The sequence below is a fragment of the Tetrao urogallus genome (genome assembly GCF_951394365.1).
Source record: "Tetrao urogallus genome assembly, chromosome: 4".
Taxonomy (NCBI): Eukaryota; Metazoa; Chordata; class Aves; order Galliformes; family Phasianidae; genus Tetrao; species Tetrao urogallus.
In genome coordinates, this window is record NC_136817.1 from 15,992,398 (window position 1) to 17,145,830 (window position 1,153,433).

General features: G+C 36.2%; 2 protein-coding genes across 3 annotated transcripts in view; both read left to right on the forward strand.

The window, feature by feature from the left end:
- Positions 1–83,304: 83,304 nt before the first annotated feature.
- Positions 83,305–638,119, forward strand: CCSER1 (coiled-coil serine rich protein 1; the record flags this gene model as incomplete). Its single annotated transcript, XM_079534492.1, has 9 exons — positions 83,305–84,619; positions 88,095–88,282; positions 139,565–139,658; positions 194,227–194,338; positions 287,312–287,522; positions 339,829–339,906; positions 380,682–380,765; positions 418,987–419,064; positions 637,637–638,119. 9 exons carry the CDS (start codon positions 83,305–83,307, stop codon positions 638,117–638,119), a joined length of 2,643 nt encoding a protein of 880 aa, XP_079390618.1.
- A 157,064-nt stretch (positions 638,120–795,183) lies between these two features.
- GRID2 (glutamate ionotropic receptor delta type subunit 2) overlaps positions 795,184–1,153,433 on the forward strand; it is a gene marked incomplete at both ends in the record, with an annotated part of 691,297 nt that continues 333,047 nt past the window's right edge. For both annotated transcript variants that reach the window (XM_079534493.1, XM_079534494.1), the window contains 2 exons: positions 795,184–795,271; positions 942,452–942,607. In XM_079534493.1, the coding sequence (XP_079390619.1) occupies positions 795,184–795,271; positions 942,452–942,607 (244 nt within the window). The remainder of the gene's footprint in view (positions 795,272–942,451; positions 942,608–1,153,433) is intronic.

The following is a 1,153,433-nucleotide window of genomic DNA, read 5'->3' on the forward strand; positions in this document are numbered from 1 at the left end:
AGTGGAACAGCTATTTGTCAAGCCCTGAGTTCCCAGCCTTTTCTTGTGCTCAAAACCACAGATTACACCACAGCAATCTATACCTATTGGTTCAATTTCTTAAATATAAAATGGAGCATAAGCAGATTAAGTGAAATGCAGATTTATCTCCTCACAGGCTTGAAATAACAATAGAAGAGATTGACCACATTTTCCAAGACTACTCTTACTATCATTTATGTACATTCTGGTATTGACTTGGCAATCTTTGCCACTTGATGTTTTGTTTCAATAAAATATGAAATAGGAAAATGCCCTGTCAAGGGTCATCTGATTTATGCTGGGGTAGTTCAGGAATGAAGGCAAGCTGTGGGCCTTATGAAAAGATGAATATTGAGCTGGGTGAATTCCAGTGATAAGCATCTGTTTGCTCTGTGATATCTATAACTAAAACATAAATAAGGTGTAAAAATTTGACTCCCTTCTGAATTAATGTGATATGGCCCTGAAACGGTACTGATCATTATGACATTTTTCCCTAGTTATGTGGACTCCAGCTGTATTGCCATTTGTGCTGTACAATTATCTAGTAATATTTATTGCTGCACTCTTAAATTAGTGTACTATGAATTCATACATAATGTGAACTGCTTAAATGGTAAACTCATATGCAGTAAGAAATAAGTGATGCTCTTTGTGAATGCTTAAAAGTGCACAACTGGAAGTGCATTTCAGTACACATATTACTACTGATGCTTTTTCTAGTTCACTGTAATTCAATTCCACAATTAGTTTTAATTATTACCTTGCATTATCTTTCTGCGTATCGGACACATTCACAATAAATGCGTATGGAAGTGTACTTCTCTGAAAAAAAAAATTAATACTTGAGCTTTCAGCAAAATAAGTGACTTAAAAGCAATAATGGTAAGGCTTTTTTGTTAGTCATCTACAGAGATGTATGCAAAGCTTGACTGTTTAACATATGCACAGCTTAAAAGGAAACACCTGGCACATGGCCCAGCGCTGTTCATACGATGCTAAAAGCAGTTCTATTGTGAGCCAGAATCTTTGAGAGTCATTTTAACATAACATGGAGAAAGCAATACACAGAGCAGCCTGTGCTATCTAAGATGTTTTAAGGTAGTTGAGCGATAAACTCTGCTGGAAAAGGTGGGACTTCGAGCACTACAGGAGATACGGCTGGTACTCAGACTTTGCTGAGTTAATTGTTTAAGGGCAGGGACCAGCACTGAAGAAGAAGCAAATTGCAAAAGAAGGTGGGAGACAAGGCAAGGCTAAGTGCATGGCTTCAGAATTTGTATGTCAGAGCATATTAGCAACTCCTGCTTTGCCCGGGAATAGAATGGGATACCAGGGCTATGCTTTTGTATTTTCCTGCATTTGGAAACCATGCCAGGAAGGCAGAAGGGATGCGGTTCCCACAGGCACAGCACGACCCAGAAGGACATCCCAATGTACCAGCTGTATGCTGCTGAATGGAAGACTGCCTCGGTGTATTCTGTCTCTGTGGGATTAGGTCACGATTTAATAACCTCATTGAACTTAGAGAACTTGTCTGGCTGTGAATGTAGTGAAATTGGAAATGAGCAAGTTCTTTATGTCAGGGAGTGTTAGTATGGGAACTGTATGTCATTTTGAGGCTTCAGCAAGGTGTCCAAAGAGTGACCAACATCAGCATCCCAACAACCAGCCTTAATGTCCAGTAGCTCCCCATGATGCCCACAGAGCAAAGCACAGAAGGCTTTGGACTGGTGGCCTTCATTCCCATGGTATTGTATGTTCTCAGATCCCTTCTCATCCTTCAGTTCTCCTCCTGTCCATTTCCCCTCTGGAGCTGGAATCTGATATTGCACGGAGACAACAGGCAAGGCCTCCTCAGCATGATAAACTTTTCAACATCTGCTGGGTGCTTACGGTTGACCTCCACTAGTAGTTCCAGCTCCTTCGAGGTAAGCATGAGGGAAGCTGCAGTGGATTGGGCTCCAGGGATGTTGTTACTGGTAGAAGATATGCAAACTTGAAAACTCTCTTGACTCCGACAACTCCAAACCGCAGGGAAAACTGAGGAGTATCATTTTGCTTGCTTCTTCTAAGCACTGGCTGACTCAGCCTGGCTGAAGCGGTATTGGAGGCACTGAGATAAAACAGTTGTTTTTGTGTAGACTGAGGAACAGCATGTACAATTTAATCACTCTGGTAGTTTAGAAAAAAGGAAAAGATGAAATGTCATTCCAACATTCTTTTTGCATCTGCCTGAGTACCCTTCAAAAAAAATTATAGTATCTTTCTTCTTAATTTCTTCATACTTCTTAATTTGCATGTCAAATAAAGCCTCAGCAAGTAATTTTGATGACACTGCAAATGTTTTGCTCTGTAGACAATCTCTATAAAATGCCATACATTATAAGATAACCATTGACAAAGTACTGTTTGCTTCCTAGTCTACTGTGTAACATTCTTCTCATGAAATTTAGAAATCTTAATGTTCTTTAAAAGCTGTCTTATGTGGAAATGCATTATGAGCAATGCCAGAAAATGAGAATCAGATCAAGGAATATGACAGGATCCTTATCCCTCTGCACCTAAAACATCCCATAAAGCACATTATCATTGAGATATGGGCTATATTCCAGAGTCTTCCAAGCAACAGTTCTCCTTATTTTTATGAATATGCAGCTGTCATGAGGGATTCAAGACTGTCATTCTGGACTAGTGTAGAAGTGATGCCAGTGTTGCAGACATGTTCATCTTGATCTTAGCACTAATTTTCATTTTTGTTTTCCCTGTTATTTTTATTTAAGAATACACCTTCTTGTGTTTCTGTTGAATCTGATTAGATGTTAAGTATCTATGAAAAGCTGTTTGTTAGATTGCAGCACAAATGTGTGGCAGAGAAAGCAGAGTTGCATACATGTGTATTTTGCCTAGCAGGGAGTACGTCTTCCTCTAAGCTAAGAAGAATATGGATATTGCATTTTCATATCAGACACAATGGCAGTTCTTGGATTTTACAGCTTAGTTTCCAGTCAGTTCTCCTAGTCAGTGAGGTGAAGTGATCCATACTAAATAGATTTTTCAGCAATATCCTAGCAAATGTCAAAGAAATCACCTCTTTATTGTTGACAATTATTTTCGCTAGAGGAATGACATCCTGCTTTTGTATGACAAAACAACAGGAAGGTGCAAAGTTGGCCTTGTCAAGGATGAGAGAAGATTTGATTGAATGCATAATGGTGAAGGGTAATTAAATACATAGGATTTCTTCTCCTAGGAAATGCTGGTTTAAGTGATATTTTTGGTTCATATTGCAGAACAGAATTTTGCTTGTCCCTGTATTATGGTTAGCAGGCAGAAAAAAACATCTTAGATGTACTGTATGGGAACTGTTGAGTCACAGTCTGAATTGATCACCTGGGGAAAGGACTGAGTCAGCACAGGTGAAGGCAAGACCTAGACCCCATTTAAGGGCTGACTGGAATGGGGGAAGGCTTTCCTTTTGGAGGTCTCTCCTCTGTGGAGTCTTTTTTGTGAACCTAGTTTTTTGGATATAGGTAAGCATTTCTTCCCTGTTTGTTTCTTTTCTCATTTTCACCACAATAATCTTTCCAATTGTAACACTGACTGTAATATGTGCAATGTTATTATTAGATGTTATTACAAACATCGTTTTGCATTAATTTGATGGGCTGATGTAGTGTTTACCAGAAATGTTTACTTTTTCCTAAACAACAAACAAACAAAAAACAAAACACGGTGTTCAGCAAAGGGTATTACTTTCAAAAAAGGAATTCATGTGTATGTGTTGTGTATCATTTAAGAAGGAACAGAGAGACATTCTGGAAGGGTCATGTGCAAGTTTTACCTCATTGGAAAGGTAAACTTGACCTGTATCTTGAAGCCCCCTCCTCAGGGCTTGATAATAATAAAAACAAAACAAAAATAACGGGAATGAGAGTTTTTCCTTGGGCTCATTCCCAGGGCTTCCTGAAGGGCATCCTTGTCTTGTGCCTTGCTCTCTTGATCACGGGGTCACTTCCCTTTTGCTCTGCTTTATTCAGGTGCAAATAGACTAAAAACATTGCAAATGGCCCATGTGAAATTTTGGAGGTGGCTTTTTTCATGGGTACACATCAGGTGCCGGATTCATCCTGTGCAAAGGGAGAGCAGCAGCAGGCCAGGGAAAGGGGATAAGCAGGATGGTGAGAAGCTGTGCTCAGGCCCTTATCTATCAAGATGCAAGAGCATAGCCAGGGCTAAGCATCCCTTTGGGGCTGGCCAGGACAACATCTTCCCCCCACCTGAGTACCCACTGTACCTGGCCCAGCCCCTCCTGCAGGGACAAGAGGAGAGAGGTTCAGAATGACGGTGTTGGGTTTCCCAGGAGGTGGATGGACTAGAATATCTGGTTCTGTTGTGGTTCACACGGTCTGCTCACTGAAGAGATCAAAGTATGTTTATTTCTGGCACAGGACCGACACAGATTCCTTCGACTGTGTGTCAGCAGAGCACGGAGAAGCTTATTGACTGCTGCATTCACAACTGCCACACCGAAACCTCACTGCCCCTCATTGTACATTTTGGGGAAAGCTGTCTTTTAGGTGCCAGATCAGCTTTCGTTATTAATTAGTTTGTAACAACACTCTGGCACACCAAGTTACGCATATTTTTTCAGTTGTTGCACAATGTGGCAAATCATCTCAAATTTTCAGGCATTCAAGTGAAATAATTGTGTAACAAGACGATCAACTGACTCATGTGTGGTCATGCCATAAAATACAGTTCAATTCATCTTAGAGCTTAGGCTGTGCCGAACACTACAGTTGAGTCACTGTCCCGTTATCACTGACCATTTCAATGTTGCTTCGTCTCCATAAATTAAAGTATACTTATGTGAAAGTTAGAAATGTTCTGTCCCTTGTTCCTAACCCATTGTAGTTCATTAACTGTGTAGTTAATGTAGTATTTTAATGTTCAAAGGGTTGGGGTTTTTTTGCTCATTTTCCCATAACTTCCTTAGAATTCATCACTTTGCAAAGAGGTTGGTTAATCTAGAGCCTTTTTCCCCACAGCTCTACCACATCACAGACTCTACCCTGTGTTAGGGGACTGGTATTGAAACTTTATTTCTTCTACTGAAATTACAGGATTTCTACAGCAATCATCTTCTTCCTTATTCGGCCTTTTATTTTCTTTATTCAAATTACAGTTCACGTACTGATGGGATTTAGAATCCATTTCCAAAACAAAAATTAGCTGAGGTTTTAGTCTATTCTTAAAAGCCTAAACATATCATTGTTACATACAGATACTTAAGTAGCTGAAATCAGGGTATCTCTACTGTTCGCAGAGGTGAATCAGAGGTAAAAGCAGTTACAGAGTTCTGATGAGAGACCCTCTGACTTTGATCTCTCCTTTGCCTGGTGACTCTTACAGGGCTGATTTGGCATCTGATAGGGTCAGTAGACAGATGGCTGTTGTGGTAGAGTGCTGTGGTGCTTACAAAGGAGCAAGGGTGCTCAGTACACCAGGGCCACCTTCTTAAGTCTTCTCCATACTCTGTGTGTATTTAGCATTCAGGACTAAATTAAGCCTCTAGATTCCCTGTGTATAGAAGTGAAGAAAAATGCGAGGAAATGATTCTCTGAAATGAGAGAAGCTCCTATTTAATGGACTATCTGAGAAGTACAGGTTAGAAGAAAGAGCTGGAGTTTACCTGCCCTTTAATGACTCCTCACTTGGGATCTAAAATAAAACAAACCCCTTTGCCGGGGGCTTACTTTGATCTCCAATGGCAGTTGGATACACTTCTTAAGCTGCCTCTGCTTTGGGCAGGGGCTGGAGTAGATGACCTCTTGAAGTCCCTCCTAACCTACATAATTTCAGTCCTGTGGGGACTGGGTTGAGGGAATAACATGATGTTGCCAGATTTTCAACAGCTTATGATTAAAAACCTTCATGCAAGTGTCCTGGGTTCATGTTCCTGCTCAGCCTGTTTCTCAAAAGTGCTCGTCTATGTGATTTACTCCTCAAAGGGACCTTCCAACCAGACTGGTACGTTCTCTGGTGACCTGGAGTCTCCCTTGGTTTCTTCTGGAGGTGTTTATCGCTTCCAGAAAAAGACAGCTGTGTGTTGGCCCCGTTGATTGATGCTAGAGCTTGTGGACATACTCAGGAGCCATGTAATACTGTTGCTTATGCAGTATAGACTGGGAAGGATAGAATACAGTTTTCACCTTCCTGGGCTTCTCATCTCCTGGCACAGTGCAGTCACAAAGCCATGAGCTGTTGGTGCACTTGCCATGGCTTATAACAACTTCTGTGTTTTTTCAGCATCGCTATTTATGCAGTTAAATGCATACCATTGCTAAAACAGTATTTACAGAACTCAATAGCAGCCACTCTAACTCTGAGGGGGTACCAACAGCCCTGAATGAAGCTGTAAGGTTCCCTCCTATCTCTGCAAGTCTGGCCTTTGGTGCCACAGCAAGGAGACTCTGGAGATGTTCTCTGTTATTTCCTGAAGCAAATCTCACTCTGATTGGGAAGCTTTCCTCCATAAATACTGCAATAATGGGCACAAATGAGCTTCCCATTCAATTCTGAACATTGCATTTCTTTTAAGAGCTGAGTAAATACTAGCGCCTGAGCACCTAGAAATTTACTGTGGTTCAGAGCATATTCCAACAATATTGCAAGATACACATAATTAATGCAAAACTCTTAATTTCTAGAGGCACACTCACATAAAATTCTATTGATGTGATGGGCTTTCTCTTGCAGAGGAAAATAATATTTCTCACCTTTGTCTTGTGGAAGTGAAATAGTTCAGAGTGCCTTCAAATTAAAGACTTTAAATCATAAATCAATTGGCTAGTTTATATACTATATCTAGAAATAGCATTTTTAAGCAGTTTATTGGAATAAAAAGGATTCTGAAAAACTAGCTTCAGCCCTCAGCCAAACTTCTGCACGTAGTTTACTATTAGTGGAATAATTCCTTGAGCCTGGATCAAGTCCAAGGAATAAAACAGACTGCAGTGAACCTAACATTGAAGTTAAAGGTAATTCTGTCATTGATTTTTGGTAGATGGAGGCTCTTAGATCCAAGCAGGCTGCTGTAAAAACTGACATTATTTCTATTATTAGTGCTGTGCTGATGATATGTCCCACCTGTTAGCTAGTCCTGCAGTCCTCTCTCTTTCACAGGATTTTACCCAAAGTCTTACTTAGGATTTCTGGTGCTGTCTTGGCATCTCGAGGTTGTCAGTCACTCTCCAGGGGTCTGTTTAATAAATAAATAAATAAAATTGAGAAGACGTTTGAATAAAAACATTAAGGATTTGAATTCTAATATAGCAACCCACTAGCAGACCAGTCATGAAACTCAGGGCTTTATAGCCAAACAGTATTCTGGTGGAGCAGCCCAGGTATTCCTGCACTGGAGGATGTCTGTGGCATTTTTTCCCTCACTGTGTAGAGAACCCGAGGGGTTCTTTCAGATAATTGGGTTGCTATTTGTTTTTCACGCTAATTAAAGGGAAAACATTTTGAAGTGGTCACTCTCCATTGGCAAAGTGCCAATGCAGAATTGTGCAGGCTGGGCTCATTCACAGCTCTTCTTTCTGCCTTTTGTGAGGGATGTAAAAAAACCAAACAACAACAAAAAACACAAAGGCAACATTAGACCAGTAAAATAAACATTAAGATTTTAATATACAGCCCTAATAATTTTCCACTGAAAAGGACACATGCCAGTGGGAAGCATAAAGCACAATGGTTTTCTGTCAACAGCCTGAGTAGCAGAATGTCTGCCTCCTCCTCTTTGCCTCACTTGTACGCACATCAAACAATTGCATTAGCACTTCTGCTGCCTTTCTTCTCCCACTTTCTTTTTTCACACTATTTAAAAGCTAAAGAAGAGTGGTGTTGATAGTTGGGCCTCACAGTGATTTTTTTTTTGAACACAACATATACTATCAACAGTAATTCAGAAATTTCTGCAAGCATTTTAAAGGCAAGCCAAAATAGCTTTTAAAGACACATTTTGCCATTTACAAATAACAAATTATTTGTCCAGTTTAGTGCTTCAAAGGTGGAAAAGCTAGGTAGTAGAAACTGGAACAGCATAAATCCTAGTAGGGATGCACTCCATCTATTTGTAGATTACACTAATTTGTTTTTGTTTTTTTTTTTTAAAAAAAACTTCCTACCTTTTTAAAAATTAAAACACATTATTGTAGAAGAACAAACTTTAATATTTCATCTTTATTGCTACCTCCAGTACTGCAGGAGTTAAGTTATGGCAGCTCAGTAACTGCGCACTTGCTGCAGACAATTGTTTTTTTTCTTGACATGTTTCTAATGGTATTTAAGTCAACCTCAAATATTAGTACGTAACTTTCTCCGTTTAAAGCTCTTGCAGTGAAACTGTCCCCCCATCTGCATTTTATTTAGTTCTGGCTATAAATAGTATAGATACTTCAATATTCAAAAGTATAAGCTCTGTTCTGTTCCTATTAGTTAGTGCCGAAACTCTTGTTTCAGCAAAGAGGCAGGGAAAAACTCTTGGATCTCTAAATTTAAGTACCTTCTTACATAGGGGATGTGTTTAGTACTGCACTTACAGATTTTTCACCCACTGATATGACTCTACTGCTGCTCCCATTAAAATTACTGGCACCTTTGCCATCAAGTTCAGCAGATGGGAGTTTGTGTTCTTCTCTTAACTGTTATGAAAATATACATGTATTTTCTCATGAGCTTCTATAGCAGGGTTGATAGACTGAGTCAGTATATCTTCTATAGGACTAAAATTTCACGTAGTTATTGGTCTTGTATAATGCATGATGTCATAAGCCAGAATTTCAAAATAAAATCTATGGACATCACTTCAGAATTCTCATTTTTTATTTAACAAATTTTTCTTAAAGACACAAAAGAAAAGATAGTCTTAAGCAGCGTATCCATTTAGCATGGAATATCACAAGAAGTCTGTGGGAGCCAGCATCCAATTTCCTGTAATTAGTAGGATTTAAATCCCTAACTCCTATGTACCCTCTAGAATATCTCAGGATAATGTGCTTTCTAAAATCTCCACTGAAGACCAGAATCATGCTGGGCTAAAGACAGTAAAAACAAAAAACCAAAAAAGTAAGTGACAATTTCTGCCTGAAAGAATCATAAATGTAATTATTTTTGGTATAGGATCAATTCAAAGAAGAAAAATCATAGGTTTGTGTTAAAATGTCTTATTCTAACACTGCAGAAAAAAAGTACTAACACATGTTGGGGTTATTTTGGCTTGCCCTAATGTTTTTTTGAATTATCATTTAATGAATATAATTATCTAATACTTTTTTTTTCCTCAAAAATTAATTAATTAACTATCTTGGAATTAATTGAAGCACATACGATTCCTCAAGTTTCATGGCAAGTGCATGGATGTTTATTGAAGAGAGGATCATTTAGGGACATAAATCCGTGCTGCTTGTTGAGGCATAACTTACTGTTGCCCTTGGGAGGGAAAGACACACTGTATTTTTGTGTGTGTTAATGAAAACATATAATATACTGGCACATTTTATTTGCAGTGAAACTCAGGTTTTCATTTTGTATTTTTATCTCACATTCATTCCAACAGCATTTAATTGTCTGGGCTCTAGGAACAGATGAGTTAAATAAATCTCAAAAACTCTGAAAATTAAATAGAGTTGGCAGCAGATATTGATGTGCATTTCATAACTACTCTATACATGTATCTCAGAGTCTATTTATTATCTGTGTATTATTCACAGATTGTTGTGGTAACAATAATGCTATACTCAGGGGGAGAGTAAATAGCAATGCAGAAGTCAGGAAATGTTGTGAGACATGAATTATTATCACTGTATATTAGTGAAATAATTTCTGCATTCTGAAGGGATTTTGTTATTGATTTAGTTTTGAAGAGTATGCATTTCGCAGTGTTTGGACCCACTGAACTAAAATTTCTGGTTTCTTTCTGCCTGCATCCATCAGGCTGCTGTGTTTGTTAAGTGTTTTGGAATCTACATGACTGAAAATTTGTATGTTTAATGCTGGATATCACGTTTACATAACTGCGTTTTTGAGGATGTAGTTAATAGACTTTTCTGCTGCCATTCTTCAGGATATTTAAGGAGAATACCACCTGGGAGAAAAATGTGCCCAGCAGAAGTGCAGCTGCCAGTCGTGGGGCAGCAGTGTCTTTGGCAAAGTTGTCCTGGACTTGTCCCCTTATCACAAATCCTCTTTTCCAAACACATGTTCCTTAGCAAGGGATGTGTGCTCTGGGGACCTGAGCCAAAATATGAGCCTGTTCAAATATTCAGTGCATGAAGTAACACTGAGCATTTCTATATTTGGGGAAGTGTGCTGATTTTTTTCTCAGACTGACTATGACAGGGAGATACATCATGAGCGTTTGCAATGTTCATAACAATACTGTGTAATAATAAAGCATGAAATCGAGTCAAGAGTATCTGTTAGGATGTAAGCCAAAGGCCAGTAAATTCATTAAGCAGACTGGATTTCCAGCCATCAGCAGATGACCTTGGACAAACATCAGAATCACGACACAGGTTTCAGCCCCTGTCCATTTCCATGTCCAGAAAATTTCAGAATCTGACTTTAAAATGAGATTTTTGAATAAAGAAAATGTTCTCTCTTCCACAAATACTAAATGTGAGGGGGAAGCACAATAGACAAGGATTTGAAAATGGATCCATCTGAGCATATCTTTGCATCTCAGTTTGATTGCACATTGTGAGAACTTGTGGCTTGCTGCCTTCTTTCCTGGAACTTCACAATTCCACACACCAGTGCCATATCTGATGGAGCAAAGCTGCTCCTGCTGCAGTAAAAATCTGAAGGCACTAGTCTCTTGCACGCTCTTGTGCAAAAATTGCAATTTTTTATGCAAGTAATATACAACAAAACTGCCATCACATACATATCTGCCTGAGACTGTACTGCCTATGGTGGCAAACACAAAGTAAGGGTGGAGCTGTGAAAAGACAGAGAAGTAAGATTCAGAAAGCTTCCTTCTAATTTTGGCTCAGCAAGGGCTTTCAAGCACAAGATTCATTTAGTTCTATTCACTCTCCAACTGCAGGTAGGGCACTTCCTTGAGGAAATGGAGAGCTAATAATTTTATTTATTTATTTATTTTTTAAGGAAGACCACAAGCCTTGCCTTCCTGAAAAAGTTCTAGTGAGCTCTGGTGATCATGCTTGTGCAGCTTTCCAAATTATTGTTGACTATATGACTGCACATAGCAGAGATGTAGGGCTGTAGAGTGATGACACGAAAGACTCAGAAGCTTTAGGGTATTTAATCCCAGGAAGTTTTTCCAGGTAGATGCCTCCTACTGGACACCTAACTGAAAGGCTGTTGGGAGAACATCAATAACTGAATAACCTTGTATGTTTTTCTAGGTATTACCAAGATGCTGGTATAAATAATACAAGCTTAGTAACTCTATAATAAAATAAATTTTATGATTTTTTTCCCAACTTTTTTGTATTAATCCTGTAAAGATATCTAGGAAGGCAAAGAGGGGTTCCTCTTACAGTTTTGAGCAGAAGTGACTGCACCTTATATGTTTCTATGTATTAATAAATATTCCTGGACATCCTGCATTCCTCTGCACTGTCTCAGATGATGTCTTTCTTTCATATGCCTTGTGTGTGGTCTTCTGTATGCATAGTGTAGAAGTTGCTGCTCACTAAACAGATGAGGAAAACTTTCATAGTTCCATGCTAACTGAACAACTTTAGGCGCTGCCTAGTCCTAAGGCAAAACTAACTAATGAGTCTTAACTGCAGAATTTGCTCAGACCCCCAGGTTCAGTCATACTGTGGAAAGCTCCTGCTGTGATGATGCATTAGAGTTGCAGACATGATAAAATGAGGCATGCAATACTTTATTATAATCCTTTATTTCCTGGTACAGAATACTACCCTCAGACTATGTTTTCAGTGTTAACAATCAATCTGTTTCAAATAGAAATGCAGTTTTCCCTTCCAGCAGGTTTCCTTCCCATTCCCATTTTGTACAATGGGTAAATAACAACACTGAAAAGAATGCTTGTCAACTTCAATTTTGCCTAGCATGTAAATGTTATAAAAATGAACTTTAAAAATCGCTAGACAAACCAAAATATTTCCACAATCTAAATACAAATAACACAACAGACAAATCACAAAGAAACACTGGTAGCCTGGAGAACCAACACATTCTAACATAAGAATCCTGAAAGAGATCAGAACAAAAAGTCAAACAGACTATACGCAGGCTTTTGTTGACTAAATAAAAAGAAATGCAAACACACAGCATGGATTGGATGCTTCCATTAAGCTGCTGTTCATAAAAATATAGTGCCCACGTCCTTGTGAGTCTTTCAGATTTCAGTATCCATGTGGAGATTCAGGGATAACAATGAAAGCCACGAGTTGGTTCATCTACTGCAGGGTCAGACCTTCAGCCAGTACAAACGGACTGTACTGTGAAAATACCCCTCTGAGTTAGGAGTGAAGGTATTTTCATCAAGATTTTTTGGCCTCATGCCTGTCTGTATTTAAGAGATATGTGGATGTTGTCTTTAATAATGTGTTTTGATTAGTACTCTAGCTAGTCAGTCAGTTGGACTTGATGATCTTTGTAATTCCCTTCCGAACAGTCCTATTCTATTCTGTTCTCTTCTATCCTACTCTGTTCTGTTCTTTGTCAAATATCTTGCTGGTGAAGTAATAAAAAAAAGCTCTTCATTCAATTTAATAAGCTAAATTTTGAGAGTGTAGTGAGAATTTCTCTTGTTGAGTGAATTTAAATTATATGCTTCCATTGTCATTGTTCTTTCTGACCCTAGTAGTGGTGGTAGTTATCTTGCAAAAAGAAGCGGTGTCGTTTGTGCCACTGACACTGAGGGAGCCCAGTGACAGCGACTATAAATCAATTTACAACCAATTTAAAAGCAGGGGACAAACCCCATGAACATTAATTAAAAACTGCTTCAGATTAGTATTCTTTTGTGATTAACTAAAGCAGACTTTGACCTCTTTCGAGATTTTAATGTCAGCATGATGAAATTCATCACTTCTAACAAACTGACCAGTGTTAGTGACTATTTTTGCAGTATGTCACATGTGTGGCACTATACAGCAAGTGGAAGGTCACTCAATTAAACCTTGCTCCAAGGGTGCAAGTGGATATGATCACACGCAATGCGAAACCAATACATACTGATCAGTGTGGCACTGCTTCAATGAACAGATGATTCTTGAAGATGGAGTGGAAGCAGTTTGGTACAAAAGGCCTCCTTTGCTTTCTCCTGTGGTGGTAAACTGCGACTGGACTATAGTGCTTCGTGGTTAGTGTGGAGCAGCAGCACCTCCATCCAGCGCCAACCAGGCTCAAATAGCAAAACCTTCAGTGAAGTCCAGACAACGATGGATCCCCTCTTGATGTGCCCAGAGTATCCCGGTGCTGAGGTTAAGTCAGAGCCCCTGGCTCTGAATCGCAGCTCGGCATGGCCAGTTGTTCTCACAGAACCAGTTATTTTAGGATTTATTATAAGCTTCTACAAAACAGAGATGAATCTGTTTTACCCCCCAAGTATTTCTATAGCTGTGGCCAGCCCCAGACTCAGTGCAGTTAGGATCACTCAAGCAGAACCACTCTAACTCAAGCAGAGAATCTCTGACAGGAGATCATGTGAAACCATTAGGCAGGAAACATGGAATGAACTCAAACAGAGAGGGAATAGAAACAGATGACAGACAATGCAAGGAAATCAGACGTGTCACTGTAGTGACTTTAAGGACATTTATTTCTCAGCAAGAATGTATTGTTCCTGTTGACTCTGTTAATCTCCAAATCTGGAATCACCTCATGAGGCTTTGTTGTGTTACAAAACCAGATGATCTGTTTGGTGGAATACCTGTCGTACAGAGAGGCTTTCTCCAAAAGTCACCGTAGCCAGACCAGCAGAACATGGGTGGGAGAAGATAATCATGTTATGGGTGCTTGGGAAGGCCTAGGGTGTGGTGGCCACAAATCTTCCTCCTCTCGTAGCTCCCATACCTATCTGCTGAGTTTTCCATTAGCAAACCCACTTCAAAACAGGTACTGCTTAATGCTTAGATTTATTACCTTTTTTTTTTTTTTTTTTTTTTTTTTTTCTTTCCTTTAAAAACTGCCATTATGCTGTGCAATCTCTAGCTGCTGGCAATCCTGCCTCCGTCACTGGGCTGACCAAAGCCTTCCTAGCGGCACTGGAAGCATCAGTTGCAAATGTGTCTGGAAGTGCCACTTAATCACATGGTTCATCTTTTGGGGCAGCAGCAGGCAGTATAGCTTATACAAATGTGCTGGAAAGTTGGGGTTAACCATTAGGAGGCTCATACTGAATGTAGGGAAAAAGGAGAAGGATAAGAGATGGAGTTGAGAAACCGTGCAAGGCTCTTGGGAGAACCCTGATTCAGCAAAACCTGGATTCCTCTGCCTCTGGCTTCAAGGCTGTCTGAGCTTCATAAAGTGGCTAAGTAGATATTTCATTTTAATTATGGCAAAAGTCTTAGACTTCATTAAGACGACTCGTGCGTATAGAGTTGCCTGTGTGCTTGGCTGGGTTGTGAACACTCAGTAACACTTTTTGGTTACCATGTACTCCTGTTTGAAATTCCCAAATTGTGACTATCAGCATTGTGAATGACGGTCACCTATTCTTGAGGCTGTGTCTCATGAGATTTTTGACATTTTTAGATGTGGATGATGGGTTATGAAAAACCTGTTTCTGTTCATGTAGCATCACTGTGTGCAGCATACCCCTGTTGGTCCCCTGTGAGCATAGAACACTTGATCTGCTTTAGGTTTATTATCTGGCCCAGGAAGAAATGGAAACACCTCTAGGTTTTTGTTGTTACATATCACAGATTGGAGCAGTAAATGCGTTTGACTGATTGTCACATATAAAAATGAGTGGTTGATTCTGATGATGCTATATAAATTGACAAGACAAACGTATTATGAAAACTCAATTATATTTCTTAAAGTTTAAAATTATAGAATTATTAAGGTTGGCAAAGGCCACTGAGGTGGCCATCTAGTCCAGCCATCAACTCAACATCACCATGCCCACTCAACTGTGTCCCTCAGTGCCACGTCCTCACATTTGCTGAACACCTCCAAGGACAGTGATTCCACCACCTCCCTGGGGAGCCCATTCCAGTGCCCAATCACTCTTTCTGAGAAGAAATTTTTCTTAATACCCAATCTGAATCTCCCCTGCACAACTTGAGGCCATTACCTCATGTCCTATCAATAACAGTCCCTCTGTTTTACCACTTCTTTCTGAATGGAACAGGGGCACTAAATGCCACGTAACTGCTACCTTGACCCCAATATTCCAGGTGCACCATTGCTGTGTTAATACAAACGAGACCTTGCTTGTCATATGGCCACCACTTTCTCAGTACTCTCTCCTCATTCCATTAATCAAGCACCGTGATGCTCCTGGATTGCGATAGGCAAGCTCCATTGAGAAATAATCACAACACACACATCGGAGGAGAGGATGAGGAAGTGAAATCAGACTGCCGTGCGGCAGAAAAAAAATAAACCCTCGAGCAGATGGTGAGCATCAGTACACCGGGGCAGGGCCGAACTGAGCCTGGGGGGGGGTCGGGCTTTCCCCGCTTGGCGCTGCAAGCTGCGGGAGGCACGCAGGGACGCGGTGCCCACACGCCCACGCCACGCGCGGGGACAGCCGCCACCCAGCGCCCGCGCACCGCCCCGCGCCGGCACACACGCGGAAGCACCGCCCCGGCCCGCCCCCGCCCGCTCGCTCTCTGCCCACACGCCGCCGCTCCGCACACGCAGCTCGCAGCCGCAGCGTGACTGCCTGACCCCGGCCGGATTATTCACCCCCGAGTCGGGAGGGGACGCAGGAAGCCGCCCGGAGATCCGCGGCGCGCGGGCGGAGAGGTGGTGGCGGCCGCGGCACAGCAGCATCGCAGCACCGCAGCGGGGGTCCCCAACCACAGCCGGTTGCCGGAGGAGCCCGGCCAGGTATAACGCGTCCCTGGCCCTTCCCCGGGCGGTACCGCAGGCCGCGGGGTGCCTCGGGGTGCGGCGCGAGGCTGGGGAGGCGGGCGGGTGCGCGGGGCGCTCCGCGGTGCCAGGTGCGGAGGTGATGCGGAGGGTATCGCCCCGGGGCGGCCCACCCGCGCCTCCGTGCCGAGTCCGCCGTCCTTACCCGCTGCCGGGGCGGCTCCCAGCCGGAGGGAGGATCGGCGCTGCCGCAGCCCCGCGCCGAGCCCCGGGAGCGCTGGGGATTAACGAGGGCGGCGGAGCGGGGGGAGGCAACGGTGCGAACCGCTTTGTGGTGGGGCGGACGGGGCTCAGCGCCCGCAGGTGTCCACGGGAGGGGCCGGCGATATGGCTGCGGGTCAGCGGGGACAGCGGGTCCTTTTCTCGTTCCTTTCGGGCGTTGCGTCTTGCTGTTTATTTATTGTTATTTACGAAGGGACGTGAGATGAACCCGTGGGGATGGTAGGAAGAGAACTGCTTTCAGAAACGTGGGCGGCTTTGGCGCGGGGCTGGGCTGGGGGTAAGAGCCGAGGGCTCTGCCTGTGTTTTCCAAAAGCACATGGCACGTTCAGAAGGTGGAGCAGATGGTGGTGGTGGTGCTGCTTATTATGGACCGGGTTTGTGGAAATCCCGAGCTTCCTCTGGCTGAATGCTGCGTGGTTTCTCCTGGGTGAAGGAGGTGACCTTTCACGTTTCTGCAAGGCAGAGAAAGTTGCGGCAAGTCTTCTTTCTGAGGAACAGGGTGGGTCTGTTTTTCCGCAGAGAAAAGAACCCTCTGAGCTGCGCGTCTCCCTCTTGTCTTTGAGGCTGATGACAGTAAACGTCTCAGCATAAAGATTGTAGTCTGCTTTATTTTCTGATTGCCCACCTTTATAGTTGAATGCAACTTGAAGGGAGACTCAACATCTCTTCTTATCCTTTTCTGTGCCAGATGTGTTTTTTCTCTCTGGTATGTATTGCACTTGAAGTGTTAAACTCTCAGGGGGCACGGAGGTGGGGATGTGAGGCAAGGTCTATGAGCTACTTCAAACAACTCTCCGTGCTCACTCTTAAGAGGCAGAGAAGGGAACATGTTGTAAAAGCAGCTGAGGAATATATAAAAGTGAAATATTAATGAACTAGAAAAGCTGAGATAGTAAGACATTGCACCTAATCATTTAGGAGGACTTGTGTATAGCTGCTCGATGTATGTGTGTAGTACAAATGCAATTAGTATAAAAAGACAACAGGATTTGTATTTCTCTAGCTAGAAGTAATAATAATGTAAGAACCTTTTTTGCATTGGTGATTGTCTCTTGGAGCTTGTTTTACGCTCGATTTCTGAGGCTACCATAGAACTGTATTATTGCAGAAACAGTAAAAAAAAAAAAAAAAAAAAAAAAAGTATATTTCAAGAATGCTGTCTTAGAGATGGAATGCAAAAGGCTGACTCAGTCCTGAAATTGCCCAGAGGTTTAGCCTTAGAAAGCCCTCTAGGGGATGTGAAGTTGACTTTTCGCTCTGAGATTGTTGATCTTCTGTGGTATCCCAAGCAGAGAACAACTCTGGAGAAGGTAATGTGGCTGTCCAGACTACGTTGAAGTGTGTTGTGCCAACAACAAGGGAAGCTTTCTGCTTGGAGTTTATTTATCCGCTGAAGTTAGGGGTACGATGGTATCTGTAGTGTTTTGGCTTGTCATCTTAACATGCGTTTCCAGCTTCTGGATTGCTTTGTACTTACATGAGTGTATAGAACTGCTGAAGAACATAGCAGGCAAGCAGATCCTCTGCTCTTGTGAAGACTGTCTGGACCTCAGTAGCTCAGTATTTGGAAACAGAAAGAAGTAGAACAAGCGTCAATTTATGCTGTTTGTGTTTGCCTTGTAGTTCAGTTTTTATTTGTTTTCCGAAAAGAATGCTGCAGTGTTGGTGGTGGTGTGGTTGTGTCATTTATATATTTATTTGTTTTTCATTCTTAGAAAGAAGCAGATACAAATAGAAACTTTACCCAGCCCCGCTGGGAAAGGTTGCTGACAAGAGCTGAGCTTAGTTTTCTTACTAATGGGGGCAGATCCATTTTCTTTTAGATGCTGAATTTTTGCAGCAGTTTCTCAGGCTGCTCATTGGGATGATTTAGTTGAGTAGGAAAGTGTTTTGTCAGTCTATAGAATGCAGTCCTTGGCTGCGTGTCTTGTGGGACTTTTTGGAATAGTTTGTGTACATCAGCTCATGCTCTCTTTGGGAGAGCTAGGTGTGGGCCTGAGCTGAGAGATGGACGTGGAGTCATACAAGATGACCTGAGACAATAGGTGGGTGTGTACTTTGTCTGGGTCATGTGGAGAGAAAGCATTCAGTACTTAAGTCTGTGAGTCATTTAAAATGCTGAGAAGTGAAATTTCGTATCTGTGTCTCAGTGTGTGGTTGCACAAAAGCACAGTTGTGCTGCTTAAGCTGCATGCATACACTTAACGTTTCTCCTGATTCAAACCTAATGCCTCAAATATTTCTAGTAAATGGCTGGACAATAAACCAACTTTAAAATACATTTGGGAGTGGTTTTGGTTGCTAGATGAATTGTTTTCTAAATTACAAGAGAGATGTCTTCTCCATCTGGCCTAATTCCTGCTCTTCCATGAAGATTCATGGAAAGTTGTCTATCAGGTTCCATGAAGGTTCATGGAAGACACCGTGGCTTTGTTGGATTAGCCTGTCTGGAGTAGATGGAAGGTCGAAACTGCATGCAGTCTATATGTGGTTTTCATGTGGGGTTATGAGAAAAACATGTTGTGAAAATAATCTTAATGGTAGATTTTGGAAATCATAAAAAATAGCATCTTCTCAGAACATGGCATTTCCATGTGGTTTTAATTAGTGGTAGATTAAAACAGGTGAAGCACTGGATGAAATGGTGTTTTTCTATTGGTGCAAATGTTCACGGAAGAGGAACTTCATGGACTTCAAGTCAAATTAATAGGCAGTGCATACTTTATTTTTAGAATAAGCACCAGCTCGTTAGGGGCAGGAGCTGAGCTGCATTCTCTATCATGCAGAAGTTAATGCTTGTTAGAGGATTCAGTGCCCTAGGTCTTCCACAGTGTAAGTAGTTGTGCTGAAACTGGAGGGGGGGAAAAAAAATAAAGAAACAAACCAGGGTCTACTTGCTGCTACATATGCATGCTTCCTGAAAAAATGTTTTTGCAGCTTCATTGGGTTGCTCTCTCATTATCTTTTTTTTTTTTTTTTTTTTTTTTTTTTTTTTTTTGTGGCCACTTTCTGTACTGACAGTAGGCAGTGTTACCTTGTTAAATGAAGTACATACACTTGAGTGTTAGGCTTTAGCTATTGCATTTGTTGGCTGTGTGGGATGCTGTGTAGAATACAGCTCCTGTAAGCACTTAAAATGCATGGCATGGCTTGTACCTGTAACATTTTGTGCGTATCCTTATGCTTCAGCAGGAGCCTGTAACTTTGAGGAGGAGCAGCCATCTATTTTACATGCAGTTGTACTGAAAGCCCATGCAGCTGTTCGCTACTTAACTGTCTGGTTATTGTTATTTACTGCTTTTTGTCTTCTGCATGGCGGAGTGTTACCACTTAGATGGTGTGAACTGCAGCTCTGTGACGGAGATAAGTAGTATGGTTTTTCATTGTGTAGCAACAAAATGTTAATGTTTCCTGCAGAGGTGACTGTTTCTGTCTGAAATACGATCTGTCCTATGAGGGATTGTTATTTTATGCTAAGGATAATTTATAGAAGGGTAGTATAAGCAAAAGGAAACCATGGGCGGACAGTAATTGTCAAGGGGGGAAAAAAGCACACATAACCAACAAACAAAACAACAAAAAAAAGCAGGAATGTACTTTGTGGTCACTTGTACACATTCTGTATATCTTCATAAAAACAACTGTTTAAAAAAAGAAGACCTTGATTGCACTATTGGCAGGTAATAAAAGATTGGAATGATGATATTTCTGTATTGGTAATGTTTTACTTTTGTCTTACTGACTTAATGTATTAGTATGGTTGTTTTTTGATAATCTGTATGTGTGGAAACTGCCTGCAGGTGTGGTAGCAGGACTTCAGTATAAATCGTGCAGCATTTTTTCCTTGAAGTTTCTTTACTAGCAGTTAACTACTTCTCTCTAGGAGTAAAAGCTTTTCCAGCATTTTGTTTTGTTGCTGAGCGTGAGAGAAAGTAGTTCAATCACTCCTAGAATGTAATGACATTTTACATTATTTAAGGATATGCCACTTAATTTTTTATAATGTTCTAGCATATCAGGAATTTGAGATTCGGCACTCAGGAATGCTTCGGAGGGTCACTGCTGTCTTCCAGTGAGGTTAACCGGCTGTGACAGACTGGAAGGAAAAAAAAAAAAGCAAGCTCTTGGCCTCTAAGTTTTTGTAGTACAAATAATTGCGTCAGAGAATATATTGGCTCTCATGCGTTTTTAGCTTTGGTGTTCTTTTCTGGTGTGGCTTCTTTTACTCTTGTTCTTTTGGCTGCTTTTCTGCTCCTCCTTCATGATATGCCTTCTTGATGTGATCTTTTCAAATGTTATAGTGAAAAAACACTGATACACCAGTGTTAGGGGGACAGAAAAGGGATAATCTTAAGGTCCCTTCCAACCCAAGCCGTTCTAAGATATGCTGCTGTGGGATTTGTTCTGATGTGAATAGTAGAATAACTGCCCTGCAAAAACTAAGATTGTTTATCATTTTTTTATTAATTGCCAGCATACTTGTTACCTTAGTCTGTACAAGAAAAAAATTAATTTTTTAAATTAGTGCAGGAATTAAGTGTGTGTACTGTAACAATGTAAGTGATAACAAGTTAATTTAATTTGCAGTCTACAGAAGCATTAATATACTGCTTCAGTAAGCAAGTTCTTCCACTAATATATTAATAATTTTCTCTTCATATTGCTGAAGGGAATTGACTGGTAGAAAATGCCAGTTCAGAAAATGGTGTGGCTTTCTACATACTTACTTAGAGCAATGTGATGCTTTCTGTTGTTGCAGGTTCTTCCAGTTTTACAGACCTCCCAAAATACCTTGAGAGCAGATAATACTCTCAGCCAAATTCATGGTGTCTGTTGTGTTTAAAATGATAAACTAGCCACAGATATTATTGGATATATATTGATGCATGTTAATTTTGTAGTAATTCTTGATATTAAAATCTTACATTTATTGAGGCACTCAGCATGTGTGGGAAATGGCATTTATGGACTGACTTCACATAACACACATGGTAGTTTTCCTATATACGTAGAAATGTGAATATTGTGGTATAATCTCTTGTTACATGACTACATTAAACAAACAAACAAACCCAAAACATACCACACAACATTAATATGTGAAAGCACACTTACCCTGCTGGGAAGGACTTGGAGATCCTGACGGATGAGAAGCTGGACATGAGCCAGCTGTTTCTTGCAGTCCAGAAGGCCAACAATATCCTGGTCTGCATCAAAAGAGGGGTGGCCAGCAGGGAGATGGAGATGATCGTCCTCCTCTACTCTGCCCTTGTGAGGCCCCATCTAGAGTACTGCGTCCAGGCCTGGAGCTCCCAGTACAGAAAGGATGCGAAGCTTTTGGAGCAGGCTCAGAGGAGGTCAATGGGCTGGAGCACTTATCCTGTGAAGAAAGATAGAGGGAGTTGGTGTTCTTTAGCTTGGGGAAGAGAAGACTCTGGAGAGACCACACTGAAATCTTTCACTACATGAACCAATTTCTTTATGCAGGTAGATAGATAGTGATAGGACAAGGGGAAATGGGTTTAAACTGAAAGAAGGGAGGTTTAGATTAGATCCTGTGAAGGAATTCTTCACCTAGTGTGTGGTGATGGCACTGGCCATCCAGAGAGGCTGTGGATATCCCATCCCTGGAGGCATTCGAGGCCAGGCTTGATGGGTTCCTGGGCAATCTGATCTAGTGGTTGGCAACTCTGCCCATGGCAAGGGATCAGAACTAGGTGATCTCTGGGTCCCATCCAACCCACGTCATTCTGTGATTCTATGACTATCTTTCAGAGACACTGTAATAAGGCATACTAATTGCTCTGTGTACATTCCTTCTCTTAGAGATTAAGGAACTGCTAAGGAACCTTATGTGGATAGATACTTTCTATTTTCTTTTAGTTTTGTCGCTTTCCAATGTGAAAGTAGATGTGACATAAGGAATGCTGTTTGCAAAGTTTTGCAGGCTCCACAAAATAATGTGGTTTTGTCTTGTGTGAATTATCCAGTGTCTTACAGGTGTAGGTGCAGTCACCATACTGTGGATAAAAGACTGAAGAATCCTGATTTGTTACTGTTTCCAATCCAATTTTTATGTATCAGCCATAAGCTCCTTTGGAGAAGTTGATCTCTGTAAGGCAATGGTTAAACTGCTACTGATTTTAATGAGATCCTGATTATAACCTTAAATAATATTTTGTAATCGCTGTAGTTTACTTTGTATGCAATTTTTTTTTTTTTTAATTTTTCCAGAAGTTACTAAGCATGTGACTTTCTGTCTCGGTTTTCTCTTTTGTCTCATTATTGAATTCTTAGTGTCACTAAAAATAAAGCTATCTCAATATTTCTTATGATGTTTTGAAAGTCTTGAATAATAGAAAAAGGAATTTCAGAATATCTGAAGCACTGCAAATGCAAGTGACATGAATTAAGTTCAGTGTGTCTGAAAATAAACTGATCGGTACCTAGAGGCACCTAGCCTGTACTAATGGCAATTATACTAAGGTGCAATGCCAAGTGGGAAACAAGATATTTATAGTTTTGACAAAACTCAACTAGAGCAGAGTTTAAAAATACCAAAGATGTTAAAATGCTCGCCTCGATTTTAAATATTCAGAGGCAAAATATAGGAAAGCAGTAGGAAGCATATGAGGTTTGGAAAAGCCGTATCTCAAAATCAAGTTCAGAGTTGTGGAAAGCATGCATATGGAGTACATGGGGAGGAAATAAAAGGAACACAGATGAGTAAGTTTGTCAACTGTTAGGAGCTGACACTACAAATGACTTCTTTTTATCTGCTAATCTGTTTCATAGCTGGTAGACTCTTGGGCATCTGCTGAGATGGGAGAAATAAAAAAAGGCAGAGGAGAGTTGGTGGGGAATGAAAGTAAAATCAGCTGTTCTGTTCTCCTGACTCTATGTCTTTGTTCTACCCTTCCACAAAGAGGTTGCCAGAAGAAATTCAGGGATTAGTCACATTAGCTGCAAAGTAATCTCTATCCTTTCTTAAGCCCTCATATTAACATCCTGATCTTGGTCAAATGGGTTTCTGGTGGCTGACTGTCTTTGCCACAGCCTCTGTGAATTTTATACCACTACTGACTCATGTCTCTCATTAAGATGGTAATATGCAAATTGGGAGTTCTGTCTGTTAAAGGTAGGTTTTGTTTTAGATTAAACTTCTAACAGGCAGAAATAGGAACCAGAAGCAACAGGGCTGTTCTAGACTGTTAGATCTGCAGCTCTGCTACACATATGTGTATTAATACACGGAGAAGTTACTCTGAACCTCGTTTGTTTAGAGTTTGTTGAGCTAAGGCTATGAAAGAAGTTGCCCTATGAGATAAAGCCTGATATCTTGATAATGAATCTGAAGCTTTTTTGTCAAGAGACAAAGATCATTTATGCCTACAGCAGTTTCAAATTAGTAGTGTTAACAGATGATGTAGACTATGGCATTAATAGAACTTGAATGAAGTTTATAGCTAACACATCTATTACTTGGCTTGGAGGGATCATTGTTATACTATAGACACCTTAGGGATCAATTTTCTGGGTAAACAGCACATTCAAATGTATATTTGCATATAATATAAGTATTTGTGGAAAGTAGAAAGTAAGCATTGCTTTCAGTTGTAAGGTAGGCTCCGTTCTAGTTGTCATTTACTTGCTTCGCTGCAGTAAAATCCAAAAATACGTTCAGCTTTTAAAATCCACTCCCGGTTCTCTAATAACTGAGGAGTGGAAAAGATAATAAAACGAAAAAAATACTACTTACTCTGTTTTGAGGTAGTTTAATGTGTTATGTGCAGCACGCTTCTGAAAGCTGTGTATTAGCACTGCTCACATTACAGCCATGGTTAAAAATGGCCTCAGGGTGATACTATTTATTGAAGAAGGTAAGCAAGTACTTACTACTGGAAAATGTTGTGAGAAACTTTAGTGTATCCACTTTTATACGTTTTCATTTGGTTAAGAACCTACAGCGTAGTTGTTCTACTATGATTCTACATCCTTTGAAAATAGATGAAGGGGGAAAAAAAGGAAGCATTTCTGTATTCAGGTTTATGATTTATTTTCTTCCCCTATAGTTTGCCTTTGGCTGGGTCAATACATGTAGCTTACAAAACGCTGAAGCTGAAAACACGAGAAATGGTAACACACTTATGCAGCACTATATCTTGATGCAACGTTTTCTAAATATAAAGTCCTTGTCCTAAAGAGTTTGTATAGTTCAAATAAAACAAGATGTGACATGACACAGAACAGCTTGAGAGAGGCATGAGAACTAAAGAACTGCTTTGAGAATTTAAGTGGGCTTGAAATGACAATGAAAATGATGCTTCACCAAATAATATCATCATCAAAAACAAAACAACAACAACTGAAAAAAAAACAGTAACAGAAAAACCAGAGTTTGAACTCTTCTGTTGCTTGTGTGGGGTTCTTACTATTGGTTTGCATTTTTTAAAATTTATTAAATATATGAAATGTATGTAGATGTTTTAAAGGTAATAAACAATGAAGAAATTAAGAGCTGTTTGCAAGTGCTTGTGGGACCAGATCCTCAGTTAGTGTCACAGTACTGCTTCCTTTGGTGGAGCCAAATGCACTATTGCCCATACCTCCTGTTTGGCCTTGTATTGTGCTAAGCAGTAACTGCCAATGCTGAGTGAGAGACGGAACGGGCTGACAACGTGTCAGCTTATGAACTGCAGTGTTTTTAGCAGTGGTGTATTGTTGGTTCTCCTCCATTCCTCTTGAAACTTGTTCTCTGTCCCAGAAGTAGAGCATGAAGCTTGCAAGGATTTGGTGAAGGAAGCATGAAAGAAGTCTCAAACCTTAGTTAAAGCTTTAGTAAGCATTATGAAATTTGAGGGAAGGAAGAAGCTGTTGTGAGATCTCTGGTTGAGAGAGGAGCTGCCTGGTAAGTTCATTCTTTGTTTAGTATCAAAGAGTTGACCTAGAAGAGGATTCTCGTACGTGTCCTGGCTGCTGGGAGCTTCTTACATTGAAATTAACTAACCACAGTATGCGAACCTATTGGAAACTAAACCTTGTTAGATCTGATATTCATAATGATATGTGAGGAAAAAAGCCTGAGAAGCTTTCTTAATCTTTTTTAATTTACTTTTTGATGATCTTCCTCCTTCCCCCTAGGTTATTTTTCTATTACCTTTTCCGAAAGTTGGGGATGGAGCACTCATTCAGGGTGTTGGACTGATGCTTGGCTCCTGAGAATTTATTTGTTCGGCCCATATACTAGTTTTGTTTGCACCACCTGAAGCCTTGATTTTGTTTTTAATACTTAACTAACTGAAGTCGTCTAGGAAGGATGTTGCAGGTATGGAGCTTTTGTTCAACTCAGCTTTTGACTGGAGGGTAATGGGTGCTGTATTAAGTTTGTTTTCATTGACATGCAGTGAATCTGCCATCAGAGGCAAGGAAGGCCAGGCTTGACTTCTGTGCATTGTGTGTTGGAAAAGGATGAGGAAAGCTCAGACAAATGCTGCTGCTGTGGTTTGTAATCTGGATGAAAGTTGCCTGTTACAAGTACCAGTTGAAGATGGGAAACCGTAGTGAACCACATTAATGGTGAGCATGTCTTTGATTCTTCTAGGTTAAAAAGGTGTAGGAAGTAGAGAAGCTTCAGATAGAGGCATGTGTTTTCCTGTGTGATAGCACAACACTTAGCAATTAATAACTAAGACAAGATCCAAATAAACCAAAGTGTGCAATCCTACCAATGTTTTTCAGTGATTTGTTGCTCTAGTAGAGAATAAGCTTAAAAATAAAGGAGAAGAGTTGTTGTGACAAGGGAAACTTACTATGTATGGAAGCATAAGTTTCAGTACTTGACTTTAGTACTAACATTCAGAAAGCACATTGTTTCTTATCTGTAACTGATCACAATTGATGTTGAAGAACAATGTAGAGAATAAGCATACAAAAGATGTTTGTCCTGAACTGTGAAAAATAATAAGATATGAGTGCTTGGCACAAGTAGCAAAAGCAAAAATTTACTCATGTTGTTATTTACTTCAAAAAACAGGTTGGACAGACTGCTGTGTAGTGTTTATTCAAGAGCTTAAAATGAGCTTGGTTTGCTCTGCTAGACAGGTTTGTATTACTGCATTCCAGTGAAACCATGTGCTCAGCTTGCATGCAGGAAATGCACCTGTTTGTTGGGAAAAAAATTTCAGCTGAGATATAGTGGTATGCTGGGGACAACAGGGTTGACTCCAAGGTGAAGCATCCTTTCTAAGCTGGAATTCTTGCCTTGAAACTGTGATAGTTTTGCATCTGTTCATGTTAGTTGTGCTTCAGTTAGTGCTAGTTGTACTCGGGTTGCTGTATGTATGTATTAGCCCTTTTGTAATTTATCAATTATGAATAATAATAATGCAGGAAAGCTGTGTTTCAAGGGCTTTTTATTATCTTGAATGCCACTAATCTATAATACTTAGAGATTTACCAGAGGGATTTAATAAATCTATGACAATAGAAACAATTACAGAGGTGGTGAAAAGAATCCTTGAATGCCTTATTTTTATTTCCCTAGAGTTAATCTTCACATATCAAAGTAAATTAAGCAGAATATGCTGCTTAGATGTTTTTTTTTTTTTTTTTTTTTTTTTTTTTTTTTTTTTTTGGATTCCCAAGTGAAAAGCTATTGTGCAAAAAATGTAATTCTCTTTATTCACTGTCCTACAATCTTTACTTGAAGTTAGTGTAAATGCAGAATCATATTCTACATCCATTCATGGTACTGAGGAAAAGACACCTGTCACTAGCGGTATGTATAGGTTCAATATAAGTAGGTTGTTCTGAAGGTCATGCATCCTGTTCATTTCAAATTACAACAGCTATAACGAAAACAATAACACTACTTGATCAAACAAATTCTCATCTACAGAACACTGTTTTTCAACATAGTCACCACAACTTAGTAGTTGCTATCAAAAATGCACGAGAGTCTGCAAGCTGCGCTCATAAAAGACTACATGGCCATACAGAATGTAGCTTGTCTTTCATGTTTTTGTTGCCACTACTGAACCCAACTATCCACCAGCTCATTGTGCTCCCATCCGCTGTTTGATCTCCATAAATGTTCATCAAGTGTTGTGAATTGTAATGGGTGCCACGCTTTCCGCACTTAGGAATGAAATGGCACAGCTTTGCTTCATTCTGCAGTTCAGCATCAGATTGTCATTTTGTCAGACTGCCCCTTTGCTGCCATATGTCACACAGCAACAAAATGTAGCCAAATATTGGTGGGAAGATTCAGCTTCTACTGCCATACCATCAACATCCACCGCTGACATCATGGATGACCATAATAAAGTAGGAAGCATTTCTTTTGGAGCAGCCCTCCTATATTGCATTATTTTTCATTATTTCAAAAGCTACTTTGCCATGACTTTTTTTTTTTTTTTTTTTTTGGTTAAATAGATTGTTGCCATTAATTTATTAATGTATTAAATGTCCCCTTCAGATGAACACATGATTTCTCTACAACGAGTACCAGGTCATAGTCTGTTGCATCAATCTGTGAAGATTTTTGTAAGGAATGTTTCGCTGTGTATCTAGTTTTCATAATCAATTGAGTACCTATGGAGGTGTGTTCTCCAAACATCTATTGAACACTCTTGGGATTTTCCTGCTGTGTGCTGTTTACTGGAGAAAACAGATTTGGTGGAAACTGGAATCATTCTGGCTAGATGTGAAACAGAGTATATTTCATATTTGCTTATTTGTCAAGGAATAAATACATACAGAGATGAATTTCACTGTTTATTATGTTATGCTAATCTCTATATCTACATCTGATTACGAAAGGAAAAATAAAAAGCCACCAGTAGGCTTTAAAATTTTCTACCATCTGTCCTGGTGCTTACCCTTCAATTGCTGTAAGGATGAATATTGTGAGCAGCTTGAAAGGCTCCCTAGTGTGTTGTAACCTTCAATGCTATTTTTACCTTGTCTGTCTTTTGGGTTCTTAATGTTCATATGGAATATACATATAAGTGTATGTGTGTATACATATACATATATAGCTTTGGATTTGGGACCTTCTTTCTATACTGCATATGAAATTACACCTTGCACAGTGAAGTTTTCACAAACAACAAGTCACTCAGGTCCACTGTAAAAACAGTAGTAAGTGGAAGGATGTGCTTTCTGCTCTGTCCATCCTTGAGGTTTTTACCCTGTTTGCTTTCTGTTTCTCCAAGTCAGTATCACACAAATGATTATACCCTTCAGCTAACTTTCTGGATTGTGTTCATCCTTCATCCTTGTCTGACATTTTACTGTTCCTGTGTGCTGCGGAGATCTTGTTGGATGTGAAGCTGCAGGAAGAGGGCTGGCATATGCTTTCATCAAGACAAGGGCTTTCTGGCAACTCCTGGCCTACTTTATGGTGTGTATGAGCTACTGTAGTTGAAAGGAATATGATTGCTGTGGAGAAACAGGCTGTTGTATTTTGAAGGGCTGAGTGAGATATGAAATTCACAACACTGTTTTTGCTGTGCTGAAGTACCTTGTTTATCTAACTTGCATTTTGTCACTGTCCTGAATGTAATAAACAGTATGTCATTAAAGCTAGTCATGACCTCTGTGAGCTTTTGAGAAAATACTTCTGTTACTGGAAAGCTGGGTTAATCTCTCCCTAAATCTCTAAGTAATTCAGGCTGTTACTGTGGTTTCAGCGCTTTTCCCTGGGAAGCACAGACTGGTCAAATGATGGAGATCAAGATCGTAACCTACAGATGCAATATCTGAGAATCAATCCCTGCATTTTTTAATATAAATGAAAAATTTATTTAAATACTGAAAATATTTTCAATATGTTAAGTACTTTTTTGAAACACCATTTCAGTTACTCTTGGTTCCTTGTTCTTTTCTTAGTAAATTTTGGTTCATGATACAAGGTTTGGGTATGCTGGTTTTTTTTTTTGTTTTTTTTTTTTTTCTCCTGCCCTTAGGTTTTTAAACGAAGTAGTAGCATGAAATTGGTGATGTCACTACTTGGTTACACAGAAGAAGACAGAGATACATAAAGGAATTTAAATTTCATGCTAGAAATCTATTAAAGTAATTGTATGAGTTTAAAAGAGAAAACATAATTTAATCTGAATTGTTCTCACAACTCAGTGAACGGAGTGGGTGCTCTCAGGAAGTGCGATTATCAACTTTCAAGCTCCTTGGTTTAGAAGATTTTTACCTTGTTAATGTATGTGTTCTCTAGGTCTAAAAGATAGTAAAATAGGATAATGGAAAGGAGGTTTGTATGTTTAAATAAATTATATAAGTTGATCAACTTCAATTGATTTAGCTGGTTTTGATACAAAATATTTCAAAATATGAGTACAGTGGGTAGGCAAACTTGGAGCTTTGTGCTCAAGTGTATGGAGAAGCTTACAAGTCTGTATGTTTTCAAGGGAATAGGTTTGTTGAAGAGAATACCCGAGGGTGTTACCAAATGTGTAGAATTTCTGGCATGAAAATGTTAGGAGACTGAAAGGGTGTTTTTTGGGGAGAGGTAAATGTCCGATGTTCTTTCTAGATGTAATGTTGCCTGTTTGCAAATCGTAAGCTGGCTGCATTTTCAGAATGATGAGATCAAAGTTCTTAATTGGCAAAGTTTCCTGGTTTTTCAAGTGCATAGAATTGTGGAAATTAAGAACTTGGAAGTCTCTGTGAGAGCTAGTAATGTATGCAGCACCCAAGATATAGTGCAAATTACACTAGCTGACAATCTTATTCTGTGAGCTAAGGCAATCCTGCTGATCTTCTTTTTGTTTTTTGAACCTTGATAATCCACTGTCCCACGTGGCAAACAAGGGAGATCTTGTTTTCTGTATATCAAATGATGGCAATGATTTCTTGGCAGCTGAGTTAATTTCAAATTTACAATGTGACTTCAGATTAACATTTGATTTCTCATAGGTAATGATATTTTAGCCTCTGAACTCTTTGTAGGAAGGAAAAAAAAAAATCCTCTCTGTGAAGCATTTGTTTTAAATCTGATCATGCTTTTTTCTCTTACCTAGTGTGTGTGTGTGTGTGTGTGTGTGTGTGTGTGTGTGTGTGTGTGTGTCAGTCAGAGTTAATCCCTTAGTGGATAGCTGCATTTTAAGTGCTGTGGCCATGATGCTAGCTAGTATCGCTTCCCTAAATCAAGTCTTAAAATCTCACATTCTAGATGAACCACAAGTTTATACATAAAAAGAGGAAATCAATTTCAAAGAATGATCTGAACTGCATAGTAAGATTAGTTAATTTGTACAGGGTTCATTTTAATAAGCTGTATGTTGTATGAATGGGAAGCATAAATTTAGGTCATCTTTCATCTGCGTTTGAAAAACAGTGACTTACTAAAGTGGTGGGTAGGCAATCCCCATTGTATTCAGGGAGTGAGACTACTATATGTCTCTTCACAGTGCATTACTGAGCTGAAATATAGATGTTTTTCCTTATGTATTTATTACTTTTGAAACTGCTTGTGGAATGAATCAGTTGAGTGTCTTGCATGGTAAAATGTGACATCGTGTTGTAGATAGAAATAGGACAAAAGTGGATTAGAGAACTTTTTGAAATAGATAATAGATTGAATTGAAATAGATAACAGATTGAATAGATAAAATTACAGTTTAGTACCTGTAAATAGAAAAAAAAAAAATTTAGAACATTTGAAATCTGAATACAAAGGACCTAAGTTGTATACGCTGTTATATGGGAGGTCTGAAGTGTTCTGTCAATGAAATCTGAGAAGAGTTACTCTAAGGATACACACTGTCACAGAGTAGGTTTTACTTCAAAACTCTGGCTTGAATGGATTTAAAAAAAGAGTTGCTTTCAAGGAGCATTCAGCCCAGATGTCTTCTGTATAAAAACACAGTATTTTTAATGCCAAAGAACTTATCACTGTTCTTATTGGCTACTGGTTACTCTCTCCATATTTATTTTTATTTTTTGGTTTATTTCTTACTGTCTGGAGTAGGAAAATGATTTAGTCTCTTCCATCTTCATCTTCTTGCACATTAAGGCAGACTTAATAAGAAGGCTTTTGAAGAGAGGTTAATGCTTAATTAGTTTCCATGGGACTTAAAAAATAATAATAATAATAATATGGATACAGTTCTTTTTTTTTTTATAGAAGACTATTTTCTCTAAGCCCGTGTATTGAATTAAATTTGAATTAGAATCTGTTAGGAGGCACTCTTTTTGATGTGGCATAAGGACGAGAATGGCTCCAGTATTTTGGAGTAAGAAGAAGGATCCAGGAAAGTAGTTCTTTAGTTTCCTGGCAGCATATGTCATCCCCCAGGCCACTGCAGAAGTGATGCCTTTGTTGCCTGCCATCCTCTGTTCAAGAGGATGTATTCAGCAGCTAAGTCTGCGTTTCTTGCTGAAGCAGCAGTTCTGTGTCTGCTCCAGGTGATGGATCAGATGGAAGTCTCCCATTTGCCTTGTACCATCCACAGGTAGTCCTCAGGTGTCTGAAATGGTTAGCCTGTCTTCAGAGCTTTCATGGTAGCTTAGTATTGCTGGCATAACTTGGTTGCAGTTCTGCTGAGTATGAATATGCTTAGTCTTGTTTTCTTGAAAGAAATGACTAATGAAAAAGATCAAGTGTACTTTTGTCTCAGAAATTGTGTGATTATGGATTTTGCTAGCCAGAAACATGTTTCTTACTCCCTTCCTAGTTATGACTGAAGCGTCTTTCTTTACTGTCTGCTGGCCTTTTGCCTTTTACATCTGTGTCTACATGCAGTTCCAGTCACTCCTTATTTTACATTAGCACTCTGTGCCAGGAGGAGCCCTCAGAGACCGCAGCTTAACTCTGCTTAAGCTTTGCTGTACAAGCCTGTTGTCAGACAAAGCTTCACATTGAATTCACATTTTCATTATGGAACCGTGCATCTAATTTGTTCTTTCAGCTAACTTAAATGGGAAATGGGTGGCATCTGTTTAATAAAATCCATCATCATCTGGAGATTAAAGAGGAAAACAGTTATAGTTTCCTGTGTATTAGTGTATGGGCTTAATACTTTTATAGGGGATTCATTGCTGACTTGGAATTTTGTAGGAAACTACGTTGTCAACACATTTCTTGAAAGTTAACATCAATGTGGGAACGTGTTCTTTTCTTGGACTCAGAGATTGCTGAATGCCTCATTCAAATGTGAACCCAACAGAAAGTGCAAGCGAGCGTTACCAGTCCCATGTCTAGGCAGCCCAGTATAAAAGCTCTGATTTAAACAGATTTCTTTCATTTGCATCCACTGTGATTCTATGTTAAAATATTCTGTAGTTTTTGGACTTGTGTATATTTCTTTTCTTTCTTACTTGGCAACAATACCTCTCCCTTTAACGTGGGAAGGAATCTTTATGCCAGGAGTTATATTCAAACACATCAGCATTTCAAGAGGAAAACAAACTGAATAAGTTTGTAGTCAATTGAGGCGTATTGGGTGTTGTTACCCACTTTGCTACAGCTGGATTCTTCAGATTGTCAAGGTAGCATTTCACTGGCTGTATGGAGGACATACAGCATGGTTCTTGGCTGGTATGGTCTTCTAGCTTACATTCATTATATACAGCACAGACATAATGCTTTTTTAATGTAGGTTTTGTGTGTGTATATGAGATTTGTTTTTTATGCTACAAAGTCGTGGTATCATAAGGTATAATTAGGCAAGCTGTAATTAAACTACTACTGAGTTATATAGTATTGGATGATACATTATTTCCTTTTGGATTGTAGCCATTTCTTTCATGTGGTTTCCGTGTCTGCAATTTCTTGTAATTTAAAATATGATTGAATACTCAGGAGACATGCACAGCTAATGATACAGTGGGAAATTCAATATTTTAATGACTTTGAGGCATAAAGCCATCTCCCCCCACCCTTTATTTCTTTATTAATAACGTTATGTGTACTAAGCTATGTGTAAATCGATGTGAATGAAATATGATGTAAGTGAAAGCAGTTTAGTAAACACAAGCACACAGAGTCCATGAAGAAGCTGAACCATGGTTATATTGCCTATTGCAAGTAAAGGATGTGCTCCAAGGCTGCTTTTTATGCATCAGCTAAAACTATTGGCATGCCAGGTGACGGCAGCAGACTGTAGTGGAAGCACTGGTTGCTGACTGAGAGGCTAGGTAAGCATTTTGGTGACTAAAGGGTTTTTGAGGTTTTTGAGCTAAGAACTGCCCTTATTTCTGCCTAGTCAGCTGTGGCAAATGTATTACTAGAATGGTTTGTATCAACAACTGCAATGCCGTGTCTTTAAGAGACTTAGCTGAATTAATGTCTCACTCAGCAGGACAAGGAAATGTTAGCTACCTGCAGGAGCACCTGTGAGTGTCTGAGGTTTTGCATTTGCCTGGCTTAGGTGGGTTAACACCTGGATATAAATTATAGTGAGGGAGGTGTTGTCTGAAAAGTGAATTTGATGCCTGGTGTGCATCAAATGGTCATGTGATCATAAGCTCAGGAGAGCTAATTTGTTTCAGGTTTGAGCAAGCCTGGGTGCTCAGTGGTTTCCCGCAAATCAAGCACCCCAGACAGAACTGTCCATGCTATATTTATTTGCAGAAGTTACAGAGTTAGTGACTTTTCCAGTCTGTCTTTCTCATGGTGATTGGTTAGTAATTTGCATATAATTGTAATATTGCTGACTCTGTACTACCATTACTGCACATGCTCAGGGAAGGGTTCTTCACCTGGACAGGAATCTTTTTGGCATATGGATGTGTGTAAGAGATTATGATTTTTACTATTATAACAAAGGTGGCTCAGCTACGGATACATGGACCTTGAATTTTCTTCCTAAGTTGACAACATCCTCAAAGCATCCTGTCTAATGTCTTCTTCAAGGCCTACTGGCTTTGGGATGTCCCTGGCTAAACAATGTCAATTGTTTATTTTTCTGATACCTAATACAATGTTAGTTCAGCTTTTAGAGTTAGTCTTCATTAGAAGGGGGAGAGCACAGAAGTAACTCCCTTGCTGCCCACATTCCCTTCTACAAGGCTCTAGAAAAAGGACTGAGCATATGTGAAACAAACTATAGAAGACACAAACCTAAGGAGCCCCATGTGTGCGCACCACTGGAGGAACACACCTGCGAGCAGAGACCATTGCTGGATCTAAGTATGGTGATATCTTCTTTTCACATCTTTCTCTGTTTGTCACCAGTGGATGGGGAATTGTGGTGTTGGGAAAAGGGTGATGATCTGTGTGTTCAAGTAGTGTGGTCGGAAGTTGATAGCATGTTAAAGATGATAGCAAGACTGCTGATTTTAAATGATGCTCCTTTGGCCAAATGATAGCTCTGCAGCTGTAGCTCTTTCAGGCGGACTGCTTTGTTTGGGATTCAGGATAGGCTTCAGAGGAAAGATGACAGCACCGGTGTCAGATGGACAGCCTGACAGTAAATGTCCATTTGCTTTGATTCAGGAGGAAGAAAAAAAAAATCAATCAAATATGCTTACACTGTGTTTGTGCATGTATGGAGTGTGAAATATAAATATTTATACAAGCTGTTGTCCTTTTGCATGTGTGATTTCTGTGATGCAGGACAGTAAAGGTATTTGCTAAGAACTGGTTAAAATTGTTGTGTGCTGTATTTGAGTATGTTTCTATTGAGATTTCTGTGATGGTGGTGATCTTAAACATTGGTCTTCATTTCTTAGCTTTTTGCATTTTTTTTTTCCTCTGGTGCTTGTAGTAAGATGGATTAAAATTGGAGAACAAATTTCTGTTCTGCTACAAGAGTACAAACATTATATTTAATCTAATAGCATATAACTTTTAACTAATTTAAAACCTTTTCCATTTCTTTAACATAGCAATAACATTAAGTGCTTACACAATGCTTGACCTTTCCAAAAGCGCTTTACAAATATTAATTAATTGCTTTCTGAGATTGAAAAAGCCACGCAGTGAAAACAGGGGAAAGGAATAGTGGAAACAGCCAGGTCAGGAAGGGAGAGAGCATTTTGCTTCACCTAATTATTTCCTGTATTGTCAGAGATGCCAGCCTTTTTTCATGGTTGGTCCCTTTTGACAGCTCTTATCTTCAGAATTCCACTCTGCGTATTTCTTAGCAAATTTGTCCTCTGACAAATGCAGTGGAGTTATGTCTCCTGTGTAGTTACAGGCCCACTGAGGTTTCTGTTGGAAAAGGGTAAATGTAGTCATATTCTCTTAGTATTTCTCAAACTATAAATGATTAAATTTTGTAAGGTACCTTCCTATAAGTGGTTTTAATGATTTTAATACAGTTAGCATTTCCACATTTTGCAAAGGTATAAAAATCAAAGCTCAGAGATGACGGAATTTGAAATAGCAAAATGGTTGCATGGCAAATTGCTCTTTTTTAAGCGAGTGAATGACAGCATCTAAATATGGAAAGCAGAAATGCTTTGAATTCTGAATTAGAAAAAGATGGCACCTTTTAAGTCCTTGTTATGGTTTTATGGTTGTTCATCTGTATTCCACAACACAACATCATGTAGTGCACTGGGAGTTAAAGAATTAATGTTGCAGTCTCATAGATTTGTCAATATTTCCAGTCTCTTGGTCTCAGAAGTGAAGAATGAACCATAACTTCCAGAAGATTTCATTTTCTCATTTCCAGTTTGGAGGGAAAGATACAACTGACTGGGAGTCACGAGACTGTTCTCTTTGCTCCCTGGATGTTTTGCCTACAGCATTAGGGTAAGAACTTCGGTTTCAGAAACTCTTGTTTTGTTTGATTTATTAGCTTCAATTCCAATCGCATTAAATTGTGTTATTTCACATTCTGCTGTTATATTTAGTAAACTAAGTTTTTTGCCTTAGCTCACTGCCACTGTTTTTCTTTTGTCCAGGCCCATCTCCCTACCTTTTCCCTTCCCTCCCAGCCTTTTTCACAGGATGTGTGATGTGTATCTGAGGTTCCTTTTCTCCCTTGTCACATCACCAGACCAAGCAGTGACAGTCTTGCAGTATACTTTTCATCCCACGCTTAAGCCAGAGGAAAGAGAAAGCTTTTACTCGTGTCAAGCTGTGCTCACAGGAAGATACTGTGTATACTTAGGAGTTTCTGTAGAGAAATAACTTCTAGTCTAGTTAATTGATTTCATTAGTAGATTGATTAGTTATGGCCAAACAAGCCAACAATAGTAGCAGCAAAAACTACAGTCTGCCACCACGCCTATCACCGTTGCTCAATACGCTTTGATTATAGAGCAGTGTTGATATTAGTCAGCAGGAGAATTGGCACAGATCTTTAATTAAATCCCAGTCTTGCTACCAAGCACATTAAGATATGTTCCTCCTGAGTGTTTCAGGAGCACTGGCAACACTTCTTTAACTCATACGTCAAAATGAGGGTCGTGGCTTTAAACATTTTCCTTAGGTCCAGATCCCAATTATGGGCATGGCTTCAATGTTGTGTTCCTCCGTATTTGGTGAGGTATGGTTATAATGTGTGCCCTGGGCTTTGGCAGCCCTCTGAGATTGTCTAAATAGTTGCTTGCACTATAGCTTGCCAAGTTGGAGCACACCTTTCTTTATGTGTCTTGCCCCATCCTGTTGGAGGATAACAGGAGGACACTTCCAGTGGTCCCATAGGGCCTCAGTTGAAAGTTGAAGAGGAAAGGAATGAGGGTGTCAGGAAAAAGGCAGATGAAATCAGGAGAGAAGTTTTGTGTTTGAAGGTGTTGAACCTTGTTCTACCTTGAATCAACAGAACTGGACAAATGCTTCCTGATTAACTTCAGATTGTGGCCTTTGAATCTGATAGAGGGCAAGGTATCTGACAGTACTTTGTGGTACCCTGTCAAGAAATGAGAGCTGGGAACACAGGTTGGGTGTTGTTTTGTAGCACGTATGAATGTGCTAAAATCTCACAGAATTACAGCTGTTGATCATATATATATATTGTATTGATTCATCATAACTGGCAGAAAAATGGTTTTTGAAAAATAGCTGGAGTGTGTTATCATAGGGTGACATAGTTTCAGTGTTGATGGTCTATTTATACTTCTGCTTCAAGAGGCGGCTACAAATGGTTAAGTAGCTCATGTTAGCGGCGCCTCGTTGGAATTTAAATTGTAACTGCACAGAGATGTAATATGTATGCACAGGTCATTTGTCAATAAAAAATCACTTTTTGGTTTTGAGTACACGTCTTTGTTTAATTATGTTTTCCACTTTAGAGTCCTTGCCATTTTTGTTTGTGCAGTGCTCTGCATGATAATGTGGACTAATATTGCAGAATTGTTCAGGGAGATAGGACTGAAGCAGCTAATAAAATGTTTTTATTTTTTTTTAAAGACCAGTCTCAGGAGGTGTAGTTGGATTCCCAGTTCATTACCTTCACAGGCAGCAAGTCAGTTCTTGTTCTAGTGTCTCAAGGCATGGTGTTTGGAGATGCTTAAGATGTTATCTCAATGTTTATCTGAATTGATCATTGATGAAATTCTGAACTTTATATTTAGATCACTACATTATTAATTGTTGATATGAATAATAGCATGATGTGTGACACTGAATTGCTATGTTTTAAGTTGTTTCTTGATGTGGAGAAAGAGCTTTGTTTTTATTTCTATCTACTTGCACTGAGAAATGTAGCTTGGAAACATGGGATTTCCTTCTGTGTGGTTTTTTTTTTTTTTTTTTTTTTTTTTTTTGTCGGTGTAGATTTTGCAGGAATGTAAATCCTGTAATCAGAGTAGGAAATGAATATTTGAAAAGAATATTTTTTGCATATATAAATTATTTTTTATATTATTGTCATTATTACTAGCATTCTGGTTATTATTATCACTGTAACACTGTGATGGGTGTTTTTCATCAGTGAGAGAACGTATTTCACTGAAGCACTGAATGCGAGTGCTGTTTATACAGGCAGTTTTTGATTTAAATTGTGGCATATATTCTATTAGGGCATGTCACTGCAGACTCACTGTTGGAGGTCAGGGAATTAAATATTAGAACTGAATTCTAACAGGGTCAGATAAAGTAATAACCCTTAGAAGCATTAGTAGTTGTGCGTGTTAAGATAAAAGTTACTGTGCTTTGCTCTTTAAGCTGATGGCTGCTAGGTCCTGTGGTGCTGCTTTTATCTCTCCTCACTTTAGAACAGCACAAGAGCTACTGGCATTGAAGGGATAGGTTTTCCTGCAGTTGAATCATCTTTGCAGAAAAGGAAGAAAGGTGGTGGGTTTAAAGGTTCAATTATTTCAACTTGTAATCTTGGATGGCTGCGTCTGCACAGGTGATGTGCCTACAAGGCAGAGATGTTATGTGGAGGTTGGTTAATGTTGGCACACTACCATGGGAGTTAAAATGCTGTGTCTGACTCTATTGCCAAAAATGTTGCCAGGCTAAAGCAATAGGAGCAGCTTGCCATGCATGAGTGAATTTAGAACTGGATTAAGAACTATTAATCTCTAAGACAGCACAGATGGATACCTTGATAGAATCTGGTAAGCTTTAAAGGAAAAGATGTGCATAACTGCCAAATGACGATTATTGTAAGAGCTGATCAGAACTGAACGGCTTTAATCTGCTTGCTTATTACAAGCACACACAAGGAATCATGGAATTTAACATTTAAAAGGTAATAAATTGTTCTTATAGATTTAGCATACTTTTCAGAAGAAAATTTTTAGCCAATTAATGTCATGAGAGAGGAATGCAGAGTGTAAGCCAGACATGAGCAACTAGGAACTAATATCTGTTTCTTAGAGTCTATTCTGGATTAGCAACAACTTGAAGTGTGTCCTCTGTTGTTCTAGATGTGGTGAATGAGTACTGAACACAAGGAACCATCTTTTTTAGTAGGATTATTAGCTGGTGGTCAAGTAGGCTGAGTCAGCAGCTAAGTATGTATCATGTAATACATACAAGTAAGTATTATCACCTTGCAAGTATGTTTGTAAGCGTATTATGCTCTGATAACTCATCTGCATGTGTAGATGATTTCATTACAGTTAGATTTCTAATGCTGAAAGAGGAGCTGCTACAAGTATAATTACTTGGTCACTCAAAATATTTGTTCAAGTATTGTTTCTCATTTCTGCTTCTCTTTCCACCTTTTCATGGAAATCTCTTCTTGATGTTTCCTCCTTTCTTCTGTGTTTCCCTAATTAATGGGAAGATGAAAGAATACTGGAAGCATTGAATTAATATTTACTGTGCATTGCCCTTGCAATACGTACTGACATGGGAATCTTAAAACAAACAAGGGAGAAAAAACAATCCCTAGAAGCTGGCAGCATTCTGTTTCGTACCTCACTGTATATTTAAGTAGATAACTGGAATCAGCTCAAGCTGAAGTGTTTCAGAGGATTCGATACCTACCTTCTCTACAGCTCTGAGCTGTACATCTGTTTAACCATTGCTGCAGTGGAGCTACAGGCGCTTACTTACCACCACTTACTGTTCTGATGTACAGATATTTCAAGGAGACTTGTTGTGTAAACAAGTTAAGCTATGTGTTAAATACGTTTAATGGATTAGTGCAGAAAAATATGTGCAGTTGTGTACTTCCATTTTGCAGTTGTGTGCCTCCACAAAGGTGGAGGACTTGAGGGACTTTTTGTCTGTGTTTTCTTTTTTTTTTTTTTTTTTTTTTCCCCTCACTCTGTTGTTTTTCCTTTTTCAGGCCGGTCATCTATATAGCCACACAAGCTGGGGATATATAGACGCCTTAAGCTTGCTAGTAGCAGGGATTCCCTCCCCATTCTCAACGTCAAGCTATAGAGGAAAAATCTATCCCCTCATCTAATTGAATATCTAACTACTTTTTTTTTCTGCTGGAGGTTACTGAAATTCTTATATACTGAAGTTGGTGTAGCAGTCTATATAGGAAACAGTAAATAATTCTCTGTGTTGCTGGACTGATCTTTCAGAGTATTTGTGGTTTATCTGGTGTCATTTTAATATCAGGAACAACGCACAGAAATCAAGGTTTCAGCAAAGATTTTTTTACTTGAGACTGTGAAATGGTGGAGACCTTTTAGATCTGTTTGCTGAGATCAGCGGTAGAGGGTGCAGAAGGAATGCTTAGTTTTGAGCCTATGTCAGCACCAGTCCTCTCGTGACACAAGCATTTGCTCTTGTATTTTGTTTGGTTAGTGAAAGCTTAGTAGAAATGAGGAATTGTTTGTAAGCAGATATGAAGATAACGGAGTAATTGAATAACCTGAAGTGATGATTTGGAGATTTTTCTGTTTAGCAATTATGTAGTATTGTATGGCATAGTATGCTTAATTTTTTTTTTCAAGTTTTTGTTAAAAGCTATTTTTAATAGTAATTTTTAAAAGCAACTTTAAAAACTTGAATGTCTTTTCAGCTTATGCCTTGAAAGGAAGAGAGAAATAGAGTTATTCAGGAAGAGTAGTGAAATTCTCTAAGTAAATAACTTTGGGAAGAACAAAACATAGATGTATTGATACACAGCATTAGATGCAACTTCCAAGTACGCTTATTTCATTGAAAAAGTTGATTTACTGCTGTGGTATTACTGTCATGAAAATATGTCATATGAAAAATACTAAGTAGAACTTCTGTTAGTTACTTCAGTTGGCTGTTGGTGTGTTTGTTGCTGGAGCCAAATGTTTTTTAGTGCAGTATCTTAGCTGAGGGCCTGTGCCACAGGAGCCCATTAGAAGGTTATTTGGAAATTTGTGATGATGGTTACTAAGTCCTCTATGCACAAGTGCTCATTACTTGGAAACTGCCTTAGCAGTACATGGATTAGAGGGGCTTCCTGCTCTACTAACGTGATTAGAGGTTAGCACTATTGCATGCTTACTCACCTCTGAAACAGCTCATTCCTTATAAGGTGGAACCTGTTGTTGTTATGCAAAGCTAATTGGCAGTAATGAAGCCTGCCTGCCCATCTACCTTGCATCAGTCCATTCATAATGAAGGAATTGTCACCTGTGAAAACCAAACTGACAGTAAGGAGAAACTGTGATTGGATGAGAGTAACGTTATGACATGCAGGATGCCATAAGGGAAATGTAGGGGTTAGAAGGTCTTGGTTAGCTTGTGCTTCAAGTAAAATAAAAATAAGATGATTACATTTTGTCTCCTAAACTATCTCCTGTTATCCTTCCTATAAAACAGGAAACAAGAAAGAAATTTAAGTGAAATTGTTGCTTGAAAACTGGCATCAAGCTCTTTGTGTCATTTATGCAGAAACAGCCTTTGTAAGGAAGTCTTCCAGTTTTCTCGAAGGGAATTCTGTTTCCTTGTATTTGTTCATTGCAATGTTGTTCCTTGAGGTGTTTTGGCAGGATAAATGTTTTGGTTTAATAATCTTATTTAAAGCACTTTGTGCGTGCAACAGTTCTGAACATGTATGCCATGAAATAAATTAAATTTTGTTGCATTTTGGTAAAATGATGACTACAGATGTATTTTTTTTTCCCTCATTTCAGTGTGCATTGATACCTTTTAATATTTCCTTTTTGTGAAGGACTGGAATTTGGCTTAACACAGGCTGAGATGAACTTGGCCAAAGGGGTTACATTTTGGAGTCCAATCCCCTCAGATGCTTCAGGAGTTTCTGGTGTATTTCTGATAGCCTCAAGACATGGTTGGCCTCGTTTTTAAGACTTGTAAAAATCTGTAGTGTTGCAGATGGAGAATTGTTTAGAAACACCTGAACAGCCTGTTGGCAATGTTTTCCCCATAACCCGCCATACAGTCCTGTGTTACAAATGCAGGATCCAAGCTTCCATCTCTGTGGGGCTATGATGGTTCGGGACCTACAGGGCTGCCCAACCTAAGATATTTTTACCTTATATGGAAGAAAACTACCTGAACCTCAGTATCGTAATAGTAAACCTTTGTTTAATTTTAGAAGTTTCCCATAAAATGATAGTGTTGCAATTATCATAAAATGCTACTTTCATTAGCAAAATAAATACCCTAAGAAATGTTGAAAATACTAGCTCCAAATGCTTTCGAAGATCTTGTTTAAGATGGAAAGTGCTGCAGTGTGCTACATGGTTAAGAGCGTTTATTATGGCAGTGGGGCTGAAAAGACCTCTGTCTTAGACATTTGTAAGTAGCATATGATTTTGTTTCCATACAAATAGTCTTAATACTGTCTATGACCCAATCATATCATTTTTTTGATGCTCTAAAACTGAGAGGACATATTGATCAGAGAGAATTACACAGATGTTTTTGGTTGTATATAAGGTAATTAGCTGACTGATGTGATTCAAACTAGTCTAGTGTACGGACTTGAAGGGTGTATGTACACGATTTGGGCTTGGTCTGATTCACTTCTGAATTGATGTGGTGCTGCTATAAGGTGTGGGAGAAATAATGCTTTGTTCTCCATTGCTGACCAGCAGAGTTCATGGACAATTGCATGAATAACTACAAGCCAGACAAACAGTTCAGTGGACTTTTTAAGTTGGGAGTTTCCTAGGAGTGCTTGAAGTTAATCATTAGCTAAGTGCTTTGCTGGAGTAGGGCCAAGGTTCTCACTTCCTCAAAGGATCATGCATCTATTTATTGTGATCTGTTTTTCAGTCTATCGTTTCCAGTTTAAGGGGCACCTTCTATTTATTTTTTTTTCTTGTTTAATTCAAGTATGTTGTCTCAGTGTCAGGCACTTGCTCAATTTTTTTTTTTCTCCTAAGTGTTCTATCTTTCTTAAAGTACATGCAAGTTCAAAGTCCACATCCATGGCATGAGGAACTAGCAGCCCAACAGCAGGCAAAGGAGAAGGTGAGACCAGGGCAGGATAGTGAGCCCGAGTCAGATCAAACTGTTATTTAAGCTTGTATATATCTTGATTCAATTATTGTGGATAAACAGAACAGCTGTTCACAAAGCTGAAACTACACCGGAATCTAAAAATACATTTTTGGAAACTCCTACTATTTACAGTATTTTTCTTTCTCTTCCAGTAACTTATTCTCAGAGCTCTTAATTGAACAGCAGGGGTTTTCATGCGAAAGAAACATGCCACAGAGTGCAGCATAATGGCCAGAAATGCTTCAGCTGAGATCAGGCAACAGTATTAAATGAGAAAATGTTTGGAAAGATTTGTTGTCTATTTGAAAGAGCTACATCTCTTTATAGTCTTATAATGCAAGTAAAATCGCATATATAAATCAGAGTAGCCCATCCAGTTGACAAGTGTTGCTTGTCAGAAAGGACATAAAATAAAAAAGTATTTTAATGAACTATAACTCTTTCCTGTGAATATTTGGTTTTAGAATAGAGACAAACATAAATTTTTTTTGTAGAATAATCTCCTTGAAGCGAAGTTAGTGAATTCAGTGAACTTTGAAGCTTCCTTCCACCAGAGAATAATATGTACATATATCTGTAGATAGAAATAATTACAGTGTCTGGATGACTGATTTTAGGAGCTGTTCTAATGTCAGAAACACAAATCTGAAAGATGAGTGAAATGCGAGTAAGGAAGCCACTCTCTTGCTGAGAATATTGAGCTAACTAGAGATGCACAGGCTCAAGCTTTATTCTTTGCTACCTTCCACTCTATGAAATAGCTTATAACAGTGAAACAAGGTGCACAGTGCTGAGAGTGGAATTGAGGACAGGAGGTTAGTGATGAGCTGGAGCATTCTCTGGGCCGGCTGTAGACCCATGCAGAGGGTCTATGTGGATTTGTGGGGCTGCAATGCTTGGAGATGTGTCAGCACATCTTCAGCTTGATACAGCCTTCGCTTGGCTTCGATTCAGGATCAAGCTTGAGTTGGCACGCTTGCAGTGCGGTGCATCCCACAATACATTCCTAAATACATCTTTTAAAGCTGCCTGAATTTGGGCTATTTAGGCTTTTAATGACTAGCTTAAGATTTACCTGTTGATAATATACTATGTCCCATTTATGCGTTATTCTGTACCATTTATGGAGATAAAAATTTGTTTCTGTGTTGGTTTTTTTTTTTTTTTTACATGCATTTTCATGGATGATTTCATCTGCTACTTGAAAACCAATTAGTTTAGATTGAAATGGAAAACAGATTTTTCATGTAAGTGAAGGCAGAGATTAACAGACCACTTCTGCCTTCAGATTTAAAACTCAGTTGTTTTTTTTTTCTGGGGAGGTAACAGGTATTTTTTTGCAAATAATCAAATTTTGGCTTTGAGGGGCATTGCTTCATTAAGTTGAAATGGAAATTTCCATCCCATGTCTGAGGAATATCCTTTACGTTACTTGCAAAATTAGTTGGTTCACATAAAATTTAATTCTATAGCCTGCTGCTGATTTTAAGAAGTCAGAATGAGGAGTGGCAAGGCTCTTGTACTTAATCATCCATAGACAGCATTTGAATGCATAAAATTCAAGGTATTCTTAGAGCATTTCATTGCACACAGTAAATATATATTTGCTCAGAAAAATTAAATATATGATAGAGTTGCTTGGGAAATTTTGAAAAAAGAACATTGCAAAATCATTCAAGCCTCTTGTTCTGTCAAGTAACTATGAGAATAAAAAGTATGAGTTGGCAGGGAGGTTAAAAGGTGTGCAAGCTTCTGCTTTTTATCTGGAGATAACAGTTTGAAAAGCTGGCACCTTTTTGGTGATGAGGTGTGTGTATTTTTTTTTTTTTTTTTTTTTTTTTTTTAATGGGAGTCCCAGAAGTTTATAAAAGCTTTCTTGGATCTCATAATTGATGCATCTGCTCATAGGTATTGGAAGGACTGTAGGGCTGTTCTCAAAGTGGTGTGTAGTATTTTGATTAGGTTATAGATTGGCTGCCAGTTAAAAACAGAATGCCCAGCTTACTCCTACTGTGCATTCGCACAGCTATTGCTTGAATAGAAAGATAATGAATGGCAGATTTCATTAAAACACAGGTGACCGTGTCTTAGTATTGTGATTTGGGTTTCACCTATTTTTGCAAGTTGTTTAAGAAATGTTTGTTTTGTCCTGGAAGGTTTTGATTTTTTTTTCTTTTCTTTAAATCACTGTGTAAATCTCCTATATAAGGCCTCTCCTATATAAGGCCCGTGCAACCAACTGTAATTTCCTTCTATTTCTACATTTTGAGCACCGTGAGCTACCAGATCCTTACAGAGCAGTAGCTAGACTGTTAACACCTCCATTCCACTCAGTGCAAACGTTTGTACCCTGAGGGCAATTGCCCCCCCCTTCCCCCCCCTTCCCCCCCCCCACAAGTGGTGTGTCAGATCACATCTGCAAGCATGTGTAGCCAGTATTGAGATTGAGGGAACTCTTAAAATGCAATTGAGATGATTTGTAATCCCCTTACTGGGACCTATTGCTGGGTTATTTTTCTAGTATTCATTTAGTTTAAAGCTGTGTCTGTTAATTTAAATTGCCTTTTTTTTGAATGCATTTTCTCTGTTTCGTGGTTTCTTCAGATAAGAAGGACTGAAAACTGAATGTCATGTTGTGACCTTCTAGCCTTTTGCATTCTGGTCTAAATCAATCACAAAGATATGTATGTTATATCAAATAAATATTTAAAATACAGTCTGAGTAGAGAGATGCAGTGGTAGAATGGTGCAGAATCAATAAAAAACAGCCACAGGTCTTGCTCTGTGTCCTCATTGTTTCAGTCCAAAGAAAAGAATGCTAGACTTCTGGTTTACAAAGGAGTGAAATACTAGCAAGGTAATTGCTAAACAGTTCTCCCGCAGAGTCCAGCTTGCATTGAGTATTGTCAGTTCATTGCCCTGCAACTCTGAATCTATTTCTTTCCAGGGTTTTTCCCCTCTCAAGAAGCATTAGCATCAAATGGTGTCAGTTCTGTAAGGTACAATGCATCCAGCTGTGGGGAGCGATCAAGTGTAGCTAATGATACAAATTTGCTAACTGCTTGGTGGAAGCACCACACTCCTTAAGCATCCCTATGATGGTTTTTTTTCCACTGAAACGCCTTAATACAATTGGGAGCCGTGTGTTTTAAAGCCAGCTCTTTGAATTCCCTTTAATGCTTTGGTGGGTTTATACCAGTTCTCAGCTGTACAAATAAAGCCCTCCTGACAGCCATAACATGGAGTTACTAACCCTCTTTCAGAAAGAGTGCAAGGCAGCAAATGTTAAAATTAAAGGGCGCTTTTAAAGTAGATAAAGCTTTGGAAGTATTGTCCATCTGTGGTAATAGGCTGTTTTGCTTCTGGTACTAGATTTGGTGTGTTGAATAGGCATCTGTTGGCATAGATGATAACTGATACTGGGTTTGGGTAAATTTTATAATTATTTTTTGAAGTCTTAATGAGCCTTGGTTTGTAGTTGGCACCATCTGTCAGCTATTCAGTGACCAGTATAAAATGAGCTGGTGCTCCTGGCTTGTTTCTTTGCACTCAGGTAAGCTTGTACTGTTAGCATCTGCCACAGCCAGCCTATTCAACTGGAGCATCTTCTCTTAGGGACTGTATACCCTTGTGTTGTTAATTCACAGTCACACTAGTTGTCAGCAGAATATCTTTTAACTTAAAAAAAAAAAAAAAAAAAAAAAAAAATTGAAGAAAGAATAAAATGCTATAGAATTATTTATTTTCTTTAAGCAATTTCAGTAGAAACCCTAAAAACATACTTGTAGAATAATGATTTAATAAAAAAGATAGTGAAAACATTCATTAAAAAAATTAAATTATATAATAAAATAAAAATTAAATTATATAATAAAATAAAAAAATTAAACACAAAATTAAAAAAACAAAAAAACAAACAAAAAAACCCACACAAAAATAAAAGACCAATCAGTTAAGAGGTAGTCATAAGACTTGGGATGAATCTTGTTTTGGTTCTGTTGTTTTGACCTATTGGAAATACACTGGAGTGAGAAGTGTTCAATAGACTAAGTAGAAGCATGCACATACTTACTAGCCTTTCAGATTCTGTACAGATACAGGGAGGTTTTCTTAAGAGCTGTACAGATAGACTAGAAAGAGAAGGATTATCCTCAGAATATAATTCTGTAATTTTGGAGCATTTCTACTGTTTTTCCAATGGTGATGTGATAAAATCTTCTGGACGTCAGTGTATGAAACAGATTTTGTACCATCTTTCTGCTATCCTCAGAATGAATGCAGGGAAGATGATGCTTTGGACACAGCAAAGTGTGGTGGTGTTTTTTTGCTTATTTTTTTTTTATTTTATTTATTTATTTATTTATTTTTGCCTGTGATTTTCTTTGGTAAATGGCCTGCAAGAAAATAGCCTTCATTTGTGCTTTACGTGTAGGGTCAGCAAATAATTTATCAAATGCATCTGCCATCATAGTGCAGAAGAAAGTGGGGATGGAAAAAGGGATGAAAATGAATTTAAAAAAAAAAAAAAAAAAGAAAAGAGGAGGTGGATGCTGAGGATACAACATGCTGCTTTTCTTTGTGGCATTCCTTTTTTTTCCTCTGGAGATCTTATTTCTCTGGAGCACTGTTGTAGGCGGGAGGCAGTGCAACAGAGCACAATGGTTATTGTTTTTGAAACCAACTAGGTATCATGTAATCCAACTCTATCCATTTTGATTAACACAAATTACTGCTTTAAGGCTTAGAAACGCATGTTATAACCAATTGAAATGTGATAGAGAATTAATTTTTCAGTGGTTTCTCTGGTGTGTGTGTGTGCATGTATTTTTTTTCTTTATGAAATGAAATCCAAACATTAAACTCTGTACACATTTTGCCTTCAAGCCCTTATCTGAGAAGCTTTTCCATCACTCTGTGGAGGAAGCACAAGAAGTGAGATGTCCTCAGACCTGAAAAATACAAACTTCTGTGTTCATCCTTAAAGTCTGGGAGACTTCTGAAATTGCCACAAATCCTCATGTGTTGCTTCTTAAAGCTGTGTTTATGGGGAATAAGTAGTGTTTTCTTGAGGTAGTGCCAGCATAGACTAGTCTGACTGGGACATTATGTGAGCGTTTATGAAGTCTTCCCCTTTGCATGCCTTGAAACAACTTACAGCCCTATCTGGGGCATAAGTTGAATGAAGGGGAATATTAGGCCATATTATTCCAATTCCAATTAGGAATATTAGAATCTCTTGCAGAGTACATGTGAGGGAGAGCAAAGCCCCTGTGTAGTGTTGTGGTTACAGGAAAGAGATTGTGGGACTAGTATGAAAGCTCCCTGCAAAAATTTGAAAATCTGTAAAGGCTGAAATGCAGCTCTTAACTCATAAGAGGACAAAATTTTAGCCATTCACTCTAAAAGGAAGGAAGAAATTATTTGTTTGCAACTCTGCGGAAATGGTAGAGTTCCCTTACACACACACACAGGTGTTTCCTGCGTAGAATGCGACATACCCATATATTAACATATAGTTTTGGGCATTATTGGGAGCCAAATAGGTGAGTGGGATTTTTTTCTTTCAGCTTGACAGTTGGAGAGGTCATGAGCAGATTTTCAGTCACAGTGTACATGGATTATTTCTAACATTAGGGTAACTCATTTCATTAAAGCAATTTTTCAACATGATGCTCAAGGAAGGACAGGGATGCTTTTTATCATAGAATCCTTAAAGTTGCGAAGGACCTTTAAAGGTCATCCACTCCAACTCCCCTGCAATGATTAAGGACACCACAGCTAGATCTGGTTGCCCAGGGCCTGATCCAGCCTCACCTGGAAAGTATCCAGGAACGTCATCTCTAAGCAACCTGTTGCAGTGCCTCGCCACCCTCACTGTCAAAGACATCTTCTTTATATCCAGCCTAAGATTTAGATACTCCCCTTTAGATACTGAAAGGCTGCTATAAGAGATCACCTTGGAACCCTTCTCTTCTCCAGGTTGAATGGCCCCAACTATTCTAGCCTGTTCCTGTAGCAGAGGTATTCCATCCCTTGGATCATTTCTGTGGCCCTCCTCCGGATGCACTCCAACAGGTCTGTGTCTCTCCTGTACTGAGGACTCTACATCTGGATGCAGTACTCCAGCTGAGGCCTCACCAGCGCAGAACAGACGGGCAAGATCACCTCTCTTGGACTGCTGGTCACTCTTATTTTGATGCAGACCAGGATTTGGTTGACTTTCTGGGCTGTAATGGCACATTGCTTGCTCATGTCCTCATGTCCAGCTTGCCGTCTGCCTGAATTTCCAGGTGTTTTTTTTTTTTTTTTTTTGTCTTTTGTTGGGACTGCATTCAATCCTTTCATCCCCAAGTTTATATTGGTAGTAAGAGTTGCCTTGACTCAGGTGCAAGATCTTGCATTTCGATTTGTTAAACTCCTGAGGTTCACCTGGGCCCACTGCTCAAGCCTACGTCCTTCTGGATGGCATCTCATCCCATTGGTGTGTCAGCTACAACCTACAGCCTGGTGTCATCAGCAAACGTGCTAAAAGTGCACTTGACTCCACTGTCAATGTCATTCATCTAGATACAAGAGAGCATGGGTCCTAGCACTGACCACTGACACCACTTGTCACTGATCTTCATCCAGACATGGAGCTGTTGTCCATCATTCTCTGAACTCAATCCTCCAATCTTTTTCCATTGAACAGTCCGCCCAGCAAATCTGTATCTTTCCAATTTGGAGAGAAGGATTTTCTGGGAGACTATGTCAAAGGCCTTACTGAAGTCAAAATAAATGACAGAAAATCAGTGGCTCCTCAATTGTCCACTGATGCAGTGGTGCCATCATAAAGGGCCCCCAGGTTGATGAAACAGGATTTTCCTTTGGTGAAGCCATGCTGGTTCTTCTGTATCACCTCCCGATCTTCCATGTGCCTTAGCATATCTTCTAGGAGGATCTGCTCCATGGTGTTCCCTAGTGCAGAGTTGAGACTGACAGCTCAGTAGCTCCTAGGGTCATTGGGTACTCATTTCTGGACTTTCCTTTTGTGATTCAGGTACCTATAGAAGCCTTTCTTTTTCTCCTTTGGCATTCATTGCCAAGTTCAGTTCAAGCTCAGCCTTGGCTTTTCTGATGCCCTTCCTACACAGCTTTGCAGATTTCTTATTGTCTTCCCGTGGTACTTGTCCCTGTTTCCACTACCTGTGTGTGTTCTTCTTGCTCTTCATTTTGACCAGCAGATTCTGGTTCAGCCATGCTGGGCTCTTGCCTTCCTTTCCTGACTTGCTACACCTGGGAATGGAGAGTTCTTGTATGCGAAGGAAAGTTTCCTTAAAGATCTGCTGGCAATCTTATAGGAGTAACAAATTATCAACAAACAATATTGGTCCTTAGTGAATTTGCCTCTAACAAATGCTTATTCAGGTCATCTTCTGTAGAGTAAAGATGAATAAACCATTTGAGACCTGTTTAAAAATGAAACAGAACAAATTATCAGAAGCCAGTATACTGACACTTTATTTTCAAGTGTTGGGTGTTCTTAAATGTTGTAGCCATGATTAGTTATGCTTACCCTTATTTCTGTTAGTACTGGAAAGAAGGAACAGATTTGTAGTGCTAGATTTGATTTGCAATCTCACTTTTTTTTTTTTTGTTTTTTTTACTCTTTTGGATGGTACTGAAATACACACATATATGACTAAAAAAACCCTTTCTTACTGGAAGGCAGCATGTCTAGGCAGCAGTGTGACTGGCGTTTCTAAGGAATTTCCAGCTGGCACAGAATGTGCTGGTGCACTAGCTAAGCAGAATAAATTGATGAGGATGCAGGCTGTGCCCCCTGCTGCAGGTGTTGTTCTGACTCCCTCTGCAATTCCAGGTTCAGCTAGACTCCTAAGTGCTGATTTTGAAAAGGTTTCCCTTGGCTGGACTTCTGTGAAGGATAAGCAGAGGAATGCAGTGCTGCATGGAAATTTCCCTTTTTGAGAACTAGGGGATTGCCTGTCCTGTGTTTTGGTGTTCTGAGGCATTGCTGAGTGCTTAACTGTTCTGCTGTGTTGTTGATGCTCTGCTGCCAGGTAGAATTCCAGCTTGGAGGGCTCAGTTGTAACAACTGAGTTGTATGAGATGTATCTCATGCTCAGTAAACAGGCCACTGAGCTAGCTCACCTATTTTTCCAGTTAATTTAGTATTTTACTACTCATGCATTGACTGTCCATTTCTAAATCTGGTATGCATTCTGTGTCTTTTTTCTGTCCATGCAGCACACTTCAAAAGGGTTTTGCTAATTACAGTTCAGTAGTTCAGACCTATTGTACGTTAAGATTGTTCTAATTGCATTTTCAGCAATGCAGTTGCTGAGTGTGATGGTGACATGTATGATTTTTTTTTTTCATTGTATTTGCCACCTCTCATCTTGTTGGAGAAGCTTTCTTTGAATTCCAGCTTTATTATGATATACGAGGGCTGCTCCAAAAGTAAAATTCCTCCTATTTTACTGTGCTGGCCCACAGTTTTATGGCGTTGGCCCCCTACTTCACTGGTGTAGCTGTTGATATGGCAGTAGACCTTGAACCTTTCTGCCAATACTCTGTTACGTTTTGTTGCCATGTGACAGATGGCAGCAGAGGGCAGTCTGAGAAATGGCATCTGACATAGAAATGCAGATGAAGCAAAGGTGTGAATTCTGTCATGCAGAAAAAATGGCACCCACAGGCATTCATTAACACTTGCTGAACGTTTATGGAGACCATACGTTGGATGTGAGCACAGTGAGGTGGTGCATTTTGGTGGTGGTGGCAGTGGGTCACCTCTGCTGGTGCAGATTTTTATGGGAGCAGCATGCAGGCTCTTGTTCATTGCTGGAGAAAATGGGTAGCTAGTGGTGATGACTGTGTTGAAAACTGTTGTTTTGTAGCTGAGAATTTACTTCATCAAATACTGTTATTGTGCTCTTTGTTTCTCTTCCAGTTTCCAAGTAAATAAAAGGAGGCACTACTTTCAGAGTGACCTATGTATTATGATAGAAGTTAATTGATAAATTGCTGCTCAGAATCTCTTGTTTATACGTTATAGATTCCAAGTGAAGACTCATGACACTTTTTTTAATGAGTGATGGAAAGAGATAAGAGATGGAAAAATACATCCTGGAAAATGCCAGAGATCCTACAAACGTGCAGGCTAACGTCATGTTGTTAGCGTGAGAATGGTTCTTATGTCTGTCTCTGAAGAAAACACTGAAGGTGGCTCCTTACAGATTGAAGTGATGCACTTAACAATACGTGTTTCTTGCTCAGTTATATTTTAAACATTTGTGTCAAGCTTTTGTGGATGTGTCTATGGAAGAGATGTTTTATGCTTTTGCTACAACCACTGTTATTGCATCTCAAAGGTGTAGTTGCCACCCAAGTTCAGAAAAATGAAATCTTTTAGTAAGCATCAAATGCAGTTGTCCAGTTGTAGAAATGTGGTGCAGGCGGAGGTGCTCAGTGTCTTACAGTCACGTCTTGGCTCACTTATTTACACTAGGAAACCCTGTGAGGAATACAAAAATGTAAATCGAATTTGTGATTTCAGTGCTTTTCAGTGCAAAGTGTGTTGGATTTATATGAAGATGTATTTCCACACCAGGCTTAGATTACATTTAGGCAGGGTAGGAAAATGAGTTTGTTTGTGTTCCTTCCCAATGCCAGGCTCTTCTGTTATTTTAACTTGAATTAATCACAGAATCACAGAATTGTAGGGGTTGGAAGGGACCTCCGGAGATCATAGAGTCCAACCCCCCTGCCAAAGCAGGTTCTCTGCACCAGGTCACACACGTAGGCATCCAGGCAGGTCTTGAACATCTCCAGGGAAGGAGACTCCACAATGTCCCTGGGCAGCCTGTTCCAGTGAAATGCTAATGCTGTAGTTCATTACAACTAACTTAATGGATAAAGCCACAGCAAGTAGTTCTTGATATAGAAAAAATGAAGGGAAAAAAAAAAAAAGCATTCTGTGTCATTAATGTGTTCATCTTGCACAGTTTTGCTAATCTCAGTATCGTTCTATGTACTCATGAATCTAACGTTTTCATTTTCTGTTAACATTGCATATTGAAGCCTGGTAACTTCCAAAAGTATATTTGCTTATGTAAGTGTTGCATGGTTCTTTTCACTTAGTTGCATTTAAGATTTTTGCTGCCCTTTAGAAAACGTGTTGCAAAAAAGACGACTATTTATTCTAGCCTATGTGATAGAGATGTATGTATGTGCTTAGACTTAAAATGTAATGTGTTTTATTATAAATGCTGACGATGCTTACCTATTCAGTAACAAGCATTGTGTACTGTATAACAAACCATGTAACTTGAAGAACTAAGTGGAACTGATTTTGTTGCTATTTCATGCAGAAATGATGCTTATAGTTCTTTATGATTTTGCAACATACGTGTCTGTTCTAACTGTATTTATTCATTGTAAAATGTGCTTCTGGATGAAAAAGAAGTCCAGTTGTTACATACATGTGGCTTTTGAGAAAATTGATCTTTGGCTTCTAGTTATCTTAATCCTTGACAACTTTAGAAGTTGTTTTAGAGGACTAAGACATAAATTTTAGAACTCAAATCTAAACTTAATTAATTTGAATTAAAGCGTTTTGTTGAGACATCAGATGGGTTTGTTTTGCTCTGATTTATTTATTTATTTATTTATTTTTTGACTGTCAGAGAGGCACTACCTGGCAGGTTGGTTCTTGTTCAGATCTCTGCTGGGAGCTGTGAATAGGGAAGTGGTGGCCCAGATCTGCACTGTCCTGAATCAGCCATTTTCAATGAAGGTGATGGTAACTTAGCCAAATGGGGCTGTGCTTCATTCTGTCCTGGAACCTTTCAGATCAACTGCCACCTTCTGTTGCCTCCTTATTTGTGTCTGCAGGGTTAAAAACATGAGCTAGCTGGGGAAAATGCTGCATGAGAAATGAGAGGGGTAGGTAGTGCTGCAGGGTGAACAAGTGAGCTCTCATGGGTTCTGAAAACAAGAAATACTGTTCCTTGTTATTGCTTACTAAGCAATTGGCGAACTTTAAAAAAGGATTTTACTGAATCAATTTTCAACTGAAAGAACTGTGCTCTATGTAGTGAAGCAGTTGGTATAACTGTAATCAGAAAACCACTCAGAATATAGAATTTAAGGATGTGGGAATGACAGACAAATAACAGTTACTAGGCTGAGAGGATGTGGACTTGGGATGGAAAGAGAAGGAATGGGAGCACATGGCAGGTGAGAAGGAAGAAGTGGAAACGTGGTGCTGTGGAGTGAAATTAAGGTGTTTTCATTGTGTTCTAATGCAGGCTTAATGAGTTCTGTGCTTTAAAAATGGATCAAAATGCTGTGGATTTTAGGAAGTGAAGCTTGTTGGATATCTGGTGACAGACTTTCCTGCTACCTCTCATAGTATTTCTCACTAGCATGTGATTGATGGCAGCTTCTAAAGCTTACCCTTTAATTCCTATAGTCCTCCTACCTGGCATCACCCCGAAACATATTTGGAATGGCTGGAACTGTAAGCTGGATGAACAGTTGGTAACGTGTTTGCTTTGTGGTGGACTTAAATGGATCGTAGTTAGTCGGATTAAAACCTGTTAGAAAAAAAGTGAAGTGTGCACACCAATTTAGATGGATCAGTAATTTAGCAGTGAAATTCTCCATTCCTAGCCTTTTCCTTTTTATTTACTTATTGTTAAGTAATTGCTCTTAAATTCAATTCACTTTCCACTTTTCACTTTTTTTCCATGATATTTTGTTTTAGATTCCAACTGCATTCTTTATTTCTTCATAAACTATCTTCTGATAAATCTTATGTCTGTAAAAACTTGTTTAAGAGGAAAAAAAGGAAAGATAATGAAGTCTGAAATTTGATTTTTTTTTTTCCTTTGGTAGAAGCTGTTTTTAACATGAATGAGTACTGTATAACAGTTTTTATAGTAGAACTTGGGAATGGCTTGTTTCTTTTTTTATTCTAGAACAGTGTTTTACTCAGGACATGGCTTCTATGGACAAATTGAGTAGTTAGTATTTTAGGAATTGTTCAGAATACATATCCACTTAATAGTATTAATAAGAGAGCACTATAAGTATTTGATGAATAATGACAATTATTGATGACTGAAAAAAATTGGTTTATTTTCTTTCAAGTGAAAAATTGAGTTTTTTTTTTTTTTTTTTTTTTTTTTTAACTTGGTAAGATCTGTAGAATACACAGGTTTTTTTTCTGGGTTGGTGTTTTTTATTTATTTATACTTTTTTCCCCCCCTAATTATGTTCTTCCTTGATTAAGATTGCATTCAGGGAGGTAGACTTCTTGTATTTTATTGGCTTATGGAAAAAAGGCCAGGTAACATGGACAGTGATCTTTTCCTTCATTGCAGCTACAGTTATAATTTGCTAGTGATGATAGCAATGTATTAATTGAGCTGTCTGAACCTCGAACTCCTCAAATAAGATTGTACAAGCTTTTTCCTAATTTTGAAGAATAGAAGTTAATGGAAAATTGATTGTGCTTTGTTGTACAAGAAGTAAATTTAACGTAGGATGCCCACATATAGAAACATGCACTTGTTAAAATTTGATGTCTTCTTTGATGAGGTGAATGAGTTTGATTTTTAGAACTCTGGAGTTGATGAATTCTTCCCTCAATTATAAGAGGGGAAAATGATTTGAGCTGTTTGACAGTTAAGCAGCAACTTACACCCCAGAATTCAGTTTATCCTTCTGTAAAGTCGTCTGTAAAGTGTTAACAGCTGTGTAGGTTTCCAGGATAATTGGATGAAAATTTTTGAGAAATGTGTTGATGATTTTATAGAGCAGTATTTTAATAGCACATTGAGTTGAAACATTTACAGTAGAACTAATGTTTACTTTTGTCTTTGACCAAATTTATTTTTTTCCCTTTACTGACAGCATTTAGTGGACATTCTTTATCTCTTGCAAAGATCTTTCTGTATGTCAGCTGAATCTGAATTCTGCTTGGAAACAAGAGAATATGAGACCATGGCTTATACCTCTAAATTGCTTGGTCACTACTGATACTTTTATTCTATGATCATGTGTAATCTAGTGTTTAGTAAACTCTGTAAGCCAGTTTTACTTTAAAGCAAATATGGGTAGAGAATGGACCAGACTTCTGGAAGTCGCGTCTCAGGTTTTCTTCAATGGTTGGGTAGAAGTAGTAAAGGGACTCAATACTCTCCCTGATTGTATGGTTTAGTTCCTATGAGTTGTTGAGTGGAAGATTTTTCACAGTTTAGTGATTGACTAGAATATTAATATCAAGAAGACTTCATTAAAATACTTGGGATTTGAGTTGAAATGGAACAAGGTGAGAGACCTTCAGCTTTTTTAGGAAAAATAGATGTGATCATATTATTATCAAGCCAAAATGAATACAATTTGTCATTTGCTTTTTAAAGCCAAACTCTCTATAGTGGATTTAGTTTCAAGCTGATCTCTACTGAGTAAAACACTTGAGCCTAGGGTGGATTTTCTTGCCAACAATGGCCTAGTTGAGATTCCTTCTAATTGACTTAATTAGGAGTTTTTCTCTTTTATGAGAAAAAGGTGAGAAGAAATACAGTATTATTATTATTATTTTTTTTAAAGTATCCATAACTGTTGTATCAGCTAGTAGATCCTCTGTCTGCCTCCTATGGTTTCAGGATTCTCAGGAGTAACAGGAATTTTGAGATTCAAATCCTCTTTTGTGGTAGAAAGGAATACTTGAATATGATTATCTTTACACTTATCAAGGAAAAACAAGAAGTTCTGCTTTGTTTGGAGTTGGTTTGCTTTTTTTTTTTTTTGTGAAAGGCTAATGTGATTCTAGCAGGAATTCAAAAGCAATTGTTCTATGTGGTTCATGAAGCCATACTTAAAGCTAGATATGTTCTCACTTCAGATAAAAAAGAACAATGTGTGCGTTGTTAAGTGGTACTGGCACAATGCGGATTGAGTTTTAACTATTTCACCTGTTCCAGTTGGAAGTGGCATTCAACCTGTTTTCAGTACTTTAAGTGCTGCCTCTTTCTTAACATGTAGGAAATCCACTGCTCATTTAATCAGAATTCTTGTTTTTCAGAAGAATCCTATTTGACTCTTAGAAAAGAAGCATTGCAAGTATTAAATGATTGTGAATGTAGTATCAGAGGACTAAAGCCTAAAGCTCGTTTTCCCTTTGCAGATATAGTAGTTCTTTGTTCTGGTCCAGGTTGTGCCACAGTCCTCACTGACTGTGAATCGAGTTAAACATAGAAACCACAATATGTAGGAGACCAATAACTGCCTGTGCTCACAGGCTGCCCTGAGACCTGTTAATGGCATAACTGCAGCATCAGGATTCTGGGCTCTTGGTGAATTGTACCACTTAAAAACCCTCAGGGCAGAAATAGATCTATAAATACTATTTGGAATTGATTATTCAGTTATGAATGTAAGACAGTTTTTCTAATTGTGCTGCTTTAAAATACTGTTCTGTTGTCTTTTTTTTTTTCTCTCCATTCCATGTTCATTTTCATATTTGTGGGATTCTGTTTTGAGAGGCAAAAAATTTTCCAGAATCTGGAAAAACAAAACAAAAAACAAAACAACAACAAAAAAAACCATGACAGTGCTCATACCTCCAGATTTCTGATTAGGTAGCCATATGGACGAGGCAAAATGTAATACCAAAAGCTGTGACTCTGAAAATCTTCAAGTAAACAAAAGCCTCATTCACATTTCATATTTTGCTTAAACAGCTTAGAAATATTTCCTGGCAGAGCTACCTGGATAGAAACAAATAGTCAGGCTATTGTTATGTGCATATCAAACTTCAGAGACTTGAAAGATTAAGCTTCCGATACTGAGATGTAAACTTTCAAGATCCTGATTACTATTAGCCTTCTCAGTGATTATGTGGAATGGGTGTGCTTATCAAGCTGATGTTCAGTGCATGTACGTAGGCTGGCTTGTCATGCACGGAAACCACATGTGCATGAGGCACAGCAGAAGCTGACTCGACATCTTATAAATCTATTTTATCTATGTTAAATCCTTATCTTATCTTACCTATGTTAAGTCCACTGAACCACTGAAAGACATTCACGTTGACTGAGTTCCTTAAACTGCACATTGTGCTCTGTTATAGGTGCTGCCTATTTAGGGTGTTTTCAGACATCTTTAAGCAATGTAATGTTCTCTATTCTGAGAAAAGTGGAAAAACTCAGGCCCATTTTCACTTGTGCTAAAATCAGCATTTGCATTCAGTTAGCAAGTCCCATCCTTAAGCAAATTTTACAGCTCAGTTAATAATCCATGCAAAGGAATTCATAATGGAAACACTGGTGTTGCGTTAATTACCATGATTGTAGTAAAACCTGTAATAATAAGGTAGCACCCAGGTTTGTTGAGCTGTTTTGTCAGCTACCAGTTCCAGACTCACAAAAATCCCTTTCTGAGTAGAAGGGCAGTGTAATGCCTCTCAAGGGCCTCTTGTGTCCAGTAGTGAACTTGTGAGAAAGTGATATTTTATTTATAAGCTGTTCATTTTGGCTGCATGTCCTCCAGCTAAAGCTGTGTCTTAACACAGCTGTTGTTGTCTCCGTTTCTTTGCGAGAAGAAAACATTCCATTTTCTTACTGTGTAAAAGCTGGTGTTGTTCTAGGCAACAGGAGAAGACTTAGTCACAGCAGAAATAAAAATGGTAGTTGTCCATTTTTTGTTAAAAAATTAGATAAATAAGTTTTTTGTTTGTTTGTTTGTTTTTTTTTTTTTTTTTTTTTTTGAAGCACTGATACTTCAGTCATTCTGAAGATATGGTGGAGAAGTCTTTGCAGCAATGTTTGCTGCACACAGTGGAAGGCTAATATTCCAGCAACCTTGTTTTTAAGTATGTTAATTTTCTGTTCTCCTGCTTCATAGATATTTCCGACTTAGTTAAGCATGTAGAAAACAGTTACTGAAGTTGGTCTTGATGAGAGCAATGGCCTCAAACTGGTGTCGTGTCTGGAGCTGAAAGCTCACCTGGGGAACAAATTCTTTCCCAGGTATCCTGCCATCCAATAGTGAATGCTGGGTTGTACTCATTGCCATAGCTAGACTGTAGTTACTTTCATGCTCTAACAGCCAGCTGATATTTGGCCTTTCTTTGTCAGATTGTGAGCACTCCACCAAGACAGTCATTTTAATGTTAATATTTTAGATAGCGCTTAAAAACACATATGATTAACTAGCAATCAGATATGTGTTATTACCTACTGTATTTCTCTGGTTCTAATAGTAATTTGTTTTGGGCTAGTGATGAAGCCTCTCATCACTGTCCATCTAAAAATATAAACAACTCAGTTTTAAATATAAATCTAATCAGCAACGAGGCTTTTGGAGTCAGAAAAATTAAAGATAGAAAAGATTGCTGATGTAAGCAAACGCCTTAGGGAATTGCCTAGGATTTTTAGAGCATACTTTCAATAAGAGGTGGAACAAAACTGATTTTTTGGAATCATTTTGTGTAGTAAACGGAGCATTTGAGATAACAATCAGAATACCGTATTTGTCTTTCAGGAGCTAATCTTTTTATAATGGCTTTTCTGATGAGTGTTCAGCCAATGATATTGATCACTTCAGTGCTACTGAGACATATATGGTGCTTTGAGTATGGATTTGTGACATTATGAGACCTCTCTGGTTAAATAGACAAGTATAAAATTGATTTAAGTTTATTTTTCAAAGGGTGTAGTTCTACATGGGGGTTGGGGGAAAGCTTCACAAATATTCCCCAAATCACTTTCATTCGGTATTCATTAGTTACAAGTATTTAGTTAGCTTAGTTTATTTGTTAAAAAAAAAAAAAGAGCAAAATTTTAAGCTTTTCTTCTGAAAACCCAAAGCAGTAAACAACATAGTCTCATTTCTTTTGCTCTATTAGAGATGAAAGGCGTAAGTGTATGGCAGGAGTTTTGGTTTTTTTTTTTTTGCAAGTGGATTCATAAACATGGCTGTAACATCTAGTAAAGTGACCTTTCTCTTTTACTTTGTTGTAAAATAAGTGTGTTTTAGAAGCTATTGGACATCCTCTCCTGTTAACCTTCCTTTGGCCTGAGGTGGGGAGTAGGAAATGACTAAGAAATGCTTAGCAGAGATTTAAACCTGAAGCCATAGGCTTGCATTCTCCTAGACAGCTGCTCCTCCAGGTGGTGTCACTGACAAACCCTCTTAAGAGCCACCTTTGAAGCATCAGTAAGCTACCTTTGACTTGCAAGCATTTTTATACTGTTGTAAAAACCAGTAGGAAAGCTACGTTTACCCCATGAGTGCTGCATGCAGTTCGTTGCTACTAGGCTAAATAACAGTATTGATTTTTAGGTGCCAGGGAGTGTGTGTGCCTGAACAGTTCAATTTGATAGCAGTCAGTCATCTCTAGTGCTTTGATACTGATATATCCAAAATTACAGTTCAGATAGAGATGTGTAGCTAACAGCACTGCCAGCAGTGCCGTAAAACTGCTTACTGTCAACTGCTACACAGTTTTCATATTCGTTCTATGATTGTCATATGTCAATAGCTGTGGTGGTGTCATGTGTGCTGTCTAAATCTTACTAATAAGAACAGCATCAAACAAAGATGTTACAGAAGCCTGCAGCTTTTGCTACTAAATTGTGACAGTGTGGTGTTAAAGTGTTCATCGTGAGATGTCAGTGGTGATCCATGACTCTGTGAAGCCTCTTAATTTATGAAACCACATGGGCTGTCACATTTTCCTTTTCAGACATAAGAGATTCAGATTTCAGACTATTTTTCATTGCATTGTGTTCTCAGTTGCTCATTTTAATTTTTTGTTCTGATAAGAAGACTGAAATAAAACTGGAAGAAAAATATCAAATAATCATTCTTATTGCCTGAAGATGGATTACATGTTCTTTTTCTCTTCTCCTCAATTCTTCCTTCAGCACCTTTATTCTCACCTTTTTCTCCTTTCCGTGTTTCCTGTTTGGAATTGGGCTTTCTGTCTGCATTATCTTCCTGTTGCTTTACTGCAGTGCTCAGTTCCTGGGTTTAGAGAATAGATCAGTCTTGCTTTCAGCACTCAAGTGATAGGCAACGTAAATTTCTTTAAGATAGATTGGTAATATAGAGCCTCATCTTTGGTTTTCGTACAGTTCGTACAGTATGGGCTTTCCAGAGTGCTTGCTGCTAAATGTGTTGCTAATCTCTGGTTTAAACAAAAACTTGGACTCTTTGATTTATTTTCTGTATGTTTTGTTCTGGATTCTTTTTCCTGTTTGAGGATCATGATGGCCTTCTTCTTGCTACTGAATATATCCCATCATCAATATTGTCAAAGTCGTGTTGAGAATAAGTGCTATAAGCAAGTTAGAGAGCATTTTGGTTATTGTATTGTTTTTAGAATCTGAGTGAGAGGGGAAAAAAAACAAAGCATCTCACAACTGGTGCCAGCTTCTCTTCAAGATTTTTTTGCCTTGGAAATACTTCCTGTTTGGTATTGTGTTCCTGTACAGCTCATCCCTAAATGGGGAAATGACTCAAATGAGTATTTCTGGCTAATTCTGCAAGCATTCCCCTCTCTAATTCAGTATTCCTCTTTTGCTGAAGTCTGTCAAGAGCAATGTCTTGAAGACTGTTAAACAGCATTAGATGTGTCAAGAAAAAAAAACCAAGAAAACAAAAACAAAAACAAAGTACAAAAAGACCCAAGAAAAACCCTGGATTTTTAGATGATGTCTTGTCTGAATTTGGTTTACCTTACTTTAGTTCTCATGTGCACCATTGCAGTAATTGCCGTTGTAGTCTCTGTGGTAGTAGTATCAGCTGCTGATATTATGTTATACTGGTATTCATCACCTGGACATAATCCTCATTGTCTTGAAATTTCAGTGACTGAGGAGTCTCCTCCCTGCCCAATGTCCAAATCTCAGCTTTAGAAGTTGCAGAGGGAAACTTAGGTCAGACCAGGAACAGCTGTGCAAATGTGTGCCTTGTAGTTCTGTCCCTAGCTTGACAACTTCTTGCAGTGGCTGAGTTGTGGAAAGTCAGAGTACGGAAGCTTGGAAGCAAAGGAATAAAAGCGCATTTAGCTCTTCTTTTGAACAACACTTTATGCTTCCCCAACAACTTGAATAATTGCAGACGACTTAAGAATTGCTGATCCTGACTAATACCTCAGGATTTGATATTGCCAGGTATCTTCTTATCTGATTTACATGTGTAGCAAGTACAAATAGGTAATAGCTTAAAATTGGCAACCAAAAGGCTGTTTGGTGTCAACTTGGGCATTTTTTACCAGTATCTACAGCATGGAAATGGCCAGCAGTGCTGTATTGTTGAGGGCTGAAAGCTTTCTGGTCCACAATATGTTATTTACAGTGTTGTATTCTACTAATCAGTTTCTGGTTAAAATTTCAATGTAATCTCAATTGCTTGTCTATTCATCTCCGCTACATAACTTTAGGAATACTTCAGTAGTTTGATTTCACTTCAATTTTCAGTAGTCTTCTTACCAAACCTCACTTTCCTTGTTATTTTCCACTTGATATTTCTATGCATTTTGTTCCTTGCTTTGTAATAGCCATCTCTGGGCAGAGTTTGGAGTATTAACAGTTGGTTGCCTTCTCTGTTTCATGGGTATCTGCTTATCTTTTTCTTTCTTCAGTACTCAGTATAAATGGAGATCCTTAAAGCTGGAGTCACAGTGTACCAAGATGAAACAGTGACAGTTCGTGTAGCCTATTAACCTGAATATTGCATATATTTTCTAGCGTAATTTGCTCGAATACAACATGTGGGTGTGTGCAAGTGCCACATGCATGCCTATGTATTATTTGTGTAAAGATGAAAATAATTTCAAGCAGGCACTCCGCCATCTTAGCTTTGACATGCTAGTGACTTCCTCATTCAAAAAATGTGAAGCACTGAGCTGCTGTGTTTGTTTATCAGTCAAACTTAAATATATATGTTTTGTAATCCTCTAAGAATGTAACAAACCTGGAAGTCTTAGTAAAAGGAGTGGGAAAATGTTGAATATTCTTTTTGTGTATTGAAAGCAGATGAAGGGCAATAGAACTAACCCACCAGTGTCCAAATGCCCACTTGCTTTTGTGTCAAATTAGGTTATTTTCATCTGCTTGTATAACATGTTGTCTGACACTGAAGAATAGGTAGTGGTGGAGGGCTGGAGTTAGTAGTAATAGTAAAAGGTTCAAAGATACATGAAATCAATTACATTCAGTCACAAATTTCTAATTAGCACATTAACATATGCAAAGTTTTATGGGCATATGAGTTTAGTACAGGCAGATTGTAAGCCTGGTGCTGTAACTCAGAATCTTTTTTAATGTTAAAACAAGGATAATTCTGAAAGCATTTATTCTTTCTGGGGGCTAGGCCCTTAATGCCATCAAATCGAGAGAAAGAGGTGGAAACTGTAATTCTTCACTATTTAGTCTGTTGAATGAGTTAGGGCCCCAGCTACGTAGTTGGAAGGGGAAACAAATAAAGATACTGAGTCAGTGGTTTAAAAAATGTCCATGCGTACATCCTAACTGTGATAGTCAGTGCTAGAGCAGCTTGTGTATAGTAAATGCAAGATAACAAACATTGGAAGTGCTTCTTAAGTTATGCTTTATTATCCAGATAGAGTAGTAATCTTTTAGTCAGCAGTTCCTGTTAAAATTGAACCATATGTTCACACAAGGCAGCAGATGTATTGTATAACAATTAGCGACAGAACTTTGCCACTTGAGGATTTGGGATAATACCAACATAATTCATAATAAATTTGTGATACGTATGTAGGGCAGATTTCCTGTTGGGTACTCTTTGTCCTCACTATTTACGGTGCGTTCTTGATGTTTCCAAAGGTTTTGCTGCTTGATAAATTTAGAGCCTTTACATAGACTTAGCATAAAATCTTTTCAATAACCATAAAAGGATTAGCCATTTTAGTGCTAGAATGATTAGATGACTTCATCAAGATTGCAAGACATAGTACAGAAGCTGGGGAAGGCCAGAAGTGTCCTAAAGAGGAATGCTTCTGCTGAGAACTGTTGGGGAGCTGCCCAGGGGCAGAGCATCTGCTATTTCACAAGGTACCACCTTGGAGGCAGTGCTGAGTGCCAATGTCTCTTTAGTCTCTTTATTCCTTTTCAGTAATACATATTCATTAATAAAAGAAGTATTGGGTACTAGCTCTTAATTCCAGTTCTCTTTGCTGATGGGAGTTGCTTGCTTTCTACCAGTATTGAGTATCGAGGAAGTGGAAGACAGGTATAAATTGTCAAAATAAGACAAATCATGGAACCAGGGGAAAAGACTCGATTTCCACTGCAAATTTTGGTAGATCAACTTGGTGTAATCTGTAAGATATGATATGAATTGCATTCCACTAGAAGCAACCTTGCTGTGAGAGATGGAAATAAGTGTAATAGCTTAATAGGATATATTATTTTTTTTAAAATCTATCAGTTGAAATAGTTCCTGGCTAGTTATTTTTAGAAGAGGAATCTAGTATTTTCATTGTGAATTGTATGTTGACATTTATGTTCTCCTGAGAAATGCATTAATTAACTTCCTTTTCCCCGTTTAGCTTTTTTCCTCTGGAAAATTGTGTGCAATGTATGTATAGAATCATAGAATCACCACGGTTGGAAAAGACCTAAAAGATCATCCAGTCCAACCGTTCACCTATTACCAATAGCTCCCACTAAACCATGTCCCTCAACAGAGTATCCAGTCTTTCCTTGAACACCCCCAGGGTTGGTGACTCCACCACCTCCCTCGGCAGTTCATTCCTGTGCCTGACCACCCTTGATGTATGTTACGTATAAAACTCTCTTTAGTGGAAAACCGATTATCTTATTACTTTACTGTATAACCTTTGTGAGAGAGGCATGTGGTTTTATGAGACTTGGATTCTTAAGTTCTTGGAAAAAAAGGCGAAATCAGTATGAAAAGGCAAAAGTAATCTCTTAATTTGACTGCTAAACTTCTTTAGTAGTTTTGTCAAACGTTCAATTTTGGTATCCTCCCTTCAATGGTTATGGTCTCTTCCTATAGGTTTTTTTAATTTAAGGTGTATCATATGTTCATGGCTTGTTTCTTTTATTATTTTTTTGTCTTCATTCTGTAGAAGTGAATCAATAATTGTCCAGATTTTCTTTAGAAATTCTGTAGTTTGTAGATGCTTGATCTGTCTATCCTTAATCTAACTGAGAAGCAGTCAAAGCTGAATACTCCTTTCTTCGTTCTTCACGAAGTTATCAGAAGTGCTGTAAGTGGAAAGGCATGGTTGTGTTTTTTTATTTACTTATCAGGCTTTCTGATAAGCTTAATACTGTAGTATTCAAAGTTCATTCTGAGAATAAAAAAAAATCCTTCCACTGTTCATTTATATTTCTTGGATAAGTAATATGTTTGGATGAGTAATTAAACTGTGTAAGATTAAATTAGTTGCACTAATATTTTATACTTCCCTTCAGTATGCATTGTGGCTCTTCTGATGAGGCATAAGTATTGTTTTCACGAGAAAGACTGTCATCAAATTGACATTCTGCACAACTGTCACCAACTTTTCTGTCTGCTAAAGATATTAGTTGATCTGTTTTTCATTGACTAATCAATTTTCCAGGATAGTGAGGTAGCTAGCTTTCTCTGACTTAGAAACATATCTGTTCTTCTAAGATGAAATCACTGTATTTGTGTTATAAGGTGAAGCTCATAGGCTTCAGATTTCAGGACAAGCCTAAAATTATGAGACCATTAATCTTAATTACTTGTTTAAGAAATGGTTCCCTGTCTGTTCAATTAGAGCATTCTATTTCAGTAGTTTTAGGATGAAATAGCTTCCTAAATATTTTTCAACACAGCCTCACACCACATTCTTATCCCTAATTGGAGAAGTATGAATTCGAAGGCTGGACTAGTCAGTGGATAAAGTATTATTTGAATGGTTGCAGCCAGAGGGTTGTGGTCAATGATACTGTTCAGATGGAGTCTGGTCATGAGTGGTGTCTTCCATAGGCCTATCTTGAAACCAGTGCTCTTCAACATCTTTTAAGATAAATGTAGCATGAACAGTGGAACTGAGTGCACTCTGAGCAAGCTTATGGATGGCATGATAGTCTACCACATGGTTGACATGCCTGGAGGATGCCATCCAGCGAGAGATAGATTGAGCAGTGGGTGCAGGTGAATCTCACAATGCTTAACAAATCCAAGTGCAAGGTCTTGCACTCAGGTCATGGCAACAGCCACTATAAATACAATCCGGAGGATCAAAGGATAGAGCACAGGCCTGCTGAAAAAGACTTAGGGATACTAGTGAATGCTAAGATTGGTGTGAGCCAGCAGTTTGTCCTCACAGCCCAGAAAGCCAACCGTGTCTGGGGCTGCATTGAAAGAGGACTGACTAGCAGACTGACTAGCAGACTGAGGTGATCCTGCCACACTAGTCTACACTGGTGAGACCTCACCTGGAGTAATGCATCCAAACGTGGAAGCCTCAGTATAGGACGGACTTTGGCGTGTTGGAATGCATCCAGAAGAGGGCCACAAAAATGATTCAAGAGATGAAACACCTCCCCTGTGAGGACAGGCTGGAAGCTGGGGTTGTTCAGCCCGGAGAAGAGAAGGCTCCATGGAGTCTTGATAGTGACCTTTCAGTATGTTTAAGGGGGGTTCTGAGAAAGAAGCAGGATCAGTTGTGATTATACAACAGGAAATAGTTTCAAACCAGTCTAAAGCTCCCCTCTTTTAAATGTAGGGAAAAAGCTTTTTTTCCAGTAAGGGTAGTGAAGTACTAGAACAGGTTCACAGAGAAATGGTGGGTGCCTTGTCTCTGAAAACACGTAAGGTCAGTCTGGATGAGCCTCTGAGCAATGTGATCTGGTTATAAGTGTCCCTGTTCGTTGCAGGGTAGTTGTACTAGATGACTGTAGAAGTCCCTCTGAAATCAGAATCAGTTACAAGAAAATAAGATGAAAAGAAGTTGTTGGTTTATAATCATCCTCTCTTACACAAGAGAATGAGAAAAAGCAAATGCATGCTTTCATTCTAATACATCAAAATCTTCTAAAAGTATACAATAATATTGAGCAGGTGGTCAAATGAAGGACCAAGATAGGATGCTGGGTAGGGCAGATAGTAGCTTTAGCTTCCTGTGCTTATGTCCAGTTTACTCATGTCCTGGGGATCCATATCCCATACAACTGTGACGTAGGAAGGCTACCCTGAATGGACAAAGGTGCCCTGGAGAACAGGGAGGGCAAGCAGAGCATGTGAGTTTGGGAATGTCTCAGGCTAAGCATTGCGCTCTCCTTCAATCTGATCTGTCTGTCACCCTGACCTCAGTCAAGTCACCAGCATTACTGGTATCTGAGCAGTGACTGAGTAGTGGCACCAGCACCAGTTGGTGAGTGATCTGGGAACTAGGAGAGGTTATAGAAGGGGAGGCAAGGCCTGGAGAGCCAGATTTCATGGCCTGCTGCTCCTGTGGCTGTACCTTCATGGAGGGTCTACTAACCCACTGGGGCCCATACTAAAGCCCTTGGAGCTGTGCTCTAAAATGAGGAGCCAGTGGAGAGACATTGTCCCAACATCTTCTGACCCATTCTTGCCCTCAGAACCATGCCCATGGGCAGTGAGGCAGAGTGGTATTGCTAGCAGCACCAGCACCATGGTGTTCTTGGGCTGTACTGGCACAGATAAAAATAAACTAGGGTTTCCTAAAGCAGTCCTGAACTTGGCTGGTGGAGGGTTGGTTGAGCTGCAAAACAGTAGCTGTCCCTCCACCTCAGGACAGGAAAATCAAAGACAAAAGTCATCAGAGGGAGCATGGCATCTCCTAGTTATTTTCCTTGTGCCGGTAGTAGGCTTGTAGTTCGTCCAAGCAGAGGGATGTCAAGTTGTACTGCATGTGCATAGCAGAGCCCCAGCTGCCCTTTGGAGAACTCGTCCATGCACATCACTGCATTTCAGTGTACAAATGTGGATACTGATTGCATTGTGGGGGCCTCTGTCTCTGTGGGATCCCAGGGTGATCCTTCCACTCCTTCATGTGCATCAGATTGCAGTGTGGGCTTTTTGACGGGACCACCACTCTGCTTCTGGCACACTTGAGCATGGTATATACAGCAATGTAACAAATTTGGCTTTTTAAGGGACTTCATTTCCAATCTGTTCCTTTACTGAGTTGCAGCCTGTCCCTGTCGGATGCTGGATGATTCTTACTTCATTTCTCAGTTGCCTTTTGCGTGTGGCATATGTTAGACTTGCCTCTGTGAAATATAGTCTTGACAAAAGAAAATGAATGAGAACTGCATTTTCTGTCCTATGTCATCAGTGCCTATGTCATCACGGGCATTGAGTGTATGTTTATGGAGTTACATCTGGGGAAGTTTTAGTTTCTTGCTGCTGCCTACATTAGCAGCAATGAGATATACTGGATTTTTAAAAGTACTCATTGCCTCCCTGCATAGAATGGTGTTTTTTTTTTTTTTTTTTTTTTTTCAGGAGATGTCAGTAGGACTGTTTGATTGAGCCTGCTGTGTGTCTGTTTCTGAATATCTTATCCAAGCTGGCAGAAAGCATGGTGCTGTCACTATTTCAATGTCTTGGTAACACTTTTTAAATTACAGAAATTTCATAGGAAATGTATTTTATTGTGCTAAAGCAGCGAGTTTGCTTGCTCTGATACTGGCAACTGCTGTCCAGCAACAGAGCTCTCTTTCGTTACCTCCAAACATTTCTCTCCTGTGAACTGGAACTCCTCTGTGTTGTTTTGTTGGCACAGTTTTTCCAGAATCCAGAGACAGTCTGCAGGTGAAGTACTTGCTTAAATGGATGGTTTGCAATTGCAAAGCAATTTCTTATTGTGTGACATGCAGTTAACAGCTAGGAATTGTGAGAGCTACTAAACTAATTATTAATATATTTAACTCTCATCTTGAAACTTCCACAGTGTTTGCTTGCTCCAGATTAATAGAATCATTCAGGTTGGAAGAAATCCATAAGATCATCAAGTCCAACCATCACCTAATGTTTTACAAGTTCACCACTATACTACGTCCCTAAGTGCCATGTCTGCCCAAGTTCTAAGAACCTACAGGGGTGCAGGCTCCAACACTCCCCTGGGCAGTCCATTCCAACACCTAACCACCATTTTGGTGAAGAAATTCTTCCTGAAATCCAATCTAAACCTCCTCTTGTGCAACTTGAGGCCATTTCCTTGTGTCCTGTCACTTGTCACCTAAGAATAGAGACCAATGCTCTCCTCACTGTAATCTCTTTCCACACAGTGGTAAAGAGTGATGAAGCCTCCCCTCAGCCTCCTTTTCTCAAGAGTAAACAGGTTCAGTTCCCTCACTCAATCCTCATAACTCTTGATTTCTAGTCCCTTTACCAGCTTTGTTGCTCTTCTCTAAATGTGTTTCAACAATTCAATATCTGTCTTGTAGTGATGGGCCCAGAACTGAACACAGAACTGAAGGTGTGGGCTGAGTACAGTGGGACAATTTCTTCCCTAATTCTGATGACCACACTACTTACTATACTAGCTGGGATGCCCAGGCTCATCTCGGTCACTTGGGCACTCTACCGGTTTGTGTTCATGATTGTTGTTGTTTTTCGGTTTTGCTGTCTTTGCATACCCCCATGAGAATAACAAGTGTACTTCTCCAGCGTTTAAGTGGCTGCTTCACACTTAAAAAATAAGACCGTTTAGATTAACTACTGCTGTTGGAATTCAGTTGAGGTAATTTTATTCTCTGGAATGGTGGGTTCAGTTTACATCTTCTGATGAAAAAATGTCATTGTGTGTTGTAAGTAGTGGAACATCTTGGTCAGATGATATGGTCTTTTCTTCTGAAGAATAGTTATCACCGAGCGTAATCCACTTCTCAATACTGAACTTAAGAAAATGTAGCGGAAGCTGCAACAATTGCAAAGAAATTGACAGTTGAACAAGTATGCTTGTTCCAAATACTAACTTCTTATTCACAAAGCTGGTAATAAGTAGCTTAACCATCTGTTCTTTTTGCTTTTAATTCGTTCGTATGAGTTAGGAAAACTTCGTTATATGGCAAACAAAAAGATCCTTAATAGCTCCTTAATAACTAGGGGATGAAAACTAGTGTACGTGGAGATTTGTAGTTGTTTGTGTATCCTTCATTTCTGTAGGGCTTCATTTTCAGATGTAACAAAACGTTCTGACCTTTTTTCGACTGAAAGCAGGTGCATCCAAACAGAATAGGGTAAAATTACTGAAAATACGAAGTTGTGACCTTATAATGGGAAAAACAAAGGTTTTCAATACGAGCTACAAAAAAAGAATATTTACTGCTAGGAATGGGAAGGTCATGGAAAAAAGACTGGCTCTAAAAAAAGGACAGTCAACTGTTTTTACAACAGCGAAGACTGCAAAACAGTATTCATGGCACTCTTTCTAATATCTGCAGGCTGCTTTGAAAGTATGGAAGCATTATGGCTGTTTAAATTTTAGAGATCGCATGAAATGGAGTAGGACATGAAGAAATGCTTTAATGAGCTAATACTTAAAGCTGTTCTGAACATCTGGCTGTGAGCTTGTAGTTATTCAATTGCGAGAAGCTACATAGTAAATGAGATCACAGAGCTTCATTTTTCTGAATTTTCTCTCCTGTTTATTAATAAGTTCTGTCCCTATGCATTCCTGCAAGCTTTCTTCAGGCTCACCAGTGCTAGTAAATCGAGCAAAATGTTCTTGTGTAAAAGGATCTACAAAAATACTTATTTCACTCATTCTAAAAGAAAACTACTAGATCAACAAAACCTTCTCTTGTATGGAGCTGGAGGGCAGTGATGCATATGTTGATATCTTGTGAGTATTTATGTGTAAGAAGAGTAACATGCTTTCGAATCTGTTTTTCATCTGAAACTGATGAGCATTAAAAATTAGATGTACAAACTGTTCACTTAGTAAGAGCTGTTGAGGTGACTGGGAAGCAACTGAACTTGATTTTTTTGATACCTTTTATGCATTGCAGACAGTGTTTCAGAACATCACAAAAACACAGAGCCCTACTGTGTTTAGCTGTCTTTTAATCGCATTTTTGTGTTCTCACATGAATGTGTTAAATCTGCTTCTATAGCTCCAATTTTTTTTTTTTTTTTTTTTGAGCTCAAAATCACAAGGTATCTTGGTTTTACATTTCTTAGATCTTCATAATTGTTCTGCATATAAATTAGATTTGCGCATAAATTTAAGAAAATAATGTATTCATTTGTTCCAACTATGTAAAATACACTGAGAACTCATTACAACTCTTAGCCTAACTACATTCAGAGTAGGGCATTTTGGTTTGCAGTAACTGTATAATTAATTTAACCTTTAAAATTTGCTTTTACTATTCTGTCTTTCAGTATGAAATGTAAGAAGCAGGATGTCCAAGTCATCCAGTGTAAGGGGACTAAATTATATCCTTGTTCCCTTAACTGAACAAAGCAATTAGCATTGTACTTATCTTGAAGTCAATGAAATCATTTATGTTTTGAGAGTTGTCTTACCTTTAAGTGTCTTACTGACTAGGGATGACATCATTCTCATTTTCCAAGTTAAGAATGTGCTTACATCCTTCCCTTGTTTCCTGAGTTGAATTTCTTAGTATCTGTGAGGTAGTGTAAGAAAAACAAAACAAAAAAACTACATATCACATGTGTTCAGAGCGTCCTATCTGTAAGTTTCATGAGATTTAACTGGTTCTGAGATACTGCTGTTAAGCAATTAGTATAAGTAAACTTCTCTGTGCGATACCTTTTGATAGAACAACAACAACAAAAAAAGAAATAAAAAATGTGCAACAACGCAAGAAGTCTGAATGGACTAGAAACTCTTCTTTGTTCTGACTTAGTTTTATTACCCAACTTGTTTTTCTCCCAACTTTCTATCTTCTATGTCATTCTATGTTCTTCTACCTTGAGGTAGGACACCAATGTAATAGCCCACTTGGAATTACATGGGAGACCACTTCTGTCAATATTTTTCTGTTGCTATTTGCAACAGAGTCTCCAACCACTTTCATTGCATAAGAGAGGAAATCCATGTTCCAGATTGGTATTTTTTATGTTTTGAAGGGTTGCATTGTAAAGTAACAGCTGTTGGTTTTCCTGTGTAACTTGTAGGTCTGATGTAGTCTGCTCTGCTCGTAGTCTTTCCAGCCAAGGGGCAGAGTACAAAGGGACACAGTTCCCTAGTGAGAAGTTAATTTTCTGGTTAAGCTTCCAGGAGTCGTGCTTTTATGAAAATGCTTTCAGTGTATCTGATTGCTCAGAAGACAACCCTAGCTTTGAGAGTTGCATTTAATGCTAAAGGAAAGTAATAATTACTACCTTAGAAGACATTAGGATGGAGGTTGATTGTAGGCACTTTCAAACTATAGAACTTTGTTTTGATTGAAGCCAACATAGGCTTACCACTGACATCCAGGAACATGAAGTAGAAACCTTGAAAACCTTACCTTGTAAGGTTAACTGTTGCCCGATCTGATCAGTTGTGGAGATTACTCTTTAAAACTGTTCAGAAGTTGTGATGGAGGCGGATTCAGGTAGCAGATATCAGCTGAGAGAAGCGATAAGCTTTAGAACAAGAGGCAATTGTAAAAGACATTTAATTGAACATATAAACCCTTGTGTTGCCTATTTATTCACTTTTTTTGCTTCTTAAGCAATTTGGATAAAACGAGACTTAGTTATTTGTTCATAGCAGCCACTTTCCTTTACTGGAAATCAAGGGATATCTGCCTTGATATAATCATTATTTCCCCATACATATTATTCTTCCCTAAGGGTGGTTTTCCTCCATGTCTCATCTGCTTTACCTTCTCTTGATGCAGTACTGACCTGAGTGCTAACTCTTTGACAATAGCAGCAAGTAAGTTGCTTCTTCTTCATATCATACAGATGACTACTGGAATTGTGATGTTTGTCAGGCATTATGTTAGCGTGAATAATTTTAACGAAGATGTATGTATACAAAATTGTAGAAAATAATTTGAGAAACTGTTTTACTTGTTAATTAATAAAACTTTCCTAAGTATACTGTCATCCAAAGACCTTTGTTTGGCTGTTTTAAAATATGAGATCTAAACACGAAGTTAGAAGTGTTGATTTCTACAAACTGTTTATGGTATAGTACTTCATAGTTCTCTGGTAATGCAAGAAGATTTTTACTAAGGCCTTCTTTTCATCTAAATGTCTGAAGTTGCATTTACAGCACAGAAGTATAATACCTGTGTGACAGTTCAATATGTTCTCCATGTAATTGATAAGGAGAGTTGTCACAAGTATCTCGGTCACAAAGCAGTTTTTTGCTTAGAGCTTCTTAACCTCCAGTACTTAATATGTGTGCATAAGCTGGGGGTGTGTATTTCTGGGGATTACCTGCTATGGCACTTGTATCTCATGAAGTGTGCCACACTTTCTGTTCTTAAATAGACTCACTGCCATAGAAATAAGTCTCACAGTGTTCGCATGTTTGATTAACAGCTCACAGTCACAATTAGAGTGTATGAATATATTTAATTGTCCTGATGATTTTCATCTGGGGTTTCCTTCTCTTGTATTGTTAGTGAAAAGATGGATATATTAGACTTATTTGAATCTAACTTGGAAATAGTTGTATTTCAGCAAATTGAAAGGGGAATAGCCTTGAGTCATTGCTGAGATTTACTGAAGTTTTCAGCAAAACATAAGTATTGTGATTTATTTCTAAATTTAGTGGATTTATTAGTAAAAAGGTATTCTTCCTACAAAAGTTATGTCTAGTAAAATACTTAAACAAAATGAAACTAAAGCAATTAGTTAGCAATTAAAATTACATAATACCAGGGTTGGAAATTATGAATGTATTTAATATTCAGCCCCATGAGGAGCACAACTTAAGTATGGTGATGCCCACGGGGAGCAGGAATCACGTTAGCAAGCTGTGACTAGTCCGAGAATTTTCAGTTCATCTTTCAAAGCATGATTTGGGAATTGTTGCTTTCATCTGCTGAACTTCAGGGAATTTCGAAGAGAGCATTTTCACTCCTGTTGCTCTTAATGAGATATTATTTCATGATAACATAGTCAACAGCTGCTGTTCTACAACTGCCTTGCTTTGCTATTCATCGAAGACCAATCTGTAAATCTGCTTGAAGTTAGGCAGGGTCTCCATGATTTACTTTGATGAACTCTAGTAACTACCTTTGTGTATTTTATTTCTTAAATTCTTCAATTTATTTGGCTCTTCTGGCAGAGTTTTTGTTGCCCAGTCCTTTCCCAGGTAAGGATGGAAGGTGGCTATGCATCCCTCTGTCTTGGTGTTGTTTTTAACAGCAGCTTAAGCAGATGCTTAAGTAAAAGTAGGAATGAAGCTCATGGATCTTCAGAATTGCATGGTGAATTCCTTAGGGATTTGTCAATTTTAATTACAGATGATTAAAATGATAGAAATAGGTTTCTTCCTGTACTGGTCAGCATGAAAAAGACAGAGACAAACAAAACCCAGCTTCCATCCACTAAAACAAGGGAGTCTGTGTACTAGGCTAATTAGCTAGTACATGTGCAAGGATTGTTTTTTCAAGAGTGAAAGAAAAACTGCCAGTGGGGTGACTGAGAGTTATGGAGGGGAGAGGCCAAGTGTTTTAAATCGGCATGAGTCACTTCAGTGGAGCCACATGGTCCATTTTTAATGCAGATAAAACTGAGTCACACACTCAGCCAGCCACAGAGAAGAATAAATGACACTTGCTGTTGTTGTCATGGGCTGCCATGTGCATAGTAGAAGCAAGCAGCTCTTTAGACTGAAAAGCAGCTAAACTAGGAAAACTGCGTGAAACTGAAGAATAAAAAATAAATTGCTGAATGACAGTGAAGTTGTGGTTCTGGAAAATAAGAGGAACGGACAAGGGAGGGTGTGGAATAAAGGCATTCAATCCTACTGGGGCCACAAAGGGCTAAGGGAATTGTGAGATGGTTGCTTGAAGGCAACAAGCGATATGAATTTGCAATATATTGAATGACAGATTTTGGAACAAACGCATTAGAGCAGAACTTGAAATCAGTAGTGTCAACACAAATGAGCTGGATTGTGCTTTAAAGATGCTTATGATGTCTTGTGAGCCAGCAGAATATTTTAAGTTGTTGTTTAATGAGAAAGCTGATAGAGGTGCTCTGAATGCCTGTGGAAACTTTAGCGTTGGCATTTTATTTTGCAGATCTAATGTGACAGTGTAGTGCTGGTATAGAGCTAGGGTTGTGTTACTTCCTGTATTTTATATAAGAATAGCGACTTATGTGATGTTCCACTTCATTTGCAGAGTAAGAAGCTGGCAAAGAGTCTGTCCTGCTTTAGTGTCCTGATCTGGGTGAAATGATGGCTCTATTATTTGCCAGTGTATGAACGGGTCAGTGCCCTTTGGGCACGTTGCAGCTGGTCTTACTGCATGAAGAAGCAGGAAGGTTCTTGATGACTTTTCTTTTTAGGATTGTCTTAAGTATTTATTGATGCATAAAAGTAAGGAAAGAGGCATGTAGTAAGGAACAGAATGTGTACACACAAGTTAAAAGTGGGGCTTAATCTATTCAGCTGTAAATTAAATCACCACCTGTAAATGACCTGTAAAAAACCACTTGTAAACTGACTAAATCCTAAGTTTAGTGTGAGATACGAACTTACCATTCTTATTAAACTTTTCATTGAGCAAGATTCTCTGTTATCTCATTACATGAATGCTACCGTTTGTATTGTGGATAGGAAGGATGATGCCATTCAGCATGGTTACCAGATTGACGTTTCTCTGTCTGCCAAAGGTATCTCTCAGTGTTAATCAGTGTGTTTGTGTATGCTGTAATTGCCATTTGCACTCAGTGACCTAAGTCCACTTGTTAGTAGTGAATAACTCACTTGTATTCTAACACTTCAGGAAATAGTAAAGGACTGGATGGCATGGCATTTGAATCACGAAGCAAGCATAAGCTGTCTTTGAGACATAGTCTTTCAGGTTATTTACAAGTCTTCTCTGATTAAGCTAGATAAATACTGTGAATAACAGGTACTGTAAGAAATGTCTTGTACACGTTTCCAGAATGCAGATAACAAATAGGGGTCAGAGATGCAGTTAACTCTGTTCCAGAGAAATCCACCAAAAAGCAGGCACACAAGTATGACTGTGACCTCGCTATGGTAAGGTGCTTTCCTTTTTTCTGACCTATTTGTGTCTAACTGTGGGACAGGTGAAAATCAGTTGCTTATCCTCTTGACATAATTCAAGTTTTGCTTGATCCCAGTAGATGATCCCAGGTCTTCCTGAAGAGTAACTGGTTGCAGGGTGAATATGAAGACTACCCAAAAGAATGTTTCACCTATGTCTTAATATTTTGTATATTATAGTGAAGTTGTTTGAGATACCTACTATTACAGAATCATTTAGGTTGGAAAACACCTTCAGTGTCATGTAGACCAACTATTCACCTACTGCCAATATTTCCCCACTAAACCATGTCCCTTAGTACCACATCTAAACATTTCTTGAACATCTCCAGGGATGATGATTCAACTACATCTCTGGGCAGCCTGTTCCTGCACGTGACCACCCTTTCAGAGGAGAAGTTTCTCATAATATCCAACTTGATCAACCCCTGGCACAACTCGAGGCCATTCCCTCTTGTCCCATGACTAGTTAAATGGACAAGGCTGACCCCCACGTCACCACAACTTCCTTTCAGATAGTTGTAGAGAGCTATAAGGTCTTCACTGAGCCTTCTCTTATCCAGACAAGCAATCCCAGTTCCATCAGCTGTTCCTCATCATACTTGTGCTCCAGACCTCTCACCAGCTTTGTTGCCCTTCTCTGGACATGTTCCAGGGCCTTGACGTCTGTCTAGTAGTAAGGGGCTCAAAACTCAACATACTCCAGGTGCAGGGGTGGTTGGGGCCAATGTGCAGGATCCGACTTGGTCTTATTGAACTTCATCCTGTTGGCCTCAACCCAGCCTGACTAGATCCCTCAGTAGGGCCTTCCTACCCTTATGCAGTTCTGATACTTCCTGCCAGCTTGGTGTCATCTGTAGACTTACTGAGGATGCACTGAATGCCGTCATCCAGGTAATCAATAACGATGTTGAACAGGTCAAGACCCAGTACCTTCCCTTGAGGAACATCACTCGTGACCAATTACCACGTGGATTTAACTCCATTCACCACCACTATCTGGGCTTGGCCATCTCGTGAGTTCTTTACCTAGCAAAGAGTGTATCTGTCCAAGACATGGGCTGCCAGCTTTTCCAGGAGAATGCTGTGGGAGATAGTGTTGAAGACTTTGTTGAAGTCAGGGTAGACCACATCAGCAGCCTTTCCCTCATCCATCAGGTGGGTCACTGGATCATAGAATGAGATAAGGTTGGTTAAGCAGGATTTTTCATGAGCCTTTCATGAAACCGTGCTGCTTGGGCCTGATTCCCTGGCTGTTCTGCGCATGCTGTGTGATCCCACTCAAGCTGACCTGTTCTATAAGTTTCCCTGGCACTGTAATCTGGCTGACAGGCCTGTAGTTCACTGGGTCCTCCTTACGATCCTTTTTATAGATGGGAGTTGTGCTGGCAAGCTTACAATCCTTTGGGACCTTTCCAGTTGACCAGGAATGCAGGTAGATGCTAGAAAGTGGCAGAGGCGTTTAAGGTACTGGATATTTGAAATTCACATAGGGAAGAGCAATGCCCTACAAGTTTTTAAGAGTTCAATTTCCCTATTTGTTTACTTAGTGATTATGAGTAAATAAGCCATATGACTTATTTCATGTTAATGCTTACTTCATAATTTAAAGTCAAAAGAGGATATAGGTAAAATCTCACGCTCAGGGGGTAGGAGTTCAAGACTTACAAATACTGTCATTCTTTTTTGTACTTGAGCAGTCAGAACTGGAGACAGCTGTGTTGATGTATGTGTGACTTAAAATTAACTTCCTCCAAATAAATTTGCTTTCTTCCTTTGTTGCTTCTGAAAGCACTAATATTCCGGAAAAAAAATAAGCATGGACTCCTGAACTTGTGAACCTGAGGAAAATCTTTTTTTTTTTTTTTTTTTTTTTTTTTTTTTTTTTTTTTTAACCTAAAGTATCTTTTTTTTTTTTTTTCTTCCCCTTCTTCCTGATAAACACACACAGTGCAATACAGAGAGGAAAAGATGTGTTGCATTGTATGCATGTGTAGACATGAGGAACTTTGTGGAAGTTCAACTCTCTATATTGGTTAGTCTTTCTCAGCTTATAAATACCTATTGAGGAAAAATCAAACTCATAAGTGATTGCCAAGATCAATCTAGCTTATAAAATCAAACACAGAAAATACAGCTGTGGCAGCTGTTCCACAATGGGTTTATAGACAGGTTTATACACAGAAGTTTGTTTTGAATGGAAAATGAGTATTTTAATGGATTTGATGGGCTATGCAAAGGAAAAAAGCAAAATGAAATAAATATGATGGAGACACAAATGAGATTGAAACAAAATTTGATAAAATTGGAGTAATATTCAAGGCAGTAGTGCTTAGCTGCTTAGTACGTAAGTGTGGCATATGCAGACTTTGAAGCTGCCTGCTGTGTTAATGGGCAATTCATCATGAGTTCGTGAGCTGCACCGGACTTCTGTTGATTGACTGAAAATGAAATGTATTTATTTCATATGTGTTTATTTGGGAGTTAGGTCAGGTTCCTGTAGTACCCTGGGGTCAATGTCATGTCTCTGCAAGTCTGGAGCCAAGTGGTCCCTGCAGACATCTCAGTGGTGCAGGAGACATTACAGGATGATCACACATGTTCTCTGTACAAATATTCACAGTAGTCCTGTGTGTTACATCTAGAAGATGATTCCTGATTCACTGTTTCTGTTCTTATTTTGAGTAAAGGTCAGGGCCTTTCAGGTGTTTGTCATTTAGCTTCCCATTTAGACTTTTAGACAGCTAATCCTGTTTTCAACTTCGTGTGGCAGATACTGTTTAATATTTCTAGAAGATATGTCTTTAAGGAGGAAATCTTTAGGAAAGATTTGTTTAGAAAATGTTTAGAGGTAGTACTTTATAATGGAAAAAAAATTGTAGGCCTACACATGACAATTATTTGTTGAATTAGCATCTATTAGATTTTAGTGTGGGCTTATACTTATGGTAATGGTAAAATTCACAAATAATTTCAGGTCCTACATTTGTCTCAAAGACTGTGAGAAGTGCAGAAGGTGTTAATGCTTTGTTGCATTTGTGATCAGTTAAAAAGCAGAAGGACTGCTCCATCTACTGGTGTCTAAACACCCCAGCCAGAGCTGCTCTCTTAAATACCTAGTGTGCACTGGCACAGCTCTGTGAGTAACTCTCTGCAGAAGGGGAAATTAAAAGTACTGGGGTTAATTGTTCAGCTGATGGTCAGCCAATAGATTTCTCTGAAGACACTGGGTAGTGTTTAGCTAACTTTTACCCATTTCAAACACTTGTACTTTACTTTTTCTACCTTTACTAGCTAGAAGTTGAAAGTCATTTTTTTCTTTTGTTAAGGTACAACTTAGAAAGTACAGAGCATGTTGTAAAATTCTTACCCTGTTCATTTACATATTTTGTATAATACTGTGTGTTTGGATTGTTTCTCCTAAGATCTTTCATATGGGAAGAAGTAAAACAAACTTGCCCGCTGGGTTTTCTCTTGTAATGAAGTACATGACTTCAGTATATTTTTTGAGATTAATCAGAATTTTATTTTTTTCTTTTGTGAAAAGAAACTATTTACATCTGATTAACTATTAAAATTGCTAAGAATGGGGAAAAAGTCTCTTTCACATTCTGCTTCACACTTTGCATGTTTCTTAATTTTCATTGGTGTTGAGGAACAGCAGATCGTGGGATAATCAATCATTATTCTGACTGCAACTAAATGTTTTAAAGACATTATTTTTTTTTTCTCATAATATCATACTTAGTATTATATTATACCACATGAAATAATGTGCATCAAAAATCCGTCCCAAGTTGTATCATGTAGCTGCGTTCTGACCTCTATATTAAACATAATTCAGATTATATTTTGACTCATACGATGTGATGGTTGTGCAAAATATTTATTTTTTAAGCAAGGATGCTGATACAATGGAAAGCCATCCTACACCTGCCTGCTTTGTTTTTGTAGATCCTTCTTGTTTGCTTGACTAGTATTATAGCTACTGTTCTAACAAGGCTGTTGTTTCTTGAAGGTAAAAGAAGCTTTGCGGTAGGTCCTAGAATTAACGTGCCGGATCAGAATAGCTGTGATTTTTGTAGGAAAAGTCCAAGTTAATTGACAGATTGGTCTGCAAGGGCAAAAGCTATCTGTCATTCAAAGATATTTCTCTATTCTTTTCTTTTTCCTTTATTTTTGCTTTTTATGAACTTTGTCAGTAGGGCTAAGAATATTGGATATAGATATTTAGTGGCTTGGTATAGAATAAACATTTTTCTATGTAGAGAGTAACAGTGTAGCTGAACTGAATTTCACTCTTTAAGATTTACCACTATAAAACAGTAAACACAATTAAGGTGTATGTGAAGACTGAAAGGGAGCACCACCTCTTTAATATAATTAATAGTAGAACACAGATGGCAGTTTATAACCCTCCTGTATTAAGGAAAAAAGCCTTTTAAATGTTTGTGTATATCAATGTATATCTTTTCTATATTGCAAGTAGAACAATCATTTCGACTCAGGGCTGAACATTGACATTGTCCCACATATGCAATTAAGCATTCCTGTATGTATGGCTGTTTGTTTTCAGAAATGTTTTATGATAGCCACTGTTTCCCTAGAAAGAATGGTAAATGTTTTAATGAGCTTATAGTTGATTATAATGAGCTTATACCTTATTGTAATGAGCTTATTTAATGCGTGAGGATTTTTGCTGCCTGGATGATAGAAGTGTTGACAGCCTGTGTGTGCTCTGCCTTCAAGAGGTAAGGCAGAATGAATGAGCAAATACCATTTATGTTATCTGCTGCTAGAGAAAGGAATTCCATTAAGAACTGCTACCTGGGCAGTAACATCAGGATTGGTTGATAGGAATAACGTCTATTATTATTTAGACACAGATTTCTTATTGCAAATGGAATAACATGTGCTTTTTTTTCTCCTTTTTATACTTCCTTTGACTCTCTATTGAGTTCATTTTCTAATTACACAATAGGAGGACTTGATCTCTAGTGAACTGATACTTAAGATGTTGGGCCAGAGAGCAGACAATGGGAGTGAATAATGATTTGAGCATAACAAAGTCCATAGCAATTTAATATTTTTAAAAATATTTGGCCTATCTACTGCAGCTGTAACACTACATTCTAAAAGCTCTTTTCAGTGATTATGATGTCTTATGAAAATACTAGGAAGGGCCTTCATAGTCTTGTTGAATAATCTTGTGTTGTCTGTACACATCTGTATGCCTGCAAGCACGTGTTTATGAAAGCAAAAAAAAAATAAAACCAACCCAAGCCCACCAACAGCATCACAATATATCTGAATTAACACGATATATCTGAAGGTAGCTAAAAGCAGAGATCTGTGTGGAGAGGGCAGATGGGGCTGCATGCAGCTTTCTGACGTGTTTTCAGTAGGTTGGGTTGTGGGCAGGTGAAGAATGTAGAGCAACCAAAGTCCTCATGTGAGCTGATGGCCTGGATCCTCTCTGTTGCTGCCTGTACTTTTGCTCCTAGCATTGTAAACGTGAGGGGCCTTATGTATCAGAGCCCTTGTGTCATTTGGTTTAATTGATGAAAAGCTATTTTGATAACCTGCTTGTTTGCCTGTATCATCAATTCTGTACCTGTAGGACAGGACAGTTTAAATTTGAGTCAATTCAGTTGCTGGACTTCTGTATTATCCAGCTCAGGTTTTAGCTTGTAATGGTCAGTGTATTCTGGAAATCAGTGGCTGTTTGCAAGCGATGTCTCCCTCCATAAGCTAGAAAATGTAATTCATTCTTGATGCTACTTAAATTGTGGCTGCCTGATAGTGCACATTCAAACTGGAGCCATGCTGACAGAAGCTGTCTACTCACAATCTCTAAACTTAATCATTACTCTTACTTTTACAGTAACATAGTATAGATGTAATTATAGGTACCCATATGTATGTATGTGTATGTTTGTATGTGTATACATACACACTATATAAATATACATGCCATTCATATGTATTGTATTAGATGAATGAATTTGTTTTTTGTGCTTGACATACAAATACTGCTTAGATAAATTACCTGGTATTTTTTCCTAAGTGCTGAACACTTGCAATTCAATAAGATGCACTTAAGCATTAGACCTCTCTTGTTCTTGTGATGGTATCATCTGGTTTTATTGTTCTCTCAGCGGTCCTGTCACTCATCACAGTAGTTTAATATGGCAAAAACCAAAAGGAGGAACAACTGTTGTGTATTTCTTAAAGATTAATTTTGTTGTAGTTATATCTGCAGTGCTGTTAATACAATATTTTATTGCTTAAATATTAAAAGACACCAAACACGTGTACAAAACATGTTTTGCTGATTATTAAAAACCTGCAAAAACATCTGATTTTTAAGCAAGAAAAACCACTTCAAAAGGATCTTACACAACTGTTAAAATAGAATTTTAAAGTTGGAATATATCAAAATGATCTCACATTTTGACAGTGAATTTCTAGAACTTAACATTCTCTAGGAAGAATGGGTGTTGGTGAGCGTGATTGCAACACTAGCATTTTGTTTGCTCAAAGATGGTGCCTATTACCTTTAGTAGCTATATTTTATTGGGAGGCTTGTTCTAAGAACTTACATAACAAAGGATATTTGGGTGAACTATCTGTGTATCATGTAGATTTATACTGTTACTCAGTATGATATGCATTGCATAATGTATACAATTGTATATCTTGTGTAGAATGTTTTGAGCCACATCTTTGCTCAGTTACTAGGATTTTGGTGCTGCAGATCAAAATAACTGAAATTGTAATAATATATAATGAGATGGAGTTGTACGTAAGATAGACTTTGATGTCTCAAGTGTTTTGGCTGACTTAACTTGTTCACTTGGCCTTTAGGCTGAATTATTATTCTCTGTCTTTCTTTCTCACCCCAGATTAATTTCTTGGTTGTGAAGAAGTGTGAGCGCCTCGTGCCCTAATGGGGGACTCAGGATCCAGGCGATCGACTCTAGTGTCTCGGTTGCCAATATTCAGAAGAAGTATTAGCCGGAGACATGACTCCCTCCCTTCTTCGCCTTCCTCTGCCAGCACTGTGGGTGTGCACACCTCCTCCCCATCCAGCACTAACTCCAGCTCAGGGAGCACAGGCAAGCGCCGGAGCATATTCCGAACTCCTTCCATTAGCTTCCATAACAAGAAGGGGGGGGAGCAAAAACCTGATGCCGCCAGCCAGAATGTTAACATCTCAAATGGTGCCCAGCCCTCTCTCAGTACTTTTCAAAAACTGTGCCTGGAGGAACACATTAAAAGCAGAGGAAGGCATTCGGTTAGTTTTGGCAGTTCGCGTAGCAAGAAGATAACAAGGTCTTTGACAGATGATTTCGAAAAAGGAAAGGAATCTTCAGCTAATAAGAATGTCTTCATAAATTGTATAAGCTCTGGCAAAAACGAGGGTGACGATTCTGGCTTTGTGGAGGAACAGAGCCGCTACTCTGTCAAACAGTCCACACGAAAACTTCTCCCTAAATCTTTCTCATCACACTACAAGTTTTCCAAACCGGTTCCACAGAGTCAATCAGTTTCTTCTGTGCAGCAGACTGGGTGCATGCTGGAGATAAAATCCTATGTTGAAAGTGAGCCAGTGATTGCCACGTCCTCTTCTCCGTGCTCAGCTGAGGTGATGGAGTGCATGGGGAGTGCTTTGCAGTCTCCACTGCTCTCGGCTGACCTCACGGCTGTCCAGACCCCCTCTGACTTCATAACCTTGACGGAGGATTCTGTTTCAGAGGTTGATGCTCTGCCCAGCAGTGGGAATGGTGTGCTGCTAGCAGAGGATTTTGGCCATAGTGTCTCTACCTCTCAGATAATCTTTAATCCTGCTGCTGTTCCGGTGAAGGAAATGGATTATGTGGGAAGTCCTTGCCAGTCTGCTGCTCTATCTCCTGCAAGTCATGCAAGCTTGTGTAGTGTTGAATCTAATACTTTGTTCAAAACTTCAGCTGCTAATCAAACGAAAGTATCATTGCAAGCCAATGAACTACATGTTACAGATGCCAGGCACAAAGCAGAAATGAACTCAGCAAAGGTGAATTTAGAAACCTTTGCATTACAGCATAAAGAAGAACTGGGGATGCACTCTCCAGCAGCTAAGGAGTTGAGTGGGGACCAAGAGGAAATCACGTTCTCCAAGCACAAGAGAGAAACAATTCCTGTAACAGAGCCTAAGATTATTCAGTGTTCTGAATCTCAATCCTTTATAACGCGACAGGGATATGAAACAAACCATCCTAGCGGTATGTACTCTTATTTAATTGTGAGGTTTGATGGTTTTGAAGTTGACTTGCTTTCTTTTTCCCCTTAGTTATGATTTAGAGATTGTTCGGTCGTTAAGTATTTGTTTAGCATTGTCAGTGCTATCTAGAAAGGTTAGAAGTTATGAATTGTGTTTTCCTCCAAAATCAAGCTTAAATCAGAATAACGAAAGGTATAAAACAAAAACCGTTGTTTTTTTGGGATTCAGGTTTTAGCATTTAGTAATAATAACATCTCTCAGTGATGTTGGTGTCTTTGTTTTCTTTACATACGAAATGCATTAAGAAAGAAAATTTGTTCTTGCCTCTTGTTGAATGGAAATTCTGGGATTTTTGAGGCATGCATATTTTGGACTTGAGTTGAAGGCTTGTTGTTTGGCAAAGAAAAATTGCCAAAAAATAAGCCTCCTTTAGCTGATTATGAACAATAATTTACTTCGTATCTTGCAATACTCTAGGTTTCAAAAGTTCCTGATATTCACACGCTTCTATGCTGTGATGAAACGATGCTGTTAAGTAGCTTGAAGGGAATGTTACAGTGACAGAATAAAATAGTATATTGCTGTTTCTATCTGAAATAGCGCTGTGCAGGTGGTCATTTCACAGATTATAGAATGGAGAATGTTAACGATCAGCTGGGTCTTTAACTTTCAAAAAATACTAACAAGATGGAGTGAATAAGCTATTCCTCAATCTCAGTTTATTAGAAAATTGTAAATAAAATCTCAAAGAAAATCATTCTCTGCTCTGATTGAAAGAACCATGTTTAATATCAACCTGAGACATAGTATCTGATAACTTGTGGAGCTTCTGTCATTTTGGCTTTGTTTTCCATGCGTTTCAGCCTCAATCATGCCACTTAAATACAGGCATTTGTTGACTTTGACTTGTGCCAGATTTATACAGCTGTTTGCAAGTCTGGTCAGGAAAGGCTGAGTATCATAGAAGCTGGAAACTAAGTTTTAAGCACGAAGTTCCACTCACAGGACAACTCTTCTGAATAATACTTCCTGTAATTCAGGAGGAAACAGTGATTTGCTCTTCCCCTAGACTATTACACGTCTATGGGACTGGATGGGATCTAGCTGAGGGTACTGAAGAAATTGGCAGAAGTGCTCACCAAGCTACTCTGCATCATTTATCAGAAGTCCTGGTCAGCTGGAAAGTCCCAGATGACTGAAGACTTGCCAGTGCGAGACCCATCTACAAGAAGGGTCGGAAGGAAGATTCAGGGGAAGCGTGACCTCAGTGTTGGAGAAGGTTATAGAATACGCCATCTGAAGTGTCATCACACAGCTTCTGTGGGACAACCAGGGGGATCAGGCCTAGCCAGCTTGACATGTCATGCTTGACCAACTTGACTTCCCTTCTACAGTGTTGCAATGATGAGGTGACCTGCACTGTGGATGGGAGAAAGGTTGTTGATGTAGTCTACCTAGACTTCAGCACAGCATTTTACGTTATCTCCCACAGCATTCTCCTGGAGAAGCCTGGACATTTACTTAGTCATGTAGATTTTAAGCAATCGGAAGCAATCTTACTCTTCAGTTATTTTTCACTGTACTGGATTGTTGGATATCTTGTTCATAAATGGATACGTAACATCAAATTAATCCCCTAAATTAGCTTTCACGAGAAGAGACCTGTTTATCTTGAACCTTATTCAGGTGGGACAAAAAAAAAGGTGTTTCAATTAAAGTATGTTATCTGTTCTGAGCGTTTTGGCTTTTCTTCTTTGGCTCACTTGTGAAATGGGCTCACACTTATTGATCTGATTTAGTAGGGTGGAGTAGTTACAATGAAAAACAAGGAGTGTCTCAAAGTGATCAGTTGCAAATTGTGTGTATTTCTAATCATGCATCAGCAATTGTATACTTAATGTGTATGCCTGTAAGACAGCTAACTAGTGTTGGAAGTGTAATAGACTTTTGTAAATGAACTTAATATTCAGTTAAACACTCCAGCTAATACTGCACTACTTTAAAGTCGACGATTAATTATTATGGTTTTTTAATTCTATTCTAAATGCATTCTTTTTCCAATTTGTATAGTGAAGAATTTATTTAAAATTAGAAAGTGATCAAACACATTTAAGGATCCCTGAAAAAGTGCAGAAAATCCTGTTCTGTGAAATAGAATGAGCATAGCAAAAGTTTGTAGTGTTGGGAAAGATGTAATTGAAAGTGTTGTTATTGTTGCCAACAGACGTTTTTGAACACTGAATAGTATTTAAAACTGGGTGCCAATGTAAAGTATTTCTGTACACTTTATGTAACAGTAAGTACTTTCTCTTCCATGGTTGGTCTGAGGGCAGATTTCAGTGGTTGACAGCATCATAAAATATGACTCAAATGTCTGACCAGATTGGACATTTGCATTGCAATGCATTTCTTAATATATGCCTATATAGTTTTATGCGATACTTTTTTTTTTTTTTTTTTGTAAAGCTGTTAAGGAAATGTCTGCTTTCTTGCAAAAGGCATTAGAAATTAAGATTTTCATGTGTGTTACATGTATTATGTGTCATGATTTCAAGTACGACCAGGTAAGGGGACCCCTTACTCCCTTTCTGGGGAGAAGGGAAGAAAAATGATCCAATTAAGATAAGAAGGGATAACAAATTTACTACGAATGGTAAAAGAATGTAAGGTGATAATAAAAAGAGTTACAATTAATAACTCAAACGAGTGAGGAGAAAAAGAAGGCTATTACCATGCTGTTGCTTGCTGGGCTGCTGGAAAAAACCACCCCTGTCACCAGGAATCATAGGTCATGTGGAAACCCTTGGGAAACATATTACATCTCAGTGTATCTTCGTCATGGAGAATTAGAACTCATGTGAAACTGCTATAGAGAACATGAGACTAGGAAGTACAGCTCCACAGTGCACTATGTCTCTATACCCAACAGCCTGTTGCATGATGTCATGCTGTGGAATACTGATATCATTAGGACATTATGCTATTTTGTTTTCCATTTTTCCCTATCTCTGAAGTTGACCTAGCACTTGAAAACGTAATTTTCTCCTCTTTTTCCGATGTTATTTTACTTAATGGGAGTTGAGGTCTGGGATGCATCCTGCAATATGAGTTTGGAGAGCATGGATGAAGAACTGTGCTATACGCTTCTAACAAAGCTGTGACCTGGCCCTACAGAAGTTAGGAACAAGATAAGACAGGTTATGTTTTTTGCACCAGGGTATCAGTGATAGTTTTTCTGGTAGATTTTACTGGACAATAGTTTGGAAGCCTCCAAGAACAAAGAGCGAAAAGAAGGAAAGGCTATGTTTAATTTAGTTCAATAGGATCTGTTTTCTACAGGATACCTTATGGAAATTATCACTGTTACAATCTTATGTGATTCCTTGCTAAGCATTTGAAGTGAAGTGTTTTCTGTAAGAAAATATTTGTGGAGAATAATTCTCTGTAACTCTTGCTGATTGCATGTCTATTTGTAGTTGATCTTGCCAATAGCTTCAGTCCATACCGAGAAGGCAGATTTATTGAGAAGAGACTCAGATCCTCCTCGGAAGGCACTGCTGGAAGCAGTCGACTGATCATAAAACCAAAGGATGGCAATGCAGAAGAACTTAACAGCCTACGGAAGCAAAGAGCAAGCTCATCCTCTTCAAAAATGAACAGCATGGTGAGTTGATTGCTCTGTGTGTGTGTTTTTATTTCATTTACTAGTGCAGCTATATTAAGCAGCAAATTTGCAAGATGGTAAAATGTAACTTAAATGCGGAGTTGAGCTTTCAAAATGTGGTTCAGGCTGAGCAACAGAGATGGATTTTTTTTTTTTTTTTTTTTTTTTCAGGCTTTTACATTGTGGGAAGTATTGTACATTTGCAGTGAAGAGCTTGTTATATAGTTGTGCTTCATAGATTTGCCTGGGATAAAAATACTGAGAGAGTCGACTACAACAAAATTCAGTATGAATATTGCTGAAATGCAATACAGTGGGCAACATTTTGAGTTTTACTGTTGTAGTTATTCCACTGAATCATGCACAATGAAAATGAGATGAAATTGAGAAGTTTTGTAGTGAGGAATTTGTTGGTAAGGAAGCTGATCATGGAAAGGTCTGGATAGTCCCTTCCAAAACAGGTGAGAAAGTTCAGTGCTTTCACCCTAAGAGCAAAGTAAGGAGGGAGAGGAAATCTTCCCTTCTGAGAACTCTTGAAAATCCCTCTGATTTTCAATTGGGAAATCTCTGACACGTTGGATTGACGTGGGTTAGTGCTTCAGACCCTTTTTAGGATGAAATAGTAATAAAAGGAAGGACTGACATTATGTGCTGTCCTATAGGGAGTGAGAATGAACATTTTAGGATGAATGTAATTTATACTTGTGCATATACTTTCAGGTGAGAGGAAAAAAAAGATGCTAAGATCAAACATATATGGCGATGGCATCCACTCTTCAGCTTATATAAATCACTAAAATAAGTTCTACAGCTGTTCTGAGTTTGGGGTACTTTATTTGATATTCTAATTGAAAAAAGAAAGATTCGTTGATGCTGATATGTAAAAACAATTTTGTATAGAAAGAAAAAAATCTCAAAGTCTATTATTCTTGCCCAGTGTTGCTAAATAGATCTATCAGGAGCTTTTTTTTTCCTTAAAAGCTTAACAGTCTTTGTGTTGTTCTGGTCTAGGACCAAGCACCATTCCAAGAGACTCTGACGCAAACACAACTGACTTTTCTAAGAGAGGTTTTATTTGCAGTTTTTCAAAAATGTGAAACTAATTTGTGCAAGCTCATGCTAGATTTCCAAAGCACGTTATTCCAAAACAGCATGTTTTTTTTCTTTTGCAGACAGACATAAAAGCTGAACAACTGATACTGTTATTTAGGTAATGTTTATGACTGTATTACCTTGCCTGCCATGGAGGGTAGCATGTTTTTTCTCTCTCATGGAAGCCTAAATTTTATTGGATTCACCCATAGTGGTTCCTGGTCAGTGATTTAAAAGTAGGTCCCGAAACAATTGAGTAATGTAGTATGAATTCCCCTACGGAAGCTGCTGAATTGGGGTTTTTCTTAAAAGATTGTCAAGTTTGTCTTTTGGTTGTGGTAAATCTCACCCACATCTAAATGTGCTATCTAAACCTTAATTGATAGACTTAGTAGTTCTGCTCTCCTATAGCAAGAGAAAATGACATCATTACAGATGACATTGTTACTACGTACAGCCAGTGTGCAACAATTTTCTATGTTATGCAGGTTTTTATGGCCTACGTACCACTATCTTGAATACTCAATTGAAACAGAATTACTTGATGTCTTTTACACGAGCACTTCACTCACTTTGTATGACCTGTGGAGTGTGGAGTACCTCCTTGAATGACAGGATTATTCCTTCCTCAGCACTATCATATTGTGCAGATAAACCAGTATTGAATAACTAATTTAATTTTATTTATCTGCTATTCTCCCACCTTTCTAGTTTGTTGCTAGCTTGTCATATGGTTAAAAGTAAAGTGAAATTTATGTCAACAACAAAAATACCACCACTTGTATTAATAAATTGACTCAGCTATTATACTCAAAGAAGCAAGATGGAAATGTTTACTAAATTGTAGATGAATCCTTTGTGCTTTTAAAGTTTTCAATCACAGCATAGTTATTCAGCAAGTTCACATCCAAATATCAGTGAATCATATGTTTCAAAACCAGAATACTGTGACGTTAAAAGCTCCTGTTTTCATATAAGCATAGAGAACTTTATGCGGATGTAACTTCTGCCCTAAAGAGCTCACTCACTCTGTCATAAGACTGTAAACCCTACTTAACTCATTAGAGCTGAGTTAATAGTCTGGTCTTTGCATTTATTTAAACAGTAGACATACTTCTTTGTGTTTGGTCTGGTGTTAATGATGCAATAGGGAAGGTAACAATACTTGAACAACAGGAAAAGAACTAAATGTGCATGGGAGTGTGATTAGGGTCTTTTTTTTTTTTTTTTTTAATATATTGTGCATGAAAATCCACTTTTGTGTTTGTTGTTTCTTTTAACTAACGTTAGTGAGGTTATCTTCAGATTCACTAGTATTTGCTTGTGACATAGTCACAGTCCCAGGAGTTTTGTGTTACAACTGCTGTTCACCTCCATGAGTACAAGTTCTTTAAGATTTTCCATCAGTACATACAGGTACCATCTTCGTATGTTCAGAGAAATGCTAGATTAAATCTTCAATATATTTTTTTCAAGTTTTAACAGAAAAACAGGCAAAAGAAGAAGCTGATTTTCCGAAAAGGAATTAGAAATTGAAGGAACTATGTTCATAATAATACGTAACTGAAGGCCTCTTCACTGTACTTGTCACAAGCAATTCATGTTTAACAACTCAGTAGCAAATTGTTGCCAGTGAGTCATCACAGGCACCCTTTCCTCACAAACTGAAGAAAGTCTTCCAGAAGTTCATTTGTTTTTGTTCTTGTTGGCATACAGCATGGGATTCTTCTGCTGCCTGCCCAGAGGGGAACGGGAAACAGATAAACTGGGGGAATTCTAGGTTTGTACAGGGGAGGAGAAAAAACCCAAACTTGGAGATTCAAGAGTTTGAATAACTGTTCTTCCTCCTAAACAATTCTCTCAATGTAATATGCTTGCATGATAGTAGTGTTCTTTTCTAAGACAACCAGTAAAGGCTTAGATAGATCAATCTCCTACAGTGTGTATCAAATGTACCAAGAGGGTTGGCAGGTCCTCTAGCAGTGGCATTGATTCATTTGTGAGGCTCTGAAAGTTAGTTAATAATCTGGATGTGTAATGGAAAAAAAAAACACCCACTTTCTGCAAATGTGCTGACTTCCTAGCTGTGTAAATAATGAACTGAAACAGATGTGTGAAATTAACTGCTCAGATTACTAATTATGTATGTTTTCATCAGAATAGGCATTGTATTGAGAGTCATTCTTGCAGTGACTGATTTATGCCACAAGATGTCAATATTTAACCAAAAACTATTTGAGAATCAAGCATTACTAAGCTGCACAAAGGATGAAAACTGAAATTCAGGGCATATTTTTTTGGAACAGTTTGTTGACTAGCCCATGTTGTGTAATAAAATCCTGTCAAATGCATATGGTTGATACAGATGCAATTTAAAGAGATACATGTTTTGATAGTAACTCTGGGCGTTAATATGTTCAGACCATTACACTATCAGTTACCACTTAAAATATATAGATGTAACATGGAGACAAATAAACTACGTCTTGGATTGATAGAGGATGTGGCTGTCTTCCATATTCCCATAGCTCCTCTTTCCAATGCATACAGATTTTGTTGCTGTTGTTCGTGGGGAAAAAACAAAAACAAAAGCAACTACTAGTCAGCATGGTAAAATACCTGAATGACCTAAAACATGCAGCCCTGCAAGATCAATAAAAAGAACAGAAATTTGAGTAGTTGAGATATAAGAGAGTACCATAATAATCACACTTAAAATAATCTGATCAAGTTCCCACATCACTTAAAGTAATTTCGTTTAAGATCATCACGGGAAAAAGAGTTCATGTGCTGGAATACTTAAAATTAACAGTGGAAGTTGAGGTCAACCAGAGCAACAAAATGATCCATCACTTTTCATGGAAGTGTGATGAAAAGATCAGTATCGCATGTCTAACTTTCATCAGTAATAAACAATAGATTTCTTAAAAGAATATAGTTTGCTCTTAAAACAAACAAACAAGAACAACCAAAAAGCAAAGAATTTGAAAAGCCAGTTGTAAATATGGTCAGTCATTAGAAACAGAAGTGTTTTATGGGAAGATGTCAATGAAAATTGCTAGAGTATGTTACTCTAGGCTTAAAAAAACAAGAACAACAAAACAACAAAGTTAAGAGTTCTGTTGAAATTCATAGACCATTGTGCTCAACACTTGAGTTCCTCTATGCTTTAAGCACATGACATGCATGGTTTTGTTCCATAAAATATATGCAATAGTCTACTTACATTTGGCTCTGACATATGTGCCTTTGTCTTTGTGTCTCTGTACTACAGAAAACATATTTGACTGTGGACTGGTTCTTGCACACACCTGACTCTTAGCATATGCACTACATAACTTAAAAAGACCCAATTTTTCTGCTTTTTACTTTCTTGGTGAGTGAATGTTACTACTGACCTTTGTGTTCTGTAGGCTCTCACTTCTCTATGGGGGCATTCACTTGAGCCCAAGTTTTTCTTCAGTTTCTCATACTATAATTTTGTCTAAATGTTGTGAGTTTGCCGCTTCTTAAATTGAGATACAAGTTCTCATCCTTGCAGGTAAAGTTTTGTATGCTTGCACTCTGCTTTGCCTTTTCTTCTTTTCCCTGCAGCAAAGCAATCTTACCTATTTATGCCATTTCGATTAGATCTGCACTTTTTTCCAGAATGTGGCTTTGACTGTATCCTTTCTTGCTTTGCTTCTTCCCCATGATTCTAATTTATTTAGATAAAACTTCTTGTTTCCAGTTAAAGGACTCCTATGGCCTAAGGTCATTTCAGCTTTTTTCCCTTACCTTCAACAATGATGCAGGTCTTCATTGCCCACTTGTTAAACAGTAAAGCAGTTGTATTCACACTTTCTCCCACACTGTCTGGAGTAACTGTGGTTGTCACAAAACTTTCTTCATTTCCTTTCACAGTTTTTATCTTTTGCCTTGCCTACAAATGCCAACACAATACTGAAGTGAGATCATTTCTGAAGATGCACGCTGGTCACCAGGTCACTACAGATTTTATTCTCATCCATCCTATGCTAACACATATTTGCACTACACTTATTATGTAGCAATACTTCGAATATCTAGCATCTTTGTAAATATATTTACAATATGCATTTGAAACAGTATGTGGAATAAAAAGGTAATGGAATCCAGTAAAGTATTTCATAGGCTATTGCAGGCTTCCATTTTATAATAGGAGGGCTTGAATTCAACACAGCTCAGCCAGTTGATTGAAAGAGGTGATCATCACGCTGTACTTGCCCTTGGTCAAGGTTCACTTTGAATACTGTATGCAGTTCTTTGTCCAGTAGTTTACAGTGGATGTTAAGGCACTTGAATGTGCCCAGTGGAGGGCAACAAAGCTGGTAGCAGGGCTGGGAAGTATGTCCTGTGATGAGAGTCTGGAAATACTGTATTTATCAAGCTTGCAGAAAGGGAGGATGAAAGGTGACCTTGTTCTTCTCAGCAGCTTCCTAAGGAGGTGGCACAGGTTGTACATCTGAGGCTGCTTGAAGAGTGAGGGAGTAAAAGTTGAAATGGTTTTCTTATTTTTCTCTGTTCTGAGAAGCGTGCACTGTCAGTTGAAACATGGAGCATGGATAAAACTAGCTTGTCTTCTAGTCTGGTGAAGATAGAAATGGTTTTCCTATTTGCTCCAAGTTGCTTATACTACTTCTTCCATTCTTTTCTTCCTGCGAGTGTACCTGACTTTCTGCTTCATACATTGTGACAGTTGGTACTGAGGTCATTTCAAAGATTTTCAAGAAATTTGTGGCTAATTTGTATGGTGGAAGATGCTGTCAAATGAAGTGAGTTGAAGTGAGTTGTCATCAAGTGAGTTGAACGGCTTATAAGTTACAGTAGGTAGCAAGCAGACATATTTGGAATTGAAGATGGTTGTTTTTGTGACCTGTGAAGGCTTGAGACAGTCTGATGGGAAACACTATCTCTTTATCCACAGACTGGAAACATGTAGATGTTTAATTTCTCTAATAGCAGGTAAGCTTCTGTCCTGACAGCCAAAGCAGTGAGTGAAAGGTTATGGAGAGAATGTGAGTTTTTGGGCTTTCATTTCAGATTCGAAACCAAACTAAAACAATCTTTTTTCAGATATATCAAAACTTTTGTTTAAAAAAAAAAAAGAAAAAAAAAAAAAAGAACCGGGTAAGCAAAATGTCTACACTCCTTTAATATTCTCTACATAACCTTCTTTACAGCTATCAAGGTTATGTTTCCTCTGAGTAACTGCAACCTGTTGTTAGTGTGCTGTACATATTTTAAATCTCTTATCTGTGATGTTCACACAAGATTTTTTCGTAGTTAAAATAAGCATTACATTTTCTACTGCCATTCAATTATGAGATTTCTGCTTAATTCAAATTCATCTATGCTATATTGGTCTTCTCAGGGGAGAATACTTAGCAACATGAATTCTTACTGAACTGTTTGAGCAAGCCCTGTAAGGCAACAGTTCGCTCCTTGTGTAAAGTGTATTTGACAGCATTTGTTTCTAACTAACTTTGTAGTAACATAACAAATTTTCCCCCACTTGGAATGAGTTTGACATTGTGCTTCCTTTGTGGAAGGAAACTGTGGAAGCCACTTAAAGGAAAAAATGTTATGATTTCTTTGACGGTATAAGGATGTACTGTCTAAATGGGAGTAAACTACTGACTGTAGATAAGCAGTAGTATAGACCTGGTGTTCATAATTTAGCACAGATAAAGAGCCTTTCTCATACTGTTAGCAAAAAACCAAACACAAAAATTGAAACAGCAAATTGGGATTTAAGAATTTTGCTTAGGATTTTTAGGTCAACTAGAAGGTTTTCAGTTAAATACTGTGTGGAAAACTTCTGTCTTAAGTGTAAAACTCAATTTTTAAGGTAGTGTTTTTTTTTTTTTTGTTTTTGTTTTTTTAAATCATATTGCTGTTGCTATATATTTGGAATTCTTGAGATCAATTAACTCAATATTAAAAAATTAATAATAAAATAATTTAGATTTTACTTACTACTTATTCTGTAATGTTATCTCTTTAAGGACACAATCTTTATAATCCATGAAAGGGTAAACTATTGTTTTTATATGGGTAGAAGTTCTCCAGTTGAATACAATTGCATTAATGCTGGTAGAAAGGAGAATAAGGTTATTAGCATTACATACTGAATATAGAACCAAATTAATTCATCTCATATTTTCTATTATAGTTTTAATTTTTACTTGTAAGTATTTCCTGAATTAATTCACAGAGAATTAGACTTACAAAACTGTAGAAGGGTGCCCTCCGTAATGTGTTACATATGTTTTTCTGTTTTCCTGTTTTTGTGGAATACTTAAGTTTTAAAATCTTAACAAACAGCTAAGTGTAAATCACATGATGCATGGGTTTTACTAACGCTTCTGTTAGTTTTAGTACTTACCACAAGCATTTTTGCCTGTTAATGTGAAGAGGCACTGTTTTCTCAATCTACTCTTCTTTTTTAATTGATAATTTTTTTTAGGATTTCTTTTTCTACATAACATCAAAGATTGATTTCTCAACAGAAATATCTTGTGATGTGTTAAAATATGAAATAGTGATTGATAATATTTGAACAGTTATATTTGTCAGGCCGAAAAATAATTGTTCTAGTTTATTTGGACTTCTGTATTTTAATTTGCTATTCATCATCACACTTTCTGTAAGCACGTATTCAGAGTACAGGCCAATATGGTAGCAGTATTGTTATGTAGTGGCATTGAAAAACACTATTTTGTGGCCTTCAGTCTATACAATGTGGTCTGTTTAAAATCTATATATCACTACCTTTGTGTCCAAAGAGACTAGTCAGTTTGGTAGAGATTTTTACTTTCTACTCAGTGCCTGCCGTGCTGTGGAGGTGTGGAAGATGTCACAGTTTCACCATGGATCAAACAATCCTCCAACAAGTGTAATTTGGTCTCTGCTGTCTTTTGCAATACTTTTCTCAGTAGAACAGTGTCAGCAAGACTGGAAGATGACTTTAGAGATTGTCTGATCCTACATCCATGCTCAAAACAGTGTCAGCTAGGATTTAAAGTGAAAAAGGACAGATCAGTGGGTAGGAAAGCATATTCTTGTTCTTTTCTTCCTGATTTCCTTGTGTTTTTTGTTTGCTTCTGTTGAGCACCAGTAAGCAGATCCTGGCTCTGTCTTTACTAGTCCCTGTGACCCACCCTTGTATGTGCTCCAAGCTCATTAATAGTGGGGAGAGATAAGAATCCAAGTGTAAAATGTCGCATCAGGCAGCTGTAGGGAGACTTAACAGATCTCCTTGACATATCTCTTATTGCTCTTCCAACTTACTTGTACCACTGGTCACTGCCCTGGCATGCTCTGCCTGTAGATATGATGCAGTGGTAAGAAATAGTGAACCCCTAGAGATTAGGATTGTCCCTCTGTGTGTGCTCCCTTACTCTCTTTTATTTCTTTATCCTACACTATGGAGCCAGGCATGCCAGAGGAAAAAAATGATTGACAGGGAACTCCCATAAGTTGCAAGTGGGCATGTGGAGGTGCGAAGGAGGAAGGAAGCCACCAGGAACCAATGAGGTATTTATGGAAGAATTCTAAGAGGTAGTACAATCTGAAGTACTCCATGTGTTTGTGTACTAGCTCTTTTCTACATGTAGATGGGACACAGGTATGAAGAACCTGAGAATCGTTGCTGATGGAGACAGGCTCTCTGATTTTGTGACCTAGCATAGCTGATTTATTTCAATACTGTGCTTGCATTTCAAAATGAAAGAGGGTTTGTTATGCAATGAGTAAAATACTTTCATGGAAAATGTTTTTATCTGTTATTCGTGTTGAGAAATAATCCTTTGTAAGAAAAAGTAGATATTTTAATAGCTTTTATGCACTAGAAGTCTACCATCACATCCATGAGAGATGCTCTTAGCAAAGACAGCATTTCTGCAGCTGTAATTCTTTTTCCTCATTAGCTCAGGTCTCCAAAGAAGCTTAGCCAAGTACAGTATGAAAACAGAAATTAGCAGGTGACTTCTCTAAAGGAGACAGCTAATGAAGATTTTAATCAGTTAAGTTGAAGTTTATAACTAGTGAGTATAAAATGTCTTGGAAAACAACCACCTTAATTAGGACTCACTTGGTTTTCATGGCTGTAAAAGCTGAAAATTGGCCTCGGCCTTTTTGCAGTTACAAAATGAGCTCCTATTCTTCTTCCTGTTGTATTTATTATCTTACTGTTTTGTTAAGGTCTCTCAAAAAGTGACCAAGACCAGTCTTGTTGAGAGGATTCTTATAAAGTATGGTGCTTTTGCATAACCTACCTATTTTTTTTTTAATCCATTTTCGTATGTGACACTGTGCTCAGAATAAATATCCTGTTTTCCCTCAGGCTGTAGCAATTCAGGGTAGGGTGCTCCCATGCTTTTGGTACCTTTGATTGGTGAAAAGAATGTTATCAGGTAAGAAAATGAAATTATTGGATAATTTGTTTGCAGTTTCTCTTGTCTTCCCAGTGTGTTGCTGGAAGCTATCTTAGATGAGGGTTAAGGACATAACAGTGGCTGAAAAACTGTCTGCAGACTACAGAAGTTTGTCTTCTAGAGCAGTGTTTTCTCACCGAGAGTCAAGCGAGCGATTAACCAATAAAGACTGGATCACATTTTGCATGACAAGTAATCGATAGACATACAGAAATTAGGTTTGGGAATGCTTATCTAGGTTAATCTGCCTTGTAAAGGATGAACAAGCAGAAATATAGTTATATCCTTCAGAAAGGAATGCGGCATTGAAAAACTTCTTTTTGCATTGGAGATCCTTTTTTATATTCATGCCATTCATTCAATAAAGCTAATAAAGTTCATTAAAATAACAGGCCTTGTGAATACTTAAACATACCTACTTTTAAATTTTCATAGTACATTAGAAATTTTCATTTAAAAAAAAAAAAAAACAACAAATAAAAACTCACGAACCATCATATACTTAACTGAAATTATTGTAGTTTAAATTCAGGACAGAAGTGCTTATTTTTGTAATTGTTTTTTTATATATAGAAATAGATACATTTTGAATTTTTGTGGTTTGAAAAGCTTTCTTGCTCTTGAAGAGTTTTTGTTTCAGATAATTGGCTGAGATGAGGTAAGCAGACTGGATAGCTGTTACGATTCAGAGCTGATAGAGAAGCATACCGCTGGAGAAGTAGTAACAGCTATTACAATTCATTTTACAGCATTTATTTTAAATCCAGTTTTTGGTACCAAAGAGAAGCTAGGAAGGGGAGTTAAAATGCTTAGAAATAGCCTGCTTTGGGATCTTGAACTCTGTAGTGTGATGGGGAGTTTGAATTATTCCAGGAGCACTGGAAGATTGTCCAACAAAATATATTTCTGTTTACTCAGATTGGGCAAAAAGGAGGGCTTCCATTTCTCTTACTGAACTGCCTGTTATTCATATGCATGTTTTAAATTACTCCTATATAGCCACACTGTTATATATGATCCAGTAAAATAGACAGCACTGTAACAGAGCTCATGTCGTCTGCTAAAAAAGACTCCTACGAGATTCTTCACTGGATAACTTTTTGGAATATGTTAAAAGAAATTAGGCTAGTTTTGACTGTTCTATAAATCAAAAGTTTGCATTTTCATGAGAAGTCTCCTGTCATCTTTTTTGGCATGTTGTAGCTGATAAAAGCAAAACCCGCCAGTTTTGACTACATTATTCCCACCCAAAATGATCAAATTTTAAATATTTGGGAGGTATTTTTGAAAAAAATGATCTTAAAATAAGCAATGTGAACTTTATGTTGTGTGAAGTAAACCGAGTAAATAGTTAAATCAGAGTAATCAGTTAAATGAAATTGTCTTTATAAATTTGTCAACTTGGCAGACTTCTGTCTCAGCAGACATACTTTTATGAGTCTGCAGACTGGAGTGAAGAAAGTGGAAGTGTGGGAAAGCAAGAGAATGGATCCAAAAAAGAATGGTGAGGATAAAGAAAGGTTAGGACTTGTTGGAGGATGGGTTGAGTTGCCTCTGAGACATGGGCGAGATTATCAAGTGCTGGTAAGTGTGAAAGCACTGAAAATAAGAAAACTGGGACTAAATACAGGGTGTTGCTCACTGCAGGTTATGTGGAAAAGGAAATGATTAAGCATCAGAAAGGAAGGAAGCTTATTAGGAGGTCTGGGTGGTAGTGGGGCTCTGAAAGTAAGGAGATGGGAAGCTGGTCAATGCAAAGAGCTAGAGAAAGGGAAGCAGCTTTTTTTCTCTTCTAAATTATTTGTAATTTAGGCAGGAATTGGGAGTAGCAGGGAACTAAAAAGGTCAAGAGCTGTCAGAAATGCTTTCCAAGAAAAAAAAGTAGTGACTTTCTTCTTACCTGGAATACTGAAATGCAGAGGCTAGTCTTATTTTCTGTGAATGTTCCCTCTAAAGGACATTATTTATGGGAAAAAAGGCAGCCTGTTAAAAACGCTTTGAGGGCAACAATCTGTCAGACACTTGACCTGAAAGAGGACTGCAATGCAAATTTCCTGCTGTAAATATGTCAGTATGCACGGTGGTCTCTTTCCTTACTTTCCCTATTCGTGTTATCAGAGTGTTTTTCTCCAGACTAGACTAAGAAGTTATCGTTTTCTTCAGTACGCTTTAAGAACAGAGGTGACATGGAAAGCATTTTGATCTTGCTATCAAAGCTATGTATTTTCTTTTGAAACACTTTCCCTTTTAAAGGCTTATATGAGGTCAAGAAAAAAGGAAAAAGATTTTTTTTTGCATTTTGATTCATAGAAATGCTTCTGTACACTTTTCATTCACGTTAACTCCGATCAAAGTTAAACCACATAGATGTCAGTGCTGTGAGTATTTTCTTTGTTTGTTGATGGAAGCCTTCATGCAAGGTAAACTCTTTCTGGTGTGACAATTTTGCTCTTTTTCTGTGATACACAACAGTATTCCTGTTTCTGTATGGTTTTGTCCTTTCACCTGTTAATCATGAGATACAAGGCTGCAACTCTTCACAGTTATTCAGTAGATTCCGCTTTTCTGTCCCTTGGGTTACAGGCATGAAACACAAAATATTTTTCTTAAATCTGTGGTTAAGGATTATGTGATGAGTTGATTCCTTAAATACATTTGTGTTCTTTAGGGCAATATCTATAAATGCTAATGCAACGCATTAAAATTTATGAAATTTTAATTTTAAAAAAAATTATTTTTATAAAAGTTCCAGAGTAAGACTGAGGTTAAATTGAGTGGACTTAGACAGAGGAGGGGGAAGAACAGGACTGCAAACTAATTAAGGTCGGAACTGCATACAGGACAGCATATAACTGCTAATAGCAAAGTGAACTTTTGAAGAGAATTAGGTATCAGTATTTCAGAGGGAATTATGAAATGATCTTGTCATCTTTTTTCTTTTGATGGTATTTTTACTATTTAAACCCTATGCTTCAGAGCTTCTGCTAGTCGGGAAGTTGTGGCCAAAAATAATCAAATAGCAGCTGGATGAATTAATCCTAATCTATTTAACTATAGTTGTTGTGCTACACTGTAGGGAGTGATGTGGCTGTATGGGAATTACTAGCCAGGGGTGTTAAGCAGAAAAAAACTGTGCAAGTTGTTTTTTTTTGTTTGTTTGTTTTGTTGTATCAATATTAGCTAAAAATGCACTGTCAAACAGCCTTCTGTTAAAGATCAGTATAAGATGGATCTTGTAGTGACAGATTTTCATAGGTGCCTGACTAGTAACTAGTATATCCAGTGCATGCCTATGCTGTTAAACTGATCACCAGAGATATGGAGTCAGGATTTTTCTCTTTTCCCCATGTCAGACTAAAGTTATTTTTGGGGAAAATTCTGTTTTCCTCCTAAGCTTGACTTCTTTGTAATACCCATTCCTTTGGCACATAATTTAAAAATAGTGTGGGAAGGGAAAAAGTAATAAAGGAAAGAATGAAAAAAATCACAACTGGTCTTCAGATACTGTTGACTCTCAGCATATTAAGGATGTGTTTTTTATTTAACGTAAAGTGTACTGAATGTAAATTAGTTATGAAGCTAGTGTATTATGTTAGCTTGTGGTTATCCTGATTCACTTCTTAAGTTTATGACTGGAATAAGAAATTAAAAGGAGAATATTTTCAATCATTGTATTGTAGCATGAAAAATTTGTATGTCTTCTAATCAAATGAGTTGTCACTAAGTAAGAAATCTCTATTTCAAATACCAGCTGTAAAACTATTCAACTATTGGCTTTCTAAGAGTAGAACTAAAGCAGAAGGAAAATTAATTCCACAAGAAACTATAGTTTAGAAACAAGATAACAGGGCGAATTTACATTAAATAGATTTTTGTAAATCTATGTATATTTATGTAAATCTATTTTGTGAATGCGTATACTATTTATATCTAAAAATTTGAGTAGCTTGACTTCAAAGCCAAACCCTCTTAATATATATATTTATTTTTTTTAAACAAAAACACTCCTTCATGCATGCAATTTACACTGTATTTAAAATATAATGATAAATGTTTTCAGAACACTTTTTATTTTTTGGTATGCTAAGCATTTTACAGAAGTATCATGAAAATATTTGATTTTAAAGCTTAAGTTTTCCAAATTTACTTGTGTTAGTTGGATAGCATGAATTTGTTTAGTAGTTTGGTGTGAAAAATGAGGAAAAAGTGTTTGCTTCCTATTGTGTTCCATACAAAAATTATTTTTTATGACTTAAGAATACAAAATGGCTAGAAATTGCTCTTCAATGTTTCATTTTTATGTAAGTTTAATTTCGTAATTACTTCTCAGTGTATCTAAAATAAGAACATAGTGGAAAACAAATATGTCCTTACTATTTTTCTGTACCCAAATGCAAAGCTGGGAGTAAAATAACCCATTGAAAAGTGAGTAGTAGCCCACAAAACTTGTGTAAATGAAACCTTGAGAATAGACAGATTTAGGATGGGGGTTTCTGGATGTCGGATTCTTCATTGGTTTTATATTCCACTAAGATGAAGCAATGAATCTCAGCATGTTGGTGTCTTTGTGAGGTTTTTATTTCAAAAAGATACAGATAGATGAATACAAATCCTGAACTTGAGTTGAAAGGAATAGTTGGCCATTCAGCCATGGTTCATGAATCACAGCAATTCTTGTTTTAATAACTTGAGTTGGGAAGCTGGATGCCAAACTACTCTGAGCTTGCTGCTTTAAGAGGACTCAGCTGTCTACTGGAAGGGCCTACAGGTGGAAGAGAATAGAGCCAAGCAGGGATGCTTTGCTTTCTAACACAAGAAAGGAAAACCATTAATGCATGGTTTTGGTCTTGGAGTGCATTCACCCTTCTATGCAGTCTGCATGACAAAGGCAATTGTAGCATTATAAAATGGTATGAAGTGATACACAGATTTCTTCAAGCATATTTATAGCCACTCTGTAGGAGGCCTGTAAGGTCTATTAACTAGAGGAGTTCAAAGATACTCATTGTTGTTCAGTATTTATTTAAAGAATTCCATGCAGTAGGGTGTCTGATAACCAGGTTTAAGGATCTTCTGTTGTCTCTGTAATGCACGTTTTTGTCTGTTTAATGGGGCTCTCTTTTGTGAGCTAACACATGAAGCTGCCAATGCTAAGTTGTTCAGGAGCCTGGCTGATGCGAGGAGAAAATACCCAATAGCCCTATGTGTTTAAAAACTTTTTCATGATTGCATCATTTAATCATTAGCATGTGTTTTAAAAGATGGTGAACTAACTCACTGATCATTATTCTGTCTCTCTGTTATGATGGCAATCCATGTTTGTTTACCAAAAATTGAATAAACAATATACAGATTCAATCCTGCTTTGTTCATATTTAGAATAGCTTGGCAAGCAGAAAAGGAAAATTCTGCTTTTATTAATTCTCCATATTCAAAGGCTCAAAAATGTAGCTTCAGGCAACATTTTCCTATTGATGTACTGCAAGTTACTTTCATATTCAAGGTGAGCAGAAAGGATTAGCACATCCTTATCTGAATTAGGATTTCATTTCAAACCTGTTTTCTGTTTTAATATGCTGTTGCTATATGCAGGATTTGCACACGAACGCTACAAAATTTACATTATAATAGATTTTTGAAGGACTAGTTCTTTTAAGTACAAACAATACATAATGTAGGGCAGACCAAAATTATAATTTATTTTACTCTTGTGAGTGGCTTCACAATAACAACAGTTTTGAATGGAACTCAATATGTATGTAACAACATTTCTAAGTATGAACTGAAAGGTTATATGTGTATGACTAGAAGAAAAAGTCTGTTACTGCCCATGAGTCCTTCAATTGTAGCTTTTTTTTTTTCTTACACAGTTGAAAATTATTTTTACTAATGGTATTTCTAGACCAAGACCAGTCAGTCTACTTTTGCTCTTTGGTGTGTTTACTGAGATAGGAGGTAGTATGAGGTCTAAGCCGAAGGTACCTATTAGGGCACGTTGTATGACAGAACTTCACAGTAGGTGAGGTCAAAAAAAAAAAAAAAAGAACAGAGCTTACAATTACTTGTGTGTATACAAGAGGTGATGTAAAAGAAATTCCTGGTACGTACTTAGCCACAGGTTTCAACAGAAGAAAGATCACTGGATCCTCTGGTTAGACTTGTTAAATTGGACATGCAATAAAATCCTACCAAATACCTCTCTATCTCTCTGCAATAGAAAATAGGTTATAGTGGAATAATGATAGCAAAAATATGAAGAAAGAAAATGCCTACCCTTTGGTTATCCCTTTTTTTTTTTTTTTTTTTTTTTTTCTTCTTTCCCTTAAAAAAAAAAAAAGAAGCCTAATTTCTAAATTAATCATCAAAGCATTAAGGTTGGGAAAGACCACTTAGATAATGAACTTTCACTGTTCATTTTAAATATGTTTACTTCCAGCTATTAGGCCTCACTTTGTCTTCTGTAGCTGCAGCTAAGTGCATCTTTTAGTATCTGTTTTTTTTGGTTTTTTTTTTTCCTTAAAGCTGCTTGTATGTTGTAAACAGAGGTATCTTCTTCTTTATTTTATTTATTTATTCATTAATTGCTTTTCAGTTGAACAGAGTGAGGTTTTTGCATATACAATCATGGAACTCTCTGGTTTGGAAGGGACCTTTAAAGGTCTTTCATTCCAACTCCTTTTCAATGAACAGGGATGTCTACAGCTAGATAAGGTTGCTTAGGTTGTCCAGTCTGGTCTTGAATGTCTCTACGATCAGAGCATCCACCACTTCTCTAGGCAGCCTGTTCCAGTTCCTTGCTGCCCTCATTGTATGAAAAAAAGACAAAAAGAAACAAACAAACAACAAAAACAAAAAACTCCACGCTTGTTTTCTTTTATCCAGTCTCAATCAAGTCTCAATTTTCTCTCTTTTAGTTTGATACCATTTCCCCTTGTCCTGTCACAATAGATCCTGGTAGAGTCATTCTACTTTCTCATGCCCCCCTTTGGATGCTGAAAGGCTGCTATCAGATCTTTTTGGAGCCTTCTGTTCTCCAGGCTGAACATGCTGGTGTTGCAGTCATGAAGCAGATTCATAGAGGGCAGTCCGCACTGCAAAACGTATGTAGGCACCTTTCATTGTCTTTTCCCTGATGGATCTTGATGCTTCTGAACATCTGTGGCAAATCACTCATTTGAATCAGCGGAGGGTACAAGGTGAAGGCTCGTATCATACCAACTCTTTATACTTTTGTTCTTCAGTGCGTGTTGTTTTTTGGTAGTGCATCCCATTTGTGCTGCTGAGTTTCTTGATGGGTTTCCTTTCAATGTTCTTGATCTTGCTGCTTGTTTTGGTTGTTGTAATATTGTGCATAATTTTTTTTTCTGCTGAGAACAGAAGAATAATTGGAATGCGTTGGTATGTTTGTGGAGAGGATAAAGGTGTCGGAATGTTTTTACTGAGGGAAGTAAGCTTTCAGTTTCCTTAAGCCAGTGTATCACTGGGTTTGTGTTGGGGCTCTGATGCTGGGGAGTGCTAAGGATAAAGGTGGTGGTGAAAACTGCCTGTCACCGAATCACAGAACAGCCAGGGTTGGAAGGTACCTTAAGGATCATGAATCTCAAATGCCCCTGCCACATGCAGGGCCACCAACCTCCCCATTTAATACCAGACCATTAAATACCATTTAATCTAACCTGGCCTTGAACACCTCCAGGGACGGGGCATCCACAACCTCTCTGGGCAGCCTGTTCCAGCACCTCACCACTCTCATAGAAAAGAACTTAACTTTAGAACTTACTGAAGAACCTTTATGTTGCACTGTCTGCCAAAGTGAGTTGTAGTCCAAAAGAACGAAAGATTGAGTAGCACTTAGAAATGGTATGAGTTCATTCAGGCCATATTTTTGCCACGAAGAAATCTACATGCTGAAGAATGCTGGTGAATGCTATGGGCACAGCACAGAGGGTGAGTATGGGCCAGTGTGTGCTGGAGTCATGTCCCTGCACTAGCACAGCTCTTCCTTAGTAAGCATTTTGGAACATAGCCCCCAGGGCTCTGGTCTAGGCCCCAGTGGACAGGCAGACCCCTGTGGGGTAACACTATTGGAGAAGCAATCCATGAAATCTTTTTAGGTCCTGCCACCCTTTTAGTTACTAGGTGACCAGGAAGGCCTTGGGATGTCCTGCCCAGGCCAGGAGGGTAGAATTAGGTTATCTATAAAGTATTTTCCAACCTGAACTATTGTAAGATTCTATGAAAAGGTTTGATTTCAACGAAATAATATTCTGTGAAGCTTTTCAGAAAATAATTGGTATAGAAAGGCAAGCATACTCAGGTCAGATTTGATTCACTTCTTTGTGTATAGCTGATTGCTACAGTAGCATTGAATATCTTAGTTCTGCAGGGTAAAATACACCCTGTTTCCCAGGAAGATGAATTCTTGCATGCAAAGTATATTGGCTTCATCTAAATGTTACTCATGCTAATGATATGAACATTTAGTTCTTCATAAAGCATTTCTATAAGAGAAGAGAGTAGTTCTTTCTAAATTTGTGCTTATCTGGCAGTTTTCCAATGTGCTGTTTTCTGTAAAGCTGGTATAACTATTTATGCATTAAAGAAAACAGAGTGCAGACAGCAACACGCATTTCATGTTATCAATTAAATTCACTGAAGTCCTGTTGTAGCTCACTAAGATGACATTAAATTATTTCAGTGTGCTGTCGCAAATAATGTGTATTCAGATCTACTTTGTTCCAGCTGTTCTGCTATTCTTAATGTTTTCTGTTTTTCCAAGGGCTACACATATATATACACATATATATGATTCTGCTGATCATAACAGCTAATCTGTCAGCCATTAATTGTATATTCTATTTTATTTAATTCATTTATCACCCACTTGCACAGAGTTCCGCAGATGTTGTGAAAAGGTAGTTATTCCGATCAAAGATGTGCTGCACCACAGTGCAGACAGATGTGAGCAATATAGGGAATGTGTTTTATTAGTCTAATTGAAAAAGAAGAAAAAAATCAACAGGCTTCTGTCACATAAATCCTTCTTCAAGGTCAGTTCTTTAGGTAATATGTAATTATCCTCAAAGATGTTTCTGTGTCCAGGGAACTTGTCTGGTTTTTTTTTTTTCTAGCATTAATATGAGGTTGATAAGAGATACCATTTCTCTTAATAAACCTTTCCTCTCTTATACTTACAGTCAATCCTGGTATCAGCAGTTCTGCTAAAATTTTTCAGTAGCTCTAGGTTTTACTTTTCCTTACTTCAATGTCCCTGCAGCAGACTCGAGCAGAAGCTACGATATCTGTCGTCTTACTTTTGTTTTGACATGTGGAAAAGTATTAAATTCTTAAAAAACAGTTTTATACACCAGTTTTTAGAAGGGAAGTACTATTGCACATCTCTCCCTCAAATGATTCAGTATAAATTCAAATTTCTTCATTTTTTTGTTGATTTAAGAAGATGATGGTGCCTTTTTCAATGTGACTGTTGCATCATTTACCTTTTTAGGGAAAAGCTGCCAAGCTTTATTAGGGGGCTTAGCTCCTGAGGGGGATTTTTGTGTTGTTTCCTCATGCTTGTCTAGTTCTTTTCTGTACAGTTGCTAACTCGAACTGTCAACCTATAAAGTGCTCTTGTAACATTTGCACATGAAGTACTGCAAGAGGTGACATAAGCTAATAGAAGGTGTTCATGGTAACACAAAATCTCATTTGTACGTAGTGGACGTGTGAGCTCAGGGAGTTGTGCTTTGATTGTGTTATAATTAACAGTGGTTTGTGTATATTACTGGGATAGCTGCAGAGACTGCTGACACATTGTAGGCCCTGTCTGACACATTCCTTCAGTTAAGAGATGTGGACAGCAGGGAAGAATTGAGTGGATACAGGGTTCTTTCTGGGCTGATTGCAAGCTTCTCTGCTAATCACAGGCATGTCACTCATGGTTAAGAGGCAAAACCCAGTCTTCAGCCTTGGTGTCTGTAGGCCTGTATTTTAAAAGCATGTCTTTTATCTTCTAACAGTAGAAAAAAATAGCTATCTGTAGGAATAAAAGCTAAGAAGAAACTGTGAAGACAGAAAGTTTATAACATATTGCCGTATAAGAGGATGGATAAACTTTTTATGGCTTCTAGAAGTTAAGCTTTCTGCACCAGATGTTGAGAAGCTGTGAGCTATTTTGTTTTATTATGCTGTTTCTGATTACTTTAGAGAACGAAGATACTATCTGCTGAAATTCTTATTATGTTTGGCTGTCATTCTTTGCCTTTCCTTACAAAAGGCAACTTGTGTATGGAGTGCTTATAGCCATTCCTATTTGACAGCTCTGGCTATCTGGTATTTGCTGTAGTTTGCTCTAATGGTAAACTGTTTTGACTATCTTTCTGTGAACCCAGAGATGCCCTTCTCCGCCACTTCTAAGACAAGAAAAGTCCATGCCAATGCACAAGGCCCATTTAAGAGAGAGCTTATTTTATGTCTCTTCAGCATCTGTTTGCCTTTTCATGTATCTTATGTCACTAAACCACGTGGGTCTTCAGTGTAAAGTATAGTGTTTTCTGGAATGCTTTTCATGGATGGGTTACTCAAAAGACCTGGTTAGGTTGGCCTTAACCAAATGTTTCTGTTTAGCAAGGACAGCTTCGTTCTTTCAGGGTCGTTTTGTGAACAGTAAGTAGAATTGATGATATTTTTGAATTGCTTCTCCACATTTCTCATTCTTACACTGATTTTTTTTTTTTTTTTTTTTTTTTTTTTTTTGTGAGCAAATCTTTCTGCATAGAGCTAAAGGAAGAGAAACTTGGACTAACTTCTGAAAATATCTTGTATTAACTCTAGACTAATAAACTAATTTCAGAATCATAGAATAGAATCACAGAATCAAGTTTGGCTTTCCTTGTACTGCTTATGGATACAAGTAATCTGATCTGACAATACATCTCCTAACTCTGGATTGTCCTCTGTGATCTTGCATAGCCTGGACCTGTTTGGTTACTTAAGAGTACTCAAGAGTATACCACATTATGTATTTTAGTTGATAGCATTTGTCCGATTGATTCTTTGGTGACTTTGATTAATGTTTCTGTAGTATCTACTGTGAGCTTCTGTATGCAACATACAAATCAGATGTCTTTTTTGTGTGATCTGAGCCAATTTATGCTCTTTGAGATCCAATTTCAAATTCTGTACTCAATAACTCTCATTAAGTGGGAAATGATTTAACAGATACTTTATTTGCACATTTTTTAGAGTTCTTTCTCCTGTACATGCTGGCTGGTGCTGCCACGTATGATTGATGTCAGACAGCAATTTCTTATGCTACCCTGTTTTGAATCTGTCTTTTTTTTTTTTTCTGGACGGGTTTCTTTTATTAGCCATGAGTTTTTGCATTCTACAATTGCCTTAGCCTTGTTGTTAAATGTTTTTAAAAATATTTTCAGAATCTTGGCTGGAAGGGTATTAGAGGGCATAGCAAAAAGAGTCTTTTGGGAAAATGACAGAATCAGGGAGGGGAAATAAAAGACATCTGCTTTAAAAGTAGATGCTAACCAGAAATTTAGGTCTCTTGCGGAAATTCTTCAAGATCTGAAAAACAGACTTAATCTTTTTTATTCCAGTAGTAATTAAAATGGATAATATATTATGAGTTAAAAAGTAAAAAAGTTACTGTTAAAAGTAAGTATTCAAAAAGAGATTATTGGAAGGTAAACTACTTCAACAAATCAATTTTTATGTTCAGCTCTCAATCAGATACAGATTATTATATATACATTTCTAGTTTCAGGGCCTATTCAGTGCAGTTTCAGTGTAATAGGTGATGCCATAAGATGAACTAATACTGTGTAAATGGCTGTTACTTCATTTTTTTTTCGTTGTGTTCTTGAACAGTTTGTGAAAGTCAGTCTTTGAGAAGATAAATTTACCAGTATGCACTGATGAAATTTATCTCTTGAGAAAATTATTTTTTATTCAAGTGTCAGTTTGTTCTGTATCTTCTGCTTTTTGCAGTTCTTTTAGAAATATAGAGACATTCCCTTTCTTTGATATAAACTCAGTAGCAATTTAGATAATTTGCTCTCTATGGTAGGATTTAAGTCACAGGTTATCAAGCTAACCAAAGGTTTTTCATAACTCTACGATGCTGTTACACTGTAAATACAACATGACAATTCACATTTCTTGGAGAAGCATTGCTAAAAATTTAAGTGTTTATTTCAAATAATTCCATTCTTATACATGTCCAAGTAGCTGTCTTTCCCTCCCCTCTTCTATCCCCCCCCAAGCAGAAGAAAAGTTTCTTACTTTCTGAAGATAAGGTTTTTTTGGACAGAGACTTTACCCCTGAGACTTTTCTATGCACTAATAAAGTATTTTAAGATCAGCCAAATTGATCATTATAAAATTGTATGTCATCAGGTTGTTACTCACTGTAAACTGGCATGGTAGAAAGAATATTACGGTTAAGTTTCTGCTCAGAGGAGCTGTTAAAAAACCTACCAAATCACAGCATTTTTTTTTTTTTTCTAGAAACCATCAACTGCAGTCTTTGATACCTGAAGTTGGCAATATGTGTTAATAACCCCAAATGCATTTCAATTTAGCAATTAAAAAAGTTTGTGTTTTTATGTTTATACCATCCACACCTGTCTCAGTTGATCTGCAGTAACTGGTGTGAATTGATCTCAAGTGTATTACCTATGAAACATAAATATTTCATTGCATACTTGCAAGAAGAAAAGGTGTTAATTCTACAAGGGTTGCTTTGAAATTTTGGACATCTTTTTTTTAGTACATACTTGATTATGTAGGAGAGGTTTAGTTGAGAATATTATCTGAAATTATAAGCGTTTTATAACCTTGGGGAAAAAAAAAATCTTTCCCTTTTTATCTTCTAGATTGTCACAGTGTATATGGCATATGATGTTTTGCCTTAGGACTGTATTTTTTATTATAACAAGTAAAATGCAGGGAAACCTCCCACTAAACTTGATAGAACTTATGCTTGAGGGTGTAAAAGTTGGATATAGCCAGGAATCATACCACTACTCTTCATAACCTTCAGGTATAAGTAGATTGCTCTGAAAGTAATGCCATTTATTTACTTCCTTGGAAATGCCAACAGAGCACAATAACACTATTTGATAGAGTACATTCTCAGCTACAAAACACACTTTTCAACACACCACCATCTTCTCCAGCAATGAACAAGAGCCTGCATGCTTCACTTGTGTTAAAAGAAAAGTAACAGCAAAAAAAACTCCTCCAAAACAAAAAAAACAGAAAAAAAACCAACAAATGAAAGCATACCTGCTGTTGCCACTGCTGAAATACACCACACTCACTGCCTTGCTATACTGGCCTGCATTGTTTGGTCTCCAGAACTGTTGAGTAAGCATCAAAGCATGAATAAAAATCAGAGGAGTTACATTTTTTCCACGTGGATAAATTCAATGACAAACTTGTACTTCTTACATACTTTCATGTCTGATGCTGTTTTGTCAGACTGCCCCTCTGCTGCCATCTGTCACAGCAACAAAATGTAACAGAATATTGATGGGAAGGTTCAGTCTCAACTGCCTTACCGTGATTTGTCCCTCTGATATTCTGGGCCACTGTAATGAAACAGGAGGCATTACTTTTGGAGCAGCCTTCATAAGTTATATTACTGATGACTGTAAAACTCCTGTGTTCTAGATTGGTTACTTACTGTTGCACTTAATCTTCTTTTTCTTTATTGCAGAACAGGAGTAGAATAGTTTAATCAAAATACTTTTTAAAATGAGGTTATATTCTTACACAAATGGAAGTGATGATGTACTGTCATGTTATATGATCCTGGAACTGAATAGAGTGACAACACTTGGCTTTTGTGAGCACTGAGCAAGGAGAACCGTTTTTGTGTGAGAGAAGGAAACGTGTTCAAAACCAGGTACTACAAGCCCCTTTTCTCTTAGCATGGTCTCTTATTAAAAAGGGGTCAGGAAAAGAAAAATGTGGCATGCTTTTGAGAAGGCTTGTGGTGTTACTAGAGTTTTCTTTTCTCATTTTTGTAAAAAGACTGTAAAGGATTTGTTATGGTAAGTAATCCCGCTGCTGGAGGAAATATTTGATATGAGTAATGCTTGTTGCCTCATTGGCCCCTCACAGAGGGTTGAATAGGTAAGCAACAGGACTGAGAAGGAGATTACTGGGATTACATGCAGAAATTAAAAAGGTCTTTTAATTGTAGAACCAAGTTTATCACAGTTCAGCCAATTAGCTGAAAATAGAGATGGGGCTAATAGGAAAGAATATGGAATGAGCAGATAAAGAGCAACTTAATGTTTAGAGAACAGATATTACTCTTACATTACTTGCTTCCCTTTACCGATTGATGTATTATAGTAATTTGGTTTGCTGCTGCCCTTGGGATTTATTTCTAAATACATGAGTATTATATAGCACTACATTATGTACTTCAGTGTTCCTGCTTACTGATTCCAGGATGAAATCTGTTTTAGTCTTGCTACACTACATTTCACCCATTACATTCTCAAGGAAGACAAATGATTGTAGGTCTTTGAAAGTCAATGACTCATAAATAGGAGCTTTAGGAACTAGAAATTCCTCCTTTCTGTACTTCTAGTGACAGTGTAATCTGTGTAAGCAGGGAAGAGTAATCAGATGAATAATATATTTATAAATGTTTTTTTAAAGTTTTTTTTAAACAGTAGAAATGTACAGTGGTCACTTCGCTCAGTTGGTTACATGCCAAATGCTACTCAAATCTCTACATATGGTTACAGTTAACTGAGAACATAATTCAGTTGCTTGGTTCCTTAACATGAATACAGACATTATCAAGTGGAAGCTTAGCTGGTTTAAAAAAAAAAAAAAAAAAAAAAAAGTTACAAAGTGGTTATTAAATGATACCATTCCTGTTTGGAAAACTCTATAGTCACTCTTTCATTAAATAAAACTAGAAGAAGCTGTGTATATTATACATGTATGATGAAGGGAAAATGAACAAAGATATATGCTTGTAATTATAAGGTAGTTACTTCATGTTTTATTTTTCCTTTTATTATTGACACATTACTGCAGATTTCTGATGCTTCTGAGTCTGGAAATAAACTTCAAAACATTGATTGAACAAGTAAAGCTATTACTATATTATTCAAAATTCATTTTCCATCAATTTAAAAATGTCACAGCTAATTATAAGTATCAGTTTGTCTTATGAAGCTATTGACATTTCAGCCCAGGCAAATTTATCAAGAGGGAGGTCAGTTTTTTTCCTGTAAGCCTTATAGGCAATAAACAGAAATCTCTTTTATTTCAAGAAAGCTTTTCTTTAAAAAATTAATATTTTTCTGGGTAGTGGAGATATTAATGTGATTTGTTTAAGGAAAAAAGCAAATAGTAAGAAAAACATCTGTGCATGTCCTTCCTGTTGCATTTAGCAAACAGCCAACCCTACGCTCCCAGTTACATGTTCATATTGAGTTCTAACCTCCATTACTGTGACCGACTTTATTGCCTTGATATATCTAGAGGGGAAGAAAAAAAAGTAGGTCTGTGGTGCAATGCCTGGCCAAGCACATCCAATCTCAGGTTGAAAATGAAAACTCTAACTCCAGTTAGCCTGTAGGCATGGTTGCACTGTTATGATGAACCTATGGTATTTATCTGAAACAAAAAATAACAAGGATACTGACTTCATTCACCAGAGCAGATCTACAAGAGAAATTTAGCAAAGTCCTAGGAAGATTAACTAATAAGCTTTTTATTTTTTTCAGTTAGAATATTTTGTAGTGTTGTCAGAGGCACAGGTTGAGTGTGCCAAATTTTTTCTATAATTATTTTCTATTCACTTTCACATTTCTTGTTCTCTCTATAAATATAATATTAAAATTTATGGTTAAACCAACAGATGCTACATATGATGGTAACCTTGAAGTGTATAGCAGTTGGGATGTAAAAAAAAAAAATTAAAAAAAAAAAAAATCCCTCACTGTGATTGTGAACATTCTATTATAGTAAGAAACATGAGGCCTCACCTGGCCAGTGCCTTCACTGAAACTATTTCAGGGAGGCATTGAATAATCTGCTAACTCTGTATGTCCACTGAGAAGTGCAGGACCAGCTATAACTAGTGGTTTTATATGGTTTTGCTTGTTGTTGTGTGTTCATATATTGTGCTTTATCAATATGGTTGCCCATACTAATATACTTTGTGTATGACTGTGCAAAAGTTGCAAGAAAGTGGTGATTTAACGTTTTACTTAATGCTTTAATACAACCCTTGATCAAGTTAACAAAACTGTCACCAAGGGAGTGAACTACTCTGGCTGGTCTGTAATCTTAGAAATCAGCACAGACTGCACAACTGCAGATGAGAAACTCACATTTTACTTTGTAGTGCTGAGAGTATATTATCGTGACAGGTAGCTAGTTTTTCACTCGCCAATATAAAAATAAAATATAATTTTTAGATGAAGAGATACCAACTCAGAGGTGTCTATAGTCTGTTGCAGGTAAATAAAGTGCTACAAAAATATTGTTGCTTCAGGCACAGATCATGAAACAATGTTTTTTAGGACATGTTCTTTTCAGTTATATTAAACTTGGGCTAGCAGACAAAAAGACATTGCTGGTAGGCAGTGTGAGCCCTCAGAGGTTGTGTATCCTGTACTTATATTAAAGAGAATGAAAGGCCTTATAGCAGTAGTGGAAGAGAGAAGTGACAGTAAGCTCCTCTGCTGGTACATCTTCCCTCAACTTATCTATAATATTCTTTCAAATTGAAATATCTAGGCTTACTTTTTAGCTGCCAATTCACTTCCATTAGTGTCAATGTTCTTCCATATCCCTTTTTTATTGTTAGTTCAGTATGGTCTTACACTAGAATATAGACGAAGTTTGGAACAACTGTTTCTGAATGTGAGATGTTTAGACAAGTTGAGTTGTACAAGGAAATAAATTTAAACTAGAAATGGTTAAGACTTTGCTTTCTCTAGTCTGACTGGTGTAAAATCATGACACAGATTCGTAGATGGCAGTCCAAGACCACACAGCAAAAAATAATGTAGGTGTCTGTTATTGTCTTTTCCCTGATGGATCTTGATGTCTCTGAACATCTGCCAGCATTTTAGATGGCATATCACTCATTTGAATCAGCTGAGGGTATGAGGTGAAGGCTGTCTTTATCATCCCGACTCTCTGTATTTTTGTTCTTTTGTGTGTGGTTTTTTTGTTTTTTTTGTTTTTTTGTTTTTTGTAGTGCATCCCATTTGTGCTGTTGAGTTTCATGATGGGTTTCCTTTTAATGTTCTTGATCTTGCTGCTTGTTTTGGTTATTTTAATGCTTATATTTTTTGTTCTGCTGAGAACATAGGAATAACTTGAAAGCATTGGTATGTCTGTAGAGAGTATAGAGGTGTCCGGGATGTTTTTACTTAGGGAAGTAAGCTTTCAGTTTCCTTAAGCCAGTGTATCACTGGGTTTGTGTTGGGGCTCTGATGCTGGGGAGCATTAAGGATAAAGGCAGTGCTGAAAACTGTCTGTTTACTCTATGTTTTAAGGAGTTAATACCTCAGTTTGTGCTGCTGCATGACCCAAGTTTGGCATAGAACTTCAGAACTGTAAGTCCACAATCTTCTGAACTGAAAATGTTACTTTAAATTGTCTCGATTTTTGTATCCATAGCCTGATGTATAGAGAATAGTGTACGGAGAGGTACTTCAAACATGGTCTTGAAATTTGCGTAACTTCGGTTAGCTGTAACTGGTAAACCATTTGTGTTTGGAAGAGATTATGAACTCAGCTTTCAGTTCACACACCCATGTTCAGTTTCACACCCATATCTAAACAAGTTGTGAACCACAAGATAAGGCGAAGTGTATGGGAATTGCTGAATCACAGCCTGAACCTCTGATTGATCACCTGAGGCGAGCAATGAGTCAGCCAGAGGAGCACAGGTGAAGGCAATTCACCTGTGCTGCCGGAATTGGCCAGGCTGCACCCCTCCTACACCTATTTAAGAGCTGGCTACCAGTGGGGAAGGATCTCTTCTGGAGATGGCTTCTGCTGGTGTTTTGTGAGTGAGCCCAGGATAGGGGTAAGCCTTCTATTTATTCTCTTTTGTTATCATAGTCTGCTTTGCCTAACTCTCTTGTTAATTTTGTGTTTATAACATCTTAATGTTCTTTGATTATACATGAAGAAAAAATCTCTGAGCAGTATCTCAGTGATTTGAGATTAAGTAGCATGAGAAGAACAGTTTGAGGAGGAGGTAGGAACTGATTTCAAATGCATTACGCTCTGCTGGAGAAAATGTTATATTTATCCAAAATATCTAAAATGTGTAGGACAAGGTGTAATTTACTTTTGTTTTATGGGCAGTCCAGGATTTGTATCGGGAAACACTTTCTAAGAGTAAGGAAATTAAATACCTGAAGTAGCTTTACTAACAGTATGGTGGAATGCCCATCACCAGAAATGTCTATGAAAGCAGTGGATAACCAGTAGCTAGTAATGTTATATACGTATTTTCATATTGCCATGGGGTCACAGGCTTGACTGCCTTCAGTGTGCTTTAGCGCTTCTAATTCCACAAACAACTCTGAGTTATATAGCATGCTCTCTGTCGGTAGTTGTGAAACTTCAGCATAACTTGCCAGCAGCTAAGATTGATGTATGTAGAAGGCACAAAGTCAAAAGAGGCAGGATTTTCAACAGGCATTTCATTTATTCCTTGTATGTCTCAGGAGCAGGGGAGGAAAATAACCTGTTATTAGAGTAGCCAACATCAGAGAATAAGAAAGAGCCTTAAATACTCATTGAGAGCACTATGAAATCACCATTAACTGGAAATATCTTTCCCATTTGGTAGCATCGTTTTTATTAAGCAATTGGGTCTGCGTTGCCTTCCTGAAAGAAATTTCATATGTATGTATGTGTGAAATTGAGTTTTTTGTTAGTTACTGTGGGCATACCTGCGTATTTTAACTACATAAATTTGTCAAGGTTCAATTGATAAGAAATACTGACAGCTACTGACAATGTATGTCATCGCCTTACCCATGCTCAGGAAAGCTGCATTAGAAATGTTGTAGAGGCTATTATTTTTTCTACAGTAACTTCTACAAATTTCTTCCAGTTACACACATAAAATATCCAATGCAATGTCCCTTCTTCTAGTTCAAAGTCATTCCCCCTTGTCCTGACAATATTAGACTGTGTGAAGAATCAATCCCCCTCTTCCTTACAGACTCTATTTAAGTACTGGAAGGCTGCAGTGAGGCCCAAATCTGTACAAGACCAACTCCATCAATCTTTCTTCATAGTAAAGATGCTCTAGCCCTATGATCATTTTTGTGGCCCTTGTCTGGATCTGCTTCAACAGCTCTACATCCTTCTTGTGCTGGGGGCCCAACATTGGGATGAAGTACTCCAGATGGAGCCACATTTTTTTTTTTTTTTTTTTTTTTTTTTTTCCCCCCAGGAGCAAAATCTTCTCATTTAAGGCTTTAAATATTTCAAGTGCTACTGGTAGGTTCAGTCTTCTTGAATTCCACTAATGCCATCTGCCTTTAGCACATTCCATTGGCTACTGCGGACCATTGAGCCAACAAGAAAGAGCTATATGGATAGCAGAAGAAATCTGAAAGTGGGCCTGCATGTGAAATTTTTTTTTCTTAATGAGGGAGAGAGAGATGGTGACTGGCCATGTGTTAGGAAATACGGATTTATTATTTCTCTTTCCCCAGAACAGTGGCAAAATAGTGTGGGGAACAAAGTTATATTTAACACTCCTTTATCCCCTACTAGCATGTAAGGTTACTCCCTCTTTTTCTATTCTGTGTCTGAAAGTCCTGCAGCAATATATTTATCAAACAGCTTTTAATTCAGGTAACTGGAAAAAATGCATTGGTATTCACTGAATAAGTTATCTGCAGGTTTGATGGAAAATAACCAGTATTTTAAGATGGAGATGGCTTTGGTATAAGTGTTTCCCCCTGCCATGTACCACTTCATTTTCTATTCCCTTTATCTTTCTACCCTTGATTAAATACTGTGTTCTGGTGCTAATTTGGATGAGCAGAAGCATTACTAATAGGAAAAAATTGCTGCCTCCAGCAAATACTTTTTCTTATTAGTCAGTGTGCCACCTTATGAGAATGAGATTAATTTCAAATCAGAACTTCACCTCAATGATGAACTAATGTAGTACTGTATATGGGTCACTAGTTCCTTCAGCCTCAAAACATTCACTGAGATGGTCCTTGTCTTTTTTTTTTTAGCGTACCTATGATGACCACTGATGATGAAAGCATAGTTTTTTGTACATGGGTTATGTTTTTCACTGGAGAGCATATCTCAGTCTAAAACATAACAAAATAATACAATATTTGCAGCTCGTTTTGACAGAACTGTGTTTAGGGGGAAACAGTCTGATCCACAGACTGTACCATAGAAATGGAGAACTTAGACTTGTTTCTTCTTTTTTTTTTTTCTGTGCTAGATCAGTAAAAAGCTCGCAGAAGTCTGAGAAGAACAGGGGTTTTTTTGCCTGCTTTTTATCGTATTAGAAATCCTGAGTTGGATCTGAGATGAAAAATTAATGAAGAGTAAAACATTTCTTGTTAAGGTATGCATTTGTTGAGAGTGTTTCTAGTGGTACTTGCATTGGATGGTAATCAAGTTTGAGTCAAAACTGGAACTTTTTCAGATGATTCCATATGGTCGAATGGTATTTGGTGTAGGATTTGTAAGCATCCATGTTATTATTATTATTATTTTTAAGACCTTGGACACTTAATCTGCCTTTTTTGTTTTATATGATTCCTGGTGATATGGAGTTGTTTGTGTTCACATTGGATTTGCCTAGTATGTCTGTGATGCCACTTGTGCAAGTCACTAACTTACGTATGTGCCGCTATTTATAATGGAAAAAAATACACAGCAGGGATGAGAAGTATTTGCTTGTGGCTGCATTCAACTTAAAAGAATTTGAGGAAGCAAGGACTGAATCTCAGCTGAACTGAAATGGAGTTAGGAAGACTGCATTTTGTTGATTTGAAAGAAAGTATATTTTACTGAATTTATGTGGTAATTTCAGCTTTTGGGAATTTAAAGAAGATGTTCATTGTTGTTTTTTCCCCACCAAAAATATCCTTTTTGCTGTGCTTTTCTCTCAATGCTAGAGAATTCACTGAAAGAGAAAGTGAAGGGCCAATGTAAAACAACTAGGGGGAAGAGCAGTGATGTTGAGATAATTAATTACAGATGTGTTTCAGAACAAGTGCTTGGAAATAATCACACTTGTGCTGCACTGACAATTTCACACTTCAACTGCTTGCTTACATCTACTCATCTAGTCTAGAAGTTTTTTTTCTTCTGAGACTGCACTGTTGGTATAGTTTTTTAGTTAATAAGTGAATACATTCAAAAGTGCTGTTTTCTTATATTATGTCTCCTGTTACTTAACACACAGTTCCATTGCAAAAGCTCTTTTTGAAGTTTGATTCACTTAGTATTTTAAGATGCATTTAGAGGTAAATATCTATGGTTTGAAAGCTAAACTTTGTAGTGGAATTTGTTTAACTCTGTGGATTAAAGAATTGTTGAAAATTGTGTTTTTGAGACAGTGTTTAATTAGCAAGTCTGTGGAATGGCAAGATAATCTGAGGGATCCTGTGTTTGAACTCATGATCATTTTGTGGTTGGTCAAACAGACACAGTGAGTTGTATGGGTTTTTTTTAACAAATGAACAAGTCACCTCGTGCCTCTGTGTTCTCTTTGGATATTTGCAGAGTACATAGTACATTGCAGAGCTGCTGTAATATCAGCTTCCAATATACCTGTGGGCGTAGTGACAGTTACTTGGATTTCACGTAGAGAGTTGTGCATTTGATTTGTATTTACTATTTGACGACCTCAAAATGAATTATCAAAACTTAAATTCCTTATTTCTTTGCTGACATCTATTCTTCCAAGTTATCAGGAGCAGTGACTTCCTTACCTGTCAGCATAAAACATAATTCTGTGATTTTGTGTCAACAGATAAAAATGGGTTTGAATTATTTTTTTCAGGAATAATTGTATAATAAGAAATTGCTGTATCTCCGTCATTTCATAGCTCATAAATTTACAAGTGTGATTGTAGAAGAGACACTGCTTTTCACAATCGTAGAACACCTTGTGCACCAAAATGAGCACAAAACAGAAGACACTATCATTGTTTAAAAGTTGTGCGAAATAACTTCTCCTTTTGTGTGGTGTCATCAAGTAGTTATTTTTCATCTGTGTTTGTAATTACTATGTGTTAAACTCTAGCTGTAAGCTGGGAACTGAGAAGGTTGAACAGCTCATTGACTAGAAGTCAAGCTTTCAGCAGCCTTGTGCACAAGTAGATGAAGAATGAATTCTCTTAATTTTAAACGCACAATGCAGTTGATAAAATAATAATTGAAAAAAAAAAAGCAACATGTAGAGTCTAGGTGTTAGTAAGAAATAATGAGATGAATATTAAATATCCATAAAACTATGAATTATATTAGAGATGTTTGAGAGGATAATCTTTGGTAAGAAATCTCATTTGACTTAACTAAATGTTAAAGAATAAATTCTGATGAAGTCCTTGGGCTTCTACAAATAGGAGTGTGTGCATGAATGTGAATTCAGGAATTGAGTTTTCTGTGAGATGATCTCTACTTTTATTACCATATCACTGAAAGAATAAAAGCACGTGCTATAGAGATGGTACTGTGTTACTTTCAGTTTCTTTCAGTCGAGCTTATTTTGGAAAAACGCTGCTTTAGGAAATGCTGGATCGTCTCCTGCTTGTAATGTTCTGTGCAGCTTAAGTTTTCTTTGGTGTTTTTTTTTTTTTTTTTTTTTTTTTTTAAACTGCCTTTATTCAGAACATCAAATATGCGGATAGGTTTCATATCTTTAGAAAACTTATTGGCATGTTTCTCCTCACTGACCTCCTTGTTACTCCTGGCAGGCTCCTCTCAGAGCCTTTTCCTTCTACTTCCATTTCTATCATGTTGTGTTAAGGACTGCATTATTAGCTACAAGGAGCAAAGATTGTTTAATTAGACTGTATAGATTAAATTAGGAGCTTTTCTTCTGAGTGCACAGTGTATGAATAGAGTTAACTTGACAGAAAATTTAACTACTGTCTTGTATTCAAAAAATAATAGCTATATTTAATGTCTTTTTGCCCACTGCCTGCTTAGAGTACAGTGAGACTGCTTATGTGATAGGCTGTTATTTTTCTTCGGAGCTGAATAGGAAGAGTATGATATGTAAAAATGAAGCTGAAGCAATTATTTTTCCTTTGCTTTGCGCTTGAGTTGAAACCATCAACTAGTGCTAGAAACTGTCTAGAAATATGAAAAATGTGAAATAGGTGTTCACAATCCTGAACAACTATTTTTGTTGATAATTGAACAAAGCTTTAGAACAGTGATGCAATGCAATGAATATGGTGCAAAAGTTAGACTATTATCATACTTTTTTTAAATAAAGTTGAGGAAGAATGAGAGAAAAGGTGAGTATCTTCCTCACAAGATGTAAGAACTCCCATGCAAGTGTAAGAGATGATTCTGTTAACGTCTGTGTCTCAAAGCTTGCTGGGGACATAGATGGACTTGTTCAAGTCCCGAGCAAGGATTGTGAAATCCTTTGTCTGAAGGACACAGATGAACAAGTCCAGGCAAGTCCTGGGCAAAGGTTGGGACGCAGATGGACAAGGCCAGGGGCAACAAGAGCGAGATGAGCTGCAGCTGAATAGCTGTGAAGTGCTCCTTTGTGTGGACCTATCTCAGGATGATGGCCATCTCAGGGGGTACTCAATGACTCTTGCTCAAGTCCCATCCTTGTCACTTAGCAGGAGAACGAGGAGGATAAAAGAGGAACCGAAAACCATGAGGGCAGGTTTCTAGCAACAGATTCCTCACGCCGGGTATACAGATATTAAAAGAACCTCATCTCCTTCCTATAATTTGAAGCGAGACAGCAAGAAATAAGTGAGACTTGTTCTGAGGATTTTTTAAAAATGTATATACATAATTCTTTCTAAATCACCTCCATAATGCTTTTTTTGATTCATGTTTGATATAAAAACTATGAAAGGCAGTACCATATAATTATGCATTTTTTAGTTTCTGGAGAGAAAAGAAAAGAGAGGGCATATGTTCTGTTGAAATCTAAGTATGATAGAGAATGCATTTGGAAGTCCTATACTGAATCAGTGTGAAAGTATGTGAGTAGATTCGGGTCTACCACTAATAACAGCAGTAATGATCTAGTTCTTAAACTGTGGATGGCACGAATTTGTATACTTTGCCAGTACAGCCTAGAGTTATGATGCTGAACCCTGAGAGTTAAATTGAAGGCAGTTATGTATTGAGGTATCAATACACAGTATGTGTCTCTCAGAGATGCAGGAGGGGTATCTGTTTGTTGTTTTGCTTATAAATTAATTTGGATTAATGCGAACAGATGATCAACAGCAATTCAAGATTTTTTTTGGGGGGGGGGGGGGGAAGACGCATCATAGTTAAGGTCTCCAAGCTTTCTACAGAATCTGCACGTTTCAGAGACACTGAAATCAGTGTTTTTTCTTAGTCGCTTGGTGGCAGTAGGCTTCTTTGTAACAATAAACACAGCCATAAAGTCATTCTCTGCCTCTCAGACTTGAAGGCTGCCTGATTTCTTCTAGTATGTAGTAGTATGAAAGATAAGTGTTTCTATTTAAACAGTTATTTGAACAAAATAAAGAAAACATAATTTATATTTGATTATGCTTTGGGAGCATTTAGTATAAGCACACTACACTGCAGCATAGGAATATGTATTATGGCATGGGGATAAAGCAAACAAAATAGTATTGTTTCTCAGCAGTCAAGGCCCAAGACAGGGAAGGCTCCTTTGGCTTTTATTACTGATGATATTATTGTCAGAGCCAGGAAGTGGTAAACCTGCCACGTTATGAAATTTGTTGTGTGTTGTCCTTGGGGTTGGAAATGAGCAAGCCTGACAGCTGAATGATTGTGGCGAGCAAAATCCTGCCTTATGTTACAGCCCTGTGTAATTGTGTCAAGCTGGAACCTTGTAGCCATGATGTCTGGCACAGACTTGGAGGGACCAAGGGGCACAGAGCCTGAGCAGTTGTCCTGCTGAATATGAGACAAACAACATTCAATTTATTTTTACAACAGGGAGATTTGTCCTGATCTATTTTAAAGCACATTATCCCATAACATTTGCATTAAAATATGGTATCAAAGTCTTTCATGAATGTAAGGTTGATCATACATGTAACTGGATTTGTATTTAGAAGTTGTTGCTCAGTAGCAATCCGAAGTAGTACCTTAAAGGGGAAATAAAATCCTAGTGAATTGCTGCATAACAGAGAAGAGGTTTGTTTCCACACCCCCTGCCTTCCCTTCTTTCCCCCCCACTCCTCCCCCCACCCCCAGGTTGTCTTAAGGCATTTCAGGAAAAAATGATAGGATAGCACACAGGCATATGGGAACGAAAGAGCTGCGAGGGCTGCTCTGAAAGTATTGCTTCCTGTTTAATTATGTTGGCCCATGATGTCAGAGGCACAAACTGTGGTACAGCAGCAGAGATGGAATCTTCCTGCCAATACTTCATTACAATTTGTTGCTGTGTGACAGATGGCAGCAGAGGGGCAGCCTGACAAAATGGTTTCGGACAAGGAAGTGTGTATGAAGCAAACGTGTCATCGGATTCCTCCGTGTAGAAAAAATGGCATCCGTTGACATTCACTGATGCTTGCTAAACACGTATGGAGGCTAAACTGTAGATATTAGCACAGTGAAAGCTGAACTGCATGGGCAACGTATTCCTAGCAGCTGGGAAGCAGTGCATCACCTCTAGTGCTGCAGATTTTTGTGTGCACCATGCAGTCTTTTCTAAATTGCTGACAAAAATGCATAGCTAGTGACAGTGACTGTGTTGAGAAGTCATGTTTTGTAGCTGAGAGTTTGATCTATTATTGTTATTGTGCTCTTTGCATGGGTTGTAGTTTTCATGGAAATAAATAGGAGGCATTACTTTCAGAACATCCAATCTAAATGTCATGTGGTATGAAACCTTGCAAAAAAGAAAATTCTGATACCTTGTGAATTTTCTTTGTTCAGTATTAAACTAACTTGCCCTCATTTGTGGCATATGAACTGTATTTTGACTTTCCTGCTGGTAACTTGGGGAAGATCAAAGCTTATACTAGTATAGTATATAGAATACTATATATATACTATATATATAGTATATAGAATACTATACTATAGAATACTAGTAAGCCCCACACATAATCAAAAGACCATAATAATCTAGAGGATGGATGGAGCAAAGAGATGGGGTTGCTGATCTTTGCAAATTGTCCCTGTTAAATCTCATACTTAATATGAGCAGGAAAAGTCATTGTAGAGTCATTTGTTTTGAGAGTTTTTATTTGAATAAGCTAGACAGACAAAGAATAGAAGAGAAAACTTCACTTTCATGTTGAAGGGATCACTTGATGTAATGAGGCGGAAAGTGCATAAAGTGTATCAAAACTAACAATTTCTTAGTTGACTGATGTTCTCTTAGATTATGCTGCTTCTTGGGTTTAATATCTGAATCCTAGCTTATAGTCTTACTGAACTAAAAAAAAATATATATATATATATATATCCAGTTGTTTTTTTTCTATTGTTTCATATCCAACCCAGATAAAAGCACAAGTTTAATATTCACTGTATTAATTCAGAAGTTTCGTCAAGATATGTAGTAAAGTAAATAGTACAGCAGCTCCAGCTCCCCTGCAAATGTCCTCCCAAGCTGCTTCAGACCTTTTTAGGCCTGTGTGTCACAGTGTATAAAAGATTATTGCGTGGTTGTGTTTTGTTCCTCCAAAAAGATGTATCTACTTTGCCTTGGAAAAATATTCCAACTCATACAGTAGAGCACATGAAGTATTATTCAAAGCCTTTTGTAATGCTGGGTCTTGATTTATTATGGCCCATGAGCCATAGGTCAATTAATGTAACCATGTAAAATAGTAGGAATAGTTAATTTTCAAGAATTATTTTGTACTTCACAAATACATATTCATTGGCAGCTTTTCCATGCTTATTATGTGAAAAATGGCAAAGAATCTTTAGTGTTATATTTTACTTCTTAAGGTAACACATGGAAGATCATACAGATAAATAATTTTCACTCAGTTCATGACTGGTATGGAAATAACACTGCATGACATCTTTCTGTACACCATGATTTTTTTAAAAAACCATTTAATTTTTACACTCAGACAGATTAAAATGAGCTTTTCTCAAGGGATCAGAATGTCAAATTTTCCTTGGTACCCTGTGTTTTTAATTTCTGATGTATCTTGAGGAGAAGGAAAAGAACAAAATCATGACGTCTTTCATAATTTTGTGAGTAGTCTGAATAGCAGCAACATAGCCACCAGTAGAACAGAAATAGTTGTAATGTTTGTCTCCTTTCTTATCCCCTAAAAGAAGAGATGGAAGCAGAAATTAGTTCATGATGCTTGTACTTAGGAGTTAGTGGTCAGTGGTTTGTTTTTTTTTTTTTTTGTATCTTGGCCCCATACTTTCAGAAATCTGCTTCTTGCACTCCTGAACCTGTCAATAGGGCTGCTGTGCCCATGTGGCACAGCTACTTTATGTTGTTTAAGTTCTAACTAATTGGCTATCTATTAGGCCTCTCTGTTTCTTATGCCTTTTATGATCTGGTTGTCACCTACTTCATGTGAGGATCTGTTGGGATGCAATACTAAAAGAAACAGTTGTTTCTGTTACTAGAGGCTATATGTGATTATGCAAGTACATGTTTGTTTCAAAAAGAAAATGGGTCTTGGAGACGAATATTGCAACACAGACAAACCTGTCTAAGAGTCTCTAGCAATGTGAAGGAATCTTTATTTTTTGTTTAAATTATTTTTAGTCAATTGTGCAGGTTGAAAGTTTTCTTAAATGACATAATGATGAAATCATATCACCTGGTGTGGCTACATGAGGCTTGAGCAGAAGCCGAAGATTACCTTCTGATTCCAGCAGTGCAGTGGTTTCAGTCTCTGAAGTAATTTTAGTTCTCTCTGAATTACCTTCTAAAAACAGCAATTATTGTATTGTATTACTGTATTAATTAGTATATGGGAAGTAATTCAATAATATTCACTGTTGAATCGTATAGCAAAGACATATTCAAATTCCCCCTAGCTCATAAAACTACAAGTGCATTGGGAAGGGTTGATCAATGTCATTGAAAAAAGTAGAGTTGAACTGAGAGTTTTCCAATAATCAAGGTAAAAAGGATGTTTCGTAACTAGCATTGTAAGATGTGAATCTGTACATCACTATTGCTCATAGCAGGTGCACTGTGATAATCTCATTCTTCCATCCAAGTATTTGTTGTCATTCAGTTTCAGCATTTTGCTTTTAAGACTACCACCTTCTTATCCAGTTTTGATTGTTGTCATAGTGGTTCAAAGATTCATGGGAAAAGTGGGGAAAAAACACCAATATCAAGGAAGATCTTATACAGTTCGATGATATGAACCTTATTCTTGAGGAAAGTAAGCTAATAAATTGTCGTCTATGAAAGTATGAAACTTTGATTGCAGACCTGGGAATAATACTGAATAGTTCTGAACACTAGTACAGCATTTACACACACTGGCTTAATTATAGTTGTCATATATGCTTTATTACTCCAATAAACAGAAAACCAATTTTTTTTTTTTTTTTTTTTTTTCATAAACCAAGTTCTACGTACAGAATTGAAGCTTTAGAAGCCCGTAGGCTTTGATATCTGGTCTGATGTCTTTTGCTCAATGCATCCACTGGTATATAATATTTATGTAGGTCTTAATGTGTGTCCCTGAAACGTCTTCGTACTTTCTCCTTATTTTATGCTCAGAGCAACAGCAGCTGCAAAAGAGTTAGATGCAGAAAAACACATTAAAAATAAGAATATTGACCAAGAAAGAACATGTCACCCTGTTTTGGATATATGAAAATGTTTGCTAATCCTTACATGAAAACTTTATTAAAACCTTACTGAAGAAATATTTGAATCTGAGTGAAAATGAAGGCACAGGAGAAAATTAAGTAGTTTTATGATACTGATATTGGTGAAATAGGTATGCTCTATAAGTTCTACACTAAACAGTACTACATAGTACTAGTCCTTTCTGTTGTGTTAAGGATACAAATCTGACGTGTGGCCATTTAGCGGAGCCCTCCTCTTGAGCTGTGAGACTCAGAAAGTGCACTCTTGCTTTCTAAAAGCCCTTCTCGGAGAGGAGTTTGTGTAGCCAGGCCAGTCTTAGTTCCAGACATGATCTATTGTTTATGTCTATAGAGTGATGTGCGTAGCCACTTACCAGAGTCAACATTTGCCTGTCAGAGTCCTCTCAATGGCTTTCAGTTAAACAGATTCACTAACACCTTACTGCCTGAGAACTTTCCCCCAGAACTTTCACTGAAAAAGGTTTGTTCAGCTAAAAATAGATAGTTTAGTGAGGTGACAAATAACAGATTTGGAATTGATGGTGATAAATTCACTAGTTGTGTTGGTGCTAATTCTCAAGGCTAGCTAGTATTTGCCTAACAATTCTGCTGGGTATCATTGACACGGTAACAGAGGTGCAATATCTTAATGTAAGTGGTATCCCTGCTAGTGGGGAAAGGATGATGAGTCTGACCCACCAACCCACTCAAGTCAGTGGAGTGGTTCCTCTCTGCAGAATGTTGGCAGAGAACCAGATTTTATACTCTTAATGAGAAGAGATTGGGATATGTGCTGATAGGCATCTTAACAAGGCTTGTGTTGTTTAATAAAGATAGGTGAGGGAGAGGACAAGGCCAAGACCAATGTCAGTGTTTGGTACAGGGACACAATTACTCTTCAGGCTTAGATTAAATGAAATATTCACCAAAACAACATTGGGCAGTGAGGCCTCTGTCCCACTCCGGGCGTCACTTAGTCACTACAGTCACAGTTGTCAGACCTGAGGGTAGATGTTAAACCACACATCTTTACATGTGTACAGACATGTTTTGGTCAAATAAGTTGCTCAATTCCTACCTTTTTTCAAGACCAGTGCAAGATAGGCACGTTAATTAAATTGCATTGCTGTGTAAGCTGTTGACTTACGGTCACTCTGTATTTCAACACAGCAGACCTGGGACTTCATACATTTCCTCATTTTTGCAGATATTTGAAAATAAAGGCAGACTGCCTTAGTAAGACAGTATCTATATTTTCTGTGTAATAATTCAGTTTCTTCTATAATGTTCAGACTACGGAGGTGTTGAGATGTGTGTCATTTAAGAGCCCCGTATTTTTCTAGCAGAAATTTGAAGATCAGTTTTGTGTTCATACATGCTGAATATCTTGGTAAGTTTTAAATCCAGATGAGTTTGTGTGTGCTGCTGAAACTCAATCCAAGAGGATCCCATTTCTTCTGTTTGTAATGCTGAACGAGTCTGGAATTTTTTAAGCAATTAGCTTCTTAGGATGGGAATGAAGAAGCAGTGTTAATTAAATTGAAGCTATATATACTGCTATTCTGTTCAAAACAGAAGACTGATTTTCACTTCTTCCTAGAAGAAAATAAGAGCTGTTCTAAAGAAACATACCCTATGATGGATGCATTGCTGATTCTTTTTAAACTTTTAACCAAGAAACTATCTTACTTTAGGCCTCACAACAGTATGCCCTGAGCACCTAGCTGTTAACAAATAATGAGAGCATTGATTCCCTGAAAGGAGAAAAAAAATGGAGTGCATTAGCCTATCAAATTAAAAATTTATTCCAATTAGTACTGGGGGGACTGCTTCCTACCCTACTAAATTAGGCAACTGGGAATTAATGGCAAGTGAAAATCATTATAATGACAGTCCTTTTTCATAATGATTTGAGAAATTTTCTAACAGTGTCACCGTGACCTCAGAGAGTTTCGATTGCTCTCTGTACTGAAGATGCATAAATGCTGATTAGTGACAAAGGGCTTCGGAGTACTTTTTAGTAAAGCTGAGTCTTTCGTAAATATTTGAGGTCTGGCATCTAAGTTGTCAGTTAGTGTAATAAGCTGTCCATCTCCATTTGCGTAAATAACATACCTGTGTGCTCAGGATGAAGAATTCTGTGACTTGATTTATGATATTTAATGCCCGTCTAGAGAGCCTTCAGCACATAAGTAATGTGTTTATTGAGTTCATATTCTCATTCGTTCCTTTAAACCAAAAATACGCAATTTCTTTGCTGTTCTTTATTATAAGAACAGTATTTCAGTTATATTTATGGGATGAATGGGAACAGTCAAAGAAATCTTGGAGATGTTATTTAAACAGCAAAGTTCCACAGTGAACCAAAATAAATGGAAATAGAATTGCATGTGAAAGATCTATAAGCAGAGCCAAGCTGCTTTGTTTTGTTTTGTGGCAAAACAGCACGTACTTGTTTGAAAGCTGTCTGTATGCTGACTTGATCAACAGGTTTCTTGGGACAAATACTTTGACTCAACCGGAGTCTGTTAGTTGTTAGTGGTGTTGGATGACAAGGTGACTGACAGCTGAATCCATGAATTTGATTGTTCTAAGTTCAGCTTTACAAGGCAGGTGGCTAATACTAGTGTACTCGTCTCCTAATTTTCTTCCATTCTGATGTGTGGAAGGCTAAATATTTGTTAGAAGAAAATGTATGTGTAGATATAAGAGAATAATTTTAAGCATCGAGGTTTTAAACGAATAGAAGGGTAGCCCATGAAATGTATGCATTGCAAAATGTCCAACAAAGGATTGTTTTTCCTTAGCTTCTGTGAGATTTACGTACCACTTCAAGATGGAATATCATACTGCTGATGTTAAGTGAAATCTGTTAGAAGATGTCTTGCCTCTTCAAGTTCCCACTTCACAGCTCATTCAGCTGCAATAGCTAAACTAATCAGTAATTGTCGTTACAGCTTTTCTTTATGAAAAAGAACAGAACAAAGAAACCGGGAAAAATATTCAGTAGTGGAAAAATGACATTTCAGCAGAAGCCTTTCTCAAAGAATGATTTAAACCTCTGTTTACCAGAGCAGCCGTAGGTCAAAGTTACCATGGAAACAGAAAGAATTCAAATAATATTAGCAATAGCATATCTATTATGATATTGCATTAACAAAGCCATAGTAAAGGGTCACTTGTGGTTTCATTTACAGGGCTCAATTTTTGGTGATTTATCACCAATATTATAGGCTACAAATGAGAATTAGAAACAGATGGTTCAGCCTTGAATTGTCTTACTGTAATGTTGAGAGGAAAGAAATATTGCATTTTCCCATTACTTTATAAACATTTTTAAATAAATAAAATATTTTTACAAAGCTTTTGACTTTTTGAATGTAGTGAGTACATAGACTTTTAGAAATAAAGCAGTGGTAAAGCCATAAAATAGGTTATTTTCATTTAGCATCTAAAAGTTCTAACCCTGCTAGACTGGTGACATCTGGGAAGAAGATTACTTGTAAGAATAATAGATAAAATCTTGAGCTTGATACCACGTGCATACCTTCTCCTGTGTTGGTTTTCGGAAGTGCTAAAAGCTCATTGTGATCAACATAGGTTTTCTTTGAAAAAATGAGGCTTGAAGTCCACTGTGTCAGTACACTGTCTCTGTCAGAGAAGGTGAGTTGTTCTTTGGTGGTTTGTAAGAAAAAAACAAAACAAAAAACAAAACACACACACACAAAAAAAAAAAAAGAAAAAAAACCCATTCTTTAAAGAGATAGCTGGGGTGAATTATCAAGATTGCGGATTCTAAGGTTCTGCCTTTTGTATTCCCTGAATTTAATTATTATTATTTTTTTAGTAAGGACGGTTCCTAACTACTTAAATGGCTAAATCTCTGTTGTTTTTTTTGTTTGTTTGTTTGTTTTTTTCTCTGTGTTCTCCTGGTCAAGAAAAGAGGGAAATATAATCCAACACTGATTAGAGGTTTGGTTTTTGGTGCTTAAAATGTTGGCTGCAGCATGGACTTGGGTGCTACCAGGATAGGGCCAGAAGTTTCTAGCACTCAGTATCAATTGCCCAAAGGCAGACATAAGTCCTGTGTTTAATTTCAGTAGTTTTGGAAAACTGATCAATCCATATGTTGAATGACCTGTCATACACGCATCCCTAAAGTATGTACAAACACAGAAGAAACTGAACTTTATTCAATATGAATGCAGGATACAAATACCAAAGGAGTTTTGTGAGTCTGGCAGAAAAATCAGGCAAAGGAGATGTGGAAAACTTTCCCAGAGCTACATGATCCTAATGACTGTGCTTGAATGCTTAGATAGTGCTTTGCCTATTACAAAAGCTGTAAAACGGTAACTAATCCACAAAGCAAATTATGTTTTGCAGATGTGTACCTCTGCTGGGAGGAAAGCATATGTATGTTTGTCTGAAGAAAAAAAAATGATTCAATGCGGCTTTATTTGGTCATTTGAAGTTTTATTTCATTTATTGGAATACATTTTTGTACTTTCTCAACAGAAGATTTTTTTTTTTGTTAGGACTGTGAAAATTATAGCTTGATGCATGAAAAATGTATGTATCTTTTTTCTTTTTGAATGCAGAAGATCCAATTGTCGTGATTCTATTACAGACAAAATGAATCTGAGCACTCTAGAATTATTTGAAAAAATGGCAAACAAGCAGTGAAATACCTCTGACTATAATGTTTTCTTTTTCCTTTTGTTCACACGCTCAAATCTCAGTTTTCTGGTGCAGAGAAGTACGTACACATTTTATATGTGGTTTTTACTTTCTTATGCTATTGCTTGATAGCTAATTCAGTGTTAAGTGAGTGCTGCTTTGTCAGGAACTGGTTCTAATTTAGGAGTTAACTTGAATTGAACCTGCATTCATTTAAATGCTTTAATAGAAGCAGAAAGGACAGCAAATTTTAAATGCTGAGGGCATCGGTTGCCTCCAGTTCTTTAAGAGCTATCTGGCTTTGCAGCTGGTGTGTGTGTTGCAAATGGGTGTGCAAGCCTATGCATACATATCTGTGAGTTTGGTAATTAGAGATTGCAGCGATGGGGCTGTTCGGAGACTGGCAAATGAGGCAGTTTCTCCAGCGTACAGGTGCTGGGGATGGCTATGGTCTTTGGCACCTCCCTCAATGAGGCTGTGGCAGCAAGCTCTTGCTCTCTCTGGAAGCTGAAAACAATGTGGTTAGTCTCTTCTTCTGCCTCGTTCCTTGCCCATCTTTTGGTGGTTTTGTGCCTCTCAACCTCCTCCCCAAGATTAAGGGGTGGGGATCATGTATGTTTCTCATTTATGATGAAGATCATAGGCGATCTTAATTTTTGGAGCCAGGGCTTGCTCTGGTTTCATGTCCTATCTTTGGCTCTTATCTGCATATTATCCTCCACAGAGTTGTAGCGTGTGGATGAACAAAGAGCAGAAAATGTATTTGCGTGGGTTGCTAGTCTCTCCAAGTATGTTATGCAGGAGCGAAGCTGCCAGCCTGTGGTAGGAGGGTGAGGAAGGTACTGGTCGTCCCTGGGTGTCGAAGTTCTCTATGAAGTATCATCCCTATATGTGCTGTTCTAGTGACAGGAAAATTGATTAACACAGGAGAAAGAATGTTGGTGTTGTGTATATATACATATTTCTTGCTCTAATGCTTTTTCCCATGGACTTTGGAAGACAAGTGCCAGTTCCCTCAGTGGGCTGATCCTGATTGACACCGCACTGTACAGCCTAACAGCAGCGCTGTCAACTCCAGCCGTCAGCGGTGGCTCTGTGTTGTGTTACTCCTCTGTGGTTTCAGTAAGCAGATCGTATTGCAGCAAAATGAACCCTGTTTGGTGAGTGTAAACTGAGACATTAAAAGAGTCCATTATTTGTAATTGTTCAGGCAAAAGGAGCATCGTTGCAGGCATCAATTTAGTGCAGAGAGAATCAAAAGGACAGAAACAAGGATCGGATGGAAAATAGCGTGCTTTCCTTGCATAGCTAAAAATACATGTGCAAAAATATTTTAAAGAGTAGTATGATGGATCTGAGCTCTGCAGTTGAACAGTTGCCTCCTCTGATAATCTTTGGTCTTCAGGTCTTCGGGGCACGTTAATTTATAATATAAATCAATTTCCACACTAGCTGCAGAAAATGTTCTTAGCAAATGGTACAAGATGTTTTTTCTACCTTTCTGATGTTTCCTGTGTATGTGACTAGAGAATAACATGCTTTTTGGGTGGTGCTATTCAGACAGATACAGCTCTTTTAAGCTGCTGCTGGTATATGAAAAGCATGCAGAGGCTTTACACTTGATACAGAGATTTTTATATTGTTGGCAAAGATTGTGTTTGCTGGATTTCACGTACTTTCATTTTCTCTTTGAAGTATGTGGGAGAGTGCAGAAGGGGAAATACTTCATTATGTCCATGAATTATTCAGGTACAGTTCTAGGAGTTAACATTACTTTAAATAGCTCAAGGTCTTTCTTTTTCCTTGAGTATATCTCAGAGTTTTCATTTTTATGCTGATTGTATGCCAGGCTTCTTTGCAGAGTACAATTTTGATGAAATACTATCTTTTGGCAGTCTCTAGAAATCATTTGAGGCTTGAATTAAGTATTTAATTCTGATGTTTTCTAGCATCAGATATGCAGTGACTCTGATAGATACAGGTGAATTGTCGTGTTCTTAGAACAGAATCAAATTATTCTCCCTAGTGTGTTTTCTTTGTGCTCTTTTTTGAAAAACATTGATCTCAAATAGCCCTGCACATATATTTCTAGAGGGAAGAAAAGGAATCTATAATGTTAAATACTAGAATGCTACTATGCATATAATACCAGGCTATTTTTCTTTCAAAGAGGAATTTGATTAACTCTTTTGCTGCGCCTCATTTCAGTTGGGAGATTTGAGTAGTAAGCCCTTATACTTTGAAATAAAACAAAACGGAATAAGATGTGAAAAACTTTGTACAGAAAATGGGTAAGAGTAACAGCACAGAGGAAGATGATTCAGAAAAATTATTATTTTTAATTTATTGTAGTTATAAGCTATTTTTGAAATGTCAGTAATTCCCTACATAATCACTTAAGCAATGAGTCACAGGGTATTATATCAGGAAAAAAAAAAAAAAAAGGCTTTTAAAAATGATTCCTCTGGATTTTAGGGCTTTCCTTATGGTCTAAAGTTGGCAGCAAAATGGATTTAGAGATTCTTGAGGAAAGAATGCATCTGTGTAAAATGAAGCCGCTGTTGATAAGTATTTCAGAATGGGACTCCTGTGAACAAAGCTCATGCACTTGGTTGGAATTCTGACAGCAGTGAGGATTTTGCTCAGTCACACATTAGAGGAAGGGCCATGGCAAAATGTGCTCTGGGAAAAATACCAGTTCTTTAGCATGTTTGCTGAGCACAGGTCTCAGTTTGATAGTTTTTCTTCAGGATTACATCTGCAAAAGCAACATTGATGATTAAAATGTACTCTGTGTATTCGAGCTTGTGATAGTAAGGTGACATCAATGAGCGTATAACCCCAGTTAGCTTTCATTGACTTTTGTGAATGCCATCTTCAGTCATTATGGCTGACAAGTAACAATGAACAGTGTAATTTAAAACATGTGGATGCTTCAGTCTTGTTTCTTCATTGAATTGCTTACTGGGCCTCGACGTCACAGATCTTAAGCTATTTCTAAGCAGTGGTCAAGATTTTGTTGCAATGTCATTATACTGTAATAGAATGGAAATCTCTCACTTGTGTAACAGAAACCTGAAAACATGGGAAAAGGCCTGGTCCCAGTAGCAACTTGTGGGTGGAGATATGAAAGTACTGGTCAGGAAGCAGCCTGCATTCCTTTGCTCAATCACAAAAATATGTCAGTGCCGAGCTCCCTCAAGATGCCAGCATAAAAAATGAAAAGAAATACAAGCCATTGAACATGATATTGAATAGGGACTGCATGTTAATTACCATAAAATTATAGAATAGTGCATAAAACTCTCCAAAGATGCTGCTAATGACAGAGAACCTTTGTCTACTGTGTTTAGAAGCAGGGAAGACAAAAACAAAAATGTGTGCGAACATAAAGAAATGCATCTTTTATTTACCTCTGTTGGTTTCGGGATGTTTAAAATGGGCCAATTTGTCACCTAAAACCAGTTGTTCATCTTGGTTTCCAACACTAGTTGCTAAAGTTCAGTTTTACATGGATTTTCTGTCTTGCTTATGCATATTGTAAAATTTATATGATCTTGATAGGTCCATTTTAGGACTGAATATTATTGCTTGATAAAATAATATACGTTTCTGTATTTTCATATTCATTTGTATGTTTTATTGTCATTTTTGAATACGTGGGTAGTAACTTTTTAAATTATCATAGTATAATTCCATAAGCAATAATTTTACTAGGTGTATAAATTGGTTACTTGGAATAATAATGCTAGACCATCGTAAAAGGGGCTTCATAAATAAAATGTTATCTTTTTTTTTGTTGTTCTTGTTTTACTAACAGTAGATGTGAGTTTAGTTACCTTGGGTACTTCGTATGTACTTATTACCATGGCTGTTCTTATTTATTGTAGCTTTCAATCTTCCTGGAAGTTGTAGACTCTGAGCTGCAACAGGGCAAAAAGTATTGAAGTACTTGACTATTCTGGAAAAGGATAGAGAATTCATATACTGCATGTTAAATTTCCTTGTAGTGATTACAAGAAGGGAAGCTAGGAAGAGAAAAAGAGGTAGGGAGGGAACTCAAGATTGAAAGAAAGGTCCCTTTCAGTGATGCTGACTAAACATACAATCCTGGCAAAACCTGTGTTTCTATCCCTTTGTTATGTTTCAGCTTTTTCTGTGATATATCAGCATGAATCACTGCATCTCTTTTATAGTAAAAGTATTCTGAGGTTATATTCCTAAACTGAATATCACCGATGCCAGTGATTTGAATAAGGTACTTAGCATTTGGATGAAAAAAAAAAAAAGATAGTTTATAGGTTTTATTGTTGCTAAAATCTTTAATAGAAAAATTGTTACTAAAAATTATGAAATAGACCACTGAATATTCCCCTGAGTTGTAGTTAACTGTGCTGCTGCAGAGGAATAGGTGTTGCAGTATGAGAAATAGTTTAGTAAATTGGAAGGAAAAAGCGCCATCACGTTAAATTTCTGATGCACTTTAAAGGCAAAATGGTGCTAAAAGTGGGAAAGAGACACAAAAGTAGGAAATGGGTTTCAAGGCTTATAAAGGGGCTATTAGAAAGTCAAGAGATTTTTGCTGCAGAGCTGCTTTCACTAAACAATTTACTTCCAGGAATAAATAAATGATATATCACCATAAATACACAACAGACATTGCCTTGGGACCCTGATGGAAGTGTTTCTTTTTTTTTTTTTGATAATGCCTTTAAGCTATTCGCTGTGAACGTTAAAGACTTAACCTCTCTTTTTTCTATCCCTCTTTTTTGTTTTGTTATTTAATTATGTTAATCTTCAAAGACTGTAGTAGCAGTAGTGGGAGAATGAAAAGAGGGTCAAGAGGTATTAAGTTCTGAAAGAAATTACAGTTGTTACTAATTGTCATAGCAACAAAGGAGATGTGGGGAATAATGGTACCTAGCAAGGAAGCAAAGGAGTGGAAGACATATCTCAGCCGTTCTGTGGCATTGGGCAGACCAGTCTTGAAGTATTTTTGTTTTATTACGAACGTACATGGTTTTCAGAAAAATATTAGTGTTAGGAGAGATCTGGGAAGCAAATTAATGCGCCTCTTCTTGGATGCGCTTTTATGCATTCCTGAGTCTGTATCTGTGGAGCAACTGTTTGCAAGTCAGTATTCTTCCTTTGGTGGCGGATAAGGAGAAGAAAGAGGCTGCTGATCTGTCAGGATAGACACATCTCATTTCAGCTAGAGAAACTCCCTCTGTCAAGTGTTCATTTGTACATATAAAGGAGTACAAACTTTTTGATCTTAGTTCATCTCACCTGGTGGAGTTGCTTCAGATTATAAGATGAGGCAAAGGTGTAGCATATATATACTCAATTAGCATGAAACCATGCTCATTACTATTGTTACGGAGAAGATCAAAGTATGTTTAGTGTTGCTAACAATATGGATTAATTTGGTTGACTATAATATATAAAATAATGCTAAGGAACAAGCCTGTATATTTCATCTTTTTTGCTGTTTATCAGTACGGACATGAAAAGCTTTTAGATGTTTAAAATTGCAGGGATTGTTCTTCTGGACTTTTTCAGTGGAATGCTTTTATGTATAAAACAGCATAGAAATGAATTAAGTTGTACATTCTCGGGGTATAAATTATTTTGACTGACTAGTAGTGTCTAAAGTAAGTGAACAATAAGTTCTTCCATTGTTTAGATGCTGTTTCTTTACATTTATCTGTTCTTAACTTGAGATAATCGCAGAATTGCAAGATTTGGGAGGGACCTCCAGAGATGGAGTCCAAGCCCCCTCCTAAAGCATGTTCCCTCCCATAGGTCACAGGTAGGTGTCTAGACGAGTCTTGAATATCTCCATAAGGAGACTCCATAGTCTTTCTGGGAAAACGGTTCCAGTGCTCCATCACCCTTACTGTAAAGAAGTTCTTCTGCATGTTTGTATGGATAACCATTGATTCTCCTTCTGGAAAAATTAGTTGGACTAGAGGTACCTCAGTCATGTCTCTGAGAACAGAAAACAAAATCTAGTAGTGTCTTGCTACTTCTGTTTTGTAAAGTATTTGGGTACTATCATATTAACCCTAAATGATATTTTCAGTCTTCAGTACTACACAAGCCTCAACAGTGATTTAGAAGATACTTAGGTTTTAGGCTATCTATAACATTGAGCAGTGTGTGTTGCACTGCTTTGGTTTAATACAGAGAAACTTTTTTTTAAATTTTAATTAAGCTATTTTTACTTTGGCTTTGTTATAAGTTAACATAAATCCAGACTAGAAAGGTGTGTGTCAGTGTAGGTATTGGATACCATAACCTGACACAATGCATCTGTATCCTGTATTCTATGTAATTACTATGCTTGTGTACTGGACTGTAATAAGTAATTTGGTTATTGAAAGTCTGCATTTTGTTGGCTTGAAGATAATAGTTTCTATGAAGAAGGCTTGCCAGCAGCTCTCAGATAAAAAGAATAAGATGTTTTGTGTTAGATGCAACTGTAACGGTCAGGGGATGCATGGAGCACTGCTTGTTCGTTGTTGGGAGATTTCTACACTTGACAGTTGTTACTTTCTGTGCTTGTTATCTGTAACTATAAGAAGAGCGTTTACAATGGGTTCTGCATTTCAGAAGAGGAATTTTCATGCTAGTGGAAAGCAAGGGAAATGACGCAAGAGGTCCTTGTGTTGCCTATATGTTGTTTTTGAAAGAGTGGAAAACAGAATTTAAAGAAATTATTACTCAAAATAGTTGAATAAATGTAATAAGCTTTGAGTGTGAATAGGAACTGACATTTGTTGGGGGCGGGGGAAATACTTGAAATAATTAGAAGGAACATGAAGAAGTATGGTTGGAACTGAAGTCATAAAGGGCTTTTGCTAGTTTGTGGTGTAATGCTGTTACATTTCTTTCCTTTCCCTACAGCAGATATCTGTAGGGATCTCTAGCCCCCAAAAGCAGCTTGGTGCATTGAAACAATCACCTGATCTTTTACGTGCTGAAAATCAGTGTTTGTTTTAGGTTAGAATGGGGAACATAAAGGATGTGTGTGGTGCCGATGTATTGTGGACAAGTCCAATGTGTATTTTCCTCTTTGAATGGCTGAAGAATCATGCTGGTTCTGGTATCACTTCTAGATTTTCAAACAAAATTCTAGCTGCAGAATGCAGGTCTTATCTTGGTTTAGACGTTTGTGACTGTGGAGAAAATCATGAATGTCATGTCAGAAGAAATGCCGTAGATGTACCTGACGTTATGTGATTGTACTAATTTCCCTTACTTCAAAACCTTTTCCTTTTAATCATATCATACTAATTATAGATTCTTGACCATAGAACGAAAACATTAATGGAAGGAAAATGTAAGATGATAACTTGTTTTCCTCCCTTTCCTAAACATCAGATTATCTGATAGAGACTGGAGAAAATGATAGCCTCTTCTCCTTTTCGATAGTCAGGAGAGGGACTAGAGAAAATTATTGCCTCAGATGATTGCAAACACAGTAAATCACAAAAAGAGCCTGGGGATACAAGGAGCCACACCGCATAGTCAGGCTTTCTTCTCTGTCACTGTAAGACTTTATTGTTCACACAGATATTTCAAAATTACTGAATTGATTGATCATACCTGGATTTTCAGGTAATCCTATACTTGTGTCTCTTTATGCCTTCGAGAAACAGAACTTTAGATCTCTGTTCAGATAATACTGGTAAGAGCAGATACTGATTAGAATTCCAAAATTTAATGAGAAACAGCTACTGATAATTTTGTGTTCTGCTTTCTTCTGTGTTTTTTTCTGTGTTCTGTTAGTTTTTCCCTCTTTAGATATTCAAGATCCTGAAAAACAGAGAATAGTGCCAAATACATTTCTGTTTGGCCAGGTGTTTTATACTGTCTTCTCTCTAGTCAAATATAAATAGAAAAATTTAATATAGCAAATTCTTAAACTTATTTTCTAGGTTTGATTGTATGGAAGAGATTTAGACTCAACTGTTTAAATGCTTTTGCTTATTTGTTTTGTTTTTATTAGGATGTTTTGAATAACTTGGGTTCCTGTGAGTTAGATGAAGATGACCTAATGCTTGATTTGGAGTTCCTAGAAGAACAACATCGCCATCGTACTGGTAAGACAGAGAAATATTGGATATCTTCAAAGAGATATTATTATTCTAGGAATACGGAATATGGAAATGTGTTCAGTACAATTACTTGGAAATAATAAAGAATCATTTCCTTAGAAAGGTAGGAGCGGGTATGCATTTATTAGTTTGATTTGTAAATACCTGTGCCATTTGACGGAAAAGTACTCTTCAGCTTTGCTTTTTGCCTTCATGTGGTCAATTATTAAATGGAATTCTTCTGTACCTTCAAAAAATTTCTTGTAACTGCACAGCACCAAAGGCAGACTCATGTAGTTTTCCAGATATTTACAGTGACTTCTGCCACCAGACAGTTGCAAAACAAACAAACAAAAAGACTGTTGCTGATGCAATTGTAACTTGATTTCGTGCCTGCTGGAATAACATGCTTCAGACAAGCAGGCCTTGACTTGAGGCGTGAGTGTAACATGATTGCTTTCGTGCACTGCATTGATTAATAGCGATAGCGGTGGTGAACTCTCCATGTGCTCAGAAGAATTGTAGAACAGGTTTACCCAAACTCTTGGTAAATCAGGGCACTTGCAGTAGGGAATATTGCCTTCCTTTTTCCATAAGCAGGTAAGTCCAGGTAACACCAAAAGACTGAATGAGCATAAAACTTGTGAGATTTATGCTTGACCGCAATGTAGAGCTCTGAGTTTGTACTCTATTGTGATGCTTCCTACAACGGTGATGTGACAATGACTCTATCACAGTGACTCTTGCTTTCACTTGCTATTTTCTAAACCCTTTTTTCTCCATCCACAAATGTATATACCCATACTGTACTTTTATGCAGACTCAGGTGGAAGAGAAGTTTCTGACAGTTATTCCTGCAGGTGTGCAATGTCTTCAGTTCTGCTCCCTCCTTTGCTGCAAATTTATGCAGGAAATTATTATAGACATATCATTACTGATTGAATTATGCACTTGTTTCCATTTTTCTCTGTGTGATAATTCTATGATGTTTGTATTTAGCCACTGTGTTGTGCCATTGCAAGCCTGTTTGCATATCTATTTAAAGGGAAAGACAACTGTCTCATTGTATTTGGTAAAAAGAAGAGTAGTATAGAGGGCTGTAACAGCAGTATTTGTGATCCTGAATAATTTGTTTCCTAAATAAGTGAGAGCTAAAATTTTGAGGATAAAACTAACTCAAACAAAGGTCATTTTAACCAGGAGTGAGTAATGCTACTATGGAGTTATAGAAACGAACACATGGGTAAAGAAACATGGATTGAAAACAGAAAAAAAACCCCAACCTTTTTACAAGAAATCATAATGCCTAAACGTGATTATTTCCTGGGCCCACTGTGGACAAATTAACTGGAGGAACCATTTTCCATAAATAATATTCTCTATCATGTGCTTTGCCTTGTTTGTATTTTGTTACTTCGCATACATTCGTTGCTTCAAAAGTAATGCCTCCTATTTATTTCCATGGAGTCTACAGCAGATAGAAAGAACAGCATAAATATTTGATAGAGCAAATTCTCATTTACAAAATGCTATTTTTGAACATAGTCATTACTGTTAGCTATGTGTTTTTTTTTTGTTTTTTTTTTGTTTTTTTTTGTTTTTTTTTTTTTTTTTTAACCAACGATAAACAAGAACTCACACTCCATGCTCATAAAAATCTACATGACCATCTGGAGCATAGCATGTTATTCACTGTCACCACTGCTGAAGCACACCATCCACTGTGCTTGCATCCACTGTTTCTTTTCCATAAACATTCAGCAAGCATTGATAAATATTAATGGTTGCCATTTTTTCTACATGGATTACTTAAATTCCATACCTTTGCTACCTCTGCACTTCCATGTCAGACACCATTATATCAGTCTGCCCCTCTACTGCAGTTTGTCACATGGCAAAAAAACGTAAGGGAATGTTGTTTGAAAGATTCATTCTCTATTGCCGTACTACTAACTGACCTCAGATGCTGTAGCCAATATAATAGCATAGGTGGCATTGCATTCAGGGCAGCCCTCGTATTTATAAAGCTCTGAATTAATGGTGACAGAATAGTTACGTCCATTGCATTATTATAAAAGATTTGTAGCAGCTTCTGGAAAAGCTAAGATCATAATGCTTGACATTCTTGATGAAGAAGTAATTCCAGTGGAGATGTGATATGATACGTAGTCTTTCTACTCTCGGCTAGTTATCCAGAGCTATTTTAATTCTTTGAGTATATACGCCATCTGAAAATAGGAGTCAATGATTTACATGGTATTTGATATTAGTTGATTTGTTGGACTTGTAAAAGCATCCTTAAGGCAATGGGTTTGATTATTAGTCTATGGGTTGCTTCAGCAAAAACTATTGAAGACAATCCCAGACGTACATACAAACCTGTGAACCTCTTTTTCTCTGCTGGCAGATAATGCCCAAGATATATAGGTTTCAGCCCTGCATTATATAAGCCTAATGTATTTAAACCATTTTTTTTAGCAATACATGTTTATGTTGATAACAAGTTCATTAAGTTCCTCCCCTATGTAAAAGGGTGTGTATGTTTGACATTCCCATGAGTGTTGCGCTGTAGTTGTGGTCAGGTGGAAGTTACTGCATATACTTTTTTTCTCTTATCAAAATAGGAGCTTTGATTAGTATAAAAATGTGTCATGAACGTTAAAAAAAAATGCTGTTTTTTGCATGGTAATATTAACTTCATTGTCTTTCTGAAACCTAACTTAACAATGCTACTGTGAATGTAATGCAGTAAAAATCCTATTATGCTCTACATAATGATTCTGATCATAGCATTTATTAGGTTAGGGCCATAGGTCTTAGTTTTATTACGATTTACTTGTGCCCCATTGCTACACTTTGGCTCCTTATGAGAAAATCTGCGGGGAATTACTTTAATGGGAAATGTTCCAAGAGAAGTTCAGCTTGGTAATTTAACAAATATGTTGAAATATGATGAGATGTAATTGGAAAAAGAGTTCAGTTCCTTCTCTTACTGAGAGATAGCTTATGAATCAGGTAATTTTCTATTCTTCAAGAGCCTAAAATAATCTGTAAGATGGCAAACTGTATGGGTAGAAGCATCACATCTTGAATAAAATATCAAAAATGTTCCTTGGTTAGGAGGCTGTATGGAGCTAGCTGTAACATTGAAACATTGAACAATTCTCAAGTGTAGTGCTACACTTGGTAAATGTGATCTTTTGTTTAATGGCAAATTGACTCTTAACTGTCATTAGAAGGTCCAAGTTTTTAAAGATGTGTTAGTTAAACAGTGATTCACAATTGCTTCTGGTTTTTTTACCTGCTGTTATTGAAAGGAAGAGTAGTTGTTAGGGTGATATATGTCTTTGATTTTTCTTGCTGAAGTTGACAGTGAGTTGATAGTTTAATGAAACAGCTATGATTTATTGATCTTAATTTTGGTGACTGTTTTTGAGTAGAAAATGAAATGCTGTTGGAAGAATTTCTGGGAGAAATTTGTACTAAGGAATGCATTTTAAAAGAGGAGATACTAATTGGCAGGATAGGGAACATTGCTCTGTAAAGCAAAGCTATGTATGAATTAAAAAGTAGAAAAAGTGAGATTTTTTTGTGCTTCCCCCCCATTTTTTTTATTTTTCCTTTTAGAAATAATAGAAAATATTCTTTTCCCCAGATAAATTTTTGTGTTCTTGTTTGTTCTCTGGTTGCCCTTCCAGACTATCTTCATTAAATACAATTCCTGCAGGAAGGCACTATGAACTGTGATTAGTACTAGAAATTGAAATAAATAAATAAAAGATTCCTTAACTTTTTAATCTAACATCCTTGGAGATGTTCAAGGTCAGGTTGGATGGGGCCCTAGACAGCCTGATTTAGTGGCTGGCAACTCTGCCCACAGCAGGAGTTTGGAACTGGATGACCTTTAAGGTCTCTTGCAGCCCCAGCCATTCTGTCTGAGGATTTGCAAACCTGATACAAATGCTTCTACCTTGAATGTGAAGTTCTGTGTTCTGCAGGACTTACCATGGCCTTGCAGCTCTGCAATCCCTCATTTGTGACCTTCTCTCCTTTAGTGTGTATTAATTTACTGCTTTCACTTCTGTTTTTAAGCCTACATTGCTGCGAAAGAGATTATAAAATGGAGACAATTATAAAATGGCTCCATTTTATTATCCCACCTAACAATTGCTTTGAAATCTAGTAAAATAACATTTATGTATACTTGGTGAATTGAGAGCACTACTCCTTACAAATGCAGAATATTAATCAGCTTGATTCACTGAGGTTTTCTCATACTGTTCTTGAGCTGGAATGCTTAAAAGTAAACATAGTATGACATACGTGATGAGCCTTGAAGGGGCTTTTTTATTACACTGAGTAAACTAGGCTTTTAAAATATGCTGCAGTGTGGATTTCCTGTTGTAAAATAATTAAGTTAGTGGTTTCTATAGCGGGAAACTGTGACCTGCTTATAGAAAATGACAGCAGTAATTTAACCTTACTCATTTTTGTTTTCCCTGTTGAAACATGATTTATTTGATTCCAAGGTATTGATTAATCAAATATATAATGAAGACCTTTATCTTCAGTATAAGCAGTGGAGAATCCATTAATGTGGTAGGTACACATATAAGTGGATGAGGTGTGCTTATGTTGTGCATAGCTTATTGAAAAAACAAATATTTTGTTGTCTTGCTCTGTTGTTTTAATAGCTACTAGTATATAGCAATAAATAGCTACCTTTTACAATAATGTAAAAATGCATAGCCAACTAGGGTCATGTGTGATTATTTTCACTATCTGCCATACATGTCATCAAACTGGTCCTGCTTCATTTTTTTTTTTTTTTCCTCCCACAAAGACATCTGTGCATACCTGGGATGTACAGTGAGCAGCCCAGCTGATGTTAGTAAGAGCTGGTGGTACTGGATGTACATGCATGCTCACCTCTGCTTTGGGCTCTGAAGCACACAGTGTCTGTTGCAGAGTGCAGTATTGATTAGCTGTGCATCTAGGCTGGCCTGCTGCATCCATCACATTGCTACCTGAGTGCTTGCTGAATAGTTTTGAAAAATGCAGTTCAGTGTAGTTTTGGGAAGAGATTTGTCTTCAGTCAGAGCTTTAGCCATTTTAAATTTAGTTCTTTGGCCTCATCCGTAAAGCAGTGATCCAGTGTACATTAAAAGCATAGCTACGTCATCTCTAACATACTTCTGAAATGATATTATTTGTCTTACTGGAAGAATTAAATTAACAAGGGAATATGAAAGTATGCTTCAGCGTTGATTTGAATATTTTTCAGCTCTTCGAAAACAAAACAACTTGTACTAGTGGATATGCAGAAAGGAGGATTCTTGGTATAGTTTTCTGTTAATGTAACTGTAACGAATGAGTTTGTAAATCTAATGTAGAAATTTCTCTCATACAGCACATGTTCCTATAGACCCGATAAAACTTGAACAAAATTAAGTAGACATTCTTCATGTATAAAGTGTGATGATGTGACATGGTGCTTTAGAATTGGAAGTTATGTATGGGACAAGGGACGTATCAGTGAGATAATTAGGACCAAATGATTCTACCTTTGCCATATGCTCCTGTTAGATAGCTCTTCTCTGGATACACTAGTAAGATCCAAACCATAGAGTGTTGGGCTGGAATACTCTATCATAACTTAAGCATTCTTTCTCATAAGAAAAAATAATCGTATATATGTATTTGTTATGAATTTGGCAGATTACTGTATCAGTTTTGCAGACTTCTAAAAATAAGGTAAAAACAACATTTTGATTTTTTTTTAGATGAATTTGAGTGAAACATTAAGGTTAGATGTCAAATTACAGCATATCAGATTGTCATCTATTAATAACATAATTATATTATTTATTTGCAACTTCCTTAACAAACATGCAGTGTGCTTGTTTCGTGGAAAATGAATTTTTATGGTATTTCCTTTCATTCTAGGTAGCCTGCAGGCCAGTTTCTGTCAGTACCCAGCCAAATCTTAGTGCTGGTGTAATGACCCAGTGATATTAATTAGGTAGTTGTTGAGTTATTCTGAATGTGATGAACAAGCTGTGTGGAAATTCTGTGGTTGCTTGGAGCTCCTTCTGTGTCTATTAAATGTACTAATTATTTTTATTAATTTTCATGGAGAGTAGGGTTGCTTAAGCCAAACTGCAATCTCTGCGCTTTTTTCTTTTTTTTTTTTCTTTTTTTTTTTTTTATTAACAAACAGTGGGAGAAATAAAGATGCTATTAAAAAGTACAGAAAAACTCCATGCTGGTAGTGGGTCATTAGCAGACGTAGTTAAAAACTGTGAACTCTAAAAAACAAAACAAAAAGTGCTTGTTTTTGAAACGTGAAATATATTCTAAATGTAGTAAGAGAATAGAAAACATGCGGTGTTTAAAAATCCTACTGTTTGGGCTGTTAAACCCTGACTGCTAGCTCAGCTGCAGTGGACCAGTTCAGGTTCACTGAAACGGACAGGAAAAGCTGTGAATTCTGCCCTGAGTATAGCAGCTGCAGCATGACTTTGGGGCTAACCCTCAACCAGGTGGTGGCTGGCTGTAAGCTGTTGCCTGAATTCATTGTTCTTCTCTATGGAAGTGAGCATGGGCAGCCAGCTCTGGCTCTGTCACATCTGCTGTCATGTTAGCTGGTTCCTGGTGCCACTGCAGCACCTCAAAAGGGGCGACTACCACTTGTTGGATGTTTTTCCTAAGATTTCTAGGGAAGCAAATATACTGCTCTCGAAGAGAAGTTACTAGCTCCAAGAATCTGATGGAGTGTTTATGTAATTCATTCTTTGACTATTCAAGGAAAGAAGATTTTGTAGTGTTTAAAATAAAAATGAGGAAAAAAGGTCTCAACTCTATTTGTCGTATGTTGTGGTAATATGATGTGTAGTATACATGTTGTGGTAATTTGAATGTATGTGTTTTTTCATGGGTATATCACAGGCACCAAGATACCTCTCAGTGTGTAAAATGAGCCAAGTATTTTTATTTTTTTTTTTAATTAGATTTTTGGTCATTAATCTGTCTTAACAAGACTATTACTATTATCAGTACTGCTGTTCATCGCCTTCTTGTGCAAAAGGTCTTGTGTGCAAGGCCAAGCTGAAGAAGGGAGTTGAGTGAAGAGGGAGGAGGTGGTGGGGGAAGAGGGCAGGAGGAACAAACCTCCTACTATAACACTTAGTAACAAAGTAACAAAGACTTCTGTGTCTCTGATAGAATGTGTTTCTCAGACTGTTTAGCTTAGTGGCTTCAGTGTCTGAAAGAACAGTGCACATGTAGGTGCTCTGCTCACATTTTTGTGAGTTTTACGGTCGGGAGAGTAGGTAGTATAATGACAAGGGCATACTTTTGTAAATCAAAAGTAACGACTGCGTGGCTGTGGCTAATAGTGTTATTAGGAGTCTTAAAGCCGAAGTTACTGATAGTAAGGAGAGGTAGAAAAAAGCACTAGAGAATAAATTAATATTAAATTGGAGTGAAACTAGACAGAAATTGTAGACTGAGATAAGGTCTGTGTTTACCGTCATTCCAGAATGCCCTGATCTGTGTTTCGAAAAATAATGCTGAGTTGAGATTCTTGTTTAGGTTCTGTTATTTATGTAAATGAATGGAGTAATATCATTCAATTTTAATTTAAAAAAAAAAAAAAAAAAAGCCTTCAGCATTAAGCAACTATCAGTTTAAAATGTTTTATCGGAAATGTGGATTTGCAAATCCACTTTTGCACCTTGTTTACAAATAACACGAGGCATATAAGTGTAGGCATCTAGCTGTCCCTCCCTCAGAATGTATTTAAATTGTGCCTGAGGTATTATGGATAATTGGCCTGTGCTGAGCACTGTTAGTGGGTCCTGGGAAATATTCAGCATCCTGAGTAAATAGTACTTTTAGTTCTTTTTTTCTTTTTTTTTGTGTGTGTGAAGAGGGGCAAATGAAGGATATTTTCAAATGGTGAGTGTAAGTTAAGTTGCTTTCTAACTGATGGAAATTTTATTAATAATATGTACTTGTAAATCCTGTTCACTTAAATGAAGCAGTTAGAAGACCAGCATCACAGAAATCAAACCAATAATATAAATGCCATGAACTTTTTGCACCGCAAATATACAGTAAAGGCTAAAGATCACAGTCCTGACCTCCAGAGTTGTGAAGGAGTATTTTGAGTGAGATGCATTTGCATGGTTATCATGAAGCAATTAGAATTAGAATCTGTATCTCAATTTCCTGCTCTTTTGTAATTATAGTGTGACATTTAGTTACGAATCCTTGTTTATATTGGTATGCTCAGCCATCATTGATTGAAAGAACCAGGATGGTAATTAAATTAGGCATACTACCTTCTTTCATTTCTTTGATTTTATACTTATATTGAGATGAAACATCTTCTTAAACAGTATCTGCAGGCAGAAAATAAATGCAATATTAAGCGTTATGACAAATCAAAGCATCTTGTGTTATTTATAGCAATTCTACATTTTTACTTGGCACTGTGTATGCAGTATGCTAAGTGCTGTTTCTCTGTCCTGCTTTGCAAGTTTGCAAAGATCTAGAATGGCTCTTTTGCCAAAATGAAAATGTGATGAGAACTTGAGAGGCGCATGTTGTTTCCTTGCATATTTTTTTGGGGGGGGATGTGAATATAACCAAAATTTAGCGGCTGAGCATAACAATTATGAACTCAAAATTATTCTGCAGAATGGCCATAATTCAACTGTGAAAAAGCTGTGAACTCCGATCCTATTCAGCAGCTTTCCTACTTAAAGATCAGACTGAGACTGTTCCTAGAAATTGTGAGGAATGATTTTTATGTTTTAACTATTTGTTTCTTGGATCCTTAATGCTTCACTTATAGGTATGAAAAGGAAGGGTACTGTAATACTTCAAACTTGGGTCTGGCATTCTTGAGCCAGCTTAAGGTTTTTGATAAATGTTTTCCACTTGCAATGCAACAGTTACCTTGGGCTGGTCACTTAATTTACGTATAGTGTATCTCAAGTAGTACTCCCAGTATTCACAGTAAAATCATAGAATCACTCAGGTTGGAAAAGACCTTAAAGATCATTGAGTCCAACCATGACCTAACCATACTACCTTAACTCTAATAACCCTCTGCTAAATGATGCCCCTGAGCATGATCTGAGATGAGAGCTACTCAGATACTATTGGGATGAAGTTACATTAATAACTATTTCATGCTATCTTTAGAGACCAGTTAAATTTTGTGCTTTTTCATGCTTCGTTCCAGGAAGTGAAGCAGACATTAGCACAGTGTTAGCATGTTTGCTAGTTCACAGTATCACAGAATGGCCAGGGTTCGAAGGGACCTCAAGGATCATGAATCTCCAGCCCCCCTGTTAATTGTGTTATTTTTGTCTTTCCTTCTGCTAAAGAAATGCTATAGCAAAACACAAGCTTTTTATAACAGGAGCAAAAGATACTGAAAAAGCACACTTATCAACTGGAGTCTAGGCTAAAAAACAAATGAAAGCATTTATTTATAAATCTTTCAGAAGTTGTACTTACCATCCGCCATTACTGAAAGATTGAGTCATATCTGCAGTAATTTTAAAAAATTTTGGTTGATTCTGTCTGTCTTTTACCCGTGTCTCTTCATCATGAGACAGCATGTCACGTCATCTTTGCCCTTGTGAAAGCAGACGTTTGATAGTGTTTGGATTTTTATCAATTTTTATTTCTGTTTTTACCTACAACTTCTTTTGAGAAGGGAAGAATTCACAAGCGAGTGCCATGCAGGTAGCTAACCTTTAAGATTTGTTGCAGCCTAGTTTCAGCTTTAGGAGGCTCAGTAGGTATAAAAGGCTTTGGAGTTTGGTCCGTGGTACAGAGACTTTGTGAGAATGTTTTGATCTTCAAGACTTTCTGAAGAAGCTTGTGCTTTCTAACTGTATAGCTCAGCTAATTTTGCATAATATTGTTCAAAGGAGTAAATCATGTGTCTCTTTTAGACAAGAGAACAATTTGAGGTGAGTTTGGGAAGATAACCTTGGAGGCATTTTTTGATTTTTGTGTTCTGTACCTTAAGCTTAAAAAAAATAAAATAAAATAAATAAATAAATAAATAAATTATTTCTAAGTGAATAAATCCCAGCTCTCTTTGCTTCACTTATTCACACTCAATTTCAAAATTTTTCCTTGAGAATCTTACTGCAATCTACAACCTTAAAAAGAGTTTCTCAAAGCAACTCCTTGCCATCATTCCAATTGCTTCCATGAAAGACAGTGCATTCATGAAGTCTACTAAGGATAATATTATTGTTATTCCTGGTGAATTGTTGGTTTTTCTGTTTCTATAATGTAATATTTTTAAGATAGATTTTTGATTTCCAGTTAAGATTTGAAGGAAAGAGTGGTTGCAGTTGAGACAATTCACTCAGAACACTGTTTTGAGAAGGAGCAACAAGTTCTCTATTGCAGGACAGTTACCATGCATTATGTTGGATCTATGAGTGGCAAACATGATTCAATGAATCTCTGGGTGTTTGCATCACTTAGTTTTTTTTCCACTGAACAATGAATATACCAGTTAAGTATTTAAAGAATTGTTGAACCAAGTGCTGGACTGTGAAAAGATGTTTGCCAGTGAAGATTTGCCTCCTTCAAAGAACATAGTCTGGTAGATGTGTAATTGAAATCTTCATTCTTGCAATGTGAGAAGTGTGTTTTTTCACCGTTAACAACGGCAAAACTGAAGTGCTTTTAGGTCTGTCCAAAAATGAGCATATTCCTGCATGCAATGTATTGCATAGTGAGGAAAAGAGGATGGTAATTAATTTTGGTGACAAGTATTGTTTTAAGATCACTTAAACTGCTGTTCAGATAGACCCCCAAAATCGGCTGAAAATTATTGTAGTGCTTAGCACAAGGGTGTGCGGGATTTGAGATTGCCTGCCTCAGTGAAAAAGGAGATTTTAATTAATGACAGAAACCATGAACAGGCATACACAGAGTTGCAAACTGGTGGCCAAAGGATAACGGAGGTGATGTCAAAGACCAAAAGTCTCCAGTTACTAAATGATGGGCCATGAAAATGCTCTGGGTGAAGCTTTGGCACAGTGCCTAGACTGGAAGAAACGTGGATGTATGTGGCAGACAGGACATAACAAAGGCATTTGACTGGGATGCGTCAGTGTTTTACATGTTCAATTTTTCTTCTATGAAGTCCTCAAAAAACAAACTGAAAAACACCTGAAAAATAACCAAAACCTCCTAGGAATTGTGACTTTTCTTTCGCATAACTGCTGAATCTGTAAGGGTGAGAAATAGAACAGAAAACAGACAGGAAATGAATGTAATCCTTTCCTGTTCAGAAGGTTAATGTGCTCATTCTTTCTTTTCTGTCTGAATATTTGCAGCCCTGCAAACATAGTTCATCTATTTATTTTTTTTAGAAATGAAGATTGAAGTGGTTATCTTTGCAAATGTCATGACATCCACAGAGGCACCAAGGCCTGAGACATCTTGATAAATGGTGGTGGTGAAATTCTCTTTTTTATAAAGATTGTGATTTTCCTGATTGTCAAAACCCTGGGCAGTATAATTAACCTGTTGAAGATCTTCCTGACTTAAGCAATTTTTTTCTCACCTATGTCTTTATTGAGGAAAAAAAAAAAAGCCATTTACCATAAAAATACACTTGCTTGGATGCTGAAAATCAGTCAGTAGATAAAATGAAAATACAGCTGTGTTGTAATATTATTTCTGTACTTATTTCCCCAAACTGCTAATTTCATAGAAAGTAGTTTTGACAACCCTTACATTTTGTTCATGAATAAAACATGGCATAACTGTATTTCTAAAGCTTGATTTTTATTTTCTTTTTCTATACTTAATCTTTGTTTGATTTTTATTTGGAGTTTTTTTGCAGGCTTGGGAATTCAGGAAACTATATTCTTTAAACTTCGAACTGTAACATTACTGACACCATGTATTTGTTGTAGCTTTTCTTTTTCAGGCTAGGAAGACATAGATATGTTATTTAACCAGTCAGTGTGTACTAAATTAAATGCAAATAGCTCCTGATTCTGAGAATTTTCAGTCTAAACCCCTCAGCTTGCAAATACAGCATGCATGTGTTCCCATCCTGATATGTTCTGAGCTGTTTAGAGAAAATCATGTGAAGAAACCATGTCTGTTACTGTGCATTAGAAGAGACAGTTTTGTTTGTGGAAGGAGATCTGCGAAGCACAATGGACAGGACTGTACTGAGCTCTTTTGTACAGTCTCACACAGTGATCTTTAGAAACGTAATTATCGCAGGTGGTAAATACTAGGGCTTAATAGATGGATGAAAATAGAGAAATAGTGTTTGGGGGGAAAAAAATGGTGTTGGAAAATCTAAGAGTTTCTCAGAAAAAATAGCATGGTTTGGAATTAAGTTGCTTTATATTGCTTTATATTTGAGTTAGAATTTGACTTCAAAAATTTTTTCAAACTCTCTCTGCCTTGTAATATCAACAGAAGTACTATTCCTTCAGTCTAGTCTTAAAAGAAGTCAACAGGCTGTATGAAATCCAAGAGAACATTTTACAGATTGCAGACATCATAAGTAGGAGCTAGCTGTAATATAAGCATGCTTGCTTTCTTTTCATACTGCTCTCCTTCTTCTGCAAAGCAAGGTGGGGTATGGATAACAGTTGATGGAGAACTGTGTTGCATGAGATGTCTGTTCTCATGATATTTTTCACTCTTTCACAGCCTACAGGAAAACTGATGTTTGCTGCTTCTGTCATACTGGGTTAATGAGCTCTTGAATCAGCTCAGTGGCAGTGGCTAGAAAGATGGTAGAGGGAATGCTGTGAGGCCAGTGGAGCTGACAAAAAAAAATCTGATCATTCTTTCAGTATGAGAATTTGTATTTCCAGTATCTTGAAACTGTAAATAAAAGATGTTTTCAGTCATATAATACTCTTCTTAAATAGAAGTTGCTTCTTTTCTAACTCATATGTAGTATATTTAGTATTTTATCTGTTATTTATTAGCCAGCTTGCTTGTGCATTCTGGAATATGAAAGAACCTATCTTACCTTGCATATTAGTCAATTTCTATGCTAGCCTATGAATTTCTTCTTTTGTAGATTCAGTTCATCAGAGATATGTCATGCAAAACTCCTATTTGTTCATCTTTAGTTTTCCTCCTGGTCTAGTTCTGTTTGCTTCCCATTAAAAACAAATATGTTTTGATGGACATCTTTCTGCTTATCAAGTGAAATATTCAGGTATGATGCAGACAACCTGCATCTTTCAACATGCAGTTAGTTCTTGATTTCAAGTAATGCTATGTTAATTAAATAGTTTTAAAACTGTGGGTCAAAGATGGTAGCTCTTGTTCTTGTGCTAGCTTAAAAATCTACGTAGATAAGACGTTAATTCAATTTGCAAAATTTTTACTGATACAATAATGGCAAATCCTCTCTCTCAGTAGGCATCTGTTGTGTATGTTATGGAATAGATTCATCACGATTATTTATAAAGCTAATTATATTTATAAACTCTAAGCTAGGCATGCTGGAGTTTACAGAACTCCATAGAGATCAGCTTTCTTTATGCGTGGGGATGAACTTCTCCTGTATTTACTGCTGCTAAAACATATTTGAAATTTTGATATCTCATCAGTATTTAGGTCAATGCACTTGCTATGCTGATTGTATTCCTGTTGGTATCCAGGATGATTCAGCGAGTTTTACATCTATTGCTTGTTCCTTTACATTTTTATTCTAATTTTAAAGTTTGTTAAAGATTCAGATCTCTTTTGTGTCATTTCTTGTTTAGTGTGTGTGCACATTCACTAGTTTGTGGGGAAAGATGTTAGCTATATATCACAGAGCACATAGAAAAACACATCTCTCCTTCGGGAAGCAGTCATTGTTCTGTGCTTCAAGAATTTGCAGTGAAAGCTTCTCAGTGGGGCATTAAGCATTTATTTAGCCTAAGGCACATAACTATCCATCTGAAGTCAGTGGGAACACACAGTTTAGATGTTAGCTTATTCATAGGCATCCTTGGGCCTGGGAGCTTGGATTCAGATCACATAGTAGCTCCTGTAACACTGAATCTTACATCTATTCAGTTGCCATAATTTGCCTTAAGTATAATGTACTATGTTTGAGTATAGTATTGCAAACAGGTATTGTACAGGCCTAAAATGTGTCTTCTGCCTGAGGAAAGTATGATTACAGGCGGCTAATTAATGGAATAATTTTTTTTTTAGGTTTTGTACTAGTAGCAGCTCAGTTAAGAAGAACAAAATGTGATATTAAGTGATTAATTATTATTTATATTAGTGATTATTTTTCTTAAAGTAGATACAGGAATGCAGTCCAGCTGCTTAATTTCATGTAGTTACTGGGCAGGAGATGTAAGAAAAAGATGAGAAGACAAAGCAACTTTTTTTTTGAAGTTATATTTCAAGGAAACTAAAGTTGGCAACAAAGCACAGTATGGTTGATTAATTTAAAATGTTAATACCATTTCAAGAAAAAAAAGATGTACAAGACACTCTTTTTTTTTTTTTTTTTTTTTTTGAGACTTACTCCTGCAAACTCTGCTATTTTCCCAGAACTGTGAGAGTATCAGTCCTTGACTCATTCTTAATCATCGAAGTGGTGGAGATGATTTTTTTTTTTACCACTGCTAGTTTCCTACATTTAGTAGTCTAAAGAGACATTGAAAACTTTTATGTAGGAAGAAGAAGTAGTCACAATAAACCAACAACTTATTCAAGGTTCATGTAGATGGGGGTTTACTTACAATCTCAGCATGTCTTTTAAACTGGTAGGCTGCATTTTAAGAAATGACGCGATACTGGTTCTTCAATAAAGCAGAAATTCTTGCAGGCAGACTAGATCTCTTCCTATCTCTCTTAAATACATTAATTTTGTTTTTCTTTCATGAGTATAGCATGTAAATATTCTCTATCTAACAGGAAGAAAATTGTAAGGCTTTTTTAATCCATTATTTTCACAGTCAGTTTGACTAAAATTGCTTCAAATCATCCTAGGAGGTGCTGCTGCCTGTGTCTCATATGAATTGAAACTCTGTCCTTGTTTGCAGCCTTGATTACATATGCAGGTTCCTACAAATATGAATTAATCTGCATGGGGGATTTTTAAGGGACGGTATTTGATTTCTCTCTTCTAATCCAAAGAACATGGTGCCATGGCTTCATTCTATTTTTTTAACCTGAGTATTTTTTCAGTGTGTTCTCCACAGAGGTGACTAGAACTATTTTGCTGCTTTATTCTCTTTTCAAAAGATTTTTGAGAGCAGGATTTTTGTAAAATGTGATCTTTATGAAACTCTAGAACATCTCCACTAGGAAAAATGTGTCAGAACCCAGGGAAAGACTTGAACTAGTCTGTTTTGAAAGAGCTTGTGAGTCAAATCACAATGTCTGGAAAAGCAGTTCTGTTTCAACAGGGAGAAGAGTGACTTCTTGTGGGACCTTACCCCTTCTGCTTTAACCTCTGTTCCTCACCCTTTGGTTAGGGAATCAGTACTCGTGAATTTGTGGAGATGTCACATGCCAGTTGAAGTAGCTTTATGAACTTATGGAGCACTCACTGTTCCAGTGTTACATGTTATGATTTGGCAAAAATCAGAATACTGTCATTATTTTCTTTATCTGCTAAGTATGCTGCAGTGCATTCCTACTTGCAGTAAATGTGATGTGTGTGGGTGCAGAAATCAAGTAGGTTAGATAAAGCCTGTTTACAGGAGATCGGTGAAACCGTTGTTCTTCGTATTGTCAGCAGTGTGGTGAGCTATAGTTTCTTTGCTGATGCAATTTTCTGTATTCCACACAGTATGCAGTGAGGTTTGGCCTTCTGCTCTGTAACAAACTCAATTTTTTTTTTTTTTTTTTTTTTTTTTTTTTAGTTGCTATCATAAGCATCATTCTTGCAATATGGCTGCTGGATTGTAGGAATAAACTTGATGACTGTTTACACCTTTTTATCCTACCTAAGAATTTTATAAATAATTGCCAGTATGGTACTTGTGCAGAGGATAATATGTAGGAGTCATTGTCTGATTTTTGCAGTCTTCCACCTTAGAATTTGGCATAGTAGCATAAAAGGTCAGATAGGTTTTTCCCTAGAAAGGCTCAGGGAGAATTACACTGTATTTATTGTACAGCTTTGGCTTGTTTGCTGTAATTTTTTCTTGAGAGCCTTTTTTTTTTTTTTTTTTTGTAGCTCAGATTAATTCAGAAAATTGTAATGTATTATCCTGAGAAGATGTAAATGTATTTGTGTGAGACAGCATTACAGAATCAAGACTTTTTGCAAGCTGAAAACACTGGGAGTCTTTATTTTCTTAATTCTTCAGGTGGCAGCAAAGCAGCGCTGCTGAGTCACTGCTGATTATTGCTTGCACACTTTATTATTTGAAAATGGGAACAAAAGCAGTTCACATATTCTGCGGATGACAAAACACACCTTGCATAATGTTGGAGTTTTTTAGTATTTCTAATTAAGAAGTACCCTTAAATTTTACTCAGATTACAAGGAGTTAATTTTCTTGTTGATGAAGAAAATGGGATTTATTTTTTAATTGTGATCTATGGATCTCTTCTTGTCCCTTGTCAGTTTCCATGTATTTGGGATGTGGTTTAGAAGAGATTATTGAAGATATTATTTACAATAAATTTTTTGGTAAAAAGAAATCTCAGATGGGTAAGCTAGTGAAAACTTTCTTATGCAAACCTTTAAGAACAGCAAAAAATGTCTTGTGTTATGGACATAATTGTATAAGCCAATCTACTTTAAAGAAATGTTAGTGTTAGGAATTTGGTTTAACTTTTTCAAATAAAAGCAGAATTACATTTTACTTTACAAAATAAACTTAGCAAATAAATCGGTTAAGACCTAATTTTCCTTTTACAAAACTGAAAACTGCTTGCTTGTACTATGGTCTCACACTATCCTCTGTGGTTTAGGGCCTGGTGATTTATGATATTAAGAGTTAATTTGGCTCTAATGAAACTGGGCAGGTTCAAGGTTAACCTGAAATTCACTGGTTCATATTTTTAAGGTAGACTAGCTTGTTTGCTGAGGGAGGTGTTCTGTTACATACACTAAAAAAAGTGGATGCAAGATGCCATTTGGAAGTTTAATTTAGTCATGCAATGTAATTTTAAATAGGTGACTCGAGTCAGAGACTTTGCAGAAGGTGACTTTGATTTGTGTTCCTGTCTGCATTTGTACCCAGTAGGAAACTGTCTGATAATGTGTGATCTCATATTTCTTTCACATAATTCAGAGAGATTCTAACAGTGCATCTAGCGCTCAAGGGCATCAGGCAGATATGTGAATTCTCTGGAGTACCTTCAGTCCAGAAATTAATACTTAGACTGACGCAAAAATGTTGTAGGATTGTTGGATTTGTGCTTGTTGACAAGGAAATAGGATAACGGTAGATAAGGGGGGTAGAACTCAATAAAAAATACATATTTAAATAAAATTATAATATGATATGTATTATATTATAATATATTATATTGTGTATATAATGGGTTTTTTGTTTGCTTTTACTAGGGTGCAAGTAGATGCCATATAAATACTAAGAGCAAATATTGTTTTTCAGTTGTTTGTTGTTGATAAATATCTGGAATTAAAACAGCATTAACTTTCCACTTAAATGTTAATCTTTTATATTCTTAATAGCTTCTCTTCTGATGTGCTTTATGATCTTCCCAGAAACTGCAGTGGAATTACAGCCTTACTTTGGACAGGAAAAAATATGTAGCCCTCGTTCAAGAAATTTGAAGTCTGCTTATATATGTGCAACAAATTATTTAATTCTTTGTGTGGTACTTAATTTTATTTGCTCATTAATATTTATCTCTGATGTAAGGATTCTGTTGGAATGCACTTTTTCATAGGTGTTCATTTACAATAAGTATTTTGCAAATAAGATTCTGATACTTCTGATACTTCTGACTACTCGACTGTTTGAAAAATATTTAGAAATTTATTTTTAGCTGTAGTTCCGCAATTGATGTTTACTTCTAACAAAAGAAGAAGTAAATAGTTTTAAAACTGACAGTGAAGAGTCAAGCTCTGTAGGGAACATAACTCTTGATTGACAGAGAGTAAAAGGAAATAGGAGATTATAATCTGTAGCTTCAGCAGTGTGGATCCATGAGAGGTGCATCCTCAGGCTGTGTGATTTAATTGATCTGGAAGAAGGTTCTAGTCCAAGGGTTCCAATGCTCTGTGCTGTCATTCTGCTTTGGTTAATCTATAGGTGTGTTCTCATAATGCATATTGAATCAGTGTGTAAAATGTATTTAGTTAACAAGTATTTATTCTGTCCATGCATCCGTGTTTTAACAAAAGCCATTCATGTTAAAGAATTTCAAAGCATTTTATGTAATCACATGAAATATTAATGGAATTACATCACTAATCGTATTCTTAGTTTAAAACCCAGTTCTGAAAACAAACAAAACCAAGTCACTGAGGTGACAAAACTGAGCCATTTTCATCATCTACACTTAACGGTATGTCCTATACCCAATTGTAGGTTAGATTGTTTTGTGAATTTTTGGATCCTCTGATTTTAGATCGTTCCCTCTGTACTGTTTCCTGACATACTAGTACTGTGAATTTAGATGCTTCCCCTACAGAAATTGTTAATTATTGTAATGGTAATGTCAGTTAATTTACTGAAGTGGAAATGTGTTTGCTTCTGGGTTCAAAAGGAACTGCAGAGATTTTGAAAGGACATTCCCGGGTTTCGGCACCAAATGACGGAGACCAGCTCAAGACGCCTGGAACAGATGGGCTTAGGCTCTGGTGGCGCAAGAAGCAAAGTTTATTGTTGTTACAGGGTTTTTATATCTTTTAGCTACAGGAGTATACAATACTTAAATCAGATAACATTCATGCAGCTGACAGCAATACATCATTACTTAATTAACTCTTTTGTGGATTATGATCAAAAGGCGTTCTATTCACAGAACATGTTCTGCTCTTGGTCATGGAACGAAGAAGCTGTAACTTATGCTTGCCAGTTTCACATGACAGTCCTTCCCTTTCAGGAGGGGCCGCATGTTCCCTGTTTGACCCTTTCAGGCCAGCCAGGTCTGTTTTGCTTAACAGTCTTCCTCAGTAGGGGACTGCCTCTACTTGTGCAAATAATATTTTGACATCTTTCATCCAGCCACTATAAATCACTGAAGTTCTGGAATAAATTCATAATATGAGGCTTGTGTTCATGACCAAATCATCTTTCTATGCCCTTACTATGAAAAAGCAGAGTACCCTATTGCACAATATTGAGACAGAGAACCATTACTCTTGTCAAAGGCGATAGAACCAATTCCTAAGCCACAGGATTGCTCTTCATGTGAGTTCTCATCAGAATATAGGCATGGTGTAATGTGGACTGTGTTGTGATAGGGAGATGACAATCTGAATTACGATGTCTGAAGATTGGTCTGTTGAATGTAGCATATCCATTTGCAGTCAAATGGCATGATATTTTCTGTGATAAGTTTCACATGTTATCACTGCAGAGAAGTCGAGGGCAGAACAGTGTGTTTTTATATTAAACTGAGCATTGCATATAGATTATCTTAACGCATCATTCACTTTGAGGAGGTCATAGTTTCCTAAGTACATATTGGGCATTAAGCAAGAAAATTGAAGTTCAAGCTGTTAATAAATCTTATCTGAGCCTCAGGTTCAAGAATTGAATGTGTTTGTTTAAAATATAAACTAGTTATTCCTGAATTACCCCAATCACCATAGTAACCTACGTTCTGTGTGTTTCCTATGAAGTCATTTAAAGCCATTTAGCTGGAAGTAATAAGTGTTGTCAATTATTGATATGTAGATGTAACCTAATTATATTGTGAAACATTTTTGTAGGTTGAACATGTCTTCATGCGCTGCAGTTTCACGCCATTGTAAATAATTAGTATCACTCAGGTGAACTGTAATTCCCATTTTTGAGTTTTATTTTCTTTTTATTTCTTTTTTTCTAGATAAAGATAAAAAGATGAAAGATAAAGGTAACATCTAGATAGACCCTAGATTGTGTGCCTCACCACGTTTATAACAAAGAATTTTATCCGAATGTCTTTCAGTTTAGTCATTATTGCTTTTCCTATCACTACTCTCCCTGAGAAAAAGTTCCCATCTGTCCTGTAGGCCTCCTTTTGTTACTTGAAGGCTGCTGTAAGATTTTCCTGGAGTCGTCTTTTCTTTATGCTGAACAACTCCAGCTCTCTCAGCCTTTATTCTTAAGAGAGATTCTCCAGCCCTCTAATCATCCTTGCGGCCATCGTCTGGAGTCTTTCCAATGGATTCATATGCTTCTTGTGTTGCGGGTGCCAGAGATAATCTATGGCAAGTAGAAACATTTTTTTGCATAGGAGGACTGGTGGCAGTGACCACTCAAGCCATCCCCAGTAAGCTGTTTCGTGCTAATTGCTAACAGCGATTATACATCCTAACAGAAGCTGAGTTCCTAGCATGAGAGACCTGTCTTAACTACAGTCCTTGGTTAGTATTAACTGCAGGTGCTTCAGTTTTCAGCATTTCAAGTGTCTCGGTTGACATCAAGAGATGTATACTTTCTCATATTGTGTCTCTCACTGTGCTGACAATTTGAGTGAATATAACCTCAAACTGCTGCTTCTATGCCTGGTCAACTTATCTTCCATTTTCTTTATGTTGCTGCCTTGGGTTGAAAGTTGAATTGCATAATTTTAGCATCCTGCTGTAGAAATAGTGATTGAGGACTCTTCCATGTGGTGCCTCATTTGTCTTAGGTACATGGATTTGCCTCCAGTTGGCCAAGCAGCTAGCAGGATTTGCAGGAGCAACTCATCTGTCATCGTGTCCCTGGGGCAGCTGAGGGTATCTGGTTCCTCTTGTAGAAATGACAGGGCAGGAGGTGTGATGTAAAGAGCAGGGGGCCTTTGGGACCTGACACCTCTGGAGCTGGGCTGGTCCTCTTACCGAGAAGCTGTTCCTGTAGAGCACTTCTGTGAATCCCCGTGCTACTTGCAGGTGGTCAAATGAAAATCCAAGCTGGTATAGTGGGTAAAGGGAGGTGGTAGCTCTGGCTTCCCACGGTGATTGGCCCGTGTCCTGGGGATCCATATCCCATGCAGCTGTGGCCTAGGAGGGGTGTCCAGAATGGCCAAGGCTGCCTGGGATGAGGGAGGACAAGTGGAACATGAGGAATAGGGAAGACCTCAGGCTGAGCATTGTGCCCTGAGACTTGATCTCTGGCTGTCTCTCTGACCTGAACTCCATCGAGTCACCAGCAGCACTGGTGTATGCATAGCGACTGAGTGGTGGCACCAGCACAAGTTGGTGATTGACCAAATGTGATGTCACGTGGCCTTCATGGTCATCTGGTGCCTGGGACAGGTCATAGAAGGGAGGCAAGGCCTGGAGAGCCAGATTTAATGGCCTGCTGCTCCCATGGTCGCGCCTCCACGGGGGTCTGCCTACCTCCGGGGACTGTGTGCCAAAAGGCTTAGTAAGGAGGAGCTGTGCCAGAGATGTTGTCCCAGAGCCTACGAAATGTTTGTGAGTGAAAACATGAAAACAGCATTACAATGGTATATGCCGTTGAGATGCTTATTAATGTTTATTAATATCTTAAGTATGGGAGACAAAGGGACATGGTCAACCACTTTTTCAGTGGCTTGTGGGGACAGGACTAAGGGAAATGGCTGTAAACTGGAGCATAGGAAGTTCCGTATGAATATGCAAAAGAACTTCACAGTGAGAGCAATAGAGCACTGGAACAGGCTGCCCAGGGCGAATTGTGCGGTCTCCTTCTTTGGAGATATTCAAGACCTGTCTGGATGCCTACCTGTGCAGCCTGCTATAGGGAGCCTGCTTTGGCAGGGAGAATTGGACTTGATTTCTAGAGGTCTCTTCCAACCCCTACAGTTTAGTGATTCTGTAATGCAACCCAGTTTTCAGCGCTCAGGGGTGCATCAGAAACCAGCTGGCATGGCTATCAGCATGTTGCTTGTTGTCAGCATCATTTGAAAATATACCTTGAGGATTTATCAGTTTCCTTATTTTAGATTTAATTAATTTTCTGGTAGACTATTATTTACATAGTCTTATAGAGCCTCATCATAAAGCCTCTTGAAGGTGCTCGGAAAGTTTCCTTGGTTCTAATTGTTCAATGGCTTTTGCACGTGCAGTTGATTAATCATGCTGTTGCCTATTTGTTTAATTAATTAAACCCAGTGGTGTTTGAAGAATCAAAAAGCAATGGAGTAAACACTCTATAATTGACTGAAATGGGAATTACATTTGAAGAACTGTTGTGGAATTAATATCACTATGTAATCTTGAAATGCAGACCACTTTAGTTGTTTACATATGCAGCTTTTGTTCATTTTGCTGAAATTGAGCTGAAAATTGTTCTTTAGATACCATTAATTTTAATTTTTAAATTCAAAATAAATTAAGCTGCTAACTTCAACAGTTATAGAGATGAATTCCTAAATGAGAGAGAAGCTCAGTCTTCAACTATGTCTAAGAAGCCTCATTTTTACCTGGCTGTTTCCAAATACCTGCAGTAAGGCCAGCGTTGCCATCATAGGTGATTAACCCTAAAGCTTATTGTTGCAAATTTACAAGTCAGCTTTACCTCTTTCTTTGCTAATCACTTCACCAGAAGTACTCAGTTTACCTGGTAGGTTTGGAAAATGCAGAAGTTACAGATGAAGAGAGCTAATTACTTCGTCCGACCTATTTTTGTTTTCTTCCTTTTTCCTGATAATACCAGTTGTTTCCTGTGGTGTATTTCCTAACAGCTTTGCATTACTTCATTTAAAACCTTTTGCCTTCAGAATTTTCCGAATTTCAGTGTTTCCCTTGTTCTGAATTGTATCTAGCGATAATGCCTGAAGTGATGCAGAAGATAGGTAAACAGTGAGATGAGGGAACAGATGTCTCTAGATGTCTGCTGCTGTTTTGTTACCTCTGTGAGCCTTGTTCTTAATTGAAATTAAGTTTTTTAGTGATTTTTCTGTAACATATTTAAAACTGATGCTGATCTAAGGTGGAATGTAGGCAATTGTTATTTTAACTGTTATTTTATGTAATGTAAAATCAGTAAATTAGATGACCTTGAAAATGCTATATTAGTTATCATCTGGCAGTTTAAACCTCCTTGTCGCAGAGTTGTAGTTCAGTTTCTGAAAAGCAAGCAATTTGCCACATCATACTCCTTTTTCTTCATGATTTCTGTGAAGCAATATGACTTCTTGATTGTAGTAAGGAATATGTCTAGGTAAGTAGGTTGATTTTGAAATGGGGGGTGCTTAACTGTTGTTGCAAAGGAACTCTTCTACCTTAGTTTTACAGTACCTCATTTATTTATTTATTTATTTTCCTGAACTAATCAGCACTACTATTTTTGGAGCTGTTTTTGGTGCATAGCTGATTTCCACTTTTACCAGGTGCTCTTTAGTTTTAAAAAAAAAAAAAAAAAAAAAAAAAAAAAAAAGCAGTAATATATTTTTTTAATACCTTGTCTGAACAGCAGTGTGCAGTGAGGTTCTGGAAGTGCCCAGGTCTTCAAAGTTTATGAGTTTCAATTGTATCAGCATGTAAGGTATGCGCCATGTAAGGTTCCCCAGACGTTTCAAGAGAGCTGGAAAATGTGTTTCTTGTATGTGCAGCACAAACAGTGCCACAGTGGTATGTACTGTTTTGAGTGAGTGCTCAGAGGTTTTAAGAGAAGAGCCCTGGAGTGAGTGGTCAGCTACAGGTAGCTTGCTCTGTCCTATATGGCTCAGTGTGGTGGTTTTTAATATGCTCTATTAAAGTGCCTCAAACTAGTAGGATGGATGTAGAGGATGTAAGCCTAATTGGGAGGAGACGAATGAAGTCTCTGAACACTTTCATCTATGACAGTGGCTGTCAGAAAACATGAGAGACTATTCCTGTGGTACTTAATTAAGGCTTGAGTCTTTGTAACGAAAACAGCAAACAATTAATTAATGATTAAAAATTAACTGTGTGACCTTTGAGTAGTGATTTATATGTGTAATTAATATGGTATATTTAAAAGCGTTAGTTGTCCTTTGCAGAGCTGGGTAATAAATGGTGGATTCAGAAGGTGTTAGCTTTTACTTCAAAATAGTCATAGGATTAAAAGGATCTCACAAAGCAAGAATGGCCTACCCTATTCTGATTCTGTGTGAAGAAATGCTGATCTTGCACAGCTATTCTGTACGTTGCAATGTGTTATTTTACATATCTGCTCTATCTAGATAGGGTATCGCTTCCTCCAGTACCTCGATGTTTTGTATCACTTTTGTTTTCAAGCTATCAAGATGGTCAATTAAACAGCCATATTCAGTTACACATACACGTAAGATGTTAGTGCTGAATTTGGGTTATCCTACTTTTCCTCAGCTGAGGCCCTGTGTCCATGTTCTTAAAGATGTCGTGCTTAGCATTGCAAGACCTAACTGACCTCACAAATCCTATGGTTATTCAGAGGGTCAGTAAGATGGGACATCTCAGGAAACTAGCTCTATTCAGACTCTGGATTTTACTCTGATTTCAGCAGTGATGGATTTAGGAGCGATAGCCATTTTCTGTTACGTTTCTCACTTTTGCAAAAAAGTGGTTATGTTCACTCAAAATGTACTTTCATTATATCTATGATTTGCTTATGTACCTTTAAAAATCCTTAGAGTTTAAAATAGAGTTTGAAAAAAGTTCTTAAGGAATATGCTTTTTTGATACTGTAAATATGGATTTTAAACTACCAGGAAAGCTTGGAAATACTGATATAAAAGAAACGAGTGAGTCATTGGCTATAAAGTGCTTGAAAGGAATTTGTGAATTAAGGCTGCAAGGAAAAAACAACCAACTGTGGCATAATGCTTTAGTAGAAGTTGGGAATTCATAATTATTTTATTTCTTCCTATACCTATGACCATAGTCTATTTCATTTTGGATGATAAGGACAAGAGACGTTGATACAGTAGTTCAGTTAATAAGTCATTTCTTAAGAATTGTTTTGGAAGCACAGGGAATTATTGTATATGGGTATTATAATGAAAAGGATAGAGTAACGTGGTACCTTGAGGTTTCTGTTGTGGAGTAGGACAACAAATTTTATATGACACTGTTAATTTCAGTGCTAGTTAATAAACTTGTAATAAGGTAATTATGTCTGTGGAGGCAGTGCTTTTTGTATAAATGCTTATTGGTATCCTTAAAAAGCCGTGAAAACAAATGAAAAGGCATATTCCATTTAGAAATGTACAGTAGAGATACAGAGATGATACAGATTTGGATGTATTGTTTAAAGTCAACTGAAGTAGTTACTGGGCAGTTGAGTGGTAATTCTGCTCTATACAGTAGCTAGTTAATAAAGTTTGGTTCGATTCTTAACTTGCAAACTCTTCTGCAAAGTGTAGCCCTGCTGTCCTTGCCATTGTATTTCAAAGTCATGGCTTTGCTGATGCCTTTGACTGTGGGATTTTGGTTATCATCTGAGGTCTCTATAGTAAGTGCACTCTATATCATAGAGGCAGAGGTATGTATCTGGAGTTTGACATTTAGAAGATTAGAAAAAGAATTACACTTTGGTTTATGGCTTTCTTCTTAGTGAAAGAAAATAGTTTTTGATACTAGCAGTAACTTTACTGATTAGCTATGGGCCCTGAGAGCTGGTTTATGAATTAAGTAAATATTGAATTAATTTTGAAGGCACAAGGAAAATAAAATAGCTAGCTTTTTTTTGTTATTACAAACTTTTCTTCATGTTCAAATAGAAAAGTAGCCCCCAGCACTTGACTGAAATGTATATTTTCCTGCCTATTTTTATTCAGTGCATAAAATGCATTTGTATACACATTCTGTATGCTTTTTTCCACATTAGTATTGCTAAACTTTTGAATTTCAGTTAAATGTGCTCTAGAGCATCCTGAAATAACTGCCATGTCAATGTACGCCTTATTACACAGTATAAACCATTCAACTTTTTCATCACTGATTTCTAGGTTCTTTAAACTACAAAGTTAGTGCTGTGCTAATGTAAATTTTACTGTGTAAAATTTTTGAAGTTGAGTACTTTTGTTAAAGGCTCTTAACAATGTAACTAATTTACACACACATCAAAGCATTCCTGCAAATTATATTAAAGGATAATTTCTGCAATATGGGACTTCAGCTTTCTTACACTGTAATAATAGGTAACTAAGCTGTGAAAATACAACAGAATGGAGCTCCATAATCAAAATTGTGAAATCTCTGTTTAACAGCACGATAGTAGTTTACCTCCTGTCACGGAGTTGACCAGATCAATCTATGTCCATGACAGAGGCAACAGGCCTCTGCCCTCCCCCCCACCCCAGTCCCACAAAAATGGGAAGGAAGGAAGGGAGGAAAAGAACAGCGGCAACAATCTATGGAGGAAAACTTATTTTATTATAATATCGGAATACAAGATAACACAATGTATACAATTTAATTGAAATTGAGATTAATTAATCAGACAAGATGAGAGAGAGAGAGTTCCCGGGACCGAGTCAAACCTGAAAAGCTTGGAATGGCTAGGAAAGCATCCTCCAGCACTCACTGCAAGGCAGCAAGAGAGTGCCCCCTCCCCACCCGGAAGGGCCAGATCCGTGACTTCTGTAATGTACAGGGATAGGTACTTGGAATTGGGGCATTAATACTTCAATGCCCCGTACACTACATGATGTTTTGATGTGGAATACTGAAACCCAAAATAAACAAACAAACAAAACACATTGAACCATGACACCTCCAAATTGAGGGGACAATGTAGGAAGTACTTTTATTTTCTGTATAGAAATGTTTCTAAGATATTCCATCTGAATTTATATTTATTGTTCATATATATATATACATTCAGCCCTTCACTTTCCTTGTTCAGTAAGAAGCTGGAAAATCTGCTTGAGGAAGGCAGTCATGTTTTTTAAAATATTAAGAGTAGAAGCAGTCCATATCTGGGAGGGTTTTTGGTTTTTTTTTTTTTTTTTTGGTTTTTTTTTTTTTTTTGAGAGTGAGAGAGCATTAAGTGGCAGTTTGGGGAAATCTGTTTTAAAAGGGAATTGAATGTTGCCTGCTTGAGTGCACAGAATATATGCTTGGGTGGACAGTCTAAAAGGAGATCATTGCCCAAAGCATTCCATTGCATCAGGACAAGTGATGTGAAGCTTCCCATTTCATTTAAATGATTTACTCGCTAAATTACACTGTTTTTGTGAAGTATTCTAAGTCATGTACGAGACGTGGAATTCTTAACAGCTGTGAGATTTCTCATGTGCTTGTTTCCCTGTATCCCTTTAACATTAAGGAGATGTTAAATAGGCTATGACATTTCAGTCCTGCGTATTTATTGCTCTTAGGTATGTGGCAGCCTCTGTGATATGCTGTGAACAGGAGTGCCCAATATTAGCCTTCAAATCACGGTATACATACATGAATGCATACTGTACGTACAATCTCCAGAATTTTTCACTTGTAAAATGATTTTAGATTGTTTTCTTACATAAAACTTCTGTAAGCATACTGGTAGTCAGGCCATTGCTTAAAACACTAGCATTATTGAGTGTTAGTAAATAGACACATATCTTTAATCTCTGTCAGTTTCTGCTTTGCAGTATTAGCATCAAAGAAGTAGTATTGATAAGGATAAAATTATGTTTACTGTTATCATTTGTGTTTGGTCAACACACAGACCTTAGGGGAGAGCAATTGGCTATCAGGGATCTCAACCAAATAGGGACTAAATATTAAAAACTAATTTCACTTTCACAAAAGTACTGAGACTTTTAAAAAGGTTTTTTTTTTTTTTTTTTTTTTTTTTTTTTTTTTTTTTTTACCTTCCAGTTTCAATGATACACTGAAATAATGTGTTGTTTTTTTTTCCCCTCACAGTCACAGGTAAGCCTGTGGGGAAAAAAAGCTTATCTCAAAACTACGTGTGACAAAGTAGCTCAGATTTTTTTTTTTTTTTTTTTTTTTTTTGGCTCTGTCTTGATCTTTATTTTCCTTTTTTTGTTTGTTTGTTTGAGAGACATTGTGCAGTATGTTACCCAAAAAACAGTACAAAACAGTAATGTGTTTTTCTGTCTTTGAGGGAGGTGCATGTCACTGCATGCCTGTGCAAACACATGCAACAAGATGGTTAGTAGCAGTGTCTGGGTCCACAGAAATTTCCTGTGACATTTTATTGTCCAGCGAGCAAATACAAAAATCCCAGACTTGTTTGAGCCCGATATCAGCAATTTAGAACATGGCAATTGCCTAATCCGTTGCATTGTGTTGAACTTAAAACAGGTTTTTACTAGTTTAATGAAGTTCTTTCAATCTCTTGAAACTAAACTAATGCATGCGGTGACTGATTTTACTGCCCTCTGTAAATCAGCACAAAGATCTCATTGGTGCTACCCTCTGCAGCAAGCTCCATGTCTTCCTGTTCCTCTTCAAGGTGCAAAAATTCCTTCCACTAAGAACAGTAACTGAGCACAACCACTGCTGGACTTAATATGGTGGAGATGCACACTGGATACACTTTGTATATGTGTTTCTGATGTTTCCTTGTTATTCGAAGACATAGCTGGATGGTGTAAATGCTAAACCATTTCTTCACAGAGTGCTGAAGTGGAGAAGTCTATCTTACAGTTTAGTTCTGATTTACTGGCTTTCCTCTTGCTCACAGTAGCTTCTTACAGCTAGAAAATAAGGTGCTTCCTCTGTCTCTGTCAGGACTATACCAACACAGAAAAATGAAAAGAGCAATATGACCCACAGAGCTGCTCAAAACTCCTAACCTCTTAGGTTTTAGCTGGTAGGACTGACACCAAGCTGAGGGCTGTTACTTTTTACTTGTATAGGCAGAATTTATAAAAAGACACCTCTTGTTGGCTAGGTTTTTTTGTTTGTTTGTTTTTTGTTTTTTTGTTTTTTGTTTTTGTGTGGTTTTGTTTATTTATTTATTTATTTTTATAAAATATCTGAAGTGGTTATTTCAGGAAGTAAAGGTTTCACGTACCTTGCAGTTATTATGTCTTGAACGTTTTCCTGGTCAGCCTTGATCCCACAATTGTCCTGTCAGTCTTCAGCTAGTTGATACATCTTTCAATCTCAGGGGACTGCAGAGGAGTTCTGGTCCCTCTGTCTTTTTTGACCTTGCTTGAGAGGCAGGGGGTGTTATGTGCATCCCATCTGAAGCTGCAGTGAACTGTAACTTACTGTGCAATTTATGCTTCTTTCTCCATCACAGGGAATCATGTTTCTGTAGAGTAAGTAATCATTCCTTTCTTTCATGTTTGTGGCCTGACATCATTAATACTGGCAGTACAGCTCTGGGAATCCTTTGATAGTTAAATTGAACAGTCTCTCTGCTGGCTCCACATTGACAGGTTGTAAAATGCTGAATATGTTACTTCATATTAAAACCACATTTGAGCAACAGACTCATTACTGGATCTCAAAATCAAAATAGATGCTCAAAATTCAGAAGTAGTATCAATAACAAATTTTAATATACTGTTCTTTTGTGGCATTTTTCATTGTAAATCTCGTTGTCCACATTTCTTGTATAGTTATGAGGACTGCTTTGAAAGTAATGCCTCCTACTTTATTATGCTGGCTTATGGTATGAGAGGTGGATGTTAGTGATATGGCAATAGAGGCTGAACATTCTCACAAACATGACATTACATTTTGTTGCTATGCAACAGAAGGCAGCAGTGGAGCAGTCTGACACAATTGCATCTGACATGGAAGTGTATATGAAGCGAAGGTGTGTTATTGAATTCCTCCATATGGTAAAAATGGCACCCATTGACATCGGTCAATATTTGCTGAACGTTGATGGAAACCAAATGGTGGATGTGAGCTCAGTGAGAGTTGAACTTTGGGTAACCTTTTCCTAGCAATAGTGCTGTCATAACAAATGTGAATCAATGGGTTACTTCCTCTAAGGGCAACATCTAGGCTCTTGATCACTGCTGGTGAAAACGGTGGTGATTTTGTTGAGAAATGGTGTTTTGTAGCTGAGAATTTTCTCTATGAAATGGTGGTGTTATGCTTTTGGTATCTATTGTAGTTCCCATGAAAATAAATAGTAGGCATTATTTTTGGAACAGCCTATAGCAGAGATAATGACACTGAAGTGAACTCTTGGTCAAGTGTTTAATCCAAGGGGATTGAAAAATAGTATCCTTTCTTTGACTTGTTATATTCATCAGTATCTCTGAAACCATGGCTGTGGTACATAAGTAAAAAGAAATTGAGAGTGTTAAAGAAAACTAAGATAAAAACTAAGAGCATGTTGTGGAAAAGCTTTTTTAAGTGGAAGATGCACTGCCTGCTTTTTAACTCTAAAAAGATAAGTATGGCCTGAGCACAGCAACATTAACAACTGATTTTCCCGCTTCTTTTTGTACTATTGATTCTATGGTTGAGAGTTTGTCATGTTTGATAGTTTGTCTATTGTATCTTCTTGTTTGCTCTCCATTCGGTTCAGCTTTTCAGCTACCTTTACCTTTACAATGGCTGAAACACAAGCTTGCAGAGGGCTTAAATGTAACTCAAAGTCTAGAAGTTGATTAATCAGCTAATTTATAAGGGGTCTTTCCCCTCTGTCATACATTGCTGCAAATGTACTGGCATACCTTTCTGGTGCAGTCTTTGTGAATGTACACCACATGTTTGGTGTACACCTGGCTCTCTCAGGATCATGCTCTTGGTCTGGCTCATCAGGAGGCAAATCAGGTCTATGTAGCATTTCCACCACAGCATATTCTCTCAAATAACAGATGCCTTTTTCTATATCAGTCTATTTCTTTTTCTTAGGCATCAGATCATTTTTGAAGGGGTATGTTTCTTTTTCAGCTAACGACATCCATTTCCAGAAGGTGAAGGCCTGGTTCTGGCATGTGCCAATGCCTCTGTCAGTGTCTGAGTTCCTTGTAATGCCATCCAATTGGCGAGCTTCTCTACTATCTAGCCGCAGACTGTTGGCCCCATTGTCCCAACAGTAAAGTAACCAGGTGACAATAGGCTCATTTGGGTGATGTGAGAAGTCTGAGAAAAGACTTTGAATTTCATTCATTTTCAGAGATTGATCAACAATGGTAATGATATCTTGCTCACCTCTTACTCTTTCAGGACTTTTTGTTGCCCTCGTAGGTGTTGGTGACTGGTTTTATTGGAGGCCCCTCCTCTGGACTCAAGGGTATTTCTCCTGGATCTCAGAGCCAGTCCTCAGGACCTCTTTCTTCCTCTTTCTTCTGTTCTAACTGAGTCGAGATTCGTTTCATTTTCCGTCCTCTTACAGGGGCAACTGACATCAATTGTGCTTCTTGTGGTTGATCAGGTTGGTCAATTTCGATGCTCTCACCCTCTAGCTCAGCTTGGAGTCTGTCCCATTCGATTATGAGAGTATTTAGTTCAGTTTGGAAGGTGTCCTGTTCAGTTTGGAGGGTGTCGAGTTTGGATTGAAGGGAGTCTCGCTCGTATTCGAAGACATCTCGTTGAGATTGGAGATTCCTTCTCTCAGCTCGGAGATTCTCCCCTTTGGCTTGGAGTCTTTCTTTCTCAGCTCAGAGATGCTCTTGCTAGGTTGTGAGATTCTCTCTCCTGGCTAGGAGACTCTTTCTCAACCCGGAGATTCTCTGTCTTGCCTTGGAGACTCTCTCTTTGGGGTTGCAGGGAGTCTCTCTCAATTTGGAGGGCATCTTTCTCTGATTGGAGGTCTTTTCTCTCAACTAGGAGACTCTCTCGCTCAGCCCAGAGATTCTCCCTCTTGGCTCGGAGTCTCTCCTGGAAACTCCCTTTCAGTTGGGAGACTCTCTTGCTCAGCCTGGAGATTCTCCCTCTCTGCTCGGAGTCTCTCCCTTTCAGCTCTCAGACACTCTCTCAATTTCATAAACTCTCTCCCTTTATGGGATAGTATTGAATAAGGCCCAATAAGCATTAGCCAGGCCCCAAATCATTTGTGCCTCCTCAGATCTGCCTGAGCCGCAACGTTCCTGTCTCAAATATGTGTTTAAATTCTCAGGGTCTTTCAGGTGTTCAGGAGTAAAGTTCCGTGACACCGAAGATGTTCCATCTCTCTAAAGTCTCTCCCAAGCCTCTCCACATTCCCTGCCACTCAGTATTCTTTGGTTTTGGGGAAGGCTTCCTCAAAATACAATAAATACAAATAGTGAGATGATGAACAGTAAATTCAGGGAGGTTAATAACGTGATCAGGTGAGCATTCAAAAACTGCGGAAAGGATTCAAATGAGAGACTGGGAGCATGCTTAAAAATCCCAAGTTCTGTAAAATTAGCAGCTCCCTCTGCAAACAGGTTTAAAAGAGAAAGCGGAATCCTCTTTTTTCCTCTTTACAGAAGCAAGATAGCAGTGCTAAAGTTTACAAATATCCCAGAATATTGGCAGTCCACCTGGCCTTTCAAGGTCAAGTTTTCAGTGAGCACCTGTGAAAAAGATGAACTTTCCCAATGAAGTTCTCCAAGAGCAGAGAGGGATCTGTTCTGAAAAGCTAAAAAGCAGCTTCTGCCCACATTCTCCTCCAAGAATGTCAATGGTTTATGGGCTGGTTCAGCCCAGTTCTGTAACTAGCGGGGCAGAGGGATTTCACAGAATCCATGCCTCCGGAAAAAAGGGAACAGGGGATCCCAAAATAATTAAAAACAGCGGCAATGATCTGAGGAGAAACAAACTAATTTACTAAATATAGTATTGGAATGCAAGATAGCACTCTATAATACAATATAATCAGAATTGAAGCTAATAAATCAAATATAATGAGAGAGAGAATGTTCCCAAAGGTGGATAAGCCTCAGCATAACACTGAGTTGAGATGTGCGGTCCAGTTGAACAGTAGGGAGATGGGAGGGAGAGTGGACGAAAAAGAGTGGATGAAAAAGAGCCCATCAGGTAACCTTACCAGGAGTTATATCTGCTCTCTCTGACCGCAAAGTCCCTTGGGGAATGTAGTTCTTTTCTTCCGGGCAGGTACCCAGAACTTGAGGATTAACAGTTAAATCCCAGTGCCCCCACATGATGTTATGATGTGGAATACTGAGAACCAAAAATCAGAAAACCATGACTAAAGCATTTAAGAGGTTTTACTGCCACTTAGGAGATTTCTGAGAGGAGCTTTTAAGGTAGATGTTATATTAAGTGTATTTCCTTGGAGTATTTGATCTTTGTATTGTGATTATTATATGAACTGGGGATTAGGTGCAGTATATTATGTTTATATCTAAGATATTTTCTTGAAAGTGATATTTGATATTAATACATGTGCTATTTAAAATACTGGGTAACTTCCAAATAATTCTTGTTCTCAAATTGGAGGGCTTTCAACAAATGTCAAGTGTTAATCTTAGGTCTGCTCTTAAATTCCAATCAGCTAAGAGTATAATCGTTCACTAGAGAGTGAAGTAAATTACTTTCTGCACAGCAGCTCAAAGAACTAGTCAGAAGGAAGTTTCGGAATTGGTGGTCATACTCTGCAAAGTGCAAGTAAAATGCTCTGCATATCATAGTTCCCATTAACCTCCCCCCCTTAAATACAAGGATAACCTTTGCACCCTGCTGTTGAGAGTGCTCTTGAAGTTGGTGGGATTCCTTCCAGTGGATGCTAGGGTTTTAAATTAAGTTATAGAGGCGATGGCTATTGACGTTTGGATGAGAATGGAGCAGTGCTATTATGCATGCTACATTTTAGTGAATTGGGAGCTACAATATCCAGCTTTGCAATGTAGGTTAATTTTTTTTTTATTAGTGTATGCATGGTGTTTTTGTATGCCGTCCTTTAGTGACAACCTACATAGATAGAATCACAGAATCACAAGGTTGGAAACGACCTGCAAGATCATCCAGTCCAACCACCCTCCCATTCCTATCAGTGCCACAAGCTACTAAACCATCTCTCGTAGCTCCTCATCCAGGCGCCTCTTGAACACTACCAGGGACGGCGACTCCACCACCTCCCTGGGTAGCCATTCCAGTGCCTGACCACCCTTTGAGAGAAAAAGTTTCTCCTAATGTCCAACCTAAACCTCCTCTGGCATAACTTCTGGCTGTTTCCTCGGGTCCTACTATTTGCCTGGGAGAAGAGGCCAGACCCTTTCGCACCACAACCTCCCTTCAGGAAGTTGTAGAGTGCAATGAGGTCTCCCCTGAGCCTCCTCTTCTCCAGACTGAACAATCCCAGCTCCCTCAGCCGCTCCTCGTAAGACTTGTGCTCCAGACCCCTCACCAGTTTCGTTGCCCTTCTCTGGACACGCTCCAGGGCCTCAATGTCTTTCTTGTAGTGAGGGGTCAAAAACTGAACACAATACTTGAGGTGCGGCCTCAGCAGTGCTGAGTGCAGGGGGATGATCACCTCCCTGCTCCTGCTGGCCACACTATTTCTAATGCAGGCCAGGATGCTGTTGGCCCTCTTGGCCACCTGGGCACACTGTTGGCTCATGTTCAGCCGAGCATCAACCAACACCCCCAGGTCCCTTTCCTCTTCACAATCATCCAACCACTCATCCCCAAGCCTGTAACCTGCCTGGGGTTGTTGTGGCCAAAGTGCAGAACCCGACACTTGGCCTTGTTAAACCTCATCCCATTAATCTCAGCCCAGCGATCCAGCTTATCTAGATCCCTCTGCAGGGCCTCCCTGCCCTCAGGCAGATAGATACAACCTCCCAACTTGGTGTCATCTGCAAACTTACTCAGGGTACACTCAATCCCTTCATCTAAGTCGTCAATGAAGGCATTAAACAGGATGGGCCCCAGTACCGACCCCTGGGGGACACCACTTGTAACAGGTCTCCAGCTGGACTTCACTCCATTGACCACCACCCGTTGAGCACGGTCCTCCAGCCAGTTCCTTATCCAACGGAGGGTAAAACTGTCCAAGCCATGGGCAGCCAGTTTCTGCAGAAGGATACTGTGTGAGACCATGTCAAAGGCTTTGCTGAAGTCTAGGTAGACTACATCAACTGCCTTTCCCTCATCTACCAGTTTGGTCACCCAGTCATAGAAGGAGATGAGGTTGGTCAAACACGACCTGCCTTTCATGAACCCGTGCTGGCTGGGCCTGATCCTGTGGACAAGCTGTGTGATCTCTCCCAGGAGGATTTGTTCCATGACTTTCCCTGGCACTGATGTCAGGCTGACAGGCCTGTAGTTCCCCGGATCCTCCTTACGGCCCTTCTTGTAGATGGGAGTCACATCAGCTAGCCTCCAATCCTCTGGAACCTCTCCAGTCAACCAGGAGCGCTGGTAGATAGCCGAGAGCGGCTTAGCGATCACCCCCGCCAACTCCCTCAGCACCCTAGGATGAAGCCCATCCGGTCCCATGGACTTGTGACTGTCCAGATGGAGGAGGAGCTCTCTAACTGTCTCCACCTCGATCTCCGGGGAGATACGCTGCATGTCAGCCCAGATATCCAGGTCAGGGCACAAAGTGCCCTGAAGATAGCTGGTCTGACTATTAAAGGCAGATGTAAAGAAGGCGTTGAGGACCTCAGCCTTCTCCTTGTCATCTGTGGTCACGTTCCCCGCCACATCAATTAAAGGACAGAGATTATCCTTGGGTTTTCTCTTGTCATTGATATATTTGTAAAAGGATTTCTTATTCTGCTTTACTGCAGTGGCCAATCTAAGTTCAAGATGGGCTTTCGCCTTCCGGACTTCCTCCCTGCATACCTTTGCAACTTCCTTATAATCTCCCCTAGTAGCCTGTCCCTTCTTCCACAGGACATAGACTCTCTTTTTCTTCCTGAGTCTTGACAGTAATTCCCGGCTCATCCACACCGGTCTTCTCCCCCTACAGCTTGCCTTACGGTATTCAGGGACAGCCTGTTTTTGCGCCTTTAAGATTTCCACCTTGAGGAGCGTCCAGGCTTCCTGGACCCCTTTACCCTTGAGGAGCAACTCCCAAGGGACCCGCGCTACAAGCGTCCTGAGCAGGTCAAAGTCCACCCTCTTGAAGTTCAAGATAGTAGTTTTGGTAGTCACCCTTCTGACATCTCCAAGAATAGAGAACTCTACAATTTCATGGTCGCTCTGCCCTAGACAGTCTCCAATCTTCACATCACCTACCAGACCTTCTTTGTTAGCAAAGAGCAGGTTGAGCAGGGCACCACCCCTGGTAGGCTCTTGTACCAGCTGTGTAAGGAAGCTATCTTCCACACACTCTAGAAACCTCTTGGACTGTTTTCTTTGCGCCATGTTATATTTCCAACATATATCAGGGAAGTTGAAGTCCCCCACAAGAACAAGTGCTGGCGATTGCACGACTTCCGCAAGCTGCTTGTAAAACGCTTCGTCCATCTCCTCATCCTGATTTGGTGGTCTATAACAGACTCCAATTACGACGTCTCCCCCACAGGCCTTCCTCCGATCCTCACCCATAGACACTCCACTTTATCATTTGCAATCTCAAGCTCTTCAACATCAAAACAGTTCTTAATATAAAGGGCCACACCACCGCCCTTCCTTCCTTGTCTATCCCTTCTGAAGAGCTTATAGCCATCTATCTCAACACTCCAGTCATGGGAGCAGTCCCACCATGTTTTAGTAACAGCAGCTAGATCATATTTAGCCTGGCGCACAATCGTTTCCAGTTCCTCCTGCTTATTGCTCATGCTGCGTGCATTGGTATAGATGCACTTGAGCCGAGTCATTTGCCTCACTCCCAGCTATACAATTGTTCCCCTAGGCTCTTCTCCTGTGAGGCCTGTACTGTCCCCTTCCCCCGTCATAATTAGTTTAAAGCTCTATCGATGAGCCCCGCTAGCTCCTGAGCTAAGATTCGTTGCCCCCTTTGAGACAGGTGAGCTCCATGGTTGGAGAGCAAGCCAGGGGCCGAGTAAACTACCCCATGATCGAAGAATCCAAAGTTTCTGGTTCGGCACCAGCCTCTGAGCCAATTATTCATTGCTTGGACCTTCCATGCAAGCTCTGAATCCCAGACCGCCCCTGATAGTACAGAACAAAAGACTACTTGTGCTCCTGCACCTTGAACTAAGCGCCCTAAACCCTTGAAATCTCTTTTCATTGCCCGTAGGCTTGTCTGAGCAATTTCTTCACTGCCCGCCTGAACTATGAGCAATGGAAAGTAATCAGTGGGCCTCACCAGCTTTGATATTTTCCTGCTTATGTCCCTGACCCGGGCCCCAGGAAGGCAGCACACTTCTCAGTGGCTTGGGTCTGGTCTGCATATGGGGCCCTCCGTTCCCCTGAGAAGGGAGTCACCCACCACGACCACCCTTCTTTCTTTCCTGACAGAGGCAGTCTGGAGGCATGGGGGTGTCCGTCTCGCCCTAGACTCCCTCCTTGCCTTAGGCTCTCTCCTCGGCAGATCTTCCACCACCTCATTGCTCACCTCACCTTCCATTTCCAGCATGTGAAACCTGTTTCTAAGAGGGATCTGGGGAAGCGGGGTAGGCAGGCAGGGGGGGTTCCCATGATGTCTGGCAGGGACTCTCGTCCAACCCTCTTCATCAATCAGGTCTGTCCTACTCTGATGGGGCTGGGGGTCCACCACTTTTGTGAGGGTGTCTCCCTGGCACCCATTCCTCTGACATGCCAGCCAGTCACCCCACCTATCCTAGAGAGAGTCTATCTCTCGCTCACATTCTCTGATGGTTCTAAGTTTCTGTACCTCTTCCTTAAGTTTAGTCACTAGCTGGAGTAACTCATCCATTTGCTCACACCTCACGCAGGTGTAATCCCTGCCATCCTCCCCAGGTAGCAGCAGGCTTGAGCAGTCCCTGCAGCCAGTGACTTGAACAGCCACATTTCTGAGCAGCCCCTCCGTCTGGGTTGCCACAGTTTTCTTGGAATAAACTCGTTGCCTGGTGGAAACCATGTTAGCACCCAGTTCTCAATAGGCTGAAACAGTGGTTCACGCTCGCTCTGCTGTGTGATATCTATGGAAGATATCTTCCGCCCTCCCTGATGCAATTTATGGATTATTAGAAGGTGTGAACTGCTTATTAGCAGGTGCCAACGTTAAGGGCGGAGGTTTAAACTGAGCGGCAGATGAGCCGGCATATAAATTGAAAAGGGGTTCGTTTCTATTGTCCCTTGGACACAAGTGGTAGACACTGATGGATACAGACAATTTTCTTTAAGGTTCAATTCTCTGGTATTTGGATTCCAAAATCACTGTAGATTACAAAGAGCAAGTGGTTCCTCTTCATTTTCAGATATCTCTGGAAATCGAGTCCTTTTGCTTTATGTGCTAATTGTCAAAAGAATCTGTTGTACTTGACTAGTTCCTTGGATGCCTCTAGCATGACATCTGAAGTAAAGATGGGAGATTTCCCAGGGGAAGGTGGAGTGTAGGGCTGTGAATGTGTTCACACTATTTAAATAGTCATTAGGCCAGATTCTGCTCTGTTCACAGATGCACAACCAGCCTTCCATATTCATGAACACTCTTCATCTGCTTTGACAAATGGTGCAACTTTAGAATTGAGCTTTCATCTTTTTGCTTCTGTTTAATCAGTTCAACTTGAGTTCAGAAATCATGAGCTTGTTGAATCCAAAGAAAGTGGATTGTGATTCTTGTGATTCTAAAGCTCCAGGTGAATTTGGCCATTTACATTTTATACACTGCTGGAGAGTTTTCCTGTGAGAATCTGTAATATGTATTTTACTTCTATTTCCTGTGCATCTTATGCTCTTTTATAACATAATGACCTACTCTCTGGAACAGATTTTCAAGTTATCCTCCTGCTAGCACATACAGAAATTCTCCACATTCTCTTTTGTATTCATAAAATTTATAGCCTAGATTATCATTTGGTGTAGAGCGTAGGAGAAAGCACTTGGAACTCTTCCTTATTAGCGCAGCTGAGGTACGCAAAGTTTAAGAGCATGTTCCAAGTTATGCTTTAAGCATTATCCTTCTCCTCCCAAAACATTCACAGTGTTCTATCAAGTAATAACAATATTAATAATAGTGCTACCGCATAGCATTTGTGATTCTCTTATTAGTGTTACCCATATTACATTATTTAAAGCTGCAATAAAGCTACCTAAGTCACTAAGTGGCACTCCTTTCAGAGTCAAAACCAGAGGAAAGGTTCTTATTCAAGGGAGAGGGATAATATGCAACCGTGTATTGTCTCATTATCTGCTTTCCAAGTAGTTGTTTGCCAATAAAAGTGATTTATTTATTCCTTTTTTAAAATTTATTTGCAGTAGTTAAGTCTAGTAGAACTGAACAGACTAATGAATTTGTAAAGGCTTGGTCTTAGGTGCTGCATTTTTTTTTCAGTTTGTAACAGTGAATACTTAGATGAACTTCATGTATAACAAATGCCTTTGTATACTAGCAATTTGTTTGATTTACATTAAGAATTTTGAAGTAATCATAAGAATCATAGAATCATCGAATGGCCTGGATTGGAAGGGACTTCAAGGATCATTAAGTACCAGCCCCACCCTGCCGCAGACAGGTTTGTCACCTGCTGGATCAAGTACTAGATCAGGTTTCCCAGTGCCCCATCCAACATGGCCTTAAACACCTGCAGGGACAGGCATCCACATCCTCTCTGGGCAGCCTGTTCCAGCACCTCACCACTCTCTCAGTAAAAACAAACAAACAAAACAACACCTTCCACTTTACATCTAATCTTAAATCTCCCTTCTTTCCGTGATCTCCATTGATGAATTTTATGATGCTTACCAAGAGAGTAGAGCATAGCTAATGCAAGCCTGGATGAAGAATAATGAGCTCTGGCTATTCTGCTTCCAGTACCAGGCTATCTGCATGGTGCTTCAATGATGCTATGGTTGCCCTGCTCTGAAGAACGTACTTCAGCCTCTTTACCTGTGGATCTCAAGCTAATGGTCAGATAACAGATATCTATGTACATGTTAAGGAGGAAAATTTATTTGGAACAAATGAAAACCATGTAGCCTTATTTGTGGCTTTCATCACTCTATGGAGTGATTCAATGAGAATGAATCAGATCTGAAAATGACAGGAGGAGGAAAATGATTTGAGTATTACGGAACATAGCTTTCAAAATACCTTTGCACTTTCTAATGTTATTTCAACGCTCAAATAATATGAACTGCAAACCAGTGCTTTTAATTATCTGGTGCAGCTACATCATGCCCTTGCAGTGTGACCTTGAGCAACCAACTTGTGAATTTGCAGTTAGGTAAGGGCTCAGTGCACCCCATCTGCTCTCATAAGTAGTGAAGTGCTTTTTCATAGTTGGGCTTGTAATGAAACTTACAGTGTGATTAAAGCACATCATTCAGAAAAGGATTTGTTTTAATTTTAAACACATCTAAAGACAGACATTCACCAATTTTAATGCTATCATTTGACTTGGCAGATTATAGAGAGAGGTACTTATTTTCCTGGGAATATTCTCCTGCGTATGTTTGTATACAACATATTAAAGTAGCCCTTGAGTGATCTTTTTGAGAAGGTGAGGTGATAACCAAGTTGAACCTGATTTCAGCGATGTCATTGTCACCTGTGATACAAAAGCACAACATTTGTAGGATGAGGTTTGTGTTGGACGTTTTTGAGAAGGCAGCACACTTAGTCATTGGCTTGTGAGCCAAAGGTCTGCTTCAATGATGTGGTGGTCTGTATTCTTTGTCTGTTAGTATAATTATGCATTTGGCTCTCTTAAAACACTGTTAGAATCCTCCAATTTATAGGCTTCAAGATCTGCCCATACTGCCTGTCATTTTGACTCTGCTCCTTTTTTCTGAGTATAATCTACTCAGATATTCAACCTAACTTGAACACAAAAAAGAAATATTGCCTTCTGAGCTTCTTTGGATTTCAAGGGTTTTTTGTGCAGATTTTTTTCTTTTTAGTATTTCAGAATTTTTAGAAGTGTGAGAAGAGTGGGTGTAATAAAATCAATTGCTTTATTACTTTTCAGACAGATGTATGTATTTTGGCATAAACTTTATCTCCTGCATGTATACTGTTATTTTAGATGTTAATTGGAAGAACTCAGCAAGTCTCTTGCAAACCTGGCACAGCAGCTCTGAGCTCTGCTGTTCAAACTTTTGCATCAGGACTATAACACTGTACTTCTGGGAGAACCAAAGCATGTGCTTGTGCCACATGCCAAATCAGACAACCTTGGCCTTGGAATGTAGTCAATTTATGTGAAAGTATAGTTAAGTATAGAAAGTATGTATTAAGTGTAGCAAAATCTGGCTGTGTAAATGGTCAAAGTTTTGCTAGTGCAGCCACAGAAAATCAATGGACATTAATATTCTGCTTCCTTTTGTGGTGCAGCAGACTGTCATGTTTTATTTCCATAGCTGCCACTGACCTTTCTTGCCATGTGGCTAACTATTCCCTTGTTGCTTGAAAGGCTGTGTGAGCTGGCTAGGAAATTCTTTCTGTGGTTGTCTTCTAGAGTCACTTCTATGCTTGTCGTAGCAGCTGAAGAGCCTTCATTCTCCTGTCCAGAGATCATATCAGCTCTCATCCTTCACACACATGCTTCAAACACACGTTTAGATACCCACAGTGGGGAGAGTGTGGTATTCTGTTCAATCCCATGTTCTTTTTGTTCTTTATAACCTCTTCATTTTCCTTCTTGGCTCAGACTTGTATGCATAGATGATCATAAGGCTGTCCTTGCTGCTGAAGTACTGAGTGAAGCTCTCCCCACAATCCTTCTTTCTCCACTGTTTTGTGCTTACAAATGAGTTGTTGCCAGCTGCTTCCATGCGCATGCTCATATTTGATAAACTGCTTGTAGAGATTTCAGAATTGACTTTGATATCCTGCACAACTGCAGAGATGAGGCTGATGCTTTGCCCAGGAGAGGTCTGCAACCACTTCAGATGCATATTGTTTAAGATTTACTGAAAAATAATAATAATAAAGAAGACCTTACACAATTTTGCAATTTTGTCCATAAGAAAAAATACCAGTTAGGAACACAGTAAATTTGAAGTTTACTCAAGAATGGAGTCATTAAGTAAAATTCTGGCCTTACAGAACTCTATACCCTCAGAAGTAAATTAAAAATAGGAAGGAAAATCACCTACCTTTGGGATGGCGAAAAAGTATCTTCTTTGCATTTTATTACAAATAAGAAAGACAAGTAATTTGAGAAAATAGTAGACATTTTCATTGTGATTTCTTTAGTTTCAAAGTTCAGTGTAAATTTCTCATATGTAGTGTAGGAGTGACTCCTGTGAAAGAATGAATGAGTTTGGTGTGGCTATGACAAATGTGCTGCTATGGGGACTGCTCACTGAGTTGCTTGTAAGTGGTTAACGAAGGCTGTAATTCTGTGGCTTAGAAGATGTACAGCTCTACTAGCCTTGTGCTCCTGCTAGCTGACACCTATATGGTTGTAACAAAAAGCCAGATAATCTCACTCTCTTTACAAATCATAAATATCTCACATCATTTTCCTGGTAAGCTTTGGTTTTTAGAAAATATAAAGAGAGCTGATGTAGTGGTTTAATTTATTTAATTTGTTTTGGGAATCTGTGCTTTTACAGTTTTTTTTCTTGTATTAATTTCTTGTGGCTACAGCCCTTCAATACAAACAATAAATTAATCTTACTTGCCTTGTCATTCTTCATTTCAACTAGTCCAAGGTGAAGTCAAGAGATTATGCTTCTAAAAATGCTCTCTGTTGAGTTTTGACATTTGTATATGTGTTAAGTAGCAGTCTAAGATATTGTTGCTAGAGTACTTGTTCCTTCAGTGCCTTGTATTGTGCCTACAGAAATGCCCTGCAGGTCTTTTTATATTCCTTCTTTCAAAATGCCAGTGTAACAGTCTTTCTCTCCTTTTCTTGAAGACGTGATACTGCTTAAAATCGAAACTCAGACTCAAATGTGATGACAAAGCTGAACTAAAACTATCATTGCGCTTAGTTTGTCTGAAAAGGTAACTTGGAAGCAGCTGGTTCTTGTGGTTGGTAAAATCACTCTAAGCATTTTCTCCGTGTTCTTAAAGAGACAAGAGTTTCCCAGTTTCTTGTACCTTACAACAGTTGCCAGAGTATGGCTGTATTCTTTAATCTAACGTGGTCCCTTTCAGTAAAACCTTTTGCAAGCCTTACGGGGCCTTTGGCTGTGTTTTTCTTCCATCTTCAGAGACTGTGGTGTTTGTCGACCTTACTTCCCACTGAGGTCCAGCATTTGGCTCCTGCAGGCAGTATTCTGCTTTGTAGTTACACTGTTCAGGGTAAAGTCAGGATCAGGGAGACTGAGAGTAATTGGCTTTATAGAATGCCTGCAGCTTCAGCTTACTCATGGGGCTCTTGTAGCTTCAGCTGTTGTCCCAACTGATGAGCCAACTGAACTTAATGAGCATTCATATCTGCAAGGTAGAGCCTGTTAATTTAAGCTGTTTGATTGAGGTGTCAGATATGGAGCTTTTTTCCATCTTTGCCACAGCCTATGTGTACATTTGCATGCTTGGCTGGTATGAGGAAACCTAGTGATGAGTGTGATCCCAGGCCACATCCATTGCATCCTGTTCATCCACAGGGCCCAAGCCATGATGTTTTCTTGTGAGATGATTTTATTAGACTATCTATTGCAGATACCAGTCCTACTCACCAATCTCCCACAGCTAGCAGTGCTAATCAGACCTACTGATAGGGAATGGAATTCACAGTGGAATCCAGATTGTGATGTTTGACTGCGTAAGGTTAGTATTTTGATACAGATGGGCATTTTATATTTTCGAGGTTATCAAGCAGTGTGTGTGAGTTCTGTCTTCCTGGCAGAGCAGGAGACTTGAAATTTTTTCATCCTCTTTTAATCTTTGCTTAGCTCTGAAAGCAGACCTCGGAGCTAATACTTTGCTCATTCCACTGAGACTGAAATGTGTATTTCTGTTCAGACTTGATTATAGCCAAGCACTGTTCTACCAGCAGAGGAGGTTGGAGTGAATCTTTTTGGGTGCGTATTAATGTAGTATTTTTTCTAATTGGTTTTGAATGACTCAATAACATAGCTTTCTGGAATTTACGATTTTTAGTTATTGTTGTGTTCTCATTTATACAAGTTGCTACTAAGCTGGGTTCTTTTTTTTCTAAGTTCATGTGGAATCACAAAATTGCAGGTTTGAAAGGGACCTCAAGAGATCGTAGAGTCCATTTCCTCTGCTAAAGCAGGCTCCCTGCAATAGGTTACAGAGGTGTCCAGACAGGTCTTGAATATCTCCTTAGAAGGAGACTGCGCATCCTCTCTAGCCAATCTGTTTCAGTGCTCCGTCACCGTTGCTGTAAAGTTCTTCTGCTTGTTTGTACAGAACTTCCTATGTTCTTGACCTCTTGCTATATCCCAACGAGAAGAGCCTGGCCTCATCCGTTTGTCTCTCACTTCCCTTTAGATATTTATAAATGTTAATCAGATTTCTCCTCAAATCGTCTTTTCCCCAGGCTGAAGAGACCCAAGTTGCTAGATCTTTCCTTGTGTGGGAGATCCTCCAGACTTTGTCATCTTTATCATCTTTACAGCCCTCTGCTGATCTCCTTGTAGGAGATTGATGTCTTTTTTTGAGCTGGGAAGCTCAGAACTGGACACAGTAGTCTAAATGTGGTCTCACCAGGGCAGAATAGACAGGGAAAGTCACCTCCCTCAACCTGCTGTCTGTGCTCTTTTTTAATGCACCCTGGGATACCATTGACCCTTTTGGCCACAAGGGCACACTGCTAGTTCATGGCTAACCTGTCATCTACCAGAACTCCCAGTACCTTCTCCACAGAGCTTTTATCATGTAGGTCATAAGCTAACCTGTACTGATGCATGTGGTTACTCCTGTCCAGGTGCAAGCCTTTACATTGCTCTTGTTGAATCTCATGAGTTTCCTCTCTGCCCAACCAGTGATGACATCATAAAAGGTTATGAGGTTGGTCAAGCATGATTTCCCTGTGGTGAATCCATTCTGATTACTTCTGATAACCTTCTTCTCTTCCAATTGCTTGAAGAGGGTATCTAGAATAAGTTGTTGCATCACCTTCCTAGGGACAGAGATGAGGCTGAGTGGCCTGTAGTTTCCTGGATCCTCCTCCTTGTCCTTTATGAAGATTGCAGTGATGTTGGCTATCCATATGAATATGTATACATTTTTTAAAGGTTTCACTGTTCCGTGCTGCAAGTGAATTTATTCCATTACCTTCAAAGCCTGTCTGTAAGTAAATCAGTGCACCTACTGTTTACGTGGGTGGATAGTGATAGGGCAAGGAGGAATGGCTTTAAACTGAGACGGGGAGGTTTGGATTAGATATTAGAAGGAAGTGTTTCACACAGAGGGTGGTGTCATACTAGAACAGGTTGCCCGAGGAGGTTGTGGATACCGCATCCCTGGAGGCATTAAGGCCAGGCTGGATGTGGCTCTGAGCACGCTGGTCTGGTGGTTGGTGACCCTGCACATAGTAGGAGGTTGAAATTAGATGATCTTTGAGATCCTTTTCAACCCAGGCCACTCTATGCTTCTTGATTACCATACATCCTAGTCTAAATGACTAAGCTTCTACTTTCTGTTTTAATGGGCATTCTTACCTTTCATTTATGAGTCTTCTTGCAATTTGGTTATATATGATTGTTGGGAATCAGATTATTAGTGTTTCATTGTGACTTCATTAATTTATTCATAAATTTAGACATGCTTTTTATTCATGTCTATGTAACACTCATATACTGAAAGCTAACAAATTAAAGCCTGTGACGTTGTTCTAACTGATGATGTGTTACCAAAAGCAAACAAAGATTGGTTGCGGTTTTAAACCTTCTAATGTTACTCTAAAGCAGTACTTCTTGATACTGAGAAAAAATAACAGCATATTATTGGAAATAGAATATGCTTTTATTTCATGCTTGGAGGATGATTTGAAGGATTCTTGAACCAAAGTTAGCTTTAAGTAGTTCAGTGTGAATAAGGAAGTATTTTAGAAAGTAGCCTTAAGCATAAATAGATATACTTTAAATGTTTTATGTGCAGAGGAGTTACTATTGAAAAACGAACCTACTTGGATTCCTATAAATACAGTTATGGTTGCTCCTGGTGCTGCTACAGGGTTTCATCTCTGCTGAATTTGCCGCAGGCGCTGGTTGCAGAGAGGGTAACAGGATGATCAGATACTGAAGATTTCACATGAGAGAAAACTCAGATTATACAAGATGAAGGAGATGACTGGCAAAACACAGTCTATCTGGTTAAGCTTGTCTTAAATTGTAAGCTGGAGAAGAATGAAAAGGAATAAATGTGCTACCCTTTCCTTCTCAAGGGTCCAAATGACTGTCATTCTGTCAATACAGTGTGCTTAGCAGAAAGGAATGCAGGGAGTTCTATAAAGGTGGCAGAGCCTGGAACAAGCTGTCCAGGGAAGTTGTACAATCTTTGGAGATATTCGAGACCCACCTTGACGCTGACACGCGTGACCTGCTGTAGTGAACCTGCTGTAGCCAGGGGAGTTGGACATGATGATATCCTGTTCCTTAGGAGGAAGTTTTTCACAGAGAAGCACTGGAACAGGTTGCCCAGGAAGGTTGTGGATGCCCCATCCCTGGAGGCATTCAAGGCCAGGCTGGATGTGGCTCTGGGCCGCTTGGTCTAGTGCTTGACAACCCTGCCTATCAAACTAGATGATTATTATGGTCCTTTCCAAACTAGGCCATTCTATGATTCATAGAGGTTCCTTCCAATCCCTGCCAGTCTGTGATTCTGTGCAGTGTATGGGAGGTAGGCCATCAGCATCATCATTATTTGATTAATCAATGTTTCATCACAGGCATGACTTTCCATGATGTATTGCCAGTAAGGGAATCATTCTAGGCATTAACATTTTAAAAAAGCAGCTGCTGCTTATAGTTTGATTTCTTATGCATAGAGTGTGAACCAACTGAGCCAAATATCATATATGATTGTTGCCCTATTATTGCAGTGGCAATAAACGAACTTAGGGTACAAATGCAAGGGTGCAGATAATCGCATGCTCTAGTGTGTTAGAATTTCCTGGCTTCTGATTAATGTTGTGCAATGTACCCTTCACAAGTGGGTGCCAGCATTGATAGCACAAAGCAGATCTGTGTGTGTACAGCCTTTGTGAATACCATAAAAGAAAGAGGAAATTTGAGAACCTGCTAGAATGTATTTCATTTGTCCATAATGGCCCTGTAATTGTTGCTATTACAGAATTTCGGATAGTGGCTGTGGTGTGTTTAAGAATTGGGCCTGTGGTTTTATTGCAGAATTATTACATTAAAATCATTTGAGGACTGTAGGCATATAGTCACACTCACTCTCTTAAGTATTATTCTGGCCAATATTGTGAAATGCAGCTGTTTCTAAGGGACAAGAGGCGCTAGAGTAACTGTTGAATTAATAACAAAATTGAGATCCATTTAGTTTCCTTTTTTCCCAAAGACTGTCAGCTAATTTGCGATCAAGGCACAGGAAAATTAGGCTTTTTTATTATTGAAATAATTTTTTTATTAGTGGTGCAAAAATGGCTTTGACTCAAAGCACCTTGACCTTTTATGTGGCCTTTAAGAGACTGAAAGACTCCTTGGGCTTAAGGGTTTTAAATTAAAGAATTAAAATGTTGTGTTTTGCTTCTGGGGCCAAGAAAGAGAATATTGAAATGAAATCATACACTTGGTTTTGCTGAAGTGTTTAATGAAGCTGATGTTTGGAGCTAGGTAAGAGAAGGGCACTCTGAATTAATTAAGAAGAGATCACATTCACATGGTGAGGACAGTGCTAAAATACAGTTATTACTGGGCTTATCACAACTAATGCACTTTGTTTAAAGACCCTCCCATTTGCAGTGCCAACAGCTTTCCTAGGAAATAACCTTGAGTTACCCATTTTAAATGCTCCTTTTTGTTCCCTCAGTCCTTCAGTCATACTTAAAACTGGATTAAGTTAGTGAGGTAATTTATGGTAGACCCTCTTGTTTCCTTTTTGTGTATTTGTATGTGTACTTTTTAATGTTATTGGCCAGACTGGAAGAAGTGTTTCACAGTTCTTGGTTCTCCTATCTTTGCCTTGTATGAGGAATATACACAGGGCCAGGCTCTCAGCTCTTCCCTGTCCGTTGTTCAGAGCACTTCAGCTCATCGCCTCAGCCTCATCGCAGCAGAGACATCCTTAACAAACAGCGTGCTAAAATGCAAATGTCTGCACTGGGAATTGGCATTCTAGAGTAATTAGAACATGTTTTCTAGCTCTCGGTAGTTAAAAAGAATGTGCAGCTGGATAATTTGGCTCCAGATATTGCTCCCCTGTGTTTCAGTCTCCTGTTTCTTACACTGGTAGTTGATAGGAAATGTATTTAACACCTCCCATGCCCCTGGCTGGTTGCCTTTTTTTTTTTTTTTTTAACTAAAGCAGAATGTTTTTAGATATGAAACACGAGTTGTTTTCCAGCCTTGATCTGTTTCTCGAATGATGAAATATGATAATTTTAAATTTTATATTTACAAGTGGAAATTCTTGGAATTGTCAGTGTCCAACTCTTAAATCCAAAAGTACTTCAGTGTTTTCATTTCCCTACATCATGAATCTCTTATGCTTCACTGCAGGCTGAATATGAACATTTCCCTTCTGTCTTGTTTAAACAGGTAGTACCTGCAGTTAATTTCATCACTTATAAGTTGTGTCGAGGGAGGCTATTTTCACACTGTGCAGTAATAGCCAATTTTTCTCTCTCCTCTTAAAAGAAAAAAAAAAAAAAAAAAAAAAGGAAAAACTACAATCAACAGTATTTGAATAGCTGCTGGAACTGTCACCCCTGGATCTTAAAATCTTTCTCTTCTTCACAGATATATGTTATATTCATTAGCTGTTGAAGGCTTCATACTGTCCTACTATTTGGGGAATTTTTTTTGGTTGGTCCAGAGTAGAAGAAAACCACTTGAAAATAGTCATTCTTACTATTTTTAGGAGAAACAGCTAAGAAAAAAAAAAAAAAAAAAAGAGGTTGTTTTTCTTCTTCAGATGCAGAAATCTATTCTGATAGTGAATGATGTTCTGGAGCTTCTTAAACACTCCTAGTGGTAAATATATGGTTTTAAAACAGTTGGCAATGGAAGAAAAAACCTGCATGAATCATTGAAGGATAAATTGAATTTGGGGAGGAATTACTTCTAAAAGCAGTAGTGATCCCTTGTGATGGTATTACATGAAGTTAAAACATATTTTTTTCTTTTTCTGTGGAGTTGTCCTGTATATGACTCGTAGTTGGTATGTATCTTTTCTTTCATTAGGATATATATTAGTAGTTAATGATAGTGCGTAGTAAAGATGCCCTTTCAGTTGTATTATTTTGCTATAATTATTGGCTAGTCTATGCAATCACTGAATTGTGAATCAAGGAGGTACAGGTTTACTGGAAAATACCATCACATGCGAAAATACCATCTCGCTTGCATGTGAGTTACCCACTTTTTCAGAAGACATTAACTGCATAGCACACTGCAGAGGGCACAGAACTGAGAGAGAGTGGTTGGTAATCTAGAGGGTCGTGCTGCCATGCAGACCTGGAGAAATGGGCTGACAGGAACCTCTTGGGGTTCAACAATGGAAATTGCTAAGTCCTGCATCTGGGGAGGAACAACCCAAGGAAAGTAAAACAAAGGCACTAGTGTGCATGCTGGCTGCTCGTCAGCTGAAGGCAGCTCTTTGGAGAAGTCCTTTGTAGTCTTGGTGGATACAAGTCAACCAAGAGCCTGCATTGTGCCCTTGTGGCAAAGAAGGCCCATGGTATACTGGGCTGCATTAGTTACAGTGTTACCAGCAGGTCGAGGTGAGCAGTCCTTCCTCTCAGCTTTGGTGAGTCCTCACCTGGAATGCTGAGATCAGTGCAGGGTTCTCTTGTACAAAAGAGGCATGGAGCTCCTGAACAGTGCCTAACACGTGTCTACTGCGATGATGAATTTGGAGCATTTCTTCTATGAACAAGGTAAGACTGTTTAGCCTACGGAAGAGAAAGGAGAGAACTTATTCATGTGTATGCTTGGTGGGAGAATGCTAAGAGAACAGAACTAGGTTGGTCTAAGTGTGCCCAGTGCCAGGCTAGAGGCAGTGGGTGCAAATTAGAACACAGGATCTGAACACCAATAAGTGCTTCTGTGAGGCTGTGGACTCTCCTTGCAGATCTTCAGAAGCTGCCTAGGTGTGGTCCTGGGTGCCCTACTTTGGGTGCCCTGCTTGAGCAGAGTTTGGGCTTGACGGACTTGGATTTAAACATGTACACTGTTTTGCTGTTTACCTTTCCTACGAATAGCTGGCTGCTGTGACTGTGAAGAAACACGAGAAGTTCTCATGCTCCCACTCCATATCCAGATAGAAAGCTTCTGCCCGATTTGTTTTGCAGCATAGTTTAATTTGACTTGCACAACTGTTTAGCTATTGTGTAATTGTACGAAATCATTCTTATTTTGACAGTGGCCTCTAGAGGCTCCTTCAACCTTAACCATTATTCTGTAAATCTGAGGTTGCTACTTTCTTGTAGTGCTTGTTTGGAAATGAAACAGCAATTGTTTTTCCAACGCTACAAACTGAATAAAGTGATGAGGCCATTGCTAATTAAAAATAAATAATAACTTCAATTTTCCAGTTTCCTCCTGGCAGAGGTGTGCACATCTTATTTTTTTCTCCATCATCTGTGGAGCAAGCTATAACACATTGTGGAGAGGAGAGCTGAGCTTTGTTTTTAGGATGATATACACAAACCTAGCAGTAGTTCAGTCTCAAAAAGCAATTTTTGTTACCACTTTGGGATCTTGTTGCAACTGAAAAGAGAAAGTTAAGAGAACGCTAGAGGTTGACAGAGGTCTTATAGTGTATATACACACAAAGTAAGGATTTTGGGGATGATTTACAAATGTAGAGCCTTTTACTTGTATTATTACCCTGAGTATTTTATATACACATAATACAATGTCTCACCTCACTTGTTATATACTGCAAGCAAAGGGCATGGATTTTATTCACACTGAAAAAAAAAAAAGACAACTTGGTTTTATAAAGCATGGAGCTAGGACAAAATGGAAGGGTGAGATGAATGACTGTAATGAGGAATTTTGCGAACTTTCCATGTAATATCTCAGGATACAATTATAATTATGTGGCAAAATGCTCAGCAGAAATCAGTCAAAGCATCTCCAACAATACTAAAAGTTGCAAAAAAGTGAAGATTAGAAAATATGAAGTAAAAGAGCTAAAGTAACTAGCTACATGAATTTACCATTCCCACGTGAGTGATGTCTTGTTTGTTTTTGTTCATAAGGAGTAATGATAAGAGGCAGAGAATGAGCTTGCGTGGTCATTTCAGGAATAGTATTGTAGACTGGACCAGCTGTTTACATTGGTGATTGGTAGGTTTTCAAATACCAGCTCAAGTAATTAAAATATTTGCTTTCTCTATTTTCTTCACAAATTCATGTGGTAAGGATAAATTTGTAAAGTTCTTACTGTCTTTTAAAATGCCAGCTGGACACTTGAGAGGATTATGGTTAAAAGGGGTAATCTTTTAGTGTACTGGTTTGACATTATGATGTTTGTAGTACTTTGGGAATCTTAAGAGACTCAGATTAAAGAGTCCAAAATGTAGTAGTCAGTAATTGGCTTTTTGGGTGGTAACATTGCCCACTGATACATAAAAAAAAAAAAAAAAAAAAAAAAAAAAAAAGCGTATGAAAGAATTGAGACTTAAGAGAAGTTTGAAGCATGAAAATAGTCTCCTTAATAGAGTAGAGCCCATCCCTATCATTGTTAAAGATGAGTCTTCATTCAAGCACGTTCTCATTATTTTAATGAACGTTATGAACAGATAATAAAGGAATGCACTCCAGTAGATAAAAATTAAATGCTGTCACTATTCATGACATTTTAGTTAATTATACTATCCCACAATGACTTGTGACTGTTAGCACTGAAGCTTGAGATAAAAGGGAGGGATCACAGCAGCTTGCAAAAGCTGTACCAAAGCTTATCTCTGTCTTGAATGGAAGGATAATAAATTCCACGAACACAGATCACCAGATGACCCAGGTTTTTCTTTAGTTGTAAATTAGGGGATTATACAATCCCTGTATAATATTAATTATTAAACAAAGGCAATTTTAGATTTTAATTCATTCATGAAATTTTATAAAGGCTGGCAGACGAGCAGTGTCATCTTTGTTACCTGCAATTTTCTGTTTTAACTGCTTTTGTAAAGCTGCTTTGATGGACTGTGGGTGATCGTACTCTGTTGTGCTATGTGATGTCAGCAGACCTTTTACAAGTAAATTAATGACATGATAGTCAAGTGTCACAACTTTTCTGAAAAAGAAAAAGAAAAAAAAGGAAATAATTATTTGCTGTGTCCTTTTTTTTTTTTTAAATCAGGTTAAAATTCAGGTGTTGAATTTCAGTATCGCTCTCTGACAAACCTAACTTTTTGCAATTCTTTGTCTATAAACAAAGACTCTAATCTATATAAATGTTTTTATTTGTACATATTCATTCATTGGTTGTAGTGAGAAGATACTACTTTGTGCTTTTCTTTGTACCTAACAAATAGCACATGATAATACATCATCTGCTGGTTGAATGCAAGATAGGAAGACAAAAATGACAAAATAATTTTATTTTTATGTAATATCTCTAGTTCAATGCATTTTGCACTAGTTCTCTCCACATTTTTTCTGTGTAGGAACCTGTAACATATATTCCTCTTACATACCTGTAAGCAGTATGGCAAGTTTTCTTTTGGTATCGGCATGTTTTGGGGGATGGATGTTTGTGATAATGATCAAGTACTGAGTAACACTGGTTTCAAAATAGGGGAAGTCATGTTTCACTACTAGTCATCTTATGTGTCTACCATGCACAGTGTGTGCATCAGTAATTAAACAAATTAAACAAATGGCCATAAACACTGTAGAACGTAAAATGCATTAGACATAATTACATGTACTCTGCAAAAAAGATTTTCTTCCTTTTAGAAGAAGCCCAATTTTAGGATGTTCGTGCTTCTTGCCAAATGGCTCAGAATTACTTTAAAAAACAGAAGTACACATTTCAGACCTTTATTTTAAATACTCAATCCTTTTCTGTCCTATTACTTACAGTCTATTCTCAAGCGGCCTTAAAGCACTAGGCATTGCTCCAGGGTGTGTGTTGGGCATGCCATGTGTCTTGATGTATGCTGAATTCATGCTGAATGTAATTTTAATAAAACTCAGGGTAAAATGCCACTATTAGCTGTTCTCCACTGGCATCCAATCAAGGCAATATGAATGACATTTTTACTTGGATTTTAGACCTTGTGTAGCTGAAGTGTGTGCAAATGACAAATTGCCTGTGGTCAGCAAGGAGAATGCACATGATTGTGAAGGTTGGATGATAAACTCTCAGAAACAAGTTTTATACTGATGAATGTTACTGTTCAATATTCTCAGCTCTCACAACCTTGTACAAATGTGAAATAGGTTTTTCTTGGCTTTTAATCCTTGAGAACTTGTGACAGTCATCCTTGTTACAGTTGATGTTATTGGCTGTGTATATACGCACATGTAAACCCTACATAGTGGTGTATGTTATGCATGTAAATTATGATGTGATCTGTTTAAAAGATGAATCACCACATTTCTTCTTGTTCACATACGACATAAAATAGTATCATAAATGTATAATATAGGAAACTGGTGTGGCTTATTTGCTGCAATGAGCATTTGCTTCCAAATTCTGCTTGGTACATAAAGGTACATCTTGGCTGTACAGGAAATTTCTATCTTTGAAACACCTAGCAGGAAGGGGGGGGGGGGGGGGGTGGTTGCTGTGCTGATATATTACTAGTGACATTTACACCTGAGATTTTGGAGTATGTATAACTTCTAACAAGAATAGCTGCTTGTATGGAGGTCAGGTACTTCTGGGTGTTCTTTTGTTAGTGCTAATTGAGCCAGATGCTCAATTGAAATATGTGGTTGTTCTTCTAGTTGTAAATATCATCTGAGTCATATCAACTAGCACTATAATATGTAAATAATTTGTATTAAGAGAAAATATGAATAAAAGTATCAGATATCACTCCTAAACCACTTATATTTGGCCTTTTTGGCTCAAAGTATGAGATGTAAGACAAAAAACTACTTGTCAGAATTTCTTTTAAATAGATTATAATTCTCCTTAATTTCTATTCTCATTTTTAATCTGTGATGAAGAGAGAAGTGCATCGTATGTTAATTTTGAATTGGAAATACGTGTCCTTTTAAGGACTCACGTGGATCGAAGAGATATTGCAAATTGACATCATATGTTGTGCCAGGTGAAACTTAGAAAATGAGAGTGGATATACTAGTCTATGGGAAATAGAAGTGCCACTTTATGAAATATAGAAACAGTAATGTTTCCTTCACAGATGACTACAGCAAAGTCTGGAAAATCATTTCTGTTTTGGGCTATCACAGCATGACCTATTACATGTATATATTTATGTATACGCATATATGTATACTTTTTTTCTTTCAGCATTTAAAATACACCCTGAGATCACTTCAACACTGGGATTTTTATCTTTGCAGTTTGTCGGGAAGACTCGTACCAGTCGATAGTCTCATGTGCTGCTGTAGTACTTACCCCAACAGTGGATACAAGGAAGAAAGAACAGATGCCAAAACCTGAAGCGTCTAAACAGTGAGTTATTCAAATAACATGATCATTTATGAATGCAATGTGAACAAAGGGTATTTTCATTCTTATGGATGCATTTATACACCTCATTTCTGTTTCACTAGGGGTTACGCTTAAGTGTTTCCGTAAACAGAAATTGACCTGTGACTAGGCTGCTTCTTTTTCTCACTAGTCTACCTTTTTATCCAAGGCTTTGATAATGAAGTATACAAAAAGAGTGCTCATTTATCTTGTGAAAAATTTACTTTTTAATAGGCTTAGCAGAGTGATTGCCTTTGTTTAAATAATCCTCTCATTCTTCTCCATTTTCAGTTGCTTTTTAGAAAGATCTTAGTTCCTAAATGGTCTTCTCATTTGAGATACTTCAATATTTTTCAGTGCCTTTTTTTACTACTGTGTTACAAGGTATGATGACATCCTCAAAAATATGGTAGTGATCTTCCACGGAAATTCTAAGAAATTGAGTATAATGTGATATCTTACGTTAGACAAAAATCATGCCCAAAACATATCAGACAGGTTGGTTGTTCCCTAGCAATTTTTTACATGGTCCCATACAACATTCTTGTTTCTAAAGTGGAGAGATTTGGCATGGTTAGAAACAGAGGGTTGTGGTCAATGGTTCTATGTCCAAGTGGAGGCCGGTCATGAGTGATGTCTACCGAGGGTCTGTCTAGGGTCTGGTCCTTTTCAATTTATTTATCAATGACCTGGATAGTAGGATTAAGCTCACCTTGTGTGGCGCAGTTGATACAACAGAAGGAAGGGATGCCGTCCGGAGGGACCTGGACAGGCTTGAGAAGCAGGCACACAAGAACCTGGTGAGGTTTAACAAGGCCAAGTGCAAGGTGTTGAGCTTGGTTCAGGGCAATCTCAGGTATGCATACAAAATGGGAGGAGAACTTCTTGAGAGCTGCCCTGTGGAGAAAGTCCTGGAGATCCTGATGAATGTAAATCTGGACACGGAAAAACAAAACAAAACAAACCCACACCGTCAAAAATTCAGTGAATTAGATATTAGACCTGAAACCTTTGGGTCAGATTGAAATGTTTGCACTGCCACATCTGTTACTAGTTATACAGTGTCTTTAACAGGAGGTATAAAGTCTCTTTTCCTCATGTACGTCTAGTCTTAGTACAGGTCTATGGCCTAAGTCAGTAACTTATTGTGGCCTCTCAGTCTGATGATAGAACCATTTCTTCCTAGTCTACATGTATTTGAAAATTTAACGTAGTACATTGTCTGTCACCTGTATGTGAAGTAATGTCTGAAATACTCTTTGATTGAATGTTTTTGTTATGCGGCTTTCTAATTATGAAAAGATTGGGAAGGCAATAGGCTGCAGAGTAGCTATGCTGAAATACAAACTTCTGTGGTTAATTCAAACAATATAGTACGTTTTTGCCTCATTTGCATTAAAAGGTAAGCCTGCACTGTTATTTTATTGCCTTTTTTCTCCACTATCAGCAGTTTCAGCATTTCATAATCCCTTATGAATTTAAAGGAAGGTCCTTTATGTGTTTAACAAGTACTTGAGACTTTTACGATAACATCTCCTTTTCCCCTTTGGCTTGTGATATTAGCAAGTATATTAATATACTTTGTTTTTTACTTATTATTTTATTCTTTACAACCTGACTAGTGATATCCTTTAAGTTATTTAAGTTATTAGATGTATATAATATGCTCAGATATCTAAGTAACGTGCTGTAGCCTCTGCTCCGATTTGCACTTCTAAAAATTTAACTTGTAGCTCTGGAGTTCTTTCATTTAAAATAAATAAATAAATAAATAAAAAGTTGTGCTTAGTTAACAGTATTGTCATGTTTAAAGCAACATTTCTTACAAATATATTAGAAATGAAACAAACATCTTTCTGGAAGAGTTTTACATGTTCTAATAGGAGTTCGGTAAACTGTCTCTAAACATTCAGTGTAACTGTAGGACTGTAGGGTGGACGAAGTATATTGCTTTAAGGAGATATGAAGTGCTGTGAAGCAGCAGTGTCCCATTTATTTTTATCTTGTCACTTTATGCATGTAGATCTTTGTCCCCATACCTGTTTACAGCTGAAGATTTAGAGATTGTCTAAATATCCAAGTGCCGTCTGTTTTTCTCCACTGTAGACATTAAGCAAGAAGAAGTTCCTGACACACATCGAATTTCCTTTACAGTAGTGCAGTGTTCATGTTATGTGCACAGATGAATTGTAATTACTTGTGTTTGTAATGATCTTACTGAAAATGACCTAATAACCTTCATGCTTAGATTTTTATGCTTACTTTTGCATATGTACCTCAGTGGTTATGACTTGCCTGTCCCAAAATTGAATATCACAGGATTGAGCAGTGGTCAGCTCTCTGGCAATGAGCAAATATTGCTGAGTTTTAGGACTGTGGACAGAGTATGTCAGAGTATGTCAAAATGCTTTCTGAAACTATGTAAGGAAGCAACGTATAATCCAAGACACAAAAAGTACATATTAATGAAAATCAGATAATAAAAAGTTGAAAATAATTAAAAACAACTGTGTAAACCTCAGTGGAACTATATGCAAAATTTTCAGGACACAAGAAACTGTGATGCCTGAGTGAGAAAAAATACCATTAGTGTGAATTGTATAGTATTTGACTAATGATGTTTGGACTTAAACAGAAGCTGTTCAGTGACTTTAAATAATGCACTGTATTTGATTAATGTAATTTTACTCTAACCAGCAAAATATTATGCCAGAAATGGTAGCAGCAACGCAGAATTCTTTGAAGTGTCAGTGATTAGATAATGTCAGGATTGGAGAAATAAAAGACTGGGTTTTTTTTTTTTTCCTTTTATTTTTCTTGAACTTGCAAAACATTTCTCCAGGAGGCAATTTCTTAATGATACCTAGGGAATTGTGCAGGGAATCACAGTGACTGGTTAGGTGCTTACTCATGGGAATCAGGATAAGGGAGAGAACTATACCTTTAAGCAACGTGCTGCACTGTTTAGTACAGGTGATCAGTTTGGCATCTCGGAAGGTTTTTGTGTATGTACAATGGCTGCTCCAAAACTAATGCCTTCTGTCTTATTATTTTAGCCCATAACATCAGAGACCATCAGTTGGTGTTATGGCAGTAGAGGTTGAACCTTCGTTCCAATGTTTTGTTGCCATGCAACAGATGGCAGCAGAGGGGGCGGCCTGACAAATGGCATCTGACGTGGGAGTGTGTATGGAGCAAAGATGTGCAACTGAATTCCTCCGTGCAGAAAACACTGCACCCAATTAACATTGATTGATATTTGCTGAATGTTTGTGGCGTGGAGCCCTAAGAGTGGATGCGAGCACAGTGAGGTGGGGACTGGTGCGTTTTAGCAGTAACCACAGCAGCAGTGTGTCCCCTCCACTGATGAGATTTTTACAAGCAAATCATGTAGGCTCTTGTTAATCGCCAACTAAAATGCATAGTTAATGGTGATGACTACGTTTCATCAAGAGAAGTGTGACCAGGAGGTTGATGGAGCTGATTCTGCTTCTCTACTGTGCTTTCGTGAGACCATATCTGGAGAGTTGTGTCCAGCTGTGGGGCCACCAGCACAAGAAGAACTCCAGAGGAGGGCCACAAAAATGATGAGAAGGCTGGAGCGGCTCCCCTATGAAGACAAGCGGAGAGAGCTGGGGCTCTTGAGCCTGGAGAAGACTCTGGGGAGACCTTATAGCGGCCTTCTACTACCTGAAGGGGGCCTACAGGAAAGCTGAGGAGGAACTTTTTATAAGGGCATGTAGCAACAGGACAAGGGGAAATGGTTTTAAACTGGGTTTAAATTTAAAAACTAGATTTAGACTAATTATTAGGAAGAAATTCTTTACTGTGAGGTAGTGAGGTGAGACACTGGAACAAGTTGCCCAATGAAGTTATGAATTCCCCCTCCCTGAAAGCATTCAAGGCCAGACTCGATGGGGCTTTGAGCAACTTGATCTAGAGGGAGGTGTGTCCCTACCTATAGCAGGGTGATTAGAAGTAGATGATCTTAAAGGTCCCTTCCAGCTCAAACCAAACTCCCTAATTGTCTGATCTTCAATTTGTGAAAATGTAATTGTTACATTTGAAGACACTGATTGATGCCTTTTGATTTTTGCAGCCTTGCCTAATTTTTTTCAAGGGGAAAAAAAAAAAAAAAAAAAAAAGTATTCTACTATTTCTTTCACTCGCAGGTTTTCTTTTCCTTTTTCTCTCCTTCCATCTTTTACTTCTACATATATATATATAGTATTTAGATAAATTTCTGGAAATAATTTTTTCCCCTTGAAGTGACTGTTCTTTTCTCTGCCCCTAAGAATGACATGAAGAGTGATCCTCTACTGTCAGGTTGTGGTACCCCACTGCAAGGTTTGTATCTAGTTTGACAGTCTTTTCAAGCAGGCTTGTTTTGGTAATGTGTGAAATGAATGCTTTTCAGACTCGTTTGGACAATCTGATAAAAGATGATTGAACCGTTTCAGTTTCCAAGACAATTGTGATGATCTGTTCTGAAAACGTGCGTCACTCCTTGCGTAATACTAATGGTATATGGGTGCCTGTTGTTGCTCTGGAAATACACTGATTTGAAAGCTGTGGTTCCAACTCAGATGAGAAGCAGTAAAAGACACATCAGCTGAATTGCAGTATCCTTAGCATAGCATTTTAGTGATATGTAAGGGATAGAATTTATATCAATTTCTTCAAAGCAAGTACTTCAAAATTGGGTAAAGAGTTTGTAGTGCAATATACTTATATTGTCAGTTGTCATGTGTCATCAAAATCACTTACTGAACTGATAAGAATCAAATATATTTATGTAAGGGCCAGATGCTTTCCAAAAATTGCCTCGTGTGTAGGTACTGGAGCTCCTTCTTGGGGAACCAGGTGGACCTGTCTCTTGTGGGCTCGGGCCTTGAAGGGTGTGCTGTGCACATGACAATCTCTTTGTTGTTCCGTGCTCTCACCCGTTCTCTTCACGAGCCACTTCCTCTGCTTTTTCTCACTATGCATAGCAATGCGGTGGAGTCACAGTCACTTCCCCTCCCTGGCACTTGTGCTCCTCACAGTACCCTGTAGCACCCCTCTTTTGCTGGTGATTGTGCAGCTGTTTCTCTTCATAAATTTAAATCGCACTATAATTGAAATTTCCTTGTTGTTTCGTTCTTTTGTCTGTGGAACATAGTCTAAGTGCTGCCTGTCTCTCGCTCACATGACAGACGATCTGCAGATATGGAAATTGCAGTAGGTATGTCTGGGAAGGTACTTTCTGAAGTAAGGTAGGGTGACTTCTGTGACTTTAATGGGGGCCTTAGTGAACAGATGGGTTTTGCATGTTAATGTATTTCTTACCTCAGAATATTTATATATATCCTAGTTAAGAAATAGGGGATGAACTGTGTTTTTCATAGTAATAGATGTTGGTTTCCTTTGCTAAAGTTAGTGAACTACTAACTTAGTGAAATACTAGTTTCTTTTTGAAGACGTAAATATCTCTTGGAAAAATATTTTCTGCTAGATTTTTGAACCTTTAATTTTTATACTAGAAAGAAAAGCATATTATAAATATATAACTGAGTATATTCACTATGTAACAAATTGATAATAAAAACGTAATCAATGTAATAAAGAACAAATCAACTTTATTTAAAAGGCACCATTAAGCTGTTATATTTGATTCAGAACTCATTTTTTGATTATTCCAATTTCTCTTCTCTCTGCAGTAGAGCAGAGGGAAAAACAAACTATAACTCATGGATATAACAGTTCTGTAGATTCAGTGTATATCAATGTATATTATGTGCTTTTTGCACATAATGGGAAAATGAGTTATTTCACTCTACTCATGTACTCATTTCTAGAATGGAAAACATTTCAGAAAATAGGAAATACAGGATATTTACTCTTTTTTTTTTTTTTTTTTAAATTATTTGCTATTCCATAAACCAATCACATGAATGTCTTCAGTAGGCGGCTTAGGTTGGTAACCTTCTTTTGTTTGCTTTAAAAAACAACCAATAACACACTGTATTCTATTATTTCTGCTGTTTTCTGTGTCCTGCGACTGACAGTAGGAAAATGAATTTTGTACATTTGCGAAACTGCTAATGGTTGTGCGAAGAAAATAAGATGGTACAGCAAAGCAAATAAGGCAGAAAGTATGTATCTGATGTATTCTCATGTTTCTTGTCAGTCTCAGTAACCAGCTATTCATAAGAAAGACTGGCAGAAAAGCAAACTAGATAAGGATTTACATCAGAACACATTAACCAGGACCACATCTTGACAGTTTTTTGAAGATGCCCAAGGAGGGAGACTCCACAGTCTCTATGGTTATCCTGTGCAAGTGCTCAGAAGGTATTTGAATTATTGCTGATATGACTGCATTCAGTGGTATTTCTTTAAGAGTTGAAGGTGTGGAATATTAATTAAGGTGCTTAATTGAGTCAAAGTATGGAGGGTCGAGAATGCTACAGTATTTCCGTGTTGGAGTAATTGTGCTCGCTTCAAAATAAGGCTATTGCATTGTATCATTGTGTTGCTGTCTCGCTCCAATTTATAGGAGGGAGAGGAGGTTCTTTTATTATCTATATAACCGGCGTGAGATAAACAAACAACGGTTCAAATGTTGGTCCGACCAGTTTATTACAGATCTTAATTAGGGAAATGGGGAAGGGGAGGACGGACACTATTATGAATTAGGGTAATGGGGGAGGGAAGGAGGGCAATAGAAAAGAAGAAGCAAGGAGTCTTTATAGGAAGCAAGAGGGAGATAGTCACGACCATGGATCCAGCAAGGTTCGTAGTTCAGTCTTTGATCTTCAGTAGTGGTGGGTCGTCAGGCAGAGTTGTTCTATTGATGACGACAATGATAAAAACGACGGTGAACATGGTGATGATGGCCCCTTTTCAGTGGTTTCAAAGTGGTCGAGTCAGCTGTCTTTGGAGTGACAGCTCAAACCCAAGGTGGTTGAGTCAGCTCTCCTTGGAGTGGTAGCTTCTGGCTCTGGGATCTCAGCAGAAACTCCTTTGTTCCCATCTTCTGGGCCTTGCCAGCAGAGAAGAGGGAGAAGGGATGCCCATCTGCATCCTGTTTTTCACAGAACACGATGGTATCATTCCCCAATTTTCCCATACCTAGCTGGAGCTGTTTAGTCACAGGCCAGATCTTCCGCCAATAAACACTCCTGAACACTCTCTTCCAGAGTCAAGCAGCTCTGGAGGAAGGGATTTCAAATGCTCCCAAAGTGATATCAATTGTCACATGGTTAGCATGTGACATCGCTTGCCTCCTCAACAGATCACTCAGAGTCTCATCACAAGAGATACCTCAGGAAGCAAACTTTCAGTTAAAAAAACAAAGAAGGATTCTCACAATTGCTAATCATAATTAATGAAAGAAAATTAAGGAAATGAAGATGTGTAGAGAATGTAACTGCTGAAGGATGGTGTGTCTGAGTTACAAATATATAGAACTTTTGAAGACTAAATAGTTAAAATAGCTTAAATTGGCAGAGGGTGCAACTGAAGTTGACTTTAAATAGTGAACTATGCAAACTGGGCATAATGTAATTATGGCCACGTGGAATTCCCCAGCTTCATCAGCTAGAAATGGGCAACATAATTGCGTCAATGGCTACAATTTCTTAATGAGATCTGAAGTGAGTGCAATAAATATTTTCTCAGTAAACTAGAGTTAAATTTAGAAAATGACTCTGATTTAGCCTCAAGCTACAGTAAAAGATGGTTTTGTTCCACCCGTATACCTAAAATTATATAAATTTGTAATTTTGTACTGTTATTTTTGTTTTAGTCATGTACAGCTAATAAGAATGTCTTTCAGAGTAGGCTCATCCACAGCGGCCCAAACCTAAATTAATTTTTTTTTACTCCTAGTTTAAATCAAAATCAATGCATTCTCATGGTTGTTTTCTTCATTTTCTGTGAATCATCATGTTCTCCACTGAACATTTCTGCCATATTTTTAATCGTGTGATTTTACTTGTACTCTGACTCCAGAAACTTACCAAAATAAAATACATCAAAATCAATAATTCTGAAGTATTTAATTAGAGATCTGAATTGAAACAATGCCAACTGTCACCCCAGATACATAGGTAAAGGCAAGTGCTCAATATACATTTGGTTCAAGAATGGAATAAGTGTTGTACCGTAATGCTTACAATATTCTGCTTTCTTGAAATTGCTGAAAATTATGAGTCAGACAGAATCAACTCAAACGCAGCAACCAACACCTGGTCTCTTTGGCTAAGTGATGCACAGGCTTAACTTGGAAAACACTGGTGGTGTGCTGTACTAAATATCAGTAACTTGCAGAAAGGAGGCTTTTTGCTAAATTATCTTTTAATGTGCGAAATCAAAAATATGTACAACTGGCTTGAGCTGGGTTGTGTTGAAACATGTAGTAGGAATAAGAACAACTTGTCTAAGTTAATGTCCTTGAGTATTCATTGCAAAACACTCTCAGAATATACATTTTAATTGGAATGTAACAGTACATAGTTATGTCTAGACATGACGTTTGTTTGAATTTAAGTTTTGAGCTTTTTATTGTGTGCTGATATTTGAATGATTATGTATATGTATTAGGAGTCTTTAATACTACCTGACTCCTTGAAAAAGAAACGTTGCTGTAGGCAGTGCAATCAGGAATGGTTGAGAGGTTCCAGGAGACTGAGCAGCTGGAACGGGACTGTGCAAGTGGATGTCTGCTATTTTATCTGGAGATCTACATCTAACAAGTTGATTTTCTAAATTGTAGCATGTGTTGCTTAAAAAGTATTATTTCAATAAATTATGGTTCTCTCCATTATTCTATGTGGCAGCTACTGAAGTCCTGGAGAGGACACATGTTTCGGTAGTCTATTCATATGCCATACTACAGCAATTATGAAGGCAGCATTACACCCCATGCATGGTTAAACTTGATGCCTAGTTTTGCCTAAAGAGAATTTACAATCGTTGTGAGATTTCACGAGAGAAATGTTTTTTATAAATACAGAACTGAGAATGCCAGACAAATGCCCATTTAACTCAGGTGGGAGAATGAGTAAAGTGCCAGCTGTGACTATTAACTCCCTTTGCTTGTATGCCAAAACTTTAAGAACTTACAGAAGTTATGGCTGTAAAATTGAGACAGAAATATTTGTTTAACTTATTTGATTCAAGCTTGCACAGAATTAATTGCAAGTGTGTGACATTAGATAAGTGCTCCAGAAACAGAATTGTACTTTCTGGCATGTAAAGGCATCTGCTGTTGTTAAGCTGTAATTAAAGTCATGTTTGAGCCACAACCTGTGATTGTGTGAGCTTTATCGTCTCACTGAGAGTTTAAGCCAGGTTTGGTCCTATGCTTTATTGCAGCAAAAATATCAATTTGAGGTGTTCTGAGGTGGTAATGTGGGGGGAGAAGGGACCAAGAGGATAATTTGCTTTGTAATTTAGAAGTGTGTAGTGTTTGTATTAAAGTTAATCCCTTGTCCTTACAAATTAGATTTCAAAGCATAATTGCAGCTCAAATATAAAAATTAATCAGCTATGTTATTATTTGTGAACAATTAGAGCATTGTAAAATGGGAAACAAATATGAAGGCAATATGTATATATATATGCATGTATATATATATATGTATATATATATATATATATGCAATGCTAAGCCTGAAGTACTTTATTTGTTTAGACAAATGCATTGTAGATTAAAACTAGGGGGGGCGGAAACAGATTACAGATCAGTGATGTATTTGTTTCACTTTCATAGTAATTTGATAATATCTCTGAAGCATAACAAAGAACAGAATTTCTTGGTAATTTCTTATTCACACTGAAAGATGGGGGAAAGAGGAGGGATGTTAGGGACGTGTAGGTAGATTTGCAATTGTGATTGTATGTTATAGCTGTTGGAGCATGTTCTTAACTCAATGTCTCCTTTCAGTGAAAACATACTCAGATATTCTTTTAAATATGATCAGTGAAAAACTGCCTTGTGATGGTGTTACCAATTTTATCGAGGGGGTTTTCTAAGTCCTGTACTTTGTAGAACATTCCTAAAAACCGTCATCCGGCACAGTGGCTTTCTTTATCAACTTTGTTAGCAAATATTATGCTAATGAAAATCTTAATATCTTGATTTAAGTAGGAGTACTGCTGCAGTAAACCAAATTGAATCAGCATGCTTCTTGGAATATAGAAATAATGAAGAAGGAATGAATTACATGTAAACTGCATGAAAACTGTGCATACCTGCTGTCGCATCATGCTTGTATGGGGAGGGAGGAGGTGATCATGCTATTTTTAGCATACCATCAATGGGATTTCACATTTTAATTTGCAAAACGAGATGAGGAGAGATGCAACTGAAGTGTGCATAACCTAAACAGCAAGATTTGTTCTGTCTTGCAGAGTGAAAAGAGGTATTAGAGAAAGCATAGAAACAATTTTAAGAACAGCTTTCTTAGCATCACCTCCAGCTCCTTTGTTTAATTGTTTCTTTCATTCTTCTTTCTTTCTTGGGGATAATGAAGCTATGGAGACAATATCACCCTTGTTCCTGTAGTTACATTTTCAATGTTCTTACGAGTAGCTCTGGGAGTATGGATTTTAGTAACTCTATATGTGTTTACATTGAGAATTGAGTACATTGTGATTTACTTGCGTGGATTTGCTGAATGCGGAGGTGAATGGCTGTAAGTAGAAAGGTGAAGTGATAGTGTTGCTGTTTTCTTTTCTCTTCTTCCTCTCCTGGCTTTTTCCAGTTGATCTAGTGGCCAAGCATTTGTGCGATATAAGACACCTACAGCAAAAAGAAGGAAAGCTAGGAGATGGGCAGGAAGGAAGCAGAGGAGGTAAAACTGAAGGAATGCTGTGTTAACACATTAGGACACAGGCAGTGTTGGTGCACTTGGTTTGTTTGAGAGAGAAATTTGCAAGTATATTGAAATAACGTTATAAAACCAAATTATTGTACTAAGTAACAGTTAATATGAGATAGCTCAATGCTGCAAAATTTACCTGTATGTCTGTGAAACAGATATGAGTTCTTCCTTGTGTGGTATAGGATGAGGATGCAGCTGGGTTGTTTCAGGAGCGTGCCTGGCCAGGCATGTGGCTACTATGGAACATTTCACTGAAATTTGTGAGGGAAGCTTTTTTTCTTTTCCCATGCCATACCTGTAAGTATTACGTGTGTTACCCACAAGAGGTTCATTTTACGAGTCCTTTGGCTCAAAGAAGGATTGTAACTTGTTTTGCTTTTACTTTAATCTTTCCTTTATGGTTATACAATGGAGTAATATATAGCTTTATATAGTTTTTGTTGCAAATCAAAACTATTTGCTGCTGCTAAAACATTGATTAAATATGTAGCAGAATGTTTTACAAATATTTCCACCTATTTATAATCTAGATTTAGAGCTTCCGTATCAGCAGTATACAACGTGAACTTTGTTCAATGTTTCAAAAAAAGAGAAGCTGGGAAAGAGAACAGTGCTTGTATCATAACTACTTCTTTCTGTGCTGAACTGTTTAGTTAATTATGTTTAGAAGTATTAGTAAGATGTAAATATTTATCTGCATTTGTTCTAGCAGTCATGTGGGGTATTGCAGTAATGCACTGGGGTTAAATCATTTACAGACTTCTGAAGTTCTCACAGAGCTCCATGTTTTGACCTGTGCAAATTAAGATGTCTGACTAAAAAGAAGCATGAATATATTAGACAGAAGAGATGTTTTTTCAAAAGCAGATCCAAGTATAGCATGGGCTGCCAATTAACCTGCAGTTCTCTCTTTTTTTTGTTGTTTCTTCAGTTTTTTTTTCCTCCTTCCAATATCAGCTGTTTCTTATGTTCAGCAAATCCCTCAGATCGCAGGAAGATTCCTGGCATGAGCAAAACAAGGAGAAGGAAGAGAAACGAAGATTAAAAGGAATTACTAGGTTTGAGCTATGAGGTAAAAACAAAGGAAAGCCCAGGCAGAGGAAAAGTAAGAGAGGTAGCTTTGAGGTAAATTTTCCTGTGTGTTTATCATACATGCTTATTACCTGCAGTCTTGGCTAAGCTACCTATCTGCCTCGCTATCTGTTTGTTTATACAGCAATTTATAGAGTGTTTAACAGAAAATATGGCAGTGTTCATTTAACTCTGTCATACCAACCTGCTCCTCCAGATTTTACTATATCCTTTATTATAATATAAATCTTGATATGTCATTTTAGCCAAGTTTACTAATTCAGAAGATACTGAGTTAAGAAGGACTCACCTCTCCTGACAGTAGTAGGAGCAGATGTGGCAGAGACCTCAGTTCAAGGCCTCAAAACAAATATAATGAGAACAAAGAAGAGAAGGCATTCCTTTATTTTCAGAATCATTTCATGTAATTTTGACTGTATCTATCTAAGCATTTAATACACACAGTATAAAGCCAAAACAGGAGAAATAGAAGTCTTTTTTGCCAGATGTACAAATTGTATGGTGATGACAAGTTATTTTGTCCTATAGTAAGGTTCCGTAGTGGACCCTACTGATGAGACTGTACTTTAAGCCTTAATTTTGTGATCCTATTTAAATCTATTTTTATCATTTTCTCAGAGTTTACAATTAATAATTAGTACAGAAAATTGTATTATAAAACGTAAAAACATGCCATGTACTTTCATAGCCGAATAGAAGTCACTTATTTCTTGTCAAAACAACAGTACAACCTACTAGGGAGAACTAATGGTGAAGCTAGAAGGTAGTATATATGAATTGATGAGAATGCACTGTTTTTCAGAAGCAGGATTTTTATTTTTTAAATCCTGTTTTGATATTAAATAATTATTTAAATGTATAAAATATAGTTAGTATATACCTAATATATTTTTCTTTAATATCTGATTGAATTGAAATGTTATCATATACAACTATGCTGTGTGGTAATAAATACTATTTACTATTTCTAGGGATTATCAAGTTCTCTACCCTTCAGCTCTGTTGCATTTTAAAATTATATAATGCTATTATAATCTGGAGTAAATACAGTACAGAAACAACACCAAAAAAGTTTTATTTAATAAATCTTAAAAAGGCAAATCATAAATCTTAATCGATCCTCACGAATTTCTTATGTTTCTTAAAGACATCATTTTTTCTTTGTCATCAGGAGACAGAAATACATTTAGAGAACTTGGAATTTGGTAGAAGCCAAGTACAAAAACGAATTACTAAGCTGAACCAGAGTTCAGAAAGTCTCAGAAAGGAGTCATATCCCCATTCTAATGGAGAATTTTAATATTGATTTTATCAAGGCTTGTTTATCCTAATATTTGAAGATGCAATCCATAAAATTCACCTGCTTAAAGCAGTGTTTATTGTTTCCAGTTTTGTACTATCTGTATATTTATGACTTTTTTTTCATGTGATAGTACATAACAAAATGTACTAAATACTTTTAAATTTCAAATTTATGGAAGTTAACTTGAATTTATAATGAATGGCTGATAAACTTCAGGGAATCCATAATTTGAATGGAACTGGACAGTCTTGATTCCAGCTATTATAATAGATTATTCTTGAAAAAGCAACCACTGAATACATATAATAGAGTGGTTTCAGTCACTGTGGAGACAGCTAAATGTCTTTCAGCATGGCAAACCACTGTGTGTATACAAGAGAAATTGGGTTAATAGTTAAAGAGGATTCTTTAGTAGTTAAAGTAGTAAAAGTACTAAAGTAGTTAAAGAGGAAGAAGAAAGATTAAATAACATGAAATGTTTGAACCAGAAGCTTTTAAATGTCTTTGTACAATATGACAACGTTGTTTTTTTGTTCAGTCTTCCTGCTTCCCTCACTCTTTTGCTACTCATTATTGACATTAGAGATTTTGACTTGTGTAGCACAAAGCACTTTGCAAAGAGGATTAATGAATGAAAAAGCAGCGTGGATAAATTATTTTATTTCTGGGGCCATTTACAAAAAATCTAATCCATTCTCATAAATCTTAGTTCAAGGCATCTGTACTGTAGTTTCACACTTGCTTTGCCATACTTTTCTCTTTATGTGCTTAACTTGGAAATAACGTATGCACGAGCTGGGGGAGGAAGAAGTATGGGAAAACTATTGGTTTGTGTTTCAGTGAAGCTTGAGTGTTATTAATGTAGGATTGCACAGTCGTTATGAATCCATGCTTTCGCTAAATCACAGAATCATAGAATCGCTAAGATTGGAAAAGACTTCCACGGTCATCCAGTCCAACTGTCTACCAATCACCAATATTTTCCACTAAGCCGTGTCCCTCAGTATAACATCTAAATGTTTCTTGTGCACAAATCTGGTGTTTGAGTTAGCCGTATTATTTCTATTATGTTTCTGGTCCTTCACATTATTGTTGTATCTTAATTCTGGTATTTGTTTAAAGAAAGAGTATCAGAGTGAGTACTTAAAGCATCAAGTTTGCAGTACTGCAGATATTAAATCAAAGTATTTAAGGTATTTCTTATTAATCTAAAAAGGAGATTTTTTTAATGCATTCTATGGAAAAATTTCTTGAGAAGCTTGATGATCAGTAATGCTGAGTCTTGTATTGAAACTAGTACAATCTGCAAGAATTAGGAACTGAAATTTAGTCACTTGGAATCAGAGAAACTAGCTGGAGCTAATTAGCACACTTACATTGATCACAGAACATGAAATTTTTAAAAGAGAATGTTCCTCGATTTCTTCTAAAAGAAACTGTCTGGAAGATGCATTATCCACTATTATTTTAAATATATGTTGAACAATTGTGTTGTTTCTGTATGCCTCTTTCTAACTAGATACTAGAATATCTGAATGTTGAGCTACAAACCAGCACTTTAATTAGCTTTTCTAATGATGTCATCTAATATTCTGTACGTGCTTCTGGAATGGGAGTACATACCTGTCAATGTGAAGTGCCATACAGTGTGTTTATTTTTCTTGCTGAAAGAAGAGTATGATAAGTTAGAAATCTGTGTTCAGGGATATTTAGGATCTATGTAAAATCTTAACTCTTTGACATTAGATGTTATATTTCACTCTTGTATATAAGAAACAGGGAAGATTACTTGTTGTGAAAAGTGCTATTTTACTATTTTAATTATTTCCCACTCTCTCTGTATGTGTGCAGTCATGAGTGAATTTGAGTTCCAGATTGATTTCTACTTGCTTGGGATCTTTCTTATGCTTGTGTGTATTACATGATGCCATAAAAGCAAGGAAGTGTTTCGTATTTTCCAGGCACAGTGTTGTAAGCTGAAACCTTCTGGATTCTGCATTTTGGGAAAGAAAATGCTTTTCTTTAGCATAACCTTACATTTCTCAGACAAACTGGAAACTGTTGTCAAGAATGAACAAATAGGGGAACCATTAGGGAGCTCATTGACCTATTCACAGCTTTCCAAATATTCCCTGACCTTGACATCGTTCTCTGTGAAGATTTGGAAGCTCTGAAGGTAGTAAGTTGTATTACTGATGTTTTTGTGTTGTTTTCCTTAGAAGTCCTTTGTGAATCTTTTTCAAATTTCCACCAATCACCAGCATTATCTGTTTGAAATATTTCCTTGTTTTAACTTTATTTCCTTTCATCTAGGCTGGTAGTGTAACTGGTAGCAAGAGAGCAAAGCAAGTGCAGGCACTGCTCAGTTAGTCCACGTAGATTTAGGAGGAATGGACAGCTTTTCCTGGTGTATGTCCTTTTCTAGCTTTGACAGTAAACAAAAATTATTCTTCTTCACTTATCTTCAACTGCTTCGCAGATGACCTCAGTACATTGCTAAAAAATAAAAGACAAGAAGTCTGACATTCAACAAAATAACATAATGTGTACAATTATACAGCTTGCTTTTCTTGTCTGAATTGGAAAAAGTAATTTGAACTTAGCCATCATGAAGGATTGATACATGGGGTTATGGGTACTCCAGTGATTTTGGACTGTCAGTATATTACAAAATGACTAGTTTCTTTTAGATGAAATAAGAGAAGCTTGCATCTATTAGGCTAGTAGGTGCCATTGTCCTGATTTGCCACCTTTACCTGTTTTCTTAAATGATTTTTGCAGAGTAAGCACAGGACTAAACAGGTTTTTCAGAAGACTTATTTTTGTGCATTGTTTTTGCTTGCACTAGCTAGGCATGAAGCGTGCTTCTATGGAAAGTATGGAAGAGTTGTCCTTAAGGGACCAGCAAATTAAAGTATTTATTTTACCTTGTCTTAAAATATATTTATCCATGATTTTCACACAAGTGTCTGTGTGGTGGTCAGATTTAACTTCCTATGCTCCAGTCTGTATCAAGTTAGCCTAATTTGGGTGAAGGAACTAATTTTCCCAAGATGTGAAATGCTTTCTGAAACTATTTTCAAAATGTATCTTCCTTATTACTTATGAAGTTATAAGTAAATAAGTAAAACAATCAGCAGTGTCTTATAAGTTAGTATATTTACTATAATACTTTGCTTTTCTCTTTTACCTTGTGCAAATTATTAAACTCTTATTAGCTCTTCCCCCAAACAATTAACTACTGTAGTAGGCAGAAAGGATTTCCAATGTACTGGAAAATACATATAGGCAAAGTATCTCCAGAGGTTTTTAACTGACCCTTCATAAGGGTCAGTAGTGTTGCCTACATTTTCCTTACATCAGAACAAAACCAGACTAATGACATAGGCTTAAAGAACTCTTCATAATGCAGAAAAAAATTCATACCTAGAGTGGAGAGAAGTGCATCAGATAAAATGGGATACCTGTGCAATCCGCACTGGATTCCTATGCACTTTGCAAACAAATCAGGTTGTCCAAAGCAATCCCATGGTTTATCCTCAAAGATGTCCTGCTTCATAACAGTGAATCTATAGAGATATATCGCAAAGAATTAATATATGCAGCTATGCCTGTAGGTGTCATGGCACTGTATTGAACCACGGACAAGAAACCTAAAATAGCTACTAGGCAGCCTTCATTAAAGCCTAGAAACAACAGAAACCTTAGCATTTTTGCGTTTACTCATTAGTGTTACCAAAAAGCATTTTATCTTGAATGAAATGCTGCCTGACTTGATGGGAGTATGTTTGCATAGTACTATTGGCATGAGTAAATAGTTACTACTAACAGGTTGCCTTTGAAAGATAGAAGATGAATTATTTTAAACAATTCTTAATTTAAATAGTTCAGTGTTTCTCTGATGCTTCTTCTCAAATATCTTCAATTTTTTCTTTGAGTTTATAGCCCTCCTCCTAAAGATTTTTTTTAGTGACATTGGAGGGATAAAGCTTCAGTGTAAGAATGCATGCTTATCTCTATTCAATCATGGTTTTGTTACAAGAGGGGTTATCTGCAGACTAATACAGCTGCTACATTTGGTGAGCCATCTAATCTTGAATCTGTACTTGCTTACATTAGGACAGTCTTTTCTAACAGGCATATGTATTTTTTTATCAGGACTGCTGCTGGAAAATATGCACTTCAGCCTTGTCTATTTTATGAATACTGATGAGCAGAAAGCAAGTTTGCTGTCTTGCAGTCTACTCCTCAGGTTTCTTGGGGTTACGAATCCCATTGTATATTGATGACACAGGGATAAACTTGTTCATTCAAGCATACCTATGAAAAATTCATGTTTGTTCTAAAGATCTGTCACCTTGGATGCATACTGGTGCTTTTATGAGCACATCACATATTGGTTGAAGACTGTATTTTTTAAAATCTGAATTGTAAAGGATTCATTCATCTGTCAAAACTAAAATAATGGAAAACCTTGAAGCAGTCAAGATTTTTATGAAAAATTTGACTGAAAATGATGTTTATCCTAAGGCTGCTGATTTTTCTGGATAGTGATGAACTAAGCTAGTTAAGAACAGTAACTTATAACCACGAGTTACACAGTTCAATAAATAGAAAATGTGGCAACTGTAATTTTGTCTTCAAAAGACTTACCATTTTTTCTTATTCCTTATATTAATGAAAATACAGTGGAGTTAGCTAAAGCAGTTTAATAGTTGAGATTTGTTTTGTGGCTTTAATTTCCTGACATTCAAAAGTCTGCTTATTTAAAGATACAACGTCAAATCTTGTCTTATGCCAAGTTCTTTTCCCCAGTAATTTGTATTGCCCAAGGCCACTTATCTGACTACCAACATCTAGTAGAAAATGTTTGTTCTCACACACATGTGGTCTTGTAAAATTGGGGCATTTGGGTGTTTTCCCATGCTTGAAATTTTCATGCTTTGAGTTTAACAGAAAACACGAGTTAACATAAATGCACTTATATCTGAAGTTAGCAAGGGTCATAGTGAAGCTAATATATTTATAAAATTCAAATACCATGCTATGAAGATCTGCATGCTTGTCCAAATTTAAGCTTATAACTGGTCCATTGAAATTTAAACCTGTGCATAAGCCTTTGTGGCTATTTTATCCAGTGTTTTTTCATTCAGAAAAGCAAACTGAGATGATATATAGGTCTGTGAAATGTAAATATTTTTGTACGGCAATATTTAAGATAGTGACAACAAAAAGTGAAATAGAAATTAAAGATAAAAGAATTCTTATTTCAACAGAACTAGTCAGAATTTTTCAACTTTTCAATGGAAGGAGACAACAGACAAAGCTGTAATTATGAGGTGAAGGTTGTGTCCTCACAAAGAACAGACATGATTTTTATTCTGAATAATTTAAGCCATTTCTTTCTGTTGAAGCAAAGATTGTAGAGCAAAAGAATCTCGTGTGCGATTTCAGCCATTAAAAAGACGTTTGATGATCTCTTACCTTTTCTGTCCCTCATTACATGTACATTTAAAATTCACTTTAGATATTAATGATGCTTATAAATCCATTTGCCATCCATAGTGATTTCAGTAGGGAAGACTGAAGTCTTTCACTGTAATGGAGCTGCAACTAAGTATTAGTTATCGGATACTTAAGATCTGACTTCTTCCAAATGGGAGTGCTTAATCTGGATCCTAGCCACTTGTGATGAAGATCCTGAATCACCTTTTGAAAAACAAGGGAATTACTCCTGGCATTCTAGTTGAAACAAAGGTTGCTTTGCATCTCGTAGAATTTTGCCAGGCAAGTGTGTCAATTCAAACCTTGATCAATGTGCTTGAGCATTCCACAGAAATCTTACAGTATTGAAGGAAGTGTTACTTTGACGTGAAATCTACCAGAGCATTTTTAAGGTGCAGAAAATGGATGTAGAGGATTTAGCATGCTACAGTGGATGCTAGTAAGAAGTGGGATTTTGGAAGACTGTATCTCTGTCATAGTCGGAACTGATAAAGAAACAAGGCAAAATGACAGATAGACTTGACTGCTCTTCATTTCTTTTCTTTATATTTCCTAAGTAAAACTCATTCTTCTATGACAATTATTAAAACAAATCTCAACTATTCGGGCAAAAGTCATTAAAACAAATCTCAACTAACTAGGAATTATAATATATAAGCTGATAACAGGTAGATGAAAAGATATTAAAAAGAAAAAATTAAACTAGGTTCCTTATCTACCTGCCAAATCTCTATTTATCCTTATATTCTACTGTATATGCTGAATTCTGGATTAAATGTATTTTTTTGGTTCTGCATGAACTGATGAGCTGTAGCCATCCAAATGTAGTGGTCCCATAGCTGACTTTTTGTGCCAGTGTTGGGAAGAGAGCTACAGAAGTGTTAAGTGAAGTCAGGCCAAAATCTTAGCATGTGGATAAGATACCAGAAGTAGAAACTTAAAAACTGCACACGTATTTGCTATCATAGACAAAGCCATCACCTTTTCAAAAAAAGTTACTGATAAATTCTATCCTTTTTACAATGATTGCTTTTTAAAGTAAACTGATAGCTTAGGGATTCTTTAAAGAAAATGTTATTTGAAATAAAATTATTTTTTATTTAATTTTATTAGTTCAGAATCCTCAATTGCCTTTTAGACACTGTAGATGAAAATCTGTGAAATACAATGTTTGTACTCATTGCACATAAAATTCACCTCCACCTTTTATTATCTTGAACTGCTGGCGGTGGCTTTGTTCTTTGGGTAAAAGGAACTTTGTTAATGGAAGATTAGTAGCTCAGCTGAATGGGAATTACTGGTGCCGAACCACAGATGGAGCACAAACCTTTTACGCTTAATTAAATGTAGTGGTCTTACTGCAAAACAGATATGATCTCTATTTAGTACAATGTATGAATGGAAAAACTTAGGTAGGCAGCAGAAGAGGAGTATTATGGGGAAGATCTAAGTAGCCAAGAGGTATTGTTAGATATTTAATGCTAGAGCTTCATCTACATTGAGAATGAATTGTGTAGATGATTTCAATTAATGTTGAGTTGTAGATTCTGGTACTGATGGATTTCTAAAATTATGAAAAGAATAGTTCAGTACAGAAAATAATCAAAGAAAGAATGCTTTTGTATTAACTCATTTTGAGATAAGCATTTAAAACTCTACTGGATATTGCAAAGGTTTTAAAAATTTTAATTTGGTGAAGAGACATTCTTGGAAACTCTCTGCATATATGATTTATATGAGCATGTTTTATGCATTGCCTTTATTTCAACAGGGTATATGGTGTCTTTTTGTTCTTTTCATTTGACAAAATTATACCTTTAACCCAAATAATGTAGTTTTTTTCACTTGGTTCAAGGTGGATTTTTTCAGAATAAACACCAGATGTTATACTGAAATTTGATAATCTGTAATCCGAATATAGTAAGAATGTAACACGGATGGATATTTTCTCATGCTGAGTTAAAAAGTATCAAAAATAATCTGCACCCTTAGTGTTATGAATAATTCTGAATTTCCTCTAAGAGAACTTTTGTTGCATCCATCATTCTATTAGATAATAGAGGTAAAAAAAAAAAAAAAAGTATTTTAGCAGTATTAAATAGTATCAAAAAGTTAATGTTTATGGTGGTGTATTTTTTAAATGACTAAAACCCCACATTCTGCAGTTTAGTACTGCAGATGTCACATAATAAAATAGGAGGCATTTATTTGGGTACCAAATAATTTGGTAGAGGAACTGTATACAGAATTGTCTTTTCCGTATTTACTGAAGGGGTGACCTGTCACTTTTATTAATTGCTGTTCTGGGTAGGTTTACTGACAACAATCTGATCAAATGTCTAGTTTACGTACAACATGCTTGGAAGTAAACTGCACAGGTGGAACTGAAACAATGCTTCAACAATGAAATAGAAATGTATGTTTTCATTTATAGTATTGAAATGTGTTTGGAACAAAAACAAAAAGTATACTGGAATATTAATTATGTGGATTGTTGATATTATAGAATTTTGGTTTTATTTCATTCTTTACTGACTCATAGTTGTGTTTTTGTTTTTATAACCTATTGTCATTCTCACTCTAGAAACTAATAAATTTTCCTTTAAACCAGAGCTGGAGCAATGTGATAGTATTACAGTAATTTTTGCGCCTATTCCACTGAACTTCAAGCCTAGCAATATTGATTTAAGTCTCAATTTCCACACTGTTATAGTCATTTTATTTTAAACATGTTAAAGAAGGGAGTCTTGTATGGACTATGTCATACAAAGCAATTGTATGGATTATATCATACAAAGCAAGAAAAAGGGTTGTGTTAAGATGTTCCTTTAGGAAGGTCTTAGTGTTTTCAGTATGCACTAGTGTGCAAGACTTGAGGAACAGAAAACACATTTGCAAGCACAGCAAAATATAAAAACCTCATTAGTTTTGCATAGGATTTTTAGATCCTATTTTTAGGATTATTTTTGGATTTTTAGATGTGACAACTACAAAAATGTTATACTAGAAAATGCTGCTTTTTAATGCTATTTTGTGCCCTCTGTCTAGCTAAGCAAAAGTGTGTTGTTATGATGTAATGTCTTTAGCTTTCTCTCTTTCTTGCATGAGGTTCTGACAGTTGCTGAATTCATCAGAAGAATTTTGAGGGTAGAGTTGAGTTGAAATTCAGTATTTTCTTTACAATCATTATAATTAACTAGTGGTACAGCTTTATTTTGTTCCAGAGATAACCAAATGTTGTCCCTTTCTCCAAAAAAATTATTTTTTTTCCCAAGCAAGGCAAAATATACTTAAGACATCCAAAGTGAAAGTGATGTAGAACAGCATGTCTAGGGAGAACTATGTATGTATTGTTTTAATATGTGAGAATTTTAGAGGACAAGGTGTATGAGGAGCAGCTGAGGCTCCTTGGTTTGTTCAGCCCAGAGCAGAGGAGCTGAGGGGAGGCATGAATGACACTCCCAAGGGCAGTGGTCACAGACTCCAACTACTAGAGTTTTGGAAAGGGCATTCAGACATCAGGTCTGAATTTTGGGTGGTCCTTTGTTGAGCCAGGAGTTGGACTCTACGGTGCTTGTGGATCCATTCCAACTCAGGATATTCTGTGATCGTGTAACTCACCTATAATGTAGCTAGTATTTTTGACTTCGTATATCTTGAATTTAGAAGCTGTGTATGATGAGAATATACATCATATAAAGAATAGCTTCTGCTTTTTTAGATGCCAGCCATGCATGCATCTGCACTGATAAACTCCTTGGTATAAATTCTGCTTTTGTTGAGATGTATGCAGTCTGCTGGAAACTGCTGAAGATTCATTTCAGTGGTTGAAAATCAAAATTGGCCTGTTCTTTCTCTCCTTATGAAAGTAATGTAAAATATAATCTCTTGTGCGATAATCATAATTTAATATAAAAACATAGGCTCATGTGGATATATTTGACTTTAGGGAATATCAACAAAGATTAACATCAGATAAGATAAATAAATCAGTACTTTTTTCACTGTCAAATCTGCACTTGGGCAAGAAGCTTCACTTGGTTACTGAAACATTTTACTGCTTTTAAATTTGTATTGGGTAATGTAGTATGTTGACTTCTTTTTTTGCCTCAGTATTTCTCTTCTGGAAGTGAAAAAATGGGGTGTTACCAGGCAACTTAATGTTAATAAAATGAACAGCAGTACATATTTCCACGAGCAGTCTGTAGTCCTTACTACAGGCATGCAAAACTGAGTGAAAAGTCCCAAATTTTGTCACAAAATGCATCCTGAAACCTCAGGATTCGATTCTAATGACAGAACTGTTTTCAAGCAGTTTTCTTACTGCAGAAACATGACGGCATGTTTACACCAGGCAGTAGAACCTTATTGATGATGAGAATTAGCTTGTTTTCCTAATGGCTCATTTCTGAAGCCTGTTGTGATGACACTGGCTTCATCTCCTGCTTACAGACCTCTTAGCCCAAACGTGCTGGCAAACAGTTTACGTACCCTGAAGTTCCCATTTGTCCAGGTTCATTCTCCCAGCCTTGCCTCATCTGGAGAGGACACATCATTAACATTTAAGATTGTATGGCTATTATTTAAAAATGTGTAAATTACAAGTATGCACACATTACACATTCAGTAAACTAGCATATCTGTCTGCAAATATATATACATTTTATTTGTATTTAGATCTCACTGCTATAGTCTGTTAGCAACAAACAATAAATGTTATTAATCTTTCTGCACTGACTTTGTTTTGCCTGTGACAGTAATCTGTAATCCAGGAGCCCTTTTTCATTGTATTTTCTCCCCCAGTTCTTTAGATGGGGAGGAGTGAGGGAGTAGTGTGATTTAGATGCCCATCAGTGTGAAACCACTGCACTGCTCTGCAGCTAAGTTTGCAGGAAGGATCCTAGAGGTTTAAAGGGCTGTGACTGCAGAATTTCTTACTGTTGAGTTGATACTTATCCTACACTAATACTTAAAATTTGTGATGGTGATTAAGTGTGATCTCAGTCTACAGATGCATATGATCACAATATATAGAGAATTTCAATGAAGCTTAATATATTGTCTTGAATATTTCAAAATATGGTTATAAGCTTTCTCTTCTCTGTACTGCTGTCTTGGTTCTTGGTAGGAGTCAGATGGAGAGCTGCGTTCCTTGCCAAGTGATAGGAGGTACTCCCAGAGAAGCTTCCTAAACAAGTGGTACTGAGCAGCAACTATCTGCATGGGATAGGGCAGCAAAATGTGTTGCGCGTGTTGAAGGTGGGGAAATGAATGAGAAAAGTTGCAATAGTTGGATTGTTGTGATGCTGGAGATGCTTGGGGACAGCACAGAAATATGTGGTAACGCAGCAAACATACTGGGAGAGCTTTGAGACTGATCTTGGTTCTCTGCAAGTCCTGAGTCTATTGACTTGGGCATGCTGTTCCTTCTCTGTGATTATTTCTGTTATAATTACTTCAAATTACAAAAAATTATATTGCACAGATAGGGTAGCATTTCAAAAACTGCAGGTGCTTTTTGAAGTCAACTGTTGATCCCACTCCCTTCCACCAAATAAAATGAAGCATTTTGTGTACACTGTTATGGAGTATAGTTTTTAAGGCTTTGTCTGAAGGCAATTAATGCTCTGTATCTGCAGTAATGTCACATTTTCCTGGTTTATTAATCTCACAGTATGCTAGAATTTAAACAGTTCTCTTATGGTATTGTGTTGCCAAGTAGTTCTTAATAGTAAGGCAGAAAGATACAAACTCTGATGCTGGAAAAGAATTTTGAAGGCCTCTGTCATTTTTTTTAAACAGGTTCTTCTGTTGCTTAAGACCTACAAAGGGAATAGAATAACAAAAAAACAGACAAACAAAAAAACAACCTCAAGAGCTAGATAAGGCCCATAATTTGTCAGTGCTTTTGTAATTATCATTATTCACTTAAATGGATGGAAATCCTGTTGTAGATTATGCACGATGAACAAACAAATGGAAAGACAAATTCAGAATGAAAAACTCTCCGCTTACTGTAAGCTTCTAAAATTCCTGCGTACTATTATTTTATACAGCACTGTAAATAAGAAACACCAGTTTTTCATCCAAGTTCTGGCTAAGGTTCCAGTTTTCTTCCTTCTGCTAGCCTCAAGTCACTTCTAGTTTTATATCAGCAATTTCTTTGCCTCTGGATATACCTAATATCCAGATGCAGCAAAAACACAAAGAAAATCTCACAATGTGGGCAGAGGTGGAAAAGTTTTTTTTTTAAATACAGACTTGTTTAAAAATGTGTGTTTTGAAGACAATGTGTAGATCCACTAACCTTCCATTTTCTGCCTGAACTAATGAGCAGTTAGTAGACCAACTGAAGTGCTCAGCCTTTTCTACTCTTTTCACTTAAATTGTGTCCATACTGCTCATAACTGTTCTGAGTTCATGTTCAATTTTCTGTACTGCTGTGTTTGAATGGAGTTTGGACAGTGCCTGCAGCCATTGTGGCAGGATGAATACATTGCTTGAATACTCCTTAAGAGGGCTTCCAGTCTACTCCAGCTCTGCTTCTAAAGGCCTTTTCACATATACCATGATGAAGCAGAAAGTATTTTTGCCTGCTAGGCACCCTTCGGTTAATGATGGTAAGAAATACTGCTTCACAAAGATTTGCACACAAATCTTTGTGAGAATCAGGGAAGTGAATTTGTTTTCACTTGGAAAAAATCATGACAATATGCTCCGTGGAAGACACATTCTAGACTGCACTGCCCATATCTCATTATTAAGGATAATTTCCAGAACACAAAAAAGAAATTGATTGCATTTTTGGAAGTTTTTACATTAATTTATGTAATTGAAGTTCCTGCTACTTGTAGGTCTCCCGTGAGAAAGGTAAGATTGATTTGAAATTCTGTACTTGAAATAGAAGTTCTTTACATTTGTACATTATGTTGTGTATAGAAAATATTTAATAGAGAGTAACCCAATGTTTTGGTCACATATTCTGTATTCATGTAATTGCAAAGAGAATAATCAGAGCCTAAGGTCAGATTGCAACTGAAAAGTGAAAAGCTAAGATTCAGTTTCTAACTTCCTACGCACTGTATAAAATACATTGTCACCATACTTAAAGACAAGTTCGGTCTGTGATGACTCTCTTATTGGCTGTTTTGATTAGAAAGATTAGGAAAGTTTCTAGGGTTTTCACAGAAATTTTCATCTTCTTTATAGATGCAAGTATGATGTATATTTTTATAATTGTCCATAGCCCACATATTGCTTGAAGTGAGGGCTGCTGCATTCTTGAATGTTTTCTATCAGAGAAGTTGGTGATATGAGAGACTCAAATCAAACACACACACACTTCATTAATTGCATGTGGACAAGAGCTTAAAAAGAAGCAGAATATAAAAGATTAAAAGAGCATAATGACTTACTCAAAACAGTGAAGATATGATCTGGAAGTTTAAAACAAAAGTTTAAAAAAGAAAAAAAATAAAAAAGAGAAGCTTGAAATCTCTTTGTATTTCCTGCAGGTTAGGTAGGAAAACTTTGAAGATGACAGCAACATTCCATTGTTTTTCTTTTTTCTCATAATAACAGATTTGGAAATCTGGAGTGAATGTATGACCTGGTAATATTTTTTATGACTATTTAGGAAGGTGTAAGATGTAAGGTAAAGCACAAATAAACAAGATTTTCAACTTTTTTTTTTTCCCCCATAGTGACTAAATGCAAGTGTAGTTAATTAAGGATAAAGAAAAAGGAAGCAGATCCTAGTAAGCTAGCAGGTGGTGTTCATGTCACTGCCAAGTGAAATCCTAAGGACTCAAGTTTCTGAATTCCTCGGTTTTGAATGTGGTGTAAAATCATGATTATGACATTTTGTGGTCATTACAAATCCCGTAACTCTTCTGGGGGAAACTGCTCCTGTTCTTGCCAAGTTTTGTTTCAGTTGGTTACGCCTTGACTACCTGATCTTCTCTGCAATTTCTCTTGTTCCCATCCTGGTCAGCATTGCTTTGATTTTACTCAGCTGGGAGAGATTCGGGTTGAATATTAGGAAAAAATTCTTCTCAGAAAGAGTAGTGAGGCATTAGGACAGGCTGCCCAAGGAGGTGGTGGAGTCACCAACCTTGGAGGTGTTCAAGAAACATGTACATGTGGCACTGACGGACAAGGTTTAGTGGGCGTGGTGAGGAATGGATTGATGGTTGGACTAGATGATTTTGGTGGTCTCTTCCAATATTAATGGCTCTATGATTCTGTAAGGTTCTTTCCAACCTAAGCATTCTATGATTCTCTGACAAGGTGTGATGTGTTTCATTCTGTCTCAGCATAGCCTGTGTTCTAACTGTGCTTCCCACACATCCCATTTGTGACATTTCATGTACCATGCAGGACCTTCCTGTCTTTCCTAGTTAACCTCAGCTAGATCACAAAACGAGCAAACAAACAAAAAACCCACAAGCGTTCTTCCTCCCTAGGAGGAAAGTCTGTGCATAAAATCAGGCTTTAAATAGGGAGTTAGCTTAAGTACTATTTTTGCGCACTGTGCTGTTTGGCCATGACACCATGGAAAAGGAATAACACTTCCATGTACCTAACATTAATATCTGTCATGAGTTTTTCTATAAATATCATTAACATCCTAATGCAGTACTGCTTTTATAAACAGTCTGTGTTACTCAAAAGGATTTTAACAAAACTTCAGATGAAAAATCCCTTATCTGACAGTATTCCTCAGTGAAACTCTTCAGCTTTTTTTGTAATCATGTGGACCTTTCACCTCTGTCTTAAACAAAAATAATTGTAGGTCCTCTGCAAGGAGTTACATGAAAAATTCATTATTATTTCATTCAGATGTTTTGAAGCTAGATTTTACATGTTGTCTGAGGTGCTGACATGAGCAGTTTTGGTGAGCTGCAGCAGCTGTTGTGCAGTTACCACTCCATAGCTAATGCTTTGAGACCAGCAGATTATTTATATACCATTAACATTTAATTAACCCACAGTACCTATGCCTTACCAATGACAGATGGATACAGTGAACACGAGGACTAGCTAGCTTTTTAAAATTATTTAAAAAGTGTTTTGCTGTCTTTTCCCTTGCTTTTCTTATAATTTGACTTTGTGATAGCTTTTATTTTATTTTAATCAGCCTTTGGATAGGCTTGAAGGGGGGAATTAAGCCTCACTGCGGTATATTTGAAGTTGTAAGCGTGCAGCAATTGGTTCTTCTTCAACATATTGTCTTAAAATGGCAGATTATGATAATAATGTGAAAAATCATTTGAATAACAGGGAAATGTAGCAACTGATCCAGACATTTCAAATGGATTGTTTCAAACACCAGGTAAATGTTCAAGTACTACAAAGTAAATTTGATCATAGTATTTCCTGAAAGAGGGTTTTAGTAAGGTCAGCAGTCCTCCCTATGGCATGAGTATTTTTCTTCCTTCTGAGAGAGTGAATTATTTTTTAATTTGATGTCATAAAAACAGTAATGACATTGACTCGCTTGCTTCTTGTGACATGTTATTTAAATTTAGAAAATTGCTACATGGAATGCAGCAATCTTTGGAAGTATTTTCTAGCACTAGCAAAAAAAGATGAAAAGAAAGCAGTCCTCTTTTACCCCTCTCACCCCCCTGCCTCCCCCCCTTCCCCACCCCCTCCCCCAAAAAAAAGAAAAAATAAATCAGGTGTTGTTCTGAGAGGCAGCAATTAATTTGAAGGGTGAGTTTGAATGTTTTGAGGAATTTGCCTTTTTGGAAGACTTGTGAAAATTCAGTAAATGGAAGTTGAAAAATCAGAAGCAGCAAACAATATTATGGAAAACCATTGTAGTTTCAGCCCTTTTTCCTTATGTTCTTTGTTCAGTGAGAACGATTTAAATCTGCAGTTCATTTTCTGATTAGGAAGATGCCTTTTATGACTGTTGAACAGAGATGATTGGAAACAGTAGATTCTTTGTGCACAGGATCCTCAGCCTGCCGCAAATATTTGGTTCACTTTTTAATCAGGTTTGTGAAGTCAACTAAGTTCAGTGGGAACTATACTCATTCCCACAAATGCCTGAGGTGTAGATCTTGAATGATTTTACAAAGACAGTGAAGAAAAAGAGCTGTTGTGACATTTTATTTTTCTTTTCATGCCTCGGCTCAAGTTTATATTGATGCCATCAATAAAAAAGACTCAATAAATTGTGTAGTCTAAAAGATTGCATCTTTAGATATAATCTTTGGTATCTACTTTGTTAAATTGATGACCGTTGACTCCTTTATAATGAAAACCTGTCTTTGAGAAACAAAACTAAATCTACCATCAAGCCATTATGTATCTTTATCAGCAGTGTGAGGCCAAGAAAAACACTAATGCTATCCCAAGAAGATTATTTGTAAAAGAGAATTTTGCTAAGAACTCTATATCCTGTGTAGCTGAGAGAGGCAGTAAGGGCAAAACACTGCTTTAGTGAACAAAGGTTTGAAAGACCTAAGTTTGTTGCCCTTCCTTCACTCTGCCTGTTGGGATCTGTCAGACGGTTCATTTACTATTCTTTCATGACCTAAATGTTTCACCTGGGAAGTCAGTAGTGAAAATGTCCTCATAAGCCCAGAGCCTGCCTGCCTGCCCTGTAATACATCACTTCATAGCTACAGGAAGAGGGAGTAAATTTGAAATGAAGGAAGGCACTGTGAGAAAAGCTGGTTTATAAACCTGTGCCGGGTATAATGAATCACGGAGAATGGAGGTATAAGTTGAAAGGCATAACTTGTTGAGTGTACCACTTGCACAAATGCATATGTGAAGACCAAGTGAGAAATGTTTCTTGATATGTATGAAATGTAGTTTATTGAATGTATGTTCTTGTGGACATGAGATTTGAAAAGAAAAAGACATCGCTGGTGTTTCTGTCTACTGTGGCACAAATAAGTAGCCTGGAACTATTTTCCTTAGTAAATATGAAACCAGACACACAAACTTGTATGTTGGAAGGATGAATACTCTCATTCAGACAATTCCACAAAAGGACTGTTTTATTTATTTGAAAATCTCAAGTAACATTTATGAGTGAACATTTCAATTTTCAGCCCCCAGAAAGGGGAGGAAATACAAATGAACATATTCTGATTTTTTTCTATAGTTCTTTGCCCAAGTATGCTTTAAAAAAAAACAAAGAAAACAAAAAAAACAAAACAACAACAACAACAAAAAAGCAGAATAAGCTTTATTTCTTCATGAAACGCTTTGAGCTACTCTTTTACCTCCTAAAATTCCATTATGCTAACTGATGACTGCACACCCCTTGGGATATTGCCACACATAAATTCAGTTTTTGTGAAATTAATCTCTGTAGAATTGGATAGTAAACATAAGCAGCAAAGTTCTTGAAGAAAATCTGTTGACTTGAGCAATTACATATGCCATTTCAATGTTGCCAAAGAATGATCACATCTCAAAGGTATTATTTACATATAAAAATACATGATTTCCTGCCTAAAACTCTCAACCATATCAATATTTGTGTGCATTTCTCATGGTAACCACAGTTTGACTTGGAAAACTACTTCAAAATTTAAAAATAACATTATTTGGGGGGATTGAAAAAATATCAGCTTTTATTCTCTTAATAATGGGGTGTGGGAATATGAGGGTGAAGCTAGACCAGTGAGCAGGATTTAACTAGTTAGTAGTATTGTGATATTAGATGAGAATGCATGAATCCTTATATGCCTCTGACAGAATCTGTTCCCGGGTGCTCAGAATAAATGGCATTATGCTAATCTGTAGGGCATTAAAAATGATGAGGAAAGAATATTCAGCTATGAGTCTTAACTTCAATAAAATATGATAGAAATGATTAATTTTGTGATTCTACTTTAAAAATCTGAAAGTGGTCTGATAATATACGCTATTTCCAAACTAAGGTTACTGTGCTGTATTTGAGTGGATAGAGGAATTTAATCAAATTATTTATACTTGGAGCTTGCTATGAGAATACCATATGTCACACCAAATGGGTGTCACTGGGCATGAACTGAAAAATGAAAGTACAATGCTTTTGAAACAACTACACAAAATTATACAGCTCTCTTAAGATCTAAAGCGTACTTTTTAATCTATTTTTTTATCACCATATTAAATCTTCTTTGTGGCAGCTCAAAGGAACTTACTGTGATTTAAGGAGTGAATCTTTATCAGTAGCTGACAGGCAGAAAAAATGATAAGGCCATACAAACAGTTATTTATAATAGCATTTAGCTGGAAAGTGGCAATCACTCAGTATATGATTTATGTAATTTTCCAGGGCAGCGGATATACCTTCTGCAGTCCATCAGGCACTTCATATAGGCCTGCTTCTGAAGCATGGAAGTTTGCCTGCTCATTGCAGAAAGAACAAGATAAATGCAAAACTGGATAGAGCTGTGTAGCAGATAGCACAATTGAAAATTCTTGTCCTGTTTATAATTGATAATTCCTTTATGAAGTCAAGCTGATATTTAACCATTCTGGCTTTTTTTTTCGTTTTTCTACTTTTTTTTTTTTTTTTTTTTTTTTTTATTGTTCCCTCTTCAACACAAACACACACTTTTATTTTTGTAAATTGCACACAGTGCCCTGATGCCTAGTACAGAATTTAGCCTGTTAAAATAGATGGGAACTTGGTGCAGCCACTGAATTTTTGCTTGTTGGTGATGGAGTGATAGAATTTTTTCATTTCCTTCCTGTTGGTTTTCTTGCAGTCTCACTCCACTTGAGGAATTCCTTGTACTGCCATTAGTGCTTTTATTTAGTCAGTGTTTTAGGTGGAAAAATGGATGTTCTGTTCCTGTAGTGTTTTTGAAAAACATGTCAAAATCTATTATTTGAAAAAAACTGAAACTCCTCCCCATGTTTTGTTGCTTTGTGGCTGGGGTGACAATTGGAAAAGCCAGAATGCAAGGAGGGCATTTTTTTCTTTTTACTGGTGTTTACAGCGCACACGAAGACAGAAAGCACCTGCACGAGTCTTAAACAGAAAGTCGTCTTCTATTGGAATGTTTTGGTTTTGAAAAGCTATAAATAAGCAGCTGAAGTTGTAGAAGTTTAGCTGAACAGTATGAGATGCTTTTGGATCTCATCTGTTCTCATGTTTACTTCCTTTCAATTGGCATCTGACCATACAAAACTATCACTCTGTCAGCGCTTCTTCAGCTGGTGTGTAAAAGTTGTTCACTCTACAGGCATGCAGTCAAAACTGAGTGGAACATCAAAACGTTCAGTAGCCATGGGTGGCTGTGTCTCAATTCTGGTAGTGATAGCCTGGGATGACAGTGAACGCATTCTCCTGGAGATTCTCTAATAGAGATTTTTTGAAATCAATAGAACATACAATTCCAAGTTCTGTAGTGATGTAAATATCCACCAAAAAGATGATATCAGGCTGCTTTAGTGAAGGAGCTATCCTGACCAGGATTATATCCTTAGCAATTAATTGCTGAATGTTGAAGGCAAGTATTACTCATTCACTAGTCATAGCCTAAGATGACATTATGAATTAGCTTTCCTGTCAGCAAATGAATGTTTTCCCATTTTTTTTCTCCAGCAAGTCTGCACTCTCCATCAACTTCTGTCTGTGAGCCAATGCCTTATACAGTACTAGTGAATTATTAAAATTCTGCCCAAAAAGTGTATACCGAAAAAGATAACCTTTGCTACAAGAATTGTATTCCTTAAGCAGCTGGGGCCTTAGATCAATATTATGCTCTGCAGGAAAGCAAGAAGATCCTAAACACCAGCTGTTGTTGTTGCGTGAAGGATATAGGAGAATGCTGCGTATGACCTTTGCTTCTGCAAGCAGATTTCTGCTATGTGGCCCTTGCTGTACATTTGTTTTATTTGTTTGTTAAAGCTTTCTCCTGCTGTGCCAGTACAGTTGATGATTTTACAATGCCTTTCACAACAAGCACCGGTTAATCATAAGTTGCTGGATTTATAGTTAGATCTTTTTGAGTCTCTTACTAGAGAACTTTAATAGGAGTTTCAATGCTTCGAGGAAGAAATGTTAACTAGCATACTAGCTGAGTCTCCTCATTATATTGCCATATGCTCAGCTACTCAGATGAAATGAATAATTTTCTGCCACGGCTAGAATAGCTCAACAGCAACCCTATAAGCATCCAGTTAGGTAATTCTGCCTGAACTGTTTTTAATACATCCATTTTAATACCAGTTTAATGTGGTTTGCTATGATGTTGCCATCACGCATAAAATGACATATCTGTTAAGAATTTTGTTCGAATTCATTTTGAGCTCAATGTGTGTTAGGGTGTATATGTGTAACTAATGATTCGTGGAGGTGTATATCTCTGTTGCGTGATATGCATCAGTTGTTTGTATAATTAGATAGAGGCACTGAATATAGACTGTGAAATAGAAATACTCAAGCGGAAATCCTAATCTGCCACAATAATTTAAAGAAAAGGATCGTCATTGCCTCCTGTAAATCTTGAACAGACTGTTATCTTGCAAAGCCACAACAGCATAAAATTTACCTCAATGAAATAAAAGTTCTTTTCTAATATCCAGGAATTTATCTGCTGTAGAAAAAGGCATTTTATAAATTAAAAAAATAAAATAATAAAAAAAACAGTAAAAAATTTATAAGAATGGATTTTTTAGGGAGGTTTAAACACATCTGTGAAATGAGTTGGGAAGGTTCTAAATGGCATTGGCATTGCCAGTGGAGAAGTGACAGAAGCATATATAAAAGAAACTGGAGAATGTAATAGCTCATCTTATTTCCTGTCTCCACCCCCAGTCTATTTCCTACCTCTTGATTCACTTACTCATCTGAGAGTCAAATGCTTGAGATTTTCTTAGGGTTTTTTCTTTCTTGGCTCAGTCGCACATTTTGGCTTTAGAAGTTATAACTTAGTAAAAAGGGCAATTTAGACTGGTGGAGCAAACTTGGATTCTATCAGATCAAAAATCCAGAACTTTCTCACATACTTTTTCTTTCATCCCCGTGCGAATTTTCACTTTCATGTTTGTAGAGCCTTGTGTTTGAGGAAATGTCATGGTCTTTGTCATCAACTATGATTTGAATCTGTAGCTGTATTTTTTTTTCCATATTTCTGGTTTTGATCTTCCTATGCATTATCTTGTTAAAGATCATTTGAAATAGAGATAGAGGGAAGTGCTTGTCATTTCTTACATCTTAGCATATTATTGCCAATTTATCATGTCGTTTGGCATTGTGTGACTGCATGATGAAGATCAAACATTATTTCTCAGTCATATGACAAACCAGTGCTAAATTATTGAGTCGTACTTGACAGTTGTTAGTAGTGCAGAAAGCCTTTGAGTCAACAAATTCAAAACCTAAGGGTATTAAAAGAAGTATTACTTTACCAAGGAAAACAGTTAAATAAATCCTTATGTGTTCTCCCCTGGCGTATATGGCATGTTGATTTGCTTTTCCTGTCTTTATCACTTATTTTCCCCACTTTCTCCTCTGTTTATTTAATTTGTCAGTATTTTGCTGTTCTCAAACGAGCATAAGTAGTTATCTTGCTAGTAATAGTGTGATTGTTTTCCAACAACTTTTTTGCCAACTTGTTAATGAACAAATGTCAAGATGGAAGGATCTAAAGTAATAAACTACAACATTTATGGGTGCAAGACGGAATCTAGGTTTGCCTTTTTGTTACTTCATCATCTCAAGCTAGGTAAGGTTTCATGTGTCTACTAGATACTGACAAGGAATGTCCATTTTGGACACATGATTTATGTGGTGGATTTTACTTTTTCTAGTACTTTTCTCTGTTTAATAATTTTTGCACTAGTTATTTACTGGTTTTGTTGAGTATTATTCCCATTAAACTCACTTGGAAGGGGATTTAGAAGCAAAGACTACATAGTGTGAAATAGAAGTAAAGAGAGTCGCATTTCTTTCTGTCATTTTTGTGTATGCTCATGAAAAATTTTAAAGTATTTCCCTGGGAAAAGTTGCTTGGAATCACTGATGTCTCTTTCCTTCATACCAGCTGAAACATGAGAGGACTTGGTGCAAGATTTCCCAACAAAACCTGGTTATTTTAAAACATAATTTTTATCCCAAAATATTTCAGATCTAAGGCATGTCAGATCGAAGGCATGTTTCTTTCAGTTCAGCCTACCTTTTTTGTTTGTTTGGTTGGTTGGTTTTTGCTGCTGTTTTGGAATTATGGATTCCCTTGCATTATTCTTTTAATACTGTGGCTTGATTATATTGTCTCTGTGGTATGATAAATTAAACTAATTTCTGCGAAAGTCTAAGCATTTAATTCTTAAAGACAAATATTTTATCATGGTTATGACACGAGCTACACTTAGGTTAATAATTCATTTATTGACATATGATGAGATAATACTACATTGTATCTCTTCTAACTGAATCTTGTGTTTGTCTGGCTTGTAATTGTTTTGTAGCTCTTTAGCTTTTAAATTAATAAATTAATGTATTACTTGACATTAAAACAATTATGCCTGTATTTAGACAATTAAATTGGATTATTGAGGTGTTTATATATGGCATATCTGCTGTCATTAACTAGTATATTAATCAGTACACTTCAGCTAATATCTACTATGAGCATACAGAATGTATGCTATTAAATAATTATCCCATATAGTTGATGTAATTTTACATACTTGAACAGTAGAAATTGTGAGACATATGGAAATAAGGAAGAGGAAAGGAGAGGTAAGTGGCAGGGTAAGCAGATGGCCAAATGATAACTGGCTTTGGATTTCTCTAACCACAATTTTTTATTGAAAATAATTCTAATTTAGGAAGGAACACAAAGAGTATGAGCAAGTGAGGTGCAGATGGATATTCAGAACAGTATACGTATCAAGAAAAGATATAGGAAGGATTTAGGTACCACAGTATATGAATAATGATTTTATTTAAAAAATCCTTGAGGTCAGTCATGGAATAAATTAGGTGTGAAGGGATCTTAGGAGCTGTGTAGTCCAACTTTTCTGTGACCAGATCCAGATGGGGCCTCATCCATTACAGTTGGGAACATTTTATATAATGGAGGCATTGCAGCCTGTCTGAAGCTCTCTTGCAGTGTTTAACTGCTTTCACAAGGAATGATTTATTTTCATCTCATAAGAATTTACTGTCTTTTGCATCTGCGTCTTGCTGTTTCCCATCTTCTCTGCACTTGAAAATTAAGTTGTTTTAGATAGTAACAAGATGCTTTTTAAGGCTTAACAAATCCAGCTCCCCCAACTTCTTCTGATATCATCATCCAATGCCCTTGCTCCAGTAGATCTGTGTTGTCCTTTGAGCAGCAGGCTGTGAACTGGATGCAGTTGCACAGTGGTGCTCCACACTGGTGGACAGGAAAACAGCTTTTACTTCCTCCCTTTGGCTTGCACTCATTTCTGTGAAATGGTAGAGCATGTTCTAGTGATTTAGATGCTTAACTGCAACAAACAAAATATGAGTTATAATCTAATGACTGTAATTTGTAATACAGCAGCTATTCTGACAATATAGATTGTAATCTTACGGGTTTGTATGTCTGCCATCCAATTAGTCCTTGTATATGAAAGAGATTTTAAGAAATTTCTTCTTCTGCATTGAGCAGTTCACGTGGGTTACTTAAAGGTTTCTCTTCTGAGCCTGGTTTACTTTTAAGCAACTTCTTTTTCTCCACTCATTTTATAATACCTTCAGGTGCCTAAGGGCGGTGATTTCTGCTCCAGGAGCTGGGTTCTCAGCATCTGTCACCATGTTCGATGTCACAACCTTTAAGTATCTTTTGGATGTCATCATAAGTGACTGGATCACTGCATAATTTACTTGACATATTTAGCTTGTTTTTCTTGCTTAATGTTTTTGAAGGCTGTAATTTTGAATAACTTCAAAGAATGGCTTTGCCAATTGTTTTTAAAATCACATAATTATAGGAAATTCATTCTCTAGATTCAAAATTTGAGCTCTTTTGCCCAGCTGTTCTTATTCTTTGCCTTGCTATTTATATCCCTTTTACTTGCATTGATGTATCTTCCCAGCTTGCAGGCTGAAGACTACAAGCTGATGTGACATATTTTAAAGAGTAAATGATTTTCTCTCTAGTAAGGCAGGTTAGTCCTCACCAAAATATGCTTTTATGTCACCTCCTTGTTTAAATATATAGTCTTTATTTCATTCTTTGTTCTTTACAGTTATGTCACTAAGCAAATGCATATTTACAGCTATCAAAATAAAAGGAATGTATTTGAAATTCATTTATTGCTTGGGGAACATAAGTCAGGGCTGATGGGTAAACTGATAACCTGATGTGACAGGAATTAGTGTGCTTTTTAGATACTGACAAATTATATTGAATCACCACTTACATGAATAAACTTTGACTACCTTAGATGAGGTTTGATTCTTTTCTTAGGTTCTTTTTACAGTTCAGGTGTCTCACCATGTGTCTGTATGAATATGAATATATATATATATTCTAAAGTTATGATTATAAAGTGGTGAAATTGAGAATCTATAGGCTACTTTTTAAGCCCTTTTAAGCTGAGAATACTATAGTGTTTACTATTGACTATTAAAATATTGACTTTTGGGTTATTATTTTTCATGGGGAATTTCTGGTTTATTTAATTTCAGTTTTGAATATGAGCAAGGTGCAAGAACAGATCTATACTAGGAGCCATTTATTTTCTTCATCATTTTTATCCCTAATAAGTTCTGAAATATAAGGGGATGTTCAAGATCCATTTGGGACATAGGGTCTAGGGGAAAGAAGATTATTCTGTAAAAGGGAAAAGAGGAGATTGAGAAGAGGGTAGCGTTTAAGTACTGTTTGTTAGGGGGAGAAAAAATGAATGAAAAATGTATGTGTAGTTGTTTCAAGTGTCCTCTAAAACCCATTGCAAAACAGATAAATACAGCTCTGAGGAGGTCTGCTCTTTCAGCAGTAGATGCCAGGATGTGATAACATTTATCTAAGTTTGGAAAGCACTAACTAACCTGAGACTGTCAAAATGTGAGTAGAAGAAAGATGGTAGTAGTGGATGGTGGGATTGGCATACAGGAGGAAGGAGGCAGCGTTTAAAAGAAATTCCTTTCTTGGGAAGGATCCTTTCCATCAATGTCCTGTCTCTGTGTGAAAAGTGTCAAATGACCTTATATCATCCCCATTCTCCTGTATGTGCCATGGATTTTGTGGAAACCTAGTCTAAACACAAAGGTGATCCAGGACCAAGAGCAAATCACCTCTGTCTGTAATTTATACATATCATAAAGATTTTGGAGGAAACCTGAGTGGCAACCAAGCAGGATATAGTCAATAGTCAGCATGTATTTGCTTAATTTTTGTGATTTAATTTCATCTTTGATTGGAGACAAAATGTATCACTGTGGATAGTCTGAAAAAAAAAAAAAAAATTAGCTCATCTGAAGGTCAGCTCTGGGCAAAATTTTAAGCTGGCAAACATGCAGAGTAGCTTATCTTGGAAAATCATCTACATTCATACATACAGAACGGTTTGCTCTACTTTAAAAGCAGCTTTTATTTTGTGCTGTTGCTTTTCCAAAATAATAATAATAATAATAATGCTACATAACTGTTTTTTGGGAGCAATAAAATTTGTGAAGTTGGTTTGTTGTTACAGCTCTTATCAATACTTGGCATTAAGTAAAATGGATCTTTGGAATCTTTGGAAGAGTAGTGTTCAGTTCTAGCTAAATCATGAGGACATTTTGATGAATACTCTAGATAACAAAGATTAGTTGTGATAATAGGATCGCTTGTAGTATAGTATTAGTGAAAATTATATAAAGTTTGTAGATCTTTGTTTATCTTAGTTTGGCTTCACATGCACACTGCATGCAGGCATTGTGTGTGAAACTCTTGCTTTTTATTACAAGCTTAACTTTCTGCTTTGTGTATTCAGTAGCATTTTCTGGCAAAGGAGACCTGCATGCTTACAAAATCAATTCCAGGCAGTTTGAGTGTAAAATCTCATATAAAATGTTGATGAAAAAATCTTTGTTGCCTAAAATATTTTTAAAATCAGTTCCAAAAATAATGAAAGAATAAGAAATAATAAATTAGTTTACTTCAAGTATTTGAGCTGTTTTATACCAACTTTGATTTCTGTGTGCGCAACAAAGTATAGCAGTACAAGCACTCTGGATCCAAATCAATTCTTATTAAGAAATCTTAGCATGTGTTGTTAGAGTGTATAGTTAGCTGTGTGTTGTGGGAAATGGGAGTTTGCAAAAGCACCCAAGCTTCTACGTGTCAGTAAATGCAAGTTACTACCCCACTTGTGGACTTCTGTAAAGAATAGAATGACTTCTCTGTCTTCAAAGTTTTTAAGCTAGTCAATCTTACTGAAATTTCATGGAATTTGACCTGGACAGGAAGGGGAGGAACCTGATGAGATTCAACAAGAGCAAGTGTAAAGGTTTGCACCTGGACAGGAGCTTCAGTACAGGTTAGGAGCTGAGCTGCTGGAGAAGAGCTCTGTGGGGAAGAACCTGGATGTCCTGGTGCATACATAACAAGTTTGCCGTGAGCCAGCAGCATGCCCTTGTGGCCATAAAGCCCAATTGTATCCTGGGGTGCATTAAAAAGAGCACTGACAGCAGGTTGAGGGAGGTGATCCTTCCCCTCTACTCTGCGCTGGTGAGACCACATTAAGACTACTGTGTCCATTTCTGGGCTTCCCATCTCAAAAAAGACATGGATCTCCTAGAAGCTATCCAGCAGATGGCCACAAAAATTATTAAGGACTTGGAGCATCTCCTGTACAAGGAAAGGCTGGGTAATCTGGGTTTCTTCAGCCTGGGGAAAAGAAGACTGAGGGGGGAATCTGATAATTGTTTATTTTCAAAGGGAGGTGGGAGGCAAATGGATGAGGCCAGGCTCTTCTTGGTGGTACGCAGCAGTTAGGAAAAGGAGTAATGGCCTAAAACATGAACATGGGACGTTCCATAATAACATGCAGAAGAACTTATTTCCTGTAAGGGTAACAGAGGATTGGTACAGGTTGCACAAAGAGGTTGTGGAGTCTCCTTCCATGGAAATACTCAAACCTATCTGGATGCCTACCTATGGAACCTATTGTAGGATACCTTCTTTAGCAGGGGTGTTGGACTTGATCTCTTCCAGCCCCTGTGATTCTGTGAATTCAGATTCATAGAACAGGCAGAAATTTTTTAAAAGTGTGGTATTTAAAATACTGCCTTTTCTCAGTACAAGCAGGGAGTTAGAATTCTATTTTTTGGATTTTGACCTGTGACCAGTCCTTTTTAGGCACTGAGTTATTTTTAAGGTGGTTGTAAGCCATAGAAGACTTAATCGGCTAGTTTTTCCAACCCCTTGTCAAAATTTGCCATTGAACAGGATGTGTTTAGAGGTGTCTGTCACTGCACTCTGCATCCCTTGAAATGCTTTTTTCTCACTTTAACAAATAAAAACCTGTAAAGTGGCAGGCGGAACATATTCAGTAGAGCTTTTCGGTTTATGAAATCATTCTCCCTCTGGGCTGTTCACAGAGATGCGAGTCCAGCAAGCTGTGGACATAGACATTTGTGAGGCATTTTGCTGAATGATCTGAAATGATTTCTACCTCTCCCCTCTATTTCCCCTACAATCCCAACTTTTTCCACAGTTTTCATTCTCACATTTTTCCCCCCTTTTCCACAACATTCCCAATTTTTTCCACCATTTCCCCTACTTTCCCACCTTTTCCTACATCATCCCTTACATTCTTACATTTTCCCTATCTTTTCTCCTACATTCCCCTCTTTTCTCATGCACTCCAAACATTTATTCCCTTTTTCCCATATTGTCACTTGTCCCACCTTTCCCCCTTACCCCCCAAATGATAGCAAGATAGTTCTCTCTAAATAAGCTCTAAGAAGAAGAAAAGGCTCAGTATGTAAGAATTGAGCGGTGATTACCCATTGCATCCCAAAATATTTATTTCTTAGTAAAGGTCAGATTTTTGGTGCAAAGTAATAATAATAAACCATTCTTTTAAGTGAATGCCTCTGTTATATTTTAGATTTGGAAAAATGAAGAATATAACTTCCTGAAAGCAGGATAGGCAATACAGTGACTGTTGCTTTTTTTTTTTTCTCTTTTTTGTATGTAATGGCCCAGTTGAAAACAGGCTATCAGATCATAATGTTCTCTTAAATATTCTGTAGCTTAGATGAAATCAAGAGCCTTCACACAGGAATAAGAAAGTGAGAAGTGTATGTATGCCAGTCAAGCTTGAAGACATTGTACTTCCCTTCTTTTTCTTTGTCCCCCTTTGCTCTCCCCTCTTCCTCCATTGCTGGTAATGATTGCATCGATGATAGGAAAGCTATCAAGTTAAGCTTCATGCACAATAATGAAGTTGTTTTGATGCAAATAGGACTCAGTTGCTTTAGTTTCTCATTTGTGATAAACTCTAGTAACCTGATAGATCAAATTGAAGCTGGAAAGCAGTGTACAAAGCAAGTTAAAGAAGCAGGCTTCCTTCTTGCATACTAGCCTTGAGGGATTAATGATTAAAAGTGTAGAGTAACATTTTTGGATGAACATCTCTCTGTAACTGAAATGGAATCTAAAATGCTTTAGGATTGCCAGTTGTACAGAGATTCTTTGAATGAAGCCCAGACTTTTGGACAGATTCAGAATTGCAGAATGGTTGAGGTTGGAAGAGAGCTCTGTAGGTCATCTAGTTCAGCCCCCAGATAGCCCATGATAGCCCCAGATAAAACCATGTCCAAATAACTTTTTAAGATCTCCAAGGAGGACATTCCACAAGCCTTCTGGGCTACCCGTGTCAGTGCTCCAGCACCACCAATATATTCTTCCTCATGTTCAGGTGAAGCCTCTAGTTCCAGTTTGTGCCTATTGCTTCTTCTCTTGGCAATGGGTACCACTGATAAGAGCCTGGCTCCATTTATTACTGCATCCAACCTTCAGATATATGTAGACATTGATGAGATCACTGATCATTCCCTGATTTGCTCTTCACCTGTATTTTTTCTGAAGCCATGTAGTGCCTTTAGCACTATGCCATAGGAGCTTGAGGCTGGAACGTGACAATTGTGCATATCCGTGGCACATTCATTCACTTAGCTCTGTTTACTGGGGAAATTCGTGCATTCCCCATTTCGGTCACTCAGACAGGAACTAAGTAGTAAATCATGGTTCTAGCAAACTGATTGCTTTGGCCACAGGAGAGATCCAGCTTTGAGAGTCTGGGAGCACAAGTAAATTACCTGCTAGTTAGCACAGTCAGAACCTTTGTAAATGGGATTGTCATTCTTGAAAAAATATTTCTAACAAGTATCTAAAAAGGCAGTAAATGTTGCTGTAGGTAGGACTGTAGGCTAACGACTGTTATCACAATTCTAAACATACTTCCACGTTTCTGTTCCAGCACGTGACAGTTTCATATCCATTTAAATCTAAGCTTTCATTTTTCATAGTTGTGTCTATGTAGTGTTTTGCTTCTGCTCGGGAGACTGCAGCTGTCTAAAGTATATCATTCTACAGTTCTAGGCAATACAAACTTTGGCTTTTATATATACAAGTCATCAGTGCTAAGTTGATGCTGAATTCCTCACTGACTCTTCACCAATACTATTTTCAGGTAGAAAATAGGTGTGGAAAATCCAGTCATTAGTGGAAATAAGTTTTTTAAGATCTTAATTGATGGCATTTCTTAAATAGAAGGAGACTGAGGATCACATGGTAAATAGGTTCTGTCAACTTCTAACATCAGACACATATTGTTGAAGTCAACGTCAGCACCTTCACACTGCTAAGTGAGTTCGTTTATTGAGCATGGAAGGAAAAGTTAGTGCGTTACCAGCAGTGCTCAAATTTATGCTTTTTCCTCTTTAAGATTGTTCATGCAGGTGGAGAAATTTCATTGAAGTTGGTATAATTCAGAGCACAGGCTGGACCAATGCTTAGACTTGTTTTGTAGAAGACTTTCCAGCTTCTAGGAGAAGAATCAATTTTTCTCAAGTCTTTGGCTCAACTAAATTCAATAAGTTTAGAATCTTACTTTCTCTCTGACATTATCATTTATTACTTTTTAATGCTTATCAGCTTCTAAAGGAGAAACAAATGGGTAAAAGACTGTGGTAAAGACAGATGTTAAGAGACTTACATGATATTAAGAATGAATATTGTAGAGTTAGAGTATTGGAATGCTAGGTTGTGTAGTTCTTTTAATAGATCTGCTCTGCATTAAAAATGATGTTAGCTTTTTTTGGCTTCATTGCAAATACTTAAAATGAGAGCTCATAAGTGAAGATTTCCTGCAAATAATATGATTTTATAACTTCCCTATTATGGACTGATGTGCCCATATATGCTGTGCAGAGTTACATTGATTTCATTTACACTGGAAGAATGTTATTTTCAATACTTCAGTTACCTAACTTTCATCATTTTCCACAGCACTCAGCATTCTTTTCAGTCAACTTATAGTATTTGAATAAACAATTCAGAACGCTTGGCTATAACACAATTGCATGACTATCCTTTGGTTACTTGGCAATTTAAAGCTATTTTCTTCCTATTTGGAATTACAACTTTTGTTGGCAGATCTGTAGCTAAGTGTAAGCCGGATATCCTCAAAATATTTTCTTCTGGTTCAAGCTTTTAATGTTTTTTGTTTTTTTTTTTTTTTAACTTAAAAATAAAATGCAATTTTATAAAATGCAATTTTATTATCAAGAAATATTTCCAATTAAATAGTTTAGTTACTTATTTTTATTTTTATTAATAGAAATAAGCTATTTGTTTTGGGCTTTTTTTTTTTTTTTTTTTAAAGGAGAAATCCATTGAAATTGACTTACGGGTTTGTGGTTTTTTTTTTTTATTTTCTTTAATCTATTTTGCGCCCAAGTGAAGTGATTTGTGTTGTGACATTCCAGGATTAATCCCAGGATGTATTTCTGGATAATTCAAAGTTGATCATCTCTTGTATTTTCTACTGTCTTTGAGACTTTCTCTCTTCCTTTTGTAGCTGGTGGCACTTGATCGCAGATAGCATTTAGGAGCATTTAGTAAGCCTGTCAGCTTACTTGTGAGCTGTTCCTCGTGTACACCTTTGGGGAATAAATGAATACTGCCCTTCCCTCTTTCCACTGCCATTCTCAAGAAAAGCAGGCATTCAGGTAATATTTAGAACACTTGGGGGTAGTGTGGTTAGGTTGTTGTTGGACTGGATCTTTAAGGTCTTTTCCAAACTTGAGCAATTTTATGACTCTGTGATTCTGGAAGATCAAAGCTATAGTTATAGGAGATTATGCATCTTGGGAAATCAACTCTGTGCTACAGACAATTGCCTTGGACTGTAAGAAGCTGGTAGAGTCAATGCTGGAGAGTTTTTCTGACAATCACTTCTCATTACTTCTCCTCCAATATCAGGTAGCTTCTGGAGACTTATATTCTCAGTTTTAATATTGCCCGGTTGGCAGATGGCAAATGCTTGTTATTAGTAAAATAGCTCAAAACCTTTAATTCAGAGAAGTTTCAGAATGAACTTAAGTTCATTTTTTTTTTTTTATTTACAAAGAAAAAAATCTAAGTACGGAAATTAATGAAAACAAATCTTACTTTATGCCATATCAATTTCTAAATGTCACCATCTCTCTCCCTCTATTTCTTTTACTTTTACATGTGTTCCTGACTGAGCTCAGGAGGAGTTACATCTCATAGTTGTTACAGTTAATTAATCTCCCTGAGATGTCCACCAACTTCCATGGCTTACCTTTCTGTTGGAGTTTCACAGGACCTTCATTTAAATGCATTAACTTTGCCAGAATGCTCTATATTTCTGGAACTCAGCGGGCTCTTTGGCAGCGCTTTATTGAGACCCACGTTGCTTCATAGGTGATACAAATACTTTTGTGATCAGGTGACATCTCCTGTAGTTGCCTGGTCTGATAGTTACTCCTTGACTAAACAAAGTAAAGTCTTTTTCCTTTTTTTTTTTTTTTTTTTTTTTGCTGACTCAGTATGTTCTCTTTATTGTAATGTTTCTCCACTGCATTAATACTGTATTTTATGCAGATTGCTCCAAAGTTATGTCTTCTACTTATTTCTCTGGAAACTACAGCAGGTACAAAGAGTACAGTAACACTATTTGATAGAGCACATTCTTAGCTACAAAACACTGTTGTTGTTGTTTTTTTTTATCATAGTCAGCACCGTGAGCAATACATGAATGCTGAATGAGAGCTCGCATGCTGCACTTGTAAAAATCTGCACCAGTGGAGGTTACTTGCTGTTGCCACTGCTGATATGTGCTACCCGCTGCTTCACTGTGCTCACATCCACTGTTTGATCTCCATAAATATTCAGCAAATGTTGATGAAGATCAATGGATGCAACTTCTTCCACACGGAGGAATTTAGTGACACACGTTTCTTTCATCTGAACTTCCACATCAGACGCCTTTCTGTCAGACTGTCTCTCTGCTGCTGTCTGTTGCACAGCAACAAAATGTAACAGGATGTTGGTGGGAACATTCAACCTCTACTGCCATACCATCAACATCTACTGCTGATGCCATGGGTCGACATAATGAAATAGGAGGCATTACTTTAGAAGCAGCCCTCGTATGCTAACCTATAAAGCGGTAACTCTTACCCAAGCATCTAAGTGGAATTACTGTGTAAGGCCTTTTAATAGCTCTGGACTGAGACTGGATTCAATGGTAACCAATTGCTTTGGGATAATATTAAATTTGAGGCTGACTAATGGTGTATTGACTGCTTGAGCAAATTAAGGGGTGTTGAATATAGTATCCTTTACAGCAATTTAAGTGTGCAGCTTCCTTTTTATGATTTCAGCATGCTGTGACAACATACCTGAAAGCTATAGCCAGGAGACAGTTTTTCTTTCAATGTTTGATATTCTTTTTCTGAATGTTACTTCTATTAATAGTTGGCACTCTTAGATTCTTACTGCTAGCTTCTCCTTCCAGCCCTTATGATGAATTGATCTTGTTTTTTCGGTCAGGCTGATTTTGTAAGGTCTTGAAGGATTTACAGGTAGCTGTTCAGAGATTTCATCTGAACGTGGATTTGATTTGTTTATTAAATATAAACTTTTTTGTTTGCAAAGGAAACATCTGATCTTTTTAATTTGTACTTAGTTATTGAAAGGTCAGAGAGATAACAAATAGACTTTAGGAATTTTGTGTGTGTAAGGTGGTAATTTTTCTCAACGTTTTTGAACTGAATGGCCTAGCTATACTGCTCACTCTAGAACTTTGCATGCTCTTATTTTGCTTGTATGTGTACCAAAGAATTGTTCACAATCTGTCAAGTTTAGTTAAGATTGTACTTAAAAATGCATTGCATGCTACTGTATTAAGAAAGAATGCATTATTCTAAATATGAAATGAAGAAAGTAAAATGTAGTGTATTAAACAGAAACTAGTAGTCATTACTTCCACATGTAACTTTCTTGTATATTGTATCTGTTTTTCTGTTACTATTTGACATGCACTAATAATTTACAAATCTTGATTAAAATAAATATTTATTGGTTTTCATGTTTAACTCACAGGTTCTCTGCTTAAGAAATGATGATTCAACAACAGTATAACTGTTAAGACAAAATCTGTGAGCCTCCCATCCCCAAACAGCATGTTGTTTGCCATATCTGCATCTCCACACTATGTCTTGCCCTCTGTATTCTTCCAAACCCCTGCATGTGGTCATTTGTGCTGTGGTTTATTTAAAGGCATGGGTAGAGCAATGATATATTTTTAAGTATTTTTAAATGAGCTCAATGGTTTCATATGCAAGTAATGCAGTGTAAGGTATCATGGCTGTATCTGTGTGTGTAGTGTCTGTCTTGTTCTTGTTTTGCTATTTGCTTCTAAATACTGGGTTCGATAAGACTTGGAAAAGACATTGACATGGAAGATTTCACAGCTTTGCTCTGAGACTGCAGCTGTCAAAATGCTTTCCAAAACCATACCTTAAATTCTGTTGGCTAGTGTAGGAGAGGACATAGCCTGTCTTACATAAGCTCTGTATTTCTTTTGCATTTTAAATTTTTGAAGACCACATAGACTGATTTATTTTTGTCAAGAAAATCCTGGCCATGTTCCATCCTTCACCCAACCCTTTCTACTACCTACACATACAATTTTCAATAGGAAAAAAAAAAAAAAAAGTTGTGTATGTGTCTGGTCAAGACAGATTTATACAAGATGTAAAAAACAAAACAAAAACCCAAAACAAAAAATATACCTTCTTGCTGATTTTTTTCTCCTCCTTTAGTACTCTATCCCTTTGAACTAGCATAAGTTGTGTACAAAAAAAGTAAAATGAGTTTTTAAGTCATTACTAGTAACTATGAGACACTGCTGTGTTAATCTTAAATTCTCAAAGTTTTCTGATTAGCATAAAAGATAAGTTTTTGAGAGTCTGTTTACCTAATATGGATGAATGGCTTGATTCTATTCAGCCAGGAGTACAATAAATACATTATATGCTTTTGCAATTGACCGTAGCACAATTTCATGCCTACCAGGCAGCTAGGTTGAATGTATATGATGTACTAAATTTGTGAGCATTCAGAAATTACCCCAATTTACAACTCATAATGAAAATGACTTCAGTAATCAATTCCTCAGATGAAGAGGTTTCGAAGTAGACCTTAGTTTTCAAGCACAAAAAAAGGTAAGGCAATCATAGCAGGTTGAAAAGACAGTGGAAATACAGGACAGAAGCAGAAGAATGCAAAAGCAGCAAGAAGTGTACAAAGATAATTGTAACATTCACTAGAGATGTTTCTCTGTCATTTGAAGCTTAAAATTCATGAAACAAAATAAAATGTGAAAGGTGCCCTTTGTGGGATGCCAGCATAAAACACAAATTTCATTGGATATCTCTTTCTTGAGGAGATTGGCTCAAAAACTGGATGAAGTCTTCACTGGAATCTGTGCTGCCCAGTATACAGGCCAGTAATTAGAAAGTTATCTGGGTTATCCTGCACTAATACTGCATTAACATTGTGTCACAGAATTTAAAGCTTCAGGCACTGATACTATTAACTCTGTGTCTTGTGTTTGTTAGGACTTATATTAGCAATTCCTCTGTATTACGGTTTGTCTAAGCTTAATGTAAATGAGTGTATAAAGTTTGAAATAGGAAATCCATGAACAATCTCAATTACAAACACAGAGGGAAGTATCTTATTTATTAAATAGCTGTTGGGTGTATCCTTAATTCAGCAGAGATAATGGCAAAGTCTTACTGTGTTCAGTAGGTCCAGGCTTCTAGGAGTTTTTTAGTTAAATTCTTGGCTTGTGTTTAATGAAACGGATTTTCTCACATTTATTTGAGTTTATATACATGTACATTATATGTTTTCTGTTTTCTAACTGATATATGCAAGATGTGTATGAATTTTCCTTATAGCATGTGCTTAGTAATGTCACAAACGTTTTTTTGATCCCTTCCATAAATATGGTTCCTGGAGATCCTGGATATCTCCCACTGTTCCTGGAAGAAGAGTTTTGCACCAGGCCAATAGCAAGCTAGGAAAATTTGCATAGGAATTATCCCACAGAAAGATTGATGCTGCTTAATCCACAACCACAAACTACTGTCATAAAGTCCTTTCATCTGTATTTTTTTTTTTTAATCTTTAGGGACGAGATTACATTGTTTTCTTTTCTTGTCCAAGTCTTGATTTATTATTGGTCTACTTATGGTCTCTGTATATAATCTATTTATTATTACAGAAAATAACACAATCTCCTTGAAGCAGGAGATTGTACTTGTGTGCTGTGATTGGTCACAACAGTCTTTTACTGGATGCACTACCAAAAGCAGCTTGGCTTTATCAGTTAAACCATCTCTTCAATCCAGTTTTTGTACTATTAAGAAGTAAATATGTTATACAATCTGCACCTAGAAGAACTTAAACTATGTAGGTTGCTCTGAAAATAGTGGTCCTATTTATTTCTATGGAAATTACAACATCTACAAAGAGCACAATGACATTACTTCATGTTACTATAGAGCAAATTCTCAGCTGCAAAATACTACTTAGTCACCACCATTAGCTATGCATTTTCTCCAGCAATGAACGAGAGTTTGAATACTGCACTCATAAAAATCTGTGCCAGCAGAGGTGACCCACTGTTTCACAGCTGCTGTGATGGCATCGTTGTTAAGAAAATGTTGCCTGCACACTCCAACTTCTGCTGTGCTGACCTCCTCTGTTTGGTCTCCAGAAATGTCCAGCAAGAGTCGACTAATGTCAGTGGGTGCCATTTTTTCCCCACTGAGAAATTCAGTGATGCACTTTCTCTTAATCTGCACTTCTGTGTCGGATGCAATTTGTCATATTGCCCCTCTGCTGCCAGCTGTTGCACAACCACTACATGGAATGAATGGGTTATTGGCAGGAACTTTCAGTCTCCGATACCATACAATGATTGCACCTCTGATGTCATGGGCCAACATAATAAAACAGGAGAGATTACTTCTGGAGCAGCCCTCATATATCACTAAAACGTCCATCTCCTGGGGAGCACTTGCTGGTGTGTGTATGTATGGTGATTTGGGATCTTCCCCTGACTTTTGCCATGTGTTTTCAGTTTGCTGCTTTTAAAGAATTTACAATTTGCTAAAAAAAAAAAAAAAAAAAAAAAAAAAAAAAAAATTGTCTTTTTTTCCCAAGACTTGTATTTCATAAAGGAATTATTTATTATACTTATGTGAATGGCAGGGTTAAAATTCAGTTAGTTTGAAGTTTCGGTTTTTTTTTTTTCCCCGCTCTTCTTTCATCTGTATCAGACTGTATGAGGATTACAAGATTTAAGATATTTTGGGCTAATGGTATACAGTAATATGCAGTACCTCTAGAGAGGTTCTGGGGCTTGGTGCTTCACAGGTTAATTATGGGCAAAAAGTTGAACATTCAGAAGAGAAGCAAATCTGGATGAGGAAACATAAGAGAATGGCTCTCTGAAAGTAGGGGAAATAAGTCCTTCTCTTGTAATATTCAAGTTACCCACATAGAAAAGTAAAGCATAAAGTGCTAACATAAAATTGAAAGAAAAGTAACAAACCCATTATGAACAACATAGAAGAAATAGGAAAAAATATTTGAGAATAATTGCATGCAGAATAGAGCATATTCTGACATAGCATATTAAAAACAGTGCCTTGCCTAAACTGGAAATGATAAATCATCCACTATTGATGGAAAAATAATATATATGCTTGAAATGGCTAAAAGGAGGGGGATGCTTGTACAGGCAGCCTGCTTCTTGGGATGTGGAAAGTTCAGTGCTATAATGGATTGTGGAAATAAAGTAATACAGGTAGCATATCAATTGAGAGATGACAGTCTAGTAATTATAAAATTGTATTGATTTTCTTTGCAAAAAGACAAGTTTGCAAAGTAATTTTACTTAGTTTCCTAAATATACTGGGTCTTGAGGTGAGACAGTTGTGTAGATTTTGCTATATCAAGTAGAGTGTAATGAAGCATTAAATTCATATCCTCATTTTCCTTTTTTGCAGTTGCATTAGTGCTGTGGAACAAACCTTTCCTTTTCCTTGTGGAACAAACTCTTTTGTAAATATTTGTGAATGCAAGGACAGAAGAAATTGTTCATGTGAAATTAGCAGTCACACTGATTACTATTTTAGCAAAATATTTTTAGAAAAAACTCGCTTTCACTTGGAAGTGATCATGAAAAGAATTGTTGTTACACACATCTGCTTAGCTGTTCTTCAGATAATCTAATGCAATGCAGAACTTGCTGATGACGATGAAATCCAATAGAGTATTAACAGCACTTTTCTGAACAATAAGAGAAAGATCTTTATTTATTTATTTATTTTATCCTCCAGTGAAAAAATCAAATCAGGTGTCAAAGTTAAAAGTTAAATTCATGTCTGTTAACTTATGGAAGAGCACAGCTACACGTGCTTGTAATAGTGCTTCAGGGAAACCGTGCATCTCTGGAATGACTGCGTGCATCTCTTTCCTACAGGTTTATGACTGTGTGGGATACATAGGCATATGGAGAAACCCTGGCTGGCACACAACACTGTATCCTAGCATTCTCTGAATCATGCCGGATCTTTTGGGTTCATATTTAGTTGCCACGAGCTAAAAGACCAATACTACCCTAGGCTTCTGAGATGTACTACTGCTTTTAGGCCATTCCAGGCAGATTAATTTGCTGGTTCCAGCTCTCTTTTCTGAGGAGTAAGTCCTGGAGGCTTTATTTGCACTGCAAGAAATTAAAGCTATGGTTTTGTAGTTATGCTTGTCAGTTTGTTTTCTTTTATCTAAATAGTGAAAGACAGTACTCAACTGTAGGCTAGAATAGAAACTTCCCAGTGCACTGAGGCCAGATAGAATTGTGAGTCAGTGGCTTGAAGGGAATTTGCCAAAATGACAAATAAGATCTATTACAAATGATTGAAGTGTTTTCTGTTGAAAAGGTCTGTAGCCTTTTGCAGGTGTCAGTGAGGGCTACAAGCACTGACATATTGGAATTCAATAAAAATTTCTTAATAAATATGTCACAGAGAGAGGGAAATTGGATCAGAAACAACTTCCCTGACTATTTTCTTCTTCTAAACGTGTCTCTCTAACTAAATATCAATAGGCTGACATACCTGCTTCATATGTTTTTCTGCTTCTTATCTAGAAATAAGGATTTAGTTTCATGAAACATAGTGGAGATTTAGTGAGATAAATAAATCAATGCACAGTTAAATTATTTTCAGTGATGAGTCCTGGCTGCTGCTTGTAAGTTAGGAGTGAATTTTCCTGTTTCTTTTTAACGCTATTCTTGTTCTCTACTTCAAGAAAACAGAATAGGAAAAATCTTGAATAGATTAAATCATGTGGAGATATTTTTTCCTGTGTACATACAAAGATTACAGAATATTGATGACTTTTTATGTTACAGGTTATGACCTTAGAATACAATAGAATTTCATTTCTGATCTGATGCCTGACTACTGACCAGCTTTTCTTCCAGATAACAGATTATTGTTTTATTTCCTTTCTCTCGTGCTGATAAAAAACAAACAAACAAACAAAAAAAACCATAACAACAAATGGATATATTAAGTTTCATTCTTAATACATTTTCCAAAAAATAAGCAAAGGCCAACAGTACAAATGGTGTGAAAATGTACATTCATAAATTATCCTAGATATTTGGGACCAGCAGGTCATGATGTCTGACCTCTTCTTTACAATAAGTATAAGAATTTAATTCAGGAACCCTTTCTCTAGCATTATTACAACTATGTATACTTATAACTTCAATGAATTCGCTACTTCAACCTAAGTGGCTCAAATCACTTTCCTTTTGTAACGAAGCTTTATGTGGAACAGGTTAGAGTTTATTTCAAGTATCAGGAACCTGGAATCTTAAAATGGGTAAAACCTGGGTAAAATTTGCACTTTGAAGGATTTGAGGATGCTTAGCTAGATAATTAGCATTCTTTTGCTAGGGAAGAAAGAGGCCACAGATCACTGGTAGTGGTGTCGTGCATCAAAATTTTTCAAGCACTTTCAAGTAAAAATTATAGTTTTAGGAGTATCTTATACACTAATTTTTAAAGAAATTATCCTAAATCTCATTACCTATCTTCATTTACTTGCCTTAAATAATAGAATATAGGGTATCTAATTACTGAAGAAACTTTCTATAGCTTACTTGTCATTTTGTATACATTGCTTTGGGAATCTTTACAATCACAGGTGGTCAGGTCCTGTATTTTGTGTACTTTTAAATTGAGAAGATACAGAGAAAAAGTGTTTTTTCAATTTTATTTTAGTGATTGTTGCAGAAGAGATTACTCTCTCGCCTCTCACATAGCTTTTTACCATTTCATTGGGCCGCCTTCGAATTTTCTTTGATTGTCCTTCATTTAACTAGACTACCAGAGAGAATAGTTAGAAATAACTTTTTTTTTTTAATACTGTGAGTAACACAACCTTAAGATATATGGGGCTTAATGATTACAGTTTTTTAGCAAATGTTCCCTGATGTTGTACATTGTTCCTGTCTCAGCTGAGCCTTGCTTTAACCGTTTTCCACCTATGCCAAAACAAAGGCTACAGAACATATCTTGTTTTGTGGCTGAACAATAGCTGCAGATTGACAGCAGTGTTTTGAATTTGGATCTGAGATGGACCATCTAATCTAATCTTGGGGTTGTTGCAAAAGATTGCGAAATACTACAATAATATTTCCTTGCAAATCTACAGGAAAGAGATGGATTTTTGATGCATTTCTAGTTTTGCTTATGCCGAAAGTGCAGGGCTTCTCAATACCACAAACATTGCTGTGGCTGACAAATGTTTGAGGTGTTCTAACAAGATCAATAATGAGGAAAATATTCGGCTGTGTGTTTAGTTTTAAATGACTTGGCCTCTGGTGATGATAACATAACATCCGCTGAAGTTTTGAACTTTTTTCTAAGAAGCAGTGTTTGAACCTTGAGGACATGGGGCCTGTCAGCCTGACCTTAGTGCTAGGGAAAGCTATGGAGCAGGTTATCTTAGGGGAGATCACAGGGCATGCGCAGGACAACTGGGGGAACAGGCCTAGCCAGTACGTGTTTGTGAATGGCAGGTCCTGCTTGACCAACCTGATCTCCTCCTATTCTCCAGTGACCCGCCTGGTGGATGAGGGAACTATTGGTGATAGGTGGGCAGTTGGACTGGATGATCTTGTAGGTCTTTTCTACATTCGATCTTCTGTGATTCTGTGACATTAAGAGCCTGTAACTTTATTTTTTCTAGATCATTAAATTTAAAAAAAAAAAAAAAAGAAAAAAAAAAAGTTGAAGAAACCATCATATAGAAAGTACTTCTTGTAATTATTCTCAGACTCAGTCCCTCCGTGAATGTATTTCTCATTTGAAGTTGCCTGAGTTGGTTGCCTCTCTGAAAGCAACAGAGAGAATTCTCTGTTACAGAATTCTGTAGTAAAATGTGTGGCTACTCTAATTTATTCCTTTCTGTACATCTTCCAGCCCAAAGACGTCATAGCTCCTTCCTATGTCACTGGCTGAATTTGAAATAACTCTTTTGTTCTCTGGCTTTCAAAATGCTGCCATGAGCTAGAAATTACCATGCTAATAGACGCATTGAAAATAAGGGAATTAGCAAGAAATGTGCAGGTATGCTTCTGGAATGTGGAAAATATTTTTGCAGTATATGGTCAATGGCTGGTATTTTAGTGTCAGCATGGGGTTTAAGCATCCAGTTCTAGGTGAAAAAAAGAAGAACAAAACAGGATGCAGAGTTCTGGAGGACCAGAGGCTATGTAAATTGTCTTTCTGTTAGTCAATTTGGACTTGCTGTTGTCAATCAGTATGTTGTCTTAGGCTGTCATATTCTCCATCTTATCATTTTTCTTCAATTGTTTGTGAAATTACTATTTTTATGCCCGTTAGTATTGTTCAATATGCTGTATCTCCTTTAGTAAAATATTTTTTTCTTTTTTAAAACTTGAACTTGTGACAAATAATATGGGTGAATTTATGTACTGGAAATACAGAGGTTAATGTGGGCACTTTTATAAAAATATTATTCTTTATCAGAAATGATCTCCTACGTAGTCTGTACTTTCCTTGCTGGATGTTAGATTTCATATTGGGATATGATTATTTTAACAAGATAACCATTTGTCTCACATGTAAGCAAACATTCACATAAAAATATCCATCTTTACTTGAAGCGCTTCTGTGGCTTTTTCATGCAGAGAACTGGAATATGTAATGAAGTGGAGATGTGGTCATACATTTGGGTAGCCCTTATTCTCTCTGGACTCAAAGATACTTTCCTTTCCGTTGTTCTTCTTTTGTATACATGCACCAAGTCTACAATTTCATTGATTCAGTAGCTTATAATTTTTTTTTTTTTTTTTACCTGTATGGTTCCATACACATTTATATGTATTAAAAGCCTTCTGTTCCTAAAAATAAAAAAATAGTATTATCTGTACCACCACACAGTTTATAAAGAGATAACATTACACTGCCTATTGCCTGTCACCTTTGTAGGGTATTGTTCTACCAGTAGCCATTGATTTTTGTGAATCATTTGGGGCTTATGGAGAGTAGTGAGCTGGGAAATGTCAAGACACCAATCACAAGGTGTTATAGAGTAGTTTTGTTCACAACTAGTAATCATTTTTACCAGTGAAACATTTATATTGTGTGGCGTTGTACTATTGGAAGGTCTGACAATGGAACATTGTCTGAACATAGACTGAGCATACCAAATCAACAAGTCTACATCAGATTTTAGATAGCTCATGTAGCCAAAAAGGATTATTTTGATTTTCCTTTTGAAAGGACTGCGCATTCAACAAAGGCTGATGAAAATCTGGGAGTATGTGAGGGGAAATTGAAAAGGTAAGGGATTACACTGAGTAACACAAATTTGAATTCTGCTGCAATTACTACTACCTACGTCTCAGGAATGAGAGTTTTTACAATGGAACGCTAAAGCATAATTAGTCTAGAAAATAGAAATTGTAACAATAATCCTAATGTGTTACTGTTTTTTAAGGAGAAATAAGGCATTCTATTTGGGGTTTTCATGATAACTGTCCTAGAGTTTTACGTTCTGTTTTGTTTATTTGTTTGATATGTCTGTTGTAAATGAAGTGGAAAGTAATACTGAATTTTGGGTATCTGAAGCCACTTGTCAATAGGTTTTTCCTTTGTAAATACTATTGCTAATATCAACTTATTGACTTTGAGTCCTTAACGGAGACAGTATTCCAGTGGAAAAATTCCTGCAACAAAAATGGATCACACTTAACTGTAGCACATTGAGCAACTTCTACAGAGTTGCAAAGGCTCAGTTTATAGGTCTCTAAGCCTCATCAAATAGGTGTTGACTGTTATTTTTTAAATGAATATAGTGATGTGGAGGCACTAAAAGTGATTTTACCAAAATAATTCAGCAAGTAAGTTTCCCAAGAAGAATCTTTATTTGGAAGTCCTAACGATGTGTAGAGTTTAATATTCTGTATTTGAGAGGAAAGGGTTCCAGAATTTCTCATTTCTCATTTACTGTTTCCAAAAGACAAAGCGCATAGAATCATAAGGGTAGGAAAGAAATAAAAATAGTAAAATAAGATATTCAGATACTTTGCACATGCTTGTGACCATGCTCTCTAGAAAGTAATGATGGACATTAAAATCCTATCACCTGCTAGAAACAACTCTCTTACAAGCACAGTATTTTCTGAATGTGTTTGAAAATCACTTTTGGAACGTGACAACTCATTTAGTAGATGTCAGCTTTAAGGTTCATAAAGCTTGGCATGTAAAATTCAGCTTGGAATGGAAAATCTAGAACAGCTTTTTTGGCAGATGCTCCCAGCAACATGACAGAAATGTTCCACACTATAGGTGATGGGGTTTTAACACAGTTGTCTTAGTGCTAGGTTAATTTGTAGATGCTAGTCATTTGGCATTAGGGCAAGTTAAGAAAGAAGAAATTAGGTTCATGTGAACAAGCGTATAAATTTTGACAGAAGGAGCTAACTTAAAGCCTATACAATATGAACTTACTTATGCAGCAGCAGTTTAAGCAGTTTTCTTGACAGGGACATGGAGTTCTATTGATTTTTAGTGCATCTTTTTTTCTTGTAGTGATGTCAGAGCCCTGAGAGAAAGCTATGTGCTAAATAATGAATCAGTCATAATTTTCAGACAGATAAAAATTCTGTTTGTCCTGTTATTCTCCTGCAGTGTTCCCACCATTAGTGGAAATAGAAGGCAAAGCCAAATTTCTGAGACTTTCAGCAAGGGAATTAATTTTTCTGTGCGCATTTTTAGGGATATTAGGAAAATTGAAAATACCGCCTTATTTTTGTTATATGAGAAATGCTTAATAAGAAACATCTTATGGCTTCCCTTAGCATTTCCCACTGATTTCTCACATCCTTAACTGTTGATATCACGATAGTATACCATTTGTCTCAGTGTTGTTATCATAGAATCACAAAATGGCCAAGGTTGGAAGGGACCTCAAGGATCATTAAGTTCCAACCCCCCTACTACAGGCAGGGCCACCAACCTCCATATCTAATACTAGACCAGGCTGCCCAGGGCCCCATCCAACCTGGCCTTGAACACCTCCAGGGATGGGGCATCCACAACCTCTCTGTGCAGCCTGTTCCAGCACCTCACCACTTCCTATGTAAAGAACTTCCTACTGCTATCCAAACTAAATCTTCCCTCCTTCAGCTTAAAACTATTTGCCTTTGTTATCCATACATAATATAGTTTACCAAGTGGGAGCCTTTTTTGCCTGGAATGTAATTTCTTGAATTTGAAGATGGGCTTTTTACTTTTTCTATGCTCCTGGAAAGCAAATACAAGTGGCAGTAGTAGAAAAGATTGTGAAAATTAGCATTTTAAACTCTTTCTGTACTCTAGTATGTCATACACGTGCTCATTATCAGAGATTACAACGTAGCCATCCTGGCATGAAAAACACAGGTTTAATATAGAGCACTTCACATAAGGAGTTTACAACATGGGATATATTCTGTGACCGTAGCTTATGCTGGAATAGCAGCAGTTCCAAGACTGATAGCTGTCTGGCTACCACACCTAGAGTCTCATGATAAGAGGAGGAAATAAACCTCCCATATTAGTTCTACCTGGTGTTGTCTGCATGGTCCATTTTCTTTTCAACATTGATTTCTCCAGTTCATTCCATTGAAGACAGTTCCCTAGGCATTCACATTTTTTTTATGTTTTGCAGCCATATGTTATATGACACTGTAATTGCTCAATTTAAAACCTGGCATACGTATCCATAACCAAGATTTCATTTATGTGTAGTAAATTCTCATTAAAATCTTTGTGTTGGTTGTGTATGTGTATTGTGATATATTAACAAAGTGTTGCTTTGACAAATAATTTTGTCACTGTATTATGAAAGAAATTAATCTATTCTATATTGAGCTATTTGACAATGGAGATAAGATGAACTGCAGTTTCTTCAGGCTTTGAACTGTGCTGCCTGTAGGTATTTGCACAGTACTTGGTAAATAGTTTGTGAAAAAACATTGCATACTTTATTGCAAATCTGCCACCAGTATTTTTCAGAGTTTAAGAATATATAATATCTCTTGTATATAGTTGTTCTATTCTCTGAATAGAACATTTCTCTATCATATTTCTGCAGAATGTAAAAGAACTATTGCAATCCACTCACAGAACTGAATGAAGAATTGTTTATGATAACAGTGAAAAAATGTATAGGAGGAAATTCACTCTGTTAATCTCTTTGATATGGTGAATGGGAGGTTGTAGGTACCTGAGTACTATTACAAAATGTAAGCAGAACTCTGAGGAGCTTCCATTATTCACAAAATCTTTGTTTAATTTGTGGTGCTCAAGTTTTTGCCTCTAGACATGCTCAAAGCCAGTTTATTTTGACAGGAATTGCTCTGCATCTGGTTTGTTTTCTCATTTCCCTAGAGATTCACAGAATGCCCTGACTTCCTCATCTGTGGAACAGGATGTTAGGAAGATGATGCATATATATTCTTTCAAAGAGAAGCTCAAAAAATATGAAGGGGCAGTTTCAGCTTTTGTTGACTCTTTCCTAACATGTAAGTGGCTCCAAAAGTAAAGCTCCTATTTATTTCCATGGAAATTACAACAGATATCAGGTGCTCAATAGCGCTATTTGAGAGAGCTAATTCTCAGCTACAAAATGCTATTTTTCAGTGTAGTCAGCATGATTAGCTATGCGTTTTTGCGAGCAGTAAACCTGCATGGTCATAAAAACCATCAGAGATGACCTAGCAAGCACTGATGAATGTCAGTGGGTACCATTTTTTCCACATGAAGAAATTCAGTTGCACACCTTTGCTTCATATACACTTCCATGTCAGATGCCAATTTGTCAGACTGCCCTTCTGTTGCCATTTGTCACATGGCAACAAAATGTAAAGGAATATTGGCGGGAAGGTTCAACCTCTGCTGCTGTGTCACTGACATTCACTTCTGGTGTTGAGGGACAGCAAAATAAAACAGGAGGCATTACTTTTGGAGCAACCCTCATATAATCTCTTAAAACTTGACACGTGCATTTCTGTGACTTTATTCAGTATTTTGATTGTTTGCTAATGTTTTTCTATTTGTATTCACTGCTTTTCTGCTTTGCCATGTACACACTGTTTTTCTGCTGGCCATTACTGTCCTGATAGAAAAATGAGCTTATGCTCTGTCCAGTAGGTCAGCAGTTTGAAAACTAGCTTCCAGTTCAGAAACTTCTCTTTCAGTCCTCCTAGCATGGTGACTGTGAAACTCTACAACAACAGAGAGCTCCGTGATATCAGTTGGTGTCGCGGGGATATTTTGTTCCCATCTGTTCAAGCTCTTCTGTTGAAAATGGTCAGAAAATCAGTGGAGAATTCAACACTTCTGAAAAATTCCCTGTAGCTTTGTGGTTGAATCATGAGGAGGAGTAAAATCAGGTAGGTCAAATCTGTCAGGTTGTGGAGGGATTCTAGCCCAGGACTTCAACTTATTCTATGCAGGTTCTTCCTATTAGGCTTTGGAACAAATAGATGCTTAGGACCTCATGGATTTCTTTGTCAGCTAATATGTACGAGTACTTCCCATAATGTTCCTCTCTAATGATTTCAAAAGTAGTGTGCATTTCTCCAAAGGAGCCACTTAAATTAGTGTTTTCCAAATCGAAGGAGCTGTTTTTTGTTGTTGCTGTGATATCTGCAGCTTAGGATCACCATCTGTACTCTTTTGCTAACTCACATAAATTATCAGTTGTTTAATTTAGTTTTTTTCTTATGTCATTTATTTCCACACGCGGAGGTAGCAACTTTACCAGTAGATAATAGAAAGTTATTAACTTGTTTCACCTAACATTCCCACAACCACATGCTGCTATTTCTTATAATAACCTTGGCTCCAGTAATGTGGCCCTTTGTGGGATTTTTGTAGTGTGTGATTATACTGCAACTACAAAATGAATATAGACTGTCATTGCATTATCCTACTCATCTAATGTGGTGGTTGGGGTGTTATTTGCATGATATTTTCCCACATTTATCATCTGATAAGATTGAGTTTAAAATTAACTATTTCCTTATTCTGCAATACTCTTGGATTCTGTTCCACTACACAGGAGGGAAATGGCTGTAAAAGCACTAAAATATGAGTGTTAAAGTGAGTAGAAATAACATTCCCTTCAAGGTCTTAAGGGAATACTAGTGGCAGTAAAGTCAACCCAAATCTGAACTTTTTCTTGGTATTTTTTTCAGTGGTTTTAAGTGGCAGTTTAAAATCATACTTTTTTTCTGAATTCTGTTAACCTAATACAATTAAAGGTAATTTTTACAGGCACTGCAAAAGAAGAGATGTTTATTAGACGTTTGCTGTGTTATAAAGATTATACTTTTTCTTTGTAAGTTCCAGTGTAAATTAAACATAGCATAAGTCGTTAATAAAAATAGAAATAGGAGACAGGCTAAAAATGTAAAACTAGAAAACATATTTACTACATTTAAATGTGTTGTTAGTGTTCAGGATTTTTTTCAAGATTATCCCCTTAACAGGGTCTCTGTAGGAAAATCACAGAAAACTATAATTGTTATACATGGGCAGGTTTTTTTGGTGAAAACATAACTGTATCAAAAATAGATGTTTTATGTATGTTTTGAAATAAATATTCAAATTTCCTAGTAATGCAAATCAGCCTCTTGAAATCAAAACTTATGTAGCTTAGCAAATAAAACTTTGTGAGAGCCTGACCTTGCTTTTCAAGGTATCCCTTTTTATTCATAAAATAGTTCAGTGGTAATTATTAAGGTATTAGTGATTGTTAAACATAATAGTTTATGTAAGGTGGAAAGATGAGAAAAGGTAAGACCTAGCACCATTAGCAGAGAGCTGTATATTATAAAATATGGCCTCAAGTTGCAGCTGGGGAGGTTTAGATTGGACATCAGGAAAAACTTCCTTACAGAAAGGGTTGTTAAGCACTGGAATGGGCTCCCCAGGGTGCTGGTTGAGTCAGCATCCCTGGATGTGTTTAAAAACTGCTAGGATATGGTGCTCAGAGACATGATTTAGAGGAGGGTTGTTAGAGTTAGGGTAGTGTGGTTAGGTTGTGGACTTGATGATCTTTAAAGTCTTTTCCAACCTGAGCAATTCCATGATTCTATGAAAACCTTCTAATAACTGTGGTAGATTGATTGCAGGTTAATAGATGCCTCCACACTTCTTCCATACTTAACAGTAGTGTTTACAAACATGTTGGTATGTCTTAGAAGAGGTCAGCATGTAGGTTACCTTCTGTTGCACTGAGACACACATAGACGCCACGCATGAGAATGTTGCTTGATCTGTTCTCTCTATGGTTCTTAAGCACTTTAGTAAATGAAGATCATATCTTCAGAGATGGAGGGAATGCTATTATGGATCACTGTAATTGATGCATTGATGTGTATACTCAAAGTCCTTTAGAGGGTGCCACAAATGTTTAAGAGGTTCTGAGCATTTAATTTTACACAAGATCTGTAAATTAACTGAAAGATGTGTAAAAATTCATACAGTGAGACAGCTCCCTCCTGGCTGCATACACAAAGTGACTCAAAAACATAAATTACTCCTGCTGAGGTCAATCTTAATTTATGCTATTTTGCCTCTGCATCTGCTATTCCGAGGAAGAATATAAAGAACATTTGCATTTGAAGAAAAATTCCCTCTCATCATATCAAACTTCATTCACTTTGGGAAATCTGTTTTAACAAATGGTAATCTGAAGAGCTTCAGCTGAAATTGGCAGGTCACAGAAGAAAATTGCTTCAGATGGTGTTTCTGAAAAAGCTGAAAAATGACCACAGTGAATACTAGAGATCTGCAGAGGTGTTGTTATTTAGGACTTGTTCTATGGATTTTAGTGTGTAGAAGTGTAAAGTAAAAATCAAAGAAAACAAACAAAAAACTAATGTATGCGATGGCAAAAGATTAATTTTTGCTCTTCCAGTGTCACATTAGAAAGGCAGATAGAAAATAGTAAGATAAAATCAAAATTACCGTTCCTAGAACAACTTGAGTACAATCATATGGCGTTAATGATTTCATGTTGATGGCTGTGTGGATGTAAAAGACCTGTACATGATGCACTGAGTTCTAAGTGGCTTTAAGACACTCCTCTATTTCCATTTGATAGTGACTCAGCTGGGTCCTACTATTTTCAAAAGTTAGGGAGCTATTGACAACTAATATCATTACTCCAAATGCTTTCTACTGTTCCTTGTCCTGTAATATTCTGGATTTAGTTAAGACCCATGTAATTTATAAACTCCTCTTGGTGGATTTCATTGAAACATATTTCCTATTTTCAATGATGTGATGTGAAGTCTAAGGACAAAATTGCTTAAATATTCATACTCAGCAGAATCATAACAGTAGTATTATAATTGCTGTTCAAAAGTACTGAGTAGTCTAGGCATCTTTTTATTCTACCTAAATATTGTTAAGTTAAAGTGAATGACATTCTGTGCAGCAGTATGCCTGGTGTTGAATTTCTCTTTGGTGTAGACAAAGGACATGTACAAAGGGCATGTTTTGTACTCACTTTATAAGGAGACTGTTCCGTAGAAGTGCAGTTCATTGTAAATGAGGGAGTCCTGGCTCACAGAGGTTAACTCCAGGAGAGGATGGGAGAGCAACAGAATGGTATTCTGTCCGTTTGGAAGCCCTCAGGCATCACTGTATGGGGGTAGTTGCTGCTGAATCATACATACTGTGTCAATCTGTGATGCCACAGTTAGCTTTTCAGCCATCCTGTCAAGTGTTTCTAATAGTTTTAAATTTACTGCTATCCCTGACACCTTTAAGTGGCTAGAATAACATTAGTTGAAATAGAAATAACAATAGAAACTGAGCAGTTTCTTTCCTAGTGTAGTTTTATTTTCCTGGGACATGGTTGATTTCTGGGATACAACATTAGATCATCAAATCATCCTGTATTTTTTTTTATCATTTTCATTAACTGCGGAACTGTTCCTGAATAGAACTGTTTAGACATTCATACATCATCAAAGGAAATTGTTACAAAATGGACAATGCTACTTAATGTTTGAAAAAGCAGAAAACAAGGTCTCCATGCAGCAGATTCCATGACAGTAAACGTAAGAATTTCTTTTATCTCCTAGGTGTGATAAAGGAACTGAACAGTGAAGCCAAACTACGAAATAAAACGCCAACCAACCAACTGAAGAAAACACTTACAAAAACTTGTTTTATTTCGATGCCTGTATCCCATGGTGTTTTAATATGACAAGGAAAAAATTTCTTTAAGTGGTACTCAGTGCCACCCATGCTTAAAAACATACATAGACTTCCATATGTTAATTTTAATACATGCCATTCGGATGATGTTTTGCTAAGTGATAGGAGGTACATATTCTGAAATAGCTAAATCTTTAGCTATTTACAGAAGTTAAAACTAGCTAAAACCCTGATCGTGCATTGCCAGCAGAAGGAAGCATGTGCAAAAATCATATGTTCCAAACTTTATTCTGTATTCCAAATTAGAAGTTCCAGACTTGCTCCTTCATACACCGAGGAATTAATCCTACTATAATTAATCTCACAGGAATTTTTTTGTGAGATATATGTCAAGTGGGTTTTACTAAGCAGAATAATCCTTAGGAAAAAAAAAATTGGGCCAATTCAATCTTTATAAGACATAAGGGAAAACTGGAATTCATATAATCAAAGTTACATTTTGGAGCCAGAAATAGCTTCTGACTTTGTGATGACAGTGAACATATTTCACAGCTTCTCTGCTTTTTTTTTTTTTTTTTTTTTGGCTTTCACATTTTAACTATATTTTAGGGATTTTAAGCCAGTTAAAAAGATTTTTTTGATATAATCTTGAAGTATATCGCAAGTATACTTCCTGTGGAGTACCTAGATATGCTTAAAAAATTTTAGGTGCCCATCCTGGTGATATTTTGCATAGATTAAAGAATTTGGTGGGACTATAATTTCACTAGCTCACTGTCTGCAGTTCTATGCATTGCTTTATTTGGTTGAGTAATATGTTGGGTTTTTTTTAGGCTGTCTAGGGTGAATAATACTTAGAAATGAGAACCATAGTAATGCAGGTAGGATTCAAGAAAATCAAGTAAGATTGCTACATTGCTCCTACCGAGCAGAATTTCATTTCATAGTATCATAGAATCGCTCAGGTTGGAAAAGACCTTAAAGATCATCAAGTCCAACCACGACCTAACCATACTACCCTCACTCTAACAACCCTCCTCTAAATCTTGTCCCTGAGCACCACGTCCAAACGGTTTTTAAACGCATCCATGGATGGTGACCCAGCCACCTCCCTGGGGAGCCTATTCCCATGCTTAACAACTCTTTCTGAGTTGGTGTGCCTTTTTAGGTTTATGTATAAGTAGTTTCATGTTAATGCTTACAATCAAGCAATGCTGCCTATTGCTTAATCTCCCTTTTTGAAGAAGTTGGGCAGGCTGACGTGGCTGCTGTGAAGTGCTCAAAAACTCCTAGAAGTACTGAACTCCCTAAGCTGTCAAAAGAAGCAAACCCCTGGTGTAATTATTATTTCTGATGCCGAAATGAGCTCTAATGATGGGTTTTGCACTGAGATGTAAAAAATTTGCATTTAAACTTCTTTTTAAAAAGCGTTTAATGTTGGAAGATGTGTCATTCCCTGCAGAATGCCAAAACAAAAGCATGCAAATTATATTATTTTACCATTTTCAGCATGATTGTTATTATTGTCTGTAGAACAAAAGTTTTGCTATTTCCTCTTGTTTTTACATTTTGTGTATTACATTGTGATGTTCAGCATATTTGATCATTTTATTTTTCTAATTTTCATTGTCTTTTCACATGAAAACAAAGCACTGTGCTTTCTATTCTTTACTCTAATTGAGTGCAGCATATAATAGCCTCTGTTTTAAAACACTACATGAATTGCTTCAAATTTTATTTACTATTACACTTGAACAAAATTTGCATATATTATTAGCTTTAGGAGAAAATAATAATAACTAAAAAAAACCAAAACAACAAATGAAGCATTTGAATCTTGGGCCTTTAACAGTCTTTGAATTTTTCTTATGTTTCTTTTTTTTTTTCAGTTCCTTAGGATTCCTTAGTTCTAAATACCATTTTTCATGCTTTTCTTGAAATAGTTAGCCTTTAGTATTCCATCCCTGTCTGTATCGTATCCAGGTATATATAATAGTTTGGAGCTCAATATAGATGAAGTGCTAAAGACTGGTGTCCTTGGATTAATTTTTATTTACAAAGTCATCAGCACACCAAATACTAAAAATGAATAGATTTTTCTTTGCTACTGCTCATTGCAGTTGCAAATTCTTTAAGTTTTGCAGAAGTTAAAAGAGGAGTAGAAAAAGTTGAGACATTTGCTGAGTAGCATGCCATAAGTATGTTATTTTAAAAAGAAATTACATTTTCGCAAAAACTCATTCGCTCTATCAATTCATAGACTCAATTTTCTGTTTTTGTTGTTGTTGTTTTTGTTTGTTGTTGTTGCTTTTTAAACTAAGGAATGCCAAAATCCATATGATGCCTTTTGAGTTATTAATTCTTCAGATTTGGGAAATAAATGTGTTCTCATTCAGTTCACCCCAGGACGCATGGAACAGAGTGATCCCAGCTTTGCAAAGCCGTCATTTTTTTATCAGTTCTTTGAATGCTTGTACCTTAGGTAATTTCCTAAAGCAATAATTTTAGTAACAGCAACTGAAAATTGCTGTATAATTTTAGCATTACATTTTCTGACCTTTTTCATTGATCTCACAGGAACTGTAGCGCAGTGTCTTCTGCAGAGTAGATTACAGCATTACTGCCTGTGGTATTGGTCTTTTCTAATACAATTTCTCTTTTCATCATTGCTGTCACAATCTTGTTTCCTCCATGGCACATCAGGGCTACAAGGGACTCTGTTACTGTTGTTAGTGGTAGGGGATTACATATGCCAAATTTCCTGAAGTTTTGTGGAACTATCAGGTTCAAATTTTGCAGTGTATATCTTGTAGCTATAGATTGGGTGAAACTTTTCTATTTTGTGCAGCTGTCCTGCCAGAGCTAAAAGGTACCAGAGGGGTTAGCACAGTGACTCTTTCCTACTGTATGGGGGAGACCTCAGCAGTATGATGCTGCCTATATACCTAACTGCACTGTCACCGTTCCTACCACCCATCAAAGGAAGAAGGCATCAGCTCCAGATACGGAGAATCCAGTGCTGAGTCTCTTGAGCAATATAAGCTTTTTGCTTTCTTTTGTTCTGCCTCAGAGACCTTTGCTGCTACCCTGATCGGTTTTTCTAACTTGTCTTTTTTGCCCCCCTTGTACCTTAGTACATGGCACATAGATTTGGTGAAGGCACACAAGTGAACCATCAGGTCAGTCAATAATAAATGGTCTCCACAGTACTCAAAGTCTACTCTGTAACTGGTCCTGGACTAGTTAGGTCTGGTACCAAATGTGGGGAGAAGGTTAGAGAACCCAAGTTTTTGAACTAAGTAAAGCTAGCAGTTGTCCAAAAACTAGCGAATGGCTGATTTTTGTGGTTCATAATAGAGGATAGGCAAACAGTAAAAAGCAGACCATTTTATACACAGTTAGTGTGACTATAGAGTTTTACTATGCTAATAAAAAATGATATGCCTCCATAAATTTCTAGCTGAGAAAGGTTTGGCTTTATATCATTGTTTATGTGAAGATTTTTTTTAAATGGAAATGAATCATGATTCAGCCATTTGGTTTAATTAGTGTTATTTGTAAAAGACTATGAAAAAAATTAGTTTAAATTAGATGGGCATTAAGCTTGCTTTTTGAAGGGTTTTCATTTTCGTTGTCATACAGGCACAAGTAAGAAATAGAGTGTTAGGCAATTTAATTTAAATTTTTGCTGCTTTCTGACAAGCAGTTAAGAGCTTAAACTATTAGATAATATTGCTGCTTATGTTACTTTTCAGTGCCATCTTCTTGCAGTCTGATGCAACTGACACTGCTGCTTCTAGAATTGCTTGCTTGTTGAAAGGCACTTACAAAGAAACAAGCAAAGGAATTGGTCAGAAGAGCACTTGTTGCACCACATAGCACTTACAATCAAAATTGAGTTCTGTAACGTGTGCAAGACACTTCCCGTTGTTTCTCCTGTCAAGTTTAATGTCATTAATTTTTTGTAGTTGAATTTTATTCTCTGTGCTAGTAGCTAGTAGATGTTTCCCATTAGCTATAAGTAGGTTTGTAAGTAGACAATTAAGTTTGAACATACCTTTTTCCCCTATTCTCAGTGATCTTTCTAATCCTCTGTAACTGTTTTAAATCAATAGCAAAAAAGTTACCTAAATTTCTTTTGTGCAGAAATTGCAGATGTTCCAGCATGGCGTATCAAAAGGTAATAACACCGGACCTTCAATTCAACTGTTGAAAAATTGAACTGGTTTGTTAGTTTTTGTGGAGCGTATCTCAGGTTTCTATAAAATCTGAGTGTTGTTGTTTTGAACTAATACGTATGGAAGGTATAATTCAATTGATTTTGGTTTATAATGTTGATAGTTGACAGAAGGTATCCCAAATGTGTCATGTAGTTCCCAGATAATTGATCAAATTTCTTCAACAGTTGAAATGGAGTCAGAGTTTACTGCAATAAAGTTCTATTAATATATAGGCAGGTGTACTGACAAAGATGGTGGAAGGATTTTTAAGGAGCATATTTCTATAACATGCATTTGCTTATCAATTAAGAAGATGAATTTAAAATCTCCAGAATCACACCTACAAGAACTTAGAAATCAAAAGGCAAAAAATGACTTCAAAGCGATTTGGAGACAATAGCTGTAATTCCTCCCATGACCTAATTTTCAAATTAGTTTCTTATGAAATGGTGGCTTGTCATTTAAAAGGAAAGCAGCAATAACAAACTATTTTGCACTACTTGCAATTTTACAGGGACTTAAAGTTTTATGCACTGACATCCAGTATAAATTTTTAAAGACATATACATAACTAATTTCCATTTCTAATAAGAATTAGTTGTAGCTTTTGCAAAAAAATCCCATTTTGCATTGACAATTATGTTAAGGGAACAATATAATGATAGTTGGGTTTTAGAAGTGTTTCAAACTTCAAACTGCTGTTGCAGCCTTAGACACGTTTTTATAATCTTCCTTTTCTAGTGGTATTCTAGTTCATCTATAAGTGCCTGTTTTCTCCAGATGACTAATGGCAAACAAATTGGGCTCTAGCTCATAGCATCTAATCCACCCAAATAATCTCACAGAGCCTGCCTTTTGATGCACTTCTCTCTGTTGTTTCTTCTGATTATCATACTGTCTCCCACAGTATTCTCCTGGAACTTGGTGGCCATGGCTTAGGCAGGTACACTTTTTGCTGGGTAAAGAACTCGCTGGATGGCTGGGCCCAGAGAGTGGTGGTGAAGGAGTTAAATCCAGCTGGCAACTAATCATGAGTGATGTTCCCCAGGGGTCGGTACTGGGGCTTGCACTGTTTAATATCCTTATTGATGACCTGGTTGAGGGGATTGAGTTGCAACCTTGGTGAATTTGCAGGTGACAACGAGTTAGGAAGAAGTGTTGATCTGCCAGATAGTAGAATGGCCTTACAGAGGGTTTTGGACAGACTGGATCACTGGGCTGAGGTCAGTGGGATGAAGTTTTACAAGACCAACTAGTAGGTCCTGCACTTTGGCCACAACACCTCAGACAACGCTGCAGGCTTGGGGCAGTGGCTGGAAGACTGTGTAGAGGAAACAGACCTGGTTGATGCTCCTGAACGTGAGCCAGCAGTGTGCCTAGGTGGCCAACAAGGCAAATGGCATCCTGGCTTGTATCAGAAATAATGTTGCTAGCAGGAGTGGGGAAATATTTGTACCTCTGTTCTCAGCACTGGTGAGGCCACATCTCGAGTACTGTGTTCAGTTTTGGGCTACTCGCTACAGGAAACACACTGACGCCCAGCAGTGTGTCCAGAGAAGGACAGTGAAGCTGGTTGAGGGGTCTGGAGCACAGGCCTTATGAGGAGTGGCCAAGGAAGCTGGGATTGTTCAATCTGGAGAGGAGGAGGCTTAAGGGAAAACTTATCGCTCTCTAAAACTACGTGAAAGGAGGTTGTGGTGATGTAGGGATTGAGTTCTTTTCCCGTGCAACTAGTGACAGGATGAGGGGGAATGGCCACAAGTTGCACCACAGGAGATTCAGGCTGGACATTAGGAAAAAATTGTTCTCCAAAAGAGTGGTCAGATGCTGGAGTGGGCTGCCTGGAGAGGTGGTTGAATCACCATCCCTGGAGGTGTTCAAGAAAAATTTAGATGTTGTACTGAGGGACATGGTTTACTGAGAAATATTGGTGATAGGTGGATGGTTAGACTGGATGACCTTAGGTCTTTTCCAACCTTGATGATTCTGTGATTATCTTTAAAAGGATGCAGCGTTTGTAGGTGATGGTGAATGTTTATACGGAAGAAAGCAAAAATGTTAAGCTAAAATGCAATAAACCATCTGTTTTTTGAATCAGGTTGAATCAAGAAAAATCAGTTGATGTTTCCTAAGACTAAGAGGCAATATGTCTTTTTATGTGTATAAAGAAGCTTCCTAAATGGGCTCCTGATTGCAGCTCACAACTTGCAGAGCTGCCATAGAAGAGAATGTTAATGAAATAAAAAAATTAATGAGATAGATTATGGTCGAGCAAAATTGTCTTGCTTGTAGTACTTTTTTACTGGCTGTTTCATAATCTTTTAGCTGGTGTTGGGGGAAAAATTTAGCCATGACACACCATTCCCCTAATTTTGTTTTTCTAATACAGACTTAAATGGAGACATCTGGCCCCCGCATAAAGCTGTGTTAAAAAAAAAAATAAAATGAGAGAACTAAGGAAACAAACACCAAAAATCAAAAAAAGAATCCTTAGTGAATAGCTAATTGAATCTACTGTTGAAATATGACCTGGAATTCAACTCAGTTGTCTGTTTTGTGGTGTAAACTGTCATGGAAAGAAAGAAAGTGTTGATGAGAGTTGTGTGTGTGTGTGTCTGTTAACAGTATTCCTACAAAACTGACCTCAAGCAGTGTGTGGGTTCTGCATTATCTCTATTCATTTTTCTCACTGCATACCCATTGCTTAATTATGCAAAAGTGCTCTGTTTAAAGTTTTAAACTGTATATTACCAGAATTTTTTTTTTCTGCTGAGAATGATGTATTTGTGTCAGTTTTAACTGTTGTGACAAATTTAACTGCTTTAAATATATTAACAATAGACATGTAATGAACAACAGTGGATGCTTTTAAAATACTATTAGGAAAAACCTGTTGAAACTTCTGCTATTTTGCTGCATATGGCGATCTATTTCTGGTGATAGTTTTTTTTATGAAATTGAATTATTGTAAGCATCTCTTGATAAATTGGTGTGTAGATTTTGTTTCCCTGCTTAGATTAGGTTTCCTTTTCTATTTATACATAAATTGTTGAACTTTCTGAAATGTGAAATTGCAAGGTACTGTTAGAAAGCATTTCTTATTGATGCTTTGTAAAATCTCTCCCCTGTGACATTATTGATAATGATATATAAACCAGAAAAATAGGAAGAGTTTATCAACATTCCCCACTACAAAAAAGACAGGGATCTCTTGGAAAGAGTCCAGCAGAGGGCCACAAAGATGGTGAAGGGCCTGGAGCATCTCACCTATGAAGAAAGGCTGAGTGAACTGGGTTTGTTCAGCCTTGAGAAAAGAAGACTGAGAGGGAACCTGATCCAGGTCTATAAATATCTAAGGCATGGGGGGCAGAATGGCGAGGCCGGACTCTTTTCAGTGGTGAGTGGAGACAGGACAAGGGGAAACAGCTGGAAACTGCAGCATAGGAAGTTCCGCACAAATGTGCGAAGGAACTTCTTTACAGTGAGGGTGACGGAGCGCTGGAACAGGCTGCCCAGGGAGGTGGTGGAGTCTCCTTCTCTGGAGATGTTCAAGACCTGCCTGGATGCCGACCTGTGCGACCTGCTGTAGGGAACCTGCTTTGTCAGGGCGGTTGGACTCGATGATCTCTGGAGGTCCCTTCCAACTCCTACAATTCAGTGATTCTGTGATTCTGTGAACATGATAGCAAGAAGCTAAAGATTAGATGAATGATGCAGTAAATATCAATGTTAGAGTTGTGAACTGGCATCAGACAAAAATGAGCAGACTTTCTTTTTTATCTAAAAATAGTTCACTGGGAACACTGGTTACACTTCAAAGTCACAATTCAGTCTTAAATTAAAGTTCTTTCTCAGCCCATTTGGACAAACGAGCTACTGATTAATTGGTTAAAATTAATATATATGGAACTATTTTATATATTTACATATGTACACACACATATATATGTATATTTATTTATTTATATATCAAAAACTTGGCCATGAAACACTTAAGTGTCTAAGAAATCCAGGTGACCAGAGCTCCCATGCTGAAAGATACATCTGTTTATCTGGGAACATGTAGTCTCTAGGCTTGAAAGTGGTGCATGTTTTGGTATTTAGGGAAAACATAATTGGAGAAGAGAGCAACTTACGATAAAGATGGCTGTCAACTGTGAGTAAAAAGATCTGGTAAAGAAGCCTTTGGTAATAGGAATTTTCTAGAATGGGAACACAGCAGGCAAGTAGGGGGCAGATTGGAGGTGCTGGTCAAGTGTTCCACTGCCATATCTGGAGCTCTAATAGGCATGGAGAATTTCTTTTTTTTTTCTTTCTTTTTTTTTTTTCTTTTTTTTTACCATACAATGTAGTAAATGACAGAGAGAATCATCAAGGGAGAGGTCGTATTAAATTATTTAGACTGTTTTTAAAATATGGATTATCAGTATGCATTGAAGCTGAAGGATGGGAACAAAATTACAATGGTATGAGTATGCAACAAGGCTTACTTAGAAATAGAGCATGGCAGGCATTTCACAAGCTATGTCTAAACAGAATGAGAAACTGGTTGGAATGGATGCAGTAATGAAAAAAGAGGATTCAAATTAAAAATGAAAAGTCATCTATGCCCTCTTAAACAGAAAGCTGTAGATATGAGAAGGGTACCAACTGGAGGTAAAATAGGTTATAAAATTGTTATATGTTGTAGACACAGTCTGGCCTAGGACAGTGTCACAGGCCTCATAACACATCTTAAAGACAAGTAAATTTCTAATAGGAGGCACTTAAGATATCTGATAGACGAAGATGACGAGGTAGAGATGGGCAATGTAAGAGACAGTGCTATGTTTGGTTAGAATTGAGGAAGGAAAATGAAAATCAAAAGGATGTATATGAAAGTAGAGAATATAGAATTGGAAAAACTGAAGAAAAGGAAGGGAAAGAGAAAAAAAACAAATGCCCTAAAGCAGAGGTGATTAATCAAATACTAAGGAACTAAGACTAGAAATGGATTTTAAACTTGGAAAGGTAAGGCTAAGGGTTAACTTCTTCCCTGACATAGATTCAACTTCTTTTGTTCCTTCCTCAGATACTTCAAAACTGTAAACAAGATATGAGTGATTTAGTAGCTCTCACTGGAGTTATTTCAGCTGCATCCTGCCATGATCTCTTTCAAATGAGAATCTAATAACTCCTTGGAAAGAAAAAACACAAAATTTACAGGAAAAAAAAAGATCGAGTGATTTTGAAGCTGTTGTGGCTTGTTTAAAAACAAGTAATCACCAAACTTCTCATCAAAACATTTTATTCTGAATTAGTCCACCTAGAATAATCTTCTTTTTCCGATTTTTTTTCCTGCATACTAGTCCTGTAACTGCAAATGATTCTCTTGAAGAAAGCTGCTGTGAATGTAATATGGACTTGAAAGATTAGCTTTCACTTTCTGGTCTTCACACTTATTTTCCTGCGCTAAATCAAGCTTCATAAATGTTCTCACACAATAAAAAGAAGCTTGTGGGCTGCAGAATTTACATGTGCCATACCCTAAGTTTTAGACTCCTGTGTAAGAAGTATAGTTCAAATGTCTGCAGTATTTAGTAACTCATCTCTCTTTACTCTTGGATACATTGTATCTGTCATTCTGTCTGGGTTTCAGTAAATAATCAATTTCTTACATTTTCATTGTCATGATTTCTTTTAGAAAATTACCCTTTCTGATATGTAGTATAAAGGGAACCTTTTAATTTTTATTATTGGAGTATTCTGTATCATTTCACACTAACCCAGCTCTGTATGATTTCACACTAACCCAGCTGAATGGAAATGTTGCAAAAATTACATTAAAATATATAATTTGATGGTTCATTTCCTGAAATTATTATGTGTCTCAGAGGTAATAATGATCACTCAGGTTTGCATTTATCTATTCAGAAATAAGACAGGAGACATCTCAAGACAGTGAGGGTTAGTCTAGAACTCAAAGAGGAATAAATAAGTCATAACGCAAAAATACCAGGACTGGCATTGTCTGTCCAGGCAAAATATGTTTCGATTTAAAAAAACTTAAACATCAACGACTTTATTGTTTACAGTTTTAATATATAAAGCACTCAGAGCTACCCTGTATTGACAGTGGCTGTTGTATTGGTTTATTTCTCCTATTTGTGTTTTATTGCCCATTGAAAGCAAAGCACAAAGCCTGCTGATACAAACTCTGTTTAGACCAAATTGTTTCCTTCTCAGATGTTCTTCTGTGTGTTTTTCGTATGTGGTATTGAATGGGGAAAAAAGTAACCAAAGATGCTTATTCTTGCAAATAAGGGAGATAATTTGGACAAATACCTCTTTTCTTTAAGTACTCCAATATTTTGTATATATGCATGTGATACATGTGAATGTTGAACTATTCTTTTGAGATGTGAAACCAAAATCAGCAGAGTTTAAACTACTGAAGCTAAACACTTGACTGAGTGTGTTTCTTATAGGATTTACATGCCATCCATGACCTTATCTGAAATGTAAGTCTTTTAGGGGTAAAGCCCATCTCAAAATGTTTGTATAATCAAGTAGATACCTTTCAATTTAGGATTTTCTAGCATTCTCATCTAGGAAAGAAAATGTCTGTTTTTGCAAGGTGCATGAAGCAAACCTCAGCAAAGAGTTGAAAGCTCTTAAGTTGCTCTTCTGCTTGCTCAGTGGCCTTATGGTAGTCCAAAGTGGAAATTTTATTCAGACTATCAAATTGCAGTTGCTATAGTTGTGTCACCAGTGTGATGATGATGGCAGAGAATACCAGACTCTGAGATTTGCTGTACCTACCAAAACTGAATTTTTCCATTAGTAGATTGCTTTGACTTTTTAAATGTATGTTCTTCCAATAAGAAATTTAATTATTTGTTCGAGAAAAAGGGCATTTTCTTTACTGTTGTCTCTTTCCTAAATTTGAACTTTCATTTTGCCATGCTGTTTTAAGGTCAAACTGACATGTAGATTGAGGAGGATAACTTACTGTCAGAATGGGTTCTGGTGGACACTGTTCATACAAACATGTGTGACCGTGTCTGTTCATGGAGTGTTACTGAAGGAAGCAAGGAGATTACTAGGAGGCACTCATTGCTGGTATTTTACCAGCAGTAAACAGTGTGCCTTTGCTCATGTAAGCCTCATGTTGGAGGAACAGCAGCAACCTTAACATGCTTGCCTCAGTTCTAGAGACACCTGCCACAGCTGGTCATTGCAGCAGTAACATATCCAGCTGAGTGTCTTATCATTTTCACATTTTAAATATATTCTATGCCTTTTAGAATAACACCAAATTCACATCCCACTTCCTGCTGCTTTCTTTTCCTCCTGACTGCTTTTCTTTCGGCATTGCAAGCCCTTCTGACACAAAATACTGAGTAGGCAATTTGCATTCAGGAGAACAAAGATTTCATGATTTGAATTTGTTAGTGATGTACTTTATACAGAAGAGCATGTTTGCCTCATTTTCCATAGGTAGTGAACCAAAGCCTATTGTCTGCTGTACATTATGATGACAGCAAGTGTGCCTTTATGTGATCTTTAATATTTATTTTATAAACCAACATTATGAAGGCTGAAACTCTGTCATTTCTATTTATACTGTATTTGTGCTTTGGGATAAAAAGGAAAAGCATCTGCATAGAAAAGATGTATGAGGACAGTTCATACACTGAAATTTTTCTTCTTAGGGGTACGAAATGTGTTTTATAAAAAGCATCAAGAAATCTTAATCCTGTTTATGCTTCAGAAGTTCCCTCGGGGGTTTAAATTTTTCTAAGTGTGGAGACTGAACTCTTTATGAAAACATTAACAGTTGGGAAGGATTTTCACATTTTATGAAGTGAAATCGTTTGATTTTATTCAGAATGAGATTGTATAGAGTGGCTCATATTATTGCTTTTATGCAGTAATGTTCTCTACAGAAGTTTAATACAGGTGTAAATGTCATTTCTGGGAAGAAACACTGGTCTGCCCTTAATTGCTTCAGCAAATGAAAATATTTTAATGATAAAGCAATTAAAACTGCCATAATAATTAGCTGCTTAATGAATTTTCTATGCTTACTGAATTTTCTAAGCTGCTTGGTATATATATTTCTTCTCCTACTCCTTAAATTATTTCTCTTTGAAAAAAAAAAAGAAAATGTTATTTAGCTTTTACCTGCTCAAGAATGATGAGTAACTTGTATTACATTTTTTTGTTTTCCTACTTCACAGGATTGTTTTTAAAGAAAATAAACAAATATATGATTGAGTCTTTCTAGATCAAGTTCAAGTAGTCTGGTTCAAGTAGCACAGTACACCTAGAAGATTAATGTGATTGCTGTAATAGGAAAAATGACAAAAATAAGGAAGAATAGGGAAGATACTATGCATGCCAAATGCTAGGCCAGTAGTATACTTTCATTTGTCAAATGTTTTGTTTCCATTGGTAAGCATTATATTCATACTGTTATTTGTACTATGCAAGTAGTAGTTTATTATAAAGCTCATTTGGAAAAGATGTGTTTGAGAGACTGTGTTTTGATTAACTTCACAGGCAGAAGGATGAACTTAATGCTTGCATTCCTAAAAAAACTTAGACCTAAGCATGAAAAACTTGTGAGAATTATCTTAAAGGGGAGAGTTTCAGGCTATGGTTTCAGTATCCATTTTCAAATGGTGTAGCACAGGTAAACAGAAGACTAGATGGAAATCAGACTTTATCCTTTCCAAAAGGCAGCTTCTTTGAGGAAGCAACACAGCAGTGCTTACCTGTGGAAGAGATGTCTTAGAGAAGCCTTATCTGATAGCATGAGAAGGGGACTAATTCCTGGTATAGGTCAGATCTCAATTTTCCTAATTTATACTTCATGTTTTTTTTTAATGTTTTTAATGACTTTTTTTTTCCCTTGGTAATGCTTATTTGTTTTCAAATTTTTCTAGGATTTATAATGGGCTGAAGTAAATCAGAGAGTAATGCGTTTGCAAAAGCAATGAGTACAGATAAATTAGTGCTGAAAAGAACTTGAGAACCTTACCAGGGATTCTTCTTTGCTTTTCCTGAAGGGATCAAAACTTATAAAAATGCCAGTTCAATTCTCCTATGATTGCTTTCAAGTGCAAGCACCAACCAAGAACAAATAAGTTCACTAATCAATCTACTTGTGTCATCAAAATGTTTTGGTTCCGTTTTCAAGTCCTGACACAAAACTTCAGGAGAACATTGGCAAGAAACTTAAAGTCTAAGCCTGAGTTTTCCATCAGTATGCAGGTGGCAGTAATGCACACTTTGCGTAGGGCTTATCTTTATCTCCTGTTTTGATTGTCGGCTGTCTGTCTGGACTGGCCTGCAACTGTGTACTTGCATTGCAGCTAAACTGAAGCTGAGCCTGCATTACTTACATTTAGTCTGCTTTATCCTGCCACGTATGTGTGCTTGGACTATTAGATCAGGACATACAGCTTGTGAAAGCGGGATCATCATTCTCCCTTCATGGATTTTAGGTGATCATGGGTGATAGATAAGGCACAAATATAAGTGTCTATCCAGTTGGCTTGCATCACTGGGTACTTGCTATACCATACATATTTACAGTTTATTTCTGTTGCTCTTCAGAACTGTCATGTTGGTTACAAATTGCTTGTACTATAAATTCAATTTTTCAGTTATTGATTTTCTTTTCCATGAATTGTTCATAATGTATTTATTTATTTTTTAGTGCTTCAGTGAAAGTGTTTTTTTCAGTTTCTATGCTCCGCTTCCTTATGAGATGCCTGTCTTGATGTTTATTTGTCTTTCCAGTCACTATTTCTATGAGGAAACAATTGTGAGTAGTGAACTGGTGATGTCGTGTGGCTCTTGGTAGGATTTTCAGGGCGCTGCAATAAAAAGTCTTGCATTACACAGCTGTAAAGAAGATTAAAATGGAAGAAGAATAAGCTCTAGTGTTCTTCTTTGCTTACAAGAGCTCTGCCTAACGAGTAGGAGAAAAGGTCACTTGCTTCTTCAAACAATATTTATATTTCTTTATGACTCTACTGCCCCAGTGATTTCTAATGCAGAAAACTCTTCCCTTCATCTATTTGAAAGGCTTCATCCCTTGAAAACAAGTGCAGTGAAGGGACTTGGGGGATTTGGAGCACAAAACAAGATGATAGTTTCTTTTCTATGCCCCCTGCCTTCACATGCAAGTCATTGAGGAATGGAGTATTTTTCAACTGCACACCTATTCTCCTGTTCTCTACAGTACATGTAGAGGATTGTACATGTACAGGATTCTTTCATCATCCAAGAACCAGTGTTAATTACCTCATGCAGTGGATAAAACATGTTGAGATGCTGTGCTAGTATTGAAGTAAAAAGCACACCATAACACAAATGAATCTCGATTTTTTTTCCTTCATTAGCAATGACCTTCATCATGTCAAATAGATCCCAGTGTTCTGCTACATGAAGCTCCTTCTGTTATTCATCTAAATTTTTATCAGATTTTCTGCAACCATAAAACAGAAGCACTGAAAACATTCAGCAAGAATGCTCTTCTAGAGCTTCTGATTATCTGTTAAAACATATGTAAAGACTAATTCAAGCCTAGAGCCAGCACAGTTCTTCGGGTTTTTGTCTGGAATGGCTTCATTGTTTCCTTACCTCCCTCTGCCAATTAATGCTTCTGCAGGCACAGCATGCTTCTGGCTCAGGTGCGTTCTGGTGTTGAGTTTGGGGCTGGCACAGCTTCTGGAGCCATCTGCCTTTAAGACAAGAGGATTCAGAAATACTTGACTAAACTGACCCATTGATGTACTTGCAGGGATGAATCCTACAATCCCCAGTATAAGAGCTGCCCCTACTCTTCCTGTTTTTTAGTAAAGAAATTAGAAAATAGATCTTTTAAAAAATTCCTTGCCTTGACTCTGCTTTGAGACTTCAAACACTTAAGGAAAGTTAACTGAAAATGGAATTTTTTTTCACTTAGATGTTGAAATTTGAAATTCAGTGGAGAGAGTCAGGAGAGACCACAGTTGAAGTTACACAGGTACTGTGATAAACTCTGAAATACCTCAGCAGAATATGAAATTGCTTTTCATCTGCTTCTGAGTTGGAACATGAATGAATGTGCACAGAGATAGACTACTGAAACAGAGGTGAAATAGTGTCCCCAAGGCTGAGAAGATGATGCCCTTCAACAGCATTTCCATATACATTTGTCCTTCATTATTTCCCATCCTCTCTAAAAACCTCTCAGGATATATTTTATGTGTTATGACCAACGTCTGGATGTATGATTACCATGAAAATTACAGCTATTCCTAATAGTGCTAATGAGAAGCTCAGTACTTTCTTTTCACATTTCAATAGTTTAGTGTAATGATGAAATGTGCCATCCTAAACTGGGATATAAAGTAGAATTCTTGCCTATATTAAGTTATTAAAAGTCCAGCTATTTCTCATTTTGGAGCAGAAGCCCCAGGTGATATCTGCAAATGGGAAATATGTGTATTCCTAGTTTAGGTGGGCAGTGTAGAGATGAGCGATGTAGTATTAAAAAACCTGTAGAGATTTTTTTCTAGTTTATAATTGGAAATTAGCATTCCCGCAGCAAGTAGATTGATGTATTTTGTTTAATTTATGTGTACTATAATGAGCAGTGAACCTGTTCAAGGCTCTGGTCATTTATAGTGAGAAAATCAGGAATAAAAGAGATAGTATGTATCAGATATTGACAAAATAACAAGCCACCGACTACCGTATATCTCTAGTACTCATTTTGCACCTACAGGTTTCTATAGGTAGCCTTATGGGCTTAGAAATAAAACAACTTTTGGTGTAGATCTGTTTGGTTAGATTCCAGGTGTCTTCTGTATAAAGATCGTGTATGTATTTTACAATGTTTCACTGCTTTCACTGTTTTTTGATATGAGCATGCAGATGGATATTTAGAGAAATATAAAAACATCCATGATGATGAGAAACTGCAATCTTATCACCTTGGTTATTCTTTGCCATTTTCAACTGTAGTGTCATTCACTGTTTTGAAGTATAACAATTAAATGCTGATTAGGATACCAAATTTTTCAAGGTGCAGCAACTACAAAATTGGAAATCATTCCGTATAGAATGCTCAGAATGTTCTTTTAAATGATACTATGGGGTCATCTACATGAATAACATCATTGGTTGTCTCACTTAATCAGCCAATCAGGATGAATACGAAGAGAAGTAGAGACTAATTAAGATATACTGTCCTAAACTTTTTTTCATAAAACTTTTACCTTTTTCAGGGGCTGCCACAATGATTGCATTGATACTGCAGTTGTAGAAAATACCCAAGTGATTTCTCTGGTTGGTGTTGTGAAGGGATTATCATTCGTTCTTGTGTAGCTTAACTGCCCTTGTAGAATCCATCCGGTTCCTGTTGGAAGTGAACTGATCACCATTTGTACAACAGTGGGCTTCTGGCTTTCCACTGAAAGATGGGAGAATTGCAACTTCAACTATCCTTGCTTAGTTTGCTTTAAAAATGAAGTTAATATTTCCTTGCTTTTTTTTTTTTTTTTTTTTTTTTTTTTTACATTTTCAATTTTTTTATTTATTGTTGCTGTGGCAAGTTTATGTGACTTGGAACATGAAAGTCTTTCATGTTGACCTCTTTGAGGCTTATCCTGATGAGGGAAGGGGTAAAGGTGCCATACCTTTCACCATGAACTTTGGTAAGCTTTCCAGGTGCTGCTCAGAGGACCAGTAAATTTGCATTAGCTCTTCCATGTTTTCTGACACACATGTGAAGGTGTTCATCATCTGGCTTACTGGTTTGGTTTTTTTCTTCTTAATTTAATTGAGGTGATTTATTTGTCTCTGTTATTCCTGTGAAAGGCTTTATTCAGGAGTGATGAAGTGAAGGAATAACCACAAGCATTAATTATTGAATTCTTAGCTGTGTTTTCAGTTTCCCGAAGTTCTTTTATAATATAGAATTTGTAAAATATTGTAGAACTGATTTTGCTTGAATTGTGTTCTGATTTAGAAATATCTTTTTCATTTTTTTCCCAATGTTGCACTTGTTGAAAATTAAACAGAAGACTTGACAAATTATGCTGTGTTTAAAAAATAAAAATAAAAAATGCAAGCCCAAGTCCAAGGGTTTCATTTTATCTGATGGATGATGCTAAAATTTCAGAATGCTGCTTGTAGAGCTAATAAAAATATCTCTAAGGAAAAAAATATTTAACTGCCTGCTGCCAGATTTTGCTGGCTAATGTGTATGATCGCGGCCAAGCTGGTAAGTTAATTCAGCAAAAGACAGGCAGTGGTCCTTTTGGAAAGGAGAAAAGACTGCTTGGAGCTTTGTTGACACCCTCATCACAATGACTGTCAAAATATCTTCTAGGCCAGCCAGAATTTAGTTCACTTTAAGTACACTTAATTATACCAATTTATTATGCTGGTTTCATGCATTCTTCCAGGAGAAGAAAGGAAATATCCTGAGAGTTTGTGAAGGGAAATAATCACCTTTCTTTGTGAAAAAAGCTCTGTATTTTTGATAGGCTGCTGCCAGGAGTTATAGTGTAGGGGGATGCAGGTGCAGAAACAAGGGATGGTATACCAAAGAGATGGAATCAAAAAGCCCAGTGAGGGATGTCCATACTCCTCTCTCTTTCATTGTCGACTACTTACAACAATGCAGAATTGTCTGTAACAAACGACGGTGAGAAACAGCATTATAGCACGTGCCAGTCCTGTGAGAAAATAGTACTCATCCCTTCAAAACTTCATCCCTTTTTGACCAGTACTCTTCGCTGCATTCACCAGTACAAAGTTATCTCTCATGGGAGCTGTCATAGCTGAAGGGGAAGACTTTTATCATTTTTCCTCTTCGGTCATATCTGTCATTTGCATTCTGGGCTTTGTTTCAAAGACAATTGAACAAAGATAGTGATCACTGTTTGTGCAGCTTACTGTGAACGGAAACCTTCCCCTTTGCTACCAGCCAATGTTATCTGCTTTTAAATGTCAGGCACCCTTCAGTGTGCACAAAAGCAAGGATGAGATAACACTGCCATTTGCCTATGCTGGAAACAGAGGGATGGCTCCAGGAGCTGGGTAGCAACACTTGCAGTGGAAAGCCTTGAGACAACACCCACCCAAATTCCCCTTAGAGTGAGCTTCATAACATGATCTGTTCTGTTGTCAGTTGTACTGAAGTTGTGACACGAGTCTTAAAACAGAGAAATCTCGGATTAGTTACAAGTTTAAGACTAAAGAAGGTCTGTATTCTAGGCATTTGCTTCTCCTTGTATTTCAACTGCTCTCAAAGTGTCTCACTGCTTGTTCAAGTGCATAAGACAGAGTACTTCTATTGAAAACAAAAACAAATGAAACCCACTCCACTCATGTTAAATAAAAACAAACAAACAAACAAAGACATTCTAGTGATGCCAGTGAGTTGATTGATTTTTCATCCATCACCTCATCCCTTTGTTTCTCTTTATCTTTCTGCCAGTGTTCCATGAATAATTCTGTGACACTTTTCCTCTTGATACATGTATGCCTTAAAAAGTTTCCAAGTTTTTCGTGTCAGGTATGGAGAATGTTAGCATGGACAGTAATACGTATGCTAATACAGGTCTCCAATGGATTTCTGGCCCTGAATGCAAAGGAAGGAGGGTGGCCTTGTACTAATAACACAGAAGAGTAAGAGTCCTAAGTCAAGTGATGCTAAAATTCAAAGACTGCACCATATCTGTATGTGCTCAGGCATACTTTTTGAGCCTTCTACTTTCTAAATCCGTAAGTGTGCTTAGATCAAGCTTTTTGCAGCAGCAATACAGGCTAGAAACTGCCATTTCATGCAAATTTTATCTTCCTAAGAAAAACCAAAACATTTACTCCAAAAGCTGATGAGGTATTGCTAACTGTGTTAGGAATATATGGGAGTCCAGTTCAGTTATATCGATTTAGAAGGAGCATTGGGAAGCAAATTATAACACATGCTTGTTATTAGAGCTGTATGTTGTTAACAATGCTCTTCCAACAAAGAGTTTGCAAAATTGGTAACTAAAATTATTGATTACTCTTATGTAAACTACATTTAATGTTTCACAGAGGTTCTGAATTCTATTAAAATTTAATAATCTGACTAAATTTTTAATAAATTCCTTAAAGCTACGTTTTCAAATGTCTTCTTTTCATTATCAAGTTGTTTCAACTTTGAATAAATTAAGGGTACAGGTCATAACATTATTGTTAAATGGAAATAATTGTGCTGAAAGTACTACTTTTGTTTACTGCTCAAAATTCAAATATGCGCAGCTCAAAAGAATTCAGACATCAGATGTGAAAATCAAATCAAAAGCCATATGTTTTGAAAGAGATGTTCTCTTCCTAAACTTGCATCATTTTGCACAATACTGTTCTTACCCTTATTTGCATCCTTAAACTGGCCTAGCATTGCAAACTAGAAGCAATTACAGCAACTCCAAATATTCAGGTAATTCAAGTAGAGTTCCTGGAGTAGCGAATATAACAACCAGAGAATAAACAACTCAAAAAAGCATTTAATTTTTATATGACTATCTAATAAAAGAAAGAAAAAAAAGCAAATTTAAAAGGTAGGGGAACTAATTTCCTCTTACTGAAAGAAAGATGAGGCTTTTTATAGAGGATAAAACTTCTGGTGGTGCATTGTTCACAAGCACTCGTGGATCAAGAAGCAACGCATCAACAAAGACATTGTAAGTGGCAAACAGCTCAGTGCTACTGCTGAGTTTTTACACACTCCTTCCTTCTGGGTGCCAGAATACAAATAAATATTTAGATGTATTTTAAATATGATCCAGAGATCTGGTCTTCATATTCAACTGTGCTGAACAATTCTCTTTCCTTTGCATCTGGCCTTAGTTTGCCAAATGTTTAGTTTTGCTCTGATATAATACATTGCATAATGGGGGAAAGGAGGGAGGAGGAACGTTTTGTTCTGTAAGAGTGCAGTACAGGAATGCTGCTGTGGTGTTTTGGTCAAGTTAGACTAAATATTCTGGTTATTTTTTGAATGAGTTATTTACAATCAAAATCAAAAACACAGAAGACCATGCTAGCTCAGTCTGAGAATTTTCCTGTAGGTGGGCTACTTGTACAGTATGATAAAATAATATGTTTCTGCTGTGGCACTGTGTGATTGAATATATCATGTAAGAGCAAAGCAATTAGGTTAGCTTACCCATTAATTAGTTTGTTTTCTCTTTGTTTGATCTCTGAAGTCTTTGTTAAAAGAATATTGAGCACGTGCTTTTAGAGGGGTTTAATTTTATTCATTATAATCCTGGTGTTCATACTGCAACACTTGCCTTCTATGTGAAACCTGCCTGAATGAATACAAGCCCTCTAGTAGCTTGAGAGGAACCTCATAAGGAACACATGCTCCAGAGGTCCCACAGCTTATAGGGTTTCATCTGTTTACGTAGCCGAGAATTTGTTTTTAATAATTTATTGGCTTTTCTGCCAGTGGTATTTTGCAAGTGGATATGTTGAGTTGTGTGGTATTCAGGGCAGAAGTGTAGGCTTTGGAAGGCTCGTGGTCCCTTGGACATGTGAAGCTTCCAGTCTCTTACATAAGGTGACAAATGCCTGGATAAATACTATTTACTTCTACTTTGTTGCCTGGCACTCTCCAGAGATAAGATCCAAATATTACTTTTGCTCCAAGTGATCTTTGATAGGTTTTTTTTTTTTTAGACAGTTACCCTGAAAGGATATTTCTTTATTTCCTGTGTTCCTACACTTTGGTTAGGATCATTTTTTACTAGAATCCAGAAAGTTTGTCTTATTTAATTGTGAGAAATGTACATACTATTTGCTTAGTGTTCTACTCTGCCAGAAGCTGTTAATCATGACACAACAGATTATGCATCAGTGAATGGACTGAAGGAGATTTTTTTTTAATAGATCTCACTTGAGAATGCCATTCTTCATTAGAAGTTTGAAAATTTCCCCTTGATAATTCGAAACAAATAAATATACAGGCATGTGCAGATAGTCACTTATACACGAGTATTCAATTGGCAAGAAAACACTTTTTGCAACTGCTGTGCCAGGAACTGCATGAAATTTATCAGCAAACTTTACTAAATAACTGGTATATTTAGTTAGCTTTAGTGCTGAATTTCTCTTTTTGATTTGTTACTTAGTTTTTAACAGATTTTTAAGTCACTGTGGCTGTTCAGTTGTTTGTCAGTGGAGACAACTTTTTTAAAGCGTTAATGTTACATAATGTTATGTTGTGTTTCTTTGCTCTCTTTTTAAGAATGGAAACAGAGTAGAATGCACGTTCTGGGTTTCTTAATAAATCATGTCCCCTAACTCCATTACATGCTTGCATGTGTTGGTCACAAAAGATTTAACAAAATCTATTTCAATATTAGGATCAAACTATTTTATGTGGTAACATAACGTAGATGGAAAGTATCCAGATATCTTCTGAACTGAAACACAACTCTTTTCTCATTATTCTTAAAACCATTAAAAAGGACAGTGAGAAGTATGAGGGATAAATTTGCTTAATTTCTTCACTCAGAAAGCTGTGTTCATAATTGCTTATTATTCTGGGGATTGTGTGAAAATGTAAAGTGCTAATCATTAAATTTAGGACTACTAGATGGAACCTTCTGATCCCACACAGACTTTTAATTATGTAGTTATCCTACCGGGCATTCCTTAAGTCAAGCATATAAGATAGTATGACCTCTTGATCCTCTTCTTTCTAGTCTCCAGTGTTTACCTGTGATTTCATCCTCCAGGCATACACTTTTTTTGCTAACGGAGGAATGTGTATGTCTACAGCATTATAACCTATAGTGTGTTTATTTAGATCTCTATCTGTTCTCAAGCACTGATGTAGCCTGAAGCCAGGACAATTCTGTATCTGAATCCAATCCAGAAAGAGTTCCCTGAGTCACTCCCTTGGGTGAAGGTGCCTCAGGGTTGGGATGCAAAGCAAGCAATCTGAATGCTGAAGCTATACTAAAATACTTTGTGTATGTTAGTAAATATCAATTAGACTCTTAAAACCAATTGTTTGTTAGGCATCTCTGTTGAAGCTTTCAACCAACTTAAGGTATAATGAATTATACCTTAATACCCTGATTGCTTCAGAAAAATTTTCTTAATGCTTAATCACTTCATCAAAAGATATTATCTTGATTTATGTAGTAGTACTGTGGTTGGGAACTTACTAAATATTTAAAAGCCAAGTCAGACAAAGTGAATGGCTTTGTCTTTTTTCTAAAGAATGAATAGAGTGACTTCTTGTACTTATTGGAAGGCAGTCATCACGTCCAATATCCATCCTAATTTTCCAGGTTTTGTTTTTTTTTTTTTTTTTAATACATTTATTAGCCTTCTCAAGCTAAAAGTCTTATGATACATTTGCAGTCTCTCAAAGCAAATTCCAAACATTTAAAGCGGGGAGCAAAGATGAGGAGAAACATTTTTATGTAGAAGGTGGCAATGACAGAACAAATGTACTTTTCTCCCTTTCCCAACTTTATAGAAATTCGCTTGGCACGCTTGTATACCTGTCTTCTTTCACAGCTAGATCAACCTTGTGTTATTCTAATGCTGGGTTAGCTGAATGGGTAAGGAAAGGCACACATTTGGAGTGAGATTTGTTAAAGATATTGAATACCTCTAGCTATGCTGGAACAGTGTCCAACAAGAATTATGTATGTTTATGCAGGTAGATTTATCCTTAGTCCAGATAAAAGGTAAAGCTTGTTTTGTTTATATCCCAATCAGAGATGTAATACAAGTTACTGCTTGCTTTTTTTTAATATGTAACTAAGCACGCTCACATATTTATGTTTCCTTGTTTGTTGTAATACTCTGCTTACTACTGTCCTGTTACCACTTGAAATTAAATAAGCCCCACTGGTCTTTTCCAAGCAGCTATTTGTTTGCACATTATCTGATTACTGCTTTGCACTACATTATCTTATTTGTATCATATTTAAAATTTTCATGAGAGATTCCAGGAGGAAGAAAAGGACTAAGATCTCAAGTGTTATGTTTTTGTGTGCTGGATCTGGGAATGTAAACAGAGCTCTTGACTCCTGCAGAGAAAGAAAATAAATGCTTGATGTGACCTTATATGAGCTATACTTTAGCAAGAGATGAAAAATGGAATTTTTTTTTTTTTTTAATTTGACTTTATATGATTGCCAAGTTCTAGCCTAAAGGAGATATTTATGGCTGTGATATAAGCCTTTGAAAGAAAAGGAGTTATAATGGAAAAGGCTTGACAGTCTTTTAACTTACAGAAGCACTAGCTGTTGCAGTTTGTGTGCACATTCATGTGTGGGTGCATAGTTTGATAACAACAGATACTGAATATCTTTTTTCCAAAAGGCTGACCTTGAAATGTCATAGCATCAGAGTACCGGTAAATGATATATGGTTCTAAAAGCTATAAAATTTCAGACAACACGTACCTTATAACATAGTGCAGTTTAATTTTCTCAGTTGTCATTCCTTTAATTTTTGAAGCATTCTCTGTTAGAACAGAAGTAATATTGAGAAATTGGGTGAGGAGGCTGGACAAGGTGAAGTGTAAAGATTTGATGCCATAAAATGCTAATATGGGTAATTAACCAAGTGTTTATGTTTGGGTTATGTATTCATTTTCTCAGTATTTGTGGAAATGAGTGTGGAATTAGGGAATTTTTATCCTCCTTGACTGGTGTTTGAGAATGTTTAGATATCTAACAGCAAATTACTTGATATGCCTATTGTGATACTTAAATACATGCCTTCAAAACTTCAAATCTGTGTCTTGGTACTGCTAAATATAGAGCCTTCTCTTTTTCTGAAATAAATTTAATTGAATTCTTAAGCATTTAGGATACAGCACATGTCTTACTAAGATAGAATAGTAAGAAATTACTAAGAGACTAAGATTCAGTTTGGGGTGTATGTAGGAACTGAAAGTAACGTAGGTCAGTGTAGGAATGCTAGAGTGTACTTTGAACTTGGTTTTCAAAGTGTTTGAAGTAGGAAGCTGGTTCTCTAAAAATCAGATATAATTGTTCCTATGTGTATGAGTGTGGTTTTTTTTGTTTGTTTGTTTTTGGTGTTTTTTTTTTTTTTTTTTTAAGAGAATCCCTTTCAAATATTTGCCATTGATGAGAAACAGGAATTCCAGATGAGAAAAAAAGCATAGATGGAAGGCTATTCACATCTATATGAAAAAGAATTTTAGGATATATTATTCTATAACCTTTTTATCAAGCTCATTTTTCTGGTATAAAAGGCTATACGTTTCCTGATGGGACCCATTGTAAACAAGTGAGTTAGGGTGCTGTTTTTTCGTTTGGTTGGTTTTGTTTTTTTGTTGTTTGTCTGTTTTTCTGAAATATTTATGAAGATTGAATATAATCACAGAATCACAAGGCTGGAAAGGACCTACAAGATCATCTTGTCCAACCTTCCGCCCATTACCATTGCTACCATGAGCTACTAAACCATATCTTGTAGCTCCTCATCCAGACACCTGTTGAATACAGGGACAGTGACTCCACCACCTCCCTGGGCAGCCCATTCCAGCTTATATATGCATTTATATATGTGTGTGTGTATAATTTTTATAACTGTACATATATACAATAAGACTATATACACACGTGATGTTTTTAGACATGAATACATAGTGTTTCACACTGAAAATTGAAGACAAATCATTTAAGACTTTCTCTGAGCTGCTACTACAGAAGATATGCCCTCTGGGGAGAGAAGAGGTATGTTCAGTTCTTCTCATTAAGGCTGGAGTCCTTTGCTGGGCTTGTAGAGCCTTCATGATGCCTGCAGAGCTACATGTTCTCTGTTATGTTAAGCTGGTATCAAGAAGTGCAGACTCTGTGGGACTTAGGCTAACTCCGATGTAGCAACATCTTGAGTATTGCTGATGAAAACTAAGAAGATTAAACTCTGTGTAATCTGGTAATCTTTATGTAAGTGAAGTCCAAATTACCATAAGCTCTTCAAAACATTCATTTGTGGATCAGTAAGAAGGGAAAAATAACTAAAACTAGCTCAAGTTGCAAATCTGTGGGTCTTTCTCTTTTACAGTAAAAACCCTTCAAAGATGCTTTGGCATAAGAAAACTATTCTTGTTTTACCTTCTTAAGGGAAAACAGCTTTGAAGCACAGTCATATCTGTTCCTGAGTTAACGCACAGTTACATTGGATTTATGGAGACTATTAAAATGCTAAGAGTCACTGACTGATTATTTTGATGCTCTCTCACTATTTCATAAAAGATTACTTTCAAAATTGAACTGCTCTGTCTTGGTGGTATTGCCATTTTACTAAATGTGGATACTGTGTCTTATGATATTTTTTTTTAATGCATTCAAAATGAAGAAATATGTTTATGGTATTCAGTTGTATATACAGATAAAACAAGAAACAAGGCAGTAAGCTCAGAATGCCACCAAGTTGCACAGATCTTCATTCTATTAAATTTACAGAATTGTAACAAATTTGCTTTGGCTTTTAAGATCTTATGATTACGCTAATTGTACTGACATTAAGTTTGCTTTTCTCAGTTACCATTTGTGACGATTCCCTGTAGACGAAACATGCATCTGTACAGGCATCAGGTTTACCCTGCTTCAGCAACGTGAATTATGTTGTTGTCCTGTGGTGTCGATTGAAAGGCCTAGGCAGAGTTTTAAGTACAACCTCTGTCAGACTTTAATCTTCATCAAATAGCAAATGAGAATCACTTATTATCTGGAAGAAAATTGAGAGCAGCTTCCTCCCAGTCTTCACAGTTGTAATTAATTTGCCACTTCACCCATGGTTCATATCAGACTTTTCTGAAGTAAGTTGTCTTTTCTGTAGCCCAAGAATCTGTCTGGGTTTCAAGCTTCAAGGCAAAGATCTCCACAGCTATGCTGAGGGGTCTGAAGTGACATCTGTGTGGAATCATTCTTCAGGACACTTCTACATCGCTAACATCCACACAAAATCTACTTGCACTCAAACCATGCTAGGGAATCATTGAAAGAGCATTAATTGGGTTATAATAATAATTGGGCCAAGATGTTTCAGATGTGCTTTAATGCTGTGGACTTCTGCTGCCTGGGAACATTTTGTGGTACGGTTTGATTAACTACTAGAGGCCCCTTCTCCAGCCTCAGAGGCACAGGTGTTGTGTGAACAAGCTGGAACAGCCAATGATTAGCCCCACTCCCTGTTCCCGACCATCATGGTAAAGGCTCCTCCTCACTGAACAGCCAGTCCTGCCCTGGATGCATAACCATTACTTAGCAGTAATCAAATACTGGCCCCAAACAATTCCTCTTTACTCAGTGAAGCTCAGGCAAGCTGGATGATTGGCCACTCATGATAGGAAAACTTCTAATTTCAGTAAGAAGGTTTTTTTCTCTGCAAAATCTCTGCTGTTGCTTTGAGATGAATTGCAGTGGATTACCATAGTAATAGACCACCTGGACATTGTTAATAATGAATTTGATGAAATATTAGTTCTAAAATGAATTTTAGATGAGCTTTTTCCTGCAGCAAGTAAAAGGAGTTGTATCAGATCGTGATTTTCTGTCAGAAATAAGTTGTACTCTGCTCAGGTTGTTCAGAGGTACCACATAATTCAAGTACTCACTGTGTGTCAGCTCTGAGCATCCATTTCTCAGTGGCAGTTGAGTTAGATTTTTAACTTACGTCTGTGAGTTGTGATGGCTTACTATAGCTCTTTGCGTATTTTAGTTCTGTATTTGAAAGGCAGTCACTTTGTATGTTGAGCAGCATGATATCAGCATGTACCCCAATGAAGTCATTCAAAGTATCTTCTTCAGTTGAAATTAAGTCTTGCTGAATTTCAAGATTTATGGTTCATGCTGAAACACTGCATTGCTCCCACGTAGCAGAGGATGATACTTCTCCAAGAGCAGTATTTGTTTGTCCAATCACATGGGAAGCTGCATATTGCTGTTGATGCCGAATTCTTCCTAGAATGTACTTTTAAGAGACACCTTCATGAAGATGAGGCTTTGGTGGGTCTCGCCATGTGAAGATGCAGAATATTATAAATATTTCATCTCCCAGTCTGCAGGCATTGGGCAGGAAAAAAAGAGGACTTTGTTGTTTTGTATTACTCAAATAGTGTGCATTTTGGGCTTCATAAATTTTACTCAGGTGGAGATTTCAATAGTTTGAAAATGGCTTCTTTTTTTTTTTTTATAGACACCTTAAGGGTGGCTTATATTGTGAAACTTCTGTTAAGAGATGATTTTTCTTTGCATGATTTATGCCTGAGGCTTCTTTAATAAAGGCTATGAATCAGTAATGGATTAATATCCCTCTGTCAACTGCACCTTTACCATTTGTTTCAGATTATTATTTTAAAAGACACAAACTATTCAATTCATAAAGTTGTTTATATATATTTCAAAAATTAAAATGCTGTAATTTAATTCTAGTATCTGAATGTTGAAAACCCTAGATTAGAAAATTTTATTTCCATTAACCATCAGGGCAATCTGTCTATGTCCTTTTTGGTTAGTTTCTTGACGCGCTGTCCCAAATGTACCATTACATAGCGTGCAAAATATATATTAAAAATCTACAGAAATAATTCTGTTAGGTTTTTTTTTGTTTTTTTTTTTTTTTCCCATTTGTTGGCATGGCATTAGGAATTGTTTGTTATAAGAAATCTTGTTAATCCTTTTTTTGCATGTGGTTATAATGAAACCGAAGTTAACTTGAAAGAATATTGCACTTAGAAAAATGTCTTTGTTCTTTCAGAGGATGCCAGCACTTAAAATTCAGAATCAATTTTGTTGCATGAAAATTCAAATGGAATAGAAAATTGGAAGTATACATTAAATGTATAATCACAGAATCGGAAGGGACCTGTAGAGGTCGAGTCCAGCCCCTGTGCAATGCAGGCCCCCTACAGCAGGCTACACATACAGGTGTCTGGGCTAGGTGGATCTTGAATATCTCCAGAGAAGGAGGATCCACAACCTCTCTGGGCAGCCTGTTCCAATGCTCTGTCACTGTGAAGCGGTTCCTTTACATGTTGGTGTAGAACTTCTTATGCTCAAGTTTATGGCCATTTCCCTTTGTCCTGTCCCCACCGACTGCTGAAAAGAGGGTAATAGTAATAATAGTAATTGTTCTTACATATACTAATATCTTTGATTACAGTGAATTAATTTAGCACACATATAGGTGTCATGCATTACTGTTATAATCCTTTTGTAATTTACTCAATATAACGTCATTGCACATTGTAGCCACTTTCTCAGATTTATTCTCCACTGAGATTTGTCCTTTTTTCCTACTGCTCAAAAATAAAATAGGTGCAACATTGAGGTTGTGGTTACTTTCAAGCCAGAAAAATCATTGGTCATTTTAATTACATTTTTTTCTGTCAAAATAATCTCTTTTTAAACTGTTTGGTACTGTACTGTTAAACTGTTGGCTAATTCTGACTGGTTTTGGCTGATTGAATCCATGACCTCTAGATCACAGAGTCATACAGGTGGCAGGGAATCTCTGCAGGTTTCTGCTTCATGCTTCAGCTCAAAGCAGGTTCAATTAAAGCAGGTTACTCAGGGCTCTGTCCCATCTTTAAAGATGGAGGTCCCGTACCTTCTCTGGTTCCCCATTCCTGTGTTTGGCAGCCCTCATGGCAGTAAGTGAGTAAATAAATAACATGATCCCTAATTGATTTCCTGTATTCTGGCTTCCATCAATTTCCTTTCATCCTGTTACTGTGCAGCCCCAAAGATTGTCTGGTCCCATCATATCCAAACCCTCTCACTGTGGGTATTCCTTGGTCCAGTGAGACTCTCTTTTCTTTCACTTTGGAAAACTGAGCAGCCTTTCAGCCTTTTTTCATAACTTGTATGCTGCAGTACCTTATTGGTCTTGTTGATCTGTACTACACAATGTCCAGCATAGCGAAGTCTGACACGTGCTCTGATATTAGAGAAAGATATGTACACAAAACAGGATTTCAGGTGTAAAAAGCAAAATACTGGTATTCCTTTACTTCTGAATCTTTCAAAATCTTTCTGTTGTCTTTAGTCTCAAATACAGCTTAATGTTGTTTTGTTTTGTGTTCTGCTTAAATAACTTCAGTGGTAACTAAACTTCAGAGAGAGCACAGATTAATTAAATTTCAAATTCCAGTTTACAGAAGATTATGTTCATCTTACGTCACTGGGCCAGCCTAGGAGAAGGTGTTTTCTTTAGTGATTTTCCTTTCTTTCTGAGTTTCTAAGTCAAAGCATATGGAAGAATGTGATTTAGCTTTTCAAAGTGCATACAAATTAGGTGATTATTCATTTTTTCATAAAGCAGAACTGAAAAACAGTAGAGTCATAGCAGCCTTGCCCATAGGAGAAGAAATATCTTTCTTCTGAAGGGCTTGAGATAGCATGCTCCTAATTCCTGTAGAAAGAAATGAATTTCTAAATGCATATTTTATTGCTAACACCATATGGCCTTATGTATATATAAAGGCCGTTTATGCTAGCAGGCTCAAGAAGTGAATATGTAGTGTGTCTTTTAACGTTACTTCTGTTAAAGCATAACAATTGCTGTGTTCTTTATTTTCATTCTCATTTCAGTGTTGATCTTTCTGTTTCCTCTTTTAAGGAACCTCTCTTTGAAACTGTCGAAGGAGGTAGAACAAGGAGAAGCCAGGTATCCCCGAATTAGCCAGCTGGCTGGCAGCCCATCTGTGGAGTGGCCTTTTACTGGTTTGGAAGAAGGCGGAGGCATTGAATCTTTGCCCTTCAGACTGATGCTGCAAGATTGCACAGCTGTAAAGACATTGCTACTGAAAATGAAGAGGGTTCTTCAGGAGGTAATTGCCCACTCATTTGTTAAATTAATAGCTTTCTGCATTAATGAGCTAAGCAGCGAAAGAAGGTCAGAAGAGTTCATGAACTTGATGTCTCATAATATGTTCTGAATATATGGAGTTGCTGCAGAAATACAAATAGCCCTGCCTCAATGTGGCTAAAGTCAGAAAGTTTATGCAGTAGCAGAGTTTAACAGATGCTGCCATCTTGGTGCGCAGAGAATAAAGCTGCTCTTCAGCTTTCACCTAAAAGATGGTGGATTTATTTAGATCAAAACAAATTGTGTTGTCTTCCTCTCTTATTTTGGAATTTTACAGTTTTCTTACTGCATTTGTTAATCAGTATGTAGTCACATGCAGTTTATTCAGAGAAGAGATTCAAAAGGAAAAAAATGTTCTAAGTAGAAGTACTAAAGCTAAAGGTTACTCTCCTGGGCATATAAATGGCAGATGAAAACAGATTTCTTAGTTCATTATATCAGTGTTAAGAGTGTTCACTTGTCCTGTCCTGCTACATTCTTCGCCTCTGCCTTAGAATGCTGGTGTTTATTTGAATATCACCTTTTGTATTGTATAGAATTTTAGAATAAAATAAATTATAAGTTAATGGCAAGTTTTCATCTTGATGTCAGTGCACTAGAAGAGCACTCTTGTTCTTTGATATCTACAAAAATTACTATTTTTTAAATTTATTTAATTCATAGACTTTGTAGAATAACTTATGTTCAGAGGATTCTATGGAGATGCAAACCCTCTGCTCAGAGCAAGGCTCCCTTAAAATTGGTTGCTCAGTGCCTTGCCCATTTTCACTCTTGCCCACTTTTCAGTACGTTAGTGGGAGTACCTTAATGGGGCCTCCACAGTCTTTTAGGGCAACCATGCCAATGTTTAACTACATCATTGCAAGCTTGTTGCTTAAGATATATTCAGAATTTCCACTGATGCAACTTCATCATATGAAGTGACATTTTCCTGAGACAAATAAAGCTTTGATAAGTTCTTTGTTGAATACAGAACTGAAATAATTAATTTTCAATCCGTTCTTTCTCATGTAATGTGGGGATATGGAGCAGGATTTGTAACCACATCAAAAATGCAAATAAATATTAAGGATTATAATATTACAAGACATATCAGTTATATTTCATCTAGTTGCATTGATAGCTTATTGTATGATTATTATGTTTTGATTAAAATGATTCATTTTTGCCTTAAAGGTAAGGATATCCATTTTATTTTTGATTAACAAATTCCCTTACACAATTGTATATGATTCTACTGAGATTTTCTATATGTCAGTATATTGTGCTTTCTAGAACGTTTTTAAATATATATTTTAATACGTATTTTTAAATACACATATTATAATACATATTTAAAAGCATTCACCACGTAATTTCCACAAAAGGAACTCAACTTATTTAATATACTTGCGTTACTGACACCTCCTTATGTTATTCATACTGATTTTACTTTTTCTTCTTATTCATTGACTCTCTCACTTCTTCCTTTTTACCATATAATTTTTGTCTTCCCATTTGACAATATCACAATGCAAAACGTAATCCTGTCTTTCTTGTTTTCTTTTTGTCTTGCCTTCCTTATGAAATTAAAACATGAAATTTACTAATCCCACAGTTGGATATTGTGTATATGCTGTACATATATAATAAATATGTGCTGTAATTTATCTCCCTATTTTTTTCAACACTTTTGAGGTGCTGAATAATGATTTTGAGGTAGAACATCTTACTAGTAGTACAGATTGTTCCAGTACACAGCTGAAGCAAAACCTGATTTGGTTAGAAAGAAGTGATCAATCTGTTGATTATCTAAAACTCATTTTGCTGCCTAGACTTGTTATTTGTATCTTGGTTGTTTTTGTTGTTGCCTTAGAATAAATAAATAAATGAGTGACTTCTAATAATAGCAGCGATCGCTATATAGTGAATTAATAGCAGATTATATGGGGAATGCTGCAAAATAGCATTATTGCTTAGATTTCATGTCTCTGTAAAAGAGTTAGCAAGCCTGTCCACTATACAGTAGGCATCAGCCTTGGTATAATTGTAGAACTGTAGAAAAATGTTATAAACACACTAAAACTTGAGGAAATGAGCCCCAAATTGAATATGATTCAAAAGAATGTAAGTAGCCTGGTTTGAATGGTGTAAGCAACTAAAGAAGAGATGACTTTGAAAGATATAAAAAAAAGTGGTATTGGAGTGACAGAACTTTATTATCTTCAGAAATACAGACATTTGTATATTTATATCACTTTGAAATTATCAGTGGAAGATTCCAGGAAAATATAATTCCATCAAATTGAAACATTTGATGGAAGAATCTGACAAATAATTCATCTGAGCATATGTGCAAGCAGTTTCCATGGAGAAGGCATCTTAGTTCCATTCTAACTAGATGTAATTTCTTTTTCCAAAACGCACTTCCACTCCAACCAATATTATAAATCAAACTCTGTGCAGTGCAGAATTAAAACAGAGTAGAAAAATTTGTTCCTTATCTTTGAACTCTTGTCTATTTTTAGTCTTAGGTGAACATCTCTGGCAGGTTTATAGAACTGAAATATTTTATACCTCTGATGTTAAAATATATATATATAATTATTTTTAGAAATAATAGTACCTCACATGTTTCCATCCACTTTTGAAAATATAAAATCATGCAGTCTATATTTGAAAAATGGAACAATTTATCAGAAGAAAAGCTGCAGTTTTTCTCTTTTATAGCTGATGTTATCTAAAGAACAAATTACAGGAGTGTATACCTCTTTACTGAACAACTTCTGACTATTAATTTAATTATTTTCTGCCAAAGTGTAATACTAGTTAAAAATACATATAATTATTTTTTTTTCGCAGTTGTTAGTAATTGAGCAATCAGTATCAAAAAGCTGGATGCAATATATGCTGTACTGTGTTGCAGATTTGTAAAGATGTGAGTTTAGTTTGTTATTAGTCTGTGAGAAAGGAAATTGAAGACGTGGCAGTAACTTGAAAGACTGAGAATGTTATTAGGTAACGTGTTTAGTAAAGGGCTAATGAATGATTGTTCGATTAAAAGAATTAATTACAAATTCACGTTCAGTGAAGAAGCCTTGAAAATGTCAACTTAAAATTCTCTGTATCTTTGGCTATGTAAGTCTTACAAATGTTTAGAGAACTTTACTGAACAAAGCTAAAGATAGACTGGACAACACAAGGAAACCCAGTGATGCAGCAGAAATCAGTCCAGAAAGTATTTCTGAATCCAGTCAGCAGCTTTACTGTGGATGGTCTATTTCTGACAGGGAATTTGTTTAATAAATGGGCTAGCCAAGACCTGTGACCTGCAAAGTTAAAGAAATATTTTGAAAAAGCATTACCAGAGATTAGCAGCACAGCCTGATAAAAGCCATTTCAAAATATAAGACAGTATCAGCTGATATGTAACCCATCTATGGTTTGCAGATATTTCTTGGTCTCCCTTTTCTTTCCATTTCAGTCTATTGAACTATTTTTTGTTTGCTTGTTAATTTGTCTTTTGTTTACTTGTTTGTTTGTTTTGTCCTCAAGGTACCTGGTCTTGACCTTTTTTCAGTATTAGTTCCCCGCATTCAAAAAAAAAAAATTGGTAGGTTTGTCCTCCCCTTATAAATGGATTCTTTACTTTCTAACTTTAGATGGGCTTTAGATGGGCTCTGAACTTGGCTTCTGGACTCGGAAGAAGACACTGGCTTTTGTCCTCCATGTACTGTGCTATACTTTTTATGTTTTATTACATTTCAGACCATATATTTTTTGCATATAATCAATCAGCATCTTCAAATAAGAGTGTAGATTCTTTGTTAGCTATTGCTATTAACACTAATAAATACATTATTATATATATGTAATAACTTTCCCAAACTACGTAGGTTGCTCTGAAAGTAATACTTCTTATTTATTTCCATGGAGACTATAACAGATACACAGAGCACTGTAACACTATTTGATAGAGGAAATTCTCAGCAACAAAACACTACTTTTCAACACAGTTGCTACTATTAGCTATGAATTTTTGCCAGCAATTAACCAGAACCTTCATGCTACATTCATAATGTCTGTGTCAGTGGAGGTGGCTTGTTGTCACCACTGCTCAAATGTATCATGTACTAATGTACTACCTCACTGTACTCATGTATGCTGTTTGGTCTTCATAAATCTTCTGCAAGCGTCGATGAATGTCAGTGGGAGCAGTTTTTCCTGCATGGAGGAATTCAGTTCCACACCTTTCCTTCTTAAGCACTTCCATGTCAGGCTTGATTTCATCAGACTGCACCTTTGCTGTCATCTGTCACATGACTACAAAATGTAATGGAATTTTGATAGGAAGGTTCAACCTCTACTGCCATACCACAAACACTCACCTCTGATATCATAGGCCAAAATAATAAAATAGTAGGCATTACTTTCAGAGCAGCCCTTTTATATATTTTTTTCCTGTGTCAAATGGAACTTGGGATATTTCCATCTGTTGCCATTTAATGGTTTGAGCGATAGCTAACAGGGAGAATATCAAAGGGTGGCTAATTGAGAGGACATTTAAGGGCTTGGCCTTTCTTGAAATCATTGACAGAGCATTTCGGGCAAAGACATGAGCAGAACTATTTGTAGTTTTGTGCATGGCAAGAGAGGGTCTTTATGATGAAATGAGCATGGTAGAAAAAATATGATTGTTTTGGGAAGGAATCCATTTATTCAGTGGTGATGGGTTGCTGTTCAAATGTTAGATGCTGTTAGATGTTGAGTGCATTGATTAATTTGGGTAGAAACTGAATGTCCCAGCTTAAAGAAATCTTGCCAACATTTAGGCTTGTTTCTACACATCATGTGTTACCTATATGCTTTATGATATAAATAGATTATCAACATATAATTACACTTCTGTATATTTTTATGTGGGTATTGAAACTGACCATATTGGCTGTTAATCTTGAAAATTAAGATACTTTGTCAATGTGTTTGTGTAATTTTGAATATAAATTATTCAGTGCTGTGCCAGACTCCTTTCACAGCTCTGCAAAACACTATGCAGGCCATGGAGCTTTAGAAATTGAAGCTAATTGCTACTATTAGCAACAGGAATAAGTCACTCTGGACATATATTGCACGCTGTGTTTTACTAATTAATCATTTATTTTACTGAGGGAAATTGCAGCTGTCTGTGGCTATCATTAAAATGTAATGTGTCCAATACAGAGTTTTTAGATTGTGTTTGAAGAATTAGAACTTTGGAAAATTATGTCAGAATGACTGTGAGAAAGGCTATGGCACTTGCCTGAGATTAGGGGGACAAAGTCAAACCATTCAGTCTGCAATTAGCCTGCCAGATATCACTGGCTACATTACTTCTCCCTGTGCATCTTTCACCTCATCAGTGAAGTAAGCATAATTATAGATCCTCTTTTATGCTGCACTTGCAGTCTACTAATCGAAAACAGTAAAAGATAGCTGAAAGTTGTTTGCAATATTTTGCATCCTGATTACCAGGAGATAGAGAAAAGGCCTTGGACAATGTTTTTTTAAGGATATTAAAGTATTTTCTGCAGTGCACTATGAAATGTACTGCGTTTACTGATATTGTTTGTTAGCCACTTTGGAAGCAATTGCGAGTGCAATAAACTATAAAATACTGCAGATTTTCTTCCTTTAAATAAGTCTGTAATTAACCAGTGTAGCATTACTGATGTATTCAACAATTGAGCTTAATGCAGTCCCTTTTATCAAGTAATTAATGCTGAAAATTATTAATTCCTTCATTTCATGGCTTGTTGACATTGCATATACCCATATATTTAAATAACTAATGATAAAAATGTATTAGATTAAGTGCAGGGATTTGACTTGATCATATCAAATGATCTTTTAACTTGCAAAAGTCCACTGACATGTCCTTGTCCAGCTGCTTGCAAAGAGAGAGCAGAAGCAGCTGTATATTCTGGTACACTATTTCAGCATAGCTGGTGATACTGGAAGCTGATGGATATAATTAAATGTTCCCTTTGGCAACAAAGATTATTTTAAGATAATCTATTAAAAGTTATTTAATATTAACAAACATAGCTAATACTTGTTGTTTGTTATTTTCCTAGACATTCTTAAAGTATTTTGTAGAGTACCTGCTTTAGCAGGGGGTTGGACTCCATGATCTCTTGAGGTCCCTTCCATCTCCTGCAATTCTGTGATTATGTGAAAATATAAGTAAACAAGTGTAGATTTTTTTTCTGCCTGTATTTGTAAGGCAAGTTATGGAGGGCAAATACTGTCTCCAACATTAACATGTCTGCTGAATCTAATATAGACAATACTCTGAAATAGGTGATAATATTTTGAATCCGGTCCCAATTCTGTAGTTTGTTTCTTAGCTGAATAATTTTAGTTCAAACAATAATAATAATAAAAATTGCTAGAGGACCAGCATACTATTTCAGTGCAAGTAATGCTGATTTCAGTGTGTGCAAAGTTGAAAATTTCTTAAAATTGTTAACCATTCTCTGATGGTACTTGAGAAAATCATTTACATGGCAAATCAAGGCATGTTTTTCATTGATTCATTTAAGAGGCCTCATGTGGTAGAGGTTGAGCAATTCTGGGAGAGAATTGAAGGGTTAAGATGAATGTTCCATATGCTCCATATTTGTACTTTACTCCTGACCTTGTTCATTTGCTGACAAACTAATGAATGTGGCATTACAGGCAGAGAATGGCACACAGCTTTGGAGCCCTATGGGGTCACACTAGTATTGGTTGCATGAAGTGGTACTCTGAAATGATCCAAATTGGTGACCAATTCATGGTCACACTCATTATGAATTTCTTTTGCAGGTCACATTCAGAGTGCTTTTGAACCACGTTTGAGATGAATTTCAAATGAATGCACTTTTTAATTCTTTAATATTGAAAATGGAAAATTTATCTTCCCTCTTTATGGCTGTTTGTTCCACTGCTTACCTAGTGGCTTAATCTTTGTAGACTACTTTTGTCTATGTCATGCAGCCTTATTGAAGCCAAAAAGGAGATTCACCACGAAGCTTCTTGTTCTCCAACTTGCACAGATCATATTAGTCCACATGTTTAATCTATGTGTTTAGCAGGCAAGTGATTAACTTCTTTCTTGGATTTTGACATTAAATATCTCCTGTGGTTCCTCAAATGAAGCATTTTCATGATGCTGTGATGTGCTTCAGGTAAGCATTATTTTGCACAATGCAATGTACCAGCATCCTCAACTGGCAAGACTTAACAGCACCTTACAGAGAAGCATGAGAAATACCAACCCTATTAATATATAATTTCACAACATCAGCAGTTCTGTGCAGTTTGTGATGAACTTGTGGCTGAAGGCCATAAAGTTATAAGGCTAAAAAAAACACAACAGTTATTTTCCCATGAAGTACTTGAGCTTGATAAATTGCTGTGGGTCAGTCAGCTAAATCCCATCTGACCCATGGCAATGTAGCTGATCTCACCAGTTTTATTTTCTGATATATCTGCAAATATTGATATGTGCATTGCTAGATAATGAGCAAGCAATGAAAGCAATTCAGAATGTGTGTAGAATAAACTGATTATATTCAGTTGTTAGAAAGAGCTCATGAGTTATTTTGAGGTAAATAGCACATTTAGTACAGGTTTTAGAGTTTCCAGTAAGAAAACAATGCTCACAGTTCTAACAAGGTTTCCAGTGAATTACCCATTTGCACCCAAGATGCAAATAATGTCATTTCCTATAAATTTACTGAGGTTGTAATCAAAAATAAAATGAAAATGAAAAATGAATTGAGTTGATACGAAAATAATCATTTGTCAAACAGCTTTTCCAAAGAGGCACTTATTATGAGACTTACTGATGGTGTCAGTAAGCTGAAAGTCCGGTAGGTTAAAACCAAAAAGATTTTGCTAGTTTGTCAGTTCGACAACTTCTAAAGTTTCTCTAAGATTTTTTTCTTCCTCACAGTACGTTTCAGGGACCTCCTGATACGGAAAAATAACTTGTTATATGGACTAAGTAAAATTGATATTGTGCAACTGCTGCCGTAAGTGTATGTACAAGAAAAAAAAAAACCAAAAAACACGATAGAGAAAAAGGTAGGCTTAGTTTTCAAAGAACAAAATGCCAACTGTGCGTGTGTAGCTACCTATTTAAATATTTGTGTTTGTAGCATATAGATGCTTTGGAAGAATTTAATTTTAATCTCTAATTATCCCTTAAGCTTGATAAGCCAAAGTTTATGAAAGAAGCCCTAGTGTAATTTCATGAGAAATTCTCACAGTTCATAGTATGGATCATGGCATTGTTCTGTGCTGCAGATTTATTTAACATTTTCTTTACACAGCGCATACCTTTATTTTTTAGCCCAGGTTTTCAGAACAGTGCTTATCATTTTCGTAGATGAATAAAGAAAATACATAAAGATTCTTGGTCTACTGTGCTTACAAATATTCACAATTTTGGTCATGGTAATAGTGAGGATTCTTTGCAGTCTGGCTTGACTTCATTTCATGAAAATAAAAGGTGACACGATGATTCTCAGTGACAAAAACTTTTCTAGGAAAAGGGCTTAGAAATCACGTCAGAGACGTATCATAAGCCTGCTTTGGTAATTGTCCATGTTGGTCCAGTTTCTTATGAACACATAGTGTATAAAAAGAAGTGCATATTGCCATGAATCTGTGTTTCTCTCCTTTGTATGTCTTAGTATTATAAACACAGTTATCTGTGTTCAAAGCCTCATCTACATGTGAAATAACAGAGAAGTCTGCTTAATCACACTGCTACTTAGTGCCTACTCAGAAAGATAATCTTTTCATCTTCCTTTTTCTTTAGACTTTCACTGTAAGTCTTTTTACTGTAAGTCCGCCTTATGGAAATAATCATCCGTGAGACTGAATGCTCACTGATGAAGAATGCAAAGTTATCTTATGCTTAGGGTTATTATTATTTTTAAAATTAAATTGAAAACTTTCCTCTGTTTCACTCCTGGACTCAGTGATTTTGGGGAGCTTTCAGGTAAAAGCATATGCTATGTGGAGATATCCTATCTAGGAACAAAGATATGCTCAAAAATAACTGACCTTAGCTCAGTGAAAACTGAGCATGTCACAAACCAGCTAAACAAGGATACAGCTTGACAACAATGACTTCTCTTACCCCTTTTAAGCAGGTTTGAGATAACTAGAATGAGTGTCTGTTTAAGGATCACTTACATTCTAGGATATTTATTTCACACATGTGGCTTTATATTTCTCTTGTTCATATTGGTCAAATCATCGATCCTTTTATATGTGAAAACACATCTTAGGTCACATCTACAAAATGTTTCTGTGGAAAAAGAGAGCCAGGTTTCTATTACTTGCCACCCATGCAAAATGTCTTCTAACACTTCTCATCACTTGATTTAAACTTTCTTATCAATTTAGCTCAGTGTTGAAATAAATGCATTGTTCTCATTTTTTCTTTTAACAAGACCTGTATATAAAAAGATGTGTAGTGAATGTTCAGGTGATATTAGTTGAATGATGAATTGTATCTTTTATCTCATCTAGCTTTGCCTTCACCATGGTAACAATGTAGTGTTTCATTCCATTTTCTATAGAACAAAGACAGAAATGAACCTTTTTGAAATGCTGACAACTGAAAATAAGTATTCTTACAGAGCTGTTTCAATGTTTCAGAACAATCAAAATCTTCATAATCATAAACTTATTTTCCACTCATATCTGCTTTTGGGGAAATGCAGTACCAACAGTGATTAATAGCATTATTCATGTGTGTCATTCAGGAAGGCATTCTGTGCAAGGTATGCCTAAAAAAAACCTTCATTGCATACATCTTGTTTTTAATACAAAATTTTAAGTTCTTGCTGTGCTTTAACATATGGTTGTGCAAAGTAGGCAAAGATACAAAAATAGGAACAGGAGAAAATCAGTGAATTAAGAACTGAACGTATGCAATAGAATGCTTCTCTGGAAAGGCAGTTGTTTGAGCTAGTCTGGCACCCTGACAGGCCTGCTTCTGTATTTGCTGTTTGCTGAAGCAAGTAATTTATCCTGACAGTAACTTTGCCAGCACTGCAAGAATCCTATTTCACTAAGATTAACAGCTTCGTCCTTGTTTCTAAGAACAAATATGCTTTATTCCTCGTTTCTGGATCTCCTTGTCATCTGTCTTACTTATCTTGCTGTGTTTTCAGTATACTTTTTCTTTTTTTCTTTTTTAATGTAATAATAATAAAAAAAATCATGTCCAATAAGGAGGCTTTTTAGCTTTCTTAACGTCTTTTTTTGTTTTTATTTACATACAGCAACTTTGAACCTCTCGTCTACTACCCTATTTACTGCCAGTGTTAAGACTTCTATCATTTTCACATATTGAGAAATAATTGTTTTCTTCTTAATGCTGTATTTCAGTGTAAGAATTTGAAAACCCCAATCACAATAGGTACCAAAGCCACGAAGATCTAAGATAGGGCTAGGGTCCCAGGCAGCTTACGGAGCAAAAATTTAAAGTATTCATTTACTGACTAATGAAATTCTCAAATCATCCCTGTAAAATATTGGGTTTCAGTGAGATGTGTACAAATGTACCAAGGTCTGAAAAGTGTTATGTTTAATTGATCCACTTCATCTTCACATTTGCAATTGATATGCAAGAATCTTTCTCAAGCCACTGACTGAGTAATCAAAATCTGCAGTGCTTGAAAGCACTGCAAGTTTGTTTGCCCTGTGCCTTGTCCTGTGTGTGCCAAGGCACTTGGAAAAAACAATCAGGAAACCCAAAAGCAAAGAAAACAATTACATAGCCTGCCATGAAAATCTGCACTTACGCAGATTAGAAGGGGTTTTACAGTAATGGTCTCAACTGTGGTTGTAATAAGCTATTGTGACACCTGGGAATTTTGCTATGGTCTTTATGTCAGACTAGCTGAATGGTACATAAAAGGAAAATGAAGTACATAGCACAGGAGAAAGTGTACAGTGAAAATTCTGTAAGTATGCTTTGGCCCATGATATAATTCAAGCTCTTCTTCTTCATCACCACAGAAGTAACAAGTGTTTGAAGAAAAGAATATGTTAGAAGTGGAGAAGAAGAAGTAGAAAAGCATTTATGTAATATACAGTGTTTATTCTAAATTAGGAGGATGCTTGTAGTGAAATAGTGATAGTTAATGAACTGGATGGAGGCACTCCTTGTTCAATGACCATCTAGTAGGGCCTGTAGAGCTCAGCTGGATCAATCATGGAAGCTGGACCATGACATAAAATAACTGAGGTGAGGCACAGTAAGCACTTGCACTAAGGAAACCTCTCACCTCAACTCTTGCATCTACACCAAATGCATAGACTGACTGTTTTGGTAATGGTGACATTTTTGCATGTAAGATTAGATAATGGACTTAAATGGATTGTGGTGCTTCAAACTTCTGCTGTTGTAGAGAAGAAAAAGTCATGACTGTATGAAGTTGCAGTTATTGTCATTTAGCTGCTAAATACTTTCTCCCCTCTCCAAAAATACTTGAATAAAAACATTGAAGACTTAATTTAATTTTGAGAGCTAAGCATCTTAACAGCTTGACACACACAAGGTTGTTGTAAGCAAAGACGTGCATGGTGCTGAGTGGTGGTTCATTTGTAACTCCATTCTGTGCATGCTAGCAGTGAATGGTGCAGTCATTAGTTTTATTTTTAAAATGTTGATGTATTTTCATTTATATATATATATGTGTATATAGTGATATATCATTCTACCTGTTCCAATTGTCTTGTCTGTGAAAAGATACATGGCTGTGAAAATTAAGAAGTTTTTTCATCGCTGCAACTATTTTTGAATAATTATAGTATGGAAGTGGTACAATATAAGTTAGATCAAGCTATTTCTGGTTACAAAAATAATTTTTACCTGTAACTAAAATAATGATTTTCATGCTTTAATGAATTTTTGAAATTTGGTGTGATCAAAAATAAATTTGCAATAGCTCTTACCTGTATTTCCAATGCAAACTTGTAATCCAGATACCAGTTTGGACAGAGGCACATTAAATCTGCATTTTACATCTGTTCTTTAAGCATTTCTCCCCCCCCCCCCCCCTTTTTTTTTTTCATGAATTCTGTTAAATCTTGCGAACGTTTGCAAATATTTTGTGAACTTGGCATGATACAGATATTTTCCTTTTAATTTACTCTATGCAGAGGTGAAATACTTTGTCTTAAATTTTTGCTGTTACCACTGACCTCTGCATGTTCTTATCACTTTTTGCTATGTCCATTTCTTTTCGAGCAACTATCTGATGCATAAAAGGTCAATTCAAATCTTTCCATTAATCACATTATATTCAATTGAGAGTAGTCTCCAAAAGAGTCTTTTCATCTCCTATTTAATAAATATTATGGGGTTTAATGTTGAATGATAACCCTTTGTTAAGGTTTTTGGCCTGTCCTCCACAATTACTAGGATACTCTACAGAAACTGCTGAATTTTAAGTGATTCAAAAGGCCTCTTAAAAAATTACGGTAATGCCAAATACTGTTGGTTTTTGTGTGTGTGTGTGTTTTCATCTGCAGTTGATTTTTTAAAGACAAAATCAGATCAATCATTAGGGCATATGCATGTCTGTATGCCTAACAATACCACACTTATTTAAAATCTTGTCAGTTCGTTGTTTTTTTTTTCAAGCTACATTCCTTTTTTTTCTTCTTTTTATAGATTACCTTGCTAATTGCTTCTGAAGGAAAAGAGTGTGATTTTAAAAAAAGCCAGTGTGTGCATATATGTAAAAGGATTTTTGGAAATAGGAAGAAATTTATCATAAGTTCCAGTAAAAGTGAGATAAAGGCTGTTGTATATGTTCTGACTTAATTTATAGCTTCAGATTAAAACCTGTTTTTATGCCCAACCTTCATAAATTTTATCTCTACCTGAAAAATTAGCAGTTGTTTATTTGTCTTTTTGTGCTATTACTTTTTTTTTAATGGTAAATTAATCCGATGCTAATTAGAAGAAGCAATAGAACTGAGAAGAAAAAGCACAGCTTAGGAAAGGGGGTAGAAAAATTATAGTAAGCAGAGAAATGAAGGTTTCGGTGATTACTTGAGATCACCTCTGAGCTTGTTTCTTGATGGGAATGCATTTTATTAGTGAAATATGTTTGTATGGGAGTTGAACAAACTGTGTCTAAAGTTTCCAATACGCATTTTTAAATTAAACACTTCAGATAGGTTTATCTGTTTAATTACTGTTAAGCTATGTCTGATGCTAAATGCCTTCAGAGAGCAGTAGCAGTTTTAGAAACAATATAGAGGATGGCAAGTGCTTAATGATTTCATCCACTGAGCTACTGTTTTTTTCTCTTTCAAAAATTCTAACAAATGTTACCTGTAGTCTCAGTTTTTTGACTCTGAAAAAGATGATAGAAACCCGGGAGATTTTCATCTGGTGCTTTCTTGTACTCTCATATAAAACAGATTTTACTCTATGTGTGGTCTATGGAAGATCAGTTGGGATAGTGTCAGTCTTTCAGCACATGTCAACATAAGCGGCAACTGCTAACTGCCCATTGAAGAAATGATGTCTCATTTACTGACTTGCTGCTCTTCTTTTTTTTTTTTTTTCTTTCTAAGAAAGAACGGGGACAAGAAGGAAACTACTACAGTTCTTCAAAGTGAGAATCTCATTTCCTATCTTGTGCTTGTTCTGCTACTCTGACTGCAAGTCTGTATAACTAACCCTCTTGATGTATAGCTTCAGTGTGTCTTTGGCAGGAAGGAGAATTTACTGGGCAGCCACCAAGGGAGTCATTAGACGAGAACAATTTTTGGATAGGACAAGTAAGATTGTAGGAGAAAGTAATTTATTCTTCTACATTGCTGAGTGTGCACCAGCAAAATCTGACCTCCTTCTTAGGCTTCTGTGTTCAACCTGACTTTATTTTCAATGTAGGCAACATATGCTAGCATGCAAGTCACTTGAAAACACGTGGAAGGACTATTTTTTTTCAAATGTACATTTGGAAGTCTACTGTGCATATTTTTGTGGGATGTTATAGTGCCTCTGAGAATGATAATCTGAGATTTGTCACATAAAAGTTTACCTTTAAATACTAAGGAATATCTGAGCTAGAACAGGCAACTGAGTTGACGGTTCTTTCTACAGGGAGGGCTAGCATTTATGAATGACAGTTGTCCTACATATATTTCCAAATGACAAGCCTTTCAAATTTGCTGCGGCCTGATTCTTGCGCAGATGTTTTCTGGTACATAGAAACACATTTGCAGATTTTAGAGCCAAGCAAGCTTCACAGCTTTACAGACCAAACCAAACACTGTTGCTGAAAACAGAGGAGGATGAAATTATCCTTTTAAAAATTCTGTCAGTCATTATACAATATATACAAGCTTCAGAATTATATTGGAATTTATTGGAATTAAAACAGAATATAGTGAAGCTGATCTCTTTAACTGGAAGTACTTTTAAGAAGTTCTAAGAAAAGACCTAAAGTTGGCAAAATGTATCATTTTCAGTTTAGAGAATAATTAATAGCCTTAAAATGTGTCTTATCTTGCAAAAAATAATCTTTATGCTAATGGACATTCCTTATAATATTGCCTATAGGTAATTAGAAATTATGAAAGAGGGCAGGAGCCCTTGAGTTCACTGCTTAATAAAGTAGTAAGGAGAGGGAAGATAGTGAATAGCTAATGTGTACTGCTGTCTGGCAGATGATATGAGAGATTATTGAAAGGATATTTAATTTTGACACTAAATCAAAATTGTGCCAGGAAATGGAAGGCAATCTTTTTATTTTTTACTTTTTTTTAAGTGGTTAAAATTACATCTTCTGTTTTTAATGATAAGTTCAAGAATAGTAAAGGCACTTTTTGTAGCTGCTTCCCTCACTGTGTCTACAAAAGGTGTGGGAATATTTGGATTGCTTTTCAATATGATAAATTAGTTTCCATCTATCAGGGAGACTGGAGAGAAAAATTCCCCCATGCATATGAGGGGAAAATAAATTTTGGAGGTACTGGATAGGAGTATAAGCTATGAAAACTGAAAAATTTAAAATATCTATTGATATCTGGCTATAGGGAATAGAAGTCATCCCTTACATTTGCAGATTTCTGAAGTGTACAGGGGAAGAAAATAAGAATACAAGAGCTGAAAAATTGTTCAAAGCATTTTTAAGGTCTAACATGAACAGGCACTGGAATGGGCTGCCCAGAGAGGTGGTGGAGTCACTGACTCTGGAGGTGTTCAAGAAAGTTTGGACAAGTTTGGACATTGTGTTGAGGGACATGGTTTAGTGAAAACTATTGGTGATGGGTGGTTGGTTGGACTGGGTGATCCTGTCTTTTCTAACCTTGGTGATTCTGTGATTCCATGAACCTATATGACTTTGGTGGAATGGTTTGTTTATATTCAGACAAGACACTGAGTTCTAAGAAACAGTGTTAAGGATGGTAGTATGCATCCTCAAGCTTTTCTGATTTTAATTCTGTAAGTAAAGGATAACATTTTAAAGAATTGAGTGACATGGTATGTTCAGAAATGCTAGGAATGACTTCCATAAAACTTAGACAATTTTGGGTAGGATTAACTTGGCTTGCTGTAGTCATTATTACATAAGCTTGAACAAGCAAATTGGTCATTGGGAACCTTCAATTTCTTCTGGAAATCTGGAATTCCCACTCTCTTCTGCAATGTAGTGATGGCTCTGCAATGACTATATATAAGAACTGAAGGGAGAATGTTAAGATGATGTTATTTTGTATTCTATTTTCTTAATTCCATACACAGCAAGAAGAAAGAAAAGAAGAGATAAAGACAAAGATGTAATGAATAATGTAATATAAGCCTCAGTAAAGATTATTCTTTTTTATTAGCTATTCTTAAGGTTTCTCTTGAAGGTCAGTGGTGTCATAGTTTCATGTATTGTCTCAGTTTTGATGAAAGCTTCTTTGTTGCATCTATGGAGGCGGCAAAACCTCACCCAAACTGCAGGGAAATATGAATCCCACCTTCCTAGAAAGGTTCTTGCAACCTTTCTCATCAAAAGCTGTGCTTTTTGATATTATGGACACTAGAAATATTTTTTAAGACTGGAAGGGCTTGATTCATTTACTTTATTGTAGATGTTGAATATCATTGAATATATGTTATGCTAAACTCATCTAACTGCCAGCTCTAGTTCTTGAAGTGGTATATGGCTGTCTTGCAGGTCCTATGCCAGCCTATAGATTTGTCTTAAATCCTTAGACTATCTTAGGAATATTTATACATCTATATATATTTAGACATCAGAATTTCAAACCAGAGATCAAACGGGTCAAGAAAAATACAACCTAATCATGTTTTCATTTTTGTAGTGCTGTAAGAGAGTGACAGAATATTATGCTGGCATAATATTATATCTAAATATGTCTGGTGTTATAAACCTAACAATGTGGAAGTATGTATTCTATTTTCTCTTCATGAAAAAGAGATGATTGTTTTCTTTATGCTATCTTTGTTATTATTTTCTTTTTAAAGGAAAGATATTGAATAGATTAAACAACAACAACAACAACAACAACAAAAAACCCCCCACAAATCTAGCTTATGTGTACCTTTTAGACAGGAAGGACTAAATCTTGATTTTTCAGCATTGTTAAGCATGCAGTAAAATATTGCAGGTATAAGACTTTATGCTGGTATCAAACCCACACAGTTTGGCTCTGTTTTTCAGAATAAGCTTTTCATGTGAAGCAAGAATGACACTAAAATAATACATCTAACAGCACCGTCAGTGCTTTTTGGCTGGGTTTAATCTCTGAAGTTGTGGACTGTTGCTTTTGAAGCTCAATTTTCAGCTAGAGTGTATATTAGATTTAGTGAGCTGTTTGATTTCATTGCAAGGCATAGGTCTACTGCGTTTTTCTGACTGCACAATCCACCTGCCTTTGCAGAGTACTCCCCTGGGAATAAGAGTGTTCAGACTATGATAAAAAATTAAACCTTTCATTTGACGCTCATTTTATTGAGGCTCTGCAAGTGGATGTTGAAACATTTTTTCATGTAATAGGCAACTGAAGTAAAGTATTATCCATCAGTGCGGGAACAATTATATATGTGAACACAGTTTTATCACTGTACCCACTGACAAACTCCAGTGAAGCTTGGAGTGTTTCTAGTGGTTACCCAAGGATGCTCAATGTAACATTTCCTGTTAGACTTCCATGATTTTTTGCCTAACACTTGTTTTTACTGGTTTCTCTGTATGCCAAGTAAAGGAGCACTGCACTTTGACAGTTAAACTTCCCTTCTGTGTAGGCGGAGTAGCCTCCTCAGAGCTGCTCTTTATGCACCGTAAGATTCAAACCTTTCTAAAAGAACTGTAGACATTGAACTGGAAAGGAGGAGGAATGGGATATACGTACAGTACAGTGATTACATCTTGTGTAGATGCAGTGAGCTTGTTCTGAACTTCGTGTATCTTCTAATGTAGCTGCTGTACCATTAAACACAACACGAGCTTCAAAAGCTGCTGGAGACTTTTGAAGAGGCAGCTTTACTGCTAGCCTGAAATTTATGCTGCTCTACTGCCATGCTGATGCTGTCTAGGTGGACTCACAGAGCTGGGGGCTGAGCAGAGGTGATTCCAGCACATTGGAATTGCAAGGGTTGCAATACTACACTGGCATAAAGCATGTCCCTTTGCATTTTTTGGAAAGATACAAGTGGATTGTATGATTTCACTGGAGTTCAGTTCAGGTTGGATGGTGCTTTTCACAAGGCAGCAGGTTTTCTCCATGTTGATCCATTTCTGTAGAGTATGCTGCTGGTTCCTCTTGTCTAGAACTCCTAAATTTTTTATCATCAAGCATAGCAGATTTAAAGTTGAGCCTATTAGCAATCTCCTATGTATGGATACCAAGATCTTTTTAATGTTCTCATTGATAAACTCTTTTGTCTCTAAAGTTATTAATTCCATAATGAGTAACTTGCCTCATTAATTCATAGAATCACCAAGGTTGGAAAAAACCTCCAAGATCATCCTAACTGTCTACCTACCACCAATATTTCCCCACTAAACTGTGTCCCTTGGTACAACATCTAAATGTTTCTTGAACATCTCCAGGGATGGTGATTCAACCACCTCCCTGGGCAGCCCATTCTAGCACCTGACCACTCTTTTGGAGAAAAAGTATTTTCTAATGTTCAAGCTGAATTTTCTCTAGTGTAAATTGAAGCCTCTGGTCCTGTCAATAGTTACATGGGAGAAGAGGCCAACTCCTACCACAACCTCCTTCCAGGTAGTTGAGTTGTAGAAGTCTCTTCTGAGCCTCCTCTTCTCCAGACTAAACAATCTCAGCACTCACAGTGGCTCTTCATAAGACTTGTGCTTCAGAACACTCACAGAATCACAGAATCACAGAATCACCCGGGTTGGAAGGGACCTCAAGGATCATGTAGTTCCAACCCCCCTGCCTAGCAGGGCCACCAAACATACACATTTAGATCAGGTTGCCCAGGACCCCGTCCAACCTGGCCTTGAACACGTCCATGGACGGGGCATCCACAACCTCCCTGGGCAGCCCGTTCCAGGGCCTAACCACTCTCCTCGTAAAGAACTTCCCCCTAACATCCAACCTAAATCTTCCCTCCTTCAACTTGGATCCATTTCCCCTAGTCCTGCTATTGTCAGCCCTTATGAAGAGTTTACTCCCCTCCTGGGTGTAGGTTCCCTTCAGGTATTGATAGGCTGCAGCTTTGTTGTCCTTCTCTGGACATGCTCGATGTCTTTCTTGTAGTGAGGGGCGCAAAGCTGAGTGCAGTACTTGAGGTGCAGCCTCACATCAGTGCTGAGTACAGAGGGAGGATCACTACCCCGCTTTTGCTGGCAATGCTATTTCTGGTGCAACCCAGAGTGCCACTGGCCCTGTTAGCCACCTGGGCAAACTGCTGGCTCATGTTCAGCCAAGCCTCCACCAATACCTCCAGGTCTGTTTCTTTTACATAGTCTTCCTGCTACTCTGCCCCAAGTTGTTGTGGCCAAAGTGCAGGACCCAGCACTTCATTTTGCTGAACTTCATCTCACTGGCCTCAGTCCAGCCATCCAGCCTGTTCAGATCCCTCTGTAGGGCCTTCCTGTCTTCTGGCAGATTGACACTTCCTCCCAGCTTGGTGTGATCTGCAAACTTACTGAGGGTACATTCGATCCTCTCATCCAGATCATCAGAAGATATCAAACAGAGCAGGCCTCATTACCGATCCCTGGGGAACACCACTCGTGACCAGCTGTCATCTGGATTTAACTCTGTTCACTAGCCCCTGCCCTCCAGCTAGTACTTTACCCAGCAAAGAGTGTGTCTGTCCAAGCCACAGGCTGCCTGCTTCTCCAGGAAAATACTGTGGGAGACAGCATCAAAGACTACGTCAATAGCCTTTTCCCTTTTTCTCTCATCCTTCTGATGAAACAATACTCTCCTAGCAGCTGTGTGTTCTCTGGATATTCTCAGGTAAAGAAAGAAAGAAAAAAATCAGCGGAAAGGTCAAAATTCCTCCAGAATTTCCCACAAGCCAACTACTTTTGTGGTTTGCAGGTCTCTGTTAGCCTCTTGGTCTCTTTAATTGGCTGTAGTGCAAACTAATTTTATGACTAAAATAGCTTATATATTTCTAACTTGGGTAAGGGCCAGAAACCAGGCCAAAAGTTATAACTTTAAAAAAAAAAAAAAAAAAAAAAATCTGTGCTAGTGAAGAAGTAAATTGGCTTCTACCATCTTCTGCCTGTCATCTCTGAAGCAAGTGACTTTCCTCTTTTCTTTTTTAACGGCAAGCTAGTGGTTTTAAGCCAACAACTTGCATTTTGTGGAGGTAAGTCTGCCTTCCTTCTACCAGATGCCACAGCCTAGCTTATGTGGCATGGTTTTTGTATCACATTTTCTCCTCCTGTTCTTTTGGGAAGGGAGAGTTAAGAGTGTGATGGAATTCAATTAGCCATCAGTGTGAAACCACCACTGTAAGAAAGCATCAAATCACAATGTAGGACATATTAATGTGTTATCTGTAAGAGTCTGCTCTCTTTCATGTGAACAGTGAGGAAAAATGAGTTCATGTCTTTAGTGGAAATGCTAAGTCACGGCATGAACCAGTGATTGAATACCTGGTGGGAAAGCAGGGCCATCCTAGGGGAGCTCAGGTGCATGCAATGTATCTGAGTGACCAGAAGGCTCCTGGCTCCACCCCTTCCCAGACCTCGTTTAAGGGTTGGCAGTAAAGGCTAAGGTTTTCTTTGGAGATCCTGACCTACCTGAGGTCTTCCGAGGGTAAGTAGAATTTTTCCTTTGTTTCTGTGTCAATGAGTGTTGCATTTGGGTGTATCCTCACATATTACAGCTCAGGACTTTGCTACTCTCCTGTTATTGCTGCGTTTTCCATAGTGTTGCAGCATTGCAATGCCATACAAATCATTAGGGAAGAGTTTACACTCTGCGGGATAATGCTTCCTGGAATGATACGCATTAAGTGTCTTTAATTCAGTTCAATATCAAAAGTGGTTTTGTTGTTTTATTTTCTTGTACATTAGATCTCTCACAACTCATACTGTACAATGTGTGCAGGGTGGATATCCTAAACAATTTGCTTCTGAACATTTCAGGATAGTGACTTTTGGAAGATAATGGAGTGTTTACATATAAGTCATGTCAAATTTAAAACATTCAGCTATGACATTTCCTTGCGTTACATATAGAAGAGCTTTTTTATCCTCTGTCCGGATGCTATGGGTATAAATTATTGTAAATGAGATGATGATGTGTTTCTGTGATGGCATCTTTTATTCTTGATCCTGAAAAATAATATCATTTTCATTCGTTTTTACTGCTATGCTAGGATGTCACATCTTCTTTACTAAGTAGGGCCTGTCTGCTAAAATGAAGGATGTGTTTTGTATTCATGTTGCCAGAGTGCCCTTTGCTATCATTCAGTATGACATAATAATAGCTTGAATGTCTTTTGCTTTGCCTACACATTCGCAGTATGGGAAAATTATGAAATCGTGGTTTCAATGTTGCTTGTCAAGAAGTCCTGAAACTGCCTCTTGTTGTATGTGTTCACTTTTCATCTTCTGAACAACAGAGGCCTGGTGTATTCATTTCAGATTACTGAAAGAGCAAAAATGTTTTACATTTTGAGTGAAAGTGTGGCATAAAATAGCATTTAGAAAAGTCTAAAATAACAGGGTTTTCATGCTAGAAAAATTTCATTGCAAAATCGTCCTGTAGAATAGGAGTCTAAATTCTGGGATATGAAAGAGCAAATAGAATTCATAGATTTTTAAATTCACTATCCAAAAGGAAGTGACAACTTTATGCTAGTTTTAGGAGATGTATTGCAGGTCTAGATTCTCAGCAACTGCCCGTGAATTGCATTTTTTTGTCTCCCAGCTCCTGAAGTACCTCTCCTCTCTGTCTTCTAAATCTCTGGGTTTCTTGGTGTTTCTAAATACTGCATGTCATTGTCATTTGATTGAAATATTTTTATAGAAGTCAGTATTACATGTACTGAGGAAGTCTCATGATTATTTACCTACGAGTAATGTAAAAGAAGAGAGTTGCACTTGTACACGTAGTTTATTTACGTTTATTCTGAGAATCAGACTCAAGCAAATCTCCTAAATCCTGTCTTGAAATTATGTGGTAGTTTGGATGTTGATCTGAAAATTGTGCCTGGTTCAGCATCCCTGAGAATATCCTCTAGTTCTAAAGTTAAAGCCTGCCTCAGGTCGAGCTCTGGGCATTATGATGCCAACTCACCTCTTTGTTTGTGCTTGTACAAAGAGCTGTGTTCTTCTCTACCCTGCATTATTCCAGCACTCAGATTGAATTGATTAGAATAGGTGTATACTATTGACATTGGGTTGTGTGACAACAGTTATTCAAAGCCAAGTTCTGAAACTGTTCAGAGGCAAAATCTTTGAGTAGTTCTGAATACTAATACAAATATACAGTTGTTTACAATTTTAGCCCTTTTAATTTCTGATCTAATCTCTCACTTTCCTGCATTATGAGTTTGACGGTAACGTAGGAAACATTTTTTTCTGATGAAAATAAAAGCTATTTAGTAGAGAATTAAGCCTTTCCTCAGACCCAAAAAATGCTTTTTAGTTTGTTGTCTGAATTACACTGTGCTAACATTGAGCATTATACTGAATTTTACTTAAAACAGTCTTTATTTTTGAGATGGGAGGAGGGTGGTAATTGTAAGCTATGGGTCTCTGGCTTATTTTGAGATTTCTTCTCTGGAATTCATAGTTATTTTGATCATCATCTTAAATGTTTCTGAGATCAATTAAATACCCTGTTCCAAATTTGTAGGTCTGTGTGTATTCCATGCAATTCTCAAAAGTAGTTTATTAAAGTAGCATGTGAATACATTTTAAAATCTTTTGGAATTCACTGGGATACAAACAGTTGTTAAGATTTAGCTTGTCTAAAGGAGGTGTGATGCTGGTGGTTATTTTGCACTTTATTCCGGAACAGGGACTTCAGTTTACAAATTCATATATGAAAGGTCTGCCTGAATATGATAAATCTTTTATTGTGAACATTAATAGTGTTAGCATTTTGTTTTAATTTCAACCTGTAGAAATTATGTAACACAAGAAAGAGAAGGAAGGAGTCCTTATCAATCTAAGTTTATGTTTAGAGGTTTTTTTTTGGTTTTTTTTTGTTTTTTTTTTTTTTTTTCATGTACATTCCTTCTTTTAGTGTTCAGAAATGGCAGAAGTGAAATGTCTTTTTAGGAGACAATTGTCTAAAATTCAAGTTAATATGTTAGAGCAGGAAAATGTACCAGTCTCTCAGAAAATCAGAATGCTGTCTGCAGATGTCAAAATACGATAACACTGCAGTCATGGAGATGTCTGCACTTCAGTATTAAGTATTTGTTAGTATTGCATACTAAGAGTTACCTGTGAAATACTGACATGGAATTGATAGTTGTTTACCTGAAATTGGAAGGAGTTACATGTCAGTTGTGAAAACCACCAGAGGATTGGGAAAAATTGATTCTAGCTTGTCACTGTTTATAGTAGCATATACAAGAAATAAGTCATTCTATTCATAACTTTAAGTAAATGTTTAAAAAAGAAAAGTTTTGTTTTTTTTTTTTTTTTTTTTTAATGTTCATATTCCTGGTAAGAGTGGCTCTTCATTTTATAGAAATGAAAGCACTGAAATGTTTCTTATTTCATTCTCAAATAATTATTACATGTTGCAGGAATTATTGAAAGTTGTGCAACTCCTGGATGAAAATGGTGGGTTTGGAGGTCTTTCTGTTTTAGAAATATAGACAATATAAAGAAGTGATTTTTGCTGTCTTGTATTCTGCAGAGTTTAATGCTTCAGTATCTTCATCAAGCCTGGAAAATTTGTCAGACTTGCCTGAGGCTCCAGGTAACTGGAGGAACACCCGATTCCTGTTGAACTGACTTACAAAAGACCTACTATTAATTCTAGAAATTTGGGTTTTCAGACAAACCAAGCTGGGTTCATAACACTGAGCACACATATATGAATTTGTAAACTGAAGTCCCTGTTCCAGAATAAAGTGCAAAATAACCACTAGCATCACTCCTTCTTTAGACAAGCTAAATCTTAACAACTGTTTGTATCCCAGTGAATTCCAAAAGATTTTAAAATGTATTCACATGTGGTGTCATAGAGAGGAAGTTTCCTCAGCATGCTTGAAATACTGTGAAGTACTCTGCTGAAGTTTTTCTTGTGTGTGTGTTTTTTTTTCCTGCAGCGTATATGAGTGACATGAATATAATTTAGTGATCAGACATTATTAGAAAAAATATTTGTCTTCATTTCCTTATTTGCTTATTTTGCTGTTGAGGAATATAGGATTAAGATTTAGCACAACTGTTGCTGAACATTCAATGGAGGAGTGAACTCAAAATCTGTTTGCATAAATAAAGTAGGAATTTGGTGCATATGTGTAAGTAGATACTTATTTATTTGTAACATGTCTACTGACCCTTTGATAAATTATTATAATCTAAACTTCATTAGCTTGAATCAAAATTTGAAACATAAAATTTTTTATCTACTTTGATTTATAATTGAATGATGTTCAAAGCAATGTAATTACATATCTGTAGACCAACTTTGTTTCAGGTTATCAGATATAATTTCAAAACCAAGAAACATTGCAAGTTTATAAGTTGAGATATAACAAAGTAACACTAGTATTTGGTTTGTGTGTTGTGTATCTCAAAGGTGTGGAAAATGTTTGAAGCTAATGTGTTTCTATGTGTGTGTATGTATAGGTTAGTGTATCCCATATGTGTGTACAAAGTTACTCATATTCTTACAAAATTATGAAATTTGATATAGGACAAGATGCTCACTGTTTCCCACATAGTGTGTGTATTAAAAAATATCTGTTAAAATTATCCATTGTGGGTAGGTAACTTTGTAATTGGGAAAATAGTTGTTTTTATTGCATACTGAAGTTTGGATTATAGAGGCATATTTTGCAGTAAGCATTTGCTGTGTCAAATGGCTAGTACAATTTATTAGTCATGTGGAAAAGTAAAAATCTTTGATTAGGCAACGACAGCTATTTACATATGTATTTCAACATTTGCGAATTTATTCATGTTGTTGTAAGCGCTTCCATTTTTGTAAGCCTCTTAGTGGTCTAGATTCAAGGAAACTTAAACATTGTAAGAGGGTGTTGAGTATTTTGTTGCTGAAATGTAAAACTGGAGTTTGGCAATTGCTGTGCACACCATGGTGGTGTGAGGTTGCCAAAAAGATAATCTTGTTCATTCAACAACATCTTAAGGTTGGGATTTTCAGCCCACATTGATCTAACTGTATGTGGGGGATTCTCTCATAAGTGTTTTATGTGGTTTGCCAAAAGGCAATAAACTTAACAAGCTCACAAGATCTTTTTAGTAAGCAACAGTTTAGAATAGTGTCCATCGTCATGTACAGCAATGAAGGGGGGATGCTTGAAGCCTGCAATCACTTCCTTCTTGTACCTGGCAAAAATCAGACCCTCTTCTGGCAATTAAGCAATTGGTTCATAAAGATAGGAGGTGAAGGCTCTACGTTTCTCCCTTTAGATTATTTTCTCTAGATGAAATGGTAGCCACGATTCATTGGTCCAGGGTGAGCAGTGTATGTGATATTTCATTGGCTGTTGTTCAGCATTGGTCTAAGGAAAAAAAGACTTCTAGTTTTGGTTCTGGATGCTGAGACCATATTTTTATTTAATGCAGTGCTTTTTATGTAAATTCTGTTCTTGGGAATGACTAATGTAACAAGAAATATTACCATACTAATTGGGAGCTAGTAAACCTTTTTCAGAGAGATGAATTAAAAAGAAATAGGCAAAGAAAATACCTTGGAAATCCAGTTCTTAGAACAAAACTGCAAGAGTTCCTTGTTCCTAAACAGCAATCTAAAAAAAAAAAAAAAAAAAAAAAAAAAAAAAAAAAAAAAAAAAAGATTTTTGGTCGGCCTTGCCTAGAGACTTTCCTTAGGCACTTAGAAAACTGAAGGTCATGTATTATGAATGAAGTCTAATACATACGTCAGGATCTTGACTTCATTAACTTGCACCTGAGGACTGATGCCTCTAGCTGATACGCTCATTCATTTGGCAGTTTCATCAATTCTGAAAGAATTACTGCCTTTTTCTCCTGATCTGAATTAGTAACTTGGGCACTGAGATTGAATCTCAGGTTCCTAAAGTGAAAAATATTTTATAATGTGCAGATTTCATATTAACCTGGAGAGATTTTGTCATAGACTTTATTTTTGATGTTGTGGTGATATACTGCTTTTAGGAAGTAGACAGCGCAAAGGATTGAAGAGTTAATTCAGAACTTAATTGACTTGGAGGAGGAAGATGAGGTAATATATATGTCAAAATCCACTGAAGGAGGTCCTCAGTTTATTCCATAACCTGAAGGCATTTACTCTTGTGATAAATACTTTTCTCCACTTCTATCTATTTATTTGTTATGTTAGTGGTTATTAAAGTCAACCTCCTTCACCAAAGATTGACATGAACAGGCATTGTTAGATGGCTTCTGAAAAAGACTTGTTAAAAGAAAGAAAATGTCCTTTTTGCTCTGCTGAAAAACTCTGCCTTTTCTCCAAATGAGAAGTCTTGTGAAGATAAGGCATTTTCTTTTTATCAAGTTATAGAATATCTGGGGCATTTGCACAGTCTGAGTTAAATTGCTACACAACTGAAACGTATTTGTATCCCTTTCTTAAAGGAAGAAAGAGTAATCTAACTACAGTTACACACTTCTTTCCTGAGTATAATGCATTACTTTTCAGTTTGGGAGCAAGAGGAAATGAAAGCTGACCTGCCTAGGAATTCGGGTCTACTTCTATAACTAGTAAAATTTGGGAAGTATTCTGCCTATATAGTATACATGAAAAGAAAAATTATAAATTATAACCAGAAGCTATATATCGTAGGTTATACAATATACAGCAGAAGTATGGCAGTATCAGATTTATGGGTAAAAGCCAGATAATAAATGCAATGTGAATGTACTTATGTGACAGGAAAATTGAACCGGAATGTTCATTATTTTTTTTAAGTCAAGGCAGTGTCAAACTATACATTAATTTCTTCCCATTATTCTTTACATATGAGCTGTAGAAGTTACATAACAAAACTGCACATTGTCATGCATTTTGATAATGTATTTCTGTAAGGATTGTGTGTATTACATATGTTCTATAAATTGTAGGCGACAGTTCTCTGAGAACAGTAACTGATCCTGGGCTTGCTCCTGGTAAATAAACTGAAGTTTAAACACTGGTCACTGCTAATAAAGTTGAGCTGGCAAGGGTAGGATTATTTCAGTCTTAATTAAAAAACCAAGCAAACAACAACAACAGAACAACAACAACAATTTTTTGTTTGACAAGGATTTAAAAACCATCATTCCTTTTGCATTTTTGTGTGCACAAATGTGTGGATGACTTCCGTAGGATCTGATCTTTTCATTCTGCTTTAATTGACCTTTTATAATAATGTAGTTTGTTACACAGTCCCTGTGCTTTTCCAGTGCATATAAGAATATAATTTTGTAAGCAAGTATTTCAGGCCTTAAGTTCTAACAGTGATTTTACAGAGTGGCGTCTTCAAGTATCCTGGTGAAAATGAGTTCTGATTCAGTTGATGAGGTAACAAAGTCAGATTTTTTTTTTCTGCTCTGATTTTTAAACTAATGATTTTAACATTCCTGTTTAGCATACTACATTATGCTCTTTAAATAGTGTCTTTAATTTTCATTTTTACGAGGAACGTTATTTTAAGCCTTTAGAATTTTCTGTATATGATTTTTATGCTCCTCTTTATAGTTTCATGTTGGCAGTCTGTTTCAGTTGAGTACAACTGGCCATCTGTCTAGATAATCTTTCTTGGGATTGTGTTTAACCTTCTATCCACTTTGAGCATAGTTCCTTTCAAGTATTGTTTTGTTATTCTTTACTGGCATTTGCACTCACAGCCCAGAAAGCCAACTGTATCCTGGGCTGCATCAAAGAAGCAGCATGACCAGTGGGAGGTGATTGTTCCCCTCTGCTCTCATGAGGCCCATACAGAATACTGCATTCAGTTTTGGGGCCCCCAGCATATGAGGAGCATAGACATGTGGAGCGGGTTCAAAGGAGGCCGTGAGGATGATGAGAGAGCTAGAGCAAGTTCAGCTGTGGTGAAAAGCTGAGGAATCTGGATTTGTTCAGCCCAGAGAAAAAAGACTCTGAGGAGATCTCATTGCAGCACTCCAGTACCTGAAAGGGACCTACAGGAAAGCTGGGGAAGGAGTCTTCAGTAGTGACAGAGCAAGGAATAAGGGGCCTAAATTAAAAGGAAGAGGATGATTAGGTATTAAGAAGAATTTCGTCACTGTAAGGTTGATGAGTGATGAAACTGAGGCTCTGCAGAGAAGCTGGGTATGCTCCATCCCTGGTGGTGTTCAAGGCCTGGTTGGATGGGACTTTGAATAACCTGGTCTAGTGGAAGCTGTTCATGCCCATTGGTTGGAATGAGGTGATCTTTAAAGTTCCTTCCAACCCAAAACATTCTGTGATTCTACAGTACTGATCTGATCCCATGGTGCGGAGCTGTGTTGAAAATCTTTTCAAGTAAAGAGTCTATTGTGATCTTTCAACAGAACAGAAGAAATCCTAATATTTTTTTTTGCATAGTGCAATAATAAAAATGGGAATATACAGTAGAAGGAAAGATTATGTTAATAACAATATTAACAGCAACAATTAAAATGGGATACATTTCTTTAAAAGAATTCATGTTCTACTCCCTTCTGTAAGCCTTTTATTTTCATAAGGAACTTTTCTTTATGGTATGAAATTGCTGGAGCGTGATTTCCTTCTCTCTTTCTAATTCCGCCTTTATTTTTGACCCTTTTTCTTCAAGCCCAAGAGTTTATTGTCAAGTTTTGCATTTAGAGATTTCAGTCAGGTTGGGAGTGAAACTGCATGATACAGACATTCTCTTATGCCACTTCTATGTAGAATGCTAGTAAATTAATAGAAATATAACTCTTTTAAAAATTGTCATTATTTTTCCTAAAGAAACCCATGTCTGCTTTTTCTGAAAATTTCGAACACGTTGTGGTTGCTTGAGGATTTCTGTCATTGGTGATGCTTATATGGCATATCTGTCTGTGGTCACGGAGGCCATTTGTATGGCAGGGGAAAAGAAGCTGCTCTTGATCTTATATCAAGAGTATTGCTAAACTGGAAACAATGATGAAATGACTTGAATAAAGCTTAAATTGTAAAGGCTTTCAGGACTGGGTTTCTATTGAAATTGGTATGATCTTGCTTGTGTATCCATGTTTGTTGAATTGCACTGCATTTATTACTACAATTAGGACCAGTTTTGAAGAAATGTAAGTTTCCAAATTTTCCAAATGGCTTTCACATCCCCAGAAAGGAATTTTTTTCAGAGAGAGAGAGAGAGAGAGAGAGATATATATATATATATATATATATAGTAATAAAAAATTGATTAAATGATAAATAATAAATATATAATAAAATATATTTCATATATATATTTCAGATATATATATAGTTTTTATTATATAATATAAAATTATATATAATATATATACAATTTTGACTAAATGCACGTATTCAAACTACGTATTTATATGTGCTTTTGATTTGTGTCAAATGCACTTGAAACCTAAGTACATATTCTTCTCAGGACATCCTTGAAATTCACAACAACGTAAATTTATCTTCAAGAATAAAATCAGCAGTTGAAAGCAGTAGAGGGAAGTCTCTAGGGCATCAGAACTTCCAATAATGTAAGGTATTTGCATTCTTTCTGTTTGTGTCAGTACTTGCATTTGAGATCTACTTGTATCAAGTCAAGAAGTCAAAAGAATTCATTTTTTATATGTTGTAGTGTATTTGTATAGTAGGTTTTTAATTGTCCTATTTAAGTAAGTTCTTCTCTAATGCTTTAGTGCTGTTATTGTTTCATTTGAGGAGGAATATTTTAGAAATCTAAACTGAATGGGAGTGAGGACAAGGTGTAAGAAAAGTCTCCTCTTTGCCTTGGAGAGAGCCAAAATAGTTGGAATGCGACTCTGACTGTCCTCAGAGGAAAAAAACAGGAGTTTTACAATTTACAAGAAACCGGTGCTGGAAGAAAGACTACCACACTCTGTGAGGGACTGTGAAGAATGCATTGCCAAAGCCTGAGGAAATTAGTGTGATTGTGGTTTTATGTGATGTTGATTTGGAAGGAGTTTTAGTAACTAATAGCCCTTTACAACATTCACATTAAAGGCTTCACATTAACTTTACAAGCATGTAGATTTATTTGCATGAAAATTAGCATGATCCTCATTTGTCGTTCTGAGGTTATGTCTTAGAGTTGGGATCTCAAAATTTATTTATTTGTAAAACTTCGATGTATGCGATGCAAAAAAAAAAAAAAAAAAAAGGGTGTCATTAAGTTCTATCTCTAACACACTTGTTTGTGAACTGATGAAGGGGATATGAAGGGGCTTTAGAATCTCTCTCTTTTGGTTCTTTCTCCTTGGCAATTCAGGGCTAGGTATCTCAATGATTCATGCTGTCTATGCAGTGTCAACAATTATTTTAGTTACTGTGTTAAAATTTTTGTAATTCAGTACAAAACATCCTGATAGCCAATTTCGCAGAAAGCTCAAATGTCTGAGGTAATGAGATATGAAAGTGTGTGTATCATTGTGGTACCTGTGTAGCTAATGTGTTACCTCTGTATTTTCCATTTTTTCCACCCAGCCTCTTAGTTTTTGCTTTAATTCTTCTATATGGTTTTCCAATGTATGCTATAATCTCTGAAGTAAGTCTTCATCAAGGAAAAGGTGTTTATTTTACAGCAATGTACTTTCATTGTGCTTATGTTTGTTTTTCTATTGGTAAGCTCTTTGTTCGTGGCCTATAACTAAGGGATTAAAGTAGCAAAGAGTGAATAAGGATGGTGTTGATGAAGCTCAGATCTGAGACACTGGCAAATAGGAAATTAGTGCCTGAAATCAGACACAGTCTCTAACCTTTAGACAGTCTATTTACTCTTTGCATCTTAGTATCAGAGACACTATTTATTCATATGAAAATGAATTAATTGGTCCTAGACTTGAATCTCTCTCTCTTTTTTTATTATGCCATAGTTAGCCTTGCCTAAACAAGTGGGATAAGGGTTGTTGGTTTTGACTCTAATGCTTATAGACAAGAACCAACATGAGCCAATTAACTAAGAAGCAATATGAAGGTGTTGAGTGAATTCAATTATGGCATAAACAGTTGTTATTCAGTTCATATGAGTTGATCTGCATTAGTTAGGGTAGGAGTGCTTGAATCTACAGTATATAATTGATACTTGAGGCTAAATCTTCCTTTAGCAGGCATGAATGGCTGTTCAAATATACTGTAGGGTTCAGCCAAAGCAGTTGGCCTCTGCTTCCGTGCTTAACTGCTTTCGGAGTCTTCTTAATCAGCAAAATTCCTGTGGGCAAAAGCAATGAGGCACCAAGCCTTGCTCCAAAACCTTTGACTTGTGCTGGTTTGCTTGAGCCTGCTTGCTATGAATGCTTCTTGAATTAACTTGGATATTTTTTCCCCTTGATTTCTTTTGCTTTTGAATTAAGCTATGTAACTTCTGGATATTTTTCCACTAGAAATATAGGAAAAAAATCTACTTATACTTTCATTTTGACTGCAGCCTGCTAGCAATGCTTTCTAAGTGTCTTTTATTCCCTACTAGTATCACTTAGGAGGCAATTCTTCTTAGATGCTTTTTACTGTAGTAGTGTAGTCATTGCTAGGCAGTCAGATACAAACTTCATCTTAAAAGAAAACTATATTGTGGTCCTACACATTTGTTATATGTACCAGTTCACAGAGATGTTCACTATTAAATGTATGTATGCAGCACCATGCATAAATGAGATTTTCTTACCCATTCTTCATGGAGATGCTAAAGATGCTGTGGCAAATGTCTCAGGGGAAAGATGAGAGACAAGAATATTTTTTTAAAGGAAATAAAAGGTTTATGTGAAAGCTATAAAGCTGTGTTACATTGTCTCCTGATTTACTTTATGTTGCTACTTGCAAAACTGAAGAAATGCTTTGCTGAAAATCATTCACGTATTTGTTGGTGTGTATCTAATTTTGGAGGAAGATGCCAATAAAACTTCTGAGACGTGCTGCATTTTGAACATGAAAATGAAATTCACCATTACAATTTTTTCCACTTGCATACATTGTAAAGGAAACTTTTTGCTTATGCTTTAAAAAACGAAATGCCAAATATAGTGTTTCCACAATGCCTCACAGTCTTTAGGTTTGTTCTTTTTTTCTTTCCTTTTTCTGTTTTCTCACTTTTTGGAAATTTTTTTTTGTTTTGTTTCGTTTTTTTTTTCCTTCTCCATGAGCTGTACCACACTACTGATTGTTGTACCAGAAGGAAAGTTAATGTTGAGCAAAATGGGGAAGGTAGACAACATCCAGTTTTAATTATAAAAAAACAAATCTGCTACTATGACTACATTAGTACATGTAACTATTTCTAGCCTCTTTTACTGCTTTGTATTGAAGCTATAGCTTTAAAATATCCCTAGCAAACACATAATTTTGGTAAGTAGTAAGCTATGTCTGTCTGCAAACAAGCTTGCAAGCCAGCTTGAACTGGGATCTGCCTCCAGCAACCTCCCTTGGTCTCTGTCATTTCCCTGGTTCAGGCTTCCCTTCTGTTCACCTGCATTTCAAATCCTTTCAAGGACACTTACTGAAAACTTTTCATTCAGGAGTCAAAAATAATGGGATCAGGTAAGGCATTCCAACCAGCACAAATCTGGGAGCCTGCAATATCACCACCTACTTTCAGATCAACAGGCAAGGTTTGATAGTAATGGCTCTCATCCTGAAAAGAAATCATAACCAATCTGTTTTGTATATTAGAAGAGCAGGGGAAAAACACTTTTGGTGCAGAATAAATGAGTCTGTTAATGGCTTTGCTGAATTATGTTTAACCATAATAACAGAATATTAGAGTTGCTTTTTATGCTTTTGCAACATTTGTTGCTTGAGAGATCTCTCATGCCTGGTTGTATTTATTTTGCCCACGTTTTGAGACTGAAGGAACTTTGCCAGTTAGTTCAGGTGTGTATAACTTTCAAACAATTTCTTTTTTGGTGTGTAAAATGATGGCCTTGAAGGAAAAGAGCAGGGCTATGACAGAAATGCTATTTGCTTCTCTTGATCTGAAAGTCACCAATGTTAAGGCACAGGGCAATTTCTCTGTACTGCTGTCTTTTTTCCAGTGCTGCCTTTTAAACTAGTCTGTGGTTTAAGGTAACAGTGGAATATTTCTGTACCAACCAAAGAGGAACTGCTCTAGCTTTTCATCTTCAGAGAACTGCTTTTTAAGTTCCCAAATGTGCATCAGAAAAGGACACATAACTGCTGGCAGATACATGGAGCATTTTTACTTTTATAATCTCCTTGTGCATGTTGTGTATGATTCTCATGTATTTCCTACGTCTCTTGCCTGCTCTTGCACAGCAGATGTCCACATTTGTAATTAACAGTTAGCTGCATCAGCAATTGGCAGGTACATGTAGAGCTTGAGCAGTTACTCTTTTTAATGCAGAAAAACTGTGATGAGTATTTTCCTTATATGTGTTGTCTGGTATGTTCTACTGAAATTCTGATAAGTCATGCCAGTCCATGTATTCTAGGCATCTTTGATACAGTTTCATTTTAAGTACTTTTCTTCTGCTTCCATGAGTTTATCATAGAATGGTTTGGGTTGGAAATGACCTTTAAGATCACCTTGTTCCAACCTCCTTGCTATAGGCAGGGGCACCTCCCATACACCAGATCTCTAAAAACCCCATCCAGCCTGGCCTTGAATACTTCCAGGGAGGAGGCATTCAAAACCTCCCTGGGTAACCTGTTCCAGTGTCTTAATATCTTCAGAGTAAAGAATTTCTTCCTGATTTTTAGTCAAAATATACTCTCTTCTAATTTAAAACCGTTTCCCCTTATAAGGACATGCAGTGATGGGACAAGAGGTCCCTCCCTAGCTTTCCTGTAGGCCCCCTTCATGTGCTGGAAGGCTAATACAAAGTCTCCTCAGAGCTTTCTCTTCTTGAGGTTGATGAACTGCAGCTCTCTCAGCCTGTCTTCATAGGGGAGGTGCTCTATCTTATAGTACTGTTCAGGTGAATTCTTTGTTTCATGCATAAACTGTTTTGTATTGTTTTGTATGGCTAAGAAAATCAAAACACCATTCCACTGATAAAATAAGTGTTAGGTGAAACCAGGTCCTACTGTACCTGTAGTAGAACGTGTGTTGTACCTGTCTCTGTACCTGTCTCTGTACCTGTCTCTGTACCTGTCTCTGTACCTGTCTCTGTACCTGTCTCTGTACCTGTCTCTGTACCTGTCTCTGTACCTGTCTCTGAACGTGTGTTGTCATTCACACTGGACTAGCCGGTGTATATGTAGGAGACTATGTTTTGTGAGTTTCAAAGTCTTGGTTAATTAATGGGACATCAATTTTTGCTTTGAGAATTGCATTTCTTTTTTAATTCATAACAGAAATCTCAATGAAATCTTTCACGCTGGGAAAAAATGAAAATGTTGTATATAAATGCAAACAAACTTAAAAAGTGACAGCTTAAAAAAAAAGCCCACCTTTCTTCTTATTCCACTGTGGGGGCATATAGACCCCAACTGAAAATGCTGCAGATATTCTGATTATGTGCATATACCCACTGTATGTGGAAGGGTATAGATAGTTGAGGTAGGAGGGGTACATGGGCCATGCATACATATGCATGACACACATATGTATGTGATATTTTACAGAGATTTTTCTAAGAAGTTCTAAAAATATGTATAATTTAAAAAAAAAATTGTAGCAGTGGTCCAGGCGGTGATAGTGTGATAACATACAGATGCGTTTTCTTCCTGGATTTCTAAGGAAAAGTCTTCATAGAGCAAATGAACAATTTGCTCTAAAAAAAGCAGTGCTTCAGCAGCGTTACAGGTAAAGTCATATGTTTTTTTATCTTTTATGGATTACTGTTTAGGTAGGCTGCTGACATTTTCCCAAGGAATGCGGAGAAGTGTTGAGAAATTGTACTTTTAAATGGCTTTTACCTCCTCAAGATTTCTTGAGACAAAGAGAAGTCACTTCTTTGTTCAAGGCTGTTTCCTACTAAATATAAAAGACCTGAAGAGAAGAGGGTGTGCATGAAAGCTTTGATGAAAAGGTCACAGGACTTCTTTATAATGAAAAACATAAGGCAGGCTGCCTGTAGGTGTCATTACAAGCTGTCTTGTTGTACCCGGAGGCCTAATCTTGCAAACAATTAAGTGCAGACGTGTGAGAAACTTTAATTGTGTACTTGTCAAATCAGCAAGACAAATTGAAATCTCTCAGCATTTGTAAGATCTTCAGTTTGCAGGTTTTCCTTGAGCTGTGAGGGGGGGAAAAAAAAACCAAAAACAACAAAACCACATGTAAATTAAATGTGGGGAATTTGTCTAATACAGATTTTCTGTTATATTTCCAGACTGAATATATGTGCTTGTTAGTTTTATGCTCTAAATTGGGATATTTGTCTGAGCACATCAATACCTGGGATAAATAATTGCCATTTTTGAGTTCTGTGATAAGCTTTGTGGTCTCAAGCTGGCTCTTCAGTTGCTTTTTGGGCTTGTAGGCAATATTATAAACTAGTTATTTTACAAATAGTATGAATACATTTAGCTTCCTGATTTCCCACCCTTTCATATGAAATTACATAGTTCTCTCTTCTGAGAGATCCTTTATTTCAGACGCATGTCATCAAACTAGTCTGTTCAGGTGTCAGCTGAAATGGTGCCAAAATAGAGAAACGGTCCTGTTAATGTTTACCAATAGAAATCTATTAATTATTATGCCTTAAAATATACAAAGCCTACCAAATTACTGACCAAAATCAGATACCACAAATGTTGCTGATGATCCGCTGCTGAGATTTATTATAGTCTTACTCTGAATTTATGCATAGCTATTGATCTGGATAGAGAATTTGAAAAGCTTGTTATTGTTCTGAGTATTGTTTCAAATGAGTGTGGATGTCTGTCTGAAAGAGTCATCCACATATCTGTGGTGAAAATTCCTGCTAACACCATTTTTTAGGTGCGGTAATGATTCACTGTGCGAAAGTCGGGTAGAGTGATTGTCTGTATCCCTTGGCAACTGGAAACAAAATGTCTCTGTTCTTGTCTGGTGGCCTTCAGGAATATCTCTGAGAAGTCATTTGTTTTCACAAGGCAGTCACACAACATTAGAAGCCCGCTCCCACCCTTTCTTCATAAAGAATTCTTCATAAAGCATGAACAAAATGTAGATCCTCAGTGTTATTAATCACCAAGTTATTCAAGCTCTATTGATTTTAGAGATGTAGGGCAATTTCTTTTAGAATTAGTTTCCACCTGGGAATTAATCAGGCATGAAAATACATATGAGGTGTTTTGTGCAAAGTGCTGTTAATATTCAATGTACAGTTGAAATCTGAGGATTTTATCCTCAGAATTTCTCAGATTCCTATAGCAACACGCATATATATATATGTGTGTGGTTTTTTGTTTTTTTGTTTTTTTTTGATGTAGTGATAAATTTTATTCTTTACTCTGATTGCTTGGGATGAAGGAAACGAAGATCCCATCTTTCCCAAAACATGCAATAATACAAAACATTTTCTTTAAACATAATATGTCAGATGAGTCATGTATCTTTGTGTAGGTAGCTGGTAATCAGTAAGTCAAATGCTTGAAGGCTGGTGTCAAAATAGACATCAAAGACACAGGTTGTTGTTTTTTTTTTTTCCTCACACTTGTTTTTCAGCAATCACACCCTATTCTCTTTTCTTCCAGCATTGAGCAATTGATGCCATTTTTAGAAATTCTTCTGGTAATAATCAGTCAGGAGGCTTTAAGCTGAGTTGTTAAGAGTACAGTGCTGTTAGCTAGAGAATTTTGTGATGATGTATGGAAGGCTTTGACATTTTGAAATTTCCAGTTTTCCTATTATGCTTTATAAATACAGAATGTGAGAGAAAAAAATCAGGGTTTATCTGGAAGATAAAGCCTGGTAATAATTTGCATTTACAGAGCAATAGATTTTCTTCAATTTTAAAATAGCGTTTAATTAAATTTTATACTCGTGATTGTGAAAAGAGTAGCATGTTATTCTGAAATGTGTTGTATAGCATATATGCCCATGTCCTAGCTTCCTGTGCCATAGCTCCCTGCACAGACAATCCATGGGGAGAAGCCAGATCAGAGCTGGAGGAACTGGCTCGTTTCGGCACAAAGGTTTATTTTGCCTTGCTTATACAAATGTTCTAAGATGAACTGTAAATGCTTGCACCCCAGAGAGAGATTTGGAATAGTGAAAAAAGGAGAAAGGCCCTCTTTTCTTGAAAAGTATTAAAATGATTGTGAGAAATGATGCTTTGATTCTTTTTCTACTATAAACCACTAATCGGCTTTAGTCATAGATAAGACTGCAGAAATGATCACACTGCTTAAAAACAGAAAATGAAGTTACCAACATTATTTTGATGGTCACGTGCTTTTTTATTTTTTTGCTAACAATGTTTCTGTTGCTTCTTCTGTTGTTTTTGGTATAACAGATTAGACTCTTTGAATTGTGGTTCTTTGTATCTGTTTACTACTTCAGGCAGCAGTTGTACATGACTGTCGCTGCAGGCTGTACCCTTCATCTGCTTAAAATGGCTTGCAAAACAGGGGCATAAATCACTTATATCTGTGATCACTGGGTATAAATCACAGCTGCATAAATCTGTTAAGGCCCGTGCTTGTCTTGTTGAAGATTTGGAATTTTGTGGAAGCCTACGTTCAAGGAAAAATCTCCTTTTCTGCAACAAAGTTGCTTCTGAATGTTTGGACTGGAAATTATCAGCAGTTAGCGAGAGCATGTAGCCTCATGGCTACCTCTTAAAATGCAGTCTTACATAAAAATTGGTAAGTACAAAGACCAGATGCCAAATTCTCTGATTTTGCATAATAGTCTGTACGAGCTTTTTGTGTGAGCACTTCAGTTGATTCTCATAATTTGACCTTAACAAATGTATTCCAAGTTTAGAGTAATAATGTCTGTGCTGTAAATGATGAGGCTGATTATCAAACATGATATTTTTGAATGAAAATCAACAGCTTATGTATTCTGAGTCAATAAATGACCCTTCAGATACCTTTCCCATTTATTTGGCATTTATTGGTTCTTGAACTTAATAGGGTTACTCCTGTGATTGTGCAGCTTTTCTGAATAATTGAAGACACATCAGGTACCCTTCCTAAAAGGTAGATCGAATTTAGAATTTAGCAGTCATAATTGCTAGGCTCTGCAAATTAGCAACTGATTACCTTAGTGAGAATTTTTAAGTCCAGATCTATGTATTTTGGGGAAAAAATAAATACCAACAAAACCAAACAAAATGGAAACTAAACAAAAACAAACAACAACAAAAAACAAGCCTTTTCTGGCAGGCAAAGTGGACACTGCACAGAGATCTACTCATCTGTGTTTTGTGGTTAGTCTCAGTTGTGGATTCTGATTCCTGTATGTCACATGATTCACAGCTTATCAATTCCATTAAGTTTACTTCATTGCAATTGACATTAGATCAATTAGGATTCAAGGATTGTGTTATTTTTACTTTTTAAAATTCTGTTGTACATTAATGCAAATTGATGCAATGATATTTTCAGGATGAGCAGGGAATTGGATAATAATGAATTATTAGATTGCTTCTGACTTTTTCTCTTCAGACCTGCCATTTAGAATATCAACAAATAAATGACATGACTTTTCCACACTCCTGGTGGGGCTGTGTGTCTCTGAGCAAGCTTTGGCTATAACAAGAGTTAAAACTGCTTCCAGGCACCTGTCCAGTACCCTTCTGATACAGAAAACAGCTAGACTTTTTACTGCCAAAGTACCAGTGTAACCTAGTGAAAGAAATTGAGTTATTCTAGAAAAGACTGAACCCTGACAGGAGAGTTTTCTTCTGATCAACCGTGGTCAAATTCCAGGCTCTTTGCAACATCCTAGTGTTGCAATGTGAGTGAGGTATGTTTTTAAAAAAAAAAAAAAAAAAAAAATCACCAGGAAGTTTTAAAAAGCTGTCATGTCTGCTGCCTGAAACTGAACTTTTGGTTTAAAAAAAAAACAAAAGACAAAACAAAACAAAAAAAAAAAAAAAAAAAAACAAAAAAAAAAAACCAGCATGTGGCCATTAATTTAAAGATATCATAAAATAGGCATTGGCGATATTGATTTTTAACAATATTTCTTGTGATACAAATATCTCACAAATGCATTTTTGTCCATGCAGCATATGTGCTATAAGTTTAATTTATTTGATTTGTTCAGTTCATGTGTTCTAGTGCAAACTCATCGCCAGAACATTACTGTCAGTTCTTGCAGCATGTAACATCCTTTCCAAGATTGCCCTCTGTGTGCCCCTGATGAGGACAAATCAAAATCTGACATGTTGGCTCTTGCTTTGTGCTGCTTCAAATTGCCAGAGAAGCCTGTTGATAGAGCCTGATGTTAAACACTTGTGGAATGTGTCAGATGAGGAAATTTGGTTTCTTTTGTGCTCGGGTTTGGGGTCAGCTGTTCCCAAATCCTTCTATTTAGTTTTTGGAGGTCGCTCAGAACTTTTTCAGGCCTTTGATCTCATCTTGCTTAGAAAGGAGATGATTGACTGTTTGCACTTAAGCCATGACAGCTTCATTTTTTTAAGGGACTTTGGAAAGGGAACATTACAAAATTCTGAGAAATCTGGGTTATTTTGTTTCCTGGATCTTGCTTATTTTCATGTTCATTTCAGTTATCAAGCAGCCTTACAAGTTTTGCAAGTTGTAGATTCTGTACACAAAAATCTCATTGATGTTTCTGATATGGTTTTTATGAATTTCATGGAGGTCAGCTGTTTGGTTCTGCACCATCCTGAAGCACTCTGGAATCCTTTCAAAATGTTCCACTGTCTTTAGCATTCTTCATCCACAGATCTGTTTTGGACAATAGTAAAGCAAATAATCATGGAAAGATCTACTGCTGACGGAAGCACCTTTCTGTTTTGAGTTATAAACCCTTAGCACAAAAGGAGTCTTTAATTTATCTTCACACTGGCCAAATGCAGATTCTGCACGCTTCCCATGTCCAGCAATGTGGATTCTCATCTCTGAGTTTACAATTTAGGAAGTTGCTGCCTCCTTGCTGTCCATGAAATAACAGCTGGAGAAATGTGATCATGGACATGTGGAGCTGAAAGGATACATTTCTACTTTTTTGGGATATGCCAAATGAACGTTATGGTTCTTGTAATCTGGACCGCAGTGTTTTCCAGTTGCACAAGGGAAGTGAAAGACCATTTTAAATACAGCCAACTTTTTCCGAAGTCTAGTTGTTTAGCAGTCCTCCTGTGACAAGGGACTTCTTGTGTGTCATGATGAAAGTGTCACATCAAAGTTACAGTTTGCCTTCCAGAGCATCCCCCAGAAGAGCTTTCATTAGCCAGTTTCACATTTAAAGAATAGGTGCTTTATTCAAGTGGCAGACATAGTAGATTTGGGATTGTCAAAGATAAATGCATTGGCTGCTAATATATGGCAATAGTGCCAGTGGAATACATGCTATCGCAGGTGTTCTTCACCAAGAGGTTATGCACTGTGCCTTCCAAGAAGGTGTCCCTAACTTGGCTGAGGAAGAGGAGTGTGGCTTCCCATCTCTTATGACTCTCTACAGTGTCTTTTCCTTTCTCTTCTCCTTCTCTTTGCATCTCCTCATTAGACTTTTTGGAAGAATATATATGTTTTTAAAAGTTGTATCTCAGGGTTTTTTTTTTGTTTCAATCTTTTTCCTTATAAATGGCTCAATAGCTATCCTTAAGGATGAGGGACTTGTGCAAGCTTTCCCTGTGGCTATGTGTCTGCTTTAGGATGCAGAAGCATCCTAAAGTGTACAGTCTCTGAGGAGTACACAGTGTACAGGCTCTGAGGTACAAAGCTGCAGTTGATGTATCTTCATCCAAAATTAGGGTCTGGTCTTGCAGGAGTGAGTACTGTGGGTGTGCTGTGCTCAGCCTTTGCTACTGCAGCATTTCATGCACATTTTAATAGTAGTGATAATGCAAATACAACTCTTTGCGCATGCTAATTTATTGGCACTAACCACATTGAGATTAAATGTACATAATTAAACTCTTTATCGTTCTACTAGTCAACATGATGGTAGCAAGGTTCGTGTGTCTCGCTCCAATTTATAGGAGGGAGATGAGGTTCTTTTATTATCTATATACCCGGCGTGAGATTAAGAAGCAACGGTTCAAATGTTGGTCCGACCAGTTTACTACAAATCTTAATCAGGGAAATGGGGAAGTGGAGGACGGACACTATTATGAATTAGGGTAATGGGGGAAGGGAAGGAGGGCGATAGGAAAAAATAGAAAAAGAAGAAGCAAGGAGTCTTTATAGGCAGCAAGAGGGAGATAGTCACCACCATGGATCCAGCGTGGTCCGTAGTTCAGTCTTTGATCTTCAGTAGCGGTGGGTCGTCAGGCAGAGTTGTCCTGTTGCCAATGACGACGACAACCATGGTGATGATGGCCCTTTTTCAATACTTCAAGGTGGTTGAGTCAGCTGCTTTTGGAGTGACAGCTCAAATCCAAAGTGGTCGAATCAGCTCTCCTTTGAGTGACAGCTCAAACCCAAGGTGGTTCAGTCAGTTCTCCTTGCGGTGGCAGCTTCTGGCTCTGGGATCTCAGCAGGAACCTCCTTTGTTCTTATCTTTCTGGCCTTGCCAGCAGATAAGAGGAAGCAGGGAGGCACCAACTTGCATCTTGCCTTTGCAAGATACAGTGGTATCATCCCCCAGCCTTCCATACTTAGCTGGAGCGGTTTGGCCACAGGCCAGATCTTCCGCCAGTGAACACTCCTGAGCACTCTCTTCCGCTCTTCTACAGAGCAAGCAGCTCTGGGGGAAGGGGCTTGCAAATGTTCCCAAAGCGATATCGATTGTCACACAGTTAGCACCCATCAGTTGCCTCCTTGACAAGTCACTCAGAGTCTTATCACAAGAAAAACCTCAGGAAGCAAGCTTTGAGCCAAAAAAAACTAAGAAGGATTCTCACATCGTGAAAAGAAGTTACTCATTTTCAGTAATTTGTAATGTTCTTTTTTTTGTGTGAAATATAGTTCAAATATTCATGCACCTGTGGAATGTTCCATTTATTAGCTTCTGACTCATCTCTATTCTCTTGGCATGTGTTTAATTGTCCTGACTTTTTTTTTAGAAGTTCTTGGACTTCTTGAAAAAAGCTTCTTTTCCAAGACAAATATCTTTCAAACTCTGACCCACAGGTAAAAATTGTTCTAACAATGAAAAAAGGAAGCCAGTCACAGTCCAGCTGAAAAACAAAAGAGTATGAGTAGGGAGATTAAAGCTATGTTTTTCACTGAACTGTGCTGGCCCTGAGGTTGGCAGGAACTGCTCTGAGAAGCAGAATCTGGGTGCTGCTTGAACTCAACCTCTCATTAAATGAAATAAATGAGTTGAAGGATGAGCACGTTTCCATTTCAGCAGCTCCAAACCCACTCTGGCTTGGGCTTCTGACACAAGCCATGCTCAAGGCAGCATCTTGCAGGTTCCACATGTACTAGTGGGGTTATAGTCATGGGTGTCTCATGTAAATGGCTTGTATCTTCTGAATAATTCCTGCTGTAAAGGAGTTCCCTTTACTATTGCCCATTAGGCCTTGGAAATCCCTAGACATCATCAGAAATACTTAAGGGATATGTGATGTTCCCACTGAATGTCAGTGGTGTATCCTGTTTCTCTGATCCTCTGCTGAGTGTACCCATCTTTTCATCTTCTCTGACTTCATCTGCCTCATAATGCTTAGTCCTGATTTCAGCTGGGACCAAGTTCATTGTCTTCATAGAAGAAAACTTCTTTACCCAAAGAAGTTGTGGGTGCCTCATCCCTGGCAGTGTTCAAGGCCAGGTTGAATGGGGCCCTGGGCAGTGGATGGCAGTGAGGTCTTGATCTAGTGGTTGGCAGCCCTGCTCACAGCAGCAGGCTTGGAGTTCCATGATCTTTGTGGTTCCACCCAACCTAAGCCTAATTCTGTGGTTCATAGTGTCTGCTATGGTGCTCTATTTTGGTTTTAGTAGAAAAAAAACCAAACATATTGGTAACACACCAATTTTTAGTTGTTGCTGAGCAGTGCTGTACAGAGCCAGGGACATTTCAGTCTCTCAACTTCTGGTACTGCCCTGCCAGTAAGGGGGACTAAGGATGCACAGGGAGCTGGGAGGATACAGAGTAAGGACAGCTGACCTAAACTGGCCAAAGAGATATTAGATGGATATTACATGCCATATGGCATCATGTGAAATTGATAAAACTGAGGGGATTGGCCATGGGGGCGGCTGCTGCTGCTCTGAGCATCAGTACGTTATCATAATTGATGATATTTTTCTATTCCTTTATGTGTGTGTGTTAAGAAACAGTTTTAATTTCAACCCATGAGTTGAGTTGAGGGAGTTCTGTTGTTTTTTCCCCGATTCTCTCTCCCATCCCACTGGGAGGACGGGGAGTGAATGAATAACTGTGACACTGAGCTACTGCTACTGGATTAGAGCACAGCACACCCCCGTGAAAGCATTTTACAATGTGACTTAACTTTACACTAAACTGGGTGTGTAATTTTTACATAGCCTGAGCCCAGAATGGTGGGGAAAGGTGAAGATTTATGTGAAGTAATATAGGTAGTTGAAAATTGCAATGTTCTCAGTTAAATGCTTGTGTTTCGGTGCCACAACAAACAAAGCAAGTGCGTCTGAAAAGCTCTTTGCATTTTATTGTAGTTTAATGAATGTGAAAGGTATGTTCAATTTTTCTTCCTGGTTTCCCTATTAATGTTGTAGGGCAGGAAGAAATTATGCTCTTTTGTATTCCTGGATATAATGTAAATGAAAAATGAATATTTTATTGCTAATGGCTTTATAAAATGCTCTTCAGATCTCCCAGCAAGTTTAATATATAACACCACTGCTAAACAAAAAAATATGAAAGCAAAATGCAGAGCCAGGGCTCCGAAAATAACAGTAACACAATGCCTAAGCACTAGTACAGGCAACATCAAACCCACCATACCACTGTAAGTTGCTTCAGTTTCTTAAGTAACATGCTGTGATTTCCCCAAAGCATACTGAGTTTGGTGCTGGGAAGCTGTGCTGTGTGGTGATTCCCCTGACAATTTTCTGACTTGAGGTATTTGAGCGGATTGATTGTATCTTTCTTGTAGTAAACCAGTTATATGGCTGTTAGATCACAGCAGTTGCAATAGACATTCAGTCATTTTTGTGTGTTTATACATATACACACATATTAGCCTGTATTTATGGGCTGAGAGAGATGAGCGTAGGGCAAGGGACAGAAGAATAGAGAAGGTGTGAAGACTTTTTAATTTGGATTGGGACAAAATAGGAGTAGTGGTAGTGATGGATGCAGGAGTGGGAAGTACTATGAAGATAAGCCACTGTGCAAGACAATACTGGTGGGAAGAAAAGCACGTATTGGAGCTGAAAGGGGAAGAATAGCTAGTACAGCTGGAAAGACTTTGGAGATTTGACTGCAGAAGGGGTAATTTCCATTGAAGCTTTTTCCATTGTGGGAGTTTAATGTCTCATTGTGCCTTTCCCTTTTTATTCTTTCTCTTAAGAATTACAGCTGCTGTCAGAAGGTAGAAGCTCAGTGTCCCACCTATTTACAGAATCAAACAATATTTGTTGTACTTTGACGAACACATCCTTGGAAGCTGCTGATGAACCAAAAATTAGGCTCAGCATGCTTCATAACTGTGTCAGTGGTAATCAGTAATCCTGTATTTGAAGAGCAGAGGGATTGCCTCATAATATACAGACCTTCAGAAGACACTAGAGAACTTCTCTGTTAAAAACACTGTGATTCAGATAACATGGCAAAACTTACTTGCTAAACATTCACCTTAGATTTCTACAAAATCATACAAATGAAGACTTCTGAGCACAGAAGCACACTTCAAATTGTGAAATGTCATTTGGTTCTTTTCTTGCAGCGAGAAAAACTCTGTCTGCCTTGTTCTAGCAGTGGACAAGTACAGATATTTGTTTCCTTTAAAATTTTGCTGGGGAATTCAAGACAGTTTTGAGAATGAAGCATCTCATCTAAATAAGTTAAAATACTCTGTCAGAAGAGGTTCCATACTGAAATTGTAAAAACTCTTTTGAGAACTGATGATGAAGTGAGAATAATTGCAGTCACAACATTTAGCAAGTGCAAAGTGGCTTGTTAAAACCTCAGTGAAATTCATAGCAATTCAGGGAAGCTAGTTCTTTTTAAAGAGAGAGACAGAAAAATAAAACATAACCTTGTATTAAAAACACCAGTGTGAAAGTCTGGCAATTTTGTGCTTCATGCTTGCAAATAAAAATTAAGGTGGAAAACAGACAATTGGACTGCAAATTATTAATGAAACTCAAGCTGACTTAATTCAAATTTAGATTTAGAAAATAAGGTTTATTATCATTATGAAACATTATCTTAATTCACATGAAAACAATGTCTGGCAGGGAAACTGTAGGCAGAAGACAACACTGTTGAAACTGATACCATATATCCATAGGTATGTGCAGGTACAGAGATGTACTGAACAATAAAGCTTGTCTAGAGTTTTGGAATTAGTGCATGAGAAAATATATGTATTTTTAAAAATATCAAGTACAAGCATTCTTTTTTTTTTTTTTTTTTTAACTGGAGGATTCATGCCTTTATGTTTTAGACTAAAAAGATGTTACATGGGCTGAAAGAGGAAGATCAGCATATTTCAGAGCTTCATAGAAAGCATTTAATTGTGTTCATATGTGAACATATGAAATGTTTTTTTGCTGAACTTGGTACCTAAATCCATGTCTGTGTTCAGTAGTGCTGATCTGCACTCTCACTTCAGAGGAGCCTACAGAACAGCTTGTTTTCAGAAGTGTTTGTTTCCTAGCTTGTCAAGGCAGTTATTTACTCATATCCGTAGCATATAAATGTATATCCTGTGTGTGATTTTATTCTCTTTAATGTAACTGTAGTGCATCTATTCAAACTCTTTATCTGGTGGTGTAGTGACAGGAAAAAGAGTAATTAAACTGATAGAGCATACCTTTATATTAGATATAAGGAAGAAATTCTTCTCTAAGAGAGTGGTGAGATGCTGGCACAGGTTGCCCAGTGAAAATATGGATGCTCTGTCCCTGGAAGTGTTCAAGGCCAGGTTAGATGGGCCCTGGGCAACCTGATTTAGTGGTTGACAACCCTGGTCATAGCAGGGCGGTTGAAACTGGGTGGACTTTAAGATGCATTCTAATCCAAGACATTCTGTGATTCTATGATCTGCTCCATTATGTTTTCAACTTGTATCTCTGTCCTGGTATGAAATGACACATTAATAATGTGGAACATGCATGAATAGAGTATCAGAAAGAGATGATTCTTTCACTAGATTCGGTTTTTCTCAGTTTAATTAATCAATTACTTCTTTTATAATCATTTTGCATGGAAGGGTAGAAAAATGATGAGTCTGGATGTCAAGAAGTAGTAAGAACCTGGGAAAGTCCCAGACTTGGATATTTTGCTGATATGCTCTTCTTTTAGAGGATGCAGAGAGTTCCTTCTAGATTCAGGCTATAGATATAACATGGGAGTATCTGTTCTCTTAGTGCTGTAATCCAGGTTTTAGAGAGAAAATGTCTTTAGGACTGGAATAAAAAAAAAAAAAAACGCAAACATTGCTGAAGCTTTGTGTTAAACAGCCTTCGTATTTGCTGCAAAATTGATTGCAGTTTGAGGGAAAAAAATGCTTGTAGTTGAACCTGAAGGATCTCCTGTAAAGAAACAAAATAGGCAGCCTGCAGTTTAAAAATCTCTGGAGAGTACTTGGTTTTCTCAATTGTCTGCTGAAAGATCACAAAAACTTGTTATATGGTATTATTATGGAAGATATACAATAGCACAGTTTCAAGGCTGGATAGTATAGTCAATGAAGTAGGAAAGGAACAATAGAAACCGGGAGGGGTACAATTTTGCTCAAGGAAATCAGTTTTCCACTGTGTCATCAACAATACGTTTCTGTCTATGAAAACAACCCTCTGTTTTTTGTTTGTAAGAGAATATGACTTGATTTACTTTTAATATGATATGTAGTAACAATCCCAATTCATGCAGCTGCAATCACTGATGATACTACGGAACATTTCACAAAGAGATGTTAACCCTAAAATCATCATCCGTGTTACTTTCAAAACTACATTTCACTTGCAGATAGAAGTCAATGGTGTTTTTAGATATTAACTAGGTACAGTTTTTCTGTTTAGGAAAATAAATGTGTTTCTTCCCTATGAATTAATGAACAGGTAATTGGACCCTTCTTCTCTAAGCTCTAGGTGCTGGGAAGTAATCTGTCCAAGGAAACTTGTGTTTCTATTAACTAGGAGTGTCTGTGGAGGAAAGCAAGGAAAACGAAATGAGAGGATGAGTAATGAAAAATAAAGATGGAAATAAAGAGAACAAATGAGGGTATATTTGTTAATATATAGCTATTAATTATGTAGTGATCTTTTTGTTGTTGTTATTATGTAAAAATATTTTGTTTCTAAAAACAGACATTTTTTTTTCCACTTCATTTACTCAATACTAAGCCAGCACTCTCCAATTTTTGACCCTGCTTTAGAGCCTTAGTTCATTTCAGCATTCTATTTTGTTTACAAATTGTACATGTTTAAGTTGACGTTCTCCTGCTATCAACCAGGTAATATATATGTTAGGTATTTTCATTTCCTCTTCTTTTAGCAATTGAAAAGCATGATAACTATTTTTCCCTGGTACTTTGGTATCCTTATAGCTCTGTATTTAATATAGGGAACATGGAGATAACTAAGTGAAATGTAAATATTTTGAGTAAATTAAATGTAAATTAAACTATATGAAAATTTAATCTGAATTAAACTATTTAATTAACGTACAAAATATCACTTTTAATGTGTTTGTCTAATATTGCTGAGAACTCCAGATCTTCTAAAATAAACAGTACTAGTTATACAAATTCTGTTAAGTGACAATTCAGCATCTTAAATGAGGTAATATTTCCCACTAACATTTCACAGCTCAGTTGATTAGCTTTGCCTAGGTGGTAAGACAAATTGTTCCTAATCTATCTGCCTGTATCCAAAATGCTGGTTGATGGTTGAACCACTGAGAACTTGTTTGTTTCCTTATGCCTCACTTCCTGGTACAAAAAGTTGCAAAAAGTGGTATCAGCTGTTGTTTATGGTTCTCCCTTGCTATGGGAACTAAGATAACACAGGACAGACACAAGACACATACAGAGCTATGGGAGCAGCTATGTACGCTGGTAGGCAATGTGCCAGCCAAACATCTGAAAACAACAGTCAAATACCTCAGTTGATAACTGCAAGTGGTAGTAATCAGTTAGAATAATTGACTATAGCTACTAACAAAAGACATGTGAAGTACAATTACAAGCAACCGCCCACATGGTATTCAAATATGATAGGAAGTAAATTTAGACACATTTTAAGTAAGCGCTTCCATTCTTTGTCGTTGAGTGAGATGGGAAGTGTGGGGGAACCATCAAACATGGAGGAGGATGAAAGTTGAAAGCTTATTTCACATGCCTGATGCTTTTTCTTACCAAAACTGATTTTGTTTGTAGTAATTTTATTTGCATTAAGTGTACGTATCAGTAAAAGCTCTTAATGATGTTAAGTAATTTGGAAAGGGCAGATATCATAGCAGTCCAAAAGCATAGGGGGGAGCAATGCGTGCTCTGGATGAATAACTAGAGCTCTTGGACTTGTGAATTCCTGATTCCCATCTTTGTTTTTAACAGCCTTGTCTAGCTTTAAGCAAACCTCTTCACCTTCTTTTTATCACTGTTCTTCATAGAACAGGATGATAATATTTAAGCACAATATTTCATAAAGATACTGCGCAGATCCATTAATGAATCCATTTACAGGCCTTTGATTACCTTCAGTATATCAAAATGTCACTGCTGAGCTTGCTGACTGCACTTATTTCAGTTCTCAGTTGTACTCAGCTTCTAGATTATAAAGTTGTGGCGTAACTCATGATACAACTAAAACTATCACCCCAGAAGTAACATCAATATTCATCTACTACTCCTTAGAAAAAGCTATAAAGTACACAGGTTGACTTTTCTTTTGTTATTATAAAGATTTATTTGCTCTACAGTGGTAATATCCACAGAAAGTTTTCTTCTCTGTCAGTATTAACTTCTTAGATCAATATGTTGTGATACTGATCTCTAGAGAAGTTAATGTCTGCCAACTATCATTGCAGTGTTTACCCTTGTTGAAAAGCAGTTGTAGCAAATTAAATTGGCTTCTGTCTGTGAGTGATATGCATAAATTTTATGATACAATTAACTAAGGCTGATACATAAGCCTCTTGCTAGAGAAGATCAAATTAAATACAGGGCTCTGTAATGGGAAAAGTCCCAGTTTACAAGTGAGGTGAATCTGTTCTCATTTAAAGAACAGTGTCTGAAGGCTCAAAGACTGATGTTTTTAAAGGAGTATGGCTTTAACGATGTGTCTTTGTATATTCTTCAACTGCTGTATTGCTTGAAAAAACTGTTTGCATTCTCTAATTTGCCATTAGACATTTTATGTTGACATAAAGGATTATGTTTTGTTTCTCTTCTATTTGTGCATACCTATCTCAAAACATCAAGCTTACCGCTACTTAAAAGCGGATCCGTGAAGACCCTTCCTTCTCTTTCATCCAGCTGAAATGGATTCTGTCCACAAGAGGGTTCTGATCTTCAGTCACCAAGTAGCGCATACATAAGGGAAATGTTTGTTTTCTGAAATTTATTTTCTTCCTTTTGTTTGCGTTATTCTAAAGAAAATTCCTGATAATTACTTTCTTTAAAACATTTGTCTTCAAATAAAAATGATTACCACAGCCCAGGAGCAACTCTCTTCTACCTGTTCATTTTGCAGTGAGGATGATATATATTTAGGGCTGATCAGTTGTAGAAATTGAAAAAAAACAATTGAACATTAATGGTTGAGATTGGAGAATAGAATAGCTACTGGCAGAATTCTGCTGATATCCATTTGCTGCTTTTTAACACCCTGCTCCAAAAAAAAAAAAAAAAAAAAAAAAAAAGGCAAAAAACTTCAAGCACTTAAACCTACTCAAAATCTTTTTTTTTTCTTTTTTCTTTTTTTTTTTCTTTTTTTTCCACGTGGGCAAGACAGTACTTTTTAAACAACTGTACTCAGGAAATATCTGAATTGCTTGATATTCGGATATCTTTTGTGTAGAGAATGGATTTTAGACGTTTAAAGCTTTGCAACATTCTGTGCTCTTCAGGGTACTTGGGTTGTGATACTGTCTCACTCAATTCTTTGGTATAACAAACTGTGTTAATGACACTGAATTTAAGTAATTTATACTGCAGAGAAGCTTTTCTGCTGCTTTTCTTTTGTTGGAGAAAAAATTGCTAGAGTTGCTGGAGGGGCTGCTGAGGGTATGTATGCATGAATAGTTGCAGTCAGACCTAGTCACTTGTGCCAGTATTCCAGTCTGGCAAGACTCAAAACTGCCCAGAAGCCATACAGTCATCATGCCCATAATATTGTCCCCTGTCTTGTTACAGTTTTGTTAGTCCAGGCACGGTGCTATGTCAGTATGCTGTCCAGACAAGGGCTGTCTCATGTCCATTTTGCAGGAGGAGCTGATGGTCTTCTAAGGCCAACGTGGGGATGTGCCCTGGGAAGTCTTGTCAAAACAACCTCAGCATTCTCAAAGTTGTTTGGTCTTTCTTGGTTTATTAGCTACTGCTGAAGAATTTGCAGCTCATGCAGTGTGCAGGGGGGTCAATCTGCATTGCTGATTTTGATACTGAGACAGTTTCAGTGTTGGACTGTCTTCCCATTCACTTGTAATTGGAAAATTAGGGTGTATGATTTGGTTTGGAAAGCAGTTGCTTAGTTTGTTTTTTTTTTCAGTACTGTGTTAAACACAAACTGTCTACCTTAAGACAGAGTATTCTCTAAGAGGAGGTCTCTAGTTTTGACTTTACTTTGGATTTAATCTAAAAGAGCTCTTCTTCCCTTCTGTTTAACAAATAGTCGTTTTCCTTGATGAGCAATGGCAGGAGCCTGTTAGTATTTGTAACTGTACTGAAAAGAAAGTGGTGAATGTGGTAAAGATATTGGCATTCTGATACAGTACAGTCTCTCTTATTCCCCAACAAGCTCTCTGTGTTGCATGGATTATAAACTGCCTATTTCTCTCTCTCTCTCTCTCCTTCATAAATAAACACTGTGTCACACTCTTTCCTTCTTTACTTACATTTCCTTTATTCAAGAAGCAGCTGTTGTCTTTTCTTTCAGATATGGTATAACATACGTATCTATTTAAACTCAATGATTTTCTCAATAGGTGTCAATTCTGAATTATCTGATATCAGTTATGACATAGGGATTTTGTAACAAGGTTTTCTTTTTTTTTTTTTTTTTTCTTTTCCTAGCTGGCTGAATAAAATCCAGTACCTACATGTGTGTGTGTGTATGTATATGTGTATATATATATATATATATATATTCATACGTTAGTGAAACTTAATGGGGTCCAGCAATATTCTTTACTTTCAGATCTTGTGCCTATTAATGGGTCCCATCATAGTGATGTGAAAACATATACCTGATTAGTTAATTGCGTAAGATAAATTTATTAAATCGTGGCACTCATGGACTTGTTTCCCAAGAAGTACTATGCATTCTAGTATTCTTCAGAAAAATTTTGTATCATATTTGCATTTTCTTAAAGATTTTGTTCTTCTGTCATTATTACCATTACAAATGAAAAAGAGTCCCCATGCTCCTCTTTTACATGACTTATCTATTCAGATGAGAACTATGTCAATAGCCTTAAAAAGACTGGATTTTTGCATCGGTCTATTAGTCATTTTGCCTGGATACATTTACGGACTTCATTATTAATTTTGCTGTTCACTCTTTAGTTTCATCTACTAGTGCTCAGTTGTAACATATACTAACTCATCGGAAAGGGATCTTTTTAAAACATTAATTCAGATGCTTTTCTGCAGTATGTTTTCATATTAGTTTTGCCTTCTAATTTCAACATCTGACCATCAAATCAATAATTTATATATTGTTGTCTGTTCTGTGTGAGATTTTGTTTTAATTTTCATCTTGCATGGACGGTTGGACTAGATGATCTTGTAGGTCCTTTCAAAATTTGTGATTCTATGATTCCATGATTATTCTTTGTAGATGTGATACAGTTACATGTTTGTGCATGTGTTTCAGTCTTCGAATGAGGATTTTGTTCAAAATAAAAAAATAAATACTCGTTGTGAAACACTCTTTTACTAATTAATGATCAGTATTGTATAGACGGCAGCTGCTTTCTCAATCTAATTCTGTTGAATTTTAAGTATAGTTTTTGAGCTCTTTCTTCCCCAAAATACGAAGAGAGATTTGTAAAACTTGATTGCCAATGTGAATTTCTGTGTGTTTTCTTTCAGAGTACAGACATGAGTCCAGCTAGCAGCACCACCTCACTCCCTGTTAGCCCTCTTCCCGAAGAGCCGTTATTTTTTAAGGTATAGTTAATTCATTCTTCTATAAATACTGTATATGTATTTTGGCTTCTGATGTATTGTGAAGTGCTGTTACTACTGCTTCCTTTCCTTTAAATTACTGCAATGTCAGCAGATGGTCTTATATAACACAATACTGTGCAGATTTTAAGAAGTAACTATAATAAAACATTCTTAGTTTTTGAGAGGGCTACTCTTTCAATAACAGAATAGACTGGAGCTATGAACTGTTATTTAAGAAAAAGAGGAATATGTTTTAATATATCTCATCTGCTACTGATTTTTTTCTGATATATGCATGTATATATGACTGTATATTTCTGAATGAGATCCTCTCAGATTGCCCAGGAGTTCAGAATAGTGCTGTCACTGCAGGCCAAGAGGTATCATTGCCAACTGTTGGCTGAGTCAAGGAGGAGACTCATATGTTCATTGCCATTGTCTCAACTGTGTGACACCAAATTAAGGCTGAGGAAATAGAATTAATGAAATTTCATAATTTTTGATTTGAACCTATTCTGTATGTGCCACCAATGCAGGAAATAGCAGCCTCTCTCATACTTGCCCAATTCCATTTAAAAAAAATGGTTTTCTTTTTTTGTGAACTGTCTCACTTGCACTGTCCTGTTAAAATCCTGCTTCCAATTTCAGTGCCAGCTCAGCTTCCTGTATCTCTTTTCATAGTTTCACTCCTGTCTTTTTGCCTTTTTTTCATGTCTGTAGAAAAGTTGTACCCTAATGTTCATAACCAGCTATCTAGTCAGCAGATTCCTGTTACTGGAATGGTGCAGCTTTCTCTGTGGTTTCATCAATGGAAGTACACATGCATCTTCATGGTCAACTCTTTTCTGGTGTTTAATGCTTTCAAGACCCTTAGCTCTCTGTCAGATTTGGCTGAAATGGAGCAATATTTTGCCAAGATACTGGAGTGTGTACTATCTTTTTTTTTTTCCCCCCCTGGGAAATCACATGAAATGCAAATGGAAACATTCTGAAAATTATGAGGCAAATCTTGTAGTTATCATTTCTCCCTCTGCCTGGGGAAAGAGTAAGATATGCCTTCGAGAAGCAAGGGACTTCTCAGCTAAGATACAAGGTGTAGAAATCTGGCATGAATTACTGAAATCCTCAGCTGAAATAAGTGCACTGATCTGTTTGCATCAAGAAAGCTCTGACACAGTGCCTTTATTTGGTTTTAAAGGAAATCATGCTTGCATAGCTGAAAATGAGCTACAAATGGCTTATTTGAAGTGGAAAAGTTATTTCGATAAAAAAAATTAAGATACTTGTTCATATTAAGAGCCCTTTATATTTTGCATTAAAAAATTGTACAAGAAACCAATGAGGGAATACATTTTGCTATGAAATTCAAATGAATTGAAATCAAATACATCGCACAGCGAATTCTCTTAAGTATAATTAAAAATAGAATAAAATGTAACAGTTTATGTTACTAATTCCTGACTCATTCCAAGAGAGAGCAATATTGTTCCAGAAATTATGTGAATGATTGGTTTTACAAGCCATGACCTTTTCCAAAAACTGTCAGCTTGTAATATTGGCTTTTGATGCTGGAATGATGCATTTCTCTTAGAATTGTTATAATAACTCTTCTCACCTCCTTTGCCCTGTGTAATGAGAAGACAGAGAAAAGATCCACTCAATGATTCTGGAAACACAAGTGTTACAAAGTGGGATAATATAAACTTTGCATATTTTTAGGGCAGCTGAAGGTATGTAAGCTTTTATACTAGACTGTGAAATGAAATCAAACTCTCGTCTCAATGATTCCTGATTTAATACCAAGGAAGTGAGCATCCGACTTGACCAATGCAGATGCTTATGATTCTTAATCCTGAAGGATATATGTGCTCTATAAATGTGATGGAGAACTCAGCTTCTTCAAATGCCATTGTAAGATTTTGAGTTCAATCTAAGGAAAGTGGGAAGCACAATTCCCATGGGAGTGCTTGCATGTTGTAACTCAGTTGTAGAGATAGCTGCTCAGCTACCATTTTCACATTATGCTGTGTGTGCTATGACAGGTAGCTCTACCAGAAAGATCCAATTCTGGTGAGACCATACCCTTGAAATAGTTGGAGGGAAGTTTTTTCCAGTGCAGTATCAGATCACCTGTGTTCATTTTATATATATATATATATAATATTATATATATATATATATATATATATATATATATATATATATATATATATATATATATATATAAAATATAAATATATAATATAAATTATAATATATGATTTATATAATATATATAAATTATATATTATAAAATATATTTATATTTATATATATAATATTATATATATAAAATATTATATATATATAAAATATTATATTTATATAATATATATAATATATTGTTCTTATAGAATTATTATGTTACATTTATTAATTTATTATATTTATTTATTAATTTATTTATTATTGTTACATTTATTAAATTCCTCCTTGTCATGGAATGTAACAGAGGAACAAAAGAAATTGAAAGCATTTCAGTACTGCTGGGGGTAGCCAAACCCAGCACTGCTTAAACCTAAACCCTTGAGAAGACTATCACTTCAACGCCTTCTAGCAATGTTCACTTCTTAACAGCTGCAAATAGTGATACAGTAATGGAAGCTGGTTTTGCTTGAGCGAAGATCAAATTTGCACAGTAGCCAGAAGTATAACCAATTCTTTGTTTGGCATCTGATTTCCTTCTCCCTGTTGAGTTAGAGACACATTGCATTCAGAGCCTTCCATAGCTATGCTCTTTAAAAGCGTATAGAAAAATCCTGTTCAGACATGCATGCAGACAGTGCACTTTCAAAAAGCTTTTCTAAACCAATTTTTGATGAAACACTCAAAGGTATTCCTTTTCATTCAGGGTTATTTTTGTGTCAAATTTTGTCTTTCTGTTCTCTGCTGGTTTTTTTGTGGTTAACATTATTATTATTTTTTAAAGAGCTAGATCTCTCCCTATATTGTGGTAAAAGCTTATCCTATCACAGAAGAAAATCTTTTTGTTGGTGGTGATTTTGTACTTAAACTTTTTGGTAGGGAAATATCTTCCTTTGAGCAGAAGTTTATCCTTCTGCTTCTCTGTCATATTTATTGAAGAACTGGAGTCGTATCTCAGGGAGAAAAAGGAAGTGATGCCACAGTTGAAATATTTCAGAATTAAGAATCTGAAATGCAACAGAGCAGAATGGCATTTGTCATACCTTAGCTAGATTGATATTCTACACTATAACAGCAACAGTGCAGCTTGCTCAAATGCAAGAAGCTTTTAATTATGACTATGTATATCTGTACTCATGATGTGTAATTAAAAATAATGTTGCTTTTCATTTTGGAAATCAGTGAAGGAGGGGGTGTTTCTGGCATGTCAGCTTAGAAAGCAGTCTTCCACTTTTTACAGCCTGTTCCTTTCTCCTACTCATTATATCGTGCTTTTTTATAATAGTATTTCATTATTTTAAAAAGTATTCTACAGTATAGTGGCAGGCACTTTTAAGAAGACATCCATGTAGTCCATCAGATATATTATCTAATTAAACTTTATCTGTTATAATGAGCAACAGTCTCATTGGTTATTAGCCACAACCACATTGTAAATACTAACTGTAGTACTTATTATAGCAGTGCTTAGTTGCATTTGAACTCCATGTTGAGTCTCAACCATGCTTTACTAATTGGCATTAAACATGAGGGAAAAAAAAATTACTTTTCTTTCTGCTGTGGGGGAGCTAAGAATTTTCTTCAACACTCATTATTTTAAAGTGTTCTGATTTCTGTAATTAATAGTAATGCTAATTGTCTGAGTAAGAAATGGAAGTGCTAACACAAGCATTAAAAACTAACAATCCTTAGCAGTGTTATCACTGTTATAGGTCTGGTAAGGTATGGGTTGATGGTCAGTTAGGTCTGTTCTAATATTTTGTCCATTTACCTCACAGCTCTGAAGGCTTTGTGACCCCAATTTTTGTAGTTACTACGGGTCATAATTCTGGCAGCTTATGATATTTGTGCCCACTACTTTATTAAGAGAGACATTTTACATCTGGGCAGTTATCAAAGTAATAGTCTTAGTGCAGATGTTTGGAATAATCAGTATGACAGTCACCATGTTATTCCCTCTTATTTAAGGCAGTTTATCTTTCAGAGTGTGACTTAACACACTTGGCTATAGAGTAAGTTCTTGTCCTTAAAGCAAAGTTGACAGTTAATTAGACTTTTACTTCATAGGGCTGCTTATGAAGGAGGACCCTTTAACCTTTCTTCTTTAAATGGAGATTTCAGTATTTTAAGCATTTACTTGCTTTTCTTTGAATAGACCATTTATTAATGTATTGTTTCTCTTTGTTTTCAAAACACAGAAATGGTCTCATAGTCATTATGGACTGTGAACTGGTACAAATTTGGTGTTGATGACTCTCACTCATAGGCTGTGGAAGCTCAGTGAGCTCGTGTCCCTCTTTTTCCAGCCTGTTCCTGTCTCTCTGCCTTCATTGAACAACAATAGAAACTATGATGCACCTTAGTTTGTTGGGGGTTTTTTTGTTCTTGGTGGGTTTTTTTGTTTGTTTGTTTGTTTGTTTTTGTTTGTTTTTGGTGTGTTTTTTTTTGTTTGTTTGTTTGGGTTTTTTTTGCTGTTTTGGGTTTTATTTGTATACAGCTTTTGCAAAAGTAATGCCTTCTATTTTATTATGTTGGTCCATGACATCAGAAGCAGCTTTAGGTTCTGTGACAGTAGAGGTTGAACCTTTCTGCCAATATTCCATTACATGTTGTTGTCATGTGACAGATGGCAGCAGTGGGACACTGTGACAGAATGGCATTTGACTTGGAAGTTCATATGAAGCAAAGTTTTCTTACAGAATTCCTACACACTGAAAGCATTACAGTCACTGACATTGAATGATGCTTGCTGAACATTTATGGAGACCAAACAGTGGATGTGAGCACAGTGAGGCAGTGGGTGGTGTGTTTCGGTGGGTCACCTCTGCAGATGAGGATTTTTCTGAGTGTGGCCTGCAGGCTTTTGTGTTACTGTGCTCTTTGTATCTGTTACAGTTTCCATGGGTAAATCAATGGGAGACATTACTTTTGGAATAAGATACATAATATTTTTGTTTATGTTACAGAAATGAATCAAACATGAAGATAATTATCCAAGTGTTACTAACTCAACCCCATCCCCCCTGAACTGCATCTCTTGAACTCCAGATTATTTCAAATGATTCTCTCATCTCTAATTCACTGGATAAATTGATCTCACTCTTTGCTTTCCTGCATCAATATTCCTTTCCTCTAAAACTCCTTATGTCTTACTGGTGTTGCTCATACTATCAAAGGCCTTGATGAAAGCCTTCTGTGTTGTAACTTGCAATTTCGGAAGATGCTGATTTGACTGTGGGCGGTTGCTAGTTGCCCACCCATTCCTTTTCCCATTCCCAATCCTTACCCATTGTAAACCCAATGTACTGAGACAAGATTTATCATTGTTTGGTTAATGGCATCAATTAACGAATGAAATTGTAATGAACTGTTAAAAAGTACAGACTGCAGAAGTGAGTGAACATCAAGATCTGCACAGAAGATACTCCTTTCTGAGTGGCTGACTTACTGTTATAGAAGAATATATCACCTGGATAAATGGTCTTGAGTGCCTGTGGGTGATGTACACTTGTCAGGCTTAGACAGAATTGGAAATGACCAGAAACTACGCCTGTGTTTTCCTGTTCTCTATCTATACCTTAATCATTGCTAACCTGTCTTTCCCAGGTTTTCTGAACATACATTCTCTTTTCTTCTAGTATTTCTCCTTAATTTATTGAAACACTCTTCATAAAATGAGGGTTAGTTGAAGATTTCAAAATTGATTATTATAGGCTAAGTGAAAAATACTGTTCTTGATGCCAATCAGCCAAATACATTAAGTATGGAATAAATATATTAATGAAATCTTCCAGAAATGCAGAGCATGCTTCAAGCACAAGTATAATGCTTCCACCACTAGCATACAGAAAGATAATCATTACTTTTTTCTACCTGTGAGTTTTCAGCATACCTTAAAAATGAATATATTTACTACTACAAGGCTAAATATTAGGTCAATTCTTGTTCCTTCCCTCAGGTAGACATGCTATCACACAGTGAATTCCGTTATACCTACAGGGTAATTTTTTTCCACTGAGTAAAAAGAAAAAAAAAAAAAAAAAAAAAAAAAGATGTATAGCATTACCGGTTGCTGAAAATATATCACTAAGATTGTGTAAACAGAGTTTTTGAAGCTCCAAGGGAGAATCCTACTATCTCCAGTAAGAGCTCTCAAAGTTCTTCACACTAATTGTTTTAGTACAGATAGTAAAACCACCCAAATTCCGTTGGCTAGGGACTGATAGGCATTGGTAAATTTGGAGGACCACTCTGGCATTCAGAAAATATCAGAGTATCCTGAACTGGAAGAGACTGACAAGGATACTGGTTCCACACAGGACCACCCGAAGTTCAAACTGTCCGAGAGCATTATCCAAACACTCTGGCGGCATGGGGCTGTGACCACTGCCCTGGGTACCTGGATGCCTGACCATACGTGGTGAACTTTTTTAGTGATCAGGATTATTCCAAGTGGTTTGAATGAAATTCTGTTCAAATCAATGGCTTTGTGCTCATTGATTGCAAAAATGTGTTTTTGGTCCATGAATGAATGATGAAAGTGTACTGACCACTCCAATCCCATTGATTAAGGATGAAAATGTAAACTTACATTGACAATTCCAAAATGGAATCTTTTGGAGTTGTATTGTCATCAATGCAATGGAGTGTTTTCATATACTTCCTCCAATGTAATTAAAATTTAGGACTACTAGTAATAGAAGTATACATTTAATAATTCAGTTGTCAGTATGTGTTGGAACAACAGATATTTTCTTCATAAAATAAAGTAAACAAACTTGGAAACTTGAAAATGGGATTCCTATATGTTGCGTGAGTCTTTTCAGAGTAGCAGATGGTCGCTCTTCTTTCTATTTAATTTTTCTTTTCTGGCCAATGATTGCATTTTCCATTCAGAAAACCTCTGAAACATGCTTACGCACAAACTAACATGTAAAGTAACTTTGGAATGAAAAACATCTGGTAACATCTTCTTTGATTGTTCTATTAAAACAGATATAAACAGTTTTCCCAGGATCTTAATTGGTAATGATAATGACCCAATCACAAGTATTCAAACATAATTCTTTACCGGAGTAAATACAAAGTTGTCATTTAGAATTCTTATCAAGTTGAATGTCTGATAAGTTCAATACTAAAAAAAAAAAAAGTGATTGATTTTTAAAATGTTTTTAAAAGACAGATACTTTTGTAATCAATTGAGACAGCCATTATGGACAGTGCATAAATATTGTTAATTTTAATCACCTGAAATTAAAGGCAAGGTTATATTGCTGAAATATAAACACTTTGTGCTACTTAAGAAACCAGCTGTTTCCTGGCTTTCTTTCAGCTGCTCCCCCTGGTAGAGCAGGCAAGATACTGAAATATGATGAATGATGTTGTGTTGTAGATTCATTCGTGTTTGTTGTTACTTTTCTGATCAGATCACAAGCAATATTGTTTGTTCACATCTAATTATAAGTAGTAAAACCTTTTAACTGTCTGTGTCATAACTACATCTGATCAGAATTTTACTTGTAGTTTCTCAGTATCTTAATCATTTTGCGTTATGCTGTGGTGTATTCCTGAGGACACTCTCACAACTGCCAGTTTGTTTCTTGTATATTTATTGCAGTAATTATCAATGTTTTGAATTAATAACGTACAACTTCTGAATGGTCGATTCCATTAGTTTTCATCTGATTTCCATAATTATTCTCAGTGATGCATGAGAATAAGCGCAAATTTGTCAGTGAAATGATAATTCCTTGTCACGACAAGAAAAAAAAAGGATGAATTGTCTGCCCATAAATTAAAACATAATTATTTCTAATGTATTTTATAAAGTATTTATTAGACAAGAAGTCTTTTGAGTAAAAGAAATTATTGGAAAAAGTAACAAATGTTATGAAGCTGTCATTTTTTTTTTATGTACCAGTACTGCAATTGTATAAATGCTGCTCATATATCACATGACTACGTTGTAGTTCTAGTAAATTTGAGGGGACCGATCATCATACATATTTCTTCTGAGGTGCTGAGGATCCTGAAAACACTAATCCTTACAGCATTGCTATAAAATTCTTCTAGGTGTTGTTATCTACTTTTCAGTGAAATAGTTTCCATGGTATTTCTGCTGCTGTCTCCTGTCCTAGTCTCAGAGTGGGCAACAGATACTGCTGTTCCTGCTTTCATGCTCTAGTTGTTATTTATTCTCCATTGGCCTTTCTCAAAGGGCTGATCTCTGCTCAAAGCAAGGATTCTGCAGCTCTGTGCTTGCCAAACTGGGGAGCCAAGCTAGATGTGCAAATAGATCTCCATTCACAAACAACTGGGAAATTATGATTTCCCTTTAAGTAGAAAAACATTTCAGCATTTATTATGCTTTAAGATGACTTCTGATTTAATAAGGCTTAAAGAGCCAAGTGATTAATACTATGTGATGCGTCATTTCTCTGCACAGTATTGCAAATTCTTTGTTTATAGGGAAGAGAAAAATAACTTGAAAACATGTTTTTCAAGATGGCATCATACTATCTGATGGGAAATACTGAATGGTTGATATGTTTGTTCAGTTATATTATTTTTCTCTTCAGACAGTTCTTCTCATATCATATGAAGTGAGTTTAACTGTAAGTTGTTTATTGTCTGAGAGTCTGTATACAAAGGACTTAGAAAATTTCTGAGTGAGGAAACATAACTAGCAGGCGCTAGCTAAAATATTGTAGTCACTTAAAAGTATAAATTATCTTAGAGGTTTATAAGCCCAATTCTACTCAACCCCTTCTCTAGTACTTTTTTTTTTTTTTTTTTTTTTTTTTGTAATTCATGGAAATTGTAACTGCTCACCTGCTTTCAAGACTGGTAAGCATACCTCCATGAATCGTTCAAGGCAACAACACAGTTAACATAAAACTTTACTCCTGTAAGTGTCCAAAAGAAAAAATCAAGCAAGTGCATGGCTCACCAGGAAACAGATTTAGTTAAATTGACTTGTGATTATGATTTCAAGGACATCAAATGTTCTTTTGTGATGCATCTGAAAAAGTTGCTGTTTGTCCGATTGCAGCAGCTTCATTCCTTCAGGCTGTATCGACAGGGTGAAAAAGTATAACTTAACACGATGTGGTGAACTGGAGAGCAGCTTATTGCTTTGTCAGGTGCTTATGGAGGGAAAAAAAGTAAGAGAGAGATGAGTGCAAATAAAGGTGCCTTTTAATGTTATTGCAATCCTAATGATAAAGAATTAAGTAGTCAAGAAAGAAAGATATAACTCAAGTCAAACAAAAGATAAGAAGCAAATGAAGTGCCTGTTTTATGTGTTAGGAGAGCTTTTGGTACAGTGATTCTTGCTGTGTGAAATAACAAGCTCCAAACCTCTGGGATTGTTATTTCACACAGCAAGAGCCAAAGGACGTCTTAGCCCTGCATTTTCACTGTTTCTGGGCAATCAGTAACCCCAAAGGTTGTCTGCTGCAAGGTGGTTGGATGGAAGGAGGGACGAAAAGGTGGATAGAGGTAAAGACAGAAGGATGGATCATGTCAGATGAACTAATCCTTTCTGTCCTGCATAATGAAGAAATGATGCTTCCTCAGGTCCCTTTCAAAGCATAAATGTGCACTTTGGGGCATCACTGACCTACAGTTTGAACCAGTGTCTGAAGTATTAATTAAAATGACATCCTAATCAGTGTGACCGATGTTCTACTTTGTACCTGCATTAAGTTATATTGAAGGTAGATTAATGTAGAAGAGATACTTTTAACCTGACTTTTTCTACATGACAAAATGTACAGTGTGCTGCCAAGGAAATTCATCAAAGGGTTCAGCTGAAAAGATATCTTTGCAGATATACAGTGTGAATAAGCTTCTCTGCCTATTTTTCAGCCATACAACTCTGTTTATCAGCTCTTCTTTGTTTTATTTATATTTATTTTATTTACTGTTGGTATGTAGTTTTTGGAAGATCAAATTAGAGAACTTAATGAGAGTTTTTTCTTACATGAGCAGATAGTGATAGGACAAGGGGTAACACTTTTAAACCACAAGAGTGGAGATTTAGTTTAGATGCTAAGAGGAAATTTTTCATTCAGAAGATGGTGAGGCATTGGCACAAGAAGCTATGGTTATCCTGTTCCTGTAGGTGTTCTAGGCCAGGTTGGATGGGGCCCTGGGCAGCCTGAGCTCTGATGCTTGATAGCCCTTCCCATGGTAGAGAAGTTGGAACTGGGCAGGCTTAATGGTCCCTTCCAATCCAAACCATTCTGTGTTTCTGTGAACTTTGTTTAATCATTTTAAGACTATGAATCCTTTGGGTTTTGAAATTACTTTTTATTTAAGTGGAATCAAGTAAAAGCTTAAATCCTTGGTGTAGTGGTTTTATGGTGGTAAAAAGCCTGACTCTGACATGCTGTGAAAAATGGGGCATTATACTTTTCAGTAACTATCAGCATAGCCAGAATGTTTACAACCAAGATGCCTAGTGTAACTTGCTAGTTATTGGGTTAAGTCAACAGAAATCATATTTTCTTTGCCTTGTATGAGTTCAGTTTATCAGGCGATTCTTTCCATCTGCTTTTATTTTCCATCTAGTCTTAAATAACAGCATGTTCATCATTTCATCTTCTTAACTGTTTTATTTCTGTGATACAAGTTCTACAGCACAAAATTATTGCACATAGAAGTATCTCACTCCTGACACCAAAAATTCTCTCATCTATAAATATTTTACCTTAAAAAACAAACAAACAAAAAAACCTTTTAAATACAGTCTTACAGTCTGAAATGTAACAGTTGATGTTAATCCTGTTTTTAAATAAAAATGCACCTATGGTATAAGATGTGAGATAAACACTGATAATATGAACATAGAATTTGTTCTGTGCCATTGCAAAAATGTCAGAAAAAATGAGTGACATAGGTGATTTTTACTGTGTCGTACCAGAATCTTGTTGATTGGTTCTTATACCTTTCCACTTCTTTGGGCAATTGTGTTTTTAAAATTAATAGCTTGGGTGAATTGTGTTTTTGTTTCTTTGGTGTTTTTTTTTTTAGGAGAAGTGATTATATTTGGGAATTTGGTTCCTTTGTCCACTGTGTAATCTTGCTCCCAGCATCTCCTACAAAGGTGGATGAACTTCATTTGTCCTGCTGCTGTTCAGCAAAAAGGAACATACTTAATTCTGTTGGTGAATTGTGATAGCTGTTTCTGATATTAAACTATCCTAAGCATGAAAATTAGTATTTACAGGCATCATGGTGGATAAGGAGCACAAGTGACACAATATGCTTCAGAGAAATGCTTTACCGAAGTTACTGACACATAAGCTGTAGCCGTAATAGAATTCAAAAGCACCAAATAAAAAATCTGAAGCCTAGTTAATCAGGGATAAAATGATACAGCCCAAGTAAAATGTTAAAATGTATAGGAATGACATACTTGAACAGATAATACATGCTTTTATAAAAACTATCATCTTAATATGAAGAGTAAGCTGAGTATGCCTACTGACATTTAAGAATTCCATTTAAGAGGATGTATTGTGAATTATTTCATTCTTCATCTTAGAGGAAAAAAAAAAAAAAAAAAAGAAAGTGTAATGTCTGGTGTTTTTTTATTTTTTAATTTTTTTTACAAGTATCTGTTTTCATATGTCAGGTGGGATCATTGAAAGAGCAAGTATAAGCCAAGAGAAGCATATTCAGATGGACAGAGTATATAGTCTCCAGGAGAAATGTCATGATCAAGTCATATTAGCTAATGTGATGCTCAACAAGTTTTAAGTAAAAGTTCATTTCTGATTTGTCTTTACATGCTGTGTAGTCTTATTTGGTATAACTCACTAACTTACTGTACTTGTCAGAAGACTGGAAGAAGTCTGTATTTAATGAATCGTCTATGAAAGAGAATTATCCAGGAAAATTAAAAGCACAGAATTTTAAGGCAACATATTCCTTGCCTACCTGGCTCCTAAAAGTATATTCATTCCATATAGTTATGGTGTAGTGAATTTCAAAAATTGTTTGGTTAGAACTGTCTTAAATATTATTAGACTCGAAGTCATTAGTTATCTGCTTTAAACCATCCACTTAAGAAATCTTGGCATGCTTTGTGATGGTCCATGGTTCAAGACTCTTTGAGCTGTGTTCATTGTGGATTCTTGGTATGTGAACAAGGATCTGTGGTTTTGCAAAACATCTATACTGTTTTCCCATGGAGGTGAATCTGGCATCTTTGTGTGATGTATTCTTGAGTGGTGTGAAAAACACTGTGAAATGCGAATTGATAGCATTAATTATAATTTGTACTGGGAAGATTTTATAATCCCGAATAGGGTTTGGTATTCCAAAATGAGTGTTTTAATTTATATATATATAAAATATGAAATATATAAAATAATATTTATATTATATTTTTATATATAATATTATAAAAATTAAATATTATATATATAATTATATATAATATATATATATATTATTTTGAGAGGAATGTAGAATACATGTAGCAGATGACCTGCAGAATGAGTCATATGCTTGTCAATCTTCATTGCATGTGTGAAATTCTTAAGAGTATTTACAAAGTCACTGTAACAATGTATATATAGTGCAGATTGGCAGGGGTGCGTGCTCTTATGTAGGCATGGAGTTGTTGGGTGGATTTCTCAAGGTCATAAACAAACAAGGAAGTATGAGCTGCCCAAGTTTTGTTAACGTGTAGACTATCATAATTCAATTTAATTAAAAAAAAAAAAAAAAAAAAAGTTTCATAACTTTCCAATATGAAGCAAAAAAAGAAAAGGGAAAATTGTAGTGTGGGGCCTCTGAAATGGGGACTTAAATTGTCAGTGGCGAGAAAAATCCACATCTCAGGATCCTCCACTTAGTTAGTCCTTGTCCAGTTGTGGTTTAGACTCTTACTGAATTTGCTGTAATCTCAAATTAGCAGGAGAAGTGACTTGTCCAGTTTCACTTCTCTTCTGCCTTCCCACCTTGTTTTGATTTGACTCGGTGTACAGGTGGAAAAAAAGAAAGTTGGGGTACAAAAGAGGGCAAGACCTTTTGGTGCAGGATCTACTCATTCTGATAAATTACTAATTGAACTGTAATTCCAAGACAACGTGTACATGGTATGCAGTAACTGACAGTAAACTATGGTTTTAGTCAAAACTTTCTTTTTCATTATGTAACAGGTTAGAGCAACAGTCTGTCAATGTAACACTTTCCAGTAAGCCTATGTGTATATTCCAGGGGGAATGGTTTTAAACTGAGATGGGAGATTGAGGTTAGATAATAAGAGAAAGTTTTTCACTCAGAGGGTGGTGACGCACTGGAACAGGTTGCCCAAGGAGGTTGTGGATGCCCCATCCCTGGAGGTTTAAAAGGCCAGGCTGGATGTGGCTCTGGGCAGCTTGCTCTAGTGGTTGGTGACCCTGCATGTGCAGGGGGGTTGAAAATAGATGATCATTTTGGTCCTTTTCAACCCACACCATTCTGTGATTCAGTCTATGTGACATTGTTTTGGCTTGGTCAAGAGCATGTAAATGTTCCGTTTTAACTGAAATAGAAGTAGAACCAAAAAAGATCCAAGATGCTAGAAATGAGAATGTAGTTTCTCAGATAATGTGACTTTAGTAAATAAAAAGAAGTTTCAAAAGATTTACTTGAAAATAGATCCTGGGTGACAGGACTGGAATAGAGAGAGTCCAACTTTGTTCTGCTGTCACAAATAAATCCAATTTAATCATACAGAGCAGAAGAGAGTATTGTGTAAGATGACTGACTGCTTTCTTCATAAGCAAACGAACAGTTCTTATAAGTGAACTTTTTCCGTATTTATTTGTCCTTGGGCTCTTCAATTGGAGAATCAGCTGATGAATGGGAATCAGAGGAAATCCTGGTTGGTGCAATTTTGCCACTGGTGCACTGATGTGATAACAAACAGCACCTGCTGTTCACAACAGAGGGGTCCTCTCAGAGACTAGGTAAAGTAGGCAGCTGCTTAGCATCCTCTATGTCTTGTTCTGGTTGTTATTCTATTTTTTTGTGCTGAAAAAGACCCATTCTGGAGATGGGGGTGATGACTACTGCCTTTGAGAGAGTTAGCAGGCCTGCACTACGTAAGAGTCTTCACTAGTGTTCCTTATTTAAAATCCTAACAGAGACTTCTGGGATGTATGAGTGAATTCAAAGGCAGACATTTTAAGTGTTTTTAGAGAGCTTAGTATAACTTCATTTTACTATCAAGTTTACTAGCAAGCTCACTTGAGAGCTGTTTTTGCCCTGATATAAATAGGTACCTGCAGATGATTCAGGTATGTATTTCTCACAGAAATACTTACTATAAACGTGCTGTCAGTTCCTATGCTGCTCTTATTCAGAGCTGCATCTGTGTACCTCCTGGTGGCAGCAGCCTCACTCATCCTTCCTTTCTGCTTTGTTTCTGAAGGGAAAGGGTAATAAATGAAAGGGAGGGGAAAGAAAGTAAAACTAATGTCGAAGTGAAGCAAAGCTTTTACCTGGTGATTACATTTTTCAAATGTAACATTGAGTTTTTCTTTGTAAGTTAGTTTGTGGATTTTTTTTTTTTTTTTTTTTTTGTGTGTGTGTGTGTGTGTGTGTGTGTGCGTGCGTATGAAAGGAAACAGATTGCAGAGGTGGGATTTTATTTTTTTTTCCTTTTATAGGTTAAAAATGATGTGCTTAAATTGCAAACGTTTGCTAACTTGTGCTATGTCACTACTTTATTTTATCGGGAAAATGGCTTTAGGTTTAAGTTAGGAAAGTAGATACTGGAGGATACAGACTCCTGTCTCAGAAGCTAAATGATTTTCATAGGGGAGCTAATGTAGGTGTTACGAATTCTATCTGCAGAGCTTCCACAGTATATTTATTCTTTTTAGTGGCACAGTGAGACTAATTTTATTAATCTTTTGAAATGCCTTTCACATTCTCAGTAGGCAGCTGTGGTAGATGTGCAAAATATTAATACTTGCAAATGTTCTAGATGCTAAAATACATAAGAATAGGGCAGTGAACGTGATACTACAGGCTGCATACCAAAAACCATCTGAGTGCTAATTGGGAATAATGCTATGAAGCCACATCAAGTAATCCACACTACCATTTGACTCCCTGTTATAAATGTTATTATATAATTACTACTTCTTGGCAGGTGTGAGGATGTTCCATCATCATCTGGTAAGATTAGATCTGGTATGCATGAAAGGGATGGGGATGTCTTACTTAATACAGCTATGTCTTAATTAATCTTTCTCTGTTATGAATGTAACAAAGCTTTGGAGGATCAACACTGTTACAGGAAGCACTTCAGAGCCATCTTGATTTAGTTGGTTTTTTTAAAATCTTATGCATATGATAACATGTCTATTTGACAGACTCAATGAAAATTAGGTTCCCCTGTGTGTAGCATTGTCCTCCACTGTTTGAATCAAGAGTGCTGCTGTGAATAACATGAGATTTTGGAAAAGGTTGCCAATCTTTATGTACATGAAGTCTGTAAGTTTAAAAGTAGTCTTCATTGTTTGATAATATATTCTGTTCTACACAATGTTTCCACTACCAGTTTTCCTCTTTTGAAATCTCTTCACCTCACTCCGTATCACAGAGAGAAAACTAACCCTTCTTTATTAACAGATAATGAAATGAAAATAATAATGAATATGTTGTTAGGAAAACATTTTCATTCTTCTGTTTTTGTGAAATCTTAGTGGATGGGAGGTTAGGAACGTTTGGCAGACTGACACAGTGGGGTAAAGAAGTTATGTGATGGTAAAGATGACGTATAGTCTCATCTTTCTGATTACTTCATTTTAAAAACTCAAAGCCCTTAGTAGGATGCTGTCTTATTTTGGATGTTTTCAACAGAAAATAAGCTTAAAGCTGATCATTTACTTGAACATTAGCGAAAGATTAGTTATAATTCCTATTTGAAAAACAAGAATATAACATGACTAGACAGTTAGATGAAAATTGCCTGTGAATACAGCTAGATCCACATTCTAATTCTGTTAGAGCAATGGTAATTTCTTGCTCCTAAATATACCCATGAGATTTCTGTAGCTATTAGAGCACGATAACAATGTCTCAGTTCATCAGACAAAATTAAATTTTAGTAAAGCAATGAGCAAGTTGGAAATGTATTGTAATGGAAAGCTTGCAGTTATGATGTCACTTCATAAGTCAAACATTTTTCTGAAAAAGTCAGAAAGATAATAAGTAGCAGGAAAGCCACATGGCAGAGAATCTACCAAAATTGGTGACGTAAGAGCTGATGAGTCACAATGCACCTTCAGGAAAAACTGAACAGGGATAGGGGAAGAGAAACTGATAGTTTGCTACTTCTCTAATTTGTTGGCACATCCTAAAGCAATTAGCAAGGTCTAGCTCTTTACAGTTCTAGTTTAACATATATGTAGTTGATTCACAGTTACAAGGTTACTTTTCTGATGCAAAATTTAGGCTACACTGGAGATTAGCTGGCTTTCACTTGCCAAATTCCCTTTTCCCGGTTCTGTTGTATAGTTATGGAAAGGGGGCTATGCTAGGCTGAGACTTTCTCATGCAGCACAGACTAGATTTGGAGAAACTTGGTGTCCTTATATTGTGATTGTACATTGTGCTGTTGTTTAGGTGAGCAGGACAGGCTCTGCTGCTGTGAACTGCAGGGTGACATTCCTTCTCACATGATGGAGGAATGGATTGCACCGTCCTGTGATAGAATTATTCTAGTTTTTAGCTAGTAGGAGACTGCTGGTGGGTTCTAGGACAGCATTGCTCCCAGAAGTGATGTGGATGCAAATTTACTTTGGTCATTGCTGTAGGGCCTTTGACTACATTGGAGGGCTCCTGCACAAGGCACAGGCTTGATCCAGCTGGAGCCTGTGCTCTCATGAGAGTTTCTTCTAGGCAGAATTTTGAGCAAGGCCCTGTGATTGCTATGAGTTGCAGGTTGTCTCACTGATGCGTCTTGTTGCTGCCCGCCATCTGTTCACTATCTGTGGAAATGAGAAGATGTCCAACACTCATCTGAACAAAAAGCTGATTCCAGAACAGGTGTTGACCAGTCTTGATTTAAACAATCAAGCTTAAAGGACAGAGATTACTCAAAGTGAGCTGTTTTGCTAACTACAAAGCCAGCTGCTCTGTCTTTCCTGAGTAGATTAACTGTGTATTCACAGCTGTCTTTTTCAATTCTCTTCTATGTGATGATATTAGCAGAGGAAAAGTACAGTTTTTTTTCACAATAGTAACTACATGTTTCATGTAATAAATCTTTCTGATGAAGAGCGAGTTCAAATTATATTTCTTCTCTTTATCCATTCCATGTGAAAATATTTGGGGTAGTTATTCCACAATAAAAAAGTAAAGATTTTTCTTTGAGTGTCTTAATTCTTCAGAAAAAAGATGAATTTAGTGTCTTTTGGGTTTTTACAGTAAGGAACATTCATTTTCTTTGGCTCTTCAGAAAGCATTGTGCGTGCTGTTCAGTGTAAACCTTCACCAAGAGCATATAGCTGAGCTGCAAGTTCAAAGTTGTCAGAAGTATAAGAAATGGTTGTGTTTTCACTTTTTACCCTCTAGCCCATTACTGAGTGTCTGTAATATGAAAGCATGTAGTTTGCTGATTTTTGAGGAAGATCTTTCTTTTTTTTTTTTTTTTTTTTTTTCCAGGGGTAGCTTTTCCAGATCTAGTGAATACGTTGTTATTTAAAACCAATTGTTCTTAGCTAAGTTCTCAAATTGCCCACTGATTGAAGCATCTTTTTTTTTTTTTTCCTCAAGGATTTGTATAGGGTAGCCAGCACAATATGTAAATCATTTTCTACTTTTCACTGAATAAATTTATTAACTGAAATAAGAGGGCTGCTGAGAATTGCTATAGAACCTTAATATTTTATATTAGAACAGTGATTTTACGGTAGTTTTTCCAAAAGTATTAATCAAGTACCCTTCAGTTTTTTTTTGAAAGATGGCTTCCATACTTCTTAAGTCTTTTTTGAATTAAGAAGTTTCCTGCATGAAGTCTTTGAAGGCACTTTGAAATTCTGCATTTTTTTTGAATTAGTACTTAGTTGGAAACATGTAACTTCAACCGCAAAAGCTTTTTTGTATGATCTTAAAGTGTAAATTTAATGTGTGTGCCTATCTTTGCATGTGTACTAGGGTTGACCAATGCTTTTATGTGCTGGAGAAATAGAATGTGAAGATGTTCTTGAAAACAACAGCAACTATGCTGAATGATGGTATCTTCTTTGGGAAGGTACCTAATCATTGCAGTATAGTGCATAAAAGTAGAATTTCACTCAAAGAGTTTAGTAACTAAAAATGTTTTGCATTTGTTATGAAAATATTCTGATTGTAAGTGTTGTAGCAATAGTAATTACTTGCTGAAAAATCAGTGATTATCTAGCATTCCTTCATCACATTTTCATGGCGGTTTGAGAATAAGATAATCTGCTATTTTTACTGCCAATGTTTGTAGCTGGGGTAAAAGGGTATAAAAGTGTATATCTATGGTACAAACAGTATATATATTAAAGAGCTAAAGTTCTACCATGCTCACAGATACATAAGGAAATAATTTACACAAACTTGATTTTTCAAAATGAATAATAACTGCATAACAACTGGACAATTCAGATATTGTGCACCTTCCAAGAGAGTGTGCAGTAATGAATGGCTGCTATAGGAAAGCACAGACCTGTGATACCCAAAGGAATATTTGATATGTATCAAGACCACCCTGTTTGAACAACTTATTTAACCTTTATGATAGAAGTAGAGCTGTAGCATAATATTTCAGAAAAAGATACATGCTTATTCTAAACTGTAAAAATTTACATAATTAATAATTTTTGAGATACATTATTATTTAATTTCAGTGATGCATAACATGTACAGAGATGAAGGATCTGACAAATTGTAATTATTTCTAATGATTTCCAAAATCAAAAATTAGATTAAGGAAATGCTTGATTTGTCAGTCCAAATAAGCATAGATTGTCTTCATTTGATCCTAATTAGCCAGGCTACTTTGAATTTAAAAACTTCATGTAAAAAAATCTAACTTTTTTGAAAACTACATCACTAGAAATCACCTCCTGTTGCAATTTTTCACCTGTGTGATATGTCGTCTTCCTATTTCACTTGTTTTTGTTATGACTTTTCATCTTCCTGTTTCACTTGTTTTTATTATGACTTCATTAGCTAATGTATGCATTAATGCTTTTTGGAATGTTGAAATTATATGTAACATTTAAGGTGTTTTATTGCACAGCTGAATTAAATTGCTTTCTATCTGCTTTTTTTAAAACATTTTTAGTTGTAGCCCAAATAATGGTAAACCACTTGCAGCTTTTAGTAATTAATTATCTGATTACAGCAGACTGTAATCCAGAACACCCTTTACTATGACATCACTCCACTCAATCTGCACATTTTCCATCAAAGACTTACAGAAACCAACTCTACCTTCACCATCTCCCTGAATCCTACTCGCTTCTGGTGAAGGATATCTTGAGCTTCAAAATGTAAAATCTGCATTTTCCCTCCTGTATCCATGATGAAACATCAGAAATATCATTGGTCTCTGCTTTTCTGGAGTCAATTCCAGATATCTGTAGTCTCTTATCCTTTTCACTATGGTAAAAGTCACTGTATTTTTTTGTTGGATGGGAACCAGGGAATTGTACCTGCCTCCCTCTGGCATTTTAGAAACCCTCATTACCAAGCCATCTAAGTATCTCCAACATACCGTTTTCTTGGTTATTGCTATTTTTGAAACCTGGATTCATATAAATTTCTTTCTGGACAGAGCTATAATAATGTGGGTTTTTTTGTATGTTTGTTTGTTTTTCAGTCCTGGGTTACTAGCTATCTACCTAGTCCTTTCCTGAAAGAGAAGGCCACTCTTAGGGTTAATGTCTTCCTTTGCCTTCCCGCTCTTTGTTGCCTGTAAGTTTGTCTTAGCTGTGCTCCTTTCAGTTTCTCTCCCTTGAGCTTCTGCTCTGGATGACAGTGTTATTTCTCTGGCTCTTCTCTCTCTCCAGCAGACTCCTGCTGGAATTTATAGCTGTGTGATTCTGAGTTTTGGAATACATTACTTGAGTCTGATGGCAGCTAATGGGGACCTCTTCAAATCCCGTAAATGCAATGAGAATAATCCTATCATTGTCCCTAGAAGTCTCAGTAAAAAGTCCCCAAAGACATAGTGAACACTTGACATTTTTGTTGCTTCTAAATATTTGCTTTGTAAAAGTTAAAAAAAAAAAAAAACAAACAGTAGTTTGCAGAATTAGGTGTTCCCTTACATTTTCCGATTAGTAAATTAGACATTTAAGTTATTGATTGACCTGACTAGAAAATATCTTTAGTAGATATTTGAAGTTAAAAAGTATAATCTGTCAGTTGTCCTGTGCTTTTTAAAATATCCAGCTTTTATCTGGTTGTGAACAGTGGGATGACAAAGAATGGAAAGGAACGCCTTGCAGTTTAACACATTGAACTATTTTGGATGGTGGGAGAGAAGATGGGATTTTTTGCCTTCTGACATATTGAGTTAGCTGATTACACTGGTGAGAATACGCTGTACCATACCATCCTGACTGTGGGTAGACTCTGAGCAGTGGAAAGATTGAGAAGGAAATAAAGTAAGGTTTAATCCTGTTCTTAGGTTCTTTTGGCTTTGGCATCTATGCATTTTTGTCGTTAACTCATGGCACTTCAGGCATTCTGTATTAAAAATAAACCAGATCTATTCTTGTAATAGTTTCACCTCCATAAGAAGGAGGAAAAAATAATATCCTAATTTACTTTCAATCATGAAGATTATTATAGTGACATAAAGCACAGACAGTATGTTTTTGTCAGTAAAAAATAATACCATCTGGTATTTACTTTCAATTTTTATATTAAGCTTAAATTTTTATTATTTTCTGTCAAATCTGCCTCAAGATATATACATCTCTCTATTAAATCACATTCATTATGATTATCATTCTGTTGATACTGAAATAGGTACAATATAAAGTTATAAAACATTTATGAAATCTTCACTACCTAAGCTGATTTGAAATGATTTATCGTTTCTGTCTGAGGAGAATGAGCACAATGCACGGCTATTTTGAGACATAGCTTGAACTGAAGAGGCATAGGTGAAGAAGTGCCCTGCCAGCCATGTGTAGGCTTTTATCTGAATCCAGAAATTGAATATGATACAGAAATGATGTACAATGATCACAATATTGTCTGGGGAAAAGAAAAAAAGCAATGAGCCATTAGGCATATTTGCCCTTCAGTCAAATGCCATACTTCTCAGTATCCAGAGCTTTGGCCTCCTTACCTTCTCACATTGCCTCATTTTCTCTGGCCTATTATTCTCTATATCTGTAGTTCTCAGCTTCCCCCCAGGGGAAATGATCCTTAGCTTATGTGTGCCTGACAAGACACACTATCTACTCAAGGTCCAGTTGATCTTTTTTTTCTTTCTCTTTTCCCCATTGAAGTCTCATCTCATATGGTCTGTAACATCAAAGTTGTCATTCCTTTGCTGATTTTTTACCAATTTGAGGTGCTTTTTTTTTCCTTCTGGTACAGCAACTTTCTGCTGGGATTGCCTCTTTGAAAATTATTGAATGCTCAGAATTTTTGAACTCAGGGTGCTTTAGGTGCAACTCTGACTTCATTCCTAAAGCCATTATTATTTCTGGATGATTTTCATAGGGTTGCCTTTTTTCAAAGGCAAAAATGAGAGATTAGTATTGCCTCCAGTCTTAAAGCAAATTAATTTCTTGCCTGTTACATGTTCAGACATCTGATAAAGCATTCGTTTTAGGTTTTTGTAGAAGAAAATTATATTTGTACATAATTTGATATTATTTAGGTTACTTGATCTGTTTCGGTAATGTTTAGTGTAAAATGTCTGACCAAGTTGAATTGAGATTTTCCGTGACATTTAGTCTTTCTCTTTTGTTTTTCTATGAATTTTTGTTTCTGTTCAGAACTTAATTTTTCTTCAATTTTTTTTAATACTTCAATTTAATTTTTTTTTCACAATTTTGCTTACATATTCTCTCATATCATCTTCCCTGCCTTATTTAATTCATTCCTTTATTGCACTGTGAATTGACACTTCTTTCACATTATATCCTCACTTTATATGATTACAGAGCATGGTGTTATGTTTTTCACTGCATACACAAGTCCAGGTTCTGCATCAAGCTTTCTCAAAAGCCAGGTCTAATAAGCAGGAAATAAGTTGTCACTTCAAATAAGCTGAGCCCCTTTTTTTTTCTCAGCCCAGTTTTGACACTGAGATCTGAGATCCTTGTATGTTTGGTTTTTTGTTGTTGTTGCTTGTTTCTTTAAAGATAAGCAAACATTGTGAGTTCAGTACTATGCAGAAATTATTGGATAAAGAAATTTGCTTTGTTCCTATGCAGAAAGCCCATCTCTGTGTTTGGAAATTTCATATTTACCCATTTCTGACAGTCAGCCAATTCCACTTCCTCTTTCCCCTGCTGTTGGCCATATCAACCTGTAGTATTTCTAACTAGTAAGCTTTGGATGTCTTTGGATATGATACTGTCTGAACTGTGACTGAGGTTAATACACAGTTAAAATTAGCTATTTGTGCAGCTGATTAAGGATTTATCCTTAGTGCCTAGAAGCAACTCTACTGAGAATGCATTCACATACTGTCCTCCTGCATTAGGAAGCAGCATCACTGTGGAAAACCCAAGACAAAGTAATTGGACATGGTGTCCAAATATAATGTTGACCTCTGTATGTAACTTCATTACTAGTAGAATGGAACAACATCAGATAGCAGAGGTGAGAGTCCATAGATGAAACTGGGGATAATTCTGAATCACAAGGGCAATCCTTACTTGATGCATCATTTATCACCCGTGTCCAGTAAAGAACTGCACAGACACATTTGTTTGGTAAGCATTGTTTAATTGCAGTTACAGCTACTGAAGAGAGTTGTATGTTTTGGGCCTGCATTCAGATGCATAAATTTGTATTGTAAATGAAAGGTTATGCTTTCTGCAAATAAGCTTTTTTGTTTATATTTTCTTGTTCATTTTTTGTCATATTTCTTTCAAATTTGCTTGAGCACCTTTCTCAGCACTGAGAATGGCAACTAAGTGGAAAAAACTCTGGTCTTTTGTTTTCACAGCAGTATAAGAGTAAGTGGCTCTTTTGCTATTAAATTAGAATTCGGTTTGGATTTTGGTCATTAAGAGGTTAATGCTGTCTGCTCTCATTCATACTTAACATATATAGCACTTTGCTTTTATTGGGTTGGATTGCAAAGGCTAATAGCATTCATAAAACATTTTCCAACAGTTTATTTATATCAGGATTTTTTTAGTTTTGTGAGGTTTAGAGGAAATTTAGCTTAAACAATGAGTAATTCATCTGATGTTTTGTGAGGAATTAAGTAATTTCATCCTTTTGTTTACATGTTTGTCTGCGTACCGGGAACTGTAAAATTAAAGAGAGTAACAAAAAAAAAATTCTAAAGCAACTGGGCAATAAGGTGCCTAGCAGAATGCACGTTGCTCTTGTATGGAGCAAAAGGTGTGCCCAGATTTATCTTTACGATACCATATGTCATAGCTTTTCTTTCTGAAGTTACTTCTTTCCATTGAATTAAGAAAATCTATGCCTCTACTTTAATGGAGTTCTATTCTACAGTTTTCATTCTGTTAGAAATCTCTGCAAATTCAGTTCAACTTTTTCTGTTTTCTGAAGTCTATGTGTATCTCTCTGCAGGGTACAAAAAATTATTGCTCACTCCCATAGGTGTTAAACACAGGCTTACTAGTTTGCATAGTCCATTAATTTTCATAACACCATAGTCAGTACAAAGCCCGTCTTCCCTAGTTCACACTCTGAATGACTCTGAAGTCAAAAACAGCTCTTGGGAAAATATGTTGAGCGAATCTTCCAACACCATACAGCTGTGGGGATATAGAGAAAATGAGAGTCTTGTTCTTGGAATGTAGCAGTGACTGTCTTTTAAGGGGAGGAAGGATGGATTTTCTGCTGATTATTTTGCTTTTTTTTAATTGATCATATATGTAGCAGCGTTCACTTGGACAGGACTTGCTATAGCATAGATGGAAGGAAGGCTGTGCTGTTACATCACTGATTTTTTTTGTGGAGCTGTGTCTGTATCTGTTAAGTTTACAGGCAAACTTGTTTAATCTTGAAGACCGTCAAGCTTAGAACAGTGAGAAGATGGAGTCCATGACCTTTGCTTTGTTCTGCATTACTTAAGCTTAGCAAAGTGACAAAGTTCTCTAATGTTTTGCAATTTGTTTCGAGGTATGAGGCTGTGTTGGATATAACTGGCCTCTTTATCGTGGACTACAGATTTGTTGCTAATATTTCTGCAGTCTGTTCTGTGAGTTCTTGCTATACGTACGGCAGACAAAAGAAACAAAGCAATATCTTTAGCATAGAGAAGTATGCTTTGGCAGCACCTTTTAACGTGATGAAAACTTGCCATGGCAATGGGTCATTCAGTGGACAATGAGAGTAAATGGTGAAGTTTGCTCTGAAATTTTAACTCATGAAATGGACTGCTTAATACCATCTTTAAAGATGAGGACATCGTTAAGGCAGGTTTTTAATCATGTATATAGATGTGGAAGTCATCTCTGTCCCAAGTTTATAGCCGTAATTAAGCTCCTCATCCACAATTTGAAAGGCACTGAAGGACAGAATCTCTGGGACAGTCGTTTTTTGTTTCATTCTGTACTCAATACTTGTGAAAATCTTATTTCACATGCTTAAATTTCCTGAGAAGAGAATGGGAGAAATCAGATGAAACCATGTGTACTTCCAAAGCAGTGTCACATTCAGATGATTTTTCTCTACTAATTTTAGTTCTGCTCATTTAATGCAAAAATCAGCTATTTTGTATTTTCAAGAAATAGCATTTGACATTTATAGGTCTTAGTTAATTCCAGTGGTACTTAAATATAGCAGCCACTGACAAAGAATACTTGAGTCAAAATTTCACTTGGTTTACTACAAGGCCAAACATCTTTGTATGACAAATGTATGAAGCATTGACAACAGCAGATATACTCTCAGAAAATGTGTCTGTAGTTGATATAAATCAGCTGGTGTTAGCCCTGGGAGCTATCACCTTCCTTTAGGTTTTACTTTAGTCTCCAATTGAGAAATGTAACCTAGAAAGAAATAATTTGCTTTTCAATTTCCAACCTGCCAATATAAGGGGGTTTTTGTATGAAATTTGAATCAAGCAAGAAGACAAATAACCTTTTAAATTCAAAATCACATTATTAGTTGTACACGTGTGAGTTTAATCGCTACTAACAGTTACTTAAGGTGTGTGTGCCAGCAAAATCAGGGTCCATAATCTGCTTGTGATCTTTAATATTTCAGATTTATTTTGCTAATTAATTTCTGTTGATTTCCTTCGTTTAGATCCTATCTGGTTGCTGTTCATAGACTGAGCTGTTGCTTGTGGTTTCTTGTCACCTTTTTTAAAAAATGTGTGTATAAAGAATGTAAAATAGGGAGAGGAAGAAGTGCTTTTCCTTTAAGCAAAACTAAATGACACATTTTTTGGACTGGAAGTCTCAAAGGCTGAATTTGAATGTATATGTTGATACAGATCAGAGATGTTAATTGGATAATAGAGTAGTTATTTGTCATGAACAAGTTAAACTGATGGAAAACATAGTTGAATTTTTCCTGAGAGAACAATATGGTTGTTAACCTATCTTCTAATATAGTTTTCGGAAGAATATTTTTGAGAAAATATAATTAAATAGACTACTATGAATACACTGCTAATAACATACTGAAATTCTCTATTACCATGTTTAGTGGACTGTTTTTTCAAATGTTTGGGTTTTTTTTTTTTTAATTATAGTAGGTTTTATTAATACAATTGGTCCAAACACTAAAAGCTGTCATAGCTTTCACAGACCCCAGCTTAATCACATTGCAAGTAGTTTTTTACAAGTGTTGTCTGTAAACTGGAGACCCATTTGGATTTTCATGTCAGGTACTGCAGAACTGAAGGAACCAAAGTTGTTTAGTTTGAAAGTGTAGCTTGTATGTTTCTGTATGTCTGTAAGAGTATAGTTCTGAATATCAGAAGTATTCTACTGTTTTCAGTTTAAGGAAAAAAAAAACATTCTTGCGTATCTGGCCAAGTTCTTCAGCAACGGCTTTTTTGTTAGTACTAGCAGCTCACAGTGAGTAGTAGAAGTGTGATTGTATTCTTTCCACAGCCAAACTGTGGATATATAATATATACTTACATATATTACGTACATACAGAGATATTCAGTGATGACAAGGAATGTAATTTGCAGATTTAGTTATCAGTTCAACTGGTATTTTCAAATTATTCCCTTCACAAGTAAACAAATTATTTTCTTACTATGTCATTCTTCTGTACATCACAGTAATTTACTAAACATCTAAACAAACCAGACAAAATAAAAATAAGGGTGAGAAGAAATGGAAAATTAGTTTGAGTATTGCTGAATCTGCAGAAGTCTCACCAAATAATGGGTATTGTCTTTTTTTTTGACATTCAAAGGCTTAGTACATACGCATATTCAAGGCGTCCTCATCCTGAATAAGATGGCATAATGGCTGATCTCTGTACTTTCTGTTCAAAATAATCATGACTACTTAAATTGTTTTGCTCTAAATTTTCTTGAATAGTTGTATTTTGAATACATTATTCAGTATTATCATGCTCTGTAGACTTTCTATAGTTAGGTATTTCTTTAAATAAATATTGTAAGGGATTATATATAAATGCACCTGTCTTATTCATATAGAATGAAAGTGATCATTGGTTACAAATGATTTTTTTTTTTTGCTAATTTCACAGAGTTGTTGAACTGTTTATTTTATTTTGATACGTGTCACTATTTCCTTACTCCTTTACAGGAGCTTTCCCCTCAGCAAACCTGGTTCTAGGTTGAGTATGACACTGTTAAGCCTGACTTAGGGCAGCAGAACCTGATTGTCTGATCTATTTGTTCGTCTGGTTTCTGTCATAAGTATGTTGCATGTAGGTATTGCAGATGGAGAGTTATCAAAAAGAAACAAAGTGCCAGCACACAGAGATTTCTCTGTTGTCTTCTATAGGTCTATTTGCTGTTACTGTAAAGGTACTCCTTGCATTGTGGCTTATGGCACTAAAATAAATTTTTCAGTATCTGACAAAGATTGCTACAATCTTATGGAAAAAATAGCTGAATGCAAAAGACACAATGAAAAATCCCAGAATAAAACCCAGATGTTCTTATTTTACATTTACTTCCATAACCAGTTTCTTTTGCTTGTTGCTGGGTCTCTCTCACACGCTATAATATGTCAATAGTGGAGGCATTTGAAGTCAGGCTGGATGTGGCTCTGGGCAGCCTGGTCTACTGGTTGGTGACCCTGCATGTAGCAGGGGGAGTTGAAACTGGGTGATCACTGTGGTCCTTTTCAACCCATGCCATTCTCTGATTCTGTGATACCCCTTAGCCTCACACAGTTTCTGAGTGAGGCATAACTAAGAACTGCATGTGTTTCCAAAGCTACGTTGGTCCTGAACCTAGGACTTCATATGCCTAAAAGCTTTCAAATAAGATAAGATTGGTTAGAGTGAGGCAATATTGACATAACTGAAAGGATTCCACCAGTAAGATTCCTGGGTGTGTTTTCAATGACTCAAACGAATGGAGAAATTGTTACGGGTGTTTTGGCAGATGTTACTAATACCAACATTTCCCAATAAGTATTTGCATAGTATTAATGTTTTTTTTCCTTCCCATTTTGTTATTACCTATTTGAAGGGAAAACAAAAACCAGAAAAACCTAGCAATTGAACTGAAATACCTAGGAAATGGAAATTTTACATTCTATGTAAGGAGAAATATTTTCTGCAGCTTAATTTGTGAAATAGTGAAAAGAGAAACAAAACAAAGCATACACCCTTCCAATGTGTATGGGAAGATTTGAGCAGATACAGGCATAGTTGTCTCATGATGTACATTTTGGGTTTATGGGAGCTGCAGAAAGAGTAATTTCAGCAATGCAAGGTACACCAAATTCATTTGTTCAAGTAAAATTTGCTGAGCATCAGAATTGTTTACTTACATAGAATAAAGCACTCTGCAGCTTAGCTAATCCACGCAGACTGATCATTCTGCACGTTTTGGAGACTGCCAAATTACTGTCATCTCACCTTGTTCTCGCTTATATTGCACACTTATTTGCAGTTTTCTGGGAGCTGTGGAGTGGAACTGGAGTCAAGAATAAAATCTTAAATAAGGCAGTAGCATAAAAAAGACATGTCAGAGCAGCTCTGTTTTGCTACTTTGAATTGATTTTCATTGAACTTGAAGTATAATTACCCTTGATAACATAAAATTAATGTAAAAGCTGTTTTTTTGTTAGTTAGTTTGAAAAGCCATTCAATGTATTAAAAAGTTATGGTTGTCCTTGAGTAAGACATATTTTATTTGATTTCATAATTTTGTTTAGCAAGGGGATAATCTTGCCTTTTAACTGAAAGCCTTTTCACGTATCAGAATAAATCTTTGGGTTTGATGAGATGAAGAGCAAAGAGGATTCTTCTATTTTGGATTTTTTTTTTTTTTTTTTTTTTTTTTAAGAGTGGAAAGAGCTTGGGAAATGCTAAATACTAATGTTCAGCTTCTCTGGAAAGCTTCATTCTCTTTGCTAAATGTGTTTTATTTATTGGCATTTGTTACATAATGCTGGTGTAGCACCATTTCAACATTGTTCCCTGAGATATACTGTGAGATTGAGTTGTATGCTTCCCTTTTTTCTTTTTTTCTTTTTTTTTTATGACTGCACAACACAATCCATTCACGCAGTTAAACTTCTAGATTATTTACAACTTCACTTGTCAAGCAGTGTGTGAAAACACATTTGCTGATTTTGGGGATGACTGGGAAAAGAGGCCTGTATATTTCTGTAGAAACTCCAGTTACCAATTAGCATTTTCATTAGAATATTTGAGTCATGGTTAATTTACACTAAAATTTATTATCTGAGTAAACCCGACCTATTAATCCTTCTAAATCTATTACTGTCAGCTAATGTTGTGATTACAGAGAGAGTACATGATGTGCCGTAGCAACACATCTGCTCTACTATTTTTTTTAACTTAAGATTGCTATTGTGCTGTTTATCACTGAATTATCAGGCATGATAAACTATTTTATGCTAGCCCCTTTCTTATCCATCCTTTTAATACCTTATTTGTCATTATAAGAGTCTTTAGCCTTAAAGAGTAATGAAAGGTTCTTGTCTCAAGCCTGATTACTACTCTAATGTTTTCCAGGCATGCTTGGTGATGAGTTTGGCATATGAGACAATTTCCTACAGTAATAAAACTAATTAAAGTGGGCAGTCATCCCCACATCACTCTTTAATGAATTATAATGAGCTCATTAATCTACCCATTCTCATTCGCCACATCTATTGGCTATGTTTCTCTGTGAGTATGTTGGGATGGAAATTTTCCGCAGAAGAAATGGACTCTGAAAAAGCACCTGTTTTCCTTTGTTTGACAAAAAACAGAAGAAGGAGGTAATCTCTAAGTGGAATATGCTTTTTAATAATCAGAATTGTAAGAAGTAAATAGAATAGCTAAGACCTTGTAATGATGACAAAGGAAGAGTCATGTAGGAACTTGACTAAGTGTAATATTGGGTTGCAAATGACAGGATAATTAATGCCTCTATGATTCTCACAATTCACTTCAAAATGTGACTTAGAACTTACGTTTTAGTAACTGGATCTCTGAGAAACTGCCTAAAGAATATAACATCAAGTTAATTTTGGTTGAGTTTCTTGACGTTTTTCTTAATTCAGAATGTGCAGAAATGAAGTTGCAAGGTTACACTTCCCAATTCTATAACAATGAATGTTAGACAATTAAATGGTAGTACTTAAGTGGAAAAAGGAGATTATTCCTATGAGTACCCATGTAGAAGAACCACCTCATTTTAATAGGTTTTCTTATGCAGTTTTCTTCATGTGTGATAAGTGAAGTTTAGTAATAGATAATTGCAGCATACTTCCTGAAGTGTAGTATTCTTTTTAGGATTTGGATCCTTTTAATTCAAATTCCAGGGAGTTGCACATTAATCTTGAGTTTACGTACAGTCATTGTGCATATTTCAATAAAAGAAGTTTGCAAAGTGTTTGTTTCCAGTGTACATAAAGGGAGTAATACAAATATGCTGTTCTGGAGCACAAGCAGCAGCGATACTCAACTGTAAATTTCCATCGATGTCTTCTCCACCAAAGACTCAGTACTCTTGTTTTTAAAAAGGAAGCTGGAATAATTTTTATGCAAACTACTGAGGCTTTGTCTGTCTTTTCTGTAGAAAGAAAAAGTGCAGGCTGCTTGAGAATCTCACTGAGTCTGTGGTCAGGACATTCACGTTAAATCCAGGTGTCCTGGGTTCATGTCCCTGGCTTGAGTGTGAGGATGCACACACTTCAGAGTGTCGACTTCCCCAGAAGTGACCCCAGCCACTGCGGCAGTGCTATTGTCTTTTCTTTTAGCTGCGAAAAAAAATTTAACTGCAAAAAAAAATTTTGCTGACCAAAGGCTATTCAAAACTGATTAATTCTTTTCAAGGGTTTTTAAAAATGAAATAAACACTCTAAAGTAACAGCTATGTTGTTAAAAATCCCAAATTCAATTTAATCTTAAAAATTAGACTAACGTACCATTCATTTATGAAGAAACAGACTGGATTTTTTTGCTTCGTGACCATTACTCTTTCCTGTGGTGTCCTGGCATTACTGAAGTTCTTGTTTGTTTGTTTATACAGAGGAAAACTTTATGGACTCTCATCACCAAATTTATGGAGTCCCCCTAAATGTATTTCAGTTCATTTTTAAGAAGCTAACAGTGTATTTTAGCTTGGTTCTCCAAGACTTGCATACAGATGTTCTTGAAATATTCAGGTTTAAAATGTGCTCTGTAGAGGCAGCTAAATATTAGGAAAAATAAAATTTCTCTATTTTTTTTTATATGTGGAAGTTTATTTCTAGTTGGTTTAGCATAGTGATTTATCTCCATATGTACTATCTCAAGAAGGAACTGTATTATTGAGTTGATTATGCCAACAAATGTTATGCCCATTGAATGTACTGTTTTCTATGCTAGCCAAACTGGTATTTCTGGTTGGCACTGCAGTAAAACAATCTTCTGGTAGCTGGATTTTGTTTTTGTTTAAATTTTTATTCTGCATATATGCAAAGCTGATGGTGTAGCTGCAAAGAAACTCCCAGAAAACGTTGCAGTAGCTGAGCAAGGGTTTACTCTTGAATAAAAATAGATTTTGATTTGAGGTTGATAAGTTATTGATGTTGTAGTTTGTAAAGCAGTTGCACTGAATATATAGTTTAGTTAAAAACTTTGTTTTCCCCTGTGACCTCCTGCTTTTAACATCAGTATGGAATATATCAAGAATTCTTAGTATCTCTCATAATTATTCATATTTTTCCCCCCTTGCCCTGAAAGATCTCTGGAAGAAAATAAAAGAAGCTGATGGAGATGTAACCTCACGAAGAGGAAAATACAAGCAAGATATTTCATTAAGAATATCAAAATAATTAGTAGCATGAATGGCTTTAGTAACTAGTTTAATAGGTTATTAAATAATAAAGGCATATAATTATCCTTCTGATAAGGACACAAATTGAAAATTACTTCTTTTCATTACCTTCAATATATATGTAAGGGGTCTGGGCTTATGAGTAAAAAAGTATATACAGTTGAGGATTTATTCTTAATGGTACTTGCAGGGCACTTGATGAAATAAATACAAAGATATTCTTCCCAAACTCTGTTTATTTTGAAGCTTGCTATTTTGATTGTAGGTTTGTGAAGAAATGCATGATTGATTCCAATTTTTTTTTCTCAGTTCTGTAGAAATAGTAGAATTCACCATGTTTTCTAAGTATATGACCTCTTAAGAATTACTCTGAAAAACTAGAGGAAATACCAAACGCAATAGATAAAGCGGTTGTAGGAATGGGTCATCAACCTGTTGCTTGAGTGCTACGTGTGTCATGGTTTTATGATTTTTGGTCATCAGTATTCCACACCATAACATCATGTAATGCACTGGGGGTGGGGTTTGATATCTGCCGAATGTTCGTCCGACGGAGAAGAACTGCATTTCCCCAGGAGGCTTTGCGGTCAGCAAGGGGATATAACTCCATGCAAGGTCACCTGATCCTTCTTCTTCGCCTGCGCTTCGCTGTCTGCGCTTCGCTATCTGCGCTTCGCTGCCTGCGCTTCGCCATCTGCACTTTGCCGTCTGTACTTCAGTCACTCAACTGGACTGCACTTCTCACCCCAGCATTGTGGTGAGGTCTATACAATTCAAACAGATTCTCTCTCTCTCTCTCATTGTATTTTACTAATACTATTTTAGTAAAATCATTTGTTCCACCTCAGATTAGTGCTGTTGTTTTCAAGTATTTTGGGGTCCCCTGCTTCCCCTTTCCCAGAGGCGCGGATCCGCAGATCCCTCCGCCCTGCTGGTCACGGAACTGGGCCGGACCAGCCCATAAACCGTTGACAACGTGTAATTTGGGTTACCCAGGTCTAATGAATCATATAGCACAACTAGAAAAGGTAGATCACAGATTTTGATCAGATCTGTGAGGTAGCTTATGTAAGAAGGGTGATTATATATACAGATTTCTGAGCTTGAAAAAGTTGACAGAAGTTGTGGAGTTAGTGTAAAGATGTGTAAGAACAAGGAAACATGAATAGAAAGTATTCATATCTTTTTTGGGGTCAAAAAATTACATTGTTAAGCAGCAAGTTTGAAAAAAAAAAAAGATTGGGGTTTTGGATTTTTTTTTTTATTTGTACATTTTCATGAATGTGTTTAGAGGATATCATCAAAGGAGGCGTGGTCCTGTGTGTATTAATTTAGGCTAACGAAGTGCAAAAAAAGAAAGTAAAGGCAGTGGTTATGTCAGGAAAAATACAATTATATGCTGTTATATGTTTCCACTCCTGGCTGCTGTTTTTGATTTCTGCTGGTTAGACGCATCTTGGGCTTGACCTGGTATCCTTATTTGATTTTATATTTTGCAGTTTATTTATCAAGAAAGATTCTTTTAAACTCCATACTGTTTATTTTCACTGATGCAGAGGGCAAAATTGATATGAAAGAAAAAACAAACAGCAAAAAAACAGCATGACAAAACACATTAAGTTGCTCAGTCTCTCATTCACAATTCACTGACAATTGGATCAGTGTGAGGAAAACATTGTTTATTTAACTTTGTGTTCATAGGTGTCTGAAGTTAGTAGCATAGCCTGTGTAGTCTTTTTATGTGTGTTACCTCATAGTAAAATACCATTTGAATTCTAGCATTCAAATTAGGGCCCAAAATTGTTTCATTAAAATATTTTTGACAATTGAATGGAAGTAGAACATGGTGTAGAATCACAGAGGGCTTTATGGGTGTTAAATTACTGTTATTTATCATATTGGAGTCATCCTATGAATCTCAGACTCCATTTGATTTCATGATCAGGAAATAGGGAACCTGCTTTAGCAGATGGTTTGGACTGGATTACCTCCAGAGGTGCCTTCCAACCCCTCCAGTTCTGTGCTTCTCATAATGAAATGTAGAGCTGTTTCTATAGAAAAGTCATTTAAATGCTGCAGTTGCATCAAAATATGACAAACACAATGACAACTGTTTCTGATATGACCTTCCAAATGTTATTGGTTTTGTTTCTCCTGAGCAAGGGAAGGGCACCTCATAGTGGGACTGATGGTGTTGCAACAGGGTGGTTTCTGGGAATGCCTCTGAGTTGCATTCTCCTTTAAAGCTGTGAGTTTACTCTTATCCTTATGCTGTGTTGCTTGAGCATCTGTTGATGGAGCCATGTAAAGTGCAAAGCAGGAGAGTAAGCATGGCCATTGCCTGCCGTGAGTTGTCAAGGCTCCAGCCATTGCTAACTGCCCTGACTCAGACTGCCAAAAGAAAAAGTGAGCCAAAGAAACAAATTCAGTGTGCTTTACACGTGGAAAGGATTGCAGCCTTCCAATTCACTTGTCTGTCTTTTAGTAGGATTGAAAGGAATTGATATGACAGATGTAAACTAATACAATGCATAGAACTAGAGTGAATATAGAAATATAGAAAGGCAAAATAACACTGGAAAGTGATGCTGTATATGTACCTAGAAATCAGACTATAAGTACAGTGTGGTATAAATAATTACGAGGGGGTTACTTAAAAGGTGGACCAGATCTGTGAATTCATTTTGAAATATATCTGCAAGAAATGAAGTCTCATATTGTCTGCATTATGTCAGTCTTAATAATTTTAACATAAATAATGAAAAACAGTTATATAACAATCAGAAAATTATTAGAGGGAAAAAAAATAGCTGAAAATGCCATCTGCAATATCCAGAAGCCTGCTTCCATATATCCAGAAGCCTGCTTCCATGAATAGTCTTGAATGAGTTGATGCTCTTCCTGTTAATAAATGATGTGTGCTGACTTGCTATGCGTTAACACAAATGGAATCTCAGTCTGAAGGCAGGTCATGGTGCTTCTCTACAAATTTAAGATCTTCAAAAATATTTGGTGTTTTTCAGATGCCAGGTGGTGTAAAGGATATTATTAAAGACATCCTGAACCCTGTACATAGTCTAGATCTCCAGACTGTTAGCATGAAAATCCTGTAAATGTTCAAGTAACCAGTTTTCTCAATCCTTACTCAGAAATGTATTCAATTTGTTACATGAATCTGCTACAGAACTTAAAAAAAAACAAGCAAACAAACAACAAACAAACAAACAAACAAACAAAAAAAAAAAAAAAAAAAAAAAAAAAGCCCTACAAATTGCTTCCTGGACCTGACCTGACCTGACATTCAATTTTAAAATTCTTAGTTCAGAGTTACGCTTCAGGATTATATTCTTAAGAAAGTATAACCTAAATAATTTCTGATCTCTGCATTACTGTAAGCTGATAAACAATCTGCTTAGCATCTGAAATGCAACGCATTTATCAAAGGAGTTTTATGATATTCTAATTTTATGGTGCTATTTTGGCAGCATATTCATTTTGGTGTAAAGTAAAATTGCAGTAAATTTATCTTCCAATATACTTGGTTAGTTTTGTTTATAGCTGTCTGTAATTACAACAAGCACAATAGGCCTGTTTGTACCTAAGTATAAAGAGGTATAAAGTAACTTTTTAAAATGTAAATGATTGTTTTTTGGCACTTACGCATAACATGCTGCAGCTGTCTTCACACATGCAGTACAATTTGTCATCCTGTGACCTGATCTGATGAGAAACAGTTTTGCTATTGTTTAGCACTTTCCCAGATAGACAGAATTAAACTAAATAGGAAAATACTAGCAATGAGATACACCTATTGCTGTCATAAGCTATGATTGAAAATAATGTTACTTTGAAGAGACAAAAATAAGATCATTTGAAGAGCATTCTGACCATAATCAAGTACAATAACAATGGTAAATCCATGTGAATATGAGCTAAATCCTGGATTTCTTTTCTTTTTTTTTTTTTTTTTTTAAGCAGTATCAGTGAATGTAAGTGAAGAAAATACAACTGATACTTTTCAAAAGTTTTTTCTTTTTTTTTTTTTAAATGAGATGTTGCTGGAAGATACTTCATGTGTAGTACAAAATTTACTAAACTGAATAAAATATCTTTAAAACAGTAGTGTATCCAACTTATGAGCACATGCATGGAACATGGGATTCAATTATTTGAAATGTTAACTAATGTTTTCACAGTGTCCATGTTCTTATTGGACTAGAATTCTTGATAGCATGTCCAGGTATAAAATCTTCATGGGAAGGTAAGGAACCAGTGTGTCCAAGGATGGCAATACAATAAATAGAAATGGTAAATGTTACCTAGCTGAATTTTAAATCTGTAATCACTTAATTGATTCTGGTTAGCACTTGAACTTGGCTATACTTATATGCAGATCTCTTATTCTCTTTGGCTCTTTGTTTATATCTAGGCCACCCCAAAAGTAATCACAGAATCACAGAATTGCAGGGATTGAAAGGTTCCAACCTCCCTGCTAAAGCAGGTACTCCACAGTAGGTTGCACAGGTAGGCATCCAGGTGGGTCTTGAATATCTCCAAAGAAGGAAACTCCACAACTTCTCTGTGCAACTGCTTGCCACTACACACTACCAAGAAGAGCCCAGCCTCATCCATTTGCCTCCCACTTCCCTTTAGATTTTTATGTATATTAATCAGTCGCCCCCTCAGTCTTCTTTTCCTTTGGCTGAAGAGACCCATGTTACTCAGCCTTTACTCGTAAGGGAGTTATTTGGATACCCCTTACTCCAAAAATATCAACAATCCATGTTATTGGAGCATTAACTCTTTAACTCCCAGTGCACTACGTGATGTTACAGTGTGGAATACTAATAACAAACAATCATAATACCATGACACCAGTATTATAAGCAGCCTGATTTTTCTAATCATTAAGAGTACATGATCCACTTTTTACATAAAAAGCCCAAACAGTATAGCTCCAGAATATTCAAATTGTATTTAAAAAATACACTCTTTTTCACTCTCACTCATAGCATTATTGTTTGCCTTCTAGACTAATAAATAATGCAGCATCCTACTACTTTCTGCAGTCACCAAAACTTATAGCTACATATTTTTTTCTTTGATACCCCCCATGCTATCCTTAATGAAACAATGCTGACCTGTATACAGGATGTGATTTTTGGAGTGCTCTCCTTTCCTAGATATCAATTTCTGGAGGAACTGTATTCATTATTTTGATGACAGACCGTTGATTTCATTGCATTTTACTTCTGTTATTAATACATTCAGGCAAGTATATGTATAATATACAAGTATATGTATATTATGTATAATATATACATAATATATGTATATATATATTATGTATTGTATACTATATATATATTATGTATTGTATATTATGTATAATATACAATATATGTATATTATACAAGTATAATATGAGTTATGGGAAGTACACAAGTCTTTCTACAGTCTGCTCTACATTTTTCTTTTTTATTCTTGGATGATGTTTTCTGTCTTATTCCGATTTTCAATTTGTATTATAGCAGAAATATCCTCAAAACATGAGAGATATAGAAACACCAAGCACCATTTTTTTCATTTTTCTCTTACATTTCTAGAACAAATGAAGCCAACAGAAATACCATGCAGCAAATTAGTATTACCAAATCTTAATTCTAGACTGTGCTCAACTGCTTAGCTACTTGCAAATCCCATGTGGTGAAGAGTGTTTGTTAGTACTTCTTTTACTAAGCAATGACATAAAAATCTGGGAACTGCTAGTGCTTCTCTTTTACTATATGCTTTTGGATAACATCTGTGAACACAGTGATGTGCCTGTATATCAAATTGCAGGGAAGAGCCTATGCATAGACTGTCCTTCGTGAGATGCATGAGTGGCAGATGAGGTCTTTATTCTGCGATGATTCTACAGTCAAGATATTTGTGATTGGGAAACTGAGCAGATAGCAGGGTTAAGTGGTGTTTTCCTTTCAGTTTTCAAGAAGCCATGAATATTAGTTTCCCTAACTGCACTTTATATAGGGATCACTAGCCAGACATGTCATGCCATAGAATTTCTTACCATTAAGCGTGTTCCATGTTGATAGATAATATTGAGACAACTCCTTTGTTATCATTTCTGCATTTGTTGTATGTTCTTGACAATCTAATACACTTAAACTCAGGTATATTTAGAAGGGATATGACTGAGCACAGTTTCTCAGCAATAGTTTATTTTCATACTGCCATACTGCCAACAGCTGTTCTTTATAATCCACATGATGTCAGGACTAATAATATCTACACAACTATGTGAAGTGCTTTAATATCCACAAGAAGTAGAATTTGTATTGGACAGTGAAGCAGCAGTAGGGGCTGAAGGTGTTGAAACATACACTATAGCCATATAGTCATTCTGGGGTCAATGGTTTGGAAAAGAACTTGTGAATGAATTCATAATTAAACAAAAAACAGTGAATATTTAATTTTATTTTTTATTTTTAGAATCTTCACTTCTAGTTGATAATCATTTCTGGGAGAGAAAATTAGGATCTGTCATAGATCTGAGGGAATTGAATAATAAGCCTCCTGACACTGTTTTTCACACTGCAGTCTGTCAACTGAAAAGTACCTAGAAACAAGTTTTAAGTCTGCAATAGTTTTCAAACACATAATTACAGGGATTGGTAGTGACCTCCAGAGATTGTCGAGTCCTGATGCCCTGCTAAACCACGTTCCCTAGAATAGGTGATACAGGAAGGCGTCTAGATTGGTCTTCAGTATCTCCACAGAAAGAGACCCCACAACCCCTCTGGTCAATCTGTTCCAGTCACCATTACCATAAATAAGTTCGTTCTTATGTTTGTATGGAACTTCCTGTGTCTCCATCACACAGTAATGCTCATAGAAAGTCGCTCCCTTGTGTGGATGAGAAAGATCCAACTGGGTGTTTGCATTTTGCCAGGAGAGATGCACTAGGATTTAAAGTCCTTGGAAGCTCTGGGAGCCAAAAGATTATTCAAGTTTTCACTGGTCTGACAGGGGCCCGAATTACCTTCAATACCACTTTTAGTGCTAGAATAATCTCAAAAATCTATCTTACTTACATGATTTATTACTGCATTTCCTTGTGCTTGCTTTATATAAGCTTGTTTTTGTAATAGTCTTTTCTTGCTCAGTCATGTGACCTTGTTTTTCTTCTTCTAATATATAATCTGTCAACCCGTTTTTTCAGTTAAAAAGGGGAAAATCAGGAGATAACAGAAGGTAATGTGATAAGCTGCTGGAAAAAGAATTCAGAGTAGTGCAACTAGACATGGAGGTGCTATAGCTAATGTGGCATCATTTTTAAAGCATTTATTTTCCATAAATACTGATATCATAAATATTGATAAATTTATAGTTCAGTTCTCAATGCGTTATTTTTGATAAGCAAATATTTTTGATAACTAAATACACACTGATAACCTTTCGGAGCTGAGGGTAGAAAGTTTTGGGACTTATTACTAGTTTATTTTCAGCTAGCATTCTTAGACATTGCATCAGCAGACAGAGCAAAATGCTGCTGTAGCCATATCACTAAGAAAATTACCCATGATTTTTTTTTCCCAAAGGAAAATAGTGCAAATCCTGACTTCTTTTTTGAAATTTGAATCTTTCATGAGATCTCTACATAATGCTGAAATAATATTTAAGTACAGTCATTATCTTCAGCCAAAAATAGGATGTTATAAAGGGCCAATGTAGTTGTAAATGTCTTGAGTTTTATGTGTGAGTATTTTGTTTCTTCTTCCAATTAGTCCGTCACAGAATAAAGTAATTACTTTGAAAGGTCATTATTATAACAACATTTTACTGAGGAAAATGGACTTCAGTCTCTACATTTGTCTCGTTTTTCTATTTAGTTTTGCAAGCACATTAGTACTGCCGGAGTTCAAGCATATCACATAGGTTATGTGCTTTTGAACCCCTGAGAAGTTAATGGTGTAAGCAAATCTCATCCTTTTTATATTTGTTATCATCCATTAGTTAGTGATACACTGTTCTCTTTTTTAAACTAAGGGTAAAACTATGGTGCATATGAATATTTATATTCCCAGTAATATTCTTTATGTTTTTGTTGTTTTGGTTTTGAAGGTAGTAATGCTCCAAAGTATCGCATGTCCTGAACTTTGTAAATATATCTCAGTAGTAGAAGAATGTTGAGATTCTTTTCTTCATTTATAGTTGTAAGACGAATTTGTTTTTTATTGGCTTGTTAGTTTGTTGTGTTTTTAGTTTTCAGTTACTCAGTAATTTAATTTGAATTTATCCTCTTGGCTGTTTACCAGCACAACACACAAAAACTTGGTTGGCATTTTTTCTCCAAAGGTGTTTAGACTTGCTTGAATTCACAGGATTGTCTGTATCTGCATTTATGTGGATCTGTGTTTGGTGACAGCTTGGCTACTAGGTTCATTTTTACGCACAGTAAACTGAGTTATAATCAATGCTTATATCACTAAGTGATGACTAGTACCTATTTTGTTTACTCAGTTAATATCCGAATTGCTGCTGTTGTGATGGATGCAGGGGTAAAAAAAAAAAAAAAAAAGCATGAAAAGAGCAGTTTAATTTCCTCTGAATATCTGTTTTTTTGTACTATCAAGATCAAGAGTTCTACAAAAATTTCATAGACATACCTTAACTGAAAAAAATGACTTGTTAGGATCTTAAATTTAAAAAAAAAAAAAAAAAAAAAAAAAAAGCTTAGAAAAATCAGAAAATAATGAAATGGACTTCTTTGTGGGCTGTGTTATTGAAACTGCAACATATGACAAAGGAGATTTGAGTTCATTATTTAAAAATAATAATCTGACACTATGCAAAACAGCCTTTTCCAGTTAAGACTGAAGTAAAAGCATGAAACCTGTTTTAACATCTATTTTGATATTTTTGTAGGATGGAATAAAAGATGAATGCTCAGTGCTGAAGCTGCAGCTGAAGGAGAGAGATGAACTCATAGCCCAGCTTCGTGAGGAACTGGTAAGCAAGAGAAACTACTTATAAAAAAAGTTTGCCTGATAATGTCATTCACTAATACCAAAACTCAAGAAATATATTTTCACACCCACTGCAGAATAACTAGCCTGAGGCTACATTAACCAGATAACACTGGCTGTGCACTTCTAGAGACTTGTCTGCCTCTGAACTGGCTACTATTTAGAGACACTGCTAGTAGAAATTTCCTTCAAAAGATTGTTTTGACAGTTGTCTTACGGTATCAAAGAGGCATTAATCAGTGGCAAAGAAGTAGCACATCAGTGTATACATATGGTAGAAATCTTGAGAGGCCATGTATATTTCCTGGTAAATTGGAAATATTTGTCCCATGAATTGTTTTTCGTGTCTACAAGACTGTCCAATAAAAAATGAAATATTTTTTTCACTCTTAAATAGATGTGGATTTTAATTTAAATGAAATAATAAGTGTTCCCATGCTTACTGATTTTTTTTCCTTGCATGAGCTAGTAAGGTTGAGTACTACTATTTTAATGAAAGATAGAATACTGTTAAGCAGCTGAGTGAGGTAAAATAAGCGATATAGCAATTAAAAATACTAAACATATAGAAATGTATTTTCTTCTGCTTGTAAGACTGAGCTAAATTAATTTTAAAAATCTGGTTTTGACAGAATATGATTAAAAAATACGTCTTCATTATTCTTAATTAAAGGATGGGGGAATTTTCCTCGTCATCTTTCAGATCTAGGGAACTTACTCCACAGAAAAAGCATATATGTTCAACATATTCAAGAAGGTGTTCAGTATGTATGTTACCACCAAGGAACTTGCAAATGTGGACCAAGGATTTTGTATAAGCACCCTACAGGAGGTGATGTTATTTCCGTAATTAAATCTAAATTTTCTGACAGCACTAAGGCTTTTGTACCTTTCTGTCTCACACCTGGTGGCTACCCACAAAACTTGAGCAGAATGAATTCAGGTCCATCTGTAACCAGGGCAGTCTGTGAAACTGAATGGACAATGTCAGGCTTAGACAAGTCATTAGAAGCACTAGCCCTGTGACTATGGCAAAGTTACACTACATCTTTCATAAATATTAAGAAAAAATAATGGTGTTTTTCTATCTGTGGAAACAACTAGGTCTGAAGTTGCATGGAAAAATGTAATGCCACACAGAGATGAAAGATTCCTTTGTTATATTAACATCTGCAAAATAAATGCAGGTCATCAATATTCTTTGTTTCGCATTTGGCTACATTAAAAAATGATGTATTATGTAATTATTATCTAAAATTAAATGACAAAATGGGACACTGGGAACATCAAACTTCAGCACAGTCTCAGAGCATTAATTTTATATCAGCCTTTCTCGAAACATATGTTATTAACTGGCCTGACAACTTTGTCAGTGTAAAATTATCCTGTATTGATACAGTGAGCTGTAGCTCATTTGCTGTTAGTTGTTGTCAAAGTTCATTTGTGTACAAGTCAGTTGCAGGAAAAAGACCCATAGGGACTTCAGTTCTTCTATCACATAATAGGCAGAAAAGTACATCTTTCTGTAGTCGTGAAATAAGAATTTCCATGATTAAAAGTGAATATCTTGTGTTTAATTCATGATTAACTGACTTCACTTTTTATAGTTTAGAATTGTATATAAAACAAAACAGAGAGAAAGAGCGAGAATAGAGATGGGAGTTCTGAGACCACATTTAGTCATTTAAAATTGAATTTGGAAAGGAATCTGTGTATCTCATTTACTATTATTGAACTAAATAAAGCATGATGATTCACTAAAATGAAATCCAAGTCTGTTTTTCATTGGACACAGAAAGATATATGAAATAGCAAGTGATCAAGTGTCTGCTACTCAGCTCTACTCATTTATATATATATATATATATACTTTTAAAAATCAATCTTTTTTTCCACTGTGATTTGAGCACTTAGAACTACTCTAAGTAGAAAATATTTTCATGGTATTGTGGCAAAAAAAACCTGAGTGCTGCCTATGGTAACATCTATTTTACTGCTGTCATTGATATGGAAGCATTAACACTGAAAAATGAGTGTTAACATTATTATCCTTTCAACTTTGATGTCCTTGTATAACTTGAGTCATACATGTTGTCCCATTGAAATAAAAAATGTAGTGAGGCAGCTTGGCTGAATTCTTGACTAGATCTGGAGGCAAAGTTAAGTAAGGTGATGAATGTCCCTGATCGCTCAGCTCTTGGAGGGTATTTTTCTGCTGTGGAGTTGCCTGTATCAATTTTGTTGTTGTTGTTGCTTCTTTATCAAATGTAAAAAACCAAAACCCAAACTCTTCCCTTTTATGAGCTGCCTAGACTAGCTAGTGCTATCTAACTGAGCTTTATCCTAAGCTGTAGAAGTTAATGCTTTAATTCTAGATAATCAGAATCAGCTAAACAAAAAATAACCAGCATCTTTTTCTTTTATTTTTGCAAATTATTCTATCTTCAAAACTTATGTTAAATAATTGGTGTGGGGGTTTTTTTATTTGTTTGTTTCTGTGTGTGGTTGTTCGATCTGTTTTTCTTCTAAATATGCATAATCTATTTCTGGAGTGCAGATTGATGGCAACCTTGGTTCTTTTCTTTGGTCTCATTTCAATAATGGGCAATTAGCCAGTTGTCTGTAGTCATGAAGGATTGTTATTTTGAGTTATCAATATTTGAAGTGTAACAGAAAGCGTAAGATGCACTTGAATCCTGTTTACGAGCATTTTACAAAAGGCACGACACTGAAGTGCAGAAATCACCTCACAATATGCTTGTGCAATGTAAATGGATTGGTAGATACAGTCCTGCAGTCACAAGTTGTTTTGACAGGCCAAGAGTGAGATTTGGAAAAATGAATTGATGAATTCATGATGAATACAGTTTTTGGAATTGTTAGCAAAAATAAATTTTTAGGCCTATCTATTTTCAAAACTTTTAAAATATAGTTTCCAAATTTTAAAGGAATAAAGTACTTCTTATTTGGAAAGAATTGCCTTAATGCTTATGAAAAAGAAAATAACATTCTAGATTAATCTTTACACTGATTATCCACTTGCTCTATGTTCTGTGGGTTTATAGTATTATTTCATGTTGGCTATTTTATGATGGGCTATTACATACTCATGGATAATTTACATAAGAGCAGACAGTTGTAAGTACTTTTGAATCTTTTTTCTTCGACATATTTAGGAAATATTAGAAGCAGAAAAGGAAAAGATTAGGTTTACTTAAACGTTATTAAATGTCAGATTTCTTTCCTACTTTTTACAGGAGAATTAATTGTGTATGTTCCAGAAAAGGCTTATCTTTGCGGTAATTACTCTGTGAATCAGTTCCACAAGGCAGACACAAAGTGCGAAAGTGGCAATATCCTATGGCACACAATGGGGATTAGCCTCTGGTTCCTCATCTATGTCAGTCCCTTGATGAGAAGCTGCCAGTAAGATAGCATCTTTAATATTCCTTGGCACTTGAGAAGATGATTCTGCATATCAGTTTAAGTCCTTATCACAAACCATTGTCATACTGTGGTGCTTGGCATAGATAAATGATTATGTCATCAGCGTAGAATAGCGTCTTGCTAGTCTGGCTGAAATGCTGCTCTTCCAATATTTCATAAAAATGATTTTGCAGAAAAGAGCAAATCTGAAATAGAGTTTCAAGTCTCCCCCAGACACAATGCTGAAACTTTCTTTCCTTTGGTAATAATGCACCACACGTGCTTGTCTTCAGCACCAGTGTCATTCATAGAATGACGATTTTGAGACATGCAGTATTTTACTGATGGATCTTTAAGTAAAAGGAGGCAAACGTATCTTACTTGACTCTGGAAACTTCAGCTTTTGTAGGTCTTAGTTCTGCTTTTCCACTTAATTTTTTTTTTAACTAATTTTCATTAATCAGCCTTTAACTCAAAGGAAAATATCAAGATAAATCAAAACACACAGCTACAATTAATTTTAGGACAAATTGAAATGGCAGCTTCTTGGAAACATGCTGGAAAGGAAAACTTTGTGTTGCACTTGATCACTGTTGTGTATTCCATGGTGTGAAAGGACAATGTTTCATACTTCTGACTTTTTGTCTTTGGATTTTTACAAATTCAGATTTCACTTTAAATGAATGGTGAATATTAGATTATAATTCCTATGTAGTGTCTGTCCTATGCCACGGTTGTGTCACAGTCCAGTGATCTTTAAGTTCTGTGGAGCTGAGCAGCTGTACCTCACCTGAGGAACCAGATGGGGGCAATCCTCACCAAAGGAGCTGTGGTGGTGCAAGGCTGGATTTGTACCAAAGCTCACAGGGTAACTGAGGTAAATCTACGTTGTTAGAAATGCTAGGAATGAAGGACATGAGGTCAGCAAAACCACAAGTGTGATTTTTATATAGTTTTGATTACTTAATTGCCTTGACTTTTTTTGTTTTTTAATCTATATGAAAGACAGATGACAAGCATTGTGTGATATCACACATCCATGCTGTCTCTACTATTCAGTCTGTTTCTTGGTAGTTACTTACCGCTACAGAATGACGAACATTTTGTTTCCTGAGCTGCCAAATGTGGAAATGTACTTAAAATATTTTTCCTGATACAATCTCAAAACATTACATAGTTTAGTTTACATGAATATGACCATAAGATATAACTTTCTCTTGGTATCATGTATTGACATAATACCGAGTCATATATATTTATAAAAGAATGGAGAGAGGTAGTGTTGCTTAAAAACAAATACACATATGCTGGAAAGCTTGTTTTGCTTCTTAAGATCAGCAGTTTAGTTTGTATGTTAACAGTTTCAGTATGTTGCTAAAGGCATCTGTGTGACACATTTTTACTGCAGTCATCTGATGTGGATGAGTTTCAGATTAATAAACGCTTTATCTTCAGTGCTGCACAGCAATGCTTAATGAATCAACCAGGACTGCTGTTCTTCCAATAATTAATTTTCTGTTTGAGGAAATATTTTTGCTTTTGAAGAAGTAAGGGTGGCTGTCTGTGCAAATTTACAAAAGACAAATATATGAAAAATGTTTTGGTTCTCTTTCAATTATAAATTGTCTTCTACAATTTATAGGTAATACTTCACACAGATTTCCTTGCTGTATGAAGCATGATTCATAGATATGTCTCAACATACATATTGGCATAGCAAACATCAGAAATGAAGAGTCCTTGGTGCTTTAATAGCAAAAATTTCATTTTTGATTACGTTCTAGTGAAGTCCTGTAAGGGAATTATACTGTGTTTGTAGAATTATCTGAATTTTTTTATTCACAATGTATTCCAGCATTTTAAGATTTGGCATATTTTTATGTCCCTAAATTAGACATTTTGTCCATAATGAGAATTTTCAGGGAGAAAAAAAAAAAAACAAATTTTCTGTTTTCTCGTCACTCTTATTTCAGTTTTAACAGAAAGGAAAGGGTGCTTTTTATGTTATTTCAGATGCAGGAAAGTTAAGAAGTTTCATTTAACCTTTGTTTCAAAGACTAATCTTTTTCTCACTGTGAAAATACTTCTTGTTTTATGACATCGTGCTTCCAAAGGTGGAAACCCCTCTTCATGTGCTCTGTGTTCTTTGATACAACTCTGCAGCAATTTTAAGTAGTGGTAGAGCTGTAATGCTGTATGTGATATTCTGCTGTAACTTTCACAGCAAATATTACTGCTGCTACATATATCAGTGTGAAGTATTAGCTAAAAAATTGGTATAATATTTATTGTATTTATTAGTATAAAATATACTCTCTTCCAGTGTTTGAATAGCAAAAATGTCCTTTTCCTATCTGCTTTCATTGTTGTTCTTTGGTTGGTTGGTTGGTTGGTTCAGAGACTAGGAAGGATAGGGAGAAGAGATTAAACTTTGCCATGCAATTCTTTCATCCTTCGGTTAAGTGAATGAATGGAATCAAGTGTCATTGATCCAGATTTGAGCAGCTAATCTATTCCTGGGATGTTTTGTTTTATTTTTGCTAGGGTGGAAGAGAAGGATGCTTTTCTTAGATATGGTGCTTATAATATTTATTTCACATAATGTTGATAAAATCATTTTTTCTTGGTCATAGTAAAGATTTGACTGTAAGTAGATTTTGGTCGCAGTGCAAAGTATCTTTCTTCCATCTATCTCTTGAACTGTTCCATCTTTGCAGTTTTGGGTCTTGCTGTTGCTCTTTTGATTTTCTTTCTTTGTCTTCTGAAATATTGTTCTCTCTTCCCTTCTATAGTAACCAATATGTGCATTTCTTTTGGGGTCCTTTGTGTGTTTTATCCACTGTTGGAGAAAATGGACTCGCAGCCTCCACGCAAAAAAAAACAAAAACAGGCATCATTTATTTTCAAGTTCGGTATTCTGACTGATGTTCACCTGTAATTCCTTTGACTTTGAAGAGATTTCACTGCAGTCCCAGTACAATAAGTGGGGGATGTATTCTCTGGAAAGCTTTCATAAATTATCTGCTTCTTAAAGTATTTTTAAGCTGGGGGGTGTCTTGAGTTAGCGGTTTATGCAAACCTTCACCCTTCAGAAAGGAAGCATGTTAAAAGAACTGTACACACAAACCTGGCTAGTCTCAAATCAAAAAGTTGGCTTATGAATTTGGACTTTGGTAAATTCACTCAGAAATATACTGCTCACGTAATTCCAAGTTTTAGCTCTTTTGGTCATGTAACTGGATAAGATGTTATATTTCTCTATACTGAGAGTTAAAAGAAAAGAAGTTAATATGTGGTCATTAAAAAAAAATGAAGAACAATTACTAATTATTTAAATTTCAAGGAGAAGGTAAGTTACTGGTTAATAATAATTCGATAATTTGTTGTTCTAAGGTATTACTTTTTTAATACCGTGTTAGGTTGCTCTGTAGGGCTAATAAAATTGAAAGCAATAAACTTTGCTTGCTAGTCTTTGCTCAGTTCAAAATGTAGGATGAAAATATGTTTTTTCTTTTTTTTTTACTCAGAGCTGTTGTTTATGAATTATTCAATATGTTTGAAATGTATTTAACATATTTTTGAGTTTTCTGGCAATAATGCAAGACATTTATCTTACATTTCTCAATTTGACTTACAGATGATATTGTTTTTCTTGAAGGGAGCGCTCATGATTTACCAGAAGAGTTATAGAGTTTGCAGGCTATATTATTTATCAGAATTCACTGATTATCAGCACAGGGCTTTATAAAACCAGGCTTTCTCCATGTGATGTTTGTGCTGCAGCTTGCAGATGAGTGTTTCACCAAACAATGCTAGTTGGGCAATAGGGCGCTGTATTAAAATTTCAGAAAGAACAAGTGTATCTGTTATACTAATCATGATGGTGAAGTGAAGAGAAAAAAGGATGTCTTTTAGTAAACTTGTTTCAGCATGTTTGGTGAGCTTGTGGAGGAGTTGAGGTTAATAGGCTGGAAAAATAAGAAGTTATACAATTAAAGGATGATTTAAAGCAGCAGGAGAGCTCATTGTTCAGCCAAACTGTATATTAATCAGGTTACTTGCAAGAGCAGGATGATAGATTCTAAGGAAGAGCTGTTTAAAGAGGACTGAGGATTTTTCAGATTGGCTCTAGATCTACCTTCTGATATCAGTGCAGACAGATGTACTCAGCTTATACAACTTGCTATACAAGTCCTCCTTCCTTATTAGTCAGTGTGAATAAGTTAGCTCAGATCAGTTTCTGGCATCTTGTGGAATTTATTTTCTTACATCTTGTTTAATTTATGGTAATGGAATTCAGTTCCTAAAGGACAAATATGTTTGCTTTTTATCTCCTTTTGGATCACAATCTCTAGGATGATATGGTTCATCAGTTTCTTTCTTTCTATTCCACAATAGCTTATTGAGATATCTTCTCCAGTGCTATTCGATCCTTATTTGTCAGATTGGAATTAGTAACTTCTCTGTTTCTTTTGATTTTTTTGAATTTTAAAACATGGATCATTCTGCTTAGCCAGCAAGATTTAAGTACTAACCAACCACAGGGCTTTTTTTCACATGTGGTTTTTATTACTAAAACCTGTTTGTTTTTTATTTTTTTCCTGCAAAATCACAAAACCAGAGAGAAACAAGGTGCAGGCAATCCTAACCAATGAGATGATGATGAAGTGGAGAGTGCATAATATGCGCAGCTTGTAGGGAATCAGGAACCTGAATATTTATGGACATGATATTATGTATCTGCACAGAAAGGAAGGAACATGGTAAGAGTGGCAATGTCAAGGTTATGTCTTCAAAAATTGCTAGAATCAGTATTGAAACAGAGGATCTCAAGAAGGTGTTTTTTTCTTAGTTCCACTTGGGCTTTGTTTTTCCTTTTTTGATAATTCTCGTTATTTTACTTTCACTGTTCATGAGTTATTAAAATATATCATGTGTGTGAGGTCTCTCATATTGAGTTTGGTGAAATAAAGAGAATGGTCTGATGAGGAACACACAAGATGCATCAAGAGAAGACGAAACAGACCGAAATCTAGCATTTCTTATTTCTCAATGCCTAGCTATTGAGATAAGCTGATGAGCTATTGATATAAGCTGACAGGGCAATTCTGACAGTGTGATGAGCTGAAATCTCAGCATTTTTATTTTTTTATTTATTTTTCCCTTTCCCATGCACTATTTATATGCTCACTGTGTTTGGATTAATATCAATCCCTATCCAAAGATTAAAAAATAGATTTGTATACAACAATTGCCCGGTAAGACCAGTTGTAGAGCATAATAATAAGAAATTCAAGGTAACATACTAGCGCTTGCATTTCTGCAGACTCTTACCATTTTTTAAGGTAAGAAGTAATCTGCTGTTTTGTCACCTGCAACCCCATTAGTTACTGGAACACTGTGCTATACAGCTGCTAGTGTTCTAGTATTAGTTAGCATAGATGCTGGCAATTATATTTCAGAAATATGCCAGTAGGTATATGCAAATAAGAATTGTGTGGCCTATCAGGCTTTTTTTCCTAATATGTTAATGTTTACATTTGATTAGAAGAAGGAACTATTAAGCGAGGCTAGTAAGGATTAAGTAGCATGGTCATAATAATCGGATGTTTAAAAAAAAATTCATTGTATTTACGTTCAGGTGTTTCATATCAGTTCTATAAAACAACTGCAAATCATAGACTTCTCTACTGGCAAATGTCCTCAAAATTCTTATCTGTGTATTTGTCATGTTGCTACTTTGCTTATATGCAACTTGTACTGCTTCAAAGACTCATTGAGTCATTCCGTCTCTATGTTCTTCCATTCATTTTTTTTGGTGTTTTTTTTTTTCTTTTGTATTCCCTACATATTAGCGATTAGAAGTTATCTTTTATTTAGTAGCATTTTTTGCACTGATACATTCCTTTGTTTGCTCTTGGTGCTTGGGAGGAACTGCGCAGCAAAAGTTATGGCAATACTAAGTTGTGGTCTGATAAAATAAAATATTGCTTAGCATGCAAACTGGCATTGGTTAACTTTTTTACATTCATAGATAGGAAAAGACTATCATATCAAAGAATTCTTCAACAAAAGAGCAAGAAACATAAAATCATGGGTAGTTGAGTTCAGAAAGAACTTGGGGTAACTTCAGAGGTAGACTAGCTTGTTCAGGGACTTTTCGAGCCACACATTGAAGTTCTCCAAGGGGAGCATCTGCAGTCAAATATGGTGTCGCATCCAAAATGGTTGAGGATGCATTCTGTCTTTTCATCCAGGTCACTGAGGAACATAGCAGTTACTGTTTCTTTGTTCTTACTTTATTATATTGCTTTGCATATATTACAAGCTGTCAGAATAGGAACTGTTCTTTCTTTGTTAAATTTCTGATTTGGAAGTCTGAATAAAATCATAGGATTTTATTTACATAATGATATTTTAAGAACTGCTGTGCTTATTATAAACATGATACTTCATATAGGCGTTACCCAAACATCCAGCTGATTATCAGTTTCCTAGCACGTATTCTAATTACATCTGATGCCAAACTATTATTTAGGAACCTGTTATTGAAGATGTTGTAAAATTTAGACTCAGTCCATGATAAGGATAAGGGACCATGTGGGATGCACTGCTGAATAATATTCTTATAGCTGAATAATATGTTAATAGCTTTTTTGCCACCTGGGAAAGATACCAACACTCTAGGTTAATGTTTATCTCTAAGACTGAGATACTGACATCTCTTTTGCATTCCACAGCCATTTGTACTACGCAAAGTCTAGTAATTCCTATATGGTACTATAAATAGTGCTATGCTTCTCAGAAGATTTGGAAGGGGAGTTAAAATTTATGACTAGTTAATGCAATTGAAAATGATCAAGGAGACATCTTTTCCCAGCTCATCTGCTTTTATGCTGAAATAAATGAAAATATGCATCCTCCCTTTTCTTATGAGATGTTGACTGCTTTGAATTTTCATATGTATTTATTATGACAGAATTGCACTGGCAGTCTTATGCACAACTTTTGCAGATCCAAAAAACTAACATTTAATAATTTTTGTTGTCAGCTGTGCATGGTGTTGGATTTGATTCTCCATTTTGGATGCCTTAAACTTAAAAGTGATATAAAAAACAAGTTGACAGCATCCCATTTGTGTCTTAGTGCTAGAGCCTTATAGTCACTCATTCCAATGTAGGACTTTTAGTATGCAGTATTTTTCTCATTCAATTGTGCTAGCCTAAGAGTAGCTGTCATCTATACCTCACACAGGATAGGGAAGTACATTCAAATGTGTTGCAAACATTTTCACTTCATGGCAAGTGTCTTAGGTTTTATTAATGCCCACGTGTTGTTTTTAACTGAAATAAGAAGTCTTAAAAACAAGCAAATACTTGAACTAAAAATGTAAGTATCTTATTGTCAAAGACTTCAATTACTGCATACTTACTGTCATGATGTTCATTAATTTGTGCATCTTCGCTCCTTGTAACTTCCTACTTCTTTTCAAATCACTGTCAAGAAATATCCACCATGGCAAAGCAAAACCCTATAAATTCTTTAATGGAATTGTGTAGATAATTGAAACGGAAATCAGAGCTGACTTCGCTCTTTTCTCTGTAAAACTTCAGTGTGAAAATAAGAGGAAAGAAAGCTCTCATTTCTGCTCATTGTGATTTATTTGTCAGTAAGTGCTAGGTCTGTAGCTGGCAGACCTAAGTGTAGCTACTCGATGTGTTGATGAGCTGTGCTGATTTACAGTAAGTCCTGTCATGGAATGCCTAGAGGGGAAGAGTGTAAGTATCTATTTTGTAGAATAATAGAGTGCTTCGTATCCTTAATAACATGCTTTTGATGGACAGATATATTCATGTATTACCTGACATGTAGAGATTGTTGGCAGCTTACTTTGTTATTTGTTAGATCATATTGTGCCTTTTGATTTAAAGAAGATTTATATACTGCAATGGAAATACAAGAGTGCAACAAAGGTCAGTGTTACCTAAGTTGCATGTCTCCCTTTGATTAATGATATGACTTCCTTCAACAAATAAGCAAAAGAACAAGTGAAAAAACAAAAAGGTTAACAATAGGATGTGCATCACACATGCACAACTCCCTCTACCTTTGAGTAGAAATTTGAAAAACCAAGCAACCGTGTTCATAGTGTAAAAATGACCAAAAAAAAGAATAAAATTATTTTGAAGACTTATTCGTGTTCTTTTTTGGTTTGTGGTAGCTGAAGAACACAATAGCAGCTATGAGTGGGCAATCTCAAAATCAATCACAATGAGATGCCCCTTAAGGAAGATTTGATAAAAAAAAAATTGTTCTTGAATCCTAGGGCAAATTTCTGTTCATAAAGTCATCTGTTGGAGATTATTATTACTGTCCTTTTCACTCCAACTGCTCTGAATACTTCAATATTTTTGTCACCTAGAGGAATCAGAAATGCATTAAAATACATTTAAGCGTTTGGGAAACTTAGGTAGGAAATAACTTTGTATGAATTGTAGGCACTTGCATCAGCTTAAAGGTATGTTTAAGTTGTCCTGAAAGAAAGATTTTATTCAGTCAGAATATGTTTTGACAAAGGACTTTGTAAAAGCCTAAATACAGTGAGAGATTTGTATTGGAAAAGATGAATTGGACGTTCATTTTTGCAGACTGTTCTGATGATGCAATATTATATGCATATATTATATCCACCCAGGTACTGGGAGAGATGAACAAGAATGAAAGGATAAAGGCGTTTATGCTCTTCTTTATCTCTCATTTTCTATGGACATCAAAAGTAGCCTCCCCCTGTCAAAGCTGCATTATTATATTTATGAATTTGGTAGACTACAATATTGCTGTCAAGAAAAGAAAGCTGTATATTTTCTCTTGGGATAGAGGCGGTTAAAACACTAAGAACAAGATGCAGTTTTATAGTTAATAAACAGAACTATATACAGAATGTACTGTAATGAGTACCTAGAGAGTTATAAAGCTAGCTTAGGAAGGAGAGATGTGCAACATGTTGTCACTGGGCTTTAAATCAGTACATTACTTTTTCATCTTTAGAAGACTCTACATTTTATTTAACACAAACTTCTTTTTTTTTTTTTTTTTTTTTTTTTTTTTTTTTTTTAAGCATAGTTGAACATAGCATGTCACTCTGGCCATTATTTCAAAACACCTTTAAAAATAATCATAAACTCCAATTAAACCGCTCTGAACCTTCATCATTAGGACTGAAAGCTCAGCAGTCCTAGTTTTTTTGTGTGCAGTCCTATAAGGGTTTGATACTTTTCCACAGATGACTTCTAGAAGTGAAAGTGAGAAGTTTTATTTCCCTATTGTCAGGATATTTAGATTTTAAATAATTTAATGCTACTCTTTGTGTAGTAGATAATACTTAGAACAAATGTTTTCTGGTTGTTGTTGGTAGTGTTTTCGAAAGAGCTTAGTTTAACTCAAATAGGACTGGAGAGGCCTAATGGTGTACTGAGTCTCTTCTGTAAGGCTATCTGCTACACAACCGGTTTTTGTTTTTTTTTTAAATGAGCTTTAGAACATGCCGGGTTTTTGAATCTGAGCAGATGAAAAGTAATGAGAGTACCTCCAGGTCAGCAATTTATGGCTAGTGGTTTGAAGCACTTTTGATTTCACTTATACTACTAAATTAACACACTGTTAACTTTAAGTTAAAATTATCCTGAAGGTCTCAAAGACCTAGACTCAAGCTTGTCTTGTTTCAGGACAGAAATTGGGTTAAATTCATAATCAGAGTCAAGGAAATACACGATTATGTGTTTAAAGCTCTTTGAAAATTTCAGAGGTAACTTCAATATCACTGTATTTTTTCTTCTCATTTTGAACTTTTTTTTTAATTTTATTTTAAAACCTGACAAAAGAAAAACAATATTAAGATACTAAGATTTGTTACTATGGGCAAGGCTCTACCCAGTTTATACTAGAACAGTAATTTGTTGCTTGATAACTTGTCTTTGTTGGTTATATCTTGGATACTATCCAGTACAGATTTGTGAGCATCAATAGGAATGGATCTGAACATGACAGTTGGTTCTGATGATCCAGTACACACCCTGTGCATTGTCATGGGATTTTACTCCAAAGTCTCATCTTCTGGATTAGACCGTCCTTAGGAGTTGAAGCATTGAGTATATTCACAAAAACACTTTTTCATTCACTTTGATCTGAGAGGCCATTAATTGGTATGAATTAAACTGGACATTTTAACCTCATTGACAATATTCATTTAATTTCCAATTTTCATTTCTAAAACGTGTCTGAACTTAAATGTCAATATGAACACATTTCTAGACTGATTGAGGTTTTAGTGACTTGTTCCGTGGCCTAAATGGCTTGCATATGTGTCATGGAATTAAATGGAAATAGACTTCTCCTTACACTTAAATGTGAAGATTCTACAGTTTTTGCAAAAGATCAAGAGATAATGATCTCTATTCCTCATCTTGGAGCTATAATATGCATTGGATGTAGTCAAATGATACTTAGAGGAGCAGATATATAGTTTCACATGTGCTTGTATTTCGTTTTTAAGGTGATCTGAACTTGATTGTTTGCTTAACTTAAACTCATGATGTATAATTTTAGTAAGCACTAAAATATTCTTCAAATATTGGAGAAATAAAGGCTATCAAGTGCTCTGTTGGCATTTTGAAGTTTCTTTATTTCCTAACAAGGTGACTGAAATGAATTTCATGTTTTGCTGTTTTTCAGTGACTGTAAATGACGGCTAGATGAAATCCTTCCTTGCAACATCTGTTCAGTTTATAAAAATCCTGTTAGTCATGTTATCTTGGCATTTAAGCTATTGTGATTTCATTGGTGTAGATCTAAAGGGAGAATGAGACCTTAAGTGTAGGGTGATAACATAAAATTTTGTTAATCAATGAACTAGCAAGGAATTTATGCAATTCTTTTTTTATTTTCTCTGAATGATTCATCATATTAAAAACCTCTGTAGTTCTACAATTTCAAGCAAGCAAATTCCAGATATTAATGACAAAATTTCAATGTTTGATTAAGGAAGCTTTGTCACATGTAATTACAGATACTAAGAGGACAAATTTGCTGTCAAAAAGGTATATGCTGCTATTTTGTGATGATGATTGGACTCTACTCTAATTTAAACTCCATTGCCTTCAAATGGCTCTGCCTTTTATCTCTATCAATGTTGTTACTCATTGCACATTTCCTCTGTATACATGAATTAAATAAATCTTCTGTATCTTTATAATGTTTATGTCTGTCAAAAGTTCAGAGCCAAAATCTGATTTCTGTGCTCATACTGAATAATGCTTAATTCCAAGAGTGATGCTGTGTATAGAATAAGTTGCTAATCAGCATAAATTTGGGAATGTGTGTGTTTTGAAATGTTAAGCTGAAATAAGAATAATATTCAAAAAGCTTGAATAACTGAGAATTTCTTCATTTTTGTAGGGACTGCTTCTATTAGGCAGTGAGGCATCCACATACAAACATCTATCTTCAGTCTTTGAGTTGCAAAGTGGAAAAAAGTCCTTAAGACATGGACATATTTGAAAAAATCCACTGTAGTGTCACCAACATGGTCAAGATATTGCAGCACCTATCCTTTGAAGAGCGGTTGAGTGAATTGGAACTGTTCAGTCTTGAGGAGACCAAGGAGAGTTCTCATCAATGTATATAAATACCTGCTGGGTAGATGCAAAGAAGACAGAGGCATTCTCTTCTTAGTTCTCCCTGCAAGAGCAGGAGTTTGGACCAGAGGTGCCTTCCTACCCCAATCATTCTGTGATAAAACACAGTTTTAGGGAATTCACTGAGCTCTTCAAACCTCTAATAAGCTTTTATTCATTAAAAACTGCTGGAAATTGGGCATCAGGTGGCATGGTTTATTCCATTTGTGCATCTTTTACTCAATTTGCAGGCAACTAAAGAGCTGTGTCGGGAATTTGTCTCTTAATGAATCATTTGCTGCTCTGAAATGAGAAGTTGTTCTCTAGAATTTCTAGTTGAAATTAGAAATCTTCAGTTATGCAGAAAGTGAAATAAATCATTTGTGTCTTTGGAGACAGTTGTTTTTTTGTTACCAAATGCTGCATACCACTGAAAGAGCCAGATACACTTTTACACTGCTTACTGATAATCTTACTGATAATCTTAGGAAGACTTTGTGTTTTGGAAAAAGCTTCGCAACACAGTTGCACGTGCTTTGAAAACGCTGAAATAATTATGATGTTCATTTATTTGGAGTACTATTATACAAATTCATATTAGCCTTTATAAAGTCAAAGCAGTTTCAATCTTCATACTGCCCTATTGCTAAGAAATTGTTATTTTTCACATTGCAAATGTACTTGTGTACTTGTGAATTATTTTTCTTATGAAAGATTGAAGAAAATTGAAACTTTTCTCCTTATTCCCCGTGTGTTGCATGCCTTTTACTCAATGGTGTGTTTTCTTAATATTTCATTTTCCTTGAAGTTTGCTGCTTGGAAAGTACTTAAATAATGTGATACTATGCTGAAAAAACAGATCTTGAAAGAAATCAAGTTTTCCAGCTTTATGGCAGGGGTTTTAGCACAAGTTGCCTCTGCATCTGGAACACTGGAAAGGGAAAAGGTATTCTTTTTTTACAAACAGAGAAGAGAAATCCAGTGAAATTGCAGTGTTTTTATACAGCTGACAAGGGATGAATGAGTAGCTGAAAAGCATAGTTCTGTGTTGGAATTTGCTTAAGACAGGCAAGCATAATATATAAAATCTTAAATGAATTCTGGATTGTTATAGGATTTTCTAAAATTATTATTTTTGGATGCTATACAAAATTATTATTTGTCTGCTCACAAACAAGAAATTTGGTTACAGAAACATTATTACATGATAGTGCTTTTCTCAATACCATCTTTTCAAGGTCTTGTTTCAAAAAGCCGTTCACTGAAAAGAAACGACATGAATAAAACTGTGAACAGACTCTATATTTTATGGAAAGGTTGAAAAAGCTGTCTGTGTGATGTGAAAGAAATGATGTTAAGTAGTATCACAAGCAGGAAATGTATCATTTTTTAACTGGCATAATGTGGGAATTTTTTAATGATAATTGATATTAGATGTGTACAGTGGTAGCGAATTACTGCAAAATGAGTTAGTAAGATTGAAAATTGTCTCCCATTAAGGGAGGTTTTCAATTTAGCCAATGGTTACTAAGCAGGCAACTATCCTCATGCTGTTCCAGCGTTTAAATCAATGTGTAAAACACAAGAGTCTTATTTTTAAGTTAATCTCACAAATGTTTGCTTTAAGATTACAAATCCATTTCTTTTTCTTGATCAGAGTGGAAAAGCAACATATTTTCAAGTCTTTGAATGGAACATTTCATCATTAAGGAACATTATTAAAATGTATTCACATCTGTAGATTACTGGACATGGTTTTAACCAAGCCAAAGAAGTTGAAGGTGGATCAGTGTGGATCTAAAATATAACGAGCACATGAGACTACCTTTGTCTTCATGAATTGAACAGATCTGCTCCTATTCCTCTGTGAATTAGTTCCATGAAATTCAAACTGGTGTACCTTATATCCTTTGAGAGGTATTTTGTTATACAGAGAGTATGTTGCTTTGAAACTTTGTTATGCTCATGTAGTTTGTTTTCTCCGCAAAATTATTTAACTTAATTTTATGTATTAAGACTTCTAATAGGGTTCCAAGTACTGCCATTCAAAAGCTCTTATGCCAGCAGAGTTTGCTCTTCAAGCAGAATGGTACTTGCAGCAGAGCTTTTGTTTCACTGTGCATGTTCAGAAATATCTAAAGGGTAACTCTTGAAAGGTGGATCTTCGCAAACGCAGCTGACTTAAACTTAAAGCAGCAAACTTAATATGTGATGTAAAAATAACCATTGTTGCTTTAGGTTTTGTGTAAGCATAATCTGCAGAAGTGCCCATTCTGCCAGCAGGGATGGCCTGCTTGTCTCATGATGGTATGAGTTTGTACCAATGCTAACTACTCAAACTAACAAGTTGGCTTTTTTAAAATCAGGGTCAATCCAGTCATAGCAAAGGTCATGAAGTGGGTCTGTCTGCTTCAGTAAGAATTTGCTTTCATAAAAACATAGAATGGCTCAGGTTGGAAGGAACGTCAAGGATCATCAATCTCCAACCCCCCCACCGCAGGCAGGGCCACCAACCTCCACATTTAATACTAGACCCATCCAACCAGGCCTTGAAACCTCCAGAGATGGGGCATCCACAACCTTTCTGGGCAACCTATTCTACCACCTCACCACTTTCATAGTAAAGAACTTCCCCCTGACATCCAACTTAAATCTTCCCTCCTTTCCTAACTAAAACACCATGTGGATGAGGAAACAGGTAGGTTAGTTGCTACTTGAAAAACTGCTGAACTCTTAGCCTTGAAGGTCTTTTATCTTCCATGTTCCCAAGCCCTTAGACTGCAAGTGGGATTTCAGAGAGAGCCGTTAACTAGCATGAAAACAGAAAGAACTAGACTGATTTTAAATTTATTCTTTGCCTAATGATTTTACTGTTTTTTTGGGTGTTGAAAGAAGTTTCCCTGTTGCAAGAAATGTCTGAAAATAGCAGACAGTACAGACTGTTTATAGGACTTAAATTCTTTCAGTGGTGATTTTCTTCTAATTCAAATAGGAGGAACATAGTTGGAGCAGTGGAAAAATTATATTTTTAAGGACAATTTCATAGTAAAGTATCATAGTGATTTGTTAGACTGGAATTTTGCGGGCACTTGATCTAAGTCGCTGTTGCCAGAGTAACAAAATTCTGACTGCATTATTTGGCAGGCAAAGAAGGAATTCTGTCAAGTATTTTTTGTTTGGGTGTAATTACCATAGATCTATATGTTGTGGTTTGTTATGGTGTTTCTTTCCTTTTTTTTTCTTTTTTTTTTTTTTTCTTTTTTTTTTTTAAATTTCCTTCCTGTCTGGGTTTTAACTAGTGTCTGGATGAATGAAAGACTGTAATCAGTTGCAAATATTGTAGAAGTTAGAGCAAACATCTTGCATTCACATAGTACTTTACTGTTTACTATTACTGTGAAATTATAGTGTGTGACTGAAATTACACAGATATGTTTATGTAAACATATGGCTTACATTAACTTTTATTCAAGTGTTTAGATGAATTTCACTTTGTAATTTTGTTATTGGAGATCAAGCCAAGTACTCAGCACAGGGTTTCACTTCAAAGATCCTTTAAACAATTATTTAGAATGCTAGAAACTCTTACGCTGAGATTTAGTGATGATTAACCCCAGGCGACGCTACAGGCTTGGGGCGGTGTGGCTGGAGGACTGCGTAGAGGAAATGGACCTGGGGGTATTGATTGATGCTCGGCTGAACATGAGCCGACAGTGTGCCCAGGTGGCCAAGAAGGCCAATGGCATCCTGGCTTGCATCAGAAACAGTGTTGCAAGCAGGAGCAGAGAGGTGATTGTTCCCCTATATTCAGCACTCGTCAGGCCGCACCTCGAGTACTGTGTCCAGTTTTGGGCCCCTCACTGCAAGAAAGATATTGAGGCCCTGGAACGTGTTCAAAGAAGGGCAACGAAGCTGGTGAGGGGTCTGGAACACAGGCCATATGAGGAGAGGCTGAAGGAGCTGGGAATGTTCAGCCTGGAGAAGAGGAGGCTCAGGGGAGACCTTATTGCTCTCTATAACTTCCTGAAGGGAGGTTGTAGTGAGCTGGGGGTCGGCCTCTTCTCTCGTGTCATTAGTGATAGGACCAGGGGGAATGGTTTCAAGCTACGCCAGGGGAAATTCAGGCTGGACATGAGGAAGTATTACTTTTCAGAAAGGGTGGTCAGGCACTGGAATGGACTGCCCAGGGAGGTGGTGGAATCACCGAGCCTGGGGGTGTTCAAGGAAAGACTGGATGTTGTGTTGAGGGACATGGTTTAGTAGGAGCTATTGGGAATAGGTGAACGGTTGGACTGGGTGATCTTTTAGGTCTTTTCCAACCTTAGTGATTCTATGATTCTATGATTAGTGCTTTTGATTTTTTTGTTTGTTTTTTCCCCAAGCCTGAAAAAATTTTTGAGCGTTGTTGTAGAAATCATAAATTTGTTTTATCAAGTCATCTCCTGTTTTTAAGCATAAATATAAATCTTTTTTTATAAATATAAACATGGAAGGGTATCAAAGAAAATGTAGTTAAAAGCAACAGATTTTGTACTTGCTTTCATCCTTCACTACATCTTCACTATTTTTAGTCACAAAAATAATAGTAATCAGCTTTCAAACAGAATAGCTTTCACAAATCAATGAACCATTGATGAAATTGCCAACAATAAGCATTAAGAATTGAAATATGATAGGAAAGGAGAGTGCTGATGAAAATGAAGGTAGAGAAATAAAAATGGGAATCCATTTTATCTATGTATTTAAAATCTGTGGGACTTATTGGTTGTTAAAGTTGGAGAGCTTTTCATTATTTGTCAAAATAAGGAGAATTTTGTTGATCAAAAGACATAAAACACCAAAAATAGTAGAAGCATGATCTTTTTTTTTTTTTTTTCTGTGGTAGGAATATTTATATTTTCTAGTAAGGGAAGCTGCACTAACAGAATAAATCTACAAAATCCTTAATTTAATAAAACAAAATTTTCTATAGCTTCCTGCCTTTATGTAGGTTCTGTGCTAAAAACATTGATAAGGGGATCAAGCGTACCTCTGTTCTGGAGCTTTACTCCTTAAGGCACAGCCTTTTATTGGAATCTTGCAGCCCATGACCAGAAGATTGCAGTAATGCAAAGCTCTTATGTTTTGCTGATGTTGTCTGTGTGTTCTGGCTTTTACAGAAGTTTGCTGATTGAGTTGTAACTTAAAAAATTGAAAGAGCTATCCTAGAATACCAGAGCATCTTAGTGTCAGTGAAAATCAGCTTTCTAGTTTACTGGAGGAACATAAGTAGGAGTCATTGATGACTCTTTCTAGCTGGAATTTTTGTTTTATGTATCCTTAAACAATCAGACATACATCTTAATCTTTTTAAAAACAGTGGACTGCTGATAAACAAAATATTCAGCTAGTTAATGTATCAAACTACTGATATCAATATCAGTACTCTGACTTTTTACAGGTACTTTCTAGAACTGTAGCCTGAAATTTGAAATTAGTTACATTAGTTTTCATACTTGTTGAATCTGATATGTAGTCGATATTGTAGGTTTTTTTTCTCTTCTTTATTAATGTCTCAAAACATTCCCATATTCCTTAATCATTCATAAACTGTTATTTCTTTCTATTATTATACATTGCCCCTGTCAAGAGCAGTATAATGGTTTAACCATTGTTGGAGGGAAATGTCATATAAGATTGATAGCTGTAAAGGACTTTTTTTGGAGTTTGTTTGTTTGTTTTTCTTCCTCTTGTTATTCACCTCTGTGTACCATATCTGTTTGGACAAAACATCTGCTAAAATTGCTGCATAACAACAGAAAACTGAAGACTACTTCTACTTCTGGCTTTCTCACAAGTGGAGAAACTCCACTGCACATAATGAAGGATAAAATATAGGAGTAATCTAATAACACATTAGACCATAAGGCTTCAGATATATGTATTCATTAAAGGGTAGAACTAGTTCTTTTATTCTCTGTAATATACATTTTGTCTGAATTGCTTGGGCTCTTTAAAGACCCAAAGTTTAAATGAATAAATATGCACCGAGTAAAATGTGGGGAAATTTGTAACCTTTTTGTTACATATTTTCTAACTGCATTTAGTAACATGAAATATCAGTTATTCTCTAAGGTATTATGTATTTGTAGATCATAAAGTTTTAGCTTAAATTAAACATCACAGCTGGTTGCTTTAATTTAATGCATTATAGCACAAATGTTTCAACAGCTTGACTAAAATGAAGCATACTGCAAATTCAAAGGAAGAGCGAAGGTCAATGCACATGGAGCCTAGTGATTTGCAGACTTTTTTATTATTATTATTATTCAGATATATTAAATTTATTTTGTAGAATTTAGCTTAGTGCAATGGAATTTGACTAAATAGTACAATTTAGCAAAATATCTTGAACAATTTTTATTTAAAACAATGTGGTATGCTGTAAAAGTTCAAAATAGTATAGCTGTCTCAAATTTTCAGAAGGAAAGAAAAAACTGAATACCTTCTGGATAACCAGATCTTTTGGATACTTTCATATGCATAAATTATGTGATTACATAAAGTATACATTACAAAAATTATTTATTTTTATGTAATCTGTATCAGTAATTCATTTATCCTATTAAATATTATTGCTTCTTAAGGACATTTTAGTCAGTATGGCTGCTATCTCATCTATATTGGGGGTTCCTTAGACAAACAAGTGAAATTGAGGCATCTAGATTTCGTCTGTTTCTAGTTGTCTAAGAAAATGCATCATTTCATATTCAAGAAGATGTTCAGTTCAAAGCAGCTACCGTTTCTACCCACCTATTCAATTTAAGTATAGTGTTATACATTAACTTTGAAAATGGGTAATGGAATTTTGTGAAGACACTTTTTCCAGTATGTACCCCAAATTCTTGTAGATGAACACTTCGCTATAACTGTACTAGGTATACATATTTCAATATGGAACTGAAAAACATGGCCCAGCACTTTTAACTCAGTTAAGCAGCAAGTAATTCTAACTTTGATGTGCTTTATGAGTTTTATTTGATTCATACCTATGATAATGCAGAAAAATAAGCTTTATGGAGTCTTTAAATTGAAGATACACTAGCAGAAATTTGTTGCTTCACTTCACTTTTTTGTATTGCTTTGTTTGATTACTACATTGCTTGCCTTAGTAAAAAATGGGAGCTGGCACTGGTGTAGCAGAATTACTGCATATATGAATGCAGACCACCAAACCAGGATGAAGAGGTAGATGAAATACTGTATAAGCAGCGGAGAGAAGTCTCCCAATTGCTAACCCCTTGTTCTTGCAAGGAACTTCAACTTAGCAGATGTCTGCTGGAAATACAGTACAACGAAGAGTAAGCACTTCAGGGAGTTTCTAGTTTGTGTTGAAGAAAACTTCCTGACACAGCTGGTGAGTGAGCCAACTAGAGAATGCACCCATCAGGGAAACACTTGTGGGTGATGTAAAGGTTGGAGGTCATTTTGGGCGCAGAAGGATAAAAAGCTGACTGAGTGTCTGGGCCCAAAAAGTTGTGGTGAATGGAGTTAAATCCATCAGAAGCCAGTCATGAGTGGTGTGCCTCAGGGCTCCGTATTAGAGATATGCTTCTAATATCTTTTATCTCTTTAATATCTCTTTAATATCTTTATCAGTGTTTTGGATGAGGGGATCGTGTGCACCTTGAGAAAGTGTGCAGATAATCCCAAGCAGTCTTGATCTTGTTGAGGATGAGAAGGTTCCACAGTGGTGCCTGGATAGGCGTGTGTCACAAGGCTGTTCTTGTCCCATACAGTGCTACAGGTTTGAAGAAAAGGGGCTGCAATGCTCTCTGGTGGCCTGCAACTGAAATTTTGTGGCCATCAGGTCTAGGGGAGAGATCGTCCCGCTGTATTCAGCTCTGATGAGGCTGTACCTTGAGTACTTGTTCAGTTTTGGGCCTCTCACAATGAATAACACATTGAGGCACTGGAATGTGTCCAGTGAAAGGCAATGAATCAAGTAAAGGGTCTGAAACACAAGTCTTAAGAAGAGTGCTGAGGGAACTGGGATTGTTCAGTATGGAGAACAGGAAAATCAGGGGAGACCTTATAGCTCTTTACAAGTCCCTGAAATGAAGTTGTAGCAAGGTGGGGACAGCCTCTTCTCTTCTCCCAAGCAACAAGTGTTAGGACAAGAAGAAAAGGCTTCAAGTTGTGCCAGGGCAGATTTAAGCTAGGTATTATGAACAGTTTCTTCACTAAAAACATTGTGGAGCAGTGAAACAGGCAGCCCAGGGAAGTAGTTGAGTCATACCAGGAGGTGATTCAAAGATATATAGGCATGGTGAATAGGGAAATGGTTCAGTGACAGACTTGACAGTGCTAGATTAACAGTTGGTCTTGATATTAAAGGTCTTTTCCTACCTAAGTCATTCTATGATTTTCTGATGGTATGTTCAGTTGTAAACAAATATATCTGCTCACTTAATTTCTCATAAGGCTCTTGGTATTTCCAGATACTTATTTTATGAATTATTTTTGTTTTTATTATCATAACTTAAAAACTACTTTTTCCTTTGCTAATTCTACACTTGATTTCCACTTGCCTGTTTTTTCGCTTTTCCGAAACTAAGTAGATTTTTAATACTAAATTAATATTCTAAGGCAGTAATGCATTAAATCATTTACGTTCTACCATTTTAATTATGGAGAACTTAGTTGAAAGTTACTGTGTTAATGAGAAATAAAAGCTCCATTCCATAAATTTAAGTAAAACCTGATTCAATTTAGTTTGTAAAAGAAACGTTACACATCTCTAATAATACTTGGTAAATATTTGCATACATAAAAATAAACAGACATGTTATTGGAATTATGTTTTTTTTTTTAACAAAGCACCTGTTCTTATATCTCCATAATACAGTTTTCATAGTATTTTCAAAAATATTATCCACTTCTCACAACTGAATTTCTTGCATACACGTTGATTTTTGCATTCCTTAACTTCTGCATTAATGCTTGAGGTTTTCATTTAATTTGTTTTTACTTGACAAGTTGACAGCAACAATTGTTTTTCACTGAGATTTAAAGCTTAATTCAGTTGATAATGGTATGTTCTCCTGCAAATAGGTAAATGTTATTTTAATCTGCTCGTATAGAAAGTAAGTTACTTAACTCCCATTTCTCCTCTGTTTTGGTTTAAAAGCATTAATTTTAAAAGATTAATTCAAATAATCACGTTTTGGAGACCAAGTGTTAGTTTGGTTTTCTTCTTTCCTTCCCTCATTAAAGTTAGACTTCTAACTCCTTACCAAGAAAATGATGTGACACCCATAAATGCAATCAGAAATTGTATCTAAAAGTTAATACAAACCGTTGGTTGCTTACAGCATTTGAAATACTTGTTGTTCATAGACTTAAAAACTTGGATCTACGTTATATAACAAATAAAATTTTAGTAAACTCATTTGCTAAAATAAGTGCTTTAGAAATACTGGTGCAGTTGTGTTACTTCTTTTTAGAATGAGATATTTGAAATATAGGGCATCCAATTATCACATGGATTTAAGAAGCAAGTTTTTACACTAAAGTGAAAATTCGGATCTGCTGTTTTTGTGGGATAGAATTAGGAAATATCTAAATTATAGTAGTATGTGAATAAATTGTGAAAACGCGATTACAAAATGGTCACGGAAATTGGAGGCTGAAAAATGAAGAACTCCTTTGGAAATCACTGTCATGAAGATTGACTTAATTTCTAGCAGCAGTAGCAATTCCAGTGTCATGAACCTTCTTCCTACCTGTTCCCTCCCCATCCAAATCCTCAAAAGATAGAGGAATTAATCTACCAATGAGAGTTTAGTGCTTTTAGTTTAGCCATTCTTTGTTACACAATTTAGATATTATTTCTTCTTTTCAGCCAAAATGTTTTTTTTTTCTGAGCTAAATGTCATAAGATATCCTTGGAAGAGCATATTTAACCCATAGAAATTGTCACCTTCCTGCCAGATGTTGCTCCCAGAGTAATGAAGGCCCAAGAAATGAATAAGTTTCATTTTATGTGGATAACTGTGTGGATAACACATTAAACACTTTTCTAGAAGTCCCAGGATAAAATGTCTGTTAAGTGGTCCAACTGAACTTTGGCCATTGCCAAGGGAAAGCAAGCTTAGAAAAATATCTACAGTTTCAAGTTAAAAGGCAAACAGGATTTAAGAGCAGTTATCTTTATCTCACACAAAACCAATCTTCTGACATTTACTACTATGTTAGTGAAATCTATTTAATTATGTCTTCTCTGAGACATAATTTTCTGGGACATTTCATGTGAACTAGTTCGCTTTATTTTCCACAGGTGCCAGGATATTCTAAGGTGTATGTTTCTGTTACCACATCGGTATAAAGGAGTTTCAGAGTAACTTACAACACCTAGCAGCTAATTTTGAAACATTATGAGTTGCATAAGGACTATTTTTTGTTTAAGCACATCAGGGAATATTAATATTTCTACAGATTCTCTTTGCATATGATTTGATATTGCAGTGAAGTATTCTGTCAGTTGTGCTTATGACTAAAACGCAATGAAATTTCTGCTCGTGGTTCACACCAGCAAAAGAAGTCTAAAAGGTGATTCTAAATCTTCTATTCTGGACAAGGAATTAAGTGATAATCTGGATACGACAACCTATCAGTTTGTAATGACATAGTACAGTTGGGGTAATCAGAATTATTGGTCTTTGCAAAGTACCATCCTGATACTTAGTAACTGTTGGAAACATAAGTAACCATCTGTATAGTGCAGTCAGTTGAAACAGGAAAGCAGACATAACAACCAGGAGTACATGAACTATGTGACCTGTACTAAATAAAGGGCAATTTGTTAAGAAACATTGGTAGAGAGCATTCCTTTCCTGATGATTATCTTTTTGATCTACAAAATGAGTGGAAATACAAGAGGAAAAGACATGGGAAGAGAGGTGCAGTACAGCATGACTGCCCCTCTCCCTTTTGACCTTGAATCTCTTGCTATGTCCAATTTAAAGATTTCACTGGAAAGAGTATCCAGTCACTAACTGTGATTCAGAGCATATTTCTCTTCCCCTGCAAACTTATTACTAAAACCTTTGGACATTTCATAGTGTGCAAAAGATGTAATTATGCTATAATAGATGTAACTTCCGTGGTTGAAATAGTTGTGATATTGACTGTTACTTTTACATACGCTTTAATGTTTCTTTGAACTCACAACTCATTTTTCCAAATGCCTCACATGTACCGGTAAGGGCATAGTGCAGCAATACACTTCTATCCTGTTTGTACACTCAAAATTCCACTCCACTTTTCCAGAAGCACTTAAGCTGTAGAACATGTGTTGCTGGCTCACAATAGCTGAGTAATTAGTGACCCCCTCCCCTCCCCCCCCCCCCCCCAAAAAAAAAAAAAAAAAAAAAAAACCAAAAAGCATCCCTCGATTAGGTTGAAAAACTGTTGCAAAGCTACAGTCATCTTGCAGAGAACAGTAGTACATATGCAGCTGTATTCTCCCATGACACATTTGTGGCTTCAACTGATTTGAACTGGAAGTTTGAGAAGATTTTCATCTTGGTGCAGAGCTTCAATTGCTGCAAGACTACATAGAGAGAGGGTTTTTTTTTTACTTATATAAATAAATATATAACATCAGAAAATTTTTAAAAGAAATTAGTCTTAATTTCTGTTCTGTTTTGCACTATGCAAGGTTAGCACGCAGAGTAAATAGAGTTATCATGTTGTAACACAACGACAGCAGAGTAGCAAGGTTCTAGGCTGTAGCAAGTGAGGATTTGCTCAAATGCAATAACTGTGGATAGAAAAACAAAGGAAATAAGCTACTTATCCTCAGAAAACCTCAGTGTACAGAGGGATCCCTAACAATCTTACCTTGGCTGCCAACCCTTAAATGAGGTTTGGGAAGGGGTGGAGCCCAAATCCACCCCTTCCGGTGACTCAGGTACATTGCATGCACCTGAGTTCCCCAGGGTTTGCCCTGCCTTTTTGCCAGGTGCTCAATTATTGCTTCAGGTTGTGACTTAGCATTTCCACAACACTGGTTTTGTGGAGTCCTGTATATGGGAAGATACAGTTATGGTTTGGCTGTTAGTTGCAGTGTAGCTGTCTCGGTTTCTGCCAAATGGAAAACCTGAAGTTTTCTCTATTTAACAGCAGTTGGAAGATCAAGCAGCAAGCAAGGCATGTCACCCCACCCTCTGGAGGCCTAATGATCTTGACTTAAAGTCTAGATGTGCATTAAGGTTTTGACATAGAGCAAATTTTTGTAGTGGGTATATTTTCTGTGATGGAGAAAACAGCTTCTCCCATTGCTCTGGGGGGAAAAAAAAAACAGCAAAATGTGGTAAAGAGGATAACCAAGATGCTGTGTGTTTATATGTATGTATTCTTACATGTTAGGATGTTTGAAGTTACGTAAGTTTCAGTTTAGGGATAATTTTTGCAGTGAATTGAGTTCCAGTTTGGTTCTTAGTCTACTTCTCCAGAAGTAACTCTGAAGAGAGTGCCCATCCTGGCATTTTTGCAATCAGTTTGTTGTGCCTGCTGCTGATGCTGAAATTCTTTCAGTGAGGAAGGACCTCAGATTTAAGGGCCACGTGTGTTGGAAGCCAAAGTTTAGAGGGAATATCAAAATCTCTATCCCTGGCAGAGAAAGTATAAATGATCTTAGTTATTACGTAGCAGGGAAAGAAAGGAACACAAAAAGGTAGAAATAGGTCCAATAGGAAAAAATGTATATGTTTCAGAAGGAATTCAAGAGATCTAAATCTCACTGAGTGCAAATTTAAAAAAGTAATTTCGACTATTCTGAGAATTTTATTTCAAAAGCTTAACTTTGTTGTATCTGTATCTGATTTTTATCTATCCCCCTCAGTAAGAAGTTGTATGGACACCTTCTTCTTCCTAACAAAATTTAATATTTTCTGTAAGTAGTGTACTACCTAGCTGGGCAAGATCTGCAACTACATCAGCTGAAGCAAGCTATGCTTCTCAAGTAGCACCACTTGTACCTCTGTGTGATGAGCCGTTGGAAAAAAGGTGTTTCTCAAGTGTCTAATATTCGCCTTTATCTCTTTTTCAGTTCTTGTTTTATAAGACTAAGTTAGAATTTATTTCACTTTTGCATGAAAAAGCACTATGAGCTCTGTAAGCGTTGTAAGAGATTATTCTGTTAAGGTCTGTGTCTCAAAGCTTGTGTGAAGGACACAGATGAACAAGTCCAGGCAGGTCCTGGGCAAAGGTTGTGAGATCCTTTGTCTGCGGGACGCAGATGGATAAGGCCAGGGGCAAGGAGAGCGAGATGAGCTGCAGCTGAATAGCTGTGAAGTGCTCCCTTGTGAGGACCTATCTCAGCAGGATGGCCATCTCAGGGGTACTCAATGACTTGCTCAAGGCCCATCCTTGTCTCCTAGGCAGGAGAACAAGGAGGATAAAAGAGGAACTTAAGACCATGAGGAGAGGTTTCTATCTCATGAAGCAGAACAGAGGTTTCTGGCAACAGATTCCTCATGAAGAAGAACACAGGATTCCTGACTATCAGATTCCTCATGAAATGACACCTGCATGCTGACAGACTTTCCTGGGCCTGCTGCCTGAGCCTTGATACTTCCTCCGCTACCTGCTTGCTGCCCAAGGCCGGCCATGCTGCTGCTCCCCGTCCCTCGCTGCATCTGCCTCGGACCTTCAAGCGCCATGAAACAGGACCGCTGCTGGATCCTGCTGGTGACTATCCCCGCTTTACGCAACTCTTGCTTCTTTCCCATCTCTTCTATCGCCCTCCTTCCCTTTCCCATCTCCCGGATTAGGTTTTGTAATAAACTGTTTGGACCAACATATGAACCGTTGTTTCTTAATCTCACACCGGGTATACAGATATTAAAAGAACCTCATCTCCCTCCTATAAATTGGAGCGAGACAAGTGTCAGGACGTCTCTTAAGAATTGCAAAATATAATTATCATATATTTTATAAATTCATTAGATTTTGAGTTGTTATTTCTCCTTTTTGAGCAGCAATTTTATGTCACAGCTGCTTGTGGTTATGATTATAAGTTCTCTGTGTTGTCCCACTATAGCAGGAATCTGGGGACCAGTACAACATATCTTACTGGTAACATATGTCATTGTGAAATAAAAGTCTAGTCACTATTTGCATAAGTGATGAGAAATTATGTTTTAAAAGGGAATATAAAATGAGAAATTTTGTTTCAGTGCTCCTTCCTCCATTTGATAAAATACTCAGAAAATAGTAAGGGAAAATCTTGTTTCAGTTTCATAGTCTTGGTGGTATTGTTTTCTTGTGCACATGCATCATAACAAAAACAAGATTGTAACTGCTGCTTTCTCTGTACAGGATAAGTACTTAGTCTTCAGTACTTTTTTGGTAGAGGTTTGAGGAAGAAAATTTATCAACGGAAATCAAAACTTCAGCACTATAAATGCACAACTAAATTCCAGCATGCCAGTATTTTGATGTAAAATTCGTAAGTCTTACAGATTTCATGGAATCAAACTTTATGTTTAATTAAAGTATTGGGGGGAAAAAAAAAAAAAAAAAAGACTTGGTAAGCTACTCTTCCATCTTGTTCTGTAACATTACTGTGTCAAAATCTGACAGGTATTTTTGATGATACAGACTGCTTTGGATTGCTTTCACATTGTGAAAGCAAGCACTGAGATATTGATGCCTAATTCAAACTATTCTGCTTTGGCACATGCAGCAGAAATGATCAGTCAGGGCCCAAACCAGTGACTGAGCACCTGGTGGAATGCAGGGCCAACCCAGGGCAGCTCATGTGCATGCAATTTATCTGAGTGAGCAGAAGGGGTGGAGTCAGAATCCACCCCTTCCCTAACCTCATTTAAGGGTTGGCAGTGGAGTTAAGGATTTTTTGCTAGAGATTCCTGCCTACCTGAGGTTTTCTGAAGGTAAGCAACTTATAGCCTAAAGCTGTGACGTATTCTTCATAAGCCTTGAATAGATATGAATAAAAGTCTATTTGAAAGCATGTAACTAGTGGTATTTCTAGGGGGTTGAGTGATGGTACTGAGTCCAGTGTTGTTGAGTTAATTTGCGGATTAACTAGATAAAAGGGCAGCATGTCTCCTTAGTAAGTTTGCTGATGCTTCAAAACTAAGAGGAGCAGTTCATACTTCAGTGTTGTGCTGTTACTGAGAAAGATTTTGATGAGAGCAATGAGCAGGGAGATACCTGTTGTACTTCAACAAGGGCAGAGTCCTGCATCTGGGAAAGAACAGCATTTCTGTTTCTCTGATAAGTTCTTATTGCTAATTGTAAATTCAAAAAAATATACTGGGGATGATAGGAACGTGATTACTTCCAGGGCATACACGTGAACATGCATGTTTAATAGTCAGCCTATGGGTGCAGGACAAAATTATGTTATGTTGCAGTGATAAAGCCGAGCTTTTTGTGTTGCAAGTTCTATGAACAGTATTTGCTGAACTCTCCAAACAACATATTGAATAATTTGGGAACACAAAGGGAATAACTCAAGAACTGGAAACTGCATTGTTTTTGTATTGCTGGATGTAATTACAGTGGGTCATGTTTTTCATAGCAATTAATAAAATCAGGCCTTTGTTTATCACAAGGGTTAGTACATATTTTGTTGATTTCCATGGTGTCACAAAGAACATGATTTATATGATCAATTTTTTTTTTTTCTATTCATTTGACAAACATTGGTCTAACTTTTTTTCTGTGCTGTAGTCACTGGAATTAATTGGAAATTGTGCTTTGATATGTTTATAGTATACCTTTTAATGCTGCAGTCTTGTATCACTTTTTTCAGGGCAGTGATCTGTTAGATCTGTAAGCACTGCTGTGAGGTTTAAATAATGCCAGAAGCCTTCAATATACATTAGTTGCAGTTTATAATATGCTAAGTGCCACTCATATTAATCGCATCACCCTCGTATCCCTACATGCATAGAGGGAAAAGAGTCAGGAGAGTACCAGGAATGTTTGTGCAGTGTACTTAAAATCTCCATTTAGAGGTCTAAAGGACAAAGTGCCTAACACTCCACCTGGTAAGAAAGAAGCACAAAAACAAAAAGATGTTTTGATACTTTCAAAAGTGAAGAAAATAACTTCCCCAAGTAGTGCTTCATATTAAATGTGTTGCAGAATCATCTGTTAGTTAACACTCTGGAGTTTTCATAGTGATATTAATTTGTATTGTTTGTTTAGCTAGAGAATTTTTCTTGAATGTATACTGCTAGCCGTGTGATATTCTCTTCTTGTACCTATGCAGAACATTTTTGGATTGGTTAGCATTTGACATGTACGTAGTAGTCTAAGAACAACAAACACACAAGGCTGAAAGCTGTGTGCTTTGTGTGTCAGCAGAACCATAAGTGGAGAGCATGCCATCCAAAAGCTATGTTGTGGCAGTACATCTTAATGAAAACGTGGAGGAATAATCTATTAAATCTGTTTTTACACTAATCAGTTTTTGTGTAAGGTTCCATTCTTGCTACACTGTAAGAAGGTTAGCCTGCTAATTCTGCTAAAGAAATTCTTGTAACAAATATGTTTATATCCTAATGTATACTCAATCTGAAAGGAACTCAGTTTCAGTTGAAGTAGTTATCATGTTGTGAAATCTGTTTCTTTTTGCAGTTTATAAACTAGATAGAATAGATGTTGGGGAGCACTTTTTTCTGCCGCTTGTTATTGTTTTGCTTGCACTGCCTTCCTGCTGCTGTTGATTAAGTTTAATCTCATAGCACATCAGAATTAAAAAGCTTTGCATTTTTTGAGTCATTTGAAGAAAGCTTTTCTCCCCAGGCCCTGAGACAAACATAAGTTGCTGTTCACAGTGGTGTAAAGGCCTGAAGCAAGGGAATAAATTGCATGTAAATTGTCGATCTGACCACACTCCTAATGCTTACAATGGTAGGCTGATTGGTTGTATACGGGGAGGAAACACAAATGAAATAAAGCAGTAAAATAATCTGTACAAACTGTGAGAGAGATATTGAATCGTGAACATGAAGAGGTTTGAATACAAAAACTTTAATTGTGAATGTATATATTTTTAATGTAAGTGACAGTAAAGGTGGAACAGCTTTTAGTTAAAATATGTTTGCTAAAATAAGTGATTTAAGATGTGTCAACTAGACAAAATAGTTTGCTTAAAGAGAAAAGCTGCAGCTGTATAGGTGAACTCATCCAAAAAAGGTGGTCTGTTCAAGGTAATTTTCACTTTGGAATTTGCAATTAGGCCAAGCACCACAAGTGGTTACTGAACTCTCACTGATACAGAATTGGGTAAGGGGATTTTGATAAAATCTTTTAATATTTTTCTGTTCAAAAGAGAAATGCTGTTGAAAAAAGTATAGTTTCAAGATATATCATCCTGTAACTCTTTAAATACAATTCTTTCTGTTGTGTATATTCATATATACGCAACATATAATAATATATATTATCTGTCTATATAAAATAATTTGCTCTATTCTTTGTCAAGTAGTAGTTTTGCAGCATATGCTTTGTAAGTTCCTATCCCAACTGATTGAATTAGCCCTAGACTCTTTTCAACATCCTGACTGAAATCCCATGTGTTTCAATTCAGAACGAGAATTTGGCTGCCAAACTTCCATTGGTAGAAAAAAGGTTTTGTCTCAATATTCGTTTAAGCTGAATAAATTTAAATCATAAATATTTTTTCACAGTTGAAGGATCTTGGCTAGTCAGTTTTTGTTTGTTTAGCCAGTACAGAGCATTTGTAATTTCAAACATTTGTTGAGAGCATGGCACAAAAATAGACCTGGATAGTTTGTCATGTAAGATTTTAAGTACAGTTGGGTACAGATTCTTCTGTTGTGAAACAATGGCAAAAAATTATCAGCCATGAGGAGCTTCTAGTGGTACTTCATGCTACTTCACTGTATGTAGCATACAACGGGAAAAAAAGTGGAAACTGTAATAATAAAATGTAGCTTTTTTTAGTATCCAAGATAATTTTGGTATGTCCAAATCTTAAAATAATTTGTCAGTTTGTTCCAAGGCATTTTCATGTCCTGTTGCCCCAGTCATGTCATTTTAAAGGAGGTTCTTGATGACTTCATAGTAATTTCCCATCAGATGAGTAGAGATGTAAGTATGGCCACTGATCCATTTATGTTAGCCATTGATCCTTCTAATTTATAAGTCTTGCTCAGTGTACAAAGCTTGATGTCCCAGCTGTTTGTCTGGGCTCCTGCAGGAGCAGCACAGGTGGAGAATTTCTCAGTTCAAGAATGAATTCGTGTTATGAGGCAACTTCTGATGGCCCCTATGACTGCTTTGCATTACATGACTGTTGATGGCATGTGAGCATCTGCTTAAATGGGGAGCTGGAAAATAGGTAGCCTGTATATGAGGCAATCTACTCATTTGAGATCAGATCTATGCAGTCATAATCGATATTTCTTGCTGGCTTGCATGACCACTCATAAAATTTTGGGTTTGAGAAGTATGTTTGGAGGAGGTAGGGGGAGAAGTGTTTTTGAAAAGCAGGTAATGATTCCCACACGTACTTGGGTAGATTTTCTGAAACTTCTTCCCTTCCGATGTGCTGTTTTATCTGGTGTTCTGTCCAGTCATTATGAAACAGAAAAAATTTATCAGCCAAAGATTTCCAGCTTAATATGACAAGTGTTATGGATAGCATAGTAAGAAGTAAAGTAATTGGTTGATAAAATGCCATGGCAAGGACAGGGTGTAGATTGATGAAAGGTGGAATGTTTGTTTCATGAGATGTTTGATATCTACCAGGAGACTGGCTTTCACTGTTGTATTCTGGAGTGGGCAAATGGTATAATTTGTGCTAGTCTGATGAGGAGCACAAATTTTAATGGAGGTACTGTGTTTTTTTTCTTCTGATAGCGTTAACACATCTACGTAATATGTCCAAAAATTCTTAAGAAGCTTTTGCTGATAATTTTTAAATCACACATGTTTAGAGGATATATCTTATAAAAAGCACTTTTTCTTGTCTGTTTTTAACACAAATTTCACTCTTTACCATCACTGTGACTGTAGTAGTCTTCCTCATTTCTTGTCTTTCTGGGAGGAAACTCGGTTTGGTCAACAGCTTGGTGCTCTATTGTGACTTTAGCAATGCTGGTCTTTTGTCTTTGTTTATATCCTTTTGCCATCTTACAATTTTTTTTTTTTAAATATATAATGTTTTTATACACTTGGGATCAGCTCATGCCTGTTATTTTCCTTTTACAGCACCTCTCAGTAGCTTACTGCAAATATAATAGAAAAAGTATGTAAGTACATGGTCATGAGACTGATTTTTTTATGATGATTGTTGCTGGCAGTGTTGCTATGAGTTGCTATGTGACTTCAGGAGTGCCAACAGCTGTTCTTGTGTTAGTTTTTTTTTTTTTTTTTTTTTTTTTATAATTAGGATTAACCTAGTGAATGAGAACTTTTTTCTGCTGGTAGTTCTGTCACAATCAAGTACATTCTTAAAGCTATTTATTTTATAAGAGGAAAAAACAGTGTGTAGGAGGGGTAAAAAAAAAAAAGTTTACGCTCTACTTGAAAGATTGATCTAGAAGTAGTTTGTTTACCTGATCTAAAAGAATCTCAAAAATGAATGATTTGATCCCTGTTTAGTCTTCAAAGATGTTCCTTTCATGAGACCATTATGAAGCACAGGGGGCTAGAGCATATGGCATTAGAGGGTCAAAGGGATATGTTTTGTTCATCTTCAAGAGAAGGATAGGGAAGGATCTGTCTTCAGTCCTCTTCTACCTTAAGTCTCGTGGAGAAGGTGAAGATATATTCTTCTGGATACATGCAATGGAAGGACAGAAAGCAAGAACCACGTAAGAAAAAGGGAGACATAAAGGAAATACCTTATACTTTGCTTTAGTTTCCTCAGAATGACTACTTCTCAATGCGGACTTGTGAAACAACTTTTTGAAGCTTTTTGATAACTGGAAAAATGGTCACAGGGTGCAATGTATGCAGTTATGCTATTTGCACAGGGTCAGTTTTGGAAAATCATGATTCAGCTTCACTTGGAAGCTTCTGGAAGAGGATAATGTTTCAAAATGGCTGGAAAGTGTCAGGGGAGCTTTGGAACATGAAAAATGTTTTTAAAAAAATTAAACATTTCTACCAATAATGATGTAAGCTTAAGGCTATTGTACAGAAATATTTCTAGACAGCTTATTTCTTTGTTGTGAGTTAATGTTAACGCATGCTTTCTGGCTTGTGAAGGTGATATTCTATTTGGTTGATTTGCTCTATTTCAGAAAAAGGCAGGCTTTTAGTTCCAAATGCACTTTTCTGGCATCCAGATTTCTATCTTTCCCATTTGTATTAACAAAAAGTTTACGGACTTCTTTTCAGGTAGTACAATAAGCCTTTCCACTCGTGGCAATGCTCTTAGAGTGATGTCCATTCAAATAGCAAAGACTAAAGTAGCTGTGGGGACTTGCCTATGTAATACTGATTGCTAGTAAACATGTGCAAATTACAAAAGTAAAATGAATTAATGGCTGAATGTTGCATTAGTGATATTGAAAAGTATTTGGGATAAGATGAAAATTCTCTCCTGCAAGAAGTTTTTGTTCTTTATAGGGTATTCTCTCTCTACACACAGTCTTTCTGATCTGTGTCTGTAATACTGTGCTGTGCCTAGATTTGAATAGTAAATCTGTGGCCAGAAGAAGCCAGTGCCATATATATCCAGTAAATATTGCAAAATACTTACGGTTGTTTATTATGTAGCAAAATAAAGCCTCTATAAATATTTTGCAGAGGCAGAGTAGGATTACTGTGTATTTACAGTGTGAAGATCTGCTGTACTTCTACAGAAATTGTTACACTGAAGTTTACTTGTGCTTTTTTATGTATTATGCTATATCTGTAGTTTCATATTGCAGTGTAGCAAGGATTTTTTTCAGCATTTCATCAAATCAGCTCATTATCAAGTCTGTCTATTGATACAGTCAAGAGAGCGTGAAGTTATATTTAAATTACCAACTAATCATTTTAAGAAGTGTTTTTATATTGCAAGAAACATCTTACAGTATACTTATGTCTAATACCTTGACTATTACTATTCAATTATTTCATAAACTAAGACATGCTTATTGGAGCAGCTACTTTACACTGGCAACAAGAACTCTAGAAATGTAGTTTTAAGTTAGTGAAACAACTAAAATCAAGTTGAATGGTTATTAAATATACATAATCTCTTCCAGTAGGATGCTGTTTTGTTTCAAACGAAGTTTTCTGTATTATAACACGGAAATATGATTTTAAGGTATCTGTAGGTGTTTGCCACATCACTGGAAATAAATGGCATGTGCTATGTTCTTATCTTTAATAGTTTTAAAAATAATTCAGATCAACACACTTGAAAGTGTATCTTTTTGTAGAATACAGAAAGGATATTGCTTATTGTCAGTGCTCAAGTCTTTCACTTTGCTTCTGGTAAAGAAGAAAATGTGGCGTCAGAACTTGGGGTATTGTGTTGAAAATTGATCCTAGTGTGCATACACAGTTAAATGAGCAGCACACAAAAGAAATGAATTTGGTTATTCTGACTGCCCTAGCTTTCCCAATTAATGGGTTACCTTATTGAAAATTTTGTTTGTGTATATGTTCTCCTAGTTCTTTCAAAATATATATTGGTGGCTCCACTCAGAGTGAAAATGGTCATGTGCATAGTTGAGTACTGGATTGATCTGATCATGTTACTTGAATATTCTATCTCTGTTAGTGTCTGGGTTGGTAACTGAAATTCAGAGCTTTTTAGCAGTTAAGCTTGCTTTTCTAAATGAGAAAGCACATCTAACAGTGTTAGTTTTCTAAAAATTCTGTCGGCAATGGACTAGTAAATTCAAACTTCAAGAAGGTGGACTTTTTCTGTCAGAAATGAGGAAGCTATCTTACATCAGTAAATTTGGGAGCAGTGAACTGCTAGTTTGTTTGCTTGCCTTTTCGTTCCTTGTTTGAAAGCTGAGTTGCCAGAGACAGGGCTATTTTGGTGTCATTGTCCTGCTATTTAAAAGCTTTTGGTGAAATTTACTCCATTTAGGGGTGTTCATCTTTCCTTGAAATTACTAACATTTGATTTCAGAAATATGCAGAATAGACATTTATGAACGAAAACACAATCCAAATAATAGCTGACATTTCTTAAGTTTCTATACATTTATTGCAGTAAAACCAGAGTTTCATTCAATGTGAGATTCAATTAACCAAAAATTTCACTTTATGTAAATTCCGTTTTGCTGTAATACATACTTGTCAGAAATATGAAAACATATTCTTGTTTTATTTTTTATGAGGAATTTTCATCTAAGATGAGTTAAGAGTTTTCTATGTATATAGCTGAAACATAAAACTAATTTGGTAAATAAGAAAACAGTTCAGTGTACCAAAGGATTCCCTTCCTGGAACCTCATCCTCTTGCGTCCCTTTTGTTGCCTTATCCAATGTATTTACAATTGATTGATCAAAATACTTTCCAGAAGAAAAAAATATATCTAAGGACTTGGTGAGGATCATTTCTAATCAGCAAAGAGTTTTAAATTAAGTCCTAAAGTGCTTTCTTGTGATGTATGGCTTCCTCAAAATGGCCAGATCTCTTCTTATGAGTCAGTCCTGAGGTTTCTTCATGAGACTTCAAAAATAGCTGAGGTGCAAAGTGAGAGCAATGTGAGAAGCAGAAATTGTGATCAAGAACTGTTTAGGCTTTGCTAATAAGTTTGTATTGATCAAGAGGGATGTTGTACTAACCTTGTTTCATGGAGTTTGCATCTTTCTACATCAAGGCTTGCACCTGCTGTGGAAAAAGTTCGTTCCCAGCACTGCAGTGACTGTATTTGCAGGCCCAACTCTCACATATAGTTGGGCTTTCCTGTCTATTTAAGAGAAAGTTGATATAAGGAAATAATAGTAAGGAAATAAACCTTTATGTGAGAATAGTGTTATAGTAAAATCCTTTTCTGAACAGCTGGCTGTGCATGAGTTTTGTACGTACTTGTTTTTTTGTGCTGCGAAGCCCAGTGAGCAAAAAGATGACTCACCTATGCTTGTTATTTTGTTTTACAGGAAAAAGCTCAGTGTTTGCAGAAGGCTTTTGCTTCCCAGGCAGATAAATCCACACAGACAGAACTTTTTGGCCATGATGTAAGTAGCTGTATTGAATAGTACTGTTTTTTAATCATCCTTATGGGTGTTCAAAGTTCTATCAGCCTGTTTGCCTCTGCTGCTGTTGTGTCCGTGCATTGATTTAATGGAATTTACTGGAACAACATTCATCCTGTGCTGTTAATTGATTCTCAAATGGCTTCTGCAACATGAGAATATAATTGCAACTACCTGCTAGCATACCAATACTGTATTAATTTTATGCTTTGCAAACAGCTCATAATTAGCATAAGTGAATGTGGTGGGTATGTATTAGCAGATTGTAATTTTCTTCAGTATTGATGGTTATTTACATGTTTATTAACAAATTAATGACATTATTACATTTATAATCACCATATGCTGTCTGAACATTATTTGCATTTTGGAAGGTAATAGAATAAGTACACTTATGCTAAGTATTGTTAAAGCTCTTAAAGAACATCAGTCAAAATTCGTCTTAGAAAGTGAATTGATTTTTTTTTTTTTTTGTTCTCTCATGAGGAAATGAGAAAATGGTTTTTGTCTATTTTTTAAATTTTATAATAGATCTCTTTTTATTGACATATCAGTTGAACATAAGTGATAGATTTGCTTCCTTATGTGAGCTTTCTTAAATAATCTGAGATTAAGTATGCCACGATATTTAATGTTTAGGATGCTTTTCTGTTCTATCATTTGGGTTTAGCAAACACTGTTCAGTAAGCTCAGCCTGTGTTTCTGCATGCAGCTTACAATTTATAAAGCATTATTAGAGCATTCAAGTTTTTGTCTTCCAGCATTTCAGATAGTCTTGTGAAGACAGAAATATACATGTTTTAAATTTTAAGAAAAGAAGTTCTTAAAGTCAACTACTTTTTAAGAAGTCTTTAAAATTGATTCAAACCAGGAGTATTTTTTTATCTTTAACAAGTTACTTAGGGAAAAAAAAAAAAAAAAAATAAATTGTTTATTTCTTTCAACACAGGCTTTTTGTTTTCCATACAGTACTTTTTATGTAGGTCAAATGTGTCACTATTTTAGTTGATGTTTACCTGTCTCCGCTGAATTCTTGGGCATCTGTTGCAGAATATGAGCCTGTATGCTCTGTAGTGTTTGTGAGATGGTAACAGTGCTTTTGGGCATGTTGAAACTGTGAGGTGTATTTACTGGTGGTGAAAATTGTATAATATTCAAGAATCTTACACTTACTATTTAATGGTACAATACTTTTTTTTTTCTTTCTAATGGGACTAATTGTCCTTAATAAGTATGTGATTACCTAGAGCTTAGATTTCAAGTTTTCCATGAGAAATAAGAATAAACTTTTTGTAGGATACTTTTTTTAAACAGCTATGTTTTGTATATATTGTTGTGCTTCCTGACCCAAACCAAGTCTGTGATATTTTATGTTGCTGCTGTTATCCATGCTCTTAATTGCATTTTTCAAACTTCTTGGTTAAAATGCCTCTATTGTGTTATGATTGAGATCATACATTTACTTACATAAAGTGCTATAATGCAAGAGTGAAAGGAGATTTGAAATAGTTTGGCATGAAACTATCCACTTATGATTTTACTTGTAAAAATTGTGTTATAAGGAGTAGATTACAGAGAAAGTTGAAGCAATCTGAAGGAACAAGCTGTTGTTAATATGATAATCATGAAGGGAATTCAAGCCATGGAAGAATTAAGAAGAATGTGCAAATAAATAGTGTAACATTTTTCCTACTGCTAGTGTTTAAAAATTTTTGCTCATTCATTCATTAGTTCATGTAGCTTGTCTTCAACGGATGGCTGTAACGGATGGCAGCCATCCGTTGAAGACAAGCTACATGAACTAATGAATGAACAACTAGTTCAGCTGTGTTCTCATTTTAGCCCCATGGCAGTTAAATTGATATTCTTTATTTGTAAATGAGATTTTTTCAATAGCAAAAGTTGTAACCCTGGCGAGTGATATCAGCACATCATTTTATCCGGGATTTCTGTAAGTATACGTAACTACAAAAATGTGTATGCCGTGCTAATGTGAAATTCCACTAAGTAGTCCATCACAAAACAAGCAAGAGAATGCAAGATGCCATGTTCACCGCCCTTGGTCACATTCTGAGAATGACATATGTTTAATATTTAATATCTACCTGAATGGCTAAGAAGAAAATTTAATTCCCCTCCTCACTTTAGACTTGCTACTGTAAAGCAAAAAAAAAAAAAAAAAAAAAAAAAAAAAAAAAAAAAAAAAAAAAGAGAGAGAGAGGAAAAAGTTGCCCATTTAAATCATTTAAATATCTTTAAAAGCTAGCAATAGGTGGGTAAATGTGTTATCAGTAATTTGCTTATAATTATTTCACTGATATTTTAAGTAAAAAATATACTTCAGACTGTAGTTTTTCTGCAGTCCTTAAGTTAGTGTTTCTGAGAAGAGTTTGTTTTGCTTTCTTTTCTTATTAATTTGTTTCCCTGTATAAACAGTTTTTGTCTTAATTCTTGATTTTTTTCCTGTGAACTCTGTTTCTGAGAGTAGTCTTAGATTTCAACAGAAGAATCTTTACTACCTTTTCTTCTAGTGTTTTATGATGCCTGATAAATTATTTCATTTTACATTTCTTGCTTAATTTGCAACATTAATTGTTTGACCCTTCCATCTGATGCAGTTATGTTAAATTAATGTTAGTAATGTACATAGTTGCCAAATATTTTGTAGAGAAAAAGTATGTATACTTGTACAGCAAGAAAGCAGAAGAGATACTGTCTGTGTCTATTGTTCGTAGTGTCATTTTTGGTGGGGTTTTTTTTTGGATGAAGAACGCTCTAAAGTGGAAGAGAGGATGACAGAACTGAGAACTGTTAAGGCTGCAAAAGAAACCAGTGCATTATTTTGCTTGACTTCTGGGTAATGTATTCTGTAGTTAAGAGAGATGAGTCTTAAATCTTTGAATTTATGCCTCTTTGTCATGAATAGTGGAAGTACTTTTTTTGAAAGAAACGAAGAGTGAATCCTTGGGGTGTACAGTAACCAACATAGAGGAAGAGAGAAACTAGTCTACTTCTTGGAAGGAATGGGTGAATAATAATGAACTGCAGTGTTTAAAGGGAAGTAATGTTTTCTGTCTGTCCAACTACTCTGAGAAAGTCATGAGAGTTTTACCTTTGATAAGTATCTGAGAGGTTACCAGAATGGAAATTAATAGACTGAATTTTAACTTGGTGAATATATAGCATAAGTAGAGTCAGATTCTGGCTTTCAAGGTAATCAGCTGAGTTTGAGTTCATGTAATATTCTGCAATAACTGTGAAACAATACAGGTAATATTACATATAAAGGTTAATTTGAACAAGAGACCTTAATGTGTAATGTTTTCTATACAAGATCAATCTAATGCAATCTGAAACTTAATAAAGGAGTTAAAAAATGAAGTTTAAAGTTTTGATTAGGGAGACAAAAGCCTTTGAAGATGGCAAGTGCCAGTTTCATCAAGTGATTAACATTACCACTTTTGCTACTTGACTACTCCAAAAGTTAAGTATCAGGCCAACTGCTATGTGTCCTGAGTGAAGATGTTAAAAAGTAATCCAGGTTTCTTAGAAAGTTGTTTACTACTGCAGAAAGTCATGGTATCTCCACCTAAAATTAGTCTTCAAATGTGTATTAAGAATCATGAACTTAAAAAGTAATTTGGGTTCTGGGACTGAAACTGGGAGTTGCAATGAGGTAATGAGACAGGCTTTCATAAACCATTTTATTTCCTATTCTGTAGTGGTGCTCGATTAGTATGAATAATCTGCAGTACTGATTTGTAGAATACAACTTGGCTACTAGCTGCTGGTATAAACACAGTTCAGTTTAAGTAACTGTTGTAAAATGTGGATTTTATACAACAGCGGAGTTTACTTGTAGACTAAAATCAGTCTAATACTAGAGTGTCCATATCTTTTAGAAAATAATCTTTCTGTAAGACATATCTAATAGTTGCAGTGTCTTTCTTACCTTTTTAGTTGTCCATCCAACTACTTATTCTGTATTTCTCTGTCATGTCATAAGCTTATTCTGTCTTCACATTTGCAGTCATGCTGTTATCTTTTGAAGTACAGCAAAACAGAAGGTAGTAGTGACAGCAAGTCTGGTCACTACTCATTCAGATTTTGTGTATCTCAGGGTAAGGAAGAAAGGGGAAAAGGTGGAGATGTGTAGTTATTATCATTTATTCGTCCTCATTATTTCATTTTATTTTATTTTTGAAGATAACGCTTTGACAGCTTTATCTGCTTTAGTACCATCACTGCCTTCTTCTTGGATTACTCCATGAGTTTACTTATTCACTTAAGCATATGACTCCATCTTTTGGGACATTTTGTCTTTCTTTTGTTGTTTCCTTTAATTTCTGTGTAATGCTTTTTAATGAGTGTGACTTAACATAATTGTTTTCTAACAGTATTTGACCACACCACAGTTGCCTTGTGTCTACTGCAAAGGTGCTGCCAGGCAGTATATCACACCTATAAATTTGTCCCTAAAATTAGTAGCGTATTTTTAGCATACATTCCCTTTTACATGTAGTACTAACAGATTATACTGGTTTTTTTTTGTTTTTTCCCTTTTGAAATTTAAGAAGACATATTTGTCTCACTGAATTATACTTTACTGATTCTGTTTATGCTTGTTACTGAATACCTGGAGTATCTTGCCTGTAAGTCAAGAAATGTATTTGGGAATATCTTACCAGCACTGAAATCTTTTCACTTTGGTTCCTTTATGAATAATGAGTAGGCAAAATGAAAGGTAAAATTAGTAGAGAAAAGTTGATTTCAAAATTCAAAACATGAAAAGTAAATGATTTGAGTTTGTATTACATTGGATTCAACTTGACAGGAGTTCACCTACATAGATTTTTGTAATAGATTTTGAGCATGTTTCCATAACCTACACAAACATACACACGCACACTCATACACACGAGTATCATATATATATATATATATATATATATATATATTTATTATATATTATATATATAATAATAAATAATAATATATATATATATATATTATATATATATAATTTATATTTATATATATAAAATGAATATAGACTCAGCTTGAAGAAAAGACCAATAAGCAAACTTGAAAAATTAGATGTGGATAACTACTGTATTGTAAAGCAGTATAATTTAAACAACATATATTTTTTCGTGTACAAGTCTGTTTTATGAGTGCTTTTTAATGCTGCTTGATCTACTTAGTTTTATCTTAATGTGAAAATATTTTCAAGTTGTGTGCATTCTGCATGTAGCTTCCCTCTATTAGCATGACCTGTCTCATTCTGGTGACTTTTTTTCCTGTACAAAGATGGCATCTAATAAATTATTTTTTCTAACTAAAACTGCCATGCACAAGCTGAAGATCTGTATTTTCATTTTTTGTATGTCATCACTTAATTCCATGTTATGTTGGTGATCAGTGTGAAAGAAGCTTTATTACATGCTGTCTGCATTTCTGCTTAAATGAACATTTTTCTTATAATTTGTGTTACCATCAAACCATATATCTTCAAGATTTCATTCCATTTTTTTTTCCTTTTTTTTTTTTTTTTTCTCTCTTTTAAAGGCCCTGTGGAATTCTCCATGTTCTGAAGGCTTAGTTTACAAACCTATCAGCCTCTCATTGGTTCCATCATTCTTAAATTAAAAAACATCTGGACACTCGGCACACTTATGGATTTAATTTAATACCGATGTATAATAAATGAGTTACAAGTTACAATTATTGGCTAAACCTACTGCTTTGTATTTGGTTTTTAGCAAACATCACTTTTTTGGCTGCACTATCTTTATTATTAACATATATAAGTAAGTGATTAGTAAGTTACCATGCAGTTATTATCTGAAATAAAATTCAATTAGTCTTATTGCATGCACTTTAATCATCTATTGGTGATTCACAACATGTAAGAAACTTCAGTGATGATTGTCTCTGAGACTGGAAAATCCATCTTCAAGATCTAGAAGCCTAAAGAAACTATTAGTTTTGAAGCCTTTTATTTTCTGTCTTCCAGTAGTAACAAGTTGACACCATTTGTGAATACAGTATTGATGCCTTTTAGCATGTGCTCTATTTCATGACTATTAATTTTTGTGATTTTTATGTGAGATCCAAGAGACATTTCTGTAGGGAGTTTCATCATCTTTTACAATGTCAGAATTTGCCCAGCTTTATCCAAAGAAAAGAGTAGCTGATCCTAAAAACATGCTCTATAATTTTTGCATGTATTAGAATTATACCTTTACTTTTTATGTACTTTATCTTCCAAGCAATGTTTCTAAGGCCACTGATGCTTGTGAACGAAGTAGATACTGTGTGATGAACATGACTATGCTGTGTTAAGCTGTCAAAAAAAAAAAAATATATATATATATAAGATCACTGGATCATGTCTTGGTTATGCAAGAAATAAGCAAATTGTAGGGTTCACCATAAACCCTGCCACCATTTTTTGTAGCTTCAGTGTTCCTTTTCCTCTGATTGACTTCATTCACTTGGGGATATACTCTACACTCACCTTTACCAGGTAAGATGAGAAAGTGATTGTGCCAGCAGCATGCTTACAAGTTTCCTGCTAATATATTCTTCTGTGAACATGGGATGATACTTGGAAATTTGCTACTGTGCCATTTTAGTTAAGTCACGTAGTATATAGTAGGAACTCAACCTGAGTAACTGTTTGGAATCCACGGCTTCAGTTTCAAGCAGAGACCGTACTACTGTAGTTGAAAGAACATTTCACAGGGTTCTTTGAAATGGAACCAAACTGAGGATAAAAGCATGCAAGTAAAATTTCTTGTGACAGTTGAAAGTGAGTGGATTTCCTCTACAAGTGATGTTCATTGTTGTGGCTGATTATGGTACCACTTACCATGGTGCTACTACTTATCAGTCTTATTTCCTCTTTTCTTCTATTGTTTATAACAACCATCTTCAGCATTTTCTCTCATTCTTTCAATTAAGCTTCCGGGAACTTCTTTGTGTATAAAACTGTATAGTTCTCTTTGTATTTGTCACAGTTATATTGAAAACACAGTGAAGTAGCAAATAAATAATTTAAGTTAAAAAACAAAACCTAAATGACTGTGCATTTTATCCTTTTTGAACTTGACCTTCCTTAATGAACTTCATCTGCTACCATTATTCCTTCACTTACTGAGCACTTGAGAATCCGTTTCAAAGCCTTTCAGCACAGAATTGCCTAACTTATGCTGTCTGTCTGCTTTCTTTTTTCACTACCATTTTTATTATGCTAATATTTTCAGTCTGTGTTGGATAATGTTATTTGGAAGAGAATAAGGAGAGCATTTTTCATTGTGATGCGTTGGCACAGATCTGTATGCTGCTTAAAGACATAGATTTTGAGCATGAAGAGAGCTGTGAAAAAAAATTACTGTGAAAGTCAGGCAAAGAAGAAAAGTTGAAGAAAAATAAGACAATTTAAGAGTTCAGATGAGAAGAAAAGCTAGTTTCACTTCCTAAACAATCAGTTTACTGTTCCTCCATTTCTTCTTGAAACTGTGTATAAAATACTGAAACATCTGGTGTATTTCTAAAACTGCCACTCCACTCAAGTGTTGCTACAGCTGTTGTTTCAGTGGAAAACTGAAAACAGTCCTGTGACTTATGAGCATGGATTTGGGTTTTAACTTTAATTATGCGTCATTTCCAATGCACTTTTCTTTGTTTCTTTTCTTTTTCCTTGCCTTGACAATATGAATTGATAAGGAATTGCTCTGGGTTTTGTTTTTGTTTTGTTTTTTTTTTTTGCTTACAAAGGATTTAAATAGTCTGGAAAAAAATCATGATAGATAAGTGATGTTTAGACTTCAGGGAGACACAATCAGCGTATCTACTGAAGTTCCTAAACATACTTGATCTGTGAATTATTTTGAGTGGAGAACTGTTTAGAACATCTCTTCATTTGTTATTGAGTGGATTTTCTCTTTACACTTGACGGTACTTATCAGTGCAGAAGTAGTATTTAGATTTACTTCTCGTTATGTGGACCGATGAAATTGTTGACAGGACATTAACTTCAGTGTGAAGACATAAACCAATATAAAAGTTCTTAATTACAATAGAAATTGGTTCTTCTGAATATACAGTAATAAGGAAAATAATTATTTTTGAAAGCAACTCTAGGAACACTGGAGAAAAACAAATCATTTTGCCTGAAGCCTGTCCTGTTACTTTTACCTTCTCTTTTTTGTCATACTGAGCATTGATGTTTAACAAGTGCTAGAGTTTGCTATTCTACCTAAGATGTGTTATTTTTCCAATTGATGCTTTGCTAAAGATATCAAGTAATCTGAATTCGGTTTTTGCATTTTTCTTCAGTGGTATCTGAATGACTGAATGTGATGCTGCTTGATACACTGTAAGAGGGATAAAAGTGGAAATCAAATTACTAGATGTTAAAAAAATATATGTATATACACTGGCACAAAAAAGATACACCATAATAAAATGTTCTATGGTAGATGTTATGAGGATGAGAAAGAATAAGTAACTTTAAGTGTTTTGAACAGTTAAGGAGACAGGTAAGTCTCTAAAAGCTTGGGGCAGGATAAATGCAGAAAAATTGTTCTACTTGATCTAAAGGGGTATTTTTTCATTTGTCAGTGTGTGGTGGTTTTTTTGTTTTTAAGTGGTATGTTTTAAAGAAAAACACTGAATTTTCTGAAGCGATTTCAGTAAGGAAACACTAAGAACATTGTGAATGCTGGCATAAAGTTGAGGCTGAGGATGTTTTTTTGATGTAGGTACAATATGCATAATGATAGGGTTGGATATTCTGTTTTCTTAAATAGGGTGTCTATGAGTGAATTCTGGAGTTAAAATTTATCCAGTGTTAAATGGTATCCTTTGAGGGGTGTGTATGTGTGTATATATATGATTCAGTCATTTAAAACAGTTTGCATTTTTCAGTATGCTTTAACTTTAAAACTGAAGTAGTTTAGAAGGATAAAGTTAGCCTGCCATATAATGCCAATAATGGAAACAGTAAATGTCATTTCTGTAACTGACTTATTACTTGTTCTTTCTCAATAGAAATATGGTGGGAACTCTACCTAGACTGTGTACTATTGTCTTAAACTCATTGCAGTGGTTTTCTAGTGCGTTTCATTCATTTGTTCATTTCTAGTAATGGAAGTTCTACTTCTTAAGTATCAACAGAACATTAACATTAATGATAAAACAGCAAGAAATGTGAAGAGAGAGAATTATAAATGAGGTTTGGGGAACAGCATGGCATTTCATTTGTAATGCCCACAAAGGCAATATATGGAAAACAAAGTCTGGATGGTAGCTATAAAAGAAAAAAAAATTCTCTTTGCCAGCAAATGCACTGTATAAAAAACTTACAAAAATTCATTTTGCATATGCATACAAGTGACGCTGAAGATGCTATGCAGCAATTGTGTGCATGATGTTACAACCTTATATTTAGTACCAGGTTAATTACAAGGAAGATTTTTATTCATTTAGAAACACTCAAAAGAAATTTTGTGATGCTGCTGATGCTAATGATTCATCATTATGAAATTAAATGATAGCTTTGTATTGGATACTTAAATGAGAGGATTAGATCTATATTGGGTAATGATGCATGCATACTAATGTTTGGGGATAGATTCCAACATCCTCACTAACAAAATATTGTGGTTTTAAGTGAGCAGGAGCAGAGCATAGCTGCCTAAGGGGATCACACAGAGACAGTACTGTCTTCATACCTACAATATGTAAAACAATTATAAATTCACACATCAAAGACATGAGCTTTCCAGTGTACATTAAAAGTGTACATTTAATACATGTCTGTGTCTAAGTGCATCTGTGTTTATTCTTCCAGTCTTAAATGATTGAGGAGAAATGATTACTGTGAGGCCAAATTGAAAGACAAAATGAAGAAATAGTTTCCCTGGTTAGAGTGCAGGTTTGCAGAAGGACTACTTCAATATGGAAGTAGAGCTTCTCTTGCTTCAGTGGAGTCAATTTTTAATACTCAGTATACTTCAGAAGCACCCAAAAATACTGGAGGAAAAAAACCCCACAATTCCAGAAAATGAACAAAAATGGACAGTTCAGAATTTCTCCAGTATGTGGTAATATTCCTGCTATCACAACATCATTTGAAGGCCTTAAAATCTATCCCCAGAATCCAGAAGGTTCTTACTAGAGAAAAAGAAGCAAAGCTAAGTGTCTACTGAAGGCTGTTTCATGCATACTTATATTGTCTTGCTATAGGAATATATTATAAATTAATTCTGAGTTTTGCAATAACTGGAAAAAATAAGCATGTTATTCCCATGAAAAAAAGCTCTCTGAATTGTGAAACTATGTATAAAATGAGCTGAAAGCACAGCTTATGTTGTTGTTTGGACTCTTAGCTATTATTGAGAGCATTACATGAACCCAAGGCAGGGCTGTGCTGTCAGAATCTGTTAGGATCTATAACAGAGGATATGACTTAGCTTTTTCAGTAACTGTGGTGATCTTTGGGCAAACTGCTAGGAGACTGTTATCTCATGTGTAGGCTCTCTGGATCAGCTGCTGAAGAACCAATCACAATAAAGCATTTAATATTCTGAGAAATCTGTTCTGTAAAAGCTTTGACCATGTGGTATACTATATATATTTTTTTCAAGTTTTATGTGATCAGTCTTCGTTGCATTCTCAGTTAAATCTGTGTAACACTAAAGAATGTGTAAGCTTGACATTAACCAAATAGAAACTGAACAGCAGGTAGAGTTTAGTTTCCAACTTGGGGCCGCAAATTCTGTGGCAGATATTTCACAAATAGGTGTTGAACCTTAGCAATTTAATCTGTGAGGAATGACTACTCTGCAAAATGACAGTAATAATGTCTACAGAAAACTGAATGAAAATTGTATACGTGCAGTATTTCTTTTACTGATAACAGAATGTTTTCAACTTAGTTGCTTTTTAGAACAGTACTGCAGCTTCCTGATAACAGGTGTGAACTCTTCACTAACTGGAATGGCAAAATCTTTAAGAATTTCCTCATTGTTGGACTCTGAGGTATGACTTGACTTAACTGACTGTCAAAATATCACGGGCAAGTATAGTGAAATACAAAATGATAGCCAAGCTGATGAGAATGAGGAGGAAAGCAAAACCTATATAAACGAGGCAGAATATATCAATGTCATTTTCTGTTTTTTTATTTTTAATATATTTTCTTTTACAACAAATATCTGTGGAGAGAAACAGAGCTGAACATCTTCATTGCTCAGTGCTCTTTCCACATATTGACCACTTAATAGGGAAAGTGCAAAACGAAAACAAATTTTAGTGTCATGTTAGTGGTAAACCACCCATTTACTTGAGGTTTTTCATAAACTGAAGACTGATAATTGCCAATAGACCTGTTCACAGGTCTATATATTCACTGTTGTTTTTTTAATGAGCTTATTCCCTTTGAGATTTGCTGTTTACATTTTGTCACTTAAGCATCCTTTAATTTTTTTTTTTGCTGTGTTTTTAGTTGAATTCTTTGTTATTGATAGAAGTTTCGTTAATGTTATTCACATTATCTGTAATGATAAAAACATCTAGTATTCAGGAGTTTTTACAGGGCCTTTTTCAGTAGTTTAATAAGACAGAATTATAATGACAGTGAACTTTGCTATGGTGATAAACAGATTAAGTGGCCATCAAAAAGCTTTTTGTACTCATTTAAGCAAGGAGGAAAGGAATCAGTTGGCTGACTCCACTCCTTAAAACCATCTCTTTCCATTTTTCTCAAGTTTCTTGTTGCCATGTCTGCAATTTTCTATTTCTGTTGAGAATTCTTGCCATTTCTTCTAATGATGACATTTTTGTTCTGGCTCATTATTTTCCCCTGCTGTTGTTCCTTTGCTCATTTTCTTTTATCCTACTGTATTGTTTTTATTCTCTCTCCACATTACAGTCTCATTTGGCTCCTACTTTTTCTTTTCTATAAAACATCATTTTTATCACCTTTAAAGCATGCTTCTGGAATTTCAACAGTAACACAAACCAGAATGTAGCACTTTTACCTTGGTTTTATTAGTTTCTGTTTGTTTATTTTTAGGTGGAAGAAAAGAGGAAAAAGACATGAAATGCAAACTCCCCATATTGGTATAATTCTAAGAGAGTAGGAAGCAATAGTTTTCCTTTTCCTGTAGTTAACAGTGCTAGTTGTTATGACCAAACCTTATAAAATGAAAATAAGACTATTTTTAATTCTGTGGATGGTAAGGTCAGTTTAGTTTTTTTTTTAAATGTTTCAAGAGTATTGTTTTACTCCATTGTATATCAGGTAAGAAATTCTCTAAATTTAGCTTTCTTAAACCATTCACAGTAATTTTTAATCAGCAAGTGTCAAATGATTTTTGAAGTATGCAGTCAACGTAGGCCTTGGATTGACTATGGAACAACTATTTTCAGTTCACTATGCATGTGTACAACTTAATTTAAAACCCTGTAGATTTCTTAGGGCATCTAAGAAACTTTTTTACTCCACTACTAGGCTTACTTATTAGTAGTGTTTTGCGTTACCTTGTACTTGATAATGTAATGAAACTTTGGTAGTTCTTGCCACTGCTTTAGCTAAACAAAATGGTTTTTATGTTTTTCACGTCACACATTGGTGGAAGATCTTAGGATACTAAATCAGAGTATATAGAGAAGTCATTGATATAATGTATTCCTCTTTAGTAATGCTGTTTTGTACACTTCAGCATCGATCTCACAATCCTTACTGCACACAAACGTGTAGAGTTCCTAAAATTGACTTTTAAAACTCTAGAGGAGTTACTCTTAGAAGGAAGATTTAATATTTTCATGATATTGGGCAGCTTTCCTTCTGCTAAGGGCACTGATTTCAGCGTTGTTTCTCTTCTGTTTTTAAAACAGCAATTGCTGCTTTCCCTTTATCTTTTACTTGCAACTAATGTAGTGTTCTGCTTTAGTCTTGATAAATTTAGTTAATCTGTTATTAGTATCAGTATTTCTGCATGAATAATAAAAGCATTCATAAGCTTTAGACCATGTGCTTGTAAAATAGAGCTTATTCTTCAATTATTTTGAGTACATTATTGAAAGACAAAAAAAAGTTATTGGGTAAACCTGGAAAAACATTTCATGGCTTTCATGGTTTCACAGAAGTCTTTTTTAAGGGTCAGTATCTTAAGGTTCAAGAAAATTTCATTTGTCTAGGGAATTCGTGCTGAGGGGTGACATGCAGTCACTTGAGATTTTCTTAGCCGTCAGACTCAAAAAAAAAGTTCCTGCAGAAATATTTACAGGATGCAGTTCAGTATCTATAGCCAGAGGAAGCTCTTTTTTTATTTAAAAAACAAGGGAATGTTTACACCCTGATTTAACTTCCATTTCAGTGTTGTATTGAACTATCCTGAAGGCATTACAACAAGCCGTTAGATCACAAAGTCTCCTTTTAGCATTTCCTTAGTATTTAGGTTCCCTTTCATGAGTAACAAATCGAGTTTTTTGCTTTGTTGGATTTTTTTTTTTTTTTTTTAGAGCCCATTGCCAGAGCCTGTTGAATAAAATGAGAACAGAAATGGGATACGTTATTCGGTAAACCTAGACTTCCATAAATTTGTTCTATAATCCGTGTGTAAGGAAACTTCCCACAGCACATGACAGTTCTCTCTTATACTTCTCTCAGAGCTGGATTGGTTCTTATGGCAGTATCGGTGAAGACAAGTATGACTTTCTGGTTTAGAATAGAATTTGCAGGGGGGAAAAAAAAAAAAAAAAAGAATATTGCTTAAATTTTGCTAATGTGTTTTATAATCTGGAATAGGTTGCTTATGCCCTGTGCCTGGAAGCTCTCAATGTGAGGCTGGATTTGCCCCAGTCAGTCTCACTGTACATGTCCTTGTTCATTCCAGGGGAGTTTGATTAGATAATCTTTAAAGGTCTCTTCCAGCTCTAAAGATTCTATGATATTTAACTTGTATGTAAATTATATATTAGTAGGAAAACGAGTTAAATCAATAGCTCAAAGTCTTTAACTACCTAATCTTTTTTGTCTTGTAAGTGTATTGTCTCAAGTGGTTAATCAAATGGTGTATATATAGTTGCTAAAAGAAGCACTGAGTTGATGTTGGATAGTTAATTCCAGAGGAAGCTGCATTTGAGGTGGGAACCGTCCAGTAACAACTTTGTCTTTTGCAGGTAGAATAATAGCTATGCTTACGAAGTCTTTTTTGTAAGTTATTTATTATGCTTCTAGTTAGACAAAGAGGGCAAATCCACCTCTTGTTACACAATAGTACTGCCTATACAAGATTATCATTTCATCACTAGCTGTAAATTGAAACAGAACTCAAATTACAGCATGGAATATTTAAGAATCACAAATGCTAATATAATTCTAATGTAAAACATCTCAGATGCTTATTTCCATGTTTTTTAATAATGCTGTCTTTTCAGAAGGGCTGTTCAGTAGCTTAATATCTTATACAACGCTCTCATTTGGAGACAATTAACTTCCACCAATCAAATCAAAGGTTGTACTAAATGAATGTTTTATATCTCCAACCACCACTGAACAATGTGAACAAAAGAGTTCTTGAACAGATTCTATTAAAATAATGGAACTTACGTCTGAAATCAGTTGTCACTGACATTTGTTGGTGACTAGTGTCACATTGGTATACAAATCCATATATGCACTGAAGATTTTGTAGAAATGTGAAGCAATGATTAGGAGACACCTAGTATGTTAGATTTTGTACTACATCAGTCCAAATATAGAGAAGTGGTTAAGTTCTATCTGCAGTCAATGTCCTCCAGGGACCTAAATGTATTTTGTTTTGTATCAAGGTAACTGAAATTTTACTGTCTTTGTAAATATTTGAGACACACAGTATGCGAAAGTGATGGCTTGATAGGTTTTGTAGAGTAAGAAAGAATAGTTTCAGTTGTTCATTGTTGGTTGTTTTTTTTTTTTTATTTTTTATTTTTATTTTTTTTCCCCATGATATTTTCATTTAACGTAATTGTCATTTTCGAGTGTGAACATTTTGTAAGTAAAATATGCTGAAAACTTTTTCTGCTGATTATCATCTATTGCTGTGTCACTTCATATGAATGTGTGAAGTTGTTGTGTCCTAGCAAGGATCTCCCATTGTATTTGCCTGGGAGAGATTTACTGCATTGCTATAATAGAAGTCTGCTTTGCCTTTGAAAGGTGCAAATAGGCTGCTGTGATGGGTGTCAGAGTTGGGACCTATCCATTTTTCTTATAATGGGATCTGAAATTGAATTTGTTGTTCATTCATTTGTGTGGTATAAATAAGATAGCATGACATTTTCTTTTTACAGTTTCATATCAATGTGTGTGTGTGTATATATATATATACATTTATATATTATATATATATATATACATTTATATATTATATATATATATATACATTTATATATTATATATATATATATACATTTATATATTATATATATATATACATTTATATATTATATATATATACATTTATATATTATATATATATATACATTTATATATTATATATATATATACATTTATATATTATATATATATATACATTTATATATTATATATATATATATACATTTATATATTATATATATATACATTTATATATTATATATATATATACATTTATATATTATATATATATATACATTTATATATATTATATATATATACATTTATATATATTATATATATATATACATTTATATATTTTATATATATACACATTTATATATTATATATATATACATTTATATATATTATATATATACATTTATATATTATATATATATACATTTATATATTATATATATATATACATTTATATATTATATATATATATACATTTATATATATATATAAAGATTAGAATAAAGTAAGATTTACAAATTTTGCAAGCTAGTAGGACAGCAATTTCTACTTCTTCATTGGTTTAACACTCTGAGTTCAAAAATTAATGGAATTATATCTTGTTAGTCTTCCATGGAGTATTAAGACCACATTTTGTATTAGTCACAGAATTCAGGATGAAGTAGACAGGCATTTTTGTTGTTTACTATACCTTGTTCTGAGACAGGAGTGAGCAGGAAACCGCTCATTCAAATTTTAGAATGTGTTTGTGAAATGAAACTGATTTTTCTACCTGCAAAATGCTTGGTGAAATAAAAAAGTGTATATAGTACCATATGATGTCACTTTATCAGAAAGTAGTTTTCTGCTACTCTTTTGCTTTTTATTACCTTTGTGGTATAATTGATTAGATTCTGATTAGTTCCAGCTTTTTATAGAAATGTGCAATACATAAAAAGCCACAGTGGGGTATTTGAGTATTTATCATTTTTGAGGCAGAGAAAAATATGTATTCTGTCTCCTTTTCTCATTTGTTTCATGTTTTAGGACACTGAACTCTAGGATCTTGATCATTGCAGATCAGTAGTACTCCACCAAAGCAGGCAGATCCATCATAAGCCCATGTGCATTGCAGTGTCTTTAGCAGAAGCATGGTTTGTGCTTTATTTTACTACAGAAATTTCAAGAATGATACTGAAGTATGTTGTTTACTTTGTTTCACCCCTCCACGCACAAAAGAAGTTATTCTGACTTCATTTAGTCTGTTACTTGAGCAAGTGCGATTCACAGTTAATCTCCACTTGTACACTAATTAATCCAATTTGCAAAAACAATGTGATTAATGCATATCTTTAAAACGTACACCTAATTACACAGAATATAATTTCTAAATTTGTATAAATACAAGTTACAATTTTAAACATTGTAGATAATAAGCAATTTTCTGAACTTACATTTGCATACTGTAATTAAGAACTGCTTCATTGTATTTATGTTTGCAAACAGGCTTTGTGCTCATTACTAGTGCTCTGTGAACAGAGAAATTAATGTACCATTTTTGGTACAGATCCAAAATATACATCTTAAAATGAATTTTGAATCTAAATTCATCTTTTGACATTTAAAATTAGTTGCAGAGTTTTAAGGTACTATTATATTTTTTGTGTATGTAGATATATATTTTTGCCTGCCTGGCTAATGTTTTAAATCCTTGAATAAGCAATCTCTAAGTTGCACAATAGGGTTAGTTAATAAACTTGCTTTTAGAAATAAAGTGAGAGTACTAATTTTGTTAATTGTGTTTAAAGTGGTCATTAAAAAAATTTCAGTTACTATATGTGCAATAGTGCCTGAAGCTACTGAAAGGGAAATCTTGAGGATGTAGTTCAATGTCTGCAAGGAGAGCTTAATGCTGTTAGTGTAAGGCTGCCAGAGATAAATGTATCTACTGATCAATATTTAATTTAGACAAATTTATCTTAATATGTTCGGAAGCACCCATCCTTAACTATATTCCCTAAACACAACTGAAGCATCTTTGAGCTCCATCCATAATCTAATATTCTGTAAACCCATGAGTATAGGAGTAAGATGTTTATATAGTATGTTTGCTCCAAATGTTCATCTCTCATGACAGCTATTCAGTCAACTGTTTCTTGGTCTTAAGGGATGATAGTTTAATAAATGTGGGAGGGAAAGATTAATTAATCGGTACAACTTGCAGTCGCTGTACAGTGACGGTATTTTGTTTTCTGTGTTTGGAACTGGCGATTGGTTAATCAAATTATTTTTTGTATTAGTAACAAAGAAATCATAGAAATTGCCCCTGAATATAAACAGTATCTATAAATGCCTAAGTCTTCCATGGAAATGTATTCATTTTTAGCTTTTGCCATGTCAGTGTAAGATGGCATATCCTAGTCATTGTAGTGCAAGAGGAAAGTTTAAAAATATCTGACAAACATTGCATTTGCAGTGGGAGATATAATTTCTTTTTAACAGCCTTGTGTAGCTGATAGGTTTCATTAGTGCCAGATGTAAGAAGGTGATCCAAATTTTACAAGCATACCTTATTCCTCTAAATATTTTTCGTTTTTCTTAGCTGTGTACAGTTTATGAAGACAGCACAGTCTGAGTAAAGAGGTGACTTACTGAGATGATATGGATGACTTAATAAAATGTTATAATGTGTTGAGGGTTTCTATTGAAAGAGAGTACATTCAAACTTTGTTTTCCTAAATACAGGTAGATAAACAATGAAACCTTCTGCTGTTACCCTCACGTAACAAAAGATGACAGGATGTACTTTTTGAGGTGTCCTCAAAGCAAACAACTAGTACCTTCCTTGTACCATGTTATCTTAATAAATTGGAAAACCTCTGTAGGGGAACTTATTTCTGCTTCTGAGATGCTTGGAGAGAACAGGAATTTCATCGTGTTTTCATAGGTGACCGGCATGAGGCATGTAAATTTAGTGTCAGTGTCCAATGCAAGTTTAGCTTTGGCTGCACTGACCATGTTATCTTAATAGATTGGAAAACCTCTGTAGGGGAACTTATTTCTGCTTCTGAGATGCTTGGAGAGAACAGGAATTTCATCGTGTTTTCATAGGTGACCGGCATGAGGCATGTAAATTTAGTGTCAGTGTCCAATGCAAGTTTAGCTTTGGCTGCACTGACGCTGAACATTAAGGAGATGATGAAGAATCAGGGGAAAAAGAAATGTATATTGAAATGTTTGCATCTAAGTTCTGCATTTTGTGACTCAATTTCAGGTAGAGATGAATCCCAATGGGTATAAGTGTATAATATGTTGACTGTTTCACAAGTCCAAATTGCCTCTTACTAACTGTTAATTTTTGCTGTGAAAACAGCAGGTATTATTTCCAGCATACAGACTCTTCTGAGTACTCATTCCTGTCGTGTGGTGGCTACATTCAGTCATGTCAAACAGCAGGACCACAAGGCTCCAGAAAGCAGAGAATAGGCACAGGTTCTACCAGGCTGGTTTTAAGTACAAACTACAAATGATAATTTTTAGTTTTTGAGTTTCTCAGAAACATTTGAGTTCTTTAATGAAACAGACTTTTCAACAAATGTAATTCTCTTAACAGTTAAAATGTCTCCTGTATGGTGGCTTAGTACAAGATTTTTGAATACCTTGTCCACTGTTCTTTGCTTGCCAAATAATCTATGCTGTGGAGTTGCAATGTATAAAACTGTGGAAATGTGTCCTCTAGCATTCAAAACTGGTTATTATTACCTTTATGTCCAGACTCCTGAATGAGGCCACTTATATAGTGGTTGTGGATACTACTTGGTTCTTTTTATCAAACAAGGTCATTAAATCCAGATTATGCTCCTCCTCTCTGTAGGGTTTGTTTGATGTTATAGCAAGTTTATTTATCTCACCAGCCCAGAAGAAAGGTATTCATATTCTTTGTTAGGTCAGATCATAACTTGAATTAGCACACTTGAGCACGTGTGAGCACTAATGGTTGTGTGAAGGGGCTGGCACTTCGCTCTCTTGTCAATTCAGATTCTCACAGGAGTGAGATTGTCTTCAGGTGACTACTCGATAGGCAGAATACTCTCAGGTGAGGCAGGTCTTAGAGAAACATGCTGGCATATGCCCTGTGCTCAGAAAATTTCTCATGCTACAGATCTTCCTCGACAGAACATGCTGCAAATAGACAGTCCTACGAATCTGTGCTACAATGTTAAGTGACATCAAGGGGCCTAACTGAACCTCACTGAGGGATGATCTAGCAGATGACCAGCCCGCACTCTTGGTGATATAATAGGTTATGTGAATACCTTCAGGAAGATTCCCTGTTTTTGGACACCTCTAGAAAATAAGCTATGGTAGCATGATATTTTTAAGAAATACAAACATTAAAAGCATTAATGAAGTTTAAAAAACAATCATTACATACCACCAACAAACAAGCAAACAGTAAGGTGATTGCATGGCATGAAGGGAAGAAACTTTTATAGAGATGGTGCAATTGAAGTTGAGTTTTATAAGGAGTGTTTCTCTTCATCTCAAAATGATACAGAAGTCTCTATTAGCATATGCAAACAGAAATAGCCCAGGCCTGGTTTGTAAGTCCTATTACCAAAACACCATGCATATGAAAAGTTTCATTTTACTGTCTGCACAGAGTTACTACCCAGATCAATTTATAGCTTTTGGAAAAGTGCAGAAGTAGTTCTACATATTAATTGGGTAGTTGTTGAAGATAAAATGCTGTAATAAATTTTATGACCCTGAAAGGAACAATGAATTGATTATGTGTTCAGTATTAGTACTTTTGCTTTTTCAGTGTCATTGCCTTATTGCTCTGTATTTGTAGCTGCAGTGTTACTTAGAGTTTTGAGAATTGTTCTGGCATTTCTTTCTCACTTTTTGTACTTGCATTTTTTCCACAACATTACTTAGCAGTGAAGCTTGTGAACTTGTTAGCATAAAAACTGTTTTCTGGCCTTATGTTATCAGCTCTATGTATGTTTTTACTTTCTGTATCTCAGTTTCCTCATCTGAAATTCTTTGCAGTGCTTTGAATTCCTTTCATGTAAGGACTTGTTCTTTAGTAGATAACAGAACGATGTTTCATTTTTAACATTTGCATCAAATACTTTAATTTTGCGTTGCTGTATTATTGGTTTTTATGTGTTTAGTGGAAGAAAAAAGAGTGATGTCTTTATGTCAACATGCAAAAGCCATTAGCTAATCAGACTGTTATTAACAGTTTAAGTAAGTAATTTGAAAACCCTTGCCCATTTTTACTTAGCTTGAAAAGTAAAACAAAGAGATATTAGTACATTGTAAACTGTCACAGTTTAAATGTCATTATTCTTTATTTTATATGCTGTTACCATTAAGAGATGAAATGCATGTCTTCAGTGTTAGAAACTGATCTACTGTTTAGTGAGTGGCATTTGATTGCATTTAACCACCATTTTCTATTAACCATGTCTATAACACATTCACATTGTGAGAAGAGGGAATTGCTGAATTTTATAATGATGACGTTGTACAAATGAATTAGTAAAGATATTTCTGTGCTAGCTTCTATTATCAGATAAGAACTCTTTAAAACAGTAACAAAAAAATCTCTCTGTTCTGAAAAATAAAGACTTTCCAACAATTCAGAACTGAAAGGATCAAGATCATTTTGTTCCTTTTATTTGAACTGGAACATCTATCAAAAGTTCATGAGGGTAAACCTAAACAGGTTTTATTTCTTATTTTATTCCATGGCACTATATTTTTGAATTATTTGTCTTGGGTAGAATAGTAAACACAGTATTTTCACCTGACATACACTCTGTGGTACTGAAAGTTGATAAATAGTTGTTACTGAGAAAGCATTTACTTATTCATATAGAAAGTATGCAAGTAAGTTTCCAAAGATAGAACTAGTTCTAAGATTACCACTTGAGTGATTTTGGATGCTTATGTTCAGAAACGTTTGTTGATGAATAAACTCTCGTATAGTAAAGCAGAACACCATTTTTCTTCAAGAGGAGCAGTGCATGTGCAAAAGTAAGTTAGGCATTATGTCTCAGAAAGCTACATTGGCACCTGTGAAAGCTATCTCTTGGTTTAGTATGAGTCACAGTTCTGAACATGCGTTTTTTTCTTAATTTTAATATACTGTTTAAAAGAGTTGTATTTTTCTGTGTATTTTTGCTAATTTGTACAAGGTGTATCTTAGCCTGGTGTGGAACAATGATGCATTTTGTTCTGCTTCACCATGTGATAGGATTGACTTTGACTGTAGTAGATGCTATTTTGATTAATGCACTACAAAATATGGGCCAGCTGTAAAGCAACCTACCCCATGAGTCTTATTATGTTTCAAAATTCATCATACCTGGTATATAATGCGTCTCATTTTCCCTGTGGGTTGCCATAACCTACTATTCCATTGCAAAGTTGAGCATCTAAAGCATCAGACTTCAACAAAAAAGTGAAACATAACTGAAAAGGTCAGAATTCACTTGTAACCAGGGAGTCCTACGGTCTTTTGTTATAGATGATCAGTCAGTTGGATTGCACTTTTGTATTCTGATCTCTTGAATTGGATTTTAGGGTGTACAGTTTTCTTTCTCTAAAGCATCAGCAAAATAGTATTGTGTGCCAATTAAATATTTTCTGGCTGCAGATAGACAGATTTGGTGGGGTTTTTTGTATTTTTTTTGTTTTGGTTTGGTTTTTTTGTTACTTTGTAAAGACACAGTGCATTGACTTGAATTTTGCAAGTGAGACATCTGACTTGTTTGTGGTGGTTTTTTTGGGGGGAGAGAGAGTGTGTGGATTTCTTTTTCCTCATGAAGTAAAATATTTTTCTCCAAACTTATCCAGCTTAGATCACAGCTTCCTTCTCTGGTCTGTTCTGCCATTACTCCAGTCAAATATAAGCACTAAAGCCTTCACTTAATTATTATTACATTCTTCCCTTCAAGGCATCGTGACATAGCAATTGATACAGGATTTTGTTCCAAGGGAAGTGTGGATTATTATCAGAAAGAAAAATACTTACATGTGTATTTCAGAACTATTTTTGTTGTAGTACCTGTCATTATGTAACAGCCAGTGTAATTAGAAGGTTAGCTTTTGCTTGGAAGATTATAGAAAATAAAAATTCATTTTTCAGTAGGACAACTAGTAACTCCAAATCTGATCTCTGCATAAAGAAAATGCGAAGAGAACTGTAAGGCAACAACCCCCCTATTTCCTTTTCTTTGCTTTTCTTCACTTTTTTTTCCTGTTGTTTTTCCAGTAACCTCTATTTTTTTCACATTGTGGAGAACATGAATTGCACTGCAAGCTGCACGCAAAGCATTTTGCTGTGGCAGAAGGTTGCTAAATTCAGAGATGTGCTAGATGATAGGTAATGGAAATTATCCTAATAAGTGTTCTCTATTGACAGTGCAAGAAATTATGGAATCCAAAACTTTGGCTGATTTTGCATGTCTTGCCTCTCTTGCTATGCTCAGTATAGAGGATTGATAAGCAATGTACTGATTAGTTTTCTGTGAGGTTGACTAAGCCTTGGGTTTTAATTTAATTAAATTGTAAATATATATATATGCATATATTTTTCTGTGATAAAAAAGAGATCGTCTTAGAAAAAGCATTGCAGTCTTATGTCAATGTCTGTTAAAAAGTCCAGTTATGCTATTGAAATGTATGAAAGAATTAGTGTGACATCAGTGCAAGTTTCAACAATAACTGCATGTAGCTCATTTCCTTAACATTGTTACAGAAGTATTAATTCATTTAAAGTGGTTTTGGTAACATTTTTAATCTGTTGATTTACAGTATTACAGGAATTATCTGAAAATACAGAAGTTTTTGGGAGTGGTTAATTGTTTGGAAGGAACAGGCTGATATAGCAGCAGTTATTATATTGGGGGTATAAAATTTGTCTTGCAGAAAAATAGATGTATTTCATGGTTATCTTCAGGTTAGCACATCAGAAAATGCACTCAAAATTTATTCCCGGATACTGCATCATTAATGTTTAATGGAGAAATAAATCTGGGTATCATCAGCATAGCAATGCTATAATCTTTGGATGTGAGTAATGTGTCTCATGTGGGTGGGCATGAATGGCAAGTAAGATGGGATAAAATATGCAGCTTTATATGAGGCACTGTGGGGGACTAGTGAAGATCTGAATGCTGTTCCTGAAACACAGGATGGTAATGCCCTATAAAATTGGAGTTGTGCCATAAAACAGACAGAAACATCAAAACAATATAAAAGCAAATAAATATTTATTTTGCTTTAAACAAACAAAACAAGATACAAACTTCAAATATTGGGAAATTAGTATTATAATTATTTGGTATGTTACAGTAATTAGTTAACCGAATTCCATCAGCTAGTACTCTGTGAAGAGCAAGACCAAATATATAACTTCAAAACATCTGACAGTATGGGAAATTTTGGTTCGTATTTGTTGGTATTGGGTGTCTGGATTGTATATCTGCTTGTCCATATTTGAGCATAGTTCTTTCCCAGAAAGGCATACCTCTGGTACTCAACTCAAGGATAGCACAAGCAGCAGCAGAATTTCTATTGAAGCTTTATTAGCTGATGATAGATTTCATCTAACTATCACTTACTGATCTTCCTGCATATTGCATCATTTGAAAATTTAATTAATGGCTTCTTGATTTTAAGACTATTTGTAGAACTCGGATGAAATTTTAACAGCTGAAGCAGGCTTGTCATTGATACAAGATGGGAATTCTGTTATGATCATTTTTACCTATGGTTTGTCAGTGGTTGTGACTACTCAAGCCATGTTAGTTTAAATTTTCATAGAATCATAGAATGGTTTGGGTTATAAGGGACCTTTAAGGTTATCTAGTTCTAAGCCACCTGCTATAGGCAGGGACACCTCCCTCTAGACCAGGTTGCTCAAATTTTGTTGTTAAACTTTCTGATATCATGTACCAGTCAGATCATATTGCTTATTAAATGATGTAGAATGACTTAATAAAATGAGTAGATCAGATCGTTTTTTTTTTTAACATCTTCTCAGCTGACTTCTGAAAATTAAATGTTCTAAAAGCACTCACTTATAAAACAATCTTTTTTTAATGTCTATTTATTTGAAACCTGAAGTTAACCATATAAACAAAATCTAAGGTCCGATGCCTGAACACTGCCTTAGTTCAACATACAGATCCCTATTTGTCTCTACTTAAATGTACCATGAATAAAGACAGTGTTGTTTTCTGTCTAAAATGGCCCAAAGTAATGCTGAAGAAAGAAGTTTTATCTGGAAACTTGCATTCCCTGACCTGATGGAGGTTCTGTACGTCAATGAGCTGTATTTATACTAATGTACATTTTAAACTTATTGTTTTTCTCATTAACTTAGATTTTCATGTAATACAGAGACTTAATAGCCTAAAATACTCTATTTTTTTCTTGTTTCTTTTGCATAAAGAAATTACATTTTAATTAATTACTGTGGTTGAAGTGGTCTGTTATTTTATCAAATAAAATTACTATCTGTAATTTTTTAAGTCTCTTCTACTTTTTCCTGCTGCTGCCTTAACAGTAATAACCTATTTATCCATTATAACCTATTTCTGTTTACCTAAGAAAATACTTGAAATTGAAGAACGTCATTCAAATGCCTGTTTTTTTTCCACGTAATATGTTTTGGTGCATTTCCTCCAGTGAAGTTCCCAGAATTCATTTCATGTTTCTTGCTTCTGAATTGAATAAACATAGGAAATAAAAATAATTAGGTCCCTTTTTTATGTGCCCAGCGTGTAGTGTATACATACATCTTGCATTTAGGTGACTTCAAAATTTTTTTTTTCAGTATCTGCATCTTAGTATTTTTCAGTTGCAAAGAAACTGATGCCTCCTATTTATTTGTATGGAAACTATAGCAGATACAAAGAGCGCAATAACACTATTGGGTAGAGCAAATTCTCAGTAACCAAACATTACTTACATTACTTTTTTACAGAGTCACCACTATTAGTTCTGCATTTTTGGCAGCACAAACTGTTATGTATTTATGAAAACATGAGCTGAGAGCATAGGCATATCCTTGCTTGTTAAGCTCTTAAGGAGCCTGGAGGCGTAGCAGAGGTCTTGGAGAAACAGAGAGTGATTCACTCACATTTAATACTTATAAGCTTTGTTAACGTCTTAGAAAGAGAAGACGAACAGAGGCACCTGTACTCTGGAGTTTCATTAAGTTGGATTGGCAGTACTAGATTGTCCATACTAGGGTACGAGAGGAAACATAGCAGAGCTAGAGATAACACCAAAGTACTTTAAAACAGTATCCTGGCTCTTAAAAAAGCATCATCTTCTCTCTTATTTACTTTGGCAATTAGCAAAAAATAAGTATCCAATAAGGGGAAAAGATTTGTTTTGTATTTTTTTCTTTTGATGCACCACACTTTTTTTAACTTTCAATTTCAAGATTTAAACTTCTGTCCCCGAAGTGGAATTTTTCAGTGAAGAAATATCATTAATTAAAAATACTTTTCTTACTGCGTGTATTCTAAAGAAGCAAGTATTCTCTTTAATATATTGAAACAGTAATAGCTGTTTATGTTCTTACTGTAGAACACCTATGTCTTCCTGGACTGTGAGGCCAGGAAGACTTCAAATCCGTATGTGTAAAACATTGCAAGAATGATAACCTCTGTTTACAGTGCTATGAACGTTGTGTATGACCTTTAAAAACTTAAAGCTTAAAAAAAAGAAGCAACAAATATGAAGACTGTTCAAAAATCTTTAATTTTGTCTGAGCAGTATTTGACTTTGTCAAAATTTAAAAACTTTTTAAGTACTTTCTGAACTAATACCTATCATAAAGTTTTAAAGGCCGTTAAATAGATTTGCATTCTCATATTTTAAGTGAGAAGCCATGTTTTTTGCACACCATTTAGCTGGTAGGTATGTGTAATAAAAAGTATAGTTTATTGGGCAATAATGATGAGTATAGAAGATATTTATTTTAGTTTTCTGAAAAATGTTTTCATACATGTTTATGGCTTGTAGTCAAAGTGCAGCCTGTTTGAACTTGATTCCTACTGAGGGTCCTTTCCTAGTGCTGTTGTTGTTTCTAGGATTTCCTTGACACATCTTTTCCTTGCGGAGAGATTACCTAGGCTTGTTGCCGCAGTATATCGCACTAACCCAAGGACTTGTGGCAGTTCTTGACATCACCTTCTGCTGGACTGGTAAGCGTTTTGTGTTACAGGGTGCAAGGTACAGATGTATCTTGCAAACAGACATCTCTCACTTCAATAGTAAAGAGTTTTAATTACGTGTCCAAATGCATCCTGTTAATGGATTGTTAAATGCGTTTTCAGGTGGTGTGTCAAACATAAAATGTAAGGAGGCAGCACTCCTTGAGTGTGTTATTGAGTAGAGGTCATTATTTTGTTATGTTTTCTCTCCCTTTGTCAAAGAAAAAAGCAAAATTAAATACAAAGCAACCATTATGGGACGGATTGGGAGTAAACTGTGAATTCTTTAGCAACTAGGAAATATCTTAGAAAAAAAAATCAACCACAGAAATACCGTTAATAGCAATAGATATAATTAGATAATAAAATAGATATAATAATAGATATAAATACAATGGTATTGTTTTCTTTTGTTTTCTTCATGCATGCAAAAATATTTCTGGTTATTTATATGTGTGGAGAAAACAAAGGCAGAAGGTTCTGATCATGGTGAATGTGGTGTGTGTTGTCTCCCAAAAGGTCTGAAAATGTTGTAACTACCTCTGGAATTATATAGTTTGGTCTAGGAGGAATGCTTTTAAAGTATCATAGCAAACTACTTAGCCATTTAAGAATCTTTAACACACGTTACTAATATTATAGAAGCAATTACTATCTTAAGCAGTAGGAAGATGTTAAAGATCCAGCTCTGCAGTATCTCAGGGCAAGGCTTAATTTACAATTATTGTAGAGGAGAAATAAATGCTATTTTTTAAAAAAGCAGAGAGACTTAATTACTTGATTTGTAAGCCATGTAAATAATGGAATAATCAGATTATATTTGGTAAGAAAACTGAGATTTTTGTTGGTTTTTTTTTTTTTTTTCTTGTTTTAATTTGTAAGTTATGGATAAACTACATTCAAAATAGCTATTTATTCTTTCCTTCGGTTTCTTGAGATTTGTTTTGCTTCAGACTATGTAGTTCTAGTAGATGAAAGCTGTCTAGAATTCTTTGTCACACTACTCTTCATACTGTGAATTTGTTATGATTTAGTGTGGCTTTTGGGTACTAGGACATGTATGATATTTATACTTAAACTGTAAACATGGGAAAATAATGTATAAACATTGGAGATGGAGGAGGGCTGAATTTTCCAAATCGTGAGCACAGGAGTGATAATTAAAAAAAGAAAAAGTTAGAAATTACTAATGAGACTGGCAATGAGTCAGATCACTACTTTTCTATACTGAGAGCTTTAAGAAATATAGTCCTGTAGCTTCCTGTGAAAAAAAAACTTACTATAAACCTAGTGCTTTTCACACTTGCTTTGATTTTCTTTGCTGACCTACATGTAAACTTCTGAGGAATGATTCTGCATAGTATGACTATATTCTTATCTTTCATGTTCCTTTTTTTTTCTCATTAAAAATACCAATTTTATTGTGCCAAGCTCATTAATGATTGTGGCACAAGTCAGAAATTATTTCAGATTGAAGAAAAATGGTTCTTTGCCCTTTATTCAAAGTCTAACTGTTCAGAAGAAGGTAAGCCCATCTGTGCTCTTCAGTCTTCATGAGGGCAGATAAATGTCTTGTCAGATCATGAATCTATTCACGAGCATGGCTATTTTTAGGAATGCTGCCCTCTGTATATTTTTTTTGTTGTTTTCAATTAAATTGCTGCCAGAACATAACCAAGCACCATCTCTCATTACAATCAAACCAGAGGAAATTTTACTATTTCAGAATAGGAATGGTGTGAAGCTATTCTGGAGAACATTTGATTAATATTTAACTATTAGTCAAAGCAGCCTGCTTATAAAAAAATAAAGTTCATTCTGCCATGTTTGTGATGCTGTGGAGAAGGGAAGGAACACTTTTACTTCTGCTGTATTGGCTTTTGTTTGAAAACACATATAATTAAGGGAATGTTTTATAAAACATAAGACTTAGCCATCTGCATGCTCCTGGGTGTTGTACTTAGACCGGGAACAAATGCTAAGGAGTAAGTATGTCCAAGTGTGCAAATTGTTTTTGTTGGTACTTCAAACTGAGTAAGTTTCCCAAGGTTCATTTATCAATGGGATAAAGTTCCTTGGAGATGTGCCCAAACAAGTAATAAAGAAATATGTCTCAGATTTTGCAATATTTAATGCTTGAGAGAAGTGATTAATTCCGTTCAGTATTGCTGATGGAAGGAACGATTTCACCTTATCCTCTTACGGTTAGCCTTATTTTTTTCTGTGCTAGCTATAAGCCAAAGTTTAGACTCAAACAGTGAGAGGTGAACACTGGTGAAGAATGGTAGCCAAATATTTGAAACCCTGATTTTCTGAATGGAAGATATTTTTTTTTCAATAGTTTAGTAATAAAATTCAATATTGTAGTTTGATTATGGGTTGGTAGTTTTTGCTTTTTTTTAAATCAGCTCAGGTAAAAGAATACACAGTAGTAAGGGAGATAACTTTTGACTATACTAGAGAGTCAAGTGAATGTTGTTTTTGTGCCTGAAGAGATGTTCTGAGGAGAGAACAGAGGTCCTTTGTCAAGGGGTTCAGAATAAGTTAGGAGAAGCGGAATTTCACCTGTTTTGTATATTGCATTTTGAATAAAGAAAATTGTGCATACAGGAGGCAGGTGGGAAGCAGATACATTTACTCTGTTAATGCTCTAATTGCATTAAGATCATATAAAGAAAGCAGTGGAGGGAGTTGAGAAGCTGAGGTGTCAGAGCTCTGCTCATAATTCACTAGGAAGTGAAATGGTGGTATTGGGCATATTCACCATGAACAACATTAATTGTCCTGTGGTCGGATCAAGCTGGCAAGTGGATAGCCTACTGGAATAAACTCTGTAGGTCACCCAGGTCAATGCATCTTGTGGAGTGGAGGAAATAAAGCAAAAAGGGAGATGAAGAGGAAAATTCCAGAGTGAAGACCCCAGGAAATTAAAAGACAAGCTTGAGGCATACTATCAAACTCCCGAATGACATTCATAGCTGTCTAAATTCTCTTATATTCTCTTATTCTCTTATATTCACTCACCAGTAATGTCCTCTTTGGTTTTAAAATGGGGGAAAAAGAGATTATATTTTCAGGCAAGAAGTTATAGGAATGCATATGTTCTTAAATAGTTTTTGAAAACTTTGTAAACACAAACATTGAAAGGAGAGACAAAACATTTTGAAGAGTTACGAACATCTGCCTTGATAGAATGATTTCTCTATTGCATTTGTCACCAGATGAAAATCACAGAATAGTTTAGTAGTGGAGGAGTAGTGCCTAGTATTTGTATAAAATTATGAACAACAGACTTGCAAAGCTCTTGGGGTAGAAGGCTAGAACTGAGAAGTTCTCATGTCATTATACAACAAGTCCCTAGGTATGGAGGGTGCCATGGGCTGAAATACATTATTTTGACATGACAGCTACCAGGTGTTCTCTTTCTATTTGTTTTCACACACAAAAAATCTGAGGGTCTATCACAAATGAAGCAGAACTGATGCTGCCAGCATAAATTTTTTATTTAGAAAAGTAAATCCCAGCTGCTCTGTAGCTAAAGGTTAGATTATTTGCTTCAAAACATAGTTGAGACTGTTGTTGTGTTTTCTTTTTTCTCTGTTTTGTTTAAGTAAAAGTATGCTGCATCTGCTTATAACAGAGAAATTTAGATTCATAGAAGTGAAGACATTCAGTTATTTTAAAATACAAAATGCTTAGAATTTGCTTGATTAAAAAAAAAAAATACATAACGTTCATAAAATAAGTGTCTAGTGTAATATTTTAAGTATGTAAGAAGTGGACCTTCCCCCCTCTCTCCCCCCACCCCAAGCCAACCTTTGTGTGCTTCGTAGAACAGAGAAATAATTTTAAATGCGTTTTATTCCCCAGTTTTGCAGTGAATACACAGCAGTTAACTGGCTTTTAATAAGCTTCATACATACAAAAGCTGTCATACACTGGTACTTATTTTTTAAATGCTTGCGACAAAGTGAATGCTAAAGCATAATTGATTATTTAATGCCTCATTATAGTACAGCACCAGTCTAGTGTATGTATTCCTAGCTATGTTGTGGGGTTTTATCATATATATAAGAGAGGATAAATTGGATTACCTTATTTGAATCTAAACTTACTATATTAGTGTCTTGATTTAAAATTACCTGCTTTATGCAAATTGCATAGTATAGTTCTTCTGGAACATATTTAATGGCTTGCATCATTTTCTCTTTGGAAACCATACACACCTACACATACATTTTTCATAAAATTGTGTCTGTCAGTTGATAAGGTTGTGATTATAAAACTTCCTCAAGGCTTTTTCTCTTTGTCTTTCAGCTGCATAAATTCTAGATTGTTTGCTATCTATCCCATGCTTTGATTTTAGCATGAAAAGTAGGCTGTTTGTTTTTACGGGAGAATTTATACAATGCTAATGTAGGCTGCTGCAATCTTCTACCCCCTTTTCTCCTATAGGCCAGTGAATATGATGAACCTATTTTGTGATTCCAGCTTCTAAAATAATACAGAAATCTCTTTTTTCCTGAGATACTGTATTTTAAGAGGGAAACACAGGAGTACCTTACTGCTTTACTTTACACCAATGCCATGACACTATAACCTTGCAAACTTTGGTATAGAAGTACCAGACTGCAGCTGTTGCTCTGTGAATTATCAGCCTCTTGGGAGATTTTTAAACAATGTTATGTGTAATGCAGATTTTTTTGTGTGTGGTTTATGATGCAGAAATCATGTAATTTTTATTTAACTGTCAGGTTTCAAGACTGGGATGCATGGGGAAACACAGCGTTAAATCAAAATGCATGTGTAAATTGCATCTGCATGTAGTTGTTGTCACTGGAAGAATGTGGTACACACTACTGAGCACTGCTCACATTGCCCATTTTCTCCCACTTCTGTGCAGGAGAATCTACCAAAAGCAAACTCTCCCAGTACCAGATCTGTTTTGCTGATGCTGAAGCAAAAAATGATATGAGAGCGTTTGATATTAAAATAAGAGTTGTGTAAAGTTCTACTTTTTCGTTTTTAATTTTTGCTACTGACATGGCCTCAAAGACTTATTGGCTAATACTACTTCCGATGCCAATATTTCAGAAGAATATAACCATGATCTTAACATTTTGGAAGACTGCAAAGTATGGTGAGAGTTGTATGTATTTTCCTTCATCCTCTCTGCAAAAAGAACCACTAAACAAAAAAACACACAAAAACTGCCAGATGTTATCACTGTGAATGAACACAAGATTTTCAGAACAGATTGATGCTTTGAATGCAAGTTACTGTACTCAGTAGAAGATAATTAGTCTTTTGAAATTGCCAGTAGAGAGGTCATGTTTTAATTCTAATGTAGAAGAGCAGTGAGTGGTCTTTACCCCTTCCTTCTCTCTTAAGTTCTATATAACTTTTTTTGTCGCTGTTATTCTTTTCCTTCCTTACACTAATGATATAAATGGGCATAAAGCAAGTAAAGCTGTTGTAGAGAGCTATCATGGGACTGATAGTCTCACAGGCCTTAAAGGGCAGCCAAAGGTAATTATTGGAGTTTCCCTACTCAGTGAGGGAGAAGAAGAGTGGTAACCCAACCCAACAATCTTGTTAGCTTTGATGGAATTGAGGAGCAGCAGTTGGCTCACTGCTCAACACTGTCACCATATGTAGCTGTCTCTTCCTTGGAAACTTCTGCAGAGAGGCAAACTTAACTTCCTTTACACTGATTTTCATGGACTCATATTGTTTACACCATAAGCAATTGGAAAAAGGTGTCTCATCTTGATTGTTGATAGGTGTCTGATTCTAACAGGAATTTTAATAAAAGATGCTGAGTTATGATCCCTGCTCCAATACAACCTTTATTTAGATTTATTGCTATAATTACCATGTGATTAATAAAATATGCTAGCACAGTCACTAGAATCACCATTCTACTTTCACACAGTATGGTAGTTAAATGCAGTAAATAATTCTGAATATATATATGTTTATATACACATAAATATACATAAAATCGGAAATTAATTTCTGATGCTTTACCTGCAAAGTGTAATAGTATATAGTATATTATAATATTAATAATAATAATATAATAAATATAATAATAATAATATATAGTATAATATATATATATAGTATATATATATATATAGTATAGTATAATAGTGTAATAGCTGTTAGTTACTTATGAAATATATGGGAAGAATTGTTATATAGCTATCATAATTCAGATGTTGTATGACAAAGACATGGACAAAATTTCAAATAGACTAAACCTTTCCTTACTGTATTTTACCTTTATTAAAACCATCCCAGGACAGACTATCCTAAATTATGTTACAAAGCCAATTATTTTGTAGATAAAAATCGCCTGACCTATGTGGAAATATTTTGTTGGTAAATTGTATCTTAATTTAAGAAATTGTATTTAAAATTGATTAGAGTTCCAAAAAAATAGCTGCTGGATAGTCTTGTATATGCACAAGTATACAGGTGTATTTGTAAGCATTATTGGCACACACTGAGCTGAGATGCGTGCTATGGGAAGTAGGTAATGTTGTCTTAAAAATTTCTGAATTCTCTACCCTTTTGAATTTGTTGTGATAAAACATATTCCTGATTTTAAACATAAGACAATCAAGAGAAATAGTTTTCTTCTTTTCTTCTATGGTTCTGCGAAGTATCTGACTTGATGTGTAGAGTACCAAATAGATGGTAAAATAAGAAGAAATAAATATGAGACATGGGGAAGATGAATTTGTCATGGGTAGATTCCCATCTGTTCATAATGCAGCTGCCAACAATTTGTACTGAAGAACATTTCTACCACAGCGTTGTTATTTTGTATGAGTTTCTTCTAGCATAGGTTATTTTATCTGCTGTTATGTACATAATACTGTAGTAATCAAATTCTGTTTATCGAATTTAATAGTCCAGAAGAATCTCAGGAAGAGTGATGCTGGGTTTTTCTTTTACAGATGCAGTATTTATTGACTTGAAATTTGCTGTTTTTAGTGTAATAGGAATATGATCACTTAATCATATTGTTAGTGTAATAGTGTCAGGACGATATGCTCTTTCCCAGAGTTCATTCCTGAATGTCGCTGGTCACAACAAACATGAAGTTTTGTGGAGATTTGTGTTGGCTTTTTGTGATGATGTTATTGGTTTCTTAGATACAGAGTAAGTCTTTACAAATGTTAAAATTCAGAAAATATATCAGATTTTTCAGTAATCTTAGATCATTATGTATTGTTGATATTTATATGTCATGTTAGCATTGGCAAAACTGTTATGTCTTGGACCCCAGCAGAATAAGAGATTTTTGTTTGTTTTTAATTGAAAACAAAGTTTCTTATTGTAGAGGAGGTCATTGGAGATCACAGATGTGATTTTGAATTTGAGTGCATAGCATTCTCGTGAGATTTTGTGTATTTGGTGAATTTTGATATTCTTGTATAAGCAGGAAATATCCTTTTACCCTCCAGAGATGGTGCTGGTGAGCAGAGCTTAGATGCACTAGCAAGAACTAGCATGTCCACTTCTGACTGAGCTGTTTTACTGCATTTTGATATACCAGTGAGAGATGCATAAGCTGAGGCAACAAAGTGCTGATTTACTTGTGAAACTCACTATTTTTCATTTTTCATTTAAGTAAGGAAATACTTCAAGAATACTTGAAAAAATATATCAAATATTCACCAAAAAGAAATAAAAATGACTGATACTTAATTTCTTCTTTATAGATTTTGGAGCTAAAAAGAGAAAGTAAAAACAAAGGTGAGAGCAGAGAAGGGAATTAGTTGTGAATTACTTTAAAATATGAAATAAAAATTGGGTAAATAATTGGAGGGGTCCAGGAGTGAAAAGAAGCTGTTGTTGTGCTGTGTCAGTTGTGTAAGAGAGGAATATACTCCAAGAGTCTTTTATACTCAGATTAATGCTGAGTCTAGCTGTAGAGTGGAAATAAATGTTAGCAGGCAAATAAGTGAAGAACTGGTTCTGAAGAATAGCAGATTTGTAGGGTTGTTTTTAAGTCCCCTTATTACATTTGCAGCGTCTTAGTGCCTGACAGCCTCTAGTCACTCCCCAGTTCTGCAGGTAATTTCTGAGACACACAGGTCATCTACTGCGTTGTCTGTCACTGTTATCCCCAGTCCTCCTGGTTTTGCATCTGACATTGAGATATAACCAGTTCAGTGGCTTGTGTCAGTAAAGACCACTTTCTTTGGAACAAAGACAAAGATACAAGTATAAAATCTTGCCTCTAGCAAGGCCATCAGAAAAATTCTCCTTGATTTCAGAGAAGCTGCATTCCTTCTTAGTTGCTAATGGATACAAATAAGGTAAATATAAAAAAATATGTAAGTACGAATGTGGAGTTGTATGTTGAAAGAGAAGATTACTCCCCACTCAGTTCTCTTTTGTTCACTGCGAGTTTGAGTTGCTGAGATGGTTTGTTTTTCTCTGTATGCATTCCAATTCTGACAGCTTTTTCTTTCTCTTGTCCTGCTTTTAATTGTAATATACGGGTAGACGGAGGTGCACACTTAGCTGACAAAGTTCTCTTCAAGTATTTCTAAGTGGGGCACATTGAAGAAGTGTAAGTTGTTAGGGTTTTTTTGTTATAGTCCTCTGTATTAAGTTCTTCCTGCTATCTCCTCCTACCTTAGCAAAAACTAATTATTTGAAGGTTTATAGACTGCTGCTGCCAAATGGTCTCACAGTTAGTAACAGAGTACAGAAATGAAACAGAACACTAAACCTTGGGGATTCACCTGGCCTCCTTTGCAAGCCAGGTTGGTTCCCACAGTGTCAAATAACAATTAAAGGAATTGAGGTTTGAAGGTGGCTCTGTAGAGGTCAAACTGAAAAGAATTTTTGATATCTAAGTGTCATACCTTAGCACAGAAACAGAGCATAAATACTGGTACATAGGATAGCGTTCAAAAGTTACTTTCTTATTTCTTAAGAGATTTTTAGTTAATACCCTTCTGTTACAGTTTCCTTAGTGTCTTGATTGTACAGTTGTGTGTATATGCTTAAATTCATACCTATTAGGAAAACTCCAAGATAAGAACTTTCCACTTTGTTAGAGGTAACATATATGTTCTTTCATTAAATATAGTAGGGTTATTTGCATTTATTCGTCATATAATGAATGTAAATATTTCCTGTCATCTTCCATCTAAAGATCTCAAACCACCAAGTGCTGTCTTCTGAGTGCTAAAGTGCAGCTGCAGCGTTCTCGTTCCCTGCAAAGTAGAACAGTTTCAATTGGAGAGATTTAAGCTTTCTACTCCACCATAGGGAACGGTTTGCTAATTGGAGCACCCTGTTGGGAGAATCAAATCCCCTGAGGCTGAGCGTGAAAATCATGCTGCTTTCTCACATCCTGGGTGAATGTTCTAACAGCTGAAGTTCTGGTTATGAATTCTTAGGGTTATGAATTCTAAGGCACCTCTCTTTCTCCTCTTTTTCTGCTATCTTGAAAGGGAAACCTTTTGCTTTGCACCCTGCCTTTTGTAGATTCCATTCTGACATCCCTCCCACTTCTCACCCTCAACAAAAAGCTGTATAATTACCCCAATGGATTGCTTGCAACCACATACGTCCTCAAAGGCCTTTCTGAGCACTTAGTACTCATGATTTTACTGAGAAGGACTAAACATTTCCAGAAGCAAGGCCTTGTTACTTGAAAAGGTGAAATTGATTTCAAACAGCTGAACTTTTCCGTCCTGTGCAGTATATACATCTCCAGAATGCTTATTACCTGCCATTAAAATAAACAGGCCTTAGTTTAAAGAAAACAAACATAATCCATTTTCACAAATAAAGGTATTTAACTTCATAATTTATATTTTCTAGAAGGCTGAGGTCATCTTGGCAGATGTTTATTTGTTCTCTTGCATTGCTCTATTCCTGCTCTGGTGTTTCTGAATGAAATTATTTTAAAACAGGCTGTTACAATCCAAACATGCTATTGATGAGCATAAATAGAACACAAAAAGCTCTTATGAAAAAGGCTGTTTTTGAAAAAATTAGATTTAAATTACAAGTCCAATGTTATCATTTACTGCATTCAGTGGGAAACTATACACTGTTTACAAGTTCAGAAAGCTTCTCATTGTGGATGTATTGAGTTAAGAAAAGTAGGGCAAGTGAGTAAGAGCCCTAACCCTGCGGAAGGGAGCTCTGAACTTGTTCATCCTCTTTTGGGAATTTCTCCTGAATTATAGGTGGTGTATAAGAAGGGTAAAATTTTATCTAGTAAGTGAACTACAGGATACTTGAACAGGGAAGAGAAATAAGAAGTGAGATGAAGAGGATGCCTGCTGAAGTGAGTAATGATGACATGGTGAGATTTTAGTACAGAAGTGCAAAGGAGATCAGACAGTAAAGTTTAATGGAAAGGTTATTCATCATGTCATACATGCTTTAGTAGTTCCCATTTGCTCCACAAATCTAATTAATGGGAATAAGTGGTTGAATTTCAATTTTAAGTTATTATAGCAAGCAGTCCTGTTTGCAGACAAATTTGAGGATTCTTTACAGAATAATTGCGATGTAATGTTATGCTAGTTTGAAGGTATTGGACATAAATAAGGATAAAGATCAATACGCTCAGAAGACAGTAGCTTAAGGGCAAATGAGAACACTGCTTGGAGAATGCAGAGATTTCTGTTAAAGATCTGGGCAAATTAAGCATTCAAATCATCTCTTGAGGGGAGGAAAAGAAGCAAGCCAACAACAAGGTTCCTAATTTGTTGATAACTAAAGGTAAAAATTTTGGTCAGAGGTCAAAACAGCAGGGCTTGTTACAATTGAAACTTCATTCATTGATGCAACTTATTTATGCAATTTATTTATGCAACAGGAAGAAGCAAGAACAGCTGACCATCATATCATTCAGACTTTCAAACTTAATATTTCATTTAGCCGTTGGCTAAGATAATCATAGATGACCCCTCTGGAGTTTTATTTGTGCCCATAGAGTACCATTACTTTTCTTGTAATCTTTTTCTGCCCCAGGAAACATTTCAGTTGAATTTTGCTCTTCGTGCAAAGAATCAAGAGCACTGAGAGCCAACCTCATTTCCTTTCTTTTTCCTTTTAATTCTACATTTTAATAGATTTATGACCCACTGTGCTAATACTGGAGTAACTGTAAGAGCATGTTAAAATAAAAATATGTATCTGCTGTGCCAGTCTGCTAAATTGTCAACATCTTTCAAGAGTTTATTGAGTTTCCTAACATCAGATCTCAGTTTCACAATCTGATCTGGCATCTTGTTTTGGATAAGACAATTTTGTGCTCTCTGCGCTTCCCATTGCCTTTCTCTTTCATTGTTTTTCTCTTCCTTTCAGGCTTCCATTAACTTCTTCATTGCTCTTTCCATTTTTATTGGCCAATAACTGTATCCTGTTTGTCTCCTTTTAATTCTATCACATTGTCTGAAACTTCTTGCCTTTTCCCCATTCTACTTGTTTCTACCTTTATTGTAACTTTTATTTATTTATTTATTTATTTATTTTTTTGCTACACTTTTCTATTATTTACTTGCACTCCAGGTTGAGGAATGCCACAGTTCAGTAATACTGTGACAAGAACTTGCAGAAATCCAGGCATAGTTTGAAAGAATTAGGGAGTGGTTTGGATTGTTTTTTTTTTGGTTGCTTTGTTTATTTGTTTGTTGTCTTTGTTTCTTTTTCTCTCTTTTTTTTTTTTTTCTTGTCACTGGCAGATAGTAAGTAGTTCTTCATGCTGTTTCACTGCTGTACATAGAGTATTCTGTTAATATCTTTCTCTTAGATGGATTGAAGCAGTTGTTTTATGCAGTAGTGGTGCAACTAAGCTCAACAACTTTTTCTTTAAAGTAGGCTTTGGATTGGTAACATTATAAAATCAGAATCTTTGCTGAAAGATAACACCTCTAGCAATCTCAACCCTGAGATGCTGGTTCAGAATTAACTCGGAGGGAAGTGTACCATCTGTTGCTAAAACCTAACACTAAGAGCTAAAGCAATTTCTAGCTTAAAGGGAAAATGTGGGCCTGAAGTTAGCCAATTAAGGGAAGCAGGGAAGAACTTAAAAATAGCTTCTGGTCCTTTGCTTCTGCCTGGTGCTGGCTGCCAGTACAGACAGCGGAGAGAATTGACACTGCAGAGAAAATAAGCTGCACAGAAAGTTTTGTCGAATACCCAAAGTAAACAAATGAGAAAGGGCAAATACTGTGTCTTTGCTATTTGATTTAGAATAACTGTACTGTGCAATGTAGAGGCTCCTTTATGGTATGTAAACTGTTTGTATTTCTTCAGTGTTTGATAATCAAGACTCATTTCTGTGCCAAAATTGCATCTTTGGGTGACTAGCTCACTAGATTAGGCAAGATAGCTAATCAGCCAAGCCTAGAAGAAGATTCAAAGTTGGTTGCTCATGCTTATTTATGATTTGGGTTAGCTCTAATATTTTTATTTGTATGGTGTAGATAATGCAGAAAACAAACCAAGCAAGTTACAGCCAGCCTTGTTTTCAGTTCTGTTCAGAGGAGAAAAAATACTGCAAAATAGGCAAAGTAAGAGCGAGAGGCCACTGCTGCTTGAGATTAAATAGATTGCTCCAGCTTGCTTTCCTATGCCATATCTTCAGATATTGCAGTGATAAATCTACTATAACTATGGGACCTGGATAAATGCAGATGTGACCTTTTGTTTACAGGGTATCAAGGGAAATCTTTATGAGACCACGGAAGTGTTTCAAAAGGTTTAGAAACATTATGAGATGGTAAAATGTGTCCCCTGTGGATAATTTTGGCAGCATAGATTCAACACTATTTCTCAATGAACAGTGCCCTTTCTGTAGGGATTTGAACAAGCCATTTGGCAATGATGTTTGAGAAGCAGTTTTGGATAATATAATTCAGGGGAAACTGAATTGTGCTGTTTTAATTAAGCAGGATTTTAATGTTATTAAAAGATTGACTTTAAAGTATTTAGGTATGTACAGATGTTGATGCTAGTGCAATGAAAGATAAAGTAGAAAAATAACATTTTTGTTTTAACAAGAAAAAGAATCAAGTTTGACTATCTGTTATACTTCCTCTAACTTCTATTGCTTCTAAGTGTTTGTCTGGTTATAATTAAAAGTGGGGACTTTAATCAGCTTGATTGAAACTCCAGATTGTGTTTTGTTACTGAGGATGAATCTACTGATTATACAAATACAAGATAATGTTCTGAGCAGGAATGGGACCCTTCCTGCTGAATTGTACACAGAAAAGTTTAAAGTCTGTCCTGCCACATAGGAGGAAATGACTGTAAAGTACGGAATAGCAGCACTTGGTTGGGACTCAGTTTTTTTAGTAAAACTCCAGTTCTATGCAGAAATTTTTTGTAGTTTGTTTTGTCAATTTAAATTACATGCACCTTGTGATTAGATTTCTGGCCTACAGAAAGGTACTGATTAGGTATACATTCGTTAATTATCTATATATAACTAATTTTCTGTAACCAATAGCCTTGGTAGAAGAGGATAAGATTAGAGAATATTTAAGCAAACTGGACATATGTAAGTCCATAAACCCTGATGTGTGGCACCTCTGAATGCTGAGAGATGTTATTTCTTGACCTCTGTTAATAATCTTTGATTACATCGGTTGGGGGAGTTGTCAGGGTAGTTCTGAAAAGCAAATGCCACTCCTGTGTTTAGAAGGGCAGGAAAGGGTACACAAGGAACCAGTTAGCCTCAACTTGATCTCTGGGAAGCTGATAGTGCAGTTTATCTTAAAAACCATTGCCAGGCATGTGAAGGTCAAGGAAATGATTGGAAGTAGTCAGGAAGGGGATCTGATAACCTCTGCTTGACTGGCCTGGTAGATGACCCAAATAAAAAATGACCACATAAACCCTACATATGGAAATTGAAGGAGTGGGGTAGTGCAGTATCCAAAGTCATGACCTCTGACACAACTTGTAAGGAGGCACTGTTTTAGACAGCTTTTTATATCCAAGTTTACCAACTCTGAGAAATGCTTAAATATGATTTTAAATATACTGGATAATAAGGATATGTTACCTTTCCTGTCAATTGTAGGGATTCCAGTCATCAGCACTTATTAGAGTTTCTCTGCAATTTTTTTTTTATTAATGTACAAATCACGCCTGTATATTTCATTATTAATTGAAAAAAATCTAGTAAATACTTAAACAGCATTGGATGTATAAAATAAATATGACGAAGTTACAGAAGACTTGGCTGCCAAAGAGCATGTAGGTACCAGAGGGCTTGAAAACATCACTTTGGGGTTATAAACCCATGCTTAGATCGTATCTGGTGAATTTAGGACTATATTTTGTAGTGAGGAGGGAAAAAGCATCAGAAATAAATAGGCTGTACGTAGGTTCTTCTACTGTTCCTGTCTGTACAGAGACTCATTCTTAGTGTATTTAACTACCTCAGTAATATCATAACTGCAGCCAGATTTGTTCTGTAATTTCACCTTTGTTGTTCTGGAAGTGTTTCGTGCTCCGTGCAAGGTACAAGCGTGGTCGTTGGGCTTTGTGACTCTTACTCGCAGTTGCTACAGCAACAGGCTTCTGCAGGGAGAAGATTATCTGGCGAACATTACCATGGGTGTTTGCTGTAGAGCTATGTAAACAGATGTAAATTAACATTTAACATTGCAAATAAGGCAACATCTGGGGCTGTTGTTTCTGTTACCCTCTGTCATCCGCCATGCTGAGCATCCACCTCCAACTAAAACAAAGTGTGAATGTTCCTAATAGGTATTTCTCGGTTCATGAAAGGAATTGTGGATGTAACTGCTGATCTGCGGTGCTAGCGTCTGGCGGGGATAGTCTAAAGATCCCGTCTCTCTATCATATAAACTCCTCTGATTCTTAAGTTTTTGCCAGCAAACTCCTTTTGTATAAATTTAGCTTGGAAGACTGTTAGCGAGCTGCTGTTTTCCTGATGGTATTGGTTAGTGGTCATGCAGGACATGATGGTGCTTTACTGCTATATTAAGCCATCAGAAAACTAGGGTTCACAATAGGCTGAGTTGTTTTGTATTTGTTGCTTTCCATTGTGTTTCCAACGGTACCTCACTGCATTTTACAGTAAGAAAATGATATATATACATACCTGTTATCAAGACGCTGCTGATCTGGTTATGTGGTTTTTCTGGGCTTTGAGATATAAAATGTCAACCTGTATTAGGTAGTTTTGTTTGTGGGTGTTGCTGTGTTAGATCACAACCTTCTCTGTTAGTGGCCTTACATATATCAGTGTGGCGTATCAACAAAATGTGTAATTCCTTCATACTAACAAAAAAAAAAATCGGTTTAAGAAAAGTGCCAGCCTTCCTTGCTCCAACTTATGATTTCAGAAACTAGATTGGTTGGAAATGAAGCAGATGGAAACTACTTTAGACTATGGATGTCGATATAGGAAGGAGAGGAGCACAGCCAAAGTAACTTTCCAGGGTGAGCAATGCTTCTTCGATTTGAAGTCTTCTGCTGAAAACAGCATCAGCCTCACAGATGCATTTGTTCTGATTCACCAGCATGCCCATGGTGTGAGTAGAGAGAAGAATGATAGGATAAGCTTGATTTTAATGTATTGGTCTGACTTATCTGCCGATATTTATTCATTTCTGAGCAAAACTGCTGGCATCGTGCTGTTCCCAATTTCTCTGATGGAAACAATATGCAAAAAGGAATGCTGTATGCAATCAGTTTTTCCCCAAGAAAGTAAGGTGAGGCTTGGGAATGTGTTTTGCTATTAAAAGCATAAAAGTATTTATATTGTCACTATTTTTTTCTTTGAAAATAGATGAATTTGTAATAAGTGAGATTGAAATACTAAAATAATAAAGAAAATCTCATCTATAAAGTACTGTAATTCTTTCGGAATTGCATTCCCATGTTTTCCATACTTACCTAGAAAATTAATTTTCCCCATCGAAGAATTCAATATAGCAGTCAGAAAGTAAAGATAAAATTCAGTGTTGAGCTAATGTGTTTTTCTGAGTGGAATCAAAACGTGTATTAATCTAAGCACATATTGCATTCATTGTTTGATTGTTCAGGGTTGTTTCATTGTTTTTTTTTTGTTTTTTTTGAGTGCATATCATAATTATTGTTTCAAGTCTGCAGTTCTCCCTTTGGTTCTGTACATGTACAAGGCACCCAGTACTTGCTTTGTTTGCGTCATCCTATATCATGCTGATGTTGGGCTTTTTAATACTGACAGCAAAAATGCCAGCTAACAGCCACGTTAGCTTCGTATATATATATATATATGTATCTGTATTTTTAAACACTACCATTTCTGAAATAGCTGCATCTGTTCGTGCAGCTGACACATTGAATCTTTGATACGGATTGCAGAAGGAGTTGTAGAGTAAGCTGTAAAATTGCCTCTTCCTTTATTTATTGTTGTGGTAAAGCAAGATAAAAAGGATTTCATTTTCAAGATAAAAAGGGAAGAGAAACAAGGAATATCTCAGTACCTTGTCATTTCACCTAGGTAATATTTCTGCCACAGAATTATTAGAACTGGTCTTGCTTACAGGCAGGACCAATATGTCATTGTCTAATCATGAAAAATTTTAAGCATAAGCAAAGAACAGTATGCAGCTTTCATCATGAAGATGTAAGTGTCGTGCACAGTAGATTATAAAACTGAGTCCATTCTATTTTCATTTTCACTCTGCAAAATCAGATTTTTCTTTTTTTCATTGGGAAAAAGCATTATAGGAAAAAGAAGAGGATTCTAACTTAAAAATTCAGTGCTCAAAATACATGTTTTCTCCTCATTGCAGAATTCAGTGTAAGAGTCATAAAATAAAGATAAAAATCTGTGTTGTATATTCTTTTGAGCTGATGTAAATTGGCAACACTTGCAAATATTTGGCAGAAGTTAACATTATTCTCTTTTTCCCACTCAATATCAAGTAAGAGCAGTATTTCCTGTCTGCCTGTTTAGAGAGCTAACAGTATCATTCCAGACAGGATGAGTGAAGACTGATTTTTTTTTTTTCTTTTCACACATAGCATCATTTAATAAAACCCTTTTCTGAGCAGACCCCAGTTGCGATCAGTTACAGTAAAAATAGCCTCTTCCTGAAACAGATGTATTTGAAACAGAAAGAGGTCAAGTATTCAAGCAAAACAGGACAAAAAATATCTGAAATACTGCTTAGTCTGAGAAATTCCATATACCATTCTAGGATTCTACCTATCAATTGTAACTTCTCATTTTTGCCATAGGCTTCATAGTTGACATTGGTCAGGTGTTTTAATATTTTTGCACCTCATTATCTAACCATATATATTTATGAAAATGACATGCAAACAATTTATTTTTACATTATTTGCATGTCTCACTTATTTCTTTAATCTACTTTTAGATGCAGTATTTTTCTGTGGACTGAGTATGATGGTGTAATAATAAATTACAGTGCAGTCTGGAATTGCACAGAAGGGAAAACTCTTAGTTATTTATTTGTTGGACATAAGACTGTTGTTTTGCTAGCAATATTCTCCAGTTTTCAAATGACTTTCAAATGCAGTATCATATGTCATATCTTAAAACTGCACTTTAATCTGCAGCGTAACACTCCTTAGAACCTCACCGCCCAAAAAAATCACAGCAATAATATTTTTTAAAAATTGAGGATTACTGAGCGTAGATCGTTTAAAGTTGTTCTAGGTGTTTTTTTTTTTGTTTGTTTTTGTTTTTAATTATGCTGTGACAGTTTCTACATTTCCTGCTTTTTGGTTGGGATTATTATAGAAATTTCACAATTGTTTTCGTGGTTTTATTTATATTTTTATAGTCCATTTGTTTTAATGTATGACACTGGAAGAGCTGGGCAATATCATAGTCTGTGGTCCATAAACATAGACCAATTGAATTATGTCCCAGTTTATGTGACAGGCCAGATAACTCTGATTGATAGATTTGGAGCAGTGAGAACACAGGAACTGCCATTATAACATTCTTCACAGTAATGGGAGTGCTATCATTAAGCTATGCACATACTTCTTGTCGTGATTCTTTTTCTGATAAAGTTACCCAAGTGTCTTGAAGGTGACATGAGGTTGTTTCTGGGGAAAGAACTTCAAAAGCTGTAGAGAAGGCCTAGTTTCTTACGTGTCCTTTATAGGAAATGGTTCAAATGACATCCATAGTTATATACGTACAAGAGAACATAATAAATAATGCAGCCAAAGATAAGTTCTCAAAATGAATTTAAAGGCCCAGATTCTGTTTTCAGAGCTGAAATTCCATTAAAAGGTGTACTGTCATCACTTTGTTTTTGGTAGTTTCAGTTACACGAGTTGCTTTTGTTCAAAACCTAGTGTAGACACAACAAACTGCTGTGGATGTTTTCCTTCCCTGGTGTAACCCTCTCATTTTGCCATTGGTAAAAGATGGAATATCTGTGGTTTATAAATAGATGAATAATTGTAGCTATATGGGTAAATTCAAATATTCTTGCACAAAACTTCTTATATAGTTTAGGACACAGGAGGGCCACTAAGATGATCAGAGGGCTGGAACACCTCTCCTGTGAGGAAAGGTTGAGGGAACTGGGTTTGTGTAGCTTGAAGAAGAGAAGGCTCTAGGGAGACCTCACTGTGGCCTTCCAGTCCTTGAAGGTAGCATATAAACTGGAGGGGGAGTGGCTGTTTAAGAGTTTGGATAGTGATAGGACAAGGGGGAATGGTCTTAAATTGAGACAGGGGAGGTTTAGGTTAGATATTTGGAGGAAGTTTTTCACAGAGGGTGGGCAGATTCTCACATTGCAGAATTGTAAATTTTAAATTCAGAGTTTTGTTGCAGTAATTATAATGCACTGATTTATTCCTATGCAGACATTTCCTATTGGGTAGCCATGCTTATGTTCCTAAGGGTCAATTACCAGATGTTTATAAGCTGGTTGCTGGCTGTGTCTTTGCAGAGATAAGTTATGTTTACTTAGTGGAGACTATGACAACTGATGGAAAATACATACATGGAAAATAAAAGCAGGCAGTGTTTAGTTAACTGGTTAATATACCAAGAGAACTAATTGCTAAACTGCATATCCTGCTTAGAATATGGTATGCTGAGAAAAAAATGTGAATTAAGAGAACATGAAAATATAATTTATTTTATAAGTTAGGGAATGATTTGTTAGCATATAAATTTTAATAATGTTAAATAATGCTTTCAATATTCCTTGCGTTATAACTTGTAAGTATGAAGATGTGTCCACATAAAGTATTATCAAATATGTCTGGAGTATCCAAGAGGAATTCTATTATTAGTCATTATATCTTCAAATGTAATTTGTTAAAATTTCATCATTTGTATAGTAGTGTAACCTACCTGTTTTATCATCATAAACCTGAATGCCTTATTAGACTGGTGAGTGCAATCCCTGTGAGATACTGGTTTTATTTTTACAACCCTTTTGTGTATAGTCTAGAGAAAATGACTTAATATATCCAATGCTTAACTTCGCAGTTTATAAAAGAGAAAATGTAAATTTGTATTCAGACTAAATGTGAGTAGCTTGCATGGGAAGTGTATGGATAAATACTAGTTCATTCTCTTGCTCATCACAGCACTGTTTCTCTTATGAGAACTCAGCTTAGTGGAATGGCGCAAAATGCATATCTAGAGAATTGCATGGTGTTTTTCCAAAGAGCTTAAATACATGTTTTCCTTAAGAAGCTGTGAAAATTAACAAGAATGTGGGCTTCCACATCCCTTTAGGGACTGAAATCTGAGATGCAAGATTTGTTTTCTTCTACTCCTGCCTTTGTCAAACCTTTCTCCCACACTTGGTTCACCCCAGAAAATTTTCATGGCGTCAGGAGATTAAATGAATCTCTTACAAGCGTGTAAACCAGAGAGATGGAGTTATAACCCTCAGTATGGGGGAAAGCAAAAGATAATGGCTTGAAACTGGTAGGCATCATCTGATTTGTTTATTTTGCTTTAAAAAAAAGAAAAATTCAAATTATTTCTTACGTATATGTGAAGGAGCAGTTAGAGCAGTGGAAAGAGATTCTTTCCAGCTTTCTGTACTAATCACTACAAGGTGGGAGATTAATAATCAATTATCTATTCTAATGAATATTTATTTAAATTTTCAATGACATCTCAGGAGAAACTGGGATATTATTCTGAGTATTCTATAGCTGCATCCCAGAGGATTCCCCTGGAGTGTGGGTGGCAGAAAAGGTGGGATCTTTCTCAATATATCAGATCAGTAGCTTGTGCTCTTACTTCCCAGGGAAATGAGTTCTCAGCTGTATCCTGCCCAGATTAAGCTCTTCTTTTTCTTCTTTTTTCCCCCTATTTATTAAGAGGTTCTTAGCTGATACAAAACAAATATTGGCATAAAGGAAAAAGGATCTTGTACTTAGCTCTTTGGTGAAAAATATTGATGCTTTACTACTGAGATAGTAAGCTGAACAGCTTGATTAACCCAAGAGTTGTAGAATATTGACGTAAGACTTGGGCTAGGTATGTTTTTGTGTATTTTCTACATTATTCTAATCACAGCAGACCTGTAGCAGATAATTTCATAATTGTTTATTAACTGATTTCTTTGAAAGAGTATAACTGGGGCATTTTGGACACAGTTCGCTGAGATGGTAGAACTACTAGTGGCTTCTGCCTGCAAAGAATATATCAAACATTTCTACATAGCATCTGTATTTGAAAGTGTGATTTATTTATTGTGCAGGCAGTTTGCCAAAATAGCTAAGAAATATGAATGCAGTTTTCTGCAAATAGATGCAACTTAAAATCTAAAACAAGTATTAATTGGCTTACACACACATAAAAATGTAGAATTTAGTGAGCTTTTGGGTTCACCACTAATGCTAGTAAGACACCAGAAGAACTTTCTCTGGCCAGGAGGCATTAATGAAGTAGGGAGGGTTCAGCTTTCCTAGGTCTCTGGCTTGCATCCTCAGGTTGCTGAGTTGCCTTATCCCACCAGCATCACTGGCACAGATAAATAGACTTGACACTTCCTGACTAACTCCCAAACTAAATGAGGCTGCCTTTACGTTTGTTTTTTTTTTTTCTTTTGGATCTTTTTTCCTTTTCCTTTTCCTTTTGTTTTTCCTTTTTTCCTTTTTTCCTTTTTTCCTTTTTTCCTTTTTTCCTTTTTTCCTTTTTTCCTTTTTTCCTTTTTTCCTTTTTTCCCCTAGCCACTACCATGCTGCTTCTTGCTCACTCCTCTCTCCTAGGGGACTGGGAGAATATAGCAGGAAAGAGAGACAATCCAGATAATGACAGGTTAATATGGAAAGTGAAACCTATGCACAGGAGGAAAACAAGATCTGTTCATTACTTTGCTGTTGTAGGCAGATGACCTGCTGCTTTCCTGGAAGCGTGGCCTTAGGACATGTAACTGTTGCTTGGGAGGAGAAATGCCATAACCACAAAAGCTCTCCTTACACCTTCTGTGAGCATCTGTTTTGGGGTAGTGTCACATGGTACAGGACATCACTCTGGTCAGTTTGATTCAGTTGGCCCTGTTGTGTCCTATCCGAGCTTCTTGTGCACCCCCTGCCTGCTTGGTGGGATGGGTGAGGACAGAAAGCCTGGCCGCTGCTCATAATAGTCAAAATAAAGGTAACTCTGTCCTAGCCACAAGCACACAGTGCACAGCATTGTATGGGCTACCATGGGCTCCGTCTCAGTGAGACCCAGCTCTTCTCTCCATGCTGATGTTTTGCCTCTTGAAGCACAGTGTTGTTAGCAATCCCATCTCAACAAGCCTTAGGCTCTAATTTTACCTTTCCAATCTCACTACAGATTTTCTCACAGCTCGATTTTTGGCTATCTGACTGAAGGTTATGCAGGTGGGCCTCAATAGAGCCCTTGCTGTGAAGGCTGCTTGATGCCAGAGATGGATATGTGGGGGAAAGGACCTCCCAGCATTGTTATGGAGATAGGGGAGTGCACAGTTTTATCTTCCTGTTGCAAATCAGTCTGCCACCCATTATTTCCTAAGGGTTTTGTTGTTGTTGTTGTTGTTGTTGTTTTAAATAGTCAAAACAGGATTAAATCATCTCCAGTCTGAACAGCCGGGTGCTTTATTCATTATAGAAGACATCAACTTTCCCTTGGGAAAAATGCAACACTTGCTGTCATGCAGAGTTTTTAGTTATGAAGAGTATCTCATTTTCAATTACTTAAATAAAACATTAGTTATTATATGAAAAAGCACTGTCTACAGGCATAAACATCCATTTTGCATGCACAGAAAAGGCCTTCACAGCTTGAGCATATTAGGTATAAGGGATAACTGATATTCTCTTTCTGCTGTGCGGGGCCAAAAATCAATGAAAATCCATGAACATTTCTACTGTTAGCTTCTTGGACCAACTGCCCTGCTACTGAAGTCCATCCAGACAAAAGATGAAAAAAATGCATCTGAGCAGGGGATTCTCTGAGAGATTAGCAGCAGTGTTATTCTCCATACTCTTTCCTATGTGAATTATAGCAGTAGTGTGTGCTCCGTGTACTTGATGTGTATAGTGATGTGTGTCACTTTGCTATTGGCTTTACTTGTGTTCTTATGTTCAGTGAACGCACCTTTACTCTCTTTTTAGTCTAGTAGAGCTTTCTGAATCCTTTTCCTTTCATACTTTGAATTTCAATATAAGTCAGGAATAGATATTGGCAGTTTTTGATTTTAGGTAGTGCACTAGAAAAAATCTGTTACAGAGTAAATCTATGTTACGGTTGTCAAAATCAAGGTAGAGTAATAGAAGAAAAGTGATATGCCAAGCATGTTTGGGATGAGCACTGAGGAATGATTGACTATGTAATAATTTGGGTTACAGTATCCTTCACAACCTCTACAGAGGGTACACTTTGAACATTACCTGAGGCACAGGCATTAGTGCAGGCTCTGCCAGGTGAGCCAGAACAAAGCCTGCCTCTGGCTAAACCATCAGGGATGCTGCTAAGCTTGTTTCCACTTGGAAGACATTCTGCATATCTTACAGTAAACATAGAGAGATAATTTACAGAAGGAGATTAATCTGCAGATGTGAAAAATGATTGATGAGAATCCAAAGGTGCTTGACATTCGGTACTTACATATACAGAAGCATATAGCATAGTAAGGCAAATTATGCAATCTTGTTGATGAACTTCATGGCAAGCTCACTGGCTTTTTTTCTCCTCAATAATTCATTTGTAAATGTTCAATGCCCACAATTTGAAAGTGTTCAGTGCTTAGTTAGAAATTTGCATTAACGAAAGGTGTGCTGTTAAAGGAGTATCTCAATCTCACTTATAAGTTTGTTTGCTCATTTCATTTTTCTCTCCCCCTATCTTGGGGGAGATCTCCTAAATTGGAGGAGAGGACAGAAGCAAAGAGTCATGAGAGTGAAGAAGCTACTGGGAAAACCACTTAATTGTTTTCATATCGCTGACAGTCATCCTTAATTGTTGATATCAGGAGGATGAATTCAATCGCCAGTGTCAGTAGGACAGTAGAAAACTTATGCAGGGTTTAAAGGGATTTTTTTTCTGAAGTTCAGTATTTCTAATATTCAGTGTTACTCAGTAAGATGTGACTGAAATATTTCCTTGTACTATTTGCTAACCAGCAAGTTTTAAGGTGAGACTTCAGCAAGTGATACAGAGCTGAAAGTAATTTATTGTAGTAGAGGAAGCTATTTAACCCGAGCTCAAGCTCTGCAATACGTGTCTTACTATATGAATTGTGGCCAAGTAGATCCTTGAAGCGTAACTTTAAAAAACCTTCAGAAGAATGGTTGTGTTGAATCTTCAATTCTTTCTTCTTTGTGAAAGGATTTGGGGATACTTGGGGTTTCCATGAAAAAAAAAAAAAAAAAAAAAAAAGATAAATGCAAGCAAATTTAATATACTCCCATTCAAAGATTTTATTAGTACTCATAAGTTACTGTTAAGGTCAATTTTATTTTTTTATTTATTTTCCCAGGGAATTATGACTTATTCTGAGTGGTGATTATCTACAATGCCAAAGTTGAATTTCTACCTTGACCTACAGTGTGCTTCCTACTTTCAGAGATGAAACAACAGTTAATTTCCAAGGCAGTGCGTAGCCTATACCTTAGATAAGTAGTTAATCAAAACTGAATTCAGTTTGGTTGTTCTTTCATTGCGAAGCATATACTTTGGAAGTGACCAATGCAGCCAAAAGAATGCCTTTTAGTCTTTACATCCACATTTCAAAGTTAAAGACAATATTAATCTGTGTTCAATATAGGAAGTAGACATGTATTAGTGTGATTCTAAAAGGTGACCTGAAATAGAAATTCTGTGCTGCTTTCCTGCTGGTGGAAAAAAAAAAAAGAAAAAAAAGAAATTGTGGCTGTTGCTTATGCTTTAAAGGGATGCTTCTCAGTACAAAAGACTTGTATGGATAATTTGCTCCTTCAGTGAGAGGAACTAAACTTAAAACTTATCTTGGTTTGGGATTATTTGGTGTTTTAGCAATTACTTTTTGCTTTACCAAATTGAGCTAAATGTGATTTACCTTCTTTACCTGATGCTATGTCTCCTATATTTAAAACACGGTGATAATTTCAGAAATTGGACTGGTTCCTGGAAGATTGAAATATAGGAAAGGTGGAAGTTCTGTGGCACAATTTGTACTTCTACATTGCCTTCTGTCTCTGCTCATTTTCGTAATCCTATGTTTATCTGCTTTAGGATTTTAGTACATAATTATTCTGTAATTCTAGGTGGTACCCTGTGTTAAGGGTAGTTTGAAATGTAGTAGTGTTATGTCCGTGGTCATTGCTGTGTCCCTTCTGATTACAATGGAAAATCTCAAAAGCAATAAGACATTGAAATAGCATGCTTAGGACCAGCTGCTTGAACAGACTAGTGTTGTTCATTTTGGATGAAGGTGCAAAAAGGAAAAATGGGGATTTGTGTATCTTTGCATCTTTTGTGTTGAAAGTGGTCCTGTGCAGTCTAGTAGATGTTATGACTATTATAAACAGAATGTGTATGCAAGGAAGAGCAGGATGGATATTTCTTATTTAAAAGGAACAGGAAATTCAGTATGTATGCTTCTATACCACTTAAGTATCACATAGATTGCTTTGACCTTTAAAAAGCGGTGGGCATAAAAGTAATATGCAGTAGGATTATCAGCTTCAGAGCCAAAGCCAAAATAATCAAATAAGCGCTATATTCTATTAACACATACATCACAGCACCCAGTGGAAGCGTAGCAGACTGCAGTAGGGGCAGATGTATGGGTGCGTAAGTATTTAACATTTCAATTTTTTTTCTCTATACAGCATATACTGCATTGAAATGTTCACTGTTTGTTTTTTTTTGTTTGTTTGTTTTTTTAATTTGAATTAACACAAGATCTGTACCTTGGTTAACAACTCTGAAGTGTTGTGATTTTCCAGACCCACGCACTCACTGGTACACTGAGTTATTCTTGTAACAGCAACATAATTATTTAAGCTTTTTTTTTTTTTTTTCTTTTTTTCTGGTCACATATCCATTTACGTTGCTGTCTGTTGGTGATGTTGTCCTTCTCTTCTATGCAGAAAATACTTTCTGCAGTGAGCTGTGGTCATCTATAGCAGAATTGTAACCAGAACCTTGAAAGAGATGGCTGAATCACATATGGTTTTCTCTTCAAGATGCATGATTTTAGAGATGTGGATTTCTGCCTGAGATCAAACTTGAAAGTGCTCTGATATCATAATAGCTTAAAGTTAAAACAAACATTTTTATAACTAAATAAAAATTCACTTTAACTATGTTTTGACATTGTGTTGTTTTTAAGCATTAATGCTCTATACATAGCTACAGTTTTCTTTCTCAGTACCTTAAGCAGAGTTATCTTGAAACATTGCTAATTTGTTTAAAAATAGTATTTTTTTAGAAGTTAATTTTATGCAGGTGAGATTTCTCTGACTATAGTTTTCAATTTGACATAGGTCCAAAATAAGCATCCAAAAAGCACATAAATGAGACTTTGATAACAAGAAATTTAAATTTGAAATGTTTGGCTGAGGTCACCTTTAAAAAAAAAAAAAAAAAGTTTTGTGCAAGGTATCCATGAAAATGAGTTCAAAAAAAGCATTTTGAGGAAGCTGGATTCTTATTTTGGGCATTGTTTTGGGGGATGGAAATTAAGCTATGTCTATCAAGCTCAATTTTTGGTCTTCATGATTCTCACTAAAATCCTGACAATTTTAAAATTTGTGCTAAGTACTTTTTTTTTCATCCCCTCCCTCTCCCCCCAGCCCAAAGAAATACTGTTGCACTAATTTTTACTAAAAGAGAAGACAAGATCTTCTTTGGTTATATCTCCTTTACCTTTCTCTGTCAATAGAGACAGTTGTTCCTGGCTAAAAGATTAGTCAGAGGAATTTATATTCCATCTTCATTTTCCTTCGTTAGAGCAGTGAGAAAACTCATTTCCAGTTCTTGTTCACAGGCAGGTGACACTCTACAGAGGCACTGTTAGAAACTTGCATTGCAAACATTGAACACTGTTATTAATCAATTACATGTGATGTTTGTAACTCCTTGTGTTGTTTGTCCTTTTACCTAGTTCTTTGGGAATATTAACATTTGATGCTACCAGAAAAGGCAATTGGAAAATCAGCCTGACAGCTGGAGCCAGCTATTAATAGGATTGTTTTCAGTAATTCTGCAGAAATTGCAGCTGACTATATGACATTATTCTTGATCATTTTTTGGAAAGGCACAAATAAATTAAAATTGTAGTATTTTGCATTGATAGGTTTTAGTGTTAAGATGGATATCTTTTTTTTTTTTTTTTTCCCAGATAAATAGAAGTTGTATGTATTTTGTGCATACCTAATCTCATTACATTTGCAATCAGATTACACTGGCCTTGTCCTCTCCTAAGCAGTCCTGAAAGCGTGCTGGTTTGCATGAAACACACAGTCTGCCAAAATCAACGGTCTAACTAATTCATTTCCGTTATGAGGTTTGAGAAGCAAACCATTCTGGGTTTTGAAATTTTGGGGAGAAATATGCCATATATGCTATTAGAAACCTGTTGCAAATTGAAAAAGATGTTGTTTTATCATAGTGTGCTATATTCTTGTTTTTGTTGAGTAACTAGCATAAATTCTTTTTAGATTTCATTTTTGTGTGATGATTATATTAGGGAACATTATTAGAATATGCAAGTATATCTAATATACTTGGGTTACAAAGGTTAATGGCACATTATTATGTTTACCAAGATAATGCTGCTGAAATGTGATTTCTGAGCGCTGTAGTAAAAGATTATTTCAGCTTCAGATTTGGTTAGAACTGGTGGAATTAAGAGTTCTTGAAACCTTAGTTCAGTCTCATTACTATTTTGTAGTAAATGCGCTCCAGTATAATGGTTTTATCACAGCAACCTCATATGTCTGTTTTACACTTAAAGGACTGAGGCAAAGAGATGATAACACTTAAAACTGTGAAAAATGCACAGGTTTTGCATGTGAATATTTTTCTGATTATCGTTCCTAGGTCTGCATTTTTCAAAGCAGGAATCAAATGACTTAATTTGCAGTCCTGACCATTCTCAGCTTTATCAAATAAAATCTCAAATGCCTCATTTAATTCATCCTGAAAATGCAGAATGCAAATGCCATTGGATAGCTATGAAAGCTTTGGGGTGTATTGGCTTCATGGCAGTTAATTAGAAACATGATGGTGAAAGCAAGGATAATACTTTCTATAGATATTCTCCAGTAAGTTAGATTAGTTTTTCTGTTCTTGCACTTTGTTTCGTTCATTTCACATCTTCCAGTTTCTTCTCATCAAAGATGCATACATGTGGCAGGTTCATTTGTTATACAAATATGATTAATTACTGAAAAGTACCTACCCTGGATACTTAACGAAATTGGAGCTACAGGGAAAGATGCCCGCTAAATCTTTTGAAGTCTTCAAATTATGTTTATTTGGGAACTTTTACTGAAAGAGTTTTGCTTTGATGCTATTCTCAAATTCAGCCAACTTATTTTAACTTCAGGTTTTTCAAAAGTTATCTCAAGGCATGGGAAATAACAAACCAAATAGCCTAAAACTTAGTGCTTGAAAAAGTTTTTATCTAGGGAGTTGTTCACCAACCGAAACAACATAGAGAACTGTCAGCTCAGCCTATAATCTTTTTTACCCTATGCACTAGAATATGTTACTAAAAAAAATTTTCCCAAGATTAGAAGATAATTAAAAAAAAAAAAAAAAGCCTGCAGTAAATACATAGTAGCTATGTGCTTGTAGTCATTCCAGAGGAAAACCAGGAAAATATACTTTCAAGTTTCTTTTCTAGTATTATTAAGGGTTTTAGGTTATTTCTGTGCAAGATGAGAAGATGAGTGACTTGAAATAACTTGCTGTTTTTACCTCAGTATTGCACATAGCATGCCATTATGTTCCCTAGTCACCACGTGACTGCCCCCATTTACACCACAAAAATAATGGTTGCTCATTTGCTGGTTTCTCCTCCTTTAACTATTGATTAATATTTTGCCTACCTGGATCTAGGTTTTCCTCTTTCTCAAACTCTAAAGGAACATACATTATCTCAGATATGTGGTTTTTCCTATAGTTCTATTTGTCTAGTTCTATCTGTGACAGGCTGAGAATTACTTTGAGATCGCAGATCACATTCGTGTGAAACGTGCTGACATCTGCATCTATGTTTTGAACCTGATCCAACCTTACAAAACTCCAGATGAACTCAGTGAGACTTCCATGCTCTTAATCCCCTAAAATCCATCCACAGTTGTTATTGGCCTGTATGGAAGGATAATCCAGTGCTTCACATTTCCACAAAGATGTTGCTGTACTTCAATCTGACAGATGTTTAAGATAGATAATGATAGCTAGGCAAAACAGGGAATATTTAATAACAGAAAAATCAATTATTTAATCCTGAAGGCTATTTGATTTTGATACATAACACTGAACATGTCTTTGGGCGTATAGATACCTGGCAATGTTTCTGGCAATGTAACTGCTTCATAGACTTACAGAATCACAGAATGGCTTGGATCAGAAAAGACTTTAGTGATTGTTTAGTTCCGATCCCCTGCCTTGGGCACGGTTGCCACCATGCTGCCAAGGGTCCCATCCAACTCTGTCCTTGAGCACTCCAAGAAATGGGGCATTCACAGGTTCCATGGACAACCTCTCCTTTGACTCTTCCTCAGTCAGGATATCTCAGGTACTCTCAAGTATAAGGAAAATGTCGAGTACAGCAGATATAGGTTACCGTATAAAACCCAGCCAGCGAAGTTTGAATAGAGAGGGAGGCAGGCATGACTTTATTCCAGGTATGCATTCAGAGTCCTAAAGAGCATCACCTTCCAAAAGAAGTGACTCATTCTCCGTTAGACTGGTGGATCCTGTTGACCAAAGAAGTTCAAGAACCATTCCTCTGCATATTGGTAGTGTCAGTGTTTGACACTCAAGACTTGCCAGTGAAGAAGTTCAAAGGAGTAATGCACGGTTACCTTTGCTAATTTCAACTGTGTGCTTAATCTGCCATTCAGAAGAATATTTTCTGACTTCAATGCAATAGCACACTGGTTTCTTTCTACCACTAAAATGAGTTCATTTCAGCTCTTCTGCATAGGCACCTGCACTTAAATTAGTAGTAAAGAGAACAGCTCGTTATTAATGTAGTGATGAAGATGTAAAAACTGAATCAAAGCATTTTGAATCAAACCTGTTTACTTTCACATCTCTAAATCTGCAATCTAATAATTGAGAAGAAATGTATTTTGATTCAAATCCTTTTATGTACAGACCAGGCCATCTGAGCTCATAGAACTTATTCAAAGGATGCAAGTAAGAAAAATACACTTCAAAAAGTTATTCTTATTTTATTATGATATTATTTTACAGTTCTGCATTGACAATTAAACATGCACATTTATGCTTGCTTCTATGCTTATTAAGTAAATACTCTCTGTAATCAGAGTACAGTCTCTGTTATTGTTATTTCAAAGAACTGACAAACCATAGTGAAATAGTAAATCTCATTTTTTTTTAATCCAAGCCCCTGTTGTGCCATTGGAATTTGTTCTGTCCTTCTTTTTTGTAGCTAACTCATCTTCTTTCCAAGAGTGTGCTATGTGAATATTTATTATATCTAGTATTTCCACTATCATAACCAGCTAATTCCCAAATGTAGAAAACTTGTTTGCAGTTTGTACTTGGAAGTTTTCTTTCCCTGAAGGATAAATACAAGGGAAAAAAAGGCTGGATAGGGTGTGTGTGTGGGGGGGGAATGATTTGTGAAACAAATGCATCTTTTACTCTTGTCAGACTGTGACTAATGACTATCACTTCTAGCACTTTTGCCACAGTATAGTGCTGGGACCAAGTGAAGGATATGACCAGCTGTGGCCAATAATTAGAGAAAAGCAAGTTAGTAAGCAGTATCCTTCAATCATACTGTATGATGTGTGTAAACCAGATTCACATAATACACTTCAATATTGAAACTAAATAAAAAAGTATGAAACATAAAAAAACAAAAAGAGAAATGCCAGCAGAAAGGTAAATCTAGCATAAATATAAAGAGATGTGTGAAATCATATTCTGCATTAAAAATTAAAGAAATATGTGAGAAATATTGTTCTCACTCTCACAGAAAGTACGTATGGCTTTAGCGTACAGAATCCAGTGCAGTTGTTGCTAAAATTTATTCAAATAGCAGTCTTACCTGAAAGGAATATGAATCATATAGGCAGTTCAAAGGTGTTTTTTGTTTCTTCTGGTAATATTCATGTAGTACTCATGAACATATGCCATCAGGATTTGGCCACTGTAGGAGGCAAAGTTTTTTTTTCTTTCTTGTACCATATTGCTTGTTATAGCATAAATAGCACTAAAATTATCTGCTGAGTTTTTGTGGCTTTTACTTACTTAAAAGAGCTCGGAAAGTGTGTAGGTGAATGTGCTTTGCCTGTGCCTTTTAAATTATAAACATTAAGCTTAATCACTTGCTCTTTCAAGTCATTTGCAATCATCTGCTTTTTTTAATATTTATGCTTTCTTTATGCATGCTGTAGAAAGATTTCTTTCTGTCACATACAAAATTATATTTCAGTGATATAATGGTTATGATACGAATCATACAAGCAGCAACTTGTTTTGGAGAAGTATTAAAATGGGGGAGGTAAGTCAAATAGTCGTTGAGGCATTGACAACCTATCCCTTTAATTAGTCATTAGTAGACTTTCCCAGACAGTGCATCAGCCATGACTGGGTAAGTAGTGTTATGGGAGAAGGCGGTGTGTGGCAAAAAAAAAAAAGAATCTAGCCAATAGTGTCACTCAGAGCTCTTTTTAAATGGATGATTTACAGTTCTATATCTCTTGTCAGGTTATTAAGCCAATTTTTCTCTTCTTCGGCTAAGGCTTCCCATAGCAACAAGTCAGTACTGTTATATGCTGTTGCTTTTGGTTATTTTGTTAGTGTGCACATAAAAATGTTTTTATAGCATTTGCTGTGATACAAAAAAATGCAATATTTACTATCAAAAATGACCGATGTAGTCATAATTGTAGCCTCTTCACTGTCTCACTTTTTAATGTAAATGTAATGTCTTGGTTTAAAAAAAATTATACACATTTCTGTATACATACATGAAATGTAATTTTAAGAATGCTGGTGAACTATGCTAGATTATAGTTCTAAGCAATATGATCACCTCCTTTCTTAGGAAAATAACTGCACATATGCTTCAATAGTGCTTTTCCTTGAAATGTTGAACACTTTCAACTTAAACTTTAAACCTTGAAACCAGTGTCTCCTCTTTCTATCCCATCTTGTGCATAGAGAGCTTTTTCAGTTCTGTTCTTCAGACAAGCAAAAAGTTGAGGTTAGAGAATCTTCTTTCACACATTTCTCTCCTGTAGACTTAGAGGTAGTTGCAGACTGTCATTGGCTTTCTTCCTGTGTCATGGTGTAAACCACTCCTTCCCCCAGACATCTTTGTAAATGTGAAACCTCTTCACAAATTCTGAGGTCTTTATTATTTTTGCTTTATATTTGCCACCACGTTTTTAATAAGCTTTTTTCTTTCTATGTGTAGCGAGTAGTACATTTATACATTACCATGCTAATATCTTAAATTTCATTTTGAGATATATTGTTCTTCGTAGCGTATAGGTCTCTGATAAGAGCAAGTACAGTCTTGATGTTGATCATATCCTCATGGTGTTGTTATCATTCTTGAACTTACACACCGTTACTCTAGCTCTTCTGTCAAACCGTGTATACGTTCTTAAGGCTCATTCTAAGCTGCATTAGCTGTACTTTGCAGCATCAGTATAAAGGGTGATATTAAGAATTGATGGACATAGGTTAGGCTGTTGATTTTCATGCCAGGTTAGTTGATTTGGAGTCTAAAATGCCTACTGAAAAGTAAGAGTGGCACACACAAGCAGATTGGTGTTACGTTGTCAAAACAGGCAGCTGCTGCTTAGCTACTAAAAGTTGCTCCCTTTTTCTCTGAGATATACCCACATAAACAAAAGCTATTATGCATGTTTCAGCACTTGCTTCAATTCACTTAAACTAATATGCTGTTTTGTATGCATAGGTGGTTTACTTCTTTCTTGTACTGCCAGAGCAAATACCTGTTTCCAGTGTTAATATTATTGGTATAAACCAATAGCTTTTATTTGGAATGAGTATAAGTTCCTCATGAAATGTAATAGCTTTTTTCTTTGTTCTGTTGTTGGTGTCATTTTGAGAAACATTGACATCTACTTAATTCTGAACAAAATGATTGTCTCAGAGTAAGGAATGCTTCTAGTTAAGTATAGAAATCACCAGATGAAATCATGGGAAGTCAATTTAAATCATTTCTTGTCCTTTGAAGCCATATAATAACAGTCAATGTTCTGACAACTAGCACTCAAATTGGCATCTTTTTAATAATTTGTTCTTAATTAAGTACTGTAACTTAAGTGAAAAATATCATCAATGTCTCCCATTGGCATGTTTTCTCAACCTGGAATATCAGTTTGTATAGTAACTGACAAAGATTTTGAGGTTTACAGAAATTTCTAAATCAAAGCAAATGTGTTTGAGTCAACATTAAAATACTAATCTCTATAACTGAACGTAGAGGAATATTTAATTGCCTGAGTCGGTGTGTTTGTATTTTAGAAGTTTACGTAGAGACTCATCTCAGTCCAAAGTATTCTCTCAAAACAAAATGATCATTATCGTTTTCACATATTTTATATAACTTAATCAATTTTTTTCTTTTCCCCCAAAATATTATAAAATTTAAGTGATTTACATGCATATGAAAAAAGTATGAGGTTAAAAAAAATCAAATCCATTTAATAATCTGATATTTTTATGCTGTGTTGAGTTATAAGAATGTAGTCACCTGACACTGGGACTATAATAATCACATGTGACCTTTTTTAGGCAAAACAAATCTGTTTTGGAAAATGGAAAAAAATATATGTCTTTCCCAGTCTGAAGAATTTTTCAGTTCCATTTGGGTTTTTTTTCCTTTGTCTAAAAAAATAGACATTTTGTGATAGCTATTCCTATCATGTAGTCATATTATTAAAAATTTTAAAGGTTATTCTAGTAAATATTTTATTTATTTGAAGTCAAAATATTTTTCTATTTAAAATCACGTAAAAAGTTACCATATTGATGTATAGTTAATCCTTAGATTTCTGTTTTAGCTTCATTGTAATTCAATATTTTTTTTGAATCTGAATTTATGTGTATGTATTTTCTTTATCCTGTCTCCATCTTCAGGCTTACTTTCTGTAGTCTTGATGGTTTCAGGTTCTTGTGTACAAGACTGCAATTTTTGAGTTATTTCTTGCTGAAGATGTATTTGTTTGAGTAAACATTTCCCCTTTGAATTCTATCAACATCTCTCACAAAAAGTACAGATGAGAAAGCTCTTTGTTTACACTGATGTCACACACACCAAAAGATAAAAATTGGGACCAAATGAGAGCCTCTTGAGAAACAAGTTGTGGAAACAATCAAATCATCTTAATGGTAGAGAACAGGCTCAAAATTAAATACACTGGAATCTTAGAGTGTTGTGGAGCATGAATAATGCATGTGCAGAAAATGATGTCTGATGAGAGATGATATACAGGAGGCAAGTATAATAATTTATTGTTGTTCTTCATAATGGAAACACTACTTACACTGCAGAGGAAACATGGTCCCTGTGGCTTTGCACTGGTTTCATTAATTTGTTTACATTACACAAGACATTTGCATATGTCTTGTGGCAGAAGTTTCCCATAACATTTCAGTTTAGTGCCAGATGTTTGCAGAATTTTTCATCTGGCACAGCCTAAGTGAGACAACTAGCAGATGAACAATAGTCTGCTTGAGTGCGTTTCCTACCAGCATTTCCTGTGATGGCTGCTTCTTTGTCTCTGCACTATACGGCATATACTAGTCACACCTTGAGGCTCTCTTTATCCTGTATCCTACCATGTTAATAGTGGTGGGGGACAGAGCTACTGAGGAAAAATGCTATGTGATGCTGAAATAGGATTGAATCCACCAAAACTGTGGATTGGAAAATTATTTTAAAAAGCCGCAAAGACGCTCAACCTCTTGGTGTCTTTGTTTTTTAGGAAAGATTGCATACTATTTTCTAAACAGTACTGTCTTGGAAAATTAAAATGAAGTCATTTATTTATTTTCATCATTTTCACTTTATTTATGTTTCTGTTACATCGTGTTTAAGAAAAAATGTTAAAGTACAAGAGAAATATCAAAATAGGCTCTTAGAGTTTCAGTTGTAGGCTATGTGCTTCTGCAGTAGGGTAGCAATTTAGTTTTTGGTTTAGGGAAAATTGATTACTGTTAAAGCTGGCTTAAGACTTTCCAGCAGTGTAGAGGAAGTAGGGTTTGCTGTGAGGGAAATTATGACCAGTTTTTAGTAGGGGAAGCAAAGGTAAAGGCAGCAGTAGCATTGCGCTTAAATGTATGGACAGCAGAGCTCTGGCTACCTGTTAATCAGTTTGCAGGATGGTTCAGGTTCTACCCTAAGCTCCATGCAGGTTTAGGATGTCTAGGCTAAAGACTTGTCTATTGTCTTCAATAATGTTTTTTGAGCAAGTCAGAAAAATAGGATTTTCATTGTAGGCATGCAAGAATTTAAAGCCCAGTTTTCACCCAACGTCCACGTAGCTTCAAAGTGCTCCTCTTAGTTCAGAGAAATTACTTCATACCTTCAGGTGACTTCATCCACTTAGAAGACCCATCAAGTGATGCAGTAGGGCAGATTTGTTCCCGTTTCTTATTGTGAGTTGAACCTTAAGTCTGAGCTGTTGCTGGAATCAGCTGTCTTTTCAGTCAAACAGGGCAAATTCAGACCTGAAAGGTTTCCAGCACATGGAAAATTCAGGCCTTGAAAGTTGAATGTAATTTCCAAAGAAAAATGTGGTCACCAACGAGGCTTGAAGTTTTGGTCAAATCAAATGCACTGATTGCAGTGAACTGCGAAGTAGCCATACCTGCCCTAAAAGCTCCTTTATTTCTTTTTTAAAAAGGATGAATGTATTTATAACATTCCTTGGGGAATTGTGGGGTTTTTTTGGTCAACATGGAATATAGTAACTGACTTCTGTGTAAAGTAAATAGTGTGTCGCAGTAGAAAAAGGCTTTCAAAATTGGGAAAAGTCAATGTACTTCAGTTTCTATTGTAAAGAAGAGAGGAAATTAGCTTTCCCCAGCAACCATTTGCTGTCAATTTTTGGCTTTTTTTTTTTTTTGTCTTTCAGAACAAGATTGGTAAGCACCTTGAAATAAATGAATTAGAAATCCACACAGGAATTAAAGTTGTCTAAAATAATGATGATGCTGATAAAAATTGTTACAATTTTTGGAGAAAACTGAATCAAGATGTAATTGTACTGCACTGAATGTGTCATTACAGTGGAGTATGGCCACCTAACATGCTGGCAACCCTGCATGCCATTTTTGCAGACATATGCATACACATAAACACAAATATAAATCCTATCTAACTACAGTTTTCAGCAGCCCCAGAAGGTAGCCCCAAGGGTAGATTAATTTAACCAAACGTGGCGTCTGACCTGACTTTGGCTGCTGGGGGCTGTGTTGTGCCATCTCTGCGAGGCTCAGTGCAGCAGAGGAAGCAGGGGTGAGCAGGGTCATTAAACTGCCTCAGCATCAGGGCTTAAGCCAGAGCTGCAGGCTGGTCCCAGGGGCATTCACATCTAGGATCAACATCTAACTATATTAGAGAACGCATGAGCCAAATCAGGAATCATCTGTGTATCTTTGCATTCTGTGCAAAATAAGTGTACAGGATCTAATGCAGTAAATTAGTACAGTCAATCATTCCTAAATGTTCCTTATAATCATTACTACAGAGTAGTATTTCAGGTTTAAGGGCAAGTCTACACAGTGTTGCCTGAATACACAGGCATTTGTAAGGGCTTGGGCAGCCTATGTGGAGCTGACGTTGCTCAGAAAATAATATCCAAGCAAGCTCATTTCAAACAAGTGAGAAAGTGCTGAGCGCTGAGTCTTGTTGTCTTGGAAATGTGAGCGCTTTCTTCCTTTCCTCTATGGAAAAAACAACCAGACAATAGGGTTGCTGATCAAGGCCTCCAAGGAAAGCTGCTTTTATAACCAAAATATGTGAACCTCTACAAGAGCTGTATGTACAAAAGCAAAGATGTTATTTAACAAGGAATGATATTATTGAGTAGTATGCTTTTCCTCCTTGGGAATCAGCAACACTGGAATCTATTCAACAATACAAAAACACTGTTGATTCTTTTACCCTCGTGTATGCTGTTCAGTGTCTCCAGTGTGTTTCTTCTCGTTTTGTCATCTTTGTGTCTGTTGGTCAGTAAGGTGGTAAAAATGTATTTGTGTCAGTGGTCCCATATATGCTACCACTTGCATACTTATATTAGGGAATGGAGTTTATCATGTTCCTTAACCACAGTAGTGAACATGTTTTTTTTCAATTATTTTATCTCCTTTTAGTATGATGCTCGAGTGTTTAAAGATTTGTGTCTTTAGACACAAGATTTTGTCTTTAAAGATTTACTGTCTCTACAAGACGACTGGAACTCTGGTGGTGGCAGGAAAATTGCAAAAGGAAAAATGGAAATTGCAGTCTCTGTCTTGATAGTTCCAAATGGACTGGGAAGAAATATTTTTCCTCGCTACTGTCTGTATAGAGCATCACTAGTATAGAGAATTACACATACTGATTATTTCAGTTAGCCTTCAGTGTTTAGTCCAAATTTTCAGCTTCTTTTCTCTTCTTAGCAATTGAGTGCAGCTTAAATGAAAGAAGATAAAAGGCATGATAGTGCAAGGGACAGTGCAGCGTGCAACATTTCTTTGGAAGATGTACATCAGAAAAGAAATTGTGCTTCAATTCTGGGCTTGTCAGCTTGGATCTGGTAAAGCATAAGAAAGTCCTCAGTTTTAGTGGGTTTTTTTTCTTTTTTCTTTTGTCTTTTTTTTTTTTTTTTTTTTTTTTTGTAAAATTTCCAGCCTTCCATCTGTGTGCTTGAGATATAACCCTTATACGTGCCTGCCTGACCTACTTCATTTTAGAACAAAGTGTATCTCTTCCCCCTGACTATATAGATGTCCTAATAGAAGACACCGTGTTCTAATTCTAAGCACTACCACATTAATGTGAACAGAATACCAGTCTTGGAAAAAAGATAGGAACTTTAGTTTTCATTTGACCACTATGGCTTTTTGCCAGAAAACCTGTTCTGTTCTGTAGAATTTGATTTTAAAATGTTTTTTTTTATTGTTGTTTTTAAGGTTTGCTTTCTAATTGTGGTAACTCTAGTAAAAATATGCTGAGCCAACTCCTGGTGGCTTTATGCCATACTGGCTTTCTGCTTGTATTATTGGAGCGTGAGCTACTTCCAGATGAAAAATACCGATGCATTTCAGGACTTCTGAGCTGCTCTGTTACACAGGTGTCTAGAGATTCTAGCTGGAACCAGTGCATCAGATCTACTTTTGGGGGTTAGGTATGCTGCCTTGAAGATCCGGATCCGAACTCTGCTAGGACTCTGTGGTTCTCTTTACTCTATGGATTCTCTAGTGCAGTTTTCTTTAGCATTTTAGGGTAAAATGTGTACTCCAGTCAGACTTTGTTCGGGTACACGTTACCCTTTAATACAAACAGTGTACAGCAAGCATCTTAGCAGGGAAAAGAGTTACATGCATGCAGTGTATTTATAAGACTGATCTGTTGCAGGAAGGCAAGGAGAGTCTGCATCTTTTTTAATTTTTTTCCAACCAGTATTTTTTTCCACTCTCTCTTTGCTGTACTCCATTCAATCTGCCACCAAGCCCAGAACTGAGATATATAGCTGTTGAGTAAGTGTGGAAGAACACAAGCGTGAATCCATTCATTAATACAGCTTTGAATTTATAAAAAGAAAATTAATTAATTACCAATTGCATCTAGTTTATGCTTCCACTGCCTTTAGGAACCTTTATATTCTGTGATAGATGTACCCATCAGACTTGAGACGCTTGCTGTATTGTCAGCAAGGATTTGGAAAGGCATTTGTAACTCTATTGACCCCTAGCAGACTAGCATATTGCATCTAATTTCTTCCAGATGCTGAATGAAGGCATTACTTAACAGGCATCTACTTTTGAGGTTGAAGGTTGTTGCTGGTGGGTTGTTACTAGAGCACATAAAATCTCAGTTCCAGTGACTGTTTGTAGAAGTATATTACATTGTTTGTTATGTAGCTAAGAATTACCAGATTTGCATCACATAATTCACTTAATTGAAGCCATTTCTAATTTGAATTTTTTTCCAGGAAAATCTGAAAACTTGTGACTATTAGCTTGGCAACCTGATTTTGAAGGATTGGCCAAGTAGTAATGAATCATTCATAGTCTCTGTCAAAATATTGTGTCTGTCATATGCCACCTTCCCACGTTTCTTGAAATTGGTGGGGAGAGAGGAATTTCAGGGGATTTTGAATTTAGGCAGCAGCAAAATAACAAAAAATGGTGTTAAAATTTATTAAAAATATGAACAGGGACTCAACTTGACTGTCTAATTAGTTCTTGAAATTCAGCGCTGGGTACTGTAGGAAAATATAAGGTGTAGTTAGAATATTGGATTGCCAACCTAATTGGGCGACATAATTTTGCAGCAATATATAATGAGAATTCAGGCCAATCAATTAATGCAGTGATTCAGCTGGTAGAATTCTTGGGTAATAGCCAGCTTCTCTTATGACTTCAATTAGTTCCCTTCTTTTTTCCCCTCCTGTCTTTCTCCTGAGGATGATCAGCCTATTTTTCTACTTCATATTTGAAATTACAATGAAAATGTAAAATCTAGTGGTATTCTGAAATAGATTAAAAGCAATTCATGTGGCATAGAAAAAGGAAAGAGTCATGTATTAGTAAATGACTTGGATGAAGTAGAAGGCTCGAAATTAAATGTTATGTTCTGCTAAGAAGTTTCTTTTTCACACTTATCTGGAATGAACAGATAGAGATCTGTTGAAATACAGCCCTTGGAAGCCCTTATTATTGTATGTGTGCTGAGGTTATAGAATTCACTGTATTGCTTGTGGGCCTGTAGGGTTTGATTCTGGTGAGTATAAATTTATGTACATCAATAGAGGTAGTAACTGTTCTGCATATTCTGCAGTGATCATGAATCTACTTCTATTTGATATTAAAGTGCAGTCTGGCCAGGGGCGGTACTCTTACCTCTTAATACCCCTTTAATGTATTTCTAGTCACATGGTTTTTTGAGGAAGAATGTTAGAACTCTTGTCTTTAATAATTGAGACATACCTAAAATTAATAATATATTCTGGAATTACTTCAAATTTAAGTCTGTCTTACATTATAGTGAATATGAATAGAATCAATGAGTCTAAAAATTGTTATTTGGGAAGCACTAAATTGTACTTCAGTTTCCTAACAATTACTTAATAGGATGAACTAGCGCTCATGCAGTATGTGTTATCAATTTACATCACAGCTAATGGTAAATCCCATTGATTTCCTCTAGGAGCTAGGAATTAGGATCAGTAATAGAATTATTATTTAGGAACACTTAAATTATTTTGAGGACTCCCTGTGTGAATTTTAATCTTTGTTTAATATATAAATTTTCTAGTTTTCCCAGTTCCTCAACATAGTTGTTCATTACCTTACTGGGTGCCTTAGTTAAGGGAACAAATGTATATTCAGGAAATTTTCAGATTCTGTCCAAATGGCTGATTGAAGAATCTCAATGCTGTAATTCCAGATTCTCCTGCAATGCTGGTTAAACTTTACCCTCTTTCCCTGCCTGCCAGGGATATAGATTCCTTATGATAATGGCTACTAATTTTCCGTACTTATTTCCTAAGGTAATTAAGAAATCAACTCTGTAAATGTTTTAGTAGGAACTGATTGCATGATTGTTTGTTTTTTTTTGTTGTTTTTTTTTTGTTTTGTTTTTTTGTTTTACTTTAAATACTTTGCAAGACTAAAATGAGCATCTATTTAGGAAATTCCTCTACACTCTCACCTTTCTCTGATCTCCCTCTAACTTTTAAGGGATTGTTCCTTACTAAGTAAAAAAAAATAGCATTACCCTTTCATTTTATAGTAGGGCTTTTGCATGAATTTGTATTCCTATCCAATTGTAGGTAGAAACAATGAACTACTTGAAACAATGAACTCACCAGTCATCTTGGTGATGCGTAGAGATACTATGTCTAAAATAGATGAACCTTTATTCTTTGTTTAAAAGGGAGAGGAAGGGGAGAAAACTGGGAGCAGTAGTATCCTGTGGCAGTTGTGAAATGTGTAGCAAGCTATTCCACTCCAGGAGAAACTAAAAACCTACCACGTATACAATGTCTTCTGACACATTAAAAATTGTGAATGTAATTAAAAGATAACAGAATTCAAGCATGTGCTTCTCTTAATGATATAAAGTGTGACAGATGAGTGCTGATATGAAGGTGAGATGTTTATTTTAGAAGCAGTTACAAACCGTTAGAATCAAAGTTCGTGTTCTGTTAATGTTATCGCTATTTGAGCAAACGTTAAGCTTCTAAAGTGTAGATCTCCTCTATCCCAGAAGGTAGTTTAACTGTCACTTGAACTATATCCAAACTTCTTTGCTGCTATTTTCAGTGCTATGCTTTTATTTTCATGTAAGTATTCTTATAGGCTGTAGCTGGTCTCAGCTCAACATCCTTCAAATTTAGACTGGAAAATGAAAGCATTTTCCCTGCTTTTTACTAGTCATTCCTCACCCTTTCTGAAATCTGCTAACACATTCTCTCACAAATAGTAAAAAAAAAAAATAAAAAGAATGCTTTGTAGATGAATAATTCCCCTTTTAAATGTTGAGCCCTCAATGCGAATTAAATTCTTTGCTGTTTTCTCCCACATTACAAAACTTGTGAAATACAGCTTCATATTTCTCAGCAGGTCTCCTTTCTGTTGTTTTTCTAACAATAATAAAAAGCCCAGAATTCATTAAATGTTACTGTAAACCAATCCAGCTTTTGTGATGAAAGAGCCACTTAAAAACTTCACACTATCCCAGTGTGAATTACTATCACAGTAATTTATTGTCTGAGCTGTGACCAGTCTTAGCTCCAAGAAGGTTAGCTGCTGACCATACTATTGCATTAATAACTTTTGATGGCCTTCTTCCTTCAAGTAAACTTTATAGCTAATAAAGTACTACTGCAATGTGCTATTAAGTAATCTAAATCCAATTTTAGTCCACACAGCTGTTCCACAGAAAATAAAAATAAAAAAATTATGTTGAGCAATGGTTAATTTGCTCTGGATGAATGCATTGTCTGGTAAAATCAGTGAAGTTTACCCTTTGCAGAGTTAGATTTTTAGTTGAAGAAATTTTTAAAACCACTGTAGATGTAGGAAGCCCACTAGAAATTTCCCAGGAATGGGCAGAGGTAGTTGACATATTTGCTGTTAATGATGTACTTTTGCTGTTGCTTCAGAAGGCATGGCTCAGAATGTAGTAACTTAGAAAATGTTTCCTATCCTGCATTAGAAAATGAGAAAACTGGATTTCTACCACTGACAGCTGGAACTTCAATGGTTTATCAATAAATACATTTTATGTTCTTCTTGCAACCTACTCCTGCTGTTGTGATGGAAGTCACTAGGTGCTGTTAAGATCTGAATGACTTAAGCCTCTATTATGTCTTATAGTATGCACTGTTACTCTGAGGAGATAAATAGGTGACTAACACGGTGAAATACAGTGGCAAAGATGGGAGGTGTAAGGATACATTGCACCAATGATCATTTATTCTGTAGTCTTACTTCCTACTCTCTCAAGGAGGGAAGTGATCAGAGCTAAATGCTTACTCAAAACTGAGATGGCCAGAAAAGCATCTGACACAGAAAACATCCAACAGAGGGTAGTTATGATGAAGATGAACATGTGCAAATCTGGAAGGGCCAATAAAATAACTAATGGAACTTCATAACAGTACATTTCTGTACTTTGTAGACTTCTGAGTCTTCAATTTTAAGTTATATTTGGTATGTTTATTGTATGAATGCCTTCTAAATAAAAGTCTCAAAATGACATATTTGAAACAAAATACCTTTTTGAAGTAAAATAAGAGACATTTAAGTTCCAAAGCTATAAAACATCAAGTTAACTTTTTTTTTTTTTTAAATATGAATGTTTCCAGGTATAGTCATGTGTGAATACTGTATACGATACCAGAAGGCTCAGTGATTATATGAAGTTCATTTCAATGGTGCTCTGTAAACACATGTTGCTTTACTATGCTGATATTTTGTTATTTATAGATATCTAAAAGATGTCTGGCAGTTACTTCTCTATTGTAACATGATATTGTCTCATTCCATTCAGTAAAGCTCCACCATTTTATGAGTTGAAGGTGTGCTTGTACACAACTGAAGTACATCTCTCCACCAGAGTATTTTCTACATCAGAAGTGAAACAGTTTTTCTCATTAAGCATGTACTGACACGCTAACAAGAGTAAAGATAAAATAAAACTGTCTTAAAGGTGCTCTGTAGACGCCTTTTTTCCCAAGTATGCAATCCATTGCAGGGGTTCTCCAAGCTGCTGACACGGATGAAATCCCTTTCTGTTCTACAGCGACCCTGCATCCCAGGGGGAGGAAAGAATTAAGCTGGTGATCATTATGCAGCCTGCTCTTCAGCACAAGTTAAGGCTTCAAAGGAATTTCATTTCTGTAGCAGCTTGGATACTGCCTGAGCAGTTCATCTTCACTTTCATCTCTACTTCTGTTACAGATTTTACATAGTTGCCCCTCAAAAAACCTTCTGCTCCTATGCTGTGCACCTTCCCTTTTATTTATTTATTTTTTTTACTTCCGCTCTGTTCTACATTGTAGTGTAAGGCATCGCAGAATATAAGAAGTATTCTGGTGACATTAGGTTGGAAACAATGGATAGTCTTAAGAAGATGAAGCATTCGTTTAAGTCAAAAACCTCTTCTGAAAGTTTTGAAAACATTGTGGATCTACATGTGTTCCTGTTCATTTATAGATGGGAGAAAAAAGAAACAGTAATTAAAATTTGTTTTCTTCTTTAGCCCAAAGCTTCTACTATTCAAAAGGTTACATTCTGAGTAACAAAAATGATCATATGCAGGTTTTTCATGTTTTCTTTGTATTTCAAAAATCTTACGGTGGACACTGAACACACTTTGAGTAAAAATTTGCGAGCTTTTTATTCAGTTACCTTTCATAATCACGATTTGTTTTTTACAAGTTTAATTTTCTCTGAATCCTGTAAATCTTTGAAAAAAGAGTTACGGTATCAAAGCAAGAGCCTGCTTGTCTAAATTATTGCATTTATGATGTATTTTCACTGATTTTAGTCTTACAACAGTCATCACGTACATAGATTTCAGAATAAGTTTATTGTGCTTTGAAATATAATTTGCTCAAAATCCAAATTGTCTAAAGAATAGATTTCTATTCAAAAATATTACAGTAGTTCATTTGTATTTATATCTCAGTCTCTTTGGTGATGTCATAAAGTTTGTTTAGAGGCATGTGCTGAGCTTCTTCAGTATATGTATTTATTGTAAGCTATATGTAAAGCTGGAAGATCAGCGTGCAGTATCTGGTCTGAGATCATTATCTGTCATGCATCTTCTCCAGATGATAAAAATGAATATAAAAATAAAAAGAACTGCATCTACCTAGGAGATAAAATCCTGCATGTAATTATTATGCCATTTAACTTTGCCTTGTACACACATTTGCATCTGAATCTGAGACTGTAAAGACCTCCTTTTAAATGAATCATGCTTGTTGTGACTTGGCCCGCAGGCTGGTTATGTCAGAGGAAATGTAGCCCTATAATTTTGTGTTCTGTGACAGTGCTTAGAAAGCTCTGGGAAATTGATACTTTGTTTTTCAAGATGGAGTTGTATGGTCCTCATAAAGCTATTAATTCTTATTTATTACTCCCATCAAGGGCATAAGTATTTTTAAAAGTTAATATAAATGTTAGTGTATTTCAGAAGCATGGAGAATTTCAATATGTATATATCTTATCCATAAGTGTAACTGAGATGGCTGCAGCTTTACAGCTGCAAAGCAGATTGAGTGAAATGTCTCTGTCACAGACTTAGTCTTTGTATTTCCTTCCCCGGAATGCTCCAATTCAAAATGAAGTGACCCCTCATTACTGTAACTTATTAACCAGGATATTGCCAGTTGCAGAATTTGAACTGAGACCATTCTGCTCAAAACCTTTTAGGTCATAATGATGTACACTTAGCTTAATTGTATATAGAAATTATGTTAATAACAGCTAAAGATTTGAAGATAAGTGTCACTAATTTAGATATGGCAAGATTGCCGGATGAATTTTTTTTGTAAGTTGTATCATAAATATCTACAAAAACGATTGGTATTGTTGCACGTCCACTTTTTCAAGTTCCCTAGCCAGTGACTGTTCTCAAAAGTGATCTATCATTTCAAGATTTTGTCGATTCAACTTTGGTGTATGGCGTAGATAGATGAGTTGTCAAAGGAATTTCTGCTTGTTTACGGTATCTGAGATTTAGCCAATGTAAAATTATCAATAAAGCATAAAATTGTACTGTCTTTCTATGTACATGTATCTTTTGCTGATAATTATATGTAGATATATTTGTTGTTTAGAATATCTACGTAAGTAGAGATGCATGTAAAAACAACGTGAGGTATAATTGCATTGACAGAAGAAGCAGTTATTGGCAAACAATCTAGTGTTTATAAGTGTACAAAAGTTGATCAGAAAGACTGACTTCAATGTGGCTGTTACATAAATATCATTGATTATAATTGCTATTTTTCATATATTCTAGCATAGAGCTATTAATATTTCAGCTTAGATAAATCCCATCTTTGTGTGCCATCACTGCAGCAACTGAATAATGCTTTTTATTTCTCCTGAAAAGAAACTGAAATTTACTAAATATGTGCAACATCTGCAGTTTTTGCAAAACTATTTTGATAGCTGACAATTTTATCATAATCATTAGTCCATCTTGTTCACAGTAATAAGGAAATGGGTGTGAGGAATTGTGCCTACAAATTGTATGTAGACATTTCACTGATGCAGTCTTCCATATTTAAACTGTCCAAGTCAGTTCCTGTTTAGATTGGGTGGAGAAATATGTATTCCAGAAAGGCTAAGGAGGTTTGCTTAGTGAATAATAGACTTGCCACAGCTTAGCAATTTGGTGGATAATTTCTTAATGCCCTTAGCCTGTTTTTTCTGCCACTGCATAATTCCAGGTAAAGAAAAGCAACATTTCAACATCCTGGACAGACACCTTCACTCCAGCCCCCAGTATTATTTCCAAAACAGTGTTTGTATGTGTAAACAAATTGAAAGGGTAATCTGAATGTAATGATAATGGTATTATCCTGAGGCTGAAATATAAGAAGAAATTTTCAGATGCGACGTATCTTCTAAGATGAGTAGTGGTAATGTTGCACTGTGATGAAAGAATTCCTGAATGTATCTGAATATAGATAATGATTTTACTTCTTTGTCAAAGTGATAATCCATTCAAACACTTTTACAGTTAATTATTTCTAAATTGCCTGTATTATGCTCGGCTATTCCCTGAAAAACGTATGCTAACAGATGAAGCTAAGAGCGAGACTCTCAGATAGGTCTGAGTAGCTTAGTAATGTAGTCATTTTTCTTACCCTGCCTGACACAAATGCCATATGATACACTTTTCAGAGGATCATTTTTTTCTTTATATCTCATCACCTTCTAAGTAAAATGCAATGGATTTTATGCTAGTCAAATTTCCACCTGTGTTACTCCACTACTGAGGTCCCTTTGTGGAAGACCAATGATTCTCTTACTCATTGGCATTAAAATATTCCAATGAAAAGTGAGAGCAGAACAATAAAAGAATAAGTACGGAGGGGTAAAGGCTCAAAAGCATTCTCACATATGGAAACTAAGCTTTTGTGTTCTTGGTGCAAAAACAGTGCTTTTGCCTAATTCTGTTTTTTCTCCGTTTAGTACAAAGAGAAATAAGCAATTGCCTTGCATGTAGAGTTGTTCATTTTACCGAGTAAAATTGATGGCTTGAAAATTTAATACAACTGGCACTTCTGAGAGTATCATTTTTAATTTCATCCTTTTCTATTTTCTCAAATTACGTACTTTTTTTGTTGCCACATTTTACTCTGTTTATTTGTTCAATCTATTCACTTTGCACAATTTGGTAACTGCCAAATAACACAGATTCTTAAAAACCATACTGACAATACTAGTTGTGTGCTCTTTAAAAAGCAAAAATAATTTTAAAAAACTTTCTTTTCTGTTTTGGCAGTTTAAAACACTTCTAGCTACTGTGCTTTTTTATTTATTTTTTTTTCTCTTTGAGTGGGAATAAATGTAAATCTTGTTGTTTTAGCTACAGAGCATTGTAGAAATGATGGGGTGCTCAGTAAAATTTCAAAATTAACAGTGGATAAAACCCAGACCTTGATATAGTGAGGGGAGATTATAAATGGTTTGTTTAGTCCCTATGGAGAAGTGCACCAGATGTCCCCGTTTAAACAATCCCTGATGGTTAACCCATGAAACAGTATTTGCTGTAGCTAATGAGAGGAAAGCTGCTTGCATGATTCCAGCACCAGGTTAGGCAGTGCAGAGTAACTTCTTGGGGATTACTTTAAGAGATACCCCCACAAAAATCAGGTTCAGTGAAATATATATAATGTGGAAATGCCAGGTTTTTGTGAAGAGCACAGCCTTCTATAGTTTATGATGTGTTACATCCAGACTGTCTAATAATGTGGTACAAAGCAATCAAGTAATGCAGTTTTATTGTACTCAGTCTGTTTTCTCATGACAAGTAAGCCTATTACATCAAAACAGGAACGGTTTGCAAGGGAAAAGTGATTGAGCACAGTGCAACTTAATTTTTCTTGTTTCTTTATCAGTAGCATAAGTAAAACATATATATACACATCAAGTGTATGTAGCAGGAAAAATTATTTGCAATTAACATTGATATTATGCATTAGTGAAGATTATTAGTGAATAATGTCATAATGAATGACAAGGAATGCTGCTGATATAAATCAATATAAACCTAGTAAAATCTTTAACATTTGGCTTTATTTTTCTCTCCATCTGTATAACTTGCTGAAGACAATAACTGGGTGAGCACAGAGGTGGGTTTTTTTTGGTCAAAAATACAATGAATTACCACCTTTTTTTTCTGTTGGTTTGTGTGTATGTTCTGAGTGAAGATAATGATTTATTGTGTAATCTTCTCTTCAAATATACATATATATTTTAGTACAGTGTGCTAGTGAATGAGGTGATAAAGTTCATAATAGCTGTGCAATTTTGGTGAATATCAGTAGCCATTGATTAAAGAGTATGAGCAACTCCATACATGTCAGCATGAGACCCACCTGCTTATCTCTGTGCTTAGCTGTTGTCACGTTCCTAATTTTTATGCAACTGACCAATTCCCATTAGGTGTTGTGTCTTTGCCTTCCTTACAAGCAGTCTTTTATGTGGAAATCTTATGTGCATTATGTAGTTTAGTCAAGATAGATTAGTTAACTGGCTTTAATTTACAACAGCTATAACACAGAAGCGACTACAATAATGATTAACTGCATCCTAACAGGAATTAGGATTATGAAGTGCCTCTGTATGGGACAGGAACATTTGGGTAGCCTTTGAGAAGTTGCAAAAGTAATGGTAACAAGTGCAGTATGTTGTCATACTGCCTATTTTTCCAAAGGGCTTAGATCGTGAAGGAAGGTATAAATATATATTTTACACTTTGTAATACTTGTTAGAAGGCCATGCCCTGCTGTTGATGTTTGGAGTTCCTCACACTGCACGAATATTAGTTGTGGCCATTTTTGAGATCATGAGTGGCACTGACATGAGGCTAAGATGAGCTGATATTTTGACCCAGATTTAGCTGATTAGGGAAATATTTCCATTTCAAATTTCATATGTGCTTTAGGCTACTGAGAAAACTAGGACGCAGATTCCCAGGGGGCAAGGGTTTTGAATTTGATGTGTTTAAATGCATGGTTATGTAATGATGCCTCTGCTAAATCAGACATCTATTTGCTTGACTACTAAATAGTCAAAAGAAGATATTCCTCAATTTTGTTTTTATTTTCCATATCAAACTGGAAAATTTAGTACAAGTAAGCTTTAAGAAATAACTTTTCCATGCCTAAAAGTCAATGTGTTAAAGACACAATGAAGTTTGTAAGGTGCTTTATGTCTACCGAAGGGGGAGGAACTGTAGTGTATAAATTAGGTAAGCATGAAATTTCCCCAGCATCTGTGAGATTTGACATTGGACACTGTGACTGTGAAAGTACTTTCCAATGAGTTCTACTCTGCCTTGTCATAGTTATTTTTGCCGAATAAGGTAATGATTAAAAACTTTGTGGATACAGTCGAATGAGCTTCTTTGTGAAAATTAAACAGAAGAGTGTTGTGATTTATGTAATTTTGTGTAGGACCTAAGGTGTTTGAAATACCGTTTACTCTATAATTCTAGTTGTTTGGTGTAAATAATGCCTTGGTAGAGACAACTTCTAGCCATCTGCTCCTTGGCTTTTGTAAAGATATCTCTGGAGCAATTTTGCGTCATAAGTTAATACCAAAAGGAAACTGAAGCAAACAAACCATTTAGATCCATTACTCTAGTGCTGGTAGTCTTTTCCCATTTTTCCTTTAGACTCCTTTTAGGTACCAGAGGGCCACAATGAGGTCTTTCCAGAGTTATCTCTTATCCAGGCTGAAAACGCCAGCCCTCTAATAATCTTCCTGTCTTCCTCTGCATCAACTCAAATGCGTCCATGTACTTGTGATGTTGGGGATCTCAGAAATGAATGTAGGACTGCAGGTGGGATGAGTACTCTACAGAGGGCAAGAGGGTGACAATCACCTCCCTTGTCCTGCTGATCGTGCTTCTTTTGGCACAGCCTACAGTATGGTTGGCTTTCTGGGCTGCAAGTGCACATTGCCAACTCATGCCAAAGATTTTATCCAGCAGTACTCACAAATACTTCTCTGCGGAGCAATTTGGAAAACCCTCTAAATTACTTTGTGAGGTGATTTTGTTCTTTGAAGAGTACGTTTTGAATTAAATTTGAACCTGTTTAAATTTAAAAAAAAAAAAAAAAAGTTGTTGTTGTTTATTTGTTGGTGTTTTGCCTTTTAAGCTTTTTTTCATTTCTATTTCTATCTCAAAATATCTGTACAATCTACTTCCCTGTCCCGTAGATCTCAGTATACTTTGTTCTGAGAATGGAACTTGATGACAAGATGCCTTATGACATGCAGAGTGTGTTAGAGAGTTTTAGAAACAGAAGGGAGGTATTTTATGTGTAAGGGAAAACATTTTCTTTCAGTTTCTCTGCAAAATGGGATTAAAGAACCAGTATATCTTTCCACTTCCCAACTTCCCAGTGCAGACTGATTGCTTGTGACTGATCTTATGTTTTCTGTTTCCTTTTTTTTTTTTTTAAACTACTGTGCTGGCAATTCACTGGGGAAAAACTGCTGTCCAGATTGGTTCATTATGATTATTTTGATTTTTTTTTTTTAATGATTTTTTTTTTCCATTGTCACTTTCAACTGAAATATATATACTTGTGTATAATCAGTAGCTCCAAATAGACTAGGGGGGAAAAATGTTAATCAACAGTGCGACAGGAGTAAAGGTCCTTCCTATCTTTGCAGTAGTATTTTTCCCACATTTCATCATCACAATCTGGCCAGCTGCTAGAAGCTAAGTATCTCATGACAAAGGTGGCAACATTTCCAAGAACTTTCTTGGAGATAGGGAGATGCTTGTGTTCACTTGACCTTTCATCAAGAGCAGCCAAACAATCTCTGTACATCTAGAAAGCCATCCAGATTAGGTTTTTGGGCAGAGTGAAATGTTCCTTTTTTAACTTGGCCATACAGAAAGCTCCCAGGATTAAGGGTGTGAACAAGTAAGGCAGAATAGCAGAAAAATGTTATCCTTGAATTTGATGGGAAAATTAAAGACCGGGAGGAAAAGAAAGCCAAATCGCTTCTAGGATTTGAACCAGAGAGAAAGAAAGAATGAGATCGTAGTCAGCTTTTATAAAGGATAAGGAGAGGCCTTCAGACTTCAGCATCTTTGTGCATCTTAGGCCTTCAGGTAGGGCAGAGGAGTTCATTATGTCTGTGGAAGGTATATGGGAAGAAGGAATTTTTAGCTCAGACAGGAGCTGAGGGAGAAACTATTAATGCTGGTGACCAGAAAGTTACAATAAAACATGGGATGAACTGATAGGCAAGTTTTGATTAAAAGTGGACATTTGGGTATGTTTTCAGAGATTAGCTTAAATTGAGGAGACTTCTCTATTCCCACTATATTGTGGACATAGAACTGAAACTATTTCTGCTGATTATTTTAGTAGCGCTGGTATGTTTTGTTGATTTGAAAAGTTTTAGTGGTTTAATAATGAATAACCTTTACAATAAGCAGCAGTTATATTGAAAACACAAAACATTAAATACAGTTGGAACCAGAAGCAGCCAATTTCTTGGATTCCAGTGTAAGAAAAAAATACTTAGAAGTATCAAAATCCATGATTCTAGTCCATTTTTATTGTTTTTGTTGTTGATGTTGTTGTTTGTTTTGGTTGTTGTTGTTGTTGTTTTAATGAGATGGTATAGGATGGCATAGGATATCTAAAGCAAGTGGGAAAAATACAGAAGAAAAGCAAGATAAATAACCAGTAGGTTGGCTCTGTTCTAAAGCCATAAAAAACTGGAGTATCTATGGAAGTATCTGCATTAACATTAGTAAACTGGTCTTAAATTAACAAAACAAGAAGAAAAAGACCCATTTACATCCTGCTCCCACATGAATTTATTTGCTTGCAAGAGTTTTGTTTAATTTGGTGAGATGCATTTGGAGAAGGTATTAGTGTTTTCTTTTACTCTCCTTCTTGATGGGTTTTATAACGCTAGCTGTAAAAGTAATAAGTGTGAAATGCATCATATTTATTTTCTTGATTTTCTTTTTTGTATGTTAGAAAAGAATGATTTATCAGAAGTATATGAATTTCACCATCTTGCTACAAATTAAATTATGTATATACTCTATTCTGAATAACACTGATCTGTGCAGACTGATGTTCTGATTCTTCATAAATGATATTGTCCTACTATTATTCAATTACCAATTCTTCATAGAGTGTTTTTTCTATTGATTTTTTTTTTTTCTGTTGATGAAACACTATACTTAGAATCCTTTTTAAGTAGAGGGAAGAGCATGGAGTCGTGACGTGTTGTGCTCTGTAAAGAAAAACTGCAGGAGAGTTCTAAATGTGTAATATCCAGTGTTTTGAGTTTAGCTCAAAGAGATTTCCTTTGGTGTTTCTGAGATAATTATTAAAAGAAAATCTAACTTGTGGATCAGACTCTGAGCAACCTCTAGCTTGGGGAGTTGACAGTTCAACACTGTAACCATCACAGACTTCAGCATCTTTGTGCATTCTCTAAATGCTTGATTATAGCAAATGCAAATATCATAATTCAGTAAAAAAATTCAATAGTGAGAATAAAATAGCAACTCCAGTCACTTACTACTCTTACTTTATTCTCATACTCCTGTTTTTGTATGAACAAAAATATTTGGTTACTGTACAATATAAGGTGTGTTTGTTCAGTTATTCGGAAGAGAACACTTCTGAAGATAAGACATAGACTAATGAAACCATCTGGTTCATCCTCTGGAACTGTTAAGCTTAATATTTTTTCATCTTTGAATATATTTTTGAACATATTATTGATTCTCATTTTACACATGCGTTGGTCCTGAGTTTTAAAGTCTTCTTTTTTTTTTTTCTTTCTTTCTGAATGATGAAATTTTAATGACTCAGGTTGAGTCTTTGTTTCCTCTGGTAGTTTAACTACACCTGCATTCAAATGGCTGCACTTTGCCCTGTTTAAGACAAATGGCACAAATTCCCGGCCTAGCAATCTGTTTTTCAACCTGTCTAGACTGAGAAGAAGAGTAAGATGTTGAACATGAATTTCCTACAAGGTCACAGTGACTAGAATGATAAGCAGCAGATTATGCCTGGGAACGTTTCAGAGCAAAAGTAAGGAATTAGGATGATTATCATCAATAATGATGTTAAATTGAAAATAAAAATGCTTCTAAATGTTGATGGAGAGAAGCTCCTACCATGAGCTATATTGTGTTTTTCAAAAAAACCTATAATGGCTTTTCTTATGAAAGTCATTTGTGGTGAGTTGCGATGTTAAATACAGACAAAAAGTTTGTGCCTTAGTATGGAAGATTTCTAGACTTCTGTTGAGTAAAATGCAAGTAAACTAAGGGTGCTTAGCTATTCTTTATATTTCTCTGCAATAGGTTTTACAGTAAAAAAGCCTCATTCCATTTTCTACATTTGTAGAATTTAGAAAACCATGGAGATATTGTTCCTTATGTTTATAAAACAAAGACTTCCATTAGTAATGTGGAAGCTCTCAGGAATCTCTGACATTTAGCCTACTTAATAGCATTTCTTTCATTTTTTGTCCTTTAAAGCAAGTCTGCTACTTGTATTTATATAATGTCCATTTGTTCTTGTATTTGGTTTGTTGATTGCTTATGAAACTCCATATTTAACAAGCGTCAAAGTAACAAAGCGATATGTACCCTATAAAAATCAATAGTTATACAAGAAGACAGTCATCTTCCTCCCAGTTTTTTGTGCATATTAGCACTGGGCTACAAGGTTATTAATTCAAGGTCTATGTGTTTACGTTTTAGAAAGCAAAATCAATAATTGCACTTAGTTATTCTATAGCAGCCTGCATTTCCCATATTTTATTTCCCACACACTGCAAATGAAGAAACTACTAACAGATACGTGGCTTGCCCAGAGCCATACCTGAAGTCCAGCAAGTGTGCGCATTTTCTGACTTGAGATGGAACTTTACCTCGTTCTGGAGAAGTACATGAATACAGTGTGTTGGTCACACAGAAATGTGTTTTGCTTTTGACATCAGAATTTAAGAGAGATATTCTGACAGTAGGGTTTTACATTAAATCCTACTTGTAGATAGGAATTTTCAGTGCTTTACTATTCTGGTTCAGTTATTGTCATCTGCACTTATGCAGCAGGAAAGCTTGTGTAATGTAAAATTTTGTATTAGTTTAATGCAGAAGGGAGAAAATTCCCTGGGTAACTAAATGTTAGAGGAGAAGAATAAGGACTCTGACTATTCTATTACTTTAATCACACTTCATAAAAATTCACTTTTCTATAATAATTTGTGGGAGATCCTAAAAACCGTGATTGCAAAAATACACAAAAATGTGTGTGAACCTATGTTTTGGCATGTAGAAATTCATCCTCACATCAGTTTTTGCAAGTCTGACATTGATTAGCTTCCCTTTTTACACCTCAAAGTACAACATACATTGCTTCTGAAATTATTTATGTGGCCTAAAATTCTAAACAGTTTCTTACTAGTGCCGAGTATAATCACCAGAGTTACAGCTTAATGATTCTTTCTGGGGAAGACAGAATCTGACCTCCTGCTGCTAGTCTGGGCTTGAGCATAGATAAATATGTTCCTCTGGCTCTGATCAAGTCACAAGTACAAGTGTTAATTTTTCTCACCTCTAACCTCACCTTTTTTGACTATGACCCTAATTACAGGAGTTGAATCTTGTGGAAGTCCTTGCTTTCCACAGAGAACATTCTGTCCTGCAATTTCACGGAATAACACTGAGTTACTTAAACAGGATAAAATTGCCATTGTTACTATTATTTTGTGGAATAGGTGTTGTTTGACAAGTTCTTTAGGATGACATTGAATTGTGCTTTTTCTCCTTTCTAGCTGCATTTATAATCAGCAGTTCTGTTACTTGAGATTGGGTCTATGATTTTATCTTGCAGAAAAAAGTTCGATTTGTTGGGAACTGAACATCTACTATTCTTTCTGGTAGTTTATATCTAATATATTATGAAAACTGTTGAAAAATGTCCTCAAAACTTATGAGTTTGAAAACTCTAGTTTCAGATACAGAAATTATTTGTCATCAATTACCTTTAAAATTATGATCAGTTGGAAATTAGAAATGGAACTACTTTTGCAACAGAGTGATTGAAATTTTTATCTAAATAATCATTTAATATCTATAATATATCTTATTATATTATTATATATATAAAATATATATAATATAATATATTATATATATATATTATATATTATATTATATATATATAATATATCTGCATCTGTCCATAAACTCTGTTTGTCATGGCCTTAAAAAAACAGTTCTTTTGGTATAGTTATCAAAGGAAAAATCACTTTACGCTGTGAACACATACCATCATTTAGATAATTGTGTTTGATAGTTATGTTTGTATATTGGATGTGATTATGGTACCCATCTAATTTTAGACTACTGTCTCTGGGAGGAATATAAATAAAGAAGAGAACTAGATGTTCTTTTACTGAAAAAAAAAAAAAAAAAATTGTACACTTAATTAATTTAGTTGTTTTAGAAAACTTACTCTTTTTTTTTTCTCTTTTTTTAACATTTCCATGGGGAGTGTCAATAAATACATCTTTACATTTAAATTAACGGTATTTTACCTCCTGTTGTTGAGTGTGGTAAGTGAATGTTCAAGGTCACTCTCTGAGATGGATTTTATTTTTAACATACATACTATTTCATTTAGCTAATCCATGATCAAGCAGTCTTCTTTTTCTTTTGCCTTTCCTTTAATTTCTTTGATAAAACTTGCCTGGGGACTCATTAAATCCTAATTCACAATACAATCTTAACTCTGCTCATTCCCTGCAGTGTAGCCCGTCATTGATTCTATGTAGATCTGTCCTTTTATGAAGTAATTGCATATTTTCCACCTACTCTAATTCTCATGCTAGCTTGGGCATTTCCAGAGAGCAGGATTCGTAACTGTCTCCCCAAAAGACTAATATGCTTAAAAGAACCAGAGAGAAACATTATAGTTGACTTTTTGTTTTGTTTTCAGTCTGATAACATAATATAAAAACCGTGTGCAGTCTGTTAACCCTAATACCTAGAGGTCCTGGCCAGGAAAAAATTTACTAATATCCTTATTTATATTAAAGCATGAATAATTTTATCAATGTCAATTATACTAGCAGTGCTTGCAAGCAAGAAGCCATATGTGTGCAATAGTGTGAAGATTTAAAAAATATATCTGTTCTTTTATGATCAAAAGTAATCTTATGAAGAGAGTTATTTGTAAAGGCACTGTGTAATGCAAATTGGAGTACTGACATTTCAAGCACTACAGGTTTCCTACACGAAGAAGGCATTCTATGAAATACTGGTCATGAACTATAATTACAGTTAGAAAATTTGGTTTGCTAGATTAAAAAAATAGGATAGGTTTTTATAAATAAAACATTTTATAAATAAACATTATAAAACATTTTATACATAAAACATTTAATAAAATGTTAGTTGGCTGGTTTTGTTTTTCTGCTGTTGGCGATTGATGGTTTTTGTCTGTTTATTTTTTAATCAAAATCTTCTTATGCGTTATAAAAACTACAGGATGAAAAACTAGTTCAGGAGGCTGAAATAAATAATAAAAAAAAGGTACCATGTGCATAAAATCATTGTTTATACAAAGCTCTAAGTTTCATCCAGGTTGCAAGTTAGAATGGAAGGTCTGCTTTTTCATTTCTGTGTTTTTAAAAGGAGCTAGAAAATTCTTAGATGATTTTCATCAACCTTCTTGACATTCATGTCACTGGTAGGATTTCCATTATCTTCTGTGGCATTTTATGAGCCTTAATGGGGTTTAAGTAAATAATGGAAGCAAATTTTAAGTATTATGAGTGTAATTCACAAAGAATCTTTTCACGAACTGTGTTCTCTCGAAACATATTGATGCTGAGACATCACCTTTCAAAGATGATGTGAAAGTAAACTGCTTAGCGAAATGGTAATGTTTAATTAAGTCCCTATATCCAAAGATAAGTCCCTATATCCAAAGATGTCTCTCTGGAATTCAGGAATAATAACAGGGCAAGGTCTGTGATTTTATATGAATTATTTAAGATGTTATTGAAACTCTGAAGCACGATACACTAGTCTGTAACTTAAAGGGCACTTTTGTATAAAGTCAATTAGATCATTTGCAAAAACAGAGTGTTAAAACAGCTTTAGGTTTTTCCATACTTGAACATATGCTTCAGTACTACTGTTTTTTTCCAAGCCAAATGTTTGAATTTTAAGTGCGAAATTATTCTTTGCTGTTCTTATTTATTTCAAGACAACAATAACAAAGCAACACTGTAAAGGGCAGGCTATTTGCTATAAACTCCGGGGTGGGGGTGGGGGAGGAGGAAAGTATTTTTGTCCATCCTAATGGATGGCATAACTACTTTAGAAATGCAAGTGCAGTGAGCAGTGTTACATCATTAGAAGTGCAAATTTGTCTTTACCACAGTTCACCAAGTGAAACCAAGTCAAGACTTTGTTCTGATAGAGCAAAATAATTTTTGAGTGCTGTCCTAAGATGTTTGTTAAAACTTACCTTAACTTTCTGAAACCACAACATCTGTTTGCTGCAGTTGTTGATGGTGATGCTTAGAAAAGCACCGCTGGGTTCGGCCATTTGGGAAATTGTTACATTTGTTCTGAAACCTGCTTTTCTGATTAATTGCCTGTGTTCAGTTAAGATCTCTGAAAAGCCCTTTGTTTAGGCTCTTACAAAGCTGGGAACTATCATGTGGCTGGTCTTTTACAACTGGTATTACGACTAATAGGAAAAGATCTGCCTTTATAAGATTGATCATTTCAATACATATCATCCCAACAAGCTCAAAGCATACTTTCTTTTCCCAGCAACCTCTTTTGAAATCTGTTAGAGCTTGATCTGAATTAATATTGGTTTTGGAGCTTAAAAAAGAAAAAGTCAGGATACAGTTTTATGTGTGAATTACTGTGAACATCTCCTGTTCTCCTGTTTTCTCAATGGTTGCTTGTTGCCCATACTTACATATATTTCAGAAATGATTTACAGACATCAGTGTGTAATGGCCATGCATTTCCATTGCATTAGTCACATCATTCTAAATTCAGCATGTATGAGAATGTACTTAGCAGGGTGATCACTTATTATTCTATGTAATCAGATCATAAGAAGAAGCAGGGAAAAGAATACGATTATTCAAATCTTGCCTGATCTCATAGAATCATAGAATTGTTTGAGTTGGAATAGACCCTTAAAGGTCATCTAATCCAATTCCCTTGCAATGAGGAGAGAGATCTACAGCTAGAACAGGTTGCTCAGAGCCTACTCTCACCAGCACAGAGTAGAGGGGCAGGATTACTTCCCTTGAACTGCTGGTCACGTTTTGGATTCTGCCCAGGATATGGTTGGCTTTCAGCTCCAGGGGCACACTACTGATTCCTGTCAAGCTTGTCAACCACCAATACCCCCAGGTCCATTTGGCTCTATCGTTACATTCCCCAGGTTGTACTGATAGTAAGGATTGCAACCCAAGTGCAAAACATTGTACTTAGATTTGTTGAACCTCATGAGGTTCTCCTGTGCCCACTGCTTGAGTCTGCGTAGGTCTCTGGACTGTTTGGATCTCATGATTGTTTACTGTAGCTTTGTCTTTTCCTTTGAGAATCGGAACATTTGCATCTTACAGGTGGTATTTTAATACTGTGTTCATTGTACTACTCTTCATTGTAACTGATTGCCATCTGGAATTTTTCTTGCCTGGGAATCTCTAAGCATAGCATAATTAATTAGTTTAAGACTTGGGAACACATTCTTTGGACTCCTTAAAAAATAAATAGTATTTTACTTATTTGTATTGCATTTAGTAGAAAGAAAAGCAGAACTGACACATTTTCATTATCCTAGTAAAGGTCAATTTTAAAACTTTGCTTTAAAGTATGTTTCAGTGACCTCCAGTCTAAATGTATTTATTTTATGGCAGGTGCTTCAGCAATTATTAGTAATTGGGAAATTAGATGCTGATACTGTAGCAGTATCTTTATTCACTAATTGGTTTCGGCACATTTTAACTAGCTAAACACAGAACTATTCAAATGAAACAGGTGAAGATTTGTGTGGAAGTAGTGATCCTGTGCTATGAGTCAGTCCTCCTCCTCCTACCTGTCCACAAACCAGGTGTTCTCCTGGGGGGTGCACACAAGACCTTAGGTGTTGGCCTCACCTGTCAGTAAAGCACAAGAAAATAAAAAACAGGTGAAATTCTGAGCTATAGTCATTCAATACTCATTCTTCATTTTTATTTTGACTTTTTGGGTTGCTACAGGGTCAAAAAAACCATGTACTTCTCCTTTGCAGACTGTTTTGTAGCTTCATCCATCTCTTCTCCAATTGGGAGTGTATTATTTCTAGAAAAATGTGATGTGGTTGATGTATTTCTTTTCTGATCCCCAATACCTCTGGACTTTTTTTACTTGACATATCTTATGCTTTTCACTTTGTTGCCCATAGGAAAAAATTTCTTGGGGCTTGGACTAGTGAACTACATTTTAGAGTCCATGTGCAGTTCATCGTTTAATTTAGGTTAGGTTTTCCTTTCAGTGTCTCTTTGCATCTGCTCCACAGAATGATGACCCACCACTGACATCTTGCGAACTGAAGGATTTTCATATTTTGAGCATCTGTGTCGCTTCTCAGACTTCGAATAGTAGAGTTTGCTATGCAGTAATCTTATTTTTTGTACTCAACCTGACTTAATTTTCTTGAAGATTTTGAAGTCCTGGAGGCTAACAAACTTGTAAAACAAACAACAGCTTAAAATCTCTTTGTTGTTTTTCGTTATGTGTTTTAATTTCTACACGTTCCCTGTTTTCTTTTTTTTTATTTTATTCCCTCCTGCGCTTCTGACTATCCTTACTTTTAGGAATTATGCAGTTTGCTTTCAGGGCCTTCCCATCTGTCCTTTCTTTTGTAGTTGTAAAGGTACCATGTGAAGGGGAAAGAACAATTGCTCAAGACAGATATCCTTGACAGATATTATATTTTTACTATCCAGTCTCTGCCTTTTCTCTAGTAGTGTCTTTCTGGGCTTCTGAAAAAGTTTCTTGAGAAACTCTCAAGAGTTTCTTGAATATGGTAGACTATTTCCCTTATGTAACTGAGGAAGGCAGTGTGTGTGTATGCTATCTATTCCGCTGCAGGAAAAAAAAAAAATTCCAGTTTTGTAGGGTGAAATGCTTCAAAGATCTGCTTCACCTTGGCCTCATTGTTGATTCTAACAGAAAGAAACATTTAGTCTATGAGTTTGTACTTAAGGTTTTTCTTTAATTTGCTATGTTTTTTCATTTTCGTTCCCTTTTTTTTTCTTGTTGTATATCTCATTGTATTTTACTAAGCAGCTTCATCAGTCTTTTCAGTAAAAAAGTTGGAAGTTATTAACGCATATGCACTACTGGCAAATCTAAAAATAGCAATGATTTTTACTGCACCAACTGGTAAAAAGACTGGTATATTGGATCTGAACTAAAATATTAATTTAGAGTTGGAAGGAAGAAATGCTTGTAGCTAAATTACGTTTTGTTATGCCTTTATGTGAGGCATGTGGCATTGTGTTCTTAGGGAAATATGCAAGAACAGCATGTCAGAGCATCTGATAAAGGTGAGGGACTGAGTTGCATTCAGAGTGTGTTACTGCAGTTACAAGACATTTGAAAGCATTTCAGTATAAGAGGTAGGGAAGAACAGTGTTCAGTGAATTATCTGTATAACAATTTTGAGGAAGGTACAGAACTAAATGAAACAGAAACTGTTTCTGGAAGATGTCCCAGCTGTCACTACTTAAGAAAACATTAAATCAAGAACCAATATAAATACTAAGGTAGTAACATCAACAGTGTGATTCCCTGCAGCCGTGTATAAGGTTGTGTTGTTTTAAGGTTGTATTAAGTCCTTCAACAGCTAAGATGCTATTGAAATGCTACGATAAAGATCTGATGTGAAAAAGATTATTTATTACATGCCAAAAAAGATCAAATACTGTATCACTCAAGTGAGCCTAGGTCAATTAATGCAATACGAAAAAAAGTCAGAAAATCTAATAACACAGTTCCATAATAGACTATCCATTAAATTAGATATCATGTTCAAACTTTTTCTTCATCCCTTAAAAATAAGAAAAGCAGTTTGTCTTAGTGGAATATTTCAGACAGACAGTGCAACAGAAAATAATGTATAGATCTGTAGAAGTATTTTTTTTAATATGGCAAACCACATGATGGAATTTGCAATAGGGAGAGAAGTGTGAGGTTTGACATGCCCATTGTTCATTGGTATATATATAAATATCACCATTAATACCATTTTCTTAATGAAAGAATGTAAAGTTGAATCAAATGAAGTTTTCCTATCATTGAAACAGTGTGTAATTTAGGGGTAAATAGGACCAGTCTTGTAAAAAAAAAACACAAACAAACCCTTTGTAACCATATCTCAGAATCCTTATGTGTATGCTCAACTCTACTAAATTCACCCACAGAGGATGTACTGAGGCTCATGGTTCAGATCAGGAATGGTACTCACCACACTTGCAATGTTAGCATGCTCTGAGAGATCGTGAGGTACCCATGTCTGTGTAAGACACCTGCAGTCCTTTATGTAATATCTGCAAGAAGCATTTTTTGTACCTTAAATAAATTACTTTGATATTTTCTTTATCTGTGATGCATCTGATGTAAATGACAATTTACTACATAGCAGGTTTCTAATTGTCCTTGTATACGCTAAACTGACTTCCTGTGTAATACAACAAATTTATCTCTGTTTTTAATGGGATCTTTCATGCATGCAACCAGTGGCAGAACATCCTTTTGCAGAACTGGATAACAGTTGTAAAAAAGGTACAAGCAGAAAAAGAGTGGATATTCATAGCAAAATTACTGATAAATGTCATCAGCCCAGATGAGACTGTCAGTGGAATGGTGACTTTTGAAAGAACAGAAGGCTGCTGAGAACAAGTGGTGGAAGCTGTCTAAGCACTGAGACTGTCCAGCTGTTTCAGCCTCAATTTCCAGCACATAGCCCTAAAATAGAAGCACTCTGATTGCAGCGAGTACAGTTAATTTGCTCTAAATGAATGATGTTGTAGGCAATTATACCTAAGAGGTCCCTAAGACCAAGTTTGTGAAAGCCTTGAATGAGCAAAGCAGGGAGGCTTTAGAACATCTTGCATAAGCATGGACACAGAGGAAGCTAAATTCAAGTTTTCTTATGTCCCTGAGAGCAGAAAAAATGAGACAAAAAATTATTAAATTATTAAAAAATTATTGTAAAATAATATCATCAGTGTGAATGAGATTTTTGGAGATGAGTTACTATTTTTCTGCTTCAAGGTTGTTGGTTTTTTTTAATTACGTTTTCAGATATGTTTTTTTGTTTGTTTGTTTGTTTTTAAACTGGAGAAACAGTATTTCAACAGATGTTGAGGCATGCAGAAATTCAAGAGTTATCCATAATGACATTCTACCTAAGCAGCTTGAGCAGATTGTTGTTGTTTCTGGTGAGATAGTTGCAAAGAAGCATCCAATTAAGAAATTAAAGCTAACTATACAGCAACGTTAGTTGGATTATTGATCCTATTGCTATCACATAAGGTAGCTATTGCTATCATTTCAGGTACACAGAATACTACTGCATACCTTCAGCATTATCATATAGCAGCATGGGTAGTTTGGCCTTATGAGACTGCAATCCAAACTCTGGTGTGAAAATATATTTTAGAATCTTTCACTTATAAGTGGAAGCAGATTGCTGAAAAGTGCATGTAAATGTTGATTCAGAGTTGAAAATGTGCCAACAGACTGCTAGTAAAATATTTACTGATAACTTTAAGATGGAAATATGTCTTCCTTATTGAGCTGTAACTTCAGTTTGAAAGATATTTATAGGAGTAGGTTCATATTTATCTATATATGTAGACTATGGAGCTGCATTTGCTCTTGTGGCTATTGCTTTTTCTAATTTTGTTCGTATTTGGAATACTAAGAAAAAAAAAAAGGAGATTTCCATGCTATCATCTTCTATTGAATATGGCTTTAAACATTTTTGAATTGTGTGAATGACAAATGACAAAAATATTATTTTTTATTTCTTTGTTTAAGGTAAAACACATTGTAATGTGAAATCTAATCATAGAAAAGACACAAATGCCAAGCAGCTTTTCATTGTAAAGACTGAATATTTGTTGTTACTAAAGTTAGATAATGCTATAAAAGAGACAAAGATGTGAACAATTGCTTGTGAAAGGGAATACTTTTTTTTATAGGATTATCTAATCTTATCTACATCAAAGTCAGATTTCTTCTTTTCTTTTTTTTTCTGTTTTCCTGTAACATCTTGGTCTTCCTCTTCAATATTACTGCGTCATTTACCATTTTTTGTTTACATTTATGCAGTCTGTTTGGGAACTGCTGAATCATGGCCTGAACCTCTGATGGATCACCTGAGGCAAGCAATGAGTCAGCCACAGGAGCACAGGTGAAGGCAATTCACCTGTGCTGCCGGAAGGGTTGGAGCCTGGCTCCACCTCTCCTAGACATATTTCAGACTTGACTGCAAGTAGGAAAGGGTCTCTGAACGACAGTATTTTAATTAACTTTCATGGCTTAAAATGAAGGAACCAACAGCAGGTATCTCAGTTATAGAAGATATAAGAAGTGGGCCATTAATACCAAAATATAAAGAGTTGGGTAGAGTACCACATGGATATTACAAGCTGCTTTTTAAATGCAGTTGGAAGAGATAATACTTAAATCAAGAGGGACACAATTGCTATTGTAGTAATGAGAAAATGTAGAAGAGCTAAATACAGATCTGCTGTACAAGTGCTTTTGAGATGTTTGTGTCAGAATGGTTAGTTCTGCACAGCAAAATCCAGTTGTCACAAAATTATTAATGAATAAATGTCTGGTGTTAAAGCTGGAGTACAGTAATAGCCTCATTTTTTGTTGGCTTTTTAAAAAAAAATCTGATGTCACCATGATACCATGATGTACTAATGTCATTGTATTGAAATTAATTGTTTAAAAACAGTCAACAGCATTTAAGCCTTTTCTGGATTCATTATGCTGAACAGTGTACTGTGTTGATATACTCAACTAGGGAAGTTTTGCATGAGTGAAAGCAGTTCTTTCAGAGTATGGTTACCACTTCAGTATTTTCTGTTTATGAAAAAATCAAATTCAATCCTTACAAGACTTCAATCCTTACAGTAATAGTGATCCAGCGAGTGTTTCTGCCTGTGGGCAATCTTATGTATTATCAGTGAATATGCCATTATGCATTGACAAGGAATTACCTTTCAGAACTCTCATGAGATCAGTTGAGCATTTCTGATGTGGGAGTAACTAGGACTTCAGTGTAACCTGTCATATAAAAATGTGCTTTTTATTCTCAGAAGCACTCTGAAATATTGTGAGTTATCGATTTCCTTTCTGTGAGGGGAAACGTCTGTGTATTCTTCTTCTAAGTCAAAGTATTATGCATTTCTGCGTAGTGAAAATTTTGCCAACCAAAAGTAGCCACTGTAAAATTAGTCAGTTGTTCATTTTTATTAGTATTTGTTAACTATGCTAGTGGTGGCTTTGTGCTGTAAGAGAAAAGAGGCATTTATTGGGGAAAAAAAAATACATTGTTTTGGTGGGTAGTGAGTGATCTCTTATTTTCTTCTGGTGTTGTTTAGTCCTTTGTCAAAACATGATTTTGTGGAAATTCCTCATAAAAAGCAACAAAAAAAGAATAGCTATGTATGTGTAGTTATGCTACAGAGGGAGCGAGTATTTGGACCTGTTGAAATAATTTGACCATTTCATATATTGAAGTACTCAGACTTGTTGCTGAAGGTGAGCTCAGAGATCTTCAATCTCTATATAGAGTACAGATAGTAACAGGTGAACTCATAACATCGGAGTTCAAGCTTCATTGAAATAACTGTCTAATGCATACTTAGATGTTTTGCTTTATTGAGTAGGTTACACTATGACTACTTTTCCTTTGGACTTCCTTGCTGCTATTGTCCCAGAATAGCTACAGTTACTAACGAACTGGATGATGTTGGTGGTGATTATTTTAACAATTTTCAGGAATTGTTTTGTTCAATGTGAGAAATAAAAATGATGATGGGAACTGAATGTCAGATTCCCTTGCTGAATTCACTGGAGGTTTTTTTGGGTCCTTAACTATGACTTCTGATGGAATCTTTATCATGCTCTCACCTTGAAAACATTAAAAATTGATTGCAGTTCCTAGAAAAACTGAGTTTGGTAGTGTTCTGATTACATTACTGAATGCTTAGAGAAAAGAAGGCTACAAATGACCAGCTGAAAGAAATTTGGTAGTACAACAGTCGATCTACTTGCCCTGTGCATAAAATCCACATTCACGTTAGGAATGTCTTGGTTAATCAAACATTCCTGCATTAACAATGCATGAATGCTAAAAATATCTCATATAGAAGCAGAAAAGAGAAAAAATAAAAGCCTCTCTAATTTTTCCTTCTTGAGGAACAAAGACTGGCGAACTGAGTTATAGTGCACAGAAATATGTAGAAAAGTGAAATAGTCTTTGTCCTGCCTTCAGATGCAGGGTTTCACCTGGGGAACCTGCTTGAAATCTATACTGATCATAAGTAAGCAGTTATGAGTAAGTAAGCTAGCTGATTAGTTCAAAATCTAATGCTGTGGTAAATGTAAAACAATGAACGTGATTGTTTTTTGTTTGTTTCTTTTTTAATTCTAAAGCTGAATTTGGCTTGTATTTATGTATAGAAAATGCTGACGGTGTTAGCTATTAAGCCTAGAGCATAAGCTCTGGCTCTCCCAGGTTGGTGAAATCTAAATGCTTGGGGTGTCTTTTTTTGTGTGTTTGTTTTTTCTTTTTTTTTTTTTTTTTTGCTACAAGATTTAAGTTGTCACCTAAGTAAATTTTCTCAATATACTGTGTTTGTGTACAAAGCCATCCTGAAAACTGTATTTACCTCATCACTCCACTGCTGTAAAATGGCTTCCAGGTCTTAACTAATTCTTTCTTTTCTGCTGAGTTCCAAATTTTCCGATACTGATGACTGTTTTTTTTCTCACCTGCATATTCAAAGATGAAATGTGGATGCTATTCATTTTTAAGCCCTTCATTCAGGAACTTTTTGAACACAAACTTAATTTTCAGTTTCACTACACTGGCCCTTTTATGGGCCACTGATGAAGCATAGCTTACTGTGCTCATTAAATTATTTTGATTTCTTTTTTTTTTTTTTTTTTTGAAACACAATGTACTTAACAAAATTGAAAATAGCATTTTTTAAACTTATTCCATGCATGTTAAATGACAGGGCGAGCAGCAATGACCACAAATGAGAACAAGGAGTTCTGTCTGATCTGCAGGGAACACTTAACTGTGGGTGATGGAGCATTGGCACGTGTTGCTTGGAGAGGCTGATGTGTCTCTTCCTTTGAAACCTTTGAGGGGATGGGCCTGATGGACCCAGAGATTCCTTGATTCTTTGATTTTTTTTTTTTTTATGGAGCGAATTAGCAAAGAGCAATTTAGTTTATGTATATTTAGTGAAAGAAGTCTTCAGAACTAATAGAAATGGTTAGGAGCAGTAAAAAAAATAGAATTAAAATGTAATTAAAAAAAAAAGTGAAAGCTGTTTTGCTGCTTGTCATTGATGACAGCATAGACTGACTTGGATTTTAAGATTTAAAAATTTAATGGCCTCAAGATGATACAGAAAGAGTTGTGAATCAAAACAAACAAAACACAATGTTTGCAGAGTGATCTTGAGACAGTGAATCTGCACCTCTGTTGTATACGTTTCCATAATTAAGGTTTAGAAAATGCTGCAATTAGAATGTTTTGTGTACCTTCTAAAAGAACTTCAAAATATTTTAAATGTAAACAAGGTCCATATGTTTAGCATATGTGTAAATGCTTAACATACATTAGTGTCCTATCTGAAGTGTGCTACAGTATCAAGAGATGATGCCACGCAGAATCCAAAATGAAATTCAACTAAGAACAATGTGTGTTGCTCTTTAAGTGACCTCTGAATTAAAATAATGCAGCAAAATTTTAGGGAGGGGTTAGCTACTTAAAAGCATCAGATGAGTGTGCTAACTTTTATAGATTTTTAATTTAGGAACAAGGTAACCAGTCATCTGCAATGCCTCCACATTTTTAATAGCTTATCTTATCCCTGCTTAAGGCCATACGTTTCCAGGAATCACATGACGCTTGGAAAACTGGTAAGTACAGTATTTGCCCCTGAAGTTGTTATAGAAGTACAAACACCTTTAGGATGAGAAAGGTTAATATACAGGGCAGAAAAATAAGCCATGTGTGATTAAAACTGTTGAGCAGTGCCAGCAGAACTTGAACTCTTCACAAAGTGTCAAACTTGCCTTGGTTTTGAAAATGTTCCTTATCATTGTGCTATACTGTACTGAAGGATAATGCTTATTTCTGAGTGAGCAAGCTGGGGAAAGGTGAAGTAGCTCTGGTGAAAAGATAGAAGCATTATCTCTCTGGAAAGCCTTTTACTCTGGAAATTATAAAGATGAAAAATTAATACAGTCAATTGCATTGGCATTTTGCTTTTCAAATGAGTATTATGTCATTCAGAATACGTTATTTAGTTATTTTCAGTAATGATAACAGTAATTAACAATGAATAATAATAAAGCTCCCAGTGCTTTGCCTGGTGGACTTGATAAAATGAAATTATTAAAATGTTTTATTTTAGAATTTTTGTGGATAAACGGTACAGTGTATGCATTCAGCAGATAGAAAAATAAGCACTTCTGGCGAAGGAGCAAGCAGTCAGTTAACCACTGTCAGACTGGTTTAATTTCTACTTTTTGTTTTTTATATTTCTTTAAATAATGTATTGAAAACTTTTAGAAAGGCTAAAATAATAATAATAATAGAAATTTTTCAGTAGTGAATGCCATGATGGTTTTAGCTTCTAGGAATAACTCTAAAGCTTTAATATACGTAATGTAACTAGAATCAGAAAACATTCTTCCCAGTTTATGTGAGTAATTTATTGTGATCTATCTCTGCATACCTAAGTTTTTCTAGAAAGCTGCCTTTAAGCAAACAGATTAACATAGTTGACATAATGATATCCTCATGCAGTGTCTATTTTTCAAAACTTCTGGCTTTGCCTTGGATGAATATGCAGTTTCTTAACATTTCAAATAACTGTATTTTCTTTCAAAAATATTAAAGAACACTGGGAAGTAAGGAAGGCAGCTATTGTGCTTCTGCTGCACCAACACAAATTAACTTCCACTTGCCACCTTTACTACTCATTGTGATGGCTGTTACTTCTTCCTAGAGTTGCAGGAAGGAGTTAGTCACTGAGTGACAAGCTTGGGGTGTAGTGAGATAATTGGCATCTGCAGGGTTACACAGCTTTGCATATGGTCCATGTGTTGTGAGCTGTGGTCTCAGCAGCAAGGCAGCTTAAGTAGTGAATGATCCCTCTAATTCTGATTTTTATTAAATAATGTGATATGTGGAACATTAGATTATAGATGATTTTTCTGTGGGTCTTATTAGATAGAGGTATGTGTGCTTAATTCTTCTTAGATAAAGGAAAATAGAATTTTACAAGTAGTGAAACATAAAGTGCCTGGCACTATGTAAATGCTTATCAACCTGCAATTCAGAAGGTCAGTGGAAGTCATTTTGACTTTCAAGGAAGACAAGATCCACTCAAGTTTCATAAGCTTCACATGTTTGACTTTTTTACTTTTATTTTTAGGCAATAAATACAACTTAAATAGTACTGTAATTTGTCACTGTTGATTACCCAGTCCAAATGATGAGAGCACCCTTTACTTTGGGAGAAAAGCGTAACATTGGACGCAAACTCAAAGCAAAGCTCTGAAGATGATCAGATTCCAAATGAGACAGCATTGTTTATTTTGATGCTGCTTTTCAAATATTATACACTAGAGTTTCTCTTTACCGTGTCCTTTTCTTAATCTCTTTCTCATTCTAGTTCATTTTTCCTGGCTTGTTTTGTGGAGTTGTGGTGGATAGGGGATCCCAAAGGGAAGAGGCTATTTTACAGAACCCAAACCAGTATGACTTGCTTGGCATCTGGTTTATATTTTCTTTATGTGCACAGTCGGTATTCCAGAGTTATGTGGCAAATACTGCCATGATACACAAAAGGTGTATCTCTCTACTGAAAAAGCACACTGCATCTATCGATCAGGGATTTAATAAAGCTGCTTGTCAACTGTCATCAGATGTGCCCAGTGAGTACCTGTTACGCAATTATGGAGAGATGACGAGGAGGAAGTGACAGGAGCCAAACTGCACTGCACTCACTCTCCTACCTGTTTGAAATATGCTTTATCTTCAGTGACAGTATCAGCTAAGACATTGCTGTAATTAAACTTTCTTTTTTTTTTTTTTTTTGTAATGGAGTCCACTCTAGTGTATATTCTATTTATTGTCCTTTCCATCAAATTTAATCATTTCTGACAAGCGTGAGCATGCCTGACTTATCCTAATACTTTTGCCTTATCTTTACTTTCCTTCTCTTTTTTTCTACTTTTTTTTGTCTCACGTCCACTGATGGGTGGATTACTCATAGAACATTTTCAAATATAATTTCTGTTTATCTGAAAATAGAAACTATAGTTCTACGATAATAACAAGCTCTTCTATCTAAACAGTCTCTATTTCATTTCAGTGCTTTCATTTTCTTCATGTCTCATCATTTTTTTCCTTTGCTACTGCTGTTAATCTGACATCTTTTGCTCCAAAAAAAAAAAAAAAAAATGTGTTTTATTTACAGGGCACAGCCTTTGGAAGTGCTCCTGTACCTTCTCGCAGGCAATTATGTGAGTCTCTTGAATTCCGCTCTGTGTTGTAAAGATGACTATGTGTTCATGTGCTGTAGCATGGCATGCCAATATAGAGTTAATGCCCTGAGGTCAATATTCAACCACTGGTGTTGCATATTGCCTGTAACGTGCTTGTAGCTAACAGCTTCTGTTGACTCCTTTATTTCTTTGCTGTGTTTTGTCCAACACATTGTAAACTAGGGCTATGCTATGCGCTATAGAGTTGCACGAAGGGAATAAAATACCGTAATGACTCAAAGTCTGGAGGGGAATAAGTACAATATTCTAGTTTATGTCTTCATAGTGAATAGAGTTAAAACTAAAGAACATCTTTTTCACATTCTTCAAATTAATCTTTCAGTTGAATCTTAAAAAAGTAAAAAGTGGAAAATCAAGCAACATGGTCTAAGGCAGGTGTTACTAAGACTAGTTGTATTTATATTTGTTCTAATCAATTAAAGAACATCTTATCCTCAGCTTCGGGGACTGACTGGGGACTTTTACTGAGGTATCTCCTTTATTTTTTTCTTAAATCCATTGAAAGTATTGACAATAGATACCATTTCTTCAGAAAAACAGAAACTAAACTCTATTGCCCCCATCCTCGCATTTCCCCCCTATCCACTCTCTAAAATAATAATAATAATAATAATAAGCAAGAAATCACAGATGTGATTTTTGAGAAGGAAATGTTTATGTTCTAACTCAAGCTGATCTTTCTGCTGCTTTAATAGTGTGTGTGTCTGTGTGTGTGTGTACGTACAGTGAACATTTAGATGCTCACAATACCATCAGACTTTGAGATGAGGGCTTATGTTCCTTGGATCTGTTTCTGTCTCTCTCCTCCTAGCTTGAGTTGAATGTCCATTCTAGAGATACTGGTGTCTTCCATATACATATAATAAGCCACAGCCATGTACTGCATTATTATAATTACTATGCACTGCATCACACCACTGAATGTCAAAAAGTTTCATCGCATTTTAACGTTACAGGCTTATTCATAAAATCTAGTGCATCTTGAACAGTGCTTTGTTGTTGGTAATCTAAATGTGTTGCTTGCATAAGTTCAGCAAAGCTGCTCTGGTGTATTCATAGGAAACTTAATATTTGTCTATGAATGTGAGTCTTACAAGAGGAACTAAAAATATGGTTTGTATGTCACTGTCCTTTCTTTTATGCAATTATCTTAACTGTTCCTATTCTTCTGGGTATATCTAAGGGGAGAAAAAGTGATATATCGAGATGAAATACTGTTCATGAAATGTAACTGTGCTCCCATTATAGTTATTTAAGATATGGTGGAAAGACTAAATATTCTTACTGAATGTAAATTTTATCCTTCGCAAAAGCAATGCTGAAGTTATTTTTTTTATCTGAGGTGTATGACATTTAGTAGTCTGCTAAACTGAAAATTTGAGCTTCTGTCTGGTTTACTTTCATTTAGGCAAATTCACTGCTCTTTTACACAGTTAAGAAAATTATTGAAGACTTTGGAAGTACGCCTATGTTGTAACATGCTTTAACTTGCTTTGTTATAAATAATAAGCATACCTGATGTTACTGCTACCATCTTCCTTTATGGCATAGTATCTTTGTGTATCCTTGCTTGAGTAGTGATGTCACCTAGCGAAGTATCTGAGATCTGAACATAAGGGATTGTGTGAAAAGGACAGAATATCTGGAAAAGTCAGGGTAATGGTTTGCAGGATTTAAGGTGCAGAACAGTAAAGTAAATGAAGAAGAGCGGATAACAATTGCGTTAAATAAATACATAGATGCATATGTAGGAAAGAGTAGTTGGTCTTAAGAAATAAGATCGGATTATGAATTGAAGGTAAAATTAACATCATTAAAATGGTGAGAGGGGAGATGTAGGTTTAGAACTGCATACATAGAGTGTGACAGTGCCTTGACTGGGAAGCAACTGGAAGCAAAAGAAGTATGTAAGTGAAGAGATCCATAACATTAGGGAAAGAAAAAGAAGTTATTTCAGACAGCTATTTTCTGCTTTTTTGTGTACTAGAAAGCAGTGAAGATACAGAGCTATAAATATATTGTATCAGAACTCATCTTCTAGCCATTGGCGGCAATTTCTGTGATCTTGTTGAACACTGTTAGAGTTGACTTACGGAAGTCGGAGATGATGATGCCTGGGAATGCAGAGCAGAAATACTACTGAGCAAATGTAGTGTCCTATCATGCAGAAATTTAAGAGTAGGCTGTGTTGTTGTTGTTGATATTGTCAGTGATCATTCAATCCGTTGCAGTAGAGTAAACAATATTAATTTAAAGGTGTAACCTGCTGGAGACTTGTAACTGCTTGTAGCTGTTAATTGCCTTGTAGGCAAAGGTAGGTGATGTAATGTGGTGTTGGTATTGAGAGTCGCTGAAAGGTCAGGCACTTCTGGGTATCAGAAAGTGTCAGAGACATCAAGTACCATCTGCAGTAGTGCTGTGTTATGACATCTCTTGTAGCCCAGGGTCTCCAGCAGTTAGTTGGCGGTGAAATGTGGCAAAGTAACAAGTGGTTGAGACTAAAATCTGTTTAGATAATATTTTCAAATAACAACATGCTATTTTTGTGGGGACATTTCTGCGCTCTGGCATCTAGACTGTTGTGGATTATACTCTGGCAGTAGTGTTGAGCATCACAGTCATTCTCACACTGCCCCTTCCCAATGGGATGGAGGAGGGAATCAGGGTAAAAACAAAAGAGATGAAGTACTAGTAGATAAAACACTTTTTACTAAGACGGAAAAGGAAAATAGTAGTAGTAATAATAATAATATGTTTATTTGCAAAACAAGTGATGCACTAGCAATTGCTCACCTCCCACCACTCTCCAAGCAGCTGCTGCCCCCTTGGCCAAATCCCCACGGATTTATGAGTTTTTCACATGATGTCATGTGGAATATCCCTCTGGCCGCTTTTAGGCCAGCTGTCCTTGTTCTTTCCCCTCCCAGCTCCTTGTGATTCCTCTGATAATTGCTATTTATCCCCCTTTTCTGTCAGGGCAATATAAGAAGTTGAAACATCCTTAGCTCAGTGCAGCCACTGCTCAACAACTAAAAGATCACTGCGTTATCAACATAGTTTTTCTCCCAAAGCCAGAACTTAGCATCATACCAGACATAATTAATAGAAGAAAAAAAAAAATACATAATCAAAACTGTTCTATCTGAAACTAGAACACAGATACAGAGTAAAAGGGTAACTAAGAAGTACCAATATTGGAGTTAAGGCTCCTTAACAAAAGATAAAACTTTGCCATTTGAAATGCAATGGGCTGTGACTTAGTTTCTGTTTTACATAGAAGACACAGAGTGGAATTAAAAGAACATACAATCTAAACTAACTGAGGAAGTCTGTAATTAGCAACAAAATAAGGTGCAATGACAGAAGACAAAGTGAATGGGGAGTCCAAAATGAATATTGCCCTCAGATAGGAGAGTTTTGTTACTTTGTGGATATCCTGGTTTTAAACTCATTAGCTAAACTGCACCACACCACTCTTTCACTCTCCCTCCTCAAGCTACAGGCGGAGGAAATAATGATGACCAAAAAAAAAAGAAAGAAAAAAGTAATATTGAGATAAGGACATATTACTCACCAGTTACTGTCACAGGAAAAATGGACTCAGTTTAAGGAGATAAATGTAATTTATTGCCTGTTACCACCACAGAGTAGAGCAGTGAGAATTAAAAAACACCTTCCCCCACCCACTTCTTCTACTTCCTCCCCCAGATGCTCAGGAGGTTATGGATTGCAGTCAGTATATTACATGAGGATGTGTGAAAACCACAGTTCTGAAAATGTATATGTTCGTCTGAACTCTTTTTTAAATGCATTTTTCTCTTGCATAGCCACATACTAGAGTCAGAGTTTTAACTTCATATCCACTGATAAACCATTGGATTAAGCTAGTACATCTTGAACCAGGTTATGAAGCTTTAATTTTGTTATATCTATAGTACTTTGTATCAAAACAACTGTATTTCAAATGTTTTTCTTGTTTCACCTAAAATATCTACCCAGTATAAGCAATTGGCAATTGAGGGCAACAGTGGGCAATACTTTCTAAGAAAATGTGTTATCATAGACATAAAATTTGGGGAATTAAAAATACTAGCCACTACTCAGAAGGATAAAATGAAAAGGAATACATAGACAGAGAGCCTTTCTGTAATAGATGTTTGATGAAAGAAAGTAGAAAATACAAAAAAAAAAAAAAAAAAAGAAAAATCGATACAGCTATGTGATACCTGACAATCAACTTTACAGACAGAACAAATTGGATTGGACACTTGAAATAGCAGTATTATATCTAAAGAATTTTATACCATCTAATGATTAAAAAAAGTACCAAAATCTAACTCAGTTAAACAGTTGCCAGGATACTTCATACAATGTGGAATTTACTGGTAAGGAGAACTGAAATAAAAACTAAAGGAAGCAAAATTATTTTGTTTCTTGATAAATGACATTTTAATGTACTAATTTCAAAACTTGGGACAAGTTTTTGAGTAGCTTAAATGCAGCTTTATTGTTCTGCTATTGGTTCTGTTAAAAAAAAAAAGCATGAATTTAAGTAAAAAATGTGAAGAACGGAAATTAAAACACTTAAATTCTTAGAATAGATCATTTCAGTTACAAAACAAGTGTAGTAATGTAATTGACTGCTATCAAGACATTTAAAAGCAGATGATGGCTTCTTTGGTCAGCTTGGTGGTGAAAATGAAGAAGGTAGATATGATGCTGGTAAACTGGTGTGTTTTGACCCCCATGGAAGGGTGCAGCCCTCACCCACTGCTCAGTAGGCCACATACAAAATTTTGCAGTGTAAACATCTAAGAAAATGAAGATGTTAAATGTCTTAATGTGATATGGGGTTGCTAGTTTGAGTGGTAGGTCTCTAAGTCCTACAGTAAGACTGTTATCAGTTACTTGAGTTTCATTCTGAAGTAGTATTAATATTTTTGCCTTAATTCTGACAGATAAAACGAGTATTTATATAGTAAAATTTATCGAGACAACATGGATCAGTTCAGTCAACTACGTAGAGGGAGGAACTTCAGGAGAACTTAAAGGATTTGACTACATATGTGCAAATGAAAAGTTTTGATGCCAGTAATGTAAATAATTAGGTAAATAGAATGTAAAGAATTAATATTTGAAGATGTCACTATTTTGTTTTATCAGTTGTAGTCAGTTGTTAGAAAAATAAATGTTGAAAGCAACAAATTGTGAAAGTTGCAACAGAAGCAGAAAAACCAAAGCTGTTTAGAGGTTCTATTTGCCATAAAATATGTAGATTTTTAATCTCATAGAAGCCTTGATTTATGCCAGGGTGATGTCCAGCATTTAGTTACTGTCTGTCTGGAGTATAGATACTAGGAAAAGACTTTCAATCATTCAACTCATTATCAAAGCATTAAGGAAGTGTAATATAAATCATGTAAATATTAATAGTTCTTAGTACTTATTGTTTTACATTTTTGGCTTATAATTTGTAATATTTGTAAAATATTTGTAAAAATGACCTCATCTGAGAGTCTCCTGGTAAATTAAATTTTAAAATTAATTAGATAATTATCCATTTGACTGAGTAGGCTTTTAATGAGATTTTTAAACGCTGCAGTATATTCTTATTTAGGCTTATTCTATTGTAGTTCCTAGTTGTATTCCTGTTAACTCTGGTGGATGTAAGATTATGTTCCATTTTTGCAAAATGAGAAAATACGTATTCTGACAATTGTTTGATTAATATATTATTATGTATAAGTCTTTCATTTGTGAAAGAGAATACTAATTCTATTAATGGCAGCTTCTACTTTTGTTTCTGTTTCCATGGAAACAATTCTAGCACAGTTTAAGGTTTTTTTAGAAGTGATTATTTTAAAACTTTGGGGACTAGAGATTTTATTTAAGCAAATTTGGAACCTGCCCCAAAAACATGTAGTGTAGATGTAGAACAGAAATTATAAGTTCAAATGTCATAACTCAGCATGTGGTTTTTATTTGTCTTTGTTTCTTAATTCCATGATTAAAGTAAAAGTGGGATTTCTCCTTTAAAAAAAAAAAAATATATATATATATATGTATGTATAAAAATAAATAGCATTTTGATTATGCTAGTGCAGAACTCCTGAATATAAGTGATATGGTTTTGTACCTAGGAGCACTGAAGAATTTAGACAACCTGAACTTTCAATGCGTAATTGATGGGGTAAAAAAGTATCTGTTACCGTGATATATATTAAAAATCTTCAAGAAGTTTGGTTTGCATGCTAGTTCTGATTGTGGAAAAAGAAAGCAAATATGCTGCTGCTGTGTTGGCTAACGTATCCTTTATCACACACACAAAAAAAATAAAATAAATCATGGGCATAATTTCATCATTTTATTTAAAATCAGCTGTTGTTTCCTGTTGAAATAAAATTACCCTTCAAAAAGCGTGGTCTTTCATCGTAGAAACATTGTTTAATGGGCTGAGCTTCACCAAAATCAGACATAAGCATTTTGTTCTATCCTTGTTTTGCATTCATGGACTTGATTACATCTTAATCAAGGGAAAGTTGAGTACAGAAGCTGAAGATTTGCTTGTTCTATTTGTTGTTTATGGTTTTGCTGCCGTTACAGTGTGTAAAATGGTGGTACACTTTTTTATACTGTATAAAGTTAAAAAATGAAAACTAGAGAGAATACATAGAAATTAGGTAGACAGTTTCCAAACTAATTCTGATGTACTGCAAAATTTTTTAAAAAGCCTACTTCTATGAGCTTCATGAACTACTTCAAATAATTCAAAAGACCTCAAATAGCTGTAATTATATGCTTTTTGAAATTCTATCAAGTTTCTGCAAAACACCTATAAAATATAGTTTAGTATTATGCAAGATGTTTTTCTGTGTGAAACTGCTCTACTGGTCATTTGTGGTTATTTATTTATTTTGGTTACTTGCTCTCTTTTATTCCTAAGAAAACGATTTTTTGCAAAACAGCTCTAGCTCCTACATATCAGAATTTGCAGAACTGAAATAATAAAATTGGCTTTTTCCTTAGAGACTGATCTATGTTACTTTCTGTGGGAGTGCATGACACTTTTACAACTTATATCTATAGAAAGTGGCTTTTAACTATAGTTCCATCATGTTTTGTGACAGCTTACTATTTGCTTGAGACTTACTCTTCTTGTTACATCAGGCAATAAGACAAGAGACAGGGGCTGTAAGTCACAGCTTGACAGGTACAAAAATGGACGTTATTCTGTATTCTAGGAGGCACTGGTGTATACAGAAAGAAGACAAAAAATGCATTCCTCTGAAACTATTTTCCTTTGGAGTTTAATTTTTGTTTACAAATTCATGTACAGTTAATCTACTGAATAATTTTTGGCTACTGAAAACAGCTGTGTATTTTTCCAAGATGTTGCAATTGCAATTGCAGTTTTGCAAATGGGAGTGACTTTTCACTAGGATGATGCATTTTTTTTAACTTAAAAATAAGGTTAATGTGTTAAATAATTCTTGAGCTGAAGTAATAGTTCGTTCTAGGCTTACCAAAATATTTCTGATTGATCCAATCTTTTTTATTCAGGCTTCAGATTAAAGAGTCAATTATTTACCTTGACTCTCATTTTTTTTTGACTAGTGAAATTGAGTCTCTGTTAGATCTTCATCAGAAGTAAACCCAGTAATTCATTTATTCTTAATTACCTATCAAAGCAATCCTATTTCTTATTAGTGAATTATCTAAAAGCTGACAGTGATTCTTTTAAAATTATTTTAGAAATGTAATGGAATTATCCGTATACATGTATTGTGCTTTGTCTGTAGAATAATCTCCCTCATTCAGTACATCCTCTTCTGAGCACAGTAATTTTGCTTCTGTTGCTAAATTTCTCCACAGGAAAATCCTTCTCTTTCTCCAGGGTGCTGCCTTCTCTTCTATAATAATAATATGTGTTTTCAAATTGTCTATTGTTAAATATTCCTTTAGAAAATTTTTCCACCTGCAGCATAGCTGTTCCATGATTGCAAGTATCCTGGTGATTGTGTAGTTAAGTGTTAATATAAGGAAAGTTTCTAGAAAAGGAAGAAAAATGACTTGCAGAAAATTGTTACTCTAATTCGCTAATGAGTATAACAGGGTAGTAGGTTTTATAGATATTGAAACTAAAGCTTAATTTTCTAATGCAAGAAGCTATTGTAGAGAAAGAATGGCTTATGGTGAGCATGAACAGTAGATGTGATATAATGAAAAGAAATAAAAGCTGCAGCTAAAAGGTTCTTTCTCAGGATCGTTTAGTATCACAGACTTCGTGGCTTCGGGTGCTAATTCTCTTGTGGATGTTAGAACTAACTTATCAATATAGTTACAGGCAGAATTGAAACTAAATCAAATATTCAGCCACCTTCTCCAAGTTATGTACAATCATGCTATTTAACAGTATGGGAGTTACAACTTCATTTTATGATGGGGACTTGCAACCTGTGCATGTACATCTTAGTTATCGTTAGTGACAATCTATATTTGCAATTATGGAAACTCTATTTGGTTTTAGATTAATTATTGTAATAGATAATAGCGCTTTTATTTCAAGCACAGTTAAATTAAAAACTGTTGCTTCTGTCGTTTTGGTCACTAGTTATATCTTCAGAGGAGTAATGAAATTTGGATCTGCTGAAGACAGCTATTAAATTGCTGAGTGGCTTAATAGGCTGGTCAATAGTAACATATTTTTAAGCCATTCCCACTAGGGTATATTAAACAGTGGAGAAATTCTAAGTAACTACTTCTGTTGGCGTATTATTCTTTGTTGAATGTGTTACTGGAGATATCATGAACATGTTTTGCTTTGACATAATTGCAGGTGTCAATAGGCTGATTTATGAGTGATTTTATTTGTCATTCTTTCTTCTGAACTATTAACAGTTTTCAGTATTGCATTTAAATCCTTGGGATAGGTAATAAGTACTGCTTTTAAAAAAAGTCCTATTATAAAAGGCTTCTTTTTTTCCTAGGTTTTCCTTCTGAGATTAAGTGTGTGTAGTTATTGCAATTACTTCGGCATTTTGTCAGCAGCGAAAAAGCAGACTGATTGGCATTTTACTTCAGGTGATTGAAAAGTGTTACAAGTTGAAATAACTTTCTTAATTTCTCTGTGCTACACATGCTTGTTTGGATGTGCACCTTTTCTCCCACATAAAACGTTACAGTACATATCTTTCTAGAGAGAAGGTAGAGGAAATAACAGAATTTGTCTAATTTTTCCTTTATGTCGTTCATTTAGTCATTTTCCTATGAAATCTATGGATTGAATATGCTTCACAGAGCACTAAGTAGAATTAGTTTTTAGTGTGATGAAGTAAGTTCACCCATGTGGGCTATAAATACAAATAACGCAGTATAGTTTGTTAAAATTTTTTAAAACTGCATCAAGCAATTTTAAATTGCAATATATGTAATACTTGAGCATATCAACTCGGTTTATTCAAGTTCACTCCTTTTTCGGTCATTTTTTTAATTAGTTTTTTCTGCTTTTCACTCACTCATTTCAAATATTTGGAAAGTCCGTACTACTTTTCTATAAAAGTCAATTAATTATTGTTATTTGGTCATGCTGCTCAAACACACAGAAAAAGAATGAGAGGTATTTATGTATTTTATTAGTCATCTGTTGTTGGGAGATAAATACATGCTGGATATTTTCAACACATTTCAAGCATTTGTTATAAAAAAAATATAATAAAAGCAGCACTTAATACAAAACCTTGTCCAGCTTTTCTGTAAAGAAACAGTAATTTTTACATTCTTTCCAAAGAGCTAATAATTGCCTTAGTTATGCTGTTGAAGTAGTACATTATAAAAAGTATACTAGTTCCAGATTTTTATTTAAAAAATAATTGGTATTTTTTGATGCTCGCATGTGTGTCTCATCTCTTGGATTTTAAGGGTCTGCACTTCCAAAGAGAACGGACATAAAAGTTAATTGTAAAAATAAACTCTATCATATATAAAAATATACTAGGATTTTATTACTTGCTTTATAATTATAGGCTTTGACAATGAAAATCTTATCCTCTATAGTAACAAGCTAGCTGAAGGAACTGAATAGTAATCTCCTGGTTGAAAGAATTTCTGTTTACCTTTTGGGCTCATGTGGTCATTGCTGTCATTGCTCTAGACAACTTCTGTTGTGCAAGTAATTGAGTCTGACTCCTTCTTTAATAAAAAGGTACAGTACTCTTCTTTTTGCACAGTTAAAAAATGTGAGAAATATGAAGAGAGATGAGAATAGTGACTGCACATACAAATTCAGACTTATGCCAACCTGTAATATTTTTGTCATTGCTTCTGCTGGAATGCTTATGTTTTTCTGTGTGCATGTAGGTTTATACATTGAAATTAAGAATCAGGAAAACCTAAGCATGACTCCAAATACTGTCATGAAAGCAAGCAATTGAAGAGAGAAAGACCATCATCCATGTAAACAGAAGTGTGTGGTGGGAAGGAATACAAAGAAATATAGTTTACAGAAGCAATCCAGTAGTCTAATTTCATGTCTTTTGACAGTATTTCCAGTAGGGCTGATGCTAGATCAGCTTGCTCAAGACACAAATGTTTGTACTGGGCAGTCTGCAACATGTCAGTGTTTTCAAGTCTTCCAGCTTAGCCATGGCTGTGTCTGAATTTCTGCTCCATTAACTTTACTTTTACAGACTAAGTTCTTCATCATGTTGGGATTTTTATCCCAGGGACTTGTAGAAATTGGTTTATGTTTGAATTTGTTTGAGTACTGTCTATGTTGGCTCTGGGCAGGGTATCTGCTAATACAGCTTCGCCTTCTTGTTTCTACCTGAATAAATTATAAACAGCATGGTGTGTACTCAGGCTTTGTTAGAAATGGTAAAGAAGTCTTCCTGTGAGGAGCACAAGTGGAAGGCAAACAGTTTTCTTTTTTTTGCCTGCTTTCTGTAAGTCACAACGGCTTTGAGAAAGAAAAGATTGGCATGGTATAGAGTAAGCTTTGGGTGATTTGATGTGAACTCAATCTCCTGTCTCCTGGTCCTGTATGACAGCCCTCAACTATGCCATATATGTTTGTGTCTGCACGCAGTGTTCTTGCTTGCCAATTTATTTCTCTAAGCAAAATTAGTCTGCTTATTATTTTACCTTCATTGACTATATCACCGCTTTCCTGGATAGTGACGTGAAGGCATGAATGTATTGGGTTCAGTGAGAGAAAGCTCAGCTAAAAAGTTCTGTCTGGCCTATTCGCATTTCTTGGCTGGGAAATGTAATTGTGTTGTTCAAAAGATGGTGAAACTGGGCTTCTGTCATTTTCAGGTAAGCACCTGCAGTTTGTCTTTCAGCAGCAGTAATCTTTCATAAATTGCCATTTATATTTAAAATATGTTATCTAACATGTTTAACAGATGTATTTGGTCATTTATTCTTTGGAGTACAATGGAAATACCATTCCAATATTTTCAACTTTAAGTACACAACATATTCATACAGTAGTCACTTATTGTAGCAAAAGAAGCTGATTTGATTAAAGCAAGATGAAGTGACACCTACACTTTTATGTGAACACTATGATTATTCTTTATTATAACTCTGAAAAAGATGTTAAAAAAAAGTGGTACCTTCTTTCTTATTTTTGTCTTCTTAAATTACCCATGCTGAGATAGTAGGAAAGTGTTGCAGACTTTCATTTTAAATTGTCAATATTCTCATGTAGTGCAACCTAGCAATACAGGTGGAACAATTGGAAGCTGGCAGCAGAAGTCATGCTTTCTTTTCTCTTTTCTGTTGCCCCCCTTTGGCTGAGCTTCTCAACTGTTTGAGAGGAGCAGAAAGAAGAGATCCAAGAGCTGGAACACTCGGCACCCTAGCTGTCAGTCTTCCCTGTCCCATTTTATTGTTTATTCAGTGTGACATTAAATATCATATTTATGTAGCAAAAGTATCTCAGATATTTTTAAAGGGACTTTCAAACAGTCACATTCTAAAATAGGAATAACATCTGGATATTTTACTGTTCATTTTGCCTTCAGCAAAAATGCATTTTAATAAATTTAATTGCAATTAGTGCAGTAAGTCATATGGAATAAAACAATAGCGTGAAAAATACCCTGCAGTATTAATTTGTTTGTGAAGGAAAACTACTAAGTCTGAGTTCTTCAGTGTTCCACGTGTGCATTTCATTGCCGTAAGCATAGGATGCTTTGCTACTGATCCTTTGCATTTACACTGAGCTATAAAGTACAAAAGGGACCACTACAGAAAGAGAGCTAGTAATATAATTTTCTAATGGGCTTAGATTGTTATGGAACGTTGAGTACTTAATTAAATAATTACAGGATAAGGCACTGTATTGTTATAGGTTTTCAAATATACTTTTTAAGCAGTTAGCACGTTTCCTGAAAGAGGTGAAAAATCAAGAAAGAAAATATTGTATATTTATTTTGCAACTAACTAATCAAATATTTCTTTTCTTTTTTTTTTTTATTTGAATAACAACACGTAGAAGGCAATTAAATGCCATAATTTATCTTTGATGGATGGTGTGTTTAAAGCAGCTGAAAGCCAATAATTTGAACATGTAGTAATTAACATTCTGATCCCACTAAGGGATTTGCGTATGCTGATCCTCATGATCTAGATGTGGCTCTTAGCAGGTATGAGGTTTTGTTTCAGTTGTAAAGGATAAATGTTACACTTTAGCCATGTAGCTATATTTTGTGTGTATGTTTAATAACAACTTATCGAAGAATAGTCTTGAATTGCTTCTTTACAGGCATCACCCAGTAAGTGCTAGGTTGTGGGAAAAGTGTGCATTAATGCACTAAGGTATGAAGCTGTGTGTCTAGAGCCAGATGAGCAAAATATGTGTGAAGTTCACTGTTCTGATTTTAGGTGGCAGCTCTAACTTGGATACAAAGCAATAAATAAGCAGTAGTTTGGGAGTGCATTCTTCCAGAGGAGGAGAAAAAGTATTAAAGTAAAACAATCAAATAGCAATTGAGGAAAAATAAAAATAAAAAAAATTTCTGTCCTTGTATGGTCTGTACAGGTTTGCCTGAATCTTGACTGGACCGGTGTAGAGAATATTGAGCCATTTTTAGGCTTTTTAGTCCTTTGATATTTTAGGTATGTTAATTCCCAAATGTCTGTTTGCTTGCTGATATTAATATATTTTGGACTATTTTCGATTATATGTATTAAGAAAAAAGTAATATATACTAGTGCTATGCTTTTACTGCCGATGAACCCAACTTGCTGAACTCTACTTGTTCTTGTTAAAAAGTGTGACCTAGAAAGTAACTGAATTGTTTGGATGTAGGAAGCTGCAAACATGATAAAAGTTGAAGTTACAAATAGCTCATCTCAGAGGTGGAATCACCTTTCTAATACTGACTTTCTAATAAAACTTTGAAGTTAGAAGTTTTTGATAGCACTATCAGTAAGAACATATGAACCCTAACCTCAAAACTCTGCAGTTGTGACGCTGACAGTATACCAAATTAAATTGCTTTTTATTGTTTCGCTTAATTCTGAAGTATTTTCTAATCTCTTTCAGCCAATCAAGTTAATCTTGAGAAAAATACAGCATCTTTGAGTAAACAAAGATTGGGAATTTAGAACTAAATGATGTTTCCTACACACCTAAGGATGAAATATTAAATGATTACAGTTTAGGTACTTTTTTTTGCTTTCACCCTTTTATTATTTTATTTTATCTATCTCTGGCTAGACCTTAAGAGAACAACTAAGCCATTCTGAAAGGCCACTGATGGCTATCTGAAGCCATTTTAAGGCTGTTATTGAAGAAAACATATTAACTTTGACATCCTAAGCCGAAATATGCTTAACAATTGCATTTTAAAGTAACTTACAGTTGTGCCATCATGTTATTGCAGTCTTGGCTCCTGGTTAACTCATCCAGGTTATATAACAGAATAAAAGGATTTTTGAAACTCTCTACTATACTATTGAAATACAATATGTTTTCAATAGTTGGCAATCAGTATATGGATTGTGAGTAGGGTCTGACTGCAGAGTATGCCCAGAAATTAAAGTAATTAAAGTAGAAACTAGTTCTTGGAATGTTCCAATACTTTATTTTGGTTTTGTTTTGTGTGTGTGTGTTTGTTTGTTTTTGTTTGTGTGTGTTTTGTTTTTTGAGTAATTTGGAGTGAATGACATTACTTTTATATTGCCAGGAGGGTTGAGTTCGTATTGGTGTGATAGTTGACATCCCATACTGGTCACCTCATGACTGTGGTACTCTTTGAGCATCTGTGCTTTGCAGCATGAACTGTGGACAGAACCTGTTGCTTCTGCATTGTTGTGAAGTCCCCAGAAATGATCAGAATCTCGATAAAGTTGTGGTATCAGGACACATGATGCAATTGCATTTATTTTTGAATTACCACATAAATGGGGACCTGATCCAGGTCTATAAATATCTAAGGTGTGGGGGGCAGAATGGCGAGGCTGGACTCTTTTCAGTGGTGAGTGGAGACAGGACAAGGGGAAACGGCTGGAAACTGCAGCATAGGAAGTTCCGCACAAACATGCGCAAGAACTTCTTTACAGTGAGGTGACGGAGCACTGGAACAGGCTGCCCAGGGAGGTGGTGGAGTCTCCTTCTCTGGAGATGTTCAAGACCTGCCTGGATGCCGACCTGTGCGACCTGCTGTAGGGAACCTGCTTTGGCAGGGCGGTTGGACTCAATGATCTCTGGAGGTCCCTTCCAACCCCTACAATTTCTGTGATTCTGTGATTCTGTGAAATGTGTAGCTTATTAAAAATTAAATATCAATCTCTACTGCTTTTATAAATTAGTATACTCTAAGAAGCCTTTTTGAATATATGAAAGCACTATTATAACAGTTAAAATAACTGGAAATATCTGACTATTGCTTTTGGTACATCTTAATGTGCTAGCAGAGCTTTTCATTTAGATTCATAATACATATTTGTGCAAGTCCTCAAAAGAGTTTTGTGTGGAGTAAAACTTCCATTTTGTGATAAAATATTCACTTGAATGAAAGAAGTTTGAAACAAAACGCACATTAAAATTTACTAAAAGCTGAGTTCTGAAGTAGTTCAGTTAGATCAGAAAATGAAGATGTATTGGGCCAGTGACCTTATAAGAGGGAAAAGGAAGGAAAAAATTGAAATGCAAAATATTCTCTGAGTAATTGACTGTTTGCTTCCACTCTTTCACCCCACTAGCCTTACAAAGTGCTTTCAAAATGACACATAATTGCTGTTTTTACTTCCTTTTGGTACAACTTGACATTAATGTATTCAATGAAATTGCATATTATGTGCTAAACATCCTGTATCAGTGGTGAAAACAAAGATAAGAATGACAAAATATAATATCAGTGAAAAATACAGCATCAGTTTCTACATTTCTAAAAAGCGTGTGTTTAAGTATGTTTTATTGAACAAATAACTTCACAAGTTTCCAGTATTGTTTGTGTTTCCTGTTAGACTGAGTTGTTTTAGTAAGTATTTAGTAAGTATTGGGAGAAAGAAGTGCAATTAATTAAAAATAGTCACAAAAGAAGTTAGTGTCTATTTACTCTTGTTCTAGTAATCATGAGAACTTATATGGCATCAGAATTGTTTCAGAACATGAGTTAAATCGGAGAAAAGCAATCAATACCAGTTAGTTTTGATGATCTTATTCTGTATTAAAAATGAATCAATATTTTACATTTCAAAGACTAAAATAAGAGGTGGAGCAACTTTGCTATGTTACTTCTTGTTAATCACCAGAAAACAACAGACTTAGGTGCTTTTGAGGACTTTTTAGAAACTGAGTTAAAACGTATTCCAATGAACTGAACTAGGTTGAGCTATGCCCTTTTGGTTGCAGTGAAAGGGAGAATAAAAGGCAAAATGCCATCTTTTCATTCTCTTCAGTTTTGTGTAGATGTGCTTTTTGCTCCACAGCTATCTAGTTTCACGAGGTCAAATCCTTTGCCTCATGAAAGTAGCTGGTGAGGTTATAAAGCAGGGCATCTGACAGTTTTTTCTTAAAAAAAAAACAAAAACAAAAACACAACACACTTGTTTAACTTCATGCTGCAGCTAACTGTCCATTTATCAAGATGTCCTCAGTCCATTTACCAAGATTTATGCAAATTCAAGTTCTGCCCAAGTAGCTTAAAATGTCTATCTAAAGCTCGTGCAGTCAACCTGAAAGCTGCCAGGGATGTAGTTCTTGCGAAAGTGAAAACAGACATTAGGATCACCTTCTATTCTCTTCTGGTATAAATACTGCTGTGAACTGTTTTTTTCATATGAATACTGGCAACCCTCTACATCGTATCAGCAAACATGTCTGTATTGTTACATCACAGTCTTCCATTTAAGATATTTTTGGGCCAAGTTTAAAAGGGAACCTTCTCTCCTTGATCGTCATCCATAATAAACATTTTCTCACTGGTAAACAGAATAGCATGCAATCAGATCTTTGGAGGACAGCATCAGGTGGTTCTGTACTCCCAGTTGAAATCAATACTACGATTGTAAATCTGTAAAACTAGACAGATTTATTACAATCTTGTTTCCAAAACAGATTGAGCAAAGGCTTTTATAATTTTGCATGTTGGATTCACCTTGATCTCCTGATATCAGAAGTATTGAATGTTTCTTTGTGCTCTAGGTGAACTTGAGCAACAATTCTTTTTCAGATTTAGGTTATATTCTTTATTTATTTTTAAACAGGTAGCTTTGGAGATTCAGATTTTGCTTTATATATTTTAAGTTGATCGTAGACTTAAGTGTATACAACTATGAACTACAATTTTCTTCATGTGAACATTTGGTTGCTTAGTATTATTGCCTTTGCTGGAACTTGAAATGCTGTTTCACTGATAACTGTTATGTTAGTGTTTCCCACTGATATTAATGATTTTAACCTTACCAGGGCTTGTAAATTTTTGTCAGTTAGAAATTTTCCCTGATTGTTTGCATTTGCGGTGTTCATTTTGTCATGCTTGACATGTATAAATGTATATATCATTGGTTTCAAGTAACTTACCTGCATGAGACCAACTATGGTCCATAATAGATAATGTGATTAGACACTTACCTTTCTGTAAAGTTAGAATAGGCTAATGATTATAATTGAATTACAATTTATGGGCTTGATATTAATATGCAGTTTGTTTAATGACTACAATTGGCCAGATCCTTTTTTTTTTTTTTTTTTTTTTTTTTGTTTTACTACTAAATGGCTAAGCTGAAGGATAGGTACTTTGCAAGTATTCTTATCCCCCTGATTAAGCAATACAATTATAGATGAGGCTAAACAGCTTCAACAGATTGTGCCCAAGCTGAGGTGAGGCTGAAAAAAATACTGTGTTTGTCTAACTGCTCTTGGATGTCTATTGTCATGAGAAATAATTTAGAAATAATTACTTTCCTGCTCCCTTACAAATCATTTGATGGATTAGGATACCATTAAAAATACATTGGCCTGTGGTCTTTTAACCTGATGGAAGGTGATAGAAAAGGTCAAAGACCATCTTTCATTTCCTCAGTGAAGATCTGTCTGAGATAGCACTTGAACTATTTAGTGTGTTTGTAAGTGGTAGACATCTCACATTGTATGTGATGCAATCTTACGTGAAGCATAAGAGATAAGCTGATTTTTGTGAAGTGGAGGTGAGCTTTTGGTGGGAGAAGTATTTCTGGTTGTCAGTGAAGTTCAAATAATTCACCAGAGGATTTAGTGTTTTTCTATGTGAAATATAGAAACTTCCAAACCAGAGTATTTGGTATTTTCAGGACAAATTTCCTTCTCAAAGTGACAGTCCAAGACAAGATTGCCTTCACACAGGGTTTTGGAGAATGAAGAATGGTAATACATGGAAAAAGCATTTATTTACACTCACGTCTGAGTGTGAGGCAAATGAAAGATTCATTCAGGCTCTTTAAAAATCAGGATTCTCAGTTTTAGCTTCCAGTAGGTGTGCACTATTTTTTCTCCAATTCCCTGTGAAAAACTAGAAATTTATTAAACACTCTTTTATTCAAATGTACTAGTCCTCCAGACCATAGTGCTTTTGACCATTCAATCATTCTTGTTTGCTTCATTTTAGTAATTGCTTTGTTGTTTTTTATTTGTACCATGTTGATGTACAGCAGAAACTTTAAGGCATGAGTTTGAGTCCTTTGACAGGCTACAAAATACTAAGGCTAAGTTGCCATGTTGAAACTGTAATGTTGTAAGTTCCACTTATTGTAAATTGTAACTAAACCTCTCTTAATATTCTTCCAGTGAAATACAGGTGAGGTAGTGTCTCACAGATGATCTTAGAATCTGCTTATCAAAAAATAAGTTGTTTATTTGCACTCTTTCTCATAAGAGCAATAAATACAAGAGGATTGTAGAATATAAGAGGGGGGGGAGAAAAGTGGCTTTATAGATTTTTATGATGTAAAAAGGGTTTGTTTTTTTTTTTTTAAATACTGCCTTCCAGGAAATAATTGCTTTATATTTAGAAAACCTCAGTGTCTGAGGAACAGCATTACATGTGATACTTGAACTTTAATAAAAGAAAATTGCAGGTTCTGATATAGTAGGTGATATTCAGATGGCATTACTCAGAAGTTTCAAAGTCAATGCCAATCATTTGACCCTGGAGTGAATTTAGTTGATTTAGTTCCTCATCTGTGGAAAGCAATACAGACTGTTGACAATATTGATTTTAATGTTGAAAAGGTGAAAGACAATATTGCTAGGGAATGTGCTCTTTTAAATACCAACAAACGAATTAAAATTACACCTTTAATTAAATTAGTTTTTGAAGGGAATCAGAGATTGGCACTTATTCTTTTTTTGAATTAAATTAGCATGTTGTATGTAGAATATCTAGGCAGTATTTACTGTAGTAACTGAGGGGAAGTGTCAATAAATTGTGCACATACTACTTTACAAACAGGCAGCACTCCTGCCCTACCTGTCCTTAAGTTATGCTGTTTTTCACGGAAAATGCTTTTGATGACAAGCTTAGTGATGATAGAAACATAGCTCTACGAAGATTACCTTGAAGACAGGTTATCTTCTGTTGCTTGGTGTTAATTGTTTAATTAGTTCTTGCATGAAGTAGGATAGTATGTGGCATCTAGGTTTTACAATCACTGATTGTGTTTTACAGTAAATGCTTGAGTGTTATTCAGGTGGCTCTTACTGTGCCTCATGCCACCTGCATAGGATCACTTCCAGGATCAGAAGTACTCAATATTATTTTGTCTTAGTATTAATTTAAGTATTGATTCACAGGTACGTTATTTGCTTTTTAAAATTTTTTATGTAGAATGGCAAATATTGGAATGCTGTCTAAAGTTTAATGCGTGTTTCAATGCCAGCAAATGCTAGTTTATAAAGCCAGGGCTTAAATACTGATACTTCTATCCTCATTTTGTCGTTGCTTTTATCAGTGCTGATTTCTGAGACAGTGAATGCAACAAAAGCCTTTTGGTTGGTAAAGAATGTTTTCTTCTAGGCTGATCATGGTAATGTGCTTCATATACTTTTCCTTTCATTGAACTATTGCTGTGGAGGATCAAGCATCCCCAGCAAGTTGTGAAGCCTGAACAGTTTGGGATATTCTTTATCTCCCTTGAATGATTCAAGTTAGACCATAGATAGATTAATCCAGTGTGCCCTGCACTTGCCATGATGTGGGAAGTGATTCTGCAGCTTCATATGTACGTACTATGTGTGTGCTTAAAGCATCACTAGTATTTTCCTTTATCCCATGAATTTGTTAATTACATTATGAAAAGTTGTAATCTTGCAGGGTAGATTTCTAGGAAAAAGATTTTGACAGCCAGGATATAATCTCTTCATTTGACTGCAGCCACCGAATAAAATGAACCACAAATGAAGTGTGGGTAAAGTGCTGGAGTACTAGCAGCTGAGTCAGCTCTAAGCTATTTCCCACTTTTAGAAATAATACCAATTAATCAACTTATTACATTGAACATTGAAGTGTTAAGTCATAGTGATAGGCACCTTAAGGATATGCCCAGAGCCAGATGTTGCCTGTGGGAGACCAAGAGCTTAAAAGTAAGGATAATGGCACAGTAGGATCAGAGGTGCGGCTGTTCTGCTTTGAAGGTTCTACCTTCATGCACACGGAGGACTATGTCTAACAAAGAAATGAACTTATAAAGCAGTGATAGTTTTGAATTATCTAACTTTTAGGGTGTTCCAGTCAAAATGGTTTCTAGCCTTTCGGATGAAGCTTTTCATTACATTTTAACAAATTTACTACAGGTGGTGGCAGTGCTAAACATTTCACTGCAAGGTGAACTAAAATTTTGGAGATGAGATACTCTATTAAAATGAACAATGACAAACGAATAGGAAGTGACCAAATTAATTTCAATTTCTACCTTATCAAACACTTGCTGGAAGTCTTTATATGACTGTGTTTAATGAAAATGCAGTTGTTACAAATGAAATGCCATTCCAATGTGCAGCAGGCACTCCTCAAAAACCTGTATGTTCCATGAAAATATGTCTCTGAAAAATGTGTAAAAAATCAAACAAACCACTCTACGATGGACATATGTGAGAAGTATACAACCTTCTAGTTCTTCCTCCTCCTGCAGAAGATAAAGCTACAATATCACTATATATTTCCTAATTAGTTAAAAGCCTCTCAGACTTTCACATAAATCTGAAAGAGCTAGAACCAGGTTGTTCAGAAATCATGGTATCACCTGGTATTTTTATCTCTAAAATACAACATTTTTGTTACAGTAATATTTTTGAGAGATTTTTGCTTTTTGTTATCTGTTCTGTAATTAACTAGTTCCTATCACCTGGTAGATAAAACAGTCTTGGATGCAAAGGAGTAGTTAAGTGATTTTCTTGAACGCGTTCACTGGAAGCAGCTCTTCATAAATCCATTCATTTATCTGTTTAAAATGAGAGCATGGATTTTTAAAGTACCAAAAGTACTTAGGAAACGATATCTTTCCATTAAAAAAAAAGCAGACAAGATTTCAATCTGGATACTAACGTTCTCTAACATGAAGAATGTACATATGATCTCAGTTTCTCAAACTGAATAAAGCCATGAAACAGGAACACAAGCAGATAAGTTTTGCATAAACATTCAGATTTATTGCAGTTAAGGATTGCTGTTACCAAAAATAGCAAATGTTTCAGAGCCTGAGTCTGGCTGTGTTTGCTGGCTTATGTACAAATACTCTGTATGTTTACAGAAATACTAACAATGTTATTTTTTGGGTTTGTTTGGTTGTTTGTTTTTTTTTTTGCCTGGAAATTGAGAATTTTTTGTGTAAGGATTTGATGTGAAAAGAATACGTATAGATTGATTGTAAATGCAGAAATTAATGTGATAAAGTAATGATTGCATTTGCAAATCAATAATTTTTCAGTGACAGTACTTCTTTGCTCTGTCAAAAAAGAAATTCAGGATGGGTAGTATAAATTTCTTATAAAATATTGGAAATACTAATTATGTTAATAAATTACTATAAAACTTATCTGATTTCAGAGAAGTAGTGCTGTAATGAGTTTTGCAGCTTGTAATATAAATAATCCTTCCATATCAGGGTGGAAAAAAACCCATAAAAATAACCTTTTTGACTATGTAGATTTAAAAGAGGATTATGTGGATATAATATTTTCTGGTATACAAAAGTCCAGACTGTGAAAGCATCTGTATACATGCTTGATATTTCTTTTCGGCTTGACTGATTTCTGTGTTGGATTTAATGGCCTCTTTTTATATGGGTCTCTGAAGTTTTTTCATACTTTGCTGTTTTTTTTCTTTCCTGCTTTGTGCAAATAGTTGTAGACTCCCTGCGGAACTAACTGCAGATATCTATGTTGAATCCAATCTGTCAAATTTCCAGAGTAAAATGTTTTTCCCTAGCTTGTGCAGGTGAATAGCAGTCACGTGCTCAGACATAAACGCACGTATATAATAACAGTGAGCACATTTCTTCTCTTTGGTCAGTCAGACTGGTCTGTGGTAGTTAGCAAGCTCTTGTGCTATCAGCTGCAAATAATTAAACTAATGGATCAACTTTGTTAGCGTGTTCATAATGAAATACTTTCTAATGTGTTGGTTTTGTGTATGTGTATATATGTATATACACCTGATTTAGCCTAAATAATTTGAGCTGGTACAGGAACAGGAAGTAGATGCTACTGCATAGTAAGCTACATTCACTGTATTCGAATAAATTCAGTATTGAAAAGTCCAGCACACTGTATTACATCAGACACACAGTGGAATGCGCTTTATAAGTATGTCTGCTCATGAGATGTCTGTTTTTTTTTCTGCTTCACTTCTAAAGGAAGCTAAATAGCCACAGGATAGAGAATGAAACTGGTTGTAGTAATACTCGTGCTGTTCCCACGAGTTATCTCAATGTATAAATTCTTCATTACAAGTCTGCAGAAAAGATAACCTATATCTTACAGAGCTCCCTTAAATGCAGAAATTGGCATTTTTATTCTTTCTTCTCTCCAGTACCGCAGAGCAATTTGGTATTTCAAATGGACCTGAGGGTAGGAAAAATATCAGTAATTACTATTTTGATGTGTGCACCTATCACCTTAAGAAACAGGTAAAAACATTAGTTCCTAAAGCTTACTCTTCTGAGGCTTCTCTTGTAAAATTGTATTATTTCAGGATTCAATATTTCCATAGTTTTTACGGACAATGGGAATATAAAAAAACAAAATCAAAAAGAAACAGAAACAATGATCAAACATAAACAGTGATTCATTTTTGTTCCAGAAATTCATCTCTGTATAGATGATAGAATTTAGTCTCTACTAATAACTAATAAGAAGCTCTTTGTGCACATGTAATATTTTTACTTGTATAGTTCATTTTGCAATGTTTTAAATAGAAGGGAGAGCAATATATGTTAGTGAGTTTTGGTAAAAAGAGCAACAATAAAATGGAAACCAATACTATGAAGTGTTCAGGGCAGTTTTCAGTCGCTTCGAAAGTGACCTGACAGAAGTCTTTGTTGGTAGGTGGCTCTTACTGTGCAGGTATTCAAGACAGCTTTTTCAGATTCTATGCAGGTCAAGGTAGAGTGAAGCAGTTCTTTCACTCACAAGTATTTTATGTTTGCTAGTTTTCTGGCTTTTGGAGAGGGAGGTGGAGGGTTATCCACTGAGCTATTGTCTGACCTGTAGTCATTCTTCCTAGTTATTTTCTTAAGTGGTCAGTGTAATTATATCTGTTTCCTGGCAGTTTATATTAAAACAAGAGAAGTCAAGAAAATATAGTATTATTGAAAAGTAAAATAAAGCTAGAAGCATGTGTATATCAACTGCTACAGCTTTTAGTCCACTATGTATACAGAGCAGTGTTACATTTGGAAAAAACTACAACCCATATGCATTTGAAACTTAGTGAGGTGCACTGACAGATAAAATCTCACATTTTCTGGGACAGGAATATTCTCCTTCACCTCCTACTAAAATGCGAAGATATGTCGTAGTGTTGAAACTCCAAAAGCAGCCCACAGAAGTCCATGAAGCTTTACATAGTCCATCTATCCTTTTATACAGCTACTTCTTTGTTCTGACATTTCTACCCTTTTTAATTATAAGGCTAGAGAAAACTGAGGAGTCTTTTCATCATCAGATTTATGACAGATAAAAGACCGAGACAGAAGGATTTTGTTGGTCAAGGTTGCTTTGTTGTTGTTAGCATTCCACAGAAACTCACAGATTAAAGTGGTGTAGCCTTATTCTGTGATGTCATGAATCAGGCTCTACTCTCACCTTTTTTTTTCTTTTTTTTTGTACAGAACATGACTTGTTTTGGCAGCATTCCATATTGCTGACACGTGAGCCAGTTCACTGATCTTTCTTCCTCTATTACTTTCTTTGCTGTGAATAATGTGCCTGTACATCTTTAGTATTTGGCAACATTCTGTTTCTCTTCCAGTCCTAACAAGAAAAACAGGCTGAAATCACAATTAAATATTAATGGCATGGAATATGAAGGATGCTAAATTATTCATTAGTTTTGTCTAGGAAAATAGAGATCTTTGTTCACTAGTCACAACTTTATGTATCAGTTGTTTGATGGGAAATTAATCTAATTTTTTTCTTTGGAAAAGCATTTGTTTGACATTCTTTCAATTTGTTTAAAATCCAGCTCTTCTAAATACAAGAGAAACTTAAAGTCTTTCATAGGAGTAATTAAAATTGACTATCCCTCCCCTATGTGTATGCTTAGTCAGGCAAATGGCAGAGTATTTTCACATGTGCATGCAACAGTAGAACATAGTTGTATTAAAAAATAAAACTGAATGGAGAGTTTGCTCAGGGTATGAAAAAAGACCTTTCAATTCTTTGGCTAAAATACACTTGCAAAAAATTAGTTGTATAAAAAATCTTATTTACAGTGCAGATGTGACATCCTCTTATTTGAAGTCATGGATTGTCTTACCAATAAGTATTTCTTCAGTTAGATATCCAGATACAATTTGGATCATTGAAAATGGGGATCAGAGGACTTAATTTCTCCAATTCAGGTCTGCTTTCTGCTGTGAATTTTCTAAATAAGTGTGCATGAAAGTCAGCTTTTTTTGTGCTCCAAGTAATGTTAAGTCTTTCTGAGGTCTGATCCACAGCCTATTTTTTGGGGTTTTTGTTTTTGATTTTTATTAATATGATCCAGCAAGAACATATTGATCCTGTTGGTTTTCAAAGACAGGATGTTAAGTAATACCTACAGGGAAAGCAGTTAAGTATTGTAATTTGCTTACTGTGGTGCTTTGCAGCACATTGTGTTACTAGCTGCCAAAGATATGATGTAATTAACAACAGTCTGCATTAAATGAACTTTACATCTACTGCCAATAAGCATAGCTGTAGTTAAGTGGGATTTTATCAGATTTTAGATATCTTTGTAAAAGGATTTGAGACTTTGCATACTTTCTTAAGTTCTGGTGCTCTTGCTTGGTATTGTGAAGTTGGGACTTTATTTTTATTTCCTGGATTTAATTCTTCCATCACTCTTTACAGACTCCTAAGGGCTGCGCATAAATATCCATCCAGTTAGAGGTTTCATTAAATCATTAGCAGTTAACCTTCATTTCATATTTTCTCCTAATTGATATAGCCTTCATACTGCCTTATTCTGACGTAGTTTACTTCTGAGTTGGCTTGAACATTGTAGAAATACTTTTCCTCAGTCCTCTGCATAGCATCTATTTGTCTGTGTGGTTTTGAAGCCTTCCATTGATAATGTAGACTTTATCTGTGACTTGGAATTTTCTGTGTGAAGAACTTCCCCTGTTTGTTGGTTATCCAAAGTGAATAGTTCATACCTATCCACTTTTTCCACCAGAAATGCCCTAGTTTATTCAGTTGCTCCTTGTATGGAAAACTTTTCCATGCTTTTGATAGTCCTTGTTACCCTTTGGATTTTCTCCGTTTCTTAAAATTTCCTTTGTACCGTTTGTTATCTTGACCACTGCTGAGTGTTGAGCTGATGTTCCATAGAACCACAAATCATAATTCAAGAATGATCTCACTCTGACAGCCCTGTGTCCATCCACTCAGCCTAGTGATGTTCCTCAATTCTTAACAGTCAGCCTTTGCTCTTTATACACCAAATAACACAGTAGCACTGCCAAACTGTCACCCAGCCAGCTTCTCTCAAGCAGAAAACATTTCTTCTAGATTTTCTCCTGTTTCTAATAGTGTGCCTAGAACAGACATTGAAAACAGCTATAGATGTCCTGATCTGACACCTTTTCTTTTTTTTTTTTCTTCCCTCCATGGAAATAATGCTTATCATTCCTCAGTCCTTAGATGCCAAAGCTGCTTTAAGCACAAGATTATATACTGCAGTTTAGTAATTTAGTAATTTAGGCAGACACCATCTGGTCCTGTTCTTCCTAACTTCTCTTAAAGATATCCTTTCATGCCCATCATTCGTCTTAGTTTAATACTACAGCCTACTGGACGACTTATTTGGTGTTGTTTTATTTTATTGTTTGTTTGTTTTTAGGGGTGGGTTTATGTATGTGTTTCAAATGGAAAACCTATTTCTGGTGAATCATGTCTTTGCTGAATTGAGTCACAGTGTTGCCTATTTCCTCCTACCCTTATTCTAATAAGATGAGTTGTTGCTATTGAAAGGGACTTGGTCATTAGCTCGTGCTAGAGAAGTGTACAGCGTTCATCTGGGAGAAACCATTATATTAATTATGTAAAAATTCTTCAGAAGTTAAGCCTGTCAACAAACTGTACAGGTCATATGTTTGCTGAAAATTTTATATTGTATAATTTTTATGAATCTTCATGGCATCTAGAGGCTTTAAAACTGTATGTGATGTATTAGTATCAGAGATTAAAGACTTAATGCTGCAGTTCTTAGCTCCTACTTTTTCTGGGCTAGTAGGTGTTGAAGAATTTTTTCCTAATTAAAGAAAACATTGTATTCAAATTTTGTCATTGCTTTTCCACTTTGTTTAAGGAAGCAGTGTCAAGCTTTTAATTTCATTTGGGTTTCTGTGTTGAGGCTAGAAAGCAATTGCTAATATAAAAACACCTGGTTTCAGGTGTATCTCTTTTTTGTACTTTTTATTTCACTCTTAATTCTCTGCTTTCTTGAGAACAAAGAGAAATAAATATTATTTAAATTATTTTAAAATCTTTGCTAAACAACTGCATAAACATTTGGGATACCATTGTTATCAGAGAAATTTTTTAAAAAACATACCATTGTGTATGAATAGGAAGAGAATTTTGAATAGTGTATACTACACTAGCATTATCAACTGTCATGGCATGTCTGCCTCATACTTGTTTTTCAAAACAGTATCTAAATGATAATACATATTGGTTACTGTACTAACAACATCAGGAGATCAAGAACATCAGGAAAGTAGCCCTTTCAAAGGAACCTGTAAGCTAAGGGGAAGCATTATAAGCCAGTGGATATACTCTCACTGTTTATTAGAGAAGTTATTATCAAGGGTTGTGCCACTTACTACTTCTCTAACTTTTATTATTGAAAAAAATGACATCATTTTGAAAATAATTTATTTTTCAGTTCCTTCCCATGTTTTAAATTTACAACTCTGTTTATAAAGTGGAGCAAATCCCTTCCTTCTGTATGCCCTGTAATTTAGTGCAGAAATGTTTTCTCCTTTTAAAATGTGACAAAAATTATGCTGCAGAAAAACCTTGAAACCATCACTGCTTCTGCTTAATCATCTCCTCTTCAGCGAACCTGAGCACGACCTTGCTATTATTCTTAGCATTCTAACCCTGTCTGGGGATCAGTGCAGGAAATTTTTCAAAAAAAAAAAAATTCAACCTAAAGCTGTTTGTAACTCAGCAAAAAGCTGGTGTGAAGTAGTCTTCCTGGCAGAGGGCTGCTGTTAAAGGAGGGGAGATGATTCAGTTAACGAAGTTTATTGGCAGAGCTGGACAAACTAGTCCATAAAGCCCTCCTGAACTGCAGTTCAGCAAAATTGAAAGTCATGCCAATGATCTAGTTTCGGATGAAGGCAGGCCACATTCCCCTGAAATTTTACAATGTTATACTTTGGCTATATTTCAGGTGATGGCAGATGGTGCCAGAACTCTGATGGAAACTTTCTGGACATAACGTCGGCAATACTGGCTAACAGACAGAATTTTAAAATACCTGAAAGCTTCTGGATTTTTGAAAAAGCTAATGTATGAGTTTTCCAAACTTATGCTCCTGTACATATGAGTCAAAACTGAGTTTAGTCCCATGCCTCTAATTTAATACATTCCTACTGAGCTTTAAACTATATTATGAATCCCTCTCCATTTCTATCCCCATCCCCCCCTCAAATTTCTATCATGTATTTATACAGCAAATATGAAGTAAAACTTGAATTGGAGGACATCTACTGTGGTTTTAATTCATAAAAATGGATGATTTAAAACATCATTAAAAGCTGTAAGTGTCACCCAATTCTTAGGCTTACAGTATTTGGAGTTTTTGTGACTCTAAATGTAAGAATAGCCTTATCTGAGGTCTATTACCACAGTATTTTTTGTCTCTGACTCTTATTGTGCAAATTCATTTGTATTGTGTACTAGCAGAAGTTTCAGCTTTTAAAAGGTGTCTGGTTTTGGGACACTTTGTATTGTATTACAAGTTAACTTTAAACAGTTCTTGTTACCAAAATTGTTAATGGGCTAATTTACTGCCTTCATAGATGAACAGTTTTGCAACAGTACCTTTTCAGTGTTTTTATCTCCATAGCAAATTCAAAACTTCCTGCTCTCACAAGTTGAATACTGTGAAGAGGCATCCCTGAGGCTCTCTGATCTATGATAAAGCAGGCAATAGAGAAAAGGAAGATAATAAAAGTTAGCTGCTAACATTGCAAAGACAGTTGATATTTTTCCTTACATATGAAAACGTCAGCTTGAGAAACTTCGCTTGGGTTAGAAACTAAAAAAAAAAAAAAAAAAAAAAAAGCTCAAAGAATTATTACTTCTCACCAAATGAATACCTTGTCATGACAGAATTGTCATTTTAGAAGGTTAGATTATTTCACATATGATTTTTTACTTGATATAAATGCACAATTTCAATTTTCTCACTAGGAGATAGAGAGATTATTGTTTGATGTATAACCAAATTCATTAGAAACTTGTTTTAAGTTTTGCATTTAAGTAAAGAAAATGTATGGGAGATAGTAAGTAAAGATGCTGCTCTAACACTCTCTCAATTGAGGCATTTTGTCTTTTATCTGTTCATTACCTTAGCATCTATGTAACTTTTTTATTTGTAATATAAAGAGCAGATTCCCACTCACCATCCTTTTGTTGTCTTTCTCATGGGTAGACTTGAAGAATGAGGTTTGCAAGTAGCTCTGAGGGTACCGTACTTCAGAGCCTTTTAGATTATTTAGCAAACTAGTCTTGTAATATCAAGTTATGTTCAAGCTTCTGTCTTAGAAATTGTTAATTCTGTAAGCTTTTGTTCTTCTTAGAGAAGAGCATTTGGTAAATGAAAACAAGTTGTAGTAATTGTGCCGATCTCTTGAAAACATTATGAGTAGCAGAATGAAATATGGTATTTAAGAGAATAATGGAATCCTAGAATCATTTGGTTTGGAAGGGACCTTAACACCATCTACCTTCAACCCTACTGCCATGGGCAGAGGCACTTACCACTAGACCAGGTAACCCAAAACCCTGTCCAGCTTAGTTTTGAACACTTTGAGAAATGGAGGAATTGTATGGGTTTGAGCATTAGTTTTGCCTTGGTAATATTCTGCCTGCTCAAACAAAGGGACCCAGCTGTATGGCAGGGTTGCTGTAGTTTATGTAATGTGAGATCCTGCTGAGGCTGTACATTTTCCATTCTTTTAAACTAACAGTGCTCTGCATGCTCTAAGTGTGCAGTGGTGTGTGTGTGTGTGTGTGTGTGTGTGTGTGTCACAGCTCATGAAACTGTCAGCAGCGCTGAGGATGGAAATGGTATTTAGTTAAAACTCTTGGACATTGCCAATTTCTGAAACTTTTACACTGCAAACTCTTCTGCTTAGCCATGAAGCTGAGCAGAATTAGCAAGATGGTACGAGTCTCAGTACACATATTGCCACAGTTTATGAATGATTTTCAAAAGGAAATAAATAAAAACTTAATAACTGCATTTTTTTGCAAATTCCTGCTATCTATAATGAAATAAATTATCTTGACTCTTCTCATGTATGAAAATATTTGATAGCTTTCAAAAGACTGCAAGCTCACGTTGCTTTTGCTCAAGACTAAACTAGGTAGATAAATTCTAAATATGTATATATACGTATCAGTATTAAAAAAGAAAAAAAGCAAATGTGCCCATTATGACCTTCTAGGTCAGTAAAGTAATTAAGCTAATACTGGGGCATGTTGTTGTACGTAAAACCATATCGTTTTCCAGATTAAACTATTTACATTCTGACCTCTGTGAAGGATGTGGAGTATACATATGTAAATTGAAATGTCATAAGAATTATGCAGTTATTTAAAATATATATGTATGACACTTATATATGTATACACATGTATGATATATGTATGTGTTGATAATGAATAGTAATTTCTAATGATATTGTATGGGCTTTCGGAACCCACAATTTTTCAGCTTTGCTAGTGAGGTGCTTAGCTCTTTTTTTTTCCTCTATTATCATTGTTTTCTTTTTTCAATAGTTAAAAGAACATACATCTTTGAGGTCTATAACTATATCAAGTATGGTTACTGCAAGTATCAAACATTATTGGCAAATGTTCATGACTAAAAAATCATAGCTAGGATTTCATTCTGTGTTGATTGAATAATGTTTTTTTTCAAAGATAGTATGATAATTTTTCTGTCTGATCAGTATCCTCAGACAGTTGTGAGACATTTCTGAGCAGTATTGTTTTTATGTAGATCTCATTAGCCGAGTACAAAAAAATATATATCAAGTATTAAGGCTGATGAAATAATTGCTGCAAGCTGAATGTTGTCATAGAATTGTTAAGGTTAGAAAATACCTCTAAGATCGTGTAGTCCAAGGTACATTGTACTAGTTAAACGTGGTAAATTTGTCCACTGAGATTCACTGTGCCCCTAATTTATCATTCAGTCCCAGATTGGCACTTTGTTTTGAACAAACAAAAAACTGTAAGTGGGCAATTAAATACAAAAATATAATACAAAAAGTTCATATTTCTCTTATGTAAGTCTGCTATGGTTCCATATGCTGGGGAAGCTGGGGAAAAAAACTCTTTTTCTTCAACTTGCTCTTTTCCTCTGAGTAATTTTAATATAAGCTACAAGCCTCTTATAAACAGCAGTGTTTGCGACAGCTCCTAACTTCCTAACTACTACTCTAGCTTTGGGTTACCAGAGTGTCTTAGCTGCATGTTTCATAATATTAACAGACTTTCATTGCTGAAAACTTTGAAGCATTTTCAAAGAACTTGCCATATTTAACATAGAACACAGTCTAAGCACTCTGAAAAATCCTAGACTTCTTCAGAAGAATCTCATTTAGCATCCCTTGTAGTGCAAGAGATACTTAACATATATTGGGTTGCAATTTAAGTTCTAGCAATTTTATTTGCTCTTTATTCTGCAGTTACTTATGTTTTTTGATGCTATCATTTTTTTTTTCCTTTAAATTATAATGAGATGAACAAATGATAGATATTCCACGTATTTATCCTCTGGGCTGTGGAAAAATGAAATAGTGGATAGCTGTTTTGCAGTTATGCTACTGTCCAATTTAGATTTTATATGGTGAAAAGCAATATGATATTTCAGTAGGAATGTATATACTAGTGTTAAGTGAGTGGAGGGGAAAATTTTGATGAAATGAAATCCCTATCAAAGTCTGTAAAACTAATTCATCCTCTTGAAAAGCATTTGCAGTGTACTAATGAATTTAGGTAGCAGCCTTGAGATTTCATGAGGAAGTTAAGGGATATCCTTTCTTTGGCCATAACAACTCTAGAGAAATGTTAATCACAATCATGATAAAGCAGCTAAGCAAACTTTTTATTTCAGATATGGTTGTAATACAGCGATGTCAGCAGCTTTATGACTTCCAGCAGGGCCTTCTAGAAGATGCTGGATGCAGGTGCTTGTTCAAGTCAAGCATAAATAACACTTGCCTTTTTCTCTTGCTATTTGTGGATGGTACCAAGTCATCCAGCTCTCATTTTGTGGGGCAGTGGAATGTCTGCTGCATTTTAGTGTGCACATGACTATGCATAACTAAAGAGTACCTTGTGCATGAATCTCTGATGCCCAAAGTTTTCCCATTTAATTTTATGTCAAAAGGCAAAATGATTAAGGGACTGATGAGTTTGGAAAGGAAGATTATTCCAGTCAGCAAAATGGTTGGAAGTAAATTGATTGATTAATTTAAATCCTGTCCATGGAATACAGTGTTTGAATATGATATATATGAAGAGTTACTGCCCTAGAGAATTAAATGCAAAGGCCTAACTCTCAGTCTCAAGGCTGGATACAAATCCTCATGATCCTGCTCCTGTAAAATTGTCTTGTCACTTTCCCCAAGCATTCAAAACTTTCAACAAGGCCAAACTCACAAATCCCATCCCTTAGCCTTCTGTTTCTGTGCTGACGCTACATTCAGAGTTAACCTACGTGAAAGTTTAGTAATGCAGATCTTTTCCAAACCTTCCTATAAATCTCCCTGTCTTCCAGTGCCATGTAAAATTTGTTGACAGAAGATGAAATGCACAGTTTTCAGGTGCTGGCTAACCATTTTATTAAATAATTAATCAGAAATACTCCCTTTCATTCCAAATAACTTAATATACATTCTACACTAATTTTTTTTTTTTCAAATATTTGATATTTATGTAGCATACAGCTTAAAATTGATATGCTCACCACCCTAACGAGACTTTCTACCCATCTCAACAATTATAACAATTTGTCCCAAGACTGTAGGACCTCAGGTAGAGAGGAAAGTCTTCCTCCTGGTCAATTAAAATCTATGACTAAGTGATGCAAACTTCGCATGAGTGAATTTCAACTGCAGACAAAGCAGTGTGTGAGCCTCTTGCACAATTAAAGCACTGATACATCCACATGGGAATAAGTGAAATTGTGGGAGCGCTAGAGCCTTCTGCAAATTATTTTCCAGTCTTGTTTTACTTAAAAATTTTAATAAAACGTAAGGTGACAAAAGTTGTGAATATGTATGTGTATCAAAATGTCAGTGAGTGTGTCTGTGGTCACCTTGTCAATGAAGAATGTAGCACACTGTACAGGGAACCAAATGAGGTGGGACAGAGCTTTGGGTGGTTTCCGTGGGACCACCTGTGCTAAACAGCTACTAAGTCTGAATATTGATTCTGGTGGTTTTTTTTATCTAGGATTTTTTTATTCATTATGAGAGATTACTCCTCTAATTAGTCCTAAGAAGACATTTTGTAAAGAATTTATGGAGTCTCAGCTTGGTTAGATAGCGTTTACCTTTAGTTTTTTTCTCCAGTTGTTGGCAGTATCCAATTAGTATTAGAAGGTGTTTAACTTCTGCCAGTTAACCATGGCTTTATTGACGTACTATCAAAATTTGCCAGAATCTCTAATTGAAATTGCTGATAGATTTTCCGGTTTAATGAAGTCATTATGAAGAGGTAACATGGTGACTTTACTTCCTGTGTCAGTAGATTCAACTGCTGTTTCATCCTGATGCTTTGAACTTAATATTTTACAGTGACTTTCAGCTCTTGGATTTATATTGTGACTTTAAAGCATAAGTTTTTGTGTGCATCCATATTTTAGTTCTGTTTTATTTTCAGACTTATATTCTCTGTAATTGAAAGCTGTGATGCTGCTCAAAGGAGAATTAGGTAGAAGAGGCAACTTGCTATAATTTCAGCATCTCTTTTCCTTGAGATATCAGTTACGCTGCACAATATATAGCAATTTTTCTTTGCAACTTGGAATTTCATCTTATCATCTAATTATTACTAATTAAGTAATTAAAATTAATTTGAACATAATATTAATGATTTTTCATGTAAATTACCTGAATAACAGGAAAAGTTGATGCTATTTTTCATCATTAAATGCTTACTTTAATTCTGTTTGGTTTCTCAGTTTCATTCTATCATGCTGTTCAAAATACATTAACAAAATATATGAACTAAAACACATAGCTTTTCGAAGATCGTTTTCTTAAATAAAAAATGCATAGGGTAGATATAAACTCCGTTTCTAGTAAATAGGATTGTTTGATTGAATTAATTTTTCACTTGTTTGTTTGCTTAGAGGATGCATATCAGATGTTTTACATTGATTTCCTAATTATCATTGTTCAGTGTTTCTAAGAAAAAAAAAATTGTATATATAGGGAGAATATACAGTATATATATGCAATAATATAGGATATAAGCAAATGACAAGTAGACAGTTATGGTAACTCAAAGGAGTCTCAATTCAAGAAATTATTTTGTGGATGCGCATTAGCCTTTTTTAAAAACAGTATTTAGATTAATATTTTCCTCTCTAAAAAACTAATAAGATCATGAAGAGAAAAGGTTATCACAGAATCAGAGGGGTTGGAATGGACCTCAAGAGATCGTTGAATCCAACCACCTGCTAAAGCGGGTACCGTATATTAGGTTGCACAGATAGGTGCCCAGATGGGTCTTAAACATCTCCAGAGAAGGAGACTCCACAACCTCTCTAGGCAACCTGTTCCAGTGCTCCATCACCCTTACCATGAAGTTCTTCCACATGCTAATACGAGACTGTCTATTTACAAATTTTAGGCTATTAATCCTTGTCCTATTGTTAGGCTGATACGTATTTAGTTTCTAATGAATTCATATTCTAAATAATAGAAATGCACTAGGATCCCAATTTGTATAATTGTACATCTTAATGCAATGTACATCTAAATGAAGTCCTTCAGCTTCTTTCATTTTGTGTACTTTTTATGTGTAAAAGTGTATTGCAGTGAAAGATGCAAGGATTGCCTCCTGCCACAGTCAGTAACTTGACTACTTACTGTTAAAGAAAAAGTAGAAAAACATAAAATAAATTTAAAAAAACATCCCTTTATGTTGTAATTTATTTGATCTGTTTCTGTGGGTTGCTTTCAGAAGTTATAACATGTTGGCAGTTCAGGCTACTCTTTAATTGGACCAAGGTAACTTAAAGTTTGTGAATACTATTTTAGTGTAACACAGGTAATTAAAAAATACATATAAACGTGTCAGATTAAGATTGGTAATTAAATGTATATCATTTGAAAGGCTGTGTGTAGGAGTTGTGAACAGTCTCGCTACTGCTCAGTGTTGCCATTCACTTGCTGACAAATCTGAATATCAGAGGTCTCCTCCCACTTCAGCCCCCCATCCCTGCTCTCCCTAACTGTAGCAGACCTTTTCAGGGGGAAGGTTGCCTAAGCTGTATCTGTTTAGGACTAAAGAGGAAAAACATGAATCTATTCCTTCTCTAGAGATTTGAGATTAATTTGAAGTGGTTCTCCTCGTGGTGATTTAACTGAGATTCTTCTCCTGTGACTGCAAAAATGTTAGATAGGTAGGTTCAGATACTTGATGATGAAAACAAAATAAACAAAGCATAACAAGCAACCTACGGTGATGCTGGAATGTACACAGTCTATAATATCCTAATAATTGATAATAATGCCAACTAAAATATTGTATTCACAGGAGGCCACTCTCTTTTTACTGCTGTTATAAACTGTGTGGTCTGCAAAAGTATGCATTGTGAAAACACAATTACTTTAGAGGTTTCAGAACTAGGTTTAAGTGGGCATCCTCCAGTATATCCATGTTTTCATGTTCTCCGTGTCTGTTTTATGTGTTTTTATATCATTCTCATTCCTTCCTTCTCTTCTTTTTCTTCCATCCATCCGTTGTCACATCTTGCATTCTTGATTACAGTGTGTGTGATCATTACCACCGTGTGAAGGCAGTTCCCCACATCACCAGGTATGGTGCTACATTTCTCTGGAAACATTTATTTGTGTTTTAAAACCTATTCAGTGTTGTGCACTGTTATAGTGAAATTCTTTTTCGTTAGCCTCATTTCTCCCTTTTCTCCTTTTCCATTAGATATGAATTACCATTCCTGCATCTTTGTTGTTTGTGGGTTTTGTTTTTTTTTTCTGATTGTCCATCGGTCATGGCCTGAACCCCATAAAATTTTAAGTGGTTTAACAACCACTATGGTGTTTCATTTTGAAGTGCTTCAAAGAGTTTTTGTTGCTTTTATTGTGATTGTGAACAGTTTATTAAATGCTTGATACTCAACTCTAATGGTAATGGATGAATAAACAAATACTTTTTTTTTCCTCTAATTGTTTGTGCACTATGTATCCAAACAATATTTCATCAGTATTTCTGTGGCTTTCAGAAACATGTTAGGTACAGGCTGGTACATGGCTAGCTGATTTTCTATTTGAGAATGTCACAAGACCTTAAAGTTACTCATTTAGATACAAATTTTTATGACTTCTTAGTATGTTTCTGGATATCACTGGCTTATATTGATTAGCCTATATACTTCTGCACTTCAGCAGAAAAAAATTTCATCAGAACTGTTGCAAATTAGATATTGTTGGTGATGGTGGAAAACTGTCTTGCAATCTCTTTAAAAACAATTAAAAAGTTAATGTAATTAATATGCGTTCATGAGCTTTTGCAGAGTTGGTAAATATACATGTTAATCATTAATGATTTAGTTCTGTGCATTATCTTTAACGTAATGGACTTCTCTATATACAAATTATCAGTTCTGGAGCTGATGGAAATGAGTATCACCCATCTGATTCTGATGACGACACGTCTCAGTTACCATTGGATGACAGTTTCTTCGATTCAGGCTGTGTTTTGAAATGTCTTACAGCCCTTATGACTCTGTAAGCTGCAGCATAATTAGAAGTGTAACTGCTCAGAGTGAGGGGAAATAATCTTATAAAATAAAAAGTTTTTTTCTGGTACGACTATTTCAGGGTTCTTTAGTCATCTCGAGATCTTTCATTCTTAACTGATGTCTCTTCAACTGTTTAACAACATAATCATTTTCACTATGCATAAACATTAGTTATTTTCTGCTTAATTTCCTGTTTTCCTAAAGGAGGTTGGTAGTAGGTATTCCGTCTTTTTTTCCAAAATTGAGATTGTAAAATGATGAGAAGATGAATTTGTGTACAACTTTTTCTCGTACTGAGTGGTAATATTAAACTTACTGAGGTTGATCTCACAGAGCGTATGGAGAGGCATTTAAAGTGTGCATTGCCGTTAGTAAGATGTGATCTTCAATAGCTGCAATCTGTGGCTTCATAGCATTCAACCTCTAAGGTATATTACTGTAAGGTCAAGCCTAAAAGAACTATAATTTCTTTCCTGTTACGTTCCAACCTATTTAATTACATTACCTTAATGGATTTTTCTCTATTATTAGTGAAGTAAAAGATGGGGGATGTTAAATTAGATATTAATTGCCTCAATTAAGCCAATGTATAAGGATCATGGCTCAGTTATGGTTGTCACGGGGGACAATAGCTTTGTTGTGACTACTGTAAAATCACATTTTGCAAAAGTAAAAATGTAATTTGATTCAAAAGAATTAAAAATTGATTTGTTTTGACCAGTGTGCTTCCTAGATAAGGAAGAACAGGAAAAGTTGAAATAACTGAAGATGCGTAGAATAGAACGAGTAGTTGAGTGACTGAGTCTTATCCTGTTGATGGGCTCACTCAGTGGTTTTGCAGCATTCTTGGATTCAAACTAGTAAAGACAATTTGGCATTATAAATTACTCAAGTCACATATCTGCACAGCATGTCCACCCTACTTAAACTAAGATTTAAATCTGCTTCCAAGTTGATGCATTCCAAATTTAGAAATGGCTTTTAATTCATATTTTTATTAGTGATTTTTAAAATTTGATTTATAATATAATAGACATATTTCTTTTCATAAGGCATTCCACGCTCATAAGTCATGTTTGTACTTGGTCATTAAACAGTGTATTTTTGATATCTTGGGTTATATAAAAATATTATTCCAGTATGAAGTAGCGAGTTTACAACATATTTTTTTCCACAGATCATTAAAAGTCTGACAGAAGATTTTCTTGCAAGGCTGATTTGGATTTATGCATAACATGTTCAGTTATAAAATCAAGCAAACAGTACTCCAACTGCTTAAGTTAAACAAATATATCTAGTTTCATTCATGAAACACGTGGAAATCTATACAATTGTAATTTTACGTGAAGCCAAGAAATCAAATCTATTTGCTATTTTATTTAATAAAGAAAAGTTCTCAAGTTTCAGTGAAAATGTTATGTGGTTGAACTTGAAATGCACAGCAAGTACGAATGTTTGATAGAATTAAATGCAGACGCTGAATCACAGTGATCAGATGTTCTCTATTAACAAGAAGCATCTTTTAAGAAGATTAATTTTTGTAACTCAGAGAGCCAATCCCTTTTGTTACAGATTTTAATTGAACAATTCACTTCTGGCACGCTACTGTAATGGACAAATTCCAGAGGATAGAAACAAAGGGTACTGTGTTTCAGTAAATCTAAACAATAGATAAATGATACTCAAAGTCAATTTAAATGTCATTCTTGTTCTTTTCAAGTCTAGTTCTGGTCCTTTAGAGATCTTAATTAGTGTTTGTCAGCACAGACTGGGAGGAGAAATATGTCCCCATTTTATCAGTACACGTTGCTTCCCTGCACTGCTGCAATTAGGCTGGACAAACTTCGTGTAGCTTTTGACTCTTGCTGTTTCTTACAGTTTTAATTTCAAGCACTTTATTAAATGAGGGAAAATTTCTTATGGCCCAATGTATTCCTGTGAGTCTTTGATAATTGGAATAGTCCTTTTATTTCCTTTTCCATTTGTATGAGCTAGTTAAGAGCGTTCTACAATAGACTGAGGCATTGAATGTTTTTTCTTTTCAGCAATGTAGCTGCAAATGAAAGCAAGATAGTCTACCAATTAGTAATTCCAAAACTTGTCTTTACCACAAAAGTTTTTTTTACTACTGCTTGTTAGTCATCAACTTTTTTTTTTATACTGGAGTATCGAAGTTCCATGCATGATACCCCTGGAGGTCTTACAGTATGGGCAAAGATGTGTGCATCCAAGGCTTCAAGTCTCCTATTCCTCAATGAGACACTGCTTCTTTCAGTAATAATGTTTTAAGACAGGAATCATGCCATGGGTGTTTGTTATTTGTAATTTCAAGTCATTTCCTAAAGGAAATGGTTAGAGGCAGGATCAACATGTATAAAAATTTATTCTAGAAGAACATGCCATCTTACACTCACAGTATTCACTGTGGGCTGATAGGCCTTTGAGATCTACTGCATTTTGGGGTCCCTAATTTCCTGTTTACTTAAAGTTGCATCAAGGCATGAGACCTTCTCTTCTGCTGCTTTGCACATAACCTCAATTTCTGATGTTTCTAGTGTTATGCTGAAACCATCCTGACATTGTAATTGGACATGTTAATATAAATGCTGCTCAGGAGGAAATGAAAACCTTTCTTGTGAAATTGATTGAATTGCTGTATGGTTCAGAGGTAGTTTTCAAATCATCCAACCTTCCAGAATAGAAATTACCTGTTATTTTAGTTTCTTTTACCAAATGCCTTAATTGCAGTGTATTTTTTTCAGATATGTCATTAAAAATAAATAAATAAATAAATAAAATCTTGTATAGTTATGCTACCTAAACCAACCCAAACTTTTTTTCCCCCTTAAATATATTAATACATATTTCTAACATAGGAGAAAAGAAAAGAAAAAAAAACAACACATGGAAGTAAGAGGGACACGTGTATGCTCAGTAGTATAGTATTTGCTTCATAAATAGCAGCATAGCTTCAGATTAAAAATAAATAAACAACTAGGCAAGAGATCATTGAGGTTTTTAAATGTAGACAAATCTATTTGTCAGTAGTTTGAGGAAGAAAATATACCAGAATTCACTGAAGAATATGAACAAGAGCTCGGACAGTGGAGAAGAGGTTTTAACTGGTAATTCAACTGACAACAGGATAGAAAGAAATTGTAGCAATCAGATACGCGGATGCAATTAAATTGTGTCCATAAACATGCTGAGAGGGATTTCATGTAGCATTGTGGATCTGAACTTCCATATTGCTATTCAAACTTCTCCTGTCATTCCCCTGTCCGTTTATTCTGTTTCTGCTCTTTCTCTATGTTTGCACGTAGGTACAGTGGGACCAGTCTCACTTTGTGCTGTTTCTTGCTTTATTCAATTGTTGTTCTTTTTAATGCCAGTTTAGGGGTAAAGTCTATGGAATGCCCTGACCTCAAAGTTCTAAATTGTGCTCTATACCATTTGTATTCTATTTGAGCCCATAAATCTCTCCTTATGCATTGGCAGAATGTTGTGAGAGTGGACAGAACTAGCCTGCTCTGCCTGAACCTTTTTCATTAGGGGAAACATATTAGAACAGGCTCAGAGATGAGAGACTTTGTCCACACAGCTGAGAAGGGCATTGGAACAATATTAGTCAAGAAATAACCTTCTGAGTGCACCTTTCTCCTCCTCTTCTACTTTTTGCAATGAGAGAAGCTTCTGCCTTTCTCCAGGGGAGGATGCAGAGTGCTGAGATGCCCCATGGACTAATGGCAATACTTGCAGTCCTGAATCAGTAGTTCTATCATAAGAGAGAATTACCTTCTTCAGCAAGCAGCTTATGAAGCACTATTTTAAAAATAAGGAAAGTAAGGAATTCATGGTCCTGATTAAGGGTTATGGTTTTTTCTCCAGGGTCAAGTATTTGAAATTGAGTTGTTGCCTTGTCCAACATTTACTCAACTAACTGCTTGTTAGAGTCTAACTTGCAGGCAGGCACAAAAAGAGTTACAGGCGGCAAAACGGGAGAGAAGGAAAGAATGGGAGCAAAATTGATTGGGGGGGGGGAGGAGGAAGGGGTGGGGAAGGGAATCAAAAGGGATATTTCTAAGTAAAGTTTGTTTGTGTAACACTTATGGAACAACAATTTTTTTCACAGCAAAACCTTTTCTTACCTTGTATTACACTATATTACTCAGAAGCAGATCAGTGCTGGAGCAATATAATGACAGTACTTGGGGAGGGGATCAGGTCAGTATTCTTCAGAGGATTTTATCATGTTTCTTTCAATTTCAAAAGCATATATACAGAGCATAAAAGCAATATGTGTATTTACATATTAATTTTAGAAAATCCAGCTTTACAAAAACTTTAGTGGCCTTTAAAAGCTAGTTATTTATTAGTTTCTGTCAAGGACATCACTGTAAGGAAGGAAAATCTGAAAAAGCTGTAAAGAGAGCGAAGGAATAGAACAGTTTCAGTACAAATCTTGGAGTGCCACCAGGGTGATCTAGAACGTTCAAATGAAAGAATAAAATACAGGATGCAATGTGAATGTGTGGTAATGGTATAATCTGTGATAATGGTATGCTTTCAGGTTGTTTTTTTTTTCTATTTTCATTGCAGGAGGAATGAATACAGTGAGTTCGTATTACTAATGTAAGAGAAAGGAGGTAGAGCATTTAGATAATTCTACACATTTTCTTAACCTTCAGCTGCATATCTTGTAATAAGCAGTAACATTTTCTATGTATTCTCTAGTCAATGGAGGAATATTTGAATACAGAGAGTAATGTGTATGTGACTTTTCAAAAGAAGATAATTTCAGGGATAAAAGATAGAGTTATGCATTTATGATTGCTGGTAGTAGCAAATGTCAGTCAGAAAGCTTATTCATTTTGGACTCTGCCCATACAAAGCTTTTTGGAATCACTTTTTGTATCTGTTTTGTATTTCATAGGAGCAGCACAAATTAAATGGGTTAAACTTTAAGTAAATCTGAAGTTTATTTTTGATCAATAGGAAATCAGAGTTTTGCTTAACAGAGCAGCTGTACCATGAATTGTGCAACTCAGAGAAATGTTGACATTCTTGAAGACTCAAATGAGCATTCAAGGGATAGACACATGGGACCCTTGTTTAACTAGTTTCATTGTCAGTCACAAAGACATTTTTTCTGTGTACTCAGAGTGGGGAAAAAAAGTATTTCTTTAATATATATTTAAAAACTTGTGATAAGATGCTGGAAAGGACCACAGATGTATTTCATTTAGGGAAAAATGCCAGTAAATTCAAAAAGAGATGTCATGAAAGCTGACAGGATTAAAACACATTGACTAAGACTGAAATGGGAGTGTTGTGACAGCCTAGTGGGTGACATTGCCACTACTCCATACAAATCTGCCTATGTGGGTTTAGTAGTAAACATCAGTTATGTTTTCATATCAAAGTTGTAATGCAGAAAAGCAATGGAAATGTAATAGTGTAATTTTGAAGGTTTACTGAATTGTGCAGATTTACAGTGAAAGCTGTAGATTTATGGGACGCTAAAATACAGACTACAAAGACAGTAGCTAATTGTTTCATATACTCAGCAACTTTTTAAGCTGTTCAGTCAATTAAGTTCCTAAGAAGAAGTACTGAGCTCTTACAAATGTTGTTATGTTTATGTGGAAAATAATTTGCTGAGATGCAGGCAAAAATATAATACAATAGGCTATTTATTAGAGAAGGAAAATAATCTTCAATATGAAGTAAGCGCATTATAGACATCAATGAAACTAAAACCATAAACCTTTCAAACTAGATTTACACATTTAGATTGGAAAAATGAGTTGAATGCGTGTTGGCAAATGTAAAGTTTTCCTTGGGAGCTTAATGTCTTATTTGTATGAAGCAGAAAATAATCAGAGTTGAGATTGTCTTTCAAAGTACACACAAAGGGAAACACGTGAGTTTTGTATTGCTTTAATGAGATCGTTAATTCACCTCACAGTATGTTGTTGTTAAAATGTGTGATATAGCCAAGCAATAAGATGGGCTGTTTAATAAGTTATTAAGAAATAAATAACTGTTGTGTTAATAAACAGTGAGCCAGTCTGATAGCAGTGTGAAACAGGTGAGGAAGTTTCCCTTGAGCATGATACTCTACAGTGTGCCGTTTTCCACTTAAATTCTTGTTCCAGTTGAAGATCAAAGGTAAGGTATTAATAAAAGTCATGTCAATTCTATTAGTAATTTAGATGCATAATTTAAATGTGTGAATGGTAAAAGAACATTGTATTACTCAGATTTGCTTTTATGTTTTTGCGTTTTGTAATGCTTGGTAGCACGTTTATCATCTATTAATTTTGGTCCAGATAAACCTGTACTGATTTATGTAGTATTGTGCATTTGTTGTCAATGGATATTGTAGGAAGTTAGTCTAAAACTGAAGGCTAAGATTTTTTAACATTGTTCCAAAATCAAGCAAAAATTTCTCATGCCTTTCTGTCATTTTTGACTCATTCTATTCATTTATTTTCTCTTTTATTTTATCTCTTCATATCAGAAGGAACAGGTTTTAGTTTTAAGCAGTTCAAACAAAAGAACTTCTCAACCATGCAGGGATAAACAGATTTGAGTAAGAGGTAGCACACTGTGCATAAACACTACATTTTCTATTCCTTCATAATTAAGTTGCCGTGAGTTGATGATTTCTTCCTTGTCTTGACCAAATATTTATCTGTGTCACAAAACTCTTGAAGCAGTTTTCAGCTACAGTGAGAAGTTAGGATAAGAAATAAATAACTGTTTTGTTTTTTTTTTGTGGCAAAACCATAAGAGTCTTTTGTGCGAATTACCGGGGAAGCTTCATCTGTATTTTAATTGGCAAAAAAAATGACAAAATTATGTATCAATTCACTGTATGAGTTAAGCACCTTGCTTGGAATTAGTCTTAATGGCAACACTAGGAAGACCTCCAGAAGCAGTTCTGTACCCATATGAAGTTGTTCGTAGATCTGTAATTAGGCAGCAATCAGTCAGTGCTTGACATTTCAGCACTTCAACCAGCTGCAATTCAGAGGTATCAACTTTGACCACAAATCCCTCATTAAACTTCCCGTAAAACAGAATTACTGACTCTTATAATTGTAATCATGCATTTTGTTTTAAATGGTAACCAGAAAAAAATGATTGTAGATCATTCTATAAATATGCATGTTTCTTTTGCCTACTTGTAAAGTTTTTAGCTGTGGTATGATACAAGTTAGGTAGGATGAGGTCATGGACGTTTCTCCCCAAAAACAGTACATGGTTCTTTAGCTTCAGTTATAAAGAAAAATGATGTGCTGTGAAGTGAAACTATAACAGTGAAAGATTAAGTAGCTAATATTTGTGAAGCTCTGAAGATAAATCTGGCTGTGCAGTGTATATGTGTTAAGTATTAATGCAACAGAGTTGCTAAAAGCAATTTGAAAGTGGGTTTGAGGGTTGTTTTTTTTCTTGATCCAGTCAGTTCATCTGAAGTCTTCTGGTTTCTGCACTCTTTGCAGCTAGGCAAGTAAACATGCACAATAATCTCCCTGGCACAGGTGGATCAATACTACTCAATTAGGTTAGCTCGCACTTGTTTCACAGTCTATTAGCGCCTCTACATGTCTCATCAGACTAAATCCTTTGGGGGAAACTGAGTGGTGTATCATTCATCATTTGCAGTTCCTTGTCTCTGGAAGACAGAAAATAGAGTGTTTTGGGGATGGTAGTGACCACTGAATGAGAATTCTTTGTGTTAAGTGACTGAAGCCTGAAGATGAATGTCCCTGCCCAAGCAGATTCTGAGCTTATGGACTTCTCTCTAGATAGAAGAGCTGTAGTATTGTATGTGGATCTTTCAGTATCAAACCAGAAATGTCATGGTTATATGTGAAAATTATATGGGAAAGTGCCCATAGAGTACAAACTCACTGTTTGACTCAAATAATCTTGGCAGTTTGATTTAACAGGGCAAATCTCATGTGGTTTCAACATTGCCTGACTTAAAGTGGCATGAAGACAGTGTGAAGTCATAGTTCTTACTATGAAGCTAAAGCTACCTTTTCTTATGTCTTGTGCATTCAACTGAAGTATGGTCTTGGACTGTGTCTGATGTTTACCAAATATGTATTACAGTGTGGTCTGCAAGTCCCCATAGTTGTTAAGAATAGGCACAGGGCTACACCATATCTGGCCAGGGACCTAGAGATGAACATTAAGAAAGGAATGTGCAGGTAGCACCATCCATTTAGTTGGATATGAAGAACTAAGAGGAACATGCAGTTCTAAATCCTACCTAATTGAATGTTACTTTTCTCAGTTTTTCCAGTATTTTAATATAATGTTTTGTTATTAAATTTGGCCCATTATCCCCTATTTAATGAGTACCTGCAGCCCTCCCCTATGAAGACAGGCTGAGGGAGCTGGGCTTGTTCATCCTGGAGAAAATAAGGCTGTGAGGTGACCTATTTGCAGCCTACAAACAGGAGGGGAGTTAACTCTGAAAGGGTAGATAACAGCAGGACAAGGGGAAATGGTTTTAAGTTGAGGGAGGGAAGATTTAGGTTGGATGTCAAGGAAAAGTTCTTTACAGAGAGTGGTGAGGTGCTGAAACAGGCTGCCCGGAGAGGTTGCAGATGCCCCGTCCCTGGACGTGTTCAAGGCCAGGTCAGATGGGGCCCTGGCCTTGAATTAGATGTAGAGGTTGGTGGCCCTGCATGTGGCAAGGGGGGTTGGAGCTTCATGATCCTTGAGGTCCCTTCCAACCCTGGCCATTGTGTGATTCTGTGAGTCTATCTCATGAATATGAGGAACTTGTTCTCTAGTGTTTCACTTAATTAACTTTATGTAGAAGCGGTCTATTTTGACAGTGATAGCATCATTTTTACATATTAATGTCACTTGTATATCTTGTAGCCATTTATCAGATCTTTCACTACGGTTAATTTTTGCCACATTAGCAGTTTGAATATAGAATTTCACAAAGAAAAGCTTGTTTATTATCTTTGAGATTCTGTGTTTTCTTCTTGTTTCAGTATCAGTGTCTTTTCCATTTAGCAGACCTCCCTCTTTTTTTCTCTTACACACAGTTGGAAAGTGAAGGATTCTGGTTTTTGTTCAAACCTCTTTTTCTTTCTCCTGAAAGAAGATACAAAGCATTCATTCAAAGAGAAAGCCTAGTTTGTCTTAGCTTTGGAGTGTGTTTTATTCAAACATAGACCCCAAACCATATCTGTTTCATAATCTTCACTGGAATTTCTTCCCCATCATACAGCCATAGGTTTAGTCACAAGTCAAGAAAGTGTTCTGACTAACATTTAGACAACTTGTCTCTATTATGTATATGAATTCATACCCTTAACCATGAAGTGGGAAATACGCTTGCACATTTCTTGATGAAGCTCAATCTCTGCTAAAAATGTTACCATTTGCACTTTGATAGAAAGTACAGTGTTATGTTCCCCAGTGAAACCAGAAGGAACCAGAAAATGGCCTTCATGGAGAACATCCTTCCTGTTACGGTGGATTGCTCTTCTCTGAGAGTACTATTAGTCAGTGTCCTAAGGCCAAGACCTGCATCTTCCATGCTAGAACAGCAGAGCCCAGTTGCAGTTGTAGTGATTACACTGCAACAGTAGTGTGCAATATAAATTAAGCCAGTTGTGAATATTTTAGATACTTTTCTGTTAATGTCACAGAAGGAAGGTCCAAATTTCTGCATGGTAAATAATGGAAATGATTTATTTACTGTTTATATATTCTGTCATAAGTTACAGTGTAAGTCCTGTGTCACTATAACATTTCATTACAATTAAAGTGTGGCAGTTGTGTGCCTTGCTGAAGGAAAGACTGTTCAAATTTGAGTCTGTATCTCAACCTCTTTAGAACACTGTAGTGCTGCTGCACTTAGAAAAGATGAAGATATGTTATCACGCTCCTTTTATGGAACATGTTGAAGAGTTATATTTTAATTCTGCTGTAGAAATTTCTGCTTTGAAATGCTTTCAAAGGTAATTGGACTTAATGTGCTGAACATAAGTTATATTCTTTGCTTTTTTTACATTTGAAGAACTCTGGTTCTGATGTACAGTAAAAAGGAGACATTTGTCTGTTGTGTAATTATTAGTCAAATTAACAGTGTCATCTAATGATATGGGAGGACTCGTTCCTCCCCTCTTCTGTTAAAAAAGCAACAGGATATTTTAAAGATAAATGTATAGTGAAGGAAATTTTGCTTTTGTCATTGCAAGAAGGAAGCAGAGTTATTCTCCCACTGGAGAGTGACTCTCTCTGTGTTTGTGAGACTATGTTTTCATCTGAGCAATTCTCTGGTATTCCAAATGTACGTATATTCTCTATACCACAGGTCTGTAACTAGACTTACCAGGCAGAGTTAGACGTGGTCAACAGATGTTCTTCTAAAATGCTGTGCATGATGTTTTTGTGTGTTGGAGCTCAGAAGGAGTCATCTTTTCCAAGATTTCAGAAATACTGAGACAAATTACTCTACATAATTCTATTTCTAAATAAATGCATTAAGTTAGTTCCAAATAAATATTTCTTACCCCATTTATCTGAGGATAAATATATTATTTTACTCTGGAATGTAATCATCCTTTTACTATAATCTTAAACCTATTATGAATGTTTGAAATCCTTGTCTTGGTTTTCCCACAGTTCTACAATTGTGTTATGGTAGTAATACATGGTCACAAAGTAGATCAACAGCTTCTCATATGTATTGCTTTTAATACATCATTTATATTTAGAGATATTTTGTGAATAGATACAATGCTGTAGAGATGTAGTTGGATTTTTTTTTTCTCAGCAGTTGTTTGAATTCTACTTTGAGATATTTTGTAGCAAAGAATTTTCTTATGAACACTTTATCATTTGGAACTTTGTACTCTACTGAAAGAAAAGTTTTATATTTTTTTTTCTTAAGCTGGTATCTTCTCACTTGGTATCAGATTAGGCAATTTTCTGATAGTAAATAGCAGCAGTAATGCTTCTGCTGTATATCTGGTGACTAGATCTGAGCTTTTAAAGTGTTTTTGCTTGTTTTTCTTCATTGAACTTCTTACTTAAAAGATATTTTGCTGCTGTTGGCTAGTCTACAGTCTCTGATAGCACAGATATCTAGCAATTGCCTGGAGAATGTCACTTCAGCACCTCTCAAAACCACATTTGTTATCATCATTGCAATTATTGAATGCTGGCTTTTCTTCTGGGTTAAATACAGCTGAATCCTGTATTGATCTGAAGTTACAGTACATATATTGCTGCTCTACAGAGTGATGACTTCGTAGTGTGTTGGTTTTTTTAATGCAGTTACTTCAAAATACTCTTTCATTTCACAATAACTTTAAAAATACATTTAGATTCATCACGTTGCCCATTTGCATGGCCCAGAGCCCAAGCTCCCCACATGGCTGTGATGGATGGCTGCAGTGGAAACCAGCAGCCTTCTAGGTCATAATTGCATGGTGAGTTAACTGATACACAGGGAGACAATTTGATAAAATACTGGTGGCATCCACTGGGCAAAGGAAGTGGCAGATTACAAGAGGCTACTAAAGGCTTACTCACATGTAAACTCTCTAGAGAGTTGTCAGGATGTGTTTCCACCCCTTACCATCCCAATCCAAGAGGAAAATGTTTTCTCTACATCAAATATTCTCTTTATTTCTAATTCAATTCAGTTACTATTATATTCTTGCCTGATTTATGCTTGCTGTATTCCCCTTTTCTCAAAATTTGAATGATATTACACCATAAATGCTTCAGCTTCTGTTAAATCTTAATAAGAAGCAAAACCAGCTTGAATTAACCAGGTCTGGCTATATAAATATTTTAACCGTGTAATTTATGACTGTATGTAAAAAGAGACTTGTAATTCAGAGGATTATCCACTGTTGTACAAAGAGAGGGAAAAAATCTTATTATAACATTTTAATGCCTTTCAAGGCTTTCTAAAATAGTGTCTCCCTTGACTATACACACGATCAGAAGGATTTTTATATTTTTTGTTTTATATTTATTTTTTTCTGTTTCATCTCTAATCTTTGTAGAAAAGCCCTCCAGAACACTGAGGTGAAACTAGAGGAAACTAGTAGGTCATTCCTAAAATTAAGGACCAAATTGTAAAGCTGCCCTATGTTTCTACAAAGATGTAGGAGTCTGTGAATGCTCCCTTGGACCCTGAGATTTACTTTGAATGGTGGAACTTGATTCTCTGTCTTCTACTCATTAAGAAGCACTCATACCGTGGTAATGAGTATAGTAATTGCTTCCTCTCATGTGCTAGGTAGGATCAGGATTAAACCTTTTTGAGCTACATTTTCATGTTTCCTCTCAGCCCCTTGCTCATAAATTGTGACATAAGTTTACTGTAAGTATATAATCCAACTTTTGAAATATGGCATACTTTAATGTACCTACAGGGTTTTTTGTTATGTATTTTCCTAGCTCTTGCAACATTTTGGAAAATATCTTCTCATTCTAGTACATTTTCTATAAATTCTTCACTACTGTTACTGAAAAGCATTTATAGAAAAAGTACTGCAGGGGACATGTGTACCCAAACTTTTGTAATCTAAGATCTTTCAAAGTAAGGATTGATTATAGCTGTGCTATCAAATGCTGATGAACTTACAAAATGGGGATTAAAATCTCTGCATTTTGTTTTCTGAAAATGACAGCTCTGTGTATTATATCCGGGGCACATTGCATGTGTTTACAGTATGCCAAAGCAAACAAACAAACAAAAAAACCCACGCATTTCAAGGGTTGAAAAAAGAATTTCTTGGTTACTTTTCATTGAAGTTACTGTATATGTTAAGTGCGTTTTTAGACCCTGGAGCTATTAATCAAGAGTGGTTCTAGAACTCTTTTTTTTGAGGCTGCTTAGGCAGTGTAGCAGTTCTTCCAAACTATAAATACTGAAGCTGTCACTGCGTATGACGATTGTGACAGCTTTTGGCCCTCTCTTAGCTTTCACCTTTGTGATACGTTGGACACAAACTGGAACATGAGGTTCTGTCTGAACATTAGGAATCTTATCTGTGCTGTGCAGATTGTCCAGAGAGGTTGTGGAGTCTTTTACTTGGAGATCTTCAGAAGCCACCTGGTTGTGGTACCATTAATGAGCTGGTTTTATTTATTTACATAGATGCATCTGTGAAGGAGTTGAAGGTCTAAAAATATTCCACGTTATCACGCTGCATCGTTTTAATGATTATTGCCTCATGGTAAACCAAATGCATTTTTGTGTTGGACTTTGATAATTTTGCAAATTTGGATTATCTTGTATTGTAACACACCTGCTTCTTCTTTATGTTGCTATCTGTTTTGTAGGGCTCATTTTATCTTTATATCATTACAAACTCACCTTTTAGTTGAGCAAGTATTAGTGGTATTACTAATGATTTTCTTCTTATGAGCTAAAAATCTGCTGTGTTGCCAGTTAGTATATTAGAACCATTTGTAGGACAACTGACCATCTGCCAGTGATATTCCACAGTATCGGCTGGTCCTATCAATAAAAGATATATCAATTGAGAAGGCTTTCATTCATAGTGTGATTAATTTTTCATTGTTTGTGCTCTCTGTGCAATCCCACAGTTTTTCTTAGATCTTCTATTAGGAAACTAAGATCAATTACTCAGTATAAGTGCTCTTATTTTTAACAAGAATGCTAGTCTCCAAGTATCATATGCTGAAAAATGAAATGTGGAATCTTGGCTCTCTAGTAGTTTAATTAATAAACAAGCATATGCTCATTTTGTGAGAGCAGGTTTTTTTGTGTCATAATATTTTACCAGTGAATGAAACTCTCTGCATCTTCACCTTGATGAGTTTCTTAGTGTGAAAATGGATTTCTTTTATCAAGCAGATTATTTTAAAGGGAATTTAAGGTACTTTTTATTTTATGTCCTTGTTTTCTTCTTCTTTCAATTAGATTTTTGGAACATTGCAGCTGTGAGCTTTTTGAAGTTTTTCAGATGAAGTGGTCACTTTTTATTTGATGTTTTACATGAATTGCTTCCACTCAGTTCACAGACATACTGAAATGTCGCTAGAAGTTTTAGACAGTTGAGTTACTTTTACTCCAAAATGAGTCTGCTGAAGTTTGCTTTTAAATGTCAATAGAAGGTGAACCAATAACATAGAAATACTACGTTTTGTCTTTTGGATGGTACATCTATTTTTCAAGGTTAGAAAAATCCTTTAAAACAAGGCTAAAACAAAAGTGGGCTTCTATGTCCAAGTTCTAAAATATTTCACGAGCCTTGGGTTGTGCAAATGAATCACGACTGTGTGTGTCTTCTAGTTGTAAGAGAAAAGCTGTTAGATTTAATTCTTATTCAGATTGTTGTTTTGTCATTTTCTCTCATTTTTCAGTCAGTTTGATGTTTAGAGACCTGAAGAAGTTAGTGAACTCTAATTTTCTCAGAACCCTAAAGGGAAGTTTGCTTTTGTTACACTTCTTTGGGAACACCTATGCACTGCTGAGTTGAATTGAGCTATAGCCAGTGCCTGATGTGTGGACTGAGAAGGGCTTTATGGTCTGACTGGAAATCTTGATACTGTGTGTCACTCACAGTCTGTTTCCTAAATTATTGATACATGTATATAAACTAGAAGGTATTCTAATTTTCAAGGGATTGTACACATTCTCTGTTGACCAGTGAGTCTGGTATAGGGACACCTACCAGTAGATCAGGTTATGAAGGGCACCGTCCAACCTGGCTTTGAACATCTACAGGGATGGGACATACACAGTCTCTGAGTAGCCTGTGCCAGTGCCTCACCAGCCTCAGAGTCAAGAATTTCTTCCTAAATCTGAACAGATATAATCTATATCTACTCTCTTTAAGTTCAGTGCTGACGCATCTTCTCCTATGGCTGCTCTCCCTGATGAAGACAGCATATTATTACTTTTCTTATACAACTTAATAACTTAGGTTTGCTAAGTATTTTACACATAGTAATATATATCACTGCTTGAAGAAATTGCAGACAGTGGCTGAACTTAAAAATCAGGTACATTTACTAGTACATTTCTGTGGTTATGTTGAAAACAGTCCAGAGCACATGATACAGCCGCATGCCCCCTCACATTGAAGAAAGCTTAACTGGCATGGTGGGAGGTATGTGACAAAGCAATAGGTCTGGCTGCCTGAAGAGCGAAGGCTTAGCTTGTATAGCTGAAATAAGGTCAGCATAAAGTTCCTAGGGTGCCCTTGAGTTACCACAGTCTGACTTAGCCATTGGCACTTCTAAAGGAAACCCTGCCAAAAGACCAGCTGCTTCCTGTAGGAGACCTGCCATCTGGAGCTTGAAGAGCAATCCCTTTGATAGACATCTCTGGCAGTGAATGATTTGCTACATGTTATTTTTTCTTCTTTTAATCTTTTTCCCCTGAAGTTTTGAAAAATTTTCTGCCGTAAATTTTGGAAGATGTTAATAGATTTTTCTCCTCCCTGAGTTGACAGTGGCAGAAGTTATTTGGTTAATTGGGATTCAGCCTTAAGTATCTGAATTTCAAAGTTTCAAATTCTGGCTGAAATATTGAAGTTCATGTCAGAGACTAGCAGACGCAAAGTATGTGAATGAATGCAGTTTGATACAAGAGCAGTGAACTGATTGTGTTTCCAATAGAAAGCAATTAAGAACCATTTTATTTTCTGTGTATTTAAAGACTAAAGTGAAAGAACTTGAAACCTGATGAAATCCTCTATTGAGCCGGAATTGCCAAAGCAAGCAGCGAACTTCTGAGTGATTCAGAAGAGCTTGAATTCATGTCAGATAGATAGATTTCCAGTTCCATGTAGACAGGTATCGAACCATACAACATGGGATAAAGGACATGAATGAAGAACGTGCACTCACTAGCTAAAGGATGACAAACAAGACTTTTTGTGGATCCACATCGTAGTAGTAGAGGATTTTTGGAAGTATTACACAGAAACCAAAGATGAAAAGCATGGTGCATCTTCATTTTAATGGCCACATGACTTTTTCCTACTGAGTAGTTCCAGTGAAAAGGTTCCTGGGGCATAGCAGGCTACACATGATGACTGTCTAACTGGGTGGTTTGGTGGTGGGTCATTGATATCTTTCTGCAAAACCAGGTTTGCCTTCCTGGAATTTTCTTCTCTAATTCTACTTGTTGTAATGAACTTGTTAAAGGAGTACGGTCCCAAAGTATCTTACTCAGCAGCAGTCAAATACCTAGTAAGGGCTTGTACTTTTAAAAGCAAACCTGAGGTCATCCCTTGACGGCTAAAAGATGGAGGACAGCACATTTCAGTGGATGTAACATTTAATTAGGTGTATGTCTATTTTACTCTCAATTTGCCTCACATCCTTGCTTTAATCTTTTCAATATCTGTGTTGTCTTTCCTACCTTGTACTTATTCAGATAAAGATAACTCTTTTCCATGATTTACACAAGCCCTACCATATGGAATTCTGGCCTCATTTGAGATGGATATGTACTATTTTCATTTACAGAATATTTCTTTAAGAGTCAGCTGTTTGTTTTCACAATGGTATCAATGGTTAGAAAACTTGCACTGAAAAAATAATACTAAATTGAATTTGAAGCTTTATTTTCCATTGCTTTTATTTCATACATAGCTTGCACTCTTTGTAGTACAGCAAAATAATAACTGTATGCAGTTAAGAAGTACAATTGAATTATTCCATTCTTTGAAAAGCTGTTTATTTTGTACAAACTTCAAAACAAGAGAGATAATTTATTTTATATGAAGGTGTACGTGTGTTATTAGAAAATGAGAGGAGAATTCATCACAACCTTGTGTTCTTCTTTGAGAGCTTCAAACTATAACCTGCCACTTATACTTTATGGTGTTGTATGGGCCCAGAGTACAAAAAGGGCATGTAGAAGTTTACGGATGATGAGCCGCTAAAGAAATGATTGATGTCACATGAAGGATGTTGTGCCATGGTGAAATACAGGTAATGATTTTGAAATTCCTTTTTGTTGCTAATTTGTGAAGATTTTGTTGAAAACAGAAAACTATGCCTTAAATGTCCTTTAAGTATGTGGTCTCATGTGAAATATCCAAAATATTTCAAATACTCTTCCATGGGTATTGCCCTGAATTTCAGTTCAGTTGATTCTGTCTGCCTGTGCCATAACTGAGCCTGAAGGTGGCCAAAGCCACCTTCAGAGATGTCATAGGCTTATTATGATGTCTAATGTTAATTTGAATCAATATAAAGAATAGCTAAGAATGCTGTTTCTTTGGCTGTGGTTACTAAAGTTAAGGTGCTACCAACATTTGTTACCCACTCACCTGTCTTCTCCAATTCTGCCCACCCCTCCCCTGTGGCAGGGTTAGTGACATCAGAGCAGGAGCAGGTAGAAATGCGTAGCCTGAGGTTCTTCCTCCTCCAATCATTTTTCTTCTAACCGGAACTGGGACCTACGAAACACTGAGCCCAAGGCATGAAGTTATTCCTGCTGCCTCTGCTCCATCCACACTCCTTTTTGTCTGTGCTGGCAAATGGAGCAAGTACACTCAGGGAGGCATATTTGTAGCAGCTTGTGGTCTGTAGGAGCCAGCATAAGGAATATGGTCAGAATCAAAGTGTTGAGGTTAATGGTTCACTGTCCAAGTGGTTACTGGTGACAAGTGGTGTTCCTCAGGGATCTGTATTAGGACCAGTACTGTTTAACATCTTTGTCAATGACATGGACAATGAAATTGAGTGCATCTTCAGCAAGTGTGCATATAGCACCAAGGTAAGTGGTGGAGTTTATACAACAGAAATAAGGATTACCTGGAGGTGTACTTGGACAGGCTTGAGAGGTGGGCCAGTGAGAACATCCTGAAGTCTGACGAAGTGAAATGCAGGATCCTGCATCCGGATTGAGGCAATCCCAAACATTAATATACTGAAGGTGACAATTGGAGGGAGAGGGAGAGCAGCTCTGTTTAAAAGGAGAAGACTTGTAGAAGGTGAAATAAAAATAAATCAAAGTACCAGAGATATGCATACAGAAAGCTAGTTGATGAGAAATATGGTTTCTGGAACTGTCAAAGAAAATAAAATAATAAAAAATGTTTAAACTGCAATATTTAATTAAGTGTGAAAAAAATATTGCATCTTGTAGAATACGAGATTTCTACTAGCACTATTTTTGTAGTTTTGCAGTCATTTGACTTACTGTTGAGGTTTATTAATGACTGCAGGGTCTAACACTATAAAACATACGTGTTTGCAGACTAGCCATATGGAAGAAATGTATGCTGAAATATAAGAAAATTGATTTGGGGCTTAAAAATAACTTTTCCAGATAAATCCTTTGGGTCAGAAATTATCACAGAAGTGAAATTAGGAATAAAAACTGACATTTAGAAGTAGTAACTTGTTTGTGTTATGCTATCTGATATATATACATATATATAATTTCTTAGGTGTACTTCACATTTTTATTTCTTATACTAAGTTTATGATAATAGCAGCTGCTTTATTCTGCAACTGTAATTGCTTGATACGAAAGACTTTTCTGTTCATCAACTTGCTTTATCCGTTTTTATTTTCCCTTTAGGCTGATACAGTAGTAACAGTATTCAAGACATTCTCCTCAGTAAAACAAACAAAAACCCCACATTTTTGCTATGCACCTCCTGTAAATAGCTTGCAAGCATTCTTTTTCTTCAGAACAACTAATATAAAACAGATTCTTTAATGTTCTTATACAGTTTGGTGAGCATCTGTTTTGTTTGTACACCTCACACCTACTGTTGCAAAACAGTCATTCTTCACTGTAAGTGTTATTTGTTGATGCTTAAAGGTTCAATGAATATATCAGCCCCTTTACCCTTCCTGCTTTGCTGCACAACTATTGAGCTTTCAGAGCAGAGTCATATCAATAAATTCTGACTTGCTTTGCAGCTCCAATTTCATGCTTGGCCTTTCCAAAGATACATACAAGGAAAAATAAATAACTGAAAGAGAAGAAATATCTGTACAAATTGCTTTAGCAAACTTCACATTCGTAGAATAAGCCCTTCCCATCCCTCCTAAATGAAAAGACATTGATACAAAGAACCTGTGTATTTTCTTCAGGAAAACCTTGCTGTACTTCCACCGTGTCCACTGATGTGAGGGTGGTAGTTCAAAAGTATGATAATGTTACACCATCCTGTGGATGCTGTTTTTAAACCTCATGAGCACGGAGTTTGTACAAAAAATCTCATTGACTTTGGTGAATGGTTCTTAAAGGTCTGAATTTGAAGGAAGAAACTTGAACTGCTCAGAACTGGTGCATACTGGTTTGATCCATTCAGAAATGGTTTAAGTGGTCAGTAACACTATAACGCTATTTGATAGAGCATATTCTCAAAAAACAAACAAACAAACAAAACCTAAAAAGCCCACTATCACATATTTTCACGTATTTTTATAAATCCCATCGTAAGTACCTGCCAGTGAATCTTCCAAATTAATTCACTTCTCTCGGTACTCTATCCTAGTCAAAGCTGTCATCAAAACTGCACACAGAAGTTGTCAATTTTAAAAGCATGCCCTTCAAAGCATCTTAAATAACTTTGCCCATTGTTAACCCAAGGTGCTATCATAAGAAGTGCTTAAATCACTGAAATTAAAATAATTAGCTGTCAGAATACAAAGACTTTGGATTTCAGGTGCTTAGGTTCTTTTACTTGTACTATTTTACTTATGAACAGATCAGCGTATCACATGAGCACTTTTTCTTCATAATTCCTTCTGTCATTGCAGCAGATGCTCAGAGTAAATAATAGATTTGGTAGTAGTAGCTTAAAATGGCCATTAGTTAATGTCCTACGCTAACATTGGGTCCTGTAGAAAAAAACAGCACTTCTGAAGTAAGCGATAAGGAATAGAATGTTTCAAAATTAGTATTGTTAGCTGTTCCTATGAGCAGTATGGATTACTAGCCCACAGTAACAGATTCATTCCAAACTAAGGTTACTACAGCAGCAGGTCAGTATATCCTCACATATTTCAAAGTGTACATTTGCTAAAAAACCGATAGTTCTTTGCCAAGTACAATATTTTATTTTTGGCCTTCAGATCAGTCTTCGATGTGATTGAATTGTTATTAAGTAAGTGAAGGCATCAGTTAAGTCAGTAAAGCGTCTCTTATGCACCTGTAACAATCTTTTCATCACTCATAAGAATTCTTTTGAGGCAGGAGATTGACTCTAAGCAAGTGTGTTTTAGACAGAAAAAAAGAAAAATAGATACAGTGAATTTAAAGGTTATTAAGTGATTCGCTGTAACAAGTGGGCAGCTTGTGAGTGGAGTAGAGGATGTGAATCTGATAAATTAATGAGAAATCTCTCACAGATTTATAAAAGCTAAGTAGGACAGTGCTGCTAGACCATTTGTGCTTTGCTTTATATGAAAAAGCTCTTTATAAAAAGGCATGAATTGCTGTACAGTTCTTTTAGTGGGCAGCTTGTTATAGACAGATGCAATCAGGAAACAAATACATGTTCCAAAGATCAAATTTGTATAACTGGCTGGTTTGAAGTGAAATCTTGCCCACAGTCAGGCAAAAGATATAAGGCCTTTGTGCAACAGGAGGAGACATGAAATAGAAATAAGTTCTGCATCCCAAAGCAGGAGCTGGGAACTGACTGGACTCTTTATTGAGTCTAAACCCAATCCTTGCAACTATCTTTGATTGCATGAAAGCTACCAATGGAAATCAGGATACAGGTGCCTGAATTTGAACCACCAGTGACAGAAAACTTAAAAAAAAAAAAAAAAAAAAAAAAAGCTATGAAACTGGCATGTAGTATAAAATGTTGTAATTCTACATAGAGATAGTAAAAAATAAAAATAATTTTAAAAATATATATGTATTGCCTTCCTCACAGACAAGGAAAAAGTATTTCAAATTTTTGAATAGAAAATATGCTGAAAGTTCATTTGCATATGGATAATGGCTTCTTGCTATCCACCATATCCATATAATCATACCTTTGACTACTAGCAAGTGCTATGCTTTGGGGTGCAGGTGCATTGGGGTGTGGCGTAGAAGCTGTGCAACTGCTTTTGTTACTCTCTGGAAGTGTGCTTATTGTTACAGTGTTAGTAAAAAATGCATCTCCTTTAGTAGCAAGGTTTTATATTCAGCACAAATACAGCTATGAACACGCTCAGCAGTGGATGATGCAGGAGAGAAGTAATGTGAATGAGAAAAGCCAAGCTAGTTAAAGCATGCACCTGTAATTGTGTTATTGTAAGTTACATGTGCAGGTGTTGTAAATGTACAGAGCTTCAAAGAAAGAGGAAAAAAAAAAAAGTCAAACGAGGCTAAAAACAGGAATACAAATGGATTTGATCATTAATAATTAATTTGATCGCTGAAGAGAATCACTAGTGACTTGCCATATCCATATAATTCACTTCTTTCTTCCAGAGACGTTTCTCACTGACCAATGAGTAGAATGTATATTAAGGTCAGTAACAGGATACAAATTAAAAGAAGTGAGGAAATAGTTGTTATAATATTGTTATCCAAAAAGTTAGAAAAATTTGTACGATAATCATTTTAAACAACTCTTTAAATAGAGATTTAAGTACTTCCAGTGACGTCATTGAACAAAAAGTGTCTGTAAGATCAATCACACATAACTATGATAGTAACAGGCAGTGTAAAAACATTTCTCATTTCTTTTTATCAAGATATGAATTTACTTTTATTTCCTCTATCTGTAGAGGAAAAAAAGAAAGTAAATTAACTATTTATAGTTACAAAAATAGTGACTTCCATCTTATACAATTTGGAATTGTTGTGCCAACAGCTTGCGTGGTTGGTGAGATAAGAAGAGCAGAATATAATTAGATAATCTAAGTAATGAATAAGAAGACACTTTGCTCTAAAATACAATTATAATGAAATCACACAGCTGTGTCATCCCAGGGTATATTTCAAAATTCTTTAAACAGTATCTGTAATTTCTTTTCCTCTTTGGAGGAATAATATCTCAGCATCAACATCCACAAACAAATGTGGGAAAGAGGCAAGCAAGCTTTGATGATGTATAATATTTAGACACTGATACCAGGATTCTGAGCTGTTCCCATTTTTAGTCTATAGTATCTTAGCAAAAGTAAAAATCTTTACATATGCATATTGGACATCTCATATTGCTACGTTTTATGTACCCCTATTGTTTTCTATCTAATGTTAGTTCAGTTATCCACTCAGTAAGTACTAGAAGCAATTAGTGTGATGAAGTGAAGCTTTCACTAAAAACACGTCTTGCAAACTGGAAGCATTCAGCCATCTTTAGGCACATTGAGTAAACCTTACATCTAAACTTAGTGAATTAATACGCTGTGTAAATATATAAACTTCAGTCTTATAGCTACACGTTTTGTCTCACCTTGCCTGAATCTTTCCATTTAGTAAAACCCTAATAAATAATATTTCTTGGGGCATCTTTGTAGATATTGCTCTGTTAGTATTTATATTCTATCTGAGCTTTAAATAAGAATTTTTGTACAGTTTTTGTCAATAATATTTTTTCAGATGGAAGAGGAGGAACAAAAACTTACATTTAAGTATACCTTGAAGTCTGGCAAATAATTTAGCAGCAAGAGTCTGGTACTAACATTCAGATGCAGAGGTTACGGGCAGCTTGTCTGTAGCCAAAGGTCTTGTTTTTGTAGGAGAATCAGACCCCTTTTGGTTCCATCACAGAGGTTAAAATATTATTTTAATTAATACCTTGGGTATTTTAACAGGTTTTGGGTTTTTTTTTACCAGTGTTAAATTGGCTTTCCACAGGGGGGGAAAAAAAAAAAAAAAGCATTATTTAAAGGGGCATTATCTTCTGTTGAACAGCTTCATCTGTAAAATATTTGTTGACAAGCTGGTGACTGAGCAAAAGCAGAAGGATTTTAGTTTAAATGTCAACAGAATTTCTGGTTATGAAGAGTCCTTGTGATTGCTTCACTGAGACAAAATGACTAGCCAGGAAGCTCAGGGGAAATAAGCTTTAAATAATTCCTTATGGTGTGATGTATATTTTTCACTTATCCAATCACTGCAAGAAATCACTCATAATAAACACTAATAATTGAGGCAAGGTTAAGTAGCATGGCACTAAACATTCTTTAGTATTTACTGTAGACCACAAACTTTTCCATTTGTAATAATTTCAAATTGCTGTGGTTAATTCCCTCATCTACCTTCCTACAAGAATTAAAATTGAACTCAGTCTAGACATCTACATGCTACTGACTGCAAGGGCACTCAGATTTCCTTGTACTTCTGGAACCTGAGGAGAAATTTCTCCTTTCTAGTATAAGAGTAGAAATGGCTATCTTGACTACAGTGAAGAATGAACCAATTTTTATGTTATGCTTAGTTCTAAGTTAGTACACCAGAAGAAACATTTTTTTTCTTCCTATTGAATAATCTGATCTCTTCTGCCAAACACTGACTGACTCAACTTCCACTTTTCCAAGCAAAAGTGAGCTTCTCCACTTCTATGGGGAATTCATTACAAAACTCACTGAAAGGCATTGTAAAAAAATTCATAGGTTGTTTCATCTGAGACTTCCCATTTCAATTTTCTGACAAAATATCTGAATGAATTGATGGAATTTTGGTGTCTAGTTCATATTTATTGCAGTGATATTTGGATACATGGATAACGGGGCTTCTTTGAAAACCTAACCTTTAGAAAGGATTTTCAAAGTCAATTCAGCTCAATGCAGTACTTCTGCTAGCTGTGAAGGGAGGGAATAATAGAAAAATGTATGTTTTGAGGCATATTAAGTGACTGTAAAAATTCTCCTTTATTTAGAACATTAGACTAAACTAATATAACAGTTTTACCTTTGGGTTTCTTCTCCTGTCTTTGAGATGTTTTAAACTGTTCATGCAAATTTTGGGAATCTCTAATGGTTTTTGTTATTTGTGAATGTAAAGTACTTAGGAGAGAATTGAATAATTCATTATTTATGCAGTGCATAATATTTTAGATAACACTTCTTATTCGTGTTGCAACATATCTTGTTGCAAAATAATCTGAATAAAGTCAATGGAAATAAGTCTGGGAAATAAGATCTGCCATAACTATACTAATAATTTCTGATTTTAATCCGAATGAAGTAGAATTATAATGGTATTAAACACTGTGAAAGCATTAAAAAAATGTTCAATTTAAGAAATCAAGACTTTGAAATCTTGTTGCAAAGTTCTCCCTAATTTCCTAGATAGGGCTGTTAGGATTGGAATCTACAGCACATATAATATTTGTTTTTATCTCTCTGTTGTTTTTAAGAACATTTCTTTCCCTCTTTTGGATTTCAAAAATGCATGTTGAGCCTGGCACTCTGCTGTTAGTTTCACCAGGCTTTTTCTTCTGTTACATTTGTTGTACTCTTTTACTCCCGGATTCTTTCTGAAGTAGAGTGTTTCTTTTCATGCCTTGAAATAGATGAAAATATAGGATCAGTCAGTATTTGAAAGATAAGATATTTGGTTGTCAAATCTACTTGTGCATCTTACTGCAGCATCTCAAATTCAGGTCTTGCAAATACTGAGCTGAAGCTGGTGTCTGAAACTATAAATCAAAATACAGATGGGAGAAAATATCTCCTTTTGAATAAACAGCAGAAAAATTGTGCCATTAGGAAAAAAATATACTTTTTTTTTTCTAGGTGAAAATTGAAGGCAGATAATATTTTCAGAAGAAACTTCTTGTTTTCTGTTTTTCAATAAAAACTCATAGGATGCAATTTTTTTTTTTTGAATGGAAAAAGACTTTTTATTTGAAAAGCGTTTCCAAGATATTCATTAACCTAAATTCTTATTCCTTCTTCGCTATTGACGTTTCTTAGAGATACTCACTAAATCTCCTTTTCTGTTTTTTTTTTTTTTTTTTTTTTAAACCTTCTCTAAAGACAAAGCAGTAACATTTAATTGCATCAAAGTACTGTAAGGAAACAGAAAACCACTTGAAAGATAGATTTTTAAAATCAGTAAATAGTATTACTTGCTTTTGTAAAGCAAAAAATCTCCAATTATGATCTGGTAAATTAAATTGCTTTTTTTCTTGGTTCTTTTTTTTTTTCTTTTTTTTTCCCCAAGGCCTAGACTCAGTTAAATCATCTACCAAAGTAAGCATTAAGAGAACGATACTGTATTAATCACAGAAACAAAAAGAAAACCAAAAAAAAAACCAAAAAAACAACCTAGCATATTACCTACTAGGAGCACAAGTGAACAAATAGAAGTGGAAATTTATGAATGCCTTCCAGTGGCACAGGCTGCAAGTGTGTTTGGCTGTCTTAATGTAAATGGCGAGACAGCATGATTCTAGCAGTTGCAGTTCTGCTAATTGTTTGCATTCAAGGTTTAATGATGCTAGAAGGAAATTGTACACTTCTCAGTAAAGTACATCTAACACTTAAGCCAGCACTATGCTGACCATTGATTCAAGTCACTATGTGCTGTATGTAGCTTGATTTGCTAGTGTTTGAAGTATTTGATTTGAAGTGGTTGATGCTAACCTTTGAGATTCCCTGAGGGAGAGGAAGTATTATTCCCTTGATTTAAAATGTATTACAAGCATTCACATGCTAAGCAACATACGCATTAGAGAGATTTCTGAAGGCTCACAAGAAAGTTTCATGTCTTACACACTAATATTTCTATGTACCTTTCTGTGCAGATGTGTGCATTTTGTCCTCACAGGACTTGCTGTTGTCAGTTCTCTGAGCCTAGCATAATGGAATTAAGGAAGCTTTAGGCTTTGAAGATACAATTTGCTAATGTGGAAAACAGACTTGTTTTTGTTTGTTTGTTTGTTTTTTAGCAAATGTATATCTTAATTTTAGCAACAGCAAAACTGTAATTGCTTTATGTAGGAACACAGTATGACAAAAAATTCATTACTGAATATGATGCCATAGTGATGGCAATAATGTTCCAAACCTGTATTCAGTTCAGGGTTAATCCTGAAGGTGCAACTGTCTCTAGCAATCTCAAAACTCAAAAAATAAAAATAAAAAAAAATTCAGAAGTTAACCTATGATGTACATCATGATGAGAGGACACAAATATATCTACTGTCTTAGGTCTCTGCAACATCAGAGTCTGCATTAAATAATACTAGTTTATGTAACCCCCATGGAGTGTACTAAAGCCCCAGTAATGTTGCTGAGCTGATGGCATTGAATAATTCCTTGATATTCCCCAAAGTAGTGATTATTTTAACTCTTAGTCATAGGAATAGGTATGTCTTGATTAGTATAGGAATGTCAATACGACTAATCCATTCCAGCATATCTTGATTTACATCCTATTAGCAATTGGAAGTAAACTATGCCTCAAAAAGGGAAAATGTATTCCTTGTTTCCACAAGTTGCTTCCATGCAGAACAGCACAAGTAGAAAAGCACAAGAATGTGCTTGTGTGTCGTGTTTTTATTACATTCCTCTGTCCCTCTGTCCTTCAGAGATGTCAACACTGTGATTTTTTTTTTTTTTTTAGTGTATGTCATGGAATTCTTATGCTTTTCTTAATTCCCATAGTTTCTCAAATTCTAGTTTAAAAGATTAATTTTCTTGCTCTGCTATATTGTATGGAAGACAGTTCCAGAACTCTCATCTCCTTTTCGTTAATCTAAATGTATTGCTAAACTAACAGATATTAATGAACTGGAAACTAGACTATGTATAGACAATGTGCATTGAAGTATTTGAACACTTGTATATGCATTTATTTATTTAAATCTGACTGTGCATGCTGAAAGGAAATATATATATATATATATATATATATAAGATAATATATAGCTGTATTATAAATAATGCTAATAAGAACATTGATAGTAGTGCAGTACGTTTCATACCCAGAGCCCCTCAGTGTGCTCCCTTACGTGTTTATCAGAACATGTAATGCAATAGAAATACTTTAACTGGTTTCCTAACACAGAGATCATGAATGCATATTAAGAGCACTTTTTAATTTTTCTGGTAGGTTGATGGCAGTATTTATTTTTTATTTGCATTGGCAGAATTCTCAAATCTTTCCTATTGAATACACTTGTGAAGAGAACTGAAGACCAGTTCTTGGGAGGTAAATTCTCACTGGATCCCATAGAGGAGTTTCAAGAGGGAGACTGGTGGTGGTATTGGCCCACCTAGGGTTGTACAGAGTTTTTACTGTGCATATGGTTTTGACAGTCAATTTAAAGGGTGAGAAATTGTTCCATATTTGCATTTTTAACATTCATTTTAGAGAAGCTAGAAGCCTGTGGTTTTCAATTGCTTTTCTAACAGTGGTCAGATGATGAAGACAATCTGTTTAACAAACTGGCATATAAGATAGCTTTCTCCGTATGTCACACATTTGCCATTCCATCTGCTGGGTAATAAAGCCAGCAAAAACCCAGCTTGACCGACCCCTTAGGTGATCTTGTCCCGTTCTCCCCCCCCCCCCCCCCCCAAAAAAAAAGCCAAAACCAAACAAACAAAAAAAACACCAGACGTGTCAAACTCATTTAAACTGCATATTTTAAACTTTAACATATTTTAGTTCCTTTAGTGCTTCTTGTTGTTCTTGATACTACATAATGTCTAGTCAATAGGCTTAAATAAAGTATTTCTGGTAAGCATTATTCTTGATTCTTTGTTCTAAAAGGAGAAATACAAGATTATGAGAATATGATACACATTGTCGTTAACTTGTAATGGACGAAATGAACTCATGCCTTTCCAGTTTGTCAAACAATTAGCATTAGCAAATAAATGTCAGACTGACGATGTTAGAGGAAGATTGCTGTTTTACTAGCATAGGTAATAACAGGGACGGTCAAATGGAAGTTTGTGACTGAAGAAAGTGGAGGAAAATATGAAGAGGAATTAAACAAAACATCACTTTGCCAAACCACGTCTTTATCCTCACTTTGCATCTAATGTAAGGTAAAATAGTTTGACAGAAATTGGTATGAGTGTATTTTTCTAGCTAGACAAAAAACCTACTTGATATGTTGCTGTAAAATTGCCATTTAATGTCAGAGTGTTGCAGAACTTCTTTGATATATGGTTCAGCTAATCCTTTAACAGCCCTCTGCTAAATGTAATATTGTTGACTGCCAAATGCTGATAAGTTTATACTGAAAACAGTAAAAATTGGACTCATCATTCTGTTTGACAGTGAATTTAAGTGTTTTTGTATGCAGTGCTCATCTCTCTCTCTCTCTCTCTCTCTCTCTCTCACACACACACACACACACACACACACAAAAAAAAAAAAAAAAAAAAAGGAAAAGGAAAAGCTTTGTTATAGCTATGAGCTTCTAGTAAAGATGCCATCTAGCCCTGTAGACAAGTAAAATGATTGTAACCAGGTGTCGGGCTCAATTTTTTTTAGCACGGCCAATGACAAAGCTAACTGGGCACAGCAGTAAGATGAAGGCTTAGTTTATAGAATTATATGGAAAAACAAACAAACAACGAGCCCACTTTCAGAATGCACCATGGAAAACTTTTGTTTAAAGAAAAGTCTTTTAGCCAGGCAGAACTCTGCTAGAAAATTAGTTCAATTTTTGAGAATTATTTGAGATACAGATGATGGTAGCAAAACTGTATGACTTATTCAACACTGTACTATAGGATGTTCTCAGCTAAAAGATGGGATCACTAGCTGTATAATTGTTATTTCTATCCTTAATGGGGTGTGTAGTATTTTTATATTGTAAACAGAAGAGAGAACACAAGCACAACTGAGGCTTTATACAGATGTATGAAATTGTGCATCATGCATTCCACCTGCCACGACCAAAGCTATTAAATGATAAAAAGGTGAATACTGAGTTGTTCGTGTGTTTGCAGGGGGATCTGTGCATGATTTTATTGATGTACTCTGGTTTAATGATAGAAATACGTGTACATATTAGGGAAGTTCTCTTCCATTGGTAAAGCTACTTTTCGTTTCAGTAGATATAGAGTGGGGCAACTATTAATTCTCAGTTCACAGTTCTGTAAGAGGATGCTCTTCTTCTACCTAAACTTTTTTTTTTTATATGAAAATAAATACATTAATATTTCAGCCAAAATGTATACTTAGACAAGCACAATTTTGCAACCTATGTTAGCCTCTCAAATCTTATTGCCATAAAGACCATTTTAGAGGTTGAAGAAAAATATCTGTCAGATAAGCAAGTATTGTGAGCAAAGGAACTTCACATGACTGCATCCTTATGCTCCTAAGTTAGCATTGAACTTCAGATTGTGTTTGCTGTTTCCAGGTTTTATTAGCTCTTGCACATATCTTTAAGTAGTCACAGCTTCCTCTTTGTCCTTGATTAGCTACTTGAAACATAACTGTTATGAAGTTTTGCAGAGAATAGAAGGATAGCTTTTATTTTTTTCCAAGAGGGAGTGTTTTACTGAGAATATAAATACAGTTGGATATTCCTATGATGAGAGCACTGTAAAAATACACATACCCTGATAAGGGACTGTTCCTGCAGGGAACACATTATATTGAAATTTATACAAATTCTGAGTTGGGAAATACATCATCATACAGCAGTGCATTTGGAAATGCATGATATTATATCTTTTCATATTGGTGTCTTTGTTAGCTCTTAGCATTGAGTTCTTCCTGGTATGCAGAAGGCTGAAGGTAGGTAATGCTGATGGGATGTGGATCCACATGTTTCTCTGGGAGAGATTAGAATGTATAGGGTAAAGGATTTTTGCAAGTTACCTGATCTTCACAGTTCTTTCTCAGAATAACTATGTGGCAGGCTCCTCCAGTGGTGATTATAATCTACTGGTTATGCTATCTGAAGTATTATACTACGTTATCAATGTTGATATTACCTTGAGTATTACTCCAGTATAGAGGATTTTAATTCACTCCCTGCAGATCCCTGTGTTAGAGAAATTTTCTAAAGTAGCATCTATGAGCAGTTTGATATTCTTCATTAAAAATAAATAAATAGCAGATTTTCTGAAAATCGTTTAGAGTTTTTGGAGTGGGAAACTGGGAGCAGAAAAGTCCAAGGTGCATCAGAATTTGTTTTTAATTTAACCTGTTCGTAGAAACAAGTTTGATAAATAGTATTTTGTTCTCAGAGGGAAGCTTGTCTGGGTGTGATCAGTGCTCTGGGACATGAGAATAATCAGATGAAAGTGAAATATGCAGGTTGCTCTTAAAGTAATGTGTTTGGTTTTGTTTTTTTTTTTATTTCTCTGGAAACTACAACAAATACAAAGAGTACAATAACAGTATTTGATAGAGCAAGTTCTCAGCTAAAAAACACTATTTCTCAATAGTGTTTAATCACCAGCACTAGCTGTGCCATTTTTGCCAGTAACGAACAAGAGCCTGCACACTGCTCTCGCAAATATCTGCACCAGCACAGATGACTCACTGCTACTGTGGCCCCTGCAGAAATGCACCATGCACCACCTCACTGTGCTCATATCCACTGCTTTGTCTCCATAAATTGTTCAGCAAGTGTTGATGAATTTCAGTAGGTGCCATTTTTTCTTCATGGAGGAAGTCAGTGACACACCTTTGCTTCATATGCACTTCAGTGCCAGATGCTATTCTGTCGCTGTCCCTCTGCTGTCATCCATTGAACAGCAAGAAAATATAAGGGAATATAGGAAGGTTCAACCTCTGTTGACATCTGTGGCATTGGGAATCGTAAAATATGAGGCATTACTTTTGAGGCAGCACTTGTTCTAAATTATTCACTGCTTTAGAGATAAGCATTGGATAAGCATTGCTATGTTTTTCCTCACTCTGAAAGATTATTTGATGTCTCATGTATCAGTATACATGTTTTATGTCAGCAGTTGTTTTGACTGATACATCTCTATAGTGATGCTGTAACAAAATGTTCTCCAAAAATTGTTTCACTGCCTTTACTTTTGCCTATGTAGTCTAGTTTTCTTCCTTCAGGAGGAAACCTATTTTTTTTTTTTAATCTAATGAAAATACATATTTTCCAAAGTTTTTCTTGAAGTAAAAGAATTGAAATTATTTTTATTTAAAACCAATCTTAAGCTTATTTAAAACAGAATAGTGTCAGGTGTATTTTTTCCTTGATGTTTTTTTAATTTTTTTTTTTTTTTTCTTTTTTTGCTGTTTCTTTGTTTGATAAAAAATAAACCAACAGAAATACAGGACCACAGTGCCAGAAAGGAGGAGGACATTGTGTTTAGGAAATGTATGGCCTGGGCAATGGGCAACTAAGTTGAATTTTTATTTATTTATTTATTTATTTATTTATTTTACTCTACAGATTTGAAATCGGCTCCTATCTTATCCGTAGAGCCATATAGTAATATGTAGTGCCTTATTTTCAGGCTTTCCTGTTTATTCTCTTTTATAATTTCTCTCAAACATTTGGTATTTTTGAAGGGGTTTTTATTATATACTTTTTTGTTTGTTGTGGAGGAAATAGTTGGTACATCTGTGATCGCTTGGGGAAATAATATCTGTGTTTCCATCCTTGTTCCAGCGTATATGCAAGGTCGGGTTTTTCTTTGTTTAAGAAAAGAATAAGGGCCAGCAAGAGAAAATGATGAAACTCATCTCAGAAAATTGTGCAGACCTATGAGGGAGGCCATTTCTCAGATAAGGAAGTTCATTCTTTTTAATACAGAGATTCAAATCTGTTTTGTCTTGGGTTGGAGCTATTTGACAGTCTGCTATTCTTGGAACAAATACTTCTTGCTGAACAAAAGAAGTACCTGAAAGTTATCTTCTCCTGAAGTGATATGTAAGACTGTTTTGTTTGGTTTTAAATTTAAACAACTTCTTTTTCCTTTTCCCCAGTTGAAAAATTGCTATGATAAGGACCTTCATAGCTGAAGTTTCTTAGATAAACAAAGCTTCCTTAAAGATAAATAGTTTATGCAGTGTTTAAATTTTTCCATGCTATTTATGCTTAGTTTATGAGAGTGTATGGCTAAGTTCTTGATTTGTTTTGAAATAAATGTGGTGAACTGGAGAAGTTAAGGCTTCCAAACAAAAGATTAAATAGTTAGTAAAAATGAAAAGTGACAGGATCTCAACAGCTTTTGTGGTACGGCATTTGAAAGAAAGATTGGAAATGTTTCAGAAATGCTTTAACTTACTTGAGAATGTTTCATTTTCTTGTTCATTTTTTCCATAGCTAGGTCAAAAGAAATTATTCTTTTATTTTAGATATCCTCCTTCCTGGAAGAAAAGAAGCCTTTACTGTATGCATTCATCCATGCAAAACATCCTTGTGTACATACCTCCTAGTTTGGTAGTCCTCTGCTTCAAGTTCATATGCATAAAGATTTCAGCTGGTACAGGAGTAGATTGTGTAACATAATGTATACGATAATGTATATGATGGTCTGCATAAATTGCATTAAGCCAGAAAAGAGATTCTAGGGATTCTTCTCCATATCCATTTCAGTTTCTTCAGCCTTCAAGACTCAAAGTTGATCTCTATTTACTCATTCTAGCTTTTATGCCAATAGCACATTCAGTACTTCCTGTGCAGTCATAAGCTGTGACTTTGGGCCTTAATCTTCATATATGCTCTTACAATACGTAGTGTTCATATTTTTTGTGATATTTTTAGTGACTGCAGTCACTACAAAGTCATCCAAATCATATCTGTGCAAATTTTATGTGCCATGGTGTACTGACAGTTTTATGAGTGAAATTAATTGCAGTATATAAAGATGAATTTGTTACTTGTCACTCTCATTTCTTCCCTCCACCCAAATATTAGTAGGCTTCTTTTGTCTTATTTATTTATTTACTTATTGTAGTAGTCTGGCATAATTTTAATTCTTCTTCTTCCCAAGCTTTACTTATAATTTCTGATACACTGTACTTTCTCCTTTCTTGAGCAAACAGGGTGATAACCTGGAGAATGATACATTTCTCTAAGGCATGTGCACACGAGAATGATGAATAGTACATAATCAAGCTGTTTTTACTTAAAAAGAATGTAAACCATTAATGTTACCTTACTTCAAGCTGATGATATTCTTGAAAAAATGAAATTATTTTTGAGTGGCATATTCAGGAGTATATGGGAATTTATTTATAAAGGCTTTTTATATTAAATTATTGCTATTGTAAACAGTGATGAAATGAGAAGTGTATGTACAAAAGATGAAGAAGCTAGTAGTTGTATGTGTAGATGTGGAAGTAATATAGCAGACACAATGAGGAAAATGTTGTACAAAGTGTGTATGTATTGTACAAAAACGTGTATGTTTCTGATTTGTTTGTCATAGTACATATTTTCAGTAAAAGCATTTCAGCATTCATTTTTGTAGGACCATACAATATCCTGATTTGGAAGGGACCCAAAAATATAATCAAATCTAACTTCTGGCTTCAAACAGGACCAGAACTTTACTTTCTGTTCCAGACTGGGAGAATAAAATTAAATTTTCTACAGAATAAAACCTCTGAATATGTTCAATCATAAAGAAAAAATGGTTATTTTTGTTTTGCTGCAATCAAGAGAAGATATTAATTGAGCCATCACTTGCATTAGAATTACAGTATCAAAAAAAGGCATTATCATTAAAAGTAAATTGATTTTTTTAAACTTTTTCTGTCTAAAAGTTAAAGTTAATATAATTACATAAAAACATTTTATTTGGATGGAACTTCATTTTATTGCCTAACAACAAAAATTACAAAGATAAAAACCAACTCTATCAGAGAGAGAAGGAAATCTGTCTAAAATTCTTAACTGATTGAGATATCGACCTGTTGTGGAGATGCTAAGTCAGGGCCTGAACCAGTGATTGAGTACCTGGTGGGAATGCAGGGCCAACCCAGGGGAGCTCAAGTGTGCGCAAAGTACCTGAGTGAGCAGGAAGGGTGGAGCCAGAATCCACTCCTTCCCAGACCTCATTTAATGGTTGGCAGAGGAAGTGGGGGTATCTGTCTAGAGATCCTTGTGCATCTGAGGCCTTTTGAAGGTGAGCAGCTTCTTTTCTTTGTTTCTGAGCCCACGGCTGTTGCATTTGAGCAAATTTTACTTGCTGTAGCCTGGGACCTTGCTGCTCTTCAGCATTGCTGCCTTTTCCTTTTCACTGTGTTACAGCATTACATTGCCCAGCTTCTTTGGACAAATTTAGCACAGTAATGCAGAAATAAAAGATGTAACTTATTTGGTCTTTTGGAATTCCAGGCTGCTAGGACAGAGTCCCTTTTTTAGTATATTATCTGAGGCTTTATTCTTGAAATTGGGTTTATTGTTTTGTTTTTTTTCTTTTCTTCTAGTAATTACTAGGAGTTAATTGCAAATGGATTAATACTAGTCAAACTTTTCACAGGAGATTGAAGGATAGGCAGAAGTCTTTTCTTCTGCTTGATATTTTTTATTGGTTACTTTTTTTCTTTTTCTAATCTATAAAGTAATATGAATTTGTGAATGTTGCTGTAGTTGAAATTATTCTGAATCACAATTAGGTTTGAAAGCTGTGGAGCAGATGAGATGGATAGTCTCAAGAGTCTTGATAGCCCTTGGCTTTTCATGTCTCAAAGGTAGGAACATAGCTTTTGACTGCCATGTTTGTGATGATAATATTAATCAGTGGGAGCTGGTCAAACTGTGATGGAGAGAAATACTGGCTATGTAACTAATAATACTTCTAATTAATTTAAGAGTAGGTTGGATATGTTAAAACAAGCTAGACTCAGTGCAGCTTTTCAGTTAACTGTTCCAGAAGAGTTCTGTAGATAGGACCAAGTGTTCTGTGACATTTGCATGTGCTGGGAATAATCCTCAAGGTATGAGGGATGTGTATGTTTGGGTGTTTGCTCATTTATAACTGACTGAAATAAGTTGATCTCCTTTGTAATATCACCTATGTTCTGTTTTGAAGATGGCTTTTGTTGTTCTTACAGAAGTCTTTCTCTTATAGTAGCACTTGTAATTCTCTGTTTGCCATAAGCTCTTTTTTTAGGAGACTTCTACATGTTATGACAGTTAAAGAGAAGCATACATTTTACTTTGTAGCCTCACTGTAGCTGACAAAGACGTTGCATCTACTTCTTAAAATGATTTTCTCAGTTCTGTGGTGCTTAGAAAATGTCATCTCTCAGGTCATTCATGTAAGGAATAAAAACCCATATTAGCAAATGAGCTTTGTGGCACATAGATCCACTTGTTATTTTTCTCCATTTCTAATATTTATTTCTTGCTGATATTTATTTTGTCTGTAAGTAGACTTCAATTTTAATATTTTTTTTCTGCTGTTGCACTCTGATGTGAGCAATCAGACCTCACTGCAGATATGACTTTCACACTAGGAAGCTGTTTCTAATTTCAGATGAGTTGTGCCCATTCTATCACACTTTTTCCTTCCAGTTAAATAGTGTGCTTGGAGGAACTCAGGAACTCGAGCATGTCTGACAGATGTGATCCTCGTTTCATGATTTTGGGCTGGCCCTGACTTTCCTTCATACTGCCTGGAGAAAGGAATTGTATGCAGTGTGCTTGCTCAGCTGAAGACTGAATCATTACTTGATCATGTTGCAGTTTTTCTTACCCGTGGGAACATGCAGGGTCTTTCCTAGAGCTCGCTTAATGTCCCATGAATGACAGGACCATCTTTATAAGGCTTTCCTATTTCCATCATGAATTTCTGGGCTTCTGCCCTTCTACAGTGCATCTTTCAAGTCTTGGTTACTAGCACACTGAATTATTTAGTTGATTATTAAAAAGTATTAAGTATTTATTCTGCACCTGAAGTATTTGCTCAGCTTCAAGTGCTCTTTTATGGTAATCAAAATAGTAAATAGAGCACTTCTTTGTCAGAAACATCTCTCTCAGAGACATCACCTTTGACTTTTAGAATTCATGCAGCCTCTCAACAGCTTGACTTCATCTTTCACTATGATATCACTTACATCTCTTTATTTTCTATGCTGTTTTTATTTCATTGGCTGTTCTATCATCTCCATTACTGCTGAAATTGTAATTTAATTTCTGTTTGTGTATCTTTCACTCAGCCTTCTTCGTTTACATTTATACGTTCCAGTATTTCTAAATCCTTTTGTCAATCTATCTTTCCAGCAAAATGTCACAGAATGGTGGCGTTGCATGTGTGTATTATTTACTTTTTAGCTCCTATAATCAATGTCATTACTATCTGTACATCCTGTTCATCATTCTCAATTCCCCCTTTTCATTTATTCTTACGTTACTGCCTCATTCTGTTTGTTTTTGTTTGAGTAAATGTATGGTTTTAACTGCATCCAGCCTTAGTAATATATCACTTATTCTTTAATCAAAATTGTGCTGCTGAGACTTGTCTCTATCCTTAATCACCTATATTCAGTCACTTCTCTTCCTGTTCTCATGCATTTTGATATATATGTTGGCTACAGTCCCATTTCAGATAGTCTAGAATGCTGTTCTACCTGTCTTATTACTTTAAATGGATGCAATCTAGGCTCTGTTTCTTTGGACAACTTAAATTTTACACTACTATCATTTCTACCTTTTAAAATACTATTTTATTAGTGCTGTCTTTTCACAGTTCAGTTGCTCTTTCCGCTGAGTGTAAGGCCAACAGTTTGTCCCTTTAACTAACTTGCCATCTGAAACACATTCAGCTCCCATCTATACTGGTTATTTTCTGTCCTCATGTCTCTCCTATTCCCTTATCAAGGATGTCTAAATTCTCTTTGATAAATCAGACTTTTTCTCCTTTGTTAGTTTTGTAGTGTATATTCTCATTTTCTCGAATATAATACCAAATACCTTCCAGATAGTTCTTATTGTAATATGATAAAGAGACTGAAGGAATTAAGTTTTTAATTGGGAAATCAACACATGAACAGATGGAAATTCAAACGCTAACTGTTCTTTGAAAAATCAAAAAATATGGGCAATAACATGAGCAGGAACCCATATAATTTAGCATTCTAGCCTATAAGAATAGATGTCATGTCAATACCCAACATCAACTTTTCCCTCAGAAAATGTAATACTTAGCGTTGTGGTCTATTCAAACATTTCTCTCTGTAATATGTATTCTGTAATTATCCATCCACTTGAATGCTTCGACTTGAGTGAATCAGAGTCCATGCACTATAGGTGTCCACAGCTCAGCAATACCAACAGTTATTGATTTTTTTAAAAACAAAAAAAAAAGTTAAAGCTGTCTCAGCTATGCTGTGTGGAATGGTGCTCCAACATTCCCACTGCTGTAAAATTAAACAAGACACGACTTCTTCTATTCAGCTTCATAGGAAGTGCCTTCTCCTGTCTAATTCTCTCTCCAGCAACACACTCAGCATGAGAAATAAGTAGGAGTTGGAAGTCATGGTGTACTTAGAAAACCATGACCTAATTGCTGTCACAGTGAGGTGGTGGATGCACAACTGGAGCAGGGCAATTGAGGCATACAAGCTTTTCAGAAGAGATAAGCAGGGAAGATAGGCCAGGAGGGGTTGGACAGTTGTCTATTTATTAGACAACTCTATTTGAATAGAGGAGAAATGGAAGACGTTACTGTTAAGCCCTATGTGGAGAATATATAACATATAGAATATAACAATAGAATATGAGGAGAATGTATAACAAGACTCAAAATAGCTTGGTTTGTTTTGTCTGAATTTTGCAGGTGTTTCATCCTAACTCAAGGACATGGCTGTGTGCAAATTGAGTAGAACAACTTGTCCCTAAAACAGGTTTCCGTGTGGTTTTAGAATAATGTTTTTTGTGTGTTAATCAGATAGGAGGTTGAGAATCCAAAGTATGTTTTTCCTCATGTTTTGTTTTGTTCTCTTACACAGTTTTCTGTATCCTGCCCATCATTCTTAAATAATGGCAATACTCAATGCTTCATTTATACCACATTTTTCTGCTGCCATTGATTAAGATCTGTTTCTTTGGCACTAATGAAGATGTTAAGCAGGTTCATAGTTTGGTGCCAGCAAAGGTATGCAACCTTTTTTTTTTTAAAAAAAAAAAAAAAAAAAAAAAAAAAAAAACTAGTTGAAAATTTTCCTGGTATCAAAAACTGTTTGCAGTGTGGTGTATCTATGACAAAATGTCATCCCCAATCTCTTCCATTTTCACACTTCTTTCTAGTTGCAAATTGCATTATGCAGTGTTGTACACTGTACAATTACAGTTGTGATTTTTAAGGTTCAGTGAGTATTAATTTTTATAACTAAGAGTAAAAATACCTCAGGTTTCCATCCAGCCTTTCTTAGTGAAGCATGGTCTTGTGGATAGCAAAAATAACAGGAAACATTTTTTGTTGTAGTTTAAAAAGCAGGAAAGCAAAAATGCTTAGGAAAAGAAGGGAAAGGTCTAAATAACTTTCTAAATTTTAATCATGTTTTCTGTTGAAATTATTCTTCAATTTTTTTTAAATGAAGCCCTTTGAGTGTTTCCCCATCATTTCCTTTAACCCTAAGTAGTATGTAGGCAGCAAAAATGAGCAAAAAAAAAAATCAGCTCTGACTCACCAAATCAACATTTTTACATGAGCAGCATTAAATCAATTAAACAGACTGAATCTATTTTCCAACCTTAGTGTACATTTTTTTTCAGATGGTACCAAGGTAGATAGCCTAAGCCATAACACTTGAATGGCTCATATGAACACAATGCATTAAGGGAAATTTATCTTGCTTTTTTTTTTTAGAGAGAGAGAGAGAATGCTAAGCTAGGTGTTGTGGTAGTAGATGCAACAAGGAGGCCCTGTTTTGTTTTCTCTAAGTGGACAGTGAAAGTGCTACTGTATATGTAAAGTTTTCAGCTTAATTTGCATCAGAGGTGATACATTGAAATTCAGTGTGTTTAAGTGTCGTTGTGTATAGGCCGTTGTGCAGCAAATCTTTCAGAGTCTGGTCTGAGTAAAGAAAGATAGTCCATAAATGACAGGTTTGAAGAGTTATCAGTTTGCAGTCAGTCATCATTTCTAGTAAATGAATTTGGCATGCATATTTTACATCATTTGAAAGCAATACTTGCACATACAGTACCACTCAGTCAACTTTAATAGCCCTACTTTCGTTATAGGCATAATAACTTTGCTAAGTTGCAATTAATCTAGCTTTCCACAAAAGAGAATTGTTCATCTGGGTTATTCTTTGTATCTATCACCTACCTGTCTCATTCATGTAACAAAAAACTGACCAGTAGGAATTTGTATGCAGCTGGAAGGCAGAGCTGAACATTTGTTTGTCTTGCATCTGGGTTGGTAAAATAATACCTGAAGGGACATATTTCTGAGAAAGGGAAGCATTTCTTGATCATTGGTTGGCAAGCACTGCTAGGAGTAAACATACGTATTTAAAATAACATCTGGACTAAAAATGTTTAAAAATCACATTCCAATGCTTCTGAGTAAGGATTGCAGTACTGTGAAGTTGGTTTTAAAAAGTATTCAAGATTGAGTAAAGCTTCTGAAGTTAAAAAATAGTGGAATATATTTATACTTTTTTTTTCTGTTTTTCTGTCAAATATTAAGGATTTAGAGAAAAATGCTAACAAGACATTGATTTTCAAAAAAACCTTGTGGTTTTGTGTTGATTTTACATGCATTTCACATAACATTATTAAATAGGTTATCTTTCTATGTTTTACCTATTACTATTTAAAATAGACATGTGTTTTTTCATTTTCAGCAAATCTTTTATTTAGAAATGAAGTGATGGTAATCAAGCATTAGTCCTTGCTTGTCAGCAGTTTAATTTTGTAATTTTCCATGCTATTGTGTTGCAGAGGATGGATAAGAATTTTTGATTTACATTTGAAGAAGCTCAACTTCCAAAAACAAACAAACAAACAAAACTTACATGAAATGAAAAAATAAAATTCTTTGTGAATACAATTTTGGAGAAAAAACTCTGTTCATAACTGACCAAATTATGTCCAAAATGTCTATATGAGAACAATCTTCAGATCAGATATATAAATCATTCAATTATCTTGAAAATAAAGGAAAATATGGTAGCTAGGTAACTTAATGTTTTTCTGACAAGTCTTGTTATTTTGAAGCCATTATTAAAAATATAATGAAGAGATTAGTCTCAGATTATAAGAGAAATTAGAAAAAACAAAGCCAACTTTCCATAATAGCTGTATTTGTATGAAACTTTAATTCACATTTTCCTTGGAAAATGTGTCAGATGTTGCATCTTCAAATAAGCATAAAAGCAATTATTGCTAACAGTTGCAAATAATTATAGAAAGTACATTTTTTAGCAGCAACATTTTCATTAATTTTAAAAGATAGTCATGTTATCAGCAGTGTTTGAAGCTGCAGTAAATACTTCACTGTAGCTGGTGTGAATGCAGAAACAAAGACAGAAATAACTGAACGTAGCTAAAAAAAAAAGCTTCAAGCAGACACTGATACATAAGTAGTTTCCCCCACACAAATTTCTGTTTTGTAGATCTTTCTTTTCAATACTCTGTCACAGCAGCTTTTCCATTTCTTTTAGGGACAGCTGGGAAACCAAAAGCTCATGCTGAAGTTTTAGTTCTTCTCCTGTCAGCTTAGAGGGCCTTTGGAGAAGGCTTAAATTCCTCTTTTTTTATCAGCACTATGTACATGCCACACCAACTACTCTTTTTTTTTTTTTTTTTTTTTTTTTTTTTTTCCCCCCATCTTGCTATTTGTTTGGTAAGCTCTGCAGTACATTTTGGTTTACAGAAGTACATCTTCTGTGCTTTAGAAAATAGAAGTAGTTTGTCTGGATATGTAGACTTTGCTAATGTACCCAAAACATTATATTACAGCAGTTCATCTAGCTAAAATCTTTGTTTGCATTCCCAGAGAAATAAAACCTGTAGTCAGTTGCAGTAGCCATCATTACTCCTGTAACCTTTTTCCTAGTTGTTAATGTACTGTTCCTCCATTGGTTGAATAGATCTCTCTTCTTCTAGGTGTTAATAGGAAAGAAAAGGACAGCTGGTGCTGAACAGATTTAATGGATTTAATCTGTGGTGATGTCCTGTAGGGACGATGTGTCCTAAGGTAGAACATGGGGTCACTTGCAAGAGAATCGTAAGTTTCTTCTTAGAGAGCAGAGAGCTACCAAATTTTAAGAAATGAATGGATAATAGCAAGTGTTGGAGATATGACAGAGGATTTGTCACTTAGATTCTATCATAAAATAATGTAGAAATCTCTATTTTGCAGGGGTGTTCCTGATGCATCTTTTTAGTAGCTTTTTTTTTTTTTTTTGCTAGTGTTGGAAGTACTACTTTTCTTTTAGCAGTGGGTTTGAATGATGCAGCATGATTACTTTGGACTTTTATATAAGATTTTTATCCCTGAGATGCTCTCCTTTAGGGAAAAAAAAAAAAAAAAAGAGGAAGAACGTCTTATAAGTTTATAAGTGTAGAGAGGAAGTTTGGAGGGTAAGTGAATGCTAACCTAAGTGTATCCAGAATATCATGATAGAATGTGTATTGTGAACCCATCTGAAATTAAGAAATATATCTTCCAGAAGCAATGGGAATGTTTTGATGAGGAAGGATTAGGAAAGTAAATGATGAAGCAGGCTGACATGATTATTATAATCAGAAATCTGGCAAATTTCTGTCTTTCGACTACCCATCTGGCCTATGAGATATTCTCCATGTTATGGAATAGCATTTTTACCGAAAAGGGAAAGCATTGGGTGGTTGAGAGAGTTTTCTGCTACTTATGCTCTCTTTTCTTTAGTTTCATATTACAGTTTTTGTTCATGGATGGTGTCAAACTCATGAGAAAGCAATAGTGAACAACACCAACAAAGTCCAACGTTACTGTTTGAGATGATCATTGTACAAGGAAGAAACACTTAGTTAAATTTCTTGGATAGAATGTTCTTGCCACTAGAATTTTTCAAATGCAGTTTGCACAGAGTAAAAGCAGCTTAAACAGTCATCAGAAATGGTAATTATTATGCCATCTGTTTTATTATTGTGTAATAAAAGAATGAGTGACATATTTTATCATCATCTTCACACAAATGTTTTTTTGGGGGATCTTTGGTAGTGTCTTATGTTTAGAGGTTCTGCTTTTTTTAGAATTTGTGTTTCTTTTTCCTAATTTTGCCTTTCATAATATTTAGGCAATTTTTCACTTAACCAACTCGTGCATTTTTAATTTCAGGTTTTTCTCAGAGTCTTTCTTGAGGCAAATTATGATTATTGGACTTTCTGTAAGGTTATCATGCAACAAATTTTCAAAAATGTAATTATTCCAGTCTCAATCATTTAGCAGTTAACAGAAGATTCTCCTAGAAATAAAATGTTTAGACCAGATTTGCCATTGATGTTTACAGGAGAGAGGATGTTGGTAGTCAGTATAAGCTTTAGATGTTGGCCCTGAGTATCAAAAGATAAACAAATGCAAAATTCTTGATGGATAGTTTCTCTTACGTTGTACTTTGAGATAGAGATAAAATTGGAAATTCAGAAATAAAATGACACTGCAGCTAGGGAAATAATATTTTACCTCATTCAAACATTTAATTTTTAATGCTTTTTGCTGTTTTTTCCTGAGGTGTAAATTTAGCCATGTGTAAGAAACTCACACAAGGCCGTCTGAAGCACATGCTGTCCTAATGTGCTTTTTGAATGGAAAAAGTGTTGACTGAATATTTACAAAATATGCTCACTACATGGCCTTCTCTGTACTGATTCTGTACTTACAATTTTTTTTGTGCATACACATATGTGAAGGACATATACTCATCTACCTCTTCTTCTCCAGCCATTCTCATCTCCATTGCTGATACTTCAAGTTCAGAAAGTCTGGATATCTAGTTATTTTGCTCTTTGTACAACATTCAAATGGCAGTGTCATGTAGCAAACAGGCTGCTGAACAGATCTGATTTTCTTCTGTATTCAGCTTGGTTATCTGATCGTACCACAGGAAATACAGATGTGCCCTTTTCAGGAGGTTTTTACTTTTTTTTTTTTTTTTCTTTGGGGGGGGGGGGAGATTTGAGTGTGTGTGTGTGTATATATATATATAATATATATTTCTTTTTTTTTTTTTTTTTGAGAAATGCTATTGAATTGTAACTTTGAATACTTAAGCACCCTCTTAGTGCATATCGTATGTCAGTTTTTATTTTAATGAATTGCTGTTTAAAAAAAGGATTAGATTGCCTAGAGGTGCATTTTGAGTCTTAATCTAGTGTCCATTGATGTGAATGAATGTTGTATTGAATTCAATGCAAAATTGGTACAGATATCACCAGAACAGCTTTGTTTAGATGTTAGTCATATATTGCTGTTTTTCACAAAGTCATTGCAAGATTGTAGTTTTATTCCTTTTTTTTAATCAATAAAATAATGTCTCTGGTATGGCATTATCTCCTAAAATGTTGTTTGGCACAGTTCCATGCATTGCATTCATGTTCCTTCAAATGTCTCAAAACAGAAAATATTTGCTTGGAGGATGCAGTAGGCAGAAAACATCAGTTTACAAGAATTAGCGGAGGATCTTGTAGTCAAAATGATAGTAAAAAATGATGTCTGATTCAAATGTGTGAAGGTGAAGTACCTGGAAAAGCAAAATTATCTGTACTTGGGGTTTGAAATGTGGAATTCTTAAAAACTAAAACAGTATACATGTGTAGGGGAAAGGAAGAAGGAAGAGAGGAGTGTAATAATAGAGCAAGATTTTTTTTTTTTTGCATTTTCATAGATGTGTAAAACCAGTGTTAAAAAGTCATTTAAGCTTTCAGTAATTGTATGTTGGCATCCTGAAGCTTAAAGATGCAGGGTTTTTTCCTGACACGTGGATCCAACTCTTGTGGAACACAGTACATTTATGTTATTTGTCAAGAGGAAAGTGTCTTTAAGTAAAGGTTATTAGTTTAACTTATAAAGCACTCCTCCTTTTACTGTGAAAAAGGAGAAATTGCAAGTTGTTAAGTGGGAAGAATTCACTGAAGCTTAAATGAGATGATCAGACACAGTGCACGTAGGAGAGAAGTCTATAGGTATGGAATACTGACTGTTAGATGGATCTATTATCTTCTTCCTGATTCCTTTTCTGGTTTTGTTCAACTAAGAAAGAAGTGGAACATTTACTATCATTTCTTAAGTTCAAAACTGATCAAAATGACACTGTAAAATTTTATAGCTTTTTTTGAAGTAGAGGAACTGATAAAGTGTATAGCTAGAACATATCCAACATGTAATGAAGGTGAACCACATTTAATATCCTTAATTATACTTAGCTCTAGCTTATACCACTGAAGCCTACAGTGCTGTAGAAATGAGAATTAAGGGTGTCAAGGCATAAAATAGGATCTTCTTTTTTAATAAAGATCTTGATCTGCTTTCACAAAGGACAATGAATGTGCTTCGTTAACTTTTCTGAGTCAATAAAAATTATCCTGTTATACACAGTAATTAGGATTCTTGCCATCAGCAGATGAAGACTTTTTCCGTTCGCATGCTTTGAGTGGACTTGCAGCTGGAAGTTGATGTGTTTTCATAAAAAAGTGCAGATAGGCACTGATTGAGGGGACCCTAGAGTTGAGCTTCAAGAATCACTCATGAGAATGCATGTCTTCTGATGAATGAGAGCATGATGCCAAGTAGTGCTGCAGCTTTTTCCTTGCTCTCTCTGTAATGTAAGTTCCACTTAGCTGAAACACAAATGCCTTCACCTAGATGGAGCAAAGGAAGATTTCATTAAGTCTTTCTGCATATGGAGTCATTAATCAAGCACTTTGAAAATATAACTCAACTAGCACATTATTCAATACTTGGGAAGCAGCAGGGAGTTAAGAATAATTTTTGTACTCTAAGATAATGTAGTGACTTGTAGACTACCGAGTCAGCTTCTTCTGCCTGCATTTTCCAAATGAAGATTTTTGATTTCTAATGTTTACCCAAATAATAGAAACATGGCAAGATATATCTTTTCAGATAATTTTTATTGCCACATAGTAATGCGATTTTAAAACTGAAGTTGCAACCGACTATACTTCACTATCAACAAAATGAAATTTAAGTTCAGTAGAAGATGAAATGGTCAACGAGTGAATGTGGTATAGGTAGTATTAGCAGAAATCAACAGTACTCGACTTTTTTATTGCTTTAGGTTAAGAATACTTTTCATGGAGATGAAGTTACACAGTTGCAAGAAACATCCCAGAGATTTAACTCTTCACCAGTGCTCTGAATGATTTTGGAGGAAAGACTATAACTTGCAGAAAGTATGGTTCCAGCGTGAAAAGGCACTCTTCCTTGAGAGCAAACATAATCAATGTGTACCTCATAAATAGAAGTATCTACTTTGAATCCATAGCTCGTTAAATAAAACATTAGCAACTCAATATTTACATTAATGTAATGTAGGCATGAGAGTACATTTACAGAGACAGAACTGTTCATGGCAGCTTTTTTCTTCAGTCTGCAACTGGCACAGTTTTAACACAGTGCAGGGACTAGATTTTCATAATTCCAGCTTTGAAGAAGTGAGGGCGAAGAGTAGGACGTGACAACAACTTGATCAGTTTACTGTTCAGCTTTACTGTTATGGCTAAATGTCACTGTTATGAGAAGATATTATTCTAGAATGATTTTAAAGGACTGAAGTGTGATTTGACAAACTCAGAAAAGCTGGATTGTGGGGCAATGTAAGAATATACGAAGGACTGAATTTACATTGATGAATTATGACAGATTTATAGTTTAAACGTTTTGTATGTTAACTAATAACTTTATCTCCTTCTTTCCTGCATCTTTGTTACAAAATAAGGAAAAATGAAGCCATATATTCATGTGGGCATGTTAATGCATTACAAAAGGAAATATATGATACACTAAGCATGATAGTTGTTATTCTGCAGTTTAGTATTTTCTAGTGACTCTTTGAAAAATGCAGTAAAAAAGTAAAATGTTAGCCTGTTTCCAAAACACTAAAGAAAGAGCAAGTTTGTTCCAATGGTTCTGATCAGTGGAGCTGTTCCACCAGGCATGTGCCTCAATTATAACACAACGAATAATTTTATTTGGCTGCAAATACTTGTTCTGCCTTACCCCAAATGTTATTAATTGAAAAATCAAGTATAATGGACTTTTGTTATTCTACCGTTTATTTATTTGATACCCTTTTAAATAATGAGAAAGATGGTATTTAGCAAGGAAACAAGGGTGTCTGCCAGAACTTCATTAGAATATAAACATGCTAGCCATGGCTCAAACAGAAGTTAGTAGGGGTGCTAAACAGAAATTACATAAGGCATTTCTGCATGCGGTGATGAGCATTTCAACAGTGGAGAACAGTTTTTGATTCTCCTCCCTGCTTTTGCATTAGTGGTCCTAGACTTTGAAAGGTGACAAGATCACAGTAGAAAGTGCTTTGGTCTGAAATTGCTGTATCTCTGCACGAGAACTATAACTCCAACAGATGTGGTGAAATCCATTATTAATCTTTTATGAGAAGGTTATGCCATGAGTTAATGTTATGCTGCTGAAGTTGAAGTAAGCCAAAGCTACGTTTAAAGCACATTAGACAGTTTTTAATTAAACATTCGTAAAAATAGCTCTTTGAACTAGGGATCCCATTGTCTTTGGAGACTTCCACTGTCTTTATAACAAAAATTGACTGTTATTCTTATTTTTTTGCTGTTTCCTTTGAGCTTTGTTTTCCTTTATTATTAGCATTAAAAAGATACCTTGCCTTCATATAGCTTCTTTCCAGTAATGCGTGAGAGTTTTGGTTACTAGCAATAGCAGCTTCTAAAAATGCCAGGGGGATGCTTGGGAACCAAGGCCATAATAACAGTACCCCTACTGCAATCATTAGACATGAACATTTCTACAATATATTTTCCTCTTGTGGATAGGACATGAAAATGTTCTTTCATAAGAGCATTTACACCATGCAGACCAATAAATATACAGAAAGCCCATAGGCAAAATGTTCTGACATAAGTAAATGGTTTGTTATAGGAGTAAATGTTAATAGATAGTTTTAATGCTTTTGATTCAGTTTCATTTTTCAGGTAACTTATGAGATTAAATCATATGTCAATTCATACAAACAGGTTAATGAATTATCAGTTTGAAGGAGAGGGGGTTGCAGATTTATTTTCCTACATTGCAGAGAAATCAAAGGACTTTGCCTTTTTTATGAGCTGTCACTGGCAGAAGATTAATTTAGGGGAGAGCTGAACATTGTCCCTGAAATGAGTGGTCCACCACAGTGATAATTCTTAGGCAACCTGCATTTTTTTATTCTGTTTTTTTTTTCTTCAGATTTTTTTCAATGAGTAGGCTACAAATTAAAAAAAAATAAAATAAAATAAAACCAGTCCATGTAGTTTGAAGAAGAACGTGCTTTATTTGTTTTCTGTTAAGAAAAAATGTACATAAGTCTCCAATGCATCCAGTATTATTACTGCTGTAGTCTTAAGCACATATATTGTTTCCCTCAAATCACAGACAGCTGCTAAAATGCTTAAAATTAAGAATGCTGCTTAAGTGTTTTCCTGGATAGAATGAATGGTAAATCCTACTAATTTTTATGGCAAGGGGGGAAGAAGCAAAAACGGTTATTTTGGAATTCTGGTGAGCGGATTGTGACTGTGAACTATTCAGGACGCTGGCAGAGTGAATCCCTTTGGATTCTGTCCTGATGGGTAAAGGGGTCCAGTAAGGCTGGACACTCCTCAAAAAGGAAGTCTTCATGGTGCAGGAGCAGGCTGTCCCTGAGTGCCTTAAGATGAGCTGGAGGGGAAGAAGACCAGTGTGGATAAAGAGGGAATTCCTCCTTCCTCCTTTGGAAGAAGAGATGGGCATCTTAGAGGAAGTACAAAGAAGTTGCTAGGACATGCAAGGGGAAAATTAGAAAGGTAAAAGCTCACCTTGAATTCAACCTGGCCACTGTAGTAAAAGACAACAAAAAAAATTTTTTTTTACATGTATGTAACAGGAGGTCTAATGAAAATCTCCATCCTTTACTGGATGCGGAGGGCAATGTGACCACTGAGGGTAAGGAAAAGGCTGAAGTTCTCTGTACCTTCTTTACATCTGTCTTTGCTGTTAGATCAGTTACCTTAAGGGTACTGTACCCCCTGATCTAGAAGTCAGGGATGGGGAGCAGAATAAATATGCCGTGATTGAAGTGGAGATGGTTAGAGACCTACTCTGTCTAGACTGTCACAGATCCATGGGGCAGATGGGGTGCTGTATAGGTCCCAGGGGATGGGAGGCTAACTAGTATGACTCCCATCTAAAAGAAGGGCTGTCTTCTGGATAGGAGGATCTGAAGTACTACAAGACTGTCAGCCTGACCTAGGTACCAGGGAAGGTACCAGGGAAGAACAGATCATCTTGAGTGAGATCATGTGGGGCAACCGGGTGATCAGGCTGAGCCAGCATGAGTTCATGAAAGGCAGGTCCTGCTTAACCACCATTCCTGGAGTTATTTAAGAAACATGGAAATGTTGTATTTTGGAATTGGTCTAGTGAGTGATATTAGTACTAGGTAGACTATTGGACTATTGAAGATTTTAGAGTTCCCTTCCCGCCTTAATGACTCTATGATTCTGTGTTTCTATGCTCATTGTGCTCATGCTCATTTTTTACTAGCACAGGAGATGAGTTCAATCTGTAAGTGAATGGAACCTTTTCTATTAAATAGCCTGCAAATATATTTTTTCTGTTCTTCCTGAAATGCTGCTTTCAGTTCCAGAATTAAATTATCACATAATAGCTTATAGAAATCCACAGTTAAATCAGTGTCTGCTGGTTTCCATGTTTAATTACTTAATGACCTATTTATTTCTTAGAAGAAAACAGATCTATATTATATTTTCAGTGTTCTTTTCCTTTGAAAAGCCTTTTTCATAGTGGGTGTCTTAAATTGTTGTGAATGTGACCATTACAGTTAGACATATGGCTATCTCCACAAATTTTGTAGAGTTCATTGTTTTTTTTTTTTTCTGTCTGGTTATAAAATGTGTTTAGCAAATTGGTAATTTGCATATCATGCACAGGTTTGCCTGCTCTTTCACCTCACTTGTAATGTTTTTGTTCTAAATGGAAAAAGACCGCATTTAGTCTTCACATTAAGCAGATGTTTTATTATGTCATGTTAATTTTCTTCAGAAGTAGTCTGGTGCATTAGTGTTATGAGCCCAGCAGATGCTTGCACACCTTCTTTATCACCAGCTAAGTCATCTGCTCTTTTTAACTCCCTCACCTGTCTGCAGAAATCTTTGTCCAGCACCGTGTCCCTAGTGCAGGGTATGACCTTCACTTTTCTGGGTGATATACACACAACAACCTCACACTAATTTACTATTTGTTTTCCTTTTTCGGAATTGGCTCTCTTTTTATTTGCTTTTAATGGTAAGCAGTGAATATTTTGAATTCACATTTAAAGTTTTTTATATCTGTTAGGTGTTCCAGGAGTTCTGTGGTTGGGAATTAAGAAGCAATTGTAGCTTTCTGTAGAGTAGAGGTACTAAAAATCTGGAGGAACTCATCTCTATATATACTTGAATCTGTTCATTGAAAAGATGAATACATTTCTGGATGAGAGAGCAAAGAAAGGTGAAGCATTTAGGAAGACTGTGATAAGACCTTCCAAGCAATTGGACAATTCTTTGTCTGCATTACAGACTTCCATCTTTCTAGGGAACATCTACCTCTCAGTTCCCTCAGGCCGATCCATGGCTCTTTGTTTCTAATGTTCCAGAAATCTCTTTCTCCTCAGTCATGAGCTATTTCCTCTGCACAGCAATCCCTTTAACTACCATCTTGGGTGACGTTTCCTTCAAGTTGTCGAACTCAAGTTACAGTACTCCTGATCTTGTTTTCCTAACTGTTTATCTTTCATTTGGAGAAAGACTAACATGGATTCAGTTAGAAGGTATCAGAGCTTTAATTATGAGAATGCTGTTAATGAGGGAACCCATCTTCGTCTGTCCTGGCTCAGTTTACTCCTCAATTTTTCTATTAGGTGTTCAAGTATCCACTTGAATCATGCAAAAAGTTGAACAGAAATGAAAGCAGCATATAACTCCCATCTTCTAATACAGCTAAACAAGGCGAACAGATTAAATATTTTGCAGAAATATATGAACAATGTAACAGGTGAAATTACTTTCTGTTAGTTTGGAATGAGGCTGGGACCTGAAGGTGGTACCACTAAGCACCATTACAAAACAGCAACTGTTTACTGCTGAAAATTTCATGTACATCCATGAGTTTACAACATAACACTGCCTTGGAGCTGCTGAATTCATTTGCTGTCTTTTAATACAATCTCATTGGAGACTTTCAGTTAAACTTTTGAGCTCAATTTTTGAATTGAGTTGAAAATTTGAATATAAAAACCCTAAATGAGTATGAGATTTTTCACTAAAAACTTGTTATTAAAGCAGTTTCATCTTTAATCCCACATACAGTGCAAACATAATTTTATTGCTCTGAAAATGTTTTTTTTTTTACTTTCATTTTCTTATTTTTAGTGTCCTTCTTAACTTGTTTTCATAATGTTCTGTTTCTATCTTCTCTGAATCCAACTTCAGTCAGAAGTCAGTTCAGAGTCCCTTTGAAATAATCAATGGCTGGTAATCCTACAGATTAGCTTAATGAGAAGCACAGCATTCAGTAATGTTTGCCCCTAATTTACACATTTTTAAAGACACTCAAAAAACATGTTTGTGAATTTCTGAGCAGCACTTGCAACAGCAGTGCATATCTTACAGGATATTTTAAGGAAAAAAAAAATCAGCCATTGCTTTATAAAAAATCTAGTGTCTGTACTGCAGAATTTGTTGTTCTGTGCAGTATATCTGGTGACAGCTTGGTGTCACACTGATCTTCATAGAGAAACTATATCTAAAGGCTCTAAGGATAGTGACTTGAATTCTATTATCTGCATAATAGCAGTTTCTGGTACATATCACAGATGCAATCCTTCTCTTTGCAGTACAACAGATTTTAAATAAGAAGTCACACGATCTCTGAATACCTTCTCTTTGCCAATGTTTGGGGTTTCTTTGTTAGTACTTGATTCTAGACAGAAGATGCTTATAGACTGACATAGTTTGAATTTTTCCCCCAGGATAAACATTTAGGATCCCAAAAGCTCAGCATTTCATCTTGGTTACAGTCTTGTCATATTTTTGTTTCCATGCATTCAGTTTTCCTTCATTGAAAATGTTAGATCATCTCCTTCTAGCTGAAGTCCAGTATAATATCCTTGAATATTTTGCTATTGAGTTGTCTTCTCCTCCGTGACTTTTTGACTTAAATTTGTTTTCCTACATTATCTAGCCACTACATAGATGTCACTCTAAAACACCCACTTTGCACTCTCCTGGACAATTCTTAACCTTCTGCATGTCTTATCTTCCCAGGTGTGCTCCTGTTGCTAGTAATTTCCACTCATCACGCTCAGCATACGAAACTATATCCTCTATTGGGTGTTACTTAGTTATGCAATCTCTTTGAACATTATTTCAAAATTACCAAATTTCTGTAATGTGGTTGGCCAAATGTCTGCCATCCATTTTCAAGATAAGTTAAAGTGAAAAGCATTCTTTGTACTTGAAAGAAAATTAAAAGCAGAAAGTGGAAAAAAAAAAAAAAAATCACTTCTGCAGATAGCTTTAGTGTCAAACTATCTGGGAGCAGCATGCTGGAGCTTGCTGAGAAGCAGAGTTCCAGTCATGACTGTGTCAGCAAAGCTGCCTGGTAGTCAGAGGTCACAGATCTCAGTTGCCAGAAGACATTTACAACTGAATGTTATTGTGGAAGGCTTTACAGATTGCTAACAAATGTTTATAGCTTGGGGAGCTGCAATGTACACGGAAATATGACAGACTAACATGCAGTCTGCCTGGTAAAATCCCAGGATGTTTAAATTAAAATTTTGTTTTCAAGAATGCCTAAGAAAGAGGCATTTCTAGCATCTAGCACTTCTTTCAGCAATTACTAAATCTTAATAAAATAATTATTTCTTGATCTGTGACAATTACTGTGAATGTGGTCACTCTTGTGTATGTATGTACACATGTGTACCTCTGTAAAAATTATATTTTGTTAAGTGTGCTGTTATTCTCTTGTACTCCTGATATTTGATAGCTTGTTCTTGTGGTTGTCTGACACATGCTGTTTCAACATTGACTTACTGGGATAATTACATATCCGCACTGCTTCATATCGAAAAGTTTATCCCGGTTTTCAGTTGGTGCTGTTTTTTTGGTTTGTTTAGCAATAACAATAAAAAAATGACTGAACTGATAGCACTGAGGAGAGAGAAGGTGCTAACTGATATTGAAAGAACAATTATCTGATAATTGTTGACAGTAAAATTGACAGTCTTGACAGTAAAAATCAAGAATCACACTCATATGCTACTTTTCCTCGGTTTCCAAAAAAAGATAAGTATGTATATACACACTGGAGGGAGGTGAGACTATTTAAAAATACAGTTTATCTGTTACTTCAGTTTGGGCTATATTAAATAACAATTTTACCTTCATTCCTTGGGTAAAATTTGCTACCTAACTCAGTAAATATGATAGATGCCTTTTGCCGGATTGTTTTAGGCACTTGATAGCAGTACAGTGGTCTTTGACAGCAGAATTTCAGGGGATCTTGCAGCATATGCTAAAGGTCAGTGCACTGCAAAACACTAAGGCACACAAATAAGCATTGCATTTGAACTGTCCTGGTTTAAGCGTGTTTATTGACTGCAGTTTTCTTTCCCGCAATCTTTTTTTTCCTTTGATTATAAATGAAAATTCAAATCAGCTTTCTCAATACCATTTTTGTTTTGTTTTTGTTTTATTTTATTGTGTGGGTTTGTGTTTTGTTTTGTTTTTTTTTCCAGTAAGTAGAACCAATTAATCTACAGCATGGTGATCTGCACGGTTAGTATAAAATGTTGTTATCATTGCACTTCTTGTTTGATTTGTCAAGGTGGCATACTTAGTTGCAGTTTTGTGAAGTCACAGATGGATGTGCGTGAAGTGCAGGGTGGAAAATGAAGGGATTTTCCACAGATATGAAGGAAAGAGTACCTCTGGGAATCATGTTTCGGTTTTTCAACAATTGGTGCTGTCATTTTTTTTATTTTGACTCATTCTGCAATAGTATGAATTCATCGTGCATGTTGTTCTGCCTTTGTCACTGTACCTAAATTAAATCTAGTGCAAAAAAAAAACCTCTTAACTCTTTCTTCCAAGTGACTCATGATTATAGTCAGCATTAGACTATTAATTAGTAAGGTGAGACAAATTTTTATTTTGTATGGCATTGTTTTTCTTCAAAACTTGCTGTGATCTTTCTCATCTTTATTCTTTCTTGAAGGTCAGTTCCTTATTCCATCAAAACAATTGAAAAAAATTCTGTGGGTGTGAGTCCTAGTATCTGAGCAGATGGTAATTGCCAGTCAGCTTCAGTTCAGTTAATAAAAAAATAAAACTGAGTGTACTTTTCTTCGCAAATGATAAACATGTATGTGGCAGTATAAACACTGCGCTATTGGCTACTGAGAATTGTCTTGATTCAAGATCCTGAGACATGACAGAGTACTTAACTAAGTTCCTTCGTTATATTGCATGCGTTTTCAAAAGCTAACTGCTATCCTAACTGAAAGTACTGTAGGTGTGTTGTGAAGCCTGTTTAAGTTTTGGAATTAGCAGATATATTCATAAGATAATGACATTTGTTATCTTCAAATATAAGTAAGATTCTCACCAAATTGTGGCCCAAATAGATTCTCCTCCATGTTGAGTGCAGACTCATGAGCTTGTGGAGCCATAGAAGACAATTCCACGTGAGGATTTTAAATAGATTAGGAAATGAAATTTAACATTTCATTGTATCTCATGAGAGCGTCAAATAGCTGAATGCTATTTATTTTTACATGTGAAATGGTTAAAATACTTTAATTTATTATATACTTGAGATATTAATATTCACTGTCAGATTTGCTTTCTGATGCATTCATAATTTGAATCTTGACAGATGCAAAGTGTTCAGAGATTTAAAGAAAGAAGGTAGTCTCTAGCAGAAGTATCCAGTGTACTGGGTTCAGATGCTGGGGCAGAAGAGCACATAGTACAGAAGGTACTTAAAAAGAATATGAAATGTTGTTTTTACCTTTATTTGTGTGCTACAGAAGGTCCAAGGAAGACTGGTGGTGGTGAGGGCCTGCAGTGGTAGCAATGTACTGAGATGAAATCCTTCGGGTGAAAGCTTTGTTGGTACTCTGGGAAGTAAGAGAGGAAGACTTTATCCAGAGAAGTTCTTAGTACCAATGCATAGTTCCCAATACGGAATAACTCCAATAAACAAGAAAACATGGCCAAAATTCTGGTGGAGTTCCTACTGACATGGCAGAATGGACTCAAAGAATGCAGAGTTCTACTGAGAGTATTTGTTTTAAAACAAAAACAAACAACAACAACAAAAAACATAGATATATCTATCTGTCTGTGTATACATATTATATACAAACACATTGAGGTATTGGGTAAGATCAGTTATCATTGATCCTTCTGAGGCACAGGGATAAAAAAGAATTCTGAAAGTCTTGCTGTTTCTGTTTTCCATTAACTCTTTCTTTTTTTATTTTCTATTGTACAGTATGTCTAATGCAGCAGGATTGGTTACATTTACATTACATTTGCTCTTGTCTTTAATCACAGAACATTCAAAGAAGGTTGAAATTACAGCGAAAGGGGGGAAAAATGATCACTTTAGTCTTAGCATTAGAAATAAACTAAGGACAACTGGAAACCATGACATACTTCAAATTCACATAAGCTAATACATAGAGTGGCCTGGGTTGAAAAAGGATCATTAATGATCATCCAGTTTCAATCCCCCTGCTGTAGTGCAGGGTTGCCACCCACTGGACCAGGCTGCCCAAAGCCACATCCAGCTTGGCCTTGAATGCCTCCAGGGATGGGGTATCCACAGTCTCTCTGGGCAATCTGTTCCAGTGTGTCACTACCCCCTGTGTAAAGAACTTCCTCCTAATATCTAACCTAAACCTCCCCTGTTTCAGTTTAAAACCATTGCCCCTTGTCCTATCACTATCCACCCTTGTAAACAGTATTTTCCCCTTCTGTTTATATGCTCCCTTCAGGTGCTGAAAGGCCACAATGAGATTTCTCCACAGTATCTTCTCTAAGCTAAATAAGCCCAGTTCCCTTAACCTTTCTTTGTATGAGTGGTACTGCAGCACTCTGATCATCTTAGTGATCCTCCTCTGGACTTGTTCCAAAAGCTTTGCATCTTTCTTGTAATGGGGCCCCCAGGCCTGGATGCAGTACTCCAGATGGGGCCACATAATACAAATCCAAGGATTATTTTTTGCAAAACTCCTTTATGATAAATGCTTATTTACTGTAGGCAAACATTATTCAACTGGGCTTGTCTCATTTTCCTCGTAAGGAAATTAGGCAGCATCTCCCTCCTGTCCAGCCAGAAACCATATTTTTCAGTCTAGCCCAGTGTAAAACCAAGACATTATCTCCTAAGATAAGCACTACATTTCACAAATTGTTATGGATGAGAATGCACTTAAATACACATTTTTAATAATCTTTACAATAAAAACAATGTATACTTATATCAGCCACATTAAAAAAAAAAAAAAATCTACCCATGAAAATACAGCAAATGGGAGATTTCTAAATTCTCTGAACTTAAAGTATCTTAGTGCTCTGTCTGGTTGACTTTGCAGCGTATTTTTTGAGCGTATACGTTTCCTAAGTGTTTCTTGTTCAGCAGCTCCGTACGATACAGAAAACAGTTGATTTTTTTCAGGGTTTCTTATTGGTAGTGTTATTACAGCATTGTTTTGAATACAGCGTGCTATCGGTTGAGAAGTTCTTGCAGCAGATTTTGAGTTTGTAGCTTTCTCTCACCCTGGAGAAGCTTTCTTCTCATGGTTACAAGTAAGAGCAGCATTGAGCAGAAGTATCACCGGGGTTTATTAGAGAATTTCCTGAGTACTGCTTCTCAGTTTTTATTTGGATGTGATAATATGTTTCAGATGGAAAAGGTAAAGAATTGTATGTATGATAGATGCTGTTGACTTTCAACCTTCCAGAAATATCAGTTGTCACGTTTATCCATGGATTAAAAGTAATTTGCCGACCTTGTTAGTCACTATGTTCTCTTATTGTACTCAGAAATCTTGTAGTGTACGTTCTATAATACAAATGTCATTAGCTGATTTTCTGAAGAACATATTTCATACGTTCCTATGAATGAAAGTTATCTATATGAAGTGTTAATAATACTCTTTTTTCTTCTAGAATTCTGTTTACATATTACATTACCCCAACTCAAAATGTGCTATTTATTTTCCAGAGTAATTTCTGATACAGTCTTGTATGAATTTGTTTCAAAACCAAAGTAAATGAAAAAATAAAAGATCTGAAAAAAAGTTACCTTCCTAATTCCTTTTCCTCATTATTAAAGTTGAGACTTGGTTCATTTCTAAAAAAAATAAAAAAAAAACAGAAAACAAACAACAACAACAGCAACAACAACAACAAAAACAACAGTGAAATAGCCACATGCTATTTAATTTTTAAGTTGTGTAGCTGACACACTTTGGCAGTCAAATTGGATGAGGCATTAGCAACTTGCAAAGAAAATCCTGAGGAATACTTGAACAACTTTTTTAGTTATCACAGCTTTCTTTGTGCTATGCAAAAAGCAGAAGACTGGACAGGTTTTTATGGAGGACCATTTTGTTCCTCAGATACTAAGGTAGAGAAATGTCAAGTAACCCTATGCTCTTAAAAGTTTCATTCTACTATTATAGTTTTACCTTCTGCATCTGCGATTTATCTCTGAGTTTGGAGTGTTTGAGAATGTGTTTGAACTTTTCTCCTGATGTAACTGCAGCTGATTTTGCACAGGAGAGCTATTTGCAATTCAGGGATGAGGTCTTCAGCAGCTTGCTCCCTATGTGTGGCCATCAGCTACCAAAACTAGCACCTCATAAGAATTTCACTGTGTGATGCGGGCATGTGGCTTCCTAGCATGTCACAGTAAATCGAACCCTTATTTTGTACACCTCTGCTCACTCAGTAGGACTATTATTGCAGACTGACAGAAGCAATATAATTTCAAGTCTGTCCTCTTAAAAACCCAGAATTATTATTAATATTTAGCTACTATTATTAATATCTAGCTAATCTACAATTTCTGTAAAAGTCCTTCATGAACGCAAGAAACACATGCAAGTTGTGGGAAATGAAATATCATCTGAGAAAAGAAATAAAATAGACTTCATGGTCTTACCATATCAGGTTTGCATCACTGACATGCTATAAACATGCCGTGTAATTTTTCTGTTTTGCATTCCAACCCTTTCAAAAGAGAACCAGTGCTTATGGAAACATGAACAGCAGCAAATGACAAAAATGAGATCTCAGTGTACATGGTACACATTAGAAATAATGAAAATCTTGTGCTGGATCCTAATATTCTGCTTACACTGAATAACTATTGTATAAGGGCTGCTCCAAAAGTAATGCCTCTTATTTTATTACATTGGTTCGCAACAGCAGAAGTGCATATTGGTGGTCTGGCAGTAAGGGTTGTACCTTCCCACCAATATTCTGTTACTTTTTGTTGCTACGTGGCAGATGGGAGCAGATGGGCAGTCTGACACACTGGTGTCTGACACAGGAGTGTGGATGAATCAAAAGTGTGTCACTGAGTTACTTCATGTAGGAAAAAGTGGGACCCACTGACATTCTTTCATATTTGCTGAATGTTGATGGAGACCAACCAGTGGATGTGAGCACAGCAAAGGAGTGGGTGATGCATTTCAGAGTGGTGACAGTGGGTCATCTCTGCTGGTGCAAATATTTGCAAGCTTGATATGCAGGCTCTTGTTCATAACTGACAAAAATGCATAGGTAATGATGGTCCCTGTTGAAAAACAGTGTTTTATAGCTGGACTGCTGTATAGAATAGTGTTATTGTGCTCTATCTGTTGGTGGCTTTCATGGAAATAAATATGAGGCATTACTTTTAAAGCAATCTATTTATATGTGGTTAAATTGAATTCATGGCACTCGCTCACCGAGACAGGAAGGAAGTTAAAAACGGCTGTAAAGGGTTTTTACCTAGAACAGAAGAGGAACAATAAATGTTTTATTGGTCTATGAATGATCTCAAACACGGAAGGGTAATTCATGTGGTGGTAGTTAAAAACAACAGTGAGTGAGTATAGTTTTGAATATAACAGCTTACAATTTATTTTGGACCATGAACAGTGACTCACATAAGTAGTAATTCATGTGTACACTGTTATGGACCACTAAAACAGTCTCTTTTTATGTATTTATCTCCAGCAAGAAAATGTTAATACGTCACATATTTAGGTGACAAAAATATAAAATTAAAAAGAGAAAGGTTTGAGTTTTTTCTTTAATAGTTCTTTATAATAGAACAGATGGATTGGATTCATTATTTTGCGAATCTTTCAAAAGCTCTTAGTCTCCAGACCAATCATACGGCACAGCTGGCATTTAATACAACTCTCATTCTATTAAGTGAATAAAATATCATTTTTCCCCCCCTCTTTCTGTCATGCATATCATTTATTCTGGATGTTGTTGTTGTTCTTTGTTTACAGAAGAAGGGAAAGTATAGGATGTTATGCTTTTATGGCATAGATGGTGGAAAATTACATTTCATTCAAAAGTAACCTAGAATACTTATGCAAATCAGCTTAGAGAAGATTTTAAGCTACAGAAGATCCTCATATCACAGAGCTAAATCAAGCAGGGCAATGTAGATGGGGGATTGTTGTAATGCCCAACTGTTTCTAATTCATGACGCTGTGCAAATCTCAGACAGTAGGGGTTGCAAGCACTACAGGTTTTGCTTATTAAGAGTGAGTCTTTTATTTCATTCCTCCATCTAACTCCACTGGAATGGGTTCCAGAAAAGTTGGTGGAAAAAGTCTAGTCGAGGAATTAATTGCAAAATATAGCTAAATGATTAACAGCAGATAATGGTGGCAAATATTTCATTTGTTTACCATTTAAGAAATAGTACTGGTGTTTGTTTACTTCAAAGAAATGATTGGAAGCTAGGCAATTAGAAAATGTTGGATTTTAGTTCTAAACATCAGGCTTTTAAACCTGAGTAACATTTTCTAAATTGATGAGGAGTCAAAAGCTTGCCCTAAGGTTGAAACCCAATGGAACGTACCTCTGCTGTTCTACTCTTTCTCATTCTTCAGTGTTTTCCAACAGTATTTCTCTTTCAGCTACAAATATGTTATTTTCCACATTATGCAGATGCAAATCAAGAAAAAAGCAAGTGCAGATCTCCAGATGTGTATTTTGATAATTCTTTCTAAAAATAGGTGGCCACTATGGCAATATTTCCCAGTGCCTTTTAAGGTGAAAATTCAGTTATGCTAAGCAGAAGTCTTTCGGCCAAAATGATGAATCTCAGTTCTGTAATGAGATTGCTATTGTCAACACTGTATATTCTAACTAGTCTAAAAACCTTAGAAAAATATATCTTTAAGAAAGTCAGAAACTTGACAAATTTTACCCCTATAGACCATTGTCTGTTACTATTTTGTTATCTTGACATTACTCTGTCCTCTTTTTTTTTTTCCTGCTCTTCAAAATGTTATTAATTTGTGACAGATCTGTACCAATTTATTATGGAAATTGAAATGGTTCTCCTTATCACTTCAAGAGTTGCTTATGTTTTTAGAAAGTGTCTTAATATTGACAACTTCTATGATTGTAAAAAGCACCTTTCTTTTATCTCTTTAACAAGAAGCAATTTCACATCTATCTGATCAGGTTCTGTTATCAGGATTAATTCAGATAAATGAAAGCTTAGCTTTAGTCAGGGCTGAAGGATTGGATCTTTTATTGCATTCCAGATAAACTACAGCTCTTCAGTGTGATGGTTCAGTGGACAGCAAAGTATTTCCTGAGCATTGTCATGTTTTCAAAATCACAAAATCAGAGCCACAAACTGCCTAACTGTAGTAACTTGCATCTCTTTCCTACAACTCCATAGCACATGCAAATCAAATATTACAATGCATATGAAGTCTCTAAATATGAGACTTCAGAGGCCTGTTCTACTTACTTTAACACATCAATTAAATATCTACTCAGTGTATGTAAGTGTGTGTTGCTATGTAAATCAGAACTGATTTTTGAAGATTTACAAGGATATTATAATGTAAAAAGTTGCAGAGGTGGTGGCCGGAACAATTCTGTTTTCTTTCCTGATTTTAAATTAGGCAATAATCAGAAGTGAGAATAAATGAAAAGTGAGCGCAATATCAGCAAAACAGTTTGTTACATATGTCTATTAAATCAACAGGCTGAAATTTTGTATTTCAATTTTCTGGTGCAGAAAAGGATAGCATTAGTGTTACAAAAGAAAAAAAATCTTCAAAATTGCACTAAAAATAGAGATTTGGGGGAAAAAAGATCAAAATACGTTATTTTTGTCGGTGTTTCCATATTTTTATCGGTGTTTCCATCTTTAATAAAGTCTAATAGCTGCAATTCTGCATGAGAATGAGAACTATAAAAACTACAAAATGTATACTTATGGCAATAGTTCATCATCTTCAGTTAATATTTCCTTTGGAGTCTTTTTGCCTTTATTTATAGCTTTACAGTATAGCCTTCATTAAAATTTGACAGACTAACTTAATTCCTAGGTGTGAGGGCATTCATTTAAAATAGTGGACATATGGCAAGAGGATAACTATGCATAGAAGTTATTTCAGCAAATGACATCTCAATACTAAGGCATTTAGTATTCTAGATTCTTATGTTGTGGGAATGTACTAAGATAAGTATTGGTTAAATTTTAAAATCTGTCTTTGTATTCCAAGAGTTTTGTAGCCTTAAGTATATTTACAAGCCATGAAACACCAAAGAGACAGGTCAACAGTACTTGAACATACATTTTTATTGTCAGTGTTATTGAGCAAGTAAATAAATAAGGATTATCATTAATTATACCTTATCAACTATATATCCTGCAGTGTTTTACACCAGAGGGCATCTAAGATTTCATACAATAAGAAAGAGTTGTAGTGTCTGCCTAGTCCTGTCATCATTCGATAAAATTTTGCAAGTATGTGCTGTTTAGGTGATTACAAAATTCATAGAGTCGTGAAAATTTTGTGTTTAAATCAAATGTGGTAAACTAATGTGAGTTAATTATTCTGTTTTTGCATTAATTTTACTTTTTTTTTTTTTTTTTTTGCCTGAGACTGTGTGTGTAGATGATGTGATGGGACTTAACATGAGCATATTAGAAGTTGCGAAGATAGTTTTTAGTTCTGTGTTTTTTTCCTTCATCTGAGGTTTAAAAAATTCTTTAACCATAGTTTACTTGGGAAGGTTATTTTTTTACAGGATTAGAAAACCACTCATTGTAACGAGAAGCCACCAGAGCACTATGAGAATTACTTTCCTAGTGAGAAAGTCGTTGCTTGATTTTCCTTGATCTTGGCAGAAAAATAGCCATTTTAATGACTTTTATTTGAGTTCAATCTTTTCTGTGTTATACTTGTGATACGTGTTCTGAATATTAGTATTGACAGGTTGTAGATTTTCTCAAATGTGTATCAAAGGGTAACAAGAAGAAATTTATTTACTTTTTGCGTGTGCATTACATTTCTTCCCTGAAGCACTTCATATCGTAAGAGTTTTTTCTTCTCCACTATGATTCATTTTCATATCCAGTGAACGCTGAAACTGCTTTTCAAGTTGAGGATGAAAAAATAGAGAAGTTAAAAAAACAAACAAACAAACAATTATGAGACAACAAATCTGTAAAACAAAGGCCTATTCACAAGATTTAAGTGAATTGCTGCACGACTTTCTTCTTCTATAACTTGATAAGAAAAATCACCAAGTGAGGAATTGAAGGCTTATGAAAAGTTTTTGCTCTTTCATTACTCAAACTGATAAAGCAAGGAAGCTGTGATGTTAGTAAAGGTACAGCCAACTCTAAAAGACACTGGTCTGTGGGCTGAGGTGTTGAGAATAATCTTGTACTGAATGGCCTTGGTGTACTAAATCTTTAAGTCATGTATTACAATGAAATATGTTTTGAAAATACCTCTGAAGAAGTGTTGATAGCTGAACTTGTTTGAGTACTGCAAGACCTTTGGCTCTTTGAATGTTTTTATTGAGTTCAAGAAAAAGAAACTTATGATCTATACCAAAATCCCTGTATCATTATTCATTTTCATGATCAACATGCCCAGTGAAGTTCAACTTTTAGAATATTTTTGTGCATCATGTAAGTAGAAAAGCTAGGCAAAGCATATTCACTGATGGGAGAAAGTTCTGTTGCATTATTAATGCTTAATAAATTTTCCCTTTATGTCTCTTCCTCCTTCCCTTCTTTATTTCTTTTTCTTTCTTCTAGGGAAGATAATGCAGTTTGTTCCAAATAATATAGTTTATTTTAACTTTTTTGTGACCTGGGCAGAACTTTTGAATGAATCCTCTTGCTACTTTAGGCAAATTATCATTTATAAAATGTATGAAAGTACTTTAAGAACTACACAGTGCTTTGTAGTCTTGACATATCTATTCGTGGCTTTTGTTCTTAATTTTGGCATTTTTCTGCATGTTATTAATGTGATGACATTGGTGTACTTTGTGGTATAAACACAGTGTTGCAATTGTTAGAATTTGAGATATGTAGATATTTGTCATATTCCATATTCTTTTCCTCTACCTTTGACAGTTACAATTTTGTAATTATATGGCGTGTATTTGTGTAGGTACACTTTATCTTTTACTTGTTTATTATGTACAAAATACATCATATTTCTCTATGATACTAAGTAAAAAGTTTGATACTTCAGTTGTGCCAGAAGGAAGTAATTACAGTCTGCTTGTTTAGATGATCTGGTCAGCTACCAATCTTCTTACATTATTGGAAACTTAGGAAAGCAACTAAGGACAAATATTTTAAATTCATATTGTTGCCTCAAAATGCTGAGGAGATTTAGCCTTTTATAATGTACAAATATCTGTCCAGCTGTTCTCCTTTTCACAGTGGGTCAGTATAGAAAATGAAAATCCTTTTGGGTCAAGTTTAGGAAAGGGAGATTGTTTACCAGTTCAAACTGTGGGCGAAACAGTCTTGACTTGGAGAAAAATAATTTAATTTACTGCCAATTAAAATAGACTTGTCGAGTGAGAAACAAAAAAGCCAAACATTAAGACACCACTTTTCCTGCTTTTCTTCTCCACCATGATCTCTCTTTGGGTTGCAGGGAAATCTGTGCTCCAGTGCTTGGAGTACCTCTTCTGACCTTGATATTCTCTCCATTGTTTCTTATTTTTTTTCACCTCCTCCTCTGCCTGCTCAGTGTTTTATACCCTTTCTTAAATATGGCAGCCTTTAGACCTCACAATGGTCTAGCTTTGTTTGTTGGAATAAAATTTGTTGGCTAGTGAAGAGGATAAAAGCTGGAGACTGATTGAAAAATGAATGTTCCCTTACTATGCTGTATAATGCAGTGTAATGTATCTTTACTAATGCTCTGTTAGTAAAGCATTATTTTAAGATTGAACGTGGAAAATAGCATGCATTGCTTAAACTGACCATTTTATTACACAGCATAAGGTAACTAGGATTTTTTTTTCTGCAAGGCTTTTTAATACGATCATTAGAGAATACTGGTAAGTTATAGCAATTACAGTATGTTTCGCATTACTGCTTGACTGAACAAAATCAAGAAAATAGCAAAGTAGGTTATGAATTGCAGCAACCTATATTGGTGTTCTCTTGAAATACAAAGCTTCTCATCCAATCTTTGCCCTCACTAATCTGATCCATAATGTTGAACTGGAAATGTGAATATTACTTTTCATAACAAACATTACAAGTGATGTGTGAGCTCAAATCTCGGTTTTTAAGATCTGGACCCAGATTTGATTTCAAGGACTGTTGATGAAGCTATTCTACAGCAGTTTTATCAACAAAATGAGACACTTTGTACACTTGCTGAGAAAGAAATGAGCTGAAAATATTCTACAGTTTTATCAGAAATGAAGCTTAAAATGTTATCTATAATGCAGCATAATGCTAACTAAATTAGTATTTCATAAAAGAGTTTGATGGCACTTCTAATATACATCAAAAAGTACTTATATGGTTCTGCAAGTTGTCATGGGACTACTACTACAATTGAGTTATTTATCTACATTTTTTTTCCTCTTTTGCAAGGTTTTAGTACTTTTGTCTAGTATTTTATGATTTGAGCAGTTTCAAAGAGCCAAATTCCTTGCTGAGACCATAGCAATCTGGTGGCAGCAGCAGGGAGACTGCCTTTAATTTTGCCTTGTCTGTGTGTGCTGTGCTGTGAAGCTCCAGCCTCCCCAGGTCCCACAGCACATGGGACTTCAGGACTCTTCCTGGAGTAATTCTGACATTTGCCAGCCTTCTGCAAAAGCAGATATTGGCACAGCTCTCTCATGAAATCACTCAGAAGTTTCAGCCAAATCAGTCTTAATTAAAGAACACATGCAATACAAACAAAAACTGTGTGGTTAAAAATTGTTGGAGAGAATGAAGTGAAAGTGTTACGATACCACCATTAACCACTAGGAATTTACAGTCACTGTTCTCCATCTGATTTAATGGCTCTAGAATGTGCTCCAGGGCCCTGTGTAATTTGAAAAGAATACAATCGAATTCACAGCAGAATGAAACAGTTATTTCTAGCCTGCAATATTTCTGAAATCTGAGAAATTTAAATCTCAACATAAAGCTTAAATGAAAGGTATTCTTTGCAGGTTTTCTTTTTTTTTTTTTTTTTTTTTTTTCCAGAATTTGTAATAAATAGCTTAACACATAAATCTTCTACATTCCTGTGTTTTAGTACAGTTCATATAGTTAAGAATAACCTCAAAGATTATCAACTTTCTGCTATTCTTTCTTCTGTAAGCAACTCCCCTTGCCCTGGAATGTGACTGTCTAAGCTAAGATTGTCACTGCTCAAACGCCACATAGCTGTAGCAACTTTTTCTAGCTTTAAAAACCTCTGAGGTGGCTAAGTATCCCTACCTCTGTAGAATGAACAAAAGAGTGTCAAGAACTGACATTTCTAGAGATACCTAATTTTAAAGACACTGTGATATGCCAAGCAGCCCCCATGACCTAAGGATTTAATATCTTCTTCAGGCAACTGTGTTTCCATATAAGGCATGGCACAGTGACTGCCTTGTGCTGTAAAATTAGAGAAGAGCACCAATTTTCACTGCAAGGGTGATTCTGTATTTATATTGAGTCTAACAGATCATTATGTTCTGTGTTATGCAGTCTTTGCTTGTTCCATTGCTGTCTGTGCTAAAGGAAAAGGAAGAAACAAAGACCGAAGAATTAGAAGTCATTTTGAACCAAGCCCAGCAAAATCAATTTGTTTCTTCCCTTTGCTTCCCTAAGGATTGAAATAGGTTGTAAGAGAACAAGTAGCTTTGTGAATAGTTTTAAGGAAATTAAAATGCCTTTCTGTTACAAATTAATTAGCTTCAATAACAATGATAGGAAATAATTGCTTTTTTAAAAAGTTTATACAGAGTCCCTAGGACTTAGTATTTAAATCCAAATCAGTTTGAAGACTATGTCATTACATTTCATTGTGTGTGGTTTTTTTTTTTTTTTCAAAAGACCAAATAAGGGGATCTCAATTTCAAAGGTTCAGCTGGAGCTGCACCAACTTTCTGAAATTGCAGAAGGTTCTTTATAATTTCTCCAGCCTCTCCTTCAAGGGTTAGAATAAAAATTTAATATGACAAAACTGTCATATGACAAAACTCAAACCTCAGTCATTAGAAAAATCTTTTGAGGTGTTTCTAGTTGTATGTAGTATGCTTTAATGAGCATATTCTTTCCATTGAAATTCATGGTATGCTTTTTCTGGTATGTGATAATAGTATATTTTGTCAATACTGAAGCTTAATTTGAAGGGAACAATGATATTTTGGCTATCAGTTATAGATGAGTCTTTCTGACTTGCCATGTGTCACTGCAGAAGCACAGTAGCAAGATGAGATTCTCTTTTGAAATTTCCAATATACTAATATAGTTTTAAGGAGCCTTCTTTCCAGCAGGGACCTAATGTGCTCTGGAACTCCCTACACACTAAAAAGTACAAAAATAACTCCCAATTACTGAGGGCCTAATTCAGAGGTCTCTGTACTTAGTGGGCCAATTTCCAGTGTCGTCAGTAAGAAACTACTAAGTTACATCATTTAAAGGCTGAACGTGAGCCTAAGCATTGCTTTAAGAACTTTGTATGACTGCACCTGAAAGTAAAGATTAGATTAGATTCATTATTCTCCTTTTTAAAAATTTTTTCTTAATGCTAATGCACGTCAGTTAGTAGTGCTGGCTATGGAGCATGGAAATTTTCATTTCAAGCAGGAAAGGATTCCTGAATGAAAGAAGTAGTAGAAAATAGCTATGAATTTATATGAGTCGTTAGAAGGGTAGGATGAAATCTTTTTTATCAAATCTGCTCAGACCATTGATTGAGCTGTACACCAATTTCAGAGGGCTAAGTTTATGTCTCAAATGAGAAGGTTATAAAAAAAAATGAATAACTTCAATGTGTATCATTGTAATAAGCCACTAGGATTGTTTTGAACATAAATAGGTGATAGATACAAGGATAATATATGGAATACACATATCTTTATACATCTATTCTTAACAGCCTCAGAAAATCATTCAACTTTCTTTTGTGCAAAGTACAGAGACTAGAAATAAAAATGAGTATTGTAGAATTCTTCTGCCATGGCAATTTCCTCTCTGCAGGATGTCTGAGTTTCCAACATAATGGAGAATGTGGGAGGTGAGCAAGGATTTCCACTTTTCAATCTGGTTAAAAAACTCAAATACTACAACCGTGTACTTACTTATCTACTGTACTTTGATTTAAAAAAAAAATAAAATGAAATCTGCATCTAAAATTTAAATATATACATTTTGCTCTATAAAATGGAGAGGGAAAATAATTTATTATTTTTAAGTAATCTAATCTGGTATCTATGAAAGAGATAATATATATAATAATAATATATATATAATATATATAATAAATTCTCACCTGATGCTTTCAGGTGTTGGCAGTTCTCATATATTTCATTATGCAAAAGATATCTGATAGGGAAGAAGAAAAATAAAGAAGAAAATATTTTAAGCTTATTCTTTCACTCCTCAAACCATCAGTAAGAGATATATGCTTGACTTCTGAAATAGATCTACTGAACAACTTCTCTTGGTAAGCATAAATGTATTCAAAAGACTTAAATCCTAGATAGGCTCTATTTCCAAGGATGAAATGTAGCTACAGCTAACATTCATCTTCTATATTGTTTTACATCACCATCTGCAACCATTTGTCTAAATTTTAAGATCTCCTCCCAGAAATCTGCAAAGAAACAAATAAAAAAATAATTATGAAAAAGGCTTTGTTTAAATCACTATATCACTTGATTATAAGCAATGCAGATAAGCAAAAAAGTCTAGAATCTTCACTCTCTAGATAGAAATGTTGAAATAATGCAAAGTTGTAACACTTTTTTTAAAAACAAAACAAAGCAGTGATGCTGATTTATTTGTCTTAAGTTGTTTAGTGTATCTGTGAATAACACTGAAGATGATATATTAAAATCTGATATTTAAAATCAATCAAATTTTAAAAATAACAAATTCATGCCAAGCCAGAACAGATGGAATTCAGGTATTTCAGTATAAGAGCATTAATAATTCCATCATTTTTTCTTTGTGGTAACAAATGATAAACGTTTTATTGGCTCTCTGAAAAAGCATGTATGTTTTTCAGAGACTAAAGTGGAGAGAACTGTGTTCTTCTGGACTGGAATCCAGAAAACCTGAGTCAATCCTGAGGTCAAAAGATCCTTTATACAATTAAGGAGTAATCAATTATTTCTTTAACTGTCATGTCCTATAAGCTGATAATTCTTCCTTTTCTCCTGTGATTGGCACAATAATTGTATTAATGTTTGTGAAGTAATCTTATAGAGAAGGGGTAGTGATTGCATGAGTAGAGAAATGAAATGAGGAAAAAAGTCAAATGGAAAATATCATCAAATTTGAACTGCTGAAAGATGAGACCCTGCAGTAGTTTATTTTTTGCAGCTGACACTTCTGTAATATGGATAAGAATCTTTTATATCCTCCTATGGTAAGCAGGTTCTCAAGGCAACATTTGCTGAAGAATTTCATATCCTTAATTTAATCATAAATTTTGTCTTTACGTTTTCTTAATAAAATGTGGAAAATACAAGAGCATAACGTGTTTACAGCTAGTTCAAGAAAAAACCAACACCACACAGAATAATATCCTATGCCTGCTTTTGAACAAATCTAATCTCCCAGTGAAAGTCAATTGGACATTGCGTGTTGAGATTGTGTATGGCCCATACAAACACCGTGTGAATGTGTCTTTAATGCAATGAGTTTATGCTACAGAGAAAATAGAAAAGGTCGTTAATATATTTTAGGTTTTGATTGTTTTCTCTTTTACATTATTTTCCTTAAGACAACAAAAATTACTGTGGTGATGGCTTCCATCTTATGGCCTAATAGTACTTAAGAAATGTGGATGTTTATGGCTTTATCATGGTGAAGCAGTTGTATATGAAATTGGGTAAATGCAACAGCAAAAGTAACAGTTAGATGGTGAACTACTAGAACTGCAAAGCTAATAACTCCCATTGAAGTGGGAAGAGAAAGTTTAGCATCTACTTGCAGCTGCTTGCATGCTTTGACCTTCACAGAACTAGGAACGAAATTCTTGTAGAATACAGCAAATCCAGAAGCCAGGCTGGCTGGGTGGAGATGGCAGTGACATTGCACTAGGAATGAAGGTGATAGTTAAAAGCAGGGACAATACTGGCATTGAAGATATGTGGGATTCATTCAGGGCCAAGTGCTGATGGTGCATTTGCTAGCATTACAGCACAGTACTTCGTGCACCTGGGAGCAGATCTCAGGCAGAGGAGCACATGGATGCCCACCAGATTTGTTTTCTTTACCCACTTTCCTTTAAGGTTTGTTCTCCTTACTCTCCCTTGACTGATAATTTTAGCTTCCTTCCTTGTGCCAGTAAAAGCCATTTGTACAACCACGTAGGAAACTATTCTGGCAGAAAAATAATTTTCCGTGTAGAGTAATTGAAAAGATGTGTTGTTAGCTACATCACCTTCCTTGTCCAATCCGCAGCATCACCATTCAAATATTAATGCTGGCATAAAGAGTGGAGGAAAGATAACTGGGAGCCAGGCCACCTTACCCTAAAGCAGCAGGAAACATGTACTCTAAGTTAAACAGTAAGCATGACACACAAAGGAGCAAAACTTAATATAGTTTTAATTAAGAACTTGATATGTTTTACACACACTTGAGGGTGTGTTACTACTGGCTTCCATAGTAGTGGCCATTTTTGTCTTGATGTCTTATTGTACTTAAAAATATGGTTCCCGTAATAGTACTTTACAGAGAACCCTGAACAAACCAGAGTAGAAGTTTAAATTGTACTGTGTGGAAATCCTACTCTGGTTTTCAATATGATCTTGAAATGTCTATGATGCAGACATCCTGCTTCCCTTGTGTTTGAAACAGAAACAATAATCATCACAGCTAATCATATCAGCATACAGTCAGAATGCAGGCACAGCTGTTAATTATGGGGCATTTCTGAAATTGGCTTTGAAATACCATATATAATTTTTGCTATAATTTGCATTTAAGATGTTGGTGAGATAAAGGCATTATAGTTGTTTTCTTTCTTTCTTTCGGTCTTTTTCATGGCATTTTGATCTAGTTAGATGTAATGTACTTTTTACTTAATTTCTATACTGGCTATATATAATTAAAAGTAGTCAGTTTCAGCCCATATCATGTCAACTTTTCTTGCTGTATTATGGGAATATTACCTGAGCAATAAATAGGTTTCGTGAATGGAGCATCTATGCTTTTATGAGTCCATATATAAAAATCCAAATATGTGCACATATTCATGAGTTGGATCTGACCTGATATGTCCTGATGCTTCTTGTGATTCTGTAATTTTATATAGTTTTTTTTCCTGTTTGTTGATATCTGTGCTAATTCTGTGCATTTGTGAGCTTTGTTGATGGCAAACTGTTTTAAAAATGTTTAATATCAAAAGCTTTGTGGAAGGAAGTAAAAATATTTTTCATTAAATAGGACCCTAAATAATGATAATTATTTTTCTGTAAACATATACACTGTATCTTTACAGATAAAAAATTGTATGTTTATACAGTAAATATCTTTTTTTAGTTTTATGTTCCTTTATGCAGACGTATGAGTCTGCTTGATCTTACTTTAAGAAGATACTGTGAGACTTAAATCCTGTTAAGATAAAGATTAGTGAATGTTACAAGGTAAAACAAATAAGAAAAGATTTTATGTCCCTATCAGAGCATTCAGGAGGACATTTAATATTAATGAGAATTCACAATGAGTCATCCTGGTTACTAATTCCATTTACTATGTGTGTTGAATTTATAACATAATTTTTGTAAAATCTGCTTTTAAGACTTGAAAGCAATGGTGCTCCATCTTGAAATGAAAGGTGTTAAATGTGGACAATCTTTCAGTTAAATAATTTCAGGAGTCTGGAGAATATACATTTCTGCTGCTTAAAAGCTTTTTCATTTTTGTGTAGCATGTGACATATTTTCCTTCCCATTTAAAGATTTGTATCTGTTCATTCTAACATTCATCTTCAGATACTAAAAGGAGAGTGCTTTACTTTCCACACAGCAGCAACTTCCTATTTATTTTCTAACGTGCTTTTAAAGAGCGGTGCTCCTCCTTCAGTCCTTCTCCTTCAGTAATCTCTTCCTTTTTTTTGCACCTGTGGTGAAATGCTTCAGAGCTTGGGGAATAAGCAGCTTGGCAGTCAGGAGTATTCAACAGTTCCTGTTTTTTGTTTTGTTTTTAAATTTATTGTCACTGTGACTGTTCAACAAATCAATTTTTGGAATAGCAGAAGCTTTGCATGCTCCTCTTCCTTGTAGCTGCACCTCGAGGAAAAAGAGTACGTGCAAAATGAGAAGGGTCAGGAAGAGATGAGAGAGTGATGCTGCTTAAGCATGAATTTCCTCAAAGCAGAAACATACCGTGCATACTATACTGAAATAGCTGCTTGGTGGCTGAAAAAATTAGGCTGTGTTGCAGGTTTAGGGTAATGAGGTTTGGTGATAGAGCTTCTGTGTTTGGTCTCCTTCCCTACCATCGCACTGCATGGGAGTTTGCCTGCCAAGAGGTGTCTAATTGTTTCTGCATGAAAAGCCGCAAATCACTAGCTATCCTGTTTGACCTGGGCAGGTGAGCTGCATTTCATGTGGTAGGTAGCTGTTGGTATTCATCCTACTGCTCGCATTTTCCTAAGGTGAGTAGTGGCTCTGCATGCTGTTGTTCAGCCAATTGCAGGGAAATGTGATTTCAGCACTATCCTGGCAGTAGTAAATTAGATATATGTTTGGATGAATATGCTCAGTTGTGCTCCAGTGCCCAATACACTCATTATTTTTAGCCCTACTTGATCTGGAAATCATGACTCAAGTTATTGAAATTTCTGCTTGATTTTCCTGGGAAAAGAGTGCTTTTTCAGCACACCCAGAAGGAACAGGCATGAATAGCATCAGTACACCTGTTTTTTCCAGGATACTCTCCTTAGCCTGTTTCAATAGCTGAGGAAGTCCTTAGTTTGGGACCAAAGCAAGGAACTGCCAAACAAGCGTCTTCCAGCCCATACCCAGATTCAGTCTGAGAGGCTGAAATGAGGCTGAGATGGCATGCAGTAATGACACCTGGAGGCAGCAGAGCAGATATGTGCCCTCAATTAGAATGGTGTTCCCTGTTTCCTGCAAGGCTTATGAAAGTGATAGGAGAGGCTTGCTAATGGCTGAGAGGCAAGAATTTAAAGTAGATAGGAGCAGCTTGTAATATAAGCTCTCCTAAATAATGATCACCTAGGATGCACTGCAAGCACAGCCTGCATAGCTTCCTTCAAATATGCTCTTGGGTTAGTTAGGGGAGTCCCTTGTGTGTGCTTTGTAAGCTTTCATGAGTTTATGGATGTCAGTCTAATCTGAGGCTATCTTTTATCAACCCCCAGGGTGTCTGTGTGCACATTGTCTTTCTTCATGAATTTCAAGCATTGCCCATCTTTTATCTTTCAGTGCATTGCCATGCCTGGTATGCTGCCCATGGCATCTTCGTTGTCTATGTGCAGTATTTTGTTGTCCTTATCCAGCTTTCTTATGTATGATGCCTTTTTAGCTACCTTAGCTAAGTTTTTAGTCAGCTGAAGGGTTGGGGCTTCTCAACCAAAAAGGCAAGTTTTTTGACTATGGATTATTTATAGGTAAGCCGCAGTTTTTAATTTGTTTTGGTTGGAGGGGTAAAACATTGAGAACATTTACGACACTCATAGTGCTAACAGAATGAAGGAGTTCTGCTTAATGGTGATTTGAGCTTACAACAGGAAGGCTGATGGTCAGATCGGAGATCTCTGCTCAAGAGAGGATTGGGCTACTTGTTGCTGGAGTAGAATGGCAGCAAGCCAGTGAGGATGATCAAATTCTTCAACTTAAGGAGAAATTTGTTTTCCTTGTCAGATTTAGCTGTAAATTCTCCTGCTTCTATTTAGAACCAAGGTACAGAGAGAACAGAGATGCATTCCTGGCTGTGGGATGTTTGTTTTTTCTTTTTTAAAAAAAAAAAAAAAAAAAAAGTAGAAAGTGATTGTCAGCCTTGATGTGTATGTAATTTCCGAAACCATATCCCAAGCTTTTTGTTTCTCACTTATCCTCTTATCTCTATGTGTATTACTGGCAAAATACATTGTTATTCTAGAATATTTCTTTGATATTCAGCTCTAGCCCATCAGTATTCATCTTGCAAGGCAGCTAATCAGGTTAAATATTTCTTTTTTTCAGTTATTTGTCTTAAAATATATTAAGAAATCTTTTTGCAGAACACTGTTTTTGAATGTGTTTTGTTTGTTAGGAGTTATACAAAAAAACATACACCCTTAATTTAGGTGGATGGAGGAATAAAAGATTGCCATCACAAAAGCACATGGTAGTCAGACAAGAAAAAAACACAGTGTACTGGTCCTGTGCAATAAAATCAGTGGAAGTTTTGCTAGCGGATTGAATGGGATAATGATTTCAGTTAAACATTTCAAACTTCTGGGATTCCAATGAAATTATGCTTAATGAAATAGGATGGGAAACACTAAGGTTAAAGGTTGAGCTGATGTTCAGTAGAAAAAAAATGTATCCTTAAACTCCTGGCTACTTTTGCAGCTATTATGCAGTAACTGGTAAGTCAGCATTACAACATGAATTTACATCTGAAAAAATGTTTAAACATAAGTTAGTAAATCATCCTCTATTACATTTTTTAAGTGAGAGACCGATGGTAAGGGCAATAAGGAAAAGACAATGTAAATTATCATATTTGTGATGAAAGGATATGTTGCAACAGGAAGTCATAAATACTTCCCTTTGTGCATTGTATAAAGTGTAGAAAGTATAATATGAAATATGATCTTGCTAACCTTCCTTTGTGCTAGACAATAAAGAAGCAAAAATAGATGAAGGTAATTCAGGGTTTTTGCTTTTTTTTTTTTAATTTCAGTTCTCCTAGAAAGAAAAGCAGAATAAGAAATTTCAGTGGCTGCTTATTTATGCTTGCTTTTTAACTTTATTTTCTCTTTCTTTGCAGTGTTTGCGTAATATGATTTTGATGAGGATAACAAGGAACTGAAATGCTGAATAATTTGAAATATCCACATTATTAGTTTTTAAATTTCCAGGAAATAAAGATAAAAGATAAAATAGAAAAAGCTTATTTTCCCAGCAGCATCACCTTTGTACTGCAACATTTCAGTGCTGTGTTGGGCTCTTTGTCATTTTATTTGTTTTAGTGGGCTCCTTGTGGCAATGAGTCCTGTAAAATCATTTACAGAAGAGAAATAAGATCTTTCCATATCAGAAAACAGAGTCTGTAAACACCAATTCCATACTGATAACGACAACACATTCTTGGGTTAGTTGCTTTGACAGAAAAAAAAAAAAGAATTATTTTTAGGCGTTGTTTTTGAGTTGGAATTACTGGTGTTAAATTATTTTCTTGTTTTGCACTGTTCTAAGAGAATCCTATTTGTTCTTACCCTATTTCTGTGACTGTCAATACCTAAAATATTAGATATGGAATGATTCATTCAACTTAGTTTTGTAGGTGTCATTTCTTCCGTCCTGGGTGAAATCAGTTTCACTGAACATTGTCCTGTAGTGCATTGTTCATACAGTTGATTTTTTTTTCCCTGACTTAAGAATATCAGCATCATTCTGGATTAGGAGTGCTTCATTCTATCATAGGAGCCTAAACAGTTTCTGCATGATGTTGGAAACACTGAATTTGACTAATTAAGGATAGGGATTCTTTGCAGGTATACTATCATGCTTTTGTCTAACCACGAAAATGTGTTGTGGACATCTATTTTAGAAATACAAGAAATTTGGCTACTTGAGATATTTCATTCCTTGAACAGTTACCCTTATGTAGATATAATTTTCTCTTTCTCTTTAGGGATGTCTTGCTGTCAGCAATTTTATAATAAAAATAGAAAGTCAAGTCAATTAAAGGATAATTAGAATTTCTTCTCTTGTCAGCAGGATACAATTTGCCCTTTTTTTAGTCCTTTGATTTCTCCTGTGCGGACTGTATGTTGAGCTGAGGGATAGTGTCACTTATTAGCATAGCAGTAGCTGAGCATCATTTCACAGTGTATGCAATTTACTCATTGTACTTATGTGTTGAGGCCTCATTGCTGTCAGAAGTAAGGCTGCTACTTTCTGGAACTCAATGGCAATTTTTTTTTTTTTTTAAATAAATTATTATTAAAGAATGTAATGTACTAAGGTATTGGCTATATACAATTCATGTCTTTTGTGTGTGTGTGTGTGTGTGTGTTTTTATGGAATTTCTGGAACTCTAGGAAATCAAAGCAGCATGGAATCATAGAATGTTTTGGGTTGGAAGGGACCTCTAAGTTAATTTAGTTCCAACCCCCTGCTTTAATCAGGGATACATCTCATTAGACCTGGTTGCTCAAAGTCCCATCCAGACTGGCCCTGAATGCTTCTAGGGAGGGGGCATCCTCAACCTCACTGGGCAACTTGTTCCAGTGTCTCACCACCTCACAGTAAATAATTTTTTCAGTAAATAATATAAAATCCAAATCTTATTTTTTAATCTACCCTCTTCCAGTTTAAAAACATTTCCCCTTGTCCTATTGCTACATGCCCTTATATAAAGTCCCTACCCAGCTTTCCTATAGACCCCCTTCAGATACTGGAAAGCCACTGTAAAGTCCCCCCGGAGCCTTCTCTTCTACAGGCTGAAGAGCCCCAATCTCTCAGCCTGTCCTCATCAGGGAGGTGCTCCAGCCCTCTGATCATCTTTGTGTCCCTCCTCTGGTTTTGCTCCCTCCAACAGCTCGATGTCCTTCTTGTGCTGGGGGCCCCAGAACTGGACCATAGTCCAGTACAGGTGGGGTCTCACAAGGCTAGAAAAGTGGGGCAGAATCACTTTCCAAATCGTATTAGGTGGTATTAAGATTGAATAATAAATAAACATATAAATGTGAACTTAAGTTTATAGCAAAAAAAACTAAGAGTGTATATAATAAAAGTAAGTTATCAAAAGTAATTGCCACCTACCAAGTTTTGATTGAGATGAACTACAGGTGTGATAATGAAGTTTTAGTGACCGCATGCTAGACCTGAGATTAGAATGGCAAGCAGGTCATAGAAAAAAGATAAGGCTTAAGGTGGAGATCTGGGAACGATTTATTTGTCCACGTGGCACATCAGATGCTGTGCAGAAGTAATAGTTCAGCATGCAAAGCCAGAACAATGTGTTAGCACAGCAATAAATGTCAGATGAGTATCACTATGTTTCATAAGGGCTAATTAGCACTTGTGCAGTTTTCCTGCTTGTAATTCTAGAGCAAGCACTCTTAGTGTTTCCTCAGGAACATGTGTCATATTCACTGCTCATATTGCATGAAGTATGGTCTCTGGAAGTGACCCAGTGTTCTGTTGGATCCACTTTGCCATTTGCTATCCATTCATTTAGGTTTCAGTTATGCAAAAGGATCTCAAGTGTAGGCACCTGTGACTTTCTACACCACTGTAACTAGAAGCTGTGGCACATGTGGCCCTTAATTCTTGGGCTGCACAGAGAGTGAGACCCAAAATGCTGTGTGAACTTAGGGTCAGTCTAGTCCTGTTGAATGGAACCTGAGAAGTCCACGAGCAACTTTGGCTCCTTAGTCTAGATTCTACTGCTTGTAAACAAAAGTACATGTACAACAAGAGCTCAACAAAGGTAGTTTCTTAATCTCTAGCTGGTAGTAGCTGTGGCTACTCAAAGAAGCTGAGGGGGGTTGGTGGGTATCAGTAAAGGAAACGTCTCAGAAGTAAACTTTTCCATGAATTCAGAAGAAATAAAGGTCACATGAGAGTTGCTGGAACTGGAGAGCTGATCTGTGCTAAAAACAGGATGTTTCCCCAGTTAGGGATTTGCAGCTTTCTCACCCTTTTGTCTCTATGTCCTTAGTGTGAAAGTCTTAGTCCATGTGGTAAAAACTACCTCCTAGGGACTGACTTTTTGATTTTGAGGATATCTTAGGTTAAAAACTCAGTTAAAAAAAAAAAAAAAATTGTTACCTCATAGTATATACTACTGTTCTGTAGTCATGTTGTTAAAACATCCTCAATATTGATTTCATTTTCATTAGCGTTTTTATTGTTATAAGAGTTCTAAGCCATATATTATGATAAAGGGGTACTCAGTGACTAAGTGATTTTTCTTCTTTGTGGAAGAATAAGACTACAATAGTGAATGGCTCCAAAGTTCCAAATCTTTAATTTGAAAGGCATTGTAAACAGTTGTAGTATGCAGAAGTTTTTATTTGCTTTAGTAATGAATTGTCTAGTTAGCCCTCAAAATGCAGTATTGAGAATGCAGAGTAGCAATTTACTTTATTGAAAGTTATTTGTTGAAAGTTGAAAGCAATTTACATTATTGAAAGTTCTTCACTATTTTCTTCCTACTTTATAAAACAATTACACTTTGTTGCCTTAACTATGTTTTATTAGTTACACAGATTAGATTTATTCAAGGATACTTCTGCACATTGAAAAGATGAGTATCTTAAATCAGCACTCTGCAGGTTACTTGTTGTACTATTGTCACTGTCAAGAAATCTTTACAGGACATTAGCTGAATTCTCTGGGTCACTGTTATTCGGCTGGACTGTTGATTAAAAGGGCATCACAGGAAAACAACATGCATTTTAGCATCTACATTGTTGCTTTCAGTAATTAAATAATGATGCTGCAGGAAGCTGAAAGGGAGAAAGAGCAATGCTTTTGATTTATGTTGTCTGCGTTTGTTCTGTAACTGACGGCAGTAAAGCTTGCAAGTTGATCAGCAGCTGTTTCTTGCCCATAACCTGTTGATACTGATCCATGCCTTGACACATTGAGCTTTGTTTATTTCATGCATCGCATGTTACCAGAAGACAGAATCTGTTCATCAGTAGGTTCAAATCTGGGTTGTAAAAGCTACTCTTATGGTCCAGATGCTGCTGAAATCGATATGAAAGAGTGCTTTTAAGAGACTTGAATGAGGAGCTATTACTTGCTGCAAGAAAATTGCATTTTGTATTGGATCATCTCTAGACTGGAAGCTGTGAGTACAATAGTGAGGAGGTGGCGGAATTAAAGAGCTGACATAGTGACAGATCTGGCATACCAAAGTACGGAGATAACCTGTGTTTTGGTAAATTAGATCTACACTTACATAAACTGTCAGAAGCCTGAAAGGCATCTGAAGGGGATATAAATTCAAAAGCATCGTGCAGGGCTTCATCCTTTGGAGAACTGTAGCACCTTTTCTTTGTTGTTGTCATTCATGGCTTCTTTGTGTTGCTTTATGTTTTAGGAATTTGGGGCTAAGCTGGGAATGGAGACAGCTCTTCAAAAGATGCTGAAGTCCAGCTGAGACCTGACAAGGGATAAGCAAGCTCTACTGTGCTATGTAGTTCATACTACATTTTGTGTTCCTTATGTACTCACAAACACAAAAGAAGGAAGCGGTAGAGGTCTTTGGGGAATCCAGAAGGTATTCAGGCTTCTGTCACAATAATTATTGTCTTCGGAGTGCACTTCCTTTAACACCTCTGAAAGCAAAAGTCCTTTGGGGTGGTAAAACCTTGTTCTTCAAACACAGTGTTGTTCGTTGGTTGTCAGGATACATGGGTACACTGGTGAGAGTGTTTTGTTTGGTTTTACCCTCTATGCTAGCTGTCAGAAAGATATATTTAAGAAAGTTGCTCTACTTGGAAGAATTACGTTATAGGCATTTAAGACTCTCAGTTGCCTTTGGGCATAGGTGTCTTAAAAATCTGTACCTTTTGGGGAGTGTTTTTGTAATTCACGTCTTCTGCTGTCATTTTACATCAGTACTTTATCACAAGATACTCAGCAGCAATATCCATTTTCAAATGTCCTGCAGCAACATTGTCTTGCTGTTAACTCTTGCCATGTTTCACTCATTAGATCTGAAAATGGGAAGTGATTAATGGCAGCATCAGTGTTTTTTTATTAATATGTCCCATTCTGAATCTTTCTATGAGTAGTTAATTTTTTCATTACTTGAAAGTAAGCTGCTGAATGCTGTTCTTTTTTTTTTTTAATCTTAATATAAGAAAAAGTTGTGAGAATGACATTCGCATAGAGTAATCCTCAGAACCATTTATGAACCAAACATTTTAGGCAGCACATTAAGTTACAGGTTTTGGTTCCGTCTGCATGGATTTAGCACCAACATGAAATAAAATCAAAAATACTTAGGTTTTTCTCATATAAATGTACCCTAATGAATGGTTGATTATGATGCTGATCAAAATTTTATTTTAATGTTAAATCCATCTCTTCTTTTTAATTGTTATTATTTTTGAGAAATAGGTTCTGTTTGGCTTTGAGAAATGTACTCGTTTAAGCAAGGCAGCAAGAACTTTTTTGTGTTGTATATCTGATCAAGAAATTTAGATCCAGATGTTTTATACTATTAAGGCAATTTTTAATCTTGGCTTATTTAAAACATCAAAGGAAGTATTTCTCCCCTCCCCCCTTATATGAGGGCTGCTGCAAAAGTAATCTCTCTTAATTTATTATGTTGTCCCACAATGTCAGAGACCAATGTTGGTAACAAGGCAGGCTCTTGCACATCGCTGGCAGAAATGCATAGCTAATGGTTGTAACTATGTTGAGAGAGTGTTTTGTAGCTGAGAATTTGCTCTGTCAAATAGTGTTATTGTACTCTTCGTAACTGTTGTAGTTTCCAGGAAGATAAATAACTGTTGTAGTTTCCACGAAGATGAATTAGGCATTACTTTCAGAGTGACATATGTATTCAAAATACATTGTTTGAAAGAAATTTCATGGCTGCATTTCACAGACTCATAGAGTCACCAGAGTTGGAAAAGACCTCCGAGATAATCTAGTTCAACAGTCCACCCACCACCAATACTTCCCCACCGAACCTTGTCTCTTGGTACCACATCTAAACATTTTCTGAACAGCTCCAGGGATAGTGACTTGATCACCTCCCTGAAAAGCTCGTTTCAGCATTTGACCACTCTTTCAGGGCAATTTTTCCTAATCTCCAACCTGAACATCCCCTAGCACAAATTAAGGCCATTCCCTCTAGTCCTATTGCTACTTACATGGGAAAGGAGGCCGACCCCCACTTCTCTAGAACCTCATTTCAGGTACAGAGCTCTAATGTCTCCCAAGCCTCCTCCACACTGAATGATCTCACTTTCCTCAGCTGTTCCTAGTAAAACTTGTGCTCCAGATCCTTCACAGCTTCCTTGGCTTTCACCGGATGTGCTTCAGGGCCTTGATGTCTTTCTTGTAGTGAGGAGCCCCAAAGTGAACTCAGTACTCGAGGTCCAGCTTCACCAGTGTTGAGTGCAGAGGGATGATCTCCTCCCAGGTCCTGCTGGCAACACTATTTCTGATACAAGCCAGGATGCCATTGGCCTTCTTGGCTACCTGAGCACATTGCTGGCTCATGCTCAGCTGAGCATCAGTCAGTACCCCAGCCCTGTTTCCTTTATTCAGTCTTCCAGCCAATCTGCCCCAAGCCGGTAGCTTTGCCTGGGGTTGTTGTGGCTTAAGTGCAGGATGTTGGCACTTGTTCTTGTTGAACGTCATCCTGCTGGCCTCAGTCCAGTGATCCAGACTGTCCAGATCCCTCTGTAGGGCCTACCTACCCCTGGGCAGATTGATGCTTCGTCCCAGCTTGATGTCATCTGCAGACTTACTGAGGAACAGCCTATTTCCTGAGCTCAATGTTAGGCAGATCATAGGGTGGCATGTGAGGATATCTGGGGCAGAAAGTTGGTGGTTCTAGCTGAGCTACTGAAAAATGAAATGGAGAGTGATGAATGGATTTTTTTGCCTCAGCAATCAGCAGCTGGCAAATCAGCTTCTTGGAGCACTGCCAAGCAGCAGTTTACAACAACCCTGCAGCTGCTCTAAAATAGGCTAGAACGCAACTGGCATGAAGCCACTTTCAGTTTTGGACAAGGATTCAGCCATCAAATTGGCAAACAGATGTGCTGGGATTGTGGCTTCGTTTGCTCATGTCTAACTCTCACAGAATGCAGTTGGTACCTACAAGTTCAATGCAGAGAATTTTGCATGAAACTTTTACAGGATAAATAGGTTAAAAACAAAAGCTCAAGTTTTTCTGAAGCATTGTTGTTGATGCTGTATATCTTGTTTCTGCTATTCTGCATTTCTTTCTGGGATTATTTTCTTATTCTGAATAATTTAAAAATGGACCAGCAAGAAAACTCAGTTGGACTAAGCATTTTCAAGGAGCAAATTAAAATGCAATTATTCTGAACTGTATATACTGTAGTTTTCATATAAACGTTTGAGCGATAGTGAAAGAAAACTTGCAAGACGTTCAAAGTAGGATTAGATGTTATCGCGTGCTTTTTCTGTGATTTTTTGAGTGAGAAAAGTATTATTCTTGGAGAGAGGGGAGGATTTTTTTGTTGATTTTTGACTCCTCGTGGTCCACTCTTCTCTTTTCCTTACCAGAAGCTGTTCTTCAGTAATTTGTCATGAATGACAATGTAAATGCTTTTTGGCAATGTTTCTATTAAATTCTCTCAATTCTTTGGCTAGGTATACATCTGACAGCAGGATTCTGCCATTTCTTGTTGACCATCTATTTCATATTGTTGGAGACAAAGCCAAAGCAATGTCTTGGAGTGTTGTAGTACATTGTAAATTTTTTATGATGTTTTAAAAGTTAGTTAAATTGGCTGTCAGTTTGTCACCACCTGATGTTTGTTTAATTGATTGACACGAGGGAAATTTCAGCTTGCAACTTCACAAAACTGAGATGGACTTTCCCTCACCATGTGCATATATTAAATGCTTATTGGTACGTACTGACTGTTGCACACACATACATACAACAGCCAAAAAGCTGAAGCCAATATTTTGGCAACTTACAAATCCAGTATGTGTTTTCTAAAATGAAAATATATCATCCAGAACAACACTTTCAGAGCAAAGAAACAACACAGTATCAAATAACCACAATGGGGTATTTAATCTAGATCAAGTTAAAATAGCAATATGAAAAATGCTATAATCATATACTGTACCTTTTACTGATACCAGGCTAAAAATATGCCTTTTTTTGAACATGTTCTGCACCCTTCATTTTCAAAACCAGGTGATTGTTCTCTATTAATTCTAAAATATATCCTATTGGTAAAATTCATAAAACTTTTTTCCTACACTCTTGTTAAAAATTATTGTTCTGTTAACTGTTAAGCCATTCTTAGGATGACAATGTGTCATTCCTAAGACTTCCAACGGTGATCTAGCCTCTCTATCCAAGAGTATAGCCATCAGATGCAAAATGCTTAAATTCTAATTATTCATGGCTCATGTTGTTTTTGACTGAGTACCATAGCTGAAAGAAAGCAGGGAGAAGCTGATTAGTTGGATAAGATATGCTTTCACAGGCTCTTCAATAGTAGCTGTAAGAAGAGAAGCACTTAATTTCTAACCTTTTTCCTGGAGAATGTACAACACAATGGGAACTCTGAAGCATTCTTACGAAAGCAGATCACTGTCCATCACTAGTGCCAATTTTTTCTGTTAGAGGAAGATTGTGAATCATCTTAAATGTATATTATTTTGTTTTCCATCAGTTTAACTTCAATTCTAAAAAAATATAACCAGAACTATTTGAAGTAAATAATGAAACAGAGTATTTATAAGCACAAAGAAGAAAACAAGATTAACGAGAGCCAATATTGATAACAAATCAAATGAATTGCCAAACCAATCTAATTTCATTCAGCAGAATGGTGGCAGACCTTCTGGCTGGGAAAAAATAGCTGTAGTTGACAGACTTCTTGTCTTCTAGTCAGGCTTTTGACATTGTTTTATAAATGTACTGTGCAGACTAAATGAAACAAATACAGAACAAATTGGAGAACTGTTATTGGGTATTATTTAGCCAATGTTAAAACAGTAGGTTATAATAAGTAGGGTTTTATGGTGTGGATTAGAGAAAAAATTTATTATATTTACAGATGGCATGAAGTTGGGCAGGGTAGAAAACGTTAATGAATAAAACCAGAATACAGAATGATATATTGGATGAAAGATCAGAGGAAAAAATGATGAGATGCAATGAAGACAAAGGAAAAATTATGGCTATCTGATGACAGTCAGATACAACTTTGTAATAATCTTATATGTAAAAATCTTGGAACTGTTGTGGCTATGCAGGTGATTGGGAGATAACTTTAAGTGCTGTATTCTTGAACCACCTACTTCAAGAAAAAATGTTGAATTACTGAAGATAAGTAATTACTATAGTGAAGGCAAGTGAGGGTGACTCAGATCTAGTAGACAAAAATAAAAGATTGATATAATATTTTAAATTCTAGCGGAGAGAAGAGCAAGAGGTAGCTTGACAGCTTTCTTCAAAGACATGAATAGTTATCCAAAGATGAAACAGTAACTCTTTCTTCATTTCCATCATAGATGGAAATAGGAGAAACAGACTTGCAGGCAGAATGATTTTGTTTAGACATTAAGAGTACCTTTCTTAAAAGTAAGGATAATGTTGTGGAAAAGGATATCTGAGAGAAAAGTAGAGATTATATTAATGATATTTTTTACCAGCTACTTAAAAAATAAATCAAGAACAATATGGAGTTAAGCGGATCCTGGCCAGAAGTGTAGAACAGACTGGATGTCCCATTGTGAAATTCTTCTGAGTTCTGTGATACATAAGTATGTTAACATATATTTCCTATTTCTCACCACTTTGATTACTCCTATGTCAGAGTGAATTCCTTCCATTGGGGAACAATGTAGATAATTTCATTTACAGAAGCAGCTCCTGAAGAGCTGGGTTTTTTTGTTTTATTATTGAAGAAGTGACGTTCCCAGAATGTGAAAGGAAATATTGTTTATTAAAATGTCCAAGAAATATTCAAGAATACGAAAATCCAACATCTTAAATGCTTTACTTTGCTTTCATGAAATACATTAATTAGTTTATATTTATAAGGGCATTTATCTGCATTTATAAGTGCAGATTTAGATACATCGGTGTTTTTACAATTTGTGTAATTGTTGTTGAATGGACCACCAATTTCTCAGTTGACAGAAGGCATAGGTTGACATATGGTAACTTCAGAAACTCTCTTACTACAAGCATATGTATTTTTTGGCAGGGCATTAAATTTGAATCTCTTGTTCCAGTAGGAAGATTTTATTTACTGGCATGGGGGGGGGAGAAGTTACTGAACTTGGGTTTCCCCAGGAACAATTCCCTAGGAATTCAACTGAATTTCATCTCAACATCTGTGTGCTTCAGGCAAAAAAAATCTAAGCAATACTTTTCAGAAAAGTTCTACTCCCATTTTTTAGTCTGGACACAATCAATACTGAATTAAAAGGAAAAACATTATGCCAGTATTGATCTTTCTCAAAGCTGCTGTTTCTGATGTTTAAAATGTACAGCAGTACTTGTGTTGAAGCCTCCTTTTGAATCTGTTTTGAAGAAGGTCCATTAGCATGACTATACAATTAAATAAAACAAAAAGGTTACGCGCCATTGATATTGATTTTTATTGTTCTTCTGCTCTGCTTAAAAAAGAAATGCAGGTAGAGTGGTGCAGATTGTCCTAGAACAATATGTAAGTTTCATGGAAACATCCTGAAGTACTTTTTTTTTTTTAAGCAAAATATTGTTGTAATGATAGGGAGTGTTTTCGATTCTCTCAGCTTTGTTCTGCAGTGCCTGAGCCCATATAACAATGTAAATGTCAAGAAGCTGCTATTGTGTACTGTCAGAGTTCTGTTGCAGAAAGCCTGTGTATTGTAATACTTTCTTTTTTTTCCATATGAATGGTAGAACTTGGTAGTTTTGTCAGTAAGTGTGACAGGAATAAAACAAGGGAAAACACATATTCCAAAATAGCTTAGAAAATAAAGTACAATTGATATTATTATTAGAATCTATCCTCACATAACTGCAGATAACGGATTTTAAGTAGGTTACATCAACAACTTTTGAAACTCGTTTAAACACAGCTTCCAACTATTTAAGCTTTATTGGGCAAATTGGTGTCATATATAGTTTGCAAAAATTTATAGAGAGATGAAGCTTTCTTATGAAGCCACATAGGCTCAAAGTTCAAGTTCCTCCAGGCACTAGGCTTCTGAACATTCGTGGCTTCACTACTACAATTCCTCAGCCAGAAACATATCTCCTCGTGAAGTTACCTATTACAGTCACTAAACAGGAAAAATCTTGCTTTGACTCTACTAATGTTTTCCCATCTACAATTTACTTAGACTCCAAGAATATGTATGTACTAAATGCATGAGAGAATAATTAAATGTAGTCCCATAGGCGAATTACATCCTTCCCAGTTAGGTAATCAGAGGTCAGAATGAAATATCACACAAGATAGAAATCTAAGGTAAACTGACTTGCCAGACAAATTGCCCTTATTTTTAAAAAGTACCAGTGTCTGCATATTCACAAGCAAATCAAAAGTTGTTACCACACTGGAATTCTTACATTGTACTTTTTTCAGACAGTTGAAGTAAACTTACTGCTCTGCTCTAGCAGAGCACATTGGCATGTGTTTAAGTGTAAGTACACCGTAAAACACCTAGATTCAAGGGACATTGAAAGCTGAGCTTAAATGAAGCATGAAGATTCTCTCAAAAGATGGTTCTTTATGTTTCCTAATATTTTAGAGTGTTCAGTGTTGATCTCTAGTCAATAAAAATTCTTGTTGTTCCATCATATTTAATGCTCTTGAAAATCTGTTTATAAGATTTATATTTATCTTTTTACTAAGTTCTGAAAAAAATTTATCTCTGATTTTAGTTATTTATTTAAAGAAATACCTCAAATAATTACATATGATAAGTATTTGTCAATGTTTAATTTTCTAAATGAATGAATGAGGAATTCTTCTATTTTATGCTAGCAGTGTTTTGGGAGTTTGAGCAGCATTGGAGATTCACCTTTCATTTCAATGCTCAGCCTTGTACATTATACATTGTGATATAGTGAGGAGTGTTTTGTGTACTCTCTGCCATTTTCCTGCTAAGATGTTCTGTTACTAAAACTTCTGGGTTTTGTTTGTTTGTTTTTTATTTGCTCCAGGCTACATATCCAAACAGAATGGTGAGCCAAAATCTCAGCACAAGGGACAGAAAGTCAGCACATATTCCCACCGAGGACCCTTTTAGATACTCAAACAGCCAAGCAACGGCCTATGAAAGCAAGAGCTGTCAACTGTCTAATTTGTGTCTGAGCAACCTCCTGAAAGAGAAGGAGATAGTGGAAGTCATCAAGCATACTAGAGGAGCCTACGAAGCCCTCACTTCGGAGGCCACCCAGAATGGTTTGGCCACCACGGCACCTAAAACAGCAAAGCCTGCATCTCAGACAGACCGCTACCCACCGTTCTCAGGAGCTCCAAAAGACCATACTGCTGTACCTCAGCAGCACACCACTTTCACAGGCAGACTTGGACAGCCTCCAAGGGGACCCATCTCTTTACATATGTACAGCAGGAAAAATGTTTTCCTTCACCACAATTTACACACAACAGAGCTGCAGACTTTAGGTCAACAAGATGGGTAGCAAGGTTCTTGTCTTCTTGCCATAGAGTGCGAGTTCACTGCAAGGAAACATAAGCTCACACAGAGCTGAATAATAAGTTTTTACCTACTGCTACCTTTACTTGAAAAAAATATATTAAAAATTAACGTTCTCTAGGTTTCATACTTTCCCATCTGTAACTGTAGGAAAAGGGTAAACTAGTTTGCTAAATAACTAGGTTGATTTGTCACACAAAAGTCACTATGGTAGAATAAAAGGGACCGTTGGGCTGGCATTGCTGGTCCAAAGTTGGCTGTTTTTTTTTTTCTTTTGTTTCTATAAAGCCACTAACATCCCCTGAAGTTCTAGAAAGTGGTCTTAAATAATAGTGTATGCTTAATAATGTTACTGTTAAAGTAGATGTGAGGAATGAATAGATAAATAATTAGTAAACCCTATTGAATTACATAGAGAGTAAAGAAATAAAGAGTAAGAAGTCTCTGAACCTCTTAAACCTACAGTGAAATTTGCTCACTTGTAGATGTGTGTTACCACTTCTTGCTGTACATGTTTAATCAAGGCCTCATGCCACAATTAGAGGAAGTGACATTTCTTCATCTACAAGAAAGATCACAGAGGCTCACTGGGTAATTGAATCAAAATAATTGGAACAGAAAGTAATGATGACAACTTGATTTCTCAACCTTCTTTTTCCTCTCCCTACCTTTTTTTAGCTACATTTGTTCTGATCTTTTTGTTCTGCAAGCACACATCACATTGAGGTGATGGTTGTTCTCTGCAGACACTATATCGCTCATGACACAATGTCACAGTCTGTGTTACCAGGGCTGCTCCAAAAGTAATGCTTCCTGTTTTATTATGTTAGCACGTGGTATCAGAAGTGGATGTTAGTGGTAGGATAGAGGTTGATCCTTTCCAACAGTATTCCATTACATTTTATTGCCATGCAACAGATGGCAGCAGAAGAGCAATCTGAAAAAATGGTGTCTGATGGAAGTATACACAAAGCAAAGGTGTATGAATTCCTTCATAGTGGAAAAAAGGCACCCATTGACATTTATCGATCCTCACTGAGCAGTTATAGAGACAAAACAGTGCATGTGAGGACAATGAGGTTATGAGTGATGTGCTTCAGCAGTAGTGATGGCAACAGTGGTTTACTCCTGCTGGTGCAGATGTTTAGGAGCATTGCATGCAGGCTCTTGTTCATCACTGGTAAAAGATGTATAGCTAAGGGTAGAAAACTAGTATTGTGTAGCTGAGAATTTGCTCTATCGAATAGTGTTATTGCGCTCTTTGTATCTATTGTAGTTTCCATGGAGATAAAAAGCATTCCTTTCAGAGCAGCCTCTATATAATGGATTGTATAACTTCATTTCACTTGCTGAATTAAAAAAAAAAAAAAAAAAAAGTGAAAGATTATATTAAGTGAAATTATCATATTACTGAGTCTAAACTATCTGTGTAAATCGTAATTTCTGTGGACCATATCTGCACTTCATGGCGTATAGTAACTCATTAGGTTTGCTAGTCTTGACATGTTAAATGCAAGTGAGATGAAGCAAATACTACCTGACATGCAGCTTGCCGATCTCATGGGAACATGAATTCATTTGATCATGCTACAGAACCCAAAGGCTTGTCAGCACCAGAAGAACTGGTTCTCCCCTTTTATAGGGCTTGAAAACAAGTATCATGGACAGGATGCTGTAAAATGTGGTACGTACTGAACATGACAGTTTGCAACCTCTCTTATGGCAGCTAATCTGTTTGAATGATATTAGGATGTATAGTTAGTAGCTTATAAATAATCTGGATGTTTAAATATGACTGAGGCAGATCTGAGACAAGTCACACCTCTGTTTAACTGGTGATAGATAATGAAAGGCAAGGGAATAGCACATTCTCACAAAAAGAAACAAACTAGTGTGACAACTAAAGTAGCAAACGATGCAAAAAGATTTTGTAACTTCTAGTAACTTTTAAAGGTAAGTGATACAGGGCATATAAAAGGAATTAATTAGACAAATCCTACCTAATGTTAAACATATCTGCTAAACCACTTAATATTTAGATGAAGGCAAGGGTTGGATACGTTAACAATTAGATTATGAGCTTGACAGATATTCTGCAAAGTTCAGCAGCCTAACCTTTCAGAATTCTATTTCTTGAGGGTTTTAATTAGAGCAGAGGAAATTGAATAATGTTATCTGATGTTGAAAAGACCCAGTTTTGTCTAAGTATGTTATGATGATAATTTTGAGTGTCCTGAGCTGGATACATAAGGATCAGTATAAGCATTTGCCAAACGTTTTTTGTGATTTTATACATTTATGTGTATATTGCCATTGCCAAAATAGAAAAAAAAATTGCAAACACAGCTTGACCGAATTAACTATGGGTTTTAAAGACTCATAGGCCTGCACTGAAACTGATAGTTTAAACTCTACCAAAAAGAAATAGTAATGACAGAATTTCACTATTAAGACTTATCTTTTTCTCTGAGCAGTCTCTTACAGTCATGGTAGATTGAAAGCACAGTCAGTTATTGATAACAATATATTTCAGTCTTGCTAATCTCAAGAATTGATGTATGCAATTATATTTCAGATCTGTACATAAATTAATATATAGCAATCAAGGGTATTTTTTCCAGGACACAGATATGCAACAACTACATTTAAAAACAAAATAATAATAAAAAAGAACAAAACAAAACAACAGCAATTGGGAAAAAAAAAAACAAAAAAAACCTCTTTAATTCTAACTTTATACTGTATCTGTAGTTGTTTTTTTTCCTGGAAAAACAGACTTTTGGATTACATTTTATTAAATAAATCCATCTACATATTAAAAAGAAAAATAAGAAAAAAAAGAAAAAGAAAAACACATTTTAAATGCTACTATTTTCTTGGAAAATCTTTTATAAAGCTGAATCTTAAAAAAAAAAAAAAAAAACACTGGAAAAAAAAACAGTTCCATTAAAGTGAGGAATATTTTTAAAATGTCATCTTGAAACTGTTTTGTATCAGTATTTTCAGCACTGTTATTTGTAATACTAAGTGTAAATCTCACCCAGAGAAGGATATTAGCCACATGTTAATATACAGTATGACAGTAACTATAAGACAGAGGTCCTTTGTTTGATCCTCTTGTGTACATACTAAATCATAAAGCAATGGCATGTGGACATTCTTTCAGTAAATTGATTCCTTTGTATTAAAAATCTCTAGTTTTTTAAGAGTTTCATGTATAGAATGATTTGTACATTTCTCCAAGGCTGTACATATCCAAAGACATGACACCAGGGGAAAAGACATTATTTTTGCCACAGAAGTACCTTTTTTTTTTTTTTTTTTTTTTTTTTTTTTTTTTTTTTTTTTTTTAAATTAAAGTTCCTGTACATGAAGCATAACTGTAAAATTTCTACTGAAATTTTTCTTCTTGTTACTTTCATATTTTATGGTGTTATAGAGGGCATTTTAAGAAGGAGGAAATCCCTAAAGAAAAGCTGCTTCCGTTTGAATCAGTATCCCATTTTTTGAAGCAGCCACTTGGCACAAGAAACATTATATGTGCCCTAAATACTTTTTAATGATACACATTGTATGGGAACTGCTGAATCACAGCCTGAACCTCTGATTGACCACCTGAGGGGAGCAATGAGTCAGCCATGGGAGCACAGGTGAAGGCAATTCACCTGTGCTACTGAAAGGGGTGGAGCTTTGCTCCACTTCTGCTAGACCCCATTTAAGAGCTGACTACGACAGGGGAAGGATCTCTTTTGGAGACTGCTTCTCTTAGAGTTTTCTCAGCAAGTCCAGGGTAAGGGTAAGTTTTCGATCCATTCTTCTTTAGTATGATAGCCTGTTTAGCCTAACTTTCTTGTGTATTTTTTAATTATAACATCCATGTATTCGTTCATTATACACGTGTGAAGTGGTGTATTGTCTTCATTATGATCCTTACTTCCCTAGAGTAATTACATTCTACAAAATACATTTTATGCAATCACAGGATGGCTTGGATTGGAAGGGACCTTAAAGCCCACCAAGTTCCAACCTCCTTGCTATGGGCAGGGTTGTCATCCATGGAATCAGGCTGCCTAGAGCCTTATCCAACCTGGTTGTTGAGTAGTATGCAATAATATACTAGGACCAATCTTAATTATAAATTATTAAGATGGAAGGAAAGCACCCGTCCAGCACAGTTCTTTTCTTTGGTTTTCAAAACACTGGAAGAGTTGTTTTTTGTTTTGTTGTTTTTGTTTGTTTGTTTTATTTCTGTATTACTTGTGTGTGTGTGTGGATTAAGTAGAAATGGTAATTCTATACTGGAAGGAAAAGTCTTTCCACAGAATCCCTCCATGTTTAGGGAATTTGGTAGCATCAGAAAGCATTCCATAGGATGAATTTTTGCTTCTATATACAAAGCAAAGCAGATAGTGAAGGTTCTTTTTTTTTTTAAAACCCAGGCATTTTAGTTAATTGCTTTTACTTCCAGAATACACACAGATATGCCAAATGGGCTTTTCTTATATGTCTTTCTTTCTGATAGCTTTGATATTAAGTTTTTCCTGACTAAGATTTTTGCATATTTGGAGCATTTGAAAGCTTACCTTGGCTTTTCAGGTTTGTCACACAAGTGCATTCTAGTCGCTACCTAAAAATTGGTGACATCGTCTTTCCCAAAAGCTAGTGATTTCTGACTGCTCTTATGGCGTAACTATTATGTCTTCACTGGTTTGATCAGCACACCATTGACTTCAATTAAGTCACACTGAGTGCGTCACCTGATAACTGGGATTGTGGCCCTTCATGCACAAACTGTCTCAAGTTATGTGGAAAAGGAGATCTCAAAAATTTGATCCAACAGAAACACCAACTCACAATCTAGGAAAAATTTAATCTTTTTTTTCTTTCTTTGTAGTAGTATTCAGAAATAAAATAACAGAATACCATCAACAAAACAACCACAGCAGCAACAAAAACACCAGAAAACTTCTTATACAATTCCGAAGATCATAAATGAAATCCCCTCATACAGTAGAGTAACGGTAACTTCTAGCAAAACTTTGAAATACATCTGAAAATCCACTGCAGTCTTCTTACAAAATTGTGGAGTGACTGGAAAAATGAGGGTCTGTATCTGAGTGCATTAATGAAATATTTCACAGCCTCTTTTTTTCCCAAGTCTACTGATGATTATTTATTTATTATTTTCTGAAGGAACACTTGCAGTTTGATGCTTATGCCAGATAAAATATAGAATACAGTTTGAATGTATGCTGAGGAAAGTGATGGGGGCTTCTCTCATCTTGGAGGAATGTGTAGTGTCCTCTCTAGGACTCATTTTAATCTTCCACTGTCAGCAAGAACTTGGCAGAAGCCTCTCAGGAAAAGAGCATTCTCAAATCATATGGGCCATAGCTGCCTTTATATTCACTTTCCTTTAGCATGTTCTACATAAGGCACTCCTGACATCATTTGGAAATTTCAAGAATTTTCAAGCTGCAAAATGTGTTTCACTGGGATTTAGCCAATCAAGTCCAAGATAAAAATGTCATGTGCTGCTTTAAACCTAGTAAACTCTAGTTGTTTGTATCATGCTTTCTCGCAGATTTTTTTGTCCAAGTTTTGAGAACATGTGCACTGTGATGCTCATGATGCTAACTTCTTACAGTATAAGAGACATTGGAAATCTGTCCTCTGAGGGGCTCAAGATATGCAGTTTATTTCCTAGGGCAACTGTGTGAACTTAAAGGATTTTCTGTTGTTGCAAAAGTAATGGTAAGGGAACTTATTTATTATCTATTTTAGAAATATTTCATGGTTGTGGTTTTTGGGGCTTTTTTTTTTTTTTTTTTTTGTTGGAATATACTTAAAATATTATTGGGGAAAAAAAAATTCTGTAACTTATTAGCATCAATTTCCTGTAAGTTCTTAGTAGCCATGGTTGTCACTTGCATTTTGTAGCTCTGCTAAATATTTTCAGATGTGCCATTTTTGTTGCCTTCATTACCAGCAAATCTTACTCTTTTTATTGTTCTTGCCCTCAGTCCTGTGTTAAAGATACAGAGGACTGTCGAGGATTTCTACGCAAGTAATCCTGCCTATATAAAGTAGAGCAAGAATAAACTTACTTGAAGGTCTCTATGTGATCCCTGGAGATTGAAAATCTATTCAGTTTGATCTGAACTAGGCAACATTTGAGAGACCCTGATGGATGTGACAAGTGTCACTATCTGTTGGTTTCCAAAATCTTTATAGACACGACAGAGAATAAAATATACCACAAATAAAGGCTTTTGTTGTGTACGAATAATGTTGCCTTATATTTTGTACTTTGACCCTTGCTGTGCCTCTCTTTCAGAAATATTTTGTATAGATACATGCATAGGCTGACTATGCAGACAGGCTACACAACATCACCATTTCTGCTTTAAGAAGGCTCCTCTGGATTCTCTTAATATCTGTTCAGTAAAATGTTTAAACTATCCAGAAAGAATCTCAAGCACCTATGTAGAGAAATATATTACATGGTTTGATCCCATTTTCATCACACTGGAAAAGCCCTAGTAGCATAAGTATAATGTATATGGATAACAACAGTATTAGTGGAATTAAAATTTATTTTTATTTTTACATTATGTCAGTGCACTTTATATGAGGGCTTAATGGGAATTACGAACTAGCTTGCATTAATTTTCTTAACAAAACTTGACTTAAACAGGGTTCAGAATTTTCTGCTTAACTTTAAGCATGTAAGCAATCTCCTAAAGGTAAAAATGGAGAAAAAAAAATATTAAAAAAAAAATCTGATTCTTTGGAAAGATAACAAACAAATAATATATTTTCTAACATAAACAATTTCATTCTTATTTATTGTTTGAAAGGTATGATATATAAAAAGTGTATTTCTTTTTGTATAAATACTCTTCAAGGCTCACAGATAAGTAGAAAAGATAAGAAACAGCCTTCCTGCTTCAGTCCAGCTATAACATTGTGCTTTGTTTTCCAAATCATTAATTTTTTTTTTCAGTAATCTGTCTGTTTCTTTCTCTTGGCTAAGAGTTTGAAAAGAGATAATAAAAGGACTTTGTATATATTCCGCACGTTGCATGTAGAGATAATCAATGTTACATGAAGAATATAAGAAATCAGAATTCTTAGTGATGCGTCTGATGTTTAAGCAAGATGCTCAACACTGTATAAAATCCATGTAAGTGGATGTTTTGTAACTGGGAAAAAATCTAGTGAAAGGTAAAAGGTAGCAGGTTGATAGCTGTTTTTCCTTATATATCTGTTTTCTTTGAGTTATGTTAAAGTAATATTTGTAAAATAAACCTCTTGGAGTACAGAAAAATGATTGCTCAACACCACCAAGAATGGATAAGGGTAATTCCATGTACAAGAAAATTTATGTATTTTTATTACCATAGTATTATGTTTGCTTGAAGTATAAGCAGAACAACACTAACACACTTCAACAAAGAAAAGAATCAGAAGGAAAGAGTGTATTTATCTAAAACACCTTGCGCATCATGTAGTCCTTTCTAACTTTCCAAAATAGGTTTATATAACAGTACTTCATGAGGACATAGTAGTGCCATTATGCTAGGTATCTATGTTCTCTAAATAACAAGGTAACATTGAAGGTGGCCATGGTCCAGTGTATCCAGAGCTACATCTACTTTAAAGGTCATTTGTTTTTTTGCTAGTTTCTTTTGTTTCTTTTTCACTTTCCAATGGATGGCCATAATTATTTTGAGAAAATTTTACACAGCTATCTCCATAAACAGTGTGGCCTATGCGAAATTCAAACTGATACGGAGAGATTATATGGTTTTGAAAATTATACCTATTCTTTAATTCTAAAAAAGGTCAGTAGAGTGCTTTAGGCATTTTTTTATTATTATTATTTTTATTCCATTGAACTACAGATAATTCTGCTTTGTTTATTAGCCTTAGAAATTTTATATGAGCCTTTTCTTATTGTCTGAGTATCTTGCTGTTCAGGATGGCAAATTGTTAGAACTAGTTGTCAATACAAAATTTGAAGGACTAATTATATTTGTATTATATTATACTAAACATCCACTTAGTTTCAACAACACTGCAGCAATGTTGTAAACAGTTTCTTAAATGTAATTCAAAAAACAATGTATATTATATGAATTAAGGGCTTTAAAAAGTTACAATAATGATAACTGGAGAAAAATATTCACGTAAATACTAAGAATCAAGTATAAATAAATACATCGTTGGAGAATATGGAAAAAAAAATCAATTCTATATGAGGCAATGGAAGACATTTTGCTGTTCACGATTTCACACTGATGATTCAGAATATAACTTAAATTTTAGAAGAAGGAAATTCTAATTACTTAAAATGGTAATTTAAGATCAAGTTGGGGTCACGTATACAGTAGTGAAGGTATCTGATCCCCCAGTAATTCATGTTCAGTTAAGTTCAGAGAAAAACTATCTAAGGTCTCATTGAACAAGTTCATTGGTGATTTTTAGTGTTTACCCTACAAAGCCAAGAATTAGTTAAATCCCAATTTCCATTTAAGAGATAAATATTACTATAATATTTAAAAAACTTGAGGAATAACACTGTCTAACATCTGATTTATCACCATATTCTCTGATTTTTTTTTTTCCTCATTTGTATTGTTTTAATAGTTTATGTTACGTGCAATAAGAACCTGATTGTTTCAAACTTTACCTTTGTGCACTGACTTAAAAAAAAAAAAAAATACCACACCAAACAACAACACAGCCTTTGGAAGCAAACACTTTTGTCTCTGAAGAATATCAAGCAGCATTCTTTTGTGTTTTTTTTAATTGGATTACCGAGGATGTAATTGCTGTGAGTTACTTTGAAGAGTTATTGCACTTCATTAAACAATCCTACAAGATTCTATTCATATTATTTAATGGACATTTATTTGTTCTTATTTCTAGTTGACATCATTTTTACTTTTACATTTTATGACAAAAAAAATGTATATTTTTTGAATATTTATGTGAACTTTTAATTTTAGATGTTATTGTAGAACTGTACATCAGTATTTCCATTCCTGAAGTTAATATAAAGGGCTCTTACACTTTTATTTCCCTTCTTCCAAAAAAAAAAAAAATTGGTTAATAAAAATCCTGTGTTATTCTATGATGATCTTGTGGTGTTTTTCTTTGAAGTATCTTACGTTTATTTGGCTTTTCTTGATAGTTATATTGGTGAAATACATACTGAACTTTAATAAATGCGAACACTTCAGAATCTTTATGCTATGAAAAATCTCTTAATAAGACATATAGCCTTTTTTTCCTAATCTCTTTAATGTGCTGATGAGAATTGTAGATTTAAGCTATTTGCTACTGTGCTATCAGACAGTCACAGAAAAATGCAGTCCTTTTTGCACTATTTCCTGAGTATTGAAGTAGTTTTGCAACAACTGTTCTGTTCCCTACACTGCTTCCCATTTGTTCTTAGCATAAAAATAGTAATTTCCATAATCAAAACAAGGCCTGACTTTATCTTTTATATGTACAACTTCTTGCTCTCCTATATTCTATATGTTTGCTTATTGTCCCTAGCAGTATTTTAAGAAAACCTGTTCCACAATACTCCTCTACTTTGCTTCATCTTCCTTGAAGTATATCTAAATGAACATCTTAGCTTTCAAAGGCCATAATTGTTAGTATTGTTATTCAAATACAGAAATAAATAAGCAAATTTTTACATTTGTAAGGCTATAAAGTATGTCATCGTTGTGTTGTATTAGTAAAAGAAGTATGAGAAGTATAACGATTGCTGACAATCTTGTCAACAGCAAAAATGCTACTTCAGCTTATTCCTGATGTGAAGAATTCTTCTGGGTATTCTTAGTCCAGCAGGTTTATTTACAACACCAGCAACAAACCATTTTCAGTCCCAGCTCAACCTCAGATTGGCCTCCATTTCTGCATCCATAAAATATTGAAGCTCATTTCACAGTACTTACATGTCTACCACTCTCTTATTGATAATGTTAAAAATGTATCTCCTACTCTAAAGTTTTTTGTTACTTTTCCTTTACAATGTTCAGTATCTTCTCCATTTTAGTGATGTATATACTCTTGCCTTCTAGCATTTGAGTGCCTTGCTGGAATATGAGGGAATATTTTGTTTACGGATATATATTATAAATATACTATGCAAGTGTATGTGTATCTTCAAAGGAAAAATAAATCTGAAATACATTATTAGTATATCAGAAGAAAAATACTTTCTAATTTTGATAGTGTTATACCATCCCATATCTATACAGAACACTAATATTTTCCTATGAATTTAAACTGCAGTATTATTATTCTACTCAATAATAGTAAATTACAATCAAATTAGATTGAAGTGATTTGAAATTTCCACAGGTTATACAGTTTTTAGGAGCCTCAGAAACTTCCTTAAGTGATAACACTTTTTTGAAACTTGTGAAGCTTGACTTGTTGCCAAGATGATGGATGTTTTAGCGTTTGTATGGTGGCTGTCAAAAGTGCCTGAAAATTTCTCAGTGTTCACACGCTGTAAATGTTTCCTTATTTCTCTATAGATTGTCTGCATTTTTTATGATACAATAGGTTGGGAATTTTTTCACTATCACGTCACTATCTCAAAAGTTACTATTACTTGGACTGAAACAATATTCATCAAACAGCAAAGTAATTTATGCATTGTTCAGCTACATAATGTGATGTTCAAAATAGAATTTTTGCAGATAGCCCAGAAGACACAAACTGAACAACACTCTGTATCTGCTATAAAGCACTGTTCTTGCAACAGTAATTTTTTTCCAGTAAACAGATTTACCTACTGAGAAGTAAAGAGGAACAGGCAAGAACAGAGAAGGTATCAACAATCACAATGGCTCAGGTTGGAAGGCACTCAAAATGATGTCAACTAGGGATTCATTCTCACAACTGCATTCTCATATCGTTTTGAATATTTTTGAGGATGGATATTCTCCAATCTCTCTGGGCAGCCCATGCCAGTGTTCAATCAACTTTACAGTTAAAAAGTTTTTTTTCTTACGTTTATGCAGAATACTTTGTGTTTCAGTTTGTGCCTATTGCCTCTTGTTTTGTAATAGGTACCATGGGAAAGAGACTTGCTCCATCATCATCTCTCCACCATGAGGTATTGATACACTTTGATTTCCCTGCAGTCCTGTCTTGTAGGCACTTATTTATTTGAATGCATGCGACATGGGCCTTAGTAGCATGTGTGCATTGATTACAAATTCTCACACGTTGACAGATATAACCACCTACTTTACTTGCTAGCCTGTGGGTGAAAAAATCAGTACAAAATTGAACCAGATGTGACATTTTTCATTGTTATACTGCAGTGACTTAATGTGATAAAAGTATCTCTCATACACTTTGCCATAACAACAGTATTGAGGATGAAGTATGAAAAATGTAATTTAATTGCAATGAAAGCAGTTCTGATGATCTCCACTGCTAAGGATCTCAATTCACCATTCCAACTTTAAAATATTTTTCTAATTCTAATGGTATACCACTAGATGAGAGAACCATACTCATAAGAGCAACTTTTGTCAGATAGTTACTCTGCTTCTAACAGGCTTCTGTGTTCATTTTCATCTCCTCTTGGAGACAAAAGAGATGTATTTTACTACAGCTGACATTTCAGAAAGCACAATTAAAAGCCACATTAACAGTTGTTAATATGTGAATTTATTAATATGTGAAGGCAGTAACTGCACATTAAAATGACTTATATGTTTATTTGACCAAATACGGACCCAGTGCTTTGTGATTTGTGCTCAGCACAAGTAACTCATATAATGCAAGCAGTAAAAACTGGTATTATTATTTATAATGTTTTATTTTATAATAATGCTAAAGTTCTAATGCTTACTGTTGCTGTAGAATACCACATGGAGGAGAATGAGCTAAGTTACAATTTTTGGTTTTGGGCTAAAAGAAATACTAATATCTATTAAACAATTAAAGGAAATTAATTTCAAAGATATTTCAAGTGTTCAAAAAGTCCTAATAATCAGCATAGTTCTTTGAGTTCACCTCTCTTAATGACAAATACGAAGTACTTTATGTAAGAATTAAATTTCATTCAGAAACACCCTGTACATACTGATTTACTGCAAGATAACTTCTTTGTGAGCATAATTGCCCTTGAATTCAGCAAAGGAGGAAATGTTGTAACTACAAAAAGAATGCTTCAATAAGCCAGCTGAAATAATACCAGTAAGTTATTATTGTTCTACACTTAAGCATTATGATTAATTTTTTTTTTAATTACTGGGAGATTATTTAAATGTGTAGGGCCCAGTATTTTTTCACCTGTTATGTAAGATTTTTATTTATTTCTTTTCCCAATTCTGTAGTTTACTACTTGCTTGTGTGTTGCTATTGTTGGCCTACTATTACTTATCTATTATCTATCTCTTTCCTGTTCAATTGATGCTTCTTTTGAAAGTTGACCAAGACAAAATGAAATCAGTGGGACAGCTTTGATTTATTTAGCACAGTTTTGCAGGGAGACTTCTAGCTATGAATTAACACTGTGAGATTGTATTCCCTGTTCTGCTCATAATTAGGTTCTGTAATCCTGGGATAGTTATGTCATTTGCGTTGCTAATTTTGACAAATTTTTCAGATTATAGTAGCTTCAGGGCAGAATTTCTTCATCTCTAAGGGGTGGATCTGGAGGATTTTTAAACTCAAAATCTGCTCTAACACTCATTGATGCTCACAAAATATCCAATTTAAGATTTTTTTATGTAAACTCTTGTGGGCCTGCTGACGCTATTTTAAACTTTTCACCTTTCTTGCTGTAAAGATATTATTACTCACATTTGATTCTAAATCCTTTTTTTTAACCGACTTGAATGGCAAGCAAAAGACTGATACTATTAATGTATTAATGGGTTGTGATAAGGTTAGTTTTCTGCATAGTATTTGATTCTCATGGAGAAGCTGGCTGGCCGTGGTTTGGCTGGGCATATGCTCTGCTGGGTGAAAAACTGGCTGGATGGCTGGGCCCAAAGAGTTGTAGTCAGTGGAGTTAAATCCAGCTGACAGCCAGTCACAAGCGGTGTCCCCCAGGGCTCAGTACTGGGGCTGCTTCCATTTAACATCTTTATTAAGGCCATTTTATGTTCTTAATAAATCTTAATGAGGGGATTGAGTGCACCCCCAGTAAATTTGCAGACAACACCCAGTTGGGAGGGAGCCTGAGGGAAGAAGGGCACTACAGAAAAGACCTGGATAGACTGAATCAATGGGCTGAGATAAACTGTACGAGTTTCAATAGGGCCAAGTGTTGGGACCTGCATTTTAGTCACAACAACCCCAGACAACCCTACAGGCTTGGGGAGGAGTGGCTGGAAAGCCGCCTGGTGTGAAGGGACATTGGTGTACTGATGGACAGTGGGTTGAATATGAGCCAGCAGTGTGCCCAGGTGGCCAAGAAGGCCAATGGAATCCTGGCTTGTGTCAGGAATGGAGTGCTGAGCAGGACTAGGGAAGTCATCCTGCCCCTGCACTTGGCACTGGTAAGGCCTCACCTTGAGTACTGTGATCAGCTTTGAGCACCTCGGTACAGCAAGGACATGGAGGTGCTGGAGCAGGTCCAAAGAAGGGCGACAAGGCTTGTGAAGGGCTTAAAGAATATGTCCTATGAGGAGAGACTGAAGGAACTGGGAATTTTCAGTCTGGGGAAAAGGAGTGCTTACAGCAAGAGCAGGGTTGGTTTCTTCTTACTGGTGACAGGTGACAGGACAAGGGGAAATGGCCTCAAATTGCGCCAGGGTAAGTTTAGGTTGGATATCAGGAAAGGCTTCTTTACAGAAAGGGATGTTAAGCACTGGGATAGGCTCCCCAGGGAGGTGGTTGAGTCACCATCCCTGGATGTGTTTAAAATCCATTTGGATATGGTGCTCAGGGACATGATTTAGTGGACGGTTGTTAGTTAGGGTAGTACGGTTAGGTCATGGTTGGACTTGATGACCTTTAAAGTCTTTTCCAACCTGAGTGATTCTGTGATTTTATGATATGGTGCTGGATGTTCTGAATTTAGGAAAAAGAACAATATCGATAACACATCCATGTCTTTTAGCTGTTGCTAGGCACTGCTTACACTAAGTCAAGAACCCCTGCTGAGGATGCTGGGATGCAAAGGAAGCTTGGAGGGAACAAAATCGGGATAACTGATCTGGACTCACTAAAAGAGTGTACCATTCTATATGATATCATGCCGGACAATAAAACTGAGGCAGCTGGCAGGTGCAGGGGTATGTCACTGCTTGGAAACAATCTGGGCAGCAGTAACCATGTTATGTATCATTTGTTTTGTATGTTATTATATTATCACTATTATTCCTTCATTTTCCATTCTATTACTGTCTTTATCTCAACTATGAGTTTTACGTTTGTTTGTTTGTTTTTTTTTTTAATCTTCTCAGTTCCCTCCTCTGTCTTACTGGGGGGAAGTGAGTGAGCAGCTGTGTAATCCTTAGCTGCCTGCTGAGTTAAAACACAACAGGGGAGTAAAGAAACTGACTCGTAAGAACTAATGGAAAAGTGTTGGCTCCAACAAAAACTTTTAACTACTGAATTCTCTCTGATCACCATTTTGTTCAGTTAGAAAAAGACAAGCTAAGGTTTCTAAGTGTTCTACCAGAGTCAAGCCTTACTAAAGCATTCACTAGAGAAGTATCAGGTAAGTCGCATATAAGTGAGTAATCTTTATTAGTTTCCATGGAAACATGTTTCTATATAACCTGAGAAGGTAGCATATCTGCAAAACACAGTGTTAGCTCAGCCATGTGAACATTGTCACTGTTTAAGTAAAGGCGTTATGTGAATAACTAAATTGTAGAATTAAGAACTTGTATTCTGGAATGGTACCACTGCATAGCTGTTGCAATGTTGCTGTTTTATTAACTGGAATGACTGCTGGGTATTCACATAGGATTCACATGGGTCCCAAAAAGTTTGTTCTCCATTACATAAGTAATGAAAGCAAAGCAAGAAACTTATTTGAAAAATGTTTCAGCTTGTAACTAGTAGAAAAACTGACAGAACAGTTGTCAGTGATTTACGGGCTGGTTCAGCTCGGTCCCATGACTTGTGGGGCGGAGGGATCCATGGATCTGCACATCTGGAAAAGGGAAACAGAGGACCCCAAAATAATTGAAAACAGCATCAATAATCTGCGGAGAAACAAACTAATTTACTAAACATAGTATCGGAATGCAAGATAACACACTATAATACAATAGAATTAGAATTGAAGCTAATAAATCAAATAAAATGAGAGAGAGAATGTCTGAAATGTGGATAGGCCTCACCATGATGTTGAGGTGAGATGCATGGTCCAGTTGGGCAGCAGGGAGATGAAAAACAGCTGATGAAGAAGAGCCAACGAAGAAGAGCACATCAGGTGACCTTGCCAGGAGTTTATCTCCTCTCTGACTGCAAAGCCCCTGGGAATGTAGTTCTTCTCTTCTGGACAGGCACCCGGAACTTGAGCATTAACAGTTAAACTCCCAGTGCACTACATGATGTTATGATGTGGAATACTGATAACAAATAATCATAAAACCATGACAATAGTAAAGGCAACAAGTCATGCAAAGTAACTGGTGTTCTTTTTCTAAACATTTTTATATGTGTAAGTTAATTCCAGAGTCTTAGAATATTTTGGGTTGGAAGGGAGCTTGATTGTGTATTTCCTACAACCATCCACTGGATCAGGCTGCATAGGGCCCCGTCTAACTTGGCTTTGGATGCCTACAGGAAAGGGGAATCCGCAGCTTCTCTGAACAGAGTGTTTCAGTGGCTTACTACTCTCTGAATTTGAAAATTTCTTCCTAATATCTAACCTAAATTTTCTTTCTTTTAGTTTAGATTTGTTACCTCTTGCCTGTCACTACGTGCCTTGGTAAAGAGTCTTTCCTCATCTTTCCTGTAAGCTCCCTATAGTTACTGGAAGGCCTCGGTGAGATCTCGATGGAGCCTTCTCCAGACTGGACAAAACCAACTCTGCCAGGCTCTCTTCACGTGAGAACTGCTCCAGCCCTGTGATCATCCCCGTGGCCGCCATCTGGTTTTATTATAACAGGTCACGTCCTTGTTTTGGGGGCCCCTGAGCTGGATGCAGTTCTGCGGATGGGACCTCATGAGAACAGAGTAGAAGAACGGCACAATGACCTCTTTTGCCCTTCTGATCATATTTTGTTTGAAGCAGCCAAGGATAGTTTTGGCTTTATGGATTGCAAGTACAAGTTGCTGGCTCTTTTTGAGTTTCTCATAAATCAACAACGTGAAGTTCTTCTCTTCAGGGCTGTTCTCAGTCTGTTCTCAGCTTAGCCTGTATTTGTACCTGTTCTCAGTCTGTTCTCAGCTTAGCCTGTATTTGTACCTGGGACTGCCTCAAATCATGTGCAGGATCTTACACTTGACCTTGCTGAATTTCTTTGAGTTTGCATGGACTCACCTCTCAAGCCTGTCAGCGTACTTTCAGATGGCATCCCTTCCTGGTATCTTCTCCATATTTCTTAGTATTTACATAATATTCACCTTGAGGTAACAAGACATTTTATTTTTGAGCCTGACTGTTGCAATCAGTTTTGTAAACAAGTATGTTTACAGTTTTGCTGAATCACATTCCTCTTCCTCATCCCTCTCTCCACTTCCACTTGTTTTGTTTACTTTAAATTACCTCTAAATAAAATTTTTCATGCCACTTACCATGCTAGTCTTATTGTGTCACTAATTAGAGGTCAGATGCACAGAGGAGCCAAGCTTGGTGATAGTGTCTCTACTTCCATTTTTTTTCAAATACCTGCTAAAAAAAACCTGAAAGCTGAGCTTTGATTTACTTCATAAAAGAGTAATATTTATTTTAGCTGTTGGAGTAGAATATCATGCACAATGAGTGTGCAGAAGCCTTCCCCCGTATTTTCTTATAGTTGTGAGATGGTTGTTTGTTTTGTGTTTTGTTTTGTGTTTTGTTTTTTGAGGGGGGAAGGAGTGAAGGGGATTAAATAACAAAAAGAATAAATGAGTTGTTAGTGTTTTTTTTTTTAAATTGTATGTAGGTTGATCTGAAAATAATGCCTTATATTTATTTCCATGAGAACTATGGCAAAGTGCACAATAATACTCTTAGATAGTGTTTTGTAGCTGAAAATGTGCTATACTCTTCAACATAGTCACCACTGTTAGCCATGCACTTTTGCTAGTGATGAACAAGGGTCTGCATAAAGTATTCATTAAGAAAAATATCTGCTGTCAAGATGGCTGTCAAGAACATGGCTTGTCTTTCATGTCACAGTTGCCACGGTGGAAACACACCACCCACCACCACCTCATTGTCTTCACATGCACTGTTTTGTCTTCACAAACATTTAGTAAGCGTTGATGAATGTCAATGGGTACGACTTTTTCCTGTACAGAAGGATTCAATTCCACACCTTTGCTTCATCAGAACTTCTGTGTCAAATGCCATTTTGTCAGACTGCCTCTCTGCTGCCATCTGTTACATGGCAATAAATTGTAATAGAGTACTGGTGGGAAGGTTCAGCCTCTATTGCCATACCACCAACATCAACCTCTGACATCATGGGCCAACATAATAATATAGTAAACATTACTTTTCAGCCCTCAGACTTTTTGTAAAGGTGGTATGGCATGTTGTTACTATGAGACTGCCTTTGGCTTTCAATTTGGAAGTAGGTTATTTCTAATAAAAATTTTTCACTGTAGTCTTGTATTCTCAGCCCAGTTGTGTTTTGGCAATAGCTGCCTTTGTCACTTTCGTTTGTTTCACAGGTTAAGAGCGTGGAAGTGGCTGAAAGACAGATTGGATAACAAGCCATGCTTTTAGGTTATTCTTAGGAATTTTGAATCTTATGTCATGACTGGCTGTGAGGGTCAGAAATTTTGCATGACCTCTTGTTAAAATAAAGATGTAGAAGACAATGAATGATATATTTAGGCTACAATTTAGGGACTTAATATTCATGTTCCTTTTTTGAAGCTCAATACTTAGGAAATGTGACTGCGCAACTCTTAGATTGTTCAGGTCTCGTTTCAAACCAAAACATATTAAATTCCTATGAAGAATCAATCTTACTAATTTGGTTGCTGGTTTAAGGCATGTCTAAGGCCTTGTAATCAGGACAGCGTTCTTCCATTTTCTGAAATCTGAATTTTCTAGAGTCTATTTGGATTCCTCTTTAGGTGCCTGTGATAATATGTTGAGAACTGATACAGAAAGGCTTGCAAACACTTCTCGTTAATGTCAAACATGGTTTTCACTCTGTAGGATAGTTCCTGTAGACTGTTTTAGCGTAGTTATATCCAGTTTAGCTTGAAATCCTATCTGAAGCGGTCCACGCTAGGCCATGGTGGTGACTATTTCTCTTATCTTCTACAAGGAATCCATACTTCTATTTTCTATTGTTTCTATCACCTGTCTTCCCTTCCTCATCTCCTTAAATGACTACAGTTTGTAATGAACTGGTTGGGCTGACATTTGACACACTGCGTCTTAGTCTCACGTTGGGTATACATACATTAAAAGAACCTTCTCTCCCTCATATAAATTGGAGTAAGAGTATCTTCTTTCAGAGCAACGACTAGAAGCTAGGTATGGTATACATGGGCATTTAGACTAATAATAGACATTTTTTCTTGTGCAATCATGTCAATTTATTACAAAAGTAATTGTAAATGAATTAGAACTAAGTTTTTATATATGATCATAAATGAATTTCCTTATCCTACCTCTTCAAATGTAATTAACTTTTTGATATTAGCCTATTAGTTTCAGCTGCTCATTTCCACATCCATGTACATTCAGTAAATGAAAATCCCAGGCTCAGCAATTTGCTGAGGCTTTTATCTTTGGGAATGCTCGGAACTGTTATTTTTCCTGTCCCTCCACAGAGGGACAGAAGCCATCTGTGGAGCTGAGAGGAAGAAAACCTCAAACCCATGCACTGTTCATACCGATTGATTCTTTGGCATCCTGAAAAAAAAAAAGCTTCTCTGTGAAACTGTGTTCTTTCACCAGTTGCAAAGTGTTAGGCTGAAAACCACTGTGGATGGTTTCTAAGAAATCTGAAAGTAAAAGAATGTGAGGCCTAGCCGTCTCAGACATCTAGCTTTCTATGGCAATTAGCTTGCAAAATAGAAGACACAGGACAGATGTTTCTGAGAAAACTAAGACCTGAGAGCTGTTTTTGTCATGGATGTCCCCTCTCTTCCCCAAGAGAAGAAAAGAAGGGAAATCTCTTATCTGATGTTTCATATTACTCCTATTCTCCAAGTTTGAATACTTTCACCATACACAAAGGCAGGCCTGGAAACAGGTTGCACCTCAGGGCTCACATAAGATCTCAAATGCCCAGCTTTTGTGGGGCCAAGTTAACTAATCTACATTATATCCTTTCCCTGCTCAAAAATATGTTTGCATTTTGGGGAAAATGCCAAGTATCAGAAAGAATGTTCAAACTATTTTACACGTATGGTAACAGTTGTGAGTCAAATTAAATTGTTTTTCACTGGTAATTTAGAGCTAAACAGTTTATGGGCACTTACTCAGACAGATTTTGATGCCAACCTGTCCCACTGAGGGATGTTTTTCCTTTCTTATGAAATCAAAAATTTAGGTTCTTAGAGCAAGCTGTTTCAGACAAACGTGTTTTGCTTAGCTCACACTTCAACCACACATTGATGTGCATTTAAAACCTTACAGGAAATTGTCTCCATATAAAGTTAAGGACTGTGCTGTAAACCAGCCTCAAAGACAACCTTTGTTCAAAAATTATCTTTTCTCTTTTCTTTGGAAGTCTCTTCTTTTTTGAACAGATGTCATTTCAGTCTAGCTTTATGAATTGCTGTAGCAGTGTCACTGACTAAGTAAGTAGCAAACCTCTAGGAGCACATATGGAACATATGCCCTAACCAATACGGACCGCAAACCCTGACTTTGCCATAGTGCCACTATGATACAGGATCACTTCAAATTCTGCTTTCTGAAATAGCTACAGCCTGTTCCATAGTAGAATGAGCATGTGGCCACTAGGTCACATCTCACTACTCAGAGCTGCCATATGGCTGTCTAATTTAACCAGGTGGCTATAGCCTTCTGTCTTCTGCCATAATGAAACACCAGTGCAGGCTCTGCAATTCCCAAAACTCCATTACATGTGTAGCATAACTTCACAAACACCAAGACTTCAGCCTTCAAAAGACTGAACTCATTTTATGCTGCATCAGTGAAACTATGCTACGTTTACCAGTATAAAATGTTCTGGTGATGAGGTAAATATATCTCTGTGTGGGCTTTTCATATGTATAATTAAAGCATGTAGGAAAACAAGAGCTACAATTGCTTCCTATTTGGAGGTATGCTATAAAGCATGCTGATTCTTTATTTTACTTTCTGTGGTCATTATAGGCAACTAAGATAGTAAATTAACTTAAGTATTTATAAAGCAGAAAAATATCCATGGAAATTACTTAAGATACTTTAAATATTTATAGAAATAATGACAATTCCATCTGTCATCCTAAAAACGCTACGGGTGATTTTTCAAGATCTACAATACTCTGTCTGGCACTCTGAGGAAGGCAGGATTGAAGAAGAAACCATTTGTTCTTCCCTAGTGTAGATCAATGAAATTGTTCACACAATTTTACATACATAAGAACAATGTGATGTCTTTGGGTACACCATACTTTGAAAGCAACATTTTCTAAGCTTGGAGGACAAAGCCCCACTTTAAACTGGGAAAGAATTAGTCATTCTAACATGCCTTATATTTTGGTAATTCAGATTTGAAATAATAAATTTGCAAAACAGCCTTTGTTAGCCTACTAATGTTCAAAAGACAGATGAAGGACAGCAGAAGCTTTGTTTCAATTTCTTGTCTGAAACATTACCCCACGGCATAAAGCTATTGTCACAGAATTGTTTGGTTGTCACCAACTTCTTGTCACATGCTATGAGTCAAAATCACCATTATCAGTGGTATTAGGTGGTGTGGGACAGACTAGGAATCTCCAAGCAGGTTTATATGTATCATATAATGAGAGGACTTCACTGGAGATGCCTCAAAGTGTGCCATTTACAATTTTGTTTTTCCTAAGCTCTATTACTGCACTGTAAGAACACACTGGCAGCTGCATCTGTAAATGCATTTAGTCTAGCTAGTTAATTGTGCTACTTCTTGGTTTTAATAGCAGTATCATCCTTCAGAATAAATATTGTGCTATCCCTTACATGAGTGTTAAAGATACCTGCAGCCCTCTGAACTCGCATTTGCCTTCTAATAAAAAGAGGTTTCATTGATATATTGATATCATCAAAGTGTATCCTATATTCTTAAGTATGCAGCCACTGTTCTTCTCTTATTCTGTGTCTGTACTTCTGGGCAAATTTGGGCAGTCACCTTTTTCTCAGTGTGATGGCAAATATGTCAAAACACTACACATTATTGTGGTATGTAAAAGATTAACACTGTGAAGGTGCTATTATTACTAATGAACATATAAGCTTTTTTTAAAGCACCTTTCTCTTCCACTGATAGAAACTGACATGAGAAAAACTTCTAAAATCCAGCAAGCTGGATAGTCTGTTTAGAGTATATTATGCTTTTTTTTTTAATTACAGTGTAGCTTAATCAAATGGCTTAAGCTAAAAACCAAAGAATGATTTTAGTTTAAAATTACACCAATCCTGTGCTAAATTTACAGTAAAGCTTTTTTAAAACAAATAAATTATCTGCATAATAAAATACTCAAAACCTACCACAGCTCTGTTAAGTAGTAAAATCTCCCAGGGCAAAATTTCTTCCTTAATGTAGTGGCAAATAACCCCTATGAATAAGGTCTTCTACTTTATTTGCATTCTAACTCCTGGCAAAAGTTTAACAAAGAATTCGAGCCATTAAGTCAAATTCACTGTGTAATTGTGTTTAGTAATTCAAGATCTAGCTGCCAAAAATGTTGGCACTTCCTCCTGTAACATTTGAAAATTTGAAATTTGAATTTTTCAATTTCCCCAGACTTTGTCTAGTCTTTTAGGATCACCTAGAAAACAAGCTGATTAGGATAAATGGTGTAACTTATAACATGGAAGTGGAAAAACTAGTAAAGTTTCAGAAATGACGAGCAAAACTCTATAAGCTGATGCTCTTTGTCAAGGGGAATTTTCCATCTGGCACTACTATCACCACCACCAGCACCTCAATCAATTGGCTTTAAATGTACTCAAGAAAAGATTTTTTAGTTATGTCTTGGGGTTTTTTTTTACTGTTGGGAGGATATTTCTGGGGGAGAAGGGAGCGATGGGGAATGGGAATAGATAAGGGGGAGGAATGTATCCCCTGCCTATTTTCGCCTGCTCTTTTCTATTGAACTGGCATGCATTGTTTAACACAGGGCAGGGAAATTTCATTATTGTGTCTTACAGAAGGCTAGCATTGAGAGTATTTTTGGTTAGATCATCAGTGACTGAAACTACACAGAACATGAAGAAATAATATTACAGAATCCAATTACTGAAATTAAGATAAGTTAGCACTTGAAAAATATTGTCTTTTCCCATCTAAATATAGCATAGAACTGCAATTGCAATCAGTGTTAATGTAAAATTTGTTCAACATCTAATGGTAGTGTCGGACTTGTAATTTTCTGATATTACAGTTCAGTACAGTGCTTGGTTCTACACTGTCAGTTTTAATCTTAGATGGATAAGTATTTTCAAAGCATGTTCTTCATGGAAATCATGGTGATTGCATAAAAGTGGGTTGCAGTATTGGGAGGAAAATATGTTGTACTTGCCCTCATCTCTTATTTTTTGCTGTTTGGAATATTTTTTGTCAATAATTTGGCTGAAAGTCACTTTTTAAGGGTTATTTCTTCACAACTGGCAGAAAGAAAAAACAAACAGGAAGGAAAAAATACATGCTTCTTTCTTAATTTGCAAGGATATCTACAGAATTTGAGACCAGAGAATCAAGAAAATGAGTGGGTGGTCCCAAAGGCAAAGTACTAGGCATGAAAATGCCATGCTAGACTTGCAGAAACAAAGATGGATACTTTAAGATATCAAAAAGATGAGGTGTTTTTAAAGGTTGAAACTTTCGAACCTTCATGTCAGTCATGTTGACAAGCTTTCTTTTTCTTTCTTTCTTTTTTTTTTCAACAAGAATGTTCTTTAATTATTCTTTCACCTTCCTAAGTACTGATAAACCCCATAAAATACTTTCTGCTCAGTGCCAGTACACATGTGATTATTGTGAAAGAATGTCAGACTACACTGCAAGGCAAGTGGTCAAATCAAGCTTGTGACTTTATCGACTCTATTATTACCAGAAAACTGTAACTTATTTTGTTTGTCTTAAATCACAGAATGGGTTAACCCTTGCAAACTAAATGTTTTGAGCTAAGATGGTGTAGCCTGATCTAGTGGTTGGCAACCTTGCCTACAGCAAAAGAATCAGAGCTTGATGATTTCTAAGGTCCCTTCCAATCTCACCTGTTCCAAGATATGTACTAGGTGACCATTCCTGGTGTCATTCTCCTTGTGAGGCCCATCTGCCTGTGTCATACACCTCCAAGCATGAATTAAAAAACAAAAATAAAAATAAAGCACAGAAATAGCTTTCCTTTCTTCTTACGTCAGGCAGGAAAGTTACAAAGAGGTAAAAGATATATCTTCAAAGCGTCAAATGCTTCTTAGGTGAACTTGAAATGTGTGGTAGATGAAGGGGAAATCAAGGCAACTACACCTAACTTGGTTTTGATTAAGGCAGCTCGTACACTGAGAGCCAAGTAGACACTGTTATAAGTTCAATGCAATTTAATTTCTTAGATACTTGGAAGGAGAGATGTTCCTCCTGTGCTATTTCATTATAAAATTTTTTAACAGTTACAGCCCGTATAATGTCTAATGCTTGGATGTGCCTGTATCAACAATTATCAAATATGGATTTGTGGTACTTCAGAGCATAGATCAGGGATGTGATTTGATTATTTTTAAATAATCTTCGTTACAAAAACAGCAAGTCAAAACTAGTTCTAATCAAGTTAATGGGATCTTGTTTCTGACTTGAGTGACCTAAACTCTGCAAGTCAATTTTAACACTTCGAATTCCATCAGCTATGTGATACAGTATGTAAACATGCAGTACTGAAATGAGATCTAAGTTACTGTTCTTCACTGTTTAGTGGGTTAGATCAATTACAATTCCCGTAGTTTGTCTTAAAATCAAATCTAGTTTTCTTCTGCTGATTGAACAAAGCTGCAACTGAATGTACGATCATGAAAATTCAGTATAATGAAGAGTGGCTAGAAAACTATCTACATACTAAACTTTAATGGGTTTAGAGGCAGTCTTCCAGTAAAATATTAGTCCCTACATATAGACATATTTCTAAACAAACAACAAAAAACTCTAATGGACAAAACAATGAAAGAAAAATGAGTCCAATGGTAAAAATCTTATTACTGCACTTAGCTCTTTAGTCAAAAAATGTCTGTACTTTTAACTACATATTGTATATTAGCAACTCTTAATTATTAAATGATTTTTATAAAAATACTTAACACTATTATGAAGAATTTGTTCACTGTTTTGGATACTAATGTATTTTGATTACAGATCACTGGTAACCTGTTGGGTTTTTGGTCTTTTTTAGTGTTTCTCTTTTTCCTCTTGTTTCTGCAGATCACAACTGCTTGATTCCAATACATTAATTATGGTCTAATTTGTTCACAATGTAGCCTTCCAGTACTTCAGAAAAGTGCATTCTTCCTTAACATTTTGTATGGTTGATTATTTTGCAAACCAAAAGGAAACATAAACAAAAGCCATTTCTGCTTTTAACCTCATTTAGCTCGAAGAGTACTTTTTAGTTCCTCTTTATTTTCCTAGACTTTAGCAGAAATTAGCTTTCCCTTCTATTTGTTTTTAAGCAGTGTTACGATGATAATTTTAAAATGTATAATAGATCTTTGCCACTCCTGTCTGCCTGTTCCCATGTGAAGTAATGAAATGTTCCTACTGCAAAGTCAGCAGCATTTGCTTACCGATTTCCCATCAGATTCAATACATGCAGAAAGCAGCACTCGTTTGCACAAACACAGCAGAATGCTGAACACCTGTTTGAAGTGATTACCCATGACCAGTGTTTTACTCCACTGGCAGCATTACATGAGTTTACCTCTGATAGTTATGGTTCCCAGAGGACATGTGCTCCCACCTCTGCTACTTGTTAAGGAAAATAACTGTTCTTCACCTGTTAATGAAGTCATGCTTCCTTTGGGGCAGATTTTTTTTGTTGCTTTGACTTTTGAGTAAAGAGCAGCGGGGCTTTAAATTGGTCTCAGTCAATTTGCCATTGTCACGATTTAAGTCACATTTTAGCAGCACACAGTAATTACCATGAATTTTAATCTCAGGCTTCATTCCTGCAGTCCTGAAAAGACTGTTGGGCGGACTAGCAATGATGGCTTACACCTGTGGGTTCTTCTAGTCCCTCAAGGCTTCCCTGTAGGAATGTATTGTAAGGGCAGCCCTGCCTACAAAGGATGCAGGCTGAAGTAAAAATACATGACAAGGGCTTACAACTCAACTGACCATCAGTATTGGTTTCCTTGTTTCACCTACTAACTTAAAAAGTAGTAAAATATTTGAAGAGCATGTCAGCATATTTCAGATTCCCTATACTTAAGAGGAATCTATGGAACTGAAAAATGACTGCTAATTTATATATGAATTATCATCAGTTATGTTTATGTGTGTAGTGAGGTATTTGATCCATTTCTTTTTCTTCTAATGAATCGAAATTCTAAGCCTGTCTCTTGTAAAATATTTCCACTATATCTAGAGTGAAGAGCATGAGTTTGTGGGTTCTTTGCTTTCGTTTGTTCAACCAGACAGGGTTGGCAACAGTTCGAAATGGGTACAGATTGGAATAAGAATTATTAATAGACAACAGATCCTTCTCAACTACAAGGCCATGCTTACAAAAACACCAAATCAATTAATACTATCAATGAGGCAGGTATTCCATGTAAAAGTTAACCAAATACTCATTCTGACTATTGTTTCCTGTGAATCAACTGCTGGCTATCATCAAGGACAATATACATATACCTTTTTTTTTTTTTTTTTTTTTTTAATTCATTTACGTGTAATGTTGCTAAGTGTGATCTAAGAGTCAAGGCTGTATCTCTTCCTTTCCACTTATCTGGGACATCACACTTCCCACCCTCCACTCCAACAAACACCTTGAACAGTACTGATATTTGGAAAAGTATTTAGTCTTCACTAAATAGCCATTCCTTGATGAGATCAGAAAAACTAACAAAGCTTCACATTTTCTTATTTAACAAAAAATTACTTTCACAGACACATGTATTTGTTCAATTACTCAATTTGGTTTATATTAGTCTAGCACTCCAGGACTGCTAAAGAATGCCTGAATTAGATGCGTTCTTGAAGCTTCTGAGTAGGCTCCACTATGTCTGCTGTAGTGGAGATTGTAGGAAACAAATTTGAAAATAATACAGAATGCATTGTGTTGGTGTCTAAATTAGATATTTCTGAATTGTACATTGTTGGAGAGGAATTTATAGACCCAAAGAGCTAGCTTGATATTTACAAGGTCGCTAAGCAAGCAGTAGACTGGAGGTGATGGTGCAAGACTTGTTTGAAAGGAACTTGCACACTGTATTGTCAAAACAGGCAAAAAAGAGAATGTTCAATCTTCTAGCCTCTGACCTAACTAATAAATTTAAACTTTGAGCTGGTAGTATCAGAACTACTCAGTGTCTCTTTCAGAAATCTTTCTGAAACTTGTCTTTACTATTAGCTTTACTTAAGTAACTTCACCAGAATTTAGTCTACATATTGGATTAAAAGATCTGTGGAGCACAATGTGACAACAAACCAAAGACAAAATGTGATGTAGGGAAGCTGGGAATGTGAATAAATTCTGACATGAAATGAAAATAAAAAATTTGTTGAAAATTATTTTGACTAAGCTTAAGTGACAGTTGGACTAATTCAGGCAACAAGAATGAAAAATAATCAAGTTCAAATGCACATTCTGGAGCCCTGAATGTAGATCTGTTTAATGAATGGTAATTGTTGAAGTCATGCAATGTGATTGCGACATGTATGAAGGGAATTCATTGGACTATGCACAAATGAACAATTTAAAATATAAAATGTGCAATATGGATTTTAAATAAGCCTGAACCTCAAAACACATTGTTTGAGATGATGTTCAATCTATCTAAGTTAAAATAACAAAAAGAGACTAGAAAATGAATACATCTGTATTAGAATGATGAAAAAATAACTCATAATTGTTTAAGTGAAATGCATCAGGAGAATAAATGCACACTACGACAAGAAGTCTAATAGATCTCTGCATCTTATGTCAAGAAAATGCAGTTCTAATAAAAGCTCATAACGCTTGGTTATGTTGGTCTTGGTGTCCAAAATGCACGTATGTAAGAGGTGCTATAAGCATTTGAGGGTTTTTTAATAAATACATCATTGATAGATGCCCTCAAAAGCAGACTAGTACATTTTAGAAATGATTAATTTCTTGGTTACCTGTATTTTTCAATTGTATTTAGTATAGGTTCATGGAAACAAAAGCAAGCAGTTGGCAGAGGGCAGAGAAAGCTTATGTTCAACCACAGTGAAAGAAGTGAGCCCTAGGGAGCTTCTTTGTATAATGATACAGATGACAAATCTCATGAAGTGTGGTCTGATCAGCAAAGAAAAAGATACCTAGCTACTTAATGGAACTTCTGTGGTGCTGTCACATAAACATGGAAAATAATGACTTTAAATTTCATTTTGGAGAAGAGTCCAAGAAACGCCTGAAGTTAGGAAGGGATGTATTCAATAGGTCACTTATAATGAGCACATAGTTGTGGGAGGAACTTAAGGTCCCCTTCTCGACAGAAAGAAAAAAAAACAAAGCAAAAATTTACCCAACTTCCAACATACAAATTGAGCATAAAGCTAATCATCTGGGAAATCAGAAGCACTCAACAGTGTGATGGCAATGCAAAGGGATATGGAGAGCAAACTGGATTTTGATTGACTCCCATGCCTCCAGGGTTTATTTTATTTGGTCTCTGGTGAGAATAAAGGCTCCAAGGCAGACCATGTAAGAGGTAACTGTCTTCCTGACTTAAATCAAAGCTCTGCATTTCAGACAGTGATTTGGTTCTAATATTTAAGTGGCTTCCCCAGAAGAGTATTACTTCAGGGACATCAAGGAGTTATTGTACAGGTACAGGGTCAGCCCCTAAGCAAGATAATCATAATTGGAATACATCTTTTGAACAGATTCTTACTAGCAGAGACAGATATTGTTACATGGCTTTTAATGAAAAGTTAAATGTAAACTAATTATTAACAGCAAAAGGTACTTTTTACCAACAGAAAATTATTAGTGTGTCAAGTTCAGGAGCTTAAGGAAAACCTCTGATTAAGTATGGCATATATTTTGTTAACTGCAGTATCCTCTGAGGACAAAAATATTAGAGCTATGATCTGTGAACATAAATGTTGATATATTGTTATCAACTTAAAGTTTTCAAACAGTGAGAGGTAATCTTAGCAGTGGGGATCCAGCAGAGTGCTCCTTTCTCTATTCTAAAAAGCTGTGCTAGCACAACCAATGCTGTTTAATCTGAGATAAAGCTCAATTTGACACAAAAGTGAGATTCATGAGGGAAGGTCAGGCAAAAGATAAATCATATTCGTCCTACTAAAAATGCCTGTAAATAATTTAAGTCTGCAATAGCTGTAAATTATGTGCAAGTGCCTACATCTTTTTTTCCAAACAGTCTATAAACATCAAACCTATTCACCTCTGATTCTTATTTTGAAGAAAAAGATAATAGAAAAATGTGATACTTCAGCTATTTATGTTAACAGTTTGCTCCTTGTTGTAGTGTGCTGTTTCTTTCATGTACCTAATGCTATTTCAGTCAATATATTTTTATTAATTTATTTATAGGAATATCTGTAATGCTATATCTGTGGCTTTTTCTCGTATGATAAGATGCTGAAAAAGTAGCAATGGAAATATGTAATATCCTTATTGCACCTGAATTCACAGAGGTGTGTCCTTTACTATCCAAATATTCAAGTAGGATTACTTTATGGAGGAGAATTTGGAATCTGATTTGGTCAGATTCTTGGTTTATTTTTGGTCATTACTTGGTTTATGTGAACTAAGTCAGGAAAGTATACCACTCTAAATTATATTTCTTAATAGCTCTACAAATGTTATTTTAGATAAATTTTCCTGGAGCTCTGTTTACAACTGATGTACTTTGTTTTGCATATGTATTCCAACTGGAGGCCAGGAAAAGGTGTTTTTCACGGGAAGTTTTCTGTGAAATTTAGTGTTTCATCTGCTCCAGGTAAATCAAAATATATCCCTACAGTACATGCATTAGATGGTTCTAGATCTCCTTGTAAATCATGCTGTTTTTTAGCAAGCTCAGCTTTGTAGTTCTTCTTCATACAGTAACAAGAAATTGTATAGAACTTCTGCCATTCCTCTACCAAAAGTCCCTATGAAGACTGTTAAGTGTTTGGCAAGAGAAGATAACTAGCCAGCCACTTTAAGGAATCTCCCCACAGGAGATAAGGAAGTTTTCCTACATTGCCTTTTTTCCAAGTACTACTTCTGGTACTCAATTTTTTCTGGTAGGAGTAGAGAAAGCTGTCAACATAAAAGACTCTGCTGAACATCTATGTCTAAGAATGCTAGTAGTACATAGATGGTTTTGATTCTGCCTTGGGTCATGTGAGAGTTAGTCAAACCACAGTAATGACAGTCAGTGACTATTGCTCTGTCAAGCAACTTAGATGTCTTTCACTAGCAACAGATGTTGGGGATTCTCACTCTTGCAGAGATTACTTGTAAGACTTTTAAATTGGAAAGCCAGATTAATAAAATTTACCACCGTACTGCTAGCACACTCATAGCATAACTCTTACTAGTGTCCACAATATTTATTAGAGCACACAAAAGACACAGTGTATGGTAACAAAGTATTCTCTCTAGTCAACTCATTGTAGAAATACGCTGTCATACACAGACAACCAACATTACTGTGAGTCAACCACAACTGAATTCCATAAAATGTGTCTACTTAGGCATTCTTAGGCTATTTGAGCATTAGTTGCTGTTAAACTCATATTAGTCTAGAGTTACCTTAGTATAACTTGTGATTTGAATGAAATTTCAAAAATCAACATAATAATCCTTCTTATATATTATTATAAAATATTACTGTATAGAGAGGCACCGTGTTCAACAGGGTCATTTAACCCTAAATTAAACTGTATAATCAGGTTAAGTTATCACTTTGAAGGCAGAAAGGGGAGATTTGATAATTAGTCAGACAAATATGTGAGATGGCATTTGTTTAAAAAAGGGACATTCACACTTCCAGTACAGTCAGACACTTCCAGTTTTCATCAGACAATGTGAAATAGATTTACAGATTAAAAGTAAATAATCATCAGATAAGGAAGAACAAGTCTATTTATAGCCCCAGAAGCATTCAGTTAGCTGTAAGCCATGATGTGGTAGATAATGATAACTATCTGTAATGATAACTACCTGTATAGGGACTGTTGAGTCACAGCCTGTACCACTGATTGATCACCTGAAGAAAGGACTGAGTCAGCCATAGAGCACAGTGAAGGCGATTCATCTGTGTGACTGGAAGGAGTGGAGCCAGGCTCCACCCCTCCTAGACCACATTTGAGGGCTGACTGCTACTGGAGTTCTCTTTCTGGAGTTCCCATCTTTGTGGAGTCTTTCCTAAAGGTGAGTGTTTTTTCCCTGTATGTTTCTTTTCCTATTTTCACCACAGTAATTTTTCTACCTGTAGCACTACTCCAGAAGTTCTCATTCTTAGAAAAGCGGAAATTGCAAGGGAACAAGTATCAGGAAAAGCATTAGATGACTGAAAGGCAAGAGAAACCCCTAGGCTTAATCTTGAGAATTACTTATTCAGTGACTGAATCAAGCTTAGTACTACCAAAAAGGAATGATCTAAATATTTGAAACTGCATTCCAAGATAGAAGGTCCCAAACAATTTACAGTGTTTGCTGTGGCTGACATATCTCTTAATCAGCCAATTCTCTCAATAAACCTGCTGAAAAGACAAACTAGTTGTATTTTTCTCAATGATGTTTTGTTTAAACCAACTCAGTTTATTACAAAAGTACTGGACATGAGTCATGAATGGAAGGAAAAAACAGTGGAACGCTTTTTTTGTTGTTGTTGTTGATAGTATTGAGCCCTTTACTTGGCACATTTATTTTATAACTTCACACCTTTGGATTAGGCAGTTTATATAACTTGATTTCATGGTTTCAGAGCCGATTATAATGTCTTCCTTCTCTCCCAGCATGTTTAATCCTCAAAAGAGAGGAGAAAAGGGAAATGGATGTCAAAAGATAAGTGTTGGTATCACAGTTCTTTACCTGCAACACGGGTCTTCTACAAAAGCTGTTTTGTGGAGGAAAAAAAGCCATGTTACATGAGGAGGCTGATCCCTTACTTGTCTTTAGTAAATACTTCTGTTCTCTATATCCACCTGTTGTCATGATAAGTGTGTATGTTTTTCTAATTTACAATATGCATTTAAAGAAAATAATCTATTTAAAAACTCAAATCTCTTTTCTATTAATTTCAGATGAAGTTGCACCTTCCAGAAAGTTTTGCGTAGGAAGAGGAAACCAATAATTGGAAAGTTGAACTTTAAAGTGTTGATGCTGCTTAGACATAATCTTATATTTTCATCTAACTCTTTGTCTTTGGAAGCATAAAATTCTAGAGTTTTAGAGTGTTGTGTTTTTTTAGTAAAAAAAATGTAACTATACATCAATCATGTAACAGGAAAGAGTAGATGTAATATATTTCTCTGCGTAGAGTCCTAACTTTTGAAGTATGAAAGTACAGTGTGTGCAGGGGGGAATGAAAACGACAGATGGAGAACCAACTACAGAAAGAAGAATGAAAGAGATCATACACAAGAGTGAGGATTTACAGTGCCTTATTAGCAACTATTACTTAGGTTGCTCTGAAGGTAGTATTTCCTATTTACTTCCATGGGAACTACTACTACAAAGAGCTCAGTAACACTATTTGAAGCACAATCTCAGCTACAAAACACTAGTTATCAACATAGTCTTAAGTAATACTAAAAGATTAACATTAATCCAGGTAAAGATAGGAATATCACAGTTTACATCTATTTATTTAGGTTCTGATTTCAGTCTAGGTATTTTGTACATATTTCTTTGCCTTCAAACTCACCTGAGTTGTTCCTCGGCATACATAAATGCCAATGCACATGCTTTGGTTTTCAGTATTTTTCTTATTTACAGCTGATGTTTGAAGGAGAACCAATATTAATCACAGTCTGAATGTTACCCTGCTATAAGTCATCCTTAATCTCATCAGCTTTTCCTCCCACAGTGGTGACTTATCTTTTAGAGATATGCCAATGGTGAAGGATATAATCATGTTTTTTTTTAATATTTTATTGTGGTATAAGATTTGTAAAAACAGAAGGCTAATATATGGTCACATTCTTTTCATTTGGAATGTAGCTGCATTTGTATATAAGATTAGATTTTGCACTTACCATAGTAATGTCTTGTTTCTAGTACTGAGAAATATGCTATTGACAATATTGGAACTTTTTTGTTTTTCATATATTCATTTCCCTTATTTATTACCAAGGCAAAGCCCATCAAAGGGAAGTATGAAGTTCTAACAGGTGAAAACAAGGATGGATGTGGCAGTATGTTAGCCAGTAGTATATTAGCTAATATACTAATATAAGCTAATATATAGTATATTAGCTATGTCTGCCAAGTTCCAAAATTGTTTACGTAGAAATTATAACATGCAAATAATTATACTTCATTAGAAAAAAATGACCTGAGTATAAGAGGAAGAATCATGGAAAAGGAAAACCCTCTTGCCTTGTCTGAAAACCTAATAAAAGTGTAAAGTTCTTGAAGTAGCTATTCTGAATCAGATGAAGATACACAGTTGAAAATGTAAATAACCTGTCCCTGAGTTTCCTCCATTTTCTGTTCAAAGCAGTAGGATTTTGTGCTAAAAATGATATGAAAGAAAAAGGAAGAGTATGGACGAACCACGAAGAAAAAAACAGAGTTTAGGGAACAAAAAATAAGTTGAAGAAAAAAAGCCAAATGGACTAAGAGGGGGGAAAAACAAACAAAAAGGATACGAACAATGCTGTTACTTTGCTAAGTAATTTAATAGTACTGTTTGTGTTTGGTTTCCTGGGCATGAAGAATGCTATTTATTTAATAGATGTTCTACATTCCAAGCTAAGTTTGTAAGAGGATTTCCCTGTTTGCAAGGCTGGAACAAACAGATTCTCACTAGATAATTGATTAACAAGTTCAGTTTACAATATTTCAAAAGAAACATTTACCACTGTATGTTTTGACAAGTGCTGCTAAGTCTTTACTGGTATGGTTTGCCTAACTAAAAGTAATTTGCAAGAATTATAAATGGGATTTTTTTTTTTTTTCTACAATTATGGTGAAGCTCTAGAGAATATGTTCAAATGAAGGACTAACTGTTCACAAATAGATGTTCAAATAGAGATTAATAAACTCTATCATACTCCTTCTGAGAAGGATGAACAGGGAATGGAGACTTAGAAAATGTGTGTAGTAGAACATGGTACTGCTGTGTTCCTAGAGGATTCACACACACACAGAATCACACAGAATCACCCGGGTTGGAAGGGACCTCAAGGATCATGTAGTTCCAACCCCCCTGCCTAGCAGGGCCACCAAACATACACATTTAGATCAGGTTGCCCAGGACCCCGTCCAACCTGGCCTTGAACACGTCCAAGGACGGGGCATCCACAACCTCCCTGGGCAGCCCGTTCCAGGGCCTAACCACTCTCCTCGTAAAGAACTTCCCCCTAACATCCAACCTAAATCTTCCCTCCTTCAACTTGGATCCATGATCCAAGGATTCTGTAATCATAAGTAGTTTTAGTGGACTGACGCAGAAACTCGCCTCAAACATGCCCACATAATTGAAAACAAACCTTTAAATAATGTCATCTTCATAGTGTGCATATAAATTGCACATTAATTCATCAAAAACTCATACATGTATTGGAAAGGATGTTGCCCTGCTTCAAAATTACAGTGATCTAAATGGAATTGGAAGTGTCATTGCTTTTGACATACACTCCTTTTATGGTTAAATGACCACAAAGTGATAACATATGCATTGAAATGTCTAGGTTTCATAACTGCTAAATGAAATTGGTGTGTTGGGAAGAGAAATAATATGCTATGTGAATGAGACTGGATTAGGTTAAAACAGGATTTAGCACCGAGTTGATAAATGAAATAATTTTGATTGAGTACACATGGATTTAACAATTGCACGTAAAACTAAATGTCACTACTGCATACAGAGCATACAAGATGCAAATATTCCTTTATTTTCTTTGTTGCCTCCTAAGCTAACCATTTTTTCTGACTTACATTTTTAAGATGGAAATCTAGGGCATTCTCTATAGCTGGCAAACTTTTCACCAAGTCCTATGAACTTTTAAGTTCCCATGTCACTACAGCAGATGTGGCTGTTTTTCATAAAATTTCAGTTTCTCCTCTCCACCCTGGACCAAGAAAAATGAGTTGATGATTAAGGAGTTTGCAGAAGAAGAGTCATCTAGATTTCAGGGCCTGTGTCTAGTGGTCACACTTCTAATAAAATAAGGATAAGGAACAAAATCTAAAACCTACAATAATACTTCAAAAGTTGAGAGAGTATTCTATGAATAGCATTGAGACATTTAAAGTAGAGACCATCTCATATACTCTGATGGGATGCCACTTCAGTAGGTAGCTCTATTTGAATTTTTCTTATGTCTATTTTATTTAAAGGAAAAGACCAAATACAGCTTTTAAAAGGTTTTTTTTCCAGGCTGAAGCTAACAGCTGCAGTAGCGTATAGATAGACATCTTCAAGAATAGGGTATTTCCCTTCCTGAATGGGACTCTTTTCTGGTGGAGCGACCAACGTTTCTTTTTGTGTGTCACTGTGATGTGTCACTAGGCCTTGGATCTTCTGTAGTTCTTCTTTGAGTGATTCTGTAGCTCTTCTTTTAGACTACTCCCCTGGCTGAGATAGGCATCCCATTGTGCCATTGTTTGCACCTGGGCTACCAATGTCTTAGGAATGTAGGTCAGATCTTTCACCTTTCTCTGAATCGGTAGAATGGTCTTAACTATGATTTCAGCTGTTTGGGTTTTATCAGCTCTACCTCCTGTAATGCAGCTGTAAGTAGCCAATAACTGTTTTTCAATCATACTATATCTATCTTCTGCTCTGTGCCAGACCTGAGACCAGAATCCAATGGGGGTCCGAACAGTACTCTGGTATTGCCAAAGGCCCCAGCCAAAGCCATCCTGAGTGACGTGAACGTCCAACGCAGCTGGGAGGGAGGGTAGGATCAAGTGTATCCAATGCCTGAGATTGTTCAATTGCCAGTTTTGCTTGTTGGAAAGCCTTGTGTTCTGTTCTCCCACAGGCTCATGGTTGCCCCTTTTTTGTGAGTGTTTAGTAGTCTCAGCAGGTGTGCTAAAAGAAGTATAAAGGAACACCAGTATCCCAATATACCTAATAACTCCTGCAGCTGCTTTGGTGTTGTAGGGACTGGGAATGCCTGAGCCTTATCTATGACAGCACTGAGTAGTACTTTGGTCTTTCTGGACCAAACTGTCCAAATACTCAATTGAAATAAAAAGTTTCTGCCTAATGAATAGGGGCCTAATTATCTGGTGATTACCTGGTAAGAAAGGACACTTCACGGAATGGAGAATTGATTACCTGGTAAGAAAGGACACTTCACGGAATGGAGAATTGGAGTAAAGTAATGAAATAAAGTAATGGAGAATTACTTTCAAATCAGTAAACAGATACTTTTTTAAAATTGTTGTCAATGTTTTACAGGCTGGTTTGGCCCAGTTATGTGACTAATGGGGGTGGGGGACCCATGGACCCATACCCTGGGAAAGGGGAAAAAGGAAAAGGGTAGGAAGATGGGCCTAGAAGCAAAACAATGGCAAAGATCTGAGGAGGAAAGCTAATTACTAGAAAAGATACCTGCATACAAGATGACACAATATAATACAATATAATTGGATTTGAAGCTAATAAATAAAATGAGGGAGATAGAGTGTTCAAAAACTGAAGGCCTCAATGTAATGCTGAAAGTGAGATGTCTAGCTGGGACAAGCAGAAGGGAAAGAGAGAGGAGAGGTCCCACGATTGCTGATTTTATCTTTCCCTCTAAACAGAAATTGGAAATGCAAAGTCCCTTGGAATGTGTAGTTCTTTTCTTTTGAGAACCAGGTATGCAAAACTATTCACAATCCACGGAACTGGAGGATTAACTCTTGAACTCCCAGTACTCTACGTGATGTTATGACGTGAAATACAGGTAGCAAAAATCATAAAACCATGATAACTGTGTATGAACAGGTAGCTTCTAGATCCTGTGGACATCTACAGGATGTGGATACAGCAGTGGTAAATTCACCTCTGTAACAGAAAAGTTGAAGATTTAAAAAAGAAAAATGTAATGCCAGGTGTTTTCTAAAATCCTTGCTCTTCCTCTCCCTTTTCTTAAATGCTGTACACAGAAATCAGATAGAATTTTTCCTCCAACTCTGTTGCATTATGCCTTCGCTGCTGTTTGAAACTCTCACAGATATGCCCATATTAGTTCTTAAGGTCATTTTTAGAGTGAAGTTATTTAATATACCAATCTGTGTTGTTCTGGGTCTGGACTTGCCTTGTCCAAGTATGCTTTGTAATTTTCTACTTGTAGACAGTATTTCCCTCTTTCTCCTGTTTCCAGGCACAGAATACTCTTCTGTAACTCCTTCCTTTTGTACCTCTGCAAGGAGAGATGAAAGAATCATTCAGGTAATATTTCCTTTTTAAAATGCTGTTTGTCATTCTACAAATATGAAATTTTTGACTACTGTAATTTCAATGAGTATTGGTTGCCACCCTCAGGTTGAACAACCAAAAAAAGGAAGTAAATGATCACTTAATTTTCCTTGATTTCCATGGCAGTTTGCTGTTCGACACTTCTGTTTGTAGACTGATGAATGTCAAAGATATAGTTTTGTATAGCAGATGCATGCTGCTGTTATTGTTAGTTCATTCCAACCAACATTTTATACTAAATATTGAAAGAAACCAATTTCTTGTTTTCAGTGAAAAGCAGCTGCTTGGAATTTGACTTAGGAGATGTCTTAATAGTAATTTCTGGAAATGGGTTTAGTTTCTTAAATCATGAATGGCTAGAAACTGTAATTATTAAACATCTAGTACATAAAAAAATTTCTTTCAGTGTTCTTATTCAATCCAAATTTCCCATCAAGTTTCTAGAGAATGAGATCTAAATTCCACATGCGATGATCAGTTAGTAATGAGAATAAATATAGTGAAGTAACTTTATTCACGACGATTGTATTTCCTAATGGATTAGGAAGTGTGAACTGTGAATTCAAGAAAAAATACCTCGTATTAAAAATAATATGCCATGCATCTTTCCATTTATAGAAACTGTTGTGTACTCTTAGATTCCATACATGAATAAAGTTTCAAAGCATAGTATAAGGAATGTAGGGTTAATGTTTGCCCTTTTTGGTTCTGGTGAAGTTCTCACTGACTGGAAGAGGGGAAACATAACCCCCTTTTTCAAGAAGGGTGGAAAAAAAAAAAAAGGTCTGGGTAACTGCAGGCAAGTCAGTTTCACCTCTGTACCTGACAAGATTGTGGAGCAGAATTCATTTTTCATAGGTTAATAAATTTGTTCTATATTGCTTTCAACACATTCTATTTTAAACGTATTCATTTGTTATCTGTACTTTCTATATTTTATTATTAGTATTTATTTTCTTGCCTTTCCTAGTTAGCTTTAATTTACCTGTTGTTTATACAATTTTCTTCCATGTAGAATTGAAACACCTCTTATCCACTGCATTCACAATAATCTTTGTTATTAATCTTGAGAGCAGTGTTACTAATAGATTCTTTATCATTTTCGTAACTTAAAAATAAGTTCATTATCTGATGAGGTGATTACTAAGAGTACTGGATTTTGAGACCGCTGATTTTATTTATATTCTCTGTAGGCAACTTTTCCTCACCATCTATAAAGAAAATAACTACTGAATATATTGTCAAGCTTCTCTTTATTTTTTTGTGATCATTTTCCCCATTGCATGTCTGTCAGTATAGGCTCATGGAAGAAAAGTTTCTAGCACTTTTTAAATTCAAATTTTCTAGTGCTGCATTTCACTTTGTATTGAATATTTGATTTTGAAGGTCATCTAGGATCAACAAAATAAATTTTTTACAGGAAATAATTATTTACTTTACAGTGATTGGTCTTCCTTTCCATCTCTTGAATAAATGCAAATATACTTCCTTTATCTGTTACTCATACATACTTGAAGTATGATTAGGTCTTTCACATATATTGCAAATTCTGAGTTTTCACCTGTTTTACCTTAATATAAGTCAACTGACTTGGGAATAACTTTCACCAGTTGAACTAACCAGGCTCACTGTGTATTTATGAGCTCATTGTTTAGGACTTACACATGAACTGTAAGAAGTGCTTCGACATAAAACCAATTTCATCTTTGTGATCTAGTCCCCTCTCTGGCTTTGACTAAAATTGTGAATAGTGATGCACGCACCATATTAAAAGAAAAAAAATCCAGCAAACTGCAGTTGAATAATATTGAACAGTTTTACCCATTCACAGTGTGGATCACTGAATAGAATATCATATTTATTTGAGAAAGTGTTTCTGCTTCTGCTTTTTTGGGCCAAATCAGGCATTGCATGAGAGGAAAAAAAAAAAGCTTTCAGGTGTGTGTGTATAGATAGATATATATAATAAATGTGTGTATAAACAAAAAAAAAAAAAAAAAAAAAAAAAAATTCACATATACAACTGAAAGCTTATTTATTATAAATAAGTCCATATTTAGATTTATTTAATATATAGATTTTAGATTATACATAATATGCAATGTAATATATAAAAATATACATAATATGTAGTACATAGATTAGACTTTTTATTATATATTGCTTGTAGTATATATAATCTGAAGTCCAGATGCTGCTTGCTCAAAGCTGGCTACTGACTTAACCTGTCAACTTGTCCTTTTTCAATTAAAAACTAAATATAACAGCTCAGTGAGACATTCCCTAAAACCCCTGCCCAAGCTTTCTCATCTCAGGAAATGTGTTAGAATATAAACATGAATTATTTTTTTTTTTTTAATGAGCTGTAATTCTGGATAGAAATGTGTGATTTGAAGTGTTTCAAATGTATTAGCACAGTACATTCACTAAGAAAATATTTTAAAATCAATAAAGTATTGAATGTAATGAAAAAAATATTCTATAGAAAAGAATTATTGGATATATGAGACTTCAACTAGAACTTAATATTTTCAAAGCCTATCTGTCTTTGTAATCCAAATATGATTACATTAATTGGCTATCATTTATTTGGTCAAATATTTCGTTACAAAATCATTTTAGAGGATTAGTATAAAGTTAAATTTATCCTAAATTACTGTCTCCTTAATCAGTCATTCTCATAAAAGTTTATGGTTGGCTTTTAATACTCAAAAGGTGCAGTCATATGGCATTCTCAGATGTGCTTTAATTTTAGTTAAGATTAAGCATGTTATTTCTAACTTAATTATAAAGACATATTGGAGAAAAATGTATTGATTTGTCAGTAAACCCAAATGCTAAAATGTGACAAACTGTTTGCTTTTCTGCTCTGATTAGAATGTAATAATCATGAAGAATTCAAGAGTTTGTATTGGTTTTGAATTTTCTGGTGGTTTGTTAGTATGGTAGTTAAACGTAGAAATTTGAGGGGAAACAATGTGCTAAGAGAGAAAATAAAACCATGCTTTCTGATATAATTCATTATACTAAAGAAATCAAATTGCCAAACATCAACTTCACCACTTTTTTTCTTTTACTCATCTACTGCTAGGTAATGCTGTATGACAGAAAATCATGTATGTGTGAAAATGATCACCTACCCATTTTCTGAGTGGTATTGTTCTTTCCTGCTGAAGCAAAGGATTTCACTCTTCCACTCAACTATTTTCAGGCAAGAGTCTAACTCTTGGCTCCACCCAGTGCTATTGAAAATTCAAACCCTATGTCTGAGAGCATTGTCCAAGTGTTCCTTGAACTCTGCCAGCCTGGGTAGCCTGTTCCATGCTCACTGCCCTCTGTTGAAGAGCCTTTTCCTAACACCCACCTGCCCCTCCCCTCATGATGCTGCACACTGTTCCCCTAGCTCTTTTTGCTGTCACTAGACAGCATAGGTCGGCACTGCTCCTCCACTTCCTCAGGAGCAGATATATAGGCCTTTATGAAGCCTACAGTTAATATCCATTGAAGTACTACATCCTGATATTTTATGGCAGAGAATTGGCCCTAAAATGGAGCCCTGAAGAACCCTAATAGTGACTGGTTGCCACTCTGATCTAATCCTATATTCTGTGAGAATTACCAGTCAGCCAATTGTTCACATGTTGTGTTGTGTGCCTTTCTGGCTGTGCACTGGGCGTTTTGTCCAGAATGATACTGTGAAAGACAACACTGAAAACGTTACTGAAATCTAAAATATTACATCAACGATTTCCCTTGGTCAACTAAGATGAGTAACCTCATAATTAAAGGAAATTAAGAAAATTATAAACGTGTTGTCTATATGACAATTTACTATATTGTTTTTCAAGTGTTTTTCATCAACTTCCAGAGTAGTCTTTATGATTTCACTGAGCACTGAAGTGAAACTGATAGGTTTGTAATTATCAGGGTGGGGTTTTTTTACCTGCCTTTGAAGCACCTCTGCTTGTGAAGTGATCATTCTCATCAAGTAACAGATCAGTGTTGCATTTGGTCCTCCATTTGATGTTAACATATTAAAAAAACACTTTCTGTACTTCTTGTTAGTGATGTCTGGATTACCTGTGTTGAATTCAGATTGAAAGTATGTGAAAGAATATAGAAAGAAGATAGTTTCTCTCTGATTTTTTGCTCTCAGTGTAGCTCAGGGTCTTTGCTTACAAGGGGAACACCTGAACTGCATAGCCTTTGACCACTAAGACCAAACGTACAATAATATCTGGTCTGATCACTGCTACATTTGGCAAAAATAATGTGTCGCTTGCCTTCTTTATGTATATATATATATATATATATATAAAAACATATAAATATATATATAATGTGTATATGAAATAGGTTGTTTTTCTTTTTATTCCACTCCTGAATGTCTGTGAAAATTGTTGTATGTGAATTCCAATATCTCTGCCACTGCTGATTCTTCAATATGACTTCTGGATTATTCTTAATGCAGCATTTATCTGGGATTCTAACCAGACTGCTTTTCTTCCTCTTTTTATTACTAATCAGAGCTCTTAAGTTATTCCGGAAATTTTTGAGTGTTATCCCTAATCCTTTTGTTTTTATTAGCTTGGAATTTTTTTTTTCAGTCAGGGCTACATACTTCAAAATTCATCTCTCCTGTTTAAACACTGCAGGTATCTGTGAATACAGACACACATTCTTGAAACTGAGGAGTGAAATTTGAGTTTTCTTGCTCTGATCTATTTGTTAGAAAAAACATCTCTCATCTAGCAACACAGCAAGACTGGTACCTAACGAATCAAAACGTGTTTCTTCTTTAGGAATGACAGTAGTAATATTATAAAGCAATGTTTCTTTGTAACTGAAATTGTATTATCATGTCATTATCACTTTGGCGTTCGGGTACTAAGCAAAAACAATTTATTAAAAAAAATTGTCATGCAACATGAGAACTGTAAGTAAAAAGAGCTATAAATCTCTCTCCATTTTAATATTACGTCCTTTCCTATATTACTATTCTGTCAGCAGTTAATTAGACACTTAATATAATATTCAGAAGGAATCAGAGTCTTTAGATACGTCATCAGAAACAAGACTTACACTTTAGTGTAAACTGTACAATTCTGTGAACCAGGGTCAGTAGCACCTCACAGATATTTTTAAGTATTTGCAGTTATTACAGTTGTACTTCGAACTGTTTTTATGTTATGGTTTCCATTTTTGTTTTTTAAGATTTCTGTTCTTTTTCTAGATGGGTTTTAAACTACATCATTGCCTGGTATGGTTTACATTTTTTGTTGCAGAAATATTTGGACTGAGCCAAGGGCGAAGAGAGCTAGGAGGGAATACAGAGTGACTCTCGTGTATTTGCCCTTTTGATCAGAGATGTTAGCTGAGAAACCCTTGCTAATGTGTTTGATATCAGCTCCAGTCCCTGAATATTCTCTGCAAGCAGGCACAGGTTTTGCTGTAATCACAGTCTAGAATGAAAAATACCCCTGTAAAGAGCACAACTGAATGTTCTTGAAGTTTTCCTTTGGTAGATGTAAAAAATCCATTATGAATTTTGAAAAGAGAGTAAGGACTGAATGGTCAATACTAAATTGAAACACAGTGACAAGGAAGTATACTCAAAAGAAAATTACAAAACTAAGTTATTTAAAATAGTACTTTCAGATGATTGAAACGCACACATTTTATGGTCAGAAATTCATTATCAACATGAGCTACAGGTAACTTCACAAATACAATGCATTTCTGTCCTCAACAAAACTGATCAAATTTGCAGACGCTCCCATTAACAGCAAATTAATTAAAGCATGAAATAATAATAATTAAAAAAAAAAAAAGAAAATGTCATGGAATCCGACCATTATGAAATAAATTATAATAATTCCTTAGAGATAACATTGGAAAATCTTGATAGAACAAATAAGGTAACAGCCTTAATGATTCAAAACAGAAATCAATTTCTAATCAATTTCTTGATACAGCTCAGGCTAATCAATGTGAGTAATCAAGAAGAACACGATAAAACTAAAGGCAAAAATTTTGAGGAAATGGCTCTATAGAATATGAATCTTAGCACCATTTACATATGCGCTCGGGGACTGGACTAGCTGCAATCTCTGTCTGATTTTCAAACCTCCCTGGACTGATACAGCTCTTCTGGAAAGACTTTTTGTATCTACATATGTTAAACTGACAGTGGAGTTTGACTTTCAGTGTGGATGTCAGGATACACCTGATAACTGGAACAAGTGAAACATATTCCAAATTGGTTTCTTCTAAAACATCTGTAAGTGGTATTTCTATTGAAAAACAGCCCTTTTAAGTCATCTACATACTTTTGTATACCTATCTTGAGAAACCTTTCAGTCGAATCTTATCAAGAAGGTATTTGGCACCACTGAATACTTTTAGCAGTTTAGGACTTTCCTCCCACCTTAGACTCCTTTCTAGTGATTTATGCCTCTTTTCCACCATGCCTTTGAAGACAATGTTGAGAATAGAAAACCGTTGAAATAATATTGTGAATACATCTGTGAATGAGGTAGACAATCCAAAAACAAGATGTATGCATCCAATTAAGAGGAAAAAAATCCAGTAAAATACTGACTGTATTTATGATCAGTTCGTTTTTGGAAATGTTGACTATAAGCAAAGTAATAGGACTACATAAAGAGCAATCAAATTGTTAAAGATGTCACTGGAAGAATAGAAATTAGCTTAGCAAAGAGAGATTAGGGAAATATTTTGACACTGAAAACTACTGATTTTTCACAACCGTTTAGACTCTATTCTCTGCTAATTGTTTGGTTTTTTTTTTTTTTTTTTTTTTTTTTTTTTGTCATTTCCAAAATTGAGGCAAAAGATCTGTTATAACTCATCGGGTATTATCTTCTCTTACCTCTTGTAACAACTTTCTCTGCCATGGGACTCACCCACAAGCTAGCACGAGTTTGAAGACTGTAGAGGGAGACATCTGGTAGTAGTAACAAGCTGTGATGATGCAATAACAATGGTAAATAATCTTCCTCTAAGCTCAAAAGGCTTCTGAACTCCTACTACAAGTAAGAAATTTAAATATATATATACATCTTAACTGAAGGGCACTTCATCATTTACTAGCCTAGTTTTCCCTATTTTAGGTTGAAACTGTAGCATTTCTTATCCTTTAACTACCCGAGAAAACTCTTTCCTATTTTCCTCTTTCATCCAATTGATATCTAAATAAATCCAACCACCTATACATACAACATTTTCAACAGATGCGGTCTATGGTAGAGATAAACAAAATATCTTGTAAATGTGTGTATAAGGGAAGAAGACAAGGGAAAGAAGACAAATTTCTTCTTTTCAAGATAAAGTTCCCACAACTTGGCAGTGCTTTGTATATATTTTCTGCATTTCATCTTTTTAAAGGTTTGGAAAAATTTATTTTCCATCCACTTCTCCTTTTACTTTTTGTTAATGCTGGTTGGATCCTAAAATGATCAGTTTTGTGCCATGGTCCCATTTGGAATCATGTCTTAACTTTTAGTGCCCAAAGCAGGACTTTTCAAGAAATACAGTATAAAATAGAAAATTTTCTCCTCATGATTCTTGGTGAAATCAATCTGCTGGCTGGCATTTGTGCGTTTGGAAGCTCTCTTTCATTAAATGGTTTATCAAGGGGAAGAAAGACTGATTATACCTGTATTTTCCCATGTTATGTATAGAAAACATACCTTTTTTCGTCCCAGAAAGAGTATCTCAGAAACAATTGGTAGAAGCATATAAAACAATGTTTTTATTCCTAAAACTTTTTCTGTTCTAGCTAAATCCCAAAATTACCATCAACAGGATATTTAAGTGCTGTATGACATGAAATATAAATACCTGTAGAATATTTTTGTGCCAGTGTGATATAATACTCTGGCCAGCTCACATTAGAGTTTATTTAAAAAGCCATCTAGAAATTTATATTAATAAATATAGTATACTGTAATATATATTTTTCTTATTAATTTCAGCGTGAGCTGAAACTCTTGTCAGCTTAATTAAACATTTATAATAAACTTTTATTAAGACAGGGTCAGTAATTTATCTTTCTGAAATTAATCAGAAAATAAAAAATCAACTTTTTTTAATTTAATAATTTAATAATTTAATAATTTTTTTAATCAGAAAAAAAAAATTGTATTTTTTAAACAAATTGATGCCATTCAGTATTTGCAAAGACTAAGAACTGTTACTGTATTTTTGGCATTCCATTAGGATCAGAAACCATGCTGTACATCAGAGGCCCTTTAAATTATTGTCTTCTCTTTCAAAACAGAGCTTGTTTTCTATATCGTAAGAAGGGTTACCTATAAGAATATCTTCCCCCATCACAGTAGTGTGAATTCATTCAATTTAGATGTATATGCATAAGTCTCCCTTGGAGTACCAGTGATGAAGTGTCAACCAGAGCTCAGAAGACAGGTATCTTTCATATAGTACTTCCCAGTAGGAGTGACAGCAAAAAATACCATGTTTTGATTTTGTTACAAGTTTGATGTAAAAATGGAAAATGGATGATAACTCCTTCCTAGCTTTTGTTATAGAAGCCTATCTCAATAGTAACACAGAGGATAGCTTTGCTTGTTTTCCATTCACAAGAAATAATTAACCCAATTTCAGCATGCCGAAATGGTTTCCTTAAAGATTCTCTACTTAAGAGCAAAAAGGGCAAAGTTATTCGTGATTGCAGAGTACAGATAATTATTGATAATTCTGTTTTGATTCTTATTGATAATTGTGAGCTGAGCCTCACAAAACAAAGCTAGCTAGAAATGTTCAAGGGTCAACAGCAATTTACTGATAACAGGAAATAAGGAAGAGTTACAATTTGGCTATGTAATAGGATTTTCTTGGAATATAAAGGTTTTGGTTAAAATTTCCAGGATCAGAAAGCACAAGTATGTCCACTAAATACCAGAGTCTGCATGCCAGATTTGTACTGTATGTTCTGAATACAAGGTGCTTGTGGTAACAGCATTGTTGAGAGTAGGGAAATAATGACATTGTTATGCAAAATTAGAAATAAATTGAAACTCTAAAAATTCGGTGTAAGAGTCTCCACTTTTTTGCACTGTTCAGCAAAAAGCTACACATTCAGAAGACAGATTCTGCTCCTCCTGAAGGCAGATTGGTACCTGTGACTTTACTGGCAAGAAAGCAAAGTAAGAAAATACCTGAGCAAATTACAGTTAACTTCATTAAAATTTGATATTCTAATGAGGTAGATGACAGATGCAAACTGCAGTCATGATAAATTATTTTGCAATTGATATACATATCAAGTTCTTTTTCACAACTTGAGAAAGAAGTTTTAGCACACACACATACACATACAAAAGAAGGTGTTCTGAATGAAGTGCTTTACCAACAGAAAATGTGAAATGTGTCTGCGGGTCTTGGCAGAAGATCAGTCACATTCGGTTATTTAGTAAGACTCTGGTATGCAGCATAGGACATTTTTTAAAATTCCAAAATATTTCCAGTTTGCATAAAAAGACCAGAGTTTTTATTATAAACAGGAAATTTTAAAAAAAAAAAAAAAAGACAGATATCCAGGTATTCCAAATTTGTATGTTAAGATTTGATTGCTGAAGCTAGAGGCTGAAACATTTGTGAGAAATCCTAGCTCTTTTGATAGTTGGCGTGGTAGGTAGTGTATATTGAAAATCTGAAAGGCATCTGACAGCATATCATGTATCTACAACTGCTAAACTGATCTTAAGTGAAATTTGCGTCATTTACAATGTATCTAAGTAAAATTAGACTACACTTACTCTAAAAATATGAACAAGACAGATATAAAATTGGAAAGCCTCACTAACCAATACCACAAAAATTGATTTAACCTTGGCACTTCTGGATTCTCCTAAAAAGTAAAAGCAAGGCACAAAGTGATGATAATGGCCCCAGTAAAGATTGCATTTATGAGCTTACATCAAGCTCTTGTCTTTTCAAGAAGCTATTCTTACTTGTATCTGGCTGGCAGTAGGTAAGACCTGTGATTTCTACTGAGATTTTTTTTTCTTGCTTTTTACCTTTTAGACGACTGGAGAAAATCTATGCCACCATCCTCAGCCTATTTTAATTAAATCAAGTATTTGCTATTGCTGTCTGTTATGCAGATATTTAAACGCGTTGTATACAATTTGCCTGTTGTTTACCTGGGAACTGCATAAAGTAGAAAGAAGCCGTGAGGAAAAAAAGTCCCTGCTATGTTGTTTACTGCTCAGTGTCAGTGAAAACAGAGAAGTATCATTTACAGGGTACATTAAGCAGCCTGTTGGGGTCAGACTGAGGTAAGAATCGTCAATGTACTTTGCACCTAAATCAGCATTTTAACTCTTGACGCTACTCCCCCATACTGGATGAAATTAAGAGGTGATAAAAGTTGGGTTTTTTCCCTCTGATATTGCTAAAAAGAACCTTTGTAAGAATTTATATACAGAAATCCGCAGTGTATCTGTGCATCAATTTTGATATTGTGCGCTGTTGACTTGTAGTACATAATTTCATCTTGATTGCTATAGATAAGGTCTGCCATATCTGAGAAAACCTTCTTATACCAGACCTGTTCTTTTCATTAGATTTTCTTAAAACCTGGATATTTTTTCTTCTTTTCACATAAATAGAGCATTTTATGATATTTTTCTCTTTCCTTTTTTTCTTCCAGACTCACATTTAATTAAATGTATTGGTTTGAGCCTCAGTGAAGACAAGACAAAGAAAAAAGAGAGGAAACATAAAAACATGTTTCTTTGTATACCTTTCAGTAATGCAGGTATGGGGAAAAAGAACAAAACCTATATGTTCTTCAATAGTTTGTGATCTAGGAACCACATATCGCCCTTTCTTCCATTTGCTTCCTAATAGCAAAGGAAAAAGTGTGGCCCAAGTTAGAAATGGGAAAAAAAACACTCCAACCAACAGCATAAAAAATAAACCAAACCTGAGAATTTGCATGCAGATATACTCCTACTAGGATGAATGAAACAAGACTTCTAAGTAGAATAACATTTTAGTTCTACTGTTGAAATACTTACGGCAGTAATTTACTTAGACATAGATTAGCAGCAATCATTTGCCGTGTGATATTCAGAAGTAGCCATGGTATGTATATGCAAATCAAGAGAGTTACATAAATAAACTGGTGATTTGAATTGTTAGGGTAGCTTTAGGCTGAGAAATAAAGTGGATGTTTATTCTCAATAGTTTGAGCAAAAAATGTCATGGGCCTGTGTAAGTGGGATACATTTTCAGAAACTACCAACGGGGGAAAGTGGAAAAACTGAAAACAATGCCTTTTACAGGTCTTCCATTTTGCATGCTACTTTATGTCATTTCACTCCAAAAATCACAATTAAACTTTCTCCACAGTTCTTAAAATCATAAATGGTTATATGATTAAGTGCCTGAATTACAGGGAGAACTAAAGAAATATTTACTTTTCTTTTTTAATTTATCCTCTTGTTTCTCTTTGCTGAGCACAAATGCAGTACTTGTTCAATAACTAAACATGAAGATGATGTATTTTCTTATTTTAGAAAGTATAGGGAAACTGTTCAGTAATGGCCTGAACCACTGATTGATCACCTGAGGAAATGACTGAGTCAGCTGTGGGAGCACAGGTGAATGCAAGACCAAGAGCCTACTTAAAGGCTGATTGCAAGGGGGGAAGGATCTGTTTCTGGAGATTCTTCCACTGTGGAGCCTTTCCTGCAAATCTAGATCTTCAGATGCAAGTGAGTATTCTTTCCCTGTTTGCGTCTTTTCCCATTTTCACATTAATCTTTCCAGCTGTAACACCAATTGTAACAGAAGGAAAGACCTGGCCTATTCTGTAATATAAATAACCTGGAAATGATAATTTCCCCCCGCTCTTATAAATGCAAATACACTCAAATATTATTTTCCAATATCCAACAGCATCGTGAACTAAATGTTATTTTTGTATTGATTATGTTCTTCCTTTTACTCTCTGTATTTTTTCTGTTTTCTGAAGTTGTATCTAATTCCCATCTTTTTGTAAAGGTGTACGTGAAGTTGGATCTTAAAACACTTCTTATATTTGTTTTCCATATACCTGCATTGTGTTCATCAGCTCTACTTTATGAATCAAAGAAAAACATGAACCTGTAGTTATATATCTTGAACTGTATTTTACATGTAAATTAATTCCAGTGAATATAAACGTAGCAATGTTATTGGCAAGCAACAGTCTCATCTTGCCTTTTGGTAGGTATTGCTCTTAAATGCTTCCAGTTAGATCAGTGAATTATTTTTAGAGCGCTGGATTTCACCGCCAGCTAATCCATTACTCATCTTTTCACGAAGAGAGAGACTTTGTAGCATACTGAGATAAAATAAAAAATAAAAAATTATGGCTATTATCCTTAATCTACATTTTTAAAAGTGGAAACATTGCCAGTGTTAAGAGGGTTGTAAAAAATTGTAGAACCGCATGCAGGAGATGAAGTGTTTTTAAGATCATTTTCCCTATCATTGACAAATTTGAGAAATATAAGAAAATAAAAGGACAAATACAGAGCTGTGGTATGACTGTGATCCTTGACTGTGTGTCTAATAACTAGTTGTGCCTTAAAATCTTAAGGCAGTGATGTTAGGTGAAATACTTAGTGCTGAAAATGTGCATAAAATTTTGATATCCAAATTTTTGAAGTATTTCCATTATCTGAATAGAAGGTCATGTTGCTGGTTTAAATATTGATGTGCATATTTGTGACTATTTCTTTAAACATGTTTTAAGAATTGTGTGATGGGTATTTCTGACAAGCTCTCAGAATCCAACTTTAAAGAAAACTCTTGTTTAGTGTCTATCTTATGTACAGATGTGGTAAAAATGTTACAACCTGTCCTATTCTGAAGTGAAAACATCTATATTAGTTTGCATTTAATCCTTGTAAATGCATAGCTCTTGTAATAAAACTTTGCTCGTACTTTGAGAATAGTTATCTCTCTCTCCTAAAGCTGGCTACACATTAATCTATCAACACTTGTCTACCATTTTCTAGATTTGAAGAACTGCCAGGGTATTATTTTTTGTTTTTCTCCTTTTCTCCATCTGGTATCTGTCTAGTATTGGTTATAGTAGAAAACATTAAGTATCCATCTGGATACTTAAATACCAAGTTGTTGGAGGGGGGAAAAAAATTTTTTTTTGAGAGTAAGAGGAAATTAAATTTAAACTTTACATCCTGAAATATCACTTTTGGATCCTTTTCATCACCATCTATTTCTTCTCTGGCAATCCAATATGACAGTTTGCAAGGAGACTAATAGATTGCATGGAAGAGTAGCCCCAGGCAGGAGTGAAAGGATAGAAACTCATCTCCCATGCATTTCTTTTTGCAGGTCTCATTAGTAAGCAGCGTTAGCTTCTGTGATTCTTCTGGGAGGACAAGAGAACTATCAGTAATGATATAATTCCCCATAGAATTATGGGTGAAGGAAGATAGAACTGCTCATTGATTGAGTTGTTGTTATGCCTTATGTTTACCTAAAGTACAGCTGCTTGTTATCTGTATGTTCTGATGATTTCATTACTTTCTGCACTCAACCCTCAATCCTTTCAATTCATAAATTATTTCTTACAATGGTGTAAGCTGTCAATCTTTCAGATCTACTTACTTCTCTATTTCTAACTATCATTTTCCTCTGTTGCAGAAGATAACTCTGTTCCCTAATGTTTGAAAAATAAGTTATATCCTGAAAGCTACACTCTAAGCACGGTTCCTACTTTCTTTAGAAAGGAAAACATGATATTATAAAGGCTACAACTCGGCAAGTATCACATGTGTTATGACATTACAGATAAAAACTACATTATTTTCCAGCTCTTAATGCATACGTGTGTGTGTGTGTGTATATATATACACACTTATACATTTATGCACTGTATCTCCATGCATTACACTTCTATAGTATTTCAGCTGTAAAACCATAGAAATGTAATGCATGGAGATGCAGTGGATAATTTTTTCAGCTGGAAAAGTTGTTTTACTGTCAAAATACTTGAAAATATTCTTTATGTACTCTGCAAAGATTACTGTGTTTTGACCTTGGTCTATCAGTTCTTAGACAGATTTGACTGCAATGCTGAGAAAATAAATGTCTCTGCCAAAATCACATTCTAAAATGTAAATGACAGCTGTTTTCTTTCCAAACTTTGTCCATTAAAACAACTCTTTAGAAAAAACATACAAAATAAATCTAAAAGATGAGAGGGACCAACCTATTCATCCTGGCAGAAACTTGAATATTATTAATCAGAAAACGAAGAGACTAGTTCAACTCTATAGGGACACCAGGGATAGTGATCTTTTTGAAAAGCAGTATTAATAAAAATAATAATTGGTTTGGAAAGTTTTTCTTCTTTTTTTACATGCAGGGTGCTAATGACTGTATTATCTCACTCAACTTCAGAGTAATAGTGGTCCAGTTCTCACAACTTCTTGTCCTAGGGGACGCAAGCTATTTCTGTTTGTTCAGGGTGCCTAGCTGGTATTTAATAGGAGTATTTAAAAGGTGGGATTTTTCTTGTTTTTTTTTTTGTCTCATCATATAACTAAAATTTGCATACTGTGCATGGTTTTTTCTGTTTGCTTTTTGTTAAAGCAAGATTTTTTTCTTGTCATTGTTCCTTACCTCAAGGCTTCTATATCATCTTAGACAAGTCTGTAAATCTCAGGACTGTCTTCCAAGCATCCCAAACTTCATCCTCCAAAAAGAACAAATGGCCTTAAATGACCCTCCCTACTTCTAACTTACACACATAAGAAGAACCAAGTTGATTCTTCCCAGGACACTTTCAACTTCTTCCACAGTCTCACCCTCCAAAACAAGACAGTACTATTTAATTAAAAAAATAATAATAATAATAAAAAAAAATCCTCAGAGTACTCAGGGAACATAGCCTTTTGGTATTACCGTACATGAAAGAAGAAGAATTACCTTGTTTACTCCTAGTTGTGCCTGTTTTCTCTCCGTGTTTTTAGTGATGTGTGTTTTCTACTTGTTGATCAAACAATTTTGGTTTATCTGGTACTTTTTAAGGGATGAAGATGATCAATTATTAATCCACTTTTGAAAATGAAATCAAAGATTTATCTGTTATGCTTGGAGTTTCCTGAGTCTAGCACCAGCTACACTGCTATGAGATCTGAAATGCAGAATAGTTGCAGGGAGAGGGACTTGAGATCAGGATTGGATATTTTGTGCAGCCATTATCTGGATATACCATCTGAATTAGCAGAAAGATAGAGGTTCAAATAGTTGTCCCTTGCACAGCATAGATGTAGCATAGAATTTATTCTGAAAGCAGTAATTAGCTAAACATGTTTCTCTTCCCCTATCCTGTCCATCTCGTGGATGCTTACGTACACGTTTGTTAGTAGAGGAACTCAAAACACCTTTTGAAAGTAGTAATTATGTACTCACTTTCATGATGACTTGCAGAGAATTATATCTATGGCTCAGGTGTCAAACTTCAGGATTCAGATTTCATACAAATACTAACCTCATAAAGTTTGGAAGACCTCTGAACTAAGACTTGAATGCTAGAGTCAGCGTGTTTAAAGCACATCACGTTTCAAAATCATTAAAGCCAGAGATTATTTTTTTTAATAAAAAAGTCCTAAATTGCGAGTCTAAAAATTTTCATATAGCTACAGCCTCACCCTTTAAATACTGTCACACTTTCTTTAATCTCAGTTTTCCACAGGCACACAGAAAACTACTTCTGTTCATGCCTTGAAAGGATGCAATTTCTGATAGGATTGAGTATTTTAGTTCACCTTTTGAAGAGTCACTATCCAGAAATCTGCTATTTTCTTCCCTTGCTGCTTTCTGCCTCATGTATCTTAACACAATAGTCATTACCAGAGGATATGGGTCATTTAAAAGAGACAGAATTTCTCTCACTATTTTCTTTGCTCGTACAATAGCCATGCTTAATGTTTTTGACGGTGATTGTAAGAGACATGGTTCAGCTTCATTCTCTTCCTAGGGCTATTCTCATCTCCCTGTTGGATGGATTGTGGCGTTTTCCATGTAAGGTTATGTTCACCATTCCTTCAATATTAAGAGAAAGAGGAAAACTGTGAAAAGAAAAAAGGGAGATTATGATATCACAGTCATACACAACTGGATAGGAGAATCCTATCTTCCATTTCCTACTCCAAGGCTTACTTATAAATTTTACTTTAAAAAAGTAATTTAACGCACGACTCTCCTCATAGACATATTTGAGCTCTTTTCTCTATTTTCCTCTAGCAAGAAATCACAAAATGGTTTGTGTGTGCTTGTTTCATATAGACAAGTTAAGAGTTGCTCCTTCTCTCTTTTTCTCTTTCTCTACACTGTTTAATGGATCTTTAACCCCACTACAAAATATATGGTCTTGCTATGGTTTGTACTTATGACTTATGGATTTTCTTTTGATGTAGCTATCAGTGTTTCTGCAAATTTTAGACTTATATCCTTCAGAGCAGCTTGAATTTAATGAGTAGTTCTTGAGAAAAAATCCATTTTCCTTGTGCTGAAAAAGTCTACAAATCTCAGGAAGAATTCCTCTGAGGAAACAGGGCTGTTTTTTAATTCTCTATCCATGTTGCCCACACTGCTGGTGTTCATGTATTCAAGCAGAGGGCAACTCTTTCATCTTTTTACGTGCACCAAGTGGCATCATCACCAGAGCAGTGTTCTGACAGTTTCTTTCTTTCTTTCTTTGTTTTCTAAGACCACCAACATGATTTTGATGGATGTCCTGGTGCCTCTTGCAGTCTTTTTTTCTCTCAAGAAGAACCCTAGATGATTCAACATCAACAGCAAAGCCCGAGAGGCAAGGCAATGCCCTGGGACTGATAGGAAAGGTAGCTGAGGCCAAGTGGCCGATTGATCTCAGCTGTGCATCAAACACTGCCGCTACCACCCTGAAGTATCAGAATTGCCTTTTTGGGCACTGCTTAAAGCACAGTATTTTCCAGGTAAAGAAAATACTTAATCTCTCACTCAGTTTTTAAGGGAAAAGGTCAGTTTTTTCTCTTCTATGTTAACAAAAAACAGCATTTCCCCAGAGAAAATACGGACATTCAGTGATGTTTTCTGTGAACAGTAGGAATCCCAAACACTTGTGCTGCGGCTGCAAAGGAACAACAACACATCTGCAACTTGTGATAAGGGGTAACTAGCTCATTTTTTTTTCTTTTTAAAGTGACATGTATGATACAGGAACTATAAGAGAGCAGCAGTACTATAAAGGGAAATAATTCAGGAAGATATAAGTAGAGGCCATTTTGTTTAGATACATATTTTTAGATTGTAAAGTTTAAATGTGTATAAATTTGGAAATAGGTGTAATTGGTGGTATTTATGTTTCCTTGTTTCTTAGCTGTCTTTACCATACCAAACAATTTTGTCTATACTGTTGTTTTTTGCAATGGTATAATGGAAGCATCCTGGGGAAAACGTCAAGGTACGATGTGCATCTGTGATACACATTACCACATAGAACCATGGTAGTATTCAAATATTTATGATTGGGAGGAGCCTGCTTGAGGGCAGTAATAATACTAATGCTCGGCAGTTGCAATTGTCATTGTCCCAAGAACAGAGCGCTATAAAATACATTCAAATATTAGCACCTCCACACTGCAAAGAGTTAAAACAGTGCAAAGGAGGAGTAATAACAAAAGATAAGTCTTGCAAAACTCAGAAAGTCTTTGCAGATGTTTCCTTAGTCTGTGCTGCTTTATTTAGAATCAGGAGCATCTGAGCTACTTCTGAGGAGAAGAGGACATGAAAATTATTTATTTTCATAAATAATTATGAAAATTATTATATTGTGTAAATACTGAACTGCTGAAAAATACTTCTTTTGCTACTTTTCCAGTCCCACATGGGAGAGTTCAGAGAAGGTAAGCAAATTCTAGTTCAGTAACTTTTAAACCCTTCTTTTCAGCTGAAAGTACATAAGGACATGATTGTCTTCCCACCATAAATGTGGAGTCCTTCTCCCCCCATTGCTTGTTCCATTCTCTGTTTACAATAGTATTTAACAGTTGCTGCAATCTGTTTAATGTTTTTATTAATGTTTGAATGGTAAACATATTCACAAGCCTATCACATGGATTAGTTAATTTCTAAACATCCTTGATGATCTCTCTTTAGAATTCCATTTAACAGAGACATAATTATGAGGCTTCTGTGTGCATCTGCAATACCTCCCAGGCTCTGTTTTAAGTCAAGGGCAGAGGAAGATATTGAAGGAAGTTTCAATTCTGCCACCAGTGTTGTTACCATGGCTTACTGCTGTAAAAAAGGAATATGCCTGTGCCACGCTTTCAAAAACACATTCCAGAATTTAATTTTTTTTCCAGAAAACTAAATACTTTTTTAAAATTTTCTAAAACAAATATTATGAAATTCTACTTTGGCCTGTGAAAGTTAGATCACCATAATATCTTAAAAGGGAAATCCTTGTTTGACTTTCTATCACTTGTAGTTGAAACTATTTTAAACTTTCACATTGTATTTTCATTTCTAGAAAGAAACAACCGAAATGTCTCTGGAAGGAGTTCATAATCTATTGTATCTCTTATTGTTGATTATCAGTCATATATCTAATTATGGGGGGAAAAAAACAAACAAGAACAAAAAAACCCAGAGATGTCATGTCATGTGTATTCCCCCCCCCCCCCCACAAAAAAAAAAAAAATTCAAATAGATCAATTCTTTTCAATCTTTTTGTTTTATTGGATCTGATTCATTTTTGAACTAAATCTATTTCTAAATGTAGGAATTGTGTATTTCTTTTGCAGTTCTTTTGGTCTTGCATTTTCCTTCTTTCTAGTGGGCATAAAAGGGGATTTTAAAAAAAGGAGATAAAAATGCAAAGATATTATTTTCTGGAGAGGAAGATGAAAAATAAACCAAAAAATCATTTGTATTACTGTGTATCTAACTTGCACCACTTTCCCTGCAAGAAAAAAACTGGGAAGAACTTACTCTAAATAATTTTGAACAACTCTTGCTCTTACAAAACAGTCCTTTAATTGTGCCCTTATGCAACTTCTTGTCATTCTGAATTTGTTATGAATGTGTTACCGTTCTTTCCCCAAACATGGAAAATAGAAAACCATTAAGGGAAGTACCTTTGTACTTTATAATTCAAAGTGTTAACTTGATTCCAAAGGTGTCTACCTTTGGAATGGGAATATAATCCTGTAAGGAATCTTGATTCATATGTGAATCCTCTTATGCATATATGAATGAATACAATTCTTTTAAACTTGGAGAACTGGGTCTTTCTCCTGAAAAATCATTTCCATACGTAAGACATCATATCTAACATGACTGCATGGTTAGAATAACGTTTTGAAAATGCAGTTCCATGTTATCTCCTTTACAGGAAATAGCTCAGTGGACAGATTTAGTCCAGTTGAACAGCTTTTGCAAATCAGTAGGAGGTCATTACTTCCTTTAAGTCTAAAATGACTATGTAACATAAAATACTATACTGAATAAAGATGTAAGACTAAAAATGAGATTCAGACTCTTTCATCTTTATTTGATCTTTGCTTCTTTAAATTTTTAGCTGAAAACTTCATTATTAATAGATTAGCTCAGACTTTCACACCTAATTAAAGCCCAGTTAAGTACCATTTAAACTGCGGTTTTTGTTTTTCTAAAGAGATATTCTAAGGCCATAGTTCTGTAGGCATTTAAATTGAATAAAATGCTCCTCTGTCTGAAAGAAGCAGTGCATAATAATAAATAAATAAATGTAAATGATTTAGTTTTGAGAAAAGATCAGTTCTCTGCAGTATTTTATTGAGTAGGCACAGAGGTATTAATGTCTGCATCTGGGAGCAGATAGTGAAGAGAGGGCAAGATGGAAAGGAGTGTGGTGAGCAATGCACCTCATGTCCAGTCCTTTTACCTGAACTGTCACCAATTAACAGAAATTTTTCATCAGCGGTCATCATGTTGATTACACAGTCTGTCAAAATTTCTTTAAGGCCAAATGCATCCCAAAGTTATGAAAGTTATGAAGTGTAAAAAGCAAGAAAAAATATTTTGTACTGTCCTCAGATGAATTAATGTTAATCATTTATCCCTTTGCTTTAGAAGAAATGAATGTGAGTTTATAGTCTTTGATATATGACTTTTAGCTACACAGCTTATGAACCCAGTAATTTAACCTACTACAGTCTACCAGGAAGCAGACGCAGGTTATTAAGCAATTTCAGTGAAATAAAATGGCAAACTGGCAAACTCAAAAAAACCAAATTGTACATCAAATTATATACTGAGAGGTTTGGGAAAGTCAGAATTAGGATATTCTTCTCCTCCCATGCAGATACATCATCCTGCCTTGGTCTCCACAACGAACATAGACTGAATGGAAGAATGGAAAGTCTTATTGGTCTGTCATGTATTTTCCTTGGATTTTCATAGGGTTTTCAAAAAGTACATTCTTGACACCCAGACATTTCATTCTCATTTCAGGCACTCACTTCAATGCATGAAAGCTTTCCAGCATAATTCTGAGCACTGTATTTTTGTTCCCTATAACTAGGCTGAACTATTTTAAATGAATCTTGAAGGCAAAAGAAATCAGCCCAAGATAGAGAGGCGACAGAGAAAATTTCAGTCTAAGTAGTGTAGTCTTGTCTGCTGTTTTCTTCCAGGCTAATTTAGGCCACAAGAAATCCAAACTATGTATCCAAAGTTTATTTAGAAGGAAAACGCTTGTATGCTGTCTATGTATGTTCCTGTGCGTTCTGATACTAATTTACTGATATGAAATTCTTGCAGTAGGAAGTTTCTGGCAACAGTTAGTAGTGTTGCTTCCTATAACATTCAGACACAGTGTAATCTCAGTTTACAGTGCAAGTAAATGTGGCTCAGATGAACCAGAGTTTCAAGAGCTTATCATTCACAGCTGGAGTCTGGGCTTTCAACAGAACTGTTCAGGTACCGATATGTTCAAAAAATCAGTCTGATAGAATTAATCAAAATAAAGGTTTTTAACACACTTGCAAATATCAACTTCACATATAAATTTTTTTTTAGTCCTAAATTTTTATGTTTATGTAAGTTTGGAATATATACATATATATGCTTATTCTGAAAAGATTCATTCATAATCAACAGTTTAGCATTCACAACAACTTCATTATGTGAAATTTGAAAAATGTATGAGTTATAAAAATAGTATTCATTCCTTATGGATACATTAATAGTTGCAAAACAATTAGCAGAACTTCAGTCTGTTTCTTTATACCATAGAATTTGAACAATATAATTGAGAAAACAGCCATGGAAATACTTCAGACAGTATAATAAGAGAAGGAAATTTAGTGTTAAATATTCAGCACCAAACACCTATCAAGATTACTTACCATTATCGTCCCATGTAGTGTTTAATTGAAGTTGTAGTTACCACAGCAATTGTAATTAATTTTTATTATATACAAGTAGCATTTCTGAACTACTATACTTGTAGGTGAAAAGGAACAAAGCTAACATTATCTATTAATGCAATTATTACCATCCACTTAGTAATACTAATTGGCAGCTCCTGAGGTCATGCAAACTTTTTCCTATTAATTCCATTTATATGGCATTGCACTTGATCAAGGTATTGTGTAGTGTCAGCAGTACCTTTTGGATCTATGGAAATCATGAGTCTAAGAGAAAAAATGAACAAATAAACAAATGAAAAACCCAACAGAAAGAGTGTTCTTTTTCTTTAGAGTTGGTTTCAATTTCATGATAGATATTTTGTTTTGCTCTATTGCCATTTCACCTTGGCTTTTTCTTACAGGAGAAGAAACTCTTCAAATAAAGTTTTGGATCTCAAATCGTAAAGAAAGTTTGAACAGTTGAACCTTAAAAGTTCATGAAAACAAAGAAAGTAGGTAAGCAGTAGATATTTATGAGTGCATTTATTTATTTATTTATTTATTTTCACATAATGAGAATTGGACCTAAATAATTTTTTAAATGTTTGAATATCTGTTGGTGCTGCAGGGAGAATAATGATCACTGAAGTCTGAATAGAACATAATAGCTGTGCAAAATACAAAATGAAAATGATACCTAGTATTGTTTTCAGACTACACTTCCCTGGTAACTAGCAATTCTGTTCTCACTGACTTATCATCATTTACTTCTTAGTAGCTGTTTAATTTGAACATTTAATTTTAAACATTAATTAATGTTTAATTTGAAATCACTCTTTTAAGGATTGTCTTGAATTTCCCTCCATGTGCTCTCCTGAAAATGCGTAAAATCTATCTTCTCTGCTCAAGACTGACTCCCTTTTTCTTTTGATGTTTTGTGGCTTTCCACAAAAACATTTTCTGATTTTTGGCCCTTCTCCCTACTCAACACAGCATTTTAGTTTATTTTTAAAGGATCGAGAAAAGTAAGTCTTGAAAATTTGCTTGCTACTGCCTACTGTCTCAGGGAAATTGGATTTTATTGAAGAATCATTGCAATACATAGGCACTTCAAGCAAACCCATTCAGAAAGATTCTTATTTCAAAATGTTCTGAAGGAACAAGAGGAAAGGAATTCATGAGATACCTCCCCGTCTTGGTAGAAGGTTTAGTCTGCACATTATTCTGGTTTTGCTAGTCTTCAGCTGATGGGGTGTGTGGATTACACAACTGGCCAATGCTTGCCACGGGGTTTGTGTCTTTTTAGTGTCTCTAAATTAGCAAAGAAGTCATCTGTCCTGCAGAAGGGCTCTTTCTGAGGTAAGAAGTGCAAGAATTAACATTTTCAGAATTAGTACTTCTACCTTTCCTATTTGGTGTTAATGGGTAGTTTGAAGCTGTACTGTGGTGGATTTCTCCTGTTGGTAAGTCCAGGGAGGAATCTTTATCTGATGTTCACAGGAAGGCAAGCTGCAGTTCTTTCATTGTAAAATGTTTTGGAAAAGTGGTAGCTGTGAAATAATGTGAGAGGTTTTCTATTCATTAAACTGTGGAAGAGTTACTCAAGCTAGCAGTGGTACTTAGCTTTACAGAAGTTCTTCTATAAAATGCAGTGACAGTGATACAATTCACTGACTATGAAAAACTAATATTGTGCTAGGACTTCTTAAAAACCATTTTCACTACAGAAATGCACTAAGTCTGCAAGAAGCAATTTCCTGTTACCTGTTGGAATAACTGTACTTGCAAATGGGTTTTATTGTTACTTAATTGCGTATGTTACTTAGAAAGCCTAAACAGTCATCTGCTAGTAAGATAAGGAAAATCCAAGCTGCAAACCTAGGCAGAGCACAGTTTATGTGAGTTTAAGAGACCAAGTCTTTCTGTCATAAATAATAAGAAGACTAATATAACGACACTAATGTTTGCCCTCCACTGTTATTAGTCTGGAGATGGATAGAGATAAAGGGTTTTGTTTATCCTGGTAGAATCTGGTTCAACTTAGGACATTCTCTAGATGACCTTAACCAGAGCAGCTGAGCTCTCATCAGCAGGTGCTGTGCAGGAATCATCTGAAGTAGAAGTCAGTTCACCTCTGCTGTGAACCTCCTGAACAAGAATTCATCCCCTGAATTTTGGCAAAACCTAAGTGAGGCTTTGAGTACATTCATACCCTTTGTATCTCTTGGTTAGGAAAGAACTCAGCAGTGTTATAACCCTACTACAGTGAATGATGTTTGCGGAAAACTGGAGAGAAGGACTTCTCAGCAGGACACCTTGTTGGAAAATTTGTTTGATAGTGGCTGAGGTTTCAGCAGGCTGTTAGGATTGTAGCTTTTTCCCCACAGTGAGCCTGAATGCTGTCAGGGTATGCAATGGTGTCATTGCTTGTTTTACTGCAAGCACACTCACTGTGGTGATAAAGAAATGATCCAGATTTATATCTTGATATCTTTTTTAGGTGCCATGCTTATGTCTAAATTTTGGAAGTAAGAAATCATGTCCTCTTCCTCTCTTTGATTCTCTTGTTTGTCAGCTTAACTCCAAATGTGTGCTACTGTCGCACATACTTCCTTTCCTCTATGCCTTTGATCTGCTTATATTTGCTCCATTAAAGTTATCTTTAGGTTTGTTTGTTTGTTTGTCTTTGACTTAGACATCAGTCAGCAGAACTGCCTTTGATGGCTGAGTCTGTCTGACATCTGTCTGGGAAAATACAGTAGGCTTTCCACAGGGAGGCACCAGTCTGCTGGTTTGATTCTTCAAATTAAAAAGCCCCGAGCTGGGCGATATTACAGAGGACACCCAGCAGACTGGCTGCATTAACATCTTCTGGGCTTGAGAAAAAACAGACTCTATGCTGTTTTAGAAACTCTGGACCTTTGGTTTTTGTGGAAAAATACATGGAAATTTCATTAGATTATTTATTTTTTCCTCCCCCTTTTCTTGAAAGGTGAAATCTGATATTAATAGCTAGGAGATGGTGACTTCTGACAGGTATTTCTTAAAGATTTACTGTAGCTCTTTTCTGTGAATGTTACTCACTGACTCTAAAATGGTGATTTACTTCAGACAGAACAAATAATTTTAATATTCTTTCATTCAGAATGGAGAGGAACATTGTCTGCTTTCTAATGTGCATATGTCTGAAAAAGTCTTCTGCTATTCTAGCCTGTGTAGATCAAGAGGAAAAAAATGAGTGAGGTGAGGGACTTAGAGTGGAAATACAATCAACTTTGGAGAACAAAAAAATTTTTGTAGAGTTTCAGAAACAGATAATTTCTCATTTACAAATCTGTGCTTCAGGCAGAATTCAATAAAATATATACAGCTTGTGTGGCCCTGTGAGATTCTGCAGTGTGAAATTGGATATATTTTTATTGAACTTATCTTTTAGAAATTTATTAAGTAATGGGCATAAAGTTCTGTTTCAGCTTCAGAGTAGTGTTGCAGTTTTATGTTAGTAATATCCAGCTGTTCCATCTAAGACAGATCAGACATTTGTCCTACATCATCTCTAAGCAGAAGCTTTGTTATTTAAGTCAAATAAATGATAAGTTTGTGCTAAAATGGACTTGGATCATGAGCAAATGTTGATATATTATGAAAAAGACATTATCTTCCTCCCTTCTCTTCTAATTTTGACATTTTAATTCATCCATCAATTTATATGCACTTTGTATTTGTTACTTTGTGCATCAGTCTATGTCATTGTTTATATTAGTTTCCAACTTTTAAGGTGCCATTTCAAATTTTCTTCATCATGTCAAGATTATTTATTTATTTATTTATTTTTATTCTTATTTTATTTTTATGTTGCTATTCATACTGAATTACCAACAAGTAGGCAGTGAGAGGTAGTAAGAAGACAATAAGACTAGAAATGTGTAAGGCCCTTGATCAGAAACAGGAACTGTGGGCAACAGAACTGCTGTTGCTTGTGCTAGGATTTCCATGTGGAGATAGGAAGCATTTTGATCCTGGAAATTGATGCCACTAATATTAAATGATTCTTTAGAAAAATCAGATCTATTTTGAAAAGCACATCCAAATTTTTTTTTTTTTTTTTTTTCCTCTTATAAAATCTTTTTTTCATTCTGGTACACAGCAACCTTGCCATACATCATAAAATGCTGCAAAATACTTTTAGATAAGCTCAGTATTCTTCTGGGTATATTTGCTGCTTGGATAAGAAATGCGCTATAAAAAAACACTTGTAGCAGCTCTATTTTTAAGAAAATTATTCTCCTGAAATTTTTTTGCAGAGGAAAGAACCTAGAGATTTAATTTTTCTGAGTTTAGTGATAGCATTCAGCAGTGTATGACCAGGAGAAGGAAAATTAATCAACTGAGAAGTAAAACAGCAAAAAGAATATCCATGTAGTTTTAACACAGAATAATTCTGTAATACTTTTGACTTGAAAAGCAGTTTGACTTTTGATTCATGCCAAATTCTTTTTCTTAAGGCAAACAATATACCGATGTTAGTCTGAGAAATTTCTTCTAAAATAATGTCTCAATTAGAATTGTTAGTTTAATACTGCTTCTTGTACAGTAGTAGTTTATTAAAAGGCAAAATTTTAAGCTATTGCTTTTTCAAAATCCTCATACAGTGAGTGGTGCCTATGTACTTCAGTGTGAGCTGAAATTTTGCTGTTACTTTTCAAGATTAAGCCTCCTTCTGGGAAGAGCACTGAGATAAAAGACATACAATTTGACAGTGAAAATGAATGGATACATAGGTGCTTTATAAACCTATAAAAAAAAAAAAACACCTGTCCTACACCTGGCTAGTCTAATCACATAGCTACTTATTGCTCTTACAGGAAAATAACTAGGCTAAATCTTTATGTATATTGGCTGGTTATCCTATATAAAGGCATCCCAACATACAGAGCTCTTCCAGATGAATTTATCTATGATCTCTCTGCTGATAACAAAATCCTTGAACCTGTCCAGCTGGAGAACTTTTTAAATTACCCACCCAAGTACATACACATGCTGATTTTGGACATCTGCCTTTAATTAAATGTTTAATATTTCAAAAGTATTTGCTGAAGTATGTGCAAGCAAGCTCCCATTGGTACTCTGTATGCAAAGAATTACAATCCCTATGATAAAGTGCAAAATATCTCAGAAAAGAAGGAAGAGGAAGAACATAATATTAAAATGACAGTCTTTTGAATACCTATGCCATAATTGCTAGTCATTGTATTGGCATTAATACACTGGTGGGAGAGAGTTACAACCCATCTTTTGCACACAGTAATTATTTGAAATAATGGTAGTCTTGAGAGAAATCTTCTAATAAATTAGCTGTAAGATCATCTTCTAGTTTTGGTGCCTTGCTTAATGGTGCCTATTTGAGTCTTCTTTGTCTTGTTTAATTGATTTTCCTAGACGTTTACCTGATACTTCCTATCAGGATGAATGATCAGGCATGTTTAGTATCTATTACCCACACTGAATTTAGTTTTAATGTTGGGTGTTCATACGATTTAGTATAGTTACCACATTACTGTGTTAGAAATGTATCTCCAGCACCTACAATGAATCCAGCATCATTTTGCTGAGTGAAGATCCTCCCCATCGTAATTCAAAAATATCTGAAATAGAGAATATATTAGTTGTTTTAGTTAAGATTCATGAAAAGCTTGAGTTTTGTGAAAAATTGGATAGTTTTCTAGGTATCCCAATAGCTCGAACAGAAAAGGGTCCACTCATTTAATTCTCTTCCAAAACTCAACTAACTCAGGTTGGTTTTTTTTTTTGTTTGTTTAAAGGAAAATCAATTACGTAAAATCATCCACAACATTCAATCCCATGACATGAAGTGAAACAAGTAAATTTAATATTGTGCCTCTTCTCCACATTGTGTACATACCAGAGATTTTCAGCAGCTCACAAAAAAAGTCACTGTCATGCATGTAGTTCTGCTCATTTTGAAGCATATGGATCCCATCTTAGTAAAACTGCCAAACTTTCTGCAAATGATAGAGCCCCATCTTCTTTGCACAAGTTGGATTACTCCTGATGGAGGAAAGTAAAAGCATTCTATTGCTCCTGATGCTGGCGCTGTTTCTGTTCCCTTGTTTACTGAATGTAATAGAAGGTTAATTTTATGTGGAAGCACTGTGACTGCTCTCATATATTCTGCTTTTAAGATCATGTAGTGTTTAAAAAAGAGCAGCAGGTTTCAAGAACAGTTTACTTAGATTTAGAAAACTTGAAGTGCTGGGTTTCCTTTATTGCTCTGAGAAAGTGTTGATAGGGAAACAGATCTTACAGCACATCAAAAATTTTATCATCAGGTGATTTTTCCATTTCTGTACACAGGAGAAGGAAAATCAATTATAATCTGTAGAGAAAGTATTTGTTTTAAATAGGATATTTTAAGAACATGTCATACAACTATCTGTCTGGGTTGTCATAGAACTATGGAATGGCTTGCATTGGAAGGGACCTTAAAGATCATCCAGTTCCAACCTCCATGCCCTGGGCAGAGACACATCTCAGTCCCATAGGGATTGCTCATAGCCCCAGCCAGCCTGGCCTTTAACATTTCCAGGAACAGGGAACTTGCATCATTGTCATAATCAAGAAAAAGTAAACATCTTAGATACTGAACAAGCATTTTTCTGACAAATTATTTTGACTTAGTTCATTTGGCTTGAATATTCTTGAGAGGCTAATGGATTTTGTTTAAATACTTGTTTTGAAGAATTTGTCTTCTTACCTAGGCCTCCTTTTTGTTTATTTATTAATTTGAATGTATTTCTCATTAGTAATGGAGATCTGTGGATGCTAACTCCGTTGCAGCAGCTGGCATTGAAAAGCATGACTGTATTCCTAACTGTAACAACTTATGTAGCATAAAATGAAGAAAGTGTCCCAGGAGATTTATTTCTGTCTGAGTTTTCTGGTTGGCAGAAAATCAGTCCCAAAGTTGTGTGTTTTTAAGCCACCTGTATCTTTTCTTGAATTCAGATCATTTATAAGCATCCTGTGAGGAATGGTTTCAGCAAACAGGGATTAGTCTCTCCCAGCTGTCTTGCATCAGTGTGCAAGAGGAATGATAATACAAGAGATGATACAAAGGCCACTGTAATTAGAATATTCAGGAGTAATCCTTGTCAGGCTTCTTAGCCAGGTTTACTGATGCTTGCAGAGAAGAAATTAAAGCTGTACCAAAATGTTATAGAGTATGACACAGTAAGGGAGAAGTTTCTGTGAGGTGAGTACAATAAGTTGCCATACCTGGGTTTCTTCCTTGGAACTTATCAGATGGTCAAGCTCAGCAATGAAACCTGAATTTCTTTACTTTCTCTGTGGTTTTTGTTCTCATTTTCGCAGTGTTCTTTGTGTGGCTGAAACTGCAAACAAAAAAGGGAACACAAAACTGCCTCTTGATGCAGAGGCAGTGTATATTAATAGTTAAAAGCCATTCCAACAAACAAACAAAAAAGTAATTTTCATCTTGCTTTCTGTGTGAAGGCAATGCATGTGCTGGAACATTGTGTCATATTCTGGAACTAAAAACTCCGTATTTTATTATCTTTATCTGTCTGAAATAATTATCTTTGGGGATTATGATGTGGGTTGTGATATTCCATTCTTTCCCCTCTCATTTCGGTAATTGTTAAATTCCTAATAAACAGTTTTATCACTCAACTGAGACTCCCAAAGGCATAATTTATCCAGTGCTGTGACAAGAGATAATAAAGCTAAAGGATCAGGATTATATTTCTTCCTTTCTTTTTTTCTTTCTTTCTTTCTTTCTTTTTTTTTTTTTTTCCCCTCCCAGAAATAGCGCTACTGCAGAATATGCAAGGTTTAAATTGGTATGACTGAGGTGAAAGGTTGACTGAGTCCTTCTCATTGCTCAGCGCTTTCTCTACATGAATTTCATCGTCTGCTTGCAACTGTTTTGTTTTGTTTTTCCTCCTTCCCTTTATCCTTGGTGCTCTGAGAGGCATCTTAAGATTGTTTTCCTGTCCTCCTTCATTAGCACGTCAAAGGATGCAACTGCTGGAACTAAAGAGAAATGGTAATTAAGGAGCGTGTAGGCACCCCGCTGCCCTGGTGTTGAGCATTACAGACCGTCGCTCTGGGTGCCATCTGGTGGTTGCACAGGGCTGCAACCATTGCAGCTTTTCCTCTCATTTGGCATGATGGGTACTCCGGGTAGGTTTGAAAACGTGGATTTTGGAGGCTTCTTATTTTATCTCATTTCATTACATTTCATATTCCTTTTAATCAGATGCCAAGAAATAGTAAAGCTTAGTTAAGAAAAGAAAATCTGCACAGGTATTACATTAGTAATGTTTTTAAGTAAATGACTCCAGTGTTTGTTGAAAATGGCAAAGCAGGAGATTATAGTGTAATGATCAAAATCTTAATGTTCTCTATATTAGACATCATTTGTGACACTTTAACAATTTCAGCTGTTTTGTTCCTTTACCATTGCTGCTATATCGATCTGTGAGACTCCACTGACACTTTAAGCTTGAGTCATTCTTGGACTCCCTGACTCCTTCGTGTGCTCTGGAGCCCTTTTTGAGTCATACAGTGAAGACCTTGTTACACTAGTAACACAGCTCTAGTGATACAGAATGTTGTTGAACTTCAATTCCTTTGAGGAGAAAAGGTTTCTGTGGTTTTGCCCTTGGTTACTTCATAGTAAAAGTAAGGTTTGTATAAAACTATTTGGTTTGGCAGAAGAATTCACTTCCATTCTTTTGTTAGCAGCCAACAATCTTTTGGAAATGTGAAATAAATTCAAGAACTCAGGAGAAAATTGGCCTTAACAAAAATGCCTTCTGTAAGGTGTAATGTCACCAAAAACCTCGAATGCCAATAAATGAGAAAAAATAAAATATCACTGTGATATAAAGCACCTTGTTACAAATAGGCATTCAGAAAAAAAATACTGCCATGTGAAAACAGAACTAGAGAAGAACAGCTGTTTTCAATGTTTATTTCTTACAGAATCTTCTAGAGTTTTTGAATATGTAAATTTTCGGATACTGCTTATCTACACACCTGAGGGAATAGTAAGCTTGGTTTTGGTTTATTATGTCTATCAAAAACACTTAAACTGGAATAATGTGTCCAATTGCCATTCCATTTCTTACACCTGGGGTGTCTAATTGTAGAGAAGATTTTATAGAAATTCACTTCAATTGAAACTGTTGGCATAGACATTTCAATACTATATATATTAAATATTGAGTACAGGTATTTTCAGAAGTGAGATCCTATTCAGTGCTCTACGTCGCACTGAATGTGGTTATTTGAACTGCTAATGTGTTTTCAGTTTGGTTGTCTTTATTATTTTAAAATGAATGTAACTTTTCTTAACTAAAGCAATTTTCAGATTGGTTTTATATTCCTGTACGTATAAAAATGTAGATTGAACTCCGTTGTATGTGGCCAAAAATAAGGTGGTTTTTTGTTTTTTGTTTTTTTTTTTAAAGTTAGAAGCTCTTCTGCCATTTTGCAAAGTTAAGTTACCTGCAGAATATTTCTCAAACTAATGCAGAACTGTCGTTGTGTTGTTCTGAATAAAAGGATCTATAGAAATAGATGTAGTTTTAATTTTTTTGTTATTTGTTTCGTAACATGTAAATATACTAAGATGCAAAGGAGGATAGTGTTCTCAAATAAATTGTCATCAATGACTCAGAGAGATACATGAATAAATTATGCCTAATTACCATCACATCTATGGTTAATAAGCATGTTTCTTAATATTAAACATTAAAACTAAGTAATTTTAAATAACCACCTGTTTTCATACATTAAACTACTGCATTCTTTCTGTAATTAATTTTATTCTCTCAGTCTTACAGGAAAGATAATATAGAAAAAAGAAAAGTGTCTATTTGTGAATCTGCTACCAAAGAAAAACAGCATGCTAATGAATACCAAGGAAATAATTAATGAGTATTGTGAGCAAACAGTATAGTATTCAGTTTTTGAAAAGCTGAACAAACAAGAGAGTAGGAAAACACAAGCATTTAGGTAAGCTTGCTCCTGCTGGTATGTAATCTTTACTAGATATTTTTACACGGCTTTTTAACAATGTAAAAATGACACTGGGATTCCAGTAAGTCCTGAACACTATTGTGCCAGATTTCTAAACACTGCATCTCAAAAAGGTCCACCTCTTTCCTGTCTGATATAATGTGTCCACCTGGGAACTTGGCCATAAATCCTATGGATTATTGATGTACTGAGAATGTCACATTTACATTTTACCGTACAACAATTTGTAATGGTTAATTTAGGCTCTAAAGGAAAGCCTGAGTAGCATTGTTACCAGATATTTTAGAGTTGTTTTAAATCAGTACTGAGGTCGCACGCTTCACCTATTAAAATATAAAATATAAAAACAAAGAAAACAAAAAGAAGAACAACACAAAAACTCTGTTTAGATTGATGAACAGGAATGGGGGACTGTAACTTTTGATATCATTGCTGTGAACTCTGGATGGAAGTCTAATTTTGCAGGGGGACTTATGCAAGAAGGATTTCATAGAATCATAGAATGGCCTGGGTTGAAATGGACCACAGTGGTCATCTAGTTTCCACCTCCTTGTCATGTGCAGGGTTGCCAACCACTAGATGGGGCTGCCCAGAGCCACCTCCAGCCTGGCCTTGAATGCCTTCAGGGATGGGACATCCACAGCCTCCTTCACAACCTGTTCCAGTGTGTCACCACCCTCTGTGTGGAAAAACTTCCTCCTAATATCTAACCTAAACCTCCCCGTGTGGAAAAACTTCCTCCTAATATCTAACCTAAACCTCCCCGTCTTAGTTTAACACCATTCTCCCTTGTCCTATCACTATCAAACTATATTTAACACCTTACTTTTCCTCCCTTTGAAAGAAAATAAGTAGTTGTTTTAGTCAGAACAAATTAAGAATTTCAGCTACTAATTATTTTAAACAACTATAAGAGTGAAATTGTTTTGTTGACTCTTGCGTATCGCATCTTAAAGCCTAGCAATTTTTTAAGGAGTCTGACATTCAACACTATTCTAAGGCTGGGAAACTCATTGGATTTCTTTCCATTTCCTATTGATAGGCTCATCAGATAACAAGAAAGAGACTGAACAGACCTGTCAACTTTTGGCTTTTGTTGTCTACCTCTCTGCTTACTCAACGCTACTATTCACTGTATACTTTAAACTATTTGTAAATCCCAGGTTTCCATGTGTCACCAATTTCTCCTCGAAAAAAGTAGTGTGGTGTCTAATACATATAATAATTTTTGTGGGTCCAGACTATGGTTACAAAGGCCTAAATCTGGTTTGTCTCCCATTTTACACTGAAGTCGTTGCTTTGAATTATTTCCATCCGTGTTCATCAAGGGAGAGTCAAAACAATTCAAATATATCATAGTTCAAAATAAGTTGAAGTTTAGTTTGATTAATTTTGCTGTTGAAATTTTTCTTTCTACAAGTTGAGTATTGAATTCTTAGGTCCTTAATTCATAGTATGTCTAGGTTTTCTTTCCACTTCTTGTCTGTTATTTTTTATGAGGAATGTGAATCTAAAGAAAAAAATCATTAATTGTATTCTAGAGGCATTCTGTGAGCATCATCAGCTCATTTTTACATAGAAATCAAGTTTAAGGACGTATTTTTCCTCATTATTCTGCGTAGTTTAAATCAGTGATTGTTGTTATTGGTGCCATCATTATTATTTCACAGTAAATATATTCGACACCATAGAAAAGGTCAATGACTTCATTTCCTCTACAATGAGACTCCAAGTGCCTCCATAATTTTCCTTCAAATCAAAGTAGGTGCCAATTTAAAGCCTCCATGCTCTGCAGATCATTCTAAAACATTAATCCTTACGTTTCAGAAGAAAATACTGTTTATGTCTGTGATGTCTTGACAGTGACTTTAAATGGCAAAATGCTAAAATGCCTTTGTATTTCTAGTTTACCTTCAATAAAAAGTATGATTTGAATGAGATACCTATTTGAATGCTCAGAGAGTGAAACAAACTGACTTCCCAAAAACAAACGAATAAATGAATGGATTCCTTTTTTGCTCGGATATTGATTGGCTAATAAATTAAAACCATTAAAAAAAAAATACTTCAGGACTAATCTGAGAGTAAACGATGAGGTTAAATATAGCTTTCTAGCAAACAAACAACAACAACAACAACAACAAAAAAACCTTGAATACTGAATACTGCTAATACTGTCAGACTTGAAATCTGTTTGAGACAGTTCGAGATGCCCAAACAGCCTTTCTGCATTCGGAGTAGAACTGGGAGAAATCCAACTAAGTCCATCTCACTCTGATCACTGAGGGCCATTAGAGGATTCTGGTTACACATCTCTTGTGGGACATTGCGTGCTTGGTAAGAGGTAACTATGATGTTGATTACAGTTCACTTTGGTGTTTCAAGGGTATTGCTGCTTCATCTTGACACTTCTGCAAAATACTGTTTCCTTCTCATTTTTAATGTCAACAGCAAAACTAGAAAACTCAATACTATCTGTTTGTAACAAAAGCAAGCACTTACCCATTCTGCAATACTGTGAATAATACAGCTAGCGGGAGAAATAATTATTCTTGATGCACACTGGTACTCCATTTTTTGATGTCCAGTAGAAGAATTTTAATATATTAGGAAAATTTATTTCTATTCACATTTTTTTACCCTCTACAATGTATCCCTTGTAGGCCTGTAAAATTCAGAGAGCTCATATCGTAGAAGGGTGAAGGAGATGCAACCATTTTGTTAAAAACATTTGGAGTAGTGTTGGAAGGGAAAGAAATTTGCGATGTGTGATAGATGCTGGAGTTCACAGCAATGAGCCTTTCTGAAATACCTCAGATTTCCCAAACGTTTTTGGGCTAGGTTTTAGAAATAAAATCTTCCATAATACTTGGACTGTGCATTGGCATGTCCACATGTTCTAATTTCAAGCTATTTTGCTTTTAATGATTGAAGTTCCTGTTCTTTGTGTTATTTGGATAATAAAAAAAGTACAAGATGATGTGCTATATACATAAGATTAATCTTTCTCCTTTGACATCTAGATATTTGTTATCAAGGAAAATACAGACCCCAACACCTCTTTAAAAAAAAAAAAAAAAAAAAAAAAAAAAAAAAGAAAGAGAAGAACATTTTAAATCTGAAGATTGAGGTAACTAAACACATTTTTAACCTTGTGATCCCTTTATAGGTCGCATTCACAGAATCACAGAATCACAGAATTGTAGGGGTTGGAAGGGACCTCCAGAGATCATCGAGACTAACCCCCCTGCCAAAGCAGGTTCCCTACACCAGGTCACACAGGTAGGTGTCCAGGCAAGACAATATCTCCAGAGAAGGAGACTCCACCACCTCCCTGGGCAGCCTGTTCCAGTGCTCCGTCACCCTCACTGTAAAGAAGTTCTTGCGCATGTTTGTGCGGAACTTCCTATGCTGCAGTTTCCAGCCGTTTCCCCTTGTCCTGTCTCCACTCACCACTGAAAACAGTCTGGCCTCGCCATTCTGCCCCCCACACCTTAGATATTTATAGACCTGGATCAGGTCCCCTCTCAGTCTTCTCTTCTCAAGGCTGAACAGACCCAGTTCACTCAGCCTTTCTTCATAGGAGAGATGCTCCAGGCCCTTCACCATCTTCGTGGCCCTCCGCTGGACTCTTTCCAAGAGATCCTTGTCTTTTTTGTACTGGGGAGCCCAGAACTGGACGCAGTACTCCAGATGAGGCCTCACCAGGGCAGAGTAGAGGGGGAGGATCACCTCCCTCGACCTGCTGGACACGCTCTTTTTAATGCACCCCAGTAAGCCATTGGTCTTTTTGGCTACAAGGGCACACTGCTGGCTCATGGCCAACCTGTCATCCACCAGGACACCCAGGTCCCTCTTCGCAGAGCTCCTTTCCAGCAGGTCATCCCCCAGCCTGTATTGGTGCATGCAATTATTCCTCCCTAGACTCAAGACTATACACTTGCTTTTGTTGAACCTCATCTGGTTTCTTACTGCCCAGGTCTCCAGCCTGTCCAGGTCTCGCTGAATGGCAGCACAGCCTTCAGGCACGTCAGCCAATCCTCCCAACTTCGTGTCGTCAGCAAACTTGCTGAGGGTGGCCACTCTCCTATCATCAAGGTTGTTGATGAAGATGTTGAACAAGACCAGACCCAGCACAGACTCCTGGGGGACACAACTAGTTATAGATCTCCAGCCAGACTCTGCACCACCAACGACGACCCTCTGCGCTCTGCCAGTCAGCCAGTTCTCAACCCACCTCACTGTCCACTCATCTATCCCACACTTCCTCAGCTTTGTTATAAGAGTGTCGTGGGAGACAGTATCAAATGCCTTGCTGAAATCAAGGTAGACTACATCTACCGCTCTCCCCTTAAAATTCCTTAAAATGAAAAAGAGGCCAAAATTTACAGTTTTTCTTTTGTAATTTAGGTTTATGCAAAAAGACTTAATTCCCTGCTTTCTACTTGAATTGTATTTATCAAGCACCTACTAGCCAGCCATATACAGTTTTGATGCCTAGACACAAGTTTCCAAATTTTGCCGTCTACATTTAATACATGCCGTTATGTGCCCAGGGGCAAAGCTCTCAGAGGTATTAAAAGTGGCTTGAATTATATAGAAATGTGTTTAAGGATCTGTGTCAAGGTGCCTTGAAATACTGAGACCTAAACACCATCTGGTTCTATCAAAAGCTAATGTGTTAGACAAGTCAAGCAGTTCTGAAAAATCAGGCCACTTAGAGCCTCAATATGCAACATGCTGAGCAACTCCTGCCCTTCAGGATCAAGCTTCTTTTTAAAAATTTAGGTTTGAAATGTTGGACATAATTAATTTTCTGCTATGATTAGTCTGAGGCCAAACAATGGGATATAGATCACAGATCTAGGCTTTAGCTGGATCCTAAGGACATCCTTGCTTTGAAATGTAATATGCCTGAAGAAAAAAGAGTCTCCCATACACTTTGTTCCTTATGAGAATTTAAATATTTAATGTGGGAGAACGTAGAGTTACATTTTAAGCCTGTGTACCGAGTATAGCTATTGAAGCCACTCTTATTTCATACTTCTTTGTTAAATTTGTTCTTTAGAAATCCTTTTGATGATTTATTTCTCATGTCAACAGCCATTATAGGGAACAGTACAAAAACATTTCATGTTATTGTTAATTTTTTATTAGAGTTTATTATTTTAAATTGGTACATTGATGCTAAAAAAAAAAAGCAAAACCCACTTTATTAATCAAAATCCCCAACGCAGCAAATTACAATGTACGATTTCTGCTGAGGTTTTTGTATGTTTTTCTTTTTTTTTTTTAATGTTTACCCTTTTTCAGGGTTATAAATAATGAATGTTGTTTTTTTGTTTTTTCTTTTTTTTTTTTTTCTCAGAAGGCCTTTGCAGCAGTCCTGAAATCCTGGAGGTCTGTGGTAAAGGACACTAAATGTAGTATCACCCAGCCTACTATTTGTTTTTGTTGTTTGTTTTTGTAAATAGAGACAATCCTTTACTGGCAGTTTACAATTCTCACCTCACATACCTAAATGTCTATGTTGTACTAAATTTCATTGCTGCTCTTATCTACCAAAATAGATTTCTTGTTATGAATGTAAACACAAAGCAGCTGTGAATTTTCAGCTGTGGCTAATATTTGTTTGTACTGCTTGGAAAACAGTTATCTGGAATATTCATTGCTTTTGTATATTTTCCGTTCACCAGAAATGACAGTCTCCCACTGCTTTGACGGGGATTACACAAATAATCCGGAAACTTTTCAAATTGTAATTTGCTAAAGCACTTCTACAAGCTCGAGAAAAAAAAACAATGAAACAACTCCCCACACACACATATGCAAGCCCCACAGGAGAACGTTTAATTTCCTCACAGAGCTTCCTCCTTTATGCAGCTTGGATCCACAGGTTTCCTTCTTCTTTTGCCTTTTCTTGTGTCTTTGCAATACTGATAGTTGTTCTTACTCCATGTAGTCAAGAACATAGATAACTGGAGTATTTGCCTGTTTATTGAGTATATCTAACTCAAAAAATTAAGGAAAAGGATTCCCTTTTTCTGACCAGACAAGTTATGTGAGCTGACAACACCTACTCCAAACACATTAATCCCTTCCATGCTCAGCTAGGCTTGTGTGACTGCGCAGATCAATTATTATCATTTCTTACTGTTCAAGACGAGTGTTAATTACAGCTAGCCCAGATTCAAAAACAGGAGAGCAGGAGGCATTGGCAAGGAGTTATGTTAACAATCATCATCATCAGAAATATTACTAATGTAATTACTGAATAGGAAAGACTTTCAAGGATTTAATTTACTTTTTCTCTTCTCTTCTCTTCTCTTCTCTTCTCTTCTCTTCTCTTCTCTTCTCTTCTCTTCTCTTCTCTTCTCTTCTCTTCTCTTCTCTTCTCTTCCATTTGGGTGTTACTTATTCTTGCATTTCATTCAGGTAAGATTGCAATTTTCAGTCTAATACACTCTTTGTAAAACATTCTTTAAAATAAACAGGAAAAATGAATTAAGATTAGAACTGAAGCGTGGACTTATTTTCTACTTTTTTCAAATATACTAGAATGATCCTATCATCTTAAATACGAAAAAAAAAGATGAAAATCTAACTGTTTTAAAGAAATTGTTCCATCAGAATAACATGCTTGGAGAAGTAAAATAACTTGTACATTTGTAGCATTCATTCTAGCAAAAAAAAAGGAAAGAATTTTCTGAAAAATCTTCTGTGATAAAGTTCAGACTTCAACAGAAAGTGTGCAGTAGCTTAACGAGCTAGGACTTATGGCCTGGTTTGTCTTCTTCCTCTAAGATTTCTCTCCCATTACTTTTACTAGTTCAGCTATAGTGCTTATACTGTTGGTAGTCTACTACAAAGAAGCTACTGCAAGGACAGTAGCAGAATCCAGCTGAAACTTGTCACCATTAACTCTACCAGGACAATCTACTGACTCCAGCTTCAAAGGTCAAGCAAGCAGCACTCTCATCCTACAATGGCAGTTCAGTTCTCTGTCAGATGGTGATGCTCCTTTCCTCTTTGTATCAGAACATACACAGCATAAGCAGGGAAATATATGTATATATTTAGTAGCTGCTGAGAGAAGCATCCCTTCTCTGGAGCTAGATTTGAGAGTATCTAATTTATGAATATTAAGATGCTTGAAAAACTTAGAGCATAATTTGTAATGATGACGCTGTTGACTAAAATAAATTTGAGATTTCAGAAGCAGCAAGAAAATTTCCTAACAGGAAACACCTGAAATAAACAACATAGTGGAATTTCTGCTTAGGCATACCAGTGAATAAACTCATAACTATCTTTTGCTCTGCACGGTTATGCAAAATCTCTGCTGCTGTCATTGTGTACTGATCCCAAGTGGTATGTTGAAAGTGAAACACAGATGAAAAAGAATGTAGGGTGGATGGAGAAAAAAGGTGAGAAAAATACTAAAGAACTTAGCTTGGAGGGACAGGAGGGCTTGACTAGTATTTTTTCTAGATGTCTCGTTTACTGAATGTAAATGCTCCAAGTTGCTCAAAAGAGCTAAGCAAACTTCCCTCCTTTTCAAAGGATTTTAACACATCCCACATGATGCTTTTACAATTTTTTGAATGTGGTTTGCTTCCTCTGTATGTTTTAGTAAGAGATTGATGATGCATACAGAACTCCATTAACCTCTTTACAGTTTCTGGTTCTGTCTTGTGTTTTGTTCAGTTGTGTTATAAATGTCTGGACTTCAAGCAGGCTGCTCCAGGTTATTTTGAAGTCAGCTCCATGCCAACAGCACCTTCATTCTGTTGCCTCCAAGCAGGTTCATTAAAATCTCTGTGGAGTAGCAAGCTTTTATTTGGCATTAATTCCAGCACAGCTCCTGAAACAGCAGTTTGTGATTGATCTTGAAAGCTGCTTTGGGTTTGGCTTTACTGCAACCCCCCTGGTGCACCTTGTGCCTTCTAACAGTGTTCCCTACAGCCAGTTTTTCAAACAGTTTAAACCTTTGGAAAGCTATTGCTGCTTTAAGCTTCGCTGAGGTTTGTGGGCTGAATGTATTTTTTTTGCGGTTTAACTGTGAGGGTAACAGGGCACAAAGCACTAGTAAGCAATCATTTTCCCCCGGCTCCACAGCTTCTTTCACCAGATTATCTTTCACCTATCAGTAATACTTCTTTTCCTGCACATTTGCATCAATTGACATTTGTTTTCACTTAAGCTGTGCCAGTTTACGTAAAATGTTTTCAGTTTTTGTGCTTATGGTCAACACCTCCTTGCGCAATTATTAATTAGAGGGGGAAAAATTAGAGGGGGAAATAATAGTTCACAGTTTACAAACCAAGTATGATTGCAGTTGTTTTATCCCTTTCTCTCCACCTGCCTTCACCTTTGGAAAATTGTTAATATGACTGCAAGTAGTATCACTGTCTGGAGTATCTCCTTAAATTTGCAGAGAAATGAGTGTTCATATTTCTGCCTGACATAAGTAAGTCTTAAATTATAACTATTTTCCAGTGATGAGATGTTTCATCTCTTTTACAGCTTGTCTCAAGGACTTGCATTAGTAGGTGAAGTGCTATATGGTTCTGTGTTCTTTTTATTTATAAAATGAAAATTAGTCAGAAAACTAAATTACTATTTTGCTTAAGTCTTGTACAAGTGAAATCATTTTATTAGGGAATGACTTCTTCATTTTGGCAACTCTTGTTTTTACTGTTAATTATGGCTGTATCTAAAATCTTTACTCTGGGGTAGGACTAAATTGTGCTAAGTTTGTAGAAATATTTAAATTAATAAAAAAAAAAAAAAAAAAAAAAAGAAATACCTGCCCAGATGGTAGTTCCTGATCCAAATATTAAACATGAGACCATAAAGAAATACTGTCACTGTGCAGTCAGACAGACAATATTGGAAAAGGCCACAATACAACTGAGCTTGCTGAACTTCAACATTCTGAAGACCTAAAGACTTATAAAAGTATTTTAAAAGTTTTGAGGAAAGGTAACAAGAAGTGTTTCTGAGACAGGTTTTTTGTTAAGAGGCAAATCTGGTCCAGCATGACAGCTTTCCTTCTCTAAATAGGCAGCAGAAGCTGCTAGATTTGCCTATGTAAATGTGTGTTTATGTGGAGGGACAACAGAAGTTAAACTCTGCTTATTGCATGTCTTTGATATGATGGATTTTGATGTTTGACAGTCCACTGCAGACTGTGTCTGTCTGTGTTCTCCCACACTGTGGTAGATTTCTATTTTAAAGTATTGGTACGAAGATTTTTCTCGCTCTTCCTTGTTTCAACAATTTCCACAGACAAATACAAGTTGTTGGGTAATATTTTCTGCAGCCCTGAATTTTTATTGTGGTCACTTTCACTATATGACTTTTAATATATGATAGCCTTGAACAGACTTTTGCAATAGATTACCCTCTCTTTCTTCCTTTGATACCACATGATAACACTTGCCTTGGCTGTGAGAAAAAGTATGATGTAATATCAGGTTTTTTTAGATGCTTGATATTGCATTTGTAATTCTTCCTTTTCTGCAGGTTAGGAACTGCATCCAGCTTTCAGAAAAAGCAAATTAATTCCCATCTCTGAATTCCCAGTACTCACCTTTAATTTCATGAATCTGCCATATGTGTCAGTGCTCTGTTTTGCTTCTGCATTCAGGACTCAATAAGGCTTTTAAGCTTTGAAATGCAATACTAATGTTCTCAAAAAATCATCTAAATGCTGTTCTCATTCCCTTGTCTGTTTCTTTTGCACCTTCCTCTTTGACTTGACTATTTTGGGGCCTCTCTTCCAGCCACATTCTGAAACCAGAAAGCATACCAGAAAGCATTTTGATCCCCAAATAATCTTGGTGAAGTCACTAAGATCTTGCAGAGCAGATTGCTATGCACTGTGTTCCAAGACTGGATGATTGCAGCCTTCTCCATGACTATAAAGTAGTTATGCATCAGGCTTTGATTGCATTAAGAACTACTGATGTTCTTCGAAAGTATGTGCTAACTTAACATCCTTTAAAGTTCCCTTCTTTTCTCCTTCTTGCCTTAATTTTCCTCGTCAAAGCTTTTCTCTTTTTAATTTTCCTGCATAGTAAGCTATTATCTACAAACACATTGCTATTTCCTGACAGTGAGCAGCTTATATCATAAGCCACCCCTCTACTTAAACAGCCCATAAGTGAGAATATTGCCAGTGCTTAGGTATGCTCATGCACTTGGAGAAAGTGTTATTTTATCTTCCCCAGCAATATTTTCTGATAATGATTGATCCAACATTAAGTTCCTCTCTCTTTTTCTACTTCCATATTATGTTACTTTTCTGTGAAAAGTAACTCTAACTCTCTTTACAACCTCTTCAAATTGTTATAGAATTCTGAAGTGAGGAAATATCCTCTTTTTTTTTTTTTTTTTTTTTTTTTTTTTGTCAGTAACTTGAAAGACCAACAACTGAAGTAGAAACTGTAGTATAAATTCTCCTTCCTACTGTTTACATTGATTATATGACAAACAATATACATTCACTAAATTAGCTTATTTAATGAGAAAACTATACTATACACTCAATACAGAATGAGAAAAATCAGTAAAGGGAAACGGAGAAACTTTCATTTCTTGTGTGTGTATGTGTGTGTCACAACATGCATTATTTTTAAAAATAAATTATTCTGTCGCCTTTACTGACATACACTGCGTAATTGCTCTGCACCTTTGATGTAGTCCTTCACCATATCCTTCTCTCTAAATTGGAGAGGTATGGATTTGAATGATGGACTGTTCAGTGGATTAAGAACTGGCTGTCTGGATGCAGCCAAAGAGTTGTGATCAGTGGTTCTATGTCAGGGTAGAGGCCCGTCACAAGCAGTGTCCCTTAGGGGTCGGTCTTGGGACTGGTGCACTTCAAAATCTTTGTCAGTGACATAGTTGATGGCATCGAGTGCATCCTCAGCAAGTTTGTGGATGATACCAAGCTGAGCAGTGTGGCTGATATATTGGAGGGAAGGGAAGCCATCCAGAGGGGCCTGGACAGGCTGGAGAAGTGGGCCCATGTGAACCTAATGAGGTTCAACAGAGCCAAATGCAAGGTGCTGCAAACAGGTTGGAGCAATCCCAGGTATTCATAGAAACTGAGAGAACCCCTTGAAAGCCCTGCAGAGAAGGACTTGGGGGTCCTGGTGAATGAGAAACTGGATGTGAGCCAGCCGTGTGTGCTTGCAGCCTAGAAGGCCAACTGTGTTCTGGGCTGCATTAAAAGAGAAGTGGCCAGCAGGGAGATGGAGGTGATAGTCCTCCTCTGCTCAGCTCTTGTGGGGCCCCATCTGGAGTACTGTGTCCAGATCTGGGGAACCTAGCAAAATAAAGACATGGAGCTCTTGGAATGGATCCAGAGGAGGGCCACTAAGATGATCAGAGGACTGGAGCACCTCTGCCATGAAGAAAGGTTGAGGGAACTGGACTTGTTTAGCATGGAGAAGAGAAGGCTCTGGGAAGACATCATTGTGGCCTTCCAATAATTGAAAGGAGTGTATAAACTGAAGAAGAATGACTGTTTACAAGCATGGATAGTGGTAGGACAAGGGGAATGGTTTTAAACTAGACAGGGGAGGTTTAGGTTAGATATTGGGAGAAAGTTTTTCACTCAGCGGGTGGTAACGCACTGGAACATGTTGCCCAAGAGGGTTGTGGATGCCCCATCTCTGGAGGCATTAAAGGGCAGGCTGGATGTGGCGCTGGGCAGCCTGGTCTGGTGGTAGGCGACTGCACATGACAGCGGGGTGGAAACTAGATGATCTTTGTAGTCCTTTTCAATCCAGGCCATTCTATGATTCTATGATCTTGCTAATAGTCTGTATGTGATGGCAACAGCTGTTCTAAATGATATCAACTGATATCAGAATGATATCAAATGATATCAGAAAGAGGTGTTCTAGAAGTGGTGAATCTCTTCTGCTTTTCTCTTAGTATAGTACAGAATCACTCATCAAAGCACTTGAAACAAGGCAAAATACCATGTAATCTTAAAATGTTTTTCATATTTTGGCCACAGTGTGCACGTAGCTATAGTATTCAGTTTTGAACAGTGATTTCAAGAAGCTCAATCTACTGCCTAATATCAGCACATTTATGTATTCCGATATGCTACGAAAACAGAAATAAAGTTTTGGAATTTTTATATCACTCAATGACTTTTTGGCAGCAGAAAGGCTATTTGCACATACTATTGGAATCAGAAAATTAGATTTTAACCTCTAATGTCTTTTTAAACATAGCTAGCACATAAGTAAACAGCTGTGCTTATTACAGATCCAGAATGCAATAATAATAATAAAAAAATATAATTGGAAGAAATTTCAGGGCATTCCCTTGAGATGAATTCTTTAAGCTCCCAGCAAATGAAGCAAGAGTCAGAACTACTAATTCTCCGGAGCTTGGCCCTATAATACCAGCATTTTTGTTCTTTAACGTTTGTCAGTAATATTTAGTACTCAGGAAATGCAGATTGCCAGCTGTTACACATCAACTCACAGCAGTAACATGCTCTGATGTTTAAGTCTTATTTTTATACGAATGATACTCAGGAAGCTTGAAACTTGACAGTGAATAAACACTGGGGCATTCAGCTTAACTTGGTACATCTAGTTGGAAGCTTGATAATGCTGTTTGATAGATCAGAAAATTAAGCTAGATAAGGTGACCAGAAGGGGGATTTCTTGTATGTTTGTATATTTACATGGCTTACTCTATTCTGCTTGAACTTAATAGCAAATCCTGAGGCATTCTCAACAGCAAGCTGATGGAAATGGCTGAACCTGGGGGTCGTATGGTTACCTGTGTCCCGACCAGCTCAATCTCAACTCCCAATCTGCTCAATCTCAAACAGTGATGAATCCTTCCTATGTCATTCCTAATTATCTCTTTTTCTTCTCTACTTGTTTAATTTATTGTGTGTGTGTTTAAATATTTTTTGTTTGTTTGTTTTGTTTTCACCCTGAGTGGAAACAAGTTAGCAAGAAAGACTATTCCAGAAGGGATTTCTTGGGCATGAACAAGTGGAACATCATCTTTTTTAATTCACACTTGCCAGAGATCCAAAAAACAGCTCCCTCCCCCCAAAGAAAACCACAAAATAAAAGCAGAAATGTTATAGCATTACAAATGCAGTTGTAAATGCACCAAGAAGTTAATGGGACAAGTTCTGAATTGCTTTAGCATGGGTGAAGCTTGACAGATAGGCTTTCCTCAGGCAGCACTCATGGCTTCAGGGAATCAAGCACTCCACTTTGCTGGCTCACAGGATGCCATTTTGAGAGCACATTTTCAACTGATGTTATTATATAGTATTTAAAGAGAAACAGTAAGAATCCCAGATAGGTTGGGACTCCATCTGGACCATGAAAAGTGTATTGCTTAGCAACTAGCTGTTTACTGTTGTTCTCCATTTTCTTGTTGTTGTAAGTGTATCTCCAAACAAGTCTGTCTGGCTTTTTTCTTTCTTTTTATCTTTCTTCTTTTCTTTCTTTTTTTCTTCCTCCTTTTCTTTCTTCCTTTTCTTTTTCTTTTTCTTTTTCTTTTTCTTTTTCTTTTTCTTTTTCTTTTTCTTTTTCTTTTTCTTTTTCTTTTTCTTTTTCTTTTTTGTTTTCGTTTTCGTTTTCTTTTTCTTTTTCTTTTTCTTTTTCTTTTTCTTTTTCTTTTTCTTTTTCTTTTTCTTTTTCTTTTTCTTTTTCTTTTTCTTTTTCTTTTTCTTTTTCACAATTTAAAATACAGATAAATAAAGCAGAAAGGCTCCAAAACTCAGAGCTACCTTGTGGCGGAGCTCATGGCAATCCCTATGGGTCCATGCCCACAATAAAGACTACAACACTGCCACTACCCTGCACCATATAAAAAGACACTTTTCTATAAGACTCACCTACCCATGTATAAGTGGGTGATTTTTTAAAATTATTCTAGAAAGTCTATTATGGGAGATAAACTGATGTTGAATCAGTGCAGTAAAAAGAAGCTGTAGAAAATATAGGTTATTTATTTCCAAAGAACTTATAAATCCTGTTTAACTTGCAGTGTAAGATTTTACAGGTTTTTGGAAACATTTTTCACTTCCTTTGGTAGAGAACATACAGTAAGAATCCGCTGTGCATTAAGCACTCACATCACACTCTGCCTTCTTCTGTAAAAACCCTCACATTTGAGCCTTTGTGAAAATATTTGTTTTCTTTAACACACATTTCAGAAGATGCCTGGTTAATATTTGAACTGCAATTGCTGGAATCTAGCCTGGCTTCTCAGTCTGTTTTTGCAGAATACCAACTGGTATAAGGGTCCATGATCAATTCTGTAATTCATTAAAAAACATACATATAGCCATTATGATGTCAGATTGTTGTTTTTGTGTCTGTGTACATGTATGCTTTTTGCTACATTATATATTCATGGTGCATTTATATGTTTCAGGAACTATTTATTTTCTCTATGTCTCAGAGCACTGAGGTAACAGTTATAATACTTTGTCATTTGAACCAAGCTAAGATTTATTAGTGTGTAAGGTCACAATATGAGTACTAGACCCACAGTCTAGTTTTTGTGGGCTAATAAGCTACTGTCTATCAGCTAAGGTACACTGAATGATCGTAATATCTTCTTAGCCTGCAGCAAGTAGAAAGTCAAATGTATTAACGTAAGCGTCCATTAAGGAAAAGTAATGTTATAAATAAGCAAAAGAGGAATTAGTGTTTTGGTGTTTTTTTTTTTTTCTTTTTGTGTTTGCGCTCTAATTTTTCCTCTCACACTGCTGCTGACAATGGTGAACTAATTTTTTATTTTTTTATTTTTTTATTTTTTTATTTTTTTAGGATCTGAGCCTTCTTCCCATTGCAGTCTTCTTATTTTTAACATGCAAGACAGCTACTCCAGCACAGACATAAAATTAGTTTTGCTCAATGGGTTTCTTGTCATGCATGTGCAAAAAGCTTCATTTGCCTCCAATTTAAATTTTTGTTTTCCTCTGGTGACTCATTTTGCTGCATCTGTGTTTATTCTATAACCTGTGGATAAGGCATGTTTTCCTAGCTGGGAGCTGGCTGGGCTTTTGCTGATGACTGCCATGTGTTGGTTTAGTCTTGCATGCTATTCTGTCTTGATTTCCCTGAAGCCCTCACTGTCAGCATTTCCCCAGGGTGCTCCATGAAACTCTTCTGGGAAGTTCTTCAGGTAAAGCTCCTCTGTGGGACTGTGAGAGACATCACAGATGCTTGTCCCTTGTAATAATGTTTATTTCCCTCTAAAAATTATGCATACTTCACTTGTCTCTGTGATAGATTATTTATTATTATAGTTTGTCTTTTGCTTTACAGATTTTATTTTGGTCACAGCAGCTAATAGTAAGAGACATATGCTGGAAACACTAATGAGAAGAAAGATGTTGAGTGATAACTTTCTAAGCTGCTAATAGTATGAGTTTGAGAACTTTTTCTCTATGAGATTAAACTTTGTTCATGTCTGTATGTATTGAAGTTGTACTTCTAATTAACTGTAATTCACTGTAAATATTACTCTTTCTACAATAATAGTACCAATAAAAAGAACCAACAAAAAAGAAAAAGTAAGATGCTTTAGTACAGTTTAAGCTTTCTGTGGTATCCTCCATTCACCTCTCTCACTGTTCCATTTATCCACACTAAGATCTAGGTGTATGTGTATATAGTTACCAGGTGTGCTTGAATTTTGCAGATTGTTTAAAATACATCAAACTGGTAGGCTTGTTTTTATAAAAGTTTATAAGGGTCTACAGCTTACATAAAATTTGGGAAAGTCTTCTGAGGTTGTTAATAATACATGAAATTTAACTTCAGCGTGGTAGATATGAATATCTCTTCAGCAGAAAGATTGAAGGGTTTGTATTCTGGAAAAGGTGGAAAACCTTGACCAGGATTAATGCAGTGAAGGGTGTGCACAGCTGACATAAGATTACAAATGTCTCTAACAGATCAAACGATATTGATGAAATAGAAACACCTGATGAGCAAGAAATAAAACTAGGTCAATTTCCTATGACAGGTAAGTGTTACTATGTTTCCAAAGCTGCATCCATGAAGTAGATCTTGATAAAGTACAACTGATGGGTTTGTGAAACCGTTTTAACACACAAGTAATTTGGAGAAAGTGTTTATAACTTCTTTCTATCAAGAGCTGAATGGTTAGAAATACATCTGAGCTGAAAGTTTAGCGTGAGAACAGGGAAATCTTCGTGTTGGGTAAAGAAAATTAGAGTTGAATTATTATGGTCTGTCCTTGGACTGTGGTTTTTCTTGCCTTCATCCATCTTTTCTCCTAGTGGTTTCTCAAGAAACAATACCTGCAGTTCAGCCATTGGTAAAATATGCTCTTATATATCTTGTTAATACTGAAGGTATTTATTTCTGATTGTGACAAAGCTGACTCCTATTCTGTATATTTCTGTGGGCAAATAGAAGCCCTGATCTCTCCTGAGCAGATGAAACACTCTTAGAAATTGATGGGGACTTCACAAAAACAAAGACTGCAAGATTGACCCTATGTCTTGTTATACTATCAGCTTGGAAATAAGTAAGTTTAGGCTTCAGCTTCTTGATACCTAGACATGTGATTTTCACTATTAACTGGCTGTTGGGAGACAGCAGAGAGAAAAACGTTCTGTCAGGAAATATGTGTGGTCTATGAGATGAAATGATTCTTGTACCAAGTACTTCTTGATATGTAGAATGTGAAAATGTTCACCACTTGACATTTGCCCAGGAAGGCACAGTCCATTTGTCTTTTTAGAGCACTGTAAAGGCACTGCAACTTCATTTTATTACTCATGCAGTCAAGATACAGTGCTTGCTTGAGAAAGCTTTCTGTTTTCCCTATAGGCTTGGAAAGGGCTCCTTGTCAAAGACTGCTTCCCTCAACCCACAACTCTAGTGAAGAATTCGGATTAACAGCAGCACTTGTACAGTGGAACAATGTGGAACAATGAAAATGCTCTTTAAGTGGTGGCTTCTAGTGAATGATATGAGACACAAAGAACAAATCCTCCTCTGAACTTATTACAGAAATAAAATTATGCAAAAAAAAAAAATTTTGTCTGTATAGTGCATCATAAGAATTAGAGGAAGCTTCATGTGTACTTTCTGTCTGTCTCTTTTTTTTTGTTTGTTTGTTTGTTTTTTTGTTTTTTTTTGTTTTAAACCGTGAAAATTTTGTGGAAGTCTGGGTCATACAGGACCTGCTTCTATCAATCAAGGTTATCCTATTTAGGTGGAAAAGCAGACATTTTATTGGTTTTTGGAGCATGATGTTAAAGATTTGATCTCATGGTAGTCTGACTGACTTGTCTCTTCTTAGCATCTTCTCCTTTATTAGAGACTACTTGTAGCTTTGTCTCCCCCTTTGTTAATAATACATTTCAGGATGAGGTGTTTGTGTGTAAACAACTACTAAATAGCTACTCCATGCTGTTATGACTCAATGGGACAATAGAGTTCTTACTGAAATAAAAAATGAGCTCTATTTACAACCTCCCCCCCCTCACCAAGTTTCTGATGCAAATATTTGAGTACACACCTATTCCTTCTGAGTTTTTATGTTGCTCTGTTTAAAACTGACCTGACAACGCTACACGCAAAAATCATGCCAGTTCTGCTGTAAACCTCTGTTTTAATGGACAACAGCATGCATGCATGGACTCCATTAGTGCACACTCAGCTCACTCAGTAAGTTTGTAAAACAGGAGGAACACTGATCATCTATCTTCATCACTGTGTTGTGAGTATGAAACATTTTTTGGGAATCTGACTCAGACAGCTAAGTGCGGCACTGGCCCCTCCATGACTGCAATAGTCACTATTATATAGTCAATAATAATTGCTTACAGTCAGACTGTGGATGCACTGCTGTCAGACAGTTCTCTGTGGGTTTATGAATGTGTGTATCAGCTGCATCACATAAATATATGTACTGATGCTATTACTGTTCTGCATTGGCTATCTCTAACAACTAAATATGCTCTTAAATGATAGCAGTTACTTTAAAATACCTGCTGTTTAAAATTTCACCTACCTAATTACTTGTCAGTCACTGAAAAAGAAGCTGTTATTTCAAATACTGCCAAACCTTTTTCAAACACAAATATTGCTTCTCCTATTCTGCACTTGATTTTGAAGTGTAGAGATCCAATCAGCTGGGCTAATTTCAAAAATGAAAAAATGGGTTACCCCATTCTTTAGCATCCCCACTCCAGTCTCTTACAGATTTTGGAGACAATATAGATAAGTCTACTGCATACAGCATCATTCTCTGAGCTGAGGATAGGTACACATTCTAGAATGTGAGGTAGCCAATAAACAATGGGTAAATTGTACAAAACTGAATGAGGCAGTTGGAGTGTCCTCTTGTCAGCTGTGTCTGTTGAACACAGAGAAATATCTGTGTTGGAAGCAGCAATAGCATGTAAAAGAGATTTACCACGAAACTCTTTTCTTTCCATAATAAAAGCCTAAGGACACTGTTGTACTTGGTTGAATTTGGGGGCTCTTTTGTCTGGCAGGGAGGTTTTGCAAAAGTGTTATCAAATGCAACCTGATGAGTCTTCTGTAGCTCTTCTTACTACACTGCTGCTCTACTGTTAACAAAGAATTTTTGCCAATGGCCTTGACAAAAAAAATCATCAGAAAATGATTATCTATGAACTCTGAGTCTGTGCTGGAGGGTATTAGAGAGGTGGAATAAAATGCAAATTATTTCTACACTTGGCATCTAAATCTGGGTTTTGTTCATTGCCAATAGCTACAGCTGTTGGCTTACCTTCATAACCAGACATCAGTCAAGGGCAAAGAGGAGGGCAAAGAGGCAAGTCAGGAACTCAGGAAAAAGCCAGTGACAAACAGGTCTGTAACTCTGAAAGTAATTTGTCTTGAAACTGTCCTAATATTTTGGGAATTTTATTTCAAGGATATGAAAGTGTACTATGAATGATCATGCTAATATATTGTAGTTGACTATCTCTGTAAAGGCATTTGTCATTAGGTGGTATAACATTGGATCTGGTTGGTTTTATTTACAGTATTTTCCCTATGAAGCAGGAAGAGTTAGGGAACAGAAAAAAATAAAAAATTAAAAAACACACCAAGAAGCTTGACTGTAGTGAATTCTCATACTTCTATCTACAGGTCATATCCTGGACTTGTCATAATCCATAACAGAAAGCCTTTCAGAGCCAGGCAGCTTAGCCACAGCAAGTAATTCACAACCTGAAAGGTACAAGTCTCCCAGTGAGGGCTGCATAGCTGTTTGGCAATACCTTCCAGAGTTTTTAGAGTTGGACTTATGTGATGCCATATTTAAAATTTTCTTCTTCTGCTGGAATAAGTAGGACAATTTTGCAGATACTTTGTGCATTAGATTACCACTTACTCTCAGGAAAGGAAAGGTAGTTTCCTATAAAGTACATTTTCCTATGAATTTCGAAAGCATCAATGTTAAATACTGCTGGCATGAAATTGAAGACTAAAACATTTTGGAAATATACATATGCTCTTTTTTACCTCTCACCCTTATCTAAAATATGAAGATGTGTGGAGAGATGCTTTTGCTTACTCAGACATGTTAAGACCCTACAGATGGTTAGAAATTGAGAAAAATATGACATGTATAAATGTGGCAGGATCTAGTTAAGGAAAAAAAACTTTTATGCAACTGTCATTTTTTTCTCTTATGTGAGAAATATTATATGCTGTTGTGAATCATTATTGAAACTTGATGAGTATGGCTTATCATAGTGAGAAAAAGTTGAAATGCTTATTCCTGCAGCTTTAAACAGTCTCAGTGACCCATATAGCTGTATGTTCTTCCCCTCTTTCTGTTTAAAATTTAAATAGTTTTCTTCTGACTAGTAGTATGTGAAGAAATGTTAAAGCAGAAGAAGAAATCAATTGAAGTCTTTAAATTTTTCTGATATAATGGACTAATTCAGTGTCACGGGTTTGCACTTTGCAACATCTAACATTAAATAGATTTGTCAGCAGCTGGAATTCATTATAAGGTTATAGGTTATAAGGAATTTAGACCCACTAGTCCTCTCCATCACCATTAAGTTGCTGTTTAGCAGTTAGAGCCACAGTACTGCAGAAACCTAAACTTTAGTAAAACAAGATCTTTTATGTTTTTAGGTATGAGAAATATCAAGCTATGGTTTAAAAAAAAAAAAAAAAAAAAAAAAAAAAAAGCACTGATTGAGATCTAGCCAAGCTCTTTACTAGATTTGAAGCTGAACTCTGGGACTGTAATTCTCAGTATCCTTTCAGGTGAGTGTCTGCATCCTCTTTCAGAGTGTGGCAAACCTGTGGAGTGTGATGACCTTAGATGTTCTCAATTGATGAAACTGTTTGGCTGGAACTGCTCTGGAAGTTGCACAGAGGCTTGCTATAAAATAAGCAAGTTCTGATTTAGGTAAACCTAAGTGCAGATCTGATTGGTAAAACTGCTATAAAGGAGCATAAGGCACTCAGTAGTGAAATAGGTGTAGAGAATGGGCTGGATTGTTTGCTTTTTCATTGCCTTTGTTTTCTGTGCCTGATAACTACAAGCTGTCTTAAAACTACTCAGTGCATTTCATTAATTTTAACTTTTATTTTCTGTTGTTAAAGTTTTGTTGTTTTTTTTCCTCCTTGGTGAAAAGTCTTTCAAGGATCTCAGAACTAGATGTTGAGTAATCAGGGCATAGATGTTTGTGTGTATGTCTAGATAAGTTGTGATGTGTAGGTGACTAGTGGGAACATAGACACTTGTCAGGATTAGGGTAGCTTCTAGATGTTTGTCTCTACCTGCTTAACTTCAAAATGTTAGGCTTAATTTTCGCTTTTTTGCAGTGCTGCAGAGGAGAAAACAGTAGTTCCCACTGAAGTATTATACTTCTCTAAAGATTAGACTTCATAGCCTGTATTCGCTTGTCAGTAGCTAATATCTTCATAGAGGTTTCTTTGGAAGCAGTTGTTTTGTTCTGACATAAATGTCTATTCTATATTCATGCAAATAAATTAAAAACAAACAAACAGCCTCCAGGAATCTAGGCAGACAAGCTTTTGATGTTTTTTTATGACTCAGAAATTAATTAGGGTATCAAGACTTAAGCGTAATTATAAATGAAAAAGCATTTCTCTACTGCCACACCAAGTAAAGATAGTTTCGTTTTCATGTACTCCCCATAACACCTGAAATTTAGCATGATGCACTTAAAATGTCTGCCTTGATGTACTAGAGGAAAAACAACAGTATAGTCGAGATTATCTTTGCTTTTATGGCTTATAACAAACAGGTAATGATATAATAATTGGAGGGCATTCTCTGGTCTGCACTGTAGAAACTTTAGCACCATGAGGGCCAGAATGAAAATTGCTGGACACATATCTGTCATCAGGAATAATTAATAAAATGAGTAGGTTTTTTGACAGCATGGTTCTTCTCTAATTGTGATTGTCTTATTTATGCAGGCTATAAATAATGCTGAATATGACATGCTACCTGGCTTTGGTCTCCTCACTTCTATGAGGGCTTTTTCCTAGTTTTTCTTTTTTCATGCCTTGTATTCACATTTGAATTGCAAGATGTTTGCAGAAAGAACTAATGTAACCATAAGAATTAGAATATCAAGTGCTTGAGTAGGCACTTCCCAACATCTTTAAATGCTTTGGAACTGGAAAAAGGATAGAGGTTTGAAAAGAAATTGAGACTATAATAGTAGTGCTAAGAAGTTGCTGGTGGTAGGTTTATTTCCAAATGAGTTACATTTGTTTCTTGTCTTTCTTCCCTTATTTAGCTGCTCTACAGCTTATGAGTAAAATCAAAGTTAGGGTCTCAAGAAACAGATGCTCACAACTGATAGTCACCTTACTGTAAGGTAACTCTCCTCAAAATCTGAGAAATTGATGTGTCTTTAGTTGTTGTGATTCTTCCCAAGGCTGCATGCAGATTGGTTACCAAGATAGCACTATATGTTTGAGATGAAAAGAAAAAATAAGCTAATTGTGAATGTTCACTAATTTATTTTTGCCATGACATTATTCTGTTTTTCTCAAAGTGCATACCATTTTTGTGAAGAAAGGATGTGGTGTTGTTGTTTTTTTAAATAGGCTTTCTGTGCTATCTCTGTGCTTTGAAAGGAGTTGTCGTCTTTTATTTTAACCATTCATCTGGTTAAAAGCAAATACTAGTAATTCCCACCAATGCTTTATCGATAAAAGGTAATACAAGGAATCTTGCAGAAAAACATTTTCCAGGTTGTTAGTGAAAAGAATTGTGGATTAGGCAGTACTCTGCTCTATTGTTTAATTTCTCCTTTTTGAAATGGATGTTATCAAAAGCAGCTGGCTAATTTGTTGAAATAATATGGAATAGTATTATTTTATGACAACAAACTATCTAACTAGTAACTAGTTAGAAGTTACTGTTAAAGCTGGGAGGAGCCTTCAGCTCAAGCAGATTCAGATCAAGCAGTGCCTATGATGCTGATGATCCCTGACCTGTTTAAACTAGTACTCTGCTGCTGTGTGTTTAAAAATTGTGAAACTCTTAGCTGAGGAGTCTTGATTCAATTGTTTTACCACTAACGATTTCTGTCTTTTAAAATGAGATTAATTTGGTACATGGTGAAACACATACCTAAGCATATTTATTATGCAGAATACCAACAATTATAATATAAACTTGAAAATAGGATATGGAAGAGGGGATGATTCCCTCCAAAAGCACGGAGGTGTAAGACAATCCTGAAAATGTGGAGCTTTTCTACCCAGTTTATTTTAAAACCATAGGAAATCAGGAAAAAACCATCATAAAATGTTTCTAAACATGGAGGATGCTAGCAGCATTACATTCAGAAATGAAGTTTCTAAGAAGAAAACACCTTCCACTGCCCTCTGCTGCCTACAGGCAGTGTAGTGAAGCTAGTCCTGCTCAATTGCATGTACCTATCTCAAAGCCCTGTGCTGGGGAAATGGTGCTAGTTATGAATGAATGGAACTGTGAAGGTGAGTCATACTTTGCGGATAACTTTTTACTGCAGGTGCTACTATAATATCTAAAAGCTTTTCTCTGTGATCACCTGAAACGAGGCTCAGAGCGTTGCCAGATGTAAAAAGCTTTTTCAAGTCATCTCTGATTGCTGGTTATATTCAGTGCTTAATGTTGGTGTACTGTTCTTGTACTTCTGCTGCTTGGAGACATGTGAATTTTGGACTTCTAGAAAAGTATGAGATGCTGTTCTGGCCTATTTGTACTACATAATTTCAGTTTAATTCCAATCACTAAGGAAAAAATGAAATAAAAACAAAAGCACAGGTCTTGGAAGTTTGCACTGGCTTTTGGAGAACATCATGATAAAACTTTAGACTAGAGGGATAAGTGGATTTTTACATTACAAGTAACTTCAAGCCCTTAAAGCTCTATACTCTTTTGGGATCACAGTAGTCATTAGGGTACCTTAGCTTGAAGGTACTATAACTTTCTTTTATGGGCAACTCTATCATTAGCAGGGCTTTGGATACGATGTGGCAAAAACAAAACTCCTGCTTGCTTACTATACCATGCTGGGAACCCTCCATTATCCATCCAAGGAGTAAATCATCTCCCTGCAAACTTCTTTTTATGCTCTGTACCTAGTACTGTATTAACAGAGACAGTGTTATTGCAGCAGAAGTTAGGGCTGACTCAAGTACCTCAGAACAGAGCACCAAAATAATTAAGTCAGCATTGTAGGAATTATAGCCCAATGTACTACTTCCACACATTGATTTTTAACCTTTCTAATATTACACAACGATCTTGTTCCCTCAGCTTTTATAACTTCACTCTGCCTTAATTTAGAAATGAAATGGCTGTGTCTTGTACTTTCTGTGAAGAAACTTAACTGGATGCTATGTGTAAATACAGTGATGTTGTCAGGTACCAGATACCTGATTCTTCATCTTTGTAAAAGCCAGCAACTCTTCAGAGTTGAGCTAATATTACAGGCCAAGTAATGATTCTAGGTCAGCAGATGTACTTCAGTAAATATCACTTGGTTAGCACAAATCCCAGAAGTAAGTTAATCACGGTGAGGATGTTTCTGGGTAAGTTTTTTTTTTCTTACCTCGTCCTGAGCTTTTTGCAGTGTGGTTGAACATGGCCTTATTGTTCAGGCTAGTCTGTGTAATGCTGTATGGATGAACTCATGGTATGCAGCCATTATGAGGACTGAATATTGTGTAACTGCATTAGACATTTTTGTTACCCACAAGGAAAGTAAATTATGAGGTGGTGTCTCAATCTGGAAGCTAGAAGTTTTCCTCAAGCTATTGTTCTCAGTGACATTGCTCCCATCCAGACTGCTAGCAGGCAGCAGTCTCCTTCTGTTTCGTGTTCAGTATTACAAGTGGTCTTTGGGGTTTCTTGGATGTTGCTGCAGTACAACCTGTCTAACTGGCATCCGGAGCTGCCTCTGAGCCTGCCTCTCCCTCCCGTAGATTTAAAGTACTCTTGGCACTTAAGCATGAACACGTGGGATTTCCTGTAGGAAAGCATGTGCCCGTGATCTGCTGAGTTCAGAGGACTTTATGTTGGAGAAAAAGTCTGGAAGGTGGTTATGACTACACAGTGTGAATGCACCCGAGGGTCAGGACATAGATGGAAAATGTAGCTATCCGGGTTATTGTACCTGTGGTCTACAATATGTTCAATTTATTGACTGAAGGCATAATTTTTTATGAAATTGTTGTCTAGCCTGTGCTTTTTAAAATCAGGTCAATGATCACAGTTAAATGTAGCTGGAAGGAAAGCAGCATATGAAAGTTGGTCTGGTTTTAGCAAGAAGCTTCGTAAAAGAAGCTGTGCCAAGATTATAGCCTGCATAGTTCTGAATGTGTCCATAGATGGAGTGCTTACAAAATTGCAGGTATCACTGATTATGAAAGGTGACCTTGCCAGCACAGGTAAACCAAAAGAACACGCCTGTAACAAAATGATTTGTTGGCCTATCCTGGAGGGGTAAGAGTTCTGTATGGCTATATCCTTTGTGTTGAAAACATTGTTATGTTCTAATAATTCCAGCATATCCTTTAAAAACAAACAAACAAAAAACAAACAAACAAAAAAAACCTGTTTCATTATCTGGATAAAGGGGAGATTTCAGGGGATTTCACTCTGGCTTCTTGACTCTTCTATTCGTTGCATGCCTGATCCCAAATTTTGAATATCTATTAGCAAACCTTAAACTAAATGAGGTACGACTGTACATCATTGTCTGCTCCTTAATTTACACTGATACTTTTAGTTTGTATTAGAATTGTATTAGAGCAGATGGAGCTCAACTGTCTGCAAGGGGTAAAAGGATCCTAGCCCAGGAGCTGGCGGGCCTCGTTGAAAGGTCTTTAAACTAGGTAAGAAGGGGGAAGGGGACAAAATGAGCACTGCTGAGGTTCAGGTAGTTCAAGGTTCAAAAGTGAACTTGATGGGGACGAGGGTGGAGTTCGAAGGGATGGAGTGTGGCAGGGGAATGCTGCCTCCCTGAAGTGTCTATACACCAATGCGCACAGTATGGGAAATAAACAGGAAGAGTTGGAGATCTGCGTGCGGTCACATGGCTATGATCTCATTGTGATCACAGAGACGTGGTGGGACAGCTCGCATGACTGGAATGTTGTCATGGAGGGCTATGTGCTTTTTAGGAAAGATCGGCCGGCGAGGCGGGGTGGTGGAGTTGCTCTTTATGTAAGAGAGCAGCTTGAATGTATTGAACTCCACCTGGGGGAGAGTGGTGTAGCAGTGGAGAGCTTGTGGGTAAGAATCAAGGGGTGGGCTGGTATGGCTGATGCCGTTGTGGGTGTGTGCTACAGGCCCCCTGATCAGGAGGAGGAGGTTGATGAGGCCTTCCACAAACAGCTGGAAGCAGCGTCACGATCCCAGGCGCTGGTGCTTATGGGGGACTTCAATTATCCAGATATTTGCTGGAAAAGCAATGTGGCCAGGCATGCGCGGTCCAGACGGTTCCTGTAATGTGTTGAAGACAACTTCCTGATGCAGGTGGTTGAGGAACCGACGAGGAGAGGGGTACTGCTGGACCTTATTCTCACTAATAGAGAAGGGCTTGTCAGGGAAGTAAAGGTCGGGGGTAGCTTGGGTTGCAGTGACCACGAGATGGTGGAGTTCAAGATCCTGAGTGGAAGAAGTAAAGCAAAAAGTAGGATTGCTATCCTGGACTTTAGGAGAGCCGACTTCGATCTCTTCCGGGACCTACTTGGAGCTGTCTCATGGGCTAGGGTGTTGGAAGACAAGGGGGCCTGTGAGAGCTGGTGGGCATTTAAGCAGCTCTTCTTCCAAGCTCAGGATTGGTGTGTCCCTGTGAGGAAGAAATCGGGAAAGGGTGGCAGAAGACCTGTGTGGATGAGCAAGGAGCTCGTGCATAAACTCAAAGGAAAGAAGAAAGCCCATGAAATGTGGAAAAAGGGTCTGACTACTTGGGAAGAATACAGGAATGTTGTCAGGGTCTGCAGGGATGCGACAAGGAAGGCTAAAGCCCGCCTGGAATTAAATCTGGCAAAGGGGATAAAGGATAACAAGAAAGGTTTTCTCAAGTACATTAACAGTAAAAGGAAGACTAGGGAGAATGTGGCTCCCCTGCTAAGTGACGGGGGTGTTCTGGTAACGGGGGATGCTGAGAAGGCGGAGATACTGAATGCTTTCTTTGCTTCTGTTTTCAGTGAAAAAGCTCACACTCGGGAATCTGAGACCCTGGAGGTGAGTGAGAGGATCTGGGGAATGGAAGACCTCCCTTCTGTCAGGGAAGAGGTGGTCCAGGAGCGCCTAGGCAACACCAATGTTCACAAATCCATGGGACCTGGTGGGATTCATCCACGGGTGCTGAGGGAGCTGGCAGAGGTGGTTGCTGAACCGCTTTCTGTCATCTTTGAGAAGTCTTGGAGGACGGGGGAGGTGCCTGAAGACTGGAAGATAGCCAACGTCACCCCGGTCTTCAAAAAAGGCAAGAAGGAAGACCCAGGCAATTATAGGCCAGTCAGCCTCACCTCTGTCCCTGGAAAGGTGATGGAACAGCTTGTACTGGATGTCATCTCCAGACAACTGGAAGAAGAGGAGGTTATCAGGAATAGTCAGCACGGGTTCACAAGGGGGAGGTCGTGCTTGACCAAACTGGTAGCCTTCTATGATGTTGTGTCTGGCTGGGTGGATGGGGGGAGAGCAGTGGATGTAGTCTACCTTGATTTCAGCAAGGCATTTGATACTGTCTCCCACGACATCCTTATAACAAAGCTGAGGAAGGGTGGGATAGATGAGTGGACAGTGAGGTGGGTTGAGAACTGGCTGACTGGCAGAGCGCAGAGGGTCGTTGTTGGTGGTGCAGAGTCCGGTTGGAGGCCTGTAACCAGAGGTGTTCCTCAGGGGTATGTGCTGGGTCCGGTCTTGTTCAACATTTTCATCAATGACCTTGATGAGGGGATAATGGCCACCCTCAGCAAGTTTGCTGATGATACGAAGTTGGGAGGATTGGCTGACACGCCTGAAGGCTGTGTTGCTATTCAGCAAGACCTGGATAGGCTGGAGAGCTGGGCAGAAAAAAACCGGATGAGGTTTAACAAATCAAGTGTAGAGTCTTGCATCTGGGGAGGAATAATTGCATGCACCAGTACAGGTGGGGGGATGACCTGCTGGAGGGGAGCTCTGCGGAAAGGGACCTGGGTGTCCTGGTGGATGACAGGTTGGCCATGAGCCAGCAGTGTGCCCTTGTAGCCAAAAAGACCAATGGCTTACTGGGGTGCATTAAAAAGAGCGTGTCCAGCAGGTCGAGGGAGGTGATCCTCCCCCTCTACTCTGCCCTGGTGAGGCCTCATCTGGAGTACTGCGTCCAGTTCTGGGCTCCCCAGTACAAAAAAGACAAGGATCTCTTGGAAAGAGTCCAGCGGAGGGCCACGAAGATGGTGAAGGGCCTGGAGCATCTCTCCTATGAAGAAAGGCTGAGTGAACTGGGTCTGTTCAGCCTTGAGAAGAGAAGACTGAGAGGGGACCTGATCCAGGTCTATAAATATCTAAGGTGTGGGGGGCAGAATGGCGAGGCCAGACTGTTTTCAGTGGTGAGTGGAGACAGGACAAGGGGAAACGGCTGGAAACTGCAGCATAGGAAGTTCCGCACAAACATGCGCAAGAACTTCTTTACAGTGAGGGTGACGGAGCACTGGAACAGGCTGCCCAGGGAGGTGGTGGAGTCTCCTTCTCTGGAGATGTTCAAGACCTGCCTGGATGCCTACCTGTGTGACCTGGTGTAGGGAACCTGCTTTGGCAGGGGGGTTGGACTCGATGATCTCTGGAGGTCCCTTCCAACCCTTACAATTCTGTGATTCTGTGATTCTGTAATTCGGAATGTGCTGTAGCTTTCAGGATCAATGACTATAGAAGAATTACATTTAGGACTGTTTCATTCAGCACCTAAGTGTTGACAATGTTGACAAAGAAAAGTTTTGCAAGTAGCCATTTGTTTCTTTGGGAGAAAGATTTCAATTCTAAATGCATCTGACTATTGACTTAATTAGCCACGAGCTAATGGTTATTGTAGTCAGTTATGTCCATTTCTATTAAATGGGTGCAGTTAATTTAGAATTATTCAGCTTGCAAAATAACCGCCCACTCTGTAAACAATTGCAGTACAATTATGATTATATCTTTCTAGTATCCATTTGATCACTGAAAATGCAGTTCTATAAATTAATTTAAATACTCTTCACAATACGTTTGCAAAGCATAATTAATTAATACTTAGTGCATGTTCTTTCAATTGGGTATAGAAACAGCCTGCTGATTATTCCATCTTTGCCAATCTTGTAGGAGAGATAACAGTAGAAGATATCACTTTTTATTTGACATAAAAACAGATGATGTGAGACTAGCTGCATGTAAAGTGTTGAAAGTTGACAATTTCACATCCTCATTTTTCAGAAGAGGATTGCAAATTAACAATTATTTTCACAGATAAATTCTTTCCTATGTAGATTGTCATAAAGTTGCCAAATTGCATTCTTAACCAAATTCAAACTAATAGTTTGGATCAGTGTTAGTCAAAGAATATGTTACTCTTAATTGAGAATGAACTGGATATCTTCCTTTGCAATATCAGGACAAGGTATTATATTGCGTTTGTAGACAGGGAATAATTCCACGAAGATCACTGTTAGGAAAATCATATTCTGTTAAGTACCACAGAGTAATATTTTTTCATTTCTATTTAATTAATACAAGAAGATAAGAAAGTCTGCATGATATTATTAGTTTTCAATTATATTATTTTTGATGGACTGCTATAGAGATGAGACTAGAACAAATACTACTAGGAGATTTCATGTGGCCAAAGATTTGTTTGAGACATATGTCTACCCTAACATGGAGGGTCGATAAGGAGCAGACTTAAGATACAATGTTTTAACACTCTGTTGGTAAAATTTTTTGACTATATAGCTCTAAGCTACCTCTGCCATGTGTGATAGCTATGGACTTTTGGTCAAGCAGAGGTTTCCTCCAACTTTGTGATGGAACCTGTGAGAAGTATTTAAGGGGAACTGCAATTATTTCAATCTCCCAATCACATTTCCAATTGGAAGCACACAGAGCCTCAAGGGAAAGTGGCATTGCATATGCTGCTCTAAACCTTCTGTTCCTGTCAGTTACACAAAGCTCTGATTCTGATTCAGTGGACAAACTTAAGTGAGAAGTCATGAAAGAAAATAATGTTTCAAAGATTGAAGCCCTTAGAAAGTGCTCTGTTTTGTGCTAGAATTATTTATTTAGTAAAAACAGAGTCTATGGAAATTGTGCATGTTTTCTGCTTGACAGCTAAGCCTCAGGTTACTGTTTAGCCTGTAGAAGAGAAGATGGAGAGGGGATTTAATCAGTGCTTGTAGATACCTAATTGGTGGGAATCAAATAGACGGAGCCAGGCTCCTTTTGGTGGTGCCCAGAAACAGGACAAGGGACGATGGACACAAACTGGAACACAAGAAGTTTGAAAGAACATGAGAATAATCTTCACTGTGAGGGTGACAAAGAACTGAAATAGGCTGCACAGAGAAGCTGTATAGTCTTTTTCTCTGGATATATTCAAAACATATCTGGACGCTATACTTTCCTGTGCAGTATACTGTAGGTGACCTGCTTTAGAAGGAGGGCTGGATTAGATGAGCTCTGGAGGTTCTTTCCAACCCCTACAATTCTGTGAACTGTTTTATTTATTTATTTATTTATTTATTTAAATAAAGTAACCTAAAATTGTTTATTTACTCTAGTGGACATTCTTGCATTGTGGTTTTGTTTTGATTTAATTTTCTTTTTCTTGCAGTCTGGTTGTATGTTATTTACATGCCTGAAATCCTCAGACATTTTTATGAGTCCTACTAAATAATGTGCTCAGGAAGGACAAGGCAAGCTTTAGGGAAAGCTGCATTTAATAGAAGAAAGGGCCAGTTGCTGTCTTTTGTAATTTGATGACTATTCTGGGAACTTGCTGTACTTTTCTATATTTGCCTATGTTGCTACTTTGTGCCAAAGCTGTTTGCTTTCTAGTTTGTTGTGATTATCAGTGTCTTTACTACAGTCTATTTGCAGATACTTGGTATATAGAAAGATGTGTATTGGAAACAAAAAATATATTCACAAGAGCTTAGCTTTTTTCTTGGTAGGAGAAAAGGTATTGAGGGAGAATTAAGTCAAAGAATTGGAAATGATTTCTTAATAGATATTAAGAAATCATAATACAAGCATTTCTGCTTGTGCTTACAGCACTGCCTGGATGGTATAGCTACAGAGACTGGGAAGTGAAAACAGTTTTGGGGGTTTTTTTTTTGTTTGTTCGTTTTTTTGTTTTGTTTTGTTTTTTATAGCCAGATATAAAGCAGTCTTAAATGCCTGAAAGGAAAAATTGTAAAGCTAACACAGATCTGTGCTGTGTAATATTTGCTGCACAGCTGCATATTAAGACCTTCCAGAAGAGGCAGTAAGGGGTCCACAGTCTAATGGCAAACAAGCTTAGGTGGGTGGTCAGAAGTTCTGGACACTGCTCTGCTAACTAATTTTACACTAAATATTTGGAAAAAAGTATGTATGTATGTGTATATAGGACGCATATACATGTATTTACATAGCATGGGTTCAAGTAAGTTTCTATTTATACACTTACATGCATATTAAAATAGAATGCATGGTTTAGGAAGAAAGGAGACCATTTTCCACCCACAATGGAGGATGCTATATAATACAGTGGAGCATCAATAGCATTAAGCTCTGTCTGTCTCTGAAAGTCTAACAATATGATGTCCGTTTCCTGAGTTAGGCTCCTTATGACTTTCTGTAAGGGGAAACACTGTTGCAATTACCAGAACCAGCACCTGGTTAAGAGGAAAAATAAGCACTGATCAGGTCGTTACAGACAGCTTCTCCTCCCCACGGTTTGAGGCTGGAGCAGCTAACATGCATGCATAGTGCCTGCACAGAGCTGGGCCTGATGACCCAGGGAAGGGAAGTTCACAGTGATTGCTGGCACAATTTGTTACATTAACTAGTCTGAAGGTCTTGAAACTCATTTTCTACATTTTTTTTTTTTTTTTTTTTTTTTAAAGTTCTTAGCTCTTCTGCATACCTGGTGAGCTAAACCTTGGCCTTTAACACCGAGTTTGATATCCTAAGCAGTCAGATGTTTCCACACTCAGGCAGCATTAGTACAATTAACTTTCTTGTTAAAACAAAGGTAGCAGTTCAACAGGTGATACTCATGTTGTAAATCGCTTTACTTTCAGCACTACAAGTCAGGAAAACTAAAGCCAGTTCCATTACATCAAGCTCTGTTCCAGGCTATTAGATCACGCTATCAGGTTTTTCTTCCCCTGTGGATAAATAATGATGAGGTAGTGTTATTTGAGTGCAGGGTTATAATTAAGGGTCTTTCATAGGCAGGTGTGTTGTTTGCATACTGTTCAGAGCCTTGCCAATACGCTGTGATGGATCTGCTTTCTGTCAGGATTTCCAAGGGTGAGGCTTTCATCAGAAAGCTAATTTGTGGGTATTATTGAATACGCACAGAATGTAGTAATACTAGGTGCAGGTAGTGGTTTGTTTGTTTGTTTTGTTTTATTTTTTTTTTTTTAATCATGGTGTCCTGTTGCAACTGTTGCAATTATAAATGCTAAATCAGTGCACTGTTCTGGTTTCCTCCCACCACACAGGGGCATTCTGAGCTCCTGGCATTTTTTCATTTCAGCCTGAAATCCTCTGTGCTTCCTTTGTGCTTAAAAACGATGACTTCAATGACTTTTCTCTTCTGCTTCTTAAGAGGCTCAATTATTCTAGCTGTCATTTTACTTCACTGTTATTAATGGTGGAAATGTGATTATATTTTTTCTCAGAAATTCTTTTAAGTTTAGAAGCTTAAACTGATTGTCACTTCTTAAATCTATGTAGAAACTCAGCTTGATGGTCAGTGCTTTCATTACCATAAGTCTGCCAATACTTTCTAGAGGACATCAATAGTAGATTTCAAGATAAACTTCTAAACTATTCCAAGCTTTTTACTTACATGTTCAGTTACAAGTATATCAATACCAGCACAGTAATTCTGTCAGAACTATCATTTTTTTCATATTTCTCAGAAAAACTATTTGGTGTCCCCTCCCCTGACCTCCCTGTCACACACACACACACACACACACACACACACACACACACACACACACACAAAAAAAAAAAAAAAAAAGTAATGTTTCTCATGGAGAATAATTGTGATCAAATGTTTGAAAATGTTTTTAAAGTACGTTAAAATGAGGGTACAGACCTGTTACAAAATGCTTGATGTTTGATATCCAGTATGTGTGCATTTCTACACCGTGTTTTATGTTTAGATTGACTCTTCCTTCCATAAAAATAATAGGAAGAAGAACTTGGAAAGAACAATCTCTCCTTGGAGATGAGCTCTAGTTTGTTATTACACAAGGAGGTGAAAGGCTTGCTTTTTTTTCTCTTCAATGGCAAGCTAAATGGCTATACAACCATTTATAGGAAGTGGCTTGAAATCTCGAGATCTTCAGGAAGAAATGGTTATCCATGAATAACTCCTTCAGGTCAGGTTCCACAATCTGTCTTTTAGCCAAAAATTTTTGAAGAGAAATTCTCCTAGTATTGCTTTTACTGTCTACGGGAGCCTTAAGAATGGCTGGCAAGAGCTGTCTGCCCAGTAGTGCTTTCTTTAATTCTCTAATTTAAACAAAGGATTTATTTAGTAATGTCTATAGAAGAATATGAATTCTTGGCACCTTGCATAGTTTATTCGTGACAGACCATGAGGTGGACTGCGGCATTCATTTCAACATAGTTCAAAACTAGATATAAAGTAAAATAAATAAATAAATAAATTATTTAAATATCTAATATTTATAATGGAGAAGATCTCTTTTCTCTGTAAAGTCTTACAAAAAAGAAGTGCATTACAATGTAAAACTTTTTCCAAATAAATTCACACCTGAATTTTTTGAATGATATCTTTAAAAAGATCTGCAGATTAAACACTTAATGATTATGTATCTTTTTGGGAGACATTTTAATATTTGTAGCTATAACAATGAAGACAGCCTTCTCTACATTTACCAGTTTCAGAAAGAAAATGCTGTACCAAGAGAAGTAACTAACTTTTGCAGGCACTATCTTAAGGTGGAGAAGAAAAATCCAGACTTCTTAAAGCTGACTTTGTAAAGCAAGATTTTGTCGAATATAGATCTGCCACTCTCTAGTGGTCACCCATAATTGAACACTGTAAGAAAAGGTCGTATCTTGTCTTTCTGTCGCTTGTTCTTTCTCTGAGAGGCCAACTTCCTTCTTTCTCAGCTTGATTTTGTGTTTAAGTTGTTCCATTTCTGTGTGTCTCATTTAAACAATGCTCTGGACAACCTTATAGGTTTTCTCTCCACAGCACAGAGTTTTATCCAAATGAATTTTTCCCTCTGATAAGAAGAGCACTGTTCAAATTGGCATTGTGTGTTCAGACTAGAAATACAAGTTGATAGAACAGGTACAGGCAGATTTAGTGCTTAATATTTGGAAACTTCTGAAATTATACTTACCACAAGACAGTACTATTATTAGTATCAATAAGTTGATCTCGCAATCCCTTTTCCACAATATTTTAACTTATTGCTTTTGTTGGCTGACCATCATTAGTATATAAGAAAGTTCAAGGATGTGATTGAATGAAAAACTTTTCAAGAGTTTTGACAGAATATTGAATTACTTTTAGATGGTTTTTCTGTAAGAAATCTTATGATGAACATTAGTTCACAAAATGGTGTAATTGCCTGAAGCATATTAAGATATACATGCACACTAATATTTTATCTAATCCCAGAAATTTTGAGTGTGACCTTAAACTCTTGTACCATGCTATGTATTCCATTGTAATGCCCAAGATATGCATAAAAGGTACAATTATTTCTTCTGGAATATGTGCACATTCAGTATCCATGGCTGAATGTTTCTCTTGCAGCTAGACTGATTTTGCTAAATATGCTGTCTTTCTGTTGGACAAACATATAAAGAAAATCATCAGTGTGCAGAGTACATACCTTAAGAAAACATCCACTTTTAGGTACTACCAACAGGTAGTAAGCGAGAGTTATAAGTACTGTTTTGAGCCCCTACAATCAAACTGGGAGTTAGTGCCATCTTGCCTTCAGCCTTTTGACTGCTCACTCCATCATTCTCATCTAAATGAGAACACTCAGCATTTAACTGTATTTTGTAACTGGCCTGACTGGCATGAGTGAAACTACATCATCTGCAACAACAGAAAATGAGTAAGGTCTGTGAAAGAATGATAGGCAAATTAATCTCACTGACTGTAGCATTTATTTATTTATTTATTTATTACACTTGCCATCGCTAAAAAATACAAGGCTGTACAATCTTGAGCATATCTGAACTCCACAGGATCCTGGCCTTAAATGCCGTGCTGAAAGGTTAAGAACAGCCAAGCAATCCTTGCAGAACTAATGAGTACCAGTTAAAGTGATCATGCTGGCAGGTTCGGTGCAGTGCCTGCTCCTCCCTCTCCTCATGCCCACACTGTATGAGACCAGCCTCCACTGGAGCATGCTCTGTGTAATTGTAATTCATCAGTAGACACTGCAATTGAGTACTACCAACAAGCTGGTGTTGGTGTTGCTGGAACTATGCTGGTTAATTAGAGCTCTGTAAGACTTCCAAACCAGACTGTTAACATACCACATTTTAGTATGCATCTTCTCTCCTTTAGCTCTGTTTTGATTTCTGTAGCTCCAGAAGGATGGAACAATGACCTTCCCAGACTGTAGAGACACTACTGGGAAGTTAAGGTCTATAATGAAGCAATGATGTTTGTTCTCATTTTTTTGTGAACACTAGAATACAACAGGGACAAGGTTGTAATTGTGGTATTTTGCATAGTTGCTTTCATCGTGAATGGCATTTGCAGTAACTGCATAATAAAATAACTAAATTTGCTCTGTGTGAAATGATTTACTTACACAGAGGAGATCAGGTAAAGAATCTTCTCAGTGACTATCATTATAGTAGTGTTTGGCTTGTACACAGGGTTTCTTGAGGTAAAACTGATGTTGATTTTAAACTCTTAAATTAATGTAGATCCTTGATGGATTTCCACATTAAAAATCTTAGTGACTTGCTTCCTCTTTATATCAAAAATTCAGTACTTGAAAGTAAGAAAATGCAAGGATATACCAACTGCAAGAAAAGAAATTTGGTGACTTTTTTTCTCCCCTTTCCTGTGTGCAGCTAATTTCTTTCCTTTTGTCTCCATTTTCTGTATGTAGTAACAATGTGTAACATAAGAAAATGAATTTCACTTTTACATTTTTGTGAATGAAAGAGCTCTTATAGACTTCTACCAATTAAAATTTTTAATAAGTTTTGTAATTTTATAAGGAATACTTAGTTTTGCAACTTCGTTTCTTGGGAGTGGCAAAATGCATCCTTTTCCTGAAAGTTTTATTATTTTCTTTAGTTAATTGTAGAAGAATTGGAAGATTTTCCAGTATAATCAGAAAGAATAGTATAAGTTTTGATAGTTTTAAACATATGGATACTCACATATTATTTAATACAATACCAGGATTATCACCTGCTTTGAAAATCGTAATTTATACGAAATAATGTATTTGCAAGTTATACCTTCCTGAATATTTATTAAAATTTAACTGCTCTATATTTACTTTACTCTGTTTTGACATAGTTTATACCAGACAGGTTTTTTTTTGATTGGTTGGTTGTTTTTGATTCTTTTATAATGACATATTTATGTTCACAGATGTGGCTATTTCAGCTCCTATGAAAATGACGCATACTGTTCAGCAGAGCCCTTGAGTATCATTGCAGAGCACTCAGTAAGTGACATGAGACTTCATTGTGCCCTTATCAAGACATATGCTATGTAATGTAAGTCTAAGTGATTTTTTTCAATTGGTGTACCAATTTCCAGTTAGAACTCTCTTCCTGGCTAGTAATGATTCTTCACTCTTGTTATGCATGTAACCATTGAGAACTATCATTTAGTTCTTCAGCAAGTAAAAAAAAAAAAAAAAAAAAAAAGCTAACAAGTGAGGAAGGAGACCCAGCTAGCTTGACAGATCAACCTTCTATAAACGCTTCTAAAGTAGTACTTGAAAAATGAAGCAAATAGTTTCAGCTTCATTTAACCTTCTACACTGAGCCTATTACTGCCACCCTTCTTACAGAGAAAATGCTGTTTCACGTCTGGTGGTAACTTTAAATACAGACTTAAAGAGAACAAGTTCTCTCAGCTTTATTAGGGCTAGACTTGTTATGGGGAGGAAAAAATCTTCAATTTCTCAGCAACAATTAATTAGACCTCAGCTCAAATGTGGCAATCCTGAACATGTTGAATTGCTGATATCTAACCAAATTATACAGAACACTTTGTTATCATTTTATTCTAATAGTATTCCTAATAGTCCTTTAACATCTTTACATCTTATTACGTTCAGGACTTTTATTAAAATTTAGGTCCAAATTCTGCCATCCTCTCTGTTGTTGGGTAGTATTTATTTCAGCTTTGCACAGAAAAGCTTGAATGTAATTGTTTAAGGCACAAGGGATGTTTCTTAATGTATCTCAGCAGGTATTCAGTAGTCTAATAGATGTGAAAAGGAATAAACTTGCTTGAACTTCCCTTTCTGTGACTAATTTATGCACTTAGGGCAGTTAAAGAGTAAGACTTTTCCTTGAATTGCTATTCCAAACATAAGTAATATACTGAATCTTATAAACCTTGTGGTTGGATTGTCACTTAGAACATTTTGATATGGTTCTCATCAGGATAGTTAGCTAGCATATCAGTGATGGGAATTAATGATGATTTAGGTTTCCCTGCATACTTTATAGTTAAGATTGTGTCTAATTGAATTCAGATATATATTTTTTTTAATTTAAATTGAATAGAAATCAGGAGTTCTGTATGAATGTAAAATGTGGGCTGGCAGTAGTTCCTGCTCCTATATAGATATCCCTGTGATTTGGTGGTGAAGGTCATTACCTGCCTTTAGTCAAAGGAATGGACTTCTTGACGTAACAAAGTTAAATTAGGCTTAAAAGACTTAAATGTCAGAGATTTAGCAATGGTCAGATCAAGAGGATGAAGAAAATGAACAACTTTGCTCATTTTAAGATGGAGGAAAGAGAATTTTACATTTCAGAAAAAGACAATAGTGGCAGAGCAGCAAAAGGCAACATCAGACCTTCTAGTGAAATATTTTCATGCAAAATGGCAATTTATGAGGCATGGAGTAGACACTTTATATATGTTCTTCTACCTTCTTCTGATATTATTCTACATATATATATTTTTATATACATGTTTTCTTTCCTATAGCTAAGCAAATGCAAGGTGTTATGTAATCTGGGTACTCAAGAAATCAAGAAATGTGCCTTTACCATTGTCCAGTTAAAGCCATCACAGGTTAATAGTCTTTTTTGTATATAACTGCTACTATTTAACAGGATGCTCTCCATAGGGATATAATATTGTACACGACTATCACCCAGTGAAATCCTTTTGACTTTCCAAAATGAAAGCAGTAGACATCTCCAGATGGATAATCAATATCTCCAGAGAAATTTGACAAAAGGACTTTTTATTTCCATATCAACAGATTGAAAGAAAACTGTTATCAAAAATAGGCATCCTGATTCCTGGAAAGCATATATGTTTTTTTTCCTACACATTATATTCAAAGTGATTTGTGGAAGGCAGATTAGTACGGGTAAGATGTGAAGTTCAGAAATAAACTTTAGGTTGGCTGATGTGGTGATATGTCAAATAGAAAACAAGTGATAGGTGATGTGAGCTAAACTAAAAGTGCATAGATTTATACCAGAGATATCAGTAGTTCTGTCTTGTAGGTTTTTTGTTGTTTTAATTTTATTTTATTTTATTAATTAAAATTTTATTATTATTTTATTATTTTTATTAATATTTTATGATTATTATTTTAAAATTTTATTATTTATTTATTTTATTTTATTTTATGCTGCATGGTATTAAGTCATTGTTCTGAAATAAAAGAGAGAGTCATCTTCAGATGAAAAATATGAGTGGGTGTGGATGAAGATGAATGTGAATATAAGATCACATTTTCACTTGATCTGGTAAATTCATCACACAAAAAGATTACTACTGACTTAGGCATGTACAGTCATGACTACCACAAGACTGAAAATCCGCGTAAAGTAGTTGGCACTTTATTTCCTTCCAATTGGGTTTCTTTTTCCCTTATTTAACACAAGAGGGGAAAAATAGACAAATCTTGAAAAGCACAATCCTGACATACTGAGAAGATATTGATGTGTTGTTTCTACAGAACAGATTGAATGGCTATTAGCAAACAGACGGAGGGAAGGGCTTAAAGGAGTCCTTCCATGCAGAGAGATTTAAGAGAGATAAGGAGAAGGATAATGATAGTTAGAATATGATCTTAGAGCATACTGCAAAGGCTAGGAGTTGCCTATTTTATCTGCTGGTGTATTATGGTGATGATTCTTTTCTGTGATGGAAGGTTCTGAAATAAATACTTATTAGGTCTGGATCACCCTATCAGCTCTGGGAATGTGAATAGATTTCATTTTGTACAGATAGATATTGTTGGCTTGCCTGACTTGGACTGCTTATCAAGTAAAACTCTCCTATGCCACATGTGTTTTATCCCAGTTATTTCTATGACCTAGAAATACTTTCCTCACACAGAACTTTGACTTTGAAGAATATAACTTACAATGTGAGGAGAGGAAGTGCAATGTAGAGCAAGTCACAGATCCATTGAGACTGAAACCTTGATAACTGAGAGAAGAAAAAAGTACTTTGATACTCTTATGATTCTCTGTAATTGAAACATTGGCTCACTTGAGTTACTGCTTCTATAAATTCAAGTGCATGATGTGAAGTGGCATTGTTCTCATGGGAAAGAAAACAAGAATTTGGCTGTCTAACAAGGTTTATCCAAAATAACGAGGTACTGTTACATGCATTAAGAAATATATGCAATTTTACTGATTAGAAAAGAAATCACACACTTCTTAATTTGCAGTTATCAGTATGAGAAATTTCCTCATTAAGTCACCAGACTGACATTAAAATAATAAATTAAATATACTAAATTCATTGTTCATAACTGAGGAAAAAAGATTATTATTAAGACTGCAAAAACAATGGTTTGTATAGAGTAGTTTTTTATCTTTTAAGTGAGTGATGTGGAATTTGTTCTTTTAAAAACTTGGATTTTTGTAGAAGGTAAGTACTTTGCAGGATTTCTCCTCTCTCTGAAAACATGCTTTACTTGTCTTCTATAAATGTTCATTAATGATTCTCTCAGACACGCCATCATATTCTTCAGCAATCTTAATCAAAGCTAGCTATTATTATACTGATTGTACGTAAAATTATTTGTTATACTATTGGCAATTGCAGATTAAGGCTTATAGTAACAGATTTGCTCCGTTTTGTGGTGCTTTTACTCTAGTTCTTCCCCCCCGCCCCCAAAATATATATATAAGCATTAGAGAATAGAAAACAATTAGATACTATAAAAAAGTATGTGTCAGTGTTTGTTAAAATGATTATTTGAAAAAAATACTCTGCTGCTTGATCTAATTGAGTTTATATTCTAGTAATTTTCATGCTATAGGAACCTTCAAGTTAAGGCAAATCAAATTTGTGATTACTTTAGAAGTCAATTAGGCTTGTATGTGTTGTGAAACTAAGAGGTTTATAACAATAACCTGGTCACTATCTGTTAAAACAGGAAGAGTCTTTCCCGAGAAGATAGAAATTATTTACAAGCACTCCAGGGTACCCAATACTGGAACTGTCTAAGAAAGAGAAATTATGTTAATTACTGTTTTAAGTAACTTCATCTCTGAACTAGCAATTTGTTTTTTCTCAAGAATTCATGAGCAATTCTTCCTCAATGTGATCTTCCATTACTGAATGCAAAAGTGTGTTTAGCCATTGTAACTTAGTGCAGTGTATGTTATAAGAGCACACCATCTGGCTTTCTGTGCCAAACGGTAAGGAACATCTTGCATGGTTGTGTGTTTTTAGCTGTGGCAACTGTGACAGTGGCTCACCTCTGCTGGTGCAGATGTTCACAAGCGCGGCATGCAGGCTTTTATTCATTGCTGGTGAAAATGCATAGCTAATGGTGGTGGCTATGTTCAAAATTAGTATTAGTAGCTGAGGATGTGCTCTATTAAATAGCCTTATTGTGCGCAAAGAGCACGTCTTGCACGGAATAATTTAATATGACTATAATTCTACAGCAGAAAAAAAGAAAGTACCAATGAATACTGTTGAACTTGAGTTTTCCCTGTTGAAATAATAATTTATGTAGACTGCAATGGTGGAGAAAGCATTGTTCTTTTGCTAGAACACACATGGTTTGGTCTAGCTTGTTAATATACTTCTTGGGAGGTTTGCACTGGGATCCCAAAACTCATCTTCACTACCTGATCTCTCCACATTTACATGTGGGCTCTCCTGATAGTAATTCTTCCTACTTTATGATGTCGAGCCACAGCGTCAGAGGCAGATGTCGGTGGTGTGGCAGTAGAACTTGAACCTTCCCACCAGTATTCCACTACATGTTGGTGCTGTGTGAGAGATGGCAACAGAGGGGCCATCTGACAACATGGCATCTGGGGAATGGGGAAGCACACATGAAGGCTGTTCATTATTGGCAAAAGTATGTGGGTAATGACGGTGGCTGTGTTGAAAAATAGTGTTTTGTAGCTGAGTGTGTGCTCTATAAAATAATGTTATTTTGCTCTTTTTATCTGTTGTAATTTCCATGGAAATAAATATTACTTTTGGAGAAGCCTAGGTGCAAGAGATTTTCAATAGTCATTCTTTTTTTCTTTTCTGAATCTCATGTTACACTATGATGCTTCTGTGACTTCCCTGTACAGCTGGTGAAGCCTTTTTTGCTCTTTATTTGCAAAAGTTCCAGCCATTTTAACATTATATTTTATTCCCTTCATCTAAGGCTTCATCTGTTTTCTTCTCCTACCTTCTGTGTTTCTTATTTCCCTTAGTAATTATGTAAGAACTGTATTAATCCTCTAAAGCTCTTCTTTTTGTTCTTCTTTTTTCCTTTTTAATTCTATCATCAGTTGTTTTCACAATATGTACTTCTGTTTAAATCTCAAAATCATGGACTTCCAAATTCCTGCATTAGTGTTCTGATCTAAATTGAATCCTTGTGTGCTATTAAAGCCCCATGATGCAGAAGAACTGCCAAGAACGTGTAAACTATCTTGTTTTATTAATATAATATTACAAAAGCAGTCACATTATTGCAATGGGAAAAATAATTCCAAAGCAAAATTAGTAAATTCAAACAACTTTAATAATTATTCTGCAGCTTGTACTTATAACTTGCTATCTTTGCTAGCTTGCCTGTTGGCAAACAACTTATGCTGAAATGATCCTTCTACCAAACCCCTCCCAGAGTGTGTGAAAGTTGGAGGCAAGCGATTCAATTGTAATCATGAAGTGTCAGTTCCTCATTTAAATGCTTGGCTACCTTGCTGGTGTTGCAAGAAAGTAAGTTTTTGCTGTATAAAATGATTTATAGCTTCTGCTATATAAATTGATAGTGAGCTAATTTTTTTAGCATGAATTTAGCTATGGTTTGCACAGATCAGCTTCCTACCAGAAAATCTGGCCATCACTGATTCCTCTTGGGTTTACCTCAATGTGACACTGAAAGAAGCAGCAACAGATGCTGTTAGAAATTCTTGTTTGTACATTTCTAACTCCAAAATAATGAACACTTCCTTTTGTTTCATAACATGTATTTTTCTGTCTGAATGAAAAAATATTTTCTGTGTAAAATTGATGATAAAACATCATCATGCAGAGGAAAAATGAACTACTTTTTGTTTTATGAAAAGGAAAATAGAACATCAAATATAGAAACATAGAATCATTATGGTTGGAAAAGACCAGTGAGATCATCTAGTCCAACGATCGACCCATCATCACTGTGCCCACTAACCCTGGTCTCTCAGTGCTGCTTATATACAATTTATGTGTTGTTATTCACTTCTCCTTCCATAACACACATTTCATTCTATTTGAAATGACTTTGTGGTACCTTTCATTCATAATAGCAGGGATGTAAGTCAATAAATCAGAGATTAATAAAGACATAATATTCATTAAAGATATTATATCTTTTTATAAGTTGAAATCAAGTGTGGCAGGACTGTAAATGCATATCTGCTGAGGAAAACTGTTTAAAGAAAATTTCTGATTGATAGTTAGACAATTGATATGTGTGGGGATTTTTGTAGATGTAGAACACTGTTAACAAATAGTTCATCAAGTCAGTGTTCTTTCTACATAGGTTGCTATGAAATCTATATTTCCTTTTTATTTCTATAGAAACAATATCAGATACAAAGAGCACAACGAAATTATTTGACAGAGCAAATTCTCAGATACAAAAGACTATTTTTTCAAAGCAGCCACCACCATTATCTATGCAGTTTTACTAGTGATGAATAAGTCTACATACCACACTCATAAAAACATATAAATGACTGTCTGGAGTGTGGTTTGTTTTTCACATCACTATTTCCATTGCTCAAAGGCACCACTCACCACTTGCTTGTGCTAACATACACTGATTGGTCTCCAACAATATTCAGAAAGAATAGATGAACGTTCATACACTCTTCCATGTCTGATGGCATTTTGTCAGACTGCCTCTCTGCTGCCATCTGTTGCACAGCAACAAAATGTAATGGAATAATGGTAGAAAGGTTCAACCTCTACCGCTGTATTACCAACTTCTGCTTCTGACACTGGGGGCCAATATAATATAACTGGAGCAGCCCTCATACATTGAAATACCCATGTAAATATGTTATTTTGTGTTCAGGTATATATGGAAATTATCTCAGAGAGAGACCACTGGAAAGGTGGCTTTCTTGTAAACTAGTTTTCCCAGTGCTCAGAATGACAACTTTGTTCTTAAATGTCTAGACATTTGTGCCTTAAAACCTGCTGAAGGGTTAAAACCCACAACCATTGACTTACTACAGCAATTGTATGTAAGACCTGTACCTGATTAATTCTGCTCGGGGCATGTAATGTGACCTCTACACAATGAAGTAAATGAAATTTCTAAGTGGATAATGTCTCTTCACTTATAGCCACAGTACTTCAGTTTTCTTCAGTTATCTGTATTTACAGATTTACAATATGGAAACTACATACTTACAGAGGCTTCTTAGGCTTATGAACAAGAGATGTCTGAAAGGTGTTGGAAGCAGGTGACCCAGAAAAGAGATTATTTCTATCTTTAAATGATAGCTTTACCTTAAAGCTCAAAATAAAGTTAGCTTTTGTTTTATTGACCAGTTTTATGGAGGATGTTTTTATTATCTTCTTTCAAAGCTGCTTAATAAAGGCAAAGATTGGGGAGCTCTTTTATTTCAAAATGGATTCAAACAGAAACTAAGTCCCGATTGGACCTATTGTTGCAAGGCTCTGTCTTTTTTGTTTTTACTTCCTTTTCCTCTCTCTCTCTTTTTTTTCCTCTAAAGGAGCATAACCAGAATTAAGCAGACTTAAAAGTCTAAGACAAAACATAAAATGGAAAGGTGGGTATAGAATATGGCGCTTCAATTAATACAAACTAAATAGAGCCTTTTTCACTACTTGATGTGTTGACTGATTTTAATGGATCCTAAAATCAGCCTGGGTTTCTAATCGAATATTGTCTTAGTCACCTTTCATACATTTTTACCTTATATTTCAACCAGTTTAAGGCAAGAATAATGAATCTTGTCAAAACCAGTTATTAAAAGCCTGAATAGTCTATCTATTTATTGCTAGAAGATAAAACTTCCTGTGTATCAGTCCCTCAGAAAGATAGCATGGACAAAACACAAAGTGGCCAAGCACAGAGGACATATTAAATTAAAAAAATTGAGCTTAAAGAAGAAGTGAAATCTTGCATTCCATTCAGACAAATCAGGAACTTTATTTAACTAGTGTCAGCCAGGCAATTTGCAAACATGATGTCTACAATAAATTTAGGATTTGAGAAGAGATTTCAAAAGCAAAGAATTTCTAAATGTAGGAACTTTTTCTGATATGAAGATGATGCACAAAGTAGGAGCTGCTAGGGACAAAGCCTCAGGTTAATATAATTTTTCAATTCTCATCAATAGGAGTAAATGAAAAGACTCGAAGGACAACATGGAGAAACACTGAAGGCACTCAGAGTGATACATGTCATTGTTACCTGTGCTACAGTACTCCAGAGGATGCTCAGTTCAGCTTTCTTGTGGTCAGTAACCTTTTCCTCCTCAACAGAACAGCAGCTATAATTTCACTTTTCTATCATTAGCATAGTGTTTCACTCTGTGGTCTTGATCCAGCTACTGTTGATGATTGACATGAATTCCAATGAGAGCAAGAGTGAGCTCTGCCAGAAAGGTTTCTTGACAAATGTGGGAGTTTGGTAGATGTAATCTATGGGTAAGTATACTGTGAAAAACTGTCAGGCTCTCATATTCACAGATAAGTAGTCCTTAAGAAACTTCAGAAATATACATAAAGTATACTGATGATTGCTCAAGCTGATTTCATTAAGTATTCTGTTGCAGATCAAAATGCAGACAAAGTCTGGTGGTTACTGGGCAAATTGAGTTTCTATATAAAAAGGTCCCTCAGAGAAATTCATGTTACAACTTTGCAAGTCACTATTTCAGCTAAAGAATAATAATACATTGAAAAGGTTATACTGGATCAAGATAAACATTTATCCAACCTACCATACTGTTTCAGATAGAGGCTGGAGTAAGCAAGGGAAGTAAATGTTTGAGAAAGTATGACTGAGGCAATTGTGTTATTGTATTTCATTATTTTTCTGGCTACAAGGCAACTACAGCTTGGAAAGTTTTTGAGCTAGTAGTGCTTTCTGCATTTTTCGTACATGATAAAGTTATGCCTGTGAAGAAAAAACAGACAAGAATTTTCCCATTAAAGTACAAGAACTCACTGAAAATCTGATCATACAAAATATGTCACATTTCATTTGAGAGCTCATTATATCAATGGAATTTTATAAGAAAAGTAGTAACTGTCTTTCTGCTATTAATATTAATAATAGTGTCTTAATATTAAAGGCAAGGCCTTGTACTTAACATGATGTTAAAGGCAGAAGATGATGGAGAAAATATGTCACTGAAAAACTATCCCGTGAATATTTTTAAAACTGTGGGAAAGAGTAAAATTACAGCTTTTTGCAGCAAATAGCACAGCGTATGTTTGAACTGTGGAATTCATTATCCACATGACTTCTGTTGTAAGTGTTGTAAATAACAAATCTATAATCATGCCATAGAAAATTGTTAATTTTCTCCTGAAAAATTGTAACTTTTGGTTCTTTAGTGCAGCAAGTGGAATTGTAACATTTCATTTCATTTGGATGTGTTTCTGATGACATGGGTCATATTTTCATAGGTATGCTGCTTTGATTTGGTAGAAATAGAGTGGTGGTCCTACTGTGTGCAGAGATTCAAAACTGCATAAAGTCTCACACTGGATCAAATAACATATAAAATAGGGATAGACTATCACACAAAAGGAAACAACAGATTCACAGTTAAGATTAAGTTCATATCACACTCGAAGATTTATATGTACCAAAAAAGTGAATATTTAATGACATGTAATATGTGACTGTAGTAGATTTAGAATCTGTTACCAATTCATCATTTGAAATTTACCACCACTAATTGAATGAATGTAAAAAGTAACTTTTCAACAGTCTATAAAATAGCATCTGAATGAATTTTGGGAATGATTGTTAATATTGGTGAATGTTCTCTAATAATGATATAAATCTTTCTTATAAATCTGCACTATGTGTGACCTTATATTATGTATCACATGCACGGTTCTCTGAGAAATATTGTAGTATTTCTGCTAATTGTGCTTAATGATAAGCAGTGACATAGTACACTGATGCTGATTATCAGCAGAGGAAAAAAATAAGATTGACCTATTGCTTTATCAGTAACTGTAAAACCTTATTGTTTCTAACTTTTCTTCATCACACTTCTTGGAAGTTGTGTCTAGGGGAACAATGTCTAAGCAATTTAACTGACAAAATGGAAGGTAGTTTAGGAAATGGTGAGATGTGAAGAAGTTTTGAAAGTAATGAATTCTGGAATTCGAAGGAAACAGAATGAGGGCAAGGTGATAATATTGAAGTAAGTGCAAGTTAGCTGCAGTGAGAATTTAATTAACTATTTTCTCTATTCTAGGCAGCAAGCATGAAATAATGTCCTTAAAGTGAAGGTGGTTTTTATCACAAAGTAGTGGAAGCTTTGAAGCAGCTAGGAGAGAAGATAACGCTAGAGGTTTTAAGAAGAGGTTGTTTAGAAATAATATAGGAATAGTCACCATTGTCTTGTCACCAGGAGTCAAATTACAAATGAAATTGATGCTTGGTTATTATTATTATTTACTGCTTGTTTATTTTTGTTTCATTTTCAATATTAACAACTATCTTGGCCAATTTTGGATTCTACCACTCACCTTGTTGCAAACGCAATGCAATATCTTTTCAGTGCTAATTGGTCTCAGCCCCTGGTTGAATTCAGAGACCAGAGCTACGTGGAAGTTATAATGAGTGAGTCACAGGAAGCAGTGGCACAGTTTTGAAGTTTGGCTGGAGAAGGACTGAAATGCTTCTTCTTGTTCTATCAATTACAGTAGAATGCTGATCATTTGCATGCAGCAAATAAAAATTATTTTGATTTGATAAAAATGAGACAGCAGTGTGACGTTGCAGGCCAAGAAGGCTAACAGTATCCTGGGCTGCATCAAAAAAGGTGTGACCAGCAGGGAGAGGGAGGTGATTGTTTTCCCTTATTCTGCTCTTCCTATCTGTAGTACTGTGCCCAGGCCTGGGGCCCCCAGCACAGGAAAGATATGGAGCTGTTAGAGCCACAAAGATGATCAGAGGTCTGGAGCACCTCTCCTATAAAAAAATGCTGAAGAAGCTAGGCTTGTTTATCTTGGAGAGGTGAAGGCTCTGCAGAGTCAATAGTGTGACCTTCTGGTTGTTGATGGGAGCTTATAAGCAAGAGGGAGAATGACTTTTTGTGTATCTCATGGTGATAGGACAAAGGGTAATGACTTTAAACTAAAAGAGGGGAGATTAAGGTTAGGTATTAGAAAGAAATTCTTTAGCATCATTTAATGATGATGATTTGGTGATGGAGCACTGGAACTGGTTGCCCATAGGTGTTGTAAATGTCCCATTCCCAGAAGCATTCAACACCAGGTTGGTTGAGATCCTGAGCAGCCTGATCTAATAGTTGGAATTAGATTGCCTTTAAGGTCCCCTCTAACTTAAGCCGTTCTATGATTCTATGAAACATGGGAAATCAGATTAGATGATGCAATAGTGCCTTGAAGTCTGTCAGTATATTAACTCATGTCCAGCGACTAGGGGATGTAGATGTAAATGGTTTGATTACATCTGTTCAATAGTTTGCACCTTGCTTGGCTTAATGCTATTATAGGTCAATTTCTTAAGTAATGAAAGGTAATAAAACATTTTTTTTTTTCTTTAAAGACAGAAATGAAGATGCCATGAAAGTTCATCTGTAAATTGCACAATAAATTTTATGTGCAATGTCATTACTTAGCATTAAATCCAATGTTCTGCATGGAATTAAATTCAGCACTCTATACCTGACCACAGTGTGTGGAGAACTGTACTCAACACAATGTGATTATACAACCTTAATACTTCCAGTCTCCAATAAACCACTTGATTATCATTAAGACTGTAGTCATGATAACAAAGATATCATTTTTATTTGTCCTGTGTCCTTTTGTACATATACAATAAAAGCTAGCCCATGGGATCAGAGTTGTATAGCTTATGTCAGATTGTAATACCCTTGTTCATTTTGCAAAGATCTATGCTTCACAAGTAGTCGTTCTGGATTAAGCAACATACTACTCAGAAGGAAGAAAGGATATGAAATGTGGCCCTAAGGAGAAGAATCACCTCTCTTAAGTTAGCAATTCAATATCAGGTTATACATTTCCTACTCAGTCTCTTTTAATATTGAAGCTTCCTGTCCAGGCAGGCATTTCCCTTGTATACCTAATGTACAGTTAGCAGCTTGACTTGCACAGTGCTTCTGGCTTCTTAAATTCCTGCTGTTACTCCTAGAGGTCCTAGTCTTTTCCTAGATTAGTTTTTTCCTAGATGCCAGATGCTCACTGTAACCATCACAACTCCTTTTTGCAGAAAGACACATGAGGCAGACTGCTCCTTACACCCTCCTATAAAATGAGGTCCAGGGAGCAGCAGAACTGTAGAGAGGACAAAGAGTGAAGAAGATGGAAATCGTTTCAGCTTTTGTCTATATCCTTGTTGCATATCAGTAACAAGTGGATGATTTCTGTGCTGCCTACCTCTGTGATTTAGACATGGCACTTGAAGTAGGAGTTTCTTGCTACTTGGTGCAAAGCAGAGGTCAGAGGCAGTAGGGAGACATTTTGATTAAATATTAGGGGTTCGACCCTGGGATGCAGTCAGTAAGAGACACTTAGCAAGGGAAAGTTCCATTTAATAAAATGACACATGGAAAAGGAGGAAAAAGTATGTGCCAGAGAAGGCTGCTCCACAAAGACTCTTTCTATAGTGTTCTTTATAAGAAAACACTAGGAGAAGAGAGAGGATGTCTAAAAACCTTCCAAAACTTTTCAGCACAACAAAAATTGTTCTTAGCTTCACAGGTGGGGAGAAATCCTGCATTTATGAAATTGGGTTCTTTAAGCATATATTGACTGAAAAGTGACCTAAGACAACTTGATCCAATGGATTTAATCATACTTGGCTTCTGCTCCCAACTCCCAGGTAGCTGTACAATCTTGGCAAAGTTTTTTTTTGCTTTCTCTCGCTGCTAGTTTCCCTGCACACAACATAAGGACTCCAACCTCTAGCCAATTATCTTCCGAATATCAGACATGGATGCCACTGTATTTTGTTCTTGAATGGGAACTGCTGAATCACAGCCTGAACCCCTGATTGATCACCTGAGGGGAGCAATGAGTCAGCCCCAGGAGCATAGGTGAAGGCAAATCAACTGTGCTGCCGGAAGGGGTGGAGCCTGGCTCCACCTCTCCTAGAGCCATTTCAGAGCTGACTAGCAGTAGGGAAAGATCTTTTTCTGGAGATTCCTCCTGTTGGAGTTTTCCAGCGAGCCTCAGACAAGAGTAAGCTCTCTGCCTATTCTTTTGGTGTAGTAACCTGCTTAGCCAAACTCTCTTGTATATTTCTTAGTTATAACACCTGTATATTCATTAATTATACAGTCCCTTATGCTAAAAAGCTAAAATGATCTAGAAGATGAACTAATTGGCACTGCTTAGTAACATCCAGCAGCTTGTGAAGTACTCAGGCATTATGTCAACTACTGCGTGTCCCCATTCATTATACTAGAGTGGGCCTAAATCTATCTCTATAAAGACAGATTATGCAATGCTTAGATTATTCTCTCTCACAGTCCTTGACTAACCATCTGGGACTGCTATAAATCTGAGATTGCTATAAATCTCTTCTGTAATTTCCATTATATCAGGTTGAGGATTAAGGTTTTCTTTTGTGTGCTTATGGTAATGAATTACATGTTACCAAAATTGCCTCTTATTGTATCTGCCAAATGCGAGCCACTGACTGACGAAATTTCCATTTACTATAATGCAGGTAATTGTTTTCCTTGAGGCTTTAAGTCTTTTTTATGGGATTCTTAATTTCTTTAGATGATGTTAGTATTCATCTAGCTAACAAAGCTAGTAGATCTGCTGCTGCTTTTCTCACTTCAAATGATTTTTTAATAGGTGTTTCTTGTGTGTTTTCAGAGTAAGATGAAATGGAGTTTTCCATCTTGGAATAACTGTGCCTATAGAATAAATTTGTGCTTTCCAGAGAATTTTCATTGAATAGAATGTATGTAACTAAGAGCTTATTTAAAAAAAAAAAAAAAAAAAAAAAAAAAAAAAAAAAAAAAAAAAAAAAAGGGAAGAGGGAAGCAAGTGGTATAGAAATATTTTATACATAAGTATTAATGACCTAAAAACTTTTTCTGTCCCTGTAACTACATTCATGTCAGAAAATATTATTCTGTGCTTCCCAGATAACCTTTAGCAGAATACTTACGTATTTAACAATATTTGACGGTACAGGATGAATATCATATGTAGAAATCTTTGCCTCACAGATATACAGTTATGTAAAACTAGCTAGAAAGCCTAATTCTTCATCTCTCACAAGAAGTATAAAGGAAGGCAAGTGTGCCTTCCTAGTGTTAGTAACAGTTATATTGGAATCATTCATTTGAAGAGGAGAGCAAAATCTCCTGACCAGTGAAGCAGGGGAGGATGGCTTTCACCCTCCTTAATTTGTCCCTCCTCAGTTTCTAGGTACTTGGGGGTTTAGTCAGATGACATAATGAGTTCAAGAAACTGGTAGAGAAACAAATCTTTATGTTACTAAGTAGGAATCTCTCGCAGCATTTCCATTTATGGTTCTGGGAAAGTTTCTTTAAAATGCTTTACGTGGCCTACTGTACTCCATTCTGATTTCAGTAGGTATGTTAACGGTGTAAGTCTGACATCTGTGCTGTTCATAAATTGCAAATTGAAGCTCTCAAGAAAGGTTTTAGGAATACTGGAGAGAAGCAGAAACTTCTAAAGATCTATAATGCAAATTCTTAAGTTTATTTGACAGAGACTGTGATGAAGACTGATTATACCATTTCTCAAGAGCTAAGTGCAACCTTTGTCTATATTGAATCAGATATTCAGTGTTTTCCCAGTGAATGAAATGCTTTTTCTTATCTACAAATACCAGGTAGCAGATTCTATTTGTTTATTCTGTCTTTGAAGAGCGTACAGGCAAGTTGGTCTTTCTTGTAAAATACAATCTGAAAAAAATCTTATTTCTTCTGCCCTGGAATTGTAATCATAACAAATTGCTGTTTGCTTATGCATTTAACAGGGGAACCTGCTATCACTTGTGCAGCGTGGCTTCATACTTGATCTGTGAGGTTAAGAGAGAAGGATTATAGGGTAGTAAAATCATCAGGACATTCTCTCTGTTCACTTGAAGATATTTATGTTTTTATGGGTATGGGAACTATTGAGTCATGGCCTGAACCTCTGATTGATCACCTGAGGCAAGGATTGAGTCAGCCATGGAGCACAGGTGAAGGCAATTCAGCTGTGTGACCAGAAGTGGTGGAGCCTGGCTGCACCTCTGTTAGACTCCATTTTCTAGTGTGAGCCTGGGATACAGGTGAGCATTTCATTTTTTGATTGTCTCTTTCCACCACAATAATCTTTCCAATTATAAACCAGTAAAACATCATCCTGGGCGTTCTTCTAACTGTGCATTTGTTAATTGTACTTTATGCAGATGTCTCCTTTTGCTGCTTAGGTAAAGATTTTGAATAAGCAAGTTTTTCTGGCATATAGTATATTGTTAATATAGTCTCTTAAACCTGCATCCTATCTAATTAAACAAATTTCACAGAAATTTAGATATAGTATATTCAGGTCCATATAAAATAGAAAGTCAAAAATCAATCTCTAAATTTTTAGTATAATGAACTGTACTCATTTTAACTTTCTTCTAGGTCTGTTTCTGAGCCACTCCTGTGTTCAAAGGAATACATTTTGATGCAATGCAGCAATCATACTCCTGTTTTAATTCCCCCCCCCCCTTTTTTTTTTTTTTTTAGCATACCCTAAATCTATAATTATGTGAATCAATGATTTTCATTTAAGCTTTTATTTGGGTTTACAAATCATGTCTAGAGATGGTTCTTTACTTAGTTAGGTAAGGTAGATGGATCTTTTGTCAAATGTCAAGGGTTATATTCATGCTGTTAATTTAAATTTCCATCACCTGCCTTTCTGCACTTATCACTACACTGTTTCATGTAGTTTCATAAAATGTTTAACAGGTGCCAGAAAAGAAAATCTAGTTCAGAAAAAATAAAGGTCACTCAAAGATTTTAGAAAGAGAGCAAATGCAGGTAGAAAAAGCTCAATCATGCAAAAGGTCAGATTAAATAAGACATACTGTGGGGTAATTTGTCCCCTACTTGCTTGACTTATGAAAGTTGTGGAAGCTCAGAGGTACAGGAGTTTTGTTTTTAGAAACAGTTGCTGAAGCCAAATTTTATGAAGCTGGATGTCTTTTACATAAGTTATCAACTCAGAGATACCTACCCACTTAAAAAGTAAGTCTTTTTTTGTGTGAAGATCATAAAACAGTTTTGTTAGCTCTCGGGCTTTATAAAGTAAATACTTTAAGTTATAGTGGGAGAAAGACAGGATTATGATTTTTTAAGAGCAGTCTTAGTCTTCAGTGCTTCTGTCCTTGGACTGGTGTGTCTTGACTCATCTGAGCTTTGACAGATTGGAAGTTGTGCTATGTGCTGCACATTTGCAACTGATAACTTGTTTTTATCAAATATCTTATGTTCTTCTCCTACTTTGAGAAAAGAAATGCATGCCCATTATTTCTAGCATGTTAGCGAGTGTTTAAGGAAGGTCAGATAGTCACAGAGCTTTCTTGCACGCTTGTAGTTAAAGAAAAGAAAAAAAGCTGTTCACTACCTCAAAGTATTTATTTGTTTCTCATTCATTTTTACCATTTTATGTTGCGGAAAAAGTATGTATTCAGAGAACATCTTTTTCAAATGTATTACTCTGTTTTGGGACAACTCTTGGTTTATTTTCCAATCTAGTAGGTGATATTCTAGTTGCAATTAAAAGAGTTGTTGGAGTCAATTTATACATGTAAGATACTCTCTTATGTATTATGATCACAGAGATCATTTACCACTGAAAAGAATAAGGAGGAGATAATAGCATCTGTCAAAAATTTTTCTCTATCACAGAATTCAGAATAATTGGGAAATACTACTATAATTGCTTTCCTGTATAAGAAATTTCTTATATTTGCTTTGCTAGGATCCTTCTCTATCATCTTGTCATCTTCGGTGTCTGTAGAATAACTGATAGGGGCTAACAAGGAATTGTAGGTGTCAGTAGGATAGCCATAAGCCTAATTATTATTTATTTTACTGTTAAGATTAAGGAATGTCTTCTTTAGCAGTTAGTAATTCTGTATCGACAGGTATTTCTATTAACACAGGGAGTTGGCTTAATTTATTTTTCTTATTTAATATTTTTTCTTTTGTGACTTCCAACCACCTTCAATCTAGGAAGTGATGTATCCAGATGATAAGTAAATAACATGGGCAATCCCAAACAAGCACAGTACAGACACTGACCCACAAGCAGAATTAACCTAATAATTTACAGAACCTTAATGTTATTGACAGTCCCTCTTCAGGAGGTTGTTAATTCTTGTGAACATATGTCAATAATAGTTTTTAAAAAAAAAAAAAAAATCAAAACGAAAGAAACATCAATCAACTGAGACTAATATTCCCTTCATTCTTCCATTTCAAAGCCACTTACTCTCTTGTGGAGATAGTCATTGCAGTTCTCTGCATATTTTTGGAATTTATCTACAGGATTAAGAGTAATTCTATATTATTTTCCTTCAGGAAGGATAAACTGAAAATGTTATTTCAATGCCTGAATCTTTTTTCTCATATGAGTAACTGAATTTTGTGTTTTCTTGTTTCCCGATCATATTTTAGGCAGAGAGCATTTGATTGAATTTTATTCTACGCTAGTTTTATTGAATTATAAATAAGAAGAATTTAAGACTTGGCTCCATTCCTTCCCATGTTTTCTGTTAATATTAAGTAAGAGGTGTATTTACTTGTTTGTACAAACAAATACTTTTAGTCCACTGTTTATTTTTATTTTAATTTTTTTAAAATAGGCAGTCAATTTGAAAAATTCTTATAAAGATGTCTGGGTTTTCTACAGCTGTGTTCCATAGTTGTTCTTATGGCTTCAGTTTGCTCCATCGGCTTTGACATCTAATCTTTGTCAAATCCACTTTCTGGAACAGAACAAAATGCTGCTACCCTTTCAGTGTGGTGCAGCTACAAACTAGAGTTAAATTAGGAAGTGATGAATGTTATATCAGGAAGGAATGCTCAAGCTGAATCATGATATGTGTTTTATTACAGTATATTCTTTCTCTGACATAATTAAGCATCCCACTTCTCGATGAGACTGTGCAGGAGAACTCTATAGTAACTGTGAAACTCATTACAGTGTTGTGGGGCTATACGTGAAGATTACAGTACTTTTCAGTCAGTAAGACCTTCACCATACATTTGAAATGGAATTAAGAAACCTCATTTGGGTTCCTCTTTGCTTACTGCACTGATTATTCCTTTTGAAACAGCTGAGACAATAAAGCAATATATATTGGTTCATAAATATACTATGTAAAGTGTTCCTTTCAATAAGGGGGGGAAATAACATTGAAATAATGAACATCAGTGGTAGTTTCGTAAACTTCCTTCATGTGCTTTCTTTTTTTTTTGTCTTGAAGATGAAGAGATGTTTTTACAGTCCTTTATTGTTCTTCAATCCGTATTTTTACTGTGAACCTTACGTTTTGATCTGTAGGGTGAAGATGTAATTTCATTTATGCTGCCTAGCACTCAGTGGCAGTCTTGAAAAAATCTGTATGCTTTCCATCCTTTTCCAGAAAGCAGAAATAATACAAAATGGTGTATGAGACCATTCTATACAAACAAAAACTACTTGAACCAATTGCTCTGAAGACTTCTTTGTAAGTACATAACTTCCTTTTTTTTCTAAAAATAGATCTTTTTTGTTGCTGTAACAGTATACAAACACTTTGCAGTAGTATTCCAATTATATTTAGTTGAACTCTTTATTTGTCTTGATCTAGTTGAATGTGTTTTGTGACTCATTTTACTACTTCTGGTTGGAATTGTATTGTGTACTCTAAGTTCCTGTTCCACCTATGACAAAACCAAGTGGATCAGCATAGTTTGATTTAATGCTTTTATAGATAATTATGAAATAAATCTGCTGCTAAAGGTTTATTTTTCTGTTTACATGCAGTGATATAAAATTCCCCAAGTAACATACAGCTTTGTGAAACTGATGTTCTACTGAGATAATATCTTGAAATATTCGCTTCTAAAAATTAAAAGAATGAATAATTTGCCATCAAAACACTGTAGTTGGAGGTTTTTATATGTTGTTTAGATTTTAACAGCTTCAAATGCCTTTGTTTCTGTTGAATGTGCTATTCTTTATCACTGTCACAATGTATGTGATCTGTGTGCAGTGTAAGCAATTATATTTCCCTGGTGACTAAAGTCATTTCTGTATATGGCAGCATGTAAAAGTTTGGAACTAAAAACTATCTAAATTTAAAACAATATAGATTTGTGACATTTCTACTGAGCCATGCCAAATCTTCTGGATTTTTTCCGTATTTTGTAATTATTGTGCAGCGAAGGGAAGGTAGTGCATGCGGTAAGTATGGGTTTCATGGGGATATTTTGCGTATTTACATATGCAAAAAAAAAAAAAAAAAAAAAAAAGTTACTGCTTCTCTGTATCCCCTTAATAGTGTATTGATCTCTGAAACACAAGCAGGGCTATTGCAATAGTTGGAGTGTACTACAGTGCATTGCATTTAAATCCCTGTGGATGCCCAAAGGTCACTATTTTATGGCACTACATTGTAACCCTGTAATGCTCTCACATTCCAAGCTGAACTCGATTCAGTTTCAGTATGTGCTGCTCCTATTCTAGAGTGAAATCTGAAACAAACATATGCACAAGTCAGATATTAGATTCTTTCAGCATGATCTACAAGAGACTTTTTCAACAAACCCACACAGTTTATTGGTTTTTGTGTTTACTCCCACGTGTTCGCATACCATCTTCCTTACTATACGCCTGATTATTTTTGCTAAAACATTGGTCTCTGTGCTCTGTTTCTATATTTTCACCTCCTATTAGCACATAGTTATTTTGCCAGACTTCTCTTATTTCTCCCATTATCTGATTTCCTGACAATATTTTTTTATACTAATAGAACTCCTTAAGGTTTCCTCACTTCAGGAACAGCAGCTCACATTCAAAATGGGGCTTCATCTCACAGACCTGAGCTGTGCAACCTTCTGGACCAGCACAGCAGGGGAGGCTTAATGGGAACAGGCTGCATGAGTGAGTGGAAGTCTAAGCAAGCAGGGAAAAACTCTGTACCTGAATACACTGCTGGCAGAATAACATTCTGGCAAATCTAGAGGCAAAAAGCTACAGTTAGGAGTTAGCTTCTGTATTGCAATTGCTTAACAGTCTTTTTTATTATTATTATTGAATCGTATGTGCTTCCAAGAAAGGCATCCAGTTTCATTTTGGAAACTCAAACTCTTTTGCCTCTTAGTGTTTGACACCAGACATGAATTCCTTTCCAATCTAGAGAACAACTGCACCTGATATACAACTTAAACATGTTTGAACCTAAACACTGTCACAACACGGCAGTCTTAGTTTAGCATCTTTAACAGCAAGAAGTGACCAGTGTAGGCTCCAGTACAGGTGAAATAGTCTCACAGTGATAGATCAAATGTTAGGATCTTCAGCTGAAGGGAGGCATTGCTCTAAATTTTGAGAGAAAACTGCAAAGGAGAAAAAAAGTCATTTTTGGATGCCAACTTTATTTCATGTTCATGTGTTATGTTCATTTGCTTTTCACTAATTTTATTGAGAACAGTTTTTTTTTTTTTTTTTTCTAGAGAGATTGTTCCTAAAATTTCAAAAGAGGGAGGAATGTCTTTGCATGCATGAGAAGAAATGACTTTGTCTCCTCTATTAGGCACATATGGAGTTAGAAACCCTGAAGCATCCTCCTTTTTCCAGATTCATGGGGCAGTTTGCATTTTAAACGTTGCTTAAGCTTCTTATGTGAAGTTAAGTCATTCTCTCAAAAAGCCAGAAATAATGGTATATGATTAAAATTATAAATCCTGTAAGTCAATAACAGATTTCAAAAGTGGCTAGTTGGAGTACAAAAGATGAAATGAGTAATTTACTAGTTTCTACTAACTTAATGAATGAAATTATCATTATTGTGGATGTTTTTTCCATTTTTGTATTAGAAGAGATGAATTGCTCTATACCAAAGTCTCTTCTTAGCCCATTTAAGTTGAGAAAATAAGTTGAACTGACAAAACAAAAGAATAATTCCTTGCAGCAACTAAATGAATTGGCTACAAAAACATAAGTTGGTTTCTGGACTGTTAAGTCACTTGCTCTCAGGAAAATGTATACTTGTGAGAGATAACCCTAAATGTAAATTAGAAGTATTCTTTGTAGAAAAGGCTCTGCATAGGTAAGAAAACAGTATGAATATATAAGAAAGAAATTACTGACCTTTTTGAAAGTTAGTAATAGAAAATAGGCTAGAGCAACATGAATGCTGTTCTAACTGAAGTGTAAAAGAATATTTATGTCACTTTCAGTGCCATGTATAATAAATGTGTATATGATCCAAATGTGTGTCCTTAAAAGTAAAATCAGTGTATGTTCATCTAAAGATATGGTGCCATGGACCTAAAATAATTCTAGGATTGCTATCTGCTGGCATATATACATTATTTATTTGTAAGACTCTTTTCATTTATTATGCCTGTCAAACTAACAGTGCTGTTAGTGGTTTACTTCCTCTCTTTCTTTGTCATAATCACTGAAACATGAGCCTACTTGTGATAATGGGTTCATATGTGGATCAATTGTATCATCCTGTAAGGGTGACATTGAAGTTAAAAGAAATGACTAGAGAAGGACTCAGGGGAAGTGAAAGCTAATTAGTCAAGTTAAAAAGGGATAATTCATTGCAGGCATTGTTTTAGAAACAAATTTCAAAGTTTCATTTCCACTTCAAAGTTGCAGACTGTAGCTTGCAGAACTATCTTGATGCTTAAAGTTGAAGGAAAACAACCTTCTTTCTAATTGAACAATATCTGAATGAGATGCAAGACCTACATCGTTATAGTTCAAAACAATTATTGAGATAGCATATCCCACTTCAGGGTTTTGGAGACTTCCCTGCCACTCCCAGTGACTTTAGACATGTTTCCCTCTTTCTTCTCCCACCTCCTCCAATCTTAAAAGATATGACAAGTGTGTATGTGTGTGTGTATACATATGCACACACAAATCTTTGGCTTTGGAAAAACATGTTTGTTGAAGTTTTGCAGAGAACTGTGCAGCAGCAAATTAGCTGCCTGTATATGTTAGAGAATATAGAAGGTACATGAGCAATCAAAAAGCTTTTTAGCTATCTTAACTGAAGAGTGAGCTGGTGAGAGCTGTGACAATCAGTATAATTAAGATTTCATTTTAATTCCTTCTAATCAGAACTGAAAACTTTCTGAATTGTTTCAGTTTGGCCAGATAACTCTTGATCAGCTCTTTTCAGCTAAGTTACACAGAAACTAATGAAATATTGCTTTTCCACTTCAGAACAAAAGAAAATACTTTAAAACCTTTTCTGCAATTATAGCTCTGAAACAACTAAACTTATAATGAATAGTAGATTATAATCTGTCAAATGAATGCTCCAGTGACTACACATTTAATTGGAATGTGCCAAAAAATCTCTTTTCCCAAAACACAAATAATGCTATTTCTATGCTGTTTTCTTAAGTATGGTTCAAGAAAGTATCTATATGACAAGAAATGGTTAACAGTCCATATCTAGTGTGTGAGTGTAATGGGACACCTGCTTTTTTCAAATTATATTTATAGTATTGCACTGTTTCATATTTATAGTATTCGCACATTTCATTCATCTTCCCATGTGATGATTCCCATGTTCATGGTTATGAAGTATCTGTAGATTGTCCAATATTAAGGCCCAAAAAGTGAATCTCCTTCAACAAGACAAAAGCTCATTATAATAACACAATGTGAAAGAGAAATTTCTTATACAACCCCTGAATTTGCAGTTAAGATATAGTTACAATTTAAAACTTTTCAGGAAAGTACATATTTAGAAAGATGAAGAGAAAAGGCGCAGCAATGATTGTTGACAAGATTGGAATATAGTCAGAAAAATAGTGAGCCGTGTTATTTATCCATATAGATTGAATGGAGAATTACGAGTAAGTAAGCAAAGAAGATAAGAAACTAATATTCAAATACATGGTGCTCTTTCATGTCATTTAAATATTACTATCACAGACAGAACACTAGGAAAAAGTTTTCTCCCATCTAAGGTATGCAAAATAAAAGAGCTTGTCAGAAACAAAGTTCTGAGAAAGACATTAGCTGAGGTAATTTAATATAGACTATTATTTGATGCATATATAAACAAGTCTATTATTACTTTATTTAAATATATAATATTAGTATATGTTATCAAAACTCTTTTGAGGAATAGGTGTGATCCTCCTCATGTGTAAAGACCTGTTTCTACAAATCTCATTGAATTCCGTGTGTTATAGCCTTAAAAGAGAATCGTCTGTGTGCCTGCTGCTTGCTGTTCTAAGTAACGTAGTCTGGAAAAATCCTCAAAGGGAAGCAAATCCCGTAGAAGCCATGTATATTGCAATTTCTGTAGCAGACGTATTAAAGAATTTGAAAAGTCTTGGTGGAAATGTAGATTCTGATTTGACAGGTAGAATTACATACTGTGAGGTTGCAGCAGGCTTTTGATATGTAGAATTCTCTTGCAGACGTGTATAATCCTTCAGTTATACGTTCAGAGTTCTCAAGTGTTCTGACTTATTAGAATAAATATAGAGCTATTGTTTATTCAAATGGTAGTCCAGTATGTTCAACAAGCAACCACCTTGATACAGTACCAAGGGAGAGAAGTCATTGGGAGCAATTTTGTTTGAGACACATATAAATTTGTAGTATCTGGCAACAATCTAGTCACAAAATGCAATAGTAAGAATTTTTCTCTGTGCTACAGTAGAGTTGCTATCCACATTCTTTTACAGATTAGAACTTCCTTGATCATTGCTACATAGACTGGTATATTACAGTGGCTGCTCTCAAAGTAATTTATTTCATTATGCTGGCTGATGATGCCAGAGGCAGATGTAGGTGGTGTGGCAGTAGAGGTTGAACCTTCCCACCAATATTCCATTATGCTTTGTGGTCATTTGGCAGATGGCAGCAGATGGGCAGTCTGACACGCATGCAGGCTCTTTTTCATCACTAGTGAAAATGCTCAGCTAGAGGTAGCGAATATGTTGAAAAAACCAATGTTTTGCCATTATGGAATGGCTCTATCAAATAGTGTTGTTGTGCTCTTTGCTGTCATTTCCACGGAAATAAATAGGAGGCTTTACTTTCAATGCAAAAGAGACATACAAAGAGATATCTCGGGCTTTCTTTCATTTCAAGATTTTAACGCTTACAGAATTCATACCAGTCTTTTGAAATAATTTTGCTTTGGTTATTACTCACTTGCAAGCTCATTTGAAGGGAATCTCAGTCTCACCTTAAGGTAAGAACTTCACTTACATCGTTGTTTTGCCATACAAGGGGGAGCATCTCAATTCAGCTGTTGATTCCTATAGTTTAGATGTATTTTTACCTCATTCCGGTGGAATCCTTACTACACAACTGTTTGTTATAACAGACAGTCTTTTCGTCAACTATTCAAGCCTTTGAAGAAATCTTTGCGCCATTAGAACCAACAAACCCCCACAGCACTGAGACTATTTTTATTCAGGTCCTTTGTGAGGAAAAAAAATGCAGAAGTCCTAAAGAAGGCAGGTATTCAACTTACTGTTTACGTAGAATATCGGAGTTACCTGTGATGGAGCAAATTTGTGTAGTGTATTTTGTCTTTGCTGGAGTCCAATAAAATAGTTGGAAGGGACCTTTAAAGGTCATCTAATCCTACTGCCCTTCAATGAGTAGAGACATCTGCAGCTAGATCAGAGCCCTTCCTCCTCTTTGTGTTCCTTTGGTTTTGTGTGTGATGTGTTTTTCTTGATTATTTTGTTGTTGTTTTTAATCTAGTGCAAGGCAGTATGTGATGCAGTGTGCCACTGAGATGTGTGCCACTGAGTGGGTAACTAGTCTTGTACTTAAATGATGTTAATTCTTCATCTGAGATGTCTTTAAAACAAAGAATTTGAACTACAGCCTGCTGTAGAAAGAAAGTGGAAGACTGTCATTTACTTGCGTACATAAGTTGAAGAGCTGAGACCCACCAAAGAGTAAGCAGTACTGTACCAGTGTGAAAAACAGTGCCATTTCTTCATTTAGCATTACAGAAAACTGGAAAGTTGAGATAAGTTATAGGCATTTGTTTTCTAATAAAGTAATAATTTAATCTTTTAATACTAAGGATATTAAAATTTGTTCCACAGTTACCTAGAATAATATACCGTATAATTTTCTCATGATAGAGAGAGAAAGAAAACAAAAGCTCGGTGCTTCTCTGTCATTACTATCATCTTCAATTCTAATATGTTTCTTTAGAGATGGGAGGTCAAAAATGGACACAGTAGTGAAATGTGGATTTCTACAGTTAAATAATTTCCATCTTGCAGTTCTTTGACAAGAACTCTAAATGTAGTTTGCACTTTTTTGGCTGCTGTTCAGTGGTGTCCTGTTTTCACTCCAGGAAAAAATTAGTCACACAAGCAACTGACTTTTTATCTGTGAAGTTGGGAAAAATTTTTGTTGTTTGTTTCTTTAATCTGATGACATCTTCAGTTTATCCACACTGAATTTCAGCTGCTGTTCCACTGCCCAGTTTTTCATGGTCTTAAGGAGTGTTTCTGCAATTTGTCAGCCTGCCCCCAGCTTTGCTGCCCTGTATAGCTTTTTATCATCAAGCAACTTTTATCATCTTGCTGCTCAACTGCTTTTTCAGATCACTTATTTCAAAGTCAAATATCCAGACTGCAGGATTCTGCTGCTGATCATGTACCATTATAAAAATTGACCTTTACTTCCACTCTCTGCTTCTTAATCATAAGCAGATTATTTATCTTTTTCAGATCTCTATCTCTTATATCTACTTAACATCGGGACGTCAGGATGTCACTTCATTTCTTTCTTAGCCAGGATTAGGAATCAGGAACCCTTGACTATGAAAGTTAATTAGACGCAAATATGGCCTCAACACTTACAGGTTTGTCCCCCTTTGAGGGGTGTAGGTAAGAACACAGGGCTGCTTGACAGGTACTTCTGAGTAACCCAGACCAGATGACTTGCTTCCTCTTTTCACTTCCTTCTCAACTCCTTCTCTTCAGTCATGCTCAGTTTTTTCCAAATAGGCATGTCACCTCTCCAGTGCTGTTTGCAAGCTCCTAGCAGTCATCACAAGCCTGCTTTTCTTTCTTTACCTTCCTAAAGCCTTTCAATTTTTCATATTTGTTCTAACTATCACTGGGGTCAGCTCAATATTCTATCCATGAGCAACCCCACAAACGATATTTCCATCCTTCTCCTTAAAAAATTGAAAAATAAAAATTACAGGCTAGTTTTTCTCCTGCCTTTGTTACTATTCACAAGAATTTATTTCCCCTTTAATTGTAGTGTTTGTCTCTGCAGATGGTCTTATCACTACTCTTCCTAATTGTTGTGGGTCATCTTTATTAGGCTCTTGTTCATGACTACAACCTTAAACCAGGAATTCTATTATTGTTGAAATGTTATCAAAGCAATAATTAGTGCTCATTTTCAAAATAGTGCTGTGAATTATGCCAATTAATATCAGAGTCCAATGCTCTTTGATCAGATTCTTTAGAATTTTGCATGTGTGGACAATATAAAATGTATATGATAAAGATATTTTAAGTTATGTGAGACTTTGATTTAGAAAAATGAAACAGCAGTGTACTAAAGACATCATACAAGCAGAATATAACATTTGCAATTTATACTTAAAATCATGGAATCCTCAGAGTTGGAAAAGATCTTTGAAGGTCATCTAGTTTAACTCCCCTGTAATGAGCAGGGACATCCACAGCCAGGTCAGATCTACTGCATCTCTGGGCTTCCTATTCCCGTGCTTCACCACCCTCACTGTCAAAGACTTCTTCCTCATATCCAATCTACATTTACCCTCTCTCAGTTTGAAACAATTTCCTCTTGTCCTGTCACCACAGACCCTTCTAAAGAGTCTGTCCTCTTCTTTTCTGTAGCTTGCCTTTAGGTACTGAAAGGACTCCATCAGATCACAGTAGAAATCACCTGTATATCTGTGCTTTGCTGTCATCATGATGCTGGATGTCCTCAGTCACCAGGAAGGTATCTGTGGGTTGAAGCCAGCTCAAATCTGCTGCTGTCTTCAAAATTCATTTGGTAGTTTTTTAGCTTTTATAAACTTTGTTGGGCTGAACCATGTTTTCACTCTTCTGCCACATTCACAGGCTTTTCCTTCCAAAGATCTCAGGGAGAAATGCAGAACTTGTTAATCCATTCAGTTGATAACATCTGTTTATCTCAAACAAAAGCCACACTCCCTTTTTGTTGGGATAAAGTTAACTTTTTTGCAACAGCTGTGGTCAGTCTCAATCTGCATTATTCCCTAAGATTCATGAGCACTGCCCATCTCCAATTGCCCATCTCCACTAATACTTCTTCCATTATAGAGATTATGAGCCACTCAGCCTTCTATGAGAGGGCTATACCTCCTGGGTGTGTTCCAAATTGTTCGTGTCCCTGATCCTTCTGGTGACCCTTTGTCCTCTCTCGTCCTAAATCTGTTTAGATTTATTCTGCAGACAGATAAAACAGAACTTCAGCACAGCATTTTAGTTTTGCTGAGTGATTTTCTATTCCCTCTTAAGCTCCTTTAAAGAGAATTGTATCCATTTTATAGCTAAACTTTCACAGATAGAGGTATATTTAAGTTCTGTTTAAACTTCTGTATCATTATAAATATAAATAGTAACACATACATAGATATGTACATGTAAATAATATATAGGTTTCCCACTCCATATATATTTCACCCTTATTCACATAAGCCATAATATGTCCTTATATATCGTACTCCCTCAACATGTTCAGTAATTCTTTGTCTTATCTCTGTTAATTTGTGTAGTTAAGACAACAAAATATCAGGCTTCAATTATCAGTGTTCTAGCTGATAGCTTTTCTTCTTTAAAAAGCCCCGAAAATTGATATTACATTTAATTTAAATCCAGAGCTGTAGTGCATTGCATTTTACGTATTCAGCTATTTTATCTTTGAGTTTTATAAAGGCTTTATTCTGGGTTATTATTACTGATATGATTGTTTATGATGTTTATCTATACGATTGTACTTCTTCACAACTACCTCACCTTCAGATTCTATGTTCTTCGTTTCTTCAAAGAAGAAAGACTTCTGCTATGGAAATAATAGGCTCTTAACAATAAGCAATGATTTACAGAATATTCTTCAGTTTATCACAATCACTCTGAATCTTTCCTTTAGGAAGCCCAATTTAGGCTTGTTAGCTGTCCCAGAGTAAGTCCAGCATTTTGTTTCAGCATTCATTTTTGTCTCTTATCTTTTTTCTCAAGGTAACAGGTGTTATGAGAGCCTAATTAGAGATAAACAAATTCACTGCTGTCTGTTCATCTATCAGCCCTTACCATAGAAGGCTACTGAGCTGATCAGTAGCGATTGCCTCTTTGTGTGGTAGTCTGTGCTGAAGAATTCCTCACCTTCTTGTCTCCCATGCTTTAATAGATGCTTTCTATGATTATTTGGTCCATCCCCTTCCTGGGGATCAAGTTGACAAGCCTTAAGTTCCCTAGGTACTCCTACCTGCTCAACTGACATATAAGGACGCAAAGCAGTTGGTATTAAATGAAGTTGCTTAAATACCACCACTCTTTTTTTTTTTTTTTTTTTCAGTTGTTGCTGACTCTCCAGTTTCATTTGGAGGGCAATATTTGGTGTCCCCATACTGACATGTGGTCTAAATGAAGACAGGAAGAAAAGAAACAGTGAAAACATTGAGGCCAAAACTTTGTGAAGTGACTATTACAAGGTCCTGGAAGCAGAGAAGTAGACAGAGAAGGTTTACTTTTAACTACAGGTTGCCTAGAGTTCATAGATAGCTGGCTGAACCATCAGGTCAGCAGCAAATGGTATGAAAGGTTTGATACATAGGAGAGATGGATATCTATTTTAATAATGTCAGGAACACTTGAACGTAATGGAAAAAAATGAATGGAAATGGTTATACAAAAAAGATGATATGGGTAGAATACGAAGGAACGCATAAAGCAACTCTTCTAGAGTTCTCTCTCCGAAGGAACTTAAAAGAGAACTGAGACTGCAGTGCTAAAGAAAATATGTTCCACAATATGTATAGTAATATAGACTCAAGGATAGATAGGCTAAGAAATGTAAGCTGAAGGTGTGAGGAATTGATCCAGAGGAAATGTGGGAGTAGAAGACTAGGTGTCACAAAAAGGGAAACTTGAAATTCAGAAGAGAATTGGAATCTTGGATGGGGATCCAGGACAGGGAGGTATTTTATTGGCTGTGCTTCAGAATTGAAACTGAAATGAGGACTGAGATTTTCTGGCCTAAACAAAAATGAGTAACCACTTCAAGGAATAAGGATAGTAAAAGATTTCATGTTATTAGACTGGAACACAAGGAGTATGGAAGAGATTAAAAAGATATGTTAGTTTTTCAAGAGAAACAATATTTCTAGAGACAACTTAGTGTTTATTCAAGAAAAGACAGGGACGTAAGAGGTGGGATTACAGATCATATAATCTGAGGTTCACTTACTACCTCATCTACAATGGCAATCAACAGTGAAGTAACAGATACTTTAAATATTTAGTATATATCTTCTGTTTCCCTGAAATTACTGTTCAGGGACTTCCTTTACGTTAATGAATTTCATTCCATACTTTGCAGGAACCAAGTCTTTCAAGCCTATTTTTTTTTTAATGTTCTGTTACCTAGTGTTGATCATGTACAATGGCAGTAGACTGTTGTCCATTGTTTTCTTGTAGAGTGATTATCATCTCTCTACCTATCAGCTCAGTATTAACAGGGATCTTTTTTTTTTAATGTATATAGTTATTGAAGCATAATTGGTTTTTTTGTTGTTGTTGTTTCTGGCTTTGACATCTCAGCTGAATGCTTCAGCTGCTTCTTTCTTAGTAAAATTATCTGAAAAGAAGCATTGAAAACACTGCCTACTATCTAAAAAAAATTTGTGTCTGACAGTGGTGGGTGAGGATGTTTGTTTTTTTTTTTCCTGATATTTCCTGAGATTCCAGAAGGAAATAAATTTTCTCTATTTGGGAACATAGAGGTGTCCCTTTTCTGCCTCAACTATCAGAGAGTGTTTATTTGGATGGGTCTATTCCTAGAGACTTCTGTGCAGTGAAAGAAATAGAGTAATGTCAAGAAGGGATTTGCTGCATAGGGTTACTAGCAGATTTTGTTAAGTTGACACAAAATCAATCAGCAGAGCCACCAACAAGCTGTAGTCATGCTTTCCTGAGGTTTTGAAATTCAATACTGATGAATGGTGAATGCCTCCTGGTCAGAGACTTCTTCATCTTTGGAGTAAAGCAATGGTTTGCTAGTCAGCTGCTTGATCACTTTTTTTTTAATGCTTTGATGTATACATATCATAACTAAAGTTCACTGAAAAAATTTTATAAATGTCCACCTGATTTAAGAGAGCAACTACCAGAGAGCATACTTGTTTTATTAATACAGAGTGACATATTTGAAAATGGAATATCTTGAAAGAGTAGAATTCAGGTTTTTCATACGGTTTCCCACTAAACTGACATTAAGTAGCATCTGCTCACTGAAATGGCCAGAGAAAAATAATCTTCATACAGTCTTTCCCTAGCTATGAAAACAAATAAAAGCCTTTGGACTTGGACTTGGTGCCCTATAATTTTATTGCTGGAAAATTAAAGCACTGAATGGACTCTCAGAGTCTTCAGCTTACTGTAAATAAAACTATACAGTCATTTTAATGTTAGATTTAAGCAGTGAGGTCTTGCCAAGAGAGGAAAGATATATCATAAGCATGTCTTTTTAAATTGTCACCCTAGGATAAATATGGATTATTTCTATACTTGTTTCATAGGATTCTCTGTCCATGCTTCTTTTCTTCATTTATTCTCCATGCTAAACTTTTATTCATTTATAACATAAAACTTGTGTTGCAGTCCTACAAGAACATTTTAGATTTTACAGCTAAACTGACTTCTTTCCATTTCATGAGATTTCCTTAGAAATTAATGCTTGCTGGTCTTTTGCTTCCCATTTCCAGTGTAACTTGAGACTTCTTGGATTATTCCCTTGTGCTACTTAACCAAACCCATTTAAAATTGATGAGTATTTAAATGCATGGCTGAGAGAATGAGCTGAAATCAAAGAGGGTTTCACAGATTTGTCTGTGGGTCTGCAGTCCCTCTTTTACTCATTTTTGTGTTATCTGAGAATAAGCTGACAAAGAAGTATCTGATCCCAGGGAGCTCACAGTGCTGACATTTTAAAATTTATAATTCTTTTATAGAGAAGTCCATGAAAAACTCTGCAACTGGAATTCCCAGTATTGTTTCCATTTTCTCAAGAACTACACTCTAGATCAGACTCTGATCTTGTTCCAGGAAGATCTGAAATAAATAGATTTGCAAGAGTTGTCTAACTTCTATATAAATTGAAGATCATGCTATAGCAAGTGAAATTAAGAATAGTAGTTCAGAGAAAAAAAGTTATTTTTTTCTGTGATTTCCATTTTCTAGTGATCCTGGCAAGACTTTAATAGATACTCAGTTGTCTGAAGTGATAATCAAAATCAGTGGACTTAACTGTACATGATTCCTATGAATATGGATTGTACTGTCATCTATTTAGACAGAGCTAAGTAGTAGGAAGAAATATTGCTTTGTAATACCAAAAAAAATTAAAATATTCCCAAAAAGTAATGCCTGCTATTTTATGTTGGATAATGATGTCATAGGCAGATGGTGGTATGACAGTAGAGCTTGAGCCTTCCCACAACTATTACATTTTGCTGCCATGTGACAGACAGTAATAGAGGGGCAGTCTGACAAAATGGCAGCTGGGTGTGCAAAGGTATGTCATTGACTACCTCTATTTGGAAAAAAATGGCACCTGTTGACATTTGTTGGTGCTTGCTGAATGTAAATGGAGGCCAAACATTGGATGTGAACACGGTGAGGTGATGGGTGGTGTGTTTTAGCAGTAGTGACATCAACAGTGAGTCACCTCCACTGACGCAGATTTTTAAGAGCATCTTATTCATCACTGGGGAAAATGTATAACTGATCATGGTGGTTTGCATCTGAGAATTTGTTCTATCAAATAGTGTTATTGTGCTTTTTTGTGTCTGATATTGTTTCTATGGAAATAAATAGGAGGTATTACTTTTACAGCGACCTACTACCATAGAGATGAGATGTGTCTCAATACCTTAAATCTAGAAACATCTCAATATAAATACAAATCTTACTGATTTAGTCTGAGGAGCAGAAATGATTGTATTGCCTTAAGCTAGTTATGTATTTGATCATTGTGCTTGGTCTATCTTTCAGTGCACTGTACCTATATATACTGATCTGAAGTGGAGGAAGTGAAAACAGTTAATTGAAGCACTTCATTTTTCAGCTTTTATGAACCTGCTCAGATTACTTTCAGCATCTACTTCTTTTTCTTTCTTTCTTGGAAAGATGTATGGATTCATAGGAATGGGAGTTTGTTTTTAATGAGAAATAACTGAATGCAAAGTAACTTTGTCACTTTATAATTTGGTTTGAACCTGTACTGGTTAATAAAAATTTAACTGTATTAGGGGATGTGTCTTTTCCAAAAGCATCAACCACTGTATTGATCCCTTAAAAAGTGAACTTGAACTGCTATAATGGTCACTGCTTCTGCATACATTCAGCAGTGAATGCACATGCAGTGTGGGGAAGGAGAACAACTATTCATGTTTCAGAGAAGAAAAGGGAGTTCTGTCACTTAAAGAAATAAAAATGTGTAGATTTTGATTTGTTTATTCCTTAACTTCTAAAATGTGTTTTCTTTGACATCTTTGGCGTGTCATTGGTGGAAGTAAAAAAGAAGATTAAGTATACCTGATTAGAATGTTTATCATTGTGAATGTATATTTGAGGAGAGAATTTACAGTTCAGATTGTATCCTGGTGTCCTAGCAATCTGAAATGTGATGTGATGTACAAATACAACTGCTTTCCTTTCTCTGTCACTGGATAACAAAAAAAAAAAAAAAAAAAAAAAAAAAAAAAAAAAAAAAATCACCCAAACCACAAAACCTTACTGTAAATGGAGAGACAAACTGGAAAAATATGTTAACTTCATGAGGAAAGAAAATTGTCAATGCCTGGCCAAATAATTAAGAGCTATAAAAATTTCTTACAGTAAACTTTAAGTAATCAGATCTTTTCAGATGAAAATGAGTATCAATTTAGTGCTTTTCTACTTTTAGAGTTGCAAGTAATAGAAAATCTAATTGCATGAAAGCTATAAAAACTGTGAAATCTTTACTTAGAACTTTATATTTGAATAGATTCGTTGTTACAAGGGTGTAAGGAGAGTAAATATCTGGAACCAACATTGTTGGAAGTTTAGAGAAATCCATGAAAAAATTGGTTACTTAGTTTGTAACTATTTTGTTTTAACATCTTTTTGTTTTAACATCTTTTAGAGAGAATGGACGTTTACTTTGGTGACAGTTAATAAAGGACAGTGGGTAGAAATTATCTAATTGGTTTTCTGTTATGTTATTATTTGTATCATGTATTATATCAGCTACCAACTTGCTGATGGAGTGGTCTGATTTCACTGCTGCACATACATGTGTTCATTGTGTTGATCCTTTGTTGTTTGAGCTCAGAACCAGGAGTTTTAGTAGATCTTCCCCCAGAATTTCTAGTTAACTTCAGAATGACTTACACAAAATATATTTTTTGTAATGCATCTCGAAATAAGCTCTTCAAAGTATTTTATGTAATAAAGCAAAATCGAAGGCAGAACTTCAATTTCACACTTTCAGTCCACAAGTACATTTTGCCCTAGGTGATAGAAGTTACATCTCTAGATATGCCAAAGGCAGTATTCTCATGTAATTTTGAAAGTGTTAAAGAAACGTTTGTTAAGTGTGTGTGCATTCACAATCAGGCATGAAAGCACAAGGCTGTTTAAAAAGGTACATAATCTCTATTTAAAAAAAAAAAAAAAAAAAAAAAGTGGAAAATTATTTAAAGTTTGAAAAGACTGCACAAAATGAAGGACCAATTTTATTGGGCTTATGTGGCAAGGTTTTGGCAGCTGTAGGGCCTCAGAATGGCCTCTGTGAGCAGAGCCCAGCAGCTGCCCCATGTTAGGTCAGAGCCAGACACAATAGGGATCTGATGTTAGGCAGAGCTCAGCTGTAAGTGATGCTAGGTGCGCCTCTGGGAGCGCGGATTTAAGGGAAAAACCGCTTTGCAACAGTAGCTGTGAGAGTGAGAAAATATCACAGACTTACTTGTGGGCATGTCAGTGAAGAAGGGCAGAAGGTACTCCAGCCACAGCTCAGAAGAAGCTCATGAAGAGCTGGCTATCCCCCGGCAGCCCATGGGCGCCACACTATGTTGACCTCCATGTACAGCCGTGGAGGAGCCCACTGTGCAGCAGTGGATGTGGCTTGAAGGAGCCGCAGCCCATGGAGAGCCCCTGACGAGCTGCAGTCTGTGGAGACCTTGCTGGAATAGTATGTTCCTGCAAGATGGGCCATATCATGTGGACCCATGTTGGAGTAGTGCTTGGAGGGCTGCAGCCTCTAGGGTGCCCACATGGGATCAGTTTATAAAAGATGGCACCCCATGGAGGGAACACCATGCAGAGGTAGGAGCAGAGAGTGACTATAAGGGAGTGTCAGAGACTAAGCATTATGGACTGACTGTAGCCTGCATTCCCCATTCACCTGTTGCCCCTTGAGGGAAGAAGGTGGAAGGAAGTGGATAGGAGGAATGTGTTTGAAGTTTGCTTTTAGTTCTCGCTGCCTTAGTCTGTTAGGTGGTAAGTTACTTTAATCTTCCTTATACTGTGTCTGTTTTATCAGGGTTGGTAATTGATGAGTGGTGTCCCTGACTGTATGTCAACCCATGAGCTTTACTTCATTGGATTTTTTCCTTGGGCATTTGAGGAGTCGGGCTGCGAGAGTGATGTGGTGGAGCCTATCTAACCGTCAGTGAAACCACCACACCAACATGGGACATCTAAATATTGTAAACTATCCAAACATTGGAATGATATTGAAGAACGTGAAGGAAACTGTGACTGAGAGGAGTGAAGTAGTAGTAGAAACTGGTGAAACTGAGTTCTCTGTGAACTCTCTTTGGTTTTCTCAACCATCTGTGGGACCTTCAGAAGACACTCTGCAAGGAAACATTTCTGATGAAATTCAGACAAGCTTTGGCCACATGTACAAAAAAAAAACTCAGAAGCTTGGAATGTCTAGAGTACTGCTGTCTTTTTAAAGCAACTTTGCTCTGCTTCCCTAGCAAGAGTTTCACAACCCTCAGTCTACGAGGGAACACCGTGAACCTACAGTAAGTGACTCTGCATGTTAAATCTCTAGATTATTCAGATTTGCCTAAAATAAAATTGAAAAAAAATCAGGCATTTTCCAGATCTCTACAGGAATGAGGCAGTTGGGAGGAAACTACTTTGTGGGCAAGCTATTGAAAATGTTGAATGACTGTGGCATGCTCAAGAAGTTTTAATTACGCATGGAATTAATATTTGAAGAAAGCACGAAGTTTAGACATACACCTAAGTGAATTTGGTGAATACACCAAAGTGAATCTGTGTAAGAGGGAGTGAATTTTCAAGTATATATTTGTAAGAATGGAAAGTAAAAATACAATCTGATTATTAAAGAAAATTTATGTGTTCAACTGCATGTGTGACAAATTGGCAGTTGTGAATGAAAGAATACTTTGGCTAAAAGAAGTCAATGTCTGAAAGTCAGCAAGTGATATGCTGTCTGTCTCTAGTTAAGTTCTATTTCAGCAAAGTATTATGTTAGCAAAATATGAACCCTTGTTATTTTCGTATCTAATTGTAATTATTCTTGATGATCAAAGTAGACCTATCAGGTATAAGACAAATCTAAAGAATATGTTAAAAAAAAGATGGTATTTAGCCAATTTTGATATAAAACAAATACGTTTAGTATTTGTTTAAAACTAATCTTTTATTGCTTTCATCTCACCTTCTTCCCAACTGCTTCTTAAAAGTTATCTCAAAGATTTGCAGATCTGTGATCCATTTTTACTTCTGAATCTCATTTGATATTGGCCAGAACATAGTTGCATTTAAGCCAAAATTATGAATATAAACACTGATACAAGAACAAGATAAGCTAAGAAAATGTTTATCTAATGAGAGGAAAAGACTTCAGGAAAATTCCTGGGCAGAGGGAAAAGGACCAGGAGTTGGAATCTATCTTTGTCTACCTGCTGTTTGAATTATGTTGCTTTTTTACTGTAGCCATGATCATTAACTTCCATGAAATTGAGAAATAACTAATATAAGACATTTTAGAGAAATGAAATAATTCATAGGCAACCTATTGCCTTTTGATATACGCCATACACCTTTCCAGGACACAGAAATCAAGTCTTGATTTTATTACCATCATTCTCCTAATGGATAATGAAAATAATCAGCTGACACTCCTAAGAGGATTAGACGTATGGAGCTCAAATAAAAATAAATGTTTCTAAAAATTCAGTAATGTTTTAAGTAAGAATGTGCATCTTTACTTGTGTTGCAGATCACAATAAAACATGCTTTATGAAGTTAAACTTAATTTAGAAGAAAATGCATTTGGCTGTTGGGGAAAAAAAAACCCCAGCATTTATTGACTTGTGAAATATTAATGATTCTCACTTATTGGAGACTTCATTTTAATTTTTCTTTACTATTTTCGGGGGTGTGCAAAATGAGCAACTCCCCCTAAAACTTAAATGCCTCGTTGAAAGTAGTTCAAGTTAAAATCATAAAAGCGGACTTTACTGCTGGTGTCATAGGCTGTAGCTTTACTTTTCTGTATTTTTTGGTAGCTCTCTTAATTCAAAATGATAAAATTATCTATTACTCTTTTGGATTTTTTTGTTTGGTAGGTTTAAGTGGAGTTTCAAAAAGATACTGAGTTTTTCATTGTATACATACAGGACTTTCCCTGTAGAGGAGATAGACTTCTTAGTTGCCTATCCAGACAGAATAACATTTTCTGATTTATAAATCTGAGGCATCTAGAATACAAAGAAAAATACTATTAATGTAAATTTTGTCAAGAACTGAAAGCTGCTTTAACATGGAGAAGCACCACTGCTAATTCAAAAGCCAATAACAAATTCTGCTTGTATTGAGTACTTCATACAATAAATACCATTGGGTACCATTACCTTAACCTCATAAGTTCTCTACAGTTGAGTGCTAGTATTGTCAACTTGAACAGCTTTGTACTTTGAGAATAGGTTTTTATTTATAAGAAGTTTCTGCTCAAGAGTATTATGCATATAAATTTAGATTGCAAGTGTGAATAAACACTAATTTGGAGGTAAGCATATGTGGATATTTGCCTTTCAACATTGGACACTTTTTTTTGACACCACTCCATAATCAAATGATGAAACAGGACATGTTTTAAAATTATTTGAAGGCATTTGTATTTATTTGAAGTTTCCTAATCACATAGAAAAATCCTAGTGAAGTAAGTTACATTGTCTTTTACATCACTGTATTGTCTTCTATGTACTGTCATGATAAAAAGACTGCTTACTGTGCTGAGCAGGCACTGTTAAAAATAGCACTGAAACTCTTTTGACATAAGTAATTGTCACATATAATGTATGTCAGGGGCTCAGAGAAAACGTGGACTGGAATTGCCCATCAGAAATCACCAAGCAGAATGTTTCTCTGAAAAATGGTAGGTAAAGGGCTCCTATGTTACAGGTTAAGATGTGTTGTAAGTGTTCCTAACCAGACAAATTCTTTTTTTTTTCCTCCTTAACTGAGGCCAGACAAATTTTTTTGAAATGTATGTGGGAAGATGCGTGTGCAAAAAATTATTTGGGTTAAGAATTGAACAACCCAAAGTTGCCTGATGGCTGTTATGTATCATTAGTACTTCATCTTTTATTCATCATTTTAAACTTTTTTTCGTAGCCTTGACACCATTCTTTAGCTTTCTCTCTGTAGAGTTTTTCAAGTTGACTTCTGTCAAGGGCTTGAGATTGTAAAAACAGGGAAGAGCAATTGGGAGTGTTACCTGTTAAGTACTGACTGTTTCTCTGTCTCATTGAAAATTTCCCTCTAACGAAGCCTTCTTGTCCCTCCTCTATATGTACTGATGGGAGCTGAAACGAAGTGTAATGACTTTGATATTAGGCTGGAATTCAGGAAGAAGTCTGTGTGGTAAATGCTGACTTTACTTTTAAAGGTTATGACTTGCTGGGGATGTCAGGTTTGGGATGGGCTCTTTTCTTGTACTAACTTTTACTTCAAACTTTCAGAAAGTCCATCTGAATATACCTTTGTCTTTAGCCTTAAGTCCTTCCACACTTTCTAAAACCCAAGATAAAAACACAAAACAGTTTCAAAGTTGCTGCCTCATCCTGCTATGGCAATTTCAATATTATGTTAAAAACAAAAATAAACCCATTTGTAGTATTTATGGATGTCATGTGTTTTCAAAGTGTTTAAATCAGTGTCCTTTCTGTGATTAATCTTAAATCTTACAAAGTGTATCTTGAACAAAAAAAAAAGGGAAAGGGGGAATAAAAAAGGCATCTCAGAATAACCACTACTTCTGTAGGCCTACACTGCAAGTAGTAGAAGGTCCAAATTAAATCATATGCAAGAACAGCCTAAGCACAGAATCAATCTCCTTTAGCTAGAGAATTATTTATAGAAATTGGGACAGCTCTGTCAAGAGAAGCTCAGGTGCACTGCATAAATAGCTACATCTATGAGAATTTCTGTGCATATAGAACTGCATTTTCACCCTCTCCTTGTTGGGATCTAGTCCACTGAGACCAAGGTGTGTACAAATCCTCTATCCTGACTGTTTTGGATATACAGGGAGGTAAACATTTCTGCTCTGGCCAGGGGACCAGGACCTCAAAGTTCAGAACACCGTTCAATCAAACCTTGTTTAATAGGCTAATAATTATGGGACTTGATATGTTGAGATCTATGTTTCAGCTGCTTCTCTGCCTTGGAGCTTGATCTGTGATCATACTGTTTCTTCAACATCCAGACCCCCTTTCCTCTTATTTTTTCTTTTGTGTTTTCACTTTTGATTTTTCTGATGCTTTGGGGGAATTGGTGGTTTTTTTGTTTGTTTGTTTGTTTGTTGTTGTTGTTGTTGTTGTTGTTTTTCTTGAATAGCAATGTATCATGCAAGTATCAGCTTCCAAAATTTTTCTCTTTATTATTTTTTTAAATTAAATTGATGGCAGAAATCCAACCATCTATTCAAATGTACGCTGTTCTTGGATGAGTTCCAATGTATTTTCTAATACCAAAGGCAACTGAGATTGGGATTTAAAATTCAAATCCATCCGTTGGTTTAGTGCTATTTTCCATAGGATTTATAAAAGTCCTTTCCTGCTTCAGCCCTTATGCACAGCACTGTGCTGCTTTATATGTGGGTCTGGAGGACACTAGTTACCCCAAAGGTTGATATGTTTTTGGTTTGTTTTCTTTTGATCATTTTACTGTTGGTAGTGGTGGTGTTTTTTTGTTTTCTCAAGTGAAAAATGCAGAAAAAGTGTCATACTCCCATACGTGAAAGTAGTTTAACTGCCTTGAGACACTTCCATAGAAAGCCCCTAGAGGCTTCTTTTTCTTTTCTCTTCCCCACCTTCTTTTATTTTTTTCCCTAGCAAATAGTTGGCTGTTTCCTTACTTCTGCTTATCTGCATACACCCAAAAATTCAGGTCTTGCTTCATTCCACAAGAAATTTGATTTCTTGCACTGAAATAATTCTAATTTCTTACCTAGCTTGATAGAAGACAGGTAAACACTTCTAAAATGCTTAGTTAATTATTTGATTTCTGAATCAAGCTTTGTCTCTAGGGCTCGGTGTTCTTCCACCTGTGTAACCCTTTTAATGATCTTATTTCAGTTCTAGCCCAAGTTTGACAACATCTTGTAATTTTGCTTTATTTTACAAATGAGCAGGTGCTTGATGTCTATTTGAAGTAATTTTGAAACCAGACTTCTTTCTACTGAGTGCTGAGCATGGAAATTTCACCTTAAGTTGGAGGTAGAAGAATTTCAGACAATGTGTTTTGGTTGTTTTTTTTTGTTTGTTTGTTTGTTTTTGTTGTTTTTTTTTTTTGTTTTGTTTATACTCTGCCATCTACTGAAGTATGTTTTTTTTTTTTCTATTGAACTTTGACAACCAAGAAGGAGGCATGGTAAGTCCTAAGGATTATCAATTTTTAATGCTACATTTTGGTAAGAATGACAGTAAAATAAAATAAGTAAAAAATGCAGAGATAACTATGCTGATATCTTTATGCTAGAGAGCTGGTAGAGGAAAAACTTATGCCATTAAACTTCAGTGCTTTAAAGATGTATTTTTGTCTCCAGGTTCCTATATATGGGAAAAGCCTCTGATGACACCGAAACTCTCTGAAACAGAAAGCTGAGTGGATTCAGCTTTGATTCTATTGAGGCTTTAACTGATTTGAAAGAAAGTCAGGTAACCAAGTCTTGATGCTAATATGAATTTCTGTATATGTTCAGAATTTTAAAACCCTGAGATGATTCTCTGCTTTTCAGTTTGTGCCAAGATTCACCTGTCAGAAATGTTTTAAATATGGTTTAATATGATTATTGTTTCCCCTCACTGGGTCTTTCTTGAGTTAGCATAAAATTTACTTTTCAAGAATGGCAGTTTAAAATCTGGAACTGCAGCTCATTAGTTAATTTGGGCAAGTCAAGGGCCACAGTCCGATTTTTCACACCAGTATTAGCCATACTTTGCTCCTACAGTAGTTCCACTGTACTTCTCTGCAGTTACATGAGGAATAACCCATGTACGTATATTAAAGGACTCAAACTATGTGCAGCTGCTGTAATGCGTTGCTATGTCTGCATGTTTGTAAGAGAATAAAACTGGAAAATAATAATGCAGTATTGACAGAAGACTTTTGGAGAAACACAACTTACTGCACCTGAATGACTTGTTGATACGTTCTGACTTATAAGTGGTCCTGAGTGAAGCTGGGAGTTGGACTCAATCCTTGTGCGTCCCTTTCAACTTGAGATATTCTATGTTTCTGTCATACCCAATAGAAGTATGCAGATACTCAGACCAAATGATTTAGAGTTCTCGAAATTAGGGGCTCATCTCAGTAGTCCACTGAGATTTGTGCATGTAAGTAAAGCCTTAAAACACATAGTTCACTGGTTAGAATAATTTAGGAGTATTTGCTGTGGTGCTTTACTAGAGGAATTGTCCATTAAAGAACTGAGAGGATAGGTTTTTTAAGATGCATAAAGTGCTCGCTTTTTTTCTTTCATACCCTAATAAGCATTCAAATTTTGTTGTTATACTGTAAAATGTGGCATAATTCTATTTATTGAGCAGCTCTCCTTTTTCTTTTTTCCCATATCCAAGCAACAAACAGAAGTACTAAACGCTACTGAGCCATTCGCTACATTTACACATTATTACTGACAATATCTTATTTTCCCGAAGAATCAACTGAAGCCATATGTATTGTCTGTGTACATTTGCACTCTTAATTTCTGGGTTATAAAAAGTATCTAGTGCAAGTAACATTAAAGAGGGTGTAACTGTTGTTACCGCTTGACTTTTCAGGATTGACTACAAACTGGAAAGGCAAAGGAAAATAGAATGGGGCACTTCGTCACTGGCTGTGGTGGTGAAATTATTCTCAGCATTTTGCCCAGCAGGTAGGTAGGTGCTCAAAAACATTGTATACCTCACTGGTTATCATTCTGAGCCATTAACTTACTTTCGGTGATCTAAGTTGGTGAAAAAGGCACAGATCAGAAAAATAATCATTAAAGAGAAAAACTGCAAATAAATTAAAGAACATGGAGAAGAGTAATGTTGGATAGCTTGTAACACAAATAATAGTTTAGAACTTTTTAATGTACGGTGCAGGAACATCCAGTATCTGGAGTCATCCAAAACGCACTTGAGAGCTGGACTAATACAAGTTGTCTCAATTTGTTAGCATTACTTTGCTGATGTGAAGAAAAAGTTTGACCAAGTTGAAATAGAAAATACATGCTTTTATTTCTTCCAAATTCATTTGTTAACAATTCTAAAAAAAACCTATATAGTTATATAGACAGCACAGAGAAGAAGGCCGTAATAGGAGAAAAATTTGGCTCTATTTGTATTTCCTTTTTTCCATCTTTCATAAAGTTTTATTAGAATTTTCATTTTGAGAAATCCTAAAACAAAATCTTTCTACTGGCTTTCAATTTAATAGTTGCACTCAGAGTCGTGCAGCCTTTCCAGTAATGTTGGGGTGGTCATGCTAGGTAAATATGATGTGAAAAGTACTCAGAAAAGCCAGATCCAATTGAGAGAAATAGGTAGTTTATTTTAATTTTGGGTACAGACAAAATTGAATTATCTTAAAAATCATCACAAATAATTTGTTACGTTAGTTAGGTACTTTCTTCCTTGCCCTGTCATCAAATCTAATGTTTTTTTCTTAATTTATGATAGAAATACTGTGGAATAAGGTAAATGTCAACTGTAATGATGCTGTTTGTTATGATGAAAACACTGTGAGAAGGAAATTATGTTTAATGCATCAAAGCAAGAACTTTCAAATAGGTTATTTCAGCTGTCTTGATTTAGTATTTCTTCTGGGGAGAAAGGAATGAAGGAAATGTAACAAATTCTCACTGAAAGAAACAGTGTGGAAACATGCATCATAAAGAACTGCTATTGGCTGTTAAATGTGGAAACACGTTTTTCTCACAGGTGGACATAACAATTACTTCAGAGACTTTTAGACATATAACATCCAATCATATAATGATAAATTTTGCTTTCTAGCATAAATAATTACTTGACTTGGAGTTAGAAGTAGTGATTCATAGAATTCTTACATTCAGAACTCATCTTTCTCTACCAGGCTCTTAATTCAGTTCTAATAACTTTTTTTAAATTCTTGCACCAATAATTGTGTTGGACAGCAAATCTTAGGCAAGACACGAGACTAGCTACATTCTGAGTATATTTTTCAAAAGATCCATGGAAACACCATGCACTATAGCTCATCTTGTGTTACAACAACTTCTCAAATGTTTCTGGGATTCTGATACTAAAAACATGTACATGTTGACAGATAAGTGTGATTTTTTTTGTCATGTTACTGCCTCTGCTCAAAAAAAAAATAAAGATAGTGTTCAAATGTACTGTGAAAGATAGTTTTGGTGTGGAGTTTCCTCTGATGGAAGCTGGGAAATTTAGTTTTGTGACATAAGACCTTGGGACTTTCTTCTTTCTCTGAGTCATTTTTCTTGGGTAATCAGAATGTGTAGGTGGTGTCAGCTACTTTGCCTATGCATTTTGTGCACTGCCACAGTGAAATATTAGTCGTTAGAAATCCCAACATAACACCAATGATTACTACTAAACAAAAACACAATGGAAAAATATGTATAGCATTGCAGGTGCCATCTGAATGTTTAGTAACTAGCGATGCTTTCCCTATTTGTATTTCACAAATAATTCAATCATATTTTTGTTAAAAAATCAAATTTAACCAATTTCCTGTTACCTTTTCCAAGCAGGTGAAAGAACTAAATGTGTGGGGTGTTTTCTTGTTTGAAATATGGGCTCAGAGCAGCAATAATTCTGTTTTTCTGATTCTCTTCCACTATCTGCAGTAGCACAGACTTATTTGATTCTAGTCCTTGCATGATATGAAGCTAACAGACAGTGTGTGGCATTTCTGGTTCAGTGATGACTTCTCACTGGCCTTTCTTTCACATTGTCATAGTCAAAACTATTATCAGCAGCAGCGAAGTAGAATGAGATCAGTAAAATGGTTTGCTCTTGTTTGGCTCTTTCACTCTATGCACTATCCAAAATAATTTGAGTCCTTCACTCACATAACACAAGAAGACTATATGAAGAGCTACCCAGATTTGAATTGTGTCTTCAGGATGCCCTGCCACCACTCTGCTGTATTTTAGAGTTTTTTACAGGTTTCCCTCCACTGTAACACATCATACACTCAAAGATAATTCTCCATCCTTTCTGGGTTCTTATCTGTGAATACCTTCCTTGATGACTTTTCTATTTCGTTTGGTGGCTTCTTCATTGAACATAATCAGCTCTCATTCTGATTTTATTATTACCTAGACTGGTGACTAGAAAAAGCCAAGTCATAAATATGTACCAGGAGAAGAAGCTGGGAGGGAGGTTAATGACCATCAAATAGGACATGCATATTGTCTTCACCAGCTGCTGAGCGCTGCCTCTGCATTTGACATGCAAACCCTACCAAATTCCTTCACTTAACTCTTGCTGGAATGAGTCCTTGCCTATGCTGCTGTCAATAGGAGACAATAATAAATAACGAGTGTAGTAGAGGCTTCAGGCACCAACATGTCTGCTGCTCTTTCTTCCTCTATGAGTTTCCTCTACTGTTTCTGACTCGTTTTTTCAGCTGGAGTAATCGGAATCTGGCTTTCACAAAAAGTGTCTTGCATCTCCTTCTGTATGGGAAAGGAATGGAAAAGCTAAGAGTGCAGTAGGAGACATAATTCTGAAATATGGAGAGCAGGAGGAGATAAATTGTGAAGACCTCATGTAGCACTACCTTCTGCTAGTACTACACGTACAGTACAATATTACTGGGAGGAACCAGGAAATCCACGAGGTGGAAAAACCTGCAAAATGTTCAAGAGGGAGTTAGAGAGAAAGAAAATGAATATGTGGGCATTTACAGAAACAAATAAGGACTTGGTAATAGAGAAATTTGGCTTCATGCTTACTACTCAATGGGCAGATGAAGAAAGAGAAGGAAAACTATTCTCTGTTACTCTTCTAAACTAGATGAGATTTATAATGTTTTATGTATAGATATATTTCAGAGCATGGTATTTTCTCTGTTGCCAATGAAATGAACAACTCAACATCATTTTTCTTTGTTTTCTTTTCTCTTTTTTTTTTCTCTTCAGATCATGCCCAAGAAGTCCTATCCTTGTTAGGCACTGCAATCTCCCTCTTGTAGCATAATGGCTTTTTAAGTGAGGAGTGTGAAAGGATGGCTCAAGAAGCTGAAGAGAGCAGTAATACAAGTTGAAAGGGAGTTTAAGTATACCTCAGCAGCAGTCCCACTTACTTCACTCTAACACTGGCTGCTCTAAGGGTTGACTTAACTTCATAACAACTTTTTAAGTTTCATGTAGTGAGGCTAAAGGTAAGACATGAACTTTCAACTGAATGCAATAACAATGCAGTTTCAATGAAATCCTTGCTGTATGCTGAATGAAATGTTTGTATTTATTTTGCCCAGCATAATAACCCTTGATTCTGGTTTGGCATTTGTTCCCTTGTGGTAAGATATTCAAGGCCACCACACGCGCTGTTGAAATACAGCAAATATTTAATATTTTGTTTGTCTACGTATGACCAAATTAAATTATTTCTATCCTCACGTGTAGATACATATTTTTATATGCACATAGACATACGCACTTGCAGACACACACGTTCACACATTACAGTCATAGAATGAAGGAATAGGTGTGTAATACTTCGCATTTGTTTAAAAAAAAAAAAAAAAAGTACCAATTTAGTCCTCAAAATATTCCGTTAAGTAAAGGAAAGATGAACACAATTATTCAGCAGTGGTGACATAGCCCAAGAGTACATGTTTCACACTAAGTATGACAGGACAGATGGAATCATTGCCTGGGCCACTACTTAAAATTCAAATGGTCCTATTAATCTGGACCTCTTCTGTTAGACAGAGAACCTTCGAGTTGGCAATAGACTAAAGATTTCATATAAAGGTTATTTGGCGGTCACTGAAGCAAGTCTATTTCCTAATGGACAGATGTCCTCCTAACACCCTTCCAGATGACTTTTTGTTTGAAGCTATGCCAGGATAAGCAAAGACCAAGTAGACATGTCAACTAGAGTAGCCTCTTAGAGCCTGGACACTAGCTCAGTGGCAGAGGAACATTTGCTTGCAGCACATAGTCTGTACATAGGTCTGTCAGTGGATTGCTTATCAGCACTTTGAGAATATATTTTTCCTCAAGATTGCAACAATATAAGGTGCAGAATAATTTGTAAATATATCTTTTTAAAATAGGAGTATCTAATTCTTGTTCATACATAAATAGCATGATAAAATGGAACATGCTGCCCTACATAAGTTGGGCAGTGGAAGCCTGTGGCTGGTTGTCTTACTATTATAAAAGATTTATCTGGCCAGCCTTGAGTAGGCTGAGCTTTATGGTTAGGCAGATCTTTTAAAAATCTACATGACAATAATCATAATTAACAAGACTTAAATTAATATTAGTGCTGACTTTTTTTGTCTCATTTCATGTAAATTATGAAGCAACCCAGGAATTGTATCCTTACAGAGAGATTCCATACTTGTCACTAACTCACTGAAATGCCCATCTGTAAGGAGTTGCCTATGCCAATCTGATCGAAGAATTTGCCCGTTATATTTTTGGAGTTGAAGTACTTGATTGAGGGTATTACATGTTCCTGCACTTCAAACATAAAGTTATTCTTTGGTGACAAATCAGAACATCCAAATATTATCTGCAGAGAGGAAAAAAGCCCATTCTTCTGTATAACTGTCAAAGAAACATGGAAATTGACAAAATTACTGTTAATTTCTCTCCGTCAGGAGTATTCACTTGAAAAATGATCCAGAAAGACCTGAAGAATAAGAAGCTGCAGTAAAAATGAAAACAAATGATGGTAAGAGTCCAGAAATAGAAACCAATCTCAGCAACAGTCAATGGGCCTTCCTGGCATTTCTCCCATGCTCAGATGGCATCCGTAACAATTTAGGTATGACTGTTATGTATTTGTAATTGATGGTTCTCTCCTGTAACATATGAGCCATTCCTTCTAATCCCACCCTGTGGTGAAATAATATTGAACTATCTTAAGAAAGAGAGGGGAACAAATTAGAACCAAGTAAAAGAAATGCTATTTTTCATGGCCAGTTGGCACTGTTGAAATTCACTATAACAGAAGATCACAGAATTTAATGCTACCTTTTTTTTTAATGTTATTTTCTTAAAAAACTGTAAGAACTCTTAGGAATTAGAAATTAAACAAACAACTTCCCAAAGATAATTCATGAAGATTGGTTAAGCTGATCTCAGACCTGTTTGCATGGCCAATCAGCCAGGAGAAAGAGAATAACATTTTCCACATGAAGCTTTAGATAAGCGAAAGGCATGTGACACTTCTGTATTTATCTGTCTTTCCTCCTCAGATGGAAGCTCAGGTCTCGAGCAGGTAAAGGAACAGAGTATTACGTGTAGACAAGAGGAACCATGTATCAGATGGACACATTTGTTTTCCTGCTGCATTTGTTTTACAAAAATATCTTTCCTTTATTGCTTTTCTAGGGGTTGCACTAGCGTGTAGCGCTGCAAGAGATGATTACAAGAAATATTAAGCACATCAACCATTAACCTTGTAGTTAGGCTGCTAGGAAGATGATCCCCTGTTGTAAGAAAAAAAAAAAAAAAAAAAGAAAAGCCTGCAGCGATCCTTCTCTGTGGATTCTAATGGTGGAGCTGAAGTGATGCTGGCATAACTGAGAGTATTTTGGGAGGGAAATTGTAGTGAAGGAAGAGGAGCATGGATAAAAACTGTGGAAATTTAAGTGTCCAGAGAGCCTAGGGCAGCCTTCCAGATGTCCCAGGAAATGTGCTCATAACTTATTAGAAGTTTGCATTGGCTCAGGTCTGATTAATAGAGTCCTTTTTAGAATAATATTTCCACAGGATCGGTAAATTCTGTTCTGGACTTTTTTTCCTGATTTCAACTTTCTGTAAGTGCTTAGCATATATTGATTAGAAGAGACCATTATCCTTTTTCAATTTTCTTTTTTAGTACCTTGAACAAATTATGTAGCACAAGATTTTTCATTTTCGCTGTATAGATGACACCAGTTTGTGGTTATAATGAATAAGAGTTAAAGAGAATGAAAGGTAGGAAGTACTAATGATTTTATCTCTGGGGGGGATACATATTATGTCAATAATGTGTTTATTATTTAAAGTAAACTTAGTTAAATTTATGTTTTAGTTTTACTTCAGTCTCATTCCTTTCAAGCTTTCAAGCAGTGTTCTTTGCTACTGAAATTATTATTCAGAACTATACTTAAAAAGCATTTTTATTAGATAGACAGTATTTGTGAACTACAAACTCTTGGCTGTGCTTTCTGTCCTGATAAGTATGTCCACAGTCTTAAGTGAAAATGTCCATTTAGTGTGGCCAATTCAGGGCACATTTGCTGGATGCTTTAAGTAGTCTTTAAGGATAGCTGGCTTCTAGATAAGGATTCTTAGTACTATCTAAACTGAGGATTAAAAAGTTTCAGTTTTCCAAAGGTTTTCATTACATTTCCTACTTTGTCTGCTCTGCATTGTACATTATTAAAGAGTACTGCTCTGGCATGCCCCCCAAAGAAGCAAATTAACATTTCTTGTGAACTCTGTTCTTTTGTGGAGAAGTAATAATGACTTAAGCAACTCCAGAAGTTTTTCAGATGATTCAGAATGTATTACTCGTAAAATTAATGCCCATTGCACTCACTGATATTGTGCATAAACTATCATTTATGAAAAAAAGAAAACCACACCTTTTTGTGCAATTTACTGTAATTGGTAACTTGCATAGAGGTTGTGAACAAGTGCATCATGTGAAGGATTCTTGCTCTAGCTTTTGTTCTCTTCTGTATCCCTTTCTTTTGTCTCATTAACTTAATATTAGTCAATTTCTTATCTTTTAGAGGAGACACAGGCTAGCCATTGAAAAGGGGATGCCTGCCTTGTGCTCTCGGGATCTGTTTTGAAGCCTTTTGGATGTTAACCATTTTTAGGGAAATACTCACCTGCCAGTGTGGTTGTAGAAGTAGAAATTATTGCTGGCAGTTTATTTGCAGATTTGGTTATTGAGCAGTCATAGAATCTTAGAATTGTTTGAGTTGGAAAGGATCTTTAAAGGTTATTTTGTCCAACTTCCCTTAAGGAACAGAAACCCTACAGCATTATCAGGTTGCTTAGAGCCCCTCCCTACCTGAACTTGACTGTTTCCAAGGACAGGCCTTCTACCACCTCTCCAGGCAATTTGTTCCAGTGACTCACTATCCTTAGTACTAAAAAACAAAACAAAAAGAACCTTTTTCCTCATATCCAGTCTAAATCTTCTAGTCTGAAACCACTTCCCCTTGTCCTATCACATCAGACTCTGCTGAAGTCTCTCTTCTTTCTTCTATCCCACCTTTACATACTGAAAGGCCATTAACAGGCCAACCTGAGTCCTCCAGGCTGAAAAGCACCTGCTCTCTCAGCTTGTTCCCTTAGGGAACATGTTCCAACCTTTGGATCACTTCTGTGACCCTCTTCTGGACACACTCTAACAGGTCCACGTCTCTCTATCTTGCTCCTTACACTGACTTAGTATGTCTTACTTGCTCCTTACACTGACTTAGTATGTCTTACTTATTCCTCTTGAGCTAAATCGTTTAATTTATTAAGTACTCAGATGTGCTTGTTAAGTAGTTCTATGACTGAAAGGCACAATAGGTCAGTTAGACACAAATATGCAAGTCAGATATAATTAGCTTAGTTGAAGCCATATATTTAAGGAAATGCCTTCAGAAAGGATTGTTTATAGAGAGATGATCTACCTTTATTTACAATTCCAGTAAGGCTATCAGGTCATATGTATAAGTTCAGAGCAAGTCTTTGACTTCTGCATCCTGTCTCTAGTATAACTAGATGTAACAAGGTCGGAGGAAAAGCATAATAAGACACAAAGTTGGGATTTGGACTACTTTATAAGAATACTTAACCTGCCTGTGCAATTCTTGATCTGTGCAATGGGAACGTGTATTTAACTGCAGCCAAAAGCTGACAATTAATTGGTTAATGTATTCATAGAACCCTGAGCATAAAAAGTGCACTGTGAATGTTTTCCCATAGAAATTTCTTCAATACCTAAAGAGAGAAAGGGGGGGAAGTAAATTCATTGCTTTAAAGAATAGTGACAATTCCATCAAGAACACAGATAATTAAAATCATATTAATAGATTTTTAGGTCTTCGTTTTCCCCTTGAGGCCAGGTGTCCCTATTTTTTTTCCTTTTCCCCTTCAAGCAGTGTCCCTGACTCAGTTGTCAAAGATCGAGAAGCAAAATTGCCCATCCAGCTTTGAACTTGATATCTGCGGTGGAGTTACAAGGTTAAATAAATGGGATGGGTTTTTCTTCTTCTTCTTCTTCTTTTTTTTTTTTTTTTAAGCTGAGCATAACACTTCAAAAAGGTATTTTTTTTTCTCCACCATCTTCCCCCTCCCCCCCCCCCCCCCCCCCCCCCCCCCCCCCCGCTCCCTTCAATGTATTTTTAGGCTGCGTGCACTCCTGTCTATGTCTCTTCCTCAGTCCCAGTTGAAGATTTCAAGGGAGATGAGAGCTCTATTTTGTTTCTCCCTCGTATTGCAGATAGGGGGAGGAGGTGGTTATTAGAGAGAAGCGCGCTCGCTCGCTCTCTCTGTTTCTCCCTCTCTGGCTGATAGCACTTATCTTTCGCTCTCTCTCCTTCTCCTAGGTGATCCATTTCTAGGCAACGTGCAGGCTGGTGCCGGAGCCGCCAGCTCTCTGCATCCCACCAGCAAAGGGAGCTCCGAAAGCAACCTGCAGACCATCATTGCTTTCTTCTGCTGTGCTCCAGGCACTCCTTGCTCCCTGCTCTGTCCAACCACTCGCGCGACAGAGACCTGCACGCTGGGCTTCATTTGCAAAATTATCTGTTTTTGCCCCCCCCCCCCCCCTTTTTTTTTTTTTTTTTTTGTTTTCTTCCAGTTGTGGGAAGCGATTTTTAAGCCGAGGGTGGGGGGAGATCTCTGCGTTACTATCCGCATTACCTTGAAGTTCACTTTGTTTTTTGGCCTCCGGGGGGGCTTTTCCTGCAGGAATCTGGCTGCTGGCACCGGGATCGCCTGCCCTCCCGCTTCCTCACTCCTCCTCCCTCCCTGAAGGCGAGCTCCTTGCTGCGGGCTCCCGGGGCTCCTCTGGCCGAGAGGGTTTGTTCGTGTGTGCGTGCGTGCGCGTGTGCTCGTGTGTGTCTGCGTGTCTGCGCGGTGTGGGCTGGAAGTTGCCGTGCAGCAGCCGGGACCGAGCGGCTCTCTGGACCCGGCGGAAGGATGAGGATGGTCTGACCGGCAGAGGCGGCTGCTGCCCGCGGCGGCGCCCGGGCTCGATGGATTTGCTGCCGGCTCTCCCAGCAACTCTGCTGCCCGGGAGTCTTCCGAAGTGACGCGGGCTCTCGCCGAGGGGAGAGGCGCCCGGAGCCCCAAGCTCGCCCCTCGCCCAGCCGCAGCCGTGCGCTTGCCAGCGGGATTTACGCGCTCCTCCGGCACCTCAAACTCTTGGGCTTCCTGCGCCGCGCCATCCTCCGCGGTGCCATCGTTTCACCGAGAAAGCCGTCTTTACAAAGCCTGGAGCTCCGCCGGAGATGGAAGTTTTCTCCCTCATCCTGGTTGTGTCCGTCTGTTGGACTCGAACCTGGAAAGCGGCGATTGCAGATTCAATCATTCATATCGGTAAGGGGGTGCTGCGTCTTCCGGTGCCGCTGGACACTTTCAGCTCTCCTTTGCATCCTCTTTTTTGTTGGCAGGCTTCCCCCTCCCCGCAGCCCCCGCTCTCTTTCATCCTTCTCTCGCTGGTTATGTGTTGTTCGCTCCACTCCCGTAATTGCTTCCCGCAAGGATCTCGGGCGTCCTCCTTTCCCCTTAGTGCCGTGAGGGAAGCTTTTTTTTCCGGCGGGCTACGTGCGTGCTTTAGACCTTGAGGATCCGCGCGGCTACCGCTCGGGGGGTCCGAGGCTCGGGGACTCTTACTCGCTCTCGCCAGCCCCTCACCCTGCCACCCTCCTGCCCCGGGCCGAGGGCGAACCTTAGGTCTCCCCCCTCCCCAACAGCACGGCGGCGAAGTGAAGCCCCCCCGCCCTACTCTCCCTCGGCGGAACAGGTGGTTTGGAAACGTGAGCGCTTCCCCTCCGCGGGCGGCCGGCCGCAAGGGCGGGTGGAGGGGGGGGTCCTGCCCCGCTCCCCCGCTTCGACACCCAGGGCGCCTCCCGCGGCCGCGCCGGGAAGGATGCCCGGCTTCCCCCATGCAGGAGCGGGGCGGCTGGCGGTGGGGTAATCGCGATGCTCGACTCCACCCGCACCTTCAGCTGAGGAGGGAGTACAGGGCTTCACCCGCCGCTGCTATCCGGAAGGGTGCCCCTCCGCAGGCTCAGCCTCGGGGAACGTGCGGCCCTCCTCCGAGAGCCGGAGGATGTCCGCAGCGGGCCGTTCCTCCCCCCACCCTCGCGCCGGTCCGGGGAGTGGAGGGCGCTGCCCCCGCTCCGCGGCCGCTCGCCCATCTGCAGGCTCGGCACGCAGGCGGTGCCGGAGCGCGAACTGGTGGGGGCGGCGGTCGCAGCGCTGTCCCGAGGAAGGGGTATCTGGGGCCTCGGGGGGGGTCCCTTGGGCGGTGCCTGTCCGTTGGCGGGGGCGGCTTCATAAACATGTCTGCCGGTGGGGCTCTGTGGGAACGGTGTTTGTAGGGCCCGGCCGGCCGGAGCTTTCTGTCGGACTCCGGTTTCTGCGCTGACCCCTCCCTCCTTCCCATGCCCAAGCTCTCGAGCGGCCGCTTCCCTGAGGTGCCGCAACTTTATAGGGGTCAGTACTCTTTGCTGAGTGCGGCTGGAACAGCGAATATCGCACAGGGAAAGCAGCGCTAGGTGCCCTCCTTTTAAAGGGAGAAGGACTTGTTTTAAACATTTCCTTCTCATAGCTGTAAACTGTCGAAGCGACACTAGGAGACGGTCTGCCTTACAATTTCATACTTGGGAGCTTGCAACAAAGTGGTCACATTTTAGGATTTGGGGGTAAATCTTGGCTGAGTAATAGACCGGGAGTTTCTCGGCGATTTCCTGCCCCGATTCCTGGCTGAGGGAGCGCTGGGTTCTGCAGCAGCAACGGGGGAGGCAACGGCTTTTCTGTTTTCACGTTAATGGTATTTTGATGTTTCGCTTGTTATATACTGAGGATGCAACACTTTTACCGTTTTTTTATAATGCCATTAGTGGTTAGATGCATCAGTGCAGTAAATCCTTGCTGGGAAAAAAAAAAAATAATATCCAAGTAGTTGCTTCTCACACAATTAATTTGTCTTGAGAGACAATTAGTACAGTTGACAAGGGGATTAGCTCCTTTTATGGACTGGTTTATGTTGCCATGAAAATGGCAAATTGATATGGGTTGCACAGAGCTTTAAATGTATTAAAACAAATATATTGCAAACAAATGACCTGAATGTAGACCTGTGCCAACAGTAAGTGGGCAGACATGCCAATGTTCCAACTTGACAGTATCCTGTGTTGAGTGACCTGAGTGTTCTGACCCCTTCTGTCTTCCACTTGTGCCGAGTGAACTTAAGTGTAAAATATTTAGAGATAAATAATGAACTGCATTTATCTAAATGAGTTATGAAAAGGAGCAGCAGAGGACTCTCTGAACAAATTGCCCACAGAAGGACTCATAAAGCCAAAGAAGAAAACAAAATGCTCAGTTCAGGGGAAAAGAAATACTACCAGAGGCAGTACTGATGCCTTAAGGCAACAAACAAAGCAGAAGCGGTATCTTTCTGTAATTTTACAGTATTAGTAAATGCAAGCGGAAAATTAAGTATGGGAGGGGGATGCAGTCATAAGAGATACCATTCTATCTGTGCATATCATTTCTCTGGTGGCACTGATGGTGCTTTTTCATTGCAGCACACTAACTCTTCTTGGCTGCCTGTGTGTCCTTCGGTATGTTATCAGGAAAGGAATGTTTACTGTATCAAAGAATGTAACAACTCAGCTGCTCCCGAGACAATGAAAGTGTTGGAATTAGTGGGCAGGGATTAAAGAATTGGTGATGGTGGTGGGAGGGGAATGGTGCCTGGTACTCACCTATGAGATATGCTTTCTCAAATTCCTGTCCACTGAACGATGATAAGCTGCCACTTTTGACCATTTAGAGCAGGTCTGTGCATGTGTGAATGTGCATACTTAAAAATAAGCATTTTTCTATATCATAATTTGGATGTGGGTAGGGCTGCTCGTAGTACATTTCTGCTGCCCTGCTGCTACAAATAGAAGCTGGAGGTTGAGAATGACCACACTGAGCACCGTTGTGAAAACGCTGAAATGAATTGAATCCTCTGCAGTTTTCCTCACCTCTCTATGTAAAAGAAAAAGGCAGGGTTACCATGTCAGAGCTGTGCGATTCTGTCTTATGTTGCTTCCCTCAGCATTGATTGAGTAATTTCATCAGCCCCACATTACTTGATTGCTTAGAAGTTTCCTAATGATCTGTATGCTGTAGGAAGAATGGTGACAGTCGTGAGTGGAATGGCAATGATTTTGTGTTTTATGAGGCTATTCAAAAACTCCCTCTGATTTATGTAGCTGGAAAGCTCCAAAGTCTTTGAGATTAGCCATGCTGCCTGGTATTTTCTTCATACATCAGTCATCCCACACTCCTCACTCCCTAAACAGGAGTTTAGAACCCTGCTTTAATTAAGCGGGGATTAGGTGGCATTCCTTGTCAACTGCACAATTTGTGTCTGCTTTGTGTTTTCTACAGTAGATGGTCTTGTGCTTTTATATTTTGTACTTTGCACTCATTCTTATTTCTTGCCTTGGCATACGTAGGTAGTAATGTTTTTGCATGTGCATGTGGCTTATCTACTGTGCATATAGTAACATAAATGCAAACGTGTGTATTAGATGCAGCAAAATCACTTAAGGCAGTGGTTACATACTGCAGGTGCAAAAGTTTTTGTTGAAAAAAAATACACTAAAGTATTTTTAAAGATTAATTCAATGCAGCACTGCAAAGCAGTAGTTCAGATACCCTGATTATTGTGTGTTGTTTCTTTACATTCATCAGTGGCTTCAACCGTGGACACTTAGTTGTGTACTATCCCTAGTTTTTTTATTTCCAATGTTAAGATCAAACATATACGTATGTGTTAGTATACATATTTGCATAGTATTTAATATGTATATGTATTACATGCACTTTTGTTTTCCTTTTTTTTTTTTTTTTTTTTAGGAGAAAAAAATAGGTCTGCTCTTCCCTTCAACTTGTAGAGTTTGTGGGACAGGAGAGCAACATTCCTTGTGTTAGCAAACTCTAGGCATTGCTGAGTCCTGAGCTGTTTCATGCTCTTAAGCTCTTCTGTACCATAGTACAGAAGTACTAGAAATATCAAGGCATTTGCAACACGGGGCTTAATACTTGTTGAGGTGGTAGTGGCATTGCAATAGAAAAATACAAAAAAAGAAAAACAAACCCAACAACAAAAAAAACCAAACGTGCTGTAGGAGAAAGGTAGTTGTTTTGCCTGTTAGCTGTTGTAGTACAGTGCACTTGGCTTGTTTTGTTCTTTGCACTGGTAATAGGAATTTAATTTGATCTGCTGTTGGTAAAGCCTTGTTGGAAGGTATGCGGTGTGTGTCACTGTTCTTGCATATTTTTTAAAGCTCAGGATACAAAAGTAAAATGGATTTATTGAAAAAATAAATCCCAAATCTGTAGGTGCCTGTTGTGCCTGCAATACCTACAGATGAGCTTTCATTTCTGTTTTTCCTGCTGTATAATGTACCAAGGTTATTTGCTTACTTTAAACCTACCTGCAGCTAAGGACCCTAACTACAGTGTGCTGTGGCTTAGCAACCAGTAGAGTTTGTTAGCAGCTATATTCTGTGACACACTCAGTATTTCTATCTCTATGTCATGTTTATTAAACTCTCACTCAGAGCTTAAATTTCCACTAGTACTTCAGTCCCTGGAATGTGTTTTAGTGCCAGCTACTTTGCTGCTACAGAGGGATAGCTTTCCATGCTTTGGACTATGGTTTGCTGTCCTCCAAAGGTCTGTTTGCCACTGTCACTGCTTTCTTGAGTGTTCCTTAGTGATCATTAGGGCCTGATTCAGAGTCTGTCATGTTCCAGGTGAGTCGTTTTGGCACTTCAGAAGATTTTTGACTGATCCTGTGGATTGCTGACTATGGCAGGCGGCTCCCTTTCATGTTCTTAAATAACTCTTACCATTATTTCAACTTCTTTGTCCTTATATAAAGACTGAGGGGAAAAAAAAAAACAAAAAAACAGCCATCCAATTTCAAGTGACTTCCTAACAAATGCCTGACATAGCAATCACTGCGGCTGCTGCTGCTGTGTGCTTTCAGATGACTACTTATGGATGCACAGAGCCTTTATTCTCACAGTGCCATCTTTGGAAAAAACACACTGGAGAAAAATCTTTTAAGACTGTGACTACATAAACCTACCAACTAAGGTTCATTTAACTTAATGAACAAAGGCATTAAGTATGGTTCTTTTCCACTCCCAGGCCCTGTAAAGCAAGTGGTATTGGCAGGAGATGACTTTTGTAAGCCATTAGGTTACTCCCTAGATATAGACTTGAACTTACATCATTTTCTTCCATTTGATATATAGCTATCTATAATCTGCCATGACAGTCTGTTTTTTGCTGAAATTTATTGGAGGCTTTTGCCTTTTGAGGTTTCTATTTTTACTCTTTGTCACTGCTGCTCAGTTGCTTGATCTTATTTGAGCAGGCTAGCAATGGTTTTAAAAATGATTTGTACAAAAGACTAGTTCTACTTGGCTATCAATTTCTAATTAATTTCCTAATTAACTGAATTACGTATTAAAGCATGGCAAAACTCTTGTTATCTGCCTGCCCTCCAAACATACTTTGTGTTTTATGCCTTCAATGTTCATAAAACATTGAACATAGCTTACTGCTGTTGCTCTTTGGACTCAAGTGATCAATATTTATATTGTATTTTGAGCAAATATCAGAAAATAATAGAAATTTGAAATAATGTTCTGTAAAAATATATTACAATACATGATAGCCTGTTATATGGAATATTGACTTCAGGTGGCATGCTGGTGAGGCAGATTAGGATATCTGTCTGCATCTACAAAGTCAAATGTCACCTTCATTTTTTCTTTTTTCTTTTTAATTAACTTGAAATCTAGGAGGAAAAAATTAAAAGAGTTATCCACACTGGTGAAATTGGAAGAAAACCTTGATTTCAGAGGCATACTTGCCATCCTTACTGAAGCCTGGGCAGCTCCACACCTCTGCAACCCGTAGATGCTATAGTCAGATCATGCCTTCCCTCATGCTGATATCCATCTCTGACAGCTCTACATATTCTCTTTTATTTGTGCTGCCTATGAATGCCAAGAAGTAAGCGTGGAAATCACAGCTCAGCATTAAAGCATGACACTCAGTTGGCCAGAAATCCTATTGTGACAGCTGGAAACTGGGCATGAAAACTGAAGTTTCTCTGGAGCATTTTGTACCCTAGCTGACTGGCTGTCTAGCAGCTAGCTTCCTGCTGGGCTTCTAGGATACAAGTGCAATCCATTTACTTTTGTGATATTATTGTGTCTTTCTATATCGCGAATGTTAAACATTTGGTATCACTTTCCTGTTAAGTGAAGAGGTAGGCATGAAACTGGCCTTCTTCTAGAGCTGTAGAAATGTTATATGAAGCTCTGGACTGTCTTCCTGTGCAAAGCCCAGTTTCTGCCCCAAAAGTTAGTGTCTTGGACAAAGCAAAATGCTCCTTCACTCCTAGTAGACTACTGGAGAAGGTGAAATACTGATCTACAGGAATGTGATACTTGATACTGAGTATGTGCTAAATGTGTATTAAGTGTGGCACTAGTTAAACCATCTTTGACACCAGATAATGCAGGCACGGTTGAAATCTCCAGAGCCTAAAGTCTTTCCTGGCTTATTTATTTGAAGCAGCTCACAGAAGAGAAAGAGCTGTTTTCTCTGATGCAGATTTTTAGTGATATGTACTTTACATAGAGGTAGTAATTTAAACACAGGCTGTGATAGAACTAATTAGTGGAAAGATGGGTGAGAAAAGGGTATCTTTTTTATGTTATGTTTTATGTCTGTAAGTATCTTCCCATGAGTGTCAGAAGGACTCTTTCCTCTGTTGCTTTTCATTATAGGTATCAGGTTTTGTTTTCTGGTTATTGTTTACCAAATGATTATGTGAGAGATGGAGGACCAAGGGAGAGATTTTCTTGTGCCTCCAGCTGCTATTATTAATAATGGTGTATGTGGTCTGGAGAGTTATTACTGATCTCTATAACATGGAGGACACTGACTGAATTGAAGGTTAGCAGATGAAATGTACTGGCATTTGGATGGCAGTTGTGAAACTTGGCAAAGGAGAGGGCTTGGAATAGTGTGGTGTAATTCTGCAAGGTTCAAAATTTACATCCTTGTTTCAGTGATGGTATACTTAATTCAGCAAAGGTACTGTTTGGTATTCTGTATTGTACTGCAGTGTACTTCAGCTAGAGAGTTCCTGCTTTGATTTGGGTAATTACATCAGCTCAAGGAAAGCATATTCTGTGAGCTCTAAGCATTGCATTAAAAAAACAAAAACAAAACCAAAAAACAATACAAATTTATACTTGTGTTATGAGAAAGGATAAAATAGTTACTAGAGTATTTTTGGACAGTATTCAACTTACTGTGGAGGACTTGGTGCAGGGATGAATACTGTATTTTTTTTGGTCAGTTTTTTGTATTCTGATGGATATCCCATTTATATGTGCAGGGTTAGATTTAAATTAGGTTCCCATTGCATACATAAGTTTTGAAATGACATGGAAGCATGGTGGAAAAAAAAAAAAAGATGAAAGGGAAAGGTTTCCTGAAAGTTACGCTGGGTATATGACAAGTTATTCTCCGGAGGAAATAGAAAAGGAAGCTGAGTAAAAATGCAAGGAGCAGAAGAAAATAAGATATCAAAGGCAAGAGACACTAGTTCTCTGTTTCTGTTTTTCCAGGAGCTGTGTAATATTCCTGTAAGTGCTATACTAAATGGAAAAGTTCTGAATCAGAAAGGGGAAAATGTGAAAACCTAGAATTTAAATGAAGAATTATATGTGTATTCTAACCTATTAGATAACACTCTGTGCTGAAATGCTAATTATTCCTAATTGTTATATTTGCTTTACCCATGAATAAAATATCACATATCTAATAAAATATGCAGTGAAAATCACTATAAAATTCCTCTCGGAGCATTTCATGCAAATTTAAAGGATTTAATCTCTTATTTCTTCATTGCTTTTTAAATCATTAACTTTCTGTAATCAGTTGGATGGCTAAGGCCAATATCCAGTGAACCTAACAGTAATTGCTTGTTTTGCAGAACAATTTTTTTTGTTAGTCCAACCGTATCCTTCTCAGAGGCTTAAATCAAGTTGGTGATTTCATTATAATAATTCACTTGCAATAAATCAAAATCAAGTAGCACCATTCTGGTGCTGGGGAAAGTAGCTCTGGATGAGAGCTGCAGAGAGAGCAGAGGATGACACATCAGCAGACCTGAATATTGGCCTGGATTTGCTGTGCCTCATTTTTCTTTTACACAAATATAATAATGCACACTTCTGCACATTCATGTTAAATAGAGGAATGAGAATGCTCACAAGGCAAGCTTTCCTGCTCTGCCACTCCAGTTCTCAAATGCTGCGCTCAGGATCCGGATTTGATGACATAAAGTAACTTGATTTATCTTTTAAGTGCTTACTCTGGCTGTAGAGAGCTTTGCCTCCTGAGCCACTGAGGTTTTTTGAAGATTACAGAAGCAAAGAATCATAGAATGGCTTGGGTTGGACCTCAAGGACCTTCAGGTTCCAACCCCACTACCACAGGCAAGGTTGCCAGCTGCTAGCTCAAGTACTAGATCAGGTTGCCCAGGCCCCATCCAACCTGGCCTTTAACACCTTCAGGGACAGGGCTTCCACGACCTCTCTGGGCAGCCTGTTCCAGCACCATACCACTCTTTCAGTGAAAAAGATGCCAGTTGTCTTTTTCAGGTGAGGAGACACTATTGCAGAGTTTAGTACTGAAATCAGTACTGAAAGTTACCTGGCAGTACAGTCTGAACTGAAAAAGCACAGCAGAGAGATCTGTGGACAAAACTATTAAGCAAGGACATTTGTTGCTGCATGCTCTTTGTCTTGTTTTCTGCTTTAGAGTGCTCACCCTAAATGTTTGAGAATATTTTAAAGCCATTTTATTTACTGAGTGGTTGTTAAAGGGAAAAGGAGGGCAGAAAATATCCATTTCTCACTCAGCAAAGCCAGTTTAGGCTAGCGTGGTATGGGCTGTGTTAAATGGCAAGAAAAAGACTCTTGTACCAGCCGTATTGAAACATGTAGTCTTTTCCTTTTTGATATTTTTTTATTCATTTCTTTCTCATATCTCATGCTTATGGCAGACGGATGTGACAGTAGCTGTATTGTGTACTCTTAAATACATAGGTTGCGCTGAAAATAATGCATCCTATTTTTTTCCGTGGAAAAGACAACAGATATAAAGAGCACAAGAACACTATTTGCTAGAACAGATTATGGGCTACAAAACGTTGTTTTTCAACACAGTCACCACCACTAACTGGGTTTTCGTCAGTGTTGAATGAGAACCTGCGTGCTGCGCTTGTGAAAGTATGCACCAGCAGAGGTAACCCACTGTCACCACTGCTGAAACATACTATCCACCTTCTCAGTGTGCTCACATTCACTGTTTTTGGTCTCTGTAAATGTTCAGCAAGCATTGATGAATGTCAGTGAATGCATTTTTTTGTGCATGGAGGAATTCAGTGACACTCCTTTGCTTCATATGCACTTCCATGTCAGTTGCCATTTTGTCAGACTGCCCTTGTGCTGCCATCTGTCACACAGGAATAACACGTAATGGAACATTGGTGGAAAGGTTTAATTTCCACTGCCATACCACCAATAGCCATCTATGTAGTTGAAGGCCAACATAATAAATTAGGAGGCATAGCTTTTGGGGAAGGCTTCCTATATTTTTTTTCTCTTCAATCAAATGAAGTTAAATATGCCATAACATATCTGTTATTTGGGCAGACAAATCTGCTTTTTCTTTCTCTGAGTTCCACTGATTTGATCTTTTTTGAGACATCCAGTCCCCCCACTATTCAGTCCTATTTCAACTCTCCTCTTTGTGACCCTGTAGAACCAAAAGCTACTGCACTTTATTCACCTGTGCTCTTCCTGTAAGTCTCTCCTCAGATGCCATCTCCACTCTACAGTGGAGATACTCCTCAGATGCCATCTGCACTCTACAGCTTTATAACTAGCAATAGGGAATGTATTTATGTCTGTACATATAATGTTGAAATAGGTATTTTTTCATTAAGCAGAGGAATTATTATTTAATTTAGGACAAAACTAGTTTCTATCTTATAAGTGACAATGCAGAGATTAGGGAGGTTTTTCACTTGAAGGCAGGAAGTTGTAACATGAATATAAATCATGCAGTGGCACCCCACTGTGTGAGAAGCTGTACAAATGCAGAACAAAAAGTTGGTCTGTCAGAAGATTTCAAGATGTAGTGAAAGAGGAGGCTTGCATCTCTGCAAGCCAGACAGCTCCTACACCGGGAAACAAAGTTTCAAATCTTTTGGTGTGTTTTGAGAGACAAATTCATTCATTCGTGCTTGTGAATGATAACCATGTGTACACAGGAGTGAAAGTACATGGATATGTCTTCAGGGATGTAGTGACAGGACAGGTACGGTGTGGCTGATGGCAGTACTTCCCTGGTTTGTCTCACAGGGTAACAAAGGTTACAGTAGTGTGAGTTAAGATAATTGCCAGGAAAGGGGGGCTAGCAATGTTTGTGTAATCGCTACCCACAGTGCTTGATTGCTAGTGAAACTGGTTACATTGGCAAAATAAAACAGTCATTCTTATCAACTGCCAGTATTTTACTCTGGTTTTTAGTAACGCAGGAACTATTTCATACTTCCTGCATGTGCATTCCCTTTGTGTCTTTCGTTTGCACAAATATTTCACAGCACAATTTTAGAAGACATCTAGGTAGAAGGAAAATCCCTTCTGGGAAAGGTGGAAAATTATGCTGCAAAATACTCTAATCTGTTTAAAAGAGCAGTTTAAGTACAGTCAATGGTTCTGAGAGAACTTACATCCTTGTTAGCCACGTGAAATTTCTAGAAAGCTATCAAAGTATTGAAGCAATCTACATAAGTAATGCTGTGACTCCTTGGAGTAACTCTCCTGTGACAGAATTTTATTGCAGTACAACCTGCAGGTGGGTAAGAAACACGTATCATCTTGGAAACCTTCTCTTACTTTTGCTTGTAATGGGAAACAAACAAACAAACAAACTCCTGCAACCTGTTTGAAATATCGACTACTTAAAATGGCTGAGGGGAGTGGGAAAGAGAGAAGTGTGGCCTGTGTATCATGTATGAGCTGGGAATGAACAGTCAGTGGCCCTGATTGTTGCCATCATGGTGGTTGATGTCTTAGGGACACCATGGCCATGCCTGCCTTCAAGGAGAGGAGGATTTTGCAAGTAAAGACAGAATGAATCTTCAGGATCCAAAGCTTTCTTGTGACTTTTCTCTGCAGCAGGCAGTCTCTAGGAACAGGGGTAATGTGGGTGATTTTGGTGATGCCTTTTCTGAGGGACCATTGGAAGGGGATGAAGTGGTTAGTAGTAGTGACAGCTGGTTGAGTAGCAGAGGAGTACAGGATGAATTTGGAGCCTCAGCAACACACTAGGATAATTTTAAGAGGGTGACAGGTAATGTAACCTTGTTTGGAAACCAAGGTTGGAGACAGAGTATACAAAGGAAGTGTATGTGCATACATATAAGGAAAGTTGGGAAATCCAGAGGTGTGAAGCACTGGGCTGGCCCAAGTATTACTGAGAAGACAAATAATACAGTATAATATTGTATAATGTAATAAAAACAATGGGTTGAGAACAATATATGTGGAAGATAATACAGAATTTAAAGGAAACTAAATTATAGATTAGGATATGTGATTGTTTCTTTGTGTCCAACCTCCATAATTTCATTGTAAAGTATTTGATATGTGTGGTACAATCTTTATTTTTTTTCTTTAGCTGATAATTGCACCTGGTTAATTTACAGAAAAAATAGATCAATTTTATTTTCATAGTATCTCATACTATTGTACACATATATAAACAACAAGTGCTGAAGTGCCATCTTTCTCCTCAGCTCCCAGGATAATTCTGGGCGTATTGTACCTTCCTGTGCCTTGGCATTATCCCTCTGATTAAATAATCTTCCTCTGTGCAGCAGTTTTTTGCTGCTCCGTACTGTGCCTGCATGAAAGCTCAGCGTTTGTGGCTGGTGAGTGGGAGGAAGGGATGCACACAGCCACAGCTTCTGCTCCATTGGCTTTTGACCTAATTTAGGAAGGAAGGAAAAGGAAAATAATGCATCATGCTTCTGGATTCAAAGCCTGCGGTGTCTTTCAAGGGGGGAGAGAGACAGAGAGAGAGAGAGAGGGAAAGAGAGAGAGAGAGAACTAGCTTTCTCCTTGAATAGCTGCATAGTTTGCCTTAAAACTTAGATATCTAATCAGTGAAGGTCCAGAGTGGTGAGCAGATCTGCTTTCATGTTTATCTGGTAGCATGTGTCTTCCTTTGGGCTGTTGAGGCCAAAGTCTGGCTTTCTTTCAACATCAGCCTTGATTAGCCCAGCTACAAAAAAACTAAGACAGTCACTGACATGCATTTCCTTTAAATGAGGCACAGCGAGACTTGGGGATAATAGGTTTTTAGATGTATTTCTGTTTGAGATCAATGATCTCTGATAACAGTACTGAATGATGTATGGAATAAGGAGGTGAATGCCTTCTTGGGGCAAGGTAAATAATGATAGTACTTAGAAACTGTTATTGCTGAAAATAATCTTCTGCAGGATTTAGGAGTTAAAAATGCTGTTCATTAGAGTACCGTGGTGTTTTTTTTTTTCAAAGCACTTTTTTTTAAAAGAGGTGTAATTTTTCCCCATTTTTTTTTTTTTTGCAAGACTGCTAAACGTCCCTGAAGCCAGAATTAATTGAGGCTTTGTGTTGTGTCAAGGAAGGAGTGTAACTGTTTTCAGAAAATACAAAGTTTATAGACTTCCACCTAAAACATGAAAGGGAGAGAGAGGCTAACTTTATGTATAAGTAAACAAGATCCTTGCATCGTTTTGCAGCAATAGCTTGGAGTAACAAAGGGAATACTGAAATCGTTGGTGTCTGTGCTTTGGAAGTGTTAAAGTCATTGCAGTAGTCTCCATTCCTTCATCCTGCTAAATCCTCCTTTTAGAACAAGTACAAATTCTTTTCTTTCCCTTCCACATCGAGGAATCTTGCATGGAATAAGCAAGTATTTGCTGCTTATTAATAACCAGTGTTTGATTTTTGAGGCTACTGCAGAAGTAAACACGATGGTGAGGTATTTTGTCATGATTTTATCAATTCAAGAGACGTTATCAGTTGTGATTAATTTCACAAGTTCCCCTGCACCAATTTGTATTCTAATATATGTTATCATTTTTAATACTACTGTTTCAAAAACTACTTCACATGATGTTAAGAAGTAAGTGGACAGCAGCAGCTGTAGCTGCATGCTTTGAAATGACTCTTTTATTGAGGGGTTTGAGAAGTATGTCTTGGAGCTGTTGCATTAAAATTCTGAAGTGTTAACTTATATGTAATAATGCTGTGACAAAGTGCTACTACCATCTGCTAGTGAGGATCAGTACTTCTTAAAAATCTCCATATTTCCCAGAAAGAGCAGAGGAGTCACAGCGTGTAGAAAGTCTAACTAACTCTAAATTAGTATTTAGTTAAAGGATCTGCAAACTCTTTGTGGGAACCACTGCCTACTGATATTTTGAGTAACACACTCAGCCACGCATAAAGGAGTAATTATTTGTGGTATATGAAAATAGTGATGCCTGTTTCTACTGCAGCAGAATCCCTTCTAATTACAACCACTTCTCATTCACATCACAGTAACAATTCAGTGATAACTACACATACAGTTTGTATAGTGAAATAAAAAGGGAATGTGCTCACCACGTGTACTTAAAAAGATTCATTGATGAGCCATTCCTTATCATTTAGCTCTCGTGGACTGAGAAGCAGTTGTTTGCTTAGTATTCCTATGGGGTTTTGAACACCGCTTAACCACTCAGCCTGCTCTGTACGTGAATGTCAGTCTATACTTAGAGAGTGATCTGTGGTTGAAAATGTTCTCAGTAGCAGAATGTCTCCCTTCCCAGACTTCTCTCAGCTGAACATGCAGAAATAATTTAACTTCTAGTAAGAGCAGTTTTGAAGCTGTTCTGAAAGTCAGTGTAACTTATTGGTATCTGTTAGAAAATGATTTGTGCATCTGTATAAAGGCTGTTTTACTCATATTAATAAGGGGCTAAATCTTACTTGATATTTAAAGATGGGAATAAGAAGAAAAATCTAGTAATGACAGACTGTGTTTAGTTGTTTTATATCCTAGTTCAGCTCAGCGAATATACACACGTCTGTTGGTGCAATGGCTATGTGGTCCATTTAGTAAAGACATGCTAAGACCAGTTTCTCTAGATAACATATCATCCCTTGCCCTTTATGCTTTTTATTTATTATTTTTCCTTGCAGAAGTACAACGAAAACTTTCTCCTTTTTGTAAGAATCAGAGCTCTTTCTCTTATTACTTTAGGTATAAAGATCTCGAGAAATTCCAGTCTGCCCCCAGTAACTCACACTACTTTCCCAGGTTTTCACATGGAAGGATTAATCACCTATGAAGCTTCTTGCTTAAGCTTCTATAGAACCAGGTTAAGTGAAAGATTTCTTAGCTGTCTGTGGCTCAATCCAACCAACCATTGTATTGTACTATCACTGAGAATTATTTTACTTTATTCCATTTGAGAGAGAGGATACAGAGAGGCACCTTCCATTGTGATAGAAAATGTTTACCTGGGGCACAGTGAATGGAACTTTGTCTTATTTTAAGGGTATTTTTGTTGATTTTTGTTTGCTTTTTTCTTCTTCTTTTTTTTTTCCTTTTTGTTGTTGTTTACCCTGGAAGGCTTTTGTTTCATTTCTTATCTGATTTAGAAATGAAAAAGCAAGAATAGATGGATTTTTCTACTCCTTTTAGTAAAGAATAGACTGATGAAATAGAAGTGGCCAGCTTACACTCACCAGCCAGAAAACGTGCCTCTGCAATGGAGCTTCATGCTTACTAGGTGCTGGGTAACCTGTATCATGTCTACCACAGAGCTGTTTCTGGTAACAAATCCAGCTCATAGCTTTGTGTCAGATTGTGCATACTATGGACCAGGTGTAATGTTATCCTCCTTTCATACCTTTCCAAGTAGACTAGGATATGGTCCTGACCACCTTGACCCTCCTCCTTTGTGTGTATGCTACTGCCTACCTTTCTTATTTCCAAAAAACTTATTGCTTCTCATCCCCATCACATGCAAATTTGCCCTTATTCTTCTACCACAGATGCCACTTACAAGGGAGAGTACAGACTTTACATGCAGAGCAGCGGTTTCTCGAAATGCCAAGGGGCAAAGCCAAGCAAGAGGAGAGTTTTCTGCTGCTTGGGAGATACTTACCACAAGCAGTTGTTTGTCTCGGGCCAGTTCCTCCAGAGTGAGTTTGATACCTACAATGACATTTATCGTCAGAGTACTCGTATTGCAAGCAATATCCTTGGGCTTTTTGGAGGTCCAGACCTTTAAGATAACGTGACTGCATGTGAGATCTGGCATAATAGTAGCTAGGAAGGGGAGAAGTTTCTGAGGCAGCAGCTTTTCAGGCAACAGCTGTCACTGAAACTTATAGCTAAGCTACAAGAAGTGTACCATGTTCCCTGTTGCTATTCATCTAACAGCATTGCTTAGTGTTCATGTTGTGTTAATAGCACAGTCCCACCTGAGATCACGGCTCTGTTTTATGTGCTGCGTATGTAGTAAAAAGCGGTCTGTGGTAAAGTTCCTGTAATCTTGCTGTCTTGTTGTTTCTTGTCAACTTCATTTACTTGGTTTTATGCCCCAGGACAATGCTCTTGTATTCATGTTTCCAGAAAGGCGAGAGAAAGCTTCAGTAATAGTTTTAGCCTGAAACCATGTAGGGAAATGTTTCTACTTCTATTACCTCTTATTTTCCCCATCTGTGCTGACAGATTATATTTATTAACACAACATAATTTTTGGAGCCAGAATCAAAATCTTCTTAAAATTGCTTATTTATCAGTCTGTTCCTCATAAAATAGGATTTTTAGGTTCTTGCTGGTGTCATTTCCACAGTATGGCATCAGTTTGGGTCCTAGGGCTAACTTTCCTGGGCATGGTACCAAACTCACTATTCCTTAGTCTGCCGTTCTGTATACAGTATTCAGCTGCTTTTATGCACGACAAAAGTGAAGATCAGATATTTTTTTTTTTCAATTTTCTAACCCGTAATCATAAATTGTGCAGCCAAGAAGTTTGTGCAATGACACAACAGATTTTGCACACATTTGCTTTTATGTCATGTGAAACAGTGTTTTTGCCTTCACCCGCTGACCAGGAGGCATCTGATTGCGACTACAGCCTTGAAATCTTCTTAAACTTAAATTTTTTTTCCTATTCTGCAAAGATCTGAAAACGTATCATCATCTCGTCTCACCTGCTGAGCGACCCAGACGTCATGTTCACTTGAACCTGTTGCTGGATCCAGATGGAACTTTATTTCTGTGTTATTTCTTTTTAGGTAATAGCTCCTGGTGGAACTGTCATAAGGATAAAGATTACTGCCTTACTTCTTTTTCTTATTTCTAGTGGGAATGTGACAAAGGGACAACGGTTTTAGAGCAGACAGTGGCTGCTACATTTTCAAGTGGTGCATGTAACTCATAGCTCATCTTATTTTCATTATCTCTGGAAGTTGCAGTTGTTTGGCCACTAACAGAGTCTGATAGACATGACTGTGTGGACATTAGGGGGAAAAATGAATTTCCATGAGACACATTGCCAGAGCTATTTAAAAGGAAAAAAAGACAACTGTAACTTTATCCTTATAGATGATAACTTTACAGTAAACATCGTGTCCTCTATCCTCTGCTGCAAAACATTTGGAGAAATGCTTGTGTAACATTATCCCTTAAACTTGTTTGCTTTTTTGAACTCCTCCTAGTATGACTTATTATGTTAGTATGAATCATGCCATTGGCTTTATTGAACTTCAGATCACACCTTCTGTATTTATCTGATTCTTTCTTGCTGTTTTATACTTCCCCTCTCCCTCCCATCTATTACTTCCTTGATTTTTTTTCTTTTTTTTCCCAAAGTCATTAGTAGCTGCCAGTACTCATAAGCAGCTTCTCAGGAATGAACATGGAGTATTCACAAACACGTCAGAGAGAATGCTTAGAGAAATTTTCACACTTCTAGATTTAAACATAGGTGAAGATTTTGCTAAGACATTATTCCAGTGATTGTTCTAATCTGTTGTATTGCTTTTGGTATTTTTGCCTCAAGATGTGAAAATGTGATTCAGTATTTAGTTTATTTTCAGTGGGCTTAATGTCCTTCTCAAGCTCTGATTGTTGTCAACAAGCAAAGACAGATAGGATGGACCACTGGTCTCCACAGATGTCTGTCCAGGGCAACTACTGTGGTTTTTTTCTTTTTCTTCTCCATGCTTAGTTCATTTGAGTGAGAATGCATATTTCTGCTGACAAAAATAGAGACAAAAAGTAATTTTATAGTTGAGGAATAAAACCAGAATATATGAAACGTGGGTTCAATTTTGGATTCTTTTATAACCTTAAGGAAGAAACACAATGATTGAAGAATGTGAGCTGCCAAAATGAAACCGTCCGGGCTCCTTATACATTAGAGTTGCTGAGGCAATATGATACCCTCCTCAGCTTTTGTCTTGACTTGTTGAACTTTGGATTTTTCACGTAGATAGTTATATCCCTTCATCGAATATACTCTGCCTTGTTGGCTGAGTTTGCAAGCTCTTTAAGTTGTGCTCTATCTTGCATTGTGTTGTATCACAGAATCACAGAATGGCCAGGGTTGGAAGGGAAGTCAAGGATCGTAAATCTCAAACCCCCTGCCACACACAGGGCCACCAACCTCCCCATTTAATACTAGACTAGGTTGCCCAATCCAATCTGGCCTTGAACACCTCTAGGGATGGTGTATCCACAACCTCTCTGGGTAGCCTTTTCCAGCATCTCACCACTCTCATCTCTGACATCCAACCTAAACCTTCTTCTTGTATGTCCTTAGCCAATCACTGTGACACTATTTTCAACTGAGATCTTTGAAGTTTACTTTACAACTGTTAGTTGTAAAAATGGTTATTTTTGCATAATTGACTAGAGCAAGCTATTTGTTTCAGGAATGCAAAATTCAGAGGCAAGCAGTGAGCATATTCTATGATACACTTCCAAGAAAATTGTTTGTGAGTGATGGAGCAAGACTGTTCAGTCATGTACTGGAAGGTGAAAAGCGCTGGAGTGTTGCTGTTACTAGCATAAACAGGGGATTTGCGTGCAAGTTAAAAATATGTATGCATATTTTTGAAAGCAGTCAGCTTCTAGCTTGTATAAAGTTGGCTATGACATGTTTTCAAATGGTATTGTAAACGCAGTTTACATGGAACAGTAACACAGTTACATGGAACTACCTCTTTCTTATTTTTACATGTTCTTATTAGCGTTGCTGGCTAACTTGTATTATCAGAGGAATTTTTCTACTTTGCATTTTCGTCACAGATTTCAATAAGAATCTGGAGTACTCAGTTTGGAGATGTAACACTGAAAATTGTAGGTTATTCCCTGAGTTAGCAGATGAGTTTTGTTTGGTTGGTTGTTTTTCCTCTGACATCTACTGTAATTCCATCAAATAGTAGGCTAATTAAAGCAGTTATATTTCTGCAATGCAAAGCTCAATCAAGTGAAAATATTAAGACACATGCAGTGAACGTGAATAGCTTGCTACCAACACTGTGCATTTTTGAAGGGGTGGTTACACGAGGTTGTTGTACACCCTTTAAAATATATACAACATTCAAAATGATCTTAGTAATCAGTGGAGTTTCAAAATAATACATATGTAGAAATAGTCCTCGGTGGACAGTGTAAATTGTCTGTATGGTCATTGCTTATGTTCATCTTTCAGATATTTTGGGGGAAATTAGTTCCAAGTCATTGACTGACATAAGCATTTAAAAAAATAATAAATAAACACTAAAAAAGGTAAGCCATGTTGTCTGAGTGAATATGCTGTATCCCTTTCTAGTCATTCAAATAATGCCCACTGTAAAATTCTTAAGAATGTCCTGCTTTGTGCCTGTGGTTTCTATAACTGCAGACTCATCCTTCTCACTTGGCTGTTCTTGTGTGTATGTCTGTCCCTCTTGGTCTGTCTGCAGCAGTAAACTCCGCTTAACTTTCCCCATCACATATATAGTTGCACTGTGCAGGTGTACGAGTACAGAGGATATCAAATATTGTATGGGAACTGTTGACTCATGGCTTGAACCTCTGATTGATCACCTGAGGCAAGGACTGAGTCAGGCCATGGGAGCACAGGTGAAGGCAATTCAGCTGTGTGAACAGAAGTGGTGAAGCCTGGCTGCACCTCTCCTGACACTATTTAAGGGCTGACTGGAACTGGGGAAGGATCTCTTTCTGGAGATTCCTCCTTTTGGAGTTTTCTACGGCGAGCCTGGGATACGAGTGAGCGTTTCATTTTTTGATTGTCTGTTTCCACCACTGTGATCTTTTTAACTATAAATAAAATACCATCCTAACCACGCTACTCTTCTAACTGTACATTTGTTAGCTGTACACTCTTCTGTACAGAGATGTCTGTACGCTGTAGTTTACAGCACAGTTTACTGTATTATTTACAGTGTTTAGAAGAATTAAGTTTGAATGAGCTTTCAAAAGTTTGTGTGCTTCACAGCTTATTTTGAAATAGTTCAGAGTCTTTGTTTGGAAGTTCTCTTAAAATAATGAATATTTTTATGGTATTTTGTATCAGGGAAAGCAGTATAACTAGAATTTTTTTAGAGTTACCCAGCAATTGTATGTCTTAAATATTACACATGAATTCATATTCTGGGAAGATTTGGATTGTTTATTATGCTAGTTGGATTAATCAGATCTTGTTTAAAAAGTAATAGAAAGAAATGTCAGTTCTCAGTGTAATACTTTAGCAAACAAGGTCAGATTAGCAGTGCACTTCAGAAGTAAAAAAGGACACTGTGGTTAAAGCGATTGACTTGTACTTGAGATTCCAATTTAAAAATTTTTTTATATTTTTTTATTTTTTTTCTTTTCCACAATTTTTTTGGGGGGTGACACTGGGCAAGTTACATACTTTGCTTTATTATTTGAGTGACAGTAGCTCTGCTTTTATCTTCTGATTATAAAGAAAATATGGAAGAATTGGGGCATCCAAGCAGGATTTGGAGCTTCAAAGAAACAAACAAGGCTCCCTGTCTTGAGAATTTCTGCATTACTTTAAGACAAACTGCGAATATTCTGTTCTGTCTGAATGATAAGATCTGTAATATGTAACAAGTGTGCCATTGCCAGATCTTGACAAGGTGATGACAGCATATATATAAAAATGATTTAATGTCGTAGTGGGAATACTTCCTAGGCTGTTCATACATGTATTTACTTACATAGTCACAAATAAGTGCATGCTTCTACTGTTTTGTTCCCCCAACAATATTCAAAGATTTACTTACACCACTATTGAAAATGGAATATTGCTTCCATTTCAGCAACTGTTTGTAAACATTGATGTGAATAATTTGCCAATTTCTGGTTGAAAGTGTATTGCAGAACCATGGCTGACCCACATAATAATGTCAGAAGTAAGGAGAATGCTAAGTAAGAAAAAAAGACAAACACACTGTGCCGTGCTGCTTGCTTTTTTGAAAAGAAATATATATATAAAATTGGTGGGTATTGGTTATTTTTGTGGCTTAATGACAGTTGCTTATGCTGTGCTGTTTAAAAGAATGCCTTAATCTTGACTGAGATTTGAGTACTTTGTCTAAATGCTGTCCAAATTGGAGATATAAAGGCTGGTTACTATAGAGGGTGAATAATTTTTTCTGGTTACAAACATTTATCTTCCTGCATAGCAAGTATTTTTCCTTCTGTTCCGTTATGCATATGTAGCTTGATTCTTCTATACTTGATTCTGGATGTGTTTGCATAATCCTACAGTGTTTTCTGATAGACTGTGGAATTAATTTGTTGTCTTATTTTCCTCTTCCCTTGTTCATAATTTATAACTACATAGAACAATGATTAATATGAGAAAAGAAGTATAGTGTGTTGATTGTTCTTTAAATCCATAACTGCACATTAAAAAAAGACAGTCGCCAAGAAATTCTGTTTATCAATCAAACAGTATTTATCTGGTTAAGTGGTATCATTAAAAGATAACATGGTCTTCTGTATGAATCACAGAACTGTAGGGGTTGAAAAGGACCTCCAGAGATTTGAGTCTAGCCCCCCTGATAAATGTGGTACCCTACAATAGGTGGCATCCAACAGGTAGGCATCCAGCCAGGTCTTGACTATCTCCATGGAATGAGACTCCACAACTTCTCTGGTCAATCTGTCCTAGTGATCTGTCACCCTTATTGTAAATAAGCTCTTCCATGTGCTGTGCAATTGCTAGGTCACAGCCTGAAATAATGGTTGTGCATCAGGTGAGAAGGTGTGGCTAACTCAGGGAGCTCAGGTGCAAACAGAAAATATACCTAAGTGACCAGAAGAGGTGGAGCCTGGATCCACCCCTTCTCATCCTTGTTTAATGGTTAGCAGCAGAAGGAGCTGTACCTCTCTGGAGAAAGGTTTTATCTCTCTTAACCTGTCACTAGTTGTTGGAAGGGGTGAACCAGTTTTCCTTTCTTATTGCCTGCTATTGCTTCATAGTGCCTATATCCCATCTGAAGTAACTATCATTGCTTTTTTTTTTTTTTTTTTTTTTTTTGCTGTACGTAATGTTAGTATGGAGCTTCCTATGTACAAGTTCTAGGGCATTACTGTTTGTCCTATTGCTACATAACACTGGAAGAGCCTGGACTCATTAAGTTCCTTACTACTTATTTTTAGATATTTATATACATTTATCAAGTCCCCTCTCAGTTGCCTTTTCCCTAGGCTGAACAGACCCAAGTTACTCAGCTTTTCCTCATAAGGGAGATGCTGTAGGCCCTGTATCATCTTTATGGCCCTCCATTGGACTCCTTCTCGGAGATCCCTGTCTTTTTTTGAACTGAGGAGCCCAAAACTGAACATAGTATTCTAAATGTAGTCTCACCAGGGCAAAGTAGAGGGCAACAAACATCTCTCTTGAGCTGCTGGCCACATTCTATCATAGAGCAGACTGGGATACTTTTGGCCGTCTTGGCCAACAGGGCAGTCTGCTGGCTGAAGGCCAACCCAGTGCCCACCAGAAACTTCGGGTCTTTCTCCTGGAGCTCAACTCTAGTCGATCATACCTTTAACCTGTAAATAAATGTTGTTATTCTCTGTACTATTCTGCCTTTAGTAACGTTTTGCTGATGTTATCGTAATAGATTTAATGTCAAGTCCAGTTCTGTAGGAAGGAAGTAATTTGGTTTCTGCACCACAGCAGATCTGGAAACTTCCTGTAAGGCACCGTGACAACTTTGTCTGCTGATTTTGCTCAGAATGGAAAGATGTATATTTTGCTGTGGTTTAAAAAAAAAAAAGAAAAAAAAGAAAAAAAAAAAAAAAAGGTGAGAAATACATTCCTTGAAGTTTTGAAGTTAGAATAGGAAGCAAATGAGTGTCCTAGATGGGATTAGCCTATTTATTTTCACATTTTAAGCCACTCAGGAATTATACTGCTAAGTTGTTAGATTAGCCAGTCAGAATGGTTCAAGAGGATGATAAATTTTAGTCATTAACACACTGGCAATGTGAAAAAGAGAAAGAAACACTTCTATTAGTGGGGCTGATACACCAGTCAAAGTAGCTTGAAACTTATTAGGCAATGTATTTCCATCAACAAGTACGTCTGTAGCACTTGAAAAACGTTTACGGATTCAGATGCTTGCTTTCAGTAAGGCATTTGTTTTTATGCTAGCTGTTGTGCTTAGAAACACTTCAAACACTATGGAGAACTACTCTGCAGTTTCTTGTTCCTTATATTATTTTGCAGCTATTTGATGTCTGCAAAAGGCAAAAGATTTTAATGTTATGGACAGAGAAAAGATGAGTGCAGTTTGTGGAATGGTTTGCCTGGTTTCATGTGTTCTGTCATACGTGAGATTGATGTGGCAAATATGTGTTAATACATGAAAATGTTATACACTCAATTCATCCTTTGAAAGCACAATTGTAATTGCATTCTGTTTGTTTGCAGCAGTGACTGCTGCCTGTCATCGGTGCTGAGTTATTTGCTGTCATATGTGAGCAAAAATTGGCTTTCACAGTACTTAATTCAGACTTTATAGCCTCTTGACTTCCTTCAGCTTGCTTGATCAATTTCTGTTCAAAGTAATTTGATGACACATTTTGTTTTTTTCTAGTAGGAAAACTTTTTGCCCAGCTGGCAAATGATGGCTTCTGAAAGATTTCTCTTCAGCAGAAACAAAGAAAAGCCGTAACAGTTGTAGTTGTTTGTTTCAAACAAACCAAAGAAAGCATACGGTTTCTTCATAAATTCCTAAAGTTCTTCACAGAACTCATAGAAAAAATTTTTAAGTGAGAGGTTTTCTGTGATTCCAGTAGCGTAAAACTGTAAGAAACTTTCATTCATTAATCAAATAAAAATAATTTAGTTCAATTGAAAAGGAATGAGTATACCTTCAGTTATCAGAGTTTTATTTGTTGTTCTTGCTTCTGTTGTGCTGTATTTTAGTTGTAAGTGTACTTATTACCAAGGGAATAATAATAAAAATCTCTGTTTAACTTTCTAAAATATATTCTAAGAGTATATTCTAAGAGCATTCTCTCATTACTGTTATTATTTAGAAAGGTCTCTTGCCAGTTAAACAAGTAAGTCAGATGAATAAAAGTCACTATGGAGTAGGAAATTTGCCAGCCGGTATTTGCTTTTAGACACTAGTTTGATTGGAGGGTTGGAAAAAGGCCATGGAATCCTTCTTGCACAGTCCCTTTCTGTGTACTTTTCATCTATTTAAGAAGTATGCTTATGATATTTCAAGACAAGGTTGGATGGGGTTTAAAACCATCTGATGTAGTGAATATGTGTCTATAGCAGAGAGAGGTTGGAACTAAATGATCTTTAAGATCCCTTCCAATTAAAACCATTCAAGGGTTCTAGGATTTTATGATTGTAATACCAGTTTTGGAATAGTTTGTGGCCTGCATGCCTATGCAGAACATTTGAGAGAATTTTTGCAAACAGTTAACTAACATGCAAATTGAATTTAATGTGATTATCAATTTAAGCAAGAATCCAATTCAACAACTTATATAGGAATGTGTATAAGTTTTGCTAAAAGGACAGTTATCTGTACATATATTACTTTTGTTTTTAAAGTGCTGGCTGCTTTTAGATGCATTGCAAGTGTTGAGAGTTGGTGAACTAGTTGAGAACCATGCAAATAAGTTAGGCTGAATTTAGCAATCATGTTTAAACAGGAAGTTAAATGCACTATGCATAAAAGCATACAGTATATGGAGATGATTGGTTTTCTATCAGCAAGGCTTCATTGTGATTTATTGAAATTGTTTTGTTTCTGCACAGGGATTCTGCACAGGGGTTGCTTCCAGGAGGGAAATGCTTTCTACGTGAGAGGCAGAAAAGTACGATACAGCTGTTTTATCATTTTGTGCCACATATACTGGTATATAGTAAAAACAAAAATAATTCCAGCAAGCTAAAATTCCTAGCATAGGAAAAACACTGGAAGAGAGAAAGTAATATGGAAGAGGAAAACAAGATAGACTGCTTTAAACTGCTTTTTTTTCAGAATTTTGCCATTCAGGATTGTTTATGAACTTCTGCCTGTCTAAAGTGATTATTCATGGGCTATGCGTTTTAGCAAGCAGTTGGTGTAAATGAAACTTCAGAGAGTTGGTGATGTTAACTTCTGCAGCTGTCACACTGGTAGCATGTCCTACAAATGTGACCATTTTCCAGAGGACAATCCAGCATTGCTTTTGAGAGCTTCCCAGAGACTTGAAACTGTCTGAAGTGTACAAGGTCACTTAAAACATATGTTGGATCTCACCAGCACTCCTAAGTGTGAGAACTGCAAGGCTCGGAGTGACCTTGTCATAGCATGTTTAATAGTTTGTGACTGGCACTTGTGGATTCCCCAGTGATAAGATTAGGTCCCTCTTTTTCTCTCTGGACTACTAATAACCTGTAATTTACAAGTGCAAACCAAATGGCAACAAATTCCTGAACTTCCAGTCTTGATCACCATCCTCTCAATGCTGCAGAAGGAAGTAGGTTTTTCCAGCCACAGGAGGTGTTCCTGCCTATTAGGGTGGTGGGGACACCTCTGGTCCAGCCATCACTGTTTGTTTTCCAGCTCAAGGGGTTAGCAAAACAAACTTGTATTTCCACCTGCTCTCAGTATCGCAAATGGCAACTCATGAGATTAAACATTTCAACTTGACCTGTTTGAAGACGTCAGCTTTTAGGGTTGCTGAGTTTGGGCCTCGTTCTAGACCTATTCAGTGGTGCATGTTTGAGCTTTGGCAAGGCTCAAGACCAGGGATGAATGCATAGTCAAAATTGTTTAACTTTCCTTAACTGTTTTATTGTGTTGAATGTTTCAAGCTGCTGTGCAGAGATGTAAAGTGCGATAAAAACTTAAATGTTTGTTTCCCTAAGCCTTCCTTCTCTTTATATAGAGTTTTGTTGTCCGCACTGGGACGCTATAAAAGTTGCTACTTGGAATTGTTTTTGAGAACGAAGAAGGACTAGTTACGTGATCAGTTGATAAGTAAGGAAATCAAACACTATTATAACATTTATTTGATGCTTTAGGATACTCTATAGATTAGGATGTATAAAGCATATCACTTTCTTAATGCAGTATTGATTTATACCAAACCAGAATAATGCATATTGATTCACATGTGCATTCTGTTGACATGTGAAAGTCCCTCCAACCTTTCTGGCTTGGTTGGATTTTCTTGTAATGATACTAAATATCCCACGGTCAATTCACTTTAACAAGTCTCCAAAGCTTGGCAGCGTTGCCCCAGGGCTTGACTATAGGGCAGTTTGCAAAACAAGAACATAATGATGTTTTACTCTGTTATGTTTTTCCCTATGAGTTGATGAGAGTCTGTAAGAGTAAGTATATACAATTGTAGATAACATTTCTAGTATTAGTATCATTGTACAATTAGAATTAGGAATTCTGAGAGATACTCCTGTAAACATGCAGTTTAATTGTTTCTGTTGAATAGGAATAGAATAGTCTCTCTTTGAACTTCAAAGTCAAGAATCATTATGTTGTGCAGGAATTATATCAGCTCTGCATTATGAATGTCGAATTCTTATGATTTCTGGCAGGTACTCAGTTGCTTTTCAAGCATCTTCTTGAAAATATGTCATCCATCTTTATTTTAGAGCTCTAAATTTTGCTTCAGTTAGAAGTGACTTTAATGTCTGTGAATATTATAATTGATAACATTGTCTTTTCTAAAGGTATTTTTATGAACTAAGCACCTTCTTTTAACTTATAGACTTTATATGCATTCTATCCTATTCTGTTCATCAAATTTGTTTGTGTTGATGTCTTTACCCATTCTCTCCTTGGAAATTACACACCTTTGAAATTTGAAAAACTGAAGATTTAAAGTTGCATGTACAACTGAGAAGAAATCTTAAATTCTGTTCTGCTTTCATATCCTACTTGCTGATACACACTGCTACTGAAAATCAGTTTATGTTTTCTTCCTCTTCTGCAACCATTGAGCTAAGTTGCTGCCCAGATGAAATCAGTTTGCCCTTGTTGAATTTGTTTAACTCACTTCTGGACAAATGCTAAGTGCCTGGCTTTCTAACACAGCAGAACACTGCTATCTCTCCTTTGTTACATTAGTGCTTCTACAGAGTCATTTCTTAATGAGATCAGGGACTGAGTAATTTATAATGCTACAGCTAAGGAAGTTACAGTTTATTACATTAATAGAACAAGTGTTTGCTGCTAAACCACTGAGATCTGCTTAATAAAATAGATGAAATTATGAAGGAAGAACCTTTTCCAGCTGTTTGGAAGAATATATTCAAAATTATGGTTGTGGGCAGAAGGCTACGAATAGTATACAATTCAAACATGTTTGTTTGAAGGAGTAGGTGAAGGAGAGCTTTTGGATATGAATTGAAATTAGATAGACTAATACCTTGAGAATAGAGTTGTCCAACCCCAACAAAACCTCATAAGTTGCCACAAGTTTTCTGAGCTTTTTACCCTTCCTTTTTTAACTGGATGGTGTGCAACATGCTAGTGCTAAACCTGGCATCATAAAACACTGAGAGGTGGGAGTTACACTGCACTGTGGAATGTTTTTTCCTGACTCTTCCTATATGGTCTCAGAGATTGGCTTGTTGCAACTTGCTCTAAACAGAAAAGGTGATGCATAGGGGAGCCCTGCAAGGTCCAGCCTTCTAGTTTCCCTATGGTTCCATTTCTAAGGTGAGTTGTAGAACTGTGTGCTTCAGCTCTCCTTTTTATGATGAGGCTAAATTGAACAGATTTTATGAGATCCCTACTGGCTAGAAAGTGTTAAACTCGCTACTGATGTAAGCTTCGTATTAGCAACAATTAAATTTTCAAATAAAGAAATGGGTGGATTGTCACACTCAGGGTTACGGTCAATGGCCCAGTGTCTAAGTGGAGACTAGTGATGAGTGGTGTTCCTCAGGGATCGCTGCTGGGATCAGTGCTATTCAACATCTTTGTAGGCAACATGGCCAGTAGGATCAAGTGCACCTTTATCAAGTTTGCAAATGACACCAATCTGAGTGGTGCAGTTGATAGGCTAGAAGGAAGGGATGCCATCCAGAGGGACCTGGATGGGCTTGGGAGTTGGGCCTGATGCCATCTTCATGATGTTCAACAAGGCTAAGTGCAAGGTCCTGCACCTGGATCAGGGAAATCCTAAGCAGATATGCAGTATGAGCAGAGAATGGTTTGAGAGCAGCCCTGAGGGGAAGGTGTGTTGGTTGATGAAAGATTCAGCATGACCTGGCAATGTGCACTTGCTGCTCAGAAGGCCAACTGAATCATGGGTTGCATCAAGAGAAGTGTGACCAGCAGTTTGTGCTCGCTCTGTTCTTGTGAGGCCCTGTTTGGAATACTGCGTCCAGTTCTGGGGCCCCCAACACAGGAAGGACATTGAGCTGTAGGAACGGGTCAAGAGGAGTGCTGTGAAGATGATTAGAGATCTGGAGCACCTCCTCCACAAGGACAGGCTGACAGAGCTGGGGCTGTTCAGCCTGAAGAAGAGAAGGCTCTGGGAAGACTTTATAGTGGCCTTCCAGTACCTGAAGGAAGTCTACAAGAAAGCTGGGGAGGGACTAGTTATAAGGATGTGCAGTGACAGGATCAGGGGAGTTAGCTTTATATTGGAAGAGGATAGATTTAGACTAGGAAAATAATTGGATTAGATTAGGAAAAAATTCTTTACTGTGAGGGTGGTGAGACACCATAACATGTTGTCCAGAGAAGTTGTGGATGCCCTTTCCCTGGAGGCACTCAAGGCGAGGCTGGATGGGGCTTTGAGCAACCAGAACGTATCCCTGCCTATGGCAGGAGGTTTGGAACTAGATGATCTTAAAGGTTCTTTCCAAACTAAACCATTCTATCATTCTATGAGATGAAGATGCGACTCATCCTCATTCTGTGCTCTGAAACAACTTAGGAAGGTGTATAATCTGCATGTTCCAAGTCTTTCTTAGTTTTAGTTCAATTTAGGTGAAGTTTAAGCTTTTGGGTAGCTTAATTTCAAGTATACCAATGAGGAATGTAGGAATTTTATGAAAGCTTTCAGACAGCTATACAAAAGGTAATCCAGTGATGAGCATGCTTTTTAGTATTGAAAGTACATGTTTTTTGTGTAACTGCAGAACTACCTTCTAATTTTAGGTTTAATACTAAAATAGTTTTTTTTTGGGTGGCCAAAGTAAGCCTTTGAGTACATCTTTGAGGTTATCTCCTATAGAATAAAAGTCAAGACAAAGTGTCAAGAGTAATGATTAAAGACAATTATTAGAAAGAATTTGGATCTAGCTTAAGTAAACACCCCTACAAATTGATAGTGTTCTAGACATTTGAGGAGGAGAATAACTGCACTGTTTTCATTAGTTATAAAGCCCTTCAGTAATAATCGATGTACACCTTTGTTCAGTAAGATTTTTATCTCTTCATTGAAAACGAGTTGGTGACTACTAATATTTCCAGGGGCTTCTGAAACTGTCACTGCCTTTAATTAGCTACTGTGATCTTAGTTGTTGTTATTTTTCTTCCAATAAAAATCTGTATGTACAATTTTATTTTTGTCTGCATTGTGTTGTATTTATGAGCGACTTCATGCCTTACGAAAGACTCCAGAATTACTGGGAAACAAAATTAACTTTTTGATATGCTTGTACTACATCATATTCAGAGTATCTTTAGGCTTCTTGTTTCAGAGAGCGTGACAATAGCACTTTAAACTCATGCTGGTTAGTTATTTACCTGTTTGGCTGCTATGTGTAACCTTACTCTGCAGCAGGAAGAATTGAATTTATCTGTATAAACTGCAGTCACGGATACTTAGGACATTAGAGATTTTTCTGCTAGAAACCTGGATTATGCACGGGCAGGATATCCAGGACTGTTATAAAGAGCATTTGGGGTTCTTCTGCCTGGTCTTTTTCTGACTCTAGTTGGGTGGGAATGTTTTAGGAAATGAGAGAATGCATCCTGGCTTTGGACTCAGCATAAGAGGTGGATGTACAGCAAAGCTTATGATGCTGGCTAAAAGGGAGTTGGGCTTGTTGTGGTTTGGAATAATCTTTGCATCTTTCTGTTCACCTGTCTTCTTTGTCAAAGTCTCTGTGAGGTAGTTGTACTATTTAGTAGAAAAAGAAGATTTATTGTTTTAATTTGAAAAAGAAAGTTCCTTTCTGCCTGTTTGTTTGAGGTGACTCTGGCTAGAAGTTAATCTCTGTGTAACACCCTTTTCTGATCATGACAGCATTATATAGCACATTAAGAATAGACCAGACAACATGGCTTAAGTATTTGGTTTATAGAGAGTATGACAGCTTATTTTTTTCTTTGCAGATTAGAAATCGGAGCAGTTTCCAGACAGTGCCACTAAATCAGATCAACTGTACATATTGGAGCTAGTATTAGTAGCGTTGTAGCACTATTAGTCTTTTCCGGGAATTCTACCGTGTTACTACTAAAGCTGATAAAGAATAAAGATAATTGCAACTTCTAAAACTCCTACAGAGTGAATACAAAATGAGACAACAGCTGGACGTAGGCAGTTACATCCAAGTAGTGTGGGATTATATTAGCAATGTGGATAGTCCCAGAAATGTTTCTATGAGGAGAGAGGAGAGAAATGGGTCCAGACCTTCTGGAAAAAAATAAAGTGTGTGTGTGTATATATATTACTAAATGAACATCAACGAAGCATCAGAACTGAGGTTTGTTGCTAGTATTAATCAGTTGGTAAGAAATAACTAGTAAATTGAAAAGATAACACACGATGTGCTGTTGTCTGATCTCAGAAAAAAGATTTTGTTTATTTTCTAATGAGTTGGCGGTCTTTTATAACCAGTAAATACCAAAAAATACCAAGTAAGCACTACTGATGAGGGAACAGTATGGGCGTTGTGTCTTTCTTCAGTCATTTAAATAGGTATAAGTATAATAAAGGCAGTGTTGTAGTGCATCTTGAGTTGACACTGATGTGATCTTAGACATTTACATGTGGAGGACTTTGTTCTTTGAGATCATTTGTTTTTCAAACAGTTTTATCAATTAAAATCTCATAAGTAATTTTAAGGCATATAGCAGTGCTCCCCAAATGAAACTGAAGCCTCAGAGTCCTCTCAAGTTCACTGCTATGGAAGGTTATTATAAAACAAGCTCTTTTGTCAGGTATGCCCACCCACCCAAATCCATCTTCTGCATATGCGTGTATTTACGTGTGCATGCATTTGCTTTCTTCAAGTAATCCTTATCCATAATGTCAACATTAAATAATAGAAAGGAGGGCTGTATTTTGGCAGAAAACAGGGATGCTGTGACTGGAAGAAGCATGTCCTTTGTAGTCAAATCATGGAAACATTACCTTCAAACTAATGTTCTCCTGGAAGAAGGCCAAGGAGAGTGCAGTGCTTTACAAGATAATATGACAAAGGAATAAAATAATGAAGAAAAAGGATTTTTTCTGTTTTAAGTTCCAAACCATTTTCCAGTGAAGAGCTGTGAAATAATTTTTGCTAGCAGGTTTTTTTTTTTGTTTTGGTTTGGTTTTTTTTTTTTGTGCTGTTTTTTAAATTTGAGTTTGATACATGTAGGTTGGCTGGTTTGACTGATTTTATTTATTTATTTATTTATTTTTTTAAGCAATTCTTCAGGCTTGGAGTCCCTGTTTGTTTGCTGCATCACTTTCTCAAAAAGAGGATGCTAATGCAGTCCGTGTCAGTAATCTTCCCTTCAGGGCAGCCACTGAGGTCAGATGAAACAATTATGACATGGAGAATGTGAGGATGGCTTCAGCAGCACATTATGATTTTCTTTGTAGAAAGAAGGGACAAATACAGGAATGTCAAATGGTGGATTATATTGGCATTAGTTCATCAATTCTTGTGGAGTCTGCCATTAGGCAGTAGTGAAGCATTCATTTGGTGTCTTCTCAAATAACAGATCTAGGAAGGCTCCTTTCCTGATTAGCTCACTCGATACCTGTGACAGAATGTTGTCTTAAACATATTTTAGGAATTTTCCAGACTTACTTCTCATAACCTGTCTGAGATCTCTCAGTCTTTCCAGGTTAGAAGCCAAGAAATGTTTCCCCCATTGAGACAGGTGAGTCCTATCAGGCATCAGCAGACCTCTTGCCTTAAGATGATAAAATGCAAAATTCTGTTAGAGGCACCAATCTCTGAGCCAATCACTGATGACATAGGTTAACACATTTTTTTTTTTCCTTGTCTCACTCCATTTCTGGGAATTTGAATACCTTTCACTTATTTGATGCCAGTGACATTTCTGCAGGCACCCAGTGCTTTGTTCTGCCAAAATTTCTACCATTTTTCACAGGCAAGTCTGCCTTGGCTCATACAGTCCCCTGAGGCTGATGAGCCATTCAGAGTTCCTCAGATGGAGGTCCAGGAGCCCTTAAAGCTGTGTCTTCAAACTTAATTCTTTTTAATGGTGTTTAGCACTATATTGGCTTGTCTTTATAACCATCTAGTACTCTAGCTCCACTCTACAGGGTAGACTGAAGAAGTTACTGGCTTTAAAGCACTTCTGAAGCCTGAAGAGGAAAAAAACTGCTTATGCATGTTTTCAAGATTTGGACTATTTTGTTCTGCCTACTTAGTTCAGTAGACTTGGAAGGTGGAAATTCAATTTCTTAGTTTGGATGCTTGCCAGGGACAACAGGTTGAAGGGTAAACTCATGCCTGAAAACTTGGAGCTTCTTCGATTAATTAGAATAGATCCTGCAAGAGTTATGTAGTATGCACTGCTAAATACGTACTCAAATGGCTGTGTGTGTGTGATCAGTTGTGTTTAGTATTTGAATACAAAAGGCAAAGATGAATATAGGATTGTGCAGAATAGAAGAAAACAAAACAAAAATTAAGTTTATTAGATGTGGCTGTTTCTTAGTGAGGAATGTATTAGTAAACTCCAACAAGTCTGTGATATACAAGAAAGGTCTGAGTTACTTGTTTTCATTTTTTTTCTTTCTTCTTTGTCTTTATTTTTTTTTTTTAATTAGAAGTACAGACCTTGATGTGTTGTGGAACCAATTTACTGCGAAGCTCTTATATACCAATTTTGTTTTTCTGTTCTTCAGTTATACTCAGCTGTTACCCTTTTTAAGCATATTGTAGGAAAGTTTTTTTTATAGATTTGCACTGTAAGTGCTGCAATTGGCTAACAAAACACTGACATAAAGATGTCACATGCTAAGAAAGTAGCACTTGAATAACTGTGAAAACAACTACATTTAAATCTTTTGAAAATTTTCTTATTCTCTTTAGTTAAAGACCTGTTGGCAGAAAAGGGGAGGGGGGAGGGGTGCAAGCTTCAGCCTGTTCCGAAATCTGAAAGAAATGAACACTAGAGATAAGTTCTGGAGATCTCTTTGATTTCCGTGGATCACCTCCTCCGAGTGCAAGATTGATCCCTTCCACTGGGCAGAAAATCAAACAGGAGCAGGAAGCCCCTGGGTTTTTTTTTTTATTCTTTTCCCCTTTCTCTCATTCTTTCTTTGCTTATTGCTTTTTTTTTTCTTTTTTCTTTTTTCTATTCTGTGTATAACTAAGTGTTTACAGCTTCAGTGCTGGAAAGAAGCAGTAAGGAGATTAGGTAGATAACCTCAGAAAGCTGCTTTGGTATTAGTAAACCACTATCTATGTGTATAATAACCAAAACTTCCTGAGAGATTATTTGAACAAGGTAAGGTCTGTAGGAACGAATTCAAGATTTGAAAGAGAAGCAAAAGAGAGAGGGAAATATAGGAAACTGAACAGGCTGATTTAGTGTGATGAAAAAGACAACAGGAAAACAGAGTTGCATAGGCAAGCATGGAAGCATGCAAACAGAATAAGTGCAGTCTGTACTGTAAAAATGACAGTGGAAGGGGCAGATAAGAGCCACAGTTGATGAGCACAATGAAGATGATACCTTTCAATGTAGGAGATTGTGTGGAGGAAAACAATTACTGTCTATGTAATCATTTGCTTCTTACTGGACAAATTTAACAAGACTTTCTAATGAGAGAATGTATAAAGTGTCTGATCTTTTTCTTAAATTTGCTTGCTGTTTTCTTAAACTCATACTGTGAACCCCTTTTCCTCGCATCAGTAGTTCTGCCTTTCTTGAAGGAGCAGCAGGATTTTAACCTCAATCTATCAAATGAAGGAAGATCCATTAGTCACTTATTTTGTGTAGTGACACACTGGTTGACCCAGTCTTACCTTTACATGCTCATACTGCAATTAAAACTGAGTCTGTTACCTGGAAGCAAAGTGAGACTGAATGCTACTGACAGGCTTTTTTTTTTTTTTTTTTTTAAATTAAGTCTTTTAAACTTTATCTCTTAATTTCTGCCTTTCTGAAGGCAGATTTGGAAATGGAAATTTGGAATGTTCTTCCTTTCAAAGGCTGCTATCCAGAACTATCCTGAAATTTCAGTTGAGGGGGGGAAAAAAAAAAAAGGAGTATACCTGTTGAAATGCTCTACAGTTCTGCCATAGAAGCAACTGAATTACTGTGCACCACACTTGACTTACTCATAACAAACTTAATTAGAATAGCCGTAGTACTGGGACATCTCTCTAAGGGCAACCTAATGATACGGAGATGCAATTACTACTGCTTGATCAGGGTAGAAATGGTCTATGTTCTGCTCAGTGGTGCAGCAGCTCCCTGGTGCTGTGCTACTAAGTGCTGTTTAACCAGGTGATAAATAAGTGTGAAATTCTGAATCCTGATACTTTTTAACATAGCAGATAAAATGGGAAGCATATAAATTATAGCAAATCTTGTTATTCTTGAATTTTAATTTTGTGTTGGCTTTATCTTGCTTTTCAGACGGTCTCCGTTTTCCACTGGCAACTCAAGTTTATTTGTTTTTTTTTATGTGACTAATATTTTTTCAGTCCATCTTACTCACTTTATGATTCGAGTAGTGGGCTTAAATTTAGCTTTTCAAGTGAGGAAAAATTATTTGTTTGGGTGTCTTTTTCTTCCATTTTGCATTTCCTATGGAAAATTTTCAAAATTCTATGGCACATGATTAACCATAACATGAGAGAATGCACTTTGTATTTCAGCTGTTCTTTCCACCTTTCAACAGCTGGGGTAAAGCTGTAGGTCAGATTCAAATGACGTGGTATTACTGTTCCAGTTTCCAAAGTATTGTTAGAATGGTGCCCCTTTTATCCATGCCATTCTCTCAATTTCCACGGACTAGAAGATTCTTATCTCTGATATAAGAAAGAAGAAAAAATAATGTAGAGAACTGAATCAACCTTCAAATCAAAAACATCTGACATATGTGATATATGTGTGTCAGATGTCAAGAAACTAATGGACAAAAGTATTGCTTACGGCTGCCAAGCCTGCTGATCCCTATGTATAGCTGTGTGTCCGTTTAAAAGTATGCATTTCTAGGTGACACTTCTGATAGGTGCCAAGGTTAGTGTATATTTCATGAAATTAGGCTTCAAATATTACTACGGATTTTGTCCATGTCAAGAGTCTCTGGGTGCTTCAGCAATGTTAATAGAGAATTAGAAAGCATAAGAGTAACTGGAATTTCAAAAAGGTTTCAGCTGGAATTTCTTTCATGCGCTTTCTCAACTTGCTCACCTATCTAGAGTGAAAATTAGAGTTTAGAACATTGCTCTGAAGCATGAGGCTCTTTCCGCCTTGATGCAGTATCTGAAGTTCTCCACATAAGCTTTTATATGGTTACAGTTGGAGGAGAATATGTGACTTAAAAATAGTAAGAAAGCACTTCTCTTGTGGATGTATGTTTGCCTATGTACTATACAAGCATTTATTGAAATTGCATTTGTTCAGTTTTATTAATTATGTCTGGAGTTCAAGTTGTTTTTCTAAGGTGTCTGCAATGTGTAACTAAAAAACTATTGTCATATACAAATAGCAAGGGACTTAATATTTTTACAGGAATATTTGATGCAAGCAGTCTTGTCAAACAGATTTTAAAAAAATAAAAATGATTCAATAATTTGAAAAACTAATAGGCCTTAACTGTGTCTTGAAAAAAATGCTGATCCTGATGATCTAAATTGTTCATGATTCAGTTGGATTAGCAGTGAATGATTCTGTGTTTCTTCGTGGCTTAATTCCAAATCAAATTCATGATTTTTTGAAATTGATAATTTGTCTTTTAAAAAATATGTATCTATTATATAAAGTTTACATGTTTATATATAAAAATTATTTATATATTTAAATGTGATGTATACTAAAATGTTATATTTATAAGCCAAATCCTTCATTTCAAAAATCCACACATTTCATATATAATACTATACATTTATGTGTGTGTGTATATATTCATTCCAACTTAATTTGTATTTGAGCAATCAGTGGGGATTCTTCCTCTTCTTGGAAGCGTTTGGGTTGGCCAACTCAGTGCATCAGTTTTTGGGGGAGAGTCTTTTGCCTTCTTATTTGAGCAGAATCGCTTAGTCTCTACTGGAAATGTTGACTTTAATCTTTTACTTATTTCTTAGGCCAGTGAAGTTTGTATTTAATGTGGAAAAAACTGTTACGTAAAAGTAATTGACACCAGTATTTGAAAAACAGCAAGGAAAAATGGAGTAACATATATAAAGAAAATAAATTTTACAATGTAGATGAAAATTTAACCGCAGTCCAGCAAACAAATATGGGAAAAACAATATGCATTTGAGTTGCCAAAGAAAGTGTGATGACTGCTCTTTTTGTTAGCCAACTTGAGAAAAATAGGAGTAATCGAGTACTATCAAGCAGAATAAAACCCCTCCAACACTGTTACAACTATCGCTTCAATATTTTAGGGTAATGTAATTATTGTTTACTTTATTTCTGTTATCACACATTAGGCTGTAATGGACCAATAAGTGCTATCCTTTTTCAAGATAGGTACAAATTTCAGAACAGTATTTTCAATTCCTACTTAAAGTGGAGAACTAATCACGGAATTGAAGTTATGTTGATGGAAATCATCACCAAACCACTCATTGACTTTACTGTGTATGACTCATAGTAATAAGTCTTCAAGGTAGGAACTGCATTCTAGATGTGGCTTGTGTAAGTAGATCATATCAGTTACTGATTTGAGATTAATTGGTGCTTGCATTTTTTTCTGTGCAAGTGAAGTATGTAGATAACACAAATAAAATACCAGCTAATGTAGGTTCAAAAGTCATGCATTTATTGCATTAGATGAATATTCTCCTTGCATTCTATTTTTTTTGCTTCGTACAACCTCTGTCTCACTCAGTGCATTGGATGGACTGAATGGATTCTCCCTTGGCGAACAATCTTGATAAGTTGCTTTTACCTTGTTCAGCGTGCAAGATATATCTTGATCTTTGCACTCTGTTTAAATTCTTTCTAGAGCCAGAATTATTTTCCTGTGAGCTTTTTCATGGCACTCACTGCTAGAGTATCTGAGTGTATCACAAACATTAATGAATTTGTTTTCACAACAGTGACTTCTGTAGACTTCAGTCACTATTGCAAATGTTCAGCACTTCCGTAAATCACACCCTGGAGTCTCCAGGCAGGCAACCAGAAAATAAGTGCATGCAATTGCTGACTATCTGTGAAAGCCCACTATATATAGGTTTTCTCAGAAGGGATTCATAGATGCTTGCTGACAGCAGACTGTTGATAAGACTGGGAATTCTTTGGTTGCATTCCAGGTTCTTGTGTTTAGCATACTCCACTTACTCCAATACGATCCCATGAGTTATTCCATTTTCTCCTTTCCTTGTTCTAAGCTCTGTTCCTTTGCATACTGAAACTGTGTTTTCACTCCTTGTGCTTGTTAGGTAGCCTTTCTTTTCCCTGTACCGTTGTATGAATCAGTCTTTTTCTTCCTTCTTTGCTACTATTTTTCTCCACTTCTCATGAGATTGCTGTCTCATGCTATCCTATTCTTTATCCAGATTCATTCCATCCTTTCTGTTACACTGTCCTATTTCACCACCAACCTGCTCCCTTCAGCCTCAACAGTTTAATTTTTTCCCCTTAGCCTGTCCTCATTTTCTTAATAAGCAAATCCAGACTCCCAGTCTCCAAGTCATCTACGTTTTCTCCTACCCCACTCTCCTATCTCACCACTATTAGAGATAATTTCCCTTAATTCTTGTCCAGTGTTATTTCATTCTCATTGTTTCTTTCATGACATCCCAGTTTATTCCTTAGTGACATTCTGAATGACTTTCACAAGCATCTTTTCCTTGACTTTGACACCATCACCATTTATATTCAGACTCCCACTACAGGTTTCTTTCTTTAGTAATTTATCGTACCTATCTAAGAGTGTAATTCATAACGTGATTTTCTGTCTTTCCTCTGTTCTTCTATAGCTCTCTGGGTGTTTATTGTCCCCTCTTTAGCATTCTTATTATCCTTCCAAAAATCTTGAAAACTGCTAGAGGAATGAGCTGCTTGTTCTCTGCTCTGCTTTCTGGGCCCAATTTGCCTGCAAATCTACTTAGAGCTGTAGCTTCACGGACAATTTCAGTCTGTGCAGTAAGTAGTGAATTCAGGCAGGAGGAGACCTTGTGAATTTGGACACGTCTGTATGCATTTGAACTCTTGATGTCAGAGGTCTATAGAATTTGCTGCAGAATACCTTTAGAAATGAGATCTAGGAGGACTGGAAAAAACTGGTGGAACAAGATAAGGAACATTATCCCACCTATGAAACTAATTTAACTGCTTTTCTTTTCAAAAAGGTAAATCAAATAGATACTGAGCAGTGGGGGGGGGGGGAGAAAAAAAAATAACAAACCCAAAACAACCACTCAGGTGGTAATAACAAAATTGTGCAGAATTTATAATTATCACATCAGAATGTACTTCTTTGACTAAAAATAGTGACAATTGTCTACAGATATTCCCTTCCTTAAAAAAAACAAACAAAAAACAAAAAACACAACAACAACAACAAAAAAGAACACAGCAGACAGAAATTGAAAAGCAAAGAAAAACAAAAGTAATCAAATGTAGAAGACATATTTTGAAATCAGTTAATTGTTAGATGCATACTACTGTGTCACTGCACCGTGACACAACTTGTGATGTTTATGCATCTACCTATAGTTCTAGGTATAGTTCTCTTCTGCGTGCAACAGAAGATTGCATTTCAGGGTCCACTCAAAAATAGAAACATTTCCTTTTCTCTCAGTAACTCAATAGAGAATAGAATAAGAAAGCCTGAAAAGTTATTTTTTCCCTTTTCTGTTGAATAGTCATCACAATTTCATTTTGGCTGCTTGGAGAGTTGAATTCTTTTATGTCTGTGTTCATCACAGAGAAATGTTTAGAAAAATAAGTTTAATTTGGATGTATTGTTACAGAGTATAGTGAAAAGTGGGAACTTAAAACTGGAACCAGCTTCAAGAGGTAATCCTCTTGCCCCAAGTTATTTTATGTATATCGTTGCTGGCAGGATATCTGTCATGTCTGTTATAATTACAGACTTCCTACATTCTGCCAGGCAATTTGTCACAGTCTGTTTCTCTTTTCACTATTTGGAAGTTTCCATTATGTTTAATATGCATTGTTCTTGATGCAAGTTGGATTCATTAATGAACATGGAAAGCAGTCTATTTCCATCCTCTTTGTAGAAGCCTTTATGTACCTGTGTGTTATCATCATCCTGCATCTCCTCTAGCTTATCTATAGCTTGTTCTCAATGCTGCTACACATTATTTTCCTAATCACTGACATCTCAGATGAGAGAATTTTATCTTAGCTTGCTGGAGCTTATCTGAAATTCTTAACAGGTTGATACTATATCCAGGCAAGCAGATGGATAGGTTTAAAAGCCTGAAAAAAAAATCTCCTTGTTTACCTGGAACGAAATATCTCTACTAAAATTCTTTCAGATCTCTGTGGATTATTTTTATATCCAGCTTGTTGTTACTAACAGACTTTTTAACACTGTATCTTTTTGGTTTTTTTAATGTGTATTGTTGGTTTTTGTGTGACTTTTTAACAGTCTGAATACAAGATGGGTAAAGTGCTCCAGCTTTTATAACTGCATAATAAGTGTAATACATTTTAGAAATACCTGGGAAGTAAGTTACATTAAAAACTTTTTACTTAAAACACTTTGACATCTTTATCTGAAACAAAACCAAAAAAAGATAACAAACAAGAAGTGCCACCAAAACAACAACAACAAAAAGCTTACAACCAAACAATAACAACAAAACGCTTTGAAATCAGTTGTTAAGAAAATGTCTGCTTAGATGCATGAAATTTATACAAAGTTGTTATGGTTTGGCAAACACAACACAGTGAATGTGAGCTTTTTATCTGCTTTACTTTTTTTTGAGCAATGTAAGGACATAGTTATATTTTAATATGTGGTTTTGCTAACCAAGCATAATTATCTATTCAGTCACTTTACCTTGTTGCGCTTGGTTTCAGTGCTCTCCAACCTGTTTTCTGGAAGCTGAATGAAACATTTTGTCATCCTATTTGCTTATTTCTTCCTCATCTCTATTGTCTCAGGTTCCTCATCTTGGTTTTCTTCAGTTGGCAGCCTTGGTTTTAATGAAGTTCTTAGGTATGCTGTAGGCTGATGTGCCCTTTCTCAAGTTCTTGGCTTTGTTTCTCAGTCAAGCCAGTACATTGACTTTCTTCGTGCTTTTGATATGAACTGCACTCTTTTAGGGGCTGCTTCATTGCAACATTGTTTTTGTGGTTTTTTTTTGTTGTTGTTGTTTGTTTTCCTTTGATTGTTAAGCTTTATCACTTTTCCTTGCAGCTGCTGAATCAATCGGGCATTTTGTAAACAGTGACTCAGAGCTCTCAGCTGCTTCATGTTATGTCCGTTATTCTTTTTGACACTGTTTCCAGACCTTTCTTGGTTGCAGGCTTGGGTTCTTGGTCACTGGCTTCCAGATGTATTTTTCCTTCACAGCAAAGGAAGGTGAGCAGAAGGAAGAAGAGATATGCTCAATTGAAGCTGAAACATGAAGTGCAGTAGACAATACAAACAAGAATCCGCACAGAAAAGAAACATTAGCTGGTATTTTCAGGAAAGAAGGGTAGAAGCAAGCTTGGAGACCATTGAGATAGCTCATGAGAGCCAGTTTGAACTCATTCTCTGTTGGCATGGAAGTTTTAGTGAGATCTGTTGGTAAGGTAGACATGTCATGTTCTTCTACAGAGTTATATACACAGAGGATCACAGTATATCTGTTAACAGTTCAAAAAGCTTATTCTATTAATCTAATTATACTATTTTGTGAATTTTTTAAAACCTATGCTATGTGAATGATGTAAAGTTGCATAGATTCTTTGTTTTCTTTATTTGATGCAAATTACATGAAAAAAACAGTGGAATAGAAAGAAAAATGGTCTGGAAGATTTAGCTTTACAGATACAGCCATTGCTGAATGTGCAGCAAGTTGCACGAACTTCAACTTTCATGCTTTTTTCCTTCTTACTCAAGTAAGGCTCCCTTACTTGAAGTAGGTGATATTTGACTTGGGTAAGTTCTGACTGGTCATAGTGTTAACCATATTACTAGGAATGTGCTACATAAAGATACATAATGTGTTCTAAGATACAGTTTTCCAATTAGCCAACTACAATTAATTGACTCAATTACTATTTTATGTCTAATTGCTGCCCTTCAGTTCCTTGTGGGTAATATAGTCCACCTTGTTTTACAGGAGAGCGGTGGAGATAGATTAATTATGTTTGTTTGAAAGAAGAGCGCACTATGATAATACAATAAGAGAACCAGAGAAAGCCCATGAGGAAGGTACTAATCTTGTATTCAGTGCAGAGTTTGGATGATGTCCAGTAAATACACTGTGGGATTAAATTCTGAGTAGTGAATGTGAAAAGAAATGATGAGTAACTACCAATTGAGTACTACCTATGCCCTGCCTTGAACAAAACAGATGTCCTGGAGGAAAATAATATTTGAATGTAAATGAAGAATATACCATGTGCATATAAAGGACATCAGGGTGATAAAGTTTATACAGACTTTGGCCAAGGTTTTGAATCTGTTGCCTCTGTATTCCCCAGATGTTTTTGTTGAGGAAATGTAAAATGTATAATACATAGGACAGGATTCCTAGCTTTAATTTGGTCTGTTGATTTGAACCCCGTATTAGGAATTTTATGAAAGAAAAATGAGCATTAGAATAATAGCAAGGAAAAATCTGAAAGATCTGATGAAGTGAAAAAGACTGCTATGTAGTAAATGAAATACAGCGTTATATCAGATAAACGCAGTAACTAAGCTAAGGAATAATTTACGAATCCCTGGTGGATTTCCAAGCCTAAATTTAGTGTAAGTCATAAGATTATATAGATAAAGGCTTTATCAGTGGAGACAAAGAATGTGGCATATCAAGAGGGATCAGAGAGACTTGTCCATAAACACGTGAGAAAGGTAGTATTTCATTTCATCATGATTACTGTCTCTTTATATCAGCTGGTTAGCTGTCAAGTGTTAGTGTGTTAGTGCAAGTCACTTGAGGCTAAACTTTTAGACACCATAAATGACTTTTCATTGAATAAGCTAACCAAGGAATCGATTGAGGGGCACTCTATTGGTAAAGTGTTATTACCGAGGTATGTTATAGAGCAACATTCATGAATTCAACATCCTTTAAAAAACAACAAAAATCAGAAAAATCAATATGGAAATTGTGCAAAATTTAGTTGGTTTTGTTTTTTTTTGTTTTTTTTTTTTGTTTTCTTTTTTAAAAGAGAAAGATGAAAAACAACATTTTCGCAGGTGACATGGATATTTTTTTTAAAACCAGGGTATTGGAGGCTAAAACCAAATGCAGTAGAGCATTTCAGGAAGACCAGATTAAAGAAACATTGTTAAGCACCAAGATTAGAGAGATTATTATGTATACACACTTTCTTCAAAAAGTTGAATTCCTTTTCAAGTAAGAAAAAATTATCGACTAGCGTAAATATGAAAATGTATTAAGACAGAGAAAACAAAGTTGAGGAAGAATTTCCATAGGCTTCAACTTACCAGCTATAAGATGTCTGTTAACTAGTTTGTGGACGATAAAAGTATAAGAACCTGAAGGACAGTGTGCACACCCACACAAACAGGATTTGTTGCAGAAGCAGTAACTGTGAAATAAATTAGCAGATTCCCGCATGGTCACATGATGAGTGGTTTTTTTGTTTTTTTTCTGCAGGAGTTGATTTGAGAATGTACAGTAGAAGAGGCAGCAGAGTAAACTGACAAAATAAATTGTAAATGTTGGTTAAACTGAGCTGTATTTACTGTGCCTCCTTTTGCCTGGCATTCTCTCAGTGCTAAAGGAAAAATTAACTTGATATTGAACTGTAAAATGATTTCTTGAGAGTATCCAGGGATCTTATTAACCAGAAAACTCGCGTTCAGCAAACAGATAGAACCTGTAACAAGGAGTAGTTGTTGGATGTATAGATACCTACATTATGCTGGGAAGGATTCAATATAGTTTATATAGTCATTCATCAGTATTAGAATTCACTTTGTTGGCTGGAGTGACTTCAGGACTGTTGATAGGATCGAGGTTTCCAGAAAGTATTTGATAGTTTCTCATCAAAAAGAATACCGGAAAAAAACCTAACTTACTCTGAGATAAAATGAAAGTTTTTTAACATTAGGTATGTAAAAGAAAAACTACAAGAACAAAACATGATAGGAATGGGTGTTCTTTCTTTTTGATTGAAAGAATATTGTAGGATTTTGCACTGGGATCTGAGCATTCTAGAGAAGTGGGTTAAAAATGAGTGATGATGAATTCTCTTGAGGATGCCAAGCTAGTCAGACTAATACAAGATGGTGCTGTGATGAGTAATTAATTTTAGGGAGACGTCCTCTCAGCAATCTACAGCAGACCAAAAAAGCTTACACACACGCACACACACACATATATATAATGTATAAAAAAATAATTATGTGTGTAGAACATTATATATATAAATTCACATTATGTCCGTGTATTTAAGACTTTTTCTTGAGCATGTGTTAGAGCTTACATGGCTAAAAAGAGGAATGGCAAAGGTTATTTAAGAACTGTTTTGTCCTAAGTAGCAAGTAGTAATCAAGGACTCTTCAGCTTAGAAAATAATATGACTAAAGAGAATACAAATGTAACTTGTAAAACATTGTTAGGCTGAGGGAAGATGAATAGAGAACTGTTATTTACTATTTCTTCCTTGACAAGAACAGTAGGGCATCAAATGAAGATAGCAGAAGTCAATCTCGGAGCAAGAAGAAATTATCTTCAGAAGACTTAATTAAGTTTTGCGAAGCTGTGCTGTTAGATGTTTGGAATGCTGAGTGGTTTTCATAGATCTGAAAAAGTAAATGGGAAAAGTGAAGGAGAAAAGATATTAGAGGACTTTTAAGTGCAAATGTACCAATGATTGAGAATGTTCCCAAGCATCAAATCATAAAAGGCAAGAAGCTTTAGATGACACAAGAATGAGAAAAGGGAGATAAAATGTAGGGTTATGATTAGAGAAAATTTAATAATTTTTAATAAATTCTTGAAGGTTTTTTCCAAATTAAATGGTTCTGTGATTCTGTCTGATGGACCTCTAGTGTTAAAAGAATGGTTGAACTTCATTATCTTGTAGGTCTTTTCCTACCTAAATTATTCTAAAATAGTGGAGAGGGACTGGAAGGCTGAGTATGGTGTATGAGAGAGCATAGAGACAGAGAGGTGGAGCAAATCTGATAGCAGCAAGAATGGGAAGTTGCACCTATGCAGAATGGCATCAGCATCGTTTAGAAAAGGAGTGACTTGAGAGCCACTACAGAACAGTGAAAGAATAGAGAAAAAAAAAAAAAAAACATATATTTTATGTGTATATCCATCTTCAAGTTACAAAGCCTGTTGATTCTTATCTAATAATACCATGTAGGTTTGTTGATTTTTTTAAGGTACAGCAACAATATTTGAGGCATTGGCTGTCTAGTCTGTTTAAAGAAAGTAACATAATTAATGTTATAGTATTAGAGCTGTGTTGAGATTTAACTTTTGAAGTACAGTGAAAGTTTCTGAAATATGTGTTTTTTCATGTATAGTAAAATTGGGATCATCAGGTAGCTTAGTAAAGCTGCAGAGTACATGCTCTAATGTAATTCCTGGTCTAGTCATAGTCCTTTCGTATATCAGTAGCGTATGTAGCATTTTTATTTTACTTTTTCTGTTTTCCTGTTGTTTTTTTTTTTGTTTTTGTTTTTTTTTTCCTCTTTTGTCAGGGCACCGTCAGTTTAATATAGTGAGGATCAACAGAAACATAAAAATCTTCCAGGTATCTATGTAAAAGCAAATAAAAATGAATCCCTGTGAACAGCAGAGCTGCGTGTTCTTTAAGAAAATTCCCCAGTGAATGAAATTATTATTATAAGCTTTCCAAAGAGTTTATTACAGAAAGGCTCAGGAAAGGCCACTGAGTATGAGGTAAGTGGCTGTTTTACATTAGGCTGAGACACAGAATTAGTCTGACAGAAACACTGCATTCAAAGACATGCAAAAGTTGAGCTCAAAGTCAAAGCTAATGAAAGGAGCAGGAGAGGAAACATTTTGCTTATGAAGTTGTATTTTTCGCCAAATCACTGGTTAACCCTTAGTATGATTATTTCCGGTGTTTAATTAATTCTGACATGGAAAGTACCTTGCAATGACATATTTTGTATAAAAGAGTGGAATGTTTTGTATAAGAAACAGTTTGAGAAACAATGTTAAATCATCTGAATGTCTTTCCGGCATTAACTAGTAGAAGGCAAAGGTTTTGTGCGATGCGGTCTTGCTGGATTTATTTGTCCCTTGTGGATTTGTAAGAGGATTATCTTCCATTTGAAAGATTATTCCTTCGATTACCAGTATGTATTATTTCCTAACTAATATTCTATGCAGAATGCATTGAATATGGCTCTCAAGTAGTTATTTCTTTGTCCCACTGCAGTTGGAGATGGTTCAGAATGAAAATCTTATATTAAGTGCTGGACATGTATTAAAGGCCAAGTGTGAAATCGCTGATACCACAAGCTTTACCTGTGGGTTGTTCTTTTAGTGCAGCCTCAACATTAAGAACTGCATTCTTACAAAAACTCAAGTAAGAGTGGAGCTTCAAAGTTTGAATGAGTCAGAGGCTTATGTCTTAGTTGCCATTCATAAAGACTGTGATCATATTTTTGGGCCATCAAGTTACCCAGTAGTTGTTTACCTGTGTAAATGATATCAGTTACTCTAGGGCTATTTGACCCCATTAGAATTATGAAGAGCTTTGGTCTTTGAGTGGTTTTTCTTACATTGCATTTACAAATGCATTCTGATTCAACATAGAATTCTGTTTTTCTACAGATAAAACCTTTTCTGTCTGTAATATTTATTCATATTCTTTGCATTTTCTGTGTAAATGAGAAGGCAATTACTTTACTCCTCATTGTATTTCGAGGTTTTTCACTGGGCTTTCAATGTTACTCCTGCTATCATTTGTTTCTAGCAATCTTTTTATTTGTAGCTTTATGAAATGCTCAAACTGCATTATCTGCATCAATTTTATCTGTCTGGCATAGTCTGTCTGTCTAGAAATACTTATCAGTAGTGAAAGAACATTGCTTGTCTAAGAGCAGTAATCAGTGATAAAAGGATTCTGCTGAAAAGAGAGACAAAGGGGTACTCTACACAGTGTTGTAGGGATATTCTAAAGTAGGTTTTGTATTTGTGATTCTGGGGGTCTGATGCAATTTTCTATTGAAATTAATTTCAAAGAGTGATTTCAGATGGATAGTATCTGGATTCAGGGTTAGTCAGGAAAGAGCAGACATGACTTGCATTTTAGATAAGAATCTTACAATTTATTAGAGCCTTATTTGCCATTTCTAGTACACACTGGACTGCCCTGTAAGAGTTGTCTTGCATCTGGGATGTTTAAGAATTTAAGCTTTTATTTTACCTTAAGCAATTAATCGTGGTGAACTGTCACTGGGTAGAGGCAACAGTATGTTTTGGGTCCTCTCACCTGTTTTGAAGAATCCATAGCATCTGTACACTGTTGCTGAGAATTGATTAATCTAGTATTTTATCGCTTTGGATCAGTGACAGGGAATGATGATACGCATGTTCATATGCTGTCATTCCTCATTTGATGAATACTGACATAACATAAAAACTGCTGATATATAATACAAGAGAGTACTTTATAGGCCTCTCAATTGATAGTTTCTTAATTTTTTCAGTAAATAATTCTGCAGGATATTCTTCCCTTCCCCAGCCCCACTGATTTCAAACGCACTTGAGTTGTCACGAGAAATCTTTGTTAAATCAGCAAAATCAAAATATTGGGAGGAAAGGTTATTTCACAACACACTTCAGATATATGTCAGGTAACCAAAATAACTGAATTAAACCCTTTACATGTGTTGTGAATGACAGCCTTGGCAATCTTTGTTACTAGTGAGATAGAGTAATGAAATAATGTACTTCAAGACTCATTAGGACAAATGGAAACCAGGTGAATGATACAAAATTACTGTACTGAAACAGGAAAGTGCTGCTCAAAGCCCTTCTACAAGACAAGCTACTTTAAATTGAGGGGGCCACAATGACAGCTGGGTATAACACTTCAGGTAGATTTTGCAATATACTCTTCAGTGTTTTTTTGTTTTGTTTTGTTTTGTTTGTTTGTTTGTTTTTGTCTTCTCTGACAAATCTTTATACATTCTTTTTCCTTCAGTTGTAAGGCTGACACTGAAATGTTTTCCTTTACATCAAACGACAGATCTCTTCAACTGCTTCTGGAATGTAGAGAGTTCTGTTTTCATTTTTTCCTTTTTCATACACAAAGGATATATATAAACACAGACATCAAAGAGGTTTATGTGTAACAAAGTTCTGATGTCAAGGGACAGTTTCATAAAGACTTTTGTGAATGCGTTAGTACTAAAGATAAGTTATTAAATGTATCCGGCCTCACACATTTCAAACATTGCACTAATCTAAATATAGATTTAAATATAGATAATTTTATTTACATAAGTGGTTTAAGTAGAGAACAGGATTATTTTTATTATGGGTTGTTAAAGTATGGCAAGTAACAATAAACACTTCACTGATATTTCCAGTGGAAATCTTAATTCCTTTAGAGAGCTGCAGATAACATGTTACAAGAGACTGATGAAATATAATTACAGTTGCTTCATAGTTAAACTTTCAGCTGTGCACTAAGTGATAGAAGTATTTTATTTTTTTTATTCATCATTCCTTCTCATTAAAGAGCTAAACTTGAAAGATTCATTAATGTTTTCTATAATTATATGTACTTTCAATAAGAATTTGTTTTTACTTGATATAATTACCATTTGCATGTTGTACTTGAAATAAATTTGCTTATGTAAATCAGAATACTTCTTAGCATATAAGCTACTTTTAATAGCCATGTAATTTTATGAAGTTCTTTAGTCCTTTAAACCAGATCTTGTTTTCTAATTTGCATATGCCTAATATATGCAAAATACTCAGATTGCCCATTTCTCACTAATGTTTTATTTAGTTTTAATTGCTAAACTTCTTTTCAAGTACTTTGAATGGGAGACTTAAACTGCCTTTTAGACTTCTGGCAAGTAAGATTTTATCTTACCAGCCTCTGCAGTAGTCTTCCACTGAGTTAAGGTTTGAAAAGCAGTTAACACAGCAAACCCTGTGCTGCTCCTTTAAAGAGAGTCCATGCGATAGCAGAGACAATGAATTTAGGCAAACGCCATACAGATTCTCACTCCAATGGTCCTTTTAATTACTCAAAGGAAATTTTTTTGAAGGAAAAAAAGTTCCTTCTTCAAAACTCGTGCAATCAACTACTGTTGTACTACTGTCTTTTTACTCAAAAGCATCTAGTGATGTTCATACAGTGACCCAGCACAGTAGTTTGTTGATGAAATTTGTTGCTTAGCCTGTAGGAAGTGAAATTGAAGGAGACCTTTGCCGAGGAGGATTTTTGAATATTTCATGATTATCAGTCCCTTGCTAATTCTTCCTTACTCAATTCTATTTTTTATGGTCTTGTTTGACGTTTTTGGCAGCTCTGTTAATTAAGCAGAAGTTATCCCTGATTAATGTACTGTAAGCTTCTTCTGAAGTGCTATAAATAATGTGGTGATTAATTGCTATATCCAAATGCAGTCATCCCTTAGCACAATTCACAGATGGATTGTTTTGGTGAAATGATGTCCCATTCTCATATGTATTACAGACATTGACTTCAGAAAAAAAATTATTGCTTCATTTTTTGTTTTGTTCCAAATAACTCATTTCTTTTGATCACTAATCTGCATAGAGAAGTTGATTTGATGATACCAGTGTAATATTCCTACAGATTCTTTGAGACCAAGCACTGCACTTGAAACAAATGAGGCATCAAATACTTCAGCTCTAGAATTTCCAATTTTTCAAGGCTTGCACTCTGTTCAGTTGTGAGTTTACTAACCATGTATAAAGCCAATACTCTTCTTGAATTTTAAGGAAAAGATTTTAGTATCAGTTACCAAAGCAACAGTAATTTCCAAACTTCTCTTGCCAACAAGGCATACAGTGCACAGAGAGAGATCTGATTTTTTTTTTTTTTTTTTTTTTTTTTTTTTTTTTGTTAAAGTTGGTAATATCCAACTGGTAATAACCAGTTTGCGTCAGAGAAAAAGAATGAGCAGAAAGCTCGTATTAGTATTTCTGAGTGAATCACATTTATTGTTTATTTGAGAATTTGATTTTAAACCTATTAACAGGAGGGAGACTAGTAGTGAAAAATCAGCAAGATTTCACTATTTGTTCCTTTTGAGAAAGAATTTCTCTCTAGCACAACAATGGAACACTTCTACTTGGATTTTAGATTTGAATAAGTATTTTGCTTCTAATAACATTGAAAGTCAATTATCTCATCCTGCACCTGCAAGTAGAATATTTTAAATCATATGTGTGTGCATTCATGCAGGAGGAAATACGTGATAAAAGGGATTGCACTTGGCAGTATAGAAAGACAGAACTCTGGCATGAAATCAAAGATTAAGGGGATATCTGAACATCCTGAGGAAATTAGCAGATATAGTCACCAAGCCACTCTCAGTGATAATTGAAAAGTTGTGGTAATAAGGTGAAGTTCCCCCACCCTGGTGACTGGAAAAAAGGCAACATCACACTCATTTTTAAAAGGGGTGAAAAGGATGACCCCAGGAACTACTGACCTGTCAGTGTCACTTCTGTGCCAGGGAATTTAATGGATCAGATCCTCCAGGAAGCTGTGCTAAGGCACATGGAGAACTGGAGGGTGATACGGGAAAACCAATATGGTTTCACCAAGGGCAAACCCTTCTTGACCAACCTAGAGGCCTTTTAAGATGGCGTCATTGTATCAATGGAGAAAGGAAGAGCAACAGATTTCATCTATCTGGATTTCACTAAGTCCGTTGATATGTTATGCCACAGCATCTTTCTCTGCAAATTGGAAAGATATGGGTTTGATACGTGAAGTGTTGGACAAATGGACAAATAACTGGCTGAAGGACTGAATCCAGAGAGTGGTGGTCAGTGACTCGATGTCTGTAGGAAGTGCTGGGGTGGATTCTCTTGAATATCTTTATCAATGACATGGACAATGGCACTAAGTGAACTCTCAGCAAGTTTGCTGATGACACCAAGCTGTGGCGTGCAGTTGACACGTCAGAGGGATGGGAGGCCACCCAGAGGGACCTAGACAAGCTTGAACAGTGGTCCCAGATGAACCTGATGAATTTAAACAAATCAAATGCAGGAGTTTGCACCTGGGTCGAGACAATCCCTGCTAGCAATACAAGCTGGAGGATGAAAAGGTTGAGTGCAGCCCTGCCAAAAAAGACCTGGGGGTACTGATGGATGGCAAGCTGGACATGAGGAAGGAATATGCTCTTGCAGCCCATAAAAGCAACTGTATCCTAGGCTTCATCAAAAGAAGTGTGAATAGCAGGTCAAGGGAGGTGATCCTACCCCTCTAGTCTGTGCTGGTGAGGCCTCACCTGGAGTACTTTAGTAAGGTTGTAGAGTCCTCAGTACAGGAGATATAGACCTATTGGAGCACATCCAGAGGAGTGTCACAAAAATGATCCAAGGGATGGGCAGGCTGAAAGAGCTGCAGGAAATGAGGAGACAGACTCTTTAACAGGGTTTGTTGTGATAGAACAAGGGGAAATGATATTAAGCTTAAAGAGGGTAGATATAATTTAGATATAAAGAAGACTTTGACAGTGAGAGTGGTGAGGCACTGGAACAGGTTGCTCAGAGGTGTGGTGGATGCCCTGTCATAAGGGACTTCCAAGGTGAGGCTGAGGCTGAGGTGGACCACAACCTAGGCAACCTGATTTATCAGCAGATGTCTCTATTCGTTGCAAGTGAATTGGACTAGATGACTTTTAGCAGTCTATTCCAACTCTAAGGACTCTATGATGCTATGATTTTCACACAGATTGCCATTTAGATTCAGCTGCTACAGTGACTTCTTTTCAAGGGTGGGTACTCTATTGGTCATGGTCCTGTATTGGCTGTGAAGGCCTGTCTCTTTGCTTCATAGTCTGAAAAGAACTCTGGCTGTGTTTCAAGGACTGCAGCAGTGAAACAATGTGGTTCAGAAATTTTGTACTGTTACTCTGTGAAATAGGGTGTTAGTCCAGATGGGATCTCACTGAAAGACAAGTCTATTGGATTTATTATAGAAGAGGGGGTAGGGAAGGCTGTTATCTATAGAAAATTTCTAGTCCTGAATGCTTTGAAAATCACCTTGCCTCACTTCCCACTTCTCAACTAGGTCTCAGAATCATGAGCAATTTCTACTAGTGTATCAGAAAAAATAAAACCTGTGATATGTCTTCTCAATGAATTTTTTTTTGTTTAGGATTGCCCAATAATTTTATAGAGCGGATTTTTGAAAATATTTATCTGCTAACATGTATTTCCTATCTCAGTTTCTCTAGAAACCTTGGTGTTAAATCTGAGTGCCATCTCGGTGAACAGCTGTGTTCAGTTAGCAAGAGATAATATCACCCCTCGTCCAGACTGTGGGATACTTATTTGTACACAATCTTAATTACAACAATGGGACTCTTTCCTCATATGAATGTCTGACAGTTTCAGCCCAATTGCCTTTAAGCGTGGTGTTTAAGAAATATGGCTGATTTTAGTCAGTTCATTAGTTCTCTTGATTCTAACATAAAAACAGTATTGAACTCTATCAACAGAACAATACTGGCCTCTTTTTAAGATTATTGCTATTGAGTCATAAAGACAATTGTGTCTGAATTTGGAGACTATCTTCATAGTTCAAATTCATAACATAATCTTTTTTTTCTACTTAAGATATGATGTATTTTTCTAATTGTTCTGAATAATTCAGAGAATAGAGAAAAATGAGCTATTGGTGTCCTTTTTTTTTTTTCCCCTTCCAAAGTGGCAATATTTCTTTTTTTTTAGTATTTTGGTATAATGTTTGTAATGATGTGCAAAATGCATAACTTAATAAGGAATATAAATCTTAAAGCATTTGAAACCCTAGGAGGGAATATAACATAAAGAGCTTAGTAACTGTCAGTTTAATTATCCATAGGAAATGTCAGTTGTTGCATCATTTGAAGTAGCCCCAAATATTAGATACTTCTGTCTGATCTGTTCTTATGTTTTTTTGTCTAATTATGCTGGCGTGCTTTTTGTTAGGCTGCCTGCTGAGGAATGAACTAATCCATATTGAAGACAGTAGGATGAGACCCCAATCCCATGAAGATTTACTTATGATGCTTGTGTTCATATATTTGTGAAGCTCTGTTATCTGCAGAGAAATCCGTACATATGTGTATCTCAACACGATGCACATATGTAAGTTTTTACAGAATGAGAGTAAGGACACTTGTATGTTCTTGGCAGAGTCAAGATATCTGTGTTCAGATATCAACTTTTTACTTCTTTCGGTATGTTTAGGAAAGTACACGAGTATTGCTCCAAAAGTCTTTTCTACCCATTTGAAGAGACTTCATAACATATCTTGTAGATTGATAATTATGTAGGGAAATAATGTAAAATATCATTGATATTGATAATACAGATTTACTCCTCTCTGTACATTTTAAAATTTGTTCTGTATTTAAAAGTGCTCTCATACAGTGTTTATTGTAGGTGTTTATAGTGTACTTCTGTTCATGAAGTATAAACAGATAATGCTGAGAGTACTGGGAGCAATATATTTATGAAAAATTACCTGTATACTAGGTCATGTTTACTTTATATAGTTTCTTAAGCCTCATGAATATCTTCCCATTCTTTTTTTACATGGACAGTTTAGATCAGTAATTTGTCAAAATATCAAGTGTAGCATACATTCAGACCACAAACACCTCTAATAACAAGGGCAGTATATTTGCAAACAGACATTGCTCTCAACCGAAAAACCTTTTTGTCTTCACATTTTCTAATAGGAGTTTAAAAACAAACAAAAAACAACACTGTAACTACCAACAAGAAACAGTTTAACAGAAGTTCAGATAACAACTACTTTTCACCAGTCTTCTATTACTTTTTACCATTTTTCCACTTAGTGCTCTCTTTGTGACCACAGGAGAAAATGCTGTTGCTTCATCAGCAACATAAGAAAGCAGAGAAAAATCTTAAATCCTATGGAAAGTGCTTCTCTTTGATTCCCAAGAGAGAAATATTGTCAGATACATCCTAGAAATGAATCATAGAAATTGAAGTCTAACATCGCTGCAGTCATTTCTCAAACTTTGGTTCTCACAAATAATGTCATTTACTACTAGAAGTTTGAGAGAACTGAGATGTGAAAAACTTACTGAGAAGATGGAAGATGACTTTTGACTGAGGACAAAACCATGAGAGCAATTACTGAGCTAAGGATAGAAAGTATCAGATTCAGTGGAGATAACAGGATAACTATGAATAATGACTTAGTGATTTGTAAGACAAGATCAAGGAGAAAAAGGTGTATAAGGACTTGAGTTGCATTATACGTTAGATAGATTGGTGGCCCTGCCTGTGGCATGGGGTTGGAGCTTGATGATCCTTGAGGTCCCTTCCAACCCAAGCTATTCTATGATGTGTAAGTTCTGTACTGAAACATACAAAAAGAGGCGATGTGAATGCAGCTGATACTTGCTAACAGTTGAATTACTTAGGCGTAATGCTAAATATCAAAGGAGAGAAGAACACTTCTGAGTGGAAGCCTGATGATGCCTGAAGAAAAGATGTTGAACTATTATGTGAGTAACGCTGAGAAATTAGCAATATTTCACCACCACGAGGCAGACTCTATTTAAAAAACAAACAAACAAAAAAAAACCTAGCACTTTGGTGAGCTACACCTTGGCAAGAGATATTGTTTCACTACACCTCATGTTGGTTATGATGCGGGTAGTAAAGGAGGTGACATTTTGAAGCTGTTCCTGTAGAGTCGCCAAAATACTGATCTCTGTCTGAAGTACTACAAGCTACAAAAAATACATGAAGCTGATTCTTTTAGCTCTTAAGGAAAAAAAATAAGCTAGTATTGGATGATCTACTCTATGTTGGTTTCCCCTTATGGGCTTCAATTCCTTGCAAGAACACAGTTAAAATCCTCATTTTGAATAGATTCTGTTCCTTCCTCTTATTGCCATAATTGTCTAAAATAATTAGTTTGTCATCTTGGGGAGTCAGAAATACGAGTCCATTGAGCTTTTTAATTAACTGTTAAAAAAAAATCACTGTTTTAAGTGAACTTAGATAGTACTTTCTAAACGATAGCATATGCTTTCCTAAAATCTAGAGTGCAATATATTTTTCTTTGCCAAGTGTCCTAATTTATGATCTAAAATGCAGTAGATATACTGTCAAATATCAGTATATTTTTATAAAATGAAAGGAATGTTATATATTCACCTTCTTGAAATATAAATTCAAGGTCAAATTAAATTTAAAATACAGTTTGGAATTAAAGTTTTATTGAAATAGCTTTTTTAAAGGTGACACCTTTTACAGTGGCCTTTTTAAATTGAAAGAATGTAAATTACACATTTCTGAGGGTGTAAAAGTTACGGCCAAACTGCATTTCCTGGAATAAGGACATGTTCTTTCTCTTGCAGATGGGAATTTATATGTTGAAACACATTGTCATGGAATCAGTAAAACTCAATTTCAAGTCATATTTAGCACTTCATTTTCCACAGCTTTTCTAACCTAATGGGCGGGTTAGTATACCCTATAGGAAATCTAAAAGCCAATGGCAATTGGTAAGGTATGGGTAGAATCATTCAATTGTGGTGGAAGACATTTTCTTTCTATAGTCAGCATTGAAAAATGGGCCTTAAACTGGAATGAAATGTGTACTTAAAAATACCTAGTTGAAGTTAAGTTCCACATCCTCTTACCTTTGGACAAACCACTGTCCTACTTCCTAAACATTCCCTGAACATTTCTGTAACAGCAAAGAAAAATCATTCACCTTACTTTAAATTTCAAGTAGCTAACTTGAGTCACTGAGTTTTCTTTTGAGGTAAGTAAAATGATGTGCTTAAAATAAATGAACGCATTTATATAGTTTGTAATGAAATGATCTTAATTTGAGGAAATGCTGAAGTTTTCTGACTTTGTAACAAAAGTTCATAGACCAAGTTCATTTCACCTATGCCTGTCACATACTTATGAAAAAATGTACCATAGATGTGCGACTGGGTAACATTTTCAAGTTGACACAAGAAAACTGTAATTTGATATTCACTTTGTAGGTGTATTGTGCTCACAGTGGGCAGCTTATGAAGAGAAAAGCCTGCAGGTCTGTGAGAGAGAAATGTTCTGACCCAAAGCATTTTAGTCAATTAATCTGTCTTTCCGCATCTGAAAGATATAGCCCGTATGTTACTAATCTGTGCTGGATTGACCTTGATTACCTGCTGGCTGCCCAACCCAGCCACTTGCTCACTGAACTCCTCAACATGTTCCTCTTTCCTGGGTTCAACTTCATTCCTTCATCCCCAACTTCTCTACAATTTCCTCCTCATAGATGGCACAGGGGGATGAGGAATAGGGGTTGGGGTCAGCCTATCACTTCTCCCAGTTTGGGCCCTTCCACAGGCTGTAGTCTTTCAGAATAAACCTGTTCCACCCTGGTCCTCAATGGATTGCAGGGTGATCTCTGTTCACTTTCTTCTGCTACCTGCTGACTGTTTATTGTCTCTCATAGGTTTTGTAGTGCAATTTTTCATGAAATGTTCCTGGTTTTAAGCATTCACGTACAGTGGGGAACACAATCCATCTTCTGTTTCTGGAGCGTGACTTAATAAAAGCAAAAGTTGATAAGGTGTACAAAATAGATGTACTAAGCATTTAGTTTATTTTGAAAAATCTTACAATGAAAAAGGAAAAGCATTTTTTGAAGTTGTTTTGGACTTTGGGAAGGCAGTCAGAATATTTTTGAGAGTAATAATTTGCATATAACTGAGACGACTATTAAGATTTCCATAAAACATGTTCAACAAAGGAAATACTGTTGTAAAGATATACAAACAGTAATGCAAAGTAATTTTGGAGACTTCCTCTGGATCTTCTTGCCTGCTTGGTGCTCTGCCCAGGAAGGACTGGAGCAATACAATTTGTTGATACTCATTTACAGAAAAATCAGGCCCATTGTGAATGAAACTGTCTGATTATGACAGCCTGATTAATAGGTGCATACAGTTTTTCTAGATAAAGTCAGTCCAATTTTGAAACTGACTGCTTAAATGCTGTAGACTGTTCTCCTTCTGGGACCATGCAGGGCTTCAGCAGCGCTGTAGCAGTGTTAGTTGTTTCTCCAGAAGAAAATTGTTCTTAATATGTTTAAGAAAAATAAAAAAACAACATTGTAATTTGCAAATTATAACTACTTGCAGTTATGAATGCATCATGTTTTTCTTTCCTAAACCAATCTAATTTTTAGGTAGTTGGCTGTAAATTGATTCTGCTCCCTCTTCTCCCTCCTAAGAGATAGCGTTGAGTGAAACATTACAACACATGACAAGATTCAAATTGAATCTTTTGAATTAATATATACACTTAATATAATATACACACTTAATATCATTATATTATACATTTCAACTTATAAATTGCGTATATAATTAGTTGTTGAGGGGAAAAAAATTAAGAGAAAAGAAAATTCTCAGGAAGATTGTTTGTTTGCTAGTTGTGATCAGTATGCATAATTAATGTGAAATGTTGACATGTCTCTTTTCTTTACTAGTGGTAAAATATCTTTTTTCTATTCTAGTTAAGATAGATTGAAACTTAGGATTCGTTTCTTTAATTAGATCATCTTCTCTTTCTTTTTTGAACTGGAAGTGAAAGTTCACAGCAGAGATGAAAAAGATAGGTGAAACTAAATAAAGCAACTTTTAGAAGGTGTTTCATCTGTTGAAATAAACTCTCAGGTAGAATGCACAGTATTTCTAGTACTTTTGCCACTACTGCCAAGTGGATGTGATTGATAAATACAAGGTCTACTTAAATGAATGGGCCTCTGAGATGACTACAGAGTCTGCCATATCAGCAAAAAATTTCAAAAGGTAAAATATTTCCGAAGGAGAATGTTCCATTTGCTGTCTTCTCCTGTGTCTTGTACTTTGCATTACTTATTACATATCACAGGGATACGGTATGTAATATCTCTGTTGCTCTATAGGATGGCCCAACTTATTTTAACTGTTTTGATACAGTTTTAAGAGAGAGAAGGAACTGCTTCTCTGTAACTTATTTTCAGTACCTTTCTTTCAATTAATTGGTTTATAGAAATAAATAGATTGCTCCAAAAGTACTGCCCTCCTATTTATTTATATGGTAACTATAACAGATACAAGGAGCACAAAACCACTATTTGACTAGAAAATCCTCAGCTACAAAATCCTATTTCTCAATTCAGCCAGTACCGTTAGCTATGCACTGTCATTGGTGATTGAGCAAGAGCCTGAATGCTGTGCTTATAAAAATCTGACCCAGCAGAAGCAATTTAATGTTTCGCAGGTGGTATGATGACACTGTTGCTAGGAAAATGTTGTCCATGCAGTCCATTTTTCATCAGCCTGACCAGGTGGAAGTTATGAGGTGCTACGTCCAGACTATATGTTGGATGTGATAGGTTGGTCCAGCCAAGATTTACAACGTGGTCTCTGGTCTTCAAGCAGCTATGGGTCCTGACGCTATCATGTTGCAAAGAGAAGGGCTGTTGTCTTCTCTGATCTATGTCTGAAAGTTCAAGCCTTCAGCTTAGTCAGCACTGTGATGTAACGGTTAAAGTTGGTAGTTTGTTCAAGTTCCAGGAAATCCAGAAGGATGACCTTTCTTTCCTGTCTCAAAAGACAGTGTGTATCACTTTACCCACTGAGAGCTGTGTCTTGAATTTTCTTGAATTTCATGGAGAATTCATGTCACCAATCTGTGAACTGCTGTTTTGAATCCAGCTCATAGCAGTGAAACCATGGCTTGTCACAAGTAATGATGCATTACAGGAAACCATCACCTTCAAACTTATGATTCACTAGGTCCTGACAAGCTTGCTTATGATTCCTTCTGTTACTGTACTGGCATTCATGGGACCCACCTGGCACAAACTTTGTGTTACTACAATGTGCCGTTATTGTTTCCAGTGCATTGAAGTCAGTATTCAGCTCTGTAAAACAGTTCCCTGATCATAATCCAGTGATTCACATGGATGAGCTGATTGAGGCGCTCTTTGTTTTGCAGCATGATAACTGTGTGTGGCCATCAGGAATGCGGCTTGTCTTTCACATCATTGCTTCTGCTGCTGAAATACACCACCCACTGCCTCACTATGTTCAAATCCACTATTTGGTCTCCATAAACATTCAGCAAGCATTGATGAATGTCGGTAGATGCCATTTTTTTACATATAGGAATTCACTGGCATACCCTTGCTTCCTCCACACTTCCGTGAGATACCATTTTCTCAGTCTGTCCCTCTACTGCAATCTGTCACAAAGCATAAAAATGTAAAGGAATGTTGGTGGGAAGGTTCAACCTCTACTGACATATGACTAACATCAACATATGATGTTGTAGGCTAATATAATAAAGTAGGAGGCATTACTTTCAGAATAGCCCGTGTTATTTGAAAAGGAGCATTATTAGCATAATGACATAAATATTATGCATTGGCAACAGAATAGTCTTTTAATCATTTTATTTTATTTTATTTTATCTTATTTTATTTTATTTATGTTTTCTTATCTTTAAGGAAAGTTGTGTTCACCTGGACCAAGATGTCCTCTCAATATCAGTTTCATACGTAATCATACGTAAAAATTGCTAAACACCCATTTAATGAACAAAGTTATTCCAATATTGTTAAAATATTTTAGTTCAGTAGACTGATCATTTGGTCAGACAAAAAAAAAAGAAGTTACTGTTTGGGAAGAGAAGAAGTTGATTAAAATGTAGAAATACTCGTAAATAATGTTTCTTTTATAATAGTTTTATATAAAAGACAACAGAGTGAAATTAGTGAGGGTCATGCATTAATAATGAAGAGTAAACAGATCTTCTCCAAAATGGAATTTATATGAAATATTGGATTTGTTTAGAGAAAGGCTAAATGGAGTCAGATCTTCATCTAATATGGATTGGTATAGCCCTATGGAGAACAGTAATATGGGTGTGTAAAACTAATTCTGTATTTATTGATGTACATTAATGGCAGAATATCAGTAGCGTTAGATGGCCAAAAATAACGTTATTAAATATGATGAGACATACTTCTAAACAAAAAGAAAATTGAAGTATTTATGCACATTTTTATTATTTGCTGTGCAGTTTTGTTGTTGTTTTGTTTTGTTTTTGTCATAGGTGGAAATTAGAGCAGGAGAGTTAATTCTGAATTCAAGTCCATTTGGTGATTTAAAGCAATTGTTTAGCATCTGGTACACACTTGTTTTCACTTATTCCTTTTTAGGTGTTTTCTTAACTATATCTAAAGCTGTGGTATAGCTAAAGCTAATGTGAACTCTAAATGTCAGGGTGAACAATCCATGCCTTTCTAGTAGTAAGAAACAACTCAGGAGTTCTTGGTTCGACCATATTTCAGGAAAGTTTGGATTAGTTAATGGCTTGTTTTGACTGAAAATTTGGTTTTGCTCCACTTTTACTGTTCTTATCCACAGTGCTGGAAATGTTTTCTTAATCTAAATACCTGTGCATCATCGCCACTGTTATCATCTTCTATCTGTAAGGGCTACTATTTATTAGCTGTTGCAAACAGACGTGATTCCTGTAACAAATGGATAAAGCCCTACAGCTACTTTTAACACATCTCAGTATAATAATCCTGGCTGCAGTACAAGATAAATTAGTGCTGATTGAAATCAATTATGGCTGTACAAGGCCCAATCTGCAAGGGCAGAATGATATGCAAAGAGCACAACAGTACCACTACTGTGGCTGTCTTTATGGGAATGTTTTATGTATGGTGCATGAAGTTGAAAGTATACTAAAATTAATGAAACCTGGCATGATTTAAAGTGCACTTTGACTTGTTATATTTTATGGGAAAGAGAAAATTTTGAGCAAAGTACACAAATAAGTCAAAACACCGCGCAAGTGTTTACCTGGTAGAATTCTACGGACCCAGAAAGTGATATTTTTGCTCTTTTCCCAGTCTTCAGCTGTATCAGATATAAATAGAAAATATATAGTGCATGCCTGTTTATAGTGTTCAGATCACTTTTTCTATATAAAGAATGAAAATAAATGCTTTTTCTTGGTAGACTGTGGTATATTCTGTGATTGGAAAGAGCGTGCATCTTATGAACTTTAAAAATAGGTATTTAATAACATAAATATTAATAAGACTTTGAAAGTAGCCTTCTTTAACTTGGGGTGACAGACAACATAATATATGTATTGGAGTGCGGCACATGTGCCTGTCCACTCATTACACACCCTTGAATTTAGAGTGGGGAATTAAAACATTATTCTCTGGTTAATAGCAAACACCTCAGGAGCAGAAGCACAACAGTAGCTCTCTGTGACTTTATTTTGAATTACAAATCCCTTAAAACACTGTTAAAGGTGTATTACTTCTTTATAGAGAGAGTAGTGAGGTGGTGGAACAGGCTGCCCAGAGAGGTTGTGGATGCCCCATCCCTGGAGGTGTTCAAGGCCAGATTGGGTGGGGCCCTGGGCAGCCTGGTCTAGCATTAAATGTGGTGGTTGGTGGCCCTGCATGTGGGAGTTAGAGATTCATAATCCTTGAGGTCCCTTCCAATGCTGGCCATTCTGCGATTCTGTGATATTACATGAGATGTATTTTCTCAAAATTCCCATAGTTGCTACTTTCAGTGCAAGTACAGACTTGTAAGTGGAGAAGAGTTAAATGAGACCTATGTCTGAGAGAGAGGGAAGAGTAAAGAAATAAGCCAGAAAGGCTAAATATGACAAAAAATCCTCCAATATGTCTGCGGTAGTCTTTGTCTGGAGATACTGGACTTATTCCATGTGCTTTTGGGAAGCTTTATGAGGCTAAACCAGCAAAAGTATATTGACTGCTTTCTGCAACTTAGGCAATGTATTTTATTTCCTCTACTGTGCACAAACCTGTATCTCGCACGTATATGTACCAAGTCTATTTTTATCTTGCTTCTCCGTCACCTGTTCTGTATCTTGCCTAAAGTGCATGGAGAGAATATAGCCTCAGAGTTTGTCCAATTTTCTTGGCAAAGCTGCTGTCTAACAGCTCTTGATTAAAAAGTAGCTGTCTCCATTTCTGCTGTTTGTGACTCATGTCCCTGTACATATATCATGAGCTACTAATTAGCACTCTGCTGATGAAGTGCACCATCACTCTGACATCCATGGTAGTGCTCCCTGTTCCTTTTGGCTGGTTGTACTCCCTGTTAGAAGACCCAGTTTAAGCATTCTCAGCTAATACACAGTGCTAAACTCTTTGGCTCCAATGTGTCTACACCCTCAGTAATATCAGCACTGAATAAACCAGACTGCCTTCATCTTCAAAATGCTATGAATTGCTCTATATTGCTAACAACTGTAATGTGCATCCAAATATCTGCTGAGTTCTTTGAGGGGACAGTAATTGGGTTACCAAATTTAGCTGTGATTAATTCATCATTGTAATCAGGTTACTAAACAGTTCATAATGGTCTTGATAACCTAACTTTGAGGGAGTGATAAATAGGTTTTATAAAGAGTAAGAATGGCTGACCTTGCTTTGAGCAGAATGTTGGACAAGATGACCTGCTTACCCTGAATTATTCTATGAAAAACTACTACTGTACATTTCCAAATGCCAGGGGCATGAATCAGAAGATTCCCTTCAGAAACAATAAGCCCAGGTCACTTTAGAAAACAGGAACCTTTATGTCTTTAACTACTTTTTCTTTTTTCAGTTAGCAAATTTTTATTGTCATATTCATCCTGATGAATATGCTTTCACCTCAGGTCAGAAGTTGTACTATAGCTATTATTTACACTGCAAGATTCTTTTGAGTATTATAAAGTACTGTAGATTTTGGTCACAAAATAATCAGTTGCACAGCTAGCAAAAAAAATCCAGGAGTCTTAAACCTTGGTTCCAAGTTAGAATAATTTAACTACACTTTCTCTACACCAATCATCATGCTGAATTGCTGTGCATCAAGATATGTACACTGTTTGCAGCATTCTGTGTGAATAACCATTTTTATTCCAAATTTCTATTAGATGCGTGTTGATTTAAAAAAAAAAAAAAACAAAAAAAAAAAAAAAAAAAAAAAACACAATTTCATTCTACAGGCACAGCAACTTTCCAAATATGAAAATTATATAACTCTGTCATGCACTGTGACATTCAATATAGTGCCTCATGTCACACAGCATTGGTGTATGTGAAAACTCTAGGGAGAAAATATGCAAAAGAAGGGCAAAAATATTCCTTACATTCTCCTAGTGCTAGTTTTATATTTTCTGTCTCAAAATTGTCATTGCAGGCATAGAAAAATCCTTTGATGTTTAAAACACAATGTGTCAGAAGAACAGCCTGAGGAAAGAAATGCAAAAGCAAAGGACGGAGGATCATTCTCTGTTTGCTCTTCGCATTCATCAGCATCTTTGTCTTGTTCCATCTACCAGCAAACATTATGGTTAAAATAACATCAAGATGAAACAAAGCTTTTGTGAATCCAGCTGTCACTCCAAACAAGTATCACCTCCTGCAAATTGCTATGAGTTTTGTATAACCCACGTATTGAAATATCTTGTTAGGAGCAACTGAGTGATTTAGACAGGTTATGTATTGCCTTATAACTACTCACATTTCACCCTAAATGTTTGCTTCTTTGAGTCTGAAAAAGTTAGAGTAAATAATTACTGTACGGAGTAGGGGTTTTTCTTGTCTTCTAGTACTACGTGAAGTGAACTTGCAGCTATTACTTTTGTCTTTGACTAATAGTGATAGTGCCTTTTGTCTTCATTAGTTCTACAGAAAAGTGAATAGCATGGAGGGTCGTCTTCTTATCCCTTTGTCATAAATGTTATTTCTGGTATTAGTTTTTTGGGGGGATAGGGCTGATATAGACTAACTGAAATAATGTGCAGTCTGCTAAAGATGTGTATTTATAGTAAGAGAACAAGAGCAGGTGTTACATGCTCCTGGATTTAGTATAGGGGTGCATGAAGAGTGTTTGAAGGCACAGAGCTCACTGGGAAAGTGTTGGAAAAATGTTCCAAGTGGAGAGGGGTCAAATGAGGTGTAATCTTGTCCATATTGCCTACAGGGAGTATTCTCCTGAGAAAAACTTGTCTCAACATGAGCTTGTAGGCTTGCTAGTAAAGACAGTTGGTAAGTGAGGAGCATTGGAGTACCAGGGCTTTAGAGCTCATTTCCATGATTACACAGTCATGATGGATAATGTGTTCTTGGTGGATGTAAATTGAAAAACCCAGTGAGTTTTTCCAAACTCTGTTGAACATTTCTTGAAAATGTAAATGTGTGAATGCTTAGAATGACAAAAGAAGATAACCTGTTCTACTCTGTGTGATGAGGCTCATGAAAAGTCAGACTTCTCTGGAGACACTAGAGAAGAGAGGAGTAGGAGCTTTTCTTAACTTCATTTGCCAACACGATAACATATGAAGCAGGAGAAGAATGTATGAAAGAGGAGGGAAAAAGTGACAATACTGTTTTCTTCTTATGTAAGACATGCAGAATATCTTTCTGTCATACTTTATTAAATAAAAAGTTAGAACTGACCCCTTTTTTTCACTTGTCCTAAAAAAAAAAAAGACTTGGCAAACAATGAGGTTTGCTTCTATTACGGGAAACTTAGCCATTAATAGCCCACTTAAAATATTCAGATAGCCAGTTGCTATTTAAAAGAAAATCCTGTATCACTAGTTTGCTAACAGCATGCATTGCCTTCTGTTTTTCTCACAGGTTCTCTAAAAATACTGCTGATAGAATGAGTTCCATTTCCACTAGCTTCTTGGAAGTATGTTGTTGTGTCTCATTACTTCAAAATAAAATATAGTTATAAAAACAACACAACAATGGGTTTTAAAGTTGAATCTTCATCTCTTGCTCACTAAAGATAAAAACCATGTGACAATATATAGTATACAATCCTTTTTAGTTGTTTTTCCATCTCTGTTCTATTATGCTTTTTAGTATTTTGAAAGATTCATTAGTGGTATTATAAATTAGTCTCTCTTTAGAGAAATAGGTTCTATATACAAATAATAATGACAGATTTATTATTATTATTTTTTAACTTCTAAATATAATTTTATACATCACATTGGCTGTTTTTAAAGTTTGGGAAAGTTAACTTCTACATTTACATCCACTGCTTAGACATTACTTTAACTCTTTCAGATTGTTTTATATTCTGTGAGTGGATGTGAAAGAGGATGCAGATGTTTCAAAAACATCATTCGCATCATTAGATGCAAATGCATAGAAGTACAATGCATTTTTTTAAGTGTAATTTATTTTTCCTTCCTAGGGAATTAATTACATTTGTTCCACTGAGAATGCTTGTCTATTAAAGCTCTTAAAGTTTTACAGTCAGGTAATTAACAAGGGACTTGAATGATGTCATTTATGTTAACAGTATTGTGATGAGTATTACTTAGTGTAAAATTACTTCGCGCTATTCCTGTTTGCATCACTGCTGCAGGAGTTTATTCACTTCACAATCAGAGTAAGCATGATTTACTCATTGTAGAACAGAACAGTATTCATAATAACATACAAATTTTCAATAATTGTTAAAATCACAGCAGCTGGGATTCATCTTCCACCTGGTGTGGTGGAAAGGTCTCTCTGAGGGCGTCTCTCTGCTAGAAGTTATATTCAGCTCTTGTCTAAAATTAAGAGCTTAGTTAAGAAGTGTCTGCTGTGCTGTGACTGGACAGTATGATAAAAACCCAACAAATGGTATGTACTGGTTTTTCACTGAACACTTGAATATGATTTCTGCTTTATGGAACAGTAAGGGAGGCTTTTTTGGAACAAGGCTTAGTGGTTTTTGTGGTGACTTCTCTGTAAGGACACAGCTTATGCAGGTGTAGAAGGGAGAAAGAAGTAATACGATTGCATCTCTGAGTCAGCTCATTTATATGGATATTGTCACAACTTATTTATGGTGAGCTTAATTCCCAGATGCTGTTGTGTTTGGGTTTTTTTTTGTTTCTTTTTTTTCCCGTCTGAGAGATAAGTACTTTGGAGAAGGCTGCAGAAGGAGGCAAGTCTGGAAGGAAAAAAAAAAATTAGGTTATCTCTGGGCCTCAGTTCTTTGTGTGAAACCCTTTTATTTTTATCCCGTGTAGAACTTCTGTTATCCATATCATATACATGTAAGTATAAATGGACATCAGCTCTACTGCCAACTATCATCTGTGAACAAAAATGCTTGATTTTGTTGTATGTATTTAAAGGTGTTCAGGACTGAATCCAAACTGCTTCATGAAGTGAACTAAGTGATATCTAGCTTACTGTTTGTTTGTTTGTTTGGCTGCTGATTATTAACTCAACTATTCAATAACTTTGCCTTTAGCTATACCATTATTTGTGAAGAAAAATTGAACCTTGGTGGGACAGTGGGTTTTGTCTTAATGCAAGAATGTACGAAACACTCCAGTCATCACTCTGTAATCTGAGTGCCTGAAATACTCTATTGATTGAATCTGTGTGTTTGTAAAAAGCACAACTAGTATTTAATTTAATAGGAATAGGGAGCTACTTTCACAAAAGATGTATTTGGTCTTGGCATGTTGAAGTGATATAAAAGCCAAGCTTAGTTGCTTTTTCCTGCTATAACTTCCTCTGCCTTCCTTGATTGTGGGAAATGTTGTTCAGATGCCAAATCTACCATTTGCACCCATTCTCTGTATAATTAACCTCACTACCTAGCTTACTACCTAGTTTACAGGTGAATTAAGTTCCTATAGGAGTTCAAATCGTTTACTTAAGGCTATTTTAGCTCTTTTTTTTTTTTTTTTTAAATTTCTTTTTTTTTTCTTTAAGTGTCATTAGAAAGGACTCCTGAGGATTTTGTCTAGATATTCAAATTGAGTGTATGTGTTGTAATTACTTTTTTTTTTCCCCTCCCTCCCAAGTTGGTTTGTTTGTTTCATCTGGGGGCAAGCATAACTTTTCTGTTATCGTTTGTGTGAGTCCATCTCAATCATTTGAGTCAGTTTGGTACTGCTTTCTTCCTTTGGGCCAATGTTGCAACCTGTGAGTTGTAGGCTTTTATCTGGATCTGATGTTATGTCTGCACAAAAGGATAGTGCAGTGCTAAGAACATGCTTTGGAATTCAAACCAGTATTCTTGCAGTCTAGCTCTCTTGATTCATCAGGTAGTGATTAATTTTTCTAAATATGTAGAAAACAAAGATTGTCCAAAGGTGTTTTTAAACAGTGTGATTTAAGGTTTCTTTTCATGTTGAAACCAAGTTGCTAGCATTTACTACTAAATACCTATTCTTTGAGCTGTTTTGTTTGTGTACTAATGTTTAATAAAGTCTTTTGGTTAGGTGAAATCCAATTATGCTCTGCTGAAATCTGTCCTCACAAAATACTTTGCTCAAACCTCCTCCTCAGTCTATCAGTTATGTATCAAAAAAATTACAATATAAGAAAATTTCTAGCGGAGTTCTAGATGGATTAAGAATAAACTACATTAAATGAGATTTTTATCTACCATCATTGTTGATCTTAATACTGTGAGGTTAGAGTTAGTTTTGCTTGCTCTGAAGAATGCACCTATGTTTGTAAACTCCTGCAATTCTTTGGAGATTGAAAAATGAGCCTATATCTGATGAGGACTTTCAGATGTGTCTTCCAGAACTAAATTGTAGTTTTGCCTAGATTAGCCATGCTCTAAACCCTTTATTTTTTTTTATCTCTTCTTTTTAACAGATCTCGTTTTTTCACTGCTTTGTACAGAATAAGTCACAATCATGAGTGTATCAGGCTATTATTAGAATGATTTTTCTGTTTAATCAATGCAATTATGTTCTTGGTTTTGGTGCTAAGTTTTTAATTGTCTTTTGATAAGGCTTACTGAAAAATCAGTTCTCTTCATTACTTGCCCAGCAGAAGTATGGATAATAAATACTGCATAGAAAAATGCGATTCTTGTAGTTTTTGCAAGAGATATCTGGGGAAGATTTTTTCCTGCGTAGCACCCCAGCCTAAGAAACAAATGTTATTTTGATCTACATAACCAAGTGTGTTACAAAAGTGAGACTTGTGTTGTTATTTTTACCTTTTGTTTAAGTCTACTGTAGCAATATTTAAGCAACTGTCTAATTTTAAATGTATGGGCAGCCCAATTGATTTCACGTGCTGATGTGCCAAGTTGAATGCAGACCTTTTACTCTTCCCAAGAAATGGAGCAAGTGATGTTTGAGGCAGCAGCTAAATCTCTTTACTTCCTTGTAATAAGAATGGTTACCAGAAAGTAGTTTTTAATGATAGAAATGGTAATACTAGTTTAGGAATTTCTTTTATATATATCTTTTCCCTACCGTCATAACACTTACCAGGCAAATGTGATATTTTTTTCATCTTTGAACTGTTCTCCAGTCTCTGTATAAGCCAAGTATCATATATCCTATATCAGGCAGGTAAATGTTGTCTTGATTTCTAGTGGGAATACTGTTCATCCAGTTGCAGGGAAGAGTTCTATCCCTCTGCCCAGAGATAACAAGATCCCTTTAAATTATTTCTTGGGAAAAGTGTGGGATATCTGGAAAAAGTAAGAATAAGGAAGATATTTTAAATCAATAGTCATTTATTTATACTTTTGTGGGTCTTATTGTTTTCCATGGTAAATTACTAGTTGCAGATAGTATCTATGTTTGTTTTTTTTTTCTGAACTTGTAATTGCATGACTCAATGTTTATCTCATATAATTAACCTTAAGATATCTGAAAAACACAATAAATTTGGTACATTTTAGATAGCACTGATGTGAACTATGCCTAATTATTACAGTTTGAGAACATCCTTGTTATTTTTGCATCTGAATAAGCTAGTGTATGTTATTTTGTTTTTAACATGCTCTGAGAAGTTCTGCAGGTGAGGCATTGGTCTGTGCAATGTTCTAAGCAGCTATAGGTTAAAAAATTCTAGCAGTTGGAGGTAGATATTAATAAGAGGTGACAATCACTTTTAGTTAAAATGAGCATTTCTAAGTTTACTTTCCATTCTCATCTGCCAGGCACCAAGCCTGCTGGGTTGCATATTTCTTTTGTGCTCTTCTGTGGAGCCAGGAATTGGACTCAGTGATCATTGTGGGTCCCTTCCAGCTCAAGATATTCTGTGATCTGATCCTTTCTGCATCCCTCAAGGCAAAATAAAAGTAATAATAATATTTCAGATGCAATGAGAGTATTGTTGAAAAGTATTTCTTATTTAGTTTATTTGCTGTTTTATTGGCCTTTTGGGGAAGGAGATGTATTTGTGTGTTAGATTATTTCCTGAGAGTTAACAGGCTACACAGCATGTGAGAGTTAGCAGTGAATTCAACCTGCTGATTGTTTTTACTGCTGGTTCAAATGTTTCTACTCTTCATACAACATTAATGATGCTTTTTGCTAAATTGCTTCTTCAAACAAAATAATACTAGAGGAATGAGCAACTTTCCACTACAGAAATAGGAGAATAAGGGTCACATTAGTTTGGGGATCAGTTGTTCAGACGTTTGAAAAGACAGCTTCATTAGCCGGACAGAGGTTTGATTAATAATTACACGCTAACGATTTTCTTGCTAAGCTTTCCAAGGAGCTTCTATGTATGTCTTTGGTTGCATCATGTAGAATCACCAAATTGCTCAGGTCAGAAGGGATCTCAGGAGATCTTTAAAACTAAGCTCCTACTCAAAGCAGGGTCAACGTTCAATTCAGACCGTTCTGTCCAAGGCCTGGAAAATCTTTGAGGACAGACCTTTTGTAACCTCTCTGGATAGTCTGTTCTGATGCTTCATTATGCTCAGAATGAAAGCCTTTTTTTTTTTTTTTATCCCTCTTTTATCCATTTGGAATTACCTCCATTTCAGCTTGTGGCTGTTGTCTCTCACTCTCTCACTGTACAACATCAGGAACAACGTGGATCGGTTTCTCAACAGCCTTGCTGTAGGTACTGAAGTACTACAATCTTCTCTCTTTAAGATTGAATGTGTCCTGTTTTCTCCAGCACCAAGACTATTATCTTGGTGATCTTCAGGTGAATTCATTCAAGTTTATCAGCCACTTTTTGTTATCACCCAGTAGACTATCAGCCTTCATTCATTCCAGGTCCATTGCTGACTTATCTTTAATAAAACATCCACAAGGATCCCTGGGTCCTTTTCAGCAGAACTCCTTCCAGGTTACAAGTGTGCACTGCTGGCTTGCGTCCGGCTTTCTGTCCACTAGAACTCATAAGTCATCTGCAACACTGCTCTCAATGAGTTCTTCTCCCAAATTGTATGCATATCTGGGATTGCTCTGACCCAAGGACATCTTGCACTTGACCTCACTCATCCTCATTAGGTTCGTGTGGGTCCACTTCTCAAGCTTATCTAGGTCCATTTAGATGGCAGCCTTTCCTTCTGATGAATCAGCAAACTTGCTGAGAGTACACTCAATCACATTATCCAGGTTGTTGATTAAGATGTTGAAAGGAGCTTGTCACAAAACAGGCCTGAGGGTCACCATTTGCTAGCCTCTGGTGGATGTAAAGCCATTAACTGCAACATGGACAAGTTGACCATAAATGTGAGTATTTGTTGGCACTGTGGGACACTGATTTGTAGGCAACATATTTCAAAAATATGTTTGTCACTGTGAGTAAGAACTTCATATTTGTTAGATCCCGTGTTTTTTGATCAGTCGTACTTGCTAACTGGGCTCTATAAATGATAGTTTTTCTGAAAATTCCACTTGAACTCAGAAGTCATTAGTATAACTAGTTGCTCTGTCTCAGTTTTTTTCTTCTGTTTCAAAAAATGCCAGAGATATTGTACCATCCCCTAGTGATTAATGTCTCCTCAACATTTTGATTTCTTGCAAGAAATATGTGACTATATTTAGGTAAAAGCAAGCTCAACATGACAATACTTGCACATGGAAGTCTTTGTGATACTGTGTGTAACTACTCCTATGTATCTTCCATCCCTTTTGTCAGTATTTCAGATAAAATAGACCTGGTATAGCATGCTCATGGCATCACTGATCTTCGCAAAACATTGTCAGTGACTCTTAGTTGAGCCACATCTTAGTTTACAGTGGTAGCAAAGGTTATAAGAATATGTCTTTCAGAGCGGTTAATTAACACAGAACTTAATTGGAGTGTTAGCCATGTCTTAACTCCAGGTATGATCTGTTCTGCCAGGAGTTAGTCTGATGAAGGAGAATGCATACCTGCTGTCCTTCAGAAGAAAGGGGAAGAAATGAGAGAGGGGGGTATAAGTGAGAAAAACTTAATTGAATGTGATGATGGTAGGCAGGAGGATATAAGTCTTCCAGAGCAGTGGACATATTAACCTGGAGGCACCAATGTTCATAGAAATGCTCTCTGCTAGCATGTAGAACTCCATGCAGATGAAAAAGTGCCAATTAGAAAATGAGTGCTAGTCTTTTTGAAAAAGAAAATCATGGCTGTAATGATTGTAATGTTTGTCTTTCTTATTATATCTTACCTTCTGATTTTTGTTCCTGCCTGATGTAAAGATGGGTGGTGGTGGTGGGTTGTTGTTGTTGTTTTTTTATTTGCTTTACAAGGCAATTTTAAACTCCCTTAGAGGGAGGGTGAGGTACTTTCGAAGGAGCGCACAGAGGATTATGCTTTAAACCATTTTAGAGATCACGAGTTAATTCAGAAGCCGTAGATGGAGCTGACAATAGCCATTCATCTGTAAGCCAGCATGTCCTAAATTGACTTTCTTTGGTTTACAGGGCAGTCTTGTTCTGAGAGCTTTATAATGTTGAGTAAATGAGGAGGATGTGTTACTCACTCTTTGTGCACTGTATTGACTCAGCAGTATTGACCTATTTATTCAGTAGGCAATTTTAGATCATTAGCCATAGTAAGCTTGTGTTCATGCTCTTCTTCCTAGTTTAGTATTTTAGTACATATTGGCATTCAAAAATGTCCATTTTGGGCAGATTGCAAAATGTGTAGCTAATTAGCTCTTTGTCCCTGACTCTTCTTGTCTGACTGTGGGAATTTGTTTGTTTGTTTTAAAGCACATACTACTTTTCGTTGCCTTGAAAAGCTAAGAAATAACATGCAGGAAGTGAGAAAGACCATCTCTTTATTCCATTCCAGTAGGTGGGAACTCCATTTCTAGAGGTGCAGAGCTTAAAATACCAATATTTTTTGTATTCTTGTGCCACTATGTACACACAAAAAAACAATACAAATCAACTCAAAACGACTACCATAAAGAAAATTAAAAAAAAAAAAAAAAAGTAAGAACAAACAACAGACAACAGTGTTTCCTATATTTTAGTTTGTGCACATAATCTCTTGCTTTTTCTCTGGATAGAACTGAGACAAATCTGTCTCCATCCTTTTATTTCCCTAATGTCAGGCGCTCGTGCACATCATAAAGATTTCACTGAGCTTTCTCTTACAGCCCACTGCTGAACTGACTATGCTCTGACAGTTTCTCCTGTAGAAAGCTTTCTCCTTTATCCTGGATGCAACTCACTAGCACACAGCCAAAGCCACCTCCCTTGACCATGCCTAATACTGCTTAGGAGACCATTTGTCTTCCTCGTGGCAAGGAGGCACTGCTGGCTTGTGTTCCTGTGTCCAGCAGGACTCTTAAATCTCTTTCCTTGGATTCTTAGACACTTAACATGTACATACCCTGTGTTCGTGCATACATTTATTTCTGAAGAAAATCTTTTTTTGTTGTTGTTGTTTTTAGTGTTTAAGGTATACAATAGTTACTTTTTATGGCATTAGAAGGATTAAAGGCAGATGCTATATTTTTATTTTTAAGGCAGACTTTAACAGAGAATTGACAATAGCAAAGATACTTGATTTTTTGAATAGCAATGACTTCAAAGCTTGAGTTGTTTCAGAAAAATGTATATAGCTGCTCAACTGTCCTTTTTAAATTATTATCTTAAATATGTAAGCATTTTCTGATTCTTGGAAGATGATCAGCTCTAAGTTAATTGAAGTTTTTAATTTTCTTTTTCTAAATCTTAAAAACATAGGGCAATTAATTCTACATGTGCATTTCACAAAGCATTGTACTAGTATTTGACATCAGTTTAGACAAAATGTAAATAGGACATTCATATACCCAATTTACTACTATTTCATGCTAAAGTGAAAATTTCTAATTTTGCTTGCATAGGTCTTCATTTATACATGTACTTGTGGACTCTACACAAAATAGCAAATATTATTCTTTGACATTCATTGTGAATTGAGAGGGCTTCAGAAGAAAGATTCTATGAAGAAATGGAAGTACTCTAGAACAAGAAAAATCAGTTTACATTGAAATGAAGAAATAATAGAACTTCCTGTTATAAAAGTCAGTATTTTTCACTGCTCATTATTTTACATGGAAGTGCTTTTATTTTCTTGATGATGTGTAATGTATGTGCTGTCCTTTATGGATAAGTATTACCAAATTGTGTGTAGAAAGCATAAGGAGAACAATTTATTCATTTGTTGTTATTAAACTGCTGGAATATGGTTACAACGCTAGAGAAAATTTATGTTTTCACTCAGTTTTATTTAATTGATTTACTCTTCATAAAACATTTTGGTATTTCATTGTTAAGTATTTTTTCACTTAACTCTTTTCGACACAATATGCATCTCTAATAGAGGTTCTACCTACGAAATACGTTTCTACGTATTTCTACCTACGAAAAACGTATACGTTTACTACTAAAAATAAACTCTAAATATACTAACCTGAGTATTTTGCAGGATGTACAACATGATGGTGAAACTTTCAAGTACCTTTAAAACCTTGGGGCAATTTCTACCTTGCAGAATCCGTGCTTTTCTCATTAGATCTTTGACAGGGTAATAAGCCTACATGACTTTGATGCTTTCCCGTTTTCTGAAACCATCTTATGTAGACATTGATCAAGAGATTAATGGGACTTGGGTATGCTTTATGTAACACAAAAATGCAGTAGTTTTCATTCTTGTGTAGTAAGTTATTTTGGAATCAAGTTGGATTTTTACTGGACTTTACTGAAGCACTTCACATCCTGACATAGTCCCTGACATGACTGCAATCACACAAGCTGTAGAGTTGTCTCCACTATTTCCTCGTGCAGAGGCTGTTAGGTTTTACATAAAAAGTTAAGTTGATCCTGATTTAACAAAATTTAATATTTTTAAAGTTCCAGCTCTATTTCACTTAGAAGTTTACCAATGTTTTATTTTTGGAATCCTGAGAATATCATGCTCAGTGTTGTCTTTCTTTTCTTTACTGTATTTGGACTAGGGAGTCGGCAAGATAATGGACTGCATTGTTCATTAGCTGTCAAGTCTCTTTTTCTCTAAATAAAACTTTGTCTCTTACTGAGTTAGTTTTATTTCCACTCAGCAGAACAAATTCAAGCATTTAACTGGTGTTTTCTCTGGGGTGCAGTCATTTGTTTCCTCTGCTTTTAGGATGCCTTCTCATAATGAAATATAGTTGTAAATTCTGGAAGGTGAAATTTTTTGAAGAATTGTGCAGCTAAAATGAATGTTCTGAAACCGAAATTTGACTAAAACTATACACACTGTGGTGTCTCACAGTTTATCAGTACCCTTTTATAACTGACAAGTGGAACGAGAAGTAAAAAAGTAGAAGTGTGCTCTGACTCACATGGCATTAATTGAAATTCAGGCATATGGTGTCAAAAAGGTAACATCTTGCTTTGAAAGTTCAGGTTACTTACTAGTGTAAATGAAAATACTAGTAGGAGCTGTAAAGGTGGAACTTCATAAATGATAGAATAGTTCAATGAGAAAGGGCCTTCAAATAGCCCCTGGTTGAACTGCCTGATCATTTTAATGCTAACAGAAAGTTAACACACGGTAATGGTGGCATTGTCCAAATGCTTTGAGCACTGAAAAACACAGGTTAGCAACTTTTGAGCAGGTTGTAAAGTGTCAGCTTATTTGCAAGAGAAAGCTGCAGGCCGTGGCCCTGGTGCTGAATTCTACTGACCATTAAGCCCTACATTTTGATGGGATTTATTCTTTAGAACAATCTCCTGGCTTTTCTGAAGCATCTTTGAGATCTTTTTAGTTCTGTGGGCCAGGAGTTTGCAGCAGGCCTCGCGAGCATGGTCTCAGTCTTCCAGTCAGAAGTGCAGTGGTGCCATGGCTGAGAAGGGGACCCTTTTCCCATGAGGATGGGGAGCTCCCACTGCAGTAGCTAGTACAACCTAATGGCTATGGCAGTGTGGCCAGGCCTGCCCTAGCCCAACCGGATGGGAGCCATGGACTCTCCACACACACAGACTTACTCACATTCTCAGGAAATGAGGAAATAATGTCTCTATTCCATGCAACTAGCCATGGAGTTGGAGCTTTTGTGGATGCTGGGTCTTGGTCATACCTATTGATGGGTGGTGCAAAGAAAATGGTTTCCCACTCTGCTCACTACCTTTTAGCAATCTTTTTAGATATACTGTGTGTGAAGAAAAAGCACAGATAAAAGATTGCTTTTAACATGATTTTTTTACAAGGCTATAATCAAGAGCTGGATGATATATTTAAATTGCTTTGATAAGTTACATTTCCATTAATGTAGTACTGATAACACTGGAAGTACATATTTGTCCAATCAAAATGAAAAAAAAACCAGTATTATTAAATGTGAATATTTAAAAATTACAGTGGAACTACTTATTGCGTATTTTATGGCTCATACTTGGCCAATTACTAGATTGCATTACTGCAATTGTAAATATAAAATGGTTGGAGAAGATTTTCTGTTTGCATAAATGTACAGTTTTGATTAGAGGAAGAAAGCTCTGCATTAGAAACAAAACTGTTATGGTTTCTAGGGTTGGCCTTACTTTTTCTGAAATACTTTGTATTTCCACTCACATTTTATTATTACCTGTACAGTTATATCTGGATATATTGCACACTGAGATTGCTCGATTTGATGGGGTTTTTTTGTTGTTTCCCATCTCACTCTACATGACTGTTCCTATTCTCAACATCCATTATGCTAGTTTGACAAACCGTGCTTCCCCCTAAGCAGCCAGTATATGGCTTTACCTTGGTCTATATATATGTGTGTGTATGTATATAAGTACGCACACGTATTGCCGTGCAAATTTTAGTCTTAAAGCTTTATAAAGCAAGATGACCAGTGCAGGATGCCTGCTTTATTATTCATAGAATCATAGAGTGGCCTGGGTTAAAAAGACCATCATGGTCATGCAGTTTCAACCCCCCTGCCATGTGCAGCCAGCCACTAGACCAGGCTGCCCAGGCCCACATCCAGACCGGCCTTGAATGCCTCCAAGGATGGGGCATCCATAAGCTCCTTGGGCAACCTGTTCCAATGCACCACCACCCTCTAAGTGAAAAACCTCTTCTTAATACCCAACCTAAACCTCCCCCGTCTCAGTTTGAAACCATTTTCCCTTGTATGTAATGTATTGTATGTTTGACACTATCAAAACACGCTACTTCTTACATGCAACCTATGTGTTCTTCCTGATTAATGGCTTTCCAAATAGTATTAATGGTTCACTCAGGAAAGGATGATCCTATCTTTTAGTATGCAAAAACTTCTAAATTAGAAGTGTCTGCATACATGGTCCAAAAAAAGAAAAAGAAAAAAGAAAAAAAGGAAAAAACCCACCACCAACAAAAAAGCCCCGGAACACAAAAACACAGTGAAGAGTTAAGCTACTGCTCTTCTGCAATGAAGTCATCTTCATTTAAGAAGAAATCTACAGATGGCAAATAATGGTAACTGTGAAACCAGTTTCCTCAGGGGCACATAGAAAACTTGTAGTTTTCATTTTTTGTCAGGGAAAGTGATGGTCAGTGTCAACAAAATGCAAATGGGTATTTCGTGCCTTTCTCTATGATTTCTTGCACTTCGGTCTTTCCTTGTTTTGTTAACTCGTATCTTATAATATTGATATATGTTCCTCAATAAAATAATGATCATCTTGCAACTAACTATGTTTTAAGGGAAAATGCCTTTGAAGTGGCTTACTGAGACTCATCAGAAGAGTAAAAAAAAAGAGCTAGAGTGAGAGAAAAGGAAGGAAATAATTTATATAATCATATTTATTTCCCAATAATTCCTTATTTTGATTTGAAAATCTACCTGTACAAAATGTGTTTGCCAAAATGAGAACTATTGTTTTCAGTATAGTAGCTAGGTAGCTCGTTTGTGTATAGGAATGTAGTGTTTATCTTGAAGGTTTATATAAAGGACATTAATATATGACTCACACTGTCTCTATAAATAATGACATAAGGCTTTTAAACTGGATCACTACTATTACCATGAATTGAGTCCCTGATTTACAGACCTGCTACTTTGGGCTAGGTTTTCCTACTTCTGTAGAGTGACAATTGGGGTGTGCACAAGCATCTATAGAAATTCATGGAAATTGCATAGGGCTTTTGAAGGGAGATGCTGATTGGTCTTAGATATATGCAGCCTCCTCCGTGCTTTAGAACACACAAGCAACTTTGTTATTTACTCTCTAACTTAACCATCTCTCTCCAATTGGAGCCCTTTTGAGAGCGTTATGCTACATAGCAGAAGTATTTGAATAATTATGACAAAATCAGACTGGTTTTTACGCTTGGTGAAGAATGACTTTCTCTCCTTGCAGGGACTGCATGTGGCAGGACAATCTTGTAGCATTCATGCAAGACATTTCTCTTGGGGTGGCAAAGGGATGTGAGGGAAGGAGTTATGAAATAATATTTTATGATAATTTGTGATCCTTTTTCTTAATTAGCATTTACAGTTGAAAGATTTTGAAACAGATTTTTTTTTTTTTTTTTTTTTTTTTTAAGTAACTTGCAGATTGTGTTTGAAAGTAGGATGCAGCAAGAAGTTGAGCAGGAGTGGGAAAACAAAGGTTGAGAACATCTATGCACAAATAGGTGCTTTTTTATCTTGAAGCTGACTGGTGATACAGCCCAAAGTCATTAGAGCTTTGTTGGAAATGCAGCTCTTAAATCAAGTCTTTGAGCTTGTCAAAGGCTTAACATGGAATATTTTGTTTGCAACAGAGATGCCTGAGATCTCTTCATCTCCTGTACTAAAGAATATTGAGAATATTCTCACTGAAAATAACATTAAGTATAATCTGAATTTAATTTTTCTATTTTTCTTGTATTGAATATTTTGTAGTGCGGATGAAATGAAATAACTGTGAAGGAATGAAATTAAATGAAGTCCACATAACAGAACTAGTGATTTAGAAAATTGTCTTCAGTGTTCATACACTCTTAACATAATGCTTACTTACAAGTATCTTGCCACATTTTTTTTTTTTTTTTTTTTTTTTTGTGCAACTCACAAGTAAAACAAACAAAATTCTGGAGAGAGGTTGCAAGTTATTACTCACTTAAAATCGTTGTCTTGGGTCCTATAATGTTGGGAATTATAACTGGGGGATTATTATGGATTTTTTGGATCAACAGTCTAAAATTGCAGCAAGTTCTCTAAATTTCACTTAAAATGGCTACTTATTAATGAAGTATACTTCAATTTTTTCTCTGGGAGTATGCTAACAGTCTGTAGCTTTTTCTTAAGTCTCTTCATGTTCACGTCATCATTTTAAAATGCCCACGGTTTTCAGACAGTGAGAAACTTGAGGTCAGGTGGCAAATGACTGAGAAGAAGAATCTTGCAGTTTTTTCTGTATGGGCTGTCAGAAGACAACGTGAATAATACATGACATTGGTTCCTCATGCAGTTACCAGTGTGGCCATAGAATCTAAATTAAAAATCTGACAACTTCATCCACCTAAGTTTTATGAGGCATTTTCCCTGGGTGAAATGAGATTTAAGATTTCTGAATAGATCATTAATAGTTATTACTGTTTACACATTTTGCATTGCAGTATAAATTCACAGAAGTTCTGGTCTGTAGTTTGAGTGAGACTGAAGTCTGGATAGGGAGGCAAAACCTCTCTGACTGAGAGGTACTTTAGACCAGCAGGTTTGATGCACTTTAATATTGCAGAGATGAGTAATTTGAACATTGCCACGAGTAAAAATTATTTGTTTGCACATATAAGTGACTTTTACAGTTGATTTGGAGTTTTCTAATCCGTTGTCTTTTCAAACATTGTATGTTAATACAGCTTATCAGCACGAAAGCCTTTCATTGTTTTGCCTATGCATAAAAGCAAGGCTTATTTTATATATATACATAAAATATAATTTGTATTTATATAAAATATATTTAATATATAAATTTTATATTATATATATATATATTTAAAGGCTATACAGGTATGTGCAAATGCATGCAGCACTTGAATACGTGTTAAAAGACATGCGGTGAGAAAGGGTAGCATTCAGAGGGACCCTGACAGGCTTTGAGAGATCAGCCCATGTGATTCTTGTGAAGCTGAACAAGGCCAAGTGTACAGTCTTCAACTTGAATTGGGGCAATTCCAAACATGAGGACAGCATGAGTGGAGAAAGAATTGAGAACTTCCCCAAGGAGAAGGACTCAGGTGTGCTGTTAATGAGAAGCTCAACATGAGCCATCAATGTACATCCAAAGCCCAGAAATCCAACTGCATTTTGAAACATGCCAGAAGAAGTGTGTCTGGCAGGACAAGGTTCTTAATTGTTCTCTTCTACTCCACTCTCATGAGACTCCACCTGCAGTGCTGCTTTCAGCTCTGAGGCCCCCAGAAGAAGAACAAAGATCTGTTAGACTGGGTCCAGAAAGTGCGTATGAATATCATCAGAGGGCTGGAGCACCTCTCCTCTCTTGCAAAGAGAGGCTGAGATAGCTTCATTTATTATGGTGCTTTTGTGGTATTTTTGTTTATATTGTGCCAGTAGCATTTTATTTTTTAATAATAATAATAATAATAATAAAGCAGTAATAAGATATCCTTAACAGATTCTTAGAATCCAACAGTGAGGATCCCTAAAGTTACCTTATGATCATAAGCACCTGTGGAACTTCTGAGATGCTGTTGTTGATGCCATGGTGGAAATTTCTCAGTTGTTTGTTGTTGTTTCTCTTGTTTTTCTATTAATTTTTTTTTAAAGCACTTTGGTCAGGCATGAATTATCTTTTATTATGTGGGTGTTGATGAGTGGATGCTTTTTCACATTCTGGAAGTAGAGAATCAAAGGAAGATAATGCATTCATTATTTAGCCTAGATTAGCTCAACATAGTTACTCTTCATAGAACAGAACACTGTATTATTGATATTTTTATAGGACTGCTATTTTACTGATAGTTGTATGTTTCTAGAAATAGTACCCTTGCAATCATTAGCAGTTTACTTCGCAAGTAGCAGGATGCTGTGGAGGAAACATGATTTGTGAATTCTGATGAACAGTTTCACAAAGGCGGGATGACTAATTGCAACTGAATGAGAATCTTGGTATTTTTTCACACTGCATATTCTTGGATAATTAATTTTATTTAAATAACAACAACTAGATATTAAAAAAAAAATCTAAATGAAAGGTAAAACAATCAGCACCATTTCTTTGTCTTCCTTTCAAAGAGCACTAAATAGAGATTTGACTGGTGGTCTGTGCTTTCAGTCTATTGGAATATTCTCTTTTCTTTTAGTTGGCTATTCTTATCCCTGTTTGTTTGTTTTGATTTGATATATCACCTCTACAGTGGAGAACTCTGAATTTTTCTGGGGATGAATCATTCCGAAATCACATTTTAAAACTTTGAAGTAATTTGACATTATTCTTCCTTTACAATATTTGAACTTTTGTAGCTCTGAAAAATAATAAAATTAATAAAACTTATCTATGAGACTGATTGAACTAAAAGGGAAGAAGACTCCTTTCACTTATTGTGTGTACAGACTGAAACAGGGGTTAAACCTTCAGTCTAACTTGCCAGTCACCTCTGCTTCTCTTCCAAGCCTTGTTATTTTGTATTTGAGAGTTACAAATCAGCGCATACTGTGTGGAGGCAAAGATATTGTATTGTTTAGGGATATTGTAACTTGAATGTGCCCTTTTTCATTTTATTATTCCAGCTTGCAACCCCAATATAATACCTCCTACTGTCAGAAAATAGAAATAGTTTTGAACAGGTTCATAGGCTTTTGAGTAAACTGTTTTCAATCACTGCCTAGAACAGAATTAAATACATCAAACACATTTTATGGGAACTGTTGAGTCATGGCCTGAACCACTGACTGAGAACCTGGGGAAAAGATCTAGTCAGTCTTGAGAGCACAGCTAAAGGCAGTTCACTTGTGCAACTGGAAGGGATGGAGCCTGGCTCCACCTGTCTTAGACTTCATTTGAAGGCTAACTGCCAGTGGGGAAGGTTTTCTTTCTGGAGATTCTTCCTTGTTGAAGCTTTCCCCTGCAAACCTGGAATCTTTGGATACGAGTGAGCAATCTTTTTCCCTTCCTTTACAGCATCTTTCTATCCTGCTGGTCCTTTAGTCGTTACACCTTTTTGTAACGTCTTTCCCATTGTATTGATCTGTCCAATTGCTGCACACATATTAAGTTTTTCCTATTTGCTGAACAAGTATTTAATAAACTTATCTAATAATTTAAGGAATCCTTAGATATACACAGTGTAGACTTTTCAATCATGTGTTTCCCTCTTCATTATTTTCGCTCTAGTTTGCTCTTGATCTGAACCTACGCATTTTTCAGATCATTTGTTTTCTTTTTCCAGTGGAGGCCATTTTCATGCTAGTAAATCTGCTGAGTGTTTCTGTTTTTCTAATCTTCATCACTGTGACTGTAGCATGACAGGGTAAAACTCCATGTTGTTGACAAAATAGGTGCTCAACACCTAGAACTGCTTCAGATTTTAAGTAGATGTATTTCTTAACAGTAATATATCGTTTTAAAAATTGCATTATTTGTGTGCCATCTTAACAGTTTTCAATAAAAAGAAATAAAAAGATAAATCCAGAGGAGTTGAAAAATTGGGTTGAGAGAAAAATCAGGACAGTGTTTTTGTATGATAACATCAGTAAATGAATTATATCAAGAGTAAAATAAAGATCATTAAATGAATCATAAAAAATACATGAGGAACAACAGTATTTCTACCATGTTCTCTGAATGGTATGGTTCAACATTACCAAGTTTAACTATTTCAACTGTCAGAAGTGTAAACACTTTCAAGAAAAGAATTTCACAGAAAATCTTTGTTGAGTTAAAAACAAGGGGGGGGGGGGGGGGGGGAGGAAACGCCGGGATTTTCTACAAAAGATTCCTTTCCAGCAAAGCTACTCATGGATTTTTGCTTTATCCTCTCCACTGGGGGGTAGGAGTTCCCCCTATTTACCTATTCCTAATATAGAAGTTTTGCAAGAGACTTTGTGGAAATATCTGCGATTTTTTGGATGTGCGTATGGCAGCAAAACTGCCACCTGATCTTGTGCCAGATGTGGAGTCTGAATGTGTTTTGTTTTTTTTTTTAATTTTTATTTTGATCTTTTAGTTATGATTTATGGTTCTCTCAAATATAAGTTGGTATGTGAATGAGCAACTTGGCTTCAATTAACTTCCACCTTATCCAAAAAGGAGTAATATTAAAAAGCCTCCAAATCTCAGGCTTAAAAAAATGAAAAACCATTGACAAGACCTGTAATTAGTAGTTACTGGCAAACTGAAAATACAATGGTGGGATTCAGCATCTGCCTGTAAGTATCCATTCACTCACAAACGCTATTAAAAAAAAGTTGAAGAATATTAATTCTTTTAGCAAATCCAGATATACAGTTTGTTCCTTTTTGAAATGATCTGAAATCAGAGGTTATGCCATTCAAGAAATATTTTTTGATGAATTTTTAGTGGCGTGACCTGTTTACCCATTCTTCCTTTGCATTTAGTCAAAATGGCATGACTCATTCACTTGAAAGAAAGAAAATGAAAAATGAATTTAGTTTCATTCTCTGTCCAATATCAACAATGTAAATTCATATCAAGTTTATTTAAAGAAAATGTAGGAAGGAAAATCCTACCACAATAACCTCTTATTGTTGTGCATTAGCAGAGTACTTTCTGATCCAATGCCAAATCAGTTTTAAAGTAACACGTCAAGGGTAAAGACTCATTAAAATAGAAGGATTAAACCATCAAAAGTTCTTGTAAATTATGTAAGTGTCTATGACACTGTGGCTATCTTGAGCAAATTCATGACAGAGGCCAGTTTTCTATTCTTAATTCTCTATATGTTACAGGGTTGTATTATGAAAATTAAGACCATGCCTTATGCCTAAATAACTGAAAGAATGAACTCAATGTGGGAAACTGTTCTTGCTATAGCTTTTATTTGTTCAAGGCATTGAACCTCTGGACTGAAAGCTGGGGCAGGGAAATGGAACAGGATCTAGATATAAAGAGTACATTTTTTAAAAGAAAGAAAAACCCAGGCCTACAAGTTAAAGAAAGAAAAATAAACTTCACTAAGGTTTGCTTATTATTTACTAGTTGCTCAATATTCTAATATTCTATGGCTATATTTTTTGAAACATCAGCGTTATGCTGTGCTTTGGCTGAGGCGAGTTCTTTATAAAATGTTGTTAAACTAAATGATGTATAAAGCTGGTTGATCATTACAGTGTTTATAAAAATCCCGAGGGCCATTCTTTCCTTTTAAAACTGGACTTCTCAACCTCTCAAGGGAAAGTACAGGCTTATTCTGCTTCTTATAAAAATCATTCTAATGCTATGAACACTTCTTAATGAATTACTGTACTGTTTTTGAAGTAGTTCTGATTATGAGAATGAGACAAACAAATCTCCACTTCTTTCTTTTGACAGTGAAATCCTTCATAGACTTTTTACAAAAGCATTTGTGATGTGAAAAGTACAAATCAATTTTATAACTAGTTAAGTAGAATATAGAATAATTTGTCTCACTTTTTTTTTTTCTGTGTGGGAAAACTTGAGTCACGGTAGGTAGTGCACAGTAATAGAATACTATATCAACGTGAAGAAAGCGCAGAATATTATGTCAACATGGAGAACAGTGTTGGTTTATCCAACCACTCTTAAAAATACTGCATATATTGAAAAAAAAAACCTGCAATGTTGTGAACTAGTGGGTAGAATTGAAGTGCCATGCGGAGCCTTGTGGTCTGTCTGCCTGTAGTTTCTACAACACTTCTGACAAGATAGTTTCAATACATTATTCCTCTACTCTGAAGTAGAACGTAGCCTGCTTCCCTAGTGTAGTCAGCAAAAAGTGCTGAATAGGCTTTTTCAATAATAAGCTATCAACATAACTAGGAATGCATGTAGCCCTATACATACGTTGACAAAATGTATAAAATGTTTTAGTAGTATTTTTCAGCTGTGATTACAGATACACTGGCTTGTTCAGATGCTTGGCTTTACATCTGAGGATAACCATGATATGACATTGCACTTGCAGCTTCTGTCTATATTTTTTAAATGGCTAAGGTCCCAAGATGTATGGTTCTCACAACTATGCTCAAGATACACTCCAGGAAAATAGTAAGGTTCAGTGACAAGTGCTAGTCCTTTTTCTGAGTGGAAATAAACAGGTTGGAGGACAACAATAACACGGTAGAAATCTGGTGGCTTGTCAATATGCCCAACCAAAATGAAAAAAGTGTTTTCAAAACTGAGTTAAAAGGAAACATCTAGGAAATTATATCTTTATATATATTTATGCATTACTTCAAAAGTAATGCTTCCTTTTTGTTTGCATGGAAACAATGGCAGATACAAAGAGGACTGTAGCATTAGTTAATAAAGCCAGTTCTCAGCTGCAAATCACTAATTTTCAACATGTTCACAACTGTTAGATATGCGTCTTCACCAGCAATGAACAAGAGCCTTTATGCTCAATATATTATATTTTTCCTTCCTTCCTTGTTCATGTTTTCACTTAGGTCAGTAATGCCTGCATAAATACATTACTTGGAATAGTTGCCAAAATTATTTTTGTTTGACCCTGCAGGTGAGCAGTTTTCCTTTGCATGCAAACCATGTTACTCCTCTTCATAAGCAGTTACTCAAAATGAATACCAATCAAACTTTGGGAACACTAACAGCAATTCCTCCCTGGAGGATGCAGTAGCTTTTTCTGCTTTTAAGTAGGGACTTAAATACAAACATTTGGTGACTTCTGTGCTTCTTCCATTGTTACTTCTGTATATTGTTTCTTGTCTCAAATGGAAATTTTAATCAGTGTTAGAAAGAAATACAACTGATGGGAAATGAAAATTACTTTTGAATTCAACTGTACATCTAAAAAAACATACGGGTTTATGGTAAATTGTTGTAGTAAGTGTTGCTAAAAAGATGAATAATGTGATAAGCAACTAGGTAGAGGATCAAAGTATAGGATGCTGTCCTGGCTTTGGCTGGAAAACGGTTTGCTTTCTTCCTATAGCTAGCATGGTGCTGTGTTTTGGATTCAGAATGAGAATAATGTTGATAGCACACTGATGTTCTAGTTTTTTTAGGGCAGTGATTAATAGGTTCAGGACTTTTCAGCTTCTCCTGCTGACTTGCCAGCTGGAAGCTAGGAGTATATCGGGATCTGGGAGAGTATGGAGTCAGAACAGCTGACCTAAACTGGCCAAAGGGTATTCTATACTATATGGTGTCATGCTGGACAATGAAGGAGAGGGCTAGTTGGCTGCAAGGACTACTGATGCTTGAGTGCTGGCTGGGCATCAGTTGGTGAGAGGTGAGCAACCAGACTGTGCATTACTTGTTTTGTGTACTCTTATTATTTTATTTTCTCTTCCTTTTCTGTCCTTTTGAACAGTCTTAACCTCAATGCACAAGTTGACCTTTCCTGATTCTTCCTTCCATCCCACAGGAGTTGAGCAAATGAGAAAACAGCTGTATGGTGCTCAGCTCCCTGCCAGGTTAAACTGTAACAGATAGCAAGAACCAACATTGAATCAACATGGTAATTTTAATAGAGTTAAGACAGAATTTGAAATTTGGAATGTGTGCTAGTAGTTGGCAATTTCGCAAAGACTGTGATGACTTAAAAGGGCAGATGAACTGGAATGAAATCAGAAGAAATACAAAGTGACCTTCTATGTTTAAAGGATTACAAAATTATTGGGTTTTGTCTTTGTAAGTAAAAAAAAAAAAAAAAAAAAAAGTTCACCTAGATACCAAGTGTCATTTCAAAAAGATACTTCTACGTCTAGTAGACTAAAGCTATTTTGTGGAGATAGTAGCTCTGATACCTCGAAGTAAAAAGTAAGTACCTGAAGGCATTTTTTCTGTCCGAAGTGTCAAGCGCCTGGTCAATCACGGTATCTATTTTCCCCTCCTAGAAGTAGTTGTATTGGGTTTAGATACTGAAAAATGCTTAAGTTAAGATATTGTGGAGAAAATCAATCTGAATGAAATATCAGATTCCAATTTTTTTTTTTTTTTAAATAGTATTTTTGGGATTGATTGTGAAATACACTATTTTAAAATAATTTTTGAGGCAATAGGAAATATTATTTTCCTCTGAAACCCCGAATTTTGGGTGAATCACAAAAATGATGTCCCAAAAGTAATAGATCTATGAAACGCGTTTATGTAGAAATGAGCAAATATTTTTTTCCATATGTGTACATATATTTTCTTCTATCCTTCCTTCTGAAAGATGCTGAGACCCTAAACTTACCTGGGTGAAATTCACATATAGATAACGCAAGTGTGCTTTAACACACACATACCTGAACGTACTTTGTACCTGGCAAGGCATCAGTTCTAAATATGTGAATTGGTATGTGAATTAGAATTTACCTAATATTCTGATACGCTCCATTCATTTGAGAGGGATTAATACGTTCATTTGAAATATAGAAGTTTCATTGGAAACTGCCTTCTTCTAAATCCTCTCCTTGCAGCTCTTTGAGAAGAGGTTGTGATGGGCTGAGAGGGCTTGCAAGTTCGTACAGTGCTGCATGGGGTATCTATTGCACCAGAACTAAATGCATCACAACTCTGCCCAAACCTCCTTACTCCATTATAGGATCTATTTATGTAATCCTGCCTATGAACTACTCATATAAAGTCGCTGGCTTATTAACTAAAACTGTATGTACAGTGGTTGATGATGTGTTGGTGTAAGATTGTTCTGAGCGTGCAAGACCGCAACATTCTGGGTAGCAATTATGAAAGTGAACTTAGCTGACAAGCTGATGGGGCAGTTTTTACCAACAGAGTTTTCTAAAGTAATGTTAAGCTGGCTTTTTTTTTTTTTCCTTTACAAAAGCTATCTGGAAAAAAAAAAAAAAAAAAAAAAAAATCATCTCCCAAAATGCATTGAGTATATCTCTTTATATTACATAGTAAATCCTAAAAGACATTGTCATGCCATCTGTCAAAAAACTCCTCACAACACTGTGCTGGAAGAATAAGCTTTTCCAGTAGGTAACAGAAATTCAGTTTGTCTAGACCTGGAAAGGTAACTGAACATAACCTGTAATACAACTGAAAAATTCTACTTGTAGTGTCAGATAACATTGCTATATAAATTGGATTTGTCATGATTTTATGGTATTACAGCTGTGAGAGAAAGCAAATAAATTTCTGGGATACCTGAAACAGCCCTAAGAATATAAACATTGCTTTCCTGTGACTAGACTGTGCCTTTAAGATGCTATTGTTTATTGGACAAAAATTCTCCTATCTCCTCCGATTACATGTTTCTAGCACAGAAGTGAGAATAAAGGGTCTTAGCCAGTGCAACCTAACACAGGGAGACTGCAACCACTCACAGGATTGCTTTCTACATCCATCATTAAAAAACAAAACAAAACAAAACAAAAAAAAAAAAGTCTGGTCACATTATCTGTGGATTGTTTCAGTGAAGAAAAAATGTTTATAAGAAGCAGATATCTCTGATATGATCCTAGTTAAGTAAAAAAGGGTATATGAAGTCCTACCTCTGTGAATTACTGAAATCAAGTAAGAGGGAGCTTTACTGACAATGATCAGCATTTTTTAGGAAGCATTTGGCCCAAAATATGCTGCCAGGATACTACCAGACTTTTTTTCTGGACTTTCCTCCCTTATTATGTTATTTGCCTTGTTTTCTGAGAATTCCCCTCCTAAAATATACTGTAGTGTCTTACAGAACTCTTCAAACAAAAAGTATTATTTGAGTTTAATGGAAACATCAGCATTCTAGTAGTAGTGCTAAATTCAAATCTGCATACATACCCAAAGGACGATAATCTATAGCAGGAAGAATTCAAATCTTAAAGGACTGACATTAAAAATAATAATAATAATAAAATAATAATAAAAATAATAATAATAATAAATTTTACTACAAGAATAGATGAGGTGGTCATAGCAAGACCTAGGAAAAAAGGACAGGTTTTGCTCTCTTACACTCAGAAGTACTCTGTGTTACATTATCAGAGATATGTTTTGATTTTTGATTTGGTTTTGGTTTGGTTGAGGGATGAAGTAGAGTGGTTATCATGACTAAAATTAAATGCTGTTGATAGAAATCCTTCTTGTGTAGGACAAATTTTTCGTAGCAAACTACACAAGCAGTCTGCCTCCCTCACCGGTTACCTGTATCACTTGTGATTCACTGATTCAAATCCTAATGAAGATGAAAAAGATGCAAGAAATTAATGCACAAAGCTTGAATATCAATGGATGATTTAATCTGTACAATGTACACTTAAATATGAGTTCAAATGCATCCCTCACAGGAATACATAACTGTCAATTAAATTGCTGTGCATGGCTATGCTTGCCTGTCTGCTTCCACTTAAATGATGGATTTCTGGAGCAATTTTTTTATTTTGATGACTACACATAGAAAGCAACTGTTGTCAGGTTTTTATTAAGCTGCTTTCAGTGAAGGCTAAGATAGTGCATTGGTTTGTCAGATACTTAAAAGAATGATGGTTTGTAGCTAGGTACATAGAGAAAGTATGTTAGCAGATAAAGCTGCAAAATGGATAGTCAAGAGTTTCACGTTTGTTCTTTCTATGTAACAGGTTAATTATAGTAGATAACATTAATTCAGGATTTCTTTCAGCTCCAGTACTTGCTGAGAAATAAATGAAGTAGCATGTGGATGATTTTGTTTTCTCACCTAGCTACTGCTATTCTGAGTTGGTTTTTCTCCAAAAAGGATGTTATCTATGACTCTGTTTATGCGTTTACATTTCAGAAAAGCCTGGCAGAGATCGCAATTTTGTTCATCCTACTTTTTGACTCTAATCTGTAGCAGAAACTGTTTTAAGTATGGTAGTACAGTTCACCCGTGATACTTAGTTGAAATGACACCAAAAAAAGTAAACGTTGAGTTGTCTGTCTTATTTTCCTGACACTGGCCATTACTCTTGCAAAACGATATTTTCCAATTGTCTTTTTTATACATATTCACTACAGCATTATTAGTTTATCCATTTAAGAATGTACATCTATCACTGTTTTTGTATGATAGTTACAAAACAACTCTGAAATACTGAAATTTTGTCTTTATTGTTTCAAAATAAACAGCAGTATGTGTACTGGATAGGATCTTAGAACGTATGATGATAGGCATTTTCATGACAAAGTAGAAATTACTCCACCATTCCTTTCTTTTTTACCTGTTATGGCATGCACAATGTGCTGATTAATTTTCTGTTGGAGGAGATGCATGCAAACAAAGCTCTGGTTCTGTGAGTACTTAATTCGTGGCTCTGTTATTGTCAGATACTGTAGGTAGGACAGTAAACTTAGCAACAGTGGCCAAGAAAGATAATAATAACATTTTCTACTTCATAAAAAAAAAATCAAGGTTAAACGGGAGCATGTTTGTTTTCTGTCAGGTAACTGACGTTTCCATCCAAAGCTGGTTAGAGCTATTTCATTGTTAATATTGTAATCATAGATGATCATTTCTGATGCCTGCTGGGATTCTGCTGCATGAAGTTTTTGGAAGAGTTTTTGTATCTGTCTTTCTGTGATATGGGCTTAAGATCAATTTGCTGTGATAAAGCCATTAACTACATTAGTGAATTATCCTATATTTTTGCTACTGAACTTGGTCTTACGGTACTATTTTGTAAAACATTTTTAGAGTTAAATTATTCTAAAAGTATTGTGCTATTACTGATGGATCCAAGCATCTTTATTGCTGATGTAAAAATAGAAAATAATGTTTTTTAAAATCTGTGACTTACGTAACTATTGTCTCCTAGGTATCTTTTATCAATGCACAAAGACCTGAAAGCATCTGTAAACTCAATGTAACTTTTGTGACAAACAGCCTCACACATTTTGTGTCACCCACTGGCAGACCCATGTCCAGAATGGAGTAAGGAACTTCTAGCATCCCATCTGCTCATAACTATTTTTAAAGAGTACAGACAGCAATTCAAGTTTACTGGGTCTATGTCCCTTTATTTATTTACCTAATGCTGCCAGGCTTTTCAGCAATAGAAGCTGTGTAGCATAAATGAAAATGTTGGTAAGAAGCTTAATTTTTGTTCCTGATTTCAAATTTATGGCAAGTATAATAAACAGAAATTATAGATCCGTACCATTTTATTTTGCTGTTTCCCTCCTCTTGTTCGATGCTGGAAATGTTGTGAGTAGAAAACTTCCTTTCTATATCACCCATCTCAGAGAGTAATATTCATTAGAAATATGGCTGGGCATGAGAGTTCTGGCAGACAATTGAAAGAGCAACTTGTATGTTTAAGCTTAGGGGAACTAAAATCTCAGTAAGTTGATGATCTAGAAGAAAAGCAGCAAAATAACTTGCTATCTTGGCATTGTAAGAACTTGATATGTTAATCAAGACTCTTCTACTGTAAGAAATAGTTTTAAGATTCTTAGGCATCGGTATTTTATTTGAATTAATACATCAGGATTTTTTAGTAGTAATTGGTGATGTCCATGTAAATAATGTAAATAATTCCTGGTGTGGGTGTCAGTAATTGTCTCATTGCTTAGAATCAGAAGGAGAAGAAATGTGCTTTTCCTTCAGTCTTAATACAGACTATTTATCGTGTGTCCAAAACTCTGGGTTCACTGACACATACATTGAAGCCATGTCCTAGAAGATTACTTTAAGTTAGCTCGAATTAACTTGTTCTGTCAGAGGCCTTCTACTGGAAGTCAATGAAGGAAGGTGTTGTAATTGCTTTCAATCCTCAGGACAATCTGTAAAGTTATGCTGGGACTTCAAATATAAGTTTTCTGTCTAATTGTGCAGATAAGTGGCACTCATTTCTTGGCTTACCCGTATAGATTCCTGAAGCAAAAGAGCAATAGAAATATGCATATCTAAAAGCTGTCTTCCAGCTTGGCACATGTTTGGAAGAGAGTTGCTTCTGACATTAAAGAGGCTGGCAGAAATGAGAAGGAAAGAAGAAAACTGAAGTGAGGGGAAGACTGATTAGCCATCAGTGGGCAAGCATCAGTACTGGAAAAGTGAATCTTCCTAAGCATCCTAACATTATCCAGACCTCCTAAAGCTATGAAAACTACCAGGAAAAGTGGTGAGGAATCCTCTTTATTACTGGTCCCGCACAGCTTGTTTCTCATGTTACCAGTGTGGGAAGTGTCAGCCTTAGGTAGCACGGCACTTGACATTATAAACAGTGTCATGCCTGGCAGTTTATTTCCAGTGAAAGAGATCATACCACTTGGGGACAGGATAAGTCAATGAGTTAAAGGCACTTGCCTTCCTATAGAAATTGGAAGTAAGTGACCACGTAGTTGCTACGTGTTAAATTAATATATGTTAATTCTATGCAGGGGATGTATGGGTAGTTCTGACTCATTGCACTGCCAGACTTCTCCTTAGTTTATCTGCTAAATTAATTCTGAAATTCTCTAAAAAGAATAGAAAGGGGAAAAAAAAAAAAACCCTAGAAAAAAAACTGACAATATTTTCAGAATGGATGCTTTGGTGCCAAGGCTTTTACACAAGTAGGCTCATTAGGGCTTTTTGTTACTGTTGCAGTTTGTTCTCCACTGCACACCCTCCTTCCCAACGTCCCTCCCCCACACTCCATTCCACCACACACACTCAGATGCAATATGTTACTATTAGTTTGTAGTGTCTGCAGCAAGCACAGTTTGTCTTCAACCTATTCTTTTTATTTTTAAAAAAGAACGTTAGATGGTAAATTGGTGGCAAATAACTCCCTGAATGAGTACTGAAGACCTGCCAACGTATGTAATGTAATTGAGTGTGTGAATCCAAATAAGCATAGGTACATTTCATTGCCAGTTTTTAGTAATGTGTATAGTGACAACCAAAAACCAGACACAGTATACTGGAATGTGTACATATGCTATGCTTGCTGCAATGAAGGTCTGCATTTTAGTAATACTTGCTGCATATTTTAAATTTCAGTTGTCTTAGAGATAACTCTAGCCATCCGCTTGCATCTAGATTTTTGTTCTTAACGCTTCTGCTCACAGGATGATTTCCTTTACTGTCAAAATACCTTGTGATATGAAAAGATTAGGCTAAGGATCAATGGAAACAGATGGATTTGCAAAATGCTTGGGTTAAATTTGACTTACTCCAATTATCTTTCTTTTTCATAATTTTCTTAATATCTGTGCCATTTGTGTGTTCCTTGCTAAATAAGTTCTAAAGCTTACTTCTCTAAGAACTTTTTTGCACAGAGGTTGTTTCTGTGCTTAGTTGCCTAAAAGCACAGTTGTTTATTGTCTTGGAGACTTCAGTTTGCTATGAAAGGTCAGTGTCTTATCAATGAAGAATTAAAATTCTTTTTTTTAGTTCTTTTTTTTAATTCTTTTTTGGTACGAATGAATTAAAAGCACAAAAAAAAATATCAAAAAAGAACCTCAAAACAAGCAAAGAGAAGACTTAAAAAAAAAAAAAAAAAAACTTTTTTTTTTTTTTTTTTTTTTTTTTTAACTTTCCTAGACACTAATTTGCTACTTCACAACAAAGAAAAGGTATGTGTAAGCAAGGATATGTAGGTATACATACCTATATATATAAAACATGAAATTGAGTAAAATGGATTTTTAACCACTTAGCACTACTGAAGTGATAGGTAAAAATGTAATATGAAACATGACGTACTATTCACAAGTGCTTGAGAGGGCCATTTACTCTGTAGGGTATACGTCTAGGAAATAACTCTTCTCTTATCTGTCCCATAATATATTTAATCTTTCAGTTCAGGAGAGAAGGTATTATCCTCTTCTGTTATTAAAAAAGCATCAGTCCATACGGATAATATCAAAGATCTAGGACCTTCTGAGCTTTGTATATTATGAACATTTCTGAATAGTTTTATAAAATACAATGTCATTGCCATTCTTCTCCCAGCATTTGGGTTCTCCCTTCTCTGTGCAGATCATTACTAAACTCTGAAGTATTAAAGTTATGTAAGCACAATGAAATGGCTCATTCCATCCCTGGAATTGCAAGGCATAGTCTCTGTGTGAAAGTCTGGCTGCTATGTAAGCCTCGCTGCCCAGTGAGAATTCTCCGTGTGAAGAAAGCAAGGTGCTGCAGAAAGTTCATGGACCATGGAAAAACAAGTGCTAAACCAGTTGCTTTGATTTTTTTTTTTTTTTTTTTGGGGGGGGGGGGGGGGGGACGACAAATATAATCATAAAACATTGTGCAACTTTAGGACCGGGTGTCACTATGTGAAAAGAGAACAAAAGAAGCAAAAATTTATATAACAAATAAGAAAAAACATTCAAACTTAAGATGATTGCTTTCTGCCTTCTAGATTGTTTATTGTTTGAGTGATTACTTTGTGCTGTGAATAGGAAATGATGTTTCCAAGAAACATGGTGTTGTGGTGGAGACAGACTAATTTAGGGGAGCAGAAGTGTTGTTCTGTTAGGGTTCTTGAGAGCAAGAAATAGTTTAGGAAGGAAATGGTTGGAAAATAGAAAGAAATATATCTTTTCAGATGACAGTGTGATGGCAGAGCTAAAAAATGAAATATATATCTCAAAGGCTTAACTAAAACTGTGAATGTTGGAGATCAGGAAGAAAAAGAAAGAACTTTACTAATATGGCCAACTGATCCTGGAAGAGTTGGGTTAAATTGTCTTTGAAAAAAAAAAAATCATCCAGAACAACTTTCTTACAGGGTGGCATTCTCAGTAATTCTTTATCCTAATTTAATTTTTTATTCCAAAAGAATCATAGCATGCCCTGAGTTTGAAAAGACCATCATGGTCATCTAGTTTCAACCTCCCTGCTATGTGCAGGGTTGCCAACTACTAGACCAGGCTGCTCAGAGTCGCATCCAGCCTGGTGTTGAATGCCTCTGGGAAAGGGGCATCCACAACCTCTTTCAGTGCATCACCACCCTCTGTGTGAAAAAATTCCTCCTAATATCTAACCTAAACCTCTTCTGTCTTAGTTTAAAGAAAGAAGGAGTTAACAGTGCCAGTCATCATCTTATTTTCTTGGATGGTCTTGACATTGTTTCACTCAGTACAACTCCAAATAACCAGTTTAACCTCCCTTTCATTATCAGTTAGGACAGAAACACCAGATTATACATCAGAGTCATAAAGTTAGAGGCAAAAGATGATGTTGGTCTATGACTGAATGAATGATTATGCCTGTCATCTTGGTCCAACTTTTGGTGGCTTTTGTTGGTCTTTGTTTAAAGCATGTTCTTTGTTATTCACTTGAGGCTCTTGCTATACACTAAAATTCTTATGTGGATTTTCAATTCTAACAACTTCTGTACTTAGTGTTACTTCTGCTTAATGCAGTAAGTGGTCATTACTGTAACAGCTTATCTTAAGAACTCTGTATCATCATTTAGCTTTCCTGCTGTGTCCCTGCAGCTTTAACTAGTTACCTTAATGTTGTGACCATTCCCTGAGCTCTATCTCTGATAGGCTACTGAATTTTTAAGAAGATAATTTATATTAATGTGTCAAGTGCTGAACACTCTCTAATTGACAGGTCTCATAGTATTAACAAAGAACAATAATAGAAATGGGAGAATTATTTCTACTTGAAGACAGAACATCACTGGTATTATTGTAGTTCCTAGGTGGTGACTAGATGGTTTTCCATTTTGTATTAAATAGGAAATTAAGATTCTGGGTAGAAATTTCTAATGAAACAAGTAGTCTTGTCTGCAAAGCAAATAAACTGCTTAAAATATCTTTCTATTTCTTGCAGAGGAGTGGATGTTATTCATTCCAAAAGTGGGGGGTTTTTGTTTGTTTGTTTATTTTTAGTGTCTTTGCAGTAGTACAAATCTCCTAACATTTTGGATACTGTCACATAATTAATTTACCTTTGAATTACAGCAACCATAAACTAAGTATCTGACCTGAAATTTATGAGAAAAGTATGTTGAGCTAATGATGCTTTAAGTCTACATTTTGTAGCTCAAAGGAAAGAAATCTCAGATCATAGATTGCATTCAGATGATTAAGAATTATCAAGAGGAGCAATGTATATGCTCTTGGAAGCAGAACTTTTTCATAGTGCAACTTTACAGTGTTGTTGACTCAGATAACTTCCTTGGCTGGCAAAAGACTGTTTGGCATCTGGGATTTATGAATCAACTATGATTCTGTTGAAAGCAATAGCAAAGCTTCAATTGTCTCAAATGGGACCTGTATGGTCTCTGCCATAGCAAATCTATTTATTTGTTTTTGCTTTTTTTTCCTGTAGTGTTTCCCTTCTCCCATGGCTGACTTAGGTTTTAAGTTTTTCAGCAAACTGTCTTTGGCACTTCAGTATATGTTTCAGCTGCCCTGGTGTTCTCCAAGAACAAAAACTTTTTTTTTTTTTTTTTTTTTTTTTTTTTTAAATCTATTTGATTTTATGTTCACTATCTGATTGAAGCATTATCACCTCAGCCTCCTCCAATAAACCGCTACTCTTTAACAATTCACTTTCATTCACTCAGTTAGAAAGGAAGGAGCATAAATGTTTTAATATGAAAGTGTTAAAAGCCAAATTGCAGTTTAAAAAAAAAAAAAAAAAAAAAAAATAAAAAATTGGAGTAAAATAGCTTTAAAGGGTGTGTTGGTCAGATTTTCCTGAATTGTTAGTTACAAAATATTGAACTGATGAATTAAGTCAAGCAGTTTAATGACTTCTAGAAAAGACAAACAGCCCTTACCAGAGGCTAATATACAGAAATACTGTTAGGTTTTTAAAATATTTCTGTGTGTTTGATGTGCAGACAAGATAGGAGTGCACAGATGCTTTGGAACCTGAGAATAAAATCAATTACTAAATTGATCATTTCTATCACTAATGAACTTTAAAAGGCAAACTAGAACATGGAACATCTGACTAATCTTGTTTTCTATTTTGTAATCATTTTAGGAATTCTTATTAATCTACATGTTGAATAATTTCTAGCCAAATAGAAGTGTCACGAGGGGAGCATAGATTGACCTGGAAATTGGACTTCAGGTTGGGGTCAAATACAAGTTTGTAACAATATGTAATCATATGCATGGGTTGGGCACTTTCCTCCCTTCCTCAAATTTCTTCAATTGCAGAGACTCTGATTTCCTCAGTGCTGGATTCATCCAGCCTTCCTCAGTGGTGAAATGTACACTGAGAGAGAGGAATGGGCAAATTCAGACTTCAGATGCATTTAGAAAAATCTCAATAGATGAATAAAATGTGATGTGTAGGTGCTATTGAAACATCAGAAGAGAGATTAAGGCATCCAGTTACTGGAAGGGAGATGACTAAGACTTTTCTGTAGTTTTGAAGACAGAAGAGGAAATTACAGAAGACCGTAGTTTGTAAAATAGATGGTGCTGATTGTTTTGATTAAAAGAGGAGCTGGAGAATACTCCATGAGCAACTCTTTAATACAGTTAAATAGGATTTATATTATTCAGAAATGATGGTGTTGCAGTTAAACCACAAGGGTATTTTCTGTAGTTCTTTTTTCATCATTGGTAATTAGAATATTTGACTGTCAATATGAGTCGTCTCCTCACTAATTAGACACTACTCCTGTGTGATTTGTTAACTGGAGCTCAAGTAGAACTGTACGTATGACACATCCTAAAATGTGACTCATCTCAGAAAGCAGGGAGACCTACAGCATAGTTTAATCTGTTAGCAGGATTAGGTTAACTCTAACAGAAAAAGATCTTAGTGTTTGATGCCAATAGTTCATACAAATGTATTGAAAGTCAAAGGTAAGGCTCTACTGCATTCAAAGACAGCTTTGAAAACTGATTTGAATGATTAGGTATCTCCAGGCATTAGTGTTTGTTTTCTTTGTATGTTTCTTTTTTTTCTTAACAACTTATAGACTGTTGCAATTACTTCTGAGCAGGAGTATACATGGATAGTGGCAACAACTTCTGAGCAGGAGTATCTATTTGAAGTGCCAGTTAGTTAATTTGCAGATTGATAAACATGGGTTATCATGGGTAGGAGAAAGGGGAGTGATATGTTTTCTCTTTTAGTTTGGAACATCCTTGAGATACAGAAATTTTGTAGTTGTATATTTTCAAGTCAGTTTTATGATAAACTTATATTACTTCTCCTAATGCAAGTCAATTTCAGCCCAGCTCTTTCTGTGTTTTGAATTTCTTTTATCATAAGCTTTCAGAGTGATGTGCAGTGTGTGGTGGTGGTGTTCGTTGCTTTTTTTGGTATTTTCCTCTTTGTCAAATGTGTTTTTGTTCTCTTTTATAGCTTTTCTTTTTCATTTTCAATTTTCTTCTTTTTGGAATGTTTCTTTTATCAGAGTCTTGGTGATGTACATTCAATACTACTATACTATATAAAGGGCTGAGAACTTAGACTCGGTGATGAATGATGGAGGAGGTGGAAGGGAACAATAGTAGAAAAAACAAACACTAAATATCATGCTTAAGCTATAAATGTTTCATTTGCTTAATTGTTGAGATCTAGTCTCTTACTCTTTGGGAATGTATACAACCTGATTTAGTACTTGATCTAGCAGCTGGCAAGTCTGTCTGCCATGGGGAGATTGGAACTTGATTATCCTTGAGGTCCCTTCCAAACCAAGCTGTTCTATGATTCTTCTACTTGTTATCTGCTTGTCACAAAATCTACTGGCTACTGATGCAGTGTCTGAGTGCACAGGAAAGCCAGTGGGAGCCAAGTGCCAGACTGGAAAGTGAACAAGAAAGCCAAGTTTTTCAGTTGGCTGGTTGTGAAAGTTCGTTTCTTTTCTGTCTCACACAATTATCCTTGACCATAAGACTGTGTTCTTGCTTTGATGGCAGACAAATATGATTTTAAAAATTGGAAGGAATCAGCATTTCAGAACGGAAACCTTCTTAGCAGTAACAACTATCCTACCTCTATGAAAAAACTAGTGAAGGGAGAGCAAAGGAGTCAGTGATGGTTGTGTGCTCATTTTGGCATTTATGCATGCCATTTTGTGTATGCATAACTTCAGATTTTGTTTCAGTCCTTTTGTTGTTGTTGTTGTTGTTGTTGTTGTTTTTTGAATGCTCCATCTATGGACAATTGTCTGAACACGAGCCAGCAGTGTTCCCAGAAGGCCAATGGATTTCTGGCTTGAATTAGAAATGGTGTTGTAAGCAGGACTAGGAAAGTAATCCTGCCCCTGTACTTGGCATTGGTGAGGCCTCACCTTGAGTACTGTGTTCAGTTTTGGGCACCTCAGTACAGAAAGGACATGAAGGTGCTGGAGCAGGCCCAAAGAAGGGCAACAAAGCTTGTAGAAGAGCTTGGAGAATATTCCCTATGAGGAGAGACTGAAAGAACTGGGGCTGTTTAGTCTGGGGAAGAGTATGGGAGTCCTCATTGCTTTCTTCAAATACCTGAAAGGTGCTTACAGTGAAAGCAGAATTGCCTCTTCTGGTTGTTGACAGGTGACAGGATGAGGGGAAATGGCTTCAAGTTGTGCCAGGGTAAGTTTAGGTTGGATATCAGGTAACAGTTCTTTACAGAAAGGGATGTGAAGCGTTGGAATAGGTTCCCCAGGGAGGTGGTTGAGTCACCATCCCTGGATGTGTTTAAAAACCGTTTGGATGTGGTGCTCAGGGACATGATTTAGCAGAGGGTTTTTAGAGTTAGAATAGTTTGGTTTAGGTTGTTGTTGGACTTGAAAACAGAAAACAATTTCTTTTAGGCTGTAAAAATTGTCATTTTTACTGCAGTAATGTGTTATGTCTTTTCCTCAAGTTCTCCAGTTTGCTGAAGATATGCTGATCAGTAAAGATGTTAATCTCTGTAGAAACTAAGTATCCTTTACTTGTAACCTGTTGAGTTCTGTTTTTTCCTCAAAATAACCAGGGGGAAGGGGACTGGTGATACCTGAAGCAATTGTACAAAGAGTATGAAATGGTATATTATATCAGTTACTAGTATAAACTACTTCCTTGTAACTCCCACTTTACACATACCTTTAGTTTCCCATAACATTTCCCCTCTAAAATAAAATTTATAAGGATTTTCCTTGAAATACTTTTCTTAAAGCTGAAAAAACTGCCGTTTAGTAATTAGCCAAACAAAATACAAACATGAGAAATTTTTTCTAGGTAGTGTGGTTTTTTAATAGAGATATGCAATGATTATTTTTTCTTTTGAACCAGGTGTACTACTGTGTGAACTAATTCGATTTTTACGATATAAATCCCAGATGTGGTAATTGTAGTCTTTGAACGATATGAAAATTAAAATCAGTTCTTTCCTCTCTTTGATAGCTTTTCATAGTATTGATACTATTGATACCATAGTATTGCAGATGTTTTTTTCTCTTTTAATCAGATCAAGTGTTAGTCTTAGATGTTTTAATGTAGCTCAAAATCTTTTGGGAGTGTTCTGTCAGTATTTGGATTGTGTGAATAAGTTCATCTCTGATGGGTTTTCCCTGAGTCTGCCTACAGTTGTGCGTTTCTCAAGTACAACGTGCTTGTTGTCAGTCTTAGGGTGCTGGGCTGTTCTGTCAGGGCACAGCGAAAGAATGTCTCTTGATCACTCTGGATTGTTCCTCCTGAATGGGGTTTAGTTTGTAAAAACATGACTGATGGGTTTGGTAAAGGACCTAAAGTGTTCAGGAGGCCAACCCTCCTGAATCATAATGCTTTTATGTGTTAGGTAAATAAAATGATTAACTAGTACGGAATTCTGTAGGAATTTTCTTAAAAAAAAAAAAAAAAAAAAATCAAAACCCTTGTTTTGTCTTCAGTAGTCAGAGAAGCCAGATTTCTCCCATGTCAATCTAAATTTCTGCAAGGCTAACACCATCTTTCATTCAGGCTTTCTCTGCACTTTTCTAGGTCTCATTTTCCGCACCTATATTTCCTGCTCTGTATCCCCACACCCTAAGGACCATTTCAAAATCCATTACTGGATGTTATTTCTTTTGAAGTAAATATATTAAGTGTGCACTTTTGCACCTTCCTTGAGAGGTACAGAGTGAAACCGCTGACTCATATCTTTCATAGGTTAAACACCAACTTGTACATCACAGTGTGACATTTGTCCTTCCTATTTAAAAAAAAAAAAAAAAAAAAAGAGCTTGTGATCCAATATAATATGCAAATGATCTGCTAAAACATTACTTAACTTCTCATTTTTCATCCTGTATTATAAGAAATATTCTGCACCCAATGGGGCAATAGTCTTCTAAGGATTCATATGTTCATCATTATACTGAGCAATTAAAAACTCATATGATGCTTCCACTTGAAAGATTAGAGGCTTGCTTTCATTGCTTTTCCTTCTTCAGTTATCATATTAAATTATGCAGTGTTTCTGTAGTGACTCACATTCCAGACATTTTAGAAGCATTAAATAGGAATGATTTTTTTCATAGAAATTCCATGTCCTCAGGGAAAATGTTTTCTTTGTTTTGAGTGGAAACATGTGAGAAAATTTCCTGCATGCAGTCTAGCATTAGTTGGTGATCTATAAAGTATAACATTGTTTTTATTCCCACTGAAGCTAACAAGATTAGGTATAGAGAACAGTATGTCCTATCTGCAAGGATCATACCTCTGTAAGAATTTTTGTAGCAGATAATGGAAATTGATAGAGGTGTGTGTTTTCTAATGATTGTGATTAACAATACTGAGAAATGTCTGATTGTTTTTTTCCAGAAACCTCCTTACGAATATTAACTCAGAAAATATGAATCTAACCAAATACAACCTCCTCAAGAAACAATTTTTCTTTAAATTAAGAGCCATGGAGGGTGTTCTGATAGTGATTGCTTGTTTGTTTTTCCATAGGATCTTTTAATACCAAAGCACGAAGGCCCACCATAATGTCAGAGCTGATGAGCAAAATATCTTGTACTGGCCATCATTTAGGGAAAATTGAACTGTTATTTTGTCAGAGATAAACATTCAATTTGTATTTATGCAAATTTCACCCTCTACCTTCAAATTAACAGAATGGCTTGAGTTGAATTGGACGGTAAAGACTATTTGCTATGAGCAGGGTCGCCACCCACTTAATTAGGTTGCCCAAAGCCTCACCCAACTTGCTTTGAATGCCTTCAGGGGCAGGGCATCCCCAATTAATAGTGCACCAGTTTTGCATCTAGTGTTTTTCTTCTGATTTTCTTTATGATTACGACTTTTAATGCATTGAATAGTACAAAATACAATAAATACTGAGCCTGCATTAAGTGTTACTTCTTTCTTGGCATTTTGCAGTACTTCTAATGAAACCAGAGACAAAAGACTAGATGCCGAGGAGGCCAAACTGTGGGTTCTTCAATAGTCAGTAGAGAACGCTGTACTTCATACTAGGAGTAAAATATTCTAGATGCAATTTTGGGAGTCATCACTACATTGCTTCAAATGCATTTTCTTATGAATATAGTATGACTTCACACAATGAAAAGAATGCTGAATTCAATTAGTAGATTAAATTTTAATAATACTTGACCCAGAATCCACCAGAGAGCTGTTTCTTGATCTATGAGGTATGTTACTTAGATCCTAGTCTTTTATCTGATTTGGAAATCTGTGGAACAGACATTGAAATACTGTAATTTAAACACTTGGAATGCAAATTCTGGTAATATAAATCTAGCAAAATGTAAGTGATAGAGAAAGAAGGCCTGATAAGATTGTATGTACTTGCTTCTAACCAAGTTCTCCCAAGGGATGTATTTTAACTTTCTCAGTTTTCTGTATGTAATGTTTAATTCATGCTTTAATATTTGCTAATGTCAGTTATTTAACTGTTACTATTCTATACCATAAAATCTGCATGTAGTCTGAGTCTTCACTACACTTGACCCCCTTCATGTAGCTAGGGTAGGTGTTGCTCTGTGCTATTCACAATTCAAACAAATTTGGAGGGGAAACATAGAAGTCTGGTGGAAAGAATACATTGTTCTCAGGTGATTCAGTCGTTATTCATTACTCTTCAGTTTCAAGGTCACTAAACTATTTTTTGCTCAAAGGCTGTCAGGCAGTGAAACACTTAAGTAGTAGTGAAAATACAGATATTACACATTTGAACTGTGACAGTATAGTATCACTTGCAGCTGATAATTCATAGATTAACTCTGAAGGATGCTTCATTGTCTACAACTTAATAGGAAGAAAATCAAATTTGTTTCTAGATAATTGGCCTTATCATATGCTGTGTACTTTGACAAAATTACTCAAACAAGAAGCCATTGTTAAATCTTGAAGACTCGGTATCAGCAATTTTCTTTTCTTGAGGGTTCTTTGGAAACTTAGCAAGAGAGTTTCCAAATTTTGAAAAGATGCTTCATCTTATTGACCCTGTATATAAGTCAACATTGAAACAAAATGTAACTGGTTGATTATCTTTGTACACTTGTTATTGTGGCTTTATATAGAGGTTTTCTTTCCCAGCAATATCATTTTTATATGTTAGTTGAAAAGTTCACATTTCTTCTTCAGGGATGATATATATTTAGAGGATCAAGTTAAAATTCCTGGTTGAAAACTGCTTTTTTTAAACATATTCTGAAAGACTTTTTTTTAATGCTAGACTTCCTAAAAATATGACCGTTTACTCTAAAATATAGAGAAGTTTGTGACTTTAAACAAAAAAAAAAAAAAAAAAAGCAAAAAGAAACCAACAACCAAACAAAAAAAACAAACAAACAACAACAACAACAACAAAAAAAAACAGAAATAACCTGAAAATCCAAGAAACATCAATCCGTGAAGGAAAAAGAGATCAGGAATTTACATATTAGTTAGACATAATGGTTATCTACATATGCACCATTCCAAATCAGTAAAAAAACCAGCAATTTCAGTAGTTGTATATGGTAACAGGCTAATGTTCGCTTTTTTGCATTCTAATTTCAGTCAGTGTATCACCTAACCTGTTACATGCACTTCTTTTTACCTCCTGTCCACTATTGAAAAATGCATTTTTTTTCTTTTATAGAATAGGCTTTTTGAGCTACTGTGATCACAGCTGCATGCATATTCATTATGTGGCTACACCAAGGATTATCTGAAAACAATTTACATAATCACCTCTTCCTGTCTTAAGAATTTATTGGGCTGATGTATCCAGAGAACTTTCCACAATGCTTTTTGCTGGGAGTTTTCACATAACATTTAGTCGAAAGTTATACAACTTTTCTCAAAATGTTTTTCCATTTTTACATTTTACTAAATGTATGGAATTTAATATGTCAGCTCACACCTGAAAGACAGGAGCAGAAAAAAAAAAAAGACTTAAATGTGCAAACATGTTTGTAGAAGCATTCTAAATAATTTTTGTGTGAAGGATCTTTCACTCTAAAGCTGAGCTTAATTGATTGATCTTAAAAATGAAGACACATTGAAACAAGTGCCAACTTATAACAGATTTTTATACCGGAGTGTAGTTTATGTGTACAGCTGAGAGCAAAATGCCAGATACCCTAAAAGAATTAGAATTTGCTAAAATACATTGAAATAAATTGTATTTTCTCCTTATGTCCAGCAAAGTTGACCTGCTAAGGTGGAGAAAATAATTGAGAGAACAACTACTTCGGATATGATTTTAACAAATAGCCAGGATAGAGCTGAGTCTAGAAGTAAGTCATTACGATGAAACCATTCAGAAACAGAATGCTTCAAAGAATGACTTAGGCCACTGGGTACCTTCTCTGACTAGAAAATGAGGGAATGATAACAGAAAATTAACAGCAATAAGTTTTGAAATGTAAAGTTTGACCAACTGATAAAATAATTAGGTGGAAGAAATCATTTAAGGGATAAAGGTCCAGGGGAAGGTTACTTAAAGAGGGGATATAAAAACTATCACGGAAAATGATTTTGACAGATAGGAGTACAGATAGGAAGTATATCAATAGGCAAAAATATAATATGATTCTTGCTCATTTAAAAAGTGATTAAAATGAAAGTGGTAATAGCACAGTTTTGCTAATAGCACTTAGATAAGTAGGGACAAACACATAGGGGTAAAATTACTAAGATGTAAGAAGTGACAATTACTAAAAGGCATTAAAAACGTTATATTTGCTATTTAATGAAACTAGAGAAAACAGTAAATCCATTATTTAATGGGGAGTATGATAAAGTAACGGATAGCATAGCACGCTTAAATGCTCCATATTCTTCTGTGTTTCAGGCCTTTTTAAAAAAAAAACAAATGAAGAAAACAAACAGCACTTATAATGATTTAATACAATTAAAATGAAATGAGAACAGAGGTTGCAATAGGAAAAGAATAAGTCCAAAAACGTTTATCCCAGCTCGCAGTATTTAAGTCAGCTAGGTCGGATGAGGTTTACCTGCAATCCCTAAGGAACTAACTGAATCAATGGCTCAGAAACCAGCACTGTTTATCATGGAGATCTCGTGGAGAATGGGTTGGCCCCAGAGGGCCAAAGGAGGGCAAACATAGCAATTAATCTTTCAAAAGCAAGCGTGACTGATCTAACATTATTTCTTTTCTGACTTCAGGAGTTGAAAAGAGGCTAAAGCAAATTAAAAGAGAACTGGGTTTTAGAAACCTAGAAAATGAAAATAAGTCAATATGATTTTACAAAGGGAAGATAACATCACACCAGTCTGATTTCCATTGATGTAGTAAAGTTTGCCTAGTATATATGATAGGGTATTCTTTGATAGTCTTGCACATTATTTTCTAAGAAGGAAATGGGAAATAATGCAAATGGGAGATGATTGTAAGATAATTACACATTATTGGTAGCCCTGTTTACAGAAATCATCAGTAGTCTCTGTCATTAGATTATGAAACAGGGTTCACAGTCTCCGAGGACACAATACTGTATTGTTTTACATTTCAGGAATGGTCTGAGATCAGTAAGGTGAAATTGAATAAAAGAAAATATGAAAGATTTATTTATATTCCTACTTAGGAATGAAAAAAATCAGATTCAAGACTGGGAAATAGGGAATAGCTGTGTAGAAAGTGGTATGATAGAAAATCATCTGGGATCCAGTGATAAAAATGGTAATAATGGGCCACAAACTGCATGATAAGTTAATAGGATAATGAGGAATGGAGGGTGGGGCAAGTTAAAGCGTATTATGTATGTAATTAAGGACTCTAAGGAATAAAGTCTGTAAATTATTATTACATTCTGTTCATCAGTAGTGGAATATCTCATGCAAAGTTCTTGATCGTAAGAGATAACAAATTAAAGAATGGTTAAAAAAAATTACTTTCACATTTCATCCCAAAAAATTACTAATATTCCTCTTTGGAGAAGTTTTCAAATTTTTATGTGTGAAATCAGCTGCTTTAGCCAAACAGAAAATTCAGCTAAAGCATTATAAGGGAAAAATTGTAATCTAGAGAAATTAAACGTGGTCTTCTTGGTGCACTAAGTATAGGCGAAACAGATACAGAATAGTCTGAGATTTTAGTGAGGGATGTAGATGAGGTTTCAAGGTACATGTCAAAAGTATCTTTCTTTGTTTCTCATTTCTCTGCCTAAGAGAACAAGTGAGAATACAATCTAGTAATACGTCATTATTAGAGTAATGCATTTTTCATTCTTAGTCACTGATAATGAAAGTTGATCCTTGAGCAGAGATTGTTGTATCAGGAATTTGCACAAAAGCATGAAGGTGCAGCTGGTGAGAACCTTTATTCTCCAGGTGGAATTTTTTTTTTTTTTTAAACAGCTTATGATCAGTATTCTCTATTTTAATAGGACCTGGCAATTCATATGGGCAGAGCTTACAGCGATCTCAGAGGCCTGTTCTCTTCCATAAAGGCATGTCCATAATTTTAAGCTGTGTTGTTTATTAGAAGGTTTGCACTCCATAGAAGACAATCATAAGCAGTCTGCTTTAAGTTCAGTTAAGCCATGGCTTTTGCATTAAAATAACCTCCTTTTATAATGTATTGCCCTCTCTCCACCAACCATGGAGACAGAATTTGAATACCTTGAGGATGAGAAACCTGCACTTTTGCAGTAATTCATGTAACTGCATATTTTTTCTAACTTGCACTTAATTGTAATGTTCTTTCCATTCTTATTTTGACTTTATAATTCAATTTTTCTCATCACAGAGGGGCAATGGGAAGTAGCAAGGATCTTTGACTACGAAGTTAGAAAGCAACCTTTTGCTGATGCCTGATGTCATGCAAAACCATACTTTCCCCTCGAAGATGCACACACTTGTTCTTAGATCCTGAGCAGGGAAGAAAGTAGACATACTAAATGTTTGTGGGAAAAGGAAAAAGAACAGGGGATCTGTAATAGAAAGAATTTATGACAGAACAGAAAAAACAAGGTCAAACCAAGACTGGAACCTAGATGGCTAGGCAGTCAGGTCCTCATCAGTATCACTCACTGACCAGTTTGTGCAGCCTTTTGGTTTTGATTATATCTAAGAATATAATAGCATTTATCTCACATCTCAGAAGGCATGTAAAGATTAGTAGGCTAAAGGAGGAATCACTGTGGTTAGCATGTTTCAGTAAACAGAGGTTTTGCTGGATAATGTGAGTCTGCAAGCACATCCTAAGCTGTTAAGTATGACTGATCTAAAGAGGAAAATTTGGAAGCAGAAAACATGGGAATTACTTAGATGTTTTTTTCCATACTACTTCAGAGATTTGCTTACTTCAGTTTTTTAATATATATGCATATACACATGCATATATATATGCACACACACACTTGTAAGAAGAGAGAGAAATACACATTAATGGTGGTTCAGCAGCAGTTAACTGCGGCTGAACAGTGCATACAATAAAGAACTTGATTGTAAAGGTAGAAAATGTTACACCAAATTCAAAAAATGTCAGAATGATTAAAAAGAAGTATCAGGAAGATGTTTCCTTTATTTATTTATTTACTTATTTTTAAAAATGGTAATAGAAGTATTTATGAGCTACAAAAGTAACATATCACAGAATCGTAGGGGTTGGAAGGGACCTCCAGAGATCATCGAGTCCAACCCCCCTGCCAAAGCAGGTTCCCTACACCAGGTCGCACAAGTAGGTGTCCAGGCGGCTCTTGAACATCTCCAGAGAAGGAGACTCCACCTCCCTGGGCAGCCTGTTCCAGTGCTCCGTCACTCTCACTGTAAAGAAGCTCTTGTGCACATTTGTGCTAAACTTCCTGTGATGCAGCTTACGTCCATTTCCCCTTGTCCTGTCTCCACACACTGCTGAAGAGTTTGGCCTTGCCACTCTGCCCCCTCACACCTTAGATATTTATAGACCTGGAGCAGGTCCCCTCTGAATCTTCTTTTCTCAAGGCTAAACAGACCCAGTTCACTCAGCCTTTCTTCATAGGGGAGATGCTCCAGGCCCTTCACCATCTTTGTGGCCCTACGCTGGACTCTTTCCAAGAGAAATGGGTAATGGTGTTTCCTGAACTCTTCACTCAGTGTTGGAGAATGGGAGGTCAGGAAGCAACTAACACAAATTAGAGCACAGTTTAGTCCTCCAAAATATGGTAGCACAGAATCATTGTGTTATTTTGAATAAATTTGAAGAAGATTTATTTCTGACTGAGCTTCCTAAGTAAGGACTGTTGTGGCTGAAATGCTTAAGGAATTATTCACAGTTTTGTTAATCTGCATGTCTGGCTCAGTAGTTAAACAAAAATAACTATTTGTATAAGGGCCAAGGAATGTAAATAGTATGATATTATTGAAAAAACACGCAGTCTTACCCAAACCATTTAAAGGAAAACCAAATTAATATTGTGGAAAAGTGGGAATCAAGTCCTTAAAACTTTGCCTGCCTTTTTCTAACTGACTTGTGACAAATAGAATTGGAAAATACATTGTTGCAAGGCATTAGGATAGCTTTAGGAGAACCTTAAAGAAGGGACAAAGCGCTCCTTTTATCTCATTTAAGGAATTTGTCCCTGCCTATGACAGTAGGACTGTAACTAGATGATCTTAAAGATTCCTTCCAACTCCACCCTCTCTATCCTTTTTGGTGTTTAAAAATGTCAGTTCAGTGGTTTGCAAGGCTTGACTTAATTTGCAGAGGTCAATCTGTTGGAAACTTTTTAGAAAAATCCTGATGATCAGCAAAGTTGTGTTGCATTCTGTTAACATTTAAGTGTGATATACACACACATGACATTTTGGTGAATTAATTTGTTTTATCTGGGCACTCATCCCAGTAATTGTTTTCTGAAACATGACAAATGCTTATTGTTTTTTAAGAACAACCTTCGTTTCACCTGGTTCCACCAAGCATTCCTCTTCTATTCTCTAGCAAGGACTTAGGTTTTGTCCTGCAGTGAATCTTCACCTTTTGAATTCTTCTATTTTTGTAAAAAATTTAAGTTGTGTTTAAGGCTGTACTACCATTTAGTGTTAGGCAGCCACAGTGTGCAATGTTGAACGGTTGTGACATCATTCGTGCAGTGGATGACTTTGTTATAATTCTTTCTCTGCTAACTTGTTTGTATTTAAATTGTTGCAGTACAGATAGCTGATTTTTATTTTGTACTTAAAGTTATCAGTATTTCAAGAGAAATATTTTCCACTTGGCAGAGCATTTCTAAAGCAATGCTATAGGTTTGACAGTTGCATGAAGATGGGTAGTGAGATTGGCAGTCACTGTGCAGACAGGCTGACCTCAGGAGGCTGAAAACCCTATAGCTATTTTAAAAGTTTTCAAAAGCTGTTTTTGCACTGAGGGAAGCCTGCCTGAGAGTTTGTTTAAATGGATTCTCCAGTAGGAATAAACCTTTAAAGCTTTTGAATGACTCTGAAGGTTTTCTCCTTTGGAAGACAGAATCCAAGATATCTTTTGCTGGGAAACTCATTTTGAAGATTAGGACTTTTTTTATTTGAAAAGTCAAAAGAAAGCTTTTAAACTTAAATGACCATAGGGAATTTCCTAAGATTTTCCTCTCAGTCAAGATAGGGCCCAGAAGAATTATTGTGCAAATGACTAGGAGATCTGGAGTATTAGTATCTCACATGTGAGAATGGAGATTTTTAAATTTTTATTATTTTTTTATTTGCTATTTATTTGTTGCTAGGTAACTGAACCAACAGAAAGAAAAAAAGAATTATAACAAATAAAAAAAAAACACACCAAAACAAAACCCATGGTATAGTCCTGCTGCTAGGTGCTCTTAGGCAGATATCACAGGGTTGTGATATACATGATGGAATATTCTTGAGATAGGGATGGAAATCACAACAAAAATGCATATTCTTGTTCCTATGGACAATAATTATAGCAGCAATAACTTTATCATGAGGATATTAGAAATAAAGATGTGATTTAACATCCTGATTCCATGGGCATCAGTGGGACAAACTTTTGATTGTGTAGGTGGAACAAATTATCATTTTCCTTCTAAAGCACAATAATGCTAGCCTTCGGGAAGATAGCACAGATGATAGGATAGACTGAACTTGAGCAGGTAAAATAAAATCATGGAATTGTAGAATGTCTTGAGTAGGAAGTGACCTTGAAGGTCATGTAATTACAACCCTCCTTCCATGGACAGAGATTCCAATCAAAAAATGCAGAATAGGGATCATGTCTGGGCACCAAATGAGTGTCTTTCAGATTCTGGGAATGTTGGACAATTTATTTTTTGAGCTGATCGGTGATATTTCTCTTACTTTTGCAGCTGCATGCAAAATTTTTATTTTAGTGAAAATTATGATCACAACTGTTCCTTGAGTCCTGTATATATTGAAGCAAGCATCTGAGTTTTCAATAATTTTCCCAGCCAAACTACTCACTTTTGTTGTGTTCTCTGTATATTTATTATTTTAATAAGGTTCATAGAGTGACTTAGAAACCATACTTCCATATAACCCTGTCTATGCATATCTTTTTTGCCAAGTCTTTTCTTTCCCCTTTCAATTCCACCATCAATGAACTTCATTGCTTCTTCAGGATCTGCTGTTCAGTATCTGCTGTTCAGTATCTAGTGCCCTGGAGATAACTTAAGCCTGTCCGTTGTCACCTTTGTTTACTGTTGAGCATTCTTCAATATTTTATGGGTTTGTATGTTCCAATGAGAGAATTAATAATAAATGTTCATCTGCCTTTTCATTGCAAAGGAAGATCGTAGATGTACAGGCAGATTACTTGTGATTCACGTTGATGGGTTGCGTTAGTCACAGAATAATATCTGAGTTTGGCACTTGTATATTATTTTATATTTTGAATTGCAGGTGATGACCTAGGATAGTCTGCAGTACTGTACTGTCTGATAAATCACCGTAAAAAGAAAGAAATCTAGAATTATTCCCCTGCTCCCCATTTTTAATTTTTGTAGAAAGTATCATAATATGCTCGATGTTTTAGAGCTTACAGTGAATTTTGCCAGGTCATTTCTGAGTACTAAGTGATTTTTCTAATTTACATCTCTTTTTCTTGCAAGTAATTGCACTATTATCTTCTGTTTTATATCACTGTAGCTTTTTAAAACAAAGAGATCTCCAGAAAGTAGAGAAATACAGAGATTCATAATTTATTTACAGAGCTTGACACTCTTACTGAGCTACCCTGAAGGGTTCAAAAATAGAAACTGATAACTTGAAAAAGACAAAAAAGGTATCAAGAGCAATAAAATATTAAAAGAACTAACACTGAAGTAAAGTAACTCTTGGCCTGAATTAGAACTATTTCTTTATTCTTTGTATCCTTTGGTTACCTTGACTTTTGAATTCCAAATGACAGTGATGCTGCCAGCTTGGTGCTTCTTGAGTTCCCTTCACTCTGTGGAAGAGGTGTCCCCATCTACAGTGTAAATTTAGCATGTTTCATTAAGGTAGAAGTTGCCAATCTTTACTTAATTTACTTTTGTTCTCCTTCAGAGAGTTCATCCTCTGCATTTTAAGTTTCCTTGATAATTGGATGTTTCCGGCTTAAAGCTGTATGGCACCTTTCCATATAATTTTGTGCCAGTGCAATTTTGCATTCTTAGCTGCTCAGTCAAGGCTGCAGCATCCTGATGTTTCTGTCACATAAATCTGTAATAGAAAACTTTATTCTTATGTCACTTAAATGCTCTAAGGAATAAACTGCAGGTAGTGATCATCAGACATTTTGGGTAATTTAAGCATAATTCTTCATTAGATTGCAGTACACTGATTTAGTTTTTTTTAGTTGAAAAAAGTGACTACATTTGTGTATGTGAATTGTTTAGATTAGAGAGAAACTGTGCTGGCTCTTGAATCAAATACCCAAATTATGTAATTTTTATGCCTCACTGACTCCCTTATGAGTATCTACCCAGAAGGTAGTGTTGACTCATGGTTTTAGGATGACATTGGAACCCCTTAGATCTATTCCTGACTGAGCTGCTTATGTGCTTTATGACTTTTGGAAAATTATAGTATATAATCAATTAATATTAAGATGTTATAATTACAAAATAAACAAGAGAGCTTGGCAAAACAGATAATGATAACAAAAAGAGAATAGACAGAAAGCTTATCCCTATCCTGGGCTCACTTACAAAACTCCAGCAGAGCAGATCTCTAGAAGAGATCCTTCCTCCCGGTAGCCAACTCTTAAATACGTCTAGGATTGCCTTCACCTGTGCTCCTCTGACTGACACATTGCTTGCCTCAGAGGTTCAGGCTGTGACTCAGCAGTTCCCATACATATAGTTTTTCCTCATTCCCGTTTTGTCTCTTGTGATGGAAAGAGAGAAGGCAGGGAGAGGAATGCCTAGGAAAGTGTGATGTTTTTTAACCACAGGATTGTGCCATCTGATTTTTTTCTCAAGTTAGAACCATGAGAAATCTTGTTTTCCAGTGACTTATTGAGTCACAGTGGCATAGTGTGCACATATAATTAGCAGATTTTAAATTTTAATCATGGACAGTGTTATGATGTTATACTTTGGTTTAAGTCTTTGTTGTATAGATATCGAACTAAGAAAGTCTGAGACAGACCAAAATGGAAAGGGGGAAAAGAAGTCAAATAATGAATGACTTCTAATCTATGGTCTGTCATCCAAATCTAATGGATATTTTTAGTCTCATGAATATATTCTTTGAAACTCTTAAACAGTACTAAATCAGTCATGAAGATTATAAATTGTGAAAATGAAATGCACTAATGCAATGTTCTAAATTTTCATACCAATTTGAGTACTTGTGTGACCTTTATATGGTAAAATAAGGTTTAGTATGCGCAGTTCAACATGTGTGTCGAATTTCAGGTTTAAAGAGAGGAGAATTAAGATTTTGTCAGCTTGTAGGATGTAGTTAACTGGTAACTTGGCATTTATGCACCCTTTGATATTTTCGGATATTGATACATGAACACTGTAGGTGCATAGTCATTTCTCCTTCTGAGATTCCAGTAGAACATTTTGTGGGTGTTTTTCCTCAGATAAAATATGTATTGCTTGGAGAAGAGTTCACAGGTGGAGGCCATTTTGATATTGTTATCATTTTTATACAGTTAAGAAGGAAATGTGGTTTTAAGGCAGGGGAACTAATCTATAAAAAAGGCACTTCAATTTTCACATGAATCACAAGATCTAGTAAGTAATCAATGTCTGTGGATCATCTGAGCATTAGATTTCTAAAGGCCCAAGCTCCTTGAGTTTTAGAAACTTTTAGATACAGATAAGTGATAGGTGTTCACTGGAACAGTTTATTAATTTGATAGATTCTACTAAATTAGTCATAGTACTTAGCCTTATGTACTGGGAGATGTTATTACTTATAAGGTATTTCATTTTGTCTTAGATGTGTTTTCTTATGAGCTGTCATACATCGGTCTATGTCTAAAATGTGCATAAATGAATAATGGCCAATTTTTTTATCTTTATGTGCAGTGGTGTGACAGTCAATAGCCCTTCCACTGACGTTTTTTGTCATGAGTTTAACTTCATGAGTTGGTATTCTCTCCCGGTTTATGTTCACCTGTATTAAAATATGTATGCATTTAAAAATAAAAACAGCTTCACAGTGTTTTAGCAAAAATATGGAGTTTGTATTTACATGCACAAATATATATTTCACCTCACTCAAAGTCACAAGTTTAGATATGGACCAGTGTAGATATCTAAATATAATAGGAAGTTACAATGGGATATTAATGAATCTGGCGTACTTTATGCTGAATTATTGAACTCCAGAGAGAATGGAGCACTACTTAAATATCTTTAATTGCCTAGACTTCTGGTTGATGAGAAGTTCCATGTGCTTTTAGAAGTAAATAGCTAAATATTTGCAATGTTGGATGACATTTTGTAAATGTCTCTTGTTGCTTGGGCACAGTACACTTTCTGCGTGTTAATCTTCTGTTTTTCAGTTTCATGTTTTTAGCGCTAGAAGAATTGGAGAATTAAAAATTGCATTTTGTTAAAATGATGTGTGATTGGAAACATTTTCATGACTTTCTGCATGGAATAACTGTCCTTTCCCAGCTCAGGTCTCTCTTTTAAACAGAGAAGTCAAAATTTTTGCTTGTTTTCTATTTATTTATTTTTATATATATATTTTCTTTTTAAGCTGGTGAAGTAGCTGGACTACAGAGCTTATCAGTTTCAATTAAAAATTTCTGGTCTTTTGTCTGCTGGCCCTGGAGTCCAAAGGAAAGTGAGTCTTCTGTTAAGTAAACAGTAAATTTTGCAGATTGTTCTTTTAACAAGCTTCAGAAAACTCTTAAGTGAACTATCTAATAGAGAAATCTGCCAGAATTAAGATTCAGCATTATAAAGAAGAATCTTGGCTGAAACCTGAGAGCTGTTTTCAATCCCCAGGCAAGTCGTCTTCCCTTCTTTTTCTTACTTTATTTTAGATTTTAATGGTACCCCTTGGGTTGCATTTCTAAGTAGAACGTTCTCCACATGAGAACTTGTTTTTTAAAACTAATGCAAATACAACTACAAAAAATAGGATGAGGCTCTTAAAAGTGACAACAATCACTAAGATGGATTAAGTATTCCTACCTTTATTGTTGTTGTGTATGTAAGCTTTCTTCAGATTTGTTTCTGAACATTTTCTAAGTGTTCCAAAGAGCCAAAGGGCCTGAGAATAATTCCATTTTGAATTGAAGTTTAAAAATGGTTTTAACTGTAGGAAAACTATACTAAATAGCTAGTATTGACAGAAGCCACTGTTAGAATATGAAAGTGAAGGAAATAAATACGAATATTTCAAAAGGTCATCTTGAGAGAGAAAACAGAAATAAGAAAGACCCGTTATGTTGTTTGCAAAATCTAATTTTTCACGATGCCTGTAGAATTTATAAGTTGTATGTGAAAGTAGGTGTCCTTGAGGAAAAACAGTCATTGAAATGTGTTATTAAATACTTTGAGTGTCTTGTTTACCCTTCAATGTAATCATGTCCTATGCTTGAGAAATTGTGGATAAGAGGCAAGTTCCATTTGTGTCTAGTGTAGCTTACAGTTAATGTTCTGCTTTCTTTTTCCTTTTCTTAAACTACAGAATTTAATGTATATATTTAAAATCTCTAGAGGAAATAATTGTAGCTGAGTTGATGATTAATATAGATGTGTGTTACTATACTGTTTATTATAGATGAATTCATTCAAATCAAATTTTGCTGGCAGTCTTCTCAAAGTTCTAAGAGTTATTTATGAATGTACTTATAACATTATAATATACATACTTCTTCCCTGAAAATTATAACTATCAGTGTAAATATAAGGAAGTATCAAGAAAACTGCTGTTTGAAGTAGCGTAGTGTCAGACCACAAATCTTTCTTGTTTCCTACGTAAAATTATATTCATTTATTCCCTCGCATTTATTTTTCTCTTCTACCTACCAAAATCTCCTGTCCTACTATTTCACTCATTATTGACCAGGCATTAGGGAAGGCTGCATTCTCATTTGCAGGATGGAAGGCTTGCTACTACTTCAAAACTACATCAAAAGTTTCTGTTGCATGTCTTGTTTCTCTATCTCCAGTCTTGTTAATGTAGTTTGTTCAGATTCCTTAAATATCCTTGAATTTATGTACAAAATGAAAGCGTATCAGTTTTTCACGTCGTGACCACCAGGAGCTCAAGCATCTCAGAGGGATTACATGTCATTACATAATTTGGTGCAAATTAGTTGACATCTGCTCAGTTTACTGTCATTTCCATTCATAGCTGCTTTGGCCTGAGTGTTCAGGCAACAGAGGGATGCCTGAAGTAAAAGTGCAAAAGAAGGTAGCCTTGCTTCAGAGCCTTCAATCATGTTCAGACCTGAAGGCAAGTGCTGTGTCTTTTTGATCCTGTGATTGACTATGTATATTGACTATATATATTGCATTATGTGCAAAACCTCTAAGTTAAGCTTAATGCATTCATTGAAAACTGTGATTGCTTGGCTATTTGCTTAGATTCTCACATAATTAACGTTGGTCTCTGCACTTTAAATAGGTCATTTCCTTGGCATTATGTCTATGGAAGCGGGTAGTCTTTCTAAGAAGTATTTACATAAAAAATAATATTAGTAATAATAACAGGAGAGCTCATCTAGAACATTGAGGCATTAGTCCAGTAAATAAAAAAATGAAAAAAGTAAAAAAAACCAAAAGGATGGGAGGAAGTGGCCTTAAGTTGCATCAGGGGAGATTCAGGTTGCATATTGGGAAAAATTTCTTCTCAGGAAGAGAGGTCTAGCATTGGAACAGACTGCTCAGGGAGAGTGGTGGAGTCACCATCCCTGGAAGTGTTCAAGAAATGTGGAGATGTGGGACTGAAGGACATAGTTTAGTGGGCTAGGTGGTGATGGGTTGACGACTGGACTAGATAGTCGTAGGGGACCTATTCAACCTTAATGATTCTGTGGTTCTATGAAGACAAGTAAGATGTTGCTTTTCTGCTTCCATCCTGTGCTATTATTTTTTCAGAAGCAGAATAATAGAGTCAAAGATGAGACTCTCAACATGGTACATGGAAGGGATCTCTGAAGTCTACCGAGGAAATAACACTGTCATGGTTGCTCCTAGCTGAAAGTAGCTGTTGCTCCAGGGTCTCTTCCTTCTAATTTAAATAGAAGAAAGACAGAATTACAGTGAGCAAATGTAGTAAGAAGCAAGAGATGAAGTTTTTTTTGAGAATGAAAAAAGCTCTCTCTGGAGAAACTAAGTTATAGACTGCGTTCATAATGTTCTTTCTTGACTATTAATGGATTTGAGGTTTTTATTTTGTTTTTAAAGATATCTTGTTTTCCCTCAAGAAACCAGATTGCAGAGTTGTCTGATAGTTTCACTGTTGCCTGTGATTATTCTGTATTAATGAGTAGTTTGAAATTTTGGAGATGAGATGAAAAGCTACCTCTTAAAAGTCTATAAAATCTAGAAATCAGCCCTCAAAATTTTACACATAGCTCTAAAAGATCACTTACATCTAAGAGAGTGATCAGTTAAAGGTAGTTCACTGCTGCTTTCTTATGGCTATTTATTGTAGATTGATTAATTTTTAGTAATATAAATAAGAGTTTAATTGAACAAGAGATAGCCATGGGGTTTTGCTGAGTATACTAGAAGTTGCTGCAGCATCCTCTTTGTGTTCTGAAATGCAGCTGGGTTGAAGAGTTCAGGTTCACATTTACATACAGTGCGTTTGACTGTTGACTCTGAATTAAATTTCTGACAGCCCTAAATGCCTTAATGGAATACAGACATAAGAGGAGAGAGACTACTTGCTTTTAACAGCTCATCCTATGAGGCACACAGCCCTTGAGTGATGCATGTAGAAAAACACTCTAATACTGAGCTAGTTTTGTTTCATGCCATTCATCTGTAGAGAAAGGGAAAGTGTATTACCATGTACTGCTGTGTCCTTAGGGCTACAGTGTTCTGCGTTGGCATTAAGTCTGATCTAAATCCAAACACTGGCAATAAAAATAGTTAAAACAAAACAAAAAAGTAGTAAAAGTATATAAGAATTGAAAATAGCTTTGAAATGAAAGGAGGGGAAAGTGAAGTTTATATACTATTTTCTTTGTTTCTACATCATTACAATGAAGCATATAATGTTTTTATTCTATTATGTTTTCAGTTTTGTATGTCCTTTGCTGGAGATCTTCCCAGGTCTTTTGAGGACTGATGACTCCCCAAGAAATCTTTGATTCAGAGCCATCCAAATTCCTTGCTACCTGTCTGAGTTAAATATGTTTGTGAAAACAGAAAACTTAGTGGAAACATGAAGTTTCCAAAGTGACCAAAAGTCACTTTATTGTGTATTCAGGAAAATGTCACTATGTTATGGTATATGAAGACATAGCTTTTACAAGATTTCCAATGGATATTCATGTTAGGGGAGAAAAAGTACCACAGACTTCTCTGTTGGAGGTATTTCTATGTCCTTTAGACAAGTCTCATTATTGACTCTCTTGTAAAAACAAATGAAGATACAAATCACTTACTACTGCCTACTTTTGCACGTCACTCAGATATCCATGAAAAGAAACAAGGAAATCTTTGCCAAAGGATTTTCTCATCTTGCAAGTCCCATCACAGTTAAACCAGCAGTAAGCAGAATTAGCCCTCAGAGTTCTTGACGATAAAGTGGATGAGAATCAGGCATTTTAATTTATGAAGGATTTTGTTATTTTAGTATGTCATTTCAGTCCATATTGAAGAAAATAATAAATGACAGGGAAAAACATCTTGAGGGAACCATTAGGGAATGACATATTGAATTGAGATGCAGAAGATTCAGTTCCAAGTCAGAACCATGACCCTAGTTTTGTTTTAACCTCAGTTTTCATGCTGGGCTTTGCAAGCATTCTTGACTGATCATTGTCCAAAGAAAGGTATTAATTTTGATGAACTGGTGCTGTATGAGGCAAGTATGTTCTTGAAAAACTTTGTGACACAGCAGGAGAGATTCAACTGAGCTAATCAAAGCAGATTATAGTATTTACGTGCCATTGCTTCCCAAGACTAGCATTAAATCCAGAGAATTGTTGCTTTCAGGTGCATTTAGAAGATTAAATCTGGTTAATGTTTCAAAGCATCTGTTCGGTGTCCAGATGAAAGTGCATCCTGGGTCATTGAAAAAGTGCTCAAAAAACATAGAGCACTTGTATCTTGGCTCACAGGCAGGCAGGATGCCCTGCTGTCAGACTCCAGATATTGTGCCAGCTTCCTGTTGTGAAAGAGAATGTCCTGGGTGTGGGGGTGAGCGCACTGCTGGCATCACGGTTTGCCAGGAGTCAAGCTGTCCTCAGTGATGTCTGTGGGATTGCTGGAGGAAGTGTTAGTGCAGGTTAGGTTTAGATCCAGATGGACTAAACTTGAGTCCTGTGTGTGCCAGCTGTACGTGTCAGCTACCCAGTCTGTTTGCGTTCAGCAGTGCTTGGCCATACAGAGGAGCTTCATGTCAGCCCTGGGAGTCTGATGCTCAAGAACTACCTGAACACCAACTTCGTAAAGTTTTCAAATCTGTCCTTCCAGAAAATTGTGCATTTCCTGTCCATTCTTCCAAGTGAATAGCAGATCATCTCCCAGCTGTCCTTGGAGAAGGAGGAAATGAGCTTTGAGCGTAGCTCTCTGAATACACTATTTTATGTATTCCATTGTAGTTTTTTGAAAGCTTCCAGAAACATTCTCACTGTTTTTCTCCACATAAAATTTAGCCATTTAGCCTGTCACTGTGGATGGGCTGAAAATGGATGGACAAACAACCAAGCCAAAACATAAGAGAACAAAAAGGCTTACTGTAGAAAGGCAATGAGCATCAGTATAGAAAACACAATATTTCTGTTTGCTTCACGTTGACACTTTGAACCACTCCTTGAAGAAGAGTTTAGCAACTGTCACTGCCATTTGAGTCACACAGTTGACATTTTGCTGGAGAAGCTAAGAAAGATGTTATATCTCTGTAATTTTTATTTCTTTCTGTTGTAGTAGAAGCAGTATCATTAGTGTCTCTGGTATTCAAGTTTTCCAGTCACCTCACCTATGAAGTCTGATGTGGTATATTTTATGGTTTTTGGTTTTGTGTGGTTATTTTCTGTTGTTGGGCTTTTTTTTTTTTTTTTTTTTTTTTTTTTTTTTTTTTTTTTTTGCTTGTTTGTTTGTTTTTTTGTTTTTTATAACAGTCTTTCTTATCCCCACAAAACACTATTGATATCAGAAAGCTAGGTAAATAGGAAACGTGTGCTTTTGGTTTTACAGTTCTAATCATCTTAGGGATTATTGTTGGACTGGGGAGAAAGTACAGGAGCCAATGCTCACTGTTGGACAGTACAGAAAGGCATTTTTCTATTCTCTTATAACTCTGTGGATGGCACCATGCTACACAGAGTCCAGCTAATCGTTGTTCCCTCCCCACCCCCCCCCTTTTTTTTTTTTTTTTGCACAATGTAATCCAATAGGAAACAGCCAGAGGGAAAGGTATTATAATATTAATGCAGAATTAATGCAGATCTATAGAGCAATTTCCTTTCAAGGGAGAGCTTGGTTTTATGTACACTTTTGGTGGTAGTTTTTAAAAATTATTGTTTATTTTGGGTCACTTATTTCTTTATTTCTTTAAAAGGTGATATTCAGCCATTGCAACCAAATTTTGCTCTGAATTCAGTTGTTTGTCTTGCTGCCTAAAACTGTAAGCTGTAGTTCTTAGCTTTGCAGATGATAATTCTTGCAGTAATATTTACCATGAGTTAATCATGATGAAAATGACACGTGCACACACAAATAATTTTAAATACAGTATGGTAGCTCTACTTTATGATGTGTAATCTTACACAAAATGAGTTTTCTTTGATCTTTATCAATACCTGTAATAAGATAGGACTTAAATACATGCACACTACTATTTCTATAATGTTGTGTTTGTCTGATTGTATAGAATCCCATGTAATTGAAGATCCATGTTTTTTTTTCTTTTGCCTTCTCTTGTTTTATATGCATTTCAGGCTTCTCATACAAAACTTGGGCCAATTTCCTGCCCTAATTCATACACAGAAATCAGCCTTTCATCACATTTTCATGAGCTATCCCACCCCCCGATTATTAAACTTAACAGATGTCCAAAATTTTACCTATTGCAGTAAACAGCCATAATCTTGAATCACTTACTGGTGCTGATGATTAACCATTTTTGTTGAGGAAGAGAGAAAAGAGGGAAAATAGATCTGTCTGCTGTTTGCTAGGCTGACCTTTAAGACAATCTTTATACTTGGAATTTTCAACCTTTGAATTGTTTGTTCAGAGCGTATTACTTGGTACCAGTGATAGTGTTGTGAATTAATGACAAACTGGTGGAGCCAGCTGAAGATTTGAAGTGTCTGGTTTTCCTAAAATGAAATTTCTGTTCTCACTTGAAGGGAATTCTGAGATGGATATTGTTAACTTTAAGAAGGTATGTGCTGAATTACACTTATGTAACTGTCTACTTTGAGTGCCATATCTATTTTGTTAGTTGACAAACATTTAGAGAAGAAGAGACAGACGAAAAGAGAGATAGCAAAGGGTCAAACTGATTGCGGCTGTTACTAAATAATCAGCTCTATCTAATTCTTACCTGAAGCTATATATGCCCTAGACATAAGTACTTTTGTATTCAACACGATTATAAGGGCTTCCGGTTCTAACACCCTGTGGCCAGCAATTAGAAGAGAGAGCTGACAGCAGGACTGCTTGTTCATTCAACAAAATATCTCATTTTCTTCTAAAAAAGGTACTTCTGCCTTTCAGGCCCATCTCTAGAGGTCAATGTTGGCCATGTGCAAGGTCACAGTCTTGATTCTATACCTTATGGACAAATTGAGTGACAAAAGCATTTGAGAGAGAAAACAGAAGAAATGTTTTCTCAGATCATTAGCAGTCATGACAGTGCTCAGGCAAACTGAGTGCCCAGGTTATTTGTGTTTTATGAGTGACAGCTTTCTTTTTAATTTGACATAAACCAAATTTCTGACTTGAGTTTGCTGGTGAAGCAAAATTTGGAATATTTTAGTAGAAAGAGCTATTCATATTCAGAACAGCCCAACCATAACATTTCTTCAACTGTTTCTGTATGTTCAAGTGAGAATTTATACAGCTATCAAGGACATAGGATGTGAGAAAACCTACCCTATGATATTTGGAACTGAATTATAGAAACCTTTCATTATTAAGTTTTTCTGTAAGTCCTTTTTTATGAATATGTACCCTTTGAAGAGCTAATCATATCTGAATGAATCCTGCAGTTATCTCCTCCTAAGGTTTGTGCACAGTCTTTGGAGGGATATTAACTGAGTCCTATGGTGTTTGATTTTGGCAGGTAGCAGGTATTTGCTTTATTCTGGTGTGAATTGTATTTTAATGGGAGAGACACAAGCTGCACCAGCACAGTCAAATGGAAAATAAAAGTCGTCTTCCTTCATTAATAAAGTGTATAACAGAAGAGAGAAATTAAGTGCTATACATTTTCTCATGCTGTAATCTGTTGACAAACATACCTAAATCTCTTTATCATGGATGAGCTGATCTGAGAGTGCTGTAGGTTTGTTAATATCAGAATAAGAAATACAGGGCTTCTGGTTGCAGCACTCCTGAGACTTAAGTGCATCTTTTCCTACTTTTAGGGGTGATTTGTTGTTGTTGTTCTTTCAGGTAGATACTATGTGGCAAATCTTCTCTTGTCTAGGACATAAATTATATTGTTTGCTACTCTAACTGAATTGTCTGTATGGAATCATTTATCGTTTTTCTTAATTGGGACTGGTCAACGTTGAAAGTCTGATTACTTGTGCTGTTTTTTACTTAACTCTCTCTCTGTATCTTTTCATGACTTGGCTTACCTGGATGAGACTGAGCAATGTAGTCTAGTGGGAAGTGTCTCTGCCTCTAGTAAAGGGGTTGCAACTAGATGATCTTAAAGGTCCCTTCCAACTCTAGCCATTCTATGATCCTATGATTAATTTACAACCTGATTTATTTCTTTATACCTATATAATCAGTGTTAATAATTGGGAAAACTATACTACTTTATTGGGATGTGGACAATTCAAAATCTCGTCATTTTCAGAAAAATTGACTTCATGGTTGTTACAGAAACTGCATCTGATTCTGGCTCACCTTGCCAGAACCTTGTTGTGTTCTTATAAATGCGATTTCATGCAGTTTGTCTCCCTTGCTGTGTTGTTTAAAATAGTAACATAGCAATGAAAATGAAAGATGACTTCCTCTCTATAAAAATAGCTGCAAAATTTACTGTTTAAGGGGCTTTGTAGTTCATAAAGTCAATGTAAAGAATAGAAGAATGCCTGTTGTTTTTCTTTTCCATCAGTATTTTCAGATACAATTGGTTTACAGAGTATGTATAAACATTCCCAAATAAAATCTCTTCAGATGAATATCAACCTATCTTTTTAACTGAAGAAAAACCATTCAATACAGTGTGTGTGTGTGTGTAAATGAGTAACTGTGTCTAAAGGCTTATATATCTTTACACTGAAGTGATGATCTTTGGACTGTTTATCAGAAGATAAGACTGTAGGGTCATATTGTCTGGATCTACCAGTCTTCTTGAGCTAGAAGGCAACCCTAATGTTAGTTCTGAAACATAAAATGCAGTCTTTGGAGTTTGCTCAATAGCAGGTAGTATGCTTGTTTTCTTTAAAGCAGAATTCTTGCAAATACTCTTTTCTATCTTAATTCTTTTCATATGAAGGGAAGACATGATTTTCTGTAAAACTGGAAGATATTCCCAGCTCATAGTAATTCACATGGAAAACAGGACTTTGAGATACTTGAAGCTTTGTAAACTACAGACAGCATCAAGTTGGCTTCCACTTACAGTACAGGAAAAAAAGAGAAGAAACAACAGAGTTTGCATTTTCTACAGATTCCAGCCCATTGCAGGATGTTTCAGGTTGATAAGAAATGGGTTGTGATGAAAACAATATAGAAGCCAAGCAGGATTCCATCAGATTTCCTATTTGAAAGCTATTCATCAGAAACTTGCCTTCTTTCTTGCTGGTTCATTTTCTGCATGCTTGGAAGCTGGCCTTAATGACTGCAGTTTATTCTTTGCCACTATTCAAATCTACCCTGACCAATATCCTTCACGTACATGTTCTTCTTATATGTTATTACTTTTCTGGGCATGGTGCATATCTGCTTTTCATTATTCTTACCTATGATTTTTCTGTGGAGAAACTACGATTTTATTTATTTATTTATTTATTTGTCTCCTTGAAACCATCTGAGCTCTACTGAAGGAGAACAGAGATTTTGTGATCATTAAGCTCAATGATTTCTTAGGTAGGAATAAAGATCCCAAAGCTCTGTAGGCTTTATATTCACTGACACTTTTATACAAGGTCTTCCCACTACATCTTTCAGAATGTCTTGAAGAGGGAACTCAGAATCAGTAAGCTTTAAAGTAAGAGGTACATGAGGTATACTGTGATGCAAAAAGGAGAAAAATGAAGACATAGGCCTGTGGAAATATTTCTCAAAATCTATCTTTGACGACTGATGTAGGGGAATTAAAGCAGTAGTGAGCTACCTCTGTGCTGGAACAGAAATGCATCTCACGGTCAATTTGTCTTGGCTGGAAACAGTGTTAAAGGGAATCAAAAGGAAAATGAAAAATGAGCCTAACTCAGACATGTTAAATCCCCACCAAAGTGTCCACATCCTGAGGAAAAGTAATTTCTGTGACTCATTCTTTTGTAGGAAATATTCATGTAGAGGAAGAAAGCTTCTGAAATTTGTTTTCTGCAAGAAATTTTTCACACTAGAATTACTTTTGTTTCCCTTAGCTTTGAATGTGCTCACATAGAGGACTCTTTGACAAAGAAACAGTTCAGTGTGTAGTATCGATCTGATGGTTAAAGGTACTGAGTACCCAGAACCTCACACAGACCAGATGAACGGAGTACACTCTCAAGTGACTATTAAGAAACCTGCTTGCACACAAGCATATGCTTCCCTTCAGAAATCAAAGCAACACAACTCGTTTTACTGAGACCATTGCTTGAAGTATATGCTATCCTTTTCTTCTTAGAAAATAAGTTGAGTTAACATCTGTCAGATGTGGGGAAGAGCATAGAAGGTTTTTCAGGTTTCCCATATGAGGGATTTCAGGAAGCAGCAATATTGCTCCTTAAAAGCATTTTATAAGGAAAAAAACATTATCCACATAGCATGTGCAGTAATCAAGATGTTACTGGGTATCTGAATGAGTACCAGAAGACTTACATGTCCTTTAATATTTCATTTGAGATCATTAGGCTGGGTAAGTTATCCATGGATACTTTGTACAGAGCCTGACTGAGTTGCAGTTAATTTCCATCTGCATTGTTTTGTTACCAGTGGACCAGAAGACTCAAGGTTCTTGATTGCAAAAGCTAATATTGCTGGACTTTCAATCAACTTGTTAGCTAATAAGTTAGAGAGGAAGTCTTCAAAGGCAGGTCTGTGACTCTGAAGTTAATACAGGGGGTATGCCAAAAGTAATGTCTCATGTTTTATTAAGTTGGTCCACAATGCTAGAGGTGGCTGTTGATGGTATGGCAGTAGAGGTTGACCCTTCCCACTAATGGTCCCTTACATTTTGTTACTGTGTGACAGATGGCAGCAGAGGAGCTGTCTGACATCTGATGTGAAATCAGTGGCATCTGATGTGAAAATGCATATGAAGAAAAAGTGTGTCACTGAATTCCTGCATGTGGAAGAAATTACACCACTTGATATTCACTGACACTTGTTGAAAGTTATTGGAGACCAACCAGTGGATGTGAGCATGGTGAGGCGGTGAGAGGTATGTTTCAGCAGTGACAGCAGTGATGTGAAAAACAAGCCACGTTCCAGACAGCTGTGCATATTGTAGAGTGCAGCATTCAGGCTCTAGTTCATTGCTGGAGAAAATACATACCTAATGGTGATGACTATGTTGAAAATAGTGTTGTGTAGCTTAGAATTTTCTCTGTCAACTAGCGCTATTGTGCTCTTTTCTGTTAAATCTGTTACAGTTTTCATGGAAATAAACAGGAGGCATTACTTTTGGAGAAGCATACATATTCTCTTCTGTTTTTATACATTTGTTCTCATTCATTAGTGCAGATGAAGTTCATTCAATGTGGGGTGTCTGAGGTGATCATATAAATTCTGTGAGAGAAGCATGCCTCCAAGAGGAAAGAAAGACAGGAATTTTGAATTTCTTTTGTCTGCTGGAAGGGTATTGGAATTGGAAGTGGTAAGGGTCTACGCTGTTGTTACTTTGGTTTTGTAACCTTCAGAAAATGAAACTTTTCATAAACTTAGGCTGAAAATTCCCTGCATTTTTTAAGTAGTGCCAGAATGCTGCCTCTTGCTAACCAGAAATAACAGCAACCACTGTTAATGAATTAAGAAAAGTCACTGAGTTGCCTTCTATTGACATAAACAGAATATTTTGTCTGGAGTCTGAAAGCTTTTCAGGAGGTTATGAAATTGTGCCTGATGGGCAGGTTCAGTGGTAGCTGAGCACTTTAGGCAATTTTGTCATCAGCTGTTTGTTGTGTGCTGCTCTTTCCCACGTTAACTTCATTAATGTCTGACACATTGAGGAGAATTATGCTGGCCGATCTGCAGTAACAGCCTGATTCAATGCCCAGTGAAGCTAATGGATGTCTTTACACAGGGATAAGTTGATTTCTAGATTCCAGATGCTCTTTGTTGCGTATTGTAATTAGCACCATTCCTCCCAGAAGAAATGACATATCTGAAGCTGGAAACTGAATATCTACAAAATGATAGAGGTTTTTGCTGTTGTGGTAGGACTGATCACAGTGACATCCTTTATTACAGCAGAGCATCCCCTGATAAAAAAGCAATATGCAGTCATTAAAAGTTCATGTGTAATAGAAAGTATGGCCTAGTGTAATTCTGATGAAGGAAGATAGGTAACCATAGTAAAGCTTTTCTGTTGTTAGCTATTTGAGTGATAATAGCAAGCTTTTCCAAATGCTCCGGAGCTTTAAAGATTAACGAAGATTATCTGACTTTCTGAATTCTTCATTTGATAGATTAATTTACTTTGCATCAGAATATGGACTTCTACTGTTTTTTCTTTCGTTACTGAATCACTAGGGAAGACAAATTCTACCTTAGCTCTCTCCAGTTGTGATGAGTGATATTTAACTGAAAGCAGTCTAAGATCAAGGGATTGCACAATTTTCAGTATACTCTTCTTCATACCATTTCTGAAAAATTGGAAAGTGACTATTATCAGAAGTCTTTGGAAAAAATGTTATTTTTCCTTTCAGAAAATAGTGCCAAAATGTAAATGATGAAGTGTTCTGCTCTTATGTCTGTTTGAAAGCATCCAATTGTATTATAATTATGTTTTGAATCTAATGTAGTCTTCTGAATTGGTTTGTAAGTATATAGAGAGTTTTCTCTTAAGGCTTGTGCTCCTTCTCCATTTGCTTCTGCATATTTATATGTTTAGCATGCAAGAAAGCAAATTCAAAAGGAGCAAATCAATTAGGATATGCCTCAGGAAACAGATAAGCAACATGTTTCTGAGAAACATGACAATGAAATGCAAAATGTTAGTGGCTAAAGTTAGGAATGAATGAGGGATCATGTAGTAAATGGAGCAGAGCTAAAGAAAAAAAAATGGAACAAGCTAAGTGCTGAGAAAGTAAAGAGATGAGGTGAGAAGAGAGAGTGGAAAAGAGAAGAAAAGTGCTTGTGAATAGAAAACTGAAAACCAAGATTAAGGAAGAAATTGATGAGATTTTTTAAGAGGACCCATACTTGATTGTGTAGTAGCCTGAGATCTCATTAGGTTACGTCAGAGACATTTCCCAAAGGATGAAAATTGGATTATTTGGTAATCAATTCTGTTACCTATTTAGTAAGTTCAAGTTTTGAAGTGTGTATACTTAAAAAAAAATTACCAAGGGAGATTTGTTGTGTTTCCAGATTCTGAAGACAGTGCATCTCAGAAATTTTGACTACATTCAATAACACCCTAAAAAAGAGAGAGAACTGGGATTTCTAAGAATCATTCACAGTAGATCCTGATTGATGCAGAACACGTCATCTAGTATTTTAATACTTCTATACTACTAAAAATATTTGCCAAAGATCTCATCACTGGCAAGTCATTTAATTTTTTTTCTCTCCTTTTTCTACAAATTCGTGGAGTTGGAAGCAACATGGGACACTCAATGTTTCCTACTTGAGTGTTGTTATCAGAAGTAATATTAGTAGAAGTAAATTTTAAAAATCTCTCAGTGAGTAGCTTACTGATAAAGGGTGACCTTTAAGACCCTTAGAGAATGTCTTCCTCTTTCTAGTCTCTCCTTGAAGGAAATAGGCTTATTAAACTTCTAGCTATTGCTCTTAGGATATCTTGAAGGCAAATATACTCATTTTCTTTTGGATGACAAAAATTACTGACTCAGAGTGATAGATGTTTTTTTTTTCCCCAGCACCATTTGTTTCTTTTATTTTAATTTGATCATTTTGTGGCTTTTAGAGGCTAGCCTTTCCTCCTGAAACTTGATAGTTTAAAAGATTAGCATTGTGATTGATAAAGAATAGATATTGTTGTCTTACTTATTTTGTCTATCATGGTGACTTTATGCTATCGATCACTTTGACAGTCCTTCCTTGCAGGCTGTAAGTTCAGGCTTCCTTCAAATGCATGTTGTCCAGGACCTTGGCAACATATATTTTTTTTAATCATCTTCTGATTTCATTCATAGTGGCTGAAGTGTGTGTATATGTAAGTGTGTGTGTGTGTGTGTGTGTGTGTGTGTGTGTATATATATATATATATATATATATATATATAAAATCAAATCTACCTTCTAGTTTTTAAGGTCTTGTAAAGTGTCTTTGCTCCAGAAGTTCTGAGTGTGATTCTAACTCTCATAGCTATGTTTTTCACCCACATATTTATTTACAGACAAACCAGCCTGAGCAAGACCTCAACATCACAAGCTCTGGAGCTGCTGAAATCTTGGACTGCATTTGTTCAGGAAATGATTGTGTTAGTTTGTGACACAGTAGTTAAAATATATTTCTAGAAAATAACACATTTTTTTCTTGCTTATTCTCATCAATTATAATCACTTTACAAAACAGTTTCCATTAGCATTTACTAAGTTTCATTCCATTTTTTAACATTTAATTTAGACTTACTTCTATGTATGGATGTGAAAAGGTATGTATGGGGGGAGGGAAGGGCAACACAGTATTGCATTAAAAGTAGTAGAACAAGAATTATCTCAAATACTTGTGCATTCACTCTTCAGGAAAGGCTGATTGGTCAGCTATTGGAGCAATTGTTTGAAAATCTCCTGTTTGGTTTTGATGGACTCTTTGCTTTTGAGCCTATTTGTTCCAAATAAGAATATAATGGAAGCATACCTATGTGTGTATGCATGTGTGGGATTATATGCATGTATATATACTTATGTGTGTATTTCCATTCACTCGTGCATATGTTGGAGACATATCTTCCCCCAGTTATGTCCTGCTTTTGAGATTCTCTCTTTGTAGCGAGGAGATAACAGTGAATTTTCATCAAGATATCTGTTTGGTTTCAAAAGAGGAAAAACACATCCTGCTTCCCAAGAGGTTACTTCTGCAGCCTTTTTGGAAAAAAATTAAGTCCCCCTGTTCAGAAGAGAGTCCGTGTGTTTCTTTAAAACAGTGGCTCCGGCAGATGCAGCATGGTTTGCAGCATATTCTAACTGAATTCAACGGGATGAGTGTAAGTTGCCAACAACAGCAACAAAAGATGGTGATGGGGGAGGCAGGGGGAGAAATGGAAAATGTGTTGACAGTGTATCTGACCGACACAGTCTAAAACAATAGGATGCATGTTTAGCATGACTGGCTCTATTCATTCTCCTGTCAGCACTTGGCCTGCACGCCTCTCAAAGGCAGAAAAGCTGCAGGAAGTGTCTCTTCCTCACACAATATATAGAGAAATTTCCTTTAGGCTATGTTCTTCAGTCACAAATTGATAGTCCTGGTGGGTTTGAATTAGTGAACAGCTTTAAAAGATTTGCTGAGTTTATAATAATCATGATAAAGAATAATATGCATGCATGGGAAAAACCTGTTTTGTAATTCAGTCAGTGAATGTTAAATTGGCAAGATTTTCTGTTGTGCTGCGCAGTGTGAGTATTTAAGCCTGCAGAAAAGTGCAGGGAAAAAGGCTCTGTCTGCCCTCTATAAATGCTGGTTTTTTTGTTCAGGTCACTTCAACTATATTGAGGTGGCAGGGCAGTGTGTGATCAGTGCTTTTCAAGAATATGTTTACTTTGCATCTGACAAACAGCCATGTCAAGTTTTCCTTTAAATACAACAGCAAGCCACTATTTAATCACCTGCTAAGCCCTTACATTTATAAAAGATATCCTTGAGAATGATACGTAAAAAGTAGCCTCCAATTACTCTGTATTTGGAGTACACCAGTAAGTATTTCATTTGCAAAATAGCATTCAGATCTAAAACAACTGTGTCCCCTTCAGGTTGCCTGCATAATGCCTCCAACTCCACTGTAAATCAGACAAAAATAATGCCGAGGTAGAAACCATTTTAGTAACTTGCCATTTTTGCCTCTTCTTTTTCTCTTTTCTTTATCCTTTCCTTGAATCTCATTGGCAGCTTCCAGGGCTACACCGTCACTCTGACTCCCATTTGTAGGATTTGCAATAAAGCAGTAAATAGATTCAATACAATCTTTTATGGTGTAATTTAAACTGATGAGTATAGAAGGATTTCTGGGGAATGGTTTCAGTCTGTTAACTTCAGGTGATATATTGTTTTACTGAGTAGGAGATAAGTTCTTAGTTTCCCATGGTTGATATAAACCTGTCTCCTTTTCTTACCTGTTTTCAGTCTCCAGTGCTCAGTGAGAATATGGCTTTGAGTAGTTTTATTTTGGACATGATTTTATGTGCTTCAACCGTGATATGAGGAGCTGTAAGGCATCTCTCAGTGCTTTGAGTGTATTATGAACTATTAAAGAACGCGGACCAAGTGTGAAGCTCTTTCTGAAAACCGTGGATTTTTTCACATTTCTTGGAAAATGTCACTAATGACAATTCTGAAAATTAGTTCTGATTTTTCAAGCAAGTGCTTGATTATATTCCTACCGAGACTGTTTCAGCATGTGAACAATGTAAACAGGTGGAAGATGGGTTAGTCTCTATTCAGTGATTATCACAATTGCTTGCTTTCTTGTTTTATCAAAACACAACTGTTTTAAAAGCTATTTTATTAAAATTGCAATAAGTATTTTAAAATATGGATATTATTTCCAGTATATTAGGATAACGTGGCAGATGCTTTGCAGTAGAGCCACCACACGCTCATTGAAACCTTGCTTATTCACAACTTACAAGTTGACACCAGGACTTTGATAGGATTGTGTGGGGATGAAAATAGCATTAAACAGTAACAGAAATGTCAAAATACGCTGTGAATGTTTTCAAAAGCAGATTTATTTATTAAGCGAGAGTGAAAATTGAATTACTCTGCAAGATTTTAAGAATATTTCTCATTGTCTCTTCTTTGCTCTTGATTTTTAAAACAACACAAGACAGCTTGTAATGAACTTCATAACAGGACTGAATTGTGTCAAAACTGGAGTCAGCTTCTGTGAGATGATCAAGGGTTGTGTGTTAGTTGGCTGAAAACTTGCAGGGTCTGCAGAAATATCTAGACTGAAGTGTTGCCGCCAGGACAAGAAATGATGTTTGGGAGCCTGTGGAAAATCCTATAGACTCATTCAGTAATTGCACCAAATATAATTTTGTTTCTATGGGAAATCTTTTCACGTTGTAAGGAAATGTTGAACCAGAGAAGCAAAATCCAATTGACTTCTAAACAAAACCTGTACTGTTCTCCATATGGGAGAGATTTTGTGCACCCATTTGACAACAAAACAGCAAGATCTTTAGCAAACACGCAGGAGGCACTTGAATAGATGAATTGTAAGCCCTCAGTAGATGACAAAATAGCTAAATAGAGGAAATTACTAGAAGTCATCAACAACATGTACTTTTTTTTCTTGACAGACTGAGAGATCTGTTTTCAGATAAATGTTAGAACTCTTTCTTGACAATAGTTAAATAATACTCAGCTAAGAACATATTTCATTTGCACAGAAATACACTGATGTCATAAATAATTTTCAAATTTTACAGCCATTTTGTCTGATCTTTTTGGATCTTTTTAACAGATTTGTTTAGAAGAGCGTAAAGTAAATTCTCAACTTCCTTACAAATGCTTCATTTAGTGATTTGAGTTGATAATTAAATTACTGATCTGTCCTAAATTATGTTGTAATGTCTTTATTTCTGAAATGACTGCCTTAATATCTGAATGGGATACAATTCTGATTCTGTAAATATAAAGTGATCTTTAGATCTTCAGATTGCAATTGAATATTTAAATATTTCCAGAAACTTGTGCTGCAAAATAAATATGCGACCAATAAAAGGTGTATATGAATCTAGCAATATTCAGAAAAAAATCTTGTTACCGAAGCTTATTGGAAGGTATTTTTCCTTTCAATTTGAAGTGGTGAATGTTGCTTTTTAATTACTTCTAATCAGTATTTTATAATTATGCTGTATATATTTTTCCCCATCTCCCACTGTGGACTTCAGTATTATTTTTGATTCCTGGGATGTAGTTTGAAAATTATAAGATTTTCTTATTCGGCAGCATAAGTGTTCACTTAAATGAAGCAGAACTGAACCTACAAACTTGTCCTGACTTGCTGCTTTTTCACTTTGGATATTTGCCTTATTTTCTTATTCTCTGAGAATATAATCAAAATTTGGAGAAATGAAGTTTGAGATATAGACTTATATATGTTGGACTATATGTTTTTACATTTAAGATGGCAATGCAATAATCATATTGCAATAATCATATAATGCAATAATTATATTGGCGTTCATATGATATTGAGAACATAATTCACAAATCATAAATGATTTGCTATTACTACTATACTTAAATGAAGGCCTCTGCCTTCATTTTGAAACTGTGATGTGCTGTTTCTTTATGAAAACAATACACTTTGGCTTTTTTCTTTTGGAGAGTGCATGAGCATGTATTGTTGATAATTCTATACAGTGTGCCTTTACTGCAAAATTCTGCATGCTCTTTTATTTTTTTTTAACTAGAGCTTCCTTGAATTTCATATGACAAACTAGATTATTACAGATCTTAAATGTAAAATGTTACCTTTTAGAGTAGTACTTTTATTTATACAACTCAGATGGCCTTGGAAAGGGGATTTCCCTTATATTAAAAAAAATGTGTGAAGTGATTTTCTTAAAGTAGTTAGAGAAGCAAAATACCATATATCTTCAGGCACAAGTAATGTTTTTTCCAATTTTCTGCAGGTATGTATTCAGACACAGAAAAATAAGACAAATAGAAACAAAAACTAAAAGTTTCTGAGGATAGCTCATTGCTCCAAAGCCATCTGTGTATGCCCTCTTCTGGGACACATTCAAGGTCTGACTGAATGGCACTCTGAGCAACCTGGTCTAGCTGTAGGTGTTCCTGTTTAATGCATGGGAGTTGGACTAGATGACCTTTAAAGATCTCTTCTAACTCAAGTAATTCTATATGAAATGGAATATCCTTTTTTTTTTTTTTTTTTTTTTTGTGTGTGTGTGTGTGTGTGTGTGTTCAGTAGGATAAAAAGTAACCCAGGCATCACATCTGTACCAGCTGCTATGACCTAGTTCAGAAACAGTCTGGCATATGATTACTGTGAATCATAGTATGGCTTGGGTTGGAACTGATCTCAAGGAACCTAATACTCCAACGCCTTCCTGCCGCAGGCAGGGCTGCCAATCTCCACATTTAATATTAGACCAGGTGTGGGGCCCAGGGCCACCTCCAACCTGGCCTTGAACACCTCCAGGGATGGGGCTCCACAACCTCTCTGGGCAGCCTATTCCAGTGCCTCATCACTCTCAGAGTCAAGAATTTTCCTCTGACACCCAACCGAAATCTTCCCTCCTTCAACTTAAAACCATTTTCCCCTGTACTGCTACTTTAGTCTGTTCTTTGATGACCAAAAAGGACTGTTGAAACTTAGGCCATGCCTTTGTTAAGATGTCCTGCTATCCAGAAAAACAAAACAAAAACAAACAACAAACAAAAAATGAACTGAAAGGTTACTGATCCAAAATCATGAATATGAAGTGAAGTAGGGAGGAGAAAATGAGAAGATTCCATAGAGCAGAGATTCACCTGGCAGAGCTGTGCACTCTAGTCCCTTCTTCAGTGCTTTATTTCTTCTCATGCTTTGAGGAGTCTTGTTTGATGTTCTATATCTAAGGCCATAAAAGAAACTAATGTTCTCTGTATGCCTTTAAAAAGGTGAAAAAATTGATAGTGTACTGAGGTGTACAAAATTCTTTGCAAGGCTTTTTTTTTCTTCCCCTTTGCACTCTAAAAGGAACTATAAGAAGTTCTGCTGAAGGGCTGGAAGGGTAATGCTTAAAGAAAATTCTCTTCAGTTCCGGGATTAGGGAAAAACTGTTTGCTTGCACTGCCAATATAGTGAATCTGCCTGTCCACACTCTCCCACCCTTACCTTTGTGGGGCTATTTTTTTTACACCTTGAGTTTTTTTGTTGGTGGTTTGGTTTTATTTTGTTGCTGCTGCTGCTGCTGCTGGTAGTTTTGTGTTGTTTTATTTTAATTTTTTATTTAAGAGAAGTTGAATTTTCCTTTTTACACTTTCAACTTTAAAATTTAATTTTAAAGCATATTTCAGTAGAAGTTCATAATGAATTGTAACGAGAACACAGGATATGGAAGAGGAGATCTGAATGTTAATTCTTCTTGTTTTCCCTTCAGTAAATGTTTCTATTCATTAAGAGCTAGTTTGATATATGAGCTATGTTACTACGCAGCATGTTAGCAACATAGCTCTCAAGTCATAGCCAGTATGATTTTGCTCTTCCTGAAGAATTTTATCTTACAGTAAACCTTACTTTATTAGCAATAAATGATCTCTATGATGATTATTCAGATAGTGTAGGAAGTCATGACTTCAGTAAAGAAACAATCCCTTTCCAAAACAATGGATTTGGGACTCATGCCCCATTGTGATCTAATTCCCAGAAGTGACTTTTTGCTACTATTAAATATAGCATCATGAACTTATAGATTTCTTTAGGCATAAAAACACATTGAAAAGACGCACAATTTTCCTGTCCTTGGAATAATGCTGGGTAAGCAGAGTTTACAATTTCAGGGATTTTTTTTAATCTGTCAGGGATTTTTTTCAGGGATTTTTTTTTTTTTTTTTTTTTTTTTTTTAAATTTGTCACTCTGGTCACAAGTGGTGTTCCCTTGGGGTCGGTGCTGGGGCCTGTCCTCTTCAGTATCTTTATTGATGAACTGGATGAGGGCATTGAGTGCACCCTCAGTAAGTTAGCAGATGACACCAAGTTGGCTGGAAGTGTCAATCTGCCTGGGGGTAGCAAGACCCTACAGAGGGATCTGGACAGACTGGATGGCTGGGCTGAAGCCAATAGGATGAGGTTCAACAAGGCGAAATGCCTGGTCCTGCACTTTGGTCACAACAACCCCAGGCAATGCTACAGGCTAGCAGTGTGCCCAGGTGGCCAATGGCATCCTGGCTTGCATCAGAAACAGTGTTGCCAGCAGGAACAGGGAAGTGATTGTCCCGCTGTACTCAGCTCTGGTGAGACTGCACCTCAAGTACCGTGTCCAGTTTTGGGCCCCTTGCTGCAAGAAAGACATTGAGGCACTGGAGCGGGTTCACAGAAGGGCGACAAGGCTGGTGAGGGGTCCGGAGCACAGGGCTTATGAGGAGCAGCTGAAGTAGCTGTGAATGTTCAGTATGGAGATGAGGAGGCTCAGGGGAGACCTTATTGCTCTCTATAACTACCTGAAGGGAGGCTGTAATGATTTTGGGGTCGGTCTCTTCTCCCATAAAACTGGTGATATGACTAGAGGGAACAGCTTCAAGCTGTGCCAGGGGAGATTTAGGCTGGATGTTAGGAAATAGTACCTCTCTGAAAGAGTGGTCAGACAGTGGAATGGGCTGCCCAGGGACGTGGTGGAGTCACAAACCTGGAGGTGTTCAAGGAACATTTGGATTTTATGTTGAGGGACGTATTTTAGTGAGAACTATTGGTGATAGGTGGATGGTCGGACTGGATGATCTTGTAGGTCTTTTCCAACCTTGGTGTTTTTGTGTGATTCTGTGATTAAAGAAATCAAATACTACAAGTTTTGGACACAAGGCATTTATATCAAGTAGATTTCTGGCTTATACCTTCACCATTCTTCCAAAGAAAAAAGTGTCCCACAATATAGATGAAATATTTATTGGTAATAATATGGTAACAATGACTACAAAAATTGCTGTAAATAAACAATACAGTAATAATAAGATTAAAAGCCCGTATACAAATTTTAAAGATTTACTGTCCCATCATATGAAGAGTCTCCAAGCAACAGTGAGAAAGATTTGCTCTTTTCCCAAACAACAGAAAGACTTTATTAACACAGAACTGACTAGAAACTGCAGCAAACTATCTACTGAAGTTGTTTAAGTGCAAAGGAGGGCAGAATTTATACTATGATATTGAAAATAACATGTCACCTTATGCTTTTTTAAATCATTTCCCGGTTTACTTGTTGTTCATATTTCCTATATAGAGAGATTACTGGAATTATTTTCACAAAGTTTCAGAAGCAGTATGTAAGAAACATGTTTTCTTAAACTGGTTAGCTGGGAGAGTGGCTCATAGTAAAAGTGACTATGAGAAGAATAGTATGAAGGTTATGCTTCTTGCATGGATTTCCCTGTGCATTCATCACTTGGGTAGTAATCAAACGTGACAGAAAATAAAATGCACATTGTTTACAGGTTTTCTGCTGACTCAAAACAAAACCTTGATCTCCTCTCAGTCTGGTAAAAGGAGATGTTTTAGGTTATACTAGTGCTTTGCTAAAAAGAAAATCTATTTTTATGATTGGTAATGTGTGACAGGAGTGTTGCATGATTATTTTTTTTACCAGTTTCTTAAATTAAGAGGAAAAACTTGTACAACGTTCTTCTGGCTGCAACTATCTGCTGCCAAAGTACAGTTTCCTCATTTTGACTTTTTACAACCTTGAATTAATCAGCAGAGAACATGTAACAGTAAACAACGGTTTTTTCTCACTGTGAATGTAGTTTCTAGAGAGGTTAAATAATTAAATTAATTAATTTTTATTTTCAAAAATTTGTTTATTTTCCAGTTCTTACAATACATATTTGACAATGGACCACATATCTTTCTTGTTTCTTTTGTACAATTTTATATTCTTTAGCTATTTTCCAGCCTACAATATTTTCCAATTTACAATATGTTAAACATCTGTAATAATCATAGCTTAGGTAAAGTTTTTATTATTTCTTGAAGATAAAAATATTTTCAAGACATTACATACATGATTTTGTCACCTTCAGCTTATACACGCTTCATCAGCTCGCCTCATCACCTTCTCCTATGAAATTTCCATATAAGATAAAATCTATAATAATAACATAATATTATTTGTGTTCCAAGATTATAACAGTTAAGCTCTAGATAGAATACAAGATACTCTGAATAAGCAATCAGCACTACTTTACTTTCTTCTAATTTTAACGGGTGAATAATTACTTTGAGTGTCTGTGCAAGTTACGGTATATATTGTTAATATTCCACAATCTGTAAAATGGGAGTCTAGTCACTTGCATATGATTCTTTTAGGGAGAATCTGAAACAAAAAAAAATCATTTCTTCAATGATTTAAATGTCAAGCTGATTTCTCAAAAATATTTATAAATTGCAGGTAATTTGAGTTCATAGCAACTCTGGACTTGGAGATGAATGGAAATGAAGCATGCTTCATTTATTTTTTTTCTGTGGTTATTTTACTAAATGTTAGAACAGCAAGTTCATTTTAATTCTCACTCTTGAGTTACAGTACTTGTTTGTCAGAAAATAGGACAAAATTATTGCATTTCTATAGACATGAATTTTAAAATTTTTCTTTGGAAATGCACACCTCTCAGGAAAATATATTGCTGCTTGAGGCATTTCTCAGCCTTAGATTTGCTAATGTCCTGTTGTGTAACATCATATTAGGAGATCTTCCAAAAATGTGGGAAAAAAGAAGGGGAGGATTTGGACTGATACAGGTGCTTGACACATCCGTGGTGTGTGGAAGTAGCCCTACAGCTCTCATTCTTGCTTTGAAAATTTATCTTCGAAGACATCAAAAATAATAAAAATTGATATAAGAAATAGTTGAATTCATCTTAAAATCAGGAATTATGATGTTATGTATTTATTTTCAATTGAATTCTTACATGATGCTCCTTGGAAACTATGTTTTAACAGAAATTGAATTCACTTATCTAACTTGCAGTGAAGCTTTAGAAAATATAAATTCATAACCATATGATAGTGCTATAATTTTCAAAGAATTCATATGTTATTGCAGAACTGTATTGTTAATAAAAACAAAGTTGGAAGTTCAAGTGCAGCAGAGAGCTGAAGGAATATAAGACTGATCTTTTCAGTCATGTTTGGGAGTCTTATGTAGTTTGAAATTTGTTCTGTTTTCATGCTTCCTTTTTGCAAAAATATGAGCACATGTTATCAGAATTTATTGGATGAAAATCTTAAAATAAGTCTAACTCAGTTTATCTGTGAGTTATATTCTGCAGGGATGTATTTTTTTTTAGACATACTTGAAAATTATGAATTGGAAATGTAGAAAATCTTTTCTAACGTATGTAAGATCTATCTATCTATCTATCTATCTATCTATCTATCTATCTATCTATAAAGATATGACACTATTAAAAAAAGACAAACAGCTTAAATATGCAATGTCTGCAATTATGGGGTCACTTTGAGCCCTGAATGTTTAAAGTACAAATTTTAGGGGAAGTTGTGTTATCCTGTTAACAAAATTATAGAACATGAATATTAGAATTAAGGAGAGTATCATTAGTTCTCTTAGTATGAAAAGCATATGGAAAATGAGTTAGAGACTTGGTTATTTTGTACCCTTTTTGGAAAGTGGCTATTTCTTAGGACATTTGTGTTGAAACCAGAATCCTATTGATCCTGGATTTGCTAACCCTTGTGTGACATAAGAATGAAAGACTTAATATATGTTAATTTTCAACTGAAATGTAAATGACATTCTACTGGACTATCTTGCCTTCGCAAGAAAATAGGCTAGACGACTGTGAGGCTAGATTATTCAGTTTCTCCCATTTTCATTCAAAGAGCGCATTTGTGTGTAGATTTGCTGAATGCCTCCATTCTAGCAGAATAAAGAAAAGAAAAGCTGTTTAAGGAAGGGATTAATTTCAGAGTCAGCTTTTGCATTCTTAGAGGAGCACATAAACCTATTTTTCACTGCAGCTTCTCTCTCTGTTGTCATCTCATTCTTGACCATGGTATTCATGACACTTCATGTAGGATCAGACAGATTTTTAGAAGCAATATACTTAGAAATTATCTGTCTGTACTTTTCAGTGATATGCTGACTCAGTGCCTCTTTATCTTATTTTTATAATGAAATCTACAACATGAAACCTGGATTTATATAATGTGGTACTCAAGAAAATAACCTTTTATTCCTGTAATATTCTCCTGATGGCAATATTTAATGTCAACACCTGTATTTCAGTATTCGAAGCCAGAATGCTCCACCACATGAAATAACTAAGGTATTTAGAACATAAGGCTTAGGTAAATTTTGAAGAGAAATAGGAAGGTAAAAGCCAAAAAATATCTTGCGTTATAGACTTTACACTTTAGTGTAGGTGTATGTTTATACATTATTAACACCTATAGCACACTGGTGATCTTATGCTCAGCAAAATTCAGCTGTTAATGGAGTAAGTTTCAGCAGCTGCTTCATGACTGTATGGGAACTACTGAATCACGGCCTGAACCTCTAATTGATCACCTGAGGCAAGCAATAAGTCTGCTTTGGGAGCATAGGTGAAGGCAATTCACCTGTGCTGCTGGAAGTCGTGGAGCCTGGCTCCACCTCTCCCAGACCCATTTAAGAGCTGGCTCCAGTGGGCGAGGCTCACTTCTGGAGTTTTGTAAGCGAGCCCAGGATATGGGTAAGCTTTCTGTCTATTTTCTTTTTGTTATTATAATCTGCTTTGTCTAACTGTTGTTTATTTCATGATTATAGCATCTTAATATTCATTGGTTATACAGTGACTTATAGAGAGGGTTTGATAATGTTTTTTTCTCCATCTCTTAATAGTAGATTGCATCATTTGGTTAATCTTTCAAAAATTACCAAAGTAAAATTTGATGTAGTTGCAGAAGATAGTTAACAGTGAACAGTGACAAATGCTTAACAGCTGGTCAGGGGTTTTAGGATGTATTTCTCTGCACAGACATTACTTCAGGAGGTATTTTTGCATTTACAAAAATGGGCTAATAAAGATGATTAAATAGTGTGTTGAATCAGTATTTGCTTTGGTTCTAAAACAACGTGTAAGCAAACTGTTTATAAAACATTATTTAAATATTTCTTTGAAAAATGCAGATACTGATTTGCAGATTTATTATTATCACACCAACTTTCTGCATGGGACGTTAGTAATGTGACAGTAGTATCTACCTAGCCAGATGCTTTTCACAGCTAGACCCCAACTTGATAGTTATGGATAAAACATTAAAATCTTCTCATTATTATCAGATCATTTATTGCATAATGAATGTGAAAATTCTATCTCTGTAGTTAATTACCACATTACGTTTATAGTTGAACAGGGCAGAGAAAAGAACTTCATTCTTATTTGAAAGGTAATCAGTATATAATATGCATTGTTTATAGTGATATCATGACCTGCTTCAACTGCAGTGGTAGACATCGGTTTCCAACAACATAACTGGCATTTGTGTAGTATTTTTGGATTTGCAGGAGGAAAATCATTTTGGCTTTGTAATATGTTCTGTGAGTTAGATAAATATAAACAATGTAAGGTGTATGCTGATTGTTATGTCTTTTAATATAGTAGTTATATACATTCATTTTTCCCAGAAGGTTTACTTAAGGACACTATAGAGCATGTGGAAGAGATTTTAATATTTACCAGGAGATTTTTCAGAATAACTTTTTAAGAATACCTTGGGTTATTTATTGCGTAGATCACAAAACTATTAGAGAGTGTACAGATGGTGAAAGGACTGGAGAGCAAGAGATGTGAGGAGCTGCTGAGGCCTCTTGGCAGAGGAGGTTGATAGGAAGCCTCATGGTGGCCTACAGTGCCTTGCGGGAAGCGAAAGGGCAATGCTGAGCTCTGCTCTCTGGTGACAGCAACAGGACTCGAGGGAATGACGTGGAGCTGTGTCAGGGGTGGGTGGTAGGAAAAGAGTCTTCACCAGAGAGTAGTGAATGTGGAACAGGCTCTCCACGGCAGTGGTCATGGCCTCAAGCAGCCAGAATTAAAGGAGCATTCGGACAGTGTGCTCAGGATTTGAATCTTGGGTGGTCCTATGTGGAGGTAGGAGTGAGACTTGATGATTCTTCCAACTCTGTGACTCTATGGAATGCATTTTTAGCAGGACTGCAGTGTTTTGTCTTACTCTCCTCTCTAGACAACAAGAACCTTTCCTAGAAAGAGGCTTGCAAATGACAGCTGTTTTTTGTTTGTTTGTTTTATAAGATTAAAGAGATTCAGCAGAAGAATTTGACAAATGGTATCATTTGTATTAAACTTAAGTGTTAAATGGTGACTTGGAACTCGAGAACAATTAGAAATGTCTGTCAGGATGAGCTCAAAACAAATCAACAGTGATTGGAATATGTTCGTGCTTGTGCATATGTGCCTGACAGACAGTGTAAGGAGGATGTGATCTTAGAATCTGTTATTTCCAAATGTGAACGTAATTCCCAGTGACACTTGTGTATCCACAGCAATAGAATTAAATGAAAAAGAAGTCCAATGTGCTTACTCATTGCAAACTGTGAGAGCAATAAATCTCAAAATTTCTTGAGAACACAACTGAACTCCAGCACTTATTGCAGCCAAATGAATTGATTGCTGCTCATTGTGTTAAAGCTAATTTTTGTAAAGGACAAGGAAAAGACAATGAGTTCTATACACTCAAGCTTCAGTTTCTGCTTTTCTGGAGTCTTTATTGCTTTGTAATTAGTAGGTATGATGTACAATACCTGAAGCACTGGTTCTCACTGTATGTAAATGCATTCAGAAAAGCTTGTAACATAAAAAGCCTGTTTTTTATTTGTCAAGAAACCTTAATACTTTCTAAGCTTTGTAGTAGACTCTAAGGTGGCGGGAGGGGGGGGGGAGTGAGAGAGGAGTATCAGAGGTTTATATGAAGTTCTCTGACAAACACAGAAGGATCTTCATTTTTCTGCTGAAGAAGGGCTGTTTTTTACTATCCCGGTCTCACAGTAGATCACATAGGTCTGATTTTTTTTTTTTTTTAACCCTGTTATTTGTTTGAAATTATTTGCCTGCAAGAGAATATTTCACTACTTTTATTTTTTTTTTTTTCAATTGTTGTTTTTATGTTATTTATAGAATCATAGAATGGTTTGGTCTAGAGGGGGACCTTTTAGATCACCTAAACCACCTGCTATAGGCAGGGACATCTACCACTAGACCAGGTTGCTCAAAACCTCATCCAATCTGGCCTTGAATGCTTCCAGAGAGAGAGCATCCACAACCTCACTGGGCAACCTGTTCCAGTGTCTCATCACACTCACAGGAAAGAATTTATTTCTAATCTCTAGTCTATATCTACCTTCTTCCAGTTGAAAACTATTTCCCCTCAACATGTTGCTACTTGGCCTTGTAGAAAATCCCTCCCCAGCTTTCCTGTAGGCCCCCTTCAAGTACTGGAAGGCTACTATTACGTCCCCCTGGAGCCTTCCCTTTCACAGCTGGGGCTTCTCTTTCTTAGCTGGGATGAAAGGGCCCCAGCCCTTTTGGTTTGTCCTCATAGGGGAGGTGCTCCAGCCTTCTGATAATCTTTGTGTTCCTCCTCTGGACCTCCTCCAACAGCTTGATATCCTTCTTGCATTGGAGGACTCAAAACTGGATGCAGTATTTCATGTGGGGTCTCATCGGAGCAGTGTGGAGGGGCAGAATCACCTCCCTCGACCTGCTGGCCATGCTTCTCTTGATGCAACCCAGGATACAGTTGGCCTTCTGGGCTGTGACTGCACGTTACCAGCTCATGTTGAAGCTTTCATTAATCTGCACTCCCAAATCCTCCTCAGGGCTGCCTTCAAACCATTCTCTGTCTACCCTTTATCTGTGCTTCAGGTTGCCCTGACCCAGGTTTGGGGTCTTGCACTTGGAGTTGTTGAACTTCACGAGGTTGACATGGGCTACCTCTCAAGTCTATCTGGGTCCCTTTGGATAGCAGCCCTTCCCTCTATTGTGTCATCTGCTCCACTCAGCTTGGTGTCATCTACAAACTTGCTGAGGGTGCACTTGATCCCACTGTCCACATTGCCTACAAAGGTGGTAAATAACACCAATCCCAACATTAATCTCTAAGGAATGCCACTTAATCCTGTTCTCCACTTGGACATTGAGCTGCTGACTGCAATTATCTGTGTGCGACCATCCACCAATTTCTTATCCAGCAAGTGGCCCATCCATTAGCTGACATAAAAGAAAAGAGTGAAGCATACTGATATTGTCCTTTCATTTACTAAATCAAGATTTGATTGTATGGTTGTGAGTGCCTGTAGGTCAACAGAGAATCTTACAACAGCTGTAATTTTTCACTAATAAAACTTAGTGTTCAGATGCATTAGTACACAGTGAGTTCTGTAATAATGGGAGTCACAAAGGCAAGGATAGATGTCTGCATATGACTTTCTGAATTCCTATGATGGGAACAGGGAGATTCTCAGATATGTCAGGACACTCTTATTCTTGTTGACAATAACTCTATTATATAATTATCTTTCTGATTCTGTATGTATGTATTCACTCTATCAGGTATGATAGTCTATGATTTAGCCAGGAATTTGCTGTTACAATTTAAAATGGATTTTATACGAACTTTCCTAATCATTGAACATTCCTGTTGTCTAGTAATAACATGGGATTTTAATCCTGCAGACTATCTCAGGATCAGCCTCACTGATTTATGCACTCAGAAACTAATTTCACATAGTGGAAATGAGACTTCAGGCAACTTGCTCACATTTCTGCAGGACATATCAGATGAGGATTGACACTGAGAAATCCAAAATCCTGGCTTCCAGTTTTGAGTGTTAACAGCATGACCATTCTCCTCCCAGCAATTGCATTAATTTTCTCATTTAGAATAAGAATGCAATATTCATTTTTTCTCCAAACATTCCTGGACTTCTGAACTACTGTGTTATTGAGCTAAGTATATATAGCTTTTGCTAATGAGGTGTGTGTGGGTAACATTAAAAAATGAATATCAAGCTTATGTGCTGAAAATGAACTCTGACTTCAGTTTACAATGGCATTTAATCTATGTGCTTCCCCCTTATCTTTGAAGTGAAGTACTTAATTTTGTGAAATTAATGTCGTAGCTTCATAGATAAGTTACATGGATGATACTTGAAAGCACTGCACAAGAAATGATCTTCCTCTTTTCTCAGCCAATGGAAGCATGGACATAGTTTAAATCTCTTTACATTTCATCCTTACAGTGATGATGAATTTCTGTCCCGTTTTTGTGTTTCCTGGGCTGTTTCTAGTAGGCTAGGGAAATTTCTCAAGAAATGACCAGTAGCATGTAAGTTGAATTATATTTTTGTACATCGAGGTCAGTAGGACAAGTGATATCTGCAATGCCGTTCTAATAATGTCATTAGTACTTAGTGTACATAGCAAATCTGTATATGATTTCATTGAGGTTCATTGAAATTGACAGATTTCTGGTGACATTGTAGAGTGTGAATGAGATGGTTAAACTCTAAGAATTTTCTGCTAAGCTACAGGACATTGTTGGTGTGCTGAGGTAGAGAATTGCATTTGTGCTGTCCTCATCCAGATTCTGAAATAAAGCTGAAAGTAATGACATGTTAATGTAACGGGGTGGGGAGGAAGCTGGTGTTAAATAATTGCTGTGTCAACACATTGCTCTTGATGCAAGCATGGGAATATTCCTTGAGTATAGTTAGAAATGACATGTTTAGTGTGAGAACTATTTCAGTTATAGTACACAGTGGGGGGTAGAAAAAGGAACAGCATCTAATTTTGTATCATTTTGAAAACTATTTCCTTTGCCAAATTGTACTTCTATACGGTTTTCTAGAGACCAATTTTTGCACAGTATCTGGAGGAATAATTTGCTACATTTCTTCAGCTGTTCATTACTTCCTGTAAATTTTTTTCCCCCCCATAGCTGAAAGGGTTCGTTTTGGAGACACAGTTTAAATAAGTCTGTGGTTTTGGAATTTTCTAGCTTTACCGCAAAAAATATGTATAAGTCATTTTGAAGTGTGATATACTTTAGTTGCTTTTATTTTGCTTGAGTTGTTTAAAAAAACTGTGTTGGAAAGAGTAAGGTTCCAACTTCAGCATGATGTCAAGCCTCACCAAGCAAAGAAGTTTAGGGCTGCAGTTAGTGCCAGCTGGAAAAACTCTGGGAGAACCTATTCATGTCAGAAAGCTCTCTTCTATTAACCGGTTCCTGAAGCCATAGAAAATTGAAAATATTTCCGCAATGTTTGTTTGTGCAATCCAAAAATACCTTAGTTTTCATTCAAATTAGTTTTATTTTGGAAGCCTAACAAAAATTAACAAATTGCATGATATTGATTGTTGTGTAGATAAACAGTTAAAAGAAACCTTTGTATCTACAAGCATATGTATAAGAACAGGAACAATTTGAAAATGCTTCAGATGCTGCTTTGAGTGTTTCAGTTTTATTTGAGAACAAAAATTAAATAAACTTGGAGAATCAATTATGAGATAAAATTTGTTCTCACCGTTTGAGGCTGAATGCGTATACTGCTATGCAGTGACATCTCCAGTGTTGTCTTTAGTACATCTCAAAAGAATTTTTGTATAATTAAATTAGATCCTCTAATGGACAAAACCCTAATTTCTGAAGAAAACTGGGCTAGGTTGCTCAAGCAGAAGTTATTGCTGTCACGTGTTTTTACAATTGTGTGTGTGTGTATATATATATATCTGTTGTACCTATGCAGAATATAAACTGCACAGATATGAAGCATGTGTAATGCCTCATTTCTGTAATGTAGCTGGTTTAATATGTCAGATGCAGTGTTGTTTAGGGAGTGTCTGGTAAATTGAGCCATAAATGTTGCTTACAACGAGAAGTGTAAAACTGAAGCAGTTGTACTGTAGCAAGGAAGAATATAATTTGTGAATGCTGCATGGGATTTAATCAAACTGTATGCTTTATGTATGTTCAGATGCTATCAGAGGTAGGATGTGCTTTAGGCTGAGAAACAAGAGAAAAAGCGTGGTCTGTTAGAGGCAGCCATGGCTGAAAGGAATTAGAAGGATTTTGAGAAACTTGTTACAGCACTGGTGAAAGCACCAGTGCTGCAATGTTGGGAGCAGTTATCTACTAACCAGTGGCAGGGCTGTGATGCTGAGGGGGGTTTTTGTGATAGCTCTTGCAGAAGAAACTCTGATAACTTGGGTGCTCTGTATCCGCTGTTCTGTAACTTACAGGGTTTGTGGGGACAAAGCCAGGCCTAAGGTAACATTGCTTAGCTGTAGAGTAAGAAGCTGTACTCTACAGTGTTAATTGGAAAGCCTTTGTTTTGCCATGGTGTTTGCAGTGGAGTCAATAACTGCCCTGTGTGCATGCAATAGGTGCATGTTCACTTCCTTTTACTGTGGCATTTGTTGTGGAATTGTTTAATAACCATGTAAAATTGTTCCTTCAAATGTTTATTAGAAATAACATAGTCATGTTTATGTACTTATGATCAGTATAGGTATATGTTCTGCTTCCTTCTCAGAAACAAAAACAAACCAAGAAAAAACAATTAAAACAGTCCCCCCAAAGTACCTACAGGAAAAAAAAACCAAAACCAAACGCAAACAAAAACAGCAAAACCAAATACACATGCACAAGTAATTTTGGTTAAAACAAACAAACGCTATTTTGTAAGATTAGAAACAAATATGTTTTAAGATATTTCACTAGGTAAAGTCTCTTGAATACTTAAATTTTACTTGGATATAAAAATCATCTTATTGGAGAAGCTATAGTTTGCAGCATCTTGCATACTAAGTTTTTTCTCAGCTGTGAGGCTTTGCTTTATGGAGCTAAATTTAAAAAAAAAAAGAAGAATCAAGGGAGAAAATGAATCTTTTCAATTGAGATTTGCACAGAGATGACAGGTGAATGAGTTGGAGAGGTAAAGAACAGCTGTTCCAGATGGCAGCAGATTCAGGAGGAAAATGTTTGAGTCAAAGCAGTCAGACTGTATGAAGAGATGCTCATGTGTAGAATGAGTGGTGCTGGCAGGGAGATGGGTGTTGGAGGTCAGTGGAATAAATACGATAAATAATGCATATGAAGTTAACTTCTCTTAAAGTAGCCATTGCCTGTAAATCAATCTTGTCCCACACCACTGCAGATATTTTTCATGAGATCATCAGTAATCACTATTATATGTACCCTTTGTCAGCCTCATCACATGTGCTCTTAGTTCAGTTTTGTGTTGACAGTGGATGCTCAAGAATAAATAAGCCTGAAAACAAATTTCAAAAAAATAGCTAAAATTTTCAAATGTTTGCTTTTGAAGAATCCTTTCATCTCTTTAATCTACATAAATGAAAGTCTTAGAGGTACTTGAATGCTTCACATACCCAATTTGAAGGTTTAAACAGAAAAACATTCTTCATAGGACTGTCATGTTGCGATTTGAGCCATCTCTGCTTAAATAGTTAATATAAGAAACTAATATAAAATAATAGAAATTTAGTGATGCTGAAAGTAACACAGATTAAAGAAAGTGGAAAAAGGCACCCTCTAGCCTGGGTGTTCTTTTTCAAAATACCATTGAATTCAAAAGAATTGGCCGTGCAAGCTTTGGAAACCTTTATGCTGCCAACTCCTCCTGTGTTTAATGGTTTCCTGCTTTGCTTGAAGGTTTTGGAGAAAAGGCAGAACAGTCACTTTCTGTCATATTCATAGAGGGAGAAATAACTTGAATTAATTAAAATTTACAGAGAGATGGTTAGCTGGAGTGGTTCTTTTATAAATCTGATAGAAATTAGACCTGAGATAGACAGGTCAGCAGCTGATAAACTATTGATCGCTGCTGTCAATTCTAACTCATATTCCCAGTACAATTTTAGAATTATTTTCACTTTATTTGGACTTCATTTCTTTTGTATTTTTCTTTTAATGATCACTAAATATAATGTGCAACTGATAACTTAGCCCATTCTGTTTATTTGTGTATTAAATAGCGCTTTTGGAAAGGTAATTAGTTCTCATTTCTTGGCCATGTTTCTCCACAGATGATTTCTTTTGTCTAAATAAAGATTCCCACTATTTCTAGCTGGAGTAAATGCTTGTCTTCAATTTTTACCCTAAACTTTTTCAAAATAGAAAGTCTCTATTTTTTGGTGTGGCTTCTGGGTTCTGTGTTTTGAGAACTGCTCATCAGGGGTGAGCGAAGGGGTGAAGTTACAGCATAAAATATGACTTGAGTGGTTATGATTAACACTTTGAAATGTATGTGAAATGTGCAACCTCAATTTTCTTTTTTTTCTTTGTTCTTTTTCTTTATTTCCCAGGGGCAATTTTTGATGAATCTGCTAAAAAAGATGAGGAAGTTTTTCGAATGGCAGTTGCTGATCTCAACCAGAATGATGAAATCTTACAAACAGAGAAAATCACATGTTCAGTGACATTTGTGGATGGCAACAATCCATTTCAGGCAGTTCAAGAAGGTAGGATGTGATTTTTTTTTTTTTTTTTTTTTGTCTTTTTCCGTAGAATATCAAATGCTGCCTTTGGTTTTGAATTTAGCTGGTATGGTTTGTGCTGGTCTAGTGACTTCAGGCTGTAAACTTCATTTCATATCTGTTTTTCTGTCAAGGCTACTGAAAAATGGTACATCAGTTATCCTACATCTTCACTCTTTTTCAGGCTGTTTTGCAGTTGTTGTCATACAGATAGTATTAAGAGAGCATAAAGTACTATTTCTTGGTTTAATCTCATGAGGATACCAGCTCACTTAGTTGGATAATATAGGTTGCCATGTGTCTAACCTTTCAGCACATTCACTTTAAAAAGTTACCTGTTTTATAGGAGTGATTAGAGATAACCTGATGACTCAGAGAGTCACCCATATCCAACATGATTTTGTACTCACTCTATCATTTTCAGTTTCCCAGTTACGGTGCAAGTGATGAGGACACTGCTTTGGGCTCTTGTAATAGCTGTAAGATGATAGCAGGATTCAATATTTGAAATCCCTCTGAGCTGGTGTGACTGAGCGATTGTCTGGAAAGACAGCTATACGAAGTTGTGAGATGTATGGATTTGAATTCCCAAGTGTTTGTATTTCTTTGCCATTCTAGCACTATAATCTTTTTCTGAGTTGTAGAGCATACGTTTATTTTAGGTATATTACTAAACTTAAGTTAAAAAGAAAGCAAAATATTGATGGCTTTCTGAATCTTATTGGCCACTTTAGATTGACAGTTTACATAGAACTTAAGATTTATGCAGTTAATTTTCAAAGAGTTGATGCAATATCTGAGAATTTAAAAGTTAAATGCCATTTTGTTTTCAATGGGCTTTTGACAATGCAGTGTTAATAGGAGGATACCCAATTCTTGTGGTTTTTCTGTCAACAGAATACTGAATTTATTAAATTTTAGGAATTTTTGTTTTAGCTTAAATTGTGAAATTGTGGGGTTTTTATGGCTGCAACTTTTGAAATTAATTCAATTTGGATCAAAAAAGATAGACATAAAAGCCATTAGATAGGTGTAGAATCTATAGGGTTGGGAAGTGGCCAAGTGAGGTCAATCCTTTTAGAAACTTTCTTTACTGTTAGTATTTAAGCGTTTTTCCAGTTGTTGCAGGATTAACAATATTAAGTGATGCTCTTTGATTAACACCAATTAATGCTGATGCTTAACCCTTTCCTATATCAATGAGACAGAGGAGTTCCTAATTGTTATATAGAACTGAGTTTTAAGAAAAACATTGAATTCTTAAAGGAAAAAGGATTGTCTAGAAAATTAAAGCTTATCAAATGAGTTGATGACCTTATACTTAAATATGCAATTTTTTTTTTTTTTTGCACAACAATTACATATGTAATTTTAAAAATAATATAGTCAGTACCTGAAATATGAATGGAGTTGATTTGACAAAAATTTGAATGCCATGTGTCAAGGGGAAGAGGTCTGTTGTGTTATGCAAGAGTTCAAGAAATTCCTTGGTAGTAAAAGCTGTTTCTTGTCAGTGTGTGGTTGAATAAAACTGCATGGCCAGTAAAGCCTTATATAATTCTAGTGAAGAACAGCAGTTTCAACTTTGATACACATTTATCTGGAAATTTGTTTACTGGTCTATTTTTATACAGTTAAAATTTGCTTTTCGTTAGTTGAAACTGAATATAAACATAGGTTGTACTCTATTGTTTCCATTACTTTACGCCAGGTTTCTTCCGTCTCCCTTTTCTCCACATCCTTATGTCACTTGTATCCTGTTCTTAATGGAATTCTTACAAGCATTAGTAGAAGGGGAGAGGATCTCTGTGACATTACCACATATGTCATATCTTTTACCTTGGTGATGGTTGTGGAGTTAGAAGAGCAGTAAGAATGAACCATTTTAAGCAAAAAGGCACAGGTCCTATATGAGTAGTAGTATGCTTAGCAATACCATATACACCTAAATGCTTAGACTTATGTATTCAGTGTGTAAAAAGTAACAGAATGAGGCAAAGTTTCCTGGTATTAAACTTGTTTCGCATTCAGTATATCCAAACTTCCATTTCCATGCCAGTGTAGCTTTTCCTTAGGTGACACAGCAATACTGAAGTGCTGATATCAGTAGAAGGTATCATGTACTCTCCTAACTAATACAGCCTAGAGTACAAAAATTATACTGTGGCACACTGCCTGAAATTTGCTTTATTTGAACTCATAATAGCTGTTTTTTTTGTCTTTGAGTTTATTTTTAATCTTGTTGAAACTATAAAGACTTTTATAAAACTAAAAAAAACAACCTTGACATTTGGCAAAATGATCATTTAAATCATTAAATACCAAAAACTTAAAATTCACTTAAAATGGTCTAAAGTATACCATTTCTAGTAACTGGCTCAGATTTTGATTTTCGAAAACCAGGAAGTCATGAGTGAAGAACTGATAAAATGTGATTTAATTTGCAGAAAAGATTTTTAGAAATGTATTCACTCATGGACCACATGTATTATTTCTCTTTCATTTAATTTTATTAGCAACATTAGCAAGTGACTTCCGAATGAAGTAAACAGGAGCACTCAGATAATTTGTATTGATTCTTGGATGTAAAGATAATTAATTTGATGGGACTGGCTGGAACACAGTACTTACTGTTCTTGATGAATCTGTTTGTATAAATTATTATGGTGCCCTGAAATGTCTTCCGATTGTACCTGAGGGCATCTCATTAACAGTTCTGATTGGACCGATGAAATTATGTGGCAAAGCTGAGTGGTTTTATCCCAGAAAAGCAGTGAATGACATGCCCCATAATATCACTTGAAGTGCCCTCGGGGATGATTTATAGTCATGTGATAGAGCACAGACATAGAAGATGAAATTGATTTTCTTTTAAGTTAGTGAAATTTTCCTCCCCTTTGGTTTATGCTGTGTCAGAAAGGAGCAACAGTGAGTGTGATGGGCGCAATTTTATAGCGTGACTTATGTTGACATGTCAGCATGATAGGGCAGTATGGACAATTCATCAGGATGCATTCAGAAGAGGAAGGAGTGCTGGGGGGGGGGGGGTGGGAAGTAAGACCAGAACAGTCAGGTTGAGGGATCAGAGATTTGCCTGGTCAGCATGGAGCTGTAGCAGGATGAGCATGGGTTTGCAGAGAAATATGGCCAAGAGCCGAGTAGATGGCACACGCCAGTCCAGATCAAGGTAGCTGCCATCTAGCTGCTGAAACACATATGTACCTGTGAAAATAGTGTGGTGTTTTCTCCCTTTCTTTCTTCACTACAAAACACTTGACTGCATTTATAATACTCTTTTTTCAGGTATGTTCTCAAAATGTTAGTGTGCTGGCATGAGCAAGAATGGAAGGATATTGTCTGGCTTTTTTATGTTGTGCCAAAGTTGGGTGCTATGAAGTGAAAGCAGGAACTACTGTTAATATTGTGTAGATACTGAGGAAAGTAGTGATAGCCAGTTATTGCATGGCACCAAGTTAATATTGTAAGCACTGTGAACAGGGAATTACGATACATACTAGTGGCGATCATAAAATATATACTATAGTACTATAGACTTTCCTTCTTGTGAGACTTGAATTTACAGCAGCATTTAAATAGGAGTGGGATAGGCGTTCTACAATATATTTAAACTGTAACTACTTTCGGAAGGTGACATGCTTGTATATTTCTTTTTAATAAACTGGGTTGTTATTTTGCTTTTACCTTTTGGTTTTAACAGGGAATTTTTGTAAAAATAAATACATCGCTTCTCTCATTTGTCAGGAAATCACTGTTTTTCCATAACTCTTATTTTTATTACTCTAGTGCTCACTTCTGTACTCTAATAATTAAACCCTAAATATTATGATTCAAGGCCTGCTACTGCCTCCAATTCTTAACTTGTCATTAATAATACAATCATGTGGCTCATGTGAAATATGCGTTTTGTAGGGATTCTCACCTGAGTTACTTTGCTGGACTTATCACTGGGTTTCAATCCACGGCTAACGATTCTCTTGTCTCCCTTGTCTTCTATTTTGCAGTCACGTTTCTGCAGTACTGGTTTATTCATATCTGTGGGAAAGCATTTTTCATAATGAAGGTATCACTGTCTACCTTAATTTCTGTCTCAAATTTCACAAAGGGCAAGTAGAGTTTTTGCTAACGCTTTGGCTCATACTGGTCTGCCTCTTTGGGCAGCACAGTACCTACAGTCCCTATGCTTCTATTCCAATGTGTATGTAAGAGTTGTGGAGTGAATTCTGTAGATGCTAGCAGTGCTGAAGGCATCCAAGCCTGACAGCAGGGGCTTCGGCGATCCACTGCCAGTTTCTTAAACCTCATGGCTGTTGCCTTTTGTTTGTATTTGGTACTGTAAATTTCTATTCTACTCATTTTTTGTACCCATTTTACTTTTCTTGACAATATCATGTTTTACCTATCCTTAATGATCTCTATAATGATCCAATGCCACCTTCTATAGGCAACATAAAACAAATGATATAGATTTTGCTGATGCTGTTTGAAATCCAGTTTGTTTGACAAGTTTTCCTATTGCAATCATATATAGGTCTTACTTTTACTTTTTTTTTTTTTTTTTGAATGGACCTTCTTGTCATTCAGGTTAGTAACCAGAGTATGCTTACATACACCAACTCAAGCCTTTGTAATGGTTTTTGAAAGCTTATTGAGATCAGTGAAGTAAATAAGGCAGTGAGTCATAACTAAGTGGTGTTCAGCTGTAGAATAACAGAGTTTTGTAGGGCGGCAATATGTATGAAGGTCACATGCAGGGTTTTATTCAAGCGAAGTTTTACGGTCAGAAATTATAGCCTTATGGATACATCTGCTTTGGCCTTTGGGACAAGATGAATGTAATAAGATTGTCCTTTCCTGGTTGTGGTTTTTTTTTTTTTTTTTTAATTTTTGATTGCTATAGCAGTCCGTGACATCTGTGGATTTACACAGGTTTCTAAATTTTCTGTGACTTTGTGTAACTTATTTCTTTACATTCCTTACTCTTTCCAGTGCTGTTTATTAATCAATATGTGTTCAGCTTGAGATCAAGCCTTTGCAGGTTTGCACTTCCTCATTGACCTTCCATTTTATTTCAGGTTCACTTTCCTCCCAATAAAATGGATTTTGATGTAAAAATAATACTACGAATAGTGAAGGGGAAAAATCATTTTCAGCTGGAATTTGAGCTATAAAATGTTTAGTGAAAATAGGATTAGAAGCATTACAGTGGCAATACAAAATTCCGTTGTAAATCAGGAACTGTAGGAAATGCTGGCAATTGCAAATTGCATCTATCATCATTACTTCTGTACTTGAAAAAATATGGTGTAACTCCCTTGACTTTTCTACCCTCTCTATGTATTTGTATTGTGTAGTAGCAGTGATGGCAGTACCTAATTCCAAAGTGCTGGTACTCTTCCACAGCCTTGCTCTCATTCTAGTTCTCCTAGTTGTAAAATCAGTCAGATCTCTGGTTTGTGAAAATATGCCACAGGGACTCCAAGTGTTGGCAGCTTAAGAAAATAGCGGATTTTACAACTTTTACAACACTGTGGTGATTGGAAGACTGGGGTTGCATGGGAGAAGATCAGGGAGAAGAGAAGAGGGAGCCCTGATTGGGCTAGAAAGGGGCATGTCATAGTGACTTCTCTTAGTAAGAGCAGGAAACATTTTTAACACATCTTCAGCAACAGTTTCAAAGCTATTGTGACCTTCCTTCGCCTGGAGGTAATTTACCAAAAACAAGCTGCAAACTGTAAAAGAGGATCAGATTTATTTTGAGTGAGGTGGTATACTGCTTCAGCACTTACAATAATTGAGATTTCTACAGCTTTCCAGTCTTTGAATTTTGGGCTCCAGTGTTTCCTAATTGTGAATTCTTTCTGTAGTAATGTTTTCTTTAATTGTAGTACAACTTCCATTGTTTTTGCTTCCAGTTTGAAAGCTAATTCTGGCAGTTTTAAGTTGTGCTAGACTTGGAGATAGATCCAGTCTTTCAGTTCAAGCTCAACATCCGGATCCCCCAAATCCAAATAAATGTAAACATAAGTAAATAGAATCACTCAGTCCATCAAGAATGGATTTTCCAGAGTAGTTTATGCAACATAGGAACTAAGGTTTCAGGAAGGAGGTGCAAACCTTTGCAATCCTTTGCATTCATAGATGGCAAATCTGAAGCTTTTAAGATAGATATCAAGTTTAAACCAGAGATATTAGTGCAGTTGAAAAAAATTTCCGAAGGATGCTTTCTGAATAGCTGAGCAAGAGGGGGGAAAACTTTTAATTAAAAATAAAAAAAAAAAAAAAAAAGTAAACAAACAACTTTGTACAGTGTGGACTAGGGCAAATTCCTGGCATCTGTAGTTACTGTTATTCATGTTGTCTTACAGAATATCTGAAATTCACTAAACACAATGTTTTTGATGGTTGTATGTATTTCTTGTGGTTTAAACGAGCAATACTGGTGTTTCCACGGAAATTTGGTTCAGATGACCAGGATGCCCGGCTGCTTCCCACTGTTAAGCTCAGCCACATAACAACATTCAGACTCATCGATACTGCTGGAGGTATTTTTGCAGACCATGCAACAAAACAAGGAATAGCATTTAGGAGCTCATTTTGCCTACCCCATTACCTCTCTTGCAGTCTCCTTTTCTTCCTGCTTTCTCTTAACTTTAAACAGCTGGAGTGATTCCCCTAAAAGTTATGACATTGGCTGTTCCTAGTTGCCAAAGTTTGGCTCAACATCAATTTTTAAGGCAGATTTTGAACTTTCTATCAGAGAGCTTCCCCTTTCAGATGGCAGACAGCAATTTAAATAGACATGAAAGAACTTCCTCCTCAGACTTCTGCTTTAAAAGCATATGTCTATGAGGCAGATTATTAACCTTTTTTTTAAAAAGGTGAATCAAATAAATGAATAAATAACTGTACGAGTGTGATGGCCTTTGATACTGGAGCGCAGAGTGATTTTCTCATGTTACCATAGGAGTTGCTAGATATGCTGATATTCTGATACTCACAATTTAAATGGAGATTGGATCATTTCTGGTTTTGCAGTGGCAAGTTCACAAGTGCTCAATGTATGTTTTCATATGATAAAAATTGTGCTTCCATCTGCCATGTTAATGTATTCTGACATGCTGCTAGTAGTTCACTTTAAGAGAGATATACAAATTGTGATGCGATTAGATAATATTTGTAGCACATTTAAATGTTTAAAGCCACTGTGCCTGAAGGCATGTGAGGTGTTTCAATGAATAGAAGTATAGAAACAAAGCAAATGAGAGATGCTTCATCTTCTCAGATGGCAATTATTGAGCTTCCACCCTAGGCTATTAGTCCCCCCTTAAAACAATCACCTTAAATAAGTAATGGACACCCTATCCAGATTTCCTCCCTGTCTTTTTGTGGAGCGCTGTCCACCCAAATCACTTGAACAGTCAATCATCACTGTCCAACCAGAAATGCATGTTTGCAGACAGGCCTAGCAGTGTGTGGTGGCAACCGCTGAGCTATCAACTGTTGTATTCAGTTATTTTCTGTTTTGTGCAGGTAATCTCCTTTTTGCTGTTGCTTTTCCCAAGTTCTCTGAGTTAAGCAAAAATCATAGTATTTATTTCCTCTGACAGTTCAGGTAGAAATATGTATCTGCATGCAAATAAGTATTTAATTTGTACGTCTATACTTGTGTTGATCTAAAAGTCAGTGTAATTAATTTAGTTAATTAATTGTATAATCAGTCTCCCCTTTGAGCCTTCCTTCCTCTTCTTCTTTGCTTTCTTTTATCTTTTCTTAGGAACAACTTTTTTTTTTTTGTTTTTGTAATCTGATCGCTCTTGGAGCACAGGCTGTATTCTGCTTTGTGTCAGAGACATTTGGCTATTTGTGCGATGGAAATTATTTTAAGCATACTTTCCTATATATATATATATATATATATATATATATAATCAGAGGAAAAATGAACTTTATGGAGGACAGGAGTATTTTAAAATCTAATTCTGATAATGAGGAAATGAGCCATGACACTCTGGAGGTGAAGCCTGGAGTGAATTATGAAGGTCATTCTCTTAGACAAGGAAACTAATTATATTTTAGCCAAGTTCTCTCTCAGATTTTTTTTATATTGTCTAGTACCAACTAATTTTGACTACATATCAACGTATGAAAAATTAACAGAGAAGTTACAGGGACAGACGTGGAAACTAGGCAGTGTTGTATTAAAACAATAATTATATCAGAGAACCACAGCCCTTCATGTTATCTTTTTTGAAGGGATGTCTGCTGCGGAATTTTAATACTCATGTGAACAGTATGTCAATGCAAAGATAGTGTCTGTGATCACTAGCCTTTCAGAAACTGTTTTTCTCTCTGTAAAACTCATTTTAGTTTTGTTTATTTTAGGGCGTATTTTCATCAGAAACTTGGCAACTCTGACTTCTCCATATGGCTGTAGTTTCTGTGTTGTTGCTTGAAGCTGAAATGTGCCTGTAGGCCACAGCCATGCCCCTCTGACTTGTGGAAAAGAGTCTGAAATCAGAATGAATTTCCCAGATTGTGAGGCCACAAAAAGCATTTAAATATATAAAAGTCTCTATAGAAGTTTTGCTTCTCATACTGTATCTTATGACAGGAGGGCTGTAATACTGGGCTCAGTCATTAGAAAGTCCAGCAAACTGTGCTCAGAAATTGTAACCTCATGTTACAGGGAAACAGTTTCTGTTTATCTCATTGTTTCATGACCTGGTGCAAGAAAGGAAGCAAGCAAGATGCTACGATGGCTCCACAAGTAATGCTTCCTATTTTATTATGTTGGCGCATGATATCATAGACAAATGTTGGTGGTTTGAATGCTTGCTGATTATTTATGGAGATGAAACAGTAGATGTGAGCACGATGAGGCGGTGTGTGGTGAATTTCAGCAGTGGCTACAGCAATTCTGGGTCACTTCTGCTGGTACAGATGTGTGTGGCATGCAGGCAGTTAACCATTGCTGACAAAAATACATAAGTATCAATAGTGGCTGCTGTAAACCAGAGTTCTGTAGCTGGGTGTTTGCTCTATTAAATGCTGTTATTGTGTTCTTTTTATCTGTCTTATCTTTTCTTCTAATATTTCTGGCTGTTCTTTGGCTATTTGACAGCATCTATTTTTATTTATCCAATTTTTATAACATGAATATACAGTCATCTAAAACAAGTAAATAGCTTTCTCTAATGTTATCAAAGAGTCAAAATTGAATGCTTTGCATTACTTCTGAAAATCAGTGTGGTTACTTATACTTGGAAGCAGTAGGCTCCACAGATATTTCTGAAAACTTTAGTGAGATTACCTCTACAGTAGCAAGTTGGAAAATACTGCATGTAATGTATGCATGCACTCAACAATATGTCTTTCATAGTGATTTTATTCAAAATTAATGCAGAAAATAATAGAGATGAAATGGAGTAAAAATAAACTATCAGTTTACTGTGTTATTTTATGTGTTTTGCTTGATAACTCGGAGGTATCTGCTTGACTAGAATTCTTTTTGGAATTCAAGTCAGCTTACCTTCATAATACAAATGGGATTCAATGCTAGTAAAGTAGCTGAAATGTGAGTAATTTAAGGTATGTCAATCAACCAACCAACCAAATATCAGAAGCAATGTAATAAATGAAATGGACGAAAGTTGTCATCAAAGATGATTTTCATTTGCAGAAATTGGCAAGCTGAACTGTGCCACTGACATACAGGGAAATAGGCAGGAATTGTATAAAGAAAAATGTGAAAGTAACATTTAACAATTTGCTTGTGTCTTTCTAATCAGACTTAGTATCATATGTGTTTAAAACTAACAGTGTCAATGGCAGGTTTTGATAAAAAATATACAAAGGGCAAATGTAAGAAGTTCATGATGGCCTTTGTAATGCTTTCTGGAAGATGCAGAAGTGAAGCAGAGAAAAGTACACGTGTTTATTGATTGTAGCACAATACAGATGGCTAGAAGTTTTCCTTCCTTGTAACCTCATCTGATTTTGAACTTTGGTGATATGTAGCCATTTGGGAAAAAGCATATGATTTATTGCAAGAATTGTCTCTCTTACATAAAAAGGCTTCTTGCTAGAAGCTTTTGAATGAAGTTTTTGGTGAGGTCTTGTGTACCACAGGAGACATTTACTTGCTATCCAGCTGCAGGTTATGGAATGAAAGAATATTCTCCCATGTAGGATATTATCGCTTTATCCGGCTTTGTAAGTTAGTCCATTCCTTGAGATGCGTTAGGCTATTTGCATTTTGATTTCAAAGGAGAAATGTAAGTGTTTATACACATATTAATGTTCAGATTTGGTAGGGCTGGAAAGCTTTAGGAAGTACTGGAGTGTATGCATGTTTTGACTTGATGAGTGTTGAGTGACTTTTTGATTAAGTTGAGAGAGTTTAGTGGTAAATAAGTATCTTAGAATCATATAATCGTTTGAGTTAAAAGGGACTGAGGGACCTTTAAAGGTCATCTAGTCCAACTTCTTTGCAATTAACTCATTTACAGATTGATCAGGTTGCTCAAAGCCCCATCCAGACTGATCTTGAGTATCTTCAGGGACAGGACGTTCACCACCTCTCTGGGCAACCTGTACCAGTGCTCCTATTATCATAAAAGCTTTTTTCCTTGTATCCGGTTTAAACCTCTTCTCTTCCAGTTTGAAACCATTTCCCTTTGTCCTGTCACAGCAGATCTTGATAAAGAGTCTGTCTCCTTCTTTCTTATAGTCTGTGTAGTCCGTCCATTCCCCCCCGCCCCCCTGATACTGAAAGGCTGCTATAAGGTCACACTGGAGCCTTTTCTTCTCCAGGCTGAATAACCACAGCTCTATTAGCTGTCCTCTTACCGAAGGTGTTTCACCCCTTGGATCATTTTTTTGACCCTTTTCTGGATGCTCTCCAATGTGTCCATGTCTTTCCTGTATTGAGGACTCAATCTCTGGAAGCGGTACTCAAGGTGCGGTCTCACCAGCACCGGAGTAAAGGAGTGTCAGGATCACTTTCCTTGACCTGCTGGCCACCTTTCTTTTTATGCAGCTTATGATACATTAAGACTTTCTGGGCGTGTCACATGTTGTTGGGCGAGGGCACGTTGTTGGCTCATGTCCAGCATGCCATTCATCATTCTCCCCAGTTCTTTTTTGCAGGGCTGTGCTTTATTCTTTCATACTCCAGCTTGTATTGATAGTGGAGCTTGCTGTGACCCAGGTCCAAGAGCTTGGTTTTGTTGAACCTCATGAGGTACACCTGGGCCCATTGTTAGAGCCTGTCTAGGTCTATAGAAGGCATCCCATTCCTCAGGTGTGTTGGCTGCACCACTCAGCTTGGTGTCATCTACAAACTTACTGAGAGTGCACTGGATCCCACTGTCTGTGTCACTGAAGGTATTAAAGAGCACTTGTCCTAGTACCTACCCCTGAAGTAGAAGGATCTTCTTTCCATGGGGAGCTGCACACTGTAAAGACCATTGAAAAACAGAAGGAATATTGTTGTGAACATAAATTTTGTGCCACTTCTTTCTGATTCTGTATGAAACTTGAGGGAAAAAAAAGGATTGCCTCTTGAAGGAAGCAGTTGTGTTGTACGCACACAAACTTAAGCCAAATTATGTAAATAGTAATCAAACAAGAGTCAATGGAGTCATTCCAAGTTCTGGAGTATATTGCTGTATGTAGCGCTTCCAAAACTTGTAGAAAAACTTCAGAAAATCATGAAATACTCACATACTGGTCATGAGTTGAATAATTTAAATCTCATATGACTAACAAGCCTGAGATCTCTTCCCCTCCCACCCACAGTTTATACCGAAGACTCAAATTATGTTAATAGAGATGACAAGCTATTTCTCATGAGCTCAGGGAGGAGGGGCGGAGGGGGCAGGGTGTTGTATCTTTAATACTGCATAGATCGCAGAAAAGGATATGGAGGATTTAAGAATAATTCTCTAGCTCTAACTTTCAAAATAGGAGTTGAGTAGAAGCTGATGCCTCTAACCTCTGCTGGATATTGAACAATGATAATGCAAGAAAGAGATTGTTTTGCATTTTTTCAGTTACTAACAGGAATTTGAAGATATCTTTTCAAATTAGTTATCTCTGAAAACTCTTGGTGTTTAAACACAGCAATACCTAAACAGAAAAGAGTGTTGTAATTATTGAAAAAACAAACAAACAAACAAAAAAACACCTTCAAACAATAGAATAGTTTTGAATAGAGAGGTATGTGGGTGCATATAGGACATCTAAATCTGTGATGAAATTCTCGTAGTTACCAAGGCTACAAGAACATACATGATGTCATCTGAATATGCAACAATAATCTCTTCCTTTTAAACCTATCACTGCAGCAGCAACTTGAGCATTTTAAATAGACATTCCCTAAAGATTTACCTGTCATAAAAATTATTTGGCAGATGTATCTGTCTTGCTGAGTCATTACATCTGGCAGATGGAATATTATATTGAGATGGAATAGACTGCAGTTTTGGAAATATCAGAAGTTTTGGAAAAGTTAAATATGATTCCAAGATTATATGGGATGAAAGTGAATTTTGAAATGTTTATCTCTGTCTGTCAGTTCTCTCAGCACTCAAAGTCTGCCATCTGATTATTTCTTTAACTGTTTCATCGTATCTCCAGATGTGACTTAAATTTAATCATAAGGTTTCATACCTAGTCTGTCATCATAGAATAATGTAAAGTATAATTAAGTAAGTGTGAACTTAAATGGTCTGTTTTATATAGTTTGTCTTTTTTTTGTTTCCAGGAAGCTTCTTGGAAACTGAACTAAGATCTATCTTTCTGTATGCTGTGCTCTGGTCTTGACTAAATTTAGAAAGAGTACATGGTGCTTGGCTGGGTGCCCTGCTGTAGGCCTGCTCATTACTGTCCTGCAGGGCTGTGATCATATAGACTAGGAGCATGATACCTACAGTGGGCCAAAGAGGTGAAGGTCACTTTGTAACTAGCAAAATTAAATTGTATTTGCTTATAAATTAAAAGCAGGTAAACTATTTCTAACTGGATCTTTGCTGTGGTTTCTTCTGATCTGCTCTTGTCAATGCTGATTATGAATGTCCATGAAGATATGTCATTAAGAATAGCTATTGTAGAACAAGTTTCCATGGAAGTAGAGTCTATAATATTCAAATTATAGACCACCCAAGACTAAATAAATAAATACAAATAGGATACTTGTTTTTTTTCTTCTGTTTTCTGTCTAATATTCTTGTGTATGGTAACACCTTACTTGCTTTGGAGAAAATGGAAGCAGAAGGTTAGCTGGCAACTTATTAGGACTCTTGAAGGTGGAATTTTCCTTTTTTTAAGCTTTCTAACTATAGAGCATGAAGTTCTAAATAGCATTTGATTTTTTGCAGAATAAGTAACCTGTATGATATTTCACTACATGTAAAATATCTTGTGATCTTACTAGCCACTTTTAGGGACAGTTGTAACTTCATATATATTGTGTTTATGCAAATAGTAATTTTGGAATGTTCTAAAACACCTTCTCAAATGAATTACTTGGCTTCTTCTTCTTTTTTTTTTTTTTTTTTTTTTTTTAACAAGTGTATCTGCACTGTATCTTCGCTTCCTACAACTGTTATACTGATTAGTACTGACTGTAACCTTACCTCTATTTTTTTTTTATCAGCTTGGTAAATTTTCACTAATCTGTTTCTGATGGTTGACCACCAGAGTCCTACAGGTATGAGGTCACACTCCAGTTTTGTGAAAATGTTTTGTTTAGTGCTGCAGGAAAATCCTTGCTATTCCAAGTGTTAATGAAAAACAATAATACAAGCAGGTTAGCAATTATTTCCTCAGCTAACTCTTAGGATTATAGATAATCCTTAGTGATTTGAAAATATTTCTCCTTAATGAATAAGAATGTTTACAGAAAATGATGGTGCTGTTTTTTCCCCAGCATCTCTTTGCTTGCAGCCAGCAGCTCGGCCTTCATATCTCTTTTAAAGTATTTGGGCTTTTCAGAAGGGCTGTCTACATTGTGTGTGATGGTGATCAGCTAGAAGAAGCAGGGCTATGACAGTGTAATGCGGATGTTTGAGTAGAAAGAGGGAAATGTTCCCCAGTCTTAATTTATGCCTTTCTCAAGTTTTAGAGACTCCCAAAGGTACAATTTAGTATAATGTGTACTGATGGAGGCTGAGAAATCCGGGGGTGGGATTTCTCATAGAGAACATGCTCTGGAGAATGATAATTGCTATTAGCGGTAAGGCACCATACCTGAATAGCAAGAATTGGACATGCCTGAGCATCATGAATCTGTTCCTCTGTCTTCATCCACTTCCCATAGCCTAATGTTCCAGATGTTTTCAATAGCTTTATCTATGAATTAAATTTGTTTTCTCCAACTAAACCTCTGAACACAGGAGAGACAACACCAAGCTTATTGCTTGATTCACTTTTTGCTCTTTGCTTTGCATTATTGCAAGAGAGCAAGAGATCTTCATGTTTTATTCAGCTACTATAATGTATATTTAATTTGCATTTTTAATGTTTTGAAAGGTGAAGGATAACAGCTTCAGCAGTGCTGAACATGGTAACTTAATTGGTTCTAGGGCAACCTTAAAGATTCTCAGAAATTACTTCATTGTGGAATCTTGCAGAGTCTGAAACAAGAGTCTGGTCAAAAGCTCACCTGGATTAAACTGTTATCCTCACTCCATGAATTAGCAGGGAGTAACAGTGTGTGCTTTGATGCTTCCTGTTTATCTCCTCACAAATGCTTTCAGGAGGAGAACCCAAATCTAAATACATGGAGACCGTGACAGCATACTGAACACTGCTGAATATTTCCTATAATTTCTTTGTCACTGGAAATTGTTGATATTAACATTTAAGTCATTATTTCTGTACCTGAGAAATGCAGAAAGAGAGCATGGCCCTTATTAAAGGGCTTTATATCAAGCAAAGTTTATTTCCTAATTTGGCATTTTGTTACAGGATTTAGGCTTCTGAGACAGCACTTTTTACCTGTGTGGATTGCATGTTATGAAAGACAACCAAATAAGATGAGATAAAGACACTCCAAGATAATTGATGCTGTATGCCTTTTGTTGTGTTGTTAATGGCTTGAGAAGGTATGGACAGTTGTATCAAGCAAAAGAATATGCATTCTGCAGATTAGATGTTGAGGTGATGCTATTTTCAACTAGCTAATAAATATTCTGAAGTGTGTGGTCAGATAGAAAAACTCTTTAATCAAATTAAAGTAATTAAGTTAGCCCAAAGAGACTATTTATCTACAGTCTATAATTGTACATACTATATCAACCTGTGATTACCCAAATACAGATCACTTAAAACTTAAATTAGGTATTGTTACTGCAGTTTTTCTTCAATATGGCTGAATCACAGCTTTTTGGAATAGTTTATATCATTGGTAGATCTACGCATAAATGTGCTTAAAAACATTCCACTAGCAAAGCTGGCTTCTTAGCACTGAAGCCCTGTGTGTGTTGCTGTGTTTTCCTTTTTCAAGCCTGCTTCTGCATCTTCATTTTAAGTTTTTTTTTTTTTTTTTTTTTTTTTTTAACTAACGTAGCATACACAATTAAGTTTATTTTTCCTACACATCATTTCTTGTTTTCTTTTCCTTAAACAGTTTGTGAAACACACTTTTTTTTTTTTTAAAGTATGCTATTGATATGTATAACAAAAATGTGAAAAATAGCCAAGGTATCTAAATTTTCTTTTTGCCTCGAAGTGCGTGGAACTTACCAAGACTGCTGTTCTGCCTGCACTTGCAATGATATATCTTCTTTATTTTTGCCCTTCTGATAGATATCTTACATGTATCAGAAGCCTGAATTATGAATATGCTGATTAGCCCTTGACTGAAGCTGATCAGTGTATTGAGTACAACTTACAGTAAGATGGCATTTTATTCTTCAACTTTGTAAGACAGACTATTAGACTGCCTAACTCAGTGAAGTTTTTGATGTTCTACCACCGCCTTGTAAGCCAAGCCATACACACAGAATAGGTCAAGGGATGATTTAATTGAAAACACTTACTTAGAATTAGGTCACAATAATTTCAGCAGCATCAAGCCATCACTTTTGTAAGGCCCTTTAGTCTTGTATGAGTTATTGTTTAGTTAAAGGTTATTAATTACCATATGTCATTCCGTTAGTGGCAACATGCCAAAAAAGCACTCAGAGGCTTCCCCATTCACCCATCTATCCCTTGCAGTCAGCTAGAGTCAACAAGAACATTTAGCTGTATGGCCAAAAACTTTGAAGAATTTGTCTGCCAAGCATCTAAATTCTTCTAATTATTCTATTAGTAAAATGCAGATTTTCAACATCATTCTTATTGTTTGGACTTAGGAAGAGAGAGATGAAGAAAAAAAGTGAGAATTGTACTGCTGTGTCATCCCATCTACCAGCAATTCTGGTCTCTTTTGAAAGTTGTTTCATTTTTCTTGCTTATTCTGTTATAATGTCTTGTGTCCATCATTCTTTCATTTTCTTTTCCCCAAAAATGTCTTTGTAAGACATTACCACACAGTGCAATATATTTTTCTCTGCTAAGTTATCAAGGCTCATTGGAAATTGTATTGTTATAGCATATACGGTGCAATAACCTATTCAAGAAATACGAAGAGAAAATCAAGGGAGAGCAAATTTATTTTCATTACACTTATGTCATTTGACACTTGTAATTTTTTATGTGATGAACTAGGGCTTTCATAAGAAGAGCAATCAGTGTGTAATTCATTTTTGGATGCTGCTGTGTAGAATTATGAAGGAAAAGCAGGACACTTTACAAAATAACTCCACAGCCCAAGTGATAATATCCTCCAGCCAGCTCCTGCACATCACTGGAAACCCAGTGAAAAGTATCCACTGACTAAATGAGCACATATTCCCCAAAGAAGCAATTGTGGGAATTCGACTTCAGCCTTGACAGACAGCACTGCTTCAAATGTGACTTTATTTTATTTTTAATCTCATTGTCCAGCAGGAGGCCTGTAGGACAATATGCAGAGATGTATAGATACTTGTGCAAAGGGGTTTCTGTACATACAGTGCAAGAATAATTTCAGATCTGAAACAGTGACATTAGCAAAAACCATACTCATGTTTAAAAAAAAAAAAAAAAAAAAAAAAAAAAGCGGTAGAGTCATTCATGGTATTCTGCGGGAAGGCAGACATTCTGGAAAAAGTCAGGCTCTTTCCTCAGTGTGAGATATTTAATATTTTTCCCCTGAGATGATTCTGCTCAGTATAACCAAAGAGCTTTCTGATGAATTGTGCAGGTGTAAATACAGTGTTACTAGGGATTTTGTCGTTTGGAAACACTATTACCAGAAAATGTTGTATGTTCTTAAGCAGAAGCTCTTAAAGCAAGATGCTGTAGCACTATGTGTTATGAAATAACTATAACATGCAGATAGACATGTTATGACTTAGAACTGTCCTTAAAACTGTTCAAATAATTTTGGTGCATATTAATATCTTGTCCTTTTCGATGCGTACTTTATTTTATTTCAATTATGAGCATGTATTTGTAAATCATGAGGAATGTATGTAAAATGTAAGATTGCAGCAGAGGGATTAGCAACTTTTTCTAATGCTTCGTACTGAAATTAAGACTTGAATTCTCTATTTGCCTTGCATCAGTTGTGCATTAAACCATTTTTCCTACTAAAATTATTATTTTCACTACTTCAATATGCCAAATGAACAAACATGACAGAGGAACAGGTGGAGGAAGAAGGAAGCAGAATGAGGACTGGCATGTGGCAGTTGGCTTTGGTGCAGAGTGTATGATGATAAGCTCGTTCCAGGGTAGGAACCACTCTTCAAACTCTGATATTCTTGTGGTGATAAGTTTTGCTGTACTACAATTAAGCGCATAGTGGTGTGATTCAGCAGACTTTAGATACTGTAAGTACTGCTGACCACTATTCTTTATCTGGGTAACTTTGAGACTGTTCTGTACAAGTTCAACTTAATATAAGAGGAAATTCATTATTTTCACAAGGAATTACAGGGCAGAGATGAGAAATTTTTAATCAAGGAATAGTTCTGCCTTTGTTTTCACTGTAGATGCACATACTGAAAGAGCCACATGCCCCTGGGAAGACAGAACCTGATGCTTGGGATGGATAACAGCTTTCTGTGAATTACTGACACTCAGGATATCATTAAATGTCACTGCAGACAACTTTTTATTTCACTCTTTTAATGGAATAGTTTTAGGCTAGAAAAACATGTTCTATGACACTTTCCTGTCTCATGATACTTCTACAAAGAAAACACTCATGTATCCTTTCACCTCTGCTCTTCATTCGTTGCTCTCTATGACTGTAAGGAAAAGTTTACATTCAACCTTGCAGCACAGGATAAGCTTGTGAGGATACAAAGAGTTGTTGGATACTGAAGAGGTTCTTAATATTCTCCCTGTAGAGGGACAAGAAGAGCTATGACAGGCACATTTTTGCGGACAAGTGGAAGGAATAGGGGAGGAGGTGCTGGCAATCAACTGCCTTGATTCCAGTAACGGAAAGAAGATAAAAAATGGTTACTGATGACAAATTTTTAAGAACACTTTTTCTTTTGTACTTTCAGTATCTATGACAAACATCTGTTTTCCTTCCATGAAGGTACAGAGACATTGTGGTGACATAGGTGGATGTTATGCTACTAAGATTCGCATTGCTAGGTACGAGGTAACTTTTTTGTGTCATTGGACCAGCATGGCTTTAAGTCAGGAACTCCTTCCGAAGTGGTGTGCAGATGCCTCAGCTCTGTAGACATCTCAGTAGAAAATGTACGCAAAAGTGAAGCCTTGAGCAGCAGCTGTATTTGCTGTTCATGGCTTGCTTGTCTGTCTTCTCCAGCTCTTTCTGTTTGCCAAACAGGCCTTTCTCTGCAGATTCACTGTGGGCTGCTGCCTTGCTCCATTTATTTTCCCTTCAAACTCCAGGGAGCACTGTTCCTGATTTTCTGGACCTGTGTTTGCTGACTCAGTTAACTTTTTTTCTCCACCTTTCACTGTCTACCTATAGCTCTCCTGAACTGAAAAGCAAAAACTAAAATGTCTGAAGGGATAAACTTAGATTGTGTCTACTTCCATGTGTGATTAGTTACTATAAGAATTGTGCTACTTGATGTCTAAGAAGCATTACTGTGAATTATCAAATGGTGGCTTTGTTTTCATTTCCAAAAGGACAGATATTGTTTCAGAAAAAGTTATCCTAGAATAGTAATTTTTTGTACCGTAGGAGGGTTCAGATGCATCTGTGATCCTGTTTGTTGAGATAAGTGATGGAGAGAGATTTTACTGTGGACTTTACTAATGAGTAATAACTGGTTTCTAATTTTTCTGCTCACAGTATAAAGAATTTATTAATGGTTCAATCACAGTGGTATTTGCAGCATTATTAGGGGGAAGATGAAATAGAAAACCATCTTTGCCTGAACAAATACCCAAATTCCATGCTTGTGTGTCTGTTCCACTGTTATCTATGGGGAAATTAAAAAGATATTTTGTTATCAGGATCATGAAATACTACGGAGCCTGCCCACCACATCAAACTTGTGTGTCATCATAGTAATGAGCATGTGCTTATTCTCATTGTCTGGTTTGCTGTCAAAAGGGTTATTTTATTTTTACCTAATCACTAGAAGGGAAAACAATGAGTCTTTGAATCTGAACTGTTAAGTATTCATGGATATTTTGTAAATTGAATTTAAGCAATCATCTCTTCTTGGAGTGCAGGGATTTCTTAATTAAAAAGTTAGGCTTGAGTTTATGTTTAATATTTCCTGTCAGAAACAGTAGAAAGCATCATTATAAGTATATAGAACTACTGAAGCTTAGTACTGGAATGAGATAAACACACACAATTAATTTTCTATTGTTATTCACCTTCCATATACTTCACTGAGTTTATCTGTGCCTTCATACAGATGAGTAGGTCAGTTGAAGAGCAATTCATACCTTCTTCAAAGCCATCAGATCTTGTTGGAGGAGCTGACAGACAGCAGCTATCAACCATTCTATCCTTTAGATGGGCTGTAAGAAACCATTCATTAATGAGCTTACTATATTTGTTCTTTTTTTGGACATTGCCATCAGTTTGGAAGTATGAATACAGATAACATGTGATGCCAGACGTCATTTAAGCAAGCAACCAGTAGCACTTAAAATAGAATGGAAGATTTATGCCCCCCCAGTTTGGTATTTGACTTGAAATCCCTTTGTGAAATATGTCTGTTCTGTGCGTGTATATACGTGTGTGTGTGTGTTATTTTGTCTGTTGAAGAGGGACGTTTCTAAAACGTAATGAGAAATTAAATTTCTCATTAATGTAATGTGAGCTTAAATAATGTTCTGATGCTTGGGATGTATAACAACTTTCTGTGAATTACTGGCACTCAGGATATCATTAAATGTAACTGCAGACGAGTTTGTTACCCCACAGAACTGCTTAAATAATGTTCTGGCAGCGTTATTTTTGGAGTAGAAAAACCTAGGGCGTAGTGTTGTGATGAGTATGGATTTCACAGTTAAAAGGATTCTGAAGGCAAGAGCTTTCATTTTTATTCAGCTCTTATTCTTGGCGGCTTTTAAGCGTTATGCCTATTAACTTTTATAGATGTCATACATTTTTATGTTAATGGTGATGCTTTGAGTATAGTGAGAATCTCAACTTCTGCTCATCAAACTGGCATACAAGCAAAATTATGACACTACTTCAAAATGGTTAAAAAGCTGTTTTTATTGTTTAACATCAATTCATTGCTTATGCTTATTGATGTTAAAAAATGATTTGGGGAGTGGAGCTATAGGACTTCAGGCTTGCTTAGTAGAATTTCTATTAAATTTTATTTCTGTAGGTGTAGGCACTGGAAATTTTGGTTGCTGAATCTTGTGTGAATTTTCACAGCGAGGTAGAGGGAAACCACCCGTGTTTCACTGGAGTTTGTTTTAATCACTAGATAGAGGAGTATGTTTGTCTTTCCAAAGTCTCACAACAAGAGAGTATGAAACTTTTTATATTTCATTCACTGAAAGCAAGTGTGATTCTCACAAGGGAAATACTACTCATAGTGTAGGCTGATATATGTCAGAAATAAGTGACTGCCAATCTGTACTAGAACACTTCTAACAACATAAAGTAGCCAGTGAACCATATAAGGAAAGAAAAATGAGTCCTCCTCTGTTCTGATGGAAGAGAACCTGGCATGAAGAATAACACGCTAGTAGAAGGTTACTTTTCATAAGTCACTTGTGCTTATGTATTTGACTACATTTACAGAAGCTTCTGCCACTGAACTAAGATACTTCCCCTCTTAGCAGCACTGTTTCTCCCATTGATGTACAAACACTGGGCACTCTGCTTGGTTTTTGAATGAGTTCATGGTTTGCTGGATTTCTATTTTGTTCTGAGAAAGAGGAGACAAGGTTATAATTTTTTTTTGCTATGGTTTCTTAACCTACAGCAAAAGATGGTGAGGAAAATAAAAGCATCACTATTTTGTTCCTTTATTCTGCGTGTTTATTCCATATGTAATTCCAGTATAATTGCTAGAATAATGTCCTTATTTACAAACAGATGTCTATCAGATTCAAGAAAGTACAGGCTGAAGTGCAGTTCATTGCAAAATTTGGCCATAAAATTATTGTTGTAGTATTTGATTCTGGTTTAATGTTTTGCAAATAAAAAGTTATTATTATGGGCTATTTCCTGTATGGCTTTTCCCATTTAACTCTGCATAGAAGAAAAATATGTAGTTCACATCTGTCCTATGTATGTTGGCCAAATTACTTAGATGCAATTTCCTTGAAATATAGGAAGTAAAACAATGTTCATTGGGTTTAAAAATTAGTTGCTAATTGTTGATTACAGTGATGTTAGTAATCTGAAACTTATTTTCTGGAACCTATTTTGTCAGGAGGCCTTAACAGTGTGGTTTTATTTTTTTGTTCTTTTTTAATATATGGCTGTGAATCTGGACTAAAATTAAATTTGAGAGAGAATTTGTCATTATTTATAGTATTTGTTTCTTAATAAATTAGGTATATTCATTCCTTCTAGGGAGAAATATCATAAGCATGGTGTGAAAATCTTTATTTTTTATTTTTAAAATTGTTTTCCTATTTTTCCACACAGTAGTGCAACAGTTGCTTTTTTTCCATATCTTCTTTCTGTTCACCTGCTTGGTTACATTTTAATTTACATTTTGCTGGCACTCCATATGTACCTTTTGTACTAAGATGTGAATATTTTCTATTATTCAAATATTAACGAAATAGATGATAAGCAGCTGCATCCTAGTTAGAGGTATCCTATCTCAAGATAAGAGACTTTGTTTATTTGAGCTGTATGCAAGTCTGGAAGTTTAGATTTGTATAGAACTGTATAACCCAAACACCAACCAAAAAAATCCACCTTATAAATAACATTTAAGGTATTTAACTTTTCCTCTGTGATTGAAGAAAAAATGTCTGTAACTTATTTAGCTATTTATACCCATATAACAAAAATATGTGGCTGTAATTGTCTAGTGATTTGCATATCCATGTCTACACGAAATTAAAATAGTGCATGTTAGACTTAGTTACGTGAGATCATTGCGATGTACCAGCTAGTAAATAAAATACATAAAATCAATGCTTCTCTAAAAAGTTTCAAAACTAATCTTCAAGCTGTTATTTGCAAAATCTAAATTGAAAGAACTACAAGATTAAAATAATAGTAATTTTCAGTCAACCCGGCAAAAGTTATGAAGGACCTTACTCAGGTACTAAATAGGAGAAAATCAGCCCACATCAGCCAAGACTGAAATATCAAGATGAGCAGCAGAGCTAGCAAAAATTTTCAGGTTTATCTGCTAAGTAGGATTTAATTTTTATCTGATGTCATTTCTGTCTGTGACTTCCAACAGGAGAACAATGATATTTTTATGAATGCTGATGGGTCATGAAAAAGACAGCATGACACTACTCAGCCCAATGGCTATGCCAAAATAATTCAAGAAATTCAGTTTACCTTTGCTAATACTTTTAATAAACTTACTAAGTGCAATTAGAGCAAAAAAACCCAAAACAAAACAAAACAAAAAAAAAAAAAAAAAAAAAAAAAACCCCAACAGATGAAGTATAAACATGATGACAGGAATGAAAACAATGTTTGGCAGAGGTAGAAATGATCTTTTTCTATAGGAACGGGAGTGTTGATATTAAAAGATTCTCCTTTTAACTTTTGGCAGTGTATCCTATCTGTATGGTGTGAATTCATCAGTGAGTTTCTCTTTGTTCTGAACCAGAACCATGCAATTTATTCCTGGAGTTATTGCAGTAATATCATTCTCAAGTGGTACTAATATCTCTCCTTTGGATTGTAATGAAAAAAAAAAAAAGTGAAATTTTCAAGATACTACTTTTAAATACAAATTTTTCTTTTACATCATCTTCACGGTTCATTATTATTGTTTCTTTCTCAGCAACTGAGCATTATATATTTGTTGATAGTGATAAAGGCTCAGATATTGTAAGGTATTTAAGTTCCAAATTACTGCTAGTTTTTGTTTTAATAAGTGGCTTTTGAAAATAAAATACATAACTTCTTAAGAAATGATAAGTGGATAATATCTACTGTACATTGAGTAGACTTATTGATATTATATCATACAGGCAGATCAAGTAGCAATAAGTCATGCATCATATAAAAAAAAAAGTTGGAGAATTTCACAATTTATCTTTTTTTCTTGAGATGTCCAGATTCCTTATTTCTGTCATCTCTTTTTGACTAGGTTAGTTAGTTTGGGAAAATAAGGTGTTACATAGAAAAAAGTTTAATTTAGTGGAGCTTTTAAGATGTTTTGCTAATCAACTTAGAAATAGTAAAATAAATTACTAAATGGGAAAAGCAAAGGCTCATTAAACCTAGTTAGTGGTGATTTTGCCTCTTCTCACTCAAAAAAATAAGTTTCTTCAGAAGAAATAAATGTAGAAACAGCAATCTGGTATGGGAACCAGCAAGGTGTAAAGAACTACCTTTGTATTCTGTATGTCTCATAGATTCTAATTAGCTATCCCATTTGGCAGTCTGCACATAGACTTTAGATTAGTTTTCTTTGCAACCAAGAAAGCACCGAAGACAAAGGCCATTTGACATCAAATAAATCAGTAAAGTGGCTTACTTATCTATCTTGTCCATTAGACAGGCACTCAAAGTATGTTTCTATCATTATAAAGATGTGAGAAGCAATAACATGTATCCGACATCCTGTCTATCATTTGGTTTGAATTATTTCCTTTATCTGAAGCAAGTTTCTGATGTCAGCTGTTGTAAGCATCTGGGCAAACCATGTTGTCCAGTGTCCACTCCCATCATGTTTATCTCCAGATTTTCAGCTTAGAGAACAATTGGCACTCTGTTTTTTCTTTTTTTCGTTTCGCGTTTTTTGCTCCTGCAGTTGTATGTGCAGTGAATTTGGTGTTGATATGTATATTTCTACCAAGCTTTTTCTCCCAGCACCTTGCAGCAAGACTTTTTTTTTTTTTTTTTTTTTTTTTTTTTTTTTTAAGTAAAGAGGGATGAGTATGTTCCATGTAAACCTGCACTTCTCACCAATATTTGTGTTTTATATATGGTGTAATGACCAAGCTGGTTCAAAGATGCATATTAGTCCATGCCTATAACTTCAAATGACAGGAAGGTACAACTTGAAGTTAGAGCGGATCTACAAACTTTTGAATCTGGCTGCTGACAGAAATGATTTCTGTTAAAAGTCCAAGGTTTCTTACACATCTTTGTGCTGAAAATCCTAAGGTACCTTTAGTTCCTTGCGAAAGAAACTTGACGATCAGGTTATCTTTGGAGAAAGTACTTTAACCATTCCTTTCACTCAGTAACATTAGTGAGCACTGACTTATGTTTTAATTGAGTCTACATTCTAGTGATTGAAAATATTTTCCAAGTCACTGGAAATGTTTGAGTTTAATTAGAGTGTTTAATATCATGTTTATCTCTCCATACGCAGCCGCGAGTCATTCTAGCATTTGCAGTATTCTCTCACACTGCCCGGCCAAGTGCTTCTCACAGCATGCCCTAAAGCCCCATTAGGTCTATCACAAGTTGCCTGTATGTTTGCTGGAGATTTGTAAATAACGTTAATATTTGGCACAATAAGTGTGTTGTCAAGTGAAGACTGATATTTCTATATTTGCAGTTATTGGGAAGCTCTCATGGAGTTTTAGACACAGTCAGATGCAGCTCCGGTGCGCACTGTATTTCTCTTACTCTTCTGCCCAGACTGCAGTTTTGTGTATGCATATCTGTCCTTTCCAGAGTGTAGGTTTCTTTCCATTGCTCTGGCACTGCAAACTCTTATGTCTGATCTCAGAACTATGTATCCGTTGCACTTCTTCAGAGATGCATACTTCAGGTAACAGAAATTGCTGCTTTTTTATTTTTTTAGGTCCTCCCACAGAAAGTCCTTTACTCTATTATACACAAAACCCATCAGATATTGGTTCAGGAAGCAGTGTGAAGCTTACAGAGCTTCTGTGAGCTGCCTGGTACTGAGTTAATATTCAGATCTTTCTTGCTCACTGAGGTCTGTGCCGCCACAGCTATTTGACTTTATTATTTTAAAACTAACTGTAGGTGGATCTCGCAAGTTCAGCTTCCTACTTTCTACATACCAGCATGAAGGCCTATGACCTGATTAGAAAGCCTGAAGTTAACTTATTTGATCAGACAAATCCAGAATGAAGGGAGCAAAACAGAACCTTTAGGAAGACCTACAGATCTTCTAATAAGCGCAGTAGTACTGAGATATCTGCAAGTAGTTCTGCAATTATGACTCAAGACAGGATGCTAAAATAAGGAAGATCTGAGGAGGTAGAATAAATTGTTCTGGATGACTTTCCATAAGTTGTGCTAACATAAAGGATCTGTCCATTACCAGATTTAGAGCCTGGCAAAAATTTCTGATCCCAGATCAGGTCAACAGGACACTTCAGTTGTCATGAATAGTCTTTCCTTTCTTCAAATGTAAGTTGTGAAACAAGCCAACTCATCATCAAGCAGGTTAACTGTGATAATAGTAATAATTATACGAAAGAAAATAGGTACTGCTCTCATTCTTCTCAGTTCAGCAAACCTATTTGTGTATAGTGTCCATTCAGAAATCATTTGCTCTTTTGCCAAATACTGACTGCATCTGTCAGCAACAGAACTGATCACAGATTGAGAAATGCTCAAGAACTGAAAATTAAAGATGCATGCATGCATCTGGGTGTGTATGCTGTGTATGCTTTTGTGTGCCAGGCTGGCTCTTGCTCCTTGATAAGTTACTTTCATTCAGTACTTGCTGCATTTTCTCATGCTTGCAATAACAGATTGCTTAGAAAAGTGTTCAAAACATCTGGATTGTAACTGTGTTGTCACTGAAGGGAAAGACATTGGAACTGTTCATCTAATTTTGAAGCAGAAATGAAAGCAGCTAATGGTAGACAGGCAATTTAATGTTGTTTTTCCAACTCCCTTAAATAGGACAATAGACATGGCAATTGCGTAACTCAGCATATATTATTCAGAGATGCAACAAATCAACATTATCTTGTTATTTACATATGTATTTATTCACTTTGTAGGTGGCCTCACTAAATCCAGGAGGTGAAATGGGAGGGATATAATCTGCGTATTGTGCCATTATGTTGATGTGAATTGTATAAACAATTCAGCTTTCAAAATTGACTACATGGTTACGAGGCTGTGTCAGGGAGTTAGACAAGTCAGTTTTTGGAATATAGTTTGAAAATTATGAAGACTTTAGCACAGTTGCTTGTTTGATGTGGTGAGCCCAATAATTATGATGGGCTGTTCAAAGCTGGAAGCAGGCATCTCCCTCTTTATTGCAGTATCTTATTGTACCTTTTGTTTCTTTTTTCATCTAGGGACAAGTTGAGGCCAATAGCTTGCACCTTGTAAACAAGGTTGTTATTTTAGAAACCCTCTCTTCCCTGTATTTCGTAGCTAATGGGTTATTTCAGTAAACTTATCTTAAAACAATTTGAGAAGCTGAATCAAGAGGAATATTTCATTTCGGTGTTAGAAATTATTTCTGGTGACAAATTTAAGTAAAAAAAGAGGCTGGGAACAGGATATGACATTAAGGCAAAGAGGTGAGTAAATCTGTGCTCTGTCCCCTTCCCAAATCAAGGCCAGTCGATTAACACAGCTGTGTTGAAATCTTTTTGGACAAATGTCAGCAAATCAGGCTACAGGACTTGTTCTGCCTGTAGTCTAAATGGGTAATAACTCCCAAGTGCCTTGAAGCCAGACAGCTTTTCAATCCCCAGTCTGAATTACTGCTGCAATTTTAACCTGGTTACGTGAATAAATCATTCTAAAAAAATAAAAGTAAGAAGATATTGAATGACCTAAGTATTTATGGCCTCTAGTTACACTAGTGCTGGACACAGGGCAAGAAAACCAATTTCCAGGGGTGGCCTACTTCATACATCACTAGTCAACTATGCTAAAGTGCTGAGGGCAAGGAACACCTAACTATGCATGATTAGACCATGGTGGCAGCACACATTTTTTCCTTTCGTGGTCCTTTGCTTGAAATTTAGAGGACCTATCACTCTTTAGCTTAAAAGATCAGAGGTCAAGAAGTTTCAATCTCATCTTTCTTCCATCTGAATCTTCATCTCATTTTTCTCCCCAAAACAATATTTACAACCATTATTAGATGCTGTGTATTGAGAGATGCTAACACGTTGTTTGTGGGTTTTTTTGGTTTTTTTTTTTTTTTTTTGCCTGTCAGCTGTCTGTCTCAACAAACCAAATACAAACTATAAACTAGATTTGAAGTATAGCTTAAAAAAGTAACGTCACTGCATACACAACCCTCCTTTCTCTGTTGGATTTGAGGCAGTTTAGGACTATGGGTATCAATTCTGATGTTTGCATTATCTTGCATGAATTTGATGATGGCACAGGTCAAGAGCTCTGTGAGACATGAGAACAAATTAAAAAGTGCAAAGATGAGATGAAGCTTTTTTGACTTAGACCATCAGCAATGAAAGGGAATCAGTGTTACAATCTAACACTAATGGCATTCTCCTGGACCAGCTGGGAAGTTGCATCATGTGACTTTAAACAGATGAAGTATGATCCTTACAGACAGGAGTTTTGCCAAGACTTGTGATAGAGTCTTCAATCATGGTGACTGTGTACTGACTTGTGGGTAAGAATTTTGAAGAACCTTAAACTGAACAGAATGATAATATTGATTGCTTTGGCGTGTTTTTTTTTTTTTTTTTTTTTTTTTTTTTTTTTTTTTTTAATCCTCTTCCAGTGTCTAAGGAAGCAACCAGGGCAGTTTGATAATCAGCCACCAAGTAACCTGGAACAAGAGTTTCCTAATTCTATTACTCAATCTTTGCGGCTTTGTTATACAGTGAATCAGTAGACTTGTAAAATATATTCACGAATGGTTCCTATCAGAAAGGACCAGAGGCTATGCGTTGCAAGTTTGTACCACCTCTAAAATTGTGAAAAAAGGATATAAAATACTTTTAAACCTGGTAGCAGTCCCCTTGAACAAGTTGTAATGAATGCAGAAACTGTATTGAGGTAATGAATAAGGAGGTCTGCTAGTCTTTATTCTGCTGATTTATCTGAGGAGGTGAATATTAATGGAGAAGGTGATTGTGTGTTATCTCAGCCTTGTCTGGGCTTGCTGGAACTTAAATTATGACATTTAATAAAGAACTGTGAGGTTGCATGATCTAATAGCTTTCCACCGCCCTTTTCTTCCAGCCACATGATTTTTGCCTCCCTGTATGAGGTCTACTAGTCAGTCATTCATTTGGCAGGCTGGTTCAGCTCATAAATTTGTGAGGAAAAATGTCCATTATAAAAAAAAAAAAAAAAAAAAAAGCCCTTTCAGCCTAAATGAATGTGAGTAGGAAGCCAAGAGAACAGATTTGATAACTCTGATTACCTACACTGTGCTGGTGCAGCCTCACCTTGAGCACGGTGTGTAGTTTTGAACAGCACAATACAAGGACATAAAAATATCACAGGGCATCCAAAGGAGAGCTATGAAGATATTGTAGGGCGTAGAGGGCAAGACACGAGGAATAGCTGAGATCCCTTGGTTCATTCAGCCCAGAGAAAAGGAGGCTGAGGGAAGCCTTATGGTGGCCTACAGCTCTTCACTGGGAGAGCAGAGGGGCAACACTGAGCTTTTGCTGTCTGATGGTGGTGACAGGATCTGAGAGAATGGCATAGTGCTACATCAAGGGAAGGTCAGGTTGGGTGTTAGGAAAAGGTTCTTCTCCAGATGGTCATAGGCATGAAAAAGGCTCCCCAGGGCAAGGGGAGGAAGTTGCCTGTGTTCAAGGACAGTGCTCTCAGACACTGGGTTTGAATTTTGGGTGGTCCTGAGTGAAGGCAGGAGTTGAACTCGGTCCTTATGAGTCCCTTCCAATTTAGGAGGCTGTGATCCCAAGAATTATTTCTTTTTGACACAGGGAGTCATGTTCCCTAGTTAAGTTGGAATGAATTCCATATTTCATGGAAGATGAAAGAGCTTTTCCTAATGTGTACTTAGAGCAGAACAACAATACTGTTGATATTTAAAATTGCTTTGGGCTTTCAGTCTTCCTATTTGAAGGACCTAACTTCTTCAACATGTACGAAGACATTTTCTTTAACAGCAAAATGGTGTACGGCAGGATGTATTCAAGAGTTTTAACTCATTTCAGCAGTATTTGTGAACGGACTGGTGAAGACAGAAATTGTCATCATCCATCTAGCACAGCCTCCTTTCTTCTCCTGTCCTTTGTAGTCATAAAAACCTGCAAAATGGAAGAAGCCTTTAATATACAAGGGCTCTTTTTATGTCCAATAACATTTATAGTTAAGGATGCTAAAAGAAAAGAAGTACAATGAATCTTTCAGGATACATAATAAATACTAAAATTAAAAAAAAAAAAAAAAAAAAAAAAACTGCAAAGCTACAATTCTATGAACAGATTGGATAGATGCTTTGTGATCAATCTTCTTTAAGTCTCTGTCACTGGTTTCCTGGGTTGATAGACCAACAGCTTAATGCAGTCTGGCAAAGTCTTTAAAGAGTCTATAAAGACTTGAACAATGCATTTGCTGCAGAGTTTTTAAGATTCACTTAAGGAAAAAGCTATTTGAACACATTTTTTGTGTAACAGTGAATTATTCATTTTAGCAAATCTGTAATCCCCTTTTCTCTTTATGACAGTGATGTTTTTTTTTTTTTTTTTTTTTTTTCTACAAGCACAGATAGCTGATTTTTTCTTCTCCCCTCACCTTTCTCCAATTTTTATTATTGGAAGTCTAACAGGCATTTTGTTGCTTTATTACTGCCCTCTGAGACCTACAGTTGTGTAATGAAGGACAAGGTCATGCCACTAATGTATGACTTCCGTTTCAATTTGTACAAAGTACAGGCATTATGTGAAACCTGAGAATGTTTCAGGAAAAAAAGAAAAAGAACAGAACAGAAAATAGTTCGTACCAAGCAGAAGATGAATAAACATCTATGTTCCCAGTATTTGGATGTGTAAATCTGAACAAGTAATTCAGATATTTGTAGGGATAAATGAACTTTGATGACCTTCTTCCTACAAACTGTATCAGATCTTCCTTATTCACTGGTTTTAGCATGTGACTTCACTAGCATATTAGTGTGTTTCTAATGACAGTAATGATGTGTGAAGAATGCAACTTTAAATTGCTATACTTAATTATAGCTATTTTCCTTCTCTGCTCCCCTGCAAAATTGTTTCCTTTTTTATTTAATAGCCAATGATCAAATACTTTAATGAAATGATCTGTGGAGAGCTCTGTATGAGAGCAGATTTGACACCTCTGATAATTCAAGAGGTTTTGGCTCATTTCTTAGGAGAAATGGCTTCAAAGAGTCTCCATGGCTTCAATATTAACATCTGCCTGTGTTATAATTTTTGGATAGTGATTTTAAGGGTTCAGTCCCTTAAAAATTGCATTCCTTGCTATTTAAAGCATTTTAAAATGATGCAAATTACCTAATGAAATTATCGATCAATGTCCACATTGGTCTAAAGCAATCTCTTGTGCTAGACTTCAGCTGCCTTCAAATTATGCTATAAAATGTTACATTAGTTGCTAGGTTTCAGGAAATATTATCTCCATCCAGGAGATCTTATTAAAATACATGGGCCTTTTTAGCACCTGGATTAGCTGCCAGTGCTCTGGGTAAATATATTTGGGGAGAAAAAAAAAAAAATTGTTGATGTTGTTTCTTGAAATTCTTCTTGGCTGCCATTGTCTTGGGTGCCATTAAATTGGATATAGAAATTTGAGGTAAAAACGTGCCTTTCTTCCTGCAAGTGAATATTTTTTTTCCCTGTAGGGCGTAATGTGAAACCTGCTCAGAGGGATGTGATGACAACAGAAGGGAGTGTATTTGTAACTTGTTTTGCTTTTAACTCCAGACAAAGTTTAGAGGAGGTTTGCAGTGGGAAGGAGAAGCCTATGAGATGGCAAAGGAATCCAAGTAGCTGGAGTGGACAAAAAAATATGGTTATACCAACTAAAGGTCTTGTTGCCAGGCTATGATAGAAATAAGCTTTGCAGGAAAAAGAAAGTTTATGCTGAAGTTATTGTAGCATACAACAACTTTCTAGGTCATGTATGAGCTTATGAACTAGAGGACTCCTTCTCTGATAATTACTTCAGTTGCAGAGAGATTGGCCAAAGAAATATAAGATGCTTTCTTCATCCTTTTCACTTCATTAGTGAAACAACGTAATGAAATTTAAGTGAGGTACTTTGTTACGATGAAGGCTCTGCCTTTGTGCTAATCCACGGTGTGGAACAGGTCAGGCGCTGTGTTGTTATTTGAATATCAGTGCTAATAGAATAACTTAATTAGAATTAAGCAAGTATGATTCTGTCTCTTACATGTAAGATTGATGTAGGTTATTTTCATCTGCTTCTTTGCTTAAGGTTAAACTTGGCTTGCTTACAGTCGTCTTTTCTTTCTTGATTCATTCTTCTCCTGAAAGCCCGTGGAATGGTTCAAAGTTTGGTGAATTCAGGTTTGGGAAAGGCATACTAAGTCATCTCAGCCTGCTTTTCTGCTAGACCTCATTAACATTTATTTATTCCCTTATTCTTCAGCATGTCTGTAAATTGATGCCATGGTAACAATTGTGTTCATGAAAGCAAAAAAAATTATACGTGGGTAGGACGTGGCAAATTCAGGAAGTTATGTGTCACATGAACATAAATCCTAGACTTTTTTGATTCAATGACATATGCAGCAATGCTTCAACTTTTTATATAGTAGCTGCAGAATGTGGCCTTTAAGAATGTGACTGTAAATTGAGGGAAAGATGAAAAACAGTATCATGTGATGTATTTTGTAGAACAGTAATTTCATTAAATATATGTCAGGATTTTGCATTTCCCTTGGATAAAGCATGCAGTGCATGCATTTTTTCATGTCCAGTATGCTATTCATTTGCTATTTTTTAAATGTACTAGAAAGTAACATTAAAGTATACAAATATTTGTGGATGGAGAAGGAAAATGGGAACACAATCATCTATGCTCTTGTTGTTGAAAATGGAGTAAAGTTTTCATTCATGCTATCATCCCTTTTTTCATGATAATGCATTTCAGGGAAAATCAAATTGCCTTTGTTCATGTTGTTATCACAGCAACTCTGGAAGAGTACCTCTATGTCCCACACATTGTATAACATGACACAAAATATTATTTAGTTTTATTGCGTGGTTGGCACTTTCTGAAGTAGAAAACTAAAAAATGATAAATGGCAAAACCATGGCAGCACGTTGCATCTCTTGCTTATTCTTGTGCACAGAGCTTGCACCTTGAAGAGCTGTGAAGTAGATTGTAGAAAATTGTTTGGGTTGCAACTCAGGTTAAATGCCTTCAATTATTAAAAAGCATGCTGCTACAACCAAATGTGCACTGCCTCAGAGGGGGAAAAAAAAAAACCAACTAAACAAAAATATTCTCAGATGCAAAACATACATGCTCACTGTTTCTTCCCCATACAATTCAGGTAAACAAAGAAGGAGTATAAAAATATATGTGCACCTATCTACTTTCTTGCTACTCCTGTTATTTCAGCTTATTCTTAATGTTCTATGGGGATTCCATAAGCATAACCATGAACCTCCAGAATTTCTAGCAAAAGATAAACAGCCAAAAATTTGTCTAACTGCCATAAATATGTCTGGAAAAGGAATGGATTTGGCCAGCATTTAGATAATACACTAACTGTTCTGAGGAGTTAGAAAATAGATTACATATTAAAGGTTGTTCCATGTCTTTATGTAGGTTGCTCCAAAAGTAATGCATTCTATTTATTTCCATGGGAACTAGAACAAAGAGCACAGTAGCACTATAAATTGTCAGCTACAGATTACTACTCTTTTTAACATAGTCACCACCATGAACTATGCATTTTTGCCAGCTATGGACAAGAGCCTGCATGCTGCACTCATACAAATCTGCACCAGTAGAGGTGTGACCCACAGTTTCACAGTTACTGTGAACATCGCTTGTCTTTCATTTTGCTCTAACAACTACTGAAACACACTACCCGCCACCTCTCTGTGCTTACATACACTATTTGAATGTTTATGAATGTTGAGCATGAATGTTTAGAAAATGTCAAGGAATGCAGGTTTTTTTTCCCATGTGGAGTAATTGAGTTGCACAGCTTTGCTTCATACGCTCTTCTAATGGCTAGGTGCCAGTTTGTCAGAGTGCCCTTCTGATGCCATCTGTCAAGTGGCAACAGAATAGAAGGAAATATTGGTAGAAAGGTTCAACTTCTGCTTCCACATCACCAGTGTCCACCTCTGATATTGTGGGGCAACATAACACAGTAGAAAACATTACTTTCAGAGCAGCCCTTGTATGGATCTCTATTCTCTTGTAAACGTTTTTTCTCTTGTGAAAAAAACACTATGGTTATTTAGCGGAGAAAGCTCATCTGTTTTTTATCAAAAACTAGTTTATACAGTTTGTTATTAGTATATTTATCAAGTACAAGAAAGATAATTTTTAAGTCTCTAGAATTTTCTCTCTCTGTACAAACAAATTCCTTGAGAACATCTTGCTATAAATGTGTATAAGCTTGAATTTCATCAAAGTGTTTGAAAAGCTAGAGAAGTTTTTTAAATTATGTTAATGTTTAATTTTAATCATATGATAAGCCAGCTAAAATTTTGAGAGAGATCAAGCATTACCTGCAGGAAAGATCCAGTGAGGACTGCTTAATAAATCATCAAGGGGAGGAGCACTGAGCAGAACAATGCAGATGTATTGGAAATTATAAGATACGTTAGCCCGTTTTTAGAAAGCTCGTTCGCCACTGAATGTGTACAATAAATTGTAAACACTCTATTGCTGGTCCTATTTGCAATAGTCATAAATTCAGGTGTCTTTCTGGCTGCATTGTTGTATCAGTGGGACAGAGGTTGCAAGCATGAATTTGTGTGCGGATAATGAAGCTTCTCAATCTTCAGACAAAAGCTTGTGAGTTGATGTTTTGCATAAATGTGATGAGGGTGTCATGGTTTTATGATTTTTGGTTATTGGTATTCCAGTCTGAGTCAGCCTCATCTTTTAGGTGGATTTTCCTAGATTTTCTCGTAACTAGTGTCACCAAAGACGAAAACTTTTTTTTTCAATCCAAAGAGACTCCCCTTTGTGTATAAATTAATATTTAAAAACAGAAAAGTACCCTCAAAATAGTCATATAAACTGAAACTGGAAGTTGACAAATTTTATTCTGTCAGACTTCACTCTGCTTGCAGTCTTTCCATTTCTTCCCTTGTACCACTGCAGCCTCCAGGCTTGTTTTCACCCCAGCAACTCTGTGGCTCAAGAGCAGCATGCATGCTCTCTTCTTTGGGCCTATAGATAAGGGCTTTTATCCATCATTCTCAAGTTTGACGATGTGTCTGCTTCTTGTGTCTCTCAGTGGTTTCTGCTGTCCAGGCTCACTTCTCTGGTAAGCTCCCACTCATAGTCCTTCTGCTACCTCCCCTTTCTTTGCCTACCTTTAGTCTCTGCCCCAAGGAAATGCCTCTTTTCCTCAGAAGCTTCATCATAACCCAATGTGCAGCAGCAGAACAAAGTAAGTAACAGTTTGCCTTTTAAAGTGCACTCATGTTGTGTAATATTAGTTGCACCTCACAAATTTACATCATACAATAAAATATAAATTAAAAATGAAATAAGCATGTCATCACAATAGAACACTGCATATTTGCAGGAGAAAGTGAATACATTATAAGATCAGGTGTTGAGAAATGCAGGATTTTCAGTGAGGACTGAATAACACGCAGACAATAAAAATGCTAACAGTCGATTCCTAATGGTAGCTAAGATCAATGGCAAAGCTTTCCCTCTTTTCATTATAACTGTATTTGCTATAGATAGTTTTACTTAAAAAAGACCCTGAGGAATAAAAACAATATTCCTTGAAGAGGATAACACAGTAGATACAGAGGAGAAAATATCAATAAGGTAGAAATGTATTTAGTGTTATAATATATGGTCTTGTTAACCTCGGACTTGACGCTATGTTTTTTGCTACCTAATAAAACTGCCTGCTCTATTAGCAAGTAGAAAAACAAGACCATATATGAGAGGAAATCAAGTCAATGAAGGTAGCAAAAATATTTTACTATGAAAAAAAAAAAAAATTGCAAAGATAAAATCTGAGATTTGGGATAAAAGACTAAAAGATTGTTATTTTTTTTCCCTTACATGCATTAGTATTATATACTATAAAAAAAATATGAAATCTATCTTGTTCTTTGCCACTTTTATGGAAGACCTGTAATTGTAGTTCATGTTTACAGCTGGAGGCACTAGATGTTTAGGATGGGTATGTGATGTTTTCCTTTTTTCAGGGCACAGAGTAGTTTGCCATTTAATGCTTTATCTTTTACTTGCAGCTAGCAAAGAATGGTTTTTAAGGGATTGTATCTTTCCTCCATACTCTTGATTAAATATGCAAATGAAAATATTCTGTCTTCCTTTTGTGGTATTTATCTGCTTTAATGTTAATATCAAATGCATTTTTTTCAATGATTATAGGTTTTCTTGTTAGTCTTAAGTTCATTTTGAGGTCTCAGAACTGACTTTGGAGGTCTCAAGCATGTACCTGTGAAAAATAGGATTTGGATATCAAACAAATTTATCAATATTAAAAGAAACTGAAGAGAATTACTTAAATACAAAAACATGACAGTCCCATGGGGTGAACTGCTGGCACTGATAGTAGCAGGTCTTTAGGAGAATGACTAGAACTGGCATCTAGCACCGCCTACTTGGTTTGTCCCCTCACCTTCCTGCTACTATTGCATTTTCATGTCTATTAGGCCAGGGTGGGCTTCCATGAAATTGGCTTGTCTGTTTTTGAACATGCACAGGCTCGCACTGTGGCAAGGAATAACTTGTAAAAACAAAACAAGAAGGAAAACAAATGAAACCAAAACAACAACAACAAAAAAGTCAGTGAATCTCTGGCCCTGTATAGACAGAGGTGTTTTTTTGATTTTTCCTTATTTTTTTTTTCCTGCTAGTTACATCTAAAAGGCAATTATGGAAGTGGCAAGTTAGTGATACTGTAGATAGCCATGCTCTGTTTCGCTTAATTAAATGCTTTTCTAGGATGCTGTCTGTCTTGAAGAGAAGCATAGTTCATGAAAGTAATTTTTTTTCATGTATTTTGGTAATCTTTAATTTAGTCTGTTATAAGTTTACATGCTCTTAATGTTCAACTGCATGGTTCAGTTTGATCATTTAATTATCTTTCACTAGCATAGGAAGGGCCATTCATCTTCACTCTACTTTATTAAAACAATGACAAAATGGGCCTATGTATATGCAAAGCACTGGCTAACAGATCCAATAAGAGAAGAACTAATAGCCAGGCAAGGAACTGATTCTTTCTTCTAAGTTTTAACTGGAAATGCATATGTTTCAGAGGTTAACTCTACTTTATGGAAATGAATCATCTCTTTAAAATTTATTTTTATGTAATTTTTTTCCTCTAATGGCCTGTATGTCACATGTTATAATGAAATTCAGTTTTTCACATATTTATGTGGTGCTATACACACAAGGCTGTTGTTTAAACTTATGCAGGGTGTTGGTTTTTTTTGGCAGGGTTGTTTCTGTGGTTTTTTTTTTTGTTTTTTTTTTTTTGAACAGCTCCTGTGTCTATGAGCAACTGTTTCAAGCAGAAATAATTAGATATAAAGCCTTGGTCCATATGCACATAACTTTGCAGTCACTGCTTTGGTGCTGGATACTAAATGTTCAACCAACAGAGCTGAAAATTTACAGTTCACTCGTTAAGAAGACTCCAGCTGTCAGGGCTTTCTATGGTTTGCTCAGAAAAGAAGTGGTGTTTCGCTGTTTCTTGTTGGTAATGCACATGGTGTGCGACTAATTTAGAAAAGCTGTAGACCCAGCCCATTGCAGTTCTGGTGCAATTTCTGGATTTGTTCATCTGACACTTGGAATGTGACTTAAGGGCGATGACAACGACTCTCACGGACCTATGCCCATCTCACACGCGGCAGCCATGCTTTCCTAAGTGGTTTGCCTTCTGTTTGGCTGTGCAGGTGGCAAAATTTTGGTAGTGGGAATCTGAGGGGCTGCTTTGTGAGGAGGGGCCAAGGCTGCCCCATGCTGAACATAGCCAGCTCTAAAGGCATTACTTCAGGGCACAGCTGGGTCTCAGAGCCTAGATAGCAGCACAATGGGAAAAATGCATTTAAGGGCAAAGAATACAGCAGAGTGGAATGTGAAAAACAGACCTCTGGACACGAGAGTCAGAGACAGTGGAGAAGGAGGTGGTATTCCAGGCACTGAAGCAAAAGTTCCTCTGCAGCCTGCAGAGAGGTGGAGCAGGCTGTTCTCTTACAGCCCCTGGGGGGCATCACATGGAATACACAGATTACCACATGGAGCCCATGGTAGAGCAGGTAGGCTTGGGCTGTAACCCATAGAGATGTTGAAGCAGGCTCTTTGAAGAGACAGCTATGCAGGAATAAGTTTTCTGGCAGGAACTGCAGTTTTTGGGAGCCTCATAACGGTGCAGTCTATGCTTAAAGGACTGTGCCTAGTGTAAAGGACACCTGTTAGAGCAGCCCATCAATCTGCTTGGCCTGTGGCAATATTTAGTAAGCATTCTCCCTGTACTCTGTGGTCTGTGAAAGGCCTTTCTTGACCTCTTGAGGAAGGAGAGTGAGAGCAGGTGGTTGGTCATCTGAAAGCCTGCCAACATCAACCTACCACAAACTGTGATGTTATTTTTAGAATGGCACAGCGCAAATTCCTCTTCGAATGAGTAGAGATGTAAGCTGCTGGGAAAATACGCAGGCATCACTGAGGAAATGGCTTTCCTATCCAAATTAGGGACCCGATCCTTGGGAACTGCCACAGATCTGTTGCTGACGTGCATAGGCTCTAAATTAGTTTTATGGTAAAAATGGGTTCAGTGAAACATCAGCTGTGGAAACTGGAATTGTGGATGTAATAAACTAATGGCCCTACTTGTTAGAAGATAGAATAACAAATTAAACTTCAATAGAAAAGCTTTGGAGAACTAGTTTTAATCTATGATCTCTTAAGAAGCAGCTGTAGTTTGAGAGAGTCCAATAATATCTGGATATAGATGAATCTGTATAGGTATACTATAAATTGTGCTATTCACCTTCTCCTGAATTCCTACAGGATTTATCACAAACTGTCAAGAACAGGGTAATACTTAAAGAGATATTAGTATCAATTGCTTTGTCAGATATTCTTTGCTTCTGAAGTGAAGATGGTAGAGAGGAAAATCCAGAAATTCTGACAGCTATATAGCTACACGCTTGTGCTTATTCCAGGTAGATCTTTTAGCAATGAATAATTAGTAAAAGCAGGAATATTTGCTGTCCAATCTTACTTATATGACTCATAGACTAAGATAAATAAATCCATTAAACCAGATTTCTAATGTTAGTGTTCACACTCTGCTTTAAACACTTGTAATATTATTATTATTAGTGTATTTGTGACTGTAATACTGTAATAGAGCTCTTATGTTAGAGCTTTTCTTTCAGTCTATAGAAGTACACTAGAAATAGTGACATTATCATATGTTAAAGGTCTTTAATTTTATTTCTGTCTTCCTCAAGTGTGTAGCCCAAATTAGAATAACACCCCACCACCTTTTTGTTTTATATTTCCTTTTCCTCTGCTATTTTTAGAAACTAGATTGCTCACAAGGATATGTTTTGCAAATACCTTTCTACATTTTACTTTCTAATTACATGACAAAGACTAGTTATTAATGCTGTAATAAATCTTACTGAGTTAGCTGGAGGGAACACCATTTTTGCTGAACTTCCAACATTTATCAAACTCTAAACTGCTAAAAATTAAATTGGGCCCTTAGAGATAGCACTTCCCTACCAGTGTTGTGCTTAATCTGACACCAACATCCAGGGGTTATACTCAATATTCCTTGATTGGCATAAGTAAAAATCAAACTAAAAATTACATCACATTTCTAAAACATGAGATTTTATCTTTGCTTATAGGCACTGCTTTCTCCTCTCATTAGAAATTAAAATTACAACTAGATGCATCAGTATTCTATGCAAATGATACCTAATATTATCAACTGTCAGGTCTAACAGATATCAAAAGCAATTCTTGGCCCAAGTTGCCTTGACAACACATCTTGGTTTTGGCCTTCTTTGTCAATTCAAATTCTTGAGTTCATAGGATTTAATTAAGCTGCCTTCCCTCCCCTTCCCTTCCGCCCCCTTCAATAGGGATCATTCAGGGCGTCACAGAACTTGAAATACATTCAAGTGAAACAATTAGGGAGTGAATGTTATCACAATTAGTCTTTATTATATGCTAGAAACTGAGCTTATCTTCCCTTCTGATGATCTGCTCTTTCATGGGTTGGATGGAACTGTCGCCAAAAAGAGGTCTATTCCATGCAGTTGTTTCTTCCTTGGCATCACCATGGCCCTTTCTGTATGTTCAGTGTTGGAGGCTTGTGAGACCTTTCTTCAGGAGCTGCCAATGAACCACATAACCATGTGTTTTTTGCAAAGTATTGTGCTTAATATTCCTAATGCTGCTGAGCTCACAATAAGGAGTTCCAGTGGTTTCTTGCCTTCAGTGTTAAAAATATCCCACTTATATTCAGACTAAGTTAATCTTACTTCAGGTTTTGGCCATTCATTTGTGATTCTTCCATCATAAAATTTTTCTGCTTCATGTAGTACTTAAAGAGTGTAATCAAGTCACTCCTTCATGTTCCTTTAAATCAGTGAAACAAATTGCAACTCCTTTTTATGGCATATCATTTCTCGAGGCATGAGGTTGTCTTTTGAATCTTCAACATTTTTTCTGAAGTATGAAAAGACAGTCAGGACCCAGCAGTCCACTAGCACTTTGATTCAGTGGTTTGTACAGAGAAAGTAGGACCTTTCTGAGCTTACTTAGTATTTTCTTACTTATATACTCCCAAGCCTATTTTCTAACCCACAGTGTGGCAGAGAGTTGCTCAGGCTTATCTGAATAAATGCTGTGACCTGTAAGTATTCGTCTTCAGATATTGTTCCCCGGGAGAGAATCGCTATTCAGTAAATCTGGGCTTTGCTGTAGATTCCCAGGAACATGAAAGTGTAATAGTCTACATTGAAATGTAAGAAAAATAAGGAAATAAAAAAGCAAAAGGAGTTAGTTCAGTATCTTCATTACAAAATTAAATTATATCCTAGTTTCATATAAGATAGATAAATCAGACTTTTGGCATTTGTTTTATCTCCTATCCCCTACAGTTTATTTTCCTCTAGTTTGCTTGAAATTTTGAATTTACTGTCAATCACAGTCAATATCTGTTTACTGGTCTGCTGCTTAGTAGAAGAGTAGCAAAAGAGACAAATCGTTGATGAATTTGGAACATATGCAATCTTTTTATATTGTTTTGTTTTCAAAATAGATAGCTATCGAATAACAAAGAAATATTTTGGTTATTGATAATTTCTAGCAATGTCCTTCCTACTGGAAACTTTCAATTCTCTGGTGCAATTCGTCCCATCTATAGGCATACAGCTGTTTTAGCACAGTTACTGCCCTTGTGTCTCTGTGTTATTTATTTTAATAAGTATCTGATAGATAATTTTACAGCTTCTAAAGAACCTTTTAAATTTTAATCTCTCAGTTTTCCTGGATATATGTTTCAGGTAAAATGTTTGTCACTAAGAGATTCTGTACTGCATATCTTCAATTGCATACAGAATAAATGAACAGGTGATGAGATACTTAATTATTTACATTTGGAACAGGAATCCACTTTCTTACTTCAAGAGTCTCAAGTAGTGTAAAACAGAAATGAAAAAATAACCCAAGAAATCAGTTTATTTACCTGTACTCATATACGTTTGAATCATTTCACCAGCTATGTTCAATAACTCCAACAGCCTCTAAGATTCTGTTAACATTTTGATCTGGAAGCAACCAGATTTTTTTTTTCCCCTTTTCTGCTGGTAGTGATTATAGGTTTGTTTAATTCTGTGTAGCATCATAGGTCCCCAGTTAGAAATGAGGCATCATTATCTGTACTGTACTTAGCTGTCTTTGCCTTTGGATGGGCATTTTAGTACTTTATTCCTGTTATGAGGAAAATGTAGTAATTCAGACTAGAAAAATAGTAGGAGGGAGGAAGTACACAGTTAAGCATAATAATGCCACAGTCCAAGATAGACTCATAGTTTAAAAATATTTCTGTAAGTCAGTCAATAAATTAGACCAGTTTTCTGTTTCACCGTCTGGCCATTATTTCTTGATAATTAGCTTTCATGAATCACAGGCTAGAATTAATCCTGAAGAAATTTATTCAAGAGAAAGGTGGAAAGACGGAGTACAAAGAAGAGCAAATTGTTCAAATGAAAGCAGAACAAAGCCAATAAATAAAATAAAATCAAAAACTGTATAACAAAGCTGCCTTAGAAACATCGTATTTTTTTTTTTCTCTCAGTCTGCATCCTCTACTCAATATGCTAGATTAATTTGGGCTACAAAGGAGAGACGTCTGCTATTGTAAACTCTATCTCACCATAGGGAAGTCTGTCCTTGGCACAGGAAACCTTGGAGATTCTAGAGGATAGGGGACAGCTTGTTGAATTCATGTGCAAAGAACTATCAATGTTCAAGGCTTCTTGTTTTACTTCTAATATTCTCTCTTGTGATTTCAGAAGCAAATACTTGCTTAAGCTACAAAAACCAATTTGTATCTCTGAAAGATTTGGAGTAATTTTTGGTTTGCAAAGAAGAGTTATAAGAAATCTCTATCAGAGAAATTGGAAAGTGGTTAAATTAGCTCATGGTAGATTTAGAAGAGCGAGTTTGAGCTTTGCAACTATTACTGGTTGTTCACTTTTCTGATGTGGCAGTCAGACGAGGTCTCACAGTGATTCCAGGTGTTATTCATTTCTGTACCGCAGGAAAATCTGTGTCTTGGCTGTATCAGCTCTACAGGCTGGGACAGACCTGTAACTTGTGAAGATATTCCTGTTAGAGTCCAAATATCATAATGTCTCAGGACGTTTTAGCATAAAAGAAGTGTTTAATGAAATCTGTCTCTCACTTTCTCCTCTGGTCCCTCATTCCAAAGTACTGTTGGACTTTGCAGCGAGCCTAATGAATCAGATTTCTTTCCTCTGTAATTACTTTTCACAGAAGCAATTCTGTGTTCCTATGACCTTTGATTTCTCTTTCACAAGAGTGGAGACCAATGGGTATTTTCAGATCTATCATCTCTGCATACCTGCCTATATTGTTGCCTGATAATTGGCAGTGTGCTTAAATGTGAACTATCAAAATCATAGAATTGTAGGAGTTGGAAGGGGCATCCATGTTCTAAAGTCAGCCTCTAACCTATATTAATGCATGAGGTTATTTCTCCCCAAATGCAAGAATGTACACTTGCTTTTGCTGACCCTCAGCAGGTTCCTCTCTCCCCAGCTCTCCAGTCTGTCCAGGTCTTGTTGAATGGCAGCACAGCCTTCTGGTGTGTCAGCGATGCATCCCAGCTTTGTGTCATTCTCAAACTTGCTGGGGGTTGACTCTATCCTTTCATCGGGATCATTGATGAAGATATTGAAGACTGGACCCACCACCAAACCCTGGGGTACACTGCTAGTTGCCAATCTCCAACATGACTGTTGTGATCCACTGATCATTTTAAATTGGTTCTTAGATATTAAGAAATCATTTAGTGTCAAAAAAAAAAAAAAAGAAAGCCCTTCAGTCTGCATAAAATGGTGAAGTTCTGCATCCTGTTGCAAAATTGAGTTTGTGCCAGAAGTATGAATATCCTTGTGGGTTGTGGATGCCCCGTCGTTGGACGGGGTCCTGGGCAACCTGATCTAAATGTGTATGTTTGGTGGCCCTGCTAGGCAGGGGGGTTGGAACTACATGATCCTTGAGGTCCCTTCCAACCCGGGTGATTCTGTGATTCTGTGGGAGATAACAAGAAATTGATTGTACTATCATAGAGAAGTGCTAGGAGTAGTCAGTTAGACTTTTTAATCAGCAATGTATTTCTGCACATGGTTCTGCATATGCCTTTTTACCATGTGCAGCTCAAGTAATAAACATTCATATTTTTGCAACATTGCTAAGTGTTATACAAAAACTTTCAGCCAAGAAAACATACAGAAATGAGGCAGAGACAGTCTCAAACTGCTAGCCTAAAATAAAGGAGCTGACTACATTCCAGCATAAGTTTGTAAAGAAAGGCAGTGAGTGTTATGTGAGCAAATAAAACCCTGTGACATTGCACTCAGCATTCACACATACTGAAGGCAAGCTTTGCCTGACCACACAGTTCTTCACCTACGGGCTCCTCGTTTTGTCATCAACCTCAGCAACAGTTCCAGAGTCAACAGACAGCAATGAAACAACTTATAAAATCCACAGTTTCTGTTTTCAGAAAGAAATTTGAGAATAGGTTTTGAGATTGACAAAAATGTCACCGGTTTTGCAGTTTATTTGCAACACCGTTTTCAGTTAACGTAAATATGTTACTTGTGAGTTTTCAAATGGAACGTACAGAGTTGCAATCCAGAATCTGATCATGTCTATTTACTACGTTTTTATAAATCCTCTCTTAAATAGAGAGAATTACCCTTCACTTCACAACTATGCCTTATTTGTGTCATTGCTTTTTTGTAGCGTGTACAATTGTGAACTGTTTTGAAGGATAAAGTACAGAAAGAGTGAAATTTCATCAAAAATCTCTGGCAAGCACTTTGAGAGCTCACTTGAGAATTGCATTCTGTGCCACTGAGTCAGACTCAGTGTTAGTTTCACAAAAACAGGGGCAAATATCTTACTGGTTTTAACTATATGTTGCTTTCATGTTTCAATTAAAAAAAAAAAAAAAAAAGATTTTTTTACTTTATAATTGATTTATATGTTTATATATAATAAATACTTTCTGTAATTGTATCTTTAATGAGGGCTGTTCCAAAAGTAATGCCTCCTGTTTTATGATGTTGGCCTAGAAACATCGGAGGTGAGTGTTGATGGTATGACACTGGAGGTTGAACCTTCCAAACACAATTCCCTTATGTTTTGTTACCATGTGACAGGTGGCAACAGAAGGACGGTCTGACAAAATGGCACCTGATATTGAAGTGTGAAAGAAGCAAAGGTTCTCATCCTTAGTGTGGAAAAACTTGCACCCATTTGTTGTGTGTCATCTCCACTAGCGCAGATTTTTTTAAATGTGGCATGCAGACTCTTCATTGGTGGTGAAAGTGAAAAATAGTAGCGGTGACTATATGGAAAAATAGTATTTTGTAGCTGAGAGTTTGCTCTATCAACTAGTTTTATTATGGTCTTTGTTGTGGTTTCTGTGGAAATAAATAGGAGGCATGACTTTTGGAGTGACTTGCGTCTTTGGGGCCCATGACAACTTCTTTTCACTCAGTGTGGCCCAGGCAAGACAGAAGACTTAATTCCCAATTGCTCAGCGACTTTCTTGTACATTAGCCATATGTTCTTTCTCTTGGTTGGGAAATATATCAGATTCCCATCTGAGTTTTATCTAGCAGTTTCCCACAGCCCATGCGATACATTGCATAGAGTATAAATCCTGGTGATACTAGAATTCAGCACAGTTGTGTTGGGTTTTTTTTTTTGTATTTTTTTGTTGTTGTTTTTGTTGTTTTATTTTTTTTTAGTAAGAGAACAGTAAGTGATCAAAGTCTGGGATTTATTTGAAGCCAAATCTTGAATAATGACTTGCATAAGCAAAGACAAAATAGATCTTTCATACCATTCACTAGTCCTCTAGGAAACAATAGTGAATGTTGTCACGTTGCTTGATTATTTATTTGAAATGTACTGTGTAATCTGTGCTGCCAGTGCAGTATAATTTAGAAAGTTGCCATTTAAATCCACATATCTTACTGTGATATTAAGTGTATTTAAACCTCATAAAATGCCTTCTAATTTATTTTTCATTTAGTCCATTTAATAAAATAGCAGTAATGTTCTTTCAAGTGAAGGTTATGGAAGGAAAATTGCTCCTACTTTTAAAATACACTCCTCAATTTGCTGTACCATTTATTGCACTGCAGAAGTCATTTACCCTCTGGAACATTCACTTAGAATAAAATTATTGCTAAATTTCTTTAAAAAACACTGGAGACTGATCACATTCTTCATAACTTAAAATGAAATTTTATACATTGTTAATGCTTCAGTGTTACAGTCGATGCAAATTCTAAGTTTAGTTTATCATTATTGGTATTGTTTTTGAATTTGCTCTCTGGAAGCTTTGTCGTTGTCTTCAGTCTTTGTGGAGAGTATTGAAGAACATCAAAAATTTTTGCACTGATGATGTTATCTTAGAATGCTTTATATTGCATTGCTGCTGCTCTTGCGTTTCTTCTTGTTACAGAAAAAAACAGTTATATTGTTTTGTGTATTAGTTTTGAACACGTGCGTGGACAAGGCATGCTTGATTTATCTGCCACTGCAGAGATGTGTATTTCCAACACACCCAAATGCTTGAAAGATGCCTAGTAAGAAAAGTTCTCTCAAAAATAAGAATGCATGTCAGTCTGGTGTTGGAATCGGCTCTAGGGCTCTTGAATCTGGTCTGAGTCCAAGCACCGTTTCTGCTTTAGGAACCTTCCTCTTTCCTCTTCTCTTCTTGCAACTCTTTGTGCAAGCCTTTCACTCAACCAATATTGATTTTGGAGAGTGAAAGTTCAAGTTTGAGAAGTGACTCGGTAACCATGACAGTTTTATAATTTCATTTCTGTATACCTGTGATTTTCAAATAAAGTATTCTTAACTTACAAATAACTATATGTGTTTTATAAACTGCCAGCCCTACTTAGTACCTTCAGGAGCTGTAAATCAGGCTGTGCTGCAACTTCAATGATGCTGCTGTGCTTGAATGGTATTTTTCATTGTATAATTGTTCTCCATTTAGACCAATGTAGCCCTCTTACTTTCAGTCAATATGAGTACTTGTAAAAGTTCAGAACTGTCGATTTGGTACGTAAAAGCAGAGCTAAAATCACTAGTTTTGCTGGTGTTGTCCTGTAAACTCTGGCCTTGCCTATTCATCATGGCGGAACAGAATTCCAGTTGAGTGTCATGGTTGCCATAGTATTTTCCAGGTGAAAAAAAGTATGTGGTAGTGGATGAATAGTCACATAATAATAAAGCATAAACTGCAAATTTTCTGTCAAAAAGTAAGAGGAAATAGATGGAATTATTTTTTCAAAATGTGCTTGTTGAGAAGGAACAAGTACAAGAGCTGCTTGGAAACTAGTGCCTCCTATTTTATGGTATTCACCCATGACATTAGAAATGAATGTTGATATGGCAGGAGAGGTTGAACCTTCCCACCAATGTTCCCTTACATATGTTTTTTACCTTGCTACAGATGGCAGCAGAGGGGTGGTCTGACAAAATGGTACCTGAAATTGAAGTGAGAATGAAGATAAGGTGTGTCACTGAATTCCTCCATGTGAAAAAAAATTCACATTTTGACATTCATTGATGCTTGCTGAACACTTTTGGAGACCAAAGAATAGATGTGGGCAGAGTGAGATGGTGGGTGGTGCATTTCAGCAGTGGTGGGAGTGGGTCAGCTCTGCTGGTGTGGATTTTTATGAGCACAGCATGCTGATTCTTATTCACTGCTGGTGAAAATGCATAGCTAATTGTGGTGACTGTGTTGAAAAAGTGTTTTGTAGCTGGACATTTGTTCAATCAACTAGTGCTATTGTGCTCTTTGCATCTGTTGTAGTTTCCATGGAAGTAAATAGGAGGCATTATATTTGGAGCACCCTATGTCTTACGAAATAGAGAAATGCTGGATCATGTAGTAAAAGTAAATACACAGGAATTACACTAGGAAATGGCCTAGGTTCTCATGTGCAGCTTGCGCTTGGCCTTAAACCTCTACCTGGGCAATGACTGTTCTTATTCATATTCCTATGAAATATTTAATTAAGTTTTCATAGCCCCATTTTCAATTTATTTCTCAAGAACTGACCATGTTGTGCAAGTCACAGCTTTATTCCCATAGTGCTAAAAATGTACCTTTTGAAAATGTCTTGCAATGATGATGAGAAATAGGAGGATCCTCTCCCTTCGTGTAGCAAGGTAATGAAGAAGTGTTGTAGCAAATGTATCTATAATTATCTCCGATGGTAGGACAAAAGCCTAGATTTCAGTCTTTAGAATATCTTGTATTTATATACTGACAGAAACATCTGAAAATCTAATTTCAGCAGGGGAGTTTTGTCTGTGCTTTAGATAGTGAAGAATATGCTATTTTATACATTGCTTCCAGTGTCAAAATTAAAATCATTGCATTTTAGCAACACTTAAGATGTCTTGATATATTTTTCCTAAATTATTCATGAACTTTCCATAATACCTTTCACTTCTCAAGCTTCTCAAAAGGGCTCAGATTTAATGAGAATTTCTTATATGTACAGAACAGTGTGGGTGTGTGTTTACAGATGCACAAAATTGTGTGGGTTTAAAAGCTTGATGATTTGTTCTCTTGGTGTATGAAAATAAATGTTTAATTCCCAAGCTCTTAATGTTCTTTACTAGGCAAGTACAAGCACTTTTGGTAGAATCGGCATGAACATTTGATTTCCCGTGGCTAGTGAACAGAGGGTTCTTGTAAACTCGTTTGAAAAGAAATTACGCATTATCTGGAGTTAGCATTGTAGACAAACAGGTAAGACCAGACTGGCACTTGCTCACTTGCCCTTTTGAACATATTAATCATGCCTGTCTATCATTTCTATTTTATCCTTTCCTCTTTAAATTCACCCTTCCACATTCCGCTACCTTTCTGCATGTATTTCCCACAAGGAGAATTTGTTTAAGCTAATATTTGCTTTACTGAACAGAAAGGCATCTTAGACAACATAGAAAGTGTTTTGCTTTTTTTTTTTCTTCAGCGTTTCATGTAAGTGAAGCATAAGTACTTAAAAAGTGTGAGAAAAACAGTCTATGGGGGATGCCATTTGTTTAATTTATTCAGCTCTTTAAATTTGTTATCTAGCTGCCTCAGGTCTCCTGGTTTTTATGAGGTCTTTATGATTGTTTGCCTGACAAATTAAATTTATGGTGTTCTCTTCTCGAGTTTACTTGGATTCTCAGAATTAATGAAGTCTTCTCCTGAGGAGCTGAGTGAGGCTGTGCTTTTTAAGATCATGATTGCTGTCCCATATCTCTCTGAAGTTGTCAGCACTCTTCAATCTTTTCAAAGGGCGATAAAGATGCTGCCCTCTACCCAACTCAACTGGAGAAACAGCTGGGAGATACTGTTTAGAAAAACATTAAGGTAATGCAGCTACATTAAACTAGGAGTGGATGACAACTGCTTTGCACACTGTGGGTCCCTGTAATAAGTATTGCAGGAGGAAGCTTACCATTTTATGGGGAAATGGTTTCAAACTGGAAGAGGGTAGATTTAGACTAGATTTTAGGAAGGTGGTGAGAACCTGGAACAGGTTGACCAGTGAGGTTGTGGATGCCCCCTCCCTAGAAGCATTCAAGGACAGGCTGGTTGGGGCTGTGAGCAACCAGGTCCTGCCTGTAGCAGGGGGGGTTGGAACTAGATTATCTTAAAGGTCCCTTTCAACCCAAAACATTCTATGATTTTATGATTCTTTATCATTATTCTCCAGTTAGTGGTTAATGTAAGCAGTGGCGGTGTCATCCGGACGTGTGTTTTCACCTGGCATTTATTGTTGTTCAAAGGACTAAGCAGTGCTCTTTATTTGCTCTCCATTAATGCAGGGTATATCATTCCCCATGGCTGTTGAGCAGCATCGTCATCTTTCCATAGTTTGGCCTATAGCCTTGATCTCATTCTCAGTTTTGATTACCTTTCATATTTGGTATCTGCTTTCATCTAACATGATTTTCTTCTTATGTGACAGGTCTAACAGGCAGCTTTTGTTAGCCGTGCACAGATCTGAAAGTCATAATATTTCATATCTCAATAATGCACTGTTCTGTTTTCTGGTCTTGTTTGATGCCATGTTTTCTGATCTACATTCTGCCAAAATATTTTTCTTAATCTGTGACTTAGGGCACTTTGTCAGTTCTCAGTTAATGTCTCTAGTGGCCCTCCCTTCTCTATTACGTCAGGTTAAGATGCCTATTTTTTATGTTAATGATACCGAAGGCTATTCCAAGCCTATGCACTGTTCATCAGATGTCAAACTGTTGCATCCTGTTTCAGTGAGCCTGTGATGTAAGGATTTTACTACTCATGTACTAGCAGAATCATACTTCCTCCTCCTTGCTTGGAAAGTACTTGCATCAGCACGAGAGCATCCGCCTCTCTGTTTCTTTATGTCTTGCCTTAATACACCCTTTGTCTCTGGAAAAGGCTGGACAAGTAAAGTGACTGAAGTGAGCACTCTTGTGCTGCATAATAATATCTCATTTCCATCTTCTCACTGGCTTCTCTCCACAGTTTTCTCACACCTTGTACTTCTACTGTCAGGTCTTTGAGCTTGTTCTTTGACATGGATTTGGGAAAATCTCACAGTTAGTGGGAGAACATAAAAAAAAAAAAATAAAATAAAAAGTTAAGAATGAGTGATAAGTATACTGGAAATGAGTAATATACAAGTTGATATTTATACAGTGTTTAAGGAAAGACTACAGCCTGTTAATTTTGAGGGAAGGATATATTGCCTTTTTATCTTTTCTCCACTTTGACACTACCATTGCTATGAAGTCTATATTACTGTGCCTGACTGAAATATACACCCATCAGTGGAACATTTTCTGCAGAAAAATGAAAAGAAAAAGTACCTGTGGAATAGACTTTTAAAATCTGAAGTGTGCCCCAAGAAGTGAATTTGGAAAATCAAGAACTAGAACTTGAAAAGTTTAGGAATTTCTATTAAGTTCAACCTAGTTTTGTCTTGAGCGATGAAAATCTGTATCAAACGTATAGCTTTGTGTCAATTATTACTTAGAGAAGGAGGTTTGTATTGGAAGTATGGAAGTGTGCTTAATTACATGCTTGGGAAGTAATTGCTTAAAGCTCTCTATTCTGACTAAACTGATAAAACATTTACTTGTATGAATAGCTACTTAGAATGGAAGAAAATAAGGTTCAATTCAGGCAAATTAGATTTGTCTTAACAATAGTAAATATCAGTGCAACAGTGCTTTTTCAGGTTTGTGTCATCTTCCTTCTTAGCAAGGTCTCACCTTAAGGTGATCTTGGAGCTAAGAACTGATCATACTGTTGTGCACCTTGAGAGATTTACTGATGAGTATTCTATTTGAGCTAAATCCCAAGTCTGGTTGTTCGTTTTTTGGTGGTTTTTTTTTTTTTTGACTCCCTGACTCTTGCACTTTTGAATTACCCTCTATACTTAACCAAGCACTTCTCTTTGCCTTTTTCTTCTGATATACTACAGCAACGCTGCTTTCATTTCTTCTTGGAATTAAGTTCTAAGGAGCAAGCTCTCTTCCACCATTGGAGTGGCTGTGTGACATGTGACATGCTTTGCAAGATCAGGCTAGTGGCCTGTTGTGGCTGCGATCCTGCTTGCATCAATGGCTAATGCTTTATGTGTCAGGGGTAAGCAGGGAAAAAAAACACAACAAATGGCACTATGTCTTGCTGAAGGTCTAAAGCTATTTTTAGAGGAAGTACTCCTTTGCGATCTCTGTGGTGAACTGTTAACACCCCAGGGTGTGACATTGCCTCTTCATTCCAACTTTCTTGCTTTAAATGACAAATTCTCTATTTTTATACATGTTACCAGTGATAAACTCATAATGCAAATATTTTTGGCAGAAAACAAATGAATAGTGAAGAAAATCTTATCTCAGTGTAGGTGTAAAATGAGTATTTTATCTTAGTGATTTATCTTTATATTTCTGCACTACTGAAATAGCTTCACATTCTTAAAATGACTGTGCTACCATGCTTGGAGTTGGCAATATTGTTATTGTCATATGAAATTGCACTTCTGAACCTGGGTGATTCTATGATTCTATTATATGAAAATCCAGTTCTTACATTTATCATCATTGCAGTAAACAATTATGGATTTATAATTATCCAAAAGCTATTTTGGGCAATAGGGAATGCTAGTAACTGCTTTTTAACACAGTGTGTCCATGGTAGCTTTGCTTCAGATGAGAGCTGACCAAGTACAGTAGATGGAAAACAAAAATCTGCTCGCCTTGTGTGATGAAGAGGCAAGTGGATTGCAGGTTTCCCTTTTTCTTGTAAAACTGGGTATGAAATCACTTATGTCTTAAGGCTGACCAACAGTCCGGACTTGCAAAGTTGCCTGACATTCACAACAGTGTTGGTAAGGCCTGGTGTCATCAGCATTCCCCTTTTCCTATTCATCTTCCTGTGGTACTTCAAGGCATTTTGCTATGAGAATAGCAAAGTTAAATGTTAAGTGGAGAGAAAGATATGTTTATAAAGGGAGGTAGAAAAAGAGATTCTTTTGTGGTATGTATTATGCTATTCCCTGCACATAAGCAATTATTTCTAATACATTTATATCTCAAAGCTCACCTATTGATGAGTTTGTATTTTATTTGATTCTGTGATACATGTTTTGTCAAAATAAAAGAATGACTTTTTCTTGACTTTTAAAGACCCGCTTCATATTTTGATGTTCTTCTGTGCTGTGTTATGAGATTTACATGGCCTGCTCCAAAAGCAATGCCTCCTATTTTATTCTGTTGGCCCACCATGTTAGAGGTGGATGATGGTGTTATGGCAGCAGAGGTTTGTAGCTACTGCAGTTTCCATGTAAGTAAGTAGGAAGCATTACTTTCAGTACAATAATTCTGGAAAATAGCAGTTTTATTAAATGATCATAATTATTCTCCACAAAGAAATTTCTAGGAATGAAGTAATTTTTAAGAAGGAAAAAAAAAAAAACTGCTTTTAAAATGTTGCTATTGATGTCTCAATACTTCCTTGCTGTTTGTAAAACAACATACAGCTTCAGATTTTTCTTTTCTTCCCATGCTTTTGGAGAGACGATGGGATGGTGAAAGCTGCATGATATTTAAAAATTGCAATACAATGCAATGAAAGCATGTCAAAGGAGGGAGAGTGCAGATTTGAAAAAACAGCATTGATAGAACGAGCAAGATTATACTAGGTTCAGTAGAGAAGACAAAAGCTTGTGGACTTCATTGCTGCTGTGATTTAACTCCTGTTTAACCATTACACTGACAGCTCATTGATTCCCACCACTTCCCCCTGCTTTCAGTGTTCTCTCTGCTCCCCTCCCTTCCATCTCTTAGACCTCAGGTTGAAAGAGAACACTGTAAGTTTTCATCTGTACTCCTTTTCTTCTTTCACTGATGTTTGCTTCCTGTGCCATAGATTAAAAGGAAAAATTTTTTTTTTAAAAAAAAAAGGAAAACAAAACCAAAACAAAGAGATATTAGAAGGATTGATTACTTCTCAAGAAATATAGGAGTAGCCTATAAATGAGGAGTAGCCATGATAACGAATAGTATAAATGGAATGGTTTGACTGTAGGGAAACAATTTTTTTTTTTTTTCTTTTCAGTGCTTAAATTACAACGAAGACTTAAGGGTTTAATTTAAAATATATTTCTGAGTTAGATACTGACTGAGAGTTTCCCTGTAGGACTGGTTCTGCTCCTGTTCTCACTAGTTACTTATTTCTAAAAAACTCCTGCCATCACTATTTCCCGTAGCTATTGGAAACCAACTGTCAAAATGGGCTGGCACATGTGTACACCTAGGTTGAAAATTTGAAATAAAAAAGGAGAAAGTATGATCAATTAATCCTTTTGTAGAAATGCTGCAGCCAATAGTGAGAAACCAAATAAACCAAATGTTATGTAGTTTATGGGTAGAAGTGGAATTGGATTCCTCATACTTTTATTTTCAAGGGTAGTGGATGTCAGTTTCCATTTATTTGAAAATTATACTTCCAGTTTAAAGATCACCTTTGAGCTTTGGTAATAATGTCTTAATGTAATAAAATGATCCATCATTTCAAAGACTGTATTTTCTATACTACTGTACGCTCTGTTAGCGCTAAATAACAAAAGCATAAATCAGCTGTGCTTTTCCTCCTGCATGCATTTGTGCACAGCAAGTCCTGTATTTTAACAGACAGTAGTTAATGGTTCAGAAAATGCATCAAAATCTCAACAGAAATCTGATCTATGTTACATTCATATTTTGCCATGATTCATGATAAGCAAATAAATAAGATTAATGAAGACCTACTGTGTGATATGTCTTATAGGTTGGAATCTGGATATAGCTGTCAGTTCTGTGTTTTGCATCTTTTTCTAAACACAGGAAGTAGGAAGATGCTTATTCTCTTTATAAATCAAGGGGCACTGGCCACAGGAGCTGCATCCTTTCGTATGTGGGCTGTGGTTCTGTATGGCTCACCATCTTTACTTAGCAGGCTGGCTCTTTCTCTGAAAGCTGAATAACCAGGCCACATCCAAAAGCTCCTGGAAGAATGTGATTATTCATTGTTTTTTACATTGCAGATCTGCATTTATTTTATGGCTGGAGCTGATGGCAGCCATCAGCCCCAGCCCGAACCACCTGTCTGTGTTCCCATAAGCAGCGTACATGCTAGGAGGATTATGTGATTAATGTTTGTACCATGTGCTCTCTAATTCTTTAGTATTTATTTAAAGCATGCTAAGCAGTGTTTGTTTTATGGTTGAATGCTTCACACAATAGGTTGGAAGTTGTATCTTTTGGCTATTTAACCCCAGTTTTTTCAGGAAGGAGAGAGTGTCACACCTGTCACAAAAGTACAATGACAAACATGTATCTGAGTGCAAAAACACTTTTATTATTTCTGTTATAATCAGCATACTGTGCAGATCCAGAGCCAGAGACTTTGATTAACACAGAATGAGAGATAAGCTCTTGTAAATTGATGCTAGCCAAGTGCTGGGGAATTTGAAGTGGCGCAGTCTCTGGGTGTTGCTTATTTCATTACAGTGTACTGCTCTCCTATCATATTTTTACATTACTCTTTTCCCAATGATTGATTTTTAAAGTGATAGAACATACTCCTTTCACATCATAAGGAGCTTAAAGGTGTGCAAAGAAATTGTGCAGTGAGTAGAAGCAACCTCTTCTACAAAAACAGCTGAATGCTGTAAATGTTTTTCATTTGATTAAGAATCGGTTCTGAAGGAATTGTTGTCATGCATTGTACAATTGAAAGATAGATCCATTCTGCACAGACAGGCTAACGTATCTGGCAGGAAGGCAAGTAGTGCTTTTTAAGATGGATGTTTATCAGCAAAAAAAAAAATGGTTGTGAATTCTTTTCTTTCTGAACTCCTGCTGAAAATCTATGTCATATTAATTTTCATGGCTAGAATTAAAATTGAAGGAAGGGTAATGAAATGAGGAGAAAATGAGATGATCCAGTTCTGCTGTAATGGAGGGCTAACGTTCTATCTTGGTCGTTCAAAAAATATATAGTGAGGAGTATGTATAAAAGTCATGTCTTATCCCACTGGCACAAGACATACCAATCTTCATATTGAACAAGGTATGGCTTTAAAAAAATTAAAATCAAAGCTGTATATTGTCATTGTCTGTTCTCTTATCTTCTTGTTTTGCTTTTCATTAAATTCAAGGTTGATACTTGTTAGACCAGGTTGTTGGTTTCTGTACAAGCTGCCATTCCTGGCAGTCAGGACTACCTATTCCTGTTGCTTATGAGGTTTTGAATTCCTTTTAGTTCTCCAGGAAGATGCCAATTCTCTAGTTTCCAGGCTAGACCTTCTTTATTGCTTGTGTGATTTGGGCATGGGATTTGCTTACTGTTCATCTGAGATTAGAGATCCTTCCCAGTTCAGTTTGTTTTCTGTTTAAATTATTTACGTGTGTCAGCAGTTGTTTGTGTCAGACTGAAGTGTATATCTCATTTTTGTCAGACAGCCTGCTCAGCAAGCACCTAGTCCTTGCAATTCAAATTCCCACAGGCATTAAAAACAAACAAACAAACAACAACAACAACAACAAAACCTGTGGAAAAAATATTATTGTGTCTGCTTTTGTTGATCAGTTAACGGACAGCATCGTGAAACCAAAGTTTTCAGCAGGAATGCTCCTACCAGGTTTGGCAGTGCAAAGATGTTCCATCAAATGTGAAAACCCAAGGGGCAGTACTTGTAGGTTGTCCATGTAGGAGAGAGCGAAGTATGGATATGGAAAGCCAGGATTCAAATTCCCATCTTGATTAGTTCAAACCCTAGTCTCAAACATCCCACATTACTGCTTTGTATTCTTGGGAATCCTCTCTAAGCATGCCATGTTGTGTTAGTAATTATCTGTTCATTAGATCTGCAGGTTGAACCTAGCTCTCCTGTGCTGTAGGTTAGTGACATTTAATTATTTGTAATAATGCCAGACAGAAAAAATCCATCCCTGCAGTAATGCAGTGGCTATTACACTCCTGTGTTGAATGAGGCATAGAACTAGGTGCAGCCCAAATCAGCATGTTCAGGACCTTGGCCTGGTATCTCCCAGGTGAGCATGATTGGCATATGTACTTAATGAAATGGCTTTGCTCTTTTTGCTTTATTGAAGGACAAACTTCTTGCATGCATTGAAACTCCCAAAATCTTCTCACTTTTGTGCTGGGCAGTGGAGTTTCTAGCAGCATAGGAGTAATGAGATTCATCCCATGCTGCTAAACCTGTTTTATCAGCAAAGAGTCTTTACAGTAAAAAATAACGTAATGTCAAAATAACGCCGCAAAAACAGTAGTGCTCTTAAAGCCTGAGATTATTCCATGGAGTTATTTCAAGGGGAAAAAAAAGTCTATGTGATCTATAAAATGTGAAAATTAATCTATAGTTATAAGAGAGGAGTGTAAAGGAACAGTACAGGGAACCTCCCAAGCTGAATGATGAACAATACCCTCTGCAGTTTTCTTGAACCTTCCCACAGTGCTCAGTGAAAAATACATAATTCCTTTTTAGAATTCATAAAAATGTTGATTTGATCAGCATGCTGAGGGACTATTTATGAAAAATCTTTAATTATGCGAGCAATTCCTTATTACCCTCCTTTATTTCTTCAGTTGTGTTACTAGCAAAAGTTGCGAAATTCTCTAATTCTAAAGGAAAAAGGCTCAAAACATCACGCAAAATTTCCAGAATGGCAATGTTCTGAACCCCTCATTTTACAGAGGTCAGTTTAGCTAAAGATCAAGTATCTCGTTTCTGTCGCTTTTTACTTTCACCGTGTATATGCTTTGTTAGCAGTACGATTGGAAAAAAAAAAAATAAAAAAATCCAGCTATCACTTGAATACTGATCTAATTAAATACTTCTGGTAACTCTGAGAATGCTGCTCTATGTAGGCCGTAGTCCGAAGTATTCAGAATAACGCATCGCTTATCTTGAAAGGCAGTTTACTAGAAATACCAATAATAACACTTCAAAATGACTGAAAATGTCTCAGCAATTTTTTTTAAATGCCTTTGTGTTGACTGGCTCTCTTACTCTCATAAATTGCACAGGAGAATGTGTTGTGTTTGAAAGTGTCCCTGAAATAAAAAGTAAAGAAACAACTGCTAGTTTGTAATCTCTGGGAAGACGGAAGTCTGCTCATCGCTCATTAAGCAATTTCATATTTTGACCTTTTTTATTCTGAAACAAAAGATATTTCAAAATCTCAGAAGTGAAAAATGTTAACTCCTCATTGAGTGTCTCATTGAAGTGCAAGTAAATAGTTCAAACTGATTAGAGTGCTCAGAACTGAATAGGAGTAAGCATATATCACAGCATTCGTTTTCAGGGAAAACAAAACAAAGGGGAAAACAGCTAATGAAAATAAAGCGAGAAATGGAGTGTTATTTTTTTAATGTCACTGGACTATACATCTATGTCAGATTTTCCCCAACTATGTACTTTTCTCAACTTATGTTACTATCTGTTGCTTTGCAGTTCCACATTAAACATTTTGCCCCTTCAAAAAGACGTTGTGCATGAGGTCCATACTGTGAGTAAAGACTCTCTGAGTGCCTGGTATAAAAAGCTCTTGCACTGTGACAGACTTTGAAATTAGTGACCAGTGTGGTTTGATGTGTTCTGCACAAGGGCACACTGGATCACTACAATGCAAACACAAGATTTTAATGTTTTACTCTTGCAGGAAGGAGTAAATGAGCCACAGACACGGTCCAACCATCCATGTCAGAAGTAAAGACAGGTTTGGATGTCAGTTGATTAAAATATAAAAAGTGAAGGCACACTGATATTTAAATAATCTAATGAAGTGAAAATTGGAGGATACATGCTTTTGAATCAAATAATACACCAAATTTTCAGGATTACTCTGTGTGTGTGATTTTAAGCCTTTAAATCACGTGCATTTGACTGGCTTATCTTAGCTCAAAGATGTGCTAGTCTCAGTCAAAAATAATGTCTGTTATTATTATATTTTAATGCGCATCTATATAATTAGATACCCTTTGCGCATAAGATTCCCCAGAAGTAAAATAATTGAGCTTAGCATTTGAATTACTAATTAAATGAAAGAAGCTAAGTAGCCTTTCTCAGAGCAACTCAGATTGGAAGAATCCTCTAGATATGCAATCTAGTTTTAAGTCTTTGTGGCTGTGGGATTTCAGTACTAAAGCATTATGCAACATTTTAAAATATAAATGATTTAAAGCAAAGAAAGGTTTAAATATTTAATCTGAAAAATTTCATTGTAGTAGTTGTTCTTGATTTTTTTGAAAATAGAGATAATTCTGTAGAGTGATGCATGATTAAAAATAAGGCACATCCTAAGGTCGTGGTCCAGGGGATCAAAAAATTCAGAAGCTCGTTGTAGAAAAGTGAGGGATATGCTGGATGCTGTGCTGATGAAGTTGCAGGCAATCAAATCTTTTTCTTCCTTCACATTATGCCCTTCACATTTCTGCCTCGGTTTGCTCGGTTCTTTCTATGATGTCTCTTTCTCTATGTCCACACTAGCACAGCTATGTGCAGCAGACACTTATCTGCCTCACCCTGCCATCTGAGCTACCTGCAGGCTGTGTGAATGTGGTTAGCAAAGTCCTGAACCCAGTCTAAAACACCCTGCCTCTTGGAACAGAATATTTCCTTAGGTTCTGCCTTTGGTAAGGGTAATCTCACCTTTTTGGTCAACTGTGAGTGCACAAGCGTGCGTGTCTCTTGAAAAATGCCACCTAAATGTTTGTGACTGTGTCAAACACTATGTCACCCTGATGTGAGGTTTCAGCTGCTGGATTTGTTCCTTTTTTTCTAGTTGTATGTTAAATGATTCTGGGTTGACTTTCACTGAGTCTGTATGCATGATGTATACTCGTTTGAATTGTTTACTTCTAGTGTTAAGTGTGTGTATACAGCTGTTAGGACTTACCTTTGCATAGAACAACTTTTCTGCACCTTTACTGTTCCTAACTCTTGTTTAGAATATATATATATTTTCTGAATTATATTGTTGAAAAATCACCTTATTCTTTGAGATATATTTAGAAGTGTTCCTAGAAGTCAAGACTCCTTGTTAGCAGCATATGCTCACAATATTGCAACATATTTTAGCTGTAGCCTGAAAAAATACTGATAAAGAAACTAGTTCTAATAGGGATCTGTGTTGTATAGGCTTGTTTCTTCATTTGCAACATGTGAGTGTTTGCTATTTCACTTATGCCTAATTTCAGTGATATAACAAATTAACCTTTGGAAGCACATTCCCTCGGTTATAATTTACTTTCAGATAAGCTCAGAAGTCTTTTTTAAAACTATTTTTTAACCAAGGTGATAAATGTTTCATCTCTCAATTAGCCGTAAGAGGTATTATCTCTGTATTCATTGGAATATTATTGCTGGAATGATTGCCTAAATTTTAAAGTGCAGGGTGTGTGCACTGTTGTGATGGTTTGCATTAGAGTCAAGGTGTAAATGGTTTGAGATGGATCATGTTACTAGGCTTTTTGTACCCAGCATTAGGAAATTTACCTCAATGATCTACAATATGTATTTTTTGTAATAAAACTGAAATAAAATAGCAGCTAGTTGCAATGTCAGATGCTGAGAAGTAATAATTCTGTAATATTTTCCCAGTCTGTGATCACATACTGAGTGGGTTGTAGTAGCTGTAAGTTTCAAGGAATTCTCTGTGATGACAGTGGGGAAGTTTAAATGCTAAGTGAAGATTGGGCAATGTAGACATACTCATAGTGAATGAAATTAGTACATTGTGAAGTCAATATTTATTTCCTGGTTACCTAATATTGTTATTAAAATTACTCTTAATCTGTGGGGACATGTTAAAGAAGACAGAGGGAAGCATATACCAGAAGTTATACCTATTCTTTCTGAAAATGTAAATACCTTAGGATAAGATCCTTAAAAAGTTGCATAATCTTCAGAATTCGTGATTAGATTTCAAAATCAGTGACATGAGTTTCTAGTATTGGAACAGGATGGAGGGAATTGGAGGGATTGGCAGAATGTCTGTAACAGGAACTCTGAGGCAGTGAAGCCTTTTAAACATTTGGGCATTTATTCAGGTGATTGTTTTGAAATTTCTAAGTGGTGGGTCATTAACTCTGAAATTATTAATGAAATCTCTGTCTCACTGTAGCATCTGGAAGTCTCCTAAATGCTGATGAATGTATCCATGGAACATGGTCATAAAAATCTATCTATCTATCTATCTATCTATCTGATTTGCCAAATGGAAATACGTATTGAGTACTGCTACATTCCCAAATGTGCTAAGAGAAATTATCTGTGATGTGCCATAAGTAAGAGGAAATATGTGACAAATCTGGGAATTAAACTGATAACATGGGAGTTCTGGAGAAGGGGAGGGTCTTATTAAGGACCTTATCCCTGTTTTTTTCCACAAGATTTAAAAATTATGAAAACATATTTTAAGCTCATGTAAGACTCAACTTTTATTTTAATCTAGAGGTATTGTATGTATTTTAATCTAGAGGTATCGAGGTATGGTATGTAGGTTGCTCCTAAAGTAGTGCCTCCTATTTATTTCCATTAAAACTACAATAGGTAGAAAGTGCACACAGTAACACTAATTAATAAAGTTCTCACTTGAAGAACACTGTTTTTCAACAGTCAACATCATTAGCCAGGCATTTTTTTTATGAATAAAAGCATGCATACAATGCTCGTAAAAATCTGCATGGCTGTTAACAATGGTGCTTGTCATCCATCTTGTTGTAGCTGGTGCTGAAACACACCGCCCACCACCTCACTGTGCTCATATCCATTGTTTGGTCTCCTTAAACGCTCTGCAAACGTCAATGAATGTCAATGAGTGCAATTTTTTCCTCATTGAGAAACTGTGACACACCTTTGATTTATCCACATTTCCATGTCAGACACCATTTTTTCAGACTGCCCCACTGCTGCCACCTGTCACATGGCTACAAAATGTATTGGAATTGTGGAAAGGTTCAAGCTCTATTGCCATACTACCAATATCTAACTCTGATGTCATGGGCCAGCATAATAAAATAGGAAGTATTACTTTCAGAGCAGCCTTCATATTTAATGTTCCTAGTGTGAATTGTAATTCATGTGAATGACTTGAAAACTATGGTACATTTCTATGCAAAATTTTTATTTCCATAGGTACTTAGCACTTAGTTCACTGATGGAAGATGCGTGCTTATTTACCTAACATAACATGAAACTAGCCTTACATTGTAAAAGTAAAACAAGAATAATGCATAAATAATAGTGCTCGGGTGCCTGTGACAAAAAACACTATTTCAAAAAAAATCTTCTAATGAAGTTAGTAAAAGCTTTTAGGCCACAGGAAATGGAACCTAAAAAATCAAGATTTCACGATTATTTTACTCCTTCTCTTTTTATTGTCTTCTGTATACTTGTAGTTGGTTACTGGTATGTTAACCTCATTCAGAGGATTCCCTTGTTCCTATCCAAAAGAGCAAGCAGGGATTTAATCAGTACTGCCCTCATTAAAATCCTTCTAATGTAATCTGTTGTTCTCAAAAAGCTTAGCCTCAAATCTACCAAATGTATTTTAATTATGTTTTAGATGGATTGTGTCTGGAACTACACTGTTGCTGAAGTAAATTAATCCATTACATCAGACGGTTCAAATTCTTTGTATGAGAATACTTATAAAAGATTCACAGACTATCTAAGTGCACTTTTAAAAGAATGGTTTTATTTACTTTGTCTTTTTATTTTTTGTCCTTCATCTATGCATGGAAAAAAGATGTTTTTTGCTTCACTGTATTTCATCTCATAGATGAAAATATTAGCAGTGATATTTACCACACATGCATTCAGTAGTGATGCAGTATTAATTTATAGAATTCTGTCTAGAATCTGTAATAGAATTGCAACAATGAAGTATTTACTACTGAAAGAATGCCATAATCAGTAATGTTAAAAATAATAACAATTTTTTTAGAATGACATAAAGAATACTATGTTCTAAGAGTTTGTTTTCCGTGGAAAATAGTCACTTTCTGTTTTATAAACAAATGCTAAACAGTTGGGGAAGGCAGTGTTGACCAATTCATTAATCATTTTTTAAATCTTACTAAATACAGTTTAAATATGGTCTTCAAAGTGCCTCTAATTATTTCAATTAGCTTTGAAGTGTATCCTTTCCCTCTGACTGTGCCTGTAATTTTGAACCCAAGAGGGCTGTCTAGTCTTCAGATCTTAGATATGTTCCTTCTCCATTTCAAAATAAAAACCCCTGCCATCCCACTTGTACCTCCTCATTTCAATGAAAACAAGAATTTGAGGGTCTTGTCACAACTTTTCCTTCTTCTCCTATCCAGACTCCTTGGATGAATGGGAAACTGGAAACCTCTTGGTGTTTGGTCAGCGAACAAGTCTGGATGTGTCTTTTCACCTGTGTATATCTGTGAGGAATAGTAGCAAATAAATATTACACATGGTTAGACCAAGATTTTAAAAGCTAAATATTTCATTAAACACAGGGTAATGTTGAAAAGAACTGAACATTCAACAGTTCATTGTTTAATTGTTCAGCACATGAAAATCAAACTTATTCTTTTGGCGGCTACAAGTGTACCTAGGAGCTCATCTCCAGGGTGTCTTAGTTTAGTAAGTCAGAATATGAGATTTCTGAGAAAACGGAAGTGTCTCCTCATTCCATTATCAATTCATGTCTTTCAATATCAAGATTAAAAAAAAAAAAAAAAACAGTAATAAGATTTCAAGGGAGAAGGAGGGGAAGGGCAAAAGGAAGTGTCATGTCCAGAGAAAAGATGAGAGAAATATTTCACTTGCTTTAATATTGTCTTTGCTGATGCCTTTTCTACATCTGTCTTTTCTCATTCCTTGTTGTTTTATGGGAGAGGGATGTTTTCAGATATCAGAGATGCAGTAGCAATTCCAGTAAGAAATAGAAGAGCCACTGCAGATGTTAAATTGCATCTTGGAGGAGCAGCCACTTCTCTCTGTCAGTCTCTATGTTGATAGATCCTGATTCTTTAATTAATCATGAAGTGCTAAGTTTTCAAATGGAAGAGTGCATTTCCCTTGAGTGCGGCTAGATTAGGAGCGCTAGTCACCCAGGGCCCAGAACAATAGGATTAAAATCTTGGCAGACATTGGCATTTAAACTTACTTTGGCCTGTGCAGTGGCATAGAACAAGTAGTAAACTGAGCTGCAGAAATAGTTGAGATCTTGGTGCTTTGCTTCTGGTGTTTTTTTTTTTTTTTTTTTGTGTGTGTGTGTGTGTGTATTTTTTTGTGTATTTTGTGTTTTTATCCCTCATCTTTCCCCCAGATATTAAAAATACTATCCACTGACATTCATCAATCTTTGCTAAACATTTATGAGACCAAAGAGTGGAAGTGAGCACAGTGAGGTGATAAGTGATGAGTTTCAACAGTGACAACAGTGGGTCGTTTCCACTGGTGCAGTCATTTATGAGTGTGGCACACAGACACTTTTTCATTGGTGGTGAAAATGCATATCTAATGATGGAGTGTTGAGGGGAAAAAAAAAAAAGTGTTTTGTAGCTGAGAATTTGCTCAATCAAAAAGTGTTGTGTTCTTTGTATCTGCCAAGTTTCCATGGAAGGCGTTACTTTTGGAGCAATTTATCTGTAAACCGTTAATTCTTTCTTAAGCACACCTTTTTTTTTTTTTTTTTAGTATCTGAACTTCAGTAGCTTTTTGTGTTCTGTACATCATTTCTATGCCTTATGTCTTTGCTCTGATTTACAGGTAGAACTTTTTTCCACTGAGCATTAGCATGGCCTTCAGTGACGTTGCCCTAAATTACAGCGTATTGCAGCAATGTGTTGAAGTAAATTGAAATTAATTAGAAGTTAGTGGGACTGTTTCAGCATATATTTTCTTCTGCAATTCTAATATCCATTAAGCTTTCCTTTTCTATAAAAACATTTGTAAAGGTTCATGGGGGACCATGTATTGTGCTTGTCTGTATAATATCAAACTTCTTTTTTTTTTTTTTTTTTTTTATTCAAAATGTTTTGCCTGCAGGCTACTGAGTATGTTTGTTGACCTGTTTTCTCATCTGATGGTTGCGTCCTCTGTCATAGGAAAATTGATCTAATATGTTCTCAAAACTGAGAAGATTTAAAAAAAAAAAAAAAAAAAAAAAAGCAGTAATATATTTTTAGCTTCAGAGGGACATTCATACAGGCTCCAAATAAAGGCTTATTTAGCTGCTGTGAAAACATTTATTAAGTCAGGCCTTCAGACCAAACTCATGTCTACAATTTCAAAAGACACTTAACTATAATAAAGTCTCAAAAAACTATTTTTTAAAAAATATTTATGTCCCATTATACTACATTTATGGGGCAAGGTTTTGGTTGCAGAGCAGATGCAAGGGTTGTTCCTGTGAGCAAAGCCCAGTGCTGCCTCCTGTTAGATGAGAGCTGGCTCCAAAAGGGACCTGCCGCTGGGCAGAGTTGGACTATGGAGGAGCACTGGTTGTGCTCTGGGAGAGCAGATTTAACAAAAGGAGGAACTGCTGCAGAAGAACCACTGTGAGAGAGGAAAGATGAAACAAGAGAAGTAGCTCTGCAGCCACCAAGACCAGTGCAGACAGAGGGCAGGAGGTGCTCCAGGAGCAGAGAAAGAATCTCCTTACAGCCCCAGAGATGCCCGTGGAGGTGTCCCCGCAGACCATGGGCACCACATGGAGCAGCCATGGAGAAGCCTATGGTGCAGCAGTGGATTTTTCTGCCTGCTTTTGTAAAGGAAAGTGTGAATTCCTTTGTTAAGTCTTAAGCCAAAGGAAAAAAAAAAAAAGAAGTTGGAAGGTTGAAAGATATTCAAGCATGTAAAACTTGCTGAAAAACGGCCGACTTACAGAATTGGCAAATTAAAGATTATTTAGCATTTTTGAAGTACAAAGGTGAGATATTTAAAAGAGAGAAATAAAAAGAGAAGCCAATGAATAGCTTTTTTTTTTTTTAAAAAAAAAAAAAAAAAGTAAAACAACTCTGCAGTTAAGTATTTTGAGAACTACTGACATAATTGGTGTACATATTATATGCGGCACTTTCCTTTAAAAGAGTATATGAGTATATTGAGTCATTTTTTATTTCTGTCATTTCACACAAACATAAAACAAGTCCATTTTTTTTAGTAAATCAGACGAGTAATTATTCAAAAAGTATACTAAGGAAAGTGAAATTATTCCCAGACACTTAGCCACCTAACCTGTTTCTGCTTTTCCCAATTTAACATGATTTGGGTCCTAATAAGTTTATGTGTATTGGAAAGATTCCCTGATATGACCTTGATCTCAAAGGTTATTGCCTGGTGCCAATTAAATCTCTGAGATTAATCTCCATTTTGAATTTGGAAAAGTTTTCTTTGAGAATATTTGTGGGTTCTTGAAAATTTCTTTTCAAAATAAATTAAAAAATTAAAATAAAAAAAAAATTAGAAAACAATAAAGTAACAAATACAATGTAATATGGTGAATCAACTACATCCTCAGTACTCTGTGCAGCTTGATTGTTATCTATGCACATCAAGGGCTGCTCCAAGAGTAATGCCTCCTATTTTGTTAGGTTGGTCATGATTTCAGAGGTGAATATGGGTAGTATGATGGTGGAGGTTGAACTTTCCCACCACTGTTCCATTACTTTTTGTTGCCGAGTGATCAATGGTGGTAGAAGGAAAGACTGTGAAAATGGTGTTTGACATAGAATTACATATGAAGCAAAGGTGTGTCACTGAATTCCTCCATGGGGAAAAGATTGGCACACAATGACATTCATCAACAATTACTAAATGTTGCTGGAAACCAAACAGTGGATGTGAGCACAGTGAGGAGGTAGGTGGTGCATTTCAGTGGTGATGATAACAATGTGAAAGACAAGCCATGTTCTGGACAACTGTGCAGATAGTTATGCACTCAGCATGCAGGCTCTTGTTTGTTGCTTGACAAAATGCGTAGCTAATTGAGTTGACAGTGTTATAAAGTAGTGTTATGTAGCTTATAATTTTCTCTAACAAATAGTGTTTTCTCTTTGTTTTAGTTTGCATGGAACTAAATTGGAGACATTAATTTTGGAGCAACCTATATATATTTTGTGTTAAATGTGAGACCAATTACTAAAATGTTCATGGCAATCATTTAATCATTGGTAACTTAGCATCAAAAACTGTTTGTTTATTGATCAATGCATGTGTTTTCTGTTCTTGGTCTTACTAGATGTAACTGTGCTAGTGATATTTGCAATATTTCAGTTTAATTTTTTTTTATTAAGTTTACTAAGCTTGATATAAGCATTGAAGTTTCTCAATGGAATTAAATTTTAACGCACCCTGAAGCTACTTTTAGTGCTGCAAAATGAGAAAATGCAGATAAGAAATAAAAAACATGCTCAGCACGTAAATTTATCTTTCCAAGTAATAGGATTTGACTGGGAACATTTATTTATTTATTTATTTATTTATTTATTTATTTATTTATTTATTTATTTCTTCTCTCTCCTGTAGTGGTTAATACAGTAATACCGTGCCAAGAAATGCCAGATTTTTACAGTGGTGCTACACAGCTGGAAACAGGAAAATGTGTGACTCAGCAGGTTATCATTGACTACTGCGTGCTAGATTTCTTAGATTTCTGAGGATTTCTTGAATGGGATTTGGATGACTAACAACAATAAGCCATTTGTCGTTTGTTTAGAGCAGGCTCTGTCTGCTGTGTTCCCATATACATACATACATGGAGCCAGATTCAGTGGGAACTTTGGCTTGGTGTTATTACAGAGTCTTGACAAGGTACGTGTGATCTTCTCTCTGGTCTCCTACTGAGCCTGTAGTTTGATTGTTGGACTCTAAGAGCTTTTGATCACAAGCCCAGATTTCTCAAATAATGGATCTGAGTAACCATGAAGAAGCTTTCATTCTCAAGGTGTAATTATCCTGACTTTCCTCTTGCAGTATTTATTTTTTTATTATATTCCTTCTCTGAATATCTGGTAGTACCAAAGAGCTTCAGTACCGCCTTTCTTGCAAATATACTCTGTAAGAAAGTTTCGTTGCTTTTTAGAATCAGAGAAAACCTCTGGGCATTCTTTCCCATCATGTGCTACAATTCCTACCTTCTATCTTGCCTTCTTGTCATGCAGTTCTCTTGGTATCTCTTGCACAGGGCCATCAGTTCATAGATTAAGCTATTTCAGTTTGTTCTGAGCAAGGATTTATTTTGCTTTGCCATCTCTCATGCAATTTTGCCCTGAACATTTTTTTCTGCCTTAATTCAGGCAGAATCATAGAATCATAGAATTATTAAATTTGGAAAAAGCCTCTAAGGTCATCTAGTGCTATCATCAATCGTCAAAGATAAAAAAAAAAAAATCAAAATGTTTAATTTGCATTGTGCAGAATATGAATTTTGTTATTTTAATAACCATTATAATCTATTTCATTTTGGCTATTTTTCTGCTTGTGACTCATATTCTTACTGTAATTTGGATGATAATTTTTCAAAACAAAAATTGAGTTTTTCTTTTAAATATAGTAACTCACCAGGAAAATGTATGTGATTATTCACACAAGCAGTTTACACTGAATTTGCTGTCAAGCAAGCAGCATAATAGTGAGAGTTTAGTGTCAATATTCAGTACTAGTACTAAAAGTTGAATTTCATATTGGAAAATATTTTGAAATACATTTTAAAGGTAAAACTAATGTAAGAATATATAACTGAAGAAAAAGAAACTTAGTGTTGTATTGAACTACCAGCACAGTTTATACCTATGTATTCATCTTCAAAATATCTGGATAGATTCTGATTTCATTTATGGCTCAGTCATTCCAGATGCTACTTTCTGGAACTCCTATTTGAGGAAGTATTTTTGGGTGTAGTATTTTTTATGTACACTTCAAAATCTTGCTTATAGCTCTTTAATGCATGTGCATTGGTTGCTGCCTTTTTTAGTATTCTTAGAGATTGAAATAAAATCAAGATAAGGAAACTGAAAGACAAATACCTAATTGGTTATAGCAACGAAGAACACTATTATGAATGTAAGTATTTAATTACTGCATTTATTTTAGATTTGTCTTAAAATTCAACAAACCATTTAAATAGACCAAGCAGTATTGATTATGGTTTCTGTTGAGTAAAACAGTGAAGCTACTGTTTTTCCATCTGTGTTTTTCCATCTGTGCAGCCTGAGCTACCTAATGTAGTCCTGTGTTTCTTCTCAATAGGCATAATTTCCATTGGTCAAAATCCGAGCTAAGATCTCAGTTTCTCTGTCTTGCTCCCTTGAGAGTAAGAATTTTATTCTGAACTTCTCAGATGATGAGAATGATACCCATCCTTAAAACAGAAAGTGCCTAGGGCCCTCTTATAGTCTGTCCTGGCAAAACTACTTCCTTGTCCTGCCATTTTCTTCCCAATTTTCTTCAAAAAAGAGGTGATAAAACTTGATTGGAGTCAAGATCAAGTCAAGCTGCAAAAAATAGAGAAATCTGACTTCAGGCACATTCAGTTCACCTGAACACCAATACTGTCTTTTCTGCATGAGTGTTAAATTTCAAACTTCACTGACTGAGTGATAGATAACTGGGTTCAATCTACTGTATGGGTTTTCAGTAATGTTACTTCGTTTTTAATTTGTAGCATCAGTAAAAAAAGAATGGAAAGGCATATTATTTGAAAATGCTTTTGATGGCAATAGAACATAGTAATATTACTCTGAAGTAGCAAATTTGCATTTGTAGTTGATATTGCTGTATTGTTTCTGTGTCAAAATGGAACTTCTGATGGTTTTAAGTATTCATTATAACGCTGATAAACACGAATAGTTGTATACAAAATTCTCACCTTAGTGAGAGATATCCCACAGAATTATAGCCATGTTTCAATGTTATCACTTCATGGTAAGCTGTGTATGTTATGGTAAGTGTGTATGTTATATTGCCCTGGAAAAGAGTACAGCTGTTCTGTATTCCTGAATGAATATATATATAAAATATGTATATAAACCTCTAAATAATGGACCTAGACTTCAGCTACTTATTGGGCCTGTTTTATGCACTTTCACTTGTGCTCTGTAATGGTAGATGCTGAATTATTATAAGGAAATCAATACCTTTCTGAGCAACATACAATTTGGAAATTTTACACAGACACTCTCAGAGCCCTGTGCTCTAGCACTGTTAATATATGGACCTACAAACTTAATCTGACATTTCCTTACCCGCACAACTATTAACATGAACCAGAAATTAATGTTACCCAGTCTGTCAGTGCTCACCGTGCGGTGATGTGATGCCTTCTGACATTGAGTCATTTTAGCTTTCAGGTAACCTGCATAGGGGAGGGCATTAAAAATGTAGGCAGCTTTTCTCTTCATAGTTCACTTTGCTGTGATGTGTAATTTCGGGATAACACATTAAGATACATGCAGAGTATTTTGCTGCTGACTCTACTTTTCTTGTTCCTGTTACAATGGCCTCCCTAGCTGTGGTTCTGACCTAGACCAGTAGTGGCCACAAGAAGTCCCAATCAGGCCAGATAGTGGGGCCTGGAGCTGGCTCTGAGTAGCATGGGGCAAGCCACATCTCTTCTCACTGTGGCCATGCAGCCTGAGCTACCTAATGTAGTACATTCCTCTTGGTTTGTTGTGAAAAGAAAGTATTTTCCTTCTTCTATGTCATCTGCAGCCTATTATGTCTTGGGTGGCTCCTTAGAAAGTTGATTTGTCATCTGTGATGAACTGCAGTGTTTTGGCATTTGAAATGGGCAGGTTTAAGCATTAAGTGGTAAATGAAGCAGCTCTGTGTCCAGAAAGTGTTTCTCAGTTTTTTCTTTTTCATTATAACTTACTTGCCTTTTTTTGTGTACGCCTCCTATGTTCTCTCTTGAAGGAAAAGTGTGCGGATTGATCTGAGGTCTTGCATTCTGTGGCAGATGTCCTTGTCTTTGACTCCATCCTTTGTCTCTAAATCAAAATGGCATGAACCTAACGTTTGTTTTGGAATCTTGTTTAAATAAAAAAATCCCCTCCAAACTTGCATAATTGCTTTTCTAGTACTATTGTTATTCAAGTATTTGAAATTTTCAGGTGGCTTATTCACAGGATTTTCTCTTTTCTGAATGGTCCATGTAAAGCAATTTCTCACATAAATAATATTTTCTACTAACATTTTGTGTGGTTTTTAATTAAAAAAAATAATCATATATTGCTACAATTAAATTACATGAGGATTTCAGGAAGTACTAATTTGACAGAATTAATCCACAGCTCTGGATCTAAATTCAGATTTTTGTGATAGTTCAATTTAAGGGGATAATTGTGTAATCCTTACACTTCTTTGGTTCAATTTATATTCAGTTAGACAGTGAGTGAAGAAATTTAGTGGCTGTTTTGGATTCCAAAGAAAGATACGAATGCACACAGTACTTCACAGCTCCAGTGCAGATTGTCAGGTTCTTATGTTGAGAAGAAGCCATATTTTTCTCTAGAGTTTCTGATACAAAATTCAGTTCAAAATTGACATCCTTTCCCTTTATGTCTTAGGTTAGCAAGTTATTCCTTGCATTAGATATGTTTTATATTGTACCAGCTGTAGACCCTGTCACTTCCTTGCTTCATTTCCTCCACAGATTACCTGCTGATTTGTTTTTCTTGTTGTCTCATATGCTTGAAATGGAGTACATAAGCTGGTGTGCTATGTAAACTTAATTGGCTCAAAATCCATTTAGTAACCTGGTTATTTTTGATTGGCCTTCCATCTCTGGCCTTTGCTTCTATCCTAGTAGTACCCTCTGGCTTTTTCAACTGTAGAAGTTTCAGTATTAATGTTTAATAGCTATGACCCAGGAATTTATGCAGTTATTCACTTAGTTTTGTTTGGGAGCAGATTTGAAGCTTGTTTAAAAGAGCAGAACCTGATTCTTCTATAATACTGTGATAAATAAAATAATATCATTTATAAGGAAAATCTGGATGTATGAAGTAGGAGATGCAATTCAGTTTTTCACGTAGTGCAGTCTTATGTCTACCACTCCATATAATACAAACTGAAAAAACTTTTTTTTCCCACCTCTTTCAAAATGGTAGTTAACTGAACTGTAACTACTATACTGAAAGTTGTATAGGCCACTTGTTTTATTGTCTTACGTAGTTAGTAAACCTTTTTCTCTCAAAACAGACAGAGAGTAAACAAACAAACAAAAAAACTTAGAAAAAAACATTATAAAACAAGGAAGGGTGTTCACGTATTTTGTAGTAAAGATTAAGGCATGGAAGAGTCATTTCAGGCATGTCTGTTTGGTGGTATTTCGTAAATCAGAGCTTAGTTGTTGCCATACAAATAAAAATTTTCTTAGTTTTCAGCTACACCACCTGTAAAGATCAGGAGTTATCAGCACAAGTTGTCATGACAAAGCTGTTTTTATTTCACTCAATTTCATTTTTTTTCTCCGATGTCCATAAAATAGTATGTATGTGTAGGCTTGTAGGCTTAAGAGTCTCAGGATGTAAAATAAAGTGATCTATACTGAGATGGTATGTTTACTATAATATGCTGACATATACAGATTGGAAAAAAAATGTATGGAAATCTGATTTATTTCAGTTGCATTCTGAGGAAGATCATAGAGAAGTTTAGAAATAGTTGATTTATAAAAGAATACTGAATGCTTTTGCTGTCACATAGGAAAAAGCCTTCAAAAGTAAAGACAGAAATTTCTACTGAAATTTCTTCAGATAACAACATCCCAATATTTTTTAAAATATGCATTATATTTTTCTAACAACCTGTTGAGAGTGTTGTATTAAACAGCCACTTCTGGCCTTGTAAGCACTTGCTGTAAATCTCCATATGATAGTAAATCCTCACTTGCTTCACACTGATTAGTATACATTAAATATAATGGTAATCAACCTCAGCATTTAGCATGTGCTATGGAAATCTGTGATTTCCATTGATTGCGGTGAAATTATGCGTATGCTATTTATGCAATATGCAAAAATAATTTTTACTGCTAATACTTGCATATTGTGCAATTAGAGCACATCCTTAATCCTAAGAGGGAATAGAGTAGTTCGTAAATTATGACTTTAGTATGACAACAGCTCTTAAATGCTTGCTTAGCCTGAAGCACTGAAATAGTTGCACTGTTAGTGTAATTATTCCTGAATTTTTTTGCGGGATTTGGGAATGTCAATACCAACAGCAGCATGCAGCTAATGTTGGGTATCTTGAGTGTATCAGTAATCTTGCTGATGCTCAGCTGCATTTTTGCTTCTTTGCAAACTACTCAGAGACACTCCTTTCAGACCTTTTTTTCCTCTAAGAGTGAGTATGTTTCAGCAATTGTCCTCTTGAGTTTTATATTGTTGATTACTCTTCTTAAACCTTAAATTGGCTTCTTGGTTGGCTTCACGAAGCTATTACCCCAAAGTTAATAAGGAGATAGTGATTTACGTTTACAAATATATATATATATATATATATATATTGTTAAATGAAGGTGAAAATGTGAAGTATGGAACTTTTCTGCTGTGCTTAAGTAAAAAATTGTGATCCATCAGATTGCTATGGTCTTGATCATTCCTAGAAGAATTATGTATATTTACTAGTCAAGCAATTTTGCCAGACTGATGCTCTCATAAGTGTCTTTTTTTTTTTTTTTTTTTTTTAAAGAGGTTTTAGTTTAGTTGCAAATCCATCACTGTAATTCAGATAAGTAATTTAATTGCTGATATAAAAGCTTTTCCACTAATGCATGTTTTTCATTTCTTTCAAAATACGTTTTCCCCTTACATACAATAATAACTGTTAACTCAGCAGGTAGACTACTCTGAAGTCTAAAACAAGTGTATCTTTATATAAAGCTAAGAGAATTCTAAGAGCAACAAAGCGAACAAAGCTGTGCATTAGCTGTAGGAAAATGATGAAGTAATGTCACAATACACAGTTGCTGTAACCACTTAGAAAACCCTCTAGACAGGTGAAGGACTAGGAAAATGAGTACAAATTGAGAGAAAGCAGAAAAATAAGATATTAAAACCCTAGGAGAGCCCTTGTCAGGAATAAAATCTTCAGAATGCAATACTTACATATTAAAGATGCATAGTGCCTTCTAGCTTCCCAGTCTGAAGTACTTTGCAAATTACTGGTGACACTACTAAAAAGACATTCACACACAAAAAGTGTCAGCTTTGTAAGACACAAGTAGGTAGAAAAGACAAATATTCCTCTACCGAAACTGAAACTGAGCAAAATGTGAGAGCCATTTCCTTTATGTGAACTGAGGAGAGTCCAAACAGACTGAGTTTGGAGACTAACCCCCTGCTGAAGAATTTTCTACTCAAATATTACATTTTAAAAAAAAAACATGTTTCCTGTTTTGCACAATTGTCATGCATAAGCTTGAAATCAAATTATGTAAAACGAAGTATTGATATTTAATTGAATATTTTTCTTTCCTGAAATTAGTGTTAATATGTTTGACTTAATATAAACTTCATTTCTAGTTTCAGACGCTAAGAATATGGATTAAAATTTATATACAATTTTTTGAGAAAAAAATTAGAAACTAAAGAAAAGTAATTTTACTGATGAAAATTATGTGAAAATTTGGAGAAGGTCATATGCTGTATCTTGTTTTATATGTTCTTTTTACACTTTCCTTAGTGATGTTGTTATGAAAGGACTCTTTGAAATCTCTTTGGAAAAGTGTAAAGGCGTCATCTCTCAGCTTTTTGCACATTGTACCTATCACCTATGTATTTGAGAAATCAACAGACCAGAAATGTACCTTCCTCTAAAGGACATTTTTTTTCATTATTCTTTTTAATCTTAATTTTTGTATGCTTTCTTATGCTTATATTGGTGAATCTATGTATCTTCATGATTAAACCTAGCATTACTTTCTGCAGTTGGGAATTCGTGTGCTAGACAGGTCTGTTTATTACGAGACTTGAAAACCTACTGGGATTGATACGAGAGGAATTACTTAAGAATTCTCATTATTAGTTTTCTTTCAATTATTAGAACTAAAAGGGTTATTGCTTTTAGATCAAATTCAGATCCTTTGAGCTCTTACAAAAGCTAGGGTTAGGGCTGAAGCGCAGGGTTAGAAGAACTGCATTTCTTTTTATGCCATCGGTGCCTTTTGGATGAGTGTTGGTATGGCAACAGTTGACTTTTAGAAGGAACAGTAGTTGACTTTTGCTTTTACTATCTAGAAAAAAGTATAAGGCATTGGTCTGACTGAAATCTTGTTCTGTATCTTTCAGGGTCTTGGGGAATAACACAAATGACTAATAGAATAAACAGTTTTTCATTTTGGTTACAAGGTTCATCGCTATTTTGTTAAGCTTGAATTAGGGATATGGGAGAAAAGATCTAAAATAGACATGTCTGCTAATAATGTAGTAGAGATAAATATGAAAACAGATTGGATAACTTCATATTCACTTTTGCAGAGGTGTGGGCAATGGATTCTGGTTAGCTTCAGAGCACAGAAAATCAGTGACCAAGTTGCCCTCTTTATTGTAGGACTGTCCAAAGTATTGGGTCCTAGTTCTTGTGTCAGAGGAATAAGTGCCCTGTATTCAATATTATGGGTTGGTTTTTGTTGTTGTTTTGTTTTTTGAGAAGGTGGGAGTACAAGAGGTAGAACGAGATGAATGGCAGGAGGTGAGGAAATGAAAAATCTAGAAGCTCAGTCTACTGAGCAATGCCAGAAGAAATGTAAAAAGAAAACACTATTATTCACTGAGGATAAACTTGAACCAGAAAACTTAAGTTAAATCTACAGTTAGAATTAAAGCTCTGGAGGACATTTATTTATGGACTCACTGAGTATTTCATAAAAGTAATGTTCAGCTAAGCTAATGTGGAATAAGAAGTATGCCCTTATTTTTTTCTTCTAGAAGACTGCATCACCACAAGGAGAGATAACATCTTTAAAATCCTGCTGATTTTTCAACATAAAGAGAAATAGTACATAAGCGCTGATAAGAGGGTAACTTGAGTAGATTGCTTAATCCAGTGGTTCAACAAATGAATTTGTTTCTATCGTAGGAGAAATAGGACTATAAGCCTTGTAGCACTTGGATACACCCTGAGGTGACTTAAAAAGAAGTGTCTGTTTCAGCTCACCCTGAATGAGAATGTTGTGTACACGCTCACTGTAAACAGTGAACTTGATGTCTTGCAGCTGTGTCACTGTTACTGTCACTGTACACATGTTAGCATTCATAAGCAAGTGAATGCCAGAAAAGAAAATGATTGGAGCAAGAATTGACACTGCATGTCTATGTAATTAGCAAAGGTGATGAAAACACAAGTGAAAGTGTAAGCTCAGAGTTCATGCTTGAAGGCTGGTATACTTGGAAAAGATCCCCAGTGTGTGAAGATGTTCTTTGGAATGCCTTAGTAACAAATGCCGTGGGACTTTTTTTCCCCATTCAGAAATGAAAAATGTCACTGTAGTTGCCAGACCTTTGATCACTCTTCGCTGTGATCATTTCTGGGCTTGCAGTGCTCCTACACAGATGGTAAAATAGGCTGATGTGATATATCTCCTAAATGACAATATTTCTATAAGCAAGAAAGAGGCACAGTGTGCCTCTGTGATGATGATCTATGTTGTATTGCAAGCACAAGGTTCCAGGTAGTGACTTGGACCCTTTTTTTTATTCCTCCTTTCTTTGGAGTTGGTGTGCATTCAGGAGGGGGAAGACTAATGCCACTATTATATGAAGATTATGATTTAAATAGAGACATTGTAAGTTACAAACATGACATCTGCCTTTCTTGGCAAGAGAACTGAGAAACCTGGAATGACACTGTTTTGGAACTTTGGGGATTCATTTCAGAACAAGGTCAGAAACATAAAAGCAAATTACATGGGCTAGTCTGAACATTATTTTTCATTAAAAATCAGTGTCCGTGCTTACTGTTAGATGCAGTATTATGACCATATGCTAGGGCTAAAGAAAAACAAAATACATTTGGAAATTGCCATTGATCTTTAATGAGTGTGCTGTCTGTGATTTAATGAAGCGCACAGCCTGTCCAGTTCATGAAGTGGAATGGATTTTTACTGGGGACATGCTGACATGGCAAATGCTTGGTACATTTTAGCTTGTACATTGTCATTTTGAAGGTATGGTTTACTGCCACATTTAAGATGCTTTGACCTCTGTAATGCAGCAACATGACAACTAGAAGTTGAAAAGAATTCCCAGTGAAAGGAAAATTTGACTAATTATTGTAGCGTTACTGTTTTTGATGATTCATTTTAATTTTTACATGAAAATGCAATGTGAGAATGAGGTTATCACTGGTAATTATCTGTGAAACAAAATTGTAACATCTAGTCATGGTATAAGCATTTTAAAAGTTGTTTCTTTTGGAATTAGTGGTACTAAATTACTCAGTCAAATATTTCAGGTTTATCATGTTTCTGATTAATAAATTTCTGACTATTTTAATTCTATGGAAATCTGGTAATTCCATTTTTATAATTTCTGGAAGTCCAATTTTCACACAATTATCATTGTGAATGATCAAGCACATGGGGAGGAGTCTTTAGTGAAGCAGAAACAACCACAGTTGTTTACTCATACACCGATGTCACAAAATCACTAACATAAATAACAATGAGAAAACAAATAATGCAAAGCAACAACAACAAAGTGTGTGAGGGGAATTTTTCTGACTGTCACTAATGGCAGCTGAGACAGTGGTGATGCAGAACATTCCTTCTGCCTGATGCCTGCCAGAGAGCTCCATAGGCATTGTGAAGCAGAGCCCCACTTGCTAAATGAGCAAGTCCATTATCATCATTTTCACTTCAGCCACTTTTCGGGAGGCTGAGGCCAAGTGCTGTGCTCAGCAAAAGAGAAAAGTACATATTTTGTCAGCTGAATATGCAGGAGTTTGATAGGGTTTGCACATGCAGTGAACTCACAGTGTTAGCCAGTTTTTATTGCATTATTTATGCAAAAGCAATCAATTGTACATATCATAAGCCAAGTGAAGATTTGGCCAGTACTATCGTATTTCTTAAAAATTAGTGAGCAGCTGAAATTTGATATATTTCAAAATATAAAGGAGAATCACAGCGTGTAATTGAGATTAAAAAGAAGAAAAAAAGAAAAAACCTCAAATGCTTCTGAAACTTGCACTTTTCCCATTGTGTATCAGGTGATTTTTATTTTCATTTTTAACTTTTCAAATGTAAATGTCTTTCATGCTCTTGGCTTTCATGATCTCTATTTCTTTTATTTCCAGAAACTGAAGTGTGTGCTGAAAGAGAAATACTAGTTTTCTGGTATCTCATGTCTTTCTGTAGACATCATTGTCAGCACAATGATTAGGTCAACCTTTGGCCAGACCCTTTATGGATGTTCATAAATGTTTGCTTTTTATTTGTAAACCTACACTCCACTATAAAAGTGAACTAAAATTGCGTTCTAGTATTAAGCTTCTTTTCTTTACTGGATGCAGGAGTTCCTATGACATCCAAGATGTTTGAAAATACAATGTTTTCAGAAGCCTGAGATTTTGCATATATATATGCATTTCTATTTCTTCCCTACCTAATTTAACTCACCTACTTACTGAATATTAAATTCTGGGATTTGAACTGAATCTTTAATTGAATTTTCATATTAATCATGAGCCTGAGTATACAGCCATACAGCCTTGTCCATCAGAATTGACAGCTCCCAGGTTTTTTCTCACCGAATGTGCAAAGCCTGAAGATGATGAACAGACATGACAAAAAGTTGGAGCTCATTTTTAAGTAGCATACAACTGTCATTGATTTTAGGTATTATTTACTGCAGTAGGCAGTCCCTTTCCGAGTAGGTACTGTATTAAGAATTCACTGTTTTACACTGGTAGATAAGAAAAATGAATAGAAAGTACTGTTCAATGTATATTCTGTTAATATGAAAAATTAAGCTCTGAATTGACAACCAAGGCTAAGTTCCATTTTTGAAGCTGTGAAGTCATATAGGTGTGTAAGACAAACTTGAAAATGGAGTTTAATCCCCTGAGCTATTGAAAACTTATCTTATGCTTACAATAAGCTCAAACAAAGGGATGTGCTTGTGTGTTGTTAGGCGTATGCATAATTATTTTACAGAATCAAGGCCTTAAATTTGTCACTTGAAATAACGCTGGCCTATTTTACATGCAGGGATTAAACTGAATCTTTGTTCAGACTCCACATTGCAGAAGCTCTGAGCAGTTCTTTGTAGTCCAGGTGCACAAGTGACTTCTTACATACTCTTGTAAAAAGTACTCATAGACAATAACACAAGTCCTTATGATACTTTTATTTTTAAGATTTTTTTTTTTAAAGTGTTCTTTTGGTCCTGTTGCTTTAAGTATGGACACATATTGCATTCTGTTGGCTCAGTTGTCATGTAAATACCCAAGCTGTATTATCACGCATAAAAATAGCATCCTATTTGACAACTTAAGTCTGTTCTCCGGGTATATGTGTTATGCCCATTTGACTGTTAATCATTGTAATTTCTTTGTAGAGCAAAGAACCACTAACAGTATTGGAGGTTTTAGAGGAGGGCAAGACTGTAATGACATGCTGTTGGAGTAGAAGAACAGTGCTGAATGTTGATGGTGATGATGGTCAGGGCTTTTTCTTTGCTTTCTATTGCTTACAGCAGAAGCTGCAGAGGTAAGGTTATTTTCAGTCACTTCTTAATAGTTGTGGTGCTGTGAGAACTTCTTTCCTTTAATGTGCTGACCCTTCAGGGATTTGGCAGAATTCAGTTTATTTTCTCCTCAAGAATATAAGCAGGGTAGTATTGCTCTACTGCATGTATGTTGCCTGCACGGGTTCTTAATGTGCCAGTAGTATCATACTTGTGTTAACTGTTGATTTGTTATATTGTCCTAAAGTTACCAAAGATTCTCCAAGTTGATGAAATCTAGAGAGGAATGACAGGATGCGCTTTGCACATATCCCATACAGTGTATATCTGTGTACGTACTTCTGTGTTGGTGGATTCCTTATGGTGATGCACTATTTCAGACATATTACGTACATGGCTATCAAGCTTATAAAGTAATGCTGACTTTCAGTTTCTGAATGGATGTTTCCCTGCTTTCAAAAGCTACTGGAAAGAATGATGGATGATGACGATTCAGAGCTTATCTTAATTTGTAATAACTTTAGAGATTCAAAAAGAAGAAATGATGTACAGCATATGCTAAAATTATGGCCGTGTGTGAGATTTTCATATCACAAAACCCTTCTCACTGTCTAGATTTGAAAATATTTGAATTCCCACACTACTTCTTAGATGCACTAAAACAGCTGTCAAGCAGAATCTAGGCAAATTAAACTGCTTAGTGGCAATGTGTAATTCTGGTAATAATCCTGGTTATCCATAGACACTAGTTGTACTTAGAGTTGCAGCTAGCAATTCTGCTCAACTGTTCATCGTTGCTCTGTTTCACACCTTAGTTTCAGACCGGAAGTTACCATGTTGAAATTTTCATAGCATGATTTATAGCTGAACCTCACATTATCCACCATCAAGCACCTAGAGTTGAATTTTTTATTACTTCCTGGGTCTTTCAAGTAGCTGGGGTGTTGAAAATAAAACACTGCAATAGACCAATGTTCTTACTGGCTGGCTCATCAAAATGGTCTGTGATGGATAGTTGATATTGTGTTTTCTTCTTGGAGTTGTGCTTAACTGTAACAGAAATAATAAGACAAGTTGTCTTCCAGGAGCCTGTGATCTTACTTATTAGCTGTATTAAATCCTAGTAATAGAGTAGTAGGTGGTCCATTTGGCAACAAGGAACTAACACAAGAAATATAGGTGCTTTAGCCAAAATTTATAGACCCAGTCATGCAAAGAGAGTGAAATTGTATATAATGCAATTGGTTGCTTTACACAGTACTTACCTTGAAGCTCTTTTTTCTTGTTAGTGTTTTGGAAAGTCGTACTGTCGTTTGAAGGATCATCACGTAAGCTAGAGTAGCCTTCTGCAGAATAATGTAAGCAATTTAATTTGGTTAATATAATTGTGAATTATGGAGCATTTACTAACTTTCCTTCCCTGCATTGTCTGCAAATGTACAATGCAATTCCAAAGGCTGCTTTGACATTACCAATTTTGATTCTGCATTGATGACTTTTTTGGATTGTCCTGTAGGGGTGAAAGAAAAGCTTGGCAGTGTAGGACACTTTCCATTCTTCAGAGAAAAACTCGTCAGAACTAAATACAGAGAATTATTGGGCAAAGTTTGTCTGTCTTTGAATCATACACAAACTGTCTTACTAGCTCCAGAAAAGAGCAAACTGACGATCTCGTAGTAAATAAAATGAAAAGTTTGCCAATAAAGCTTATCACTGTTCCATACTGTGATGGAGACATTAGCTTCTTGTCTCCTCATAACGATACCAGGACCAGATACTAGTTTAAATTGACATATCATTTTGAGAATAGATTAGCATGTTTTTTTTTTGATTGCGTTGTTACTGTTTTGCTAAAAAGTAATGTTTTGTTTCATTTTGGATACAAGCCATTTAAATTCTGCATGTGCTGAGTTATGCTCTGAGTTAATATCACAAGTCACAGTCCTCTTGAATTTTACTGACACAGTTAATAAATAAAAAGATAAAATTAAAACCAGCCAAAAAGCTAAAAACCAGAAACAACTATAAAAAAAATCTATATGTTTTCTCTGAAAAGAAGCCTGCAAATTTTCTCTCATTTTGGCCTATATTTTTTTCTCTTTGTTTAGGAACCAAAGCATTTAGGTTGCGTTTTGTTGTATAACTCAGCAAGCAGCTAGGCACTGCATAACCTCCCAATCAGATGAGGGAGAGAACCAGAGAGGGGAAAAACAAACCAACCTAATTGATTGAGATGCAAACTATTTATTAAGATGGAAAAGGAAGGAAAAATAACAATAATTATAGTTATGCACACACTTTCACATATAGATCACTCCAAAAGTAATGCCTCCTATTTATTTCCATAGAAGCTACAACAGATATAGAGTGCAATAGCACTATTTGATAGAGCAAATTCTCAGCTACAAAACTGTATGGGATTGCTTAGCAACAACATCAGTGTATTATAAAAATTGTTTTTCTCCTAAAGCCTGTATTGGCTTGCAACACCAAAGCAGATTTACCTGGTGTCTCGTAGCAGCCAAAGCATCAGCTGCAGAGAGGCTGAGAAGTCATACTCACTACTTTTCAATGCAGTATTCAGCAGATGTGGTTTTGAAGGAAAGTGGAGGAGCCTGGTTTTGCTAAAAATGATGATCTCAGGGTGAAAATGAGAGTAAAAATTTGAAGTATGGTATGGCACGGCACACAGGTTACGCAAGTTTAGAACAAACATGATAGAAATCAAATGAGCAAAAATAGTCAAGCATGTTTCCTTCCTAAGCATATGCTGTTAGTGAAATGAATTTACAAGGTCAGTGCTGAAGTAGTAGCATTTTACAATCTAAATAGAAAGTGCCCTCTGTCAGCTTCTGTAAGAAGTTCACCTTAGGAGACTTCTGTACTAAACTTTCCTTAAGAGATAGTAGGATGGTCAATGAAAAAAGGGTGTTTTCAATTTTTGGTAGCCAAAGGATTGCATGTGGTTGTTCAACTAGAATGTAGTAAGTCAAACTGTGACATACGACAAACAAGCACATGAACCTGTCTGTATTACATCCTGTTGTAGTGGTAGCCATGAGCATTTTAGTTGTGGATTTTTCCCGTATAAGTCACGCATAATGTACTGCAGTTAACACAAAAGCCAGTGAAAGTATGAAGAGACACTGCTGGAGAAGATTTGAGTAATGCTGGAAGGAATAGAGCTGCTCACTGGGAAGCAAATATCTAGAGTAGATAATGATAATTTGTTCACGCTCTTTAGGATGCACTTTAATCTTCACAGATTAGTTTATAACCACAAGTCTTGTCCACGATGACTCAGCTTTATTTTTCTATACCCCTTGTGCATTTTTAGTTGCTTTTTCATTTCTTTTTTGTAACTGCTTATTTGGTGTTGTTTATTACTACAGTTTTAAGCAGAGTACTTTCACATGTCTGTAAAGGCTGGAACATCTTGAAAGCTGAGAAGGGAAAACATATTAAAGACTGTACACTTCTCATTTTATTCGTTCTCTATCCTTTTAAATGGAAAATTACACAACCCCTTCAAAAGCAGCCTATATGGAGCACCAGATCAAATTAAAAGTGTCACCACAGTTTGGATGCTTCAGTTTCTATTTTTCGTCTGAGTCTCACACTGTAGCTTTGTGGCTATAGGCCAACAAATTTCAAATTCCGTTTTTTTTGTACTGGCTATTTTTCACTTTTTTTTTTTTTTTTTTTTTTTTTTTTTTCCTCTGTGGGAAAAAATGCCACAAAAATTGACTTGCTGTTATTTAACTGAAGTTCCCTCCAACTAAAGGTACAGTTCTGGTTCTGGCTCTGCAGAGTTGATTTTTACCTGTAACGTGCGCAAAATAGAAATTGGTAATTTGTGTAGACTCGTTTTTACTTGAAATTTATAACAGCAGTTGTGAAGATTTTTTTCCTATAATCAAACAGAAGTTTTGTATTCAATTCATAAAATTTGAGGGGTTTTCTAAACCTTTCAAAAATAAATTAAGAATCAGATACCTTCCATGGGTGATTTTTGATTTATTCATCTTTTTATTTATGTTTATAGGTAAATAAACTCTTCAGAAATTCCTCTTTTTTTTTTTTTTTTTTTTTTTTTTTTCCCCAGTTGATGACAATGAAGTGTTTCTGTGAATTAATTAGATATAAACAAATAGCTCTTTTGCATCTAACTAGTTGTTTAAGTCTGGTGAAGTTGTGTTGCGTCGTCCCTCACTTCTTAAACTCTGCCTTTGACATGATACCACTGTCCTGAATGTGAGAGTGCAAACAGCATTTGTATTGCATCTGCAAGCTTCGCAATCTTGGGAGAAAAGTGGTATACAAGTACAATGTGTTTTTATTTTTATCTGAGTTCGGACTCTATAGCATTAAATTTCATTCTCTTCTCTTGAAAAATAATCAGCTTTTATATTTATAACAGCCACGGCTTCGATGCTTGGTAACATTTTTAGTCCCAAATTTTATCTGAAGTTTCTGAAGTCTCCTGGGAAAACGTTTTTTGGTAGCTCCTTAAAATCACAGAGTGGAAAAATGCTGAGATTTTTTATCACACTTATAACTGTCTGTATTTCAATTTGCTTGACTAAATTAGTCAAGGAGAAAAAAAATCTGAAAATGAACTTTTACAATTTTGGGTAAACTGTAGTTTTAGGTCTCTTGTATTTTATGTCTCTTATATGCACTCACATGCTACATTTTGCATTTTCAACTTTTATTGTAAGTTCATTAAAAGCAATTGAATTAATGTATTTTTCTTCTCTCATTGTGTGCTATTTCAGAGACACTAATAATTACTTAATTTTATTTTCTATCACCATGTCTGTTCTATCAGCTGACTGCTAAATGCATATATATGTATATGTACATTTAAGGCCAGCTAGCTGTTGTACTTACAGTGTACAGACCTTTTAGCCCTGGGAAGGCTTACATTAAAAAACCTAGAAAAGTAGTTTATAACTGTCATCAAATGAGTTACTCTTGCTGTTTTCACCTAGTTGTTTCTATTTTTCAGAGAGTAGAGAAGGGTACTGTAATTGTTGTCTTCAACCCCAAATGCCTGGCAATTTAGCTAAGCAAGAGATTATTGTTTAGCTAAAGAACGAACGCGGTTATATTGATGTGTATATAGCTGCATGTAGCTTTAATGACATATGGAAGTTACTATATTATTTATTTTTTTGTCACTCTGTGCTGATTCCACCTTGGTTGATCAGAGATCCATGTGACACATCAAAAATACAAAAGCAGCCAAAGACAACATATATGTGTTATCACCATGATGTGTGGATAACCTGCAGTGAATTAGGTGCTAATGGAAACTAGAACATCCTTTCAATATTTCAAATAGTCCATGTATCTTCACTAGGAGCATATGATCAGGAAGAAATATAGTAGCTTTTGCAGACTGTAGTACTCATTGGTGATGAGTTAATGGATTGCACTGCTATAGGCAATTTATGAACAATAAGATTGTTAGCTTAAGGAGCTCAACAAAGTATTATCAATGGACATATTTAATGCTTCAGGCTTAGCAGATGTTTTACTAGCTGAAGTGTGATAAGACTAAGAAGGATAAGATTTCTATTCTTGCTTTGCTAACCGTAGTCCTATAAGCACAAAAAAATAATATGCTTTTTGCATTTTTTTCTTTGTAAGACGAAGGATTTCACATGGCAAGAAAAGTTTGACAAAAAATATGTTTTTGATGTATCAATTAGCTTCTGTGAGTTAATCTTCAGTCTCTCATTGTTCTCCCCACCTAAATTAATATCCCACTGATGACGTCATTTATCTACTAGTATTTGATTATAGTAAAATAATTCCTAGCTCTTAGAATAATGCTGATCATATCTGAGAGCTGATCCTTATAGCCGTGAATGTTTATGACTTTTTTTTCTTCCAAGAAGAGAGTGGCAATATAATTCTGGGTGGATTTTCCTGTCGGGCAGATTTTACAGACATATAAATACAATGAGTTTTGCGCTAGGAAAACTGTATTTTGTTTCAGCAGGCACATTTGTCTCCCATAACTTCAACCTGTCCTTGTTGTAGAATCTGTTAGAGAGATTTACTTCTCTCTTGAACAGATAAGATTAATGAAGACGTATGTGTGGCCATACATCCTACAGACTAATATCTGCATTTTTAAGATTGGTGCAGAATGTTGATATTCACAGAAGTTTTGCAATCTGGTTAGCTTATTTTTTGTAAGGTTTGTCTTGCTCAAGCTTTTTATATGTATGTACGGTAGCCAAATACTCCCTTCCTAAGCTGGAGTGATTGTTGACTCACAGACTGTGAACCTCAGTGATGTCACTTGTAAATAGTCCAAACTGAACTTGCTAACTCATTTTCTTCAAAAATAATATTTGAGTAAATCTGTAAAGATCCTAAGAATCAAGCAGTGAGTAAGGTCTGACTAACAACATTTAGCTGAATTTGAACTCATTCCAAAAATCTAAATATTGTTCTGAGGTACTTAAAATTTTAGGAAAACTTTGCTGGACAGCCCATGGTTGAGTGGATTGAGTGAATTTTTTTTCTTTCCAGAAACTGATTATCATAAGATTTTATGCATTCAGCTCACCTTTATTTAAATAGTGCTATGAAGTTTTTAGTGTTTCTACATCACTGCTTGAAGGTCAATAAAAAGATCAGATGAAAGATGACTTTTACTTACCTTTATCTTCAGACAGATTATGTAAATCTGACATTAAGATGTGCTTTTTCATACAATATCCAAATATTTCAGTTCATTTCTTAACATACTTCATGCTGGGAACTCCCTAATTTCTTCATTTGTAAATTTATTTCGTATGGTGTTCACTGCCACAGTGGACTGAAAAACAGGCGTCTTTGAGGCAGGATGTTGTTCCTTCAGAAATAACAGTGAAAAAGCTCTGCTGTGTTGGCAAATCATGTTAAAGAAAAATATTCATCTGCATGCTATGAATTCTATATCAGACTTTGGAAGAAGAAATGTTTCAGAAGACAAGGGAGAAGTACTGAAATTGAAAATCACTGAAATGAGAAATACTCATGTATAAATAACAGAGTTAGGAAGGGAGAAAATAGTAACTCTTTCATTACTACAAATTTACTGGGATGAAATATATTGATCCTATTAGAGGATGAAAGGAGTTTTCATTAATATCAGAGGGACCAGAATTTTTCTTGTGTGCTGTTCTCTTGCATCACTTCTCCTTGGTACCCTTTCATCCCTTCAGGCTTTGATCTGCTTAGGGTAGATATTTTTGGGAGTGATGCATCTATAAGCAAAAGAAAGCAAGTGTGTTCATAGAATATGTTTTCTGCAATTATTTCTTTGCAGCCACTGCCACTGGAGAAGTGACACCTGTTTTGGTGGTTACTGACACTAGGTTAAATTTAAATTGTTGTATACTCTTCTACTGACTAATACCAGATTAACACATCTTAGCCAGTTTGAACCTGACATCAATTGTACCATCCTGAAAAGCTTTCCTTCTTCTCTTTATCTCAATCTGAAATTAAAGCATATCTGGATTTATGTCAGTTTCTTTTAAAAATCCTCTGCTAATACTCTTTGACTTCTTCAGACGCACCTGTTGATGTGTCACTTAATCAGTCAGCTTGTACCTTATTTAAACCCTTTCTTACAAAACAAGGACTTGCCCTAAATTAGATAATTAAGGATAAACTTTCATCTTAGCTAAGCTTGTGTAAATCCAGACAGATTCTTTTCAGGTATTTTTTCTATTAATAGTTCACTCTATACCATAAAACCCCATGCCTATCATGTCACTCTGTTGTTTTTCTCGTTTAAAGGAAAGGTTCCACAGTAGATGTAGTACCTGAAACTACCCTTAATTCAATTCTTAATTCAATTCAATTCAGTTTAATTTCTTTACAATTGTAAGAGCTTCTATATGTGTTTATACTAAATGGTGTATACTTCCTATGTAGAAAGTATTAAAGTATCATATAAAATACTGAGGATTCTGCATGGATGTTCCACAGTTGGCAGGATAATATTTTCTTTTCTGCTTTTTATGTTATGCTGCACATCTGAAGCTTGTATGTGATTGTCTTGGACCATTGACACTGATCTGGCAGAATTAACTGGGAAAGAGCATCGATCAAAAAGTGAAGACTGAAATAAAATCCTTACCTTGTCACTATTATTCTCAAGTCTGGCTTGCTGGCAAACTCCTGTAAGAACAGGAAATAATCTATCTTGTCCTCTATGAGGGTGTTTTGAAATTACAGTTCTTGCTGCATTACTATGAATATAAATGCCTACCTGACAATATATCCTATTCCCATAATCTGTCTGGACAGGGAGATGTAATTTTGTATTATTACTGTGGGTTATGCCAATTGAAACTTTGAACCATGTGCTTAGTGGCATGTTTCCTGTCTAATGCTGTCAAATGTGTGTGTGGTTCATTTTTAGTACAAATGCTGTGTATTCTCTGATGGCTATACAGAAGTGCACTGTGAGAAATCTTGATGCAAAACAAAAAGGATATGATTTTAATAATATTTTCCATCTCCAGATGAGCAAGCAGCTTATATCAACAGAGAGAAGGAATCACATGCAATGGAAGGCTGAGCACCAGGAAACAGATGGGCGAACGAATTCAGGCAGCTAATTGCAGCACACACCTTACTACTAAAAATGTACTGTAGGAAGAGACATTAGTGATCCGTAACACAGGGTGCATTCGGAGTGAGACATGTTACACACAACATAAATGCATACTAAAAACTTCTGGAATTATATTTAATTGGAACATTTGTATATCTACATAACTGAATGGCTGTATATCTGTGCAACTTTTGAGAACTGTAAAAGATATTTTAATCAACTCAAAAATATGATAATAACTCTATGTCTGGAAAAGCATCCTGACATGATCTTTTTGCTTTAGGCTGTGCCTCAGTGGTAAACCAACAGAAATTTTGAGAAAGAACTATACTATCTTGAAATCAACTTGTTTTACTGATTTGCTTTAAAAGCTCAATAATAACATAAAAACTCCGATGCTTTAAGAAGTTTTTAACTACAGCAAGTAAAGAGCCTTCTGCCCTCCGCAGGAGCTAGGCATCACGTTCCTCAGCAGCCATTAAAAAAGCAAACAAAAAAACCAACCCTTTCCCCCTCCCCCCCAAAAAAACCACCAACAACAAAAAAGGAATCTTTATTTAAAAGAAGATATAAACTAATGCTAAAATAAAATTATTAAGCTGTCACACACATCATTACAACATTATATTGTGGAACACATATTTTACTTTTTCTGCCCCATTTCATACAAGCTTATAGCTGATAGACTTACAATGTAAAGGGCGTGGATTTTAATCAGTTATTTTCCTCTTTTTTTTTCTTTGTATTTTCTTTTATCTCCACAAACATCACAAAGAAGAGATTATTGAGGCTTTCTGCAGATGACTTCAAACTTTTATTGAGATTGAATGCATTAATATTTAGCATCAAAATCTTAATTTCTGGGGAGAAAGCCTTACACTGAAATAAGAATTCAGTTCCAGGAAACAGTACCTTATAAAATAGGCAGAGACAAAGCTGAACATGAGCATATGTAAATTGTTTCATAACTTGGTATCATTCTCTTCAGGTATTGTATCACTATTAAGTTGTCTGAATACTTAATGATAATTTAGGCATCTTTTTGCCATGTCAGCATCTCATAGTCTTCCATAATTTTAATAGCATTAATGCTATTTCTAGTCTATCTGCTTTTCTGTTAAGAAATTTTAAACATCGCTATAAAAACTAAGTGATTGCATTCCACACTGCACTTTCATATTTAAATATATCAGGGAATTTTTGGAAGTGAAAGCAGCAATGTATTAGGTTGAGTTCTGAACTAAATGCTCTTTGCTTTTTCCAGAGCAACAAATATCCATGCCAAAAGTTTGACCAGGGTGCTGAATCCACAATGTGTCAGTCACAGCTTTGCAATTCAGGGAATCATAAACCCCGAGACAGACCAATATCTTGTGTAAATCTACTCTTTTAGGCAAGTTTACCTTGATTTCCACAAAGCTACATAAGGAATTAATTTGAGAAATAATATTCAGAGCATAAAGAAAGTTTTAATCTCTGTTTGCTATCTGCTAACTTTGGAAAATGTTCTGTGTTGTGAGATCACATATTGCATTCAATTTTAAGGGTATTAAAGGGAACTAGCTTTTTAATTATGCTTCTGGTTAAGAGAAGATGTGGTCAAGTTAGAAATGGAAGAATTGTACTTTATGGAAAGCAAATGGATTAATTATACAGAAAAAACAAAGCCCTTCTTTACCTTTGCATAAAAATCAAATATACTGCCACCAAAAGTGATGGTTCAGGCATAGAGAAATAGTTCTTTCCTTAATTTATGAATAATGTGGTAAGACATGGCAACGGAATGCAAAGGTAGGAGAAGGAAGACATCTCAGTTTTGATTTGGGAATCAACCATGGATTCAGTCATTGTTCTTAGTTGAATTCCTTTTATTTTCTGGATGAATCACAATTAATTACTAAGCTTATAGAAGAATATTAGAATTTTTCAAAGAGGTAAACTCTTTTTGCCATACTGTAGGAAATTTTACTTTTTTTTCCTTAAAAATGTATGATTCTTTTAAATAAATAAATTTGTCTGATCATACTTCTTTTTTGGACACTGTCCCATGGCTTCATGTCTTCTGACCAAGTGTTGATACTTACCCTATATGCATTATAGATTGTCTCCCTTTTAATAAGATCTAGAATATGTGGCTGTTTGGCTATTTTCACCAAGTCTTAAACGTATTATTTGAAATTTTATAGTACAACTCATTTATGATCATTTATGATTTCCTTAAACTCTTCATCAATTTGCATAGCTTTAATAACTTTCAAATTTCTAGTTTGAAAACTTACCACTTAGTTAATCCAAACTGCTTGTTATGTTGTTGCAGCTTGAGGCCTTAAGGGATTTTTTAATCTGATTTGAAATAAAATAAATATAAATGGAATACAGAGAATTTTCCAGGTGAAATTCTTAGATACAATTTACCTGAGTTTTTAGGAGGATCTTATTTTTGCTTCTGATTTCATCTCTTATGTTAAGTTCTCAGCTTTCTAGACCATTTTGCAACAGCCAAACTGTTACTCAGGTTGTTGTGACTATGCAGATATGACTAAGTGTGAATTAGGTAGCAGAGGCTTCTATATTGAGTTCAGGCCTCATACACTTCACCTTTGCAAAGTCTGACTGACGGTTCTTAGGATACTCTACTAATCAGAACACAGCCATTGAGGTGGTGTATTCTGTACCTTTGTCAACTCTATCAGCGAATTGTGCCGCTCTAACTCAAATTGAGTCCCAGCAGTGTATGCCTTTTGCTTACAGTCTGGTCTTGCGTAACCTCATGCTGTACAGCCATTATATTACAAGAACTTAAGGTGTACTTCAAAGTGTATACAAAGTCTGAGGCCTCAGATCAAATCAACACATCAAAAGATTTCATTTAATCTCTTTCAGGAGCTACAGACAGACGTAACACTCTCTGAGTTTAATTTTTTCTATCTTCGAACTTGTTATTGTAATCTTTTTCAGCACGCAGAGGAATATTACATTTAATTAAATTTAATGAACAGTTTTGTAATCCTCTTACGGCATTCACTACAGGAATGTCTTGTATCATTATTTGATTTCCAAATTTTTTTAGCTGGCTAATGAGGGAGGAACTAAATGTATAAAGTGTATAAAAGGGGCAAAAAAATCTGGTCAGCACATGAAGGAAATTAGAGAGAAAAATGGCAAATTAGAAATCAATGAAATTTTTAAAAACAAAAAGTGGAAATCAGTAGAAAGAAGCTTACAGAAAGTTAAAGTAGAATGAAGAAAAGGAAATTTGTATCTATGTGTGCTTTCACACAACATGTACATTTTGGGAATTTCTTAATGTGTACATATTCTGGTATGTTGTGAATAGACTACTTAAAAGCGCAGTTGTGTTGTATGTATGCTATCTCTTGTTAGCCACCTCTAAAGATCTCTGATACTAAATGGAAAACTAGTATGCTTTGTTGTATTTTTTTTTTTCTCAAAGATAATTTTTTTCCTTCTTGCTTTGAATTGGTTCTTGTGTTAGTCATTTCAGAAACCCAGTAAAATTTTTGTCATTCTTTGTGTTTTGTGTAGGTAATTCAGGTGCTTTGTGCTAGAAATTTGTTGAGTAAAGCTTGCTCCCTGCCAATCATTTTTTACTGTAATCTTTATGATATGCTACTGTTTATGAACTGTCATTTTCAACTTCGTAAGAGCACAGATGTTGTGTGATGCCTTGCACTATATTTTTTTATGTCTTCTAACATCTACTAAAAGACTTCTTCCATCTCTGTTAGCTAAGAATACAATTTTTACAATAAACCATTTAGAAAGTCAGAACTTTACTGCGTATTTGCTTTATAATGATCTTAGAAGGTTAGTCATACCTCTACCTGCATATTTTTTCAGAATATGGGAATAAATATGAAGAGGTGTAAAAATCTTCTGTGTGCTGTTATCCACAGTGCTGATGTTGTTACTGTTTATTTTAGGCCAGTGGATAGAATAAGGTTAAGATTTGGCCCATAGGAGACACGTGATTGGCTTTGTTTTTGTGAAGGAAAATTCTCCACTGCTGTTGCAGCTTTTTATTCTATGTTGTTATCACATTTTCCATATTTTAAATACTAAAAAGTATTTTACTCCTAAATTTTAAATTGGAATTGTAGGCAGGAAAGGTTAAAACAAATGTAATGAATATGTTCACTTCTTAGTGAATATCCAAGGCACATCTCTGCAATACTTGGGACTTTTTGGTCATCCAAAATGCATTCAATTCATTTCTTTGGGCTAGATCAGTAAAGGTACTTCCGAATTTTTAAAGTGGTAAGAGAGCTCATTCCAGTTGTCAGAAAGTCTTTCATGTTGCTTGGGAGAACATTTACAAATTATTTTTTTTCTAAAACTAATCTTAAGGGTGGATAGAAACTGAAAATGTGTTTCAGAGTTGGCTGGGGTAACCTAGAATGTTGAACAAGCTGCCATTATTGACGTTTCTCTGTGAGGTTATGAGGCAGCTGTGAAGGTCTACAGAGCCATACAGAGCAGTGTATGTTTAGAAAGCTATGAAGACAACTTGGAACAGAAATATTTCATGCAACTGAGTTTGGAGTGGGGAGAGAGCCTACGTGATTGGAAAACATCAAATGAGCAGACCACTGGTCAAATACTGTGAAGTTGCCGTTTCTTAAATACATGATTCCGTTTGTGTCATACATAAGTGCAAACTATACTTTGTGTTCAAATTTCCAGTGCCTATTTTGAAAAGTTACGTGTATTAGAACTAAAGACTTGAGTCATGTAGCACTTCAGAATGTCTAGTGACTTAGATACTGTCTGTATGGCGCTCTGAATGGAGCGGTTTTATTTCTTTCATGGACTTTTTATTTGGGAACAGACCTAAAATGGAGATATTTCTAACACATTACTGCTGTTAGTGCTTTAAATTCATCCCATGATGAGACTTTCCAGATGTCCTAAACACTAGCATTCTCGTTTTTACTACTTGTTTCTGGAAAAAGGCTGTAATGCTTCAGAGACTTAGTTAAGATCTAGCTTAATAAAGATCCATCTTTTTATATAAACTTTGTTTAAAAAAGCACTCAAACATAGACCATACTAAAATTCTTCAAAATTTGCTGATGCTGCCTAAAACTCAAGACATTGCTGGAGCATCTGTAGTTATGAAAGATGTGGACTGGGATGAGAGCTTTGTGATTTAACATAGGTCACTGTGAAAGTAATGTTCCTATTAATTTCCATGGCAACTACAAGAGATACAAAGAGTGCAATCCCAGTGTTTGATAAAACAAATTCTCAGTTAAAAAACTGTATTTTTTGAACAGTCACCACTATTAGCTATGCATTTTTGCCAGTGATGAACAAGAGCCTATATGCAGCCCATTTGTAAAAATCCACAACAGTGGAGGTGATCCACAGTTTTAGGGCTGCTTTGACTGGGTCATTGCTAGGAAAATGTTGCCTGTAGAGACTACCTTTCATCATCCTGAATAAAAGGAGGTTAGAAGGCACCAAATCCATACTCTTTTGTGGGTGTGGTAGGACAGTCCAGACAAGAATTGACCAAGAGTTGACTTTTTAGGTGGAATTTTTTCAAATGTTTCATTGCTTCGTGGTGGAAATCACATAGCATACTTCATCCATGAAGATTTATTCTGCTTTCTATTGCAGACTGGGAAAAGTGATAAGAGGCAACAGCATGAAGAAGGCAAAAGGGGAGGAAAAAAAAAAAAGCAAAAAAAAAAAAAAAAAAAAAAAAAAGAAAAGAAAAGGAGAGGAATGACAATAGAGTTTTCTCCCAGAGAGAGATTTGGACTGTTAGTGTGATGGTGAGAGGGTTGAGAGATTTCAGGTTTTTTGTTTAAGTACTAACGAAAATACTGTTTTTACTGAAGGGAAAGTAAGTTGACAAGAGAAAGCAGAAAGGTGCTTAGGAGCCACAAATAATAATAGTGGAATGTGAGGCTAGAAGTTGTTTTTGCAATGAGAACTTAATCTGCAGTATTAGCAGCTACTCTGAAATCTTAACTCTGACCCCCTTAACTGTCATCAGGGAATGTTTAAATATAGTGTATGCAACTTAAACGTCATTCAGTCATGACAACCAAGTAAAAAAGTTTAAGAAATACTGTATAACATGATAAGCAATCTTCTTTAGTGGCTTTTCTTTAGAGATTGTAGAGGAGAAAGCAACTGTGGCATTAATTACGGAATCGCAGAATTGCAGGGGTTGGAAGGGACCTCAAGAGATCATCGAGACCAACCCCCCTACCAAAGCAGGTAAAGATAATTACAGTTGGTAAGATTCATATTAATGCTATAGTGCATAAATATACTTTCCTATAAATTTATACTATACAAATTGTTGGTGAGTTTTCTGTGCTTTGGTACTTATGTGAAGAAAAGCTCTACACTGATACCTGTGCAGTGAGACTTATGGTTGCCATGGGAACTGTTACTCTACATTTTGTGAGAACGTGCTTGTTATTAATATTGAACTTATACGGAGATTTAAAGGAGGCTTTTTGTTTGTTTGTTTTAGTTGAGCTGGTACTCCTGCTCAGCAAAAAAAACAGCTTAGAATGAACGGGTGCTTTCATTATTATATGTTTATCTGATCCAGAAAGACAAAGAAAATTATATTTTGTGGAGGAGAGGGTAGAGAGGAGAGCCACTGAGCCTTTACCTCGTTAATTCTGAAAGCAGGGAAGAGTAGCTTGCAGTTAGCACGGGAAGACAATGTCTGTTTACTTTGATAAACCTGATTGGAAAGTTAAATGTTAATACAATGCTTCTCCAGACTATCATGAGAACAAACGGAATTATGATTTTATTAGAGAGTTTAGATGCCATTTAATTTTCCCATCTTATTTTCATAAGCTTTTGGACAGACCTTAAACAGAAAATCCGTTTCAAGTAAAAGGATTACAGTGTTCAGTTTTCTGGAAAATTGTAGAGACTTAGGAGGAGAATGGTCAAGAGACTCACAATTTTGTACTTGTTGGAAGATAATGACAGTTATGAATGAGTTATTCTAAAGGGACCGAAATCTTTTGTAGAAACAGTTCTGATAATTGTTCAAAGTGTAATTTGCTTAGCTTACTGGGAGCGCTCTTAGAATTAATCATTGTGGTCCAAATACAGTCCATGAATGGATAGTTTTCTAATAAAAAATTTATTGATTATAAATAACAGAAATCTTACCAGTGCCTTCTCAAAGGTACATTTTCTGAATTATTTTGTGTTCGTGTATTTTCAATTTTTTTTGTTGTTACAGTAGTTGACAAACAGGACCCTGACTATTAGTAATTTTGAGTGAAAGAAATATCTGTGTGTATGCATATATATGCTTATGAAATAGTTGATAATGTACTGGATTTTTGCTACTATTTCTGAATGACTAGGTTGCTACATTTTTGAGCCCTTCTCTAGTACATTTTCGTGATGCTTCATTCATGTGGTACTTCCTTTTGTGTTTCTCATGTTTTACAATGGTTTACGCTAAAATAAATTCCCAGTAAAAACTGGAAGAAATTACTCAGAATATAATGCTTCCCAGCAGTGAGATGGTTCATCTGTAGATTCAGACTTCCAGCAGTAACTTCTCCTGTGTCAGTAGCACAGACATTCTTAAGAATGAAATAATAAAAGCTATGAGCTCTTAATGCATCTGGTAAAAGAAGTGATGAACACGAGTCACTTAGACTTCTGGAAGGGTAGGCTATAGAATCAGAGAATCGTTTGAGTTAGAAGAGACCTTTAGATGTCATCTGGTCCAACTCCCTTGCAATGAGTCTTCCACAGCTAGAACAGATTGCTCAGAGCCTGATCCAGCCTCATCTTAAATGTCCCTAGGAATGGAGCATCCACCACACCTCTCTGGGCAACCTGTTCCAGTACTTCACTACCATTGTCATGAAAAAACAGCACTTCTTCCTTATATCCAATCTCGCTCTCCCCTCTTTTAGTTTGAAACCATTTCCCCTTGTCCTATCACAACAGACCCTACTAAAGAGTCTGTCTCCTTCTTCCCTATAGCCCTGCTTTAGATACTGAAAGGCTGTTATCGTGTCTCCCTGGAGCCTTCTCTTTTCCAGGTTGAACAGCTCCTGCTCTCTCAGCCTGTCTTTGTAGGACAGGTGTTTGATCCCTTGGATCATTTTTGTGGCCTTCTCTGGACATAATCCAATGAGGTCCTGTCCTTCCTGTTTTTTTCAGCATTCCGTATTATGTTATCATCTGATAGGCTGTTGGGTGCGGAAGTACGGTGTACCGCAAAGCTTCTTTGTCCTGTGCTCTCTTGTAGTCACGTGAATTCTGACTCTCTTAGAGGAAGATACACTCAGATCAAATAGACTACTATTCTCAGGAGCCTTCAGTGCGATGACATGTTGTCTGATTCTGGCTCACAGAGATGAAGGGCCTTCTGGTTTCTGGCAACACAGCAATTTTTCACTTTGTCCCACTTATTTGATTTATTAATTACAACTAACTTTCTTTTGTATTATTATCTTACATTTTTCTACAATTGGTATATTTGTTATCTCTCCTTATCTTAATTGGATCAGGTTTTTTTTTCCTTCTTTCCAGAAGGGGGATGGGAGGGTGAAATGGCCCTTTCCCCTTGCATGTGAAACCTTGACACATGTACTGAGGACTCCACCTCTAGACACAGTACTGCAGCTGAGGCCTCACCAGTACAGAGTAGTGAGCAGAATCACCCCCCTCAACCTTCTGGAAGCATTTCTTTGTTTGCAGCCCAGGATATGATTGGCTTTCTGGGCTGCGAGAGCACATTGCTGTCTCATGTTCACCTTGCCATCCACAAATACCCCCAAATCCTTCTCAGCAGGGCTGTGCTTTACCCTTACCTCTCCCAGCTTGTGGTTGTTTCCATGACCCAGGTGCAAGACGTTACACTTGGCCTCGTTGACCTCATGAGGTTCACTTGGGTCTACTGCTTGAAACTATATCTCTTTGAATGGCATTCCATCCCTCAGCTGTGCTGATGGCACCACACAGCTCAGTGTTATCCACAAACTTGCTGAGTGTACGCTTGACTCCACTGTCAATGTCACTGATGAAGATATTAAAGAGCACTGGTATTAGTACAGACCCTTGAGGGATGCCACCAATCACTGATCTCCATCCAGACATAGAGCAATTCACCACCACTTTTTAGGTACAATCTTGCAACTAATTCCTTGGCCACTAAACAGTCCACCTGTCACATCCATATTTTAATTTAGAGAAAAAGGATGCTATGGGAGACCATATCAAAGGCCTTTGTGAAGTCCAGATAGATAACACCGGTATCTTTTTCCTTGTCTGCTGATGCAGTTATGCCACCATATAAGGTTACTAGTGTGGTCTCTGTCTTTCATGTGTTTTAGCATGGCTTTCAGGAGGATCTGCTTCATGATCTTCCTTACACAGAGGTGAGGCTGACAGATCCCAGAGTTCCGTGGGTTCTCATAGAATCATAGAATGGCTTGTGTTGGAAGGGACCTCAAGGATCACGAAACTCCAGCCCCCTTGCCACAGGCAGGGCTGACAACCTCCATATCTAATATTAGACCAGGTTGCCTGGTGCCCCACCCAACCTGGCTTTGATCACCTCCAGGGAGGGGACATCCACAACCTCTTTGGGCAGCCTGTTCCAGCACCTCACCTCTCTCTTAGTGAAGAACTTGTCCTTTCTACCCTTCTTAAAAATAAGTGCTACAATGTATTTTTTTTCCAGTCACTGAGGATGTTGCGTGACCTCCATGACTTTTCAGCTATCATTGAGAGTGTCTTGACAGCTATATCAGCCAATTCCCTTGGGATTCTGAGTTATGTCTCATTATGACCTGACTTTTGCTTATAGTAGAGAGACACTGCTCCCCTACATTCCAACTGATCCTCTTGAGAAGGTGCATGAAGAGCAGGTGCGAGTGAAGACTGAAACAAAAAAGTTGTTGAGTACCCAAGCTGCCTTCTTGTCTGTTGTTACCAGCCTACTTGTATTGCTCACTACAGGACCTTCTTGAACTATCCGTTTGATGTACCCATAGAAATCTTTTTTATTTCTCTTTGCACCCCTTTCCAAGTCCCGTTCCATTTGAGACCTGACCTGCCCGACTTCACCTCTACACAGTCTAGCAGCATCCATGTACTTTTCACAGTTTACCTGTACCCGCTTCCACTGCCTGTGCAGTGGAATTTTATTCCTGCTCTCCAATTTGAGCAGATGACCCTGGTTTAGCCATGCTGGCCTGTTGCTTTCCTTTCTGACTTCCTACACCTGGGGATGGAGAGCTTTTGTGCACTGACAAAAAATTCCTTAAAGTTCTGCCAGCTCTGGTCTACTCCCTTGTCCTTGAAGAGGACAGTTTCACAGGGAGCATTATTGACTAACTCTCTGGAGAGCTGAAAGTTGGCTTTCCTAAAATGTAGTGTCCTGCTTTTACTCTTTGTCTGTTCCATTTTCCTTAGGAGTGCGAATTCCACCATTGCATGGTCACTATAGACCAGGCAGCCTCCAATTCTGATGCCACCAATCCATTCACTTGCACTGGTGAGTAACAGGTCCAATCCCCTTTGGCGGGGCATTTTATTATTTGGGTCAGATAGTTATCCTTGATGCATTCCAGGAGCTTCATGAATCGCTTCTAGCTTCCGTGCTACTTTTCCAGCAAATGTCATTGATTGAAAGCCCCAAGCAGGATGAGAGCCTGCAATCCAGACACCTCCTTTAGTTAGAGAAAAAAGGCTTCATCAACAGTCTCTGCTTGATCAGCTGGCCTATAGTAGACACCGATCACAAGGGTTCCTTTGTTGCCTTGATCTCTAACTCTTACTCATACGCTCTCAGCCATTCTTCATGGACTGCTCTTCATACTCTATTTCTTTGTTGATGTAGAGGGAAACACGTCCACTCCTCCTTTCTAATCTGTCCCTTCTGAACTGCTTGTAGTCATTGATAGCCACTCTCTGGTCATGACAAGCACTCCACTAGGCTTCAGTGAGAGCAGCTACGCCATGATTTTTATTTCAACACTGTGACATACAGCTCTTCCATTTTATTTCCCAAGTTGTATATGCTGGTGTGGAGGCACTTCAGCTGAGCAGCCAGCCTCGTTGCCTGCTTGGAGGATAATTCCTTAACTCCTTTGAGGTATTTCCCATGTTTCCCTGCTGCCTCTTGTGTTATTTCAGTAGTTACTGGCTCATTATCATAAGATTTCAAGTGTGCTGCTCTGTTGCCAGACATTCAGGGCTGGAGGTTGAGCACCTTCACTGGTACCCTGTCCTTCTAATCTGGCTATGCCATCTCATACCTTATACTAAGAAGGCTTGCTATATTACTCACCTGCCCCTTTAAATATTGTTTAAAACCTTTCCAGTGAGCCCCACTAGCTTTTCCGCAAGGACTGTTTTCCCACTTTGAGAGAGGTGAAAAGCACCTGGTGACTGCAAGCCATGCACGCCACGTCATTATTGATATAAACCCAAAGTTGTGGTGGTGGCACCAGCCATGGAACCAAGCATTTATAGATTGGATCTTTCAATTTCTTTCAGCATCCTTACCAACTACAGGATGCAGAGATGCGAAGATGATCTGTGCCCTCGATTCCTTCAGCAGACATCCCAAGGCTCTGAAATCACTTTTGATAGCCCTTGAACTGTGTGTAGCTGCTTCATCATTCCCACATGGAAAGACAGTAATGGGTAACAATCTGTTGTCTGTATCAGTCTAGGGAGTTTCCTGGTGATGTGTTTCACCTAAGACTGGGAGAGGCAGCACACTTGACTAAGTAGAGGATCTGTCCAGTATATTGGGTGTTCAGTTCTCTGCAGGGAGGAGTCACTTATAATATCCATCTCTTTCTTTGTAGGTGTGGCCTTGATACTGGGCTTTTCTGGTTTTGGTTTTATTTGTTCCTCTAATGTAACTTTGAAAATTTCTTTAACAGCATAGGGCAGTAACTTGTTAAGGCATTTCTTTGAAGTATTCTACTAGGCAGCTATTGCTGAATACCTTGATTTAATTTAATAAGTAGCAGAGAAGTTGCCATTTCCATTCTGATAACTAGACAGCAAGAAAATTGGTCCTCTTGAACTTAATTATTACAGATGATGGTCCTTCTTCTCTTGACTTTCTCCTCTGCCTAGATTTTGCTCTTCGCTGATTATTATTATCTTACTAGTCCATATATTTACTAGGAGATCTGGTAGGCATTACTATGAGAAATGTTTTCTGGCTTTTCAAAACAAAATCCTACAGTGGCACAGTACTGCTTGAATGAGTCCTGACTGCAGTTCCCAAAGAGAGGAAAGGTAATGCTGTAGGGAGCTGTAGTGTATTGCTCTTTAAAGCACAGCTTGCATTAGTCTTCTGTATCTGTTTAAGCTGCTACTTCAGGACTGAAAAGCCAAGGAAACTTATTCTCAGTGGAAATTTTTCTGGAGAGTGATGGAAGAATTAAGAATATAGAAATCACAAGCTAAAATGGCACATGTAAGATGTGAGACTAGCAAAATGAGATCATAATTAGTTTCTGTGAAAGGTTATCTTATTTAGAAAAATAAGTCTCTCTAACCTGAACCTCAAGTGCATAAGATGTCAATAGTACTGCACACCTGGCTGAGCCCAGTGCACTTTTCCATGCCAAGGCTTAGTAAATTTTCTTTAAGAAATATTGGTGTGATATTATGAAGTGATAAAAAATCAATGAGGCAATGATTTTCCAGTCAGATGGAATGCTTTGTTGTTAAATTAATTCTTTCACTTGAGGCTGCAAGGGCTGAAAATAGTTGGAAAGCATTGCTGGGTGACTTGATGGAGATTTAGTTGCTATATTATTGCAGAGAAGACTAAAATGAATATCCAAATTATGTTTTTGAGTACAGTAGTGCACCTGTAATTATTCCCTTCACCACTCATGGTAGACATCATTGATTAAATTCCAGATGCTATTGACTACAGTGGTGAGGTTGAAATTATTCTTTTTTTGAGATTCTGCATTTACATTGGTTCATTTTAAAGTGGTGGTACTGGTGATGGGAGAGAGGGCTGCCTGTTATTTTTTTTGTTTTGTTGGTTGTTTTTTGATTTTGCTTGTGTTTGAACAAACAGAGATAAAGGAGGATCCAGGGAACTATAGGCCTGTTAGCCTGACCTCGATACTGCAGAAAGTAATGGAGCAAATCACCTTGGGTGAGATTGCACGTCACGTGCACGGTGTCCAGGGGATCAGACCAAGCCAGCATGGGTTCATGAAAGGCAGGTCATGCCTGACCAACCTCATCTCCTTCTATGACTGGGTGACCAGACTGGTGAATGAGGGAAGGGCAGTTGATATAGTCTACCTATACTTCAGCAAAGCCTTTGACACGGTCTCTCACAGGCTTTTTCTGGGAAAACTGGCTGCCCGTGGTCTGGAGGAAACTGGCTAGAGGGCTGTGCCCAAAGGGTAGTGGTGAATGGAGTTAAGTCCAGCTGGCGACCCGTTTCAAGTGGTATTCTGCAGGGGTCGGTACTGGGGCCCATCTTGTTTAATATCTTCACTGATGACATAGATGAGAGGATTGAGTGTACCCTCAGTAAGTTTGCAGATAACACAAAGTTGGGAGGTGGTGTCAATCTGCCTGAGGGTAGGGGGGCCCTTCAGAAGGACTTAGATAAGCTGGATCACTGGGCTGAGGTAAATGGGATGAGTTCAACAAGCCCAAGTGTTGGGTACTTTGGGCACAACAACCCCATGCAACATTATAGGCTTGGGGATGAGTGGTTGGATGATTGTGAAGAGGAGGGGCGTGTTGGTTGATGCTTGGCTGAACATGAGCCAACAGTGTGCCTAGGTGGCCAAGAGGGCCAATGCATCTTGGCCTGCGTTAGAAATAGAGTGGCCAGCAGGAGCAGGGAGGTAATCAACCCTCTCTACTCAGCACTGGTGAGGCTGCACCTCGAGTTCTGTGTTCAGTTTTGTGCTCCTCACTACAGGAGAGATGTTGAGGCCCTGGAGCGTATCCAGAGAAGGGCAATGAAACTGGTGAGGGGTCTGGAGCACAAGTCTTATGAGGAGCAGCTGAGGGAGCTGGAATTGTTTAGTCTGGAGAAGAGGAGGCTTAATGGAGACCTCATTGCACTCTATAACTTCCTGAAGGGAGGTTGTGGAGAAGAGGGATTTGGCCTCTTCTCCCAGGCAACAAAGAGAACCGGGGGAAATGGCTGCAAATTGTACCAGAGGAGGTTTAGGTTGGACATTAGGAAAAACTTTTTCTCTCAGGGAGTAGTCAGGCGCTGGAATGGCTGCCCATGGAGGTGGTGGAGTTGCCGTCCCTGGCAGTGTTCAAGAGGAGTCTGGATGAGAAGATGTGAGACATGGTTTAGTAGCTTGTGGTACTAATAGGAATGGGAGGGTGGTTGGACTAGATGATCTTGCAGGTCATTTCCAACCTTGTGATTTATGATTCTATGAAAAGATTTATTCAATGTGAAGAGAACCTTCCTCTGGATTATTACAATTTTATTTCTGGCAAGCTGAAATATGAGATGCAGATTTAGGAGCTAAAGTAAAAGTAGGTCTGTTTGCAATGAAAGATTTAAGTTATTAATTTATAATTTTATTTTTCTGATGAGATTATGAAAACTGAGCTGAAAGACAAACCAAAATCCCTGTTTTCCTTGTTGCATGTGTGATTTGCTACCAGTTATTGCACTCATAAAACTGATTTCAATTACGAAAAGTTTGTTAAAATTCTGTTCTAAAACTTTTAGATATTGAACAATCTACGTAGTATTGGCTTTTATAAAAGGAGAGGGAATTAACAGTTTTAAGGGCTTTGTCATAAAAGCGAATCAGAAGTCAAGTGAAAATGAAGCCTATGTCATTCTGGTAACAAAAGAGAAAGCATTTGAATGAATGAAAAATTAATAGAAAAAATATTGTGTTTTCAGTAGAAAATAGGGAATATATTTAAAATTATTCTCCCTATTAAGTAACTGATATGAAAGTCAGATATGTCACCAACTTAATCTTGGTGGCAAAGTATATTTGAAAAAGAAATAGTCTCTTTAGATAAGTCAAAACAAATCCAGCCTCCACATATAAATCTATATCCACGGATTTGGGGTAATTTATGGGGCATCTGTTTTGATCAATTCCTGTGTCTTGGCCATTACCAATTTAATGTAATAGACAAAAAGAAGTACTCAGGATACATGCCCTGGAATGTTAACAAATAAGGAGAAGACAATAATGAAGCCGAGGTAATCACAGCCATTTAAATGGCTTATGAAACCTGTAGTTCTTCCTTCTATAGATAAACATTCTAAAAAATTTTAAGCGTTCAGAGTGCTGGATAGAAGGCTGACATTTTGAGAAGACAATCTTGGTGTCTCATGTTTGGTGCGAGTTCTCTTTCTACTAAGATGTAAGATATTTTGAAGGAAGAATGGCATTCCTTTCTGTTTTAGATAGAAAATTGTTTAAGCTCATGACCCTGGCAGAGAATTTTGATCTTTCTGAACCTGGAATTCTCTGCATTTGTCCCTACACCAGTGCTTGAGCTCAGATTTTACTGATGATTTATTAAACTTGTTTTGAGAGTAAGGATATTGAAATAGAATTTAGATGTATGCATTTCTTCTTTAACGTGGCCTTGATGGAATTAGATTTTATTTCCCATGTTTCAGTTTTGGTTGTTGTTGTTGTTATTATCATCGTTATTAAAGAAAAACACCAAAAACCTGCATCACTGATAAGCTTTTCATGTTTTCACCAAAGGCTGTGCATAACTGCATGAGGCTAAAATACAGGAACAACTTTTCATCAGATCTACCTGGTTTTTCTTGTAAAAGTGACTGAGGTACAATATGCAAACTCCTCATTTTAACATCCTGTGTCATACCGTGCTCATATGTAACAACATAGCAGTCTCTTTGCAGTAACACAGTGGAATGGTTTTCTTTTCAATTGTATCATCAGCTAGAGGTGATGTTGGGGTTAAGAACTGTTAAGTAAGGAGTATGTTAGAAGTGTTCAGGCAGTCCTCACTTCATCCTAAGGGAAATTTCTGTTACTTAGTGGTATGAGTGCTCAACACAAATGCTTTTCTTGGTATTATATAATGGGAAATTATCAGATGTTGTATGTGAAATGCCTAACTTGGTTTTCAGTTGTTCAGTTGTTCTAATATTTCTGTAATTTAGATATTATAGGCAACCTTTTCAGCAACAACAGTTTTTCTGTCAAATCACTTTTTGATCAAAGATCTACCAAACAGGTATTGCTTGTCAGTAATACTTCAGTGCTGCTGACTCTCATACAAAGGAAATGACCCAACAGGCCCAGTTTTAAAACACTTTGTTCTGTCTTGCTCTAAGACACAAACCCAGACCTTTCTTTCTGAAAATGCATGGGATAATAGCAATAGCAAGGGAAGCTCTGAAGTGCTGGCAGATTTTCCTGCTTGGAAGATCTTAGGTTATAACTTACAAAGTTCAACTTCAGTATTTCTGAAATTCAGAACTATGTAACAATTGAAGTGTATGTTTCTTTGTGTTTGTAAACCTGAATGGAATAAGATCCAGATATTCTCTGCTGTCTGAGAAACTCTGACCCCAAAATGGTTTGCAAGGCATGTTATTTTGGGGTTAACAACCAGAGAGAAGCTGTATAGTTCCATTTGTCTGTGGCTATGAAAACAAATGCAAACTCTGAAAATCCTCTCTAGAATGTCCTGAAAATTGAAATAATAATTGTAGGTTTGCAACTGTAGCTGTGGTATGTAATTTTGATTCACTCACACAGTGGTCAGAAAGAAAATGAGAAAAAAACATGGCCATTTTGGGTAACCATTATATATATTATATAAATGATTGCTCTCAAATGAATGCTGGTATGATTTAAAAAAAAAAAAAAAAAAAGGAAATATGTCATTAACCAAATTACACGATAAAGATTAAAACAAATAAATCAGTGCTGAGACTTAGCAATATTAAACATGTTAAACATGAAATAAACAGTCTCACTGGATATGTCTTAAAGTTCACCAACAAGGTATATTTTTAAAAGGTATTTTGGTATTTTGAATCTCCGAAGTGTTTCTATCACTTCTGGCGATGTAACTTATATGTCACTGTCAACTGGTCTTACAGAAAAATAGTTCTTCCTGCTAACAGCTATTATGTGCTATAGTTCAAGTTGAAAATAGAGAATGATTTCACCTGGGGAAAGTAGATTTTTTACTTTATTGTATTTACATGCTTTCCTAGCTGGTTATTTATTCTGGAAGAATACCGAGATGTATCTTGATATTCTTGTATATTTTAGGTTGCGTAGATACCTGGAGCTGAATTGAAGAAAGTATCATTTATTTCAGCTGATCACTGTGTCAACTTCCTCTTGTTTTCAAGGCCATATATGTAATAGCAAAAGAGTGCTTTATAGGCAAATCTGTTACCATCTACTGTATTTAAAAGGGTGGCTTTTCAGGAGAAAAGACCCATTTCTGAATTAATGTATATGACGCTATGAGGAAATACAGCAATCTGAGATCTTAGATATGATCCTTTGTCGTTTCTTAGGATTATTATTATATTATAAGTCCATTATATACTTTGATTTCAGTTTTGACACTTTTGAAGAAATTACAAATTTTAAGTTATTTTTAAATGAGTAAAGTGGTATGACTTAATCATAAAATTGCAAAATGGCTTGGGTGGGAAGAAACCTTAAAGGCCATCCAATTTCAATCCTCTTTGCCATGTGTAGGGCAGCCACCCACCAGATCAGGCTACCAAAGATCCCATCCAACCTCGCCTTGAGCACTTCCAGGGAGCGGATATCCACAGCTTCTCTGGGCAGCCTGTGCCAGGGCCTCTCTGCTCTCTAAGTAAAGAATTTCCTCCTAACATCTAACCTAAATCTCTCTTTTTCAGTTTAAAGCTATTCCCCCTTGTCCTATCACTCTCAGATTGTGACTTGGCATCAAAGTATCTGCATATGCAATTCTGAAACTTGAAATATATTTTCATTATGAAAATCAAAATGATTTCTGAAAATGTTCCAAGAGGCTCATGAAAAACTGAGATATGGTAGTTTAAGAAAAAAACATACGTTTGTTTCTTTTTCATTCAGACATTGTTACATTTATTTTCTAGCTTTGAACTTTTTTTGTGCATTTCGAATTTAGGATTACTCAGACTTTTATTCCACAAAATCAAGACCAAGGAGATACTTCTGCATGAAATACTTAAATAACAACCAAATTGAAGGTAGATTAACAGCCAGAATTAGCCTTGTTCTGCTTCAATGACAAGAGCCAAAGTATCCTGTATACATACCAAAAACCACGATATATGACACCACACATACCCTAAGAGCTTTGGTCTACAGTGATAGATGTGTTTCTGGGGGAGAAAGGCAATTGAATACTAAAGATAAGATAAATATTAAATCACAAAAGAAAAAAAATGTAATTTCAAACAAATTCAATCAAATGCTATAAAGATTTAATCAATTTTCAATGGAAAATGAGGTCATAAGGGAGGGAAAAATGCTATTCACAATTTCTTGTGTTTAACTCTTTCACTAACATCTGAATTTAGTACATTAACTGCCAAAAGGTGTTGATAAAGTCACCTCTGAAACAATAAACAATCATTATAAAGTAACAATCAACATATTGGCATTTTAATGAAATAGATGAAATGCTGTTGAAGAGAGTATCAGTTCCTTGTGGCAAATTATTTCATTAAAAACATTACATAATTTAAAAAATACTGAAGTTTGAAGATAAATCATTGCAGTATGTGTAAGCCTGAATTATGTTTTTTTAAAATTGAATTTATTTTCTTTTGCTTGTTTCTGTCTTAAACTAGACCTAGACTCCTGTGTCAAAATGGGAATTTTATTCCTGTACTATTGTTTTTTTGGGTTTTTTTTTTTTGGCCGCTACATGTGCCTTGTAACCCCATACAGACATATTCAGTTCAGCTATGTTTTTTTCCAGGGGCCCAAGGTCTTGCTCTAACACAACGCATATAACCTGTGTTCAGATGTCTGAGAAAACTGTGAAGTTGTGAGAAAGAACTGTGAAAATATCTGCAAGACAAAATAAAGTTAAAATTTCAGGCAGAGGACTGTAGAGACAAGGACTGTTAGTACCAGAAAAAGACAAGAGGAAAAGAGGGAGCACAAAAAATCATAAAAATCTGAAGTAAAGAAAATAGAAGGACGATTGGAGGTCATCAGATATGGTTGCAAGTCCCTCAGGTCTTCGGTATCAGCAGTGGAGGATAGCAACTAGGCAGCACTTTGGAAGCAAAAGACTTTTGAGTCTTTAATCAGGGTGGTAAGCAGCCTAACATCTCTTAAACTTGATATCTTGTGCATGTGTCCACCAACAAATAATTGTTTAATACTTTTAAGCTTCATATATACTTCTGGTGTAGTCTCTTTTCATGTGTTTAATTAAATTAACACGTGAGGATTTGCAACACACTCACTCACTGACCCACATAGAAAGGCTATCCAATTAGGTACCTAGGTATTTAAAGACCAAGTGAAAACCTAAAATTAGGAAAAAAAAAAAAAGTTAAAAAAAAAAAAAAAAAAGTGTGGTAAATTCTGTGCTTCCTTTTCTTTTGCCTGTGATATTCAAGTAGGGTAGAACAAAAGAGATATAGAGATATAAGCCTTTTGGGATTGCTGAAATGCAGTTGTATTCTGACTATTTACCCACCTATTAATTAATGTTAAATATTTTGGACCAAAGGCAAAGCATACCATAACTTAACTGGTAATTTTCTGTATATTTTTGTCTGGTACAATTTCTGTTTCTATTGTTTAAATAGCAATTATAGCTCAAGTATATCTTATCAATATTTCCCTGGCAACTGTATAGGTTGTTTAAGGTGTGTGAGATTTGAATTTTGATATTTGAGATGATGGGTATAACTTTTCAGTTTAGAAGTTTTAAAAGTTTTAACAACTTGATTTGCACCCAGGCATTCCATATGAACAGCTTCAATCCAGTATTTCAGAGTTGCTCAGGAGATGAGCAGAAGAGTAGCCATTCTTGATTTATTTCCTTGTCCCTCATTTAATTTTATTTACATTTTTATTTTGTTTGGGTAAATTAGTTTTTGTTGTTATTTTTCTTCTGGTTGAGAATTCAGTTTAACTAAAAAGGGACTTATGAAATATGTATCACTAGAAATCAGGTTTTCCGCTTTGAAATTTATATGCTTAGCATGAGTTCAATCCACCCTCATTATGTCTTTTGGATAAATAGGTTCTTTCATGTCCTTCTTCACCCAACCCCTTCTTTTTTCCTTCTTATCTTTCCCTATAATGTAATGTCCTCTTTGAAATTGCAACTTACACAGTAGGTTTTTAAAACCTACTTTTCAATACATCGTTGTTAAAATGCACGTGACATGTTAAAGTATTAAATTTATTGAGAGGAATTCATCCAGTCAAAACAGGAAGGTAATGCTATCTTTTTGAAGACTACAGTAAATTTATATGGAAACCAATATTTTATTTACAGCATGGTGTGTTAACATAGTTGGTGTGTAAGACAGGGTGAAAGCTCTGGTCATGACTGTTATTTTAAAAGACTGAATTTAACCCATTAATTCAGTGAATATGAGGAATTGTATTACTGGAAAAAGGCACGTGATTGGAGTAAGACACCAGGGAAATGTATTCTTTGATCTGTAGATTCAATATTTTATTTAAAATATTGCAGCTTACAAAAAGAAAAATGGAAAAAAAGACAGAGAAAGAAGAAAAAAAAATACAGAAATATCACTGAGCCTTCATGGAAAATACACCACTGCAGAAGTGATGTGGGGTTGTTTGATTTGTTGGGTTCTTTGTTGTTTGCTTGGGGTTTCTTTTTGAAAGGAAAAAATAACCAGAAGGTTAATTTCAAGTTCATCTAAGATTTCTGTTTTGGAATAGAATCCAACTGAAACTGTGACTGCTCATGGCCATAAGAGAATGAAAGTGTCTTTTGACAGTTAGATACAGAAATGTGGGTAGGGCAGAAGAGGATGTAAGCACAAGGAAGGTAAGGAGAGGGTGATATAGGATAAAGATTTCAAACTGATGTGGTTATAAAGCTACTGGCAAGTGATAAAGTGGTAATGGCTGTGGATAGGAAGAAATGTACCAGACAAATCCAAACAGAGTATCTGGAAAGCTGCCCGTCAGAAGGGACCCAAGAGAGCTGGTCAACAGCCAGCAGTGTGCTCAGGTGGCCAAGAAGGCAAGGAGTATCCTGGTTCATATCAGAAATACTGTGGCCAGCAGAACTAGGCAAATGATTGCCTCTCTGTATTTAATAGCGCTGGGACTGTTCCTTGAGTACTGTGTTCAGTTTTGGGGTCTTCAATACAAGACTGATATCGAATTGCTGGAGCCTGCCCAAAGAAAAGCAATGAGTATGATGAAGGGACTAGAAAATCAGAGTTGTGCGGAGCATCTGAGGATCTGGGCAATTTGAAGTAGAAGCTGAGGAGAGACCTCATTGCTCTCTACAGCTACCTGGCGGGAGGTTGCAGTGAGGAGGACATTGTCTTCTTTCAGGTGGCAAGTGATAGGATATGAGGCAATTGTCTCAAGTTGTACCAGAGGAAGTTTAGATTGGACATGAAGAATTCATTCACAGAAAAGGTGGTTAAGCACTGGAAAAAGCTGCCTGGGAGGTGGTGGGGTCACTCACGCCTGGAGGCGTTGTTGTGACACTTAGGGATGTGGTGTAGTGCTGGACTTGGTAGTGTTAGGCGTTATCAGATTTAATCTTACGTCTTCTCCAACCTAATGATTTTATGGTTCTATGCAATAAACACAGCGAGAGAGTGGGGACCTTGGGCAACTATGTTCTGGGTTGTTCTATTTACAACTTTTGTTGGTCTCTCTGTTTTTATTAAATGGAGTGTCAGCTAAGCATTCTGGAAATGGACTTGCAACAGTGATTCGTACTGTCTCTCCTCTACAAATAATTTAATAAGTGATTTTGAAAGAGGGAATGGTTAAAGTGATTTTTCCACAGCGGTATAATTGATGTGTATGCACTGGTGTGCTTAGTATCTAGCTGGTTACAGACAGACTGTGTGAAAGCGGGTCTCTTGAGTAACTGTCTTGCTGCACATTTCTTAGAAGTATGCATCCAAGTGATGGCAGACTTCTTCAAACATTCCAGTGGAATTTTATGAAGTTAACTGTGTGAGAGATAAATTTTCATTGTTACGTAGGAAAAAAAAAATTGAAAGTTCCTCATCTGCTGCTGATTTTGGTTGCAGTGATCATGGCTTCATTATCCTAGACATGCACAGAAGGATGACACAGACATAGGTATTAAGCCTGTAGGGTGTTTTTGTTTGTTTGTTTGGTTTTTTTGTTTTGTTTTGTTTTGTTTTGTTTTCCATTGGCATAACTGACACCCAAAACAACAAAAACTAGAGGAGAAGCATTTAGCTGGATTTAAAAGATTTTTCTTTTCCTCCCTGAGGTCGTGGTCTGCAAGCTTGGATTATGTAATACTTTAGCTTAGGCATGGCTCAAGAGCCTTCAGTTTGTTCCTGTTAATTGCAAGGGCTAATAAATAAATCTTACTTTTTGGTCTCTTGGTAGCTTGCTAACTTTGTGACACAGCAGAGCAACGCCTGTTCTGCTTTTTCCTCATGCTGTGGAACATTGTGTACTTAGTCCTTGTCTTTCAGGAAACAACATTCTGCATTACAGGACCATGTGATCATAATGCGAATTACTCTGTTTCTGTTGTGGCTTCCTAAAGCTGAACAAAGGAACTTATATTTACTTTCTGACATTCTGCTAGCTCAGGTGTGTTTAGGTATATTCTTGTACACCTAGTGTGCTATCATTTTTCTTACTAGGACTATGATGATGGTGGCCATTAGTGAGTCGTTCTCCTGCCAAATCTTAACAAATAGGAAATCTTCTTTTTCAAGATTCCAGGCAGAGTCTGGGCAGGAAACTTAAACAGTTACTGCTACATGCAGCTAGTTGAGAACAGGAACATACTTGCTGAAAGCATCACTCAGAGTATGATTGCCACTGAGTGATCATTAACACCGGATTCTGGACTGAATTCAGTGCTTCCCAGCTGGCCATCGTTGAGGAACTGAATTACTTGAGTAACTAATCATCTTAAGTAAAAACTATCATAACTTTTGTCATTGCATTTTGTGTACATATAAGGTAATTCCATGAATATATTGGTTGTAGAAGGCAAGTTGAGTTTTTTTTCTTAACAGTAGTAGTAGAGCTTGTGTTTTGTATTAAGAAGTAAAATAAGCCTTGGTAGGAAATCCTATACTCATGATCAGCTGCAGATTTTTGCTGGAATGCTTAACTGCATCCCTCGTGACAGTATTGGAAATTATTTGAGTTTGCATGATAGCATAATATCATTTGACTCTGGTAGCCCTGTAGAAATTTAAAAGATGTAAATGCATATGCATGAAAACCTGTTCCAGTGATTTTCTATTCACTTCAATGTGCTTTGGATGATCGATCATTAGTAATAATAATAAATATATATATATATATATTTATTTTTAAGAGGTTTTTCTCTTTAGTTTGATGGAATTGTGATAGTACCCATGGGATTTTGTCATGCATCTCTGAAATTGGCAGCAAAACTACCTCTGACTTTCAATACTTTTAATATTTACAGTGTGCTTGCTGCCTCTGGGTATCATATTTGGCATCTCACTGTGTCTGGAAGTTCACTCCTTGACTTTGTGTCAGCTTGGACAAGGCCCATCTTTGAAACTGCCAGCAAATTCCAGAAGCTGGAGATCACGAAAAGGGCAAAGATAGACACAAGCAAATATTTGGTGTATTTGAACCCAAGATTCTTGTCTGAAAAACTATTTCTTAATAGAGCCTGTGTGTATATATGTTGACTTTGAATGCTGTGCGTGATGTGAAAAAAGGCCAGTTCCCCATTTGCATAGCTATTTATTGTATTTAAAGCATGTTCTAGTATATCCCTTGGTCTTTGGCAGAGAAAGTCTATATTTGGTTATACATTATTAAGAATTCAAACTCTTCAGTACATGCTCCCCAAAATTTTAAAGATGTGAAGACTTTATGACTCAGAATAAACTGAAATAGATTTATTATTTGCAGAGCTTAAATTGTATCTCAGTATATGCTGTGGACCGTACAGAGATTATTAGAAGCATGGGATGAAAAATCAGTGAAAATAAGGTTGAAAGAAAAGGCATCAGTACTAATGACTATGGGAAGTAGAAAATTATATAAACTGTAAATTATATGGAGTCAATTGAGATTAAATACTTGGAGCAGTATTTGTGCAGGCACCTTTCTTGCATGGAGATTCAATTTCCAGTATATTGGATGTGGTGAGTTACGGCAGATACTCTACTTTTTTTCCAGCAAAGTAACAAGATTCATCAGTGTATTTGTTAAGGATTGGATAAAATAATTATAGTGAATAATGGATAATTAATACTCAGCTCAAATTCAGGCAGTAATCCTGATGTGCTATTTCTTACTGGATACGTGGAAATGTTGAAACTCACCCACTTTCCTATGATCATAAAAACAGTATTGCAAGTAGGAGTTTTGTATCTTTCTTCAGGTACTTTGTTGTGAGAGAAAGAAATCTGACTACCTTCACTGGAGTATCTGTAAGCAGAACCTACAGGAAATCCTATTTTCCTCCCTTAAAAAAACAGGAATTTAATCAAAGTCCTGGAAACTGCTTCCCTCAGTGATTATTTCACCAATATTCTCACATAGATAAGTCAGCTTGTTTTTTATTGTGTTTGCCCACCACCCCTTGTAAAGTAGACATGAAACATTGGCTCCTTCCATAGTAAACCATCTGGATTTGCAGATTGTCTGTCCCAAGTAGAAAGAGGTCAAGACTGGAGGTAAAATTGAACAACTGCTTGGAAACATCTGTATTTATCTGTTGTGCACACACTTGTGTTTTTTTCCAATTTTAAGTAGGTGACTAATCTTAAGGTCTTCTAACATGGCTTGCAGGCTTTATTAGGAAGCACAAGTTTATTTTTGAGGTTTGGTCTGTGAGGAATGTTATGATCCAGTTCTATTGCTCTGGAGCAAAATAAGTTAGTGTAATGTTTTGGGAATCTGGAGAGAGCTAGTGGCTGTGAGTGGCTTCGGTGGTAATGTACAAGCTGCTGCAAGTGGGCAGGGGGGTTTTTACAGAGGCAACTTGTGCTAAATTTCCAGAATAGACTGAAGGAGAAGCATAATGAGTATGATTAAATGAAATCAATGTACAAAATAAATAAATTAAAATTAAAAACAAACAAAAAGCTAGTAAGATTAAAAAAAAGAAAAAAAGTCAAATCCTGATATCTTAGGTTGTCTGTTTAGAAATATCTTAAGTATATTACATGTAGGGAGGCCCTGAAGATGCAATTTCACATCAGGACTATATGGATAGATAGTACTTGACAGAAGAGAAGAAATATTTTTCAGGAGACAACATCATCATCTTCACATCAGTAGAATGTAATGAAAATTAACAATCTGGGCTTAGTATGCCTCTGTTTTAGGAGCCTTTTTCAGCTCTTACTTTTTCAGGTGTTTGGCCTCACTCCAAAAAGTTTTGCATTGCTCAATCTGATTTGTTGTCGCTTTTTAGAGAAAGCTATTCTTTGCTTTTCTCATCTTTCCTTGACATTGCTTAGATCCAGAAGTAGTTTGAAGATCCAATTCCTGTTAAACTGAGAGCTTTTGAAGTAAGCATATGTATATTTAGAATTTACTGATGCTTCTTTGAAGAGCTGTTCTTGCACTCTGTGAATAGCTCTAATGAGTTTCTTTAGTTTGATTTAGAAACATAGCACAGCTCAATGCTATTGTAAAGAGTGTAGGTATGTTTCATAATACATGTTATGGAAATGTTTGATGCTGCAAAGGAAAAAAGAGAAGGTCTGGGGGATTTTATTTTCTTTTATTGGGAACTGGCAGGCAGAGAACAAACTAGGAACAAAACCTGAAGCTAACACCAACCATTAGACATTATACGTATTGTTTAAATCTGTATGATGCTAACCAGATGCAGTGTAGATAATAGGCTTAGTATAAAGAATCTTTTAAATCTTTTTAATTCATTTAGAATATATATATGGAAGGTCTATTGCTCTGTTAATGTAATGAATTAAATAAAAACACTTGCAGGAATTACAGGAGAGGAGTGGCGGAATCTTGTCCTTGATGCTTTGTTTTCTTAGATGGAAGCTAAGTACAAAAGCAGAGCACAACAAAGAAAACCAAACTGTAGATTTAATCCAATAGTTAGCTAAATGTGTTAGGAATCTTTTGTGTGTTATCCTTATCTTTTCCTCTCATTGTGCATTCGATCTCCAAATAGATTAAAAGTCCTTAAAAGGTTCAAGTGGTAGCAAGGTGTACCTTACAGAATTGGCCACTGTGTTGCAAATTAAAAAGCATTCTGTTAACGTTGATGGATTTATTTTGGGATTGTGTTTAAGTATATGTGTTTTCTTCTGGAAAAGAGTAATCGGAGTGATGTACCTCTCAGATAATTCCTTTTGGGAACTCAGCATCTTTCATTGAAGACTTCAGTTTAGTATCATGCACAAGATATATTCCAGATGTAATACCTGGATGAGAACTTTCAGATCTTCACTCTACCACACTGTGATAAGACAAAAAGACAGATTTTTAAGTAGTGTGTTATACACTAATGTCCTTACTTATATGCTAACTTATCCTGTGTAGAAAAGAAGTTATTACAGCAATGTATATCCATTAGCTTTTTACCTGAGGACAAGTACAGAAGAAGCTGAGTATTGAGTGGCCTACAGTTTATGTTCTCAATGATTTTTCCAGTTCTTTCTTATTGTTTTCTGCTTTATTTTTGTTTCTTTCTTGTGAGCTAAATTTGTTTAATATTGAAGTTTTACAAACTTTTACCTATAAGAATATTTATATGTGTAAATGTCTTTTCCTCTAGGTGACCTTGAAGGCACTTACCTTCATTACTTTCATTAATATACTTACAGGAGACTATTTTAATTTTTTTCTTTTCCAGAAGAGTACTCTGCAGTTCACTGCTTATGGGTGATGAATACACTTATACATTGAATCAGAGCATAATAACCTTATAAGTTTTCTCAACTGTAAAAACTCTCTCTAGGATTTCGAGATCAAACTTAATCTGCTCAAACAAGCTACGTAACTGCACAGCTTCTGTGCTCATAAGTAGAAATACGTTCCTATTTGTGATTGATGGTGTTTGTCTGAAGGCAAGAAAAGCATGGTTTTACTCTCTTTAGGAAGGAGAGTGTGTTTTAAGTATGTTCAGTGTGCACTTGCAGGTTGTAGCTCAGGTGCTTGGCTTCCAAAAGTTTGCCATTCATTCCTGTCCCCATGAAATCATCAGTTTTGCACTTGCAACAGCATTTTGATGCTAACTCTATTGACTAAGTCTTCCATGACCATCCTCAGAACATGGACCAAAGTGGAGTTGCTTTTCATCTTCATCTAGGATAGGATCTATGTAGATTTTAGTGTGGGTTTGTTTGTTTGTTTTTAAAACATGGCTGCATATTTCTTGTGTTTCTCTAGTAAACAAGAACAAAAATTTCCATGCAATTTTGTGTGTTCACGGTGATAAGAGATGCTATTATAGAGTTTCCAGTTTCATTTTGTCTTAAAATTCTATGAGTGATGATAGAATTTAAAAAGCCACACACAGAACACCATTAAAGGTCAAACAGGACAGTGTTGCAGTAAAAGCAAATAAAGCTGCTTAGAGTATATTAGACAAACGCCATAGGGAGTAGCTGCATGTGAACTGTACAACTTATTCAGCAATAAATAATCTGAAGGGATTTGTCTTCACTGCTTTGTTCAACTGGATAAATTTGTTCCAAGAAATAAAGAATTCAGAAGGCTGCATCACTGTGAATTCACATTTGTATAAGACTTGCAGACAAGCACAAAGGTATGTGCAAGTGAACAATGCTTTATCATGCAATAGAAAGTGAAGAAAAACAATCTGAAGAGTTGGTCATCATCAGAAATCACCTACGATTTTTTTTTTTTTTGCAGATAAACTTCCAATGTGCCTATTTCCAAGCCTTGCCCTTTTGCAACAGATGGCAATAATCCTAACAATATCTCCCATCAGGTTAGAAGGAAGTCAAATTTCCTCATTCCCCAACAATGTAGCAGTGTTCTCCTTTCTGCAGATTCATTTCATACCAAGTGAATTTTCATCATGCCTATGAAAAAAACAGTGCTGAGCGAAACCCAGATATTCTGCAGCAGAAACTGGACACCAGTTATTTTTCTCTAAGTAATCAGCAGAGAACAAATTTATCCTTCTTAAATGGAGGCACATATTCTTATTGATGGTAGCCATAGACTGTACAGACTGCTGTTTTCCATACTCTGTGCTAAGGGTGTGAAGAAGGCTGGAGGGAATAAATATATTTAGTATTATTAAGTGTTTTATTACAGGAGTAGGATCATTGAGGCTGTTTGGATTTACTGCAGCTGTTTTAGTCCAACAAACGGAAACATTCAGTTGGAGTGATCTGTGACCTTAAGATTGTATGAATCTTTTATCAACTAATACAGATGCTCTTTGCAGATTTAGGGTCAGCAGTATTTAGATATTACTGTATTAGGATGCTGCTGAGTCACATAGAGACTTTATTTCCTTCTTTGTTGTTAGACCTTCTGCTAAGCAGCGATGGCTCAAATTTATATATAAATGAGAAAGGACAAGGCTTGGATAAAGACCTGTCCTCGAGTTAGCAAGTCATCTTCAAATATTTTTAATGTGGAAAATTTCTTTGCTGTGTTTGCTGATGTCCTTGTAAGGAAAGATACTGTACCTTCACTTTGCAGAATGCTGCAGGGTGCAGCTTTAGAAACAAAGCATTTCTAGAAAAGCAAAGATGTTTGGATTTTGAGGAAAGGAGAAACTTTTTCAGGAAACACTTCAAGATGTAGGAGAAGATGTGTTGGGCTTGTGGCAGGTAAGTGCAACCAAGAATTTGCCTGTAGTTAAAACTGTTTATACATGAGGATGCTGAGGAGTGTTAAGGAAATTTAATGCTGTTTTGCAACCCAAAAACTTGTGGAGTGGCACAAAATACACTGATGTTTACTTTCTGATTAAGATGTCTGTCTTGACAAATGTGACTCTTACTTCTAAATATTGGTGGGAGCAGGGAGACAATTTTGCAATATATTATAAATCATCCACATTTCCATTGCATATGCCAATAAAATCTGATTTTCATAACAATAAGATACTTCACGTGTCTCAGGACAAAGCTCATCTTCGTAGTTATAAACAGCATGAAATTAATTAACTAATATAGCATAAAGCACTATTTACCTGGAATATATTAAACAAATACTTTGTACTCAGTGGAGACTACCAAAAGTGAATGTCATTTTATAACTATGTCTAGATGGCTTGTCAGACTAGCAAAGTAAATTGGCATGTCTGCTATTTTCAGTTTGGATTAAAATCAGTGACTTGGACTATAAAGCAAAGTTTTGGATATCTGAACACATCAGGTAATCAGGATCTGATCTACCTTTTATTATGATCTTTTTGTCCTATTTACAGGTTGTGTGAGTTTAGCTGTAAGACAATAAATTAATGTCTTTTAATATGAATTGTGGTGAGAATGGTAGCATATTACCACTGAGCTGTATTGGGTATTTCAACTATCTCTATACATCTGAGGTTAGTTCTCTGAACTTACTCTCAATTTTGAGTTGACGATAGCATAAGAAACTAGTAAAATTTCTCAAATGTCTTTCTCTGGGTGACGATGTCCAAGACTCAATGTTTTCTGAAGTTGTTATGGGTCTCTCCTTTAATCCCTGTGGCCTTTGGATCTGTCTGTAAGCATTTCATGTTTTCTTGCAACCTCTCTCTTCTTTCCTTGGCATAGTGACATACATGGGATGTGTCCTGAAGTGTTCTGGGATCTAAAAGATTTTGCATATAAAAAATTATCTTTTCTGGAGATGTCCTTGAATTCTCATTCTTTGCTTTGAAAAACCATTTAAGCATCAGGGTATGACCCACTTCCAACAGACATACTAAGACAACTCATTTCATGAGGTTTGTGATGTGAACTTTCATCATCTATATCAAAACAATTCTTTATCGTTTATATTGTCTAAAATACACAACTTTTAAAACTGTCTTAAAATGATTATTTCTTACAATGAAGTAAATCTCAGCATTCAAAATTCAATTACCAAATTTTTTTTTAAACAATCTTATTTCCCCAAATACTTTATTTTTGCAAAAACATTATTACCTATAATTAGTATTTACATTAGATTTACTACTTTTGAATATCAGGAGACACTGACTACATCTCCATACCCAGCAAGGGATGTTCACTGAAATTCTCTGCCATTGAGCTTGTAACCTGCAATAAGGAGACTGAGGGTTCACTGTATATTTTTTTCCTTCGGGCAGTATGTTTCTCTCACAGTTGGACCCAATTGAATTCCATTCTACTATACGACTTCAGGGAATACTGGCTGGGATTGTTAGAATACTTTGTGTTTTAGAGGTACTTTAGATCTGTGCATTGGGTTTCCACTGGGGTTATTATGTGTCCACTGAAACTAATAGAAAATCTCTGTATGATACTTCAAGTGGATAAGGATCTGGTTTCCTAAGAGACTGCTTCTTTTGGGCTGCTATATTTCTACAGCTGTTAACATCAAATACTCCCAAGCAGAACCTCTGGGGGAGTTGTGCCTCATGAGGAGTGGTCAGGAAAATGCCAGCTCCCTGCAGGATTTTTCTTCCCACTTGGCTTGTAGTATTTGGATTGGCTGGTGCCTGCCTTTCTACCATCTATCTCTTTCCTACTTTCTCCTTGTGGCATCCAAATTTGGGAATGGTATTTAGAGTGTTTGATCTTGCCTCAAAATAAGATATGATACAAATCTAATGTCTAAGACAACCCTGCAATCCATTTCTCTCATCATCTTTGAGGAATTCAATATGTTTGTGTTTCGACGTTTTGAAAATAGCATGCCTGTTACTGCTCTGTGCTTCTGAGGAGCAAGCTTCAAGAACACAGGAATAAAATATGCACTTATTAATAAAAATTGTAAGAAATTAGGTCTACAAAGTTTTGGTAGCATCTAACAGGTTTTGATTATTGTGTGATATATGATATACACCTTCCTACCTGAGCAGTGATGAGTTTGTCCCCAGGCATTTCCCTGCTGTGTTGATCAAATCCAGATATTGCTTTCAAATATAAGGTATGCTTAGGAGTTGCAAAACACACAGGCTGTGGCTGCTTGTTTCCGACCCTGGCATCTGGGTGATTGGCTCCATCCTTTTCCCTGACCTCTTGTCCAGCTCCACTGCTCAACACTGCAGCAGCTGTTAAAGTGTCCGTAGGGGCTGGCAAAGGGTTAGATGGCTGCTGGGTAATTATGCAGATGTGGCTGTCAGGAATTTATCTCCCTGTTTGATGTCTGGGTACAGTACAGCAAAACAACATTCTGATTTATTTTTTTTCACAGTCTCTCTCTGCAGACTGCACACTTGTAATGGTTTTTAAAAACTGCCCAAAGGTATTTTCTTGGAACATAAAAAAAAGCACTTGCACTCAAATCCCCAGGCCAGTGTATACCAGTGCTGCTATTACACACACATTGTATTTGTGGGACAGTGACATAAGGGAAGTTACACTTCAGAACTATTGGGTGCAGTTTTGTTAATTGTGTCTCAAAAAAATAAACAAGAACAGCAAAAAAAACAAAAACAAAAACAAAAACCAAACCTGTATTTTTCCTCCAGATAAAATTATGACATTTTCTTAGTCTTGGGATAGTCACAAATTAATTCACCATATTTCTCATTTCCTATTGTTAACAGAAATGAGGCTACCAAAGTCTTATGTTCAGACAGTTTTCCTCCCTCAGAAGATGAAAGTGGTCCATAACCAGATGGGATTGTTCCTGTCTTTTCTATTGTTTTTATAAAAGGGTTGGCAGATCTACTGCATGAACCTACACTGCTAAGTAGAGCACAACCACTGAGCTATTCACAGAATCCCAGAATCGCAGAATTGCAAGGTTGGAAACGACCTGCAAGATCATCTAGTCCAACCACCCTCCCATTCCTGTTAGTACCACAAGCTAGTAAACCATCTCTCGTAGCTCCTCATCCAGGCGCCTCTTGAACACTGCCAGGGATGGTGACTCCACTACCTCCCTGGGCAGCTATTCCAGTGCCTGACCACCCTTTGAGAGAAAAAAGTTTCTCCTAATGTCCAACCTAAACCTCCTCTGGTATAACTTCTGGCCATTTCCTCGGGTCCTACTATTTGCCTGGGAGAAGAGGCCAGAACCTTTTACACCGCAACCTCCCTTCAGGAAGTTGTAAAGTGATTCGATCTGCCATAAAACCAGTTAGTTTGAGTACAAGTAGTAATATAGCTGTACCAGTCCCAGAACATACTGCAGCCTGAAATGCCACTGAGTATGGCAGCAGAGATATCAAAATCCTGTGGAATGCATGTGGGAGATGGGAGATGTGGTAGAAGGGAGCCTGTTGGAGAAGTTTGTTGGTGTTTATTAAGAGTTATACGTGTTCACAGAAGTGGCAAGTGTGTTCCTCATCAAAAATTTTCCGTTTAAAAGGAGAACAACATGGAAAACCGGTGTACTGTCAGAAGGTGGTTTTCTGATGGCAATATTATAATAATGTTGACTTTTAATTAAGTGAAGTTGACGTATGTTAAGTCTACAGACTAACCATCTGTTGTTGCATTAATGATTATCCTTCGTAGCATCAGTTCACGACCCATGTTTTGTTATGTTTTGCTTTTTTCTTTCTCTTCTTTTTAATTCCCCTAGATAGCCTTCTGAAATGCATACTTGTTGATTAAGTCTTGAAATACTGGCCAGAATCAATTTGGATGAGGCATTTACCCACTGCTGGGAAATGAACTTTGTGCACAGGATTATATTTTCCATATTTCTGCTTTTCTTTGTGGTTAAAATGTTTCCGGCAAGAATTTCTGATAGTTGTCTTCACTGTGCCAAAAAACCTTTAATCAACACCTTCTAATTTATGGACTGTGAGGAATCCCTGTTAATGTATGTTTTGCATAGAAAATTAAACTAGAAAATGCTTATTTTTCTTTATAAAGGTGGGGTATTTCAAATGTGTGTGTTATCTTAAGCAAGAGATCTTCATGTGTATGATTTGTATATTGAATTTTTATCTTCAGCACCAGATGTATTGTGCATAAAAAAATATTGTTTTGTAAAAATGACTCCTGGAACCAGCAGCAAAACAATATGCTTAGTTCCATAATGACAGAGAAAGTAGTTGCAAAGAAAACATTATGCTGTAATTTGCAGCTGCATCTCACTTTGTTTTAAGTATTTATACTGCTCATTACTGATATTGTACTTACTGTTTACAAAAATAATTTTATAATAACTTAATCTAGATGAGCATTGCTTTTCCTCTACCACCCATCCATAGAGAGTTATTTGGATATTGAATGCATTTCCTAATATACTTTCAGATCGTCATTTTTTAGTAGATTCTTAATGTTTCCATCATCCAGGATGAACATCCTTTGTTTGGAATGCTGGAGAGTTAACATTCAGTTTGGCTTCTCTTCAGAGGAAGCTTAAAATAACAGCAATAGTTACTCTGGTTTTCATGGAATCCTTTATTCCTACTGGTGACTGTTGAGATTGCAAGTGGCCTCTTAGTTCAGACTTCTGACATTAGTGCTCTTCTCAGAAGATGGGCCATGTTGAGTACCAGTGAGAAGAACAGGATTCATACTTGATTTTTTTGATGGAAAAATCTCTAGCTTCGTTTTATCTGTATAGTCTTTGTGTTACCCTCAAGGAAAAGAGTTTGGCTGATAAAAGTAAATTCTTTCTCTTTTGTCTTTATAATTCAAAGAAGTATGTAACTGACTGCTTGAATACCTTGACAGATATAATTAATTCTGTTTTGCAGGGAGAGGGAGCAGTTACTTTTGGCATTGACATAAGAAGGTCATTGACACTTGAGGTTGATTAACTAATTTAAGTTGTAAAGAATGGAAACAGAATCACAGAATTGCAGAGGCTAAAGGGGGACCTCTAGAGATTGAGTCCAACTCTCTGCTAATGCAGGTTCCCCACAGGTCACACAGGCAGGTGTCCAGACAGGTCTTGAATATCTCCATAGAAAGAGACTCCACAACCTCTCTGGGCAACCTGTTCCCCGAAGTAGTGGAAAAGTTGGCACTCATGATAGAAAAGGTGGCAGCCATCTTGTGACATTTCTGATGTTAATAGTAGTGGTAGGAAAGATGATAGCAAGTGTAAGGTGCTTCTGATACTGGGAACCTTGGCTATTGCAACACTGGATGAATCTTCTAACATTGATCCCATCCATGGTGAAGTTTGTCGACTTTTTTTTGTTGTTGTTTGTTGTATTTAGAGGTTTAGTGGAAAGTTCTTAAAAGTAAACAAATCTTTATATAAATCCTTCAAGTGAAGGAGTTCTATACACAGATACGTTTCTGAATCTCAAGATAAGACAAGGTATGTAGATGATGTCACCCACATATACCACATGCAGGCTGTTCCACATCAGTTCATCAGCTAAGTCTATCCAGCAGCCACTAAGGTTTCCTGAGAGTTTTGTGTTCCTACATCTCCATCAGAACACGTTAAAGGCAGTCTGATATGTGCATGTGTTATATGCTGGTTATTCAATTTATATGCCTTTATAAGAAAAGCCTGTGGTCACACTCTTATTTAAATTCTATCTGAAATCACTGCCTCTTCAGAACAACTTCTACATCTTCTTGGCAGATCTGTGAAATGACCAGATGCAGAAAAAGTGCCCCAGAGCAGCTATTTCTTTGGCATGCTATTTGCCAAGAATAAGAGTGTGATGGTGTGATCCAGGTATTCCCTGTGCTTTGTTAGAGTGCTGATCAGCATCGGTAGGTGTGTTGTTTTGTTGAAGCTACCTTCTAAATATCCTGAATGAATGTGCAGCAAAGGTTGCAGTCCAAGGATAAGGGACAGAGATAAGGGACATAGCTTTGTGACTGAGCTCCTGGGGAAGAAGCCCTAGCATGTTCATCATTTAAGATCCCTGCAGTCGGATGTTGTTTAAGTCAAGATGAATATCTGGGAAAAATAATGAAGTAAAACAACCCTATGTAGTGCTTTAAAGTTAACAGTGCCATCTTAATGTTAATTTTCAATTTTAAGAGGCAGCCTTTGAAAACATCTTCTAATAAATCTGCGTGATGTCACCCATTAATCTGATTAATTCCACATTTAATAGTGTTCTACTGCAAACAGAACTCACCAGTTAACTGCTGGATTTTTTCTAACATTTGATGAAAAAAAGCCTCTTGAGTATTAGAAAACGATTAGGAATTTTTACAGAAAGGGAAGAAAGCTTGCAATTTTGTTAGTATGAATGTTGTTAGGCTTTGATATACAGATTTTTTCATGCCTAATAACTGATTGCTATCACTGATTGGTATAATTTGAATCATTGTTATCCTGAAGAGAATTGCTTGATTAAAAATATTTATCTCTCAAGAAGATGAAAGAATTCCAGTGTATAAAAGATTAGCAAGTCAAATTTTTTTAAATTGAATACAAAACCAGAAAGTCAAAGGTTTTCTTTTCCTATTATAGCATGCTAGCAGAGTATGAGGAGCTAACAGCCCTGTTACTGTATTTTCTCTATATATGAGAAGGAAGAAGCTTCAGCTGCTTAGGTGAGCACTTCCAGTTCTAGAGTTCCTCCCTGTAAACAAGCTGCCAACAATGATCAATCCAAATGCCAGTTCAGCTGTGAAAGGGCTGGTGCCTCAGCTACTATTAACTGCTTGTGATGGAAATGAAGTTCATATTCTTCTTATAAGTCTTCCTTCTCAGTGTTACCAACCACTCAGACACATTACAGAAATTTCTCTGGAAGCCAAGACTTTATTCTGTGCCTGTCTTTCTTGTTCTCTCTGAAGTAATATCATTTTATGTAAATAGACAACTCTGGCAGCTGTGTGAGAGCTGGACTGTGGCTATGGATGCTGTGTTTTGGGGGCAGTTTAAACCACCCTGGTGCATTGACAGTGTGAACAGAGACCAGTTAGAATGAAGTGGGCTTTCACCAGGAAGGCAAGATCAGGCTTCAAAACTGTAGTTCTTTGTCTGTGGACAGCATGAGCAGCTGAAGGTCAGTGGCTGCTGGAGGACACTGTAGGAAGGAGCCCAGCTCCCTCAGAGCTGCACAAGTGGCACAGTGCTGCAGATGCCAAGGTGATTAAAGCAACCTGTAGAGGCAAAGCCATGAAGGTTGCCAAGGCAACCTGATTTCTTCAATCTGAATGAACACAAAATATAAAATACCAACATAAATAATGTATTGCTTTATTTTCTGAAGAAACAACCTCAAAACAACATAAAAAGAAGTCAAGCTTTTTTATTTATAAATTTGCATGTGGATTCTGTTAATTTTGGTATGATAGTATTTTCCTGTTGACACAACTTGTGTTCAAACATTGTGTGGTTTGTAAGTAAATGTGGGAGCTGAGAGAGTGGACTAAGCAGGTTTATGGTTAAAGAAATGTCTATTCATACTTAATGTAAAGTGTATTTTTTTGTTTACTTTCTTACTAGCTTGTGCTGCTAAGTAATTAGGGATTTATTGGAGGATGGAGCATTTATGATGGTGATATTTTCTAGAGAATTTACTGGCTGGAAATAATGTAACCATCAACCATATTTAACCTGAAATAATGTGTTAAAATACGCATTTGAACTTTTTAAGAGAAGTCTGAAAAGAGAGAGGTCTGTAGCGCTATGGAGTTGTGCTGTTCTTGGCATTATTTTGCATTTTATGTACACATTTGCAGCATCTTTGTGAACCCAAAGTGGTTCATACCTAGGATTTTTAACTGTAAGTTTCTGTTTTGCTCTCTGTTGTTTAAAGAAACTTCAAGATTGAACTGCAGATGACTTATCTTCCAGCCAGAAAGCAAAACATATTAGGGAAGAAATAATGGGAAGAACTATAGAATTTGGAATATGGAGATGGATGCAAATTCTGATCAGATGATCATATTTTATATGATCTTGGTTTACCCAGCAGCTCTATTTTCCAGTGGCCAAAGCAAGGGGAAAAAACAGTAGGAGTGTGTTAACATGGTATAAACCCTTGACAAATAAGCCCTGCCCAGAGAAAAGCATCTTTTCTATGGGAAAGAGTCAGGACTTAAGTAAGGGCTACAGTGCATGTGAAGGCGATTATCATTTCACTGTATGTGTATCTGGCCTCAATTTCTTGCATGCCCCACTTATCTTTGCAGCATAGAAGTCTAGCATAAAAGGAAATAATATAATGTGATGTTGTTGCTGTAAGATTTTGATAGCCAGAAAGAACTGAGATAAATCCTTCATGTAGACAGGCAGAAATGTCTAAAGACGGTACAGTGCTACATTTTTAAGTGGGGAAAGCTATGAGGACAATTCACGCTCTTATTTTAAAATGTGGGTTTGGAATAAAATTTGAAGTTCTCAGTAATTAAGACAAGTTTTAGGAAGTAATAGCACTCGTACTAGAAGAATTACTAGAAGTAATAGCACTCGTACTAGCTACAGCTGTAGCAGCGTTGTATTGCCCTAAGGGTAATGTACATGGAGGTATTCATTGGTGCCACATAAACATGTATGTAATGGATGAGGATTTACTATCAAAAAAGGGAAAATGATGCTCATAGTAAGTATTTTTATCACTCAGAAATTAGAGTTTGCACAAAGACTAAATTGTAGTAAATCAAGAATGTTAGGCACTTTATTATGAAAGACTATGGTACAGGCAACTCAGATTGATAGATGAGCACAGCACTTCCACGTTTCTCTGTGAGGAGCATAAACAATAATTTGAAATGCTGCAGATGGAATAAGAAAGCATTTATCTGTTGCCACTTTTGCTGTTATGTGTGTGTAAATCTGAGGAGAAATTGTTGTCATTTCATCCATCATTCAATTTTCCTCCAGAGATAATTACCTAAAAATAGATGTCACTGCAGTACAGTCCTTGATTGTTGTTTTAATTTATTATTTGTTTTAGACCAAATTCCCTTTAAATAAATGGGAAATGTATCAATGTGTTGAGGTCTAATCCTTTAAAGATCTGAAGTGATCTTTGTTCCAAGGAGTTTTTGGTCTGTAAATATGTAGAGGGAATTAGACAGGCATCAAATGTAAATTCAGAATAGCATGTAGCAGGTCTGTTTTCATCTCAGTAAAGTTTTTCATTTTTTAATGAAACATCTCCATGCCTGATGGTTTTTTCAGTGCTACAGGTAGGAAACTTGGACTTTGATGGGCAGAATGGCAATGTATAAGAAAGACCTGTTCAGTTCAAGACTGCAGCTAAGCACAACTTAGATAAATGGTAGAAAGGTGTAATGAAAAGTACGTTTAGTCACAAGAAAGAAATCACATGAAAGTGATTTGGATTGAAGTTTAAATACCCTTAAGTTGTATCTTAGTAGCATTGTTCACTGTGTCCAAGTTACAGTCATGTAGGCTTCCTCTTCACTGAATACCCCAGCCATAAGAGTTTCCCTTTCACATGATATACCCAATACTAAAAGATTTCTAGCTCTGATCTTCAAAAACAATCACCTTTTATGACAATGGTAGCTATTCAATTCATACTTGAGCTTAATTGGGCCTGTGCTTCATTGTTTGCTTTGTGTTAATTCTGTTGAAATCTGACTTAGAATAAGTAAGATTTTTGAAATTTTCTCCAGGTTTCTGATATGTTCAGTTTATCATTCCAAATGCATCCTTCTAATACAAAACTCAAATGAAAACTGACAGTTCTTCACACAGTGCTTCTTTAGAAACAGTCATTTGGTGAATACCATTATCAGCATAAATTTAGGTTGTTGAGTTTTTAATAGAAGTTTTCTGGTATTATCTTAAACAGCCCACAAATGTAATTATTTAGATACAAACAGAATGTAAATAACTGGTTCTCTTTCTGTAAGAAGGAAAGCTCTTTATAGAAACATTGAAAAAATACCTTAGATGAAGGAACTGCTGACAGTATTTTATGCTGTGGTGACAGACTGACAACTACAAAACCAGTGCTTAGAAACCTCTGTTCATTACCTTTTAATTACGCACTGACTTATGCCCTCTAAACTTGGGTACATTGCATTTGAAGAGGAGAGTGTGGTGGTGGAATAACACAAAAATCTTTTTCTTGACCTGAGCACTAGTGTTTTAAGTGTATTAATCTGAAACATGCTGAATACTAAGTGCAGAATGGGAATGTTGCTTCCTTAAAAAGAAATCAAGGCCTATATCTCCTGTCTTCTTTCCTGTTGCTTTTTGCAGTTCTAGAGTATGAGAGCAGCAGTGCAGCTGGCTCATCTTACTGCCCAGGGAGTACACTGGAGTAACAAAAACCCTCTAGTGGTATCATGCCAGCAGAGCAGCCTTATTTCATCCTTTCTGCAGCTTGCAATATGAAATACATGTCAGAGGATATACACATATATTTGGAGTGAAGCGAGACAAGAAAAAATTTTCTGGAGTAAATCCTGAGGTCTGGAAAGACTTAGTTTGCATTTGTGCAGAGCTTGAGTTTCCTCCAATCTTTGATTTGATGTCAAAAGGAAAATGGCAAAACTGAAGTACCAATACATCAACAGAATCAGGAAAGGCCCTATTGTGAAATGTTTGCCCTGAATTTAGAATACTGGTATACAAGTAAACTGTGCACAAACTGTAAAGACAAAACTGACAAGGTTTACTTCCAGAGTCTGAGAAATAGGCATAAACCTTCTTTACCTGTTTCCTGAGCATTAATTGGGCATATGCTTAGTTCAGAAACCATCTTTAAATGAATTAGATGAGAGAAGGAAACTCACATGACTTCTGCTGCAAACCAGCCTGATTTTCGAAGAGTGCAACAGCAATGAATAGAAATTGTCCTTTTTATCATAGTAAACCTTTTGCTTTAGCCTGTAATATATTTTCACTATCAGAGTGAAAAGAGCAGAAGAATATTAGGGATTAACAACCAAGTTTCAATGCAACTTCAGAAAAAAAGGGTCAAGATTGCAGCCAACTGATCTATTTAAATTTAGTTGCCAAGGCAACCTTTGCGAAATGCTAGGAAATTTGAAAGAAATCTTTTTTATAAAGCACATGAGTAGATAAAAACTATGTTGAAATATTTGAATGTTAGGATTGCAAAAATCAAATATCTGAAAGCTAAGATAGACCAAAAATGAGAATTACCTTCAGTCAGTAATCCATAGTAGCCAGGAAGCTGTCAGTTGTTCAGCACATGCACACGCACTTTTAATCCCCCACAATGTATATTTGAGTATTGCATTTAGTGCAACACATTGCAGCTTCTGACTAAGTACTCTACATCTAAATTACCAGTGTCATACTGGGAATTTTGTGTTAGACAGCCATGGTCTTGCAATGCTGCATAAACTTTAATGAATTCATCCTAGCCATACCCAAAGGGAAGTTATTGTTTTATCTCTATTTTACAAATGACTCTTCAGGAGATGATAAACAAAATTGTCAAGTAAACATTTGTTTGTGGAGGCATGATCTGAATTTTCAGAAGTATGCAGTTTTGCTGCAGTATTCCCATTCAAAAAATCATTTCAGTCAAATACAGTTGTAGTTTGAGTGCTTAGCACTTCTGTAAATCTGGCCTCAGGTGTTGCGGGAAATGAGAAACACACAATTAGTAGCCATCTGTGAAATGTTTGCCCAGCATCATACTGGAGCTTGATGGCAGAGATGGGGATGGAATCCAATCCTCCAGAGCAGCATTCAATTGTCTTCACCATCAAATTCTCATTTCTCTTCCGTCTGTCTCCAGCACTATTTATTAACTCCTTGCAGCATTGGCAACAAATGGGGCATGGACAACAACCTTCACTACTCAGCCCTGATTCATTCGTGTTGTGTGGTCCCATACTACACATTGAGTGAGATACTCATCTCACAGGAGGGGTGCAAAAGTACATTTGTGAAATTAAAAACTGATAGTTAACAGAGAACTGAATAAGAGCATTTTCCCTAGGTTTTGAGTACTTTGCTTTACATCCCTAATGTTCTTTTAGTGTGAGCTGATGATTTGGAAATATTTTTCATGTATATGCATCTTCATTCATGAGGCTATATATTTAAATCATTTCTGCAATAATAGCAGTTGTTTTGAAAATCATAAGCAACCTAGACATGTGTGCTAAGTATGTGCTATAAATGTGTTCTCTTGTATAGGTTTAGAAAGAAGAACTTGACGTTATTTGTTATTGTTTTTGTTACTTTTATTTTATTTTTAGCTTTGACTTCAGAGTAGGAATGAATAGCTCCTAGTCTGGAAAATGCAGACCAAGAAGAGAAAATAAATCAGTCAACCATAGGAATTAATTCAAAACAGAATGTCAAAATGATAATATCAAATCCTATGGGAATAGACCTGAATAGTGAATTCTTTTGCTACATATCTGGAAGGTAACTTAAATATAGAGAGACAGTAGTTTCTTATTGTTGATTACATGGAGAATGTCTTGGTTTCGCAGATTTACTCTTCTACATTGAGACAATTTGCTCTGTTGCAGTTCCCATCAAAGAGCATTAGGGTCTGGTGATGAGAGACAAAAATGTGTTTTTTTGGTCTACTTCAGGTTTCCCTCAGGATCTGATAATAATAGATTCTGCATCAAGAAAATGTGAGGAAAACAGCTTGAATCTCAGACACACTGATCACTGCTTAATCTAAATCACTTTGCCAAATGTATTTTCATCAGGATTTAGAGTTTGAAAGCAACCCTTTAGATTTTTGAGTCAATAGACTTTTCAGAACTATTTTACCGGTTATCACTTAAGATTTTCAGATAAGTTAACTGCTTAGATAAAATACAAAAACAAAATACAAAATAATAATAATAATAATAATAATAATAATAAAAATACAAAAGTCTTCACTGCATGTGAGCAACATAAATGATACTCACAGAACATGGCTAGTGAGATCCATTGAGGAGACTTGGATGATAGCAGCAAGCAGAGGATGTGTATGGAGATGATAACTGGGTTCAGAATGTGGGGTTCATGTCAGAGACAGGGATAGATGGGTTAAGGAACCAACAGACTGTCTGAAGCGGTCAGGATCTGCACATGGAAAAAAGGCTCTTAAGTGCTGTATTCAGCAAGCTCTGCTTTCTACCTTTAGGGCACCTCTATGATCAGGGTTTTCTGCTATGAAAGTTCACAAAGCTAGCTCCTGATGTTCTCCAGCATCTGTGTAAACATCATCACTTGCTGATGACTTGTCATTTTCTAGTTCCCAGTGGGTCATTGCAATTCTGGTGTTTTAAATCTGATATTTCAAGTAAACGCCAGAATGCTAGAGCTGGGTTTGCAGCTGAACAAGAGACCAGCAGCCCTCTGTTTGTGTTCTGTTGCAAATGCAGAATGGATCAATGAAAGTACAATATTAAAGTGAATAAATTTAGTGATAGAAATCATGATCCACATCGTATTTTGTCACAGTAGAGTTTTTTGTGATTTCATCTATGTGAAGTAGTAAAAATGAAATCTATTTTTCATACAGTGTTAACGACTCTGTATAATGAGTCTGGAAGCCCACTTGTTTTTTGTAATTTGTAATTATATGTCCATATAGGAGCTTCATACAAACAAAGCGATTGCAAGACTTGGCAACAAATCTATAGTGTTAATATGCAGAAAATGTGCGTATGATTCATATAGATACATTGCATGAAAATATTACTGAAGTCATCCTCAGGCCAAATGGGAGACAACTAAAAGTTTCCCACTAAACAACGCATTGTGTTATAATTAGGGATTTTAACTCAAAGCTTTTGATGCTAACTGTTTCTCCTGTTGTAACTTTATTCCTGAAAAAACATGATCAGTTCTACAAATGTTATTTATAGAGACTACTTAATAGTGACACAAGACACCACTAGGCGAATCTGAGTGAGTTGGATGAATGCAACCTTGTTATACTTATATGATCATTTTGGGATAAATAATATTAACTACCTTACAGAAAGTTTTTCTTCATGTAAATTCCATAGTTGGGTTGTGAATATTTGAGCTTAAAAGAATAGATTTCACTTAGGATCTTCATAGCGTATATTTGGCTGGAAAAATGGAAGAGGAAAACCCCAAAGGTAAGAGATTTTGTGTATGCTGAAGTATGAATTACTCTTCCATGTAATACAAATTGTCTATTGAACTGAAATGACTTACCTTTTTGTCTCGTAATTCCTGAGGGTAATTGGCATCTCAAGTGTTAGACAAGTGGAATAGTAGTATGAAGCTCTTTAGGGAAAAAATAGTATTGATTTACTCTTATTTGCAATTAATATAATGGTGTTTTTTCCCCCTTATGTTCAAGCCTGGAATTGATGAAGTACGTGCACATACTGGGGCAATATGTACATTGTTACTGACCTAAAGACACTGGTATCAGAGAGAAAAAACAATGAAATAACTGCAGCTTGCATGTTAAATCTTTAATACCTCTTTAAACCTTAGCCACCGAGCATGTATAACCAGCAAAATGACCTGAAGTTTTGATGCTATCAAACCTGAATTAATCTAACTAAACCAAATTACTTCAGCATAGTTTGATATCCAGAGTAAATGTATTGACTACTACTCATCTCTGTTGTGCTTCTATGGGATTTCAAAAGCTTAATAAGGTTTAACCACAGCTTCTAGAATCAACATAATCACTGCTGGAAATAATGTGAGTTGTTCTCTTCCTTCTTCAATTTGTACTGTAGTGGTGTTCGAAAGTACTATGCTATTTGATCTCCAATTCTCATGATACACGGTCATGCTAAAGAATTGGGCAGACCATATTATCCTGTGCTTTGAAAGAAAAGGTATGTTAAATGTAAAATCCCAATGACAAATTTCAGTATGACCAATTTAAGCAGTTTTCCTGAAGTTCTAGTATGATTTGTCCTTCTCACTTGTGATTTTTTTTTAACTTAACTTTGAATGAACCAAAGAGTCTTGAAGAAGGCATGAAACTATTTTAACAAATCTCAAGAAAAACTGACCTGGATTTATGTCTTATTTTGGAGCCAAATAGAAGTAATATTTTACGTTCAGTGAGAGCTCAGGATGTTTTTCAGTTCAGATGAATTAAAACTGATAAATCATTCTCAACAAATCCGTGCAGTGCTTAGATATATTGGTTTATTCTGTAGCTTCTGTTACATACAGTGCTGTTTGAACATTATTATTTTCTTAGATAATGTAACTTACTTAATTTTTCACGGTAGGTATTAACTCTGTAGCAGACAGCAAGCCACTAGAAAAATGTTTTATTCTAGTTTGAATTGAAATTGAACATCAGAGTTGCACATGTGACATTTTCAGACACGTACTGTATCATGATCTTTGCTGTTTTCTAGCAAGAGTATAGTCTAACTGAAAAATTTTTAGAGCATGTAAGAGCATGAAAAATGCTATTTTTTAGTCTCAGGTACACTGTCAGCTTGGAGCATTTATCAAATAAAGCCTCTGAATACTGAAGAATAATTCAAAGAGTATCGTGTGTAGCAGGTGAACTTCTGTCTTTATTGGACATTAGAGTCTATCCCATGTTCATAATCACTGTCTTGGGAAAATGCCCAGGATAGAACATTTTGGCTATATCTGCTATGTAGTTCATATTATGAAATGCTGTAAAACCTGCTATGGGTCCTTGTCAGTGATCCCCATCCAGCAATCTTGAGATGTCTCCTTTTACTTTAGATGTTTGTGCCTTTGTCTGTACAGCACAGGGAGGTATCCCCAGGGATTCGGCTGAACTAGCTCATCCCTAGTGGGGCCAGGAAGATGTCCCAGCGGGAGTCAGTGGGTGAAACCTCAGGAACACCCACTCTCTTGAATGTCTGTAGGCTGTTTGGATGACTGGCACCTCACAGTGATCTACTTGGACTGACCCAATTCTGCCAACACATCTTTCTGAAGGACATATGGCATGGCCCACACCATTCATCTCTCACTTACACCAGGATGCTTACACAAAGTGTGGTTCTTCACATAGTTGCTCAAGGAGAAGATCTATACCTTCTTTTTAGTACAGAGGTACATGCAGAAGTTTTTACACAACTATGCACGAAGCCACATGGAAGGTCAAGGAGGCCTACTTTGAAGCAGTAACAACTGTTCATAAAGGTAATCCTTTTTAGACAAGATCCAGAAGAGCTTTGAGAAGGAGTTTGCAGTCTCAACTGTAGAATAAGCACCTCATTGAGGGAAGGAAAGAGAGGTAAAGAGATACTTAAAGGATGGAGGAATTTCTTGTCAAACATCTTGCATGTCTGCAGAATTGTTAAGTGTCCTTTACACCATTTCCCGTAGAAATGTTGTGTAGTCAGTAAAAAGATTGTTTCTGGAAATAGTGTGCCTCAAGTTATCTGTGGACTGGCACGTGGTTTAAAAAAGAAGGGGAAAATATGAAAGCTGGAGAATGCTGGTGTCCTTTTCAGGGAATGACAGCTTTTTTTCTTCTTTGTTTCCAAAATACTACATACTGTGAACAAGTGTTATTGAGAATAAGGTGACCTTGTCATCTTTTTTCACTCAAGTTCAGAATGAAACCGCAGAAAAAGTTCTGTCTCTTTGTTGTATGCTCTTTGGTTGTTTTCTTATAAGGTGGACTAGGAGAAGACAATAGCAGAGGGCCAACAAGACTCTCATTCATTTCTGGAGTGGTAGCTGGAGGCTGAGATCCCTCCACATCTGAACTGTAGATAGGACATAACCCCACAGAGTATAACCTGATTTCTGGCTAGCCTTGGTCAGAACTGGGAAATCAGCCATCACCTCATCTGCTAACATGTCTATGATCACTCCCAGTCTAAGTTCTGTGCTCTCTGAACTGCTGAATCTGGGTTCAGCTGTGTGACCATTGTTCATGATTATGCCATGCCCATCTGCACATGGATGAATTTGATCTGATAACAAACATATGTTCTGAGCGCATGAGTTAATGGGCCATGGTTTTGATGCAAAGCTTTGATGCAAGTTAATCTTTGTTTGTTACAGACCATCAGACTTTCAGAGCAATGCTGTTTATTTTTTTATTAATGGTCAGTGGCATATTTTGTTCATTTTCTGAACTATATGCCCTTGCATGAAGGTAATCTCTGTACTAGAATTAAATCCAAAAAGTTCTTGAGGAATCTTTATTGACTAAGTCCTCCCTTTCAGAATAATGACACTTTATTATTATCCACTGCAAATGAATGTGATTTGTGTAAAAGCTCTCCATAACTCTGCTTCAAATGTTGTCTACTTGTCCAGTAAGAGGAATGGAAAATACTTTCGTTTATGTAATCTGACTGCTCTGAGTAAAACATGCCAGTTTATCTACAAAAAGACTTACCTTTGTATAAAAATTCTCTTTTGGTTTTGTTTTCCTGATTGTTTTCCCAGTGGATGTTTAAGCCCATGTAGTGCTGCTGAATGTAGAACAACTTTTCAAGGTAAGTAATCCCTTTGCAAGGCCAGTGCAGTTTGCTGACTCTTAAGATAATTTTTCATGCTTGATAACAAATTGTTTCTGTGGTTTATAATGTTTCTGGATTCACTGCTCTGTACACAAGTGTGATGGCCCTCAATAGGACCTGACCACGCAGCTGCAGGATATCCCAGCAGGAATTTGATCTGGCAGCTAAAGGACTGTAAAAGATCTAAGACCAGTGTTGTTGGCAGTGGGATATCTTGCCATATGCTGAAGCTGCAAAACACCTTGAGCCTTAAGGACCCCAGTTTTCTAAGTGTTTTTGTTCCAGCAGCTGAGCTGCCAGGATTGTGTACAAGCATGCCTCTGAGAGTTTGTCCTGAATTCTGCACGTTCTTGCTTTGATCACCTACACTAAATACACTAAATAAAATTAAACTGAATGTATAATGTATATGACTAGCTTCTGTCTTGGGTCAAGAGAGACAACAGATGGGGAACTGACAGGAAATGAAAAACAAACATTGGGGTGGGACAATAGCACTAGGTGATGGAACCATTGGTGAGAAAATACTTGGTCAATGTATAAATGGCATCATGCACCGGCCCTGGGATAAATGAGTATTTAATATGAGTAATAATGAGTATTTGATATGAGTAAGCAGGGTGCTTGCTTTGTCAGTGCTCTCCCATTCCTCCTCCTCCTCCCTCTAGCACAGTTATGGTTGTCCTGGGCTGCAACGTGATGAGAGGGAGAAAGTTGGAGAAGGTGTATGCGTGAGGCAGTGACTTGTCAGGGAGTCTTCATTAGTAAAAGCATTCATCCTGACACAGACTCGCGTGTGCTAGGGAAAGATAGGTTTTTTATTATGTTTAGGAGAAATGGTTTATATGGGTATCTTTTTGGAAGGATATAAACAGGTCTCTTTCCTGTTTAGACAGGTTAAAAAGCAGTTCAGAAACCTGGCCAATTTTCTTTAATTATAAAACTGGAATCTGTTCTCAGCTGCTCTTTAATGTACAATAGAAGCATATTTCAATGAAGGTATTCTGATTTTTGTAGTTTGTGTTCCAAACCTGTACAGGTTATTATTCAAATCTGTTGCTTAAAAAAAAGAAAAGAAATGCAAGCTTCATGGCTTTTTATTCTGCAGTTTGTTTGGCTGGTTATTTTTGTTTGTTTTGTTGTTGGTGGTGCTTTTTCATGTGGCTCTAACTAGCAAGTTACAGGTTTAATATTTACTTAGATTGGAAATACAGGGAGATAGAAGGAAACCCAAAAAAATCAGCAGGAAGGGATTAGAAGAGAAAAGAATAAGCTGACTGTGGAACCTATTTTAGTGGGAGGATTGGACTAGAGGATCTCCAGAGGTCTCTTCCATCCCCTATGGTTCTGTAATTCTGTGAAGTCTATATCTTGCATTTACTGAGAGCAGAAGTTTACAGCTGCTTGTAGGTGTGATTCAGTGAAAGGTTGCATCCTTTGATTGTCATATATTTAACAAGGGTTGAGATGCAGAATACTTCTAAGCTGTTACAGCAGGGATAGTTTATCAAGTTAATCTTGATAAACTATCCATTGCTACTGTGATACTTCCTCTGCAGAATGAAATTTGATGTATTGACTTTAAAAAGACTTAGATAATTTTCATACCCATAGAATTACTGAAAAATTGAATTACAGATGGGTAACAGCAATTAGGTGGCATTTTTATGCTCGGATTTTTTTGTAGCAAAATCATTAAATATATATAGTAATCTCCCATTTTTTGCCTTTTAGCACTGGCAAGTTTTATAGTTTGCTTTTTGCTTTTCTGCAGTGTTCCTTGAAGTTGTAGAAGGCTTAGGAAAAGATTTCTGATCCATTGACTTGTTTTGTTGCAGACAGCAAGACGTGTCAAATTGAGAGAATTTCTGCTGGTTATACTGCTTATTCATACATCCTAGAAGAATCAATGTTATGTAACACACATCCTCCATAAACATAAGTATGTTGAATGTGAGTGTCTCAGTGGCTCTTCTTTGTAGCTAGCCAAGATGTGTGTGCAACAGAAGAAATGTTTCTACACATATTAATTATCCTACCTTTTTGGAGTCATCATCCCAATACGTATTTATGATATGTGTGGATGTGACAGGAAGGGACATGGTTTAGCAATGAGTTTCAGTGGGTCAGGTTAATGTTTGAACTTGATGATCTTTAAGGTTTTTCCAACGTAAATAATAACCTTAGATGATCATTTATGATGATAACTTAGATGATCTTATTAGTCATTCCAGTATTAATGATTCTATGACTCCATGAGGGCTGCTCTGAAAATAATGCTTTCTGTTTTATTATGTCGACCCTCAACATCAGAGGAGGGGGTTGGTAGCGTGGCAGTAGAGGTTGAATCTTCCTACTAATATTCTATTACGTGTTGTTGCCATGCGACAGAGGGCAGCAGAGAGGAAATGTGACGAAAATAGTGTCTGACATGGAAGTGTATATCATAGAATCATAGAATGGCCTGGGTTGAAAGGGACCACAATGATCACCTGGTTTCAACCCCATTGCTATGTGTAGGGTCGCCAACCACCAGACCAGGCTCCCCCTCCTGTTTACATGCTCCCTTCAAGTATTGGAAGGCTACAATGAGGTCTCTCTAGAACCTTCTCTTCTCCAACCTAAACAAAACCCGTTCCCTCACCTTTCCTCATAGGAGAGGTGCTCCAGCCTTCTGATAATCTTAGTGGCCCTTTTCTGAACCTGTGCCAAGAATATGAAGCAAATGTGTGTCTTTGAATTATTCCATGCAGGAAAAAATGGGATGTATTAGTTGATATGTGCTGAATGTTGATGGAGACCAACAAATGGATCTGAGCACAATGAAGTAGCGCATGGTACATTTCAGCGATGGTGACAGCAGATCACCTACCCTGGTGCAGATTTTTACAAGAGCAATATGCATGCCCTTGTTCATAGCTTGTGAAAATGCATAGCTAATTGTAGTGACTATGTTGAAAAATAGTGCTTTGTAGCTGAGAATTCTCTCAAATATTGTTACTGCGCTCTTTCCATAGAAATAAGCAGGAGACATTACTTTCAGAGCGATCTATGTAAGAACTATCAAAGCAACCTGTGTAAATAGGAAAATATAAGCTATCCATTACATTATCTTTATAAAAATAAAAGAAGTCCAGGAGAGACCAAGACATAGGAGAAATTTCATGAAGTCTCTTTTTATGTCAGGTCTATGTTTGGTGGCCAAATATGACAGTCTCCCTGTGATGTATTAGTTCTGTTCCTGAATCTCCTGTTCATCCTGAATTGGTTTTGATTAGAATTTCTCCTTTGATTAGAAGTTCTCCTTCTCTTATTCTGAATAAGTAGTAGTTAATTTTAATTAATGATTGACTGGTGCTATTTAGAATGCATTGTAAGGTTACGTATTTATATATTTTATTATCTTATAGACTGTAAATCAGCAATAGCATTTAAATATATCTAAAATGAAATGAGAACACCTGGGCTGGAGTTTGTAGAGATGGAAGGATTTGTTTATCACACCTTTAAAAATATATAACTGCACTTTTATTACTGTACCGTATAGCTGTGTGAGCCATAGCATATAAATAAAGGCATGTGGAAGCTCTCAGTAAGATTTACTTGAGCGTTTTTGTGGACAAATGAGTAGTTGGGAGTTCTGCTGGTTTAAGGGTTTTCCTACGACTGTAAAACAAATTTATGTGTGTTCTCAGAATACGATCAACTAACAAGTCTCTGTCTTGGGACTGTGTTTTTTTGACAGCTTCATTTGTATCAGGAGGAATTGATTGGTCTCTGATAATTTCTACCTCAGACTTCTAGTGATCTGATTATGTTTTATTTATAGTTTTTAAATCTTACACTCAATTTCGCCCATGAAAAAGATTAGGAAATCTTTTGGAATTTACTATTTTTATTTTTTATTTTTTTACTTATATTTGTCATTGTTACAGTACTTATGCTGATGAATGGTATGTTTATTATCTTCATATTCCTGACTTTGAAGACGTTTGCAGACCACTGATTTTTCATACAAGAAGTATAATGTAGATATGTAGAATTTTTTTCTGTATAAAAAGATAGAGGACGTATCAATACTGTGTATTGGAGAACAAGCTTTTATTTCCAGATGAAGCAGAGACCTAAGTCAGAAAGTCTGTAGCTACAAGTGCTAAGGTGAGCGCACAAACCCACGTCAAGAGACACCATGACTACATGAGGTAGCAGAGAGGAAATATGTCTGCCTCTACACTGAGTATGTATGGTCTTAAAGGTCCCTTCCAACCCAAACCATTCTATGATTTTACGATAGTTTTTGGATACAGTGCTGCACAGCTCAGAATGCTCACTTGAGTATTTTATTTATTTTCTTTTGTTCTCCTCTTGCTGTATCTTGTCATTAGGTTCCCTCACCAAAGGCAGAATAAGAGCTTTCTAAATTCATAACTTGCTGTGCTAACAGTGAGTGAACAAGCAGAAATGATAATTATTGGCTTAGACCCCCCCCCCTTTTTTTTTTTTTTTTTTTTTACAGAACATCAAAAACAATCAGTTGACTGATACAATTTAAGATCTATTCTAAATGAGCTGTTGAATCTCTTTTTGTAGTTTGCCATTTCTTTTTTGATGAACTGTATTTAACACTTGGATAAAAGAAGCTGGGAGAGAAAAGCTTTAAATAATGAATGTTTTTGGTTGTTTTTTTTTCTTTTTTCTTTTCCCTCATTAGTCCATAATGGATTCTGGCAGTAATCATTGTTAATTTTATTATTTTTTAAAAGGAATTGTAAACTATTGTCAGAATATCTTGCTATTTGTCTGGAGAAGTAGCTTGGACACGTTGTTCTTATTTCTATGTATACCAGCAAATAAAAATTAAAAAAAAAAAAAAAAAAAAAAAAAATGAAAGGTCAAAATCACTGTTTGACTAATGTAGTAATTGAAATTCCAGGCTGTGAGCTGATTTTGTTTTATTGGTTTTTAATACATATCCATTGTTGTGATATCAAAATAAAATGTTAGTAAGTACACATGCCTTAGTCAAGAGGGAAAAATACTTTTAGAAATTGTATTAAAAAGTTGCAGCAGCTTGCTTTCTAAATTTTAGTATCTGACAGATTAACAGCATCAGATTAATACCTGGTTACAGTAATTGAATCTTCGTAACAGTGGTGCTGGCAGGGAGATACTATTAGCTTGTTTACAGAGCAGCCTTACATGGCTAATCCAATTTGGAGCTTAGCATTAATTATAGTTATGTGCAGATGAATGAATATTGGGTGCAGCACCTTTCTGCAGGGAAACTGGTTCTGGTGGGATAGTATGGTTGAACTGATGGGATGATTGTGAATTATCAGAGTTTGAAAAGAGCATACCCAGTGAATGTTAATCTGTCAATGTGTCTGGCAATCAGGGTTATCCACACTTCTCTTCTGGAAAACAGAAGACTCCCCAGGGTTATTCTTGTTTTTGCCAGGAGGTTAAAGAGGAGGCAATGTCGAGTTGGGCATATGAGAATGCAGTATAAAGGTTTGTTTGCATAGTTTTTGTTTCTATGTTCATATAGCATGGGATAGGAGGAGTTATTCTTTATGTTTCTCTATCATGACTATATGTGCATGTGTGCTGATCCACAAAAACTCTTGATGTTGGATCCTATGAATATTACAGCTTGGCTCAATTTGTAGACAGAAGGCAGAAAACCTTAGGCTGTCACACATAATATGAATACAGAACTTGGTTGACCTTGTGTTAATGTTGCTAGATTGGCTGATGCAAATAAAGAAAGACCAAAGCTAATTAGCTCATTCTGAAATTCATCAAAATGTGAAGGATTTGATTTGATTTCATGACTGTGGGCTTATGTTTATTTTTTCTCTTGCATCCCATTCTCTATGTGAATATTTAGTATACATGTTAATTGAAAAGCGTTATTTTGCTTTTTCACAGCAAAAGCAAAATATATGGGAGATTCTTCAAGTATTGTCAAGAGAAAGAAAAATTTAAACTGATGCTGCACATCTAGGATGAATACTTCAGATTTTTGGATGAAAGTATGGTACTTTTCTTTTGCTTGGTGAATTTTTAAGTCTTTTTCTTTTTTTGTGAGAGACTCTTTCTAGGCAAAATTCAAAATTTACAGCATAATTATTATGCATATCATATTATTTAAGCTGAAATGTCAATTAATATTACTGCAATATTGTTGTTCGTGAAAAGTGTGGGACTAACAAAAGGGGGCTTTGCTGTGTTCTGTGTGTCTGTCAGCGATGAAACATTTCAATCCAAAATCAGTATTTAAATATTTTTGTAGCATAATTTACCAGCTCATTAAAAGGTATAGCTCTTGAAATGTGATGTGCTTACAATATATACATGAAACTGACAGTCATGCCAACTGCTGATTTTACAGCTATTCTGTTTTCTCCCTTATTTCTTTGGTAATTATCACTGATTTGGCCTCTCATTCAGGCCCTCCACACAGATCTGTTTCCATCTGAACGGAGAGTGCTCCATTTTCCTCCTGTACTTTTCCTGCAGCATTCCCTTCTACTTACGCTCAGAATTTCAGAGATGACAGAATTGGGTATTCATGGAAAATATATGCAACATTCACCAGGCAAGGATTTTCAATTTCACAAGGTGAAATTATAACACATTTGAAGTCAGTGATAAAACTCCCTTCAACTATAGGAGGACCTAGATTTTATCCTCAATTTTTAGGCCTAGATAAGCACTTCAGACATGAAAATACGAGCTTCAGACAGTGAAAAAACTGGCAAACACAGAAACAATGGCTGTTCCAGAAAAAGTATCAGTAGTTAGATAACTGTGAAATAAAACCTGTATTTCGTATGCTTTCTAACTTGCCAAGGTCATTTTATGATTTCAGCTTCTAGTCTGATTGTGGTATATCACAGACACATGCACTGATATGCAACTTATTTATTGTAAAATGCTAAAGAAAGAGAAACATGGTGTTCTCATGTTCTCTCTGTACAATGTTAATGTGGAGTGGCTAGGTTACTGGAATTAAAATGAGTTTCTGTGCTTTTATAATGAAACAAGCCAGTTTAATTATTTTCTGTAAATGTTAAATGCAGCAGAAATGCAGATTTTTGTTGAGGTGACTTGGAGGACAGTCTGTCTTTTTTTTTTTTCTTTTTTTTCCTTCAAAGACTGTTAAGTAAATGGAACAGAATAGTAAGCAAGCAAGCACATTTCAGCCACCCATGCCAAACTGTCAAAGTGTGAAAGCAGAGATCCAGTTTAATTAAATTTATCAAAAAAATCCCCAGACTAAAAAAACAAACAAACAAACAAACAAAGATAAAAAAACCAGATAAATATGAAATACTGATGAAAAACCAGATAAATATGAAATACTGATGAAGTTGTTCTTTTTTCCCTTAATCTTGGTTGAATAGTGTGTTTATGGACATAGGAAGACACTCACAGTTCTTATGTAATATAATGATCTCCTTTCATTCAGGACTTGGAAAAATATTTTATCTGGCTTGCTAAACTTTGTATTCATTGTGACGGAGAAACAATTTGTTGGTGTTTCTTTATGCCTAACAGTCAGATTTCACAGTATCACTTTCAACTTAAGAATGTTACATATAAATACTTGCTCCTTTTTCTCTTATATTTCTCTCTCTCCCTACTGTATCCCTTCTCTCTCCCTTCCTGTAATATACTATTCTTTAAACAGCAAATCATACTATAAATTAAAACTTCATTAATTTCTGGTATTTTTTAAAAGGAAAGTCTATCTAATTAAACTTGCTGCTAAAGTAAGCAATCAATGCTGTAAATTAAGTAATGTAATTTTAATTTCCCTCATCCCATTGAAATGAAAAGTCTTTGGGAAGTGGGGAGGAGTGAGGTGGCTGCCCAGTGATGGGAATTCACCAGTGTCTCAGGTGACATGATGAATGTGCTTGAGATCCTGGACAGTTTCTAGCACATGGCTTTACTCCAGTCCCTGAACTCTCTGCTTTTCAAAACAGAATGAAAAATTACCATAATTATTCTTTTTCCCTCTAGATTAGCTTCTTCATCTTCTGGGCATTCTTTCTTGCCTAATCTGTTCAAGTGTTCTGTTTTGGAGGACTGAAATATTTGACAGAAGTCTTCAAAATCTGATTGACTCTGATTTAAAATATTTATAAAACTTCTTTTTAATAAGTTTAATCTGTCAATACTACTCAGTTTGTATTTCCACTTTTCCCTGTTAGACATTGCTGAACAGGAGAAATAAGGTGGTTTGAAATGAGATGGGGTGCATGATGTTGTAGGAACAGGAACACCATTTCAGCAACGTGGCCACGTTCCTTTTCATCAAGGTTGGAGAAGGCAAATACCAATACTTCTTTGCAGACTCCATCTCACATAGCTATGGAAACTCCTTTGGTACCAGACTTCCTGCTCATTTCCACTATTCTGAGTGGGTGTCCTTTTCATGCTTATATCTTGCTCAGGACAAGGTCTGTTCCTGTGACATACGTGAGACTTTTCTGTGAATTGTCACAGTCTGCCTCTGCATACTGCTAGTCTATTTGTGTTGCTTGGGTCAGAGGGAATATAATACATAAGTTATTGCAAATTTGCTTGAAAATCTCTCACCAGATGCTCATCAGATTGTTTTGTTTGAGTATTGTCTGCTGTGTCTTTGTTCATAACCATCTTTCTTCAGGGAAGTTTGCAGCACTGGTTCTTTCAACACACACTGTGCCTCATAAATCTTTAAGTGTCATGGATCCTACTTGCCTAGGTGTTAAAGATCAGTATTTTTCTTTTCCTCCCATTGCATCCCAGTTGCAAATTTTGTGGGAGTTCTGAAATCAATTGTTTTTCACTTAAAATAATATAAGAAGTGCATACATCCAAACAGAACAGGTATTTGAGTACTCCAGTTTTCTTTGCTCTCTCAGATGTGTTGATATAGATTTCTCTTTGTTTCTTTAGAGGCAGTAGCTGCTCCTATGAATGATACCAGTTAGTCTAGTTTCACAGAAAAACTTTACAATTTCAGGTTGCCAGTTTAAACTTTTTGTCATGCTGCTTGGTGTGCCAGAAAAAAAAAAAAAAAAAGGATTCTTTGGGTCCTGCTCATAGGTGCAATGGGGAACAGAGAAGTAGATGTATTTTTTTAATGATTGATCATTTGCTTTTTGATTACTGTTTGTTTTTGTTTGTTTTCTTATGTTTTTGTTTTAATAAATCAGGAATTAGCAATGCAGAAATTTCATAGTAATAAAAGAAGTTTAGTATGCGTGTTGATATCTTCATTTGTATTCAGTTGAAGTCCAGTCAACTGTGACTGGAATCTTGTGATGGACTGGAGAGAAAAAAAGATGATGGTGACCATAACCTTGTCAACTGTTACTGTTAGATGTGTGTCAGTTAACAGAATGCTTTTCCAAAGGAAGAATTACAGGCTTCCAAATAACCACAAGATCTCTTTGTCCTTTCATCTTACGTGGAATAGCAAATTTTCTATAAGGCTCAGAAAAATCATTTCAAAACAGAACAAAAAAAAAAGATTTTGAAATAAATCAAGATCTCTTTCAGAAGGAATAGACCTATAAACACTGCTGGTTTTAATATACAACTGTTTCAAAACAGAACTTTTTCCAAAGTTCTAGGTGCTTTTGAAAAATTAATTCTTGTTAAATACTGGCAGGCAAGTAGCATTCCATTAGCCCATAATCATGAGGCAGACAAACTTTTAATTCCCCACTTCTTTGGATAAAACAATATGATGGAACCTCTGTTATGCCAATTCTCCTGACTACATGTTGGGGTCAGTCTCAAGTTAAGTAAAAGAATTATCATGGACGTTGGCTATCGTTTCTCTAATATTTTGCGGTAATCACAAAGTTTAATCTTTCACCTCCAATGCCATAACATTTTAAAACTTGGAGTTGCTGTGTTGTAGTCATAATTATGACACCTTTGTAACCATGTAAATAAATTGCAAAAGCAATTCTAGAAAAGGACTTTTCAACTTTCAGTATGAAAAAATTAGCAAAGGTTTGTTCAGTGAGCATTCAGGGAGGCCGATATTCAGTCTTGGAATGTCTAATTGAGGTTTCAGCATTTAGGAGAAAGAACAAACAAATTCAGTTGTCAACTGAACAAATTGTCAGTGTTTCAGTCAGATAGCACTTATCTTTTCTGGATTCAAGTGTTTCTCAAAAGAATTTGCCTAAGAATGTGGTTCATGGGCATCTTCAGTGTGGAGCAAGTTATTCATTTTCAGAAGTACAAATTTTACTGTATTTCAGAAAGCTTCCAAAAGAACCTCTTCAATTATATTGTGTATTATGAAGAGTTATTAAAAGATGGAGATGATTACTTAAAAGGGGAAAACAGAAAGGGAGCTGACAATTCTGATCCATTTCTGCCTCCTTATTTGTTTGCCTGCTTTTTTTGGTAAAGAGACAGCCTTTTTATTTTGTCATCACACACTGGTTTAGCATTGCTGCGTTGTAGTCTTGCTCCAGAACTGCGAGTTCTGGAATAATAGTGGCAACAAATTATGATGCTGAGTGTCAGTCCAGATGTTTGTTCTGAGGTTAGAATCATATCAGCAGTGGAAGTAGACATAATTTGTTTTGTCTTCTTCCTCCTAAAGCTATGGTATATTATGACGAGTCAGAATGGATATCAAATGATGTTCTTATCTCCTCTTTTAACTCATTCAGCAGATCTTTTTCTCATCCCTGTAGTTTCATCTTGCAAGCTGTAATCACACAAGAAAATTTAGAAAAGTCTTTACTTCATTAAGTGTTTTATAAAGAGAAATCAAGAATCTGAAATGAAAGCCTTGTCTAGTGGATCTTCACATTCAGATTTGTGAGCTGTAGCATGTTAAGATATATGTTTAACTATATTTGAAGCACTGGTAGCTTTTGCTTAAGGAGGCTTCTTGCAGGGTTCTGTAGCTGACACCATATAAAGTTTTCTAGTATAATTCTCAAACTTTTTTTGAAGGAAAAAATCCCCCAAGCCATCTCTTCCCATCTACAAATCATAACTGTATTGAAATGCCTCTCCAGAGAGAATGTGATTGGCAGCTGTAGAAAGCTTAATTACTTTCCCTTCAGCTGAGTGTTTATTTCCATTTTGCAAAGGAAATGTGATTCCTCTTTGCTGCATAAACTATCAGGAGAGCAGAACGTAGTAGTAAAGTTTTTTTTTATTTCCCTACCACTCCCACATCCCCTGGAAATGGGATGATGCCCAGTAAATCAGTCAATCTCTTCCGTCTTGTGTGAAGATCCCAGTTCTTCCAGGAGCTGTTGTCTTCTTGTGTGGTGATGGGAGATAGCACCACCATCATGTGCCTTCCATCAGCAAGGAGTGCTGACATAGTGCAGTTTTCATGTGGAGCCTGATGTCATCTTCTGTGTGATAGGTCTACGATGAATGATGAAATCCTTTCTAGTTAATTGTAGTGATAGCATTTTTTTTTTAAGTACATTTTTGCCTTGTATTTTGTAGAGTGAAAACAAATGAGATATGTAAAGGAAGACCTAGTTATCAGAATAGTATATTTCCCACCACAATAGCCGTGGTTTACTCTTACATACATATGACAGATTGAATTATAATTTGCATAACATATATATGCTGAATACACTATATATAGGCTACATCTATCCTATATAGTTACACTACATAAATATACAGTGTATACACTATATATAGATTATATCTATCTTATATATTTACACTATATATGTATATACTGTATACACTATGTATATAGGATATATATATATATCCTCTATCAACTGTTTTAAAAAAAAAAAAAAAAGCTGCAAACCCAGACTTGTCATGCAATTTTTTTCCTGACTCACACTTTTCTTGCATTAATAAAATTGGAATATGGAAAAATTTAAATGTAGGTCTCTTATTTTCACTAAGGAGAAAAAAAAAAAAAAAAAGATTGCTGTATAACCTGTTCTGTGCAGTACTGGTTACAGAGTGTCCTCAAGTTATTCTTGAATACAGTGAAATAATTTAGGCTTGCCAAAACGTAGCTTCCAGTTCACCTTTAAAGGAAAGCATAAGCACTGCACCTCTAGGAAAGTGTTGATAACATTGTATGGACATGGGTGTAATTTTAGAATGTGCTTTCTAGGCACCCTTTTAGAGCTGGCCTTTTTCATTGTGCTCCTTCTTGGTGAATTATTGATGGCTTTGGATACAGGCTGCGTTAAAACATTAAGGATTACTTGACAATGCTTTTTGAAATAAATGTCTAAGCTCCTTTTAATAATACTTGAAAAAGGTGTGAAAATGCTATGATTTGTTGTTTCTTTCTAGGAGAAGAAAAAAATAAACGTAGCTAGATATTATAAAATTCTCATCTCATCGTGAGCAGCACTGAGTTATTCATTGTAAATTGAGTGTGTCTGTATCTACGAATGGCAAAGAAAATGTTTCATGCTTAACCATCCAAGCAGGGTGACTTGAAGCTGAGTGGATCAAGAGCAAAACTGATTAAAAGTTCACTTTGTTTTAAAAATATCTTCATATCTGAAAACCTGTGCTACTGTTGGTTTAGGGACTTTCTCAGAAAGTTAGTGACACCTAGTTTCCAACTGATTTTTAGAGAATCCACTTCAGATACCACTCCAGGATTCATTTGAGGGAGGGAATTTTCTGTGTTTTGGGGTGTTTTTCTGCTGATGTAGACTGGGAAGTAAATGCTTTTTTCAGCTATTTTTGACATCAAAGGGCAATCTGCTTTACAAGTAAGAAATGAGAGCTAGACATGTTCAGTGGGCCACAGCTTAATTCATCTGACTCACTAATGGAAATAAGAATACTTTCTTTGCATTTTGAATCAGGTGATTTCTGTGAGGTGGGGGTCTCTGTGACTCCCTTGCTGCTTCCTTTCCATCTGCTTAACGTTCTTTGTTATTTGGAATCATTTCACAAAATAACAGAATCGCAGGGCTTGGAAGGGGCCTCTGGAGATAATGAAATCCAAGTTCCCCAGCATAAGATATGCAGGAAAGTATTCAGATGGACCTTGAGTAACTTCAGAAAAGGAGGCTTCACAACCTCTCTGTGCAGTTTCTTCTAGTACAGTAACCCTCAAACTGAAGTTTTTTCTCATGTTTTTATGAACTTTCTGTATTCCAGTTTTTGCCCATTCCCCCTCGTTCCTTCACTGCACACTAGAGAAGAGCCTGGCCCCATCCCACTTGACTCCTGCACTTTAGCTGCTTATAAACACTGATGGAATCTCCCTTCAGTCTTCTCCAGGCTGAATTTCCAGGTCTCTGAGTTCTTCCTCATACGGGAGATGCTTCAGGCCCCTCAGCATCTTTGTGGTCCTCTACTGGACTCTCTCTTGGAGATCTCCATTTATTTATTTATTTATTTATTTATTTATTTATTTATTTATTTATTTATTTATTTGAATTTAAGCATTTATCTGCCCCTGTGAAAGCAGTTTCTGGAAAGAACAAAGTCTCATTGCTGTGTGCTGGGAAGTAAAGGAAACAGCCAGGAAAAGACTGTAGAGAACATCCTTAGAATAATGTTTCCAAACTCCACAGCTACAAAATCCTTCAATTCAGTTTTACTGCATTTTTAACTAAACAACTTTACTTTTCCTCCTTGTGTGACTATTATACATCTCAGCTGTACATCTGCCTTCTTAGGTTTGCTCTTGGAAATCTATACTTTCTGCAATTTCTTTCAAGAGAAAATTGCTGTGATAAGAGTGTGACCTCTCTGGCTTATCTTCAGCTCCTTATGCTTGCCTATGTATTTACTATTTTCACAATAAATGGGAAGCTGAGTCTCCCAGCAGAGTTAGGGGGGTGATTTCCAGATTAGTTTTTGTCTAAACCAGAACATCAACATCCCTGGAGCTGAAGGCCCTAATGTCCCCAATATTCTCTCTTTTTTTTTTTTTTTTTTTTTTTCCTTCTCCTCTTCTTTCATTTCCCAACGCATAAATACACACTTGTGCACATGCAGCTGGCCATATGCAACAGGAAGATTTTTAAGCAGGTTTTTTTGCCTAAGTTCAGAAGGTCTCATCATTCAAGAAACGTGTCCGAAACAAAATAAATACATAGTATCAAAAAGACACCAACTCTCATTGGATTGGTTTATTTGGACACTGGAGGCTAACTTTAAGAAAGAAATAGTGGGGTAAGCACCAGGTTTTTGAGGTGAGATAGGAACCCCTTTGCTCTGTGACATTTCTAACTCGTTGGTCAGCATATCCCCTGGGGGTTCTTTCTGAAAGTTGGATCTTTATCATTAATTCAGAAAGACTGCAAGCTAGAGTAGAGATGTCAAGAATATTTTAAAATATATTTATTTTAAAATAATTTTTTATTATTATGCTTCACTATTCCCATTAGAAAGAAACAGAACGGTGCATGGTTTAGCGTATTGGTGTGTTTTGGAGTCCAGTATGTTGAAAGAATATTTTGAGGAGATGAACTGTGCAGCTGGATGAAGCATGTAGGAAGAAAGGTCTTGAGTAAGTGTCGATGGATCCCTTCCACTGGGGTAAAGCTGTGCATTTTCCTTTAGGTCTCAGGAATACATGTAATTTTGATAGCAAAGATTGTTTAATTTTATTTATTTATTTATTTTACAGAGTCTTCATAGCTGCAGTTGTGTGCCAGAGGAAAGATAATAGAGAGGGTTGGAGCATTTGTTCTCCCTCCTCCTTAGACTTCCTTTGTAGCCTGCAGTAAATTATTTCAACATCTTCAGTTTCCACTTGTTAAAATAGGGATTATGTTCTCACACTTCACAGGAGGTAAAAAACAGAACTTACTCATGTTTGTGGAGTGTTCAGAAATTAGGTGTTATTAAAATGCAAAGCATTCCTTCTTGATAGCAATATGAAAGCAGCATTAAAATTTAGTTCTTTAACTTTTCCCTTTGCAAAGATGAGTCTTCTTTGCAGAGATCTTACTCAACCTTCCTGAGGTGTTTGCAGTGGAGCACCTTGAGTCCCTTGAGTCTCATGGGAACATTTCCTCATGAGATTGATATTGGCAAAATAATTACCTGGCATAGATGGGATGGCTTGTGGTTGAGAGCTCAGCTGATGCTTTGCTTGTGATTGTAGCCTGCTTACTGTGCATGGAAAATCAAGGCTAAACCACTGCAACCACGGCTGTGTTCAGGTGTTTTCCTCTGCCTATTCTTGTGGGCAAAGAACTTGACCTGGGGTCTTCAAATGGGGTACAGACAAACTCATTAAATCTTTTAACGTTTTGTTACATTCTTCTAGTATGAAGAAATTCTTAGTAGGGGAAATAGGTGACCTGATAAAGTTTTATTAAGTTTATGATTACATGCTCCATTTTAAAGTATCCTTGAGAAAAGTTAGCAGTAATAAAAACTGCATTTTTTAATGACTCTTTAACATGAAAATGTTATTCTGGCATAATGTAAAATTTCAAGACAAGTTTCATTTGTGTATAGGCTTTAGCAGCAGTAGAAGCATGCTGCAGATTATGTTATGTAATGTTTTAGGAAGAACTTCGAGTGAAGGCAGGCATAGCTGTGAAAATACACAAAAACCCAGTAGATAGAGCCCCCATTCAGGAAAAGTCCAACGGATCTCTCCTTGTTTCTGCACTGCACATTGCTTCTTTCCTTGGATTTTTCTGTTTATATATATCACCTCTTTCTGTCCCTTTCAATTTTGCAGTCTTTCTAAAAGAATGGTTCCATTTCAAGAGAAAATGATCCGAGGGACCCGTTTTAGAATTTTATGTCAACTAACAGTGAATAAACAGAAAGTTTTCCTCTCTTTGGTAGGGAAAATTTTACCTGCAACCTTTTACTAGTTACCATAGAGGGCTACCACAAGAATGTGTATTTCTTTTTTTCTTATTGTGTTTCCGCTACTCTCTTTTTTATTAGGACGTTTATGTGTCACATGTGTGCTGAGCTACTCACAGGATATAAATGCAGTTTTTAAATCCTAATGGACTTTATACAGTGGAAGCACTGTGGTGCCCAAATTGGTCAATACTGCACCACCTGCAGCCCTGTACAATAGCAAAATATCTTGTGATGCAGTGTAGTTTTAGCGACAATTGATGCACTATAAGTATCTAGACATACTTTTTAACCTAGGATGTAAGAGATACTTAACTCAGAAAACTTGATTCGATCATGCATACATAGGCATCTGCAGATCTTAAGTAATTTTGCATATGGAAGTTGTATATACATAAGTTCATACAGATTGCAGATGCAGACTGAGAAGCAGTATTGCATATAGGTATCTGTCTTCTGAAAGTCAGCTGTTGAGACTCAAGGGTAGACAGCATGAAGAGCCTGATCCACAGTTACATAGAGTGGCATATACGAAAATATTGAAGTAACAAGCTGAGGTTTTTTTCTGGGGTTGTAGATTGATGGAGAGTCATTTCAAGCTTATGAAGTGTTCTGTGAGATCTATGTTAGGCTTTGATTACGAGCTAAGCACTGACTATGATTCAGACAAAAATACCATTATCCAAATTTATCCAGGTGTTCTTTGTGTAAATTTTCACTGAAGTCTCTTGTATTTTAAACCATATGGTAATTTGCATTAATCTTGGAACACATCATTCTAAAACGGCTGGAAATTGATGATTTGAAATATAAAAAGGGAGAAAAAACCCAACCATGTAATTGCGACATATGCCTGTAAAACAGGTATTAAAATTCCATTCTGAAGATGAGTTTCTTGCAACATACATGGTATGATAAAGAGGAAATACTGTGTACCATCTGAAGTCAAACGATCCATTAAAAATGCTAAAGTTTACATCATGCCATATGATAAAGTATCTCAAACATCAAACCCATTAGGAGCCTGTTTTCTTGAAGCAAATCTGCAGAGAAGAATGTGACAGCTGTTGTGGAGTGGGGATAGACTTTTGTGCATTTTTACACCAGGTAATGTGCAAACCCAGGAATTATGTTCTCCAGCTCCTAAGTTCCTTTCCTAGCCAGTACTTCTGACAGTCTCTTATGACCTGAGGCCCTTTGCATCTTGCCAGCTCGCTGTGACTGAAGCAAGCAGGAATGAAAACATTCAGTGCATCCTCAGTCTACTCAGAAATAATACTGTGGCACAGTGGTTTTTGAGCAGCACACTTGCACTTGAACTGCACATTTGAGGAGTTTGCAATGGAAAATCTTCTTTTTTTCTGAGTCCTAATCTATCAAAGGAAATAGAAGAGCTTCACAGTGGGAAGCAGATTTCCTGCTGATATTACCTAACAATGCACTTTCTGATTTCTTTAACTTCAATGAGAAACAACTACAATAATGCAGGCTACTGAGGGAGTGGTAAATGTACTTGCTAGAATCCAAAGAGAGGAAAGTTTCAGTAAGATCTTAAAAATGCTGTGCCTTACACTTCTTCACTCGTTGCCTTTATTAAACGTCAATAATGCACGTGGTCCTAAATCACTTGTCAGTAGGAAACCTTCAACTCTTGAATTATCAATAAATACAATACTGCAAAAGTACAGGATCCTGAAGAGGGTTTCATTTTAGAAAAGCAGATAAGTAGTTGTGGATGGATGTCATCAGTGAGAATTTTGTCTTGACTTTACACAAATTTTATTGCTGATCCTTTTTGGTTTTGATAGATTAGTTCTAGGTAAGGTCTAGTTATACACGTAGTCTTTGTTCCCAGTATATAGTAATTCTGGCTAGATGGGCAAGTAGTATAGACTGTAATGGAGTTAATATGGACTTTCCATTGTAAAATAATAGTCAGTTATTTGTGTGGGTGAATCAAAGCAGAAAGGAAATGCAGCTGAGTTAAGCTAATACACTCACATAAAACCCTCTGGTTTTTACCTGTCTAACTCTTTCTAGTGTTCATTTGCATAATTATGTCAAAGCAAAAACTGACTTTCATTCACAATCTATTTGAACATTAATTGTACATGAATACAATCTTATAATTATTTATTTTGTGACTGGAGAGATTAGCCGGTAAGGCATAAATGAACAGTGATTAGAAAATTGAGAAAATGGGATTTGCCTGTGAAGAGAGAATGGAAAATAGGTGCAGTTCTCTTGCCAAGTTTTGATCTTCTTTGGTTCATGAGGTTAATGACCATATGCCAGAGATTTCCTTCAGGTTATAGACATTGGAGGCAAAAGTCTCAAATGAAAGAAGGGTCAGATAGGAAATCCTTTTCAAGCAAAACTGCTCTTTTATTTCAATCAATGCCAGAGGAGACATCTTTGCTCAGTGGCTGGAATATATTATATTCTTCAAAAGGCCAGTTGAAAGAGGTTCAATAGATAAGTTAATTTTAATGAAAAGCTGTGTGATAATGCATTAATCTACCCTTGTCTGACATTATTCACCCAGGAAAAAAAAACGTGGAGACTGGGGCTGACCCAACATAAGGAATTTGGCCTGCCTGTGCATGTAGCAGCAAGGGAGAAAGCTGCCATGTATCACAGGGTAAGATGAAGGGGACATGACTAGAAAAGCCAAGCTCTGAGCCACCACTAAGTGTTATGAGGAATGAAGCTGCAGACAGAAGTACCACGAGGGTGCGTGCACTTACACTGCCAATATCAGCTTCTCCAGACAGTTTTTCTTGTTGATTGAAATTAATTTTTTGTGTCTGCTTTTTCTCATGGTGTGTACTAGGTGAAGTATTCATAGCCATCCACACGTTGTGGTTGGAAATTGCTCTTAAAGGCTCATTGGCTGTAGTTTCTCTCTTCTCAAGCTGTTGTAGTTGAAACATGTATTTCCAAGGTTTTTTGACAACATAGGCTGTCATCACTGGACATAACATGCCCTGTATATGCCTCAGATGCTACATGTCTGTCCCTGCCAGTTGAATAAATTAGGAAAACAATTTGTCTCAAAACTGATCAACCTAATTGGCTTAGAAGTAATGAAATCAAATGAAAATCCTGGAGATCTGCTGAAGTTGTTACTACTGTAGTACAGCAATGTAACTTACTGTCTCTGCTTGACTCAGAAGCCCTCAGAACTGTCTCTGCTCTCTGGAAAGTGTCTTGCTATGGCTGCTTGCTAAGGGGATGTTAAAGATGCGTTATTTAAAATCTTAAAATATTCCCTTCTTGCTTCCTACAAAGAAAATTACAATTTTTTTCCAGAATTTGTGCAGATTACTCATACAATCCTGGGAGGACCAGCATTTTTGTGATTGTGCATTTCTGGCATTCAGACAGAGAGGTAAGAGGGGCAGCCATGAATATGAAGTTGATGAGGTGCTATTGCTAAGAATGCTGGAGCAGAAGCATCATTTAGAAATTTCGAGGCAGATAAATTATGCGATTCTACCTCTGACTGTTTTTGTTAAGCTGCAATTTGCATGTGGCCGTGGGCATGTCATTTCTCATTCCTTGTCAGTTATTCCCAGCATGGAGTGGATGCAGTGGGAACTCCTTCCTGGGAGCTGCAGCAGGGAAATAAGAGATTTCTTCAGGATTTTGACATCACTTTAAATATTCTTTCAGAAATGACAACTATCTCTTGTTTTCAGTTCATTTTTGATGTGCACCTCTGCAGCTCGAATTTGGTTATGTTTGTAAAGCAGAACAGAAATTCCAAACTTAATGCAGATATTACAAAAAATGCAGTGGTTGTGACTCAGTAGCACTACATCTCAGGTCTCATAAGTCTTGTACCAGTTTTTGTAGGAAAGATGAAACAACAAAACTGTTATAGAAACAGATCACCTGTAAAACGCTATTCCTAGTATTTAAAAAAATTTGCAAATGCGAGCAGTGCTTAGCACAATCAACTGAATTATTTTGACTTCTGAAAACATTGTTTTATTCATTTCTTAATCTCCATGGATATTGTTTATGCATTTATATCCACAGTACACATAAAAAACCCTTTCTTCCAAAAAAACCCCACAACCCTCAGTTATTAGACTTTTTGCTCCTTATCTTGATGTGGCCAGTAATTAGTATTTTAACTAGAATGCTTAACTGAGGCATAAATCCATTTAGTGAATGTCGGAATGCCAAGAACAAGAAGGCAATTCTTTCCAAGGTGATATACTTTCCTAAAGATATATAGCATGTAAAATGCAGTGCTACAGTATAGCATTAATCAGCATATCACAGCTTTCAAAATGAGCTCCTGACACAGAGCATATATTGGTGCTCTGGCTGATAATGGCCTCCCTAATTTATGACAGTCTATCATGTCTGCAATAATAAAAAATCCCCTCCTTGTGCACTTCTGATATTTTTCCACTGATGTATGTCATTTTTGAGTAGGATAAAACAACTCTGTCATAACATATAATACATGTTCTATAAATGCAGAATATGCTATTATATAAAAGGAAAATGTTAATACTGTACTATATAGGAAAGAATAAACAGCTTCATACTGTATTTGTTCTTGGGTAACAAAATTTGTTTATCCACTCGACTCTTCCTCTGCTCTGAGCTGAAAGAGGTTTTTGAAAGAAGCAAGTACAAGTTTTATTTTGTTAAAGAATGGGATTGTGTCTTCAAGAGTGCATAAGATTTGATTTTAAATTAGTATGTTGATCTATTGGTAAAATCAGCATTTCACCAAGTACAAGTAATACATAGCAGTCTTGGCTTTTTGACAGTGGATCTCTCTTGGTGAGCATTATTTAAATAATAAGGCTAGCTTGTTCTCAGTTTAGACATCAATTTTATCAATGGAGACTTTTTAATCAGTGAAATATTAACAGGAAGTCCTTTGCACCTCTTTCTGCCTCTTTCTGAAGTGTAATCTGAGCTTCTTTCTGAAGTGTAATTCATAACACCTAACTGTAAGATACTGAATACATTTTATTCCTAGTAGGCTTTGCTGCTAGTCATAAGAGTGCTTTTTTTTGTAGATTTTAAGAATCAAGATTTATTGGTCTTAAAGAATCAATAACCAAGTGTAGTACATCGTGTGGAAATTCATACTTTTGTGAACTCATAATGTGCATATTGCAGTGTGGAAGAAGAAAATTGTCTTCCAAGTTATAAAGTATTAGTCTATCTCCTCTGTTTTTAAGAGAAATCAAAGGCTTATCTCCAAGAATTTTTGATGCCAAAAAACCTCTGTTGAGCCTGAAGGCTTTTTCAGCACTGATAGTGAAGTCAGGTAGGCCAGTGTTGCTCAGCCACCTTCTTTTGAAAACGTGAAAGCGTTCTGAAATCTGAGCTCTCAGCACTCGGGTTAAAGAAGTCCCTGAAGTGCGTCAGGCAGTGTTCATGCCAACTTCTGTTCTCAATTTAGGAGATCAGAATTATTCTTCCTAACACTGATAAATGATATCGAGGACTATTTTCATGTTGAATAGTCTTGAATTTTCACAGATCTAAGTAGTACCTTACTGCGTACATACATTGTTCCAATATGTGTGAAGTTAATAATGCAGGATGGTCATAAGAAACTGCAAGAGCCTTGAGCTACTGCTGAATCACAGATTTCCCGACCTTGCTGACCCTTTTCATTGTAGCATTACTCTTTGTCAGAGGCTAGGCAAATGTTCTGCCCACTGGGTTGTGAGCACATGCTTGGAGATTCAAATGCTTTTCTTCACATCTTTCTTTGTTGTTCTTTTTTTTTTATGTGTCACCGTGATTAGTAGTTCTACAGCCTTTTGGGAAGATCTTTGGAGACTGCTTCCAATCTCTGCAGCAAAAACGTTTCTTCTATCTCTTCCCCCCACAACTGGAAAGAACAGTGAGGGAGGGAAGGGTGCCAAGCTCTCTGCAGCATACATTTATGATATGCTACACCTGGTCTGAAAAGCATAAAAATCTCTAACAAGTATGTTGGTCTGCCCACTAGCAAGGACTCCCCAGGAGAGCTGGATGAAGGCAACAGAAAAAGGGAGACAGTAAGTGCAAATATTCAAGAAGTAATGTCTGTATTAATAACTGAGAAATATAGGGTTGTTTTTCTATCTGCCTACTGTGAGGTTTCCCCTCGCTATGGTGTCATGGAGCTATTTCAAAGTTATCAAAAATTTTAGTATGTAATAAACTAACCTAAGGAAGTTAAAGTTTCCTGAATTTTTGCTTTTGCTTATTTTTTAGAATAATACTGAATAGCTTTAGGACATTAGCCCGTTGACATACCAAATATAAATATCAGTGTATGAGGATGGGCATTTTTTGAGCCATATTTTATATCATTACATTGATTCCTTGGCAACTATCAAACTCTCATTTTCTATTCTACTGACTACATGTTTAACTGCAAAAATGTGTTCCAAAGAAAGGATTAAAGAATTAGGGAAATATCACTACAACTTTTAAAAGGAAGTAGAGAGGTAAGTATAGGAAAAGTACAGTACATAGGCTTCTTCTCAAGAAGGAAAAAGAACAGGATATGTTTTTCCAATTAGAATCCAGTGAATCTGATATGAAGAGAATGGCAGTTGTTGCTTATTGAGCCTTTTCCAGTGTAACATTACAGTGTCAAATGTTGAATGAAGCTGGCTGCAGTAAACATTTCTGCTAGATGACCTATGTTATCATTAAGGTTGTGCTCTTGCAATGTTTCTTGTGCCTTTTTATTCTGAACGTATCATTTATTACAGCCTGGAGGCTTTTTTCATCTTTGTATATGAGTATCTTTTTTCATCTTCATATAAGAGTGACAGACACACTTAGGTATTCTTTATATCATGTGCTGGCTTATGGTCAGCAAGAGTTATTGTTTTGATAGGAGTATCTGAAAGTGTCAGCATGAGGAACAAAATTTATTTTTCTACAGAGATAGTAGAAATGATAGCTAATGTTACCACTTATACACACACCTATATGTAAACATAATTTCCATGGTACTAAAATGTAACAATCATAGGAAACAGAATGCTGCAAGCATATTTCTCTGGGTCTAGCAGACAAGATGCCCAGTGAAGCTTGGTGACTGAAATGACTATCGAGTATTTTCTCCATCTGCAGTAAAACTTCTTTTTATCAGTGTGAGAACTATTCCCATCAGCATCTTTGGTGCATAGCAAATTTCAATTGGAAAGGTTAATTATTTCTTGTATGAATGATACAGACTGAAAACGTCTATCAATTTGTGCAAAGTTTCAATTCATATTTTTAATATGTAAATTTCCATGTAATAGTGCTACGTAAATGAAAGGTTGTTATTAATCATAAAGAAAGATAGGGATTAAGAAGCCCTGAGTATAAAAACCAGCAGATTACTTTTAAGTTGTTTTAATTATGAAGTAGAAAGAGTACTACACAATGAAAAGCATTTGCTGAAAATGCTGTATGCTTCAAAGGCATAACGTTTTTCTTCAGTACGCTATTTGTAAAATTTGTTTAATAAGACCATTGAGCCTTTACTGCGGAAAATGAATGGTGAGTAATGTCATTACAAGCAGCCTCCTGGAAGCTAAGAGTGGAAATAACTCATACCAGCAGAGAAGTGGCTTTTGAAGGGCTTTTGAGAGTCTGCAGGGTGGAGTGGTAATGCATGGAAAGCTGTGCTGATTGAACTTGGGAAGTCTGACTGCTATTCTGACTTTGCTGTAGACTTCCCATATAATCAGATATTGGATGATGTGTGTGAGCAGTGAAAGGAAAAAGGATTATGATGACTTCTTTCACATGAGTTCCCTAATGCCTTGAGTACGAAACCACACTCCTTCTGCTATGTAAACCTTGACTTTTAGTGCACTTTCTTCAGTAGCTGTTCTGAATGCCCTTACCTTCTTATTCAGCAAGCCGCATCAGACGTTTTTCCCATTGGTAGGTACCAAGCCCGATCCAGCAGAAAAGTGAGAATGAAACAGCAGCTCTTCTTATCTCTCAGCGAATTCCCAATGCTAGTCTTTATTTCCCTTGCATAAGAAATAGCAAGCACTCCTAACACCTCTTCCATTGTTTGGTCTGTTTTCCTACAAAATCTTAAGCCTTGCTATGTTGTCCTGGGCAAACAGAGAATATGTAAGGACAAGGATACTGCTGTGACTGGCAGATTGTGTCATTTCAAGGTGGCTTGTACAGAAGCTGAAGTGTGACGAGGACTGACAGCATTTCAGCACACTTCTGCTGATCAACTTTGTGCAGTTGTGTCCTCAGTTTGTGGACATAAGGCTGTTTCTTTCTCAGTTTGCATTGTCAGTGGAATCATAAAATCTGCTGATTTCCAGTATAGGATCCTGAATGCTGTTCATGTTTTGTGACACTGTCAATGGAAAGCTAAGATTGAAGTCCTTTATTGGATCTGATTTTTTGTTCTCAAAAGAAGCTGTACACAGCCCAGTGCTTCATTTCATTCTCTCTGCTGTGTCCCATAGCTACTGATGAACATTCTGATCACTGATGCTTAAAAGAATATGAAGGAAAATGCCTTAAAGCAAAACATATTGATTCACAGAACAAGAATAAAATGTATGATAATAAACCAATTGAGGAGAAAAAAATAAAGTTTGTTTGTGTTCGTTTTTTTTTTTTTTTTTTCCTTCAAGTAAGGATTACGCGTAGAAAGGGAAGGATTCAGATCAGTGTTTAGAGGAAGTAATTCATGATGAACAAAAGCGGACTGTATTAAAGCTCTTCAGAAATTGATATAGAAAGGTTCAAATGTGAAAATCTGGTTTTGGACTATGGTGTGAATATGGCTTCAGTTAGCATCCAGCTTCAGTGCAAGAGAAATGTTTTTTTGTACTAACAACCTAACAACCTAGCTGATCAAAAATGCCTGTGATTCTCTGTGGTCCTCAGTCAGGAGGACCTCAGTCTCCTCAGAAGGAGAGCAGATCCCAGCCATTGCCTTGTCCTTTTGTCTGGGTTCTTTGGGAATGTTGGGTATGCAGCTGGAAGCTATCCAAGCTAGTCCTCTGTGGTGTCTGAATGATAGGCATACCATAGTAATAAGCCTGTGAGGTATCTGTGCAGAGGCATTTTTTCACATTTGCATTATACATTCAGAGTTGGGACTCTTCCTCCTCTCCGTTTTGACCCATTTTGAACAGCCTGTATGAGGCTTGTGTGGAGCAGGTAAGTTACTCAGGTATTGAGACCTCAAAAGCTTATGTAAGACCACAAGGCACTTCTATCGGCTGAAATTGTCTCTTTTTGTACCAGCACTTTGAGGGTCACTTTTTTTGCCTCTACCTAGCTCTCAGCTAGATGGCTGTGATGCAATTCTGGACATGCTAAAAGTACTTTTCTGTAAGTTGAAGAGGTATTGTGACACGTTGGAAAAGTAATTAGTTTTCCCTCACCTGTAGTGCCTTGCTGAATTGTTTTGAACATCTTTTTGTTCTTGGTAGATCAGTGTGAGACAATGGACTGCCTTCTTGCCAATAAGCATCAGCCAGCTTTCTCTTCTGTTTAAAACATTTGGGGTCTGAAAAGAGATCAATATGGCGATCAACAGTGGTCCGTTGAGAAGAGGAAAAAAGCCTAGAAGTTGCAGCCAGACTTGAAAATCTCATTGGAAATCCTATCTTAGCTTCTAGCTGGACAGTTTACTTTGCCTTGTTTCCATCGTAAGCATATTAATGCTTTTGCAAACTGTAAATATTATTACCATGGCTGTGTAATGCATGGAGAAATCTATGTTCTTTCATACTTTTAAAGCATTAATTTCATAAGAGCATCCAAGGCATTACATCATCTTATCTGCAAATAAGCTAGGTACTGCCTGCATAGGGTCAGTGGCTCTCCTTTTTTGTAGAGAAGTTGCTGGGTTACACAGGGAAGATTTGTATACGGCTGTGTGTCACCACACAGCAAGGAAAACATTTCATTTCCGAAGAGTGAGACCTGTGCTGTTGGTGGATGTGAATAAGCAAAGCTCAGTAGAGCTCCGATAATTTACAATTGCTAAGATTTTCCCTCAATATTATCTCTTGTCTAATTCATATTGAATGTAAAGCAGTACATGTGGTTTGATTCTGTTTCTCCCTGAACACTGACTGATGTACTGTCCTGTACTGGCTGTACTATCTTATCTGCGATTTTGTTGCTACTGGCCTTTCCTGCCAGCAGCTCTTTCTCAGATAAATGTGAGGAATTTTTATTGACAGCTTATTTTAACAGATCTTATGATAAAGGGTTTCTTTTGCTGAGGTAGAAAACAGCTGTGAGATGAGTTTTACTGGCTATGATCCAATTTATTTAAGTAGTCTGTCTTGCTGTGACTCATCAAGTACTATAAAAAGTAGATGCAAAATGGGAAGAAAAAAAAATCTTAGAGTAAAAAGGCACTTTATGTCATGGTGTCATACATTAAGGCAGGCCAAGAAGAGCAGCTTAGTGCTGCCAGTATCACTTCTATTTGGGGTAGAGCTGCATGCAGTGAAGTTCCTATCCAAAAAAGCTGATGAATTGCCATGTTGAGTGCAGGTGTAGATCTTGAAAAAGGATTGTAGGCATAAAACCAAAGAAAAGCACCATTTAGAGCACTTGTCCCATCTAGATAATACCTGTTTTACATTTATACTGTATCTTCCTGGACAGAATATGTCACAGAACAAGTTTGAGCCAATTGTCCATTTCACACAGAGCCTTATTGAGAAGAGATTTACTTGCTGATGATCCCCGCTGGCAGCATCAATGCTTTGCTTTCCTACCCTTTGCCTTAATCTCTGGGTTGTTTTTTTTTTTTCTTTAGGTGAATGAAGGAAAAGAAGGAGATTATTTAAAGCTACCCATGAAAAAAGTTGTTGGCTTTCATTTGTTATAGATACAAGATGAGGGTGGGGAGGGGGGCAAGGAGAACAGAAATAGGCAGTTTTTGAAACTTCAGCCTTTGTAAATGTGCATGTATAGGATTGGTTGTGATGCTACAGGCAAGAGTAAACAGTAGAAGAAAAATGGTCAGTGTAACAGTTTGGCATACATTTTGTTGCCTGATTTCAAATTGAATGACAGCTGCATAGTCTTAAAAAAATACAACAGGAAACATATGACAGTACATACAGTGCATATGTATATATTTATATATGCAGATGTGAATATGTGTACAAATTATTCTAAATTATAAAATCACCACTGTTCATCTTAGATATATTTTGTATATTGTATAAATGCTGCTAATGCTAATGAAATGTGCATATTACTTGATGTCTCACTTCTGGGGAAGGTGAAATCCAGCAACTGAAATTTCCAAAGGTACTAACCCAAGAACTACTGACATCATGAGAAAACATGAGCTCTAATTATAGGTTTACATTCTTAACAATTAAATGAGGTTTGTGCCTTCTAGTTGAAGTACATTGTTCTAGTGAAGAAAAATAAAAGTAAAGTAGTGGTGCTTCAATAAACAATTTTTTTGCAAGAGTATGGATAACATCAAATAATTCATTCTAATACTGCTGAATTTTTCATTCTTTATAAACTAAAGCTCTTCTTCCTATTATTTGACCTAATAATGTGTGTTGGTTTTTGTTTTTTTCTTTTCTGGTTTTATTAATAACAAAAGTTATAGGAATATGGAAAGACAATAGGCTCTAGATGGATTATTAAAATTCAAAAAACACACATCTTTTCAGATTTTATTACTACATGCTAGTCACAACTGAATTTCCTGTTGACTCATAGTAGGTGTTAATTTTAAGCCTATTAATTTTACTGTAAGTAGTTTTTGGTAAGCCTTTAGTGACTGTGTTTTTTGAAAAAAAACTATGTCAATTATCAACATTTTTCTTATTATTACTTTAAAAAAGTGCATGTGAGCAGCTCGAAAACCACTTTTGCTTTTTATTCTTCCTCATCCTTAAAGCTACTCACCTCTCACTGCAATATTAGAAGTTCCAGTGTAAAGCATTTGTCAAATCTTAAAACATGCCCAGTGATTTCTTTTAGATTAGTTTTTAAGCTAGTCTAAAGGCTGGTACACAAGATTTGGAACTTAACACTGGTATTTAACATCTGTGCTTTTATTGTTTCAAATTTAGTAGCCTTCAGAAGGAAAAAAAATTGTTGAATTATTTCTTGTAGAAAAAGGAATATAATCAATTTTTCCATCTAAGGTTATTGTTCAGTTCTAGGGACTTCTGGGTGCATCATGATCCCAGATCTTTTTTTGCTAGAAACTTCAAATTCTCGTGAAATTGAAATGGTAGGCCAAAGCTCAGTTATTTCTTAAGTTTGTCAGAAATGCATCTTTCATTATTTGAGTTACTGTTTTGTTGTTGTTTTGTTGTTGTTGGCTTTGTTGTTGTTGTGATTCCCCCTTTAAACAGGGTTGAGTCACAGAGCGACTCTCTGCTAAGGTAGGTAAAGATCAAATGAATTTATATACTATAAAATAGAAATTATTTTTAATGATTTTTTTTTTTTTTTTTTGGCAATTTGTGTAGCCTGTTCACCTGGAATAGAAGCATAGACTAAAAGTGATTTGCCACACTTAATCTTTTTCAGTTTTTCATAAACAACCTAAAATGAGTATTGCTAAATTACTTAATTTTGTGAGAACACGGTAAAGGTTTTTGATTTAGTAAACACGTAAAATAACCTCTTAAGCACAAACAAGAGTAGTAACAGCCAACACGTTGTTTGGTGCTTGAAAAGTGTGAAGTTATTTTCTCCTTGGGGCAGAAATTCCTCATAAGTTGATGACTGGGACCTGACTTAATGTCCTTGAGAGATTTATAAACTGAGGAAATAATTAATTATCCTTAAATATTTGGAGAGGTGACCCTTAGATTTGTAAAGTTTGTGAAGAAGTTTCATAGACATTGCTGTATGACTGATTAATCCTCCAATTAATAACATTTGTAGTGAAATGGTTTCTTGCACTAGCAATAGCAACAAATGACCTTGACAGATTTGTGCATAAAACAACTCAGCATATATAGCTGTGGTACTGAGCAGTTTTTGCAATTTACCATTAGGTAGCTTGAAGAGGCTGGTATCTTTATTGACCATTTAAGCATCAAAGATATTCTACAACATATTTTCATAATTAGAGCTGTTATCTTTGAATTTACATGTGTAGACTGTAATTCAAAGTAGTTTTAAATTAATGATTCCTAGAATTCTCCGACTTAGATTTAAGCCTAACAATTTCCCATAAGGAAAGAGGGGTACATGGTAGGACATTGTTCATGGTCTTAAAAAATTGTATGGGATATATTGATTCATTTATGTGGAAAAATTTTCTCCCAAAAGTTCTGTGTATCTACTCTTCTACTGCATGAAAGGAGAAATTTTCTAGGGGCCTCTTTAATTAGCCTGAATACAGTCATAATGGAACAGAAATTTGCAAGAAAAGTATATGTCCTTTAAAGTCTATTTTGGAATTCAGTAATGCTACAAACAAATTTATAAAGATTAATGCCTCAGAGCATTTATGTAAGAGTAGTGTAGTTGCCCTGTTTCTGTTGATGCACTTGTTTGTACCCAGCTACGTGACAAAATGTAAAACATAGATATTAGCAGCAGAATCTGGACTTAAACAAGAAGAAAACATCAAGAGAATAAACAACCCTAGAAGGTAGCACCTAGCAGAGAGAGAAATTGATAAATACTTTTTCTTCAGTAAAACAAAAGATGCAGATGTAGTACAGCTAGATATTCCACAAATAGCAGTATGTCAACCTGAAAGCTTTTTATTTTCCTCCTGGATTGGAGATTTTTTGATTTTGCAGTATTGCTTCAACTGAATTGACTGTGAAATGCTGCATTTCCTCAAAATCAGATCCACAGTTCAGACTGACCCTTGGAAAGAGAGCTAAATTTGTTAAGTTAGGCTTTAACTGAAAGAAGATATCCATGTGGCTATCAGCAGATACAAACTATGAGCTCAGTTTACCTAGTTGGTTTAACAGGGTTCTGCCATTTTAATTGTGAAGTAATCATATTTTTTAACCACTTTGGTGTTGGCTCTGAAGTTAGCTATATTTTGAGAGGAATTTCAAAAGGTCTTGGAGGAGGGTGACAGAACTAGACAGATAAACCTTTTCTTGCGTTGCAGACCATCTTGTTGGGAACTCCAGAGGTTTTGAGAAAAGTCCGTCTTCCTTTTTCTTTAACCATCCATTCAGTCTGTGATATGAGTTGTATATGGTCATGCTTTCATTCAGAAAATATCTTATACAAAATGACTGAGCAGATTCAGAATTACTGTCATAATTCCAAGAATATTTAGGATACGCTTTTATATAGCAAAGGCATATTTTTCTATTTAATGAACATTCAGATAATTAGGGAATTAGGATCTTGCCAAAAGTAGATTTTGTTTGTTTGCATAGTCATTTATAGGAACCTAAGATTGCTCAAATAATCTGCAGTTCCAGCCTTGGCATTTTTCAGCATTTTAATTGTTCTTCAATTAAATTTTTTCTTAATCCCCTTTTACTGTTCTGTATTTTTCATGTATTCTTTTATGGTTCCTAAAACCTTACCATTTTTCCTCCATGTGGACATTTTTTCACCTTTCTCAGAATACCTTAATATTTCATCGGATCTTAGTGAACAGTTTGGTTTCATAAAAGTGATAAATAATGTGTGGTTCATTAATAATGAGTTTTTCAGTCTATATTCCCTCCCATCCCGCCCCCATCCATACTTTTTCTTTTAAATTAGACCTTCTGTCTGTCTACTCATACTAAACTTGGAAGGATATGTGGACAGAATGGAAGAGGTAACTTACAACACTGATAAAATCTGCAAGAATAAATGCAAGTGACAGATAATCCTTTAAGAAAAACAAGCTAGCCAACTGTATCAGAAGTCTGTTAAAAGCAATCAAACCTTTTCTTCACTGTGGAGATTCAAAAGACAGGATAAAGGAGTAAATGTTTAGTATTGGGTAATGATCACGTAGACAGGAGATTTAAAAGGACAGGCACTGGAGTCCTGAGTGTCTCTGCCTGACCTCAAAAAACCCCTTTCTCTTCCCCAGCTTTCCATCTGAAATAGTGATGGAAAATATGTGCTTGTCTATTAAACTTCTCCTCAAATAACATACTATCTGTGCAGTATTTTCACAATACAAAACACTATTTGAGGCTCAAATATTTTTGCTATTTCATATTCTTATTTTTACAGTTTACCTTACTTTCATACCCTTGTGAGAATGCAGAAATACAACTTCTATCATATTCTGAAATTTCAATTTGTGTAATTCTCCTAACGGTGATAGAAAAGAAGAGAAAGCATCAATTCTAGTGTAGTTGCCACAGAAAAATTATGCACTTCAGTAAATCATTGGGATCTTAAGTGTTTTTGTAGTATTATTATGTGTATTATGTTATTTTATGTTTGTATACACATATTCTTGCTGTTTAAAACTTCGACTGTGACTCTAATGTTCGACTGTGTCAAATATGTTGCTCTGTCATTGGGTTTCCTGCACTGAAGGAGGAGGGCTTGAGTATAGAACACCTGCTCAGCAGCTGGCAGCCTCAGCAGGGCGTGTGATCACACATTCACACTGAGGTGCTCCTGCTGAGCCACTGCAGCCCATGCACAAGCAGGGAGCAAAGCTAGAGGAAACATGGCAACAAAATTGTGTTTTTTTATTTTTTCTTTCACCATTTCTTCACCAAGTTCATTATCTTCTGAGGACAAAATTTTAACACATGGTAATAGGATTGGAACAAACCTAAATATTGATAAAGCTAGCTAAATATCCAAATCCATGTGTACTTGTTCCCCTTGCTTCATGCTGGCCCTCTTTGCCTCATATCCAGGCTTCATTCATCAAGGTTTTTGGATGATACTTTAAGCCAAAATAGCAAGGGTTTCATCTTCCCAGGGAACAACTGATTTGTGAAACCAAGGTGATATGCATGCTTCCCCACATTTCTTGGTTTTGTTGTTTTTTGGTTTTTGTTTTTTTTTTGCCCTACATCGTAGCTGCTGATACTTCACAGGCTGTTTTTCTGCAGTCTGGTCACTGGCTTGATCCTCACTCTCAGAACAAGGAGCACACAGGGTCTTTACTGTACATAATCACTTCACATTCTCCTCTTTCATACTGGGAGGAAAATTCTGGCTCTTCACAGTGCCTCTCCCCATCAAATTTCATGTGTACTCACTATTGTCCCTTGTGGTTGGGCAGAGATGAGTCTGACTGTAGGTCGAGTTTTTGTCTCCTTTACTTCCCCCTAGAATAGTTCATAGGCAAACCACAGCTAACTCTAGAAAAGAGAATTCAGTTCTCTGCTGAGTGGTCACAGTGACCAGCTCCAAGCAGAAGCAAAAACAGCATTGTATTTTTTCTCCCAGTTTGATTTCCATTCTTGAGAAAATGTGGTTTTTCTTTTGTTTATTTTCACTATTTAAAATGATTTTTCAATATGCAGTCATTTATCACCTCCCCCAAAAGACTCAGAGGACAATTTAGGTCTCTGTAACCCCAATGATTTTAGCAGCTCCTGAGACAAGCAGTCATTAATTGGAGATGATTGGAGGCAATTCTCCACAGTGTGACAATTTGCTTTGCTGCATACTGGAGTAGAGGAAAGATTTGATTGGAATTTCAACAAAATGGAAGCAGAAGGGTGCAAACATGTTAAATGTAATGCTATTTCTACCAAATATTGTCCACCATTCTAACAAGTTGTTTTGCATAGAGATGCATAAGAATGCAGTATATATGCAGGGCTATGAGTGGGACAACTGGGATTGGGGAGAACAGAGATCCTCTTCTGTGAAGCATCTTATTTGTTAGTATGCAGATATTTTAATGTGAGGGCACTATGAGGTTACTTTAGCCATGATGAAATGGGAGAAGAAGAGGAGGTTTCTCTATTCCATGTTTTATTGTTCTGTTGCCTTTGACCCTTCCTCTGAAAAATAGAAAATGCTTTGCATATTTTCATTTGCCATTAAGGCAGAATGTGCCTAAGGTTAAGTATGCAATTAGGTCTCCTCTAATAAATGTGCCCTTTGTCAACATATCCTTATAATCTCTGGAATCTGATACAAGCTGATACTTTTCTAAAATTTGCAATAAGTGACCTTTAACAGTTCAATAGATCAAGTGATGCTACCTCTTTCCTCTGATCACTGCCAGTTAAGCTCAATGTAGTCAGTCAGCAGATGACTGACTGTGTTGCCATTTAGACCCTCAAAAGCATGACCAGCATTGATCACATTGAACACACTCTTTCTGCTAGGTAAAAGTACAGAAGTGGCAGTGGACTGGGTCTCCTGCCTTCAGGGCTAAGACGCAATCTTAGCATCTCGGCTCAGATGCAATGGAAATTTCTCCTATTTGTCAATAGCAGCAAAGTGTCTATCACTCATAGAATCATAGAATGGCCTGGGTTGAAAAGGACCACAATGATCATCTATTTCAACCCTGCTGCTATGTGCAGGGTTGTCAGCCACCAGACAAGGCTGCCCAGAGCCACCTCCAGCCTGGCCTTGAATGTCTCCAGGGATGGGGCATCCACAACCTCCTCGGGCAACCTGTTCCAGTGTGAAACCACCCTCTGAGTGAAAATGTTCCTCTTAATATCTAACCTCACACTCCCTGCGTTACAATTTGTCTCTGTCTCTGAGCTGTTTATGTAGCATCTTGTACTGTGGGTTCTTGGTCTTGCAACTGCAATTCGACTTAATTTTAAATCTTAGTTAAATCTAATATTTTTAAATTGTCTCTATGACAGTGTCTTCTTGGATACTTCAAGTGCAGTATGCTAGAGTAGTTGTGGTTTGTGGCAGAGGATCTGCTAGTTCTCTCCAGTTTGCAATTGGTTGCTGAATAGGATACTGTACAATGACAGCAATACTGGCATTTCATGCTATGCTATGTGAAGTCCCTGACATCTGATATACATTTTTGGCATACCTTGGCATACCTATGTTTTACAGCCCATGGAGAGATGAGTGGGATTGACCACAGTATCATTTTTTTTCTTCTGATTCAACACTTTGTCTAATGCTCATGTACTTCAGTCACAGCATTTGCAGCTCACTGTTCAGAGTGCTGCATGCATCATTTAAGGCTGCAACATGCTCCAAGGTACTGTACATGAAATTGCTTGATTGATTGCACATTCAGAAAGTAATTAGTCTTGAATCTTTTCAATTGTTTATTTGGAACATCTGTGGAATATTCATGTGAAAAGTTAGCAACATACTCTTTCCTTAAGAAATGATGAGTAAAAATAAACAGGGGAAAAAGAATTCAGTGATTTATTTGAAGTTGGTGTGAATGTCCATCCCCTTGCCTGTGATTTACAACAGAAATATGTGCAATGTTATCATCACTGTCTGAATTTTGTTTTGTACATCTTGTCTCCTGCTAGCAGAGGATGGAATAGGAAAAAAAAAAAAAAAATCAACCATAAACAACAATACTTTAGAACTTTATGAATTCTGTATAATAAAATGAAAGTGTTGATGCTAAAATAGGATAAGCATCCCCATATTGCATAAGTATTCTCTCAAGAAGAATGATTCTTTTAAGAGAATTGTGGGGTTCAAATTTCCATATCTCACTTTTAGACACTTCTACTTGAAGTTTTAAATTTCATTTTTTTCATTCTAGTTGGATGCTAGATATAGAAAAATGTAAATACACTTTTCTGCGAACCACTGGAAGCAGTATGAACTGGTCTTAAACAGAATATGTGCAAATGTAGGAATTCAGCTGCTTTTAATATTCGTATTCAAACTAAAAGAGAGATTTATGTTAAGTACAGGACAAAAATGTTATGACGAGCATAGTGAACTCATGAACTGTAAGCAAAACTAATTAGTCCTTTGAATTCTTATCATTGAGGTAGTTAACAGAAAGATCCTAGTGTTTTAGCATGCACATAAGGAGTCTGAACGTCTGAAACAAAATGGGTGTATCCTAGTAAATGGCCTGTCACAGTGCAGTGAAAAGGTCATGTTGTGCTAATCCAAACTGCATTTCTTGCAGGCAAAGGGATTAGTCTCTGATTTCACTCTTTTCAAGAAATTCATCTTCTGATGCTACAGGACTGCAGATAGTAAAGCACTAGATTGTAAAGATAGATAAGACTGTGCCATGCTCCTGCATGAGGTTATGATTCCCTAGCTGCACTCATTTCATTATAGCCTGGGGAAAGAAAAAGTGGTGTGACAGAGCATGGCATCTTTCTCAACAACTGCATCAGTTGAAACCCCCTGCAGAATTTTGAGTCATTCATCATCTTCGCACCCTCATTCCTCCTCACTGTGCTGATAAAATGCTTTGCATCCGTTATTAAAACACATCTTTCTGTATTAGAATTGCCCTGCAGCGAGGGCTGTGCTCTGCTTCATTATGTGAGACAAGAAACTATACAGATTTCTAACTTAACATGTTTTCTGACAGTCTAGCATTGACAAACTGTTTTGGCAACTCACTATCTTTGCTGCATTGTTCACATGCACCAAATATCTGCAAGTTAAAATGAGGTGACATATTTGTTTGTGGTTTGCATAAAATTAAACAGAAAGACTTGGTGTGAAATTTAAGGAAACAGAGGCTGAAATAACGAAAGCCCAGCAAAGCAAACCACTAATCCAGTGTGAGGTGTAGATTTGGTAAAAAATGTTGCCTGTGCCCTGACACACTGTATCTTGTGAACTGTCTCATCCTAGATGTCTCACCTTGGATAAGATTGGGTGCTATTTAAAGTGAGTACAATGTACAGGATTTATTTAGTTTTTGTGTGAATCTAAACACAGTAGGCTGTAATGTGTGACCATCTGTCTAAAAGAGGAAGGAAAATGATATTGGATGTGTTGTAAGTATTTTTACAACTTATTGGAGTCCTCTGATAGTGCAAAGTGACATATTAAATAAGTATATAAAGAAGTAAATTGAAAGGGAAAAAGTGTGAAAGAGGCCCTCCAGGACTAACCCAGAATTCTCTCATAGCAAAGACTCTCTGTTTTACATAGCTGCTTTTCCTGTGCTTAGAAATAACAAAGATGACTCAAAAAGGCAAATCTCTGAATATTCCTGAATTCTCTCTTGGAATGTTATTTGTCTCTGACAATCTAGTTTGCCTTGGACTCTTGCTGTTGCAATCTTAGTGTACGTGCAGACATTGCAGGAGTGACTTTTCAGCATGCTAAATTTTCTTGTTTGGTTGGTTTGATTTTCTTTAGCATGCTCCACGCATTCTATGTCTTCCTTTAGTAGGACTAGTTAAAGGCACATAACAACCTGCTGTGAGCACAGTCAACCTGAACTTTCTATAATCCTGATGCTGGCAGAGAAACTTGTGCTAGTTTCATGGGTGTGCTTTGCTGATGCGGAGTGACTCCATCAATCCTGTTTAGTGTCAGGAAATATTACTCTCTGTAGCTTCTGGAAGCCCTGAGAGTCAAAATGGCACAAGTTACTGTGTATATAGCCATTTACAAACGCTTCCTTTTATGCTCAAAGGGAGGTAGCAACAGAGATTTAGGAGTATAGATGCTTTTCAAAGGAGATCTTGAGGGAAAGAAAGATTACTTAGCTGAAGTTTTGCAAGATAAATGCCAGTGCCTTTTGGGTGCTTAAGTATAAAAGCATTAAAAACAATTCGTCATTTTACTGGAAGAACAAATGAAAAGCCACAATCCTACCTACCAGTAAATTCTCAGTGTTTTTTTCCATAGCAAATTCCCAAATCCTTCATTACGGGTCTGTTCCTGCTGCCATAAGTGTGTGGGGAGATGTATGGGAACTGCTGAACGACGGCCTGAACCTCTGATCACCTGAGCTGAACAATGAGTTAGCCCTGGGAGCACAGGTGAAGACAATTCTCCTGTGCTACTGGAAGGGGTGGAGCCTGGCTCTACCTCTTCTAGACCCCCCTCTTAAGAGCTGACTACCAGTGGGAAAGGATCTCTTTTGGTGATCACTCCTCTTGGAGTTTTTTTAGTAAGCTCAGGACAAGGGTAAGATTTCTATCCATTCTTTAGTGTGATAACTTGTTTAGTCAAACTTTTCAGGGTATTTCTTAATTATAACATCTGTATATTCACTGACTATATAGGAGATCATAAAGCTAATTCCTGTAATACGAAGAGGAATTCTACATTTAAATTTTATGCAGGGAAATTTCATATGCGAGATGTTGCATTTTATTTTGCCAGCTATTTACAGACTTGAACTTCTTTTTTTTGGACCCTCTGACTGCGATACTATGTTTGATAGTGCCACAATGGCTCATTTACTGCTGTTACACTCTGTTGTGCTATGTGGCTGACTGGGAAGTATTTTAATCCATTGACATCTCCAAGAGTAGCATAGACTATTGACAGCGCTTGCTACAAGCTAACAGTCAATCATCTCCATTGTTGAAGTTGTGTTTCTGTATTGCACGTATGCTATGTAACATGTATCATAGATGCTACTGGTAGATAGTAGGCAAAAAATCTGGGCAAGATATCAGGTGTATGATCTTACACACAATAATTTCGCTATGTTAGCCTGTAAAAAGTTATACATGCTGTCCTGGGAGGCTGTAGATAAGATGAACACCCTCAGGTCTGTAGTACATTGTTAAAACAAACACCGGTTTTTCTTTGGATTCTGAAGATCCTAAAGTGTGTTACATTGTGGAAATATGCATTTCCCATTTGTGATGATTTTTGACTATATCTGATCTGGAGTCGGACACCTGTGGTTTTGTGCAGATTCATTTAGACTAATAAGAAATGGAAGCTGGAGATCATCCTTGAGATCTGCACTTCCTTCACTGAAACAGTAACTTCTACCAACAAAATTGTGTAACTGACTCTAGGTATAGAATGAAGTAACTGGTGGAAACTGCTGGCACTTCCAGCGTATCATTACTATATTTCAACTGTGCATACTGAAGTATAAATTCAGATGACATCTCATACAGAAAAGAAAAAAAAAGAACACACCGCAACAAAAATAAACCTAAAAATACTATGATAAAAGGCAACGCTGAGTGTCCCCAAGCCGCATGTAACAGAGGTAAATAGGGGATTCTGTTACTTAATTAAATTTGAGAACATGAGACAAAGAAATGGAGAAACACAGAATTCTGAAACACTGTTTTTCCATGGCATGTGTGGCACAAAATTGTTGATGAGTTAAAAGGAGAATATTAAACAAAAACCTGAGCTAATCACTATGTGGTAAGTATATTGGTGTTGGGACAGTCTCAGGAATAGATGTAGGCAGATGAGTACTCAGAGGGAGCTTCTAGGATGGAGGAATACAGACAACAGCTTACAGGTAGATAATCTACAGAAGCACGAGTTGTGAGGCTGTGTATTTAGTGATATCATTAACTCCCAAGACCAAATGGCTTTGATAAATGATTACATAGCAAAGCAAAAAGGCTTATATGGGTTGTTCTTTTCTTGCTGTGTTTTTGTTTTATTTTATTATTTATTTTAATGATTCAATAGCATGAAAAATGAAAGTTCAGAATGTGCCTCATGCAAGTTTGGAAAATATGATGTGCATAAGCTTTACAAAGAAGCATGTTAGAAGCTGAGAAGCTTATTCATAGTTAAGGCAGCCAACTAAATTTGCAGTAGGCAGGATTTTCACAGGGACAGCTTGTTTTGCAAAATATCCTGCTGCTGCTTTCTTTCTGGGATGGAAATAACCAAGACTAGCTTTATTTATTTATTTATTTTCCCTCCTCCTTTGTGAGCTTTAGATGGAAAAAGAAAATGTGAAGGTGTACAGAATTGTTTGTTCTCTCAGGGTAACAGGCCTCATACATATAGTAAGAAAGAATATCTGCATGGTGTGTGTAAACAAACACTGTTGTAAGCAAGCATAAAGTATCAGGACTTTTTCTTAATACCCAGAAGTGAAAGTCACAAGTGTTCAGAAGTGGTTTGTGTTCAAGGGCAGCTGTGTATAGTGAGGGAAATGCACTTCATGCTGCAAGGTTCATATATATTGTACAGATAAAGTATGTAAATAGAGATGCTCTCCAGATAAAAGGAATACAGTTTGGGCATTTCCCAGCTCTGAAAATCTTGCTCTGTCACACTTAGCCAACTATAAGCAAGATTCTTTGCTAACAGTCCCCTTATCTCTGTCTGAGTCATGTCTTGCTCCTGAAAGTACAAACTTTTGCTCTTCACTGAGCATACATGAGCCTTGAGGATAGAAATACATTCTTCTGCCCGTTCTTCCCTGAAGCACAAATACTTGCAAAGTTAATTAGACTTCTCTAATCTCAGATTAACTTAAAGTAAGGTTCGGTAGGTTCTTGTAATGCTTAACTGGATGTGTGGGCTCTTGCTTCTTTCTAACAATTTCTCATTTCATCACTGTGAAGCCATCAGGTGGGGGGGAAAAAAAAAAAAAGACTTTTCATTCAATTATTCATTTATTTTATATTATCTTCTTGCAGATCTAAGTACATACTGTACTGTACTTCTGGAACGACTAAATAGCTTTGCCTACCTGAGCTCAGGTAGGCGCATGCCCATGGAGCATCTTTATATTACAGAAAGAATCATTAGATAACATTCACAAATCTTGCGGTTTCATTTAATTTTGGTGTCATCTTTGCTGCACGAATCAATATCACAATCTGTTATTTCTTTCATGCTTCCTGGCCTCTTTAGAAAGATGCAGCATTGGCAAAATCATAAAAGAACATACTTCATTAATTTACATCCCTCCCCAGCATAGCAGGTTAAAAAACTGGGATCTCTTCCAAAATGACTTAATATCTTAAAGATTTCTTGGAATTTGCACCTTCAAACATTTTTATATCATTGGTATTAAACATGCTTTTTTCTGTTTCCCTGTAAACTTCAGAATTGAAATGGTGTTTATTTTAACCTGTAACTTAAGCCAACTTAAATAAATAAATAAATCAGTCTCTACTCTGCTGATGTCTCATAAGTCTTCTCTAGGAATCAATTCCAAGGTAGTCTGATGAGCAGAAAGTACAGAGGGAGTTTATTTTTTAACTTTTCAGTTTTTTCTTTACACAGAAATATTATCAGGTGTAAGTTTGTTTTCTAGGAGGTGAGTTGATATAGTTCTAAGGAGAGTTTTAAGAATAAATAAATTTGTGAGAAAATTATATTACTACCAGCAAAAGTTAACTCGCTCTCTTGCTCTTTTAGTCCATCCCCCTCTGCTTGTTCTCCATCTCAGCAAACTTCCTGTGTGAGGGAAAAGCATGTCAGGGTCCAGAGTTGTGCACTAACATAGCTATAGTAATTCAAGTTTACTTCAGTTTTTCACACATATAGATTAACAGTGAACACTTCTTGTCTTTCTAACAAACACCTTAAACTAATTGGAAGGGAAGGGTAAGTGTATCTTGCTGTGGTCTGCTCATAGACACAATTGTTACGACTTGCACACCGAGTCTCTATCAGCTCATCCAAATAAAATGTTTTGTGTCTCCTTAAATATGTGTACAGTCTTACACCACATACCATTCTGCTTGAGGTGGATTTCTAGTCTGAAGAGTTAATTTGTTTGACTACTTTCAAAGTTTCTGATTTTTTGTGCAAGACAGAACACCCACTATCAGGTAAATACTAGTCTTTCTGAAGCTGTGAGAATATTCTACTTTCTTTTCATATTCAAGCAAAGTTATGTGTTTTCTTCAAGGTAATTTACATCTGTAAAACAAAATAATTTCACTTCAATAGCCATTTCAAAAGGAGTTTGTAAAATGGATGGTAAGTAGTTACTTTTTTCTTTTTTTGGAATTTTCTTTTAAAACATCCTATCCACTTAAGAGCCATAATGCTCCATTTCTCTTAATATTTATTACTTTCTTTTGAGAAGAGGCATCAGCCTTTTTGTAAAAAGGCTGGATGAAAGTTGACTCAGCAAGCTGGTTGTTCTCTCCCAAACAATAGTCAGACTGTAATTTGGTGGCAGATTGCTTCGTTCTCTTCTTCTGATACTTTGAGCCTTAAAGAGGAGAAAAGTTACAGACTCTTTAGAAGGTACTTATTCGCTTTTGTAAGATCTAAATTGTAGACTATTGCAGAAGTTGAAACACTCTATTAAGAAGTAATGTGAGTCAATATTAGTATAATAACTATCAATACAATTGTCAAGAAAAATTTGAGTTTATCACTTAATGTTGAATACATTGGCCTCTTTCTTAAAGAAGAACACCAGCAATATAAGCAATTTGCTGTATAGTCCACCATCTGATATTTATATGTATCTACATCTAAAAAATAAGTCTTGGCGTATGGCGGGTGCTATATGTTTTCTTTTTCCAAAATATTTATGCCAATGGGTCTGTTTTCTCACTTGAGAAAATATATCCAGAGATTTTGGACATTGGTAATCATAGCCATGAAAGAAAGATTGAAGGCCATACTGGAAATGCTATAATTTTCACTTCTTATTTTAGAGGTAGTAACACTTGATGTGGCCAATTTTCAAAGTGTCATATCCTATCATTTAAGAGAACTTGTTGATCTGTATCTTTTCCAGATATTATCCTCCTCGTGCTGCATAAGTAGAAACATACACAGTAACCTGTGTTGTTTGGAAAAATGATGCCACTAATTATTTACTAATTATTTAATCTATATAAAAATAACCAAAATGTATCTCTATCCTGATCTACTGCATTCACAGTGTTAGACATGCATTAATGCTTTGTTTGACTAATTATGGAACAGTGAATAAATGTCCATTGCAACCTTGGTCAGGTTGTCTTAGTGGCAGTAGTGTGAATATGATCAGCTGAATTGCCACCCTCGGTTTCTGTTCATCCATGCGTGATGATCGAAGATGATTTTTGGAATAGAGATCAAAATTTGTTTATGATGTTACTGTATTACCTAGGAGGACTTATTGTATGTTAGAAAAAATAATAGAGTGAAAGTCATTTTGAGCCCGAAAAATTGATGGCTAGTTGTGATTTTTATTCTTTAAAAATCAATTACGCAAGTTGAGCAGTACCATTTAAATCAACTGCTAGATATGTCCTCTGTTAAGTATGGGCAAATGCATTGAATATACCATATTTATGCCAATGAGGTATGAATAATATAAATATTTGAGCAATTTTAAACAGCTATTTATTCCTAATAAATGAAAGTAATATTTCCAGTGAAGACTGCTGCAGTTTCAGATATTGATTGCAGCATTTCATTTAATCATTGCTGTACATTTGTTATTTGTAACAGGTTTTATGCTGTGTTCATATGTAACTCTGAATTCGTTTCACTTTCTCCTAAATTTTTCTAAGTTGTTATTTAATGCTGCATCTTCATTTGAAAAGACAAATGATATCAGCATTTGCCTTTAAAATGCAGTGTTTATCTGAGCACATTTGATCTGTGCTGAGTGCTAAGATTGTGATGGTATTAGTTCTGAAACGTCTATTCACTTATGCATTGTAATTTCAGCACAGTTCACCAAAACATGATTTTGTCTACACTTGATCATATCTGTAAAAGATGAGTGGTTTATTTACCCATCAAAATGCCTTCATTATAACAGCATTACATCCGTGAAATCTTTTCCTGTGCAACAGCCTTTTCTTTTATTGTTATTATTTTCTCCTTCTATTTCATGTATCAATTCAAACTCCACAGGAAGTTACTGAAAATATCAAGTTTTATCTTCAAGTACTCAAAGGTTATGAGAGGTTGTTCCCTTGCATAAGTGTGTGACATGATTATATTGAACCTATTTCTCGATGTTGTGTTAACTGGTTTTGTAGACTAGACCAAATAAAAAATAATATATTCGGTACTAATTTGCGTGGTCAAGACATTCAAAAACAGCATCAGAAATGCTAGTCTGGGACAATAGTTAAAGTGAAACTTCCTGTCTCGGTTGGTAGCAGGTAATGGGCTTGTGCTGCTCTTGAAGCAGGTTCGTTGATAACAGCTTTTACATTAAGAAATTCTGAGACTTGGACATGATCCTTTTTCTGTTACTTGAGAGACTTAGTGTCTTAAGTGTGATTTACTTTTTAGTTGCCAAGTTCAAAATAACACCTTTGTTTTATTTTTGCATTTATTTGATTTTTTTTTTTTCCCCAACTTTTTCCTGAAATTTGTTTTCCAACCTATCTGGGTTTACAGGATTGCCCTCTGCTTGTTGTTTTTTCCCCCTGTCTCTTGTGATCCTACCACACCTATGCACAGTGTTCCTAAAGTAAAACTATGTTCAATCCTTCATGCCTTATAAAGGAAATGAGTTATACACAATCTGCTGAATTGCTGCAAGTGTTTTGTTAGCCACAGGATATGTCTGGTACAAATAGTCTCACTAGTAACATTTGTCTTCCCCTGAATACATCATCTGACGCTATGTTTTAGTTTCCAGTTGCTGTCTTTTCCCTGTTAGACAGGGTGAAGATGCTGTTGGTTATTCCATCTGCATGGCTAGGTCTGTGTAAAGAAGCGATGACAACACTAACAGTGTGAAATCCCTAAGAAGTTCATGATCTTTTTGGATCAGCTAGCAAGTAATTGCTTGCTTACTACTGTCACAAGCAAGCTATAAGTGCATACAAAAACAAACTGTATCATGGTTGCGTAAGACCTTTTTCTCCTTTCTGAAGATGATTAAATAATGTAAATTAATTCATACATACCTAATAAGCATCTGCGTGGTCAGACTGCCAGAAACAAACACATTTATCACCATTGCCAGAAACTTGTTGTGTTGTGCAAATGTGTCATCGAAGTCTGATACAGTGGCATCCCTGTGACAGATTTAACAAGATTAAGTGACCTCCAAAAAAACCCCTTTGCAAAGCATTATGGATAATGCTATGTAAATTGACAAGCAGCACAGACAAAAAGCTTAATAATTACTCCTTCCCCATGTTAAAACATTTTCTCCTTTGGAGGTCAGTCCAGGTTAATTTATAGAGTCTGAAAGTGTCCATTACACACACTGTAGTCATTTTTCAGAAAATGAAGGAAAAAGACCCAACAGTTTAAATTAGGGAGAGTGATCAGTGCAGATTATGTTAATAGGTCTTTTCTGAGCCTCAAAGGTCAGAGAATTTCAGTTTACAGTTGGGCAAGCTCCAACAGAACAATCATTCCACATTAATGACCCTACCAGGTTAGAAAATTATTTTAAAATACCAAAAATCCCTCAAGAAAACGTTGAAAATCGTTTTTTTCCAGCAAAATGCAATACTTCATTGTAGGAATTCCTTCCGAAAAACTCTGTGTCAGCTAGCGTATGGTTCATACTTCCTGTTTCATGAATGCCTGCCAAAAAAAAACTTCTCTCATTAATAATTTTTAAGTATCCATACAGTAGCTTGTATAAAAGTTCTTGAGATTGTTGATAACTTTATATAGTGCAGGAGATGATAGAATCATAGAATTGTGTGAGTTAGAAGGAACTCTTAGGGATCATCTGGTCAAACTCTCCTGCAGTGGACAGGAACACCTACAGTTAGATCAGGTTGCTCAGTTCCCTTCCAGTCTGATCATGAATGTCTTCAGGAATGGGGTATCCATCATCTCTCTGGGCAACCTGTGACAGTGCCTCACCTCCCTTATAATAAAAAAAAACAAACAAACACTTTTTTTCTTTTATCCAGTCTCAATCTCTCTTTTAGTTTGAAACCATTTCCCTTTGTTCTTAAACAGCAGACCCTGTTTAAGAGTCTGTTTCCTTCTTTCTTATAGTCTTTATCAGATTCTGATCTTTATCAGATCAGAATGGGTTGTAATGTCATGACAGGATGTGTAAAATTTTCTGGAGTTTTTCAGATTGTTTTTTTTTGTTTTTTAAAAAGCACAAGACAGACATGGTTGTGTTCTGTAGAGAAGGCCTGAATGGGAAGCCAGGGGAATGGCTGTTGAGTTTTCAATTTGGATGGATATTTTGCTTTTGAATCCCATCTTCTGGTAATCCACCAGTCACCTCTTAGGGCAAAGCTGGAGCACACTCAAGAACTGGAAGCAGCCTCACTGTATCTGTGGAAGGTATACCTGGGTGGCTGAGCTGTGCTTGTTGGTAAGATCTTAGCAGTGCTGTTGCATTAGTCAGCTGTAAGACTTGCCAGGGACAGTTGCACGTTATGCTCATCATGCTGTGAGCATGTACTGGTTTCAGTTAGTGTAAGGTCACGGCTTTCTGCACCGTGATTAACCATGCACAGTAGATAAAACTGTAAACTTCTAAGTGTAGAAGGCAGAAGATTTCTCACCAGTATGAGAGATGATTGATAGCCGGCTTGGATTTTAAACCTGATGGTGTTTTGGAACAAAATTCTCCTATGACATTTTGAAAACTTTTCATGTTTTTTTTAATTTATTTTTTTTTTTAAGGACGCACTAACATCTCAGACATTGGGGCAATTTTGAGAAATGATTTCAAGAAAGGGGTGGGAGCAGTAGATAATGCTTGTAAATATAGAGCTGGGAAGTTTTTTTTTGTATGATTCTTCAGATTGGTGGAAGGAAAAAGGAGTTATATCTTATAAGTTAATGACTTCTTTAAATCACTAAGCCCTGTTAAATTCCACTTAACATATGACACAAGTCCAAAACCCATTTTGCAATATTAAAGATTAACAGCTCAGCATCAGAACTACTATTCCAACTTCACCAGAACAAAAAAAGGTGTAGGAGTGGGGTGAGAAATTATGGTTCATCTGTGCAAGTGAAGACTTAAGTCAAAGCTTCTTCATTTCAGGTTCTTCTACTGAAGACATAGCGTGGGTTGATTGCATCAGAATGGATCTTCCTCTGGGTTCAGATTGTATTGCCAATAGAGAACCGAATCTTGCACAAGAGCTAGCTCTCATGGGCCTTTCAGATAACTTCACCTTAGTAAATGACATTTACACAGACAATACGTTATGCTTGCTGATGCTTGGACCTACTTGCTCTTTATAGATGTTGCGCAGATGTGTTGCAGAAACCTAAAGTTCAAACGAGAAAAAAAGAAAGCAAAAGTATTTCGTAGGTATTTCATGTCACACAAAAAAAAGAAACAGCAAGGATAGATTTTCCTCATCTTTTCACTGCAGTGCTACAACCCTAGCCTTGGCCTTTTGACTTAGTTGGTCTCCAGTTTTGTCTGCTTTGGATGTTTTTAGTGCAACATATATTTGGTAAGGGTGAATAAAGTACTGTCTGCAAATGCTGTGGAGGTTTCAGTGTTTTGCCGTATGGTATGGTCCAGTATCATCCAGTGCATGATCTGGAAATCTGTCCACAGGTCAGTACAGAAGCTTCATTGTTAATCTGTTCAGTGTATTTTATTATTCATAATAAAGGTTGTAATTCTAACAATTTAATTAGACATGCCTCCTTAGTATGAAACCCCAGACTTTAGTCAACTAAGCATATATAATCCATTGAGCATGTAGCTGAAGTCTTGGCTTCCATTTTGCATTTCTTCCTGTTGCTTCATTATAGATTTTTAGAAAGTATTTGCTTCATTTAAATTGATTATCTTGGTAGGGAAAAATTAATCTTAGATGACAAAGAAAAACATTTCTGCTTGGAGAGCATAATAAAGGCAGAGATGTTTTATCTTGAGGCAAATATTGGATTACAAACCAAGAAAAACTTGGAAAACAATCAGAAAGAAAGCCATCCTGCTAAAGTAACCGAGAAGGCCTTTAATAGCATTACTCTTCTCTCCATGCAAGGTAGAACAATACTACATTTGTTGCCTTTTAATTATGTTTATTTTATTATTTTCTGCAGTGAGTCCTTAGCTTATAGAAGAAATTTCTTGGGAGGCTGGGGTGTGAGGCGTTCCTGGGCTACCACCACTCGTATATATGAATATATATTGATACGTGTGTAAAACCTCATACTAGAAAAAATAAAACGTTTAATGTTAAAATCAATTAAAATGAAACAGTCTATACATACTTCTCTGTGCGCAACACTTTATGACTTGTTAAGTGCCTCATCTTTTATTTGCTGTGTTATAAACCATCAGCTATTGGTCACTGCTAGGGGCAACGTTGTAGTACATGATTTAACAGATGATCTTGAATTGCAAATTTTCTGTTTCTTTAAGATCCATAGAATTCTGGGCTGCCTTGTGGGCTTTGAGTTTTTCATATTCTGTGGCAGCATGACTCATTGGTACATGTACTTTTTATTCACATTAAGGGAAACATTAATTTAAAAAACACACCTTTCTTCACCTGTGCAAAAAGAAGTAGGAAGCAACATCTGATAGAATTAATTTAGGGCTAAAATTCAAATTATCTTCTGATGTCTGAAGCTTCAGTGCTCTCTGAAGACAAGATACTTTTAAGTTCATGAACCCTAGAAAGTTTTGCAATGTTTACTTCCTCCCATTTGCTTTTATTCCCTTCATTAGATATTAGTTTGTAGGAATTTCAACAAAAAGACTACCCAAGGGAAATTAGTCTGTAAAGTCCATTTGATAACTGTAGAATTCAACTGCCTACTCTACTGAGCAAACAAAAAGAGAACTAATGAATATCAAACAAATCTGTCCTCATTACAGCATAACACCTGGGAGTGACTATCTGTAATCGTAAAGGCATTGGCTTCGTTGCTCTGTGTCTTTTTTTTCTAATATGAAAAGGTCAAGTGGTCCAGCAGACGTGAATTATCATGACTATATCATGTCTCTTCAGGATTTATTTTTTTGTAAGGTAAATATTGTGATTTTTTTCTTCACATGTAGTAGCCATCATTTCCTCCTCTGTTTTGGCTTTAAAAAGAAATCCTGCTGTTATCACACAGTTCAGATCGGTATATTAACTCATAGCAGATGTACTTTATAATAAGATATCCCCCCTGGACTCAATTAACCTAAGATACCTCAACTGTCTGCTATTTGGCCCCATTGCATGTTCAGAATTCTGTGAGTAATAGCCAAAAACTTAACTTGCAGCTGTACACAAGAAAGTCGTTTCTCCTTTACACCAAAATATTTATGTTGTGCATCTTCTTTTCAAACAATGTAGCTACTTAGAGATTATATGGGTTTGAAACAGTTTAGAGATATTAGACAAACTACAGTAGGAAATAATCCCTGGAGGGTCATTAATTGTGGACATGAACTCTGTCTTCAGCCAAAGGTTGTTGAAGGTTGGTCAAATATGCTTGCAGGATGTTTGCTTTCTAATTATCCTGCTGTCCTGGGCTTTGTTTGATTGTCATTTCCCAGTGTTAATCTGGGTATGTTCCATGTCTGGCATTAGGGTTTCCCAGTCTATATCAAATAATATCCATTTAGAAGGTGCTTCAGAATTATATCGTTCTTTATCTAAAATACCAGACACTTGGGTGAGATTTCTGATTGTCATGTATGCTCACAAAATAACAAGTATTTGTACCTTGAAGGAAAAATATTTCTGATTTAGTTGAAAAATTTAATGTAAATATTGATAAGTAACTCCTGTAACACTGTCATGTTTTTTTTGTAATAAAACCAAAGATTCTACAGATCAGTCTCTGCCTTTCCAAATGATATTGGAACTTCAAATGAAAAAAGAGTATATTTTATGTATTATGTCAGACATCAAACTGTTGCTTGTTATTGCCTTTAGGAATATAGAGATCAGCAGTGAAAGATGAACAAAGTTTTTGAGCATGGTGCTGGCATATCTAAAGAATGTTGCTGATAAATCAATTACAAGCAGCATAAAGACGTGAAGCATCAACATTAATGTTTGATAGCACATTGTAAATATTCATAGTTGCTTTTCATTCAACATAACTGGCAAAGCAGATCATTACAGAATATTGTTTTTCTAATGTTTTGTTTTCCTTGTGCATCTTGAGTAGTGTCACGTAAAATTACACAATGAGCTCTTCCTATGTATTTACAGACTGTAGGACTTGTCTTGATTGACACGCATTTGAAAGTAGACTGACAATTATTTGTGAGAGTGCCTTTGAGAGGCAAGTCCAGCCTAATAAAATTTTCCAAGTGCTGAAGACCAAGCAAGAAAATATTTATCTTGGATCTGAAGTTTCTAATATTTTGTACATGTATATTATGTCAGCAACAAATACAGAGGAAAATATAAAATCAGACAAAGCAAAATTTCCCTGGGCTTTTGTAGTTTGATGTGTAAATTGATATACACTGAAGCTGAGGGCAAATGTACAGTTCAGTTCATAGCATATGGCCAGACAGACGCTTTGACTTCACTGTGTATGTTAAATAGTCATGTTCATGAGTTATTTTCAAATAGATGTCGTTGTAGCATAAAGCAGAGATGACTTGGAAAATACAACCATAGAAGTCTGAAAAAGCTGCTTCCAAGACTGCAGTGAACTGGTTTGCATTAGTAACTGTTGAGAGCAGACTGTTACATCAATTCATTTAAACGTTTTGGAGAGTTTGCAGTCAGGACATAATTTTGCATTTTTAATGGCTTCATTAAACATCATCAACTGGGATTCATAAATATTTTCCAGATTGATTCTTCCACTCTCCTTGTAATATGGAGTCTCTACCTGTTTGCTATTAATGCCTTGCAATTTTGCATGAGACTCGCAATAAATATTCATTAGGAAATAATATTTTTTATTATGGAAACTGATTGGACTGAAGTCCTTGGCTTACTTCTGAATTTTTAGAGCTATTACTCGTTCAGGACATTAAATAATGATAGATACTTGGACTATGCTTTCTAGAGTGTAGTCTATATGTTGCCTTTTGCTATTAAGTTCACATATCAGTTCTCTTGCATGTTCTGCAGTTGTCTGACTGTGCAAAATCTAGGCTCGTAATCTAGGTGTTTGCACTCATCTGGTCCACGTATCAGTGCAAAGAATAGAAAGAAGAGCCACAAGCTTCCAGACCACCAGTGCGCTAGGAAGATCTAAAGACACAGGCAGTTTTAAACAGATTTCAAACATACCTTATTAGAGTCCTGGCTGAGCCATTCGAGATATCCAATTTACTTTATTTTTTTGTGATTGTTGTGACATTATACTTTTTTGCACTTTATTTCTTTGTTTTTTAATTTCTTTCTCTAGTTTCCTCTTTTACCACCATTTCATTTTTATAAAGCTTCTTTCTCTGGTTTCCTTCTCTGTATGATTCCACTCCAGCTTTTGCAGTTAAGTTTCATCTCCTGACAAGTCCATCACTGACACCTTGACTGGACACTGTATTTTTCATCAAACATTCCTTTGTCCCCTCTGTACATGCTGCAGGAGAATGCAAGCAAACAGATAGACAGTTAATGATCGTATTGGTTGCTGTCCTTGTCTCCCTAGTAATAAAGAACATCATCACACCTTTTGTTACACCATAACTTAAACTGGCAGCACTCCCAATAACATTTCCAGCAAAGCTTTTCACACTGCAGTAATCTTCAGTCAACTGGGACCAGAGAGCCTGAGATGTAGAGTTATTCTTAAGAAATCTCAGACTGGGAATATGCTATATTTTGGCTCTCTACAGTACAATTTCCAGCAGTAGTTTTAAAATACTCATACGATTGCTCTGGGGTCTGGCCGTATGGCTCAGTGTGTAAGTAAAATTTCAATCCTCTTTCTCTGAGCTATGTGATAAATTTTCTGCTTTGCTGATAAAAATTCAAATCTCTGTTTTAGAGACAAACCAAGCAGTTTGAATGTAATTCATGGCTTTCTCCTTAAGTAATCCCTGAGATTATTTTAAATAAAGCAGCTATAATTGCTAATAATAAGAGCTGGAAAAAGATCTCAAATAAGTTGGAAATGGTGATTTATTCTGCTAGTAATGTGCTGGATTCAAGTGAATAATACAAACAAAACGGGGAAATACCTTTGATTCCTGATCTGCTCTGCTCATCTCCCCTTGACTGTTCTTATTTCCTTCCATGTGTGACGAAACTATTCTGTTAGTAATAGAGCATATAAACATGATATAAAAATGCAGTGTAAACCAGAAAAGCCCAGAAATTTCCCTTGCATAGCACTGAAGATGTGGCATAGGTGTAACGTGGACAGTGTATTAAAATCTGCTCATGGCTGAGATGAGCAGAGATGACATGCAGCCTGGTTGTTCTCCAGGGATAAGGAGGTGAAAAAACTTAGCTTGTTTTCTGTGACCTTCCATAATGAAATCTTAGGTACCCTTAGCAAGCTATGGCTACTAGTGCTTTTGTGGCTCATTGTGGATATTGAAAACAATAGATGTGGTATAGTCAGTGGTATTTACTGGAGTAATCTGAAAGTAGAAATTGTTTTTCAGAGAAAATTCAACAGCTTTTCTCCCACTACTGAAAGATAAATGGCAACTGAAAATAATTTTGTCTCCTAGCATCTTAGTAATAAAATGGTTTTTAATACCTAAATAACACAGGCATAGCATACTGTATCTGAATTTCATTTTGTTTTTTTTTCCAGTACGTAGTGAGTGAGTATGAAGAAAAGATTGTATGTATGAAGAAAAGAATTTATAAGGCAAATACAATTTTTTCTCTATCTGCAGTAAATCTAGTCCCCATAATGTATGATTTACTTGTCTGCAGAAGATACTATATTTCAGGATGAAAAAGATGATAGAAGGTCTGTGTTCTTTTTGACAATTAGCAGCTTCCATGACTGGTTATATTCTGATTTAACTGTCTAAACAATTTTATGCTAATAAGTGAATTCTGTACTTCTTAAAATCTTTTGTAGTGTTAGATTGTCATGCAATATTATTTCTCATACGAAGAGGAATGAAAGCAAGGATATGTCTGTTATAAAAAGCTGGATTGGTGGGGTTTTTTTTGCTTTTTTTTTTTTCTCTTTCAGTTTCTGACAATCTCCTCAATTTGACAACTGTCACAATTATGTATGCCATACTGTATTTCTCAAGGACTTTTCCATGTCATAGGCAGAGGTGTTGGGAAATAAGTATTTTGCTCAGGGGTGATTTTCACTGGCACTGGTGATTTTCACTATCTTGATGGCCAGAATATTGTTTGTTTTTCTTTAAGAAGCAACTAATTACTCATGATGCAATACATACATAAATACATACAGGAGATGCTTCAGTAGTAATGCCTCCTATTTTATTATAGTGGGGGAAAAAATTGTAACACTGGCATTCATAGAATCAGAGATCATTAAGGTTGGAAAAAATATCTTAGGATCATCTAGTTCAACCGTCAACTCATTACCACCATGCTTGCTGTGTCTTTCAGTGTCACATTTACATGCTTCTTGAACGTGTTCAGGAACAGTGACTCCACCACCTCCCTGTGCAGCCTGTTTGAATACCTCATCACTCTTTCTGAGAAGAAGTTTTGCCTAGTATCTAGCCTGAACCTCCTCTGATACTTAAGGCCGTTATCTCTTATCCTTTCACACCTACCTATACTTCTCTTCACCTCAGGAAAAAAGACAGGCTCAAAATCTGACTCAGATATTTATTTCAACAGAGCTTCAGGAGGCTCTTCAACAATTTCTATCCACCTCTTAGGAAATTTTATTGTTTCTATACATGGTTTTAATGTTCAAATAGTTATGAGAGGGGGAAAGGTCTGTACTTTGCCAAGAGTTCTTGCCAGGAACTGATGTTTTCTCTGTAGCTTAGTACTCTATATGTCTACTGGGGAAGAAGAATCATGGAATTAAGCTGCTGAATTTAGCATCAGGAAGATTTAAAATCTGGGCCCAAAGAGACTGAAATGTTAGGGAGAAAAAAGATCAGAGCTTATTATTTTCAGGTTATAAAAGGATAAAGCTATGTATGTATGTTACAACTGAGATTGAATTGTGTTTGTGCATTAGAATATAACTTCTCTTCTAATGAAAATTTGTGATGGTTAAGCTGTTGTGGACTGGATTCATTAAAGGGATTAACTTGCGTTTGAACATATGTGTTTGTGTAGCTTACATTTGCGGTATGCATATACAAATCTATTCCCACACAGAAGACTTTGTTAGCCTTAACTTCAGATTGCTAGACAATATATCTCCCTAACATAACCTGCTAGGAGGTGGAAGAAAAAAAAAAAAGGAAGCTATTTTTTCCTGCATTACTCACCCTGCCAGTACTGCTTAATTTTGTATTTTTATCACTAATTACTTAGCACTATGCAGAAAGCTGGAACCTCTTCTTATTCCAGGTGTTAAGGAAGTAGTTCATACTTTTACTCTATTTCCTGAAAAATATGGTTATCAATCACATCACCTGTTCATCCATATGTTATTTTTCATATTTTGCAAACTTACAATGTTGCTGGCTGTACTTTTATGTGAAGCAGGTGGAATTTTTGAATCTTTTAGTGTAGTTTGAGGTTACATCATTATTCTTTGTGATAATGATATGGGCAGCTTGTAAAGTGGTGATACCTTAGCATGTTAATTTTAAACTAAGAAGTCATCCAATCTGAATATGACTCTCCTTTAAGAAATTTCACTTCCTAGTCTTTCATTTCTGCTATGTTGTCCTGTAAAACATACCCTCCTAACCCATTCGCTTTGCCAGAAGGAATCTGCTGTAGTAATGCAGTGAAGGATTGCTCCCTAGTGACTTATCTAATAAAATGTTTGGGGTTGTTTTTTTTCCTTTCTTTCTTTCTGGAAATGTCACATATAAATAAAGGCCAAAGATCATTCGACATCTCTGCCAGACTCCCTCCATCATGCTGCGCTTACTGTCACAAGACATCTAGTTTCAGAAGAGAGCAGCTGTGCCAAGCGTTCCTAACAAAAGATGAGTACCAGTCAAAACTGTTTTGGCTTTGACTACAAAATCTGCAATTCAGGTCAGGGTCATAAAAAGCTTGCAAATGTGCATCAAAAGTCACCAGCTGCTACTGCTCCCACACTGTCCACAGCGTAGGTAAACATTCCTTCAATTAACTAGCATCTTACTTTATGTTACTGTACTTGTATCTGCCAGGTGTCCTGTATGGGAGTTTCCTTTGCTGCTGGAAATCATCAGGATTTTCATGATGGTCACAGATCCCTCTCTGAAAATAAGAGAAGGCCATGAGACTGCTATGCCTTAGACACTAGCTTTTTTCCTGATCAATTTTTCTCAACTTCCTTTAATGTAATTGGGTTTTACGGAATTATGTAGCGTGACAACTACAGTATCCTGATTTTTCTTCATTTAAGTTGTTCTGAGGGAATTTATTGTATTTTTGTAATCTTGTCAGTTCACTTATATTTTCTCTGATGTACGGAAGTATGTGTCATTTGGGCAGAAGTGAGTAAATGTGTCCTTTTTCTTGCCCTCCTGCTCATGCACATCCTACTTGTCAAGACGGCAGATGAATAATTTGTTCTTTAGTCTGACTGTATATTTACTCTACCTAATTTCCCTTGCTCTTTCCAGGTCTTTAATTCTTTTCTCCCCTTGATTAGTAACCATGGTGCTTGTAATGTGCGGCAATTATAGATTGGAACATACCAGCATAGAGTAATTTATGCAAAAGTAATTACTTAAATGACTCTTCATTATATTGCAATCAAATCCTAGATGCTCTGGTATAGATGTTACATATCCGATCTCAGCATGCTGCTTGAAGACTTTGAGTCCAATTCTGAGATGCTGTAAATCAGTGTTGCTTATCTACACAGACCCAGTGTTTTGAGAAGGGCTGCACAGGCTCACTGTGAGCAGACTGAAACTCTGGCTCACTGGTATACAGCTATGAAAGAAAAGAAATTGAATCTAAAAACTAATGCAGAAAGGTAGGTCTGAGTGAGATTGAACTATTTTGAGAGCAGTAGGCATAACTCTCTAGCAACGGCACTAATGGTATTCTTTCCTCTCTGAAAGTCATTTGAGATAATTTTCAGCATTTTTACTTAAGTCACTGAGCTAGACAAAGCGGTGAGTGATGCTTATGTTGATCTTAACTGTAGCTGATTGTAATTGATTCCTCTTTTTTTTTTTTTTTTTCATCTGTGGGTTGGTTGTTGACTTGCTGAAGAATTTAGCACTGTTGTAGTGCCAATTTCTATTTCAATCCTGTTTAAACTTTATAATAGCAAAATTGCCTTTGACTTTGTTCTCTCAGCAATCTGGGGCAAATCTCACAGTAACTGATTTGGAGGACTGCATTGCAAGATGCGTAACTGAGGCTTTGCAATGTTCTAATGAAATTAGCATGTCTAGTTCATGTTGTGGGATAGTCAAAAGCATTGGTGGAGAAAGTTGCTTTAATTCAAGGTATTATAATTGATTGTACTCTGGCTAATATGGAAACTCAACCTCATTTCCTCTGTAATGCAGAATGAAATCTAAAAATGTCCAAATCCTCTGACGATGCACAGAAATGTTATTATTAACCATGAAAGTCTTTATGCAGCCACTGCTTCTGCATTTTAAACTATCAGGTTCTATTTGCTGTGTTTTGAGTGAGAGCAAGCCCTGTTTGCTGATCAGTTTTCAGCGTATTCAGTGAATTTCAGAATTTTCAGAGATTTGCATAAAGCAATTCTAGCTCAATCAGATCTCATGAAAGTAATTCCAGAAAAGTCTAAAAATCTCTCAACGATGGTACTTAACATGGTCAGCAGGAAATGTCAGTGAGAATCTATCCATCTTTCTGGTTCAACTGCTTTGTCATTAGATAAACAGCATGGCATCCATGTTTCACAAGGATATTTCTTTCAGCAACAGTTTCCTGCTTTGTCTGAAACATTATACTGCTAAATGTCTTTATTCCTTTGCAATTCTATCTCCTGAGCTCCTTTGTATTTATTAGAAGACAACAGCAAACTGACCTCAATTTCCTTATGAAGATGTGGTGCCACACATGAAAAATTTTAATGTATATCATCCGCTAAGTTTGTGTTAAAACTGTTGCTATTTTGATCTCACATTTTTATTAATCTTCTCATCTGTAGGAGATACATTTATATGTGAACTTCACTTGCATGTTATGGCTTAATCTCATCGTATGTCTAAATAATGAAATTAAAATAGATACTGGTTGAAACATATTTCTCGTACAAGTTTCTTTCAAATAATACTTTCAGACTGCTGAGACAAAGACAGAAATAAGAGATTTGAATTGGCACTTGACTTATTTCAATTGCCTCTCTTCTTTCAGAATGTTCTATATGGCAAATAATTTGTTTACATCCAGAATAGCTGTGCACCATTTCCCTTTACTTAGCCCTATATATATAATATATGCATATTATACTAGAGGATTCGTTTGATCAACAAGCTTTAGTTCCCTGAAAGCACTTTAATTGCTAGAAAATGACCTAATGACCCTCTGTTTATCACAACAAGGACCTGTATTCAGAACACTTTGTGCTCTGAAATACTCTGTATAAAAAGGGCATTGTGGAGTGACAGACATCTTGAACAAAACTTTAGCAGTGTTTAATGTTGCACCAGTGTACTGTTATGGTCATAACTCCAGGATTAAATATTTCACTGCAAAAATATAGCTTCTTCGGAGCATTGCTGGAGTGATTTGTAGGCAAACTGTAGGTTTTTACTCCTCGTGAAGAAAGGAAAAAGATGTGAATCATGTATTCAACATGAAAATAGAAAGATCCCTTTTTTATAAAGCCATCACACAATTTCGGGTTCAACTTTTTTTTTTTTTTTTAAAGGATGACCAATATATTCCTAGTTTACAGTTTATTTGCCTCATTATTAAACACTTGGAAAAAAAGAAAAAAGTGCATATCTGAGGGGAAAATGTGCATTTCTCATGCTGATTTTTCAATTTAGGGGATGTGTCAATGTAGCAAATGAATGTATGATGAGGGACTATGTGGTCATTTGTTAGCCTGCCAAGAAGACAGGACTACTGAAAGAGCAGATTTCAGTAGTCTATAGCCTGAAGTATCAGAGAGTTGATGGATACAGTGAAGGCCTTGCCAAAGGCTTTTTGCTAGCAAAATAAAAGCTAATACAGGTTTGTCTTCCTGGCTGAAATTCTTCCTTCATGCATCAATTTCATTGATCGACTTATACTGCCATGCACTGGAAGGTATAAATAGCAGATCTACAATGAATGTATATTCCCGTACAAAAGTAGTTTATGAGAAGTGATGATTCATGAAAACAGACCACAGTGGAATAGTTCCTGCTCCCAGCCTTTTATTTCCCAAATATACACCATCAAAGACAGAATGTTCTTTTCCCATTTCTTTTCTGGATTCTCTGTTTTGCTAAGAGGAACACATTCAATCAAAAAACAGAAAACAATTTAATTTTAAAAGGATATATTGAAACTTGAAACCAAATTGGAAATACATAAAAAGTAAAAATGTGTGCCTGGGTTCAGGCTTGTGGGTATTGAAAAAGTGCACATTCAACTTTAATTAGGTATCAGCTGAGCCAAGTTTTGGAGGGAGGAGGGCTGGAGGGAACAGAAAACAGTGCTTTTGTTAAGTTATATTGTATGGGAACTGTTGAGTCATGGTCTGAACCACTGATTGAACACCTGGGGAAAAGAGTCTGTCAGCCCTGAGAGCACAGGTGAAGGCAATTCACCTGTGCAACCAGAAGCGGTGGAGACTGGTTCCACCTCTCTTAGACCTCATTTAAGGACTGACTGCCCCGGAGAAGGTTCTCTTTCTGGAGGTTCCTCTTTGGTAAATCTTTCCCTTGTGAGCCTAGAGTCTTCTGGTACGGGTAAGTAATCTCCTTTTTTTTCACAGCGCTTTTCTATTGTGCTGCTTGTAACATGTAGTATCTTTCCTATCGTATTGAGCAGTCTGAGTGCTACAGATATAAAAATGTAGCAACTTTGCTTTAAACAATACTGTGCTTTTCTTGAATGGTCCTACGCTTAATGCTTTCTGTGTTGGTCCAGAGTGTAGTAAGCAGCTCAGATTCTTATGATCTTTAAATCAATTTGTGTTATTAAATTAATTAGATGAAATTCAATTAATTATGTAACTTAAGTTAGCTTTATTTGTACTCACTGGACTTTTTCCAAATCTTCTAAAGGAAGTAGAGACTGGTCTTTCAGATTTGTTGTGTCACTAGACCTGTTTATTTCACTGGCATTGTGATGATACTGAAGTCTGTAACAATGATGCTACATATTGAGAAGTGATGATTGTTTATCAATGGTAAAATAAAAAAGTAAAAAAGGCCTGTACTGCAATTCTGATCTAAATGTTTGGTTGTGAGGATTGTGAGTCTTGTAATTTTTTTGTTGTTGTTGTTTGTTTGCTTCCACTTTAAAGATTATTTTTTCTAGACTATTTTCAATCTTGATATGGAACAAATAATTTCTACTTGCACAAGAGTTTAACTGTATCTTGTACTGAAGCCTTGAGGAATTTCATTTATTTACTTATTGAAAGTGCCTGTCATATTAATTTACTCACGATTAACCTTGTCTAACAGAGAGAAAGTGAACATTTCATTAATTAAACAGAGCAGTGAAGCCCATGAGTCTATGTAGAGAATGAAAAAAAAAAAACACCTGAGCTGCTTTCCACTATATTGTGACTGAAAGACAGTCAGAGAAGTAATACCTTCAAAAAGCACCATATTGAATGTGAGAGAGGAATGAATTGTCATTCTTACTTAGTAATGGAAAAGAGAAAGAAGGTAAATATTTCAGTTTAATATGAGCTTTCATAAGGATAAATTTTGTACAAATGAATATACATATGAATGACGTGGTCTGCATAATTTCAGCATCGGTGAGATAGCTTTTTGAAATTTGTAAGTAATTAAAGTTGCATAATTTAATAGTTAGATTCAGTTAAGGAAAAATATATCCAGATTTGACAACTTACAAAACGAAGTGTTCCCAATTATTGTTTTTGTAGTTAGTTATTTCATTTTGCAAATTGGCTATGGAGTGTTTGTTTTTTATTAACACCAAAAATTAATTCAGCTATTCATTCATTCACTACCTGCAATTTCAAATTAAACAATATATATCAGACTGCCAAATTTTAATTTTTAGGCTATGATTTTACATAGAATTATAGAACTGTTAAGGTTGGAAAAGACTTCTAAGATCATCTAGTCCAACTGTCAACCTATCAGCACCATGCTGATTAAATCATGTCCCTCAGTATCACCTCTATATGTTTCTTGAACACCTCCAGAGATGGACTCTATCACCTCCCTGAGCAGCCTGTTCAATACCTCACCACTCTTTCTGAGGGGAAACTTCTTCTAATATCAAGACTGAACTTCCACTGGTACAATGTAAGGCCGTTCCCCCTCACTAATTACCTGGGAAAGGAGGCCAACCCCCACCATGCTACAACCTCCTTTCAGGAAGTTGTAGAGAGTGAAAAGATCCTCCCTGAGCCCCCTGTTTTGCATACTTAACAACCACAGTTCCCTCAGCCACTCTTTGTAAGACTTGTGTTCCAGAACCTTCAGTAGCTTCATTGCCCATCTCTGGATGTACTCCAGGGCTTCAGTGTCTTTGGTGTAATGAAACTGAATGCAGTAGCTGAAATGCAACCTCGCCAGTGCTGAGTACGGAGATACAGTTGCCTCCCTGGTTCTACCAAAACACTCTTTCTGATACAAGTGGGGGTGCTGTTGGCTTCTTTGGCCACCTGGGCACACTGCTCACTCATGTTCATCCAGCTGTGGACTAATACCCCAAGATTCTTTTCCTTTGCACACCTTTCCAGCATCTCTGTCCCAAGTCTGTACCAATGCATGGGGTTTTGTGACTGAAGTTCAAGAGCAGTGCTTAGTCTTGTTAAAGCTTGCTCTATTAATCTCAGCCTATCCAGATCCCTCTGTAAGGCCTTCCTCCCCTCACACAGATCAACACTTCTTCCAAACTTGGTGTCACCTGCAAACTTCTGAAGGTGCACTCAATCCCCTCATCCAGGTCATTAGTAAGAGTATGTGAATAATCTATTTTGTGGATTTGTCCCATATTTCTGTGCTTTGGAAATTGTACTGATTTATTATGTACTTTTACTTCTTTCTTATTAAATAGGTTGTACCAAAATGCAAAGATCTTAAAGTTTTTTGGGGGGGAAGGATGAGTGTATTCCATAAGCACTAAATAATGTTTAAGTGTTAAGATTTCAGGTATCATCATGGTAATATATGCTTGTCCCTGAGGCTGCACAGCTGTGTTGTAATGATCCTCTTAAAGCATCTTTACTCTGATTCCTGCAGTTCTGGCATCTACTTAGCTTTTTACTTCAGCATAATGTAAAATATGTAGAGAGCAACAAGGAGGAGAAAAATATTTGAATGTGTTTATCAACCTTGACACTAATAATGAAATTTATGGACTTATTTTCTGTAGCCCTTCGCTCCATGAACATGTGTTCTGTCTTCAAAGGAACAGAAAAAGGTCAGTTATTTCAGAGCTATTCTGTTCTTATATGTTATTGGACTCAGCAAAAAACTTCATCCTGTTGAGGTCTCATACTGTAGGATTTTCTGATAAACACATTCTGGCACTAGAATAGCAGTAGGCAAGATGTGGCAAGACTTAGCATGTCCAGAAGAACCGAATTACTGTCATGTTGGCTTATGACATCAGTTGTCAGAGAAATGATAAAGATGGCATGGAGAAGATGCTCTGATGGCCTTTTAAATATTTATATCAATAAAATCAAAAAGGTAGCACAGATTATGAATGCAGAACTGTTTGTTACTATCTCTCATAGCAATAGCATAACAGAAGGGACACAGGCCAAAATTATGGGAAAGCTATTTTCAAAGGATAAGAAAATGTACCCTTTTTATGCTTTTCTTTAAGCATTGACCTTTTGGAATTTGTTTCCAGTGGAGAAAATGAAGACAAAGTATTGTTGGGAAGTTGGTAAAGAATTAGGCTAACCTGTGGCTGTAAAGCCACATTAGATGTTGGGAAAGTGAAGCCTTTCCTACCACACTTTCCTGAGTTAGTACCTGGAGTTGCCTGAGAGTAGGAAGTGAGAATGGAAAAACTGCAGGTATTGGTCTTTTAAATAGTTTTCTTTGCCTATTCCAGTCCCCAGCCTACTTGGTTTCATGTTGGAGAGAGACATCACTGGTCTAAAAAGTAGGCTCAGGAGGTTATTTCATAGACTGCTAAGTCTGCAATTTGGAAAATATCCACAAAATTCTAGTAAGTGTTGCTGAATATGAATTGTAGCTGGGCTGGTTTCCTGTTCCATGGTTTTCTTCTGCTGTTATCTTTGTTTTCATGCACCCTCTTCTTATAAATACATCAGGAACAAAACATCTATAGAATTTCATTCATTATCTCCCTTTTCTTCCAATAGTGCCCAGATTGTGTTGACACAATTTTAGTTCTGCTGCATAAAGGCATGTGTACAACATGTACATGCACTTGTCTTGAGAAAATCTAAATCACTTCATAATTTTGTGCTATAATCTGTGCAGAGTTATTCCAGAAAAATAATAAATTCCAGAAGTGCTGCTGACTCAACTGTAGAGCATAAGAAGTTGTGTCTGGTCCATCTTGCTATAAAATATGTCTGGAGCATAGCTTTGGAGGAAAAGAAAATGACAACCATTTAATAATGCCTCTCTTTATTGCTTATTACTGCCCTTATGAAATGACATTTTCAATAATAAATGCAAGTGGGCTTCAGCTATGGTTCTCTGCTGTTGTGATTATAAAAATAAAACTAACAAAAGCTCCTGTACTCCTACGCTCCTGTAATTAGGAGCACAGAGTAATTATTGGGCTTTGGCCGGCTGAAAAGCTCTGCATGATTTTCGTTAAACTCTGCAGGAAAGTGAAAATGAAGCCAAATGTACAGCTTTCATAGCTATGTAATAAGATAAGGAATTTGGATTAGCTGTAGGGGGCTGGGGGCAGTGACTCAAGAAATATTATTATACAGCTCAGTTTGCAATGACCATTACTTGCACAGTATTGACTGTATTTCCTCTGTATATCCTAAATCATTAATGGTTAGAAGACAAAAGGATTGGGATGAAAAGATCAAGAAATATCCTGCTATGAGATGAAATATGACACAACCTTAGAAGAGAAAACGTCAGCACCTGTTGGTAATATTGAGATATAGTGAGAAATTCTATGTAAAAGAGAAGAACAGAGGATAGGCAGACAGTTTAAATGCTCAATTGTGACAAAGTTTCTTGAATCAGTAAGAAACTTATTGTAGGTCATAAAATGCATGATCTTATGTAGTGTATAAATGGCTAGTTTACAGTTTACTATTGGATAGCCAAGGCTTGCTGCTGCTGACATCCCTGCCTCTGTACATTTGCAAAAATAGCATGGATAGAAGAATATATATATATATGAATATATATATATATATATATTTTTTTGTTGTTGTTGTTAAGCAACTTCTGAGTCAAAGCTTTAGTAAGTGAGAAGGAAGAAAGTAAATTTCGTAGTATATCTTATGTGGTGGAGGGTAATGCTAGTTGAATATTGTGTGTGTGTCACAGACATCTAACCCATAAACTTGAGTGATAAACTTCTGCCTTCATAGAGTACCCAGGGGTATAGGTATGCTTTTGATATTATAGGCACACCCAGAGATATTGTTAGAACATAAAAACATCAACAAGTTCATAAATTAGCATGGTGTTAGTATTACTGTCCACCTCAGCTGGTATACTTCATGTACAGAGATAACCTGCGTAAGGAACTGATAAGCTTATAGCGCAGAAAAATACAAAAATCACCAAGTATATACTGTATTTTTATGTGTGGGCTATTGCATAAGGAAGCGGGACCCCACGTTCTGTGAGATGTAACAGTAACACCCCCCAAAGAGGCATTCTTACCTTTATTTCTAGATTTTTGCTTCTTTGATCCTCAAATGAAAATCCAGGACAGAAAAGCTCGAGTACAAAACTTTCACTCTCAGTCGAATATACTAATGTAAGTACAACAACTTCCTGAGGATAATCAGTGTTGGCTTGGTGTAGGAATTTGGTGAAACACCCTAATCCAGTTCATCCTCTAGCCTCTCTGGAGAGATTAAAATATCCCTTTACCTTTGCACGCTCCCTTTCAGTAGATTAGAGTTTGTTCTTCCAATGGGATAGAACAGTGTCATGTCACTCACATTGACATGAGCAGCAACATGATACCCAAATAAACCGAGCAGCAAATACTCAATGCTATGTAAATGAGCTCTGCATGGGCGTTTCTTTCTAAGCAAGTAAAATCCTCCTTAAAGAGCATTTAGAGGAGATTAAAATAGGATCTAATCCAAAACCCACTGAAATTAATAGAGGAGTTCATGCTTGCTTACAGTTCATTGTTAATGAACATTCAGAGAAACAAAGATCTGCTTATAAGTATTGTCCTAAACGGAATAGTAATGTGCATTTGCTTTGAATTATTAACTCTGACCCAAGACAGCATGATTCTCATGAAACTGTGCATGAAATTATCAGTAGACCCAACAGGAAGATTTTACTGGGAGTCTGATAGAGTTTTTTGAAATAATAAATCTTCATGTATAGATGAGGTCCTGCACACCTTACTGTCAAAGTGGAAAGCTTTGACAATAGTCGGAACATATAAAGGGCAAAATTGCTGATGAATGGCAAGGCATTTCACTTGCAATTCAAAGCATGCTTTGCACATCAGTTTGAATGTTTTAACTGTTCTGCAGAATTTAATAGAGAGTTAAATCCCTCCTGTCAGATTCTAGAGAATAGTAACAAGAATCTGTAGGAAAGTTTATCACAATTTAATCATTCAGTTTGATTCTCTGTAAAACATTTTTCCCTCCTCACAGAGCCAAGCTGTTTTATTACGTGGCTATTTCATATGACATTCATCAGCTAAATTTCAAGTAAACGTTGTTACTATAATATGAATGGAACCGCTATTAAAAAAAAAAGTAAAATTGAGCTATATGAGTTGGAACATCTCAAGTGGGGCTTTTTTTCTTTGTTTTAGAGAGGGCATTGGTTTTTTGTTTGGTGTTTTGTTTTAAATGGGTAAACATGAGTAAATTTTGACAGAATTTCTAAAAGGCATCAATTATTTTTAGGACCAATTATGTTTACCTCATATTTAAATGACCCTGGAGAAGGATACATTACAAAAAATTGTGCTGCTGACAAAACCAAAATTTGGCTGATGTTGATAAGTCAGGTTTTTGTGTCGTGTCTTTAAATACAGAGCTCTGGGAGAAAAAAGTAGTGGATTACTGGATAATTTTAATAGTTTAGTGATATAAATTTTAAAGGATAGTGAATCTGAGTCCAAAAGTGGAGACATCTACACTGCAACTGGGAAAGGGAGAGCAGTGCAAACTTTTACTTAGTAAAATTGTTTGTGTATGATTCAGTTGGCACAGTAATACATAAAAAGCAATTCTTGATATGGGCTTGGAAATAAACAGTTATGTTTATAGTGTATTTCAAGTTATTTTGGGTGTAAGTAGAAGAAATAATAAAGTTGCATTTGGAATTTTTTGTGTACTTTCAGGGACTGTTATAATAAGAAGGACATTGTTGATATTAGGTTGCAGCTGAGACCTCTAATTTACAGTCTGCAAGATGAGAAAGATTAGTCAAATTTGATCTAGAGAGCTCTACGGGGAATAGAATGAGGGGGATATCATCAAGGTATATAAAACCCAGGGAGAAAAGGGACAGGAGTGATGCTAATATACTATTATTAGAGATAAGTTATTTAAACCAGCAAGATAGCTAAGAATTTGTGGAGCAAGAAAAAATTAATTCATAAGAAATTGAATCACTTTCTCTAAGCAGAGAGTAGGTGAAAAATGGACACAATGTTCTGAGTCAGCATTCAGTAAATTGGTCCAGGAGGGAGCTGAGGGAGGTTTTGAAAACATTAGCTTATAGACAAATTTGGTTTTGTACAGATGTGTTTGCTATTTATCAAGCTTTTGTTAAAACCTAATTGATGGCCAGGTATCACCTGTGCTCAACTGGCAGAAATAGGAACTTGTCCTTAATATTATTTGGGGGGTAATGCTTATTTGGCTAAATACCTTTTCTTTTTCAGCTGAGACAATGTATCCGTGTGTTTCTCAGCAAATGGTGTTGGAAAGGGAGTGCCTGTATGCCTGGAGGGGTTGCATTGGCTACTAGCTGGTTCACTGTATCCATCTATGTCCGTAGAGGACGCTTTTTTGTTGGTGGAAAACATGGACCGGAACATCCCAGCACAAATTATATTGTTCTATCAGGAAATATATGAAGCAGAGAGACACTCTACCATGTCTTCTTAAAGCTCACTGTGCAGCAGACAGCACCTGCTCACAAAGTCAACATCTCCTTGCACTCTTCTCAAGTGTTAAAAAATATAAATGTACAACAAAAGTGAATTCTCTAGGTGCTGCTAAGCAGACAATAAAACTGGCAGTAATGTCGTTACTGGAGGGGTTGCTTTCCCAAAAGGAGCTGCTCTGCGATGAGCAGATTCAGAGTCCCGTGCAGGCTTTATCTCCAGGAGGTGGTAGAAAGATGGCAGGGAACACATCAAGGACTCATCTGCTCTCTTAGACAACTAGAAGGGGATCACTATGAAATGCCATTGGCGTAGACATCATTACACTTATCTTTGAGATCCCTGTGTTTATAACGATTGTGGCCTTTTTTTCCTCATTTGTGTCAGGCCTCATTCATCTGTATTCTTTTGATCTCACTGGAAATCTGTGTAATTTTTCCCAAAACAGAGCTGCATGTCTTTTAGCTCTAATAAAATTTTTTTTTCTTATCCTTGCAACATGCTTCCAGAACAGGCCTTCTGGCATGCTCTGCAGCACAGGAGATAAAATAATTAATAAACCCAGATCTGAGAATGAAATGCAACATTTGTTTTGTTACCAAACTCTACACAGCCTAAAACAGATGGCATTTTGATGAGGCTTTTAGTGTGTTCATAAGGATTTTTGAGTTATGTATGATTTTTATTATGATTTTTATTTTGAAAATATAAATTGAATGAATAACTACTCTCACAATGGCTTTACATGTATTATCCCCCTTCACAGATCAAGAGCTGCAACTGTTGAATAATTAGCGTAATACTTAACAGAACTCTTGAAATTGAATGGTAGCATATTCAGTGTATACAACTCTTCTGCTACTTAATATTGAAAAATATTTTAGTCTGTCACTGCTTGTATGGCTGCTTGCATACGTTGGTCTGTGTTTCTCAGTTTATACTGCAGTAAATAGTGAATATATGCATATCAAGATGGTTGGTAAACGTTGTATATCTGATGGTGGCAGGCATGAGACAAAATGTGTTTTTGTATATGTATTTGTCCTTTATATGTTGCTCTGATTAGATTTTTCTTGCCAGGACGCATTCTTAGATTCCAGTTTTGTAGTTGCAGTGGGCTACTTGAGAGTAAGGAGAAAGCATATTTTACTGCTGTATAAGCAAAGAGGTAGTGTTTGTATAAGAGATCCTTCATCTGAATTGCGAGTTGCAGTTCCTGGACATTCAGGGAGACCAGCATTGTTACAGCAATGTTCCTGATAATGTCATTTTTAAGGTGGATAAGAGGGATAGTCAGAACATGTTTGCGAGTGAGTATTGTTATTTTCAATTGCTAAGATCTTGAATCAGTGAATTCCCCTCCACGTCCATGTGTCTCCAATGACTCTTATTCACTCATAAGGCTGCAGTTAGCTGTGCTGCTGCTAGCACAGTCATATGGCCATCGCCTCCTTATTAGGACACAGAGGCAGATGACTAGCAGGTAATAACTGATGTATGTGGCCTCAGACAATGCAAACAGATCTAAAGCTCTTCTATTGCCTAAGAATCTTTACAGAATTTTCTCCATAGAAACATGCAAATCTTACAAAAAAGTAAGTACACACGCACACCTTAATCAGACCAATTGTTAGCCAAGTGAATTTATGACAAAATAGAGTTTCTTAAACAGCAGATATGTAGTACTTCTATGGAGGGTGAATTGCCTTTCCAAAGGGAAACATTCTTAAGCAGACCTGTAACTTTTTCACAGGTGTGAACTCACAAGGAAGAAGATTGTGGCCCCTTTTTTGGTTTAAAAATGTCATTTTCTTTGCAATACACTTCATTAAGCAATATTAGCTTTAATGCATATGAAAAATGCAGACCTGCATCTGAAGATGACATGCTCTTGTCATAAAAAACAGCATCAGCGATCTTCAAAACACTGTAGATTGGATGTGAAGCATTTGAATGATTCAGTTAGTGAAATTTTTTTGTGTTAATAAATGCCAATGATTCATAACAAGGATTTCAAGATTTTTGTAAGCTTTGGGAGGCAGGGAATCTTGTAGTTTATCATCTACACAGTAGGTGCTAACAATTTCTGTTGAATATAAGTAAAAATACTCAGAGAAGAAATCTTCTCAAATATAGCAGTCTTCAAAAGATTAAATAAACTTTATAAGGCCAAGGATCAACTGGTCAGTCAGTTTACCTTCAGGAAGCCATGGAAGTTCCATCCATGCCAAGGGCTTAATCACAAAATAGGTCCATTCCCTGACTGGAAAAAGGTGCTCTAATTGCAAGCTGTGGGAGATGAGGAGTGCTCTATAACTTGGGTGGGGTCCAGAAATGCTACTGATTTGTATGGAAGCACCAAAAAGAGGAGGTTCTGGGAGCAAGGAAAGCTTTGAAATACCTGAGTAATTGTTTGTTCTTTGGAAGTCCAATAGCCCCAGATTGTATCAGTACTTGATAGAGGAATCGAATTACTTGCATCTGGTGAATTGCATTTCAAATATTTAGGCGTAGATTTCTGTATTTTGTTTTAATTTACCTAAACCTGAACAGCAAAACCAGACTATAGGATGACAAACACAGCATGCTTCAGAAGTTTAAATGGAAATTAAACATGAATGGAGGAGACAGAATTTACTGAGAAATGTGTGTTATTCCCATTTGTAAAAATGGTCAACTTTTTTCATCCTGAATAAGAAGCAGTTCTTAGCAGGCTACTGAGCCGCTAAATTGAGCGGTTGCAGGGAAATGCAGTGAAATTGATTAATTTATGGCAGACATCTGAAGTACTGAAAAACAAAGGCACCTAATTGCAACATCTTATATTTGCTTTAAGAATTTGATGAAAGTTAAGAGGTTTTTATCGTAAGTTTCATTGTGAAATGCAGTTTTCACAGAATCATGGAATTGTTTGAGTTAGCAGTGTTAATTAAAGGTCATGTAATCCAACTCCCCTGTAGTGAACAGCTATAGCTACAGCTAGATCAGAGCCCCATCCAAATTGGCTGTGAATATCTTCAGGGAGAAGGCATCCACCACCTCTCTGGACTGCCTGTTCCAGTACCTCAATACCATAAGTTCTTTATATGCAGTTTAAATCTCCTCTCTTTAATTTGAAACTATTTCTCCTTGACCTATCACAGTAGACCCTGCTAAGAGACTTCTCATAATCAGTGCTCTAAATTCCTTTGGTAGGGATGGATTTTGCTTTAAGTGTTGCTACTGAGTGAGTTCATGATTATGTTTTATTATGTTGCTCCTGCGTCTCACTGATACTGTAGAGATGTCTGCTGCAAACAATTAATCTGTTTATGTCACTAGCATTCTTTTTGTCTTACCACTAAAGAATATGTGTTATCCTAGAAGGGATCTGTTTATGCTAAAAGCATTTTCTGTTCTATGATTCCCAACTTTATGAAGCAATGGATTACAATCATTTCTCAAATATATTCAAGCCACTATAAAGCACTATTGGAGTTACACTTCAAAAAAATACTTCTTCCGCTTAATGTAATCTCACAAGATCATGGCTTGGATATCACAAAGTATGAAACTGTTAATGCACTTTAATAGAATATGCGCAATAAAATGTAGTTTCCACTGACATCCACTGGAGCAATATTGGAAATGCACATCCTTTCTGAATCTGTGGAGGCAGCTGAGCCATGAGGATCTGGTTTTCAAAGATGGTGTGTAATATTAATTGTTTGCTCACTTTAAAGGCTTTATCACAAATGAATAAACTAAAATTTGCAAACAGTAGGGCTGTCAGCAGTACTGTGAATGGGTTACCCTGGCCATACTTTTTTTTTTTTTGTCCAGCAGAGTCTGTGGAGATGTGCGTTGGGTATGCTTATATGAGATACAAAGCTTTATTTTCTTTGCAGCAAAAGTTTAGGAAAGTGTGGTCCTAATCATAAAGCAAAAATGTCATATGTAGTTCTAGGGTTTAGAAAAACTGAACATTTATTTCTATTGCTTTAAAAAAAAAAAAAAGCAACTCATTGGTTAATAGAACTTTATAAACATAAATTCTGGATCCTTCTTGATAAAAACTGTTTTCATGATTTAAAAGAACTAAACCCTAAGATGCTGAACACTGTGAAAGTATTTTCCAGCCACAGGAATGAGAGTCATCCTCTTCTATTATCCCTTTTGAGGCAATTTCCCTTAAACTAGGAGTTAAAAAAAATAAAAATAAAAATCTTCAGTTCAAATTGCATACCAAATGATTTCCAACCAAGTCATCAAGACTTTACAGCTATCAGTTATAATTCTTTTCATAACAATGCAAATCTTAATACTCGCCTGACTTGCTAGTTGTGGATCAGTGTTTGTTGTCAACCTTTTTTTCCCCTCTGGGTTAGTAATAAGACCGTAGTAAGGGAATTCAAATATCACTTGAAATTATTTCGGGTTTTACAACAGAGGATGGAACACTTGCAATAATATACAATATCTCTGCTAGTTTTTAAACATTCTCATTTTTATAAGACTGTACAATGTAGCTCTGAGTTTATCACCTCAGGAAATAACTGCTGTATCCTGAAGCAGGATACTGACAGTCCTTAAGAATGGTGATGTCCATTCTGCACAGGTATCTTCATCTTGCATTAATCTTCATGAGGTTTTGATGAAGATAAAATTTTGTCAATTTTAGGATAATTTATAGCTTCTTTGTCCACCTGGGCTGACGGGCAAGCAAATTAGTGATTAGTGAATTAGCGAAGTGTGCCTACAAGAGAATGCCTTTGGCATTCTTGTTGTGCCAGTAATCTTATGCCACTGTGAGTAAAGTTATTGCTTGAGCTTTCTATTGGGGGAAAAAAAAAGAAAAGGATTGCGTGCAGCCCTGCCAATATGGAACCATGCTGTGTACTTGTTGTTAGTTCCAACTCAAGGAATTACCTTATTGATGTTGCATTGTTACGGAGTGGTTTTTTTATTGATAACACATATTTCCACAGATATTAAGTAATATGTTAGATCGAGTAAAGTTGCTAGGGAGGAAAATGTCTTAATGAAAATCCGCTTAGAATGCTTTTTTTTTTTTTTTTTTTTTTTTCCTAGTAGCGTTGCTAAGGATAGAGATTTGATTAGTGGCTCTGCTTGATAATGTCCTGCATCCACTATCCCTCCTCCATCAAATCCATTACTAGCTTGATATGTTAGCAGAAAAGTTTTTTTCTTTTCCTAGAAACAGTAAATGGAGGTGTATCTTGTAGTCTAATCATACTCTGGTAGAGAAAGAATTGGTTATCATTTATGATGGAAGTGTGGTAGATGGGAGAAAGCATTAGTTCCCATCTTCAACTCATCAAGGTTGACATTACAGAGAATATATTCCAAAAGTCCAGCTTATGGAATGTCAGAAGATCTTTGAATAAATGAAGAAGAGACCACTTCACCTTATCTAACTTCTACTTCAGGGTGAACAAAAGCAGTGAAGAACATACGACTGAGCAGTATCCTTAAGTTATCTTTTTATTTAAGGACCAGATGGTGCAAAATTGAGCTAATGCTGCTGTCTTGATACATCATATTTCATTGCAGAGGCCATAACTTTAAAAGAAAAAGAAATCAAAAAGAGCGAAGTAGATGATTCTTTTATTCATGCACTTTATTCCAAGCTCCTTTCCTGACTCTCACCAGCATCTCTGAATTTTTCTGTGTAATGAAAAACAAATTCTGCCTAAACTTGTTTTTCCCTAACCATACCCACTTAGTCTTTTACTCTCACCAAATGCATTGGAAGATAAGGTAATTAATATCTAATTGCTCTTGTAATTAACTGACTTTGAGAAGTTAAGATTCATCATTTCATAAACACAAACTGTGGGCAAAAGTAACTGTATTGTAACTCTAAAGAAGTAGAGAAGCTCAGTGCAGAGTATTACAAATGAGCACAGATGTGCAAAGGCATATCAAAATAAACAGAAGGATTTCAAATAGTTTCAAATGAAAATCTGATGGAATACAATTTTGGTTTTAATTTCTTTTGCCATAAACTAATGAAATAGCTAATCATTCAAAACAGAACAAAAACATAAATAATTTATAACCCAATCAGCAACTCTCTGAAAAACAAATCTAAAAATACTTAATGCTATATTTTTAAGCTCAAGAAAGAAGAGGAAGTAAAATCAGATACTTACTGGAATGCGTTATTGATTTAATGGCAGCTTTTTGTTTGGTCTGGAATACTGTTATTGGGAGCATTGGGGAACAGAATAATCTTAAAGAAACAATAAATATGTAGGCTTTTCCTCACATATGTGCAGCCACTTCTTGGCTGAAGCACAGAAAGCTAGGTGTTAATAATATGTTGTGACAATGTAAGGTTGGAAAGACTAATATAATGCCTAATGAAAATTGCCAATGCAATTTATGCAGGTAGGATCTGATTGCCCAAGCTGGAGTACAGCCAATCATGAAAGTGTTTATGCCTTCTGTTTCAGGAAATTGAACAGGTACTTCTGTCATAAGAAGCAGGAATTTTATCAAGATACTTGCACATCCAAACTCTAATTCCTTGCATGCAAATCTGAAGGATTTGTATATTACTACCTCAGCTATTCAGGTATTTTGTAATTTTATCATAGTTGGCAAAGGAGCAAGGCTCCTGAGTTTTGTTTTTTTTTTTTTTTTTTTCCCTGATTTTTTACAAATTAAAAAACCAAAACCAAACAAACACACGCGCGCGCGCACACACACACACACACACACACACACAAAAATAAAATCCCTCCTGTTATATGCTGTTCTACACGTTTTGTCACTCAGTGTATTAGAAGGATTTATATAGATTGAGCAGATTTTAAATACAGGATCTACCAGATTTCCTTTTAAAAAAAGACATTGCTGTGGGAGTATGTTCAGATTAAAAAAGAGAATGTTTGTTTCATACCTCAGAGCTGTTACATTTTTTTCTGAGAAACTCAAACAGTATATAAACATTGAGTAAATTGCTCTAGGACTTTTTTTTTTTTTTTAAATGCAGCGTTATATATACTAGGCTATGATGATTGTGTTCTAAGGTGATTTTAGGATTGATGTGGAAAGTTATGTGATGCAAGACTTGGACTCTGATATAACAGTGAAGCTCAATCTGTCAAAATGTCATGTATATGCCCTTGAGCCATAAAAATAAAATTAAAAAGAACAAAAGAAATGATGCACTTAAAGAATAGGGTAGAAGACAGTTCTCCACTCTTCTCCTGTATACTTTAACTGTTCTATCTGCTTCTCTGACTGCCTTGTTTTCGTGAGTAGGATTGTTTTCTGTGGTCTACCCCATGCTACTACACATTACTGTGGGAAAGCGCATCAGACGACCTGTATCATGGATGTTTGAATGTGAGTAACGCGGAATTGATTCCCTATTTGATTGGAGTATTGAACACACAGATAATAACTTTTCAAATTCTTTGTCTGCTTATTTAGACTTGCTTTAAATTCACTTCTGAATATTGCTGCACGAAACTGGTAGTCTTGATTGAAAAAATTAAAATATATTCTATAATCTTAGTCTTGGTTTGAAATTTAATTAAAACCAGTGAGACTTACAAATTTTTGCCTGAAGGGAGTGTGTTCCTAACATCATGATTCTCAGTTACATAAATTTTAATAGCACATTTTTAATGTGTTCTTTAAGCCATATAACAAGGATTTCAAGAAAAAAAAATATTTATTGTTTAGTAAATATTTACTTTGTATTGGTTTGGCTGAACCTGAGAATTTGATGGTGAAATGGCACTTTGGAGAAATGCCTTATAGAAATAATGCTGAGGTAAGTTAGACGAATCCTTCACTATGGCTTTTTAATCCTATAATGAAAGACTAAGTACTGCTAAACTGCATTTTGGAACTTCTCAAACTGTGTTTGTTCTCATCTTCATCATAAAGGTTCACATTAAACCAGAATCATTTTTACATAATATGGAAATGTTTTCTAATGTTCTTGTAACATCCATTCATACTATCATTTGAATGCTGATGCTTTCTCTCTGAGACCAATCAAGGTGACCTCATGAGCCTTACTTAGTATTTCTGAAGAATTGCAGAAAGAGTTTAGCTTTAGCTGATGCTGGAGTCTTCCAGCAATCCTCAGATTTTGCTGTCAGTATTGTGCTTACTTAGGAAGAGTAGATTCAAAAGATGAAAAATAGGCAGTAGCAATGACAATAGCAGTAGAGTATTTTATCAAAGACAAAGAACATAATCTTCAGATGTTTCGAGTAAGCAGTCAGCGTTTGGCCAACTATTTGCATCTGCAGATGCCCTCTGCAGTAAAGATAACTTTTCCAAGGAAAACGCCATTTGTTTGCCAGTGTCAGCAGAAGAAAACTCTTTGTTCTTCTCACTTTGAGAGTTTCTTAAGCCTCCTTCTCCCTTTACCTGCTTTACCCCCCTTCCTGCAGCACAAGAACAGATCTAGATCCTTTGCCTTCCCTGTGCTGTAGATGTGGCTCTGTATATGCTGATGTAATGGGAGAAATTGAGAGCAGAACAGGAAGTAACAGTGTCAAGTATGTAAAACAATACATACAGTACAATAAAACAAATATGCAAAGGATACTGACACTGTCCCCAGTTCATTTTTCTGCAAAAATTGGGTACCAATAAAAATATCCTTTGGGAATGACCCCTCAAAAACTCGTTGTAGTAAACCACCAGAATTTTTTTTTTTTCCTCTCACTTTCCCAAAGGCTGTTAATTTTTTGTTGCCACAAAATTGAGCATTGTAAGATGAATTCAGTTTTATCTGCCTTGTAGAGGCATATTCATGTGCCTCGAACCCATTTATGAAATCTCATAAATGTTCATAGCAGCTACCAAAATATTAGGGTGCTGATGTTATGTTTCTGATTTTTCTGGTGTCAATTATTTGAGTAATCCAATGAATGCAGTGAAAATAAATTGAACTACTCTACCCATCCAAAAAATTCCTCTTGTATAGTAGATGGCATGTTGTTTGCTTGGTTGTAGATATGTAAGGTAAGATATGTAGATACACCTAAGGTATTTAAATAATAATTTGTTGAAAAAGAGGGTAATATCTTATTTCATACTTGAGCACGTTTTTCTGTTTAACTGACTAGCTCTGTTTTTAAAAAACTGGGTATATAAACATCTTTGAAGATTTGAAAGTACATCTAGGAAGATTATTTAAAATGGAAGGCTATGAGGTTCCTCAATATAATGACTAACATAAATCTGAGATATTTCTAAAAAAAATTAGGTGCAGTAGTATTGTATGCTTACATATTCATAGAAAGGGTGGTGAGTTTTAAATTATACATTTTTTTTACTTCATTGTAAATGTATTTCTCCAAACAATAAAAATATGCATAGGCTGGGCAATTAATATGCATCAGATGAAAACTGCCAGAAATTAGTATTTTGCCAACAAATGTCTACTGTCAAATATATATTTAAGACCTATTTTGCTGAACGTGCCACTGAATTTGCCATAGAATAGATAATTATCTTTCATCATCCTTTCACTAAAATCAGTTGAAGTTCTTTCAGCTCTTTCTTGTAATTAACTTTGGTATTAAATATGAATAGAAAGAAAGAAAAGCTAGGAGTTTCCTGGCTCCAGAACTTGAAGAGTGACTAATTAGCAGAAAGGGCTGAAGAGACTGAAAACTTTACCCACATCCTTAGAATTTTGATGAGAGTATCATGTGGGAATTGAAGTCATGAGCTCCTCATGTACAGCAAGGCTGACAGGTCTAAAGACTTTCATACTGATATTCTTCCAAATACAATAAACATGAATATCAAATTTCTCTCGCTAACATTAGTATCTAGAATAAAATTCTAATTATTTTCCCTTTATTCTTTTTTGAGGGCAAAATATTACCATGGAATACTAATTTTCTTGAAAAGTATGTGTAAGTGTTGCAGTGAATTTGTGGGAAGTAATTAACAAAGAATGCTAACTTTCAACATAGAAGTTATGAAAAAGAGAGTAGTGATGAATATCACTGGAACTGTGTAAAACTCCTGTGAAGAGGGCAATCTAAAAACAGAGAAAATTGTAGCGCACATAAATAATTTATCCAAGGTTCAGGCAAAGCTATTATTTTCCAAATGGATTTAATTTTTCCCATTCCATTTTTTCATGCCCAGGCCTTGTTTTGAATATCTTACGACTAACAAGATTCAAGTTTTGCACCGTAGAAAAGATAGAGACTTACATTTATGAACTAAAGCTTGTAATGAAGGAAGTTGCATAGGAAAGTTGCACAGTCTTATGTCAATATACAAGGTTATAGAAACTCTCTTTATCATTGTCTAAAAACTTATTTGCTTCTGGAGTTGTGCCACTTACATTCTTGGAAGTCATACTAATGTATCTTCAAACCATTGGAGATGATGTGTGTGTGTTGGAGAACGTAGGGCTCCTCCAAGAAACTTAAGTTTTACTTCATAGTGTTAAGTCTTGATGTTTTCAGAAGTCTAAGAAAAACGATAGCGAAAGTAAGAGGGAAGTGAATCCAGGTTATGTACACACTTATTCATTGTGGAAAATCAGGTTTTTAGAGAAAGAGGAATACAATTTATGTAGTGTTTTGTGTTCACGGTATGGCAAGGTACAAGTCCTAGTCCTAGAAGAACAGATTATCTTCGTAGAATAATTCTTCCATCAGGGGTAGTTTTTACAAACTATATAATTACGAAGATAAGTCTTCGTAATTACTTGAAAATGTGGTAAATGGACACTCTAAGCAGCCTTGTTTTTTATCTAAACAGTTCAGCCCTAGGTGCATAAATGATACTTTTTTTCAGACATAAGTAGAGTACCTCCAATAGGGGAAAGTTTGCAAATCTGTTTTCATAAAGTAAGAAACTAACCATGCTTCGGGTATTGGCACAAACACAGGAATAAAAACAGTGGAAGCTATCAATAACTGACCTATTGTGTTAATGTAAGTAACTCATTAAAATTAAGTTAATGTAACAGTTGTAATTACTTACTGTGAGGGGAATTCTGTAGATATTTACAAAAAATAACAGCATCCTATATGCTGTAACCTCAAACATTTCAGGATTTAATTACAAAAAGTCTGTCAAATATCTGACAGTGATTTTGGCACTGTCTTGACTAGGGGAAGGAGTAATTTAAAAAGCAGAATTCAGAAAATAATTCAGAAAATATTCAGTTTTTTAAATTGAATTAAATTCATACTTTGCTTCTGCCTAGTGCAGACTGTGATTACCTACTGTATAGTCTAGGCAAAACATCCTCAAAGTCTTTCAAGATTGTTTGTGTGTTGTTTTTGTTTTTGTTTTTTTTTTTTAAGATGTATTTGAAAACAAAGCAAACAGCAAAAACACAGTTGTTTGTCCAGTGGAACGTAAGTGTTGCCCAGTTCGTTCTTCTGTCATATATGTTTATGATTCAAGTCCTTCTTGGCTGCGACATATTCTTTAAATTACTTATTTTTCAAGTTTGAATTTGAACAAAAACAGAAGACTGAAATTATTACTTTGAGCTAGTATAAATTGGTGTGGTTCTATTAAAATCCCTAGACCCACACTGATTTGTCACTTCAGTTTCTCAAAGGGATTTTTTGATGGTCTGGTGAACTTGCTCCTACAATATGTGAATTAAAGATGGTAGCTATAAGATGACATAGCAGCATCTGATTGCTGCTACAGAACAGACTCATCCAGAAGTTATTTTTCAATTTAATGCACTGCATCTAATACTCACACAGGTCTCTCTGCTTGCAAACTTTGCCTGAAACTCCAA